The 1,153,433-nt window shown below is 34.1% G+C and overlaps 7 protein-coding genes and 4 non-coding genes across 11 annotated transcripts; 9 read left to right on the top strand and 2 right to left on the bottom strand.

The window, feature by feature from the left end:
- Nucleotides 1-55,418: 55,418 nt before the first annotated feature.
- Nucleotides 55,419-56,723, top strand: LOC149423324 (uncharacterized). Its single transcript, XM_089632721.1, has one exon. It carries the CDS (start codon nucleotides 55,419-55,421, stop codon nucleotides 56,721-56,723), a length of 1,305 nt encoding a protein of 434 aa, XP_089488847.1.
- A 75,750-nt stretch (nucleotides 56,724-132,473) lies between these two features.
- LOC149423323 (uncharacterized) lies at nucleotides 132,474-133,543 on the top strand. Its single transcript, XM_089632720.1, has 2 exons — nucleotides 132,474-132,845; nucleotides 133,478-133,543. The coding sequence occupies exons 1-2, from the start codon at nucleotides 132,474-132,476 to the stop codon at nucleotides 133,541-133,543; spliced, it is 438 nt and encodes a 145-aa protein (XP_089488846.1).
- An 11,658-nt stretch (nucleotides 133,544-145,201) lies between these two features.
- TRNAY-GUA (transfer RNA tyrosine (anticodon GUA)) lies at nucleotides 145,202-145,274 on the top strand. The gene has a single exon. It is a non-coding gene; the product is annotated as a tRNA-Tyr (tRNA).
- A 40,449-nt stretch (nucleotides 145,275-185,723) lies between these two features.
- On the top strand, nucleotides 185,724-186,155 carry LOC149423321 (uncharacterized). Its single transcript, XM_089632719.1, has 2 exons — nucleotides 185,724-185,939; nucleotides 185,994-186,155. The coding sequence occupies exons 1-2, from the start codon at nucleotides 185,724-185,726 to the stop codon at nucleotides 186,153-186,155; spliced, it is 378 nt and encodes a 125-aa protein (XP_089488845.1).
- A 41,881-nt stretch (nucleotides 186,156-228,036) lies between these two features.
- On the top strand, nucleotides 228,037-697,394 carry LOC149423316 (disks large homolog 1-like). The gene is made up of 11 exons (XM_089632667.1): nucleotides 228,037-228,403; nucleotides 411,682-412,907; nucleotides 578,159-578,247; nucleotides 653,077-653,277; nucleotides 670,986-671,066; nucleotides 676,070-676,279; nucleotides 680,561-680,693; nucleotides 685,567-685,633; nucleotides 690,689-690,899; nucleotides 694,308-694,465; nucleotides 697,083-697,394. Exons 2-11 carry the CDS (start codon nucleotides 412,151-412,153, stop codon nucleotides 697,084-697,086), a joined length of 1,911 nt encoding a protein of 636 aa, XP_089488793.1. The 5' UTR covers nucleotides 228,037-228,403; nucleotides 411,682-412,150; the 3' UTR covers nucleotides 697,087-697,394.
- Nucleotides 359,100-359,218, top strand: LOC149423320 (5S ribosomal RNA). The gene has a single exon (XR_016302324.1). It is a non-coding gene; the product is annotated as a 5S ribosomal RNA (ribosomal RNA).
- On the top strand, nucleotides 359,542-359,660 carry LOC149423319 (5S ribosomal RNA). Its single transcript, XR_016302322.1, has one exon. It is a non-coding gene; the product is annotated as a 5S ribosomal RNA (ribosomal RNA).
- On the top strand, nucleotides 359,984-360,102 carry LOC149423318 (5S ribosomal RNA). Its single transcript, XR_016302321.1, has one exon. It is a non-coding gene; the product is annotated as a 5S ribosomal RNA (ribosomal RNA).
- On the bottom strand, nucleotides 574,892-576,467 carry LOC149423317 (uncharacterized). Its single transcript, XM_089633000.1, has one exon. The coding sequence runs from the start codon at nucleotides 576,293-576,295 to the stop codon at nucleotides 574,892-574,894; it is 1,404 nt and encodes a 467-aa protein (XP_089489126.1). The 5' UTR covers nucleotides 576,296-576,467.
- A 340,474-nt stretch (nucleotides 697,395-1,037,868) lies between the features above and the next one.
- Nucleotides 1,037,869-1,058,103, bottom strand: LOC149423314 (phenoloxidase subunit 2-like). Its single transcript, XM_089632666.1, has 13 exons — nucleotides 1,057,970-1,058,103; nucleotides 1,055,984-1,056,103; nucleotides 1,052,876-1,053,068; nucleotides 1,051,654-1,051,762; nucleotides 1,050,745-1,050,865; nucleotides 1,050,008-1,050,219; nucleotides 1,048,766-1,049,018; nucleotides 1,048,274-1,048,426; nucleotides 1,046,807-1,046,941; nucleotides 1,044,790-1,044,971; nucleotides 1,043,016-1,043,158; nucleotides 1,041,941-1,042,161; nucleotides 1,037,869-1,040,872 (listed from the first exon to the last, which is right to left on the bottom strand). Exons 2-13 carry the CDS (start codon nucleotides 1,056,092-1,056,094, stop codon nucleotides 1,040,639-1,040,641), a joined length of 2,067 nt encoding a protein of 688 aa, XP_089488792.1. The 5' UTR covers nucleotides 1,056,095-1,056,103; nucleotides 1,057,970-1,058,103; the 3' UTR covers nucleotides 1,037,869-1,040,638.
- LOC149423315 (uncharacterized) lies at nucleotides 1,052,164-1,052,736 on the top strand (the record flags this gene model as incomplete). The annotated part of the gene is made up of 1 exon (XM_089632999.1): nucleotides 1,052,164-1,052,736. A coding segment is annotated over one exon (573 nt), but the record flags the coding sequence as incomplete, so codon positions are not given.
- Nucleotides 1,058,104-1,153,433: the final 95,330 nt, after the last annotated feature.

The raw sequence follows: 1,153,433 nt of genomic DNA, 5'->3' as shown, positions 1-1,153,433 counted from the left end.
TGCACACTACATTATATCCACCGTGTTACAAATAACTTAAGTAATATGTTAGGTACGCCGCTTTCGGAGTGTATGCTAGAATTCTCGAAAATACATTCCTTTCAGCTTAAGCAATTAAAAAACCAAAATGTGTTTGCATATTCATATTAAAATACTGAGTTGTGCAATGGTAAAAAACATTTCAAAAGATATCGTTTATTTTCTGCCGGTTAAAAGATAACCTAGGCGTCTTAAATCGTCTCGGAATAAATAAAGCAACATTGCAACCGAGCTCTTGGGAACATCAGACAAATTATTTAGCGTTCTATCGTATCTTGGTTAAATTTAGATCAGGAGACTTGGTAAGGTTTAAATCAAAATAAGCAGCACTCTCCGCAGCGTAGTGGTCAGTGGAGATACTGATAAATACATTTTAAAATTTTAATGAAATACAGGGTTTTCTAATAAGAGGTATTATTTCGATATTCAATCGTAAAAGATCAATGGTTTCGTTGCTTGTGTGGCACGTAGCGCCATCTTGTTGAAATTAAACGTTGTCAAGATCAATACCATCCAATTCCGGCCATGAAAAATCATTAATCATCTCTCGATAGCGATCCATTCACCGTAACTGTTGCTCCAGCCTCATTTTCAAAGAAGTAAGGTCCAATGACTCCGCCGGACCATAAACCGCACCAAACAGTCGCACGTTAAGGATAAAGAGGCTTTTCAACAATAACTCTTAGGTTTTCCGAGCCCCAGATGCGACAATTTTGCTTGTTGACGAAGCCACCGAGGTGGAAATGGGCCTCATCACTCAAGATGATTTGCATTTGATTCACTCAAGTGAATTTTAATAATTTCAATGCGTTGTTGAAGCGTGTATCGTTCCATTTTTATTAATGGCGTAGTTTCTACTTGTCAAATGTCAAAAAATAACAGCTTCAAAAGTAACATCTACCGAAATAGCGGGCTATCCAAAATAACACCTCTTATTGGAAAACCCTGTATTATATTCATGTCAATTTCAAGGCAAACAACTTAAGATTTTTAATAAAATTCTTCAATGTTTTTTTATTGGTGTATTAGAAACAATGAAGAATTGTAAACTTTTAGAAATTTTACAATTTTTTACATTCACAGTAAATATCTAACATACTTCGAGAACTAAGAATTACTAAGAATTATACAATTACTAAGAATTTCCATTTTATTTTATAATTAATTTTACATACTTCAAATGGTTAAGAATTTCCATTTTATTTAATAATTAATTTAATTTTAGCCATTTGTACATCCGAGTTGAAAAACGTCTAATTAATTATACGACAAACGCGTGCCTAACATGTGTACACGGTTGACATTTATCACATGAGAACGGGTCGCTTCTACGAATGGATCTTGAGTTCAACAGCTCGGCTTTAGAACGATTTTACGGCCTCTGTGTTTCCTCCCTCCTACAACATGTATCTTAAGACACTCACTCCACGTGACAACTTCACTACACCATCTCTTCAAAAATACCCTTCTCATAGTATTCCCAAAGCTGACAAAGATGACTGTGTGGAGTTAATGTAAAAAAGAAAAATAATAATTTTTTCATGTTCAGCTATAGCCCTCAGACCTTTACGAATTTTCTTGTTTTAACATGACTTCACTTAACTCAAACTTTATTGTCACTTGTTTTTATTGTTGTTTTCTTAGGTAAGGAACTTATTGTTTTATTTTTACATATTGTTGTACACTGTTACTGTTGGTATTTTGTAAACGTATAATGTTTACTCTGTTCGAAAAAAATAATTCGGACCAAAAAAAAAAAAAATTCAGTTGGGACGTAATTTTTATGACCAGTCATGCTTAAATTTCAAGTTCAAGCTTTTAAGCTACCATTTTCTGAGAGGAAATCACAATTTAATACCACTGATGAAGGGATTCATAGTATGCAGTGAAGGCAATGCTAGCAGCCCTCTGTAGCGGGAGAAGCGGAATCAGGACTCCTTCCTTGTGAGTTTGTGAGTGACGGGTACAAGGCCTACCCCTTAAAGAGGCTGTAATAACTCACGGCCGCCGTCATAACCCCCGTGAATCATCCCCTCGCTAATGATCAATAAACTTTCCTGGTTGCGCGGTTTTCCTAGTGAATGTACTTGCATCTATCTGCCAATAAGGAACTAGTCAATTTTCGGAAAACAATAAGGAACTTCTAATTTAAATGACGGTAAATTTTTCTTTTTGTTATAGTTTGTTTTAATACTTAAAATAATTTTCAAAGTGTTGATTTTTAACCCGAAAACAAATCAATTCAATGGAAGTGACCCTTGACGTCACCAGTCACCAGTCTTAAAAAGTCTGCGTTTTATTTTCAACCGGCGCTGATTTTGTATGGGAGTCGGTGGTTTTTTATTCTTAAGATAACTCGGTTTTAAAATTTATTAAAGAACACTCAGTATGTTAGCATCTTGTCACTAATGTTATTGTTTTGTATCAAGGTACAAAAATACATCCATGAGATATTTAAGGTGGCGTAAGAATCTTATAACGGTGGTTTGCCCGACGCTCACATTTTAATTATTTCTGATCAACGTATTACTAAAATATCAAATGTTGCTGAAAGTATCTCTACTTGTGTAAGTTATTTATATTTAAGATTAATAATATCTGAACCTTAAAATAAAAATATTTTGTGTTGAACGGTTCGACAATTTTATAAAACGTATATTAACAATAAACATAGCGAAAAGCACCAGATTTTATTTTTCTAGATTTATTTATTTTAATATCAACGGTATAAAATATACCATATTCAGTAAATTATAAACAGTGACATCAGAAAATATACAATTAACAGAAACTCTAGATGGATATAAAAAGTTAGAGATACAAGTACATGCAAAACTTATAGGTAGACTAGGTTAGATTAGTATTGATTGAAATATATGATAGTATAGATACATGATTTCATATATTACAATAGCTAAAATGTATGCATTTGTATTCAGGTTTTGGTTGAAAGTAGGTAAGTGCCAATCAAGCTGTTGGTTCACCTTATTGACTATTTTTATTGACCCAAGTTTACTCAGTTGCCCCAGTCAGTTCATTTTATATACATATTTAGGTATTTGACTTTTTATGATGATGAATAAGTAACTTCCCGAGGGATTCCACTACAAAAATTTGTGATTTTAGTAATACGTTCATCAGAAAAAAACTAAATAAACCCCACGAAATCGATTTTCTATGCCTGCTAGGGTAAAATCGACTGAATCATCCATTACGCCGGGTTGCGCGCCGAATATTGCATTTACATGACTTCATCACTTAAATCGTTAAGATTCCCCCTTTATTTTAGACATTTGATAGGACAAATTCACCCGAAGGTCTGTCCAATACATTAGAGTCGAGCGTCGCATATTTTAGACATTTGATAAGACAAATTCACCCGGAGGTCTGTCCAATACATTAGAGTCGAGCGTCGCATATTTTAGACATTTGATAAGACAAATTCACCCGGAGGTCTGTCCAATACATTAGAGTCGAGCGTCGCATATTTTAGACATTTGATAAGACAAATTCACCCGGAGGTCTGTCCAATACATTAGAGTCGAGCGTCGCATATTTTAGACATTTGATAAGACAAATTCACCCGGAGGTCTGTCCAATACATTAGAGTCGAGCGTCACATATTTTAGACATTTGATAAGACAAATTCACCCGGAGGTCTGTCCAATACATTAGAGTCGAGCGTCGCATATTTTAGACATTTGATAAGACAAATTCACCCGGAGGTCTGTCCAATACATTAGTCGAGCGTCGCATATTTTAGACATTTGATAAGACAAATTCACCCGGAGGTCTGTCCAATACATTAGAGTCGAGCGTCGCATATTTTAGACATTTGATAAGACAAATTCACCCGGAGGTCTGTCCAATACATTAGAGTCGAGCGTCGCATATTTTAGACATTTGATAAGACAAATTCACCCGGAGGTCTGTCCAATACATTAGAGTCGAGCGTCGCATATTTTAGACATTTGATAAGACAAATTCACCCGGAGGTCTGTCCAATACATTAGAGTCGAGCGTCGCATATTTTAGACATTTGATAAGACAAATTCACCCGGAGGTCTGTCCAATACATTAGAGTCGAGCGTCACATATTTTAGACATTTGATAAGACAAATTCACCCGGAGGTCTGTCCAATACATTAGAGTCGAGCGTCACATATTTTAGACATTTGATAAGACAAATTCACCCGGAGGTCTGTCCAATACATTAGAGTCGAGCGTCGCATATTTTTGTGCATGGCTTCTTCGCTTACGTCGTTAAGACTCTGGCTTCATTTTAGGGTATTGCCTCGTCTTAATTATCGTTACATTTTTATGGGTAAAATGTGAATGTTGACAAGGGTCGCCAAAGCAGATGTTCTAAATTTCCAACAAAATCCAAACAAGTTCCTTTACCTCCAAAATGAAACAAAATACTATCAAAATTAGTATTTATTTTTTACTATCTAGTAATTTTTGAATTTTTTCTTTCGTTCCTGGTTTTAAATATACTTTTTTTTGATAAAATATGCGTGTTTTCTCGTTTTTATTTTTAGTATTAGAATCTCTATGATGTTCAGTGTCTCGTCTTATCCTTGTTTAGTGAATTTGCCATATTTGTGGAAAAAACGATCTCACGTGAAATACATGTACAAATTATATATTGATTTATTTACATGACCAACTACGCCACCGCTCATCCTCTGTTCAACCATCACGTACTCTTTAGGTCATCACGGGGTTCTCCCACATATCAACTTGTTTGTAGATGAAACACGATTGCCTAATTCAATTAATTCTAATCAATTTGGGATAGGCACAAAATTTCTTGTACCGTGTAGGTACGGCATAATATATTATCCAAATGGTTAAACTTTTAAGGTTAACTTGCTTGAGCGGGCGAGGGTGCGTTGACCGCCCAAAGAAATAATTCCTTCAAGTGCTAAATAATAGAAATCCTTAAAGCTTCGATAAAGTGAATTGACTTGAATTCACCCCGTCTTCTACCGTTATACATTATACAGCCACGCCAGTAACTAGCACCTTTCCTAGGACTACCCCTCCTGTCACTTCTGCCACCCGGGTTCTGGAACGGTAGAGGCCCGGTTAAGTCACAAGCAAACCGGGAATCCCTTGAGAAATTTCACTAAAAAAAGGATAAGTTGAATATGTAATCCTTCACTTCTGCCGAGATTTAAACGAGAAAACCCTTTTCAGTGGCAAAAACCCTTTATTTTATTTAATATAATAAACGCCATTCTCATAGAAGGTGGTTATGTTAATGTCAGAATAATACTCTTTTCAACTCGAGAAAGAATATCTTTGTTTGATGCGAAATAATATTTTTGACAGGTGGAGAATTTAAATATAGAGAAGCCTTTTTGACAAAAAAAAACACCAAGAAACTTCGCGTTTTTGGTGAAATTAATTTAAATAGATTCAACGAAACCGACGTCCGGCTTTTCTGTATTATTGTTATTGCTGAACTATTTCATACGGCGCCTTTCTTAATAAAACACCCCAAGAGCGCTTTACATAGTAGATGATGTTTTTGTAAATAAGATTGAAGGATTAAAAGCTGGCTTTATAATTCTAAATTGACAGCGAGTGCAGTCCGAATTTTCGGACAAGGGCCGTGTGGCATTGGAAGATGCACCAGTTAAAATACGCTGAACGTAGTTACGGCGGAAGGTTGAAGTAAACTCGAAGTTTACCTCGAAATTTTAAGTCATCAAAAAAATAACTAAAAAACTAGCTTGGCTGATCCATAAAACAGTTTTAATAATGTGCAGGCTTAGGAAAATAACACTTCATATATTTTTAGCACAAATTGCAGCAGGTATGTCAGAGATCTTTCTAGTCACCTTTCGACGGAGGCCGTAGAAATGAAATTTTAACTTTCTTGACAATTGTCACAGTACTTTGACTATTTTCTTAAGCCGGGCACGTAATGAATCAATTATTATATTAAATTTTAACCAGTTTGGCCTTCAGTGACTTTTTGTTTATCTTAATCCATAAAAAATAGTAGGTATTGGACTGTTAGGAGCAGGTCGGGAGGTTGAACGGGGACTCGGCTGAACGACTAGTGAACACACGTGAAAGATTTTTTAATGTTTGAATTTGACCGAAGATTAAAATGTCAAATCACTGATTAAAGTTTGACGGGTACGTCGTGATATACTCTAAATATTGACAAATTATTAATTTTTCAGATTGGATTTAATTTATATCTTGTTCTATTCTTTTTCTATTTATTTCAAACACCAAGCCGAGGTAAAACGAGTTCAGTACCAACTTCATCGACCCATCTAAACATTCAGGCATTCGGCTAAATTTTCATTAAATCATCCACCATTATCTTCTTTAAATTTCACAGTACCCAATCGTAACAATTTGTCATTTCGTTCTCTCATAATAATGATTAAAAACAGAATAAGTCGCAGACTGTCAAAATAAACAAATTTAATCTTATATTTGAAATAAACATTACTTTTAAGGGGTGTAAGTAGAGAATAAATAATCAAATGAAAACGAGGTGAATAATAATATTAGCCCCATTACAATATTTCACATGACAGTCAAATAAATTATTAGGCACCTTTATCACAGGACATTAGGCAATACTTCCATGTCCTTGCCTTACGAATTTACAGCTAAACCGTGCCAAATTGCCCTTATTCCCTCTATATAACCCAAGCCCTTGCCCTTTGTAGATTTCACCCTGTGGTTAACTTTCTGTGATAAGTTTTTTCACTTCAGTCCAGGCGAAACTCATTTTTTTCATCTCATTTAATCTGTATATATAAAAATGAATGTTTCTTTATTTGTTCCATGTGCGTTCCTATACCATTCACCCGATGGCGATGAAAAATTCAAAGTTTGTTCTTTTTAGTGCCAAGAGTGCTAATATACTGATTATCTCTGCACTGGAATAAGATTCGGAGTCGGTATAATGTAGTTTTTTTATCAATGACTATGTGAATTTCGTTATACTACACGAGGTTCTAAATTCTATGGTTAAGTTATTAGCTCAAAAACATATTTTTTCACAGAGACGAAACATATCATTGTTGTATCGGAATTTAACAATATTACCGATGCAGGCCTTATTATGGTACAAAATATTGATTCAACATATCTGAGTCTGATTATAAAAAGAAAGTGGAGCATGAATATAATACAAGGTTTACAAAGAATGAAGGAATGCTTGTTCCAAAATATAATAATAAATACGGACGGCGAACCCTAGAATTTAACGTGCCAAAAATGCTTTACATGTTACCCATTATTGTTGTTTGTTTTTGGGGTGTTATGCCGTGTTGCGCTAACTCCTTCTTTAGCCGACGTTTCGGACAGCGTTGCAGTGTCCATCATCAGGGCAGATCTGGTAGATCCGAAGATGTGTCCGAAACGTCGGCTAAAGAAGGAGTTAGCGCAACACGGCATAACACCCCAAAAACAAACAACAAAAATGCTTTTGGCCGTGAGAATCTAAAAACTTACATGTTACCCATTAATTTAAAAAATTGCAATTCTACAAATAGATTGAGATATATGCCATTAACATCCTGTTGACAAACTGCTTTATTGCAGTTTAACGGGATTGTAGCTTGAAAACCAATAAAAAAAAGGTGAATGATAGAAAAAGTCGGGGACTAAAGGAGAAGAAATGGCAAAATAAAATTAATCAAATACTTATGTGTGGTAAAATGTGGTGTATGTGATGAACGAACAAAGGGGTGTAAGAAAAATGTATAAGTCGATGACGCCCGAGGAAGACATGGCATGTTCAAGTGAAACAAATATTTTAAACATTAAGCTTTATCATTTCTTTACAATAATGTTACTTCCACCTTTAAAATGAACCAAATTTTTCAAGTATACACGAATTAACAACCTCAAAACCTAACAACAAACTGTTCACGACCCAGCAATTGAGCAACGCTGGGTACACGTCAGCTAGTCCTTTAATAATAATAACTTTTCTTTGAAAATTTTGATGGAGTCATTTGTATGAATTACGGAGGTGGTTCAATTTAACTAGCATACGAAACCTGGTTGGTAGTACATAATATGTACTTCCAATCAGTAATTAGAGAAGCTATAATTACTGTAAATATCAATTCATAAATATGTGTTGATGTGTTTTATCAATTTGTTTGAAATTGGTCAAAAATTTTAAAAATATGACAATACTCCTTGAACAAATAATCAATTTTATTGGAATGGCCTAGTTATTGAAAGGTATTCTTTAATACGACAAGAGCACTTACGAGAAGAGCAAGTCGGAAATTATTTTTTAGCTAGCGCAACAGCGTTCAGACTTCCATTAATGGAGTTACCCGCATTTACTCTTCTTTCAATATCTCTGTCAGACTTCCCATCTCTCGTAAATATACTTCCTAAATGCAAATTGTACAAGAAATGCAAATATCTGAAAATTAAGGCTAAGCTATTTTTAATCTTTATCTTCAAAAATATCCGGCTAAGCTTTAACTGGGTTCTTTCTGGATAAGTTTTCAAAATATTTCTCTGGAAGGTCACAAATCATTACTTAATTTGAGCCACATGTTACCTTGCAGTTAAATTTATTTCAGGCAATATTGCGCAACAAATCATTTGAAGTATTCGGAAAGACCAGCAGGATAGGTTGTAAGTGTTTATAAGGGAGAAAATATATGTGTTTATTTTGGTATTTTTCTATGATACAGCGTTTTAGTATGAAGTCGCTGATTGGAGAATGATTGATTTGATATAATTATTGCTTGGTCCGCTTAGTTAAAAATATGTGAAAAATTAGATGCAAATTGAAAAAATATATTTTTGGCATCTACCTTTTTAAGTGGAAACAAAGTTTTTTAATGAGATTGGTTTGTAACCTAGATAGTGTCTCGGATAAACAAATCCGATTTATATTTATATGGGATACCTTGACTTTTAAAAAGTCTAAATGAATATTCATAAAAACTTTAAAAAATATATATTTTGAAGTTTATACCTATCAATGTAATATGTAATTGAAGAAGAAGATGATATTTATAAATCTGAATGAAACATGAAACAGAACAAGATACAGAAAAATTAAAAGATAGCGGTCCCAACAATTGCTTTGAAAAATAAATAATGCGTGTTGCTAGCATCATTTAATTTGGTAGGCGGTGATGGGTACCGCCGCCCCGAGAACCTTAATTGGAAAACTTACACCTCTGCCATAGGTCGCTCCATGTAATTCGCTGCGTTCTGTGACTTAGCGGGAGTGCCCAGGTTCATGATTGAAGTTTTACTAAGTCCTAGCGGCAGATGCGTTTGCCCGTTTACTTCATCGGGAGAGATTGGTTGAGGGAGAGTATTTGATATTTACAGCAGGAATGGATTTACACGTCCGTGCCTCCCGGACTCACTGATTCCTACTCAACCATCATACCCTTTTCCTTACCTGAACGTTCACTCCTTCTTTTCTTTGAAAATACCCTCCACACAGCATCCCATGGCATAGACCCTGAGGTAAAGTATTCTTCTCTGGGCCTCCTATGTGGAGCTACTGTAAAAAAATCAAATGGATGAAGCGATCAGTGTCCGACATGACAGAGGCGTTAGGTTCCTCCATTCGACTCTTCATCGAGTATAATGACTTACATGACACACAGCATCCCAAAAGATAACCTAGGCCCTGAGGGAAATTATTTTTCTCAGGGCCTCCTGGGTGGGTTAAAAAAATTACAACCACACAAATCAATGTCTGAGGTATTTGAGGCTTTAAGATGAAAGTAAAATGTGCAAATATAATCAAACTTGGATTTAAGAATACTGTCATAAAGAAGACTAACTAATATCTGATTAATTTTTACACTATCACAATAATTATTTTTTTTTATTTTTTTTTTCTCCTGCGAAATTATTTATTTATTATTCGCCCTATTTTTTATTTTTTATTATTTATACCCGCTAAACTGCCAAAGCAGTTTGTCAGCAGTATATGCTATTTTAGACAACTCTCATTTACATAGTGAATAGAACTACAAATGATCTAAATTTTGATTTAATTATAACAATAATATCACAATTGAACCATTCAGATACTCGATTGTACCTAGATATGACGACAAAGGCAATACATGAGTGATATTAATAATTGAGAACAAATTAATACAACACAATTAATAATTAATTTACTGTATAAATTTGCCATTTGTTCATACAACTTTATACGTGTAACTATATAAATTCATCACTAATATCGTCAACACAATTCTACCATCTGGAACCCACATTATAATATCCTTGTACAAGCCATTGAAAGAATAACCATATAAATTCTTACGTTTTCTATGTTGTAAAATAGGTTTTCCATAAATTTTTGCAAAAAGACAGAAGTATTATCACTAACCTGGTATTTGTATATAAAATTCTTAATGATGCATTTAATATTCCAGAGTTGCTTGCATTGATAAGCTTTCCGATTCCAGTAGGAAATACTACAAGTTGCATTTATTTTAGTACAGAAATTCTGTTACTAACTACCATAATGCGTTAATCTTTACCCAGAATATACTAATGGCGAGAAATAAAAAGAGTCAGTCACGTGGACATATTAACTTCATCACTAAATAAATGCAGAAGATTGTCATTGAACTTATTAAGACTGTTATTGTTGTAAGTTAATCATTTATCTAATCCGGCTGATATGCAAACAGGAAAACAATACGACAAATATAAAAAAAATCAAATTTTTATACTACCAACATATAATTTTAACTTGATCTTATGATATATTCTTAACGGTTTTGTTATTCCTAATGTTTTATGTACATCCCATATACATTTCTTGTTTTAATTACGAGAACCTTTATAATCTTAAAAAATATTATGTCTAAATCTCTAATTATGTTAAATTCTTAAGTTTTTTTTAACGTTATTAATAAGTTGTCCTCTCCTTACCACAAGCGTCAGCTTTTGTAGGAGAATGTATAAAATATGCTTTAAAATGTTATATTTTGTAAAAAAAACAGAAAAAGATAAAAAAGTAAAATAAAATAAAAATGTATAATTACGTATGTAAATAATGATAAAAAAGTAATTTATTGTTCAGAAGATACAATGCGATATTAAGTGGTCATTTCTCATTCGAGTTCGTTGTGTGAGTTACACTTTGAGGAAGTCTATTACATTTTAATGAGGTGGAGAGAAATTTAGCAAATTTTCATGCGCATTAAAGCAAAACCTCCTAGGTCTAGGAGGTTTTGGTTAAAGTAGATTTATTAAGTTTTTGGTTTTAGTGGACTGGCTGCTTAGTGAGTTACCTTTTTGAATAAAGGCAAAGTGCGATTTTGCTAATATTATGCCAATATTCAGTTCACAACCTGCCGACATTAACCAAGTATTATCCCTGCAGGTTCTGTTTTCGACGGTTCATAAAATAAACTTTAGATTTTAGAACAATGCCTTTCAAAATATTGAACGCGTTCTTGGTGAAATGCAAAATTAAACTTTACGGGTTTTTCTTGTTAATCTGACTTATAAGCTTAAATCTTAGCTATATTACGAATTACTCAACCCACTTTGAGCGGTATGCTTATGAGAATTCTGATCTTTCAAAAATGACGCTAATTTAATTATTTTTCTAAAAAAAAAAAATTGCATTTATATTTGCTTGCGCATATTCTTTTTAGTATACCCTTTGAAACCATATGAATTATTACAGGCGTCGTTGATGGTCCTATAAGTGAATGGACACGTGTTCCGATATATTATTAAAAGTTTATTAGAAAACGGCCTGCAATCCAGTTTTTAACCGGATTACCAATAATTTAAATAAATTCCTTAATGCCAGTCTTGAAGAGGCCCGGATTATGTGAAGGAGGAAAACTAGATGCCGGTAGCTAAACTATACATAATATATACATATATACAACAATTTTATCTATTACAAAAAAGAAAATACAAAGATCGCAGCCCTACCCAATTATCGTGCAGAAGACAGAAACCATATGGAATGAAGTAAAACAACAATTACTAAATACAAACTGGATAAACCTACTGGAGAACCTTGATACAAATAGTGCCTGGAGTAAATTCATTGAATATATAACTCATACCATCATGTCAAATACCAAATCAATAGAAAAAAAGATTTCACATAAAAATCAACATCTTAAACCATGGATAACCCAAAGCGTTATAAATTGCATTAGAAAAAGAGATGAACTACACAGGAAAGTTAGTTTAAATCCTTGTGATATTTTTATACAACGATATTATAAAAGATACAGAAATATTTGCAAAAATGTTGTACGCAATGTCAAAGAAAATTATTATAAGAAAAAAATAGACGAATGTAACAATGACCCACGCAAATTATGGAAGATCATTAATGAAATTACAAGTGCAAAATCATCCCATAACAAAAGCATAGATGAACTAACAATTGAAAATACCCAAATCTCTTTCGAAAAGCATCCGGACAAAATTCTCGAATACGTAAACGAATTTTTTACAAATATAGGGTCAAAATTGGCAAAGCAAATCAGACATCCAAAAACTAGCATTTTACCAGAAGAAAAGGAAAGTGTGAACCAGATAGATAAATTAAAGTTAACTAATGTAACCAATACTGAAATCAGAAACGCAATTGTATCCCTCAATGTTAATAAATCATCGGGAAATGATATAATCTCAAATAAAACAATAAAACAACTCCAGAATGAACTGACCTTCCCTTTGACATACTTGGTCAATCTGTCTATATCTACAAATGTATTCCCCTCATGCCTTAAAAAAGCAACAGTTATACCTATACATAAAAGTGGTAACAAAAGGGATATATATAACTACCGACCCATAAGTCTCTTAAGCTCCTTTTCAAAAATCTTGGAAACTGTAATGAAGAAGCAAATTGTTCATTTTCTTGAACAAAACAAATTATTATCACCATCCCAATATGGCTTTAGGGAAAATCTAAGCACCAATGATGCCATAGAAAATCTAACAAGCATAGCCATAAAAAACATAGATGAAGGGAAAAAGTGTTTGGCTTTATTCATAGATCTTCAAAAAGCTTTTGACACAATAGACCATAAAATATTACTAACTAAGCTAAAAAAAATAGGAATGGCCGAAACAACAATGAACTTATTAGAGTCATATATAACAGGGCGAGAACAACAAGTACAAATTGGCAAACAAAAGAGCAAACTACTATCTCTAAACTATGGCGTCCCTCAAGGAAGTGTACTGGGACCGATCCTATTCATTATCTATATCAACGATTTAACTAACCTTACCATTAAAGGAAACATAATCAGTTTTGCTGATGATACTGTTTTATTATTTCAAGAAGAAAATTGGACGGATACATTTAATGAGGCTGAAAAGGGGCTTAGTGCACTTCAAAATTGGCTTAAAATCAACTCGCTTACCCTTAATATAAGCAAAACAAAATATATAACATTTTCAATAAACGCAAGGAGCCAACCAATAAAATCACTAGAACTAAAACTACACGAATGCCATGGAAATAATATACAATGTTACTGCCCCGTCATCGAAAAAACACAAAACATAAAATATCTCGGAGTAATAATCGACGAAAATCTTAGATGGGACCTACACATCAAAGGTATTACGGAAAAACTCACAAGCCTTATATATTTCTTTAAAAATCTAAGAAACGTATTAAATAAAAAGGATATGAAAAAGGTCTACTACGCATTATGTCATTCTCGAATTGAATATGGAATCATAGGATGGGGATCTGCTACACATACGTACCTACACAACCTGAATACGATTCAAAAAGGAATCATAAAGACCATATTGAAAGTACCAATTAGAACGCCTTCAATTGAAATATTCAATTCCTTTGACGTACCAAATGTACAGCAAATATATGCCAAAAATATATTATTGAAGCTCTTCAAAAATAACAAATCCTCTACTAGACTGTGTATGCATAACACTAGATCGAACAAAAATGATATAAAAAATATTCCAAGTTATAAAACCACATTCGGACAAAGAAACTATACATACTTTGCAACAAAACTCCATAACATCCTTCCCCAAGACATAAAACTAATAAAAAATCCTAATGAATACAAATCATTAATAAAAATATGGCTGAAAGAGGTCAATGAAAAAACCCTAATGAAAACACTAAAAACGATATAGAAGACACTAAAAACGACATAGAAAACACTAAAAACGACATAGAAGACAAATAAACCATATTTAAATAACTTTAGTCCGCCTCGGCACAGGACCCCCTAGTGAGGAGGACTAAGAAATACAATATTTTATACTTAATTTCACCATTATATTTTGTATGTAACAATTATTTTATATAGTCGCTAAAATAAAAAAAAAAAAAAAAAAAAAAAAAACATGATTTTATTTTAAACTATGGAAGGTGTTGTCCAAGTATGACGTGAATACGAATCTCACACAGGCAATTGCGTCTCTATATGAAGGAAGTGTTGCATATGAACGGTGGTTTTACGGGGTGATTTGATATATCACAAAAGGTGTTAAAAAGGGTGCGTAATGATACCGTGGTTATTCGATCTATACATGGATAATTGTATGAAAGAATTGAATGAAGTGGGATTGGGCGCAAATTTGAGTAATCTGAAAGTATGTTGCCTGTTGTATGTTGATGATGCGATGCTGATTGCTAACAGACCGAGTTGTTTGGCGGTCAATCCTCTCTGCTTACAACTGGTGGGAAACGGCTTTATTGTTAGTTCGTTTATGATTTTATTTATTCTGTTGTCACCATAGATAATTTTACTATTTATTTTAAGCACAAGACACACCAAGTCACAATCACAGGTTTTGTATGCTGCTTTACAACAGAACATTGAAATACAATAAGTGCTAGTTGCGAGAAAAAACTTTTTTTAAATATTGTCATATAACAGATTTTAGGCGCAAAGATCCTACAGTTGCCAACTTGAGTAGCGGGAATTATCAGGCTAGTTGCTGGGTCAAACGTAACGCGCAAAAGATCCGCTACAGTTCCCCCCACCCCCGGCGACCGAGCTCCTCGTCCCCTCCTTCTTACGCGCCGACCTCTGACCTAGCTGGACGTGTGTTCGTTTCGGCGCCCGCGTTCCAATTCGCACCGCTCGGTCGAGAAGCCAAATGTACGACAATGTCGCGCTTTGAACATCGACAGGCTGGCACCGTTTGTTTGAAACACGGCGCACAGTCCTGCAATCAACAGGATACCCCGACAACACCACGCTGTGAGTCTCTTACATTTCCTATTACCCTTGAATGTGTCCGCTAATAACCTAAATTCGTCCACGCTGCCTGTCGGTCTAGAGAGCTGTTAATTATTTCCCAGAGAGAGATTAGGGAACCCTTTGATGATAATTCTAGTTAGGATGTAACAACCTGTATTCTATTGTCATTCACCCATGTAATGTCCATTTTGCCGCTCAAATACAATGTTGATTTATAAAAACCTAACCTCTTTCATTTGGGGATAGCGGTTGTATGGGAGTGTTTTGTGTAGACGGTGGGATATGGATTCTTGAGCCTCGCGCTGACCCCGAACCCTGACTATGAGAGAGACGTCTCATGCCCCCGCATCTGAGCTGGCCGAGGGAAAGTCAGGGCCCCCCCAGGTCCGACGCGCGACACTGGCGACCAACTTAGGGCAGAATTTTTTTAAACATATCCTTCCCGACTGCACAAAATTGCCTTTACGATTGCCCCCAATTTGAAAACATGTACTATGCAATTTTGTTGCCAAGCGCATTTTCGCCGCGAGAACTTTTGTTTGTTGCCAAGCGCATTTTGCCGCGAAAAAATAACGGTAGGAATCCTCTCGAACGAATAAAAGAGACGCACGAAATTCCCGCCAAAACGCTGTGATAACGAAAGTTTGAACATAATGTTTCTTCAATAACATAGATTCTGTGTTCTTTGTTTAAACAAAACAAACCCACTGTTTTAATTTCGGCATAAATTGCACCGTAATAATAACAGTCAGGATTTAGAACTGTGAAGCCAATTTTTACACCGGAAGTGATTTTTTAAAAAAAAAAAGCACAATACACCCAACGGCCCATCGAAGCTGATTTCTAAAAGTATATCAGCTACAACCTGTAAAACACAAATAATTCTTTATCCCGATTAATTATATAGGTACGGTGTTCGTCCATTTTCTTGTTTTTTTTCAGCATTTGACTGTTATAAAAGTGATTTTAAGTAATTGTTTCAAATTAACTTCAGAAGTGCAGTGTTTTTTTTGCAAAGAAGTGCTTTCTCAACGCAATAATAAGAACGTGTGTTCAATCTCACGATTTAGTGCCAGTAAATGAAGCAAATATAAAATCTTTCCATCAAAAGTGTTTTTTCGCTTCTAAAGTGCTGTTTTTGTGCCTTTTTTCGTGCCTTTCCTCGAGTGCAGTGAATATAAGTGCGAATAGTGCCCACAAAATTAAATATTGCAAATCCTAAAGTGTCCCCCTGGCCAAATTTTCTTCAAAAAGACTTAGAAAAATTTCGGAGTTTTTTTTTTCCTTTTTTAAACCATTTTTTAACAATGAATTCCAATCAAATGGCTACATCTTTGGACATGGGTGTCATTCCCAATGTACACAACTTATCCAAAGTGCACCTACAAGCCGTCTTAAAAGACAGAGGAATATCACCACTAAACAAATCAAAGTCAGCATTGAAAGCATACGCTTTGTTATTCAACAAGAAGTTCATCAGGAAAATAAACCTATCCGTTGCAAGTGAAGACAAGGCACCCAATACCCCAGTTTTGGAAATCCCCGTTTCTAACAAAGAAACCAGGACACATGTTACAGTAAAACAAGACAATGCACCCATCACGGCACAAGAAAAAACATACGATCTCACTCCTTGGAAGATCAAATATAACGGTGTTTCTGATGTACTGGATTTCATTGACCGAATCGAAGAAACGGCCTCAATTAAAAATGTTCCATTTGACGTACTGCAGAAAAACTTTATAGAACTAATATCTCCAGAATTAATCCCGTGGCACCGAATACAAAAATCAAAATGCAAGGACTGGAATAAACTCAGATCAGCCCTGATCACTAGCTTCGGCAAATCAGAGGCCCAACACAGAATTAAATTATCGTTACTATCCATTAAACAATTAGTAAACGAAACTGTGGCAACATTCATAGAGAGGGCCGAATCCATCAACATCAAACTTTCCCACCCTGTCTCGGAAGCCGAATTATTACCAGTTATAACTGATGGCCTCCTACAAAGATATGAAAACATTATCACCTCACAGAAAATTGTGTCGTTGGCCCATTTAAACGAAGTTTGCCTCATTTTGGAATCCCACCAAGACAGGAAAAACAACAAAACCACCACGGACAATATCACTGTACCAAGCCGTCCTTCTGGATTAAAACCAGAATTTGACAACAAAAAAGTTTGCTCCTTTTGCAAAAAAGTAGGTCACCTAGCAACCACTTGTTTCAAGCAGGCCAAATTTCTGGAAGCTAAAGAACCCAGAACCTTAAAGAGACATCGCTCCAGGGATCGTTCTCCTCCACGCGACGAACTGCGTGAAATTTTCAAAAAATCAAGAAATAACATGGAAAGGTTGCAAGACCCTCACTTTGTTAAACCTCAAGTGGATTTCTCTAAACCCCCACCGAATTTTCAAGCAAGAAAACCAAAAAACTAAATAATAACCTCTCAGGTATTCATTCTGTACCAAGGTCTAAGGAATGGACTGATTGGTTATCACACATTAAATATTTTAACCAGACCTTAAATGTTTCTTCGGTTTGTTGCAAACAAGCTAAAGATGGAAGACCTTATGCCCTTTTCTCCGTTAACAATGTCCCCTTCTCTGGACTACTAGATAGTGGTGCATCTGTTAGTTGCCTTGGCAACAATGCCCACCTGCCTTTTGTTAACAACGGTTTTAAAGTTTTTTCCAAACCTACACTCGTGACAACTGCGGACAATACTCCCCAGACAGTCATCGGTACTCTGCAATTACCAATTAAATGTAACAATAACACAGTTACAATTAACTTTCTAATAGTACCCTCTATATCCCAGAATTTCATCCTTGGCGTTGACTTCTGGAAGGCTTTTAACGTTGCTCCACAAGTATTTAATACTCTTGGCCAAAAACCTCCGGTCGCTCAAGTTGGTGAGATTCGCACTATAATTCCTCACGAAAACCTAAGCACTGACCAGGCTCTCCAATTAAAGGAAATGATCAACAAATTTGAATCAATATCTTTCGAAAAATGCGGACTGGGTTTAACTAATTTGGTAAAACACCACATCAAAACCAACGGCCCACCAATCAAGCAACGCTACTACAATTTAGCCCCCCAAAAATTGAAACTTTTAGAAAATGAACTTGATGAAATGTTGAAAATGGGAGTGGTAGTTCCCAGCAGAAGTGCTTGGACCAACCCAACCCTTTTGGTTTCAAAAAAAGACGGCTCTGCACGCTTTTGCCTCGACAGTAGACGATTGAACTCTTGTACTGAAGCCGACGCGTACCCACTGCCTTTCGTTCACGCAACTTTAGACAAATTACGCAATGCCAAATTCATTTCTTCCATTGATCTAAGCAAAGCTTTCTGGCAAATACCTTTAGATGCGGAATCCTGCGAAAAAACTGCTTTTGTTGTACCTGGTAGGGGAATGTTCCACTTTAAAAGGCTACCTTTTGGTCTAAAAAATAGCCCCGCCGAACTACAGAGGCTGATGGACAAACTATTCGGCCCTGAAGTTGACAACAACCTATTCTGCTACCTTGATGATCTCATCATCGTTAGTGACACCTTCGAAAAACACCTGTTAATGCTGGAAAAAGTTTTTCAACAACTTAAATTTGCTGGTTTAACCATCAATTTAAAGAAGTCTGAATTTTGTAAGTCTCGCCTGCGTTATTTGGGATTCATTGTCGACGAAAAAGGTCTGAGAACAGATCCTACTAAGGTGGAAGCAATGGCAAATTTCCCCCGACCCAAAAACGCGAAAGAAGTCAAAGGTTTCCTTGGACTTACAGGTTACTATAGGAGATTCATTAAAGACTTTTCCACTATTTCGGCCCCATTAAACAAAATTACTGGTATCCGTAAAGGTATCAGCAACTTTCGTTGGTCTACTGAAGCCGAAGAAGCTTTTACGACTTTAAAAAATGCTCTTCAAACAGCCCCTGTCCTGAATTGTCCTAATTTTGAACTACCTTTTACCCTCCACACGGATGCTTCTAACGTAGGGATCGGTGGAGTCCTAACTCAGGAATTCCCCGATGGCGAACACCCGGTAGCCTATTTTTCCCGCACCTTGAATAAACACGAGAAAAATTACGGAATCACCGAAAAAGAGTTACTGGCAGTATTGGATTCTGTTCACCATTTTCGCGGTTACATAGACGGTAGCAAATTTACTGTAGTCACAGACCATAGTAGTTTGAAATGGTTGATCTCTCTAAGTAATCCCTCCGGCAGACTCGCTCGCTGGGCTTCTCGCTTGTCCCAATACACTTTCGATGTCATCCACCGTAAAGGTGCGGACAATATTGTCCCAGATGCCCTGTCAAGAATTGAACTTGCCACATTAAACATCGATACAATTGCCTCTACCCCATCCACAAAAGATGAATGGTATCTCAAAATCTATGAAGGATGCAAAAACAATCAACAAAAGTTTCCCAATTTTATTATAAAAGAAGGACAACTATATCGCAATTGTAAGGCCCCACTGTCCATCCTTGAAGATTACTCTTGGAAACTCGTTGTGCCCCTCGAAAAGAGAAAACAAGTAATCATCAACAATCATAGTGCCCCCGACTCTATACACCCAGGAACCTTCAAGACGTATAAAAAGATTTCCTTGAAGTATTACTGGCCTGGTCTTTTCAAGCAAGTTCGCAACTACATCTCCAAATGTGAAACATGTAAAGCTTACAAACATAGTACGGCACCCCCTGCCGGCCTAATGGGAAAACCCAAACGTGCTGATAGACCCCTCCAATCGTTATCTATGGACCTCGTCGGACCTTTTCCCAGGAGTTATTCTGGACACATGCATATACTCAGCATTGTGGATATCTTTACCAAATTTTGTTGGATCTTCCCCTTAAAAAGAGCCAACGCCGCCGCCATTGTCAAACTTGTGGAAAAACACATTTTCATACCCTACGGAACACCCAAAACCGTAATAGTTGACAACGGAAAACAGTTTATAGCACAAGAATTTAAAGATTTCCTTGCTAAATACGGGATTAAAGATATTTATTATAATACCTTGTACACTCCCCAAAATAACACTGTCGAAAGGTATAACCAGACTATTAACACAGCTCTGGCCATTTTGGTTGACAAAGACCAACGTAATTGGTGTAAGAATTTAGATAAAATTCAAGCTGCCATGAATAACACTGTTAACCTATCCACTGGTTACACCCCCTTCTTTTTAAAACACGGTATGGAACAGGTGGTACATGGTTCATTGCACTGGAACACAAATTTCCCCACGTCAACCACCTCCACAAGCAATCCTGCCGTTGATTACGCTCATCGTTTGGAAGAACTTACTGCCATTTATAGTGAAGTTACTGATGCCCTATTGCTGGCCCACCAAAAAAGTGCGGACAGATATAACCTACGTAGGAAACACATCACTTTTAATGTAGGCGATGTTGTCTGGAGAAGGAATAACACCCTCTCTCAAGGAGCCCTGTACTTCTCTGCCAAGCTGGCACCCCGTTTTGTCAAGGCCAAGGTTGTAAGAAAAATATCGGACTTAGTTTACTACCTGTCCGACTCCTCTGGCAAACATACTGGTAATTACCATATTAAGGACATTGTAAAGTCTGGAAGTGAGGAGACAGTTGAAACTGCCCCACCACCCCAGCAACTTTAAACTAACCCATTGTGTATTATCACAAACTATTGTAAGCTTATGAAGTCTTACCATAATTAGGCGTGTAAAGTGTCAACTACATGTCAACCTATTCGTCAAAAACGAGTTTAACCTACCTTTGTAAATAAATGTATATTAACATATTATGACCATGAAGTATTATTCCTGTAATAACGTTCTTTCCCTCACGACAATCGTTTTCTCTCTTTTTACGTTTTATTTTCTCACCTGTTCTGAAACTGATCATTTTAGAATAGAGACACGTTTTCGAGTTACAATCGCCGGGAAGTCGCGAACCCGCTTTTGCTTCTCAACTTCTACACTATGCAATGTTTATGTCATGTCACCCCATTTTCGTTTCATTTTGTTCCCTCCGTCGTGTTAGAAAGAACCACCCCACTTTTGTTTTTGTTCCTTGTAAAATAACGATTGGTAATCACTCATAAGAGTGCCATCCAAAAGAGTTCGGATTTTGTAAATTCCAAAGTGTTAAATACCGACCCTTTTTAAAAAAAGAAAACCTGTCAAGTACAGCCATTAATTCTTTCTTGTCCAATTCAACGTTACCTTGAGTATGTAAAACCCTATAGTGGTCTCAAAGGCAAGAACCAAGTAGCAATTAATCACATAATTGTCTTCTTTGTATGTACATAATTTTTTTTCATTTTTTTCAATTTTTTCCTTTCAAAAATTGATGGCGTCCTACCCAAGCTCACATTTACCAAAAATCGGATTTTGACACATCCATTTTGGGAAATTGTATTTATAAAAGAAAACCAAATGTCGGTCCTATAAAACCACATACCATAACTGGACTCGCTTCAACTAAAAGTATGTAAAACCCATTAAGGTCTTTTATTGTATGACGAGATCTCGATTTCTTTTCTCTACTGTTACGTCACGTATGTCTCGTACCTCACGTTTCAACCCTACGGGACAGGTTAGTAAAACCTTACGGTTATCCTGATCTTCGAACGCAAATAATTATATCACAACGTAAATCAACAGGACTTTGTTCGATCATCGTTGCATAATATAAACACCCAACCTTTGTCTCACCATTTAACCAAGTGTTTGCAACCCAATTGCACGCTACAATGAACAGTATGTAAAGCCATTATGGGCCTGTTCTCACCCATCGCACGATGTAAGTAGAAATACCTCCTACCATCATCTTGCACCTTGTAACAAATGAAGTAACATTGAAATTGTTTATCTTCTCTATTGTTCCATCGTACGCCTCTCCAGGCTACGGAGTTAGTCAATCTAACAAATCTTTGCAAACAGTATCAAATGATACTGCTAGCTTTTGTTGAATTATATTTAAATGTAAAAATTGTCACGCGATAGGAGAGATCCTTAAAAAATCCACCACTACACGAAAAGTTCGTTACAATTACTTAATACTTATAACCATGTGTTATAATTTGGTCGTGTGACATTAATTTGCCATGAGTACCGCCTTTATGTATAATTTGGTCGTGTGACATTAACTTGCCATGAGTACCGCCTTTATGTATAATTTGGTCGTGTGACATTAACTTGCCATGAGTACCGCCTTTGTGTATAATTTGGTCATGTGACATTAACTTGCCATGAGTACCGCCTTTGTGTATAATTTGGTCGTGTGACATCAACTTGCCATGAGTACCGCCCTTGTGTATAATCTGGTCGTGTGTCATTAACATGTCATGAGAACCGCCTTTGTGTATAATTGTGTACAACCCTGTACACGAGACGTGGAGACGTAATAATAATACTTACCGTGATTCGTGTGAACGACATAATATCGACATCGTCATCTCCTTTAAGGAACTGTTTTTACACTCTTTGACTTCTGTCTATAATTGAGTTGTACCTTGCATATACTGCATACTCGTACACTATACGTGAAGACGTTACAATACTCACCATGAATCGTGCGAACGAAATAATATCAAACCTTTATATGTGAACTACGTAAGTATTTCACAGAAACCTCTTTGTTCAACGCCAATGCCCGTGGACTTCCTGTTTTTGCTGCTTTCCAAAAAGAAAAGAAGCCCAGGAATATCTACTATCCCAAAAGGACTAGTTTTCAGCTTCACTGTCAATTATGAGGCATAGTGCCGCAGGAGTTAATCGATGGGCACAAAACCACTAAACTCGTCGTCTGGGAAACGAATAAGAAGAATCCCAGGTTTGTGAAATTGGAACTAGGGTCTGTCTTTTCTCACAATCATGTAGAAGTTTAAAACGACCCCTAATCTTTTGCCAAATACACGCAAAAGATTAGCCTCTTTAGTACAATGTGTATTCAAATACTGTTTAAAATTAATCCACTTTATTAAAATGTAAAGAGTCAGGAAATCTGCTGGTTGAATATGTTTCACTCTCACATAGAGGTTGAATTGGAAATTAGTCCAGTCTCTAGCAAATTTCGTAACTCAATTCCCGTCCTTTTTCCTCCCACTCCCTACTCCCATGCCCTCAGGCATATATATGAAGTGGAAAATCTGTTGTCGACCATATTTCGCACTCACTTCGAGTTCGAATCGGTAATTGTTCCGGTCACCAACAGGCTTCCTACCTCACCTTTCACGTATGTTGTCATTTTTTTTCTCTCCTCAACAAAACACATTCATGAATTTTGAATATGTATGATACGCACTTGGCGCATCGTCTGTCTTTTCTGACAACCTTTATTCATGAATTAGTTTCCCTGCTGTTGCCGTGACTCGTTCACGAATTTTTTTGTCTTGTTCTTTGAAATCCTACGAAAATGTTACCACCTGTATGTTAACATAGGCCAAAGAAGGCCGGTTGTTTTTTCAACCAAGACAGTTTGTCATTCGGCAAACGCCAAGTCATCCTAATAAAGGATAATGTTTATGTAATCAAAACTAGTTGGGAACCTCTCTCTACCTCTCTCTCACACTCTTCGTCACTCTCTGGACCGGCAGTTAAACCTCGTTTGTTTATTTTTTCTGGACACATTTTGTTTCTCTCCAAACTTTTCTTCATTGGTCCCTAGGCAGGTAAACTTCAAGAAATTTGCTTTAATAATAATTCCCCCCGGATTTAAAAAGAAGCCCAGGCGGATGCCATCTCCAGCAGCCAAGCTGAGCCTCACCTCCTAGCAGCCTGCGCTGTGGTTACAAAGGCCCCTCGACTACTACTCGCTACACACTTGTTCCATCTTGTTCCATCTTGTTCCTGAAAGCACAGACAATACCACTCATATGTATGACGTTTGTCACACCACTGCAAGCCGAGTTGTCCCACTATACTTTATGACACTCTGAACTACCTTTCGGACACGCTAGTCCCGGAGTTCAAATTTCTTGCCCTCAATGCCAATGCCAGTTATACCGTCTCTTGCTCTGTCATGCAGTCACACATACCAGGTCATGGGTGAAACATAATTACCCTTTGCCCCTCCAGTAAACACAAACTGCGCATCTCTAAAAAGTTATCCTGAGCTACATTATGCTCCGATAACCAACACATACGATCCGTGCCCACCATAATAGCACATAGGACTCGTACTGGCATAACTACGGAACCTGGACTACTCTCTCCAATGACCACTGTAACCATAGCCGCAGCCCCGCAAACCACAGCCCCACTTCGCAAACATCAACGCCCACAACGAAGCAAAGTGTTCTTTCCAAGGCCTAAGTGTACTCCTGAGTGTTATCTCAATGGGTCAGATTACAGTGATAATGTAATCTTTTAGAGTCAGTGAAATCTCGTTTCCTTCGCAACTCTTCGAAACCAAAAAACCAACGCAACGCAAACTTAGCTTCCAGACCAATGAAACCCTAGAATCACACCTTAACATTCCGTCTTTTGTTTTTTTCAATTGTATAATGTTGTCTATTGTTTTTTCAATTGCATAACCATGCCCTTTTGTCTTTCAATTGTATAATTTTGTCTTTTGTCTTTCAATTGCATAACCATGTCTTTTGTTTTCTAATTGCATAATTTTACTTGTTGTTTCCACACCTGCTCTCTCCCCAAAATTATTTGCTCCAAACATGCTATGTACCCTTCCTCATTTCTCCCCACAAATATTGTTACCTAGCCTATGGCATAAGCTAGTCATTATGTTTTAGCTAGGCATCTCTCTGGCCATCCAAGTCTCTCAAACTAAGGGCAACTCTTGTTTTGTCAAAAAAACCCCAAGGGAGGCACATAGAGGATCTTTTAACCCTGATGCTCCATTACCACGTCACCCTTTTTACGAGCGCGGGGGGAGGTGTCATATAACAGATTTTAGGCGCAAAGATCCTACAGTTGCCAACTTGAGTAGCGGGAATTATCAGGCTAGTTGCTGGGTCAAACGTAACGCGCAAAAGATCCGCTACAGTTCCCCCCACCCCCGGCGACCGAGCTCCTCGTCCCCTCCTTCTTACGCGCCGACCTCTGACCTAGCTGGACGTGTGTTCGTTTCGGCGCCCGCGTTCCAATTCGCACCGCTCGGTCGAGAAGCCAAATGTACGACAATGTCGCGCTTTGAACATCGACAGGCTGGCACCGTTTGTTTGAAACACGGCGCACAGTCCTGCAATCAACAGGATACCCCGACAACACCACGCTGTGAGTCTCTTACATTTCCTATTACCCTTGAATGTGTCCGCTAATAACCTAAATTCTTCCACGCTGCCTGTCGGTCTAGAGAGCTGTTAATTATTTCCCAGAGAGAGATTAGGGAACCCTTTGATGATAATTCTAGTTAGGATGTAACAACCTGTATTCTATTGTCATTCACCCATGTAATGTCCATTTTGCCGCTCAAATACAATGTTGATTTATAAAAACCTAACCTCTTTCATTTGGGGATAGCGGTTGTATGGGAGTGTTTTGTGTAGACGGTGGGATATGGATTCTTGAGCCTCGCGCTGACCCCGAACCCTGACTATGAGAGAGACGTCTCATGCCCCCGCATCTGAGCTGGCCGAGGGAAAGTCAGGGCCCCCCCAGGTCCGACGCGCGACAATATTTAAATGTTTATTTTTTAATACAAAACAATGATTTCACACATAAAAAGGGATTATTTCTGTGTATTTAATATCAAAAACTGTGTATCTAATATAAAAAATAGGCCAATTTATTTTTAACGTTATGTTTGGGAAACGCTGTTTTAGGGTGAATTGGAGTTGGTAGAGTTTTTTTTACAAAGCCTGCGATTTATTTTTCCGAGATGCCAATACGTCCACATGTCCACAGATCCAAATGAATATTAAAGATTTTGTATGGTTTTGAAAGAGAGCTCAGAGAGAAAAATTTTCAATCATTTTTTTTTTGTTTGTATTAAAATATTCTACAGCACTCACACGAGGAAATGGATAATTTATTTTAATTTTCTAAACAATCTTTAAACCTTTAAATAATGCCATACAATATAACGGACTAAGAAGAATACAAAATAAACTTCATACAAATAAATGCCATAGTCTCACTGGCTCCAGAATAATCTTAAATAATGTTTGCACGTGTGAGTAATGATACATTAAAAAATTAAAATGTTTGTGTGTGGAGAGTTGAGAAGAAATTTAACAATCAAGAATTACCTTCTCGCGTATTGTATTTAACAATTGATACTAATTTTATAGAAATTTACGTATAAGTAATTTTAAATTAATTTATCTCATGCTGGTAATTTGTTGTTTATATTATCAAGGCATCAAGTAAATGTCTAAGGACGGGTTGTGTCACAGAATAATCATCATATATTTCAAAGTTGATATTGGCCAACTGTTTCACAAAACTAAACTTGAATAGAACCTTGACTTAATGTGAAAATTAACTTTGAAATCGATGAATTATTCAAATTCTGTGAAACAATCCGTCTTACACGACGTGTAGTTAGTTTTTGAAGTGGGTATTTGTCCTGGGTATAGATTCTCCAATCCAGGCCGTTCGCAATCGCCGTCGAAAGTACATACATTGGTTGATATTTTTATTCTTGAGTCTGGTCAAAAGTACATAATTACATTCGCCAAACGTCAAAAATCATTCCTCTCGAACATCGAGTGGGTCAAACCACTCGTTGTTGACTTGTTAATGACTTCATCGAGAATCGAGGCCCAGATTGCGCGAGGAATTAGTGAGTTATTTGTTGCATTAGTGTTGTTGGCTTTACACGAAGAAGCGAAGTACGCCTGGTACGCCTCTTAGGAACATTCAAACTGATGACGGATTATCCATTTGGGCCTATCTATTTTATTACTACAGATTATGTAGAAACAATATATCTGACGACTTATGTCTCTTTTGTAACTTACCAATGATACTATTTGTAGTTTTGTTGTGTACTTTCTATAAAATCTATGCATATCTTATAATGAGAGTGAGATTATGGAGAAACAATAAAAAGTACCTAGTTATTCAGATCTGATAACTAAACTTGTCATATACACATTATTATGATGTTGGTATAACTTAAGAGAATTGTATCGTGTGTGTAGCAATTGAGAGAGATAAGGCCATTAACAAAAACGTCATTGAAGTTTTTCTTTGGTGTGCGGATTTTAATTTAGAATCCTGCTGGAAAGACAGGTTCTAGAACGGCTGACAAGTGGAATTAATTGTAGTATGAAATGTATTCAGTGAAAAAAACTAACAACATAACAACAGGACCATTAGTCAGATGAGTCACTTTCCCCACAATTCAAACAATTTTAAAAATGGCAGCAAAAACTCAAGGCGTTTGAAAAAACGGTTAGAAAGTCACATAATAAAACTAACTAACTAACCATCACAGAGCTAGGCCGAAAAATAACTCGATATTGGGACACACTTTTTGCCTCATTCACAGTCATACACCGTACGTACAAACTCTCACTCTTGATATGACCTACTCAAGTATCTGGTTGACTTGATCGTGCCATGTCTTCCTCGGGCATCGCTGACTACTTTTACCATTCACAATTTTCTAACAAATTCTCCTTACAACCTTTTCTTCGTTCATTCCCTCTACATGCCGAAACCATCTTAGTGTCCCTTTATTAATCTTCCTCGCTACGCTTTCATCAGCGTTGCATTCTTTGTGAACCTTCGCATTTCTCACACGATCATACATGGTTTTACGACACATGCGTCTTGAGGATCTCATTTGTTGTCTACGGCATTCAGAATATATCTAGGTATACCTTGCATCCTTAATAATGACAATAATAACATGGCATTTATATAGCGCAGTTTAGTGTCATTTCACTTCAATTGCGCTTCACTATAACAAACTTAAAAACGGTAATTTAGTATAAGTTATCATGTTCTTAAAATTATTCCTACACTGTGCCTTACCAAATGCAGATATAATATTATAACACTAAATGTACTGTTTATACAAAGTGATGACAAAACATAGAATAAAAATAACAGCAGGACAGGACAAAACAAGAATATTAAAACTAAAAACATAATATAAAACATGAGACAGTTTGTGTTCAGAAATGAGAATCTTCTGAGCAGACATTTTAAAAGGTACAAGAAGGCAACCGAAACCAAACAATTACCGAAAGTTTTATAATGTGGCTTATTATAAAACAAGGAAAAGAAAGTTTATGAATGGTAAGATTTTTAAAATAATTTTGTTGTTTTGTTTAAATTCAGCCAATTCTGGAGGTTAGTAAGAGCTGTGGGAAATCTACTCGTATTCCAGATGAGCGGGCCTGTTACACGAAAAGAGCAATCATGTTAATCCTTCCTCTGTCCATCAATGTTCCATGCCTCATCATCACTGCCCTATATCATGTTAGGTACCAGCACCCCATTGTGGACTGCACGCTTCGTTTTATGGACAATTTTTTTCACAAAAAACTATTTGATAAACATGCACGGACAAAAATGATCCTGTTAAAAAGTGTCAGCATGCTAACTTCCTGATAAAATATTAGTCATTCAGAATATATTAGTATGTCAGGATCAATATCGGTATTTGTATGAACACGTGTTCCGCCGTCCGCATAAACATTTGCTTTTGACTGATACTCTGTTACGAACTTTTCCACTTCATTTGATATGAGTCCAGAGTCCCATTTTTAACAGGAAAACGAATAATTTGACCAGATTTTTGATAAATCAATAGTAAGTAATGAACATTCATATCAGTAAGTTTTCACCGTGTACCTATTTCCCTTCAAACTTAATAACAATAAATTAAAAGGATTTACTTTGAATTATTATACTCAATCCAAAAATAATTGAACGCAGAAGTATTTATTTAATGATTGAACGATTATGGTTTTCAACAGATATTCGAAACCTTTCATTGACTTTTGGTACTCCGCGCGAGAATTATTTTGTTATTTTCCAACAAATTTTTCCGAATTCTAATGAATTGATTTGCATATCTCATCTCTTTCAGCTATAAATAATTAAACGACCATGAAAAATTATTATCCGAGTAATAATTACCTGGAATGAATTCGGGAGTAGATTTCGAGGGCTAAATGGATATTATTCCAGGAAAGAAGAACAATTCAGTAAATTTGATATCAGCATCTACAAACGATTTATTAATTTTATCAATTGGGGGGTTAGAAAGGCGGTGTGGGCCTCCCCAAGGGTGTCGGGATGGAAATCTAGTAGTTCTTCTTCTCCCTCCAATTTGAGCTGTCGGATATCAGGAACAAGTAAAAGCGACAGGTTAGGTCAGGTTCAGTAAATGTAAACTTTATTAAACTTGTTTCCAGAATCAATGGGGTTATTCATTTCATCAATTGGGGGGTTGGAAAGTTGGTGTGGGTCCTCCCAAATTGGGTAAGGAGTCACACCCAGCAATTATTCCTCTCCATTCAATTTGAGCTGTCGGATATCAGGGACAGGCAGGTAGATATTAAAAAAAATTATAAAATGGAAGTTGTTCGTGATTATCAAAAAATCGACAAAGATAACTCTAACATTGGTCAGTACATGTGTTTAAAATTGAATAATGCAGTTTTTATCTAGGACTCACACCTCTCCAAGTAAATAAAATTGAATTATATGTAACCAAGATAATTATTTGTAAAAATTATACATAGATGTCGGTAGGTGCAAACTCCCAAGTAGATTATAAAAAAATTGATTTTCATTGTACCTTCCTCTTTTCGCTAACGCTTTTAATAAGTAAAGACAATCTCCTTGGTCTGTTTTGGGTAGTTTGGATATCCAAATATTCACAATGTAATTGGGAATAGAGCAAATAAAAGTCAAGAGTCCTTTAAAGTTTCTGATGTGTTATCATTTACAAGTTCCTTCCAATCAAAACATAACAACATGTATAAAAATGTTTTTTTTAATTGTAATAGTCGTTTTGTCTCTGAAACTATGTAGATATAATAAATACAAATATTATAATTCGTCAATAAGGAAAGGAAATTATTATGGTTTCTTTTGGACTTCTAGATCTTGTTAGATTGGTAATAAAATGAAATGGTAACACGTTAGATATTGAATATCTATTCATCGAACCAGTGCCTGAAAATTTATCATTATTGGTTTTCAAAATTATATCTGTTAGGTCTGAAAAGTTACTTGTATCTGTCAAAACTGTTTGCGTTAATGCTGGGAGATACCCAGGTAAATATACCCTAGGTAAACACCCTATTGCTACAACAGCCGTTTGCTTCCTAATAAAGGAATCTTATATTTTAGGTAGATACTTACAAACAAATGCATATTAACACTTTTTCTTCTTACCACACAGTTTTCTTTACTTGTGTTGCCTAAAAATTTTAAATAAGTTACATTAACGCCTCAGGCCAATCTGTTCTCTTTTTGAAATAGCTCATATACGTCTCATAGAAATCGTTGTGTCTCCCTCACTGACATGGTGAGAAATATGATCCGAACGGTTTTAGAAAGAAAAAACACCGCGCTTTATATTCAAATCAAAAAATTAACCACACTAGAGTTAAAATGTACACCTCTATGAAACTAAAAGCTTCTGACCTTAAATTTGTGAGAAATACGATCTGAACGGTTTTAGAAAGAAAAAACACCGCGCTTTATATTCAAATCAAAAAATTGACCACACTAGAATTAAAATGTACACCTCTATGAAACCAAAAGCTTTCGACCTTAAATTTGTGAAAAATATGATCCGAACGGTTTTAGAAAGAAAATACACTGCGCTTTATATTCAAATCAAAAAATTAACCACACTAGAATTAAAATGTACACCTCTATGAAACTAAAAGCTTCCGACCTTAAATTTGTGAGAAATATGATCTGAACGGGCTTAGAAAGCAAAAACACCAAAACATGAAGATGTTATCATTTCAACAACGCTGTCTTTGTTCCAATAATTGAAAAATGAATACAAAATTTCCATTTTGAATCCGTGTTTATCTTTTCTATTTCCGATTCCAGTATTTTTTTTGTAGCAAACTACATCCTTTACATACAACACGATTAGTATTCCGATCCAGGCCAGTTCTCAATAAATATAGGGGGGCAAAAGTGCGGCGCGATCCGTTTGGAATAATAACTGGAAAAATGTCAGTCGAACGGAAACCTTTTTCGATCTCAAGCGATTATCCAAGCCGGTCCAGTGGTTGCGAGACAGATGATTGAAGGCAAGGTCAGTAGGTCGGGAGAAAAGGGAATACGAGATGTTATGGACTGATGCATAACCTTTCTTCCACTCGCGGAGGGAATAAACTGGAAATTGCTTACTTCTCAATCGTATCGATTCTCTTTGAATCGATGTGGAGAGAGATAAAAGACGGGTTGTGTCAAACAGTTTAATTTTATTTTATTATGTGGAATCGCACAAAACTCCCAATCGTCTGAATTCAGTAAAACTGTGGCATTCAATTCAATTCAATTCAATTTGTTTATTAATTTCAAAAACATTACAAAGTTGTTCATTTCAAAGCGTTTTTAAAATAATTTTTATAATAAGAATTAAAAGATTAAAATTTACAGTGTGTATATTAACTATACCAGTGATAATAGAGCTTGCCTTTTAAAGGAAGCTTCATTGATGGCAAACATGTCGATATCCGAATTTATTCTGTTCAACAGCAAGATTGCTCTCCCCACAGGCATGACCATTGGCAAGTTAGTTCTGCAGGTCGGGAGATAAAATAGTCTATGTTGTCGGTGACGTAGATAACCATCGGGAACATAGAAATGAATGCTCTCCATGATGACCGAGTTTTCAAACCATCCACGAATCAGTCTAAAGAAATGTGTAGCAATGCGCACATCTCTCCTGACCCGTAGATAGTTCATTCCGAGCATACCCAAAAGAAAGTCAGTGGGATAGAGCCACGGGTAGTAGCCATACTCCCTCATGTAGAGAAATCTCAAGAATTTCTTCTGAACTCTCTCCAACATGAGAGAATACTTTACCTGGTGTGGACTCCAAATCACCGACCCACTTTCAAGTCTACTCCTTACTAAGGAATTAAATAAAACTATAAGCACCCGGTTATCTCTGAAATTCCTTGCAGTGCGTAGAACAAAGCCCAGAATTCTAAGTGAAGTGCTACATACCGCGTCAATATGAGCATGAAATGTCAGTCTACTATCAAACATGATTCCAAGATCCTTCATTGTCGAGACACGTTTTAAACTTCAGGCGTCCATTGTATACCGGTAATACCAGGTATGACTCGCCCTAGTGAATGACAAAATTAAACATTTAGAAACATTAAACTCAATCCGATTTATTTTACTCCATTCAACAATTCTATTAATGTCTGACTGGAGTTGATTGCAGTCTTCTAAATTTAGTATTTCTAAGAAAAGTTTTAAGTCATCAGCAAAGAGAAGAAACCTAGAATGCAGAATTACTTCTGAAATATCGTTTATAAATATGGAATAGAGGAGTGGGTCTAAATTACTGCCTTGGGGTACCCCCGATCGTACAAAGAAATGGTTAGATTGGAATAGTCCATGAGACACAAACTGTTTCCTGTCTGCAAGATAGCTAGCAAAAAAAGTAAGTAGTCTTATGGAGAATCCTATTGTAGCCAGTTTATTGAGTAAAACGTCGTGATTTACAGTATCGAAGGCCTTTGAAAAATCATTGTATGAACAATTATAAACATCCCCTATTATAGTAATACAATCAGGCTGGATGTAGTGATTCCCCTCTCTGTAAATAAGAAGAGGAAGGTGGGGATATTATTCAGATCTGGCCATCAAATGCGGTCAGTAATTCTGAATAGTATTCTTACACTAGGGCGATACTGAGAGCATTTTTCACTCTAGAACGTGCCGTAAATGTACTATATGTTATTAATGAGTAATTTGTGAAAAAACACAAATGAATCAAATAAAATTTACGAACATACGCCGTTATTTTAATCCCAGACCTCCAGTTTGCTAGCCAAGAACCTTACCCTATGCACTTAATAGATAATTAAATACATTTTTTATTTTTTTTATTTTTTTATTAGGTAAAATATTTTTTACAATTCAGGTTTTCGAGTAATGTAGGCCTCACTGGGTGGCTTGCCCGTGTTATGGAGTTATTTAGTTATTTATTATTTTAGTTATTTCAAAGTTAACTTTCAAGTTTTATGAAAGTCCTTGTGGGAGGTGAACACAGCAACAATCTCACATTTCAGTACCTTTTTTTACTCATCACCTTCTAGTTTGAATATCAATGTTAAATTTTGTGCGTTAATTGGTGGAAATATACCTGTAAGTAATAAATAAAAAATAAAAGTTTGATATATCGTGCGCATATACCAATTAAGTTATATTACGTACTATCCAAGTAGGTACGTAATATGAAACAACCGGATCATGATGAAATAATATCATAACTCAATTTGGTAGGCGGGTTTGGGTACCGCTGCCCCGGGAGCCATTTATTGGATAACCAACACCTCTGCCATAGGTCACCCCAAGTAGTTCAAGAGAGGTGTGATCAAAATGCGCCTTTCCACCACCTGCGTGGCGTGCCAGATCTAAAGGCGGATAGAGAAAAAGTACGGAGAAAAAAAATTTTTTTTGGAATAACTTAATGAGTTAAGCCTCAAAGTGTAATATTTGATTATTGAAACAATATTATCGATTCTTGGACGAAAATTTGAAACATATAATATTTTAACAGAAAACCTAAGATATAATATTTTAACAGAAAATTATCAGAATTGTGTCATTTTCCAAATTAGAACTTATTTGTATATAAGCAATATAAATTGGGTTTTGATGTGAAGTACCTACATTATATTATTCTTAAATTAGAAAAATAAACAATTATTTTATTATCAATGCGTAAAATGAATTTCTGCCGCCTTCCGTTCAATTGTTAGTGGTTCAACGTTCCGCAAATTGCCTTAAAAAAAATTTTACGTCCCGTAATTTTTTACGGGTTTTCGCTAGTTTTTATATAATAATTATTTCCATTGATTGCTGAAGTGGCAAAATGCAAATGAAAATTCACATTGGTTGATCCATTTTCCGCACGTCGATTTGCATTGCCATTAATATTATTAATGTAAAGGTTTATAGGCGTTTCTCACCGCAGTACAAATAGCAATCATTCGGTATTCATGGCCACATTCGGGCGGCGCATGGGGTGTTACCTTCCCGCAGTGGCGGCTCGAGCACTTATTCAATAGTGGGGACTGACATTTTCTGTATGTAGTGTACTAAAAACTTACTACCCGGAGAATATAATATCGAAACAAATTCAAACAAAAATATTTTTGGAATTCATTCCTGAATACATTATAAATTAAAATTTATAAGGGTGTGTACGAATTTATAACATAGTATAGTAAAAATTAACGCAATATCTTGCAAGATTATTATGGAACTCAATTTGAATGCGCGCTTTCCTGCCCGAAACTATGAAACTTTCTTGAAATTCAGTGTTATCTGGCTCGAGAAGATTTCATAAACAACTGTCCCCACAGTATTTGAAATTCACATACAAGTACGTAAGCGCAGTTTCGAGGATTGTTTTACGATCGAGAAAGAAACCAAAGAATGTACTTAAATGCCTGAAGGGACTTCTCGGTTTGTCATCTATCTGCGCACTGAGAAATGCATCAAAGGACTCAATTTTCGCGGCTCAACTTAGATTCTAGTTAATTAGTAAGCTTCAAGAGCGAGTGGTTTATTTAAGCTTCAAGACGTGAAGGAGAGCAGACGTCTGTCGCTTGAAAATGCTCCAGAACGATTTTTTATATTATATTTCTGATGTTAAATGCTTTGATGTTTATATTATTCATTCATTTTAGTGTAGACAAGACATCGATTTTTTTTTCTTCTTTTAGCAGTTTCCGGGAATATCTGGAGGGGTATGTTCCCATCGTCCCCTTATGAAGAGACGCCACTGCCTAACGGACGATATACAATTCACGCACAGTATGTGCGGTGGTTATTAGGCTTGAATAATATAATTTGGTTAAGATAATTGCTGGAGATATTTGGTGATTCGTGCGCCTAACCACTCGAGCGATCGGTGTCACATATATACATTCACCATAGTATTTAATTAATACTATTCCCCAATCTATTATTATGGAAGCATGTGAAACTGTTTATTGAATCCACCTAGATTTTAACATCCATTCTTTACAATTGAAATCTACGACAAAGTTGGTTGGGACTTCCGTACAAATAGCGTTAAATTTCTTATTTACATACTTACGCAAAATACTAAAGAAAATGATGTGTATAAAGTCTACTGCGCTGATAGCCAAGCACTCATAAAATATGTTATTATTGAATGGATATCTGCCTTAAACACCAATTTTAACACCACCCCTTGTTAAGAGGAATATGAAATCCAAAAATATTTTTGTTCTTACAACTTAATAATAATGAAAATAATAATCAAGCAACTCGGAACGTTAAGATTATTTGTGTCGTCTGCGATAAGCAAGAAATTGTAAAATAATAGAGTCGCCGTGCAGTAGGTCCCAGCAATAGGTAGGAAGCGCACGTCAGGATCTCCTTATGTTGATCCTTCTGTACCGCGCTAACAACTGAGCCAAATCCAAATTTAGTAGGACCGACATTTATTGCGTATATTAACTGTTGTAATGTCATCATTTCGGATAAATGCGTAAAGGTCCACTTGCACCAAAATGCATTATCATCGACAACGAGTGTATCTGCCGAGTTTCAGCACTTTCAAGCAACTCGGAACGTTAAGATTATTTGTGTCGTCTGCGATAAGCAAGAAATTGTAAAATAATAGAGTCGCCGTGCAGTAGGTCCCAGCAATAGGTAGGAAGCGCACGTCAGGATCTCCTTATGTTGATCCTTCTGTACCGCGCTAACAACTGAGCCAAATCCAAATTTAGTAGGACCGACATTTATTGCGTATATTAACTGTTGTAATGTCATCATTTCGGATAAATGCGTAAAGGTCCACTTGCACCAAAATGCATTATCATCGACAACGAGTGTATCTGCCGAGTTTCAGCTCAATTGAATTTCGGGTAGTGGGTTAATTTCCACTTCGAAGAATCCGCTTCATTCATATGTATGAAATCCGCTTCATTCATATATATGAATGAATGTTCATTCAAGAAAACAAAAGTGAATTTCAAATAGATTTTTTGAAAAGGTATAATATTTTGGTCACAAAAAATAATAATTTTAGAAAAAGCGCAAGCTTACTCTCACGGTTTGAGAACTAAAAATGTTCCTAGCCAAAATTACGTCAACAGGGAAAAAACTGTTAAGAAAACTGCCACAGATCTGTCGTCTCTTCGTTGCCACTCTCTGCGGGCTTCTGTAGAAATACTAGACTACAATACAACGTTTCAATTAATAAAAGTTTGACATAAGCGCCAAAGTGGTTTTTTTTTGTGAATAATTTAATAATACAGGAAAAAAGTAAGTCAAATGAAGTGGAAGAAAATAAACTTAGCAATAAAACAGTATTTTTTTAAAGTTGTTTCTTATACGAGTTTATGGTAAACTCATTAAAAAGAAAATATTTAGAAGTGAACGCTTATATTTTTCATGGCGCAATTGACAATTTTATTTTCATTCTGAACAAAGGAAGCAAATAACAAGCTTCAATGTATCCAGAGCATATTTTTGGTATTAATAACCTTTACCGATTCGTAGTAAGGATTAATCAAAATAGTGATTTTACTTATAGCTTCACCTTAAATCATTTTTTTATTTTTTTTTATTGAATAAATAGTTAATACATATCAACAAACAAGTCCTGCTAAGCCAATTGAATTGGCTTGTCAACAGGTGCTTAAAGTTTAGTTTCATATACATTTTTATAAGTTATAATTTACATCTTATATCTACAGAATCAACAATTTTTTCATACAATTTTTCATACATATTAAAGTAAATATTTTTTTTCCGATAGCCAATTTTTCACCATATATTTAACCTTATTCATAGATTTACATTGCTTTATAGTGTCAGGTAATAAATTAAATATCTTCGGTATGTTGTATTCAAACGTTCTCTGTCCGTATTTATTATTAAATTTCGGAACTATTAACCCGTCATTGCGCGTGAATCTAGTACTGTATTTATGTTCTAATTTTTTTTTATGCTGCGGGGTAAATATATACTGAATTATGATTTTTTGCCATAGAATAGCCTTAACAGGTAAAATTTTGGCACTCTGAAACAGCAACGGTGTATTATGTCTCTGTTTAAAAATATTAGGGACGACTAGTAATTTTACAATTGCGTTTTGTACAACTTGGACTTGTTTCAGATTGGTTATACTAGTATTTCCCCATATGGTTAATCCATATCTTATAATATATTCTGCCATTGACATATAAATTATTTTAAGTGTTTCAATTGATAGGAAAAAGTTTAATGTGTACATTCTGCCAGCAATTGATCTGAGTCTTTTACAGGTTTTTTTAATATGTTTGTCGCATTTGAAAAAGAAATCTACTGTAACACCAAGATAGACATATTCTGTAACTAATTCTAAGCTTTCACATTTACAATTAGCCGGGATATTTTTATGGATGCAATTAAAACTATGAGAAATAATATTAGGATTAAATTGAAATCTGGCATTAGGTGATCTTATATGCATAACTTTGGTTTTTTAGCATATATTAATAGTCTTGTATCATGTGACCATTTACAAAGTTGATTAAAGTCAATTTGCATGAGTTCGATTGCAATTTTTAGATCTTTATGTGATATGACCAATGCCGTATCATCTGCAAATACAAAATGTTTAACAAAAGAGAAAAGTTTTTTCATTATAGTTACATAAATTATATATAGTGTAGGTCACAATATGGAACCTTGTGGAAATCCTGCAGATACATTCTTTGTTTTACTAAAAGTATTATTTATTTTGGTACACATTTTTCTATTTCTAAGATAATCTTTAAATAAATTTAACACATTTCCTCTTATTCCAATTTTTTCTAAGGTTTCTAGCAGTTTTTTAGAGTTAATTGTGTCAAAAGCTTTAGAGTTATCGATAAATAACACAATAACATGTAATTTATTATTTAATTGATTATTTATGTAATTGGAAAATTCTTGCAGTAATTTTTCAGTATTTTTTTTTCTTTGAAAGCCATATTGATTTGGATCTATGATAGCGAATTTTTCAATGTAACTATTTAATTTATTCGATAAAAATTTTTCGAGAATTTTTTCTAACGCAGGTAGTATACTAATAGGCCTATAATTTCCCAGTTCAATGTGTTTTCCACCTTTCAATATTGGTCTAGTAATGCTACATTAAAATTATTGTGGAATTTTTGCTTGCTTTATTATCGTATTGATTAAATGAGTAATTATTGGCCCAAGAGTTTTTATATTTCTTTTAAAATCAAACATTCTTATATTGTCAATACCTGTGCTTTTAGAGTTTTTCATTTTTTTAACAATGTTTTCAATATCAGTTATAGTAGCTCTTGGTATAAATAAACGGTGAGGCAGTTCTTCCAGTACAATATTAGTAGCTTTGTGATTGCATTTATGTAACATGTTGCTGATGCTATCCGAGAAGTAATTCACAAAATCATTTGACACAGAATCCTCAGTTCTATCTTTTAACATATATCGTGTTATTGTTTCATCACAATCGTTTTTGGGATTACGTCCTAAAATATTATTTATCTCATCCCAGGTTTTTTTTTGTATCATTAAAACAGTTTTTAAATTTATTATTATAGTAGTTAGTTTTATCTTTATTTATAAGTTTATTGACAAGGTTTCGTGATTTTTTGTATTCTGTTTCATATGTTTTGTTTGTTATATTATTGGATTAACGCCATTCCTCGTTAAAACACAAAACATAATCATAAAAATAATCTTAAAAGTACACATAATAATAATAATCTGATTTACATTCAGGTTGGTATTATTTATAATATTTTATTATTAATATGACTTACATACATTTGAGCATGAATTACTTCATCAAATACAAAATTCTTGTCTTTTCATGGTGAGAAAAAGGTTTAATTGGTTTTTTTGTGTAAAATGTAATTATTTGTATTTTAATTATAAAATAGACGTTTTCAATAAAATATAACAATAATTGCATAATCTATAAATCACCATTTCAGTGAAAAATCTTCTTAAAGGCGCTGTACAATTTATTATGCTGAACATAGTTCTATTATTTTCAAACAGATGCACAAAACATACTTTGATGGCCGGTCACTTCCCAATAAAAACAACATTTATATGAGAAGTGTGAGCTTGAAAAAGATACGACCTTGCATGAAAGGCACACAAAAAAATTGAGCAAAAATTAGTTGAGTATAGGAAGTTATTTTCGTCACTAATGTTTTCGTTTTTAATCAAAGCTCAAAAATTTATGACATGTAAAAACTTGCATTAAAACATTTTCATGGGTACAAATATGAATGTGGAATGTGGATATACCAATGCATATGTTCTAAAAAAACCCCAAAGCTGAAGAGATTTTCGAATTCCCCACAAGTTCCAAAAGCGATACGAAATTCTATTGAAGTGAGCATTTTTTCGGGTTTTCTCTTTTGTTCAGGTTTTAAAAATTTTTTTTTGAAATTTTTCTGCGAACGAAAACGAAAACAAAATAAAGATCGTTTTCACAAAGATTGTAAATATTATTCTTCAATATGGTTGGATAGTCAAGACATCCCAGATAGCCCAGAATCCCCGCATTTTTTCCCAGAAAAAGTTCTTCCCGCAAAAACCTAATTCTGGTCCGAAACGTTGGATAATGAAGGAGGAAGCGCAACACGGCATAATAACCCAAAAATAAATGTCATCTTTATGGATGTTATAATAACTGAAACTAGTTAACATAGTATACATGCTAATAAAGTGATTTAACATAAGTTTTCTTTGATAAATATAGTCACAATTTATTCCCCACAATACAAAGGAAAAAAAATTAACAGAATTAAAAAAAAATAGAGAGTTAAAATAATCGTCTTATACTTTATCGGTCGTCTAAATTTAAAACATTTTTCAGTTAAAAAAATGTCACACAGATATTAACAGTGAAAATATTATGTTGGAATAATAATGTCAAGCCACAAAGCGATTCTTTCTCTGAAATCTGTTTGGCACAAATCAACATTAATCTATTCTTAAAAAAAATAAATGATATCATTGATATGATTTTCGCTTCGTTTCCAATCCTATTCTGTGAATGTCGGAGCCGTGAATCGATGTCTCGGCTTTAGAAAATCCCTCAGAATTCTATCATCCCTGCCCCTATTGGATCAGTCACTCTTCGCCGGATACGGACCCCGGGGAGGCGATGGATCCCATTTTCTGCCCCGTTAGAGGCCCGGGTCCCTCCAGCCGGAATAATAAGCTAACACCCTATATTTTACAAATTTCATGCGGCTGCATCACTTTGGGACCGGGCAGATAATGTCAACAATTTACCGTGCAAATAAATCTTAGAATAGTTGGAAGAACACTAAGGAATACTAAAATCGCAATGCGATGAATGGACAACTTACGTGATGGTGGTCAGGATTGCAGTTTGTGGGTTATTTTTGCTATTTGTAACTGTTTCTTTGATACAAAACAAAAAAAAACTTGTGCCCGTGCGTACCCTTGTTGTGAAATTCATCTAATATCAGAACATCTTAAAATCTCAACATCTCAATATCGTAACATCTCAACATCTAATAATCTCCTTAATCTTAACACCTCAGCATCTTATCACCTCAAAAATCTTAAAATGTCGACATCTTATCATCTGAAGATTATAACTTCTCAACATCTTAACATCTCAATCATGCCCAGATACTTGTAGTATTTGCATGGTATAGTGAGAGAAGATTTCAGTAAGAGATGTTATACTGGAGAGTAAATGGACTCCGTACCAAACAAAATACATAAATATCCAGAAAAAAATAGTCGGGTAAATCTATGTTGGTTCTTATGCGAGGTTCTTGCATCATATGGACTTACTTATGGCAATATGTTATGAAAATCTTGCAATATTTCGTTTTAATATAGTGCATGACTCTATCGATGTATAATAATTTATTCCTGTTTTTGGGTACCTTCACAGATGTAAATAAGTTTTGACATCATTGGGAAAAAGCCTTCTCAATCTGATCCAATGTTAAACTAACAACAAATACGTGAAAGATTTTGTGTTGGAATGGGAAGTAACAATAGAAGAAGGGATAATAACCTGAGAGTTCGTGTTTGCATTCTTACAAATATATTGTTCTTCTGAACTTTGCGTAAGATGATACAATACCCTAAAATAAAGCCAGAATCTTAACGACGTAAGTGAAGCAGCCGTGCACAAAAATATGCGACGCACGGTTCTGGTGCATTGGACATACCTGCGGTTGAATTTTCCCTATCAAATCACTAAAAAAACTAGGAATCATAAGTGTTAACTTTTTTGCCCTACCACAGTCTTAAAAATTGATTTTTCCGTTGGGTTTATTTTAATTATTATTGATAAACGCATTACTAAAATCTCAAATGTTTCTAGAGAGATTCCCCTGGAAGTTACTAATTTATCTTCTAGAAAAATAATATCTGGTGCTTACCGCCAATTTTATAGCCGAAAAACATTTTATATTAAATATTTGTATGGTATGTTCCTGTTTTCATAAATCTTAAATGTAAAATAACTTACATCCGTGGGAATATTTATGATTAATCTCTAGAAATATTTAAATTATATCAGAAATAATTAAAATGTGAGCGTCGAGCAAACCCCTGATATTTGAGTCTTATGTCGCCTTGCCTCGCAATAATTACATTTGACGGAGTCAAATATAATTAATACAGGCGCCTGCGGCCTGTTCGCTGTTTCTGAAACTGGTCAGGCCAAATACTCTCTTTCAGTGTCCTAGTAATAGTTTATTATTGTTTTGCTGAAAATCGTTGAAGTATATATATATATAAGCCGATTGTTTAAGTCTCAAGTTCTTCTTATATTGGATACGTGAAAGTTTAACATTAGAAACTACTAGTATATTATAAGATTGACAAAACCACGCAAAAGTGACATTTTGTCTACGAAACTGATGAATCTCTTCATCTTTTATTTTGTTATGTGACACCTCACAATAGTGCCCCTTTATGTACAGTGTAAACCAAAGATAGGTGTAAACGCAGGGGATCTATGTCGCCACTCGGATGGGCAGCGTTGTGAGGCGGGTTAAAGTAAGGGCTGTAGGAAGGGATTTATTAATGCAGGTTTTGAAGAGGTCCGGATTATATAATGGAGGAAAAATAGATGTTCCATATACGAGCCGTCTGACCATAGACATATGAATATTAGTAGACCTGCCCAAGTGATTAAAAGCGTATTATCCCCACTCCCCATACCGGTTGCATTGGAGCCGGCTGTGCTCGCGTATGGCCTCAAGTGAAATTTGAAAACGTGACGTCATCATTCTTGTGCGAACTATGGTCGAGGCATCATCGGTTCATTTTACGAAATAACACGGCAAAATGTTGACTTGTACTATGAAAACTTGTAAAAATAGATGTGAAAAAGAGAATAAACCCAATTGTCGTATTACATTCCATATATAAGCATCATTTTACTTTATTTTAAGCATATTCACATCGTATAATATGGATCAGTTGTAGAAACATAATATACTACGAGTATCACATCGAGAAACGTCTGGACGCGAAACACAAAGCTGGTTGGTTCCTGGGAAGTAAATTATGAACATTTATAAAAGTGTCTTAACTAAATACTTAAACGAAATATTCGACTCTGAAAATAGAACCGAATTTTTTTGCCGAATTTGGACTTCGCAAATTTGTTCATAACGTGGCGAGTAATTTGCGCTCCCATGTAAAAATGTCTATTCATTCAAAAGCAGATTTTACTTTTAAGAAGTAAAGGGTGATATTATAATGCGAGATGCCTATTTACTGTCAGATTGATTTATTGACGAATCACAGTCAGCTTCACTCCCTTCGTTCTTCAACAGTTGATTTTACCCCTCGCCATTATCTTCTCGTCTATTAATTCCTATGTCTGTGCGTCTGACTCAAAAACGAGTCGAAGAAGCGGCCCGTTCTCATGAAGCCGACATCAACCGCTCATGTACCCGCTGGTGCACCGGGGTGCTAGCTCCCCTTTTAGTGACCAAAAATACATGTGGACTGCCAATGTATATTAATGCTAGTTTTTTCGACATTAGTTTTATTAATTTGTACGAAGCCGTTTGATTTTTTGTAATGTCAACCCATAAACAGACCCGCCAGTAATTTCATCGTATAACGATTTCTCACAATATCGGTTCGGCTATCAATAGCGTAACCATGCTAGGGATATCGATATAAAATTGTTAAAAGTTGAACCTATCGATCCGATATTGTTAAGTTAACAATTTGATAGTACTAGACCCCAGGTCGATAGCCAAGATTCCTGATGCTTAAGATTTCGTTTAACCTTAAATAGTAGCCTAACAGAAGATTAAGAATACACATTATATCAAACATATAAACGTTACAAAAAGGGGATTTTGAACTGTGTTTTGCTTCCTTTTCAACAAGATTTGATTCGAAGAACCAACGCAGCAAACACTTTTTAAAAACCAAAAATAAAATATGCCAAATTCTCATATAAGTCAGGGGTTTGTGGGATTATATCCTTCCTGACTGCTCATGGGGGGATCGTAAAATAAATTATTATATCTTTGTGCCTTCAGTATTTAGTAGCCTTAAAGAAGCTGCCTTGATGTTGGTGGAAGAAAAAATATAAAAATAATACAAAGGAGCAGAATGTAACTATTTTCTCTTTCACATTTTTGCTGATCGTTTTGTAATTTTGATCATTTTGGGTGAAGAAAAATAAGTCGTTTAAAACGCGTTTATTTAATAAAATGGTTTGGTATCTATAAAAAGCATTCAGAGAAATACTAGTTTTTTCGCATTATTTTTAAGTGAACATAAAACTACGTTTTTAAGCGATTTGTTTAGAAAACCTTTTTCTTTCTTTCTTTTTACACTCACAAACACATCTGTAATTCAGGTTAAGGAAATTCCAAATTTTATCTTCTTTATCAGAATAATAAAAAGTAACTACCTCGTTTCAAATCCATTTGGAAAGAAGCGAATTAAAATATTCCCAGGTAAGATTATTTTTACTTGAGGTTAGGCCAACTTTTGTGTTGGGTAACCGCGAGTAAAACGAATAAGTTTTCAAGAATATGTTTTGAAGAATTTTTAAAGATTATTTTCATTTCTTAAACAAAAGACTTTGAAAATAGCGTTTAGATAAGGGTTTAACTTAACACATTTTAGTTTGAACAGGGTTGGGGAATGTATAAATAATTTGTCGGTTTAGTGAGGCTACGTTATAAGCTGGAAACTTTTCAATATCCATTATTGGCACCCCTACGCCATGCTGGAAATGGCTTACAAGAATATGAATAAATTCACTTCGAAATTTGGATGGCGTCAAATTTGGAATTAAGGGGAGATGCAACAATGTAAGATTTTTCTGTCAAATCGTGAAATCATTTATCATGAAAGCGTTTTAATCATGAAAGCGTTTTTGTGAAGAATGAAAGCCTATGCACGTATTATTTTCAATATTTTAATTGTTTGGAATTCAAAAGCAATGGTTCATCATCACAAACTTTTCCCTGAATATAAAACATGATTTTTAAAATTTATTTTTTTTATTTCTTAAAAGCAGTTTACATGGATTTATCATTAACGTAAAAAAATACTTGTGAAAGTTCTTGGAATAAACTACATATTGTATTACTTTAGGTTTGTGATTACTCTATGTTTGCTTCACTAAAATGTAAATTATTAATCTCGGTACAGGTTAAATCCTAGTGAGGTTAATTTTTATGAGAATAAAACGTGATTAATTTATAATTTTGACATTATAAATAATTTAAAACATAAGAAAGAAAAATAAAAAAAATCACAACTGTCAAAACGCACACATGAAATACAAGAAACATTTTTTTTTAAATACCCTGATCAGATAGGTTAACAAAGAGACAACAGACAAGTTAACATTGAACATATCAATATCACCTAAGCATTGATTTCCCATAGTGCGAAACCGCTGTATCGAAGAATTAGCCATGTAGTTGCGCCAAGGGCGTTGTTCAATTTATTACAAATTCCTAGGCTGTATCTAATTTTACTATTCACAAGCAGATACTGAAAAAAGTGTTTACTGGCACGTCGCGGCGTCACTTCAGGTAAACACAGAATTAGAGAATTTAGGAACGGAGAATTTTTACGAAATGACATTAAGAAGCTTAAAAATTCTTAGTTTTTAACATTTTTTACACATACTGTGAAGGTGAGATAAGAGGTGAATTTTAAATTTAGCCGTGAATTCTGTCCCATCTCATCTCACCGAGATTATTCTTAAATCATATTGCAGTCTATTCCAGCTTTTAGGTTCTGACACTCCCTCCGAACTAAGTTAACTCAACGATTGCTTTTGAAAAATCCATGTATTTTCTCGTATTCCACGTCTAAAGTCTCGAGTAAAGTCTAAACTTCTTTCTTCACACTTTCGCATTCAATTACATTATATTATAATTAGCGTATAAAGTTCTGTCAATAATTAATATCGTTTCTTTTAATTAGTATTATTCACATGCCTTTGACTATAAGAACATTAAATACGGGTTGTTTCAAAGAATTTGAACAATTCTTCAAATTTAAAACTTCATTTTCTAGTTCTCTGAAAGTTCTTTTCAAGTTCTGTTATTATTTCAGTTCTGTCAAGTAACTAGCCTATAATCACACAATAACAAAACTTGAATTGGACTTTCACAGAACCCGTAAATGAACTTTGTAATTTGATGAATCGTTCAAATTCTCCGATCCGTTCTAAGTAATACAAAACTAATACATAATTAAACAAACCCTTCAATAACTCTTTATCACAAATTATCAAAAATTGGTCATATTTGTAATAAAATATCTTTCTTCACCCAGTATTGAATATCAAATGGCAATACGAACGTCACACAATTTCCTTTAAGTGCCAGAACATTAAAGTGAGTACTCTGTACACGTAACACTGACGTTTACTATAATAAATCGATTGTGTGTGATTTATATAAGTTACCTTAAATCGAGCGGAGCACTTGTTTACGGTTGTTGATGTCAGCAGCAGGAGAACGATTCGTTATTTTGTAAAGCGACTGGCATATAAACAAGCTGTCAGAACCTTCATATTATTCCTTGTTGCAGTACCTTTTTAGCTAGAAACCTGACGTCATGATATTAAGTGACAAAGCCGACTACAGTACAGGGACATATTTTGAAATGTCACGTAATTAACGACAGTTTGTAAATGGCGGCGATTATTATTGTTGCTCGTTATTGCTGCGGATTTGTGTGTTGTTTAACCGCAAGCATATTAAATAAATAGGGTTATTAAACTATTTAAAAAATTGTAGTTTAAATAGCGAAAGCTGGCGAGGCCTTGATTTATTGATATGTTAATGATAATTTGATATGACCGAATTAACTCAGTAGCCAGATCACTATCCCGATAGAGCAGAGGTCCTGGATTCAATTCCCATATACGTAGGACTGAATAATTTAATGATTTTTCGGTTTCACATCTTCGTTTGATAGTTGTTAATATTATCATCAATGTTTAAAGGAATTATTATTTCTTTAAAATGGTCTTTGTTCACGTTTCGCTGTTTATGTGTGAACTTTTACCTTTTTGGATGGGCAATGTGGCCTGGTCAGGCCATGTAAGAGGTGTGGGCTCTCGAACTAGTTTAAGATAAAGCCAGGTGCGCAAATAGTGTGTATGAATAGTCAATATGTTGTATATGTGTGTATAATGGGACAAACCCTCCTGTTTACGCATACTTTTTCAACGATGCTCAGTCCCTTTTCCGTCAGAATTCTGGCCAAGTCGAGTGACGTAAAAGAGTTAAAATCGTAAAAGTTTGAATAGCGATACTTGTCAACTAAATCAAACACCACTCGTGCACCTTGAAGATTTCCGGTGTAAATTTGACCTCCGCGCGGGTGTTTGCTATCCGAATCGCAGACCCAGCAGACGTTGATGCCATACGCAATGGCCTGTCCAGGCCATGTGGTAGAGTCTTTGTAGATTTTGTGATTTTTTTGTTACTCTACCAACACATACTCCTCGGCAAAAGCACCATTCGACTCAGTTCGCCATGTTGTTTAGTATATGATTCCGCTTGCCAAAAAGTCAACGGAAAAAAACGAAAATTACCTTTGAAAATCAAAATAGTCTGGCCATCAAAGTTTGCCTATAAATAGTTTTTTTCCAGTTTTATCAGTTTGATTGCTAACAAACTGTTGCCAATTTACAAAATGACAATGTTTCTCCAGTGGTAATAATAATGTTTACTAATTTCTATGGCGCATTTTTCTGTTAATAATCCCCAAAGGACGTTTAAGCTAGCTAGAACATAGCTTTAAACTATCCCAAGTCACTAAAGCACTCCCTTCACAAGAATTAATTACAAAATAAACGAACATTGGTTTTTTATATCTCTAAATAGTATAAAATAAAGTCGCTATCCGCGGCTGTCTGTTTGTGCGCGCAGTTTTCGTAAAATACGCCACGGTTTTGGTAGGGTTTTCATTATCATTTAGAAATTTTCTTCCGGAAGGTTTATGTATATAAAACATGTTTATTTTATTTATAGAAAGTAGAGAAACGTCGAGCAACGCCGGGCGTAAGTCAGATAGTATAATATAAAGATGTTTCCGAGTTCATGCCGGGAAAAGTTCTGAAAGGGTACAAAGTTGTAGATGGTATAAATTTTAACAAAACACCTACATGTTTCCTGATATGTACCAAGCGATTAAAAAGTTAGCAAAATTTATAAAACGTAGAGAGAATATTAATAAAATAAATCTGTTCCTAGAATATCTTGTAACTTTGTAGGTTACCAAAAATAACATTGCCAAATAAGCCACGAAGGTTATCAGATGTTAAATTTGCCAAGCAATGAATTAGAAAAGTGTACTCAAAACGTAATTACCGCAGTGCTTGATTGATATGATGTAAGTGAATATATTGACCGAGATGAAATGTTAGACGACACTGAAAAACTATGAATACCGTTAAAAATTTGTGCGAGATTTAAAGGTTATTTTTCTGTTTCTGATCATGGTACTAAATATATGTAATAATAAAATGTAATTTTAATTTTATTTTTTATTTATTAATTTGATTTTAGTAATTTGTACATTTAAGGTTACAAATTACTAATTAATTATTACATGCATATATGATATATTTTCTTCTGCTTGATGTGGCTCCTACAAAACATCTCGAACCTTCCAATTGGTGCAGACTTAAGTTTTCCCGTCTGCGTATGAAATAATTTTGCCATATTAAGGACAATAAATATATAGTTAACATATATGATTAATAGCAAAGGGCCTAAAACTGCACCTTGAGGTATGACTACCGCCTCGAAAATTCCAAAGCCGTCATCGCTGCCTACCTCTGGTATCATCGTCATCGGTCCGGAGTCATCTCTCAACTGCGCAACTAATGGCTTACATGTGCCTGAAAACTTAAGCCGCAATTATGACATAAAAGTCGCCACGTGCTAGAAAGACGATTGTCACCAGCACTGCCCGGAGTGACGTCAACGCCGCCGAATTCGCGAACATATCGTTTTGGTGGAAAATCGAAAATGGCACTCTTAAATCGGTATTCGTCGACATTAAAATAAAATAAAAATACCATCATCATGTGGTAATTTTTTTCGTAAATAGTGGAAATATCCTATTATTTGGATAAATGGAGGTCATTAGTAACCTTTAAAAGAAAAGTAAGAGAAGAGTCCATTAGAAAATTAATGAAATGAATAGAAAACGGCGTTGATTTGAAAATTGGCGAACTGACTAGCAAGAAGAAAATGACCTCGATTAAAAACTTCCTGAATTGGCTAGCAATAAGAAAATTAGAAAATCAGTGAGTTGAATAAAAATAAGAAAACAGCGTTAATCAATATACAATATATAGAAAATTAGTCAGTTTAATAAAAACAAGAAAACGGCGTTGATTACAAAGTTTGTAAATTGACTAGAAGAACTGTGCAAGACGCATTTTTTTTAAATTCTCATGTATTATGTATATGTTACGAAGTTTGGTTGAAATAAAATGCAACCTTGTAAGTAATGATACAATCATAGATTTTGAAGCGGTAATAATTATATTTCAGTAAAATCATGCAGGTACATATAATGCAAAACGAAATTTTCTTAGGTACCATGGATGGGTGATGTTAAGATGTATTCTTATTTTAAATTGTAATATGAAATAAAAAGAATTTTAACTACTTTTACTTAAATTTTATGGTAAAAGTTCGTTAAAAAAATATTGTGAAAACTGATATCTTTATTTATTTTTAAATTCACGCCCGGCTGGGCTTTTACGTGTTATTTTCATATTTTTGTACAAAGAACATCTTAATGAACAACAAAAACAAAAAAAAAACAAAATCAAAACAAAAAATCAAAAATAAAATATAAGACGTAATAAAACACAACCTCTTAAACAAAAACAATGTAAAAACGAAATAAAGTGGAAACTAAACACACCAACATGCAAGATGGTAAAATATTATACTAGAAAAAATACAAAACTTTGGTAAGATAAACAGAGCTACGTAGTTTCTATACTTAAATTAAATTATTTATTATTATTACATTATATTTTATACATTTATAGATGTATCGAACGCATTACGCAATGCTACCCAAAGGCCGCAAAGCAGATGTCTGACCATGTGAGGATAAGAAAGCTGTATTTACCCGGCCGGCGAGTACTGAGCACAACGCGCGCCAGGACACAGTATTTACGTAGTATCCCCTCCCCGGCTCGAGAACACTGGGCACATCGCAAGCCATGGACCCAGTATTTACGTAGCATCCCCTCTCCTTTTCCTAGGCGAAGCTAGGCCAAACAGTGAGCGGCAACGGTCAGCCAATCAGCGTAAAGCCACGATAAACCTAGAAATATTTCTCTTTTCATATATAATTGCGCAAATTAATGTTAGATTTGCGTGAGTCTCGCCGCAACAATGCTAAATAAAAATATACAGGTTGAAAGGCTGGACTCACGTCTATGTTGTAAAGTAATATTGAAATATGTAAACATTAATATTAAGTAGTTATAAGGATTTCCTCACACCAATATCGGTCTGAGGACCCACTGATTCATATTGTACAATTTATTATAAAAACATTAAAAATGCTAGGGAAAACCAGTTTTCATGAGATGAAGCGGCGTAAAGAGTACTATTGAATAAATAATTTTAATATTGACTATTAAAGTCATATGAAAACACACGAAGCTGCACAAAAATGCACCTCGTTTACGCGGGGCATTTTAGACGCGCGCACACTGATGTGTGCGCGCCCCCGCTAGTCCTATATATACTGCGCGTAAAGCGATCTCAAGTCTCTCTCTTCCGACATCTACTCTGACCGCTCCACTCTGGACTGCTTCTCCCGCTGGAACTACTACAACCGCCTTTGACTTCTGACCTCTCGCTTCCTTGGACTACCTACTGCTCTTTCCTTGGATACACGACATCACAGCAACCGGAAAAGGCCCTGAACATAAAGCAGCTCACCGACTAGAAGATTCAGCACCCCTTATTTACAGTCAATGTAGAGGACTTGCGTCTGATACATTGTGTGGTCCTTCGCAGCCGCATTTTCTAGTCTCCAGCTGCCAAGATGACACCATCTCTACGCTCCGGGAAGAATACATTGGAGGGAACCGGAAAAGATGAGTCACAAGCCGCTGGCAGTACCCCGCACCCCGCCGGTCCCTCTACAATTACGCCTCCCGCTAATGCGGCCGCCGCGGTGAGGGCCGCCCAGCCACAAGTCACTGGAATGGCGATATCGGACAATTCTCCGGTACAGATACCCATCCATGATTCATCATCAGACAGCGAGGCGTCAAATGCAGATTCATTCAAACAACTGCAGCGAGAATTGAGAGCAGAAAGGCGACGAAATCGGAAATTACAGGAGGCCCTCATCGCTTCAATAGCGGCTCCTACAAAAAACAAGCGCCTTTAGTGGAACCTGACACACATACAGAGCAGGCAACCACACATCAACAAGGTGCCATGCAGGGCGCCTTACAAGGTTCCATGCAAGGTGCCGCACAACAAAACAGCGCAGAGTACCGGTCTTCAGCATCCAACACCACGATGCGAGGCCAAACAACCCCTCTGCAGCCTGTTATCATCAACACGGAGTATCCGGCCGCAATATTCGGACAACAGCCGACACAAACTACAGCTCAAGGGGCCTCACAGATCCCCGCAGCATCCTACAATCCGGAATATCAGCCGGGCTCACCACATACGCAGTTCGGCCAGACACCGCCTGCAAACAACACATACGCGACATTCCCGGGCCATCCCACGGAGGATGACACGGCGCGACAAACCCAAGATTGGGTCAATAATAGAACGGAACAAACGGCGCCAGCAAACCCGTTCCAACAGTTTGCGGCCTTTATGACGGAGGCTTTCCGCGCCTCGCAAAATGGCGGTACTCCGCGGCAGCAGCCCGAAGAAGAAAACCGCATGGCGTCCCTTATCGCACGCCAATCAAGCGCTAAGGACCTCCCACCATACTACGGAGACGCCGTAGAGTGGCCAGCATGGCGCGCTCAATTTTATCAATCAACGTCTACGTGTGGGATGACGCAATCAGAAAACCTAATGCGCCTTCAGAGAGCATTGAAAGGCAAGGCTCGTGAAGCGGTAAGTCCACTCCTATTGGACCCCACGCAAGTACCGGAAATAATGGACGTGTTAGAACATCGGTTTGGTGGTGCTCACACAATTGCATCACTGATGTTTGAAAAAATAAAAAAGTTGCCGCGGCTTCCCGAAGATGCATCAAACGACGCACTTATTGAGTTTTCGGGTACAGTTCAAAATGTGGTGGCCTCACTCGGCAGTCTTAAGTGTGATTATTTATCTAACCCCGCGCTACTAAGTGAAATTGCGTCAAAAATGCCTCTCGTTCTAAGAGTGGCGTGGTTGGATAAAATAGCCGATCAAGTGATAAGCGCGACAATTCAACAATTAGCCGCATTTCTAAAGCGGCTCACAAACGCGATCCCGCGTTCGGGCTTAGTTGATAATGTTCGAGCTCCAATGCGACCACGACGGGAACAAGTATATGCGCAAAATTCTCAAACTGATACGGAGAGCGAAAAGTGTTCACAGTGTTTAAATTCGCACAAAATTCACGAGTGCCCCGTGTTTTTGGGGAAAAATATCCCCGGACGATGGGAAAAAGTAAAAAATTCCCGACTTTGCCATAAATGTCTAGACGCAAGACACCATACGAGAGCGTGCAAATACCGTGTGTGGTGTGGAGTGGGTTCTTGTCGGCTTCCTCATCATAAACTACTTCACGACCCGTCGCGTGTGAAATCATCTGCCGGTACCTCGCGCGATAGTGAAAACCAAACTGTAACCAGTACCACGTCGTATGGACATGAATCTGTGCTGTTGAAAGTGATACCGGTAACCATATGTGGCCCAAACGGGCAAGTGTCAATTTATGCCCTACTAGACGAGGGGTCAACTGTGACCCTTCTAGACAATGAAACAGCGGACAAAGTGGGAGCGAACGGGCCGACCCGCGGGCTCCGTATTCACGGGGCGAGTGGTATGTGTTCGTCAGATAGTACATCCCGGCGAGTTAAACTATCAGTGCGCGGAGACGGTGACGAATATGTTATTACGGCGAATACAGTGCGAAACCTGGACCTACCGCAACAAAACATAGCCGGTCGATGCCAAGTGAAACCAAAAATATTATTGGGACAGGACAACGTGCATCTCATCGTGTCAAGAGAGGTGCGCGAAGATACGGAGAAAAGAATGCTGTCCCGTACTGCACTCGGTTGGATCGCGCATGGAGGCATTCATCCTGTAGAAAATATAACGCTGAGCATTATCGGTGAAGCCGAGAGTGGAGACCAACAGCTCTCAGAGCTAATAAAACAAAACTTTGCGATCGATTCACTTGGAGTGACGTCAGCGACACGCGTAAATGCGACTATTCAGCGAGCAGAGGCCCTCATGGAAAACACCACTCGGCCATATGACACCGACCGGTGGGAAACGGGCCTACTGTGGAAAGAAGATAATACGCACCTGCCTGACAACAAACAGTGCGCGCTAAAACGATTATACGCATTAGAGAGAAAGCTAGCGAAAAATAATACATTAGAAGCAGCATATAAAATGAAAATTAATTCTCTGATCGAACGTGGATACGCGCGCAAATTAAATATTCAGGAGGCGGCCATTCCAAGCCCTCGAAAATGGTACCTACCGCATTTCGCGGTAGTTAATCCCAATAAACCGGGAAAGCTAAGAGTGGTTTTCGACGCAGCAAGCCGCTGTCGAGGTGTATCATTAAATGATAAACTGTTAACAGGGCCCGATCTGCTCTCCTCGCTATTGGGTAACATTTTGCGCTTCCGCGAAGGAAAAATCGCGCTCGCAGCAGATATTGCAGAAATGTTCTTACAAATAAAAATAAAAAGTGAGGACCAACCATCTCAATTATTTATGTGGAGAGCAACGCCAAATGAAGAGCCGAGCACTTACATGCTCACCTCTATGATGTTTGGGGCAACTTGTTCCCCAAGCAGCGCGCAATTCGTGAGAAACAAGGTAGCTGAGCAACACAAAGTGCAATATACCGCCGCGGCAACAGCCATACAGGAAAAATTTTATATGGATGATTATCTCGACGCCGTGGACACATCGGACGAAGCCACCAAGTTGGTACGGGAGGTGAGCGCAATCCTTGCAAGTGGGGGTTTCCTGCTCACTAATTGGGCTTCAAATGACCCTGCCGCCATTGCAGAAGTACCCTTTGAAAAACGGGCGAAATCGGCAATACCTATTAACAGCGGGGACCACGAAAACGAGCGCATACTAGGCCTCGTATGGGACCCCATAGGTGATCACTTTCTCTACAGCTTCAGGGAGGCCGCCTCAGCCGAGATGATCCCACACCCAACGAAAAGACAATTACTAAGTATTGTTATGAAGATTTTTGATCCTATTGGTTTCGTATCATGCTTGACAATACGTTCAAAAATACTTCTACAAGCAGTGTGGAGATCGAATATAGGTTGGGATGAACCAATTAAACCCGAGCACGCGAATAAATGGTCGGAATGGCTACTACTTCTCAGCCAGAGTAGCGTTTCTATACCACGAAGATGCTTAATTAATAAAAACGGCGATTTTGAACTCCACCTGTTCTGCGATGCATCGGAGTCGGCGTGTTGCGCTATTGCTTATTTAACCGAAAACTCCCAGGAAGGCACACACTCAACTTTCCTGGCTAGTAAATGTAAAGTGGCACCATTGAAACCCCTTTCTATACCGCGCCTTGAGCTACAAGCAGCCCTAATGGCTGCACGATTGGCGGCTACAATCAAAAGGGAAAGCCAAATTCACATTAGAAGAATAACATATTGGACGGACTCAACGACCGTCTTGTGTTGGCTAAGGACAGACCCGAGGACTTACTCCGCCTTCGTGGCCAACCGGCTAGGAGAGATTGACGACCTAAGTGAGATAATTAATTGGAGATGGGTACCTACTAAATTAAACCCGGCCGATATCGGTACAAGAGACATCGAGCCGCCCGACCTCTCGCCCACTAGCAGGTGGTTTTGCGGTCCTGCCTTTATTACCCACCCAGAAGCTACATGGCCCCGTGAAAAGGAGCCAGTCATCCGACCTGATAACCAAGTTTTGGAGGTGAGGCCTCAATATGTCGGGCTCACAATAATAAAAGGAGGCGGATTACCTCTTATTGAGCGATTTTCATCGTGGCATCGGCTAATACGCACCACTGGATGGGTTCTCCGCTTCATAAGGAGATGTCGGCCGAACCCCAACAAATCATCAGAAGGTCCTCTGAGTGCCGAAGAGACTCGAGGAGCAGAAACATTATGGGTAAAGAAATCTCAAGCAGACTCTTTCGCGGCCGAAATTTGCGCTACCCGAAAAGGCGATACACTACCCGCCGACAGTCGCTTGCGAACGTTAACGCCTTTCCTTGGCCCAGATGGCATTATACGAATGGGCTCACGGTTACAAGCCCTGAAAGGAGTTGCCAGCGGAGTACGGACACCAGTCATCCTGGATGGTGACGAGGTATACACTCGGCTCCTGATCCGCCACTATCATCAAATGGCGGACCATTCAAGCACCGAAAAAACCATGGCGGAAATCAGAGGCAGCTTTTTTATATTGAAATTGCGCACCAACCTTCGCCGAATAGCGCATGAATGCCTAGTATGCCGCATTAGGAGAGCTCAACCACTGCCACCACTGATGGGACCATTACCGGCTGCCAGGCTTACACATCACGTGAGCCCCTTCACGCATTGCGGCCTAGACTATTTTGGCCCTATGGAAGTGACAATCGGTAGGCGTCGAGAGAAACGGTACGGGGCATTATTCACCTGCCTGTCAACCAGGGCTGTACATCTCGAGCTAGCGGCCTCACTAAGTGCCGATTCAGCTATAATGGCAATGCAGCGAATGTCAGCTAGACGCGGCCAGCCCGAATGTATATACTCCGATAACGGGACTAATTTCCATGGCGCTGACAAAGAAATCCGAGACGCGCTGGAATCAATCAGTCGAGACCCCAGAGTACAAAACTACATTGCAACACAAAAAACATCGTGGAAATTTATCCCCCCCCTGTCTCCCCACATGGGGGGAGCTTGGGAGCGCCTCGTGCGCTCTATAAAGAGAGCCCTCAAGTCAACTATGAAAGAGCGCTCACCGAAAGAAGAAACTCTCCTCACGGCCCTGGCAGAAGCAGAGTACATAGTGAACAATCGCCCGCTGACTCATGTCTCTGTCGACCCGAGAGATGAGGAGCCGCTAACCCCTAACCATTTTTTGCTGGGATCAGCAGGAAAGCGGCCACACCTGTCACTGTATGCGGCAAAAGAAGAAGAGGTCTGCCTAAGAAAACAATGGCGAATCAGCCAGCAATTAGCAGATATGTTTTGGCGGCGATGGATGAAGGAATACTTGCCCACTATAGCCGCACGTCAAAAATGGCACCAGCCAGGTACCCCTATCAAAACGGGTGATCTTGTGCTAATCGTGGATCCCGCTTTGCCCCGCAATAGTTGGCCCCGCGGGCGAATCATTGAAACAATGCCCGCCGCTGATGGGCATGTAAGGACCGTTCGGGTCCAAACCAACACCGGAGTGTACGTGCGCCCAGCGGTCAAAATTGCCGTACTCATGACGACACCAAACACGGGCCCTAAATCACAAGAGGCCCCCCCACGCCGCCAAAAAGGAACCGGCCGAATGGATCGCCGCCGGACAAAAGCATCCCGTCACGTTCAAATTTGCTAGGCGCAGCCGATACTGCACCGGGGGGAGGATGTATCGAACGCATTACGCAATGCTACCCAAAGGCCGCAAAGCAGATGTCTGACCATGTGAGGATAAGAAAGCTGTATTTACCCGGCCGGCGAGTACTGAACACAACGCGCGCCAGGACACAGTATTTACGTAGTATCCCCTCCCCGGCTCGAGAACACTGGGCACATCGCAAGCCATGGACCCAGTATTTACGTAGCATCCCCTCTCCTTTTCCTAGGCGAAGCTAGGCCAAACAGTGAGCGGCAACGGTCAGCCAATCAGCGTAAAGCCACGATAAACCTAGAAATATTTCTCTTTTCATATATAATTGCGCAAATTAATGTTAGATTTGCGTGAGTCTCGCCGCAACAATGCTAAATAAAAATATACAGGTTGAAAGGCTGGACTCACGTCTATGTTGTAAAGTAATATTGAAATATGTAAACATTAATATTAAGTAGTTATAAGGATTTCCTCACACCAATATCGGTCTGAGGACCCACTGATTCATATTGTACAATTTATTATAAAAACATTAAAAATGCTAGGGAAAAACAGTTTTCATGAGATGAAGCGGCGTAAAGAGTACTATTGAATAAATAATTTTAATATTGACTATTAAAGTCATATGAAAACACACGAAGCTGCACAAAAATGCACCTCGTTTACGCGGGGCATTTTAGACGCGCGCACACCGATGTGTGCGCGCCCCCGCTAGTCCTATATATACTGCGCGTAAAGCGATCTCAAGTCTCTCTCTTCCGACATCTACTCTGACCGCTTCACTCTGGACTGCTTCTCCCGCTGGAACTACTACAACCGCCTTTGACTTCTGACCTCTCGCTTCCTTGGACTACCTACTGCTCTTTCCTTGGATACACGACATCACAGCAACCGGAAAAGGCCCTGAACATAAAGCAGCTCACCGACTAGAAGATTCAGCACCCCTTATTTACAGTCAATGTAGAGGACTTGCGTCTGATACAATAATTATTTATTATATTCTAAGAACCGATTTTTACTCCAAGCGTTTTCTCTTAAGACGTATAAACCCGAAGGCTCCGTTTTTAAGCGCGATGAAATCTCCTCCCCAAAGTCTTCCTTCATAGCATTGTTTTATGGATATAGCTAGCTATAAATTTGGCAATTCCTTTGGGAAACGGTCAAGGAAAGGCTTGTTATGGTCCTTTGTTATTGCGGATCGCCCGAAAGAACGATTAGGCACTGAATTATTGTGCTTGTCCGCTATCGGACGGGAATCTGAAAATGTAAATTATGCGGAAAAATATTAAGAGGCAGTTTATCGTCAGAAGAAAGTAAAGTTTTTATTAACTACTAAAGAAAATTTTACAACTTTCAATATTAGTTTTTTTCTTCGTGTCCTTGATAACCGATAAAGGTACCTATCTGTCCTATTTATTTATTCATCTTTTCTTTTTCTCTTTTTTCTTTTAATTTTCTTTGATTAAAGTTTATTTCATCATATGTATTGTTATAAAAGTTATAAAAGTAATACAAAGGATTGAGGATTTATCGATAGTGTCGAAAACTTGTCATCGTTCTTGCGGTGATCGAATGTTTGCGCGTATGAAAGAGACCGCGTGCTTGAGTGAGACAGATGAATGGGAGTATAAATATTACATAAGTTGTCCCTCTCTTGTCTCAGATTCGGAACAAAAATTTTCATTATACACCTTATAGAAATAAATAACGCAAAAGTACCTACGTGTCTTATTTATCACAAATAATAGAAATATGAGTAATTCGTCGGCTATGACACATACATAATTACTACAGTTCCCAAGCACGATTGCAAATCGTTAACGTACAAACAACAGCTCACCTCGAATAAATTAAAGACTCTTAGTCATTATAAGCTCATTTTGGTTCGTTGGAAATCTGTAGTTATGTTCGGGAACGATAAAGAGTTACTGACATTATCGATAAAACTTTTATCGATCGACCGGTTACGATAACACTAATAATATTCATCTCACCACTATCGTAATAACAGTTAGGATTTGGCTAGCAAAGGATTGAATACACAACGCCTTGATCAGCCTAAGGTTTTCGATCACTCGGCTTATATCTGGGGGTGCTACGCTGTGTGATATTAATTGGAAATAAAGGTGAGAAATCTAAGATAAGTTAACAGGGCTTCCTTATCCTTTACTGCCTTTTCAATACAAAAGCAGCAGAAATGTTAAAAAAATGTTGGTTTTGTGATGGAAATAATATATTATTAATTATAGCTGTATCCCGCAACTAATTTCAAATAATTGCTGTGGCTCAGTAAGTCAGTGCAGATATCGAAACAACAGTGTGTTTTAATTTTACGTCCAGCAAATAGCAATTAAAAAAAGACATTTATATAATATGGGTGTAAAAACATACGCGTATTCGATTCAAAAGTTGGGTCAAAATTTCAAAGCAATCGGTTAAGAATTTTCGGAGATTTAGGATTTTTAACAAACGAACATTTATATTTGTATTTATATAGGTAGACAGAGTGGGAGGCGTAACTAGTACATCTAATAATTATCGCGTTAACCGAGTATCTATCGAATCCCTACAGATTCCAACGATTGATTTCTCCCTCTAAAGTTACTGTACATCGTATTACTTATTGTTGTGTATTTGAGAATTACGAATACAATATGTCGATTGTACTGGAAAGACGTTTAATTAGAAGTTTCCTGCAAATACGTGACATAAACAAAGTAAATACTACTAATACCACAAAATTATAACATTATAAGCATTTTAATTAAACAGAATAGTTGTCCATAGCTATACATAAATCTCCACACACCTCACGAGGAATAGGATTGTTCAACTAACAAAGTGTATTTATACGTATTTCTTATTATTGTCTACTTGAAAAGCTATCCTGTTAATTAAAAATCTTTTAATTAGAAGTTCCCATCAAATACATGGTACAAACAGACAAAAGACAAAAGCAACAACCCGCATGCGGTTGCTTCCCTCTTGTTTGTTACCGCAGTTTGCCCCATTGCCCCATTGTATATATTGAGTAACCCGCCCCGTACATCATGCAGCTTGCGGGTAGACGCTTAGCTCCCGGGCTCTTTTCTACTTAAACTTCAGAACAGGTATTTAGATATGAATCCAATTAGACTCTGAGGAAAACTAAACTGAACATTATGTTATTAATAAATTGTATGTATATTTTATTTTGAAAAGGAAAGACAATTTTTACCGGGTTACGAATAACCTGAAAATATTTGAAAATCTACTATTACTTTCACCGTAAGCGAAATTTTTTGCTTGTGTTATGATGGAGGTAATTATTACCTAAGTACTTTCTTCTAAGGGTCGTCATGTTAATTGGATTAAGATAAAAAGGTTGTTAAAATTTAAAACGAAGTTTTTCGTTGAAGTATTCTGCATTTTCAAATATCAAAAAGTAATTGGACTTCAGCTTGGATAAATTCATTGAAAATATTGTGTTTGACATCTTTTGAAGCAATTTAATGTGTAATATTTCTACATAATCCCATTGTTTGAGATTAATCAAGAAGTCAAACCACGAGATGGTGCTAAAATCACCCGAGCTGTTTATAAAAAGACCAGGACAGCAACAATAAATTACAAAATCTTTGGGAGATTAGTCTATATAGTATTTTTCCCTCTCTAATTAAAAAAAAGTGAATAATACAAGAATCCAAACTACTTCCAGCCGTCTGGATCCAGTGAGACTGTGGCATTCCAAATTAGCGTAGGTTGTGAAGATGAAGGTAGAGGGGAGGGGAAGGAGAAAGGGAAGAGTAAGGCGTAGAAGTATCTGGCTTTTCAGATCTGGTCACCAAACACGGTTAAAGCAACGTTTCAATTCTGTCTGGTGCGGTCTGGGGCGATACTGGGAATATTTACCACTCTGGAACGTACCGCAAATATACTATAAATTATTTTGAATGAATGAATTGTGAAATAACATAAATCAATAAATTAAAATTTACTTGCGCACGCCGGGATTTAAACACGCGACCTCCGGATTACTAGTAGGAGACCGACAACATTCGAGATTTTTTACATTCATAATATATACTTTACCACCTTCAAAAATGTTGTTTACAAAACACAAAATGTTTTCAAATTCCTGAAAAAAACCTATTTATTTCTACGTTATTTTGGATTGGGTCAGTCAGTCTGCAAACATTTCTTCAAATTAATTTCAGTGAATGGTAGAAGTAATCTTAAAAGCTGAATCTTTTAACTTTTTCAATTCAAACAATTGAGACAAAATCAATACAGTATTAGGCATTTATCAAATCGGATTGTAAACTGGCAGGCGGGAGCCAAGCGAAGTTTAGAGTGGAATTCTCGTTGAGATGCACCGCCCGGTACTGCCTGAGCGCTGAACTAAGTTTAGCGTCGGGATAGGACGTCGCGATGCCGACGCCAACGGTGACAAGTAGAGTATTATTGTGGATTTATACTATACCTTAACGTTATAGTATTGCTGTACATTATAGCACAAGTTTTCAGCTAAACTGTACGCGTCAGCCGGATGGTCAAACCGGGACTCAAAGTTGGCAGCGTTATTTTGGCAATGCAGAATTGTCGGAAATACTCGTGGAATGCGGATATCAGACGATCTCCGTGGCAAAGTGGTAAGATCCTTAGAACGATAAAGTACAAAGGAAAATCTTTGAGGATTTTGCAGAAGGAGAAAATTAAAATACATATTTTTAAAATCGCACAGGATTCCTAACTGCTTCTTCTGGAGTCAATTAGACTATAGCACCTCCAATGGGGGGTAAACCGTGAGGCTGAAGAAAGTGTGCAGGGAAAGGAGATGGAAAAGAGTAAGGTGTTGTAATACCTGGCTATTCAGGTCTGATCACAAAACATGGCCACAATTATTTCAAGCAATGTTTCAATTCTGAATGGTGGTTTTTTTATGCAAGGGCGAGACTGACATTATTTTTCACTATGGAACGCGCCGCAAATATACTTACAACGTTTTATTTTAAATTAGTAAATTGTGAAATAACACAAATTTTTCAAATAAAATTCATTGCGTACACCAGGATTCGAACCCGCAACCTCCGGCTTGCTAGTGGAGAACCTTACCCTCGACCACGGAGGTGAAGATGATTTATTAGTTTACCCAAATGACTTTCACTGTTTAGAAAAAAAATATTACAAGCATTAAAAAACGTTTAAAGTTATTGCACATCATATATATAAAAAATATGTATTATTTCTAGAGCAGTTTTTTTTTGTTAGCAAATTCGAGAAATCTAATAAATGTTATAATATCAATAGTTATGGACGATAAATAAGCATACGTAAATCTTTCAAAATGCAGTGTTTTTTAGCATCTGTAAATCATGCAATATGCAGTGGTTTTTAGTATCCGTAAACCATGCAGTGTGTAGTGTTTTATGGCAACTGTATGTCATGCAATATGCAATGTTTTTGGCATCTTTAAATCATGCAATATGCAGTGTTTTTATCATCTGTAAACCATGCAGTGTGTAGTGGTTTATGGAAACTGTATGTCATGCAATATGCATTGCTTTTGGCATCTGTAAATCATGCAATATATACTGTTTTTAGCATCTGTAAACCATGCAATGTGCAGTGTTTTTAGCATATGTAAATCATGCAATAAGCAGTATTTTTTTATACATTGTACTGTACGTGCAAAGTTGTATCTTCCCCAAACATAAGCTTTCTAATAAAAGAGTTTCATATAAAATAATTAATAGACAATTTACGAAGTATATTATTTTTTTCTTCAAATTGCGGTCGGAACCTTTAGTTTTTCATAGAGGATAGAGATATACATTTTAATACTTTTGTGGTTAACTTGTACACATACTTGAATATAAAGCTTGGTGTTTTCTCTTTGTAACATAGTTTGGATCATATTTCTAACCGTGTCAGTAAAGAAGACAAAACTATTTATATGAAACCAAGTGAGATGTTCCAAAAAGCGAGTAAATTAGCCTGAGATGTTAAAAAAGTGTTCTTTACAAAATAAAATTTTACCTTTTGACTAACGATTGAGTTTAGTTCAGAAAATATTTGAGTTTTCACCTGGAGGAAAATTATGATTTTTTTAATTATTTTTTTATTGTTCTTTAAAGTTTTTTTTTTCGCTAAACCACAATTAAGCAGTTTGTTAAAAAGATGTGTATGTGTCTCTATGAAAAACTATTCTTTTGAGACTAGTATTTTAAATCAGGATTTAACTAATTGACTTATTAACTAATAACGCTCACCTTTCTACTTCCTTGTGTTTTGTCATAAGAAAAAAAAAATATTACAAAAATTAAAATTCAGTGGTATTTCAATTAAATAAACTTTGTTATGATTTCTGTCGCTTCGGGTAATAGCTTTGATAAACTCAATTTCACACTGTATTATTTTTAATATCCGGTTTCAGTAGCGGTATAATATTCACAAGTGCTAGTTTAAAAAAGTTTAGGGCAGTTTATGTTGGCTCGAAAAGTTATTATTCTCGTGAGAAACAAAATACAAAAATATGGGCAACTTCAGCGGCTGACAAAATGCCCACCACGTCAGAAAGTTATGTCTCGACGACAAAATAAAATTGCTGATCTCAGTGGCGTACCTACACGGTGCATAATCCTATTAAAGGGAAATAGATACCTACCGTTAAAACAAAATTGAAAAAATAAGATAGAAATTCATGAGACAGTTTGTTAAAACTTACGTGGTTGTGACTGAATTTTTTAACTTAAGTATACAGTTATTCCTGAAGAAGTGGACATCGTCCACGAAACATGAAGTCGCAATATTGTGGTTTGTGGTTTTATTGTAGACTGTAATTAATTTCTTGACAAAACTACTGAGGTGACTGTGGTTAACAGTTAGATTCAGAAAAGGATTCTGACTTACCCTTTGTCTTTTTGATCGATATTATTGACTTGAGGAACACTGCTTTGTCATCCCGTTCAAGATTCCTTGAGGGAACACTTAACGTAAACACTGCACAGGTTAACTAAACAGACTGGTAATATATAAATAAATTGTTGCAATGTCACTAAATGATACTTTACACTGTCGGACAGGGACAGGTTATTAAGTGGAGGAATGCAAGAAAAATATGTTAAAAGGATATGCAAATAGTTGCGTCAGCAAAACATGGGGATGGTCCATCAAAATAAAGTGATGTAAACAAATATATATCATACATAAGCTCACATTTTAACACAACCTCAAATAACACATCTGCCCTGATGATGGACACTGCAATGCTGTCCAAAACGTTGGCTAAAGAAGGAGTTAGCGCAACACGGCATACCCCAAAAACAAATAACAAAAATGATGTAAACAAAATTATTTGTTCTTTTCATTAAATATATTTGAACAATACTTTGTGAACGTTGTTTCACATTTATTAAGGATATCTTTGCCATATGATTAAAGGCATGGGAGGACTCGGATAGTATAAAGAGATTAGGGTAAAGAGCTTGCGGGTTTCTGTACAAATTCTTATCTTTCCAAAAACGGTTCAAAGAGGGTGAAGGCTGTTTTTTTGTAGGGGGGTTGAAAATTTGACGTTCCGCCACTGTCTGGAGAGCTTAACAAAAGTCAACAAGGACGTAGAGTGACTGTGCAGTTAAAGATGGTAGATAGAGCAGAGTCGTCTCTACTTGTCTACTCGCTGCCACTCTACCAAACTTACTTCCTACGTGCACTATCACTCCGCAATAACTCCATGGCCACGGGTGCATTATAAGCTAGAATGGTCCTACGAACAGAATAAAGTTGCATACTTTAAAAATGTAAAAAGATGAACATCTGCAAAGTATCAGGGCTAGTATAAAAATAAGTCAAATGATTGGTATGTCGCAAGTTTAAAATTATGCATAAAATTTTCTGTGAGAACAATTATTTATCTTTTGATATGAATTTGCGCTCGATGAGATACAAAGTCGAATTAAAGTCGATGTAATGTAGTTTTTAACCATTGTTGTATACATTAGTGAATTGTGGAAGACGTCGGATACGACTGAGAATTACATTAGCAATAGCGAAGCATTACGAAGTCCACTAGTACTAAATAAACTAAACACTTTCCATCTTACCCATAATAGATAATACGGAGGGGTAAACCAGGTTAGTAGAAAACGTTACACATAATCGTACTGCGTACACCGGCCGTAATAAAGCAGTATTAGTGGCAGACAGATTTTTTAACTGCCGAACCCCAGGATAAGGGACGTATTACTGTGGTATTAAGACGGAGATCGCGAACCTTGTTAAAAATCTTATTGATTGACAATAATATCGATCAGTCGTGCAATGAAAATGTAAAAAAAATCAGAGGAATATTTCAAATCGAAATATCGATTTGCCAAAGCAATTCTTGAACGAATAATCAAATTAGTCAAATTTCAAAGCAATTAAAAGCAGACCGGTTCAATGACTTCGAAAAAATCATCTGAAGAAACGTAATTTTAGCAACTAAACGCGAAATGCAAAAATGACCGTGTTTTTGCGGATTGAAACAAAGTGGTGCCAGTCTATTAAAATCTTTGCATTAATATTATTATGAGTAAATATTTTAACACGAGGCCCTTCTAACTGTATAGCTATACCAGCGCTGCAGCGGGGTATAAGGGAATCTTTATAAGTAAGACTGTTTGTGTACACGAATCGTCGAATCAAAATAATGGTTTCACAAATGGTTTCTTCATCAGCCAAAACGTATACGTATATTCCCGATGAAGAAGCCATTGATTTTGAAGCATGTCGATTGTTTTAATTAAATAGTGGTGTACACAAACACCCTACAAATAAATATCTTTTATATTTTACTCGATTGGTAAACAACCATTTATGTATGGTAAGCGATTGTTTATCAGTAGTGTAAAATTTATAAGTAGTAAGACCCATAGTGTTGTATTTCAAAAATAAAATGATGAACTTAAGAACTTATATTTATATATTTTTTACGTGAATTCGGCGCAAGCGTCCCAACAGCTTCGGAGCCACTGAGACTATGGTATTCTCAATTTGGGTTATAGCGATCCACTTAAATAATGTCGATTGAGCAATATACTGGATGCCAACATTGGTGGCGGCAGCACAAGATCTTTGGCTCATTTCACGACGAGCAGAGACAGAGAAAGGTTTAACAACGGATTCCTCAGAAGCTGAACGAACATGGCGACGCCAACGGAATACGTTAACGAGCATTCATTGCTAGAAATAACATCAAATTTGGTTTCACCAATGTTAATTAATTACACTTTTTCATTTTGTCTAAATGATATGGCGCCCTGCATAATCAATAGATATTATTATGTGATATTTTATATTAATCTGAAAGTTTGGTTTCTGAGACAATTACGCTACAAAAATATATAAATTGAATGACAAAATCTCTTCAAGTTATGTCCACCCCTGATTTATGTGTGTAAATAAATAAAGTCTGTAATTAAATTCTAAATTTAGATTAAACTAACTCTTGGAATTGTTTAATTTAAATTCTAAATACACTTTGTATTCCGTAGCGTACAATTTTGTGTGCTACATTTTGACACTTAAGGTAGTTTTTAGAGTAATGTTAATAGCCCCTTTACAAAGTTGTAGGAGAGAGGAAGGAGATAAGGTAGAGGAAAGAGGTTAAATAAAGTTATACAAATTAAACACAATACATTATAATGCTATTTCTAAAAAAATGATAGCACAGCCTTTGTGTTCATTGTCGTCATCCCGTGTAGTAACTGTTCACACCTTTCACTGCACCACTTGCACTCGGAGCATTCTCGCAAGTCGGGGAGGGAGCCTGCCCCCGAGCCTGGCACTGTCGGCCGGGCTCAGGGGCAGGCTGTGCTTTGAAAAGATAACATAACTTCACAATAGGAGCGTTCAACTCCTTTAACTTTAATCCGGCTAATAAAAACTTGCATTGTGAATATAAGAGGTATAAATAAGAACTTTCACTCCTACGAATATGATTTTTAGTAACTATTTTTGCAGAATGAATTGGAGTATTAATTTATCATAGTCTTCAATGGAGTGCTGATGCCAGTCTTGATGTAATGCAGTGAGGCATGGAACTGGTAGAGGAATAAAAGTAGACTTAATGCTGTAGAAATGAGATCACTGAGGCGTACATCTAATAAAACCATGTATGATTGTATGAGGAATGTGAATATTCGCAAATTTCGCATTGCTGATGTAAGCGTAATGAGTAAGATTAAGAAAGGAACACTTATTATTTGGGCATGAAGAACGAGGAAGATATAGCACGGTCGTATAAACCAAATATCTGAGTCGTGTCAAGAGAATAACAGAAGGGTATTTATTAGATAGTGTTTGGTATTAAAATGAGAATATGCTTAGTTCCTACTTCCTAGTTCCTTCATTTATCCAGATCCTAGCTCTCTCTAACCACCTTGCTTGGTTACTAAACTGATTTTTTTTTATTTTGTGAAATAATCCTATCATCTTATTATTTTCAATGACAAACTAATGTATAAGCCAAGGTTTTATGCATAGCACAAAGAAAAACAAATATTTATAAGCATTAATTAGTCGTTTGAAATATCAATACAAACCTAGTGGGAAATTCAGCACTAACAAAGCCTTTCCTACAAAAATAAAATTGGTTGTTTACAGGTGAAAAAAAATAATAATCAGTAATTGTTGATTGAGGTACTAGTACATATTGAATTATTTGGCAGGTTGGAAATAAGCCGACATTGCTCAGTGGTTCAGAGCACCTGACAGGACATCAGAAAGTACGGGTTCAATTCCCGTTGGCGGCATTTATTTTTACTCGGGAGATATTTTCAATTTGTATTGATATTTCAGTCGACTAATTATTGCTTATAATTATTTGTTATCCCATCACCTTAGTTTATTTTATTGTTTTTATTATAATCATGCGAAAACTGTATTACTACTAACCGTCTTTAATTGTTTTATAATATTTTCTAATTCCATATAATGTTATTTTTTTATAATAATAATGTTTATTTCAGCTGGACAGAGCGGTGTGTGCAATGCTCTGCCTGCCATACAAGTTTACATTTAAGTTAATACATAAAAAACCAAACCAATGTAGAAATAAATAAAAATGAATAAATTGATGAACACATTAGGACTTAATGGTGGCTTGAGTGAAATTCTTCATCTCTGGTGTAGAAGCGCTCCCTGCCACTGGGCAACGGCCTGGACAAGAGTGTTGTCCGATCTCTGGTAGCGCTGACTCGTCCCGGCTATTTTGTGGCGCATCAACGCAGCGAACCCATGCACCGTTCCTTCGGTGAACATCTGTGAGGCGCTGCATCGCCAGGGGAGGCCAAATATGGCTCTGTATGCGTGTTTTTTTTTAAATTTTAATTTTTTTTTTTATTTAAACGCCCATAGGGCTTTTACAGATAATAATGTACATCTTTATTTATTTATATTTTTTTTAATTATACAGATCTTATATCTTATATGATAAATATATGTTATACAAAATAATATAAGAAAATATCCGAGTTAACAAAATATAGGTACAAATAATTGAGATTAAAAATAGAGAATCTGCCAAAATCCTCCAAATCAATGGTAATGATTATAGGAAAGTATAAAAATAGTTTGCAGAGTAGTAGAAATAGTTCGCACATACCCCGTTTAATGTTTGTCAAGTTCATATTTGACATAAAGATTTAATAATAATGTGTTTATAGGCTGATAGACATTCAGTACCGTTAGTGTTCACGCAATATTTATTTCCTGCACTGTGTAGTCGGTTCATTACTGAATTTATTTCTGCTTTGGTACCTGCAATGTTACAATGGTAAGGTACCTTCTGACGAACCGTTCTACTAGGCACATGAAAATCGATCAACCTAAGGAGTTCAGGGGAGTCAAACATGTTATTAACAATTAAAGAAAAAATAGATCGGAACATATTCTTCTTTCTTTTAATGTGGCAAGGCCCATGACTTTCAACAGTGAGGTGTAGTTCATGTTTTCAATAGGAATACCTAATCTATAATTTATGTTTCGTAAAAATTTATGTTGGATTCGCTCGATAGATTTTTCATGAATATTGTAAAATGGATTCCAAATGGTTGAGTTGAATTCTAAATGGCTTCTGACAATGGATGAATACAATATTTTTAATGTTTTTAAATTTTTGAAATCTTTTGAAGTTCTTAATATGAAACCCAACATTTGCATCGCTTTAGTGTTTATATTGTTAATGTGGGAGATAAATGTTAATTTGGTGTCAAATATTATCCCCAGGTCTTTTATTTCGGGTACAGATACTAAGACTTCATTATTCATACAGTATGTGAAAATCAATGGGTTTTTCTTCCTATAAAATTTCATGACTTGACACTTTTTTACATTAAGGGTTAATTTATTTAGGATACACCAATCACAAAAGCTAATGAGATTTGATTGTAATAATAAGCAGTCATCAAAATAAAGACACGTTTAAATACATTTGTAACGTCATTTATAAATATGTTGAAAAGAATAGGTCCTAGATGTGACCCCTGGGGCACGCCGCTTGTAGCTGTAAAAGTGTAAGACAGTTGATCTTTAATGCAGACAGTAAGCTCTCGATTAGACAGATAATTCTTAAACCAGGATAGTACGTTACCGGTTATGCCAATTTTCGCCAGCTTGCTAACAAGAATTTTATGACAAACCTTATCAAACGCTTTGCTGAAATCAGTATATATAGAATCGACTTGTTGTCTATTAGCAAGTGAATTTGTTATATAATTTTCGTACAGGGATAGATTGGTTAAGGTTGATCTGTTTGAAACAAAACCATGTTGGCAAGTTGTAATGATGGATTTCACGCTGGGGTTTATCTTTAGAAGAATTAATTTTTCAAAAATCTTGGGTATTGATGATTGGATACAAATTGGACGATAATTTTCAATTGCAGATTTATCCCCGCATTTAAATATTGGAGTTAAGTAACTTTTTTTCCAAAGTTTTGGGAAAATTCCCGTTGACAGAGACTTATTAAATAATATGAACAACGGAATGGATAAGCTGTCTGCACAGTTTTTAATCAAAATGGGTGGAATTTGATCCGGCCCGGAACTTAATTTTGGTTCAAGTGTTTTAAGGTAATTTGTTATGTCGGTGATGTTAATATTAATATTTGATAATTGCAAGTTTATATCAGAATCAAATTCCGGAATTTGTTCATCTGAAATGTCAGGTTCAAACGCATCTTTAAAGAAATCGGCAAACATGTCAACAATTTCTTTTATGTTGCTAGAACTCCTTTGTTTATGATTCATAGTTCCGGGGATCCCGACTTCATTTTTTTTCATAGACATCATGATTTATAGTATTTTCCACTTCCATTATATAATTTTTATAACAATTTTTAGACAAATTTTTGCAAGCTTTCCTGACACTTTTGAATTTAATATAATTAGGTACAGATCTATGTTCTTTATAGATTTTATGAGATTCTTTTTTACAATTTATCAAGTGAATTAATTCCTTAGTGAACCATATTGGATACGTTGATTCTTTATGTTGGGTAAGAGGAATATTATTTGAAATTACATTATTGAGTTGCGAGTAAAAATAGTCAGTATTGTAATCAATATCACCGTCATTTAGACTTGTCCAGTCAATGTTAGACAGTACCTCATTAACTTTATTGTAATCTGCGTTTTTAAAATTATAACAAATTCTTGAGATTTTAAGATTATCATTTCCAGTGTAGGGTATAGAAATTATAAGTGTAGGATGGTGTTTATCTATAGGGACAATGAACTCAGGAGATTCGTATACATTTACATTATCTTCATTTGAGAATATCAAATCGAGAATGCGATTGTTAACATTGGGTACGTTATTAAATTGAGAAAGATTTAAATAAGAACACATATCCAGAATATCCCTTTCACAATCAGAAATTGGCGAGTAATTAGGATCATTAAACTTACAATTGGTTGTACTGTACTCGGTACTACAGTATGTTTGGAAAAGTTGCTTCTTCACCGGAGGACTGCAATTGTTGAATCTTCTGGCAAGCATGTTAGTTCACACACTCAGTACTTAAAAAAAAAGTTTGAATTTTGAAAAAAGTTATTTTTCATTTTTACTTCTACTATCATGTAGAATCACCTCTCAAAGTTAGTGCACTTTACCGGACACTCTGTATTTACCCATTCTTATTTTCTATACATACAGTCTTCCTAAAAAAAATCACCTTACAACCGTTAAACGGTATTTTTGTTACATATTGTATAAAACCTATAAAATATTAGATTAAAAAAAAAAGTTAGAATTTCGAAAAAAAATATTTTTTTTACTTCTACTATCATGTAGAATCACCTCTCATAGTTCTAAGATAGTTCACTTCACCCAAGGACACCCTGTATTTACCCATTCTTTGTTCATACACATACAGTCTTACTAAAAAAAATAATTTGCAACCGCTAAATGGGGTTTTTGTTACATTTTGTATAAAACCTGTAAAATATTAAATGTAGGTAAGTTGATTAAAATTAGGTTCAGTTTTGATAAAAAAGTTATCGCGTGAATTATATGAAAGTGATGTTTCTTAGAAACATAAATGTTTTATGTATGTTTAGGTAAATACTATGCTAGTATACGGTCGATGGCTGAGTTGACCTCGCGTTTGGGTCCCATCCAGGCGTGGTGTGTTCAATTCCTCTGCTGGCTAAGTCCTCCATCACAACACAAGCAACATTTTCTGCTTACTGTGGTGGTAGTAGGAGATTTTCAAATATTTTCTCGTTATTCTTAACCCGGGAATGTTTTCTTTCGTTTATAAAAAAATATTAATAATTAATTCACAATCTCATTTTTTGTTGTTGTTTTTCTTTGGGAATTATGATAAATCTTTTTTTTATTGTAACAACGAGATGAAAAGTAAGGTGACAGTTTTCTTGCAGATTCTCTTAACAAAGGGAAAGTTATTTCAAAATTTCGCATTTACTTCAATTTTTTGACGTTTGGAGTAAAAATAAATGTGTATTTTTTTCAACTTTTTTCAACAAGAAAATATAAGAATGGAAATTAAAATATTACAATTTATATCAACGCATATAACAAATATAAAAAATATTTTGTCTAGTTTTTTAAAATGGTATTTATTTATTTGTATACGACATCTTTAAGGAGAAGAAATATAAAACACACTTAAATACCTTGGAAATATTCCAAAATTCGATGAGAAATTTCAGTTTTATACAACAGATAAAACTTCCTCTTTGACTGTGTTAACAATGTATATATTTTCCCATGAATTATTTTACGTTAGTTTCTATATTATTAGTGTTTTCATATACACAATTTTCAATACACGTTTTTCAATTGAATTAAATTTGCAATACGTTTTTAAGTAGGCTGATTATGTTTATGAATTGAACCCATACGCCTTTTTGTTTTTTAGATTAATATTAGTAATTAAGGCGGTGTCTAGTAATTTATCAATTCGAAATAATGAAAATATTATTACGCAATACGGTAAATATGATGTTCTTAGCCAGAAAAAAAAATATTATATATTTTTATAATTTATAAATACTTAGCATTTATCACAATTAAATCAGAAATATGACCTTTTTATGGCCCTCCTTTCGTATTGTTCAAAAAATATTTTAAATTTTGAATATCCTCAAAAAATACCTTGAAGGTTTTTCTTCAAGACTTCGTTCAGAAATTAAAAAAAAAAAAAAATAAGGTTGTGGTATAATTATTTCCTAGGCACTATCTTTAATGTTTTTGTAAATGCGGTTTACTAAACTTTGGTTAAATTTATTCTAAAAAAAGGAACGAGGAATAGTTTCTATTATTTTTGTCCACTTTTTAAAATTATTTTTACATTTTTAAATTACCATTTATTTAAGAGTTTCGAGTTTATTAAAATAATAAATTATGTTGCCGTAAAGTGGCGACATTAATTCAGCTACAACGGCAGAAATTAGAACTGAAGGCTTATTTTTAAATAAGTCAACAGATGGCGTTAATCACGGGACGACACTTGGAATTTTCAACAAAATCTTGCGTGTCATCAGTCAGCGAAGATAATACCTACTTGTATATACGAAGAAGTTTGCCAGTAATTTTTTATAAATTGACAAACGGTCTTGCTGTGCACGTGTTTATACATGTGTTAGTTTTCGACATGGACATGCGCACACACACTTGTGTATATTATGTAAATATGTTTTGTCATTGATTTTGAGGACATGCATCAGAGATGTTCATCGAGTTAGGTTGATACGATTCGTCTTCACAATTTTTTATTGTATAAGTAAAATAATATTACATTTATTGTGAGGTGTGCTTAGCTGATTCTTATTTGGTACATGCTATATACGTTCATAATTTTTATTTCAAATTTAATGTACTTTACATACGATTTTTATATATTGAAGTGAAACTTCTTTACGCGCGTTATGCATTTTCGAGGACCGGAGTAAAACCGACTCATGACCGTCAAGCGACTCAAGGCCGATAACGCGACTAATTACCCTCGCAGACGTGCGTGACAAGTTTTTTTAGTAAAAAACACAGCCGTAAGTGAGTTTTTCAAAATTTAAAATTGCGCGGGACAAGTCAATTGAGGAGTACACGTTGTATACGCGGTTCTCGTCGCGCAAGATATCTCTCCTCGCGGTCTAGAGGCAGAGCGTTCGATTCTCGTTATGCAGGACCCGGGTTCGAATCCCATATTTTTATAATTTTTAATTTTTTTTATCACATGCTACTTATAAATATGTGAATTTATAAGTAGCCATTTAGTAGTAATTTATTTTTACTTGTGTCATGACATTGTTTTTAATAAAGCATTACATATTATTTACTTAGGCACCGTTATTTTCTTCTATGATCCTTATTAAAAAAAGCTTAAAAAAAGCATATTTTTGTTATCCTTCAAAACATGCATTTTTTACTCTTGAATAGTCTTTAAGCACGTTTTTTATTACGGTCACAGCGCATTGATGTACCTACCTAGGTTCCTACCTATTGTATTTTTTTATGTCAGCGCGGAGCCTTCTGCAGTGGGAAAGTGTTTTAAAAAATCAAATATTGACATACAATATAAGTCAGTTATAATTAGTGACATCTTACGAATTTCAACAGAACTTTTTTAGTACAGAACTGTCTTTAAATGGCTAGTAAAACCTAGTTCCTCCGCTGGGGGGCATTGTTGTAGTTTCGTTCTGAACAGGGTACCTATTATACTTGGCCTTAAATACGTTATGCCTACTTTCACCTTATAAGTCATGAATTAATAAATAAATAGCATTGTTATAGTCTCAATAAAAAAAAGTTTACTAAAATAAAAATGATCTGTCCTTGTTCCCGAAGTAAGCTCAAATTTTCCTTACTTCTGTTGATTTTTTTTTATACACAGAGGAGGAATTGAGGAAAATAATTTTCTTCAGGGCTTGTGTGATATTTGACGATGCTGTGTGGAGGGTCTTTCTGAATAGAGGAAGTAGTGAACATGGGTCTTGAAGAGACCTATGTTGTAGGAGGAAGGAAATACGGAAGCCAGCAATCGTTCGTTGTTGAACTCACGAACGTGTCTTAGAAACGACCCGTTCTCATGTGAAAAACAATCAAAAGTAATTTTGTTGGGCTGTGTTAGGAATGAAGAGTCAAACGGTCTCAAGTCAATCGGCGACATAAGTTTATTTCAAACAGTTAAACCTAGATCATACTGCTAAGGATTATCCGATACTGGATTCTTGATTGAAAATTCGTAACTTCTGATCTTGTATTATTGAGATTATTGAAAAATCAAATAAACATGGATGTCTTTAAAATTGCCATCACAACCTTCGAGATACATGGACCATAAAGACAGTATGAAATGTAAACTACGTGAACTCTGCATCAGCCTGAATACTTCATACCAACCACCGCAACATTAATACCACGTTATTTTGGTTCGTCTGCTCTGTATTTATATTCTGATAAAGTATTTACACCGACCCAGCCTAAAGCAAGTCGTGTAACGGGGACACTGTACTAGAAGAGTAATTATAGGTCAATTCCAAGTTCCTTCCTCGTTCAAGTTAAACGTTCGTTATAATCGACGTGTTCATAGATGGCAGTAATTAATTAACAATACGCTTTTTGCAAGGTATCTTTACAATATTTAGACAAATTATATATTTGCGCTTGTACATACGCAACATAAACATTAATTTATAGTTTTGGTCGTTTAAAAACTCATTTTTTTCGAGAAAGGCTTACAAATACAATATTTTGTCAATGATTCAATGCAAAATTGTATTTTTGTACCTTTTTTGAAAGAATTGATTTTATTTTCCGACCAAACTATTGATTAATCAAATAAAGATTCAGATCAAACAAATAATTTGTTTTAAAATTGAAAAGCGATACCTTGCAAAAAGCGTATTTTAATAAAATCAAATAATTAACGCCATCTATGAATGCGTAAAATATAACGAGCGTCGCGTTTAACCTTAAACTTCTTTCCAAAAACATATATATGATACACTTTTCTCCATCCTTTATTGTCAAATGGATTACGTCCCAATTTGGAACCCTGTGCTGGCGATATTAAGGACGGGTTGTTTCGGAGAATTTGAACAATTCATCAAATTTCAACGTTCATTTTCGGGTTCTGTGAAAGTCCAATTAAAGTTCTGTTATTATATCATTGTAGGCTAGTTGCTTGACAAAACTGAAATAAAAACAGAACTTAAAAAAATCTTTCACAGAAATTGTAAATGAACGTTGAAATTTGATGAATTGTTCAAATTCTCCGAAACAACCCGTCCTTAATGTGATAGTTCGAGCTTCAAGATAATATGTACATGACTTTAGTTTAAATAAAAAAAACAGAGTAGATGAAAGATTGTTTATTGGTTTGCTCCTCCGTTTTTAGAACTGAAATGGGCTAGCAGTTGGGTTTCTAGAAAAATAGATTTTTTGAGTATGATCGAGAGGACGTTGTCCTCCAGGCCATCTTAAGCACTCGATCCCGATTTAAGAGTTTCTAATCGAAGTAATGACAAAGAGTTTTGTTGTGAATAAATTGTTTTTATTAACAATGATCTATCCATGACAAATATTAAGGATACAAATGATTTTAATAAGAGATTTATGAGTCGCTGAAACAGTGTAAGTGTACGAACGAAGGTAGAATATATAAGATTAATAATTATTGTATATGGCCATTCCTTATTTTCCTTCCATTATTGTTTTTAATTTTACGAATTATGATATTAAAACTTTTCACGGTTTTTATTTATTCACAATCGTTTGTAACATTAATGCCAATGGATGGGTGATGAAAAGATTAATTGTATAAATTAATGATGGATCTAACGATTGTGACATTAATTGGTAATTACCAAATACAATAATCTAGTCATCTACGCACACGCACTGAACGCAATGTATGTAGGTAGTGATGAGATCTAATAAGGAAGTTAACTAATAGAATGTTTTAAATATCAACAGACGCTAATTTATTAAATAACAATTATTAAAATACTTGATCAATAAAAATAAACATGAAACTCTAACAAACATCTTATCTCCGGGCGTGTCAAGAATGCACGTAATTTTAACGCCATCTTGATAAAATTATGACTAACGAGCAGGTAACATTATTAAATTAAAACATTTAAAATCTTGTAAGGAATGTCTGAGCGGGCGCCAGCGTGTTATAAAATAACTACGCAAGAAGTTAAATAAGTAATCCCTATTTGAATGATAAGTTACATGATCAAAAAGTTAAAAGTGAAAAAGACCTTTTGTGACTTGCAAAGTAGTCCCTCATTGTTCCAGTGTCGCACGAACACACCGTAGTCCCCTGAGTCCAGCCAGCAACTGAGCTCGACGAAGTGCGCTCCGGATTGAGAGCTCGCAACAGTAGTGCCAATCGGAGAAAATTGACCAATGTTTATTCTAATCGGGTAGGAACTGCGCCGCCCAGAAGTACGCACTGCTACATTACCCCCCTACCAAAGGAAAAAAAAAATTTCCGCACGATAATTTTTTTTTTTATGTTCTTCTCATGCCTCCAAATCCAAGTCCAATAAGTGGTAAAGAGTCCCAAAATGCAGATAATGCCTTAGAAGAAGAATCCAGCACGTTCTGTAGAAGTCCGTGATGTGCTCGCTGAGCAAGGATTGAAGCGCCAACACCAAGGGAGTAGAAGGAAGAAGTCTCGCTGATGGACTATCTGAATGACCCTCTTCTGACAGCAGTGAAGAAGATTGAACTTGCTTGGCGAAGATAATGAGCCCCGATAATTGTATCACCATTCTCCAATGTTGACAACAAGGCAATCTTGAGAAGCTGCACCCTCTTTCTGATAGCAGTGAACGGCCAGGTAGTATCCTATTAAACTCTTCCCGTAGAAGAATGTTGCTTCCCTGAAGACTCGATCTTGAACAAATTGCTTCTTCGAAAAATAGATAAAAGTTTGTAAATCTTGAAAATTTGTGTTAGCTTGAGTTATCTTGACGTGAAGAACCGAAGAGTGATGAAGGCGACTGACTTCCTTGAGGCAAGTGAAAAGAAAGATATGCTATGCTTGACAAAATGGATTACTGAGCAAGGAATTTAACAACTACTGAACTGTAAACAAAAACTTGTATAAAATAACAAATGAAATGATAAACTGTAATAAAGACTAACAAAATTTATTCAAAAAATTTATAAAACGAGTCTAGCTAAAAGTGAAAGCTGAGCGCCCAACAAAAGTTAAATTTGAAGCTAAAAAAACCACTGTAAAATGAAAATAATAAAGTCTAAACCCAAGTTGAAGTTACTGCCCTCTGCGAGCAGAGATGAAAAATTATAAAGTTATCCCAGAAACAAACCCAAAATCATAATAAGACAAAAGTGACCGGCTCAAACAGAACCATATAATGATGACGCAATGTTGACAAAATACAGCTAAATCCAAATGAAATTGATGCGACTTGTCTTGAGCTCAGAGAGAAGCCACACCAATTGCATGTGAAAACGCATAGTATTTGTTAAAAAAAAAAAAAATGTAAAAAATAACTCATTTACATTCTTAATAATATGAACAAATATCATTTTAATAATAATTCAAGCCAAGGACATTATGAGCAAATAAAAGTAAAAAAAACTTCATGAAAGAATGCAATTTTTAAATGTTAATAATATGTTTATGTGATTCTCAAATAACATGAGCGAGTGAAAACTCACAAAATTCCAAAATAAATATTAAATAAATAAATTAATTATTAAATTAATTATTATGACATAACATTTTTTAAAAAAATATTTGAAAAGTGTATTAAACAATGACTAAATCAAAGAAAACACCATGCCAATGGTTTCCTAAAACCAGAGACGGCTGGCGTGGTCTAGTGGTATTGACGGCCGGCGTGGTCTAGTGGTATACGCTTTTGACTACAGATCCGAAGGTCGCGGGTTCGAACCCGGCGTGCGCAAATAAATTTTATTTGATTAATTTGTGTTATTTCACAATTAATTAATTTAAAATAATATATAGTATATTTGCGACACGTTTCAGAGTGGAAGATACTCTCAGTATCGCCCTGGTGTAAGACCACCATTCAGAATTGAAACGTTGCTTGAAATGGCTTTAGCCGTGTTTGGTGACCAGATCTGAATAGCCAGGTACTTCCCCACCTTCCTCTTCCCCATCTCCCTCCCCTCCCCAATACCCTCAGCCTCACAACATACCCCAATTGGGGATGCCATAGTCTCACTGGCTCCAGACGGGAGCAGTTGGGACTCTTGTGCGGTATTACTGTAAAAAAAAAAAAAAAAGAGAAAAATAGAACGTTATGAGCATCTGAGGCTATCGCGGAAAACTGCATGAAGTATTTTCTAAATTATTGAATTAAAATAGTCAACCAACACCAAGGCAAACTAAGGTACTATTGAACAACATTTGAAGAACAACCATGCACACAATTAAAATGACACGAGGACCAAACTCGGTACAGAACTGTTAAAACAAAATACAGCTTCGTAAATGCCATAATTGAAATACAGTATGTCCCTCTAGAAAGGACAAACCGTACCTCAAAACAAGTCGCCATCACGGACTTAGTTCATCAAAGAACAATTAGTATAATCTCACAAAGTAAAATCAGCTATTAAAAGATCCCTCGAACAGAAAAATAGCACAAAAACAGTGGCCAACTGAGATTGTGAACTTCACTGCCCTAGGATAACGCATAAAGTGATACAATGGATTCAAATCGTGAGATTACAAAATATTTAATACAATATGATAGCACTTAAATCCAAAAAAAAAATTGATTCAATGCGTGAGATTAAAAAAAGTCAATCCCCCGCGTTGAATCGGAATGGACAAATTACTCCCCAAAACACATACTACACATGTACACAAAAAAAAAAAACTTATACAAAAATACACTCAATGTGAAGACACAAAAATACTAGTCATGTCCTCACAATGAGAGAACACAAAGAAAAATTGCAAACCTGAGGGCAAGGCAAGCAATAACCTAATATATAACAAGAGAAAAGGGATTAATTCTCAAATAAAAATATAACGATTACAACAGAAGAAAAAAAAATAGTTCATCAATTAACCCACCCCGAGATCAGTTAGCTTCTTCTAACTTGATTATATCCTTAACATGAAAAGTTCCCACAGGTTTCCCTGTCATATCCGCTAATTGATAAGCAACCGGCGATATTTTGCAAATAATTTTACTACGTATAAATTTAGGGGCTAATTTTGCTGAAAAGTATCTACCAGCGTCAGACAAAGCAAAGGACCTTCTCCAGACAATGTCCCCAACCTCATATTGAACTTCCCTACGACGTAGATTATATTGGACCTTATTACGTTCGTATGATTGTCTTAAGGACGTGCGAACTTGGGAGAAAATGTCATTTAATTCATGTAAATCAGATGCCCACGAATCGCGTTTAGAGAATCTAATGTCTTCCGCGTTGAAGTCTACACCTTTGTAGTCATTTCCCGAAATTACAATCTCTCTTCCAAAATTAAGGAAGAACGGTGTATCGCCTGTGACTTCATGAACAGCCGTGTTTATAGCCAGTTCAATTTCAGGTAGATGGCACGCCCAGGATCTGTGATCAGATCCCACAAAAGAACCCAGGGCTGCTACCAACACCTTGTTTACACGCTCAACAGGATTGTTCTGCGGGTGATATCTGCAATTATAAAACAAGTGACGGATATGAAATTTATTGGCCAGCGCTTTCATGTCACGCGATATATATTGTGGGCCATTATCCAAAACAATCGTATCTGGAACACCAAATTTATAAAAGATATCATTTTCCAAAATTTCCGCAATAACACTACCCGTTGCTTTCCTAAGTGGAAAAAGTCTAGTATACTTCGTAAAGAAATCATAAACCACTAAAAGGTAAGTATAACCTTTTTTTTAAGAATTAGGGTAAGGACCTAAGAGATCTGTCGCAATCATTTGCCACGGCCTTTGTACAAGTTTCGGGTCACCCATCAAACCAGGAGGCAGTAAGTTAGAACTTTTATAACCTAAACAAGTATGACATTTACTTACAAATGACTTCACATCAGCTGCCATTTTTGGCCAGTAATATTTAAGTTTAATCCTATTTAACGTTTTGAAGATGCCAAAATGTGCACAAGAAGGCGGAACGTGATTTTGAATGATGACGTTTTTCCTACACTCTTTTGGGAGAACTTCCTTCCAGTCATAAGACCTGTGTAGAGCCTCCATGCTCTGAATGTGTCTGAAGATGACACCATTGCAAACTTTAAACGCTGGAAATTTTTCCGGATTAGCCAAAATTTTCTCTTTCAAACTTAAGTACCAACGTTCGGAAGTGGAAAAGGACTGATTAATCAAGTCAACATGTAAAGGGTCACGAGACAGTTTGTCCGGAACAATGTTGTCTTTACCGCTGCTATGTATTATTTCAAAGTTGAACTGCTGTAGTCTAACCGCCCACCGCGCTTATCTACCCGACGGAGACTTTAAGTTTGTAAGCCATTTTAGACTATAGTGATCAGTGATAACCTTGACAGGAATAGGCGAACCTTCAATATAACCCCTAAATTTCTCTAGTGAAAAGATCATAGCATTTAACTCCTTCTCGGTTGTGGAGTGATTTTTCTCCTGTGCAGATAGTGATCTGGAAATAAAGGAAATATGGTGTTCTATACCATTAACGTCAGATTGAGAAAGGACCGCCCCCAAACCGGTGTTTGATGCATCGCAACTAATTGTAAAGGGTTTACTAAAGTCAGGACAAGCAAGAACAGGAGCCTTGACCAGAATATTCTTTAATTTAGTAAAGGCAGCATCAGCCTGTACATTCCATACAAACTTTTTACCAGCAAACTCCTTTTTGGTTAAATTATGCAAAGGTGCTGCAATTAAAGAAAAATTTAAAATGAACCTTTTGTATCAAGAAAGTATACCGATAAACCTACGCAAGCTCTTTTGCGACGTTGGAATGGGGAAGTCAACGATTGCTTTTACTTTTTCCGGGTCAGTTCTCAAACCATCCTTATCAATCACGAAACCTGGGTATTTAAAGGAATCACGACAAAAGACTGACTTCTTTACGTTAATAGTCAAACCCGCAGCTTGTAACTTTTGTTTAACCCGTCTTAAAAGATCAATGTGTTTTTCAAAGGTAGAGCTAATGATAATTATGTCATCTAGATAACAAAAAACCTTCCCATCAAACTCCGGACCCAAAACCTTGTCCATTAGCCTCATCATCCGAAAACTCGCCCCATGAAGACCTAAAGGCATTGTTACAAAGTGGAAGAGGCCTCGTTTAGGGATAGTAAATGCGGTTTTCTCTTTAGAATCTTCCTCTAACGGGATTTGAAAAAAAGCATCATTAAGGTCTAAAGTTGATAGATAACGTGCTCCTCCGAGACTATTTAAGATATCAGATATCAACGGTAGGCTATAAGCGTCCCGCCACGAGACCGCGTTGAGTTTTCTACTATCCAAGCAAAGTCTAAAAGAACCATTTTTTCTTGGGCACTAATACAATAGGATTATTCCACGAGCTATTGCTGGGTTCTACTACTCCCAGATTTAATAGTCTGTCAAGTTCTCTGTGAGCTTCCGGCAATAAATGAGGAGATATCGGATAAACAAGTTGCTTAATAGGTTGACAATCACTCGTGTCAATGACATGTTTTTCAAGAGACGTTCTACCCAAACGATTTCCAGAAAAGGCTTCAAATTCATGTATAACGTTATTTAAGATTGATTGTTGAGATGAATCTAAATTCTCAAAGCTATCCAGTCCTCTTACCTCAGACACGCAACTATTGTCAGAGTCATTAGTCATTAATTTAGTTAACTTGGGACAAATGTTAAAAACTTTCCAAAAGTCGCAACCGAGGATGATGTTAGATTTTATATCTGGCATAATTACAAAATTAAAAATTTTCTTAACGTTACCAAGAACTACCGGAACCGCAATTTTGTGAACGCACTCCACAGTATGACCCGTAGCAGAAGTGAGTGAAATTTTTTTCTTAAGAACAGAAAGATTTAACCCTAGTTTTAAAAATTGACGATGAAAATTATTACCGATAATTGATATATGCGAACCAGAGTCAAGAAGGCCAGAAAAGTTTGTACCCAGAACCTGGAAAATGATGTGTGGACGGCCATCCCTTTTAGCCGCACTCACCATCTTCGAAGTCCAAAGGTTCTCGAAGAAAGTTCTGGTTTCCGACAGCACAGCAAGCCGATGCCTGGCGGTGATGTCAGCGAACGGTGTCGACTTGCCGCTCGCAGACAGGACCCCCAGGACATCTAGTTTTTTACCTGCCGGCAGTTGCATGAAGGCGCCTTCACACCAGGACGGCCACAGCGGAAACATCTCACCTCCCTAGAACTCATATTTGACGGGCTACGTTTATTGAACTCAAAAGATTGACGATGATTCCTGAAATTGGGATTATTCTGAGACATTCTGTTGTTCCCTCTGCTAAATGCATTATTTGAGGAGGAATGAGAAACATTATTATAATTAACAGTATTTGCATTTGGCGGGGAAGGTCTGGAATCAGACCGACTGTCTGCTAGTTCAATCATCTTTCCCAATCTTTTAAGACAATTAATGTCCGAGATGACAGAGAGCGACAATTTTTGAATGTATCGCGGTAACATATTACATTGTAATATTTCAAGAATTTCGTCATCTGGTAATTTTGACGACAAATGATTGTTTAAAGTCAAAACACGAGTTATGAATGAACCCAGGTTCTCTTTTTGATGCTGGTACGTGGCTCTGATCTGAGCAACTAAACGTCTTTCATGGTCCAGTAACTCAAATTCTTCCTTTAGAGCAATTACAATATCCGTCCATGACTTAAAAGAAGAACGGTTGACTCTAAACCAGTCTAAAGCATGACCTGTAAAAAGTTCCACCGCAGATGAAAAAAGAGAAGCTGTACTTACGTTCCGAGATATAGACAAATCGTTGACCCGTTCAATGAAATTATGTACGTTCCCAGTACCGTCGAAGGTTAAGTTCCATTTGTAAACCGGAACCGTGTTAGACGCGACCGCCGAATTTGCCGAAGTAGTGCCATCCTCTGGTTTAGACATGATTAACGCACGACTTCTTGTTAAAATGGTCGAATCCGTCATACCTAACTAACAGGGTAGGTAGAAAAAAATCATTAGAACATGCAAGCAACAATACAACAACAACAATCGCCGCAAAACACAAAAAATAATATAAAATAAGTGTGACGTCAGCGTACTAACAAACACGATAATAAGACGAAAAACGTCATGAGTTGTGCCGGATAACAAAGCTGCGTAAAATGAAAAATTAATAAAACCTCAGTGACACGATGTAAAATCGAACAACACCCGAACATCTACCATGCAACACGAAAGGTCTTTTCCAGGGATTATACAAGAAATTCATTAAAAAAAATCAGACATCTCAATACAAGATTAAAACAAGGAAAGAAAAAAAATACTGCATTATTATTTAGTCAAAATTAGGTTCTCCCACAAGGGCTGCCATTTGTAACATTAATGCCAATGGATGGGTGATGAAAAGATTAATTGTATAAATTAATGATGGATCTAACGATTGTGACATTAATTGGTAATTACCAAATACAATAATCTAGTCATCTACGCACACGCACTGAACGCAATGTATGTAGGTAGTGATGAGATCTGATAAGGAAGTTAAATAATAGAATGTTTTAAATATCAACAGACGCTAATTTATTAAATAACAATTATTAAAATACTTGATCATTTGGCTAGTGGTGTTATACTTACCTTTATAACGGCCAATAAATGTGTATAGTGTAGGTTGTGATAAAGTGAAAAGATGTAGTTGATAATTTAAGTTTATTGCAAACACGTTACACTATTACACGATTTGAATATCAGAAGGATTTAGTAAGAATCAAGAAATGTCGACTGCCAAGGGAGAACGGAGAAACAGGAATGTTTGGTCGGTAATGAATTGGCAGCAAGCTCTGTTTTTGGGTTGCCATCCGTGAAACAGTGTTTCCGTATTAAAATATTATTTTAGGCTGGCTGACGGTTCTTGACCCCACATACCTTCCCCCCAGTGTTAACGATACATAAAAGAAAAAAATTAGGGGTTCTAAAAAAAATATATCACAAAATTTGCATGACGTCGGTTACATAATATAAACAAATTCAATGTGTGACGTCATCGCAAAATAACATAAGCCTATGCGTTCAGAAAGATATATCTTAAATGGTGAAGTTACTTTGTGACTAATACATTTATATGTTTGTGAACGCATTGGCATGAACAAATTCCTACATAACTAATAATACATTATTTGAAAGTTAAATCCTTTTTAAAATATGTTGAAATAATTACATGTTCGGAGCATGTACTGCCTCTACGAACTGTATGTTTTTATTGGAGCATTTACTGCGTCGACAAATTTTATATTTTGTGTTTATTTTCAAAACCAAAAGTTGCAAACAGAGTGCATTTAATACTTTAATGTTTGAAAACAATAAATGGTATTACAACCTTTAACACAAGTGGTTATTATTTAACTTATCTAAACCTTTTTATATGGTAATGCATCTACGAACAGTGTTGTCGGAGCATGTTATGAAATTAAGCATAAGTTAATTATAAAATAAAAAGTAGGAATCTATTTCCATTTGTATATATTTTTAATAATGCATCTACAAACAGTGTTCAGAGCATAAGTTGTCAATTATTGAGTTATTTTAAAGTTGTATATTCTAAATATTATTTATTACATATTTAAATAACTACAAATTTGTCTTATAATATAGGAACATGATATCAATGTATAAAGTATGAACAGAAGTGTTTCTTCAATCTTTGAACAAAGTGAAACGACTATTAATGTCTCTATATTATAAAATTATTTATATCCGTGTTATGGAAAAAAGAAAAATTTACATATTTAAATGTTTTTGTAAAAGTACATATAGCAATAGCATGGCTGTGAGTACATAACTCTAAATGTTTATCTTTGAGATTACAAGATAATTAATATTATAAGAAAACAACTGTCATATGTTCGTAGAATGTGTTTGTATAGATAATATTATCAAATGGCTATGTTTTCTTACGAACAAATGACAATGGTTCAATTCTGTAAAAAAATAATACATATAGGTCTCAACGACATGTTACATCAGATGCGTGATCAGTACATTTGATTTAACATGGTTAAAAGCATTTATATTTATAACAGAGTCATCACATATAGTGGTAAGTTATTTCTAAACAAGATTTATACAGAAGTTGTCGCATATAGCGAAATGGATAATTATCCTAGAAAATATATGTATATGAGTTTGCACTATAATATGGTAAGTGAAAAGTTAGCTAGGTAACTTTGTGCGATTACATGGAATTACTTCATGGTTTTAAAGGATGAAAGTATTCATCGTAATAAGGTTTTTTATAAAATGATAAAAAACGTAGTAATTTGCAAAGTAATTATAATAAGGAAGGTCAGGTTTTCATCAAGAACTTGAACGCTTAAATATTATGTATGTAACATTAATTTAGAGAATATAATTGTAGATATGTGAAATTCGATCTTTAAATGGATAGCAAGAGTAGATTCTTAATCATTGTTTCTATCATGAGTTACAGAAAATTTATATGTTAAAAAAGTTGTGTCTTTTGTGCATTAGTATGTACCGTATCTTATTGGAAAATGGACTTGACGACCTGATCTTGTAGTTGTCTTTGATTCAGGTGGGTCTGGAACAGATGTATGATTATCGCGAGGGAGTCTTAGAGTTCTTCCATTAGTTAGTTCGGCTGGCGAATATTTCAATTCCTCACGAACAGTAGATCTCAGGCTGGTAATATAAGTGGGAGGGTTTCCATCCAGTTTTGCTCACCACTTGCCATGAAAGATGCTTTTAAACTGGTTATTGCTTGTGGGTGATAAGCGGTAGTCGTGCTGAGAGATGATGTGACAGATTTAGAATTCTCCGGGTGCGCGCGATGGTTTGCTTTGCGGTTTGTTGGTCAAGCGCGGGTCAGTGTGTCGACGCCGGGCGCTAGTGACCGGACTCGATGATGATCAGGCACTGGGGAAGAACGTGGTTCTTCAAGTACGCCAGTGCTGACGTAAAGGCCGAAGGTACAGTGGACCTTGCAGGCGGTTGAGCGGGAGGTGTTTGGACCAGTGAGGGTGTTGCGTGTCCTCGTGGTGGTCGCGGTGTATGGATGAAGCGCTGGTCAAATTGCTGGAACCAGGGCGTTCAGATCCGATGTAGGCTGGCCAGGGATGATTCCCGGGACCTGGGCGCTACAATGATGTCTCGATGGAGTCCATGAGCAGAGCCGGGAATATTGTCCTTCGCGCGATGAAGATGCGCGGGTTATTGCTTGTGTTTCTCTCTAATTGATGACGGCTGATTGATGACTGGTTTGATTTGTTTCATTTGAAGGGGCAGCTTTAGTATTTGTTTTTGTAGGTAAAATACATGATGTACATCTGCTTCCGAATGTGCTGTGCGTTGGTCTTCCATATTGTTCAACTTTTCTTGTGAAATTGTTACAGGTTCTTGAAACGATGAAGGTATGTTTGTTTCTTCCGATGAGGTCATTTCCAATAATATGTTACGTAATACGTTATGCAAGACATAAAAAAAAAACTAGAGAATAATTTGTAAGAATCTATTCCATCTACCGGATATCTTAGCAAGTTATTAGCGAGTTCGCGTTTGTATTGTATTTTATTGAAGACGCAAACCGCGTCACGTAAGCTATTGTGAAATACCAATATGCCAATATGGCGCTATTATTATATAGTGCAATAATAATTTAAATTTTTTATTACAAAATAGTATGATGTTAAATTACCTCAAAGTAAGGTTTGGCAATTATTGGACAATAACCTTAATATCACTACAATAATGTACATCTAAATCATGATTATGTAGGTATGCTGAACAATTCATTGTTTTGCGAAATGGCAATAAGAAATCGTGATATAGGTTACTTGATTGAGATATGTGGGTAGGTTGGCTTGTTCAACTGCAGGTTGTCCACGTGGATTGTTGCGTCATCTTCCTTGTCTGGAGAGTAGACGCTGCCGTTGTGGGTTGTAGTGGGTAGGTTGTAATTCATCGAAAGATTATGATGCCATGGTTAGCCACGTTGTTGACAGCCTGATTTCAGGATCGTTCTCACTGAAATTAATTTTAACACGCACTTAATTTTCATAAAAATAGTAAAACATTTCAAGCTAGGGATTGATTCACAAATAGGGTATTGATGGGAAATATACCACGTGTATATTTCCTTAAATTACCGGGACATTTACTCGAATTTATATTAAAAAATTGATTTGTAAGAGATATATTAATTGGATTTTACTTACTGATCTTGCCCGGGATTGCTGTTTCTCTTTTCTGATCCTTGGCAGTGACGGAATGTTGCAAAATGATTTTAAAATACTAAAGTCGGTATATTATTCTGAGTCGAAGGGTCACCAATTTGGCTAGTGTTATATTTACTCGGGGTCACCAATTTGGCTAGTGGTGTTATACTTACCTTTATAACGGCCAATAAATGTGTATAGTGTAGGTTGTGATAAAGTGAAAAGATGTATGAAAAAACATACACTTAGTAAGACACCACTTTATTTTTGAATTAATAACAATAGCCAACCGGGTTTCGCTTGTCCCAAGCTTCATCAGGACTAAATATCAACTAAAGCAAATTAGATACAGGCACATATAAATATAGGTAAATGAAAACAATGAGTGAAAGAGATACAAAACAGATAGAAAGAGATGCAAATAGAAAATGTGGAGACAAATTATTAAGGATGATGAGGAGGGTGGGGGGGAAGGAAATAACAGTTTCAGCGGCGGAATAAATTTAATATGGGACTATCAGATAAATTAATTTGGTTATTTATTATATTTAAATTATTATTAACTGCTTTTTTTATTTCAAGGGCTTCTAAGTTGTTTAATCTAATTCCAGATCCATTTTTATGCAATATTTTAGTTCCCGAGATTTTATCGAATGAATGATTAGATTCTATTAAATGATTCGCGAATTCTGAAAAGGCATTATTGTTTAAACATCGTAAATGTTCTTTTACTCTTAAGTTGACATTCCGGGCCGTTTTTCCGATATAAAAAGCAGAACAATCATTACAATTAAGTTTATATATGCCCGAGTGGCTTAGTTTGTCGTCTTTATCTTTAGTATTAATTAAGTATTTACTTAAATTATTATTAGTGTAAAAAGCGGGTTTTATTTCAGATGGGAATTTTTTAACGCTTAAAGAAGAAAAGTTATTTGTATACAGAACTCTACGCCATTGGAATGTTTGATTTATATTTATATTATTAGGGTTATAAGATTTGTTAAATAGGAATTTATTTGATGCTATTTGTTTCAATTTTTTATTAAGAATATTGTCTATTAGTTTTGTATCATACCCGTTGTTTAAAGCGATTTGTTTAATGATGGATAATTCGTTGCAAAAATTATTATTATTCAACGGAACGGTAACCAATCTATGAATCATGGAGTGAAATGCTGAATGTTTGTGGGATATAGGATGGTTGGATGAATTGTGAATTGTAATATCAGTATACGTGGGCTTACGATAGATATTAAATTCAAATTTATTGTTAATTATACTTAAAGTTAGGTCTAGAAAATTCAAGGTTAAGTTTGTACCTAATTCTACAGTGAATTGAATTTGTTTGTGAAAGGAGTTTAATATTTTAAGAAAAGAGTTTAATTGTCTTTCAGTGCCTGTCCAAATGCAAAAAACATCGTCAACATATCTTCTCCATAGTAAAATATTCTTTAAGAGAGGTGAATTTGAAGCAAAAATATTGTTTTCTAAGTTATTCATAAAGATGTCAGCGATAAGGGGGCTTGTAGGAGCGCCAATTGCTAGTCCCTCTCTCTGCTGGTAAATAACATTATTGTATTGGAAGTAATTTTGATTCAAACAAATATTAAAAAAACGGAATTACATGAAAAGATGTAGTTGATAATTTAAGTTTATTGCAAACACGTTACACTATTACACGATTTGAATATCAGAAGGATTTAGTAGGAATCAAGAAATGTCGACTGCCAAGGGAGAACGGAGAAACAGGAATGTTTGGTCGGTAATGAATTGGCAGCGAGCTCTGTTTTTGGGTTGCCATCCGTGAAACAGTGTTTCCGTATTAAAATATTATTTTAGGCTGGCTGACGGTTCTTGACCCCACAATCAATAAAAATAAACATGAGACTCTAACAAACATCTTATCTCCGAGCGTGTCAAGAATGAACGTAAGTTTAACGCCATCTTGATAAAATTATGACTAACGAGCAGGTAACATTATTAAATTAAAACATTTAAAATCTTGTAAGGAATGTCTGAGCGGGCGCCAGCGTGTTATAAAATAACTACGCAAGAAGTTAAATAAGTAATCCCTATTTGAATGATAAGTTACATGATTAAAAAGTTAAAAGTGAAAAAGACCTTTCGTGACTTGCAAAGTAGTCCCTCATTGTTCCAGTGTCGCACGAACACACCGTAGTCCCCTGAGTCCAGCCAGCAACTGAGCTCGACGAAGTGCGCTCCGGATTGAGAGCTCGCAACAGTAGTGCCAATCGGAGAAAATTGACCAATGTTTATTCTAATCGGGTGGAACTGCGCCGCCCAGAAGTACGCACTGCTACACGTTTAGAGGAAGGTTTATATATATAAAACATGCACATTATATTTAAAGAAAGAAGATAAATGTTCTGTAATGAAGACGTAATAAAAAGTATCTGCGATTACACTGCTAACGCTGGCTAAACCTTATGAGATACATCAAAATAATGTACTACGGAATTACATCAAAAAGAACTAAAGAAAAATCATTGTGGTTTTATGTACATCCCAAATAAATTTCTTGTTTTAATTACCTTTATAATTTAAAAAAATATTATATCTAAATCTCTAATGATGTTAAATTCTTAAGTTTTTTTTAAAGTTATTAATAAGTTGTCCTCTCCTAACCACAAACGTCAGCTTTTGTAGGAGAGTGTATAAAATATGCTTTAAACTGTTATATTTAAAAAAATAATAATAATAAAAAAATGTCCTCCTTAGAAAAATCCCCAGCAACGCTGGGTACACATCAGCTAGAAATATACTAAAATAAAGTCGCTCTCAGCGTTTTTCTGTTTATAGTGAATGGTGGAAGAAGTCAGAGACGCCCAAGAAATACGCTAGCAATATCTAAGCATTTCGGGGTCCACTAATCTCTTATAATATCATCTAACGCATAATACACATAATTTTGAGAGGTTTCATTAAACAAAATGTAATACATAAGACTTAGACGGGTGAGCATAAATATTATTTATTAGTTTACAAGAGTTTAACACTATCAAAGAAGTTGCTAATGATTGTCATGGCTTCGGAAGATAAGGGCTTGTTTGATGAATAAACATTCTCTCGTCAGGCTACGTATAGAATACTCGATCGCAAGCAAAACAGCTATGTAACGATAACTCCACATGATTACATTATCATAAAATAATGGTAACCTCTCTGTATTTCGGGAATCTATTACTCGGGAGATGTTCGTAAAAACAACATTAACTTTGAACAAGTTGGATTTGGAAACATATTTCCTGGCCTTAAAAAGGTAAACAGCGAAATGGTTATATTTCCATACACCTGTTACCGTTGAACAATAAATTGTAGGGGATTACCCGGGTTTCTCGTTCATAAAAGTTCATGAGGTGTTAAAAACATTTTTATGCAAACGCTTTTCGGTGTTTTTCGGATGTTCCCGGGAATAATATGCAAATACGGGGGCAATCTGTTTTTGGTGCTGAAAAAACATTTGCATGATAATTCATCACCATCAATTCGGAACGATAAAATAATTTATTCATTCTTTCATTTCCGATTTCCTGCCGGTAATTGCCCTTTTCCCTGTTTGAAGCACTACCAGATATTTGATCACATTTATTAATTAACTTACATTATTATATCCTTACGAGCACTTGCTCTTAAAACGTTATTTTACAATTAATATTGTTTAACGATTAATATATTTCTCATCTATGTTAAAAGGATTATATAAATAAATTACCCTAAAGCTTAAGTTTAGACTCACGGAATTATTCTTGTGTGAAAGCACTATGAAAAAATATATTTTTGACTATTTTTTCCTGTAAAATCAATATCAGAAGTGATTAGGCGGTTCTATGGAATAATGTTCCTTTTTTTTGGGGTGTTATGCCATGTTGCGCTAACTCCTTCTTTAGCCAACGTTTTGGACAGCATCACAGTGTCCATCATCAGGGCAGATGTGTTATTGAATAACAATAACACCCCAAAAACAAATAACAAAAATGCTTTTGGCCGTGAAAATCTTAAATCATATAATAATGTTCCTTGTAAAAATGTTCCCAGAATTATCAGAAGTGATTTGGCGGTTCTATGTAATTTTTTTCCTTGTAGCAATGTTCCCTGTTATATCAGAAGTTAGTTTAGCGGATCTATGTAATAACGTGCCTTTTAACAATGTTCCCTGTAATATCAGAAGTGATTTGGCGGACCTATGTAATAATGTTCCGGGTAACAATGTTCTATGTATTATTGTCAAAACACTGATACATAATTTTTTAAAGTACATACTATACAAAAACACATATTTATCACCTTTGAACACAATTGTCAATTCTGTATTAATCTGTACTTTATTTATCAATGCTATCGATTATTTTCTAATCATCCAACTATATTATAAACTTATAAACTACCCTTCCAATTTTTCTACCTTACAACTCCTGTGGTGATCTGTCTTTTTATTACTACTATCTGGCTGTTATTTACTTACCGGTTTTGTTTTATATTAAGTTTTAAATTATAATATGAACTAAACTTGTCAATTTGACTGGCCTAAAACAGGATCTATTCCTAGTTGGCTAGTTAAAGTTTCCGCATGTTTTATTGTATGATTTTTATGTAAAATAAATTTATTATTATTATTATTATTTGAAGTAATTTTGGAGGATCTATGTAATAACGTGCCTTATAAAAAAGTTCCCTGTAATATCAGAAATGATTTGGCGGTTCTATTTAATAATGTTTTTGGTAAAAATGCTCCCTGTTATCATAACTGTAATATAAAAATGTTTTCATGTATCAGAAGTGATTTTGGCGAATCTATGTAACAACGTACCTTATAACAATGTTCTCTGTGATATTAGAAGTTATTTTAGCGATCCTAGATTTCAATGTTTTTGCTACTAATGTCCCGTGTCATGTGATGTTTCCACTATCAAATGTTCCCAATATCTGTCATCAAATGTTTCTAGTAAAAATTTGCTCAATTAAAAAATTCTCTTTCACAATTTTCCTTGCCAAAATGTTACAAATTAGAAACGGGTAAAATGTCATTATATTGGCATAGTCAGTCAACAGACTCAGTATGCCAGAGTGAATGACTTTAATTTTCAAATGTATGAACCTGACCTAAGCTAACCAAACCTGAATATTACTATTGTTTTATCTACTTACTAGTTCTTTCCACTGTGCGAGAATTAACTAGAAAGTTTTTGCAGGCAACGTTTTGACCGTAGGTATTTTGGTAAGGGATATTTTAACTGTTTAAAGTATCTACTGGATTTTTCCTATTTATTAAATCTTATGGTTTTGGTTTGTTTTGTGTCTGAGTTTGCCCGTTGAGAAGTGACAGAGTTCTTACATGACTTTTTTTACTTTTAGATTTCGTCTTTTTTACAACGACTTTTACGCCCCTGCATTCCGAATATCTACAGATAAATAACATTTTTCTATATGTGTGTAGTATATATATCATATATGTAGACTACACATATATAGTTTTTACGTTCCTAAAAACATTTATCTGTAGTTTATGAAGATATTTATTTTGCTTTTGTACGTAGAGCCAAAACGGTAAAAATATGAAATTCCCCCCATAGAAAGAAATAACAAAAAAATATATACATAAAAAGCAGACGAATTCCAAATTTCATTTACATTTTTACTCCAAATAATAACAGGAATCAATGGTTAAAATAGTACGTCTTTTAACACGCTGTATATACTTTTCCGACTTTATGTCCAGGTTAAATCCTCCCCATAGGAGAAACTAAACCCATCCACACACTTTTTCACAAATGATCATCTAGTCAATCAACATTATGCAAGTGCATTACATAAGCAAAATAAATACAAAACAATACAAGAACAACACGTCAACTCACCAGAGATCAATTGGGAAAATAATTCACCGACTCCAGATATTTTCATATCAGAGGATTCGGCTCGGTAGAACTCCTAACAGGGCCTATAAATCCTACTGATCCCTCAACATAAATATTTAAAAAATCTTTCGTAATCCTACATGTATTTAAAATGACTAAATATTTTATTTTTTTTTTTTGTGTGTCTTTATTAATATTATGTGGTAAGAATATGGAAAATAATTTAAATTCTAAAATATTTAACTTTCATAGTTTTAATTCCTACAACCGTGAAGAAAAATGAATACAAAACTGGAATGCCACAAAGTAAAAAAAAATTAGTCGCGAGATCTGAGTTAATCAAAATTAACTTCTCTAAAGATCTCGCGACAAAAACAAGTACGTATTTAGAATAAACAATTATTATTGTTTCGTAAAATAATTTTGGTACCTAATTGGTCGCTCGTCTAATATGATAGAACGTTCGAATTATGAAAAATAAAAGTTCACCAAACGTAAGGTACGTATTGTACAGAAATATTTCGTATAATTTACTTACCCCTGCACCAATAAACGAAATTAGACTTTTTAAATAACGGATTTTTGGAAATAAATTTGATTTTTTTTTTGTTGTTTTGTTTTCTTGAGGGATTGTTATTAGAATACAATAAATAGTTTTGTCACGTTGCAATAATAACCGCAACAAAAATTTTGAAATGTGGGTAGTAACTTAAAAGCCTTCTGAACAAGAGTGAACCCCCGATAAACCTTCGGAATAATATTTATCCTCGCCACACTTGTGCCGGCTGCAACTCGTGCATATTTCGTGTCTCGAGTGGTTTCCTTAAAAGCTCATACGGCGGAAGTAGTTTTGTAACTTTCAACCCTAGACTGAAGCAACAGCGACTGCGAACCAATCGAATTTGCGTTATATAATAACATACAGTGGTAACAGTGACGGCTCGTGATTTTTGGGTGTCAAGGGCTAAAGTTTAAAAAAATCGACAATTTCGATGTTGTTTAGTCCAAAACAAATAATATTTTTTTAGAAAATTCAATTTTTTGAGTTAAGATTTTCAGGATATTCAATTTAGCCGTGCGCTGCACGTATTTCCTGAAAATCTTCATAAAAAGTATCAAATTTTCGAAAAAAAAAGTTTTCGGCTACAACAACATCAATAATGACATTTTTGTTAGCATTGTAGTACACCCAAAAGTCACAAGCCGCCACTGCAGTGGTATACATATTTTTATGGATTTTGTAACAAGGTGTGTGGATCCTTTATGACGTGTTTTTGTCTATGATTTCGGTGTGTGGCACTTCTTGGACCCGGGTGAGTTGGAACGATGCGATATACTTTTCGTATACAACCAACGGTACCAGTTTTTTTTGGGCGCCTGATATTTATCTCGCCACCGCACCACCGATATTACAAAACCAATTTCTAATTATAATTTTTTAACAACAACATTTATTAAGAATTTATTACTTAGGCACATTATTAGTGTCACAAAAAACTCCACAATCTTGTCGTTACTTGGTGACTGACATGATTCTCGGTAGTTTGTTATTGTTTACATGTGTACTCACCATTCGGCCGACTTATCAGCCTCTTGTCAAATTACAGTATAAATCAATATATAAAATTACCATAGTACCCGTGAGTAAATATAAAAATAAAATGACGTATTGTGTGAAGGCAGTAAATGCGAAAACAGAAATCTGTAATACCGATAGTTTAGTTTAGTACAAGCTACTACTAGCTACATAGCTTTTATGCCGTGTACAGAGATCATGCAACATACATCGCGCCACATTTCCCGCGTCTTTATAGCACTCGGTTTTTGTCGATTCCTTACCGACCCGTGGGATGACTGCCTTAGATTAGTTGTGTAAAATTGTGTTAGTATTTCGTCTATATTTTCTCGTCTGCATGCGGAGGTTTAAAATGTGGAGAATTAGAGTGCCTTTTAGAAGCGTCTCGTATAAAATTTAAACAATAATGACAAACGTTCTCATTCAAAAGAAGTCAGTCTGCTCCAATAAACTTTCAGATAGAAAATGTCGCATACTATCAAATAAATTAATATTTTAATGAATTAAAAAAACTTGAATTTTCCCAGTATAAGGCAATAAGGACGGGTTGTTTCGGAGAATTTTAACGATTCATAAAATTTAAAAGTTAACTTTCAAGTACATATTTCAGTTCTGTCAAGCAACTAGCCTATAATGACATAATAATAACAGAACTTGAATCGGTCTTTCACATAACCCGAAAATGAACGTTGAAATTTGATGAATTATTCGAATTCTCCGAAACAACCCGTTCTAAGTGTATGCAGAGTTAGGATTTTCTTTCTATAGATCGATTTTGATAAAATGCGAGAAAGTTAGTGGACTGTGGAGTGAAGAAATTGTTTGAAATTTTCTTATTTACGTATAGACTCAAAGAAAATAAAACTTCCGAAAATAAACCATTCATTAAGGTTTGGGTTCGGTGACTCTTTTCCAATTTTCTGGAATACGAAGTCTTTAAATGCTTTGTATTATTTTTTTTAAGTCTGGGATTCGAAATGTAAGCTTTTTTCCATTATTCCCATCCCAGAAATAATTCATTGACTATGAGTAGGTAAAAGCATTCAACTTATGAATGGTAAATATTGGAAAATTTCATAAATTGCTTTTCGATACAGTTTGATATATATTAAGTAGGTATGTAAAGTTTTGTACCGACGATTGGTATTTGGAATTAACTGTATTTTGAACGAAAGAGAAAGAATCAAGTTATCGTGTTTATTTATCAAAAGGAAAATTAGTAGTGGGAAAAAGCAGAACTTTTCATTGTGATTGATTTTTGTTTCATTTGGAAGTTCTGGTGGTTACTCGAAGGTTCTGTGGGCTTTATTATTATTTAATAATATGGCATTAAATTTTAAAATTGTAATAATGTAATTTAATATTTCGGCAAAATAGTGCCTACTTAAAAAACATTAATTATTTAATTATGTATTATTATAATCTATAATATTATTGTGCCAGCGTCTGGACGGTCTGGGCTCTCTGATTGGTCGAATTCAAATTGTCTGTTTCAGCTAAATTCTGCTAACTTGAAAATTAAGACCCGATTTCATACTAAAATAGGATCACCAGATTTCTTCAAAAGCATCGTTTCTGCTAATATAATTTTTGGATAATATCGAAGAAAATAAGTTTTAGAAAGTTCACAATCCATTGGATTAATTACATTACAGTAAAAATTATCCATAATTACGTTTTATATATTTGACGTCTGTCAAGAATCAAACATTCCAAGGTTCCTTAAAAATGTCAATCCCTCCTTTACCGGCCGCTGGAGTAGTTTCGCTATTGGCCGACAGAGCGCATAATAGCGATATACAAATACGTACAATTTCATTTATTCAAACAACGGTAATTATTTAAGGGGAAACTACCGTTTTAATACGCATTTACAAATAAAACAAACATTTGATTCAACTTAATGACAATAAACAACAACTCTTTGCATGTACGATTTTGAAAAATATTAATATTGAATATTATTCACGTAAATAATAATTTCGCACTATTTGACAGAACACCGACATGAAGTTTACAATTTGTGGAAGTATAGGCACTGCCAACCCGATAAAATAACATGAAAGACAATCGGAAGATAGAAACGCTTCGTTGATTGTAAAATTAGCCAACAAATCTCTAATCTGACATGTACTTATATGTATAAATTTGTGCCAGGTATATAATATATATTAAGGTATTATTTGGAATCGCTGGACAGGGATAATACGAAATATTTTTAAATAAAACCTTCGGATTTACCTTAATTAATATAAAAGGAATCTGAATGCATTTGGGAATTTTTTAATTTTAGCATTTTAATTTTTAATTACGTAAAATTAAAATTAGCTTTCGTTGTATTGGATGACAGCCGGAATAATTTCTATTGATGATATTTTCTTTTTTTGGTATTCCTGATATGAGTGGCTAGAATTTTTACCATTTACTCTATGCAAATACCAGGTAGGTGGTACTATTTTAGCCAAGTTTGAAAAATAAAATAAAGGTATTTTGGTTTCTTTTACAAGTAAGGAAATATTAAAAAAAAATTATTATAGGTTAGGATAGGTTAGGTTGGGCTATGCTAGGTTAGGTTAGGTTAGGTTGGATTAGTATAGTTCAAGTTAGTTTATAGGTTAGGTTAGATTAAGTTGGATTATTATAGGTTAGGATAAGTCAGGTTATGTTAGGTTAGGTAACGTTAGTTTGGGTTATTATGGGTTAGGTTAGATTGGGTTATTATAGGTTAGGTTGGATTTTTATAGGTTAGGTTAGGTTAGGATAGGTTAGGTTAGGATTGGTTCGGTTAGGTTAGGTTGGGTTAGGTTAGATTGGATTATTATAGGTTAGGTTGGGATATAGGTTAGGTTAGGTTGGATTATTATAGGTGAGGTTAGGTTAGGTCAGGTTAGATTATTATAGGTTAGGATAGGATATAGGTTAGGTTGGATTATTATAGGTTAGGTTAGGACAGTGGTCGGCAAGCTTATTGGCCAAAGAGCCAAATATGTAGATTACAACAATTAAAAAAAATTGTGAGAGCCAAATCTGTTATTTGTTTTAAATTTAGTAAACCTTTATTATAATTTTAGTCCGTCATTAAATTACGGGTAAACTGAATAAAACTTGATTTGACTCTTAATAAAGATTTATTCGTTGATAAACAATAATATGAAAGTAAGGTATCCATAAATTTAAATCATGACAATGACTGACAAACATTTATTGCGAACAATGTCCTTGCATCTTCTTGGAAATATTCAAGTCGGGTTTTTATGTTGTTGTTTTCAATTTTAGGCTTGATTCCAGGTTCTCGTCAATAAAACAACTTCTCAGTTTACTCTTGATTAAGTTCATGCTTGAAGAAGATTGTTCGCATGAATATGTAAGACCAAAAAGCGAAAGAACAGCAAACGCGAGTGTTTTCAGTTGATCGTAAGAGTCAGGAGTACTATTCCAGACGTTAAAAATGATCATGTCTCCCTTCTCCAGGTCTTTCAAAGCATATTACTTGTGTTGTGAACTAAGATCACATTTGTTCTTCTCCAATATTTCCAAATCAATACAAAGGCGTTGAAATTTAGAGCTCCATGTCTCCCTTTGTCAATGCCAAAAGGAGAAAATTTCAACTCAGTTATCGTAGCATTAAGAGGATTTTTGAAGAATGCTAAGGTCGCTCTGCTGGTTTTAAACTCCTGAAACCTGCTGATACCTGCTTCCCGTGGATATTTGTGCCAGAGCCGCACTCATGGAGCCAAAGAGCCGCATGCGGCTCCGGAGCCGCACTTTGCCGACCACTGGGTTAGGACATAGGTTAGATTGGATTATTATAGGTTAGGCTGGATTATTATTGGTTAGTTTAGGTTTTAATAGGTGAGGTTAAATAAAATAATATTGATAATAATAGCCAAATAAATCATTTGTGCTTTTTAAGTAGGCACTATTTTGCCGGAATATTGTATTACATTATATTTTTTTAATTTAGGTTTTCCAATTGTCTCTAGCCGCTCATTTCAGGAATACCGATAAAAGAAAATGTTATCAAGAGAAATTATTCAGGCTGTCATCCCATACAGCGAAAGCGAATTTTCATTTTACGTAATTAAAAATTAAAAAGCTAAAATTAAAAATTTCCCAAATGCTGTTCGATTCCTTTTATAGTAATTAAGGTAAATCAGAAGGTATTATTTAAAAATATTTCGTATTTTCCGTGTCCAGCGATTCCGAATATTTACCTATATTAATTTACATTTAGCCATTTAGGCAATTATTCGGGAAAGGTAAAGTTTTACCCGAACAACTGTCATTCTTATTATGCCTAAACTCCTTCCTGTTCCGTGTTTTAACAATATATACTCACCCTCTCTCTGTGAATGACCTAATATCTACCTATTAAATGTAACTGTTGTTAGTATCACTTAAACTGGGCGAATCCAACCAAGTGCCGCCCGAAGGGCCTAGCAGAAAAAAACCCGCGGAGCGGGTTTTTAACTGCTAGTTATGATTATTGTATTTAACCCAACCTAACCTATTATAAATTGACCTAATCTAAACTAACCTACAATGACCAAACCTATAATAACCCAACCTAACCTATAATAAACTGACCTAATCTAACGTAACCTATAATAACCTAACCTTTAATAACATAACATAACCTATCCAATAATAACTAGACCTAACCTATTATAACCTAACCTAACCTATTATAACTTTACCTATAATAACCTAATCTAACTTAACCCAACCTAACTTGACCATTAATAACTCAACCTAAGCTAACCATTAATAACTCAACCTAAGCTAACCTATAATAACCCAACATAACGTATCCTATAATAACCTCACCTTACCAATCCACTATATACATTTTTTTTTCATTTTTTTGTAAAACAAGCCTAATTACCTCTATTTTATTTTTCAACTTCGGCCAAAATATTACCTACCTAGTATTTGCATAGAGTAAATGGTAAAAATTCTAGCCACTCGTGTGTCCTCACGAATACCAATATAAGAAAATTTATTCATCTGAAATTATTTTAGCTGTCATCCCACACAACGAAAGCGAATTTTGATTTTACGTAAATAAAAATAAAAATGTTAAAATTAAAAATTTCCCAAATGCTGTCAGTTTCCTTTTAAGGTAAATCAAAGGGTTTTATTTATAAATATATTTATTATTTTTTGGTAAAACTTAAAGAGTAAAACCTCAAATTGTAATATTTAATTACTTAACACAGAATACACCGTTTAATGGTCGTGAAGTGATTTTTCTTTACTAAGGCTGTATATATATTATATTATATAAGTACTAGTTAAAAAATTTCATTTCGCTGCCTTAGTTCTTGTATGTTCAATAGACCATTTAGCAAATTTTACAGGAGACGTTTTTTTTTGTTTTTACATGCAAAGTCTAAACAATTCTCGATTTTGGTCATTTCGTTTCATACATATGTGTAACAGGAAATGTTTAAAGATCGTTTTTCGAAGATTGAAGCTATAATATGCCCATATTATGACTTTACAGGTGGACGTTGAACATGGTTTGAAAATGATGAATGATTATTTTGGATATTGAACATATCGTCTGGAGATTGAACGATTCGGCTCCCATAAGTTTGAGGTATTTTTTGTTCAATTAGCCATTTAGTGGTAAATTGTATATTCAGGGTGATTTTCAGATTTCACATAGATACTTTACTTTTATCTTGGGTAGTAGTAATCTTAAAGTATTACTTTTAAAGATACAAACAGCGTCCTTGAGGTGATTGTTCACAAAAATTGCACTGTATAAATCATCCAAATATTATGTAAGTTTGAAAACAACGTACAAGTACAAAGGTACCTACCGCTAATATACTACTATTGGTTGTCGGTGCATGCGTGATGTAAAATATTCTTAAATCGTTCGTATTACGGCCTCCGTGGTCTAGGGGTACTCTTGGCTAGAGATCCGAAGGTCGCGAGTTCAAACCCCGGCGTGCGCAAGTAAATTTTATTTGATCAATTTGTGTTATTTCACAAATTATTCATTTAAAATAACATATAGTTTATTTGCGGCATGTTTCAGAGTAAAAGATACTCTCAGTATCGCCCTGGTGTAAATACCACCATCAGAATTTAAATTGCCTTAGCCGTGTTTGGTAGCCGTGGTACTTACTAACTTAGTTTTTATTGTAGTTCCTGCATAAGAATTTATTTATCGTTTATTATGTGACTACTTACAAGAGTGCTGCTCTCCCTACTGTGAACGCCCCAAAAAGGGGAACTCGGCTGGGCAACGTTGTGAGATGGGTTAAGGAGGGGGCTGTTTTGAGATTTGTTAATGCGGGCGTTGAAGAGGCCCAACTAAAATGAAGGAGAAAAGACGGATACCTTATCTTAGCTCTTTCCACATACGAGCAGACTTGGGTTTGCAACCCAAATCATTACTTTACATTCCTCAATCCCGCTGGATTTGAAGAATGTGCGGGATTTACAAACCCTTTAGCCGACTTACATCATGATGCCAAAACAAATAGATTTTTTTTTTGTTTTTATAAATAAGTAAATTTTTTTTAAAATTATATTTTTATAAAAAGAAAGGTGAAAAGTGAACAATTTTTAATTTAATACGTTTTAAGTGGTAAAGCCCACAAATGGTTAATTTTAGAGTACGAACATATTTTTTATCTGTAGAATATTTTAAAAGTATCAAAAATAGAAATGTAGAATAAAAATAGGTTTTAATGCACTGATATAATTTATTATGAATCATTTTAGGTAAAAACCTTAAGGGTATAAATAAATAATAAATGAAGCATTCTGTATATTTGCCTAGCAAATTCAAGAAGTAGGTACATGTAAAGTATGGTGAAAAAGCCTATAAATAACATAATTTGAAGACTTAACTCTCTATTTGAGCTACTGGTCTAAGGTTTATTGATTCTGGAGTCGGTGAAGTTATTTTCAGTTTAGTAACAGTAGTATATTCGCAATTAAACGTATTTTTAGTGGAATGCTCCGGTGACAGTTAGAAAACAACTAAAAACCAACATGGCCGCTCATCTTAACTAGCCGACTCCTGATTGGTTGAAATTGGAGATTGAACATTCAAGCCCTCAACGTTCTACGGGATATTGAACAAATTTCTATGAACTTAAAAAAAAGATTATATTCATAACGTTGAGTGTTTGAATGTTCAATATCCGGGAGTTTGAACAAATGAAAACTAAAACATTGTTCCGTGAGTGGATATTGGCACTCGAAAAATGCTGAAAATGTCACTTAAAAACCAAAAAATATGTTTATTTTTAGCTTCATTAATGCGCAATAGGCTAATGAACATATTGGCATTCATAACTCAGTTTTGCTAAAAAAGGTCTATTGAACATACAAGAACTAGGACAGCGATTTTAACTAGTACAAATGTATCAAAATTTACAAACTGTACTCCTATATGAAGGAACATTATCGGGTTTAAAATAGTTTTTTAACTTTACTAATTTTATTTACACATGAATGTTCTTACATATTTGCCAACTAGTTTCTTTCTTCTTGGAATATTTTGTATAGAAAAATTGTGTTTTTTATGTGAATACCGCACAAGAGTCCCAAGTGCTCCCAACCGTCTGGAGCCAGTGAGACTATGGCATCCCCAATTGGGGTATGTTTTGAGGCCGAAGGTAGTGGGAAGGGGAAGGAGATGGTGAAGAGAAAGATAAAAGTACCTGGCTATTCAGATCTGGTCACCAGCACGGCAGAAGCCATATAGAGAAACTTTTCAATTCTGAATGGTGGTCTAAAACCAGGGCGATACTGAGAGTATCTTTCACTCTGGAACGTGCCGCAAATATGCTAACTTGTGCACGCCGGGATTTGAACCCGCGACCCGTGGCCTGCAAGTCAAAAGTCTTAACCCTCGACCACAGAAGCCGATGGACTGCATACATAATGAAAAAAATTAGAGGTAACGTTGTCTATGGGAATATTTATCGTATGCATTGAAAAAAGCAAAATAATTTTGGATCGTTTGGAATTTTTAATTTTAATTAGGTTATATCTACGGATCCAAGAATCTACTTCTTATATACCGAGAATACTAAATTGAATTCTTAATTTTCACATTTGAGTGTTTGACTTGCACTTCTCCCAAAGCCCGCAAATTAAAAATATCCATTTCTCACAATTGAATGTAAATTTAATAATAAAATAGAATAAAGAAGCTTTTCTTTACCGAGAGCGAAATCCTACTCTTGACCTGCTCAAACTGGTTTTTGTTTCTTAAATTTCTGTAATTTTTATTTATGTAATTTCTGCAATACCAATAAATAAATGTGAAAGAAATGAGTCTTTCCAAGGTTTAGAATTTTATAAATACATATTTATTTATTTATTAAAGATTTTACATAAAAGTGATACATGATGCAGTGTAAGTAGGAGAATTTTTTTTTTTTTTTTATAGTGAATACCTCACAAGAGTCCCAACTGCTCCCGTCTGGAGCCAGTGAGACTATGGCATCCCCGATTGGGGGATGTTGTGAGGCTGAAGGTAAGTGGGGAAGGGAAAGAGGAAGGTGGGGAAGTACCTGGCTATTCAGATCTAGTCACTAAACACGGCTAAAGCCATTTGGAGCAACGTTTCAATTCTGAATGGTGGTCTTACACCAGGGCGATACTGGTAGTATCTTCCACTCTGGAACGTGCCGCAAATATACTATATATTATTTTAATTAATTAATTGTGAAGTAACACAAATTAATCAAATAAAATTTATTTGCGCACGCCGGGTTCGAACCCGCGACCTTCGGAATGGCAGTCCAATGCGTTACCACTGGACTATGCCGGCCGTCAATATATGTATTATAATAATGTATAAGTGTTTGAATGTTTTACCTGTTAGAGGATTATTGTTGTATAATATCATAAGTCAAAAAATTATACCGTCGGATTCCTAGTACAAGTATAAAGAAAACGTCTACCATAAACATAACACAAGATTCACTCAAAATGATGGATTAGTGGTTCCAAAATGTACCATTAAGTGCGGAAAAGGAACTCTAAACTACATTATGCCCAAGATATATAATAATCTACAAATTTCAATCAAAAATAATACCTTATGTACCACTAAAGTCAAATATTATCTAAGAAAATTGCTATTGGACACAGACGATATGTACTGAGGCCCTTAAATAGCTAATTGGAATTCACAATGGAACTTAAAAATATATAGTAAATTTTACCTACCTTTGTTTGCTAAATATGGATATTCTTTTGATGTGACTGTTTAAATTGTACTTGTCTGATATATAACGCTTACTCCGCAACTTTATTTTTATTTTTTCTATTCTGTTATATTAACTTAACCATGTCATTGTATGAAGTGTTGTCTGTATGTACCTGCTGACAAACTGCAAAAGCAGTTTAGCAGGTTTAAATTGTAAAAAAATATATATATTGGAAATAATAACAGTATGTACATCCATTACAAAGCAGGTACAAAAGAGATCTATAAATACACAAATGTAAAATTTTGATTACAAGTACAATGAGAATGTAATGAAACATAATTGAAAAAAATAATATAGAACAATTCAACATAAACGACAAATCAATAAAACTACATACCAACGCTACAATTTTGTAATATTCATTAAGTGCTGGTGTAGATGAATTTACGCAAAATATTTTTTTGATCTTGATCTAGGCAAAGCTTTTTGCCTAGATCAAGCATCCAATTGGTTATTAAGTATGTCTGATAGTGGGTTGTTTATGTATTACGGAAGAATATTTCATTTCTCTTGCGTTCCTGTGTTTATAAATAATAATATAGCTAGTCATGGCTTTTTCATGACTAGCTATATCACACTGTTTTGTAATACTGTAAAAATGTTCTTGAATTTAATGATAAAATATCCTACCATCTGACTGGTATTTTATGAGGGGACCCAGCAGTAGTTCTGTGAATATAAGACCTCGCGTCCGTGTTTCTAATATTTCCTTCTTTAATAAATTTAAATCAAAATTTTCTATGAAATCATAAGTTTATAAGTAGGTACTTAAATATAAACCATGCATATAATATAACGTAAACACTTTTTTAATTTTGTTTTAGTAGATGATAGGACAATATTGATCAACGCATTTTTCTTGCAACCATTGAAATGATATTAACAGGAAAGGCCGAGTATTTCGGAGTTTAATTTTGTATAAAATAAAACTTTTATTTATTTTTTCTTAGCCAAATGTTAATTTTGCGGCTCAATGTAAATACATGTTATATGAAAATTGCGCATTTGTAACGAAATCTAAGGAAAAATCTTAATTTTCAACAAGTAAGTTATAAAAATGTGAACAACAAGTTAAAACTAATAAATGGGTAAACGATTTGACGGCTCATAGAAGGTTCTGCGCTCATGCAAACTAAGGTGGAAAAAAGAGGATACTTAACACGACCGCCATCTTGAAATTGAAACGGAACGAATCAAATTTACAAAAACACGAATTGCTAACAGTCGACTTAAAACAGGACTTTGCTACGCTCAGTCGAAATTATCGTCATTTCTTGTTTGATTTTCACTTGTTAAATCATAAGAAAATATGTTTTCTTTAAATGTAAATATTTTTTCAAGTTTCTCAACTGCGACATTCTTATTTTCATCTAGGCTATAAGCTAAGGCAGTAATAATAACAATAATAAATGGTTCTCGTGGTTTAGTGTAGAATATAAGTGTCGTAGGTACAGAAGCATTGTGCCTCGTCTTTTGTCCGGCGTAGCTTCATTACCATGGCGCAAGTTTGCCGTCGACAGCGGTCGATTCCTGTGTAAAAACGGAAACATTCCGAGCTTTCAGGGATTGTGTTGCTAACCGCACACATCTATCCTAGCCACTGGGTAACTGGAAATAAACTACTGAAAACGGTACTTTCATTAGAAATTCGGAGTGGAGTAAGCTGTCTATCATTCGCCAGTACCACAGAGAATCAACACGTTACTTGAAAATGGATTCAGAAATACAGGGTGCTAACCTTACGATGGAAAATGTACTTTTACCCCTTTTATTGGCAATGTGGCCTAACTAGGCCATAAAAGAGGTATAGGCTATCAAACTAGTTTTTGATATAGTAGGGCGTGCAAATGGTGTTTATGAACGTGTCAGTATGATCTATGTAGACACCCTGTTTGCGCAGACGGTGCCTACGATACAAATCCTTGTTCCATCAGCATTCTGGCCAAGTCAAGTGACGTAAAAGTCATCGCAGTAGAGTGATACTTGTCAACTAAATCCAACACCACTCGTGCATCTTGATTCACTTCACGATCAGCGACTGGAAGTATTCCTGCATAAATTTATCCTCTGATCAGTTAGTACGTATCTGAATCGCAGACCCACCAGACCTTGATGTCATATGCAATGGCGTATCCAGGCCATTGAAAATCTTTGAATTTTTCGTCCTATTCTTTAATTCAACAAACTAAATGCAACTCATCGGCAATAGAACTATTCGACACGGCTCGCCAATTTATAGAGTATATTGATAACCCTTGCAAAAAGTGAACTAAAAAAAAAACAGTTAAAAAAAAAACAACGGAACAAAATTAAAATAGCCTAGCCAGGCCACATGCCTATCGGATGGTTAAGAGACGTACCTGACTTACTTTAACCAGTGATTGATGATATTATTTATACTAAAATGAAATTTTGGTCTCCGGTGAAATTTTTTGTTGTGTTTTTTTTTTACAAACAAAAATCAAAGACAAAAAATCTGTCACATTATGTCACTGGGCACAGAGCCATACATCCTACCTCTACACTACCTGTCCAATTTCAATCTTTTTTAATTTCTAATTTCGAAAAAAATCTAGGGAGACCAAAACGTCATCTACAATTTTACTACAAATAACCCCAGGCAGGAATCACTAAAGGGAGTACTCAATCCTTTATCGTCCTTTTCCTGCACCACAAGACTAGAGTCTCACTACGGTCCCGCTGCTGAGGCGTCTCGGTTATCAGAAAGAGAGAAAGGTTACAACGGCTCTATTAGCGGTATGCTTATACATTCTCATTTGTGGATGCCAAAACTAAAATATCGATTGAAGTAGTGTGATGAAGAGCTGTATTCTACTAAAAAGATTGCCAAAAATTTCCAATTGATCAATTTTTTTATTATCGACCCCTACTTCTATTTTAGAAGTCTTCCAGACCGCAGGTGTCTTAACTTTAAGGAGATATAACTGGCCCTCTTGTTTGTCACATAATTCAATTAAGATAAATACGTAAAAGAACTGTCAAAAGTCCTTCTAATTACCCTCCTTTGAATTTTCATTCGCCAGAATGTTCCGGAAAGTCAGAACAGAATACTCCGAAATTCCCCTTCAACTCTTTGTTTTTGTTATTTTTTTACCCAGGGGGTCGTGGGTTGAATACTCCGCTAGCTAAGTCCAACATTAGCGCACAGAAAATATTTTCCACTTATAAAATATAACGGTAGTAAAAAGAATTCAAATATTGTTAGATTAATCATAAACTTTAAGTTAAGTTGTTGAACCGATCGCTACATTAGATTTGACATCGTCATAAATCGAGGATCAGCATTAATCAGATTTTTAGACACTACCGTTTACCGTGAATTTTCGGCCCGACAGTGGTTTGTCGAATTGCACGTTAGTTTGTTTGTCGTTTAACATATTGTCACCTTTATTCTTATGTATATATTTTTAAGTTAGATGAGGAGGAAAAACCTAATCTATCATAGCAATGATTTCACAAAAAAAGTTACATGCTGTCATAATAAAGATAGCGAGGTAAGCTTTATTCTGAAGACCGGACTCAATTTTATGTGAAATCAAGACTATGAGTGACCAGTATTACTGTTGGAATTAAGGAAATTATATCTAACCTAACCTAATCTAACTTAACCTAACTTAAGATAGCCTAACCTAACTAAATGCTGACAGAACAAAAATTTGGAACAAGGACCGTTGAAATGTCAAAAAAATCAGAATGGCGCTGATAGTTGATTTGTGATGGTGTCAAACATTATGGCCAGTCAAAAAACCGGCCCTAAAGCTTTCTTTAAAAAAGAATCTAGGTATGTTGGTAATGCACATTTGTTGACGCCCTATACCCAATCCAGTGGTTCAAGTGGAAACAGGTATGTGTGTTAACATCGTACTCTATTATTACTGCCGCGCCCAGTTGGTCGGATTGAACAGAACCTGAACGTGGAGCTTCTCGCACAAAGGAATCTGCATGCGACTATATGATTGTTTTGTGGTTTATCGCCGGCCGTACTCAAAACTGCAAATTACTAAGGGTTGTTAGTGTTGGGAGAGCGGTGTGGATGCGGATGATAAACATTCGTTTTGTAAACTCGTGTGATGACCTTTGTAGTGTAATGAATGTAAAAAACACTTTACTTTGTGTTGGAACTTATGGTGTCAATTCGCATAAACAACACTCATTGGTTAGTTTATGTCAGTGACGGCTCGTGACCTTTGGGTGTTCTAGAGCGCTAATATTACCAAAATATTAAGTCACGAGTTGTCACTGACACAAACTAGCCAATGAGTGTTGTTTATGCGAACCCATTATCGAACCTTGTCCCTACAGAGTAGGTATAGTCTGCTAAGTATTTTGAATGCTTCTGCTAAGTTTAATTTGTCGAAACTTCATTTTAATTTTAAGTTTTGAAGTGAAACTTCTTTAGGCGCGTAATTCGGGGACGGAGTAAAACCGAGTCAGGATCGACACGAAAATGCGGGTACCCCCACCACCGCTCACCGTTCACTGTCCCTCTCTCACCATATGCGCTTGTTGAGGTGGGGGAGCCGCTCACGAACGTTTTGCTTTGAGTTACGAGCGAGATACGAGTTCGGTTTAGCAGGTCGGCCGGTAGCGCACTTGCGCGGCCACGCCCACCACGGCCAGTGAATCAGTTAGCAGCGTGCTCCCGCTGTGATAAGTTGTGTTCGCGTTTTGTGTTGCGTTTACATTTACATTTATAGTTGTAGTTCATTTAATTAATTCATTTAATTTTTGATGAAATGAAAATAGAGAGAGAGGAATACTAGAAGTTTCACTTCTGTCTTGCGTAGGCTTGACACACCCACTTTTTCTTTAATTTATTCAAAAATATCAATATGCATAATATCATTATTTAATTGAAAAAAAAAACAACCTTATTTATAAACTAGTTCTGGTGTGTAATTATTATTATTTAGTACGATATTGTTTTTAGAAGGCAAAACTGCCGTCACGTGTAGTAATAATTACACAGAAGAACCTGTTTATACAAATGTATAGCAAATATATGCTAAAAATATACTATTCAAAAATACTGAATCCTCTACATTACCGCGTGCTCATCACACTAGATCAAATCACAATTACATAAAAAAATATTCAAAGTCTTAAAACCACATTTTGACAACGAAATTACATTTATTTTGCGAAAAAACTTCACAATATCCTTCCCCCGATATAAGGAATAAAAAATTTGAATGATTAATTTAAAACAAGAATAAAAATCTGGCTGGAAAAGATGAATGATAAAACTCTGAAAAAATCTTAAAAACGGCACAAAAAACAAATAAAATAGAAATGAATAACTTTATTCCGCCTCAGCACAGGTCACCCTAGTGAGGAGAACTAACTTTGGTCCGCCTCAGAATCGGTCACCCTAGTGGGGAGAACTAACTTTAGTCCGCCGCAGCATAGGTCCCCTAGTGAGGAGAACTAACTTTAGTCCGCCTCAGAATCAGTCACCCTAGTGGGGAGAACTAACTTTAGTCCGCCCTAGCAAAGGTCCCCTAGTGAGGAGAACTAACTTTAGTCCGCCTCAGAATCGGTCACCCTAGTGGGGAGAACTAACTTTAGTCCGCCTCAGCATAGGTCCCCTAGTGAGGAGAACTAACTTTAGTCCGCCTCAGCACAGGTCACCCTAGTGAGGAGGATTAAGAAATACAATTTACTGTGCATATATTGACTGTCAGATTTTGTATCTGAAATGTTTTTATAATAGTTATAAATAAAAAAAAATTAAAAAAAGCAATGTCAGATAGAATCCCGAATCGATGTAACAATGCCATCTAGTTTCATCTCATGTATATTTCACACAGCCAAATTGTTATAGACACAACCATCGCTTTAAAAAACTATGGAGGTTTATTATGGCGAGCGTTCGCGCGTAAATATACAAAAATAGACTTATTTATTCAATATGGGCCAACATTTTTTCAGTAGTTTGCCCCATGTATCTCCAGAAGAAGGGAGACATTTATATGAATACTAAATATTCCGATTTTCGTCTTAATGACAGCTAACGGAAGTTTAAAAATCTATTTTTAGTTGCCATCTTGGGTACGGAGAGGTTAACATTGGTATCTCGTGAATTTCTGTATTTTCCTTGAAATATATTATGCGCTTACAAGATATAGCCGCAAGGTATGCCTATAATATTTTCTCTAATTAGGCTCTGGGAAATATATAATTTAAATTATCTTTGTGATTATACAATTTTGTCTTCTAGGGCTTTTCATAGAATGTCTGATATCTACATTGATAAATATTTTTTTGTTATTATGTTAGTTGAACTAAATTAATATGAAAAAAACTAACATCGTCTCATACGTACTCTTCTATTATTCTAACTCTTGACATGGCCTGACTAGTATCTGATTCACTTAATCATTTTATGTCTTCATTGGGTGTCCCCGCCTTTTTCAACCATTCACGTTTGCATCATATTGTTTTCATACACTCCTTTCTTCGTTCATTCGCTCTATATGCCCAAACCGTCTGAGCGTTCCTTTCTTAATCTTACTCATTACGTTTGCATAAGCCTTGCATTCCTTACACGATTATTCATGTTTTTACCAAAATGCGCGCTTCTCCAGAAATAATTACTGGAAAAAATGACTGAAAATTAAGTTCTTAAAAATTGGTACGTTAACAAAAACTTTGATTGTAACTCCTATTTATGATGCAGCTTAAGAATCCGAAGAGTCCCTAATGAACGGGGGGCGGGAGTGGAGAGTGGTTTTTGGGGGAGATGAAAGGGAAGAAGGAGAGGCGAATTTATGAAAAGTTTAGTTCCTTGAAGTGCAGCTTAACAATTTGTTTGTGTTTTGCATGCAGAATCAAATAAAATTCAGGCGATAAATCCAGTCGTTGAAGCAAAAAAACAAGTTTTTATTTTGAAATTGTATAAAAATAAGGTCAATTACAAAGCAAAACACATATGCACTTAAATAATTCTCGTCATTAAAAGGTAAATTTACATCATCTCAATTCTCCATCAATTTCCTCAGGTAGCACATGAATCTCGTCCTCAAATTCTAATGCAGCTGGGATATCCTTACGGCTATTCTAAGCAGCCCCTCCTTCACGAATTTTGCATTAAGCAGAATACTTCACACAGTTTTGGATGCCTTTCCTTTGCAGGAACAATATACCAACTCCAGGGTGGCCTACCTTCCTTATTATCTGGTTATAAAGTTGATATTACACATTTGATAATTATAACACGATCATGGTGTTTGAAAGAAAAATATAGTTGTGAGTGATAAATACTTGCAGCAGGTGGATGAGTTTGTGTATTTGGAAAGCATGTTTAAGAGAGATGGGAAGGCTGATAGAGATATTAAAAGTAGGGTCAATGTATGTTACTCCATTAAAGAAAGACTGAACGCGGTTGGCGCTCACAAAAAACTGTCAACAGAAGCGAAGCTAGCAGTCCACAATGGAGTGCTGGTACCTACCCTGATGTATGGCAGTAAAGCATAGAATTGATAGAGGAAGGATGAAAATATTCAAAAAGCTGTAGAATCACAGGATCACGAGACACATGTGTGATAAAACAAGTGGAGGTCGCATAGAATGCAAGGCTGATTTGAGCGTGATGAGTAAGATTAAAAAAGGAACCCTCAGGTAAGGCGTGTAGAGCGAATGGACAAAGAAAGGAGTGTAAGGAGAATATATGACGCAAATGTGAATAGAAGAAAAAGACGGGGACGCCTGTCTAAGACACGGCACGGTTAAGTGAATCAGCTACTTGAGTCGGGCCATGTCAAGAGTCAGAATAATATAAGAGTATGTATGAGACGATGTACGAATATGAATGAGGCAAGGAGTGTGTGCCAATTCCGAGTTGTTTGGCAGTCTGTCCTGTCTGCCTAACCCTTCTTGGAAATGGCGAGATGGTTAGTAAGATAATTATAATAAATAAATTAACATACCACTTAGCAGACATTACAAGGAAATATATTAGAGGAACCCAACATGAAGTATCTAATTCCTGTATATTGTTCCATCACTGTAAATCATGTACTGTTTTTTTCTATAATTTAAAATAAAATATAAAAATATATTTACATATTTGATAACTATCAAAACGTCATTTTCTCAATTTCATCCATAAAATAAATCACAGGGATCTTATTTCTAGAGTTCAGTTTATTTTAATGCTTCCTCTTTAATCGCAATTAAGTCGTACATGGTGTTTCTTCCGGGTAGCAGTGATGAATGGTAAATGTTTTCCTGAGGATAGTCATTCTTCGGTAAGATAGGACAGTAGAAAGAGAAGAAAAACAATTAAGAACATTGTTAAATTTTCTACGAGACCGTAGGAGAGGAATATTTTAGTTAATGCGATAAATGCATGAGTTAACGTTCTCCCATCTCACTCCCAGGTCACGAATTGTGTGGAATTCACTGACTGCGGAAAGATATTGTACGGGACGTGTTTGCCTGCACAAGAAAAAACTGTAAAATATAAGCACCGGCACACATTTACCTTTGTCCTGTGTAATGATTCAAATAAAGCACTTGAGGTATTTCATTTGAACCATTACAGAGTTATTTAAAATATCATAAAAATGCAGGGAATATCGACTATTGTAATATGTTTGCCTCAATGAATGCGTCTTGAGAAAGACGATATATTCGAAATTTGTAATTTGCTTTTGAAAAGAACGCTTTTATAAAAGCGGTTGGTTTTTATTGCGGGTGCAACTTCTTGTATCCCTCCAGGCTCAGTGACGGCTCTGTGACATCGGGGCCAGTGAGCAGGACCGCACGCTGGAGGGAAGGCTCTCCGGGACTGGCTGGCAGACGGGCTGGCAGGCGGGCTGGCAGGCGGGCTGGCAGGCGGGCTGGCTCAGTCGGCAACGTTCAGTCCCCTCGATCCAGGGAATATCGACTCTTGTATGTTTGCATAAATGAATGCGTCTTGAGAAAGACGATATATTCGACATTTGTAATTTGCATATTGAAAAGAACGCTTTTATAAAAGCGGTTGGTTTTTATTGCGGGTGCAACTTCTTGTATCCTTCCAGGCTCAGTCGGTAACGGCTCTGCGGGGCGCTGGCTGGTTCAGTAGGCAGTGGCAGATCCCCTCTCCGAGGCTGGCTGTTGGGAAGGCTCAGTGAAGCCCGAGGCAGAGGCGCCGCGACGTCGGGGCGTCGTTGGCTTATCGGTGAGCAGCGAGCTCAGCAGCAGGCAGTTGCAGTAGACAGCGGAAGTGGAGCGGGGGGGGGAACCGGGTTGAAATCAAACGCAGCATGTTGGTCTCAGGTAGCGAAGCGGGTCAGGCAGAGCGGACAGCGGTAGGTGTTGCTCGGTCCAGGGCTTATGGCGGAATGGGGCAGGGACCGGTTTTTGCGGCGCTTTTATAAGATTCTATAGGACCGCGCCTCCGACCCTTGATTGTATTATGAAATTCCCGTAACGAGCTTGCTTTTTTCTTGCTATGAAGCTCGCCACGTTTGTAGGATAAAATCTGTTTATCTCAGAAATATAGGAATATTTTATAATATTAGACCTTATCTGCCTCTGTCGCCCTGCCAAAACCACATCGTCGCGATATTGTTTATTTAGTTATAATAAGACATATTCTACAAGATAAGTGGTCAAATCTCTGTAACATTTTCAGAGTTTCGCTGATTACATAATTATCTTACGTGTAACATATTTTATTTCTATTCGAGCTTATTTAATTAACATATAAGTATCTTTGTATATAATTATTTAGTTAACATTGTTTCCTATTATTACAGGAAGGGCTTGCAAATTTGTATTTTTTTACAAATTTCTTGGATACACGTGGGCCGTTCAAGCAGGTTTTGTGCTTAGCCAATCAGCGGCTGCCTAGCCAGAGTAAGATGGTTGCTTGAGTTGAAGCGAGACAACTGCCTTTTAGGTCCGAGCGATAAAATTTACCGTTAAACGGCAGGGCAGGTTTTTAAACATGAGTTACCTATATGTAAGGCAGGTTTATCAACATTAGTTTTATGGAAGGTTTTACATAGTTTTCGACAGTGGTAAATATGATGGCATTTTGTTGTGTTTTTTATAATTGATGTACATTTTATATTGATGATGCTGATGACGTTCGATACACTCCTTCCCGTGCAGTAGTGGCTGCACCGAGCTATTTTTTCGAACGTGTCAGTCTTCGGTGGTGGTTGCTGCATCCGAATCCAGTGATTGAGTGCGTGGTCACTCCTCCCATCTGGCCGTGGTGATTACTCTTGGGGCTTGCTTGTAAGTTCTCGGTTCCGGGGAGCGGCTGCAGGGTGACGCGCGTGGGATTTGGGCGCGCTCGCAGGTTTTGAATGGCGGTGAACTGGTATCCTTTTGTGTCGGGGTATCGGTCGTGCATTTTTGAGTTGTTGCGTATCCGGGGGAGGGGGGCATTTCAGGCCGGATGTGCGCTTAGGTGCGCGCTGGAACTGTGAAGGGGCCAGAGTTGAATCCGGCTAGCTTGCTGCTGCAATTTTGATGACAAGCCGGACATCATGTAGTCACGGGGATTACTTTGCGGCATATCCAGAGCCGGCATTCGAAGCCGGTACGGTCACTACAAACTTGTGGGTGACAGGCTAGCCATCATGTAGTCACGGTTCACTGCATATCCGGGACCGGCATTCGAGGCCGGGACGGTCGCAGCAAACACGTGATTGTTTATTGTTGTTGTTATACGCCCATAGGGGCTTTTACATAGATTATAAATAAGTTTTACATAAGTTATCGAGTTAGAATTTATACTAAGAGTTATAAAAGTGAAGAATTTTAAAAAAATATACAAGTAGTTTTTGAAGAATATGGCGTAAAGAAACATTTTAAACAACATAATATTTAACAATAACAAAGAACAAAATATAATATAAAACATTACAATAACATATCTAATCGTTAAATCTATTACAATAATTTGTATGATTCCACAAAGTGTTGGTTTAATTTGAATTTAAGATTATAAAGGGAATCATGGAATATATCTATAATACCACCAAACTTGTTGCCCAAATCATGCATCCTATTGGTAAGTGAGTTTGACTGATAGTTGGTTTTATATGTGTCGCAAAAGAATGTTGTATTTTGTCTAGTATTTCTTGTCGGTACATAGAGTTTAATAGCAGCAACGATGGCAGGGCTGTCAATAAGGTTGTTCATGACTCTGTATAATAAAATTAGGTCTGAAATGGTTCTTCTGTCAGACAGCGTAATTAAATTAAGTCCATTCATCAAATTTACATAATTAATGTTTTCTATTGGAATTTTAAGCTTGAAATTTAAGTACCTAAGAAATTTGTGTTGAACCCGTTCTAATTTGTTAGAGTGTACTTTATAGAAAGGAGACCAAATAGGTGAATTATATTCCACTTGGCTTCTAACTAGTGAAATGTAGAGTGTTTTCATGCAATCCAATGACTTAAAATCAGTTAGGGTTCTACAAAGGAAGCCAAGAATCTTTAAAGCCTTATTAGTTATATCATCTATATGCGCTGTGAATGTTAAGTTTGATTCGAATATAACTCCCAAGTCACGAATTTGTGATACTGGTGTTAATTTAACATTATTTAAATTATATTCATGTAAGATATGAGAATGAGTTCTGGAAAATCGTATTACTTGACATTTCTCAATGTTCAAAAATAACATATTTTGTTCGCACCATTTAAAAAATTTATCTAAATTAGCTTGTAAAATTAGGCAATCATATATATTTCGTATTCTTTTAAACAATTTTAGATCATCTGCAAAAAGTAGGACTTGTACATCTTTAAATATGTTTACAATGTCATTAATGAATATTAAGAATAATATTGGGCCAAGGTGGGACCCTTGCGGGACACCACTTGTGGCCTCGAATACATAGGATTCTATAAAATTAATCCTGACACAAAGAACTCTATTACTGAGGTAACTAATAATCCATGTCAATAAACTACCTTTGATGCCTAACAGTCGGAGTTTGGATATAAGAATATGATGTCGAACCTTATCAAATGCTTTACTGAAATCGGTGTATATAGAATCCACTTGTTGTTTCAGACTGAGCGATTCAGATATGTAATTATTGTAGATAGTTAAATTACTTAAGGTAGATCGACCTCTGATAAAGCCATGTTGGTTAGGAACAATAATATTGTTGATAGGTTTTACAATGGTATGACTCGAAAAGTTTGGGTAAAGCAGACATAATACAAATAGGTCTGTAGTTAGATATATCGCTTTTATCGCCTTTTTTATGAATGGGCGTTAAATAACTCTTTTTCCACAGAGCCGGAAAACAGCCAGACGCTAAGGATTTGTTAAAAAGTTTATGTAAGGGATATATCAAACTATCAATGCAAGTTATTAAAAATATGGGAGGAATACCATCCGGTCCAGCAGATTTATTACTATCTAGTGCTTTTATGCTTCTTTCTATGGAATCTAATTTTATGAAACATTGACTTAGGTTTAATGACTCTTCCACTGACGTACTGGAGACTGCTTTGATGGGAATATCTTTGTCGTAGACACTTTTAAATGAGTCAGCAAAAAGATTAACTATACCCTCAATACTGTCGGCACATTTTTCTTTAACCTCTAAGGGAGTGAGTTTCTGAGAGCAAAAAGTGTTCAGTAGAGTGAGTTTTTTTTACCTTCAAAATTTGATTTTTTTATAAATTATATTCATAGCATGTGTTATAAAAATCAAACTTTGCTAAAGAAATACATATAGAAATATCAAAATAACCGAATTAATCCGATAACAAAAAATATGTGATTCATGTTTTGTCAACCATCGGTTCACGTAAAATGTACAACCTAGAACATAAATTTACTTACCAATTTTTATTTCAGTTTTATTTTGTACTTCCATATTTCCTCATCCGAATGTTGTTTTCACTATAGAACTTGTTTTATTTACACTAAAAAAAAAGTTTTATTTACACAATTTTTTTTTTCAATTTTTTTTAAATTTTTATGGGATAAACTTTTTACACCTTACTTTTTTACACAAAAGAAACTAAAAAATGTCATCTAAAACTATTTTTCACATTTTCATTTTACACTGAAGAACTACAATCTAATACTGTTTTTTTGTGTGATATATCTCAAAACAGGGAAATAAGCACAAAGCCACATTACATTGAATACACATGTATCTTGTTTCTGTTCTTTTCCTTGGCTGAACGGCTGTGTGACTACAAACATGGCACTTCCTTCGTGTTTTCCTTCCCTGAGTCTCTGTTTGTGGAAGCGGGTTGATAAAATGTCGTTCAGTTAGACGAGTAGGACAATCTGTTACTCGTCTTCCTCCAGATGCTGGTGGCCTTTCGGTGTGATATTTTTCTACCAACTGACCTACAAGATTCTCACGAAATTCACTAAAACTTAGTTTTTTGTTTGTTCTCTGACGATGTAGAAAGAAGGCGTTTAGGGCATTTATGTCTAAAAGGCGAAAGAAAATTTTCTTATACCACTTGAAAGACTTGCGAGAACTGTCAACAAAACCAAGAATTCGATCAACCTTATCTACAGCCCCCATGTTTTTCGAATAATCTACCACAGCTTCTGGTTTTATTTTGTTTTCCCTGGTAGAATAGTCAATTTTATCGGTGATCGTCATTTTATTTTCATGTATGTTTGTCAACATAATAATTTCTCGTTTATCACGCCACTTTACTGCCAAGAGATCATTTGAATGAAATGCTTTTACATCTCCTCTTTGCATTTTAGCATTTCCGAACTTAGGCATTTCCTTTCGGTTTGCTCTTGCAGTTCCACAAGCGTTTGTTTTGTTTTCAAATAAAACATCAAACAATTTTGGGCTTGTATACCAATTGTCTACAAAGAGTCTGTGGCCTTTTCCAAGATAGTCCTTCATCATAGTTGTTACAACTGACCCAGACACTCCAATATTTGGATCCATGATGATGTCTGAATCTGATCCAGTGTAAACTATGATATCTAAGACGTAACCTGTTTCTACATCACAACAGACAAATAATTTTATTCCAAAACGGTGTCGTTTGGACGGTAGGTATATATATTTTGAAGGAAAGTCTTCCCTTCCACAATAAGAGGCTTTCATCTATACATATGTTCTGAAATGGGTAAAAGGTCTGTTTGTAGATTTTCTTCAAAGGATCCAAAAGATTCCTTATTTTATATAATCTATCATTTGTCCGAACATTGTTATCGGCAAAATGCAGAGCCCGCAGTAAAAGTAGAAATCTATCCTGTGAAAATAACACTCTGAAGAATGGCGTTTCTATTATTGGGTTATTTGACCAATATTTCTTTAATGAGTTTTTACCAACAAGACCCATAAGCAAAAGTGTCGCCAAGAATATCTTTATTTCGGACACAGTAGTGTCAACCCATTTATTCATTTTTGATTTTAGACTTACGTTGAGAGCCAGTGTTGAAGCGTATTTATTTGTTTCCGTTACAATTGACTGAACTATGGTATTAGTAAAGAACAATTCAAAGAAGTCGAGTTCGCTTGCGTTCTCATCCAAATTTATATCGCCTCTTATACCTGAATGCCTGCTGTCAAAATCATGCAAGGTTGGTACAAAATCAGATTGAACCCATTTTCGACTATCCAATTTTTGCTTTTTCGAAGATGGTGGTTCATCTTCTTCATCATCAGAAATATTTGAGTCATCGGAAGAGCTATCAGAATGAACTGGTAAATCTTGGATATCATTGAAAAAGTCTTCATCATCACTTTCGGCTAATACGGCCGTAATTTCGTCTTCATCCAAAGGTGTTGACATATTCAATGTGAAAAGTTTGAAAAGTATATAAACACACAAAATTATCCAACACTAAAAAAGTCTGTTATAGAATATCACACGAAAAAAAATGTGTCGTCAATGCACGAAAATAGGACCCACAAAACACACAACCTTTCAATGTGAAAAGTATAATATATAAAAACACTCAAAATTATCCAAAACTAAAACAGAATGTTAGAGAATATCTCACGGAAAAGAAACTTGTCGTCAATACACGAAAATAGGACCCACAATACACAAAACCAACTAAAAAATCCACAATTCACAGTAATGTCACAAACGCACAAAATTATTTGTTAATTTCGCGATATAATACGCATATTTAACACGTAATAACAACACAGAAACATTCAAGTGTTTGTGTCACGAAAACAATGCAAATACCTCTAACAAAATCGGTAAAAATGTCGTTTACGCTCGCGAACTGTCAATAAAATGTTTACAATCAACGCAACTGACGCGCCATTACCACGTGTATTTTCAAAACGCTGTAGATCCGTTAAAAATAGACGGAATCTACATATTTCTTCGGCATATTTATGGAATTCGTCAAGAGATGTCACTAGCATGTCCTTTTTATGAATAAATTCGATAGAATGATTTCTACAAGCACCGACACACCATGGGCGTCCATACTCCTTTGAGCAGATTTTATTTCGGACGCCAACGGTGAGGCCATACTCTCTTAGAGGTTAAAGAACATGCTATTAGGATATCCACAGTTGTCTTTTCGTTGAGATTTAGTAAAATTCCAGAATTTTTTCACATTGTGATGATGTACCTCATTTTCAATTACGTTAACATAGTCACTATAGCACTTTATTGATAATTCTTTACATTGTTTTCGTAGTTTAGTAAATGCTATATAATCGTTAGAATTTCTGGTATGTTTATATTTTCTGTGGATACATTTTTTTTTATTAATTAAATTAGTTAGTTCCCTTGTAAACCATTTCGGATAATTAGATGATGTAAAGCTAACCTTGGGAACAAATTGTTCTATAGAGGTATTTAAAGTCGAGTAAAAGTATTCTAATTGATCATTTATATTATTTTCCTCATCTAAAAAGGACCAATCTGTTTGGGCAAGGTACTCCGTAATATGATGGTATTCAGCTTTGGAAAAGTTATACGATGGGACACTTGTTTTTTTTGAAGATGTTAAAGGCCTATTTGTTATGATAATGTCCAACGGTGGGTGGTGTTGATCTAATGGTAATAATAATTCGTCGGATAGCTCAACCACTATTTTCGAATCACTTGAAAACACTAAATCCAACATTCGATTGTTAAAGTTGAAAATCTTGTTTGATTGAGTTAGTCCCAAAAATAAAGACATATCACGAATTTCACTACATTTAGCACACTGTAAATCGGCTTGGTTTGTAGCAGGTCCGTTGTCATCTTGGCTGGTCCAGTTAGGAAGGTTATAATCACCAGCAATAATGAATTTTGCTTTAGGATATTTGAATTTGAGTACTTCTATGTCCTCATTGTGATTTTTATACGTTTGCAAATCCGATGCAGGTGGGATATAGACACAGCCAATAATAATTTTTCCATTAGGTATATTGAGCAATACAAAAATTTGTTCAACACTTTTGTGTTTTACCGGTAATTTAGTAGATGATATATTCTTGGATACGCACAGCATCACACCTCCTCCGTTAGACTTTTTGCTCGTAATAGAATTTCGATCAGAACGATATGTGGTATATTGATGTAGGCCTAATTCTGACGAGCTGATATCAGCATTTAACCATGTTTCAGTTAAAAACAGAATATCGTGTGAGAAGATTGGGGAGTTAGTTTTAAGTTGGTGCAATTTTGTACGCATTCCCCGTACATTTTGATAATATCCTGTAAGTCTAGAAAATCTGTTCTGTTTGTTTTTTAGTTTTTTGCTTGGGTTTTGATGATTTTGGGAATTCCGTTGAAATGTTTGATTCGTAAATCGACTTCGCCCTTTTCTTTCCTCTCTTCTAATTCCTTCCAGAGGTCAGTTAAGTGATTTCTTTGTTGTAGTGTCCTGTCAGGTTTGATTATAATTCCATTGGACAGAGTAGTTTTGTTAAAGAGTATTAGTTTCGCCTGTTTGACTTCATCAAATTCTAATTTAATTGGCCTGGTTTTGTTTGGAATTTTACTTCCGAGCCTGTAAATTTTCACATCTTCTAGATTGAACTCGCTATTAATTTCACTAATAGCTGCTAATACCTTTTTTCCATCCTCCAAGACGCTCACTGTAGTTGAGTTCGAATTACACTCGGGGACGTTGAGTAAAATTATGTTCTTCGAGCGGGTCTTGCGTTCCTCTATCTCAGCGAGCACCTCACAAATTGGCGTTGTTTCCTGTGGTAATACTTTCTTTTCAATGATTTTTTCGAATGTCATAACTTTTCCTTCAAGAACTCCAACAGTTACTCCTAGGTCTTGCATAGTTCCAGATAGATTAGAAAGTTTACTGAGTATTTTTGCCATTTGGTCTTTTGTTATTTTTAAGACAGGATCGGTAATGGCATTGTGGATGCTATTAATCTCCTCCTTAGCTTTGTTTAGGAAAGCAATTGCTTCATTATTATTCATTTCGAAAGTTAAATTTAAATTTTTTTTTTTATAAGAAAATAATATGAGTGACAACCCTGCTCGCAATGTACAGGTAATTAACTCAAGTAGGTAGCGGGAGCGTCCACAAGTGTTATCCAGTAAGTGCGAGGGAGAGAATACCTTATCCTGTTACTTGTTAGAGCGAGACGTAGGGAACACTGTGCACAATTGATTATTAAACAAATTGATTTATAAATTTTATAATAATGGTGAATATTTACGATGATTTCGAAATGATTATTAATAAATAAACGTAGTGCACTAAATTATGTTGCAGTATACTGAAACTTGTTTAAAAACACTGTTTTTTTTTGTTCTATTTATAAGTTTCTAGTAAGACACAGAAAAAACTCGACAGCTGTCAGTGATTGACAGGATGGCCAACATTTAGTCACAGTTTGCAGCATATCCGCAACGATTCGAGGCCGGGACGGTCGTCGCCAACTTGTGAGTGACCATTATATGGTTGCGGTTTGCTGCATATCCGGGACCGGCATTCGAGGCCGGGACGGTCGCAGCAAACACGTAGGTGACTGGCTGGCCGCAGTCGAATCGGGCTGCGCTCCGGATGGTGTCGGCTCTCGAGATGTTACGTATCCGGGGGGCCGGCATTCGAGGTCGGGCCGGTCGCTTCAAGCTCGTGGGTAGACGTAGCCATCATACGCGCATCAGGGGGCTCTGGAGGTGATGGTGGCCCAGTGTAGTAGGGGGCCTGTCCAACAAGGCGGGCTGCGGTACTGCGAACTCGGCAGCTTGGCGGCGAGATGTTTATTTTTATAGGTCTGCAATCTGTTTTGCGTGCCAGTTAGCATTCATCCCCCGGCAAAGCGCACGTAATGATCCCCAGTGTACTCGAATTGTATTGTCGTCATCTTATCGGAGTCCTGGGGGTGCGGGTCACTGTACGGCTGGCACATCGTATAAGGTAGTAGGGTACTCCGTCTGTAGGCGGTGTCACTGGTTGCATAGGTTTCTGGCCGCCAGCGCGCTCGGGGTGCATGTTATACCTCGGCTGAGTAGATATTCTGGCTGTCTGGCGGGCAGGCTGACACCTCTCACGGCTCTGCGGGCTAGTGCGTGCAGTGTGAGCGTTGTTTGGTTGCTCACCCGGGCAATGTCACCGGCAATGTTACTGATTATCACCGGCGGTGTCACCGGTTGCGCAGGACCCATGCGCATTGTACCGCGGCTGGTTAGATATACTGGTTGGCTGTCGGGCTGTCCACTGTAGAATTTGAGTAGGTACGACACCGCATCCGGGATGTCACCAGCAATGTCACTGGTTGGCACTGGTGATGTACTGGTTGTCACCGGCGATGTACTGTTTGTCACCGGCGCACAGGACTCGTTCGCATTGTAGCTCGGCTATTTAGGTATACTGGTTGGCTGTCGGGCTGTCTACTGTAGAATTTTAGTATGTAAGGCACCGCATCCGGGATGTCACCGGCAATGTCACTGGTGATGTACTGGTTGTCACCGGCGATGGATGGTTGTCACCGGCTACACAGGACTCGTGCGCATTATATCTCGGCTGTTTATGTATACTGGTTGGCTGTCCGATGTAGAGTTTGACAGGCAGTGGCTCATCGTGCCGCTCTGAGTATGTAAGACACTGCATCCGGGATGTCACCGGCAATGTCACTGGTGATGTACTGGTTGTCACCGGCGATGGATGGTTGTCACCGGCTACACAGGACTCGTGCGCATTATATCTCGGCTGTTTATGTATACTGGTTGGCTGTCCGATGTAGAGTTTGACAGGCAGTGGCTCATCGTGCCGCTCTGAGTATGTAAGACACTGCTTCCGGGATGTCACCGGCAATGTCACTGGTTGTCACCGGCGATGTACTGGTTGTCACCGGCGGCGTCACTGGTTGCGCAGGCCTCGTGCGCGTTATACATTGGCTGAGTTTGTATACTGACTGGCTGTCCAATGTAGAGTTTGACAGGCAGTGGCAAGCCGTGTGGGCGTTGTTTGCTCACTGGAGCGGTGACTGTGTGTAATTACCGCCGCCGGGATGTCACTGGTTGCGCAGGCCTCTGCTCTATATACCTCGGTAAGCGACAGCAAGCTCAAATGAACCCGAGCCATGTGGGGCCCGGGGCCGAGGTGCTGCGACATCGGGAGCAGCGAGCACAGGAAAGCACGTGGGCCCGGGGAAGAGGCGCTGCGACAACGGGGCCTTGGTCTCCGGCAAGCCCGGTGAAGAGGCGCCGCGACGTTGGGGCGTCAGTCACCGGCAAGCTCAGGGAAGCCCGGGGGTAGAGGCGCCGCGACGTCAGGGCGTCGTTGGCCTGTGGGTGGAGCCCGAGCCAAGAGGGCTCAGGGCATGAGGGAGCCCGAGCCGTGAGGGCTCAGGGGTCGGTGGGAGGGGGGTGCCCCTGGACTGCTCTGACATCGGCTGGTGTTCCAGCGAGCAGAACCGCACGCTGGCGGGAAGGCGGTCGGGAGCCGGCGTGTGTCTGCTTTCAGGGCGGGAAACCGGCATCTTAGATGACTTCCGGGTCTCTCAGCCACTGCAAGGTGATGACATCTCCACCGGGGCAGGACTGAAGGCGTGATGTGTGGTTCCGGCTCGAATGGACCACTTTGTACGGGACGTGTTTGCCTGCACAAGAAAAAACTGTAAAATATAAGCACCGGCACACATTTACCTTTGTCCTGTGTAATGATTCAAATAAAGCACTTGAGGTATTTCATTTGAACCATTACAGAGTTATTTAAAATATCATAAAAATGCAGGGAATATCGACTATTGTAATATGTTTGCCTCAATGAATGCGTCTTGAGAAAGACGATATATTCGAAATTTGTAATTTGCTTTTGAAAAGAACGCTTTTATAAAAGCGGTTGGTTTTTATTGCGGGTGCAACTTCTTGTATCCCTCCAGGCTCAGTGACGGCTCTGTGACATCGGGGCCAGTGAGCAGGACCGCACGCTGGAGGGAAGGCTCTCCGGGACTGGCTGACAGACGGGCTGGCAGGCGGGCTGGCAGGCGGGCTGGCTCAGTCGGCAACGTTCAGTCCCCTCGATCCAGGGAATATCGACTCTTGTATGTTTGCATAAATGAATGCGTCTTGAGAAAGACGATATATTCGACATTTGTAATTTGCATATTGAAAAGAACGCTTTTATAAAAGCGGTTGGTTTTTATTGCGGGTGCAACTTCTTGTATCCTTCCAGGCTCAGTCGGTAACGGCTCTGCGGGGCGCTGGCTGGTTCAGTAGGCAGTGGCAGATCCCCTCTCCGAGGCTGGCTGTTGGGAAGGCTCAGTGAAGCCCGAGGCAGAGGCGCCGCGACGTCGGGGCGTCGTTGGCTTGTCGGTGAGCAGCGAGCTCAGCAGCAGGCAGTTGCAGTAGACAGCGGAAGTGGAGCGGGGGGGGGAACCGGGTTGAAATCAAACGCAGCGTGTTGGTCTCAGGTAGCGAAGCGGGTCAGGCAGAGCGGACAGCGGTAGGTGTTGCTCGGTCCAGGGCTTATGGCGGAATGGGGCAGGGACCGGTTTTTGCGGCGCTTTTATAAGATTCTATAGGACCGCGCCTCCGACCCTTGATTGTATTATGAAATTCCCGTAACGAGCTTGCTTTTTTCTTGCTATGAAGCTCGCCACGTTTGTAGGATAAAATCTGTTTATCTCAGAAATATAGGAATATTTTATAATATTAGACCTTATCTGTCTCTGTCGCCCTGCCAAAACCACATCGTCGCGATATTGTTTATTTAGTTATAATAAGACATATTCTACAAGATAAGTGGTCAAATCTCTGTAACATTTTCAGAGTTTCGCTGATTACATAATTATCTTACGTGTAACATATTTTATTTCTATTCGAGCTTATTTAATTAACATATAAGTATCTTTGTATATAATTATTTAGTTAACATTGTTTCCTATTATTACAGGAAGGGCTTGCAAATTTGTATTTTTTTACAAATTTCTTGGATACACGTGGGCCGTTCAAGCAGGTTTTGTGCTTAGCCAATCAGCGGCTGCCTAGCCAGAGTAAGATGGTTGCTTGAGTTGAAGCGAGACAACTGCCTTTTAGGTCCGAGCGATAAAATTTACCGTTAAACGGCAGGGCAGGTTTTTAAACATGAGTTACCTATATGTAAGGCAGGTTTATCAACATTAGTTTTATGGAAGGTTTTACATAGTTTTCGACAGTGGTAAATATGATGGCATTTTGTTGTGTTTTTTATAATTGATGTACATTTTATATTGATGATGCTGATGACGTTCGATACAGATATATATATTTTTTTTTTATATATTCAATAATATTGTTATTGGGTTTATTAAAACAGTTTATTTAAAAAAAAGTTCTGCTGTGTAATTATTATTACGCGTGACAGCTGTTTCGCCCTCTTTGAAGGTATTATTGAATATATAAAAAATATAAATTAAAACGGAGTTCTACAAATTAAACTTAATAACAATAAATAAAGAAATATAATTGATTGGAACATCAGCCATTATATTGCGCCGTTTGGTAACAACTTAACACCCAATTTGTAGATCTATCAATTATCCCGTAAATTGTTAATAATTGAATTGCGAACCGATGAGGCCGTTAGATATTAGGCAACAAGGCCTATGATTTTTTGGTAAAGTGACAAAATTCTGCATTAGAATATAATGCAGTTATGATTTTTGAAAGCGTTGTTTTACTGGTGACATATATTTAGTGGGGTTATCTCGATAATTAATAGATTGCGCTGTTGCCAAATCGTTGAACTGGGTCAACTATAACATTTCGCGGGGAAAATTCTTTAACGAATGCATTTCCTCATCCCCTATTACCTAAACTCTATAATGTTGGGAACGAATTTGGTTTTTGTCAAATTGATTTGCTTTAACTTCAATTTTTATAACACACTAGTTGGAACTGCCCCGCGTTGCTGTGGTTCAGTCTGCCTGTGCATATAGAGAACAGACGTTGCTGTTTTCAAAAAAAGTATATTTGTCCAACAGATGGCACTGTTTAAAAAAACATGTTTTTACCTGTCACAGGTGAGATCTATGTAATATATTTTATTAAAAAAACACACGAATTTAAATGCAACGGTCTGTCAAAATTTCAAAGCAATCGGTGAAGAACCTTCAGAGATTAAAGATTTTGAACAAACGATAGTTAACATATTTTTAATAAAATAAAATATAGATTTATGAATTACGTTGGTAACGTATTAACAAATACATTTTTCTTATTCCCTTTTGTAATAATAATATTAAGATGATTTGTATAGCGCCGTTATCTGTGAAAAATCACATCACGCTGTAGAAAATAATTCCTTCTTTCATACGCACGTTTCTTACAACACTTTGCATAGATTATCGTTACATAGAAATATCGCATTATAGAAAAATAAAATCTTGCGAAACTTTCACTTGAAATTGAAATTGGGTAAATGTAGGCAGAAAACGTACTGAAATCATTGAAATATAAATTATCTCATTGGAAAGTCAATAGATGGTCGCGCATTAAAATAAAAAAAATTGATATATTTACTAAGACACAATCTAAATTGAAATTTAATTTTGGTTTCTATACGATACATATCTACATAAAGATAGCAGCCTAAAAATATAATGAGTTAAGAAAATGAAGAGTTAGTAGTTCTTAGTCGAAGATCACAGTTAAATGGTGGAAGTTTATAGGATCGAATTAGCTCAGTGGTCAAAGCAATGATCCGGCAAAGCTGAGGTCGTGGGTTCCATTCTCTGTGCTATCGAATCTTTTTTCTTTCTTTCTGCTTTAAATTTTTTGTTTGAGAGTGGTTAATATTGTCTTCTATGATTATAAATTGATGTAAAAATAATAATCTTTGAAGAAAAATGCCTCAAGAATTTTTTTACAACTAACTGGGAGTAAAAGAGAACGTTTTCAACAATTTGTTAAGTAATATTACAAAAATGAGTTGTGTAAATGCCAAGTTTTTACCGATCTTGCGCTTAGACCGGAAACATTATGGAGCGACATAAATGACAGTGGAAAAAGCTTCACTAGGTATCTACTTGCGCTATGTTAGAAACTAATGAGTGAAATAGAACCAAGACAAAGGTAGTTAACATCTCTAACAACATTAACACGGGAGACTGCTGAATATCTGACAGGAATAGTAGTGGATGACAAACTCAATGAAACTGGGAAGTAGGACACCAGCATTATACACACTTGTAATGGGTTGCTTGAAAAGAACTACCAATGCCATTCAACTGAGAGCTGCAATTGATATACAAAACCGAAGACATAAAGGAGGATAATACTAAAAACTCCTCGTCAGAGAGCTGACCGAAGAGAACATAAAAGATTTCCTTAATAGCGTTCCAGAAGGTTATTCGTTTAGCGTTTCATATGTTCACGTGTGTCCGTGTTCCGTATAATGATATATAAAACAAATATAAAATAATACCATGGTAGCCTCCGCGGTCAACGGCTAAGGCTCTTGACTATTATGCTGGAGGTCGATGGTCAAATCCCGGCGTGCGCAAGTAAATTTTATTGGTTTTATTTGGGTTATTTCATAATTTACTTATTTAAAATAATGTATGGTAAGATCCTTTCAGTATCGCCCTGGTGTAAGACCACCATTAAGAATGAAAACGTTGCTTGAAATGGTTGGATGTGTTGACCAGATGACCAGATCTGAACAGCTAGGTACTTCCCCACCGTTCTCTTCCCCATCCACTTCTCATCAAAACTACTTTCAGCCTCACAGCAACCCAATTGGGTATGCCATACTCTCACTGACTCCAAAAGGTTGAGAGCAGTTGGGACTCTTGGGTGCTTTCGCAAATTATAAATATATATTTCATTTATAATAATAATATCATTATTTGAATAGTATAATACGTAACAATTAGATAAAGTTGAGGATTCTCATAACCTGCCTCACTAGGCTAGTAAGGCTAGCGGTTTGCCTGTGTTTAGAAAGTCATTTTAATAGTTTAAATACTTGTGAGTATACCTACACTTATAATATAAACACTCAATATTTTAGTTGCATCAAGGCACTGGTAAAGGGCCTATAATTACTTTTTATCCAAAATATCATATCATAACAATTCATTGGAATATAAATTGAATCACGCTGCTTCTGAATATAATATTTTTATTCCCTGTTATAAAAACTAGATTTAAATAACAATTATAATAATAATAATAATAACATGGAATTTATATAGCGCAGTTTAGTGTCATTTCACTTCAAGTGCGCTTAACTACTCGTATAACAAACTTTAAAAAAATGGTAATTCAGTGTTAATAGTTCTTAAAATTATTCCTACAGTGTGCCTTACCCAATACAGATCTAATATTATAACACTAAATACACTGTTTATACAAAGTGATGACAAAACTTAGAATAACAATAACAGTAGGACAGGACAAAACACGAATATTAAAACTAAAACATAACATAAAACAGGAGGCAGTTTTTGCTCAGAAATGAGAATTTTCTGAGCAGACACTAAAAAGGCACAATAAGGAGACAACCGAAACCAAACAATTACCGGAAGTTTAGTTACAAATACGCCCCTTTTATACGCAACATATGTGATAAATATAACGAACAATAACTGATGTTTAATTAAGTGTATTTATAACTAGCATTTATATTTCAAAGTGACTTCCATTCTGATTTCGGAAATACCTTTAACATCTTTTCACTTTTCCACTTTGGTTACTTTGACAAATTCGACTACAACCATCGTAGACTATTTGATATTATTTATCTGGCATATAATTATTATTATATTTGTTATCGTTTTATTAAACACTAGAATTAGAGAGAGATATTGTTTATTCTGCTAAATTGATGAGTTGAATTAATTACCGATGTTGCTATTGCTGTGCACTAGTTTACCTTCCACTGAAATAATATATCTGCTTGTTTTGGCTCTAGCTAGAACCGAAATAGCATTTAGTTTATTAAAAATACAGAATAATTAGTATTCACACTAATTAATAACGTAAACAAGTATACTGAAAATTTGTTTAATACCTAAACTTTCAATTCTCTAATTAAAATTCAAAGCTGCATTGCTAAAAAAAATAATATATTTTTTTATTAATATATTAAAAACATTACAAACAGTTTTTTTAAATAACATAAAAATAAAAATCTGTATATGTTGCCGTAATAATAGTAATAATAATTCATGGCATTGTCATTGTCATTTCACTTCAAGTGCGCTTTACTATAACAAACTTAAAAACGGTAATTTAGTATTAGTGGTCATGTTCTTAAAAATATTTTGTCAAGAAGCAGATCTCTTAAACGCATTTTAAAAACCCCGCGAAACTAAAACTTGGCAACACAAAGCGGCATGCGCACTTCTCACTGCGCAAGCAACGCCAAACGCCAACGGCTTTCTATAGCCGCCGGCGGCCATCACTCAGAATCTAGCTTTGGTCTTAACAATATGTATGGGTGGTTTGCTACAAAACTGGTCTCGGACGCGGAGTGCCCGCCACATTATTGAAGCCTGGCACGCGCACGTTTTGCGCATGTGGACGAGCACCACATTGGTAACTACTCCACCATGACTGTGAGTAACACTTCCATGGTCTCACAACTCCTGCATCTCCGGGGACGGCTCATGTAAGCGTATTACTTAACCTTTGCCCCATTATGTGCTTTCTTTAAATTTTTGTTAAACACGCCTGCCAGCCAGAGCAAATACGAGAATGGTTATTCAATTTAATCAGCAAGAAAATAATTTAGGATCTATACTGTGTCCACATTTGTGTTATACATTGTACCTGTTGACTGTAAATACACCCATTTATTATTCCCATAGGAGTTTCATTTGACGAGAGAAGTGGAGTATAGATTTTTGAAAGTCCCCCGTATAAAGGCATTCTTGCTGACGCTAACCAGAAAGATTTGATTCCCATGATACTACTTCTAAGCTCCAAGCCTAACAATGCCGCCATATATAGTTCCTAACATTGGCGCCCCACGCCAATTCCTAACACTGGCGCTATAACGTGGGGCGTCCCTTGCCAATTCACAACAATTCCTAACCTCGCCTAACCTAATTTACTCACCTAACCTATCATACCGAAACCTCACCTAACCTAACATTACCTAACCTTACATAACCTATAACGGTATGATGTAAATTCACTTTTACTAAGACCTCGATAAAAATACTTTATATTTTATAGACTCAAAGACCCTTACACGTGTCTTAAACTACAAGAAAATTAAAGGGATTTTGATGGATTTTTTTATGCTAGACAGGTACTACAGGTCGACTCAGAACGCTGATTTGTGAAATTCAATTGTTTTAAGATAATCAACTGTTTTAAGCGGTTCTTTGTCATTCCAGTAAAAAAACTTTAAAACGTGTGTTAAAATGGATAAAAAACACTCAAAATACCTTCCATACAGATCTGAATCGATTTGATGTCGCCACTGACATATTACTTTTTGGTTTTAACCCATTTAGCAAGCGCTATGGTTCTCTTCAATTTACCTGACATCGTATATAACTATGGGGACTACTTTAACTCGTCCCACATATGATAACACTAAATAATTACTCCGCCGTCTGAAGCCCCGGGAGAGCCAGGCGCGGACGGGAACGCAGCTCTCTGCCATTCTAGTTTCAACTTTCGACCAACCCACCACTCTCTACTACCACCGTCTCTGCGTTCACTTAACTTGTAAATTCATTCTCGCAAATAAATTCAACACAGATCGCAGACCTTTATCTTTCAATCATCAGAATTCCTTGAACACAGATTTACGATACCGGCAGCCATCGTAAATTACATTTATCCTGCCATACTGGTGATCCCGACTTTACACTGCCATACTGGTGATCCCGACGTTCACGCTGCCACACTGGTGACCCTCGACATTTCTGGTGATAATAATATTTAGTGGAGACGGTAGGTCGATCGTTGAAGCTGGAATCCTGGACAATCGAGTAAGTAACTTCCAATCTCATTACTTACAATCTCATTTTCAACATTTTCAAGTCCAGTATATTTATTAGAGTCTGATTGTCGAATTATAAAGCATATTTCAAAAAAAAAACATTATTGTCCCACCAATTCTAATAATTAAGTATATCAAATTTACCCACTAATCTGAACCAAAAAATCGTATATTCGAATAGTATAGTGCCAAAAAATCTCAATTTCAGTGAAACACCGCACCAGCAGCTGCAGACCAAGCATCAAATTCACCGCAGAACGCAACAATTTCTGCAGACCAACATCAATTTCATCGCAGATCAAGGATCTACCGGATTTACTACGCAGGCAGAACTTTAGTTCCGGACCTCGTAACATCCATCACAAATCAATGCCCAGTAATCAACACCAAGTAACGAACCATAATTAATCCTACATACAGTGATTTTACAGTTAAATTTCCGAAAACGAACATTCTAAAATAACTTTAAAAAAAAAAAATTTTTTTTGCAAGTGTACAATATTGTTACATGTCTATTAAATTAAGTGACCAGACAAGTTGAACTCGTCACAGTACATTCACATTATTTACATTGTATGCACTCTAGATTAAGGGATTTTTGAAATTTCCGGATACCATCAATCTAACATTTTTGAATTTTAAAATTTTTTTCAAAACCTAAATTTACTGTCTTCATTGCTTTTGTTTCCTTGCTATTTTTACGCATACATCTGCCTATTTTATACTGCCTATTGCTTGCCGTATTATCAACACAATATGTCATTCGAGAATAACCAGACATCGAACGAAATCCACGGTAATAATTCCACAATGGACACAACAATAAACTCTGTCTCGGTTAAACTACCCGCGTGCTGGCGCGACAACATTGCACTTTGGTTCGCACAAGCTGAAAGCCAATTTTCTAACTCAAGACTAAAGGATGACCTCACCAAGTACAACATTATTGTTGCCGCTTTGGATACGGAGACCCTCAGGACCGTAAGCGACATCGTCATCAATCCTCCTGCAGCAGACAAGTACACTCATCTCAAATCAGCACTCATCGAGAGATTACAAGATTCTGAAGAAAAGCGACTCACTCGTCTTCTAACCGGACTTCAGCTCGAGGACAGGAAGCCTTCTGGACTGCTTCGACTCATCCATGAACTCGCTGGTCCCGGGCTATCGGAGAGCCCAATCGTACGCGTACTTTGGCTACAAAGACTCCTGCAACACATTCAGGCCATTCTTACCACACTACCCGACGACAATCTGTTACAACTAGCATCTGCAGCAGATAAAATCTCGGAAGTTTATCAAAAATCTGAATGTGAAACTATGGACAATAAACATTATAATGGCATCCCGAACTCGAATCCAAACATCAGTGCTATATTACAAAATTTACAAGAACAAATTTCGGCACTCACTCTAGAAGTCAGTCGACTTAAAACAACTCGGAGAGATGATCATGGACAGGCAAACATTAATTTCGAAAACCGGAATCCCAGCACCCGCCGCGAATGGCGTCATCCATCGACATCATACCCAAATTCCGCGCACCGACCTCGTTCCAGGTCACGTGGTAGACCGTTACACACTAATAACACTGTACACGGCTACTGCAGTTACCATGCAAAATTCGGTAACAAATCACATAATTGCACCAAACCATGTACTTTTATTAATAATAAGTCAAGAAACGACAGTGGAAAACCCGCAGTAGAGACGTGCGATTTTCCTCAAAAAACTTGTCGTCTCTTCATTCACGAACTCGTGACGCGACAGAAATTTTTAATTGACACTGGTGCTGACGTATCTGTTCTCCCAAGATCATGCGGGAACACGACCAATACGGTCACCACAGATACATGCCCCACCACATTATACAGTGCTAGTGGGAAACATATAAAAACATACGGTACAAAAACTATAAATCTCCAATTTGGCCTCCGCCGCGATATGAAGTGGAAGTTCATCATCGCAGACGTCTCGAAAGCCATTTTAGGAGCAGATTTCTTACACTTCTTCAACTTAAGCGTCAACTTGAAGAAAGGAACCCTAACGGACCAGTCAACAGGATTGCAGATTAGAGGAGCTTCGCTGCAAGGACCCTCATCTGGCATTTCAACGCTGTATTCAAGTCAAAAATACCGGGACATCCTACAAAAATACCCAACACTGACTCGACCCAACATCAAGAGTCAAGACGTTCCGAGTCACAACGTCACTCACGTCATAGAAACCAAGGGACCGCCGGTAACTGAACGAGCCCGCAGGATGGCACCAGCACTGCTTGAAGCCGCAAAGAAGGAATTTAAATTTATGATGGAGCAAGGGATTTGCAGGCCATCCAAAAGTAGCTGGGCGAGCCCACTACACATGGTGAAAAAATCCAACGGGGAATGGCGTCCTTGCGGCGATTATAGGCGTTTAAACGCAATAACAACGCCAGACAAATTTCCGATACCACAGCTCCACGACTTCGCTCACAAATTAAATAAGGCAAAAATATTCTCTAAAATTGACCTAGTGCGCGCCTACAATCAAATCCCAGTCGACGAGGCGGACATACCGAAAACCGCAATAATAACACCGTTTGGCTTATACGAATTTACATCGATGCAGTTTGGACTATCTAACGCAGCCCAAACCTTCCAAAGATTTATGCACGCTGTAACAAGAGATTTAGAATCATGTTTCGTGTATATAGATGACATTTTAATTGTATCAGAAAACGAGCAAGAACACCTAAAACATTTAGATGCCTTTTTCCAACGCCTCACAGAAAACAACCTGATAATAAACCTCAACAAATGCAAATTTGGTCTACCAGCCGTTGATTTTCTAGGACACACAATATCACCGGACGGTATCACTCCCATCAAAGAGAAGGTGAAAACGATTGAAGATTTTCCACTTCCCAAAACAATGCAAGGTTTAAGACGTTTTCTTGGAATGTTGAACTACTACAGGAGATTTTTGAAGAACTCAATCAGCACCCAGATTAAACTCTTCAACTTCACAGCAGGCTACAGGAAAAATGACAAAAGAACCCTCACTTGCACTCCGGAATTGACAGCTGCGTTTGAGGAATGCAAAAATCAGCTGGCAAACGCCGCCCTCCTTGCGCATCCGGATCCTCAGGCGAGAATCGCCATAATGGTCGACGCGTCTGATTTGGCAATCGGCGCATCCCTCCAACAGTTCAAAGGTGATGCATGGCAACCTTTAGGATTTTTCTCCCGTAAATTTACACCCGCTCAATGTAAATATAGCACGTTCGACCGGGAGTTAACAGCATTATTCGAAGCAATCAAATATTTTAGAAATGAAATAGAGGGTAGAAATTTCACAGTCTACACGGATCACAAACCGATTACGTTTGCGTTCAGCAAGAAACGCGCTTCAAGCTCACCGCGACAAGAAAGACAACTAGATTTCATTTCACAGTTCACCACCGACGTTAAACACATCTCCGGTCATCTCAACACCGTAGCAGATACGCTGTCTCGAATAGAAGAGATAAACAGCCCCTCTGCTATTGATTACAGACGTATGGGGATAGAGCAGAGTCACGACGACGATCTTATTAAGGCGCATGAGGACTCCTCCCTTGTCTTGCGGAAGATGATAATTCCCGACACGGAGGAATTATTATGGTGCGACATCTCCACTGGTCGTGTGAGACCTTTTGTTCCTCGAGACATGAGAGAACAAGTAATAGCCAACGTACACAACGTATGCCACCCAGGCGCCTCCGGCACCTCCAACAGCATACGTCAGAGATTCGTCTGGCCCAAGATGGCAAAGGAAATCAAAACCTTCGTCAAACAGTGTGTGGCTTGCCAGAAAGCCAAAGTATCACGACACACAACTGCACCCACAGCGACATTTATCCTGCCCGAGGATCGATTCAGAAACGTCCACATTGACTTGGTCGGCCCCCTACCAGCTTGCAATGAGTACAAATACCTCCTAACAATGATCGACAGGTACACTCGCTGGCCAGAAGCAGTGCCATTAAAAGAGATGTCCGCAGAAAACGTAGCTACAGCCTTAATGTCACAATGGATAGCTCGACACGGCGTTCCAGACACAATCACCACAGACCAAGGACGACAATTTGAATCCTGTCTTTTCAGGAGCCTTACTCAAAAATTCGGTATCAAACATAACCGAACCACCGCCTACCACCCGCAATCTAACGGAATTATTGAAAGGTGGCACAGGACCCTTAAAGCATCTCTGATGGCGCGTGATAACTCGGACTGGTTGGAAAATCTCCCGATCATCCTACTCGGTTTGAGATCAACAGTCCGCGAAGACATAAAATGCTCACCCGCCGAAATCACGTACGGAAGAACACTTAGGCTACCATCTGAATTCTTCACCACAACCCACCGCGAAGAACCCGACACCTACGTCGGACGCCTACAAAAAAGGTTTAATGAGATGAAACCCACTCCCGCTAGTAACCACAGCGCTGGAAAATTTTTCATCCACAAGAATTTACCGCATTCATCACACGTTTTTCTACGCACCGACGCCGTAAGGAAACCACCTCAAAACCCCTACGAAGGACCTTTCGAAGTCAAAGAACGTGACGATAAAACTTATGTTATCATGGTCAACGGTAAACCAAAAAGAGTCTCAATAGATCGACTGAAACCTGCATTCTTTCAAAGCACAGAAGAAATCCCATCAAGAGGAACCGTCACACAGCCTCTAATAACAAAAATGACAACTCGATCCGGAAGACATGTTCACTTCCCGGACAGATATCAAGCGCAGTAATAATTTGGCAATATCATAAGGCACAGTAATTAGCAAAAAAAACTAACCAGAAACCTTAGATTGACGTATCCATAAATTTCATAAATTAATTGTAACTATCATATCGCAAATGTCAGACAATCTAATAAATTACTGTTACTAAAACAAACAAAAAAACAATAAAATTTACTATCAATAATACGCATATATAAGCATCCTACAATAAAATCTTTATTATGTAAATATTCACAATACTATGTACTACGTCAAAAGTGCATTAATAAAAGCAACAATAGAACTGTCATAACAAGCTATTTTAAATCATAGTATACACAGGTAGCTCACTACTACGCTAAGTACATTGCGACTAGCGCTCGCCGTTTATCAATAATTATGTTTACCTGTATATCATTTATGTACCTATTTACTACGGCGAATAAAAATTCGTACGGCCACAGCTACTATGCAACGGCGGCATGGAGCCACTATTGTTATTACTTTCCTGTCGCTAACCGAGCGCAATATTATCACAACATTATGTACCTTAGATTATAAATGGACTTGTGTTTTTATAAATTATGATTGACATTGTAAAATATTCATTGTTGTTATTATGTATTATATGTTACTATTGTATCGCGTAGAGACGCTGGTGGGGAGGTATATGGGGACTACTTTAACTCGTCCCACATATGATAACACTAAATAATTACTCCGCCGTCTGAAGCCCCGGGAGAGCCAGGCGCGGACGGGAACGCAACTCTCTGCCATTCTAGTTTCAACTTTCGACCAACCCACCACTCTCTACTACCACCGTCTCTGCGTTCACTTAACTTGTAAATTCATTCTCGCAAATAAATTCAACACAGATCGCAGACCTTTATCTTTCAATCATCAGAATTCCTTGAACACAGATTTACGATACCGGCAGCCATCGTAAATTACATTTATCCTGCCATACTGGTGATCCCGACTTTACACTGCCATACTGGTGATCCCGACGTTCACGCTGCCACATAACCATCGCACATGAATTTCATGATGATGGTGAACATAGCATATAAAATTTAAACGGAAAATTCTCAGAATTTTAAATCACGACACACGCTTTAATAGCATTTAAAGCGTTTTACTTAACCAGACAGCAAGCTTTTTTTCCAAGAAGAGTAGACAGAAAGGTTGAAACGCCACACGACTCTTATCGTATTACTAATGTTTAACACATTCTGTTATACCGATTCTTAAAATGATCCCACTTAATTTTATTCAGTTGTTCACAACAAGTTTTATCCTTCCAAAACTCTGTTGCCAGTGTTGGACAGTAAAACAACCTCGAATTTATCCATCAATCCCTGATTCATTTCTAAATATAAATGTTGAAAAATAATTAGTGAGATAGATTCTGGCAGTATAGACGGAGTCACATAGATGACACAGTATGCATATTAATGTAGTATGTAAATCTCTCTTATATCCCAACTGTTAGCTCGTTAAGACGTATCCGCAATCCTGTTCTCGGTCTAATAAATTTAATAATCTTTCGGAGTCTAATTGAGGTCTCCCTGACTACCCACACGTAGAATCACAAATACTTTAGAACAGCTACCAACTCGGTGGCTTAAGCATAAACAACAGTGGCGCAGCTAAACAATAGTGACGCAGCTAAAACAACAAAATAATAGTGACGCAAATATAAAAATTCTCCAGAAAATATCATTTCTATTATTTGAAAAAATATGTATGAAAACCAGGAACAAATTAATAATAATAAATACCTGTTTTTATTTTCACAGTGGATACTACCAGCCTACAAAAATACCGTTAATTAAAAAAAAATATATATGGTGTACGAGATAAATATGATGTTAATAAAATAGTCCTAAAATAAAATCACAAATAAAAGAAGTGTTCCTTTCATAAGCAAAACGGAGAATAAAACCTTCATAAAGATTGCCTTTTAAATTGAGACAGATAAGTCCCCGCATAATTTTTTTAAGTGCAATCGTGCATTAAAGTTCGTTTAAAACATGACACGGGGATCAACACAATGGGTCCCAAGTCTGGGCGTTATCTTTCATCATAAATATAAAAAAGGAATAACCTTTAAGACTTCCGATAAGAACCACCCTATCACCTCCCTTTGGCCCACCCTACAGATATCCATCCCTTAGATATCGTGGCTAATCCTAGGTTAAGGCTTTGACGGATAAGGAGCGGGGGTGGGACTTGCCTGTAGTATTTTGAGATTATGTTAAGTAACCGGGTCCTAAAAGAATGTCAAGAATGCTCCAGCTTTATAGCCTTAACATATTCATAAAAAATTTCTAACGAGGTAGTTTTCTTTTAATGTACAGGGGGAACTTCCTTTGATGTTATAGAGGCATTTTACTTCTCTGGTTCATGTGGCCTTCACCGAATGACATGTGCGTGAACTTTTCTAGATGTAAAAAGAAAACTTCAATTAATTCAGTCCCTACACGAATAAGATATGTAATAAAAAATACCGCTGTAAATACTACAAAAACATTAAATTTTAACTTAATAATTTATACAAATATATTTCATTTGTTTAAACGAATCTTGTGTTCGAAGTTTCCTCATAAATAAAATAACATGGAGCAATATAAAATTCAATTTCTTTTGAAAATGTAAAAATTTCCGAACCCCAAAAAATACAGAAATTTTCTTAAGAAAAAGATACGTGAAACGCACGTGACACACGTGTACATATCAAATGAGGACAAGGTCGAGATATTTGGATCTGAGATAAAGGGACCTCTTGAGGAGATTTTATTTTTTTGTAATAAAAAACGCTACGTTTTGAACTTACACAAATATATTTGACAAGGACCAAGGAAACAAAAGACGTCCGACTAAAATAGATATCTACACACACTATGATACAAATAATAAAAATATCTTTCAAAATTTCCTGTTTGGTACCAAGATTTGAGAGGTAGGGTATTTTCCAATTTCTTCTCTCCCACCCGTATTTCCAACCAGCACATACGTTTTTCCAATAAAGGATCTTTTTACATTTGCGTCAAGTGTGAGAGCTATGTTCGTTCTACCTATGTTTTAATAGGGGATATCTGAAAAACATATTATAAGCTACAATCTCTAGTTCAGGGGCGCGAAAGGAAACTCGTCAAAAGCGTTCACAATATTTGAACAGTTTATACATCTGCTGATCGATTAGATCGTGCTATTGATTTTTATTGTTGTAGCGCTAAAAATATGTCTATATATATATTTTTTTTTTAATTTCTCCCTTCTGTATTACGAAACTCTTCTAGGCCCATCTATACTTCTTTTCTACTTGCGTGACTTTTGAAATGGCACTGAGGGTAACCTCAGGATTCTATATATGGAATCGAATTTAAAACTGAATGATTTTTATTTATTTTAACGTTCACAGTACATTTAACTACCCATTATATGGTTCTAAGTATTAAATAATACAAAGTAAATATATTGTACCTATTACGTATGTTCACAAAATATCTTGTTAATTTGGTCGAGGATGAAAATTTAGTTTTTAATTACTTTTTAATCATGTAGGCATAGTTGATAATAACAAATAATACTAATAGGAAAAAGTCTGCAGAGACGAACAGACTTTTTTTACAATAATAAGCACATGAAGCTTACGAATTATAATAGACTATTAATAAAAATTTAAGGAAAAATGGTTTTATCACACCAATAAATTTAATAAATAAGTTTTATACGTTAGGAAAGAAATATGAAAAATTGTTTGTTATTTGCATCATTATTTTTTTTTTTTTACTTTGGAATGGAATATGGCTATAAATATAAGTTTTTAAACCATGTTTAAATAAAAATGGTACAAAAGATAGTGAAAATAATATATTTTTTTAAATATATTATTTGGGCTGCTGGTTGGCAGACCAAGAAATTCTTCAATGGGATGATTCGATGCGGCTAGGCACCCGAAAGCGATACGGAACGAAAGGGGTTCGGAACTTTCCGTCGTTTTCCGGATGAACGCAGCTCTTACGACGGCGACGCGGCGGTTGCTTAAACTTGTAAGCACGTATTAAACAATCTTGCGCGGACTATTATTATTAAAAAAATAAATATAATAATATTAGTATGAGACAGCGGTGAAAGGCACCGCGGCCGGGTTCGTAAGTTGGTACTTGTCAAAAGGCTCGCCCTGCTGCCGGTCGAAACCATTTCATTTCGTATGAAACCCTTCCCGTTCATATAGAACATAATTTTTGCTAAAAAATTTGATCACTATTTTCATGATTGCGCTGAACCCTTCAAGAAGCAAACCGGCAGACCAATTTTTATAAGGCGTACTAAATGTCTATTCTCATTTTAAAGTAGTTTCATTTGTGGACTCGATAACGTAGGGTTTGTTGTATCTGGATCTTAGGCTACAAGCGCCTCTAATTGTAGCTGTATGATATTAGCTCACTGCGAAGAAGTTTCATTTGTGTACTCGATGACGTAGGGTTTGTTTTTTTTTGGATCCTAAGCTAGTAGCGCCTCCTTTTATATAATTGTACCTCTAAGAAATAAAATAATTTTTTCCAATGCCTTACCTACTATCGGTAATTTGAAATATATAATTTTTCATCTTTATTAGTTCCATTACATGGATGTTATGTTTGTTAGGCCTGAATTCCTTATTGAGAGATATAGTTCGATAGTTAGACATTTTTACTGGAATTTTTAAAGATTGGGGTAGCCAAGGCTTTTTTCTACTTGTCGGAATGTTTTATTGCATGGTATTAGAATATAAAATAATATAAAAAACAAGGCTAGGATCCTTGACTTCTCGTTCAGTGTTCATTATAATACTATAAGCGAGCGGAAGCCCGAGGGTTACTGATTTGGAAGTGCGGTACGCCAAGGGTAGAACTGAGATATTACGTATTATAAAGACAGAAAAACGTCGCTGGGTAAACTAGGGATATATTTGTTCATATATCACCCCTTTCTGTATAAATCCACTGGCTTCAATGGTAAATTTCGAATAAATAAAGTTGTAAAATTAAAACATATTAGTATTACGTACGTCTTTGATTTAACATACTAATTTATAATTTTCATGAGGAGGCAAGTCAAATTTATCAAAGAAAAGTTTGCTTTAGCAAAAAAATTAGTTAAAATTTTATTTTAGTTCGTTAGTTTTTTTTTGGTAGGAAACTACACAAATATATTTAAAAAAACGTTGTTAAGTGGTCGTTAAATGATTTATTTGATATTTTATTTTGGCAGGGAAATAATCATAATTATTTATTTACAAGCTGTACGTCTGTCTGTGCAGATAGAAAAACAATAACGGGTGTTGCTTTTACGTTTAACAGATATGGTGCTGGTTTTTGTTAAAGCATGTTATTACTTCTCAGAGGAGACATCTACATAAAATATGTTTATAAAAAACACACACGTATTCGAATGCAACGTTGTGTCAAAATCTTAAAGCAATAGGTGAAGAACTTTCGGAGATTTAAAACTTTTAACAATCGAACGTTAACATTTGTATTTATATAGATTACTATAAAAAACCATTGTACAACTTTCGATATATATTTCATACTTTTTCATGTGCACCTTTTATCGATGTATTAATTTATCTATATCTTAAACACCAAATCTGGAGTAATAGAGGTTTGCTAAATACAAACATTCTTTACAACCAACTGTTCATATTTATTTTTTTATAAATATCAACATAGTTTCTACACATTGTTATGTTACTTAGTTAAGTACTTATTTTGAACACTTGTTACTATATACAATTATTGAACTCCTTTGTACAACAGAACTCTCTATGATAACTTGTATTGTACCTGCTTATATCGTTCATACTCAGTTTATTATTGTATTTATTTATTTATTTATTTATTAATCTTAAGTTAGCTCACATCTTCGTGTGTGCTAATAGTTTTATAAACATATAAACATGTACATTGTTTGGCAAACATAATCTTTCTTTAAATATTTCAATAAAGTCACAAAAAAGAAACATTAATAATTGAGATAGACATATTTTCTTAATTCATTTTTGAACTTATTAATATTTTCTATCACAGCAATTTCCTTCGGGATTTTGTTATAGATATTATAGTAATAGTATATATAATGTACCAGGCCGTTCAACTCTATAACAAAATCCCGAAGGAAATTGCTGTGATAGAAAATATTAATAAGTTCAAAAATGAATTAAGAAAATATGTCTATCTCAATTATTAATGTTTCTTTTTTGTGACTGTATTGAAATATTTAAAGAAAGATTATGTTAGTATTGCCCGATTATGTTAGTATATACTATACTATACACTTATTATTGTACTCCTGAACAACTTACCTCTAACGATGTGTGCATGTAAAAGTTTTAAAGGTGTGAATAAAAAATAGTACATTATAGCCACGAAGTTAATTTAAATACGAATTATGAAAAATATCCGATTGAAACAATTCAGTTTGCAATATTAACTTTTATGTAAACAGACAGATTCATAAAATCGCAGAATGTTGCTACAGCAAAAATAATTTAATTTGCTTAATATTCCAATTTTGCTAATTGTATTTTAATACTGGCGTACTCTGGCGTAATGAATTACCCGAATAATTTCAGGATTCCCCCGAGTAAGCTTCGGCCTTCTCTCCTCCTGGGAGATTCCCCTTATCTCGGGGGGAAAATATACCATGGGGGAAGGGTAAATATACCCACATACATAACCTGCAAAATCCCCATAGCCTCCCAAACTTCTGACGGCCGACGTTGCCACTAATTTTACAAGATGAGACACGAGCGAAAAGGGTGAAATCAAGATCTAATATTAATTAGAAATCTGTTTTCAAGATATAAATCTAAAGTGTAAACCCTTAGAATTAAACCTCTTTTAAATTTTACACAACTGATAAACAACCATTTACCCAACATTACTTGTGGCTTATCAGTTGTGTAAAAGTCAAAACACCATTATTAGTGAGGCCCTAATAAATTAAACTTAACACTTAATTATGCTCATTGTAGATCTTGACCACATACTAAACAATGAACCGAAATGATACAAAGTAAGTTAATCGGCTAGGCAAAATGGGATAAGTGATTTTTAAAAAATAATTACAAATCTTTCTCGTCTATCGTCTATCAGCCATCATCAGAATGAGTACTATCATTATCGCCGTCGTGAAAGACCACAAAAAATCCTCAAAATAAGTTTAGTCGTGTTTGTGGCCAGATCAAAATAGCCAGGTTACTTACCCAACTTCTCCGTCCTTTACTTCTTGCTCTAAACACTCTGTTCTGTTTCACAACACATTCTAATAAGGGATGCCGTAGTATATCTGTCTACGGACAGATATGACTCTAACAGTCACGCAGGTGTCGGATGCGATGAGGTACATGTTTTTCCTCTATTTATCTACATCCTTTATTCAATATTTCTTCCCCTGTGGGCTTAGCACGATCAAATTGACAACTGAGCAATATCGGATCAATAGGCTCAACTTCTGACGATTTTATATACATATCCCTAGCACTGTTGCGTTGTCGATAACCAAACCGATATTGATAAATAATGAAATAAGAAAAAATTATACGATGGAATCACTAGGAGATCTGCCTTTCTAAGGACTGACAACGTCTACATAAAAATTAAAATACTAATTAATTGACAATGTTGAATTAAAATACATTTGCAGTCCGCATGTTCTTTTTGACATTAAAAAGGGAGTTAATTAGTTTAAGCCGTAACTATAGATATTTGAACAACTTTGCTGGAACTTTATAAAATGATCGCGAATACAATTTCTATCAGTTTAAATACCTTTTCTAGTTCGTCTTAGTTCTTTAATAAGCTAGTTATTTTACATAACGAACGACATTATTCAAAAAGATGATCGAAGTTTATTTATGCCGAAAAGCGGCGGCTTTTATCTACCGACTGTCGAAATAATATGCTGAACGTGCTCGCAAATATCGCTAACTGACCATAGAATGCGGATTGCATTGAATGCATTATGCGGATAACGTGCTAAGGATGACAAACTTAGACTTGTCGTTGCTCATTGACTGCTTTTAATGGTTATATTTTTTTGGAATAATTCAAGCCATCGCGCTTTATTTAGAAAATAAGCAGAGGGAGTAGATTTTACCTCGTAAATAATTATAGTTTAATATATTATGTAATTTCTGTACATCATGGCAAGGCCACAGAGATTATGCAGGTTCGTTCTCGAAAACCATTACGCAGTAATTAAGGTTTATTAATAATGTGGGGTGTGTTTAAGGTAAACAAGTAATCTAAAATGATGTTCATGAAAATGTGGCCGGAGAGTGAAAAATTATTAGAGGCTCCGGGTATCGAAATTTACATACAGGAATTGGAAATTTAAATTTGAATAAACACCGTGTATTAAAAACAGCAAACAAAAACGATCAGTAAAATAATATTACCCAGATATTGCATGCATAGTACAACGTTATCATTTTTTTCTTTACTCATTAAATACCGTAGTTTCGTAAAAACTAATCACAAACTGCTCGTTCACAGTTGGCGTTTATTTATATTAAGATTTGACTTTTGAAAAATATGTTCATGTAGATCAAAAAACACCGTTTCAGAAAATACATATATAATTCCATATTTTTACTCTTGGAATGAATAAATTGTTAATTAATATTTTTTTTGGTAAACTAATTTTTAAGACAAGATTTTTTATGCATAGCACAAAGGGTAACAATTATTTCGCTATAGCTCATAGCTCAGTGGCCAATTAAGGGTAACAATTAAGCCGCCATAGCTCAATGGTCAGAGCTGTCGACCGTAAATCGAAAGGACACGGGTTCAAGTCCCGTTGGCGTCATGTATCTTTTATCAGAAGATTTTTCAATGTGGATGAGTGTTTCAGGCTAATAATTATTGCTTGTAAAATAGTATAAATTGTTATTGAACAGTGATTTCAAAGCTATACTCTACTACTCCCATGATTGGTCGAACGAAATCTGACGTTCAGTGATACTCCGTGTTAAGTTTGTACCGACGATATAATAACTAAAGATGCAGAAATATACATGAATTCCTTAAAGAAGAATAAAAAAAATCTCCATACAAACCAGTACTACCCCCGGTAGACGTGCAGGGTACATATGACGTCACGCACCCATCTACTTCTTACCGCTCGGGTTATGGTAGTTTTGGTAGGCTTACAAAATTCAAACTTGGAGAAATTATTTAACTTTGAAAACGAACTTAAAAAAACTTTTATTTTAGTTTGAATGTGGAAATTGATAATATTTAAAAAAAAATTGGTCTCAAATTCTGAATTCTTCAAAGGAAGGCATACAGATACAATATTGTTTCGGTGATTCCTTTGGATATTGTGTTTTCATGCCTTTCTTAAGAGATTTGATCATGAATTTAAAAAAGTTTTTTTTTTAAGTACCTAGCCATGTATAATACGAGCATTTTATGAATAGTTTTAAGTGTACCTTTAAGGCGATCCACTAGTCAAAAATTATTTCGAAATCGGAAGGATCCCGCCATTTAATGTGGGGTTATAAAATACTTACGAGACATAACGACCAATAAAAAGCAAGTCCTCGTCAAACCTGTTAACATCCAGTTACTTTAATAGCCGCACACTGGAATGATTTGTCGGAAATACAAAAATTTAATTTAATTAAAAACTTAATTAAAACAGTTTTATTAAACTATTATGAATTTTTAAATTAAACGGGTAATTAATTAAAAAATATTATGTAACACCTAACAACAGTGCTTCTATCCATGACGGGGAATTGAATTGCCACCGGTTGGGCCGCGTTGTGGGGCGGGTTAATGAAGAGGTTGTAGGAAGGGACTTATTAATTAGAATTTTGACAAGGTCCGGAATATATGAAGGAGGTATAATAGTATCCGGTAGCTCGTTCCACATTCGAGCGGCCTTAAAATAAAAACGAGTCATGGAAACGACCCGTTCTCGTGACCCAAGATCAACTGTGAACGGGTATTCCGCTGTCCGTTCGTCGAGTTTTGCGCACTTGAAATGCACGCTCCATTGAAATACCTGCAAAATAGACTCACCATGCCTATATTGCGGCTGTGCATTAGATTTGTACAGATTATTCAATAAAAGTATGCAATTATTTTGATTTTTTAAAGTAACGTTAAGGTAGGTACCAAAATACAAATAAGATTTTACAATACATTTATTTTAAGAATGAGAATTAATTTATTACCTTTCCAGGCACTTTTGCACACATTTTACATTTGTAAGTCTACTGAAAAGATTTTATTTATTTTATTTTCAGTGCTTTTAATTACATTTAAACTAATCATAACCATTATAGTTTAATAACTTCTGGACAATGTTTGCACACATCGACTTTTATATTTAAAGATAAAACATTATAATTAACAACAGTATTTAATAAAAGCTTAGCAGTAAACACTTAAATATACGTAAACTTTAAGATGTGCTTTGGGATTTAATAAGAATGTATGTTTGATCATATTTTCCTAGGAAAGTTGGAATTATTTTTTGTATTTACATAATATCATTTATTTAATCTTCGATTATTTTTAAGGCCAAGAGGTTTTCTACCCACAGTATCAATTTTTCAAACCAACAAATCAAAAAACACACGGATTTGCATTATTTCGCCTTAAAAACAAAATTCCATTTGTTACCGAAGCGTGTTAAATTATTTGCATAAAAGTAATTTCTTTGCATTGGACAAAAAGCTGTGTTCGAAAGTTAACAAAGAAAATCAAGCTAATTATTCTAGATCTGTTCTACAAAATAAGAAGATATTAATTCCTTATTATTTGAAAAGATTGTTTAATACTTAAACTATCTATAATACAGTCGGTATTTTTTGTTTGGCAGAATTCATTAAAAATACAGAGCTTTTCTTTTTTCAGATATTTTGGGCCTTTGAACATTCTATTATAATGTCAAATACAAACAGGAGAAAAAGACTTGAAAACTAAGGACGGGTTGTTTCGGAGAATTTGAACAATTCATCAAATTTCAACGTTCATTTTCGGGTTCTGTGAAAGACTTATTCAAGTTCTGTTTTCATACCATTGTAGGCTAGTTGCTTGACAAAACTTAAATAAAAACAGAACTTGAAAAAATCTTTCACAGAACTTGAAAATGAACGTTGAAATTTGATGAATTGTTCAGATTCTCCGAAACAACCCATCCTTAGGGTTGCTTAGTTGAAAAATAACGGTCCGTGGCATAACAAAAAATTATAGTGGTGTGAGAAAAATTTCAACACAAGCTAATTTTTGCTGATTGTTTTTTACAAATCTGGACGGTTTTGCCGACAGTAAATAAAATATTCAGAGACAATTTCATAGAGCCAATTTCCGGCAGTGGCAATTTTTTGGGTAAAGGTAAAAGTCTGGAAGTTTCCCGATCTCCAACATATCGCCTGGAATCTTCTTAACTTTCTGTCTTACTGCAGGGGGGGTCCGGAGGCCTCCGGGGGAGGGGGAGTAGAACCGCCCCTACCTCCCCACCCCACTGGGACAAGTTTCCACCGGAAATGACTCTGAATAAACAAGAATACTCGAAGACCGTATCTGAATGGCGTGGCGGTTCGAGATTCGTTTTGGTGTGAAAATAAGTGAAATTCTCTGATTTATTGCTCAACTTATCTATGTATAAATCAAACCAAAACGCTGCCAAGGAATAAGTTTGTGTTTATAGAAAAATGACTCCGTAAGCAAAAATTGAGAAAAATGAATTTTGGTCTATGTAGCTCTCAGGGTGTTTACAAAACAAATCTTTTCAAAGTTTCTTACAACGAAGCTTTTAACTATTAAATAGTTTGCTTATACTCATTTGAGAAACAAATAAAGAATAACTTTTCTTGATTTAAAAGAGAACCGCACCGTACATTTAAATAAATTGTTCTCGTGTCAGAACCAGAAAATGGTACCAACTTTTATTTACTTTTCGTCGTTTAAATATAAATTGGACCATACCTTGTCTTTTACAGTAATTTTACAAAAACCCGTGGATAATTTCAACAATTCGAAAGCGTTAATCGTCCTCTTCGGTTGTTGAATTTATGTACTAAATAACGATGTAAAAAATGTTGTATAACTTCTAGGTTGAAAATGTACCACACTATTCAAATTATTATTTACAACATTTTTACAAACAAATATTATCTTCGTAAGTTTGTGCAATGGTATATCGATAAATATTGTTAAAAAAACTAATCCAATAAGTTCCGCTTGACATAAGACAATTTTGTTTTATTTCATCAATTGACTTCTTTATGTGACAACTTGTTGGGAGCAGAACCTTAAGCTTCCACATATCCACCAATTTTATTTGTTTTAACTGGGTTTGTATAGAAAAAAGCGAATTAAAAACAGGTGCAAGAAAGCGATAAAGAGTAATTTATATATTTTACCAAAAAAGAACAGGAAAATACGTACTATGACACGTTTGCGTTTTCTTTAAATTATCTTTAAGGTTTGCTAGAGTTTTGTAATTAAGTATTTAGTTTTGAATAAGAACAGAAATAGAAAAATAGGACATTAATAAAGAAAAAAGCATAAAATACATAGTGTATTTATGTAATCCATTTAAACGCCAAAATTACACACGTAAAATTGTTTGTTGCATGGTTGCTATTCTGAAAAATGGTTTAGTACAGTTGAACAAAATTTCACAATTTCACAGTTACACATCGAAATTAATGAGTTTTTTTTTTTACTTTTCTTTAGTTGTTCTTAAATATTTTTTAAAAATAAAATTTATATACCATTTATCAAGTGAAAAATATAAATGATTTCTTGATTGATTTGTGTTATTTCAAAATTTTGTAATTTAAAATAATATAAGGTATATTTGCGACACATTACAGAGTGAAAGTTACTCTTAGTATCGCCCTAATGTAGGACCATCATTTATAATTGAAACGTTGCTTGAAATGGCGTTTTCCATATATGATTTAAGATTTTCACGGCCAAAAGTATTTTTGTTATTTATTTTTGGGTGGGGCGCAACACGGCATAACACCCCAAAAACAAATAACATAAAAAGGCACTATCCATGTTTGGTTACCAGATCTGAATAGTCGGGTACTTCCCTATCTTCCTTTTCCCCCTCTCCTTGACCTCCCCACTGCTTTTACTCTCACAGGATACCCCAATAGGGGTTGCCATACTTGTATTGGCTCTAGGTGGTTGGGCTCTTGTTCGGTATTTACATAAAAAATAAAGTAAATATTATTAAGCATAAAATAACGTAACTGTGTTCTTGAATCCTGAATAACTTATTTATCAGAAAATTCGTCCCCTTTTGAAAACAATTTATCGCTTTGTATTGTACAGATAAGTACCACGCCCTTATTTATAAATAAAGAAAAGGTTGTGTTTCTTAGCACCCTACAATCTATGCAGTCTTTGCTCTGTAAAGAAGGGTGTTTTTGTTTCCGGTGGTTTTCAAAAAGTAAATGTTATTCATTATCTATAAGATAATGAAGCGGATAGTCTTGCGACATATTTTAGGAGTAAAGTCGAAAAAATTCGGGCTCTCGGTGGGGTAGGATTGCCTTCTGTCGCAGCAACAACTCCGCTCACTGGTAACTTCACTACTTTTGCAGCAGTAACTGAAGAAGATGTCGTACGTGCTGTGAAGTCTTGCCCAAACAAGCAATGCGCTCAAGACCCCATACCGACCTGGCTCTTAAAGAAATGTCTCCCGGATATAGCACCTGTAATTACCGAAATTATCCGGAAGTCTCTTGTAAATTCACTTGTACCGGGATCACTTAAAAAATCAATTATAACTCCAATAATAAAAAAACAAAATCTTAATACTGATAATACAGATAATTACAGGCCAATATCCAACCTACCATTCCTATCAAAACTGCTTGAGAAAATCGTTGCCAAACAATTAGTGGGGTACTTGAACTCCGCTGGTCTGTTTGCCAAAAATCAATCCGCTTATCGACGGTTTCATTCAACGGAAACTGTTCTTTTGCGGGTTGTTTCAGACTTGATCATCGGGATGGAAGCAGGTAAGTTGGGTTTGATATCTGTTCTTGACATGAGTGCGGCATTTGACACAGTAGATCATAGTATTTTACTAAATGTGCTTGAAACCGAATTTGGCGTTCGAGGTGATGCACTCCAATGGATGACATCGTACCTGTCTGGACGAGTAGCCTCAGTCACTTTCAATAAATGTACATCACCTGAAACTCCCATAGAATTTGGAGTTCCCCAGGGTTCTGTCCTAGGCCCCATTCTCTTCATTCTCTATACGAATCGTCTTGAACGACTAATTCACTCAGCTGGCTTTGAATCACAAGGCTACGCAGATGATCATTTGATTTTCAAGTTTTGTTCTCCGGACGAAAAAGACGTCCTTAAAAACCAGGTGGTTAGCCTCATTAACACAATCTCAAGTTGGATGTCTGTCAATAAACTTAAACTAAATCCCACAAAGACAGAATTTATGTGGATAGCTTCCCCTGGAAGGCAAGCTCTCCTTGACTTCAGTCCAATCCGTATTCAGGATACGGATATAATCCCTTCTGCAGAAATAAAATTTCTAGGTTTCACTATGGACAATATTCTTTCTCTTGAATCGCAAATTTCAAAAGCTGTGAGTTCTGGTTTTTTCCATTTAAGGCAGATAAAATCAATCAGGAGATGCCTTCCCTCTGATGGAGCAAAGTCACTCATAAATTCGTTCGTCGTCTCACGTATGGACTATTGCAATAGTGCATATGCCGGCCTACCTCAGAAACAAATCAATAGAATCCAGTCAGTTTTTAATGCTGCGGCAAGAATGATTTTTGGTGAATCTAAGTATTGCCGTATAACCCCACTTCTAAGGGATCGCCTTCACTGGCTTCGATGCCCTGAAAGAATAGAGTTTAAGATCTGCTTAATGACCTTCAAAGCATTGCAAGGAATGGCGCCAGCATATATATCGGAACTATGTATCCGACAAAACTTAAGCAATAGACAGCTTACTCTAAGGTCAGCAGATCTAGATATTAGTAATCGTCTAATCGAACTTTCTAGGTCAAATCGAGCTGTTTACTATGATCGTTCTTTTAGTGTAACAGGCCCTCTCATCTGGAATAGACTTCCCTCAGCTCTTACTAATCTCCAGAATTTGGCTGAATTTAAACGAGCTTTAAAAACAAAATTATTTGAAAAATCTTACCATTTATAAATTTTAACTTCTTTTCAATATTTATAATAAGCCATATTCTAAAACTTCCGGTAATTGTTTGGTTTCGGTTGTCTCCTTATTGTACCTTTTTAGTGTCTGCTCAGAAAATTCTCATTTCTGAGCAAAAACTGCCTCCTGTTTTATGTTATGTTTTAGTTTTAATATTCGTGTTTTGTCCTGTCCTACTGTTATTGTTATTCTAAGTTTTGTCATCACTTTGTATAAACAGTGTATTTAGTGTTATAATATTAGATCTGTATTGGGTAAGGCACACTGTAGGAATAATTTTAAGAACTATTAACACTGAATTACCATTTTTTTTAAGTTTGTTATACGAGTAGTTAAGCGCACTTGAAGTGAAATGACACTAAACTGCGCTATATAAATTCCATGTTATTATTATTATTATTATAAGGTTGAGTCTACGTTCCTTCCGGGAAGGGGTGCATTTTTGGTTAGATTCGGTACAATCCAATCGGTTTTTTTCAGATTCGGTACAAACAAACGACATTTTTCACAGATTTGGTACAGTTCAACTGATGTTTTTTGTGAAATTTGATACAATCAACCGACATTTTTTTTAGATTCGTTACAATATAACTCATGTTTTTGAACCCCAAAAAAACAAAGGTAAACAACGTAAATGGTAACGGCTACTGAACGTATTTTTGAAGAAGTGTTTGGAAAATGAACGTTGCTAGAAATATATTACTATAGCATAAAAGTCGTAGTAAATAATGGTTAGGCGAGAATATTTAAAATGACAGTGAAATACATAGAGTTAGGTAGTTTCGATTCATTTTACTGTTAGTACCAAACATAAAAAACTAATAAACTGAATAAAGATAAAACGCCATCTAACTATTCCTTAAAACACTTTAATTCTAACGTAATTTTAATTCATTCTCGTATATTGTTATTCAGATCCTTGAGATGACTCGACTTTAACGATTGATTTCTTGATGTTCTTGATGAAAATGATCAAAAAGTCTTTAAAGAGCATTCCCGACCTCTTCCAGCATCCTCTGTTCATAATATTATATTATCTTTTTTGAAATTATTATTGGCAAATACCTGCCTTTTGAAAAACGTAAACATGTTTTTGCAAGTTGACGTCACACAAACGCTGCTAGAAAGACATTATAAATAGGCCATTTAAACAAAGTATTGGCAGTCAAGTTTCAAAAATTAACACGAGTGGACGGAACACCTCCAGTTAAAACGCGATCTGTTAATTATAATTTAAAAATTATAAATTCCTGAGTGTCAACTGAAATCTGTAGTCGCTTCTGTTCCTCCATCATGGCACAAGCATTCTAAAGATTATAACTATTTGCAACGAGCTATTTACGGCCGGCACTTTATCAGCTGAGCCAGACACATCTGTCATCATTACAATAATGGGGCGACTCCGTGTGCCGGCTCTTATAATCAAATGACCATACCGCCGCTGATGAATTTCTGCTGGCTACCGACTGAACTGCCCACTGCCGCTGATCACCTAGAGGCTGGCCAATCCCTGTTGCATTGATGCTGACAACCTAGAGGCTGATGAATTCCTCCTGGCTACCGACTGAACCAGCCACAGATGCTGACAATCTAAAGGCTGACGAATACCTGCTGGCTACCGACAGAACTGCCCACTGCCGCTTATCACCTAGAGGCTGGCCAATCAATGCTGCATTGATGCTGACTGAAATAGCTATTGATGCTGAAAACCTAGAGACCGGCCAATTCTTCCTGGTTACCAACTGAATTAGCCATTGATGCTGAAAACCTAGAGGCTGGCCAATTCTTCCTGGCTACCGACTGAATTGGCCATTGATGCTGAAGCCTTGAGGCTGGCCAATTCCTGCTGGCTACCAATTGAACTGGCCACTGCTTCAGCAGTCGTCTACGCCATTTGCTGTATCGTATAGAGCGATGATGCACAATGTGCTCCAATCTGAAATTATCGCTGAAAGGATTCCGATTGTATCAGTTTTCTATCTGCGTTTTAAATCCCAGTCGTATTTTTTTTTTTTTTTTTTTTTTTTTTATTTATTTATTTGTTAAGACATACACAGTAAAATTAGATACAATTAGATATTTTTAGTTATTACATAGTTGTAGTACCTATTACGTATGTCCATAAAATATCATTACGTAATTTCGCCTGAGATTGTTATAAAAGGAAGGAAGTGTGTGGGTAATAATAAAAATAATAAATAATAAATGAATTGAAAACAAGAATTATAATAAGCTCACTAATTGTAATTGACTGTTAATAAATAGGAGTTTTGAAAAATGATGTGAAAATATTTTTGAAATATGTCATGCTAAGAAATTTAATAAGTTAGTTTTGTATGTTAGAAAGGAATCATGTCTAAATGTAGTAATTTTTCGTAATGGGTGTATGTTGTGATTGCGCGAGTAATAACTGAATTGTTTGCTGCATTGGTATTGTTGGCTTCAATATGAAATAGTGTAGTGTGCCTGGTACGCCTCGTTGGAACATTTAAACCAATGACGGATAGCAATTCGGGACTATCTATTTTATTATTTAGCAGATTATGTAGAAACAACAGGTCTGACAATGTGCGTCTTTTTTGTAAAGTTAACATATTATTTGTAGTATTGTTGTATTTCTTGAGTAAATGTTTCGAAAATTTATTCTGTATGCTTTCTACTAAATCTATGTATACCTTATATTGAGGATTCCATATTGTGGAAGCATACTCCAGTGGACTTCTGACCAATGAACAAAACAACATTTTCAGAGTCTTAGCACTTTTGAAAACTTTGCATATTCTTAGTAAGAAACCTAGCATTCTGTAAAATTTTGAAATAATGTGTTCAATATGCTTGTCAAAAATTAATTTGCTATCTAAGTAAACACCTAGATCTTTACACGTAGACATAGGTTGTAAAGGTTTGTTATTCAAGTTGTATGGATAGATGATTTTGTTTTTATTTCTAGTAAATGTAATCGAGTGACACTTAGATATGTTTAAGGACAATAAATTTGATTCACTATATATGGACAAATTATCAAGATCGCTTTGCAATTCCATACAATCGGATAAACACTATATAGCTTTATAAATTTTTATGTCATCCGCGTATAAAACAAAGTAACTATTTTTAAAGCAAACGTAAATGTCATTTATATAAATATTAAATAAGAGTGGTCCAAGATGCGACCCCTGGGGCACACCTGAGACGATTTCCGTTAAGCAAGATGCAAAACCATTGACAACCGTGATTTGGTGCCGATTATTGACGTATGATGCGATTCATCTATAGAGGTCACCGTGAATTCCTAGACCTAATAACTTTTGTAAAAGAATATAATGATTAACACGGTCAAATGCTTTAGAATAATCCGTATAAATGGCATCTACCTGGCATCGCATATCCATTTGAGCATGAAGAAAATTTGTAAAAAATGCAAGATTTGAAGTTGTGGAGCGATTTTTCATGAAGCCGTGTTGATTATTTAAGAGTGAGGGTGAGATAGTAGAATATAATTGATCGTAAACAATTTTTTCCAATACTTTACTTAGTATTGATAATTTGGATATAGGTCGATAGTTCGAGACATCATTTTTACTGCCATTTTTATATATTGGGGTAATCAAGGCTGTTTTCCACTTGTCGGGAAATGTTCCTTCAGATAGCGATAGTTTGAAAATAACAAAAATGGGGGGTGTCAATTGTTTACTACAATAATTTATGAAGATCCCTGGAAGTTGATCATCCCCTGGCCCCTTTTTGATATCAATGGACTTAAGGTATTTGAATGTGATGTCTTCATTGATCTCGATTGAGTTGATTATGCTATTTGAATTAGAGCAAAGACTGGCATTGCTTGTATGTGTAGGTTGAGCATTCGAAAATACAGATCCAAAATACTCAGAAAATAAGTTGGCTACTCCTCTACTGTCATTAGCAGTTTTTTCACCGTAATTCATATGATCAGGGATGGCAGGAGATTTTCTTTGAGAATTGACGTAGGACCATATTTTTTTACATTATGCTGTATACCGGATTCTATTGTAGAAATGTAGGTTTTGTAAGCTGCTGAAGCGACTGTTTTTTGCCTTATTGCCGACTTATTTTTTGCCGACTGTATTGAAATACATATTATTATTTCTTGTGAATTGGTTTGGCTGTAAAAAATAGGAAGTACCTATAAGCTACACCCCTTTGTACTTTCTGTATACCAGTACAATACTTGTAATTAAAATGTGAATTTCGATTCGAATCGTCATTCTTTTATGATGGTTTGGATAGAACACCTCACGGTGTTTTACTTAAATCATTACCCAGGTTGAGGACTGATGTGTGCCGTTGCTTATTATTTACGTCCCGTACAATCATTATATTGAATGCAGTTTGGTTTAGCTGGGATAGCTACGTTTTTTGTGGTGATTTCAAATATATTTTTTTAATTATAATAAAAGACCTCTGTATCAGAGAGAACGTCTTTTTTTATTTACTCCACGCCTCTTTGAGGAAATAAAAAAACTTCACGGCCTATGTCATCTTAAGGGATGCTGTGTGAAAGGTCTTTTTAGGGAAAGAAAGGAGAAAAAGTTCTGATAAGGAAAAAAGCTATGAGGGGTGAGTAGGAATCTGGGGGTCAGTGTTTCCAGGAGTGACGGACGTGTGAATCCATCCCTCCAACTAAAGTACAAGGCCATTGGTTGCGAGATTCTGGCTGGAGAGGTCAAAAATCCACCCTTAACCAGTCTCTCAGTCTCTCACAAACATCACGCTATGAACCCCTGCGAAGTCATCAAACGTTACGAACCACTTGGGGTGACCTATGGCAGTGGTGTTGTTTATCCAATAAATGGTTCACGGTGCGGTGGTACCCGATCCAGCCTCCCAAATTCCATCGCAATTGATTGTTATTTAATGTTGTTTTATGGTGGCTGAGTTGACATCGGGATTGGGTCCCGCCCAGGAGTAGTGTGTTCAATTCCTCGGCTGGCTAAGTCTTCCATCACAACACAAGCAACATTTTCAGCTTACTGTGGTGGGAGTAGGAGATTTTCAAATACTGTCAGGTTATTTGAGCATTTTCGAGCGAACGCGTTTGTCGCGTAGCCACTTTTAATTCCTTTTTTTTAATAATTCAGAACGGTCAGTTATTTTGTTTACAATTTTATACAGCAAAATCGCATCTGAAAATTGTCTACGTAAACTCAATGTATCAATTTAAAAAACTACGGTTGGATCGAGATAATAGATTTTGTTGAATGTGTTTCATTATTCTTTTCGGATTTCGTTAGTATCGTTTACGTACATATGACGTAACACGTAGGTACATGTTAAAATCGTAATATTACCAAATATACGGAGATTAGTAGAACATAAAAGATATAGATATTTTTATACTTACCCCAAAGGAGATCCTCTCTCCTTCCCACTTTCACCTCTCGAGGTCAAACTGCTTCTGGAACGGGATCGTAGAATCAGAGTGGAGATTTTAAATTAATATTCTATTTTTAATTAGGATCCTGCGAAAATATTAAATGAATTCTATTGAAAAATAATCTCAACCGCTTTAGAAAGCAGAATCTTGTGGAACAGATTTTTAGATCCTAGATATTGTTTTTAGTAAGCAACAACTCAAAATATAAATGAGAAAAACGTAAAAAATGAAATTTGTAATTTTGTCTTGTTTCTTATATTTGGGGAGTTTCTTAGTAATGAAAACATTATGCGATGAAATTCTACTTAGAACTTTATCTCAAAAACTTTCGTTTTGAGATGTTCAGTAAACACTAAAATAATTATTTCTTACTAGGCACGCAAAACCGCCATTCTGACAATTTATCAAAAAATGTTATTTTAGAACTATTTATTGCAGGATTGCAACAATAACATTTGGCTGTCATCAGTTGTTTTGTTTTGCTCTATCTAAAATTAATTTTTTACCATTCTTTTTTGTTTTCTGGCAAAAAAAAGTGTAGTGTGTTGTGCCTTGAGGTTTCTTCTCCCTCCTGATCTTCCAGGAGTCACTTTTTGCTGCTGATTTCCAGATATTTATAAACTTTTGTACTTCTGTCATTTTTCATACTATTATTGTAGTTGTTTACTGTTGTGAATAATGGAGGAAGATTTCCCTCCTGGACCCCCTACAAAGCCCCCAGATCCCTCTCCAGACCCCCCAGACGGGGAAAATGTAGAAATTTCTGACAGTGATTCTGTCATATTGACTTCTACCAAAAAAAGGAAATTTACTCCTTCTTCCCCAATAAAACTTGACTCGCCTTCGACTTCACTGTCCCCACCAGCACTTTCTCAACTTCCTCCAACAAACTTTTATTCTCCTCATTCCCGTGGCCCATTCATAGCATACGCCCAAAAAACTGAGCAAGGAAAAACCATCCACCCTCTTGAATTTGGCAAATTCCTATCAAATAGCAAGAATCTTTCAATCAAACCTGGAGGTGTAAAAGCCGAGGGTCGCTTCCGAATCTCCGTCGAATTCCTCTCAGGGCCAGCTGCCAACAGTTTCATCAAAAATATCTTCATTTCATCTAATTCAAAGTTCAAGGCATATATCCCTACTTTCAATGTCACTCGCATGGGCCTGGTCAGAGGTATCTCGACCGATCTGTCCATCGAAGAAATTCTGTCTTCACTTTCAACCCCCCAACACATTGGCAATCCCATAAAAGCCAGGAGGCTAAATTACAAGGACTCCTCTGAGGGTATAATTACCTGGAAGCCCTCCCAATCTGTTGTTATCACCTTTGAAGGTCAATCTCTTCCCTCCCATATATATTTATTCTTCAACTCATTACCAGTTGAAATGTATACATATCCCACCACTCAATGTTTCAATTGCTGCCGTTTTGGTCATACCAAAGCTGCATGCAGATCTCAACCCAGATGTTTTAAATGTGGAGAAAACCACGCAGCTGACCAATGTCCTTCTTCCTCCTCACCTAAATGTTTTAACTGCTCAGGCTCACATACAGCTATCAACACATCTTGCCCAGAACAATCTCGCCAAAAAAATATTAAAATTTCAATGGCCTCTCAGAACTTGTCTTTTCTGCAGGCTTCTAAATTATTCCCGCCTGTCAAAAAATCATTTGCTGAGGCTTTATCCAGCAACTCCTCATCCAACCCTCTTCCCTCCACTGCAACAACTTCTTCTCGTTCAACTAAATTCACATACAAAAACGCTATCTCTAAACCGGCTCCTGGATACGATCAGCAACAACACAACTCACTGCTCTTAAATCCCAATGGTTCACCTCTTTCAAATGCCACAAATGGGTGTGCAAATAATTATAATCCGTCCTCAATGAACTCTCTAAAACTTTCTGAAAAACTCTCCCAAGACAATTCTTCATTTATCCAAACTCTTATTATGCTTCTAATTGAACTTATTTCTTCTCAAAGTAATCTACCGTCCAACGCTGCTACTATTATTTCCACATTAAAATCATTTATTCAAAATGGCTCTTCAGGATGTCAGAATACTTCAGTGGAATAGCCGAAGTGCTATTTCTAACAAATCTGATCTCCTTAACCTATTAAATTCCAACTTTATTTCTTTGGCTGCTATCTCGGAGACTTGGTTTACTCCATCCACCCACTTTAATGTGGGAGGGTATTCCTGTCTCCGCGACGATCGCCCGGAAGGTTTGGGTGGCGGTGCTGCCCTTTTTATTAAAAAATCCATATCATTTTCCCCAATAAATAATATCAAACCCCCCAATGCTGACTTCCAAATGGTTGCAGCTAAAATAAAGGACACATCCTTTATTTCAGTCTATCTTCCCCCAACAGCCCACTTCAATAAACAAACTTGGTTGCAAATTGTAAGTCAACTAAGCCCTCCTTTCTTTATATTAGGCGATTTTAATGCCCATTCCCCCGTCTGGGGTTCTGCTTTCTCCGACCGAGATGGTCGAAGTGTGATGGATTTCCTAGATCAATCCAACCTTTTCCTTTTGAATGACGGATCTCCTACTAGGATCTCACGCCCCAGCACAAACCCCAGTGCAGTAGATCTCTCGATATGTTCTACTAGTCTGGCTTCTCTCTCCTCGTGGGTGGTGTCCCCCGACCCTTGCTCCAGTGATCATTTCCCGATCATCATTACTTATCAAACTTCTTTCCAATCGGACAAGTCTCATATTTTGACAAAGATTAAAACGAAACACACCAAATGGGATGAATTTAACTCTCATATGGACAAGTTCCTACTAAATTCACCCGCCACCGATATATTTTCCGTCAAAGATGATTATAATAACTTCAAATCAATGCTCATAACTGCAATAAATAAATCAAATCCTCCCCCTAAAACTAAATCTCTCAAAAAACTCCCTCCAACTCCCTGGTGGGATGAGGAATGTTCCAAAGTAGTAAGAATTCGGAAAGCTAAATCTCTTTCCTATCGTTACAATATGACTATGGAGAACTATCTTATATACAAAAACGCTGAATCCAATGCCAAAAGGGTATTGAGGTCAAAAAAAAGATCCGGATGGTACAACTTTTGCAGTTCAGTATCTCCGAACACTCCAATTTCGGAAGTTTGGTCTATGATCCGAAGATTTCGATCCTCCTTCAGTTCACCATCTCCTCGAGCGTCCCATTCTAAATGGATAGATGAATTCTTGGACAAAATTGCCCCCCCTTCTGTTCCTAACTTAGATGAAATAACGCCCATCTATAATACTCCCATGTCTAATCATTGGCTAGACTCTCCATTCACCTTAATTGAGCTAAAAAATTGTTTATCAACAGTCAAGGACTCATCTCCAGGCAGAGATGGTATACCTTACAGCATAATCAAAAATAGTAATGATAATGTTCTAAACCACTTCTTAAGCATCTTAAATAAAATCTTCCAGACTGGTATAATGCCTGATGACTGGAGTTCTCAAATAATCATCCCTATTTTAAAAACAAACAAATCTCCAAATTTTGGATCCAACTACAGGCCAATCGCTCTTTCATCCACCCTCAGTAAACTTTATGAAAAATTAATTAAAAACCGATTAGAATTTTTTGTCGAGAGTAAACAGCTTCTCTCTCCATCTCAATTTGGATTTAGGAAAAAAAAATCCACTCAGGATAACCTTGCCATCATCAGCACTGATATTAATTTATCAATTTCTAAACAGGAAGTTTGTCTTGCCGTCTTTATAGATATAGAAGGCGCCTTTGACAATGTTTCCATCCCAATCCTGAAAAAAAAACTTCTAGGCCTTGGCCTTCCCCCCATGTTTGTCCAATCAATTATTAATCTATTTCTAGATAGAAAAATTTTCATTGAACTTCCAGATATTTCTCCTCAAAGTAGGTCTATTTGGAAGGGTTTACCACAAGGCGATGTATTGTCCCCCTTACTGTATAATATATACACATATGATATGCATGTCACTATTCCCCCACAAATAAAAATTATCGAGTTCGCAGATGACATAGCTTTCTTCTTATCATCCAAAATCATCCCTCTTGCCGTCAAATATCTTAACGAAGCCATGAATGCCCTTTGCACATGGCTCACGTTACATGGTCTTGAACTTTCAATCCAAAAGACTCAGTGTGTCACCTTCTCAAACCGCCATAAAAACCCCCCCGTTCAAATTTTATTTAAAAATTCTCCAATCTCCAACGCTTCTGAAGTAAAATTTTTGGGAGTAACATTTGATAGGAAACTTAAATGGTCTTCCCATATTAATAATTTAGTTACTAAATGCGAAAAAAATTTAAATATCATCAGATCATTATCTGGCGTTTGGTGGGGAGCTCACCCTACTTGCATTAAGTTGCTTTACAATGCACTTATTCGAAGCCATCTCGACTATGCCTGCCCACTTTTTAGTACTGCCTCAAAAAATGTACTTAATAAATTAGACAAAATTCAATCTAAATCTTTGCGAATAATAACTGGAGCGATGCAATCGTCACCCATCAATTCCCTTCAAGTAGAATGTTCTGATCCTCCTCTTTATTTAAGGCGTCAACTATTTGCTGACAAATTTGTTCTTAAATGTTTAAATTCTAAATGTCATCAGGTTATCCCCAGCCTCTCGTTGTTCATTGACTCAAACCATTCATCTACAATCAGAGCTTCAACTAAACCTATTCCTGACATCTGTAAAAATTTTAAGTCTCTCTCAGAGCTCCACATCATCCAAAATGATCTACTTCCCTTATACAAACTAAAATATAGTCACGTCACCCTATCCCCGACAATATTAGAAGGGATCGGAATCTTTAAAAGTCATTCCAATCTCCCGGCCCGAACTGTCAATAATATGTTCAATGACATTATTTTATCTAAATGGCCCAACTTTTCTCTTTTATTTACTGATGGATCCAAATCTCCCGACTCTCCTAACTGTGGTATAGGTATTAACGTTTACCACAATAATTCTAATGATAGAATATTTCATTCAATTTCAAATCAATTTTCAATATTTTCAGCTGAGTGCATTGCAATAATAGAATCTCTCAAATATATAATCAAAAATAATTTTGAACATTCCCTCGTTCTCTCTGACTCTCTCAGTTCCCTCCAAAAACTTAAATCCAGTCCTCTTCTTCATCCTGATGATCATTTTGTATGCCTTATTCGAGAGATGATAGCATCCATTCAAAGCTCTGGTAAATCTGTAACTCTGATTTGGATTCCTGGACATGTTGGTATCATGGGTAATGATATTGCGGATGCCTTGGCAAAACAAGGAGCGTCCAACCCTGTTGTTACCCTCGTAAACCACATTCCCTTATCTGACATTTTTTCCATCATCAAAGAAAGATCCCGCAATGTTTGGTCAGAGTATTGGCACATTGCTAGTCAATCCAAGGGAGCCTGCTATGCCTCAATACAAAGGACTATACCATCAAAACCGTGGTTTCAGCAATTCCCTCATTTTTCCAAAAAAGAAATTTCTTCACTTATTCGAATGAGGATCGGTCATTGTTCCGTTCCTTCCCATCTTTTTAAAATTCACGTCCTTGACTCCCCAGATTGTACATTCTGTGGTCTAGAAGTGGGAACTTTAGATCACATATTTTTTGGTTGTCCCTCTCTAAACAAATATCCTCTCTTCTATCAAGCCTTAAATAAAATTGCCTCCCCTCCATTCAACATTTCATCTCTTTTAAGTCTGAACTCGACTCCAATTTTCATTATAATTTTGAAATTTGCCTATTTAAATAAAATTAATATTTAAATTCACCTTTCAATACACCTTTCTCAATAATTTTAAATGATGGCCAAGAACACCCTTGAAGGGTGAAAGCCAGAAATAATGGAAAAAAAAAAAAAAAACTATTTATTGCGTTATCTTTTTCCGTATTTAAATATTTCATAGAATGTCGAATATTTTTCAAAACAATCGTTTTGTTGCACAATATTTAGCACCACTTCCAAGTACCATAACGATAATATTAGATAATTTATTTGTATAGCTTTGTTTCATAGAAAAAATCACTTCAAGGGCGGTTAGTTACTGAGGGGTAAAGCTATGGACTAGCAATCTAAAGGTCGCAGGTTTAATTCCCGGCGTGCGCAAATTAATTCTATTTTATTAATTTGTATTATTACACAATTCATTAATTAAAAATTGTAAATGGTATAATTGAGGCACGTTCCGGACCACTATTTAATTGTAAATGGTATAATTGTGTCACGTTCCAGACCACTATTCAATTGTAAGTGGTATAATTGTGGCACGTTCCAGACCACTGTTCAATTGTTAATGGTATAATTGTGGCACGTTCCAGACCACTATTTAAAATTGAAAACTTGCTTAAAATCGCTTTAGCCGACTTTGGTAAATCTGAATACCTTTATCTTTCCAATAATTTCAGCATCATAATATACCCTTATTGGGGATTCCATAGTTTCACTGGATTAAGATAAAAAAGATAAGTCAATAAATATATGATAAACCTCTTTTCAAAGGACAGTGTCACTTTTTATACGACTATATAAAAATAATAATAATAATATATATATATATATATATCAAATTATATATATATATATATATATATATATATATATATATATTGTCCTCTTCCCGTATTATGTTGATCCAGTAAGAAGTTGTTAGACTAAGTTGATCCACCTTTAACACCATATAACTTGGCTATTATGGAATACATCTGAATGAATTGACAACAGTGGTACAATAATTATCAATGTTGCCAGTTTGCCAGAAAAACCATTTGATATACTGTTAATAAAATTTTCAAAATTTGTATGGAAATCGGATGCATAATTTATGTTGATCTACCCAAATTGGCATACTTATGTTGATCTCATATATATTGATCTATTCCCGTAGTATGTTGATCCAGGTAAGAAGTTATTAGACAAAGTTGATCTGTGTCCCTATATATGGTTTTACTAAATGAACCAATCAAGGGGCAATCGGTGGACTGTTCATCACAAGGTTTTATGTGATTCCGTAATCTTTTGTGATATTGAACTCAAAGTATTAGTCTCTAGAGTCGAATATCGCATGAAATGACTGTGAAATGGTACCGTTTCAAATCAAAATGACGTGTGTTGCTTGAATTGTTTATAAGAAATGTATGCGTATTTAGATCGAAACGAAAATTTCGCAAAAACAAATCCATAAAAAAATCATAACTTAGCAGGGGTACACGGGTTCATAGGGTGAGGTTTGTCTAGGTCCTGGCGGCGGATGCGTTTTCCCATCTACTGCGTGGCGGGCCGGATCGAAATAAACTGGTTGAGGGATACCTTTCGACCACAAAAATCCAAAATGGCGGCAAAAGGAATAATGTTATGTAGGAAATTTTGAACCTGTATCTTTTACCATCTCTCCTGATTACGCTTCGTGACTTAGTAGGGGAGGCCGGGTTCTTGGTTATAATGGGTAATTAATGGATGGTTGGACGCGGTTGGAGCTAACTAAAAACTGTCCAAAGAAGCGAAGCTAGCAGTCCACAATGGAGTGCTGGTACCTACCCTAATATATGGAAATGAGGCATGGAATTGGCAGAAGAAGGCTGAAAGTAGACAGAATATGATGCCATGCCTCACTTCCATATATTAGGGTAGGTACCAGCACTCCATTGTGGACTGCTAGCTTCTTTGGACAGTTTTTTGCTATCTCCAACCGCGTTCAATCATCCATTGATTACCCATTTTAAATAATTACCCATTATAATCAAGAACCCGGCCACCCCTACTAAGTCACGAAGCGTAATCAGGAGAGGTGGTAAGAAGTTCAAAATATACCATATAACATTATTCCTTTTGCCGCCATTTTAGATTTTTATGGCCAAAAGGTATCCCTCAACCAGTCTCTTTCGATCCGGCAAGTCCACAATGGAGTGCTGGTACCTACCCTAATATGTGGAAGTGAGCATGAAACTGGCAGAAGAAGGCTGAAAGTAGACTGAATACTGTAGAAATGAGATCCCTGAGGCATATGTGCGGTAAAATCATGTATGACGAAATGTGCGTATGCTGTGTCTATTCTAGGGGTATTTTATTAGAGCCTGTTTATATATGAACGGGTCGTTTCTCCAACTCGTTTTATCGTAAGTCGGCTCGCATGTGGAACGAGCTATCGGCATCTGTTTTTCCTCCTCCATATAATCCGGGCCTCTTTAAGACCCGCATTAATAAATTCATTCCTACAGACCCTACCTTAACCCGCCCCATAACGCTGCCCAACTGGGTGGCGACATAGTTTCTCTGTATTTAACGTGTAAAGACAGGGGCGCTCTAGTGAGATGTGTCACATAAAAAAGTCATACCTCCGAATTTGAATATGGAGACATACAAAATGATCTATATTATAAGTTATAACCAATGAATTCACACAATTTTTATCGATTATCACTTTTTATTAGGATTTAAAAAAAATCGTAAACTTTATAATCACATAACTCTTGAAAAGAAAGTCCCAATGATTGGCATAAATCATTCAAATCGAATAAACATTATTTTTTAAATATTAATATTCTGTTTAAATTATTGTCACATCTTACCGGAAATCGTTATATTTTAAAGTTCTCTAAATAAAATTAAATCTTCTTATTTAAAACAATTATCTCACATTTAATATTATTTAAACAATATGACCGGAAGTCGGCATCTTTCAGTGGAATATACTAAAAAAACACCACAAGGTGGTTACAAATGCAATTATATTTAATCAATTTTTTCGATTATATTTTATGTGAAGAATTTTTCACAGAGGCCCAATGAATATTAATGAAATACAATGAAATCACTTGCTTCATCGGTAGAGGAGACCAAAGCCAATTGAACCAATTTGACTTTAACATTTTCTACGTCTTGCATATAAAGTTTACGAAAAAAATACTTATAATCAACGTCAGACAATTTAACTGCCCACCAAATTCGTATATGATTTTTTTTCAATCTCATATAAATTAAGCTATATTCTCATAAACCAATTGAGTGAAATGCTGCAATGACCCCGACCCCGGGGTTAGTATTAGTTTAATTTAGTTAGGATTAGTTTAAACTTACTCTTCAAAATTTCATTTTTTTTTAAAGTAATACACTATATATCCTCAAGAAAATCTGTTTAATCACGAACCGTAACTACTTGATGTAATAAAAAAAGAAAAACAAATATATGTTAATATCATAGTTTGCTTTAATCTCGATAAAAACAGAAGAAGAAAAAGTTTTTTTTTATGAATGAGATAAAACTTTACCCCAAACAACGTGTAAATATATTAATTAAAATCAAAATATAAACTTCACATTAGGAAAGAGGACAACGAACAAATAATTACATTGACTAAGTGTTACGGACGGACATGCACTTGAGCAAGACTTGGGAGCTGTACTCACAGAAACTTTAAAAAAACTTGGGTTTATTTGTAGTACGGGGTCAATTATTATTATTATTATTATGTAATGAGCAGGCAGCATTCTGCTGATGCGCTCATATCTGATTTTACAACAAGTTTGACAGTAATTGAGTTGTACTGGTATAATTATCCCCCGAAAACATTAAAACGGAAACAATATAAACTACTTTTTTAAAAGAAAGACATACATTCCCGGGTTTCGAATAACCTGGCAATATTTGAAAATCTCCTACTACCACCACAGTCAGCTGAAAATGTTGCTTGTGTTGTGATGGAGGACTTAGCCAGCCCAGGAATTGAACACACTACGCCGCGCCTGGGTGGGACCCAAACGCGATGTCAACTCGGCCACCGACCGGTCTAAAATATGACAGAGATCGCTCCAGTGGATAAGTAATAAAACGTAGTTTATAGGCAGTTTATAAAAAAAAAATTGTCTAAAGAAACAGATACATTTTTAAAACAGTAATAAATAAAGTACATTCTGGAATCGTTAATAAGTCGTTTTGAAATATTTAGCCGTGTTAAGTAATCAATAGTATCCGGAAACGCGGTGGCAAAACGTGGAATTCCATAGCCGTTTTTAATTTATTAAAAATATTTATAAAATCAAAGACAAAACAATTAAATGTATTCTAATCAGGGTGTCGTTATAACAAAAGAACGCCGGCATGGATATATCGCGGCGCGGGCGGCCACGCAGCTGCATTATCTTAACAACGAAGTTTAGGTCTGATCAAATTCACAATAAAGTATTATTTTTTAACGAAATTAGTTTTAATACAGAGAATATCCAAATAAACCTTTTTTGTGTATAAAAACATATCGGCTTCTTTGTCTGGATGTGGTGTGATTTGATTTGTATTTTTTTATGAAACATTATTATGAAGCATCGAAGAATTATCAATATTTAAATAAAAAAATATTGAAGTGTTTTACGCTATCCTCTAGCTGGTATTAGTATAACATGCAGGTGTTCGGTTCTAGACAAACTGTGAAAAAAATCAGCTTCTCATTGGGTGGTCATGTAAAATGAGTGTTATTCATTGATGTATTAATGTCACATGTTAGTCTGCTATTGTTACAATAATATTGAAATTTTGCCATTTTGCCGTGCTAAAAACACTTTATTCAACTTCTCGAAATTAGCTGTAGATTTTTAGTTTTGAATACCACACCAGAGTCCCAACTGCTCCCGTCTGGAGCCAGTGAGACTATGGCATCCTCAATTGGGGTTGTTGTGAGACTGAAGATATTGTGAACCTCGAAGGAGATGAGGAAGTTGGGAGAGTACTTGGCTCTTCAGATCTGGTTGCCAAACACTAATTGTAAAATAGTACAAATTAATTTTAGTAAAATTTATTTGAGCCCGCGACCTTCGGATTGCTAGTCGATAGCCTTACCCCTCGATAACGGAGGCCGTCATTTAGGAACGTTTTAAATTATGTTTTACATTTGAAAGTAGACGTTTATTACAATTTGGGAGGAGGGTATGTGCACCGCCGCCCCGGGAACCATTTATTGGATAACCTACACTTCTGCCATAGGTCTCCCCAAGTTGTTGGATATGTTTGGTGACTTATCAGGTGTGCCCGAGTTTATGGGGTGAGGTATGTGAGGGGCTTGGCGGCGGATGCGCCTGCCTAATAACTGCGTGGTGGGCCGGATCGATTAGTCCTCTTTCAACGCATCGCCTTGCAGTAGGAGAGTTGGATTCTTATGTATATCACTCAATCACACTGAACCCCAGATTACTACCCACCCATCATACCTATTTACTTCCCAGAACCCACTCTCCTTCCTTTCCTTCAAAATTCCCCCAACACAGCATTCACAAAGATGACATAGGCCCTGAGGGTTACGATTTTCCTCAGGGCCTCCTGAGTGGATATGTTGTAAAAAATATAAGAAATAAACAACAATCTCGCTAAACGTTGACGGTGACCTATGGTAGGGGTGTTGGTTATCTAATAAATGGTTCCCGGGGCGGCGGTACACATAATTGTAATAGTTCTCGAGGGCTCTGATGTACAGACATTATGGCTCTTGTTGATTGACGAACATATACTAAAAAATCGTTGGTTGGAATCGTAGCTTGAAATGACTTTAGCCATGTTTAGTAATAAACAAATTAGAATAGATTTTTTAGCAATCATAATTTAAAATTTGTAAAATTTAATTCTCACCAATCTAATCGCCGCAATTTTAATAGGCACATATTATGGATATTACGCTTTGTTTCAACTTAATCATTACAAGAAACTTACGTCGGGAGAGATGGTAAAAGATACATTAAAATAAAATTTTATTCAATCAAAGTTCAAAATTTCTCTTTTAAAATGACCCAGACAAACCTCACCCTATGAACCCGAGCACCCCTGCTAAGTCACGAAACGTAGTAAATGATGTATTAAATTTACAATTTTTGTTTAATCAAGTTCAAAAGATTTTTTTAGCATGGATTTGACGTTTGCGAAAGTTCCATTTCAATATAAATACTCGTGAGGCAGTCTATCCTCTGTAAGTATAAAGTCATTTTCATAGAATATGGATGTACTAACAGGATCTAAAAAGTACGACAACGCGCGCGAAATTGGCGGTTAAGTTACAACGCATGCAAGCCGTCAAGTTTGTCAGAAATATATAGATCAACAAAATAAATCGTGTAAAATGTATATGCGACCGAAAAATGGGCGTGGCTTACAGCTAAATCTCGATGACACAAGTTGATCTGTAGGGATTTACATATGTATGCCAGCTTGGGTAATGGATCAACATATCCGGGGTGGATCAACAAATGCAAACGGATCAACAAATACCTGGCGTACCGTCGCGCGAGATCAACATAGTACGAGAGGGGATAAATATATATATAAATATATATTTTATATATATATATATCAAATTATATATATATATATATATATTTTTATATATATATATATAATTTGATCTGTTTGAATGCGATATTCCTTTTTGGGAACTCTAGTACAATAATATACGATGAATAAACGATTGATGGGCTTTTTAAAGATTCAGCAATTCATTAAAGTGGTAAATTGAGAACATTTGTAGCAACGTCGTCAATATCGGGAAATTGAAGAGATTAGAAACCTCCCCCAAAAACCTACCCAACGTTCATCCCTTAATTTCCTTCGTTCTGCATTTTCCAAAAACATCCAAAGAGACAACACACTAAGCATACACATCTCTACGTGTACTGACCAGAAATTTTATTAAACCCCCAACATCAAAAGGCAGAAATCAATTCCACTTTAAACATAATTCATAACATGAATCGTTTTATATTTTTTGTGAGTGTGTTTTTTTACAAATTTCTCCTTATCGATCCGGAATTTAACTGGGGGAAAGCTTCGAAGAGTTAATTGGTTGCCTTTTCAATTTGCACTTAAAAGGCTGTAGAGTTCGGTGGGAGGAAGGGTGGTTTGGGAAGGTAAAGGGAGAGGTGAGGGGAGTGTGCAATTTTTGCCAGAAATGAAACCGTTGAATTGGCAAGCCTGATCTCTAGTTTTGTTGACATAAAGCGGGTATATTATTGAATGCAAGAATTAGATAAAAATACTGTTTTTCTACGTAGAATTTATACGTGATGTGAGTGAATATTTTATGGAATAGAAAATTTATGATCAAAATTAAACTATGTAGTTGAAGTGTTTTATTGTGTGTCTTATATTTTCTTGTTTGGAAATGATTCATTTAGAACTAGTTGCTTTTTTTAAGTTTAGTTCGAAAATAAATAATCAAAATCATTTAATGTTGACAGATTCAAAATAATAACTCTTAACACGTAATGTGGACGTAGATACAATTGATATAGCGAAAGTATTATGTTTGTACAGCAAATATTTTTTTTTAAAGAAAGTCAATCATTTTCAGGTTACGAATAACCTGACAATATTTGAAAATCTCCTACTACCACCACAGTAAACTGAAAATGTTGCTTGTGTTGTGATGGAGGACTTAGCCAGCCGAGGAATTGAATACACTACGCCTGGGTGGGACCCAAGCGCGATGTCAACTCGGCCACCGACCGGTCATATTGTTAAATATCCCATAATGGTATAGACAATTAAAATTTATTAATTTTCAGCTTACGATTCTGAAAAACGTGTCGATTATTTTGATTAAATAGAGATTAGCACACAGTTTTTTTTAAATTTATTGAAATTAAAATAAAAAAATAGAAAATAATAATTAGATGTTGCATATATCTTAATTAAATAATTTTACTACCCAGTTAGAAGATAAATATTCTCGGGTCTAACTGGACAGCTTTTATATTTACTTACACAAAATAACTCTTAAAAAAGACCTTAGACACGCATTGGATAAAAATAAATTTCAATTTTGACTTTTCTACATAGTATGTCGGGGATTATGTCTAAAGTATACTTATAATTATTAAGATATATGTACAAAAAAGTTGATATATCTAGTTACAAAAAATATTCTGCAAGTATTATTTAAAATATTACAATAATTGGACGGTAAATGAATCAGTAAAAATGCATACAAAATAGCAACAGAATTGCAAAATAATATATTTGAAAATCATCGATAAACTATCAAACATTGTTGGTTTTGGATAAAAATTTCCCAATAGTTATTTTTAAATTTGGAATTCTCCATTTTAGCTTTTCTTACATTTGACTTTTTAATATCAGATAAATCGTTAAATAGCTTTGGGCCTAGATAGATATTCGAAATGATGTTGTACAGCTGTCGTGTTGCATCTAGATACATAAATATTCCCTGATATTCTAGGATTACACTTCGTTTTAAGGACAGTCCCTATTCTTAAAAAACTTTTTTTTATCCGAAAGTTCACTGGTCAGAAAATCTTTCTTTTTCAAAAACTATTTTTGTGTTATTACTATCGGATACAAGATAGTTTTAAAAATTTTTCCCTGTATAATTAAAATGACACAACAAAGTGAATTTACGATTAATGAAAAACTATTTTCCAACCATATTAAAAAAAAACATGATATCTTTTATTTATTGTTATTTAGTTATTGTATAATATGTGCCTGTGTTATTACGTAAAATCATACAAGTTTTACGAATAAATAAGCACTTGATACTTTTCTCAGCTATTCTCTTGGGTTATAATTTTAGAATTACCCTGAGGAATATCCCACCGCAAAATGCACCCGGAAATACAATATTAATAATGAAGTCATTTATACATGCTTCCTGATTTACTGTCAGGGGTTGAGACAACCTTTCTGACCCGCTCCTGGTGTTTCTGTAAAGGTCTTACGTTACAAAACCTTTTAGCCATTTTGGTCAGTACGATCCACAAAAATCAACTAACTTTATCGAATAATCAATTTAAAATCGCTCATCAAAAAGCTTACTTCAAAACAAAATGTGGAATCACATAATTAAAGGATAACAATGTTTTTTTGAAGAGGTGGCTATTTTTTCTTACCTACTGAAGTTGATTGCTTACTGTATTAGTCATGCATAGATTGTTTGTCCGTTCCATTATTATTTGAACCTCTATAAATTTAAACCGGGTTTTCACGAGACACAAAAATAAATATTAAAAATAACACAACCCAAAATATGTCGTTTTCAGAAGTCGACATAATTAATAATTATCAAGGCTTTATATTTGAATCTTTTAGTAATTTACTTCGGTTGAAGATACGCGTCCGTTTATTAATACCCACACAATACGCGTAAATGCTTGGCTTATAATTCAGACCGTTTATATAAATATATTAATGAATGTATCTTTGTATATCCTTCTTTCACTTTGGAATGGAGCGACCATAGAGATACCAGTTGAAAGATACCGGTAAAGGTGAGAAAGGTTGCTACGAGGGTATATACTGTGCAGTGTCCACTGTCCACGGCAGCTTGCCAGTTGACATTATCAAAAATCAATCCGGAAGTAATAAAACTACCCCTTGTTTTACGACTCGTGAATATCCGGCATAATGGACTTAACCTTCCATGAATAGAGGACAGGCCGCGACCGACCCGACCTGTAAGACTCCCATAAATTTCCTGCGAAATTCACGTCCGGAGTCATGTGATATTCTATTCCTTGGCCTTAGCCTTTCTGGCAACCATTTTTGGCAGAATTTATCGGGGCAAGGAATAACAAATCATATTTATTAATTAGTCCGTTAGCTTTGGGCTTCTCAGTGTTCTCACAGATCGCGAGCTCATGTTGGCTGCTTGGCTCATTGATCACGTCTCTTGGCGTCGGTGATTTAATGGTAGATATTTCTGTGTAAGCAAAAGATAAATTGACCCGCCTTTTACGAACTTATGATCACTTATTCCAGACTCTTGACATTATGTGCACTACGTTTTGAGATTGTTTTATCGTTGAGTATGCAAATATCAAATAAATTTTGCATACTGACTAAAACAAAACACATTTTCTGGGTTATTTGTATTATTTGTAAACGTAAAGATTACAAGTAGTGTTATCTGCACAACACTGATATTTCCCTTTTCCTATTTAAGGGTGCTGTGTGAAAACTTCTTAGAAAGAAATAAATATACAATTATTATAGCTGGCCGTAGTATGAGGTTTCTAGAAACTTTTTTATGTGAAACCGCACAAGAGTCATGACTGCTCCCATCCGTCTGGAGCCAGTGAGACTATGGCATCATCTATTGGGGTATGGCATGAAGCTGAAGTTAGTGGGGAAAGGAAGGAAATGTGGAAGAGGAAGGTGGAGAAGTACCTTGTTATTCTGATCTGGTCGCCAAACACGGTTGAAGCCATTTCAAGTAACATTTCAATTCTAAATAGTGGTCTTTCATTTGGGCGATACCAAGAGTATCTTCTACTCTGGAACGTGTTGCAAATATACCTTACATTATTTAAATTACAAAATTGTCTAATAACAAAAATTAATCCAATAAAATTTTCTTACCCTCGCTGGGAGTTGAACCCGCGACACCCAGTTAACTAGTCGAGAGCCTTACCCCTCGTCCACGAAAGCCATCAATTAGATGGATAAATAGTCATCAGATAGCTCAGTTGTTAGAATAGTCACCTTAGTAGCCAACGGTCTTGATTTTAAATGCCAGTTCCTGACCGCGGCAAAGACCTAATCAATATCTGTATGTTTTTATCAAACATGATGATTTTTTAAATAGTATCTTATATATACATAGGTTAATACAATTTCTAAATAGGTACTTGAAAAATACGTTACCCACCTCAAGAGAAAGTGTAAAATCTGAGCTGGGTAGCAATAATCGTTATTGTTTGAATAAATCTTAAAATAAGTAAAATAAAGAACAAATTTTAATTACATAACATTAGTAGAATAACATAAAATTAGTAGAATTACATAAAATCAGTGGGATTACATAAAAATAGTAGGATTACATAAAATTAGTAAGATAGTACTAAGTAAAAAGTATAGTACGTTCTCAATAAAAATAATAAAGATTTTAAAATATCTAATTCATGTATGAAAAACTAGCAAATACAAATCTTTAAATTTGAATAAAATAAGACAGGAAGGTCTCATTTGTAATTTTTATTTAAATATTTATTTATATTGAGTAATGAATGACATTTACATGCCTTTGAATCCTTCAAGGCTACTGTCAAAAATGTCAACTCTCTTAGAAATATTATTTAATAGCTGTGCTAGTATAGCCGATGCTAGTATTTCTGTTAGAGACTTTTTTGTTTGAAATTTAGATAAGGGCAAAAAAAGGTATTTCTATCTTCCTAGACCTCTCAAAAGCTTTTGATACTATCTCCCTCGACATTCTTATAAATAAACTGAATGCCATTGGTATAATAGGGAAACACCTAAAATTTCTTCTAAGTTATTAAACTAATCGAACCCAAAGTGTCAAAATCGAAAACAAATTCAGCCAACCCCTCCCTATAACCTACGGAGTTCCCCAAGGAAGCGTCTTACGCCCTATTTTGTTTCTCATTTTCATAAACGATCTTTGTAACATAACGATAGATGGAAAAATTGTACGTTTTGATGACAATTCTGTGCTACTTATTCAATCCGACACTTGGTTAGACGCACGCAAAATGGCTGAGAAATCAATTAACTCTGTTAAAAATGGTTAGAAATTAACTCTCTTGCACTATATACTTCCAAAACAAAATAATTTACTTTCAGTATGAATATCGTTGGCCAACCTATTCAAGATGTTGAAATAAAAGTACATGCATGTTCTTGTACTCACGATACATTCTGTCAATGTTATTGCCTGGATCGAACGGACCATATCAAATACCTTGGTCTTACATTTGATCAACATTTTAAGTGGAATACACATTACCTACTTATCACAAATAAACATAGAAAATATATTTATTTCTTCAAAAACATAAACAGACTCCAAATCTATTAAAATTATTTATTAATCTCTTTGTAAGTCTATCATTTAATATGGAATAATCGCATGGGGACGTGCAACACTATCAGCTATAGCTTCATTATCGAAGGCACAACAATTAATTATGAAAGTTATTCTTAAAGTTTCCTTACTAACAAGTACTGCAGATATATTCTACAAATTCCATGTATTAGATATTCGAAAAATTTACACCAATCTGTTTAAAAATAAAACACATACATTTTATGAAAACACCCAAAATATTGTAAACACGAGGCACAAAACCAAATAACTCATACAAACACCTAAAACAAACACAAAATTTGGTCAAAGAAATTTCAAATACATTGCGTTTAAAATATACAATAACCTACCTGAAACACAAGACAATCGAATAATATTAACAAATAAAAAATCCTGAGCAAACAATGGACCATCGAAAAAGGTCGTGCAATAATTAGTCACCTCACCCAAATATAATCATCTCATTATTTTTACCACTACCTACCAACCTTCAAACCAAAACTTTTTGTCAAATATTTTTGCATATACACACTTAATTGATAAATGTACTTTATTTTAATATAATAAAATATTTGTAAACTAGTCTGTCTCGACACAGGATTTCTTAGTAAGACAGGTAAAGCCAAAAAAATATATGAAAACCTTTTTATATAGGTGCACATAATATATATATATTTTTTTTTAATTAAAAAAGTACGTCCGTTCTACTATGTGGGCTATATAGTAGATCGTGGTGCCGTCCCTGGCTGTAGATGTTGGGTTCGAATAACTTATAGCATTCCAGTAGGTAGGAGTTATATATTAAACTATTCATAACTATACGCCGTTATATTGAGGCTCCAGTCTTTAAAGATTGGAGATTTAGTTAGCGCGTTTTATTGATCAAATCTTCGTGATGCACTAATCACTGGTACTCTACATGCATTTTCATATACAGGCATCTAATTAACTTTTTTTTAATCTTTTTTTTTTCAATGTATTTTTGCTGGTGTAGGGACCATACAGCTGAGGCGTATTCAATTTTAGGCCTTATAATGCAATTATACATATCTATCATCGCTTCGGAATTAGAAAAATATTTGCAACATCTTACTAAAAAGCCTACAAGCTAGTAACATGATCATGTCAACTGCAACATATGTTTGGGATCAAAGACTACCCCCAGGTCCGTGATGGATTTCACTTATTTATTTTTTTATTATATATTTATTATTTATATATACATATATATATATAAAAATTACAAACAATACAAAACAAAATGAACCTTTGTCTGTCCAACTGGGAAGGATTCCCGTTTCAGGACAGCCAAATTATGTATTTAGTACATAATATTCTTACAATGGACAATATATAAATCTTTTTAAATATACATAATTTGTTATTATTTTTTTGGTAAACTGATGTTTAAGACAAGATTTTTTATGCATAGCACAAAGGATAACAATTATTTTACAAGCAATAATTATTAGCCTGAAACACTCATCCACATTGAAAAATCTCCTGATAATTGGCGTCATGTATCTTTTATCAGGAGATTTTTCAATGTGGATGAGTGTTTCAGGCTTATAATTATTGCTTGTAAAATAATTGATTCATAATTTGATTTGAGGGTTTCTCGAACGTGAATATGAATCGTTAATTAGAGGAGTATATCAATACACCACATTTTCTAAGTCGCCTAAGTGGGGTCATGATTAAATGCCTCTTCTGTTTTTTAAATATGCTAAAAATGAAAGCATGCACTCTTGAACAATCGAGTTAGCTGCGAACTGATTTCTGTACAAGGGAGATGCACCCTACCATTGCCAGTTGGCACTATTCCAAATCGTGTTCCATTCCCGTTTAATGGCGATATGCGCCGAGATCCCCGACTTTGTTTTCATAATCATAATTAACATTCATTCATTTTATTATACCGGTAAGTTTTATTACACTTTGCGGTCTAGTGGTCGCAATCCTATTATGCAACTAAGAAGGGTAATCATTTTTAATAATTAACCCGATTTGAAGATTTCATAGCTTTTTAAACCCTTGGACGAATCGTGGCTGCATTTTTAACTACGTATTTTGAAAACAGAAGGAAGGGATGAAATCTGTATATTATTATTATTTATATTGTTTTCTCTTCGCCCTCCCTTTCTTTAGGAAAAAAAATGTGGTAAATCATCTTCTAGAGCACAGTTTTACATACTAAAAATCACGGAATATTATAATTGTTAAGCTAAAAATATTTATAAAATTGATATGTTAAATTTTAGTAAACTTTGATAATTACTACATATCTACTGTCTATCTATCATATTCAATAACTAATCGTTTAAAAAACTTATTAGCGCTTATGAACAGTATTGCCATCGAATAATACGGCCAGCTAAAGTATGTTTACTGGACCCAGGTAGTTCAGTGAAACCACAATTGTTGTCTCAGTATGTTTATCTCCTCTCTTTTAATTCATCTTAATATAAAAACACATACCAAAATAAAAATAAAAATATTTATTAATATCATCATTTTGGTACCCACTTTATCGCTTGTCTGATTTAAGATTTCTTCTAATCAGTTCCAGTTTGGAGGATTTAAAGTTAATTAACTTGAATAATTTTACGAAGTACGCAAGAATACATTTTCAAATCACACACCTAAGTACTGCCAATCTAAATTAGTATATTTAATGATATTTAAAAAAACTTTTTTTTCTTTTTTTTATGGTTATTATAAAATACAAAAGTAAATTTTGGCTAATATATCAACTCGGAAACTATAAGAATTACGATACCTTCAGCCTTACAATATACAATTGAGGATGCCATAGTCTCACGGGCTCTCGGAGCAATTGGGGTTCTTGTGCGGAATTCACATTAAAATAATTAACTTGGATATACTCGTAATATGAACTGAGCATTAATTTTTTTAACCTTTATCTGATCATGCTATCAACTGTACTCGTAGTAATTCAAATAATTCACACCGCTATTCAACTGTTCGTTCACCGCTGCGCCCTTACTGTAGATTGCAGATTTCAGATAAAAAGTTAGAATGCTCCCTAAATCTGCCATGAAAAGGGTTACCCAATAAACATTACCGAATATTCCGGCCAAAGATTTTACGCCCAATAATTGAAAATCAATTTAGTCCCCTCCAACTAGCCTTTATTTCTGAATGGTCCCAAAGTCGATATCATCCCTTGATCGGGCGTTAACTTCAGCCCTAACCTGCATCGATACCTTTCTTTAGGTCTTTTAAATAGATTCATGTGGGCGTTATGCGTAGAATTATTCTCTCTGCTGTTATCATGCTGTGTTACTAGAGATGAACTGGGAGTAATAACTGATATGTGATCTTCCCTGATGGATATTGGAACCAGTTCCACGAGTCATATGTTCGTCATTTGGATTTTAGTGTCGGAATAATACTTGAGGCTGGGTGCTTTATAAGGGATTAGAGTAATTTGGAATGGCATTGTTACTAAGAATAATCTTTTGAAGGTAGTACATATTAAGTATTAAGAGTTTCTACCTGTTTTGGCACAAGACAGCAAATGTTTTGAACAATTGATATAAATGCAATATATTTTACATATTTTACTTATGGTTTAAATGTTCGTGGTATACAAATTTGATATTGCGAGTTAAAAATAGTTGTGTTCATCTGGGAATTACAGCCATAAGCAGATGTGTAAATATAATATATTTTTATCGAGTATATTGTCTTAAATATTGGTCAGTTCCAATTTAAATTTATGCTAACACATTTTTGTACAAATACGATAAAAAACACTCATACAACACAATTACACTACTACAAATGTAACCAAACAATACTGCAATGTACCTAAACCTTATACTACATCAGCACAAACATAATTCACCTACCTAGCTCCCAAAACCTTCAACCTACTCCCTGCTTTCCTAAAAAAAGAAATTCAACTCCATACTTTCAAAACACAAATTATAACTCTATGGATCCTAACAGATGCAATACATTTTAATTACAACGCCTATGCATTCTACACTTTAATCCCCTAATCTCCCTTCACACATTTCTCACATTCCTTGATTGACGAATTCATATAAAATTTAATACTTATCAATGCCTTAATTAATTATCAACTGATTATTTGTCACATAAAATATTAACTAAATCGGAATTGTATAATTTACTAACTATTATGTATATTATGAAAATCTTCAATCTGTTAACTTCACCCGCCATAACATAGGGGCATCCCTAATATAGCGGTTGAAATAAAATTCAAAATGTATTATTAAATATAAATTTTTTGTGAAATAAAAAATGACTCCAGATCTCGCTGTTTTGTTCTGTAAATGAAGCCAAATTCTCATTTAGAATTTTAACAATTTTATTGAAACTACTCGAAAATAAGAACTAGTACCATACTTGCCAAAGTGCGTATTTAAATTTAAAATATTGCAAAGTACTCTACTTGTTTTAAGTACTAAGTAAAACTGGAGCCAAATTCAGAAAAGTATGCTTTTAAATCTTATCCATAAACGTACGAAATAAACTCAACTCATCTGTTTAGGTGCCATTACTTTGCCCGCTGGTATTATCTGTAGTACACAAAAGCCTGTTTTATTAAGAATTTCATGAAGTTTGCAAAAGATTCCGCTGTTCCATAACGTCTAGGACTAGTAATTCGAGCCAGTAACGGGACGGGGTTCTGAGGGTGGAGTTAGCAGCGCAAGCCTACTAAAATGAAAGTTAACGGTCACTTACACATGTTTAACAGCTCTCCAAGTGGTACTAAATACCCGTGCAACAGTTCCGCCACCCCTGAACGTGTATGAACTCCTGGTAAAACTTTTCCAATAACCTCCACACGTCCTATACAGCCTTCTCGCATGGTTTCTTTTCTTTTTTCCCTGCTTTTGGTTTTTGTTGAACTTTCCCATTAACCCAATAAAGAAATGGAGGGTGCATACATTGGGAAAAATGTAGATGTTGAAAGAAAAAAAAACAATTAATATGGCCCTTCTTTTGAAATTCTATGTCTGAACAGACAGTAGTAAAATATACGTGTTAAATTAGTACTCCCATTGTTATATATCGAGGGTACATATGGGGTGTGTTTTAGTTCGGAAAGAAGTAATAATATCTACATTGGCATACAACCATACCATTTCCATGGGGTTCATTATGGCAGCGTGCTGCCGGCGTCATTATCGTAAATTTTTATTAATATTATTTATAAAATTTTCAGGAATGGCTAAATCTCGTAGTTGCATAACACTTCCCCATTTTTTGAGTAGTTTTGTCATCGCAAATTTCATTGCACATAATTATTTTTTCTTTACGGTAAGATGTTATTATTTAAATATTTTTAAATTATTGTCATTATCTTCGTGTTTTATAATATTTCAAAATAGGTGGTTTTACAAAGGATTCTTTAGTTTTGGGTGTTTTAAATGAGGTTCATTCCTATATGTAAGTACATGTAAAATAGGTGGTTTTACAAAGGATTCCTTAGTTTTGGGTGTTTTAAATGATGTTCATTCCTATATGTAAGTACATTTAAAAAAGGTGGTTTTACAAAGGATACCTTAGTTTTGGGTGTTTTAAATGAGGTTCATTCCTATATGTAAGTACATGTAAAATAGGTGGTTTTACAAAGGATACCTTAGTTTTGGGTGTTTTAAATGAGGTTCATTCCTATATGTAAGTACATGTAAAAAAGGTGGTTTTACAAAGGATTCTTTAGTTTTGGGTGTTTTAAATGAGGTCCATTCCTATATATAAGTACATGTAAAATAGGTGGTTTTACAGAAGATTCTTTAGTTTTGGGTGTTTTAAATGAGGTTCATTTCTATATGTAAGTAGGTACATGTAAAATTGTGCACTTTCACTGAAAAAACAATGAAAAAAGATTTTTTCTTTCAATGTAAGGAAACGAGTACCTAGACAATCAGCCATCAGAGTTTTTTTTATATAAGCTCCTATACAGGAAGCCCGTCACGCAGTAGATGGGCAAACGCATCCGCCGCTAATACCTAGACAAACCCCATGAACCCGGGCACCACTTCTAAGTCACCAATTGTAGCAAACCACTTAGGGTGACCTATGGCAGGGGTGTTGGTTATCTAATAAATGGTTCCAAGGGCGGCGGCACCCATACCCGTTAGGTTTGGTTAGGTTGTTTATTTATTTATGAATGTGTATTACAATTTATGCAGGATTTTTGTCCAAGTGATTATCGTCTCTGATTCATTAACTGAACGCTTAATTTTTGCCTGATAAAAGTGCCATATCACATCACACTACGATCACAAATTATATAAGACCAGTGAAGTGTGGATTATTACATGACAATGACGCGCATGAGGTTGGATATGATTAGTGCGCCGAGGAACATGGCAAAACTACACAGATAATCAAATGACTGGCTAGATCAGAGGTTCCCAAAGTGGTCTATATGGACCCCCAGGGGTCGATGTTGGCTTGCTGGGGGTCTATGTCAGCGATAAAAAAAAATTTGGGGGGTCCACAAGATTCAAATGGGGGTACATACGGGCGGACCCCCATTTACCTCAAATCAACATCTATGAGTTCCGTAAATGACACAATAGACCTTACAAAAATATAATAGACTGAGAAATTACTTATAAAGTTGTTAATTGAGGTATATACATTAGGGTGTCCCAAAAAAATTAAAGTTTTTATTTTTGAACGCATACCCTCTAATTTTGTTTTAATAATGACAAAACACTTATGAAAAAAATTTAGTTTACTTTGGACAACTGCAACCCGTGCCGACTTGCATCGAAAGATGTCAGTACTTGTACATTAAGACGCCAGCGAGCAAACGTGTTGATGAGCTTGTAGTAACTTGCTATTTTGTTAGTAAACGAAAATCACTCGTTCAGGGAAGATGTTGATAGATTTACGCACTTCTAAAAAAGAGTATATTTTTAATAGGAGTCGTAAAATACCAAATATCGGGTTCTAAACTGCCATCTAATGGACAAGTTCTTGAAGTTTTGTTCTACAATATCCGGAAAGTGAATTTAACTGTCAATATATACCAAATATAGCCATAGTAGGTATTAAAAGCTGTGTTTGAAGTAAAAATCAGTCAAGTGACTACAAGCCCTGACATACCACTCTTCAAAAAGTTTCGAGATAACTGTAAAAATGTTGATCCCGATAAAATTCAGTGCTACAGAGAAAATCTCACATTGCACCTAACCGCTTCCGAAATCAATGATTTGCTTGACTTTTACCATACTGCACTGACAACAAAAATACTTGGAGATTACTATTGAGAGTTTTTAGAGCTCTGTGTGATAGTTTTAGGAGAAGATACAGCGAGAAAATTTAAGATTCGGCCTCCAGGTGCTCGATGGATGGCAAAGGCGCTTTATTCCTTGAAAATATCATTAATTTGTGCGCAATTTAAAATTACCGGTAAGGATAAGGCGGCACTTTTAGACGTTTGCCTGTTCATAGTAACATCCTATGTCAAGCCATGGTTACAATGTATTATAGCAGTTAAAGCACCTTACCAGGACTTGTGCTTTTTGAAATCGATGAAGGCCTAAGAAAAAATTGATGAAAACATCTCAATAGCAGCTTTATTTCTGTTCAGTAAGGAGTTATTGTATTTGACCGATGAAGGATCTATTTTATCGCTGTTTGACGACGCTGTGGATCAAACAACTAAAATAAAAATGCTCGAAATATCAAAAAAAAAAATTTATCAACCCATGGCAAACGTTACATCCCATCGAAGGAAGATCTTGATGGTAAATTGTATGGTAAGTTTATTAAGTAGTTTAAATTATGTTTTGTTTTGAGGTTTTTGTTCATATCATAATTTAGTGACTTTTGTTTCAGAGAAAAATATTTGCGACTTCATTTCAGTCAAGAACAAGTATTTGTTTGATCGTCTGAAAACATATGACAGTTTTCTTAACGAATTCCCTACGACGTGGTCAAATATTGCTTCGTATCAAGAAGTCAGAAAGAAGGTGTCGCCGCTGAGGGTAGTGAATGATACAGCTGAAAGAACTGTTAAGTTAATGCAAGATTTTCATGGCTTAATCTCACGGTCGAAGAGGAACAAAAATAATTTTTGTTACGATGCGTTCAAGAACACCGGAAGGTTTATCCTGACTGTAAAAAACAAACTATGAAGAAAAAATTTAATCAATAAACCATTTTTAAATATAAAATACTACATAATTGAACATTTGTGCATTTTTAATTTTATTTATCGGACAAAAATGAAAGTTGAAAATCCTTCCATATTAACTCTGTACCATATGTTTGGCATCAAGTCGGCACGGGTTGCCGGTGTTTAATCAAAATAATATTTATTATATGAGTTATTGGGATCAAATGGAATAAAATAAGAGGGTATGCATATTTAAATTCATGAAAAAAAAATTCTTCCTTATGTCCTGGGACACCCTAATATACATAGAGTCTACGTTCCTTTTCACGTCAGAAATAATATATTCAAGTTGTTGAAACACGTCCAGGGTAATAATGACGTTCAACATTTATATGTACTTTACACAGACTTCAAAACTAAGTTTGAGGACATTATGACTATCGAAATGGAACGTTGAAGAATCGGAAAACATGTGACAAGAAGAACTGACCGGAATAAGTACTGAGAAAGAACTTAAGGGGCAGTTCTGTAGGGCTAGCTACAGAAAGAAATTTCCGTTGCTTATCCTGCTTCATTTTCTTTTGGTGTAATACCTCACAAAGGTGCCCCTGTCTGCACAATGTAAAGACAGAGCAACTATATCGCCACCCGGTTGTTGGGCAGGCAAGGAAAGGGAATCTTTTTACTAAAAAATAAAAGATTATCACATGGGACGTTAAAAGTTTTAGGAAAATTCAATATTCGGCAGGCAGGGGGCCTACGGAAAAAAAATTGGCAAGTGGTCTACGGGGCAAAAAAGTTTGGGAACCTCTGGGCTAGATGAAGAAAGATGCAACGGGTGACAACCGTAGACAATGGGGCAGCAGTCAGAAGGCGGGTAGGTTATGAGAAATACAAACGACAGGGGAAATAAGGTGGTAGTGCTCAGCGTTCGAGCCCACTAAATGCTCACTCTAAATAATTTACACCAATCACTGCTGTTGAGAGTATGGTCAACCGTTTCTATGCGTCAAATAATATCTTCGATATTTTTTACGTTGAACCATGTGGTATGAATTTTAACCATCCTCAACCCAATATGGTAATCGACGTTACCTAGCTTCTAAAATCTTTGTAGAATAATGTACTGTTACCAGTACCGACCAACAACTTAGCAACCGTGAAAAATAATTCAAAAGATTCTAAACATAAAATCTACATTTCTGTTTATAGGCCGTGCCCCGACGAGATTCATTCGTTTTCTCGTGTACAGATTCGTAACAGTAAGGACAGGTCGTTTCGCAGAAATTAAACATTTTGTCAAATTCGAAAGCTTATTTTTATGTTCTGTGAAAGTTCTGATATTTTATCATTATTGGCAAGTTGTTTCACAGCATTTGAATAGAACTTTCACAAAATTTGAATATTAATCTTGTTCAAAGTTAATTGTCTAATTTTGTTAATATTTCAGGTATGTAAAGCAACTGTACCACTATGGAATAATAACAGAACTTAAATGAGACTTTCACAAATACTTGAAATTAATTATTGAAATATGATAAATGTTCAAATTCTTCGAAACAACTCATCATCAAACTCTTTTCTCCTCTATTCAGCAACTAAGTGTTCCATTTATTTTGTCAATAAACATTATATTATAATCAGACTACGTACAGTGGGTTGCCATATTAATAGGGACAGTTCCAATATTTCCTGATTTTTATGTTTACGTTATCTCTACTTCTAAATAACTTGGAATAGATGGCCATTCTTTCGTTATTTTTGTTGCTGGTACCACCACTGGCACTTTTAAGAAGTGGCAACACTCGCAAAAGTGCAACATCCCTCGAAAATTTAAGGTTTTTTGCACGTGGCCAGCATTTTTGTGAAAATGCGTGATTGAAGTTCTGGTAAATAAATATACATTATAATTATATTTACGAGTTTTAACAATTTAGCTTTACAAATATGTAAGTAATTATTATTTATCTATTAATTTCTGTATTTTTTTTTTAAATATCTTATTTCAGTGAATAGTTTTTCCATATTGAGTCCAATGTTCAGTTTTTTTAGTATTGCTAGGTCTTCAGACACGTCCCCAAGAAAATTTCCGGAAGTGAAGACACTATTGTTACACATTCAACATTCCCAAAGTAAAATAGCAGCCATTACAGGTATTTTAAAGTCTGTGGTTAACAGGATAAATTAGAAAATCAATCAAAACCTGTCCCTTGAATTGGATCACATTGGAAAATGTGGCAGAAAACGAATCACTACACCTCTTACTGGCCGCGAAATCAAAGACGCCTGTCTCCAAAACCTCAAAAAGAGTGTGGCTCGTCTGACCTTGATGATCAACGAAGAAGATATCGAAGTCTCCCAAAGGAGAGTCCAGAGGATATTGGCTGAGGAGAACCTCCTTGGTCATCGGCCAGCTAAAAAACCTCGCCTCACAGTAGATATGAGGAAAATACTACTGGAATGGGCCAACGCGCACCAAAATATGACTATAGAGAACTGAAATGTGGTAATTAACATTTCTGTGGTTTTCAAGCTTTCGAAAAATTCCATTAGTTTGATTATGGCCCTTTTTTAAGGTGTGCTTCTCTGACGAGTCCATATTCCAAATTTTGTTGAATTAATCATCGTTCGTCCGATGACGCCCAGGAGAGAAATTTCATCCGGACTGCCTTGTAGAGACTATCAAAGACCCTACCAGTATCATGATGTGGTCAGTCATCTCTTCCAAAGGGATGGGGCGCCTCCACATCGTGCAAGGGACTATGAGGCAGGATCAGTACAGACAAATACTGGAAAATCGATTACTGCCTCAAGTCGGAGAATGGTTCCCTGGTGGCCAGGAATACGTCTTTATGCACAACTCCGCACCCTGTCATAAAGGCAGGACTGTCACTGAATTCCTGGCTGAAAAAAACGTGCAGGTTTTACCTTGGCAGGGGACTTCCCCTAACATGAACCCTATTAAAAATCTGTAGGAGCTCACCACGAGGGAGATTGCCAAGGAGGTGATCACAACGAAGCAGCAGCTCATTGAAACCCTCATCCGGGTGTGGCATCATTCTCTTGACCTAAAGATTACTGCAAAATTGTACATTGAGAGTATACCACGGCGTGTACAAGCTGTTATTGCGGCTTAAGGCGAAATCACGAAATATTGACTTTTTGTTCGATATTGTTTAAAAATAATAAAAAAATAAAATAATCGTAGATTAAGGACAAATACAGTGTTTAATTTTTCAAAATTCAATGTCCTTGTAAATAAATAATAACAACCGCACCTAAAATCATAAACATCTGTGTTTTATGAACACAAAGTGTAAAAAACACATTTTCCATAGGTGTCCCTATTAATATGGCAACCCACTGTATTTCTAAAGTTCTGATAATAATGAGTACGCTATAATGTACTACTACTGCGAATCTGTTAATAATGTGCATACTAAAATGTACCACTACTATTAATCTGTAAATAATGTGCACACTATAGTGTACCACTACTGTTAATCTGTTATTAATGTGCATACTATAATGTACCACTACTGTTAATCTTTTAATAAAGTGCTTACTATAATATACCACTACTGTTAATCTTCGGTGAGTCATTTCATTACTAAAAAATTTTGAGTTTAAACGAAAAAAAAATTATAATATATAATATTTCACGTCGTTTATTCATCAAAAAATAATTGTAATTCAAATAAAAAGGGTCAAATATTATGGTAACGCTGACGTGACATCTTGAGATCCGACGGAAGTTTTTGAAATTCGTAACGGGAAGGTTATTGAATCCCATCATGCATGTATACCTCGTATGTATTGATATCATTTGAAGTTGGATTATTTTTGAATTAGTTTTGTGCGTTGGAATTTTAAGTATCGCAAATCTTGTTAGTAATCTACCTACAAGTTGAATTGAAGACCTCCATCTCGCGTTTCTACAGATTTATGATGATTAGTGGAACTGAAATATTAAGGATATATCCGGATCGAATTGCAAAGCGATCAGTTATCTGAGTGATTTTGAAGTTACCCGAATCCCTCGCTAATGAGGGGAGTTCAGGGAATATCTCCACAAGTTTCCCACTTTTACATTGCAAAGAGCTACCAACCACTACTCTTACCCCGACTTTACATTACGGGCTTGATATTATTAATAATAAGTTATGATCTACATTCGGAAGATATCTTGATTTTCTGGAACGGATAAATATAATTTTCATATTTTGGGTTGGTCCATATATTAAGATAGATATGGAATATTTAGTATGGACAAATCTAACTATGAAACGATAATAATGTTAATGTATGATATATGATAACCAGATATGGTTAGTGTGTTTTAAGAGTTATTAGCGTCAGCATGTCAATTTATTCGACAGCTGATTACAATGAACTAAAGTTAAAACAGTCTGGGAATAGGTGTTTAACTATATACATTGGAAGTTATATTTTTTTTAAATGCTGTCAGTAAGACTGAGAATTTTCGTATATTTCCGTTTATCAATACAATCCAAATATATGGTGTATTTCTGAACGGTTCCATGATAACTCAACACAGTGAAAATTCAACGCACTTTTATAAAGTGATATAAAGTCAATAGAAAGATGAAATTTTTTTTTTAACCTAACCTAACCTAACCTACTTAACCCAGTTAATAAAGTTTTTGTTTCATCACTTTCCATGACTTTATATAACTTTTTAAAGATGTGATGAATTATCATTGTGATGATTTATCCGGTCACCTTTCTGAACATATCCCAAAACTAAAAACTGTTTTTGAAAGGTGATAAAATACGCTGTCAAATTTTATAATTAGAAATAAACATATATTTTTTAAACATTAAAATTATGTAATCAAACACAAAAGATTAAAAAAATTACTCACCTTACATTTTTTCGTCTAAACCAAAGATATTAGGTCTAAACACTGACCTAAAGTTACTGGTAACGAAAAAAACATATTTTTATTAGAATTAATGTATATAAATAAACATTATTGCCACAAAATTTTTGCTGTCGTTTAAAAAAAAAAAAATCAGTAATTTTAAAAGAATTTAAAAATGTTCTGTGGTTAACTTCTATATTTGAATTAAATGCTTGGTGTTTTTTTATAAATTTCTCACACCGTTTCGTTTATATTTCTAAGTATGAGGTAAGTGAGACACTACCACTGCTATAAGACTTTGGAGGATTGAGATTATCGCCAATTTAAATGGATTGTTGGCTGGATGATTCTGTGGTTCTCCATCCGCAGAATCCAAGGTTGCGTGATTACTCTCGGTGTGTAAAATCAGAATTCGAATATTTTAAATTTAGTTTTTATTTTAACAAACTCACGTCAATAATTTTATGAACAAAACAGATCGCGTACGTTAGAGGGGATTTAGGGCTAAACCGGCAGCTGAGACCACTGGAGAGAGAATGAAATACTTGCCGCGCGAGTTTATAGTGATACCAGGCTCACATAAATGTAGGTTTAAGTAACGTTGTTATTATTTTCGGGAGATGTATATTCCCTATAATTTACCCTACAGACCATATGAGCTGTTCCTAACAGCGAACAAATTGACTTTACGGGTGATAGCTGTTCGTACCCAAAATCGAACAAATTAGCCGCAGGACTTAAGGTGACATAAGAATCAGATTTTATTTTTTTGGACTATGAATTAGTAATTTCACGAGGAACATTGGATATTTTAGTAATGCGTTCATCAGAAATAATTAAAACAAACGGAAAGATCGATTTTCTAGGCCTGTTAGGGCAAAGTTGACCTATGCCCGACCATTACATCGGGCCGCACGCCTAATATTGTTTTTAAATGACTTCATTACTTATGTCATTAAGATTATTTTCGAGATTTGTTGAAATTCAACCGCAGGTCTGTCCATTACACTGGGGTCGCTCGTCGCATTATTTTGTGCCCGGTTGCTTCACTTACAAGATTCTGGCTTTATTATAATATTAATATACAAAATCCAATTGAAAGATGAGTACCACTGATGCACTATCATATATCAACAAGGCAAAGGAGGAAATTAGTGCTTTATATAGTAATATTACTGATCCGGCACTAAAACTAACTAAAGATCAGACGACTAAATTACTCAACAAACTTTTCAACCTCTCTGGTACCATGCTGGATGTTGGTGTCAAAGTTGGAATCCTCGAGGGACAGGTGACATCGTATGAACACATAGTCTCATCAAAATTCTTAGAATCTAAATCACAGCATGAATCTTCAAACTTACCAATTTTATTCACGTGCGAAACTGCTGACGAGCTTGAGAAGAGAAAAAAACGTTCGAAAAATATTATTATTTTCAACTTTCTAGAAAGCTCAACCTGTTCCCAAATTGAAAAAATTACCAAAGATACGACAAGAATATTTAACACATTAACAGCCTTAAACTCAACCATCACTAAAGACAACATCACAACCTTTCGTCTGGGGATCAATATAACGGCCAAACCCAAACCCCTAAAAGTTATATTTGACAACCCCGCCCAAGCCATTGATATACTGAGAAACATAACCCCATTACAGCGAAGGCAATTGGCAGACCTAAGGAAGGAATTGAAAGACCGCATAAACAATGGTGAAGTGTATTTAACAATTAAATATATAAACTCCTCACAAAAAATAGTATCTACGACGCCAAAAAACTAAGGTCGCAACAAACAATAAGTAGTTTCTATCAGGACGTACGTGGGATGCGTACTAAACTTTACCAATTTTCAACAACTGCACCAACTCTTCCACACGATGTCCTTTTCCTAACTGAAACTTAGCTAGACTCTAATATCAACACAGCAGAACTGGGGCTACATACTCACAATATCAACAGATTCGATAGAAACAAGAATACCAGTTCTAAATCAAGAGGTGGTGGTGTTTTGTTGGCAATCTCTAAGACATTAGTCTCCAGGAAGCTAACTACAACTTACAAAAACGTGGAACATATTTTTAGTGTGGTTTACACAAACAAAAACAATAAAATCATTCTAGGTTGTGTTTATATTCCTCCTTCATCTGATCAAATTATTTACAAAAACTATATGGATGAAATTCAAATACTAATGTCTAAATATCCCGAAACAAAAAGAATCATTGCAGGCGACTATAATCTACCAAACATTAATTGGGATCCATTATCCTCATATTTATCTATAAATAATAACTCCAGCATATCTGACATCGAAAGAGAAATACTCGTAATGTTCAACTTTTTAAACTTAAATCAATTAAATGATAACAAAAATAGCAACGACCGAACCCTGGATCTATTTTTTTATAATATCAAAACTATTTCTGTAACTAAATCCTCAAAAATTCTTCTTTTCTTGGACAATTACCATCCATCCTTAGATATAACCATAAACAACACCATGTGTGAAAATCCTAAAATCAAATTAATGTCTCATAACTTTTATAAAGCAAATTACATTGAAATTTGTAACTTCCTCCTAAATATTGATTGGTCATTTCTGAATGATGGTGAATTAAATGACAATATCGAAAAAATGTACTGTATCCTAAAACAAGCTATTAAAAGTTCCTGTTACTTCACGTAATACATCAACCTAAATGGTTCACCAATGATCTTATTAACTTAGTTTAAAAAAAAAAAGATTGCTCACCATAAATTCAAAACAATGAGAACACTCGATGATTATACTGAATATCACAAATTGCGTAAGCAGTGCGCTGTAATTTCAGATAAATGTTATAGTAAAAGAAGTTGAAACCTCCATAAAATCTAATGTTAAATCTTTCTAAATCATTACAAAACAACTACGCATCCATCCCTAGTATTACAAACTATGGTGGTAAGACTTGTTCCAAAATTGAGGATATTGTCAATCTATTCGCTGACTTTTTCAAAAGCGTATATGAGTATGATATCTCTGTTTTTTTTTTTTTTTTTTTTTATATTTACTCCACACAGGAGGCCCTGAAGAAAATAATTTCCCTCAGGGCCTATGTCATCTGTTGACAGTGTTCCTGCATTTTTTCACTGATATTAACTTACAATTATCTGATCTATTGATTGAACGCAATTATATCATAGCCTCTATTAAACTCATGGAACCAAAAACAAGTTCTGGTCCCGATAATATCCCATCCATATTTCTAAAAAAATGTGTAAATAGTCTATCCTATCCATTGTACTTAATCTTTAATAAATATCTTAAAACAGGTCAATTCTCCAATACATGGAAATCTACCTGTCTCATTCCAGTGTTCAAAAAGGGTTCTAAAAATGATGTATGCAATTACAAACCTATTTTTATTCTCTTTTTTCTATTTATCTAGTATACCTAAACTCTTTGAAAAAATCATTTTAAACAAAATATCCTCTAATATTAAACACGTTATTACCAATTGCCAACATGGGTTTGTCTCATCTAGATCTACTCTCACAAACCTTACAGTATACGTAAACTACATCAATACAGCATTGACTAACAGGAAACAGGTAGACTCCGTATATACCGATTTTTCCAATGCGTTCGATAGGGTCTGACACAAAATACTAATCAATAAACTTGTAAAATATGGGATAAGTGGTAATTTACTGGCATGGTTGATCAGTTACTTATCTGATAGATCACTTTTTGTTAAGATTAATGACTGTCTATCCTATGAATTTATTGCTACCAGTGGAGTCCCACAAGGTTCACATATGGGACCTTTATTATTCATCCTATTCATCAATGAAGTTACCAGCATTTTCTACAATGTCAAAATTTTACTTTTTGCTGACGATATGAAGTTGTTTAGGGTCATTAATGATGTGTACGACTGCATAATCTTTGCAAAGGAACCTTAACAACTTTTTCAAATGGTGTTCTAGTAATAAATTGCAACTAAATATTAACAAAGGCCAAGTTATGAGGTTCCACAAAATTAAACACCCAATAATGTACAATCATTCATTGTGTAATGTTGACTTCATCAATGTAATCGAAATACTTGACTTAGGCATAATGTTTGATCAGAAACTCTGCTTTGTATCTCACATATCTTCCATCGCTAACAGGGCTAAGAAAATGTTAGGTTTTATAGTAAGAATTTCCAAGGATTTTAAAAATATCAACACATTAAAATTCTGTTCACATCTCTCGTTAGAAGTATTCTAGAATACAACTCTACAATTTGGTCACCTGTCTTTAATAATCACATTAATACCATTGAAAGAGACCAACGCAAATTTTTGAGGTGTATTAATTTTAGGCTTGGAATTCCTTTAGAAACAAAAGATTATGATTTCTTATTACATTCATTGAAATTGCTTAAGTTGAGTGATAGAAGAAAAATATTTGATCTTATATTTTTACACACAATTATAAATTATCAGTTGGATAGCCCTGACATATGTTGATTCAATTTCATGTACCTACCATTAGATCAAGGTTCTCTAGTATGTTTTATTGTGACAATTATACCACAGTCTCAGGTATAACTCAGTTATAAATAGATTGCACACACTTGGGAACTTTAATGCTAAATTCAGAGATACTTTTAATATTCCCCTTGTAAAGTATAAAGCTGCACTAATAACACATTTTAACGCCACTTAATTTAATGAGGTCACTACATAACAGGCTATTGTCATTGCTTCTTTCTTTACTGTTATTTTATTTTTTATGTTTTAACTTAATTTAATTCTTTAATTTTTCGCATCAAAATTTAATACTGCACATGTATATGTAAAAAAATAAAATAAAAACTTTGTATGTAAATGGCACTTGTGCCGTAAATTCTAAATAAATAAAAATGAATAAATAAATTAAAGTATATTTTCTCGTCTTAACTGGAACGTTCAATTTCTTAGTGAGACATGGCACTAATTATCGATTAAATTGTCATAAAAAATGTTATATTTTGAAACACCCTGATCTAAAAACATAAAATTGCCTCAAAATTATGGGATACGGCCTATTAAAAAATATTCATTCCATAAACAAATTGAACAGATAATTATTTCGAGGCCAAGACATAGATTAACAATAAACAGTGTGAGTATCAAGTTGTGTTTTTTTTATTTCCTGACAATAGATACAGAATAATTCTTAAGATTTATTTACTTGTATATGATTATTTTCTGTGCCATCAGGCCACTTATTAATCCATCGATTAAAAATTATCAGAAATTAAATAATGAATGGCATTAATTACTTCCTTAAATAAAATTATTATTTTAATAATTAACATTCCTGAACTATGCATTATACACCATTATATTCTGGTAACACCAACACGGAATCACAATTATATAAAACTGTTCGCCGAATGCAGAATTTAGGTAAATAACTATAATGATATTTTTTAAACATTTAACTTATCGTTCACTAAATATAAATATATTTTAATAAAATTTAACAACTACATAGTCTAATTGAGTAAACTATCTATCTCTGCTTTGACTTATTTTGTTTGTTATCAGTTATCTTATTAATTGGATTATTAAGTTATACCAACTCTCTGGAAATTAAGATATCGTTAAAAATATTAAACGGATTTAGTAGTGGCAATTAAGTTTATCATTCAAATATTACAATATTTCTTATTTACTCTCTATTTCAATGTTATTGTTTGCTTTTTTCTTTGTTATGTTTTAACAGTCTTATGAATATTCCCTAATACGCCGCTACAGCATTGGTATAGCCACAGGAAGAAGAGGGCCGTATACTGCAAGGATTTTTTTCACGTTTCTTCAGATGACATTTGCAATGTCATTGACCCGATCTGTTTAAAATTGCATCGAAATTCGGCCACTTTCATTATGCGTTCTTTATTTGCTTTGGTAAATCCTCTGATAGTGCTGATAATGGGTATTATTATTTTGTTTTTACATGTCCATTCCGCAAGCTGTCGATATTTCTTAAATCAACCAGATTGTTAACAAAGTCTGTCATTTTTGTCTTACTGCGTTCCTATTCTACATTACGGCCGGTATATGAAGTACTACTTCTATTACGGCCGGCATACAAAGTAAGCATGCATATGATTATGAGTAACAATTTCTGCTAACCCGTTCTTATCCCCCCCCGTATTATCTATTATTAGTAAAATCAGTTTATGAAAATTACACTGGTATAAATGAAAAAATATGTTGTTTTGAATTAATTTAAAACATTGTTCCACTTTTTTATTTATTGAAGAGTAAAAGTCAATAAAAAGTGGAACTCTTAAAATATGTATTTGAAACTCAATTTTAAAAATTAAAATATGTATATATATAAAGGTCCATTTTAAATTTTAAAGTATATAAATAAAGCTCAATTTGCTCAAACGCCTAATTTTGCCTTAAATAAGTATTTGTTTCACTTGATCGCGCCATTTTTTCATCTTGCGTTCCCTACTCTTACCTATCACCACTGTATACACATTGTTACTGTTTTCATCTTGCGTTCCCTACTCTTACCTATCACCACTGTATACACATTGTTACTGTTTTCATCTTGCGTTCCCTACTCTTACCTATCACCACTGTATACACATTGTTACTGTTTTCATCTTGCGTTCCCTACTCTTACCTATCACCACTGTATACACATTGTTACTGTTAAAAAAATACAGTATATTGACTTTAATTCGAATTCGTATATCATTTCAGTGCAGAGATAATGCGTTAGTCTTCCTCGAGCGTCCCCGACTTTTCCAACCAATCCTTACTAAAAACACAAATTAAAAATGTAATAAAAATTTAAAAAGTAATAAAAATTTAAAAAGATATTTGGATAATATTCTAGTCGAAATGTCCAATGATATTACAGTAGATTCAAATAACTTAGACGTTATTTATAATCTTAAGGAAATCAACATTGCAAATTTAAAATTTGTTGATGATAATGTAGTAGAATTAGCTAACTTACTTAATAATAATATAAACAGATATTTAGATGTAGAGCCAACAGTTAGACCAAAATTACATACGTCAAAGAAATTATCTAAATTAATTTTTGAATTAAATAACATAATTTTACCAAAAATCATATTTGACGAAATTAGTTTTTTAGATCTTCATACAATAGTATATGCTACTGCTATTACTGTTTGTAATAAGTTAGGAATCAAATTATCATCCTCTGATGATAGATCATATAGTCATAATAAACCAGGGATCATATAGTCATAATAAATCATTGGGAGAAAATTTGGTTATAATATAGATAGTCATAATAATGAAAATATAATCAATGATTTATTGGATTTATTAAAAAAAAATTAGGCGTTAAAGCTAGTAGATTAAAAAGATATAATTATACGTATAATAAAAAAAATAATAACAGATTATTCCATAAAAATGAAAAAATATTTTATTCCAAACATGACGATAAACAAAATATTATTTCGAATAATATTCCGTTGCCATCTGAATCAGATATGCGCGATTTTTGGACTAAAATTTGGAGTAAAGATATAAAACATTCGAGTCAAGTCCCTGGATAGAAAATGAAGAACTCAATTTTTCAGGCATTGAACAAATGAGTTTTTCTAATATATCGGTTGAATTGTTAACCAAAATTATTAAAAATACTCATAATTGGAAAGCCACGGGTTGCGATTGGATACATAATTTTTGGTACAAACGTCTAACTACTTTACATCCTCTGTTGGCAAAAAATCTTTCAAAATTTGTCAGTCAACCACAAAATTTTCCAAATTTTCTAACTAAGGGCATTACTTATATGTTGCCCAAAAGCGAAAATATTAATAATCCCTCTCAGTACAGACCCATTACATGTTTACCGACAATATACAAAATATTAACCTCTTGCTTGACAGATTTAATATATACTCATGAATTTAATAGATGAAAAAAATATTTTATCTGAACAGCAAAAAGGTTGTCGCAGAAAACATATGGGATGTAAAGAACAATTAGTTATTGATTCTGTAATTCTAAAACAGATTCAAACTCGAAAACGTAATTTACATACTTGCTATATAGACTACCAAAAGGCTTTCGATAGTGTCCCGCACTCGTGGCTGATCAAAGTATTAAATATATATAAAATTAACCCCATTATTATTAGCTTTTTGGAAAATATTATGTCCTTTTGGAATACCAATTTACTTATCAATTTAAAAGGTAAGAAAATAGTAATACCGGGCATTTCAATTAAAAGAGGAATTTTTCAAGGAGACTCATTGAGTCCTCTTTGGTTTTGTTTAGCATTGAATCCTCTATCTAAAATGTTAATTAAAAGCAAGTTTGGAATAAAAGTTAAGGGTAATACAAGGGAGAGTAGTACAATTTCGCATTTATTATATATGGATGACATAAAATTATTTTCGAATTCTGAACAAAATTTAGAGAAAATGATCGAGGTAGTTAAAAACTTTTCAGATGATATTAAAATGACTTTTGGTTTAGATAAATGTAGAACGATCCATATAGAGAAAGGCAAAATTGTAGATGGGGACGAGAGTATATTTAGAAATTTCCAAATTACTAGTATGAAAAGGGATGAGGTTTATAAGTATTTAGGATACCCACAATCAAATAGATTAGACCATAGTAGTATTAAAAATGATATTAGGATTAAATTTCAAACTAGGTTCAGGAAAATTTTAAAATGCAATCTATCTGCTAAAAATTTAGTAAAAGCAATAAATACTTGGGCAATACCTCTATTAACGTACTCATTTGGCATAATTAAATGGTCTAATACAGATTTAGATAACTTAGAAAGATTAATTAGAACTACGCTAACAAAGTTTAATTGCCATCATCCAAATTCAGCTATAGAACGAGTTAATTTACCTAGAAATTTAGGAGGTAGAGGTATAGTCAAAATAACTTCTTTGAAACATAATCAGGTAGAAATGATAAGAACTTTTTTTCCATAGGAAAGCTCATAGCTCAGAAATGCACAAAATAATTTGCAAGGCAGATATAAATATTACACCTTTAAATTTATACGATGAGAATGCCAACATTTTTATAAATCCCAACCAGGAATTATTAGATTCCTGGTCAAATAAAATTTTACACGCAAAACACTTCAATTATCTCAACCAAACGTATGTTGACAAAATTTCGTCAAACAAATGGTTGAGTATTGGAGAGTTGAGCGCAGAAATAGAAGGATTTATGCTTGCCATTCAGGATAGAGTCATTTACTAAAAATTATAGAAAGCATATAATCAAAGATACAAATCAAATTGATGATTTGTGTAGAAAATGTTTGGCTTTTCCGGAAACTATAGAACATATTATATCGGGATGTTCTATATTAGCACCGTCCGAGTATACATTTAGGCACAATCAAGTTTTAAAAATAATTCACCAAAATTTGGTAATTAAACATAACTTGATTGACTGCCGAAATGTAGTACCATATTATGAATACGAACCAAATTTATTTTTAGAAAACGAATTTTATAAAATATATTATGATAAAACTATACTAACAGACCGAGCGATTAGTCATAATAGACCCGATATAGTTTTACATGACAAAATTAAAAAATAACTTATATCATTGATGTCGCTATTCCAAATTCCTGTAATATTCAAAAATCTGTTGGTGAAAAAATAAGAAAATACACAGATTTAGGAAATGAAATAAAAAGAATTTGGCATTCTCAGACTATAAAAATATGACCATTCGTTATTTCGGCTACTGGCATTATACCTAGCTCTCTAATTAAAAATTTAGGCGTATTAGATCTATCAAAAAAATTATATATAAAGATGCAAAAGTCGGTCATTTTGAATACATGTAGGATAACAAAAGATTTTTTAAATATTTATGTTGAGGGATCAGTAGGATTTATAGGCCCTGTTAGAAGTTCTACCGAGCCGAACCCTCTGATATGAAAATATCTGGAGTCGGTGAATTATTTTCCTATTTGATCTCTGGTGAGTTGACGTGTTGTTCTTGTATTGTTTTGTATTTATTTTGCTTATATAATGCACTTACATTATGTTGATTGACTAGATGATCATTTGTGGAAAAGTGAGTGGAAGGGTTAAGTTTTTCCTTTGGGGAAGATTTAACCCGGACAACTAAATCGGAAGTTAAAAATAAAATAAAAATTTACAATTTAAAAATTTAAAAAATTTTTAAATTTAAAAATTTTTAAATTTAAAAATTTAAAAATTTAATAATTTAATAATTTAAAAATTTACAAATTTACAAATTAAAAATGTAATAAAAATTTAAAAAGTAATAAAAATTTAAAGTAACACTTTTACTGTTAAAAAATAAAATTTTATCGACTTTAATTTGACTCGTATTTACAAACATAAGTGCGAGGAAATTAACTTAGATATATCAAAGAATAATTTTATATACCCAGTAAAAAGTGAAGGAGATCATTCCTTTGAGACTCCTAATGGTCTTAGATCTACGTCACGAGCTTGCAAGCGGCCCGATGCGTTTTTTTCTGAAAAGTGCCTGTATGAGCCAACTTTGTTAAGTAAATTTTCTACAAACCTTGGAAATAGGCCATAGGGTAAATGCAGATGACGAACAAATGTTGAGATATGATCGTAATGCTTGAACTGACAAAGAAATTAGACCCACCAGGGGTTGTAGAGCCAAAAGTGATGATGATGATGACATTATAATTATTGTATATTTTAAAAACCAAAGTATTTATAAAATATTTACGTCAGGATCCATGCACCTATTTAAATAAAAATATCGCAATTTTCTTTTTAATATAATTATAGTTTTTTATCGCCATATGAGAGAGACCGTCAGTAATTTATTGACCTTTATAAAATCTTGTTGGTTAACTTAGACACCGAGTAAAAATGCTTTCTTTAAAATGATAAAAGCGCAGACCCCTGAAATATCACGAAATCGGAAATCACTTTTATATTATATATTAAGATTCACTTAGAATGGGTAATTTTTACTTTTTTTAATTTAAATTTTTTTTAATTTTCACTGTTTTCACAGAATTTGAATTTGAACGCATTAAATTTCAAAATTGATTTTCACGTCCTATGGCCAGTTGTTTTACAAAACTTAAATAGTGATAGAACTTGAATAAAACCTTTACAGAACTTGAAAATCAACTTTGAAATTCAGTGAAAAAACCCGTCGTAAAAAATATTTAAAAAAAATTGAAAGAAAATTTAAATAATTTACTTGTGTTAAAATACTTTAGATATTACAGGTAGGTTCTGAGTTCTTTACACCCTCAGTTCCTATTTTGAAAATGACACTTAAATTCAAATTAAATTTGAGTTCATTGAAACAGATATTAATACCATTTAACCTACGCAGGCTCTCCCAGAAGTAAAGAGACTTAAGTAAAACCTTACACTTTTTTTGGAATGTTAATTATTTTAAAAATTATATATTTTCAGAATATTACGAAACAGAGCTCCATTTTTTTCGTAGGTTAAGCATCTGTTACCACACCAAATATCGCAGTAAACTAAATCCATTTTCATTTTTTTTAAGAATGTAGAAATCTCAAGAACATGGCCGGTGGTAAGAGGGGGAGGGGAGAGAACCGCTACAATCATTAATCTTCCTTCACAGGTGCGAGCCTTCAAATAAAAGTTAACCGTTACGAAATTGGAAAAGCATTGAGAAATCGACTAATATAATACCCCTCAGGAATACTTCTAAAACAAGCCGGCATTACAAGGGAACACGTGAAATGCTGTTTTTTTCAACGCATTTAAAAAGTACTGTGGTAATAAATTGATAAACGAATGATTTCGAAATTTCAATTTATTTGTAATGTTTAAGTCCTTTTAAAATATACAAATATCTACAAATTTTGCAGTAATTTCGGCGCTCATCCTACCGGCTTCGCCAACATTGTTTCAATCGTCCGATTGGAATGTTTATATTTAACAACGTTTCTTTATTTATCCCTTATAGACTCAAAAACTTCTGGACCGATTTCGCAGAATTTTTGTTATGCTGAAAGTTTGTTCTTATTGGTATCAGGAATCCGAGGATTATGAACAATGAAAGCATTTTGTTTGCATTGGAGTGAGATATGGTGTCGAATTAAATACTATAAATAAAATTAAGTTTTTTGGGTTCATTGGGTGAGGTATGTTCAAGATGCTCATGCCTATCGGCTGCTTGGCGGGCTAGTTCTGGAGAGGCTGCTTTGGGGAGACCTTTTGATCGCTCCAATTGGTCTCTCGAACCATCACCTAGCGCCGCAGTAGGGTGAATATATTCATATGTCCGTAACACCTGGACCCAGCGATCCCTACATTCCTACATGACTGTCATACCTTTTACCTTCCCAGAACTTCCTATATTTCATTTCCTTAATAATAAGACTATACACACAGCCTCCCAAAAGATGACATAGACTATGAATGAAAATATTATAAAAAAATGTAAAAAAGATTGATCTATCGTCATCTCACTCTATGTTACAAAAGTCAAACGGGTAACTTTTTCTAACCTCACAATTATTATAATTATTCATTATTGATCTAGTTCATTCACTTGCACAGGAAGGGACGCTCTTGTGAGGTGTCACAAAAAAAAAAGTTCAAAACTAGTGGGCTTAAAATTTAAAAAAATATTTTTCAGTGTAACCAATCAACACAAAGCGAACGCTATAGTATTGTTAATTTACAATTTGCGGAATACTAAGTTATCGATCAATTATTTCTATTTCACCATAATATGCTTTCAAAGTCTGAAAAAAATTTGATGAACATCTGTTGTTAGGACCAGATCAAAATCTGTGTTTTTTTTATTATTTTATTTATTAGTCACTTTTTATATTGTATTTGTTTCTTTAATACTTCACTTTTAATTAATTTTGTTGCGAAAAACTAAAGAAAACATATAAGGGATAATGTATAGTCTTAGGAATCGGCCCATAGAATTATTATGTAGGAGATATCCTGGATAAATTATTAAAATTTAAATTGTGAGATAACGCTACTCCTATAATTAATACATATTTCGGATTGGCTCTGTCAAATTACTGACATATAAATGAATTATATCATTATAAAATGTAATTTCATTCACGACACGTGGGAGTTCTGTCGATCCACAAAAAATGCGTACGTGTATGGTTTATTAACATTGTTCTAATTTTTTATTATGTAATTTCAGCATTATACGATAATATGGGCTTCGCTGGGTATTTTGCCCAAGCTGAGGCTCCCATTTTATAATTTGTTTAAATTCAACAAAAAGGTAATATGAAGTAATAAATTGAATGTGACGATATAAAATAAAATACAACGATAAAGGCGGTAGTGAAAAAAAATCGCAATGATTATGAGGTTGTATATAATGAAGTGTGTATTATACATTTATTTTAATGGTGTTGTGAATTATATCACTTAACACGAGATATTCTCAATTATGGAAATATAAAATAATAATAAGAAACATATATTATATATTTACCCTTAGTTAAAAACAATAGTATTTTTTTAGGTAAAGTTATGTTAACAATTTAAAATATTATGTATACATAACATTTATGCTAAGTGAGAGGAAACACGACCTTCGATAGCCATCCCAAGCTAAGGTGTGAGCTATTATGCTCAGGCTGAATGTCCTGGGGAATCATCGTTGGGTCGCATCTCGGCGTATTTAGACTCTACCCCAAAACTCGGCGCTCTGCTGGAGTGGACCTTCTATTTCCCTAAACACTCGTGGAATGAAAATGTGACCATTCGAAAACTTCCTTTTTCCTCGTTAGGCCTTCAGGGAACCAAAAGAGAGTGGACTCTTCCATCACGGGCCTTCAAGGAACCAATGAGGAGTAGACTCCACCGTCATGGGGCCTGCATGGAACCAAAAAGGAGTGGAAAGTCCTTTTCCCTCACGGGGCCTTCAATGAACTAAGGGGTAGTAAATTTTTCCACCGTGGGGCCTTCAGGAAACCAAGGAGGATAGAAAAGCAGAGATAAGGCCACCTCTATGAATTCTTCCCTCGTGGGGCCTTCTGGGAACCAAAGGGGAGTGGAGAGGAGAGATGAGATCTGGAACCACATGTCCAATGACAACCCTGGTGAACTTTATAAAAAGAATCGGGTGACTGTTAGAGGAATGAGGTAATAGCACAATGGGCAGATGGCCTACGAGCTCACGGGAACTACATGTTAACCAAAAATCTATTTTTTCAATTATTAAATTTAAAAAAATATAAAATGTTTTATTCTTTACGTTATAAATTTTTAGAATATTGGCTTTTGGATTATTAATTTACATTTTAATTTTTTGTATCGAGTAAAATATTTTTGAATGTTTTATTGCCCGGTATTTGTGGTGTCCATAGATGATTAATGATAAACTATGTCCAAAGCTTGTGTTTTCCATCGAAGTTTTTTTTGTACGCTTGTCAAACTGGTCTAAAATTGAAAAATAAACAAGAATACCTACAAATTCTTCGTAATGCAAGTTTCATTAAAAATCTTAAGTCTTCATTAAGCCACTTAAGCTCATCAAAGCAACGTTAATTCAAAGTATGCAATTTGAAAAGAGCAGTGCTGAAGTCTTACTTCAAAACGTCTTCGTGTGTAATTAATTTGAAATATTCTACATGAGTTCTGTCATGAATACTGAATGCACCAAATGCACCGAACAAATAATCTTTAGAAGTGAGATATATATCAATTTGAAAGAAACCTAAAACCTAAGCCAATTTACATGACGCGAAGGTTCACTGCCAGCCTTGGACAGTGAAGGCTCGTAAAACTGATATGTAAACTTTGAAAGCTCTGTCACCCATATTCAACATGCTATAACTTTAAAACTATGTAGATAAGTAGTCGAAAGCTCCACGAAAACAACTATTTTATGATTCATTCAACCACAGGCCCAGTATGAAAACAACACGTCGCGACAGTTGCCCTTGGATTTTCCCTCTGATTCCACCACCATAAGAAAGAAGAAGAAGTTGCCAGTTTTACACTGAACATTGAAAGTTATGTTGGCGGAGTTGTGTTGGAGGAATGGAAAATGTTGCGGAAATTCTCAAAATATGATCTCCGCCAAAATGGTGGAGATGACAATGAGCCTGTTCACGTAAAATTTTTCAAGAGATTAGATTTTAATTAAGTGTTTTTGATGGCTTAAAAAAATCTCTATATTTTCGCTTTAAGCAATTGATAAGACTTCTTTACTCCCGGGAATTCAATGAAATTGATTATCAGCTGATAGAAAAAAATTGGATGTGAAAAAACATTTTTTGTCAATTTCACCGGAAGTAAACAATAAAATGAGCACACCTCGGACACGCAGACACGCCCATATATCACTTCTAACTGTTTATCTAATCAGTTTTACCGTCGTATCACACCACACGGTACACGATATAAGTTGCATTTTAAAACAAGCTACAGTAACTGTTGCCTAGATTGTTGGTATTCGTTCTTTGAAGACTGTAGCGGGAAGAAGAGATATTAAGTTCTAAGTTTCAAGGAGGATTTTAAACGGCGGCAATTAATTTTCTGACGTGAAATATACGTTTTCCGGAGGGTTGTTTCTCCTCAAAGGTTTTCTATATTAATTAACAGTGCCGGAAGAACAACGGAAAATTTCCGTTTTTATTAGACTACTAGTTTTAAGCCAGACTCGCCGGATGCACGGATATATTTTTTTTACACTAAAAAGTTAGTAATCTAGCATAATATATGATTTATAATATTTTGTCAGATCGGTTATTTGCCGAGTAGTTCAAAGTTCCGGGTTTCCACCCAAGAGTCGCAGGTTCTATCCTAAGTCCGTCTATAGACAAGAGAAACAAAAGATGCTCCAAGACCCTCAATTAATATAAAACCGCACACACAAAAGGGTCGTCAACTCACTCTCCGTACCCCTGCAAATCGTAACTACATGATTACTTATTACTCGTAAATTATTTGTAATGCATAACTTTCATAGGGTCCGCTGTTTTGATAGTGTCCGCAGTTTATCAGTCCGCTTCCGACCCACGTTACCGTTTGTTTTCCATTAGCTATACCTATCAAATTATGATTTTCATGGATCATCGTTAACATGTATCTTTTTTAAGTTATACAATGAAAAATTTTGATATTGCTATTTTATTATTTGAAACCGCACAAGAGTTTCAACTGCTCCCAACCATTCGGAGCAAGTAATACTATGGCATATCCAGTTAGGGTATATTGTGAGGCTGAAAGTAATGGGAAGGTGGGGAAGTACCTGGCTATTTATATCTGGTTACCAAACACGGCCAAAGACATTTCAAGAAACGTTTCAATTCTGAATGGGGTCTTGCACCAGGGCGATACTGACAGTTTTTTTCACTCTGGAACGTTCCGCAAATATACTATATGTTATTTTAAATGCGTAAATTGGGAAATAATACAAAATTTACTTGCGCACGCCGGTATTTGAACCCGCGACCTGTGGCTATCAAAGAATGTTACTTGTGAATGAAAAAAAAAAGTTCTATCCCGTAAAAAACCCATGCACATCCATGATGCCAGAGCTAATGTGTTGAGAATGTATGCATCTTCAACATAGATTTTCTTGACTACCTAAGATTTTTTTACAGTGGACAATTTAAATTTGATGGCTTGAAACTACGTTTTTGAAATAGTATGATAATGATTTGAAATCTTAATGCACGAGAGAACACACTTCAGCAATTAGCCAGTTCTTACCAAAAGTATATTGTCTGCTTTTATACTCATGCGAGCTTTCAAGTACATTTTCCTTACCGCTAGTTGGAATTATATCTTACTATACATTGTCTGGTACAATTTCGTATTGTAAGGAAAATGATGTAGGTAGTTCCTTAGTAAGTATTGTGGAATTATTTAATGGGGTACACTTTGTTTCCATGTAGAATGTCTTGAACAATTAATGTGTTCATTTTGAAAACAGAGTACCACACTTCCAAGCTTAAGAAAAAACTTTCCCGTTTAAATTGGGTAGTTTTTCGCGCTGTAGATTCCTGAAAAACAGAAAATCTTTCGTTTTTTACGTATTCATAAAAAAATGCACTGTACTTTGATAGATGCATAGGGTAAGGTGGGGGAATGGCGGTCACTTAAGCGAAAAACGACATAATTTTTTTATTAAAGAACTTTGTGTAAAAGTAATTAAACTTTCATATAAGTTTTTAGATTCTCACGGCCAAAAGCATTTTTGTTGTTTGTTTTTGGGGTGTTATGCCGTGTTGCGCTAACTCCTTCTTTAGCCGACGTTTCGGACAGCGTTGCAGTGTCCATCATCAGGGCAGATCCGGATCTTCAACAACTTTCATATAGCTAAAATAGTACACTTTATGTTTACTATGCTGTAAATAACCCAGCTTAAGTAGTTTAATTATTTTTATACATTTTTTAAACCTTTCATTAACTGGTATTGCCCGCAGTTTGCGGGAAATGGCAGTCACCATGAGGGGTAATAACAGTCGCTCAAAATCAGTAGAGCTTTGCATTAAAAAAACTTATAATGACTAGAAATCAGTAAAACAATGTTTTAAATGTAACAAAATGTTTTTATTACAAAGATTTACCAAAGGTCTTATTTAAAAAGCTTTACCTAAAGCAAGGCGTTTTAGAACTTTATTTCTACGCACACAAGAATCGCATTCGTATTTGTCAGGAGAATCGGTTCCGGTGCATTCTTTGTATGCCCACTTTCCACAACCTCGACATCTGAAACAAATTTCATTTTTCTCGAATTCTTTGCAAACACAATATATTTCTTGCTCACTATCATCTATACTTTCAAAGTTCTCTTCATCTGACGAGTCTGGGATTGATTTTTTCTTCTTAGAAGCAAAAACTTCTTCATCTGAAGAAAAATATTCTGAATCGATCCTTGATTTCTTACTGGTCTTAAGCTGTCTTCGTTTGGTGGTGGTGTTTGTCTTTTTCTTATCAGTTTTCTTGTCAGTTTTCTTGTCCGTTTTCTTGTCAGTTTTCTTGTCAGTTTTCTTGTCAATCTTCTTGCTATCTTTTGACAACTTCTTTTGTCTTTTTCTTTCCTTGTTTTCTAAGTCTGCTTTCAGGGGTGTTGCTGTTAAGATAGCAGAGTGTTGTTTGGTATTTGCACGTTTTATGGCTTGAGTTGTCAAAAGTGGCAACGGAGACAATACAGCGTTCTGTATTTTGGCGCTCGTTCCTGGCAAATTATTGTCCTCGGGAGTATTCAGTAATTGGGCGCTTGTTTCTGGCAAGTTATTGGCCTCAGGAGTAATCTGTACTTGGGCACTGAGTCCTGGCAAATTATTGGCCTCAAGCGGAAAGGTAAAAGATGTTGCTTGATCATGGTCTAAAGGGTTAGCTGTGGAATCATTCATCACAGTAACAGTGTCGTTTTGAAAATCTAATAGATAGTCTGAGGCCATGAAATCTTTTTCTCCAAAAACGGCAGGATCGATAGGCATAATTCCACTCGCCTTAAATCCAGAAACTCCTTTCTGAATTGTAGCCGTGTCACAGTAGGCTTTGTTGAATATAGAAGCCACATCATGTAAATTAGCCCTATATTTTCATATGAGGTAATGCCGGTCGGTGACTGCCATTACCCACTTCGAGTAACTGGCATAACCCCAAAACAAAAGAAATGTTTCTTTGACATTTACTAAAAATCTAAATAAGCTATCAAAAATCAAACCGGCACATCAAAAGTGATAACAAATTTGTTATAATTGGTGATAAAAGCAAATCCAGCCGTAAATAATATACTTAAGCTTACCTTTGATTGAAAATTCCAATTTTTAACAACAAAACACTCCGAAACATGAACGACGCACTGCCATACTGACGTGCAATGCAAGATGGCCGCGGCCATGTAAATTAGTTGTCCCCAGTGAAGACTAGATGGTGGTATAGGTATCATTTTTTAAATAATTCAGGAACTTGGTATTCCACAGTGACCGGCATTTCCCGCTGACCGGCATTCCCCCACCTTACCCTACTATTAAAACTTAGTTTAAAAGTTAATTAGACAGAGAGTGAAAGGAGGCTCGATATTGTTCTGAGACTAATTCTGTGTATGGAAATGAAAATCCGATAATAAGGATATTACTGAAGCTTTCAGGAATACTTTTTGCTCCGCACCAGTTCAACTGATAGTTTGACAGGTTTAATCATAATACGTTGTGAAAAAAACTGACCAAATGACATGCATCATCGCAAATTTTCAATATATTGAGTATTTACTACACAATATTAGTTACGCAGACGACATGCTACTACTAGCCCCATCGGCAAGAACAATGAGGAGACTTCTGGCCATATGCGAATCATAAGTTCATAATCACGGGCTAATGTACAAAGCTAAAAATCATCACTGCTTATATTCAAAGCAAATACTGGTCCGGCGGTCGTTCCGCCCGTATGTCTCGGCGGAGCTTATCTCAAAATCTAGTGAAATCAAATATTTGGGACATGTGGTCACTAATGACCTAAATGAATAAAATGACATAGAAAGCCAAAGAAAAGTACTGAGCGTGCAAGCCAACATGCTTGCCAGGAGATTCAACGGGTGCAATCCTCCGGTGAAGAAGAAACTATTTAATTTTTTGATACTGCATGAGCTTTTACACTAGCGAAATATGGATAAGGACAAGGCGTCATAGACACATTCTGAATACAGTATACCACGCATTCAGGGCGCTGTTCAGCCTCCCTTGGCGATGCAGTGCCTTGGATACGTTTGTAGAGGGAAGGTCGCATGGGTTTGCTACCCTGATACGCCACAGAGTAGCCGTGACGAGTCAGCGCTACCAAAGATCGGTAAACACTTTTGTGCAGGCCGTCACCCAGTGGCAGGGCGCGCCTCTACACCATAGATGGAAAATTTCCCTCAAGCAACTGAGCCAGTCATAGTACAAGTGCTAAATATGTTTTTATTTTATTTCATAAAAATCATGTAATGCATTTTTATTAATTTAATTTAATATTGATTTTATTTTAGTAATTTGTACATTTAAGTTTACAAATGACTAATTAATTTGTTACATATAAATATACTATTTTTTTTCTTGCTTGATGTGGCTCCTACACAACATCTTTATGGCAGACGGAGTATTGCACTCACCGCTCTGTTCGGCTGAAATAAACTAAAAAAATATTATAATATTAGACTACATGAAGTAGAACTATTTTAAGATAAATAAATACATTATTTCAATTAACGTTACTAACGATGATTCAATCGTGGACCTAAATAATATAAATTTTAATAGTTTTTTTGTCAAAACATCATATATTAATAAATTCGCACAGGTATTCACTGTCAAGAGATTTAGTGAAAGAGATAATTAATGCTTTCACGAAGTAATACAATTTATAAATTAAACGTTAATGTAAATGATTTTATTTATGTTCTACGACCAGCTCTGAAAAGTAGCTTAACCAGTCAAGAAACTTTTGCAAAAAAGAAAATTGTGCAAAAAAGTTTTGCGCGGTCGCTTGTTATAATGTGCCAAATTTATAGAAACTATAAAGGTTAATATACAGAATTTTCCAATAAGCGGTGTTATTTTGAATAGCCCGCTATTTCGGTAGATTTTACTTTTGATGCCGTCATTTTTTGACATTTGACAAGTAGAAACTACGTTATTAATTAAAATGGAACAATACACCCTTCAACAACGCATTGAAAATATTAAAAATCACTTAAGTGAATCAAATGCAAATCATCTTGAGTGATGAGGCCCATTTCCACCTCGGTGGCTTCGTCAAAAAGCAAAATTTTCGCCTCTTGGGCTCGGAAAACCCAAGAATTATTGTTTAAAAGCCTCTCTATCCTCAACGTGTGACTGTTTGGTGCGGTTTATGGTCCGGCGGAGTCATTGGACCTTACTTTTTTGAAAATGAGGCTGGAGCAACAGTTACGGTGAATGGATTGCGCCATCGAGAGATGATTAATTATTTTTTATGGCTGGAATTGGATGGTATTGATTTGAACAACGTTTAATTTCAATAAAACGGCGCTACGTGCCACACAAGTAACGAAACCATTGATCTTTTACGATTGAATATCAAAATAACACCTCTTATTGGAAAACCCTATATTAAAATTCAGTCCGCGTATATTTGCGCTCGCAAAAAAGTATTTGACCGATATCGGTGAAAATTTCAAATTTTTTTCTTATTAGTGCCAGAAGTGTTAAGAGAGTGGTTTGAATTGTAGGAAAAGTCGGGGACGCCCAAAGAATACTTAACGCAATATCTCTGCACCGGAATGAGATACGGTAACATTGTTGTATAAAGTAATGATGGTGGAAGAATTCAGAGACGTCTGAGAAAGACATTAGCAATAGAAGGATTGCGGGGTCCACTAGTATGGAATAAACGTTGAAATCTAGTTGGATTCATTGGTTTTAAAACGCAATCATATTAATAAATTGAGGAATGGCAATAATTAAATAATACGATAAGTGTACATATATGACACCAATTCCTCTTGTGGTTAATCATCTCACAGATCCCCTTTCCGTTCTTCTCCACTTTATTAATCTCAGAATGACTTCAAATTAGGTAGAAATACGAAATTGTTTTATTTATCAAACTGAATTTAGTTTTTGTAATATTGAATGGTTCCAAGAATTCTTCATATAGTTGATTCAAAGAGTTTCTGACAGTTGTTAATTTGCGGCAAAGTCTTCCGTTAGCGCTACTTCCTCGCTCTAATCTAACTGAAACTTCCAACGAGAAACTTTCCTACGAAGCCTTTCTTATTTGAATACGAGTGAAAGCATTGAGCGCCCACCTACAATTTGAATTATTTCCTTTTTGTACGTCTTAATTTCCTTTTAAATACAAATACTTCATAACATACGTTTATAAATAAATCCACGACAAAGATTATATTTATATTTAAGAACGCTGGGCTTATAAATAAAGTACATTATTGTATATTTTTAGATTCAAGTAATGTACTTATAAGCTATTTTCAATGGTAATACAGGGTCCGTCACGGAAACCACATGTATTTTTATTGGTTGGTACGGCCGAGTGATTGGCCTCAGAGAGTGGGTGTGGCTTTGATTTGCCTGTTATAGGGTGGAAGGTTTAGTTGTTGCAATATCGTGGAACCTATCGTACCTAAACGTGGAACCTATCGTACCGTAGAAAAAATCCTCCAAAGTTACACGAGTCCCTTCTACACAGCCCAAAAATAACAGTATGGGGTGCAATTGGTGAGAAGGGCCCTATCAGCTCGTATTTTTTTTAAAACGAACGCAGCATAACTGAGACTGTTAAATCAGAGAGCAAAATTTAGCTGCCTTAATCTTATTCTTCTTCCCAGAACTTCAACTTCAAGTTTGATTGAGGAGAGAATGGTTTCAACAAGATGAAAGGTGCGCCCGCACGCACCGCTCATAATTCAATGGCTGTCTTACGAGATGAGCTTCCAACCAGCCTTATATCCAGATATAGCAATATCCACTGGCCTCATCGCTCCCCAGATCTAAGCTCATGTTACTTTTTTGTGAGGGTATCTCAATTACCGAGTATATGTTGACAAGCCAGACCGCCTTAAAGATCTCAAGTCGAAAATCCAGGTGAAATTGTTCGGATTCCACGTCAGACGTTAATTGACGCTACTCTCAGCTTTTGGGACAGACCACAATCATGCATACACTGTGAAAACATATTTTAAAGACAAACTTATTAAAAAAAAACTCTTTCCACGTGAATTACATTTCATTAAAAAAACCCAAATCTCCCACTTTCTTTATTAGGTATATAACTTATCTACTTTAAATACTTACACTAATATCACATCCACCAAACTTGTAATGTTACTATATTTTACTTTTAAACTCAAACGTTCTTACTACAAAACGTAATCCCTATTATATTATTCATTACCTATAAATAACTACAATAATGTACTGTGCATTCTCTTCCAAACACAGGCTAAAACTTCTACGGAAGAACAGTATTCAAATCTCTTAATTCGTAAAAACCGAATTTAAATAAGATTTTAATTAAAAAAAACATAGTACAAAATAAAAGAATTCAATTTTTATGTTTTATTTTTTCTTTCAGTAACTGTTTTTAGATGTAGGACTAATTTTTTTCTTTTTGTTATTGTGTTTAACTAAATATGTATTTGATATGCAAAAACAAAAACAAAAACCAAGACACAAAATAATAAGTGTAAATGGCCAACATCCGAGCGACGGCAACGTGATCTTAAAAACATAAATAACAAAAATTCCTAACTCAAACTGTTTTGTCATAAAAATCTTTTTAAAGCAATACTGACCAAGTATATCCTATTTTAAAACCATGCGATTCCCGTGAAGGACCATGTATATTAAAATAGTTTACCAGCACCTAAATTACCTAAGTCTTTTAATATATTATGTTTTATAAAAACGCTACGACCTACAACGGATCAGGAACACTATATAAGAACGTAAGACTACATAATGTTCAGATATAATGGTAAATTTCTACCAAAAGAATTGTTAGACCTAAAAAAATGTCTTTGGCGAATAATACTCAAAGAGCAAGCAAGAACTATGTACACAAGCTTTGCTTAAAAGAGAAGCGTATTATTTTAATTGAATTATGAATGTAATCAATTGCAATAATAAAATTGATGCAAACAAAGGAGTTTTTAAATTCGGAGAGCAAACTCAGCTATGAATTAAAAATTAACGTAGCTTGTACAAACATTCATTAGGTAAAATATTTTTGTATTTTATATTCCGATAAGCATTCATTAATTTTGCATTCGTTTTAGCGAAATCGTTAATAGCAATTTCATGTTTTATTCTTGAATAGTACAGCGTTGTTGAAACCAATTAATATCGTTACAACGTTTGCAATCAATTATTTTGTAATCATTATGATCCAGTATTAATATTTATTAAAAAAAACTTCTGTTGATTGTAAGTAGGCACTATAAAACGAAGTAAAAAATCACCTTTACGTGATTGAAATAATTTTATGCTATTATTGCATGACAGTTTTATTAATACGCTGTTTTTATTTTATTAGCGAAATATTTAATGCAGATCACATAACCACATTCGTGGCAGAGCGTTTAAGTTCCTCGAGTTTGGGTCCAGAGGTTGCGGGATCATTTCCTGGCGGTGAGAGTTATTTCACATATAATTAATATGAGCATGTTTGCGGTACGTTCCATAGTAGGTATATAGTATTCGCAGTTTTGCGGTGGTGAGACCAATGACATTTTCCGTGTTTAGTAACCAGATCTGAATGGCCTGGTTCTTTTCTAGCTTTTTCCTCTTCGCATCCTTCCTCAAGAATTTGAACAAACTCCAACTGGGATGCCATAATACTTTTACTGGCTTTGAGCATTTGGGCGAAAAAAAATTCTAAAATGTGCACATGGGTATCGATTCTCCAATTCAAGCCGTTCATGAAAAATAATCATTTTTAAAAATCAAAATGTCCTGACCAGGCCACATTGCCTATCAAACGGTTAAGATCTAGGAAGGATGGATAGTACCTAATTATATTTTCTCATGTAACACATACACCTATTTCGTAATTTTTTTTAATGATAATATGCTTTTGTTCAGAAAGGGGCATTTTTTTTTTTTTATGTTACACCTCACAAGAGTGTCCCTGCCTGTGCAGTGTACAGACAGGGGAACTATGTCACCACCCGGTTGGGCGGCGTTGTGAGGCGGAATAAGGTAGGGGCTGTAGGAAGGGATTTGTTAATGCGGGCCTTGAAGAGGCTCGGATTATAGGAGGGAGGAAAAACAAATGCCGGTAGCTCGTTCCACATACGAGCCGACTTACACAAAAACGAGTTGTAAAAACGGCCCGTTCTCATGAAGCCAACGTCAACCGTGAACGGGTGTTCAGTTCGTGTCCGTCGAGTTTCGCGCACGTGCACCGGTGCATCAGGAATCAATGCTGCTAGCTCCTTGGAGCAGGCTCCATTGAAATACCTGTAGAACAGACACAGCATGCCTACATTGCGTCTATGCATTAGAGAAGGCAATCGGTCTGTTAACAACGGATTGTCAATCAGACGGATCGCTCTCCTTTGCACAGATTCAAGCGGGTTTATCAAGTATTTTGGGGCACCAGCCCAAAGGTGGCTCCCAAATTCAATAGTTGGGCGGACTTGAGACTTGTACAGGGTCAGCAGCTGGTCACTGTTGAAGAATCTCCTAGCCCTGTACAAGACGCCTAACTTTTTGGAGGCCTGATTTACTCGGGCTTCTATGGATCCCCGATACTTGAGCTGGTCTGATATAGTAACTCCAATCATTAATAATGAAGCTTTATTCTAGGATATTGCGAAAAAGGGCTTCTTATATTCTTTGTATTGCGATTCTGATAATAAATGATCTCGCAAACGAAGTACAAATCCAAGCGTTTTGTTGGCGCGGACAATATCAGTTACTATGTGGGATTTGAAATAGAGTTTTGCTTCGAAAATCACGCTAAGGTCTAGAATCTCATTATGCGTGTTAATATATTTTTATTTATGTGGTAGGTTAACATGAATGTATCACTGGATCATTTAAATGTGACGACACTGCATTTCTGCTACATACTATGAAACGAAGCGGTAAGTTTTTTTTATTTTTATATTTACTCCACACAGGAGGCCCTGAAGAAAATAATTTCCCTCAGGGCCTATGTCATCTTTGGGGATGCTGTGTGGAGGGTCTTTTTGTGGAGAGGAAGGAGTGAACATGGGTCTTGAAGAGTCCCATGTTGTAGGAGGGAGGAAACACAGAGGCCGGCAGTTCGTTCCACAGCCGAGCTGTTGAACTTAAGAACGAATCATAGAAGCGACCCGTTCTCATGTGACAAGTGTCAACTGTGTACAAATGTTGGGCGCGCGTTTGGCGTGTATCCCGACTACGCACCGGTGCCGAAGGGATCAATGACGCTAGTTCCTCAGAGCATCTTCCATTGTAATACCGATAGAACAAGGACAGCATACCTACCTGACGCCTGTGCTCTAAAGATTGCAGTCCGTTTGTTAAGATTGGGGAATCTATCAAACGGACCGCCCGTTTCTGCACAGAGTCAAGGGTTTTTTTCAGGTATTTTGGGGCTCCAGACCAGAGATGGCTGCCAAATTCGACAGTAGGGCGCACTTGCGATTTGTACAGGGTGAGCAGTTGTGTACTATTAAAGTATCTGCGGGCCCTGTACAGTACGCCCAGCTTCTGAGAGGCCAACTTTACTCTAGCTTCGATGGAGCCCCCGTACCTGAGCTGGTCACTTATAGTTACACCAAGCATATCAATGGAAGGCCTGTTCGGAAGATTGCTTCCGTTGAAGGAGACTAGATTATCATTTGGATCCCTTTTAGACGTAATCAGACAGGATTGGGTCTTTGAAACATTAAATTCGACGAGATTATTTTTACCCCAGGAGGAAATACTCTCGAGATAACCGTCCATTCTCTGCTTCAAAGCCCTCCGAGCCGTTGGAGTTTGTGTGCCCTTTGGGGGCTTGTCAAACAAAAAGCTATCATGAACTGTACTGTCATCCGCGTAACAATGAATCGGTGCACATGTCAAAAGGTCATTGATGTGCAACAAAAACAAAGTTGGAGACAGAACCGATCCCTGTGGGACGCCAGCATTTATGGAGTGCGAGGAAAGAGGTGAAACCGTCAGCAACCGCCTGAATCGACCTATCCCTTAAAAAGTCAGCAATCCACGTACACAGGGATGCGGAAAGTCCGTAAGAATGCAATTTGTTGACAAGTCCTCGGTGCCAGACCCGGTCAAAGGCCTTGGATATGTCTAGTGCAACCGTTTGGGTCTCACCGTGACGTTCCAGGCACCGCCCCCAAACATGCGTCACATACGCGAGAAGATCACCGCACGAGCGGTTCCGCCGGAATCCGTATTGACGGTCGTTGATAATTTTGTTCTTCTCGAGGTATGTGAGCAGTTTGTCGTTGATCACACGTTCCATCACTTTGGACAGAACTGATGTGATCGCTATGGGGCGGTAGTTGGCCGGGTTGGAGCGGTCACCTTTCTTGGGAATAGGGTGAATTACCGCTTTTTTCCAACCAGAGGGCACAGTGCCACACTTCAGGGACATTTTGAAGAGCTTTGTCAAAACTGGAACTATTTCCGCAGCACACCTCTGCAATACCAGGGCAGGTATTCCATCAGGTCCACTAGCTTTGTTAACATCGAGCCCCCGTATGACGTGGAGTACATCCCGATGCCGGATCCTCAGCTTTTTCATATAGAAGCCGCAGTGAGGAACCGACGGCGGAACAGCACCCCCGTCGTCGAGGGTCGAGTTTTCCGCAAACATTTTCCCTAAAAGGTTTGCCTTTTCGGTGGCGGTGTTTGCTAGTGAGCCGTCAGGTCTGGTAAGAGGTGGCAAACTGGGTTTGCAAAAATTTCGACCTATTGAGCCCGCAAGCGACCAGAATGCTCTGCTGCCATGCGGGCAGGCAGCCAGCTTTTTGCTGATCTGCAGGTCGTGTTCGAATTTTGACCTATTGATGATTCTCTTGCATTCCTTTGCCGATTTGTTGTATGCTGATCTGCTTTCGGGCGTTCGAGATGTGTTGTAGGCTCGGTAAGCCGCGTTTTTTCGTCGAACTGCTTCGGAGCATTGTCGACTGAACCACGGCTTTGAGCCCACACCAGTTTCTTTAGTAGTCGATTGTATGAAGCCATCCATCGCCGAATTGATGACTTCACCAATCTCCTGGGCACATCTTGAAGGGTCCGAAGTCCGAAAACAAACAGCTGACCACGGAAAAGCATTGAAATGGGCCCGCATACCGAACCAATCTGCTGACCTATAGTGCCACACTTTTCTCCTCAGCCTCTCATTGGTTGGTCTGAGGCTAACGGGGATTGATGTCGTCACTAGGCAGTGGTCAGATGATCCCAGAGGCGCTGTGACGTCAATCTTATAACCGTGTGGCACAGTAGTTAAGAATAGGTCTAACAGATTGGAGCGGTGAGTCTGGACATCAGGAACCCTTGTAGGCTCCTGAACCAATTGCTCTAATCCGTAGCAAATGGCAAAGGATTCCGCCTGTCGGCCAGCCGAGTCCGTTGGGCCTGAGAACTTCAACCATGGTTCGTTATGAACGTTGAAGTCCCCCAGAACAACAAACTCGGCCGAAGGGTAGCGGGGCAAGAGATCATCAATAGTATCGCTCAAATGTTTGAAGAGCTCGGAAGTGTCTGATTCGCTATGGTTCGGTGAGCGGTATAGACATGCGTAGAATCTTGCCGTACTGGCAAGATTGACGCGCACCCACATTACGTCGAATCTGGAGTTTTCCAGACTCAATAGTCGCACACAGTTGACGTCAGCTCGACTATAGAGGCAGACTCCTCCTTTCAGTCGGAATTTGCTTGCGAGGGTAAAGCCCGGGCAGTCCAGATAGGAGGAGTCTGGCGGCTCGACTATCTGAGTTTCGGATAGGAAAAGAAGGTTGGGACGTTGGGACAAAAGATGGTGATGGACGGAATTTAAATTTGTGTGCAGGCCGCGAATGTTGGCAAAATTTACCAACAGTTTTGGCCCGCACCGGGGACGCCTGCTACTCGCCGCTGTAAAGATGTTATGTTTGTTTTTATGTATATTCATGATTTTAATTTTTTTTTTTTTGTTTTTTTTTTTTTTTAAGGGTATGAAGTGAAAGGAAGGTCTGGAATGGAAAGGTGTGAGGGGTGGGTAGGAATATGGGGTTCAGGCTGTCCAGGAGTGATGAGCGTTTGGTTTCAGCCCACCCACTGCGGTGCTAGGCGATAGGCTGGGAGAGTCCGGCTGGAGAGGGCATCCAATGCGCCCCAAACGCTGCTGCTGGGTCCCCTCCGGTCACGAACCGGCACAACAGCAGTGGCGGGGTTTTTACACTCGCTGATGGGGCAGCCCACCCTTAGTCGTGAGCCTGAGGGTCGGGCCCCTGTACTATCGAGCGGCCCGGACAGCGGTAACCGGTTGTAAAGGGTCTCCCTCAACCAGCATCTCCCAACCGGCCCGCCACGCAGAAGGTGGGCCGACGCACCCGCCACCAAGACCTGGGCAAACCTTAACCCATGAACCCGGGCACCCCTGCTAAGTCACCAAACGTAGCGAACCACTTGGGGTGACCTGTGGCAGAGGTGTTGGTCATCCAATAAATGGTTCCCAGGGCGGCGGTACCCATTCCCGCCTACCAAAGTACCGCACAGACAAGAATATGGACATGAAGTAATATAATTTTGTAAACTCCAGCCTCTAATACTAAGTTGAACTTCACTCTTACACACACTTATTTAAAATGCCATCACAAAATACCACACCAAACTATTTTACTTGCAAATTTTATATAATAAAATAAAAGTTGCAGCAAACTTAACCAATTATTTCCAAATTGTTCCAATCTGTTGCTCCAACTCAACTCTCAACTCCTCTTAACTCCCTGCCCTCATTTAAGAAAAACGTTACTGGTAACTTAATCAATGCTCATTCCACTAATTAATACACACAGCGTTCCACTAATTAATAAAATACAGATACAAAGGCATATATTCACTTTCAAATACATACACTTTATTTTTTATATATTCAATAATATTGTTATTGGGTTTATAAAAACAGTTTATTTTTAAACAAGTTCTGTTGGGTAATTATTATTACGCGTGACTAATTAAAAAAAACTAAGTATATTAAATCAACTCCGTATCTCATTCTGGTGCAGAGATATTGCATTAGGTATTCCTCAGGCGTCCTCGACTCTTTCTACCATTAAAACCCCTATTTAAACACTCCTGATACTAATAAGATCAACTGTTGGTATTTTCAGCGATATTGGTGGACTACTTTTTTAGTTTTGAATTTTTATATATTAAGATTATATCCATTATCAAGGCAGATGTGTTTTCTGATCACTGTAATGCTGTCGTAGCGCAACACGGCGTAATACCTAAAAATAACTGCAATACGTTCAATACGACCGTGAAAATTTCAAATCATAAGTATATTTCTTATTCAATGTAGCATGTAGTTTTGTTTAATAATCTTACGTGACTCTAACAGACGGTTTCTTCCTTGTTTATTTGAAGATTATAATAATCCCTGCAACCTCAAACAACGGACCTTTTTCTTAATTTTAATTTAAAGTTTGTGGTAGCAAAATGTCCTACTTCCGAAATGGCTAAACAAATCTTCATAACGAAGAAGGAAGTTTCTCATTCACTGGCCGAAATGCCTCCTTTAAATAGTAGATATTTTTGGTGAAAAAGCTTGTGGAATAAAACTTCTCCTACCAAGTCATTTTGTTCAGCCAACGAATCCTTATGGGCAGTTAAGCCTGGATTTTTATTACATGTTTCGCAAATCATCTGGTCCATGAATCGGAGATTAGTTCAAGGGCAAGTGATTTAGGTGATTTGAAGAGATTCGGAGGCTTAAATGAAATTTGTTAGGAACTTATATCTTATTTTTCGTTTTTCGGAATAACTTAATGAGTAAAACCTCAATTTGTAATATTTATTCACTGAAGACAATATTTACGACCTTCAAACAAAAATTTGAAACAGAAAAGAAAGGATCGCATCTTGAAATTGAACCCAGGACCTTAGATTTGCCGGGGCTCTGTTCGAGTCCACCCTCTTCAGTAATATTTAACTGTATCATCCTTGAGAAACAACCTTTTATTTTAACTTATTTGAAGGTTATACCGAGCAATGTACTATATCGTTGAAAACAACACGAAACAGAACAAGACACAGAAAATAAAAAGAAAATCGAACCAAGGATCTCTTGTGGTCGAGTATTTAAGACTCCTGTCCCGGAAAGATAAGAGATCAAGGGTTCGATTCCTAGTTGTGACTGTTATTTTTTTTATTTTTTGTGTGTTATGCTATTTCATATTTCATTTATATTTATCATTAGTACTCGTATCTTCTTCTTCAATTATGTCTCATACATACGTCGACCAACATTATCTTGATAGAGTCTTGGATAAATACATCCATTTTTATTTAAATTTGCGACACCTATTGATTTGAGTGAAGGTGAACGAATTATAACAAACATTATGAACAAAAAAATATAATTCGTTCACCCTTTACCACGAATTATAACAAACATTATGAATAAACAAATATAATTCGTTCACCCTTACTAGATATCTTCAAATCTAGTGCAAATATGAGTGCACTATGAAGTACTTAATTATGCTATCAAAATAACCCTATGAGTCATCGTTTGGGAACAACTAACATAAAGACATTCAGTCAAATTTAAACATTACACTAATTGGGGAAACTTTACTGGGGTAATAACCATTAATATATTCTAACATTTTACTCAGAAATCAATTAAAAAATCAGTAATTGAAATTAAAATACCTACCTAGAAATAATATAAATGTATCGTCTGTAAGTGGGCTACCCACAGTTTGATAATGCCTTCAGAAGACGAAACAGCTGTCACGCGTAATAATAACTACACAGCAGAACTTGTTTAAAAATATACTGTTTTTATATACCCAATAACAAATATTATTGAATATATAAAAAAAAGAATAAATAAATTGGAGTTCTACAAATTAAACTTAATAACAATAAATATATTTAAAATTATTTTTTATAAATAAAACCGATTATTTATAAAAAAAATAATTATTGCTAATGTTTTTTAAATTATATTACAGCTGTCAAATTAGTATAGAAACCTTGGTAGTTTGGTATATAGACAAGAGATGTCTCTTATCGGATTTACCCAGTCGGTAAGGCAGGAGCCTACTTAACGACTCTATCGATTCAAAATCTATAATAGCGACGTTCTCACACTTTTTACTCCTCTAAAATATCATCCTTCCTCCGGAGGTAGCGACTTGTCAAATACTATGTTTGGAAAGCGTATGTAATTTTTTTGGGGGATCGAGGATTTTCTATTGATTAAACCTAGGGGGTATTTATCCTTCCTATAAATAGCTTATCCATAGAATAATGTTTATTTTCAATTTAATATTTATATATTTATAAAGTCAGAGTTTTCAATTTGGTACTAGTTTTCTACCAATTGCTAATACTTATTTGTTTACTTATTATACACGCTATCCTATGGATAAGCTATCAAGAGGATGGTGAAATACCCCATCAGTGCGATGTATAAAACTATTACTAGATGACTAATCCATAACTTTTCATACTTGTATTGAATATTTTGTAAGATGGTACATTCAACATTCCTTTTAAATATTTGTTTGTCTGAGTGTAGTGAAGTGTTGTTTTAACTCGACCGTCTTGTATTTCGTTTGTCTGTAAATTTTGTTTGTTAGTTCCGTTTCCGGTTCAAGACGGTGGCCGTTTTAACGGTTCAGTAAAGATTATTTTTTAAATCTGAAATCATCATGTTCATTTTACATTACTTGTTCCAATATTCTCGCACCTAGCCATTATCTCCCGGCTTGACTGAAGAAAGTTTGAAAAAAGAATTGTCATTGAGATAGTGACGTTTTTTGGATAATTTGGACAAATTACTATTTTAAATGAAAAAAAAACTTAAATCTACGGTTTAAATTAATTAAGTAGTTACTCAAGTACACACCGACCTATGATTTCAGAGGAAATTTTGGTTTTGATTTAAAAAAAAGAGGAAATAAAATATGTACTATTTTAGACCCGAGGTCAACTATTCACAGAACGATTAGTTTCGATTAATGATCATTTAATTGATATGTTAACAATTTGACTAAAATCTTCGTTTGACTTTTGTTTGGAACCGGCCGGCTTCATCTTCACTCAGAACATATGCTGGGGAACTTACATGCTTAGCATGTGCCAGTTTGAAGTGAGTAAGCAAAGCTCTAGAAAACTTTGTAACTTTGTTGCACTTATTTATTTGAAGGTGAACTGGTTTCACCCTGTAACGTACTTCTTCTAACTGTCAATTTTTAAAAGCATTTGTGTAGTATCTAGGGTGATGCTGTTTGTTTTTAATCTCGGCAAACAGTTCAGAGAAAAGAATATCTTTCTCTTCTCTGCCAAACGTAAGTGAGTTTATAAAGCAGAAATTAATATATTGTTCATCTGGAGAAACTATATAATAGTTTTGTGATCTCATAATGAATTTGGTAAACCCTTTGAAAACATGAAAAGTTGGCAAATAAATTCATTTGAATTAAGGATTTTCTTTGGTATTAACGGATTTGGACATAGGTCAAAATTATAGCTCTGTCATTGGAGCATAATATTTCAGACTCCACTGGGAAACAATGCCGTAGGCAATCACGAAATAATTATTCGATCTATAAAGATATAGAAGTACAAAGAAGAAACTTCGTACAAAAATTAATAAACTAAACAAAGATATTTAGATTTTTAAATAGTTTTTTAATGCAAAATTGAAATGAATTAACAGTTTATAAAGCAGAAATTAATATATCGTTCATCTGGAGAAACTATATAATAGTTTTGTGATCTCATAATAAATTTGGTAATCCCTTTGAAAATATGAAAAGTTGGCAAATAAATTCATTTGAATTAAGGATTTTCTTTGGTATTAATATCTCCTTTAAATACGCTGACTTTATCACAGATTGACAATGCCTACGAAAAGCCTTCTCAAATCAATTCAATCGAAAATGTTTAAAAATAATAAATAAGCATCTCTACACACTATAGAAATAAATTTGTAGTGTTTGTTACTAGATTTTTATAATTAAATTTTATATGTTTTAATTTTCAGTTCTCAATTAATAGGGGTTGCGTATAATTAGCGTAATAGCTACATTGACCTAGAAATTACGAACAGAAAAAGTTGTGCTGATTTCACGACTCCAGAGCGATACTTCAGAAAAAATTAAATAGAGGAAGTTTCTTTCTCTGCCAAGTTTTCTTTTATTTATTCGCCTAAAAAGGCTTCATTATCTTCTGCATTATCAATAAAAAAATGATTCATCTTGTATTTATCGATTTTCGTAATATGACCGATATATCAGACTTCTAATGGGCTCGATGAATTTCTGACTAATCTTTTAGTTATTTGTTTTTTGGTGTGTTATGCCGTGTTGCGCTAAATCCTTCTTTAGCCGGAGTTTGGCCAAAGAAGGAGTTAGCGCAACACGGCATAACACCCCAAAAACAAATAACCAAAATATTTTTGGCCGTGAAAATCTTAAATCATTTTTTTGACTAATCGTTAAAAATAATAAATTAATTAATTTTCATTTTTATTGTAATAACTTTTGAAGTTTATACCCAACGATGTATTAGATCATGGAATTAAAAGACAATTCAAATAAATCTAAAAGAAACATGAAACAGAATAAGACACAAAAACAAAACAAAAAAACTGAGAATCGATCCCAGAACGAAACATGAAAAAGTATGACAGAGATCCTGGGTTCGATTCCCAGTTGAGATCGTTACCTTTTTATTTTTCTTTGTTTTGTTCTGTTTAATGTTTTGTTTATATTTATAAGTATCATTTTATTTTTCAAATTCTAACTAATCGTTTAAAATAATAAATTAATTAACTGCTTACCATCCATTCTTGTGTTTGTTTTTACGTCGCACAAAAAATAATACAGACCGGCTAATTTATCTGTGAAAGGAGTCTCTTTGTTGAACCTTCTGTTATTCCGGCGTCTGGACCCCACTTGTCGCAAGGTTGGCCAGTTGAGGTAGTTGGTTGGTACAGCCTTCAGCCACCCCTAGCTGCCCCTGGCTACCCCGCAGCCCGCGCCGGCAGATTAGGAGGGGTGGCGGTGGACGCCAAACAACATAAATCACCTTGAGGTCTTTTAACACGAATACATTTCGTTTTGCTATATTTTTCGCGTCCCCTGTCATTTCCCTATGTGTACATACATAGATATGTGTTTGGCTTTCTCGGTTATTTTGAAAGTGAGTTAAACCTTATATTTTAGCAAATAACTTTTACATCATTACCTTTTCTGTATATTTTATCCTGTTTAAATGAAGTGCTTTCTATTATTGTAGCATTCTATGCCTTAAGAAAATTTCAGCTGTATCACATTCAATGTCGTTTTGTATACATATTGTTGTGTTCTTAAATGTAATACTAATATTCGCCTATGTACCACTGTCTACTTATTATCTCATGTATCACATTATTGTAAAAGCTTTTTAGGGCGTTTGATAAATAAATAAATAAATAATTTATTATTGTTTTTGTTCAAAAATTAAGGAGTAAAATCAATTTAAAGAAAAATATCACTCACCTCTTAACTTAAAGTAATAAGTGGATCCAAGAAATACGTTTATTAATGACTACTAACATCAATTTTATATAAATAATCTTAGAACTGAATAATATTTGTCTATATAAAGCGACACACCAATCAAATAACAAGAGCAAATTAGAATATTACCCAAATACAATACATTTAGGAAAACTAGACAAAAGTACAGGTTTATCATTTTTAAAAGACCATTACTTGTGGCGTAGTTATAAAATTTATGTTTTTATTAGAACGCTGAAGAAAATAAAATAAATTAAAAAAAAATACTAAAAAGAACATTGGTGAATTGAATAACGAATTTGAATTTAAACTCCCAATGTCTTTGAGCACTGCTAGGTAAGAGGGGACTTTGGTGGGTGTTTCAATCTGTTACGAAAAACTTTTTTGAAACTATCGATGAGCACAAAAACGTTCAAATCAGTCCTATTGAAAAAGATTTGTCTATGCACAATGTTTAAATGAAATAAGTCAAATGTGAAATTTACAGGATAATATCTTATACTTAGGTTGCTATTTTAGGATTTCGTAATATAAAGCTATTGGGATATTGTATTACTCACTTTCATGTAATATATGGTATACAATATCCATTGTTCTGCACCATGCGTTTGATCGTACTTGGAAAACAAATTAATTGTATTTTTCTTTGATCAGTAGAATTTGTCGCCATTGTTGGAAAGTTAGAACATAATATAATAAATATATAACCTCCTTTTATCAGGTAAAATGTTAATAAATTATATATTAACATTGCCGACTGGAATAAAAAATACGATTATGATCTTGAAAATTCGCAAGCCGAAGAAAGTTTTTAAAAACAACATAAAATTTCTTATTTATAATGTAGCTCATCTAATACAAAAGAGACGTGTAAGCATTTTTCATATTTTGATAAAACGGTGTTTCGAGATTATTTGACAGTTTTTTAAATATTTTTCAAAAGTCAAAGAACTGCAACAACCCAAAGATTTTTTACTGCAATTAGTATCAAGATAATTTAAAAAAAAATTGTAAAATACAGCTGTAGAAAATTTGATATAATCGTAAAGAATCACAATAATTTGTCAAAAATGGAGAAAAATAATAGCAGAGGTAGTATTTCTACATATTAAAGTCGAATTTACGGATATTTCCACATTTTTAACTGAATACTGTGATTTTCGCACACAAAGTTTTTTCAGTAAGTAAGCGATATTTATGAATAATTTATGTGCTAACAAGCTCCATGACAGAGTGGAGTGATCCTCAACTTATAAATATAATGATTTCCAAGATTTATAAGATTCCCGACCTGAATAAAAATATTCAAAAGCTATAGACTGTTCGTGAAAACGTTTTAATACTGCTCTGATGAAAGATCACAACAATCACAGAAATGGCTTATCCAGGATTGAAATGTTTCCAAACAATCTTTACAAACGATTTTCAAACTTAAAGGCACATGTGGACCTTCCTCCTGCATTCTACTTACCCATAATTTCTTCCTCACAATATTATCCACAGATGTGGTGTCAAAGCACTAACTCCAGAAAATGGATTTTTTTATTAGAATTCAAAAAGAAGCACTCTTTTTTTATACCTTACCTTTACTATAAAGCAGATACTATCCAATGCGTCTTAAAATTTGAACAATGTTAAATCTGAAAATTTCTCTTTCTAAATTATACATATGTTGCAATATTGTCAGTTCAACATTTTTCAATTATTCAATCAGAAAAAGAGCGATACAACCCCCGTAAAACGGAAAATCAAATCATAAAACTATAACTTTACTGTTGCAATAATGAAACTGAAAATCGCCTTTTCAAACAATCATATCCATTGTTAGAAACCTTTCACCTTCGCAGTCCATTATATAACTAACGCTTGAGAATTTATAAACTTTTTAAGGTTATTTCACAAGCAAAATTCTAGTCTTAAAGAGTCTTCAAGAGTTCTACATTCTCCAGGCTTTTAAAATAAATATAAAGTCTACTTTTGCCACTTATCTTCTAATAAACTTAATATCAATAGCAATGGAGGGTAAAAGAGCACATGTTAAATCATGCAATCTTTTAAATAGTGTCTTTAGCGTCCAATATTATATTTATCCAATTCTCCAAGCTTAAGCTTACTTATAAAAGTTAGCTTATCTGAAGGGATCCGCCAGATAAGTATGTTTTCTGTATTGGGCTGTAAATAACTAAAGCAGATAAAGCCTAGAAAGTCATGTACAGCGCCGTTGCGGTTATTTTTTGCAAAAGCGGCGCTAATCAAATTATCAGATTATTATTATTATATTACTTCTCTTGAGAGTGCTTCGAAAAGCTTAAAAATAGTTCGATTTTCTACAATTTTTTTATTTTCAAATTTACAAGTGGGAAAGCTGGATGGCGGAGCCTTTCCTGGGAAAGAACCATATTCCGCACACATGCCGGAACAAGTCATTTGTCAAATATCACGTTTGTCGATATTGGGAATACGTTTACTTTTCTCGTTTACCTAAAGTTTACTTTCTGCTTCGGGTATGCCCGCATCCGCATCCTGTTTCATTGTGTTTTAATATAAATGCTAAATGTTTTCGCGAAAATTATATTTGATTGTCCTGTTTGTGAAATATACGGCTCGGTTACAAACTTAATGAATGTATCTGTGATTTATTTGATTCTTAAATGGAAATATTGTTTTGTGGTTTGTTGAAATCTTCGATTTCTTATCAGATACGATGTTTCCATAAAATATTTCCAATAATAGAATGTCATCATGTTCCCTATGTAATTTAGAAACATCCGTAAAATTAAATTTATGATAGATATGTATTTTAACAATAACCTAAGTAATGAGGATTTCTTCAAAATTAGCAGCTTAACTCAAACAACGAGTTGTAGATGTTTTCCTCGATCGGTTATTTTTTTTCATTGTCAATCTGTGATAAAGTCAGCATGGGACTATCTATAGAAGATCGGTCTTCTCTGCCATGCAGCTGATGGGCATACGCATCCTGAACCAAGACCTAGACAAATCTCACCCCCCAAACCCGGGCACTCCTGCTAAGTCACAAAACGTAACTAACGTTTTCAGGTGACATTTGACACAGGTGTTGGGTAGATTCACAAATTGAATTTGTTACGTAAGCATTATTTGCAATATTTAGGTTTATTTTGGTTTTCTTTTGCTATCTTATGTTCATTAAATAACTAACTAAATAACTAATTGTTTATTCCAGAATGTGGGGAGGTTAGTGCAATCCCACACAATCCATAAAATATAACTACAATGTTATAACTACAATGTTATATCATATGTTTTATTTTTTTATAAAAAAAGGTTGAAGCATGACTTTCTAATGAATTAGTTTTGATAATAATATTTACAATAATTTTAATAGCATAATTAAAACGATTACATAATAACAATTGGAGTATAATTGATTTAAATGATTAAGAAAATGTTTTTGTAAAATATTATTTATTTATCAATTTAAGTTCTTGTATCCTCGTTTTATCTAGTAACATTGAAGCATGTTTACTGTTAACGATCTTTCTAATTCTATATAATGTGAATAAATTAATGTACAGGGTTTTCCAATAAGAGGTGTTATTTTGAATGGCCCGCTATTTCGGTAGATGTTACTTCAAGCAGTTATTTTTTTAAAGCAAAATTGTCGCATCTGGGGCTCGGAAAACCCAAAAGTTATTGTTGAAAAGCCTCTTTATCCTCAACGTGTGACTGTTTGGTGCGGTTTATGGTCCGCCGGAGTCATTGGACCTTACTTTTTTGAAAATGAGGCTGGAGCAACAGTTACGGTGAATGGATTGCGCTATCGAGAGATGATTAATGATTTTTTTATGGCCGGAATTGGATGATATTAATTTGGACAACGTTTACTTTCAACAAAACGGCGCTACGTGCCACACAAGCAACGAAAACATTGATTTTTTACGGTTGAATATCAAAATAACACCTCTTGTTGGAAAAACTTGTAGTTTAAATGCTCGCAAAAAATATAGTTGCATAACTCCGGAAAATATTGTTAGTAAGTTTAAAGTATAATGTTCTTGATTTATTATTTATTATTTTTGTTTGCATTTCTTGTTGACCTTGTATCCAATTGACAATATATTGTTTTCTTTCAATTTTTTCCATAATATCCAGATATTTTCTTGTATCCGATTACAAATTTAGTTATTTTTCTTTCAATTTCATAAGATTTAGCATAAACAATATCAGTTAACATAAACAATATCAAGTAGATGTTAAAACATTAATATGAAAAAGAAAACACATCGTTGAGTAATTTTTTCCATTTCAATAAAATAATTTCGTAAAATTATCACGTACAAATTGAATTGTCGAATACATGAAAACAGTAAATTTTGCATTAAATTTAAATCATGACATTCGAGTTATACAACTCACGTCAACGTTCACATTATTGAAATCGGTTTTCCATCGATGCGTTTTCCCATTTTATATCCTTTCAATTCAGTGCATCGAGACGTATGGTTGATTGAATTTACTGCGCATGGGCGGGTGAATTTTCACGCTGATAAAAGAAACCAACCCCGACGTGATAAGTGATATAAAACTTCTATCGAAAAGTTCAAAACAAACACACCCTTGATATTTAAACACTTATCAAATCATTTTCCCCTTTGGAGGTGTTGGCTTATTTTCCTGCCCATGCATTGTTTAATGTAAATCGTTTATGGTTTCTCACTCGATTGTGAAATGAAATCCTTAAGCTAAAAAGCATTACGATTTGTATCTGTTGTATTTTACGTACCTGAAAATTGAATTTCCTTTTTACTCGCACGCAAATTTTGACAGAAGGCTGATGGGAAGATGTTATTTAGTGGAGACCATCTGTGAAGCTTTTCCGAATGTAGGTGGAAATGGAAGTCAGTTGGTCGCGATATGGCGAGCCGTTAAGACGTGGGGTTGTGTCAATTGGTTTTATAAACAATTCGAAATTAAATCGCGATCCATTCAATTGGATTTCTATCTCTTAACTGATAGGATCATTGAATTCTATTAAGTGAAAAGAAAAAGTGATTCCGCTGGGAAAAGTGGATAATTTTGTGCATAGAATTTAAAGTTTTGTAACGTTGTCACAGTTTCAAAAGTTGTGAGATAACTTTGCAAGTTTTAAGTATATTATTATACTAGTGATTTGCGAGAAAGCATTTGTTTTAAACAGTGTTATATGTGTAATGAGTGATAAAGAAAATAAGGAACGGGCTTCTCAATTTTATAATGTTTGAACAGTCTGTCATCTTTATATTGAATTGGTAAGAATTTTTTTGGTAAATTATTTTTTTACAAAAATTTTAATATAATTTTAATAATCTTTCCAATTTCACACATTCTTACTATGAAAGGGCGTGATATAAAGTTTTCCTCGAGCACTGCATTGCATCATTATTTGGGGATTCATTCAGTCACTGCGACAAAAAAATATTTAAAACTTAACTAAAGGAGGTCTTTACACTCCAGCTACATGAATAATTTTATCGCTGCAGCCTCTTTTCATAGTATAAGTATATTACTTTTTACATAAGTACATCTTACAAAATACGCTTCTTTTGTTTTATAAAACAACAAAAAATACATTTAATAACAAGAATTCTTATGATATACTACATATTTAGGAATATATTATGATAGGAAAACTTTTTTTAAAGATAAAGGATACTATCCATTGCTACGGTTTCTTGCAATTTGTTTTCTTATTTAGGTACATACTATCTGACAAATTAAGAACTACGCCATCTCTCCACAGTGTTAGTCAGAGAAGGGTTCAATTACTACCTCAGTCGTGCAATATCTTCCTGGAGCTTCACCGACTTCTGAGTCTATGTTGTTTTGCACATCATTGGCAATGTTAAAAAATTGACAAATAATTTAAATAACACACAAATGATAACGAAACAAGTCAATAAAAGAATCAACTATAATTACAACAACTCCTTCACTAAAGGAGTGGACAAAATAGTTTTTTTACGTTAAATGAACGCATGAGGTCCAGAGGAAAATAATTTCACTCGGAGTTTATGTTATCTTCTTTGGTTGATGCGCAGTGTATGGTATTTTTGATGTAAGCAAACAACCTGGGTCTTGAAGAGATTAAGTTTTAATTAACTATTTTTTTTGTATTTTTTATCAAATATATTTTAATATAAACAATTGAAAAGAAAAAAACATTTTTACTTCAAATATGCTCAGAAATGGCTGGTTATAACCGTTCGGGTACATGCTGACACACTCAGTATATACCTACCTATCTAGTGTATACGTAGGTTGGTGAATATTTATAATAGTTAACTGTCAAAATTATACAGACAACTAAAGATAATAAAAACAATTAGATAATTTCTATAGCGCAAAATTATGCAAAAAATTACGAGGACAGTACTCCAATGAATATGAGAATTATTCAAGAATATCAGTAATTAATAAAAATACATTTTTAGACATTTTATATGTAGGTAAGTTACCAAGTCAATATTTTTTGTTAAATATGAAAAAAGGAGGAGGAAGCGCAAAACGGCATAATGCCCCAACAATTAATTACGATAACACTTAAACTTAAACGTATGCAAAAGTTGTCAGATTGTTTCTGCCTCAAATATTCCAACACTTGAAGTTCTACTTTATCGTCGTTGACTTTATTCTCTCTTAAGATCGTGTGGATTCGGTCTGCTAACTTTCGGGGATTAATTAAAGTTTTTTAATAATATGATAATCTCATTTAAATCTACCCCTTTTACCCGTACAAGTGCAGAGCATATTGCGTTTGATGGCGTTTTAACTGCTTTTCTCTGAAGTTTCGGCCGTTGAGAGTTATCAGGCTGGAAGGAGGTTGGACGACAGAGTGGTAAGCAGGCTGTTGGGTGCAAGGGTGGAAAAATCACACTGACACTTCTACCCTTAACAGGCAATGTGCCTTCTCAATGTTTATCAGTATTTTAAAAAAATCATCGTAACAGGGTCAAAAATAAATCGAAAGAGCTTAAATGTAAATAATGCACTAAAGTCTTAACTGCCAGCAAGGGTGGCAGCACAATACTGACACCTCTACCCTTAGTAGGCAATATACCTCCTCAATGCCGATCAGTATTTATAAGCTCTTATAAGTTTTCCCTAATACAATTTTATATTAATTCTGGTTTTACTGAAAAAAGCAATAGATATCTGGTACAAATAAAAAAATAGGATAGATATATTCGGGACGCCATCTGAATTGAAAATATATTCGGATAGAATTTCGCAATCACATTAAAAAGATGCCAGTAAAGGATTTTGGAATAAAATGACGAGGTTTAATGTGAATAATTCAAAAATGGAAGTGAGATGATATAAACGAGGAAATGTAATGAGATTACAATTGGAAGAGACGTCGGTTCCGGTAAGACTACCAGAGAACATGGAGTCGAGTGCCAGTTGTGACCGTTACCTTTTTATTTTCTGTATCTGTATATTTCATATTTTCATTCACATTTGTTGATATTATCTAATTCAATAAATCTTAATCAATAAATATATTTTTTTAAACATATCCAGGTAACCGAAAAATATTTAAAGGCTAACAATGTGCCATCAACCAATCATTATTGAACTGGTCGTGCGTGCGAAGTAAAGAGGTCGATAAATCAAGAGAATCTTCGAAGAAGAACAGTAAAGGATTCTCCAAAAGAAACCGGATATTCTTCCTACTCAATTGAACACGAAAAAACCATTAAGTGCTTCCTTACCTAGTCTACTTATACACGGAAGCCTTGAAACTAATGTTGAGTGAATTCGAGAAATACAAAACGTTCAGCCCCATATGGGTTCTCTCGCGGAACTTTTCCTACGAGTATCAAACTTCTCGGGTGAGTACGCTCCTTTGATGTGGAGAGAAGTTCAATTCGAGGAGTTAAATTCTCTGTTCGTAAACGAAGTAGTGGTCAATGGCTTCAGGGTATCACGCGTAGCTGGAATGCTGCATATAAGAATTCGAATTCCGTTACTAAAATGTATTGGCATTCTCTTCTTTCAATAAAAGTATTTTTGAAGCTTCCCCTTTCAATTGAAACGTTTTCTGAAACACTTTTAGGTACCGTTCGGCATTCAGTTTGTAATATTCAGGTATTTTACAGTCTCTATTTCTACCTCTCAATGTACCCTGGTTGAGAGCAGAGGCGTACATTCCATAAAGGGAAATAAGCATTGCCTATTTTGCAGATAAAATTATTTCAAGAAATCAACCTACGCTTTCATAAATATGCGCGAAGTCGAATAGCAGCCCCGCGTACGCCATACCGACCGTTCTAATATAACGTTGAAAAAGCAGGAACTAAGTATGCTAAATTACGCACATGTCATATTCAAATGATAACCGCACTCTACACAAAGTGTAAATTGAAGGAAAGACTTGTTTGTGTTAGTATCGATAAATATCGTTCCTTTCATTGCAAATCTCAGATGCGGCAATCAGTGATATCTGTTGGCACCTGTATTAATTAATTCAACTTTACTAACGAAACTAAAATCATTTTTTGTTTGCTTTTTTTCATGCGTGAAATAAAGCAAACAAAAAAATATAGTAATTGGCTTGAAATATGAGTTAATAAATAAGTTCTTCAAATTTTGTAAATTCACTTTGTGGCAACATTTTATTAATGAAATAAATTAAAACACTTATTTTTACCACGATAATCTTTATTTATTTTAAATCGACATTTTTCGAGATCGATGTTCTCTTCATAAGGACATAAATTGTACTAAAACTAATTAGCAAGTATAGAAAAAGGCGTGGGTAGAAATGTAAGTAAGGGGGGGGAGGAAGGTGGAAAGGGGAGGAGCTTAGAAGATCAAAGACATTCACGTAGAAAAAATAAATTTATTCCAATAAGTCTATTCTTGATCATTAGTTTTTTATACACTTTTGCTTTTTTAGCCGTACTCGCTAAAATCACTCCTTCAAATTTTGTAAATTCACTTTGTGGCACCATTAAGGAACTATCGTCATTGCTCCATTCGGCACCAGTGCATATTCGGAAAACACGTCTAACGCGCGCGCAACATATGTACACGGTTGATGTTCGTCACATAAGAACGGGTCGCTTCGACGACTTGAGTTCATCAACTAGGCTCTGGAATGGAAATTAAGAAAACCTTAATTATTTAAAGTTTTGAAATAGTTTATATAAATAAGGAACTTACATTTTTTGGTAAATGAACAATGGCAAAAAAACAGTTTTGAAAATGTCAATTTTCTCGCATAGCAGTTAAAGGTTAATAATAATACTAATAATATGAAATTTAAAAAAAATTAAAAAATATATATTATTGGCATTTATATAGCGCAGTTTAGTGTCATTTCACTTCAAGTGCGCTTAACTACTCGTATAACAAACTTAAAAATGGTAATTCAATATTAGTGGTACTTAAAATTATTCCTACGGTGTGCCTTACCCAATACAGATCTAATATTATAACACTAAATACCTACACTGTTTATATAAATTAATGACAAAATTTAGAAAAAAAATAACAGCAGGACAAGACAAAACAAGAATATTAAAACTAAAACATAATATAAAACAGGAGGCAGTTTGTGCACAGAAATGAGAATTTTCTGAGCAGACATTTTAAAAAGGTACCATAAGGAGACAACCGAAACCAAACAATTAGCGGAAGTTTTAGAATATGGCTTATTATAAAATATTGAAAAGAAGAAGATTTATGAATGGTAAGATTTTTAAAATAATTTTGTTTTAAAAGCCCCTTTAAATTCAGGCAGATTCTGGAGATTAGTAAGAGCTGAGGGAAGTCTATTCCAGATGAGCGGGCCTGTCACACTAAAAGAACGATCGTCGATCATATTAAATGGCTCGATTTGACCTAGAAAGTTCGATTAAACGATTACTAACATCTAGATCTCCTGACCTTAGAGTAAGTTGTCTATTGCTTACGTTTTGTCGGATACATAGTTCCGTTCTATAGACTGGCGCCATTCCTTGCAATGCTTTGAAGGTCATTAAGCAGATCTTAAACTCTATTCTTTCAGGGCATCGAAGCCAGTGAAGGCGATCCCTTTCGGGAAATGGGGTTATACGACAATACTTTTCACCAAAAATCATTCTCGCCGCAGCATTAAAAATTGACTGGATTCTATTGATTTAATATATCGATAATAATATTAATATCTCGTTTAATTTATTAATAATTTCTCAATTTATTAATTAATTAATTTAATTTCTCGTTTATTGGTAACTTATAAAAAAATTGTTTCTTGTATTATTATTTCATGTATGAGTATGTATGTATTTTTGGTTTATTGTAATCTTATGTTTATTATTTATTTTTCGTATTCTAAATTATGTATCACGTCAAAATTATAACACATATACTTGTGTAAAAGTCTTGTGGGTGTTAGAATAAAATAAATAATTAAGATAGCTAGACTTCTCCAATAGACAGGCAATTGACGCAGGTAAAATGTCCATCATTCTCAATATCGACCAATAATTCATATGCATATTCTTATAAACATTACGCTGAATCTGTTATTCAGTTGGAGGATTACTGGAAACTTCGATGCAAAACGTGCACTGTCAAATTTTGCTTTTTTGACGAGATTAAAAATTTATTAAGGTTTTAAAAGAACAAAAAAAAATCAGGATACCCAAAAAGTACAACAGAAATTACAGACGTATTAAAATAACTTTAAAGAATACTTATATTTTTTGCTCTTAGTTAATAAATAGCAATTAACTAATAATAATAATAATATTTTTATGATTTTTATAGCGCGTTTTTTGTGCAATATCACCTCATGGGCGCTTATCTTACCTTTGTTTTCTTTACCTTTACCTAACCTAAAATCAACCGGTGCATTTTGATTTTTTTAGTAAGGAGTCTGAACAAATTACTCAACATACATGTGTACCACGCTGGGTCGCCGCGGTTCTACTAAATTTTTTCAGGGGCACACGAAGACAAATGCCTTTCGGGGGGTGGGGTCGCTATTTTTTGTTTTAAGTGATCTTTCCACTTTGCCCACCCGTTTCACTTTGCCCTCCTTTACCTTACACGTACTTTTTCTTCAGATTATCCGAGGAATCAATGGTTAAATAAGTCAAGTACGTCTCTTAACACCCTGTATGGCCTGTATACTGGCACAGAACAGTACATTAACTTCTGTCGCTTTACTGACATGTACCTATATTTTACTTTTCACATTTTTCAAATATTTATATACATGAACAAATAGCGTAATATAAATAAAAATAAATGTCTTTTAGTCAAGTACAAATAGTTGCCCGTCTTACTGCCTACAGTGCCTACACGTGAGTAGATATATGCACGTTGGTTGGTAAACATTTTAAAACATTTGCTTTAACGTGCTTGTGACTGTATCACTTATCTTGTTGCGTAATATCAGTGTCACAAAGGGTTTTACGTTAGAAGTGGGAATTTTTTTTTTATTTTTTCCTAGACTATTAATCAAACCTCAAAAAACTGTGTGTCAACATCAATATTTTGCAAAAATATATTATTTTATACTCCAGAAACGAGGACTTCTGCATTTAATCTGCAATCAACGCCATTATCACTCATAGATAGTTTAGCAACTATCTTTTTGTTCTTTTTTTTTAATTCTAGATCAAAGAAAATTAAATTTACACTTATTTAACTAAAAATAACTAATACATTACACATACATTTATGACACCACGATATTATTCACTTTCATTGTTTTGTTGATTGAGCATAAAACTGAACAATTTTTTTTATATGTTCCTACACTTTTTTCATTTTGAATTTCGTCTGGGAGGCAATTATATATGTTGCTCCACTCGTAACCAATTGATTGCTAGCCATTATGAGTATGTATGGTGTTTAAATATATTTTATCGTGTTGCCGTGTAAAGTGTGTATACTTGGGACGTTTTAATGAGTTCTATATTTGTATGTATAAATGTATTATTTATTTTGTATATAAGGAGACATGTATTATATTCACTTAATTTTCTTAATGTTAATAGTTTTGTTTCTATACACAATTTTTTCGCGGATGTTCTTGGTTTGAAATGAAATAGTTTTTTGATTACTTTGTTTTGTGTTACCTGTCGTTCATTTATATATGTTTCATATGCATTTCCCCAGATTTCAATCAAATAGTTTAAATGTGAGTGTACCAGGCTATAATATAGACCTTTTTAAATTTTCATTTGGTAACAGATATGATATCCGGCTAAATACACTAATTAAGGGGGTGATTTTATCTTGAATTATGCTATTTAAAAGTTAGGTGTTTATCAATGCACAGCCCGAGATATTTCTCCTGTATCAAGATTTGCAGGTTGTTATATTGAATTTTAAGGGTACATGAGGAGGAATGATTTTACGAGTTGAGCTTAAAATCATGTATCCTATTTTTTAAGATTCATTGTTAGGATATTTGATTGAAGCCAACTGTTAATTTTGTCTAAGTCTCTCTGTGCATTTTCTAGTAAGATGTTTAAATCTGCACCCTAGTAGAAAATTGCAGTATCATCTGCATATAAAAAAAATACACCGTTTAAATCTAATTGGGATATATCATTTATTTAAATTTGGAACAGAAGTGGTACTAGTATGGATCCCTGCGGAACTTCGTAGTTTATTGGTAGGTGGTAGCTATTTTGATTATTGATCCTAAAAAATTGCTTTCTGTTGCAAAGATATAATTTGAATAGATAATAACACCAATTTTCTCGAGTTTCTTGCAAACACCCTCGGTAATGTTGACGAAAATCAATATCGTCATGATCTATGACAAAAATATGATTAAATACGCAAATAACAATACGGAGAAACGCATATTAAATTACCCTTGATTTTAGTTAAGAAGTTTGCGTCTTCGCAGTGTTTTTCGTTTACCAACACCTAAATGCAAACTATACCAAGTGTAAAGTTTTGACAGCTGTCATAAATCTGATTTTGACGAATGTGTTTACTCGCGAAACATACACGAGATGTCACTTGAATAAACGGTTGTGCGTAGTATTGAAATTAATTATCGCCGCAGAACCATTTCACTTCCGAGTTTACGAATAAATATCACGATGAGTAAAACGTGACGTATACGGAAGAAGGTAAACATATTCGTGTCTCTTCCGCTTGAACTAGTGAAATTTATGTCCCTTCAGCATAAATATAAGAATTACTTTGGTGATAAATTAATTTTTATTCGAAAAAAAAATTTTCTTCGTCACATAGGAAGAAGATCTCTTTTTAAAATTTATTTAATAAAATTTAACAATAACCACAACCAATGTATGTATACAACGATTATTTTTCTAGTGAATAAATTGCAAATACTATGTATTGGTACACCACTACTTGATTCGAACGTCATTTTAGAAGTTTCGATTTTTTTCCAAACAAGCTTCTTGGAAGAAAATCTAAACTTATAAAACGACGTTCGAATCAAATAGTGGCGTACCAATACAACTAAAAAAAGAGCTGCGAGAATAATACTCAGGCAAAATTGTATTTCAAAGGTAACTAAAATGTTAAGAAAACTAAATTGACTATTAATGAAACGGATGCTGATATTGAACGAAATGATTTTTACATGTAACGTAATAAACAACATGTTACCAAAATATACAAAATTATACACAATATGTACATTCACAGACATAACACAACGAAGCACGTGCAATGATATCAAATAAGTACAAAGCCAATGCGCTAAATAGTATATTCTACAAAGAGATGAAATATTACAATGCCCTGCTGAAACCCATACAAACTGCACAAATTAATAGATTGTAAGGTTGTAGAAACAATATTTTAGTTAAATTTAAAATAAATAATAATCTATATGTATAAAAATGATAGGTTCTTAGTTTGTCCCGTACGCGTTCCTATACCATTCATCCGATTACGATGAAACTTTCAAAGTCTCTTCTTATTAGTGTCAGGAGTATTTGGAGAGTAGTTTGAATAGTAGTAGAAGTCGAGAATGCCCGAGGAAGACTAACGCATTATCTCTGAACTTGAATGAGACGCGTAACCGAATTAACATTGATATATTATAGTTTTTTAAAAGTAACAGTACAGTAAACAGTAATGAATGTTCGAAGAAGTTAGGGACGCTGGATAAAAAATGAACGCATTATCTCTTCACTGGAATGAGATACGAAGTTGAAAAAGAGTCTTTTACAGTAGCAATGTGGATTTCATGATACTACAAGGTGAATGGTGTAAAAAGTCGGGAGGGCCCGAGGAAGACATGGATCCAATAATTATTTGTGTTAAAATAAGGCAAACGGGAAGAATGAAGATAGATGGTCAAGAACACTGTAAGATATGGAAGCAAATAGTAAGAGAAGTTAGTGACGCTTGAGAAAGAAGTGGCACGACCAAGTGAATCAAATACGTTATAAAATTAGGCTGTGATGAACGAAGAAATGAGTGTAATGAAAATGTACGCCGTGGAAGCGAATGGCTGAAGAAATCGGAAATATGACACGATCAAATCAACCAAATACTTACGTGTGGTTTAAGGATACTATTTGATGACGTGGAAGTGAATGAAAGGAAATGAAGACATGGCATGGCAAGATCAAAAAAGTAAACTGCTTCAATTCTTCATGATAATATTATTTCGATCTTAAAAATTACCCCAGTTTTAAGGTACACTAGAACTCAAACTTACTCCAAACCATTAATAACCCCGGGCAACGGGTACGCATCAGCTAGTTACAATTAAAACTTATACATTTATATGAAAATGCTTTATATTTAATACGTATCTATATCGGTTTCGGAAGTGCACTTCATTCATCGGGATAATTTTAAAACTAACATAAGATACAAAATACTGACAGATATATACTCGTATTTAGGTATTGGAGTGGGAGATCAAACATAGAGAGATTACGTGGAGAACCGAGCTATTTACTTTGTTACCTCCTACTTCAACACGTAATTTTTTATTTATTTTCTTATGTTAGCTCATATCGTTGTGTGTGCTAATAATAATAAGAAAAACACATTAATATAAAAATTAACATTATTTGGCAAACATAAATTTCTTTGGAAATCATCCCTTTTTTCATTTTATGCATAGAAATAAATACATTCAAATATATAGTTTCCTTCACTGCAATAAAATTCAAGTTTTTTAATATTTTATCTGTCATTATTTTATATCTTTTTTTAGTTTTCATATTCTCCTGGAGAAGAAAGGGCACTTTCGAACCCAGTAGAGCAATATATACACCCATGCCATAAGTGTGTTCAGGATGTGCTTGCCACCAACTGCGTGGCGTGGCGTAGCAGAGATTTGGGGAGACTATTTGACATTTCAAAAAGGTCTCGTCCCAACGCCTTGATCCCTAGATTCCTAACCAACCCTCATAACTTTTACCTTCCCAGAACTTACTCTCCTTCCTTTCCTTAAAAAAACCGTCCTCTTTGCTTTCCCAAAGATGACATAGGCCCTGGGGGAAATTATTTTCTATATAGCCTCTTGTGGGAACTTAATGTAAAAACACAAAAATAACGCGATAATATACTAAAAAAGAAAGACAAATATTTCCGGGTTATTAAGCATCTGCATACTCAGCCACTGAGTGGTTGTATTGTACCAATGTATTTTTTTAGATGCGTAAAACCTCCCCTGAAGACTTCTTATAAAGGAATATTCACAGCGTGTAATCGCTCACTTCTGTTTCTATCTGAGAAATCTTTTCTCACAATTAATCTACGCCATCTACGCTAGCGCGAAACGGTAACTGGCAATCCGGAACATTGAAAAACTTCCCTCTAGTCGCTGTCTCAGTTACAAGGGTGAGATTCCTGAAAGACAGAACCTTTTTCTTTCAGAAAGCTGTAATCATTCAAATACGTATTAAAAAAATTAAATTATGGCATTGTGAGCTTACATTTTAGTGAATGTTCCATAACTTGTACTATTTGTGGTAAAATTTTCTTTATGTGAATACCGCACAAGAGTGCCAACCGCCTGGAACCAGTGATACTATGGCATCCCATATTGGGGTATGTTGTGAGACTGAAAGTAGTGGAGAGGGGAAGGAAACAAGAAGAGGAGGGTGGAAAAGTACCTGGTTTTTCAGATCTGGTCACCAAACCAGGCTAAAGTCATTTCAAGCTACGTTTCAGTTCTGAATGGTGGTCTTACACCAGGGCAATATGGAGAGTAGGTTCCACTCTGGGACGTGTCGTAAATATACCTTATATTATTTGAATTGTGAAATAACATAAATAAATCAAATAAAATAAACATGGAACTTAAACATTTTTTGTATACCACTATTTAATTTAAAAAGATCGACGTGTTTAAAAAGAAAGGTATCTTCGTCAGGATAAACAATGTTTATAAAACATAAAATTAAAATTAAATTTTTTTAAAAGAGACAAGTATAGACGAATAGTATTATAAATAACTAGTTAATATGTATACAAATTAAATCATTCGTAATTAACGACAAAAAGCTCATAGCAGCCAATGTTTCAAAAGAGCTTTAGCAGTGTTTAGTGACAAGATTTGATACCTGACCATTTTGGAGGGTGCCCTTCTTGCATTATTTAGGAAGCTCTGAGGAAAATAATTTCCCTATGAACCTATGTCACCTCTTATGGGAAGCTGTGTGGGGGTTTTTAAAAAGGAAAAGAAGGAGAAAAAGTTCTAGGAAGGTAAAAGATATAATACTAAAGAATACTACGTACTACGTACTACGTACCACATACTACATACTACATACTACATACTACACACTACATACTTCATACTACATACTACGTACTACGTACTACGTACTTCGTACCACATACTACATACTACATACTACATACTACATACTGCATACTGCATACTACATACTACATACTACATACTACATACTACATACTAAATACTACATACTACATACTACATACTACATACTACATACTACATACTACATACTACATACTACATACTACATACTACATACTACATACTACATACTACATACTACATACTACATACTACATACTACATACTACATACTACATACTACATACTACATACTACATACTACATACTACATACTACATACTACATACTACATACTACATACTACATACTACATACTACATACTACATACTACATACTACATACTACATACTACATACTACATACTACATACTACATACTACATACTACATACTACATACTACATACTACATACTACATACTACATACTACATACTACATACTACAAACTACATACTACATACTACATTGTACATACTACATACTGCCCTCAATTGATAACTTAGAACAAAGCTCTAAAACTCGATTATTTCACTTATCCTCCTCCAATCTCCATGAATAGTAACTAAACTTCAAACAACATAAAATAATTTACGGTTATCTTGATACTAAATTATTTCCTAGAAACATTGAAATAAATATTGCCAATACCAAATGGTTTTAGACGCCGTAACATGTTTTACCCGAATATTTATAAAAGTAATACCGCCCATTTTAGCACTCTGCCCCAAATTAAATATAATAAGGCAAGGTAATAATGTGCTGAAATAGACATTTTTGTATGAAAATAAGTATCAAACATTATATGCATTACGTATCAATTGTATCTCTCTTTCGTCTCTTGTTTCCTTTGCATCTCTTCTTTCTCTTGTGTCTCTCGTCCCCCTTTCCTCTCTTTGTATTGTTTTGTGTAAGTTTTCACATAATTTTCTTCGGATTAGGTTTGTTTTGATTCTATGTACTTTTTATATTATAAATGAGTTTTTTTAGTGGATTTTTCTCACGTACATAAGTGAAAACATATGTGAGAAGCCAGAATAAAATCATATTGCTTCTGGAACAACATGGATAATAACTAAAACATTACTCAGAAATAATATTACCCACCAAACTAAAACTGGACATAGAGAACGTAATAACGTCTGTTAAATTATCGCTGTGAACATCAAACCGTTTTTTTTCCTGCAGTATGAGTAAATAACGTTAGGAAGTTTCTGGCATCTCCGTCAAAGCCTCAATATGGAGCCCGTGTATAATTGATGACCACAACCTACGCGGTCTTACTCCCCCTTCACTCCCCTGGGGGAGATTATTTTAAGCGATACAATCCACAAACGAAATTTATTTTATGTTTGTTTGCAACCCTTGGCTGCTTTTGTATTAGTTGTTATGATCAATTTGTAAATAAATAAAATGGGAGCAAAACAAATATTCCCCAAAAAACGCGGCGTATTGCCTAAATGTCTTACTCCGATAAAAGAGTTGTTTGAACTGTAAAAGCCTTAATGCTATCGGCAGCAAAAATATCAACTATTGTATTAAAAGAATGGAAAATAAAGTAAAATCGTGCCAGATCAGCGATTGCCAAACTTTTTGCAAATATTAAAATTTTTATAAAAAGTATTTGAGTGATACACACACATCCACGAAAAGACTTTCACATTGATAATTATTGGTATTGTTATTCAATTCTGATTAAGTTTAATTGCGTATTTATTCTCTTCACGTTCATTTATTTAACAGTTGACTGTGGTGACGTCCGTGGGGGAAAAATCGTATACCATTAATTCCAAAGCCCTAAAAGACAATATCAATATAAGCTGTATACATCAAATAAAAATCATTTTCTAAAACAACATTTAGCAGAAGTGAGAATATTTATTTTTTCAATTATTGAAGACAATATAAGCGATTCCTTAACGAAAATCTGAAACAGAAAAATTTGGATTAGAAGATACGGTCACAACTAGGATTCGAACCCGGGAACCTTGTCTTGCCGGGGCACCGCTCTACCAACTGAGCTAATGGGACTCTATCTTCTTCGGTCATATTTAACTGAAATTTCGAATAAGAACTACCAGCATTGTCTTAATTTTTCTTACCGCACATTTTTATTGTAAACTATCTTTATGTATGATTCCAAGATTCAACCCGAACTAAATGTAATCTAGACAGTGCCCCGGGAAGGCAAGGCTCCTGGGATCGAGCACTAGATGTAACCGTATCTTATTCTGATTCCTCTTTATCAGATTTTAGTTTATATATGACATATTATGTTGAATGATGCCATTTTTTTTTTTTTTTTACGTGTGTTTTTTTTTACATTTACCCCACACAGAAGGACAACAGGCAAATTATTTCCCTAAATGCTAATGTCATCTTTGGGCACGATGCTTGGAGGACCTTTTTAAAGAAAAGAAGGAGAGGAAATTTTGAGGAGTAAAATACAAACGATCTATCCTTCCCGCTGGGGAGAAAGGCAATAAGTCAAGAGAGACCAATTGGAGAGGTAAACGGTTCTACCCAAACCAGCCTTTTCCGATACAGCACGCAATTTTTTTAATCAACACTCATAATGTAATTTACAAAACTGGCCGAAAAAATCCCAACGGAAAAAATGCATGAAAATATAAATGACCGTATGAAAAACATCAGTTTTTTGGCAACCTCTAAAAAAGTACTTTTTTGGAAGTTACCATTTTTTACACGAATCGTCCACTTTTAATGTACTGTCCCATATTTTTATACTTACCACATAGTGACACACGTGATAAAGGTTTGCAGTCCCTGCCCATTGCTCAAGCCAATATACTATCACTACCCAGAAAAGGCATTAACACAAAACGTTTGATTGTTGAATTTCTGTGTACCCGTATAAGGAAGTTCCCTTAACCATTCTTTTGTGGGAACAGAATCAGTTATTCGTCACTGTCACCCTCGACATGGCGGCTTGTCAATTAGCCACCCACCCCATCCCATTCCGGTTCCCCTGTCACCCAGGAGGTTCCGCTATAAGATTAGGGGGTGGTTGGGGTGATGCGAGATATCACGTGGTTTCTGTGTTTGTCGGAGCTTTAGAATTCAATTCAATGAATTCGTTAACGCTATCGATTGACATACGAATCAATGCCGTGTTCTATTCTTGCAGAAGCAAAATAAACCTTATTCCATATCGCATCGTATTCTTTTTTTATTAAAATCGAAGTAAATCAAATTTAATAAAATGTAAAAAAGAATAGACGAAAGGTACTTTGGTTTTGAAACACATTGATCTTTTTTGATTTCATAGTAAGTGGTGTTAATAAAGTTACTTATTTTATTCAGATTAAAATGACGCCACAAAGAATAAATTGAAGAAAAAAAAATTAGTAATTTAAGTTTTTTTACACTAAACACGAGCAAGAGGCCCTCAAGAAAATGATTTCTCTCAGGGTCTATCTAATCTTTTGGGATGCTGTGTGGAGGGTCTTTTTTAAGGACAAAAGGGAGAGGAAGTTCTGGGAAGTTAAAAGGTATGAGGGTTGGGTAGGAATCTAAAGATCAGTATGTACAGGAGCAACAGAAGTATGCATACATCCCCCCCACTACGGCGCAAGGCGATGGGTCGAGAGACCAGGTGGAGAGGTCAAAGGGTCTCCCCAAACCAGCCTCTCTCGTTCTGGTACGCCACGCATCTCGTGTGCAGGCGAATCCTGAAGACACCTCCCCCGATGATCCCGGGCACCCTGCTAAATCACCATGCATATTGAACCGTTTGGAGTGACCTATAGCAGATATGTTGGTTTTCCAATAAATAGTTTCCGGGGCGGCGGTACCCTAACCCGCCTCTCAAATTAACGTCGTCTGGATGTGGCATAACTACGATGGCTTGAACTCAGAAACAGTGGTCACAAACGTAAAAACTAAAATACTTACAGAGCTTAATAACAACATTATTCAATTTGATTTAATTTAAAAAAAAAAAAATTACTAATTGCAAGAGTTGCAATTTGTAATTCTGTACTGAATTTTTTTAATTAGTCGCCACTATTTTATACGCATGAACTAAGATACCCACTCACAATTTTCGCCTTTGTGGGATATGTTTTATTTATTTACTGTCTTATATTTAATGTTATCATGTATCTATGTACCTGTATGCATCAAAAAAACTTTGCCAATAAAAAATGGAAATAAAGCCAAGGTTGTGACGGGATATAGTTTGTCCTCGGTGAGTCCTTGTTCAAAACGTGGGTAGTAATAATATGATATTTTTCCATAAAAAGTCAACTTTCTCAGGACTCAAAAATATACGAAAATATTGTTATAAATATTTTATTTCACATTTTAGCAATAAATACCAAGAAGCAGTAGCATATTCATTTCAATTTTCTTCTTTTCGGGTAATAAAACACGCTCTGCAATTTTTTATTTGCGAATATTGCAATACGTTTATATAATTCCCTCAGGGTCTACTATTTCATCTTTGGGGATGCCGTGTGGAGGTTTTTTTTAGGAAAGGAAGTAAAGGAATTACTGGAAAGGTCTTTTTCAAGGAAAGAAAGGAGAGGAAATCTGGGGGTCAGTGTATCCAGTATTAACGGACGTGTGAATCCTTCCCTCTTACTGCGGTGCAAGGCAGTTCCGTGAGAGTTCTGCTGGAGAGGTCAAAAGGTCTCCATAAACCTGCTAGATGCATCCGCCGCCAATACCCTGACAAACCTCACCCCATGAACCCAGGCACCTCTGTTAAGTCACCAATCGTAGCGAACCACTTGGGGTAACCTATGGCAGAGGTGCCATAGGTTACCTATAAATTGTTGGTCATCCAATAAATGATTTCTGGGGTGGCGGTACCTATAACCACCACCCAAATTTGATAATATATAATTGATACAAAGTAATCATTATACATATGTAGGTATTGCAACAAAACATAAATAAGAAAAAAATGATGGTCCTGCATAGCTGCCACATGACTACTTGTCTGCATCGTCTTCATTCTAATAATTGTGAATGAAAAGCTGTGATTTTGTTTATGGAGGTTTTCAGAATCTTTTTTAGTTGTAATTTAACTTTTCGTGCTATTTTGTTAGCTTTTGGGAATAAGCTCTCATATAAATCATTGTATCCCCCTTACTGTCATGATAAGAACACATTTATGAAACCAAAGGTTCCAACCGCAATTTGAGAAAAAAATATTAATTTTAAATTGTGTTTATGTGAATCGACAAAAGGTTACCACAAAGCACTCTTTTCAGGGTGAAATGCCTAAAACTAAAAAAAAAGGTGGCAATAATGTTTTTATAATATTTTATATGAAACGACAAAACGTGAGGTGGCGATAATGTTTTTTATATGAAACAACAAAAAGTGAGGTGGCGATAATGTTTTTAATATATTTTTATGTGAAACGAAAAAAGTGAGGTAAGTTATAATGTTTTTATTTTATTTTTTTGATTTTTCATTAACAGTAATTTTATTTTAGTGTTTAGATGAAAAAACATGACGTGAGCCACTTATTAAACTTTTTTACGTATGCATTTAACTTTTTTAAATTTAAAAAATTATGATTATTTGTTATTATAAAATTTGAGAGCGGATTTTACCACTTTTCAAAACCAGTTTTTTTTTTGTTTTCGGATACGTTCCATTTATTGGGATTTTATTTCAAAGAGGAAATACCTACTCCGACCTTCTGACAGAATATGGGGTTAAATGTTTTACATTTATTAAATGCGTCTTATCCTTTCTGGTAACTCAATAGTTTCACTATAGGGTGTTTGAATTATTTTTTATAGACGGGAGTAAACTTTCTTTTAGTTTTTGACTAAAAGATGATCAAAAGAATTACTTCTATCCGAGGCTTGGTAAACTTTAACTGAAATAAACTGACGATTAAATTTATTCAATGAAAGTGTTTCTTTAAAGACTTTTCTCGCACGAAGTCCTTCAAACAAAGCTTTTGATCCTTGTATAAAGTTAGTGCGAATCTTAGCATGTTTTATTCAGGGCACATAGCAGCCAGTGCGAGAACACGAAGCTAGTACCAGTGTTCATCCTATTCTTAACCACTCGAGTGCTCGTTCAACAACTGGAATATCAGTAGAGTGATTGGCTTTTGAGTTCTGTCTGAAATGTTTCGCCCTCATTTAAAAAAAATCATACGTCTAAATTTTAATACGGAGACTTATTATAGTGCCATATGGCCAATGAATTCACTTATATTTTACCGATTATTCTATATTTTTAGGATTTACAAAAAAAATTGAAAATCGTACATGCGTGAACCCTGCGAGTCAAAAACGTCATAATATGGCGTGCCATCACCCAAGACGTTTGGTAAACTCGGCATAATATGCCGAAAATCACTCGAGTGGTTAGGTAAACCAAAAACAGGCTGGATTCACTTTGCTTGATCGGAAGGTCGACTGCCATTTAGTTAAGCAAACAGAAAACTTAAGCCATTTAGAAGTGGGTTGAATTTCATCACAAATGTTTAGCCTAAGTTTGGTTAACTAAGCTGAATTCTCTATTCATTAATGCTATATAAATATGAATATCTGTTTCCACTATTTTATATATATTCTTATTGTTCTTCGTTGGTGAAGGTCAAAGTAGGATGCTGAGGTTATCATCCAATCGACGGCATCGGAAGTCTCTGACGAATAAAGTTTTGAAACATGTCGATTATTTTAATTAAATACTGATGTATACAAAACCTATTTATTGTATTTACATTATAATGACGCTACGAAGAGAAATTGCAATTTTTGATGAAGCATGTATTATAAATTTATTTGTTTACACCCTTAGGTCTTTTATATAAAACAAGTCTCAAAACATAACATTGGTTCAAAAAAATAAATACTTGTATAGTGAAAATAATATTTTTTTATTCCCACCAACATATGGGATAAGCAATTTATTTCATCCACATAAGTTTCATAGAATATTTAAAATAGGATAGGAACAGTATGGATCGATGTAATACTCGAACGAAACGCAACAAATATAAATAGAGAAGAAAAAATCAACCAGTAAAAAAAAAAAGATTTTTTTTAGCATAAATACATCTATTTTTAAATGTCTTACTTGTCTCACAAATGCCGATCGGGTAGGAATGACATTTATTTCGTATATTAACTGATGTCTTCGTAATATGTATACGTGATTGCCACAGTGTTTTCAACCAACATTTCCTCTGATATCGTAAGTATACCTGACTGCCACCATCTTACACGGAACTTAACTAACAAATAAAATTCCTTTGGTTGACCTAAAACAGAACTTCGCTATGCTCAGTCGATTAAATATTTTTTAGAAAAAGCGAAATATGAGTAGCGGTATTCATATTTTTTATGCGTGAAAACGGTTGGTTATTTTATATAGCGCCATTATAGTGAAACTTCACCCGCATAACGCATTAAAAAGAGACAAAAAATAACAAAATAAATGCATATGAAGTTAAGTATAAGTATATCAAAAGTTTACTACTTACCTATAATCGATGTTAAATAATGGACTCCGACGTAAAAACGTTTTTTTAGAAAGCAGTCACTTTTGGGTTTTGCCATTAATGAAAATAAAATAAATACTTTTTTTATAACCACGATTTTTATTATTTATTTAATTTGTTATGAGTGACCTGTTTCATTCAGCATCTTCAGGGTACAATATTAGACTAATAAAAAAATTTATTACGTGTGTTTATATATATATAAAGAGTGAGACAAAAGATAAAAAAAAATAATCTTCCTCAGAGTGACCAAGCCATGAGAGCATGAATTAAGCGTAAGAGATGAAATATGTATGTTAGAGGAAGCACGCTCATATTAAAAAAAACGATAATAAATTAGCGAAATAGAGAAAATATTTAATAAAACACCACTAATTTGCAATGTATCGATATTAATTTAAAAAATAACATATACATTTTGTTATGATGCAGTTGCGTTAAGTTATGTTACTCTGTTAATCAAGTACTAATTTTATTTTTCTTTTCCGCGGAATTGTCTATGGTTTTTTGGTGCTACCAACACTCCCGCGGAAACGGAGGTCATGCAAGTCACTCCCTGGAAAGCAGCGAGGCGGGACTGCTTTCCAAAGACAGTCGTATATTTTTATAAGCAAAGGCCACAATCTATACATCTACTTAACTAATCACGATAATATATTTGGTCGTGAAAAAATTAAACCATATCGGTAAATTTCATGTATTAACTTTCTTGAATGGAAAATCTATTCGAAAGGGGTAATATAAATTGACGAGAACCCTTTTCTTTCAAATTCTTGTAGATCACACTTCTAGGGTTTACCTGTTCAATGGTTGACCCAATAATTTATATTTTACGACGTATGTGACGCACAATCGCGATAATTAAAGCGTATTATTTCCAATCTATATGAGAGTCGTAAAAGGAAAAAGCACGTCGTAGAAAAATGGGATGGCACAATTATTTTCGTCTCTTGTGCACATTGCAATAGATTGATCGGATCCAGCAGAATTAAATGGCTGACAAATAAGACGGGTTAGCTACCAGATAAATTTAGGAATTAGAACCGGATTAATGATACTATTACTAGGAACATAATAACAGCATATGTATTTTTGAATAGCCATTTACTAAATTTATTTTCTCATTAAATTATACTTTTATTCAGAACAATATATTGACTGAGCGCATGAAGTCCTGTTTTAACTAGACTATTTAAATTTTTTTACACATTTCATCGGTCTGTGAATTGTTTGTTCTGTTCCCGTTTTTCCGATTTCAAGATGGTGGCCTTTTTAACCTGTCGTATGTATCCGAATATAAGTAGGAGATTCTGGAGAAAATACTTATGGTAGATTAAACACTACTAGCTGACATGTACCTGGCGTTGCTAGACTTTCTCTACTTTTTATAAATATAATATGTATGTTTTATATTCATATTATCCTACAATACTCTATTTATCTTCCATAATATTTGTTTCTTCTTTCCAAATACAACAATTTTAAAATTTTTAATTTCGTAATTATTTTTTTACTTTGTAACCAAGTTATATTATTTTTTCGCAAATGTAGACTCCTCTTCCATCCACAAGCAAATGATATCAATGGAAGTGTAGTATACATTAAAACAGTTTAACTTTTAAAAATATTTAAAAATGTATTTATGTTATGTTAAACTGTTTGTTTCCCCCAATAAAAAAATTAAATAAATAAATATATATACTTATACCTTTCGAAAGAAATTCTCTAAATGGTAGTGAAAACCTAGTTTAGAAGAACTAAGCGCATGAGATGCGGATAGCGACTTTATTTTATATTATTTAGAGATTTTTATTACAAATATATTATGAACATATTATCTGGTAAAGCGGTACAATTTACATAAACATAATTTTACCAGTAAACAAGTCAGTTATTAGGAAAATATAAGAAAATTTATCATCGGCGCACGGTTAATGGTTCAGTAAAAAATATTTTATCAAATCTGAAATTGACGTTATTTCACGATGGCCATTGGTTCCCCATATGAACGTTTGTTCTCCACCAATGACAGAGCTAGGATTTGAATAATTATGTTTAAATCCGAATAAAAGTGTAACCACCGCCCGCCGTCACGTCAGTGAAATAGACCCTCTGCTCTGTAGTGACCACGTCCAGTTTTTTTTATTTTTTTATTTATTTGTTAAGACATACACAGTACAATAAGATATAGTCAGATATTTTTAGTTATTACATAGTTGTAGTACCTATTACGTATGTCCATAAAATATCATTACGTAATTTCGCCTGAGATTGTTATGAAAGGAAGGAAGTGTGTGGATAGATTATATATTATATTATAGTTTTAAATTGAAAACAAGAATTATAATAAGCTCAAGAATTGTAATTGACTGTTAATAAATAGGAGTTTTGAAAAATGATGTGAAAATATTTTTGAAATATGTCATGCTAAGAAATTTAATAAGTTAGTTTTGTATGTTAGAAAGGAATAATGAAAGATGTCTAAATGTAGTAATTTTTCGTAATGGGTGTAATTACTGAGTTGTTTGCTGCATTGGTATTGTTGGCTTTAATATGAAATAGTGCAGTGTGCCTGGTACGCCTCGTTGGAACATTTAAACTAATGACGGATAGCAATTCGGGACTATCTATTTTATTATTTAGCAGATTATGTAGAAACAACAGGTCTGACAATGTGCGTCTTTTTTGTAAAGTTAACATATTATTTGTAGTATTGTTGTATTTCTTGAGTAAATGTTTCGAAAATTTATTCTGTATACTTTCTACTAAATCTATGTATACCTTATATTGAGGATTCCATATTGTGGAAGCATACTCCAGTGGACTTCTGACCAATGAACAAAACAAAATTTTCAGAGTCTTAGCACTTTTGAAAACTTTGCATATTCTTAATAAGAAACCTAGCATTCTGTAGGATTTTGAAATAATGTGTTCAATGTCAGTCATCAGTCATCAATGTCAATCAGTTGCCAATTGTCTATGATTTGACTCAATAGCCGTTTTTGACAGCACGGTAAATAATATCAATATAGTGTCAATAAAACAACCTAATAACATAACCCGCTTAAAAAAACAATATATAGTGATACGCTAGACAAAGTGGCAGTATGTGTGACGGTGGCAGTGAAATTAATCATTTGTAAATTGAAATGCAAAAAGAGTATTGTCATTGTAACCCAAAATCAACTTTGGTGAAAACATACAATAACCATAGACAATACAAAACTATTTCGCCATAGACAATTTACATAAATTAATATATACTTAGGGGCATTTTTGTTCCAACATTAATAAAAATATAATTAATAAACCAAAAAAAAAAAAAAAAGAAATAGAAAATGGCAAATACAAGAGGAAAGGGAGTTATAACGGAAACCGAAGAAAAATTTAACATTGATAAAATTATACAGATTATTGAAAAAAAATTTGAATCCATGAAAAAAGAAATTATATCAAAAATTGAAAAACAAACCCAGGACACTCAAAAAAGCATTGATTTTATGAGTAGTCAGTACGATGAACTAATAAAAAAACTAGAAATAACAATTCTACAAAATAAAAAAATTGAAAATGATTTTGAAAACATAAAAAAGGAACACCAGGAAAAGAATATCATTATTAAACAACTTGAAATAAAAATTTCAGACCTCGAATACAAATCTCGGTCTAATTTCTTAGAAATAGCGGGCATTCCCCAAAAAAATGGAGAGCAGCAGATGGAGATAGTAAAAAGAGTTGCGGCGGCGGCAGGAATGGAAATCCAGCACAATGATATAATTTATATAAAAAGGACACATGATAGAAGGAACAATGCGCCACCGAAACTGCTAGTGGAATTTGCGGAAAAAAAGACAAGAGACAATCTTCTTTCTAAAAGGAAAAATATTAATTATGCAGCTATAAAAGATATCTCCACCGAACCAATCTATATTGCAGAGGAATTGAGCCCATATCAAAGGGAACTGCTCTGGAAAACGAAAAAATCTGCCAATGAAAAAATGTACTCCTACGTTTGGTTCAAAGATGGAAAAATAATGACGCGAAGAATGCCAACCGAAAAAATAATTTATATAAAACATGTAGATGATATAAAAAATATTGTATAACAAAAGGGCACAAAAACGATTACGAAAAAAAAAAAAAAAAATGGCTGACATTATATTAACCTCGGAACCAAATGATCTATCGAATTTAAATAACAACTCTTTCAATATACTACACAAAAACATAAGAAGCATAAGAAAAAATTTTGATGAATTGAAAATTTTATTGAAATATTTAAAAGTTAATTTTCAAATAATAATACTTACTGAATGTTGGATAAATCATAAATACATGAAATTGGAAATTGCTGGATATACAACCTACTCAAGTATGAATAGCAAAAAACAAAATGATGGTGTAATTATATACATTAAAAACGAAATAAAAGCCGAAGTTGAAGAAATTATTATCACAAATGCCAATTGTTTAAAAATTAAAATCAGTAAAGAAAAAGCTATATTAGCAATCTATCGATCGCCCTCAACAAGAAACATCGACCCATTCCTTAAATCCGTAGACGAGGAACTCTGCCTTCTTAAAGAAACGAAAAACATATTTATTATTGGAGATGTAAATATAAATATTTTAGAAAATGGACACCCTAAGCGAATTCAATATCTGCAGATGCTAGCATCCCATGGACTGGAAAGCTTAATAAATGTTCCTACTCGAAAAGTGGACAACAGTGAAAGTTGCATAGACCATATAATGAGTAAAACAAAAGACATTACTCAAACTGTTGTATTTAATTCAACTATAACCGATCATTATACAACTATGCTTTCAATAAAAATAAACAAGTCAAATAAAATGAAGAAAAAACCATTAACAACAGAAAAAACAGAAATCAACTGGAATATCATTAAACATAATCTACAATGTACCGATTGGAAAAAACTGCAAAGTATGAACAATACAAATGATGCATGGAATTATTTCATAGAACTTCTTCAGAATAATATACTATCTAATACCACAAAAATTACTAAGAAAATCTCACACAAAAATATACATATTAAACCATGGATTACACAGAATGTTATAAACTGCATAAGAAAAAGAGACGAGTTACACAAGAAACTTAAAAAAATTCCATACGATATACACATGTTAAGATACTACAAAAGAAACATTTGCAAAAAAGTTATTATGTGTACAAAAGAAACCTACTATAAGAAAAAAATTGTAGATTGTAAACAAAATCCCAGGAAAATGTGGCAAATAATAAATGAAATAACCAGTTCTAAATCTGCCAACGTTACATCAATTGACGTGCTGAATATAAACAATGTTCCCAGGACATACGCTGATAATCCTGACCAAATACTTGAATACGTCAATAATTTTTTCATAAATATAGGATCAAATCTAGCAAAGCAAGTTACAAAATGTAATGAAGATGTACAAATAAACGAACCACCTGAGCAAAGAAATCAGCTCAATTTTAAACAAATTACAGCTGACAATATCAAAAACACAATTTCTTCTTTAAAATCAAATATTTCTTCGGGGGAGGACACAATCTCAACCAACGCAATAAAATATCTCTGTAAAGAACTTATCGAACCACTTACATACTTAGTCAACATGTCTATAACGAATAGCATATTCCCTACAGCCCTCAAAAAAGCGATTGTTATACCAATATTTAAACAAGGATGTAAAAATGACATAAACAATTACCGACCAATAAGCCTACTAAATGCATTTTCAAAAATATTGGAAAGAACACTAAAAAAACAACTCTTATCCTACTTAGAAGACAATAAAAAATTATCAAAAACTCAGTATGGATTTAGGGAGAACTTAAGTACTAGTGACGCCATAGAAAAAATTACCGATATGATCACTAAAAGTTTAGACAGTGGAGAAAAAACTTTGGCAATCTTCATAGACTTACAAAAGGCTTTTGACACAATAGATCACAAAATACTTTTTTCAAAACTTTCAAAAATTGGTATGTCATGTACAACACTAAAATTACTAAAAAGCTATATGACGGAGCGTACACAGAGCGTCCAAATTAACAAGAGAAAAAGCAAACCTCTCCTAATCAACCATGGAGTACCACAAGGAAGCGTACTAGGTCCGATATTATTTTTAATATACATTAATGATATCAGTAACCTAGAAACAAGAGGAAAAATCATTAGTTTTGCTGATGACACAGTAATTTTATTTAAAGAAAAAGATTGGATAAATACCTACAAAGAAGCTGAACACGGACTTGGTCTCCTGCAAAACTGGCTTAAAAGAAACTCCCTGACGCTTAATGTCAATAAAACAAAATATCTGACATTTTCTAAAACAGCCAGAGGGCAGCCGTCAGAGGACCTTAATCTCAAATTACATTCATGCCAAGGAATTTATCAAAAAAATCAAGGCTTATCATGCCTCTGTCCCACTATAGCACACTCCAAAAGCATCAAATATCTTGGAATTGAAATTGATGATAATCTCCGTTGGAACTCACATATAGATGTAATTACAAAAAAACTAACCAGGTACATATACTTCTTTAGAAACATTCGCAATATCCTCAATATAAACGATATTAAAAAAGTATACTATGCTTTGTGTCAATCACAAATAGAGTACGGAATAACTGGATGGGGGTCTGCTTTGAGCACTCACACAGAGCGGCTCAATATAGCACAAAAAGGAGTATTAAAGACTATACTGAAAGTTCCGCTTAGAACTCCGACAGAAGAAATATTCAAAAACTTCAATGTTTACAATGTACAGAAACTATATTCAAAAAATATTTTATTTAAACTGAAAAAAAACATATACGAATACTCCACTGCCCAACGTAAATACACAACCAGGGCAAAAAGCGAAAATATCCTGATTACTCCCAGTTTGAACACATCCTTTGGACAGAGAAATAATAAATTCCATGCTATAAAATTGTTCAATGCTCTACCAAATGAAACCAAAAAAATAAACGAAATGAGTATATTTAAAACAAAAGTCAAAACATGGCTTAGAGATCAAAGTAATAATCAACTTACAAACATTATGAAGACAATGTAAATACAATTCAAAACTAAATACAAAAATTTAAGAAAAACTACAGGCCGCCTCAGAACAGGAAACCCTAGTGAGGAGGACTGTGAAAAAAATATACTTATATTATACTTTAAACCTACACAATGTACAAATTTTGCTATTGATATTAATAAAAAAAAAAAATGTGCTTGTCAAAAATTAATTTGCTATCTAAGTAAACACCTAGATCTTTACACGTAGACATAGGTTGTAAAGGTTTGTTATGCAAGTTGTATGGATAGATGATTTTGTTTTTATTTCTAGTAAATGTAATCGAGTGACACTTAGATATGTTTAAGGACAATAAATTTGATTCACAATATACGCACAAATTATCAAGATCGCTTTGCAATTCCATACAATCGGGTAAACACTGTATAGCTTTATAAATTTTCATGTTATCCGCGTATAAAACAAAGTAACTATTTTTAAAGCATACGTAAACGTCATTTATATAAATATTAAATAAGAGTGGTCCAAGATGCGACCCCTGGGGCACACCTGAGACGATTTCCGTTAAGCAAGATGCAAAACCATTGACAACCGTGATTTGGTGCCGATTATTGACGTATGATGCGATCCATCTATAGAGGTCACCGTGAATTCCTAGACCTAATAACTTTTGTAAAAGAATATAATGATTAACACGGTCAAATGCTTTAGAATAATCCGTATAAATGGCATTTACCTGGCATCGCATATCCATTTGAGCATGAAGAAACTTTGTAAAAAATGCAAGATTTGAAGTTGTAGAGCGATTTTTCATGAAGCCGTGTTGATTATTTAAGAGTGAGGGTGAGATAGTAGAATATAATTGATCATAAACAATTTTTTCCAATACTTTACTTAGTATCGGTAATTTGGATATAGGTCGATAATTCGAGACATCATTTTTGCTGCCATTTTTATAAATTGGGGTAATCAAGGCTGTTTTCCACTTGTCGGGAAATGTTCCTTCAGATAGCGATAGTTTGAAAATAACAAAAATGGGGGGTGTCAATTGTTTACTACAATAATTTATGAAGATCCCTGGAATTTGATCATCCCCTGGTCCCTTTTTGATATCAATGGACTTAAGGTATTTGAATGTGATATCTTCATTGATCTCGATTGAGTTGATTATGCTATTTGAATTAGAGCAAAGACTGGCATTGCTTGTATGTGCAGGTTGAGCATTCGAAAATACAGATCCAAAATACTCAGAAAATAAGTTATACAGTTATTTATTTTGACGTAATTCAGTTGTCAATTACAGCTCTGTAATGACCTAGCAAGGTTGTTACAGTTCACCGAATCCGTCGTGGAAAAGTGAAAATTCATCTCAAGTAGTGTCTTTGCCGGGATATGATTAATGTCAAGAAGTGCCTGTTATATTTTACTGTTTTATTGTACAAATTGACCATTGTGTGGTTCTACTAAAAACCGCCAGAAGAATTGCTGCCCTGAGTACGCTTTATTGTGTAATAATGATGTGGGGCATTTAAACCTAAATAAATGGCAGAGAGGAGAACAAAATTCTTTTCTCTGACCCATTCAAGTATCGCAAAATAACCGCGTAAATCTCGATAATTCATGTGTCTGTGACCAATAATCTCTTTAAGTTAAGGTTTCACAAATAAAATCACCAAGAACTCGAAAATTACAAAAAATCGCGCAACATACATGTGGGTGATTGGGTAGTCATGGAGATGCTGAACTTCTAGACTTCCCCTTGATACTATTTTTTGGGACATCTTGTATCCATAATATATTTAATTTTATTTTTTTACAAACTAAGAACGTTTTGTACATTAAATGAGTTACATATCAGAGCAAACTGCACAACAAGAACCAGTGATGAAGTGTTGACCGTCTGGAGTAAGTAAGTAAGTATTGAAGGTAATTGGGATGGGAAAAAGATGGGGAAGAGAAAGGTGAAGGAGTACCTGACTATTCAAATCCGGTAATAAAACCCCGCTAAAGCCCTTTTCAAGCTACGTTTAAATTCTGAATGGAGGTCTTACACCTAGGCAATTCTGAGAGTATATTTCACTCTGGAATGCGCGAGTAGGTGCTTTGTATTATTTTAAACAAATTAATTGTCAATAATTGGAATATGAGTTGAGTGATTGGTTTTATAGTTGGAAAATTCTCGCCACTATTTAAAAAAATCTTACCTATGAATTCCAATAGGTAGACGTATAAACTGATTATTTTGCTATACAGCCAATAAATTTACCTACATTTTAACATTTATCCTATATTTTTACGGTTTATAAAAAAAAAATTCAAAAAATAGTGGCGAGCTTTATAAAGACGCGAAATCCGCAAGTCGAAAATGGCGTATTATGGAGTGCGATCACTCAAGACGTTTTGCAAGAACGGCATAATATGCCGAAAATCACTCGAGTAGTTCAAAGCCATTGCTAAAATTAATTTTTCGGAAACATCTTTCGATCTCAGTAAGGCCTATAGAAAGATTTGGATTGTTGTATACATTGACTGAATACAACATACATCAATGGTTGTATACAATCAAGAGATTACAAAAATCCTAGTTCAGCTGAAATTTGATATTTTTTGCTTTTTCTAATACTTCTTATATTCATAAAAAATAACTTCTTTGAAAAATAAGCTTCTTGTGTAACGAAGAATTCCTCTAGGGTTCCTTAAAAAGCATTTCCACAATATATTTTCCCCGAGAGGTAAGGAAGAATTGATATCTTTCGTATGAACACTGATACTACTTTATTAATAGAATATATCGGCATCACGTATTTACTGGGATTATTTTTGGAGTAAGGAATATTCTTGAGAAATAAGAAGTAAAAATCTTCTTCCAAAAATCTACCTTTAAATTTTTTTTAATATCTAGCAACAAGTATTCTACCTCAATAAATATTTTACAAGAATTTCGCATACCTGTGAATAGTCACAAGATAATTCTTGACAGATCAGTTGAAAAGGACAATCAATATAATTTTCTTAATTGCAATTATATGTAGGTTCTTTATCGTTTGTCGGAATTATTGTTATAATCTACGGCATAATATAAATATTATACCGCCGCCCTGGGAACCATTTATTGGATGACCAACACCTCTGCCACAGGTCACCCCAAGTGGTTCGCTACGTTTGGTGACTTAGCAGGGGTGCCCGGGTTCATGGGTTAAGGTTTGCCCAGGTCTTGGTGGCGGGTGCGTCGGCCCACCTTCTGCGTGGCGGGCCGGTTGGGAGATGCTGGTTGAGGGAGACCCTTTACAACCGGTTACCGCTGTCCGGGCCGCTCGATAGTACAGGGGCCCGACCCTCAGGCTCACGACTAAGGGTGGGCTGCCCCATCAGCGAGTGTAAAAACCCCGCCACTGCTGTTGTGCCGGTTCGTGACCGGAGGGGACCCAGCAGCAGCGTTTGGGGCGCATTGGATGCCCTCTCCAGCCGGACTCTCCCAGCCTATCGCCTAGCACCGCAGTGGGTGGGCTGGAACCAAACGCTCATCACTCCTGGACAGCCTGAACCCCATATTCCTACCCACCCCTCACACCTTTCCATTCCAGACCTTCCTTTCACTTCATACCCTTAAAAACAAAAAAAAACAAAAAAAAATAAATTAAAATCATGAATATACATAAAAACAAACATAACATCTTTACAGCGGCGAGTAGCAGGCGTCCCCGGTGCGGGCCAAAACTGTTGGTAAATTTTGCCAACATTCGCGGCCTGCACACAAATTTAAATTCCGTCCATCACCATCTTTTGTCCCAACGTCCCAACCTTCTTTTCCTATCCGAAACTCAGATAGCCGAGCCGCCAGACTCCTCCTATCTGGACTGCCCGGGCTTTACCCTCGCAAGCAAATTCCGACTGAAAGGAGGAGTCTGCCTCTATAGTCGAGCTGACGTCAACTGTGTGCGACTATTGAGTCTGGAAAACTCCAGATTCGACGTAATGTGGGTGCGCGTCAATCTTGCCAGTACGGCAAGATTCTACGCATGTCTATACCGCTCACCGAACCATAGCGAATCAGACACTTCCGAGCTCTTCAAACATTTGAGCGATACTATTGATGATCTCTTGCCCCGCTACCCTTCGGCCGAGTTTGTTGTTCTGGGGGACTTCAACGTTCATAACGAACCATGGTTGAAGTTCTCAGGCCCAACGGACTCGGCTGGCCGACAGGCGGAATCCTTTGCCATTTGCTACGGATTAGAGCAATTGGTTCAGGAGCCTACAAGGGTTCCTGATGTCCAGACTCACCGCTCCAATCTGTTAGACCTATTCTTAACTACTGTGCCACACAGTTATAAGATTGACGTCACAGCGCCTCTGGGATCATCTGACCACTGCCTAGTGACGACATCAATCCCCGTTAGCCTCAGACCAACCAATGAGAGGCTGAGGAGAAAAGTGTGGCACTATAGGTCAGCAGATTGGTTCGGTATGCGGGCCCATTTCAATGCTTTTCCGTGGTCAGCTGTTTGTTTTCGGACTTCGGACCCTTCAAGATGTGCCCAGGAGATTGGTGAAGTCATCAATTCGGCGATGGATGGCTTCATACAATCGACTACTAAAGAAACTGGTGTGGGCTCAAAGCCATGGTTCAGTCGACAATGCTCCGAAGCAGTTCGACGAAAAAACGCGGCTTACCGAGCCTACAACACATCTCGAACGCCCGAAAGCAGATCAGCATACAACAAATCGGCAAAGGAATGCAAGAGAATCATCAATAGGTCAAAATTCGAACACGACCTGCAGATCAGCAAAAAGCTGGCTGCCTGCCCGCATGGCAGCAGAGCATTCTGGTCGCTTGCGGGCTCAATAGGTCGAAATTTTTGCAAACCCAGTTTGCCACCTCTTACCAGACCTGACGGCTCACTAGCAAACACCGCCACCGAAAAGGCAAACCTTTTAGGGAAAATGTTTGCGGAAAACTCGACCCTCGACGACGGGGGTGCTGTTCCGCCGTCGGTTCCTCACTGCGGCTTCTATATGAAAAAGCTGAGGATCCGGCATCGGGATGTACTCCACGTCATACGGGGGCTCGATGTTAACAAAGCTAGTGGACCTGATGGAATACCTGCCCTGGTATTGCAGAGGTGTGCTGCGGAAATAGTTCCAGTTTTGACAAAGCTCTTCAAAATGTCCCTGAAGTGTGGCACTGTGCCCTCTGGTTGGAAAAAAGCGGTAATTCACCCTATTCCCAAGAAAGGTGACCGCTCCAACCCGGCCAACTACCGCCCCATAGCGATCACATCAGTTCTGTCCAAAGTGATGGAACGTGTGATCAACGACAAACTGCTCACATACCTCGAGAAGAACAAAATTATCAACGACCGTCAATACGGATTCCGGCGGAACCGCTCGTGCGGTGATCTTCTCGCGTATGTGACGCATGTTTGGGGGCGGTGCCTGGAACGTCACGGTGAGACCCAAACGGTCGCACTAGACATATCCAAGGCCTTTGACCGGGTCTGGCACCGAGGACTTGTCAACAAATTGCATTCTTACGGACTTCCCGCATCCCTGTGTACGTGGATTGCTGACTTTTTAAGGGATAGGTCGATTCAGGCGGTTGCTGACGGTTTCACCTCTTCCTCGCACTCCATAAATGCTGGCGTCCCACAGGGATCGGTTCTGTCTCCGACTTTGTTTTTGTTGCACATCAATGACCTTTTGACATGTGCACCGATTCATTGTTACGCGGATGACAGTACAGTTCATGATAGCTTTTTGTTTGACAAGCCCCCAAAGGGCACACAAACTCCAACGGCTCGGAGGGCTTTGAAGCAGAGAATGGACGGTTATCTCGAGAGTATTTCCTCCTGGGGTAAAAATAATCTCGTCGAATTTAATGTTTCAAAGACCCAATCCTGTCTGATTACGTCTAAAAGGGATCCAAATGATAATCTAGTCTCCTTCAACGGAAGCAATCTTCCGAACAGGCCTTCCATTGATATGCTTGGTGTAACTATAAGTGACCAGCTCAGGTACGGGGGCTCCATCGAAGCTAGAGTAAAGTTGGCCTCTCAGAAGCTGGGCGTACTGTACAGGGCCCGCAGATACTTTAATAGTACACAACTGCTCACCCTGTACAAATCGCAAGTGCGCCCTACTGTCGAATTTGGCAGCCATCTCTGGTCTGGAGCCCCAAAATACCTGAAAAAAACCCTTGACTCTGTGCAGAAACGGGCGGTCCGTTTGATAGATTCCCCAATCTTAACAAACGGACTGCAATCTTTAGAGCACAGGCGTCAGGTAGGTATGCTGTCCTTGTTCTATCGGTATTACAATGGAAGATGCTCTGAGGAACTAGCGTCATTGATCCCTTCGGCACCGGTGCGTAGTCGGGATACACGCCAAACGCGCGCCCAACATTTGTACACAGTTGACACTTGTCACATGAGAACGGGTCGCTTCTATGATTCGTTCTTAAGTTCACCAGCTCGGCTGTGGAACGAACTGCCGGCCTCTGTGTTTCCTCCCTCCTACAACATGGGACTCTTCAAGACCCATGTTCACTCCTTCCTCTCCACAAAAAGACCCCCCACACAGCATCCCCAAAGATGACATAGGCCCTGAGGGAAATTATTTTCTTCAGGGCCTCCTGTGTGGAGTAAATATAAAAAAAAAAAAAATAAAAAAATCGGTAACAATTTTGAAAATTATCCTTAAACACTAAGCAAATTTGAGTTCAATCTATTAGATTTCGCGCAAAAATATCTGAGGCATATTACAGAGAACCGAAAATAGTATGATTGACTAGCGCGGAGCCTTAAAAAATCAAGGGATATATATTTTTTAAATGCTGTTAAAATATTATTTTATAGGCGGGTACCTGCTTTATAGCTTTTTCTGCAAATATTATTAAGAAGCAGTTCGAATTTTGAAAATAAAACTTAAGCTAAAAGCATGTTTGAGTTCATTAAACGTTAATTATTTCACTTATGAATAACGCATATCACGTACAATCGAAATTAGTACGTTTGACGAATCATGATTACATTGAAATTTTTCGTTAATTATACTGAAATTGCATTTATTAAAATGGAAATTTTACAAAATTTAATTTTATTCCTTCCATGTATGATAATTACAGAAGTAATAAAACCTACATATTATTCGATTCGTATAAATCACCGATTGCCTGGTGATATATACGAATATATATATTTTTAAGCCATAATATGTTTCACTAGAGTTCTTTCTATATACGATTCATACATTTTCCTGGAAAATAGGAGAAAATGTACGAAAAGGTTGCGCCTAGTTGGAAGAGCAAAGAAAGAAAATTATATATGAAGTCTGAGTTACTACTTCTGCAAGAACAACCTGGTGTCGCTTCGTCCTGTAGAAAAGTAACCGTAACTAACGCCAAAGAGGTTCTAAGATATTTTTCTAAGCATTTTGTATTGTGCTTTTTCTCAAATACGTATTATTAAAATTAAAGAATTTATTTTTAAGATGGGACAATATCCTGAAATAAAGCCAGAATCTTAACAACGTAAGTGAAGCAGCCGTGCACAAAAATATGCCAAGCGCGGCCCTAATTTATTGGACAGACCTGCGGTTGAATTTTCCCTATCAAATCTCTTAACTATAGTGGAAGTCTTAACGACATAAGCGATGAAGTCGTGTAAAAACAATATTAACCGCGCGGTCCGGCGTAATGGACGGACCTACGGTAGATTTTACCTTAGCAGGGCTGGAAAATTGACCTTTCCGTGGGGTTTATTTGAATTATTTCTGATGAAGATATTAATTAAATATCAAATGTTTCAATTGAGTGATCAATTGAGAAATTACTAATTCATCATCTAGAAAAATAAAATATACCGCTAGTTTTATAGTTGAAAAACATTTTACTTAAATTTCAAACCGTTTTACTTATAATATTTTTATGGTAAGGTTCTGTTTGTATTAATTTAAAATAGAAATAAAGTTTATCCGTAGGGACCCTTCTAGAAACATTTGAGATTTTTTCATGTTCAACAAAAATAATTCAACTATGAGCCTCTAATAACCCCCGTTATTAGAGACGTATGTCGCTTTAATTGTATAAAGGTATAAATACCCTCTGTTTAAAAATAATAATGCAAAAACCTGCAATCATAATATTTTTTGTAGGCTTACCTATTAATTTGGCCACCTACTGTAAGTGGTGTAGCTAAAGCGGCGGTGGTTGAAATCTGCCGTAAGTTTGCACAAGCTCATCTGTAAAGGCTTATAACTTATATCGCTGGAAATCTTTGATTTCATGGGTATAACCTTTTTGTATTTTTGTTCAAACTTTATCAAAGCAATAGAGTAACAGTAGAGTCTGGAGAAGAGACACAATACCACAGCTAAAAGAATTGCTTTCAATCAGTATTTTTCTGTTTTAAAGTAAAACAATGGTTTGAAATACGACACTTAACCTGAGTGCCTTTTCTCTAATTTTCGTATTCATTGAAAAACAATTTGTCTCCATTTTGTTCGAAAGCAATCTATTTGCAAGGTATTGTGATCTTTTCCAGTTACGTTAAGACGCGATCAAGAAGTTGTGGTCCATATAACAGGGGCTCGTGGAGCGCAACTAATTACTGGAACAATCGTAAATCAGCTCGAATCTCGAAGCTGAAAACCCGAACTACACTGACCAAAGTTTGGCAGCGCGTCGCGGCCAATAGCGAAGGTGGATTTATTGGCTAGCGGGTGGAATTGTAAAAAGAATGTTTTCACGTAACGACGGAACCAAACGTGGTACGGCCGCTCGTTACGGGACGTAATTTGAAAGGAACAAACCAACAATTAGATGAGGAGGTCACGCCAAGCTGAAATGTCAGATCTCTCAAACATACACATGATTTAGTACCTCCTTGTACCTGCTCAATGAACGATTGTTTTTTTTTGTGTTTTTCATTTAATATTTTTAAAAGTCGATACGTATCTAGTCCGTTTCTTAAAACAGGGGTGCTAGGATTTTTTAAATGTGTATATATATAAGAGTAAACGCTATATAAATGAGATCCCTGACCATATCATTTGTTCGTATTACAAGTGAGTATATGTGGAAAGAATGCAAAGCGTATGTTACCATACTGAAAAATAATATAAATAACAATTATATGGCCCGTACATATACGTCAGAAAGTCTAAATATACTCGAGAAAGTGAATGGTAGAAGAAGTACGGAATTCAAGAGGAACAGCAACACAATTACGATGACAATGGTTTTAAAACAACAAGCCCCGACTCTACTAGGTAATCGTATCGATGACACGACTACGATGACAGCTGCGTTTAGTTCACTGATCCGTTCAGATGGTTCTGATCCAGCAGAGCGGCAGGGAACACATTATGGACACGAAGAGACCACGGCGAATCATATTATATAAGAAATAATCATATTATTAAATTAAATAATTTTTTCTTCATATGAAGCGGTTACTTTGTGATGTGACATTATAATTTAAAATTAAACAATTTTTGGTTTATCATGGTGGCATATTTAAATAATTTCTTGTCTTTTTTGTTTAAACAAACTGGCGCACTTTGGACGGAATGGAAAAAAAACGCGAATTAAGTGGTTTTTGCAAATGTTAATTTTTTTAATATTTATATTTTTTTTAGTGTAGTACAATAGTTTCTGCATTTTATGTGTTAATTTAAATATGTCAATAGGGCTTGATGGAAGTTTGGCAACGCTGCAAAGTGTGTCGTAAGTTGGATGTTCGACATCGCGTTTTTCAGTTCACTCCTACGCGTGAGCAGAGACGGTTCACAGTGGACGGAATGAAGAAAAAACAGGAATTAATTGTTTGCTGGCTAAATATTAGTGCAATATTTTTTTTAAATATAATTAATGAATTATAACTATTTTTAAGTTAAAATATATAAATATACTCTTATGTAGAAATTTCTTCATTAATTGTAGTGAAAAATTCTTAATGTTTTTGTAAAATGTAGGGCTCAAAATGTTAGAACCTGCCGCTATGTGGTATTTTTGTGTTACGTAATTAATTAAAAACTCTTTTGATTTTACAGAAGTGGCATTTAATATACCCCGTTCTTTTAATGCCTCGAATAATTCTCTCCGGGGAATGCATATAGGCCTTCCTGAAAATAACAAAATTGTTCAAGGAAGGACAAAAGATGATCACAATTTATATATGACATTAAAGGTGAGACTTCAGTCTACAATACTTATATATTCATAAATGGGAACAAACGATGTTTTGTTTCTAAATGCTAATTGAAATATGCATTTTAACAGCAAAAAAATTCAAAAATAGTGTAAAATTAGATGTTAGTTCAAATCTCACACACATGATATATGGATATATAGTTTAGTAAATTAAATTAAGAATACCTTGAGGAATGTCAGCCATAACAAACTTTTGTAAATATATCCAAACGTCACTTATTAGACAACCGCACTTTGGACGGAATGGAAAAAAAACGCGAATTAAGTGGTTTTTGCAAATGTTAATTTTTTTAATATTTATATTTTTTTTAGTGTAGTACAATAGTTTCTGCATTTTATGTGTTAATTTAAATATGTCAATAGGGCTTGATGGAAGTTTGGCAACGCTGCAAAGTGTGTCGTAAGTTGGATGTTCGACATCGCGTTTTTCAGTTCACTCCTACGCGTGAGCAGAGACGGTTGTCTAATAAGTGACGTTTGGATATATTTACAAAAGTTTGTTATGGCTGACATTCCTCAAGGTATTCTTAATTTAATTTACTAAACTATAAATCCATATATCATGTGTGTGAGATTTGAACTAACATCTAATTTTACACTATTTTTGAATTTTTTTGCTGTTAAAATGCATATTTCAATTAGCATTTAGAAACAAAACATCGTTTGTTCCCATTTATGAATATGTAAGTATTGTAGACTGAAGTCTCACCTTTAATGTCATATATAAATTGTGATCATCTTTTGTCCTTCCTTGAACAATTTTGTTATTTTCAGGAAGGCCTATATGCATTCCCCGGAGAGAATTATTCGAGGCATTAAAAGAACGGGGTATATTAAATGCCACTTCTGTGAAATCAAAAGAGTTTTTAATTAATTACGTAACACAAAAATACCACATAGCGACAGGTTCTAACATTTTGAGCCCTACATTTTACAAAAACATTAAGAATTTTTCACTACAATTAATGAAGAAATTTCTACATAAGAGTATATTTATATATTTTAACTTAAAAATAGTTATAATTCATTAATTATATTTAAAAAAAATATTGCACTAATATTTAGCCAGCAAACAATTAATTCCTGTTTTTTCTTCATTCCGTCCACTGTGTGGCGCCCTAGGAATTCATTAATTATTCGACTAACTTAAATATAATAATGTAGTGACAACTTTTGAAACTCAACTCTCAGAAATTATCTTCGAGTTTTTGACCACCTTTAGATTTCTATTAAATAAATAAAGAATCCTTTATTATAACTTAAAACTAAAAATACTAAAAATATATGTCGTTAACTGAATTGATTTTCATTTGCATTATAATTTATATTATTCAACCTTCTTTTCATAAAACCGATCCTTTTATCATTATAACTATTACTTATTAATCTTTTTTCAAAGTATGACTTTACATGTGAAACCATTTTACGGAAAGACACTTAACAGCTATTTCTATTTGTTCTGAAAAACAGGCAAATATCTGACAGAATTAGTTGTGAATTTCGATTAAAATAATAATGTCTTTCTCGAATTTTTTTCTTCAAAAACGTGGTCTTATTGCTTTACTTTGTACAGTTTTCTCAAGTGAACCAAATAGAGCTTTTTCCGATACGGTCCAGCAGATTCATCGATAAAACATGTTTGGGATATTATATAGTCAGTATTCTGGCGCTTGTCGCACCTTTCTTAAATTGTTCGCCTGTAACAATAAGATAAACCAAAAACCGGCCACTGCTCTAAGCTACCGAGGCAACCAGCAGACCCGCTGTCGGTGACCAATACAAGGCTGTACAGTATTATATAAAATGCTTACATAATCTCGTTTTCGGTGATAAACCAATATCGTGTATTACTTTGCGTAAATGTACAGATGTGTGTATTATTGTTGACTTTCCTATTCATAGCCTGATGATTTGTCCTACGATTTGACAGTATATGAATAGGTTTATCAAAAACTATTGATGTGAATTACGCTGCAGGATGAAAATAAGTAAAGAAAATAATTGGCAAATCTGGACGGAAAGGCTAAATGACGTTTGACTCCGTTTAGCCGTTTGATACTTTCAGTATATGATTTTTCTGTTCGGATTGTAAAAAAAATACTTTTTTTGCAAATATAGATATTATTGTTTTAAAGACTGCTTTAATTATTTATATGCATTCTTGGGGAACAGCTGCGCGGCCTTTTAAATAATAGAAAAATAATTCAAAATATCCTCAACAAAATTGAATAATAAAAAAAACATCTAAATGTATAGCAAAAATCTAGTATGCGTGTGAGCTATTTAAATATTTTTTTTTAATTTATAGAATACAGGCCATGAAAGAATTTGATTTTTCGTTATTTTAGGGGCAAATTTTACATTCTTTTTGTGAGTATCAATTATCTATTAAAATGTCCTGAAAACGAAATATAATAAAATTTAAATAAACAACCAAAAAAAGGCTTTTATTTGGGTCGAAATTTAAACTTATATGTTGTGAAAATTTGGTCTTCCAACACAATATTTGGAATTTAAACCAACAATATTTTTTTAAATTTTATGTTTTACTATACAGTGGACAAATTGTTTTCTAAATAATTATCATTTACTCAAAAAGAGATTGCCAAATCCGTCTCTAAAATCATGAAAATCCGTGTGTTAAGTTTATAATTAAAAAAACACAAATAAATACAATAGCTCACATCCTAATTACACATTGATTTTAAAATGTGTATTTAGTTTGGTTTTGTATTTTGCCTCAAATCCACACAAAAAATTACGCTTTGTATGAAAAAGGCCGCGCAGTTGTTCCTTTTAAGACGACTAGTTTCAAAATTGTTTCTAAACTTTATCAGGTTAATATACAATTAACTGACTAAGTTATGTACAGGAAACATACATTCAAAATGTTTTGCGTATGTGTTAAAGAGATAATAAGAAAGCACCCAGGAGAGTCACTTCATCAATGTCAGTGTTCCTCAAAATGTCCAAAATATGATCGAAATATATTGATGTCTACTAAACGAAAACTGTTTCACAAAAAAGCTTTCAACGTTATAAGTTTTAACGCCATCTTATCCAGAACCCTAAAGTTATTTTATCTGTTATTTTAGCATCTTACCAGCTCAGTGCCTTTCTTGCTCTCACCCTTTATTTATCCCCGGGGTCCGATTCGAGGCCTTAAACTACGGTATATTTGCGAACTAAGCGAATGGAAAAAAACAAAAACCATTACGTTTGTCACAGATCTCCGAATACCTCCACAGCACCTTTCAAAGGTCTCTTTCTCAGAATCAGGTATCAGCTAGGCAGGTGATAAATATTTATTCAGGCGGAGTTGGGACGGTTACTCTGTTTAGCAAACATCCTTTCCCTGTGACAATTGTGTTTTTTTAAAGATTTATAAAGGAAGCAGGATGTTTTCCGATTCAATGTAACAAAACAAAAATAACAACACTCTAATTTCGACACAATTCGTATGGCTTAAAATCTGGATAATTCAATAATTATCCTTGCTTTCACGGTTCTAACCTTAGCGAAGTGTAATCTATGAAAAACAAAGCTCGTCTTTCATCATCATGTTATTGACTTTAATTTTTTTGCATAATATATTCTATTAAAAGATAAAAAGTCCCAAATATTTGTTTGTATTTCTGCAAAAATTGATCAAACATTTTCAAAATCTAACTGTGTCCAAAATATTTTTTTTTCTGCAAAAATTTTTTAAACATTATCAAAGCTTAAGTGTGTCAAAAATATTTTTTTTGTATTTCTGCAAAAATTGATCAAACATTATCAAAATTCTAAACTCTTTCTTCAGCAGATAAATAATTTATTCCATTGGTCTGTATGGTTCCAGAAGAACAAGAGATCCAACAAGAAATCTTAAAACTGACATGAGTATTCCTTCAAGTAGGTCCCACTTCGAGGGATTATCGTTTAATTAGTTTTATCCATATTCTAAATTAGCGACAACTTATACTTATACAAGAAATGATTTGGAAAAAAGCCATTAGAGAATTCCTATCCGTGTTTTGGATTTCATGTTTTGCATAATTTGCAAAACCTAAAACATACAAAATGATAAACGAGATTTTAATATCCATTCAGAAACGTGGATTCTAAAAACGTCCGTAGACTTCACGTTATTTGGTATTCTAAACAATATAGCATTTGTGGAGCCAATCGCCTGGAATGCCTGATAAATAAATATGTCGATGTAGAATAATGCACCGAGCAATAAAGTGACACAGCAGGGATGCACTCCTAAATTTTCCGGTGCCGGAACGTTTGATTTTATATTATAGATGATTACAAAAATATGGTCCCAGTTTTATGAAAAATGCACTTTCATTGCAAACTGATAAACGAACTTTTGTTGCTGAATTAAGTTAAGGAAAAATTTATATGATGATATTCAAAATATAAAGCCGTTTTAATGCAACTATTAATAATTAAGGTAAGATTTTTTAATCAATCATTATTTATTATTAATTTGTCACTAAACGTGAAGTGAGGATTACGAATTACACAAATCATATAAACAATACAATTAGTACATAACTGAAAGTTTGAATATATTGTCATTTAATAGTTGAAACATTTTGAATTGACAATGAACTCAAATTATCTTTGAATGAATGTCATTTTCATAGTTGGAATCAGATGTTTGAAGAATTCAGTGATTCGTTAATTACCTGCCTATAACATTTTTTTTAATCCTTCAAGACAGTGTTAGCGACTCTCAAATGAAAATTTGAAACATAAAATTCAAAAAAAGATTCAGTCGCATTTAAGAATCGAACCCAGGACCTCCGTTTTGCCTGGGATTTGCTCTACCACTAAGCTAATCCGACCCTATCCCTTTCGGTCATATTTTAATGTGTCATAATTCTACTAAAAGCATCAGCTTCACTTTCATTAACCAACCAACTATCTAACCAACCATTTGCACGTTTCCCCGCAGGGGTAAGCAGAGAAGACGAACCAACAAACAACTCGGTCTTTGCACACACTCCTTGCCTCATTCACATTCACACATCGTATCATACCGCATATTTTTATTGGTTGCTACCTTCATGTATGATTGCAAGATTCATCCCGGACTAAATGCAATCTAGAAAGTGTCTTTATGAATAAAAATCCGTTTTATTGTGCGACATCTATTGACTTTTCTACGTGTCTAATTCTTAGATGAAACCAAATAGTTTTCTGATTATTCTGTTTCAAATTTTCGACTGAGAGTCGCTAATATTGTCTTAAAAAATATATATATTTGTATATTTTATTTAAAAAATTGGAACTTATTTGTCAAAAATCAAGATGTCAGACAGCCATTGTGATTTTTCACGGGTTTGAAATAATGTTAAATAAACTGTAGGCCAGTCTTCAGGTGAAAATTTTTCATTTCTCGCAACAAGCAGTACTAAAATGGCGTTACGTCGCATTCCAGCACCAATGCACCACTGCGACACAGCGTTTGCATGTACTGTGCAGAGAGTCCGTTGCATTATGAAGGTGTACGTGTGTGTGTATTCGCAAAGCGAAGACTGGGACTGGATAGTAACATGCATTTCCGGTTGTTCGACATGCCTTGAATGCATCACAGTTGCTTCAGCCATCCGGGATGTTTGCAGGGTGGGCACATCTCGGCGATGCGCGTTTGAATTTTAAATCGTCGTATTGGATAGATGAAAATTCTTACAAATACATTGTAATGTATCGTTGCCTATATAGAGTAGATAGGTACTTACCTACTCTTAATGGTACTCTAGGTACTTGACAGCTACACCAAAACTAAACGCCCAAACCCACATTAATTATACTTAAACACCGGCCCTTAGAAGATTGACGCGCGCAGCATTGTATCGATACTAAATACATTTACATAAACTTCACAACAATCTGCGTAGGTATCTGCCCTGATGATGAGCACAAACGCTGTGTGCAAAGAAGGTGGAAGCTTAACACGGTATAAGGCCCCCAAAATAAATTACGTTACTTTTAGTACCTTTATTAGTATGATAGAGCGGTAGATACTTTTGGTTATCACCCTGACGAAAGATCACCGTTTAGAATCAAAACTTTTTGTGACAGATATAAATAACCTTCCTCACCACCTTCTTACTCATTCAGCATCACGAAATGTCTCATTTTGGGATGCCATAGACCGACTGCCTCCGAGCAGTCGGAATACTTGCGGTATTCGTTTAAATTATGTATTGAAAACCAAACATTATGGTAACGCTGGCGTTTCAACTTGGTAACAGGATGGAATTTTCGAGTGTAGCATGAGAAAGGTTAATGATTATACTTTTGTCGAAAAATATATTTTTAATAAAGGGTGATATTTTTAAATTTTTATGGTTTATTTTTCATCACAAAAGAAAAACATCGTCAGTTTTAAATACACTTTTTTCAGACTTAATGTGAAATTTATTCTTTTATGTTTGAATTTTTCGATCTACAGTAGGTAATAAATGAGCTTCTACCTGACGTTTTACTAAACAAACAAAGTTCAGATAAATTCAGCTAAAAGGTACAATAGGTAGAGTTATTCAGCGTTTGGCAGTTGTTGTCAAAGTGAGTTTGCGTAGCTTTTTACCGGATGACTGCACTGAGAGCGGAGTCAAAGACATAAATCATATTTATTATTAAAAAGAATGATGAAAAAAGTTTTTTTGGTGTTTGTGAAACCGTCACCATCTGTGAAAGTGGGGAACTGGGTAAAATGATAATGATAAGTAATTCAATATAATACACCATTCATGGATTTAATTTGTTCATTTTAATTTATGATTTAGCAGTAGAAATTATTGTAGTTATTATAACTACACCCTAAAATAACCTGTTAATTAGGGTTTCATAATTTTTAATGGGCATTTCTACCATGAGACTACTACCTTATTTTTCCTCTCGTGACTTTGAGAGGTTGGCTTTCAACAGGAAAATCTTCTCGGAACTACACACGTACCAGTCACGTAGATCCAAAGTTATCAATATTTTTCTGGATCGTAAATTGGACAATTATGTATTTTTTTGCAATCCAGTATTTTCTAGATGTTTAATGGTATCGATGATTTGAAAGGAGCGCGTTTGTGTGCTTTATAAATAAAAATATATTGTGAAGATCTTGTATTGTAGGAATACATGGTTTCTGGGCACCCAGTAGCATCTTGGAAATGCACGTTCCTTTGTCTGTATCTCGTATTGGCTGTCTTCCCACCGCTTCGTTAAGCCGCCACGTTTGTCTTATCTTTGTGAGCCACCCTGTATTTATGTTCTACAACAGATCCACCCTGTTCCCGAACCTTAACACATACATAATACAATAACAACCCCCAGATACGATAGAACTAATAAATATTATTGTGACAAATACTCTAAGACTTATTATAAATTTTACGAGAAATTATTATATGATGATGGGATGTGGTTGGTTTTTATGGGATTTTTGGTAAGCAAAAGGATTAGTTTGTTATAAGATAATTCTCTATCGATTGCGTTCAACTACTTATGATAAACTCAAAATGCTATTGACTTGCCTACCAATGGAGAATGGATAATATCAGCGGGAACATAACACGTAAATTGGTTTAATTGTTGGCAGATGAATCATTTAAATGCGTTAAAGAACGACGGTTAATTTCATTCATCAATTTAAGATATATTTCCAGCTAATAATAAAAACTAATTTTATAAACGCACTAATATAATAGAACTTCCTCCTTCCTCTGGCTCTTGTAAAATTAGATTGTTAATGTAAATTTTAGTTATATGTTTCTACATATGTAAATATATATTTTATTAAGATAATAGTTATAGGCCTTAGTCGTAAGTCTCTAGATATAAGTCTCAGACGTAAGTCACTAGTTTTAAGTCAGTAGTTCTAGTGTAAACTATTTAAGAAATATATTTGTACAGCGCCCTTGAGGTGATTTCTCACGAAAACGGTGCTATATAAATTAGCCAAATATTATTATTATTATTATTATAGTGTCACACTCAATATTAAAAATAAAGCAGAAAATCTGTTCGTGTTTCTTACAAGATTTCATGAACGGAAGAACGGTATGTAAAGTGAAATTTGTACAGCGACAATTTATTCGAATTTTAAGGTCAACGTCATTATTTTCACTTAGAAAATTTATCACTTTAACGAGCTCTTGATTTTACTTCAAACTTTAAAAATTGAAGAAGAAAATAAGGGTGTTCAAGTTTCATTGTAAGTAATATAATTCGATGAAAATCATAAGGTGAATATTGACACTCCTGCGAATTGTATCATTTTGCTATTTGATCAATTAATTATTGTGTTGACACAAAACGGAAATCTACCCAAAGTTATTTACCCGAAAAACAAGTCTTTTATAAAAAGAAAGTTTATTATTTAGCTCGTTCTACGAACGGTTGGTATGTGGGACGATCTACCGGCATTTGTTTTTTCTTCCTTGTTTGATCTAGCCTTCTTCAAGAGACCATATTTATTTTATTTTAATTTCAATAAAAAATAAATTACTTTTTCACTTACTTAACTACAATGGGTACTTAAATAAATACATTGCGATAGCAAACAATATTTTTAACAGGTTCTCTGCCAACTCCGCCATTTGGCGAAGTTCGAATTTTTTGAGAAACTCCGCACCCGCCAGTTGGCGTGTGCGTCAATACAACTTTCAATGCTCAGTGTACATTTGACAACTGTCGCGACGTGTTATTTTCATTCTGGCCCAGTGTTTGAATGAATCAAAAAATAAAATTGTACGAACGCGGTTTTTGACTACCTACTCTAAGTTTAGTGTTAAATATGGGTGACAGAGCTTTCCAAGTTTACATGCCGGAGTTTTCCAATCTATCATTGTCCAAGGCTGGCAGTGAACGTGTTAATTAATACACCTATATTTCATTATTTTTAAGGATAATCGATAAATGTTATAGAAGTAGTCCAAATTTCACCGAACCTTATGGTGAAACAGTTATTCTAGGTATACAGAGCAAGCTTGTGAGAAGGGAAGAGAAGTCACTTTTATGTATTTTTTTATTTGCTTATGTCGTAAAAAAAAACAGCACCGTTACTGTTGTCGTAGAGCAAAATTTTTTAAGTACCTGCAAATTCATTCCTCCTTCGAATACGATGAGAAATGACTTGTCACACGATACGATCACCTGAAATCCATAAAAGTGCAGCATAGCAATCTCAGAGTATAAAACTGCCAAACCTACATGAAATAAACCACCCCACCCTCGTTTTAGCGCCGGTCCAAAACGACCCGATTCGATCTGAAAACAACTGTCATTACTGCAGCACTATCGTAATTGGGGACATATTATTCCAAAGTGAAGAGAATAATGCGAAACGGTCCGTAGCTGAACTTGATCTTACTATTCTGTAGTTATCGATTAGTATAAATTAACATTACAGTTTAGGTTCTTAACTTTTCAACGTGAGATGTTTCGATGTAATCAATCAACGGGCGGGGTTGATTTTTTGTTTTTTTGGAGTATTTAAAACGTTGATTTTAGTAAGGAAACAAAATGTTATTTATAAAATCTTTAAGAGGCCAATAGCCATAACCAAATAAAAATCAATTAATTGAAAATTTTCCTTAGTGAAAATCTTGAATTTGCTGACCTCAACTAACGTAATACGTCAAATTTATTTTTTTGTAAAAACCAGTAGGCATTTAACTATACCATATTCTGATTTAAACCTTTGCTAAGCATATAATGAATGTATTTTTGTTCCATGAAATATAACAGTTTACGATGATTTTAGAAACAATTCTAGTGATTTTTTTACCCAACCTGCATCCAAATTAACTTTTGAGCATTTGTAAAGCTAAGCCGGACGAACGGTAATTTATTCTTGTACCGAATTCCATGTTCGCGGACATGACGACTATAGCCGTCAAAATGGTTTCTCTCATTTAGGACATGACGGCTTTAGTCGTCAGTCAATAGGCATTTTGTGTGCAAAGATGATCGCAGCAGAGGTAAAACTGTATGTGTATGATGGTAATAAGTGTTGTGTCCCTATAAAAAAGTGAATAATGTAAATGATTTTTAACCAATGTGCTTGTGCTCGTGACAGCAGTATCCGTCAATCTTCCATATATTTTTGTTCAATGCAAATAGTGTCGATCTGGCAGAATCGTTTTGGCATTATGTCCTACATATCTCGATGGAAAACAATTTAGCCGTAAATGTTCTTTTAACTGATGTTGACGGAACCATATACATCTCCCTTTAACATGTGTTCCTGCATTTCTCTACCCAATTATCTGTTGCCCAATTTCCTATCCCTGTCTGATAGCGTGAAGTACCTACTTTCCTATATGAGTGACATTCCAACAATGTATTACACATCATCAGTCTGTTACGAAAACGGGTGAAGTGAACATATCCCTTCAATGCGTTTAATTAGAATCTTGTATGAAATATTGTGCAGTGATAACCAGCAGTGTCCCTTCAGTCTGTAATATTGATCCAAAAGACAAAGAGTAAGTCAGAATCCCTTTCCACTTAGTCATCATAACCATCTTAACCACAATAGTCGTGTCAATATTTTTTAATTAGTTTCAATGGCAAAGTTTGCACATCATGTAGATTTAAAGTAAAAGTAAAGTATAAATTTAAAAACAATTTCACAATCCTCCTCTCTAGGGTTTACTGTTCTGAGGCGGCCTGTAGTTATTTAAACTTTGTATTTAGTTTCAAGTTGTCTTTACATCGTCTTCATAATATTTGAAAGTTCATTGTCACTTTGTTCTCGAAGCAACGTTTTTTGTTTTGTTTTAAATATATCCATTTCCGTTATTTTTTTGTTTGATTTAGTAGAGCATTGTATAATTTCGTGGCATAGAATTTTATATTTCTCTATCCAAAAAAGTACTCAAACTGGGAGTAACCAGTATACTTTGGCTTATTGCTCTGGTTTAGTATGTATGTTGGGCAGTGGAGTAATCAGATGTGATTTTTTTAGTTTCAATAAAATATTTTATTAATAAAGACATGTACATATACATATTAGACGTAGTTAAAATATTTCTCCTGTCGGACTTGTAACTGGAACTTTTAGAATTGTCTTTAGTACTCTTTTTTGGGCCATGCTGAGCCGCTCTGTGTAAGTGCTCAAGGCAGTCCCTCAACCAGTTATCATATTCTATATTAGTGATTGACACAAAGCGTAGTACACTTTTTATGTCGTTTAGGTTGAAGATATTACGGATGTTTCTAAAGAAGTACAAGTACCTGGTGAGTTTTTGTAATTACGTCAATCTGCCACATGATTAATTTAAATAATAATTAATCCAAAATGAAACCACAAACTGATTTGCATATAATATTTGCAACTGTAAAACATTATTTTCTGCATATTTACCGCAAACCCTAAGGTAGGTTTCAATCGAAAAAATCAATATATCAACAATTAATAAAGTTACGATTTGTGACCATATGAGTGGTTTACAAAAGAGAAGTGTCCGCGGACGATAATAATTGTTATGTTAGAAGATGTGCGATTATTACGAGCGGTTTTAATAAATACATAAAGACGGATGTCTTAAAAAAATTATAATAAGTCTAAAGAGATATTTAATAATACATGACCGTAAAATTAAATAACATTGCGATCGAAGAGCGTTTTTATAAAGTGAAATTGTACTCCAAAAGCTTTTTTTCAATTCTTATTATTGTCACAGGAATGATTAATTCCGATTTTGACGAATAAATAAATTTATCCACTTATATACTATAAAATGATAATTTTTTACAAAGTAAAATAAACGGTAGGTATTTAACGTAAAAGAACCAATATTATCTTATTTGAAAGGATCTGATTAGATCCCTAGTTTGTATATCTACCGATGTAACTTTATTTCTGATTTTCTAACAACATAGGTGGCTGCTTTGAAAGTTAGAGAAAACTTTTATTTTTATTTTTATTGAAAATAACAATTTTATTGTAAGGATAAAATATGAGAAATATTTGTGAAAACTTTTTTTTTCAAATGTGCAGATATTTCTCTTTACGCAATTTACCATTACTTTTTCAATAAAGATGGCTTTTCAAAAATGTATCGAGTTTTCTTAATATTCAAAATAATCAGAGTTAATTGAATGTATATTTAAATATTTTTATAATTTATTGACCCCGAGTGATTATTCACTTTTTTACAAAGTTTTGTATATTATCTTTGTTAAAACGCTCCTTAATTTGTAAAAGTACTTCAAAATCCGTGTTTTCAATTATACATTGGTGTTTTTTATCTACATCATTGCTTAAAAATTATTTACACCATAAATATTAGAGAGTGTCGGAGAGTTGTGTGTACGTTAAAAAGTATGTTTAAACGAAGAATTGAAAAAACTTTTAAGATTATATCAGTACCTACTTTGCAATATATAAAGTACAAAAATAAATCGAATGTATTCAATTCTCTAAACTGTTATCAATTGATATTTTATTTTTTTTAAGGTATTTTAAGAAAGTTTACCCCCTTGAATAGCATATGAGGAGTGAGACATGTGCTACCTAATTGTTGACTTTAGTCTGACACAATGAAACCGCACAAACAGAATGTTCCTCGTTCAGTTTCCTTTTCCAGGAAAGCTTTGTCGTCTTCAGTCGTGTGGATTCGAGTTAATGTTTGTGACATGAATCGTTCACTTGTCAGATTACGCCTCCAAAGCTCACAAAGCTCCCCATTGAGGCCGCTTAAAAGAACAACAGGGCTTTTCAAAAATTACCAAACAAATACAAGACACGTATTCCACAAGATTTCGAAAAGATAAGAGTTTTATTCATTCAAACGAGTCTTGTTCACAAACGGATGTATTTTAAATAATCTGTGTGGTGTACTATTATATTCTTTTCTTATAAGCAATACACTCGAGATGATTGGGAGATTAAAATACATTTCTGTTCGTCTGAGATTACAAGACTGTTTATTTTCATGACATATTTACAATTATTATCTAACTGAACTCACGTTCATTCTATAGGATGCTCTAAGTTATTCTGAAGCGGTAGGAAACACTGACTGAGATGTTTGCCTGTATATCGGCTAACATCGGCTATCTTCGTAAGTATTCGGGTTGCTTCTATCATGCGTTACACTACTGCCACCTATAGAGACACCATAAAACTAAATAAAGTAAATATAATTTGAAACTACACACTCTCACGACATTTGTTGAGCGGTATTGAAACTGCGTAAATTTACTAACATTATGAACGAGTTTAATTATTGCATAAATCATCTTCACTCGAGATAGAGATGTGTGTTGGAGATCGCTATGCGTTCTAAAGATAATTAATTTTATCTCTCTTCGGGTAAAATTAATCAAACTGTCGAAAGATCTCCTGTAAATAAGCGAAAAGATATTTCCTTCAAATTGTTTCGTATAAATCATATTTCCATTGATATAATTATATATTGTGTAGCATCCACGAAATAAAAAGTATTCACTCTCCGTAACCAGAGAACACACCTTGACCTCATGAACCTGTATAAAGTCTGACTTATTCAAAGAAATATTCTTAAAATACTACCCAGAACAAGCTTTATTCTTATTCCATATTAGACTAATTTCACATTAGACTTATTCCACATTAGCGGGACGCGCACAAATGCAGGGCCTCGGGTTCGACCCACTCGTTGTTCGAGTAGAATGACTTTTGACGTTTGGCATATGTAAATGTGTAGCATCGATGAGACTCAAGAATAAGAATGTCAACCAATGCATGTACTTTTGACGGCGATTGCGAGCGGCCAGGATTGGAGGATCGATACCCAGGATATCGTGTCAGAGATCCAATCAGAAGAATTTACGAATTGTTTAATCAAAATCTTATGGATTCCGACATATATACATGCAGTAGTACGTTTAGTAGAAAATTGAAAGCTGTTTTATTAATAAAAAAATAACCAAAACTTCGACCAACATCATCGTTCATACTTTATGCACTTTCTAATATCTCTGGATAACACCGTTTTTAATTTTTTTTTTATATACTGTACGCTTTCTCTCATTTTTCTATGTAACAAAGATAAATGTTTAATATTTTTCCCTAGGTGCTATGTTTTCCTGGAAGAAATAGTATAAAATTCTCCAGTTAATGTTTTATATTGTCTTCTGTGTTATTTTCTTATATCAATTTACAATTTTTGCACAGTGTTATCTTTATAATGATTTCTGTTTCTTTTGTAAGACATTTCACGAAGTACCAAGACAATTATGCGTTTTGCTTACAAACTTCTACCAACATACCTACCTACTTTAGTTTAAAAATTATGAAACTAACGGTTTTAGGCTAAGCTTTATCCAAATACTTGAAAATCTCAAAAACTTCTTCGCGGTTTTTCCGTCCTATATCAAAAACGTTCCATTGAACTTTCAAACAATTTAAAAAAATGTTCATAGACTTTGTGGTGTTACAGTCTTACTTCTCGAAACGGAATATTTCAGATTTCTATATTTTTACAGAATTCTTGGAATGAAAACATGAAACAGTAATCATGAGTAATATAATATATTTTAAAGAAAGACAATCATTCCTGGGTTTCAAATAACGTGACAATGTTTGATAATCTCCTACTACCATCACAATAAACTAAATATGTTGCTTGCGTCGTGATGGAGAACTCACGAAGACTGGATGAGACCCAGACGCGATGCCAACTCAGTCACTGAGCGTAATATAATGTTACTTTTATTTGCCACGATAACTCAGTGGCTTGGAACATCGCCTGACTAGCGGAAGGTCTCATGCTCAGATCCGGTTACTGCGACAACCCCTTTTCACGACGCTTTTGTAGTAAAATTGAGCGATGGCTGGTCCTAATTTTTTCAAAAACATTGGTTTTAAATTATCAATTCAGTATTGATTATTTAGAATAAACTAATTTTTGACAATAATTTTCGTTTTAATATTGCATGAATCGATAATGTAAAATGGTGACATACCATGCGTTTTGTGTAACTGTTTTGACATTTAATTTCAAAATGAGTTTTTTTATCAACACGTCGAAACGGAGTATAATTACGAACATTATAAAGTTTTTTCACGAGCTGCTAAAGCAGTCGGCCTTTAAGGCCTGAAGAATTACAGTATCCCACGTTCGGTGGAATTCTATTATTGAGTTAATTTTATTGAAATTGCGAACGAAAAAAGTTTTCAACTTCTTCAAAAAGCTCATTTCCGTGGAGCCTTTACAAACTCAATTAAAACTTCTTGTTTTAAAATGGTCAAAAAAATCTAGTTCTGCTGAATGCTATTACCATTAGGGACTTAGACCCTGAAAATATATTGTTTCTTTGTCTTTTTCCCCTTGAATGCACTGCGCAATGCAAAAAATAAAATTTAAATTAAAAATTAATGCTTTTATTTTCACGGCGCTATGGCGTAAATAATTAAATAAACTAAATGTTGTATTTCTCTAGGCAAAGACATTTTCTGTAATTGCGAGTTCAGACTTGTGTGTTTACCAAATTTTCACCAATGTTGAAGGGTTTATGAATACACAACATTTTGCTGTGTTTGGAAAGTTCACCGAAAATATTTTTCATTTTACGAATATTTATAATTATAAGGGTTGCAAACATCACCCTTGTTTGTGCTTTCTGTTTGTTATAAATGGAAAAATGACGCAATCACTAATTTTGTTTCAGTTTCTCGTTATTTTAAGTAACTTCCAGAGCCGTATTAATATTCGTTTGATAATACAGCTTGATAATGTCATCAGAAGGCAAAACAACTGTCACGCATTTTAATAATTTATTTCTAAATTAACTATTTTTTTATTAATTGAATAGTAATATTATTTATGTAGGATTACGAAAGATTTTTTAAAGGTTTATATTGAGGAATCAGTAGGATTTATAGGACAAAAAACAGTACCTAAAATAAGTGCAAGCCCTGGTCGAATTGGCAGTGTTGGAATTGACGCATGACGCTAAATCTTTCGCAGCTTTGAAATTGGCCATGAAAGATGAATTGTCCTGTAAATTTAAAAAGTCGTGTTTTCATGATAACGAGTATCTTGACCCAACAATATATCACTGCGGTTATCAAAGAAAGTTAAGTTTGCAGAATCAATGAACTTGAAGGAATATCATCAATAAATTTTCGCTCAATACTTGTAAAACGATTCAAAACGTATTGAAAATTACCCGAACATTGAAGTTCGCTTTGTTCCGGTACGATTTTTAGAATTGGACCGTTTGATTAAAAAAAACACAATTTTAAAACACCAGGCTCTGAACCTCAGTTAGTAGGCACTTAATTAATACGTTGTTCCTAATTTATTTTCTTCACCATATTTTCAGATTTTTTTACAGACTGTTTTCTATTCTTTTTTTATTATAACGCTAAACCGCTTATTTGTCTTTATCTTTCTACTTGCCTCTTTTTTTCTTCCTTTCTTATTACTACCCTTGCTAATTAGATGATGTAAATACGGGTCTGTGAAAATACCCTTATAACAATATAAAATAAACGAAAATATACCACTAGCAAAATACAAAACATCTTGAGCGTGTTTTATTAAGCGGTTTAGCGTTATAATAATTGTACTCTAAAATATAGAGTATAATATATAATGCATATTATATTATATTACCCAATCGGAGATGCTATAGTCCCATTAGTTTCGGGAAAAACTGCAGTTTTCATGACAAAAATCAGTACCTAAAATAAGTGCAAGTCCTGGTCAAATTGGCAGTGTTGAAATTGACGCATGCAGCTAAATCTTTCGCAGCTTTGAAATTGGCCATGAAAGATGAATTGTACTGTAAATTTAAAAAGTCGTGTTTTCATGATAACGAGTATCCTGTCCCGTCAATATCGCACTGCGGTATTATATTATATTTTAGAGTATATTGTAATCAAAAATATACTCTGTATTGTACTCTATATATAGAGTATTTTTTTAGCACTAGTAGTAAAAATACTTTTTTTTTAGTACTAGTGCTAAAAATTAATAACCAAAGCATTATTTTTTGCAATAGTACTAAAAAAAATCTATTTTTAGTACCAGTGCTAAAAATAATGCTTTGGTTATTAATATTAATAAGACACGCTCAAGATGTCTTGTGTTTTTCTAGTGGTACATTTTCGTTTATTTTACTTTATCAAGCCAATTTATTTCATTAACTTGCAATAAATTGGCTTGATAAAGTAAAAATACGGGCCTGTGAAAATACCGTTATAACAATATAACATAAACGAAAATGTACCACTAGCAAAACACAAGACATCTTAAGCGTGTTTTTTAAGCCAATTTATTGCAAGTTAATTATGTAAATTTACTTTATCGTCATCATTAGTGACATTAAATCCCTTGTAGTGTTGTGTTCAACTCCATGATACCCCTCTACTCCTATAAGATTTCTGCATGTTTGCTCCTAATGTTCGAGACTCTAGATTCAAGGTGACCGTCTCCACATCGTCAAGTCATCTAATTTCGGGTTAAAACTCCTCAGTTCGGCAGGCTCACTGCATAAAAGCATCTTTGGTGGTAGATTATAATTCATTCCTGATAACTTCTGAAAAGCTGTACCGGTTATTTTAACTTTAATATTGATAACCAAAGCATTTAGTTCTCATGATTGTGCTGCGTCCGGAACTAACCTTTTAAAAACTACAAATATTCCTCAAATAAATGTACTCTAAAATATCATTTCACTGTTTCTGTTTGCAGTATACTATTTTTGCCGTTGCTGAACACTGCCTCAGGGTGATTTTCACTTGATCATTTTTGGTCTCCCGTCGAGTTACATTATTTTCGCTTTCTCATGGCACTACTTACAACCAACAGCATCTTACGAAGGTTTCGGATTCATTAAGATTTTTTAACTCACTGTTTATGTAGGACATTTTTAAGCTCATCGCCATTGAAATTGCTCAACTGAAAGATAATTTTATATCTTCGTAGGAAGGTTATTCATTTAAAAAAGGTTTCTTAAATAGCTAGTGTTAGCAATGTTATATTCATTTCACAAATATGTATAATTATCTAAAAATAGTCACCTGAGTGGGACATCCCATAAATTGTTTCCAGATATTGAGGTAACAAATTATTTGTTTAAATTCTTTGTAAAAATAAAACGTGTTAATCATTCCATATATTTGTAATTTTGCAATATTAGGAAACAAAACGAACATCTGAACAAAAAACAACATCTTACTGTCATTTATAATACCAATTGTTATGACTGAAGTAAATAAAGAAAAAAATATCCAAATACAGCACTCGCACAATTTCGGTATTATTTTTGTAAAGTTCGTTGAAATTGGGTCATTAGAATTTTTATTCTATCTAAGTATTTAAAAAAAATAATGTTTCTTTGTTTGTCCTCTATAGACTCAAAAACAGCTTGTACGATTTCGCTAAAAAATTCACAGTTTGTTCTTATTAGTGTTAGAAGTGTTTAGAGATTAGTTTGAATGGTAGAAGAAGTTGGGGACGCCCGGGAAAGACTTATCACGGAGTCGAATTAAGATCGATATAATGTAGTTTTTTAATAGTGAAAATGTAGTATAGGTACAGTAGTGAATGTTAGAATTCGGGGACGCCTTAAGAAGATATGAGACGATCAAGTGAAAAAAAAACATATGAAAACTAAACTTTTTTAATTCATTAGATTAATATTATTTTCATCTTAAAAATAGACCCTACTTACAGATACAAGAATTTATTCACATCCTCAAAACTTTACTCCAAACAATCCTTAACCCCGTGCAATGTCGGGTATGCGTCAGTTAGTCTTCCAATAAAAATAAAGACATGTAAGCTCACATCATATGTTTTGTTTGTTAATTGTTTAAAATTGTCGCAGTATTACGAAATAATGACAGATGAGTAAATGAGACATCATTTTATCGCATCCCACTTGTGAATAATTATAATTTCCTCCCGTCCTCAAATGAATTTTATAACTCATCGGGATTGCTCTTCAGCAAGAAAAGAAAAATAATAATCATAGATATTTTCTCTTCAGTCTTAAATTTAACATTGAAATATTTTTTATCCAATGCTGTAGTGGTATATTTCTCCATATTTTTTTTACCAATATGAACAATTTTCTCAGAGCAGCAGTAAACACTATTGAAAATAACGTTTTATTTAGCGGAAAACCCAAAAAAAAGTTTTTTAGATGTCACACTACTACTCTCAGGCCATGAAATACTCCTCAGCATCCATTGCAAGGGATAAAATAAACTCGAGATCCATCAGTGGCACCACAATATTATTTATTCATAAATTCCCGCTGCGAAGACATAAAAATTCCTAGCAATGGAAAATTTTCTTTCAAGCGACATTTTTTGGACCAACGATAGTATATTTCCTTTCAATTTAGATCAGATACCTACGTAGAACTGTGCGCAAGCCTCGTTTCTTATTTAAATTACCTCATGTCGAAGATTCCAGAGACATGTTGTACGAGAAACCTAAGATAAAAATAGATACGGCAAGCTTACAATACAACGTATTTCGTAAGTAACATACATAAGTTATTATTAATCCCATTTGATAAATAAGCATTTCTCTTTCGTGGAAAGCGAAATCGCTTCTTGTTTGACGGTAAACGTGAAACAGACACTCACTGTGTTTGAATCACTAATTTATGTAAGCACATATTTGTGGTATCGGTTGATAAATTATTGTCCTTGGAAAGTTTAGATTTCAGTAGAATTGGCAGGCGATAAATTTATTGCTTAATATGTGGTACTTGCAATATGGGTAGTTTTTGATATACAATCTTACTGTAATGATGTAAAAGACATTGAGTCATATAGATAGAGTCAGCTTTCGCGTTCGAAGTATGGGCTGCGCATATCGGCTCATTGTCCGATGTGAGATGTCACGGCTATCATTCGGTTACGAGCGCTCGCCAGGCACAGGTCTCCGGCGATAACTTCAAAATGCAACTCATTTATCTACAGATCAACACATTCATTTAACTTAAATTATTACCATATTGACATTTTTAACTCGACTTTACGTGATATATAACAAAAACTCACTAATCAACATAACTCGAACTAGAAGTTCAATCCCTAAATATTCCTGTCCCTTGAAAAAAAAAGAAATTAAGTTAAGAAAACACTTCTTTTGGAAAGTTCAAAATTGGCATAATTGATTATATTATTTTTGTATTGTTGTATAGGTTTTCCAATAAGAGGTGTTATTTTGAATAGCCCGCTATTTCAGTAGATGTTACTTTTGAAGCTGTCATTTTTTAACATTTGACAAGTAGAAACTACGTCATTAATAAAAATTGAACGATACACGCTTCAAAAACGCATTGAAATTATAAACATTCACTTGAGTGAATCAAATAAAGATGAGGCCCAATTCCACCTCGGTGGCTTCGTCAACAAGCAAAATTGTCGCATCTGGGGCTCGGAAAACCCAAGAGTTATTGTTGAAAAGCCTCTTTATTCTTAACGTGTGACTGTTTGGTGCGGTTTATGGTTCGGCGGAGTCATTGAACCTTACTTTTTCGAAAATGAGGCTGGAGCAACAGTTACGGTGAATGGATCGGTATCAAGAGATGATTAATGTTTTTTTATAGCCGGAATTGAATGATATTGATCTGGACAACGTTTACTTTCAACAAGACGGCGCTACGTGCCACACAAGCGACAAAACCATTGATCTTTTACGATTGAATATCAAAATAACACCTCTTATTGGAAAACCCTGTATGATTACAGATTTGTGTCAACTTTTCCTAAAATACGTATATAAAAAAATAAATGCCGACAGGCATCCTGAGATATTACGAGTATATAAGTCGTACTGGAAAATATAGGAAAAGCGATACCATTCATCTGTAAGTAGGGTATTAACATAATCAGTAGTGGTTTAAATTAACTTATTAATATTAAAAACTCTTGGAGCATTTGTATTGCACCTTCGACACGTGTCGTTGAGTTCGTTCGCAGTCGGGATGGATTCGTGCGACATCGACAGTCTTCACACCCCCTTCTTGTTGCCGCACGGGAACAATATTTCGCACTGATATTGCAAGAAATGTAGACTCTATTTATATATAATTCGATGGTAAAATATGAGATGATATCAAGCAAAACGTTCATATGTACCTTACATACCAACGAGTTTAAATTTTAATCATGTTTAAATACCACGACTGAGCATTTCAAACACTCGCTTGTACCTAGATTACATGAAGTTAGTAATATATACGCAGATGTTGCGGATCTATTTAACTGCACGGAATGTAGGCACAAGAAGATTATACTATAATAACTTTTCAATCAATATTAATATGATCTAAATCTACTTATAACTTTTGCATGCACTTATCTCACATATTTTTTATCCTTCTAGAGTTTCAGTTAATTTTGTTTAATTTCTGGTGGCATTATATTTGTTTTATTGTATATTTATACCGTTAATATAATTAATTATTACTTGTCATTGAATGGATGTATTCGTGTTTAATGAATCTATATTTTTATTTCTTCTGGTGTCCTGTCTCATCAGATGTTGACTATCATCAGGGAAATCTTCACCCTGCGGTACGAAACAACTCCGCGGAACTGTACTCGCATCAGTCATGTTGATAATAAATCTGTCAACACTTTGAGACAGTGTTTAATGTTAGTTCCAACCGTCTGGAGCAAGTGAGACTATGGCATCCGATATTGGGGCTTATTGTGAGGATGGGAAGGAAATGGGAAAGAGGAAGGTTGGGAATTACCTGTAACCCCGTTAACACCGTTTCAAGCAACGTTTCAATTTTGAATAGTGGTCTTAAGCCAGGGCGATACTGAGAATATCTCTCCACTATCCCGGTATAACTGGCCTTACACAAAATTTTTTAAAGGGATTTTAGCCACTTGTAAAGCCAGCAGTCATTTTTATATATAAATTGTGATTGTTTTGTTTGATCTCGACCGAATTTCTTACCCGAATTTATTTTACAAATACAAAAATGCTTCATATTCTAATGCACTTAACTATACAGCGTAATCTTACTCTCATTCAAAAATCACAAAAATATTATAAAATTTGAATCTTAAATAAAAAGCTAGATATCAAACATAGGTTGATCAAAAATAGCATATAACTATATAAATTAAACTTAACTCGTAAAGCAGGCCATTGTTTTATATAGCTAAGCCAATCATCTTCGTTTTCCTAATCCCACTTCAACACCTCGTGGATCGTTTCCCCGTTTAGGGTAAGCCCCGTATTGTCTGCGAAGCAAACATTCCTAAAGCCTGTCACAATTATGTATGAAGCGATCGGCTGTCGACGATATTATCACGGTGTCTATGGTATCTAGGTTGTCTACGGTGTGTACGGTGTCTACAGCCTGTGGCAGGTATTTTTACATTTTCCGGCAATTAGCTCGGATTTGCTGATCTGAGTACCACAAGGCCAAGGAACACTACATAATTTAAGATGAAGAAAATAGGTGAATGTAAATAATATTGATGCATTATCTGATGAAGTTTTCTAAACCTATTTTTAGAAGAGTTAAGATCCAGTTTTACATGAAGAAAAATGAGAATTGCTTATTTATTAAGAATCTCTTCAATTTATTGGGAGTCCCGTCAAAAATGGGATTGCAGGCCTTCAACGAATGAATTATCAGGTTTTCTTTTAAAATATTAGTAAATTTCGAATATATTTTACTTACGTGCTTCGACATTGTGATAATATATTACTGATTTGCTAAAAGTTTTCCAGGAAACCTGTTAATTCGTTAGTTGGATACCTGCTTTCCCATTTTTAACCGGAATACCAATATTTTGAAGAGACTCTGATTGAAATAGCAACACTATAGATATATTGTGTTATTTCACAATTTATTCATTTAAAATAATATTATCATACACTTGCACTTTTTATTATATGTCCTTCTTTTGTCTTTGCTTCGTAAATTTATTTATTTATTTGAACATTCATGGTACATTTTACTAGTTACATAAATTATATGGTTCTAAGTATTAATTTATTCATAGTTAAGAAACCTGTTAACCTTAAAATGTCTTGGTAAGTTCGTCTGGGATGTAAATTATTGTTCCTTATCCTTTCTAATGATGTTGGTATGAGTAATAACAACAAAGAGTACTAAATAATAGAAAATTGGGTGGAGAAAAAAAAAGGTCTCCAGAAGAATTTATGTGGAGAGATATAAATATAATTAAATAAATTTTTAAAATCAATAAGTACACTAACTTCACGAATTATGTAAATGTATTCCATTTATTGTCTTTAACTTGTATTTGTCTGTAATTTATACTTATCTGACACTTATATTTGTCTCTAACTTATATTCGTCTGTAACTTATATTTTTCATTTCAAAAAATTAAAAATATAATATAAATAGAAATTTCAAAAGATTGTAACTACAATTAATTAAAAAAAATAATTAATTGACATGTCTCCGCACTGTCGACCAAAGTATTGTAAAAGTATTAACAAAACTAAAATTGAAAACTAACTTGTGGTTAAGTTTTTATTTTTATTTTATTGGTATTTAAATGACGTGTTCCATGAGAAACTAACAAATGTGATCTCTTAAATACCGACTTCTAGTTATTGACCCACTTATTTTGGCTTCTTGACTATTCACATAGTTTTATTATTAGCGGAAACTTCACTAATCGGTTCAGCCAAGGAAACAAATAGCCATTTCAAAATGTGCATGTAACTGAATGTTTTCCCAAAAAACAAAACAGGATTTCAAAGATTGTGCTGGCTCCGGGATGACTCTTGGGCAGTATTCATATTTAAAAAAACCATTTCAAGATGGTGTTCAATTTTTTTTTCAAAGAAAGATGACTGTATTGGTGTAGAAATGAGATCCCTGAGGCGAATATGTGATAAAACCATGAATAATTGTGTGAGAAAAATTGAGAACCGCAAAGCTGATGTTAGCGTTACGTTTAAAAAGGGGACGCTTAGATGGTTTGGTCGGTTTAAGTTTAATGGTACAATAAGTCGGGGGCGCCCGAAAAAGACGTGACACAATCAAATGAACCAAACAATTTAGTGTTGTCATGTCAAGAGGCAGATTCTCTCTGCCTAACCCGATTGGTGGTTAATTTCATCATGACTTCAATGAATTTCCTCCCTAATCACTCGAGAGATCGCTTTATAAATTGAAAAACGAGTCGAGCGATTATGATTCCTGAACGTTCGATTTGAAAATTTTCAGCCCACACTAAAAAAGTCATACCTCCGAATTTTAATGCAAGGACATATAAACTGACTATTGTTCTATATAGCCAATGAATTTTTTTTTTTTTTATTATTTTAATATACATCATATGGGTTACATTAATACATACATATTTTGCAAAATATAATATTAAGGTTCATATATGGTCATGTATACCTTATCAGAAAAGAGGAGCTCTTGTGCCTGATAAGGGAGCCACGATTCTTACTTAGATTCATAATTCATAATGAGATATAATAATAATAATATAATAATATATATTATAATAATAATATATATATATATATTTTTATTTTTGTTTAATATAAGTTTTTTTGGAAAAAAAGTTTGATTTTATTTATTTGTTCTTGTTGGTTCGTAATACAGCGCAATTCGGAAGGGAGATTATTGTAGTTTTTTATGGCTTGGTAAATATAATGGTTTTGCATTTGAGTTGTTTTAAAGATTGGCGTAATAAATTGATTTCCATTTCTCATGAGTTTATAAAATTCTTGATATTCTGTGTTATTTTTTTCTTTACACATTTTTATAATGGAAGTTTGCTTAAATATATCATCAATATTTGGTACTGGAAACAATTTAAAAAGCAATTTTGTTGGGAAAGTAGAGTTTTTTTTAAGTATTACTTTTATAATAATTTTTTGCGAGACTTTTACTGAGTTTAGGTTGTTTTTATAAGATCCTCCCCAACCTATGATTCCGTAAATAAGCAGGGAGTGGACAAGAGCATAATATACATTTTTTAGTATTTTCACATTTAAAATATTTCTTAACCTAACAAATATATATATACATTTCCTTATTCTCTTTACTAACTCCCTAATATGGCTTTTCCATTTCAGATTTTCATCGATGATCACACCAAGATATTTGATTTCAGAAGAAGAGTTGATTACAGTACACATAGGATTAAGTAGTTGACAGTTGATATTGTCACAATTTTCATCATGGATTATGATATTTACTTCGTGTTTAGGTATTTTTTGTAGTGAAAATAATACATATGTTGTTTTTTTAGCATTAAGTGTGAGTAGGTTATTATCAAACCATGATTTTAAGATATTAATACATTCATTTGCAAGTTTGTTAACTAGTTCCCATGTTTGACCTTTTATTAATAAAACAGTATCATCAGCATAAGAGATTAATTCACCTTTGATTTTCTGTTGGAAAATGTCATTTACATACATTAAAAATAGTAATGGTCCGAGGACCGTGCCTTGAGGAATTCCAAATGTACTTGTTAGTGGTGTACTAAAAGTTTGGTTTAATTTTACAATTTGAGGTCTCTCTGTTAAGTAGCTTTCTATCCATTTAAGGGCTAAGTGGTCAATGCCATTTTGTTTTAATTTTAATATAAGTTTTTCATGGGAAATGCTGTCAAATGCTTTCTTTAAGTCAATAAAAATTCCTATACATTTATTTGATTTGTCCAGGGTACTCTGAATACTAGATGAAATTTTTGCAATGGCATCTTGGGTACTTTTTCCCTCTGTGAAACCGAATTGATTTTCATTTATAATTTTGTTTTTATTTAAGAATGCAGTTAGTCTTTTTTTAGCAATTTTTTCAAAAATTTTCGATATATTAGATAAGAGTGAAATGGGTCTATAATTAGAAATGTCCTCCGGGCTACCGGACTTAAATATTGGAGAGATTATGGTTTTCTTATACGTGCTCGGGAAAACTCCTGTCTTAAAGCTATTGTTTATAATATGAGAGATTGGTGTAGAAACATAATTTTTAATGATGTTTAGTGTTTTTACGGTGAGACCGTCAAATCCCGGAGCAGAACCACCTCGCATTTTTGATATAATTTGTACAATTTCAGACGGATTGGTTGGTTCGAAGAGTTCAAGTTTAGTTTCTATATTCGGAATATTTTCAATATACATATTATTTATTTTTTTCACGGTAATTTTTTCTGCTAGACTCTTTCCTATATTTGCAAAGAAATCATTAAAAGCGTTTGCTCCTTTTTTAGGTTCTTCAATACAGTTAATTATGTTATTGTTTTGTATTACACTCTTAATAGTATTACTTTTGGTTTTTTGTTTATTTTCCATGATTTCATTGATTATATTCCAAACTTTCTTACTGTCATTTTCAGAATCATCAAGTTTGTTTTTATAATAAATTTCTTTCGTGTTTTTTATGAGCGTGGTTAATTTATTTTTGTATTCTCTAAAATGAACATTTAATTTAATGTCTAGTGGTTTTTTTTTTGTTTCTTTATAAAGCCATTCTTTGTGTCTTATGGACACAACAAGCCCATGTGTTATCCACGGTTTGATTTTACGAAATTTTGCTGTATTTCTTTTTGGAATAATTTGTTTTGAATCATTTATAAAGTTTGTTAATCTATTTTCAAATATTTTATAGCACTCGTTGACGTTTTCACTTCGGAGAATATCTAACCATAATTCCGATGACAATTTATTTTTCAAAGATTCGATATTAACAATAGATATTTCTTTCTTATTATTAGCAGTTTGTCCGCAATGTTGGTTTATCGCCTGAGGTATTATTGAATTGTAATGTAGCAAAGTCATGTAATGGTCGGTAATTGAGGTTTTTATAATTCCCGAGTTTAAATTATTTATATCCTTGATATTTGTGAAAATGTGATCAATGCATGATGGACGTTGCCCATTGACGTTTCTGGTGTAAGAGTTAATACACGACACATAATTCAATTCCGCCATCATATTTAAGTAATTATCTTTATCGTTCGATGTATAATCGTGCGATATATTTAAATTAATGTCACCTAAAACTATTGTATTCGCGTTTCTGTAGTTTAATAACACATGTCTTAATTCTTCTATAAACAAACCTACAGTAGACGAGTGCGTTCTGTATAGAGAGATAATATCAATTTTTTTGTTATAACACTTCATTTGTACGTGTAAGCAGTTTGTTCCATTCACATTAATTTCTTCCTCGCACAATATGTCACAATTATTTTGTAGGAACATAACGATTCCACTGTTTTTGTTAATTCGGTTTGTAGTAGATACACAGGTATATCCCGGTATATAGTACGCCACTTCGCCACTTGAATGTGTTTCCGTTAACACAATGCAAGCGGGCTTCCTGAGATCATTATTTACTGTTGTCAAAAATTCATCCATGTTTCGTTCCAAACTTCTTATATTCATGTGTAGAATTAAAGGACTGAGATTGAGATCGTTTTGGTGGGTACGATATTCTTGATAGCTGCTATATGTTTTTTCGTCAATATTATTTTTTTCGTCTAGTGCGTTATATAAAAATTCTGTCATTTTTCTTCGAAGTCTATTCTGTCTCTTGCTACTTTCAGCATTTTATTTTTGTACGGACATAAGTTACTGAAAGCTGTGTGGTCTGTTTTATTTTTCTCGCCATATTTCTTATTTTGCGATGTGCAATTTGCACAAACCGGTGTTTTTTCTCTTTCAGGGCATTTAGCAAAAGTATGATCACCCGTGCAATGCGGGCACACCGATGGATTCATTCGATTTAGGCATCTGGCGGCTGTGTGCATGAATTTGCAGCAGTGGTAGCACTGGGTTAAAGGATCACAATCCACTATGTTAACCCTTTGGTACTGGATATTTATCTTTTCTAAGGATAGCAAATTTTTTCGTGTTGTACCGCTGGTTTCCACGATATAGTTCGAGAATTTGTTTTGTTCTTCATCTTCTTGATCCCGAGTACCACGTTGGTATTTCTTAGAATGTCTGTATTTTATTTCAGTAATCAAATTTATTTTATTTTCTTCGTTTTTCGTTACAATGTCTTGAATCCCTTCGTTTTGTGTGAGTATCCCATTTACTATTTCCTCTTCCGTCAAGTTCGATTTGAGTCCTTTCAAAATTAATTTGGGTTTTTTCTTTTTTATTTCATTTATTTCTAAGTTATAATTGAGTTTTTTAATTTCCTCCGTAAGAGTGTTGGTATATTCTTTTTTTGGGCAGGATATGATTACTTGCTCTTTATTTGTTTTTCTTAATCCATTTATTCCAATTTTAAGTTGGTCTAGTTTGATGTCTTTCTGTATCTTATCACATATTTCTGCAGCTTTTGTTGTTTTTTTAGTTGATGATATTATTATTGAGAACCTCTCTTCTTTTGAAATTTCTTTTTTATTTGCTGTTAGAACTTGCGCGTAAGATGGTATTTTATTGTTTTTTTCTACGACTTTTTCAATTTTCTTCGTAAGTTCTTCGTAATTTTCGATAATTTTGTTTTGTAGTTTGATTATTTCATTTTGGTGTTTAATTTTTTCAGTTTTCCAAAGCTCTTCTAATATATAAACATTTTGTTCTAGGTTCGTTTTTGCTTTCGAATCTTTCACTGTTGTAATTTTTTGTATTTCAGTTTTTATATTAACAATGGCCGTGTCCATAATGTGTTAAATCGCTGCGCTCGGCGCAAATCGCTCGGCGCTCGGCAGCGCTTGCAATTTTTGCGACAATACTTTACTTCGCTGCGCGCGACCGTTCACGTTGATTATAGAACTAATACTGTACTGATTATAGAACTAATAGAACTAAGAATGTACTTATATTTTACCGTGTATCTTATATTTTTAAGATTTATAAAAAAATCATAAACTTTATAAAAGCGCAAATTCTGCTCGTTGGTTCTTTCGAAATTGTAAAACATTTCATATTTTCTAATTTTGTATGTTGACAATCAAATACACAAATATTATATTGAAAGTCTGACTGAAAGCATTTGAGATTAGACCTTCAATTTTTGTCTAATTTCTAACGACGATATATTTTAGAATTGACTGCTCAAATTTAAAAATGGCATCTTGTCATTAACATTAAAAACTGTATATATTCACACACACACCTATACACTACACACGTCACTCGGTAATTAGTGAATATACATTCTACAAATGAGACATTACAAGGAAACATATATTATCATAAGTACCTTGAAATATTTAATATCTGTAAATTGCTTCATCACTGCAACCAATGTACCGTTAGTTTCTGTAATTTAAAATAAATAAATTTAAAAGTGATAAAAACCGCCCACGAGCAAGGCTACTTACTCCTGAACACTTCCCTTGGTGCCAGACCTCTCGCGTGTAGTCTATGCAACCTAATTGTAAATGGAACCATTAAACTGTCAAGGTTCTCGGATAGCGTGGACCGCAAGAACCACATAGTATTCAGTCACTGCCGCTGTGCGTACCTACTTTGTTGAAGAATGTCCACTCAACCAGTTCCTAGGGGGGACATTTGTGGCATATGAAACGACATCCGATTCTATCCATTTTCTGACTAATCTCGACATCTTAAAGTAGCAGCCATAAAATATCCAACCATACAAAGAGGAAATAAGAACTTATGATTTCAATGTTAATGATACAACTTTTAAAAAATGTTTGAAATTTTACATTTTCTTAGGCTCCATATTATATTATGTTATAGAAATCCCTGAGAAAAAAAAATCATGTCACTATTCCCAACTGATCTCAACCGTCTGGGTCCAGTGGACTTTTTTTTATTTTTTTTTCATTGCCGGTAACCCGGTCGTTTATTGACATCAATGTTTATTTACAAATCATGTCCGCTACCCGACTCACTAGAAAATATCTGTTCTGAGCCGGGTAGCAGTATCAATCAGAGCTTAATAAAAAATACAAAAGAATACATAAAATAATCTAGTGATTTATTATAGACTAGGGCTTCTTCTATTAAAGTATGTTGTGAGGCTAAGAGTAGGGGAGGGAGGTAGTGATGAGGGAGGTGGAGAAGTACCTGGCTGAACAAATCTGGTCAGCAAATAGCCAAAAGTTAAATCAATCATAGTTTCGATTCTGTATGGTGGTATTTCACCAAGGCCTCCGTGGTCGAGGGGTAAAACTCTCGACTAGCAATACAAAGGTCGTTGTTTCAAATCCGGGCGAACGCAGTAACTTTTATTTTATGAATTTGTGTTATTTCACAATTTATTCATTTAAAATAATATTATCATACACTTGCGGTACGTTCTAGAGTGAAAGGTACTCTCAGTATCGCCCTGGTGTAAGACCACCATTGAGAATTGAATTCGGCCACCATTACAATATCCATCATCAGGCCAATTCAATTGGCGCAATTCAAACAAACGATAAAATAGGTACCCGCCTGATATATTAGAGAGGATATATTCTACACTTCTCTATAAATCCAGATAACTCAAAACGGTTCCATGATAACTCAACACAGTGACAATTCAACAAACTTTTAAAAGTGATATAAAGTCATCATGTCAGTGAATAAAGTTTTTGTTTCATCACTTTCCATGTCTTTATATAACTTTTTAAAGATGTGATGAATTATCATTGTGATGATTTATCCGGTCACCCTCAAAACATGTGTACATGTAATTATGTTAGTTGTGTTTCGCTTACTTTAAACCACAGTTATGTCATATATGTGGTATGTTATTTTAAGTCAGTAGTTATAAATCTTAGTCGTAAGTCACTGGCTATAAATCTTAGGTTAAGTCACTAGTTATAATTATAAATCTTAGTTGTAAGCCGATTATAATAATTTTAAAATATACTAGCTGTACTGCGACACGCGTTGCTGTGACGCAGTCTGTTCGTATCTGTCCACAAATTAATTTATTTGTACTAAAATCTCGTTCTCGAAGACATCGCCATAACCTTCTTTATCGTAGAGCGAGCCGCACCAATTTGTTCGTGAACTCACCCGTGGGGAGAGCCGCGTACTTCCTAAATGTAATTGGTCAAAAGATCGATATGCTTTTAATGTCCTACAACGCACTTTCAAGGTTGTTGTTACTGCAAATACAGGGTTTTCCAATAGATGTGTTATTTTGAATAGCTCGCTATTTCGGTAGATGTCACTTTTGAAGCTGTCATTTTTTTACATTTGACAAGTAGAAACTACGCCATTAATAAAAAATCGAACAATACACGCTTCAACAACGCATTGAAATTATTGAAATTCACTTGAGTGAAACAAATGCAAATCATCTTGAGTGATGAGGCCCATTTCCACCTCAGTGGCTTGGTCAACAAGCAAAATTGTCGCATCTGGGACTCGGAAAACCCAAGAGTTATTGTTGAAAAGCCTCTTTATCCTCAACGTGTGACTATTTGGCGCGGTTTATGGTTCGGCGGAGTTATTGGACCTTACTTTTTCGAAAACGAGGCTGGAGCAACAGTTACGGTGAATGGATTGCGCTATCGAGAGATGATTAATGATTTTTTATGGCCGGAATTAGATGGTGTTGATCCGGACAACGTTTACTTTCAACAAGACGGCGTCAACTACGTGCCACACCATTGATCTTTTACGATTGAATATCAAAATAACACTTCTTATTGGAAAACCCTGTAGATTGTATAAATGGCACAATTATAACGATCAAGACCCAAATATGTAATGTGAAAAATGTTTACATTGAATAGATAAATAAAATTAATTAGTTAAAGATTTCTCTCTGGTTTCCGCCCATTTTGGCAGCAACCGACTGGCAACATCTGTCCCCCAATCTACGTGTACTTGCATAGCTTTAGTTGAACACAGCTTTTAACCACAACAACGTGATATAATGAAACGGTAATCGATGGAGTTCTGTCACCGCTGGCGACGGGGGCTGCGAGTTAATTACGTCGATTGTACGGGAGTTAAACGGAAGTCAGGTAAGCAATAAAAACTAAACACAGTCTTTTGTGTTTCATTTGTTTGCAACTGCAATGCAATACTCGGATACAAGAAGGTTTTAATATCAAATAGTATTGCGATACGAAAAATATTTTTTTGAATTTTCTGCGGCTTAGTATTTTGGACAAACTGCCAAAGAGCGCTAGGGGAATATTACAAGATAGAGCAATGTCATAATGTGAATGTGCCATAATTTTTGTAAATAGCGTCATATTTCATTGTGCTTTGATATTTACGTTGTAGACAGATATAGAATTATTCGACAACAAGTAATAGAGCGATACACACCACAAAAACTCGAAATTATTGTTAATGCTTATTTGACCAATTTCCAGTCTGTTGTTTTAATGCAGGTGGGGCGAAACTAATGTCAAAACGTGAATGTCCGAAGTGTCTAGAGTGTAGTTAGAATGATAAAAGAAGTCGGGGACGCACGAGAAAGACTCATTATCTCTGCTCTAGAATGAGATACAGAGTCGAATAAAAGTCGATATAATGTTATTTTTACAATGTCATATACATTAGTGAATGATAAACAGAGTCGAGCAAACTTTAAAATGAACCCTGTTTTCAGGTATATTAGAATTCACAACTTCAAAACTTTACTCCAAAATATTCATAAAAAGAGCAACGCCGGGTAAACTTCAGCTAGTAATAAATAAATAGTTTAAACAGTTTTTAATAGTTTTAAAATAAACTATTATAAGTGTAACGAGTGTTTGATAGTCTGCAGGTTTAAATTAAATTGATTTGTTGAAGAAAATGTGTTTAAAACGGCATCGGTAACTGACGTTTTTCAATTGTGAGTTCGGATATTTTTTTGTCCAGTGATTATTTTTTATTATTTTTTTTTTTTTTTATTTAACAATTTTTTATATAAGATAATGTGTCCTTACTGGGGTACCCCGTTCTAAGGTCACATTGTACATGGTTATATGTTTGAGATAGTATAAGTACATATGTTAAAATACTACATAGAAAATTAAAAAACAATATTTAGAGAAAAAATAAAACATAATACGAGCTTTAGTCTTTGTTGGGTTGCAAAATTATATCTATATTCTTCCTTCCCTTATCCATAATCCATTTCTTAATGTTTTTTTTGAAGTCAGTTATTTTTTTAATGTTTTTTATTTCAAAAGGGAGGACATTAAATAATTTTATAGAATAATACTGCATATTTCTTTGTCCAAAAGTTGTTTTAGTTGTAGGTTGGTGTAACATATGTTGTAATGTGGATCTTGTGAGTCTGTCTGAGTTTGTCTGTGTAAAGTTGTCCTGGTTTTTGAATGCGTAAATTAGTATATCTTTTGCGTATAATTGTTTTGATGTCATTACATTCAGGGTTTTAAAAACATAGTCGGTAGGAGTTCTGATGGGGATCCTAAGTATAATTTTGAGAATTGCCTTTTGTGTTATGAGGACTGGTTTTATAGTGGAATCGCATGAGCTTCCCCATCCGATAAGACCATATTGTAGTTGAGATTGGGCTAATGCGTAGTAGATTTGAATTAATTGTTCTTTATCTAAAATGTTTCTTATTGTTTTGAAGAAATAGCTTAGTTTTTTTAATTTGTTGCTCACATTTTCTATTTGGGAGTTCCAATTTAAGTTTTGATCAATAATTATCCCAAGGTATTTTATTGTTTGAATTTCAATCAATTTTGGGCAGTTGCAAGGAATTTCATGGTTCGCGGTTAAACAGTTTTTATGAATTTTTATGTTTAGATTTGAAATTGTACTCACATTGAAATAAATATTCTTCATTATAAATAAGAATAAAAAACTTCTTTGAACTCTGAGTAATATGTAGGTACTTTAATTTGTCTGATCGCTAGTAGGTTCTTTGAGATTTTACCGTTAGCTTTCAGGTAGTCTTAAGCATTAGGCATGTTTTTAATGCAATACAAATCCTATTTTTATTGATGTTTTACCTTTTTCACTACAAAGGAGTGTGACACCTCATGTCATCATTTGGGATGCTGTGTGGAGGGTCTTTTTTAAGGAAAGGAAGAAGAGGAAGTTCTTGGAAGGTTTTTACACAGAGAAAAATCAACCTGTTAAAAAACGTGATAGTATGCCAATTTCCTAATAAAATATTAGTAATTCAGAATATTTACAAAACCCGTGGTCTTTTTCTAATAAATATCATGGCGGAATGCAGCAACATCATTGTATATCAATATTTGTATGAATACGTGTTTGGCCGTCCTCTCAAAATATTCGCTTTTAACTGATACTTTGTTAGGTTCTCTGTAAAATCATTCGTTAAAGTCCTGCAGTCCCGTTTTTAACAAAAAATTTAAAAATTTCACCAAATTTTTATTAAATTAACGGTTTTTTATATCAGTAAGTTTTCTCCTTGTAGATGAAGATAACAATGGAATCATGTCTGTAGCAACATATATACTTTTATATATGCATTTTTTTTTCATCCACATTCATATAATATAATTCCCTAATAGATACTTTTCCGTTATACCGAACCGCCCAGAAGTATGTAAAACGGCCCAGCAACTTAATGAAGTATTTTTGACTTATTATACCACTGGATAACACATAATAAATTCGTATAATACTCATTTTGACAATTCATCACTTATAATAATTTGTAGTTCTAAACAATAGACTTTGCACCAAAGCAGTACTTTTTATAATTTTTTCTTACTAAAAAAATCAAAACCAAAATTTGCTCTGAAATCAAATGCTTTGAAAATAAGTACTTAAATACATGCCTGCTTAATTATAAAACATAAATATTAAACGTTAAATTTTAATAATTCCAATAAAGAATTATATAATTCGACCCAACTTCTTTCAATGCCAGGAACCTCAAACGTCACCATTTCATTGACAAATGTTTTTTCAAACTTTCCACCATAATGCTGAGTATTCCGATTTGATGACTCGTAGTAGAAACCACGGTAGTGCGAACTCTGACGAGATATAAAGGTATTATCCAACACGGCAACCATCTTGAACTGGATCCGGAACCTAACAAAACAAATTTAATGAGAGTTAAAATGCCAAATGGCCGAGTTCAAACATTACTGCGCCACGCCAACTCAATAATATTAAATCCGAAATACCTTTTTTAAAATTTTATGTTTACATCGCACAAGAATATCAACTGCTCCCAACCGTCTGGAGCCAGTGAGACTATTGCATCCCCAATTGGAGTATGTTGTGAGGCTGAAGCTAGTAGGAAAAGGAAGAAGCCATTTCAAGCGACATTTCTTTTCTGAATGGTGGTCTTACACCAAGTCGATACTGACAGTATCTTCCCTCTGGAACCTGCCGCAAGTATACTGTATATAATTTGAAATGAATGAATGGTGAAAAAACACAAATTCGTCAAATAAAATTTCCTGCCCACACCGAGATTTGAACCCGCGACCTTCATATCGCTAGTCGTGTGTCTGACCATGGAGGCCGTCGAAAAATTATTTGTTTTTAAGGTGACCCATCGATGACACATGTATATAATCTTCAAACAAACGGATTCGCCTGTGCTTACGTGTTTTCATGGTATATAAAAAGATACAAACAATATGTAATTATTTATATATTTATTTATAAATAAAACATACTTTCCGAGAATGTATGTTTTGTAGAAGACCCGTGTTTCAGGTAATTCGTCTTTTCCTGTGATCCAATAAAGCACTTATGTTTCATCAAACAAGACAGAATCATAATTAGGGCTCATAATTAAATTACCCATTCAAATTAGTTTTCTAAGAATCTTCGTCGTAACGAAGGCGGGACTCATATTTGAAGTTTTCTTTGGTAAATCCAACTCTTGCATTGAATTCGGAGGGTCCGCTTTCTCGAAATTATTAATTTTACGGATTTTACCAGTACAGAAAATATATTTCATTAATTTTTCTGTGACTAGTAGATAAATTCCTGGATATTGTTTTCAATGGCTTTATTTAGAAATGGATTATTCCGTTTCACCAGCCAATGGTTATATATTTTTAAGTGGTCTTGATTTAATAGCTTAAGAAAAACGCAGGCCAAAAATGTGAGTTTGATTTCATGCTTTTTACGGAAATGCAATTATTGATGGAAAAATTTTAGTCTTTGCACATTTAACCTTTTATCACAATAAATTTAAACAAATATTAAAAAAATTTATAAAATATAATTATTAGCGAGAAAATAAAATTTAAAAATTGAAATATCTTCTGCGAAAAAATAAATGCTGCCGACGGGAATTGAACCCGCACTCTTCTGATTGCCATTATTTTGTTTTTTTTATTCATATTTTTTATAGGAAGATTTTTTTTTTAATTTGTTTTTCAGGCTTATTTATTGCTTGTAATAATTCGTTTTCTTTTGTAATTTTCATAATAACCTTGTCTTGTAAAATTATCACGAATGACTTAAATGTTCTTTCCTCATTCTTTCATTTAAAGATAAGTACCACAAAACTAAAATATTGTTGACATATATACTGTAACTCCAAAAATCTTAACTTATATTTTCAAAAAATTTTTTTTTTGCCGTTATATAATTTAAATTATATGCATGTCAAAACCTTGTTTCTATAAATTCATTGTTAATTATATCTGTATCATTGTAACTTTAAAAATATCGTCATGATGTTACAATTTTATTATTAATTGCCAGAAATATCCATGCAAATTGAAAATATCTCCCGAGTAAAAATAATACTTTGTTTTCCTTTGTGCCACCAGGTTTAATGATTCTGCTATATGTTAATGTCAAATATAGCCCGCACTTGTTGACAACGTTCGATAAAAAAGAAATCGCAAGTTACTTTAAACACGAACACACACGGCGTTCCCTTGTCGCAAGAGAATTATGTTTTTAACGACGGTATTTCTCTGCGGTAAATATGTAATGTGTAACACTTCACGGCGGTAGATATTTTCAAACAGCTTGAAAAGACCGAATTCAAACGATGAATCGGTTAAAAACACTATTCACGTTAACATTCATCTCTGCACAAACGGCGAAACATCACTCGCACTACGTTTCACAGCGTTTTATGACGGTGGATATCTTTGTTAAGAATATGGAAGTAGATCGAATATTTACCTCCATTTAGCTGCGTTCTGTACAAAATCAATTCAATCAGCACATGGTGAAATCCTGTTCTATGGATGGTTGGAGCCAGACAAAGCTACCGGTGTAACATAACTTTAAGAATGGTCAAATGTCGTGACGAAACAGTAACAGAAATAATTTCTTCATAATTTTATATTTATTACTTAATATAACGTATATTACTCAAAAATGGGCAGCGCCTATGTGGGTTCCCATTTCACACAATTACTTGGGAGAAAATATGTTTTCTTTTCTGAAGCTCTGTTCAAAACAATCTCACTCTGCCATGGTTCAACTGTGAAATTTAAAAGTCGACTTCCGATGTATCTAATTCCGACTTATTTCCATAAATGGAACCAATGCCAATGATTTTAAGATATGACCTCAGTGAAAAATTATTTATCCTTTACTTAAGAGTCATATAATATAAAATGTCACTGTTTAATATTCAAGGCCATGATAAATTACTACACTTTGTAATATAATTTGTGAGAGAATCTTATATTATATTCTTTGTTACTTATTTAAATAAAACGTCAATAGTTTGTTATGTAAAAATAATTGCAATACAATAGTTAAATGTATTATTATTATTAATAAAAGTTTTTCTGCTTACCAAAAATGCGTCATTTAATAATTTTTTGTGTGAACCATCTCACTAGGTTGAGCCTGTTCAAAAAGAGAGAAGGGAGAACTTAAAGAAATAAAAACAGGAAAGAAATGAAATAAAAACTCAAAAAATTAAAAGTAATTAGCAAGATATATAGAAAAGAAATAAATGAAAAGAAATAAGAAATCATAAATTATTTTTTTTTTTTCAAGCAATTAGCTAAATAATAATTTTATTTATTTGTAGTGACATGCTACTAACAATACATGCAATCACCCAACAAGCGCCCGGAACTACAGGATTATCCAATAAGAGGTGTTATTTTGAATAGCCCGCTATTTCTGTAGATGTTACTTTTGATGCTGTCATTTTTCAACATTTGATAAGTAAAAGATAAGTTATTAATAAAAATGGAACAATACACCCTTCAACAATGCATTGAAATTATTAAATTCACTTGAGTGAATCTAATGCAAATCATCTTTTTTTACTTGTAAATGTATTAAAACAAATGAGACAATTAATATCCAAACCAATTGCACATATCATTAATAACAGCATACAGCAAGGAATTTACCCAAAAATATATAAAAATACAATAATAGCCCCGATCTTCAAATCTGGAATTACATCTGAAGTCTCGAACTACCGTCCCATATCTATTGTATCTAACGTAGCAAAAATATTTGAAAAAGTCGTAAAGTCACAATTAACTAAACATATCACTTCAAATAAAATCATTAATGATAACCAATTCGGCTTCAGAGAAAATTTAGGTACGCAAGATGCAATCGCAAAAATAACCTCTATAATATATAATGCTCTTGACTCGGGAAATAAATGTTTAAGTATATTCATCGATCTAAGAAAAGCCTTTGACAGTATAAGCCACAAGAAGCTAGTAAAAAAATTAGAAAATATTGGAATTCAAGGAACAGTTAAAGAATGGTTTAAAAGTTATCTTCATAAAATACACCAACACGTAAAAATTAACAATATATTGAGTGAACCCACCTATTCCGAATTTGGAATTCCTCAAGGGACAGTTCTAGGCCCAATATTGTTTATCATTTACGTGAATGAAATGCTTACAGTACCAAAAAATGGAAAAATTATATCTTTCGCCGACGACACAGTTTTAATCATAGAAAAAAAAACTTGGGAAGAAGCTTATCAAACTGCGAACGTAGAAATAAACAACTTAAAACAATGGTTGGATGACAACTACCTCTCCTTAAACTCTGACAAAACCTATTTCATGACTTTCACATTATCAGACAAAATGCACCCAACAATAAATTCCAATATAACTATCCATAACTCTTGTAACAATTATAATGACAACTGCTATTCACCAAAATGCTCAAAAATCTCAAAAAAAGTAATATTAAATATTTAGGCATAATTATAGACCAACATATTAAATGGACTGAACATATTGCGCAAACTGTAAATAGAATACGTAAACTTTATTACGTATTCCTCAAACTAAGAAATATATTACATAAATCTTTGCTACTAAAGGTTTACTATGCATTAGCCCAATCAGTTCTGCAATACGGAATAATAGAATGGGGAGGAGCGTATAAAACCAACTTAACCCCACTTGAAATAGTACATAGAAGACTCATCAAAATAATTCTTAAGAAACAATTAGACTATTCAACCCAAAAATTATTCGATGAATTCAAAGTATTACCAATAAATAAAATTTATCAAAAAAACGCATTACTACAAATCCATAAAGACAAACTAACAATAAAGTCATTTAGTACCAGACCGAGAACCTTAGGACAAATAATAATCCCTAAACTTAACACTACAACAGCCCAACATCATTACACATACTCAGCAATAAAATGCTTTAACGAACTCCCTATAGAAATACAATCCGAGAGGAATTATGAAATTTTTAAACAAAAACTCAAAAAACATTTTACTATTAAATAATTTTTAAGTATGTGTTACGATGTGCCAACCTATATTTCCATTATGTACAAAATAAATGCCATCTTATAATTTTCATTATGTATAAAAATAATTTTTTATTATGTACAAAAAAAAACAATTGCTACTTATATTTTTATTATATATAAAAAATAGTCCTTCATGCATCCAAATTGTAACAACTGATAAGTATGTATAGTACTGTCAATTTGATAGTGCTCCCTCCCTAAACACGAGAATTTCTCAATTAGGGAGGTATTGTTACCACTAATATTATATATTATATATATTGTTTAATTATGTATTATATGTATATTGGTTAATAAAAAATAAAAATAAAATCTTGAGTGATGAGGCCCATTTTCACCTGGGTGGCTTCGTCAACAAGCAAACTTTTCGCATCTGGGGCTCGGAAAACCCAAGAGTTATTGTTGAAAAGCCTCTCTATCCTCAACGTGTGACTGTTTGGTGCGGTTTATGGTCCAGCGGAGTCATTGGATCTTACTTTTTCGAAAATGAGGCTGGAGCAACAGTTACGGTGAATGGATTGCGCTATCGAGAGATGATTAATGATTTTTTATGGCCGAAATTGAATCGAAATTGGTATTGATATGGACAACGTTTAATTTCAACAAGACGGCGCTACGTGCCACACAAGCAACGAAACCATTGATCTTTTACGATTGAATATCAAAATAACACCTCTTATTGGAAAACCCTGTATTCCGCCGCCACTATCCGAGCTCGACGATGCCAGGATGTAGCACGCGCTAAGGTACCGTAGTGCCTCGGAGGTCAAAAACTTATTGGTCGAACCGGACGGTGTGATTAAATACCATGCAGTTCATGCACCTCCATAAAAATTATTATCTTGTTTATCCCCGTTAACAAAAACACACCACTATAAAAACATTATATCATTTCTATTTTAAACACTATCGAAAACACCCTCAATATTCACAACAATTTTATAAAATATTCATTTTACGCCCAGAAGGCTTTTACACAAATTTATGTAGTTTAACTAGAAATGTTTTGAACAGGAGAAAAAAATATTAAATTACAATAGATAAAAAATACACACATGAAATAAAAAAAATATATTAAACATTTTCTTTTTTAAATATAGTGATCAGATAGGTTTACAAAGAGACAGTTTACTAAAGGTTAAAGAATATGTTTGGAATGGGTTTTGTGTGATGCACAAAACTAACCATGTTCACGAAAGAGACAGTTTACTAAAGGTTAAAGAATATGTTTGGAATGGGTTTTGTGTGATGCACAAAACTAACCATGTTCATTAAACTTGTCAATATCACCTAAGTATTGGTTTATGTATACTGCAGAAAAGGAAAATTTAAGATAAAGTATTTAAGGCTTGAATTATTTGTCAGGTTGTCAGAAAGTCGGATATTTAATGTCATCTATTAAAGTTTAAAAAAATATATGGACCCAGATTATGGTGGTACGTAATGTGGTATTTGTCTTCGAATTCGAGTATAAGGAAACCAGAAAGGTTTTTTTGGAGAAAATTGGAGAAAACACAGATACAGACAGTAATAAACTAGACAAAACATTAATTAGAGAATTTGCCTGCGCATCAATTATTTCTCACAGTTTAACATTTAGAGCTTATTTATTGTTGTTCAGTTTAATTTGTAGAACTCCATTTTAATTTTAATTTTTTATATATTCAATAATATTGTTATTGGGTTTATAAGAACAGTTTATTTTTAAACAAGTTCTGCTGTGTAATTATTATTACGCGTGACAGCTGTTTCGCCATCTGAAGGCATTATCAAACTGTTTTTATAAACCCAATAACAATATTATTGAATATATAAAAAATTAAAACATTTATAGCTTTTTCCCCAAATGTGCGGTTATATATAAATACAAATTTTAATGTTCTTTGTTCAAAACTTAAAACTCCAAAAGTTCTTCAATGATTGCTTTGAAATTTCGACACAACGTTGCGTTCAAATATAGAAATAAAAATGTTAATGTTCTTTGTTCAAAATCTTAAATCTCCGAAAGTTCTTCAATGCTTTCTTTGAAATTTCGACACATCATTGCATTCAAATACAGGTATTTTCGATATTTATTTCTGTGTATCTATAATCTTATATTATAAAGATGTCACCTGTGACAGGTAAAAACATTATTTTAAAAGAAAAAACCGCTAATTGTTGGACAAACATTTTTTGTTTAAACAGCACCATCTGTTGGACGTAAAAACAATACGCACGATTGTTTATCTATCTACATAGATATACTGAGCCACAGCTACGCGTGGAGGGGTTCAGTTAGATATCAAATAAATTATTATAAACAATAGTTGAAAATCATGTCAAAGCATAGCGAAATTTGTTTGCCGAAAATGGTAATATTTTTGGGGAAGATTTGAAAATAGTCAGTGGGCCTCATGGCCGCCTCAACTGAAAGGTTATGATTAATGATGGCAATATATCTAGGGAAATCCTTTCTAGGAAAATCTACCACAGTGATTGTAAGTTTTATTTGTTATTCAGAATATTCCTTGTTGTTTATATTATAATTCAAACTGTATTTCTGTCTGAATGTTTAACGTAACGTTTTTGAGGTTAACGCCAAAATATATTTTATTATTAGAAATGTGTTAATTGAAAATGCTAGCAAAATACTAAGAATAATGTTAATAACGTAGGCTTTTTGTTCAGAGCAAATTAGATTGCCACCCAAAAAAATCAAGCACCCAGAAATCTCTATGTACCACGCAGTTCAACTACAATATAAAATTCTGTAAGTTATTACTGAGATTGAAAGGGGAAATAAAATGTATGTCTGCCACAATGCTTGTTGGTTTGTAATTGAATATAATGATATTTTTTTAAATATTTATTAGTACGTTTGCCAAAATGCTGATTGTTTGTTTGTATATTAATGTTTGTAAAATTATTAGCAAACACGATGACTTGAGATTAATAAATAATAAATTACTTAAGCGTACATTTGTTTCTTTTTTTAATCCATTACCCGTTTTAAAACGTCCATGTCACAGAAAGCGTCTTTAAAACTCTTGTTTATGACAGTTTAACATTGAAATTAATTTTTTTGTTATATGAACACATTACACTGAAATTCTATGATGCCTGTAAGTGAGATAATTCACAGTATTTCCACATGAGTATTACATTTGACATACAAAAGATTCTCGATTAAACTTTTTTTATTCAGATGATAACTAAACCACCGCGTTGCCTTTCCCATAGGGAAATAAGCAAAGGAAATGAAATACCACGAACCTTTGTCTTGGCATATACTTCTTTTTCCCTTTATACTGGAACATAAGATAATCAAACAGTGCCTTGGTGAGAGGCAACTATTAAGAATCTGATATTTGTGTTGCATGAAATCGCTTTTGCTATTGTGAAAATACTTGATATTTACAAGTAGTTAAATACTTCAAAACCGCCCCTTTATTCGACCACATTTTTCATCTGCATAAAAACAATTCTATTCTATGAATATTTCTACCTTATGCAGACAGTAGATCTGTTGTGTGAAGTTCAATTTCATAAAGTTTAAATACAAGTTGTAATCGTTTTATTTACAGCGTAGCTTTTAAAATATTTTGTAATAACCTATGTAGATATATATTATATATCAATGTATGTAGATATTTATTACTATTATCTTACTTTAATGCTGCAATAATTGTCAAATTCATATTCATAATTCCCATAAAATTTACAGTATAAACCGATGACATAAAACTTTTAGTTCGAAGATAAAACATTTTTACGACTTTGAGATTCGTGTTTATGCCCATTCGCATAGACATCATTTCACGGTGCCAGGCGCTTAGCAAGACGCTGGATCTCTTGAAGATACAAGACTATTGTGCAAGCAGAAGAGTTTTATTATGCAGAGAGGGTATTATAGGAAGTTAGACATGGGTAATTGCATTATTTTAATACGGTAACAGAGCGAGCAGTATCGCCGAGGCGCTCTGCCATCGGAATTGGAATACCATTTCTTTCGCTGACACACTTTCCGGAAGTGGAGTTGAAGATTTTGAATTTGAATTTTAAATTCGGAACGGTATGTTCCATAAATGTAGAAGTCTAAAAGCTTGCAATTCGAGCGTTTGATTGTAAAGCACGCACGTTTTGATCTTGTGAAGCTTTTCGAATATATTTCCAAACAATAGCACGGCGGAATCAGAGCATTAAAGAGGACGGATTTATATTGTGAAGATTAAATGGTTTCTGTGTTACCGAAATTACGTTCAAAACAATAAGGGTTTTAACGGTGATGAAACATAAATAGTTTTGAAGATATGTTCCAAGATGGAAGATGAAGATTTTTATTTCTAATCTGATTTTTGAAATTTTTAACTTCACATCTTTGTTTTAATTAGGGATGCAATATGGGGAGTATTTTTAAAGAAACACATAAGAGTTAAAAAAATTTCTTTATAAGATCGTTTTGTATATTAGAGAGCACACACATGATCCCGAAAAACATTCTAGATCGGAACGATTGGGCACAAATTAAATGATCGTGGTTAAAAATAGTCGATTTCAAACGGAATATGTCAACCATATGCAAATATGGGTCACGCATTTCCCCGACGTCCACCAGTTTGTCACCCAAGTGCTTCGCTACGTTTAGTGATTTAGCAGGGGTGCCCAGGTTCATCGATTGAGTTGTGTTCAGGATGCACCTGCCCAGATCGGTGGCATGCCAGATCGGGAGAAGTTGGTTTGGGGAGACCCTTTGACCTCTCCAACTGTTCTCTCGACCCAACCCCTTGTGCCGCAGTTGGGGGGATGTATTCATTTGTCCGTCACTCCTAGACACACTAATCCCTAGATTCATATCCAAACCTCATACCCTTTACCTTACCAGAACTTACTCTTCAAAAAAAAACCCTCGACACAACAACCCCAAAAATGACATTGGCATGATGAGATGACATAAAAATAATTTTCCTCAAGTCCTCCTGTGTTATGGCGAGAGCCAATTTTAAATATTATTTAGATTTTTCCGAAAAATATAAATAGCGCATAAATTCAAAAATATCTGTATTTCATTTGATGGAAACATATCTTCCATCCTACAGATGCAAGATTTACACAAATATTCTTCCGATATTTTTTTAAACAAATTTTTACAAGGTCTTGATAAAATTTCTATACTGAAATTAGGCATCCAATACTAAAAATGATATAAAAACGCGACCATTGCCAGTATTTGACGAAACTGTTAATTTATATGATTTTCGTCGAGGATTTAGGCTCTCGACTAGCAATTCGAAGGTCGCTGGTTTAAATCTAGGCGTGCACAAGTAGGTTTTATTTGATGAATCTGTGTAATTTCAGAATTTATTAATTTGAAATATTATGTAGTATGCTTGCGGCACGTTCCAGACTAGAGGAGTTAGTATCGCCCTAGTGTAAGTTCATATTATAATAAAATATTTTAGTGAAACAATTTATTTGTCACATAAAATATTAACTTAATCGGAATTGTATAATTTACAAACGATTATTTTGTATATTATGAAAAGAACTTTGTAATGTTCACCCGACATAACACAGGGACATCCCTACATCCCTAGCCTGGCTGTTTAAATAATGTTAATTTTATTTGAAAAAAAAAGAAACCTACTTGAAATGGCTTTAGCCGTATTTAGTGGTCAAATCTGAATAGCCAGGTACTCCTCTACCTTCCTCTTCCCCATCTCCTTCCCCTCCTCACTATCTTCATCCTTACAACATACACCAATTGGAGATGCCATGGTCTCACTGGCTCCAGATGGATGGGAGCTGTTGGGACTCTTGTGCCGTTTCACATAAAATAAATAATAATATTTCCTGAAAAATAAACATGTCTTCCATCCCAACATCCAATAAGAATAATATAAATACTATTGATAGTTGTAATTTGCATCTTATTTTTATTTTTCGGAATAACTTTATCGAGTAAAACCTCAAATTGTAATATTTAATTATTATTGAAGACAATATTAGCGATTTCTAAACGAAAATCTGAAACTAGCAGTCTAGTCTTCAATAATTTGCATCTTATTTGCTGTAAAAAAGGCAATTCGTATTCGTGCTGTGCGTTCTCGAATTTCGTTTATTTTTTTTGTCCTTGCCTACATATATGTGTATCTTGTTTAATGGATTTAATTATCAGAACTCGTATGTTCTTCCAACTTTTTTCAATAGTCATTTCCATTACTTGATCATTGAATACTTTTGTTTCGGACAAAATTATTTCGTATTCTATTCTCCTAGAAATCCTTTTCTCGTAAATGGATAATACAAAATAAAAATGGCACGTGTTTTCAAGAACTTAATTGACCATGAAATTATCAGGTTAAGATGGCAGACTGAGTGCCCAAATTCAATCGATCGAAAAGAAGATCGTGAACTAGAGAAGTTGGCTACTTAAGTTGGGATAGAATAGGAAGGTATGAGGACTGGAGACAAATGGCGAAGTACTGGAGCCGATGAAGATCATTTTCGGAGAAGGTTATATGTTACATCCCATCCCGTGCTGATTATGATACATGTAATCGTTCATCGTTTTACAATAACTGTCTTTAAGTTTTATCTCAATATTAATAACACAAAAATTAAGCCTAAAGGAAAGTTACACTTTAAAAATAACACCGAATCCATTAAATTCTACAACTTCAACTGGGTTAAAATGACGATGTTTCATTTTTGATCAAATCTTATAATTTGAAATTCTGAATGAAAACCTATACTTGCTTAAGCTTACCAATTTAATAAAAATTAATACACTTAGTATAATACGATCCGACAAAACCGATGTTTTTCATTTGCCCACGTACAGAACATAGGAAGAAAAAAAATCCCGAATACTACGTAGTAACACAAAATTTACACCGGTATTGAATGTACCTGGAGCATCTCCTATCTCATCTTATATTCTCTTCTTTACCTAATAATTAGTTTTGAGACATATAAAATATCTCCAAACATATTCACCCTGAGAAATATTTTTGGCTTACCCTCAAATATCATATTTCTTAATTTTTTAAAAGAAAGACAAACATTCCCGGGTTACGAATAACCCAACAATGTTTGAAAATCTCCTACTACCATCACAGAAAGCCGAAAATGTTGCTTGTGTTGTGATGGAGGACTTAGTCAGCCGAGGAATCGAACACGCGACGCTTGGGTGAGACCCAAGCGCTATGCCCACTCAACCACTGACCGGTCGATATATGCAGGGTTTTCCAATAAGAGGTGTTATTTTGAATAGCCCGCTATTTCGGTAGATGTTACTTTTGAAGCTATCATTTTTTGACATTTGACAAGTAGAAACTACGCCATTAATAAAAATGGAACGATACACGCTTCAACTATGCATTGAAATTATTAAAATTCACTTGAGTGAATCAAATGCAAATAATCTTGAGTGATGAGGCCCATTTCCACATTGGTAGCTTCGTCAACAAGCAAAATTGTCGCATCTGGGGCTCGGAAAACCCAAAAGTTATTGTTGAAAAGCCTCTCTATCCTCAACGTGTGGCTGTTTGGTGCGGTTTATGGTCCGGCGGAGTCATTAGATCTTACTTTTTCGAAAATGAGGCTGGAGCAACAGTTACTGTTAATGAATTGCGCTATCGAGAGATGATTAATGATTTTTTATGGCCAGAATTGAATGGTATTGATCTGGACAACGTTTACTTTCAACAAAACGGTGCCACGTGCTACACAAGCACCGAAACCATTGACTTTTAACGATTGAATATCAAAATAACACAATTCGTATTGGAAAACCCTCTATTATAAAGTCTGTTTTTTGATTATTAATAAATCTCATAATAATAATTGGTTAATTTATACATTAAAAATTATTTTTTTCGCATACATACGTTTTCCGTATTCGATTTCCGAATTCGTTTTCCGTGTTCGAAATTCCGTGAGACTAGCGCAAACGTTCGTTTTTCTTCATTCGGAATGTATAAACGTCAGTACCAGTGTTGCCAACAAGGGCGATATATCGCCATTTAGGCTACTTTTATTTTTCTGGGGACAAATTTTATATTTTCTTGAAATTCTCTAGCCACCCTCCCCATGAATTTTTTTTATTTTCTGGGGACAAATTTTATTTTTTTGAAATTCTCTAGCCACCCCCCCCCCCCCCCCACGAAATTTTTATTTTCACGTAAAAACATCAATTTTAAACATGTCCCACCTAACAGCAAATTCGGCTACTTTACGCTACCTTATGTATGAGAAACGGCGATACTAGGTCAAGATCCGTTGGCAACACTGAATTACGAACGGAAATTTCCGTACATTTGCGTCGGCACAAACAAACTGTATGCAATAGCTGCGTTCCACATGACGTCATTAGGTTTTTTCCATTCGGTTTCTCCGAACGCCCCCGGCTCGCATTTGGAACGTGCGTAAGGAATTTGTTCCGTTCGGAACTAAAACGAACGTATGCGGCAGTTAAGTATGTATGCGGCCAGCCTAAACTAGCTAACATGTACCCGGCGTTGCTTGGGGTTAGAAAATAGAGATATAAAATTGAAGGTAGAAATCTGTAGGTCTTTTTAAGATGTAGACGAAAAAATGTTTTTTACGACTTGATTACAAAACGTCAACTATCTTCTACTTTCTATAAACAACCTATGAAAATACTTTACGTAGTTTAGAAAAACTAAACACACAAACAGACAGACGCGTATAGTGAAATTTACATATATTATTTTATTTAAATATACTATTTAGAAATAAAGCGCACCACTCAGAAACAGCAAATCTCAGCTAAATCAAGGAACGAAATTCTTTAACACAACTAAAAAAAATGTACTGAAAAAAGTATATATTTAAATAAAAACTTTAAAGACCACCACACAAAACATTTCGTTGTGAATAATTATTATTTTTAAAATGGAACTGAAAAAACAGCAACACATCTTTAAAAAAATGTTTATAAAAAATAACAACCTTCGATACACAAAGTTTTTTTGGGGGTACTTACCACCTTTAACTATAAATATAGATACGTTATCATAAGAATTAAATATTAGCATACATATTATACACCTGAATTTTTACACTCTTGTCAATTATGTTTTATATAAATTAAATGTTATCATATATATTATACTCAATTATGTTACGTCAATTATGTTTAGTATAAATGAATTTCTTGGGCAAAAAAAATTTTAGCGATCCAATCGTTTATTTGTTGAATGAAAATGATACTATTAATCCAAAGGATGACACAATAATTCAATTGCCTCTCCATTGTTAGGAAATTACATAATAATTAGTTTAATTATCATCAATTAATATTTAATAACCAAATTCAAACATGCACAGTATTGCACAGTATTAATTTCCTTCACTGCGTTTCATGCAAACAATATTTACAATTTTCATCAATTTATTTGCTCGCTCGTAATAATAATTATATTTAAGCAAACTCGGGTGGCATTTGAATAAGCGTAGAGGAGCTGAAAATTGGTTTAATATTGTAAAAATATCAAAAAAGCCAGGAAAGGCAATCCTGCGTTTTTTGGTTCATTTGAGTCCGCTAACGCACATTCTGCCGAATAAGATATGTAAACTCCGCAGAAAACTCCGCCTCGAAAAGCGTTGGAAAATTTTCAATTTCAGATTATTTTTAGGGAGATCTGAATAATTTTAGGAAGATCGCTTTGTCTAGTAATGCGCCCGGAGTTGAAACTTTCACGTTGAGATATCTGAAACAATGCTGAGGATATATTATTTCCATACTGGTAATCTCACATTTTACTGGAAATTTGCCTGCTAAGCAGTTTCTTTAAAGTTTGTACCGAAACCTTCCCAAGGTAAATTGCTGAAGAGTATTTTCTTAGGCTTTACTTAAATTTGATATATTTTACGCTTCTGTAAGTATAAGCTTCCTGTTTCACGTGTATTCAAATAGGTGTATAGATTACAAAGGAATAACTGCTTTGCCAGGTGGTTTATATGTCATGGCCATAAATTTTCATAATATACTAACTAGTCTAAATTAAGTAATAAGATATATATCATTATAGGAATATACATAATTGTAGAGGGCCCTTGGATGATTTTTCACAAAAAAACGGCACTGTATAAATCACCCAAGTATCATTATTAACTCGTCTCTTTTGGAAGTAATAGAGTGCTAATATTAAAATAAAATATGGCTTTTTTGATATTGTTGTAGCTGAAAAGGTTTTTTTACCGATAATTCTATTATTGTATGAAGATTTTCAGGAAATCGGTGGATTGCACAGCTGAACTGAAATTTCCAGATCAATAACACCATTTTATTATATATAAGCACTCTAGTACACCCAACAATCACGAGTCACCATTGTTATTAATATGTTGTGGTATAATGTAAGAGGAATGAAAAGGGATAAAGAAAGGGTACAAGTAAGGGTTAAATAAGTGACGATTTCGGAGAGTAATTTTTTTTTCACATTAGCTACACAAAGGTTGCCCTGAGAAAAAATATTTTCTTAGAGCCAATTTCATCTTTGGGGATGCTGTATGGGGGGTATTTTTATAGAAAGGGTGGAGGAGAAGTTCTGCGAAGGAAAAATGGATGAGGGGTAGGTAGGAATCCGGGGGTCAAAGTGTCTAGTAGTGACGGACGTACGAATCTTTGGGGATCAGGTGGTGAAGGCACGAAATAAAAGGCGTGTGGTGAAGGTCACAGTGTTTATTGAGTCAGTTGCCGTGATGAGGAGATGATGTAGGACAGATGTAGAACATTCCGGTTGCTGCGGTGTTGTGGTCCAGGCGGTAGTTAACGACGGCGCGCTGAGACCGGACTCGATGACTGTCAGGCACTGGCGATCTGGGGAATCAATACTCCAGTGCTGACAGAAGGCCGAAGGTGCGGCGGACCTTGTAGGCAGTTGAACGGGAGCGGCGTAAACCAGTGAGGATGCTGCGTGTCCTCGTGGTGGTCATGGTGGCGTGGAAAAAGCGCTGGTCAGAGACACTGGAACCAGGGCGCTTGTAATCCGAGTAGCGCTTGCCAGTGACGGCGATCTGGACAAGGCGCTATGATGATGTCCCGATGGAGTCCATTATGGTACGGGCGAAGCCGGGTACGTTGTCCTTCGCGCTAGTAAGAGGAACGCGGGTGATCACTCGTTGATTTAACTGACGGCTGATAGATGACTGACTGACTGACTCGCTGCGTCGGGCATATTTATACTACACAGCCGACGGCAACAGTAGGTAGATGGATGGCAACTAAATCCTTGGCACTCGCACAGTCTGTGTGTTTTACGAAGTTTCGACGGAGCGGCAACTATGCCTAGGCGGTAGACTCGAACCTTCTGGCGAGTTCTCGTAGTGTGAAAGACGGCCTGTGACGTATTGTCACCTGGTAGACAAGTAGGTGCTTGTAGTAAGTAGACTGCTTTGTTTACGATGCGATTTCGACTGCAAGTACATAATTCGGGAGTAGGTACTAAGTAGGTCGAGCGGTTTATTATTAATTAGTTAATCTAGATTTTTCTCGACGCCACAAATCCATCCCTCCCACTGCGGTGCAAGGCGATTAATTGAAAGGGTCCGGCTAGAGAGGTCAAAAGGTCTCCCTCATCCAGTCTCTCCCGATTTGGCCCGCCACGCAGTAAGTAGGCAAACCCATATGTCTCCTAGAAAAACCTCACTCCATGAACCCGGGTACCCTCGCTAAGTCACCAAACGTAGCGAACTGCTTGGGGTGACCTGTGGTAGATGTGTTAGTTATCTAATAAATGTTTCACGGCACGGCGGTACCTCTACCCGCCTCCCAAATTTAATGAAATAACTAATGGATACCCGTCTCCTTTCAGGGAGCAAGGTTTTGAGTCGAAGATATAAAACTTACATAAATATCAGCTGAACCTTGAAAGTGGACGATTCATTCTTCAGAAATCATTTATATTTTTTTATTTTTTTTATTTTTATATTTACTCCACACAGGAGGCCCTGAAGAAAATAATTTCCCTCAGGGCCTATGTCATCTTTGGGGATGCTGTGTGGAGGGTCTTTTTGTGGAGAGGAAGGAGTGAACATGGGTCTTGAAGAGTCCCATGTTGTAGGAGGGAGGAAACACAGAGGCCGGCAGTTCGTTCCACAGCCGAGCTGTTGAACTTAAGAACGAATCATAGAAGCGACCCGTTCTCATGTGACAAGTGTCAACTGTGTACAAATGTTGGGCGCGCGTTTGGCGTGTATCCCGACTACGCACCGGTGCCGAAGGGATCAATGACGCTAGTTCCTCAGAGCATCTTCCATTGTAATACCGATAGAACAAGGACAGCATACCTACCTGACGCCTGTGCTCTAAAGATTGCAGTCCGTTTGTTAAGATTGGGGAATCTATCAAACGGACCGCCCGTTTCTGCACAGAGTCAAGGGTTTTTTTCAGGTATTTTGGGGCTCCAGACCAGAGATGGCTGCCAAATTCGACAGTAGGGCGCACTTGCGATTTGTACAGGGTGAGCAGTTGTGTACTATTAAAGTATCTGCGGGCCCTGTACAGTACGCCCAGCTTCTGAGAGGCCAACTTTACTCTAGCTTCGATGGAGCCCCCGTACCTGAGCTGGTCACTTATAGTTACACCAAGCATATCAATGGAAGGCCTGTTCGGAAGATTGCTTCCGTTGAAGGAGACTAGATTATCATTTGGATCCCTTTTAGACGTAATCAGACAGGATTGGGTCTTTGAAACATTAAATTCGACGAGATTATTTTTACCCCAGGAGGAAATACTCTCGAGATAACCGTCCATTCTCTGCTTCAAAGCCCTCCGAGCCGTTGGAGTTTGTGTGCCCTTTGGGGGCTTGTCAAACAAAAAGCTATCATGAACTGTACTGTCATCCGCGTAACAATGAATCGGTGCACATGTCAAAAGGTCATTGATGTGCAACAAAAACAAAGTCGGAGACAGAACCGATCCCTGTGGGACGCCAGCATTTATGGAGTGCGAGGAAGAGGTGAAACCGTCAGCAACCGCCTGAATCGACCTATCCCTTAAAAAGTCAAAATATACTTACGTTTCAACGATATATGCAAGGTTTCTTTTCCTAGTTGGTCTGAACGCAACTGAACTCTTTCAAGTAGTTTCAGGCAATCCATACAAGGGAATAATAGGAATATATAACTGCAGATATTCGCTAGTTTTCCAAGGAAGACAATTTGAAAGTTGGTTATTTTCAATTTTATGTCTAGCATCTAGAAGTCTTCCTTATTCTTACATACCTTATATAAAAATACTCAAACTTGGTACCACGTGATTTCCGCTACGTCTCACACTATTTTCATGCTGATATCTCTGTTCCTGGAATGCACATTCTCTTCAGTAATAATGTTTTATTAAAAGGAAAAATAACTAAGTTTACATCACTTTATTTTTATATACACCATCTGCATGTTTTGCGAACAATGTTCGCTTCTTCAGGAGTAAATATATGCTAAAAGCGAAAATTCAAATTTGTTCACCTTTTAAGTAGGGTTGCAGAGGGACGGTCGAGGGATAACATTGTTTTCTTATTTTTTAAATTTGAAAACTAGTATGGGCTTCCTAAGGCATTATTGGACAAGCACGAACTTGAAGTGAAATGACATTAAAGTGCGCAATATAAATGATATGGTATTATAATTATAAGGCATCGTAAACGAAGCGAACATCGTTTGCGAAACACGTAATTGTGCATATAAAAATGGAGTGATGTGAACTTTATTAATTAAAATAAATAATTTCCTTAAAAAGCGCTAATCGGTTAGACAATCTTTTCTTCGACAAATTAAGTTACAATGTTTTTAAGAATGGAAGGTCAAAAGTTTTATTCAAATTAATTTTAGAATATTAATAACTAAATAAATTAAGACTCATTAGGCGTAAAAAGGATGCGTTTATGTTTGTAATATAATAATATATTGAAACAATTTTAAACTTTTTCCACTTTTTATTTTTAGACCGTTGCCGCTTTCAGCCTATTTTGGCCATCTTCAGACTGGTACAATAATTTCTTAAACTATCGTTTAAATACAAAACGTTCGAGGGAGCGTACTATCCATATTATCTTTTATTACTGTTAATGTTAAGTGAAACAAATAATTATGTTTTCTCAAAACTTTTCTACTGAAAATTCAAACCGCCGAGTAACGCCAGGTACAAGTCAGTAAAAAATAACCACTGCAGCTTATTTGGCTGCATTTTAGGCATTTCAGTCACCAGTGAGTTTACGCTCCTCAAAATGTAGCCAATTTGTAGGAAAACCTACGATGAATTACGAAATATTGGTAAATTTATAGGATTTTAGAAAAAATTGACAGTTTATTTGTTTTTGGGTCAATGTTCAGAGGTATGATTTTTTCGATAAGCGCGGACGTATTAAAAAATAAACGAAAATCTCCAGCACTCAACGCATTATATCGGCAATACCTTGTAGCACCAGTGAAAAGTCCCAATCGCCGGACATTATAAAGCTAAGCATTAAATATCGTTTGAAATTATTGATTGTTATTTATCTTCTTATACACCCTCCAGAGCAATCGAGTTCGTACAAATATGTATTTTGGTAAATAATTGGCGTCGACAGCTGCCTCTCTCCAAATATTTATTTATTTCCCAGTCCTCTATCATTGTCACTGAATCATCCTACTGTCCTGCCAGTGACAATGACTGTTATGACGCCTAATTAAAATTCATATTAGATTAATTACTTGTGTGATTGATTGCGTTCGTCCCAAATGAGAATTTCACTCCCTCCATTTTAAAATAATTACGACAAATGGATTAATGAATTCAATTAGTTACAACATGAACCAAATCAGTTGAATTAATTTTAAAACAAGGAGGAACGGGGGCGCGGCCTTTTTCATACAAAACTTGAGGCTAAAATATCCAACCAAACTGAATAATATATATTTTTTAATCCAAGGTTACAGCAAAAATCTAGTGATGTAGTAAGTTTATGATACTTTATTTGTGTTTTAAATTATAAAATATGGACAGTTAAAGTAATCGATTAATGATGCAAGTTTGGCAATTATTTGTGATTCAATGGTTATTACAAAAAAAAATCTTATCTTTTTTATTATGTAAATATGATGAAATATAAAATAAAAATATGAATTATTTTAATGAGTTAAAATTCAATTTTCAAACGACCGATTTAAGTTGGAACAAAAATTAAATTTTAATTAGTCGAATCTAAATTTTAAATTCCAACACAAAAAAAAACTCCTTTTTACCATGCTTTATTTTTAAATATATATTTCATTGTATTTATATACTAGGTTTGAAAATATTATTTTTTTAATAATAAAATCGTTAAAAATTGAATTCTTTAATGGCCTATATTTTCTATTTCAAAACACAAATATCCGTACTAGATAATATTAGCAATTTACTCTACATACATTTTGGAAAAAAAATATTATTATTTTTTGGTCAAGTATTTTGGACTCAAATCCATATTTAAGTTCTATTCTCTTAATACTTTAATAACACTCAATACTTAATAGCGGTAAAACTATCCAATGATTGCACAATCTTATTTAATATGATACAATTGAAGATTTACCTTAGCAAGGCATCGACAATATCGACGGAATCGATAGTTAAGTACTTAACTGTTTCTATAAAAATACATCAACAACACGATGCAATATCAATATTTAACTAATATCCATCGAAAAAAATTTTAAAATGTGAAACCGAACTGCACCCACCGATTGGAGCCAGTGAGACTATGACATTCTCAATGCGATGTGTAAAATCGACAATGGAAGAATTATCTCAGACACAAAACGACAATGTGATGAAATTGAAAAATTTCCTCAGATTCACATCGACAATGTGATGAAATCGAATAATTATCTCAGATACACATCTACAATGTGATGAAATCGAAGATCTAAGCCACACATCGACAATATTTGAAATACAACTCTACTACCCTGGCTGATTATTTTTTTTTTAATATCTGAATCTAATTTATATTTGCTCAACGAAAATGAACAAGTTAATATTAATATTATAAGATTATTATTATTTAGTGAACACGGAAATTGAGATATATATACAGATTTGTATTTAAGTTTTTTTGCGATATAGTTTATTCGATAATATCCTGCAATGCGCCAAACTTTGACACGAATTTTGATTTTGTGGAAATCAACATAAATAACTTACAGTTCGCCTCAGACAGGAATACCTAGCGAGGAGTAATGTTAATATACTAATTTACTTTGTATTTTTAAAACGGTCGTTAGTAAAAATAAATATGTAATCTCCTATTAATGAAGGTTGTAAATGAATTTGTTTTTCATTATTGCCTTTTACCGGATTGAGGTACTCGTGGTGAAAATAGTCAAGTTGCTGGAGATTCCATTAATTTTAAAGAAAGGAATATTGTTCAAACAAAAACCAAGCTCTAATAATTTCTCCTGTGAAGTGGAAAACGTCGAATTTTGATTGATAGGCTGAAGTTTTTGATTAATCGTCGATCAGAATGCTTTTATGCATTCAAGTTATTTTTCTTATTAATATTGATCATGGAATTATTGGAAATATGTATTTCTCATAAATCTGACATTGTTGTTTTTATCATTACATACATAATAAAACCACAAAGAATCGTTCTAAGACACGGAAAAAAACAATATTAAAAAAATATCAGGATAAAAGTGTTTTAAAAGTGATGAAAGCTTAAAAAGAAACCCAATCTAACTCACAATTTAAAACTATAACCCTTAAATACATAAATTTATAATCTCTTATTTTTAAGTAAATTCATAAAGTAAAATAAAATAATTACTTGACGGATTAATTAGGTTGAGTTAATAGAAAATTAAATCATAAAATAAGGCAGTCGGTAAACAATTTTCATATCGCGCTAATTAAATTGTATTTTGAAAGTAGTTTCATGGTTTTGTGGTAAAAACAAAGTTATTTATTATTTCAAAACATATTTTTTTAATGACCTCCGAACATTTAAGCGGAACTAAAATGATATGTCGCATTTCATATTTCACGGCGGCAAAACAGTCGGGCAGTTTTAGTTTCATGTACCATTTTTTATTTCTAACAAATCACATTTGGCACAAAACATATGTTTAAACAATAGATAGGTAGTCCCGCAAAGCTGCCACATTGCTGCTTGTCTGTAAGTTCTACCTCAATTTAAATACATTTATATTTAATTTAAAAAAATATTCATACTTTCAAAGGTACAAACATAGTTTTAATAGCCTTTCCGAAGAATAAAATAAAAAATAACAATTTTGGTATAATTCAAGAAAAAGGTCAAATTATTCTTAAAAGTAACAACCTCACTGTACATCACAACTTTTTTCTTCTTTGTTTTTTTTACATTTTCATTAATAAGCCACATCTTTACTTTAGGTATTTTAAGGCCTTTTTTCTGTAAGACGTGTGCTGTGACTATGCACCAGTGGCTCTTTATAAGTACAGGGTTTTCCAATAAGAGGTGTTATTTTGATATTCAATCGTAAAATATCAATAGTTGCGTTGCTTGTGTGGCACTTAACGCCGTCTTGTTGAAAGTAAACGTTTTGCAAATCAATGCCATCTAATTTCTTCCATAAAAAAATCATTAATCATCTCTCGATAGCGCAATCCATTCACCGTAACTGTTGCCCCAGCCTCATTTTCGAAAAAGTAAGATCCAATGACTCCGCCGAACCATAAACTGCACCAAACAGTAACACGTTGAAGATAGATAGGCTTTTCAACAATAACTCTTTGGTTTTCCGAGTCCCAGATGTGACAATTTTGCTTGTTGACCAAGCCACTGAGGTGGAAATGGGCCTCATCACTCAAGATGATTTGTATTTGATTAACTCAAGTGAATTTTAATAATTTCAATGCGTTGTTGAAGCGTGTATCGTTCCAATTTTATTAATGGCGTAGTTTCTACTTGTCAAATGTCAAAAAATGACAGCCTCAAAAGTAACATCTACCGAAATAGCGGGCTATTCAAAATAACACCTCTTATTGGAAAACCCTGTACTATCTTCCCAGTTATCTTATTTATTTATTATTGAGGCAATTTTGGGTACCGCCGCCCAAGAATTATTTATTAAATAACCAAGACCTCTGCCATAGGTCACCCCAAGTTGTTACGTTTGGTGACTACGATTCATAGGGTGAGGTCTGTCTGGGTCTTGGCGGCGGATGTATCTGCCAACTTACCTTGAGACTAGTTGAAAGAGACCATTTGACCTCTCTAGCAGGATTCTCTCAGCCCATTTATATTATTCACTCCACGACCCACTGACTCACAGAATCCTATCCTCCCTTTGTACTTTTTTCTTTCCCAAAACTTCCAATCCTTCCTTCATTAAGAATACTCTTCACACAGTATTTCCAAAGATGAAAAAGGCCTTAAGGAAAATTATTTTCCTTTTTCATTGAAAAAACATGAAATCTAACAAAACTTTGTTTAAAAGAGTTTATACAAATAAAGGAATAACAAAATAACAATAAAAGAAAATTAATTTCAAAAACGTTTGTAGTCGGGTTTGAATTCCTAATTAGTTATATGACCTTTGCAGTCCTTATTCAATATCACCGAAAACCGTTAGCCAAAAAGTAATTTCTATAAAAAGCTTTTGAATTCCCGATTGAGTATTCGGTTTAATCATCTGTCTTGGCTTGTTACCGATATTTTCTTTCATTTAGTTTATAAATATGGGAGAAGTTTTAGTAAATCAAAAGATAAAGTTTATGCAAACTTATTGCAACAAAAAATAAATACATTATGCTCGGTTCGAGGAAACAAAGTATCCCTCGGTGAATAAATTAAAATTGTTTGGAACTTTGCGTTAAATCGTTAATCCAAAGATCGGAGAAGTTACAAGAAAACTTTTCGTTGATAATTTACGAAAGATTTGTTTACATAAATCAGAAAACTGAGTAAAGTTGCCCCACACGGTCTTACCCACCATTATTCGCTAAAATTTGTTTTGAGTAATAAATAAAATTGAAGATAAATACAGTATCACATAATCTTCACAAAACATGAAACAGAAAAAGACACACAAAATGAAAAGGTAACGTTTGCAACTGGGAAACAAACCCAAGACCTCTGTCTCACCAAGACAAGGCCCTAACCACCAAGCTATTGAGACCTGATCATTTTTTTTGTCATTTTAGTTGATGCCGATATATATTTTTTTCAACTGTTTAAATATTTCACTCACATTGTATAACCCTCAAAAGTTATTTCAATAAATTGAATTAAGATAAAATTGTATTAAATAAAAAAAATAAACTTTGTAATTCATCACTTTTAATTTGAATTAATAATGACAGCCAACCGGGTTTCGCTCAATGTTCCATCCTCTTTAATATTCTCGTATCTCTCTATTCTATTTCTGTCTCTTTCATTCATTGTTTTATGTTCTTATATATATATATGTCTCTGTATGTAATTATCTTTAGTTAATATAATAAGCCCTGAAGAAGCTTGAGATTAGTGAAACCCGGTTGGTTGTCATTATTAATTTGAATAAAAAGTGGTGTATGCAGCGCGTTTTTTTACATTTAATATATAACGTCACATCCCAAAGTGTTTGCTTCCTTCGAAAATACGATAAAATTTGTATTACTAAATCTAGTAAATATATAACTGTTTAAGATATCAAATTACAAATTATAACAGAATTGAGGTAACTGGAATCAAAATCTATTTGGTGGGAGCAAAAGCTAACTATTCAAACAAACAAAAAAACACCCAAAAAATGTCTTAAATTTCCGCTTTAACTCTGTTTTTCCATCACACCAGACGTATTTAATTTGCCTTTTTGCATTCCTTTATTATTAATACCTAGATATATATGAACCCAGTGAATCTAAGAAGTTAAAACTGTGTTTTGTCTCCACAAAATACTGTTATTTTAAAATACTATTTTCTTGTGACTTTTCTTTTCTCGTGGGATTTTTTCCAGTAATATAACAACTGCAATTTAATTACATTTACCTCAATGTTTGTCAAAATTCAAAGTAAAATAACAGGAGGCACAAGGTTACAGGTGAGCACTTTTATGGTCCCAGTTTTAATTTATGTGCACCAAAATGAGATTAAAACAAATATGTTTTGTTTATTAGTATTTTCAAAGCCAGCCAGTTTTCATACCCAAGTTTCTTCGGAGCTGTATAATATTTTGTCGGCATTAAAATGTGATGATGAGAGGTACATAAAATATAGCTACGTTATATGTATTACATAAATGTACAATTTTAAGTGTATTTAATATTTTAAAACATTTATATATATATATTTGAAGGTGAAAAAGTGAAAAAAATGAGGATGTTTAAAAAGATTACCCGGAGATTAGATGAATAGAGCGGATGTCGAATTAACTCAAAAGCTTTTGTAATGTTGGCAGTAAATGACATGACCAGTGGCTTACCGGCATATTATATGATAGATGCAAATCTTTTAATACTGTGGATTAACAATATCGTTGTACAACAAATATTAACTAGTATTATTGTTTCGGGAACAAAAAACTTAACGATCTTTAAATCAACCTATCACAACTTCAAAATTCGGCTGGTCCCCGCGGGAGTTATTGACCACAACCCTCTAACACCAACAACAAGAAGAAACAAAATACTCAATATTGCAACTTTAAATACGAGAAAAATTAGAGGAGGCCTATGCCAAAAGGCAAACTGAGCTTCAGGATATATTACAACAAACAAAACATTTCTAATACTAATATACCTAACAGAAGTTCAGAATAAAAGGCATATTATTATTAGTATCACAACTTCACATGTAGAATATATGACGCAAATGTGAATGATGGAAGAAGTCGGGAACTGTCGAGAAAGACATGGCACGATGAAGTGAATCAGATAAAGTCAGGCTATGTCAAGAGTTATAAAGGAATAATTCAATTCAATTCAATTCGTTTATTCCTTTAAAAACATTACAAAATTACATTTTATTTCGTTTTTAAGTACATTTGTAAAATGGTATTACATAATAAGTAAACGGTGTATAAACTATACCAGCATCAATAGAGCTTGCCTTTTAAAGGCAGCTTTACCGATGCTAAATATGTCGATATCCGAATTAATTCTGTTCAACAGCAAGACTGCTCTCCCCACCGGCATGACCATTGGCAAGTTAGTCCTGCAGGCCGGGAGATAAAACAGTCTATGCTGTCGGTGACGGAGATAACCATCAAGAACATAGAGACTAATACTCTCCATGATAGTCGGATTTACTAACCATCCACAAATCAGTTTGAAGAAGTGTGATACAATATGCACATCTCTTCTGACCCGTAGATGGTTCATACCGAGCATGCCCAAGAGAAAGTCAGTAGGATAGAGCCACGGGTAGTAGCCATACTCCCTCAGATAGAGAAATTTCAGAAATTTCTTCTGCACTCTCTCCAACATGAGGGAATACTTCACCTGATGCGGGCTCCAAACCACCGACCCACTCTCAAGCCTACTCCTAACCAACGCAATGTATAGCACTTGGAGAACCCGGGTGTCTCTAAAATTCATCGCAGTGCGTAGGACGAAGCCCAGCATTTTCAGTGAAGCACTACACGTCATTTCGATATGAGTATGAAATGTCAGCCTACTATCAAACATGATGCCAAGATCTTTCATAGTGGAGACACGTTTTAAAATTCGGGCATTCATGGTATACCGGTAAAACCAAGTATGACGTGCCCTTGTGAAAGAAAGAATGAAACATTTAGAAACATTGAATTCGATCCGATTCCGTTTACTCCAGTCAACAATTCTATTAATGTCCGATTGGAGTCGAATGCAGTCTTCTAAAGTTTTAATTTCCAAGAATAGTTTTAGGTCATCAGCAAAAAGAAGTGACCTGGAATGCAGAATATTTTCTGTAATATCGTTAATAAAAATTAGAAAGAGGAGCGGTCCTAAATTAGAGCCCTGTGGAACGCCTCAGAGTACAAGGAATAATTTTGACATGAATATTCTATGAGATACAAATTGCTTTCTTCCAGTAAAATAGCTTGCAAAGAATATGAGAAACCGTAAAGAAAAACCTATAGTTGACAATTTATTTAATAATATGTCATGATTTACGGTATCAAATGCCTTCGAGAAATCATTATATGAGCAATCTACTTGGTAGCCCTTATCTAAAGATTTGGAAACATAATCTGTGAGTACCAGTAGGTTAGTATCTGTTGATCGACCTTTTCTAAACCCATGCTGTTATATTAAGAAAGATCCCGATATTAAGAAAGGCTCTACTTGAAACAGCACATGTTTATGAATTATCGATTCGAATAACTTAGCCGGGGCGGAAAGTATTGCCACTGGCCTGAAATTTTCGACAGATGTCTTTGATCCACTTTTGAAAATGGGACAAATTTTTGAGACTTTCCAGGAATCAGGAAATATACCAGTATCTAAAGATAGGTTGAATATAAAACTTAGTGGCATTTTTAAAAATTCAACACATCCTTTTAAAAAAAAATACTGGAAGAAAGTCTGGCCCAAGTGAATGTGTATGTTTCATGTTATTAATTGAAGATTTAACATCTGATTCGTCTATATGACTTATATCAATGTTTTGGGCTCCCTTCACATTCATCTTGGAAGCAGAAATGGGATTTAGTAATGGAGGCTCATTACTGTACACTGATTGGAAATGAGTTGCAAATGCATTGGCTACATCCGCTCCTCTAACTTCCCGATCACCATGCATCATGATGTCTGTTATACCACCATCTTTGCGCAGTGATTTTACGTAGTCTCAAAATGCCTTGGGATCATGCTTGATATCACTCTCTATTGAGTCGACATACGTTCGGAATGCTATATGAACATTTCTTCTAACAAATGCTCTGAGGTTACTGAACATTTCATACTCATTTTGGTCACCAGTAGCTTTCCATTTTTTATAGTGAGCATGTTTTATCTCAATGCTCCTGATGGTATCTCTAGTGAACCACTTCGGATATCTACGTCCACCTCTGTTGGGAGGTTTCCTAGGGAAGCAAGCGTCAAATACATTATATATACATGAATAAAAATGGTGTAGCGCCTCATTAACGGTATCGAAATTAGAAAGTTCATGCCAATCCAATTGGCTCATCATCTGATAAAGTTTGACAAAATCACCCCTACCAAAATCCATCCCCGCAAAGTGTCGTCTGTAGTTTTAGGTAATTTGGTAGTCTTCGGAGGCTTTTTACAAGAATACCGGAACTCTAATGCGGGGTGATATTTGTCCTCATATACGAGGGGAGAATCGCTATGTATGACATTTAATTCAATGTTACACAAAACTAGATCCAACATCCTCAACTCAGAATTGGGAATACCATTATTCTGGGTGAGCCCAAACACTTCGCATAAAAAATTGAGGTCATTTTCAACATCCTTGCTGCTACGCGCTGAATGGATGTTGAAATCTCCCAAAACAATAATATTCCTTCCTCCGAGAAGATCCACGTTTTCGTGAAACTTATCGAAGAATAGTTGATATGTTTCCAGAGTTGATGCCGGTGGAAAATATATTACACATATAAAAGTAACAAACAAATCGATTGTAATTTTTATCCACAAGTCTTCGATGTCAGCTTCCAGATCAGGCATGTGTTCGGCCTTAAACTTAGTTTTGACAGCCAAAAAGCAGCCTCCGCCTTGTCTGTGGCCACGACCACTATCTATATAATAAAAGAGTATGAATGAGGTTGACCAAGTTGTTTGGCGATCCGTCATCTCTGCCTACTCCTGTGGGGAAACGGCTTGATAGTTTGTTAGTGAGTTAGTTACAATACCACGCTTCAAAACCTAGAAGTCATTTTTTGTCCGTTTAATGTATTTCGAAACTTCTATATAGGTACATTTATGCAATACTGATTAAGTTTTCAAAGAAATTGAACTCCTCCTTATATTTGGGGACAGGTTTCATCAACATTTTTTTATTCTGAAGCAGCTAAGAGAGAAAAAGGTAAAAGGCCTTCATATGAAATTGGTTTTAAAAAACTTGTAGATTTTTTTTTTAAATCTGTTATTTTCTAATAAACATTTTACACAGCATTTTGAGAGACGTTACAATGAATTCCATTATATTAACGGTCGATGCGGTTATTCGTCGATGCGATGGCAATAATTTCGATAAAAGGTTTTTTGACCAATCTTTCGCTAAAATAAAAGACGAATTTTCGAGGGAGATCCAGATCAAAGTAATCGCTACAATATCAAAATAGGCAATCGGCTATTCTCTTTCACAAATAATACTTCAGTTGGAGTGGTCCTTCGCTCTTCAGGAAAAAATATCACATTTCTACTTAATTAATATATAAAAACGGCAATAAACTTTCTTTCATTCGAATAATGGATGCTTAATGGGAAAGATTAACGTAGGATTACAGATAAAATTGTCCAAGAAAGAAATAATTGTATTAGGGGCATAAAATTTCACAACTAATCCCTTTGCGCTGCGAATACTTTGGTTCACAATAAGGCACAATATCAGATTACTTATTTCTTTATTACAATATTGTATTTCTCTAATATTTTATACGTGTAAAGGAATTGGAGAATGATTTAATTAATGTCATAATTTGATTTATTGTTTAATGTGAGAACATTTATTTGTTAATTTGGTTGTCAGGGTAGAGTAGATGTTAGTTATAAATATTATCATCACTGATATGATAAAGTCAGCCAGATGGAAACATAGATTGATGAAAGCGATAACACTTTGTTAGATGAATATTTTAAGGTTGGCATGTAAGTCTTCAACGAGCTCATTTCATAATTATTTTCTAATAATATTAATGCAGAGTGAGCTCACGGAGAATAATGAGAATTTTTTCCCATTATTTCTGGCTTTCACCCTTCAAGGGTGTTCTTGGCTATCATTTAAAATTATGGAGAAGTGAAAGGTGAATTAAAATATTGATTTTATTTAAATAGGCAAATTTAAAAATTATAATATAAATTGGAGTCGAGTTCAGATTTAGAAGAGATGAGATGTTGAATGGAGGAGAGGCAATTTTAGATAAGGCTCGATAGAAGAGAGGATTTTTGTTTAGAGAGAGACAACTAAAACATATGTGATCTAAAGTTCCTGATTTATTAAAAATCATTTCAAATTATTGGTAATCTGGTTAAAAATTGGACTGCAGACTGCTTCCTGGTGATCTTTTTGAAAATTCGTGATAATATCGGAACACATACCTGTGTTTGGATATACCCATCATTGAAAAAGAAAATAATATTTAATTTTTTGGAATAACTAAATGAGTAAAACCTCAAATTGTATTATTTTATTATTGAAGACAATATTAGCGATTCCTGAACGAAAATTTGAAACAGAAAAATCAGAAAAAGATACGGTCAGTGGTCACATCTAGGACTCCAACCCAGAACCCTTACCTTGCCGGGGCACCGTTCTACCAACTGAGCTAATGAGACCCTTTATCCTTTGATTATATTTAACTGTATCTGTAAAGTTTAGTATTACAGTGATTTATTTTTGAGATATTTTGCCGTGTTGAGCTACCTTCTTATTTATCCAAAATTATGAACATCATTACAGTTTAGATCATCAGGGCAGATGTGTAATATGTAAGCTTATGATAGACACTGTAATGCTAATATCCCAAAAATAAATTACTTTAATTCTTTTTGCGTTGAACATCGCAAATCATTTCTAAAAAGGTACTTGACCCGTAGTAAATTAATTAATTCATTAAAAAAAATTACTTTCAAACTAAAAGCTACATGTTTAGGAACGATGTAACGTTTAAACAAATCCTTTCTACACGCAAAACTAAATATTTAAAAACATTTATTTTTATAAGCAATAATTGTTCGCCTGAAACACTCATCCACATTGAAAAAATCTCCTGATAAAAAATACATGACGCCAACGGGACTCGAACCCGTGTCCATTCGATTTCCGGTCGAAAGCTCTGACCACTGAGCTATGGGGGCTTATTTCTTACCCGAGAAAATATTCAATATATGCTAGTGTTTCATTCAACAATTACTGCTTTTTACATTTTTTTCACCTGAGAACAACCAACTTTATTTGTTCCATACACAAATAAAGTTGGTTGTTCTCAGGTGAAAAAAATGTAAAAAGCAGTAATTGTTGAATGAAACACTAGCATATATTGAATATTTTCTCGGGTAAGAAATAAGCCCCCATAGCTCAGTGGTCAGAGCTTTCGACCGGAAATCGAATGGACACGGGTTCGAGTCCCGTTGGCGTCATGTATTTTTTATCAGGAGATTTTTTCAATGTGGATGAGTGTTTCAGGCGAACAATTATTGCTTATAAAAATAATTGTTATCCTTTGTGCTATGCATAAATAAAATCTTGTCTTTAAAACATTAATTTATCAAAAAAATAATATTTAAAAACATTGTTTGGGAAAAAAATTAAAAGCTTTAATTTTAGGCTAACTATCAAAATTCAATTTTGTGTCAGGTACCTACCACGTAGATACTTATTTTGTATTCAAATATACATTTTTACTTTTCCCTTGAGGCTATAAGCCTTTTTTTGATGGATTACGGCTTTCCTGTGCGTCTACCACTGGTCATCTCATGCTCTAGGTAAATTATGCATATTTTAATTTACCCATCAAAGAGCTTACGGATATTTGAAGTCTTGTGGTTGAGTTTTTGTGGTGTCTTGCTGTTTTACCGGACAGACCGAGGCTTTATCAAGGGTTTTAAAATACGACAAACATCCATAAGCCTCCTTTCTGTAAAATATCACATGGATAATAGGACGGGACGTCAGTCTTTTAAAAAAATAATTTGAATAAGAGGTCTTAAAAGTCGCTCAACCAAATACCTACTGATAACATTGTAATAATACATTCTGATTTTATTTTGGGTCTGCTTGAAATGAAAACTCGGAAAGGATGTACACATTGCTACTCCTTTCTTCAAACTGATTCTTGGATAGTTTTAAAAATATATTATGTTTGAGACTCTACTACCATGGTGAGCATTCATTTCCATGTTCCCGATGGTTATCTAAATCACGGACAGCATAGACTGTTTTATCTCCTAGCCTGCAGAACTACCTTGGCTAATGGTCATGCCGGTGGGGAGAGCAATCTTGCGGCTGAACAGAATCAATGCGGATTTCAACATATTTACCATCAATGAATCAGCCTATAGTTTGCCCTGTTACTACTACTATGGTTAATATACAATCTGTTGATATTTATGCTATTTTTTTTATCTGAATTGAATTGTTACAAAAAAAGTTGAAATTAATCCTTAGTAATTGGCTATTACTATAATATTGGCTTTCTACCGGAGACCAAACGAGCAGAGCTTAAGAAAATATGTCAACTATCCATCATTTGCCACATTTGAGTAATCATACTAATATAATGTTAAAAAAATATTTTATTAATTGTTCTAAGCAAACTTCAATAAGAGGACCAAAAATAAGTAGTAAAATTAGTGGTATATCTACTACCGCAGATCCTTAAAAAATAAACGGATATTATAACAAGCTGAAAATGTATGTAAAGAAAAGGTTTTCGGTTCGTTATGACATGTCGTGTTTTGCGATCGCTCCGTATATTTATTTAACGGTTCCATGATAACTTAACACAGTGACAATTCAACACACTTTTAAAAAGTGATATAAAGTCATTAGAAACGATGAATTATTTTTTTTAACCTAACCTAACCTAACCTACATAACCCAGTTAATAAAGTGTTTGTTTCAGAACTTTACATGACTTTATATAACTTTTTAAAGATGTGATGATTTATCCGGTTACCTTATTTTACTAACAGTGGCTTTTCCAGCCTAATATACCTTTGAAAATGTGTCAAAATACGTGTTTTGGTGAAAGCGATATTTGGTTTTGAATTTTGTCGATAGTGGTACATACGGCATTAAAGTTTGCGAGTGAATTCGAGAGGACACAAAGGATTTCACTCCAACAAGATATCTTCAAGATAAGACTCACTCATATTCATTGTATTTTATTTTGACATAATTATGGTACGGAAAGCGGTGTTAAAGATATTTCTATCTTCAATATCAACAAAAAATAACAGAGTTATTTTGATCATATGGACGGCGCGGCGCCGCGTAATTGCGTGTTTGTTTACAAATGAATTGACATAGTTAAGAAGTGAATTCGAGAAAATGAACATAAAGGATTTGACAAAGGAATAACATAACAAGATAAGATCCCATTTAAACATATTTGTACATATATATTTTAGTCAATTATGAAGATTGTTTATATTTCAGAACATTGAATTGAAGGTCCGTAGTATTCTCAATAATATAAATAATGCCCTTTAGTGAGCAGATTTTATTAATCTATTTCTTAATTGTTTATGTATTTGTTTTGTTTTCCAGACGGTTTTTATTCATTAACATTACAGAGGAGTGACATTTATTGGTACACGGAATTTGTGAGGTCACCTAAGTGGTTCGTTACCTTCAGTAATTTAGCAGCGGTGCCCGGGTTCATAGGGTGAGGTGTGTTCAGGATGCACCAGCCCACAAGATCGGGAGAGGCTGGTTTGGAGACCCTTTGACCTCTTCAATTGGTCTCTCGATCCATCGCCAACATGAACAACTGATACCTCGATTCATACCCAACCCTCATACCTTTCATCTTTCCAGAACTTCCTCTCCTTTCTTTCCTTAAAAAAAGACCATCCACACAGCATCAGAAAAGATGATATAGACCTGAGGGAAATAATTTTCCATAGGGCCTCCTCTGTGTGGGGTTAGTGTAAAAAAAAACTAACTAAAACATTTGCAAAAAAAATTTGTAGGGCCAACCTGGCAGTGTTTTTACCGCAGGGGGTGGTTAAAATATCATTGCCGAACAAAATCACGCCGGATATCGATATATTTCACGTCACTGAGAAAAGGTCAAACAGATAAATTGTTTTCATTCACGTTTTTTGCTGTATTGTAACGATAACTAATGCGTGCAAAATGTGGGCCAGTGAAATAAACAATTTATTGTCTACTAATAACGCCAGAAGAGATAATGGAACACCTCATAACCTGTCTTGGCCCACATTTCTTACTTCATCCATATTACTCCTTTGTTATTACAACTCTTAGTCAACTGTTATTAGCACCATTCGTCATTTAGATCATAAACGTGTGCCTACGCCTATGGATCAATTTTCTTTTTCTTTATATTTTGTCTGTTATAACAACAGCTGACAGATTGCATTTACTAGTTTGTCGATCAATAATACTAAACTAAAATATGAGTAATGAACATGACGCTTCGTTAAAATGTACAAATTATTTATTTATTTTATATTCAGGCAGATAATATACAAGACTTTACTTCCTTGAGACATTCTGATCGTTCTACACGCAGAGAATATAATTGGAAACACATATGATTGAAGAACATTTTATTACATCTGGTATTAATGGTAATAAATAACGTAAGGCGTAATATGTTCTTTGACTCCTAAAGCCTCTGGAATTTTGAAATACTTCTCATAATATGTTAACTGTCAGATTACAGATTGCGCTGAACAGAGTTTCGCATCACATTCGATTCCACATAGATGGGCTGTTTTTGAACGTATTTCATAAAATACTGTTATTGGAAGCATATCTTTAAGATTTTAGTAGACATGCGCAATTAAAATATTGAAATTTTGAACGAAAATATAGATAAAGTTTTAAAAGTCGGTTACCTATGGATTTTATCGTGTACATTGTAATTACCACTTTAAACAGTTAAAAAAACATATTTCACTTGACAGAGTAGTTAGGGTCACTTCATTTTATATTTTAAAAATGCTAAATGTTGTTTCAAAGAATTATTTATATTTTTCGGAAGCCTTTATGGTTCATTTTTGTATGCAAACTAAAAGCGCAGTATTCTCTCTTTCTAAAACTTTTTAAATCATACTTCTAACCGTAATACAATACTAGACAGCATAACTTTTATAAGGCCGTGTCAGGCAACTCACAATAATTGCAACATTTACCTCTAAAATTATGAAAAAAATGACTTTTTTAATAGCCTTTATTTTGTAATTTAAAACACAAAAATGAGCTCATATCCGTACTAGATATTTGCGAAACTTTTAGTTGAATTTTTATTTTGGCCTGAAATCTAAATTTGAGTTTTATATGAAAATACCTCCTTCCTCTTAATCAATCATGTACAAAATTGTAAAAAACTAAAATAGTGATTAAATAAGGATCCATTTTTACATGGACTCTTAACCTCAAAACTTATTATAATTATATCACATGTTTGTAAAAGCCACTATGGGCGTGTAATATAAATAATAAATAAAAATAAAAATCGATTCGATTTCGATCGACTGCATATCCGAATTTAAAACTTTGAAACTAAATAACTTTTTTTTTTCTAAATTCATTTGTTTTTGAAGATTTTATTGCACATGTCTAAACCATCGAGATATAGATGTACACAATTTGTTGGGAGATCAAAAAATAATAGTGGCCAAAGTCACCTTTCGGAGAGGGGTGACTTTTACATACCATTTATAAACTTATTACAATGACACGCCAATCAAAAAAAAATCTAAAAAACGAATCACGCTTATATAGGTATATGAAATACATGATAATACACAACTGTAATATGTAGTCTACAACTGCTGACGCTGAACCAATCGCAAGTTACTTGAATTAGTAGTCACCTATGATCTGGGGCCCCAAAACAATTTTAAAATTCTGACTCAATACTGTGCAGAAATGGGTGGCCCTTTGGAAGACTAGATTTTAGATTACAGCAGTCACGTGGAAATGCCATACTTGTTCTACTGGTAAGGAATTAGCATATTTAATCCCATCGGTACCGGTGCATAGTCGGGAAACAAAACATTAATTACTAAACAATTTTATTGAAAAATTGTATTCCTTATCCAAAAGTATCATAAAATCGTTGACATCCCTGTTTTACTAAAGTCAAATTGCGATATTTGCCCAGCTATTTCAAGTAGAATTAATTTTGAAGGCAACAATAAACTCACTACTAATTACTCTTTTATAATATTTTGCTAGATTATACATGTTAAAGAGTCACTTTTTTAATACATATTAATATTCTGTTCAAATAAAATATTATCTGTTATTATAATAATATATTAAAGTTATATTAATTACTATTCATTATCATAAACACCTCATACTTCGATTTATGTCAGGTTTTATACAAAATTAGTATTCATTCAACTATTACTACACTAGTAGATATTTCTTTTATTATGTATTGATTAACTGCACTTCTATTAACAACTGTATCACTTGCAATAATATTTTTGTGTACACATTACTTATTCTGTAATCACTCTATTGTAAAAGCCATTTTATGGCGTTAAAATAAATAAATAAATAAAACAAGTCAAATAGTTGTTGGGTCTAGAGTAAGACTACTAGAGTAAGTAATACTGTTTTTTGAATGCCAAAATTTGCTCCGCGATTTAAAGTACTTAGGTGGTGGAAGCCGTTTGTATTAAAAGTGTTATTCAGCATGCCAGAGTCCTGTGGTAGGAGAATGGAAGGAGAAAGGGGAAAGGCAGAGGAAATAGTGGTTTTAGCATCTGGCCTGAGGATTCCAGGCTCAGGAATTCAGTTTGGACTTTGAGTACATCCTTAAGTGGGTTTCCGCCAGGTAAAACCTCATGAAATTCATTATGGAACATCAAAGTGTTGGAAATTGTTTTAGAGGTGCTCTGCCTTGGCGGCTGAAGCCGGCGGTTCTCAAACTTTTAATTGTTTTACTATCTGAAACATGAAAAGTTATATCTGCACGAATTGTAGCAGCATTACACGGGATTACTTGTTACATTGAAAAAAAATTTCGTTATATCATTTACCCTATAGTATTAATAATACGTTCAACTCCAGCAAAATATTGGTAATATTAACAACTCTGGTCGCTAGAGGTGTGGGTTGCATAATGACGTTGACATTCCTTTCAATGAAAATTGAATTTATTTACTACTTGGTGGTGATGTTTTGCGCTTCCTACTTTATATTTTGATCAATATTTAAAAATAAATAAATATATATATATATATATATATATATATATATATATATATATATAGGTCCCACAACATTTATTGCGTCCGTGCGTAAATCCGTCTTTGGGCGTCCAGCACTTCTAGTTCTTTTTTTTAGATTGTTTTTGTGAATATTGCACTATGTTTTACTCACGATAATCGCAAGTATCATATTTTTTTAATATTCATAATAATGCAGGTTTTGATGTTTATTACACTCTCATACATTTCTAGCGTCACGTACATACTCACGTCCGGGTGTATATTTTTTGTATATTGAAGGTTCCTTTTAATATAGGTTTCACGTCCGTTCACTCTAATTTAATTGTTACGTCTGCCGTATATTGCTGACTATTCTAATAAAGGTTTCACGTCCATACTGAATAATATATTCTTGCGTCCGAGTGTATATTATTTGTTTGTTACATGGCGTTTTGAAGGTCGATTTAATTTTTACGTCTTCCGTATATACGGCCCTTAAGACTCTTGGATTTGTTTTGAGAGTTTCAAAAGGTAAATTTAGGCCGTTGTTATGCCCCTTATATTATTAAACCCCTTAGGATTACATGACTTATTCTGATATGGGAGATATATTTCACCTTAAAAATAATCAATATAAATATTGTTTATTTTAATTCTTTTATATATCGAGACAAATAGACATCTATAATTTTTGCAATCTTTTCTTTATTTTGAATATCTACTTATGTGAGACTTCTTATCATTTTTACCAATGTGTCTTATTTTATTATACGCTTCTGTTGTAACATTTTATTTTTTTTTCAATCTATTTTGTTTTCTCTATTGTTTTAATTTTGAAGAATTTATAATAACTGCGATACTCAACTATTAAACTAGAATGTAAACGTCTATTAGGTGTAATAAATAAATTAACAAATAAATAAACAACACAAAATATTTCTTACTTTTCTAGTGAAGTTTTCACGTTCATAGTGAATTAATTAATTAATTACAGCATCTGTGGTTGAGAGATAAGACTCTCGACTCGCAATCCGAAGCCCGTAATCTGACGGTCAAACCCGGCGTGCGCAAATAAATTTTTATTTGTTTGTGTTATTTCACAATTAATACATTAAACATAATATAAAGTGTGTTTGCAGCACGTTCCAGAGTGAAATATACTCTCAGTATCGCTCTGGTGTGTGACCACCATTCCGAATGGAAACGTTATTTCCAAGCTTTTGCCGTGTTTGGTGACCAGATATAAATAGCCAGGTACTTTTCTACATTTCTCTTCCTCATCTTCTTCCCCTCCCCAATACCTTCACCCTAGTACTCAGATTGGGGATGCCACAGTCTCGCTGTTCCAGACGGGAGCGGTTGAGACTCTTGTGCGGTATATAAAAAATATATGTATATATATTTATGTTTTATTTTTGACATCCAGAAACACACCAGACCTGACAACAAACTGTCTATTGATAGTGAGAAGTTTTAATGAATATCTTGTTGCACCTTGTATACAAACGTACCTACTGTGCGCAGGCGTGCGACAATTTTTTTTACAACGATATCCTTAGTAAAAATGTATCATTTCATAACGCGCCAGTTCGCTCCATTGCAGAGGGCGGTCGGACATTTTTAGGTCGGGATATCAATTTACCGTCCACTGTAAACCATCTTACAAAAATGTCCACCCGCGCAAGGCGCTTTTTAGTTCTGAGTGCTAAGTGGCAACGTTGTAAATGAACTGAATGTTGCCAAATCTGGGGTTTTGCTTCACCAAGGACTCAAACAATACATAAAAATGTACAAATTCGCCAACGACCATGGGGACGCAAAACTATCGACGAAATGCGTGGACGCAGCACGGCCGTCGTTATGTATACAAAATAATATCTACTCGTGATTGGTCACGAGGATACAATACCATCGACGCAGAACTTCTGTCGTTACGTATTCAATATAATAATATCTGTTTTTATATTTAACTTAATTAGTTCAACCTCAAATTGCAATATTTTAATTAATGAGTTAAACTTATTAATACCATTAAGTTCAATATAATTTTTTATTTTTTATTTTTTTTTCTTAACATCTTTAGTGTTACAATATTTACAACATAATATTAAATAATATTTAAATCACTTTTCTGATAAGTAAGATGCTTGTGCTTAGGAGAGGACAACAATGTATATTTACATATTTATATTGCAAATATTATTACAAAAACTATAGCCTTACAAGAAAATACAATAAAAGTAATAAAAACAGGTTAGTTATAAATAATTCCAAGGAATGATAAGCAGAAACATAATATGTGGAGTTTATTAAGCAGAATTGATTTGAAAGTACCTACACGGCACACACGCTCATGTAATCTAGTAAAATAAAAATGCTTGTCTTAGAAGAATATGTTCAACATATGTATGATAACATTCTCTCTGATTCTATCTTCAATGTAACCAAAATAAATATAAAAACTATATTAAAAATGTATTAAACGTGTACCAAACTGCATAAAATGTTATTATATTATGTAATGACATATATTATGTAGTATTACGTTATAATAATCACCATTTTCAATACAACAATAAACAGTGTATACCACGATATTTGCTTTACCGATAAAATCATAAAATCTATATTTAAAACCGTCATATTGAAAATTAAATGTATTGGAGGTGATTCCTTGGGTCACATTTAGTGTACAAACTTCAAACTTGGTTATAATTCATTAATTCTACAGCGATTACAAGTTTCTTAATTTTCGATCAAGTGACATTTGACAGTGACAGTTCAATCCAGTGTTTATCTGTGCTAAGAACTGTGACTGCTTATAGCAAAACTTTTACTGCCTATTACAAATAACATAAAATAACAGTGAAACATCATCAACATATCATACATCATCAACATGAATAATACCTGTCAAAAATGTTCCGAACCAACACTTTCAGACGAGTCTATTTTTGTGTGCGTAACCTGCAAGGAGACATTCCATCTGCAATGTGGAGGTGTGACGGAAAGTACCTACCGTCGCCTCTCTAAGGAGCGGCGTGCCCTCATAAAATGTAAACAATGCATTTGTGTCACACCGACTGTCAAACCCAGTGGCAGTTCACTTATTGATAGTGAACTACTCGCCAAACTACTCGAACAAAACACCCAAATTCTTGCCACTCTAGCGGGGATGAGCAAGCAATATGAAGACATTCTTCTTCGCGTCCACGAGCTTGAGGACACTAATAACAAGCTTGAGAAAAAGAACACCGGCCTCGAAGCAAGAATTGAAGTATTAGAAAACCAAATGGAGCAAATAGACAGACTAAATAGGTCTAAAAACGCTGAAATCAGGGGGATCCCGGAAAATAATGGGGAAAACTTAAATAACCTCATATTCAACATCCAAAAAACTACTAATTCAAACGTGGAAATGAACAAGATTGAAGCAGCTTACCGCATCTCCCAAAAAATACCTAAAGACCAATGTAGGCCCATAATCATATCATTTAAAACCAGTATTGACCGTGATGTTTTCCTGTCAGACATAAAAAAGTTCAACAAACAAGCTAACAATAGAGAAGAAAAACTCAACACCACCCTCGTCGGAATTGCAGGACCTCGCTCTCACATATACGTCTCGGAACACCTGACGTTTCGTGCGAAACACTTATGGTTCCTTGCACGTAAGGCTACACGGGAAAACTTATATAAATTCGCCTGGACCCGTGGAGGGCAAGTGTACGTCCGTAGAGATATTGGAACACCAGTCATTATTATCAATGACAAAAACAAACACACCTTATCTCACACACCCAATAACTTGTAAAAGAACTGTAACTATTGTATTTATGTTTATAAAATATTTTTTACTTTACTCAAAATTCATTAACATCACTATTTTAACTATTAATCTCAACCTATCATATGAAACAGAAGGGCACAGGTATATGGTTACAGGGGAATTTAAATTATTTAATTTGTATTTCTCTAGTTTTCTTTTATCTCTTTACCCAAACACTACATTTAGTTTTAGCATTAACCAATATAAATCTTGTACTATGTATCTTCAATTCATAGTTACACTATATGCCTGCTATAATTATGTAAAATACTTACAACAACTAAATCCCTATAACACCTATGTACTTTACATGCTTATGCTTATGTTTTATTTTCTCTATATACTTATATTTTATATGCTTTATAAGCTTATGCTTTATATGCTCGTGATATATACTCGCAACAACTATATGCATACTCTGTATACTTATGCCAATGTTATGCATACTTTTCACGCTTATGTTAAATATCCGCAACAACCAAATCCATATATCACTGGTATACTTTATATGCTTATGTTTTATTTTCTTTATATGCTTATGTTTTTTAATCTCTTTAAGCTCATGTTTTATTTTCTCTTTATGCTTATATTTTATATTATTTATATGCTTATGTTATGTATTATTTATATGCTCATGTTATACATTCGCAACAGATATAAGTACACTTTATTCACTAATAGACACGATACCGATATAATTATAATAACGGAGCGTAATTCTTTTAATTTAATTCTTCATAGTTTTGGCAAGCTTATGGATGTATGTACTATCAATTGCTCTAAATGAATTAAAATTAATTTTAAATGGATGATTTTATAGCTAGCCAAATAGAAAATTTCTACAAAATCCATGAATACGAATGTGCAAGCACAGAGACATGTAATGAATTTTTCCCACACAAATTTAACGGTCTATTCATATTACACCAAAATATTCGTAGTATGTTTCAAAATTTTGATGAATTTATTATTAAAATCAATAATCTAATATTACAACCAGACTGTATAATATTAACAGAGACATTTACAAATGATGAGTCACCAGCCTTTCAACTTCCTAACTATACATACATCCCAACTAAAATAAATATCAATAAAAATAGTGGAATCGCAATATTCGTTCACACCAAATTCAGTATTGTCACGACTTTAGAACACCCAATATTACTGACTAACTGTATTCAAATCGAAATTAAACTCGATAAATATATTTATCACATAATTGCCATTTACAGAACACACGAATCAAATATTTCACATTTTATAACTCAACTGAAAAATATATTACTACCGCTTAAAAGTAAAACCTGTTTTATCGCGGCTGATTTTAATATTAACATTAACGAAAAATCAGAAAATATTTTCAAAAATGAGTTCCTAAATTGTATGACTGAATTAGATTTTAAATCATGCATAAACAAAAATACTAGAGAAATGCACGGACAAAAATCGTCTTGCTTAGATCATATTTGGATAAACATAAAATTACAAAACCTATATAAAATCAAAACAATGATTTGGCAAACGAATATTACTGACCACCACACTTGCTTATTATTGTATGATAATGAAATAAAATCACAAATTAAGGCTCCAATTACTATTAAAAAAACCACAAATATTGCCACTTTAGAGAAAAAATTGAAAGCAGAAACTTGGTGTACGATACTACAATCTAACGATGTCGAACAATGCTCAAATATGTTTGAAAAACAAATTATGGATCATATTGAAACCTCCACAACAGAGGTCTCATTATACACGAATTCAAAATTCAGACGTATAAAACCTTGGATCACTTGTGGCCTAATAAAATCTATCAGAGAAAAAGAAAGGCTATATAAAAATACAATTAAAAATCCACACGATGAAAATGCTAAGATAGTTCTCAAAAAATATAGAAATAAATTAACAGCTTTAATTAAAAAAAGTAAAGACGACTACTTTAAAAAAATAATCTCTACTTCAGAAAACAATCTAAAAGTTATTTGGAAAACGGTAAATTATGCAATTGAAAATAAGAAAAAAAATAATTCTATAAAATATTTAAAACATGAAAATAATATCATAGATGTATCCAAAGACCCAAAACTAACAGCAAACATTTTTAATTCTTACTTCTCTAAAGTAGGAAACAATCTCGCTGATAAAATCACTAAATCTGTACACACACCAAAAACTATAACAACTAATACCCAAAAACAAAATACACTATCCACTTTTAAAAAAACTACCGAAACTGAAATACAACTTGTAATAGAAAGCATGAAAGACGGATCCTCTCCAGGTTTTGACCACATTTCTGTGAAAACTCTTAAAGAAATGAAAATGTATCTACTGAAACCACTAAACCACCTTATCAATCTCAGTCTGACTAAAGGCATATTCCCAACAAATTATAAAAAATCTATAATATCCCCTATCTTTAAAACCGGCGACCCGCAAAATGTTTCAAATTATCGACCGATATCACTAATATCGAATATAGCAAAAATATTTGAAAAGATTGTGAAAAAAAGGGTTGTTGATTTTCTAGAAAACAATAAAATATTACATTCCAATCAATTCGGATTCTTAACAAAAAGCACACAAGATGCAATAGCAAATGTAACATCATTTATATACTCTGCACTTGATGAAGGAAATAAATGCGCAGGAATATTCATAGACCTAAGAAAAGCATTCGATAGTATCTCACACGCAAAGCTTATCAAAAAACTGAAATTAAATAACATCAATGATAAAGCCGTCCAATGGATAGAAAGTTATTTGAACAATCGTGCACAATTTGTTAAAATAAATGACCAAACTAGCGACCAAGAAACATCAAATTTTGGTATCCCACAGGGCACCGTGCTTGGACCAATATTGTTCATTTTGTATGTAAACGACATATTTATTCAACCATTGCATGGCCAAATTATCTCTTACGCTGATGATACAGTCCTTATAATAAAAGAAAAAACTTGGGAAAAAATTAATCTAAAAGCTACAGAAGACATAAATAATCTAAAAATATGGTTTGACAATAACCTCTTGTCGTTAAATAGTGATAAAACATATGTCATTCCTTTCGAAATTAACACTAACATTGTACCTCCAAATCTTCAAATATTCTTACATAATCATTCTCTCGCACAACACGATACTAATCACTGCCAACAAAAATGTTCACTTCTGAAAATAGCGGATAAAATTACATATCTTGGAATAATCATAGATAAAAACCTAAAATGGAAAGATCACATCGACCATACAATAAAAAGAGTTAGGAAGTTAGTTCATATATTCTTACGGATACGAAACTTTTTATCAACGAAAAACCTATACTCAATATACTACGCATTAGTACAGTCTATTCTTCAGTATGCCATTATCAGTTGGGGAGCAGCTTACAAAACTAATCTGACCCCCATAGAAATTGTTCAAAAACTAATAATAAAAATTATACTAAAAAAACCTCCAGACTTCCCAACTGACAGCATATTCGAAGAATTCAAAGTTCCAACATTTAAAAACTTATTTATAAAAAATTCAATTATACAAATTATAAAAGAAAAAGATAAATACGCATTTATAACTGAAAATCGTACTAGACTTAAACATGTATTTGTGTGCCCCAAATTAAACACTTCTTTTGCACAACACCATTATACTCACCAAGGAAAATTCTTTTTCAATAACCTACCAATAGAAATCAGAAGCATTAGGAACAAAATTCAATTGTTGAACTCCATCAAAAAGTATTTTAGAGAATGTCACACTAAAAATCTTACTTGTTTTTCTTCTTACTGAATACATATATGTTTACATATTTTAGTTAACGGGTCTGATTGCCATGTGTCTATATTACCTACACATACATATATATTGAAATACATGATTATAGTAAATAGTAATTATAATTATATGAAATGTATTAACTGTACACGTGACTTTATTTGTACATAATATGTGAAATGTTAACTCTTCTTCCATCCACAAGCTAAGGCTTTTAATGGAAGACCAGTAAAATTATAATATAAAAAATGTAACTAACTAAAAAAAAAAAAAAAAAAAAAAAAATAATAATCTTCTGTTTTAATAATCTCCTGTTATAATAATCTCCAGTTAAAATAATCTCATGTTATAATAATCTCCAGTTAAAATAATCTCATGTTATAATAATCTCCCTCTTGAATAACGTTATATTTTTTACAAAATGAAACAATACTATGTTTTAAACCACTTTATATTTATTTTATACAATATTTGGGTTCAATCCAAACCGGTCGACGAAATATAAATAAAAATAAAGTGGTTTAAAACAAAGTATTTGTTTCATTTTGTATAATGTCAAGCCACTAAGTGTTTGCTTTCTTCGATAAATTTAATATTTTTTAGTTCTTGTAAGTATAGTTTTTAAATTTTTACATACATAATAGAATAGAATATTGCGGAAATCTGCAATTGGTTTCTCAGTTAGGTAAATTAAACGTGTATAAATGAACCACATTGTAAACTGTTGATTTCCCTGAAATAAAATAAATAATTTAAAACAATAAGAAAATTTATTAGGTGATATTAGAGAATTTTAAATTGTCTTTTTTTGTAACTGTCATAATTTTCCTCAGATATATCCAGGAGTAATTTATTGAATAATTTTATACCGTTAAATAAATAAAGATGTTTTGCTGTTGTAGTTCGAACTAGTGGTACGGTTAGTCCTCCAATATAAATAATTATTTAGCTTAAAATTAATTATGGAATATTTTTTTATCAAATAAATCTTTATGTAATTGAAGTTCTTAATGTACGAGTATTTTTGTCATAAATTTTTGTGAGAAGGGGAACCAGGAAACCTTGGAAAACATTTATTGTTGGATAGTTATATGGCTTTTTTAAATATGATTTTTATTAATATTTTTTGAATTGTCACAAGTGGACGTAGGTATGATTTATACGCACCCCCCCCCCGCAAACCACGGATTTCATATTGTAGTAGTGTAGAATGTGCAAGTGCAAAATAAATACCTTTAAGTATTTTTAATGATACAGTATTTCTAAGTCTAAAAAACATAAAGATGAGTTTTCTCATTCTGTCTACTGTGGAGTTTATTTGACTTTTCCATTTGATGTTATTATCGATAATTATTCCAAGATGTTCACAGCCTAAGCACCCTGATCAAGTTTCTGAAGGAATCGCTTGGGTACCTACTGGATTATAAGGGTATAACGAGCTATGTATTCGATACATGCGATTATATTAATTGGCTAATTATTTAGATTCATTAATTGACAAACAGTTTGCGTTACATATTGGTATTTCGTTAACATTGATATCAGTAAATTTTTCTTTAGCATAGACTACAATTCCACTACTTTTATTTTTGTGATAATTTGTGACATATTGTTTGTAGTTTGGAATACTTGGTATATTTTTATGTATTGCATGCGAGTGTGCCTCGGATAGTATTGAAAAATCTGGTTGTGGACATAATGTTAAATACATAGGTATACCAGAAGTTCGTCCATGTTTCAAATTATACTCCTTATGTTTAAGTGCAAGATTGTTAGTAGATTTATTATATTGTTCTAGATTTTAGTGCATTCGCTGTATGTTTCACATACGTATTCTTCTATATTTTGATTTTTTGTTGATTTCATTTAAGTTAAAGTTTTCATTGCATTTATGAAGGTGTGATAAAATATATAGTTATAATTCTATGAATATATTAATAATAATCCTCACAATTTGTGTTACGATATTCTTGCTAGATTTCAATTCATATCTTGAGGTTTTTATTTTATTCTATAAGATTTATTTTATATTCAGATAATATTCGGGAACTTATAAATTGTTTGTTTAATTGACAACAATATTTAATTTAAAATAAAACAATAACTTTGTAAACACCACTTTTGTTTTTTATACTTTGTGCCGACCGGGTTTCGCTCCCAAAAAAACGCTTTTTCTTTTAAAAAAAACAACAACGGACGCAATACTACCAACGTAATGCGTAAACGCATCACGATCGTCGTTATGCATTAAAAACTACGCAGGATGCATCTTAGTTCTTAGTGTCAAGCGGCATCGTTGTAAATTAACCCAACGTTGCCAAATTTGATGATTTACTCAACCAAACGCTCAAATAATTTATAAAAATGTACTCGTGAATGGCCATGGGGACGCAGTACTATCGAAGTAATGCGTGGACGCAGCAAAATCGTCGTTATGCATTAAAAACCACGCAAGACGATTCTTAGTTCTGAGTATCAAGCGGCATCGTTGTAAATTAACCAAATGTTGCCAAATCTGATGATTTACTCAACCAAACGCTCAAATAATATTTAAAAATGTACTCCGAATGGCCACGAGGACGCAGTACTATCGACGTAATGCGTAGACGCAGCAAGACCGTCGTTATGTATTCATAATAATATTTCAACGTGATCGGCCAGGGGGACGCAATACTATCAAAGTAATGCGTGGATGCAGCATGACCGTCGTTGTATATTCAAAATAATATCTACTCGTGATCGTTCACTGGGACGCAATACTATCGACGTGATGCATGGAAGCATCATGATTGTCATTATGAGTTAAAAATAGTATATTCTCATGAGCGGCTACGGGGACGCAGTACTATCGACGTAATGCGTGGACGCAGCACGACCGTCGTTATGTATATAAAATAATATCTACTCGTAATCGGTCTTGTGGACGCAATACTAACGATGTAATGCGTAGACGCAGCATGATCGTCGTTATGTATCGAAAATTATATTACTTCGTGGACGCGGCAAGATCGTAGAAATGAATAAAAACATACACTGCTCGATATATACATCGTGTAGCGAACCTGTCGGCAAAATGTCGAACGTTCAATATTCGTTTCCAGACATTCTGAGACATTTTTTGCTTCCACAAAAATTTTTGCCATACGATTCTACATGGGGTAAGCATCGTTCTGGCCAATTTTGAGGTCAAAACATTGCAGCGTCCGTATATCGGACGCTGTAAGTCGGTGGACGCTGCAATGCTATGGAGTTTTTAGGGGTCGGACGCAACAAATGTAGCGGGATATATATATATATATATATATATATATATATATATATATATATATATATAAATGTCCCAAAAGTAGGTTTTGCATGTGCAGTTTAACGGACGTAATAATAACAAAAATTAAAGCACTTCAAAACAAAGCCGTTTTTCAGGATACCAAAAAAACTTTAACAGGTTAGTTAAAATTGTGGGCATTGAATTAATAATATTTTTTTAATATTAATTAGTTCCCATTAAAGCTTACATAAAAATAATTCTTGTATTTATTTACGAACTATTTTATTTTTATTTCTAAACATCCAAAACAGAGTTAATGGACACTTTAATATTTAAAATCCATTAAAATGTATGAGAAAACCAAGGCGTACAACTCATGTCGCTTGGAGGCGCTTGTGTAGCATGTTGCCAGCAGAATGTATGGAAAGTGTCATTAGTTGGAAGTATTATTAATATTATAGGGTATTTGGTAATTTCTACTAACAATGGGATATTTCAAACTCAACATTTGATGACCATCAAAAAGATGATCGGCACCATTTTGTAGTTTTGACATTTGAACGATCCCGTTGAAATGCCGATTGTCGGCCCGTTTGCGCGACCGTTATACTTGACAGCAGCGGGTCACAGTTTGATCAAAAGCTGAAATGGCTTACGAGTCCGTTCAAATGCCAAAAAAATCATAATGACACTGATCGTCATTTTGAAATTCCAAAATGTGATAACAAAAGCTTTTAAATGTATGCAGTATTACGAGTAGAATACATTTGCGGGATAAAAACCAAAGAAAATAATAATATTCATGTTTTGTGGAAGGCGGTGGTTAGATTAATAAAACTAAAGATAAAGATTTTTTTGATTAATTCGAAGGGTTTCTGAATAAAACTCACCTCTCTCTGAAATAATGCAACTCGTAAAATTTCTTACATTAAAAAAGTTTTAATCTGTTTAAGAACCTCTGCATTTGATGTTAATAGCCTTGCCATTAAATTCCTAATCCGCACTTAAATGTGTATCCTTTATTTTAAGAGCCTCATTTAATTAATGCATTTTCAACGTCACGTGTATACTCACGTTGATTGAAATATTTGTACGATTCTTCTTACAATTACGTTTGCAGATATTCATTTAAAAATATATGTTTACAAATGTGAGAAATCTTTTCGCTTTCACATGAAACGCGAGAGAAGACAGAGGACGATCATCGATGACGTACGTACGAGCTGTCTCAGGGACTTTTCGTAGGAGTAGTACATAATGGCCTGCCGCTGATAGTTTCATTATTATCTCTTCCTCTTTCTTATAAATAATAAGCATACAGGTAGATAAATAAAGTATATTATATTATGCCATACCTATAAAACACATCAGATTTATATACATCAGATTTTATGTCCGGGTTAAATCTTCCTCATAGGAAAAACTAAACCCTTCCACACACTTTTCCACAAATGATCATCTAGTCAATCAAAATTATGCAAGTGCATTATATAAGTAAAATAAATACAAAACAATACAAGAACAACAAGTCAACTCACCAGAGATCAAATGCTAAAATAATTCACAGACTCCAGATATTTTCATATCAGTGGGTTTGGCTCCGTAGAACTTCTAACAGGGCCTATAAATCCTACTGATCCCTCAACATAAATATTTAAAAAAAATCTTTCGTTATCCTACATGTATTCAAAATGACCGACTTTTGCATCTTTGTATATAATTTTTTTGATAGATCTAATACGCCTAAATTTTTAATGAGAGAGCTAGCTATAGTGCCAGTAGCCGAAATTACGAATGGTAATATTACTTTAATTTTAATTTTACTTTTTATTCTATTAGAAACTGCTTTATTATTGAAACATTAGTTTATCAACAATGTCATTGCTAATAACTTACATATTGGTATTTTACTTACTAATGATATATAATATATTTTTAATGAAATAAATAAATTTCATAATTCTGAAAAAAATCACCGTTACTGATTGCGTAATGATAACTGCAATTCAGGTGGACGCGGGTTTGTTACGAAATAAATGTTATTCACAAGATTTTTTTTTTTAAGTTGTTAATTTTCTGTGTTTATTTTTCACGTCCACACTATTCAGAATCGAAAAGTTGCTTAAAATGGCACTAGCCCTGTTTAGTGACTGATCTCAACCTTCTTCCTTCCCATCTCCTTCCCCACCACTCTCTTCCGCCTCCCAACATTTCCTTATTAGGGGTATCATAGTTACAATAGCGCCGGACATTTGGGACCATTGTGATCACTGGTAGAGTTATACAAAAAATTACATAAAATAGTATTTATTGTAAATATAACGATACCTCATCTAAAATTGATGTATAAAAAACATAAAAAACGATGATTATCTAAAATAGTATCACATCTAAATTAATGTAATTTAATCATTTCAGCAACTATCATAATTTAAAAACACTACTTTAATTCGTTCATAAAATAATAGTGTTTGCTTTGCAATTTAGTACTAAAGTTGGTCTTAATGCTCATAGTTTTGTAATCCAACCCTCTCGGGAGGCTATGTAGTTAACCCCGCCAGTCCCACTAGTCCTGCACCTCGCTGGGAAAGTAATAATATGTTTAACCTATGCGTACCGAATTTACCTGATTGTAAAATCATCCGAAGGGGGGTCACTAACTAACGAACTAACTAACCATTACACCGTTTTCCCGAAGGGGTAGACAGTGAGGATGGACCGAAAAACAACTCGGTCTTGGCACACACTTCTTGTCTCATTCACATTTATACATCATCTCATACATACTCTTCCAGAAAAATTTAAGAAACTTTGCGATTTTTTATGAATTACTTTTATATGAAACGACAAAAAGTTGAATGGCTGTAATTTTTATAATACATTTTTCTAAAAAAGTATGTGATTTACATTTCGTTATCAGTATTTTTAAGTCAGTGTTTAGAGACAAAAAAAACATAAAATGATCCATTTTAAAAACTTGTTTATGTTTGTTTTCAGTTAGGAACGAAACGTCAGTTGAAAAAGTTTCAAAGGAACGTTAGAATCTTGTCAAAATAAATCAAAATGAAAAGTGTCTCATATTAGAACTTTGACAAATTACTAACTTCGTTAATACTAAACAGAAGAACTTCAAAATTATTTTTGTTGTAGATGTGAGCTAAAGAAAGGGTTTCCCATTCAAAGGATAGTTTGTCCAAAATGTCAGTTACAACCTTGTAAAACCAATGTGACAAAATTTATCAAGTGATGAAAGTAAATCTTGAATGAAAATGTAACTGTAAATGTTGTTGCCCGTAAGGAATATTTGTATGGATAAAATATAGTATGTGAATTGCTTATATGATGAAAATACTGAATATTAAAGTATGAAATTACATATATTCACATTTATTGTGTTAAAATAAGAGAAAACTATCAATTTTAGCAAAAAAAACATTATTTTGTGTACATAATACATTATTAAATGAAAAAATACCCTTTTCTAATACACCACTTTTTATTTGAATTAATAAAGACAGTCAACCGCGTTTCGCTTATCTCAAGCTTCGTCAGGGCTTATAATTTAAATAAAGATAATTATATACAGAGACATATACATATTTAAGAAAATAAAACAATGAGTGAAAGAAATAAAAATAGAAAAGAACGCACCTTATTGGTGACAGAAAGAGATAGTAATAGAATAGAGATAGACAATAATATCAGAGAGGATGGAATAGAGGGAGACAAAATATTATAGGATAGGTAGGAGGGGCACGAGTAAACAGTTTCAGCGGAGGTTAACGGAATAAATTCAAAATGGGACTGTTAGTTAAATTTATTTTATTATTCATTATGTTAGAATTATCATTAACGGCTTTTTTTAATTTCGAGGGCTTCTAAATTGTTAAACCTAATTCCGATACCATTTTTATGTAATATTTTAGGTCCAGAATTTTTATCAACCGAATGATTAGTTTCTATTAAATGGTTCGAAAAAATAAAAACGTAATATTGTTTTAGACATTGTATGTAACTGAGCAATATTTTTTTTAATGATATTTGTTAGGTAGGTGTTCCCGCATGTAAAAACAGATAGAAAAGATGGTGCGAACATGATACAATGCAATAATTCATATCCCAAACAATTGAGTGGTGTTGCAGCACCACCTTTTTTCGTTATCGTTAATTGAATTTTTTACGATCTAACTCAAGGACATATTGTGATGATTTTGGAGGTGTCCGTTTGCCTTAGTAAAAGTCATCCGGAAGTCGTCCAAGAGTGTTTGTAATTGTTATATCCAGCATTTTTTTTCGCAGATAACAGTAATTTTACAATTTTGTCCCGATACATAAATACGATCGGATTGCGATAGTCCTAGGTCAACTTTATTTAATTTATTTGTGATGATGGTGGTGGATTTCTGTAAGTTTTTATTTTATATATTGTTTTCGTATTCTATAGGAAGACATCGTGTGATTTAATATTGGTGATCTGGATTTTTCACCTGAAATTTTCGGTCCCTGTCTATAGATTCTTATAGCGGTATATTTGTAGTTGATAATTTATGACATTTTTCAAAGATTTTCTACATTATTTTCATTGCTTGAATGTGATTTTTCATAAAAATGGCGCTATACAAATCATAAAATATTATTATTACAAACATGAGTAAAAAAAATTAAAATCTCCTGATTTTGTGATATAAATATTCCCGTATTTTGCGTATACCTTGTGAAGGATATTCCTCAAGTCGTCTCTTTTATCTGTTATGTTACAATCTATGTTCCAGCGACAAATATCGTAAATATAATGATAGGTCCCGTTTTGGCTGTTTTTTTTTTGGATTGGGTTCAATTATTATTTTTATGTTATCTTTATATTTATGCACGTTACGACGTAAATTACGATATTTTAAATTAAAAACATTTTTTGAGTAAGTATCGATTTTTTCCTTACTAATTAAAAAAAAAACCTTCGATGCCTAAAAATTATTATAATCAATTAAAAAAAACACTAAATAAGTAAACAAAAAAAAATTACAAGATTTTATCAACCATAAAATATGTTCTATTTGTGGGAACAAAATTGCGGTGCTGAAAGGGTTAACCAAAAATCACCCCTATTCATCCAGCGGTCAATTAATAAGTAATACAAAAAACAGACACAATATCAAGTGTAAATCAATTATATAATATGTTATATATTATTGTAGCCCTTTCCAGTAAAATACATTATCTACGTCCGCACCAGTGGCTCGTTAGCTGGGAGGAATAATTTCGTAGGAATTGGATAGGTATTATTTTTTTTATTTTTAAAAATAGTAACGGGATAATGTCTTAATGCAGATCGTTTTCCGAAGAATTTTTATTGAATTACGTAGGTATCTTTATTATACCGTAGATCAGGGGCGCTCAAACGGTCGATCTCGAGAAAAATTTCCCATTTTTCATGCCTTCTTTTTTATTATTTATTTGTAGCTTGTAAGACTGAGTTACTGAACGGAGTGTTCTGAAACAGCTGGCAAATTTCGTATTCGCAATGTTTGGGTCAACTTACTTCTGCGAGTCTGCATTTTCTGAAATGAAGATAACTAAGTCAAAATATCGCAATCGACTAACTGACGAACATATGTCATCGTGCTTGCGATTAGCACTCGGTAATTACGTACAATCGTATGAAAAGTATGCTGAGGACATGCAGTGCCACGCTTCAACATCCAAAGTCATTATTTAGTTTAGAAACTAGAACTCGTTTATTTTTTTGTAAGAACCAATAAACTTGAAATTTTGAATAAATATAAGTTTTTTCACAGACTTTTTAGTGCAGACCTTCACCTACCTTGACTAAAAAAAATGCATATTGCGAACTAATTTCTGTCGTTCCTCCAAATTCTATGTGGATTCGTGGCCATGCAATCATGCATTGTCCCTATATATACACTTATACCTGCGCCACGATACACCCTACCTACATAGAGGACAATCCTGCATCACACATACCTACTTGCAGTCTCTCAGAGTCGATCGATCGGAATCTAATAATATTGAGGTAGATCGCCAGCAGTTCAAGTTTGAGCACCCCTGCCGTAGATGATATAAAAAAAAAAAAAAACAACTAAGATATCACGCTAAACTCTCGCTTGGGGGTTGTGTATTACCCCCTACGGTGCGGGAGGGTTTTAACTTTGCAACCTCCTTTGATATACAACCCGTCCTGGGCAATAATTAATTTGTTACCGGGCGGCCATTACGTATTCCGAGTAGGTCATGATATATATGATATTCTAAAAGGGGCGACAGGCGTACGAGTTCATTATCATAACATTCTGCGGTCTTGGTATTTTAGCACGGTTGATAGCTTGTAGGCTCGCTATTGCCTTTACTAAATGCTCAATTTAAATGGAGTAGACAAGACTTTCGTGAAAGAGCAGTGAGCTACTCGTCTCTAGATCGACATATCAGGTGTTAAAAATCCGGCGTGCGAAAAAAAACAGATAAGGTTGTTTTTTCACATATTACGAGCACGACCTTTTAGAAATATAATATAATACATTCCTCATACATATCTTGTACTCTCTTCGTTGCCCTGGTGGCAGACCGCAATTCAGAATACATTCCTTATACATACCTCGTTTTCTCTTTGTCGCCTGGTGGCAGACCACCATTCAGAATACATTCCTCAAACATACCTCATTCTTTTCTTGTCATCTGGTGGCAGAACACCATTCAGAATACATTCCTCATATGTACCTCGTTTTCTCTTTGTCGCCTGGTGGCAGACCACCATTCAGAATACATTCCTCTAACATACCTCATTCTTTCCTTGTCACCTGGTGGCAGACCACCATTCAGAATACATTCCTCATATGAACCTCATCCTCTCTTTATTGCCTGGTGGCAGACCATCATTCAGAATACATTCCTTATACATACCTCGTTTTTTCTTTGTCGCCTGGTGGCAGACCACCATTCAGAATACATTCCTTATACAAACCTCGTTTTCTCTTTGTCGCCTGGTGGCAGACCACCATTCAGAATACATTCCTTATACAAACCTCGTTTTCTCTTTGTCGCCTGGTGGCAGACCACCATTCAGAATACATTCCTCAAACATACCTCATTCTTTTCTTGTCATCTGGTGGCAGACCACCATTCAGAATACATTCCTTATACATACCTCGTTTTCTCTTTGTCGCCTGGTGGCAGACCACCATTCAGAATACATTCCTCATATGTACCTCGTTTTCTCTTTATCGCCTGGTAGCAGACCATCATTCAGAATACATTTCTTATTCATACTTCGTTCTTTCTTTGTCTTTAACTTGATATTTTACCTGAGTACCTCACAAGAGTCCCAGTCTTCTGGAACTAATGAGACTATAGAATCAAAGGCGAGCAAGTATCTTACTAATCAGTTCCGATCACCAAATACGGATATAGCCATCTAAAGCAGCGCGGCGTTTCGATTCTGAATAGTGGTCTTGAACAAGAGTGATATTGAGAGTATCCTTCACTCTGGAACTTGCCAAAGATAAACTAGGTAGATACAATTTAATGAATTAATTGTGAAATAATACAACATCAATCAAATAAAATTTACTTGCAAACGTCGGGATTTTAACCAGCGACCACCAGATAGAGGTCGTCAAATGCTTAATTCGATCAAAAAAGACATTTTTTTTTGCAAAGTACATATAAATAGCTGACGTTTACCCGGCTTTGCTCGGGGTTATGAATAATTCTGAGCAAAGTTTTGTGGTTGTGAATTCTAGGGTACCTAAAAACTGTGGGCATTTTAAAGCGTAAATAACATAATCGAATTGTAAAAAGTATTTTATTCATTTGAATATGCCATGTGTTCCTCGGGCACCACTGACTTCTCCTGCCATTCACTTCTACGTTATACATTCTCCTTACACCCCTTTCTTTATTCATCACAAACGCCACATTTTACCACACATAAGTATATGATTCATTTGATCGTGCCGTGTCTTCCTTAGGCGTTCCCATTTTATTCAACCATTACTTAAGTCATATATTCTCCTTTCTCAGTTCATCACTTCGTCTCATTTTACCAGATCTAATTATTTGTTTCATGTCTTCTTCGGGCGTTTCTGACTCTTTCTACCATTCACTACTTCATACAATATTGTTACTTATAAGAAAGTTACATCATAACGAATTTAATTCGACTCAGTATCTTATTCTAGTGTAGGGATAATGTGTTAAGTCTTCCACGGGCGTCCTTGACTTTTTATACCATTTAAACTACTCTCATAACAATCCCGAAACTAATAAGAACAAACTTTGAAATTTTCAGCGAAATCGGTCCATTCGTTTTGAGCCTGTTGAGGACAAACAAACCAACATTCAATTTTATATATTTATAGAGATATGATTTCCACAACAAATTTGAAAAAAGGAAATATTTTTCTTACGTGATATTTGGTTTACAAATTTACATTTAGTCCTGTATACACAATATAATATGTTAATTTCCAGATGATAATGATATAGAGACACCCTTGTAGCACTTTAGACAGATCGGTCGTCCGATAGTGGCACGTGTCGTGTCGCGTGGTTGGGGAGATTTTTAGACATTTTGAGAATTTTCACTCCCACGACACAGTGTAGAATTTAGATGATTTCATCGCATCGAGCTAGGGTGGCTAGGAGAAGGATTGTTTTAAATAAATATAATAGAAATATGATTTATACACCGAAATTGGCAGCCACTGAACATGAAATCAGAAAATTCATGTCAAAATATTTTTGCGTCTATAATTAAACCCGAAAGTTTTTCACTAGAAGTCAAACGCATGGACCAAAGATTAGAGTTAAAAATATATTTTATTATATTTAGAACCGCAAATCTGCAGATTCTACCTTAAAAGTCTTAATTAATAAGGAATAAGGAGCCTAATTATATATAATTCTTACCAATATATTCTATGAACCCTCATTTTATATTATTGGTCTTACAATAAATGTCAACTTAAGCTGTTAAAACTACATGCAAAATATCGTTGGCCTAGCGCACACATGTGTTAAGTGCAGTTGTAAGTAAAAACATGACGTGTTGTGTAAAGCATTTTAAAGATTACTTACTTTGTATATAGATGTTTCGTAAAAAATGTACATTACTTATTTTATGTAGAATGGATAAAAAGTGCATACTCACACTAAAATTTTCTAAACTAAAACTGAAGAAGAATTAAAAAAATCATAAAAATGGACTCGTCCAAGCGTGTTTGAATTTGATATGGTTACAAAATTTACCCAAATAATAATCCAGAGGAGGAATATCGGAAACATGATCGCAGGAAGCAGCTACAAACAGAAGAAGAGACCGGTGCATTACAGATAAACACTGTCGTCAAATTAAATTAAACTAAATTTACCAACAAAATGATTATGTATTAAATTAAAGAAAAATGGTGGAACCAGCAGACAAACTGCTGTATTGTAGCTTTGCATTACTGCTTTTTTGTTATTATTAAAATTCTAGTAATATAAGTATATTATAATAAAAATAATTAAAATATTCTTACTTTACATATTATAATAAGCATGGATTAATCTTATAAATTGTATTTGTACATAACACGTGTGTGCGTAAGGCCATCGATATAATGCCCTAACAAAGTGTTGAAATTATACTTATTTCTGTAGGTCACCAATTTTATTGAAAAATATTAATAAAACTACCTTGTGTATTGTATTTTTTTTTATTGTACCTAAACACATAATTCATTTTTTTTTGTCATTTTGTTTGTTCAATTACAAATAAGTCGAAACTTTTCATGATTTACATTACGTATGTAAATATTACGTTGTTGTAATTGATTGTGACTCATTGGATAAAACAAAACAGAAAAAAAAATTTATGGGTTCTTTGGAAAAAAAAACTGTCTCCTGGAAAGTAAGTTAATTTGACTTATGTGATTATTCCCCCCTCTCATAGATATGTACTAGACCAGAGGTTCCCAAAGTAGTCTATATGGACCCCCAGGGGTCGATATCGGCATGCTAGGGGTCTATGTCAGCGAGAAAAAAATTTGGGTTTCCACGATGTTCAAATGGGGGTACATACGAACGGACCCCCATTTACCTCAAGTCAACATTTAGGAGTTCTGTAAATGACACAATAGACCTAACAAAAATATAATAGACTGAGAAATTACTTATTTGATATTTGTATTTTTATATTTCGTAAAGTTGTTAATTGAGGTATATAAATAGAGTCTACGTTCCTTTTCTAGTCAGAATTAATATATTCAAGCAAAACGTTGCACATTGGAAACTGCGAATTTTCCTAGTTCCACAACTTATTTTTGAAAAATGTCCTGGGTAATAATGACGTTTAACATTTAAATGCACTTCACACAGACTTCAAAACTAAGGACGGATTGTTTCGGAGAATTTGAACAATTCATCAAATTTCAATGTTCATTTCCGAATTCTGTGAAAGATTTTTTCAAGTTCTGTTTTTATTTCAGTTTTGTCAAGCAACTAGCCTACAATGATATAATAACAGAACTTGAATAGGACTTTCACAGAACCCGAAAATGAACGTTGAAATTTGATGAATTGTTCAAATTCTCCGAAACAACCCATCCTAAGTTTGAGGAAATTTTGACTATGGAAATGGAACGTTGAAGAATCGGATATCATGTGACAATACCTCACAAGGGTGCCCCTGTATACCGCCACCAAGGCCAGGGAAGTGAATATTTTTACCAAAAAAATAAATGATTATCACATGGGTCGTTAATAGTTTTAGGAAAATTCAATATTCGGCAGGCAGGGGGTCAAAAAAAAATTGGCAAGTGGTCTACGGGGCAAAAAAGTTTGGGAACCTTTGTACTAGACGAATTGTCAATTGTGTGGGAACGTTTACAATCTTAAAATAATTGTTAAGAAAATATGTGTTTACAGTAGTATTAATATTTAATTAATATTTCAGTAATATTAATTGTATATATTTTTTACTATTTACAGTATTATATTGTACCGTTTGTGTTAACGGCGACCGTGGTCGAGAGGGTTCACATCCTGGCGTGTACAAGAACTATTTTTATTTTATTAATTTGTGTTATTTCACAAATTACTCATTACAAATACTATTTTTACGGATCGTTCCAGAGTGGAAGATACTCTTAATATTGTCCTGGTGTAAGACCACCACTCAGAAATGAAATGGCTTTGGACGTGTTTTGTGAACAGATTTGAAAACCAGGTACTTCCCCACTTATCTCTTCCCGTTCTCCTTCCCCTCTTCAGCCTCACGACATACCCCAATCGGGAATGACATAGTCTCACTGGCTACAGATGGTTGGGAGCTGTCGGGACCGTTGTACTGTTTAACATTAAAAAAATATTATATGTATCGGTGAAAGTCTATTTTTTAACAAACCTATTTAATTTTAGTAAAGCTGTAAGCATAGCTATTTGGAAACTTTTATGTTTGGAATTCATGCATTGGTTAAGCCTTCGTAAAAGTCATATTTTAAATTTTTATAACTTGGAAATAATAAAGAACTTGAAAATATTACACAATGTGGATTTGGTTCTAAAGACAAATAAACTGCTGTTTTAACTCAAACCTTTGGCATTTAATTCGAAAATATGTAATATCCACTTTATTATTCAAGCTAGCCTTACCTCGATTCGATGGCTGACTTTGGTTGGATGGCTTACATTGTTTATGATTTGGGAAATATTTTTCTTTCTATTCGTCGTCTTTATCTTATTACGGTCAGCAGATATTTAGGTATCTACTTAAAAATCTTATGATTTCAGAATAAATTTAATGTTTTATTTGTTAGATAAAAAAAAAGTGGGTGTGTCAAGCCTACGCAAGACAGAAGTGAAACTTCTAGTATTCTTCTCTCTTATTATTAGGGCTTTTTTATACTAATTTTCATATATTTATTGGCAGGTAGAGTAGAAATTAATATTGTTTAGCGTTTGCCAACGACCATACCATGTTGAACACACCGGTTCTCGTCCGATCACCGAAGTTAAGCAACATTGGGCGCGGTCAGTACTTGGATGGGTGACCGCTTGGGAACACCGCGTGCCGTTGGCCCATTTTTTATGGTAATTTCATGTTTTTTTTTATTTTTTTATCGTTACTATCATTAATAATATCATAAAATTCTTTAACTTTTCAAGTATGCTACAGGCCTAAAATATTACTTAGTGGATTGATATTATGGTCAACCATTGAAAAAAAAAATTCCTGCAAAGTTATGGATGTAATTACGATCTTTTTCAAGCGCGTATGTAATGATTATTTTTATCAACGTCGCACACACCTTGCTAATGTTTTCAGTATTATTAGGGCTTTTTTATACTAATTTTCATATATTTATTGGCAGGTAGAGTAGAAATTAATATTGTTTAGCGTTTGCCAACGACCATACCATGTTGAACACACCGGTTCTCGTCCGATCACCGAAGTTAAGCAACATTGGGCGCGGTCAGTACTTGGATGGGTGACCGCTTGGGAACACCGCGTGCCGTTGGCCCATTTTTTATGGTAATTTCATGTTTTTTTTTATTTTTTTATCGTTACTATCATTAATAATATCATAAAATTCTTTAACTTTTCAAGTATGCTACAGGCCTAAAATATTACTTAGTGGATTGATATTATGGTCAACCATTGAAAAAAAAAATTCCTGCAAAGTTATGGATGTAATTACGATCTTTTTCAAGCGCGTATGTAATGATTATTTTTATCAACGTCGCACACACCTTGCTAATGTTTTCAGTATTATTAGGGCTTTTTTATACTAATTTTCATATATTTATTGGCAGGTAGAATAGAAATTAATATTGTTTAGCGTTTGCCAACGACCATACCATGTTGAACACACCGGTTCTCGTCCGATCACCGAAGTTAAGCAACATTGGGCGCGGTCAGTACTTGGATGGGTGACCGCTTGGGAACACCGCGTGCCGTTGGCCCATTTTTTATGGTAATTTTATGTTTTTTTTATTTTTTTATCGTTAACATCATAAAAAATTTTATATCATTCTTTAACTTTTCAAGTATGCTACAGGCCTAAAATATTACTTAGTGGATTGATATTATGGTCAACCATTGAAAAAAAAAAAGGCGTTAAAAACAAAAAAATTATGTGCGATGGCCGAGAATCGAACTCGGATCAACTGCTTGGAAAGCAACTACGCTGACCATTACACCACCAACGCCAGTTGTCGAGATGAGCTAAGAAGCATTTATATTTTACTTCAAAACTTTGACTAGATCAAATGAACTTTAATCGGTCCCGCATTTTCGTTTCGGTCATGAGTTGGTTTTACTCCGGTACTCGAAATTGCATGACGCGGGTAAAGAAGTTTCACTTCAAAAAAATTAGGAATATTTTTTTGGACGCGAGATCAACTGTTCACAGACCTACTAGGTAGTAGTAATGAGATTTAAAAGTGATAAGAACTATCAGAACAATTTGCAATGCAATATTCTATGTAGTACCTTCGAGATGGGACCATTTAGGTTTAGCTAAAGAGACTGCTCGCTTCGGGGAAGCCATTTCTTTAAATTTATATGGAAAATAAGATGCGGAGCTGTACTTCTCGCTAAACGAAGTGTTTGAATCAAATATTAAACGACGCTTTATGGGTTGTAATGTGGTATTTTGTAGAATGCCGTGGTGTTTACTTAACTTCTCCGGTTAGAAATGTTGATTGAACTAATAAAAAAATTTAATAATCATTAGTGTTCATTCACATTAAACATCACCTCAAACAAACTCTTTGGTTTTTTACTTCATACAGGGTGCAGTTAAACGGCCGGGTCGGCTTGGTCGGTACATCCCGTGTGGTGGAGATAAGACCCTGAAAAGGGTATCATTATGTTGGGATGGTCGTGCCGTTTTCAGTCGATACTATGGTTCGGTCCGGAGAACACTGGGGTTTCGCGGTTCACATGTTTCTTGAAAATGGCAGTAATTTCGTGGCCACACACCGGGCCTTCCGGCTGCATTTCAATCTTGCGCGTCGTGATATTTTACATTAACCTCATACAAGAGGCCCTCTGGAAAAAAAAATTCTCGGAGCCTGTCATCCTTTGGGATGCTGTTCCGAGGGTATTTTCAAAGGAAAGGAAGAAGAAGAAGTTCTAGGAAGGTAATAGGTTTGAGAGTTGGATAGGAATCGAGGGGTCAGTATGTCCAGGAGTTACGGACATATGAAAATATCCCTCCTACTGCGGCACAAGGTGATAGGTCGATAGATCATTTGGAGAGGTTAAAGGGTCTCCCCAAATCAGTTTCTCCTGATCTGGCACGCCACGCAGCTTTTGGACAGGCGCATCCTGAACACACCTCACTCGATGAACCCAGGCATCCCTGTCAAATCACCAAACCTTGCGATCTACTTAGGGTGACCTACGCAGACCTAGCAGAGGTGTTGATTTTCCAATAAATGGTTCCCGGGCCAGCGGTACTCAAACCCGCCTCCTAAATTTAAAACCGTTTCTCACTGATTTTAATAGCGAGTTAGGTGCATACATTCAAAGAAACTGGTCCCACACTGAGACCTAGAGGTTTAGGAAGACCCAAAACGTAATCGAAAATTCAACGAGATTGAGAGAAGCTATCGAACCGTCGCCTAGGCGCTCTGCCCGGAAGCATGCACGCTCACTAAGAAATATTTTGCATGAAGACTTACCATTCCACCCCTATTAAATTATGATTTTCCAAGAGTTGAAGCCTCCTTACAATGAAAACAACATGAATCTCTCCCAAGAAACGTTGAACCGGATCCATGTGAGGTCAACTTTTGTAGTAGTCACAATGCCCACTGCCATCTTTGATGGAGCGTTGAATAAACAAAATTATTAATACTGGGCTGAAAATAATACGAGAGACCTCTTCACTCCACAAAAGTGACCGTGTGGTGTGCAATTTCCAAATTTGGTATGATGAAGCCTTATTTTTCTAAGGAGAATAGACGAACCGTGACTATAAACGCTCATTGTTATGTTTCTATGTTGGAATTTTTTTGAACCTAAATTGAAAGAACTAATGGAGAAAACATAACTGGAAGTTCAGGTTTCAACAGGACGGAGCTGTGGTCTCGAGTGCTCGAGTTTACGAGCCTGCGGTATTACGATATTCGAGCCTACGGTGATCGAGTTTCAATGATGAAACTGCGACAGGTGGTCCCTGCGCGCCTTGTCTTTCTGAGGGGTGACGCGGGGAAGTTCGCACGCTTACCTGATTTTAGCATTTGCGACTTCTTTCTGTGAGGCTAAACAACGGGTCCACACCTTTGAAGAACTCATGGATCGAATTTAGGAAGAAATCACCGCTATATTCGTCGAGATGTGCCAAAATACGGCCGAAAACTTCAGAAATCGCCTTCATCAGTGTATCGCTACTGTGTTCTATCATCTTCAGGACTTGATGCATAAAACGGCATGATATACCGAATATAATTAAATAAACCCCATTCTGTAAGTTGCGTGGTTTTTCTGTAGCCCTTCAAAACTGCACTGTCTATTTTGCTGCACTGTCTATTTTGCTGCACTCTGTGTAAAGCATTATGAGAATTTGGTTCACCTGATTATCATCTAAAGTTCTAAATGCTGACGATTTTTTCCTCCATCCATTTGGGATTCAATTATTTTACAGACTCTATACTTTCTTTGTTCAGCAAATCAACATATCTGAAAAAACTAAGTGCACCTTTCCTAATATTGTAAATTCGCTATTGCGCTGTTTCCGAAACTCCTTAATTAAAATGTATACATTTGCACAATTTTTTTATCAGTAATTTTTCAACGTTACATTTTTTTCCCATACAAATTTTGAAAAAATTTTTACGTCAAAATATTATTAGAAAAAATGATATACTCAGTTTTTTATTTTATTTTTTATATCCATTGCATCTGTTCAAGGTTTCCATTTCCATTAATTATGAATTTACTCTAGCAGAGTAAGTTACAGCGCCCTTGAGGTGATTTCTCACGAAAACGGCGCTATATAAATTAGCCAAATATTATTATTATTATAAATTTCGTGCCTCACTACCGTACAACGGGTTTAAGTTCAGAATCCCATAGTAACCGTCACTTTTTCTGAAATATTCCGTCATTGATTACTAATATATTAATTGTACTCACTTTTGGATCATAATCGAGTGCCAAGATCGACTTGTTTGGCTGTCCATCCTCTTTTTCGATCCCTGCTGTTAGTTAAAATCAAGCAGATTTTAAATTAAAACGTCGTTTTTATAGAAGAGATGTTATTTCAAAGAACAATATATTCAGACTTATTTCATATAATAAACATTGTGATAATTTGTACAACGCCGTGTTTGTGGGGGCGCTATAACAAGTAACAAACATCCTGCTGAAATAATTAATCATAGTTATGTAGAAAGTTGTCAGCAACAAAAACTCAAATTGATTGAAGGCAGTTTTGTATAAAGATTGAATAAACAAATCTATAAAACACATGTAATGTTTTCTTCTTCAAAAAGTTATAAATAATTTATAGATAACAATTTCTTTATCAACTTTAGAGTAGATTTAAGTGTAGATTTTTATAGATATTTATGTTTTTTCATGCTTTACAGAATTAGCTACCTGATCTTACTGTTTGAAATATGCATTCTGCAGAAAACAGTCAGATTTATCAAAAACACTAAATATATGTAATTAAATTAGTGGACGATTTCTTCTGATTAGGTATATCTCATTGATCGAATGTTAAATATCACTGTTAGGTACGCGTAGAAAAATGAATAATGCTAATTTGTTATGAATTTCTTCAAATTATTTGTAATTCCGGTTAAAAACGGGATTGCAGACCTTACGATAAAATTATCTGATATCCTGATAAACTTTTAGTAAATTACGAAAATATTAAAACGTGTTCATAAAAATCTGAATATTTTTGAATTACAAAGAAAATACTATCGTCATGAAAAATCGATAAAAAAAACTTAAATGTATTTTTTACTGTTAATTAATCTTGAGGGCAAAAATCAATTTCTCTCCGTGTATATTGATGAAATCGACCGGTTGACTCTGGCTGCTTTGTGCTAAATAAGTTTTGAGAAATAGCTACATTGAATGTGTTTTGAGTGCGATGGGCGCTTTTTGCACATTTTCAAATGTTGTTTTTTGCGATCCACAAATATTGTGAAAGTGGCCTGACTGGTATTAGTATAACACTGAATTGACCGACGGATCTTATTTTGCTAAAACTGTGGAGTGGCTGCTTTCTGCATATCTACGTTTAATTGTGCTTACAGCGTTGCAATAAACCTCCCACGCTGAGCGATAAAGTTCCAGGTTACATTATCGACTACCACTCGAATTACCACCCGGCTTGTTTTTTAGCACCTAGTACGGGCCGTTAATTAAGGCTGTGAGAGGAGGGGGGGGGGGGTGTATGGGCTGCTGCAGACTCCATCCGACTCGGACACGTGTTATTTTAGTGGCTGATGGTGTGGTTGGAGGGTAGTTTGTCACGTGACCACGGGCCCGGCCACTCCGGAGCAAACGGATTCTGTAACAAAGGTATTCTGATTAGATTGGATGTAATCGAAGTTTGGAATACTACCGAGAAACGTGCTTCGATAGATTTTTTCACTTTACTCGCATGGCGTGGTTTACGATGCGGTGTGAATTTGGTTTTTTGATTTTCTACAAAAAAATACAATACGTCAAGTAATCAATTTTTTTTAAACATATGTTACGCGCTGTAAAACCGGTAAGTATCCTAGTTATCCAAAGCGTCGGGTTCCGGTCGTGGGTTAGATCCTCTGCTAGCCAATCCCTCCACCATTGAAAACATAATTTTCCACTTTATTTTTATAATATATTAATTATGATGGGCTTTCACGTGATTTTTCACATTTAATGTTTTTTTTAATTTTATTTCCGGATGGATCAAAAATGTGCATGATAAAGAAAACAAAACATATTTTTTGAGGTTATGGTAACAAACATTAATAACTCAATATTGTTGAACAAAAGTGGACTTACATAATATATGTATTTTTAATTGTAAAATAAAAAAAATGGTTTCATTGTACATACATATTTTATTCTTTAAGGTAATTTCATTATTAGTCATTTATCTTTTCAGAAAAGAGGAACTCTATCTGAGAGCCACGATTCTTCATTTGGTTGATATATATATCTGGGGTTCCATGATAACTCAACACAGTGACAATTCAACACACTTATAAGTGATATAAATTCATTTGAAACGATGAAAAAAAAAAATTAACCTTACCTAACCTACATAACACAGTTAATAAAGTTTTTGTTTCATCACTTTCCATGACTTTATATAAATTTTTAAAGATGTGATTTAAAATTTTCATTGTGATGATTTATCCGGTTACAATAAATATATATATATATACCGGACCGGAGAGAGAGAGAGAAAGAAATGAGAAGAGAAAAAAATAGTACCCAATTTTCAAATTGCAGTAATTATCTTTCCAAAAAACTAATAATTAGTACATTATTTCAAAATTGTCGGATTGTTCAATTCGTATATTAATGTAAAAATACACGTAAGAACCATGAATGTATAATACAAAGAAGAAACAGGAAGTGCTTTCCACACAAATTTGAACGGAAAAAATGATCCATTTTGCACAATCGTAGATCTCTACCACTTTTGAATTTCGTAAACACAGTTTTGTGCTGGTAATTTAAGCCTCAATTGGGAAAATATCTGGGTCACGAAAAAAAAACATGCCGACAAGGCATGTTTTTTTCTTTCTTTATCCACGTAAGACATTGTAAAAGTTTTTTAGATACTTTTCGACTATCACACTAGAAAAATGCCTGTATTATTGTATTCGAAATTGTAGCATAATAATAATATTATTTAGATGATTTGTAAAGTTCCGTTTTTGTTCAAAATCACCTCAAGGACGCTGTACAAATATTTGATACATTTCTACAATTATCTATCTTATTACTAACTATAGAATAGTCAAACTATTATAAATTTAGATAATAGTTTGACTGGATTGCATCTACCGGTTTGTCGATCACCAATACAAAGCCATATGTACTATGCATTTGATTGATGAACGTGATGCCAGAATTAAAATATGTTATTTTTATTATTTAGTTACATTTTATACAGGCAGATAATATACAGTACCATACTTACTTGGTAGGTTTGTACATCATTCAATTAAAAAAAGGATATTATTGTGGGTTTGTCATATAAAAATAAAACACGAGTTATAAATTAATTTATTTACCGACCGGTTTCGCTTTGCTCTAGCACCAATTTGTTATATTTTTTAAAAAGAGGACCTAAATCTTTCATATCTATTTAATTCAACTGTATTTTTTTTAATTAATACATTCGATGTACGTAGTCAATTATAGACAAACATATTATTGACTGTCCTGAATTATTAAACATAATTATATTGATTATACACACGTGTCGGTACAATCTTTTTAATGAAAAATACTATATTACAAATTCAAATAAAATTCTTCCCTTATAAGATTATGAACACAATATGTTTATAACAACATTATTTCTGATGTAGAAATCTTTAATTGCACCGAAAATAAGTAAAGTTTTTTTTTAAATAATGTATTCATATGCCATCTAAACAACACTACATAAAATGTTATAATACGTATATATATATAAGCAAGTCTAGGATGAATATTATAAAAGGATACGGTCACATCAAGGACTCGAACCCAGGACCCTCCTTTTCTGATTTTTCTGTTTCAGATATTCGTTTAGAAATCGCTAATATTGTCTTCAATAATTAAATATTACAATTTGAGGTTTTACTCAATAAAGTTATTTCAAAAAATAAATAAAAAATATAGGTATATCTTTACTTGTCGAAATAATGGATGGATTAGAAAAGAAAAAAAATTGAATTAGAATGAAGTAATTTTTTAAAATCCGAAAAATGAACATTTTATTCTTTATTCTATGCATGAATTTGACATGTGTACGAGTCATGCATATAAATAACTATAGATGATAAATATTAGGTACAGCAAAAAATAATACATATTATACATATTTTTTTAATTGACGATAATTACTCCCTTCCACTGGAGACTTTTTAACTTTTTAACAGGAAAATTAATAGCAATATTTTTGCTGCTCAACAAAGAACCTTCCAATGTACATTTGGGTGACCGAAAACCGTATGAAGGCCGCGGCTGTTAGCATTCAACGCTCACTGCTCGCTGGCCACCGTGCTGCCTACATCTATAGGTCTAGGGTTAATCTCCTATTTGAATAAAGCCTTCGGTTGAGGTAAAGGAAAAGTAATTAACGTTCGCTTTATTTATTTATCCACGGAAACGTTTGCTTTATTCATTAACGTTTTGTTGGAACTTTCAGGTTTTTATTTGCTACGTGGGATTCGTGATTTTTTAATAACTTTCAGGGATTTGTTATTTATTCATGAGGCGTGGGACAGCTTTTTATTTTTCTGATGAAACGTCTTTTGTACTTTTGATAATACATGTGTTTCTACGTGTGATTAATCGTATTTAAAAAATATCCAATGGTTCTGGTTTTAAATTTTGGTTTCGCATAACAGACCCTCAAAAGTACACTGGATAATTAATCATTGAACATTGCAGGTCTTTCTTTTTTTCCGAATCAGTCGTTTACATCTCTCAACAAAGTATCGTGTTACTTCAAATCATTCGGGTCCAGTTTCTCTTCACACAGACTCTCCAGCTGATTTTCACATAGTCTGGGATGACGGCTGACCAATTAAGCAACTTCCCTATAGAATTGCCGTCAGAATCTTCAATAAAATTGACTCAAGTGGCATTTTGAGATGCATAAATTCATCTGCCATAGGTCATCTCAAGTGGTTCGCTACGTTTGGTGACTTAGCAGTGGTGCCCGGATTCGCTGGGTGAGGTTTGTCCAGGTATTTGCAGCGGATGCGCCTACCTACCAGCTGCATATTGCACCGCAGTTGGATACGTCAGTCACTCCTGGACACACTGATCCTCAAATAACCATATCTAATACAATTTTCCTTCTCATAAATTTTCTCCTCTCCTTCATAACTTTAATAGTTCCTCCACACAGCATCCCTAAATATGACATAGGCCTTGAGGGAATTTTTGTACCTCAGGGCCTCCTATGTGGATAGAATGTTAAAAAAATGAACGAAAGTGGACACATTATTAATGTTTTCTTAGTAAAGTTTACCAATAAATAAAACTGTTAGATTGATGGGAAGTAAAGTATTTTTACTGCTAATCGTACTTCATATCAAAAGCAAACCATTCCCACGTTATTTTAGGGTGTCAACGTTTCCGGGCATCCCCAATTCTACAATGGAAATAAATAAGAATTTTTTCTTGCCGGGTAAACAGCACAGGGTCCAAAGTTACTCAGCGCCATGCAGGGGCTGCTATACTGGCTAAACTCAGGAAAATAATATATCAGTACAGAAAATACAACCAAGTGCACATTTCTGCTTTTATTGTTTCAAAACTCCTGCGCTTGTGGGGATACATTTCAATTTATAACTCCGCCCGGCAGTGGTTCTAAGTAAACAATTCTAGAGTGATCTACCGAGAGCAGAAAATACTATTAAATCAAGTTAAATTATATCAAGTAATTGAATTCAATCTAGTAACAAGTTATCACTGTTCCGATATAATACGGTTGTAAAGTATTATCCTTTGAATTAATAATGATCTGTTCTACAAACACCGGCGCAGTTATGTCGGGAGACTTTGAAAAGGGTTAAATCAGAATCAAGTTGAAAGAACTGACTGAATTTGGAGACGTTGGTAGATAAATTAAATCCGCTTGTTTAAACCGTTCATCAGGGTCGATTACCCAAAGGCCCGTTTACATTTTACTTTGCTACTCGCTGGCAGGTAGAATCACCGGCGGGTAACAAGTTCGAACAAGCTAGCCAATTGCAAATTACACGGAAAGGGTGACACTAAACTTATCTGTACCCGCATCTCATACTTAGATAGGTTACTGAAACAACGCGCGTGGTTTCACTGAACTTGGTCCGGTGGACAGACTACTGCGTTTTACTTATTTTTTCCTAGTCTTCTTCAATCACACACTCTCTTTACCTATAAATACACAAACTCAGCATACAATAGCCAATATTCTTACTTACTTTCAAAATATTACTTAATGATTATATCTTTCTATTACAACAGTCTTTACCTAAACATTACTTATTACCCTGCAATACCAAAATATTATTTATATACAATTGAATTTGACCCTAAGTATCAGAAAGTCATCACCTATACCAATAAAAATGTCATTAAACTCTGTTATGACAGAACTTTAATAATAATAACATGGCAGTTTAGTGTAATTTCACTACAAGTGCGTTTAACTACTCGTATAACAAACTTTAAAAAAATGGTAATTCAGTATTAGTGGTTCATAAAATTATTCCTAATACAGATCTAATATTATAACACTAAATACACAGTTTATAAAAAGTGATGACAAAACTTAGAATAACAATAACAGCAGGATAGGACAAAACATGAATATTAAAGCCAAAACATAATATAAAACAGGAGGGAGTTTGTGACACTTTAAAAAGGTACAATAAGGAGACAACCGACACCAAACAATTACTGGAAGTTTCACAATATGGCTTATTATAAAATATTGAAAAGAAGTTAAAATTTATCAAAGGTCAGATTTTTTAAATAATTTTGTTTTTAAAGCCCGTTTAAATTCAGCCAAATTCTGGAGATTAGTAAGAGCTGAGGGAAGTCTATTCCAGATGAGAGGGCCTGTTATACTAAAAGAACGATCATAGTAAACAGCTCAATTTGACCTAGAAAGTTCGATTAGACGATTACTAACATCTAGATCTGCTGACCTTAGAGTAAGCTGTCTATTGCTTAAGTTTTGCCCGATACATAGTTCCGATATATAGGCTGGCGCCATTCCTTGCAATGCTTTGAAGCAGATCTTAAGCTCTATTCTTTCAGGGCATCGAAGCCAGTGAAGGCGATCCCTTAGAAGTGGGGTTATACGGCAATACTTAGATTCACCAAAAATCATTCTCGCCGCAGCATTAAAGACTGACTGGATTTTATTGATTTGTTTCTGAGGTAGGCCGGCATATGCACTATTGCAATAGTCCATACGTGAAACAACAAACGAATTTATGAGTGACTTTGCTCCGTCACAGGGAAGGCATCTCCTGATAATTTAAACCTGATTTTATCTGCCTTAAATGGAAAAAAAACAGAACTCACAGCACTCACTATGTATAGATAATATAAAAAATTCTCACTACCGTTACCACCTTTAAACACCTATGGCACCACTTACTTAAATAATTCCTGTCATTTTACCAGGTTCATCCATAAATACAAAAACATCATAACTATAACCACAAGTAAAACTTACCCTTCACACATCAGTGCTCATAACCACAACAAGTTATATGTACACCACTTACCCTCAACACAAACGCTTATAAACCTTACTTGCCTAACTCTGATTATACATGTAATCCATTCCACCATTATAACTATCTACATAGATACTTTCAATGCATTTAATAACCATTACGATTGTAGATTTTCTATGTACGTACTTGTTTAATTAATGTTATCCTCTCAAAAACAGAAGACACCAAGTACCGACAAAACACATCTTAAATAACTGTTTTTTATATCACACATAAATCCATCGGTCAGAAAAGCTGTCACCGGCTGCCACAAAACACTTCGCACTAGACTTTTTTTTAAAATATCTTCTGTGATTTTAACATATGCACAAAACATTTCCGAGCAAAAAGCAAATCACTGATTATTTCAATAAATATAATTAATTATTCGCAATGCTTTTTGATACCCGAAAACGTTAAACGCAATCAAATTAATGTGATGGCATTTGAAACACACCAACCTAATTATAAACTTACTCTTATTCACGTGTAATATTCTCATGTGTGCCAGTGTACTGTGTATTGATTACTTGATATTATGTTTTTCAACTTCTAAGTTTTCTAAGAATCTACGGACCAATTAATGTAGCTCAGAGCCCGTGTTCCAAGATTTGTGGTATTCCTTCGATGGCGGTCATTGGAGAGCAGGCCGTTATTCTGATTTATCAAGAAACTTCTCTCCATCCTGTGAACTCTTTTCACCGTATCCTCATATATACTGTGAGAGGAGATTCAGCTATCGGCAGTTATATCGATGCCTTCCCGTTGCAGGATCTATGCGCTTTCGGCAACTTTAAGGAATAATGGCAGTTGACTTCCCGTAAAGATGCTCCGATCGAGTTCAAACTTTAAATTACTTTATTGAAATGAAAATTTTTTTCATCGTCGTTATTGGAATTGTGGAAGTATTGAAGTGATGTGCGCTTCGACCCTAAAATTGTATCTCTCTGATAATGGCATATATTCAAGACATTATGATATCCTCACGCATTTTTATACAAACATACATAAATACTACACAAAAAAATCTAAATACTCGATGTACTCGAAACAATAACAAAGATTTACTCCAAATTCCTCTAATGCAGACTACTTTCGGACAAAGAAATTTTAGGTACATTGCAACAAGATTGTAACTCTTCCAGAGAACATAAAAGAAATTGATACTCAAAAAAATATCAAAAATAACATTATAATTTGGATAAAAAGTAATAATATGGCCTTTACCGGTGCCCTCACCCAAATTCGGAACTATATATATATAACAAATATATTGAGTGTTTACATTGTAATATAAGTGCAGGTATACTCACAAGTATTTAAACTAACTATTAAAATGGCTGTCTCAACACAGCCTAGCCGCTAGCCTAGTGAGGGAGGTTATGAGAATCCTTAACTTTATCTAATGATTATGTATTCTATACATTAACATGTTTATAGTTGCAAATTTATTAAAATTATTTTAACATATATTGTATTTTTCCGAATTTATGTCCGGGTTAAATCTTCCCCACAGGAAAAACTAAACCATTCCACACAATTTTCAACAAATGATCACCTAGTCAACCCACATTATGCAAGTGCATTATATAAGCATAATAAATTCAAAATAATATACGAACAACGCGTTAAATCAACAGAGATCAAATGGAAAAATATCACTCCAGATATTTTCATATCAGAGGGTTCAGCTCGGTAGAACTTCTAACTGGACCTATAAATTCTACCGATCCCTAAATATAAATATTTAAAAAATCTTTCGTAATCCTACAATGACTGATTTTTACATTTTCATATGTAAATTCTTTGACAGATCTAATTCGAATAAATTTTGAATGAGAGAGCTAGGTATAATGCCAGTAGCTGAAATAACAAATGGTAATATTTTTAAAGTCTCAGAATGCATAATTATTTTTATCTCATTTCCTAAATCTGTGTATTTTCTTATATTTTTTTATAATTTTTTTTATTTTTTAATTATTATTATTTTGATTTGACCTACCGTCTTACAAAAATTGTAAATTATTATGGTAAGTATACATTTGCGAACCAAATTACGAGAAAGCAACGAAGCAACTGCAAGCGGCGTTTCGCGCCATTTGTGGTTACTTCATTCCTTTCCCATAAGTTGTGGTTCAGTTCGGCAGTTCGGCTCGCGTATGTATACGTAGCATTATATGTTATCGTAGAATGCCGTCAGAGTTAAGGTTCGAATACCGAAGCAGATTGCAGAAAGATATCGATTGGTCCAACAAACCTCAATCCCACGGGTCAATAGCGACAAACAATTGCAAAATCGAAGATGTTTTCTTACTTATATTGGTAATTTATTACTTATCTTATCAAAACACCGCTCTCTTTTTTCAATTTGTTTTCATTATTATTATTTTTTTTTACTACCTTGTATATTAAATGTATTTTCACTCTTTGTGGGATGTGGGAGAGTGCACTAACTCCCCCACAGCCTGGAATAAAGAAATAATTATTATTATTTACAAAATAATTGAATAGTGTTCAAATTATTAAAAACGCATTTTCTTATATAATAATGTTTTTGAGAGATTCCAGAGTCCTATGAAACATACTCAAAGTGAAATAAAATACTGTAAGCTTGAAAATTATAAATCACTTTCTGTCATAATTATTTAAAGAAGAAATTGAACGAAGTCGTTACTCGACATAAAATGTGCTTATGTCGGATAGCGAAACTGATACATATAGTCAAGGGGATGGCATAATGATCATCGGGACAATGACCACAAACCAGATCAGAGAAGAAATGGCTTGAAGTACTTTAATACAATTGAAAAGGGCTCTATACAGAGGGGTATTGAACTCAAACTCAGTTTGCAACGGTCGTTTACAAAAAAAAATCAATTCCCTTGCATCTAACAGAAACGTGTACCCTGACGGAGCAAGAAAATAAAAAGTCCAAATAACACTAATAAAGAAGTCAGAATTCAAAGGCATACAAATTCAAATTTGCATACAATTAAACATAAAAACTAAAACTGCCTTCTGCTAAAATACCCACTCACTTTCAACACGGTGAGAAAAAAATATTTAAAAATGCTTGACTGAGGTTTTAATCGCGATTTTTTGTAAAATACCTAGAGGACGATTGAGAAGGCTAGGAAATTCAATTAGACTCTGCTTAAGATTTTCATGAAAATTTTCAGTCTCTTTTATATAAGTAAAACAATAGAAACGTGACTTTATGAAGCGAATATTTGGAAATACCTACGTAATATTCACAGATGTCATGGGATATCAAATATGTTCAGTCTTGTGAAATGAACTGCCAAGAAACAACAACGATGAAAAAAAAACAAAATTTTAATTATTTTACAAAATTCAAGTAGCTACTATATCCCATCTCCGAAATAAATTTTTGAACTCTCGTATATTTTTATTGAAAAATATTATTATTATTAAAAAAATTTTGAGTAAATAAATTCTTGAAATAAAAGTAAATCAATCCTTGGGACGATCGATCGAGTTCAACGGAGGCCGATGGAATAAATTATATTTTTTCTGACACAATCTAGAAGTTCAACAGAAGTAAACATCATAAGCTGTAGAGTGGGATGATTTATTTTTACTGCATAAGGCATAATTTTAGTAAATTTAATATAATATAATATTAGCATCTTAATAAATAAAAAGTATTAACTTTTCGATAGACAAAAATTAAAGTCGATTTATTTTTTTATTTATTTACCTTCTACCTACACAATTCACTTTCTTAGATGAATTAAAAGTGGAACATAGGTTATTGAGAAAACGCACGTGGTTTCACTGAACTAGGTCCAATGATCAAACTTGTGATGTACTGCGTTTAGTATTGGACATGAGTCCTTTGGTCAGACAATATGTCACTGGCTGCCACAATCACGTCGCTTTAGGCTCTTTTTGTGTAAAAATATGCGTACATATGATTTCAAGACGTGCACAAATCATTCTTGAACAAAAATCAAACCTGAAAGAGTTTCTTTCCATTCGCATGTACTCAAAATCACTTATTATTTAAATAAATACAATTATTCACAGTGCTTTTGCCACCCGAAACATTAAACGTTGAATAAAAAAGTGACACAGCGAACGCAGAAACACGTAAGTATGTGAAGGACAACCTAGTGACAGTACGTAAGTCGTATTCTACTACTTTTCTCGCTCTTTTTTTGTCGCCTGTGACGTTATGCTTTTACTGGTGTCGCGAAGAACGGGTACAAAAAGAAGGTGCGTTCATAAAAATAAAGCTGTTTCACCCGTACATTCTTTGAATAGCTATCTCTCTCGAATGCGTTCCGTTTCATTTAGCTATGAATTATGTTATTTGCAGCCATTTCATTCATTCGCACACATTCTTTGTGGGTATTCTTTTATTACACGTTTGATTATTCGATTTTTATCTAGAAACAGGAACGTGCTATATTTTTTGTTAGATCAGGATGAACATAACACGACTTTGTATTTATGCTAATAGTAGGATCAAATATTTTGGCTTGGAAAATTGTTAAGCTAATTGGACAAACAACCAGCAACAATATACTATTACTGAGATCATTAAAGCAATTTACTAGCTTCCATGATTCGCTTCGCCCACACTTAACGAAATACCGATATCTGCGCTAGATAAATTATTCCCGCAAGTGAAACCGAAATACTTCGATACTAAAATCTGCTGAAAGAAATACATGCAAAAAAACATATTTTGTCTATTATCTTCACATTGTTTCATTTTTTACTTATTTATTCGTATTACAGAGAAAAAAATAATTATTAATATCTAATTTTGGCTGTCAGTCATTGTAACTGTGATTCGATGTATTTGAATTGGTTTTGAATATATTTGGCGACCTCCGTGGTTGAGGGTTAAGGCTCTCAACTAGCAATTCGAAGGCCGTGAGTTCTAATTCCAGCGTGAGCAGGTAAATTTCAGTTGATGAATCTATGTTATTTCACAATTCATTCATTTAAAATATTATATAGTATTTTTGCACCACATTATAGAGTGGAAGATAAAACCATTCAGAATTGAAACATTGGTTTAATCGGTTTTAGTCGTGAAGACCAGATCTGAAAAGCCTGGAACACTCTCATACTCTCAAATTCGTCATCTCCTTCCCCTCCACACTACCTTTAGTCTCAAATCATACCCCAATTGGGGATGCCATAGTCTCACTGGCTCCAGACGGTTAGGAGTAGCTTGGACTTTTGGGTGGTTGTGCGGTATTCACATAAAAAAATGAAATTCGAACTGATTTGTCAAGAATTCAGAGAAGCGATAAAGTATCTACCTATAATATAATATATTTTTAACAGAAAAATATTTAAATTTCACATTCGTATTGTTTAAGTTCCTAGGGTTAATATTGACAAAAAATATGTCAGATTAAAAAATAAGAAATATCACGAAACAAAATTATTTTGTTGTATTATTAAATGTTTTACTAATTTATTCGTAATACAAAAAAACAAAACATAAAATCACAAATGTAAAATCATATGTATTCATTCTGCCCTCTTCTGGATGTGTACTCAGGTAATGTAGGCAATTTGATCATAATATATGATAATTTATTGAGATGCTCTGCAGTTAAACACAACTCCCAGCTTAAACTTGATACACACAATAATAATACATGATATTACTATAATTATGTAGGTAACCAATTAAACAATTATATATAAATATCTTCCATCTCGTCTAATGTTATTTGCTTGATATGGCGGTTCGTGTTTTGCATACCTCGCACAACCACGCTGAAATAAATAAAAAAACTGAGGTACTGTTTTTAAGTATTTACAAAATCACACACGAACTAGTCAGTAGATAATGTTTCAATTTTGGAGACTTCAGCTTATTGTGCGAGTGTTTGAGTTCCACAGAAGGAGAGGAAGATCTAGGAATGAAAAAGGTAAGAGAGGTCGATAGGAATCTGATGGTCAGTGTGTCCAGGGGGGACGGACGTTTAAATTCACCCCTCCCACTGTGGTGTAAGGCTATGGGTCGATGGAATCCTGCTGGAGAAGTAAAAACATCTCCCTAAACCAGCCTTTCCAAATCCGGCCTGCCTGACAGTAGATGGGTAAACGCATCCACCGCCAAGACCTAGACAAAACTCACCCCATGACCACGAGTACACCTAATAAGTCAGCAAAAAACAGTGGTATTAGTTATCCAATAAATGGTTACCGGCCATACCCATAACCGCCTCCCAAACTGAAATTATTATTTTTGATCATGTATTTAACACTGCTTCAAGTCGTATAAAAAGTTCAAAATATCTTTTGCCCTCATTCAGTGCGAGTGAACGTGGTAAAAATTGTGAAACAACAAGGAGGAATCGGGATTTTTAAATCTAAATTTCTTACAAATGCTGTTACAAAATGACACCTTATAAAACATTACTGTATGTGAAAATGATGTATCAGAATAAAAATATCGGTATATTATAGACGGGCGCGGTCATGAGAAAAGTTTTTATTTTGTTTTTTTACATATTTCAGTTGTTCTTTTTTTAGATAAATAACCTACCTAACGCCTCCGCCTCACCTTTTTCCTAAAATACATTTTAAGTAATTACTTTGAAGAAAGGTCCATTAGGGGAAAAAGCTTTAAATCAATATCCAACCATATATCCTGTTAACGGACAAGGGAAGCCTAGAGAAAACTACCCAACCTCCAGAGAACCCAGGACACATGAGAGGCGAACATTTCAGATACACCCATTCGATTCATTCAATTTATTAGTTCCGTAAAAATCACAGGTTGAATATGGATAAGAGATGACTGTTGAAATGGATAACACTTGAATGTAAGTGTATTAGCAATTATAAATTTCGTGTCATTTTGTGATAAGGGTTGATTGAATGGTTCAAACTACCCGGAATCAATGGGACAGTAGATACCGAAATGGTCATAAAGTAATATATACTTTGTGTTATGATTGGTAGTTGTTGTTATGGGTGGTAGATGTTTGGTATCTATCGCAGGTTAAATTTCAGTTAGTCATTTTGAAACACTACAAAAATATTTTTTTTTAAATACAGCGTAAGTACGTGCATCTAGTTCAAGAATTAAAGATTGAATTCTGTATGTGGTTATAATTAACAATTATTCTTTATAACTGCTAACCACTTAATTTTTAACTAATTACTACACTTGATTTTTTTCCAAATACCTCGCAAACCAACATCGAGGCAATATCTACAATTAAATTGCTACAACTCCAATACGGAATAACAATTGTATGACCCCCGTTCGCCATATACAGAATTTGGGTAATGATTAATGATTGTTAAAATTTTGTTGTCATATTTAACGCATCAATCATAAAATATAAACAGGTCTTAGAACTTATATCGGCAAGCAGAACAACAAATCTAATTAAACAAACTGCCCTAGTATAGCTCTGATTCGATTTATTTACATTTATTTATTATACCATTCCTAATCTACTATTTTTATGCTCATTTCGATGTTTTTGTACTTAAAAAATAAGGATATAAAAGCACGAGGATACAAAAGCTAAATAGATAGATAAAATAACAGTATCTTATCCAAATAATAAAACCATACGTGGGAGAGTCAGTTTTCAAGAAAACAAACGTTCTTCAAAAGGACTGCGTTTTTATCCTCTGGTTAAATTTTTTTTCTGCAAACTTCTTTATTCTAAGGATGCAAAATATTCAAAAGAAGTCACGTGGCTGTCAAACCCATAAACAGCCATTAAAAATGAGAAAAAATCAACTGAATAAAAGGTTCCATCGTATTTTTCGTATGTCGAGGATATAAGGCTCTGCTCGAATTTCCGCTCTTCCGCGAGAGGTAATGGACCAGCGGAGAAGATATCTCGGGGGGTACGGATCAGGGAGTACCTAGGTATCAGAAGAGCAGAAGCGAGGAGGGGTCGTTTCGCTCTTCGGTCAGTTTAAGCTCTCGGACATTGGCCGATTTAAGTGAGGGCTGAAAGCCATTTTATTAGAGTATCTGCACCCTGTTAATGGCGTTTGTTTTATAAGCTGGATTTAATAATATTGGAAGAAGACTTAATGATATAAATAATAAATTTATTTTAAAGGTTTGCATATTAAAACACGGATTGTTTAATTATTTTGTCAGAGTAAATCGATTAATACGCATTAAGGGATTATCAGTAGGTACCTAGTTATAATTTTAACAGATCACATTTTAATCGACCCCAGCGTTGCCCCGAGAATTACAGAGCTTTTTAAAACAGACGTATACATCCATTGTCCCCCTACTTTAAACGTGAACTGTCCAAAATTTTGCCTTAAAAAAATGGGGGTGTTTTTTAAAAATTTTATACAAACGGTGACATTCACATTGTTTTGAAGGTCAAGTTTTCAAAATTTTCCATAGTAAAACTGTAGATTTGTGAAAAAAAAACAAAGTCTCGACACGCCCGCTCCGTCCGCCCGCCTCAGACATGCAGAATATAAGCTGAACATGGATAACAAACAATTATAAGCAATAATTAGTCGCCTGAAATATCAATACAAATTAAAAATATCTCCGGAGTAAAAATAAATGCCGCCAACGGGAATTGAACCCATGCCTTCTGATGTCCGGTCAGGTGCTCTGAATCTTGGCTTATTTCCAACCCGCCAAATGATTCAAAATGTACTAGTACCTCAATCAACAATTACTGCCCATTATATTTTTTCCACCAGTAAACAACCAACTTTATATTTGTAGGAAAGGCTTTGTTAGTGCTAAATTTCTCACTAGATGGCGTCGAGACATATAATATCTTCATTTATTGGTGAAATATTTTTGACTTGTAAAATATTATTATTTTTTAATGATAAACTAATGTTTATAAGATATTTTATGCATCGCATAAAGGATAACAAATAATTATAAGCAATAATTAGTCGCCTGAAATATCAATACAAACCTTGTCTTATAAACATTAGTTAAACAATTAACAACAAAATTAGTTAGCATAATATAACGCTTGATGCTATACCCAATAATATTCCTCGACAAGCCTTTATTGAATATATTGTAATACATAATCTAATCATAGTCTAACCTATTAAATTAATTACCACGTAAGGTGTATTATTACAGTAGTACCTACCCCTAATTAAATCGTTAAATTTCTAAGAACACGCAAAGGTACGGCTAACGATGTTTTTATAACTCAAGAATCTGTTGTTATGTCATAAAACCGTTATTCAAACACCTCCCTTATTTAAGTTAATGATAACCGCAAGCACGTCACGTACTTTCACTTGTTGACGCATTATTTTTGAAGTTGGTTCAACGGGTGATCGTTTTAAGAGTAAAAGCTATTAAATATTATATTTAAAACCGTAAAAAGGTTATCAAGTCGGCATCATAACTCTGGGAAGTTAATTTAAAACTTAGTTGGCTTGTCGCAAAAAATAAATCCGTGCTCTGTTAGTTAGTTAATAGAAATTAAATTTGAAATATGAGATCGCCTAAATGACATATAAGAAATAGGTCCCAATGGACACCTGTCCCGGTAAAGCAAGAGATTTATTCGTATTATTTTCTTATTCGTATTATTACAATATATTATTAAAAACCCTGAAGAAGTGAGCGTTGCTCATGAAACATGTTGGTAATAAACAATAAAAGTGGTAAAAACGAAGTATTTTATTAATTTTAATTAAAATGGTGCCACAAAATAAGTTTGCTGTGTTAGAAGAAAAAATAAGTTTTATTTGTATTTGCCGTTATTCTAAAACATTATAGTTTAAAGCACAGACTTGTCCGCACTTAGTTAATCGCAAATTTTGACGGCCTTCGTGGTCGAGACGCAATGCTCTCGACTTAAATTTTATTTTATTAATTTGTGTTTACAATTCATTCATTAAAAATAATTTATAGAATTTTCGCGGCACGTTCCATAATGGAAGATTCTTTCACTATCGCCCTGGTCTCTTGAACACAATTCAAAATTGAAACGTTGCTTGAAATTGCCGTGTTTGGTGTCCACATCTGTATAGACAGGTACTTTCCCACCATTTCTGCCCCATTTCCTTCCTCACCCTACTACCTCCAACCTTACAACATACCCAATTGCAATACGGCAATTGGGGATGCCATAGTCACACTGGCTTCAGATGGTAGGGTGCAACTAAAATAACTACCTATTTAACTTAGTGCAGATAATATTATGCCATTAATATCATTAAAATTCAGTCGTATTTCCATCCACTCTACGATAGCAGGATTAAGCAGCGGTTGGGTAAATATGAATAGAACGCTGATGTTGATAGAGGTAACATTGTCATTAAATACATTTTGATATTAACATAATTTAGCCCAGTGTTCCATGTAAACTACATAATTATATAACATATTGAAACAATTTTTTCCACTTATTTTATTTTTTGACGGTGACTGGTTTTAGCCTATTAAAGTTCTTCTTGGTACAATCATTCCATAAAATGTGGTTCATATACATTAAATTTGGGGGAAGGAGTGGGGATTAAAAGGAATGATGTGCGATAATCGCATATCTATCGACACATTGGTTAGATTATAATGGTTGTAATATAGGCAGGTATGTGTCCTAATGTTATCTAATTATTATTTATTTCATATGTAAATTAACGCTCCGTTTGCTGAACCAAAAAGATAGGTATTCGCAAATGTGACTTACGGAAGAGTTGGTTGTTATGTTCGATGATATGTTTCTTTTGGTAGCGCTCGTATGGTGGAGGAATTCACAGACACTCGTATAAGATTGAACTAATTATAACTCCGGCTAAAAATCGAATTGACACTTTGGTTGTTTTCCCGATTCGGTGGTTTTGAAAACTGTCATTATATGACGTTTTCGCTACGGCGCGGGCCGGGCGGCTTGATTCAACTCAAAGCAACACTGCAAAGATTCAAACTTGTAAAATTTGAATCTTAGCCTCCCTATTGGTTGGAGCGGAAAAAGTGTTAAAACAATTCAGCGTCACGAAACGAAGGGTTTACAATGGTTTTATTATACTTATATGGATTTTTATCATCTTCGTTGCTACGTGGTGTATCACAATTGAATTTCCTCTTATTTGGTTATTACCAGCAGGCCTAATTATTTCAGTTCTAGATATTAATTAACTATTTATATTCCTTAATTGTATCGTTTTAACCTAATTACAACTGTCATGCAGGTGTCTATTGCTAATATTATTGTAACATGCGATTTTTTTTATTTAAATTTGCTATGTTCGACCTTAAAGGGATATATATATTTTACATTCCAGTTGGAAATAATATTGAAATTGACTCTAATTTAAGAAAAAAACATTTTTTACGGCATCGGATAATGTAATATTGGATATAGCAGCGGAAATTTTTTGTTCATTACAATGTTAGGTTCTACTTTTTTTAGTTATCGGTTTGTTTCTAATGATTCTAGTCTATGGAGTTTTTGTCCTTTGGTTTAGTTTCAACTTATTATAGCCATCTTCATGGTTATAAAGCTGAAACTAGTTACGGTAAAAAATTAAATAAGTGGAAAATTAAATTTGTTTGAATAAATCATTAAAATAGTTTTCCACTACGAATTATCAGCATCAAAAATATAAATATTACAATTTAAATTAATTGAAGAAAAAATGAAAATCTAATGTTATTACTGTTTTTTTTAATAACGTAAATAACATGTTAATGAAGTGACCTGTATTTGACTCTTGTAATGTTTGCTATCGAAATTTTTGACATTTAGAATCAAACTCAGGAAATATTGTAGTATTAGCAATCACATTTCGCCCTTTCTGTAGATGCTTTAAACGGATAAATTACTCCAAAACCTATAAAAAAATCTGGGCTATAAATAACTTGGCAATACTTGAATTTATATTAGTACCATCACGATAAGCTCAAAAGGTTTCTTGTGCAGTGATGGAAAAGTAGGAGAAGAGGATTGAACCCGTAGAGTGGGAAATCGACAAAATGAAAAACTTGTCCACAAACTATTTATGTTTATATATGTAGGAAATTTTCACTTTTTGTACTTGGTATTTGTTTACAGTATAAATGTTTTGAAACTATTCAATTATATAAAATTAAACATTGCTAAATCATATTAAAATCCTGCGGTCATGTTCTTTTAAGAGCCGGTTGGTTTGATTGTTTTAAATTTGATAGCTTATTAATGAAGGCTTTGGCATCTGTGATTAAATTATTTTCTTCTCAAGTTTTTGCTAGCTTAAAGGATGAAGGGTAACTTTCTTAATTAAATACATACTAATTCCCCACCTTTCCTCTCTGAAACATCAAGCAATTTAATCCAACCGAAATGGAGCTCATTACAAAGATTAACGTAATTAAAATTAAATATGTTGACTAATTTTTAAGTGAATCTTGAAAAGTTCGTTTTTCAGTTGCAAGTAAACATATTTATGTGATTAAAAATCGTTCGTTTTGTTCCAATTATTTATTTTGAAAAATAATGCAAATTTCAAAGGCTTTTATGTATCTGTATCAAAATCACACATTCATTTAATTCTTTGCAAGACGTCATTCAGAAAGCAATTAACCACTAATATCTAATTTTATCTACGTATAGAGTAAAGCCGCTACTGCCAATAATAAAATCAACATACTAAGCCCATTTTCCCACGGGTCGACATAAAATAATTGCTGTAAAATACTGCGCAGAAAAGTTCTACACTGAACTGCCTTTACTATGGTGAGCTAAATTTTCTGCGCAGTGTCTTACAGCATTCGGCTTATGTCGATTGCTTACCGACCCGTGGGATGACGAGGTTACTCATTTTCATTAAATATCTTTCTATCTATCCATATGGAGAATAGTGTCTGTGCTGGGCGGCGTGAATTTGATTTTTATGCCGTTCTACAGTTTAATTCCGAGATTGATGAAATTTTTCACACTTGACCTTCAAAATAAAACGCTACATGATATTTCGACAAACATCATTTTATCACCCGTTGAAGCCGAATTGTGATACTTATTGATGACATTTTGCACAAACGACGTTCACTGTCCACGTCTAATGTCGAAAAAATGAAAATAATAAACGATACATTTTTTTTAAACGTAAGTTTTTTTTATCTCTTATTTTTTTTCAACTCACGCGTGAAAATAACTACCTAGCAAAATTTTTTATTAAAAAACACATTTTTTATATTATACAATCATTTTTATTTTCAATTTGTAAGAAGGAAGAATATATGACGAATATATAATTTTTTTTTATTTATTCATAAAATATATTTGAATACAGTTTTTTACATGCTTTTCGACTACCACACTAGACACGTGTCCGTATTATAGTAGTCGAAATATATTTAAAAGTAGGGAAAATATATGACGGAAATGTTAATGGTAGTATAAGTCGGGGACGACGAGGAAGACATGGTACGATAAAGTGAATCAGATACTTGAGTTGGGTCATGTCGAGTCAGGGCGAATGAGGGCAAGACCGAGTTGTTAGGCGGTCCGTCCTCTCTGCCTACACTTGCGGAGAATCGGCGTGATGGTTAGTTAGTTAGTTTAGTAGGAAGCCATATTGTCAAAATAATAGAACAATGTCGAGAAACACGTTATCCAGAAGCAAATCATTTTTATTTCTCACATTACGAGTAATGCTTACTGAAGTGGTATGTTCCATAAATCAGAGTAAATATACTAGGTAACTTTTTTCATGAAAACAAAGGAACACTTTGAAAAACTTTTCAGGCAGTTATTTTCACAGCGAGCATTGGTAATAAAAAAACACTCATGGTTTTTCTATGCCTGAAAAAACTACACGAGAATTCTCGAGAATTTAAAAAAAAACATGTGTCCAATGGCATATTATTATTCACGTCGAAGGCTGCCACTCAATACGCGGTGCAACGCCAATTTGAACTCTATTAGTGACAAAGCGTCCCGGCGCGGAGGGAAATCGACGCTACTCGTACCGACCGACGCCCGCGCCGTATTCGCTCTACGTTATACGTTATTACGCCATGCGCTTTACGCTATACGCTATGTGCCTTCTGAAATAAAATGGCTGTACCAAATCTACCCGTTATTATGTTGCAGGTAATATGGTACTGAGAACAGGTGGGGTAGGTAAGATTATTTAAAAATAGGTATATATATAGTGAAGCAATTTAGAACATTCAAACAATGGAATGAAAAAAACAAAAATATTTCATAACCAACTCATAGAAACAAACCATACGTAAAACACGGGCATTATTTAACTGCATAAAAACGGGAAAGGGATTCAACTTGACAATATACAAACTTTAAGCATTAGAGTTAAGGAAAGTCATAAACATTAATGGTAAAGTCATTAACAACTAAATAAACCTTAGTTAAAGTCCGATACTAAATTTATTCTCTATTGACAACGACCACTTTGTTCCTAATTCTCGACCTACTTCTTCCATTGGAGCTCAGACCATCTTAATTAACCCACCTTAAGAGCATAATATATAACAATCTTGTAGTAGATTTAAGAAGAATATTATGCTGTCCTAACGAAGCTAAGGTTTGTAGCGAAATCGAGGTATCTATCACGGTAGATCGATAAAACCCTATATCAATACAATATTGACAAAATTTGTCATTTGTGGTCAAAATTTGCGAGCACGGGTAGAAGATGATTCCGATAGAACATAGAAAAAAGCAGCTGCTTTTAGCGCAGCCTCCAAGGTGTCAGATGATAAGCTGTCATTAAGCACAACTTTTTGAATATTGTAGTTCGTTATGCAAAATAACTGGCTTAATAATGAACGGGGGTGAACTAGCTAAGCTATTGGAATTGAAAGAAATCGTGTGCTCGATCCATAGACTTAATTAATTCATCTAAGGCGTGATCAATTGAATCCGTTCCAACTTGGAGAAAAGAATGTTGTTAGTTATGCCTAAAGACCTCATGAACTAATTAAATTCCTTTTAAGTGTCTCTCTTTTAAAATACACGTCGGCTGCCATTGTATATTAATGTTAATATGTCAATTCGACATTGTCAATGTCTTTACGAGGCCTTTTCATGTTTAGGAATGTCAACTCATAAAAAATACTTCCAGTGTTGTCAGCTTATTAAGATTTGTAATTTATTGTATTATTCTATCTGACTATATATCGATCTGACTATCAACAGCGTAACCGTGCTCAGGAAATTGGAATAAGATCATCGATTTTACTGTGCTAGTATCCCCTGGTCAGCATTACGCCTAGAAACTGAAGTAGTGTTTACAAATTATAGTGATTTGTTTTTGGGGTATTATACCGTGTTGCGCTACCTCCTTATTTAGCCAACGTTTCGGACAGAATTGCAGTGTCCATCATATTATACTTTTGGTCGGGAATAATAGATATCCCCTGAACTTTTTCACCGATCTACCTCTCGCTGGGCTGTGGTACTCACAATTATACAACGTTACCTCCTTTTAACTTGGAATTATTTCTCTCCAACTCGCTGGAAAATCGTCATCAAGTAGTAGTGCTATGTAGTTAATGCGTATACGAAGTTTCCTTTTAAGAAAAACCTTGGTTCTAAATCATCTTAGTAACTTGTCATTGATTAATTTTTTTTTCTTCTGCATAACCCAACATCTTCATTTGTACTAAGTTGCTAAACCGCAGACCCCGGGGTATGGAGTTAAAGATTTTTCTGCTCAGTCGCAAACAAAAATACATTTCTATTATTATTACACATTTCTCATTTCTAGCCATGAAGAAAATTATGCACATATACTCGTAAAAGTAAATACATGACGTGAATATTGCTTTGAAAATAAAAGACGTATAAATAAGGCCTTTTTTTCAAGTATCCAATTATTTACAAATAATGTTGTAAATTTAATGAGTTTACGAGTATGTGATAAAAAAATGTATACTCAGAATTGTCATTATCACGAATCTGCACGTTTTACACGATATCGTTACGAAATACATCGATTTTTTTTACGAAATCCTTAAAACACCGTAATATAAGTCAAACAGTAATATCGATTTGTCCCACTTGTCCGATAGGAGATACCCCATCTGCCGTTAGTGCCTTCGTAAGCACATAGCTTTCCCCATTTCTCATCCCCCAACTCCCAACTCCCAACCCCCATCCCCAGCATACCTTCCAACCCTCCATAGCCGGCCTAACGATTCGGAAGTGCTCCATTGTTAACGCATTCGGGTGAAATACTAAAACACGACCGAAATGCCCTAGAAAAAATATACGGCAGACAACACAACGTGGGAATTATTGAATTGGATCAAATAAAAAAACCCATGTTTTCGTATCGTTATTTTGATCTCCCTTTACTCTCGTATTGCTGAGAAATAAAATTGTATTAGCGGAAAATGCTGTTACAGATTCTTCATATTTCTTTTATGTGATAGAAGGAGAAATATTAGTGGTACGTATATATAGCAGAATAATATTTCATATGTCATATTTTTTTTCATGCAGATTGAAAACTATGCAATAAAGCACTTTTTGCACACGGTAATACATATATTGACATCATAATATTCCGCTGTAAGTATCCAAAAATTCAATTTATTTTTGTTACTTACCATTTTAAAATCAATATAAAACACAATAAATAAATCTATTGTCTAACCAGGAAATTGATCTCGAAGGAATTCCGCTAACAATGAACATTTTTTTTTGACTGTCGAGGAGATTCATTGATCACTAGTGAAGGGCCAATGCGATTATTGAACGATAACAACGAACGTTATCTTTTAGTTGTTGAGGATACGCATTGCTCACTAGTGATAAGCCAATTCAATTATTGAAAATCAATAATTTTTTTTCGAAGAGTTTCATTTTACATTTGTTACTTTATTTCATCTGTTACCTGAAATAATTAACCACTTAGTCAATAAGAAGTAAGCCATTTTTTTACTAAAATTTTCATTTATAATGGAAATAATAACAGCCAATCTAGTAAAAACCAAATAAATATTTTAAAAAAAACTTCTTTGTACGGCGAATTCAAAATAAAAAAATAATAATAACAAAGATATTTCTACAAAATCGAAAAAAAATGGAATATACACTTAAGAATTTAATGAATGTGATGCAAAGTAGGCATGACTACTAGAAATTGTAAAACTAGAATCATGGAACATGAACTTTTGCGTTTACAAAATAGTAACTATTATTCCGAGTTTTCTGATCATTTCATAGAGACAGGCCATAACTTAAACAAAGAAAAAATAAGTTCAAACATTAAAATATTATAATATAATTTTATTTGTGTGCTTTAAAAACCTTAGAATGAAACAAAAAATAATCAAAAATTAATTTAGTCAACAAAACGATAGCAACCTGTAAGTCACCTTTATTGACAATTTTACCCTGTTGTTTTCTCCTTCCATCTTTCTCCCCCACTTTCATGACCCCTACCTCCATCCTCAGCTAATAAAATCTAATCACTCTATACTTGGATAATTTTGAAGTTAGTTTTGAGATTTCTAGTGATTGACACGAATGTGTCAAAACCGGTACCAAATAAATCAAGTAACAAATTTACATGTAAAATAACACTCTTCAAACTAAAACGTATAGAAATGGTTACTTAGTCAATGCCCGAGAAATACAAAGAAAAGTGAATAATATTACTTATTATTTCTGATCACACACAAACTACAAGTTTCTTCTTTCCTTATTCGCTTCTAGTGAAACTATCATACTTTCTGCTTCAAAACATAAAATAATTCATAATCTGATATTTAAAAGATGACGTTAATTTAATTATTTCACTTAAATATACGTTTAGCAAGTTATATGATAAAATATTAAGACGAATTATTTGTTTGCGCCCGTACTTACGCAATATGAATAAGAATTAATAGTTTGATCCTTATAAAAACTCAATTCTTTCAAGAAAGGCATAAAAATACAATATTTTATCGGTGATTCAATCCAATATTGTATTTGTATGCCTTATTTGAAATAATTTTGTTTGTACACGAACATAACACTATATTTATATTGCGTATCAACGGGCGCAAACAAATAATTTGTCTTATTATTGTATTTAACTGAAATAATTAAATTAGCGCCATCTATGAAGGAGCAGATTGTGAATTATTTGAAGTTTAACTTTAAGATCGCCATTTTGACATTGGTTATGGACAGACAAACTGTTCAGTTCATTATTTTAATTAGCAATACGCCTGCTTAAAATTAATTAGTTTACTTTGACATTCGTTTCTTTAGAAAGTTTTCTTTGTGTTTCGCTGTCCTCTTTCATTTATACCAGTCTTATCATTTACCAGTATTTTCATTAACTTGATGCTTTTTTATCTGTATTTTTAATGTAAAGTTTCCAAGAATAATTATAACATCAAATGAAAAATGAAATGATTAATAAAGCGATATTTTGCATAAGTTCGTTTCTCTTTCGAGTACAATTTTATAAAAAAAATACTAAGGATAGAAAGTGTTCCATGTGTTTGCGAAATTCGTTTTATTTGATGAACAGAAATTGATACGAAGAAGTTATTATTTTTATACATCTTTCACATACTGAAAAAAAAAATCGTAAGATACCAAGATTTCCTGAAGTAGTACTGGAAGTATCAATTTAAATCTAGATTAACTTCTTCATAATTTTTGTTATTGGATATTGTGAGAAAATTTGAATGATTACAAATCAAGAATAAAAATTTGGCCGAAAGAAATTAATGAAAAAACTCGACAACCAAAATTTACACATCTTCGGATCTACCGGATCTGCCCTGATGATGGACACTGCAACGCTGTCCGAAACGTCGGCTAAAGAAGGAGTTAGCGCAACACGGCATAACACCCCAAAAACAAACAACAAAAATGTCAACATTTATCATACATATATTTAATATCATATTTTGTATGTACAGTGTTTAAATAGACGCTATTTAAACAATAAAAAAAGATTTTATTTGAGTTTTTAATCCAGCAGGACTGGGTGGATGGAGTTATCCCAGTCTGCCATAAATATATAAAAATCAATAAATTAATAAAAATAATTAAAAAGTAAAAACGTTAAGATAGTAAATTATTTTTTTCGAAGGAAGCAAATACTTTGGGATTTGAAATAATATATTAAATGAAAAAGCACACTTTCTATTAATAATCTACTTTTATAGAATAATAAACGACAATCAGGTTTCACTTACATCAAGCTTCGTCAGAGCTTATTATAATAACTAATCATAATAATATATAAGAAAATAATACAACGAGAGAAAGAGAAAAATTAAAGAAGAAGACACGTTATTGGTGACAAAAAGAGATGTAAATAGAAAAGAGGGAGACAAATTTTTACGGTAACGGTAGGTAAAAGAAGATTAAAACAGTTACAGCCATGGTTAACGGAACAAATTAAATATGGTACTATCAGTTAAACTTATTTGATTACTCATTACGTTGAAGTTATTATTGATGGCTCAATTCATTTCTAGGGTTTTTGTATTGCTTAGCCTAATTTCAATTCCAATTTCGTGGAATATGCTGGTTCAGGATTTTTTATATTTATTAAATAATACACCAATTTAGAAAATGTATTTACATAAAATAACTACTCTTTTGATAAAACCTAAAACCGATTTTCGACCAAAAGTTGGAGATTCAATATTTTAACTCTAAGCCACTAGTAATACCCCGGTGTGAGTTTTTAAAAAGCAAATTTACAGCTTTATTCTGATATTGGTGATATTTTGTAAAATTGACCTTCAAAATAGGAGAAAAAAAAACCACCCCACCCCATTTTCCAACCCCCTCAAACAAATTATAATTCTTCTTGATTAAACTTTGCACACTTGACGTTGAAAATAAGAGATTTTGAAAAACTCTGCGCCCAGCCCGGGCAACGGAAGGGATTTCAGCTATACCTTATAAAGTTCAATTCTTCATAGGTTTAAAAATAAAATAACATAATTCAGGAACACATACTGGAAAGTTCGAATGTCACAATCCCTAATCCCTATCCCTTATAATGGCACATACGTACCCACTAACACGCTTCTTGTATATGAATGTGCCCCGCAGTCAACTTCACTCGCGTTCGGCACGTTTGAGGTATTTGCACTTGACTGGGGAACGTATTTAATATTATAAGTCTCACATGAAATAAAGCCCTTACTGTAGGTGCGTAATAAAATATGCACCCGTTTTTCAAGTTTTCCATATAAAGGGAGAAAGGCAGCTAACATTTACGCTGCGGTGGTTGGTCAGAAATAACCCAGTGTTTGCAAAGATAAATATTAGGGGCATAGGTATTTCGCTGAGGCTAAATTTCCTTTCTCTATCTTTCATCAAATATTTAGCCACGATTTCGGATAGAAATTTTCAAAATCGGACAAAGTTCAAAGTGATTTATTCTCATATTTATTTATATAATAGCGATTAAACGAATTTGAACAGTCCGGTTTAAACGGTGCCAAGCTCGCTCTAGCATAATCGGAAGATTTATTTTAAATACATTTCAATTTTGTTTCCAGTAATGAATGAATGCAAATCTTGGAACCAAAAATTTACCCACTTTCTGATATCCGATCAAGCTGTAACTAGGCAGATATACTCGCTGTCGATTACAATGCATCCTGTCAACATTTGGTGGCATTCACCCATATACACAAGCACACCACGCATTTTTATAAAATGTTATGAAATGATGGCGAAACTAGGTCGCGACGTTTGATACTGTTTCCTACATAATAGAAAAAGATCTATTTTAGTAAAAAAACTCTATTTTAAAAGATATTATTTTTAAAATCATGACAATTATGTTTACATAGAGATATTTTAGTAAAAAAATTCTATTTTATAAGAAAATATTTTTAAAATCTAACAATATTTAGCATGTAACATTTCACTACATAATAGAAAAAGATGTATTATAGTTAAAAAAAACTCTATTTTATAAGAGATTATTTTTAAAATAATAACAATATTTTTCATGTAACATTTCACTACATAATAGAAATAGATCTATTTTAGTAAAAAAACTCTATTTTATAAAAGGTTATTTTTAAAATCATTAAATTTTTTTTACAGGTAACATAAGAAATAGCACTAGATCATAAATATCAAAATTGAAGACATTCACAAAAAAATTAATTAAAAAGTACTTAATTTCGATTTTTAGTGGGTCTATCTGTACCGACTACCGCTGCTTCTGTTTTGGTTTGACGAACCGGAGTAAACGTATTAAATGTTGAATTAACAGAATATTTTGTCATAAAAATCTTAGGAAATTCAAACCCGGAGTGCTAATAATGGTCGAGTATTATATTTTAAAGATATCAAAAACTAACTCAAGCACTATAAGAAAACACTAGGTGTCTCAATCCAACACTTCAAACCCCGTGAATCTCAAAACGTACAACATACGACAGCAAACTTTGGACTAGTGTAATCCGTGAAAATCTTACTTAGGTCATGAAAGTTTCTATATCACAATCATATATCTTGCAGCACTCTGTAAGACTACGTACATCGTGCAGAAAAGTTTAATTGGTTGGATGATAACAATATATCATGAAAGAAATAACATCGACTGTAAAAGTTTGATCAGTATAAGCAATTATTGATGAACGAGTACTATCCTAATCAACGTAAGTAATTTTTTTGTATGTTTTTATTTAGTTTTGAAAAATATTTTTTTTAAATCTAGTATAAACCTTTACTAATAACTAACAACTTATTTGTATGACATTTAGGCACACTTTAAACTAGATCTAAAACTTATTCTTTATTGCATTTAGGCATAACTCACGAAATGCAGCAAATCTTTTAAAACATCTGTCGGTAGTTCATTGAAATCTTAAATCCTTTAAAATAGAGATTATTTTAGGTTTCCGACAAATTTTTTTTCGGAAGTCTAAAATCTCCATAGTTTTTCGTGGGATAGCCATGTATTTCAAAATTAAAATTTACATTATTTAACATGTAGTTTGGGAGCATCTTATTTTGAGCTTAAATATAAACATTAAGGTATTGTAAATTATACCCAGTCTCACACTTAATATGCCTAGTTTTTTCTGCATATTAATTATCTTAGAATACACTACAATTCAATAATGCTCGCATACCGCTATTTTGAATTATACGCAATTTAAGTCACTTTAAGTAACAAGTAAGACCCGTAAAATATCACGAAAATTATAATTCTAACTTTTAACAGTACGAACAAAATAACTTTCTGTTAAAATATTATGTTAAAGGTGGGTTCACGGAGTAAAATGAGTACTGCTAACTTATTAAGATTCTCTTTAACTTTTTGTGTAATCCCGTTAAAAACGGGATTGCAGGCCCTTAACGAATGAATTAATAGGTTTCCTGAAACTTTTAGAAAAACACCAATGTGTTATCAGGATGTCAGAAAATTTGTTTATAAAAATCTGTTTTGCATTTCATCATTATATACTATCAAGACAAACGCAGGTGCATGAACACGTGTTCTGATATATTTGGAATTTACTAAAAGTTTATCAATAAACAGCCTGCAATCCCATTTTTAACCAGATTACCAATTATTTGAAGAGACTTAAAGAATTTAATATATGAAATTATTTTGTTTGTACCTGCTTTATTTGAACAATTAAGTACGTTCGATGACTCGACAACAATTGATCAACGGAAACAGCATACAGATTTTAATTTCACAATAGTAACATTTTTGTATCCGATATCGTAATATCATTATTATCCCTTGAAAAAAATTCCCTTTGAATAAAAAAATATTTTGCTCACGTTGGCACAGCAATATAAAACAAGTAGAATCGAATTAGAATGAAAAACAAAAGCCCACGAGGAAAAAAGAAACAACAATTTGATTAGTTTCCGATAACAGTGTGTTTACCTTGTGACTAGTTACCTCGGCAAACAGGCCCTGTCAAATACTCGATATTTCCAACACTGTTTGTACATTACTCGGCTGGCTGCTTCGTACATTTGTACACAGTACATTACAGAACAGGGGAGCGCAGGTGAGTTCAAGCAAGAAACATTTATTCAATGGAAAATTTTGACAGTGCCACACTGGATTTTATCTTTATCCAAAAACTTATTTGTATACTAAAAGTATGAAATAATACAATAAACATATCGTCTGAAAAAAACAAGTTAAAATAATGTACTATTTCTGAAATGATTGTTGAACCACCAGTAATTATATTCAAACAAAATGAATCAGAAAAACACACAAAAATAAATAAAAAATGGAATGTGAAATATGTGTAAGTGTATTTACTACGGTTTCTTTTTTGCATGAATACGCGTTTAGTCTTTCATTGGGTATAATTTATATTTTACTTCTTAGCATTTTTTTGAGCACCTCAAGACCTACACGACGACGCACTAATAACCAATGCGTTGTGGAGATGACTGATTTTTTGGCAGAGCAGAGTGAATTTCGATACTCTTATCGGACCCTACGATTACGTAAGCGAATATATAAGCCACTTGGCACCACAATCCTTGGGCCACGAGGCATGTTTAAATATTTGGCGACATCAAAACCGTTTTTAAAGTTAAAAAAAGATACGAGTCAAACTTGTAAATAGTAATAATTGTTTGCTAGGCGAACGCTTTAGCTTTTTGCTACTGAACCCCATTTATTTTTCTATCATCAGTACAAACGTGGCCTCTATTCCACGCATGGATTGATTTATATTGTTTATGAATATATTAATAATAATGCATGTACCGCGTGGCAAAAATAAATTTAATATCTGATGAACCACAGCTTGCGCATCACTGATCTAGCACATTGGTACGTGGACTTAAAATTATATGGACTCCGCTTAGTCATGCATTTTTTGAGGTTGCGTCATTTAAATCAGCAAATACATGTTTTTATACCTTTTGCCGACCAGAGGTCTTGCACAGTTAAATCGATAACATTACAATATCGGATCGATAGGCGTAACTACCGAATATTTTATACCGATTTTCCTAGCACGCTCGCGCAGTTGATATCCAGACCGATATTGAGAACGCAATAAATGAGAAATCGATACAGGCTATCAACACTGGTATGCCAACAACTCTCTATGAAATGACATTCCTAAACGTTAGACGGCTACGTAAAAGTTAATAAATAGACAATGTCGACATAAAATATTAACTTTAATAAACATTGGCAGTCCGCGTGTACTTTTTATAATAAAAAAGGAGTTTATTAGTTCATGAGGTCATTGGTCATACTTACATCTTTTGTTTCTCGAAACTGGAACGGAATCAATTGATTGCATCTTTGATGAATTAATTAAGTATATAGATCATGTATAAGTTTACTTTCAGTTAGTTCACCTGCATTCATGAATAAGCCAGTTATTTCGTATAAAGAACTGACCGTGTTCGCAAATGTCACAAAGTGATGATGATGAATTTTGGCAATATCTTAGTGATAAAATATTTTGTCGATCTACCCAGGAAGATAACCGGGTTTCGCTACCACTGTAGTTTCTTCAGGACACGTGAAGAAAGTTGAGGATAGCTAATTTATTAAGAGTTACGTTTATCTGAAAACCTTCATGCTTTAAGGTCTGCAATCCCGTTATTTTCCGGATTACCATTAATTTGAAGAGATTCTTAATAAATGGGCAATACTTAATTTTTTCCGTGCAGTATAAATAATACTATACTAAAATAAACATGTGTTACAGATGCAGTTACAGTGTATTTATAAAAACGAACTGAGCCTGACTGGAAGAAGCAAGTTTCTAGAGGGACTCTAATCAGTGCTCTTTGGCAATAGGGAATAACTTTAGTATCGGTCTTCAATTTAGGTTTATTTATTTGTTAATAACTTTACCATTAGTGCCTATCGTTTTGTTTGTCTCTAATGCCTCTAGTCTTACTCAGACCCGTGAAAATCACAGGATGGTCTGAACGACTCCACACGTAAATACACTTCACATCATATACTTTCACAATTAATCACCAACATGGCGGATTACATGGAATATACAGACTCGGACAACCAACACTACTGTGTAAGTACAAACGATTTTAATATATGGACAAACATTACAAAAGAAAAAAATAGAATCAAAATATTACACCAAAACATTAGGTCAATTAATAAAAATTTTGATGAATTTACGATATACCTACAACAGCTTGATAATAATTTTGATATAATTGTGCTGACAGAATGCTGGTTGAACGATAAATATGTACCAAAAACAATAGAAAACTATAACACACACCACACAAAAAAACACAAAAATCAAAATGATGGCATAGTCATATACATCAATGATAAAATAAATACAATCGTCAAAGAAATACTCATAATAGACTCCAACTGCATACACATAGCATATGATAAAGAAACGTGTATTCTTGCGATGTACAGATCTCCATCCAAAAACGACATCACACATTTCCTAACTGCACTTAACAATACTTTAAAAGAAATCAACAAAAATAAAAATATCATCATCATTGGAGATCTAAACATAAACATCTTACAAAACGGACACCCACAAAACATAGAATACCTAACACTACTAGCACAGCATGGACTGGAGCCAACGATAAAGATTCCAACACGAGTCACACAAAACACAAAAACTTGTATAGATCATATAATGATCAAAACAAAACTAAAAACCAAAACCGTAGTACTTGAAAGCACTATCACAGATCACTACATGAATATGATAGCAATAGACACCGAAAACACAAAACCCAACCAAGACAAAATATTCACAAAAAAAATAATTAACTACTCAAACTTGAAAGAAAAACTCAAACAAATAGACTGGAGTACAATATACCAAATAGAGAACGTGGAGGAGGCCTGGGATAAATTTCATAACATGTTAGCACAAGAAATAAATAAAAACACTATCATAAAACAAGTAAAACTCACACACAAAGCTAAAAAAAATTAAACTATGGATAACACAGGGAATATTAAACTGTATTCGTAAACGAGACAAAATTCACAAACAAATTAAATATACACCCTACGACATGGAACAACTTAACTACTATAAAAGATATAGAAACATCTGCACCAAAATTATTAGAGTGGCTAAGGAATTATATTATGGCGAAAAACTTAAAAAAGAAAAAAATAACCCAAAGGAATTATGGAAAATATTAAAAGAAGTCACATACACACAAAAATACAAACAGAAAAATACTATTGAAAATCTAAATATTAACTCCAAAAAATTAGATGTCAATACAAATACAGAAACTATAGCAAATCATGTAAATAACTTCTTTGCAAATATAAGAAAAGTTTTAGCGAACCGTAAATTGCATAACACAAACACACTAACACAAACAAATAGATCAAATATCAATAAAAAACCGACACAACACAGATTTACAATAAAAACAACCTCGGAAGAGGAAATTAACAAAATAATAAACACATTAAAAAACCGAATTGCTCCTGGATTAGATGAGATAACAACGGATTGCATTAAGATATTAAAAAATGAAATTTTGAAACCTATAACACACTTAATCAACCTTAGTATAACACACTCCTGCTTTCCTAGTACTCTTAAAAAAGGACTAGTTATCCCCATTTATAAATCCGGAGACAAAATGGAAATAACTAACTATAGACCAATCACTCTGTTAAACTCGCTATCAAAGATTTTCGAAAGAGTATTAAAAAACCAAATTATAAAATACCTTGAAGAAAACAAATTAATCTCGGATAACCAATATGGATTTAGAGACAAAATAGGCACAAAAGAAGCTTTAGCATGTACAGTAGATTATATACATAGCAACTTAGATCAAGGGTACAAATGCATAGCGATATATCTAGATTTAGCTAAAGCCTTTGACTCAATCTGCCACAATTCACTTTTTAAAAAATTAGAAAACATGGGTATCAAAGGCAAGGAACTTCAACTATTTAAAAGTTATATGAGTAACAGAACTCAACAAGTCAAAATTAACAACCATACTAGTAAACCACTGCCGATTACATATGGAGTTCCACAAGGAAGCATACTAGGGCCCGTTCTTTTTACTATTTACATAAATGAACTTTGCAGCATGAAAATAGACGGTGAAATAGTTAGCTATGCTGATGACACAGTTTTACTTTTCAAATCTAAGGATTGGAATAATGTATATAACATAGCGAATTTGGGAATCTCGCAAGTGAAAACATGGCTAGACTCAAACATACTTACACTTAACATATCAAAGACAAAATTCACAACATACAGTATAAATAGCACGGGACAGCCAAAAAACAATACAAACACCATAAAAATACACGAATGTTTAAACACCAACATCTGCGATTGCCCTCCTCTAGAAAAAACAGAACAAATAAAGTATCTAGGAATCGTAATTGACCATACCCTTAGATGGATACCTCACATCAAACATATCACAAATAAACTTCTCAAAACAATCCACATTTTCCTTAACATAAGAAACATATATAAAATAAAACAATTGAAAACAATATATTTTGCACTCTGCCAATCAATAATAGAATATGGAATTATTGCTTGGGGAGGAGCAACAAACTCGGCTATCAATTACATAGAAACCGCACAGAAAACGATCTTAAAGGTAATACTAAAAAAACATAGACTGACCGATACAGACCAAATATTCAACAGCTGTGACGTACTAGATATACGCCAATTATACGTTAAAACACTACTAAACTACATTTTTAACAAAAAAAATAAATTTCAACATACACAAAATAACACTAACAGACCAGTTAGACAAGCGTACAAAGAAAACATTAAAACTCCAACAGTAAATTCAACATTTGGACAAAGACACTACCAATACCATGCTATAAAAGCTTTCAACAGTCTAAAAATTGAAATTAAAATTGAGGAAAATAAAAATAAATTCACACACAAAATTACAAAATGGATTAAACAACAAAAAAGACAATATTACCAAAATGTCATAGCATAAAATAAAAATAAAACCTACACGTAACACACAAAACCAACATAAACACACATCACTCACAAACACACAAGATTATTTTCATTGTATTATTTTTTTAATTTTAAATGTATTATTATGTATTTTTATTTTTAATTTTAAATTTATTATTTTCTTTTCAAATTTACTATCTTCTCTTTAAATGTAATATGTAGATAAGATTTTCATATTATAAAATGAAGGCCTCAGCACGGGCAAGCCACCCAGTGAGGCCTACATTACTGGAAAACATAAATTGTAACAAAATAATGTACCAAATAAAAAAAAAAAAAAAAAAAAAAACGTTCGACAAATGCTAATTTTTCTATATATTACGTAAATAGATACTTTATCGCTTGTCTGAATTCTTCAAATAACAAACAGATCCAATTTTGAAAATGAAATTTAAATTCAAAGCATGTTTTAGTTCGTTGAACCAGTTATCTAACCAGAACAACATCACATCACATACAAGCGAAATTAAAATATACTGTGGTAGTGAAACGTAGTCGGCAATCGATGTAAAAAAATATATTTTATGTTGAGAAAAAAAATGTTTTATTTTAAATTATACTATCCGCTTCTTATGAAAAAGATACATATGAATTACTGAATGAGCCCCACGTCTTTAGAACCCTTCAACAAACTTTACTTTGCCACGTGTTTCCGCCTAACTTGCTAATCTAGTTGGTTCATTGAGCTTAGGGGCGATCCGGAGCCTTCTCAGGTGCCACTGAATTACAAGTTTTTCTACCCCTAATCAATATTATGTCCTACTTATTGCCATTTGCTTGATTGGCGTATTCAATTGAAAAAAAAATAACGATAAATAGAAGAAATATTTCAGGAACAACTATTTTAGTATCTAAAGGTTACCTCGTCTGGTATGTAGGTACTTTAAATAACTCGGGAGAAACACAAATATGCCTTAGTTACGGTCTCCATTATACTCTGTACCCTCGCGTGGACTATCACATGTTGGTTTCGGTGTGTTCCCCCCAGGTAGTGAAAATTAGGACTAGGGCTCATGTGGGCAGCGGGCACTATGCATTGCATCCACGTCGGTAATATCATCTGCCATCACAAACAGTTACTAGTGTTTGCAGCGTTACTGCAATGCATAAGTGACAACACGGTCATCTCAAATACGTTCACTTTTGAGCACAAGAGTTCTCAAATAGTCAAAGGTAATTTTATTTTTTATTTATTTAGAAACACAATCAAAATAATGTATCGAAGCAATCGGCGTGTAAATATCTATAATACCTTAAACAAGAGTGTTTGTAACGGCGTCGATTTGTTTTTTTATACAACATATAGTTGACCTTCAAAATAAGAGGAAAAAAACATTTAAACAATCGGCGTGTACATATCTATAAAACCTTGAAAAGAGTGTGGCATCGCTTTGTTTATTAAACAAATATAATAAGTACATATAGTAAATAGGACTTTTCGTTTATATTTTGTTTTTTTTCTTTTTGATTTTTTTGTCCTATTCTCAATAATCAATTAGACATATCAAGTAGTCCAATATTAAGTTTGTTTCCAATTAACCCTTAAAAAATGTCCAAGTTTTCCTTACACCATGTCAGTTGATGCTTTGTTTCTCCAGATATATTATTATAATCCATTAGTCTACATAATTATCTTTCGGTTTTTCCTCTGTTTTTTCTACTTGTGTAAATGTATTTAATGCTTTCTCTGTGTTTATTATATTTATCATGTTATCTTCCTCAATTTTTTTAAATTTTTTTAATATAACTCACACTTTGTATTTCTTGTATAGTAATAATTTTTACCCTGAAGATGCTTGAGTAATGCTAAACCAGTCGGTTCTAAAAATTATTAAAAACTCGTGTTTTTAAAACAAAAAATATTTTATTTTATTAAATATGTCAAACTACATAGTGATTGCATTCTGCAATGAAAATAAATATTAGTCACAAATTTTCTATCCGTTGCAAATTGAAATGAATAAAAAACCACATCCACCCCTTTTTTCCAACCCTAAAGGCAGAATGTTAATACCCCTTCTTGATTAAATTTTGCACATTTTACGCCCAAAATATGAGGAAAATTACTGTCTATATGACGTGTTATATTTAGGTGAGACACTTTTGAACGACCGGAGACTATAAAATCCAGTTTGCGCAAAGTATGCACCTTATCGTTAGTGGAACACGTTTCAATGAGATATTAGTACGCAGATACGGCCCTTTTTTTTCAAACAACTCTGCAACTCACCAATCCCGAGCAACCCCGGGTTCTTCAAGAAGATTTAAATAAATGTTACATGAAAAAACAGACTCTGTAATCAATACACCACTTTTTTATTGAATTTATAAATGACATCCAACCGGGTTTCGCTTCGTCAGGGCTATTATATAAACTATTTATAATTACATACACACACATTTTTTGTGCATAACAGACTTTTTGTCAATTTAAAATGCACATGTAATAAAAACTACACATTAAGAAAGAAGAAAAATCATAAAATACATACTTATAATGAAATTTACGTGCCCCTTGAATCCTTCAAGGCTACTGAAATGTCAACAGTCTTAGACCTATTATTTAAAAGCGCCATACCTCGTGTCGTACTATGCCGAGCCAGTACGTCTGTTTTGTTATGTGGGCTACATAGCAGGTCATAGTGCCGTCCCTGGCTGTAGTTGTTTGATTCGAATAAGTTATTTCATTTCACGAGGAATGGGCTATCAATTACATTATTCATAATTTTATTCGCCGTTATTGCGAGGGCCCCACTCCTCCTCGATTGAAAACTTGGGTACAGCGTTTTATCGAGCAAACCTCAATTCTTATGTCGGTTTCTCACATTCCTTTTGTACTAATGTAAATGTATTCTATTGCCTCTGAATTGTTTTTATTTGTTTATTTTGCTGTCTCACTCTTTTTGTATTCATAAGCACACACTATGTATATCTTAAAATATGATTTAAGTTTTTCACAGCCGAAAGGATTTTTGCTATTTGTTTTGGATTATTATGTCGTGTTGCGCTAACTCCTTCTTTAGCTAACGTTTCGAAACACGTGTCCATCATCAGGGCAGATGTGTACAGATGTCTACACATCTGCCCTGATGATGGGCACTGTAACGTTGTCCAAAATGTTGGCTAAAGAAGGAGTTAGCGCAACATGGCATAGCACCCCAAAAACAAATAACAAAAATATGAATTTCTCGTTTAATTCGTTTGTATCCTGATGATGATTGAGCAAAACGAAACCGGTCGGTAAATAAATTAATTAAAAAAACGTGGTTTTACATAAAATAAGTGTTTTATTTGTCGTTTAACAGAGTATAGAAATTACGTCTGTGTGCTTCCTAGTTGCAAGCTGGGATGAGAGAGAGAGAGAGAGAGAGAGAGAGAGAGACAGAGAGAGACAGAGAGAGAGGTGAGGTTAATGCATGGGATTTATTAAAAAAACAAGGACTATAATATATCTTTCTCGCTCTACACTAACGAGGTCAAACACTCGACTTTCCCACAAAAAAGTTATGCTGTCCAATTATTATCGGTTAGGTCGTTATGAAATTCAGAATATTAACGATGATGCTACCTCCTCGTAAACTCATGTATCTCATCAATTGGTAATTAATTTTGTGTTAAATTGCTGTCAACTCCTCCGTAAAATTAATATGTTACGGTTACATTGACTTGGTGACCAAATAATATCATGCACACAGCACAACCTACATTCGCCCGTTCCCTACCAAATTTATTCTATAATATTATACAGTTCTTACTTAAGAATGAAAAAATTGTTACTGAAACACATACACCGTTAGTAAACTTTAAAAATCGTAAGTGATTCAGATTTAGAGATGAACATTTTTTGCGTATTTAATTCTGTAACATTTTATAAAAAAAATTGACATACTTTATCGCTTGGTTTCCACAATCATTTTTAATTTTGAAAATATAAAGTTTATTGAACCCGAATATTTTTACGCATTACATTACATTATGCAGGAATATTTCACACACATAACAGACAACCGAAAAAAGTCTGTTTGGTGATTTTTAAGGATTTTTTATGTGGTTTTAACACGTACTGCAGATTTGCGAAGGACGAACGTAATATCAGAACAGTAATATTAATGTAGCGGCAAGCTACGAGAACGTTTGAGACTATCAGTATGAGAATCTCGCTTTACACTTGGTACCTTCTAGACTCGCATCGAAGGCACACTAATCTACTTGCAATAACTGGAACATTCCTGGTTTTATAAGACGCACGCGGCTTTTTCATCCAGCCTTCCCATGCACGGCATCGAGGCCTGAACATCGTATCACTGAGGAATCAGGAAGACCCGTGGTCTCGACGCCATCTAGTGGGAAATTAAGCACTAACAAAGCCTTTCCTACATAAATAAAGTTGGTTGCTTACAGGTGAAAAAAATATAATAAGCAGTAATTGTTGATTGAAGTACTAGTACATATTTAATTATTTGGTGGGTTGCAAATAAGCCGACGTCGCTAAGTGTTCCAGAGCATCTGACCGGACACCAGAAGGTGCGGCTTCAATTTCAATTTATATTGATATTACCGGCAACTAATTATTGCTTATAATAATTTATCGACAAAATGTAGTTTTTTAACAGTTAAAGTGTGGTTTCCATGATATTACATGAAAATAATGGTAGAAAAAAAGAAGACATGAATAAAATGATTATTTGTGATAAAATGAGATGTAAGTTTCGAACGAATAAAGAAAGATGAACGAATAAAGTAAGATGAATTTAAGACTTGGATGTGAATGGTTGAAGAGGTCGAGAACGCCGGATGAAGACATGGCACGATCAAGTGAAACAAATACTTATTACAATGCCATTATATTATATTCACCAACTCTAGAATTCACAACCACAAAAATTTACCCCAAACCATCGTCCCAAAGTCCCCGAGCACCGTCGGGTACTCGTCAGCGAGTTATAAATATTTTATATGGCCTACTAAATGAAACTTCTATGTTAGATAATAACGTGAGCTGAACTAAAATGTCAAATGTTGTAATTTGTAATACATTATTTCGTTCCAGCCTCTGATAAATTAGTTTGTCAACAACTCGCATAGAAAGTTACGTCGTGAACTCGCATCACTTGAATAAACATGGCGGAATTATGTTGAACTTTTCCAACATGCCCTTCATGGTAATGTTGTAGGGAAGAAGGAATGTTGGAAAAGAAGGTGAAAACTACGCGTATGTTTTGGGAACTATATATAAAATATGATATATGCTGATATTTGTAATTTATGATATATGAATATATACTGATATTTCTTATTTCAACTTTTGAAGAAATTTTGTTTAGCCAAAGAAAGCAGCAGGGATATTTCTGACAAGACTATAACAAGTATATTCTAGGCGTGTCCGTGTAGCCGAAGATTAATGTTACCTTACTTGAAACAATCGATTGCAAATCATCAATGTAATTGACCAGTCTATGTCCTAGGAGTCAAGCGATATTTAAGCGATAACTAAATTTATAACATAAAAACCATTTTAATTTTCGACAAGATAGAACATAGGTTCCCAAACTTTTGCCCCGTAGACCACTTGTCGATTTTTTTTCGTAGACCCCCTGCGGGCCGAAATATGATTTTTTCTAAATGTATTAAGGTCAAATGTGATTATCATTTGTTTTTTTTTTCTAAGAAGATTTGCCAACAACCTGCCCAACAACCGAATGACGATATAGTTCCCTGTTTTTGAAGTTTGCAGACAGGGGCGCCCTTGTAAGGAGTTACATAAAATAAAAATGAATTTCATAAAGCAGGATAACTATTTTGACTTTGTTTCTGAAGCCAGAACTGCCCTCAAGTTCTTCGTTAGTGCTTATTCCGATCAGTTCTTTTTTTCATATGATATCCGATTCTCCAATGTTCCATTTATATAGTCAAAACGTCCTCAAACCTATGTAGTTTTAAATTCTGTGTGAGGTACATTTAATTGTTGAACGTATACCAAAATGCTATCACCCAAGGATATGTTAGGGAACTGGAAAAATTCGCGCCATCCAATGTGCAATTTTTTGCTTCAATGTATTAATTCTGAAAAAAAGGATTATAGACTCTATTTATATAGTTACCTCAATAAAAAAATAAGTAATTTCCTGCATGTTATATTTATAGGAATGAGAGAAATGTCTAGCACCGCCAAGTACACTTCAGCTAGTATATAATATAGCAACAAATTCACGCTCATGTTCCTCACTTTTCAAATAGGTACATCTTTTTCGGTAAAGAATGAATTCAAATCTTGGAAGCGGATATTAACATACTTTCCGGCATCAGATCGAGCTGAAAATTGGCAGATAGACTCGTTGGCGATGACAATGCGTTCACGTACACATAGGCGGATTTACAAGACAACATTTTTCTGAAATCGGATGACATTACAGCAGTTAATATACAAAATAAATGTCGGTCCTACCCGATCGGAATTTGGCGAGATTGGTAGATTTCTCCAGTTCCTGGGAAGGGGGGTTCAATTTTCTGTTAAAGCAAAACAAAAAATTATAAAAAATAAATCTTACAGTAAAAAAACTGCTTTTTACTGGTCGATTTTTTTCCTATTTTCTTACACATTTCTTTTTTAAACTTTGGTTCTTATATATTTTTTTCGTTTATTTTCCTTTCAATTTAAAATATTTAAATTCTGATTTCAATTACATTTCTACCACCTCCGAACGGGCTCAGCCTAGTGAGGTGATTTTTATGTAACTATGTATTTTTGGCAAATAAATAAATAAAAACAAAAATTGTTGATAATAATGAAAAGTATCAGTACTATTTGAAATGTGTATTATGGAAGTCACCAACAACGGCAAAAACCATTTCAAGCATTTTTCGATCGTGAATTGTAGGATAGAATTTTGCGATGGAGATACTGAGACATTTTAGGAATTATCTTATCAGTATCTGAACTACCCTACAATATGTTTGAAGTGAATTTGACACAATAAAAGAGATGTAGTAAAACGGATATTTCCACTTTCCGCGAGTGGAGAACCAAATGGAAGCCTATCCTACCTGCGATGGTGATAAGGTTTATCTGACGATGTTTCATACATATTTTCTCGAAATGTCTGGTTTTGTAAATAAATTCTGTAGGAGGAAGATGATGCTTATACATTTTACGTGAAATGCTTATTTAGTGTGGCTTTGAAATTATCCAATTTTTGAATATTAATTCCCTTTTTCAGTGTATGTCCTAAATAAATTATTTTTCACCCCACAGGAGGCCCTAATTAGAGGCCCTTTCCCCCCGAGGGGAAAATAATTTCCCTCAGGGCTTAGAATTATAGAATTCTGTACGGAGGGTATTTTTTTAAAGAAAGGAAGGAGAGGAATTTCTGGGAATTTAAAGGGTTCGGTAAGAACCTAAGGATCAGTGTGTCCAGGAGTGACTGATATATAAATTTATACTGCGGCAGAAGGCGATGGGTTGAGAGACCAGTTGGAGAGGGCAAAGGGTCTCCCCAAAACAGCCTCTCCCGATCTGGCACGCCACGCAACTGGTGGACAGTCGCACCCTGTACACACCTCACCCAATGAACCCGGGCATCCCTGCTCAATCACCAAATGTAGCGAACCATTTGGAGTGACCTGTGGCAAAGGTTTTGGTTATCCAATAAATGGTTCCCAGGGCAGCGGTACCCAAACCCGTCTCCCAAATTGAATGACGATGACATTACGAATAGCATGCAGTTAAATACCAATCCCTTTGAAATATACCGATGTACTGAAATTCCTGATTTATGAAAGTAATTTTCATAACCAAAAATCACGATCTCAATTAATTTTTTTTCACTGTTGCGCAAATTCTGATCGATTGTTATTCCAGTATTCGAATCTTGTTACAGGCTCACAACAACAACTGTGAATAAATTATTACGTTTGTAAATACTAATAACTACCCATATGTCATTTTCAAATTATATATAAACAACCGATTGAAAGTAGGAATTTTAACATTAAATAAAATTTATGTTTAAAGTTTATTTTCTAGTCTTGTTAAGCCCTTGATGAGGTGAAGTTTCATTGAAACTGTACCATAAGATTAAACAAAGTGGCAATAATAATATTTTTATTATACTACGAAAATTGAGAATCATCGGAAAATCACAGTTGGTTAATGAGAATATTAGAAAAATGTATGTAAGATGGTATAATGAAAGTGATTGAAGTAAGGAATGTATACCGAGACAGATTTGCATCTGAATGTATGACTGCGCGATGGTTGGTTAGTTAGTTCGGCTAGTGTTAAAATGAAAGTTGTTAAAAAGCTATTCATAAATTTCATCACTTTAGGCCTCTTTATGGCTGCTTTAAACATACATATGAATTTCCACGTTAAGCCACTAGAGCGATTTATCAAATTATTAAGCCAAAGAATTCACCTCGATTCCGCTGTTTATCTCATATTTTTTGATTCCGTAAATTTGGCACATTTTGAGTAGCCATAGCTCAAAACTTTTTTGAAAACTTGTCATTATCCTGTATCTTCACAAAAAAAAACTAAGATACATCTGTGGAAATCTCTTATTGGTTTAGATCGATAAATGTTGGTTTTCAAAATAAAATAATATGCCAAAAACTGCTCGAGTACATTTACATATTATCGCGTGTGGTTTTGTTCAGATTTGTTTGTTTGTTTTCTGATGTAGACAGGAGAATTGTAAATAACAGTGAATAGATTATACATAGTAGAAATGCCTTCCCTGTAGATTTAAAAAGAAACGATTGGCGCCACTGACTTCGTACCTTTTAGTTCTATCCTGTTTATCAAGCGCCCTTTTTAAGGACACGATTGCCTGACGGTTTAATGTCACCAATCATCATCCCATTAGAATTTCATAAGGAAGTAACTCATTTTGTATTAGAAATATAAGTGAAAAATTGTATTTTGGATTGCAACGCATTTCTTGTATTCTTAAAACCCTTGAAGCCTCGAAAGGACATTACTAGCCGCGAACGGTTATGACTCCATGTAATAAAACCAGGTTTGACACAATTCTCAGACAGCGTTATTAGATGCAATGTTGTTTCATCAAACTGACATAATTAATGGATTCAATTGTAATTTTCAGTTTAAATTTATGCTAAACGCGTTCTATATTGTCAGAGTGAATTCAACTTGAATTCTAACTAATGAAATATACGGCGTTCTCATGCAATCTAATGACTTAAAATCAATTAGAGTTCTGCAAAGGAATCCAAGCATCTTCAAAGCCTCATTGGTTATTTCGTTAATGTGTGCAATGAATGCCAAGTTCCCATCGAATATCACACCCAAATCACGAATTTGTGATACTGGTATTAATTTAATATGTATATTTATGTAAGATATTATAATGAGTTTCGGAAAATCGTATTACTTAACATTTCCGAATATTCAAAAATAAAGCGTTTTGTTTACACCATTAAATAATTTCATCTAAGTTAGTCTGTAAAATTTTCCAATCTCATACCTTTACTATATTTTTAATATATTTTGTCAATATGATTCCGACAGTCGGTGGACAAAAACCGCTGCTTTTCAAGATGTCGGATATGCTGTCAATAAGCACATTTTTTTAATAATGTCATTAAAATGAATTGAGATGAACTAAATAAGCTCATAGAATTGAAAAAAAATCGTATGCACGATGCATAGACTTAATAAATTTATCTAAGACGCGATCAATTGCTTCTGTTGCAGCCTGGAGGAACAAAAATTATTAGTTATGATAACTAAAGACCTCATGAACTAATTAACATTGATATTAGTATCACAAAGTATATGCCGACTGCAAATGTTTACTAAAGTTATTATGTTAATTAGAAATTGTCAATTTATTAGTTTATATTAAGATTATCAATTCATAGAAAATGCCTGGAACGTCACGGTGAGACCCAAACGGTCGCACTAGACATATCCAAGGCCTTTGACCGGGTCTGGCACCGAGGACTTGTCAACAAATTGCCTTCTTACGGACTTCCCGCATCCCTGTGTACGTGGATTGCTGACTTTTTAAGGGATAGGTCAATTCAGGCAGTTGCTGACGGTTTCACCTCATCCTCACACTCTATAAATGCTGGCGTCCCACAGGGATCGGTTCTGTCTCCGACTTTGTTTTTGTTGCACATCAATGACCTTTTGACATGTGCACCGATACATTGTTACGCGGATGACAGTACAGTTTATGATAGCTTTTTGTTTGACAAGCCCCCAAAGGGCACACAAACTCCAACGGCTCGGAGGGCTTTGAAGCAGAGAATGGACGGTTATCTCGAGAGTATTTCCTCCTGGGGTAAAAATAATCTCGTCGAATTTAATGTTTCAAAGACCCAATCCTGTCTGATTACGTCTAAAAGGGATCTAAATGATAATCTAGTCTCCTTCAACGGAAGCAATCTTCCGAACAGGCCTTCCATTGATATGCTTGGAGTAACTATAAGTGACCAGCTCAGGTATGGGGGCTCCATCGAAGCCAGAGTAAAGCTGGCCTCTCAGAAGCTGGGCGTACTGTACAGGGCCCGCAGATACTTTAATAATACACAACTGCTGACCCTGTACAAATCGCAAGTGCGCCCTACTGTCGAATTTGGCAGCCATCTCTGGTCCGGAGCCCCTAAATACCTGAAAAAAACCCTTGACTCTGTGCAAAAACGGGCGGTCCGTTTGATAGATTCCCCAATCTTAACAAACGGACTGCAATCTTTAGAGCACAGGCGTCAGGTAGGTATGCTGTCCTTGTTCTATCGGTATTACAATGGAAGATGCTCTGAGGAACTAGCGTCATTGATCCCTTCGGCACCGGTGCGTAGTCGGGATACACGCCAAACGCGTGCCCAACATTTGTACACGGTTGACATTTGTCACATGAGAACGGGTCGCTTCTACGATTCGTTCTTAAGTTCAACAGCTCGGCTGTGGAACGAACTGCCGGCCTCTGTTTTTCCTCCCTCCTACAACATGGGACTCTTCAAGACCCATGTTCACTCCTTCCTCTCCACAAAAAGACCCTCCACACAGCATCCCCAAAGATGACATAGGCCCTGAGGGAAATTATTTTCCTCAGGGCCTCCTGTGTGGAGTTAATATAAAAAAAAAAAAACCTCCGGTGTTGCCAGCGTATGTCGATTTCTAATTTTTTGTATTATCCAAATCGGTAAAGCTATCAACAGCGCGATCATGCTCGGGAAATAAATATTAAATCATCGGTAGTTACGCATATCGATCCAGTATTGAAAGTTGTCGATTTCACAGTCTAGACCCCCTAGCGGCAATAAAATCACAATTTCAGTTCAAGATATTTTACAGGAACTCTTTTTCCACTGATGATATACCTTTTGTATTTTATATGGATACGTAAGTGCCGTGTTAAGTTCTAAAAATACAATTTAAATCTTACAAGACCAGCTGCAGGTTGAACTGATTACGTTCATTAGAGTTTTTGCAGACACTGTATAAGAAAAATATTAATATTAAAGAGAATATTTAAAATAACGGAGAAAAATCAATCTCCGACATGTTCCATTTCATCCAAATAAAAAGCAGCTCCAAAAAACTCTGCTCAAATTTCGAATTCAAAGATACATACGTTTGTAACGTATACATACTGTAAAGGTACCGTTATGCAGGGATCACACAAGGATAGTACAATACTGTTTTGTCCCAGCTCTGAACCCATTATCCTAGTTTGAGTAGTATAGTTTGGAAGACACGAGAATGAACCAAGACATTGTTCCAGAAAAAAACGGGCAAGCTATCTTATAGGATAGTGTCTTACCCCCGCCATCACGCACGGCCACGTTGTCCACGTGTAAGCGGGTTTTGACATGAACAGTATATAATAAGTAGGAATTGTCCAACTGTCTTCTCTAAACGCGATTTTATTGAGCTCTTGGCACTAGGTTACTCGATTACTGCACTCGATTACTGCAACGGCATTTATGCCAGCCTTCCAAAATATCAAATTGACAAACTTCAATCAGTGTTTAATGCAGCAGCACGGCTCATAACCGGGGTTTCAAAATATTCGCACATTTCAGAACACCTTCGTAACCTTCACTGGCTCAAGTGCCCTGAAAGAATCCAGTACAAACTGTGCTGGATGGTGTTTAAATCCATCAATGAAATGGCCCCACCCTACATCTCTGAACTATGCTTCCCGGAAAACACTGGTCTGAGGCAGTCAACGCTTAGATCAGCAACATCAGCAGCTGTAGGCAGACTGATAGAACCTATGCGCAAGCCAAATACTAAGTTTGGTGATCGCGCTTTCGGAGTATCTGGGCCGAAGGCTTGGAATAAACTCCCTCCGGAACTAAGATCCATAACAAGTCCAACAGAATTCAGGTCTAAATTAAAAACTTACCTTTTTAAGCTGTCGTATCCTTAAATTAAATATACCAATCCTAAGAGAAAGTCCAGTTATATTCAATTTTTCAATTAAGTCCTAAATCCTGTATCTAAATTTCGCCAATAAACAATTAGATAATGTTAATTAAGTGTTAATCTCAAATCTCAAGTGACCTATCAGGTAAGTATTGAACTGTATATTTTCTCCATAAATAGTTAAGTAATAACATAGACCACTGTAAAAATGTATTATCAGTTTGTACAGCGCCCTTGAGGTGTTTTTGCACAAAAACGGCGCTATACAAGTCATCCAAGTATTATTATTATTATTATTAGGTTCTCGTATTTTGGCATTAAAATGTCGCGTAAATGGAACACTATAATACAACTTGGAACAAATGACCTAATATTTTTCGCGTATTGTATTATGCCATTGTTCTGCCCTGCACGATCGAGGTAATTCACGAAAGAGGGACAGGACAATATTATATTGTCTTCTATGTTGCCCTCGTGTGACGTCGGCATTATAACTACAATAAGCATTGAGAATCGCGAAAACGGTTCAAAAACATCATATAAATCACACAGCGGAATAGAAATATAAATTGACTCATGCGGCGGTACGTTCCTGCCGTTAATCATTCTTAAAGATTCAGGATTCCGCGAGGAAAATAAGTTTCTTTCATATGAAAGAAAAAAACTCATAAATAAGGGTTGAGATAAAATTTGGGGAGTTTGGTATTGTTTATCGCTTTGTTTATCCGTAGTATCTATCCTGCTTGCCTGAAATATGTTCTTCTTTTTGTTTCAGGATGGATTTCGACATCAGGATTATATGAGTCACGCCCGCGTATATACTCCCCCACTAGTATTGACTCGGGGGCGTCAGGCCTACGCCGTAAATTCGTTTTTTTAGCTAATTCTTGCCCCTGAGAAAAACAGCAAAATTTTTCTACCCCACCGAAGTTTATTTACATTTCAGTGAGTAATCCTCAAAACGCGGAGGGCTTCCGCCGTGAAAACCTTTTTATGAAAGCCAGTTGTTTAATGTTTTTGATCTTTGCTATTTTTGATAATACAGAAAAACCTGTCAAACGGAATTCTTAGAAATTCTATGTAAATATAATAAAAGAATATATAAAAATGAAATGAAAATCCCTTTGAAATGATATTAGATTCGTTTTCTTCGGTCGTTGTTTATAAATAGTTGAAAGTGGTTTAAAGTAAAATTGGTGCAAACATGCAACAAAAGCGACTGTTGAGGAAAGGTATTCCAGAAGATGCTGTCTGTTCTGGGTCCAGCGGGCCAGAAGACTCTAGTGGTGGGTGGTGAGCTGGCCTGGTCCAGGCATGGCCGAGTCCGGGACACCATGATCCAGGGTGCGCAGTACCGCCGTGCGCAGTACCAACAGGACGGCATGGCGCTGTTCGGCTTGGTATGGCTGCTGCGCGTCCGCGGCGCCCAGTGCGACTGCGCATCTTGCAGCAGGGACACCGCCGGAGACGACACCTCTTCCCGAGAAGAAGAGGACGCCCTCGAAGGGCCGAGCTACTCGGGAGACCACATAGACCCACCGAGGGAAATAGGCAGAGACACCCTAACTAGATCTCACCAGACAAAAACCCAAACAAGAGAGCAAGAACCAAAAGAAATACCTAGCCTTTCCAGAGACACACAGAACGCAAGCAGAGATAATTGTACGGTATCTAGAGACATGCACAGCGTTACTAGAGAGATGCTTAATATTTCCCTAGAAGGACAGAGTACTTCTTGTGACATGTATTCCAGCGCAGTTGGTAATGGGACTCGCGAGACCATCGGGATGCAAACTCTTGGTGACGTGATGTTCAGGAGTGACAGGACCGGCGCACACGTGGCGGAAATATGTGTGAGTACGGTAGAGTGCGAAACCGGTTCGGGCGGCTATCAGGCCAGCGGGCTCTACGAAACCGTGGTCACGCAGGACGCCACGGTGCAGACTGACTTCGAAGACGATGATTACGAGTACGAAACTTACGACGGACCTTCAGAATTTGGTAAGTTCATCTCACGTAATAAAAAGTATAAAAGTATCTCTTTTCCAATCGCACTCGCACTATTACTATTTTAATGTGGAATTTTTTTATTTTGATTTTATTTTTGTTTATTGATGTACACAGCAGACGGAGAAGAATACATACCGATTGTCCAATAACAGTGTTCAACAATATGTAAACCTAAAACAATGTGTGTGTAAGACAAAAACGACAAAAAAACGTGAGACAATAAATTTTAATACATGTAGTCATGTTAAAACAAGATATTTAAGAAATTTTGTACAGTTCTCTTATCTTCCACTACAGTGGATGTTATTTACTTGACACATTCGCAGAGAAGGTCGGAATGAGGTTAAGTTGGTTCTTTGGATAGGAATATGAAAATATTTGGGTTTCTTAAGACACGGTGATTGATATTGAGTTGTAGCCAAGAGAGAAGATTGGAGGTATGTGGCGATTTGCGATTTCGAAAAGAAATTTAAATAAATAAAAGAAGACAAAATAAAAACGTATTTGGTATTATCACATTCATACATCAAAGTGACAAAATCACGTAACTATGAATGTTTACATAATATATACTCGACGTTGGAATTAATTAACATATATATGTGATCAGCGATTTCTTTTAGCATAACTTTGTAAACTTAATATATTATTACTAACTTTTGTGATTGATAGCATCTATTTAAAATAAATAATTAATTAAAAAGAATGATATTGCAAATCCTTAAATAATTATTAATTGAAAAAACAAATTTATTTTCTTGAATACGAATTTGAGTTCAAAGATATTTCTTAGAAAAATATATCTAAGAAATCTAATACATAATTTAACTAAGAGTACAAGACTAAAAAAACTATAACAATAAGATTTCATAAATATTGAATTAAAAGTATTTTAAGGACAAAAAAAAAAAGTTTTTTCACAATTTAACAACTTGATAATTATTTATTTGCGACCAAAACTGTGTAAGAATGAAAACCTGTTTCTTACGAAAATTAAATCGTAAAATCGTGATCTTTTTTTGCAGTTTCATCACAATTTCTCAATTTGCTTTTTTCTATTCGCTTCGGATGATACGACTATTATGTGAGCTAAATCCGATTGGTACATATTTTTTTGATAGGCATCTTAATCTTAATCTCAGATGCGTATTTTATTAAATTAGTAATGAATTGTTTGGTTTGTCGTCTTTAATTTGAGAAATTTGAACATTCGAACTAAAGTCGTAATGTTTCAAGCAAACAGTCGTTAAATTTATGATGAATTATGGAATTCTTCGTTCACATAAATCAGGTCCTTCCCGTATGGAAAGCGAGCTAAGAAAATAAATTCTATAAAAACATGAGAAGTTTCACAAATACAAAACTTGTAATTGTTATGAAATGCTTTCTGCTTAATTAAAGTTAATAATTTTAATGACAGATGGCACATTGTTTTCTCGGCTTCTAATAGCACGGTCCTCTCCAACTTCTTTATTGAATTAGATAGGAAGAAATTCGTGTTTGCCAGGCACACGAATTTCTCCCATTGTTACACAAACAATTACGCGAATTGTTCTTATTTCGCATTAAGTGATTATTTTCTGTAAACTGAGGAAACATTTGGAGCCATGTCGTGTCGCTGAATCAGTCATCCTTGGAAATTTTACGCAGTTGAGTGGAATACATTATTATAATAAACAATTTTCTATACAAAGGTGATTTTTTAATGTGAAACCGCACAAGTGTCCCAACGGCTCCCAACTCTCTGGAACCCGTGGAACTATGCCATTCACAATTGGGGCATGTTGTGAGATTGAAGGTAATAGGCAGGGAAAAATGATGAGGGAGAGAAGATGTCACAAAACATGGCATAATCCATTTAAAGCAACCTTTCAATTCTGGATGGTGGTCTTACACCACGGCGATACTGAGAGTATCTACCTGTCTGGAACGTACCGCAAATATGCAATATATTAATTTAAATAAGTAAATTGTGAAATAATACAAATTAATCAAAAAACATTACTTGCGCACGCCGGTATTTGAAAACGGCTTATTAATCGAGTGCGTCACACCTCGCCTCTGAAAATAAGATATTATATACTAGTATGTGTCGGTTTCAACAAAATCACATAAAATTTTACTAAAATGCAGAACGAAACTTTTGTGACACCGAATAATTCCATTCTAGATGACGGAACTCATAGTACATTTTAATATTTACATTTACAAACATTTCATATAAACAATAATTTTGTGGTTTAGTAATCATGAAGTAAAATTTTCTAATTGAATTTTATGTAAGCTTACTTTTTTGTTGAATCTACAGATTTAAGCGGGTTTTGCAAGTCTATGACTCAATTCACATGATTCACCACTTTAGAAAATAAGAATAAAGAAATAAAAAAAAACAAATAAGAAATTACATATATATACAGTCACCATCTCAATAAAAAAATATTATTTCTTCAAACTTTCTTCAGGTCAGTAGGTAACATAATTTTGATTATTCTGATTTTTTTTAAAAATTAAAATAAATCTTACACGGCTACCATGTTGAACTGGATTTGAACGTAACAAACAAATTTACAGGCAGATAATATGCCAAATAGTCGAGTTAAAGCATAAATTTGCTACGCTCGGTAAACAGGTAAGGAATTGTTATGAAATGACGCTGTGTATGTTCACACGAACATTCTAAAACGAATGTTTGTCCTGCTATCTTTGCTAGATCGTCAAATCGTTACGTAGCAAGTACCAATCGTCATGTAGTACAAGATCAAATTAAAACCAAGATTTCGATTAATAATAATAACTGCATTTATATTAAATCTTTCCTTCCCAGAATTTAATTTCATAATTCCTTAAATTATGACTGTCACTTCCAGTCCTTGATATTGATCAAAACAAGCACATTTAATTTTTCTAACCACTTGCATTTAAGAAAAACCTTTCCCTTTTTGCAAATAATGGATTTCAAAAACACTTTAAATTTATGTCAACCGAATTTGAAAAACACACGTTTTCAGTAATGCTTTGAAAGGATGGGGTTTGGCATAATTTATGTAAATATTCAACAAAAATATCTAATTTGAGACGTGAATTCTATGACAAAAATAATGCCAAGCAATTTGAAAACTCAGAGTTTCGAGAAATGAAAAGATAATTAGTGTAAAATAAAATTAATTATTTTCTAGTCTGTATTTGTTTATCTGATTTTGTAAGAAGTGATTGACTTCTTAAACAAATGTAAAGAAGAAGAGGAGGATTCTAAAACGTAACCGTATTGATGACTGAGCATAGAGAAGTACACGCACGTTTTACATTTCGTCTGTCTGTAAATTTGTTTGCACGTTCCGTTTCCGTTTCAAGATGGTGGCCGTTTAATTGCTTCAGTATAGAAGTTGTTTTCAAATGTGAAATCGTCGTGTTTATTTTTCTTTTTATTTCACATTTTTCAACATTAATTACGTGCACCCCGAAGAAAGTTTGAAAAAAGAATTGTCAATGAGATAATGACGTTTCTTTGGAAAACTTGTAACAAATTAAACTTTTGACAACTCCTTATTTAAACTAAAAATATAAATGTTGAAATATTACCTGTTCATAGTTAAGAGGGTATTTAAGAACCAAATCAAAAACATTAATGATTTCAGAGGAATTTTTGGTTTTTTATTTATTAAATTAGAGAAAATTATAAACACACTATTTTGGATTGAAGGATGGAATATTATTGGTTGTATCACTATAAACTCATTCGATTCTGGTATAACATTGAGTTGCTAATTGGTGAGAAGAACACAAAAATCTCATTAGCATCTCAGGATATCAATATAATGTGTTTCTAAACCACTACTACTTTCAAAAGTTTCATACGTTATATAGAGCTCCCACTCTGGTGAATCTTTGCCTTATTATAAAATAAGTTTAAAATCGATTTCGTAAAAGATTTAAGCTACTCTGCTGCATACCATTTTCTCGTTACAATATTTTCATTCCATGTTTTCGAAAAAATCTCTCTATAAGCAAATAAATAGTATTAAAACAGTGAAAATATTAATTTTACACATATATTACTACACATCATCATCAATGAAAAAAATTAAGATGCTCACCTAACTTATCTCTTATATTAAAAACATGAGAGTAATTTCCATAATGTTATGTAAAAAGTTATTTCTCTAATGACATGAATTTATTTTTATGTATTCGTGTTACATTGCCAACTTCATAGTTCAGTTTTTTTTTTCAGTTTTAGTGCCGGCAACCCGGGCGTTTATTTAATTTCATGGTTGTTTACATTGTTTTCTTTTCTTTTACCCGCCTCACTAGACAAAGTCTGTTCCGAGGCGGGTAAATCACATATTATATTTGTTCCAAAAGAAATGTATGTATTTAAAAAATATATACATATATATATGTATGTAAAAAGACAAAAAGATACAATTATGTGGTGGTATATTAAATATTTACATACATACTTTTTTTATTTTTTATTAGTTACATTCCATGAGAAGATTGCCTATGTAACATAGATAAAAGTAAATTAAATTTTGTGACAATTGAATATAGATATAGTGGTTAGATGATAATTAGTATTGCAAAATTGCAGTTTCTCGCATTTGTTTTATTTGAATATTATATAATTTCGTGAGAAATTGTATGAAATGTTATTTATTTAGAATATTTTGAATATCTGTTCTTTCCTTTTCGTTCAGCCATAATACAAATCTTTTGAACAGCCAATTCAAATTATTTGGGGTGACGTAAGTTTTTGTTTGTGTTAGGAAGGTATTGAAAATGTGTGGTGCTAGGTAAGATTCGTGTTTTTTTGCAAAAGTTGATTTGATATGGGGAACTTGAAAGTGCTTATTAATTTTTGCTCTTGTGTTTTTTTTTTCTCTTTTTTTTTTTATTAACCTAACCTATCAATTTGTTTGTTCTGTAAAGGAAACCTTCCCAGTTAGATTACCAAAGATTCATTAGGTATTCTGTAATTGTATTTTTTTAGTATCCAATAAATACAAAAAAATATATAAAAAATCCTTGAAACACTAATAGGATTTTTTTTTTATTTTTGTCGAAGAATTATTTAGTTTATAGTTTTTACACTATTGAAAGATTGTTATTATCAAAACGACAATAGCCTATCTATGTTAATATATTGAAAGAAGGCAGGAAGGGAGGTACCGGAATTTAAACAAAAATTAGAATTGATGTTGACCGGTTAGTGGCTAAGTTGACAAATGTGCCTGGTTTAAACCAAGGCATCGTGGGCTCAATTCCTTTGCTAGCGAAGTCCTTCTTTTTAAAAAAAGCAACATCTTCCACTTATATGATTTAAGATTTTCACGGTTAAAAGTATTTTTGTTATTTGTTTTTGGGGTATTATGCCGTGTTGCGCTAACTCCTTCTTTAGCTAAATAACACATCTGCCCTGATGATGGACACTGCAATGCTGTCTGAAACGTTGGCTAAAGAAGGAGTTAGCGCAACACGGCATAATACCCCAAAAACAAATAACAAAAATCTTCCACTTATAATGATTTTCCGATTATTCTTATCCCGGGAACATAGGTCTTTGGATATCTAACATTATTATTTTACCTCAATAACCGAACCATTGGACTTTTTGATGAACACATTGATGTCATATTTTTCAAATAGATTTTTATAATTTTCGTTTAGTAGTAAAATATTAACTAATGATTTAAACAATTTTATTTTCAAAAACATCTTTCTTAAAATTTGACGTACCAAATAACATAAAATATGTAAAATAACGCTACTTTTTACGAAAATTTTCATCTTTCAACACTATGTACAGAAATACCTATAATTAGGATAAAAACATTTTCTCTTTAACATCGTGAAAATATATAATCATGGATGATAATCGAATTCGTGATATTTCGGAGCAAGTTGGAAAAAAGCATTAAAATCATATCTCATCGTATCTCAAAAAAATATATAATTACCGACTAAACAACCACTGCGCGCGAGTCAAACGGCTACTTTGTTGAAATGTGATGGCTATATTCTCGGTGGAAACATTCAAATTCACATGAAGATTTTGACAAAGTTAAAAAACCAGTTGCAACATTACGAATTTCATTAAACAATGTGTATTTTTTTTTTTAAATCTATAAATGCAAAAATTGAAATTGTCTGTTTTGTTAACATAAACTTACTGAAATCACGCGTGTGTGGGACACAGAATTGGCTTCAGACTCTCACTTCCAAAGGAAAATAATAAACCCCTTCAAATTATGGTGGTGCCTGATGACTGGAGAGCAAAGACTAACTTCGTCATGGGAGCACAGAAGGAGAATGGGAGAATTATTCCAAGACTGTTGTTTATAAAGAGCCTGCGGGCGGGAGATGTGAGCTTCAAACAAATGCAAGGGTGCATACTAGAAATACCCGACACGTCCGAGGGATGGGAAGTTTGCAGATCCTCATAATTGCTTTCCTTTCAGAAGTTTTTTCAGATGAACTGTTTTCAAGAAGAAAATTAATTCAAAGCTCAAACATTAACTAGTACACCATCGCGAAGCTAGTTTTAATAAGGTTTTGCTTTTATTAATATTTGCATAATTATTAAGAAGTTAATTTTGTAACACAAGAAACACATCTTAAAACAGTATTTAAGAGTTTTATGTTTAAATATAATGTTGCGGTAAAACAGGCAATTCCCTTTTAAGAGGAAGCTACAAGCCAAAAATGTGTTTATTCTTGGTATGCCTTATATTGTAGGTAGTAGGCATTACAATTGCTTGACAAACGGAGTCTAGAAACTTCACATTACATTTCTATTGAAAAAAAAAAAAATTTAGTAGTTTATGTTTTAACATTTATATTTTTTTGAGTAACTTATTATTTTATTTTTATTCTACTCAAGTGAAACGATAGGAAATTTTTTTATTTATTTAAAGCATATTTGTTGGTATTCATAATGTATACCAATTTGTTATGAAGATTAATCAAAATAGTGATTAATCAATAACAATATTTTCAAAGAGAATTTCGATCGCTAATTCCTCACAAAGTTGTTAAAATTATTCCCCACATTATTTTGAATTCAATGGGGAGAGTGGGCTAGGAGATATGAATAGAAATAATTCCCGATAAAAGATTCCGCATTTCACATTTTATAAACATTTCCCTAGAATATTAAAAATTTGCCCAAATTTCGTAAACTTTTCTCAAATTTACCGAATTTTTGGAGCTTTTCCGTTTTATCTAAAAAATAATTTTCTCACTTATTTTGTATAAAAAAGTGAGCTAGATTATTTAAAAAAACGAGCTAAGAAGCTCAATCACTTTTTTTGCAGCTGACGGCCTCAATTTAGAGCTAAATCTAGATGTAAGCTGTAAGCTGAGTTGGCAACACTGAGTGGGATTGCGCTCTCCCCCCAGTCCTGCTGGATTAAAAAATAAAATAAAATAAATTGTGACGCAAATAGCAGAAATCGGGAAAGCCCAAGGAAGACAATCACGGCCTGATTTTTTTAAATCTTCTACTCCATGCTTTATGTAAAGGCGTTTAATTTCTGTAATACGTGTGAAAAGTATTATGTAGTGTGTGCGTTATTATGATAAATAACTTTCGGTTTTATTACATAAAGCAAATCTCAACTAATTTTGGTCCTTCGAGCCGGATCCATTCAAGATTTAAAAGCGTATTTGTATTTACGCAGCAACCAAATATCATAGGCAATGCAAATATGCAAATAGAGCCACTCAATTAGCCCGTATGATGGCATGCACTGCAAACTGCATTTCTGATGCGAACGATTTCATAGGGACGTTTGATAAAGTTGTGCTTGGAGACTTCATGAATACGTGGTAAAGCTAGCCAAAGTTGTTTGTTATCTGTATTTTAACGAATATTTTTAAGTAGTTAATTCGGAGTAATAATGTTTCACTATAGAAATAATAATGCTGCCATGTTCCGATATGTGAAAACCAAAAATAAATAAGTGCCTTCCAGTTTATAGAACACCTTACTAATTTTCTTAGCAAAGGTACGTAGAGACGCAACTGAACTTTCTTCATACTACGCATTCTTTGTTACATAAGATTTTTGCGCCACTGGCGTTAAGGTGATTTTTTTCTCTAGAAAACGGTGCTTTAAAGATCAGCCAAATATTATAATCGTGGGTAGTTATACCAATTGTCCGTCATTTCGAAGTGCCCTATTACAAAGCATGCCGGAATTTGAACCCGCTACCTCCAACTCAATAGTCGAGAGTTGTACCCCTCGACCACGGAGGCCCCTTCAAATTTTTTTTATGTATTCACCGCCTGAATGCTTCCAACTGTCTGGTGCCAGCGAGACTTTAACATCCCTAATCGGAATGTATTGAGAGTTTAAAGATAATGGGGAGGGGAATGAGATGTATAAAAAAAATAAAAATATGCGACGCGCGGCCCTAGTGTATTGGAAAGACCTGCGGTTAAAGTTGTCCTATCAAATCTCTAAAATAAAGAAGGAATCTTATCGAAATAAGTAATGTAAAAACAACATTCGATTGTATTTATATTTTTAATTCTGTATTTGAAATATGAGATCGACAAACATAACGTTTAATTATTAAGATCCAATGTTTGAACGGTTAAAACGCTGTCCTGGTAAGACTTGAGACCTTGGTTTGTTTCCTATTTGTGACCGTTATCTTTTATTTTCTGTGTCCTGTTCTGTTTCATGTTTAGTTTAGATTTGTTAGTATTATCTTCTTCAATGATATATCAAATATATGTTTTTAAAAAGTGGTATTGACGTCAGAATCAATAAAGGGACAATTTTGGCTTGTAAAATGGCTCGTAAAAGTGGCGGATGCCCTCATTCTGCCTTCTTTTGCCCTTCTTCTGCGCCTGAACACCTGCCTGAACACCTGCCTGAACACCGGCCTGAACACCTGCCTGATTCCCCTTGACAAATTTTCATCATCAACTTTTGCATTCAACCCCCTGGTAAAAGAATATACTATACTCTTCTATCGATATCTCTACCAACTCTCTCGTAATTTGCGAACACATATTTGAAACAATCTACGACCTCTTTCTTAAAACAAGTTATTACTTTATATCATGTGACCTACATTATCAAAGTGTGACATGCACTTTCATGATTAACTCAAAAATATTAAAATGGATGTTTTACATCATGTATGGTACCATAGGTGACATTTTAAAGATAAAAAATCTTAGACGGTAAGTATATGGATCTGAAGTTCATCAGTAATTCCAGAAATTGCCCTCCCAGAAATCAAAGCCGAATAGTTTAAATGAGTCTAATCACCATGTTTATTTATTAATACGCTTGTGGTAAAATAACACATAATCAGCTCTAATAACGAGTATCAAACACGGTCATTGACATTTGAAAACTGTCGTTGCTCGATGGCACTGACTTGATCACGTGACACTCTAAATCCGTCGGGTGCCAATCTAAGGCCTGTACTGTAGTCGGGCTTGGCCAGAATTGTAATAACTTAACAAAGTTAGAAACATTTAACAGATAACTGACGCACCCGAATAGAGTGCTATCTCTTTTTTTTAGTAGTTTGCCTGACAAAGACAGAGTGGAAGATACTCTCAGTATCGCCATTGTGTAAGACTACAATTCAAAATTGAAATTGTTTTACCTGTGATTAGTGACCAGATCTGAATATCCAGGTTCCTAGCACGAATTTCCTCATCTCCTTCCCCTCCCCGCTACCTAAAGCCTCACAACATACCCCAATAGAGAATGCCATAGTTTTCAATATTGAATCTTCTTCTTATTCTTCTTCCATTTAAATATTTCTTAAAAGTAGTATCTCATAATAATAACAACTAGCAGTTAAAAACCCGCTCCGCGGGTTTTTTTCTGCTAGGCCCTTCGGGCGGCACTTGGTTGGGCTTCGCCCAGTTTAAGTTATACTAACAACAATTATATTTAATAGGTAGATATTAGGTCATTCACAGAGAGAGGGTGAGTATATATTGTTAAATCACGGAACAGGAAGGAGTTTAGGCATATAAGAATGACAGTTGTTCGGCTAAAACTTTACCTTTCCCGAATAATTGCCTAAATGGCTAAATGTAAATTAATATAGGTAATTATTCGGAATCGCTGGACACGGAAAAATACGAAATATTTTTAAATAATACCTTCTGATTTACCTTAATTACTATAAAAGGAATCGAACAGCATTTGGGAAATTTTTAATTAGAGCTTTTTAATTTTTAATTACGTAAAATGAAAATTCGCTTTCGCTGTATGGGATAACAGCCTGAATAATTTATGTTGATAACATTTTCTTTTGTCGGTATTCCTGAAATGAACGGCTAGAGACAATTGAAAAACGTAAATTAAAAAGTTATAATGTAATACAATATTCCGGCAAAATAGTGCCTACTTAAAAAACACAAATGATTTATTTCGCTATTATTATCATTATTATTTTATTTAACCTCACCTATAATAACCTAACCTAACCTACAATAATCCAGCCTAACCTATAAAAATCCAACCTAACCTATAATAACCCAACCTAACCTAACCCGTAATAACCTAACTAACGTTACCTAACCTAACATAACCTGACTAATCCTAACCTATAATAATCCAACTTAATCTAACCTAACCTATAAACTAACTTGAACTATACTAATCCAACCTAACCTAACCTAACCTAGCATAACCCAACCTAACCTATCCTAACCTATAATAACCTTTTTTTAAATATTTCCTTACTTGTAAAAGAAACCAAAATACCTTTATTTTTATTAAAATACCTAGTATTTGCATAGAGTAAATGGTAAAAATTCTAGCCACTCATATCAGGAATACCAAAAAAAGAAAATATCATCAATAGAAATTATTCCGGCTGTCATCCAATACAACGAAAGCGAATTTTAATTTTACGTAATTAAAAATTAAAATGCTAAAATTAAAAAATTCCCAAATGCATTCAGATTCCTTTTATATTAATTAAGGTAAATCCGAAGAATTATGTCCAGCGATTCCGAATAATACCTTAATATAATGTATATTATATACCTGGCAAAATGATTGTTTTATTAAACATATAAGTACATGTCAGATTAGAGATTTGTTGACTAATTTTACAATCAACGAAGCGTTTCTATCTTCCGATTGTCTTTCATGTTATTTTATTGAGTTGGCAGTGCCTATACTTCCGCGTATTGTTAACTTCATGTCGGTGTTCTGTCAAATAGTGCGAAATTATTATTTACGTAAATAATATTAAATATCAATATTTTTCAAAATCGTACATGCAAAGACTTGTTGTTTATTGTCATTAAGTTGAATCAAATGTTTGTTTTATTTGTAAATGCGTATTAAAACTGTAGTTTCACGTAAATAATTACCGTTGTTTGAATAAATGAAATTGTACGTATACAATCGCTCTTATGCGCTCTGTCGGCCAATAGCAAAACTACTCCAGCGGCCGGTAAAGGAGGGATTGACATTTTTAAGGAACCCTGGAATGTCTGATTCTTGACAGACGTCAAATATATAAAACGTAATTGTGGATAATTTTTACTGTAATGTAATTAATCCAATGCATTGTGAACTTTCTAAAACATATTTTCTTCGATATTATCTAAAAATTATTTGAGCAGAAAAGATGCTTTTGAAGAAATCTGCGGATCCTATTTTAGTATTAAATCGGGTCATAATTTTGAAGTTAGCGGAATTTAACCGAAACAAACAATTTAAATTTGACCAATCAGAGGGCCTACATCGTCCAGACGCTAGGACAATAATACTATCAGATTGTGGATAATTTTTACTGTAATGTAATTAATCCAATGCATTGTGAACTTTCTAAAACATATTTTCTTCGATATTATCTAAAAATTATTTGAGCAGAAAAGATGCTTTTGAAGAAATCTGCGGATCCTATTTTAGTATTAAATCGGGTCATAATTTTGAAGTTAGCGGAATTTAACCGAAACAAACAATTTAAATTTGACCAATCAGAGGGCCTACATCGTCCAGACGCTAGGACAATAATACTATCAGATAACAAAACATTTATATAGTGCAGTTATGTGTTATTTCAATTCAAGTGCGCTTTAAAATAATAAATTTAAAACTAATAATTTAATAATCAGTGGTCATATTATTAAAACTTACTCCTAAAGTGCTCCTTTTACAAGATGTTCGGGGTAAAGTGCATAAACTTCGGGAGGTGATTCTACATGATGGTAGAAGTAAAAAAGATAACTTCTTTTATTTTTTTCTCCATCCAAAAATATTTATTTTTCCGTTCAAACAATTCAACTCTTTATCTTAAAAACTACCTTAAAACGATTGAATTTCGGAAAAAGCTATAATATAACATAAACATGTTCAGTATACACAGGATTTTCCAATAAGAGGTGTTATTTTGAAGAGCCGCTAATTCGGTAGATGTTACTTTTGAAGCTGTCATTTTTTGATATTTGATAAGTAAAAACTACGTCATTAATAAAAATGGAACGGTACACGCTTCAACAACGCATTGAAATTATTAAAATTCACTTGAGTGAATCAAATGCAAATCATCTTGAGTGATGAGGCCCATTTCCACCTCGGTGGCTTCGTCAACAAGCAAAATTGTTGCATCTGGGGCCCGGAAAAATTCAAGAATTATTGTTGAAAAGCCTCTCTTTCCTCAACGTGTGACTGTTTGGTGCGGTTTATGGTCCGGCGGAGTCAATGGACCTTACTTTTTCGAAAATGAAGCTGGAGCAACAGTAACGGTGAATGGATTGTGCTATTGAGAGATGATTAATGATTTTTTATGGCCGGAATAGGATGGTATTGATTTGGACAACGTTAACTTTTAACAAAACGGCGCTTCGTGCCACACAAGCAATGAAACCATTGATCTTTTACGATTGAATATCAAAATAAAACCTCTTATTGGAAAACCCTGTACAAAGCAATTAAAATAGAACAAAATTTTAAAATAACAGCGCTAATTTAACACAGGACAGTAACAATAACTAACACGACATAAAAATGGACACTTTATACAAAGCGATGATAAGAGAACTAATTAATAATTAACAATAAGATTGCTATTATACCATAGGAAAGAAACAAGAAAATTAAAACTAAAATAAAATATAAAACAGGAGGCAGTTTATGTTCAGAAATAAGAACAATCTGAATAGACAGTAAATGTATAACAAAGTTTTTTTCAGCCAAATTCTGGATATTCTGGGTGATGCTGAGGGTACCTTCCATTTTCGAAAGTTGTGTGAACATGTTATGAATATTAGTGAACCTACGTACGAGAGGAGAACGTTAATTTAGTCCAGGTTGTTTAGCAGGAAAGCCATGTCATCGTTGTACTTCCGCAAAGTGGGAATGCAGTGCACTTTGCGAAAGCAGGAAGGATGTTTGAAATTTAAATTGGATTTAAGGAAGGGTGAATTACTTCGAGTATTTTATTCACTACTTCACAATGAAAACAGAATGTGTACATGTATTCACTGATATTATTTTTAAAATCCAATTTATTTGTATGCTGCAGAAAATCAAATCTCAAAAAAATATTTCTATCTAGAATTACAAACATTATTGTCATGTAACTTTCTTGTACAAAAAATAATTTAAAAAAATCACGGAGTTGTATTTTTTTCTCATATTACAGTCAGAACCTTTGGTTTCATAAAGGTGCGCATTTTTATTCTTCTGTTGTTAACTGTTAGATTTAAATATAAAGCTCGGTGCTTTCTCTTTCTTGTACCGCTTGGATCATTTTTCTCACTAATAAAATAAGTGAGATACAACGATTTCTATGAGATCACATAAGTTGTTCCCAAAATCTAAAAAATTAGCCTGACGGATTAGCCGTACATATTTCTTTATATTCCTTCGAATTGTAATCTTTTAGCATTTATGAATTATCAATTGAAATTGCACAAATAAAAAATTCAGTTTCATTAAAGAAACTAAGTTTGTACATTATACATTCAAAAAAGCATTAGGTCCTCTGACAAAATCCTCACACTTAAGCCAATAAGGAAAAGATGCACTTAAAAGTAACGAGGTCATTGTTTCCTGAACACTAAACAGTAAACACGTAAAGATTCTAAGATAAGGGTATGCTTTGTTTTACACACAGTATTGCTGGAAGAAGTTACCCCGGGGATATTCATACGTTTACGGTTGTTTTCATGAAAGTACGTAAGTAGGTACTCAGGATACATTGTATCATAATAATATTTCGTTTTGTTCGTGAAACCGCGTATATTTCTTTGTACTTAAGTAAATGGAATTTAAATTCAATATTGTAATTAATTTTCCTTTGCCATTTTACAAAGGTTGTCATTACTAAAACATCAATTTTATAATAAATAGCACGTTAAATCAACTGAAGAGTATAAACAAAGATGGAGTGAGCTGTTTTAAACTTTTATCAGCCAGAAGGAATTATTTCATGAAATAAACTATTTTAAGAATAATTATTATTAATTATTACAATAGCGTATTTTCCAAGGTTGATATTTTCAGTTGCGAACTTACCAAATACAAGAGGACCAAAAATAATATTTCTCTGATGGTTTGTGAATAACGTTTATGTCTCTAATGATTATATCTCTATCGTGATTTGATTTATATCTACAACCTCTCTCCATGGCTATAAATGAATTGTTTTGTAAATTTTTCGTTTTATATAATCTTTTGTTTTGTTAAAAATTTTTAATTCATATTCCTTTCTCACAAATTTAATGTACTTATTCCATATTATGCTGCCTCAGTAGAGGTAAAGTCAGAAGGAGGAAATCAATAATTGATTTTATTTTGCCTATATAATACTTATGTACAAACTGATTAAATGTAATCTGTCGATTTCCCGAAAATTAATATAAAAATAAATAAATTATTATCGTCGCAATTTGAATGGAGGCCCTAGCAATCGTGTGTGGTAACAAAGAATTCAATTATTATTTTTTTTTAATCATGAATGTTCGTAATGTGAATTGTATTGAAATAAATTAAAAACTGCGGTGGTGACTGACCAGTAGCGGTGTAAGTTCTGTCAGAACCCGCTGACCAATCACAGGGCGTTTAAGTCTCTTACGGTTTTAAATGACGATTTATTAATTCTACGTATAATTATGCACAATAAAACTTATATATTCAGAAACACCGTTTGTTGATCAAAAGTATGAATTTATGTTTTATTACTCGGGTTCCTTATTGATGATGTGATCATATTTTAGATTTTCGAAAATTTATTGTATTTGTATGAATTGCATAATGTATTCTGTTCACTTCTTTTGAATAACCTGTCATTTAGTGAAGTCAGTAACTGTTGTTGAAAACATACAATAGGTGAAAACGTAATATTTAAAAGAAATATAATTTTTTATAAAAAGATAGATTTCTTATGCAACCATCAATTCCGTAATAACGAAGTGCCCTTAAGGTGATTGAATCACTAAAACGCTGACTAAATTTGATAACTTTTTACATTATTTGAGCTCATCGTTTAATTCTAACAGCTCATGTTTTCGTCTTCCACGCGTTCATAATGACATGTATCTAAAAATGTAATATCAGAATTTGTGCAACAGTAAGTTAGCGTTGATCGGTAGAAATGTGTTTAGTGATGCAAGCTACTTATTTTCAACGTTATCATTGAAGAGCTACAGTAAAAATGTATTTTAGTACCTACATAAAACAGGCTTGATGCCCAAAATCGCTTACGTAAATGATATGTTTAAAAAGTTATAACAATATTATTTATTATATTAAACTAGCTGAAGTCTCCAACGTTGCACGGGTTTTACGTGAAATTTTTCGAAATTTTATGTAAACTTCTTCTTGTTTTGTGCAAAATTTCATCAATCTCGGAATAAAACCATGGATTTGCTTGCAAATATAAATAGATAACAATAATAATCAGCAAATTAGGTCATTTGTATTATACATGTGTAAAAATTAAAACTCGTAAAAGTTATTTAGGTGCAAAAGTAAAATACAAACAAATTAAATGGATTAAAGATAGAATACGTAAAAGTACACACACATTAGCATATATGACACACTGATTTTGTAATATTGCTTATATTTATTATTTTATAATAGACTCATAATTGCAATTCAATTTATTATTATTACAACAATTAAAACTCAAATGCAATCGCAAACGAAATCAGTTTCCACTGAGTGAATATAAGATAAAAATTGTACATTGGTCATTACGGATATCATTGGAAGCTGTATTCCTCTAATAGTCTGACCGACCAAGAAGAGCGGCTATGAGTGTTTACAGGTCCATAAAGGCGGGCCGCAATAAAAGCAAATGACAGTAAGTTTCTATTGCACGTACCTTTATCTCTCATCTAGCGCGGGCACGTGAGGACGCTCCTGTCCCCGGAAACTGGCGCAAGCTTCCGTACTTCCGGACTCCCCGTCTGCAGTGGCGTAGATTCAGATCGCGAACGCTGCAATGAGATTTTTATCTTCATCTTTTGAATCAAACGATTTCTTATTTATTGTTATTATAGACAAGGATTGCGTATGTAAGGCAAACTGCCATATCATCTTTTGCCACAGCGAGAGCCATTATACTCGTACCACGCTTAAAAAGCTTATCTAACCAATATGTAGAAGCAGCATATGTGTTTAATACTCGTAGCAAAGAACTACTAACAAAAAGCGTTTATTATTTAGTATTAGTTTAGTATTTTTTTTCTAATAGCCTGATGGTAAATTTGAGTTGTAAAATTTAGTTATCCTTGTAGTATTTTTACACTGTACAATTATTTTTAATCCCGTTTTTGTAAAATATATTTTAAGTTGCTTGTAGGTACCATAAATAAATAAATGTAAATGCAATCTTCGGAACGCCAGGGGTAAAAATATGAATCACCCGCCATACACTGGCAGACATTAATTACGTCATAACTGACAGGTTTTTTTGCAATATGGTGTTTTTGTAAGTTATACCTTTTTACCAGTGTTCCAAAATTATGACATTTGACCGATTTTACGAAGCACTTTTTCACAGATAAAAAATCAATGTTTGCGAGTGATGAAACGACAAGCTTGAATGATAGTAATTTCCTCGTCAAACGAATAAAATTTACTTAAGTATGCAAGGAGGATTTGTAAAGGTTGAAAATTCCATAAAATCGACCCAAATCTCTCCAGCAAGTCGTTACCAGAAAATCCACGATGTACTTCTTGTCACACAAGCGGTTAACTCGTAAAGTAAATAGTAAATAATACTAGTAAAGCCTTCAATACAAATTTGAATGGACAAAAATGTTCCATTAAGACCAATAGCCCCCCGCTCTGATAATTCTCACATAAATTCGCCTGACATCGTAGATCTCCATTCCATTTGAATTTCGTGAAGAAATTTTTGTATTTTTAATTTAATCCTCGATTAAGCAAATATTTATCATAATTATAAAACATAATATTATCATAAAACACGCCCACAAGGCATTCTATTTTTTTTATTTTTTTTTATTTTATGGGTTAACAAGTTTTAAGGTTGTGCGGATAATCATTCAGTTAATAAAAATGTTCTCCATAGATTTTTAAATAACACAACACTAATTTAATCGATAATTTCATCAATCGAAAAAACAAATATACATATATGCGAGTCATTTTGGTTAATGAATAAATTCCTAACGGTTACAGGACCACTTTCGTAACTAATCTTATCCAGCTAACCGCCTAACGTTAAATCGTCCCTTTTTATCCCACATCACATCCGAAAATAACCTTTGACATTCTAACGTTCACTGTACTTATTGAGTTCTGCTGGTATCTGAGATTATTAAACACCATCGACATTTCCATCCACTTAACTCATGTCTAGTCTTCAATGTATTATGCATTCATTGATGGTTCCACTAGACACTAGACTATAACTTCAAAAACATTATCGTCGGTCACAGAATAAGGAATAACCCAATAAGTTTCCTAATCCAAATGAAAGCCCAGTGTTTTTCATCATGATGACGAAATTTAAATGGGATGGCGATAAGCAATTTCATACAAGTATAAGAGAAACAGACCGCGTGCTAAGTGGTCTAGAACAAAAATGTATTAAATTAGTGGCACATTTATTTCCATTCAAATTTATATGAGAGACACTTCTAGTTTTCTTCTTTATTCCATGATTCTGCATATTTTAAATGCCACCAAAACACTAAGCCATTACGTTCGTATTGTGCCAACACACATTTGCGTCGTTATAGTACGTCCAAAGTACTTCATGTACTTTTCGCTTTTTGATTGTGTTGACATTTTCCTTGTCTTTGGATTCTTGCCATGACCTGTGCATTCGTAAGTCGGTCTATCCAAGGAATTATTCGCATCTACACAGAGTTCAAAGGGGTCTGATTCCTCTTAGTTGCTTTTGTCAGGGTTCACGCTTCTTTCCTATACAAGAGTTTCGAGGAATTGTAGAATATACCCATTTTCATATGAACTGAATCCACATGAAAGGACTTCTAGCCATTTCGTCCTTGATTTCTTGGCAATGTTCCAAATCATTATTTCAAAAATCTCAAAAGCGAATCTATTCTTTATTTCAACAATTTAGTTATATTTTACATAATCCATTCCCCACTTATATAATTTGTCACTTGAATGAATTGGTAAAGATGACACCAATTAAATCTGATAATTAATACAAAACCAGCACGTAAAAAGTTTCGTTTATTCCTAATACATTTCAAAAAACATTATTTTAAATGCGTTCATAATGTTATTGGTATTCGAAAAATTAAATAAAATAAGTCTTAGAGTAAAGTGGGTTAACCTTACGCAACTTATACATAAAACTTTTTGTCTAAGAAACCTTTAAATAGTTTTTACAAATTATATATTTGCTAGTATGATGGATTATTAAATCAAATTTTTTTTACATTAGTCATAAAGCTTTATTTAACAGTTCACATGCATGTCGTTGCGTACACTTGCCCCTTAGGCGGGGTAAGCATACGCGTACCGGAGTCTTATGGGCCCCGTTCATTAAACATACATCCCGTATAAAAGAGAAATAAAAGAGTGTAAATTCAAAATCAATGTAATTTATTTTCAACAGAACAATAGAACAGCTAACAAAAAAGGTATTTGTGTACGAACGTCATGCAAAACGCACAAAACCAAGAAATATACTATCACTGTTTTATTTGGGCACTAATGAAAACTAAATCTTAACATTTGATGCCATGTTTTTCATGAATGTTTTGCGCCATAAGCGTGGAACGGTGCAAATATGTTTTTTATCCTGCTAGTGAAATATCGAATTCCGAAATCTACCTTCTGCCACTGGGAGATTATTTGCTTTTCATTCTAGTGAGGAGTATTCCGACCGATCCTAAATACTATTATTTTAGAAGTTAGAAATTTTTGTTGTTGAATAGTGTTTTTTGATAAATATTGAGGAATTTATTAATATTTACGAGATCATGAAATATTTTGCCACAACCCTCTGAAAAAAAAGAACAAAAATATATCCTTGAAGTTGTTCTAAATCATGACATGAGCGAGACAAAACGAAGTGCCACCAAATGCAACGTATCAACTGCACATAGATTAGCGGTGTCTGACAGACGTAATGTCAGCAGCAGAGGCTTAAACAAGTTGAAATAAATAGAAGTAAAATAAAATATGTGATAACAATAATACTACGTGATCTACCAGAAAAGTTGTCTCCTGGTAGGAAAAGAAATGTGTTGACAGGAAGATGACACATTAGAACATATGTAAACACGTATCTTTGTTTGTATGATTCTATTTTCCCCGCCCAATTCCAGCTGACATTTGACGTATTTCATTTATTCAAATCGTGCATATTAGATGGATGTATGAAAGTGAAACGTTATTATATTATATTGTGGGACAGGTGTCAGAAGTTTCTAAATAGATTTAAGTTTTTTTCGGACCATATATTGCAGTTGACGACATCATACTACAAGTTTCTCGGATTTGTCATAAGACTCAAACTACAACTCTGCAAACAATTTTCCAATCCCGAGGCAGTGATGACTTTTTACAACTGCATTATAAGGTCTAAAATTGAATACGCCTCTGCTGTATGGGCCCCATACCAACAAAAATACATTGAAAAATAAGAACAGATTCAAAAAAAGTTTTTGAGATACATGTATTTGAGAATGCACGGAGAGTACCCGCGATTCATACATCACGAAGATTTGCTTGCCAAAACGCGCTACCAAAGTCTCCACTTGAGGAGGAGTGGGGCCCTTGCAGTAACGGCATACAGAATTCTTAATAATTTAATAGATAGCCCATACCTTCTGGAATGCTATAAGTTGTTCGTACCGAACAACTACAGCCAGGGACGGCACCATGATCTGCTATGTATCCCACGTGGCAGAACGGACGTACTGGCTCGGCATAGCATGACACGAGGTATGGCGCTGTTAAACAACGCCTCCAAGACTATCGATGTTTTTAATAGTAGCCTTGAAGAATTCAAGAGGCATGTCAATGCCAAAAATCACTATTTATAACTTGTTATTTCTATTATTCTTTTCTTTCATTGTTTCATATGTAGTTAATGTTACATGTGTATTGTAAATGGACACACAGTATGTAATACACAAAAAAAGTTAACAGTTATTCTACTAGTTACTCTTAACCTGGAAATTTTTGACTTTCGTGTAAATAATTTATTTATTTATTTATTTATTTATTTAACGCCCAGAGGGCTTTTACATGTGGGTGGTACAAATTTAATGACAGTATTGAAACATAAGAAAGAAAAGAAAGAAATAATAAAAATAAAATTACATAAGTATATGCGAGAAACAAAATTAAAAATATCAAGAACATAAATTAAAAATAATGCCGCAATCATGCCGTGTAAAGCTTCCTTCTCCTTGAGCTAACATTTCAGATAGCCTTGCAGTATGCATCATCGTACGTGCAATATTTAAAATGCTCTGAAAATCATAAATCTCAATTATTTTCTTATTGTTAACCCTGTCACTGCTTCAAGTGAGGTTGTGTCCAGGTGACACTGGGCACCACGGTAGCGGTGGCGGGTGACTACGGGGTCACGCGCCGAGAACTTAATGCCCCGTCCCCTGTATAATGTACGAGGGCACAACTTATTCAGGCAATGAATGTCTTCTCGGGGACCAGGAATGTCCTTCGCGGGCGCCGCTGGCTGCGAGGGTGTCCAGGAAACTAATATCAATAATGGATTGCAGACGCTTTGCGAGTTGAACGTTTCAACGACTCACTATTTAAAACTTCATCTGCAAATATCGAATTTAAGCTCGAATCACTGGTTTTGTAATCACCACATGTTAGTTGTCCGCGATTCAGCGTAAATTGTATAGTTATATATTTCTATGGACAAACATTATACCGTATGAAAAGTTTTTTTCATAACGTTTCGAATTCTCTTTTCTCTGACATAAAAATATAGCTATTTGGACTACACAAATGGATTACCAAACAAAAGGTGTATTTATTTTGTTTGCACTGATCGTATTTAACCTAATAATACAAAATACTCCATTGATGGAAAAGGAGCTTGCTAAAAACTTTAAGATCGTGGCCAAAAAAGACACTAGACGTGAATCAAATTTTATATACAGGGTTTTCCAATAAGAGGTGTTATTTTGAATAGCCCGCTATTTCGGTAGATGTTACTTTTGAAGCTGTCATTTTTTAACATTTGATAAGTAGAAACAACACCATTCATACAAATAAAACAATACACGCTTCAACAACGCATTGAAATTATTAAAATTCACTTGAGTGAATCAAATGCAAATCATTTTGAGTGATGAGGCCCATTTCCACCTCGGTGGCTTCGTCAACAAGCAAAATTGTCGCATCTGGGACTCGGAAAACCCAAGAGTTATTGTTGAAAAGCCTCTCTACCCTCAAAATAACACCTCTTATTGGAAAACCCTGGATATAGGTAATGCCGTGGTTCCCTAATGTTAGTTCTGAAAAAGTGTTCGCTTGTTTGTTTTGTAATTCTCTATTTAATTTGTCTTGGAATAATTTATTAATTTGCCTAAAGACGGCCTCAGTGGTAGACTGGTAAGGCTCTCCACTAGCAATCTGGAGGTCGCAATTTCAAATCACGTTGTGTTATTTTATTTCAACGTCCGTAGGGCTTTTACATATAATAATGTACATCTACTTGTAATACAGATAACATAAAATATCAGGTTTAACAAAATATAGGTTACATAAAATATAAGAGTTTAAAAAATATAAGCATGATAGAGTACGAATAAGTGAGACAAAAAATAGAAAATCGGCCAAAATCCTCCAAATCAACGATAATAATTATAAGAAAGTATAATAAGAAGGTATTAGTTGATAACAACAGTTAACAAAGTAGGTAGAAATAGTTCGCACATACTTAAGCCAAGTTTGTCTTATAAAAATTATTGTCAAATACATTTAAATTGTTTAAGTATTTCTTACCAAGCTGGGTAAACATTGTATTGGAGAGTGAAAACTATACTTGGAATGAGATGTATGTATGTAAAATGTTGATATTTGCCTAGTTGTTCGTGTAGATATTTGTAGATTAATTAAATGCAGGAGTTCACAAGAATCGAATTTAGGACTGGTTGTTTCGGAGAATTTGAACAATTCTTCAAATTTCAAAGTTAATTTTTTAGTTCTGTGAAAGATTTTATCAAGTTCTGTTATTATTTCAGTTCTGTCAAGCAACTAGCCTATAATGATATAATAACAGAATTTGAATAGGACTTCCACAGAACCCATAAATGAACGTTGAAATTTGATGAATTGTTCAAATTCTCTGAAACAACCCGTCCTTAGAGTTCAAATATTTGAATAAAAAGTAGTTTATTTTTCTTCTGTTTTCTAATGTTGGAATATTCAAAAGAGTCATTGACGACACGTAATTTATGTGTTCTAAAGGGATCCTAAGTTTAAAATTTACGAAGCGTAGAAATTTACTTAATTTATTTTTTTAATTTGTGTTATTACACAAATTACTCATTTAAAATAATATGTAGTATATAATCAGAATTTAAAAGTCTCTTGAAATGGCTTTGGCCGTGTTTAGTGACCAGATCTGAATATCCAGGTACTTCCCCTCCTTGCTCTTCCCCATATCCTTCCCCTACCCACTACCTTCAGCAACACCCCAATTGGGGATGTCATTGTCTCATTGGCTCCAGACGGTTGAGTTTATCACATAGGTGTTTCACAGAATTGATCACAGGTGATTGAATATTACTTATTTTCTTCACTCATCAAAGCAATATGCAAATCATTTTTCAGAAGAGAACTCTATTAAGGACTGTTAAATTTTTGATATAACTCACAGTATAATTTATACATACATTATGCAAAATTATTTTTATTAAAAACTAATTAAATTATCACATTGTTTTTTTTTTATTGACTGTAAGGCATGTGATATCTTATTTCTAAAGTATTATAACAAAGTTAAGCCCAGATCTTTTGGAGCGACATTTAAATTAAAACTAAAATTGTTCAATTTAACAGAAGTTTTCGGTTGGATTATGTCTCTCAAAAGAAATCAAAAAGTAAAAAGAAAAAGATTATAGAAAACCCACGCAACTTTAGTTTTTCCAAGAAATTAAATAGGCTCGTCTTACAAAATTCTTCACCTATTGAAGTTGTTGTTCTCTCATTGGGCAAAATTTAGTTTTGTAAATCTATTTTTGGGAATAAATTGTTTTCACATTATGTTGTATAAAAGCCGCAAAATTCACCTAATGAACATGACGTGCTTTTGTTTGTGATAATCATTTATTTATTCATTGATCTTAAGCATAGAGCTACAATTAGAGGCGCTACGGCATACTAATATACAGTCGAAAGTTGTTCCACTATTAGAACGCGATAAGCGGTAGGCGTAGACCGGAATTGGTACTTTTAGTTAGAGCGTAGAAAGATTTGGAGGCCAGTCTAAATATAATACATCAATGGTGGACATACTTTCTTAATACCTATTAAAATTATACACATTTTCAATCTCAATAATTTAAATCAACATTTTGTTACAAAGTACATCGGCCTGGTACATCAGATCTTTCTGTGTGCTTGATTTCTTCCTTCTGATCAACCTAATTTATTCTGCATTTCTCATCCTGTGTCTGTATATCTCGTGATTGTAATTTATTTTCCTTTCATTTCCTTTAGATATAATCTCTATGATTATCTTATGTATAAAAAATAAAACAAATTCAAATATACACTTTGCTTCACTGTTATAAAATGAAGCTCATCCAACATATATCCTATGCGTTTATCATATAATATAGCTCATATCTCTATATCGTTTTATTATTCTCATTGCTTTATTTTGCAGTATTTGCATTTTTTTAATTTTTCTTCATTGCAGAGAAAAATAATACTTGAACAGTAATCGTGGTACAATGATGGTATTATATATTATCTGACAAGTTTTAAATTTTTTATTTATTTCTTGCTAGAGCAATCCCGATGAGTTACAAAACTCATTATAGGACGAGAGTAACTTAAAATACATAAGTGGAAGTTAATAGGTACAATTTAAATTTGGCATATTGATATCATAATTTTAAATGTCATATACAAAACGGAACACAGGTAGAAAAAGGGAGGTTAAGTAGAACAAACAAGAAGAAACAAAAAAGGAAACAGACAGTAAAATATACATAAGCACATAGCCAAGGTAGGAATTTAAAAGAAACCCACTAATACATTGGTAAAAATAGATTATGCTCGATAACAAATACAGAGGATTGAAAAGGAGAGAGAAAGAAACAAAACAAAGAACGACACGACAACATGACAAGAATTAAGTATTTTCGTTTATTTATTTCATTTTTTTGTTTCTGATTCTGTCAACATATGTGTAAATATATTTATTTTTATGTGAAACCGCACAAGAGTCCAAACTGCTCCCAACCGTCTGCAGTCGGTGAGACTATGGCATCTTAAATTGGGGTATGATGTGCGGCTGAAGGTGGTTAGGAAGGCAAAAGGGTAGCAAAGGGGAAGCTGGGGTAGTATTTGGATAATTCAAATATGGTCACCAAACACGGCCAAAACTATTTCAAGAAACGTTTAAATCCTGAATATTGGTCTTACACAACGGCGATACTGAGAGTATTTCCACTCTGGAATGTACCGCAAATATAGTTTATATTATTTTAATAGAGTAATTTGTGAAAAAACACAAATTGATATTTGTATGAAGGACACCGGTGTCTCATCCACAGGTAAATGCGTAAACGATATGCATAAATTAAATGATTAAAACAAATAAATGCTATTTTTAAATACGAGTACATCTGTTTAAATTTCAAATTTGTTTTCATGAATGAATAAATGCATATCTGGGAAATGAACATTTTCCACTTCCCGATGTTTGATCGAGCTGAAACTCGATACATAGACTCTTTGTCGAAGCATACACACGTGATACAATGGATGACATTGCAGAATCCTTGAGGAGTTAGATTCTATCCTCCAACAAACCAACAGAAACGCGAGTGAGTGTCTAATTTTCATCTACATAATGGATTATTTGAACAAATGAAGGATAATTTGACAAGTTTTAATTATTTATTGGTTAAAATATTGATGATAATATTGAAGCTAAACCGAATTCAAGTTAACATCGCTTCATTTTAATATTTATTTATGGTCATATGGTCAGTGGTTACACATAGCAATATGCAAACTAGTTTTCATGGCTGTGTGCAGTAGTTGTATTAAGATTGGTGCAGCTTTATTAACGCATTTAATCTAGTTGATAAGGTTGATAATCGAGTTAATTAGAATAGAACTCCCAGAATCAAACGTTTCACCAATGAACCGAACAAACGTTTTGAAAATTTGGCAAAAATTTTCGCAATACTTGATTAGCAATAAAATAGTTTTAACACTTTTAAAATAATTCTTTTAATTAATAAAAATGAACTATTTATCGCAAATGATTCGGCATCTGAATAGAGATTATCTTAAAAAATAACATCTTTTTTTTTAGAGCTTAGAAACTTAAATTGTTCGAAGGAAGTATGTTATACGGGGTGTCTGAGGAGTAAATTGGGCAAATTTTGGGTGATGATTTTACATGATGGTAGAAATAAAAAATATAAATAACTTTTTTCGAAATTACAATGTTTATTTTCCCATGCCATTTTTTTTTCCTTAGAAGGATATTCATTTTCCCAGACAAACAATTCACCTTTTTTACTTCTAAAACCACGTACAATCACCTCCCGAAGTTAGCGCACTTTACCCCCGGACACCCTGTATTATGTTGGCAGGTTAGAAGATGATTCTACACAATGATAGAAGTAAAAAATATGAATAATTTTATCGAAATTACAATTTTTATTTTCCCGTCGAAAAATATTTTTTCATATAAGCATTTTCATTTTCCCATAAAAACAGTTTTTTTTTACCTGAACACTACCTTAAAACATTGTTATATATTTAAAAAGTAATTTGTCTTTTTCACTTATAAAACCACGTACCTCCGAAGTTAGCGCATTTTACCCCCGGAAACCCTTGTTTATGTTGGTAAAAATTCGGAATGCGGGGTCTTAAATAAACCGAAACAATTGAATTGAACGTCAAACCTATGTAAAAGCTTTATTTTTTGCATTATATCACATTTATTTTAGTTAATATTTTATAAAGAGAGCTTCTTAAAAACACTTAAAATAATACTAGAGAGAAAAAAATCTATCTAAACAAATCAAAAAGTCTCAGCAAAAGACAAAATTCAGATTATTTTCTAATTAATAGTGAAGCTACGCCATGTCATACGAAATAATGCCTTTCATTCAATTAAACCCACGCCATGTACTTCAAATGCTGGTCAGGTTAATAAAAGTCGATTCTACCACTCTCCTTCAATCGCTTAAAAGCTTTTCTTAATTGAATAAGGGTGAGGAAGCATTTTTAATTCTGCGAATAGTATTCCAAATAAATACATATATATTTTCTTCTTCACACTGTTTAATATTCTTTGTCTGCTTTCCCGTAAGGTTTAAAGCAATTTTAAATGGCATACATTTTCCTTGGAAGAAAATGCCTTAATAACCCACTTGTAGTAATGCGACTTAGTTACGTAACTTCATCTCATCAACAAATTCATAATTCTAACGAGTCCTTATTCACCGAGAAGTATATAAATGCGAAATAACAAACAAGCGGCCCTTCAAATTGACGATGTGACGCTCGTATTTATATGTAGGTCTTGATAACTTTTAATTATACAGTCAGATTAATTCTCTTTCTGAAATCGCGTACTTATAAAATGCGTTTGACACAGTGAAATAATTATTATTTTCAAAATTTATTTGTCGAATAATCAATCCTCTGTCAACGCTGTGAATAACTAATACTGTAAAGTATTTATCACAAAGTGGATGGTAGAAGCAGTCCGGGTTGTTCGAGAAAGACATGGCAACATCAAGTGAATCAGCCGTGTTAGAATAACAGATGAGTATGTATAAATATGATTGAAGGGGTTTGTGCCAGTCATGTTGCGGTCCATCTTATCTGCCTACACCTGCGGGAAACGGCGCTATAAGTTATAACTATTAATTAGAATTACGTCAATTTTCCTTAGGGTAACTTTGCCTTAATTTCACAGTAATATGTAACATATTCCACGTATCTACCATAAAAATTCAAATTCTACATGATGTCTAAAAGCATTAGCGGCACATTTATATGAAAGGAATGTACCAAATAGTCAAAAAAATATGTTTTTATTCTCATATTCACGCCAGGGAAAATACTGAAATGTTGTGAATACATTCCTTTCATTCCAGCACTACTGAAAAAATAGGAAAACGTATTAAAAATACATTTGATGGAATCCCGTAATATTTCCCCCGGAAGAGATAAATATCGCTAGATGAAATTGAATGCAAACAGACATCCGACCGCAGTACAGATTGAATCGTAGCACTGAACTGGAAGACATAAAAGGCAGTGAGAAAATATCAGATATCGCAAATCTCTCAAGAGACCTGTTATAACTGAAAGAGATTTAATTCCATCTTACGGGTACATAAGTCTACTAATTATTATTGAATCATTTCAATTCGTAGAACACAATTTCTGCCTTTATCAAATCCGTGAATTTCAATAGCAGGTGAGTTAATACCTAAAATAAAGCCAGAATCTTAAAGACGTAAGTGAAGCAGCCGTGCACGAAAATATGCGACGCGCGGCCCTGGTATATTGGACAGTTTTACGGTTGAATTTGCCGTATCAACTCTCATAAGTGATGAAGTCGTGTAAAAAGAATACTCGGCGCGTGGCAAGATTTTTTTTCTTTCAGTGGGATTTATTTGGTTGAATTCTGATGAACGTCTAAAATCTCAAATATTTCTAAAAGGATCCACCGGCAAGTTATTAATTCACCGACTAGACAAATACAATCTGGTGCTAACGGCTCATTTTAAAGTTGAAAAACGTTTTTTTAAATTTTCAAACAGTGTTTCATAAAATATTTTAATGGTAAGGTCCTGATTTCATTAATCTTAAATAAAGAGATTTTATTAATACGTTCATAAAAAATAATCAATATATAAACATTAATATTCGTATGTATTTGATTGTAATAATTTATTTTTAATAGTTAGTATAACCTTCAAAAAAATTATTGGAATAAATGTTTTTTTTTTTAAATTGACGCATAAAACAATGAAAAGTCAATAAGAAGTTATTCCAATAAATTGAAAGTTATCACTATTTAAACGCAAAAGTTTTAATTGAACATGTTTTGCTGGACTTGGCTTAAATAATACCTTAGACATTTAGATGTCTATCAATAATATTATTTATCTATAAGTATTTTTTTATAGAATCATTCCAATTTCAAATAATCAGACACCATTAACCAATTTTATTTATTTGTACCAAATCCCCTCGCTGAACGTTAATTTCTGATAAAGTTTCGAATTCTTCAAATGATTTCCTCTTGCATGAGAGTATTATATTATGAAAACCCTTAAAATCCAAACTTCTTCTGATACCTTTTGCCTAGCATTGAATTAATTTCACCTTTTGGGAAATAATTAAAATACTCCAATTGGAATAACTAATTTCTCATAACCTATCTTCTCCAACCCTAAAATTTTGGCAAAATCTCTGCTATTTTTCTCTCATGATTTTATGAATGGATCATAATGATCCTGGGAATAAAAGAAAGGGATAAATCCAAGAGCGGACCATCAAAAGAATAATTATTTTTAGGTTTCTTTTTGTCCATTGTTACGGTCGCTGTGTAAATTGGCTTGTTTAAACTAAACCTTCTTGTATTGAATCTTTTCACACCAAAAAAGATTTCTCTTTGCCGTTCAGACACGTTCATGTTACATAATTGCCAATCTTCTTATTGCATAAAAAAACTATTCCAAATGAATCTGATAATTAAATGCCGATTCATTAATTATTTGCGGTGATTACAATCTACCGAAGGTAATATGGCTTAGTGACAATCATGGTGTGAAAACTCCTAGTAATATTTCCCTTCAAGCTTCTATAATAATGAATCTATTTGCCTACTTGAACATGTTCCAACTAAATTCGATCCATAACTGTCAAGGTAACTGTCTTGACCTGATCTTTACTAACACGCCTAGCGTTTGTGTTAGAGAAGCTTCTGACTCATTACTACCAATAGATAAATATCAACCACCGATCGATATCAACTTCACGAATCCTTTCAAAAATATTACCTTAAAATCAACGGTTTTGTGTCAAGTGTCCTGTGGTCATGACCCACGGCGTATTCTTGACTTGATTCGACTTGTCACTTTTTTTTGTCTTATATTATATCTACCATATGTCTTAGCTTTCATGTACCTTTGTCTACTCCTGTATTTTTCATTTTACTTTATTCGTGTTATTATTTTGTAATTTGGACGATGTCCGTTAATAAATAAATAAATAATTAAAACGTAAAGTAAACTTTATTACCAAGTGCATTGTGAAAGCCATTTTAGAGGTGAATTTTCACAAAAAATATTCAAATTTTTAAAAAAGGAACGCCTTCTGTTGTTTAAAAGAGTTGGGTACGAATTAAGTTTTTTTGGCTTAAAATCGAAAAACTTTTCTTTGTTTTTCCCTTAACCCCTCCAGAGATATGGCTTTGTTAACTTTGTATTTCGTAATGATGTGGAGGGTAAATAATAAAATAAAATATTGCACAACGAGTCTATGAAGTGGAAAAGATACCGGAGAAATAAATTTTTATGCTTCAAAAAGGCAAAGAGTCATTGGCAAATGATGCATGGCTTATAAAATGTTCCGCTCGCTCAGACATTTGATAGGATATCAATCGATCAATGGTGTTTTAGAAAACGACAAAAACTGTAAGTTGTGGTGAAAAAAATTACAAAATGTTTTTGAAATATTATGCTGTGTACGTATACAAGATACAGTGGAGGGGTAAAAGCAACAGCTTTTCAGTTCTGCATGATCTGGAAACTGGAAAGCGAATACTGGTTTTGAGAAGCAGACACGAATCTGCTAAGAGTGATTGAAGAGTGACAATCTTAATTTTAATGTAAATACCGCTTAATATGTCCTGAGCCGATGGGGCTATGATTAAAGTGCTTTGGTATCCCTCTTACAAAATTGAAATTAATAACGTTGAGCGAAATCATAAAATGTTCTAGGTTTTACATAATTTTAATTTGAAAGGCGGGTTTGGGTACCGCAGCTCGGGGAACCATTTATTGGATAACTATCACATCTGCTATAGGTCGATGCGATTCGTGTGTAGATGCGCCCGCCCACCAGCTGGGAGGCGTGCCAGATAGAGTTAGACTGGTTTGAGGAGACCCTTTGGCCTCTCCAACTGGTCTCTCGACCCATTGCCTTGTGCCATAGTGGGAGAGATATATTCATATGTCCGGCATTTTCGAACAAACTGGTCCCTAGATTTCTTCCCAACCCTTAAACCTTTTACCTTCCCAAAACTACCTCTCTTTTCTTTCCTTAAAAAATAACATAGTAAAAGATGACATAGGTTCCGATGGAATTTATTCTCCTCAGACCCTCCCGTGTGGGGTTAATGTAAAAAAATAAACCACTAGAATATGCACAAACATTTACCTTTCTTATTTCATTCTCTTAAAATACATACCCACGTTAGAAGACTTAAAATAAATGCTTCTTCAATAATAACATTTTTTGGCGTCATATTATTTAAATCATTTTTTTTGTCATTTCACATATTATCTTAATAATTGACGTAATTATTTTATAGACACTTACTACTTATGTTATTAAATGCATACTTTATGTACTGATGAAGAAACCATGTGTTTTGAAACATGTAATTTTTTTTATTAAATAGTGAGGTAAACAGAGTTTGCTATTTTACTTAGATAAAATGTATTTTTAAATACCGTACTCCAAATTTGACCGTTCCGTACTCCTGCAACTTATAATATACCCACAAGAATACCTCTGTTCTAATGTAGCATGACATAAAAATAGCACAATTGGCATTTAATCAGGGATCTATTTTGGGACTCCTCTTATTTATTAATGATATGGCAAAGTATTACTTTTGTTTTGGTTAAAATAAAATTAGACCTAAAAACGAGAAAATTGGTCTACAATACCACTGTAACATTCCACCTGAATTATAACAAAAGAGTAATTTTTCTGAACCAAGTCAAGCACAAAAACAAGTTAAAATAATGGAAATAATTCAGAACAGAGGCGTGAGGTCTATATTATGGTGCAGGAGATATACTGGGATAAAAAATGCAACTCTAACTCAATATTCTAAGTGTGTTATAATAATAACCTCGTACTTATTTATTTCAAAAAAATGTTACCAGATTGTATGTTAAGACGGGTTAGAATTAATAGAACAGTTCAAAGGCTTAACCTACGAGGAGCTGCAAAGATTTACGACTTCCTAATACAAATTTATCGGGAACACAAAACAAACTAGCTGAATAATAACCTCATATTTATTTATTTAAAAAATGTTACCAGATTGTATGTTAAGACGGGTTAGAATTAATATAACAGTTCAAAGGCTTAACCTACGAGAAGCTGCAAAGATTTAAGGCCTCCTTAGACAAATTTATCTGGAACACAACAAGCTAGCTCTTGCAGTTTTTCGTGGATTATGTCTCAATATTGTGAATTCCAAATTTCATTAAGTAGAAAATAGAATTTAATTAAAATAATTATATAAATACTTTTCCCAACTCTATTCTTAAAGCTTCTGGTGTTTTTTTTTCTGTAAACCTCTGTGATCCTTGAATTTTTTCTAAATATTTGTGTTTCTTTTTTCCATTGTATTTTTATTTTTGTTATTTCTTTCTAACATTCAAAATTATTTCACAGGTTAAAACTGTTGGTTTGCCGATATGTAAAAGCCCTCCTGGCGTTAAAATAACACCAATTAGGGTAACTTGTGAGGCTGAATGAAATGGAAAAGAGAAGGAGATGATGCAAGGAGAAAAATGAGTATTGCTGATTTATTAAACATCTCTCAAATTTATTGGTAACCAGGTTAATAATAAGCTGCTTCCTGCTGCTTTTATTACTTAAATACTGTGGACGCATTATGTGGCTCATAACTCAGCCAATTCTGTTATCCTCAGAAGTGTGTTTTATTTTCACTCTCACGAGATAGAACGAGATGGTGTTTGCCCGAGGTTTTAATTAATTCCGAAAGGATCCTCAATAATTCATATTATTTATTATGGGCAGCTTTAATTTACGTCATTTACCTCGCAGCTAGATTCCTAAAAATTTCGCTGGAGAGAAACTCGAATATCATTACTTTGAGATATCATATCATTACTAAGAATTATTTTAACTCACCCTCCTGTATCCATCTTCCCTAACTTCCCATCCTTCAAGGCGAATTCCGCTTCACAGTAACACTTTTTCATTCGCTGACTTTTCTCGCCATTTTTTTGCGGTCAGAAAACCTGCATTGACACGTCTCTGTGGGTGGAAAAATCCGATGGGTCAGTGAGTGTTTATGATGTGTGATATATTTAATTACTAGTGCACTGTTTAACGGATTACTTTAAATCGTCTGTATTTGCATCTAATAAAAATAGATTTTATAAACAGTTGTAGGGTAACTCATAGAGAGTTTACATCTCCCGAAAATGATAATAATGTTTACCTTTCTTTACATGTATGTGAGACTGGTATCATTATAACCCAGACGCCAGACGTCTCGCGCGGCAAATGTAGTGTGTTAAATTCCTCGGCAGGCAAGTCCTCCATCAAAACACAAGCCACATTTCCCGTTTACTGTGGTGGTAGAAGGAGATTTTCATATATTGTCAGGTTATCCGTAACCTGGAAATATTTGTCTTTCTTTAAAAAAATTAAATACATATTATAAATAAAATGAAAAATAAACACAAGTAATGTAAATACTCAGATATACCATAGTTGTTAATTTCACGCTTGTTTTAATGTTGTGCAGGTGTTCTTTGCTTCACCCTTTTCAGGAACTTAAATAATTAAACAATTGGGAAACGAAAACAAAATACATTCACAAATTGTTCTGGTTGGGGTTAGATGAAAACAAAAAATGATATTTCGCTACCAATAACACTTTAGTTGTTACTGTTGGTGCGGGACTTAAAATTTCAACTATTTATTTTTCTATATTTGGAATACAAGCAGTTCAATAAACACATTTTATGTACGATTACATATTTACTGCAAAATTGGTGAATTAAAAAAAAAATACATATATTGAAATTGATAGTGATATAAAGTACTAAACTAACATGGATTAAGTTAAATTCAGTTTTTTTTAAATTAACCCGTAAAAAACAAAGATTTTTACTACCATACATCGTACGCATTGTACCGACATTTATTTCGTATGTTAACTGTTGAAATATTATATTTATTAAATGTAATGTCATCCAATTTCCCGCAGATATAATGCGAATTGAAATGTTTAATTATTACAAATAAAGAAAAAAAATCTGTGAAAGAGATTAATGAAAACGACGTAGAAAACAAATAAAAAATAAGTGAATAACTTTAGTCCGCCTCAGCATATTTAGTTAGGAGGACTTTGGAATATGTTTTTCTAAACATATATTCACTATAATACTGGTATGTGCAATGTTTAAATAGTTGCTATATTAATAATGTTGACCATAATACATGCACATAAACCAATGTAAACAGTAATACATTCACATGAACTAATATTAACAATAATACATATAGGTACATAAACTAATGTTAACAATAATACGTTCACATAAACTAATATTAACAATATTACATATACATAAACTAATTTTAACAGTAATACATGCACATAAATTAATTTTAATAATATCAAAGATAAAAGACATAAACAAAGAAAAACAAATATAAATAATGAAATAAACTAATACTAACAATAATAGGTACATATACATAAACTAATGTTAACAATAATACGTTCACATAAACTAATGTTAATAATAATACATTCACATAAACTAATGTTAACAATATCAAAGATAAAAGAAATAAAGACAGAAAAACAAATAAAAATAATGAAACATTATTTAAAGATTTTACATAAAGTAACACACAGCAGGGGTTGGGCTTTGGTACAACTACCATATACATAATTATACAAGTCACATCCGTTAACATTTATTTTCTAGGTGCTTTTTAGGAATCTTTTTATCGTTTGCGGATTATCAAAAATTGTGTACCTGAATTATTATTACTATTATTGCACAAACAAAATCCAATTTTGTGAAACTTATTTCTCGGTACTTAAATAACTTCAACGTAATGCCATTCCCAAGGATTGCAGTCACGCACCGTTTCATGAGATAAAGCAATATCACTAAAGATTTATCGTTAAGATTAAACTCTCGTCGTGGAAACGGAGTCATCAATAAGTCAACAATACCGCCATAAATTGGATCAAAGCGATGCATTCTAATGCGTTCCTTCGCCAACTCTATTTGACCCAGTTCAAGCGATAGTGTGATATTTCGCCTATGCACTTTGAACCTCATCAATCTTACTGAATTACCCCGTCTCCACCCCCCGCTGCGGGGTGGAAAGGCTGCTTGTGTATATTATATTATCTGCTGTCTCCGGCTTGCGGGGAAGGTAATTGAATTTGGTTTACGCGAGTAGGCTGTTGCGGAACGCAAGGGAGATGTTATTAATTATTTAGATTCACCACCTGCAGGCTTTATGAAGGTCACCCTCCTCGTTCTGTTTTGTTGTTCTCAATTTAGAAATGATAACATAAATAATTAAAAAATTTTAATGAGAACTATAACAGACAAATTAAAAAAAATATATATCATGACACAAAAACAACTCTGATTCAAAACTCACTCATAAATGCACAGAAACAAAGCATTTGAACTACCAACCAATATACCCGACTTCGCTAGATCTATCAATCAAATTTATAATCAACAAACACAACGTTTGGACAAAATAAGTACATTTACTACGGCGTATAACATACAACATATTACCACTCTCCTACAAAAATTTTACAAATATCAAGACATTAAAATCATCAGTAGTCCGTAATAAATGGATGTTGGACACAAATAGACACAATGAGCTCGTAAAATAGAATGACCAACCAGTAACAATACACGTTGTAACAAATCTCAACCATCTTGTACGCTTTTTCCAATTTAATATACATATGTAAACCAATTTAAGTACAGAATCTTATTCCACAGATATTTGATGGTCTCCTGATTTTAAAGGACTATCAAACAGAACTCCGTCCCGAATACCATGATATTATAGTTGGATTCGCGTAGTCTGCGTCATGGGTTCGTGTTTGACATGGACCATCCCTCGATAAGTCAATAGCAGTCTTGAATCACACTGAACTGGTTCGTTGTCTCATTAAAACGATTTAAGTGGGTATTTGGTTAAGCCGGGTTTACGGGGACAACCATATGTCGTCTTCGTATAAACAAATGTTGGTGCAAAGCAAAATAAATAATGACTAAAGACGGTTGAAGAATAAAGATTTCCGGTTTTATTTGAAAATTACTTATGTGGAATGAGTAAAATATAATGGAATATGTAAACAACGCCTAATCGGCATAAATATTTAAGTGACAGAGTCACCTCAGTACTTCGATTTTAAACATGAGTTATCAGAATTGAGTAATTCAGAATATTGAAGGTTATGTTTAATTAGTAAAATCATCATCAAGAATTGTTATATAATTATTTTTAAAATTTAGATGACTTTGTTACAACAATAGATAACGTACTAAGTGAAATAAAATATTATTTTTATGTTTTTCCACCCCAATGAATAGATATTGGCTCTTGCGTTTGGTGTAGGAGTTAAAAAACAAAGAACAAATTAATAAATTAACCCCGAAAACAATTACAATTTTGGGGTTAATAAGCGAAATGGCAGCAAAAATGGCCGATATTTCTGGAGAAAATAGAATACTTAAGGAAATTACCGGTAACAATAAGCAATACCAAAATTTGGGGAAAAAAATTATTATCACTCCGAAAGAAGAGCAGACCACGGAGAAAACCGAAGAGGATATTAAAAAACAAATTGATCCAATTGAAACAGGAGTGATGGGAATAAAAAATGCAAAGGATGGTAAAATAATTGTTACATGTAGAAATAGTCAGCATATTGAAAAACTACAGGAAGACATAAAAATAAAGTTCTGTGAAAAATATACAACGAAGATCCCGGATAAAAGATTCCCATCAATAAAAGTCGTTGGAGTAACACATAAAATGGATGAAAAAGAAATCGTTCAGAACATAAAAATTCAGAACGAGTTTCCAGAAGAACCACAAAAAATGGAAGTAACTGTAATAAAAAACAAGAAATTAAAAACAGGAGAAGAATATATAATATATTTGGAAGTAGATACACAAACACATGGAATAATGTTGCAAATGCAAAAAATAAATATTGGATGGGAAAGGGTCAGAGTATTTGATGCATTTGACATTAAGCGCTGCTATAAATGCTACGGGTTCAACCATAAAGGGAGCGAATGTAAAAAAGACTCCTTTGTATGCCCTAAATGTACAGGTGGTCATAAAAGTGAAGAATGCAAGGCTATTAGAGGAACAGAAAAGTGTAATAATTGTATTAATACTAAAAACAAGTTGAAGATAAACCTAGACTCAAATCATCCAGCGTGGAGCTTCGAATGTCCAGTATACAAAAGGAAATTGGAATTGGAGAAGAAGAAGGTAAATTTTTTATAAAATGCAACCAACTGCAAGGAATTATATACTTAAATATTCAGAGTCTGATATCGAATAATGAAGAAATCCAGATACTAATAGAACGAAATGATCCTGCACTTGTAATGTTAAGCGAGACTCACATAACATGCGATATTGAAGATAGCGAAGTTACTTTTGAAGGATATACAACAATACGCTGTGATTCCTACAGTAGACATACAGGGGGAGCAATAATAATTATCAAAAAAGACATATTATATGAAGTTATTTCTAACACACAATATGAAAAGAACTGCTGGATACTTGCGATCAGGATAACTTCTGGATATAAGAAAGGAGTATACGGAGTAATTTACCATTCTCCAAATGCAAGTACCAAAGACTTTCTATCATTTATAGAGAACTGGTGCACCCAAAACCTAGAAGAGGAAGAAAATAATATCCTAACTGGTGACTTTAATATAAATTTCAAAAATTTGAATGATACATATACTAAAAGACTTAAAAAAATTATCCAAGCATCGGGAATGAAACAACTTGTTAAAAGTGAGACACGAATAACGGATAAATCCAGGACGTTAATTGACCTTGTCATATCCAACAGATTAGATTTGAATGTAAAAGTTCTAGATGAGCCAAAAATAACCGACCATAACCTTATACACATTACAGATAACACAAAAAGAACTAATACGAAAACCAGCAAAGAAATAAAATACAGAAATTATAAAAAATATAACAGTGAAAGGTTAATTGAACTTCTGGGTGATATGAATGAACTTCATCAAATGGAATTTAATGAAAAGTCTAAATCATTAATAAATAACCTTCAAGAAGTAATCGACCAGTTAATACCAATCCAAACTACTAAAATAAGAGGAACAAATAAATGGTATAACATAAAACTACAATCAATACAATATGAAAGAGATAGAATGTACAAAATTGCAAAAATCTCAAGAAACTCACAAGACTGGAAAGCATTCAAAAATGCAAGAAATAAATACTCAAAACAACTGAAAGTTTGTAAGAACGATTACTTCAAAAATAAAATTATCTGTGAAAAAGGAGACACTAAAAAAATGTGGAAAACCATAAAAGGATTAATGCAAACTGAAGATAAAGGGATGAAACATGACATTGAATTTCCACATCAGATACAGGGTAGCATACAGAACTGCTTCAACAAATATTTTGTAAACAGCATAACGGAATTACATCAGAGTATACCATTACTGAAGGAAGACAACCGCGTGAGAAATGTTCCCCTAAACCGAGAAAAACTTGTGTTTAAAGAGATTGATGAAACATATCTTTTACAGATTCTAAACAGCACCAAATCAAAAGAGAGTCCAGATGGAATAAGTTTTACAGTTTTAAGGGATGCAATGCCAGTGATAGGACCTCATCTACTGAACATAATAAATGAATCGTTAAGAAGTGGAAAATTTCCAAACACATGGAAAACATCTATTGTGATCCCGATTCCGAAAGTTGTTAATACCAGAAAATGTGAAGAATTTAGACCTATAAATATGTTACCAAAATACGAACAGGTACTAGAAATTGTAATAAAGAAACAACTCGTTGAGTATTTGGAAAAACATCATATATTATGTGACGAACAATCAGGATTCCGTAATAATAACTCTTGTGAAGCTGCAATAAACATTGTGATTGATACATGGAAGAAAGAAACAGATAATAAAAAAATCACCATTGCAGCATTCTTAGATTTTAAAAGAGCATTTGAAACGATAGAAAGGAAAAAACTTTTGGAAAAATTAGAAGATATAGGTCTTTCTGAAGTAGCTCTAAATCTTTTCAAAGAATATCTCCATGAAAGAAAACAGGTAACAAAAGTGGAAAGCTCAGAATCAGAACCGATAGAAAACAACCTCGGTGTTCCACAAGGGTCGGTATTAGGTCCAATTCTATTCATTATTTACATTAATGATATAATTAAAACCATAAAACATTGCAAAATTAGATTATTTGCAGACGATACATTAATCTATATTTCATGTGAAGAGTACACAGATGCAATCAATAAATTAAATGAAGACCTTCAAAATATAGCGAAATGGCTGAAATTAAACAAATTAAAACTGAATGTCAACAAAACAAAATATATGGAAATAGGCAACAAAACGCATAACACAGAGTTAAAATTGACAATTAATGACGAAAAAATTGAAAAAGTAAATGAAATTAAGTACCTAGGTGTGATACTAGATTCAAAACTAACTTTCGCAGCAAATTTTGAATATGTGCTAAAGAAGGTATCTAAAAAAGTCAATTTTCTTAGAAGATTAAGAAATAAACTAAATGGAAACACTACAGAGCTGATTTATAAAACTATAGTTGCTCCACATTTAGATTATTGCTCTACTATGTTATATTTGGCCAATGAAGGAAACTTGAACAAGCTAGATGTTATACAGAATAGAGCTATGAGATGTATACTAGGAAAAGGAAAATACGCAAGCATAGATCAAATGAGAGAACAGCTAAATTGGATTTCTATAAAAAAGAGACTATTATATAATGTGTTAATTTTTGTACATAAAATCATGAACAACCAAATGCCAAAATATTTTAAGGATGAAATTGTTTTTAATAGAGATGTTCATAATTACGAAACCAGAAATGTAAATAGGATTAGATTGCCACATATGAAAAAAACAAAATCACAGAACTGCCTAATGTACAAAGGACTAAAAATGTATGATGAAATGCCTGAAAGTCTGAAGAATGAAGGAAGAATGAATGTATTTAAAAAGAAATGTTATATTTATTGTAAAAATATGTAAAATTACAAAATGAAATATGATCTTGTTTATATTAGTTTATATTCAAATGTATAAACTAACTCAATAAATAATTAAAAAAAAAAAAAAAAAAAAATATTGTAATTAGAGTTTTCCATAATGTATCTTAAGTACTAGGGGATACGGAAAAATATTAAAAATATAAATGTGGTTTGCATGCCACTTTTTAAAATTATTAATTCCCTCATTGACAGCTCTGCATTAGTGCAATTCATTTGTTTACTTCTTCCTTTTTATCTATTGATTCATAGAATTATCATTTTGATAAATAATCAAAATGATAATTCATCACATCTTTAAAAAGTTATATAAAATCATGGAAAGTGATGAAACAAAAACTTTATTAACCGGGTTAAGTAGGTTTGGTTTGGTTAGGTTAGGTTAGGTTACGATTTTTTTTTCATGGTTTCTAATGACTTTACATCACTTTTTAAAAGTGTGTTGAACTGTTGATGTGTTGATTTATCATGAAACTGTTGTGTGGATTTACAATACTTGTACAGCAAATAAATAATTCTTAATTTATTACTGATATTTTTTTTTATTCTTCGGGATGATATTAGATTAGATTAGATTAGAAATGACGAAAAAAAATTAAACCTAACTTAACCTAATCTAACCTAACCTACTTAACCCAGTTGATAATTTTTTTGTTTCATCACTTTCCATGACTTTATATAACTTTTTAAAGATGTGATGAAATATCATTTTGATGATTTACTGTACCTACGAAATATACATAGGTACCACTCATAATTAAGCGTTTCCTACATATTAGATAAATTATTGTTTTTTTAGTTAAACATTCAAGGTTAAATATATTGGTGGTTTTTTCGTCAAGATAAACGTATCATGAAATATATATAATAATACATTTAAAAAAAACAATTATGAATATATAAATAAGGGTTCCATGATAACTCAACACAGTGACAATTCAACACACTTTTAAAAAGTGATTAAAGTCATTGGAAACGATGAAATTTTTTTTTTTAACCTAACCTAACCTAACCCAGTTAATAAAGTTTTTATTTCATCACTTTCCATGACTTTATATAACTTTTTAAAGATGGGATAAATTATCATTGTGATGATTTATCTGGTCACGACAAATAAGTACCATTTACAAAATATTACAATGAGCCGTGAATAACAATTTTTTATTTTATAAATTTTAAAAGATTATAATTTTGGTGGTTTTCTCAACTACCATACTAGGCTCATGCCCATATTATGATAGTCATGCATGATTTATGTAAGAATAACAAAATAATATTTTTTAGAACAATAATAAAACTTAATGGAAAAGGAAATTAACGTACCTATTTACGGTCAAATTGTCACAATTGAATTTGAAAAAAATATAACATAAAAACATTATATGAAATGAAAAAAGTTAAATAAGAAAATAATTTTCAAACTATCACATTTATGTACACATAAACTTTAAAAAAATTAAATTGGTAAAACAACATCAAGGAGATATAGAATATGAACCCTTAACCTTAGCTTTACGGGCGCTGGTTTGAGAATCGCTGATATTGTCTTAAATTATTAAATTGAGGCTTATTTCCAACACGCAAATAATTCAATATGTACTAGTACCTCAATCAACAATTACTGCTTATTATATTTTTTCCACCTGCAAACAACCCACTTTATTTTTGTAGGAAAGGCTTTGTTAGTGTTAATTTCTCACTAGATGGCGTCGAGATATATAATATCTTCATTTATTTGTGAAATATTTTTGACTTGTCAAATATTATAATTTTTTAATGATAAACTAATGTTTATAAGACAAGGTTTTATGTATAGCATAAATGATATCAAATAATTACAAGCAATAATTAGTCCCCTGAAATATCAATACAAATTGAAAATATCTCCCGAGTAAAAATAAAGTAAGTAATAAAGCGAGTAATGCAATATGTTTGATAAACAAATACGCTAAATAAATATGAGACATTTAAAAATTTCCGATGACAACCAGTTCTTTGAATTCCATTCGTCTAAACTTTATACACAACCGTTTCCAGAAAAGATGTACCATTCTTTTCCTTACACATATTTGAAGCAAATAAAGTTTGATGTATGCACATACAAAACAGACAATTCCACTTTGATCGCGAGAGGTAGATGTAAGGAAACTAAGCAAAGTGTGCTCAAGGAACTGAGGAATATTCTTCTAGAAGGAATATGTAAATAAGTACTGAGAAACAAGGGTCGCCTTATGAAATATTAATTAGACAGCCCCCCTATCGAGTTGGTTGGGGAGGGTGGAGGGAGGGGGTTCTTCCACACGCCACCTCCAGCCTATCAGCTCACCTTTTGAAAGTAAATTTTATTTATTTACTTGACGGTCTCCGTGGTAGGTGGGTAAGGCTTTAGACTAGCAAGCCGAAGATCTCGGGTTCAAATCAATTCAAATCATTCATCAAATTTCAAAGTTGATTTTCAAGTTCTGTGAACGTTCAATTCAAGTTATGTTACTATTGCAGTTTTATGTAACAACTGGCCAATAGTGATATAATAACAGAACTCGAATAGAATATTCACAGAACTTGAAAATCATTAATTGTGCTAAATGTGTAGTTTTAATTCAAATTCTGGAAAGACGAATAAAAACGAACATGCCGTTATGGCGGCAAATTGAAAATTGAACGTTTTAAGTCATTGTAGAAAATTTATTCGTCAATATAAAAAGTAAAATAAAAATACTATCAATTTAGTTTTTTTTTTCTTAATTTATTTCGAGAATAAAAAAAACAAGTGAAAATACCCTTCTGCCCCTGCAAATCAGAAATGATTCAGAAACTCAAATAACATCGCCATTTAACATGCATCCGATGTCGCTTTGTAATTCAACTTGATCCAAATTTGAAAACAGTACAGAATCAATTCTGTTGTGATTTGCGTGTATGCTGTATACATGAGCACCAAGTGTTCGAAATTACGCAAATTGAAATGCATTCAAACAACCATCAGTTCAAGAGGTGGAAAACTGTTGAAAAATTATATTGAAAGATAGATGTTAATATTTCCACATTGGTATATTTTAATCACAGAAGTTCGAGATTTGTGTCTTGTATTGGTATGGAATTGTGTTAGCAATAATGGAAAATGTTATGCAATAATGGAATCACTCTGATTATTAACGAAACTTCCCGTGAATTATTTTTGATCTAAACTCCAAAACAATCACATAATGCGACCTTGCAGCCCGGTCTCAATTCAATATGAAAAATCTGGTGAAGCGGCCAAGTTAAACATTTCCCAGGCCTAAATAACTTATTGTGATACTTACTCTTTCATGTGTTTTCAATTAACACTTTCGAAATACTCTGAACTATCGTCTCGTTGTGGATTGTACACAAATTGTGAAATCGGGTATCTTATACAAAACTAATAAAACTACAATATACTAGACTCAGCGAGAGGTCGTATGTGACGTCGCTGTTATAGTATTAACTATATTTTTCGTTTTTATACCATGCGTGTGACATAGAAGAGGACGACCGTCGTTGACGTACGTATGAGCTCTCACTTAGAATCTCTTGTTCACAAATAATATATTTAGGTCAATGAATGTATTTTCAACCAATAATCCAGCAGTAAATTGATGCTAGTCGAGGTAGGCAAGATGTGGATGAGTTACTCCGGGCTGCAGTCTACAGGGTGAAGATTGCTTTGATGAAATCTAATTAACAATAAAACAGAACCCAAACTAACTAACAAACCATTACAGAGACAGAGAAGACAGACCACCAAATAGTATTACGAGTGTTGGCACTTGCCTCATTCATATTCATTGTTATTCTGATTCTTGATTGTCTTCCTTGGGCTTCCCCGACTTCTTCATATATTCACCTTACACTAATTTTGTCATTCATTCGCTCTTTATGCCCCAACCATCTAAGCGTTCCTTTCATAACCTTACTCATTACGCTTAAATTAGCCTTGCAATCTTTCAAAATATCCATATTTCTGATACAATCAAAAATGGTTTTATTATGGGATGATGCCTTTGGGATCTTGTTGCTACAACATTTGGTCTCCTTTCACCCTTCCTCTGCCAGTTCCATGACTTACTACCATACATCAGAGTAGGTACGAGCACTCCATTATGGGCTGCTAGCTTCGCTTCTTGGACTTTTTTTTTATAGCGCCTCTATTAATGAAGGAACTAGCATTTATCATTCTTTCAATATCTCTATCAGCCTTTCCATTTCTCTTGAAATACACAAACTCATACGCCTACTCCAAATATTCATCATTCACAACTATATTGCACACTGTTTGTACTCTCTCTCTCTCTCTCTCTCTATGTCAAACATCCTGACTTTAGACTTGCTTACATTCACAATTAACTCATTCTTCAGACGTACTTTGTCCATCCTTAATCTGATAGACCAGGGCTTCCCTAACTGTGAGTCGCGACGCCCCGGGGCGCCGCGGGATCATCCCAGGGGCGTCGTGAGGCAATCTTTATAGCGTCTTCCACACGCACACTTCTGAGAAAAATTAAATAATCTCAATAAGTCATTGCAGGGAAATAATACTCACATATTACAACTGGCAGATAAAATCACTGGGTTTCAGAAGAAGTTGCTCTTATGGAAAAGAAAATTAGAAGAAGATCAAGTAAGTTCCGAATGTTTCCCTGCTTTACAAGGCATTCTACAAGAAAAATCGACAGAAATTTTCGATCCTTCTTTAAAAATAATATTTACACAGCACTTGTCATATTTGAGAGAACATTTTGAAAAATGTTTTCCCAAAATCTGGAGCAATATGACTGGGTTAGAAACCCTTTCCAGTCGACCTCACCACCAACACTTTCCACAGCAGAAGAAGAACAGTTAATAGAATTGTCCTGTGACTCCAGCCTTATGCTGAAATATAATAAGGATAAGCTACTTGAATTTTGGAGCTCAGTTTATCAAGAATATCGTTCCATCAGCACTGCAGCGTTAAGGGTTTTATTATCGTTTGCGACATCATACTTGTGTGAGACAGGTTTCTCTGCAGTAATTAAGAATAAGTGCAGATCAAAAATAAATTTAGAGGCAGAGACGAGAGTGGCGATTTCGAAACTTCAACCTCGTTTTGAGAAACTATGCCCAACTTTTTTTTATCTTTTTGTTTGCTTCCATTTTTGTTTTTATGTTGTGTTCTTTATTTTCTAATAAAAATTAGGTAACGTACCCATACTACGTGACCCGTTCAGAGGGGGGGGCTTCAAAATACTACGCTTGGTACAAATGAGCGGCGGGGGGCTTAGATTTTTAGTCACTGGGAGGGGGGGGGGGGGGGGCGTCGCAAAAGTATGGCAACTTCCCAAGGGCGTCACAGTTGAAAAAAGTTTGGGAAGCCCTGTGATAGACTATAGATTTTAGATCTGAAAGAAAAATAGAAAGTACCAGAAGAATAAAATTATGCTACAATATATCATTGACCTCTTTTGAGTATATAATAGACACCGTGAAATCGATCCATTTTGCATTAACTTCAAATGATTTTTTGTTGTTGTTTGTACGAGCTACAAGATTAAGACCTTCGCGCAACTTCAAACTTCTAAGTATTAAACGTCAACTCCTTTTACAAGATTGCATTAGTGAAGCTTCGTACTAGAAGCCTAGAAATGTAAAATAACATTTTCAACACAGCAACTTTGGTTCGCAAATTCCTGGGGCTGTCTGCCCAGAAATCGCTCTCTAATTGTTTTCAAGCTCGAAAGTTTGCGCCGGTCGGATTCAGATTCTGTAATTGAAAAGTATTCGGGATTACGTCTAGGTCGATAGGTACCATCTGTTCCGTACAGATACGACTCTTGTACCAATTTAATGTCCAAGTCTATTTGGATAGTGAAATATAGTTGTAATTATTTTTTACATTTTCCAAAGTAAAATGCTTGAGCAATAATAAAAAGGTCGATCCGCAATTGAAAATTACTGTCAAACCATTAGTTTTTACCATTAATGTTGTATGTAATAGATTAGCAGTAGCAAACCATGAAGCCAGGGTAGAAGTGAATTCATATTTTTTTTTAAAAATTACGCATATCTATGAGTTATTATAGGTCTTTACAGTCAGTTAATTCGAAAAAAATTAAAGAAACAGTTTTTACCAAAAAAAATTAAATTAACAGGAAATTTCTGCACTTACCAAAATGAAGTTTGAACAGAGATTTTGGACGGTTAATTTGACGATTCTATCGGTAGAAATAACAATTCTTATTTTATAGGATTATTGTTATGAGAATTGTTATTTTATAATAATTTGAAATTTTATAAAATTCTTGCGAACTACGCAACTACCTTTAATCCACAGTTCGTAGGAGAAAATTTCTCACCTTTTTTTCCTAGCTTATAACACCCGGATCAATACGTTATAAAAATTCAGGCACCTTCTCATAAGTTAGCAAAGTCATATCAGTAAGGACATTGTTTTTTGAAGTAATATCCCCGGTGACCAGCTCCTCCCATAGTTTTAGGCTGATCGTGGGCTTACCCGGGCAAACAAACCAGTGGCAGTTCGTGGCATCTCATAGGGAGTTCAATAAAAAAAAAATTCTCTCCACTAATAATACTTACAAAATACTACTCCGTACAATTTGCGTTGTTATCAAATCTCATCAGAGCAGCTACGCACCATGTTACATATCAAATGCCCAAGGTTTGCATTTCTACCGTCATAACGTCACTGGTGTTGGTATGTTTTTTATGACCAATTCCTTAGGACAGAAAGTCCGTTGGTGCTTAATCTATTTAGCACGTATGAAATTAATTTCGGGTATACTCTCAGGCAGAATTATTTGGAGGAGTGTCTTTTTAGTACGGAATTATCACAATACACATAGGTTAACTTACATTTGCCTAGAAAGTATACTCGTGGCAGATCTCATGCCTTTTTTATACTCCGAAAGCGAGGACTTCTGGCAAAAAGCGCCAGTCAACAGAGCGACTCAACTTCTTAACAATTCTACATTGACCATTGATATTTTCAACGTCAGACAGTTCAGTAACAATCTTTTGACATATGTAACTAAATCGTAAAACTGCCCCCGTGATCTTTTATACTTACAAGTACTTCAAATTTGTAATCGTATGTAATGTGTTGGTGCGTAACCGTTTAATGGAGAATTCATGTTCTTCTTTTTCACATAAATAAATAAAGTGCATCTTGTATCTTATCTGTCTTATGAGAGCTCACTAAACAAACGCCTTTAAAAGAATCCGCCACTGGACGGAACCGGTGGGCGGTATTAAAGAAGTTTTTGAGATTTTTCTATGAATACCGGCGGAAGTCCCATGGGAAGAACTTTAATGGAAATTCGATCCACGTGCAGTGTGTTTAGATTATCATCATCTAAGATGAATGTAATATCATTTACATGAAAGAAATGATATTCCAATAATGTGAGGGTTCGAAGCTAAAGAGAACTATATATATATATATATATATATATTTATCCCCTCTCGTACTATGTTGATCTCGTGCGACGGTACGCCAGGTATATGTTGATCCGTTTGCATTTGTTGATCCACCCCGGATATGTTGATCCATTACCCAAGCTGGCATACATATGTAAATCCCTACAGATCAACTTGTGTCATCGAGATATAGCTGTAAGCAACGCCCATTTTTCGGTCGCATATACATTTTACACGATTTATTTTGTTGATCTATATATTTCTGACAAACTTGACGGCTTGCATGCGTTGTAACTTAACCGCCAATTTCGCGCGCGTTGTCGTACTTTTTATATCCTGTTAGTACATCCATATTCAATGAAAAAGACTTTATACTTACAGAGGATAGACTGCCTCACGAGTATTTATATTGAAATGGAACTTTCGCAAACGTCAAATCCATGCTAAAAAAATCTTTTGAACTTGATTAAACAAAAATTGTAAATTTAATACATCATTTACTACGTTTCGTGACTTAGCAGGGGTGCCCGGGTTCATGGGGTGAGGTTTGTCTGGGTCATTTTATAAGAGAAATTTTGAACTTTGATTGAATAAAATTTTATTTTAATGTATCTTTTACCATCTCTCCCGACGTAAGTTTCTTGTAATGATTAAGTTGAAACAAAGCGTAATATCCATAATATGTGCCTATTAAAATTGCGGCGATTAGATTGGTAAGAATTAAATTTTTCAAATTTAAAAATTATGATTGCTAAAAAATTTATTCTAATTTGTTTATTACTAAACATGGCTAAAGTCATTTCAAGCTACGATTCCAACCAACGATGTTTTAGTACATGTTCGTCAATCAACATGAGCCATAATGTCTGTACATCAGAGCCCTCGAGAACTATTACAATTATGTGTACCGCCGCCCCGGGAACCATTTATTAGATAACCAACACCCCTACCATAGGTCACCGCCAACGTTTAGCGAGATTGTTGTTTATTTCTTATATTTTTTACATCATATCCACACAGGAGGCCCTGAGGAAAATCGTAACCCTCAGGGCCTATGTCATCTTTGTGAATGCTGTGTTGGGGGAATTTTGAAGGAAAGGAAGGAGGGTGAGTTCTGGGAAGTAAATAGGTTTGATGGGTGGGTAGTAATCTGGGGTTCAGTGTGTTCGAGTGATATACATAATAATGTATGCCGGCATAGTCCAGTGGTAACGCATTGGACTGCCATTCCGAAGGTCGCGAGTTCAAACCCGGCGTGCGCAAATAAATTGTATTTGATTAATTTGTGTTATTTCACAATTAATTAATTAAAATAATATATAGTATATTTGCGGCACGTTCCAGAGTGGAAGATACTACCAGTATCGCCCTGGTGTAAGACCACCATTCAGAATTGAAACGTTGCTCCAAATGGCTTTAGCCGTGTTTAGTGACTAGATCTGAATAGCCAGGTACTTCCCCACCTTCCTCTTTCCCTTCCCCACTTACCTTCAGCCTCACAACATCCCCCAATTGGGGATGCCATAGTCTCACTGGCTCCAGACGGGAGCAGTTGGGACTCTTGTGAGGTATTCACTATAAAAAAAAAATTATAAAAAAATCTAACTCTCCTACTGCGTTGCAAGGCGATGCGTTGGAAGAGGACTAATCGATCCGGCCCACCACGCATTTGGTAGGCAAGCGCATCGGCCGCCAAGAACCGAACAAACCTCACCCTATAAACCCGGGCACTCCTGATAAGTCACCAAACATATCAAACAACTTGGGGAGACCTATGGCAGAAGTGTGGGTTATCCAATAAATGGTTCCCGGGGCGGCGGTACACATACCCTCCTCCCAAATTGTGATAAACTTCTACTTTCAAATGTAAAACATAATTTAAAACGTACCTAAATGACGGCCTCCGTTATCGAGGGGTAAGGCTATCGACTAGCAATCCGAAGGTCGCGGGCTCAAATAAATTTTACTAAAATAAATTGTTACTATTTTACAATTAGTGTTTGGCAACCAGATCTGAATAGCCAGGTACTCTACCAACTTCCTCCTCGTCATCTCCTTCGAGGTTCACAATATCTTCAGTCTCACAACAGTCACAACAACCCCAATTGGGGATTGTAGAATAGACACAGCATACGCACATTTCGTCATACATGATTTTACCGTACAAATGCCTCAGGGATCTCATTTCTACAGTATTCAGTCTACTTTCAGCCTTCTTCTGCCAGTTCCATGCCTCACTTCCATATATTAGGGTAGGTACCAGCACTCCATTGTGGACTGCTAGCTTCGCTTCTTTGGACAGTTTTTTTGTTAGCTCCAACCGCGTCCAATCATCCATTAATTACCCATTATAATCAAGAACCCGGCCTCCCCTACTAAGTCACGAAGCGTAATCAGGAGAGATGGTAAAAGATACAGGTTCAAAATTTCCTACATAACATTATTCCTTTTGCCGCCATTTTGGATTTTTATGGTCGAAAGGTATCCCTCAACCAGTTTCTTTCGATCCGGCCCGCCACGCAGTAGATGGGCAAACGCATCCGCCGCCAGGACCTAGACAAACCTCACCCTATGAACCTGTGTACCCCTGCTAAGTTATGATTTTTTTATGGATTTGTTTTTGCGAAATTTTCGTTTCAATCTAAACACGCATACATTTCTTATAAACAATTCAAGCAACACACGTCATTTTGATTTGAAACGGTACCATCTCACAGTCATTTCATGCGATATTCGACTCTAGAGACTAATACTTTGAGTTCAATATCACAAAAGATTACGGAATCACATAAAACCTTGTGATGAACAGTTCACCGATTGCCCCCTTGATTGGTTCATTTAGTAAAACCATATATAGGGACACAGATCAACTTTGTCTAATAACTTCTTACCTGGATCAACATACTACGGGAATAGATCAATATATATGAGATCAACAAAATCTTTTGAACTTGACTATCCAAAAATGAAACTTTAATGCATCATTTACTACGTTTCGTGACTTAGCAGGGGTGCCCGGGTTCATGGGGTGAGATTTGTCTAAGTCATTTTATAAGAGAAATTTTGAACATTGATTGAATAAAATTTTATTTTAATGTATCTTTTACCATCTCTCCCGACGTAAGTTTCTTGTAATGATTAAGTTGAAACAAAACGTAATATCCATCATATGTGCCTATTAAAATTGCGGCGAATAGATTGGTGAGAATTAAAATTTTCAAATTTTAAATTATGATTGCTAAAAAAATTATTCTAATTTGTTAATTACTAAACATGGCTAAAGTCATTTCAAGCTACGATTCCAACCAACGATGTTTTAGTATATGTTCGTCAATCAACATGAGCCATAATGTCTGTACATCAGAGCCCTCGAGAACTATTACAATTATGTGTACCGCCGCCCCGGGAACCATTTATTAGATAACCAACACCCCTACCATAGGTCACCGCCAACGTTTAGCGAGATTGTTGTTTATTTCTTATATTTTTTACATCATATCCACACAGGAGGCCCTGAGGAAAATCGTAACCCTCAGGGCCTATGTCATCTTTGTGAATGCTGTGTTGGGGGAATTTTGAAGGAAAGGAAGGAGGGTGAGTTCTGGGAAGTAAATAGGTTTGATGGGTGGGTAGTAATCTGGGGTTCAGTGTGTTCGAGTGATATACATAATAATGTATGCCGGCATAGTCCAGTGGTAACGCATTGGACTGCCATTCCGAAGGTCGCGGGTTCAAACCCGGCGTGCGCAAATAAATTTTATTTGATTAATTTGTGTTATTTCACAATTAATTAATTAAAATAATATATAGTATATTTGCGGCACGTTCCAGAGTGGAAGATACTACCAGTATCGCCCTGGTGTAAGACCACCATTCAGAATTGAAACGTTGCTCCAAATGGCTTTAGCCGTGTTTAGTGACTAGATCTGAATAGCCAGGTACTTCCCCACCTTCCTCTTTCCCTTCCCCACTTACCTTCAGCCTCACAACATCCCCCAATTGGGGATGCCATAGTCTCACTGGCTCCAGACGGGAGCAGTTGGGACTCTTGTGAGGTATTCACTATAAAAAAAAAATTATAAAAAAATCTAACTCTCCTACTGCGTTGCAAGGCGATGCGTTGGAAGAGGACTAATCGATCCGGCCCACCACGCATTTGGTAGGCAAGCGCATCGGCCGCCAAGAACCGAACAAACCTCACCCTATAAACCCGGGCACTCCTGATAAGTCACCAAACATATCAAACAACTTGGGGAGACCTATGGCAGAAGTGTGGGTTATCCAATAAATGGTTCCCGGGGCGGCGGTACACATACCCTCCTCCCAAATTGTGATAAACTTCTACTTTCAAATGTAAAACATAATTTAAAACGTACCTAAATGACGGCCGCCGTTATCGAGGGGTAAGGCTATCGACTAGCAATCCGAAGGTCGCGGGCTCAAATAAATTTTACTAAAATAAATTGTTACTATTTTACAATTAGTGTTTGGCAACCAGATCTGAATAGCCAGGTACTCTACCAACTTCCTCCTCGTCATCTTTTTTTTTATTTTTTTATTATGTGACACCTCACAAGAGTGTCCCTGCCTGTGCAGTGCACAGACAGGGGAACTATGTCACCACCCGGTTGGGCGGCGTTGTGAGGCGGAGTAAGGTAGGGGCTGTAGGAAGGGATTTGTTAATGCGGGCCTTGAAGAGGCTCGGATTATAGGAGGGAGGCAAAACAGATGCCGGTAGCTCGTTCCACATACGAGCCGACTTACACAAAAACGAGTCGTAAAAACGGCCCGTTCTCATGAAGCCAACGTCAACCGTGAACGGGTGTTCAGTTCGTGTCCGTCGAGTTTCGCGCACGTGCACCGGTGCACCGGGGATCAATGCTGCTAGCTCCTTTTAACTGGCTCTAATAAAATATCTGTAGAATAGACACAGCATACGCACATTTCGTCATACATGATTTTACCGTACAAATGCCTCAGGGATCTCATTTCTACAGTATTCAGTCTACTTTCAGCCTTCTTCTGCCAGTTCCATGCCTCACTTCCATATATTAGGGTAGGTACCAGCACTCCATTGTGGACTGCTAGCTTCGCTTCTTTGGACAGTTTTTTTGTTAGCTCCAACCTCGTCCAATCATCCGTTAATTACCCATTATAACCAAGAACCCGGCCACCCCTACTAAGTCACGAAGCGTAATCAGGAGAGATGGTAATAGATGCAAGTTCAAAATTTCCCATATAACATTATGCCTTTTGCCGCCATTTTGGATTTTGATGGTCAAAAGGTATCCCTCAACCAGTCTCTTTCGATCCGGCCCGCCACGCAGTAGGTATTTTTTTATGGATTTGATTTTTGCGAAAGTTTCGTTTCAATCTAAATACGCATACATTTCTTATAAACAATTCAAGCAACACACGTCATTTTGATTTGAAACGGTACCATCTCACAGTCATTTCATGCGATATTCGACTCTAGAGACTAATACTTTGAGTTCAATATCACAAAAGATTACGGAATCACATAAAACCTTGTGATGAACAGTCCACCGACTGCCCCCTTGATTGGTTCATTTAGTAAAACCATATATAGGGACACAGATCAACTTTGTCCAATAACTTCTTACCTGGATCAACATACTACGGGAATAGATCAATATATATGAGATCAACATAAGAATGCCAATTTGGGTAGATCAACATAAATTATGCATCCGATTTCCATACAAATTTTGAAAATTTTATGAACAGTACATCAAATGGTTTTTCTGGCAAACTGGCAACATTGATAATTATTGTACCACTGTTGTCAATTCATTCAGATGTATTCCAAAATTGCCAAGTTATATGGTGTTAAAGGTGGATCAACTTAGTCTAACAACTTCTTACTGGATCAACATACTACGGGAAGAGGTCAATATATATATATATATATATATACAAGTGTATCTTGACTTCCGGACCGAACAGACACGCGAAAGCGTTCAGTTTGAGACGAAATTCAGGACATAAGGCCTCTGAAGATGGACAGTGAGATCTGTCCGAAACGTCAGAAATTAAAAAGTCCTTTTAAGGACTACTTTACGCGGGTAAACCAAGAACATTATTCTACATCTTACACCCGTGAAAACCTTAACCATAACATATATATATGTTTGCTTATTTTTGTATGCGTAGCTTTTCTGAAAAAAGTGGTTTAATTCAATTCATCTGAAAACACAACTTTTAAATTGTTTTATCTTCAAATGATTATTACTGAAATCTTTACAAAGTAAGCATATCCCATGAACTCAACGTTAAAGCTCGTTCATTGAGATTAACCTCGTTTATCTCGAGTTGAAGTAAGGGGAGTATTTAGCAATCATTTTCACATTCATTGGCTTCTAATTTGACATATTGACTAAACTTGATAATGCTGTTCACGTTTGAAATTGTGATTTATTGGTAACATAAATTATTGTCATTCAAATAAACGATCGGCGTAATTTAGTGGCTGTGGAAGAGTAATCATCAAAGTTTTTTTAGATTATGTCGCAATATTGCAGGTTCAATTCTGCAACAGCTTTAAAATAAAATTTAAAAAAAAACACGTTTTTCATTTCATTCATTGGCTTTGAATAAATTTTGAGGAAATATCAACATATGGATATAATATGGATATAATATCAACATAATGGATACAAATTATTATTATTAATTTCAATATACGGGCGGAACACACGTTCACCGTTGATGTTGGATTATCGAGAACAAGTCGTTTCTTATTTATGTAAGACGGCTCGTATTTGGAACGAGCTACCGGTATTTGTTTTCCTCTTTCATATAATCCGGGCTTCTTCAAGATCAGCATTAACAAATCCTTTCCTACAGTTCCTACCTTAACCCGCCTCACAACGCTGCCCAACCGGCTGGTGACATAGCTTTCCTATCTTTACACTGTAGAGAAAAGGGCGCTCTTTTGTGAGCAACATTAAAGAAAAAAATCTGAGCCAGAGTTGCTTTGTTCTTGAAACGGAGATCACGGAATCAAGTCCTCATAAAAACAATTAAACATTAGAAAAAAAATTGAATTTTAGATTAAAAATAGTATATTTTTTCTCGGTTCCAAAGCGGGGTATCCCACACTATTAGTATTGCCCTAGTAAGAGAGCGAAATATAATATTGCTATAAAAGTTTTAATGTTTTACGCTTAATGACCAGTAACTGAATTTCAAAGACAGACATATTCATATAATTAATTACAGATCTACTTTCTCTCGACAATTTCAAATCGATGATGTGGTAGTCCCGTTAACTCCTTTAAAATCAATTAAAGTCTTCGTTAAAAATGAAAACTTTGTGCTGTAAGTATAAACAAATTAACAGCTTGTTAGTAAAGTAAACAAATAAATAAGTGACAAATTTATAATTCGTGAATCCAATTCAATGACCCATTTCTTAATTAGCCTTTTCAATATCACGAAGAACAAAATACAAAGTTTGGAAATGTAAGCCTCCCCTCTGCAACGGAGGCAAAGTAGCCCAGGCATGTAGGGGCTAACAGGGCAAAGTAGCCCAGGAATGTGGGGCTAAGAGGGCATTCCTGTGGAGGGTATTTGGTTATGTTTGTGGGTCTGTAGAGTTCGGATGATTTTTATGTTGGGTGGGGTTTTTAAAGCTCCCTTTGAATTCCTAAGTTCACCGTAAGCTTTGGCCTTTCTAAAGAATGCTATACCAGACTTCAATAAAATAAAGCTACCAAAGCTCACTTCCGCATAAAATAAAAATAAAACATTAACATTTGAACGAAGAACTAAGATTTAAACGGCCATTCTATATGTGGTAGTCTGAATTTTCGACAAATCAGTTCCAATTTTATCGCTTGTCTGAATTCTCTAAACGAACAATGAATATTTTGATTTCATGTTTTAATCAAGTAGTAGATATTGTGATATTTCATGCAAAAAAATGTGCTCTAATTTATTCACCATTTTGCAAATGATTGTGATACTTGTTATCGAGTTACAGACAAATAGACAGACCAACTACTGAAATTAGTATTTTAACAATAGAAAGCTAACCCATTCCTAAAAATACTGAATTCTTCACACAATCGGTTCAAATTTCAAAAATGACAATCGAATTCAAATCAAATTTGAAATCATTGAACCAGATTTCAAGTGAAATTAACGCACAGTACAGACAGCCCTGATTTTGTATTTTTCTTCAGATAAAAACGAAACATTCCCGGGTTACGAATCACCTGAGAATATTAAAAAAAACATCCTTATTACGTCATTATAAGCGGATAATGTTGGAAACTGCTACTCAGACTAGAGATTTCTTCTACTAGAGAGATTTGGTCTTATTATGTATAAATGAACTGCTCCTGGTAAAGCGTAAAAAAATAACTTTTTGAAATGAAACAATTCCTTTTATCGGTTTCAATTTTAATAGTATAAATTAACTTTTTTTTAAAGTAAAACCTAAAATTTTTTGAATTGTTAAACACATCGGTTTATTACAATTGATCAGAAGAATTCTTTCTCTTTTTCCTAGTTTGTAAACACTGTATTATACACAGTAAAGCTTTAATTAGATTTTCGAACCAATATCAAAACATTAAACGAAATTTGTAAGTTTTTAAATTTATGAATCTAGAACCCAATTGGAAGGCATGTATCGACTCAGATTTACGTACTCTGATTAGCATCTTACATAACTTATTGTAAAATAGTCAATAGATGTCCCACATTAAAATAATAATGGATATACTTTACACACTATCTATATTGCAATTAGTTCTGGAAGAATCTTGCAATCAAACACAAAGTTAGCAGTCACTTAAATAAGCATTAAAAAATGAAGATAATATTGGTAGTTATTAGACGAAGTATAACACAGTTAGACATGACCGAAGGGGATAGGGTTGAATTAGCTCAATGATAGAGCAGAGCCCCGGCAAGGCTGAGGTCCTGGGTTCGATTTCTAGATGCAACCGAACCTTTTTCTGATTTTTTTGTAACAAATATTTGCTGGGGAGCTGCTAGCATTGTCTTCAATGATTAAAGATCGAAATTAGAGGTTCTACTCATTAAGTTATTGTAAAAAATGCTTACTTTTAGAATGAGTAGTAGAAAATCTGTAGAATTGTATTTTTTGAAAGCAACGAAGCTCTTTTGTTCTGACAACATCAATTTTCTGATGCTTTTTACGAATATTTCTAGAAAGTCTATTTTCGTCTTAAAACTTTTTACATCACTAGTTTTGAACCCTCAGCAAAGGTTCTCCGAGTGAAGTGTTCACGAAACATCATAGCATATAAACTGACATAAACCATTTCCTATTAGTCTTACCTAATACCATATAATATTAATAATACTTCCAAATTCTGACATTTCCCATACATTCTGAATACAGCATGCTACACAAGCGCTTCCTAGAGGCGTAAGTTGTGCGCCTTGGTTTTCTTTCATACATTTAAATGGATTTTATCTGAAAAATATTCTGTACTTTCCATAAATAAATTATTAAACGAAAACAAAAATTAACTACTTACGACCTTACTGTTCTTTATCCTGATACATAAAAAATATTACATCGGCTTTAAACTCTGTTTATGTTTTAGGAAGGTAATAAAATACTTACTTAACATTGAAAAGTTTATAGTTATATTTTGTACATTTTATTTGCTAAAATTTAATAAACGTATTATATTTCACCAGCTAACCTGTCAAAATTTTTTGAAAACCATAAAAACGACTTGTAGTGTTTTTGTAGTTTGTAATTACTCGTACATCCCTAAACTCCAAACTGAACCTATATTTTGGGACATTTTTAAACATATTTTTTATCAAAATACAAATTAAAAAGCGCAAAATAAATTCAATTTGCCGCCATTTAAAAGAATGTCAAAGAAAATACGCTACACTAGCGTCTCTAGCAGCCAGCGTTGTTGACATTGCCACAATTTCCCTTCAGTTGGACTATTTTTTATATTAAAGGGTATTTGTTATTACCAACTATTAAGAGATAAAAACACCTCAAATTTATTGAGAACGAAAATAAAATTAGATGAAAAATTATTGCATTGGTTTTAACAAAAAATAACCAATAGGAGTAAACGGAACGTAGATAGTTACATTAAAATCTCGCACTCATTTCTCGGAATTTCGCTTCCAGGAAAAGACTCACAGAATTATGAAGGTACGTATATAACGTGTGCCCTTAGTCAAACTGAGGATCTTCCATTCCACGAAAGGATAGCAAAAAAAAATACAAATAGAAATGTCCTTCAACCTGAAGGTCAAAAGGCAAGTTTTGTTTCGTGTTATATTTTTATTACTCTTGGGTTTAACCCTTCCTTTATTTCTGAGTTTTTGCGAAGGGATATTGAAGGGAATGAGTTGCAGTGGAGTAGGTGAATCAATAATACCATTTATAATTTTGAAGAAGCAAATGAGGTCATTTCTTTCCCGACGGACTTTCAAAGAAGAGAGGTTTAGAGTTAGTTCAATTTCATCATATGAGTATTTGCCTTTTTCTAAACCTAGCCTCCTAGCAATCCCTCTTAAGAACCGATGTTGAACAGATTCAATGCGTCGAATGTGGACAGCATAAAAAGGAGACCAAATAACACAAGCATATTCAAGATGGGGGCGAACCAAGGAGCAGTAAAGAGTTCTAAGGGTATTTACGTTTTTGAAGTAGATAGACGCAGATAACGACCTTGTTTTTTACTATTGAGATGATATGTAAATCATTTTAACAAAAGTAATACGGATATATGGGCACACATAATTAAGATTTAAGATCTAGTTTTTATCAGTGGTTTTTGAAATATTTTTTAATTTTTGTCAAATAAAGTTGAAACATAATATTATAACTTTAACGGAAATTATTTGTTTTATAAAAAAATTTAAACTACTGTGAATTTTTTAAATTTAAAACAATTTTTTTCAGAAAAATAAAAAGATAACCTTCTCAAACGGGAATCGAACCCAGGATATGTATGTTACCTCACCTCTTCCCACTCGGTCAATGGGACCTAAATATTTTTTCTCATTTTTGTCGATTTCATATTTTGCATTCAGAAATGACAATATGAGCCTCAACGATTTTTTTCCTTATAAAATATAAATATATATAAAAATATATATATATAAAAATTTCCTTATAAAATATTAATTGATTTTATCTTTTTGAATGATTAAAAGTTCTAAATAATTTATTTGTAACGTAGATGGTTTCTCGGATAAACATATCAGATTTTTATTTATATAGGTGTATAATATATTTTGATTATTTTATCCAATACATACATGTATTGATGAAGACTACCTAAATTTGGAACTCTGTGTTTAGTATGTTATTGAAAAAATTATAGACGTATCAAATCAGTTGACAGCACCGGCAAGGAAGGGTTGAAAATAAAACTTATTCTAAACACACAGTGATAATATAATCAAAGTTCCGTCGAATTCTCACTATCTAAAAAGTAGTCTATAATGTAAAAATGAATGTCTATGAGTGATAATAATAAAAGATTATTACATTTTTAAGTCATTCTATCCACTATAAAATGACCAAATACAAATATCGATAGCATTCGCAAGAATTTTGATTAATTTTAAAATTGGAAACAGAATAGGTAATTATTTATGAATGCAAAATATATATTCAAAGCAGCATTATTGAGGAAAATACTTTCCCTTAAGGACCTATGTCATCTTTTTTTGATGATGTATGTATTAATCAGTATGTTTTTATTTCTGAACATTAACTGCCTTCTGTATTATATTATGTTTTAGTTTCAATGTTCTTGTTTCGTCCTGTGCAATAATATAACTGTTATTGTTAATTATTTGTTTTCTTATGATCGCTTTGTTTGTACTTAACATTTATTTTAATGACGTGTTTGTTATTATCGTTGTTCTGCTATGTAATAGCCTTAAATGTTACTGTTAATTTTTGGTATCATTCCTTTTTAGATACTGTACATTTTTTTGTGTAATAGCATTTTAAAAACAGAAATGCCTCTTCTCATAAAAAAATTGCTTTTTAAAAAAGATTGGCTTCAAAACCCTCACTTTTAAATTTCAACCAATAAGAATCCTTCTTCCACCATTATCTTGAATGGCGGCTGTTGTTGTCCTTTTAAATTTTAGTTGGATGTAAAATTGCAACTGTGCATTTTGATGAGTTGCAAGTCTCCCACTTTTCAAAATCTGAGATGCAAAAGTGCCACTGTTCATTTAATTTACTCGAATATTTTGGCCTCGGTGTAGAAAATCTTTATTCTCGTATTGTGTGTAAGAGAATTGAATTGTAAATAATAAATTTTAATACAATTTTTTTTCAGTAATTTAAGAAACAAAGGTGAAAAACGTTTACATGTCTACTGAAAAAATTGTAAAAGTGTAAACTAACGGGTTTGCCCTTCAACTCTACAATTTTTTTACTCTGAGGGCTGGTCGCCGGATTTACGGTTAACTTAAAGAATTTAACCATTGAAGACAATATTAGCAATTTTCAAACGAAAAATTGAAACATAACAAAAATCTTTGACCTTCCACTGATCTAATTCAACTTTATCCCCTTAGGAACGGTATTATAATTAAATGTATATTTTTATTGGCTGCTATCTTTACAAGCGACAGAATCATTTCTTGTTTCAATTCTTCATTTGAGGGTCGATAATATTGTTTTTAATAATTGAATAGTTCCATTTAAAGTTATATTGATTAAATTATTAAAATAAAAAATACAGATATTCAATTATTTAATAAAACTTTTCGTCCATAACTGAAGCATTTGGTCGGCTTTGGAATATTTGGAAGCCGAAATTTTTTTTGTGTATCACATACAAGAGTCGCAACTATATGGCGTCAGAGAGACTGCATCCTCAAATAGTGTGTGTTGTGAGGTTGAAGATAGTGGGGAGGGGAAGGAGATGGGAAGAAGAAGGCTCGGTAGTATCTGGCCGTTCAGATCTGATCACTACACATAATAAATTAAAAGTTTTAAATTACTTTTTGAAATTTTTAATAAACCTCGAATTGAAATTCCGCTAAGGTTAGATTTTTTACATAAATTTGGTTAGTATGATTTTTGGTCAATTCATTCAATGATAGACTTTATTTCAACAGGTATATTGCAAAAAATTGTAAACAATGCCTTAAAAATCGACATTGCAACAAAGACTTCAAAAGACTTTCAATGAATGGGAAATAATTCTCTTTGAAGATAATTTTATTTTGAATATAAGCATTTTATCCATTGAGTTATATAAACTAGTTTTGAAGTGCCTATAATGTACTTTTTTGTTACATCCTAAATCACGTTAATTAGTCACCGGGTTCCCGGGAAACCACAATAAAGTGGTCTTTTAATTAAAAAGCTTATATAAATGTAATAGCAGGGCTTGTTGAAATAATGTAGAAGCGACGCCCGCACCCCTAGAGGAGGAGGTTCTGACGGCGATGCCGACGCGCCACGCTGCAGACCCTATACTGAATAGAGCTTCTACAGAGCGCTACGCTATAGTCAGTATAAAGCCTGGACGCAGGATAGAAACTCATTATGTCCGGGAATTAATCCCATGACACCGCCGCGTGAGAACTCTGCTTTATAAACCAGTCACTTATAAATTATAATAGAAAATTATGCTTTAAATTTTTGGGTTATGAATTTTTCATGTTAATTAATCTCTTTGTAAACGGCAATAGCTGTCCAGAGAACTTTTTTATCACTTTCCCTGTACGTTTTATATGTGAACATTTATATAATAATAACTTTGACTTTGATATTTTTCTTAATGTGAATAGTATCAATAATGTGGTTGGGTGTTAAGGACTCATTAATATCAATGATAGTGTGAGTTCGATAATTCGACAGTTGAACGGCCCCGTTTTTTATGTTTTATTTTATTTAGTTATAAAAAATTTAATTTATTTAGGTAGATATATATAACTATATATATATATATATATATATTGTTATATATGTATATATATATATACTTTATTAATAAACATCAAAAGCTTTTAGGAACTAAAAAATTTAAAGCATTTAGGAATAACTCACAATAATTTAAGTGTCATTTCTCGGCTGGTTTTACTGTTGATAAAATTATAATAACCTGAAAAGCATAAGAACACTACTACTGTACACTCTGTACAGGGTGGGGCTTAAAATTTTCCTATTCTGAAGGCGAATAAAAAAAGAAATTAATTGAAAAATAAGCAAAATTTACCACAGTTCCTTTGCACAGATGAAACCGATTTTTGAAGCTCCTCTTTAAATGTACCAACTTATCTGATTTTCAGTCTTTCCAGTCGAATAAGATATTTCAGTTTAAGCGTTTTGTAGGGCAATGTTTAAAAATATCTGCTATGAGAGACTCCTACTACAAATAAACCAGTGAAAAACAGTCTATTTTTAAATGCGCTTTAAAAAAGAAAAAATCACAAATTTGGTTTGACTAAGGATTGAACCACCTAACCCAGGAACTTGAGTTGACTATTTTAACAACCTCGCGAAATGCTGATTGGATAGGACCGACATTTAGTTCGTATATTAACTGCAGAGAAATGCGTATATTTCCGCGTGCGTGTACGTGATTGCCACCAAAACAGAATGGGTTGTCATCGACAACTATTTGCCGAGTTCCAGCTTAATCGGATTTCAGGAACTGGGTTATTTTCCGTTTCCAAGATTTGCATTCATTCATTACCGAAAACATAAGTGAAATCCAAATAAATATATTTAAAAAACATCATCTTATGAAGCAAAAAATAGCCAGAATTCCGGTGAACACGTTTAAACGGTTAGAGTAGAGCTTAAGAAATCGGTTGCTCCTATACTACCTGACAGATGTCTAGTTAAAACCAGCATGATTTAAAATTTAAATATCGTTCTTTCATTTTCTAAAAATAAATATTCCACTAACGCTTTTTTAAATTTTATTCACCCTCAAAACAACGAAGTTTCTAGACCCCACCTTGTACTTTTCGACTGACCACAATTAGATGAAAAGTTAAAAAAAATCGAGAACCGGCGTTAAACGGAGATCGTTGAAGTCTGAAAGATTCAAAATGGCGCTGGTCGTCGAATAAATGACATCAAATGTGAAACAAACTTAATATTTTAAGGTATCTCTGGATAAAACAGGGTTATTTATAACATTTTGACTGCGGTTTGGTAAAACCCTTCAAACCACAAACTGAAATTTAAAAAGGAAAAACGAAAATTTACGTATTTATAAAACACGTAATTAAAAATGTTGAAATTTATACGAAAATTTGTTTTTCAAAATGTTTATTTGAAATTTTGCAATTCTATTAATGATTTTTAAAATTTAAAGATTAAGTAATTTCATCTATTATGATTTAAGATTTTCACGGCCAAAAGTGTTTTTGGGGTGTTATGCCGTGTTGCGCTAACTCCTTCTTTAGACAACGTTTTGGACAGCATTGCAGTGTCCATCATCAGGGCAGATGTGTTATCTTTTAATAATTTCATTTTTAAAAATCAGTTTTTAAAATTTCAACTATGGTTTTCTTGAAATAACCTAAAAAATTAATTTACTTTTTAGTATAAAAAATGCCTTTACCACGTTGTACTTTAAAAATTATTCTATTTATAACCACTGAAAAGTGTTATTCCTAAAAAAAGTGACATGGGATTTGTAGAAATGTGGGTTTTACAATTTTCAATTTTGGAAACGGTTTTGGGTACCGCCGCCTTGGGAACCATTTATTCGATAACCAACTCCTCTGCCATAGGTCACCCCAAATTGTTTGCTACGTTTGGTGATTTAGCAGGGGTGCCCGAGTTTATCGGGTGAGGTGTGTTCAAGATGCGCCTGCCCATCAGCTGAGTGGTGTACCAGATCCAGAGAGGCTGGTTTGGGGAGACCGTTTGATCTCTTCAAACTCCAGATTCCTCTCCTTCATTTCCTTAAAAAGACCCTCTACACAATATCCCAAAAGATGACACTGGCCCCGAGGGAAATAATTTGTCTTGTGGCCTCCTGGGTGAGGTTGATGTACAAAAAAAATACCAACACGCAGTGGATTTTCAACATTGCATTAAAGCGGTCACTTATCCTGGCATAAACTTCAATTAATGTTACTCAGCAGTTGCGCTCCGCTTAAAGTTTAATTTCGAAGCAAAATAAGAAAATTTCGTATTAGAATTAGGTTAACAGTAAGTGCTTATTATTACTCCAGCCCTTTGAAAGCCAATATTGCTGAAGCTGCATACCTAATTAAAATACTAAATACAGTTGGGAACTAGCCTCATCAAGCAAAACTCCAAGTTTCCTAAGAAACCAGTGGGAAAGTTTAAAGTGCTGCTTACCTCTAAAAATATGCAGTACGTTCTAACTAATTAATGGCTTTATTCCTAGCTCTCCAACTAAAGCTAACTGATTAGCTTGAAAACACTCGGTTTGAATACTTTAAGGTAGGTGTAACTAAGAATGGCAATCAGAAACCTTAAAAAGTTCTGGAAGATCTAGGAAAAGCGTCTACTATTATAGGTATAAAACCTTACCTCAAATTTTCGTTATTAAATATTACAATTTGAGGTTTTACTCATAAAGTTATTCCAAAAATAAAAATTCTTCCTAGACTTGCAAATAAGTCGATACATGTCGCACATTAATAAAAAAATAGTATATTCTCATCCAAGACACTGTCTAGATTGAATTTAGTTCGAGTTCAATTCAAAAGATAGCAGCCAATAAAAATGTGCCGTGAGAAAATTGAGATAGTGTTTATTGTAATATTTTTTATTCGAAGAATGATTAGATTAGGAATCGCTAGTATTATCTTCAATAATTAAGTTTTTTTTTTAATTCAGTATTGTTTTCCTTTATTTCAAGTTATTATTTTATATTATCCAGTGAGGCCCACATTATCATATAATGTTTTAAGTTATTGTATCAAATAAAAATAATGAAACAATTTTGAATTCAACATTTTATTTGAGTTTAAAACCACAAATACTTGAAATCGTGTATTATTCAGTTTTTAAAAAAGTTCATAAAATGACACAAATATTCATACTTTGTCTTAAGTTCATAATTCTTTATACAGAGTTATTTTCCAGTGAGAATTTTATTATAAATGGCTATGTTTAAATTACAAAATTTGCAGGCGATTATATTTACTAGGAATTACTACAATAGAAAATTTTTTATGTAAAGTACGAATAACTTATAATATAACGTTCAAACGAAGGAAATAATGTGAAATTTTACTTACAAATGGTGCTTTCATTCGTATTAATTTCTTCAATTTTATAAAAAGTGAGTTTGCGTGGTAGTAATGACTGGAGAGAACTTATCGTAAGTTAATCGAAATAACTTTTCTAGTCCCAAAAAAGTTAGGAAAAGCCACTCTAGAGGCCGTGTGAGGAGTGTTTTGGTCTAAAATGGTTCGAAGCCACTAAAGTAGAATAAGGTAAAAACACGAATCCTGGAGGTGTCGTGTGGAAACGATAGGTCCCAGATACATAGTAAAGAAAAACACTAGAAATACCTTCAGCATAGATTTGAATGGAAAGCAATGTCGCTACCGACTTAATGCCTGTAACTTATTTAGCACTCGCCTGAAATATTAACTGTAGTATTTTTGAATTTTGTAACATTTTCGCATTTGGGAGGCAGGTATGGGTACCGCCACCCCAGGTAACATATATTAGATTACCAACACCCATGCTCGTTCGCTTCAAGTGATTTGCTATAAATTAAGAAATGAAATAAGAAATTATCTGGTAGCTCTTTCACTATAAATAATAGGCCACATTGCAAAGATTCATATGAAATTTAGCAGATAAATACAATCTAATATAAGAAATTCTTTAAATACTAGTGCTTCCCGTTGACGCAGAATTTTATTTCATCCTTACCCGAAAATTTCTTAAAGACATTAAAATTCCCTTCAAATTTATTCAATGGAAAAGATCGCCATAAAGCTTTGAATGAAAGTTTTTATTCCCGATTCTATTTGATAATTCGCATAGCTATCATGACACTGAGCATTAGCATTCTAACGATTTGGGCCGTTAAAGTTATGGGTTGATATCATCAGACTTGCAGTAATTTCCATCTCAGCTTTGAATTTTGAATTCAATTTAGATCGGAAACTGTCCAAAACAATGTTATTTTATAGTCGCGATTTATTGGAAATTTGTTGCCCAACTGCTAACTGGCTTCAACTCAGATATTTGCTTCATATATGTATATTCCGAACACATAAACGTACAGTAAATGAGAAATGGTAAAAAGAAAAAATAATTACGTAAACATGTAGTAGCAATAACAATTTATAGAGAAAAAGTATGAAAATGACAGATTGAAGATTTAAAAAACACCAAATAAAACAGCATCAAATGAATACGCAAGAGCTGACATTATTTTTTTGTTCATATTAAGTTGGTTATTCTATTGATTGATTGATTCGCGTACAACTAGAAAATATTGTACGCGAATTTCTTTGAGAACTGTAATTAATATTTGACAACTCTTTGGGAGCTGTGGTTAACAGTTAGAATTGTAAAGAGAGTCTAATTTACCCCCGCTTGTTTAATACACGTCTTGTTTCAAATAGATATTGTGGCATTGAGCGACACTGCGGTAATCACTGCACAGGATTCCGTAATAGACTCGAATTAAATGCACTGAAGGAACGCAAGACGTGTACACCGTACAGATTTTAACATTCTGTTAAGACAGGCTGGTAATTTATAATAAATTGTGGCAATATTATTGAGAAAGGTATGAAAGCACTCCACACTGTCAGGTAATGCAGGAAAAATGTAGAAAGTCCTGCTGAAATCCACTTTGACTATAATCATGCTGCCACACAAAAAATAGTTTATATATTATGTACTTTAAGTAAGCCAGCTTTCAGAATATTTTTGAGGGCAAATGTCACACAAGTCTGAAATTCATTAGTCTGTAACTCTGTACCCTCGTCATAGCGTCCCCCCCACCATCCACCAACCCCCACATCCCTTTTATCTCCCGATAAATTATATTCCTTCGCTGAGCCCGGTTACCCTGGACCAACCGTCTTCATGTTCCGCAGGCTGTATTCAATTGTTGTGACTGCTCCGGCCTTTTGCCGCACTTTAATTGAAATCTAAATTAAATGCTGCTGCCTACTGAACAGACAAAACATTCACTAAATACAGGAAACAATAAAGCTCCCACTGAGATACAAAACGAATAAATCAAACGAACTATTTTACTTAATATTATTGTAGACGAAGAAAAACGAGCTAGTATTTATACAATATTTTCCTAGGGATCATTGCCAATAAAAAATAATTAGAGAGATGATCAGAAATTTACCATTCTAATGGACACCGTTTGTACGCTTAAAAAATCATTTGTGATTCAGATTTAGATCTCTCAATTTTACAAAATAAATACACATTTTAAATAAGGAATTATTATTAAAATTTATGGTGTTTTTGTCCAAAGACGGCATAAGTCCAGAGGGAAAATATTTTCCTTGGTTAGTCATTGTGTACTTTTTAAGAATTGCTTAGCTAAAATAATTTGACTTTTAAAAAAATTGGTCGGCGATACAAAGAACCTTCTGTGATTAAATCTCCTCAAGGAGTCTTTAGATATTAAAAGAAAAAGTAATTTATCAGTTATTTATCGGTAACTTTCTGATTGAATTTGCTGTCGAGATCGCCGGTAATTAATATTAGATTTTTTTCTTGGTTTGAACTTCATTCTACGTAAGCTTGTGCTTTTTTCTATTGAAGGAGGTCAGTAGATTTATGGCAACTACTTAGGAGGTACTTTTGAGAAACCTTTTCAAGAAAAGCTCCTGAAATTCATCCAATCCAATTTATTCCAAGTGTACAAAGGTTGTGTCATTTTTAGTAGAAAGGTGAAGGGTCTAATATTCAGGTAATGAAATTCTTTGAAAAAAACTTTTTTATTACAATCGTAAAAGAACACGCGGTCCAAGGACCAAGACCAGGGCAAATAATCTGCTCAATAATCAAATTATTATTGACAAGAATTATTAGAGTGGAAGATACTACCAGTATCGCCCTGGTGTAAGACCACCATTCAGAATTGAAACGTTGCTCCAAATGACTTTAGCCGTGTTTAGTGACTAGATCTGAATAGCCAGGTACTTTCCCACCTTCCTCTTTCCCTTCCCCACTTACCTTCAGCCTCACAACATCCCCCAATTGGGGATGCCATAGTCTCACTGGCTCCAGACGGGAGCAGTTGGGACTCTTGTGAGGTATTCACTGTAAAAAAAAAAATTACATTAAAGTTTTAAATTATGAATGAACTTACATAGAGGAACGTCCAATCGGTCTTTTTTTGCAAAACCTAATTTTGTATTTGAGGCCAAAATACAAAAAAAACAAAAATTGAATAATTATTTTTAAACCAAAAGTCATATAGTAAATTTCTAGTATGGAGATGAACATTTTATTAGAACAGTTATAAAATACTGGAATTCGATTTTTCACGATTTTAGAGGCAACTTTGATAGTTATTTGTAAATTTGATATTTATTTATAATTTAAATTACACGGAGACAACTTACTGATACAAAATAATTTTGATTATTTAAAAATCTGATAAAATTATTCGTTTTCGTGTTAAAAACGGGACTGCAGGCCTTTAACGAATGAATTGCCAGGTTTCATAACAAACTATCAATAAAACACTCATTCTTAAAAATTATAATGTTTTCGCATTTTATCCATTATATTTATTAGGACAAGGCCACCTGCATGAATATGGGTTCAAATATATTCTGAATGACTAATATTTTATTTGGAAATGGGCATGCAGTCACATTTTTTACATTCTTTTGATAAATCATCCTAACTCATTTTTTTCCGTTTGAAATCGACCGATTTGCGTTGGAACATAAATTCGTCGAATATAAATAATAATTTGTACCAAAGAGGTTTTCTTTGCGTTTTGTTTTATATTTCACTGTGCTTACATACAGCAAGTTTATTAATTTGAATACTTACAATTCACTCTATTTATTTAACAATAATCAAGTTTAAAAAAAAAATTATATCGATAAATTATATACTTTATAAATATTTATTATCATGCCACATAAAGCTTCAAGTCTCTTATAAAAAAGGATCCCAATTAGACACAAGAGACTTAATATCAGTTTATACTTAATATCAATATTTTGTTTTAAGACCCACATATAATACGTACAAAAACCAAATGCAAAAAAGTGTTTTGGTACAGCAAGAATCCTGAAAATGATTTCAAAATTCAAACTTGAAAGAAATGTATTTATGATAGTGTAGAAGAACTGAATTTTCAATCTTAGATTAAGAAATACATACTAGTATATACATCAAGGGGTATCAGTAGCTTGGATCACATAAAAAAGATTTCTTAACATCTCCTTGTTTTCTAAGTACACAGAATAAAAATCTTTTATTCTTTACGTTTTGAACAGATCCTCGACATCCATAAGCTCTTGAAATAGTCTGGAATTAATCCAGGTATAATTAATTGATATTAACGGTTCAACAAGATTCTGTTCACAGAATCTGTTGATCTTTGAGTCCACAAAAGCTGACTTAAGCTTAGAACCTCAGATATATTTATTAAGTTATATAAATAAGAAAAACAGTATATTTGCAAATCACTATGAAATATGAAACCAAAATTCACAGAAAATAAAAAGTTACATCGAACCTAGATCCTCTCTATCAGTTAACCATTTTTATGGAAACGCGAAGATATGAATACTAGCATCTCGTGTGTTTTATAAAAATATGTTTTTTTATTTATTTATTTTTTATTTATTGCACAACAGATAGATTATCCAATTACTGTACAGTTCGATTACAATCCTTTGATTTTCCTATTTTTATGCCTCATGTTTTGCTTGATGTAATTCTTTTGGTATTTAGTCGTGTGTAAAGCCTTAAGGAGATGATTTTTTTACATATATTCTGCCTGAGAGTCCCAAATTCCCGGAGTCTGTGGGATTATGGTAACCTCATTTGGGGCTTGTTGTGTGGTTGGAATGAGTGTGACTGAAAAGATTTTCAATCGAGGAAAGTTATAAAGCACCTGGCTCTTTAGTTCTCGTCACTTAGCATAATTTAATTAGCTATTTTAAGCGGTATGGTGTTTTTTTAACCAGGGCAATACTGAGAGCATCTACCACTCTACTTATTTCTAATTGTAGTGGATCGTGAAAAAAATAAAGCTTAAGTCGGGTAACATAACAAAATTACATATCTGTCTTAATTTCATGTAGGTGTCAACATTACTCTGCCAAAACTACACACCAACAAAATTAAACATTTACATAATGGACTCATTTGAATTATACACGTAAAAAACATATTTAAAATAACTTCAAAGCAAGAAATGTTTCACCGACATTCATTAATTCCGTCCTTTGGTATTTTATATTTATTTATTTATTTATTTATTTATTTATTTACGGACAAATAGTCCATTAACAACATATTAATTACACGAATAAGTTTTATAAACAGAGATGACAGTGAAAGGAGAGCATATATAAATGAGGAGCGAAGACAATAACAATGACAATAATAATATAAAAGTAAGAATGGGAGATAATAATAAGTCAAAGCATGAAGATGGTTCAAAGGGCATTAGAAATTAGACATTGCGTATTGACTGTCGAAAGTCATTTAGGCATATACCACAAAATTCAATGCTTTGACTTGACAGTGAGTTGACAAGTCTCGACATTCTGGACAAAGGAGAATGGTATCCATAATTGGTAGGATGTTGATTGACGAACAGCAATTCATTATTTCGGAGTCCACGGGAAGGGATGTTGAATTGGATAAGTTGCAACAAAGCAGGCATATGGCATGAAATGAGAGATATCTTGGAAATTGCAATCCGATTGGGATCGGTGGTATTTCCCAGAAGTATACTCGTACAGTCGGACAGCAACCTCATTAGCTTTGCAGGATTAACTTATACCCGTAATAAGATAGATTTATGCGAAAAGAAATTTTTAAATTATTAAAATAAAACAATATTAATCATATATCATATGTTATATTTTTATCAATAAATCAAATTCTTCGAATTATTATCTTAATAAAAAAAAATATTGGCAATGTTCTTCTACTAAACATCCCACAACTTTTAAATTTTATCATCCTATAATAACAAAATCAACAAAAAAACAACACTGTTTTACATACTATTACATTATTTACTACGTGGGGAAGACCCAGGCAAAGCGAATGGACCAGGTAAAGCGGGTAAATTGAATATTTCAGAAAATTACCACTAGAATGAGCTAATAGTCTCACAATCGGTGTACCGCATCACTACCGACGCCATGACAGTGAATATTTGTCATTTACCAGGAACGCACACTCTTTTTGATAAAAAATCGTTTTTTTTAGAATTTTCATACGATAAACGAAGGTGAGGTATTTGTGATTATAATTATTTGGTTATATTTCATGCGAAGATTGGTTTATTTCATCTAAGTTGTATTTGTTTCTTATCTAAAAAACTATGTTTAGTTATGAAATACAGCAACCACATAGCAATGCCTTGAGCAAAGCGAATAGGGCAAATCGGATGAACCATTCGCTTTGCCAGAGTGGATGAACTTTTTGATTGATTATGTGTTATCGCATATTACATATTTAAAATGTTTATATTTTCAACAAACAAACCAGGCAAGTTGGACTGAGTCAAAGATAGCTAAAACTATGAGAAAAGTGACTGAAGACAGGGAAACCATCACAGCCGTAGGTAAAAAATATGAAATTCCTTATGCAACATTCTATCACCACATCAAATCTGGTTCCAAAAAGAAGAAGTTGGGTCATTTTCTACAATTTTTCCTCTGAACAGGAACACGAACTCTGCGATTACTTGCTGAAAATGGAGAGCGTTTTCTACGGGTTGACGCGTTGCGATTTCCTTTCTTTGGTGTATAATTATACATTTGGTTACATTGATTATGCTCCTGCTACAGTGACAGATTGACCTGTTGAACCAGAAAACTCTTAAGACCGCACATCTCCAACGAATCAACCACCGCTTTCTGTGCCTGTTATAGATAAAACTTTCTTGTCTCCTGCTGAAATCATCAACGAAATTTAAAAACACCGGTCGAATTTACGCAATCATTATCAACGAAGATTAAATCACCTTTAATACATTGATATTAGACCAACGCCCAAAGCAAATTTTTATTAAGCAATAAGAATAAGAAAATGCCAAAAGTCAAAAGTTCTTACTTCTACTGCCATAAAAAACATAAAAAAAGACAAAAATGAAGCCAATATTCGAAAAAAAAAATCACGAAGAAAAAAAAAACTTGACCCATCTACCCCACCGACTAAAAGTTGAAGCAAGAACAGATGAAAATAAAAAATTGAAATGTTTATTTGTGATGAAAATTATATTGAACCATTAACATAGGATTGGTTTCAATACAGCCAGCGTAAAATTTGGGTTCACAAATCATGCACCCCATGTAGTGGATATGGTTCTTACTTCTGCTACGATTGTGATTCGTAATACTCTTTGCCCGGAGCCCATGTTCACTTTCCCCGGGTTCCCTGCGGGCCCTGTACAATACACCCATCTTTGGAAAGGCAACTTGACTCACTCAAAGGCACTTGGTCACTTAGGGCGAGTTGTTTCGGAAAAAATCACGTGTGAGAAAGTCATCACAACGTCAATCCACTCAATTTTCCATAAATTGGGTTGTTTCATCGTCCGTCAAGAGAAAATTCAACGAAATATTCATGAAAATGTGATCAGCCGAAATCGGCCGGTTAACGCGATCCGCCATTTTGAAAAAGATTGACGCATGCGCGAACGTCACAATTGCGGTCTGACATATCGTATGTGCCAATTACTGGTGATAACGACCCTCACTATTTTGGCAAATAACGCAAAGAAAACCCAACGATTAAAATTTATGAAGTTAAAGGTTTTGTGGGAAGAAGTTTAGATACCTTTTCTACATAAAATATTGTCGAAATTCGTTTTTATATCGTTGGTTTCCGTGATTTAAAATGACGAAAAAACTAGTAAAAATATTGAAAAACTACAAGTTTGTTTCTTTTGTCGACCAATATATCACAAATTATGACCAACATAGTAGCCAGGTGGCCTGGAGATACCCATCTTTTTAATAGTAGCAGCATCAAAGTAAGGTTGGAATGCGGTGAGTTTGGAGATGAAGTGATTGTTGGAGATGGTGGTTATGGAATAAAGCCATATTTACTAACACCCTTAAGGAATTCCGTTTCTCGAGAACAACATTTATATAAAGAAAGTCAGATCAGGACCAGAAATGTTGTTGAAAGAACTTTTGGAGTTGTTAAAAGATGGCTTCCAGTCCTTTCTTCATAAATTAAAATGCAGGTAGGTACAAGGGATCATTGTAACAAGATCAACCACCTGTATTCATAGACCCCTTGGACGAGGTTAACGATGTACTGGTGCAAGCACCAATCTTTAACAGGGGAGATGACCACGTTCGTCAAACCCTCATTAACTCATATTTTGCCAGATTGATGGACTAATAAATAGTAAAATACTACCCAGCACAAAAAGCCGTATCTTACCTCCTTCTGTACCATTAAGCCTGTCGTCCCACGTGTCGGTAAGGAATCCACATAAGCCGAGTGCTGTAAAACCCTGCATTGCAAGAGAGGTTCCACAGTAGACCGCCTTATAAACTGTTTTCTTACTTTACTTCTCTGTGCAGAACTCGGTTTATATTGATTCTTTACCAACCCATGGGGCAACACTTTCTGTAACATCTTCCGCCTGGAGACTCGAACACATGTGTACAATCTCTTGGTACATGAGCGAAGATAATAAAATTCTTTTGAATTTCAAAACAATAATGTCTTTATTCAAAAATAGCTGTACCCCGCCACGTGTTGCTGTGGCTCAGTCTGTTTTACCTGTAACAGGTGTCATCTAAATAATGTAGGTATATAAAAACACACGCATATTTGAATGCAACATTGTGTCTAAATTTCAAAGCAATCAATGAAGAACTTTCAGAGATTTTCAACAAACGACCATTTACATATATTCAGAGATAGATAGTTAACATGTACTAAATAATTAATGTAATGATAAATCTTCTATTTATTTTATACTTTAATGTTTATAAACTTAGTAAATTACTTTGTTTATTAATAGAGAATACATACCTACTATTAGAAATGTTTTGAACAACTATCTCACGTATACATATATTATGTAATATGCATTGGATCGTTATTGAATGTGAATAGCTTAAGTGTAACTGCATACTCCTACAAAATTTCATAAAATAAATAGAGTACCAAGATGTAGTATATTCTTTTATTTGTATTTTACATAAGTGAGAAACAAAATATATCAAAATAATATAACAAATTAAAATAAAAGAGAAAATAAGTAAGGCACCTACCTACACTGTAGAAATTGAAAAAAATGAATAAATCGGAAGGTTGCGGGTTCAATTTCCATCAGCGGCATTTATTTTTTCTCAGAGTTTATTTATTTTTAAATATGTATGGGTGTTTCAGACTAATATTTACTGATTATAATAATTTGTTAATATAAATTCAGTAAAAAATAAGAAAATAAAGGTTTAAAATAATATTTATGGTATTTTCCAATTATGTTCTAAATCCTGTATTAACAATTAGTTAATGTTAATTAAGTATTAATCTTAAGTGTACCGTACCATACCGTCTACAGTACCATACTTATCTACCAGGTAACTATGGTACTGTATATTATCTCCATATATAGTTAGTAATAACATAGATCATTCTAGAAATGTATTACATAGTAAATCACATCAAGGTCGCTGTAGCGACTTGATTAGCGATTGTGATTATTTATTTTTTATTAATGCCCTGAAAAAAGTAAAATTATACCAGAATACTCTCTCGGAAGAAAGAATAATTTACAGCAAAAATACATACTTATACAATGGGAAAGAAACATTTAAGAACATAGTATAATGGACTAGTTAATTGTGTGCGAATGCATTCATTCATCTTTTTCTAACAATAATTGACAATAATTGAAAAACATTAGAAAGAACACAAAAGATTATACGGCCCATAAAGTAAAGGTCACACAGCATTAAAAATATGCATAATATAAAAACCTGGACATGCCGTGCATAATATTGCATAAAATGCATTTTTTTAAATTTACAGTTTTAAAAGGAAAGAAAAGAAAAATGCGGTCTTACTGGAGTACCCCGTCGTAAGTACACAATGTACATTTGTTAGTATTATCATGTAATATAATGTAGGTAATTGTGAAGCCAGAAAATACTTCATAAGAATTGTGTACATAAAAAAGAGAAAAATTATTAAAATTAATATTAGTACATTAAAGAATTCACCCAGTAGATAGTGAACAGAGGGGAATAAACTGCTTTCATCTCAGTTTAGTTTTAGCATGACTCCGATATTACTCGTTCTTGTCTCAATAATCCAATTTTTTTTTAAACCGGAAATCGGTATGTATAATAGGGGGCGCTTCTGTCAAAAGGGTTGGATTTGGATGCTTCAACAACATGAGAATACATTAACTAATCAGATTATTATCTTAAATAAAGCAACGATAGTGAAATACAAATATTTTGTACTAAAATCTACTAATAGTTTGTTTGAAAACTTGTATTAAGTCAGTCAACAAATTCGTTTACATTTAAAGGAGATGAAATTGCCCTTAGGATTGAGGTTTCTGGGGCGCTGCTATCAAAACGGTTGGATTTGGATGCATTAACAACATAAGAATACATTAATTAATCAGATTAATTTCTTAAATAAAGCAACGATAATGTAAAATAATTGCTTTACTTTACTCTACTAACATCTTATGTAAAATCATTCGACAAATTCGCTTAGATTTAAAAGGAGAGGAAATAGGTTTTTAGATCGTTGGTTCTGGGGCGCTGCTGTCAAAGGGGTAGGAGTTGGAAGCTTAAAAAAATGTGAAAATGCATTAATTAACCAGATTATCTTAAATGAAGAACTAATATAAAACTAGGAAACATTGTAGTAATAGTTAGTAAACTGCAGTCAACACCATAATAAACCTCAGCTATGGCGCTAACCAAACTCCCACCTTCTTCCACCACCAGCTAGCTCCTGCAGCACCAAAGTGCTGATGTCATCGTCAAACACGCTAGGGAGTCCGTCAATCGAAGTAGCCACTATGCTCCGCATAAAATTTGTGTCCACCGCTAGTCCTCTCCTGAATTTCTCTGCTACCGTCCTTGAAGCATTATTAAAAGTCAATTAATAAACATATATACCTGCATGAATTAAACAAAGCATCAGGGCAACGAATTACTAAATATAACAGTTCATTTAACAGCATTATGGCGTTAAGATTAATACCAATTAAGAAATATATTCCAACCTGCCTTGCCCGACGCTTCATATTTTCAAACCGAGCTCGGAGCTGTTTGACAGAATCCATCGCCATTGAAATCGGATATAAGAGTAAGCCATGTCGCCTCTCGTTGTTTGAAGATAACTGTGTCGGTCTTTTTATTGGTGAGAATATGGCTATACTTCCTCACCAACATTGCATTGTTTCCTGAAAACACATTAATTTATTTATACATTTATCTTTTCTGATAAGGTATACATGACCATATATGAACCTTAATATTATATTTTGCAAAATATGTATGTATTAATGTAACCCATATGATGTATATTAAAATAATAAAAAAAATATATATTTATAAGTAACAAGATCGTACAAGGAATTGCTGATCTCCTGTAATTGCTGATACCTGTCTCATTGCACAGAAACACCGGGTAATATTACAAGCGATAATTATATAGAGGTATCGCAAATGTTTTCATTATGATCGTTTATGTTGTTTAGAAGACGAAACTCTACATAATATTATCAAGCTTTACATTGGGATTTAGGAAAACAAAATGCCTCACGTACCTATACGGTTACAAACATGTGTATTATTTATTCATAAAGTTCATATTTATTATGGAAAAAGGGTATAATTTACAATACTTACAGTAAGTTTGGATCCATTTTAAGTTTTCAACATTTGAGACAATAAACAATCACAAAATACAGGCAGTCTAACAACGCGACGGCGGGAAAAAGTTTTGACAGCTTGATAAAAATACGAGGTGTTGCCAGCGTAAAAATAATTCCTGTCTCGCAAAAAAATTATTCTCTGCAATAATTGCCCGATTCGGCGGGGAACACTGGAACGGATTATTCAAATATAACGGAAGCTTTTTCGGAGTTGAAACAACCCAATTTGTATTTGAATAAAATCGACGTGAAGATTTTATTACATTTGAATAGAACTCGGGAATCTGAATAATTGTTCAGCTTTTCCGAAACAACTCGCCCTAGAGTTACTCCAAACATAACACTGGAAGGCATGTTGGTAAGTTTGTTTCCTCTGAAGGAGTCTAGGTGTCTACATAACCAAACAAACTGTAGTTCTTTTTTTTGTTATTTATTTTTGGGATGTTATGCCGTGTTGCGCTAACTCCTACTTTAGCCAACGTTTCGGACAGCATTGCAGTGTCCATCATCAGGGCAGATGTGTTATTTGAGGTTGTGTTAAAATGTGAGCTTAAGTATGAGGTTGTGATACCGTGTTGCCAGCTCCAACCTTCTGAGCTAACATTAACGTATCATTTTATTTTTTATTTAAAGTGGTTTTTCTTCGTTTAGCTCTGGTGTAGCCGTCAATTACCGGATACCAAGAACTATTGAGCTTAGCTCTATCGTCTCTATTAATGTTTACGGGATTTTTATGAATTTCAATGGCTTCCGTAATCAGCCGTGCTCTATATAAGTTTTGGGTCTCCCCAGGATTTCAGGAACAAATCCAAAGTAATGCCCGGTGTCAATCAAATGCTCGGCAATTGCCGATTTGTCAGGGTGGCCGAGTTCACAAGCTCTGAAGTGTTCTGAAATCCTTTTGGAGATAGTCCGCTCTGTCTGGCCTATATAGACTTTGTCACATCCGGAACAGCTGAGTTTATACACTCCATCTGTTTCCAGAGGAAACTTAGTCTTTGCAGACCTCAGTAAGTCCTGTATCTTTGTTGTTGTTCCGAAGACAGTCTTGATATTTTCCTTCCTCAATAGCCTGGCAATTCTGTCTGTCACATTGTGCACATAAGGCAGGAAGGCACAGCCTTTCGACTCTTTTTCAATTCTGTCCTCGTTTGGTGCAGATTTGGCTCTTATGATTTACCTTGTCTGGCTTTCTGGGTAACCGTTACGCTCCAGTGCATCGGTCAGCTTCGTAAGTTCCGCTCCGATTTTATGTTCTTCACATATTCTGGTCGCTCGGGTCACCAATGTATGGATAAGTCCTCTCTTCTGCGCTGGGTGGTGGTGCGAATCAGCGTGTAAGTACCGATTCGTATGGGTTGGTTTCCTATATACAGTATGCCCTAGGCTACCATCGTGTTTACGCATCACCTCCACATCCAGAAAAGGCAGGATTTTATCTTCGTTTTCCAGTTCCATTGTGAATTTAATTTTGCTGTGGAGAGAATTAAAATGGTCCAGGAATTCGTTTAGCTTCTCCGTTCCATGAGGCCAAATAGCGAAGACATCGTCGACGTAGCGCCACCACACTTTAGGGACAGCCAAAGCTGTGTCGAGTGCCACTTCTTCAAACTTCTCCATAAAAAAAGTTGGCTAGTACTGGCGATAACGGACTGCCCATCGCAACTCCCTCCAATTGCTCAAATAGTTCACCCTGAAACGCAAAGTATCCCGTTTTGAGGCAGTGTTCAAAAAGTTTGCAAATGTCTTCCTCATATATCTCCCTGAGCATTGTCATGGAGTCTTCTAGAGGCACATTTGTGAAAAGTGACACGACGTCAAAGCTGACCAGAATATCTCCTTCCTCAGTCTTAACTTTCTAAAGCTTACTAATCAGATCTGTTGAATCCTTAATCCACGATTCGGTTTTTCCAGTTTGTATCTGCAGTAATCTCGAGAGGTATTGGGAAAGTTTGTATGTAGGAGCACCAATAGTGCTGACAATCGGTCTCATTGGGATTTCCTTTTTATGTATTTTTGGGAGACCGTATAGGGCAGGAGTTCTAGAGGCTTTTACAAAAAGCTTAGACCAATCCTCTTTCCTGATGCTAGAAGCTTTCACTAGTTCCCTTGTCTTTATGTCAATCTTGTTGGTGGGGTTGTTTTTAATCTTCTTATAGGTGCCTGAATCGCACAAAAGGTCTTCCATCTTCTTTGTGTAGTCTGCCGTATTAATCACGACAGTGGCATTACCTTTGTCGGCTGGCAGAACCAAGATTTCCTCATTGGCGCGTAATTCTTTTAGGGCCGCAAACTCTCCTTTCGTGATATTGGGGCGGGGTATTTCAGCCCTTTTCAAAATATGGCAAGTCTCTTGCCGAATGTCCTCTGCTTGCACCTCTGACATTTTGTTTACTTTCATCATTGTATGTAGTGCATTCTGTACACCACATACGATGGATTCCACAGGTATCTTTTTGGGGGCCACTGCAAAATTCATCCCCTTTGCCAGCACAGAAGTTGCGTCTGGGCTCAACGCAAGGTTCGAAATGTTGATGACAACTTTTTTTTGATCGAGTTGTTTTCGATCACCTTTTTTGTCTCGGTTGAGCCTTTCAAATTTTTGTTTCTGTCTCGCATCTGTTGACTGCTTAGATCTTACTGCTTGTTGGTAAGTCATGTTGTCAACTTTTCTCCAGTCTTCTTCGGTAAGGGTTGCACTTAGGTGCAGATGTAGAGCGAAAAGGTCCCGAGATACTCCATCCAGCTCGCCTCGCACATTGTGGATCCTCTCCCTTAATAGTGCAGCCTCCGCTCTTTGGAATACTCTATCTGCTTTCCGGGATGTGATGTGTCTTTTTATTTGGATGTGTACTGGTACAATCGATTCTTCTTTACACCTCTTAAGAAAAGCAAGGCTGCCCAATAAATGGTTCCTTCTCTTTCTCAGATTCTCCAATCGTCGTACCAGTGTGTGTACTTCCTCCCCATAGAGGTTTGTCAAATATGATTTGAGATTTTCACGGCCAAAAGTATTTTTGTTATTTATTTTTGGGATGTTATGCCGTGTTGCGCTAACTCCTTCTTTAGCCAACGTTTCGGACAGCATTGCAGTGTCCATCATCAGGGCAGATGTGTTATTTGAGGTGTGAGCTTAAGTATGAGGTTGTGATACCGTGTTGCCAGCTCCAACCTTCTGAGCTAACATTAACGTATCATTTTATTTTTTATTTAAAGTAGTTTTTCTTCGTTTAGCTCTGGTGTAGCCGTCAATTACCGGATACCAAGAACTATTGAGCTTAGCTCCATCGTCTCTATTAATGTTTACGGGATTTTTATGAATTTCAATGGCTTCCGTAATCAGCCGTGCTCTATAAGTTTTGGGTCTCCCCAGGATTTCAGGAACAAATCCAAAGTAATGCCCGGTGTCAATCAAATGCTCGGCAATTGCCGATTTGTCAGGGTGGCCGAGTTTACAAGCTCTGAAGTGTTCTGAAATCCTTTTGGAGATAGTCTCTGTCTGGCCTATATAGACTTTGTCACATCCGGAACAGCTGAGTTTATACACTCCATCTGTTTCCAGAGGAAACTTAGTCTTTGCAGACCTCAGTAAGTCCTGTATCTTTGTTGTTGTTCCGAAGACAGTCTTGATATTTTCCTTCCTCAATAGCCTGGCAATTCTGTCTGTCACATTGTGCACATAAGTAAATAACAAAATAAAAAAAAATAATAATAATAACCAAAAATAAATAACAAAAATACTTTTGGCCGTGAAAATCTCAAATCATATTTGAAACTGTAGTTCTACTTATTACATGCCAAAATTGATATAAATGAATTATTTTTCAAGCTGGTTCTTCCAGTTTATTGCAAATTATGTTACTTATAATGAATCCACTTAAAACAGACTTTTCACGGATGTTTCAAGAGAAAATAGCAGTGATTGCTAAAAACATCTTATTAATCACTGTAAAAAAAGTTTTTCATCATCATCACTTGCATGCCTTGGTTGGGAGTCTTGACTTGATGATGATCTATTATTTTTTTCACATGTGTATTCAACTGATCACTTATAACAGATAATATGTGCTTTAAAGTGCGTTCTGGGTAGAATGCACCTTTCTGCAGAACTGCGAACAAATCAAATGTCTTTTAAAATGATGTCACTAATACAGATCAGTCAGTAATTTAGTTATTAATTTATTTGAAATTCTTACCCTAGCTATTTTTTTTTGAAAAAACACAGATATTGAGAGTGATAATAAACATGACAATAAAAACATCAGTTAGAGAATTATTAACAAATATTTATATAAATAATATATTTTATTAATTTTTGAGAATGGAAGAAAAATAAATTAATTCGAAAATTTAGCCAAATTGAAAAATCAGAAAGCACATAATGCAAAAAGGAAGTTTATAGAATGACAACATTCAATTTTCTACCGAAATTACTGCATGTATCAAATAATATGTCGGAATCCTATTGTATGGAGAACGTATAAAAAACCATCATAAACATAAGAACAATAACTCTTTTTTTTCAATTTGGGAAATGGCTCTTTTGTACTTGTAACTACACTGAAATTTCCAAATGATTGTTATTTTAAAAAAATGCTTAATTAAGGAGATGGTGCGTAGTTTAAATTCACGCTTTGGTAATATTTCATCCTGAAACCGTGGAGTGGTTAAAGTAGAAAGTATTACGCGTATCTGTGTGTTCGTGATGGCTTGTTTAACTTGGCCCTTCTGGGAAAAACCCTTCAATGCCTTGTACTAGGAAGTGTTGAGTGTTAACTAGCTGTCCCTTTAAATGTTAATAGGTGCTTGTAAATTTCAATCGCCTCCGTAACGAAGTGAACTCGATATCAGGTTTTGGGTAGAGACTCTGCAGGGTTCTCTGAAACTTCGTTTCACCGTGAAGTCAACCATCATTAGACAAATAATAGCCTTTAGCATCCCCAGTCGAAAGACAAACATCCCCAGGTTACGGATAAACTTGGCAAGAGTTCCTCGTACTTCCATCAAAATTAGCGGAAAATACTGTTTGTGCAATGGTGGAGAACTTAGTTTATTAGGGAACAAACAGTTATACATATTTTATAAATAAATAACACGTTTACATGGTTGTATGAAAATATTATTCTTATTTACTAAAAAAATGGTAATAGAATAACATGAAGAAGAGTTGATAAAAAAAACACAGATTAAAAGTTAAAAGATAAATAACATGAAATTAAACTGTACAGATATATGTAATACTAGTTTGCTCGGGCAGATGCTGTCCTGTCACAGACAGCCTTTTTTTATTTTTTTTATTTATTTTTTTTATTTTATTTGGTACAATATTTTTTACATTTTAAGTTTTCCAGTAATGTAGAACTCAACCTTCCGTGATTTTTCACGGATCAGCGCTAGTAAATGTATAAATTATCAGAAATGAATAAGTCACTATCGGCTGTGAGTATGGAATTAGGTCCGTCAGACTCCTAGACCAAGCACCCATCCTACTTAGCTATAGACTACCTCTTTTGAAATATGCCATGCAAATCGTGTCCATATTAGTTATTGTCATAAAGCAACTATGTTTAAAAAGTGACTACTATTGCCCTCTGTATTGTAAATCTTAAGATATTAGGTTTGAAACTTGACTGAACCCTTCTGTCTTACTTATGTTTCGCTGATTATATTATGATATTTCAGTTTCTCTATTGAAGGTAGGATTCCACTTCAGTGGTTAACTGTTAACACTGAATTCTGTCGATGCTTTTTTAATTGTGTTGGTTAAATCTATCTTTTTATAAATATAAGTAGCTTAGTTAAAAATCACTTTTTCTATTTTTGTACGCGAAAAAACTCAGTTATTTTCAGAATCAGCAGGGAGGCCAAGCCGTCCTTTATCAGGGTTGCGATTAATAAGTGCAAATCTTCATGTAAATCGTTCCATTTTAAATAAACTTAGACGAATATTTAAAATCGGAGTGAGTTCTTCTTTACTGAAGTGGCCTAAATTCCTCACAGTTATGTTATATTTATAATTTAAAAATATATTTCTACACTTAAGATCAAACTGTCACGTAAATTCCCACCAAAGGATTTAGGGTAGGGGTGTCATCGTTCAATCGATACACAGAAGTAATATAACAGAAAGCAAACGATACCGTATAAGGTTTTATCTCGAAACTTGTTTGTGTAGGGTTGTCAGAGAATCTCTCGGTAAGATAACAAGTATTTTTTTGTGTCGAGACCAATTTCGCCTTATTTTATGAATCGTTACTCAATGAAGATACTATAAACCTCATAAGTACGCCGAGGAAAGACGCATTACAGGTCGATAATTTGACACACATGATTTGGATTCTCTTAGAAGCAGAACATAAATCATAAACCTTATTTACTAGCGGATCTCGCAAGGCTTCACTATTGCTAAAGTCTTTCTTAGGCGTCTCCAGCTACTTTCATAATTTACTACTGAATACCACCATGTTGCTATTAAAAAATTACATTACGTCAACTTCAATTAGACTCCGTATCTTATTTTAGTGCAGAGATAATGCATTAAGACTTTCTCTAGCGTCCACGACTTCTTATACCATTAAAAACATTATCTATCAACTCCTGGTACTAATAAGAACAAACTCTATATCTTGATGTCGGTATACTACTTTTCGTGTTTTGCGAGAGTAAACATATGAGGCTGAATTTTTATATTTGAAGATAAGAAAAATAAAATTAACTTAATTATTGAACGCCCGTGGACTTTTTACAAACATAACACAAGTCAAATTTGACATAATGCAGAAATATAATGTACATCAGTACATGTAATACATGTCAATAGGTACAATATATACTAATCATGTTATAAAAATGACAAAGGAATACAAAATTTCACTTTCTTTCGCCACTAATTATTTTTGCTTTGATGCGGGACGAAAAGGTTTTGAATATATCATACATGTATATTAGCAGTTTGAAAAAAACCCCTCCACACATCATTCCAAAAAGATGATTTAGGCGATGGAGGGAAATTATTTTCCTCAAGGCCTCATGTGTGTGCAATAATAACAAGAACAAAAAATCTAAATATTCTCTTTTGTTTCATATTTCTAAAAGGAAATTAAAAAAAATGAAAACAAATGAAAACCAACATTTTGCTCTTTTGTCTGCGAAAGTGCTTTGTGAAAGAGTTTTCTCTACATTTCATTTTGAGAGTTCTCAAATTTCTTATGTTGCTTTCCCGTCGTAGCATGCAGCATTCCATAAGTCTTGATATATCACAAGTGGCTAAATGTCGCAAATGTTCATGTCTACGTATATTGTCAGTGTTCTGTTTATAATAATTTCTCGTACGCGATAATGATAATGTACTTTATAATATTCATATTTTCAGAAGCACGTACTCGAGTAATGCGATTACATTCTTTATAAGTGCCTACTTTTCGGGAGATAATAAATTATGCGCTCTTTAATATTACATCATTATTATTATGGCCAAGATTGGTAGAAGTATACAGTACAGGTTTGGCGCGCGACAGAATTTAGAGTGTCACGTGATCAAGTCAGTGCCATCGAGCAACGAAAAATGGCCCCGACTGTTGTTGATACTCTTTGTTACACCTCATTTATGGGTTGTTTTACCGCATTTAGCATATTAAATACACATAGTCATCAGAGTATTTAAAATAGCGAAGTTTACTTAAGGCGATGCACTACGCCGTGTAATATTTTAAATTAAGCCGCTATCAATAACAACCCTTACGTAAATGGCGATAAGGTTTAAATTTCCGCTTAACACCATCCGCCTGTTTTGATTTATGCAAGAAAAAAACATGGCCAAAAAGTGCCTTTTATTCTATTTTGTGAATGTTCAGGCATAAATATTTTTTTTTCGATCATTTTATAAATAACTTAATTTACCACATTATACGAAAAAATCATAACCGAAAATGGGTTTGTAAGTAGGAGATTTTGAACTTTAAAGCAGTTTTAATAGGCCTTAAACATTATTTTTTTCTGGGCTTATAAAAAAACTTATCTAAAAAATAGTCGATTATTTCAAAGGCCAAGATATATTCTACTCGCAGTATTTAATTCAAGCATCTGAAACATTTCTAGGCGACCAAATTTTCAAACCAAAAACAAATAATTTTTCATTACTACGTATGGCATCGCCTCATGCATCTGGGACTGTAACACATGTATGCCAAAGGAAATGGAAAAGAGAAGTCCGTTAAGTAGTAATCAGATTTGATCGCTAAATACGAATAAATCTATGTCAGTATTTCTTTAATGATAAGCTTTTATAAAACAAGGTTTTTATGCATAGCACAAAGAATGATAAATTATTATAAGCAATAACTAACCCGCGGGTTCAATTCCCGTCTGCGGCATTTTTTTTTACTCATGAGATATTTTCAATTTGTATTGATATTACAGGCGACTAATTATTGCTCATAATAATTTATTATCCTTTTTGCAAGGCATAAAAACCTTGTCTTATAAACATTAGTTTATCATCAAAAAAATATATTATATATTTGACATGTCAAAATATTTCACCAACAAATGTAGATAAAATATGTCTCGACGCCGTCTAGTGGGAAATTTAGCACTTTAGTTGATGAAGTACTAGTACATATTGAATTATTTGGCTTGTTGGAACTAAGCCGACGTGGCTCAGTGGTCCAGAGCGTCTGGCCGGACATCAAAAGGCGCGGGTTCGATTCCCGTCAGCGGCATTTATTTTTACTCGGGAGATATTTTCAATTTGTATTGATATTACAAGTGACTAATTATTGCTTATAATAAAGCTATAATATGTAAATTTAAGTTTATATTTTTACTTGTGAAATTATACCGGGGCGATACTGAGAGTGTGTACCACCCTAGAGCATGGTGAAAATATGTTATTATTTATGTTTTTTTTTTATTTTTTTTATTTTAAAGATTTTTAAACTTTACAATTTTCAGCTACCATACTATCATGTTTGATTTAGGGTATCGATTCTCCAATCCAAGCCGTTCGCAACCGCCGTCGAAAGTACATACATTGATTGACGTTCTTATTCTTTAGTCTCATTGAAGGTATATACTTACATACACCAAACGTCAAAACGAGTGGGTCGAACCACTTGTTTTTTTACCGATATGTAGTGGGTTCAATCCATCGCATGCTAATTCCTCCATTATTGCACAAGCAACATTTTTCTTTCATAAATGTGGCAGTAGGAATAATTTTATAGTTGTAGGTTTTTCGAAACCCAGAAAAATTGGTCATAAAAAATATTCATGTAACTATTTAAATGTTCTGTAATCGTTATTAATATGTTACTATCCCATGTTGGGTTTCCCTTTTATTTGCCAACTTTTTAGACTTCGCGATAGTGCCCATCATCAGGGGAAATGTACTATTGTTTGCTGTGAAAATATCGTATCATATCTAATTAAATGAAGGTATTTTGAATAGTGTTTGCTTTCGGCAACCCTGGCTGCGCGGAATGGCCAGGTAAGTACTCCCTCTCCCTTTATGGCTTGACTCATCAATTTTCCTGCCGTCTTGTTCACGTTGAGGCTGTTTCAGAAAAGAGTTTATTTCCGAATAAATGTCATGAACACTGAAACCATTTCCACTACCTGACGGGGGAAGAAGGCTTTCTTTCAATATGATTATTTTTTCTGTTTCCTGGCAAACAATTTGTTTCAGTGCGGAGAATAAAGACGGCAAATAAAAGCGATCTTATGAGTCTTTATCTCGAGAAGAAGCCTTTGAGGTAGTTTAGTTTCCGGTATATTTATTATATTGTCTACTTATATATGAGCACACATTTTATTAAGTACATTTCAGTTGATTTGACTTATTTTCGGGTAATTTCATTGAGTTTCTAATGTATATTTGAAGTGCTTTAACTAATAACACCATAGTCTAATAGGATAACCAACACACCGACCTTAACCCTAGAAGCCTAATCTATTTTATAGGTACATAAAGCCTTAACATACGTCTCAGAGGCGTACACATGTAAATAATAGCCTGTAGGCCAAAAGATAAGTACTTGTGCCCTATTATTTGATAGAAAGTTAAGGTTGGTATATAAACTAATAATAAAACACAGTTTTATAAATGAAACTACCATCATAGGTATTTATTAAAACGAATCAAAACATTATGCTTATATACATACAAAAAAATCATCTTCTTAAAAATCAACTTTAACATATGTTTTTTTGAAATAATCTAATATTTTTTTAACATTAATTACTTATTCTTAAGGCAAACATTAAACGTAATCATGCTTTTAATTACTAGCTATAATTTTAGACCGACATCATCTTTGTGCTTAGAACATACTAACTTTTTGCACTTACGGCACACTAATTTTCACATTCGCTTTTTTTAGCAGCAAACAGCGCATTATTTACGTTTTTGGGCTTTGGTTCTCCTACCCGAAGCTTATTACCTGAATCAGTAGGTTTTTCGAGAATTCGGCTTATATTTTTAAGTCGGAGCTTCAAGTCTCATCTCCATCCAAAGCTTGACCAATTCTGTGCTGAGTTGCTTAATTTTTCTTTTTTTTGAGGGTTTATTTGATCATTTTGTAGCCATACATTACAGCAAAATTGATAATAGCTATGTTCTAGATGCTATAGAATACAACCATTGACCATCTATTAGTTTAGCGGCTGCACGACATTGAGGAGCACATTTGATCAAATGAGTCTACTCCTCCTTTTGTTTGGTTGTAGAAATGAATCATGTCTGGTTTTCCACTTGAATTATTAATTATTGCATTTTCATCACAAGAAGATTAAAGGTAAACCACCTTTTCAGGTTTTGGCTTGTACGATAGAAGTGTTAGAGGGCCATCAAAACAAAACGTAGAACTGCCAACAGTTCGAGATCTCGAGTTCCTCAATTATTCGTGGATTTCCCGCTTATTTTATCGAATAGTGCCTGCTACATTAAATTTATAATTTGAGCTGGTCCTCGAGAGGTGTGGACTATACTCATAGTTGAAGTTCTGTGAGGTGATTGACCCTTATTAGTTGACCAAACATCCCGCGTCCATTCTTACCGCGAAGAGTATTTACAGGAACACGATGAATTTTCCCTGAGTTGGCAGATTGCAAAGCATGAGCAGAATCAGATGCTAGGTCAGTTTCTGCAATTTCGAGTTGGCTTCTTTAGTGGGAGCAGATTCTTATAAAGAGAAAGCCTCTTAAGTTACATATTTATTCTTATTTCACTTTGAATGTCATCCAAACTGGCTGTCCTCGTCTTCAGGAGCTGATTCGCCCAGAGAAATACTATCTTCTTGGTCTTAGATTTTCAAAATATCGTTACTATTCAATACATTAGACAATGAGATGTTGGTATCTGAAACAATGCCAAAATAAACATAAAATGGACAAAAAATTAACGAAAGTAAAAACACATAATCTTAGTTACAAACGCTTAGCTAAAGTTACACAAATCCTAAACATACGTCTCGCAGGCGTACCATACCTCAAAAATTCAAAATGGCTGGACTTACCTTAGGAATACAGGTACCATCGGCGAGCTCTCGTCGGCCACTGGATTGGTTAAAGAGCACGAGGCGCTAACTTCAACCGTTAGAAAGAGAAATAGAATTTAAGATTGTTTGTACGCCTCGCAGGCGTAGATAAGGCTTCTAGGGTTAAGAGAGATTGTTATTTCTCTTGTAGTAATTTGTTTTGGAGTACTTTGCCGTGTTGTGCTATCTTCTTCTTTATCCAATGTTTTGGACAGCATTACAGTGTCCATCATCAGGGCAGATGTGTAATCACGATGATGAATCAGATGCAGGTGATTACACATCTCATTATGATGATGACACTGCAATGCTGTCCGAAACGTTGGCTAAAGAAGGAGATAGCGCAACACGGTATAAAACCCCAAAAACAAATCAATATAATGCTTTTGGCCGTGAAAATCTCAAATCATACTTGTTATTGCTCTGTTTGCAGAGGGACGCAGTTTATTTTAAGTTTTTTTAGTAAGCGGTAGTGATTTAGGTCACCAACCAGTAAACAATAAATACGAAGAATGAGTGATGATTAAGCCAATATCATTAATTTTGAATTATTGAATGAAACTAGCAAATTTTCTAAGCTTCAGTGCAACGAAATGCAATATCCTCTCATGCACAAGTGCGAACCAGCCAGTATTTAATCAACGGAAAGATGTTTAATCGGTTGACCCAGATAAGAGATCAAAGGGTTATTTTGGATAAAAAATTAACATTTAACCAGCATTTAATTGAATCGTACAGCAGATCATGCAAACTGCAGGGCTTCGACATCATAATTCTCGTTCGTTCAACTAGTAAAATGTATGTGCGGTGTTTCTTGTGTGGTATCAAAAGCAAAATAAACCAATTATTGCGAATCCCTTCAAACTATATTGATAAACCGGTTAAAAACGGGATTGCAGGCCGTTTCCTGATACATTTTTAATTTATTCCTAATATGTCGGAACACGTGTTCATGCGCATGCCTTGATAATACATAATGACTAAATGCAAAAATATTAGACTTTTCGTGAACACGTGTTCCAACATTATTAAGTCTATCAGGAAATCTATTAATTCATTCGTTAAGGCCCGCAATCCCGTTTTTAACCGGATTACGTATAATTTGAAGAGATAAAATTATCAAATATTATGTGGATGTTTTGCTGATTCGAGAATCTAAAATCAAAGTGTAGTCATCAATAAGTAATACGAGGCGCAAATGTAAAGTTCTTTTCTCGACTTTTAAAGACTGCCTCTCGTCTAGTCGTAAAATAAGTTTCTGTATAAACAGCAAGGTAAGGAATACGTTTCTATAATATTATTCGATTTATATTTACTATTTCTGTGCTCATAAAAGTAATGACTGAGTAGCATTTACTTTATTCCTCGGAACTTAGGATGATCAATCATAATGTTATTATACTTCTTATTTAATATTCGAGATCTCCGAAATTACTTATGAATTGAAAAAAATAAGTAGAAAACGTAGCAATAATGCAAATATTTTCTAGAATAAACTAATTATATTGTTTTACTTTCAAGGATGTCTGTCTTCCAGGGCCGGCTTGGGTATGATATAAACACGACGAAAACACACAATATTTTCTTTTTCCATATTTATTTAAAAATTAAATTCCATTTCTATAATTTTCGCTATTTAAGCAAACAATAAGTTTTCTCAATTTATTCGACCTGAACTGTTGTCTCCACGATATTGATCTGCAGTCGTGCTCATGAACGGTGACAAATTATTAATATTATAGATAAATCCTTTATTGTTCGACCGTGCTATACACCCTGATCACGTATTCCAAGCAAGCGGCTTATCCGAATTAATATCACGGACAAGTGTTATTATTTGACACGTAACACGTGTTCTGACTTCCTCATAATGTATTGGTGGTTTACTGATAGTTTGTTATGAAACTTGTGACTTCATTCAGTATCGCCTGACAGTCCCATGTTTAGCAGGAAAACTAATAATTTTACCAGATTTTTAATAAATTAACAATATTTCACTTCAGTAAATTATCTCAGTGACAAGTATTTTGATTATTTTGAAGTTCACATTTCATTTATCGCAGTTTCTAGTGAATTAAATTTATTTTATATAGTTTTTAGAAAACTTTGTCAACATGCATTTTTGGATAACTTTAGGAAATAACAGATACTTTTTGGAACAAGCGTATGAATCGATCATTATTACCATAAAATAAATACCGCCATTGATCTATGGGCAATGCAATAACACATTATCCTGGAAAATCCTTCCGCACAGCTTCTCCAACCAAAGTTTTGACAGGACCGAGTTAATATCGTAGTATCTTACATATAAGGGAATAACTCTCTATAATATGCTCATAAATTGATGTTTTTACATAACATGACAAAGAACGATGTATTTATTTCACAGCACTCTTGTAACAAAACAAGGTGAAGAGTAATTTTGAAAACGTACAAATATTTGACTAATCACAGCGGCAGTTTTCTACATTTACATTGCATTACTAAGTTAAAATTTGTAATGCCATGTAAATGTAGAAAATGTAGAAAACTGCCTACATTTTCTACATTTACATGGCATTACTTAGTTAAATTTTGTGTGATTCATCTAAACCAAACAGACCTCAGGCGTAATCCATTTAAGCAAAAGTGGAAATTTTGAGGTACAAGTTATTATTAAATAAATAACCTAGAAATAAAATGAAATGAAAAGTTCAAGCATTAACTGTGCAATCTAGAAGATTCCCCTGATACTAATTTACGCAGTAGATGGATCCTACATTCAAAAGTACGTAATACGTATTACGTAAGTCGTAGTTAGAAGCCTGCTATACTGCGGAATAATGCGATTTTGACAATGGTTCGTCCCCTCTTTAATGGGTCCCCAGGAACAGTTTACCCCTGGCGTGACAAGCACAATTCAAATTTAACCCTTTCAACCCTCCCCCTCTCTACCATTCACTCCCCGAGATCTTACACGCGATATTTATAGGGGTTAGATCTTCTTTTTGCATCTACATCTACAAGATGAGCGCAGATTCAATTAGGATCCGAAGAAACGAGATGGAATCCAAGTGAAATTATATAAAGGAAATGTAGTTCTTTATTTTATCTCGTAGCTTGTATCACCTTTCAACGATATCCTCGATCAAAGCCGTTCAACTTGTCGCGCCGACTTGGAAAGGTTCATTTCATTTATTTTACGCTTCACTATCAGTTAACTTGTTTTGTTATAACCAGATTTCTTACTACTGTTACAAAATCCATTTTGTTTTCTCTAAAAACTTAAAACGGGCAACAGAAATTTATAGGAAGTGCAAGATATTATCCCAACCTAACTTTAAAGATTAATAATATTTATATGCCCTCACCTTTATTAATTCCAACGAACGTGGTACAAACACAAATAGTAGCTAACTTAGTAATAAAATCACGCGGTTATCTTGAAAGGATAAGCAAGAAGGAATGTCACATAGTATCTGTTTTCGTATAGTCATTCATCATCTCATACTCTAATAAATTCTGTTATTTCGACCCTTGATTTTACTCAAGTATTTGAACGACTTGAACTTGACATGTATTTCTGAGACATCCCCTTACGTTGTTTTATCTTACCTAGACACACTTGAGGATGAAGTTTCAATGTCTTAGGACGGATTGTTTCAGAGAATTTGAACAATTCTTCAAATTTCAAAGTTAATTTTCAGGTTGTGTGAAAGTTATTTTTAAGTTTTGATATTATTTTAGTTCTGTGAAGTAACTGTCCTATAATGATATAATAACAGAACTTGAAAAAAACTTTTACAGAACTCGCATATTAACGTTGAAATTTGATTAATTGTTCAAATTCTATGAATCAACCCATCCTTAACTGTCTAGACATCATTGAATTCTTTGACGGTTCCATGATACACACTTTTAAAAAGTGATATAAAGTAATTAGAAAAGATGAAAATTATTTTTTCTTAACCTAACCTAACCTAACCTAACGTAACCTACTTAACCCATTTATAAAGTTTTTGTTTCATCACTTTCCATGACTTTATATAACTTTTTAAAGATGTGATGAATTATCATTGTGATGATTTATCCGGTCCCCGTTACTATTTTGTGCATGTTTTCACTGATTCATTTACTGTCCAATATTTGCAATATTTTAAATTATACTTACTAGAAATGTAACTAGATAGATCTACTTTTGTTAACTAACACATTTATTATTTATAAGTATAAGTAAATACACTAGCATTCAAGTTTCACCCGAGAATATTTCTCTACTAACTGGATAATTGAGAATTTATTTTTAAACTTCCGATTTAGTTGTCCGGGTTAAATCTTCCCCAAAGGAAAAACTTAACCCTTCCACTCACTTTTCCACAAATGATCATCTAGTCAATCAACATTATGTAAGTGCATTATATAAGCAAAATAAATACAAAACAATACAAGAACAACAACACGTCAACTCACCAGAGATCAAATGGGAAAAAAAAATTCACCGTCTCCAGATATTTTCATATCAGAGGGTTCGGCTCGGTAGTACTTCTAACAGGGCCTATAAATCCTACTGATCCCTCAACATAAATATTTAAAAAATCTTTCGTTATCCTACATGTATTCAAAATGACCGACTTTTGCATCTTTATATATAAATTTTTTGATAGATCTAATACGCCTAAATTTTTAATGAGAGAGCTAGGTATAATGCCAGTAGCCGAAATAACGAATGGTAATATTTTTATAGTCTGAGAATGCCAAATTCTTTTTATTTCGTTTCCTAAATCTGTGTATTTTCTAATTTTTTCATTAACAGATTTTTGAATGTTACAGGAATTTGGAATAGCGACATCAATGATATAAGTTATTTTTTTAATTTTGTCATGTAAAACTATATCGGGTCTATTATGACTAATCGCTCGGTCTGTTAGTATAGTTTTATCATAATATATTTTATAAAATTCGTTTTCTAAAAATGAATTTGGTTCGTATTCATAGTATGGTACTATATTACGGCAGTCAATCAAGTTATGTTTAATTACCAAATTTTGGTGAATTATTTTTAAAACTTGATTGTGCCTAAATGTATACTCGGACGGTGCTAATATAGAACATCCAGATATAATATGTTCTATAGTTTCCGGAAAAGCCAAACATTTCCTACACAAATCATCAATTTGATTTGTATCTTTGATTATATGCTTTCTATAATTTTTAGTATTAATGACTCTATCCTGAATGGCAAGCATAAATCCTTCTATTTCTGCGCTCAACTCTCCAATACTCAACCATTTGTTTGACGAAATTTTGTCAACATACGTTTGGTTGAGATAATTGAAGTGTTTTGCGTGTAAAATTTTATTTGACCAGGAATCTAATAATTCCTGGTTGGGATTTATAAAAATGTTGGCATTCTCATCGTATAAATTTAAAGGTGTAATATTTCTATCTGCCTTGCAAATTATTTTGTGCATTTCTGAGCTATGAGCTTTCCTATGGAAAAAAGTTCTTAGCATTTCTACCTGATTATGTTTCAAAGAAGTTATTTTGACTATACCTCTACCTCCTAAATTTCTAGGTAAATTAACTCGTTCTATAGCTGAATTTGGATGATGGCAATTAAGCTTTGTTAGCGTAGTTCTAATTAATCTTTCTAAGTTATCTAAATCTGTATCAGACCATTTAATTATGCCAAATGAGTACGTTAATAGAGGTATTGCCCAAGTATTTATTGCTTTTACTAAATTTTTAGCAGATAGATTGCATTTTAAAATTTTCCTGATCCTATTGTGAAATTTAATCCTAATATCATTTTTAATACTACTATGGTCTAATCTATTTGATTGTGGGTATCCTAAATACTTATAAACCTCATCCCTTTTCATACTAGTAATTTGGAAATTTCTAAATATACTCTCGTCCCCATCTACAATTTTGCCTTTCTCTATATGGATCGTTCTACATTTATCTAAACCAAAAGTCATTTTGATATCATCTGAAAAGTTTTTAACTACCTCGATCATTTTCTCTAAATTTTGTTCAGAATTCGAAAATAATTTTATGTCATCCATATATAATAAATGCGAAATTGTACTACTCTCCCTTGTATTACCCTTAACTTTTATTCCAAACTTGCTTTTAATTAACATTTTAGATAGAGGATTCAATGCTAAACAAAACCAAAGAGGACTCAATGAGTCTCCTTGAAAAATTCCTCTTTTAATTGAAATGCCCGGTATTACTATTTTCTTACCTTTTAAATTGATAAGTAAATTGGTATTCCAAAAGGACATAATATTTTCCAAAAAGCTAATAATAATGGGGTTAATTTTATATATATTTAATACTTTGATCAGCCACGAGTGCGGGACACTATCGAAAGCCTTTTGGTAGTGTATAAGTATATAAGTATTTTTATATAAGTATATTATATAAGTAAATTATTATTATTAAACAAAATTGCCCGACAAAATGATAATATTTTTATTTGAATAAATCGAAGTAAAATGGTAGCACCTGCAGACAGCCCGTCTTGTGGCAGCTTTGCGAGTGTACGTTTTTTGTTTGTTATTATTAATATTCTTGTTATATCAATGGTTTATAATGAAAAAAATGTAACATATGATTAACTTGTACTTTTTTTCAATAATTTCAATTAAAAAATGTACTTTATTACTAACTATCTACGTAGCAATAAACGTGCTGCAATTTAATTTCTTGATAGTGATCGACATGTTTTGCATAATAATACTAATGTATCTTATTTTATTATATGCTTTTGTTGTAACATTTAATATTTTTTTCTTTTTTCGTTGTATTATGTTTCCTGTATTGTTTTAATTTTGTAGAATCTATAATAACTGTGATACTCTATTATTAAACTTTGTGGTGTGTAAAAGCCCATTAGGGCGTGTAATAATAATAAATAAATAAAATAAAATACACAGATTTAGGAAATGAAATAAAAAGAATTTGGCATTCTCAGACTATAAAAATATTACCATTCGTTATTTCGGCTACTGGCATTATACCTAGCTCTCTAATTAAAAATTTAGGCGTATTAGATCTATCAAAAAAATTATATATAAAGATGCAAAAGTCGGTCATTTTGAATACATGTAGGATAACAAAAGATTTTTTAAATATTTATGTTGAGGGATCAGTAGGATTTATAGGCCCTGTTAGAAGTTCTACCGAGCCGAACCCTCTGATATGAAAATATCTGGAGACGGTGAATTATTTTCCCATTTGATCTCTGGTGATTTGACGTGTTGTTCTTGTATTGTTTTGTATTTATTTTACTTATATAATGCACTTACATAATGTTGATTGACTAGATGATCATTTGTGGAAAAGTGAGTGGAAGGGTTAAGTTTTTCCTTTGGGGAAGATTTAACCCGGACAACTAAATCGGAAGTTTAAAAAGAAAAAAAAATATTATTTTCATTAGATTTCTTAGCATGTATAAATTGTGTCACACCCTAAGAAGATCCAGCTAGTTTGCTATTCGAATCAGCATCACATGGAGAATCCTAAACATTATTTCGATGTTTTTTCGGCAACTAATGAGTTTTTAACTAATGAACATTTTTTGGGGGCCGGGTATATGCTTATACACTACTTAAAATCTTTTGAACAGTGATATTAATACTCAGACCGATTTTTTTCACCTAGTTTAAAATTTGTAAATTTGGACTAGTTTGGAAATGTTATGCTGCAAAATTGACTCACGTCTTATAGTTTCACCAGATTCCCGCTTGGGTTTACTAATTTTCAATATTATGATTTAGTAAACTCTTCAGTAGGCTATAGAATATTAGTTATATGTTTCAAATTTTGTAGACTTAGTAGAAACACTGTGCAGTTATTTCACAGAGTTTTTTTGTTTTAATTTTTAACAGCACCTGCTACGTTTAATTTACAATTTATGAGAACCTTTTGTTCCAGCCGGTCTCTCGTGTCCCATTGCAAGTTCCGTAGCTATCAAAGTCTTCCGTGATAAAAGTCTTTTCCCTTTTTTATGAATTTGGCGCCTCGGCGAGGCCTGGCCGCATTTTTATTACACAATTTTTAAATGCTTGATAAACCCACAACAAGTTTCATGAGGAGATAAAGTTATTCGTGGGAGGGCGCTGCCATTTATCATCAGCGTATTAGAAAATACGCCCTAAATGTTAGTTTAGTGTTTTAAGGCTTTGGTTCGGTGCCAGGACTGGTAGAAAACAAAAGTTCTGGAGCTAAGCCAGAACAAGGACGTGCCGCTTATCATTGTCTCCGATGTTATTTAAAACACATTTTAGATTAAGTTCAGAGCGTGAAAACAAACGGCGTCTTGCCGCTGGTAGCTCTTTACAATTAAATTAAGAAAACGTTTCTGACAACAATACGAATTGTCTTGATAATTTGGGACTAGCTTTAATTCCCGGTTTAGCCAGTGATTTTATTAAAAACACGAAACAAATAATATTACTTATATAATGGGCTTTGACAGATAAAACGACATTTCAAAGTTAATCTTTACTGAAATTGACGCAGTGCATAAATTTCATCACTCCAAACATCCCCGTTCTAAAGTTTTGGCATGTTTAGACATACTCATAGATTTCCACGAATGCCCACATTGTTTATTTTCTATTATCGTGTTTTCAAGTGAAGATAAAATAATAGTAATTGCTACCCGAAGACATTTTTTTTATTGGCAAAATGTTTTGATACATACAGGTACATATATAATTAAACAAAATAAAAGAAAGTATTAAAAAAAACCCACAAAGGCGAAACCTTTGCGTGGGCATTATAAATGTTGTATACAAAATAGTTGTGGTTAAATAAAGAAAAAAATATAGTACCTGTAGATAGATGAATATGATTTTACTGGAGTTTCTGTTAAATAGAAGTTAAAATTATTTTTAAAGTTTTTTGATGTATACGGTAATGGAATATTTTAGGTATCATAGGCGTAGTACAAATCAGAGAAATGTTTTTTATTTACAGATTTTTTCCTACCCAGCTTTTAACATGAAAGCTCAAATTGAACATTCATAGTACTTTAATGCGACAAAGTTCACGTCTTATTTAAACAAAAATATATACCTCATTCTTGCTGCACTTAACTTATCGTTACAAATCGTTGATCTATTTTATTTTATTTAACAATAAATAAATAATAAGTCACAAATAATGATCACAGTAGCTCACTACACCTTGTGACTACTTAGGCAACCTCCTTTTTTACTCGGCTATAATATCTGAAAGACATCCATTCCAAAATGTGCTTAGCAGCGCTCCAGGAATAAGAAAACATGGTAAAACAACCCTCTCAAATAAATATCTCACCGCCTACTATCAAACCCCCACAATTTTATTTACAGTGTACATATCAGACAGACGGTTAACATTAAAAAAATCAAAGAAAGAACAAGGAAATAATAACATCCGTCCAATAACGGTGTACAAAATGCCGTTTAAGAGTAATACATTAAGTTTGTAAAAGAAGAACCAAAAACAAGAAACAATTAAGTAAGGGTCAAGCGAAGTAAATTTAGAAGATTTCAAGAGATTCAAAAAACTTAGTAAATAAAGTTCTGGGGGGCTTTCGCTAAATTTGTTCGTAATTATGCCACTACAGTAAATATTGTACAGGTCGGGAGAATGTTAAGTTGTTTTTTTGGAAAGGAATATGAAAAGTTTCGGGATTTTTTAATAGAGAGTGATCACTATTGATTTTTAATTGCTAAGAGGGAAGATACTTTTTGTCACTAAGTTCATTTAATTTTTTCTAATTTGAAATAATATTCTAGACCATTTTTTCTTATAGTCGTGAGCAGTGTGTACAATTCGGTTATACAGGATAATTATAAACTCGGTAACTCGGAATTAAAAATGATCAAATCTCTCAGATAGAAAACTTCTTTCCGAGTTGAATTTTATTTTTTAAATTATTAATGGAATTATAGACAATCCTGATTTACTTGGCCTAAAAATCTTCAACATACCGACTAAAACTATTTAGGGCAAATTTATAATTGCAACAACAATATCAGGACTGAGATTTTAAATACTCGCTTGCATTAACTAGATTGCATGCAGTTGGCAATACTTTCGCAGAAATTATATATATGTTTGACTGCACGGAATATAGTTACAGGAAGGCTATAAAAACATACCATAATAAAAATAATTCAGGTTAGCATAACACTATTTTCCTGCATTGGTTCGATATAATTTTAATTCATGTTTACTGTTCCACTAAAATATTATGTACATATCACATGTTTGAAAAACGCCATACGGATATATACCATAAATAAATTTGTCAATATCATATATTGGACTCCACGGACTAATTATCATTTTGTGCGTTGAACTCTTTTTTCGATTCAGATAACAGATTTTATGGTCATAAGTTTGGGAAACGCTGGATTTTACGGTATTTGAGTGAATAACACCCGCCAAAGCGATGTGGAATGATGGATTCAGAGCGCCGCAAGCAACAATGTATTAATGACATTTCAACCAGTGGCTATCCATCAAACTGTCCACAGCTTTATGCAACTGATGTAGATGTCATGCAGTACTGATACTAACACACCGCCGTGAACTCAAATATTGAAAGGAAATAGCTCTGAATATAATAATTTTTGTATAAATATTTCGAGTATATTTTGGGTAAATACGTACATAGCAGTTTTAATTTCCAAAGGCAACGTTGCTTTGGATATACTTTAGATAGAAATTTTGTAAGTTAAGTGTTATTTCCGACTATATATTTGGTGATAAAAACAATAAATTATCTATTGCTGTGTACCAGTCTGAAGATAAATTTAACGAGTTGAAACTAAAGTGGAAATAAAATAATCGAAAAAAATATATAAAATTATCATATTTATTTTATTATAATGGAATTCCACCACGAATTGTCAGTTTCGAAAATTAAAATATTAATAAAGTTTTACCTAGAACCTCCATACTTTGCAATGTATTTCAATTGAGCGAACTGTCAAGTGCGGATTGCGCGGGAAATATTTTCACATTGTATTCAATTATACATAAATTCGCTGTTTTTTGAACATATTCAAAATAAAATGTTTTTGACGCCTGGGAGAAATATCTCACAAAAATTGCTCTTGGGGTTAAGTACATACCTAACGTACATTTTTGATAGTCTTTTGTTCGATTTTACCAAAGAGAAGATCGTGAGAGGCTGATAGCACGATGTAGGCTGTTTACGAGCGTAGAAGTCAGTCCATTGTTGTGACTCCAAACGTTGCTCAAGAATAACGTCAGCAGCAGGCTACCTATCGTAGTACAGGGTTCGGCAAAATAGACAGTGCGATTTTGAAGGCCCGGTACATTCCATATGTTTGGTCAAGACAACACCGAGGCTTTACCGTCCGCACGTTTCCTGAAAATGTCCGTCCTTTCGTCGCCTCCGGCTGCAATTTGCGACTTTTTTCTGTTTTCAAATGTTTTCAATCATCGGCCTGATATCTTGGAAGAACCCAAGGATCGAATTCGGGAGGAAATTGAAGCTATACCCGTCGAGATATTCAAAAATGCGGCCGTAAACTTCAGAAATCACCTTCATCAATGTATTGCTGCTGGGGGCCACTATCTTTTTGATGTCATATTCAAAATTTCATCCATAAAGCGGCATGATGTAACAAATAAAATAAAATTAACCTGTAAGTTTTGCCGTTTTTTTAATAGCCCTTCAAAACTGCACTGTCCGTTTTTGCAGTGTCTGTTTTGACTTGACGCACTCTGTACAAATCTCTCATCACCCTACTACCGCTAAAAAGTTTTATTTTAGTTGAAATGCAATATTGTATCATTGAATTTAGTCCCCTTAAAACCCTGAAGTAAATTTACTACTAAATAGTAATATTTTATACATGTTATTTACAAGCGAGTCAAGGATTCATTGCTTACATGATGAGCATGAACTCACCACTTAATAATAGTTGTATTGAAAAATTACCTACACACAAAAGCAGTAAGCTTATTTAACCAGAAATTACAGCATATCTTACCTTTGCAGTTCATCCACGACTAAGTTTCTTGTGAAATTTCAGAAGCTCCAAGTAATCTCAAAGCATAATAATATTACCGCCTCACAACACTACCAAATTTAGAAGCCTGACTGACTTCATGTGCACGTATCCTGTGGATATAAGAGAACGAGTATAGAACAAGAATACCGCATTATTCTCTCCCTCGTGGAAGGGTGTTTGGGGGTGGAAATAACCTCCTACTTTGGGATCACTTAGGGGTCGTATCAAATAAACATTACCGCAAAAGTTTATTTAAAAATTCCCCGATGGCGATTAGCCCCTTTTCATAAAAGCTGCGAGTTTATCGCCAGCAGGAGATTATTATGAAAATTTCACCCGGAAAGTTACTCGCATTTCCATTTAAATTTAGGTCTATTTCCATTTAAATCTACATTTCTTGAATTTATTACCAAGCCCCATTATAACAAGGGGTAGTTTTTAACAACGAAATGTCGTCGTTATTAAATTTACAAACTTTGTTTTATTGGATAATGACTTATTTCTTACAATCCTAGCCTTAGTTATACCATGTCGTCTTTTAAATCCTCAGGCCTCTGGCTATAATTGACCATTATATTTATACTGTCAGAATGTATTTCCGATATGTTTTTTTTAAATTTTACTATAGTGAATGCAAATCTAAAAATGTTAAAAAAATGGTTCACCTTACGTTTTTTCATCTAAAAACTGGACTAAAATTACAAATAGCTTGGTTCTGTCTTGGGTTCAATTCTTTTCTTGATTATTTTTGTAAATTTCGTTCGAGAGTCTATATTGTCTTCTTATTTTTTAAAATGATAAACTGATGATTGTAAGACAGGATTTTTATGCGTAGCACACATAATAATAAATTATTATAAGCAATGATTAGTCGACATTTATTTTTACTCGGGAGATATTTTCAATTTGTATTGATATTGCAAGCGACTAATTATTGCTTATAATAATTTATATTGTCTTCAATGATCAAATATTTCAATTGTATGTTTTAATGATTTATTATATATGATAGTTATTCCAAAAACAAAATAAATGTTTAGGAGGCAACCTCGTGGAGGTTCCATTATTTAATTGGAATTTATATATTTTTAATTAATTTATTAGCTATTGCTAATAAATTAATTAATTGATAAATATTCCCCAAAAATATATTCCATGGAATACTAGATGTACCTGGCAATTGTTGTCTGGTTGATAAATAAATATAACTTAAACAATTTCAAGCTACGTTCCGATTTAGAATTGTGATATTTCACAAGGGCGATACTAAGAGTATCTAAAACTATCGAAGAGGCACATTGTCCGGAGACAACGGCACTATGGCATCGTAAAATAAATAGTGTCGTAGAAATAGAGAAAGTAAAGGTTAGAAAGCACCTATTTTTTATGTGACACTTAACAAAAGTACCCTGTTTATGCCGTGTATGCTAAGTGCGACTAAATTACCACCCAAACCTTCTCACTTTACGTTTAGACTATAAAAATTCAAATTGATGGACTTGCCGTAACATATAATCGGGGTATCATTTCTAACAACAGGAGGCCAACCACTTGATCATATTTTTGGCACGATGACCGCCAAAGAGCGCACATTGAAATAACCAGACCTCGCGCAGTAAAGTAAAGTTCGGCAAAGTAAGGCAACGGTTAGCAGCGCAGTCTATTGTGGGACTTTTCTACGCAGTATCTAAATGTTTGTTTTTCACCGAACCGCCTTCAAACCGGGTTGCGTAGAGACTCTGAAATAAGTGCGGTGGGTCAACTTTAACTCATTTGTTAAATTGTCTAAATAAAAATTACTATAAAATACAACTATTCACGTCGGGGTAGAAGGAAATACTGCATTTCGATTGTTATTTATTTGATCTTAAAATTGTTTGTTAACTTGGTGGCCATTAAAGATAGGGTAAGTTTTTATGTATTTTTTATTTAACCTTTACTAAGAAAAATGGAACCTATTATGGGGTTTAATTAGTAAGTTAGTTAAGTTAGTTAAGATTTTTATATTGACAGATGATTGTCGTAATATTTTTTCATCCTTATCCTTTGTAAAATAATAAGATTTTAGATTAGATTGTCTTTATGATCTACTTGTTTTTTTCTTAGGAATAATGATGTATAAGCAGTTATGTTTCAAATATTTTTACAATGTGCTGTCAAATTACCCATCGGGTAATACATCTAATCCCTATTTTTCTTTCTTTTTTAAATATTTTGTGATTGTATAGTAGTATTACTTGATATTTGTGATTACTCTTTGTTTGTTTCGCTCAAATGTAAATTGTTCACCTTGATACAAGCTGAACCCTAGTGAGGTTGATTATTATGAGAAAAAAACGTGATTTATGTATAGTGAGATACAATAAATTTAAAAAGAAAAAACTGTTAACTAACCTGTTTTTTATCAACAAACTGACGAGACTCTTTTTTATAAACATCCACATTCAAACATAAATACTGGTATTTTTTATTTTTTAAAGTTCGTTTAAAGTTTGATTTAATTAACTCTTCAAGTTTGAGAATTTTTAAGCCCGCCAAAATGATTGCAATCTGGTGGTTATTGTCATTGCTTTGTAACGTAAATTAGAAATGAGTTCCTACTTAATCATTATTAAAAATTATTTATCATTTTTAATATTAAATTTGCATATAGGTGATTTTAGTAGCAACTAGCAGTCGCGCTAGTTGTTTGAGTTGCATTATATTTATTTATTTTTATTTATTTATTTATTTTATTTTAAATGCACATTTACAGTTATACATAACCAATAATAAACATACATTTTATTTTAATTTATTAAGTAATAATAGCGTTTTTGAACTGGTGAATATTAAGTTGGAAAATATCTATATCAGGGGACAGGTAATTTAGTAACATAATCATTTTTCCGAGCGGCATTACTAATGGTAAGTTGGTTCTGCATTTTGGAACGACAAAGGTTCTGTGCCTGCGCGCTCTTGTATAATTGTCGGGGACATAAAACTCAAATTTTTCTATAATATCGGGAATACAGACGTTACCATTTAGAAGTTTATATGCTGTTATCAGCAAAGCAGTTTTCCTTCTATCGGTGAGGCTATTAATACCCAGCATGCCGGACAAAAAGGCTGATGGATATAACCAGGGATAATATCCGAAGTCTCTAAGATATAAATATCTCAGAAACTTCTTTTGTACTTTCTCTATCATTTGAGAGTAAGTTAAATCCATTGGTCCCCATATTACAGAACCACTTTCCAAAATGCTACGTACTAAACTATAGTATAGCACACGAATCGCGGCCGAGCTGCAAAAATGTCTGGAGTTGCTTAGCACAAATCCTAGCATTCTTAAAGCTTTGTTGCATATCGTTTCTATGTGGACGTGAAATGTTAAGTGCGTATCAAATGCGATTCCCAAATCTCTTGAAATAACAATGTGCTGAAGAGATGAATAAGACATTTTGTAGTTATAGTAAATCGTTTTGTTTGCCTTGGTGTAGCACATAATGGAGCATTTCTTAATATTAAACCCTAATTTATTGGTATGACTCCATTCGACGATAGAATTTATATCACTTTGTAGCTGCAAGCAATTTTCCAAAGATTTTATTAAAAGGAATAGTTTCATGTCATCCGCGAATAAGAGAAACTTGGAAAATTTTATGCAATGGTAAATGTCATTGATAAATAGCGAGAAAAGTAAGGGTCCAAGATTCGACCCCTGTGGAACTCCAGAGTTTGTGATGAAGTTGGAAGAGTGGAAAATACCATAAGTTACGTATTGTTGTCTATTTGAGAAATAACTTATAAATAGACATAGAAGTTTCGCTTAAAATCCAAATTGGTCGAGTTTATTTAGGAGAATAAGCGGATCTACTGAGTCAAAGGCTTTTGCGAAGTCATTGTATGATACATCTACTTGATTGTTACTATCAAGAGCTTGAGATATGTACTCCGTAAAAACCATTAGATTAGACACAGTAGATCTGCCAGACCTAAAACCGTGTTGCTGGTCAATTATAAAGGGTTCAACTTGGGTATAAATGCATTTATGAATTATTAGTTCAAACAACTTGGCTGGAGAGGATAGGATCGCCACTGGTCTATAATTAGAGACTGAAGCCTTATCACCAGTTTTATGTAACGGTGTAACTTTAGAGATTTTCCACAGGTCTGGGAATATTCCGGAGTTAAGTGAGAGATTATAAATATACGCGAGAGGTGTTAATAAGGGCTCAAAGCATCCCTTTAACACGAATGACGGAATAAGATCCGGTCCAAAAGAAGTTTTGGATTTTAATTTTTTAACAGCAGCGGTGATGTCAGTGTTTGTAATATTTTGAATATCAACATTCTGTGCTTTTGTTGGCGTATTTTTTCCAGGTATAAAAGATTTCAAGTCCGCAGCTTCCTTACTATAAGTTGATTTAAAATAGTCTGCAAATGCTTCTGGAATATCTGCTCCTGATATTATGGAAAAACTTCAATTTTACTGCTTTTAATTCAACAAAACCTTCTGAAATGCCAGGAGATCCTACGATGTAAGTGAAAACAATCGATAAAACTAAAAAGACAACCACAAATCATCTTAAAATCAACATACTTTACTACCTAATAAAAATCTGTTTGACCGGATAACTAATTAAAATGACAATTTAACACACCTATAAAAAGTGTTATAAGTTATGAAAAGTGATGAAACAAAAACTAGGTTACATATGTAACAATTTAACCCAGTTTTTGTTTTATCACTTTTAACACATTTTAAAGGTGTGTTTACTAACTTAACACGGAGCACATTTGACATAATTTTTCATTCGACCAATCATGGAGCGTATAAACAGTAAAGCTTTAAATAATTTTTAAAGAACGAATTTTTAATACTGAAAGTAAAAATATAGAAATATATAAGTATATTCTGAATCGGTGTTTTTTGATCTACACGAATAATATATTTAAAAAAAATCTAAATATTTTTACTCATATTCATAATTGCAGATTCACTTTGTGGCGTCATTTTAATAAATCACTTGATGTCTGGTTTTTAAAATTGTATCCCGATCTCTCCGTTTCCACAACATCTTCCCGCGTCATTGTTTAAAAGATAGCATCGTTTGGATTGTCAAAATATTGTTCGAAGTATCGATCAAAATTCCTTTTTGTTTATATAATATGTATTTTGTTCAACGGTTCAATCTCGTGGGAATGATGTGAAGTGTGTAATGAATCTTCATTTAGGCAATGGGAACCATCACATGTAATCCTGAGTGATTGAGGCAAGACTCCGGAGGTGAAGGGATTTGACGGCGAAGAACGACATGTGTTTGAAAAAGCATCCGTGATAAAAGATGGATGGAACACATGGACGAAGAAAGATGAAGATTTATGTGAACAGATTAATTTAATCCAATTCTCACGTGAAACAAAGATGTTTTTTCCAGAACGTCCTTAAATACTTATTGAACCTAATAAATAACATGACTTACTAAAAAACAAGAGAAAAATGAGTACTTGTGAATAAGGCACAAGAGTCCCAAATGCTCCGGTTGGGAACTCCAATTTGGTTATGTAGTGCGGCTGGAAGTAGTGGGATGGGAAAGGAGATGGGGAAGAGAAAGGTAGGGTTGCGTAGTACTTGGCTATTCATATCTGGTTACCAAACACAATTTAAACTGAACACTGGTCAATTGATGTGTTGATATTGACATGTTTTCTAATTTCTAAAATTTCAAAATTATTTATTTGCGATGCTTTATATCCTGAGTGAAGTATTTTAAGACCTGAATTTTTTATCGAAAGTGTGATCATTATTCAAAAGATGATTTGCAAACTCAGATTCACTATTTACATTTAGAGCCCTGTGATATTCTTTAGTTCTGACTTCAAAGTTTCTATTGGTTCTACCTTTGTAAAAGAAATTACAATCATCCCAATTGAGTTTTTAAACTCCTGATTTTTTTGTTTGAATTTTTCTATCTTTATTATTAAGAATATATTTCTTCATTGTTATTAGTGTAAAACGCCAGTTGAATAGTACCAGGATTGTTTTATATATAATTTTAGAAGTATCTTTATCCACAAACAGAATTTTACGCCATTGTTTATTTCTATCGAAAGACCGTTTGAAGAGAATATGTTTAATTTTTTTTATTTAGTATTTCAACTATCAATTTATTAGAATAACCATTATTAAATGCTATTTGTCTTGTGAATATATTGTTTTATGGTTATATGCTATTTGTTTTTTTCAGGTCTTAAAATACTTCACTATAAATAATTTTGAAATTTTAGAAATTAGGAAACATGTTAATATAAAAGCAGACATAATTAACAAGATTTTTTTTAAAAACTCTCTTTTAAATATTTTCCCACTCAACTGGTCTTTCCCGTCTAACGATATTGTAATTCCTAATTATTATAAACCCAGCCTACTCTTATCCCTCCCCCCTCCTTCCACTTCTTCTTTCCCAATTGCAATCTATATTTAATTTTTGACTTCGGTGTATACACAATAAAATGTAAACATTATATTTATTTATTTATTGGACAATTTGCATAGCGCCGCTTTTGTGAGATATCACCTCAGGGTCGCTATATTGTAATAATCTACCTTTTTATATAGATTTTTACTCTCTTGATGATGTTTTATATATAATTTAACTTTAAACTTTATTAGATACAGTAACAGTTGTAGGTAAAGAATTACCACCAGTTGGAGTAAAATTAACACCTTTTAATTAAACCGACTGCTAATCTCATCGCACAGTTACCCTCCTTTTATTCATAAACACGGGTACAATTAATCAATATGTAATAATCTATTATTTAAGTCAACTTTGTTATAACTATCTTTAATTGTGACAAACTAAACGATATTGATTCAACTTATAGACATTGACGGTTGTAACACATATTTAAGCACTGCAAGTCTCCCATGAGCTAATTATATTAGGTACCTAAGATAACAGTTAATATCAGTTGTAGACATGTAGTCAATAATAGTGTTTAATTTGAAATAATCCATCACAAATACGTAAAATTTAATTTATTCAAACAACTGTCATTCTTATTATGCGTAAATTTAGCATGTTATTATTAATTAACTCCTTCCTGTTCCGTGTTTTAACAATATATATACTCACCCTCTATCTGTGAATGTTCTTATATCTATCTATTAAATGTAACTGTCGTTAATATCACTTAAAATGGGCGAAGGCCAACTAAGAGCCGCCCACAGGGCCTAGCAGAAAAAAACCCGCGGAGCGGGTTTTTAACTGCTAGTCGGTATTATTGCAGATGGAGTCACCATCGTAATTAGTATTTTAAATATTCATTCCTGTTTATTGATTTTAAAAATAATATACCACAAATCCCAATCCCATAATCCTGCAAAAAAGGCGTAGGTACGTCAACGACAATTATCATCTTCCTTCTCACACGTCTTGCATGCAAACGAAAAAGACAGAAGACATTAAAACGACGATGTCACGCCCGACCTCTCTCTGGGACTACTGTAAACATAGAATTGGGCTATGACGTAGATAACGCTACTGACTGCTACCGGTTGCAGCAGTACCGAACCGAGGTCCGGGACTACCCATGCAAACGTTCACCAATGTGACGTCACAAGCGCTCGGAAATAACATAAACCAACCTAGATATCGTTCAACCTGGCGGCAAGTTGAAAATGGTATATCTTTAAATCATTTCAGAAAATGTATTCTCCTGTTAAAAAATTACAAAGATGCCAATAATATCGTATATTTCTCAACAAACAAAAACAGTGGAAATGCCATATTTTTTTCATTTTGCTTTCACACAAACGAAGTATTGAATTCCGTAAGTCTAAATACATAATTTAGGGGGCACAATTTAATCTGGTTACCTAAAGATCATCGGACCATCCCAATCTTCACAATATTCACAAGATTCACAATATTCATAAATTTCATTTATATGTATTTGGCAATGCGTAATTTTATTTTTTATATATTTTTTTATATGAATTGTAATATTTTAAATTAAAAGGATAAAAATGAGCATTGCTGATTTATAATAATCCCGTTAAAAACGTGATGGCAGGCCATTTCCTAATAAACTATTAGTACATTCAGAATATATCGGAACATGTGTTGGTGCAGCTGCGTTTATCATACTAAATAATTTGTTATTATCATGTTTAATTTTAAAAGACATAAATAAAAACATGTGAATCAAGTTTTTCAAATCCGTATTTACAAATCTGATATAAAATATGTTTACTGCCAGTACCATCACGACATGACATTGTGCTAAGCAAAGTTTGTATTATATTACTTATTTGGCAGAAACCAGAATTGTTATCTTGTCATATCTATGGCGTAATTAAATGGGAAAATTCTAGACGAAGGTAAAATTTTTTTCATTTGGTAATGTTTTCCTTTTATGAAAATTAAAAATATCTGGGGAAATTTAAGTGAAGTCACAATTTTCATCATCCGAAGTAAGGGGTAGAATAATTGGCAATATTAATGGTACCCACCCCTCTGATATGACAACTTCCATTTTGTACACCAGTAACAGGTATCATTTTATACCCCAGTAACATGCCGTCAGTTCCATATGCCAGGATTGAAATCCTCCAAATACAAGCAGCTTCCTGTTTCCAATATGCATTCTGATAATTCTTGTATTGTATCCCTAATAAATAATGTTATTTACAGCCCAAAACACCATTATATTCCCCCATTTAAAACAAAATTTCTCATATTTTACGATGTTGTTTAAAGCTTCATCCCACCGAAGATATTAGCTGATAGAAGTGTGTTGTGGGCGTGTTCGGGTGGCTAAAGTCAGCTATTTTTTTACTTATTTCTTGCGAAATTGACCAAAGATTTTCAAATGTCGAAAGTCTTTCTTAAACAGATAAATCAATGAATTCATTAGCCTATCTGATATTCTAATAGGGTAATTTTTGTTTATGTAAAATCATGTTGCATTTTGTAAAGTGACAATTTCATACAATATTGCCAGCTCTGTCTTAATAATTTACAACCAGCTCTGTACATACCTTCTATTATTTCTCACCTAAAAGTGTATTTTGATTTCTATATCTTATGTTTTCTAAGTTTAATAACTATTACATTATTTAAGTTTGAAGTTTTATTTGTTCTTTTCTTAATTATATAAGGTTATTTAAATTTATCATATTGGTTTATAAGTATTTGATCATTATTATGTATTTCAATTGATGAAATTTTACATCTTATAAACCACAATGACGCCACTCCCCAATTCAAATACTAGAAATAATTTCTCAATTGAGTTGGGTAGTTTCGTTAAAAAAATAATCAGCCTCGAAATAACTACAGTTGTAAATGATTGTAATGCGTTTGTATATTTAATAAAAAATAAAATAAAGCTTATACCATTTCAGTCACGTTGACGAATGTGATAAAAGTGGTTTGTGTTCCAATGAATCATTTATATTTCTTCTTAACTTATTTCATTAATGAGATTAGAAGATACATTATGATAACAAAGTCTAGTCTAATGCTGTAAATAGATTTGGTTAGGTTAGGTCACTTCTTATCTATTGCAATCTATAGTTTAGGTTAGGTAAAAGGTAACGTTAGGTTTGCTCAAACAAAAGCAAATCTATTATAGTCAGTTCTTTTAAATTAGTATTAATTGTAGAGCTCACACTATTGGGGATTATCCAATCCGTTATTTTCCTCAACGTGAGTGCGATTGTCATTTTCTTTTTGGACAGCGGCTTTACTTTGATGGTGATGACATATATCATTTTAATCTTCCGTCAATTTGGAAATAATGTATTTTTACACTTGTTTCAAAGTATGTAAATTTAAAATGCATCAAAAAACAAATTTTAAAGCTTACTTCACAAATTTTAAGCCTTTCAAATTGTTTATTATTTTCACGAAAAACGCCTTACTGAAGTATTCATAAGCTCCCATTAATTACCCTTTTTCTATTATACTAAAATAAAGTCGCTATCCGCGTATGTCTGCTTGTGTGTTTAGTTATTCTAAGCTACGCAACGGGATTAGATAGGGGTTTCACTGTCATTTAGAAAATTACTTCCGGAAGGTATATATAAAATTAGATAAGTTATTACTCTACTAGAAATGTTTATTAACGCCGGGTACACGTCATCTAGTTTGAATTAAATTAACCGAAAGAAAGGCTCGGAATCATTTTATTATTGTAAATTCAGTAGTGATAACTTCATATTTTAATTTTCAACGTCAGATAGATACCTATTCTTTTGACTGTTTTATTGGTTTTTTTTTTTTCATTTTCTTGTTACTGGGACTTCATTTTGAATCAGAGCAGATGTGTATTGTGTATTGAAGATACTATTTTGAATTTGTTACTAGTAATAAATAAAAATCTTAGTGATGTAATCTTCCGTAAGTTGTGCGTCAATCTTTTCTTTATAAATACTCGTAAGAAGAGCGTAAGTAGCGGGCGGCATTGTTTTGTTTATAAATCTACAGTTTTATTCCCAGATTGATGAAATTTTGCACACTTAACCCTGGTAAAGGTGCCTGTCTTCATGAGATTTTAAAAAACCACCCATTTTTCCTACCCCTTAAAGCAGAATTTTGGTATTTTATAACGACATTTTGCAAACTTGAAGATCAAAATAAAGAGAAAACCCGAGCAATGCCGAGGACTTCAGCTAGTATTGAAAGTATTACAGGGCGAAATTAACACTAGAAATACATTTACACTACTAGATCAAAAAATTTTTTTTAATTACAACAATAACATCAAGAGTCATTTAGATACTTCCTTGCACCTCGCATTGAATGCAGATTGGCATTACTTTGACAGAATTCGTATAAGTGTTCAACTGCACGGAATGCAGTTACAAGAAGGCTGTAATAACATACCTTCGTATTAATAAAAATTAAGGCATAATACTTTATGGGTTCTATATAATTTAAATTCAAATTTTATTTTTGATTACTTTTCCACTGAATTATATTGTACATATTATCACATGTATATAAAAGCCCATACTGGCGCTTATAAAAATTACGTATAAAAATAAAGATAATTGTGGTCATGAAATATCTGTGAAAGAAGACCCAAGGAGAAGTGATATGCTAATAATACTCGAACACGAATCGATTTATCTAAATGGTTACACGTCGCATTTCAATATTAAATGAGTTTCGTTTCGTAAAAAACGTTCCGCTATTATAATGAAATACCAACACTTCTCATATTTCAATCCATATCTTTTTGATTAAATTTTCACGCCCGAAAAATTATTTATTATTTTTTTCCTCGCCGGGTGAAATATCTTTCAATTAAAATACGGTTTGAAAACAAATGGGATTATAAATCAAGGATGCGGCATTGGGTTAACACGTCTAATGGCTGGGTTGTTCTTTCAACCCCTTTCATTGACCTCTCCCTGGCAATATCCTCTAATAGGCCGCGGCGCCCGACTGCTACCCATCATATACCTACCCCTAATTTATCCAGTCAAGAATTCCTTTCCTTATTAAGGAACCGAGCAAAATGTAATGGAAAACATTTCAATTCCCAGCCGATGTAATCTCTCGGAATAATTATTTTCTCTGTGATTTGAAAACTGTTTATTTGTTTATCAAAATCTGAAGGTTTTTTTACAATAGAAATTAAAAATACAAATTTTGGTTGTGCCTCTGTCAGTAATCCCAGTTCAGTGAATTTTAGATCGTTTGCTTTCAATTTCAGTTTCATTTTGAAAATAAGAAATATATTTTTTTTATCCCCTCTCCACTCCCTTTGACCCACAGAATAAAGAAGAAATAAATTGAAGGGAAAGAAATATGATACCGGCTTGGTATTTGTTGGTTTTAGACCATTTAGCACGCGGTCTCTCTCTTTTACAATTGCCTGATATTGAATATTGCGTTCCCATTTTTATTTCGTAATCATAGTGAAACACAGTTTTGTACAAAAACAAAACATTTTGATCGAAAAACGCGCCCACAAGGCACTATTTGTATTATATTATTCTGTGCTTTAACCATACAATTTAATCATAAAAAATAATGTTTCTTTGTTTGTTCCATACGCGTTTAGAAAGTGGTTTGAATGGAAGAATTCTGGACGCTGGAGAAAGACTCTAACCATTTATAAGTCCCCGTGCAACGCCGGGTGCATGTAAGCTAGCATTTTGAAAAAAATAATTTTACAAAGTCTATTTGAAAACTAATGTAAAAATAAAAAAAATAGAGCTTACTTTAAGTACATAAACATAACGCAGTTTGACACTTCTATCGGTTTGTCTCCACAGTGCTAAAAGCAATCAAAAATATAGCATAATTTAATCAAAATAACAAACGAAGAAACCAAATAATACGTAGGAAGGTGTTTTCGCTATTTTAAATATAAAGAATGTGAAGCAAATTATACGCAGCTTACACTCAACGAAACAGTGTTGTTGTTCGTAACCTTTTGCAAAGGGAAATTTTAAGCCGCGAGGATTAACAGATTTAAAATAAATGTATTGCTTACAAAACAAGATTAGCTGTATGAGACTGGAAACGTTTATTGGATTAGCAACATTAATTGCGAAATTATAAATTAATTAATTTAAAATTGCGATCTTATGTTTGACTTTAATATGTACATATTTCAATGTCTTTGTTTATTTCTGATTACAATGAAAATATTGATAAAATACATTTAAAAGCCAATATTTTGAATAAGTTCTACAACTATCCGACTTCTCTATGACAGTCCCACAGTGTTTTGCCTGTGTTTTTATGGGTTCAGTTACTTTTACCCTATTACGTTATTTGTTGTATTTATGACTTTCCATCAATTTAGTTTCTGAATTAATATAACTGGTTTCATTCTTGTTTTGTTTATTTCTAAATACGATGAAAATATTAAGAATACACGTTAAAAGCCAATATTTTGAGTCAGTTGTACAGGATTCGATCAATGTTTTACACCGTATTTACATGTTTTTTTATGTATTCTATTTCGTTACAATTACCCGTTTACATTTGTGACTTCTCATCTTTATAGTTTCGGAATGAAAGTAACGGATTCAACATTACGTTTCTCAGAAATGTTAAATGTGATTATTTTAAATATTGGACCAAATTTACGTAAAAAATGTATATTTTCAAAAAATGAATAATATAAGACACTACAATATTAATCTTACACCCTAAAAATGTATCCCTAAACCAGACATCGTTTAATTGAACTTCAAATTGGGACATGGTAAAACACACATTTCCTGTCATTCGATCTAAGTAATTGATTGAAAATATATAAAGATTCAATAGTTGCATTTAACTGGCAAGACTAATATATTTTAAATACATCAATAATAATAACAACATCTGAAGCAGAGTTTTAAATATTACTAATTAGACATTGAATTAAAATATGTTTAAATGTTTCATAACTGTTAGCGGGGACCGAATAACTACAAATCAAAATGACAAGTAAATAACACAATCCGCCTATGTTGAAAGAGGTTAACTTTTATTTCCCTAACAATTATACTCGAGGGAGATCCCATGCACTCTTATATTCTCCGAAAGCGAGGACTTCTGCCTATCAGAACGCGCCAATAAACAGAGCGACTCAACTGCTTACCGATTCTGCATTAGCCATCGACATTTTCAATGTCACCTACAGACAATTCAGTAACTATCTTTTAACACATGTCACAAAATAGTAAAACTGCCTTTGTAAACTTTTTAGTTATGATATATTGGTGTCCCTATAACCGTTTTATGGAGAACATGAAAAAACAAATAAATAAATAAAAAGTGATTTAAAGTCATAATAATAAAAACTAGGTTAAATTGGTTTGGTTTAAAGGTTTTTTTTCATCGTTTTTAATGAATTTTTATTTCACCTTTTAAAGGTGTGTTGAATTGTCAGTCTTGGCACGCAATCCTTTTCATTCACATTCAAACATTAAATAACAAAAGACTCTTCTGATATTCTGTCTGATGGCAAGACTAATATTCATATTTGATTCAATCCATCTTGTCATGTTTATCTGGGCGTCCCATAGTTGTGTCACACCGCGGAGAAAACTTACTGATACGAAGTTATTATTTTTATTATTTAAAATTGGTATTTTTTACAGTAAATTTACAATGTTTACATGTCATACAGTATGATAATTTAAAACAAAAAATAGCCTTTCCTCACCATAAAGAGACGAGGCTTTTGAGTTTGGTGAGGGAATTCTAGCTTAATGAAAAAAAAATCATGTAACTAATTAATAAAATAATGTAATAATAATAATATTTGGCTAATTTATATAGCGCCGTTTTCGTGAGAAATCACCTCAAGGGCGCTGTACAAATATATTTCTTAAATAGTTAATACTAGAACTACTGACTTATCTCTAAGACTTATATCTAGTGACTTACGACTAAGGCCTATAACTACTATCTTAACGACATATATACGAGTATTTACATATTTAGCAACTTACAACTAAAATTAATATTAACAATCTAATCTTACTAACGCCAGAAGAAGAAGGAAGTTCCATTATATTAGGGTGTTTTATGGTTAGCTGGATATATATGTTAAATGAATGAAATTAATGAATAAAATCAATCGTCAATCTTTAACGCATTTAGATGATTCATCTGCCAACAATTAAACCGATTGACTTGTTATGTTCCCGCTGATATTGTCCATTGTCCATTGGTAGGCAAGTTAATAGAAAAATTGAATAAACGGAATCGCTAGATAATGTAACAATTACAGTAAAAAAAATGAAAAAATATATATATTTGGATAGAATGACGGATTTATGGAAATGAGTGTCTGAAAAAGTGAGTTTTTAGTTTGGATCTAAATTCTGTTGGGCTGGTTATACATCTCAATTCCATAGGAAGTTTATTCCAAGCCTTAGGGCCGGATACTCCGAATGCACGATCACCAAACTTAGTGTTCGGATTTCGCTTAGGCTCTTTCAACCTTCCAATTGCAGATGATTTCGCTGATCTAAGACTTGACTGCCTTAGACCAGTATTTTCCGGAATGCATAGCTCAGTAATATACGGTGGCGCCATTTTGTTGATAGCTTTAAACACCATCCAGCATAGCTTGTACTGGATCCTTTCAGGACACTTCAGCCAGTGAAGATTTCGGAGGTGCTCCGAAATGTGCGAAAACTTGGGTACCCCGGTGATAAGCCTTGCTGCGGCGTTGAACACTGATTGTAGTTTATCAGTTTCGCATTTAGGAAGATTTGCATAAATGCCGTTGCAATATTCAAGACGTGATACTATATATGAGTTCACAAGTAATTTAGTTGCCTCTGTTGAAAGGTTCCTACGAACTGACTTAAGTTGTCTAAGGTAGAAGAACCCCGTGCTAACGGTCTTATTTACCTGACTTTTTAAAGAAAGGTCTGAATCCAGATAAACTCCCAGAAGTTTGACGGTTGTTTTAGCAGTTACGTCGTTGCCAGAAATAGCGATTGGTGAGTTTTCTATTAAATGTTGGCGTCTATGTGTGGCTGCCCAGAGAAACTCCGTTTTTGAAGGATTTAGCTTAAGTTTATTTGAGGACATCCAGAGATTGATTGCTTCTAGACACTCAGCTATGCGAATTTTTAGGCCGTCGATCTCATTTGGTGAGCAGTAAAAGTAGATTTGCTGATCGTCAGCATAACAGTGAGATAAAAGACCAAATGACTCGATAATTTTTGCGACGTCATTTGTAAAAATAATGAAGAGAAGTGGACCCAAAACGGATCCCTGGGGTACCCCTGAAGAGAGTTTTGTGAAGTTGGACTGTTTATTTCCAACCTTTACTGCTTGCGAGCGATTGGATAGATAGGATTCTAGCCAATATTTGATGTTAGAATGTAAACCAAACGTTACTTCTAGTCTCTTAATGAGAAAGTCGTGGTCAATGGTATCAAATGCAGCGCTCATATCCAAAAGTGAAATAAGTGCTAACTTACCTGACTCTATGGCAAGGGTTACATCTGACAGGACACGAAGTAATCCAGTTTCTGTTGAGTGGAACCTCCTATATGCAGATTGACGATTGGTGATTAATTTATTCAGATTTAAGTGGGAGATTATTTGAGAAGCCACAATTTTTTCTAGGAGTTTAGCTACGAAAGGCAGATTTGATACAGGTCGATAATTACCCAGGTTGTCAGCATCAAGTTGTGGTTTTTTAATAATTGGAGTAACTACAGCAGACTTAAGTGGCTCCGGGAAGTCACCTGTGCTTAGGGACTTATTAAACACGTGAACTAGGAAAGGGGATAACACGCTGCAACATTTCTTGAGAAGCCACGTTGGGATAGGGTCAAGAGTACATTGTTTGTTTGGCGAACTAAGGATCAACTTTCCTACTTCTTCCAGCGTTGTAGGTTCAAAACATGACAGTATCCTTGTGGAATTGGCTGTAAATCTTGGCGGAGGGGCAGAAGATGTGGAGGCGCGTATGGTTTCTATTTTTTCACAGAAAAACTTAGAGAAGGCCTGCGGTGTAATTTCTGTAGCAGTCGGAACAGTATTACCAGCGATGATAGTTTTGACCGAGTTCCAGAGACGTCGTGGATTTTTCCGCTCAGAGTCAATTTTATTGATCCAATAATCTGATCTTTTGGCACTTATTCTGCTTCTGTACTCATTTTGTGCATTTATCCACTCATCTCGTGTACTAACATCGGGGTTTCTTCTGTATGACCTCTCTAGTTTCCTCATTCGCCTTTTCTGGCTTCGGCACTCTTCGTCGAACCAGCCGTCAGACTTCCGAACTTTCCGCGTTTTCGAGGTGGTTGGAGCATATTTTATTAATAAATTTGAAAGAGTGGTGTTATACTCCTCGATGAGATCTGTCGTCGTCTTAATTTCCCAGTTGCTTTCTTTGCATAGAGAAGAATTTTTGAGATCTTCAAGGAAATTTTACAAATTAAATTTACGCCATTCCCTCGATTCTATTGTTTTATATGACACTTTTGGCGGGTTGAAATGAATTTCGGTGCGGACAAGTCGATGATCTGATAAGCCTATATCACAGACTTTAGCGATCAGTGGTGGGCTATTACACATGGATACAAAAATGTCTATAATTCCACCAGCATCATGAGTTGGTTCGTTGACCCATTGCCGGAGTCCAAAACTATCCAGTAAGTCGATGAATTTGATAGCGTTGGGTGATGTCTCGCGCTCGAGGTGAATATTTATATCACCCGTGATGATGAGAGTTTCGGAAAGACCCACTGCCCATTCCAAAAAAACACAAAAACTCCTTAAAAAATTCTACACAGATCGTTTTCGAACCGGGTCGGTACAGTGTTAATAGTATAAATGACGATCCCGCAGAAGAAACACGGCAGCCAATGTACTCAAATGTACTGAATGTGCCATTTTCGACCCTGGTAAGCCGCAGTCCTTGTCGGGCTATTATCACGACACCCCCATGATTTACATGTGATATATTATTAGAGTGTTCCGTAGCTCTGGGTCGAGCCTGCTCCAGAACGACATACCCAAGAGCTTGAAATCTTTTGATTGAATAAGATTCACTGTTTTCGTGCCAGCTTTCTGTGATGGTGAGTATGTGGAGTTTTTGATCTTTAAAAACATCATCCACCTCCTCTAACTTATTGTTCAGAGAACGTGCGTTCCAGGAACCCACCGCAAGCCGTCTGCTTCTAAAATTCACATGCCGTTCTGATCGAATTTTATTCAAGTTCAGATTGTCACATTTATCAGAATCGCATAAGGCTTCAGAAGCTAGGATGCTCCGTTTGTCAGTTGGTATGACCACTTGAATACCCTGTTCTGATAGAGAGTTAATATTATTAGAGTTATTGTTAGTTTTAAAGTCTTGTTCCTTCCTGCATAGATATTTTTTCCTGTTTTGTCCTCCACGACAACCCCGGTACCTAGCTTTCACATTTGGGTCACGCACAAGGTGGTACAAGGTTACTTTTGCGGCAACCAGAGGGTCCAACAATACACGTTTATTTTTAAAACTTAATAGTGTTGCCCGATTATACACAATAGTAGTGTTTATATTATGCATTGCATAACAAAGTAAACATCGTAAATCACTGCACTACAAACTGAACACTTGGGATTAGTTGCAGGGTCCAGCCACGTGCGGTATGCACATGTGTCCAGTTGACCATCGGATGGAAGCGGATTGTGTTTTAAGAAACGAGAGTTTTTAAAATAATATATGAGTTATTTTATTAAAAGTTCAATTAAGCTAGGAACTGCGATATTAAAATTATTTTGATTATGTACACTTAACCTAAAAATGATTACGGTTATTTTTAGATATTTACACAATTTAACAAACAAGGACTTCCCAATATTTTCAAAATATTTCTAGGAGCGATAGAAAAAAGCAGCCGGCAAGCTTCGAGAGCGCCAGAGAACTGTAAATAATAACAAAAAGATAAGTAAGAAAACCGCAATATTTATCAACAGTAGATAATAATAATAATATAAGTAATGCGGACTCGTAAGGTGTGTAAGATATTTTTTTTAATTTAAGCTAAAATTAAGAATATGAAATAATGTTAGTGAAATAAAAATTAGATACAAGCCCATAACGAATGAATTTGAAGAGTTCCTAACAAAGTTTAAGTTACAAGTGAATATTTTATGAGGACGGCGTAACACGTGTGCATAAAAATACTATTATTGATATTGACTATTGGCATACTGATATTGTCGCATTCTGTCATGATATTTATTACGAAAAGAACACGAACACAATATATTCTGAGTGACTAATATTTTATCAGGAAGTTGGCATGCTGTCACTTTTTTGATAGGATCATTTTTATCCGTGTGACCTTTGAAAGATTAATTTCCTTTACCTAATATGTTTAAAATTGTAATAACAGTCTACAGATTAAAGATAAATACAGTTGGGTGTAAAAGAAACATATGAATAAAGGTTTTTAATCACGATAATAACCATGTATCAAAATTAGTTTGCGGTTTTACGTTCCGCTTGTACCTTCTTTATGAAGCGTGCATACTTTGCCACTTTTGTGTGAATATGAACCCGCCGCCACTGCATGTAATTAACAGTTCTCTTTCAGCGGTTATCACAATGGAGCACTCACGTGGCCTGGAAGTTTTAAATATCCCAAAGGGCTCACAGTGGCTGCCCGTAATACGGAAACACTCACAAGCACACCCGAGGACACATACACTCGGCTAATGTCATTTCGCTTTAGTTAAATATAATCATATTACGAAGAACAAACCAGTGAAGTTCAAAACTGTGATTTGTACAATAAAACACAATACGACTATTTTTGTACAGTGACAATGTAGCAGTTCACTTTTGCCCCGCTACTGTTATAAAATGCTTTACGTAACTCTATCCGAAGACCGCCTTCATCTATGGCACTCTTGGTTTATGGTTGATCGAGAAGTACCAGTTGGACAGGCTTGGAGCGAGGTCAGGTCAACAGGAAGGATTCGAGCAACTGCTCCAGACGACAAATTTACGGGAGATGCTGATGCCGGAATAAGCTAGTTTGAATTAATCGCTGGTCATCATGTCAATCTTAACAAATTTTACAGTTCTTTCCTAAGAACTGTATGGCACCCATCTGTGAATCAAGTCAGACAATAATCTTAGTTCACAATGTCACATATTTAACTGTAAATTGCTATCCATTTAAATTCCTCCCGTGCTTGCAATCTTCAATTGCCGCACACACTTTGAGAATATGTTAGCCACGTCAATTCAGAGTCTCGTGTTTCTATTTGATTTGAATAAATGTGGTTAATCTTTGTTTTTCTATTTATTCAATATCAAAGCAATCCTTTCTGTCAGTAAACCTTTTAGCGTAACAATGGCGCCCTAGCGTGGATTGATTTGAATATAAGTTTACCTGATAGTGTTACAATTGGCGCCAACGTGGTAGTTGGACATTTTAAAATAATTCATGTTGACAAGACAATCGAAGTGCTTGGAGTAAATATATCAGACCGGTTCAAGTTTCGAGGCTATATATAAGTAAATCTGGCTTCCAAAAAACTGGGCGTCTTTATGGGTCTAACAGATTCTTCAACAGTAACCAACCAGCCAACCTTAGGCTGGAGGTGGAGGCACCACAATAATTGATAAACCTACTTGATTCGGTGCATAAGAGGCCAGTCTGTCTGATTGTCAATTCATTGTTAATAGACCAATTGTCATCTCAAATGCAGAGATGTAATGTCGGCCAGCTTAGTCTGTTCTACAGATTTTTAACGCAGCTCCAAGGAGCTAGCAGCGTTGATCCCCGGTGCAACGGTGCAAGTGCGTTAAACTCGACGTTCATGAGTGGAACATCCGTTTGGCTTCATGAGGACGGGTCGCTTCTTCGACTCGTTTATTTGTGGACGGATCGTATACGCTATTATGAGGAGTCACATAAAGCAAAAACAAAAACAAAAAAACTATTTTGGGTATCACATATCCTTGGTGTTAAGCTATGACAATGCCTTCTTTTGAAATGTAATCTCCACTTCTTGGTGAAAATGTGTTGTAGACTTGACTCTACCGAGGAAAACCCAAATTTTAGCCTGTAAAAATATGTCATCTCTAACTCATTATTCCTAGGATATTTACATTTATCGATGAGTTAGTTAACAGCGCCCTTGAGGTGATTTCTCATGAAAACGGCGCTATATAAATTAGCCATATATTAAATTTTTCATAGATATGGAGTCAATATAACTCATTTCTTTCCTTGTAAGATAAATGAAGATACTCTCAATATTAACCTAGCAAGAGACGCTCATCGAGAATAAATTCGTTGTTTCATTAATTCATAAAAATAGTCCTAGCTTTGTTGAATCACAATACTTTTCACTTAGCAAATTCTTTATGCTGTTTCTATTTATTTTTTTAATAATTTATTTTGGAAATTTTTATTACAAATAAATATCTTAAGTTTCTTCACTTTTTGAACGAGCTTTGATCTTAAACGGTTGTAACATGATAAATAATATTTATAAATATTTATTTATAACATTAACAAGGGCGCTGATTGATGTATTTTGTTATTTTCGTAATAAATATATATTTATCAATGTCAGCCTAGCCAAAAACTTTTAGACCTATTAACAGTTTTTTTTAAATGAATATAAATTCTTATTATAAATGAAAAACTAAGGTTTTTATGCATAGCACAAAGGATAACCTATTATTGTAAACCAATAATCATTTATCGAAACACCTATATTAATTAAATTTTCCGAGAAAAAATACGTGCCGCCGATAGGAATAGAACCCACAGCCTTCTGATTGCCGGTCAGGTGTTCTACTAATTGCGCTACGTCTGCTTATTCAAAACCCAAAAAATGATTCAGCTTTGTAGCCGATTCCGTTACCCTTTGCCTCTCCCACATCATTCAGCCTCAAAACAGCCCCAAATGGAATGACATAATTCGAACGAAATGCGACTGGATACCAGCAGTATCAAATCTATATAAATACAAATGTAAATGTACGTTTGTTCAAATCTTAAATCTTTTAAATTTTGACGCAACATTGCATTTGATTACGCTCGTGTTTTAATTTGTGCAAATATGTCTCCTGTGACAGGTAAAAACGTGGTTTGAAAAACAAACAGCACCATCTGTTAGACATCCACGTTTTTTTGAAAAAACGGCGCATTTTTTCGACGTAAAAGCAATACGCACTATTGTTTCTCTATCTGCACAGAAGAGCCACAGCATCGCGTGACCAGTTAAAAACACTAATAAATATATCAAGTTCATGACGTGTCAATTATACTTTCACCCCCCTGTTATACTTTGGGTATAAATGTTAATAGATAACCCCCAGGGGCCGGAACCCTACATTTGCAGTGTTGAAGCTTCGTGCCCACGCACGGTACTAATCAGTTTACTAATGGAATATCGAACTTGTTACCTATACTGGATTAGTTAAAGAAAAAACATAAAATTTCACTTTATCAATTATGTTGTTGTCTGTATTGGCTTTAGTAAAAAAATATTTTATTTTATTTATTGAAGATTCTTGTCGGCCCCTGTGGAAGATGTTCTTATATATGGACATACCACACAAGTATAAATAAATCATTGGTTCAGAAGCACCTCAATTCAAGCTCAAAATCTTGGATGATTAAGCTACCAAGGGCACTAAATCACATGGATGAGTCGATCTATCATATCGAGGTTGTTTAGGTTCCGCAGCAGATTCTAACACTTGACACCGAGAAGAGGATAATCTATTTAGATTTAGAGGTCTATTTTATTAGAACCGAATGTGAGAGCGCTCCTTCAGCTTCTCTGAAATTAACATACTTTACTCCAAAAAATGTCCTAGTTAGCGATAGCTTTTGTATTTTAAAATATTGTTTTATAACAGGTTTGCACGTTAAAATGTTATTGTTCTTTTGCGCTACCAAAGATTCAAAGAAAATTCTTAGCAATAAATCGAACATACAGGTCGGCTACCTAATCAAAAACACATTTTTATATCGATACTCATACTCTAATGTCTAATTTGCGTTCTCTAAAATACAATACCTTTTATAAAACGTCTAAAAATTAGCCCAATTCAGTCGACCGAGATTTTTGAGGAAACAAGGAAAATATTAATTTTGGTATTTTTGTATCGCCCTGGTATAAGACCACCAAAGATATTAGAAGAACGAGATGTGCTACGCGCAGTTCGTACTGAGTGGAATTGTTTTGCCGAGTGTCGCCGGTTTTGTTCACCAATACTACTGCACACCTTCGCTTGCGCTAAGGTATCCGCACTAATACATAGAACAGATTTCTGTGCGTACACGTCCCGATACCGTTCAAAGTACCCTAATTAGGTAGTACTCCGGCTACGGTCCGGCCGCCAACATAGCATATCTCGTTCTTCTAATATCTTTGAAGACCACCATTCAGGATTGAAACGTTGATTAAAATGGCTTTGGCCGTATTTGGTGACTAGATATGAAAAGTCAGGTATTTCCCCTCTCCACTACCATCAGCCTCTTAACATCCTCCTATTAGGGATGCCAAAGTCTCACTAACTCCAGACGGTTGGGAGCAGTTTGTACTCTCGGTTGCACAATAAAAAAACTTAGTTATTCGGCATATGTCCTTATTATGGATACTGCGAGACTTTCCAAAACGTTGGCTCAAAAAGTGGGCAGAAGCGTAACAATTCCAATCGCCCCAAAAATCAAATATCATATAAAATAAAACATGTAGAATCACTGCAAAATTCCGCTCGCCTCTGTTTCAGTGCAAAAGCATCACGGTACGGGGGTTATTCTAACGCGAATAACATAGTTAGATTATATATTATTAAATGGGTACATTACTTGGGGCACGGAACTTTGCCATTACCTGCCAATAGACATCCACTTAGTGTGGGTCTGCCCTCTACCCCTCCCCGGGGAGTCACTTATATAACCCGGTCCTTTCTTCTGTCAGCTAATGAGACGCAATCTTGCCATTATTTATATGTTACACGCGATACAAGGGTAGATGACTGAGATTTTATTGCAAAAAATATATGTACAAGCGTAAATTTGGTTGTTTTGTTAAAGTATGTTGTGAAGCTGAAAGGAATTGGATGAATAGAGGAAGGTTGGGAAGGGCTAAAATCACTACTCTTTATATAACACAAACTATGGAGTTCCTCAAGGATCCATATGAGGACCACTCTTTTTTTAAAAATAAATTATTTTAGTATTTTAGTAAAAGTGAAATGTGTTTATTTCTTTTAATTAATTTTAAAAATTTAAATAAACTATGATGGCTTTATGGCCTTAATTAAATCACTACCCCATATAAATTCTACCACCATTACTCACATCACCAGCCACCTACTTAAATTATAAAAGAGAGCAGGCACCACCTAACAACTTGAAAGATCAAACGGCGACTAGTCGTTATCATTATTCTATGGAAACATTTCCCGTTGACTTCAGAGGAATCTTCTAGGGCAATAGTTGACCCCCTTCTCTTTGGGGTAAGTTTCATATTATTATTCCCCCCCTACTTACTGAAGTGGATAGACGAGAGTTCCTTATCTATGGACCATGAGAATTAGGACAGTCTACCTGGATTCTGGAATCCAGCCATAGTTTTGTGGAACCGCTGTTATTTTTTTTCCATTTTTAACGTTTCTCGTTAGAGTGGTTCTAGAGCTTGTTTTTAAATTACTCTTGGTATTTTTATTCTAAGAGATAGATCTGAGAAAATCGCACTGGATGGAGGTAAATTATTAAAGTGATAAAGAAGAATGTTATGACAGCATAAAATGAAAAGCTTACCCCTAATATGAATATAATATATCAATGGCACATCTTTATCTGGGTTATTATGCAATTGTATAACTTTGTGTTTATCAACAAGGACTTACAATTGTTTTATAAAAATCTTTTACGATACACAATCTACCAATCAAACATGTGAACGCCTCAGCACAGGTTCCCCTAGTGAGCTTTTAGAGATACATACATGGTTGGATGACAGTTACCTATTCGTAAGCTCGGACAAAAATTACTTCTTAAGATTTGCACTAACGAACAAAAACCTTACAACATTCTTAGTATTTATAACTCACGTAAAAATTATTCTGACAATTGCGAATCACCAAAATGCTCAATACTGAGAAAAATATTGAATGGACAGAACATATTGGACAAACTAGTAAAAGAATACGTTAACTTTACTACATTTTCCTCAAAATGAGAAATATTCTTCGAAAATACGGGATGATAGGCTGGGGAGGAGCATGTATAACGCATAAAAATAATTCTAAGAAAACCGTCAGATTAAGATTAGATACGATTTGACTCGTGAATTATTCCAAGAACTTAAAGTTTTAAAATAAAATAGAATCTACCAAAAAAATACACTACTTAAAATCCACAAAGATAAACTTATAAAAGATTCATTGAGCACAGAGAACCACGGGACAAATAATAATCCCTAAAGTCAATAGAACAACGACACATATACTAGCCATTAAATGTTTTAAAAAACTTCCTAAAGAAATACAAGCAGAAAAAAATTGTGAAACTTTTTAGAATAAACTTTACTTCAGACATATTTGGTTGTTTGGTATTTTATTGTATAAAAAATCAGTGTTTAAAATATATGTATACATACAAGAATTAAATATATATATATTGATTTCTGTAAAATATGTTTTCATATTTTATTTGCAATATTTATATACCTGTTATTTAAATACAGGGTTTTCCAATAAAAGGTGTTATTTTGATATTCAATCGTAAAATATCAATGGTTTCGTTGCTTGTGTGGCACGTAACACCGTCTTGTTGAAATTAAACGTTGTCCAGATCAATACCATCCAATTCCGGCAATAAAAAATCATTAATCATCTCTCGATAGCGCAATCCATTCACTGTAACTGTTGCTCCAAACTCATTTTTGAAAAAGTAAGGTCCAATGACTCCGCTGGACCATAAACCGCACCAAATAGTCACACGTTAAGGATAAAGAGGCTTTTCAAAAATAACTCTTGGGTTTTCCGAGCCCCAGATGCGACAATTTTGCTTGTTGACGAAGCCACCGAGGTGGAAATGAGCCTTATCACTCAAGATGATTTGTATTTGATTCACTCAAGTAAATTTTAATAATTTCACTGCGTTGTTGAAGCGTGTATCGTTCCATTTTTATTAATGGCTTATTGTCAAATGTCAAAAAATTACAGCTTTAAAAGTAACATCTACCGAAATAGCGGGCTATTTAAAATAACACCTCTTATTGGAAAATCCTGTAGATATCTGTTATTCTGTACTCAAATGTTCATAATTTTAAAGCTTATATGTATGGTTATTATTCGTAGTAGTATTCCTAAAATGAATTAATGTTAAAAACTTGGAACGAAACTCCCTCCCTAAACACGAGTCATTCTCAAGTAGGGAGGTATTTATTACAACTTGGAACATAATATATTATATACTTACCCGCAGATCATTTGAAATAACATACTATTGTACACCGTCATTGGAACGTCGACCGTCACCGTCGTTGGTATATATACTTGTTACTACTTTATAATTTTCCTAATATTAACCATCTGTCTTAAGAAAAAAAAAAAATTTAAATATACAATTTGGAAGGCGAGGTTGGGTACCGCTGCCCCGGCTACCATTTAATGGATAACGAATACCGTACCGAATACGGTATTCACCTCTATCTTTGGTAGAGTGCACACCTAGTGGTTCGCAATATTTGTTGATTTAGCATAGGTGCCCGGGTTAATCGGGTGAGGTGAGTTCAGGATGCATTTGCCCACCAGTTGCGTGGAGTGCCGGGCTTTTTTGCAGTAAATATATTATTATTACAATTTTTATGAAATATTATTAAAACCATTTTATTTAAATAAAATGACGCCATACAGAGATTCTGCTATCATTAAAGAAATAAATACATATTTCTAGCAAACAAACACGCCAACAGCGTCCTTCTGCCAGTTCTTCGATTACTGCGGAACCTATTACCATCAGAGATAAAGATACAAAGCGCTTCATTAAACTGCGGGAGAAATGTACCAGCAGATTGATATTAACATATTTAATTGACTTCTCAATCCCCTCGTAACGCGCAGACTGTACGTAAACACCTATCAACCTTCTGATTAAAGGACAAGACTAGTGTCTAGTGTTTGGATGGAGGGGCAGGAGGAAGGATTAAGCAAGGACCTGAGCAGAAGTTACGAGCTGTAGAACGCTTAAAGCTTTTCCAATTAACTTTACAGCGGTGGCATCAAATAACAATTCTGTAAGGTCGCCCCCTCTCTGGAGAAAATTATTATGGATGAGCGAACTACATCCTACCCGCCACGGGAGCGGCATGACTGTATTCATTTATTTTTATTTGTTTGGTCTGTGAATAGTATATTTATATCTGACGGTATCTTAAATCTCTGGGGTTCAAAGAAACTAGTAATTTTTTTGCGGTTATTCAGAGGAATCCAGTGATTAGTAGATTCAGTTTAAATGCCATTATATTAAGGATTCAAGTCATTTGTATTTACACGAAGAAATATGAAATCATCTATAAATAGCATAAAATAAAGTAGCTTTTCGTGTCGGTCTGTTTGTGTGCTTGGTTTTCCTAAGCTACGCTACAGATTTTAATACGGTTTTCACTATCATTTAGAAAATTACTTTCGAAAAGTTTATGTATATAATACATGCATATTATATTTATAGAAAAGTTAACGTTTTGTAAACAAGTCAAAAATTATATTTTCAAGCGCTTACCTAACGCTGGCTAAACCTTAGAAGATTGAACTAAATATTTTGCTACGGAATTTTATATCTTAAAAAGGCCTACAGAAAAGTTTACGGTGGTATATGTCTATCTCCTAAGGATAACTCACAGTAATAATTTTTATCTTTTAAAAATTTTATGTGTTATTTGCGACGTTATTTTGACCAGTAAACTATTAATTCTTATCCAATTAAATATGTTAGTTATGTTGAGAATTTAATTTATATTAAAGTTGCCCTTGACAGTATATAATTTAAATCAGTATCTTAGAAGATATTTTTTAAATTATTGCTAAAAGCACATTTTGGATCTAAAAATGTCTATGTCAAAGCGAAAAAAATGATTCGGATAGGACATGTGTCGTTCGGACTGTAATGATGCCACATTAGTGCATTACACCCGTACGAAGCCGGGGCGGGTCGCTAGTATATTCTATATCAACAATCCAAAAATTAATAAGTTCAATAGCAAAAATTAAGTGAAGGTACCTACCTTTTCATCGGCGTATTCGAGATGATCAAATTAATATTAAATAATGATAATATTCAATTTATGAATGGTAAGTTTTTAGATTCTCACGGCCAAAAGCATTTTTGTTGTTTGTTTTTGGGGTGTTATGCCGTGTTGCGCTAACTCCTTCTTTAGCCGACGTTTCGGACAGCGTTGCAGTGTCCATCATCAGGGCAGATCCGGTAGATCCGATCCACATCTTCGGATCTAAATGTTTCCAGATTAGAATTTTGTTAAGAAGTGTTAGTTCATAGCTGTGCTAAGAGAAGCTTCCTAAGACAAATTTATGGAAACACAGACAATATTTAATATAAAGATTTTAAAAAGTTCAATTCATGTCCTTTACATGTTAAGGAAGTTAAAGGTCTTTCAGTTTTTGTTTTAATGTCTCAATTTCATGAAGTACACATTTTAGTACGCAGATAATTTAAAATTATCATAGTGGTTTTAGAAAACACTTACACTTTTTATAAAATGTACAAATTTTATCGCTAAATAAAATATATATTTAATAAAAATTCAAAGGTGCACTATGACACAAAATTCTTTTAAATCCTTAGTAAACAGGAAACATAAAAAAATCCTGGGTATTTTATTATTATTTTATGTATGCCAAGTTAAGCGTATTCCAATCCAATCCATCGAAGCCAGAGTAAAGCTGGCCTCCATCGAAGCCAGAGTAAAGCTGGTCTCTCAGAAGCTGGGCGTACTGTACAGGGCCCGCAGATACTTTAATAGCACACAACTGCTGACTCTGTACAAATCGCAAGTGCGCCCTACTGTCGAATTTGGCAGCCACCTCTGGTCCGGAGCCCCTAAATACCTGAAAAAAACCATTGACTCTGTGCAAAAACGGGCGGTCCGTTTGATAGATTCCCCAATCTTAACAAACGGACTGCAATCTTTAGAGCACAGGCGTCAGGTAGGTATGCTGTCCTTGTTCTATCGGTATTACAATGGAAGATGCTCTGAGGAACTAGCGTCATTGATCCCTTCGGCACCGGTGCGTAGTCGGGATACACTCCAAACGCGCGCCCAACATCTGTACACGGTTGACATTTGTCACATGAGAACGGGTCGTTTCTACGATTCGTTCTTAAGTTTAACAGCTCGGCTGTGGAACGAACTGCCGGCCTCTGTGTTTCCTCCCTCCTACAACATGGGACTCTTCAAGACCCATGTTCTCTCCTTCCTCTCCACAAAAAGACCCTCCACACAGCATCCCCAAAGATGACATAAGCCCTGACCGAAATTATTTTCTTCAGGGCCTCCTGTGTGGAGTTAATTATAAAAAATAAAAAAAATCCAATCAGAAAAAGAGACTAGTGCATCAAAGATAGACACTGTCGTAAAATTTATCTAAATTTACCAACAAAATGATTATATTTTATGTTTATAAAATTGAAGAAAATTGGTGCAGACACGCTGCCTTGTGGTAGCTTTGCTTGACTACTGATTTTTGATATCATTAAAAACTAGTAATATCAACGTTTTATAGTGGAAATAATAAATATTAATGAATATCCCATAATTTGCATGCTTTTCTATTTAGGCGTGAAAGATCTAAAAACAATACCGAAAGTATTAAATTCATCGAACAATGAGCGCTACTAAAATGAATTTAAGATAAGGGCACAATTTTCAACTAGCAACATTATTTTAATCGGAGAACGATTTTTTTCCCAAAATACTTCAATTCTACGTGTTACGATTAATTCTAAGTGAGGTAGTACTATCATACAAAACAGTGCGTTAAATTGAAACATAAATCTAGAAGATAAATATGTAAGGACCCAAACGCGTCGGCAACAGCATAAAGAAAAGAAGAAAATGAGTCTAATTAGCATCGTCATTCATTTATCTCTTCCTGTTGTTCTTTTTGCCGCGCAGTGGAGGAGTCTTTCCGGTTCCGTTCCGAGTAAGTTAATCTTGTTTATTGTAATTCATCCTTTGGCGGCAAAAATTTCCCGGGAAATTCGAGGCTGTGGTACTCAGAAGCTTAATCATTGTGAATTATCACTCCCACCAACTTTTCCTGATGATTGAAATAAATTCCGTGGCTTTTAAAATTCCCCGTCATCACATTTCGATAATTACCCTTAATGTCTTTGCTGCTAATTATTATGGACGGAAAGTAAAATCAATCGCTCTTAAATAGTACATTAATTTTAATTAATTTAATAATCGACTTAATTCATTCCGGAAACAAAGGGACGTTACAATAAATCATATTACTTTCTCTTGTATTTCGCCATCGCTTAAATTGGGAGATTAGTGGCGTAGCGAGTTTCTGGGAGGCAGGAGAGCTTATAAGCCGACACCCCTCCACTTAAAATGTTATGCAAACAAATGAAGTACTTTATCAATATATTTTAGGGCAAGAATAGCGATGGAAATATCCTGAGCTGAGCTTTTTTAGGCATTATAAGAAAATCTTTTGTTGCGGTTGACGTACAGTCTCGAGTTATTATTAAAATATTATTAAACAAGAGCTCTAATTATAGGACTTGTAAAACTGGGACAGTCAGGAATGACAGCGAGAGAAGAAAGTTTCGATGGGCAAAACGCAAGGATCGAAGATAGTTGACTACTATCGAGGCATTTCTATAATAAGTCTATAAAACGGAAGATGATCGAGATACCTAAACTTAGATGATTGCATTGTGAGGAGGTACACATTGCTCTTTTGATGGAACTGGAAGGAGACAACATGAAACCAGCATTGAAAGCAATTCCAAAATTTTGTTTTTTAAGGATAAAACATATATTTTTTCATGCATCCTAACTTTCTCTCACAGATTAATATTGCAGCATATAAATAAACGTTTACATATATGTTTTATATAGATTTAAAGGGAAAAATATACAAAAAAAAATTTTTTATGGAAATATGAGGAAAAGTGAAGGGAAAAAATCTGAATAATGTTCACAGAAATTTAAAAAAAAATGCATAGAAATACGTCGAAGTTTTTAAGTCTTTCAAACATTGTTGGAGGCCGAATACGAAAATGACACTTAAATGTCAAAATACCTAATTGTAAAGATTATGCTGGTTTTGAAAATGCTTCTAGTTAATGCATAAGTAATATATTGCTGATTTGTAAAGATATTAGAGTTTTCGTAAGGATAATGCGCGGAGTAGGTACTGAATTTTTTAGAGGCACAATAAAAAAAATACCTAAACAAATAAATGATTTTGTTAATATTATGATATCGATCGGCGGTGTAGTTGACGTCATGTGTGACGCCCGTGCCCGCGGGGTAAACTTGTTTGTATCTTTACTGCCCGGGGGCCCTCCCGTGCGATCGCTACGCCCCTCATTATTATAATTCTCAATTATGCACAGCAAGGAATCTTCTCAAAAAAGTCATAGAAGAGCGCTGTTATTGCCAGAAAACAAGTAAATGGCAAATGAAAACAGATTACTATATAATACCTCTGTTTTATTTTTATTTTTTTTATTTACTGTCTTTTATTTGTTAACATGTAATTGTTGGGTTATGTAATATAATGTGTATTTGTTGGGTTGGCTGGAAGAAATAGGATGTAACCTATAAGTTATACCCTTTGTACTCTTTTTGTGCAATAAATATTTTTTTTTATTTGATTTTACCAGAAAAGAAGATAAATTCAACGGAATATGGTGGATGATATTTTTTTAGATAAAAAAGGTCTAATTTTATAAACCGTCTTAAATTGAAGAGTAAATTATTCCTATATATGTTAATAAACACCGAAAATAGTTACATTACCGTGACAGTTTATCATGGCTACCCTCGTTTTTCTTTTAAACTTTAAGGCCGAATTACACCTACCAAGTGCTCGGCCATCGCTTTGTTTACTCGGCCGAGCAACTTATTAGAGAGTAAAAGTGATTACATTGAAAAGAGACACTGGGCGAGTCAGTTCATTGTGATTAGTTTATAGCGATTTTATTACGGTTTCGCTTTGGAGGAAAAAGACAAAAATTAATAGAGTTTTACAACAACAAACGTCACACACTCCTAAAAAACTTTACTTTTTTATTTCATTGACTGACTCTACTCTGACCCCACTGACCAAGTGAAGCGTCGAGTTAGTTGAAAAGGGTACTTGCTTACTCGACCGAGTCATCCACTGTCTATATTGATAACATCAGCCGAGAACTCGACATCTGTAATACAGGCATTAGTTTCAGGCCTGTTTTTAAAAATAACACTTATAAAATACGATTTTCCCCTCAATTGTGTACTCACATTGGCTATGATAGCTATGATAGATCTTTAGTCTTTTCTATAGCTAAGATAAGCAAAAAAGGTTAAAAATTAAATCTTCACAAAAATAAAAATATTTTTTTACAGTTATATTATATATAATCCACAAAATTAAGTAATTAATTTACCTACTTCCTTCTACAAAACCTAAAAGAATCGAGGATAAAAACGGTGAAAGAATAAAAACTGAAGTAAAACAAAATAGCTGCAAGAATGGCGGTGTTGCCAGCAATCTAATATGTAATCATTTGGTATGCAGTTAAGACCATGTTATTCATTTTTTTTAAACTCTCGTGAATAAATTAAGTAAACCTATTTAGTCGATAGGTACAAAACATAATAAAATTAGTAAAAGAGTATATAATTTTCGGGGTTGCTATAATGAATTAACAGCATCATGAAATAAGGCTTGTTTTTTGGTAACAATGGTGAAAAATTTCTTTACAAACTACGTATAGAATATTAAATAATCTATAATCGTGCTACTAATGCTTTTCTTTAAACGGAAAACACTTATTCTGAGAAAACAAACAAGAAACTTGAGGCAAATCCGACGTAAGCGTAAATTATTAAAATAATTAATTATTTTCAATTAATTAATTGAGTAAGTACTGATTGTGGATGGAACCAGAAACACATCAATCTGAGAGAAAACTAGTGTCGCTAATTTAAATAAGATTTTCATATATTTTTTAACATTAGCTCTACACAGCAGGCCCCAAAGAACATAATTTCCCTAAGGGCCATTACTATCTTCGGGAATGCTGTACGGGGGTCTTTTTAAGGAAAGGAAGGAGAGGAAAATCTGTGGAGAAAAAAGGTTTGAGGGGTGGGTAATAATCTGGGGTCAGTGTGCCTAAGAGTGAGGGACGTATGCTTCCATCCCTCCCACTGCAGTGCAAGGCAATGGGACGAGAGAGTCATGCTGGAGAGGTCAAAATATCTTCCTTAACCATTCTCTCCCAATCCTGCACGACACGCATTAGATAGGTAGACCGTAGATTACCCGGGTACCCCTGCTAAGTCACCAAACGTAGCCAACCACTTGGAATTAACTACGGCAGAGGTGTTGATTATGCAATAAATGGTTCCCGGGGTGGCGGTACAAGTCAGGAAATAATTAACATTCTTCAGTCATTCGGCCTTACTTAATATATTATAAAACGTACAGGGTGGAAATATATATTAAAATATAAGAATAGTTCTTCAAATGTGTGATTTCGATGTTTAAAAACATTTTCATTTAACTAGCCTTGCAGGAAGAAGTGGTAAATTGCAGCTGGTAGGCCCGCTGGGTGGCAACGAAAGGACTATCATTTTCAAGAAACGTGCGTACAGCGAATCCCCGGTGTTGTCCGGACCAAACCATGGTAACGAATGAAAATGGCACGACCCTCCCGATACAATAAAACCCCTCCAATGATACTACCCACACCACCGATCCTTTCTGTTTTAATCTGTTTTACTGCTCCCTGTATAAGTTTATATCTTCAGTCACTGGGACAGAATTATATGGCATTCATCTTACAGATGGCCTCCGTGGTCGAGGGGTAAGACTCTCGAATAGAAAGCCGAATGTCGCAGGTTCAAATCTCGGCAAAGCCTCACAAAATTTCTCATTTGGGAAAGCCAGAGTTTCACTGGTTCCAGGCCTTTGAGAGTGGTTGGGTCACTTTTGAGATATTCACAATTAAAATAAATTATAAAAAAACCATCAAATTATGGCAATTTTTATTATCCATTACGTTCAATTCATGAGAAAATCAACATTTTGTTTTAAAACTCAATATCCAATAAGTCTCTCGATAATTATGTACAATGCTGACTTTATTGAAATTTGATAAAGTGCCATAAAGTTATTTTCACAAAACTATTAATCTCGATGTTGGTAGTAATTTCTTACAAAATCTTGAGTTTTCCAACTCACTGGCTGAGTGCTCAGAGAGAATAAATTCAATGGTTTCTTTCAATAAATTAATAGAGGCTAGTGGAGCTACAGTTGTATAAAGTTCCCATTTTTTTTAGTTGTTTTATAGATTGTTTTGTTACGTAAGAGTAGTAGTATCAACAATATTTAGGTTTTTAGATTTAAATAGATTAAAAGTATTGTATCTGCGTGTGCCAAAATCATCTTCAGGCATGCTATACAGGTAACGAGAGTCAACCTGTCAATATCATTACTAATATTATTTATATATTTGATAGGTTGTGGGAGACGAACACAGCAGGGATCTCACAATAGATGTAACGCTTAGATAATTCGTAAGGCGCCATTTTTGTGAAAAATTACCTCAAGGGCGCTGTGCAATTACCACATGTCAGGATTTATCTTAATATGTACAAACAGCTACAGATATATCTAACCTTAACTTAATTATTATCAACATTTACATATTTACTTGAGAATGGATATTACAAATGTGTCAATTATGATATCGGCAAGCAGAACAAAAAATCTAATGAAACAAACTGCCTAGCTCTGCTTTGACTCATTTATTTTATTTATTGTAGTATTTTCCATCATGCATTTAAGAATATTTCGTTTATGTGATGTTAAGCTTATTTAGATATTATTTTTGTTAAAAAAGAAAACCGGTTAAAGCCCAGCTGGGCGTGAAATTCATATAAAATAAATGTTTAGTTATTTACAATGTGACGGACCGTGAAAAGTTGCAGCCGTTTTGTATGAGTGTCGGTATATCAGTAATGTTAAAATGTATGATGTTCACAACGAAATAAATAGATTTACAGACAGCCGAAACAACAGCTTTAGTTTTTTTTTTCCTGTTTTGAACCAAATTATATATGTTTTGATAATCAGGACGTGAGAAACGTGCAGCGAATCCCAAAATATTGAAAGCGTGTGTTGTTAATAAAAGTTTGTAGGTACATAATATCATAAAGAGCTATATGGAACTTGCGATTACAAATTTGGTTAACTACTCAGTAATTTATTGGTGATGTTTGTGTTGTTAGTTGAGGTTGTGGTGTTAGTCATGCTAGAGGTATAATCACGAGATTTATTTATTTATACTGGATTTTTATGGAAATATATATAAAAGCTCACTCAAATGAAATATAATACAAAGAGAGCCAAGAGACACAAGAGACGCAAATAGAGACACGAGAGACATAACGTCACCTTAAAGCAATAGTGGGATATCTTGAAAAATGCTGTTCTGAGATAATAGGACTTTTAGGTTTGCGTGAGCTCTAGCAGCATCAAATTAACTAATCTTGCAGATTAATGATATGGTATAAGAGAGGTTAATTATTTAACATCAACACAAAATTGTAATAATAGAAAAATAATTAATTTTTTCATACTAATTTTGACAAAGTATACGTAAATCTGGAAATATCTCACTGTTGCGTGGAGTGTTTGGTAATCATCTCAAATTATCTCAGTGTAGCATTGTAATAATATTACGAGTTTAGATGGATAAATGAATTAATAATTGTTCCTCGCGAGATTTTTTCAATGTGGACGACTGTTTCAGGCTAATAATTGCTTAAAATAATTAATAATTGCTTAAAATAATTAATAATTCTTATTTCTGCATGTTTTTCCATGATGTTTATAATCATAAATACATTTTAAACAGTACACACCCACTCACTCCTATAGTTTGTCAACACGACAATTGACGATAGTAAGGTGGTATAAAAATGAAAAAAAATATATATTTGTGCTTATAAATTTATTTATGAGAAGCGTGATATAATGTATGTAACAAAAATAACAGAAAAACCTTAAGAATAAAAGTATGTAACAAAATTAACAGAAAACCAAGAATAAAAAGTAGGTATGTATCAAAAATAACAGAAAACCTTTAGAATAAAAAGTATGTAATTTTTTTACAGAAAACTTTAAGAACAAAAAAATATAGCAAATATGTGTTGATTCCCTGGAAACCTACAATGAACCTTCATCGTTTTTTTCTTCTTGTACATCGCAGTCTGTATTTGCAGTATTAATTAATTCAAAACAAATTATGAGGTTTTTTTGGTATAACACCACTTTGGCAAACAAATAAGAAATCACGATTTTTATTCGGTGGAATTGTAGGTGGAACTGTATAAGCTGGTCCTAGAATTATACTATTCTCATTCCGAACATTCTTTAGTCGCTCTCTCACATTAATACTCTGATTAAATGGATCCTCGGTGTAGGTGCTTTTGTATTTGATAACTGACGGTTCGTCTTTAGTGATCTGTAAAATCTTAACTTTATTCCAAATACATTTATTTTTGTCCATAAACATCCAGAATTTTTCCAGTCTTCTCACATACCTTCTTACAGTCAATGAAGTCCGTTGTTTCCATTTCTGTTAACTTATAACGAGGTTCATTCTTCTTGGAACACTTTATGATCATCGCTAACTCCGTTGGAATAAATATTAGGCCTTCTTTTAAAACCCTGACCTTTTCTCTGTCTATGCAATAATGAATGGAGTCTCCTTCGTTCTCTGAGTGCCCAACAATTAGGTATGTATGGGTAATGATTTGAATATCAAGTGTTCATAGTGCATGCATGTACATAGAAAATAAATAAAACTGTTTTTATTCTGTGCCACACAGTTATCAGAATAAAAGTTCACTTCCCGTTTCCCTTGTCAAAGGTCTTTTAAAAATGTGTACACGCAGGTAGACATTTCAATTGCGCATCTTTTAGCTACACCCTCATGCCGCATGTAACAATGGCCTGTCGTGTTTGATATTGTAAATACATAAGTTATAACGTTTAACTTGCTCTTATAAAAATAGATATATTGCCATTTAGCAACGACATAACAGCTTGAAAGTCATAAATGGCAACTACAGTATCATCAGTATGGTCTTGGTAATGTTTTTATCTTTTTCTTGTCGAGATAGCTTTACATTCTGAATGTGTTCAGAATATTATTATTTTTTTATAATATCTCATTTGCAGTACTATAGTTGTATTATACACAAAATGCGCAAAGGTTCTTTTTTGGTTTAAAAAAATATATATTGAATTTGGTATTGAATATTTTCCTGTATGTAGAGTGTGTAACATAGAGATTACCTACCGAGACACACTTCTATTTGTACAAATTGTACATCTTTTGGATATTTGGAGATCCGAGCTGATCCTGCACGACAATAGTGCGATTCCACTCTACTAAAGCTGTTGATGTGATTCATAACACCATCAACTAAATCATCCTTTTGCAGGAAGGTGTCTGTTTTCTTTTTTAATGCAGTGCTTATGGTATTATTGCTTATATCTAAGGTTGCCATAAAAAAATCTTACACATACGTATGTTATGTCCATCTCTCTCAAAATAATAACTACTATTAGCTAGCATTCATGGAATCATAAATATTAAAATATTTTAATCGATCAACTTCCAAAACAGATTCAGAACATTTTTATTTACAATTAGTACACAGTACAGGCTTAATTTGTTTTGCTTTGCGTATCTTTCCTGACTTTGCTACATACTCCTGACCAGTATTCACCTTCAGTTTCTTTATTTTTCTCTTCCAAGATCACCCAACTTGTTGAAAACTATAGAGCTACAGTGAGACAATAAATTTATTTCAGTATTTTAAACGACCTTTTGAAAGCAAGAGTGGGACAACATCAATATCTCAGTGTTGCTCTGAGTGACCGAACATTTCAATACTGAGATTTTACTTGTAACACTGGCAATTTTTTTTTTACAAAATATCCCAGTAATGCATCATGTAGAGCTCAAAATTTTACATCGAACTGCATACTTATCTCAAAAGTGTATTTTTCGAAGATATCCCACTATTGCTTTAAGGTGACGATAAGTAGAGACGCAAGTAATACATAGTTTAATTAGCGCAACGTATTTTTTACCGACAGAAGAACATTTTGATATGCAAACAATTGAACAATTGAAATATAAGCGCATCAGCAGAATGCTGCATATTCAATAAATAATAATAATAATAAAATTATTAACGAAAATCTCTACTTCACCACACTCTATCTTACAATATTTTCGACACATTTGGGTCAGAGGGCTAAAATAGCCTATATAATTTTTTCAGGTAAAACATGATATGACGTCTTAAATAATAGGAAATGGGAACATTGTTTTCAATATTACTAAGACGTAATTTAGTAAGAAGATGATTGTGAATTATTTTATTTAAATATATTATTAGTATGATCAGTCAATTGCATTATAATTTTAAATGTATTAATCTTGACGAATTCAAGAGGTACGTCGTATGGTATGGTCATTATCAAATTACATTTTTATATCTAGTATAAACCTTTAAAACTTATTTCTATTACATTTAGGACACTTTACAATACTTATTCATTATCGTATTTAGGCATAACCCACGAAAGGCAGCAAGGCTTTTAGTTTCTTTAACATCTGTCGGTAATTAATTAAAAATCTTAAATCCTTTAAAATAAAGATTATTTTGGGTACCCGACAAATTTGTTTTTGCAAGTCTTAAATCTCCACAGCTTCTCGTGGGGTAGCCTTGAATTCCGAAATTAAAATTAATATTCTTAAACATATTATTTGAGAGCATTTTATTTTTTAGCTGTCTAAGTACGAAAAAAATGGCATTAGTGGTGTTCATATAATTCCTATTACCAGTGATAAGAAATGTACCCTCAGTGAGACATCGTGTTGCAGGAATTGAGACCGAGGCATATCAACATCATGTATTGGAGATATGAGTGGAACAAGTAAAAAAAACCTCTGTTTTAAATTTACCTAAAGATGGTTTAACATTCAAAAATCATGAACATGGTATTGAAATCGATTAATAAATAATAAATTATACCAATAATACAATAATTACTTGAACTACCCGACTTGTCAGAGCGAAGAAAAATTTGCGATATTATTTTTATTATTTAAAATCATTAAAGGAAATTTAGAAAGCTCTGATTTGGTGAGTGTGATGATAGATACAATACTAGTCTCCGTGTTCCATTTCATGTAGATGCTTCTTACGCTAATTTTATGTTACATTATTTTTTGTTCGCATAGTTATAATAGTTATTGTATCGCTTTGGGAACTTTTATTTTCTGTGTTGCGCGTAGAGTTACTTAACAGTTAACCCCTCGACATTGCGGAGTATATTAATTCTCTGCCCATAAAAATGTAAAAAAAATGCTCTTTCACAAAAAAAAACTTTGCAAATACCAGTTACGAGCACTAAAAATGTCACCAAAAACTGTTAGAATATTCTTAATTAGACTTTTATTGCGGCAGTTTTTTCAGCAAGCCACTTTTTCGGGAGAGGAGTGAATTTTTATCACCTGGCAACATTAAAGTTGAATTTTCTTCTTGGCTCTTTCCACAACTGTATGAACAACGTACATTGTACTGAGGCAGGGCAAAAAAATCATTATGTTGAAGATGACCTCTTTTTCAACATAACCTGCCTTCAACGATGTCAAATAAGCTCTTGAATATATTACCTTAATTCTCCTTTAATATCTCACGTCCTTGTATTACAGAGGGAAGTACACTCATCCTACCTTAGTTTTTTTAATACTTAAAGGATAATTTACTGAGGGGGGAATTCTGCCATTTCGACTTAGGATGGGATCATATACTTAATGGAATTATAATGAAATATTAGTCGCTTAAACTTTTATTACTTATAACCTTGTTAAAAAGGTCGTTCGGCTTAATGCTTTAATCATATTGAACACAGCTGTAAAAGCTTAAGCGGAACTTAAGCGGCTCGTTTCATAAAATTAATTTGCTTATGGAATACTTTGTTAAATCTTCTAAGAGAAATATATTCAAGGTTTCATTATTAGCATCAAATAGAATTGGTTAAAACTTTCATTGTTATGAAGACACGTGTATTTCGCTCGACTCAAATATGTGTTCGAAATAATTACACTTAACCCTTCAGGTTTTAAAATATATTTACCAACAAGTCCCAACGACATAGTGAAATTTGTGCTTCATATTGCTTATTTTTGAAGTTGTCATTGGAAAAAATACCATTTTAAATAAGATTTTCATATATTTTTTAACATTAGCTCTACACAGCAGGCCCCAAAGAACATAATTTCCCTAAGGGCCATTACTATCTTCGGGAATGCTGTACGGGGGTCTTTTTAAGGAAAGGAAGGAGAGGAAAATCTGTGGAGAAAAAAGGTTTGAGGGGTGGGTAATAATCTGGGGTCAGTGTGCCTAAGAGTGAGGGACGTATGCTTCCATCCCTCCCACTGCAGTGCAAGGCAATGGGACGAGAGAGTCATGCTGGAGAGGTCAAAATATCTTCCTTAACCATTCTCTCCCAATCCTGCACGACACGCATTAGATAGGTAGACCGTAGATTACCCGGGTACCCCTGCTAAGTCACCAAACGTAGCCAACCACTTGGAATTAACTACGGCAGAGGTGTTGATTATGCAATAAATGGTTCCCGGGGTGGCGGTACAAGTCAGGAAATAATTAACATTCTTCAGTCATTCGGCCTTACTTAATATATTATAAAACGTACAGGGTGGAAATATATATTAAAATATAAGAATAGTTCTTCAAATGTGTGATTTCGATGTTTAAAAACATTTTCATTTAACTAGCCTTGCAGGAAGAAGTGGTAAATTGCAGCTGGTAGGCCCGCTGGGTGGCAACGAAAGGACTATCATTTTCAAGAAACGTGCGTACAGCGAATCCCCGGTGTTGTCCGGACCAAACCATGGTAACGAATGAAAATGGCACGACCCTCCCGATACAATAAAACCCCTCCAATGATACTACCCACACCACCGATCCTTTCTGTTTTAATCTGTTTTACTGCTCCCTGTATAAGTTTATATCTTCAGTCACTGGGACAGAATTATATGGCATTCATCTTACAGATGGCCTCCGTGGTCGAGGGGTAAGACTCTCGAATAGAAAGCCGAATGTCGCAGGTTCAAATCTCGGCAAAGCCTCACAAAATTTCTCATTTGGGAAAGCCAGAGTTTCACTGGTTCCAGGCCTTTGAGAGTGGTTGGGTCACTTTTGAGATATTCACAATTAAAATAAATTATAAAAAAACCATCAAATTATGGCAATTTTTATTATCCATTACGTTCAATTCATGAGAAAATCAACATTTTGTTTTAAAACTCAATATCCAATAAGTCTCTCGATAATTATGTACAATGCTGACTTTATTGAAATTTGATAAAGTGCCATAAAGTTATTTTCACAAAACTATTAATCTCGATGTTGGTAGTAATTTCTTACAAAATCTTGAGTTTTCCAACTCACTGGCTGAGTGCTCAGAGAGAATAAATTCAATGGTTTCTTTCAATAAATTAATAGAGGCTAGTGGAGCTACAGTTGTATAAAGTTCCCATTTTTTTTAGTTGTTTTATAGATTGTTTTGTTACGTAAGAGTAGTAGTATCAACAATATTTAGGTTTTTAGATTTAAATAGATTAAAAGTATTGTATCTGCGTGTGCCAAAATCATCTTCAGGCATGCTATACAGGTAACGAGAGTCAACCTGTCAATATCATTACTAATATTATTTATATATTTGATAGGTTGTGGGAGACGAACACAGCAGGGATCTCACAACAGATGTAACGCTTAGATAATTCGTAAGGCGCCATTTTTGTGAAAAATTACCTCAAGGGCGCTGTGCAATTACCACATGTCAGGATTTATCTTAATATGTACAAACAGCTACAGATATATCTAACCTTAACTTAATTATTATCAACATTTACATATTTACTTGAGAATGGATATTACAAATGTGTCAATTATGATATCGGCAAGCAGAACAAAAAATCTAATGAAACAAACTGCCTAGCTCTGCTTTGACTCATTTATTTTATTTATTGTAGTATTTTCCATCATGCATTTAAGAATATTTCGTTTATGTGATGTTAAGCTTATTTAGATATTATTTTTGTTAAAAAAGAAAACCGGTTAAAGCCCAGCTGGGCGTGAAATTCATATAAAATAAATGTTTAGTTATTTACAATGTGACGGACCGTGAAAAGTTGCAGCCGTTTTGTATGAGTGTCGGTATATCAGTAATGTTAAAATGTATGATGTTCACAACGAAATAAATAGATTTACAGACAGCCGAAACAACAGCTTTAGTTTTTTTTTTCCTGTTTTGAACCAAATTATATATGTTTTGATAATCAGGACGTGAGAAACGTGCAGCGAATCCCAAAATATTGAAAGCGTGTGTTGTTAATAAAAGTTTGTAGGTACATAATATCATAAAGAGCTATATGGAACTTGCGATTACAAATTTGGTTAACTACTCAGTAATTTATTGGTGATGTTTGTGTTGTTAGTTGAGGTTGTGGTGTTAGTCATGCTAGAGGTATAATCACGAGATTTATTTATTTATACTGGATTTTTATGGAAATATATATAAAAGCTCACTCAAATGAAATATAATACAAAGAGAGCCAAGAGACACAAGAGACGCAAATAGAGACACGAGAGACATAACGTCACCTTAAAGCAATAGTGGGATATCTTGAAAAATGCTGTTCTGAGATAATAGGACTTTTAGGTTTGCGTGAGCTCTAGCAGCATCAAATTAACTAATCTTGCAGATTAATGATATGGTATAAGAGAGGTTAATTATTTAACATCAACACAAAATTGTAATAATAGAAAAATAATTAATTTTTTCATACTAATTTTGACAAAGTATACGTAAATCTGGAAATATCTCACTGTTGCGTGGAGTGTTTGGAAATCATCTCAAATTATCTCAGTGTAGCATTGTAATAATATTACGAGTTTAGATGGATAAATGAATTAATAATTGTTCCTCGCGAGATTTTTTCAATGTGGACGACTGTTTCAGGCTAATAATTGCTTAAAATAATTAATAATTGCTTAAAATAATTAATAATTCTTATTTCTGCATGTTTTTCCATGATGTTTATAATCATAAATACATTTTAAACAGTACACACCCACTCACTCCTATAGTTTGTCAACACGACAATTGACGATAGTAAGGTGGTATAAAAATGAAAAAAAATATATATTTGTGCTTATAAATTTATTTATGAGAAGCGTGATATAATGTATGTAACAAAAATAACAGAAAAACCTTAAGAATAAAAGTATGTAACAAAATTAACAGAAAACCAAGAATAAAAAGTAGGTATGTATCAAAAATAACAGAAAACCTTTAGAATAAAAAGTATGTAATTTTTTTACAGAAAACTTTAAGAACAAAAAAATATAGCAAATATGTGTTGATTCCCTGGAAACCTACAATGAACCTTCATCGTTTTTTTCTTCTTGTACATCGCAGTCTGTATTTGCAGTATTAATTAATTCAAAACAAATTATGAGGTTTTTTTGGTATAACACCACTTTGGCAAACAAATAAGAAATCACGATTTTTATTCGGTGGAATTGTAGGTGGAACTGTATAAGCTGGTCCTAGAATTATACTATTCTCATTCCGAACATTCTTTAGTCGCTCTCTCACATTAATACTCTGATTAAATGGATCCTCGGTGTAGGTGCTTTTGTATTTGATAACTGACGGTTCGTCTTTAGTGATCTGTAAAATCTTAACTTTATTCCAAATACATTTATTTTTGTCCATAAACATCCAGAATTTTTCCAGTCTTCTCACATACCTTCTTACAGTCAATGAAGTCCGTTGTTTCCATTTCTGTTAACTTATAACGAGGTTCATTCTTCTTGGAACACTTTATGATCATCGCTAACTCCGTTGGAATAAATATTAGGCCTTCTTTTAAAACCCTGACCTTTTCTCTGTCTATGCAATAATGAATGGAGTCTCCTTCGTTCTCTGAGTGCCCAACAATTAGGTATGTATGGGTAATGATTTGAATATCAAGTGTTCATAGTGCATGCATGTACATAGAAAATAAATAAAACTGTTTTTATTCTGTGCCACACAGTTATCAGAATAAAAGTTCACTTCCCGTTTCCCTTGTCAAAGGTCTTTTAAAAATGTGTACACGCAGGTAGACATTTCAATTGCGCATCTTTTAGCTACACCCTCATGCCGCATGTAACAATGGCCTGTCGTGTTTGATATTGTAAATACATAAGTTATAACGTTTAACTTGCTCTTATAAAAATAGATATATTGCCATTTAGCAACGACATAACAGCTTGAAAGTCATAAATGGCAACTACAGTATCATCAGTATGGTCTTGGTAATGTTTTTATCTTTTTCTTGTCGAGATAGCTTTACATTCTGAATGTGTTCAGAATATTATTATTTTTTTATAATATCTCATTTGCAGTACTATAGTTGTATTATACACAAAATGCGCAAAGGTTCTTTTTTGGTTTAAAAAAATATATATTGAATTTGGTATTGAATATTTTCCTGTATGTAGAGTGTGTAACATAGAGATTACCTACCGAGACACACTTCTATTTGTACAAATTGTACATCTTTTGGATATTTGGAGATCCGAGCTGATCCTGCACGACAATAGTGCGATTCCACTCTACTAAAGCTGTTGATGTGATTCATAACACCATCAACTAAATCATCCTTTTGCAGGAAGGTGTCTGTTTTCTTTTTTAATGCAGTGCTTATGGTATTATTGCTTATATCTAAGGTTGCCATAAAAAAATCTTACACATACGTATGTTATGTCCATCTCTCTCAAAATAATAACTACTATTAGCTAGCATTCATGGAATCATAAATATTAAAATATTTTAATCGATCAACTTCCAAAACAGATTCAGAACATTTTTATTTACAATTAGTACACAGTACAGGCTTAATTTGTTTTGCTTTGCGTATCTTTCCTGACTTTGCTACATACTCCTGACCAGTATTCACCTTCAGTTTCTTTATTTTTCTCTTCCAAGATCACCCAACTTGTTGAAAACTATAGAGCTACAGTGAGACAATAAATTTATTTCAGTATTTTAAACGACCTTTTGAAAGCAAGAGTGGGACAACATCAATATCTCAGTGTTGCTCTGAGTGACCGAACATTTCAATACTGAGATTTTACTTGTAACACTGGCAATTTTTTTTTTACAAAATATCCCAGTAATGCATCATGTAGAGCTCAAAATTTTACATCGAACTGCATACTTATCTCAAAAGTGTATTTTTCGAAGATATCCCACTATTGCTTTAAGGTGACGATAAGTAGAGACGCAAGTAATACATAGTTTAATTAGCGCAACGTATTTTTTACCGACAGAAGAACATTTTGATATGCAAACAATTGAACAATTGAAATATAAGCGCATCAGCAGAATGCTGCATATTCAATAAATAATAATAATAATAAAATTATTAACGAAAATCTCTACTTCACCACACTCTATCTTACAATATTTTCGACACATTTGGGTCAGAGGGCTAAAATAGCCTATATAATTTTTTCAGGTAAAACATGATATGACGTCTTAAATAATAGGAAATGGGAACATTGTTTTCAATATTACTAAGACGTAATTTAGTAAGAAGATGATTGTGAATTATTTTATTTAAATATATTATTAGTATGATCAGTCAATTGCATTATAATTTTAAATGTATTAATCTTGACGAATTCAAGAGGTACGTCGTATGGTATGGTCATTATCAAATTACATTTTTATATCTAGTATAAACCTTTAAAACTTATTTCTATTACATTTAGGACACTTTACAATACTTATTCATTATCGTATTTAGGCATAACCCACGAAAGGCAGCAAGGCTTTTAGTTTCTTTAACATCTGTCGGTAATTAATTAAAAATCTTAAATCCTTTAAAATAAAGATTATTTTGGGTACCCGACAAATTTGTTTTTGCAAGTCTTAAATCTCCACAGCTTCTCGTGGGGTAGCCTTGAATTCCGAAATTAAAATTAATATTCTTAAACATATTATTTGAGAGCATTTTATTTTTTAGCTGTCTAAGTACGAAAAAAATGGCATTAGTGGTGTTCATATAATTCCTATTACCAGTGATAAGAAATGTACCCTCAGTGAGACATCGTGTTGCAGGAATTGAGACCGAGGCATATCAACATCATGTATTGGAGATATGAGTGGAACAAGTAAAAAAAACCTCTGTTTTAAATTTACCTAAAGATGGTTTAACATTCAAAAATCATGAACATGGTATTGAAATCGATTAATAAATAATAAATTATACCAATAATACAATAATTACTTGAACTACCCGACTTGTCAGAGCGAAGAAAAATTTGCGATATTATTTTTATTATTTAAAATCATTAAAGGAAATTTAGAAAGCTCTGATTTGGTGAGTGTGATGATAGATACAATACTAGTCTCCGTGTTCCATTTCATGTAGATGCTTCTTACGCTAATTTTATGTTACATTATTTTTTGTTCGCATAGTTATAATAGTTATTGTATCGCTTTGGGAACTTTTATTTTCTGTGTTGCGCGTAGAGTTACTTAACAGTTAACCCCTCGACATTGCGGAGTATATTAATTCTCTGCCCATAAAAATGTAAAAAAAATGCTCTTTCACAAAAAAAAACTTTGCAAATACCAGTTACGAGCACTAAAAATGTCACCAAAAACTGTTAGAATATTCTTAATTAGACTTTTATTGCGGCAGTTTTTTCAGCAAGCCACTTTTTCGGGAGAGGAGTGAATTTTTATCACCTGGCAACATTAAAGTTGAATTTTCTTCTTGGCTCTTTCCACAACTGTATGAACAACGTACATTGTACTGAGGCAGGGCAAAAAAATCATTATGTTGAAGATGACCTCTTTTTCAACATAACCTGCCTTCAACGATGTCAAATAAGCTCTTGAATATATTACCTTAATTCTCCTTTAATATCTCACGTCCTTGTATTACAGAGGGAAGTACACTCATCCTACCTTAGTTTTTTTAATACTTAAAGGATAATTTACTGAGGGGGGAATTCTGCCATTTCGACTTAGGATGGGATCATATACTTAATGGAATTATAATGAAATATTAGTCGCTTAAACTTTTATTACTTATAACCTTGTTAAAAAGGTCGTTCGGCTTAATGCTTTAATCATATTGAACACAGCTGTAAAAGCTTAAGCGGAACTTAAGCGGCTCGTTTCATAAAATTAATTTGCTTATGGAATACTTTGTTAAATCTTCTAAGAGAAATATATTCAAGGTTTCATTATTAGCATCAAATAGAATTGGTTAAAACTTTCATTGTTATGAAGACACGTGTATTTCGCTCGACTCAAATATGTGTTCGAAATAATTACACTTAACCCTTCAGGTTTTAAAATATATTTACCAACAAGTCCCAACGACATAGTGAAATTTGTGCTTCATATTGCTTATTTTTGAAGTTGTCATTGGAAAAAATACCATTTTAGAAACTGGATAAAATTATCTTTGCAATATTTGTATTTAAAATGAACATTGATAGTTATAAAAAAATATTTTTAAATATCAAACATGAAAATGCTAAAAAAAAAACTTACCGAGACATTTTGACTCGGAACGTCCATAATTGTGCAAGAATTCGATATTTATAAAACACATTCAATTTGTGTTGGTAATTAGTGAGAAAACTGTAACTTCACTTCTTATGCCGTTCATATCATAAAAAAAATAAATATAATATTTTACTATAAAATATCATTTGAATTTTTTTATTTATTTTATCCATTTTATTGCGTATAAATATTTAATGCAAACTTAAAAGAAAAATTATTTACCTTTTGATGACCTTTCTACATATTATAAAAAACAAAACTTTTATAATGTATGGACGCCCCGGTCATATCTTTCCTTCAGAGGCTATAATGGAATATGATGTTTGTGGCTAGTAATGTCCTTCCTAGGCCTGAAGGGTTAAATTGTAAGTCACTTTTGAACATTTAATGAATAAATTTTAAAAAAATGTCAAAAAACAAAGGTTAGCAGTCTACAGTGGAGCTCTGATACCAACCGTGATGTACCTGTAGCAATGAATCATGGAACTGACCTTAAAAATAATGAAACTTTTATGTGTAGTAAAACAATGTAAGGTGCTACTTTATTTTTAAATCAAGATTGCTTAGATTATGTGGAAACGTAAAGTTGATAGACAGAGAAAACGGTTACAGAAGAAATCAATTCAATTCAATTATTTGATACTTTTACAAACATACAAAATTATTTCATGTTTTAAACAAATTTTCAAATGAACATCTTACTATACAGCAGCATTTAGTAAAGGTGTGCAAATGTATATTAATAAATTATCAGGTGTTATCCAAGCAATAGCAATGCTTGGCGTTTGAACGCAGCTACGTTTAAGCCTGTTCTGTTCAACAACAAGAATTTACCCACTACCGACATGACAATTGACAAGTTAACCCTGCAGGTCGGGAGATAAAACAGTTTGTGGTGTCGATGACGAGGATACCACTGGGAACATTGAAATTAATGCTATCCATGATGGCCGAGTTTTCAAACCATCTACGTAGCAAAATGAAGAAATGTGCAGCAATATTTAATTTTAATTTTATTAACAAACAATTTGAACAATATCGATATTTTAGGCTCCGAACAATATGACGAGCAAGTGGATGAAAGATGTCAGAGACATCTCGAAAGAATTCGAACAAGAAAGTGAACGAAAATAAAAGAAAACTTCAATTGGTTCATATCAAAACTCAAGAGGCAGAAGTATTTGTGAATATGTGAACATATGAATGCGAATGAAAACATTCTTAAGAATTAAAACAAAATGTTTTGCGACCATATAATCAAACAATTACAAAATATCATGATGCAGATAATTATAAAAAAAAAATTCTTTGTTTTGCTGGCCCTGTGCTGAGGCGAACTAAAGGTTTTTTTTAATGAGATGCGTCTTTTACTTCGTTTTTAAAGCTGAATTCAAGGTTATTTAATTGACCTCATTCGGCTACACTTTTAATTCTTGACTTGTACTCATCAAACTTTTCTATTAGTTATATATATCTGAATGTGCCAGTAAAGAGTGTTTGTTTCAAAATTCACGTCATGTAGACAAATCTATTTTGGGAATATTATATTAGTTGATATTAGAACTTATCCAATTACGTTTTGACATATCTGTAGATATTTCGATAAGAACATTAATCAATTTTACATGGTTAATTAATGTCAATTTGTATCTTCTCTGAAATCTTGATTTATAACAGGAAGCTTTTACGAGTTTATTTCTTGCCATCGGGAGTTAAAGGGGAGTTGAGTTCTAAATTTTGTTTCATATTTCTCGAGTCAGTTTTTATATTCCTACCCAATTTGTGCTCACTTCAACTCTTGGGTGAAATACGAAATATTCACACAATTTTTTTTCTAATGAGAACGTATGTTTAAAACAAGCGTATGAAATTTTTTTTTTTATCAAATAAAAATAAATGCTATTGTTTTTAAATATTTAATTATTCTGACGGCTCCGTGGTCGAGGGGTAAGGCTCTTGACTAGCGAGCTGGAGCTCGCGGGTTCAAATCCCGGTGTCCGTAAGTGAATTTTACTAGATTAATTACTGTTTTTTTACAATTTATTCATTCAGAGTGGAAAATACTTTCAGTATCGAATTGAAATTTTACTTAAATGGATTTGGCTGTGTTTGGTGACCAGATCTGAAGAGTAAGGAACTTTCTCACTTTCCTCTTCCCCATCTCGTTCCTCTCCTCACTACCTTCAGCCTCACAATATTCCAGTTTTGGAGCAGTTAGAACTCTTGTGCGGTTCACATTAAAAAAAATAAAAATCAATATTAACGTTTTTGGACAATGGATAATTTTTTCATACTTACCAAATATTTCGGCCACACGTCAAATATCACATATATTCTTGTATAGAATTTTCCAATAACATACGAGATCATAAATCTACCTGTATTGATAATACTGTAATGCTCGGGTTTGGCTCTTAGCCAAGCCATAACAAATAACATAATATCGTAATATTATCCTATTAAAATCTTTATAAGAAAGGTTTATTAGTGGTATTTAATGAAGACAATACTTGTGCACAAATATTTTGAAATTTGAGATATTATCATCGCATTTTTTTGTATTAAAAGTATGATTTTTTTACATTAAACCTACACAGGAGGCCTTGAGGAAAATATAAAAATAATGTCTTTTTAAGGAGAGGAAGTTCTGGGAAGGAAAAAGGTATGAGGATAGGGTAGGAATCTAGGGATCAGTGTGTCCAGGAGTGACGTATGAATATATGGGTCGAGAGACTAGTTGGAGAGGTTAAAGGGTCTCTCCTAAGCTGTGGGCACGCCACGCAGCTGGTGGGCAGGCGTTTCCTGAACACACCTAACCCGGGCACCAAATCACCAAACTTAGTGAACCATTTGGGGTGACCTACGGCAGGGATGTTGGTTATTCAATAAATGGTTCTCGGGACGGTGGTATCCAAACCCGCCTCCGTATTAGAAAGTAAAGAATATTTTAGAAATGAGATCCTTAAGGAGTATGTGAGTAAAATATGTACGGACTGTATTACAAATGTGTATATCTACGGAGAGAAATCAAAATTTATGTGACCTAAAAAAGGGTTGTTTAGGTGGTTTGAACATGTGAAGTGGAAGGTGAAGTGAAGTGAAGTGAAAGTGAAGTAGAAGTGGAAGTGAAAGGGTTGTTTAGGTGGTTTGAACATGTGAAGTGGTTAAATTAATATAATCGTATATGTAGAATTTATGCCGCCAAAGTGAATGGTAAGTCGAGAAGAAGTCGAGAACGCCCGAGGAAATATGCATTATCAAGCGGAACATACACTTAAGTCTGAAGTAAGGCAAGAGTCAAAACAACAGAAGAGTATGTAAGACGTACATGTTATGTTTGGCTTTCGGTGTTGGCACCTAAGTTACGTAGTTTATTCATAACTTTTTTATATGCCATGGGGTTTTTTAATCGATTACATAAAGATGCTTATATTTTTTTACACAAAAGTAGTAAATATTGGTTTCATATAGTTTACATTTGGATAAATTAAAGAAATTCGTCTAAAACAATCATCAAAAACATTTTACCATGAAAGATATGTTTAGGTTTGTTTTATGCATTGAATTTTTTATGGTATATATGTCGATATCATTTGGTTTAGTTGGTAATGTTGTTAATCTTGTATTTAAATAAGTTTGTGACTCATAGTGATTTAGCTTTACTCAACTATTTACGCGTTGATAGCATATTGAAGATACATAGTAAGATTTAAAACTATGTCGATAGTGAGAAAAGTTGAGGTGTGTCATGTCACAATGGCACAAGAATGTGTTCCAAGATAGAGTTGTGCGGTGATCCGTCCTCTTTGCACACCCCACACGGAGTCATGATAAGTTAGTTAGATATAATATATAAAAGATAAAGTATATTGTTTTGTCGTAGGGTGTAATTATTGCACGGCATGGCCAAGTATAGACACAATGTAGCCTCATCCAGTGCGGATATTCAGTAGCAGGATATTGTTGGCCGCTGTGGGGACAAATTGAATTATTACACATAATGAAGTCGAGGCGGCTCTAGACCCAGCCATCACAAGATAGAGTTAGGAGTTAGGCCATTAACCCAATATGGGACAATAGCCGGGCAACATCCAATCATACGCCGCTAATCTAGTTTCCAATGACATATTATGATATCCCTTTGTGGGATACGCTACAATATGAAGGCCTTGTGAGGTCGCAAAACCAATAAGACTGATAATTGCAAAATATACGTGCTTGTTCGCAGAAGGTTTCAACTTACATCAGACTGAGCCAATCAATAATTTTCATAAAAGTATATTTATTTGGAATTAACAGCACAAGTGCGATTTACATACATGAAAGTTATTGAAAGTCATAGTAATACGAACAGTCATTGTAAGTCAAAATAATAATACATACATGAAAAAGAAGAAATAAATGAAAAATTATAAGATTATTTTTGAATTATTAAAATTTTCAATTACTACAGCTTTATATTTCAATAGAGGCATATTAAAATTATCAGCAAACAAACTTTATGCGTTACCAATGGTGTGTAATCTATTTAAAACCGAATTGTATCCTGAAAACGTAGTATAATTGTCACAATAATACATACTAATGCCTTAATCTAATGTTAGGAACATGAAAGAGAATCTTTTATATCTGTCACATTTCAATGAATATTATAAAAAAACACTTATTAAACAGTGTAATTAATTAAATATATATTTTTTTAAATATTTAAAAATTTAAGAAAATTAAGCAATTAGCTCTTAATATCTAGACTAGCAATAAAGTAACTAGGTACCTATAAAATATTTTGCAACAAGCTCATTTTTTATCTGTACCTATATTCATCGTAACAAATATTTTATGTGAAGTATTTTTTGTTTCCGTGGAATCACAATTTTTCGGTTTAATTTATTATTATTTCCGTTTTTTTAATACCTTTGTGGACTGCTAGCTTCGTAATTTATTGAGTTCATTTCATAATAGATTTGAAGTTTTAAAGTTCCAACAGTCCGAAAACTATGATTTTTTTTTATTTGACTGCCCCCATGGTCGAGGAATGAGGTTCTGGAATGAGAATCCGGAGATCATGGATTCTAATCCTGGCGTATTTTTTTTACACCACTTTATTTTTGAATCAATAACGATAGCCTAAATGTTTTTTTCATTCAATATAATAATGATATGTTTTTTTCATTCAATATAATAATGATATGTTTTTTTCATTCAATATAATAATGATATGTTTTTTCATTCAATATGTCACACCCCAAAGTATTTGCTTCCTTTGAAAATATTATTTTTTTAGGTGAACACCACACAAGAGTTGCAACTGCTCTCAACTGTCAGAAGCCAGTGAGACTATGGCATTCCCAATTGGAGTATGTTGTGCGACTGAAGGTAGTGGGGAGGAGAAGGAATCGGGGAAGAGGAAGGTGGGGGAGTATGCAAATAAATTTATTTGATTTGGATAGTTTTAAAATTAATTAACAGAAAAATTATAAAGTGTATTTGCGGCACGTTATTAATATACTCTGCATTGCGCTGGTGAAAGACGAAATTTCAGATGGGAGGCGGGTTTGGGTACCCCCGCCCCGGGGACCATTTATTTGATAACCACCACCTCTGCCATGGCTCACCCCAAGTGGTTTGCTATATTTAGTGAATCAGCAGGGGTGCCCAGGTTATACCCAACATATCGGAAGACGTGTTCATCCACCTGTATTTGATTTGATAATATACAATGACAAAATGAGGATATATTAGTATTTTATTGGTGGAAATGCATTGAAAAATAATAACAATAATATTTATAATTTATTATGCACTTCGGGAAAGACAACAATAATTTACGCTTAAAAAATATAATAAACATTTTATTAGAAGTTTTTTTAGAAAACCTATCAATTACCTACAATTACCGGTCGGTGGCCGAATTGACTTCGCGCTTGGGTCTCACTCGGGCGTAGTGTGTTCGATTCCTCGGCTGGTTAAGTCCTCCATCACAACACAAGCAACATTTTCAGCATACTGTGGTGGTAGTCGGAGATTTTAAAATATTTTCAGGTTATTCGTAACCCGGGCTAAGGGCCTGCAATCGTGTTACTAACCGGACTGTGAATAATTTGAAGAGATTCTTAATAAATAAGTCATCTTTAATATTAGTAATTTTTCTCCGTGTACCGCTCTATTACTACAGTGACTATAATAAAACACAATCCAGGGTTTGTTGACCCGATTGTATTCATTGGACGGCAATCTTTCTGCAGGATGGAGAACCGTGTAATTACGCGACAATTGTTCACGATTATCCCGCTACCGCTCCCCCGGAGTTTAATTGGTCACGAAGGACTTTGATTATGGGCAGCGAGCATGCTTACCTGATTTAACACCTGTGGATTTGTTTGCGTGGAGCCTCATTAAGTAGGGAGTAAGCCGCTGAAGAATTTACTGATCAAACACTTTGTTCTTGATTGTGTATTTCGCGATATACTACTTAGTCGTGATCTGCAAAAGGGGGGGGGGGTCTGTATTATGTGACGTAATTGGTAAATAATTTAGACATTCATTAGCTATTATATATTAGGTAATATGTATGGTAATAAAAATAAATGAAAAATACTCCGTCAAGTTCTAGGATTATGTGCAAATATGTTGGTTACCATGCAAGAGACTCGGTTATGTGGAGCCCGTGGGACTATGATATCTCTTCTTTTTCTAGTATCTAAGGGAGTATGAGTATGTAGGAGGAAAGTGGAAGAGTATTAGAAAGTACGTGGCTCATATCTGGTAAAAATAAAATCGATACGGTACGGTTGACTATCAACGTTTCATGATTGTTTATTTATTTGCTTAGTCGCTAGTGCACTTTACCGGCAATCAGAAGGTTGCGGGTTCGATTCCCGTTGGCGGCATTTATTTATTTTTTAGCATACAATTATAATGTGTGTTTCAGTCACAAATCTATTTGATTTTCACTTTTTCTGAAATGAATGATTGAATTAAAGCAAATGTTGGAAGAGGAAATTTATTCACTACCTGACCACGGATCGGGTTGAAACTAGGCCGATATACTCATTGTCAATGACAATGAATGCTATCAACTTTTGGTGGCAATCACGTAGACAAACGAAACGTCGGTTCTATCCGATCGGGATTTGGCGATGTAAGAAGAGTTGTCGACTCCACCTCTTAGGTAGGAAATTTCAAAAAAAAAAAAGTTTTAAAATAGATGAATCATAGTATAAAAATGGGTTTTAAAAGGTTGAGTTTTTTCTTCAATTTTTTTGAAATACTGTCATCATTATCCCAATTCATCGTAACAAATATTTTATGCTTATGTTCATAAAAATACCTAAACAATTTTCAATTTTCTTCAAACATTATTTTCTCGTAATTCCGTTCAACAGTTTCCGGGAAAAAACAGGGAGATAAGGAAAAAATATTTTGGTTTGTCACCCAGTTATTTATTTTAATTTAAAGAAAATCAAATTTAAAAATGTTATTATCAAGTCACCCAAGTATTTGTGACAGCTGTTTCGGCATTCAAAGCCATTATTAAACTGACTTACTTCCTCCTCCAGTTCTTTTTATTGCCTTCAAATAAAAAAAGCAAATAATTGAGCATTTTTATTAACTTGCAAGATTTTCTACCGTGTTTATTATCGAATTTCTTTTGAAAGTTTTCCTCAGATATTTTTTTAATTAACATCTTTTACGAAGTCACCTTGCTGTATTTGACATCAATAATTGATACCTTTTTTGTTTGACCGTGGGGGATAAAAAAGGCGTTTGATTAAAAACACAATACAATATTAACTTACTGTTCGTCTAAAAAAAAGTAATGGCAATAGAAATGAAATAAGAAGTTAGAGAATCCCAGTTAGAGAACACTTTCATAAAACATAAAAAATAATTAAGGATTTAGCTATATTCGAGAAATTGATAAATAAATGAGAAAAGAGTCTCAACTTTACTATTGTTATTACTAGGAGAAAGCAGAGCTATGTGGAATCCGAATGCGAGGAGGTTGAAGGTTATGGGGAAAGAAAGGAGACGAGGAAGTGTAAGATTAAGATAAAAACACTCAACACTGCTAAAGGTAAAAAACAATGAAATAAATAACTAACTAATTAACTTACCATCGAGTAGACAGAGGGCCAAGCAGCTCGGTCTTGGCACACACTTCTTGCCTCATTCACATTCATACATCGTCTCATACATACTCTTCTATTATTCTGACTTTTGACATGGCCCGACTCGAGTATCTGATTCACTTGATCGTGTCTTCCTCGGGCGTCCCCGACTTCTGCTACTCACACGATCATACATGGGCTTACTGCACATACGCCTCAGGGGTCTCCTTTCAACAGCATTAAATCTACTTTTATCCTTTCTTTGCTAGTCCCATGCCTCACTTTAATACATCAGGGTAGGTACTAGCACTTCATTGTGGACTGCTAACTTCGCTTCTTTGGAATTTTTTTTTTAGCGCCAACTGCGTTCAGTCCTCCATTAATGGAGTTACCTGCATTTACCCTTCTTTCAATATCTCTGTCAGCCTTCAGATCTCTCGTTAACACACTTTTTAAATACACAAACTAAATCAATAACCGTATCCAATAATGCTTGTTTAATTTTGATAGAACAACTATTGTGAAATATGAACTAAAAAATGCTTAAAAAATTTAGAAAATAACTAAAATCTATAAAACATTTCTTAAAAACTCATATTTAAATATAAGCACAAGGGTTTGAAACAGTTCAACACCTTGGCTGAAGAATGATTTTCCGGCCTTTGGGTTTCCTGTCTCCTACAACATGGGTTTTTTTAAGACGCAACTTAACTCTTTCCATTCCTCAAAAAAACCCTACACACAGCGTCACAGCGTTCGTCAAATGATATAGGCATTACGGGAAATTATTTTCCTCCGAACCTCCTGTTGGAGTTAATGTAAAAAATCTAAATTCTGGTAATAGGTTTATTTTAGTCACTAAGTGCTAAGACCGAAGTCAGTAAACATTGAGCATTTTTGGTGATAAAAAACCCACATCAAAAGAACCAACTGGGAAGCCGGCTCGTTTTCAGTAAGGAGTATTTTCAGTTCATTACCTTGTACCCTTACAAGGATTACCCATTAATTTCAATGGAGAATTTTGCTTGGGCACTGGAGTGATAAGCTGATACAAGTGTGCTATGAGCGTGTCCGTGTACCCAAAGCTATCAATTTTTTTACTTACTTCTGGTGAAATTCTAAAATATTTTCAAAATTAACCAACATTGTTGTTACTATTGATTTACAAATGCCTTTTTATGGGATTTTACAAATGAATCGTAAAAAAATATACAGTACACATTTATTATACGTAACTAAACTGCCTCAATCTTTTGTATACGTTAAGTGATTGATTAAAGATTTCCACTCACTCGATATAATTATTTCCCTCCATAAGTATTCTCAGCAATAAGGAATACATATGGTAGTTAGTCCCAAAATTTCTGCACTGAAATAAATCCCGACTTTTAGTATTATAAAGTTGAATCCTAAAACTTATTAATGCATGCAATTCTGAACAGTCAAATTATTCAACTTATTTTTAAAATAAAAGTCAGTGATAATTTTTCTGTCAGACAATTTAAACATTTTTTTTTAAATAAATTTAAAATAAATCAAATTTAATAATGTTATAATAATTATTAAGTTCTGCAAGTATTTCTGTTATTTTTACAGTTTTAATGTGACAGCTGTTTCGGCTTTTGAGGCCATTATCAAACTGTTTGATAATGGCCTCAAAAGCCGAAACAGCTGTCACATTAAAACTGTAAAAATAACAGAAATACTTGCAGAACTTAATAATTACTATAAAATTATTAAATTTGATTTATTTTAAATTTATTTAAAAAATTAAACGGAGTTCTACGAATTAAACACCAAAACAATAAATAATTTAAGCATTGTCATTTCATATAAAAAAGTGTTGTAGTTCAGAAAAATTGCTGGAATACCCATTTTAAAACTAAGATATCGTAAGAATTTATTTTATATTCTTTCAATAGCTTGTGCATGAATATTGTAATGTGGTAATAAATGTGTAAATAGAGTAATAAGACTGGTAGTATAGCGTTCGTTGCTAAAGCACTGATGGCCAAAATCTGAAGCGCCTTCAGAGCAAGTTTAAATTTTGTGGTCCGCAGCGATTGTGTTACACCCAACAATTTCAAGCATCGCTGCGCTATCAAGTTTTGTTTTAGACGTAGGCAACAGAAACTTTTGCAAAACTCAAAACTGTGAGTCAAATTCAGCTAGTCCTCAATCAATTTCACCATCAACCGACGATCAGATCCCACAAGATCCCGGATTCTTTTTCATCAGTTCTTCTGCTGCCTAAGTCTTTGTCTTCAATCGACGTCTTCTGAGAATTTCTTAAACCACCTGAAAACTTGAGTCCTATACAAAACACTCTCTCTCGCTACAAGTATGTTGAAGTTTTGAGAAAGTTTCTGTTGCACCGTGGCTAAGTCTAAGTCAAAATTTAATAGCGCACCGTGGCACAAAATTATTGTCAATAATTTAAGATAAAATTGGTTCTCGGAAACAATCGGTAAGGACCACAAAGTGAATGTAGCAAGTTAAAATCATTCCATTCTCCACTCCTCCTCCGAGTGTTGCCAAATCAACGCTACGAAGTGCTACGCAATTATTTTATGTACACAAGTAAATATTAGTGAAGGTATGAGCACTTCATTCTCTCAAAGAACGCATTTAAACTGGCGATGATTTTTTCTTCTTATGGATATAGATCACACTTCTAGGTTTTATTTGTTCAGTTGCTCAGGGGTTATGTACTAAAATTAGATCGGTGGTTTTCTAAGAGGTTCAAATACCTGTTATTGCTTTGAATGTAAATTTATCAGCTGACGACCTGCCAGGGACCGTGATCCCAGATCGGAAGTTCAATAGACCCCACCGCTTTACCACCCCTGAATAATAATTAGCAGCCTTATAAATAGTACATTGGGGAATAAGCGATTTCCCCACACTTCACGCTTTACGATTATTTAACCCTTAGAATGTCAGTAAACGATTAATCGTTGTTCGTCAAGAACATAGGATTTTAAAAAAATTAAAATAAATCAAATTTAATAATGTTATAATAATTATTAAGTTCTGCAAGTATTTCTGTTATTTTTACAGTTTTTAATCTTGTATCATTTATAAATGATCCTACAGCAAACTTAGCAAAAAAACTTGACTTCCTCTTCAAAAAATACACAAAATTTTCTCCGCATTATAGCGTAAAAAACTCGATAGAGCTAGCTAACAAAATCAAAAACATTAATCTTCCACATAACTGTCGATTTATTTCCTTATATGTAAAAAGCCTTATTACTAATATCCCCATTAAAGAATGCATTATAATAATTTATAACAAATTGGAAAATGCAATATTAACCCGGTAATAGGAAAAAAGTTATTCCAACTCATAAAAATTTGTGTTGAAACAAATTACTTTCTTTTCAACGATACCTATTACCAACAAAATGATGGTCTTCCCATGGGATCACCGTTAAGCCCGCTTCTAGAGGAGATATTTATGGATTATGTTGAAAACATAATTCTTCAATCCCCCTTAGCAAAACATATTATATACTATGTCAGATATGTAGATGATATTCTCATATGTTGGAAAGGCAGCAACCGACAATTAGATATTTTTACAAATTGGGCCAACACCATTAGTAATAAAATCTGCTTCACAGTAGAACACGAGATCGAAGGTAAAATAATTTTTTTGGATTTAACAATCGGTAAAAATAATAATAAACATAACTTCGAAATATTTAGAAAACCAACATTTACCGACACAACAATAAATGCAAACTCAACTCACCCTTGGTCCCATAAATTATCAGCTTACCATTAAATGGTACATAGGCTAATTAACATTCCCTTAGAAAATAAAGCATATCAAAAAGAAAAAGAAACAATCAAAACAATCGCGGTTAGTAACGACTACGAGGCAAATAACATCGAAAAAATTATAAGAAAGAAAAATATAAAAATAAAATCAATTTAATATATCCGGTACGTAATAATAATTAAGATAAATTTGCATGTTTAGAATTTTTCGGTCCAATATCTTTAAAAATAGCGAAAGAAATTAAAAAATGTGGTCTAAATATTGCTTTTAAAACTAATATAGGAACTAACCTCAAAAACTCAAAAAGTAAAATCCCTAAACTTAAAAAAAGCGGAATTTATGAATTAAAATGCGAAGATATAGACTGTGATGCCGTTTATATTGGACAGACTGGGAGAGCCTTTTCAACTAGATTCAAAGAACATAATATGCGTTGCGATAAAAATAATAAAATTGATTCGGAATTCGCAGCTCACCTCTTGGAGAAAAACCACGTCCCGCTTGACAACAACGAGCCTAAACCTTTACGCATAGAAAGAAAGGGTTTTAGATTAAATTTACTAGAATAATTAGAGATAAATAAAAGAACTAATGATCCAAATATAACCCTAATTAATAATCAAACAAAAATTATCAATTCTCCTCTGCTTAATATTATCAAAAAACCCAAAAAATATAATTCCTTAACATAATCACACACGTACCAACAATTAAAAAAACCCTTAGGTCATTAATTTTAACAGGTGTGCAAACACTGCTGGATTTCCAAATATTTTGGTTATTCCAATTCTTAATGAATCATTTTTGAACATTATAGAAATTTAAATGGGTGGGGATAAATAAAATCATATAAATAAGTCGTCGCCGTGTGGACATATCCACAGTTTGACAATGGCCTCAAAAGCCGAAACAGCTGTCACATTAAAAACTGTAAAAATAACAGAAATACTTGCAGAACTTAATAATTATTATAGGTAAGGAGTACAATGGTTGGCACTTTATGGTAAACATCCAACTTGTTCCCCGATTTTGTGTTATCATTGCAAGTTTTTTTAAATATATTTATTACAGTTGACTTGTTCAACAATTGAGTGCACATTTTCAATGTTGCTTGTCTTTAATTTTGCTTGCGTTTCTCACTATAGTGAATCAAATCGCAAACATATAAAAAGTACAATCATTGGCACCCACGATACATTAATTGGCATTGCAAGAAGTATAATCATTGGCACTTTGTGTTATATATTATTTTTGTAAAGAAAACATTTTTTTTCAGTTAACTTTATTGAAAGGGGATACAATTCACAAAGAGGATACATTTTACTAAAAAATTATATTTTTCAAATATTAAAAAAAACTGCGGTAGGTGGGTATTACGTACTTCTTTTAAGAAATTTCAATCTTCTTTTAGCATAGCTTCAATAATTTCGCTTTCCGAAAGATTTTTCGTGTCATCTGGTAGACTTTGAATATTATTGTCATTTCCAGAAACGGGTTTTTTAACTATAATTTTAAATGGTTTTTTGAGTGTCACGCATAAAATGATTTTTATTTTAGGTTCAACAGATTTATGTACGCTTGCACTGTTGGTTTGGAAAATATTATTCGATGTTGATGGTTCATTTTCCTTTCTTATTGATTTTTCCTTTTCAGGAAGAGTAATTATTTGTAATTTTGTAGGTTTTTGCACGAGGTTACAAGAAGTTTTGGAATGAAATTGTGTTGAAGTCGAACCAATCTTGTTTATCTTTGGTGGAAGAGTATCTTCAAAATTCAAACATTCATTTGGCTTTTGAACGGGCAAATTTTCAATCGCAGTATTATTATTCTTTTTTTGCGATATTTTTCTTGATTTGTTAATCAGTTTGGAACTTTCAGCTTAAACTTTGGAATTTTGTTCTCTTTCAGTTTTTCTAGCCGCTTTTTCTAAGACCAATTTTTTTTTTGCATTCATTTTTGCCTCCTCAATATCAAGCCACTCTTTACTAGTCAAAACAAAAGTTTTTTTCATTGTCATATTTTTGGTTTTCCTCTCTGGCGTCTTTGGCCAATTCAGGATATCATTTAATGAAGTATTGTGCTTTGTGGGAGTAACGCGCTGGTTTTGTACAAAGTCGTTATTTATTATTTTCATCTCTGTGGACTTTTGTGAATAATTATATGCACTGCTGCAAGAAGGGATGCTATCTGCTAGCTCCAATTGAGGCGATTCTTGATCTGGCATGCCATTTGACAAAAGGTGGCTGTCATTCGCTCGTTTTTGCAAATCGTTGGCAATTATTGTGTTCAAAGGTACTTCATCATCCGAATCAAAGCATAAGAAATCATCCGATATTCCGGCAAATTCTTCAGCTTCTTCGTTGTCCGAAACTAGTGAACGTTGATAATTTTTTTTTTTTTAAATCGTAAACAGTGCTAAAAAATCTGATGATTCATTGTCAAATTGGTGTTTCTCAAATATTTTAATTTTTTCATCACCAACAATCCTTTTAAAGTCTTCGTAGTTCAATAAATTTGTATTTTTTGTGGTTTTTGTGATGGTGAGGTTAATCGAGTGAGAGGATGGTTAGATTTCCCCAAACATTTGGAATAGTCCAATGCATTTGGATTCCAAGGGAAAAGTCCACAAGCTTTAAAACTATTAACTACAACAGTCTTGTTAATAAATTTTTCCAAAGCAATCTTAAGGATCGGACCGAAGTCAGTTTTAGTAAGAACTTTTGAAACGTTAGTTTTTCTCCATTCCAAAACGGCCCTTTTCCATGCATTTTTCATTGGTTTAAATGCAGAAACATCAGCAGGCTGCAGAATACGGGTTGCATTTGGATATAAAGCTATTAATATTATACCCAATTCTTGACACAGCTGACTTAATTCAAAAGTTGTGTGACTCTTGTGACCATCAAGAAACAACATTACAGGAAATTTAACGTGTGATCTACACAGATGCGGATGAAGGACATTTTTTATGTATGAAATGAAGATGTCCCCTTTCATCCATCCATTTTCAGACAATCCTATTCCACATTCGCTTGGTATAGATCGAATGATGTCTTGTCGCATTCTTTTTAAAGGAAAAATTACCCTTGGTGGAGTTATCTCACCATAAGCTGACAAAGTAAACATTACTGTTAGACATGATTTACTTGGTGCGTGTTCTACTTCGTAAACATTCCTTGTACCCTTCATAGCCAGAACCTTAGAATTTTTGGGACATAACTGGAAATTAGTTTCTTCACCGTTAAATATACGTTTTGGATCATTTAATATTTCAGTTAAATCGTTTTCATGTAAGTAGTCGTAGATTTGTTGAAACCAGCGTCTTATGTTTGTTTCTGAAACAACCGAGCTCGCTGAAGTTACTGCCTCAGCAGTTCGGGTACAAATTTCAGGATGTCTCCGTAAAAATAATTTATACCATCCTTCCCCAGGGTTGTTGTTAATAAATGCATTTGGACGATGATTTTTACTGATTAAATATTGCACGCTCTCCAGAATATCTTCTTTTCTTCGTGGGAAACCTTTCTGACTGCTTGTAATAATCCACCGAACGAGGATAGACTCTTCTTCTTCTGTTAAAACTGTTGCTGGTCCGGGTCTTGTCTTAACATATTTTTCACTTAATCTAAATTGAATAGTAGACCGTGGAATGTTGAATTGTTTAGAAACGGCTTTTTTCGACATACCACTTTTCACAGCATCTAAAGCCTTCTGAATGTCGTTCTGCTTGTATTTTTTGAAATACTTTAAATCAGCAGGAACTTTAGGCATTTTAATTTGATATCTGTAAAAAACACAAACAAAACTAACTTTAATAAATAATTTTAAATCAATTAATGGTGTAAACTTTAGAGTGTGTATCATTGGCAGTGTAAATATTGGCACCCCTATCAGTATAGTGATTGGCATGTGCAGGTTATAGTGATTGGCACTGCTAATAATAATACTTTAATTAAACAAATGTATGTTCTAAATTTTACTGCTGAATTTAAGCAAAACTACATATCAATTGTCTAAAAAAACACAATTTATCAATTATTATATGAAAGTACAGTGATTGACATGCATGCCAATGAATAGACCTCCATACAAATGTAACACACAATCATTGGCACCTGGCAATTATCTTATCCAGGCGCTTTAACTAAATAAGGATGGCAAAGAAACTCACCTTTGGCCTTTATTTACAACACAATACTCTTAAATATATCAATATCTTGTAAAAACTTGAAATAATTATCAATATAATGGAAGACTTACCTTATGAAAACAATAAGAAATTTTGATAAAACGCGATGAGCACTACCCGCGTCCACGGATCACTTGACAGTTGAAAAATTGTGCCCTATGTATGAAATAAATTATGCCCATCTAAAAATAGGATAGTGTGGGAACACAATACGTCTAAAATTAGAATATATTTCTCGCCGTAGCCACTAATATTACTGTTTCAATTCAGGAGTGCCAATCAATGGGGGGGTGCCAGAGATAGTACCGTTTACCCTAACATTATTAAATTTGATTTATTTTAAATTTATTTAAAAAAATTAAGTGGAGTTCTACGAATTAAACACCAAAACAATAAATAAAAAGGAACATAGGAAGTTAACCGCTAACAAAGATCGTTGATTGAGAAATATTGAAAATACCGATAAATTTGTTCGAAATCTGTACTTTATTCCATTGATTATATTTAAAAATATTTTTACCAGTCTGATCGGGAATGTAAAAATATAGACAATTGACGGCTTCCGTGGTCGAAGGGAAAGGATCCTGACTAGCAAAGCTGGAGGTTGCGGCTTCGAATCCCGGCGTGCAAAAGTAAAATTTATTTGATTGATTTGTGTAATTTCACAATTTTCTCATTGAAAAAATATATGGTATATTTGCGGCACGTTCCTGAGTGGAAAATACTCTCAGTATCGCCTTGGCGAAGACCGCCATTCAGAAGTGAAACGTTGCTTGATTTGGCTTTTTCCGTTTAAGGGATGCCATAGCATCACTGGCTCCAGATGGTTGGGAGCAGTTGGGACTCTTATTCAGTTTTATATAAAAAAATTAAAAAAATATTTGTGTTAAGCCGGCCATACGGTTAAAGTTCCTTTTTCTCGCTACACCCGCCAAAAGCTCGGCATTCAAAGGGTTAAGATAGTGTTCGATAACGGTTGCGCATAGTGGCTAGATGAATAAATATATTCATGGACAATGTGTTAAAACAACGTGTGTGCTCTGCAAAATCCCCTTCGGCTTAGTACTGTAATAAAACATTTACAGAACAGGATAAGCTGGACGCGAAATTGTTATATTCACAATGATTTAGTGCTATTTTCACAGTAAAACCACACAAATTATAATACACTTCCTGGATTCAGAGCGACTATACCACCATCAATAATTGGGGAATGCTTTAATTCTGAAGGAAATTTAGTGGGTGGGAAGAAAGAAAAGATTTTAAAAAATCTTGTACGTGTGTAAATTCGTGCGTCATTTAGGTCATGTACTTAATGTACGCCATGTACGTAATGTACGTCATGTACTTCATATTTGTCAAGTACGTCATGTACATAAAGTATGTTAAGTACGTAATGTACATCATGTACGTCATTTACTTCATGTACGTCATGTACGTCAAGTACGTTAAGTACGTCATGTACGTAATGTTTTCATGTACGTCATGTACCTCATGTACGTCATTTACTTCATGTAGTCACGCATGTCATGTCAATCGGAAAAGTAAAGATTACCAATTATTAATTTTTATATTTTTCACAGATGGAAACGTAACAACAAAAGTCAGCAGAGTTTCCAGCTTCGTGCAAGCTGACAACGTCGAGGACAGCGAAAAACACGACTTTATGGAAGTAAGTACTGTTCAGCATTTATTATTCATCTGACAAGTAGTTTCCCTTCTAGCTTCAGTGAAACTTTCCTCTCCCCCAGATCAGTTGGGTGTTATTTGAACTAGTTCTTTTACTTTACCGAGCGATTTGGACATATTTTGGAAAAATATAGTGAGTATGAACGATGTTTCAGAAAGTATCGACTGACAAGGGTTAGGAATCTTCTGCCACCATATTCGATATTTTGGATTGAAAGAAAACAAACTGTTAATATATTGCAAGTCCGCCGTACTTCCAAATATAGATTAATTCATTGTGAAACTTCGTTTACTTAAGAATATGAATACTTTTTATCTAATTTCTGTAAAAAAGAGAGAAATATTCACTTATACATGACTTCCTCTTTCAACCATCATTATAGGTGGATGGAAGACTTAGCTGGTAGAGACACTTTGGACCACTCAACAACAAACTTGTCTTAACACACACGTGTTAATTTGTAAAAATACAGGGTGTTAAGACACGTTCTTTACTTGCTTTAAAAAATTTTTTAGACAAAAAATTATAATTAAATTTTGGTCCCCAGTGAAATATTTGATCAACAATCAGTTGTCATTGAATTCATTTAAACATAGACAATCAAAATACTATAAAAGTCACCGGAGACCAAAATATAATTTGCGTTTTTTACTCCAAATAATGTCAGAACTCACAGTTAATCAAGTAAGTCCCATAACACCCTGTAGAATTTAAGATATTTAGGATATACTATAGTCATGAGATTAACGGAAAAATTTAAAAGTATTGAACATTAAATAACTGTTTTCACATTGAGTTTTTGGCAAGCTGATATCTTTTAACGCATATTCTGATGTCTAAAACCAATATTTATTTATTTCTTCATTAATTTTAAGTGCGCCTACAGTAAATAATAATAGACTTTAACATTATTTGGCAAACACTCCGTTAAATATTTGTTAAATTAATGTAATGAATGCTGCAGTCATATTTTGTTATTTTTTCATAAAATTAAACATATGGCAAATTGTTGCAAAACATTACTGCCAATTTATCAAACAAATCACATCTCCAATCAATCAATTTGAACAGATCCCAATCTGAATCCATGGAATATTGTAAAAATTTTACAAAAATAATATTTTGATGGTCTCCGTGGTTGAGGGGTAAGGCTCTTTACTAGCAAGCTGGAGGTCACGGGTTTGAATCTCGGCGTGAATAAGTAAATTGTATTTGATTAATTTGTGTCATTTCAAAAATTACCAATTAAAGAGTGACAGATACTCTCAGTATCGCACTAGTGTAAGACCACAATTCAAAATTGAAACGTTGCTTAAATGGCTTTAACCTTGTTTAGTAACCAACTCTGAATAGCCAGGTACTTCTTCTCCTTCCTCTTCCCCATCTCTATTCCCTCTCCACTACCTTTAGCCTCACAAAATACCCCAATTAGGAATGCCATACTCTCACTGGCTCCAGACGGTTGGAAGCAGTTGAGACTGTTGTACGGTTTTACATAAAATAATCTAATTGTTATATCATTAAATTACTGTTTTGTCCCATAAGCGCTCTTTTTAAAAGTTAAACCAACTAAACACAAACGTGACTGAAATGTATTCATAATTTACTTACAAAGCCTCACCACCCCCTCCCCACAGGGTGGCCTCAATAAAGGGGGGTTTCCGAGCGTTGATTACAAAAAGTTTCTCACTGGCAAAATGAAATCAGATTTTTTTACACCACACAGAACTGTGCGAAATATACTCGTATCTCGCTTGTGCGTCCGTACGAAAGAAAACTCTAAAATAAAAATTAAATTCACCTTTGTAGCGAATAGCAAATAGCGTACTCCCGCCTCGATACGGCCAGGAACATGTAATTGTGTTAGATACACGAGATATTTCAAAGGGACCTTTTTGTAATATTTGTGTGTAAAAATTCGGCTTCTACATCGCTCATCCATCGGCCAGATCTCACATTGAAAAACAGTTTGTTTTTCAAATATTCACACCATTCGTTTCTCTCCCAAGCACTGAATTCTAATGAGCTTTTTCACTATGGTTCATGTGAATAGGATCAGGGTAATGTAGAATTAAATTTAAATAATCGAATACAAACAAACAAACAGATAGATAGCGAAATGGCTTACCGTTTCAACGAAATCCAGTGGAGCTAATTGCAATTGTATGATACAAAGGTGGTATAATTCGGCACCTTGAATCACACCTCAAACGTCTTTTACACTGAATTTTCTGTAAGCTATACGCCAACGAGCTCATTTTGCGACATCTTTTTGGGTACATCGATGGAACCACGACTGGCCCGCAAAGTTCAATTAGTATTCTTGGTAAAGTTTTACATTTAAGTGTGAACTGTGTTTTTATAAGTGTGAACTATTTCCGTTCGTGGAATTAAAATCCATTCAAGATGCATTACCAAGGTGACAAGGAGCAGGATTTAAGTACAGGTCATCTACTGAAATTTTGTGAAGCTATTGACTCCGGATTCTGCAAGAAAACTTGTCAAAAATAAATCCTGGTAAAACCGTACATTGAATCGAACCGGATTATATTTCTTCGCGAAAACCATCACATAATATTTTTACATTAACTGTATTTTTTTAATAATCATTAACAATTTACGCGCCTGTGTGGCACAACATTAAGAAGAAAACAGTGTGCGTTTTTGGTGCTGGACATTTACATGAAACAATAATGTTTTCATGCTATTTTCGCCGAGATTTTAGGATATTATTTATCCAGTAACCCGCGTTATGGTTTTTAGGGCCTCACAAAAACATATTGTCAGACGCCTTGTCAGACTCAAACAAAAATCAGATGTGTGACAATTGTGACAGAAACATCAGCTACTATTTAAAAACTCTCTACTCTAAGCGATGTCTTAACAAAAAAAGCTTAGAATCAGAAAAAATATGCACGTTTTGAACGCCATTATACGAAGCTATAGAAGCTTTCATACCAACTTTAGAGAAGTTTAGATTTTTGATGTGGTAAATATTACTTCCGACAAGTTGTTTTTCTCACCATTTTTTATCTTATCTTATCATTTTAAAATTGTTTTATCTGTAAAAATAATGGTAAAACACGAATTTAATGTGTGCAATATTTCACATTCATAAGCCAAAAATACAATGAAATACGATTAAATCGTTAAAATGAAAAAAAGAGCACTTGCGGGATTACAAAAACAGAAAATATAAACATATAATTTTTTTACTTTTTATATATGGAGTATCTTTCTCAACTATGCCGATTTCTAAATTCAGAAAAAAAAATCACTCTGTTCTAGTGTTAATCGAAGTGTGGCCGGCACTCTGATGATGTTAAAATAAATTGGATCACAAATCACGTTAAAACACTGATCACTGCACAAGCACACGGGGATCAACACTAGCAATGATTATATTTTTCCACAGTAGTTACTGATGCAGATCTTTCAATATGTAAAATTGAACATTTTATTAGCGATGTACTCGACGAATTCTTACGTCGCGTTGTGAGAAGGTCCGAAGTTAGTACAAATCCAAAGTGCAAATTAAAGGTTTGAGTTCTGACTCTGTGATTGGTGGGGAACGGAACAAAGCTAGCATGAACCAATGGCGTTACGAAACAGTATACCAAATATTTTTTTTGTAAATTAAATAATGTTCTGTCTTTAGAAAAGTGAGCTTAAAAACCTCTTTCACCTTCCAAGCACAGCTTTGTGAAAAAATAAAACAGTTCTGAATATTTCAATCCTTCAAGCCACAACAATGGAGATTTTGTAAACAAGAGTCGCTGGTGAATGTTGTTTTAAAACAGAACGAGTTCAAATGAATTTTTAATAAATCTTTGAGTTCCTCTTTGTGTTTGTACATTTTCCTATCCCGCTTATTATAACTGGCAAGAACTTATAACATTAAGATTTTGCATTCTGTGCCATTTTAAAAGTAGAAAACGAATAATTATAATTTTTTTTATAATCACATTTTTAATTAAAAATCACAGTGTATTTATAAATAAGTTCACCTGTGTTATTATTGATACGCGTCAAAGCCGTTTCGCCTTCTCGAGGCATTATCAAACTGTCTCAAATTAATATTAATTTTCAAATGAAGGAGACAGAGGAGAAAAACAGCCGTCACGCGTAGATGATAACAACTACATGGCATAATATTAATACCTATTATTAAAGTTAAAAAAAAACGTTGAATGAAAATAAAGTTCTACAAAATTAACTTGAAAAGAGCAAAACATTGTTTTTTATGCATATGTTTGTCGTTGTAATCCATTGAAGATAGCATTTCTTTTGCAAAAATGTCTAAATTGGATAAGTTTTTCAGCCGAAAATATAAACTTGGAAATTATATTGCGCAAGCGGTAAGAACAAAATTATTTTTTAATATAATGTCTTCCGAAAATAATGAGAATAATAATGCAAGGATGGTTTAAGCGTATGGAACAATGTCACATTATTTTTATTAAACTATTTTCTGAATTTTTAAAATTCCGTTCAGCGAGAATCGTTGCGTTATTTTGACATTTTTATGGTCCTTCAATGCGTTCACACTACATGCGTATGCGTATAAACAGGACAACATTTTTCGCGAGCCAAAAACAAATTACGGGAAAGTAACTAAGCAACCGCAAACGCCGCCCAGGAGGCCATGGGAAAAATAATTTCTGAGAAGAAAGAAGGTATGAGGGGTTTGTATCAATTTAGGTATCATTGTGTCCAGGAGTGACAAATATATGAATAAAATGAATATATCGCGATGGGTCGAGAGACCAGCTGAAGAGGCTGAAGGGTCTCCCCGAACTAACTGCTTAGTTTGTTTCCCATAATTCGTCAGGGATTTATATGCGGCCTTATAGTTTAACAAAACCACTTGGGGTAACCAGGATCGTTTCGATGGTGTGAACATGTGGATAAACAGAAAAAAATAGTGTCATACACGGAGAAAACTTAAATAACTCGTTTTCCTGTTTAAAACGGGACTGCGGGCCTTCAACAAATGAATTGATAACTTCCAACAAAGTATCAGGTATAATCGAATGTTTTGAGGATGGCAAAACATGTGTTCGTACAAACATTGATATTAATTTTGACATTCTGATATTGTGGCATTCCGTTATATTAATTTGAAAAATAAAAGGTATTTTTCACATATTCTAAAAGATTAATATTTTAACAGGAAATTGTTCATTGAGGATAATTTTTCTTTGTGTACCTGCGGATAAGGCAGTAATAATGCGGATGACATTGTGCTACTGGCATCCTGGATTAAAGCGATGAGATGAATTGTGCAAATAAGCAAAATGTACGCAAACTCACATAACTTATACAATTTCTAGAAATTCAGTTATTGTCGTTTTCAAACACAACAAGGAGCCACTAATTATTCTACCAATCCTTCCAAAAATGAACAGCTTGTGGCATCATAGGTTAAATACCTGAGATCCTAACAGAAGATATAAAGTAAAATAAATTATTAATTGAAATAAAAAAAATTAAAATAAATTATAAATTGTTAATTTTTTCTATTTTGTTTCTGTATAGTTATTATTATTTTATTTTGTGTTCTTTTAATTCATATATATTATCTTACAATCTTTATTTTTACTTTGATTTATTTTTAATATGCTCCTCTTGCACAATCTTTTAGAATAACTTTAATTATAATCCTACCGTTTTTCTTTATTATGCTTACTGTTTTTTATTTTATTTTTACTGTTATATATTTTTAGGTACAAAAATCTAATGTATTAAATTATATTACCCACGCACAGGCTGCGCCTTAGTGGGTTCCCTTTCATATTATTAAAAAACTTGTATTGTGAAATATGTAAATTGGGAAAAAATAAAGGAAATAAAAAAAAAAAAAAAAAAAAAAAAAGGATCGACAAAGAAGAGCATTTATTGTACGGGCCGGAATGTTCTATTATCTATTCCACTGTAGCGATGATGTCAGAAAATTACTTTTTAAGACATAAGCCCTGTACACGTCTGAGCTGTGGACACAATACACAGCAGTGCAATAGGACTGAGGGTGTTTTACAGTGTGTTATTTCAAATAATCTGCATAAAAGTAAGTATAAAATATTTGTTTCAAGCTGTCGATTAATACCTCCCTAATTGAGATTAACTCATGTTTACGGAGGGAGTATCGTCTTGAGTTTTTACATGAAATAATTTTAGAAATACTAACGGTACAGAATAACAGATGTCTGTACAACAATTCATACACCTTATGCAACTACCAAGGTTCTGCAACGTCTCTACGATGTGCGCTGAAGGGAGGGTGCATTCATTATCCCCGCCTTACTTCACCACTGACTAGCCGCTTCTGGCGCATGATACTGAAGTCAAGTAAGTGGCTCAACTCTCCAGTTAATGAACGATAAATGCAGATGATACGGCGACCTCCCCGATGGACAATCCTTTTTTAAATTATATGTATTTTTACTTATTTATATGATGTTTTTATTTAGTAGTTACATTTTTTATCGTATTTTTCTCTCTAAATGTAATAGTTGTATATTACAATTCAGGTGATTTAGAAGACTGAGATTGCGCTATCCTCCCAGTCTAATAGATAAGAAGAAGAAGTCAGAATAAAAATAGAAAAGAATATGAGGAGGTCAATAAACAAGTTTAGATCTCAAGAATATTCTAGAAGTTTAGATCCACTAATATGCTTTCCATAGAAATCACTGGGATACTATGTCTATCACCTGGATGGAAGAATTACCCAGAGAGCTGACACAGCGGCTAGTTCAACAGAAGAAGTTGAAGTTTAGACTAAATTATATATTAGAGTTCATCGGTGGCAAAAGGGATTTTTTACAATTCGTAAATTTATATCATGCAATTCAGTTGATAAATAAATACTATCCAAATCTACGTCATCGATATGTTATCATGCCTGTCAGTGCCTCAGAAGGGCTGACTCGGTAGCCAGGCGGCTACTGACGTAAGCATAAGTTTTCAGAGAATTTCGAAGCCACGAACATTGTCTGACTTCTACAAAAAATCAAAATGCGTATATTTGTGTGTGTTTATGGGATTGCTACCAACAACGAGTATAATTTCCGCTTCCGGGATTTGCATTCATTCATTACCGAAAACAAAAGTGAAATTCAAATAGACAAACATATCAAGATGTTATCAAACGTATCAAGATGTTCGTTTATACCAAAGACATTGAAAGGTGAGACATTTAGGTCTAAATGAGAATGTATGAAGTTTGTTCCAAGACTGACTGTCTAACTGTATGACAGGAGAATTATTTCAGACCTGGTTGTGTTACACAGAGCCATTAACAACTTAATTGATAGTCCTGCCATCCTTGCCACTATTAAACTACATGTGCCGACTAGGAATACAAGACAAAATATAACATTCTTCTGTAATACATACTCGACCAACTACAGACACACTCGCTGACCAATAGGATGCATGATCTGGGCAACAAGTATGGGGGTGCTATTGATTTATTTATTGACTCCGTATATAGAATTAAGCATAATCTACATCAACACTTTGTTGAATCCTACAAATTAGAGTAGCGTTGGTAAATTAGTTTTAATGAATTTTTTTTATATGTAGTGTTGTTGTAATTTCTACTTTGTTACTCTTACGTTTTACTAATAATACTTCATATTTTTTAATATTTTCTCACTATACTTGTAATCACAATTTAACAAGTGTGTATTTTGTACCTTCTTTAAAATGGATTACATCTATTTTCTGTCAATATCTCCTGTATAATACATATTCTCCTATGTACAATGCATCATGTATCACTTCTATGTAAAAGCCTTTTTAGGCGTATACATATAAATAAATAAATAAATAAAGAAAGAGTTTTGTGGTGTGATGGTGAGTTATCATTTTGAAGACATATTTGTTTCTGATTGCTGCCTTATGGCATAAAAATAAAACATGGGAGTATGCAAGCAGATGCTAATTTCATCAAAAAACATCACCAATGATCAAATATTTATGAATATTACAATACAAAGAGTTTTTTTCTAAATCAGATGGATACAGCATCGATCCTCTTGTTTTGTGCAGTAAGTGTGCAAAATTTCATCAAAAAGTATCAAAATTCTGCTTTGACCTCTCGGCTAGTGAGTTTTGGCGAACTTAACTGTGTGTAAGAAAGGAATGCAAAGAGAATATATGACTCAAATGTGAGTCGTAGAATAAGTCGGGGACGCCAGAGGAAGACATGGCATGATCAAGTGAATGAGATACTGAAGTCCTGTCTTGTCAAGAGTCATAATAATAGAAGAGTATGTATGAGACGATGTATAAATGTTAATGAGACAAGAGTACGTGCAAAGACACTTTGTTTGGCGGTCCGTCATCTCTGCCTACCCTGCGGAGAATTCGTGTGATGGTTAGTTAGTTAACTATGCGGGGGAGTGAGTTTTTTTTGTTGTTGTTCATTTTTCTTTTTTTTTATATTTATTATTTTAATCTTACGTTAATAATAAAAACGTCACCAACAACAATCCACGCAAATAAACCAAACAATAAACTTATAAAGACTTTTAGGAAAAAAAATGTTTTTATTAAGGCCCTGTAGGAAGCGTTCAAAGATAGTTTGAAAGGGAGATATGTAAATACGAATGTCAAAGGGAGCGAAATCTCTCGAAAAATTATTTAGTTTCATTTAAAGAAACACTTCGATTTTTTTAATGCCTTTAACATATCAAATAACAGAACAATACGTGTTTTTAAAAATTTTCGAAGCTTAATATGCGAATTTTTCCATCGAGCGAATTTCGTATAATTGACGTTTCGGCATAACATTATGTATGGATATTATTAAAAAAATATATTTTTTTGTAACTTAAAAACTTAAAGCGTTAACGAGAAACTTTTTATAAAAATCGGTAGAAATTGGGTATGTGGGGGCTTAAATATGACAGCATTTGAATTTTAGCCGCGGCCACACCGTTTCAGCCATTCTCGCGGAGAGGTTAAGGAACGTAAAAAGGGGGTAGCGTGAAATCTCATGTAGACAGTGAACCTCCCCTATTTAACGGCCAAGTGTGCAAAATTTAATCAATTTCTAAATGAAACAGTAGATATAAAAAAGCACACAAAAACCCTCTTCTCTACGTACATATCTCGATAGATAACTAATTAAAAAATGCTTGTTTAATCGGATAAAATAAAGTAAGGAAAATTAAATCAATTTATTTTGAAATGTCGAGGGGAAAAATTGCAAAAATGTTTTCGAAACAAAATTAACAAAGATCGATAAATAAAATTACAAACCATTTAAAAGTTTGCCTTGCACAAAGGTTTCCAACAATGGCCACCACAGTCTCCACACTCCACACGGGCCGTCTCCTCCAGTGGTGAATGTATTTTTAATTAAAACTTTCTTCACATTAAAAAAGTAAAATTGCTTTCCAAGAAGCGTGACAGCTTATATTATTATACCTTCTTTATAACCTATGTACTATTGTTAAATATGTTTTACAAAAAGTATAACTTTTACTTTGAAAACACGTTAACTTAATTTGCTTGTATAAATTACCGACGTACAATATGAATTGTCAAACTCGGAATATATATTTTTTCTGATTAATAAAATATTAGTTTTGAATTCAAAAGCAAGCGAATTATTAAATATATATTTTTTTATTTATTTAACAATAATATTGATAATAATGATAACGAGTTAATTCCGGAATATGGGGAGTTTGTACAATCCCACACATCCCATAAGACAAATGCAATAATAAAAGTATAATTTTACAATAATAAGAAAAAAAACATTATATTGACGGGGCCAACAACTTTTTACATGGTGCTGTGATGCATGAGTCTGGAATATGGCATGATTCCACGTTAAGGACAGTTTTGGAGTCGTTTATCCTCTTCCTAAAACATGCTACCCGGACTCTTATGAGGGCTGCATAATCTGGTACTTGCTCTCCTATAAGCATGTTGGAAGCACTGCAGCATCTCGGAAGGCCAAACATCATGCCGTAGGCGTTGTTATATTGCACTTGTGGCCTTTCCATGATGCTCATCTTAAAGTTAGCCCAAAGCTCGCATGTATAAAATGATGCGCAAAACGTAAGGGTTAGCATTATTTTTACACGTGGGTTGCAAAGCCGGAACCTTCTACTGAGCATATTCGACTTAAGACGAGACAATACCCTAAAATAAAGCCAGAATCTTAACGACGTAAGTGATGCAGCCATGCACAAAAATATGCGACGCGCGGCCATGTTGTATTGGACAGACCTGCGGTTGAAATTTCCCAATCAAATCTCTTAAATAATATGGCAATCTTAACGACATAAGTGATGAAGTCGAGGGATCCGTCGGAAAGTTACTAATTCATCGTCTAGAAAATTAAAATCTGTCGCTTATCTCTAACTTTTATAGTTGAGAAACGTTTTATAAAATTTTCAAACCGTTTTACTTAAAATATTTTAATGGTAAGATAATATTTTTATAATCTTTAATAAAATTACTTACATTTGCAAGGATCCTTCTAGAAACATTTGATACATTAGTAGTATATCAGATATAATTAAAATGTGAGCGTGGAGAAAACCCCCGTTATTAGAGTCCTATGTCGCCTTAACGCAGAGCGCTCCTCTTTACCAGTTGATGTCATCGTCGTGCGTCAGCTTACCGTTGAAAATGTTCCCTAGGTACTTCGTTTCCTCTTCTACTTTCAGGAACTCGTCGTTCAGGAAGCAAATGGAATGCTTTTAGGACCCTGTCTGTATCAGATACTATGCGACTTAAATTTTTAAAATCAAAAACTAACATTTGGTTTTGTTTCTCAATTGATAAAAAACAGCATGTTTTATCTTATTTGTACATGGTACAATCGCTTTATTGATGGAAATCATATTGCGAGATCAAAATCAATCGTTGACCTACACATATCAAGAAAAAAAGCAAGAACAAAGAAGTCCATTTGACAGTTTATGTGCTTCATACCTACAAGCAAAAATTAATTTAATACATATTTGTAATATAAATTTACTTTGTGGCTCGTCATAATTTACAATAAAAGATAAAAATTTGTTTTAGACCAATTTTTATAAAGTCATGAAAAATTTTGAAAAAAAACAAAGTTAAGTGGGATATAGGGCTTTTTTCACTTTTTTTCAGGGCTTTAGGTCACTTTTAATCACTTTTCAATAGTAGACTGAATTGCCACTGTCCTGAGTTACAATGGGACTATTAGTTTGAAGTGACTAAATAAACCATAGATATACTATGATGTTCACTTCTTTTATGAAAATACTAAAACCCGCTAAGCGTGTCATATTTCAAGTGTGTAAGAAAAATCCTTGGCATGTATAGCTGAGGAAACTTTAAAGAATTCCAATAAGCCGAAACTACACATTCACACCATCTTGCCCCATCGCACCCTGTCGTCGCTCACCCTACTCCCCACCCCCTCCCCAAGAGTCCGTCGCAGTCACTGGAGAGATAATTTCTAGAAGTGTATCTGTTTAAGTTTGAACCAGTTTTGTGATCATTCCACGTCCCAGTACCTAAATTGTATATGTATTAGAAAAAAAAAACAAGAATTGAAAAAAGAAGACCTAAGCCCAATGTCATTCCTCCGTCTTCTCAGTCCAACCCTGTATGAAACAGCGTGATGGTTAGTTAGTTCATTTTGTTTTTGGTCCCTCTGGCTTCTAGGAGTCTGAACGAGCACTTCAAAATGTATACTTGTGGGACGTTCAAGAGCTGTAGATCTACCATTACAGCCTGGTGAAAGATATTCAGAACCAATTTAGATTATTTAATAAAGCATTGACAAATAGCATTAATCGTATTGGGTAAGCAAATCTGAATGCCCAGGTTTTTCTCATTTTTCTCTATTTCATATTTGAAATGTGTATTTCATTTAAATATGAGGTGGTAAACCTTTTTTTTGAAAACTTATTTATTTATACGTCTAAAAAGATTTTTACTTGAGAAGTTGTTTTGAGTTGCCCAAATCAAGTATCCCTACTACTACAAATCGCAGAGTTTACATCGTCACATCGATCACGTAGCAATATAGTGTAAAACACGCCTTTGTCACGAGCAATCAGAATGATCACCTTATTTGGTGATCGACGATAAATAGCAATAAGCGCTAACGCAAAAATCATGCCCATAATAGGAATGATTAACTACGGACGATGAGGAAATAAGAGGGGAAGAGACGAGAGGAGGGAAAGGATCAAAGAAGAGAAAAAAGAAAACAAAGAGCGGCAAACGGCGAATGACATGAGAGAGAACTCGGCACTCGAGTGCAGAGAGCCGTGGACTTCAGGTAGGAGTCAGGAGATGAGCCGCCGTTCGTTGTGTTTTAAACACATAACGGCAAGGCCGAATGCCGATTTACTCTAAAACGCTGAAGGGTTGAATCACAAGCGGGACACGAAAGAAGCAAACCAAACGTCCCACATCGGTGCAAGACAGTAAGCGGTTTTAAATATACGGTACCTCTAATAAACGTAATGAAACAGAGCCAGTGACTTCCAGCATACGATTGTTCCACGCAAAAGATTTAAGATAATTTAGTAATAATATGCATAACTTTGTTGCCAAATATATGGTATATTAGTAAAACTTCATAAAGTGTTTTTTTTATTTAAACAAGAGATCTCTTAGATATATATTAATAAATACAAGAAAGTGTTATATATTTTTTAACGCACTTTTCCGTTTTTAAGATAGCCATATTTACTAACTATAGGTATACAATTATTATTATATCATCCCGTGATTTTCACGGTTTTGCGCTAGTAAACTAATAATTGTGTAAAAATTCAAATAATAACAATTCTGTTAATATAAATTCGATTTGATCAGTTTTACAAGTAAGGAAATATTTTACATGCTCCGGGCACAGAAACACACCCAAAACTCACTTCCATCGGTTTATTCCATCAGCAGTCCCAGTAAAGTTACCACCGAACCCGCCCTCTAGAACGATTCTTACCCCGTAATGACCCCCCTCTCGTGGCGAACCTATCGTAAACATCCGGCTTTCTAGTTCGTTAAATTTAATGTGCGGAAAGGCGTCCGGACCCAGCGTCACCACGTGACAGGAAGTCCGAGACCGGATATCGCGATGCAAGTGGGAAACACAGGACAGAACCGGAAGCTGTGACTTGCGACTAAGGCGGGTGTTGGACGGACGCCAGAAATCTGATGCAAATGATAATGGCGTCTCAACAAATTGACGAAATTACATGCTCGTGCTTGCATAGAATGGACAATTTTGTTCCAAAGAATTGTAGTTCAGGGGTTTTCATCACTTCACATCACTCACTGCTTTCTTTTTTAAAATTTTATATGTAACCGCACAAAAGTCTTAACTGCTCACAACCGTCGGGAGCCCGTGAGACATATGATGTGAGGCTGAAGGTAGTGGGGATGCTAAAGTCTGTTTTTGACACTCTCTGAATAGTTATTATTCCGTAAACAAAGTTCATGCTCCGTAATAAGTTTTTAAACATTTTTTTAAAGGTGAAACCGCAATAGGCGCTCGATAAAACTTTTGTTAATTTTTGTTTTATGTAAAACCGCACAAGAGTCCCGACTGCCAACCTTCTGGAGCCAGTAAGACTATGGCATCCCTATTCGGAGTATGTTGAGATGCTGAAGGTAGCAGGGAGGGGTAGGAGATGGGAAAGAGGATGGTGGCGTACCTGAGTATTCAGATCTGGTCACCAAATACAGCCAAAGCCATTTTACAATAATTCTCAATGGTGATCTTACACCAGGGCGATACTGAAAGTATCTTCCACTCCGAAACGTGCCGCAAATATAATATATATTATTTTAAATGAGTAATTTAAGCCGAACAATGTGAAGTAATAGCAGAGTCAGATTTATGCCCAACCTAGTAGAGACGATTAACTGTCAAAGACATGTTAATATCTCACTTTGTAATGCATTGCATATTACATTTTTATAATAAACGTCTCCGGAAGTCGACAGTCTATAGACTTTCTCAGAACGGGTTACATAATATCAATTTAAGTCGCATTTCAAAGGAGATTTACACTTCGCTTCAGTTTAAATGCATCAGTCTCCTCCTAACAAAAAATCTGCCGACAAAGGTAGTTACTTCACGTTAGAAGAAAAACTGGAATCTTCTTCATATTAATATCAGCTTGAATTCATAAGACTTGTGAAATACTATAATGTAGTTACTGGAATAACATTGTTTAATTTAATACTATCCACACTTAAAGCTGTACAATATACATGTTTACGTCCAAGCAGACTGTTATATTTATGTACACACGTACGAGATAAATATTAAGTTCTTATGAAATTTTACGGAACAAAGATTTACATGTTTTAAAATGATTGTTGTTATGCAGATTATTTTGTAGAACTTACTTTTCATTTATTCAATAATATTTACTTTTCGTTTGTAAAAATTGTGAGATTTGATTACTACTCTTCCATGAAAGCGGTAGCTTGTGGTTGGAAAAGGAGTGGAGTGAAGTACAGTGGAGTCTACATTATTGTAATTATTTATGAGTAATTAATAACATGATATGTAGATTTATTTTGAGATGTAGTAAGTACATTGCAGTGAGAAAGCACATGTTAAATGTGATAATAAATGTTTTTTAAATGTAGGTAGTTTTAAAACGTATCTAAAATAATGTTAATAGCAATAAAGATATTATATTCTCTGTATATTTTGAAGAAGAAAATGTCACTTATAGGAAATGAATAAGATAAAGAATATTTTCAAGATCAATTTATGTGTAAAAGGTTTTTTTAATAAGATTTTAATAATATTGTATCGTTAAGCAGCCGTGCACAAAAATATGCGAAGCACGGTCCTGGTGTATTGGACAAACCTGCAATTGAATTTTACCTACCAAATCTCTAAAACAAAGTGGGAATCTTAACGACATAAGTGATGAAGTCCTATAAGAACAATAATATAATTGCAATAATAATAATATTGCAGATCACAGGTTAATAATAATAAGTATTACACACGGAGAAAACTTACTGATGTGAAACATTGTTAAATTATCAAAAATCTGGTCAAATTATTCAATTTCCTGTTAAAAACGGGACTGGAGGCCTATTTCATGACAAACTATCATATATATAAATCAGAAATATGTTACGAGGAAGTCGGAACACTTTATCTCAAAAATAATAATATTTTCGCATCTCGTCCATTATGACTAATATTTTATTAGGAAATGGTTATTTTTAACAGCATCTAGATAAAATAAGCCGTACTCATGTTTCTACGTGTAGTGTTATATTAATCAACATCGTAACGGCATCTCCTCGCCTTGGGACAAGCTAGTAAAATTAGGCGAAGTGGTGCCGATTTGATGCCAAGCTGATGTGCGATTTACTTAACATTGTGCTAAGTTGTACCAAGTTGACGTAAAAGCATGCAGCTAAATTAACAATAATCATGGATATAATTTATGGAATTATAACGTACCATCTGCTTAGTATCACAACAAATACACATATATACGCAAAAATCCGTACATTCGCTAAATGTGTTTAATTAGTCGTAAAATTAGTAAGTGAATAAGAAACGCGCACGGTGCGTAGCGTATATTATTATTTATTGAGAGGCACGAAAGCTCACCGCAAGCGGCGCAATGTATCAGAGCTTTAGTTTCTCATAAATTAACTTTTACTCTACTAATTACAGGAGAGGCATGTGTTCGCGATAGTGAGAGGATGTGGGAGGATGGTGGAAATGTAGGTTGTATGTGTGTAGCCCGTGAGATATTGGGGCGTTATTTTGTAAAAGCTTAACTGCGTGATACATGGCGAACGGCTGAAACATTCATCAATAAGAATTAACGCTGCTGGAGTTCAATTATTTTAGTCAAACATTATTTTTATTTACATATTATTTTTAAATGTAAACAGAAATTTATTACGGATAAAACGAGCGCTTAAAGTTGCAGAGCTGTCTGAATGATTGAATGCTGAACATCACACAATACAAAATGTATCCTAGCAAAAGTATTCTTGTAAACAAAGTGTTAATTTATTTATCACCGTGGTTGCTCCTTGATTCTGTTTACTAGCGTTAACCCTTGATGAGCTACATATTAGCGGAGTAAGGCTCTCGACTAGCAAGCTGAAGGGCATAGATTAGAATCGTTAATTTGTGTTATTTCACAAATTACTCATTGAAAATAATTTGTATAATTTTTGCGGCATGCTCCAGAGTGGAAGATACTCTCAATATCGCCGTGGTATAAGACCACCGTTCAGAATTGAAACGCTCGCTGCTTAAAATGGTCTTGGCTTTTGGTCTTGTTTTGTCACCAGATGTGAGCCAGGTTCATCTTTCCCATCTTCTTCTTCTCCATCTCCCCTCCCCTCCTCACTACCTTCAATGTCATAACATACCCCGACTGGAGATGCCATAGTCTCACTGACTACAGACGTTTGGGAGCAGTTGGGACTCTGGTACGGTTTCACATTAAAAAAAATGAAAGATGACCCTTTTGAAATCATTATTGGGATAGTATAATTATGGGATTTCTAAAGCTGAAATCATTTCTAAAAAACAGGATCATTACCTTTCAAAAGACATTAAGATATTTAGCTTTCAAATTACGACGTCTGTCAAAAAAAAGAAAAATAAATACACATTTCAAATAGAGAATTATTAATTTTCAAAATATTATTGACAGCTGCTTGTCTGAATCGTCAATCACAATCAATTTCAATTTTGAAAATCAAAGCAAATCGCAGTACTATAGGTCACTGAACCTGGAGTTATATTTACATAGAAAAACCACCGAAATTTTTTTTTTTAATATATATTTTTTTTCAATTATACCTAATTAATTAAGATTTCACATTTTTATGCGTGCATATGCGTGTCCTCTCTTATTAATCTACCTTACTAGTTTTAATTTTCAGTTATTTTGGTTCTGAAACATTTAGATATATTTTTGTTAAAATAGATGCTTAAACAAAATTCATTACATGGTTAACATTGAAAATATGATTAGATCGGTCAAATAAAGAAAAAATGAATTTGTATATCTGCTGAAGAAACGATGAAGGATGCGGGGCTTTCAGTGAAAGCTGGTCCACGAAAGAAAAAACAACGTGATTCTATTATTAGAATCGCAATACACATCTAAATTTAAAACAATATTATATATTTTTATTTTTTTATATATTCATCAAACTGTTTGATAATGCCTTCAGAGGGCGAAACAGCTGTCACGCGTAATAATAATTACACAGCAGAACTTGTTTAAAAATAAACTGTTTTTATAAACCCAATAACAATATTATTGAATATATAAAAAAATAAAATTAAAATGGAGTTTTACAAATTAAACTTAATAACAATAAACAATATTATATATTTGGTTTACTACTTCAAGCAACGAAACGTTTCTGAATAAAAGTCAATTTTTTTTCTTTCACCACGCTTTAACTATTGTACATAATATTTAAAAAAATATCTATCGCACATTCAAAAATATAATATTACCTACATGTTTTTATTTAATTTTAGTCATCCCCCGCCGTGCAAGTTTTACCATACATTTATGGGAAACCTGGCTCCGAAAGATAAGGCATGTATCTAGAAGTGTCTGAGTATGGAATATATATTATGTTGATCCTGGGAAAGTATCCTCGGGATAAAAGGGATTCATTCACATCGTTGAATGTTGGCAAAGTTTTGAACCAGGTCAACTGCATGCGCAGCGCCGATATAAAATATGTACGGATGAGATGAGAAACAAATATGTTGTTCAAAACAGTAAAAAATAATCTATTTGTCTCGAAGTTATTAATGTCATTTAACAATGTATCATTTCTTTCGTAGTTATTAGTGCACAATGCTGCTCCGGACTATCTAATAAAGAATTAATCAGATAAAAGAGCAAGGTTAATGGTATGAAAGAATAAAATAGTAAGTTACAACAGTTTTAAAATGAATTGCATAGTCCATGGAATATCTTCAGTGGGTGGGTATCTATTCCCAAGCTTACTAGCTAAGTCCTTCGTTATTTCATAATTAACGTTTCCATGTAGGAGGAATTCAAACATTGTCAGGTTATTCGTTACCTGGGAATTTTGGTCTTTATTTTAATAATTAAGATATTAAACCCATGTAATTAAAATTTTATACTTTTGGCAAAATACACTAAATGCGGCAGGTCCGGTTCTGTGTGTTTATCTCATAAGAGCTATTGCAAACAGGTGATCTTTAACTTACAACTTCGACCTCTAATATTAAGAGTTTATCAACTAGTGTAGAACGATGTCCAGTTTTAGGTATATAGAGCGTGACCAAATGACAAAAAATAGTATATGTTGACCATTGCCTGAGCCAGCACTTTATGCGATATTTTTGTTAACCAAACCGTGCTTCTCCTAAAATTATTTATCTCATCTCAAATATATATAGTTTTCATTACAACATTTCATTACATCAGTTTAATAGTATACTATAATGTAAAAAATCATTCCGTCGCAAAGTTGTGATGAATTCCTCATAAAAGCTAATAATGTTGAAATATTTTACCTCAAAACACCTGAACTAAACATCTTGCTGACCCTCAGACAGGTAAAAGCTGCGGATTAATTCAGAACGCATGCTAGCTGAAGGCTTCAACTTGTCAAAAGGGGATTATGCTTCCCGGAATTGTTTTGACGAAATTGTTCAAACTTGTCCCGTTCTAATACTTTGTTCATACATTTTTATGAGAGAAGCTTAAAAAAGCTTGTGTTTTGTTGCATTTAACACCGGGAACTTTGCGGAGCTTTCAAAATATAAAGGAAGCTTTTTTTTAAATATGATAAAAAATATGAAATAAGGAAAAGTTGAAAGTGGTTTTCTCGACCACGGCGTCGCTTACTTATCTACCACGAGAATCTCCTCGAACTTATCCGAACAACAATAATTATTCATAATTGAATTTCAAACTTGACTTCGAATAAGTGTTTTCTGATACTCCTTATATAATTATGAAGCGTTTATGGCTGGGAAGTGATATTCAATTTTCTGCATTAAAAGTTATTAATAATTTAATTTTCTTTATTCCTTAATTTATTCCCCTAGTTTTAACAAAATAAATACAAATATAATAGTTTATAAAGTAATTGTATTAAATGGGAACCCGCACAATGCGTGAGTAAAAGGAATGTAAGCAAAGAATACAAATTATTTTAGACTGAGATAATATAACCTTTCCTTAAAAAAAACCCTTTGAAAATAAACAAATAAACGAACAATTTAGATGCGTTGATTAAAACGTGTTATATTGGAATAACCTTTGAAGGTTATACCAATCAATGTAATATATCATAAGAAGAAGATAATACGAATTAATCTAAATAAAAAATGAAATAGAAAAAGACAGAAAAATAAAAGGGTAACAGTGTCAACTGGGAATCTCAATGGTAATTATTAATAATGTCGATGCTATATATTACAAGAAATGCCATAACTTACAAAGATAACGCCAAATTGTTATTATTTTAGGCCGCCATGTTCAACGGTGGGGCGCACTTGCGATTGGTACAGTGTCAACAGTTGTGTGTATATTGCTAGGCCTACTGTATAGTGTATGCACTACACAGTAGGCAAAGTGTTCACTATACAGTAGGCCAAGTATGCATTATACAGTAGGCCAAGTATGCACTATACAGTAGGCCTAGTATGCACTATACAGTGTATACAGTAGACCTAGCTTCTGAGAGGCTAACTTAACTCATAAAAATTAAAATCTCTTAATCTCTCGTAAGAAAAATAAATCACGTTACACTTCAACAAGGATTTGTTGTCTTTAATTGATACTCGGCTTTCAAAGAAACGGTTATGTAAATAAAGTGTTTTTTTTTCAATCAGTATTTCCGACCCTTATATAAAACTTTGCAGAACTGATTGAAAACACACGACCCTTTGAGAAGGGCGCCGAATTGAAGCACGTGCTCTGCGGTTCCATTATGCTATAATGAACACCCTAAATACCAACTTCACCAGCTACCTGCATATCGGATATTTGAGAATCAAACGTGGGTGTCTCTTGAATTAGGTGGCTTTTTGTCGGGGACGAGATGGTATTAGATTTTGCCACTTAATTATAATTCCTGTAACCCTTAATTTCTTCGCTGAGATATTTAATTATAAAATTTATTTAATTACCATATTATAATTTATACATTTTTATAAACTGTAAGTCTATGAAATATATATATAAAAGAGGTTACTTATATTATTTCTTTGAAGCACTTTTTTCATATTTCCGTAACTTTTTAACTTTTAAAAACTTTAAACACATTAGACTTATTATAACGATTGGAAAATAATTTTACGCCGACGGCTTTTCAGGAATTTTTTTTAATTTTTTTTTTATAGTGAATACCTCACAAGAGTCACAACTGCTCCCGTCTGGAGCCAGTGAGACTATGGCATCCCCAATTGGGGGATGTTGTGAGGCTGAAGGTAAGTGGGGAAGCGAAAGAGGAAGGTGGGGAAGTACCTGGCTATTCAGATCTAGTCACTAAACACGGCTAAAGCCATTTGGAGCAACATTTCAATTCTGAATGGTTGTCTTACACCAGGGCGATACTGGTAGTATCTTCCACTCTGGAACGTGCTGCAAATATACTATATATTATTTTAATTAATTAATTGTGAAATAACACAAATTAATCAAATAAAATTTATTTGCGCACGCCGGGTTCGAACCCGCGACCTTCGGAATGGCAGTCCAATGCGTTACCACTGGACTATGCCGGCCGTCGGGAATGATATGATCGATATTTGATATCACCGTGCAGCACAGGGGGGAAAATTCTGAAGTTCAAATCAAAAGTTTATTGGAAATAATAATACTCGTACCTTTTTAACTTTTAAAAACTTTAAACACATTAGACTTATTATAACGATGGGAAAATGATTTATTAAAAAAGTATCCGACGACTTTTCAGGAATGATATGATCGATATTTGATATCACCGTGCAGCACAGGGGGGGAAATTCTGAAGTTCAAATCAAAAGTGTATTGGAAATGATAATACTCGTAGTTTCATCAGTTTTACATTAAAGTACACTTAATGTAATTTTTTTTTAATTTTCGATAACAATGTATTGCGTTTTTATTATATATATAATGGTCCAGCCTGTGGTAGAATCAATTAAAAATATATTTATATAAAAATTCTTCGATTCAAATATTTTTTTTTTGGAAATAAAGAAAGCAATTTAGCATTTTGTGTTAAATTTGTCTAGGAAATAATCGTGAAAATTGTTGAAACATTTTTTTCCGTTTTCTTACACAAATGGTACTTACAACGTAACCATTTGATCTACAATTTGCTCAACGACAAAGTTTGTGGCTGCTATTTCTCAGACTTATTTTAGGTTCCACATGGCGACAAGAGGCATATGTCTCTAAATTTCCACTTCATCAGACGCAGACTTCCGTTTTTTGATTCAATTGAGTACCTCGTCAACCAAGGGTCCTATATTGTTCTTAAATCCTTGCCTTTTCTCTAGATCCCAATTTTTTTTTTTATTTCCATTAATATTTGTATATCCGGAACTGTTCTAGGTAAGTAATATTGCCCAACTTGCTGTGCGTACAGATTGATTTGCAAGCAGATATTTTCAATTAAATTTAAGTCTGAAATTTAAGAAAAAATTACAAAGTTGTTGGATTTTTTATACTTAAAAAATCATCATGCAGTCCTGCTTCTTTTTTAAATTCACTAGCGGGGTCAATATTGAATGGGCGACTCCATTTAGGCGCGACTATGATCTCATATATCGTTGCAGATGTGACTGGAACAACAGTGGTTAATGACAAACCAGGTATTGACTGGGTAGACGGAGATATAGATACGTGTGTATGGGCTCCAAAATGGAATGATTTATACATGAGATTCTTTTGATATTTCTTATTTGCAGATAGTTAATGTTTTTATTAAAGCTTTTTCAGTGTTTTAAGATTCTTGAGAACCATTTAATAATGGCTTCTGAAAGTTATTTTTTTAACATAAACCCACGCAGGATGCCCCAAGGACAATAATTTTTAGGGTGTATGTCATCTTTGGGGATGCAATGTGGAGGGTATTTCTAAGGAAAGGGGGAGAGGAAATTCTGGGAAGGAATAATGTATGAGGGTAGGTATGAATCTAAGTATCAGTGTTTCCAGGAGTGGCGGACTTATGAATCTATCGAGGTGCTAGGTGATGGTTTGAGAGACCAGCTGGAGAGGTCAAAGGGTCTCCACAAACCAGCCCCTCCTGATCTGGCACCCCACGCAGTTGGTGGGCAGGCGCATCCTGAACACACCTAACCCGATGAACCCGGCTACTACTGCTAAATAACCAAACGTAGCGAACCACGTTGGATGGCTTATGGCAGAGGTGTTGGTTATCCAATAAATAGTTTTCGGGTTGCTTTACCCAAGACCGCCTCCCAAATTGAACTTAACCTGTGGTGTCCCAGGAAATTCCAAGCTCAATTTTCAAAGGCTCAAATTCCAAAATCAAACGTCAAGTGTCCACTTAAATTTTTTTTGTGTCGCATTTTATAAGTATATGATAACAATTCTTCCAGATTTCGGGAGTTTATACAACTGTTGTTACTAATAATATTATTTTGTACAAGAAACCTGTAAATAAATAATGCTAAAAATATAATTATTCATTATGACGTAAAAATTTTGACATTTCTTACGAAGTTAATTTTCATCACTTTTCTTGGGTGAAATATTATAAAAATTACATCAAAATAATGTAGATAAAACTATCTTTCTGATGATACCTCTCTCTAATCTAATCTATTATTTCCACAATCAATTTATATCAAAAATAATGAAAGAAGGCGCTTTGACACTTAAACGCGGCAAATATTACGTTGGCATTCCACAGAAAAATTCTTTGTAAAAAATCTGAAAAGCTAGAAGTCATTCCGGTATTTGCTGCGTAAAGAACGAGAATAGCCCAAGCGATTGTGACCTTGTTCTTCATACAAATTCCTTATACATAAGGGTCAAAATCGCACATATTTTTTTTTTTTTTAAATTTTAGATAATGTGCCGCACTCACATATGCGGTCCCAGGATATGACAAATTTTCTAGCGAAAAAATTGAGAGTTCGAATTTGAGCTGTCTACCTAAAATATCAAACATTAATAATCTTAAGCAATAAAAATATGATATATCTATAATTTTTACGTACCTATCAGAAAGTAAAAATCTAATTTTTTCAATGCATATAATTTAAGGTGACCGGATAAATCATAAAAATGATAATTCATCACATCTTTAAAAAGCTATATAAAGTCTTGTAAAGTGATGAAACAAAAACTTTATTAACTGGGTTAATTAGGTTAGGTTAGGTTAGGTTTAAATATTATTTTTCATCGTTTCTAATGACTTTATATCACTTTTTAAAGGTGTGTTGATTTATCATGGAACCATAATTTATACTGTAGGTAATAAAAAAACAACTCAGATTTTGCCCAAAAATCTCGTCCGGTGCAGGGGGGAAATTCAACTTGAACTGATTTCGCACGAATGCCGACGTTGTTAAATATATTAATGAAAAAATATATGAATTGTAATTCAACTGTAAAAAAGTAATAATTTAAAATTTCTTAAATATACAATTATTTCATTCAGAACTTTCTCCGGTAAATCACTTATATTCATTCATAATACGTTCGAAATGATTAAAGTGGATAAAAGTTTCAGAGGAATTTGAATGAAACGGTCGTATCTTTATTCTACGGTCGTAACAAAACCCCCAGGTGTCCCGATGAAATGAAAAAGTTTTATCAGATTATTTCCCATTTATTTTTATCATTTATCATCCAAATATTCGAAATATTGATTGATCTGTCACCTCCTGGAACTAGTTCATCATCCGACGAAGATAAAGATTCCTGAAACTGTTAACCTCTTGTGTATTAACATATCCGAATATATGTATAAAAAAATCATTTCCCTGAATGTGATTAGTTGTTCTGGAGAAACAACTTGTAGAAGGTTTATACTATAGCCATAAATATATTAACACATTATCGTGTAAGACGTCACAGTTAACAAAAACATTATTTTACAAATAATCTTTAAATTATTACGAAAATTAAATGCAGGCCTACGGCACAATTTTAGTGTCAGCGATCAAGAAGTTAAGAAAATATATATCTCTCTATGCAAGCTTTGCCCAAGACTCACATTTTAAAGGTAAGGGAAGAAAGGCTTAAATAAATGCCATTTGTAAGCCACTGGCCTAAATATAAGATTTTTTTAAATATCTTAGACACTGTACAGTGGAGAGTGAAAAAAAAACATAAATTTAAAGTTGAGTTAAACGGCCACCGTAGTCGAGAGGAAAGGTACTCGACTAGAAATCCGGAGGTCACGTTCAAATTGTATTTAATTAATTTGTGGTAAATCACTATTCATGACTTTAATTTTATGAATGTTAGATACCCTCAGTATCGCTATGGTGTAACACCACCATTCAGAATTGAAACGTTTCTTGAAATGGTATAAATCGTGTATGGTGACTAGATCTGAATAGCCAGGTACTTTTCCACCTTATTCTTTTACATATTTTCCCTTCCCCACTACATTTAGCCTCACAACGCATCCCAATTGGGTATACCATAGGCTCCAGATGGTTGGGAGCAGTTGGAACTCTTGTGTTGAAATCAAAAAGTTAAAGAGTTGATTACCAACCAGACGTCGTGGATATAATGCTTCTAATGTTTGATGATTATTTTCCATTTGTTTATTTTATTTTACAATGTACACTTGTCACTTATTTTTCGTAACTCGCTACCGGTTTTGAAACGTCTTTGTCAATCACCAGGATTATTTAAATTAACTCAGAATAATACAAGAACAGAAATAATTAGTTATTATTAGGTGAGGGTAGCGTGGGTAGCAGAGGTGGACATTTGGACGCGAGAGGAATCAAAATAAGGAGAAACGAACAGCAGAGGTGATTTACAGGTGCTTTTATTTTGTTAATTACATTTATTTTTCGTTTTATTTTTTTATTAATTTCCGACTTTAAAAATATGTAATAATATTATTAGGTATGTTTAAATGTTTGGGGATCTATTGTGAGGAGGCACGGAATGAAAGACGTGTCGTGAAGGTCAGAGTGTTTATTTGATGAGTCAGGTAGCCGTGATGAGATGACGTTGGACAGATGTAGTACCTATTCTCCGGATGCAGGAGGTGATGGCAGGTCAAGCGCGGGTCTGTGAGTCGACGCCGGGCGCTAGTGACCGGACTCGTTGACTGTCAGGCACTGGCGATCTTGGCAATCAGTACTCCAGTGCTGACGGGAAGGCCGAAGGTGCGGTGGACCTTGTAAGCGGTTGAGCGGGAGCTGAGTAGACCAGTGAGGATGCTACGTGTCCTCGTGGTGGTCATGGTAACGCTGGAACCAGGGCGCTGTAATCCATGTAGCGTTGGCCAGGGACGGCGATCTGGGCCAAAGCGCTATGATGATATCCCGATGGAGTCCATGATGAGAGCCGGAAAGAATGTCCTTCGCGAAAGTGAGGTGCGCGGATTATCACTCGTTGAGCACCTTGTTAACTGATGGCAGATTGATGACTGACTAGATTCTTCATGCTGTCGCTTTTTAAAAGGTGAAGAAGCTTCTGGAACAATTTGGTTCCTATGTAGAATTTTCCAAACAAATAAATAAAAGAACATCCAAGAAGCTTGTTTGGAAAAATCGAGACTTCTAGAATTTCGTTCGAATGAAGTAGTTGCGTACCACTACAAATGTATACTTAAAAAAATATATATTTTAATATTGAAGACAATATTAGTGATTTCTAAACGAAAATCTGAAACAGAAAAAAAAGAAAAGGATACGGCCACATCTAGGACTCGAACCCAGGACCCTTGTCTTTCCGGGACACTACTCTACCAACTGAGCTAATGGGACCCTATCCCCTTCGGTCACTTTTAACTGTATCATACTTCGAATAAGAACTACCAACATTGTCTTCATTTTTTTACCGCACATTTTTATTGGCAACTATCTTTATGTATGATCGCAAGATTCAACCCGAACTAAATGCAATCTAGACAGCGTCTTTTGAGATAAAATCTTCTCCTAGTCAAGTCTCCCATCGTGCAACAATCACAAGCTTCAAATCTGTATATTATGATGGTAGTAGGAAATTTTTAAATATTGCCGGGTTATTCGTAGGTTAATCGGATTGTTCCATTTTTTTTAACTTCCGCCCATTTCCATTTTGGGAATACCCTCACCGATTTAATTCTAGGGTACTATGTCCTCTGAAACAGGAACAATGGAGGTGTCTGTGTTAATAAAGAATTAGAGGAAAATGGAATGAAAACAATGGCGATCAATCACCCGAGAAACTAGTTTTTCATGGAATATCCCTTTGTTGTGTGATTTATTTCATAATCCAGACGATATTTTGCGCGGCAGTAAAAGCGGTTTGAAGAAGTTCATTGATTGAACAAGTTACATCATTGGCCTCCATCGCCTTTCTTGCGGAAGATACGTCCTTTCAGCCAATACACTTCCTTTATTCTCAAGAAGAATTGATCCCTGCTCCGAAATTTCTTCCAAGCCGGCTTTATTCAAAGACAATATTTAATACAATGGTGTTTCTTCGGCGACCAAATAAAATACTTTATAAAATCGTTTCGATAATATTAACAACTCTTAAACGAAAAATATGAAACGGTAAAATCAGAAAAAGATTCGGTCGCATCTAGAAATCGAACCCAGGACCTTGCTCTACCACTGAGCTAATCGAATCATATCAACTTCGGTCATATTAAACTGTAACATACTTCGACTAAGAATTAACGACATTTTGCTATGTTTTTTGGCTACTATAATTTAGAATAAGAATTAAATTGGAGTATGGATATTGTCTTGAACAAATATATTATTTTTTTTATTATTTATTTTTTATATATTCAATAATATTTGTTATTGGGTTTATAAAAACAGTTTATTTTTAAACAAGTTCTGTTGTGTAATTATTATTACGCGTGACAGCTGTTTCGCCCTCTGAAGGCATTATCAAACTGTGGGTAGCCCACTTACAGACGATACATTTATATTATTTCTAGGTAAGTATTTTAATTTCAGTTGCTGATTTCTTAATTGATTTCTGAGTAAAATGTTAGAAATTATTAATGGTTATTACCCCAGTAAAGTTTGCCCAATTAGTGTAATGTTTAAATTTGACTGAATGCCTTTATGTTAGTTATTCCCAAACGATGACTCATAGGGTTATTTTAATAGCATAATTAAGTACTTCATAGTGCACTCATATTTGCTTTAGAAACTCTAATGAACAAACAATATATGTATCGTCTGTATGTGGGCTACCCACAGTTTGATAATGCATTCAGAGGGCGAAACAGCTGTCACTCGTAATAATAATTACACAGCAGAACTTGTTTAAAAATAAACTGTTTTTATAAACCCAATAACAAATATTATTGAATATATAAAAAATAAAATAATAAAATGGAGTTCTACAAATTAAACTTAATAACAATAAATATATTAATTTTATTTTTTAATGTGTGCGACCAAATCTTTTTATGATATTTCTGTTCCAAATTTTTCGTTTATTATCTTCAATGAATAAATATTACAATTAGAAATTATACTCAATAAGTAATTCGGCTCCAAAATATTAAACTGAAATAATGCAATAAAAATGTATTTTTTACATACTCTTATTTGATTTCACTTATTTTTTCGTTAGTGAATGAATGCAAGTCTTGGAAGTGGAAATTTACCCACTTCCCTACAACATATCGAGCTTAAACTCGGCAAATAGACTCGTCACTGATAATAGCAATCACGCGGATGTTTAGTTATTTCTCTGAAAATAGATGACAGCAGTTAATATATAAAATCAATATCGGTCCCCTACCCAATAGGGATTTGACTGGGACGTTAGCGCGTTTGACTTCAGACCCTGGAGATGAAGTCTCAATCCTCATTCAAAGAAAAAATAAACATTGTGTATTTTAAAATACATCTGTTAATAAAAATATAGCAAAAAACATTGTTTTTCATGTGTTAATTTTTTGCCTTTTAAAACCACTTAAATCTTCGCGATTTGTTTGTTGGGCTTTTAAGCTACATAACTTTTATCATTGAAAATAAAAAAAAACAATCCATCATTAATTTCCAGAACGTATATTATTGAGCTTCTTGTTTGATAACTGAAAAATTTGCATCAATCCATCACAATTAAGTGATGTCTAACGTTTTATTGAAAGCAAAAAAATACGGATTGAATCGGTCAAATTTCACTTCTAACTCGGCATTTATGAAGACAAAACATGCTTATCTACTCAGATAACGTTTTTCTTTGAAAACTCGAATTTATGAGTAGCCACACATATCCCGATAGAACTATAATTATTGGTCTATGGCATTTCCAAATAACCCAGACGAATGTCGTGAGAAGGAAATTGGGTAAGAAAAATAGTAACAAGTTTCGTTGTAAATAACAGTGAAAATAGTAACAAGTTTCGTTGTAAATGACAGTGAAAATAGTAACAAGTTTCGTTGTAAATGACTGTGAAAATAGTAACAAGTTTCGTTGTAAATGACTGTGAAAAATAGGAACAAGTTTCGTTGTAAATGACAGTGAAAAATAGTAACAAGTTTCGTTGTAAATGACAGTGAAAATAGTAACAAGTTTCGTTGTAAATGACTGTGAAAAATAGTAACAAGTTTCGTTGTAAATGACAGTGAAAAATAGTAACAAGTTTCGTTGTAAATGACAGTGAGTAGTAGTAACAAGTGTCGTTGTAAATGACAGTGAAAATAGAAACAAGTTTCGTTTCAAATGACAGTGAAAAATAATAACAAGTTTCATTGTAAATGACAGTGAAAATAGTAACAAGTTTCGTTTTAAATGACAGTGAAGATAGTAAAATGTTTCGTTGTAAATGACAGTGAAAAATAGTTACAAGTTTCGTTGTAAATGACAGTGAAAATATTAACAAGTTTCGTTGTAAATGACAGTAAGAAATAGCAACAAGTTTCGTTGTAAATGACAGTGAAAAAAGTAACAAGTTTCGTTGTAAATGACGGTGAGAAATAGTAACAAGTTTCGTTGTAAATGACAGTGAGTAATAGTAACAAGTGTCGTTGCAAATGACAGTGAAAATAGAAACAAGTTTCGTTTTAAATGACAGTGAAAATAGTAACAAGTTTCGTTGTAAATGACTGTGAAAAATAGGAACAAGTTTCGTTGTAAATGACAGTGAAAAATAGTAACAAGTTTCGTTGTAAATGACAGTGAAAATAGTAACAAGTTTCGTTGTAAATGACTGTGAAAAATAGTAACAAGTTTCGTTGTAAATGACAGTGAAAAATAGTAACAAGTTTCGTTGTAAATGACAGTGAGTAATAGTAACAAGTGTCGTTGTAAATGACAGTGAAAATAGAAACAAGTTTCGTTTCAAATGACAGTGAAAAATAATAACAAGTTTCGTTGTAAATGACAGTGAAAAATAGTAACAAGTTTCGTTATAAATGACAGTGAGCAATAGTAACAAGTTTCGTTGTAAATGACAGTGAGAAATAGTTACAAGTTTCGTTGTAAATGACAGTGAGAAATAGTAACAAGTTTCGTTATAAATGACAGTGAGCAATAGTAACAAGTTTTGTTGTAAATGACAGTGAGAAATAGTAACAAGTTTCGTTATAAATGACAGTGAGCAATAGTAACAAGTTTTGTTGTAAATGACAGTGAGAAATAGTAACAAGTTTCGTTATAAATGACAGTGAGCAATAGTAACAAGTTTTGTTGTAAATGACAGTGAGAAATAGTTACAAGTTTCGTTGTAAATGACAGTGAGAAATAGTAACAAGTTTCGTTATAAATGACAGTGAGCAATAGTAACAAGTTTTGTTGTAAATGACAGTGAGAAATAGTTACAAGTTTCGTTGTAAATGACAGTGAGAAATAGTAACAAGTTTCGTTATAAATGACAGTGAGCAATAGTAACAAGTTTCGTTGTAAATGACAGTGAGAAATAGTAACAAGTTTCGTTGTAAATGACAGTGAAAAATAGTAATAAATTCTTTGTTATTTTTTAATGATAAACTAATGTTTATAAGACAAGGTTTCTTAGGCATAGTACAAAGGATAACAAATTATTATAAGCAATAATAAGTCGCCTGAAATATCCATACAAATTGAAAATATCTCCTAAGTAAAAATAAATTCCGCCAACGGGAATCGAACCCGCACATTCTAATATCCGGTCAGTTGCTCTGGACCACTGAGCTACGTCAGCTTATTTCCAACACCCTAAATAATTTAATATGTACTAGTACGTCAATCAACAATTACTGCTTATTATGTTGTTATAATGTGTATGGACATTTCATGCGACTAATTACTGCTTATAAAAAATTGTTTTAGGTTTCTTTGTAAATGACAGTGAAAAATAATTAAACAATGAACAGTGATAAAATTATTGTAAAGGTGGTTAAAATCCCAGTGTGCGCAAGTAAATTTTATGTGTTATTTTAAAAATCAATCATTTTTAATTTTTTATAGTATACTTGCGACACGTTCCACTGCGAAAGATACTATCAGTATTGCCCTAGTGTAAGACCACCCTTTAGAATTGAAAAGTTGCTTGAATGTATGGGTAGTTATCAGTTACCAGTAAAATGCAGACTTCATACTTACTAAATACCTTATGCCTTATTTATATAGTCACTGCTTACTGATCAGGAGGGTAGAAGTGATGAAGATGTATCGTAAACGCCGGGACAAAGAAAACCACCCCATGTTGACAAGACTTAGTTTCCACGTTGACAAGACTTACGGTCAGTTTAGGGAAATATTTCGTGCATCCGATACGGAAATTGTGTGTTTTATCTCCCGTGGGACGAGCTTTTATTTCATTTGAAGCCACCCGAAAAAGATCTATTTATGGTTGTCATCATCAATTGTTCTTGTTTTTAGGTCAATTCCAACACGCGTACATACTTTATTGTTTGCTACAATGAATAAATACAATAAAAACGTATTTTGTTTGTTGGTTTTGATACTGAATTGAATGATGGAAACTCTATTTTAATATGGGAGGACGTTGATAAAAAATACTATATAAGTATATAAGTTATCACCCTACGGTTGAATTTGGCAGCCACCTCTGGTCTGGATGCCCAAAATACTTGAAGAAACGGGCTGTTTATTTGATAGATTCCCCTATCCTAACAAGCGGGTAGAAATCTCTAGAGCACAGGCCTCTGGTAGGTGCGCTTTATTTGTTTTATCGGTATTTCAATGGATAGTGCTCTGAGGAACTAGCATCATTAATCCTTTCGGCACCAGTGCATACCAGGAAAATATGTATACAGTTGGAAATTGTCACATGAGAACGAGTCGCTTCTAAGGCTGTGCAACGGTGTGCCAGCTTCTGTGTTTCCTATCTTCTACAGTATGGGTCTCTTCAAAACCTATGTTTACTCCTTCATCTTCTAAAAAATACCGTTCATACAGCCTCCCCAATAATGATGTAAATTATTTTTCTCTCCTTTTCCTCGAGGCCTCTTGCGTGTGGTTAGTTAAAAAAAAACATTTTCCTTCGAAAGTTTTGAGTTCATCCTAACATCATTGAGAAATTTAATTTCAATTCATAATTAATGTTTTTAGGCCATACAAACAAAATAGTACATAACATAAATAGTTAAGTGCTCTTTAATCTAGTATAGTTTACCTTTTGTATACATTAACATTGCAATATATAAATATAAGGTTCCTTTGTTTAAAAATCCTACATCAGTGTTGATATATATATATGTTTCCAATGTGAAAGATACTCCCTGTACCGCCCTGGTGTAAGACCGCCATTCAGAATCGAATAGTTTCTTCAAATGGGTTTAGCCGTGTTTTTTGACCAGATCTGAATAGCCAAGTACTTCCCTACCATCCTCTTCCTCATCTCTTTCTCCTTTCCACTATCTTTAGCCTCAAAATATACCCCAATTGGGGATGCTATGCGCTACCTTACAGCTGGCATCATTGAAAGCTAGTTTCTAGTAAAATAATTTTATATTATATTTTTGTTTTAGTTTTCAGTGTAAAAATTATAAAATCCTAGCTCGGGTTTAACCTCAGTGTTTTTAAAATCGTACGAGTGCTCCGTTCAAGGGTTTGAAGTGGAATCAATAAAAATACGGAAAAGATTATTTAACGAATTGATTTTTTATTGAATTTGTATTTACACTACAATAGTACGGTAAATTTAAAGTACGAAAGACAATTTTTAAATCCTTACGACATCATTTTATCTGAGAATTAAGAAAAACTATTTAGAATTGAGATACTTCGCCTGAAAGGGAATTGTTTTTTAATCAGCCCTCAAAATGTTGAGAGCAAATCAAATAAACAAAACCGGCCAATTTCGTTTACCAATTGAAAAGGTTCAAAGCATTTAAATTCATTAACCATTTTTAGTGAATCTAATTAGATTTGATCTTTATGCTGGAAACGTTTGAATTCTATGAGCGAATGCCTTTTCAGATCAAAAACATTCGCCAAAATATTTCCACAAATTAGCGTCGCTTTTTGAAGAAATTATAAGTCCCTTTCCGGCGATCGCTTTCGGAAAAATAATCAGAGCTGGACTAATTCCACCGCGTAAAGTAATAGTGCCCGCTAATTAATAATCAGAGCTGGACTAATGCCACCGCGTAAAGTAATGGTGCCCGCTAATTAATAATCAGAGCTGGACTAATGCCACCGCGTAAAGTAATAGTGCCCGCTAATTAATATCAGAGCTGGACTAATGCCACCGCGTAAAGTAATAGTGCCCGCTTATTAATAATCAGAGCTGGATTAATGCCACCGCGTAAAGTAATAGTGCCCGCTAATAAATAATCAGAGCTGGACTAATGCCACCGCCTAAATTAATAGTGCCCGCTAATTAATTTGAATGCTTTAGTGGTGAAATTTGTCAATACAATCATCAGAAACTGCATCGTATCTTTCTAGATCCGAGTTAAATTTGGGACTGCTGAAAATATCATGCAACCTATTATGTTAATTTAATTTTATCATTCTTTTTAACTCTTGACAAGAAGGTAAGTTTTTTGTCTATTTTTTAAATAATAAAATAAACACTTCTTTATTTTTTACTTTTTTTAATTTATAACTATTAAATGATTTGCAAGTTCAGGAAAATCCTCACCATTTACATATGGTAAGTGTCCTTTCACTGATAATTATTACTAGCAGTTAAAAACCCGCTCTGCGGGTTTTTTTTCTGCTAGGCCCTGCGGGCGGCACTTCCTTGGGCTTCGCCCAGCTTAAGTGATACTAACAACAGTTACATTTAATAGATAGATATTAAGTCATTCACAGAGAGAGGTCAGTGTATATTGTTAAAACACGGAACAGGAAGGAGTTAATGAATAATAACATGCTCAATTTAGGTATAATAAGAATGAAAGTTGTTTGAATAAATGAAATTTTACGTATTTGTGATGGATTATTTCAAATTAAACACTATTATTGACTACATGTCTACAACTGATATTAACTTTTATAATACCTAATATAATTTGCTCATAGGAGACTCGCAGTGCTTAAATATGTGTTACAACCGTCAATGTCTATAAGTTGAATCAATATCGTATAGTTTGTCACAACAATCAAAGATAATTATAACAAAGTTGACTGAAATAATAGATTATTACATATTGATTAATTTTACCCGTGTTTATGAATAAAAAGAGTGCGACTATTAGCAGTCGGTTTAATTAAAATGTGTTAATTTTACTCCAACTGGTGGTAATTCTTTACCTACAACTGTTACTGTATCTAATAAAGTATAAAGTTAGATTATATACACCTTCATCATGAGAATAAAAATCTATATATAAAGGTAGATTATTACAATATAGCGCCCCTACAAAAGCGGCGTTATGCAAATTGTCCAATAAATAAATAAATATTATGTTTACATTTTATTATGTACATATGCATTGATGTACAACGGAAATAGATGAAATAATGTTATCCGATTAAACTTTATTTTATTAAAAAACAAATAACTTTTTTAATATCACTTTATTATATACAACAAACACATGTTTCATGAACGAAGTATACATCGAAGTCAAAAATTGAATATAGATTGCAATTGGAAAAAAGGATTGGAAGGAGGGGGGGGGGGTAAGAGTTTCTAATTTCTAAAATAAGAAAATTACTTATCTGCGATGTTTAATATCGTGTGTTAAGTATTTTAAGACCTGAAAAAAACAAATAGCATATAACCATAAAACAATATATTCATAAGACAAATAGCAATTAATAACGGTTATTCTAATAAATTGATAGTTGAAATACTATGTAAATAAAAAAATTAAACATTTTCTCTTCAAACGGTATATTTACCTTCTTTCTAAAGATAGAAATAAACAATGGCATAGAATTCTGTTTGTGGATGACGATACTTCCAAAAATATATATAAAAACATTCCTGGTACTATTCAACCGGCGTTTTACACTAATAACAATGAAGAAATGTATTCTTTATAATAAAGAAAGCAAAAATCAAACAAAAAAATCAGGAGTTTGAAAACTCAATTGGGATGATTGTAATTTCTTTTACAAAGGTAGAACCAATAGAAACTTTGAAGTCAGAAGTAAAGAACATCTCAGAGCTCTAAATGGAAATAGTAAATCTCAGTTTGCAAATCATCTTTTGAATAATGATCACACTTTCGATAAAAATTCAGGTCTTAAAATACTTCACTCAGGATATAAAGCATCGCAAATAAATCATTTTGAAATTTTAGAAATTAGAAAACATGTAAATATAAAATCAGGTATAATTAATAAGTAAAAAAAATATATATATAATAATGTAAAATGCCATTACAAAGTTCCAGAAGAAATCTTTAGAAACGCTTGGGTAGTCAAGTATTGTAAGCTGCATATTTAAATATTCGCGCCAGTCATTTGTTTCGTTCTTATACCGTCAGAGGTGCGCTCTGTCGGCCATTTATAGCCACCATGCGTATCGGCCATATTGAAAGAACGCGTGATTTTTTATAAACGTCAAATATAATCACGTAACTGTGAATAATTTTCATTGTAATGTAATTAATCCAATGGATTATGAACGTTCTAAAACATATTTTCTTCGATACTATCCAAAAATTATATGAGCAGAAACGATTCTTTTGAAGAAATCTCGTATTTTTATGAGGCGATCCTATTTTAGTATGAAATCGGGTCTTTATTTTCAAGTTAGCGGAATTTACCCGAAACATACTATTTGAATTCGACCAATCAGAGGGCCTAGACCGTCCAGACGCTAGGGTAATAATATTATAGATTATGTTCAAATTTTCCTATATATAAAGCAGGACAATTATTGCAGCTTAGTTTATAGATACCCGAATGACTTGAAATATCATCTTTATCTTGAATATTGATTAAATATTTTATTAATATTCGTATAGAATATTGCTTTTATATCTAAAGAAAGGTTACTAACAGTTAGTAATTAAATAATAATTTTTTTTTTCTATTTATACTCAAATTTATCTTTAGCCATTCAATTGATTATTTAAAATCAATAAATATAACCAGTTGAATTAAATTTTACCTCTCTTTATTTTATTAAACTCTATTTTTGATTTATTAAACATTATTCCTTTAGTGTTTTTATTATTATAATAATGCGCATGTTTATTTCTGTTGTTTTATTTTATTTTCATGCTATGGTAATAAAATGGAAATTTAAATACTCCAGAACTGGTTACACCTAGTAACGAAAATTAAATTATCTAGATACGTGTGAAACTGTTCACAATAATTCAATAAACGCCGATTTATCGCCACTGAAACTAAAACCGAAAACTGAAATAACAACAAAAACAAATAATTTTCCATTTAAGGTTTGGATGAATTCTATTTTGTTTTGTGGGAGAATCTATTTTTAAAATTAAGAGAAATACCTACTTTTCTAATTATCAATATTTTTTTATAAAAAAACGAACTCTCGGTTAGAAGTAAACCTAACCTAACCTTTAACATACCAACTATAACTACCCGATTAAAAATTATTTTTATTTGCAACAATAATATAAAGACGGAGTCATTTAAATACTCGCTTGTACCTTGATTGCATGAATTTGGCAATACTTTCGCAGAAATTATAGATGTGTTCAACTGCACGGAATATATAAATATATATTTTAATTTGTATTACAGATTTACATAATCCTATAACAATACACGTGACATGATTTTCATAACTTGTTAATCAAAACTCTATATTAATTTTTTTAATTCCCTTCTATAACTGTTCCACTTACTTACAATGGAAATATTATCACCTTTCTATAAAAGTCCATATAGGAGTAATATATAAATCTCAAGAATCTCAAGGTCCACCCTGGTTACAAATTCAACATGTATCCACGTTAAATCCGGCCCTGAAAATACTACGCATTGCCTTAGAATCTTATTATTCTTCCATTGAAATCAAAATATTAAAGCCGGCTTATAAAGTCAAGAGATTAATTTTAATTGTATTATTATTTAATTCATATACCATATACTGTGCGATTCCTCGAGCAGTGTGCTAATAATGACGCTGCTAGTGTGGGATTCCGTGAACCGAGTGGATGGTGGATTGTATGAAACGGGTGGACTGTGTGAACTGTGCAGATTGTATATTGTACCGGGATCCTTTGAGAATTTTCGGTTTTGTTCCGCAAAAACTGTATTGTATAAATTCCGCAATTTATGACCCATAATATGAGAATAGGGAATGAGTTTGTGTTTGGATAAAGTTTGCTTATTTGAGCAATATTACGAAAAGAAACTGATGTTTTTGTTGGGATAGTTATTTTATTTTTTATGAAAATACAGCTTTATGTTATTTAAAGAATTGGAGAAATTTTATATCGCTCTGAAGATGAAGACAGCTATAATTATTAGTTTAAGTAGTTAATATCTAACTTACTACGTTACGACTAGTCCGATATCTTTTCTTTCTCTTTACCTTTGCCCACTCACTTACCATAACGACATGCATTCATAAATACAATTGATATAGGTATGCGAAAATTTTGAATAGACTTAAGTACTCGTATATAAGAAGGTATGTTTGTTTATTCCGAAAAGACTCAAAAACCACTGGAACGATTTTGCTAAAAATTTTAGCGTTTGTTTTAAATAGTATTAGAAGTATTTAGATAGTGGTTTGAATAGTAGAAGAAGCCGGTGACGCCCGAGGAAGACTTAATGCATTTTTCCTACACTGGAATGAGATAGATTCAGATAAAATTCGATATAATGTAATTTTTAAAATTCGGGCACGCCCGAAGAAGACGTGGCACAATTGAGTGAATTAAATACTAATAAAAAGTAAACTTTTTAAATTCTTTAAAATAATTTTATTGCCACCTTAAGAATTTATCCAATTTTAATTTACAACCTCCAAACTATTCATAACCCGGACCAACGCCGGGTAGACGTCACGACATTGGATAATAAATATAACACAACCATCATACAAGAATAACGTTTACTATATAAGATTTACGTCACATCCATTACTTTATTGCAATGCTAGTCATTGGATGTACTCATTCGTTTTTCTAATTAGTTCAATACAAAACTCCCGTATTAATAATTTTATGAAATTTTTTATTTACTTGAATAAATTATTTCTTATACTTTTTTACTATTTCCATGTACTATTTTACTTTAAAATGTATTAGAGATGAAATATATATTACTAACGCATGTTTCTTTTTATAAAAGACGGTAATTTGGTTTAATTCATTTTCATTTAAGAGCCATAATTGGACTAAATGAAATATGTTACTTCTTCAATGATAATTTCACATTGTAGCATAATTTTAATTAAATAAAAATAATTGGTAGTGATTTAAATGCTATTATTAAATAGGAATTTAACCCCTCCGAAAATCGCCATGTAAGCACTTTAACTGTCTTTAACGAAATGACATTTTACGAAAACTTTTTGTTATTACCGCTTCACAATTAAAGCTCTATAAATGAAACATTTCTGAACGTAGCCGAATAGTAAAAACTGTTTTAGAAAAGTTACAAAATAAGCTTTCAAATTATTATATTACAAATAAATATTAGCATTTTTAAATATTAAAATTTAGAACGCAAACATTAAAAATAGGTTAAAAATGACTCACGTCATGTTTTTAGGTGAAAATGGTACTAAAATCACAGATTATGTAAACAAAAATATTTATTCTATTGTATATATGTGTAATAAACACTTTTATCACCTCATTTTTTTATCATTTCATATAAAAATATTTTATAAAAATTTAATATGTGAAGCGCGCGGCGCTACCGGCAGACATTTTGCGCGGGTAAAAATGTTGTGTCAATTATGCGACTGTCAGCAGATTCCTGTTTTGTATTTCCATAGACAACTTGGTAGTGATGTGTAGCTTGATCTATAATCGACCTTTTAGTTTTTGTTTGAGGGATGTAACTAAAATAATAACGGAGTAAGAACGATTTCTATGGAGAGACACGCGTTGACGTGTAAACACGCTTATTGTACTTGACTGCTGTCGTATTTTTAACGCATATATCTACTTACGTTGCTGAGGGGAAACTAAGATATTTATTTACATAAATTGATAGTAAATAAGTTTGTTTTAAACAATTAAATTTATTTCTACCCTCTATATTTAAGGAGAACTTTCCCTTCGTCAGGAAAGTTATAGGACTTTGTAGGTACAGATAGTTATACCAGTTTACCTTTCCTTCTGACGGAGGGTTGATTCTGTCGAAACCGGTCGGAGGTGGAAATAAAATTTGCGGTTTTTAAAGAAGGGTTCGTTTAACTAAATTCCTGAAATTGACTATTTCAAATTAGGGTCCATATTTCCGGTTACTCGGAGAAGTTCGTATTCCTGTTTGGGTTTCAAAAAATATTCTAACGAAAAAGAAAAGACACAGAATTTCTCTGGGATTGAGATTGGCGTATTTTTTATTATTTCTTTAATTTTTTTATTGATACATTAAATTTTTTTTATAAAATTATATAATGTATAGAAAATTAATGAATTTAAATCAAATTAAATTAATTTTAACTAAAATAATTGAAATTAAATGAATTTACATGAAATGAATTTAAATTAAAAGAATTTTAATGAAATGGATTTAAGTTAAATGAATTTAACTAAATGAGTTTAAATCAAATTAATTTAGATTAAATGAATTTTAATTGAATTTAGATATAAAACAATAAAGTATTGAAATTTAAAATTTTTATGTAGTTTTTAAAACCAAGCAATATGATTGTAACTATTAGTTCGGTTGTGTAAGATATATGTACTATGTAGGTAATGTTTTATTCTTTACAGATATTTTTTTTTTGTAATACATCATTTTTGTTTATTTAACCATTTCTTAATTTTGTTTTGAAAATGTTTTTTTTATTTTCATAATTTTTTGTGTCGAGTTAAAATCTTTGATTGTCTGGTATTTGTGGTGTCTATGTCCAAGGCTTGAGCTTATCGACTGAGTTTTTATGTTTTTTACAGGGATATTCTATCACTTGTATACAGGGATACATCTTGCAAATATGAATATTTAACCGAATTCATGAAATAAGATCTTTATCTTTTGGTTACTATATAGAAATATTGCTTCTTATACGTGAGCCGCCATAATTTATAATAAAAGCTTTAAATTTCCAGTGGCATGGATGATACGAAGTGAGGGCCGCCGAATATGATTGAGTTCGTATCTCTTGAGTCGGGAATACTCGTGCTTTATCCACTATCCTTTTTCCTTTTTCCACGCATAAATATTCAGAACGCGTGCGAAAATGTTAAAATATTGATATTATTTTATCGCAAATATTTTCTCGGCAAATATTTGTTTTCCCGCTGCTCGGGTCAGCGCGTCGGCATTCCGGATTCACACACGACTGACCAATTCATTTTCCATTTCTCTCGGCTTCCGTTTTACAGTTTCTAATTATTGAACCTCGACCTGTCAGGATTGCCAAGTGTGGACTTGGAAGTGTTACATGTGTTGTGTTATTTTGCTATCATTAATTTTTACTTTTTCATTGTCTGATGCTCAGTACGTCATAGATGTAGCACATACATAAAGGATCTTAATTGTGGACGGTTTTAAAAGTTTGAGAGTTAACTCTTGACAGACTAAGATGCCAAACAAAACGTCCTTAACCAAGTGGGTCTTCCTACGACCCCATGCATTTTTGTGTGTAATGGGCTTTTATACTATAGAAATCCCAATTATTCAGTGAATTATAAATGGTAACTTATGAATTTGCGCAGGAATACGTAAAATACTAAAAAATGGCATGTCAAGTATTTAAGCTAATATAAGGAGGATAGTAATTTTGGGTACTACCTATTCCCTTACTTGGCTGTGGGATAGTTCATTGGTGTAAGCTTTTGCAACCTTCAGAGTCGCGCCATTTGATTATTCGTAACCAGGGAAAAAAGTAGGGATGTGCCGTCACAAAACAATTTTATTTGATGAAGTCAACGGCAGCGCAGATCAAACTGAAACTGGGGACTGATAAAAATGTGTATAATATTATTATTTAAACATCTAAAAAAAATTAAGTAAGAATAAATTACAATATAGAGATAAACGGACACGGGTCGAGAAATGCAAAGCAAATTAGACTGCCCATAAGGAAAACATCAAGCACCCAGAAATCTCGGATGTACCAGGACGTCCAACTTTACCACTAAATCCCGAATGAAATCATTGATATTAAAAATATGATTCATTTTGAAAGCGAATTAATAAAGTATGTTCACTTCAAATATTGATGTTTCCTTTGTGTTTTTAAATACATTTAAATTAAAATATATATAAATATATATAGATATGCAATGTTAGCATGTGTAAAGTACATCTTTAAATATTTTATAAAATGTCAATTTTTATGTAATAATATTTCTAAAAATATTAGCACATACGACGGTGTGAGTTAACTTAAGATTGACAAATACAAAATAAAATAAGCTACACCAAAGCATGGAATTTAAAGATGTCCAATATAATGGGTACCGAGAACGTTATTAATGCAAAGAGGCTCTTATTAGAGCGACTGATCTGTAAATGTTTGAATTTTGTATTTAGAATAAAGAAGAATTGAACTTGAAGTGTTTTTATAAATAATCGACTTGGCATGCAGGAACATCATACCGTTTGGTTTTCCTAAAAATAATCTTATTTCGAGAGCTACAGTGACCTGGTTAACCATGATTTCATGACAAAAAGATCGTGTGGATGCAGGATCGGTAGATGTCCTCCGATTGCAAAACCATCCAATAACCAAGTCTCTAGTATATATTTATTGACGAACGTATGATTCGTCGTGCGTCAATCCAGAGAAGCTCCAGACGGCAGTACAAGGAATTGCGCGAGCTCTCCTAAATTTCCCGGTGGCGAGATAGCAGGTTTTATAACAACACAAAATAATCAATTACATGGATTGACTGAGGATTGAACCATCCTCCCCAAGGACTAGTCAACCGCGCTAGCAATTAAACCAAATCCCATTTGGGTAGGACTGACATTAATATGTTGAATTTCAGAGAAATACGTATAAGTCCGCGTGTACATATGTGTGTGATTTAGAGAATGCATCTTCTTCGACAACGAGCTTATCTGCCGAGTTTCAGCTCGAACGGATGTCGGAAAGTGGGTTAATTTCCGCTTCCAAGATTTCCAAACATTCTTTCCTGAAACAAAAGTGAAATTCAAATGAATGTATTAAACAATACTTAACAACATAATATAGTTTAAGAGTAAAAATGTGGATGATAATAAATTAAGTGAATGGTACAAAAATTCGGTGATGTCCGAGGAAAACGTGGATCATACAATTATCTGTGGTAACTTGAGATGTAAATGATGAACAAAGGAGGTGTAAAGAGAATGAATGACTTGGAAGTGAATGGTCGAAGAGGTCGTGGACTTCCGAGGATGACAAGGCTCGGTAAAGTGAAACAAATACAACACAATAATATTATATTCACCTATAAAATGCACTCAGTTGTCAGGTACTCTAGAATTCACAACCTAAAAACCAAGTGACCAATCAAAGCCGGGTACACGTCGGCTAGTTTGCAATAAAAATGACCTTGTTAACTTTTTCTTGTGCTTCTCCAAATTATTATTGAGATTAATAATTTTCTTAGTTAACTTAACCACAGCGAAGCGAAAACTTAACGTCACTAATCATTTGCCTGGTGATAAAATAAAATCTATTCTGAGCAGAATTTCAACAATTTTGCGAAGCTTAAATAATATTTTTGGATGAATATAATTCAAATTTATGACGCGTTAAAACTTAAATTTGTAGGATTGTACTAATTTAATCAAAGCCTACGAAGCTCCAAAATAATTGTGAACCAAATAATTTAACGTGAGCTTACACAAGCTTGCTGGAAAATAAATAGTTCGCCTACTTGCTAGATTTTTAGAGTATTCATCGTTACTATGAATAATTCATTCTTACGAAAAATAGCGAAATGTTGTTGAAATAAAAAAGCGAAAATAAAGGGTATAATATATAAGTATTTTCATACAAAATAGTTTTGTTTAATATTGAAAAAGTTTTATGAATTTCCCAAAATTCCAGTTCCTACCCAAATTGCCTTTTCCCTTGTTTCATTCCTAAAGGTTCTTACCTTCGAAGAAAGCAAGAATGCAGATTTGAAAAAAGAAGCCCAAAGTAAATGTTGATCTGTTTTATGTTCGAATTATTTTCGTTGCATATTTTGCACCCCTCGTAATAATTAATCGAATGAAAAGTTTTTAAAAAAGTATAATTTATCGTCTCCAAGTGAAAATACATTAAATGTTGTCGTATGGTGATAACAAAACAGTTCATGTTGTGGAAACAACGGTGCTAGATGTACATCTATAAACTATTAACAGTGCCCACGGCATTTTTTAGAAAACACCAGAACTTCAAAATTAAACAAATATCATTCACAAGGTAAAGGCCTCCTTTTCCCCACTCTTAATTTTCTTTTGTGATAAATAAACACAATCGCTTTATTTTTTCTATCTCATATACATGATTCTAGATATTTACAGTCGATTCAAGAGTACCAATTATCGGTACGCAACAGGATTATTTCGATTTATGTTTTAATGAATTGAATCAATGAAAAATCACTAAAGTCATGAACTAGATGACAATAGTAATGATGCCTAACCGGAAAGTGAACTTTATTCTTCGTATCAGTGAGTCACACCACTAAATGATTTGTGAGGCATTGGCCGCTTCAGAACATGAAACGTTCGTTCCTGATTATTTGCCCCAAGTTAACTAAGTGTAGCCTTGCTCCATGGGCCAATTTATCTAAATGAGTTTGTGAAAAGGATCTTTTGTCTTGTGTTTCGTCTCGTCCTTTTAAAAGTCCGAAACATTTCAGAAACTTCTAAAATTGTTACTAGAGACCCAAAATATCTCTCAAAGACGGCGGAACTATTTTTATTAGAAATAGTGTGTACTCTTCTTGACAGAACTCTGATCCGTCCAGAAGAGTTCATTTATTTATATTTTCGTAGAAAGCAATAACTTTGTGGTTTAACATTTTAATGTAATAAAACAATATTTTTTGTTTAAAACCACGAATTTTTATTAATTTTGTAATGTTTTCCCGTCTAACCTAAGTTCTTCTTAACGGATTAATATTTTCGTCACTTTTGATTTGCAACTTCTCGCGGTTTATCAACCCTTCAATCTTAACGAATTAATGTGTCACGTTGTGTCAATTTTTTGTTTCGACAGGGATTAATTCATTGAAGGATCCTTTTAATTGGTTGTGGTAACTTTGGTTCTTTTTAGATGAGGCGTGTTACATTCTGTATGGTTTGAAAATAAGACAATGACCGACTACCCTGATTTTAACTACCTTTTCCTACCTTGTTTGCTCGTCCAAACGTTTCCGGATGCTGCAGTCGATAAAGTGCTAATATAATGAGACAATTAATTACAAGTACATGAAATTCGCTATACACAATTCAATTCAAGATGCACAAGATTCTAAGTTAATGATTTGACTATGGTTTGTTAGTTTTGTGAGTCATTTCTATGAGTAGGTATTTTCGGGAATAGCTAGAGACAAAACATGTGTTGCTTTCGATTGGTCTCCGTCCAAATCCCATCCATCAACGTGACCAGCTCGAGAGCAGCCAAGTTGATGGTCCAATCCCAACACCTCCAGAAATGAATTGAATATCGCTCAGCGACAGATGAAATAATGACATGTTTTGCCTCCTGCCGGAGGGTGATGAAGGTGGAATGTGGGTCCTTGGTGGTAACTGTTGATGTTGATGTTGATGATGAATGATGAAGATTCATCTTATACCGTTAGGTACAAGGGGCTGCTCCGGTCCGGTGGCATGATAGCCTGGTGTCAGGAACCACTTGGGTCACGTGGGTAGCGCGAGGTCTAGGTCGCGTCAACCTCCCCCAAATCGATGATGAGTTAAGCTTCGCCAGCATGCCGAAAGTTAGGAGTCCACTCTACTAACCTCAAACATAAACATATACTGAAGTGGTTTGCATCAGCAACGTCAGGAGTTCGGGAGTCCCGTGAACACCCCTCTGGTTTACGCTCGTAAGGATAATGATGAATTCAGCTTCAGTTTGTTCGACTTCGCCTCTGCAGTCACGCTACTCCAAATAGCTCCTGGCTCCAGTCTATACAGCTTCTCGTTCCAGTAGAGGTAATGACACATATTTATCATATGTACAATACAGAACATACTTCAAGTCTTTCGTCCACACTCAAAATAGTCATGTCAATATTTAATTTGGATGAGGGCGTCCATCCGACATAACGAATGTTTCCTAGACGGGAGATTTTACCCCACTTCAAAGTCATGGTCATTCGCTCTATCGTTTGTTACCCTCCGTTCGCTTCAAATATCAAAGAATGGTAGAAATTGATATCCTCGACTTCCGGCGCTAAGGATTAGGGATACTGGAATCATCAGGTCATGAATCTGAAATCATCCGATCTCCGTCAGCTCAAACGGTTTCAGTCGGAGTCAATTTCCAACCTAATTCTGGATGACTTCTCCTCCTATAGTGGGGTAAGTACTTATTGAATTTGACAGGAAGGACGTCAGAAATCGCCGAGACAACTTCATATTCGTCACGATCCCTTCGTTCTGTCAGCGAGAAAATCCTCACCATACGCCAGACAAGAATAGCATAGCCCTTATCCGCTTTGTTCCTTCGTCTACCAACTCAAGTAGGAAAGCCCATTAGCAATTTTCGTTCCCTTCGATTTGAACTCCGTGAAAGCGTCCTCTCACCAGCTGAAAATACTCGAAACAGGGGTCTATTTAGGGTGACTATCTAAGGCTGGTCCGCCAACACCTTCGACAGAAACCGGTGCTTTTTACGGGAATAACTCAACCACACCAATAGCAGGGGAAAAAGCCGGCGCTGCTATACTAAAATAGACTTTATCTCGGTATCCAGGGTTATCGACTTTGCTAACACAAAAATCCCTATTAGGCAAGCCAATTACAAATTTCGTTCCCTTCGCTTTTGTCGCTTTGGTAAGATAGGACAGCCTACGGAAAATTCGTACACTCCGTCCCCGCCAAACTTATTCAAAATGAAAGTCTCACTTGATAGAATAGGAATGCCAGACAGATGCATTCTCTCGGCGGCTAGCCTCGATCCGCTGCGTTATTCCGATTCAAAAATGAATTAAAAGAGTGATGTTTGAATAAATTATATTTAATTAAATATATTCTATGAATTCCGTGAAGAATAAGTTGAATTCCCAAGGAGGATACGACAACTCATTGTCAAATAACAGGCATTGAAGCATTTAATTAACCGTTCTATCCGTTACTATTCCGCCCATAGGTATCTGATTGTTTCGACTAATAACCGTTCTATCCGTTACTATTCCGCCCATAGGTATCTGATTGTTTCGACTAATAACCGTTCGCCGAACTATAAAAACACTGCATAAATACAATGGTTTGTGTTCTATAAATATTGGCGCTAAATATAACTACTGGAGAATTATTAAATCATTTTAAATTGCATAAAATAGTCTAACTCATAAACAATGTCTATTGTTGGATGATCTAAAGCGGTTTCAGGGAAACCGTTCTTCGTCCTTTTTTTAATGGCCAGGTCTCGTAATTTATGGCCTCCTTTGCTAACGGGTACCTATAGTGCTCAAGTTAAATACCCTTACTTCAAAATACAATTGAATTATTTGGTTTACATTAGGGAAATAAGTGTTAATAATTAGATTATAATAGACTTACCGATACATCTTAGTGTCAACAATCCAAATAATTATAAAAAACAAACACAGTCACATGCAGTAAAATACTCATGCTGTTAGAAAACCACTCCTTCTACACTAAATGACTTTAGCTGCGTTCGCGTCCCGACGATTAACTCTTGTTGACGCGCTTCCTAGTTTTTACCGACTCGACTACCCTAAAACGCTGACCGATCCTGATTATTCCTGACCGTCTCCCAGACCTTGAAACTCTGACCCCCTTGACTGTATTTCCCGCCTCCCAACGTTTTCAAAACCTGACTCTCTTGAACCGCTTTTTTCACCCTCGACTATCGACTTTCTTCTTCCGTTCTTCAACGCTGACTGTCTCGACCGTCTCCCCGCGCTTTCAAATCCAGACTCCCCTTCCCATGTGGCGACGCCTCTCTCCGTATGCGATATCTAATTTATCTCTTTTGGATTCTCGAAATTTCGTGTACTCAAAAACAGAAACGCACTAAAACCCCCATTAATTATGAGCCCTTAGAACCCGTCACATTAATTAAAATCGTTTGAAAACCAATAAATTGTTACTTCTCGAGTAAAATATCCAATTCTTTGCAAAATAATGAAACACGACCCCCCTAGATCCAGTGGCGTGTTGGCCCACCAGCATTTTAGCTCGGCTTACAATTACCAACACGGAGGTCTCTGGCGATACAGTGCATGTTCCTATTTTTTTCTCTAGTACCATAATAAATCTAAACACTTGTTTTAAAATCAGTTGTCCAACATCTGGTAATTTCCTATGTCGTGAGACCAACTGAAAATTTCTTTCCCACCATAATAAATCAACAATAAAAAAATTTATCCCAGGGCGAGTCCATCACAATTTTAAGACCGACCGGTTTCGCTTTACTCAAGCATCATCAGGATAATCGGTCAGTTTAATTTTGTACCCTGATGATGCTTGAGTGAAGCGAAACCGGTGGGTCTTAAAATTAATAAAAATTCGTGGTTTTAAATAAAAAATATTGTTTTATTTCATTTATTTATATTATTTGTTGTAATTGTGTTTCATTCGTGGAACTGTACTTTATTCACTTTTGTTTTATTGGACGTTTTTGTTAAGTTCTGCACATATTTCAATATTTCTCTTCTATTATTGTGACAACTGTTTCGATGTTCAAGGTCATTATAATCTATTCCATTATTCACGTAAATAAAATTAATTAATATAAACAAATTTGTACGGTGTTGAGAAAAAACGTTTAAATTTTTTTTAAGTTATCATAATTATGATTAAAGTATTATTTTAGAATTTCTAATTTTCCCTGAATTGATCCGGGTATAACTACAAAATATAATTATTGAGAAGACACAATTACAAATAAGTTCTGTTAAGCTGCCGGATAGAAGTTTGTCAACATGTTCTTAAAAATATTCTTTTTATTTTTTTTTAAGGATCGGTACGTATTATTGTTTTTAACCATAACCATAAAATATTTATTATAAATAATAATAAAAACCACAAAAATGTGTTAAGAATCAGAAAATTAAGTAAAATTCAAAAAATCTTTTTAACTTAACCATTGTTTTCTGTATGTATTCCTTCTGAAAATTAGTTATTATTTTCGTGAAGAAGATTGGAAAGAGGAAAGTGGAAAACCTGACAACACATACCTGGTCACCAAACATGGCTCAAGTCATTTGAAGCAACGTTGCAATTCTGAATGGTAGTATTTCACCGAGGGGAAAGTATATTATAGGCTAGATAGTGTTGCAAATATACTCTACATTATTTTTATTAATAAATTGAGAAATTACACAAAGTTATTAGTTATATAAATTTACTGGCGCAGGCCGGAATTTTAACCCGCGACCTCCGGACTCCTACCCGAGAATCGTAACCTCTTAACCACCAAAGTCGTTAAATAATAAAATTTTGTAACGCGTATTGATTAAATAATCGTACAAATATGCTGGTAGATTTTATACAAACCATAAAATTGAGCAAACTGAATTTCTTTTTACTAAAAAAATAAAATACCAATTTTTATTTAGGTAAACATGAACGATAAAATAGTTTTCTAACGAAAAGTTAGCAATTGTTTGAAAACTACTGCTTTTATACTTACGCGTATTTGCATTTCATACTGTTAATTTAGTTTACGTGCTTGCTGTAAAAAGCACAAAAGCTTTGAATAAAAAAAGTTTTTATTTGACAGATTTTTATTTTTGATTAGACCTGTATGCTACTCAAATAAAAGCACCAAGTCGCCTCGGATAGAGCCTCCATACAAATTACACACACATCCACGATCCTTCAAGCAATACGAAAACTAATAAAATTCAACTTTTCCCATACAAAACCCTGAGACGTATCCATTCTTTATTCGCTAACATTTATGGCAAGTTTTTATTTGTCTCCCCGTTCGTATTCTCGCCATTTTCAGACACGGGATACACAGTTGTAAGTTTGTTACATAATATATTATGTTATATACAGATAACAGAGTTCTATGTTCGCTACATGTTATGTTACACACAGATATCAGAGATGTATGTGAGCCACATTTTACATATTACATAGTATGGCCGTATTAGGAAAGCGTGATTCTTGTATCTGTGTATTTCTATGGCCATATTAAAGCGTCGTTCCTCTCGATTCCCCTGGTACTTTTCTTTAGCAATCTATTCTGCAATAAAATAAATAGCCAAATGGCCAAGGGTGACTCTGACATAGGTTAAACCTTTTCTTATGTGAAGTCTCTATCTTATAAAGTACACATTTTATTTCAAAATTTTCGTGTTTAGCATTAACAAAGTGGCATTAAATTAAGTTCTCAACTCCTAAGGCTAATTTTTTCGGTTTTGGGAATAAACAGTTTTTACCCAAAGAGTTAATTTGTTCGCTTTTCGGAACCGCTCATATGGTCTCATAAAAACCGTTGTGTCTCTCTTACCCTCGTACTTAGAAATATTAACCCTAGAAGCCTTATCTACGCCTGCGAGGCGTACACAAAATCTTAAATTCTATTTCTCTTTCTAACGGTTGAAGTTAGCGCCTCGTGCTCTTTAACCAACCCGGTGGCCGACGGGAGCTCGCCGATGGTACCTGTATCACTAAGGTAATTCCAGCCATTTCTGATTTTTTGAGGTATAGTACGCCTGCGAGACGTATGTTTAGGCTTTGTGTAACTTTTAACTAAGATTCTGTGTTTATACTTTTGTTAATTTTTCGTCCATTTTATGTTTATTTTGGCATTGCTTCAGATACCAACATGTCATGGTCTAATGTATTAAACAATAACGATATTTTGAAAATCTTATACCAAGAAGATGGTCTTTCTCTGGAAGAATCACCTTCTGAAGACGAGGACAGCCAGTTTGTGGACAACATTCAAATAAGATGGGAATAACTATGTAACTGAAGAGGTTTTCCCTTAGCAAGAATCTGCTTCCACTGAAAAAGCAGACTCAAAATTGCAGAAGCTGACCTAGCATCTGATTCTGCTCATGTTTCGCAATCTGCCAACTCAGGGCGAATTTATCATGTTCCTGGAAATACTCTTCGCAGTAAGTATGGACGCGGGATGTTTGGTCAACTAATAAGGGTCAATAATGTCACAGAACTTCAGCTATGAATAAAGTCCGCACCTCTTGAGGACCAGCTCAAATTACAAATTAAATCTAGTGGGCACTTTCCGATCAAATAGGCGGGAAATCCACGATTAATCCAAGAATTCGAGATCTCGACCTGTTGGCAGTTCTAGGTTTTGTTTTGATGGCCCTATGATGGCCACTATTATCGTACAAGCCATAACCTGCAAGTATGTTTTAGCGTTTATCTTCTTGTGATGAAAATGCAATAATTAATAATTCAAGTGGCAAACCAGACATGATTCATTTCTACAACCAAACAAAAGGAAGAGTAGATTTATTTGATCAAATGTGCTCCTCAATGACGTGCAGCCGCAAAACTAATAGATGGTCAATGGGTGTATTCTATGTCATCTTAAATATGGCTTTTGTCAATTCTGCTATAATTTATGACCATAAAATGATCAAATAAACTCTCAAAACAAAAGAGAATTCATTAAACAACTCAGCACAGATTCGGTCAAGCCGTGGGTTCAGACTTGAAGCTCCGACTAAAAAATATAAGCCAAATTTTCGCAAAACCTACTGATTCAGGTAATAAAATTCAGGCAGGAGAACCAGAGCCCGAAAATCATAAATAATGCCCTTTTTACTGCTAAAAAAAAAGAATGTCGAAATTAGTGTGCTGTAAGTGTGAAAAGTCAATATTTTCTGAGCACAAAGTTGATGTCTGTGTAGATTGCTCTAAAATTAAATCTAGTAATTAAAAGCATGATTACTTTTAATTTTTGCCCTATGAATAAGAAATTAATTTTAAAAAAATAAATTTTCAAGTTGATTTTTAAGAAGATGATGTTTTGGTTTGAATATAAGCATAATGTTTTGATTCATTGTAATAAATACCTGTGATAGCAGTTTTCATTGATAAAACTGTGTTTTATTATTAGTTTACATACCGACCTTAACTTTCCATTGAAAAATAGGGCACAAGTAGGTATATTTTGGCCTACTGGCTGTCATTTACATGTGTACGCTTCTGAGACGTATGTTAAGGCTTTATGTACCTATAAAATAGATTAGGCTTCTAGGGTTAACTAAACGATGTTAGAAAGAAATACTACCAAGCTTTCTATTCAAATATAGAAATAAAGAAAAATACAGAATAAATAAAATGTACACCTCTATAAAATCAAAATTTCCGACCGCAATTCAAGAAAAAATTATGAAATGAATTTGAAAATGATATTCTAATTGACTATTTTTAAATGAAATGACAAAAAAGAGAGGTAACAATAATATTTATAGTACAGTTTTCTGATAAAACATGTAATTTCTTTGATTATTATTATTTTTAGTGGAGTGTTAGACGAAAAACGTTAGGAAAGCCATTTTTAAACTTTTTTTGTTTGAAATCACATTTAAAAATTACATAATTAATAATAAAATTTAAAAGCATATTTCATCACCTTTCAAAAACTGTTTTGAATTTATGGACACTTAAAAGAAGAATCCCATATTTATTTGGTTTTTATTGAGAAGTGGAAATACAAACGAATTTTTCTACATTCTGACGTTATATTTAAGAAATATGATAATGACTATGCCAGAGGCCTGAAGGGTTAAAATGCATTTTTTTAGGTATTAAACAATAAACATGATTTTACGGGCATTTTTGCAATAACCCCACAAAAACGTTACAAGTAACTAACTCTAGTGTGGTTATAATGATGTTACCCCATATATGTACAAAGAAATATTTTTAGAGGAAAGCGAAAGAAAAATACAAAAAAACACAGTTGAGTAGATATATTTATCTTTTCAGATCCAGTAATTAAAAAAAAGACGTTTTCCATAATACTTTCAGGAGGGTAATCTCTGGAGATGTTGAGCAAAAGTATTTGAAAGCAGTGATCAGAGGTCAGAGTGAACTTAGTTGCTAAGAACCAACGTTTTATTGGAGATTAACACAAAATTTTGCAGGTCCATTTTTATACTACCGAGTTCATCAATGAACCGATTCTCATTTGGCAAATAACATCGTGTACCTACGTATTTTTGGAACGAGCTCCTTTGCCAAAGCGATCAACAAAATGGTCGTTTATTATCCAAGGTACTTTCCATTAAAATATTGAAGTAATTGGCACTCTTTTCCGAACAATATTGCAGGTTTCAAGCAACAACTCACTTCTGAATGGTATAATAGTAATATTTTGTAGTGCCGTTGTTCTAAAAATTGTCTCAAGGGCACTGACGTTTTGATGATCTCTCGGTATGATCGTTGTAAAATGATTTAAAAGTTGCTATCTGAGTAATTTGAAAACTGGAGCCAGTGAGATTATGGCATCCTCAATTTTGGTATGTTGTGAGGCTGAAGGTATCGGAGAGGGGAAGAAATTGGGGGAGAGGAAGGTGGGGAAGTACCTGGCTATTCAGAGCTGGTCAGCTAAAGCCATTTAAAGCAACGTTTCAATTCTGAATAGTAGTCTTACACCAGAGCGATATTGAGAGATCTTCCACTCTGAAACGTACCGTAAATATACTCAAATAAGTACATTGTGAAATAACAAAAATTATTCAACTTCTCAACGTACTGACCTTGAACCGGTCTCATTGCGGAGGGGAAGAGTCAGGCTACACGTAAGTGTAGCCAACACGACGAAAATAAAATTTATTCGGTCGTGATAGCCTCAGTACACTTACTTTCTGGATACGCCTATACGCTCTACCACGGAAACCACTTTGACCACGTATTATATAATATATAATTGAAGAGGAATATAATATTTACAAATCTAAATGAAATATGAAAGAAAACAAAAAAGTTTACGGTCACAACTAGGATTCGAACCCAAGATCACTGTCTAACCGTAAAGATTACGGTCTAAACTAGGATTCTAACCCAGGATCACTGTCTAACCGTAATAGTTTAGGTAGTAGAAAAAGATATAAAAGTACAGCGCCCTTGAGGTGATTTTGCACAAAAACGGCGCTTTACAAATCATCCAAATATTATTATTATTAGTACTATTTTTTTCCAGTTTGGTTAGTTGGTTACCCTACTCTACGTCTCACCACGGAAATACTTTACGACAGCCCTACATGCTAGAGAGAGTTCTACAAATATTTAAGTCAATATAATCTTTATTGTTATCTCTGCCCGTAAAGGCAACTTAGGCCGTTATTTACTTTGTATTATCAACTCAATAGGTACGGAAACTGGCGACTTCTTTATGATAAGCAATTTAAGATGCTCTTGTCTATTTTTAGTCTCTACAGCAAAATTATTAATATTCAAACAAAATGTGAAGACAACACTGGGTTTTATAGTAGAAATCGATGTAAAATTAAATTAATCTAAGTTTTTTTCTGCCCATTGTTATGATTTTTATGACAAAAATACGTTTGACAGTAGAAATAGATGTAAAATTAAACTAACCAAATTTTTTTCTGCCCATTGTTATGAATTTTAAGACAACACTACGTTTGACAGTAGAAATCGATGTAAAATTAAACTAATCTTAGTTTTTTCCTGCCCTTTGTTATGAATTTTAAGACAACACTACGTTTGACAGTAGAAATCGATGTAAAATTAAACTAACCAAGTTTTTTTCTGCCCATCGTTGTGAATTTTAAGACAACACTACGTTTGACAGTAGAAATCGATGTAAAATTAAACTTACCCAAGTTTTTTTCTGTCCATTGTTATGAATTTTAAAACAACACTATATTTGACAGTGAAAATCGATGTAAAATTAAACTAACCTATGTTTTAATCTGCCCATTGTTATGAATTTTAAGACAACACTACGTTTGACAGTAGAAATCCATGTAAAATTAAACTAACCCAATTTTTTTTCTTACCATTGTTATGAATTTTAAGACAACACTATGTTTGACAGTAGAAATCGATGTAAAATTAAACTAACCTAAGTTTTTTTTGCCCATTGTTATGAATTTTAAGACAACACTACGTTTGACAGTAGAAATCGTTGTAAAATTAAACTAATCTAAGTTCTCTTCTGACCATTTCCGTGAATTTCGTTCCCACATGGTAACGGAAGACAGCAACCTTCTAGGACTAAGAAAAACTGTAATTATTACTCTTGGACTAAACTTGAAGTTTATTTCAGTTAATAAACTGAAGTGATAGACTACGGAGTATGTGATTTGTACATCAATTTCATATGATTCGATGTTTATCTTTACCTGGCAAAACGAGTCGTAATATCGTCTATATTAAATCCATTATGCGCTCACCTTATCTTACTGGTGCATTTTTCCAAATAAATTTTCAGTCTTAAATCAGAACATTATATTATCATTCACCACGACTTATATAAAATACAACACGCTTAAACAGCAATGCACGATAAGAGGAATTGTGCTGTTGAATGAAAATTCGAAAACAGTAGATGTATATAATTACTCTTTAAATAACCTTAAAACGTTTTTTTTTGTAAAACTTAAAATAAAATGTAAAAAATCTTAAAAAAGATATGTAAACGAAATAATCTGTCGTACAATAAATAAAATAAAATAATCAAATATAAGCGGAACTTTCCTCGTACCATTAACCTCTACTCCGCATTTCACCAATATTTCCCTGCATTACCAGTTACGTTATCGTGTGATCCCAGAGTGTAATATTATATATATATATATACTCTCTGTTTCGGAGTGACTCTTATGAGGTATTCACAAAAAAGCTATCTTGGTTTTCCCAATCTGTCTAGGTTGTTTTGAGGATGAAACTATCCTACACACATTTCAAAGGCGGTTAACTTTTCTTCTATGGGTTCGCCAATATGGGAGTTTGGGAGTGGAATGTGGATCGCCGACTTACCTTCAGCGATAGGGATGCCCATGGATTTTCTGACTCCAATTTATGAATTAAGCTTAGATATCAGTAATATTACACGTGTTACCTTTGATTTTAATAGTGGAATGTGCTTAATTTTTCTAAATACTGTCTACGTGAGTGTTACATCTGTACTCTCTACTGGCATCTGGAGTTTGAGAGCTTTCAAAGTGTCAAATGTTGTATGCGGGATAAATTTGAATTTGATTGAATTTTAAATAGTATTTGTTTGCTGGATCAGTGAATTATTCATTAAAATATGATGAACAAACGGCTTAAAACGCTGCCAGAACGTTGAAAAATGTCTCTTATAACACCTTACCAGACTATTTGTCTAGTTTAGATTGATTATCAATTAGTAACAGCAACATCCCTCGTCGGTCGATGAATATAATAGTCCATACTGATAAAATCAGGTAATATGTGTGTATTTCGGTGAGATGGAAGTATGTAATTAATCACGTAAACATTATATTTACTGGCGCCTCGATGTCTAAAATAGGAATTGTTCTGCGGCTTACCAAGGCTTAAGCGGCCGATTTAGCCCGCTTAAATTTGAGTGAGGAATGTGTCACATAGCGAGGATACGGACCGACTGATATACTGAGAAATAGTCTGCGACCATTATAAGGACCTATAAGATATATAGTTAAATATTTTTAAGGATGCTACTAAAGCAACGCTTACATGTACACTATGTATTTGTAAGCTCTTTATATTTGAGAAGGTGGATGGATGTCTGCCTTATTATATTTTTCTACGAATTTCTAGACTTCGTACCAAGTAAAAATTTATAATACATAACTATCATTGTATCGTACTAAAATGATATAATCACATATAGCACCTCGTCAAAAGTCCATACACATTAACATCTGATTCCAATGTATATTTGGAATCGGATATCTTAAACTAACACAATTAATTTCTTAACACTAATACCTTAAGGCATTTTACGAGAATAAAACTACGTTGCCTAAAGGCGTATCCATTTAATTTGATTTCATAAACTAAATAAATTTCATAAAGTCGTGAAATAATTCGCTGGAGAAACATGACACTCGAAAACACATTATCTTCAAAGGCAAGCGGCGTGACTAAAGGGGAGTGGAAGGATTGTAGGCCGAGTGGACTAAAGGGGAGAGGAAGGATTGTAGGCCGAGTGGACTAAAGGATGTACACGAAAGTAAATTGTAATCGGAAATGACAAGCGCTTTCAATTTTCAGATATAACAAGCCCTTAAATTAGAAAGCCTTTTGAAAAGGAAAGCGATACTTCCAACAAACAAGGGTGAAATAAGGGTTTTTTAATCTCGATTCTCTCGAGAGATTCGGATTATCCCACCTTGAAAATATCACGCCCTTGACGTGATGCAATCTAAATCCCATTACGTTGCGCCAGTTGCAATAATTATGTTACCGTTTGTAATTATCTTGATTGTATGCATGTAATTGTACAATTATGCCTATGAGTGTGTTTAAGTATGTATTGTGCCTTTGAGTGTGTGTATACTTGTGTTATGTTCATTTTATGCCTTTGTAATTTAGTCACTTGAAATGTTATTCTTTTTTATCTATTTTCTATAATTGTGGCTTCTTGTTGTATGTGTGCTTTAGTGTTAATATAATATTGTGAAATTTACCTGTTGACAAACTGATTTGGCAATTTAGCGGGTGCTTGTAAAGAAGATTAAAAAAATAATAACAACCTATAAGCGAATGCGCAAAAATAAAGGCATTTATTTATCATTTTGGAGACAAAGAATTACGGGATTTACAAATGGTAAAATTGTGATTTATTTAAATTATACGTTTTTTTTATTTAATGTGTATATGAAAACTCTCGGTTGGATTATAAATGTTAAGAATAATAAGCCTTACCATTTAAACTAGTTATTCAATATTATCATTCATTTTAACGAAGACCTTTTCGCATTTCAAAGTTAATTTTATCATATCTACATATTTAGCTTTTCAAAAATAATCCGAAGATAACTAGCCAGAGGCTATCTACTCTACGAAAGACATCTCCATTATAGAATATACCAAACAAAGCGTAATCAATTTCAAGCAACGTTTTTTTATCGCATTATGATTAAAAAACCTAATATTGTAAACACCTAATATTTCGTATGTTGTTTTGTACTTAGTTAAATTGTACGCTTATGATGCTTGTGTTAGACGAAACTGGTCGGTCTTAATAAATCAAACAAATTTTGTAGTCTTAATTAGTGTTATTATTTTTATTTCACAAAATGAATTCCCCTTATTTCATCTTAATAATCTTAGGGTGGTCAAGAGCCAAACAAAAACTGGATGCCGTATAGAAACCTTCTTTATTGAGACTGGTCGAAAGATTTGCTTCTATCTTTCATTGCTTTGTTATTTTTACTAAAACTTACCCTAACTTCGTAACACTCTGAATTAGTGTACATTGAATAATAAATAATTAAACTATTTAAAAGCTGAATCTGTTTAAACCCAAATTGAGGAATGATGAAATCAGAGTAGATACTAGTTGTAATAATTTGTGTTTGTATTTCGATATAATTTGGAAACAATAGAGTGATCAAACGTTTCTCTTCCCCAAGACATTACCAAGTGAAGTTTGTAACTGACAGTTTGCTGAATTATAGTTTACTGATCAATCGGAATAGTTGACTGATTATTAGAGAAGGGAAGAGGGAGGTAAGAAACTCAAATTTCTTGATGGGGGTGCTTTACCCTAACCATCCATTTAATTGTAAACAAATGAAGCTTTGCATCAATCGTGTCCAATTATTATTGAAATTAATTGAATATTGCCGCTTCGGTAACATCTGCCGTTTACATAATCATTTGTACAAGTTTCTTTTTTCGAGCAGTTACAGTAAAACATTATTAGTAATAGTGAACGGAATTAAATAAACTTGTCGAATTCCGCTGAACTGAATAGTACTTGATTTCAACATAATTACTTCAAGAAATAACTATTTTTGTCGTGGTAGATGGTAAAAGTTGCAGGTTCGGAATCGCTGGACAAGGATTACATGAAATATTTTTAAATAAAACCTTCTGATTTACCTTAATTACTATAAAAGGATTCTGACTGCATTTGGGATAATTTTAATTTTAGCATTTTAATTACGTAAATCGAAAATTCACTTTCTTTGTATGGGATGACAGCTGGAATGGTTTCTGTTGATAAAATTTTCTTTTGTTGGTATTCCTGATACGAGTGGCTAGATTTTTTACCATGTGCAAATACTAGGTAGGTACTATTTTAGCCAAACACGCAAAATAAAATAAAGATATTTAGGTATGTTTTATAAAACAGAAAAATTAAAAAAGGTGAGGTTATTATAGGTTAGGTTGGATATCATAGGTTAGGTTAGGTTGGATTATTATAGGTTAAGTTGAATGTTAGGAAATATGCATAAATTATTAAAATAGCACAAACTAACACCCTAAAAACCTATTTTGGGCATATATCAATAATGGGGTATTTTCACAAAATATGAATACCGTTAAAATTGTGGTTGGAAGATTTATAGTTTATTTTTCTGATTATGATTATTTTAATAAAAATGTGTATTTTTTATCATAAAAACTGCAAATATATAAACGATTCCCACTGGCTACAACGTCATTATAAATACTGTACATTCTTGAAATCCAGATATTGCAAATCGCAGGTAGATGCGATGACTTCAAAATTTTCAGTCCCCTTCAATGATCTTCAAACAATCTAATTATGTATAATAGACATTTTATTCGTAAACTTGGGACTTTTACACTCGTAAACCTTCCAGAAGAAATATATAAGTCAATGTATGAATGTAAGTTTGTTCAAAATCTTAAATCTCCGAAAGTTCTTGACAGAACGCTTTGAAATTTCCACATAACGTTGCATTTCAATATACGTATGTTTTTATATATTATATATATATATGTCACCTATGACAGGTTAAAATATGTTTTTTTAAAACAGCGCCATCTATTGATCGAAAAAGTAGCATGCGCTATTTTTTCTCTATTGGCACAGACAGACTGAGCCAAAGCAACGTGTAGCGGGGTACAGCAAGTATATAATAATAATATCATTCTCTAAATGACAGTGAAAACCCTATCAAAATCCAAGAAGAACTAAGCGCTCAAACAAACACACGCGGATAGCGACTTTGCTTTAAACTATTAGAGATAATGTAATGCGACATAAATGAAATAATCAGGCATGCAGGTAATAATGTGATGACAAATTATTGTAAATAAAATAATAATACTTTATCTGCATTTTAAATTCGTTATACTTCATTAATTTGTTAGTTTGATTTATGACTGGGATTTATGATGAATCGTAAACTAATTTTCGAGCGGCTGTAGATGTCTTTTCAAAGGAGAAGGTTATTACTACCATTAAAAAAATCGACAATTGATGGATAAAGAAGAAGAAAGTTGTGAAGAGATAACAGCCCATCTAAGATTAACGAAATCTACTGATCGATTGGTTAACTGTTGAAGAAATAGCGAGAAGTTAATGACGTGGCTGTTTTATAATGTTAATGTAAATGATTTGTACTCGGCGTTGGTCGACTTTTTTCTACGTTCTATAAATATATTATGCATTAAACCTTATATTCTAGAAATAGTTGTGAATGATTTGGAGTAAAGTTTTGATTTATATACAAACATACTTTCTATAAATATAATATGCATCGTGCATGTATTATATGTATAAACTTTTCGGAAGATATTCTCTAAATACTAAATGATAGTGTAAACCCTATCAAAATCCGTTGCTTGGTTAAGGTGGTTTAACCAGCGGATAAGAATTCAAATTTCGGTAAAAGACGGTCTCGCGATCGGACGTTTTTTTAGACCGAGACAGAAATACCGAATTCATTCCGCTGCGAGCCGTACACTCGCGTGGCTGTGAAAACTACAGCATGGTTCCGATGAAATAACAATTATTGTTGTTAAATTCTTGGTTGTAGCTTTCTTCCTAATAAGTAGTCACATACATATTTGTAAATTATACGTCGGAGTGCGTAAACATAAATAAATACAAATGCAGTTTGTTGACATGGTAAATATAAAATATGTAGGTATATGAATATACATTTAAAAAAAAAAAACAAATTAATATTTGTTTAATTTGTTTTTTTTTTTTAAATATTTTACACGAGTTTTCCAAAGGTGAGTAAAAATCTTTTGTTTTACTTATTTATTCGTTTGTCCGAAAGGTATTACCGGTAAGTTTTATTTCTAATACTTATCTTTAAAGTATTACTTGATTTGATATGTATGACATTGAAAAGAGGGTTTATTCCTTACAACTGAAGTAGTATATATATTAAAACTAGGTTTTATTTCCAACAATTTTCTACGGTACCTACCTACATACACGTAGTTATGCGATTGCATAATATTTTATCGCTTTCATATATTTGTTTTCATGATTAACGGAGCGACCTGACTCGTCTAATTTTCGAAATGTTATTAAATTCACGAGTAAATTTCGATTGAAAAATCATAGGTTAGTATGTCAAAAATAACCTTGTTTTTTCTGAAAATATATCTCCCACGTACGTTTTTGATGTCGTAATTTGTGCTATCTAATAAAACTTTTTTTCGAGGGTATTTTCCTCCTCATTTTTAAGCGAGTAATTTCTTTAAAATGTTATCAAGTAGACTGGCGTGGAATAGACGTCCGCTCGCCGCCCTGTCGCAGCGGGGAATGATAAAATTTCGGCTTGCGCCGGGGTAATCACAAACAACAAACGCGAATCGAAATTAATTACTATTATATACTTTAAGAATATATTTTTTGGTCATAAATTATTTCTAATGTTTCAATAATGTCTTGGTAAATAATTTTTTTTTTAAAATCTGAACTATACCAATTTGTAAGACCATAAATAAATAGTCCAATTGAGGGATTTTCGTTACAAAACGCGTGCTCGGATTTATTTATTAGTAATTTTATTTGAAATAAAAACAAAATTCTTATACATACTTATGATAGATAATTTATTGATTGTTTATACTGTATTATTATATGATTTGAAATATTTGTTGTATAATACAACTTCACCTTTTAAAATGCAACAAATCTGCGCATCGTCCAACGGTAACACTTTATTATGATATGAAAATAATATTATTTATCAAAATTTTACATCTTACTTTACAAGATAAAATAACGATCTTTCGAAATCATTTTGTGTTTTTTTCTAGAAAAGTGTCCATACGTCTAAAAGTGGACTCAAAAATGCCAAATTTCAGGTCAAGTCTACCTATTTCGCCTTAAGAAGAAAAACGAGCACAAACCTGCAGACATTTCAAGCAATTTTTTTTTTCTGAATGTAGTTTTTTTACCAGGGTGATTCTAAGAGTATGTATCACCACTCTAGAAAGTGCCGCAAGTATATATATATAACCACTCTATAAAGTGTCGCAAGTATGTACAAAGTACACCGAGGTCGCCAAATTGATAATTTCCTGAAAGTTTTAATTCGTCAACATTTTTTTTGCAGACATAATATTTTTGCACCGCTTTGAAGTAAATACTTAATCTGAGACGTACTTACCATTAAAGTTTTATTTCCCCGATTTCGTCCTTTGATTACTAGCGGTAGGTACCCAGTTTAAGCTTAATTGTTCTATAATGTATTCACTACTTAAGTTAATCGCTCTTGGTATTGAATATTATTTTCCCCATTACTATTAATGAACTAACTAAGTGAAATGTTAAGTAGGAACGTCCCTTTATTGATTTTTAAATATATGTAATTATCTCTTCGATTTTATTGGTTAAGCGACTCTTTTTTGGTTAGGTTGGGGATTTTTTTGAACATGGCTCTTTTTCTTCTAGCTTTTGTTGAGGTTGTTTTCGGATGTTTTGTTTACTCACTCTACCAATAAATTAACTTTTTTATTTTGGTTTCCGTATTTCACTAGCTTCTTTCTAACTAAGCATCATATCATTTCCTGTGAGAAAGGCAGAGGGGATCCGCCAAAAAACGTCCTGACGTACACTCACTTCTTTATTTTATTTTTTTTTTTTATTTATGCCTATTACAAAATACGTTCTGTTTTTCTGAATCTTGAAAAGACCCGACTCAAATATTTTACTAACAATCTCTAATATTCTCACTATCAAACCGTAAGTGGACGCGGAGAAAATTAAGTATTGCTAATTTATTAAGAATCTCTTATAATTCTTCGAAATCCGATTAAAAGCGTGATTGCAGGCCCTTAACGAATATACTGACGGATTTATTGATAGACTTTTAGTAAAATACAGATATATTATCACGATGTCGGAACACGCGTTCATAAAAAAATAAACATTTCGTCATTATATATTATCAAGACAAACGCAGTTGCATGAAAACGTGTTACCGTGTACCAATATTTTTGGAATTTAAGTGAAAGATATAAAAGAAGGAAAACGGCCTGTAATCCCGTTTTAAGCCGGATTACCAATAATTTGAAGAGATTCTTAATAAATTACCATTACTTATTTTTTCCGTGCAGCTGATTAATTCTGTTTTTCATGTATCTTGCACGGTTTTCTAATATTCATGCACGATACACGACTTGTTCAAGATACCACAGGGTAGAACAAATGTTCTAGCACAGCATAGCATGACAAGAGGAATTGTATCATTAAATACAATTTCTAAAACATTACATATGTAATTTATCACTCTTTACAAAACCTAACACTTTTTGAATGCATCTCCGCAATTCTTAAGAATGTCAAAAAAATAAATGTTGTGTATTTTTTTAAATCAAGCCCCACACGGGAGACCATGAGGAAAATAATTTCCCTCAAGGCCTTTGTCATTTTTTGGGATGCTCTGTGTCTTTTATAGGGTTTGCCATAGTCTCACTGGCTCCAGACGGTTGGGAGCAGTTGGGACGCTTGTGCAGTATTCACGTAAAAAATGGACCTAGTATCTACATTATTCAGTCAACTTACGTCTTTCTTCTGTCTGGTTCCAGATCTTACTACTATTCATCTGCGAACATTGTGGAATGTAAATCTCAAAACAGGCAAAAAAGAAGAAAAAAAATTCCAAACAGTCATTAACTATGTCACGTAAAATAATAACTATTGTTTAAAATTCACATGAAAAGGTGTGTTCTTTAAGAAACTAAACCAGAGCGCCCAAACAATAAAGTTCCAACATCCTTGTAACTTTAAGCGGAGTCCAACTTCACGTTTAAAAAAATAAATTCCTTCAATTATTATGAAGAGCAAAAAAAATAATATACTTCTTTATTATAGCCTTTCTCTGAATTCAGAACAATTCACGTCAAATAATTTAAGTTCGAAGTTAATTTTATAAAGTTTACGAATTTGAGCACGCTTTCCATGGGAATTTACATAGTCGGGATATTTTCATTTCAGAGTTAAATAGGTGTACCTACTGCGGCTAATTAACATTTTATTATCTTTCTTCGTAATTAAGTTGGCTCAAATTGTCTCTCTTAAGGGACGCTTACACAAAATAAACAATTTAAAGTTGTGACCGTTGTGTAAATGTTATTTACGCTCAGTAAATAGTTACACTCCTGTTATTCTCTGAATTAGACTTTCTCGTAATCCTTTATTTTATCAGTAAATTTGGAAGGTTTGTGGAAATTATTATTTTTTAATGTTTTAATCACACAACGCAATTTTCCGGAGCGAGTGTTGCTGTGGAACACCTAATAAACACTCTTGTGGAATAAGTGCGGGGAAGGGAAGAAAAACAATTGCCCCCTTACAAATAAATATTTTTTAAATTTTACACAACTGATAAACAACCATTCAGAACTGGTTGTTTATCAGTTGTATAATATTTAAAACACGTTTATTAGTTAGGCCCTAAATATCTAGTGCAAGAGTTGTCTAAGCCATTTTTTTTCAGGTATTATATTATGTTGAAAATTTTATTAAATTATTATGTATTCAATATTTTTATAGTAGAACAACTTATTGAGCAAAACTTCGAATTGTAATTTTTAATTGTTAAAGATAATAACTCTCAAACGAACGATGTAAAACAGAAATAGCACAAAAACATTCGGTCGCATTTAGGGATTAAACCCAGGATCTCAGCCTTGCCGAGGTCTCAGAGCAAAGCCCCGGCGAGGCTGAGGTTCTGACTTCAATGTTGTGGATATTATCTTCAATGATTTTGCGTAACTTCTAATATTGGGACAAAATGGTTTATTTTGGCTTATGAAAAGCATAAACTAAAATTGTAAACTAAAAAAAAAGATATATGTAGACTTTCACTACTGAGAAAATAGATAGATGTAGCTTTGTAGACTTTCACTACTGAGAAAATAGATAGATATAACTTTGTAGATTTTCACTACTGAGAAAATAGATAGATAGATGTAGCTCTGTAGATTTTCAGTATGGAGAAAATAGATATATGTAGCTTTGTAGACTTTCACTACTGAGAAAATAGATATATATAGCTTTGTAGATTTTCACTATTGAGAAAATAGATAGATGTAGCTTTGTAGATTTTCACTACAGGAAAAAAATATAGATGTAGCTTTGTAGACTTTTACTACTAAGAAAAATGATTGATGTGACTTAGTAGACTTTCACTGCTGGGAACAATTTAATCAACGTATCCCAAATGGTATTTTTTATCGTTAAGCAACTGATGAACAAAAATGAAAATGTTACCCTCGGAGGGCTATAGATTTAAAGGGATGAAAACCCAAAAAGCCTGTTAAGTTTTCCGTCGCAAGTACTAGAATAAATTGTTCCGCCAAAGACATAAAAAATAACAAAATACAAGTTACAGTAAAAACTAATGGACCAAACACGTGAACAAGGGACAGTTAATAATAAAAAATATGCTTTGTTATTCGCAGTCATAAAAGTTGGTTACCGTAAAGCACAGGAGAGAATACGAATATATTGAGAAAACCGCACATAAAGTTTGGGAGGCGTTTGAAACTTGGATTATTATTCCGTCAAGTTTATGTTACTGAGAACGAGTTTAAATGAAAATTATGTCGCTAAATTTCCTCGAACCTTGAATATACTTATTCAAGGTATTTATAGTTAGAAAACCATATTGCGTTCGCCTTGAATTTGTTTTGTATGTATAAAAACGGAATAATATTATGGTTGATAACATGACAAGTAAATTATAATGAACTGTAACGACCTGTTATAAGATGTGGATTATGCATAGGTACATGTTGTGGTAACAGCGTCAGAATTTATAGAAGAATCCCTAATTACGGGCAATTTATTTTCAAAATCGTCAACAACAACGTTGTTGACAGTCATCACCTCATATATTCATTCCAGTGTGCAGTGTTCCACACGACAACCATTTCGCCTACCACATTCAAGAAAGAGATGAAATATTATTACATGTTTATATACAAACGATATTAATTTATCCATTCACCACACACAACCTTTTTTTCTCTGACAATGATTTTCTCTTCGTGAGTCCTATTAAGGATATTAATAAGGAATCATAAATAAAATATCTTGCAAAAATATATTCGCATCGACCTCAATGATTTACTTCCTCATTGAATGTGTATTACTTCACATTCAATGAATTTCATTTCTAATATTTTTTTCATATTTTGCAAACGGTGTACTAAATTAATGTGTTCATTTATACTCGTAAACATATTTTTTTTTGTACCACCATGAAATAGAATTAAGTAAAAACGCCAGCCGTAGTGCGTGTTTGTACGCGGTTTGGCGTATTCAGAAATTCTAAAACCGCTGCGTTTAAAAACGGGATTGCAGCCCGTTTCCTGATAAACTATTAGTAAATTCCTAAAATTTGGAACACGTGTTAATGAACCTGCACTTGCTTTGATAATACACAATGATGGAATGCGGAAATATTCTGACTTTTATGAACGCGGGTTCCGACATCGTGATAAAACGTTAGTATTTTAGTTTTTATTAGTTTATTAGTAACCTATCATTTCATTCGTTAATTGCCTGGAATCCCTTTTTCGACCGGATTACAAAAAAATCGAACAGATTATCAATAAATTAGCGATATTCAACAGTAGGAATTTTTCTCGGTGCGGTCAGAGAAAGAAATTGCGATGTTTATGTGGCTTAACTTACTCCTTTCGACTAACCATTTTTTTGTCCAACATTTATGTATTCGAATTGCTTTATTTTTTTTGTCAATAAAGCCGACGCTGATCCGATCCGTTGAGATTTAGAAAGTGACGAAGCAAAGTCAATCACCACACAGGCAGATCAGATGGAGCAAACCCCAACTTCTCCAAGCACGGCTGTGCAGCCGTTGAATTGCCAAATCGAATGGTGAGTAGACCGCATTATGAGCTTTCAAAGTGAACTTGGGTAAAACAACTACGTGAAATTCAGCACAATAATTCGTAATGTGGTATTTTCACAAACTTTGAATACCGTCAAAAATCTGCGGAATATTCAACGTTTATTTTTCTGATTCTGATAATTTGTGATTTTAATATTTTCATTTATGATACGTAATAATGACATAAAACCGCCCGAGGAAGGGCACGATCAAGCGAAACAAATACTTATGTACGGTAAAATGATTATGTTTGTTCAAAATTTACTCCAAACCACTCATACATCCGAGCAACGTTGGGTACACAACAGCTAGTTTTATTATTTATTTTCAAACGCTATCTCAAGTAAGACAACATTTTGTTTCAATAGGTTTCAATTGTGAAAACAACACTTTCAAAGCAAATTCGAGTTCATTGAACCAGAGTTCCACTGAAAAACAGACCCACAACCGAAATTAGTATTTTTTATAATGCCACAAATCCAGTTGATGAAATTTCGTGGACGTGTTTAAATCCGTATAGCTCGATGAAAATCCTCTCTAATTAGTACAGCGCTAGAGGACTGAGTCTGCAGCGAATTCCAAAGGCTTTTCCGCGCAATATTTTTTAATACAGCCACCGGCCCCATCACGTGCAGCGGGTCCTTTAGGAAATCAAATTCCAAAAAGAGTATCGGTATTCAGTATTCAGTATTTACTGAAAATAAAACTTTGAGATGGATGACTCGTGGGAAACGAAGCCTGAATGCCCGAATGAAAAACGTTTGGTATCAAGAGGACGATCTGGAAAGGATTTGGTATCAAGGGGACGATCTAGAAAGGATTTGGATAGCATGATATTTGCAAAGGTGTTAAAAAATTATGGTTTACCGGATCACATTTCAGACATTTTTTTTCCTTCTTCATCTCTTCAATCTCTTCCCGCATCCCGTATCTTAACCCACCTCACAACGTTGCCCAACTGGATAACGTTATAGTTTCCTTAGCTTTACACCGTGCAGACATGGACGTTGGATCTTCCAGAATGCGACTTTTACATATTGCTCAATAAAATTTAGCCTTCAGGCCCGTTCCCACAGTTCGTATTTTTCCAAGTTAGCATAGTTTCCCACATTTTCACATTTGACCCTACAATAAAACAATTCATTGGCCTGGTATTTTTATAAAAATATTGTCTTTTTTGTGTATCATTTATGATTTAAGAATTCGTGACATTTTATGATCACCCTAGTTAAACCATTATGCCTAAAAATATTTTCCAATATCTTTCCCACCCCTGTCCCATAGTAATAAAAACCCCAAGTAAAGTTTCATCTCCCTTAAAATAATCCCTTTAAAATATTTGTATTGTTTAAATCACGTCTGTATTATTTAGGATAGTTAAGTGCATTATCTTTTATGTTTAAGAATGTTGTTTTCCGACAAGCGGTTGGAACAACTTTATTTTTGTAATATGTCCTTCAAGAATTTAGTTTAAATACAGATACCTCCCAGAAAAAGGGCACTATTGAAATAACTGGTAGGTACATGCGTACCTACGCAGTCAGTCGTGAGATAATTATTAGGTTTATGTAAACCTAGGGAAAACTGAAGAATAAAGGAAACTAGACCTTCATTTCTTGCAGTTTAAAGTTTGAGCAGAGGAAAATAAGATCCTCTGCAATTATATTGTAATTTAATCAATTTATATGTCAAGAAGAAGAAGTGTTTTCCTGCATTCCATCTGATGGCGTGTTCTCGTACCATGATAGCAGAAACAGACGTTATTGTAAGGTGTAATATTAAAAAATATATAATATTCAAAATAAAGTGGAAGAATAACCAAAAACACCAACAATCTTCTTTTCCACAATTCCATTAACTCTCCTCTGCCTGAAGTCTCACGGGATACCCCAATGGCCTTATTAATACAACATGTTTTATCGATTAGCCCTGGTAATCATAACGATGCAAGGAATTTTCGTTGTAATGCAAAAATATACGGATTTTCGTAAACACGTGTTCCAACACAATGACGCTTAATTTTAGTACATTACTAATATATTGTAATTTACTAAAAGTTTATAAGGAAACCAATTAATTCATTCGTAAGGCTTGCAATCCCGTTTTTAACTGAAATACCATTGATTTGAAGAGGTTCCTAAAAAAATAACAATAGCATTTTTTCCGTTTATGCCATAGTCTCACTGGCTTCAGGCGATTGGAAACTGTTGAGATTCTTTTGTCGTACCTACTCACATAAAAAAGCATGATCCCTATATGATATTTTGGGATGACATTGTGGAGCAAAAAACGTTCAATTGGGTACAGATTCGGCTTAACAATTACATATTTTTATCGCTTTAAAATAAATTAATAAAATCTTGTCGATATTTTGTAATAGTCATTCCAGTTCAATATTTAAATTACGATAGCAACAAGTTTTCGCTTCCTTAGTTAGTTGAGCAAAAAATATTATTTTAGGAAGTCAATTTTTTCTGAAATGTGCTTTTTTAAATTCCAAATACAAAGCATCTTGTCTCAGATCTTTTTATCCAGAACATATTCGCCGATTATACACATACGACATAGAGCCGATTTTCACTTTATCGATTTAACCTAATGAAAATACGCCAACATTTATGCGCATTGGCCCCGTTGAAATAGACAATTCAAACATAACCTTCCCCGTATAGATTGTTCAATTGGAATTATTATAACAAGTCATTTGCATGTGTCTTTTCTATTTACATATAAGTGATTCCTACCCTACTAGATAAATGAATATAATATCCTGTTCTTGCGAAGGTGATTGCCGATAAGCAGCATGCATAATCTTGTTTTTATTGATGAAATAACATCCTGCTTCTACAATTCTAAATATATTCTCTTCGCTGATGACATAAAATCCTGCGTAGACAATGTTCAATTTTTACTCTTCGCTGATGACACGTTTGAACAATGTTACATTTATGATCTTCAATGATGACATAACATCCTGCTTGAACAATGTTAAATTTATACTCTTCGCTGATGACATATCATCCTGTCTAAACAATATTAAATTTATACTCTTCGCTGGTTATAAAACGTCATGCTTGAAAAGTGTTAAATTTCTACTCTTCACTGATGACATAACATCCTGCTTGAACAATGTTAAAATGGTGGAAAGACATGTTACAGTTTAAATAATAAATAATTGGACGGTCACGGTGTAGTCGTATATATGTACATATATAATTTTTTTTTTTAAATCATCTATAAATTTATCACATTTTTTTTATTATGGTAACGACTAATAGATTACTTTTGCTCGTGCAAACCTAGCATATAGACTTTATGTTAGCTAGCCTAACCTAACTTATGCACTGTATAAGACTATACTTTCTAATGATAATAATATTGATCTTCCAATCTCATTAATGATATAAAATCTGAATAAAAACTGAAATGATATAGGCCTTTAAAATGATTTTGCATATTTTTTTTTATATTTTTTTTATAGTGAATACCTCACAAGAGTCCCAACTGCTCCCGTCTGGAGCCAGTGAGACTATGGCATCCCCAATTGGGGGATGTTGTGAGGCTGAAGGTAAGTGGGGAAGGGAAAGAGGAAGGTGGGGAAGTACCTGGCTATTCAGATCTAGTCACTAAACACGGCTAAAGCCATTTGGAGCAACGTTTCAATTCTGAATGGTGGTCTTACACCAGGGCGATACTGGTAGTATCTTCCACTCTGGATGTGCCGCAAATATACTATATATTATTTTAATTAATTAATTGTGAAATAACACAAATTAATCAAATAAAATTTATTTGCGCACGCCGGGTTCGAACCCGCGACCTTCGGAATGGCAGTCCAATGCGTTACCACTGGACTATGCCGGCCGTCAAATACAAAAGCTACTCAATTATAGTCATCACCGTGACTAGAAGGATACAGGATTTGTAAAAACGTGAGAGAACAGCACTATTGAAAGGATATTCAAAATGATCGATAAACTATAAATAATTTCACATAAATAAACATCTCGATTCTGAAAAAAAACCTTATGATGAATGTTTTAGGATATGCCTGCGATGTTATCTGAGTCACGACACAAAAACGGTGGTGACTTACTAAAATACATACGCCAAATTTACAATATCGTGTGAGCGAGCTCTTGAAAGCATGTATATGTCAATTTTTTAGAGTCGATAAAGGAACAGGTATAAATAAACCACTCGCGGAACGGGCGCAGAGAGAGACGTCACAACAAATTTAACATGTCGAGTTAACGCTGCAATGGTTATACCAGTTTCCTGCAAAATTCACGTTCATAAAATTTTCTGTATCGTGTGAACAAAGCGTAAAGGTTTAACTTTAGTGTGTTTCTAGAACTCTTGCAATGGTGCGGCAGTTACGAACACGATTGAAAAAAATTAAAACAGAGTCATTTTCTGTCTTACTTTTAACACACATTTTTCCTATGTGTGTGATGTACTGCTGTACTGTTTTATTATCTTCTTTGTTTGAAATACACTTAAGATTGGGAGTATTCAATAAATGCTTTGATTTGTCGTAGATGACGAGTACTTACTATCGTTAGGTAATTACAATGAATATTTTTCAGGACAAACGTCCGTTTTATCAGAGTTATTATTACCAGTTATTCTACAAGGGAAGCAACCAGAAATGAACTAGGGATCGGCTGGACATCGGCTGTACCCGTAACTATTCCTGTACAACCGACATGCTATCTTTGTCAAATAGTTTAAATACCGCCATCTATGGAAAAACCTTAAAACTGGATAACAATAACTTGGAACTACACACTCTACCGACATCAGTTAGGCGGTATTGAAACTACAACCAACACCGTGTTGTTGTCGATCCGATAATATAGGTAAATGTAATAACAGAAAATTTGTAAATTCATTATTTTTATTGGAAATTGAAAAGGTGGGTGCTTATTTCTTAATCTTGCTGGCCGTTTTTCGTTTTTAATATACTTAATGATGAATTTTGGAAATTTTTATTTTGTGTTTATTTAGAAAAACCCAGTATATTATGTTATTAAATTAAACAAAGTTAAAATCTCTATTACGCGGATCCATTCACTATCTTAATTGTTTCTTCTGGGGTAAGAACGGTGCGAATATTTGAGTAATAATAATAACAAAGAAAGTATGTAGAGAGATAAAGATTAATTTTGAAATCAAGAATAATTGTATTCTCACGAATTGTAGGCCTCAGTCACCCAGTGAAGTCAACATTACTGGATGACTATGAAATGTAAAAAAATATTGAAAGAAAATAAAAAAATTGGCTATTAATAAAAAAAAGTATAAGTATAATGGAAGAAATCAGAAAATTCAAATAAATGATTATTAATTTTACGCGGGAAGCCGTTAAATCAGCATAGTTCCCTTTTTAGAACTTGCGATGTCGCCCAAAAACCATCCTGAGTTACTCTTTTATTATTTTGTTAGATAGTTTATGTATTGTTGTATTTAGTCAATGATTACAGCTATATAAATAAATAGCTTTACATTGCTCCGTGTAATCACTGAATCGAACTTTCTTCTACTAAAGATTTTATAGTGATAACCCTGATATTTATTAAGTGATAAAGTTGAATGATGTTTTACGGTCATTTTTTGTGTTCCTGACGTGTTTTCAGTAGAAATATGAATATATTTATATGTTTTTTATACAAAAATAATATGTATTGTTACTTTAGTCTTTTCTGCTTCTGTTGGTAAAAAAATATGAATATGTTTTGTATTTTGTGTAAAATATTATCGAATATTTTCAGACGTAACTGAAAATTGTTTCAACTCGGTCAGTCATGTGTTTACATAAAAAACAATATTTTTTTGTTTTTACATTATAGTATCGAGATTGCTTTAACATAGTCTCCTCATTAATTTGATACTAAAAACATAAGAATCGAATCATTTTTAAGGTTACACTAGCGAAAATTACAACTTTCGATCGTAATTCTTTGCGCAGTCTCAGTCATTATAAAGTCAGGTATACACTCATCCAGACAGAATATGAACAGATACGACAGAATATGAATATGACAGAGTGTGAACAGTTTGTTAATATTTTTTTTCACATTTTTTCAAATGTTTAACGAAATATTATTCCCAAATAACCTATCTAATTAAAGCTAATTGGGTAAGCGAATGATATTTTTCTTTTATTTAAAACGTGCATTTTTTATTTACCACTGTACAAATCCCATCACCAACGTGACATGCAGCCTTGTACTGTTATTTCGGAAAATACGCCGGTTATTTACCTGCATAGGTTTGAAAGCATTAACTTTTCACACTTCAGGAAGACCATATCTAACTTTTGATATCAATCGAAAGAAGAAAAATTAATCTACAATCTAATATTAAAAAATAGTATTCATATCTTGCATAAGTTCTTAAAAAAATGATTACGATTAAAATTAATAATCTTTTTTCACGTTGCCTGTTAATTTTTTTACGAAAATTAAAATTATCTTTATAAGCCTTAGAAAAGGTACAAAATAAATTTCTTCGGTACATCAATTTTAAAATGAATATTTCCATCGAATTTATAAATTGTAATAACTTACATACCGAAACCAGACTTCTCAAACTATCAGAAGAGTTCTAACTGATATATTATTTTTATTCAAAATTATCAAATCTCTCATTGACAGCCCTGAATTATTGGAATTAATTTATATGAATGTACCTGCCAGACAAACTCGAAGCAAAGACACTTTTAAATGTAACAATAACCTCGATACTAACTACTCTATGTATTCACCAATTCCAAGAATTCATCACCTTGCAAACAAATACTGTGAACGTATTGATATATTTGGTGTCAATAACTTTGTGAGTTACAAAAGGCAACTAATTTCAGACTTATTTGCTAGTTATTAACATGAATTATTTATTGGCTTTAAAAAAAGTTTTGTCTCTATACCTTCCAACGTTTAACTAACATTCTCCTTAGTTTATTTGTTATTTATTTTTTGGACGCATATTAATGACTGTATGCATGTACGGTCATACTTGATATGTATATTATACTTTGATTTACTTTACCATTTCAAGTACTATTATTTAAATTCAATATTAATTACGGCGTTGGTATTTTGCCATTACTTATTTAGTTCATTAGATACAACAGACATTATTTTTCTTCTTTTTCTAAACTTTTGTTTCATAATACATATCAGTATATTACATAAATTTATTTTCTAATTACCTAATGAGTAAATTATATTTAGCTATTTTATGCATGTATTATGTTACACTTACATACAAATACTGTCAATTTACTATGTTAAAGCCCGATAAGGCGTTAATAAATAACGAATAAAGATAAACTTACATATAAAATAATGTAATTACGATTCATTCTTTGTTTGGCATTTCTGGGCAATCCTGGCCGCTTTTGTTAAAATGTTGGGCAAGAGTGTGGTTTTCACGAAATTAAGAAATTAAATAAATAAAATTTCGTGGTTATGAACCGAGGAATTGATTTATTTGCATTAAGTGTGAGTAGTTTAAAAATAATATATAATATCACGCTTAAAAAAAGAATGGTTTCGTGTGTTAGCAAAGAATCATGAAAAATTTTCAATTGCTTAATTTTTCGTAGTGGGTATATTTTGTGACCGTAGGAGTAATTTGTGAGTTATTTCCTGCATTACGTACAATTAGGTGCGGTAAACCGTTAAACGTATTGATAGATGTTTCTGTTTGTGGGTGGTTATGGATTAATCAATTTCTAATAACCAAAACTATCGACATAATTTCGGTGAAATTTGATGAGCTCACCAAATATATTATATGTATTTAAATAATGTAATCGTTGATAAAGGCAAATTCATAACATGAACTATCTAATCATTATACAATAGTTATTTCGGAAACCACAAATCTAATTGCGTCCTCCTGAATTGATAAAATGAAAACGGATATGGATAAAACGTAAATACATGATATGGTTTATAAATATAGTTTAATGACAATGTGGATATGACAATAGTTTAGGATGTTACAGTAATAGAACCTATCCCACAGAGTTTAGGATTTTACCGTAATAGAACCTATCCCACAGAGTTTAGGATGTTGCCGTCATAGAACCTATCCAACAGAGTTTAAGATGTTACCAATATTGAACCTATCCCACAGATTTTAGGATGTTTCCGTAATAGAACCTATCCACATATTTTAGGATGTTACCGTAATGGAACCTATCCCGCAGAGTTTAGGATGTTACCGTAATAGAACCTATCCCACAAATTTTAGGATGTTACCGTAATAGAAACTATCCCACAGATTTGAGCTGGCTACTACTGAGCATATTTGGATTTTTTAAGTATGATCATTTTGCTCAAGATGACAGTTTTCCTTCAATTAAAGACCACGAAGAAAACATTTTTTTGTTAAATCACTACTGGCTTGAACACAGGCTTGAGAGATTATAAATAGCATTCTAAAATGTAATCACTGTAATGATATCTTAATTAAGTTAGATTAGTTAGATTCCAAAGAATTATTAACACTGAGAAAATATATTATACGCCAAAAATTGGGATTTAAGCCAACAATTTAATTCTAAAGTCACGAAAAGCATGTAAACTGTGCAATCAAACTCTGAGAACCTAATTATTTTATTAATGTAGATATCATATCAATATGAATCGAATTATTAAAAACTTTTTTCTTTTGTTTCGCAGGCTTCCTCCGAGCTCGAGTGGCAGTTCTTTACCGTGGAGCTGGAGCGAGGGTCCGCTGGTCTAGGCTTCAGCATCGCCGGGGGTACGGACGGCACAGGACCACGGCCCAGCGGGGACCAGGCTATCTATATTACCAAGCTTACGGAAGATGGTGCGGCTACGCTGGATGGGAGGCTAACCCTGAATGACACCATTCTGGAGGTCAGTAGCAATCAACCAACTAACCAGCACAACATGTTGACAACTCTGGCCGCATCGGGCCGTGGACCAGCGGGGACCAGGTGTATACATGTCCGAAAATATGGCAGATGGCGTGGCTAACCTGAATGACACCATTATGGAGGTCAATAGCAACAAACCAACTTACCAGCTCATTTTCACAGCTTCACGGGGAGGCAAGAACGGGACCGGGCCACGGTCCAACCTGGACCAGGATATCTTCATTACCAAATTTACGGCGGATGGTGACGCTACGCTGAACGGGAGGCAAACCCTGAATGATGCCATTCTGGAGGTCAGTAGCAACAAACCAACTTACCAGCTCAAACTTTCAGCTTCGCCGGGGGGCGAGAACGAAACCGGGCCGCGGCCCAACCAGGACAAGGCTATTTTCATTACCAAACTTACGGCGGATAGTATCGCTACGCTAGGCGGGAGGAAAACCCTGAATGATACCATTCTGGAGGCCATTAGCAATCCACCAACCAACTAGCACGTAAACCTTGAGCTTATAAGTCGCACAATTAGAGTTTACGCAAAAAACACAAATATAAATATGGATTTTTGTGTTAGTTATTTAGTACAAAACGTTGCCACACAAAAAGGAGCCACGTGGCACTTAGCATTATGATGTTTAGGTACAACAAACGAATCTTTCGTAATATTGTCGAAGAAATTTAAGGTATTGTTACTTGAGCCCTCAAAAACGCGATGGACATTAAGGTAATGTGACAATAATCTTTAACTCAATGCTGAGTTGGCATCGCATTTGGGTCCCACTTAGGCGTTGTGTTATTTGTTAGTGTTATTTACTTACTGTGGTGGTAGTAGGAGATTTTCAAATATTTTCAGATTATTCGAAACCCGGAAATTTTTGCCTTTCTTTAAATTTTTTTTTTAAATACACAAATAAACAAATGAAAAATGCAACAATATTGCTATCTAATTATTTGGTCGCTGTAATAACATTTTACCCTTATTATGATGGTAGTTCGCCGATTTAAAATATTATCAGGTTATTTTTAACTTCACCTGTAACCTGGGAAATGTATTTATTTTTGGGGTACTATGCCGTGTTGCGCTACCTCATTTTTTATCCAACGTTTCGGACAGCATTACAGATCATTATGAGCATTGTACGATCAGGATAATCAGGGCAGATGCGTTGATGTAGCGAGGTGGCATAATACCCCAAAAATAAATCACAAAATATTTTGTTTTCTCTTTTGTAAATTAAAGTAGTGATTTTTTAATTTCTCTTAACACAGGCAGTATACCTACTTAAAAATTGTTAAAATACGAACTTTATCTAAAAAAGATCTTTAAACTGGCTTATCTTGGAAAGTTAGCATTGCACTTATCTCCGGCAAGTTTATCCTGAGCTTAAGTAATCCAGTTTACCTGATTCGATCCGAGAGTTTTAAAAACTAAAAGGTAAATAAAAAAGAACTGAGACCGGTGAACACTCAGAAGTCCTGGTTGCTAAGGGTTCTTAGCGTGATCTGCAATTCTGCTAGTTGAAACCAAATTGGTTTAAAAAGCAACGTTGTTCGTAGAAATATATGAAAAGATTGAACAGCTATTAGTGTTTTCTGTTTCATCTATATTAACCAATTGCGTATCTGCTTTCTTTCAATACATATATTGAAACGTTGACTTACAGGGATTGAAAATTAACCTAATTTTCTAACATTAATTAATTTAACATTTAGATCTTAAGTGGCAAGTGTTTAAATGTATTGAATCTCTAAATAGTATAGGGTTTTCCAATAAGAGGTGTTATTTTATTATGTACATAAATTAAATTTGTAGCGTCGAGAAAAATCTAAATTAAATAATTAATAATAAACCGCTCGACCTACTTAGTACCTACTCCCGAATTATGTACCTGCAGTCCAAACCGCAACGTAAACAGAACAACCTACGTACTTCAAACACCTACTTGTCTAACAGGTGACAATACGTCACGAGCCGTCTTACACATACGAGAACTCGCCAGAATGAACGAGTCTACGGCCTAGGCATAATTGCCGCGCTATCGAAGGTTCCTGAAACATACAGTCTGTGCGAGTGCCTAGGATTTAGTTGCCATCCACCTACCTACTGCCGCCGTCAGCCGTGCAGTATAAATATGCCCGACGCAGCGAGTCAGTCAGTCATCATTCCGCCGTCAGTCTACAAGGATCAACGAGTGTTAACCCGCGCTACTCTTACTAGCGCAAAGGACATATTCCCGGCTTCGCCCGTACCATCATGGACTCTATCGGGACATCATCTTAGCGCCTTGTCCAGATCGCCGTTCCTGGCAAGCGCTGCTCGGATTACAAGCGCCCTGGTTCCAGCGTCTCTGACCAGCGCTTCTTCCACGCTACCATGACCACCACGAGGACACGCAGCATCCTCACTGGTCACACCGTTCCCGTTCAACCGCCTACAAGGTCCGCCGCACCTTCGGCCGTTTCGTCAGCACTGGAGTGCCTGAAGACCTACGTTCTTCGCCAGTGCCTGACCTTCATCGAGTCCCGGTCACCAGCGCCCGGCGTCGACTCACTGACCCGCGCTCGACCACCACATCATCAGCCAGCATCCGGTATATTCTTCTGTCCAGCGTCAACTCTCGTTACGGCTACACTGACTCATCAATAAAACACAGTGAACTTCACCACACGCTTTTCATTTCGTACCTTCACCACCTGATCCCCAAATTTTTTTATTTATTAATATACATAAACACACACTAGCCACAAACTACACATCTTTTCTTATAACTTATCACTTTCTTATCACTTCTTTTATTTTATTATGTATCTAAATTAAAAATGACAGCTTCAAAAGTAAAATCTACCAAAATAGCGGGCTATTCAAAATAACACTTCTTATTGGAAAACCCTATATATCAGCGCCTGTCTGTTAGTGCGCTTAGTTCGTCTAAACTACGCAACGGACTTAGATAAGGCATTCACTATCATTTAGATAATTTCTCCCAGAAGGTTTATAATTAAGTTTTGCAATCAACCAATGGGCTACGGAATTGTATAAATTAATAGAAGGATATGAAAATGAACGGAAAATGGCACTGCAGTGAAGATGTCACCAGAATATCAAATACGCCTACCTTGATAATAGTTACCCTCCTTGTAAATTCACGTGCACATAAAACTCCAGGGCGAATAGTTTCAGTTTTTGAGCGCAACGCGGCTTTGAAGTTGCCACTTGTTATTCATTGTTGCACGGCCCACATAGCACTCTTTTTAGTGTGAATTGCCTAATACAAAAAAAAAATTGTTGCACGGTAGATAAGGTACTGCCCGGGCGCTCTTTCTTCTCCTGTTGACAAAATGGTCGGACAGGTGGCGGACGTAAGTATGCATTAACCTAATGATAAACGACAATCCCCGAATATAGTCAATTAATTTTAACATTATTTTTCCGATATCCAAGATCAAAACATTTTCATATTTTTTCAAACATTTTAAATTATTTTCCATCACCTTTTCAGATATAAAGAGCCTCATTAGAGTTAATATAAGGCTTTTTTGATTAAATAAATGGTAATACTACCAAACTTCACCACAAACAATAACATGGTTTTCGTGATCTATGCGGCATTTACCCGATGTGACACTTTTGAGTCTGATGAAAATGTCAAACAATTGCAAAACTTAATTTTTAACAATTGCTCACTTGCAAAAAATAATTGAAAATAATACTTCCTGTTGGATTAAATTAAATAATATTATTTTTTTATTTGTTTACGCTTACTTTTTAGGGGCTTTTCATATAAATAGTAATAGTAAATTAATAATTTTAAAAACATCAAGGATTAAAAAAGATTATTTAAATATTTATGTTGAGGGATCAGTGGGATTTATAGGTCCAGTTAGAAGTTCTACCAAGCTGTGAACCCTCTGATATGAAAATATCTGGAGCCGGTGAATTATTTTCCTATTTGATCTCTGGTGAGTTGACGTGTTATTCCTCTATTGTTTTGTATTTATTATGCTTATATGATGCACTTGTATAATGTGGATTGACTAGATAATAATTTGTGGAAAAGTGTGTGGAAGGGTTTAGTTTTTCCTGTGGGGAAGATTTAACCCGGACATAAAGTCGGATTTTTTTTTAAAATTAACATTTTACAGTATTTATGTACTTGTATTGAACGTAATTTTTCTTATTTTTTTTACAAAATATAACATATTAAATCATATTTTATACAATCTCCTACAAAAACTGACGCTTGTGGCTTTCCCAAGTCACTGTTCCAACGAGATTAGATATTACCCCGGAAGCCTTCTCAATTTTTTTTCGGGAAAAAATTGAATCCATTCGTGCTTCCGCATCGCACGCCCCTCCGCCAATATTCACTGTAAATTCTAAAAGAATTTTGTCTTCGTTCAAACATTTATTTCAAAAATCCTGGAGAAAATTGCTGCCGCACAAATAACCAGTCACTTGAATTCAAATAAATTATTTGAAAAACGTCAATCTGCGTACAGAAAGTTCCACTTAACTGAAAACGGACTACTTCGTATTATATCAGACATAACTCTTGCCGTAGAGTCAGGTAAGTTATCACTTATCTCACTCCTAAACAATCTAAACATGCGTGCAGGGTTTGACACGATTGATCATGAATTCCTCATTGGGAGATTAGAGGAAACATTTGGTTTAAATCAAAAATTGACTGGTATCCTATTTATCCAATCGCTCACAAGCCGCGAGGGTTGGAAATAAATTGTCCAACTTCGCAACACTTTCTTCAGGGGTACCCCGGGGATCCGTTTTGGGTCCACTTCTCTTCATCCTTTTTACAAATCGTTGTCGCCAAAATAATCGAATCATTTGATCTCTTGTATCACTGCTACGCTGACAATCAGCAAGTTTATTTTTACTGCGCTCCAAACGAAATCAATAGTTTCAAGATCCGTATAACTGAATTTCTAGAAGCAATAACTCGTTGGATGTCTTCAAACAAGCTGAAGCTCAATACATCTAAACTGAATTTCTCTGGGCGGCCACAAACATACGTCAACATTTCATAGACGATTCACCTATTACTATTTCCGGCAGCGATATCATCCCAAAAACAACAGTCAAACTTCTGGGTGTCAATTTAGATTCAAACTTTTCGTTTAAAAGTTAAATAAATAGGACTGTAAGCACCGGTTTTTTCAACTAAGACTACTCAAGTCTGTCCGAAGAAACCTTTCTACAGAAGTAATAAAACTATTTATCAACTCGTACGTAGTCTCACGTTTCAATTACTGCAACGGCATTTATGCCAGCCTTCCAAAATATCAAATTGACAAACTTCAATCAGTGTTTAATGCAGCAGCACGGCTCATAACCGGGGTTTCAAAATATTTGCACATTTCAGAAAACCTTTGTAACCTTCACTGGCTCAAGTGCCCTGAAAGAATCCAGTACAAACTGTGCTGGATGGTGTTTCAATCCATCAATGAAATGGCCCCACCCTACATCTCTGAACTATGCTTCTCAGAAAACACTGGTATGAGGCAGTCAACTCTTAGATCAGCAACATCATCAGCTGTAGGCATACTGATAGAACCTAAGCGAAATCCAAATACTTAGTTTGGTGATTGCGCTTTCGGAGTATCTGGGCCAAAGGCTTGGAATAAACTCCCTCCGGAACTAAGATCCATAACAAGTACAACAGAATTCAGATCTAAACTAAAAACTTACCTTTTTAAGCTGTTTATTAAATATACCATTCCTAAGACAAAGTCCAGTTATATTAAATTTTCCAATTAAGTCCTAAATCCTGAATCTAAAATTCGCTAATAAACAATTAGATAATGTTAATTAAGTGTTAATCTCAAGTGACCTACCAGGTAAGTATTGTACTGTATATTATGTCCATAAATAGTTAGTAATAACTAGAGACCGGATTATATGCAACAAAAATAGCCCAAAATATGCATGCAAGTATGCAATAAAAATAGCTAAAATATGCTCGAAAATCCATAAAAAGGGTCAAAATATGCAACATGAAATAATACAGGAAGTCGTATTTATTTCTTTTTTTTTATTTTATTTTAGCAAACTATTAGTTCTCAAGGATAACAATTATATTTTCGAAAATATCAATTATAAAATGTATTTAACAATAAAATTTAGAATTTACCTTTAAAAACGTATATGACTAAGTACTGTTCTAAATGTTCTGTAGACAAATTGTGTCTACGATCGCTTAATATATTTTTGTAAGTGAAAAAGGAACGTTCTACGTCTACTGATGTGGCTGGACAGAATTTAAATTTGGGTGCGATTTTTGAACTTATTGTTCCGGGCAAAATTTCACCTGCCTCGTTGATGAAGTTATCAATTTGGCACAAAGGTTCAAACCCTGGGTTATAATAATGTGTGTAATTATATTATATTACATTCAGTATGTTTTCAAATTTTTCTTTTACTTCACTGTTACTGCTACTTGCCACTGTAAAAACTTGTTGTCGTGGGCCCTTCTTCTGCACTCCTGCGATATGAACACTGGTTTTGACATGCTGGTCTATTTGGAACTTTTTTCTGCTAGAAATGTTTTTCTCGCAAACTCGGCAGTATAAAACTTTTCCGTCGTATGTTAACATTCCAGGATATTCAGCTATCCACGTATGGGCACTTTTTTATCAGGGGGAATGGTTCACTTTCACAATGTACAACTTCGTGCAAACAAACAAAACACTAGACGAAACTCTAAAGAACAGCGCGTGCGACCAGTCAAAAACAAAATTCGCAGTTCACTGAATTACCATAAAAATATACCAAATCACCCCTCATACGAATGAATGAATTGTTTTCGGCAATTAGCCGAATTAAGCCGAGTAGGCGCGAGCGCAGGCGAAGATGAGAGAGGTTCCCCCCCGCTCCGGCCGCCAGCCGTAGCGATCAGTAAGATCAGTTATCAGTTCTTTGCTCAGCTTCGCTGGCCGCGCGCATTGCTATCTGACGTCTATAGTGTCGCTATGTGAGGCATCTGAACGATATCAAGCATAAATATGCAAGATCTCAAATTATTTGCTAAAATATGCAACTACCGCTGAAAATGGTCTAAATATGCATTTGCATATGCAAATATGCAAATGCATTTAATCCAGTCTCTAGTAATAACACAGATCACTGTAGAAATGTATTATAAATTTGTACAGTGCCCTTGAGGTGATTTTGCACAAAAACGGCGCTATACAAGTCATCCAATTATTATTATTATTATTGTGGTGAGGAGAGGACAAATTATTAATTACTTAAAAAACTTAAGAATTTAACATATTAGAAATTAAGACACAATATTTTTTAAGATTATAAAATTACTCGTAATTAAAACAAGAAATTTATTTGGGATGTACATAAAACATGAACTGCCTTAGTAACAATTTTTTTTTTAAGAAGTCCAATGACTGGGAATAATTATTTCCTCACATAATATAGTATTCTGGCCAATGAGGAATAGATAATATTGTAGTTAGTCCCAGAATTTATTCACTCAAATCTCAAAATGTCCTATTACTATTAGTGGAATCCAGAAGCACATCAATGCAAGCAATTTTGGACTATGAAATACATATTTAGAAATTTATAAATAAATATTAAGTCAGTGTAAATCCTTCTGTCTGAAAATTTAACCATATTCATTTCATTAAAAAAGAGGAATATTCGGGGCTTAATTGGGGAGGCGGGTTTGGGTACCGCCGCCCCAGGAAACTATTTATTAGATTGTCAAGAACTCTGCCACAGGTCACCCCAAGTTCATCGATTGAGGTGTGTTCAGGATGCGCCTGCCCATCATCTGCGTGGCGTGCCAGATCGAGAGAGGCTGATTTAATAATAATAATAATAATAATAATAATAATGATTTATTGTCTTCTTTTCTTATTAACACATAGATATAATGATATCCTCACTGGGATCTCCCGTGCTGAGGATGTCATTTACATATTATAATTTAATTATAAGAAATTAATATTACAACAAAGTATAATGTAGTATATATATATTTTTTAAGTAATTTTAAAATAAGTAAGGTACTGTTTTTTGGTATAGTTCAGTTGATTCTGTTTTAGTCTGTGTTTGATTTCAGTAAATTTTCTATTTCAGATCTTCCTATGTTAAGTATCCAGCTTTTTATTTCAGATTTAAATGTTAAAGTGTTGAGGTTTTTGAGTGTGAGTGGTATTTTGTTGTAGAGTTTAATACTGTGATATAAGAAGCTTTTTTGCCCAAAAGTTGTATTTGTAATTATTTGTTGGATAAGTTTTTGATCATGAGATCTAGTGTTTCTATTGTACGTGTTTGTTGTTATTTCTTGTGTTTTGTGTTTATGAATGTAAATGAGTATAGTTTTAGAATATAGTTGTTTAATATAGTCTTTGGGGAGACTCTCACAGAGTTCTCACACCTCTCCAACTGGTATCTCGACCCATCGCCTTGGAGAGATGTATTCATATATCCGTCACTCCTGAACACACTGATACCTAGATTTCTACCCAACCCTCATTCCTTTTACCTTCCTAGAACTTCCTCACCCTCCTTACCTTAAAAAGACACTCAACACAGCACCCCGAAAGATGACATAGGCCCTGAGGGAAATAAGTTTTCTCTTTTGATGTAAAAAAAAGTGTTATAGATCAACCAAATTTTTTTTATTTGTTTTTGGGGTGTTATGCCGTGTCCGAAGACAGTCTTGATACTTTCCTTTCTCAATAACCTGGAAACACGGTATCAAAACTTCATACATAAGCTCACATTTCATCACAACCTCAAATAACACATCTGCCCTGATGATGGACACTGCAATGGAGTTAGCGCAACACAGCATAACCCCCCAAAAACAAATAACAAAAATACTTTTGGCCGTGAAAATCTTAAATCATATCAACAAAATTGCTGGAATACTCATTTTAAACTTTGAAAAACGCAAGAATTTATGTTGTATTCTTTCAATTGCTTGTATATGAATACAGACGAGAGCATTGTACTAAAGATAATATATATCACATAGAAATAAGGCGTTGTAAGAACGTTAGCACCGGCAGACTGTCCCCTTAATTAAGGATAAAATTACATGTTTCATTGTGTGGAAAGTTCTACTGTTAATTATACAAAACGTATTAAATCCTTTCATCTAAATAACAGCTTTACTAATAGAAACACCTCGCAGCCTTGTACCGCATTCCACTCCCAATATTCCGCGAAATTACGTTAAATTGCCGTACATTTGCAATTCATTACGGCTTCAGGTGCTTTGGGCTTAAAACTAAGGTACTAAGGTTAAATGCTATGGATTAAACAAGGATGTTGCCGCCCTCATTCTACTGCCATCTTGATAGCTAACGCGAAATAAATATACTTCGAGATTATATTTTGTTGTTTTCTTACAAACAGGTTTCCAACTCGTCTTGGAAAGAGTTTATAAATAATTGGTTCTTTTAGATTAATCAGGGATTTATTAATACTCCGCACAATATAAAGGTGACTCGATAGTCAACCTAACTAGAAGCTGGCTAGTTGGAATCTGAAACAGTTAGTTTTTCTGGGAGCCTTCCCACTGGCCCTGGCGACTACTGGCCACTGGCTCCATCTTGCGAACTTCACGCAAACTCTATGCACTGCCATCTGTGCGTGCATCTATGAAGCTCTTACTTCTCAACATATTTCTAGATTCACGATTACAGTACTATTAATAGATAAGTACGTTAAAGTTAAGATGTATTTTAAATTAACACGTATTGTACAATAAATTATTAGATTGATGAATTAATTCGTAGCATTGTAGATTTTCAAAGCGCTGCACTGATATCTTTTAACATGGCATATCAAAAGAGTTCGGAATGTATATTTATTGAAAAGACAGACTAGAGGTTAGGCATTAAAAAATATTTTTTTAATCAACCTATAAATCGTAAATCAATATATATGTTTATTTTTCGGAATAACTTTATTGAGTAAAACCTCAAATTGTAATATTTAAATATTGAAGACAATTTTTTTTTTTTTTTTTTTTATTATTTTTTTTTTTAGTTAGTTACATTTTTTGTATTATAATTTTACTGGTCTTCCATTAAAAGCCTTAGCTTGTGGATGGAAGAAGAGTTAACATTTCACATAGGGTAGACCGAGGCTATTCGGATCAGGTGAGTTATTCGGATCAAGCTAAGCAATATGGATATATCTCGGCTATTGTAACCAAATAACAATGAAAGAATTTGGACATAGCATCCCCATCTACCGTATGTCATAATAGTAAAATTACCGATATTACAGATTGCGTGGGTTGACTGCTAAAAATCGATATGTGTGAAGATCGCACATGTTATGTCTCAAATAAATGCCTGATGTAATATTGTTCTCTGCGTTCTTAGTGTTTTTTCTGAAAAGTTAAGCTATTTAGTCATGTTCATATGTTATATACTTATCAATCAAATGCACAGTAAACAGAATTCAAGCGCAATAAATTGCATTTTGTATGTTTTTGTACTTTATTTTGAGTAAATATCATATTAATAAATGTGAGGTAAAACGGACCGACAATGGGGGGGCTATTTGGATCATATTTTAATGCTTTTAAAATTCGACGCGTTAATTGTTTTATATTTTTATTTGAAACTAATGATGCGCAACTACTTGAAAAAGACGACTAATCAATCATGGTCGAAAATTGCAATGGATGAAGCCGTTAGGAAAGTAAAATCCGGTGAAATGGGATTACGCAGTGCTGCTGTGAGCTACAGAATCCCATACACGACATTACAAAGGCATACGACTTCATCATCAGGATCATCTCTAATCCAGGAGCAAGACCTGCAATAGATATTGAATCTGAAAAACAGTTTTGCGGAAAGGTTGGTTTATTTATCTAAACGTGGATTCGGCATTACTCCAAAAATGGTCAGGAAATACGCTTTTGATTATTGTAATCGTCTTGGTAATCAAACTCAACGAAGATTTAATTCAGAAGTTGGAATGGCAGGTCAAAATTGGTTTCATAGTTTTCTTACGCGTCATTCATACCTCTCCATAAGAAAACCAGTAGGACTATCTCGAGCAAGGATTAACGGAATGGATCCAGACAAAATTTCAAATTTTTATGACGCACTGGAAAAGGTAATAAGAGACTGTCAGTTACAAGGAACACCAGAATGCATTTATAATATGGACAAATCCGGCATGCCCCTAAATAATCATCCTCCGCATATTATTGCTGAAGGCTGCACACTTGGAAAGTTATTATCATATTGGATGGTCACAGTTCACACATGGCATTGAGTATTGCTGATATATGTGTAAATTTTGATATGGAACTCATAGTTCTCCCTCCACATACTACTCATGCTCTGCAGCCATTAGATGTAAGTGTTTTTGAGCCTCTCAAAACCTACTATCACCAAAACGCTACAACATGGCAACACAGCAATCCTGGAAAAAGCATCAACAATATTTGGGACAATATTCAAAAGTGCATGGAATTTATCTGCCACCGTTGGAAATGCTGTTAGTGGCTTTGAAGCCACTGGAATTTTTCCAATTAACCGTCATGCGATTCCAACATATAAATTTGTTGAACTTTCACCAATAGCTCCACCTGAATTAGAAAATATGAAGAATATAATAGAACAGGCAACTAAATCCACTAACTTTGAAATTAGAAATATTCTCCCTACTCCTGAAAAGAATGTGCCAACTAAAAAGAACTTCCGCGATGCAAAGGTGCCAATTTTTCATATTAAATCTCCAGTAAACGTTTCCAAATTGCGTAAAGATACTGAAGAAAAAATAAAAGCCTCGAATGCAAAGTAAATCAAAAGATCTCTCGCCAAAAACCGCCCAAAATTACAGTTCAAATGAAAAGGTACCCGGGACTTAAAGTTAAAAAATCTTCCATAACAGCTTCTTCATCGGTTGGGGCTTCAAGAAAGTGGTTTTGCATTTATTGCAATGAAGCTTTTGTACATCCTTTAAAGGAAGATTGGATTCAATGTTCTTCTTGCACAGAATGGAAAAATGTTACGACAAGAAAGTGTTTAATAAAGTTTTTATTTGTGCGGTGTGTAAGCCAATAATAGTATAATAAGTGTCATGATATTTTCATATTAGTTATGGGTTCTAAAACCTATTTTTGGTTTTTGTTTTTTTTTCATACTTAACTATTTTTTCGGGTTTGATCCGAGTAGCCCCACCACTGATCCGAATCACCGCATATATATGTGGTGATTCGGATCAGTGGAGAGGTCTACAGTAATAGTCATATGTTTTTTTAAAGTTACTTTATGTTATGATCATTAAAATGAAAACATATAAAAATGTCGAATGCTTAATATTAAATAATTTTTTTTTTCGAAAATGCATTAGTTTTAATTTTTTTCAAGAAAACATAAAAAATGATCCGAATAGCCTCGGTCTACCCTATTATGTACAAATAAAGTCAATACAATACATAAAGATAGTTGCCAATAAAAATGTGCGGTGAAAAAATGAAGACAATGTTGGTAGTTCTTATTCGAAGTATGATACAGTTAAAAGTGACCGAGGGGAATAGGGTCCCATTAGCGCAGTTGGTAGAGCATTGTCCCGGAAAGACAAGGGTCCTGGGTTCGAGTCCCAGATGTGACCGTTTCCTTTTCTGATTTTTCTGTTTCAGATTTTCGTTTAAAAATCACTAATATTGTCTTCAATATTTCAATATATATGTATTATTTTTTGGTTTAACTGGATATTGAACCCTCCTACCCAGGAACTGAAGTCGACAACTTCACCAACCTCGCCAAATGCCAATCACGTAGGTCTGACATTTAACTTCAGGAATGTCATCCGATTTCAAATTAATGTGGGTTGATTCCTGCTTCCAAGATTTGCATTCATACATTACTGAAAGCAAAAGCGTAATTCAAATTGATTTATATAAAAAAAGGATGAAAACTTTGTCTACTTTGAAAAATACGCCGAGACAGCCAGTCAACATATTACCATTAGCGCCACTCTATCCCTTTTTCACTGTCTGGCATCTTATATCGCCATCCCATTTAATTTTTAAATAGTGATGGCGAGAATATTTAAGAAAGTCTGAATAACAGGTAATTTCTACCCACTACTATAATATTTCTCATTTTGTCTAATTATCTCCGAGGAGTCAGTTTAATTTTTCTCCACCAATAGTTTTTCCAGATGTTTCTTGCATTGGTTGCATTCAGTCAATTAATAACTGTCAGAAAACTTAAAAGCCAACTGTTTGATGCAATGATTCACTATTTGAACAACTAGATTTTTTTTATGTTTCTTTATTCATAAAAATTTAAATGACCATAGTTTTTCGATTCTACAGCCACCATACTAGGCACATGCCCGTATTATGGAATCTCTAAATAGTATAAAACAAAGTAGCTATCAAGACGTAAAAAAAATATTTTCCATCGCTTACATTGCTAACGCTGGCTAAACCTTATGAGATACACCAAAATAATGTACTACGGAATTGTATATCTTGAAAAGGCCTCATAACTTAGAAAATTTACTTATATTTTCTTTCCAAAATAAAATGAAATTTTTTATTTCCATTTTTAGTAAAAAAATAATGTTTAAGAGTCGAGGTTTTTTATGCATAGCACAAAGGATAACATATTATTTTGCAACAATAATTATAAGCTTGAATCATCTATATATATTGAAAAAATCTCCCGACAAAATAATACCTGTCGCCGACGGGAATTGAACACGCAGCTTTCTGATTGCCGGTCAGGTGCTCTACCAATTGCGCTAAGTCGGCTTATTAAAAATTCCGAATATGTTTAATTTTATTTTGTTTCTACAGATGTCGTCATGTCGCGAATCTGTAAGTTATAAAAAATATTTCATTTCACTTTAACAGCGGTTTCTTTCATTTCCTAAACAAACAAAAAACCGCAAAACTTTTATCGTTTTCACTAAAATAACAATACAAATTTTATTCAGGGTATGATGTTCTTTTTTATTTGTTTCGTATCTCAAAATTACAAAAATATCAAATTTAAACGTGAATTCACAGAAATTTCATGAATAATAAAATAATTATGTATGGTTGAATTAAGAACATATCTCGTACCCATTAGTAGCAGTGTATTTAATGTATTCTTTTAGGAACGGTAATTTCCACATAGGAAATATTTTCAAAACATTTTATAACAATATTTTTAGTACCAAATAAAAATTTTAACAATTTTTAATTTTTGGAATAACTCAACGAGTAGAACCTCAAATTGAAATATGTTATTATTGAAGGCAATATTAACGAACTCAAACGAAAGATGTGAAACGAAAAAATCAGAAATAGATAAATAGGTCGCATCTAAGAATTGAATCCAGGATCTCAACCTAACCTTACTTAACCTAACACGAGGCTTTGCTCTACCACTGTCTATCTCTTTCTATCATATATAACTGTATCATACTTCGACTAAAGCTATCATTGTATATTATTGCAAGATTTTATCTGAACTTAATAAATGCAATCTGTGTCAAGGATAAATATTTCCATTTTTATTTAAATATGTGACATAGGCTGGCCGCATACATACGTTTTCCGTATTCGATTTCCGAATTCGTTTTCCGTATTCGGAATTCCGTGAGACTAGCGCAAACGTTCGTTTTTCTTCATTCGGAATGTATAAACGTCAGTATCAGTGTTGCCAACAAGGGCGATATATCGCCATTTAGGTTACTCAGAGCGAGAATCGGCGCCGAAAAAATCTAAAAGGCGACTGGTCGCCAATTAAGCTACTTCAAAAACATCAATTAAACATGTCCCGAAATTCTCTAGCCACCCCCCCCCCCCATGAAATTTATAAATTTTATTTTTTTTAAATTCTCTAGTCACCCCCCCCCACGAAATTTTTATTTTCACGTAAAAACATTAATTTTAAACATGTCCCACCTAACAGCAAATTCGGCTACTTTACGCTACCTTATGTATTAGGTCAAGATCCGTTGGCAACACTGAATTACTGAACGGAAATTTCCGAACGTTTGCGTCGGCACAAACAAAGTGTATGCAAGAGCTGCGTTCCACATGACGTCATTAGGTTTTTTCCATTTGGTTTCTCCGAACGCGCCGGCTCGCATTCGGAACGTGCGTAAGGAATTTGTTCCGTTCGGAACTAAAACGAACGTGTGCGGAAGTTAATGTATTTTCTACTGATTCCGTGCATTCGGATGTCCGAATACGGAAAACGAATTCGGAAATCGAATACGGAAAACGTATGTATGCGGCCAGCCTTATATTCACTTTTCTAGCTAAGGACAAATATTTTGATTTTTGGTATACTTAGGACGGATCGTTTCAGAGAATTTAAAGAATCCTTCATATTTCAAAGTAAATTTTCAAATTCTGAAAAAAGATTTTTTCAAGTTCTGATATTATTTCAGTTCTGTCAAGCAACTTGTTTTTAATGATATAATAACAGAATTTGAATAGGAATATCATCGAACCCGAAAACGAACGATGAAATTCTATGAAACAGCCTATCTTTAAAGAATAACACCTCGAACTAAATATTTAATAGTGAAAATAATTTCTCTCAGGGCCTGTGTAATCTTTTAGGATGCTGTGCGGAGATTCATTTTAAAGAAATGAAAGAGGGGAAGTTCTGGGATGGTAAATGGTATAATGGTTGGGTAGAAATCTAAGGATCATTGTGTCCAGGAGTGAATGACATATGTATATATCCCTTCCACTGCGGCGCAAGGCGATGGGTCGAGATACCAGTTGGTGAGGTCAAAGGGTCTCTCCAAACCAGTCTCTCCTGATGAACCCGGACACCTGTATTAGCGTACCACTCGGGATGATTATGGAAGAGGTGTTGGTTATCCAATAAATTCTTCTTCTCTCCTCCCAAATTGAAAACTGGAAGCCCTTAGTGGAATTTTTGTTTATTCTTCATTTTAATCAACCGCTAACTACCAAAGAAATTTATCGGCTGGCCAATTTCACAATATTAGTTATAGCACTACAGCACACGTATATCTAGAAACCACAATATAAAAAATAGATTCCGAAGAATAACACTTCGATGACTACAATACAAAAGCACAACATACACAGACAGATGGATATAACACGGTCAACATACTCATAGGCATACACACTAGGGTGTATCGATTTTTAACTTTTTTTTTGTTTTCAAATTCCAAGTTGAAATAAAGTTGCTACTAGGTACCACAACTTACCACAATTTTTTTTGGATTTTTAAAAAAATGTGTAGGTCTCCCGCACAATGCCTAAAGTTTTAATTTTTTTCAAAAAATATCAATTTTTTTTTAAATTTAAAAAAATAAATTCATAACTTTTGTGTTTATTCCAAGTTAAAAAACAGTAATATTAGGGCATAAAAATAAGTAAAAAACGGTTTTTTTTATAAAATATGGTATTTTGGTCTCCCGCACAAGCCCTAAAGTTTGTTAATTTTGATGAAATTTTGTAATTTTGTGTACATATATGAACCATGTTAATTTTCACTAGGCCTATGTAAATACTATACATAATTTTGATTTAAGGTTTTGAAGCCAAGATGAAAGGACGAATACTTAAACAAGTCAGTAAATTTGCAGTAGAACAAGAAAACTGCCACTTATGTCGTATGGAAAGTAATCAGCAACATTTTGTACTTAGTTTTTATACTACATTTTATGACATGTTATAACCTTTTATACTTTTGTAATAAACAACAGTAATAGCAAATAACATCAGTTTCTTTCAACACCCTTCTCATACAATTTACACCGTCCAACTATCTTTTTTCAGGTATAAAACATATTATATATATATAGTATATATGTGCTATATATTTTTAGTGTATGTATATAAGAATTATGTATATATATATTGTCTCATTTTATGCCTTCTGTAAGAAAATTACAATTAATTCCGGTGGCTTAAACTTTAAAAAAACATGGTTCATATATGTACACAAAATTACAAAATTTCATCAAAATTAACAAACTTTAGGGCTTGTGCGGGAGACCAAAATACCATATTTTATAAAAAAAACCGTTTTTTACTTATTTTTATGCCCTAATATTACTGTTTTTTAACTTGGAATAAACACAAAAGTTATGAATTTATTTTTTTAAATTTAAAAAAAAATTGATATTTTTTGAAAAAAATTAAAACTTTAGGCCTTGTGCGGGAGACCTACACATTTTTTTAAAAATCCAAAAAAAATTGTGGTAAGTTGTGGTACCTAGTAGCAACTTTATTTCAACTTGGAATTTGAAAACAAAAAAAAAGTTTAAAATCGATACACCCTAATACACACACTCAAAGGCACACAACACAGACTTATTCACACTTACAGGCATATTTATACAATTACAATGTATTTATAAAATGTACAATAACAATGTCATATGATCGAAGGGTACAAGGTCGAATTAGCTCGTGGTAGAGCAAAGCCCGGGCTAGGCTCAGATGCTAGGTTGAATGCGTAGATGCGACCGAATCTTTTTCTGTTTCACATCTTTTATTTGAGAGTCGTTAAAATTGCCTTCAATTACTAATTATTAAATTAATCATTATTATTCTTTAAAAAATATTTTTACTATGATCTGCAGTTAATTACCACAACTGCTTTTAGATACGCTAGGCTGTTATATAATATTATTGGTTTTAACCAATAAATAATGAGAACTTCTTTTTAACTCCGCAGGTGAACGGGATATCTGTGGTAGGAGTGCCGCACGCCGCGGCCGTAGACGCGCTCAAAAGGGCGGGGAACCACGTCACCTTAGTAAGTATAACATATAATTTATTCCTTTAGCAAAAAGCGTAATTGAAGCATTGAGTGGAAAAGAGGCGTTATCGCAAAAAAATAGTTTTTACACGTCCGTTCAACGTCGGTGTGGTAAAGCTGGCCTTGAGCCTGGGTTGAGAACGTTTTAACCAAACAAACGTCATGCTAATAATTAGTATTTCACCGTTCTATATTCTATATATGTTCTTTATAAACACCACGTTTTTTAGTAAAACTGATATATAAAATGTTATTTTAACTATATTCATTGCATTCACCAATCACACTGAGCAGATATACAGTATGGACATTTTGCTCAAACGGTCAAATTAAATTATCAAACAATTTACTATTTATTTTTTCTTTACATTAAAATCCTGTGTTGAGGTTAATAATTTTACAAAATAAAAATAGCACAAAGATTAAATATTTAAAGAACAATTTGTTACATTAACGTTTCTACGAATTGGGTAGCTACATGGGATACTATTAATCTAATTCCAGGCAATTCATTACAATATAATGTAGTATATATGTAGGGTGATTATGGTATTCATTGATATTTAATTGCAAGAAAAAATATAGTAAACTATTATAAAAAATAAGAGAAGAAAGAAAGAGGAAAAAAATGGTTTAAGTTTGAGCATTTACCAGAATAAGAAAAGTAAATAGAAAATCGATTGACCATTGATTGGCTTTCAACGTAACAATATTATAACGGATATACTTAGTTATGATAAAATTAATTTGCCTTTTGGTGAAATTTAAACTTTATTTATTAATTACTTAAAATTATTAATGCTTCGCCTCCACCTTCTACATTAATTCTTGAATTGTATAATTAAAAAAAAAAAACAAAAAAATACTGATTTTATTTTATTAACAACCACTATGTAAATTGCCATCTCAACACAGGCATTCCACACCTAGTGAGATGGGCAATACGTCACTATAAAAGTATTAAAAAAAAAATTTAAAAAAAAATAAAAAAAATAAAAAATAAATAAAAATAAACGACATTCTTCAATAACTCGGTTATTAAACCAAACTCTAATAATTTTACTACTTACCACTAAGGTTATTTTTAGAGATGAGCTTGTCATAATATGCCATATTTATAGAACCTAAAAATATGGGATAAACGGCGAAATCTAAGTGGATTCATTGGCTTTAAACCACAGTAAGAAGTTTCATTTATTTTCATATTAAAATTTTGAGGAATGTTATCAATTAGACAATATGATAAATGCATTAGTCTATGGATAAATGTATATATATGACACCAATCGCTCCACTGGTTAATTAACTGCATTATTCTAAAAATCTTTTCAAGCTGTAGAAAAGCTTTCTCTAATTCTCTGTATCTTCAGCACTATTGCGAGTATAAATTATTGATGTATATATCCTTTTGTCTGGAACAGCACATTATTGAAGATCGTGCGAGGCGATTCGTTCGTCTGGCGACAAAAAGGTCAAGATTGGGCAAGGCAATCAATTAGACAGAGATCAGATAGGACCGTGCTACGAGCAGGATCTCGTAAAAAGGTGACTGTTTGTGAACATGATATATATCTTGCCTTGTAAGCAGTTGTATGTTGTAACGTGGTGTCTCCAGTGTTCTAACAAATTACATTTACGGTGACTGAAATGCTTTTTTTAACAACAGTTAATTTCTGCCGAATTTCTGTTACAATAAAAATGATATCATCTTGAAGGGTGTGTAGACGGTTTTGGCATTTAGGGTGGTGACATTACGTGGTCACATGGTCACAAGTAAAGTACATTACATTACATTACACTGCGAGACGTGAGTGGTCAATGAAAAAGTGTAGGACATTTCAGGGTGACTTCTGCCGATCAAGTTAATCTGCTGAGATGTCAAGTACGCAGGTCAATTGAGTTTGTCAGCCACCTCCAGGCTGGAGCCCCATTATACTTGATAATCCTTCAGGATTCTGATTGACAATTGTTAATAGCAACGTTGTCAACGACATTGTTAGATTGCCATCTTACGGCATTTAAAAAAAATCTTTTGTTTTATTTAAAAAAAAATTCTATCAAATTAATACAAAAAAAAATTGTGTTATTTTTTCAACATCGAGAAATTCCTGACAAATTTGCAAAGTAATTAATTAAGTTGTTGTGGTCAGATTCAGTAAAAATCACTTCGGATGGGATGAGTTAACAGACCAATTGCTATCTTTAATGGACATTCGCAATATGGGCATGCTGAATCTGTTATGCGGGTATTTTAATAAAGCCTTTTCTGAGGAGCTTGCAACATTGATCTCTTGATGTTGGCTTCATGAGATCGGGCCGCTTCTTCGACTACCCTTCCTACAGCCCCTACCTTAATCCGCCTCACAACGATGCCCAACAGGGTGGCGTCATAGCTCCCTTGCCTTTACACTATACAGACAGGGGCGCTCTTGTGCGAAGTCGAATACAAATTTAAAAAATATATTTTAGTGAGTCCTGTAATGGAAGAGCAGACAAAGTTTTACGTTGAGAAGGTATGATGATGTGATCAAGTTATTCAAATAGTTGACTCAGGTTATTTAAAGAGCCTGAAAAGTTCAAGAGCTTTTTGGATAAAACAATGTGTGTGTCTGTATGGTAGTGTTACATTGATAAATTAGTGATATTACATTTAATCGTTTTTTTTGCCTGTTCAGACTAATTTAATTACTTTTGTGCGTTAAAATGTTGTGTTCACTCTCAAAACAATGTTATGGAAAAAAAACGCTGCGAATCAAGAACTAATATTCACTGTTAGTTAACAAAAAAATACATCAGGCCGTCTGGCAACTCTCTCGGCGAAATTTTCACGATAAAACATTGAAAAAAGTCTCACGTTGACAAAAATTAGAATTTATCGGGAAAACAACTTTTTCCGATCCTGAAGAGGTTATCACATTATAAAACAATTTAATGCATTGTTTAGTAGGCCGGTATTTTTACGCGCATGACGCTGTACACAACTCGGGTGACATCTTGAAAAATCGATTTTTTTTCGCTGAAAGAAAGTTTGCGGGAACAATGCGATCCAATTACGAATTCAGCTCCATTTATTCAAAAGCTTTCAGAAAATTTTACGCTCAGTGTGTTATTCGACTTATTTATTTAAATTTGAAACGGCGCGTAATGAATAAATTCAGTTTTTGCTTTATGAACAATTTTCTATACGACCCCTTTTTAGCTCAAATGCGTAATATTTTGATGGATTCGTAAGTGTATACGTGTACTCATTTTGAAGTAAACTTATTACATACACGTTAAATAATAAAACATTTTTAGCAAACCTGAGTGTTTTATAATTATGTGCATAGTTCATATCAGTAGTAATTAGAATAGTAGTAAAAAAGATCTGGCTAGAGCCAGATCTTCAGTTACTTACAACAGTTGTATTTTGAATATATTCAGTTATGTCCTTAATATTACCTAGAAACACCCGCATAAAATAAAAAAGACATGTTTCAGCTTTTCCAGCACTTCAAAATCACGAACACAATTTATTTGTTCGCTTGTAATATTACCTCGAAATATTATGAATTATTTGATGATGTTCCACGAGTAATCTTCTGTAAGACCCATTTTTATATAAAATCATCTGATTTTCTAATTAGATTTTTCAGTTGGTTTTGTGGTTCTTTTTCGTTATTCGAGACAGATTTAAACTTTTTCGTGACTGATACAAAAATCCGAGACAGTGGTTGAGTGTAAAATAGCGCATCATACATATTTTTGCTGGAATTAAAGTCGCAACCGTCTAAAAGTAAAAAATAAACCTTTTCCCTTTTAACATGGGCACTGGGTAAAGAGAATATAGAAATATTATCTTTAATACTGCGTGTAGGTATATTATGTATATTTCATTTCAATGTACACATGCTTTCTACTAGCTCGGAGTAAATTTTAACTTAATAACCAGCTTTGCAACCATAATGTATCATATTTGTGCATTAGTTCTATACTAGTATTCCACAGGGATTGCTCCTATGACCAAACTGTGTCCGTACAAAGACATTCCTAATGTGTGACGACACACAGTGCTCTGTGTTCTAAGAGCTCAGAGCTTGTTGAACACAGAGTCTTAATGGGTTATTCTAGACTAGCCAAAGCTTCATACATAACAAGAGACTTTTAGTAACGAAAATAGAAAGTTACAGCTTATAGTGTTTGTAGTAAAAAGTGACTGTTCGTTTAATTTTAAGCGGATTAAATGTAAAAAACAAATGTACTCAATAAAACATGATCTTATGGCTTATCTCTGTTCGGAGACATCTCAAAATCACAGATTCCTAAAAATGGCTTTTAAATAAAAAAAATTTCCTAGATTTTTTAAAACCTTACTTTTATGACAGATGTTGCGAAATTTCTTAATTAAGTAGGTACTTGTAATTCTCTTATATTTTGATTAACACTGTCTCGATACGATAAAAAAATAATAATAACGATATTCATTACTAAATTGCGTCACTTACTCAAAACCGCATTTTTTTACCTGTACATGAAATCAAAAATTTTAATTTAGAAGTCGGTTACGGGTACCACCGCCTGGCATCCATTTGTTCGATGTCCAACACCTCTGCCATACGTCACGTTAAGTAATTCGCTACGTTACGTGTCTTAGCAAGGAAGCTCAGGTTCATGGGGTGAGGTTGACTAGGTCCTGGCGGTGGATACGTCTATCCACGTAGTGCATGGCAGGTCGGATTGGGAGACACTGGTTAAGGGTGACCCTTTAACCTCTCCAACAGGACTCTATCGACCCATAGCCCTGCACCGCAGTGGGACAAATGAATTCATACGTCCGTCGCTTTTGTACCCACACCTCATACATATTTCATTCCCAGAACATCCTCTCTTTATTTCCTTAAAAATACCCTTCAACAGCATCCCCAAAGATGACACAGGTCATGAAAGAAATTGTTTTCCTGTGGATAGTTAATGTAAAAATCCTACAGAGCAATGATAGTAATATATGATAATTGTTGCAGTGCATCCGGCGAGCGAACCCCTCGCGGCGCGGGGTGGCCGTGCTGCTGGAGAAAGGCTTGCGTGGCCTCGGCTTCAGCATTGCGGGCGGTCGCGGCAGTCCTCACGTGCCCGGGGACGGAGGGGTTTTCGTCACGCAGGTGTCGCGGGATGGTGCCGCGCAGGGCCGTCTTGCTGTGGGAGACAAAATCGTGGCCGTCAGGAATTCTAAGGTAAGACCTACTACCAACTTATAGACCATCCTGTTTTATTAAAAAAATAGAATGGCGCAAACCCGTCAAAAATATAAATGGTTTTCTCTTTACTTACTATCAGTAATATTTGATGGACATCTTTTCGAATTTACTGCCGAAATTTAAAAGTGGAATCATATCAATAATATTATAAACTGTTCAATGCGCATCCATATAGGTACACACGCTCACACATACACACACTTATATACTATACGCCTCACCCGATAATTAATGTATATTATTCAAACACATATATGAAACATTACATATAACAAGGAAAAATATCATACCTTGAAATATTTAATAGCTGTTAATTGTTTCATCACTGTAATAAATATAATGTTTACAATAATAACCAAACCAAAATACCATCAATCATATTTCTGTAATCCTCGTATTTTGTTCTTTTTGGTTTCGACATTTCTTATAATTTTGTATTTGTTGTGTATATTTGTGATTATAACACCACAAGAATTAACATAAATTACCCCATGGCATTTCTGCGCGTTTATTTTGTTCCTTCAGGTTTTCGTTTTGACTTTTATTAATGTTACCCGTGAAAAATCACGGGATATATTAATTCCAATGTTGAAAAAGACGATTTAAATTTTTTTTTTGTTAATTAAGATATTATAGGTAAGTAGGTAAATTATCACTTCTCTGAATTTGTTCAAACAAACAGTTCCAATTTTTAAAATGACGCCTCTTTTCAAAGTAAATCTGAGTTATAGTTCATTAAACCACAGTTGCAGACACAGAATTCAAATAAGTATTTTTGATAGATTTATATAACCTCGATATTATGATCCCCTTACCAAGTTCAAAAGATCTTTTGCGATCAACCTTTGGTTATTGGATTTTAGGTATCAATAGGTTACAAGAAATACATTATTTCTTGATGTGAAGAGAACGTAAAATAATAAAAAACTTCCTTAAAAATATTATCTTTTGATCCTTTATTATTTGTGACAATCGACTCGTTATTTCCGCAGTAAGCGCTAAATTCAATTTTATGATAGAATCATAAGAACGTGAATACAATAAAATAAATCAAAATAACGTAACCACTTCCAAATCCACCAAAATTTAATTGTGTAACAAATTATAATTACGTTTCCTGGTGCCCTTTCTGCGTGAATTGGATTTAAAAACGTCTCCAGCCTGTCATAACCGTGAATCTTACTTGTTGACAAATTCCTAATTACGCACAAAAAAACGCTCTGGGAACCATCGCATTGTGACAAATGCTGGCGCGTTTATAAGGTGAAACGATGAGTAAAGAATAAAAGGTACTGTAGGAAATAATAATAAACCGTTCCCGGGTATTATTATTAAGACAAAGCGGTACTGGAGACGTCAGGCTGATTTATCTTCTCCATCTGCTCCGCTCGAGTACTTAAACGCAACTTTTTGTGCTTTTTTAGGTGAAGCTTTCTAAAGAGTAGAACATTCGATAATGCTAAGTAATGCAAGGCTTACGTAATGTTTCCCAGTCGACGGGTCTTGCATTTTCTTTCTTGTAAAAAATATATTCTTTATTTTATCTTAGACTTGCAGAAAAGTCAATAGTCGCACATTAAAATAAAAATAAGAAAAAGACACTGTCTAGATTACATTTAGTTTGGGTTGAATCTTGCGATCATACATAAAGATAGCTGCCAATAAAAATGTGCGGTGAGAAAAATTAAGAGAATGTTGATAGTTCGTATTCGAAGTATGATACAGTTAAATAAGTCCCATTAGTTCAGTTGGTAGAGCTGTGCCCCGACAAGGCAAAAGTCCAGGGTTCGAGTCCTAGATGTTACCGTTCTTTTTCTGTTTCAGATTTTGGTTTTAGAATGGCTAATATTGATTTTAGTAACTACATATTCTTTACACAAATACACAAATGAATTCTTCTAATTAATGGAAATAATTGGAAAGTAACATGTTATACAGCAGAAGACACACTAAGCAAGATCTAACAAGAAATCTAGGAACATCCAACGCCATAGCCTTAAAAATGAATATATCAATAATTCTCTAGACTCACATAAACAAAATGCATTGGCGTATTCCTTGACCTTTCTAAAGCCTTCGACACAATAAATCACTCACATCTTTTTTTGTAAAACTAGAAAATATAGAGATTACTGACAATGAACTAACATTTTTTTAATTATATGGAAAAAAAGAAAATAAATGGTCAAACTTAACACCATAAACAGCGAGTTTTCGATTTCAAATTTGGCGTACCTCAAGGAAGTATGCTGGGTCTGATCCTGTTATTAATTTATATTCAAAACCTTTGCCACATACAATATGACTGCAAAATCATAAGTTTAGCAGATAAAAGGTTCTTCAAATAAATTGGAAAAATTGAGCAGAAAATTTTAAGAAATCAGAAGACTCACTAATCAAAATAAAAAAAATGGCGTGACTACCACTCACAAAAACCAAATTCATCACTTTCAAAATAAATAAAACGAGAGAAACTTGAACTTGAAACTGTTTTAATAAATGGCCCTTCATTGGAAAACGTTGACTGTGTAATATATCTAGTTGTCAAAATTATTTAAAATTGAAAATGGATTGAACATAATTAACTATTTAAAAAAAAAAAAATTCAATACCATCAGAAATATTCTAATTGAAAAAGACGTACAGAAGACTTAGAGGATAAACATGTTTTTTTCAATCACTGTTATATTATGGGGCAGTGCAAATGACAAAATCCTAAAAACTCTAATTAAAACCCAAACAGCAAAAATGAAAATTATTCTGAAAGTCCTTTTAAAAACTAGCACTGACGAAATCTTCAATAATCTTAACATCATGTCAATTAAACAACTCTATTCTAAAACAATACTGCTTTTGTATTCATAAATACAAAACACAATATACGATATCTTGTTATATCAACCTACAGGTGTATTAGAAACACTAGATCTCAAGGTCCAAAACACATCCAACAAGCAACTACAAATACAACATTCGGTCAAAAGTACTATATTTTGGTAGTAAACTCTACAACAAAATCCCAATCTCATTCAAAAATCAAAACAATCTGATAACATTTAAATCTCAAATAAAAAGCTGGATTCAACAGATACGGAGATAAAAACACTTAGTAATATAATATTTATAATTACGTTATGTTATTCATTCTACTGAATGAGTACAAAATTTTGCTAACAATAAATTTTAATAATTTTTAATTGCAATTATCTAATAGCACGGGAGATCCCAGTGAGGAAATCTTTATATATATTTTTCACAAAAAAAAATAGAAATATTTATTATTATTGTTGTTCACTATACTTTGGGTTTCCTTCAAAATATTTCTGAATTATTTGAATGTCCATATTCTACATAGTTGCAAAGTGTTCTATGTTGGTAATTAGGTACTCTTGTGTGCTATTATTATTAAAAATGAACTTATCTTAAAATGAAATTTAAGCATATTTGATAGCAGGTGAAAGAATCTTCCAGATTTTCATTCAACAAACGGAGATATTATGCAAATAAAGCTTTATAATTTTTAACGCAAACCTAGCTTGTCTTAAAAATCGCTTCTCGGTGTTTTTATTTTGTAAACGTGACTTTTGATTTACCACATAGGAAACTAATAATAACATATTTAGTTAAAAATGTATTATAAAGGCTATTGTCACTTAATTTTTGTTTCTTTTTATGTACAAATAATTATGAAAAAATGGCAATACTTGACAATTATTTAAAATAAGACGGGAGCGTCTATGGTAAACTGTTAAATGCAAAGACAAAGTTGGTGCTCTTTCTTTATGTTATATTATACTAGCTGAAGTCCCCGGCGTTGTCCGGGCTCTTCATAGAGTTTTTTTTTCAAATCAGATGTGCACATTAATAATTTTCGTCTTATTTTGAACATCAAGTGTGCTAAATTTCATCAAGAAGCAAAATTCTGCTTTAAGGGACGGTAAAATGGGATAGGGATAGAAAGTCTACATGATAGGAATAACATGTAGAGAGTGACCTTAATTTTTTTTTGAAGGTCAAGTGTGCAAAACTTCATCAATAATTTCTCGTAATAAACTGTAGATTTGTATAAAAATCAAATCTGTGTCACCGTCACAGAGAATCTCATATTTATGAATATTTAGATATAAGTCTGACCATAATATAAAATTAGATAGAACGAGTTTTATAGTGACATGACATTTGGTGACCCGAGTGGTTTTCACACAGGATGAAAGATCAGACGTTGGTGACTTTTAATAAGTTATTTTACCTGCGTAGATTGGTGACCGAAGCCTGATCGGGGTGACCCACGCAGAGGCTGTTGCAGCTCTCAAGGCCGCCGGAGACACCGTGGAGCTCATCATCATCCCGGCTTCTAGAGACGTCATACAGGAAGAGTTCCCAGGCAGACGTGAGTTGGTTGTCCCCTCATTCACATAATAATAATAATAATAATAAATTCTTTATTCCAGGATGTGGGGAGGTTAGTGCAATCCCACACATCCCATAGAGGATATAAGTACAAATAATATTTACATAAAGTAAAATAAATAAAAAGAGATTAAAAAAAATTAAAAATTAAATAGAAAATGAAATTAAGTTAAAGCAGAGAAGCACGGAAATCCATCGGATCTAAGATTGTGGGAGCAAGTATCTTTCTCCAATGGTCTTCAATGCTCGATCCTGAAGTCAGACGGGATTCTATGATAATAGTGTTTCTGGAATGGTTTATCCTTTCCCTCAGTCCTGCAATCCTGGTTCTTAACAGAGCTGTAAATCCTGGAACTCGCCCTTCTGTTAACATCGAGGAGGCACTGCAGTGCCTTGGGAGTCCAAACATCAATCGGTAGGCGTTATTATATTGAACCCGAAGCCTTTCCATTGTTCTTTTCTTGAAATTAGCCCAGAGCTCGCATGTGTACAGGGTGGTGCAAACGGCTAAGAAGAGCGTCCTTTTCACTCGTGGACTACAGAGCCGAAATCTTCTACTGAGCATGTTACATTTTATACTCAGTACACGCCTCTGCCTGTCAATATCTTCATCATCCGTTAACTTGTTGTTGATGATATGTCCTAGATATTTTGTGGTTTCTACTGTTTTCAGAATCTCACCGTTCAAAAAGACTGGGGGAATGTTTTTTGGGCCTTCCCCGTGTTTTATGACCAACAGTGCTGTTTTTTTTCGCATTATATATCATGTTGGTTTCGTGAGCAAATTCCTCACAGATTTTCAGGAGAATTCTTAATCCCCGTATTGACGGTGCCATCAGAACCATATCATCTGCGTAGCTCATATTGTTAACACATAGACCTCCGATGTGGCAGCCCACTCCAGCATTGTTTAATCTGTGGGTTAATTCGTCCATGTATAAGTTGAACAGTACTGGGGACATACATCCTCCCTGTCTGACCCCGCTTTTCAAGAAATAGGGTTCTGAGAATCCGTCTTTCCACTTTACAAGGTTTTTCTGTTGACTATGCCATGATTCGAGAATTTTTACCACTTTCCATGGTATCCCTCTTTCCTTTAGTTTTTTCCATAGTAGGGGGTGGGAAACTCTGTCGAATGCCTTACTAAGATCCAAAAAGCATGCGTAAGTTGTTGTTTTTCTTTTCCTGTAGTATTCCAGCGTCCGTTTTACGCAGAATATGGCTGAGTCCGTGGAGCATTCTGTTTTGAAACCCATCTGATTGTCTTTCGTTTTCAATTGGGGTCCGACTTGGTCTAAGAGAACTCGTTCAAATATTCTGGCGGTCGTTGTGGCGATGGATATCGGTCTGTAATTTTCCTGTAAAGTTATGTCTGTCAGTTTAGATTTTACTATCGGTATTATGATTGTCTTTGTCATGTCTTTGGGTAGATAACCACTCTTTATGAGATCGGTAAACAATGTTGCCAGTAGTTTCAGAATCGCTACCCCTGCATGTTTGACGTGTTCGATACTTAAGCCGTCATGTCCTGCTGATGTTCCGGATTTCATGTTTTTAATGGCGGTTTTCACCATGTTTGCAGTGACTATGGGGTCAATATCATCATAGGCGTTCAAATGCGTTTCGTTTGAGGAGATGGTCGGGGTAGTAGTCGCGAATATATATATACCTACCTAATGTTCTTCTGCTCGAAAAACTCAAATGATACGGAGAATACGGATCAGTGTTTACTACTTGCGAACTGGGATATGAGAGAGAAATTAAACTACTATACGGTATTTTATACTATTTTAATATCTCTTTCTCACTCTACACTAACCACTAACTGTTGTTAGGACGGCGGCATACATTTATCATATGTACTGAAATTGTAAGATTTATCTTTTATATTTTAGAATGTTAGATACAAACATAAGAAATTATATTGTTTGCTTATTATTTTAATCATGAACATAAGATATTTATAAAAAAACAAAAAAATGAATATGGAATACGAAATTTGGTGAAAAAAAATTTTCACCATTTCACCATTTTTTTATTAAATTCTCAATAAGTTTTTTTTTTGGATGTTGTATTCCAAGGTTCTTTGGTCGTATTTATTTTGATATCTTGAAATATTGAAAAAAAAACAATAAATTCCATTAGCCTGTCTAAGGCCTTAGGGTTGAAAGCTCTTATTTGAATTGGCTACAACTGACTTTGTTGGATTAAATCGTAAAACAATTGGTTAACATGTCATAACGATAGACAAAATAATTTAGAAACTGAATTGTCATTAAAACAGTGCTCATAAAATCATATTAAAACAAGCGGACGCTAATTTGGATCTATGCAGAAAAAACATGTTTCTGGGTAAATAATGGCGGTTACAGCAGTATAGCTTTACTGTGTCAATATGCTACAGCTTGCGTCAGTAGGTTATAAGGTGACTGCTCTAGATTGTCTTAGCCTAACTGATTGCAAGGCCAGGGTCTATCTATACCCTTGAAAGGGAGAATGATATAAAAATAAAACATGATATTTACATTTCAAAATAGTTACCACGCAATAAACCTATTAGTGTTAGTTAATACAAGATAGCAAAAAAAACTATAGAAAATAAAAAAAGATAAACTGATGGTTATGTTGTGAGCGTGCATGAGGAATGTAAGCACAAATCTGATGCCCTCCTCCTGTTTAACCGAGAATCACTATATAACCTTTTATTATACTTTCAATATTTCATTTCTTCAATTCCGATTTCTTGATAAACCGAACTGGTTTTTTAAAGTATATTTATTTAGATATACAATTACTTCGGTTTGGTGGAGCTATACACAGGTTGTTTGTCCATTCATAGCACAGGTCTTCGTAAATAGCTGTCAAATATTCTAACCCCAAGAACGTGCAAAGAAAGTATCTGGGGGGTGAGTAGGGTGGCATTTAAATATAATTCTCAATATGAGTTTTTGAGTTGTGTGCAGCAACAATGCTGCCCGTAATTTGCTACGGATTGTAAGAGAGCAAAATATACAGCTCTTAGAGTCTAAAGGTCTAGGATCGACCAACTAAAAAAAGTAAAAGATGTACCTACAAGGAAAAAAAATAGTATTGGTTATAAAGAATATCTTCAAATTATTGGGTTACAAACGGAATTGCAGGCCGTTTCCTGATAAAATTTTAGCAAATTCCTAACATATCAAAACACGTGTTCCATGAACCAGCATTTTCCTTGATAATGTATAATGACAAAATGCTAAAATATTAGGAGTTCATGAAGACTTGTTTTGACATCGTGATAATATATTACTAAAATTTTATCAGGAAACTGTTAATTCATTTTTTGAGGTCTGCAATCCCGTTTTTAACCTGATTACCAATAATTTGAAGCGATTTTTTCGCCCCGTACTTATAGGAATAGCGGACCTCTAAACAACGGCCGAAGTGTCCAGTAGGTTCTACGACGACCTAGGTACCGTAGCACCTTAGCGCTTGGTAATATGTAATACAGTAGTACCCGACACCGACCGACTCGAGTAGTGGCGTACCACTACAGATTCTTAAAATATTTCTTGATGTTTCAGGTTTATTTAATTTTGCTAAGCATGAGTTGATAAAATATTACATCTATGGAAAAGAATATGTTTGTGTATAGAAAATGTCATATATTGGGTTTCGTCTATGTGAGAAGATTAGAATCTAATGTTTTTCGTTTTTAGGCCATGATTTGTTTCACTTTATAGTATTTATTTCGAACTGGTCAAAGCGTTTTCTCGGTTCATCTGTTTCATAGTCATCAGTCCCCTGTTTCATAAATTAATATTATTATTATTTTCATTAATGAATATTTTGAGCGTTCTCTGGAACCAACTTGATTTGCGACGGCGCGGCGTGCCAATTTATTATCTTATTCTAAATGCTGTTTCGGTTTTCGGGCATATTTATCCATAATTTAGCGGTAGGTACTCTATTTTAAGTCCACCTTTAAATATACAGAATAAATTATTTATTTATAAAATTATAAAACAATTTAACATGCCAACATGGTTAAAATTTAACTTGAGACTATAAAAATTAAATGTAAACTAACAACTGTTAAACAAAAATATATGTAAAACGCTATCTAAGTTTTTTCGTTGTCTGCGCGTTGGCTACTAAACATGTTTGAACAAAAATGTTTGTTTTGTACAGTGAGAGATATTGTTAGATCGTGTGACTATATTAAGAACATTAAATAAAATCACTTGCAATAATGCAGGGCTGTCAAAGAGGGCAATAATGATTTAAAAAATAAAAGTGATATCCGATATCAATGTTTGGTCGGGCAGCTTTATAATGTCACATTTTTCATAAGACATTAGACGTTGTGTATTTCAACGAGAATATTAAATTTATTTATGTTATGTATTAATATTATATGTATTTAATTACATTATTTAAGTACAAAAGGATACATTTAGATGTAGTATATATAGCGTTACATCACAGTGACATAGAAACCTCTTATAAATCTTTTACTTATTAACAAATTGCTAATATTTTTGCACAAACAATGATTTTAAATAATAGGCCTGAAATGAAAAAAAAAAAAAAACATATTAAAGCAAGTATGTACGTAAACGCATGCAATTTGTAATTTAAATGTTTAAAAAATATATTTTTCAATAGAATCGAAGTGAACCTTAGAATGCAGTGACCAAATAGGGGAGTTATACTCAATTTGGTTCCAGACTAGTGAACTACACAATCTACACAACAACATTGAAGTATTTACATATAAACATTTATTACAAAAATTTAAGAAATGGGAAATAACCCGCAGCCTTCTGATTGTCAGCCATTTTGTTAATATAAATGTAATTACTTTTTTTCAGAGCGATCACAGGCCACTTCGTGTTCCGCTCTTCATGAACTAGCGACTCCTGACGACGAAATACCAAGGTTGGTTGATAAATAAACATGACTTTCTCCAAACGATTTTGCTATTTTCTTAAGGCTTTTATCAAGTAACTTGCAAACTATCGCTGAAATACCTATCGAACGTTCATTAAACCGATTTGTATGTTAAAATTGTGGCGGCCTTTTGATTTCTTCAACTACTTTTGCATAATAATAAGTCCAATTGAAAAACTTTCATAGTTTAAATCTGTTGAAGTAAAAAAGTTTCCCAAATCGAATCACAGAGTCTACATCTTGTTCTCGGAAGAGATTTTTTTTATTTTCCGCTTCAGATTTTTATATGTAATTCGTATTATTTCATCTCTTTGTTTCTCGTTGGCCTTAGCATTTCTTATCTAAATTGAAATATTCCCCGCCTTTGCGGTAATTTTGCCAGTTTTGTCACGTTCCCAAAATAAAGTCGAGAAACAGGAACATTGCTTACGAGATTACTACCTCTTTTGGAAATTTCAGCTTCCAAGTATTGTACCTACTTTGCTTATTCTGCCTGTTTTTCCATATCCTTCCCACATCTGGGGAATTTCGTTGAACACTTTATGCTTCGCTATTTTCGTAATAAGAAATGCATTATGGCCATAAATTTACCTTCGGCATGAAAGGCGATTTATAAACAAAATTTTAAGTGCTTTCAGTACGCACGGATATAAATGGGTGTTTCTGATTTATTAAAATCCTGTTAAAAATGAGATAGCTTACCATTTCCTAATAAACTTTTAAAACATGTATTATTGTTGCGTACCGAATTGATTGGTACTCGACGAATGGACTGTAAATTTTATTAAGAAAATAAGACTGAACAATTGTGTTTATCAAGGAGAAAAAGGTGTGGAAAGGAATTTATCTTGTGAATGTTGTGGCTTCAATTAGAAGTTTTAATGTTAGTCTTGAATGTTTTATCTAGTAATGGTTCACAAAACGAGCGGTTTTTGTGTCACAAATAGTTAAAGTTTCACGACATGATATTTATTTATTTATACTGGGTATTTAAAGACAATCTCACTTATGTGAGACCAATCCAGTTATAAAAACTCAGTTTATATAAAAATAGGTACAACAATTACCAAAATCTATTCAGACATAGGACACATTAATTTTCATATACCTAAATAAAGGTTTAAATATGGAACAAATAAAAATAAGAATTCAAAATTAAAAATATATATGAAACACAAATATTACAGAAAAGTAAGAGACGCAAGTAAAACATAATACAGGGTTTTCCAATAAGAGGTGGTATTTTGATATTCAATCGTAAAAGATCAATGTTTTAGTTGCTTGTGTGGTACGTAGCGCCATCTTCTTGAAAGTAAACGCTGCCCAGATCAATACCATCCAATTCCGGCCATAAAAAATCATGAATCATCTCTCAATAGCGCAATCCAATCACTGTAACTGTTGCTCCAGCCTCATTTTCTAAAAAGTAAGGTCCAATAACTCTGCCGGACCATAAACTGCACCAAACAGTCACACGTTGAGGATAGAGAGGTTTTTCAACAATAATTCTTGGGGTTTTCCGAGCCCCAGATGCGACAATTTTGCTTGTTGACGAAGCCGCCGAGGTGGAAATGGGCCTCATCACTCAAGATGATTTGCATTTGATTCACTCAAGTGTATTTTAATAATTTTAATGCGTTGTTGAAGCGTGTATCGTTCCATTTTTATTAATGACGTAGTTTTTACTAGTCAAATTTTAAAAATGACAGCTTTAAAAGTAACATCTACCGAAATAGCAGGCTATTCAAAATAACACCTCTTATTGGAAAATCCTGTATAATCAGTGCAAAATTTTTTTGCAACATGAATCGGCTCATCGATTCTATGCTCATTCTCGATAACACACAATTTAATTTATATGTATACTGATTGGTGCTAATTAATGTTACTGTTTTCGGGTAATTATTACGAGGGGGCCACAAATATGCAACGACGACAATAACATCAATCCCATAGAATAAACCACTCACCAGATCGATATCTTCGGGCCTTTTTCAATGGTAAGACCTTTAAGAAAATGGAATAAACAAGGAAGAGGGCAATTTAGGTAGGAACCGTATTAGAATAACCATAAAAATGTTTCGATGCTAAACAATAATTTATCAAAGACGTGTTTATGCATTTGAGTTTGTCCTAATAGTACACAATGGCGAATTGAGAAAATATTAGTATTTTAATCAACACGTATTCCGACATCGCGAAATGCATTGGTGTATTACTGATAATTTATAAGAATACCTGCCAATTCATTCGTTAAAAGTCTGCAGTCCCGTTTTTAACCGAAAAACGAATAATTTAAAGAGATTCTTAATAAATTAGCAATATTTTATGTCAATGTTACTTGTGTCGTGATAGACTTATCCAGCCAAGGAATGGAACACGCTACGCCTGCCTGAGACCCAGACGCGATGCCAACTAAGCCACTGATATAATATTTCATTACTTATATACATAACACAAAAAACATTATTTTGAACCGTTACATATATATTTCTTACCTCCAAAGCTCGTAATGGATGTAATCAATGACGGGCTGCGTGGTCGAGCGGTAAGGCTCTTGACTAGCGAGCTGGAGGTCGCGGGTGCGCAAGTAAATTTTGTTTTATTAATTTGTGTTATTTCACAAATAACTAATATTCAAAATAATATTTTGTGTGTTTTGCGGCACGTTCCAGAAAGGAATATGCTGTCAGTATCGCCCTAGTGTAAGACCACCATTCAGAAATGAAACTTAGCTTGAAATAGCTTTAGCCGTGTTTATTGACCAGATCTGAATAGCCAGGTACTCGCTCACTTTCCTCTTCCCCGTCTCATTCCCATCCCCTCCACTTCATCCTCACAACATGCCTCAAACGGGGTTGCCATATTCACATTGGCTTGAAACGTTTGGGAGCAGTTGGAACTTTTGTGCGGTTTCACATATAAAAAAGGCAATTAAGTGGTGATCTTAAAAGAACCCCTTAAAAAACTAGTAAGTAAAACTCCCGACATAACAAGTTGTGTACATTTGATAATTTGGCGTTACCAGATTTCTAAGAAAAATTTCGCTGCATTGTTGAAATATATGTCATGGAAAATATTTCATTTGAAATAATATTTTCCAGGAATCACAATATATGGCAGAAATCTTCTTGTAAAGTTATTTGGATAAATTCAGATTCATACGTTCTTGTTTCATCAATTTGGGGATTTTTATTTATTCCGCATTTGACACAAAGCCACGGGATTCAATACGGAATCATTGAATTCTCGATATTTGTGGATGTCACATCAATAACGATAACCGAAAAAAAGACTTCTCAATTTTATTATTAAGATTTCTAAAGAATTTATTGTCATATTTGGGTTCACGAGGATGTTACAGAAGCAATTTTTATCAATAAAATTTTGTTCTCAAACTCGCGTTCAAATATGTACATTTCATATCATTTAACGTTTCGCGGGCTGGAGTCTGTTTTTCTATGGTTTCTTGAATGTCGGAGAATTTTCTGTAAAATAAAGAATAGGAAACGAGGGTAAAGAGATAGTAAAATAATATTAAGACTATCAAGAAATTCACATTTTTGTAAGTCTTGCCCGAACACAGAAGTCAATGTCATAAAACCCGGAGAAGGCAATATGATAATAATTTTTTTGTATAAATTTTACGTTGTTTTAAACCCAGACATTGAAAATAAATTTTATTAAAAAACGGCAAACATAAATATTTGCTCATCGTTAAAACTAATATACTCAAAATAACCCTGGTAAAAGAAAAACATTTAAAATCGACGGAGTTATTGAAATGGATAACCCCTAGGGTATTCTGAAAAACATAATGTATATAAAAATATTCACTATTGAAATTAATTTTCAAAGCGATTTTGTATTTTTTAACATAACATCCAAAATAAAACAGTAAAAATATTTTTTTTGAATGCAAATGAAAATTTGATAATTAAAAATAGTAAAATTTTGATCACATAAAAAAAATAATTTTTAAAGTAGCTTTCCGATTGTTTTTTCTTGTAAACTGTAAATTACCACTTTTAACTAAATTAAAAACATGTTTAATAACACCAACGTGTTACAAAGGATATTTTTCACTTCACTTTTTTAGTGTTATATAAAAGAAATTAGTAAAAAAAATCACCATCCAAGCGACTGCGGTCGATGACTTTTAGGAATATATTATAAAATGTTTATGGTAATTTTTTAAATGCCAATAAAAATCGTAGTGTTGCCACCTTGGAGGTTGGAGGTTTGTTTTGAAACTTGAAATGTAGACACGTTATATCAAAAAATTAACGTCCTTGCGAGAGCTCTGAAGGAGTACCATCAGTACCTACCTAAAACAGGGCGGAGAAGTGGTGGGCCTCCTCCAGAATGCCACATTTTAATACTCTTTAAATCGTATATCTCACAGTAATACATATGTAGGTCATCAAAGGAAACATAAAAAAATTCACCGCAGACGTAATAATGTCAGGGATCACTCGTTAAAATGGGTATAGTGCGTCTCTTATTGTTTCATGACGCTGAATTGTTTTAACTCTTTTTACGCTCCAACCAATAAGGAGGCTAGGATTCAAATTTTACTGGTTTGAATCGAAATTCGAATTTTAACCGTAGTTATAATTAGCTCAATCTTATACGAGTGCCTGTGAATTCCTCCACCATACGAGCGCTACCAAAAGGACCATATCATCGAACATCACAACCAACTCTTCCGTAAGTCACATTCGCGAATACCTATCTTTTTGGTTCAGCAAACAGAGCATTAATTTAAATAGGCACATACCTGCCTTGATTATAACCATTATAATCTAATGCATATTGCATGTGTCGATAGTCTACGCGAATATCGCACACATATCATCCTTCATAAATACTTCAAAGAGGGAAAGTTTCCACATGGCAAACGTAAACCAATATCAGATATTTTTTTCACTCGAAAACATTCGTAATATATATTTTTAAATACACGAAGGTTGACTGGAGATCAGAATTTTTCTAGCTAATCGATTACATTTGTGAAATATTAAAGTTGTTATTTTTGTTAAGGGGTGTTCGCACGGTGACCCTCCGGCGCAGCGGTTCCCGGCTCGGCATGGACATCGTGGGCGGCGAGGGCGGTGGTTGGGGAGTGTTCGTATCCGGCGTGTCAGGGGGCGGCGCGGCGCGCGGCCGGCTGCACCGCGGAGACCAGATCCTGGCCGTGGACGGTGCGGACCTGACCGCTGCGAGCCACGAACAAGCGGCCCGGGCTCTAAAGGTACTTGAACTATTATTTCATCTGATCATCATCATCATTATCTTACCCTAGTAATTTCCATGTCAAAGTGCTACTGATGAATAAACACGTAAGTGGGAGCCTTAATCTGATTAATGTTGTGCGATGCATCATCTACGGTAAATATCCACGATTAATTACATTTATTCATTAGCTTAAAATATATACAATTTTCTATAAATCTACATAACCACAAAACATAAATTTTTAAATTTAAGTCCATAAGTCTGTAAGTTAATGTCAAATTAGTAAATTTTCTCCTTTTATTTCTTTCATTTCAATTTATCTCTTTATTTTTTTTAATGGAATATTAATATTTTCAAGAAAAAAAAATTTTATGTCTCACAATTTTTTATTTTACTAAAATTACTGATATCGAAAAAAACACACAAGTTTTATTTGACAAACGTATATGAACGTTATTGTCGTCTCAATTTTTGTGGTAGTAAAAAAATTATTAATAATTAAATTCACATTCTAATTATTCTCTTGCTAAATTCTAGATTTGAATATAAAGCGTCGTGTTTTCTTTTTCTAACACCGTTTAGTTTTACATAATATTTCTCACCACGACAATAAGGGAGACCATATTATGAGTTTTTCCCAAAAACAACTCAGCCTGGTGAGGGTGTTTATGCAAAGAAATGTATTTTTTATTTAATATTATAGAAACAAACAGTACATAAGTTACAGTAATGAAACTATTAACAGGAATTAAATATTTGATGTTGGATACCTGTGAAATGTTTCCTTGTAATGTCTTGTAAATGGTATGTATATTCATTAATTACCAGGTGACGTTTGTAGTGTATAGGTGGATGTGTAAGTGTGTGTGTGTGTGTGTGTGTGTGTGTGTGACTGCGTACGTCTGTTCATGTATGTCCATTGAACAGTTTATATTATTGACATGATGCCACGTTTGAAGTAGGGCAATGATTCCAAAAAAATGTCATTGTTTAAGTTTTGACAAATATTATATAGAGTATGAAGAGCACGGTTAGCTGACGAATTAGATGGTGTATTGTTTTATAACTAAACGTGTGGAATAGCACTGTATATCGTGTACATCTCAAAGGTATGTTAACGTTAATAATGGACCGAAGTTCAGTTCAGTCGATGTTTTTTGTTTTAATTTCTATGTATAAATGTTAAATCAGCTACTACTCGCATTTGCTGTTATCTTGGTTAATATAATGTTAATAGTATATATGTATGTTATTAAGTCACTAGTTATAAGTCTTAGATGTAAGTCATTAATTGTAATTATATATCTTCGCTGTCAGACAGTTTTATTAATTTTATTATATTTTTATTTGCATAGTACTAATAAAATGAAACATGAAGCAGAACAAGACATAGAAAAAAAAGGTAACGGTTTCAACTGGGAATCGAACCCAGGATCTCTGGCCTACCGGGACAATGCCTCTAACCACTCGGCCATCCAGACCTAATTATTTAATGTCATTATTGTCTATCTCATATTTCAAATTCAAAATTTACAATATTATCCACTACAGACTACGTTAACATTTTATTTTTCTTTGTCATGTTCTGTGTCATGTTTCGTTTACATTTGTGAATATTATCTTTTTCTTCGATGATATATTACATTGATGGGTTTAATCTTCACAGTAATTAAATAAGAAGTTAATCCAATAAAATATTATATTACAAGAACGCCTGAATGTTGAAGATGACTTGATGAAAATGTGAGTCCATTTGCATCTACTTCCATTTAAATCTCGTGGACTCTGGAAATTGTTTTTAGTGAACAATGACCCGTGCAATTTAAATTGACCTATAAGGGGTCCTTATCGACTACTTTGGTAGCCTGTGCAGGAGTGTATCAATAATTGATATTGTACTCAGCAGGGACGCTAAAGTTTTGGTTACAATCAATATTATTAACACTCTTTTGTATCAACTTCTCAGATTTTTAGAACAAATGATGATTGAATCGGTTTTCTAACCAAATCAATTGGATTATTCACAGGTATTTAAAGTACAGCGTAAAATATTGTAAGTTAAATCCTGGTATCAGATGTAGAAGAAACTCGATCCAATTACCGTTTATTTAGGTCTTATCAAGAATTAAAAAAAAACTTATTTTTCAATATTTGTAATGAATGGTGACCTTTTTAATCTGATAATTACCTACTTCGTTTTGGGTCGTCTATATTTCAGTGTTAAATCGAAAATCCCAATCTGTCTGCTGCGTGCGAACGGCGCGAATTGGGAACTGTAATCCGATACAAAGTCAATTATTTTTATAATTATACACAGCTTTGTAAGCTCGTGTATGGCGAACGGATATTCCAATCTAACATCATCACAGAATCAAAGATCATTAATTAACCCGCGCCATACGAACACATTCGCGTTTCAAATTAAATGGAATCCAATCTACACTGAAAACATGCTCTATTCAATGGATTTTAAAGTCAGGATTCACGTTTTCCATTGATCGCATTACCTGATTCATCCACTTTGTCGTTAACGATGACATTGATTGCTAAAAAGGATTCAATTACAGCGATTTTTAATTGCGAAATATTCGTGATTAATAAATTTTATTTATTTATTTGTCCCACTTTTCTTTTGTTTTGCTTTCGTAATTTATTTTCTTTTTGCGCCATTTACGGTTCACATACTCCTGCGTGCGTTGAAAGCCGAGTAAATTTGAAAAATATTAAAAAGGTTAATGTGGTAAAATAAAAATTTATGGTTGTTTTCACATTTTTGTTTACTTCTTTTTAAATTTTGGTTGGACATGTTTTAAATAAAATAAGTCAGGTTACGTATTTTTAATAGTAAAAATGTGGTACACAGTAGTGAAGGCCGGAAGTCGGGGACGCCCGATGATAACATGACACGATCAAGTGAAACATAATTTATATAAAATATACTTTTTCAATTCTTTAGAATAATATTATTTCCACCCTAAAACAATACCCAGTATTTAGGAACACTAGAATTCACAACCTCAAAACCTCAACCTCAAACCGGGTACACGTCAGCTAGTTATAAATAATTATAATATTTACTACATCTTCGCCTTTAATATATTACTCTATTGACTGGGCTCTAATTACACGACACTATTCCTCTCTCCTAAAATTTACAAATTGTCATAATTATATTAAGTGTAATTGATGTATTGGTTAAGTGAGAAACTTCACAAAATTATATTTTAATATTATTTTGTCTTATAAGGGGTGCAAGTGTCAAGAATGACATCCATGAATAGCCTGTTGCAAGGTATACTACACGACGTATTACTTTCTAACTGATAAAATGCTAACTACCGATTTCCAGAAACTGAATGTAATTAATCGTAGAGAGAATCCGAAGCCACAATATTTAACTATCGACATGTTTGTTTTGAACCAGGGTACGGGTCCGCTGGTGACCATCATAGCGCAGTACAAGCCCGAGGAGTACCGGTGCCTAGAAGCCAAGATCCACGAGCTGAACATGCAGATCCTGAGGGACCGCGTGGCGGCGGGAGGCGAGCTGACCAAGAGTGAGGAGAACCTTTACTGCAGAAGGTAAGAGAGAACTTGTGCGTGTCTTGCAGGCAAGGGCGTGTATAAAAGTGGGGTGGGGGTGGTTTCGGTGGTCCAAACCTCCCTTGGCCTCAGTATTCTTTAGCAAGAAATAAAATGATACGTACAGTAGATTACATTCTTAGAAAACAATATAATACTAGCGCAGACCCTTGGCAAAAAGATGGGATAGTTTGAATTCTTGGCACATAATTTTCTGCTAAAATATTATTTTATATTTACATAGAGAGTTACTTTATAGTTTTAATTCTTGACGCTATCAGTTTCATTATAAACAATAACATTTAAATTCAAAACCAATTCGAAATCATTGAACCAGAGTAACAAACACAGGTTTAGGACCCGCAACCAAAATCAGTATTTTTTTCAAATTTGCACCGATCTCAGATGGCGTACGATACCACTTTTTCTGATCGTTCGGGTGACCTAAAAACATGAGATCGCTTTTTCTAATCAATAGAAGGGAGCGCTATGGCAAAGTATGACCGAAACATGAGACCACTAATTATAATCAATAGAAGGGAGCGCTATGGCAAAGTATGACCTAAACATGAGACCACTAATTCTAATCAATAGAAGGGAGCGCTATGGCAAAGTATGACCTAAACACGAGACCACTAATTCTAATCAATAGAAGGGAGCGCTATGGCAAAGTATGACCTAAACATGAGACCACTAATTCTAATCAATAGAAGGGAGTGCTCTGGCAAAATATGTCCTAAGCATGAGACAGGTTTTTCTAATCAACAGAAGGGAGCGCTCTGGCAAAGTGTAACCTAAACATCAGACCGCTTTTTCTAATCAATAGAATGAAGTGCTCTGGAAAAATATGACATAAACATGAAACCGCTTCTTTCTAATCGATGAAAGAAACCGCTAAGTCAAAGTGTTACTCAAACATAGAATCTCTACATTTCCACCCTAAATTAGCCCTTTAATTTCACCTTTTCCCTTTTGCAATCACAATATTTGTTTTTAATTATTCCAACGACACATCAGGACCAAAAATATATTATGTATTATTTTTACAAAGTCACAATCATAATTAAAAATATTGTAAAAAAGGTCTGTTAGTATTAAATTAACGCTCATTCTCAACTTTATTTTCACAAGGTCAACAAATATGTAATGAGGTCGTCTCCTAGAAAGAAATTCATTTTACTTAGGCCTTGCTAAGGATAAGCTTCGTTATTTTTTTCTTAATTTGATTTCTTAAAACATAGCTTACTGTCGTTAATAGCTCTATAAATATTACATGTTCATAAAAATAAAATAAAAATTGGTATACGACAAGACATTTTAGCAAAGGAATGCCGTAGCCTTGGAGCAACAATGTAACATCCATCCTAACATTGTGGCCATATATGATTTTTTTGCATCAAAATCTTACCTTTTTTCCCCTATCTAAAATAAATTCATCTTCTATGTAGGTTCACAGAAAATAAAGCAACAAAATTCTATTTAAAAGTTTCATCTGCCCTTTATGAAGAACTTGGTTCAATTTGAAATTTATTAAATTTTTTACTTTATATTTATTCTTTAGATTTAGAATAAAAATGTTTCATTTGCAAATTAACGGGCAACTTAGTTCTATCTGCCACGGATAAAATATTTTTGAAGCAACGCGGTTTCATTTGCGTTGTACTTCAATCAAAATCCCTTGGGACAACAAGGTTACATCTGCAAAATGCGTAAAACTTAGAATATAAATGAAATTTATAAAAATGTGAATTGTCTTAAATAACGCTTGAAAACGTTGTTCACCAAAAATATGGCGTTTAGCTTAAAAAAAACTAATTAAATTAATCAGATTGAATCAGTTGCTCTGAGTTTAGCTGATTTTCAAATCAAAGAGGTTCTAAATTTTTTTTTAAACTTAGTTAAACGATCCTTAGTAAACATTCAAAAAGAAGAGTAAAGTGGTTTGAAAGGGAGATGCGTAAATATGATTGTTAGAAAAAAATGAAATGATTGCGAAAAATGTGAAAATATGTCAGAAAAACACGACTCGTTCAAAATAGAATAAACATCTTTCGACAGTGTCTATGTAGCATTTAATGAAACGCTGTAATTTTTTTCTTACCTATAACATGTTAAATAACAGAACAAAATGCGTTTTCAATAATTTCCGGAGAAAAAAATCTATCTTATTTTTTTTCTATTTTTGTCATATAATAACCGTTTTGTCTCAACGTTTTGTATGGATATTATTAAATATAAATATATATTTAAGATCAAGAACTTAATGAGTTCAAGAGAAATATTTCATAAATTAGAAATTCGGAAATTATGTGTCATAAAAAAAAATCAATTACTATATGGTCTTTGTATTCGCTTTTTAAAAATGTTATGTTTTAGTATTTTATTCGGTATTCGAAACTAAAACCTTAATATCTCATTTACAAAAGACAGATGGAACCCCACTATTCCAAAGGCACAATGTACCTACTGAACTAAAGTTTTGTTTAATTACACACTTTATAGCGTTATTTCCCTGTTGTGTAATTAAAGCATTCAATCCGCGCTTCGCTTGACTATGGAATTCTTCAATCAAATATTGTTTTTGTGAAATCATTAATGTTTATAATTTTTTTTTCAGGTAACTGCCTAACAACTAAAACAACTAATCGCAAAAACAATATGTCCAAAGTGAATTTGGAAAAAAATTTAAACCAAGCATATTTTTGCCATCGTGTAAGACAGTGAACTAATCCCTTATTAAATGTATTTATTTATATTAGCTGTATTTAAAACTAAATGTGAACTATTATTTCATTAAAAATGAAAAAGTGATACGAACTGTGTATAAATTTCTAATTATTTAGCCATGTTGTAAATATTTTAGAAAAAAGTTAAAACATAGTTTCTATGTAACAAAATGTATAAAATGCTTTTAGTTTTTGTAAATTAATATCAATTGTTTCTTCTTTGTAACTTTAAACTTGTTATTCACATTTGTATCAAAAGTTCGATGAAATGTAATTTATTAAAGTTTTTTTTTTGTAAATACCATTTGTAATATGAACTTTTAAATTATAAATTGCCTAGAATACTCCACATATCTTTTCAATTATAATATGTATTATAATTCTATGGAATTAAAACTGGGCATTAATTTTATTGGATTAATAAATAAATAAAGTTTTTTTCTGAATATTTGTCTTTTATTTCAATAAAACAATCTACACTGAATATATCTGATGATGCATTCTAAAAATACCTTCCTTGTAGATATTAATGGAATCCAATGTCGCCAATGACTTAGTATCTCTTGGTACTTATATCATTCAATGATGCTGAAACACGGTTTATTTTATTACAATGTACCATGGTCACGATAAAGTTAAATATTATAAATCAGCATCAAAAATAGGAAATAAAGAAAAAAAAAAAATTTCTATTATATTATGAAGGCTTAGCGCACGGATGGGTTAAGCGCAATTTTGAATAAATACATAATTAATTCACCCGAAATATCAATACAAATTGAAAATATCTCCCGAGGAATTATTGGGCGTGTTGGAAATAAGCCGACGTAGCTCAGTGGTCCAGAGCGCTTAACCTGACATCAGAAGGTGCGGGTTCAATTCCCGTCGGTGGCATTTATTTTTACTTGGGAGATATTTTCAATTTGTATTGGTATTTCGGGCGACTAATTATTTGTTATCCTTTGTGCTATGCAAAAAACCTTGTCTTATAAACATCAGTTTATCATTAAAAAAAATTTAAGACTTTATTTATCAAGATTACTTACCTTATAAATAGATGTTTCGTGAGAAATTTACATTACTTATTTCATCTCAATATGAAGTGGACATTTAAATTCATTTTGTTGCTTTATAAAGCAATTTTAAGGTATACCTCGTAAATAACCTGGAGTATATTAATAAAATTAATGTATATGTTGCACTTACACACGTGTGCGCTGAGCCATCGATTGTTTAAATAAAATTATAAATATACCCTTTTGGTTATATGCAACACATATAAAGAATAAAAATCCCAGCTGTTACAAACGTAGTATTTTTTAATATCATTGAATAGAAAGCTCATACTAATATATCTAAACGAAACATGAAATAAAATAAGACACAGAAAAATAAAAAGATAACGTTTTCAACGGGGAATCGAACATAGGATTTAACGGTCTTACCGGAACAACCTCTTTAAACATCATTTCTTTTTCTGTGACTTTCATGGTTTGTTTAGATGTATAAGCATTATCTTATTTTAATTTTATTTTTTATTTTTTGTTTATTGCAGAAACAAACAGTACATAGTTACATAGATGACAATAGTTACAAAGTTATAAAAGTTAGTACAATAATTGGTACCAATGACATGTCGCTGACCTATATACATATGAGGTATATTATACATTTTACGGTTAAGTTACATTTTTAAGTAAAGTTAATTAGTGTGCTGGGGAAGGAGAGAGGTGTGTGTGAGTGTTTGTGTGTGTGTACGTGTGCATGTGTGTCTGTGTGTGGTTGTATGTGTTATGTGGGCGAATTCAGTGTGCTAAAAAAGTTTTTCTTAAATAGAGGGAGAGAATCAAAAAATATATCGGTATTTGTGCTTGTTTGAATTGAGTTGAATGTTTGAAGGATGCGAGAAATAGGAGAATTGGCTGCAGCGTTTGTATTATTACTAGTTGTGTGAAAAAGATTAGTGTGTCGAGTTCTTTTACATGGGGTGTTAAAATTTATTTGGGATAGAAGTTCTGAGCAGTCTATTTTGTTGTGTATTATTTTATGGAGAAATGTCATATCAGCTACCGTTCGCCTGGATTTCAGGGATTGAAGAGTGCAGATATAATTATTGTTGTATTTATAACCTAGGTACTTAATAAATTTATTTTGTATGCGCTCTATATTATTGACATAGTAAGTGTATTTGGGATTCCAGACAGGCGATGCATATTCCAGTGTACTTCTGACTATTGAGGAATAAAGCATTACTAGCGTACGTGGATTTTTAAATAATTTACTCAGACGCAGTATGAAACCTAACATTTTGTAAGATCTAGCAGTGATTGAAGAAATGTGCGTATTAAATATAAGTTTACTATCTACGTAGACTCCAAGGTCCTTACATTCGCTTTTTGAGATCACGGGTTCTTCACGGAGTGAATGGGGAAAGTTAATTATATGCTTGTTTCTGGTGAAGGACATGGTGTGGCATTTTGAAACATTGAGGTCCAAATAATTAGCTATGCAATAGTTGCAGAGCCTATCTAAGTCACTTTGTAGCTCTCTACAGTCCGATAGAGAGATCACCGTAAATCTAAAGTACCTCAATTTTACTATCTCAATAAAGAATAAGAAATAAGCATTATTCCTTGCTTGGATCTCTGCAAAACCCAGACTCACTGATTTCTTTTCTTAAAAACATCGTACACACAACATCACCAAAGATCCCCAGGGAAATGTTTTCCCTCCTAACCTTCTATGTGGAAAAAAGAGTAAGAAGAAAGTAGGTAATTTTAGAACAGCGAATTATCAAATACTTTTTAATCCATTCTTCCTAGGTGTAGAACTAACATACCAATGGTGATGCAATGGAAAGATTCACTAGGTTAAATAACTACCTCGCAGGAAATGTAGATATTTTCCACATGTCCTGCAATGATTCAAGCAAGATGAATTATTTAATCTTAAACTGTGTCTTATACCTACGTGAATCATTTTTCCCACGTGTAGTATGCTTATATATGTTTATAAATAATTTATTTTGTATTTTACATTAAAGCCTTTTTAGTATGTTGGTTTGTACATTTTGTCTAGTTTTCAATTTGGGAGGCAGGGAACCATTAATTGTATAACCAATATCTCTGAGGAAGGGCACCCCAAATTCGCTACGTTTGGTGACTTAGCAAGGGGTCCCGGGTTCATAGGGTGATGATTGTCTAGATCTTGGCGGTGAATGCGTCTGCCCACTTACTGTGTGGCGGGCCAAATTTTAAGGGACTCATTGAGGGAGATATTTTTTCTTCTCCAGCAGGACTCTTTTTACCACTCTCAACACATCGTCTTTCACCGCAGTGGGAAGGATGAATTCAATCATTCGTCACTCATGGCCACACTGTACCTCAGATTACTACCCACCACCTCATACCATTTTCCTTCCCAGATCTTCCTCTCCTTTCTTTCCTTAAAAAAATACTCCACACAGCATCCCTAAAGATGACATGAGCCTTGAGGGCCTATATCATCTTTATTGAGCCTCCTGTCAGGATTTAAAAACAACAGTTTTTGCAAAATAAAATAATTTCAATAAATTGTCAGAAAATATAAGATCACTAAATGATAGTTTCAAAGAATTCAAAACACAATTAAAAAAAATATACTGAAAACCTAAACTAAATAAAAAAAACGTAAATAAATAAAACAAAAACAAAAACCAAAATTTAAAAAATAAAAAAAAAATCTAGGAAAATAATACCTCATCCCATACACACAAGCAATTGCTTATTATGGGAGAACATTGAAAAATAATAAATATTAATCATATCATAATGTATTTTATCTTATTACTAGTGAAATATATATATATACCTATGTATATCACACATTCTAAATTTTTTTATTGGATAAATACAATTTCAAAAAAAAAATAAACATTTATTTGTAATAAAACCATTAAGAACTGAAACGTTGCTTAAATTGACTTTAACCGTGTTTGGTGACCAGATCTGAATAGCCATATACTCTCCCACCTACCTCTTTCCCACCTTCTTCCCCACCCCACAACCTTCTATCTCGACCGATTTTTTTAAGCGATTTTTTTTTCATTGTATTCATTTAATGTTTAATATTGATGTGATTTTCTTTTATTGAAAAAAATGTTATATTTTGGTACAGAATGTACGGTTTGTAATTTTATGTTTAAAACGCCCTCTGATGCCTAGCTTTATTTCAAATGAAATAAACAATGATTGCAGAACCATTGAAAAATTATATTTTCAAATAACTCTACTAATTATTAAGTATCAAATATGTTCCAACACTGCCAGATTTAATTTAGTCTGATTTTTCTCATTACTGTGGCAACCCTAATCCTATTTATAACTTTACTGTTTTTATCACAGCTTGATTTAGACAAAAATAAAACAAAGTACATTGCTTTTACCGTTGTTTTTCCCAAACTCCATCCTACAAATTAGTATGAAGCGTTTGAGAAGAAACGTCCCAGTAATAATGTCTTGTTTTCGGGTAATCCCCTCTTTTCACTGCCGGCACAATGGGGGGATAGAAGATCGAAGTAATGAATGTAAATTCTTTATGCTAATGGACCATCGTGGCGTAATCAATACTACAGAAAGTAATAGTAAACGAATTTACTTTCGTGCTGCAGTGATTTTTTTTTAAGTACCGCACAAAAGTCCCGACTGCTCCCTGGGAAGGGATATAGGGAAGAGAAAAGTGGGGAAGTACCTGGCGCTTCAAATCTGGTTACCAAATACGGCTAAAGCCATTTCAAGCAAGATTGGCGGTCTTTCACCGTGGTGATACTGAAACTGGAGAACGTGCCGCAAATATGCTATTAGTTATGTAAATTTATAAAAAAAACTCAAATTATTCATTATTATTTTTTTGGTAAACTAATGTTTAAGACAATATTTTTCATGCATAGCACAAAGGGTAACAATTATTTGATAAGCAATAATTATTAGCCTGAAACACTCATCCACATTGTCCCGTTGGCGTCATGTATCTTTTATCAGGAGATTTTTCAATGTGGATGAGTGTTTCAGGCTAATAATTATTGCTTATAAAATAATTGTCAAATTATTCAAATAAAATTTACTTGCGCACGCCAGGATTTAAACAAGGAGCCGAGCATTGTAACCACTCAATCATGGAGTTCGTCCAATTTTTATGAATTTCGTTTCTCTTGAAAATTTTAATAAAGATTTTTGATGTTTGTTTCTAAACAAACGAATGAATGAATCCAGGATGATTTGGAACAAAATTTGAAGAACCGTTTTGTGAATAACATAAAAAAGGTAAATTAGCCCTTCTGACAAAAAGTTTGTGTATCACTAGCTTAGGTACATACTGAGATTGTCGAACGGAAAAAATTTTAAGTGTAATTTTTTTCACGAGTTTAATTTCAACAACAATTTTATTTTGCTGTTAAGAATTTCTGAGCGGAATTATTTATCATCTTCTTTTATATGGTGAAAAGGCTAATTTTAAAACCGGAATCAGTAGATGAACTGTTACGAAGATTATCGAGAGCTTTTCAATGAAAGACAACTATTCTGACGATATTTATCCAAAGTTGGCGATTTTATTCGATACCTACCATTGGGCAAAGATTCGTACTAAACAGCATGGCATTATAATGCCCAGTAATTTGCACAAATCATATTTTAAAACATGTGTTTAAGCTGCAAATGGACGTTTAAGTGACTTAGCTCTCCATTTAACGTAAAACGGTCTCCGTGGTTGAGAGGTAACGATCCTTGGCCAAGAATCTGGAGGTCTCGAGTTCAAATCCCGAAATGCCAAAATTTATTGTGTTGTTTCACAATCAATTACTTAAAAATAAACTAAAGTATACTTTATGCGCATTCCAGTATCACTCTAGATAAAGACCACAATTCAAAGTATCCAAAAAGCAAACAAATACAAAATTTGAGCAAAAAGCTCCTTATACTATGGTAATAAACTTAGTAAAATTGCACATTATTCAAAAATCACAACAATATTTTAAGATTTAAATCTGACATTGAATCTAAATTCTGACACCTAATACAGGCTGAAACTGAAACCACCCTACTGAACAAAAAAACACATGTTATATATTTATTTCAGAAAAAATAATATTTATTACTTTATATTATTCATACTAGAAAATTTTGATAATATATTAATGAAATCCTCAGCACGGGAGATTCCAGCGAGGATATCATTATATATATATTTGTTAAAAAAAAGATAAGAAAACACAGATAGTAATAATCATAAGCGTACCGTTTCTTGAAATGTACGTGTACGTGTTTGATGACCAGATCCGAGAAGCTTCCTCACCTTTCTCTTCCCCATCTTCTTCCTTCCCCACTACCTTCAGCCTATCAATATACATGAATTGGGATGCCTTTATCTCACTGGTGGTTGGGGGCAGTTCGGACTTTTGTGCGGAACTCGTATAAAAAAGGCCAGATGTCAGAACCCAGCCTTACCCACCAACAGTTTTTACATTTTAGTAATTATATGAATAAGGCTAACAAAATAAGATTTTCTCGGGAAAAACTATACTAACAATTGTGAATAATGGGTGTCGACAGTGCCAAAATAAGATACTGGTTGAATTAAATGAAAATCATTAAATAAGCTATTAAAACAGTTCTTACGAGATTCGTTTGAAAATCCCTCTAGTCTTCAATATCTTGGAGTTTTGAGGGATTCGACAATGCGCCAGTGCTAAAACCAGCAAACGTCTCTCATTTTCATGCAAAATTAATTTAATTATTTATTAGTTTTGATTTTAAAATCAAGATCAAACTTATTTTATTTGTTTACTTGTAAATCATCAATCCAAATACTGTCAAATTGTCAGTTTAAAAATAGCAGATCCGTTAAATATTTATATCTGTAATAATTTTCATTGCGTGTCCTTCTATAACTCATTTCAGCTATTTACAATAGCTAAAACAATGCATTTGTCAGTAGTTAGTAGCTAGGTTCTAGAACGGTGATAAATATTGTTCTTTTATATTAAAAACCGTTAAACGTAATAATAAAACTAGTCGCTTCTTTCGACGTTGTCAAACAAAATACAGTGCCTGTTCATATAAAACGAAAGCTTTTTTGTGACTAATAATGTCACACAAACCAGAAAATTCAAATAATTTTTCCATTAAAACTAATTAAAAACTTAAAAAATATACTGTTATTTAAGTTAGAAAGTCATTATTGAATAATTTTTTTTTTAAAGTTCTTTAAAGTATTATCCCGTTTAACTATAACTAAGCAGTTTTTAAACAGGATATACATGTTAAATAACAATGTAAATATGAATTCATAATATTATTTCTAATTATAAATAATATTATGAATTATTTCTAATTTTAATACATAATATTGTTACTACCAAGATTATTATTATTGGCACACATAATCTAAAATAACACTAAATATACCTGCTAATAACTAACATTGATTGATAGTGACGACTAGAATAAAGTATTTCTCCGAATGAGCCATGTTTTCAGCATATATCTGAATTTATTTGGGAATTAACAATTCTCTGTTTACTTGGCAACATGTTAAACATTTTGAACAAGTTATATTTTAGGGATCGCTGTCCGTATATATTGCTATATTTTGGAATAAGCATGCCTTCATTCTCTGTGAACCTAGTATTGTGTTCATGTTCTAGTTTATTTGTATATTCAGACTCAGATATATGCTGAATCAATAATATATGCTGTCGCATAGTAAGGTCTGCACAGGCAAGATATTTAAGTTTCGATACAAAAATGAAATGTAACGTCTCTGAGAAAAAATATATTTTGAAAGTAGTAATTTAATCATAACTCATTTTGAGTATGAAAGGTTATTGATCCATAGTAGTTTTAAATTTTCTACATGTGTGTAAAACCATTTCACCACTATTGACTGGGGTAGTTGGTTTTAATTGCCTTAAGTGTGAGAAAAGTTCTAACCGACCACAAAATGCCGTGAAAATTGTAACAGCTCTGCAAGTAGTATTGTCTGTATATTTCGAGGAAAAATAAAATAATTTGGGAAAGCAATAGGTCGAAGAGGCTGAATGTCTGTTTGTGATACTTGGAATGGTTTTTAATACATTTTACTGCCGTTAGCGGGTGATACTCGGTCGCAAGATGTTTGTCGTTAAGGCAGTTTATTTTAGTTTCAACCCGTCTTACGATGGGAAAATACACCAGCCAACTAGAATTCTCGCTGTCTTATGTAATAACATGTTTTCTTTTTAATTTATTAAGTATTTGTGTTCTTAACATGTGATACACAACACTTTTCCTTCTAATAAAAAATATATTCGTGAAAGAAGTCGATGCTTTTTTATCAAATGTTTCTGGCTTTCGAGGGTGTTCTTGGTGATCTTTTCAAATTATTATTATTTTTTTTTTATATTAACTCCACACAGGAGGCCCTGAAGAAAATAATTTCCCTCAGGGCCTATGTCATCTTTGGGGATGCTGTGTGGAGAGTCTTTTTGTGGAGAGGAAGGAGTGAACATGGGTCTTGAAGAGTCCCATGTTGTAGGAGGGAGGAAACACAGAGGCTGGCAGTTCGTTCCACAGCCGAGCTGTTGAACTTAAGAACGAATCGTAGAAGCGACCCGTTCTCATGTGACAAATGTCGACCGTGTACAAATGTTGGGCGCGCGTTTGGCGTGTATCCCGACTACCCACCGGTGCCAAAGGGATCAATGACGCTAGTTCCTCAGAGCATCTTCCATTGTAATACCGATAGCACAAGGACAGCATACCTACCTGACGCCTGTGCTCTAAAGATTGCAGTTCGTTTGTTAAGATTGGGGAATCTATCAAACGGACCGCCCGTTTCTGCACAGATTCAAGGGTTTTTTTCAGGTATTTAGGGGCTCCGGACCAGAGATGGCTGCCAAATTCGACAGTGGGGCGCACTTGCGATTTGTACAGGGTCAGCAGTTGTTTACTATTAAAGTATCTGCGGGCCCTGTACACTGTACAGTACGCCCAGCTTCTGAGAGGCCAGCTTTACTCTGGCTTCGATGGAGCCCCCATACCTGAGCTGGTCACATATAGTTACACCAAGAGTAACAAGATTATATTTATTGCGTGCGGTCGCTAACTTCGCTAGCTCCAGTTTTTGAAGAATCATAACATGAAATTGTGTCTAAATCGAATCAAATTCGCTACTGAAGTGCTGTGTTTTTCTCGGGCTATCACCCGGTGTGATTATCTCCCGGTATTCTACCGAGATATGCTTGAAAAGTGACTTTTTTCAAAAATATTGACACACAATCTACCTAAGAATTCATCTAGAAATGTTTTGAGAACTCGTACTAAAAGCGTCTAAGAAACTGAAATTTTGTGTGTAAAATAAAACTGGCTGCACAATCTATATCCTCATGTGTCTATTCTACCGATACTCAAACGGGGAGTGCTTCAAAAGTGATATTAAAACTGGAAGTCTAAAATTTAATTGTGCATAAGTGAACCAAAATAAAGTCTTAACCTAAATAAGCGAACTAAAACAAAACAAAATATAACAATAAAATAAAAATCTATCAATAAGTGAATTCTTAACAAATTTGAACTGTGAATTAAAAAACAAACATTAACTAAAATACACTCTAGCACATTTCGTTGACAGTTGTTTAATATCGAGTAAAATGTCAATGAGACTCAACAGTGAATTGGCATAAGCGTAAAGTGTTTGACTCCAGTATCTACGGAGAAGGGTTCAATCCTCGAACAAACCAAATCTTTTTATTTTATTATCATATTTACAAAGTACCTGTTCATAGATGGGGGTAAATACGTACACACACTAAACCAAAACGAGATAACCCTAACAGTCAATAGATGGCAGTAAAAGCGCAATCTGAAAATTAAAATATAAATAAATAATAATAAATAAAATTAAAATAACTAAAACTGCAAACAGGCGTAAGTACGGAAAGTTCTTACAGGTGTGCCGAAATTTTGCCCAACACCAGGCGCTAATATACATAAACCAAATCACCCCATCTGAAAAAATTTTACAGAACACAAATAAAATGGACAAAAACATGGAATTATTTTTATCTAAACTTGATGAGAAATTAGAAAAACAAGCGGAAATAATAACTCATTCCGTTACTAGAAATGTGATGGAAGCGCTAGATGAGAAGATGAAAACAATTATTGAAGAAAACAATATCCTTAAAAATAAAGTTTTAGAACTAGAACAAAAACTTAAAGCAGTAGATAGAGAAAAACGTAAAAATAACCTGGTGTTCTTCGGAATGGAAGAGAAGGGAAAATCTGAAGGAGACCTAGTAGACTACATTAAGGACCTCATAGTAAACACGGGAGTACATTTGGACAGCCAAGAAATTAGCAACGTGTACAGAATAGGGAAACAAAGCGAAAACACGAATCGTCCGGTCATAGCCTCTATCACGACCCAATGGAAAAAACACCTTATACTCAAGAACAAGACAAACCTTCCGCCAGGTATTAATGTGAAAGAAGACTACTCGAAGGAAATCCTGGAAAAACGAAAACAGCTACAACCTCAACTAGAAGAAGAGAAAAAGAAAGGAAAAATTGCTTACATAAAATATGACAAACTGATAGTGTTAAAACCGAAGGACAACAAGAGCGAAAAGCGAAAAAGAGGAACTTCGGATTCTCCTAAGTCATCAGCACAGAAGAAAGTAAATACAAACAAAATATCAAGCAATCCTTCACAACCTCTACCCAAAACTAGCATGAAAGAGACCAACAGACCTAACATACTGAACTATGTCAACCGGGCAAGTTCTGACCCACAACTAAGTGCTCCAAAAAACTAATTACTGTCTCGGAAGATCGGAAACAAGGAATATTAACAACAACCAAAATTAACAACCAAAACCAACCAACAAAAATTCTCCCAATTCGGCTGGTCCCCGCGGGAGTTATAGACCACAACCCTCTAACAACAAGAAGAAACAAAATACTCAATATCGCAACTTTAAATACGAGAACCCTTAGAACGGAAGAAAGCCTACACGAGCTAGAAATAGCTCTCGAAGAAATAAAATGGGATATCCTGGGCATTAGTGAGATGCGAAGACTAGGAGAAAAGATTGAGGAACGCATTGACTATATACTATTCCACAAAGGCGAAACAGCCGGCCAAAAAGGTGTAGGATTCATAATCAAACGGTCAATGAAACAATACATACAAGACCTAATTGGAATCTCTGATCGAATAGCCATTCTTAACATTGACATACCGGGATACCAAAAAGTATGGTCAATTATACAAATTTATGCTCCAACAGAACAAGCAACGAAAACAGAATTCAAACTTTTCTATAAAGAACTAACACAGACAATAACAAGGTATCAAAACAACCATATTATTCTAATGGGCGACTTTAATGCTCAAGTCGGGGAGAAGCAATGCAAGGAAGAATATGTCTTGGGAAAGTTCGGTCAAGGTAGAAGAAGTCCACAAGGTGAGTTTCTGGTTGAATTCTTATTACAACACAACCTAACGCTCTTGAACAGTTTATATATGAAAAACCAAAAGAATAAGTGGACATGGATCTCCCCCGACGGCAACACCAAAAACGAAATTGACTACATAACATCAAACTATCCAAAAGCCTTCACGGATACGTCGGTTCTAACTAAATTCAACTTCAATACAGATCATCGAATGGTCAGAAGCAACATAAGAATAGAATTACCAAAAAAATCTAGAAAACATTTCGCTTCACTCACTACAAAACACCACAGCGATGAAAACTTAAAGGTAATAACACAATCTCTAATTAGATCAGCCGCAGAATTAACTACGAGTAACATTGATACTCATACAAAATATGGAAAGCTAGAAAATCTACTAACTAAAGTAAAAGCTGAGACTAGCAATAGAAACAAGTACAAGCTAAGTGACACAACGCTGCAACTTATAAAAGAAAGAAAAAATCTACTTACAAAACATCCTAAAAAAGAGAACATAAAAACTATAACGAAACTAAGTAAGGAAATCAGAGAGAACATCAGGAAAGATAGGAAGGCCAAGAGGCTGCAAACATTAGAAAAGCATATAGTGAAAACAGGAGGAGTGAAAAAAGCGCTTAAAGAATTGAAGGAATCAAATAAGGAATGGATACCAAAACTAAACAAAAAGGGGACTACTTCTTCAAATAGAAATAACATCAACGAAATAGCCACAAAATTTTACCAGGACCTCTATTCAAGCCCAGACGACAAACAAAAATACGATCAGAAGACAAACGTCATTAAAGAGCAGAAAAACGTTATAACCGAACCAAAAATACTTTCCAGAGAAGTAGAAAAAGCCATATTCAGTCAGAAGATGGAAAAAGCTCCAGGCCCAGACAAAGTGACAAACGAACTTCTTAAAGGCACCCTAAAAGAACTACTACCAATACTCACTTCAATATTCAACGAAATACTAACAACTGGTCTAATCCCTCCACAGTGGAAAACATCAAACATTATTCTTATATTTAAAAAAGGACAAAAGGAAGATATAGGGAACTACAGACCCATAAGTTTGATGTCAAATATCTACAAAGTATTTTCCAAGGTTATCCTGGAAAGAATAAGTAAAAAGTTAGACGATAACCAACCACGGGAGCAAGCCGGCTTCAGACAAAAATACTCAACCCTGGACCACATACACACAGTGAAACAAATAGTAGAAAAATATAACGAGTATAACAAGAAAATATACATGGCATTCATCGATTACTCCAAAACTTTCGACAGCATAAAACACACAGTTTTATGGGATAGTCTTAAACAGCAAGGGATACCTTTAATATACATCAATATTATAAAAAACATATACCTGAATTGCGAAGCGAGGATCCAACTAGAAACCTTGGGGAAAAAGTTCAAGATCAAGAGAGGAGTAAGACAGGGAGACCCTCTATCACCAAAATTATTCTCGGCTGCTCTAGAAAGTATCTTCCGCAAACTAGATTGGGAAAAATATGGTATCAACGTGCAAGGTGCAAAACTGAACCACCTAAGATTTGCAGACGATATAGTCCTATTCGAGGAAAACCCAACGCACCTAAATAAAATGATAGAATCACTAAACGAGGAAAGTGTGAAAGTCGGCTTATGCATGAACAAAGACAAAACAAAATTACTTACAAACTCTGATCCAGTAACTATAAAAATTGACAACCAACCACTCGAATATGTGTCAGAGTACATCTATCTTGGACAAATAATATCACACAAAGATCAAACCACTAAAGAAATCGAGCGAAGAGTAGCAAATGGATGGAAGAAATACTGGTCTTTCAAAGAAGTCTTGAAATCCAAGGAACTAAGTATGCAAATAAAAAGGAAAGTCTTCAACACGTGTATAATTCCAGTCATCACCTATGGATGCGAAACTTGGGCACTCACCAAACGCCACAGAGAAAAGTTGGAACGTTGCCAGAGAGCCATGGAGAGAAGTTTGACAGGAATAAGAAAACAGGACAGAGTGAGATGTAGCAAAATAAGGGAGATAACTAATGTTGCCGATATAGTTACCCGAATAGACCAACAAAAATGGAGATGGACAGGTCATATGATCCGAGACCCACAAGAGAAATGGTGTAAAAATGTCACTGACTGGTATCCCAGAGATGGCAAGAGAAGTAGAGGACGTCAACACATGAGATGGGAAGACGACCTAAAACTCACGGCTGGACATCAATGGAGAAGAGTAGCGCGTGACAGGTCCCAATGGAAATTGTTAGAGGAGGCCTATGCCAAGAGGCAAACTGAGCTTCGGGATATATTATAACAAACAAAATATTTCTAATATTAATGTACCTAACAGAAGTTCAGAATAAAAGGCTTATTATTATTATTATTATTATTATTATTATTATTATTATAAAGTATCTGCGGGCCCTGTACAGTACGCCCAGCTTCTGAGAGGCCAACTTTACTCTGGCTTCGATGGAGCCCCCGTACCTGAGCTGGTCACTTATAGTTACACCAAGCATATCAATGGAAGGCCTGTTCGGAAGATTGTTTCCATTGAAGGAGACTAGATTATCATTTGGATCCCTTTTAGACGTAATCAGATAGGATTGGGTCTTTGAAACATTAAATTCGACGAGATTATTTTTACCCCAGGAGGAAATACTCTCGAGATAACCGTCCATTCTCTGCTTCAAAGCCCTCCGAGCCGTTAGAGTTTGTGTGCCCTTTGGGGGCTTGTCAAACAAAAAGCTATCATGAACTGTACTGTCATCCGCGTAACAATGAATCGGTGCACATGTCAAAAGGTCATTGATGTGCAACAAAAACAAAGTCGGAGACAGAACCGATCCTTGTGGGACGCCAGCATTTATGGAGTGCGAGGAAGAGGTGAAACCGTCAGCAACCGCCTGAATCGACCTATCCCTTAAAAAGTCAGCAATCCACGTACACAGGGATGCGGGAAGTCCGTAAGAAGGCAATTTGTTGACAAGTCCTTGGTGCCAGACCCGGTCAAAGGCCTTGGATATGTCTAGTGCGACCGTTTGGGTCTCACGGTGACGTTTTAGGCACCGCCCCCAGACATGCGTCACATACGCGAGAAGATCACCGCACGAGCGGTTCCGCCGGAATCCGTATTGACGGTCGTTGATAATTTTGTTCTTCTCGAGGTATGTAAGCAGTTTGTCGTTGATCACACGTTCCATCACTTTGGACAGAACTGATGTGATCGCTATGGGGCGGTAGTTGGCCGGGTTGGAGCGGTCACCTTTCTTGGGAATAGGGTGAATGACCGCTTTTTTCCAACTGGAGGGCACAGTGCCACACTTCAGGGACATTTTGAAGAGCTTTGTCGAAACTGGAACTATTTCCGCAGCACACCTCTGCAATACCAGGGCAGGTATTCCATCAGGTCCACTAGCTTTGTTAACATCGAGCCCCCATATAACGTAGAGTACATCCCGATGAATTTATATAAAATTTTAGTTTATAGAAGCACAATCACCGGTAATGAAAAAATAATTTATTTAATGATTTTTGACCTTTAATGATTATTAATTCATAATCGCTGCTTAAAACTACAAAAACTTAAAACTATCAAATTTCGATCATATTATCTAAATATAAAAATAAAATTTACCAATAATTAATAAACCAAGGTAAAAATAATGGAGACGTCGCGTTTCATGGCCATCGAATCTACGTGACTGAGAACAGTTCGCAGAATTGCTTCACGCTGGAGCTTGTACATTGAGACTGAAGTCCGGTTGTCGCCCTCTTGACTTCTTCGCTTCCGATGGAATAAGGCACCAGAAAGAGAACATTCTTATGTCTTTATTGGTTAAAAAATGTACTTCCATCTTTCTTTCATGACACAATTTTTGATTGTCTTTCAATCATTTATACAGGATTCTACAGATGCAGTTACTTACGATAGAATAATCCAGATATAAAAACTCTGTTTATATTCAAATAGGTAAAATAAATAAAATCACAAAAACCTGTTCGGCCAAAGAATACATAAAATACAAAATTTTAAAAAGTTCACTTAAATGACAAACAATACAAAGAGAGGCAAGAGACACCAGAGACACAAGAGATACAGAGAGACAAGAGACACGAGAGACACAAAAACACAAGAGACACAAGAGACACAAGAGACACAAGAGACACAAGAGACACAAGAGACACATGAGACACAACAGACACAAGAGACACAAGAGACACAAGAGAAACAGGAGACACAAGAGACACAAGAGACACAAGAGACACAAGAGACACAAGAGACACAAGAGACACAAGAGACACAAGAGACACAAGAGACACGAGAGGCATAAGAGACAGAAGAGACACATGAGACACGCATAGAGACATAACATAATTAGCAAAAGCTGAACTTTTTTTTTGACTCTGTGTAGCTTATCGTCGAAAATGTGTACTTCATCACACTTTCTATTATTGTATAGTCGACACAACAAAGAAAAAACTTTCCCACGAGAGAGAGGTAAGCATGCTGACATAGTGTTATGAATATGTATTTGTCACAATGTTACGATACTTACTTAGCCCATAGATGTGTTAATAGGCTGTTATTGTGTGTGGTTTTTCTAAGTACATTATTGACTGTTAATATGATTGAATAGTGGGTGGCCAAGTTTGACTTTGTTGGTCTTTGAAGGCCAACGCGCCAGAGTCCCTTCCAGTGGTTGAACTGGAAAAGAGCTCGCCAAACCGACCTACCGACGGTAGAGCATAATTCTCCATTCAGGGCGGGGAAAAATATATCCCATCTACATGATGTTTGAAAGGAAGTTGCAAGGTTGTAGAATGAAAGTAATCTGGATAAACTTTGGACTGGCCGTAACAAATTATATTTGATAAATTTCACAGAGAAATACAAAAAAGGTGAAAACTTACCCCCATCGACCAGAACGTAGAATCTATCTACCCTGTCTAAAATAATAAGAACGTACGTAGTTATGAGGAACGAACACTGAGTGCCGCGAATGGCGGAGTAGATGAATCAGCCATGTAGCTAGAGGACGACGGCTTCAGGTGTGACTGGTATCGGCCCAGTGAGTACCAGCCAAGAGGAGTGGACCGCTGCATCAGGATGTGGCTGGCCAACGGCCTTGTGAGGTCCGGCCATGTAGGTAGTAGACGACGGCATCAGATGTGAGGTTCAACCATGTAGGTAGTAGACGACGGCATCAGATGTGAGGTCCAACCATGTAGGTAGTAGACGGCGGCATCAGATGTGAGGTCCAACCATGTAGGTAGTAGACGGCGGCATCAGACGTGAGGTACGATTTTAAAAATGCTCCGAATCAAAATGCACTCGGCGAAAATAGTTTATCGGCAGAAATAATCACCGATCGCTTGGATAAACTATGATTACCCCCACGGCCACACATGGTAAAAACGTTTTCATTATTCACGCCACCCGGGGCGAATTCCACTCGCGGGAAATATGACTAGACTTTTAATCTCGAAGCACAAACTGAACATTTCGGTATTAATCGCAAATCCATGAAATAACTTTCGATTAGATCCTCAGACCTCCAGAAATAATAATTGACCCCCCGACCGGACAGCCTGTCTCTCCTCTGCCCGGCCGGGAAGTGACTCCATCTTGAATTTTTTCTCACTTCCTGTTAAAGTTCTAAGTTGCCAGAGCATAAACAATAGACAAGATAAATCACAGATTTGACAGGTTCTTACTTAGAGTGAAAATCGTATGTTATTTTCATAACATTACCCCGGTCGCCCCCAACGTGTTTGCCCTCAAACACAAGGAGAACAAAATAAAAGCCCGAGCTAAGAGATACCCTAACTTGGTCTGATGGGTTCCTAAAACATACATGATATAATAACATAAAAAAAACGAGTTATATCGCAAAAATGTACTAAAAGTAATAGTATGCTTGCAAAAGGGTGTGTCACAAAATCAGTCGCGCCCATCATGCGTAAGACATGATGGATGAGTCTGCGGCGCATCTAATTGAAGTTCAGAGTATTAGATATAACAAAATCAGAACTTAGAAATAAAGACCTTAAAATGTACACAATTAGCAGTAAGAAGATACGTGGACGGGGCCCGTAATCACCCGCAGCATGTACGACGCTGGGTGATGTATTCTGACTCTCGTCTGGGACTACCGTAGACGTAGCATCTATAACAGAATAGAACTTAAAATTAGTATACAAATATTATCACTAAAGCATGACATCAATATATATCAAAACATTAAATATGCACAAAGCATCACTGTTCAGATTCACTTTTTTAAATAAGCCAAAGTAGGCTACACTCGTAGATGGTGTACCATCTGCACTTTATCACTGATTCTAAATCCATTTTGGAAAAGAAGAGTTCCTCTATAGAAGAGTATTCCTATCTAACTCCCTAAACTGGTCTCGTGGGTTTAGTTTTTCTGACAGTTATACAATAGAAAACAACATATAAGTTTATTTTACCATTGGTATATGAAATACAGGATATAACCAACCATTGTAAATGAATGGTGTTATGAATAGTCTTACAATCATCGCAAAAATGATGCCACATTATTTAGTAAACAACCATCGTTAAAAATGGTGCCAATAGAATTGTTAGCGACCATCGTAAATAAATGGTGCTATAAATAGTCTACAACCATCGTTAAAAATGGTGCCAATCAATTAAGTATTCGTCTTTTGTCCCCGAGGGTTCAATTTGTAAATTGTAGTATTAGTGTAACTAATTACCGAGGTTCTCACAGGAACCAATCAATCACTAATTTATTTTTAGGATTGATTTACATTTTTCAAATGATGAAGTTTTAATATTATATAAATTTATTAATATTAGTTCAGTAGTAACTTGTTTATAGAAACTTAACAAGAATTTTTTGTAATAGTAAAGATACTTACATAGACAAATGGGCAATGAGACCTATGTAAGCACAATATATTTAAACTCGGAACATCTTGAAATACTGGGCGAATAACTCCATATGTTTTTACTTAAAGTAATACAATATAAAGGTATATGAACACAGTTCATATGATATTAAGCTTAGAATACAAGAGGATATGCGGGTTCATATCGTCGTATAATCCAAGTTGACATAAAAATAAACTTAAAAATAAATATGAGCTAAGTTGAACTGATCGTGACCAGAAATATGTATGTATTTGTGTTTCGAAGCATCTCACATTTGTATATATATTTTATAATCTACCAAATTTTAACTTATTATTTTAATGAGAAATTATACTCGAGTAATCAACTGGAGTAAAATTAATTTTCCGTGAAGGACAAACTTAAAAATATGTATATTTTATAATCTACAAAATTTTAACTTATTATTCTAATGAGAAATTATACTCGAGTAATCAACTGGAGTAAAATTAATTTTCCGTAAAGGACGAACTTAAAAATATGTATATTTATTAACAAATACTGGTCATAGCAATCCGGATGATCAGGCCGAACTGAAATGAGCAGTATTCAGAAGATTTATTTAAAGATAGCACCTGTAAAGATGGCCAGTCTCCACACGATACTTTATGGTAGAAGACTAAACTGGCATGTTATCTGATTTTACTATATCTTTGACATGAAAGTCACCAGTTTCCTTACCATTTAAATCAGCCAGTGTATAGACTAGGTCTGATTTTTTTTTAACAACAATATTTTGAACAAAACGAGGTGCCAATTTTTGTGAAAAATAGTTCAAAGCATTGGATAATACAAAGTTTCTTCTCCAGACTACGTCTCCGACCTGAAAGGTAACGTTTCTTCTCCGTAAATTGTAGTGATTAGCGCCTTTTTTAAATGCTGCAAAAAGAGCGTTTGAGACTTGTTCATAAATTGTGGACAGTCCATTTAATCTGTCAGTGTAAATTTTGAGATGAGAGGAATCTTGCGGACTGGATACTTCATCTGCTAATGGATTACGGTGGAGATCCCCATCTAATATTTGTTCTCTACCGTGCATAACAAAGAAAGGAGTAAATCCTGTAGTACAATTTACGGTATTATTCATTGCCGATTGAATTTGTGGGAGAAATTTGGACCAATTTCGATGATCTGATTCCACTAATATTGATAGTGCCGTGCCTAAGGTTTGATTATACCTTTCAACAACATTGTTCTGAGGTGTGTACAGTGAATTGTAAAATGGAGGGCTTATATTGTAACTTTGTAATAGTTCTTTAAATTCTTTTGAAATGAACTGTCTCCCATTATCACATACAATGGTACGCGGTACTCCGTGTACAAGGAAAATATTTTCCTCTAAATTTTTAATAATACTTCTCGCGGTTCCTTGGCGTAGCGGGAATAACCAGGTATATTTAGAGAAAACATCCACGCATGATAATATAACTGTAAAACCTGAATAACTTCTAGGCAGAGGGCCTACTAGATCCACTGATAACATCTGCATAGGTCTCGTAACTTTTTTATAATTTGAAGAAATTCCATTAGGCGGGGCTGTACTAATTTTGTGTGCTTTACAGACGGCACATTGATTTACGAATTGTTTCACCTCTTTGTACATATTTGGCCAGAAATAACGGAGTTGTAATTTTTTATAAGTCTTAAAGACTCCTGGGTGACAAGCACGAGAGGATTCATGTGAGTCTGACAAAATTTCCCTTCTGTTTTCCAGAGGGACTACTTTTTTCCAAGAAGTATCTTCACACAGAGGTAAACGGGTTTTTGTGTGACGAAACAATTCATTTTCACGTATCTGAAAGTTTTGAAAACGCTGAGGACATTCTTTGCAGCCTCTCCAGATATCTGTATACCACTTATCGGTGGACAAATTAGATTCAATGACTGCTATTGTAGCTTGGTCCATTCTCGAAAGTACGTCCGGGACGATGTGTTGTGTGCCTTTACGATGTATAACATCGAAGGAGAATTGAGATAAGCGAGAACTCCAACGTGCAAGACGTCCACTAGGGTTCGATAAAGATCCTAACCATTTTAAACTAGAGTGGTCAGTGATAACAGAAAAATGTGCCCCTTCTATATATGGTCTAAAATGTGTGACCGAGTCTAATACTGCTAACAGTTCACGCTCTGTGATACCGTAATTACGTTCATGTGTATTAAGGCACCTAGAATAATAAGCGATAGGGTGTTCTATCCCTTCAATTGATTGTATAAGGACGCCACCTATACCCACAGAGCTTGCGTCACAATGAATAGCAAAAGGCTTAGTAAAGTCTGGACAACTAAGGACAGGAGCAGTCGTAAGTGCTTCCTTTAATTTATTAAACGCTGTTTCAGCTTCTTTCGACCATTTAAATAAACTTATTCCTTTTTTTGATCCAGTAAGTTTTGACAGGGGAGCAGCTATACTAGAGAATCCTTTTATGAAACGTCTAAAATAACCACATAGCCCGAGAAAAGCTCTTATTCCTTTAGCATTTTTAGGAATTGGAAAATTTTTTATACTTTCTATCTTAATTGGGTCGGTGCGAAGACCTTTGGAATCCACCATATATCCCAAGTATTTAAGTTCTGACTTACAGAATTCACATTTTTTTAAATTAATCGTGAGACCCGCATCTCTTAACCGTTCAAAAACTTTAATTAACAGTTTAAAATGAGATTCTAAATCTTCAGACACTAAGATTAGGTCATCCAAATAACAAAATGCGTTCTCATCGAACTCTGGTCCAAACAGAGCGTCTGCTAGTCTTTGGAGTTCACTCGGAGCGTTTTTTAACCCGAAAGGCATCCGAGTGAATTCGAACAAACCGCGACCGGGCACGACAAAAGCTGTCTTTTCACACGAATCTTTGTCTAGGGCGATCTGCCAGAAAGCCTTTGACAAATCTATTGAGCTGATATATCTGGCTCCACCAAGCTTGTCCAGTATGCGAGAGATATACGGTAACGGATAACTGTCCCTAATTGTAAGATTATTGATCCTTCTGGAATCGAGGCAAAAACGACCCGTTCCATCTTTCTTTGTGACTATTAATACTGGGCTAGACCAAGGTGAGCGTGAAGGACGGATGACTCCTAATTTGAGCATTTCATCTACTTCATTATCTAATTGTTTCTGTCTAGCAGGAGAAAGAGGGTAATATCGTTGTTTAACCGGAGGACCCGTAGTAATAATTTTATGTTTGACAAAGTGTGTTAACCCTAAATCTTTCTTTTCAAAAGAAATGGATTCAAATTTCTTAATAATTTTGGTAAGAGTTTTATTTTCCTCCTTGGATAAGGAAGAGGCTGGCTGAATAGCTCTCAACTCATTGATATGACCCGTTCGTTGAGGATTGGGTTCTTTCGGAAAGAGTTCCGGCGCGACTTGAAACACTTTCCAAAAATTTACTCCTAAAATAAAATTAGGAGATAAAGAAGGGACGACGTAGAAAAGTACATTATGTGTTATAGACTTGTACGTAACTGGCAATGTCACTGTACCTAAAACACGCTGATTTGTTCCATCAGCTGTAGAAATATTGAAATCAATATTAACTAATTTATAACCTAATTTTAAGAAAACTAAATGAATATCTCCTCCTAAACAGGAGATTGAAGAACCACTGTCAAGTAGTGCTTTATAAAAATTATTTCCAATAAAGATATCCGCAAAAGGTCGATTATCCCTTTCAAGCTCGGAATCCTTCGGCGGCGGTACCTCCACCTCAGAACTCGAGCCCGAAAGAAACTGTCTAACCAAACGGAGCCAACTCTGCCACTCGCATTTCCTCTGCGCAAAGGAAGGCGCGTGAACAGAGCGACTCACATTTAGTTTTTTGATTCTCTATATTTTAAAGAAGCAACCCTAGGTTTAGAGTTGTTGTGACTCTTCTTCCTACATTCCGATAGTAGATGCCCCCTTAATTTACAAAAAGAACAATAAATATTGTTCCCTGAGGAATTTGATTCAGTATGACACATCTCCTTTTCTCTATTGTCATTGGAAGTTGGTTTTTTCGAATGATGTTTATAAAAAACCCGAGAATTATTATTGTTATTAGAATAATTGGCATTATATTGTTTATTATTATTATTATTATTTTGTTTATAATTATAATCCGTTGAACGATTAGTGTGGGTACCACGATAAGAAGGGTTATGATTGAAACTGAAATTATTATTACCCCGTAAATTGGTATAATAATTTTTTGTATTATCTTTAAGTTGAGTATTGTTAAAAGAAGAAGAAGATTTATTTTCCCTTAAATTAGACGTTGAATAAGACTCTAACTTATTTGTAGCTTCGGTTAATTCTGAAAAAGAATTGAAGTCCCGAGACGCAAGAAGGTTTTTTTTTTTTTTTTTTTTTTTTTTTTTTTTTTTTTATTGTACAACAGAACATTCGTTCCAGTTACAGTACAATTTTACAAACAGTATAATTTTACAACATATCAGCATTTGGGTAAGTGACTCTTCAATAATTGTTTTAGGTCGTTTAAAGAACAGTCATTTACATCCAAATTCTTTGCTAGTTCGTTCAACAGCACCATTCCCCTCGTCATGCTATGCTTTGCCAGGACGTCGGTTTTGCCTTTTGGTACTCTAAATAAGTCATGGTATCGACTTCGGCTGTAGTGGTCTGGTACATATAAATCATAGCATCCCAAGAGGAATGGGCTATCAATAAAATTGTTCCAAATTTTGAAAGATATAGTGGCTAGGCTTGCTTTCCGCCTAGTTTCCAGACTCACAGAATTGGTTTCCTCAAGTAAGTCGATATGGTGCATGAACCTGGGATAGGTTCCATGCGTCCGCATATAGACATACCTGAGGAATTTCTTCTGGATTTGCTCTATCATTTCAATGTACTTCTGGTGGTACGGTGCCCAAACATCGCTCGCATACTCCAGCTTGCTTCTCAGTATGCCATCGAACAATGCTAACATAGCATCTTGGTTATTGAACTGCTTGCATGTCCTAATGACGAACCCAAGAAGTTTGTAGCAAGACTGAGTGAGCTGCGATATATGGCCAGAGAATTTCAGTTCGGGATCAAAGACGACACCGAGATCCTTTACGGAATTTACACGTGATAGTGTTTCGCCCTTTATCTTATAATCGTAAAGTATAGTGTTTAAAGAGCGAGTGTAAGACATAGTGACACATTTTTTTGTATTGAAATCTAATTTGTTTATCAACGACCATTCAGATAGTGCATCCAGATCAGCTTGCATTTTAAGACAGTCTTGTTGGGAGCTTATTTCCATTAGAATTTTAAGGTCATCTGCAAACAGTAGACATTTACTATTCTTAACATAGTTTTGGATGTCATTTATTAGTATCAGAAACAACAGCGGTCCGAGGTTAGACCCTTGAGGAATTCCAGATTTCGCTGAGAATTTTTTTGAATTATGTCCATTTACCGAAACAAATTGTTTTCTGGATTTTAAATATGATGAGAAAAAGTTTAGTGTTGGTAGGTCGAAGCCTAGTTTAAACATTTTCCTCAGTAAGATATCATGGTTAACACGGTCAAATGCTTTGGCAAAGTCGGTGTAAACTACATCTGTTTGGTGCCTTGAGTCTAAACCGGTGGCTACCAATCTCGAGAAAGTAAGCAGATTTGTGACTGTTGATTTCTTTGGAAGGAAACCGTGTTGATTTTCTCCAATGAATGGCATAATCTGGAGACTTAATTTGTCACAAATCATTTTTTCAAATAGTTTTGGTAGCACTGATAATACGGCTACCGGTCTGTAGTTTTTGACGTCTGTCTTGTCACCAGCCTTGAAAATGGGACTGACTCGGGTCAGTTTCCATATCTGGGGGAAAGTAGAAGTCAAAATACTGGTATTAAATATATGACAAAGAGCTTCACTTATCATTGGCGCTATGCTAATGATAGTACTGGAAGGGATTCCATCCGGCCCTGTAGCCTTGTCAGTCTTCAGTTTACGGATATAAGCTTCTACCTCTGTCGGGCTCGTTAATCTTAGGGAAATGTTACCTACGTTCCATGGGACCTCTGTTCGCGTAAAATCTGTACTAAGATTAGGGGTTTCACTATCATACACAGATTGAAAGTAGTCTGCAAATTTCTGACAGATAGATTCTGAGTCCGTTATAAATTTGTCTCCACTATTCAGGCCGTTATGTGACCTGGAGTTAGCTTTCTGTGATTTTATAAAATCCCAGAAGCATTTGACATTGTCTTTAATCCCGTCCTGAATTCTGTTTAAATATTGTCGTTTAGTTATGACAATATCTTTTTTGAGCTCGGATCGCATCGCAGAAAACAATAAGTAGTCTGATTGCTTTTTGTGTACTCTATATTTTCTGCGATGCGCTTCCTTGATTTTTATTTTGTCAATAATTGATTTTGTGAACCATACCGGGTAGGTTGCACTCACATTTATTGACTTCTTAATTGGAACACATAAATCAAAAACACTTGTTAAAACATTATAAAAATACTCTACCGCAACATCAACAGAATGTATACTTTTAAGAAATTTCCAGTCAAAATGTGACAGAATGTTTTGACACAGTTCTATATTAGCACGTTTAAAGTTATATTGCGAGTAGCAGTTGATATTGTGTGTAGACGAGGCGGGGCGGGCGCGGGCGCGGTGATGTTTGTGGCCGTTGCTATGTGATGGTGCGGCTCGCGTTAGACGCGCCGCGACGGCCAGTGTTGGATGATGATGGTCTTCCTTGACTAGCGGCTCTTCGCTTCTAGTCACTTCACACAGGGACAAGTTACTTAGGACGAGGTCCAGGATATTGCCATAACTGTTTAATACTTCACTGTGCTGAGTTAATCCATTTGAACCACAAAAATATTTATAGTCGTTTAACACGTCCTCAGGTTTATTATGTAGGTTAAAATCACCCAGTATAATAATATTTTTATTCAATAATAAATTGGATTTAGTATCTAGATGCTCATAGAAGTTGCGTCTAATTTCAGTATCGTCTGAGCAATAAAAATACGTAACACATATGACTACGGTAAAGTTAGATTTAACTACCTTTACCCATAGATGCTCGCCGTCTGTTTCTAGTTCCTTTAGGCGCATCGATGCAAGTGGTTTGCGGACAGCAAGAAGTACCCCTCCCCCTCGCTGCCCGTCTCGATCCCGCCGATGTACTGTATACTGATCGGTAAACAGTTCCTTGTCAAAAACAGAGGTTTGCAACCATGTTTCTGTCAAAGCAATTACTTCTGAATTTTGTGAGATAACGTTTCTTGAAAATTCATCTATTTTCGTGTTTAGGCCACGAACATTTTGATATTTTAATTCTAGTATCGCCATTAAGTCGGCACGCTTTTTCCTAGGAATTTATATTTTGAAATTGAAATTCCTGCCGGCCAATTTGCTGCGTTTAAGAATGTGTCTTCTTTGTCTTGAGGAACGCCAATTTTAAAGGAACTGTAGTTCCCTTTCGCATTCAATTTGACAATGTCAAAATCTATGTTTGCTTCTATAGACCTAAGAAAGGTATTTATATGCGCGATTTCAGTGTTCGGGCTAAAACGCCAAGCGTGAATGTAGAATTTACGTTCGACGGCGCGTAAAGAGGTGTCTTTCCTAGTACCCGTTATTGGTCGCGTGCGTTTCCGAGGTTTGCGGGCTTGTGTTTTCCAGTCTCCTTGGTCTTCCGGGTCGAGAGAAGGACGGTTTGGTTCTTCTTGATGTTGCGCAGCAGGCACCACTTTCCTCTTTCTCGGTTTTCTGTTTTTCTTCGGTTTTTCCGTTTCTTCAGGTTTATCTTCACCGTTGTGAAATATTTCGACAACCTCCGGAATTTTCGATGGTGTCGGGATATTGTCCGTAGGTAGGGCGGGCGGGGCGGGTGGGGCACCCGGATCGCTGGTTGCGCGCCCCTCCGTACGGTATGCCGCCTCTAGTGCTACTATCTTCGCCGTTAGATTGGCGAAGGTAGAATTTTGAGTGACAATAATATTGGATTGCTCACCAATTTTGATGTTGAGCTCCTTTATATGACTTTTAAGTCCTCCTATTTGTTCCGTGAGGTCCTTTAGGGCCGTGGTAATTGTTTCCCAAGCTTGGGATGATCTGGTCGCCATATCAGATAGTTCCGATGCAGAGCACAGTCCGACACGTCCGACTCGAATTACGACAGTTACTGTTAAGGTTGATATAAGTAGGTAATAATGCCCTCATACATAATTGTAATAGTTCAGAGGTAGGTAATTTGGCATCAAGCATGTTGTTATGCTTCTGCATTCTCAACGTAAATTCGAAAGCAGACATACCGGCAGGTTGTTTCATAGAGAAAAGTTGTGACTTTAATTCTATTTGTTTAATATTTGTTTCGAATTGTTTTATAAGTAATGTAGATAATTCAATCCAAGTTAATTCGGGAGTATAGATGGACCTAAACCATAATAAGGCCAAACCCTCTAAAATATCAGGAAAACATCTTACTAAGTCAACATGACTGACGTTCCTAGTTCTACATTTTTCTTCTATTTGAATTATAAAGTCCCTTACGCAACTATTTCCATCAAATTTAATCTTCCAATCATTAAAAGTACTTAAGGATGAAGAAGAGGAAGGATGTGATTCGTTATATATTACTTTAGTATATTTTACGTAATTTGTCCCAAATTCGTTGTCATTGTCTGGGTTAACATTCCCCTCGTGATGCTCTAAAACTCTTGAAATCTTAATATTTTTGTTATGCCTTCTGGCCTGAGTTCGCATTTCCTCTAATGTACTGTCCGGTGTAATATTTCTGGATAAAAGGTCCGAAGACAATTCCTCCTTCGTTTTACCATTGATGTTATCTATTAAGGTCGACATCTTGAAAAGTTTAATTATAAAACCGCAAGTATTGAATACAAAATGATTATAAATTAGCTAATGACGATAGCTATGAATATATTGTACTCCCGCGAGGCAAATATATAATTAAATGCACTTATAAGCACTGTATAGTATTGGTTGCATAACATAATTATCGAAACTTTCAAAGTGTATTATTATTTTGACAGTTGTTGTCAAAATCGCGATGTTTGTTTACGCTTGACATTCCTAGCTGTCAAGTTGACACATAGTATTGTGTTGCCCGTAAAATAAAATAATATTGCCCGTAAAATAAAAATAAATTATAATAATGCGTACAAATCGTTATTTATGTTGGTTGTACTGATGGCACTTTAATAAGTTCGCACTGTTGACTGACAATTATGTACCTAATAACATTTATAGGTTATGTTTTATGTGAGACACGTCGAAACAAAACAAATACACATGATTACTAAAATGCTTGCAACTTCGATTCAAAATCAAATAATAAGAACAAATACGAACCAACCACGTTGATGCGCCATGTTATGAATATGTATTTGTCACAATGTTACGATACTTACTTAGCCCATAGATGTGTTAATAGGCTGTTATTGTGTGTGGTTTTTCTAAGTACATTATTGACTGTTAATATGATTGAATAGTGGGTGGCCAAGTTTGACTTTGTTGGTCTTTGAAGGCCAACGCGCCAGAGTCCCTTCCAGTGGTTGAACTGGAAAAGAGCTCGCCAAACCGACCTACCGACGGTAGAGCATAATTCTCCATTCAGGGCGGGGAAAAATATATCCCATCTACATGATGTTTGAAAGGAAGTTGCAAGGTTGTAGAATGAAAGTAATCTGGATAAACTTTGGACTGGCCGTAACAAATTATATTTGATAAATTTCACAGAGAAATACAAAAAAGGTGAAAACTTACCCCCATCGACCAGAACGTAGAATCTATCTACCCTGTCTAAAATAATAAGAACGTACGTAGTTATGAGGAACGAACACTGAGTGCCGCGAATGGCGGAGTAGATGAATCAGCCATGTAGCTAGAGGACGACGGCTTCAGGTGTGACTGGTATCGGCCCAGTGAGTACCAGCCAAGAGGAGTGGACCGCTGCATCAGGATGTGGCTGGCCAACGGCCTTGTGAGGTCCGGCCATGTAGGTAGTAGACGACGGCATCAGATGTGAGGTTCAACCATGTAGGTAGTAGACGACGGCATCAGATGTGAGGTCCAACCATGTAGGTAGTAGACGGCGGCATCAGATGTGAGGTCCAACCATGTAGGTAGTAGACGGCGGCATCAGACGTGAGGTACGATTTTAAAAATGCTCCGAATCAAAATGCACTCGGCGAAAATAGTTTATCGGCAGAAATAATCACCGATCGCTTGGATAAACTATGATTACCCCCACGGCCACACATGGTAAAAACGTTTTCATTATTCACGCCACCCGGGGCGAATTCCACTCGCGGGAAATATGACTAGACTTTTAATCTCGAAGCACAAACTGAACATTTCGGTATTAATCGCAAATCCATGAAATAACTTTCGATTAGATGCTCAGACCTCCAGAAATAATAATTGACCCCCCGACCGGACAGCCTGTCTCTCCTCTGCCCGGCCGGGAAGTGACTCCATCTTGAATTTTTTCTCACTTCCTGTTAAAGTTCTAAGTTGCCAGAGCATAAACAATAGACAAGATAAATCACAGATTTGACAGGTTCTTACTTAGAGTGAAAATCGTATGTTATTTTCATAACAATAGGAACATTTATTTCAACATTACCAAAACATGGTGTAGTTTCAAGATAACCGTGAATTATTTTATGAAAACATAAATATGAGATCATTCAATTGCCTTCCAATTTTAAGGCCAAATTATTTCGCTTAAATTCAAATATAACATTGTCAACAAATGGCATTTTTAAATTTAAAAGGTGGCCGTTAAATGCCCATTATAGGTGCGTTTCAACTTTCTATCAAATTGTGATAAACTGGAAAGCTAAGCAGTAAAATCGTTTTTTTCATAATCACTATTTGTTCAAAAGCTGAAACCGACTTAGAATCGGCATTTAACGGAACCTTTAAACAGCTAAAAGAATAAAATGGCACTCACTGACTTTTTGCTGAAAATGTTAGTTTTGAACTTCTGCAAAAAAACTGTGCCTAAGTGTATTAATCTTGAAGTACTCAAGACGTAAATTTTAATCAACAAATACAGTCAGCAGATCTGGTTATATCGACGCTCCTACTGTTCTTAAACAAATTTACACAGTGCCTGTAAAAATAAAACTCCAGCCGAATAATTCTATCTATATCTATATGGTAATATCATTTGTTTGAAATGGAAAAGCTGACCGCCCAAAGGCGACATTTGCAATTTTATCCCTACCTCGATTTACGTAAGCTTCAATAAAATCACATTCGGGTAAAAAAATATTCTTCTGAAAAAAATGGTAATCTGCTCATGAGAATTTTATTCTTAAAAATGTTATTCAAATCGAACAAAACATTGTATAGAATTTTTTTTGAGACATAAGATTAATTAAAAGACATTTAATAACATCAAGTGAACATCTATAAAACCCAGTATAGATTAATAAATATTTTCACAAGTATTTTTGGATAAATTTTTAAAATTAAATTAAATAAAAACCAAAGGTTCTTCACCAGGATATGTTTATTTATTTTATGTTGTTTTATTTTATTAAATAGTGGCAATTTTTTTATCGTTACAGTGATTTATTTTTGGAATATTATGCCACGTTGCGCTGCCTCTTTCTTTAGCCAACGTTTTGGACAGTATTATAACGTCTATCATCGGGGCAGGTGAGATTGTGACAGATTGAGGTGAAGTATGTGCTTACGTATCTATCGCATGTGATACCTTATTGCCAGATACAATCTATAATACTAAATAATTATAATACTAAATGGTTTTCTGCGTTTAGTTTTGGTGTAGTCTATTAATATTAATTAAATTTTATATATTTCAATTGCCTCCTTAATTAGACATGCTCTATGCCTTTTGAGAATTTGAACAATTCATCAAATTTTAAAGTTGATTTTCAAGTTATCTGACGGTTCTATTAAATTTCTGTTATCATATAATTATTATTGGCCGGTTGTTTCATAACTCAGAACTAATAACGTAACTTGGCCAGAACTTTCAGAGAATTTGAAAATCAACTTTTAAGTTTGATGCATTCTTCAAATTCTGTGACGATTTTGGTTAGTAATGATCAGACAATTTTAAATGTCAAATATCTTTCTTTATTGATTAATTTTTACTATCTTTTTACAATCCAGTTATAAAAAAACCCAGAATACCCAAAAAGGTACAAAGGTTCAAATCTACCCAGACTTTGGATACATTAATTTGCATACGTCTAAATAAAGATTAAAAAACAAACAAATAAATATAAAATTATATAAAACTCACTCAAACAAAAACAGTACAATTACATACAATTACGAAAATCTACCCAGACTTTGGATACATTAATTTGCATACGTCTAAATAAAGATTAAAAAACAAACAAATAAATATAAAATTATATAAAACTCACTCAAACAACAAACAGTTCAACAAAGACAAGAGACACAAATAAAGACACAAAATGCACAAATAAAGACACAAGTATAAAGTATAATATAACTTGCGCAGTGTTTTTTTTTTGTAACAGTAGAACATTATTTCTGAATTCGTATAAATTATCGACGAAAATGACAATTACGAAAATCTACCCAGACTTTGGATACATTAATTTGCATACGTCTAAATAAAGATTAAAAAACAAACAAATAAATATAAAATTATATAAAACTCACTCAAACAACAAACAGTACAACAAAGACAAGAGACACAAATAAAGACACAAAATGCACAAATAAAGACACAATATAAAGTATAATATAACTTGCGCAGTGTTTTTTTTTTGTAATAGCAGAACATTATTTCTGAATTCGTATAAATTATCGACGAAAATGCCTTCTTCAAAACATTCTATCTAATTAAATATACATACATTTGGGTCCGAGGGCTCACCCAAATGAAAAAACGAAACAAAGAAAGGCAAGAAGCACAAGAGACACAAAGAGACACAAGTGATACATATACATAATACAGGGTTTTCCAATGAGAGGTGTTATTTTGATATTTTTCCCGTAAAAGATCAATGGTTCGTTGCTTCTGTTGCACGTAGCGCCGTCTTGTTGAAAATAAACGTTGTTTAGATCAATACCATCCAATAAGCCATACCAGCCATAAAAAATCAGTAATCATCTCTCGATAGCGCAATCCATTCACCGTAATTGTTGCTCCAGACTCATTTTCAAAAAAGTAAGGTCCAATGACTCCGCCGGACCATAAACCGCACCAAACAGTCACACGTTGAACATAGAGAGGCTCTTGGGTTTTCCGAGCCCCAGATGCGACAATTTTGCTTGTTGACGAAGCCACCGAGGTGGAAATGGGCCTCATCACTCAAGATGATTTTTCGATGGAATTCCGGATCATTTTCACGCATTTCAAGGACCCAATCGAAGCGTGTATCGTTCCATTTACATTAATGACGTAGTTTCTACTTGTCAAATATCAAAAAAATAACAGCTTCAAAAGTAACAACTACCGAAATAGCAGGCTATTCAAAATAACACCTCTTATTGGAAAACCCTATATAATCAGCAATGGCAGAACAGTTTTTTTGAATCCGTATACATTTTCGACGAAAATGCATAATTCAGCTTAATCAACATTTTTTTTATATAGGCGACACATTTAAGTCATTGAAGGTACACCCACCCTGTCCCACCCCGGTATAGGTGACTTATGGTCACCCCTTCGGAGCTCTCGCATGAATCTAATTTTTTTGAATAAACGGCTCTACAATTTATATAAATGAAGCTAGGCCTTCAATGTCCCCGCATACGGTGTTATGAAGCGGTATGCAAGCGCTTACAAGTACTAAACTAAGGACAACACAGAAAAATAAACAACAAAACAATCAAGTTCAAGTGTCAGGCAGATAGTTGGTGGAGGGGACCCACACTCCAGTACCTGTAAACACATATAAGTAAAGTAAACAATAGAGTGACGGGGGAGTTTCGCCGAACCACGACTGGCAGTCCTGTTGAGAAATTGGTGGTGGTTGGGGTGACTGGTGCAGGTCAGGACTTCCACACCCCTTAGCCGACCACCCGGTGGTGCCCTGAAGATAAGTATTGGAAAAAGAGGGATAAAACCCTAAAAAACCTAGGGGAAAGAAGCGTCAGGAGGTCGGAGGCAGGGTGGAGGTTACCCCAGCCCGCACAGTCACCCCTCTGACCACCAACGCTCATCAGGGGTGGCGCAGGTGATTGGCGGAGTCCCCCGGTAAGAAAGAATAATAAGAAACTCCAGTCGTGCATGCGGGGACAAGGCCCGTTATCCAACCCCTAATGGGGAAAATAAACAAAACAAAACAGACAACGGAGTTCAGTTCTCGCCTGTAAACTCGTTGCTGTTACTAAAAAAAAAGAAAAGAAAACCGGAAAAAATACATGCAAAAAGAAGAGAAAATAAGAAGAAAAATGAAAAACAATACTTAATCAATCCAAAAAGTGCCACATAAGGGCAACGGTAAATAAGTAAAAACAAAAGTAAAGGTGTAAAAATAAGATCTGCATGGTCTGTAGAGAGGACAGTAAGTATTGAATAAGAATAAGAAGTAAGAGAGATAATTAGTAAACACAAATATATAAGAGTGCTTACAGTGTCTGTAAAAAGAAAAACAGTGTGTTATCCTTAGACAGGGAAAAAGAAACATATGAAAAGAAAACAGAAAATAAGAATTAAAAAGTACAAGACAAGTTAATTAAAAAAAAAACAAAAAACAAAATATAAACTAATGGAAATCATCTGCAACAGCTGGTACAGTAAGAAAAAGAAATAAGATAAGAATAGTAAAATAAGAAAAACAGAATAGCATATACAATAATGAAAGAGTTGTAAAAGAATAAGTCATGGAGCAGGAGCAGTACACCGGGGGTTCCCAATTATTACACTAGTCAACGACTCTAAGCACAGGCCATCTCTCAACCCAGATCCTAGTAAACTTCCTCAAACATTCGAAATTCACACTGTTAGAAACAAGATCGGGTTCCACACCGGTCTAATGGGGACATTCAGACCTTCTATCATTTCGTCTCTGGCATCCTTCAAAATCTCACAGTGCCACAGAATGTGCTCGGCCGACTGGTAATTATTGCCACAAGCGCAATTGGGGTGGGTGGACAGGGCAAGGCTGTGAAGCCTTCCCCTGAATTCCCCATGTCCTGAAAGGAGCTGCGTAACGTGATGGTCCAGTTTGAGAAAGGCCCCTTCCATTCTGAGTTTAACTGAAGGGAAGAAGGAGAAGGTCCATCTTCCCTTGCTCCGACCTATCCCAACGGACCTGCCACTCTTTGAGCGACAGGTCCCTCATCGTTCGGAGCAGTCCTGGGAGAGTCCCTGGTCCACCCGGTGTCAGAACGACACCAAGGTGGTTTGCCGGGGATCCTCGGATTAATCGCTGCTTCGCTAACACTTCCCTAATCTCTAGATCAATTGGTAGTACACCAGCCAAAATTGGCAAAGCGTCCGAGGCGACGGTTCGATATGCCCCAGATAATGCCAGCAGGGGAGTGCGTTGACCCCTATTGAGAGCTAGAAGTATTAAGCAGTTATCCAGGCGGTGCTCCCAAACAGAGGCAGAATATGAGACTTGCGCAACATATACCCCCTGTAGAGAGCGTGCAGAGCCGGTCTGCGAAGTCCCCACTCAGCCGTGGAGATTCTTCTTAGCTTCAGGAAAAGCGCCTGAGCCCTGCTGGATACATCTTTGACATGAGCCAGAAAGGAGGACGATCGATCTAGAGTGACACCTAAGTATTTGACGTTATCCACAAATTTGATATTAGTGTCTCCCATACGGATGGTAGGGTTTCTTTCCTTAGTGAAAGAACCCTTCATCAGGAGACCCATTGTCTTCTGGGGAGCGAAGGTCATTTTATTCCTCTCCCTCCATTTAAGGAGGGTGTCCAAACCTTCACCAGCCTTACGTTCAACTTCTCTTCTACTGTCCCCAGAGACAAGAAACATTTTATCGTCCGCATAGTCGATCATGATACATCCTTCAGGCAAGGGTAACCTAGAGGAGTCATCGAAGGTTATATTCCAAAATTCAGGACCTAGGTTGGAGCCTTGAGGGCACCCCATATCGACTTCGCGTTCAATAACGGTGTCGCCATGAGATATAATGATGGTGCGGCCCGATAAGTAATTGTCCACCGATTTAAATAAAAGTTTTGGGCAGTTCCTATTTTTAACCTTGATGCGTATCATGTCCCACCACGCGTAGTCGAAGGCACCAGTGATATCGAGGAAGATTGCAACTACACACCTCTTGGTATAAACCTTCACCCAATTAAGCGCAAACGACATGGCGTGCACGGTGGATCTACCGGGGACGAAGCCAAATTGAAGATCGCTGGACGGGGAGAGTGATTGTCGTAGTCTATGCCGGATAAGTTTTTCCAGGATCTTTCCAAGCACTGGAAGTAAGGTAATGGGCCGATAGGCCTTGACATCAGTTAGTGCCTTGCCGTTCCCCTTAGGTATGACCCTGAGCACGCCTCTCTTCCATTCAGAAGGGAAAACTCCTCTTCTCAAACACGTTTCCATCACTTGGAAGAGTTCCTCCGTAGCGTGGATCCAGAATTGCTTCGCTATCACACCGTTGAGTCTGTCATGCCCTGGTGCCTTCCTAGGACCCAAACCCTTAATTATTGAATCAATTTCTGCTCTAGTGACTGGAATGACTCTATTCTCTTGGGCGAGGTCTCTAGGTGGAAGCCGTGCCAGGTGTCTTACCTGTTTATGGTGGTCACTTTCCCCAATTACTGATTCTACAGGAACTAACTTGCCCAAAAGTGTGTTGAGAGTAGAGGCCACGTCTATCGTCTCAGCGTTCCTACCTTCTGTGATCCCAATGAGACTAGACAAATACCGATCCGATCCTTTTCCGGATTTTTCAATTGCGCTGTGGATTTCCCACGGGTTGGCGTTGCCCACATTATTAACCCAATTATGCCAGGCAGCTCGTTTGGCAGAAAGTACAGCGTGTTTAAAGGTCGCCCTGGACTTTCTGAGTTCGGCCCAGAGAGGGGCTGTCTCCTCCTCCGTGCAGCCACCCCTCCTGGACAAACCCAGTGCCCTATAAACTCTCTTATAAACCCCTTCAAGCGAAGTCAGCTCAGGTGACCACCACGTCGTCCGGATAATTGTCTTTGGGTTTGTTCTGCCCAGAGATGAGTTGGCCGCTGATACTACAGCCGAGTTGAAAAAATTCCCCAAATTGTCCGGATCGGTAGCTGCTACGTGGTGAAAATCCCTTAATGTATCTCGTAGAGCTTCCCCAAAGTTATCCCAGTTCACCCTAGTGGTGTTGAAATTCCAGGAGGATCTTGGAGCTTCGGTTTTCTTGACACCAATCGTAAATGTGATAAGTCTGTGATCCAAATTTATTGCGCATTCGTGGACCATCCATTTTAATATCCTGGCCGCAATTGATTCAGAGCAAAGAGTTAAATCAATGTTGCTCTCTCCCATATGGTTTGAAAAAGTGAAAAACGAACTCCGTTCGTTGACGATACAAAGGCCTTGCGCAGCAATCAGGTCTTCGACGGCATCAGTCCGTGATCGTACTGAATGAATTTTATTATTGTCAAACCATAGGGGAGAGCGAGCATTAAAGTCACCTCCGATAACTATGTTACGACCTTTAAGCGCGTTTAGGGCGCGTGTCAGACTCAGGATATGTGGTCCTACCGGGTTCCCCCATTTAAAATAAACTGAGATCAAATAGATCTCAGTATCAGCAAATTTAATACATACACAGGTTTGGTACTCACTGGATAGCCCGGCCAGAAGGAGGGGGCTAATCAACGAGGTGTTGACCAGAACACCCGCCCCCGGTAAAGAGCCGACCTCGAGTACCGCTCCCGGAAAGTCAATAGGAGTCTTACCTTCCCAAGTGTACTGTTCCTGTATAAGCATGATGTCGATGTTTAGGTCAGACATGACCCGCAGCACCTCCAGTGTGGCCATCCGGGAACGCTGTAAGTTAATCTGACCTAGGGAGAGGAGATTAGCAGGAGCCATAGTCAGTCATTCTGACTTGTGCGTTGATTGCAGCCAGCTGTGCCGGACAGTCCCTATCCCCAGTAGGGTGGTCAGCTACCTTCCTGAAACGAGTACAGGTAGCACAGACAGCGGGAAGTGCCTTCTTGGGGCAATCCTCATGACTGTGTCCCACAGCGGCGCAGTGGCGACAGGTTTCTTTATCCTGAGAGCAGAACTTACTGATATGGCCGTACTGTTGACACTTGAAGCATCTTGTGGCTCCTGTATAATCGCGAGTGCGACAAGCATTCCACCCAAGGAAGCACATTCCGCTATCTAGTAAGACCTTGCGAGCGGCTGGATGACAAGTCACCACCATATTCATGGTGGGAGTATCTCGTTTACCGAAAAGCGAAACTCGTCGCATGGTCCGAAGGTGATCCTCCAAAGACAGTGAAGTCTGGCCGGATAAATTGTTCGCATAAATCTCGGAAAAGAGCTCCTGATCTGCGGATTGTTCTCCTTTAGGCACATTATAAATTACAATTTTTGGAAGTCGGCCCAGAGGGTTGATCATCTTCAGACCACTTGCCGCGAGTTTTGCTTCGGCTTTCTTAATGTTCTCCAGGCCCTTTTTATCTTTGGCTTGAAAAGCCATACCGGCGCCTTTGATCTTCCTAGATCGTACAATTTGGAAGTCATCCTTCTTGGGATTAAGGATTTTTTCCAGCGTTTTAAGAGTTTCCTCCGAGGTTTTACCCTCTGGAGCATCTGGGTAGAATAGAACTGTAAGTGGCTTCTGGGGGATCGGTCGCTCAAAGCCATTTATTAAAATCTTTTTTGAAGCTGGCAAATTTGCCGCAGCATTTGCGTATGACATAGTTTCCTTGGCAAGAGGGATACTAGGCATGACAGGGCGAGTTTTTATCGCCTGATCCAGCTTGGACGAAAGCGCTGACTGTGCACTCAGCATTTCGTCTATAGTAGTGCTCCTAGTAGAAAGTGTATTTAATTCCAGCATAAGCCTTGTGATGTCCGACATCAGGTCATCAAGGGTGGAGTTAAGTGAACTTTTAACAGTCTTGTTCAGTTTGTTCGTGCCATCCATTAAGATGTTTCTTATTTTTTGGCACTTGGCCAAGGCTGGAATTGCCTTCCATTGTTGGTTGCCCGGAGAATCACTGTAACGGACCCGTTTCTTGTTCTCCGCATTTGGAGTCGTAAAGGGCGCAATGGAGGGCATTTCACACGTGTCCGCCGAGAATAGGGTACGACGAGTAGGAGGTTGATCAGAGACTGCCTCACTGTCTGAGTCTATTATTTGTTGTTCTCTCTGGGACTTTGTTTTTAGCTTTTTCTTGACCTTAGAAGGCCCGGCAGTCGGCGATCTTGAACTGAGAATAGCTTAAATCTTTTCAATGATGTTTTCCCTGTCCCCCTGTGATCCTACTGGGTTGCCAGCGGGACCATCAGAATCTACGGACGAAACTGAGTCGGCAGGCATTTTTCACAAAAAATGGGGTAAATGAGAAATTACCCCAAATTTGAAAAAAAAAAAAAAAAATCACCAAAAAATGGGGAAAAAAATTGGGAATTTTTTTGGTCAAACTGCCCTTAGATCACTATAAAAGTTGATATTAAGGGTAGATAATATTACACTGAGACTTAGCAAGATTTATTATTTTTTTAGTTTTGTTAGTACCCCTCCACTTGATTGAGAAATTAAATTTAAGTATATTATTATTGTAAGTCCACTTATTAATACTCCTCTTCGAAAGGATTAACGAAACTAAATTAATTTTTGAGAAGGAAATGTCACTGTCACTAAATAAAATTAAATTGTTCTTAACCATACCAAATAGTCTAGAAAGTAATCAAAATTCTCATTGTTCCTAAGTGAGAGGACGGTCCTCCAAACAATTTTTACATCACCAGTGATGTAATCTCAGCCAGCTGAGATTTAATCGTAGATTGTTCTAAAAATTACTGACCACGTGCAAAACAAAGAACTCTAATAGAACTGACAGTAGACTACGCACAGAACAACCAAGACTATCACTAGACGCAGAAATAAATTCTGCGTCGAATAAAGTATGTGACGTTGTCGTCCACTATTGTATTTGGGTTTAAAACCGCCAGAAGGGCGATTTTAAATAAAAGGACACAAATATCTCTATTATTAACACAGAAAGACACAAAACACTGAAAAAAACAGGATACAGGCAGAAAGCCCGTAAAAAACTGCACCGATTGGCGCTATGCGGGTTTCAAAAACTTAATTCGTTGCTGGTAATTGGAAAAGGTTATTGCGGAGCAAGATTGTAACGTGCTCTCACGTCGAAGGTGAGAACTGAACCTGATTTAAGTTAATTTATCTAACCTACATTTAAGTCAGATGGCTAAAATAGGTAAAATTATTTATAAACGTATTTAGGTAGAACATGGTTGCATTGCTAGAATATAACAGAGTATCAAGATGGCCGTGAATTATTTTGTGTAAGGATATTGGATCACTCAATTGCTTCCTTGAACCATTGTTTCATTGGTACTGTACTGGACCTAGCAATTGAGATAACCAACACTCTTCCAGTTTCCTTTCTAATCGGAATAGATAAGACTACTAGGGAGATGATCTATGTTCTTTGTGTTTGTATTTTTGAGTCAACAGTAAAATATTTTATTGTGCTCCGACAGGTTCACCCTCATTCTACTTTTTACACTTATTTGGAATCCATGTCTCGTGATAATGGAAGACAGACAACATTATTTCTTTAAACTTTTATAGTTCGTTTTATAGGATCAATGGGTGGAGATGCCATGGAAAGAGAGTAGGAAACATAAAAGAAAAATAAATAAATAGATAGTTCCGATACCTATAAAATCAACACTAAACGAAGCCATAATTTGAGGATGAAAACCAAAGGTGGGTCAGAAAAATTTTCAGAATAAAATTACAGAAATGGTTTTCTAAAGTTATACAGTGAATAATAATATTTTTTACGCAGATGGTTTATTAGTATTTCAAAGATATTCATCTGCAGGAAACCCAATGACGGTCTATTAAAAAATGATTTATTTAAACTATTATCACTATTGTAATATATAATCATTAAAAACAATATTAGATACTCTCAAACGAAAATTTAGAAAATGTTTGGTCTTATCTAGTTGGTAGTTCTCAGTCGAAGTATGATTCAGTTAAATCATGTTGAAAGGGGTAGGGCTAAATTTGCTTAGTGGCGAGAAAAGCCTGGCCAAGGGTGGGTTAATTTTTAGATACGATAGAATCTTTTCCAATTTTTGAGTGGGAGGATTTTAAACGTCGTCGAGTCATAATAATATTCGGCCAATTTATATAGCGCCGTTTTAAACCGTTTTCGTGAAAAATCACCTCATATTGAATATATGGCTTCGTAATTTTTGTCTTTAAAATAAATTAAACACGATTATTCACATTTTTTACTATAATATTTTAATTAAACTTTGTAACGAACCAAATCCTTTCGAAAAGAATTACTAAACAAATTACAAATGGTAAATTTTGTATTGCTTAGTTTGAAGGTGTGAGAGGGTTATAGTTTATAGTGAGGAATAGGAGCTCTATCGGAATGTTCACTATGGGAATCACGTCCTCGCTGTATGGCGCCTTGCGAGGCTTCCTGCGCAAAGGAAATGAATGGGTGGCGAAAGAAAACGTAAAGGAGTCAATCGGGCTAAGTAAATACAAATTGATTTCACATTTATAAACTCTACTGAACATTATTCTACCCGCTCTCCCGTGATGCGCGCACCATAAACCAAACAATACCAAAATAAAAAAGACGTTTTCAAGTAATGAACTAAATTGGATATATTAAAAAAAAATAAAAACAATTTTCAGATAACAATGAACATATTTTCATCTAAACTGTTCTAATGAACTAACTTTACAGACTCGACAGAATTAATTTTACAAAACAATAAGTTTCAGACAACAATGAAAACATCTTTAAGAAACTTTGAATGATCGATTGGTTTTTCCGGATTAAAAACAACAAATATTTGTTTTGTTAAGTTGTCATTTGCTGAAATTAAATTATTTTATTCAATTCACAATCCATCACTGTGTGTTTTGTGTCGGAAAGTTAATTCATAATATTTCCAAAAATATAAAACTTTCGATTATTAAAATGATCGATTCAAAAAAACAACACATCGAAGAATTTCGAGTAACTGGTTACGGAATTGGTGAAAAGCAACCGAGGGTGAACCCCTCCCCCCTTCAGACGTAACCTCATAAAGAAATAGGGGCTTCTTTAAAGAAAAGGAGGAAGGAAAATTTATAATTTCAAAGCGATTCCTTGAAAACTTTGTATTAGAAAAACCATTATTTAAATTATTTACACTATTTTGTAGGTTGACACAGGCCATATCGTATTATAATTGCAAAAAGTGTCAAGAAAACTTTTATTTTTAAAATAATTATCACCGGATCACAAAACAGCTTTAATTTAAGTTGCGCAGCGCTGTCAGCATTTTACTATTTTTTTACGTTCCAAATCTTGTGCAGTTTCAGAACCCCGAGGGTAGAAAAAGGATTTGTTCAAGGAGTAAAAAATATCGTCAGAGAGCAAATAAGCATAAACTATGGCGAGGGGGTGGGATAATGGGGAGGAACGAGGGTGTGACAGCGGACAATGATTCGTGGAAACATGCATTGAATACTTTCGTTTAGAGGCACGTTTATTAAGTAATACTATTTCCTCTCGGTAAATGAAATCTCCGAGTACACAATACATCCTATTTTGCAACTGCTCGAATTTTTTTGGTTTCGTTTATTATTTTTAATGTTAACTCCTTGATTCTGTTTGTGTAAAGAAAAATGGGAATATTTGAGGTAGACAGACACTATCCCTTAACCTATTTTATTTTAAATTGAAAAATACGTTTTTTTCACGTTTATACCATAAACGTTCTATGGGCCGCCCGAGGCAAAGTTGGAGCAAGCAACAGTAGGAGAGATTATGTCTACTATAGACGAAGGGTGCTGATTTCGCCCAAGATAGGATAGTCTGGAGGCGCCTTATCGAAGCTTTGGATCTCCAACACTAACAGAACAGGGAGAAGAAGTAGACAAATATTAAGAAAAATGTGTTATTTCACAAGGGTTTCCAACCACAGCTTCTAACATTAAGAAAATAACATCCAAAAACTTTATTATCTTCACAACTCTTCAGTACCTGAAAAAAAACAGCAATGCCAAAAAAAATCTTAGATAACGACCTTTATCCTCCTCATTTAGTTTTATCTATTTAAAAGTCTACAAATCTATATTCTTTTACATATATCGGGCTCAGAACCGCCTATATCAAATATAATATAGAGAATATTTATGGAATGGAAACTTTTTTTCATAAAAAATGCTGAAACAGTATTTTTACTTCTTTATTTTGTATACAAATCGACAGTTTTATGCCGAGATTGGTGAACATTTTCAATATTTTCCTTCAAGACTAGAGAAGGGTCACTATTTATATGAGATTTCTAAAAACTACCTCGTTTCTTTTTCTCACTCCTTAACAGTTCAAGTTCCTAGACTATCTAAATTAATTATTTATTAACAGATTCAGAAAAACATACTCATTATATACAAACAGATACAGAAAAACATATTTACCCAGCAGGTAACTTCAGATAAACACACTTTTATTAAGAAGTTTACTTTGCACGCAGAGGACATAGTAAAAACACTGGACATTGATTTTACGTTTGCTATTTTACGTCCCATTACTATTGGCATTACATTTATTAGAAGATTAGTGGTAAAAGTAGAAATTTTATGAAAAGATATTAGCTTACAAATTCTTAACTGTTTACAATTTGTACACATTTATTTATTTACAATTTCGCGGACTCTAAAGTTTCTGACTTTATGGATATGATCGTCTAAAAAGAAAAGTTTTAAGTTAAGCTGTAAATTCTGTCGAGTCTGTGAACATTCTTAAATCACGTGGCAGTTCGTTTCAGGCTAAAGATCCTGACACTCCGAAAGCATGCTCACTGAACTTGGTATCTGGTGTGCGCTTTGGTTCCTTCAACCTTGCGATAACTGATGATGCTGCTGACCTAAGGGTTGACTGTCAGGTATAAGTATTTTCCGGAATACACATTTCCGATGAGTAAACTGGAACAATTTCGTTAAGTGATTTAAATACCATCCAGCAGAGATGGAACTGGATTCTTTCAGAACATTTGGGTCAGTCAAGATTTTTAGAGATGCTCTGAAATGTGGGAATATTTAGATTTAGATGCCGGTAATAAGTCTTGCCGCAGCGTTGAAAACGGATTGTAATTTTTTAATTTTGATATCTGAGTAGATTTTTTAATTATTTTTAGTTTAAAACCGCACAAGAGTCCCGACTTCTCCCAAAGCCAGTGAGACCATGGCATCCCTAATTGGAATATGTAGTGAGGCTAAAGACAGCGGGGAGGGGAAGGTGATGGGGAAGATGTTGGTGGAGAATACCTGGCTATTTAGATCTGGTCACCAAACAGGGCCAAAGCCATTTCAAGCAACGTTCAATCACTTGCGTCTCTATTTGTATGTCTTTTGTAGTATTTGTCATTTGAGTAAGGTTTTATGTTATTTTATTATTTTTACAAAATTTTACATTTCTGTAATTTTTTAATTTTTACAAATTTTATCTTTTATGTATTTTTTATCAAATTCTAGCTTTATGCTATTTAATAATTTTGTATTTATATTTTAGAAGCTTTATTTAGATGTACGCAACTTAATGCAACATATATCTGAGTAGATTTTTGGTAATTGTGTGTACCTATTTGTGAATTAACTGAGTTTTTACAACTGGATTGGTCTCACGTAAGTGAGATCATCTGTAAAATAACTTTTATAAATAAATAATTAAGTAAAATGAGATCAATAACACATATAACCATTGTGTAATATGATCATTATTTTACGCTATACCATAATTACTTCTTATTTCGATAATATTATATTTGGATATTGAAAAAAATGTTTTTTGAAATGTGATATTTATCTTGAACAAATAAATAATAACAACAAACAAAATATCTCGTTTAACTTTACCACGACAATTGTTTAAGCGTCTCTCTGTGTTATTGATAACAAGAGAAATAATAAACATCTACGCAACATTCTTAAATAAAAATGATATAATGGTATTAATAACGAATAAAAACAGATTTCATTTCGTGGTATTCCGATCACGCAAAAGTCGCAGAAAAAAAATGTGAGGAAATATTTTCGTTATTTGAGAAAGGCCGAGTAAGGGAAAATGTAATGTAATATGGGACACGAGCCAGGAAAGGTACCTACATCACCCAGACGACCTCTCGTTCCACTACTCCTCGAGATTGCACTATGAATGTCACATATTTCACTGCATACTCTTCTATGTAGGTTGCTTCACTTCGTAATGAGGAGCCCCTGAATCATTGTATTAATTGCACGCAGAGAGGGTGTTCTCACTGAAGAGATAATTCAATAAAAGTGTCTTGTAGGCGTGTCCATATTCCCAAAGTTAAATATGTTTTCCTTACTTGTGGTGAATTTCATTTAACACTTTCTTATACCGATTTACTTGTGAACAAGAGTCCAAACTTTCCGGGACAAGTGGGGACTATGGCCTCCCCATTTCGGATATGTTGTAATGTTGAATGGTAGAGTGGGTAGGGTATAGGGTATTATCAGCTATATATCTACCTGCCTGTTTAAAACTTGTCACCAAACCCAGTTTGAGACATTTCAAGCAATTTTTCGGTTCTTAAAAGTGGTCTGTCGTCACCATGGCGATGGTAAGGACGGCTCGTTTCACAGAATTTGAACAATTAATCAAATTTCAAAGTTAATTTTTTTTATGTTTCTTTATTCATTGAATAGTTTGTTACATGCATTGGGGATTTTTCGACCACCATGCTAGGCACATGCCCGTGTTATGGTGGACGGATGTTATTATTTAAGTTCAGTGAAACTACTTGCCCATACTGATTTAATAAGAGAACTTGAATTAAACTTCCCCAGATAATGAAATGATTAAAATTAACCCTGAAGTGTCCCGCTAAACTAATTAGTATATTATTTTATTTTGATTTGTGTTTCAACGTTTACAAATATGAAGATGAGTAAATCATCAAACAATAAGATAAGGTCTACAAACACGAAGATGAGGAAATCATAAAACACTACACTACTACGGAGTGTCAATATATCATTAAACTTTAGCAACTCAAGTCTTTAATAGTCATTTTTATAAAACAAAAATTTTAAAAGTATCATAGTAATAAATTTCATCTGTTTTCGCATGCTAGGATTTGAACCAGTGACATCTGGATACTTAGCCGATGATCATCACTCATGAATCGATATGTGAAATTTATTGACAACACAAAACAATATTTATTAGTAAGGTTTCAAAATGTGAAATGAACTACCTTTAAATGTTAAGGAAGCCAAAAGTCTCGCAGTTTTTCGTAAGTTATGTCTCAATGTTGTGAAGTCTAAATATTAGTACGTGAATAATATAATACTTTTATGGTAGGTTTAGACTAGATGAACACTAGATATAAAATGTTAAAATATATACCATTAAAAAAATTTAAGAAAAAGTCTAATGTTAAATGGCGACATCCGTTTTCTTTTAGATCGGTACATATGATACTTCTAGGGGTAATCTGTTCAGTGAAGGTGTTGTAGTGAGGAATGTTGGGGACTGGGAACATGACCCCGATGTTTCAAGGAATTATCACTCAGCGTTTTTGCCGTTCGGCCACCGGGGTGCTTTTTGTTGTGCTTTACCCATTTTTTCCCTTGACGTTTTTCTCTCTGCTGTGGTGTAAATTGTTGTTGGAATGGTTAAGCTAATAGGATTTTCCTAGTTCTCACGCATAAGCTAGAAAAATTATGTAATTGAAAGAATATACAAAAAAATTAAAATGTAGTATATAATATGGTGATTAGTTAAATTAGATAATAAATAAAAGTTGGATATGTTTATCTGAGACACTAGCTAGATTAAAAACCAATTGATTAGAACTTAGGAGAAATTAGTTGCAAGATGATATTTTTAATTCTGAAATTGAAATATGATATTTAATAATAAGGTCACAATGGTTGAGTGGTTAAGACGCTGCATCGGTTTCTTCAATAATATGCATTTGATGAAAGTAGAGGAATCTATCTATTTATTTTATATCAGTCTTAAAGGGTGTCTGTGGGTTCAGCCACTACTCCCTTTTCTTACACCTTAATGTAGGAATTTGAGACTTCTTGATGAAATTTTGCACAGTTTATGTTTAAAATAAGAGGAAAATTACTGATTACATCTGATTTCGACAAAATTGGCCGCTTTTCAGATAAAAAAAACATATATTCATAGAAAAATAAACTGAAAAACCAAAAAGTATTTTTTTATCACTATCACATTACATTTTACCGACCCAATTTCTCACAGTATAACTACTGCCATACATAAGTCACCCCAAGCGTTTTGGTACGTTTGTTGATTTAGCAGGGGTTACCAGGTTTATGGGGTTGAGTTTGTCTAGATCTTGCCCCACGGTGATGTGTGCGTGGTTAGTCGGATCGGAAGAGTCTGGTTAACGAAAGACTCCAGCCGGACTCTCTCTCGACCCATCGAGGGATGGATTAAACCGTTCGTCACTCCTGGATACATTAACCCCATTATTCTTACTCACCCCTCCTATCCTTTTCCTTCCCAGATCTTCGTCTTCCCTAAAAAGACCCTCCACATAGCAGCCCAAAGATGACAGGGGCCATGAGGGATTTTTTTTCCTTAGGGCCTTCTGTGTGGGGCTAATGTTAAAAAATGTTGATATACATTTTTCATGATTTTCCACTAAAAATTCAGACTTTTTTCTACCAATTCAAATAGAATCATCGGTAGTAGAATTCTACTACATACCTAATGAATACTTTAATGTAAGTCATGGGTAAATATAGTAGTAAATATTGACGTAATGTACTCAAACATTGTCCAAACATTAGTTTTAAGACTATCGTTTGAGAATATTCATTAGCATTAGTGAATTGACAATGTCTTCTTCTTAGAGATCCTTAAACGTGATACTATTCATGTAGCTGTGTAGTGGTGTACTCTCACAGTGAATTGTAAATGGTAACTGGTAAATCTCCCCCTATTGAAATAATCGAGTTAGGTCCTTGAGAATATTAATCACGCCGGCATATCCCGAGGCAAAGCAAGGCTCTACCTCTAATTACTCTCAGCTGACGACCAATTGAAATGTTGGCATAGCGGCATTCATATTATTTGTCATATTCCGTGTAATCAATCATTGTTCTGGTTCCAATTCCATTACTTCCTCACTTCCGGAAAGGATTCCATTTCCCCCGAATAAGATATTCCGCCGACAGTGTTTGCTTTTAATTATCAAAGCTAGATCTTCGAAGAGTATAAGAAGCGAATGGTATTTGATACAAAATACATATCGAATAAGAACGCCTACAAAACTACCTACAGGTATACTGACAATCAATTGACACACATAATTTAGTATATTTTCAAAGGAAGTAAACACTTTGGGGTGTTACATTATATATTGAATGAAAAAAACACACATTGTAATACACCACTTTTTATTTTAATTGATAATGACAGCCAACCGGGTTTCCCTTATCTCAAGCTTCGTCATGTAAAATTATGTCAGGGCTTATTATATTAACTAAAGATAATTACATACAGAGACATTTATTTATAAGAAAATAAAATAAAAAAAGAGACAAATAGAAAAGAAAGCACCTTATTGGTGACAGAAAGAGATTGAAATAGCATTGAGAGAGATAAGAATATTAGAGAGGATAAATATGAGAGGATAAATATATTGAGACTTATGCATAAATTAAGTATTAACATTTAAACGGGATATTGGTGAGCGAATACAGGAGTACCTCACGGGGTGTATTAACATTGGTAGTCAGGAACAGAATAAATCGGTTCGGACTAGCTCAGTCTATCGCGGTGCTGGAGACTGGTGTCAATCATCTCGTCAGCTATTGGTGTATTAGAGTCGCCAATAGAAGGTCCTCTAATAAGTGATCGTTGCTGTTTTCTCCTCCCACAACATATTAGGCATATGAATCGATTGCGGTTACATACTGAAACAAAAGTAAGTATAATAATTTATGTGTTATAGGTTTTATCAATAAATATTCTATATAAACAACATTTCGATACTGAAAGTTGTTTTACCACCTATGGAGGCTATCAGGAGAATATTTTTTTGCTCGCCTATTTCATCATTGGGGGATGCTAATGTAGAGGGTCGGAAAAGAAGGAGATGAAGCTATGGTAAGAAAAAAGTATAAGGGGTGGGTGGTAATCTGGAAATCTGGGAATCAATGCATTCATCTCTTCCGATATACCGAGAGTGTACCGTTGGAGTGTAAATGCACCACGCAGAGGCGTGGCATAATGATAGTATAAAACATTACGTACTAAAACATAAGCAGAATTACCAGATGTGAAAACTTTACGAAGGTATCACTTTTGAGGCTTAAGGAAAATGAGTTACAGGTTAAAAAAACATGATAAAAAATATTTATTGTTAGTAAGTTTAATTTGTAGAACTCTATTTTATTTTTTTATTTTTTTATATATACAATAATATTATTATTGGGTTTATAAAAACAGTTTATATTTAAAAAGTTCTGCTGTGTAATTTAATGCCTTTAGAGGGCGAAACAGCTGTCACGCGTAATAATAATTACACAGCAGAACTTGTTTAAATATAAACTGTTTTTATAAACCCAATAATAATATTATTGTATATATAAAAAAAAAAAAAAAAAAATGATAAAAAATTTTCAAATACTAAATAAATTTACGCATTGAAAATCGGAAAAGGGGGAATATCCATAGGTGTTGCTGTAAAAGAAACAATTTCGGGGGCAGAGTTTGCAGTAGATGAAATAGTAATTATAAATAATGATTTTGGAGTGTCTTCTTTGTTTCAAGTACCAGTCGCTCTGCACAAGTTCCGAAAGTAATCATAGCATTACGATGTGATAAATCCATATCTTAAGATTAATACCAACTTATCATTTATAAGTTTTTTGATTAAAATAAACTAGATTTAATTTGGAGCCAGTGACGTAGCACCGAACTCCCCTCCCTCGGGGCAGAATTGTATAAAACCAGTTTTCACTCCTTCACAGGGCACATTAATTAAAAAAAAAATTCTTCAGAGAGACTCAACTATTATAAGATAGACGTTTAGTGGATCGCCCTGGGCAAAGTTGGGAGAATAAACTCAATCGGCTGTGCGAGGCAAGTTTAGGCCTAGTATTTGTGGACGGAGGCCGTTAAACTAGGGCAGAATGGACGACTGGAGATAAGCTTGCGATTGCGATGCGACAGGTTCCCGACCCTAATTGGGTGAGCTGCGATAAGATATTATTTTTAATGCAATTATTTGGTGCAAGTTAATGACAATACCAAATGCTTACACAAAAATTAATAAATATTTTTTTCACCACTTTGAATCAGTTATTGGTACAATGTGTTCAAATATAATAAAAAATATGTTATATAACACGTTTTCACATGAAAAGAGTTAATATAAATTCTTTCAGGGAATGAAAAATATTAAAGATTTTTTCGCCCATTTTCCACTTTTTCGTGTTTACCTACTGGAATATTTCCCGAGGAATAAAACGCACATTTTACCATTATACGGAATATTTAGATAACACCTATATCCAGATTACCATCCCAGAGGAAAGCGATGAAGGGTTTTATTATTTTTTTTTGTCAAAGGATATTCAAAATCTCATACGAAATGCTACCTTCCGTAGAGTGAGTTTAAAAAACGTTATAGTGTATATTGTCAGAGCTTTAAAGGATTTATATTCGAAAAAATTACAACCCATAAACGTACTCCATCTCCCAGTCACTCGATATTATTATATTCTGCTTTACGGGATTACAAAACAACATACAAAATGAAAAAAAAAACAATTTTTCTGTCAATACATTGTAATTCCATGAAATAAAATTTAATGAAACACCTTTTTGTATATAGCAGATTTTTTAAGAAAGGGCTACTTGTGTATGGTGTTTTGATTAAAAAGAAACGGTCACTTATATATGTTTTTTTACTAAACAAAAAATGCTACTTATATATGGTATTTTTATTAAAAAGAAACGGCTACAACTACCCGAGCAGTTTGTCAGCAGGTCAATTTCTTTATATTAATTATTAAATTAAAGCACACATATCATAATGAGAAGCAACAATAATAAAAATGATATAAAAAAACAACATTTCAAGTGACTTATCAGGATATCATGAGACACAAATCTTGCAATCGAATTTTTATACAAACTATTCAAAACTCAATCTTATTGATGTTTGAATTATGCTGAGTCAGCAGCCGACCTGCCCTCCCGAGGGAACACAAAATAAGAACCCGACTATTTGGTCAAGAATCCGTTTATTAAGTTTGAGTTTACATAAAGTAGTTATGAGCAACTGCTTCGTCCAGTGGGAACGGCCCTTTGGCACAGCCCACTTGGCTAAATAATATATTTAAAATTTTGTCGTTAAAAATATTCATCGGTGTCTTTTCTTTTTGAAAAAATTTTTATGGGAAAACTTTATTATTTCATCAACGTTTTGAAGCAGCCGCTCAAAATAACAAGTTTTTTTCATATTCTTAAGAAGAAAAAAAATCATCTTTTAAAGGTTTCCGTTTTATAAAATAACAAAAGTTTTCTTGTCTAAATGTTGTTTAATTAACTTTCCGAACGATGAAAATCCACAGCATTTTATTTAATTTATTTGACCTTGACCCCAGCAAATTTTAAGCCTGACGCACTTTTTTTATTAACAATTTGCATGGGTTCCGTTTTATGAGTTTTCCGTTTTTTTTCAAACAATTATGTTTCTGAAAACATATGACAGAAGAATGTTTTGATTTTTGCAATCGTTTTTATTTCAGAGGAAGATGATCACATTTCATAATTTGCGTTTATTTATTTATTGTTTTAAACCTTTACAGAGTGTTAACAATTATTACACTAATGAAATTGCCGTTGAGATGTGCATACATATTAACACTTTAAAATATTAACAGTCTGCGCAAATCAAGATTTAGTCGTTACTAGGTGGAAATTCTACTAGGGAAATAACAGAAATAATAATAAGCCAAATAAAGCGTAATAAATGGTAAGTATTGTCATATAACAGATTTTAGGCGCAAAGATCCTACAGTTGCCAGCCTGAGAGCGGGAATTATCAGGTTAGTTGCTGGGCCAAACGCAGTAATAACGCGCAAAAGATCCGCTACAGTTCCCCCCACCCCCGGCGACCAAGCGCCTCGTTCCTCCTTCTTACGCGCCGACCTCTGACCTAGCTGGACGTGTGCTCGTCTCAGCGCCCGCGTTCCCAAATTCGCACCGCTCGGTCGAAAAGCAATATGTACGAGAATGGCGCGCTTTGAACATCGGCAGGCTGGCACCGTTTGTTTGAAACACGGCGCTCAGCCCTACAATCAACAGGATACCCCGACAACACCACGCTGTGAGTCTCTTACGTTTCCTATTACCCTTGAATGTGTCCGCTAATAACCTAAATTCGTCCACGCTGCCTGTCGGTCTAGAGAGAGAGAGCTGTTAATTATTCCCCAGAGAGAGATTAGGGAACCCTTTGATGATAATTCCAGTTAGGATGTAACAACCTGTATTCTATTGTTATTCGCCCATGTAATGTCCATTTTGCCGCTCAAATACAATGTTGATTCATAAAAACCTAACCTCTTTCATTTGGGAATAGCAGTCGTATGGGAGTGTTTTGTGTAGACGGTGGGATATGGATTCTTGAGCCTCGCGCTGACCCCAAACCCTGACTATGAGAGAGACGTCTCATGCCCCGCTCTGAGCTGGCCGAGGGAAAGTCAGGGCCCCCCCCAGGTCCGACGCGCGACACTGGCGACCAACATAGGGCAGAATTTTTTTTTAAACATATCCTTCCCGACTGCACAGAATTGCCTTTACGATTGTCCCCAATTTGAAAACATGTACTATGCAATTTTGTTGCCAAGCGCATTTTTGCCGCGAAAAAATAACGGTAGGAATCCTCTCGAACGAATAAAAGAGACGCGCGAAATTCCCGCCAAAATGCTGTGATAACGAAAGTTTGAACATAATGTTTTTTTCAATAACATAGATTCTGTGTTCTTTGTTTAAACAAAACAAACCCACTGTTTTAATTTCGGCATAAATTGCACCGTAATAATAACAGTCAGGATTTAGAACTGTGAAGCCAATTTTTACACCGGAAGTGATTTTTTTTTTTTTTTAAAAAAAAGCACAATACACCCAACGGCCCATCGAAGCTGATTTCTAAAAAGTATATCAGCTACAACCTGTAAAACACAAGTAATTCTTTATCCCGATTAATTATATAGGTACGGTGTTTGTCCATATTCTTTTTTTCAGCTTTGACTGTTATAAAAGTGATTTTAAGTGAATTGTTTCAAATTAACTTCAGAAGTGCAGTGTTTTTTGCAAAGAAGTGCTTTCTCGACGCAATAATAAGAACGTGTGTTCAATCTCACGATTTAGTGCAGTAAATGAAGCAAATATAAAATCTTTCCACCAAAAGTGTTTTTTCGCTTCTAAAGTGCTGTTTTTTGTGCCTTTTTCGTGCCTTTCCTCGAGTGCAGTGAATATAAGTGCGAATAGTGCCCACAAAATTAAATAATGCAAATCCTAAAGTGTCCCCCTGGCCAAATTTTCTTCAAAAAGACTTAGAAGAATTTCGGAGTTTTTTTTCCTTCTTAAACCATTTTTAACAATGAATTCCAATCAAATGGCTACATCTTTGGACATGGGTGTCATTCCCAATGTACACAACTTATCCAAAGTACACCTACAAGCCGTCTTAAAAGACAGAGGAATATCACCACTAAACAAATCAAAGTCAGCATTGAAAGCATACGCTTTGTTATTCAACAAGAAGTTCATCAGGAAAATAAACCTATCCGTTGCAAGTGAAGACAAGGCACCCAATACCCCAGTTTTGGAAATCCCCGTTTCCAACAAAGAAACCAGGACACATGTTACAGTAAAACAAGACAATGCACCCATCACGGCACAAGAAAAAACATACGATCTCACTCCTTGGAGGATCAAATATAACGGTGTTTCTGATGTACTGGATTTCATTGACCGAATCGAAGAAACGGCCTCAATTAAAAATGTTCCATTTGAAGTGCTGCAGAAAAACTTTATAGAACTAATATCTCCAGAATTAATCCCGTGGCACCGAATACAAAAATCAAAATGCAAGGACTGGAATAAACTCAGATCAGCCCTGATCACTAGCTTCGGCAAATCAGAGGCCCAACACAGAATTAAATTATCGTTACTATCCATTAAACAATTAGTAAACGAAACTGTGGCAACATTCATAGAGAGGGCCGAATCCATCAACATCAAACTTTCCCACCCTGTCTCGGAAGCCGAATTATTACCAGTTATAACTGATGGCCTCCTACAAAGATATGAAAACATTATCACCTCACAGAAAATTGTGTCGTTGGCCCATTTAAACGAAGTTTGCCTCATTTTGGAATCCCACCAAGACAGGAAAAACAACAAAACCACCACGGACAATATCACTGTACCAAGCCGTCCTTCTGGATTAAAACCAGAATTTGACAACAAAAAAGTTTGCTCCTTTTGCAAAAAAGTAGGTCACCTAGCAACCACTTGTTTCAAGCAGGCCAAATTTCTGGAAGCTAAAGAACCCAGAACCTTAAAGAGACATCGCTCCAGGGATCGTTCTCCTCCACGCGACGAACTGCGTGAAATTTTCAAAAAATCAAGAAATAACATGGAAAGGTTGCAAGACCTTCACTTTGTTAAACCTCAAGTGGATTTCTCTAAACCCCCACCGAATTTTCATGCGAGAAAACCAAAAAACTAAATAATAACCTCTCAGGTATTCATTCTGTACCAAGGTCTAAGGAATGGACTGATTGGTTATCACACATTAAATATTTTAACCAGACCTTAAATGTTTCTTCGGTTTGTTGCAAACAAGCTAAAGATGGAAGACCTTATGCCCTTTTCTCCGTTAACAATGTCCCCTTCTCTGGACTACTAGATAGTGGTGCATCTGTTAGTTGCCTTGGCAACAATGCCCACCTGCCTTTTGTTAACAACGGTTTTAAAGTTTTTTCCAAACCTACACTCGTGACAACTGCGGACAATGCTCCCCAGACAGTCATCGGTACTCTGCAATTACCAATTAAATGTAACAATAACACAGTTACAATTAACTTTCTAATAGTACCCTCTATATCCCAGAATTTCATCCTTGGCGTTGACTTCTGGAAGGCTTTTAACGTTGCTCCACAAGTATTTAATACTCTTGGCCAAAAACCTCCGGTCGCTCAAGTTGGTGAGATTCGTACAATAATACCTCACGAAAACCTAAGCACTGACCAGGCTCTCCAATTAAAGGAAATGATCAACAAATTTGAATCAATATCTTTCGAAAAATGCGGACTGGGTTTAACTAATTTGGTAAAACACCACATCAAAACCAACGGCCCACCAATCAAGCAACGCTACTACAATTTAGCCCCCCAAAAATTGAAACTTTTAGAAAATGAACTTGATGAAATGTTGAAAATGGGAGTGGTAGTTCCCAGCAGAAGTGCTTGGACCAACCCAACCCTTTTGGTTTCAAAAAAAGACGGCTCTGCACGCTTTTGCCTCGACAGTAGACGATTGAACTCATGCACTGAAGCCGACGCGTACCCACTGCCTTTCGTTCACGCAACTTTAGACAAATTACGCAATGCCAAATTCATTTCTTCCATTGATCTAAGCAAAGCTTTCTGGCAAATACCTTTAGATGCGGAATCCTGCGAAAAAACTGCTTTTGTTGTACCTGGTAGGGGAATGTTCCACTTTAAAAGGCTACCTTTTGGTCTAAAAAATAGCCCCGCCGAACTACAGAGGCTGATGGACAAACTATTCGGCCCTGAAGTTGACAACAACCTATTCTGCTACCTTGATGATCTCATCATCGTTAGTGACACCTTCGAAAAACACCTGTTAATGCTGGAAAAAGTTTTTCAACAACTTAAATTTGCTGGTTTAACCATCAATTTAAAGAAGTCTGAATTTTGTAAGTCTCGCCTGCGTTATTTGGGATTCATTGTCGACGAAAAAGGTCTGAGAACAGATCCTACTAAGGTGGAAGCAATGGCAAATTTCCCCCGACCCAAAAACGCGAAAGAAGTCAAAGGTTTCCTTGGACTTACAGGTTACTATAGGAGATTCATTAAAGACTTTTCCACTATTTCGGCCCCATTAAACAAAATTACTGGTATCCGTAAAGGTATCAGCAACTTTCGTTGGTCTACTGAAGCCGAAGAAGCTTTTACGACTTTAAAAAATGCTCTTCAAACAGCCCCTGTCCTGAATTGTCCTAATTTTGAACTACCTTTTACCCTCCATACGGATGCTTCTAACGTAGGGATCGGTGGAGTCCTAACTCAGGAATTCCCCGATGGCGAACACCCTGTAGCCTATTTTTCCCGCACCTTGAATAAACACGAGAAAAATTACGGAATCACCGAAAAAGAGTTACTGGCAGTATTGGATTCTGTTCACCATTTTCGCGGTTACATAGACGGTAGCAAATTTACTGTAGTCACAGACCATAGTAGTTTGAAATGGTTGATCTCTCTAAGTAATCCCTCCGGCAGACTCGCTCGCTGGGCTTCTCGTTTGTCCCAATACACTTTCAATGTCATCCACCGTAAAGGTGCGGACAATATTGTCCCAGATGCCCTGTCAAGAATTGAACTTGCCACATTAAACATCGATACAATTGCCTCTACCCCATCCACAAAAGATGAATGGTATCTTAAAATCTATGAAGGGTGCAAAAACAATCAACAAAAGTTCCCCAATTTTATTATAAAAGAAGGACAACTATATCGCAATTGTAAGGCCCCACTGTCCATCCTTGAAGATTACTCTTGGAAACTCGTTGTGCCCCTCGAAAAGAGAAAACAAGTAATCATCAACAATCATAGTGCCCCCGACTCTATACACCCAGGAACCTTCAAGACGTATAAAAAGATTTCCTTGAAGTATTACTGGCCTGGTCTTTTCAAGCAAGTTCGCAACTACATCTCCAAATGTGAAACATGTAAAGCTTACAAACATAGTACGGCACCCCCTGCCGGCCTAGTGGGAAAACCCAAACGTGCTGATAGACCCCTCCAATCGTTATCTATGGACCTCGTCGGACCTTTTCCCAGGAGTTATTCTGGACACATGCATATACTCAGCATTGTGGATATCTTTACCAAATTTTGTTGGATCTTCCCCTTAAAAAGAGCCAACGCCGCCGCCATTGTCAAACTTGTGGAAAAACACATTTTCATACCCTACGGAACTCCCAAAACCGTAATAGTTGACAACGGAAAACAGTTTATAGCACAAGAATTTAAAGATTTCCTTGCTAAATACGGGATTAAAGATATTTATTATAATACCTTATACACTCCCCAAAATAACACTGTCGAAAGGTATAACCAGACTATTAACACAACTCTGGCCATTTTGGTTGACAAAGACCAACGTAATTGGTGTAAGAATTTAGATAAAATTCAAGCTGCCATGAATAACACTGTTAACCTAACCACTGGTTACACCCCCTTCTTTTTAAAACACGGTATGGAACAGGTGGTACATGGTTCATTGCACTGGAACACGAATTTCCCCACGTCAACCACCTCCACAAGCAATCCTGCCGTTGATTACGCTCATCGTTTGGAAGAACTTACTGCCATTTATAGTGAAGTTACTGATGCCCTATTGCTGGCCCACCAAAAAAGTGCGGACAGATATAACCTACGTAGGAAACACATCACTTTTAATGTAGGCGATGTTGTCTGGAGAAGGAATAACACCCTCTCTCAAGGAGCCCTGTACTTCTCTGCCAAGCTGGCACCCCGTTTTGTCAAGGCCAAGGTTGTAAGAAAAATATCGGACTTAGTTTACTACCTGTCCGACTCCTCTGGCAAACATACTGGTAATTACCATATTAAGGACATTGTAAAGTCTGGAAGTGAGGAGACAGTTGAAACTGCCCCACCACCCCAGCAACTTTAAACTAACCCATTGTGTATTATCACAAACTATTGTAAGCTTATGAAGTCTTACCATAATTAGGCGTGTAAAGTGTCAACTACATGTCAACCTATTCGTCAAAACGAGTTTAACCTACCTTTGTAAATAAATGTATATTAACATATTATGACCATGAAGTATTATTCCTGTAATAACGTTCTTTCCCTCACGACAATCGTTTTCTCCCTTTTTACGTTTTATTTTCTCACCTGTTCTAAAACTGATCATTTTAGAATAGAGACACGTTTTCGAGTTACAATCGCCGGGAAGTCGCAAACCCGCTTTTGCTTCTCAACTTCTACACTATGCAATGTTTATGTCATGTCACCCCATTTTTCGTTTCATTTTGTTCCCTTCGTCGTGTTAGAAAGAACCACCCCACTTTTGTTTTTGTTCCTTGTAAAATAACGATTGGTAATCACTCATAAGAGTGCCATCCAAAAGAGTTCGGATTTTGTAAATTCCAAAGTGTTAAATACCGACCCTTTTTAAAAAAAAAAGAAAACCTGTCAAGTACAGCCATTAATTCTTTCTTGTCCAATTCAACGTTACCTTGAGTATGTAAAACCCTATAGTGGTCTCAAAGGCAAGAACCAAGTAGCAATTAATCACATAATTGTCTTCTTTGTATGTATATAATTTTTTTTCATTTTTTTTTCAATTTTTTCCTTTCAAAAATTGATGGCGTCCTACCCAAGCTCACATTTACCAAAAATCGGATTTTGACACATCCATTTTGGGAAATTGTATTTATAAAAGAAAACCAAATGTCGGTCCTATAAAACCACATACCATAACTGGACTCGCTTCAACTAAAAGTATGTAAAACCCATTAAGGTCTTTTATTGTATGACGAGATCTCGATTTCTTTTCTCTACTGTTACGTCACGTATGTCTCGTACCTCACGTTTCAACCCTACGGGACAGGTTAGTAAAACCTTACGGTTATCCTGATCTTCGAACGCAAATAATTATATCACAACGTAAATCAACAGGACTTTGTTCGATCATCGTTGCATAATATAAACACCCAACCTTTGTCTCACCATTTAACCAAGTGTTTGCAACCCAATTGCACGCTACAATGAACAGTATGTAAAGCCATTATGGGCCTGTTCTCACCCATCGCACAATGTAAGTAGAAATACCTTCTACCATCATCTTGCACCTTGTAACACATGAAGTAACATTAAAATTGTTTATCTTCTCTATTGTTCCATCGTACGCCTCTCCAGGCTACGGAGTTAGTCAATCTAACAAATCTTTGCAAACAGTATCAAATGATACTGCTAGCTTTTGTTGAATTATATTTAAATGTAAAAAATTGTCACGCAATAGGAGAGATCCTTACAAAATCCACCACTACACGAGAAGTTCGTTACAATTACTTAATACTTATAACCATGTGTTATAATTTGGTCGTGTGACATTAATTTGCCATGAGTACCGCCTTTGTGTATAATTTGGTCGTGTGACATTAATTTGCCATGAGTACCGCCTTTGTGTATAATTTGGTCGTGTGTCATTAACATGTCATGAGAACCGCTTTTGTGTATAATTGTGTACAACCCTGTACACGAGACGTGGAGACGTAATAATAATACTTACCGTGATTCGTGTGAACGACATAATATCGACATCGTCATCTCCTTTAAGGAACTGTTTTTTACACTCTTTGAATTCTGTCTATAATTGAGTTGTACCTTGCATATACTGCATACTTGTACACTATACGTGAAGACGTTACAATACTCACCATGAATCGTGCGAACGAAATAATATCAAACCTTTATATGTGAACTACGTAAGTATTTCACAGAAACCTCTTTGTTCAACGCCAATGCCCGTGGACTTCCTGTTTTTGCTGCTTTCCAAAAAGAAAAGAAGCCCAGGAATATCTACTATCCCAAAAGGACTAGTTTTCAGCTTCACTGTCAATTATGGGGCATAGTGCCGCAGGAGTTAATCGATGGGCACAAAACCACTAAACTCGTCGTCTGGGAAACGAATAAGAAGAATCCCAGGTTTGTGAAATTGGAACTAGGGTCTGTCTTTTCTCACAATCATGTAGAAGTTTAAAACGACCCCTAATCTTTTGCCAAATACACGCAAAAGATTAGCCTCTTTAGTACAATGTGTATTCAAATACTGTTTAAAATTAATCCACTTTATTAAAATGTAAAGAGTCAGGAAATCTGCTGGTTGAATATGTTTCACTCTCACATAGAGGTTGAATTGGAAATTAGTCCAGTCTCTAGCAAATTTCGTAACTCAATTCCCGTCCTTTTTCCTTCCCCTCCCTATCCCCATGCCCTCAGGCATATGTATGAAGTGGAAAATCTGTTGTCGACCATATTTCGCCCTCACTTCGAGTTCGAATCGGTAATTGTTCCGGTCACCAACGGGCTTCCTACCTCACCTTTCACGTATGTTGTCATTTTTTTCCTCTCCTCAACGAAACACATTCATGAATTTTGAATATGTATGATACGCACTTGGCGTATCGTCTGTCTTTTCTGACAACCTTTATTCATGAATTAGTTTCCCTGCTGTTGCCGTGACTCGTTCACGAATTTTTTGTCTTGTTCTTTGAAATCCTACGAAAATGTTACCACCTGTATGTTAACATAGGCCAAAGAAGGCCGGTTGTTTTTTTCAACCAAGACAGTTTGTCATTCGGCAAACGCCAAGTCATCCTAATAAAGGATAATGTTTATGTAATCAAAACTAGTTAGGAACCTCTCTCTACCTCTCTCTCACACTCTTCGTCACCCTCCGGACCGGCAGCTAAACCTCGTTTGTTTATTTTTTCTGGACACATTTTGTTTCTCTCCAAACTTTTCTTCATTGGTCCCTAGGCAGGTAAACTTCAAGAAATTTGCTTTAATAATAATTCCCCCCGGATTTAAAAAGAAGCCCAGGCGGATGCCATCTCCGGCAGCCAAGCTGAGCCTCACCTCCTAGCAGCCTGCGCTGTGGTTACAAAGGCCCCTCGACTACTACTCGCTACACACTTGTTCCATCTTGTTCCTGAAACCACAGACAATACCACTCATATGTATGACGTTTGTCGCACCACTGCAAGCCGAGTTGTCCCACTATAATTTATGACACTCTGAACTACCTTTCGGACACGCTAGTCCCGGAGTTCAAATTTCTTGCCCTCAATGCCAATGCCAGTTATACCGTCTCTTGCTCTGTCATGCAGTGACACATACCAGGTCATGGGTGAAACATAATTACCCTTTGCCCCTCCAGTAAACAACAAACTGCGCATCTCTAAAAAGTTATCCTGAGCTACATTATGCTCCGATAACCAACACATACGATCCGTGCCCACCATAATAGCACATAGGACTCGTACTGGCATAACTACGGAACCTGGACTACTCTCTCCAATGACCACTGTAACCATAGCCGCAGCCCCGCAAACCACAGCCCTTCTTCGCAAACATCAACGCCCACAACAAAGCAAAGTGTTTTTTTTCCAAGGCCTAAGTGTACTCCTGAGTGTTATCTCAATGGGTCAGATTACAGTGATAATGTAATCTTTTAGAGTCAGTGAAATCTCGTTTCCTTCGCAACTCTTCGAAACCAAAAAACCAACGCAACGCAAACTTAGTTTCCAGACCAATGAAACCCTAGAATCACACCTTAACATTCCGTCTTTTGTTTTTTTTTCAATTGTATAATGTTGTCTATTGTTTTTTTTCAATTGCATAACCATGCCCTTTTGTCTTTCAATTGCATAATTTTGTCTTTTGTCTTTCAATTGCATAACCATGTCTATTGTTTTCTAATTGCATAATTTTACTTGTTGTTTCCACACCTGCTCTCTCCCCAAAATTATTTGCTCCAAACATGCTATGTACCCTTCCTCATTTCTCCCCACAAATATTGTTACCTAGCCTATGGCATAAGCTAGTCATTATGTTTTAGCTAGGCATCTCTCTGGCCATCCAAGTCTCTCAAACTAAGGGCAACTCTTGCTTTGTCAAAAAACCCCAAGGGAGGCACATAGAGGATCTTTTAACCCTGATGCTCCATTACCACGTCGCCCTTTTTACGAGCGCGGGGGGAGGTGTCATATAACAGATTTTAGGCGCAAAGATCCTACAGTTGCCAGCCTGAGAGCGGGAATTATCAGGTTAGTTGCTGGGCCAAACGCAGTAATAACGCGCAAAAGATCCGCTACAGTTCCCCCCACCCCCGGCGACCAAGCGCCTCGTTCCTCCTTCTTACGCGCCGACCTCTGACCTAGCTGGACGTGTGCTCGTCTCAGCGCCCGCGTTCCCAAATTCGCACCGCTCGGTCGAAAAGCAATATGTACGAGAATGGCGCGCTTTGAACATCGGCAGGCTGGCACCGTTTGTTTGAAACACGGCGCTCAGCCCTACAATCAACAGGATACCCCGACAACACCACGCTGTGAGTCTCTTACGTTTCCTATTACCCTTGAATGTGTCCGCTAATAACCTAAATTCGTCCACGCTGCCTGTCGGTCTAGAGAGAGAGAGCTGTTAATTATTCCCCAGAGAGAGATTAGGGAACCCTTTGATGATAATTCCAGTTAGGATGTAACAACCTGTATTCTATTGTTATTCGCCCATGTAATGTCCATTTTGCCGCTCAAATACAATGTTGATTCATAAAAACCTAACCTCTTTCATTTGGGAATAGCAGTCGTATGGGAGTGTTTTGTGTAGACGGTGGGATATGGATTCTTGAGCCTCGCGCTGACCCCGAACCCTGACTATGAGAGAGACGTCTCATGCCCCGCTCTGAGCTGGCCGAGGGAAAGTCAGGGCCCCCCCCAGGTCCGACGCGCGACAGTATATAGTACAGAGAAAGAGAAGAAATAAATAATTAAAAGAAATAATCAAAAAGCAATTACATAATTTGAAGTTCAAATACTTCTATTTTCGGTGACATGATGTCATAGGTTATAGCTTATAATATTAGCAAATGTGTTTTTAAATATACGAGGCTGTTTGTAAAGATGTCTTTATCGTCACATTCTACTGCATTATATAATCTACACATTCGAGACATTGAATTTTATTTGGCAATACTGTTATTAAATATCTCGAGATGAAATGTTTTGCTTTCAAAATCTGTATTACAATATACGTCATTACAATATGTACAATTGAAAATATTGTGTCCTTCAATATTTCAGAATGATAAAAATCGACTGCATTTATAAATTCGGCCTTGGAATTATAAGAATGTCGTTTGCGGCTCAACTGATGCAAAGTTAATCACGTCCCTATACATATATATATATAGGGACGTGTATATATATGTATAATGTATACATGTACCCTATCCCTGCAGCCTGCAAACAAATTAATCATGGATAAATTGGTCCATCTATGTATATTTACTATATATATATAATACATATATTTACGTGTGGGGAGTGCGACTTATATGATTGATAGCTGATCATAATTTCATCAAAAGCTGAAACGGATCGAGAAATTTCGTTTAACTGTCACCTCTTAAGTGTAAAAAACGGCGCTGGTTTATTTACTTGTCTATAAAATATCTTAGGAATTTCGCTTTGGTTGAGAGAAAAGTACTCTTAAGTAGTGGGGAAATACCTGGCTACTCATATCTGGTCACCAAACACGATTGCTTTGTCTATTCACACTGAAAGTATCTTCCGCTCTACCTTCCTGCCTGAAGATATTTTGAAAAAAAGAATTGCTTTGTCTATTCATTTTTTATTGTCGCTACCTTTATTGTTGTTTTTCATTTTATTTTATTTTAACATGTTATATTTTTATTAATTTTTGAAATGGGGGCTTCAGCGTGAGTTAAGGCGATGCACTACGTCATGTTATATATTAAATTGAGCCGCTTTAATAACAACCCTTACGTAGATGGCGATAAGGTTTAAATTCCCGCTCCACACCATTCGCCTGTTTTGATTTATGCAAGAAAAAATCATGGCAAAAAAGTGCCTTTTATTTTATTTTGTGAAGTTCAGAAATAAATATTTAATTTTTTTTTCGATCATTTTATAAATAACTTAATTTGCCACATTATACAATAAAATCATAACCGAAAATGGGTTCGTAAGTAGGAGATTTTAAACTTTAAAGCAGTTTTCATAGGCCTTTACATTATTTTTTTCTGGGCTTATAAAAAGATTTATCTAAAAAATACTCGATTATTTCAAAGGCCAAGATGTATTCTACTCGCTGTATTTAATTAAAGCATCTGAATCATTTCTAGGGGACCAAATTTTCAAACCAAAAATACATGATTTTGCATTACTACGTATGGCATCGCCTTAAACTAAACTAATAATAACCAAAAATAATAAGTAGGAAAAAATTGTTTGGAGGGATGAAGAGAAATTTTTAAAATAATAATTATATGCTCGCAATTATAAAAATTGACTTTTAATAAAAGTTTAGTGAAAAATAAGTGTAATTACATTTAAAATAAATTTTTATTCAGCTTAAAAATTGAATACATATATTTTGCATGGCACTCGAGCGATTGGTTGTATAAATGTATACGTTTAACAAAATTATTTAATTAATATCATTCCTCAAAATACTAATATTGAGACATATTGTGAACTGCTAACTGAGATTTAAAGCCGATGAACCCATCTAGGTTTCACCGTTTATATTATATTTTAAGTTCTATAAATTTGGCAAATTATGGCAAACGATCGCTCAAAACGTTTTGCAAACTTGTCATAATGTGCCGAAAATCGCTCGAGTGGTTTGGAAAGAATCGCAAAATGTAGTAATTTTTCATAGCGGGTCATTTATTTGTTGTTCTTTGTTGTGATGCAGTTTATAAACCTCAACACTTGGTTGGTTGTTTTCAGTAAAACTCAATGCACATGAGTTTAAGTCAATGATGAAATCCGGCCTGTATGTATGGGATATAGTTGTATTCCACTGTCTCATCTCGATATGGACGGTTGAAGAGATTTAACCAAAGGCGTCCAATAATGCTAAAAGCTCCATATAGGACCCTCTCTCTTAGAAGTGCATGTTTGCAGTTTGCAGTTTGCTGTAATCGACAATTGGCCATAATGGGGCGGACAATTAGCATCTCTACTGCAGCGGATATTTGCATGTAGGAGTAGAGAAGAGTAGAGAAGCTCTGAGAAGAACAGAGGTTTCTAAACTGTTCACGACCGCGATACACGATTTAAAATAAAAACGTATGTTTCAAGTCCCACAGAATTTTGTGTGATCTATGTTTTGTCGTTAGTGGAGAGAAGGTAAATATTTTATTCTATTCATGTATACAGGGTGTCCGGGGGTAAAGTGCGAAATTTTTTGGAAAATTAATTGGAAATTTTGCGCTCTTGACGAAATCTTTTCTTTTTTTCCGATTAATTAATTAAAATAAATTGGTTTCAATATATCATTATAACGAAATTCCACAGTGAATTATTAGTATCAAAAATAGATATGAGTATGACAAATATTTTTCAAACGTCGTTTGTTGTGGAAAACACCACAAACCAAAAGTTCAGTACAATAACTAAAAATATAGACATTAGAGCAAATGCCCGCGAAAATGGCTAGATTCAAGTCGCGCCAATTGTACATTTGTTTATTTAAAGATTTTTTCAATGACAATTTAAAGTATTTACAATTCACAAATATTCACATGACCCACATGTTTAGGACCTCTACTATTGAAGGATTAAAGGTCCTCTGGTCCTGGCACTGTTTGCCCACACGGTACACGAGACTGCAGTTAAATATCCCGTATAATTTGAGCCACTAAGCCCAAACTGTACGTCCTGTAGGATCAGACCCAGTGATAACATCACTTAAAGTGCATGGAAACTGGGGAAACACTGGGAAGAGTCTCCAAAAGGTTTAAGAATAATATGCATTTAAACGTGTTCACCGAATAAACGCATTACCAATTATATTCCTACCTTTATTGAGGCTGTCAAAAAGTCAATGAATATCAAAAAATCGTTAGTTTTCGAGATATTGGCATTTTTATGAATTTCGTGAAAATTCAAAACTTCGATTAGCTTTTCGAGTGCTGCAGCGACAAAATTCCATATTTGTTTATTTAATTAAATTTTTTTATTGTCCTCCGCTGCTAATCTCATATTCTAAGGATCGTGTTTTTACTACGCAACGTAACTATTGATCACATTCAAAATAAACTTTTATAAGTATCTTTTTTTAATTTGCATGAAATAACTTACAGGTTGGCGTGGTACATTTTAACAGCATTGGACTGTAGACTGACTGTAGACTGTAATTTAGGGTTGCGCAGTAAAAATTTGAATACGAATTTTTTCACATGTGACACTTGAAAAACTGATATAAGATGTATAATGAATTTATAATTTGATATTCGTTATGATTGGCTTATCAGCCCTCCACTGTGACAACCTGTGTAATATTATAATGTTTTGAAATTTTCATTGCCAAAAGTGTCATCTTGATTTATTTTTGCGGTATTTTTCCGTGTTGCGCTACCTTAGCCTTGTTACAATTACAATTAAATATCTGCCCTGGTGATTTTACATTGAACGCTGTCCAAAACGTTAGCTAAAGAAAGATACCCCAAAAATAAATTATTATTTATTATGTGTACTGTAAAGAAGAGATTATTCATATTGCTGCTCTGATTATCAATTTCTTAACTTAAACTATAAATTTTTCCATGCTAAAACGGGAAATATTCTTAGTTAAAAAGTTATTTAATTATTTTTAAAGTCTTTCTATACCAATGAAATTGATAATTTTTTTAAATAAAGGTTTTATTTTTTTGTAATTGTGATAATATCTTATTTTATTTTTTTATTTATTCATTTTCAGGAAATCGACTGTTTACATTTAATTAGGTTGTACATAAGTATTATATAGTAAAAAAAAACAATTATGGATTTCCTCCTTGTGACTTAAACTGAGACAGCATAATATGGAATAAGTTATTTAAATTTGACAGAAATAAATATGAATTAAAAAAGTTATACAAAACAAAATATTATATAAAACGAACAATTTACAAAAAAATACATCTATAGCCATGGAGAGAGGTTGTAGATATAAATCAAATCATAATAGAGATATAAACAATAAAAACATAAACATTATTCACAAACCATCAGAGAAATATTCTTTTATGGACCTCTTGTATTTGGTCAGTTCGCAACTGAAAATATATATCTTGTGGTAACAAATATATCTTTTGGTAACGTGAATAGATAAGTTGTAAGCTGTCAATAAATGACGTTAAAAATATATTAATGTTTTCAAAACATCATCACATATAACTCAGTAGTTTGGTCTCCATCTTATAAAATTCACATTAACAACATTGAGCGAATACAAAAAAAAATTCTACGTTTTATAAATTTTAAATTAAATATCCCTGCCGAAGACTTAAAATACAATTTCTTATTAAATACTCTAAAAATACATGCATTAAAATAAACGCGTTCTTATTCAAAATACTTAACTCTAAATTCGACTGTTGTGAACTCCTGCAACTTATAAACATACATACACCTACAGTAACAACATGACAAAATACAATATTCTTCAGCAGCACACATAAGCGTAACTACATTGCCCACTCTCCGATACAACGACTTCACACAATGGGAAATCATTACTTGGGTGATGTTGACATATTCAATACCAACTTGGCAAGTTTTGTGGATCATTTAAAACATTTATTTCAACAATACTCCTAAACACATCATGTAAACCAAGGCTGCCCATCATATGTGATTCCCCACAACAATTTTTCGAATTCCATGGGGGGGGGGGGTGGCTACAAGATTCATTTCGGACGCAGAAACTATTATATCAAAAACCGGTGTATTTTTGTTTAAAAAGTAAGTTCAAGAGGTTAGATTTTTTCGTCGCTGATTCTTGTTCTGAGCCTAAATAGCCTAAATAGTGATAAATCGCCTTCGTTGGCAACACTGGTGACCGCGCGCAAGCTGCATTGTTTGTTTTCCCGCGGGCCCGCGACACTTTTTCAAATTGGCGGATTGGCGGGTTTTTTGAAAATGGTTCACGCGGGCCTGGGGTTGGGCAGCCTTGATGTAAACCAACAAACAGCTGTAATTTTCTGTTTTTGTTTCTTGTGTTTGTATGACTTGTTGCATAGCTTTTATCAAATGTAATTTTATTCTTATTTTTTATGTTTCAAAGTATCTGTCAAATTAAAATTATACTTCCAACCATGTAAAAGCCCTCTGGGCGTTAAATAAATAAATAAATTAATCACAATCAGCCTTAATAATAAAAAATCACCTCAAAACCGTTAAACGGTATTTTTGTTGGCACAAATAAAAAAAATCTTTATTTCCATTTTTTTAATCTGACAACATCGCATTTTGCATTATGTTATAAATTGTATTTTGAGAAAAAAAAATAGTTTTAAATTGAATTTTATGTACTAAATTATTTTTAATTTCATGAATGTTTTTTATAGCACGCCCCTGAAGTGATGTCTCACAAAAGCGGCGCTATATAAATTAGCCAATAATAAATAAATAAACACGTATCCCGCAAATAAACGCCTTGAGATGTGCAAGCAATACATTCAATATTTCAGTTTTGTGTATTTTTTAGTATTAAAAGCAACTCAGCAAAAAGTTACAGCTTTCTTGCTAATTTTTTCAATAAAAGGAACAAGTTTTTAAATTCTTTGGTTGAGAGTATTTTTTTACTTTTTTCATGAATGAAATTAACAAATTACAATTTTTAAATGTAAAAGTATATTTCAAATACAAAAGGTAATTTCATCCATTTTCCACAATGGTGTTTATTTTTACAACATATTTGAAGTGAAAAAATATAAATAACATTACTAATATAGGTACCTTTGAAAAATTTGGTAAGAAATTACTATTATTTTAAGTTTATACCACAGATAAACAACCCTCTTTGTAAATGTAAAAATGTATATATCTTATATACATTTCCATGATCTGCTTTTTACCAGTTTTTTTTTTAAATTTCAACTAGTAAGGTTTTAAAATACAGGGCCATTTATCAATTGAATTGAATATGTGTAAGTATTAGATTTTCTTCCGCGAATGAAATATAATTTACTTCCAAGACAAACTTCGGTGATCAACTGAATTAGTAATATTGGAATAATCGGTGCCCAATACAGTAATATTATATAATCGGAACCTAATATAGTAATGTTATATAATCGGTACCTAATACCGTAATGTTATTTAAGATTTTATGTTAGTGTTTTATCACTGTAATTTACATAAGAAATGTTCCCACTAAAATTTACATGAGAAATGTTGTCACAAATAAAGTGTACGTATTATTATAGTCCTATTTTCAATAATAATAATAATAATAATGATTGGATTATTTATATAGCGCCGTTTTCGTGAGAAAATCACCTCAAGGGCGCTTAACAACTTAATTTATGCATTGATCACTTAGACTTAATTACTTTTGGTTTATAACTAAGTTTCATAGATAGAGAGAGACTTATAACTAAGACTAATGTCGAGTGATTTACAACTAACGGCCGCTGTTCCCAATCCTAATAATCAAATTCTAAGCGAATCACCACTGCACTACGTAATTCCAACACACAATAATTGCTTAAGCAAGTCGCCCAGTCTAAGCCAGCCGGACAGTTGGATTAGCCATAAGCAATATGTAAGGAAAAAACTAGTTACAAAAAGTGTCGACAGAGTGAAAAAATACCGCGAATCAAGAATCAATGATCAAATGTCACTCTGACAATCGACAGTCGCGCTCCTTTCAGTTTTTTGTGTTGCATTTTTCATTATCATTTTGTGTGAAGTTCTTCGCACGATTTGCTTTGATCTCCATTTTAAGGTTTGTTTGGGTTTGTTTTGCTGTCGCACGGAGAAAAAACATACGTCGATCTGCCAAATCAAATGGGAAGTCCCGGTTGTGGCATCACGTTCAAGTTGTCACTTTATTTTTAATATATTATATACGTTAGTTTAAAAAATATGAAATACCAGTTTATGAATAACGGTATTTAAAAGAAGTAATGTGTATTAATAAGAGCTACAATAATTAACTCTTTAATATTAATTTAACATAGAAAGTTTTTAATTTGATGTCATTTTATTGTCTTTGGTAATGTGCGGTAGTGTGTGGGGCTACTTAAGATTTTCAAAGATAAAATGATTGGGAACAACGCAAATCGAACGTTCCCTACAAAATGCTTAAAAATCGCTTGGCTGAGCAAAAACAAAGATTTGAACTTAAATAACGATTAAAAAGTTGGGAACAGCGGCCGTAAGACTTTTAACTAATGACTTAAGCTATACATATTTTTATGACCAATTGGGCATTTTTACACAATACCGCTACAAAACGACTTACAACTACGGCTTAAACTAGAGATTTACGACTAACATACATATTTAATTTATATTTACAAATACCGATTGTTATGATTTATGCGCGTGGTGTCAGTTATAAAATATTTAAAAAAAATTGTTTACGCGTAATAAACGGTTAATAACGGTGAAAAAAAAAGTCAAATAGAAAATCCCCTGGACTGAGCAATGAAATACTACTGATGAATAAAACAATAAAAAAAGGTCATCATTCTGGATACGACAAGTTGAAAAGGTGAGTCTTTAGTTTTGCTCTGAACTCAGATGAGCTGTCGATCTTTCGCAAATATGAAGGGAGTTTGTTCCAAGCTGTTGGGCCTGCTACTGCAAAAGCTCGGTCTCCAAAATTGGTATTGTGATTGCGCATAGGTACTGAAAGTCTACCTATGGCTGTTGAAGATGCTGATCGAAGCGTTGCTTGCCTAACATTAACATCGTTTGGAATGCTGAGTTCCGACAAATAGGGTGGCGCCATATCGTGTACGGCTTTAAAAACCATCCAGCAGAGTTTGAATTGGATTCTCTCAGGGCACTTAAGCCGATGAAGGTTCCGCAAATGTTGTGAGATGTGGGAATATTTGGGAACACCAGTTATCAGCCTTGCTGCAGCATTGAAAACTGACTGAAGTCTGTCAGTGTATATTTTAGGGAGACTTGCGTATATGCTATTGCAATAGTCGAGTCGTGATACAACGTAGGAGTTTACTAACATCTTTGTGGCGCTAGCTGGAATATTTCTTTTTATAGATTTGATTTGACGCAGGTGAAAGAAACCTGCGCTTACTGTTTTGTTAATTTGGGATTTGAGTGAGAGATCTTCATCTAGATGAACACCTAGGAGTTTAATGCCATTTTTAGGGATGATATTGCAGCCAGAAGTAATGAGAGGAGTTTTTTCTAACATTGACTGACGCTTTTTTGTTGCTGTCCAGAGAAATTCTGTTTTGGATGGATTTAGTCTAAGTTTGTTCGAAGACATCCACTCTGTTATGGCACCAATGCATTTAACAGTAATATCTTTTAATTTGTCTTTCTCATTCGGTGCACAGTAGAAATAGATTTGCTGATCGTCAGCATAGCAATGGGAAAGAAGTCCGAATGAATCTATTATTTTGGCAACATCGTTGATGAACAGAATGAAAAGTAGGGGCCCCAAGACTGAACCCTGGGGGACTCCAGAAGTCAGGGTCACGTAGGGAGAGTTTTTAACGCCCGCTTGTACAGATTGGGTTCGGCCACAGAGGTATGATTTTATCCACTTAATAATTTCACCACCCAGTCCAAAAGTTTTTTCCAGTCTGTCGATCAGGAAATTGTGGTCGATGGTGTCAAATGCTGCACTCAGATCTAATAGTGATAGCAAAGCTAGCTTACCTGACTCATTTGCAAGCATCAAATCTGACAACACGCGCAGTAATCCAGTCTCTGTAGAATGGTACCTCCTATATGCTGTTTGGTACTTTGACAGCAGTTCATTTTTCGCCAGATGGGCGGTTATCTGCCTGATCACAATTTTTTCTAGGATTTTTGAGATGAACGGTAGATTTGACACAGGACGATAATTACTTAAATCCTCAGAATCTAGTTGGGGTTTTTTTTAGAATTGGTGAGACAAGGGCCTTCTTAAGCAGTTGTGGTACCTCGCCTAAGTCAAAAGATTTGTTATATAAGTAAACTAGGAATGGTACTATATGTTTCAGACACTTTTTCAGAAGCCACGTTGGGATTGGGTCTAAAGCAAATTGTTTGTTTAGTGAACTGGACACAATTTTGGTGACTTCTTCCGATGTAGTGTGTGTGAACTTAGTAAAAGATTCGCCGTTGTAGGTGGTGAACGTAGGTGGAGGTGCAGATGCTGTTTTGGCCCGAATATTGTAGATTTTTTTCTTGGAAAAGTCGGAAAAATCTTTCGGACTGAGCGCTGCCGTGGTTGAGTTTTCAGACTCACCTCTGACAGTTTTAAGCGAATTCCAAAGTCACTGGGGGTCCGAATCTTCACTCTCAATCTTCGTAATCCAGTAATCGGCTCTTTTTCTCCGAATTGTTTCCCTATATTCAGTTTGCACACTAACCCACGCTTCCCTTTGGCTGGCTAGTTTTCCGCTTCTGTATGTCCTCTCAAGTCGGCGCATAGCCCTCTTCTTTTCCCGGCATTCTGCGTCAAACCAGGAATCAGACTTGCGAACAGCACAGGTTTTGGTCGAAAAGGGGGCATGTTTGTTTATTAGTGTAGTTAAAATATCATTATAGACTTCTACTAGGCCAGATGTCGAATTTACATTTATATTTAAGTCGTATTTTGCAAGGATGGAAGTCTTCAGTTCTTCCTCAAAGAGGGCAAAGTCAAACTTTCGCCACGCTCTGGTCGTCTTCGTTTTGTAGACAGGTTTGGAAGGATTAAAGTCTACCTCGGTACGCACAAGCCTGTGATCTGAGAGACCCACGTCTATTACTTCGGTTATTAGCGGTGGGTCAGTATTCCTAGATACAAAAATATCAAGTATTCCGCCTGTGTCATGAGTCGGAATATCTACCCATTGCCTACATCCGTAGCACTCTAAGACATCAAAAAATTTTGTTGTGTTAATGTCAGTTTTTCTATCTATTCTGATATTAAAGTCCCCGGTTATAATGAGGGCACCAGGTAGGGCATTTATCCGCCCTAAAAGTTGCGCAAATTCGTTATAAAAATCCACAGTAATGATCCTCGACCCCGGTCGGTAGATAGTGATTAGTGTGAAAGACGCCCCCATTGAAGAAATACAACATCCCAGAGATTCAAAAGTTTGGTAATCTCCAATATTGATTTTGGATATACGCAGTCCTTGACGACCGATGATCGCCACCCCTCCATGATTCACAAATGAGATGCGATTTTTGTCTTGCCTGTTCTACGACCGTATAGCCAAGAGCTCGCAACTTTTTTTATGGAGGTGGAGTCATAGTTTTCATGCCACGTCTCAGTAATCGATAGGATGTTCAGTTTCTTCTGGCTAATAATATCGTGAACATCATCCACCTTGTTGTTCACTGAGCGTGCATTCCAATTTTCCACTGCGAGTCGCCGGGTTTGTAAATTTGCATGGCGCTGTATGGATACGCCTCTAATTGAAGTTTTTTATTTCATCTGTCTTCTCATGTTCAGGATTGTGGGTTACTGCACTAATTTTTATTGATTTATTTTTGCGATTTCGTCCTCCCCGACAACCTCTGAATCTTATTTTCTTAGCAGGATATATATTATTTGAAAAAATGTTACATTATATGTTTTTTAACTATGTATGACAGATTATTAATAAAATTACATTATAATCTTCTCATTTTGATACTATATATCTGGGAAGATAATTATACAAACAGTATCTAAAGGCTATCAAAAGTGTAATTAAATTTATTTATTTATTTAAATCTATTCTTGAATACACATTTTACAAATGATTACAGTGGTTTATATTTTAGTACAGAGAAAAAAGTACAGAAAAAAGGTGTAAAAATAAAGAACATAGGTTGACATAGGTAAAACTGTGTGTGGGTGCTATTGAATGTTACGTGAACACCTCACTAGGAGAACCTGTGCTGAGGTTTTAACGTCTTTGTGATTAAGGGTGACAGGTTATGTGTTGTGGTAGAAAGTTATTATTATTATTTTTTTATCTCAGACATATTGAAACATGAAAGCACACATTTATATGTGAGTGTATGTATTTTTGGATAATTCTTGCAGAACATGTATAATGTTTAATTTTACTTACTATATTTTGGTTATGTTTGGTTCGGAATTATAATCTATTGAATATGGTTTTTGAGAAAGTTTGCAGATGTGTTTGTAGTCAATAATTGTTTCAAAGTAATGGGGATACTGTTAAGAAGTTTGGTTGCGTTGTATTGAAAGTGTCTTTGTCCGTGTGTGGTGTGTGTTATCGGAATGTTCATTGTTTTATTTGTTGAGGACCTGGTTTTTATTATGGCTACATACATAATACATCCAATGTTTCAGAATTTTCATCTCTCTGTAATAGGTCACCCCAAGTAGTTCACTACGTTTGGTGACTATGCAGGGGTTCCCGGGTTCATCGGGTGAGGTGTGTTCAAGATGCACCTGCTTACCAGCTGCGTGGCGTGCCAGATAGGGAGGAGCTGGTTTGGGGAGATTTAAGTGTTAAAAAAAAACATTCCTCGTGTTGTGTCGTACTATGTTGTGGGAGAACATCTATTCTATTTGAATGGGCTATCAATAGAGTTATAAATTATATTAACGTTAAAAATTTATAATATGGCATCAATCAATCTTCACCATAAATCAAATATTGTTTTTATGTGCCTCTGTTTTATATTTTATGTTAAAATGTGAAATATTCAATACTGATAAAAATATTTAAGAATTGTGGATAAGATATTGAGTTATGACCTTTTTTCTGAGATATGTGACTAAAGATTCAAATTTTGTCCAGAAAACATGCGAATTTACTTTAATCATTTTGAATTGTGTCAGTAATCAGCTAGACATTTGGTGTGAGTATAACAAATACAAAAAAATGCGATTTTATTTTAATCATTTCTATTTGTGTTAGTAATCGGACAGAAATTCGGTGTGTGTATGAAGATCACACATCTTCGGATCTACCAGATCTGCCCTGATGATGGACACTGCAACGCTGTCCGAAACGTCGGCTAAAGAAGGAGTTAGCGCAACACGGCATAACACCCCAAAAACAAACAACAAAAATGCTTTTGGCCGTGAGAATCTAAAAACTTACCGGGCTATCAATAGAGTTATAAATTATATTAAAACTAAGTATTCCAAGATTTGCATGACATCTGGTTTCTAGGCTAGATCTGTTTGTTGCCTCAAGTAAGTCTTTATGGGGCATAAACCTTGGATAAGTTTTATGCGTTTGCATTGAGACAAAACTGAGGATTTTTTTCTGTATTTGTTATACACACACCAAATGTCTGTCCGATTACTGACACAAATTGAAATGATTAAAATAAACTCGCATTTTTTTGTATTTGTTATACTCACACCAAATGTCTAGCTGATTACTGACACAATTCAAAATGATTAAAGTAAATTCGCATGTTTTCTGGACAAAATTTGAATCTTTAGTCACATATCTCAGAAAAAAGCTCATAACTCAGTATCTTATCCACAATTCTTAAATATTTTTATCTCACCTTTTTATTTCACCTTTTAACATAAAATATAAAACAGAGGCACATAAAGACAATATTTGATTTATGGTGAAGATTTATTGATGCAATATTATAAATTTTTAACGTTACAAAATCCTAGAATTTAAGATTATATTTACTGTACACTATTAAAATTATGAAAAAACTCCTACACCAAGCTCAAGAACTAGCTCTCTTAATTGGCGTAGAATCCTTGTAAATGTTTTTCATTATTTTGTTTTTGCCATATATTATGTTTATTACTGTAACAATGTTATAATTTAAACAATAAAAAAAAATGCTGAGTACTTGAATATTGTATTCCCTCGATAATATTTGATTTGTAGTGAGCATTTGAATGCTGCTTTCCTGATTATCACAGAACTTAGTATTTAGAGATGTCTGACTAATCATCTATACGATCGATATGTAGGTCAGTAGGTAACTAATGGTCTTGGACATTTAAGTAATTAAATTAGGAGGTATGGAGGGCCTGCAGCTCTGTCAGGCTTTAGGATGTGAATACAGGCATCTATTTCCTCTAAGCAGGTTAGCCCAAGACCGATTTTGCCGATGTTCCAGGGCTCTTCAGTTCGAGTAAGGTCTAGATTCAGTTGAGATGCTGTCTGGCTGTACACTGATAGGAAGTAGTCTGCAAATTTTTGGCTAGCTATTTAGGGATCGGAAATCATTTCTGGTTCGTCGCTTAAGTTGTTTTAGGATTGTGAATTTTCTTATTGGGATTTAATAAAATTCCAAAAGCATTTAAAATCGCCTTTGGTCTCAAACTGAATTGTTTCTAAATATGCACGTTTTGTGATTGAAATATTATTTTTTAGCTTGGATCGCATCGTAGAAAAACTGGTTGCTTTTTGTGTAGTTGGTATTTGCTTTTTATCGATATTTTTTTAGAAAACCATAATAACATTATTTCATACATATTTTCTAGTGGAAACACATATTTTAAAAACGCTGAATAAAACATCGTTTTAGTATGCGACTGCATCGTCAAGTCAGATATCGTGTATATGTAGTTCCAGTCGAATTTCGGAGAGTATGTAACGTATTAACTGCGCGTTTACTCGCTAGTACTGGAACTGATGGTAGATGGTTCAGGGCGCGTTGTGCTATGTCACGTCTGATACCGGTCGCATGTTGTCCTGGGTTATTTCGTAAGGTCGGATGCAATTTATCTTCAGGGACCAAAGATTCATCACATCTACTGACGTCATATCTAATCATGTTACTTAACACTAGATCAAGCATATTTCCATAATGATTTTTTATTACATTTTGATGTTTGAAGGTTGAAAAAAGGTTAAAAAAAGTATAAACTCTTTAGTATTATCTCTTTCGATTTATTAGTAAGATTAAAATCGGACATTATGATGAGGTTTCTGTATTTTAATACTTTCTATTGCGATTCTTCATACAATATAATCGTAGAATTTTATATCATTCTCCGAGCCATTCGTGCAATAGAAGTTATACACTGTAAAATTACTGTTGTATACTTTACATGTTCGCCATCTGTTTCAAGGATTCGCATTCTCTGGGACTTTAGTCTGATGATTTTATGCATCGTATCTATGTCCCGCCAATAGAGAGTTATCTCCTGTCAAATAATTCCGAATCAAAGACAGAGGAGCTTAACCAAGCAGATAATTTCGTAGTTTTGTAGTTGCAAATTCTTCGAAAGTTATTCCGTCTTAGTATTTAGACGATGAACATTTGGTATAGTATATCTAAGCTTGCCATTTAATATGTTTCTTGTTAACTGTATGTGTTAAATTGTATTAACCTACAGCAATACCCGTGACAGATAGGAAAAGAAAGGTTTATTGGTTCTCTTCTGGGACGCTTGGAGAACGTTTTCTTGAGCGTTCAATTTGATTAGCTTGTTTTAGGCAGTCCGCGATAACTGGTACTTCCATTCCCAATGTGAATCACCACTCGCGTATAAACATAAACATTGTTTATACATAAAACATAAAACAAACGCGCATGTACACGTATACGCGTGCTACTGCGCGTTATGTTGAATTCGTTTAACCGCCTGCCATTCAGTGGTGTGAGTTTAGTCCTCACTTTTAAAAGCAGAACGATTGTCCTCACTTTTAAAAGCAGAATTATGGGAATGTAACACCGAAATTTCCATTGTGAAAATGATCATTGTCCACATTGGTGCACATTCAAGAAAGATGAATTTAGAGTTTGCTATTAAGAACAATGATTGTTCACATTGACGCGTACTTTGCCGTGTTGTACCACCTCCTTCTTTAGCCAACGTTTCGGACAGCATAACAGAGTCCGTCACCAGGGCAGATTTTGAAACGAAGCGTTAGCTAAAGAAGGAGGTAGCGCAACAATGCATAATACCCCAAAAATAAATTACTATAACAACGATGACTATTCACATCGACCCGCATTCAAGAACGATGCTTGTTCATTTTACCATTCAAGAATGATGATTGTCACACTCATCGTCTTTTTTGACTCTCACATTCTAGCTTTAAGTAAATGTTATTTTTCTTGGCGCTGTAAGCGACTTTAAATAATTTAGAAACATACCAAGTTACTCTGCAAACTAATCTATAGAAAAGCACTCTAACAAAATAACTATGACATTCAGCGGTCTTGCAGTGGACCCTTTACAAGTAAATAAAATACTTTGTTGTACCACTGTTTAATAAACCAATATGTTTCGGTGCCGATGGTCCTTCCTCAGAATAAAATATATGGGTAAGGACCAATTTTTTTGCATTGTTACACAGCAGAAATCACAATGAAATTTTACACACTGGAAAATGTGTGACACAATGTAATTAAATAAAGGCTTATCTACACGAGTGTTCAATTTTAATACGTATTTAAACAACTGAACACTATTAAATTATGAAAGGTTTTTAAAGAAATTCTACCATTTTTTTGGAAATTAGGATTAAAATATTTTTCCCATAAAAAAAACGGCACTGAGGGATAAGAATTATTGAAGTTTACTCAAAGGAAAATCATAATACTTATAACATACCTTTGTTCCATGTATTAACATAACAGAAACCCTAGATTTTATGTTGTATTTTTACAATTTCTCAGAATTATTTTTAGGCATAAACATTACACTTTTTTTTTGCCACATCTCCGCTTAGGTGGCCTTGGGGAAAATAATTTCAGGGCCTATTTCATCACAAGAGATGCTGTGTGGAGGGTCTTTTTGAGGAGAGGAAAGAGTGAACATGAGTATCAAATAGACTCATATTGTAGGAGGGAGGAAATATAGAGGCCGGAAAATCACTCCGCAGTCGAGCTGTGGAACTAAAAAACGTAGTCGTAGAAACGACTCGTTCTCATGTGACAAATGTCAACCGTGTAAATATGTTTTGCGCGCATTTGGCGTGTTTCCAGACTATGAACAGGTGCCAAAGAAATCAATGGCGATAATAATTTATAGTTATTTCTGATATAGTTACTCCTACACAGTCAGGTAGGTTACCATTGCCCTTAAAAAATAAATTCCATTACCGCGGCTGTTATTTAGTTCATTTTTTATAGAAAAAACGTAAAGTTTGCCATATTTAAAACTTAATGTTTGAATTCGAACATAAAATGGTTTATTCTAGTAATAAATTATGAAAGTATTTTATCACCTTTCCAAAACAGTTTTCAGTTTTTGGATACTTTCAGAAATGTTAAATTTATTCAGATTTTATTGCATCCCGGAAACACAAATTCACCAGCCATTTGACCGTACTTAATCAAAATTATAATTATAAAAAACATAATTTTAATCAAAACATTTTATTATCATTATCAATTTTTGACCTATTATTCTATGTTGCGCTTCCTCCTTTTTTAGCGAGAAACTTAAAATTATGCAAATATAAAATTATTCAATTTATTAAATCGTTTAAATCGTCAGATGATACTTAAAATATTTACCACAAGTCACAAATTTTTAACGACACAATTGACCCTCAATAACTTATTTCAACTGACAGCATAAATAAACCACCCACACTGACAGATAAGCAAAGCATCGGATTCATTAGAATTTACTGGCCAGTCAGTTGCCACAGCCAAAAAACTAAAAAAAAATTTCGTGTATTGAAGATTTCTAGAGTAAATGGTGATACAAAACTGACGTTACACATCAGAAGAAAATTATGGACACGTAGGGGTTTTCCAATAAGAGGTGTTATTTTGAATATTAATTAAGGAATTAATGATTTTTTATGGTCGGAATTGGATGGTATTGATATGGACAACGTTTACTTTCAACAAGACGGCGCTACGTGCCACACAAGTAACGAAACCATTGATCTTTTACGCGAAAAGTTTCCGGACGAGGTGATCACAATTGGCCACCGAGATCTTATGATTTAACACCTTATTTAACTACCTTTGAAGCTACGCAAAAGAAAAGGTCTACTCCAACAGCCCAGCGTCAATTTAAGACCTCAAAGATGGAATTCGTGAGGCTATCAAGGACATAAGGCAGCTACTTTGCGATTTGGTTATGGAAAATCTCATGAAAAGGATATGGTCCTGTAGGCGTGGTTGTGGTGGTCATTTGACTGATGTTATTTTTTACTATTAACGGCATACCTTCTTCTTTATAACGAAATAAATATTCGATCATTTATATTAAAAAATGGAATTTTTCTTTGAATATCAAAATAACACCTCTTATTGGAAAACCCTGTATAATACAATCTCTGTATTGCAAATACAAAACAGGTAAATACGTCAAACAGGTTAATCGAAAAAATTTTATTAAACCATAAATATAACTTCATGTTTGATAAGATATTCAACATACTTATCTACAAGGAAATCAGTGTATGATACAACTACCTATGTATAAATAATATAAAATAATTTGTTAGTTATTACAAAATAACAATGTACACTTTTATACTTATTTTTTGTTACAAACGTGACGAACAACCACGGCTGTCAACATTTACAAAAAATTGATTTGTTTGATATACTCATAGTAAAACAATGACGCCAAAAAGTATTTTTGCATTTATTGAAGAAATATTATGTAGCAAACTTTTTTTGGGCACCTTTTTGAATTACCGGCTAAATTTATTAAGCCTAAAAAGCCAGGAACCAAAAATAAACTGTAAAGGAAACCAAATCACAAAACATTTACGTAAACCGTTTTGACATTGGTTATTTTTTTATGTGTGGGAAGAAAACGTAAACATCGATCAATGATTTTCTTCATTATTTTAGTAACATCATTTTGATGTAGCATTAGTATCGTGCGGTGAAATTCAATTGAATTAATTTACAACACTAGTTCAATTGGTAAAAAGTAATCAGGATGTATTTTTAGATACGCAGCATTATTATCTTAACGAATAAATAGAAATTACAGACCAATCTAATGCAGACTGAATTTATTTTCACCACGCTGACAAATTGTTTTCATTCTATTATCATCAAATTTATAAATCCACCAATTACAAATTCTCGTCTCCATTTGGAATTTGTAAAAGTTGGTCTTATTTTTCCCAATTGGATATTCTCCAAGTTTGCCTAAGCTTAGCACTGGACTAGGGTGGCAAAGAAGAGAGCGGATGTCAGGGGGGGGGTGGGGGGGGTATCGCAAGTCACAAAGCTGAGGGAGACCGGAGGCTCTACAGACTGAAACCTGATTGAACGCGTGACCAGCTCGCCGAAATATAAATTGATACAGGGAAACATTAAGTGGCAGAACTTTACAAGTTACAAATATACCTTCAGTCACACTTTTAGAAACTGCTTATACTTGAAATAACTCCGTGAAAAATACTTCATAGATTGATAGTGATCAGAGAAAACATCACTGAAAATGTTTTACCGCCCACAATTTATAAAGGGAAGGCTAGAAAATAAAAGGATGCGTTGTTTTTTAATCTGGTACTTGTTTGTTTTACGAGCTGTATGTTGTCTAGACTTGACAACAGTGTGATACAATCTGACAGTTATTGTAGGGGATGCTGGGATATCTGTTCTCAAATAAAATAAAATTCTTCTAAAAATAACAATTCTTAGTTTTAATGTTAGTTAATAAAAATATATATATATATATTTATTTATTGTTTCTTTACATGGTATATTTTTTACGTTAGAACTTTTAACATCACCAGGACAAGCTTGTTTTGAGATTAATGATTTAAAAAAATGATAGAAATAAAAATAGAACAAAGATTATATTATATTAGGAGAACGATATTGTTACATTGACTGTTTTGAAATAACATAAATCATTTTATTTACAAATAAGAGATACTAACACGGAGAAAATTGAGTAAAGAGCTAAATTATTAAGAATCTCATTAAATTATTAGTAATCCGGATAAAAAAAAGATTGCGGGCCGTTTTCTGATATATTGTTTAAAATTCGTAATAATATCGGAAAACTTTTTCATGCACCTACATCTTGATAATATATAATGACAAAATGCGAAAATATTAGGATTTTTAAGAACACGTGTTCCAAAAGTGTGACAATTCATTGTTATTTTACTGAAAGTTTATCAGGAACCTATCAATTCATTCGTTCAAGGGCCTTCAATCCCGCCTTTAACCGGATTACGAATAATTTGAAGTGATTCTTGTGTATTATGATGAAAATACCAAATTTTAAACTACGAATAATGATTCTTATTTTGGAACGTTTTAAAGACAACCTCAAAAATCTATGGAACTACACTTGATGAAGTACATCTCATGGATTACATATGATGTAACGGACGTTGTTGGCCACATTATTTAATTTCATAAAATTATGTTTTACATTTATAAAATGTGCCTACTCCACGCCACTGGCGAAATCACCACTCCCCGCCACTGGTCATTTTGTTCCCATTTTCGGCCAAGGTTTTTTTTTTTCATTTTCTAGATTCTTATATTCCATGAAGTGGTGAATCATTTAAATTTACTGAATTTAAAGTTAATGTTCTTTATACAAATAGAACGGCGTCATATGCGCCTCACAATTTTTACCTCATATGGGTTTATTCAAATGTTACCTGGCTTTTATAGACTTAGAGGCCTTGTATTTTCTCGGTAGGGAAAAAATTTGTTACCTAAAAACCCTACTTAAATTGCATGTATTGTCATCCAGCATCAGCACCAGCGGCGACCTACAGCGGCCATATACTACATACGTGTCTGTTTGTGTTGTGTTGGGAATGGGAAGGGGAAATTTTGGCTGCGCCCTATTGTTGGAATCCTTCCGCATTTGCCGTTGGGAGTAAGGAAAATCGCAGAAAACCTTACCCAGGAAGGAGCGGCCGAACGTCAACTTGAAACGTATGCGGCCTTCAGTAACATCGGTATATGATGTCCTGCATTTTGAGATGTGTGTGTGTGTGTCTGTTTTTATGTTAATATATACTTATGGGAAGATAGAAAATAAACTTACATATACATACAAATTATAAAATATTATATAAATATATAAATAGATATATAAACATTATATATTTGGGAAGAAGGTCGGGAGTTTAGGAAATACCTACTGCTCGCTATTCGTCCGCGTCTAGTTCTGGTATGTGCCATATGTGGTCATGGTCCATGAGGATGTGTTTAGGTAGTCTATGTGTGTATCTGAATGTCAGGTCGCTCGGAGCATTGTATTGTCCTATGTCTCGTATTAGTTGATTTTTACTAAGTGTGAGTGATTTGTAAAAGCGTTCAGTCAGTCTGTGTGTGAATTCGTATAGAGTTGGAATTTGTTCTCGTTCGTGTAATCTCTTCAGGTTTGTTCTGAGTCTCGTGTTGTATGTGATTTTAAGAAAGAGATTTTGAAGTGTCTGTAGATTCTTGTGGTCTGTGTGTGAGATGCTGCTCCATACGGGAATCGCATAAGAGAGTACTGGACGAATGAGCGAGTAGTAGACGAGGAGTTTGGTTTTGGGAAGTAGCGGACTCCGTCTATTGAAAATTGGCTTCATCATGCCGATCGCTTGTCGCGTGCGCGTGTGCATCTTCGCTTGGTGAGATTTCCAGTTGAGGCGGGAGTCCATGGTCAGGCCCAGATATGTCACTTCATCTTTCCATTCTATGCTGTGTCCTCCCATTTCGATGTTAAAGTCAGGTGTTCTGTTTACACGTTTTCTCGTGAACATGATGGCTTCAGTTTTCGCCTCGTTCAGTTTCAGGCGCCATTTTTTGTAGTATTCTACGAGCGCGTCGAGCGCCCTCTGTAGGTAAATAGCGGCCATATTCGCTTTCAGCGAGGAAACGTATAGTTTGACGTCATCTGCGTAGATAGACAGATTGCATCTCTCGTCTCGGGGGATGTCGTAGGTGAACAGAATGAAGAGAAATGGTCCAAGTAAACTTCCTTGCGGCACGCCTTTTGGAATCTCACGCATTGAAGATAGCACGTTCCTTATGAACACTCTGAACGATCTATTCTTTAGGTATTCCTGTATCAGTCTCGTTAGGTATATGGGCGTGTTAGTGCGGTGCAGTTTATGCACGAGCCCGTCTATCCATACGGTGTCGAATGCTTTCTCTAGGTCGATGAGCGCAGCAGCGGTGAAGCGATGTTCGTTAAATTTTCTTGCGATGTATTCCGCTACTCTGGTGAGTTGATGGGTCGTGGAGTGCCTCTTTCTGAAGCCGAACTGCTCGTCTGGCAACGTTTTGTTGTCGTCGTGGTGTGGTACAAGCCTGTTGAGTATAATTTGTTCAAATACCTTGCTCAGCGTAGATAATAGGCTAATCGGCCGGTAACTTGTCGGCTGCGTTCTATCTTTATTCGGCTTTGCGAAAGGCAGCACGGTCGCCGATTTCCAAATCTGGGGGAAATGCCCGGTCATGAGGCAGGCATTGAACAATTTTGTTGTGTAGATGATGGCTTTTTGAGGGAGATGTTTGAGTAAAATGTTGTGAATTTGATCGCTTCCCGGCGCCTTGTTTGTTCTCAATCGCCTGATTGTGACAGCAATCTCGCTTGGCGTAGCAAAGTGAATATCTTCAGCGTTTGTCTGCTCTGCTTCTCTCAAGTCTCGTAGAGAGTCAGCTACGATCCGGTCCGTAGCCGGGTCGGAAAGGCCGTCTGTAGCGGCGTAGGCTCTCTCGAACCCGTCGGCGAGTGTTTCAGCTTTTTCTTGTAGCGAAAGCGCCGTCCCGGGGCCGTTCAATTTCTGTAGCGGGGGGATTGTGAAGTCTTTATGTCGCAGCGCGCTTGCCATTTTCCATAGGGAATTATCCTTCGGCGTGAGTGATGCGACTTTTTTGTCCCAAAGTTCGCGCTTGAGTTCTGCGATTTCGGTCTTGATTTCCCTCTGCATGCAGTTGTACGCTGTCTTGAAATATTCGTCGCGTGTGCGGTGAAACATGCGTCGCAGGCGATTTTTCTCCTTGATGAGCGATAGAACGTACTCGGGAAGCTTGATCGTGTATGGGTGTATTTCTTTGAGAGGAATGTGTGTATCTTGTGCTGTTTGAAGAATCTCTGTGAGAGTGCTTGTAGCTGCGTCGATTTCTTGTGGCGAGCGCAGAGTTCCCGAAGTGAGATGAATTCGTTCGTTGACTTCTTTTTTGAATCCTTCCCAGTTCGCATCCTTGTAATTGCGCTGTTTTCTGGGGGTCCTTGAAGTTGTGCCGCCTATAGTAAAGCTCACGGGCAGGTGGTCCGAAGACAGTTCGTCTAGTGTGCGCAGTGGAGATATTGTCTTGACATTTTTCTCGAGTACTATGTCCAGTGTACTCGGATATCTAGATAGTTGCGAGTAGTACGTAGGTCTGTCGGGCGCCATTATCGAATAGGTATTTGTCTGCATGTGTGTAAAGAGCGTATTTCCGTTCGCATTTCCTCTGTAGTTATTCCAATAGTTGTGTTTGGCGTTCAAGTCGCCTCCCATCACAACAATCGGTCCCAGATTGAGCAATTTATTGAGATCTTCTCTCACTAGGTTACGTTGGGTGCAGTATACGGAGATGATGGTGTGCGCTCTACCCTCTATGGTGACTTCGATAATCGTGGCTTCGGCGTACTTCAACTTCGGAGTGGGGATTCTTGTGGACGTCATAGATTGCCGAACGAATATTGCGGTTCCTCCGCCTGATCTTCCTTGTCGGTCGTCACGATAAATCTCGAAACCTTGCACTCTCAGCGGTACGCTTGGATTCAAGTGAGATTCTTATAGGAGAATAATGTCGGTGTGTAATTCGTTTTCCAAAGCGAGCAGTTCGACTGTCTTGTTGCGCACGCTAAATGCGTTCCATACGAGGACTTTCACCGTCTCGGTATTAGGCATCGAGGGTGTCTAGGAGCTCTATCAGGATGACGAGCTTGTCTGCTCTTGTTGTGCAGCGGGCGAGCTGTGATCGCATCCTCAGGAGTCCTTGGAGCAGGGCCATCAAATCCAGGTTGTCCTCTGAGGAGTCGGGCGCGCGCACGTGCTCCTGCTGTGGGCGGGGCTGGGGTCGGGGCTGTGGGGGCGGCACGGGCTTGCGCTGCTGTTGGGCGGGGGCGGTGCCTCCGGCTACGTTGGCCCATGTGCGTCCATCCGTCCTCGGCTGAGGAAGTGGCCTGCTCGGGTTCTGTTCTGCCGGTGGGCGTTGGGCCCTTCTGGCAGGTCGCTGCTGTATGGAGGCAACGTACGCTACCCGCTTGGGGCAGCCTCTGTAGTTGGCGGGATGCGGGCCTGAGCAGTTGCAGCATGCGGCGGGCTCATCTCTTGTCTTTTTGGGGCATTCTGCCAAAGCATGCTCCAGTAAGCATTTTACGCACCTTGCTGTGTGCGAGCAGTTTCGGGACCCATGCCCGAAGTCTTGGCACCTGTAGCACTGGGTGCCGTGCTGTAAATGGTTGCTCCTGTGCTTCTGGAGGCGAATGCGGCAGTGGCACAGATATTTGACGGCCGCACGCAGCTGTCCCATGTTGACTTCCTTATTGAAGTGTGCTAAGTATAGGGGATACTCAATTGAGGCGGTCATCTTGACCACCTTCACTGCTGGGAATCCTTGCAATTCCAGATCTGCCTTTATTTCTTCCACTTCGACGAGCGGCAGGCCCTTGATGACGGCCTTTTTCATCTTTTCCGCTTCGGCCGTGAACGTGTGGAAGCCGCGAGCCTCCGCTCGCAGCCCGTTGGTAAGGGCGCGGTGGTCCTCCATCGTGCGCACGAAGATGTTAGCCGTGCCGCCCCTGTTGTATCTGAAAGTGAAGAGCTTACCAGCCCCCGATGTCCTTGCACCGCAGCTGTGATCTGCGCGTGTGTCATGTTCCCCAGGGTCATCACAACCGGGGGAACGCGGTCTCTCCTGCCGGTACCTGCGGGAGAGAAAGATGTATTAGTATTGGCACGCTTTATACGCGGCGCGCCAGCGCCTTCGCTTACCTCGGGCAACTCTTCAAAACGGTTGCCACACTGGAGCGGTTGTGGTCCCCGTGGGGACATGGGCCTCTTCACGGGGTTGGACGGCCTCGTCCAGCCTCCATCCTGGGGGGTAGCCGTCTCCATCGGCTGCTGCGGTCTCGGGGGCGCCACGTAGGCCGACGCTGGGCCTATCGGGGGGCGCGTGGGGGCAGAACTGGGTCCTGCTGCCCAAGAGGGGCCTGCTGCGGGCTCCGTCATCTCGGTGGCGTCGGGCGTTGTGGAAGCCGTGGTGGTGGATGGTCTCCGGGTCCTTGGGTCCTCGGGGCGGGGCTGTGGTGCGGGGATCGTAAGGCGCACGGTCCCGGTCTTAGTGCGATGCGTAATTTGGTGAGCGCCGGGCGGTACCACGACCGGGGAGTCCTCGTGGTCAGCGGGGAGCATCCTCGTCGGGAACATCTTGACTTGTGGAAGTCGGTGCCTCCTCTTAAAAAGGGAGCACTTCTCGGGTGCTTGCGGGCGGTTTGTGGGGGCCAGCGTAAATCTGCGTAGTATTGAGTATTTGCGCTAAAAAAGCTTTGCCTTAAGAAAGGCAGTTGGGGGGCGCGAGCGCCTGCTCAGGGGGCCGGCGGGATTCCTCCGGCCGGCAAAAGTAGCGGGGCCTGGCTGAGTACACAAGCCAGACAAAAACGCTTGTGTGGTTGTGTCACAAACCACAAAAACGATCTCTCAATCTATCTATCTCTCTCCCTCAATTTTCTATCCAATCTTTTTCGGCCAAGGCGGCCTGAAAACTTTGTCTCCAAACGGCATCGATACCGCATCGCGCGTCTATCTCTGCCGAGCGGATCGATGTTCAACTTTTTACTATGTAAAATTTACTAGGAAAAATCAATTTTAAAATGTTTCAAATGTCTATATTTTACTTTTACATCTCCTCAGCGGTAGTTAAATAAACACTATTTGCTATGTGCTACCACTGAGGAGATATTAAAAATGCTGTTTTTCACATATATGTATAACCATTTTTGTACAATAATTTTTACCTTTTTTGCCTGTACAAAAATCCAGGAACCTCGTAGCATAGTGAATCTTTTTTCTTTCTGAGCGCTATGTTACGGGGAACCTGAGAAAAATACAAACTTAACGATATTTACAAATTTGGTCGCTTCAAGATCATTTTTACACTTTTATTTACAAACTTTTCTTATTTTTTGTCGTATCTTGGCAAACTAAAAATCTAGTTGTCAAGATACACATTCTTATAACTACTATGCATTTAAACTATGTAATTTTTATTCATGTAAGCCTTGAAAATCTTTTCAAACTCGCAAATTTAAGCGACTACCTTCGGCTATGCTACCGGCAAAATGAATATGCGACATTTTGCCGGGGCACATAAACACATTACTGGCGCGGATAGAATCCCCCACCACTTTTTGACTCACAGCCCAATGTCGGGTGCGAGTCAAGCTTATTGCATATAAGCAGCCACACAAAAAATAAAAATGAGTTCATCTTTACCACCGAAACCAAGCGTTTTATTATCTAAAAGTGACTCCTGCCCACCATCTGCCTCACCTCGCCAAGTCTTCTGCTCCAAACCTTCTGGCGTTACCTCCTCAAGATCAGCCGGCCCTACTCTGGAAAACCGCCAAAGCCAGGAGCGAGCAGAGACGAAAGCACACCCAGTACCCAACATTCACCAAGCACTGGGTGCGGGAGGCAGATTTTTCATCAATTTACACTACTATCATCATCATCAGCCGTAAAAGAGCATTCTCATCGGTTGAAGACACGGTTTGGAACCGGCGCCCAAATCTACAGTCTTGTGCGGACTCCCGTCCAGTACATATGATGAAGTACATATGATGAACAATATCTGATAAACTATATCTGTTGAACTACATCTGATGAACTACATCTGATGAACTAAACAAAAAAAAAAAACTAAACTATCATTCTTTTGCGACACATATAAAACCAACTATCAGTCAAACTCACTTACCAATAGGATGCATGATTTGGGCAACAAGTTTGGTGGTATTATAGATATATTCCATGATTCCCTTTATAATCTTAAATTCAAATTAAACCAACACTTTGTGGAATCATACAAATTATTGTAATAGATTTAACGATTAGATATGTTATTGTAATGTTTTATATTATATTTTGTTCTTTGTTATTGTTAAATATTATGTTGTTTAAAATGTTTCTTTACGCCATATTCTTCAAAAACTACTTGTATATTTTTTTAAAATTCTTCACTTTTATAACTCTTAGTATAAATTCCAACTCGATAACTTATGTAAAACTTATTTATAATCTATGTAAAAGCCCCTATGGGCGTATAACAACAACAATAAACAATAAACAATAAACTACATATCTGATGAACTACATATCTGATGAACTACATCTGATGAACTACATATGATGAACTACATCTGATTAACTACATCTGATAAACTACTGTGATTTACAGAAACTCTCCCACATTACTTTTTTACGTACCTTTTTGCAGTAAAAATAAATTACAGGAATTAAATCAGCCAAACATTTATTTGAACGAGTCATTTAGAACATTTTATAGGAGAGTAGCGTCTTCTCAAAATGAAACGAACCTCAATTAGAAAGATTTCTTTTTGTAGTAATAATAACTGGATACTTTAGATTGCGCCGGTTTCCTGTAACAACTCAAAAGCACGTTTAATAAAGTTGTGAAATAACTTTGAACCGACGTAAAGTAGCAATTCAATATTAGCACTTAACAATTAGATAATAAAACGAATAATTAATTGTGCATCAATTATAAACTTGAATGTCTGTATTTACAAACGTTGATGGCTTTTATAACTTTTATCTCTGTATTAATTAATTAAGAGCAACATGCAAATTGGTACACTATGACTGTATTCTTTTTTTTAATTGATGTTTATAAATAAATTAACAAAATCAATAAATTACGAGAAGTTTTAAATTAGCATACCAAAAAAAAATTAAAAACAACATGGAAAGAGATTAAATAGAAGTGAATAACTTTAGTCCGCCTCAGAACAGGTCACCCTAGTCAGTAGTGAGGAGGACTAACAAATACAATTTACTATAAATATATTCATATCATATTTTGTGTGTACAATGATTAAACAGTCGTTATATTGAAAAAATATATATAAATATCATACCAAACACAAGAGCCTCTTCTCTTTATGGTGAGGAAAGACCATTTTTATTTTAAACTAGCTGACGTGTACTCGGCCTTGCTCGACTTTTCTCTGCTTTCAATAAATATAATTTCTATATAAAATACATATATATACACGGTGTCCGGAAACTCGTAGTACAAGCGGGAAACTGGAGAATCTACACCACATGGGGAACCCAAATAAACATAAAGTTTTTTTGATTTGAGCATTGTCACCAAAAAAAAAAAAAAAACAAAAAAATATATTTTTTATAATTAGTTGGGTACTTCTGACTCGATTTACTCGAAAACGAAAGCTCAAATAAAAAAAATATACTACAAAATCGACTCCAAATGTGATGTAGATTCACCAGTTTCCCGCTTGTACTACGAGTTTCCGGACACCGTGTATAAACCTTTCCGGAAAAATTCTCTAAATGATAATGAAAACCTGATCAAACTCCGTGCATAGTTTAAAAGAACTAAGCGCACAAACAGACAGACGCGGATAGTTATTTAGAGATACCAACGTATTGTCATGATTACGAATTTACTCAAAGTTTATCAGGAAACGGCCTGCAATCCCGTTTTTAGTTCATTATGATCTGGGATGTTCCGGAATGTTCCAAGATGTTTCCGAATGTTCCAGACTATTCCCGAACATTCAATGTTCCCGGATATTCTGGAATGTTGAGGAATGCTCTCGAAAACTCTCGAATATTCTGGAATGTTTTAGTAATTTCTAGAGGGCAAAACTTCCAGCCTGTATCTTCAAAAGCGCGCCTTTCAGATAAAAACGGGAACCTTCTCCATGGATGGAGGATAGAAGGCTACCACACCATAAACCCTCTTGATCGTATCGGGACTCGTCTCTGAGTTTTAGCGGCACGCGCATTGTTAACTTACTTTTATAAATTACGGTGACCGGATAAATCATCAAAATCATAATTCATCACAACTTTATAAAGTTATATAGTTATGGAAAGTGATAAAACAAAAACGTTATTAAATGGGTTAAGTAGGTTAGGTTAGGTTAGGTTAGGTTAGGTTAGATTTAACGTTTTTTTTCTTCGTTTCTAATGACACCACATCACTTTTTGAAGGTGTGTTGAATTGTCGATGTGTCGATTTATCATGGAACCATAAATAACATTGATTATCATGCTGAATGACATGTAAAATTGTATATTTTATAAGTATTTAATAAATAAAATCGTTCTAAGCATAAAGAGTGCAAGTAAAAAAAAAGTTTTCGGGAGAGCGATTTCAAATTTATAAACTGTAATTAATTACATTTATTAAACAAGATATCCATTTTATACAAAACATTATAACACCAAACCAAACATAATCATGGATGAATGTGTATGTATGTATGTATGCATGTGCTTACTTATATGTGTTTGCCTGCATATATGTGCATTTATGTATGTATACATGGGTGTATATAAATAAATATTTTTTCCCTTTTTCTTTAAATAATACAATAACCATTTAAAAAAATATATATAAAATCCCAACTTACACTTATATAAAAAAATTTAACCGATACACATAAATACATGTACCATTTAAACATAACCACGTAAACACCTCAGCACAGGTTCTCCCAGTGAGGTGTTCACGAAACATAAAACATTACCCACCACAGTGTCACCTACTCAAACCTACCTCACACCCAGCATAAAACACCATATTAACAACAGTTCTAAATTTATGTATTATATACAAATGTAAATATTTGGTAGACACTGTATGTATAGAAATAAATAAATAAAAATAAAAATAAATTATTGGGTGATTAAGTAAAAAAAAATACTTTGAATTGAAATATATTTTGGAATTTTTTTATTTTCATTTCTTTTGTCCCAGATATAGAAAAAAATAAATATTTAAATTTCATTTTTTTTACTAAGGCTATTTGTTGGTACAGGTGATAGATATATTTTATTGAACCAATACTTTTTAAATTTAATGTTGGTTTGGTTGTTAACGTATTTAAAGGGTTTATTGGGTCGCCGAAAAAATTTCACCGTCCGCCAACTGATTCAATCTTCGTAATAACTTATTTGTTTTTTGCAAAATCGTTATTTTTGAAAATTGTGCTGTCTTATCAAATAATGTGTTTTCATATTTATAAAAAAAGTTAATAAATAACCACAGTAAATTTTCACAGAACAGCTAAGAATAAATGTTTATTTGATTTCGCCGTATCCAAATAGATACGCTGGCACTCAAGTGATTAAACATAAAGCAGCTCTTTATTTGATCAATTCTTGTAATTCGTTCCGTAGATAAAAGCAGTTAAAAATTATATGGTTCAAGAATATCAAGACAAAATTTATAATTTTACTTGACTTCTAAAGCACTAAGCCAAGTTGAACTTTCTCCTTATTGAGCTTAAATTTTGGACCCATAATAAAAGTAGTTACATAGCGTCTTCCATACGAAAGCAATAAAACAAAGGATTCAAGGGAGAAATTTTGTACGGAAATATACTAAAATCTATGCTCAAAGACACCATATACGTTAGGGCGGAACGAATTTTTTTTTCTTATTTTGATTTGGAATAGTTGTATTAAGTTGCCAATTGCCATCAATTACCTCAATTAAAAATATAAATAATATCAGACAACGGTAAGAGCCCCGGCCAAGACATCGAACATTTTCAAAAACGACAGTTTAGGGGATATTTGCGCGGCCTAGAAAATAGTACAGAATTTATTAAAATAGGTTTATTTTATTTAAAAATCAAATATAGTTAAATAGCTATTGCAATCAAATATTTTTTATTTTAATATACTTTGGCGCTGTAACAGAGGTGCAAAGTGCGGGACGAAGCGGGGGGCGGCACTTGACAATCTACGAAATGCAGTGTTTTGTTTAAACTACTGTCGATAATTGTCTCAGGTGAAAGGTCGCACGTCAATTATATTCACGAGTACTTATTGATAAACGTTTTTTAAGTGAATAAAACTGATTTCTAGAAGACAAAATTTAAAATGTCCGATATTTGGCGTAAATGCAGAGTTGAAAGAGAATATCCTACCTACGTATGAAAATGTGATGAAATTTTACGAATAGGTTAGACAAGACTTAAAAGTAAGAAATAACACAATAAACGAATCTACGTATTTGGAAATTGCCGAAGTAGTTTGAACGAAAATTGAAGAATTGTGGATAAAATCTTCTATTCCAATTGTCACACACAAAAGAATCTTACAGTTACTAAAAAGTTATCACTCGAAGTGTTATAATTTGAAAAAGTCTTTGAAAAAACTTAAGGAAGAAAAGTTAGAAGAGTTCAGAGTACGGAGTAGAAAGATTTTTGACATAGCTTCAAGTAAATGTCAAGAATTTGTAAGCTGTACTTGTTTGAGAGGAAAAAAAGTGCCAAAAGAGGAACAAATGTTTTTAGAAGACCAACGCACTAACTGACTAATGGCTTTAGGAAGAACGGATCTTATCCATAGTAAAAAATTGCTGAATAGAAGATTACGTTCTCTCAAACAAGAAATAAGGCATAATAGATAGGATGAAACTAAGAACAATAAGACAGAATGAGACGCGAGCAAATTTTAACCGAAGAAAGAAAAAATTTAAACAGAAGTTCCTTCATTATATTTCGATAGAAGGAAAGACAAGACGGCTAAAACTGTTTTAAAAAGATCGAAGAGGCTTAGAATGATTGTACAAGAAGAACAAATTTCGATTATAAAAGAACCAGGTACTGTTTATGGTGGGTACGGGGTTCCAACATCGGGCAGTGTAAGAAATATTGAAAGAGCTATCCACAGATTTTTAACGACTGAAAAGATATCACTAGATGGTTTAATGGCTGTTGGCTGTGATGGAACAAGCACAAATACAGGGAAAACAGACTATCTCGACTATTGCAATGGATAATTTGTCTCTTAGACGCCAATGAGTTACCATTGAGGCATTTTTTTACCTATTTGGATGGCCCTACTGTAGGACCTAAATCATTTGCAATTCAAATTGGTAAATCATAAGAGATATGCGAGATGCTGCCGTTGGCCAACTTTGAGAAGATAGAAGGTGAACTACCTCCACAAATATCCACAGATCTCAGTACAGACCAGAAATATTTACAAGAAATTACTACTGCTGTCATAAATGGATCCTGGTCTCCTGGATTTATTAAAGAGAAGCCCAGGTAAACTACTCCATGACCGCTGGTTGACGACAAGAGCTAATTGCATACTGCATTTGTATATTTCTACAGAAAATCCACAACAAAATCTTGTGACTTAAGCCACGATTGTCGTATAATCATACCCTCCTGCCTGGTTTTCTATCAAAACACATTCATCCTGCAAAGATGATTCAAATTATTTATGGAAGCTCATCAACAGCACTAGATATTTGTCCAAGGAGTAAGAGATAGTAGACCCTGTTATAATTCAAAATAGTTACTTTGCTCATCCAGAAAACTTGTTGTTGGGTATGATAACAGATTCCCGTAAACACATTAGAGAACTCGCTGCAAGACGCATTTTAAAGGCTCGTCAAGTTAATAAAATTTCTGTTTCGCGCATATTTAAGGTGCCAAAAGTGGGCTAAAATGCATGTTTTTACATAGACATGATTGACTGGCAACAAAATATATACGAACCCCTAATACTGATGAATATTTCCAATGAGCAGTTACAAGATCTTATTGAAAATGGAGAAGATACAGTGTTGGAGTTTATGAGACTACCTTGCCACACCCAGGCTGTGGAAAGATCTGTAAAAGTTGTGACAGAAGCAGCTCTAAGTGTATTTGACAAGACAAGACGAGAGAGATTCATAAAATCTAAATTAGCAAATCAAAAACTCATGTCAAAGTTTGAGCCAAAAAAGGATTTTTGCTATAAAAAATGATGTTATTCATACCAACATAACTTTCTGAACCTGTGTTTACTTGTTAAATAAATGATTTTATTAATTAGAATCTACCCATATTTTATCATTTATTGCATAATGTATTATATTTACTTATTATTTTGTTTATAGGGTGTTTAATACAAAACGTCTATAAAACCTTAAAAATAAAAATTCAAGTCTATGGCGGGACCTCAAGCTGTCGAGCTAGAACTACCAAATTGAGAAGTGATATTGACAATTACATAAATCAACTTTAACCTGGTATTCAAATTCGAATTTCGAAAAAAAAAAAATTTTTCATATAAAAGTGTTCCACCCTAATATACGTGTACAAAGCTTCACACATACAAGAAACTGCTGCTACAGACCACAAAAATATATCGATCTATATAAATCTCAAATCTCGGTACGATTCCAGAATTTCAGCCTGTTTGGCACCATAGAACCAGAAAAATCTGCATGAAGTTGCATTTCTGGCAAATTTGTCATTCCAATAGGCACTGATTTCAGACTTGGGTTCGAACTTTAAAATCCATTTTTTCGGGCTCTATGGTACTAAAAGAGCTGACATTCTGGAATCGTGATAAGATTCAAGGTCAGAATCGAAATCAGTCACAAAATCTGTATATAAATGCATTTCTATTAATATCATCGATTCTATGGGCACTGATTTCAGACTTGGATTCGTAAAAATTCTAAACTTTCAGCCTGTTATGTACCATTGAGTCAGAAAAGATGGCCTTTTTATTTCTAACCCAAGTCTGAAAGTTATGCCTGTTGGAAGGATGAATATGCAAGAAATGCAACTTTATCGCGATTTTGTGACTGATTGTGATTTGGAGCATGATTTTTATCACTTTTCCAAAATTATAGCCTGTTTGGTACCATAGAGTCAGAAAAAATGGCTTTTAGATTTTGAACCCAAGTCTGAAGGCAGTGCCCATAGAAATGATGATATTTAAAGAAATGCAACTTTATGCAGAGTTTGTGACTGATTTCGATTCGGACCATGATTCTCATCATGATTCCGAAATTTCTGCCTCTTTGGTACAATAGAGCCAGAAAAATTGGCTTTTAAAGTACGAACCTAAGTCTGAAATCAGTTCCCATAGAATTGATGATATTAATAGAAATGCATTAATATACAGATTTTGTGACTGATTTCGATTCTGACCATGAATCTTATCACGATTCCAAAATTCCAGCTTGTTGAGTATCGGAGAGCCCGAAAAATGGATTTTAAAGTTCGAACCCAAGTCTGAAATCAGTGCCTATTGGAATGATAAATTTGCCAGAAATGCAACTTCATGCAGATTTTGTGACTGATAGCGTTTGAAAGCATGATTTTTATGACAATTCTAAAATTTCAGCCTGTTTTGTACCATTGAGTCGGAAAAGATGGCCATTTAAGTTCGAACCCAAGTCTGAAATCAGTGCCCATAGAAATGATGATGTTTCTAGAGATGCAACTTTTCGCAGATTTTGTGACTGATTTCGATTAAGACCATGATTTTTATCACGATTCAAGAATTTCAGCCTGTTTGGTTCCATAGAACCAGAAAAAATGGCCTTTTTAGTTCTAACCCAAGTTTGAAAGTTATGCCTGTTGGAATGATGAATTTGCAAGAAATGCAACTTCATCGCGATTTTGTGACTGATTGTGATTTGGAGCATGATTTTAAGCACGTTTCCTAAATAAGAGCCTGTTTGGTACCAAAGAGACAGAAAAATGGCTTTTAAAGTTCGAACCCAAGTCTGAAATCAGTGCCCATAGAAATGATGATATTAATAGAAATGCACCTTTTGCAGATTTTGTGACTGATTTCGATTAAGACCATGATTCTTATCATGATAGCAAAATTTCAGCCTGTTTGGTACCATAGAACCAAAAAAAATGGGCTTTTGAGTTCTAACCCGAGTTTGAAAATTATGCCTGTTGGAATGATGACTTTGCAAGAAATGCAACTTTTTCGCGATTTTGTGACTGATTTTTGTTTGGAGCATGATTTTTATCACTTTTCCAAAACTATAGCCTATTTGGTGCCATAGAGTCAGAAAAAATGGCTTTTAAAGTTCGAACCCAAGTCTGAAATCAGTGCCCATAGAAATGATGATATTTATAGAAATGCAACTATATGCAGAGTTTGTGACTGGTTTCGATTCGTTCCATGATTCCTATCATGATTGAAAAATTTCAGCATGTTTGGTACCATAGAGCAAGAAAAAATGGATTGTAATGTTCGAACTCAAGTCTGAAATCAGTGCCAATTGGAATGATAAATTTGCCAGAAATGCAACTTCATGCAGATTATGGGACTGATTGCATTTGAGAGCATGATTCTTATAAAAATTCTAAAATTTAAGCCTGTTTTGTACCATTGTGTCAGAAAAGATGGGCTTTTAAGTTCAAACCCAAGTCTGAAATCAGTGCCAAGAGAAATGATGATAGCAATAGAAATGCAACTCTTTGCAGATTTTGTGACTGATTGCGTTTTGGAGCATGATTCTTATAACAATCCCAAAATATCAGCCTGTTTGGTACCAGAAAAAATGGCCTTTTTAGTTCTAACCCAAGTTTGAAAGTTATGCCTGTTGGAATGATGAATTTGCAAGAAATGCAACTTCATCGCGATTTTGTGACTGATTGTGATTTGGAGCATGATTTTTATAACGTTTCCTAAATAAGAGCCTGTTTGGAACCAAAGAGACAGAAAAATGGCTTTTGAATTTCGAACCCAAGTCTGAAATCAGTGCCCATAGAAATGATGATATTAATAGAAATGCACCTTTTGCAGATTTTGTGACTGATTTCGATTAAGAAATGATGATATTTATAGAAATGCAACTATATGCAGAGTTTGTGACTGGTTTTGATTTGTTCCATGATTCCTATCATGATTCCAAAATTTCAGCCTGTTTGGTACCATAGAACCAGAAAAAATGGCCTTTTTAGTTCTAACCCAAGTTTGAAAGTTATGCCTGTTGGAATGATGAATTTGCAAGAAATGCAACTTTATCGCGATTTTATGACAGATTGTGATTTGGAGCATGATTTTAATCTCTTTTCATAAATTATAGCCTGTTTGGTACCATAGAGTCAGAAAAAATGGCTTTTAGATTTTGAACCCAAGTCTGAAATCAGTGCCACATAGAAATAATAATATTAATAAAAATGCATTTTTATGCAGAGTTTGTGACTGATTTCGATTAAGACCATGATTCTTATCACGATTCCAAATTTTCTGCTTGTTCAGAACAATGGAGCCAGAAAAATTTGTTTTTTAAGTTCGAATCCAAGCCTGAAAGTTATGACCATAGAAATTTTCCAGAAATACATCTTCATGCAGATTTTGTGACTGTTTGCGTTTTGGAGCATGATTCTTATATCAATTCCAAAACTTCAGTCTGTTTGGTTTCATATAGCCAAAAAAGTTGCTATAAAAGTTCGAACCCAAGTATGAAATCAGTGCCCATAGAAATGATGATATTTCTAGAAATGCAACTTTATGCAGAGTTTGTGACTGATTTTGATTTGAACAATGATTCCTATCATGATTCAAAATTTTATCATGTTTGGTACCATAGAGCCAGAAAAAATGGAATGTAATGTTCGAACCCAAGTCTGAAATCAGTGCCTATTGGATTGATAAATTTGCCAGAAATGCAACTTCATGCAGATTATGGGACTGATTGAGTTTGAGAGCATGATTCTTATAACAATTCTAAAATTTCAGCCTGTTTTGTACCATTGAGTCAGAAAAGATGGGTTTTTAAGTTCGAACCCAAGTCTAAAATCAGTGCCCATAGAAATGATGATATCAATAGAAATGCAACTCTTTGCAGATTTTGTGACTGATTGCGTTTTGGAGCATGATTCTTATGACAATTCTAAAATTTCAGCCTGTTTTGTACCATTGAGTCAGAAAAGATGGGCTTTTAAGTTCGAACCCAAGTCTGAAATCAGTGCCCAGAGAAATGATGATATCAATAGAAATGCAACTCTTTGCAGATTTTGTGACTGATTGCGTTTTGGAGCATGATTCTTATAACAATCCCAAAATATTAGCCTGTTTGGTACCATAGAGCCAGAAAATATGGCTTTAAAAGTTCGAACCCAAGTCTGAAATCAGTGCCCATAGAAATGATGATATTAATTGAAATGCAACTTTAATAAGATTTTTTGACTGATTTCGAATTGGACCATTATTCTCAAAACGATTCCGAAAATAAGTCCGAAATCAGTTCCCATAGAATTGATGATATTCATAGAAATGCATTTATATACAGATTGTTTGACTGATTTCGATTCTGACCATAATTCTTATCACGATTCCAAAATTTCAGCTTGTTTAGTTCCATAGAGCCCAAAAAAATGGATTTTAAAGTTCGAACCCAAGTCTGAAATCAGTGCCTATTGGAATGATAAATTTGCCAAAAATGCAACTTCATGCAGATTTTTTGACTTTTAAAGTTCGAACCTAAGTCTGAAATCAGTTCCCATAGAATTGATGATATTCATAGAAATGCATTTATATACAGATTTTGTGACTGATTTCGATTCTGACCATGAATCTTATCACGATTACAAAATTTCAGCTTGTTTAGTACCATAGAGCCCGAAAAAATGGATTTTAATCTTCAAACCCAAGTCTGAAATCAGTGCCTATTGGAATGATAAATTTGACAGAAATGGTACTTCATGCAGATTTTGTGAGTTTTAAAGTTCGAACCTAAGTCTGAAATCAGTTCCCATAGAATTGATGATATTCATAGAAATGCATTTATATACAGATTGTGACTGATTTCGATTAAGACCATGATTCTTATCACGATTCCAAATTTTCTGCTTGTTCAGAACAATGGAGCCAGAAAAATTTGTTTTTTAAGTTCGAATCCAAGCCTGAAAGTTATGACCATAGAAATTTTCCAGAAATGCATCTTCATGCAGATTTTGTGACTGTTTGCGTTTTGGAGCATGATTCTTATATCAATTCCAAAACTTCAGTCTGTTTGGTTTCATATAGCCAAAAAAGTTGCTATAAAAGTTCGAACCCAAGTATGAAATCAGTGCCCATAGAAATGATGATATTTCTAGAAATGCAACTTTATGCAGAGTTTGTGACTGATTTTGATTTGAACAATGATTCCTATCATGATTCAAAATTTTATCATGTTTGGTACCATAGAGCCAGAAAAAATGGAATGTAATGTTCGAACCCAAGTCTGAAATCAGTGCCTATTGGATTGATAAATTTGCCAGAAATGCAACTTCATGCAGATTATGGGACTGATTGAGTTTGAGAGCATGATTCTTATAACAATTCTAAAATTTCAGCCTGTTTTGTACCATTGAGTCAGAAAAGATGGGTTTTTAAGTTCGAACCCAAGTCTAAAATCAGTGCCCATAGAAATGATGATATCAATAGAAATGCAACTCTTTGCAGATTTTGTGACTGATTGCGTTTTGGAGCATGATTCTTATAACAATCCCAAAATATCAGCCTGTTTGGTACCATAGAGCCAGAAAAAATGGCTTTTAAAGTTCGAACCCAAGTCTGAAATCAGTGCCTATTGGAATGATAAATTTGCCAGAAATGCAACTTCATGCAGATTTTGTAACTGATTGCGTTTTGGAGCATGATTATTATAACTATTCCAAAATATAAGCCTGTGTGGTACCATAGAGCAAGAAAAGATTGCCTTTTAAGTTCGAACCCAAGTCTGAAATCAAAGCCCAAAGAAATTTTGGTATTCAAAAAAATGGAACTTAATGCAGATTTTGTGACTGATTTCGATTCTGACCATGATTCTTATCATAATTCCAAAATTTCAGCCTGTTTGAATCCATAGAACCAGAAAAAATGGCCTTTTTAGTTCTAACCCAAGTTTGAAAGTTATGCCTGTTGGAATGATGAATTTGCAAGAAATGCAACTTTATCGCGATTTTGTGACTGATTGTGATTTGGAGCATGATTTTTATCACTTTTCCAAAACTATAGCCTATTTGGTACCATAGAGTCAGAAAAAATGGCTTTTAAAATTCGAACCCAAGTCTGAAATCAGTGTCCATAGAAATGATGATTTTTATAGAAATGCAACTATATGCAGAGTTTGTGACTGGTTTCGATTTGTTCCATGATTCCTATCATGATTCCAAAATTTCAGCCTGTTTGGTACCATAGAACCAGAAAAAATGGCCTTTTTAGTTCTAACCCAAGTTTGAAAGTTATGCCTGTTGGAATGATAAATTTTCCAGAAATGCAACTTCATGCAGATTATGGGACTGATTGCGTTTGAGAGCATGATTCTTATGACAATTCTAAAATTTCAGCCTGTTTTGTACCATTGAGTCAGAAAAGATGGGCTTTTAAGTTCGAACCCAAGTCTGAAATCAGTGCCCAGAGAAATGATGATATCAATAGAAATGCAACTCTTTGCAGATTTTGTGACTGATTGCGTTTTGGAGCATGATTCTTATAACAATCCCAAAATATTAGCCTGTTTGGTACCATAGAGCCAGAAAATATGGCTTTAAAAGTTCGAACCCAAGTCTGAAATCAGTGCCCATAGAAATGATGATATTAATTGAAATGCAACTTTAATAAGATTTTTTGACTGATTTCGAATTGGACCATTATTCTCAAAACGATTCCGAAAATAAGTCCGAAATCAGTTCCCATAGAATTGATGATATTCATAGAAATGCATTTATATACAGATTGTTTGACTGATTTCGATTCTGACCATAATTCTTATCACGATTCCAAAATTTCAGCTTGTTTAGTTCCATAGAGCCCAAAAAAATGGATTTTAAAGTTCGAACCCAAGTCTGAAATCAGTGCCTATTGGAATGATAAATTTGCCAAAAATGCAACTTCATGCAGATTTTTTGACTTTTAAAGTTCGAACCTAAGTCTGAAATCAGTTCCCATAGAATTGATGATATTCATAGAAATGCATTTATATACAGATTTTGTGACTGATTTCGATTCTGACCATGAATCTTATCACGATTACAAAATTTCAGCTTGTTTAGTACCATAGAGCCCGAAAAAATGGATTTTAATCTTCAAACCCAAGTCTGAAATCAGTGCCTATTGGAATGATAAATTTGACAGAAATGGTACTTCATGCAGATTTTGTGAGTTTTAAAGTTCGAACCTAAGTCTGAAATCAGTTCCCATAGAATTGATGATATTCATAGAAATGCATTTATATACAGATTGTGACTGATTTCGATTAAGACCATGATTCTTATCACGATTCCAAATTTTCTGCTTGTTCAGAACAATGGAGCCAGAAAAATTTGTTTTTTAAGTTCGAATCCAAGCCTGAAAGTTATGACCATAGAAATTTTCCAGAAATGCATCTTCATGCAGATTTTGTGACTGTTTGCGTTTTGGAGCATGATTCTTATATCAATTCCAAAACTTCAGTCTGTTTGGTTTCATATAGCCAAAAAAGTTGCTATAAAAGTTCGAACCCAAGTATGAAATCAGTGCCCATAGAAATGATGATATTTCTAGAAATGCAACTTTATGCAGAGTTTGTGACTGATTTTGATTTGAACAATGATTCCTATCATGATTCAAAATTTTATCATGTTTGGTACCATAGAGCCAGAAAAAATGGAATGTAATGTTCGAACCCAAGTCTGAAATCAGTGCCTATTGGATTGATAAATTTGCCAGAAATGCAACTTCATGCAGATTATGGGACTGATTGAGTTTGAGAGCATGATTCTTATAACAATTCTAAAATTTCAGCCTGTTTTGTACCATTGAGTCAGAAAAGATGGGTTTTTAAGTTCGAACCCAAGTCTAAAATCAGTGCCCATAGAAATGATGATATCAATAGAAATGCAACTCTTTGCAGATTTTGTGACTGATTGCGTTTTGGAGCATGATTCTTATAACAATCCCAAAATATCAGCCTGTTTGGTACCATAGAGCCAGAAAAAATGGCTTTTAAAGTTCGAACCCAAGTCTGAAATCAGTGCCTATTGGAATGATAAATTTGCCAGAAATGCAACTTCATGCAGATTTTGTAACTGATTGCGTTTTGGAGCATGATTATTATAACTATTCCAAAATATAAGCCTGTGTGGTACCATAGAGCAAGAAAAGATTGCCTTTTAAGTTCGAACCCAAGTCTGAAATCAAAGCCCAAAGAAATTTTGGTATTCAAAAAAATGGAACTTAATGCAGATTTTGTGACTGATTTCGATTCTGACCATGATTCTTATCATAATTCCAAAATTTCAGCCTGTTTGAATCCATAGAACCAGAAAAAATGGCCTTTTTAGTTCTAACCCAAGTTTGAAAGTTATGCCTGTTGGAATGATGAATTTGCAAGAAATGCAACTTTATCGCGATTTTGTGACTGATTGTGATTTGGAGCATGATTTTTATCACTTTTCCAAAACTATAGCCTATTTGGTACCATAGAGTCAGAAAAAATGGCTTTTAAAATTCGAACCCAAGTCTGAAATCAGTGTCCATAGAAATGATGATTTTTATAGAAATGCAACTATATGCAGAGTTTGTGACTGGTTTCGATTTGTTCCATGATTCCTATCATGATTCCAAAATTTCAGCCTGTTTGGTACCATAGAACCAGAAAAAATGGCCTTTTTAGTTCTAACCCAAGTTTGAAAGTTATGCCTGTTGGAATGATAAATTTTCCAGAAATGCAACTTCATGCAGATTATGGGACTGATTGCGTTTGAGAGCATGATTCTTATGACAATACTAAAATTTCAGCCTGTTTTGTACCATTGAGTCAGAAAAGATGGGCTTTTAAGTTCGAACCCAAGTCTGAAATCAGTGCCCAGAGAAATGATGATATCAATAGAAATGCAACTCTTTGCAGATTTTGTGACTGATTGCGTTTTGGAGCATGATTCTTATAACAATCCCAAAATATTAGCCTGTTTGGTACCATAGAGCCAGAAAATATGGCTTTAAAAGTTCGAACCCAAGTCTGAAATCAGTGCCCATAGAAATGATGATATTAATTGAAATGCAACTTTAATAAGATTTTTTGACTGATTTCGAATTGGACCATTATTCTCAAAACGATTCCGAAAATAAGTCCGAAATCAGTTCCCATAGAATTGATGATATTCATAGAAATGCATTTATATACAGATTGTTTGACTGATTTCGATTCTGACCATAATTCTTATCACGATTCCAAAATTTCAGCTTGTTTAGTTCCATAGAGCCCAAAAAAATGGATTTTAAAGTTTGAACCCAAGTCTGAAATCAGTGCCTATTGGAATGATAAATTTGCCAAAAATGCAACTTCATGCAGATTTTTTGACTTTTAAAGTTCGAACCTAAGTCTGAAATCAGTTCCCATAGAATTGATGATATTCATAGAAATGCATTTATATACAGATTTTGTGACTGATTTCGATTCTGACCATGAATCTTATCACGATTACAAAATTTCAGCTTGTTTAGTACCATAGAGCCCGAAAAAATGGATTTTAATCTTCAAACCCATGTCTGAAATCAGTGCCTATTGGAATGATAAATTTGACAGAAATGGTACTTCATGCAGATTTTGTGAGTTTTAAAGTTCGAACCTAAGTCTGAAATCAGTTCCCATAGAATTGATGATATTTATAGAAATGCATTTATATACAGATTGTGACTGATTTCGATTAAGACCATGATTCTTATCACGATTCCAGAATTTCAGTCTGTTTGGTTCCATAGAACCAAAAAAACTGGCCTTTTAAGTTCTAACCCAAGTGTGAAAGTTATGCCTGTTGGAATGATGAATTTGAGAGAAATGCAACTTTATCGCGATTTTGTGACTGATTGTGATTAGGAGCATGATTTGTATCACGTTTCCAAAATAAGAGTCTGTTTGGTACCAAAGAGTCAGAAATAATGGATTGTAATGTTCGAACCCAAGTCTGAAATCAGTGCCTATTGGATTGATAAATTTGCCAGAAATGCAACTTCATGCAGATTATGGGACTGATTGCGTTTGAGAGCATGATTCTTATAACAATTCTAAAATTTCAGCCTGTTTTGTACCATTGAGTCAGAAAAGATGGGTTTTTAAGTTCGAACCCAAGTCTAAAATCAGTGCCCATAGAAATGATGATATCAATAGAAATGCAACTCTTTGCAGATTTTGTGACTGATTGCGTTTTGGAGCATGATTCTTATAACAATCCCAAAATATCAGCCTGTTTGGTACCATAGAGCCAGAAAAAATGGCTTTTAAAGTTCGAACCCAAGTCTGAAATCAGTGCCTATTGGAATGATAAATTTGCCAGAAATGCAACTTCATGCAGATTTTGTAACTGATTGCGTTTTGGAGCATGATTATTATAACTATTCCAAAATATAAGCCTGTGTGGTACCATAGAGCAAGAAAAGATTGCCTTTTAAGTTCGAACCCAAGTCTGAAATCAAAGCCCAAAGAAATTTTGGTATTCAAAAAAATGGAACTTAATGCAGATTTTGTGACTGATTTCGATTCTGACCATGATTCTTATCATAATTCCAAAATTTCAGCCTGTTTGAATCCATAGAACCAGAAAAAATGGCCTTTTTAGTTCAAACCCAAGTTTGAAAGTTATGCCTGTTGGAATGATGAATTTGCAAGAAATGCAACTTTATCGCGATTTTGTGACTGATTGTGATTTGGAGCATGATTTTTATCACTTTTCCAAAACTATAGCCTATTTGGTACCATAGAGTCAAAAAAAATGGCTTTTAAAATTCGAACCCAAGTCTGAAATCAGTGTCCATAGAAATGATGATTTTTATAGAAATGCAACTATATGCAGAGTTTGTGACTGGTTTCGATTTGTTCCATGATTCCTATCATGATTCCAAAATTTCAGCCTGTTTGGTACCATAGAACCAGAAAAAATGGCCTTTTTAGTTCTAACCCAAGTTTGAAAGTTATGCCTGTTGGAATGATAAATTTTCCAGAAATGCAACTTCATGCAGATTATGGGACTGATTGCGTTTGAGAGCATGATTCTTATGACAATTCTAAAATTTCAGCCTGTTTTGTACCATTGAGTCAGAAAAGATGGGCTTTTAAGTTCGAACCCAAGTCTGAAATCAGTGCCCAGAGAAATGATGATATCAATAGAAATGCAACTCTTTGCAGATTTTGTGACTGATTGCGTTTTGGAGCATGATTCTTATAACAATCCCAAAATATTAGCCTGTTTGGTACCATAGAGCCAGAAAATATGGCTTTAAAAGTTCGAACCCAAGTCTGAAATCAGTGCCTATTGGAATGATAAATTTGCCAAAAATGCAACTTCATGCAGATTTTTTGACTTTTAAAGTTCGAACCTAAGTCTGAAATCAGTTCCCATAGAATTGATGATATTCATAGAAATGCATTTATATACAGATTTTGTGACTGATTTCGATTAAGACCATGATTCTTATCATGATAGCAAAATTTCAGCCTGTTTGGTACCATAGAACCAAAAAAAATGGGCTTTTGAGTTCTAACCCGAGTTTGAAAATTATGCCTGTTGGAATGATGACTTTGCAAGAAATGCAACTTTTTCGCGATTTTGTGACTGATTTTTGTTTGGAGCATGATTTTTATCACTTTTCCAAAACTATAGCCTATTTGGTGCCATAGAGTCAGAAAAAATGGCTTTTAAAGTTCGAACCCAAGTCTGAAATCAGTGCCCATAGAAATGATGATATTTATAGAAATGCAACTATATGCAGAGTTTGTGACTGGTTTCGATTCGTTCCATGATTCCTATCATGATTGAAAAATTTCAGCATGTTTGGTACCATAGAGCAAGAAAAAATGGATTGTAATGTTCGAACTCAAGTCTGAAATCAGTGCCAATTGGAATGATAAATTTGCCAGAAATGCAACTTCATGCAGATTATGGGACTGATTGCATTTGAGAGCATGATTCTTATAAAAATTCTAAAATTTAAGCCTGTTTTGTACCATTGTGTCAGAAAAGATGGGCTTTTAAGTTCAAACCCAAGTCTGAAATCAGTGCCAAGAGAAATGATGATAGCAATAGAAATGCAACTCTTTGCAGATTTTGTGACTGATTGCGTTTTGGAGCATGATTCTTATAACAATCCCAAAATATCAGCCTGTTTGGTACCAGAAAAAATGGCCTTTTTAGTTCTAACCCAAGTTTGAAAGTTATGCCTGTTGGAATGATGAATTTGCAAGAAATGCAACTTCATCGCGATTTTGTGACTGATTGTGATTTGGAGCATGATTTTTATAACGTTTCCTAAATAAGAGCCTGTTTGGAACCAAAGAGACAGAAAAATGGCTTTTGAATTTCGAACCCAAGTCTGAAATCAGTGCCCATAGAAATGATGATATTAATAGAAATGCACCTTTTGCAGATTTTGTGACTGATTTCGATTAAGAAATGATGATATTTATAGAAATGCAACTATATGCAGAGTTTGTGACTGGTTTTGATTTGTTCCATGATTCCTATCATGATTCCAAAATTTCAGCCTGTTTGGTACCATAGAACCAGAAAAAATGGCCTTTTTAGTTCTAACCCAAGTTTGAAAGTTATGCCTGTTGGAATGATGAATTTGCAAGAAATGCAACTTTATCGCGATTTTATGACAGATTGTGATTTGGAGCATGATTTTAATCTCTTTTCATAAATTATAGCCTGTTTGGTACCATAGAGTCAGAAAAAATGGCTTTTAGATTTTGAACCCAAGTCTGAAATCAGTGCCACATAGAAATAATAATATTAATAAAAATGCATTTTTATGCAGAGTTTGTGACTGATTTCGATTAAGACCATGATTCTTATCACGATTCCAAATTTTCTGCTTGTTCAGAACAATGGAGCCAGAAAAATTTGTTTTTTAAGTTCGAATCCAAGCCTGAAAGTTATGACCATAGAAATTTTCCAGAAATACATCTTCATGCAGATTTTGTGACTGTTTGCGTTTTGGAGCATGATTCTTATATCAATTCCAAAACTTCAGTCTGTTTGGTTTCATATAGCCAAAAAAGTTGCTATAAAAGTTCGAACCCAAGTATGAAATCAGTGCCCATAGAAATGATGATATTTCTAGAAATGCAACTTTATGCAGAGTTTGTGACTGATTTTGATTTGAACAATGATTCCTATCATGATTCAAAATTTTATCATGTTTGGTACCATAGAGCCAGAAAAAATGGAATGTAATGTTCGAACCCAAGTCTGAAATCAGTGCCTATTGGATTGATAAATTTGCCAGAAATGCAACTTCATGCAGATTATGGGACTGATTGAGTTTGAGAGCATGATTCTTATAACAATTCTAAAATTTCAGCCTGTTTTGTACCATTGAGTCAGAAAAGATGGGTTTTTAAGTTCGAACCCAAGTCTAAAATCAGTGCCCATAGAAATGATGATATCAATAGAAATGCAACTCTTTGCAGATTTTGTGACTGATTGCGTTTTGGAGCATGATTCTTATGACAATTCTAAAATTTCAGCCTGTTTTGTACCATTGAGTCAGAAAAGATGGGCTTTTAAGTTCGAACCCAAGTCTGAAATCAGTGCCCAGAGAAATGATGATATCAATAGAAATGCAACTCTTTGCAGATTTTGTGACTGATTGCGTTTTGGAGCATGATTCTTATAACAATCCCAAAATATTAGCCTGTTTGGTACCATAGAGCCAGAAAATATGGCTTTAAAAGTTCGAACCCAAGTCTGAAATCAGTGCCCATAGAAATGATGATATTAATTGAAATGCAACTTTAATAAGATTTTTTGACTGATTTCGAATTGGACCATTATTCTCAAAACGATTCCGAAAATAAGTCCGAAATCAGTTCCCATAGAATTGATGATATTCATAGAAATGCATTTATATACAGATTGTTTGACTGATTTCGATTCTGACCATAATTCTTATCACGATTCCAAAATTTCAGCTTGTTTAGTTCCATAGAGCCCAAAAAAATGGATTTTAAAGTTCGAACCCAAGTCTGAAATCAGTGCCTATTGGAATGATAAATTTGCCAAAAATGCAACTTCATGCAGATTTTTTGACTTTTAAAGTTCGAACCTAAGTCTGAAATCAGTTCCCATAGAATTGATGATATTCATAGAAATGCATTTATATACAGATTTTGTGACTGATTTCGATTCTGACCATGAATCTTATCACGATTACAAAATTTCAGCTTGTTTAGTACCATAGAGCCCGAAAAAATGGATTTTAATCTTCAAACCCAAGTCTGAAATCAGTGCCTATTGGAATGATAAATTTGACAGAAATGGTACTTCATGCAGATTTTGTGAGTTTTAAAGTTCGAACCTAAGTCTGAAATCAGTTCCCATAGAATTGATGATATTCATAGAAATGCATTTATATACAGATTGTGACTGATTTCGATTAAGACCATGATTCTTATCACGATTCCAAATTTTCTGCTTGTTCAGAACAATGGAGCCAGAAAAATTTGTTTTTTAAGTTCGAATCCAAGCCTGAAAGTTATGACCATAGAAATTTTCCAGAAATGCATCTTCATGCAGATTTTGTGACTGTTTGCGTTTTGGAGCATGATTCTTCATTCAAAACTTCAGTCTGTTTGGTTTCATATAGCCAAAAAAGTTGCTATAAAAGTTCGAACCCAAGTATGAAATCAGTGCCCATAGAAATGATGATATTTCTAGAAATGCAACTTTATGCAGAGTTTGTGACTGATTTTGATTTGAACAATGATTCCTATCATGATTCAAAATTTTATCATGTTTGGTACCATAGAGCCAGAAAAAATGGAATGTAATGTTCGAACCCAAGTCTGAAATCAGTGCCTATTGGATTGATAAATTTGCCAGAAATGCAACTTCATGCAGATTATGGGACTGATTGAGTTTGAGAGCATGATTCTTATAACAATTCTAAAATTTCAGCCTGTTTTGTACCATTGAGTCAGAAAAGATGGGTTTTTAAGTTCGAACCCAAGTCTAAAATCAGTGCCCATAGAAATGATGATATCAATAGAAATGCAACTCTTTGCAGATTTTGTGACTGATTGCGTTTTGGAGCATGATTCTTATAACAATCCCAAAATATCAGCCTGTTTGGTACCATAGAGCCAGAAAAAATGGCTTTTAAAGTTCGAACCCAAGTCTGAAATCAGTGCCTATTGGAATGATAAATTTGCCAGAAATGCAACTTCATGCAGATTTTGTAACTGATTGCGTTTTGGAGCATGATTATTATAACTATTCCAAAATATAAGCCTGTGTGGTACCATAGAGCAAGAAAAGATTGCCTTTTAAGTTCGAACCCAAGTCTGAAATCAAAGCCCAAAGAAATTTTGGTATTCAAAAAAATGGAACTTAATGCAGATTTTGTGACTGATTTCGATTCTGACCATGATTCTTATCATAATTCCAAAATTTCAGCCTGTTTGAATCCATAGAACCAGAAAAAATGGCCTTTTTAGTTCTAACCCAAGTTTGAAAGTTATGCCTGTTGGAATGATGAATTTGCAAGAAATGCAACTTTATCGCGATTTTGTGACTGATTGTGATTTGGAGCATGATTTTTATCACTTTTCCAAAACTATAGCCTATTTGGTACCATAGAGTCAGAAAAAATGGCTTTTAAAATTCGAACCCAAGTCTGAAATCAGTGTCCATAGAAATGATGATTTTTATAGAAATGCAACTATATGCAGAGTTTGTGACTGGTTTCGATTTGTTCCATGATTCCTATCATGATTCCAAAATTTCAGCCTGTTTGGTACCATAGAACCAGAAAAAATGGCCTTTTTAGTTCTAACCCAAGTTTGAAAGTTATGCCTGTTGGAATGATAAATTTTCCAGAAATGCAACTTCATGCAGATTATGGGACTGATTGCGTTTGAGAGCATGATTCTTATGACAATTCTAAAATTTCAGCCTGTTTTGTACCATTGAGTCAGAAAAGATGGGCTTTTAAGTTCGAACCCAAGTCTGAAATCAGTGCCCAGAGAAATGATGATATCAATAGAAATGCAACTCTTTGCAGATTTTGTGACTGATTGCGTTTTGGAGCATGATTCTTATAACAATCCCAAAATATTAGCCTGTTTGGTACCATAGAGCCAGAAAATATGGCTTTAAAAGTTCGAACCCAAGTCTGAAATCAGTGCCCATAGAAATGATGATATTAATTGAAATGCAACTTTAATAAGATTTTTTGACTGATTTCGAATTGGACCATTATTCTCAAAACGATTCCGAAAATAAGTCCGAAATCAGTTCCCATAGAATTGATGATATTCATAGAAATGCATTTATATACAGATTGTTTGACTGATTTCGATTCTGACCATAATTCTTATCACGATTCCAAAATTTCAGCTTGTTTAGTTCCATAGAGCCCAAAAAAATGGATTTTAAAGTTCGAACCCAAGTCTGAAATCAGTGCCTATTGGAATGATAAATTTGCCAAAAATGCAACTTCATGCAGATTTTTTGACTTTTAAAGTTCGAACCTAAGTCTGAAATCAGTTCCCATAGAATTGATGATATTCATAGAAATGCATTTATATACAGATTTTGTGACTGATTTCGATTCTGACCATGAATCTTATCACGATTACAAAATTTCAGCTTGTTTAGTACCATAGAGCCCGAAAAAATGGATTTTAATCTTCAAACCCAAGTCTGAAATCAGTGCCTATTGGAATGATAAATTTGACAGAAATGGTACTTCATGCAGATTTTGTGAGTTTTAAAGTTCGAACCTAAGTCTGAAATCAGTTCCCATAGAATTGATGATATTCATAGAAATGCATTTATATACAGATTGTGACTGATTTCGATTAAGACCATGATTCTTATCACGATTCCAAATTTTCTGCTTGTTCAGAACAATGGAGCCAGAAAAATTTGTTTTTTAAGTTCGAATCCAAGCCTGAAAGTTATGACCATAGAAATTTTCCAGAAATGCATCTTCATGCAGATTTTGTGACTGTTTGCGTTTTGGAGCATGATTCTTATATCAATTCCAAAACTTCAGTCTGTTTGGTTTCATATAGCCAAAAAAGTTGCTATAAAAGTTCGAACCCAAGTATGAAATCAGTGCCCATAGAAATGATGATATTTCTAGAAATGCAACTTTATGCAGAGTTTGTGACTGATTTTGATTTGAACAATGATTCCTATCATGATTCAAAATTTTATCATGTTTGGTACCATAGAGCCAGAAAAAATGGAATGTAATGTTCGAACCCAAGTCTGAAATCAGTGCCTATTGGATTGATAAATTTGCCAGAAATGCAACTTCATGCAGATTATGGGACTGATTGAGTTTGAGAGCATGATTCTTATAACAATTCTAAAATTTCAGCCTGTTTTGTACCATTGAGTCAGAAAAGATGGGTTTTTAAGTTCGAACCCAAGTCTAAAATCAGTGCCCATAGAAATGATGATATCAATAGAAATGCAACTCTTTGCAGATTTTGTGACTGATTGCGTTTTGGAGCATGATTCTTATAACAATCCCAAAATATCAGCCTGTTTGGTACCATAGAGCCAGAAAAAATGGCTTTTAAAGTTCGAACCCAAGTCTGAAATCAGTGCCTATTGGAATGATAAATTTGCCAGAAATGCAACTTCATGCAGATTTTGTAACTGATTGCGTTTTGGAGCATGATTATTATAACTATTCCAAAATATAAGCCTGTGTGGTACCATAGAGCAAGAAAAGATTGCCTTTTAAGTTCGAACCCAAGTCTGAAATCAAAGCCCAAAGAAATTTTGGTATTCAAAAAAATGGAACTTAATGCAGATTTTGTGACTGATTTCGATTCTGACCATGATTCTTATCATAATTCCAAAATTTCAGCCTGTTTGAATCCATAGAACCAGAAAAAATGGCCTTTTTAGTTCTAACCCAAGTTTGAAAGTTATGCCTGTTGGAATGATGAATTTGCAAGAAATGCAACTTTATCGCGATTTTGTGACTGATTGTGATTTGGAGCATGATTTTTATCACTTTTCCAAAACTATAGCCTATTTGGTACCATAGAGTCAGAAAAAATGGCTTTTAAAATTCGAACCCAAGTCTGAAATCAGTGTCCATAGAAATGATGATTTTTATAGAAATGCAACTATATGCAGAGTTTGTGACTGGTTTCGATTTGTTCCATGATTCCTATCATGATTCCAAAATTTCAGCCTGTTTGGTACCATAGAACCAGAAAAAATGGCCTTTTTAGTTCTAACCCAAGTTTGAAAGTTATGCCTGTTGGAATGATAAATTTTCCAGAAATGCAACTTCATGCAGATTATGGGACTGATTGCGTTTGAGAGCATGATTCTTATGACAATACTAAAATTTCAGCCTGTTTTGTACCATTGAGTCAGAAAAGATGGGCTTTTAAGTTCGAACCCAAGTCTGAAATCAGTGCCCAGAGAAATGATGATATCAATAGAAATGCAACTCTTTGCAGATTTTGTGACTGATTGCGTTTTGGAGCATGATTCTTATAACAATCCCAAAATATTAGCCTGTTTGGTACCATAGAGCCAGAAAATATGGCTTTAAAAGTTCGAACCCAAGTCTGAAATCAGTGCCTATTGGAATGATAAATTTGCCAAAAATGCAACTTCATGCAGATTTTTTGACTTTTAAAGTTCGAACCTAAGTCTGAAATCAGTTCCCATAGAATTGATGATATTCATAGAAATGCATTTATATACAGATTTTGTGACTGATTTCGATTCTGACCATGAATCTTATCACGATTACAAAATTTCAGCTTGTTTAGTACCATAGAGCCCGAAAAAATGGATTTTAATCTTCAAACCCAAGTCTGAAATCAGTGCCTATTGGAATGATAAATTTGACAGAAATGGTACTTCATGCAGATTTTGTGAGTTTTAAAGTTCGAACCTAAGTCTGAAATCAGTTCCCATAGAATTGATGATATTCATAGAAATGCATTTATATACAGATTTTGTGACTGATTTCGATTAAGACCATGATTCTTATCACGATTCCAGAATTTCAGTCTGTTTGGTTCCATAGAACCAAAAAAACTGGCCTTTTAAGTTCTAACCCAAGTGTGAAAGTTATGCCTGTTGGAATGATGAATTTGAGAGAAATGCAACTTTATCGCGATTTTGTGACTGATTGTGATTAGGAGCATGATTTGTATCACGTTTCCAAAATAAGAGTCTGTTTGGTACCAAAGAGTCAGAAATAATGGATTGTAATGTTCGAACCCAAGTCTGAAATCAGTGCCTATTGGATTGATAAATTTGCCAGAAATGCAACTTCATGCAGATTATGGGACTGATTGCGTTTGAGAGCATGATTCTTATAACAATTCTAAAATTTCAGCCTGTTTTGTACCATTGAGTCAGAAAAGATGGGTTTTTAAGTTCGAACCCAAGTCTAAAATCAGTGCCCATAGAAATGATGATATCAATAGAAATGCAACTCTTTGCAGATTTTGTGACTGATTGCGTTTTGGAGCATGATTCTTATAACAATCCCAAAATATCAGCCTGTTTGGTACCATAGAGCCAGAAAAAATGGCTTTTAAAGTTCGAACCCAAGTCTGAAATCAGTGCCTATTGGAATGATAAATTTGCCAGAAATGCAACTTCATGCAGATTATGGGACTGATTGCATTTGAGAGCATGATTCTTATAAAAATTCTAAAATTTAAGCCTGTTTTGTACCATTGTGTCAGAAAAGATGGGCTTTTAAGTTCAAACCCAAGTCTGAAATCAGTGCCAAGAGAAATGATGATAGCAATAGAAATGCAACTCTTTGCAGATTTTGTGACTGATTGCGTTTTGGAGCATGATTCTTATAACAATCCCAAAATATCAGCCTGTTTGGTACCATAGAGCCAGAAAAAATGGCTTTTAAAGTTCAAACCAAAGTCTGAAATCAGTGCCTATTGGAATGATAAATTTGCCAGAAATGCAACTTCATGCAGATTTTGTAACTGATTGCGTTTTGGAGCATGATTATTATAACTATTCCAAAATATAAGCCTGTGTGGTACCATAGAGCAAGAAAAGATTGCCTTTTAAGTTCGAACCCAAGTCTGAAATCAAAGCCCAAAGAAATTTTGGTATTCAAAAAAATGAAACTTAATGCAGATTTTGTGACTGATTTCGATTCTGACCATGATTCTTATCATGATTCCAAAATTTCAGCCTGTTTGGTTCCATAGAACCAGAAAAAATGGCCTTTTTAGTTCTAACCCAAGTTTGAAATTTATGCCTGTTGGAATGATTAATTTGCAAGAAATGCAACTTTATCGCGATTTTGTGACTGATTGTGATTTGGAGCATGATTTTTATCACTTTTCCAAAACTATAGCCTATTTGGTACCATAGAGTCAGAAAAAATGGCTTTTAAAATTCGAACCCAAGTCTGAAATCAGTGTCCATAGAAATGATGATATTTATAGAAATGCAACTATATGCAAAGTTTGTGACTGGTTTCGATTTGTTCCATGATTCCTATCATGATTCCAAAATTTCAGCCTGTTTGGTACCATAGAACCAGAAAAAAAGGCCTTTTTAGTTCTAACCCAAGTTTGAAAGTTATGCCTGTTGGAATGATAAATTTTCCAGAAATGCAACTTCATGCAGATTATGGGACTGATTGCGTTTGAGAGCATGATTCTTATGACAATTCTAAAATTTCAGCCTGTTTTGTACCATTGAGTCAGAAAAGATGGGCTTTTAAGTTCGAACCCAAGTCTGAAATCAGTGCCCAGAGAAATGATGATATCAATAGAAATGCAACTCTTTGCAGATTTTGTGACTGATTGCGTTTTGGAGCATGATTCTTATAACAATCCCAAAATATTAGCCTGTTTGGTACCATAGAGCCAGAAAATATGGCTTTTAAAGTTCGAACCCAAGTCTGAAATCAGTGCCCATAGAAATGATGATATTAATTGAAATGCAACTTTAATAAGATTTTTTGACTGATTTCGAATTGGACCATTATTCTCAAAACGATTCCGAAAATAAGTCCGAAATCAGTTCCCATAGAATTGATGATATTCATAGAAATGCATTTATATACAGATTGTTTGACTGATTTCGATTCTGACCATAATTCTTATCACGATTCCAAAATTTCAGCTTGTTTAGTTCCATAGAGCCCAAAAAAATGGATTTTAAAGTTCGAACCCAAGTCTGAAATCAGTGCCTATTGGAATGATAAATTTGCCAAAAATGCAACTTCATGCAGATTTTTTGACTTTTAAAGTTCGAACCTAAGTCTGAAATCAGTTCCCATAGAATTGATGATATTCATAGAAATGCATTTATATACAGATTTTGTGACTGATTTCGATTCTGACCATGAATCTTATCACGATTACAAAATTTCAGCTTGTTTAGTACCATAGAGCCCGAAAAAATGGATTTTAATCTTCAAACCCAAGTCTGAAATCAGTGCCTATTGGAATGATAAATTTGACAGAAATGGTACTTCATGCAGATTTTGTGAGTTTTAAAGTTCGAACCTAAGTCTGAAATCAGTTCCCATAGAATTGATGATATTCATAGAAATGCATTTATATACAGATTTTGTGACTGATTTCGATTAAGACCATGATTCTTATCACGATTCCAGAATTTCAGTCTGTTTGGTTCCATAGAACCAAAAAAACTGGCCTTTTAAGTTCTAACCCAAGTGTGAAAGTTATGCCTGTTGGAATGATGAATTTGAGAGAAATGCAACTTTATCGCGATTTTGTGACTGATTGTGATTAGGAGCATGATTTGTATCACGTTTCCAAAATAAGAGTCTGTTTGGTACCAAAGAGTCAGAAATAATGGATTGTAATGTTCGAACCCAAGTCTGAAATCAGTGCCTATTGGATTGATAAATTTGCCAGAAATGCAACTTCATGCAGATTATGGGACTGATTGCGTTTGAGAGCATGATTCTTATAACAATTCTAAAATTTCAGCCTGTTTTGTACCATTGAGTCAGAAAAGATGGGTTTTTAAGTTCGAACCCAAGTCTAAAATCAGTGCCCATAGAAATGATGATATCAATAGAAATGCAACTCTTTGCAGATTTTGTGACTGATTGCGTTTTGGAGCATGATTCTTATAACAATCCCAAAATATCAGCCTGTTTGGTACCATAGAGCCAGAAAAAATGGCTTTTAAAGTTCGAACCCAAGTCTGAAATCAGTGCCTATTGGAATGATAAATTTGCCAGAAATGCAACTTCATGCAGATTTTGTAACTGATTGCGTTTTGGAGCATGATTATTATAACTATTCCAAAATATAAGCCTGTGTGGTACCATAGAGCAAGAAAAGATTGCCTTTTAAGTTCGAACCCAAGTCTGAAATCAAAGCCCAAAGAAATTTTGGTATTCAAAAAAATGGAACTTAATGCAGATTTTGTGACTGATTTCGATTCTGACCATGATTCTTATCATAATTCCAAAATTTCAGCCTGTTTGAATCCATAGAACCAGAAAAAATGGCCTTTTTAGTTCTAACCCAAGTTTGAAAGTTATGCCTGTTGGAATGATGAATTTGCAAGAAATGCAACTTTATCGCGATTTTGTGACTGATTGTGATTTGGAGCATGATTTTTATCACTTTTCCAAAACTATAGCCTATTTGGTACCATAGAGTCAGAAAAAATGGCTTTTAAAATTCGAACCCAAGTCTGAAATCAGTGTCCATAGAAATGATGATTTTTATAGAAATGCAACTATATGCAGAGTTTGTGACTGGTTTCGATTTGTTCCATGATTCCTATCATGATTCCAAAATTTCAGCCTGTTTGGTACCATAGAACCAGAAAAAATGGCCTTTTTAGTTCTAACCCAAGTTTGAAAGTTATGCCTGTTGGAATGATAAATTTTCCAGAAATGCAACTTCATGCAGATTATGGGACTGATTGCGTTTGAGAGCATGATTCTTATGACAATTCTAAAATTTCAGCCTGTTTTGTACCATTGAGTCAGAAAAGATGGGCTTTTAAGTTCGAACCCAAGTCTGAAATCAGTGCCCAGAGAAATGATGATATCAATAGAAATGCAACTCTTTGCAGATTTTGTGACTGATTGCGTTTTGGAGCATGATTCTTATAACAATCCCAAAATATTAGCCTGTTTGGTACCATAGAGCCAGAAAATATGGCTTTAAAAGTTCGAACCCAAGTCTGAAATCAGTGCCTATTGGAATGATAAATTTGCCAAAAATGCAACTTCATGCAGATTTTTTGACTTTTAAAGTTCGAACCTAAGTCTGAAATCAGTTCCCATAGAATTGATGATATTCATAGAAATGCATTTATATACAGATTTTGTGACTGATTTCGATTCTGACCATGAATCTTATCACGATTACAAAATTTCAGCTTGTTTAGTACCATAGAGCCCGAAAAAATGGATTTTAATCTTCAAACCCAAGTCTGAAATCAGTGCCTATTGGAATGATAAATTTGACAGAAATAGTACTTCATGCAGATTTTGTGAGTTTTAAAGTTCGAACCTAAGTCTGAAATCAGTTCCCATAGAATTGATGATATTCATAGAAATGCATTTATATACAGATTTTGTGACTGATTTCGATTAAGACCATGATTCTTATCACGATTCCAGAATTTCAGTCTGTTTGGTTCCATAGAACCAAAAAAACTGGCCTTTTAAGTTCTAACCCAAGTGTGAAAGTTATGCCTGTTGGAATGATGAATTTGAGAGAAATGCAACTTTATCGCGATTTTGTGACTGATTGTGATTAGGAGCATGATTTGTATCACGTTTCCAAAATAAGAGTCTGTTTGGTACCAAAGAGTCAGAAATAATGGATTGTAATGTTCGAACCCAAGTCTGAAATCAGTGCCTATTGGATTGATAAATTTGCCAGAAATGCAACTTCATGCAGATTATGGGACTGATTGCGTTTGAGAGCATGATTCTTATAACAATTCTAAAATTTCAGCCTGTTTTGTACCATTGAGTCAGAAAAGATGGGTTTTTAAGTTCGAACCCAAGTCTAAAATCAGTGCCCATAGAAATGATGATATCAATAGAAATGCAACTCTTTGCAGATTTTGTGACTGATTGCGTTTTGGAGCATGATTCTTATAACAATCCCAAAATATCAGCCTGTTTGGTACCATAGAGCCAGAAAAAATGGCTTTTAAAGTTCGAACCCAAGTCTGAAATCAGTGCCTATTGGAATGATAAATTTGCCAGAAATGCAACTTCATGCAGATTATGGGACTGATTGCATTTGAGAGCATGATTCTTATAAAAATTCTAAAATTTAAGCCTGTTTTGTACCATTGTGTCAGAAAAGATGGGCTTTTAAGTTCAAACCCAAGTCTGAAATCAGTGCCAAGAGAAATGATGATAGCAATAGAAATGCAACTCTTTGCAGATTTTGTGACTGATTGCGTTTTGGAGCATGATTCTTATAACAATCCCAAAATATCAGCCTGTTTGGTACCAGAAAAAATGGCCTTTTTAGTTCTAACCCAAGTTTGAAAGTTATGCCTGTTGGAATGATGAATTTGCAAGAAATGCAACTTCATCGCGATTTTGTGACTGATTGTGATTTGGAGCATGATTTTTATAACGTTTCCTAAATAAGAGCCTGTTTGGAACCAAAGAGACAGAAAAATGGCTTTTGAATTTCGAACCCAAGTCTGAAATCAGTGCCCATAGAAATGATGATATTAATAGAAATGCACCTTTTGCAGATTTTGTGACTGATTTCGATTAAGAAATGATGATATTTATAGAAATGCAACTATATGCAGAGTTTGTGACTGGTTTTGATTTGTTCCATGATTCCTATCATGATTCCGAAATTTCAGCCTGTTTGGTACCATAGAACCAGAAAAAATGGCCTTTTTAGTTCTAACCCAAGTTTGAAAGTTATGCCTGTTGGAATGATGAATTTGCAAGAAATGCAACTTTATCGCGATTTTATGACAGATTGTGATTTGGAGCATGATTTTAATCTCTTTTCATAAATTATAGCCTGTTTGGTACCATAGAGTCAGAAAAAATGGCTTTTAGATTTTGAACCCAAGTCTGAAATCAGTGCCACATAGAAATGATAATATTAATAAAAATGCATTTTTATGCAGAGTTTGTGACTGATTTCGATTAAGACCATGATTCTTATCACGATTCCAAATTTTCTGCTTGTTCAGAACAATGGAGCCAGAAAAATTTGTTTTTTAAGTTCGAATCCAAGCCTGAAAGTTATGACCATAGAAATTTTCCAGAAATGCATCTTCATGCAGATTTTGTGACTGTTTGCGTTTTGGAGCATGATTCTTATATCAATTCCAAAACTTCAGTCTGTTTGGTTTCATATAGCCAAAAAAGTTGCTATAAAAGTTCGAACCCAAGTATGAAATCAGTGCCCATAGAAATGATGATATTTCTAGAAATGCAACTTTATGCAGAGTTTGTGACTGATTTTGATTTGAACAATGATTCTTATCATGATTCAAAATTTTATCATGTTTGGTACCATAGAGCCAGAAAAAATGGAATGTAATGTTCGAACCCAAGTCTGAAATCAGTGCCTATTGGATTGATAAATTTGCCAGAAATGCAACTTCATGCAGATTATGGGACTGATTGAGTTTGAGAGCATGATTCTTATAACAATTCTAAAATTTCAGCCTGTTTTGTACCATTGAGTCAGAAAAGATGGGTTTTTAAGTTCGAACCCAAGTCTAAAATCAGTGCCCATAGAAATGATGATATCAATAGAAATGAAACTCTTTGCAGATTTTGTGACTGATTGCGTTTTGGAGCATGATTCTTATAACAATCCCAAAATATCAGCCTGTTTGGTACCATAGAGCCAGAAAAAATGGCTTTTAAAGTTCGAACCCAAGTCTGAAATCAGTGCCTATTGGAATGATAAATTTGCCAGAAATGCAACTTCATGCAGATTTTGTAACTGATTGCGTTTTGGAGCATGATTATTATAACTATTCCAAAATATAAGCCTGTGTGGTACCATAGAGCAAGAAAAGATTGCCTTTTAAGTTCGAACCCAAGTCTGAAATCAAAGCCCAAAGAAATTTTGGTATTCAAAAAAATGGAACTTAATGCAGATTTTGTGACTGATTTCGATTCTGACCATGATTCTTATCATAATTCCAAAATTTCAGCCTGTTTGAATCCATAGAACCAGAAAAAATGGCCTTTTTAGTTCTAATCCAAGTTTGAAAGTTATGCCTGTTGGAATGATGAATTTGCAAGAAATGCAACTTTATCGCGATTTTGTGACTGATTGTGATTTGGAGCATGATTTTTATCACTTTTCCAAAACTATAGCCTATTTGGTACCATAGAGTCAGAAAAAATGGCTTTTAAAATTCGAACCCAAGTCTGAAATCAGTGTCCATAGAAATGATGATTTTTATAGAAATGCAACTATATGCAGAGTTTGTGACTGGTTTCGATTTGTTCCATGATTCCTATCATGATTCCAAAATTTCAGCCTGTTTGGTACCATAGAACCAGAAAAAATGGCCTTTTTAGTTCTAACCCAAGTTTGAAAGTTATGCCTGTTGGAATGATAAATTTTCCAGAAATGCAACTTCATGCAGATTATGGGACTGATTGCGTTTGAGAGCATGATTCTTATGACAATTCTAAAATTTCAGCCTGTTTTGTACCATTGAGTCAGAAAAGATGGGCTTTTAAGTTCGAACCCAAGTCTGAAATCAGTGCCCAGAGAAATGATGATATCAATAGAAATGCAACTCTTTGCAGATTTTGTGACTGATTGCGTTTTGGAGCATGATTCTTATAACAATCCCAAAATATTAGCCTGTTTGGTACCATAGAGCCAGAAAATATGGCTTTAAAAGTTCGAACCCAAGTCTGAAATCAGTGCCCATAGAAATGATGATATTAATTGAAATGCAACTTTAATAAGATTTTTTGACTGATTTCGAATTGGACCATTATTCTCAAAACGATTCCGAAAATAAGTCCGAAATCAGTTCCCATAGAATTGATGATATTCATAGAAATGCATTTATATACAGATTGTTTGACTGATTTCGATTCTGACCATAATTCTTATCACGATTCCAAAATTTCAGCTTGTTTAGTTCCATAGAGCCCAAAAAAATGGATTTTAAAGTTCGAACCCAAGTCTGAAATCAGTGCCTATTGGAATGATAAATTTGCCAAAAATGCAACTTCATGCAGATTTTTTGACTTTTAAAGTTCGAACCTAAGTCTGAAATCAGTTCCCATAGAATTGATGATATTCATAGAAATGCATTTATATACAGATTTTGTGACTGATTTCGATTCTGACCATGAATCTTATCACGATTACAAAATTTCAGCTTGTTTAGTACCATAGAGCCCGAAAAAATGGATTTTAATCTTCAAACCCAAGTCTGAAATCAGTGCCTATTGGAATGATAAATTTGACAGAAATGGTACTTCATGCAGATTTTGTGAGTTTTAAAGTTCGAACCTAAGTCTGAAATCAGTTCCCATAGAATTGATGATATTCATAGAAATGCATTTATATACAGATTTTGTGACTGATTTCGATTAAGACCATGATTCTTATCACGATTCCAGAATTTCAGTCTGTTTGGTTCCATAGAACCAAAAAAACTGGCCTTTTAAGTTCTAACCCAAGTGTGAAAGTTATGCCTGTTGGAATGATGAATTTGAGAGAAATGCAACTTTATCGCGATTTTGTGACTGATTGTGATTAGGAGTATGATTTGTATCACGTTTCCAAAATAAGAGTCTGTTTGGTACCAAAGAGTCAGAAATAATGGATTGTAATGTTCGAACCCAAGTCTGAAATCAGTGCCTATTGGATTGATAAATTTGCCAGAAATGCAACTTCATGCAGATTATGGGACTGATTGCGTTTGAGAGCATGATTCTTATAACAATTCTAAAATTTCAGCCTGTTTTGTACCATTGAGTCAGAAAAGATGGGTTTTTAAGTTCGAACCCAAGTCTAAAATCAGTGCCCATAGAAATGATGATATCAATAGAAATGCAACTCTTTGCAGATTTTGTGACTGATTGCGTTTTGGAGCATGATTCTTATAACAATCCCAAAATATCAGCCTGTTTGGTACCATAGAGCCAGAAAAAATGGCTTTTAAAGTTCGAACCCAAGTCTGAAATCAGTGCCTATTGGAATGATAAATTTGCCAGAAATGCAACTTCATGCAGATTATGGGACTGATTGCATTTGAGAGCATGATTCTTATAAAAATTCTAAAATTTAAGCCTGTTTTGTACCATTGTGTCAGAAAAGATGGGCTTTTAAGTTCAAACCCAAGTCTGAAATCAGTGCCAAGAGAAATGATGATAGCAATAGAAATGCAACTCTTTGCAGATTTTGTGACTGATTGCGTTTTGGAGCATGATTCTTATAACAATCCCAAAATATCAGCCTGTTTGGTACCAGAAAAAATGGCCTTTTTAGTTCTAACCCAAGTTTGAAAGTTATGCCTGTTGGAATGATGAATTTGCAAGAAATGCAACTTCATCGCGATTTTGTGACTGATTGTGATTTGGAGCATGATTTTTATAACGTTTCCTAAATAAGAGCCTGTTTGGAACCAAAGAGAGAGAAAAATGGCTTTTGAATTTCGAACCCAAGTCTGAAATCAGTGCCCATAGAAATGATGATATTAATAGAAATGCACCTTTTGCAAATTTTGTGACTGATTTCGATTAAGAAATGATGATATTTATAGAAATGCAACTATATGCAGAGTTTGTGACTGGTTTTGATTTGTTCCATGATTCCTATCATGATTCCAAAATTTCAGCCTGTTTGGTACCATAGAACCAGAAAAAATGGCCTTTTTAGTTCTAACCCAAGTTTGAAAGTTATGCCTGTTGAAATGATGAATTTGCAAGAAATGCAACTTTATCGCGATTTAATGACAGATTGTGATTTGGAGCATGATTTTAATCTCTTTTCATAAATTATAGCCTGTTTGGTACCATAGAGTCAGAAAAAATGGCTTTTAGATTTTGAACCCAAGTCTGAAATCAGTGCCACATAGAAATGATAATATTAATAAAAATGCATTTTTATGCAGAGTTTGTGACTGATTTCGATTAAGACCATGATTCTTATCACGATTCCAAATTTTCTGCTTGTTCAGAACAATGGAGCCAGAAAAATTTGTTTTTTAAGTTCGAATCCAAGCCTGAAAGTTATGACCATAGAAATTTTCCAGAAATGCATCTTCATGCAGATTTTGTGACTGTTTGCGTTTTGGAGCATGATTCTTATATCAATTCCAAAACTTCAGTCTGTTTGGTTTCATATAGCCAAAAAAGTTGCTATAAAAGTTCGAACCCAAGTATGAAATCAGTGCCCATAGAAATGATGATATTTCTAGAAATGCAACTTTATGCAGAGTTGATACTGATTTTGATTTGAACAATGATTCCTATCATGATTCAAAATTTTATCATGTTTGGTACCATAGAGCCAGAAAAAATGGAATGTAATGTTCGAACCCAAGTCTGAAATCAGTGCCTATTGGATTGATAAATTTGCCAGAAATGCAACTTCATGCAGATTATGGGACTGATTGAGTTTGAGAGCATGATTCTTATAACAATTCTAAAATTTCAGCCTGTTTTGTACCATTGAGTCAGAAAAGATGGGTTTTTAAGTTCGAACCCAAGTCTTAAATCAGTGCCCATAGAAATGATGATATCAATAGAAATGCAACTCTTTGCAGATTTTGTGACTGATTGCGTTTTGGAGCATGATTCTTATAACAATCCCAAAATATCAGCCTGTTTGGTACCATAGAGCCAGAAAAAATGGCTTTTAAAGTTCGAACCCAAGTCTGAAATCAGTGCCTATTGGAATGATAAATTTGCCAGAAATGCAACTTCATGCAGATTTTGTAACTGATTGCGTTTTGGAGCATGATTATTATAACTATTCCAAAATATAAGCCTGTGTGGTACCATAGAGCAAGAAAAGATTGCCTTTTAAGTTCGAACCCAAGTCTGAAATCAAAGCCCAAAGAAATTTTGGTATTCAAAAAAATGGAACTTAATGCAGATTTTGTGACTGATTTCGATTCTGACCATGATTCTTATCATAATTCCAAAATTTCAGCCTGTTTGAATCCATAGAACCAGAAAAAATGGCCTTTTTAGTTCTAACCCAAGTTTGAAAGTTATGCCTGTTGGAATGATGAATTTGCAAGAAATGCAACTTTATCGCGATTTTGTGACTGATTGTGATTTGGAGCATGATTTTTATCACTTTTCCAAAACTATAGCCTATTTGGTACCATAGAGTCAGAAAAAATGGCTTTTAAAATTCGAACCCAAGTCTGAAATCAGTGTCCATAGAAATGATGATTTTTATAGAAATGCAACTATATGCAGAGTTTGTGACTGGTTTCGATTTGTTCCATGATTCCTATCATGATTCCAAAATTTCAGCCTGTTTGGTACCATAGAACCAGAAAAAATGGCCTTTTTAGTTCTAACCCAAGTTTGAAAGTTATGCCTGTTGGAATGATAAATTTTCCAGAAATGCAACTTCATGCAGATTATGGGACTGATTGCGTTTGAGAGCATGATTCTTATGACAATTCTAAAATTTCAGCCTGTTTTGTACCATTGAGTCAGAAAAGATGGGCTTTTAAGTTCGAACCCAAGTCTGAAATCAGTGCCCAGAGAAATGATGATATCAATAGAAATGCAACTCTTTGCAGATTTTGTGACTGATTGCGTTTTGGAGCATGATTCTTATAACAATCCCAAAATATTAGCCTGTTTGGTACCATAGAGCCAGAAAATATGGCTTTAAAAGTTCGAACCCAAGTCTGAAATCAGTGCCCATAGAAATGATGATATTAATTGAAATGCAACTTTAATAAGATTTTTTGACTGATTTCGAATTGGACCATTATTCTCAAAACGATTCCGAAAATAAGTCCGAAATCAGTTCCCATAGAATTGATGATATTCATAGAAATGCATTTATATACAGATTGTTTGACTGATTTCGATTCTGACCATAATTCTTATCACGATTCCAAAATTTCAGCTTGTTTAGTTCCATAGAGCCCAAAAAAATGGATTTTAAAGTTCGAACCCAAGTCTGAAATCAGTGCCTATTGGAATGATAAATTTGCCAAAAATGCAACTTCATGCAGATTTTTTGACTTTTAAAGTTCGAACCTAAGTCTGAAATCAGTTCCCATAGAATTGATGATATTCATAGAAATGCATTTATATACAGATTTTGTGACTGATTTCGATTCTGACCATGAATCTTATCACGATTACAAAATTTCAGCTTGTTTAGTACCATAGAGCCCGAAAAAATGGATTTTAATCTTCAAACCCAAGTCTGAAATCAGTGCCTATTGGAATGATAAATTTGACAGAAATGGTACTTCATGCAGATTTTGTGAGTTTTAAAGTTCGAACCTAAGTCTGAAATCAGTTCCCATAGAATTGATGATATTCATTGAAATGCATTTATATACAGATTTTGTGACTGATTTCGATTAAGACCATGATTCTTATCACGATTCCAGAATTTCAGTCTGTTTGGTTCCATAGAACCAAAAAAACTGGCCTTTTAAGTTCTAACCCAAGTGTGAAAGTTATGCCTGTTGGAATGATGAATTTGAGAGAAATGCAACTTTATCGCGATTTTGTGACTGATTGTGATTAGGAGCATGATTTGTATCACGTTTCCAAAATAAGAGTCTGTTTGGTACCAAAGAGTCAGAAATAATGGATTGTAATGTTCGAACCCAAGTCTGAAATCAGTGCCTATTGGATTGATAAATTTGCCAGAAATGCAACTTCATGCAGATTATGGGACTGATTGCGTTTGAGAGCATGATTCTTATAACAATTCTAAAATTTCAGCCTGTTTTGTACCATTGAGTCAGAAAAGATGGGTTTTTAAGTTCGAACCCAAGTCTAAAATCACTGCCCATAGAAATGATGATATCAATAGAAATGCAACTCTTTGCAGATTTTGTGACTGATTGCGTTTTGGAGCATGATTCTTATAACAATCCCAAAATATCAGCCTGTTTGGTACCATAGAGCCAGAAAAAATGGCTTTTAAAGTTCGAACCCAAGTCTGAAATCAGTGCCTATTGGAATGATAAATTTGCCAGAAATGCAACTTCATGCAGATTATGGGACTGATTGCGTTTGAGAGCATGATTCTTATAACAATTCTAAAATTTCAGCCTGTTTTGTACCATTGAGTCAGAAAAGATGGGTTTTTAAGTTCGAACCCAAGTCTAAAATCAGTGCCCATAGAAATGATGATATCAATAGAAATGCAACTCTTTGCAGATTTTGTGACTGATTGCGTTTTGGAGCATGATTCTTATAACAATCCCAAAATATCAGCCTGTTTGGTACCATAGAGCCAGAAAAAATGGCTTTTAAAGTTCGAACCCAAGTCTGAAATCAGTGCCTATTGGAATGATAAATTTGCCAGAAATGCAACTTCATGCAGATTATGGGACTGATTGCGTTTGAGAGCATGATTCTTATAACAATTCTAAAATTTCAGCCTGTTTTGTACCATTGAGTAAGAAAAGATGGGTTTTTAAGTTCGAACCCAAGTCTAAAATCAGTGCCCATAGAAATGATGATATCAATAGAAATGCAACTCTTTGCAGATTTTGTGACTGATTGCGTTTTGGAGCATGATTCTTATAACAATCCCAAAATATCAGCCTGTTTGGTACCATAGAGCCAAAAAAAATGGCTTTTAAAGTTCAAACCAAAGTCTGAAATCAGTGCCTATTGGAATGATAAATTTGCCAGAAATGCAACTTCATGCAGATTTTGTAACTGATTGCGTTTTGGAGCATGATTATTATAACTATTCCAAAATATAAGCCTGTGTGGTACCATAGAGCAAGAAAAGATTGCCTTTTAAGTTCGAACCCAAGTCTGAAATCAAAGCCCAAAGAAATTTTGGTATTCAAAAAAATGAAACTTAATGCAGATTTTGTGACTGATTTCGATTCTGACCATGATTCTTATCATGATTCCAAAATTTCAGCCTGTTTGGTTCCATAGAACCAGAAAAAATGGCCTTTTTAGTTCTAACCCAAGTTTGAAATTTATGCCTGTTGGAATGATTAATTTGCAAGAAATGCAACTTTATCGCGATTTTGTGACTGATTGTGATTTGGAGCATGATTTTTATCACTTTTCCAAAACTATAGCCTATTTGGTACCATAGAGTCAGAAAAAATGGCTTTTAAAATTCGAACCCAAGTCTGAAATCAGTGTCCATAGAAATGATGATATTTATAGAAATGCAACTATATGCAAAGTTTGTGACTGGTTTCGATTTGTTCCATGATTCCTATCATGATTCCAAAATTTCAGCCTGTTTGGTACCATAGAACCAGAAAAAAAGGCCTTTTTAGTTCTAACCCAAGTTTGAAAGTTATGCCTGTTGGAATGATAAATTTTCCAGAAATGCAACTTCATGCAGATTATGGGACTGATTGCGTTTGAGAGCATGATTCTTATGACAATTCTAAAATTTCAGCCTGTTTTGTACCATTGAGTCAGAAAAGATGGGCTTTTAAGTTCGAACCCAAGTCTGAAATCAGTGCCCAGAGAAATGATGATATCAATAGAAATGCAACTCTTTGCAGATTTTGTGACTGATTGCGTTTTGGAGCATGATTCTTATAACAATCCCAAAATATTAGCCTGTTTGGTACCATAGAGCCAGAAAATATGGCTTTTAAAGTTCGAACCCAAGTCTGAAATCAGTGCCCATAGAAATGATGATATTAATTGAAATGCAACTTTAATAAGATTTTTTGACTGATTTCGAATTGGACCATTATTCTCAAAACGATTCCGAAAATAAGTCCGAAATCAGTTCCCATAGAATTGATGATATTCATAGAAATGCATTTATATACAGATTGTTTGACTGATTTCGATTCTGACCATAATTCTTATCACGATTCCAAAATTTCAGCTTGTTTAGTTCCATAGAGCCCAAAAAAATGGATTTTAAAGTTCGAACCCAAGTCTGAAATCAGTGCCTATTGGAATGATAAATTTGCCAAAAATGCAACTTCATGCAGATTTTTTGACTTTTAAAGTTCGAACCTAAGTCTGAAATCAGTTCCCATAGAATTGATGATATTCATAGAAATGCATTTATATACAGATTTTGTGACTGATTTCGATTCTGACCATGAATCTTATCACGATTACAAAATTTCAGCTTGTTTAGTACCATAGAGCCCGAAAAAATGGATTTTAATCTTCAAACCCAAGTCTGAAATCAGTGCCTATTGGAATGATAAATTTGACAGAAATGGTACTTCATGCAGATTTTGTGAGTTTTAAAGTTCGAACCTAAGTCTGAAATCAGTTCCCATAGAATTTATGATATTCATAGAAATGCATTTATATACAGATTTTGTGACTGATTTCGATTAAGACCATGATTCTTATCACGATTCCAGAATTTCAGTCTGTTTGGTTCCATAGAACCAAAAAAACTGGCCTTTTAAGTTCTAACCCAAGTGTGAAAGTTATGCCTGTTGGAATGATGAATTTGAGAGAAATGCAACTTTATCGCGATTTTGTGACTGATTGTGATTAGGAGCATGATTTTTATCACTTTTCCAAAACTATAGCCTATTTGGTACCATAGAGTCAGAAAAAATGGCTTTTAAAATTCGAACCCAAGTCTGAAATCAGTGTCCATAGAAATGATGATATTTATAGAAATGCAACTTTATGCAAAGTTTGTGACTGGTTTCGATTTGTTCCATGATTCCTATCATGATTCCAAAATTTCAGCCTGTTTGGTACCATAGAACCAGAAAATATGGCCTTTTTAGTTCTAACCCAAGTTTGAAAGTTATGCCTGTTGGAATGATAAATTTTCCAGAAATGCAACTTCATGCAGATTATGGGACTGATTGCGTTTGAGAGCATGATTCTTATGACAATTCTAAAATTTCAGCCTGTTTTGTAACATTGAGTCAGAAAAGATGGGCTTTTAAGTTCGAACTGAAATCAGTGCCCAGAGAAATGATGATATCAATAGAAATGCAACTCTTTGCAGATTTTGTGACTGATTGCGTTTTGGAGCATGATTCTTATAACAGTCCCAAAATATTAGCCTGTTTGGTACCATAGAGCCAGAAAAAATGGCTTTTAAAGTTCGAACCCAAGTCTGAAATCAGTGCCCATAGAAATGATGATATTAATTGAAATGCAACTTTAATTAGATTTTTTGACTGATTTCGAATTGGACCATTATTCTCAAAACGATTCCGAAAATAAGTCTGAAATCAGTTACCATAGAATTGATGATATTCATAGAAATGCATTTATATACAGATTTTTTGACTGATTTCGATTCTGACCATAATTCTTATCACGATTCCAAAATTTCAGCTTGTTTAGTTCCATAGAGCCCAAAAAAATGGCTTTTAAAGTTCGAACCCAAGTCTGAAATCCGTGCCTATTGGAATGATAGATTTGCCAGAAACGCAATTTCATGCAGATTTTGTGACTGATTGAATTTTTGAGCTTGATTCTTATAACAATTCTCAAATTTCAGCCTGTTTTGTACCATTGAGTCAGAAAAGATGGCCCTTTAAGTTCGAACCCAAGTCTGAAATCAGTGCCCATAGAAATTATGATATTAATTGAAATGCAAATTTAATTAGATTTTGTGACTGACTTCGATTTCGATTTGGACCATTATTCTCATAACGGTTCCGAAAAAAAAGCCTGTTTCGTAATATAGAGCCAGAAAAATTGGCTTTTAAAGATCGAACCCAAGTGTGAAATCAGTGCCTATTGGAATGATGAATTTGCCAGAAATGCAAATTCATGCAGATTTTGTGACTGAATGCGTTTAAGAGCATGATTCTTATAAAAATTCTCAAATTACAGCCTGTTTTTCACCATAGAGTCAGAAAAGATGGCCTTTTAAGTTCGAACCCAAGTCTGAAATCAGTGCCCTAAAAGTGATGATATTTATAGAAATGCAACTTTATGCAGAGTTTGTGAGTGATTTCGATTTGGACCATTATTCTCATAACGGTTCCGAAAATCCAGCCTGTTTCGTAAAATAGAGCCAGAAAAATTGGCTTTTAAAGTTCGATAAACGTCTGAAATCAGTTCCCATAGAATTGATGATATTCATAGAAATGCATTTATATACAGATTTTGGGACTGATTTCGATTCTGACCATGATTCTTATCACGAATCCAAAATTTCAGCTTGTTTAGTACCATAGAGCTCGAAAACTGGGAATTTAAAGATCGAACCCAAGTCTGAAATCAGTGACCATAGAAATGATGATATTTATTGAAATGCAACTTTAATTAAATTTTGTGACTGACTTCGATTTGGACCATTATTCTCATAACGATTCCAAAAATTCAGCCTGTTTTGTAACAAAGAGCCAGAAAAATTGGCTTTTAAGGTTCGAACCCAAGTATGAAATCAGTTCCCATAGAATTGATGATATTCATAGAAATGCATTTATATACAGATTTTGTGACTGATTTCGATACTGACCATGATTCTTATCACGATTCCGAAATTTCAGCTTGTTTAGTACCATAGAGCTCGAAAAGATGGATTTTAAAGTTCGAACCCAAGTCTGAAATCAGTGCCTATTGGAATGATAAATTTGCCAGAAATGCAACTTCATGCAGATTTTGGGACTGATTGCGTTTGAGAGCATGATTCTTATAAAAATACTAAAATTTTAGCCTGTTTTGTACCATTGAGTCAGAAAAGATGGCCTTTTAAGTTCGAACCTAAGTCTGAAATCAGTGACCATAGAAATGATGATATTTATAGAAATGCAACTTTATGCAGAGTTTGTGAGTGATTTCGATTCTGACCATAAATCTTATCACGATTCCAAAATTTCAGCTTGTTTATTACAATAGAGCCCGAAAAAATGGATTTTAATCTTCGAACCCAAATCTGAAATCAGTGCCTGTTGGAATGATAAATTTGCCAGAAATGCAACTTCATGCAGATTTTGTGACTGATTGCGTTTAAGAGCATGATTTTTATAACAATTCCAAAATATCTGCCTGTTTGGTACCAAAGAGCCAGAAAAAATGGCTTTTAAAGTTCGAACCCAAGTCTGAAATCATTGCCTATTGGAATGATAAATTTGCCAGAAATGCAATTTCATGCAGATTTTGGGACTGATTTCGATTCTGACCATAAATCTTATCATGATTCCAAAATTTCAGCTTGTTTAGTACCATAGAGCTCGAAAAAATGGATTTTAAAGTTCGAACCCAAGTCTAAAATCGGTGCCTATTGGAATGATAAATTTACCAGAAATGCAACTTTATGCAGATTTTGGGACTGATTGCGTTTGTGACCATGATTGTTATCACGATTCCGAAATTTCAGCTTGTTTAATACCATAGAGCCAGAAAAAATGGCTTGTAAAGTTCGAACCCAAGTCTGAAATCAGTGCCTATTGGAATGATAAATTTGACAGAAATGCAACTTCATGCAGATTTTGTGATTGATTGCGTTTTGGAGCATGATTCTTATAACAATTCCAAAATATCAGCCTGTTTGGTACCAAAGAGCCAGAAAAAATGGCTTTTAAAGTTCGAACCCAAGTCTGAAATCATTGCCTATTGGAATGATAAATTTGCCAGAAATGCAACTTCATGCAGATTTTGGGACTGATTGCGTTTGAGAGCATGATTCTTATAACAATTCTCAAATTTCAGCCTGTTTTGTACCACTGAGTCAGAAAAGATGGCCTTTTAAGTTCGAACCCAAGTCTGAAATCAGTGACCATAGAAATGATGATATTTATTGAAATGCAACTTTAATTAGATTTTGTGACTGACTTCGATTTGGACCATTATTCTCATAACGATTCCAAAAATTCAGCCTGTTTTGTAACAAAGAGCCAGAAAAATTGGCTTTTAAGGTTCGAACCCAAGTCTGAAATCAGTTCCCATAGAATTGATGATATTCATAGAAATGCATTTATATACAGATTTTGTGACTGATTTCGATACTGACCATGATTCTTATCACGATTCAGAAATTTCAGCTTGTTAAGTACCATAGAGCTCGAAAAGATGGATTTTAAAGTTCGAACCCAAGTCTGAAATCAGTGCCTATTGGAATGATAAATTTGCCAGAAATGCAACTTCATGCAGATTTTGGGACTGATTGCGTTTGAGAGCATGATTCTTATAAAAATACTAAAATTTCAGCCTGTTTTGTACCATTGAGTCAGAAAAGATGGCCTTTTAAGTTCGAACCTAAGTCTGAAATCAGTGACCATAGAAATGATGATATTTATAGAAATGCAACTTTATGCAGAGTTTGTGAGTGATTTCGATTCTGACCATAAATCTTATCACGATTCCGAAATTTCAGCTTGTTTATTACAATAGAGCCCGAAAAAATGGATTTTAATCTTCGAACCCAAATCTGAAATCAGTGCCTATTGGAATGATAAATTTGCCAGAAATGCAACTTCATGCAGATTTTGTGACTGATTGCGTTTAAGAGCATGATTTTTATAACAATTCCAAAATATCTGCCTGTTTGGTATCAAAGAGCCAGAAAAAATGGCTTTTAAAGTTCGAACCCAAGTCTGAAATCAGTGCCTATTGGAATGATAGATTTGCCAGAAACGCAACTTCATGCAGATTTTGTGACTGATTGAGTTTTTAGGCATGATTCTTATAAAAATTCTCAAATTTCAGTCTGTTTTTAACCATAGAATCAGAAAAGATGGCCTTTTAAGTTCGAACCCAAGTCTGAAATCAGTGCCCTAAAAATGATGATATTTATAGAAATGCAACTTTATGCAGAGTTTGTGAGTGATTTCGATTTGGACCATTATTCTCATAACGGTTCCGAAAATTCAGCCTGTTTCGTAAAATAGAGCCAGAAAAATTGGCTTTTAAAGTTCGATAAACGTCTGAAATCAGTTCACATAGAATTGATGATATTCATAGAAATGCATTTATATACAGATTTTGGGACTGATTTCGATTCTGACCATGATTCTTATCACGAATCCAAAATTTCAGCTTGTTTAGTACCATAGAGCTCGAAAACCGGGATTTTAAAGTTCGAACCCAAGTCTGAAATCAGTGCCTATTGGAATGATAAATTTGACAGAAATGCGACTTCATGCAGATTTTGGGACTGATTGCGTTTGAGAGCATGATTCTTATAACAATTCTCAAATTTCAGCCTGTTTTGTACCATTGAGTCAGAAAAGATGGCCTTTTAAGTTCGAACCCAAGTCTGAAATCAGTGCCTATTGGAATGATAAATTTGCCAGAAATGCAATTTTATGCAGATTTTGGGACTGATTTCGATTGTGACCATGATTCTTATCACGATTCCAAAATTTCAGCTTGTTTAGTACCATAGAGCCAGAAAAAATGGCTTGTCAAGTTCGAACCCAAGTCTGAAATCAGTGCCTATTGGAATGATAAATTTGACAGAAATGCAACTTCATGCAGATTTTGTGATTGATTGCGTTTTGGAGCATGATTCTTATAACAATTCCAAAATATCAGCTTGTTTAGTACCATAGAGCCAGAAAAAATGGCTTGTAAAGTTCGAACCCAAGTCTGAAATCAGTGCCTATTGGAATGATTAATTTGACAGAAATGCAACTTCATGCAGATTTTGTGATTGATTGCGTTTTGGAGCATGATTCTTATAACAATTCCAAAATATCAGCCTGTTTGGTACCAAAGAGCCAGAAAAAATGGCTTTTAAAGTTCGAACCCAAGTCTGAAATCATTGCCTATTGGAATGATAAATTTGCCAGAAATGCAACTTCATGCAGATTTTGGGACTGATTGCGTTTGAGAGCATGATTCTTATAACAATTCTCAAATTTCAGCCTGTTTTGTACCACTGAGTCAGAAAAGATGGCCTTTTAAGTTCGAACCCAAGTCTGAAATCAGTGACCATAGAAATGATGATATTTATTGAAATGCAACTTTAATTAGATTTTGTGACTGACTTCGATTTGGACCATTATTCTCATAACGATTCCAAAAATTCAGCCTGTTTTGTAACAAAGAGCCAGAAAAATTGGCTTTTAAGGTTCGAACCCAAGTCTGAAATCAGTTCCCATAGAATTGATGATATTCATAGAAATGCATTTATATACAGATTTTGTGACTGATTTCGATACTGACCATGATTCTTATCACGATTCAGAAATTTCAGCTTGTTAAGTACCATAGAGCTCGAAAAGATGGATTTTAAAGTTCGAACCCAAGTCTGAAATCAGTGCCCATAGAAATGATGATATTAATTGAAATGCAACTTTAATTAGATTTTGTGACTGATTTCGATTTGGACCATTATTCTCATAATGGTTCCGAAAATTCAGCCTGTTTCGTAATATAGAGCCAGAAAAATTGGCTTTTAAAGTTCGAACCTAAGTCTGAAATCAGTTCCCATAGAATTGATGATATTCATAGAAATGCATTTATATACACATTTTGTGACTGATTTCTATTCTGACCATGATTCTTATCACGATTCCGAAATGTCAGCTTGTTTAGTACCATAGAGCTCGAAAAGATGGATTTTAAAGTTCGAACCCAAGTCTGAAATCAGTGCCTATTGGAATGATAAATTTGCCAGAAATGCAATTTCATGCAGATTTTGGGACTGATTTCGATTGTGACCATGATTCTTATCAGGATTCCAAAATTTCAGCTTGTTAAGTACCATTGAGCCAGAAAAAATGGCTTGTAAAGTTCGAACCCAAGTCTGAAATCAGTGCCTATTGGAATGATAAATTTGCCAGAAATGCAACTTCATGCAGATTTTGTGATTGATTGCGTTTTGGAGCATGATTCTTATAACAATTCCAAAATATCAGCCTGTTTGGTACCAAAGAGCCAGAAAAAATGGCTTTTAAAGTTCGAACCCAAGTCTGAAATCATTGCCTATTGGAATGATAAATTTGCCAGAAATGCAATTTCATGCAGATTCTGTGACTGATTGAATTTGAGAGCATGATTTTTAAAAAAATTCTCAAATTTCAGCCTGTTTTTTACCATTGAGTCAGAAAAGATGGCCTTTTAAGTACGAACACAAGTCTGAAATCAGTGCCCATAAATATGATGGTATTTATAGAAATGAAATTTTATGCAGAGTTTGTGAGTGATTTCGATTCTGACCATAAATCTTATCACGATTCCAAAATTTCAGCTTGTTTAGTACCTTAGAGCCCGAAAAAATGGATTTTAAAGTTCGAACCCATTGGAATGATAAATTTGCAAGAAATGCAACTTCGTGCAGATTTTGGGACTGATTGCGTATGAGAGCTTAATTCTTATAACAATTCTAAAATTTCAGCCTGTTTTGTACCATTGAGTCAGAAAAGATGGCCCTTTAAGTTCGAACCCAAGTCTGAAATTAGTGCCCATAGAAATTATGATATTAATTGAAATGCAAATTTAATTAGATTTTGTGACTGATTTCGATTTGGACCATTATTCTCATAACGGTTCCGAAAAAAAAGCCTGTTTCGTAATATAGAGCCAGAAAAATTGGCTTTTAAAGTTCGAACCCAAGTCTGAAATCAGTGCCTATTGGAATGATAAATTTGCCAGAAATGCAACTTCATGCAGATTTTGTGATTGATTGCTTTTTGGAGCATGATTCTTATAACAATTCCAAAAAATCAGCCTGTTTGGTACCAAAGAGCCAGAAAAAATGGCTTTTAAAGTTCGAACCCAAGTCTGAAATCATTGCCTATTGGAATGGTAAAATTGCCAGAAATGCAACTTCATGCAGATTTTGGGACTGATTGCGTTTGAGAGCTTGATTCTTATAACAATTCTAAAATTTAAGCCTGTTTTGTACCATTGAGTCAAAAAAGATGGCCTTTTAAGTTCGAACCCAAGTCTGAAATCAGTGCCCATAGAAATGATGATATTAATTGAAATGCAACTTTAATTAGAATTTGTGACTGATTTCGATTTGGACCATTATTCTCATAACGGTTCCGAAAATTCAGCCTGTTGCGTAATATAGAGCCAGAAAAACTAGCTTTTAAAGTTCGAACCTAAGTCTGAAATCAGTTCCCATAGAATTGATGATATTCATAGAAATGCATTTATATAAAGATTTTGTGGCTGATTTCGATTCTTACCATAATTCTTATAACAATTCCAAAATATCAGCCTGTTTGGTACCATAGAGCCAGAAAAAATGGCTTTTAAATTTCGAACCCAAGTCTGAAATCAGTGCCCATAGAAATGATGATATTTATAGAAATGCAACTTTATGCAGAGTTTGTGAGTGATTTTCAGCTTGTTTAGTACCTTAGAGCCCGAAAAAATGGATTTTAAAGTTCGAACCCATTGGAATGATAAATTTGCCAGAAGTGCAACTTCATGCATATTTTGGGACTGATTGCGTATGAGAGCTTGATTCTTATAACAATTCTCAAATTTCAGCCTGTTTTGTACCATTGAGTCAGAAAAGATGGCCCTTTAAGTTCGAACCCAAGTCTGAAATCAGTGCCCATAGAAATTATGATATTAATTGAAATGCAAATTTAATAAGATTTTGTGACTGATTTCGATTTGGACCATTATTCTCATAACGGTTCCGAAAAAAAAGCCTGTTTCGTAATATAGAGCCAGAAAAATTGGCTTTTAAAGTTCGAACCCAAGTCTGAAATCAGTGCCTATTGGAATGATAAATTTGACAGAAATGCAACTTCATGCAGATTTTGGGACTGATTGCGTTTGAGAGCATGATTCTTATAACAATTCTAAAATTTCAGCATGTTTTGTACCATTGAGTCAGAAAAGATGGCCTTTTAAGTTCGAACCCAAGTCCGAAATCAGTGACCATAGAAATGATGATATTAATTGAAATGCAACTTTTATTAGATTTTGTGACTGACTTCAATTTGGACCATTATTCTCATAACGGTTCCGAAAATTCAGCCTGTTTCGTAAAATAGAGCAAGAAAAATTGGCTTTTAAAGTTCGATAAACGTCTGAAATCAGTTCCCATAGAATTGATGATATTCATAGAAATGCATTTATATATAGATTTTGGGACTGATTTCGATTCTGACCATGATTCTTATCACGAATCCAAAATTTCAGCTTGTTTAGTACCATAGAGCTCGAAAACCGGGATTTTAAAGTTTGAACCCAAGTCTGAAATTAGTGCCTATTGGAATGATAAATTTGACAGAAATGCAACTTCATGCAGATTTTGGGACTGATTGCGTTTGAGAGCATGATTCTTATAACAATTCTCAAATTTCAATCTGTTTTGTACCATTGAGTCAGAAAAGATGGCCTTTTAAGTTCGAACCCAAGTCTGAAATCAGTGACCATAGAAATGATGATATTAATTGAAATGCAACTTTAATTAGATTTTGTGACTGACTTCGATTTGGACCATTATTCTCATAACGGTTCCGAAAATTCAGCCTGTTTCGTAATATAGAGCCAGAAAAATTGGCTTTTAAAGTTCGAACCTAAGTCTGAAATCAGTTCCCATAGAATTGATGATATTCATAGAAATGCATTTATATAAAGATTTTGTGGCTGATTTCGATTCTTACCATAATTCTTATAACAATTCCAAAATATCAGCCTGTTTGGTACCATAGAGCCAGAAAAAATGGCTTTTAAATTTCGAACCCAAGTCTGAAATCAGTGCCCATAAAAATGATGATATTTATAGAAATGCAACTTGATGCAGAGTTTGTGAGTAATTTCGATTCTGACCATAAATCTTATCACGATTCCAAAATTTCAGCTTGTTTAGTACAATAGAGCCCGAAAAAATGGATTTTAATGTTCGAACCCAAATCTGAAATCAGTGCCTATTGGAATGATAAATTTGCCAGAAATGCAATTTCATGCAGATTTTGTGACTGATTGCGTTTAAGAGCATGATTCTTATAAAAAATCTCAAATAACAGCCTGTTTTTTACCATAGAGTCAGAAAAGATGGCCTTTTAAGTTCGAACCCAAGTCTGAAATCAGTGACCATAGAAATGATGATATTAATTGAAATGCAACTTTAATTAGATTTTGTGACTGACTTCGATTTGGACCATTATTCTCATAACGGTTCCGAAAATTCAGCCTGTTTCGTAATATAGAGCCAGAATAATTGGCTTTTAAAGTTCGAACCTAAGTCTGAAATCAGTTCCCATAGAATTGATGATATTCATAGAAATGCATTTATATACACATTTTGTGACTGATTTCTATTCTGACCATGATTCTTATCACGATTCCGAAATGTCAGCTTGTTTAGTACCATAGAGCTCGAAAAGATGGATTTTAAAGTTCGAACCCAAGTCTGAAATCAGTGCCTATTGGAATGATAAATTTGCCAGAAATGCAACTTCATGCAGATTTTGGATTTTGAATTGATGATATTCATAGAAATGCATTTATATAAAGATTTTGTGGCTGATTTCGATTCTTACCATAATTCTTATAACAATTCCAAAATATCAGCCTGTTTGGTACCATAGAGCCAGAAAAAATGGCTTTTAAATTTCGAACCCAAGTCTGAAATCAGTGCCCATAAAAATGATGATATTTATAGAAATGCAACTTGATGCAGAGTTTGTGAGTAATTTCGATTCTGACCATAAATCTTATCACGATTCCAAAATTTCAGCTTGTTTAGTACAATAGAGCCCGAAAAAATGGATTTTAATGTTCGAACCCAAATCTGAAATCAGTGCCTATTGGAATGATAAATTTGCCAGAAATGCAACTTCATGCAGATTTTGTGACTGATTGCGTTTAAGAGCATGATTCTTATAAAAAATCTCAAATAACAGCCTGTTTTTTACCATAGAGTCAGAAAAGATGGCCTTTTAAGTTCGAACCCAAGTCTGAAATCAGTGACCATAGAAATGATGATATTAATTGAAATGCAACTTTAATTAGATTTTGTGACTGACTTCGATTTGGACCATTATTCTCATAACGGTTCCGAAAATTCAGCCTGTTTCGTAATATAGAGCCAGAAAAATTGGCTTTTAAAGTTCGAACCTAAGTCTGAAATCAGTTCCCATAGAATTGATGATATTCATAGAAATGCATTTATATACACATTTTGTGACTGATTTCTATTCTGACCATGATTCTTATCACGATTCCGAAATGTCAGCTTGTTTAGTACCATAGAGCTCGAAAAGATGGATTTTAAAGTTCGAACCCAAGTCTGAAATCAGTGCCTATTGGAATGATAAATTTGCCAGAAATGCAATTTCATGCAGATTTTGGGACTGATTTCGATTGTGACCATGATTCTTATCACGATTCCAAAATTTCAGCTTGTTAAGTACCATTGAGCCAGAAAAAATGGCTTGTAAAGTTCGAACCCAAGTCTGAAATCAGTGCCTATTGGAATGATAAATTTGCCAGAAATGCAACTTCATGCAGATTTTGTGATTGATTGCGTTTTGGAGCATGATTCTTATAACAATTCCAAAATATCAGCCTGTTTGGTACCAAAGAGCCAGAAAAAATGGCTTTTAAAGTTCGAACCCAAGTCTGAAATCATTGCCTATTGGAATGATAAATTTGCCAGAAATGCAATTTCATGCAGATTCTGTGACTGATTGAATTTGAGAGCATGATTTTTAAAAAAATTCTCAAATTTCAGCCTGTTTTTTACCATTGAGTCAGAAAAGATGGCCTTTTATGTTCGAACACAAGTCTGAAATCAGTGCCCATAAATATGATGGTATTTATAGAAATGAAATTTTATGCAGAGTTTGTGAGTGATTTCGATTCTGACCATAAATCTTATCACGATTCCAAAATTTCAGCTTGTTTAGTACCTTAGAGCCCGAAAAAATGGATTTTAAAGTTCGAACCCATTGGAATGATAATTTTGCAAGAAATGCAACTTCGTGCAGATTTTGGGACTGATTGCGTATGAGAGCTTAATTCTTATAACAATTCTAAAATTTCAGCCTGTTTTGTACCATTGAGTCAGAAAAGATGGCCCTTTAAGTTCGAACCCAAGTCTGAAATTAATGCCCATAGAAATTATGATATTAATTGAAATGCAAATTTAATTAGATTTTGTGACTGATTTCGATTTGGACCATTATTTTCATAACGGTTCCGAAAAAAAAGCCTGTTTCGTAATATAGAGCCAGAAAAATTGGCTTTTAAAGTTCGAACCCAAGTCTGAAATCAGTGCCTATTGGAATGATAAATTTGCCAGAAATGCAACTTCATGCAGATTTTGTGATTGATTGCTTTTTGGAGCATGATTCTTATAACAATTCCAAAATATCAGCCTGTTTGGTACCAAAGAGCCAGAAAAAATGGCTTTTAAAGTTCGAACCCAAGTCTGAAATCATTGCCTATTGGAATGGTAAAATTGCCAGAATTGCAACTTCATGCAGATTTTGGGACTGATTGCGTTTGAGAGCTTGATTCTTATAACAATTCTAAAATTTTAGCCTGTTTTGTACCATTGAGTCAAAAAAGATGGCCTTTTAAGTTCAAACCCAAGTCTGAAATCAGTGCCCATAGAAATGATGATATTAATTGAAATGCAACTTTAATTAGAATTTGTGACTGATTTCGATTTGGACCATTATTCTCATAATGGTTCCGAAAATTCAGCCTGTTGCGTAATATAGAGCCAGAAAAATAAGCTTTTAAAGTTCGAACCTAAGTCTGAAATCAGTTCCCATAGAATTGATGATATTCATAGAAATGCATTTATATAAAGATTTTGTGGCTGATTTCGATTCTTACCATAATTCTTATAACAATTCCAAAATATCAGCCTGTTTGGTACCATAGAGCCAGAAAAAATGGCTTTTAAATTTCGAACCCAAGTCTCAAATCAGTGCCCATAAAAATGATGATATTTATAGAAATGCAACTTGATGCAGAGTTTGTGAGTAATTTCGATTCTGACCATAAATCTTATCACGATTCCAAAATTTCAGCTTGTTTAGTACAATAGAGCCCGAAAAAATGGATTTTAATGTTCGAACCCAAATCTGAAATCAGTGCCTATTGGAATGATAAGTTTGCCAGAAATGCAACTTCATGCAGATTTTGTGACTGATTGCGTTTAAGAGCATGATTCTGATAAAAAATCTCAAATAACAGCCTGTTTTTTACCATAGAGTCAGAAAAGATGGCCTTTTAAGTTCGAACCCAAGTCTGAAATCAGTGCCCATAAAAATGATGATATTTATAGAAATGCAACTTGATGCAGAGTTTGTGAGTAATTTCGATTCTGACCATAAATCTTATCACGATTCCAAAATTTCAGCTTGTTTAGTACAATAGAGCCCGAAAAAATGGATTTTAATGTTCGAACCCAAATCTGAAATCAGTGCCTATTGGAATGATAAATTTGCCAGAAATGCAACTTCATGCAGATTTTGAGACTGATTGCGTTTAAGAGCATGATTCTTATAAAAAATCTCAAATAACAGCCTGTTTTTTACCATAGAGTCAGAAAAGATGGCCTTTTAAATTCGAACCCAAGTCTGAAATCAGTGCCCATAAAAATGATGATATTTATAGAAATGCAACTTGATGCAGAGTTTGTGAGTGATTTCGATTCTGACCATAAATCTTATCACGATTCCAAAATTTCAGCTTGTTTAGTACAATAGAACCCGAAAAAATGGATTTTAATGTTCGAACCCAAATCTGAAATCAGTGCCTATTGGAATGATAAATTTGCCAGAAATGCAACTTCATGCAGATTTTGTGATTGATTGCGTTTTGGAGCATGATTCTTATAACAATTCCAAAATATCAGCCTGTTTGGTACCAAAGAGCCAGAAAAAATGGCTTTTAAAGTTCGAACCCAAGTCTGAAATCATTGCCTATTGGAATGATAAATTTGCCAGAAATGCAATTTCATGCAGATTCTGTGACTGATTGAATTTGAGAGCATGATTTTTAAAAAAATTCTCAAATTTCAGCCTGTTTTTTACCATTGAGTCAGAAAAGATGGCCTTTTAAGTTCGAACACAAGTCTGAAATCAGTGCCCATAAATATGATGGTATTTATAGAAATGAAATTTTATGCAGAGTTTGTGAGTGATTTCGATTCTGACCATAAATCTTATCACGATTCCAAAATTTCAGCTTGTTTAGTACCTTAGAGCCCGAAAAAATGGATTTTAAAGTTCGAACCCATTGGAATGATAAATTTGCAAGAAATGCAACTTCGTGCAGATTTTGGGACTGTTTGCGTATGAGAGCTTAATTCTTATAACAATTCTAAAATTTCAGCCTGTTTTGTACCATTGAGTCAGAAAAGATGGCCCTTTAAGTTCGAACCCAAGTCTGAAATTAGTGCCCATAGAAATTATGATATTAATTGAAATGCAAATTTAATTAGATTTTGTGACTGATTTCGATTTGGACCATTATTCTCATAACGGTTCCGAAAAAAAAGCCTGTTTCGTAATATAGAGCCAGAAAAAATGGCTTTTAAAGTTCGAACCCAAGTCTGAAATCATTGCCTATTGGAATGGTAAAATTGCCAGAAATGCAACTTCATGCAGATTTTGGGACTGATTGCGTTTGAGAGCTTGATTCTTATAACAATTCTAAAATTTTAGCCTGTTTTGTACCATTGAGTCAAAAAAGATGGCCTTTTAAGTTCGAACCCAAATCTGAAATCAGTGCCTATTGGAATGATAAATTTGCCAGAAATGCAACTTCATGCAGATTTTGTGACTGATTGCGTTTTAGAGCATGATTCTTATAAAAAATCTCATATAACAGCCTGTTTTTTACCATAGAGTCAGAAAAGATGGCCTTTTAAGTTCGAACCCAAGTCTGAAATCAGTGCCCATAGAAATGATGATATTAATTGAAATGCAACTTTAATTAGATTTTGTGACTGATTTCGATTTGGACCATTATTCTTATAATGGTTCCGAAAATTCAGCCTGTTTCGTAATATAGAGCCAGAAAAATTGGCTTTTAATGTTCGAACCTAAGTCTGAAATCAGTTCCCATAGAATTGATGATATTCATAGAAATGCATTTATATAAAGATTTTGTGGCTGATTTCGATTCTAACCATAATTCTTATAAAAATTCCAAAATATCAGCCTGTTTGGTACCATAGAGCCAGAAAAAATGGCTTTTAAATTTCGAACCCAAGTCTGAAATCAGTGCCCATAGAAATGATGATATTTATAGAAATGCAACTTTATGCAGAGTTTGTGAGTGATTTTCAGCTTGTTTAGTACCTTAGAGCCCGAAAAAATGGATTTTAAAGTTCGAACCCATTGGAATGATAAATTTGCCAGAAATGCATTTTCATTTATATTTTGGGACTGATTGCGTATGAGAGCTTGATTCTTATAACAATTCTCAAATTTCAGCCTGTTTTGTACCATTGAGTCAGAAAAGATGGCCCTTTAAGTTCGAACCCAAGTCTGAAATCAGTGCCCATAGAAATTATGATATTAATTGAAATGCAAATTTAATTAGATTTTGTGACTGATTTCGATTTGGACCATTATTCTCATAACGGTTCCGAAAAAAAAGCCTGTTTCGTAATATAGAGCCAGAAAAATTGGCTTTTAAAGTTCGAACCCAAGTCTGAAATCAGTGCCTATTGGAATGATAAATTTGACAGAAATGCAACTTCATGCAGATTTTGGGACTGATTGCGTTTGAGAGCATGATTCTTATAACAATTCTAAAATTTCAGCATGTTTTGTACCATTGAGTCAGAAAAGATGGCCTTTTAAGTTCGAACCCAAGTCCGAAATCAGTTACCATAGAAATGATGATATTAATTGAAATGCAACTTTTATTAGATTTTGTGACTGACTTCAATTTGGACCATCATTCTCATAACGGTTCCGAAAATTCAGCCTGTTTCGTAAAATAGAGCAAGAAAAATTGGCTTTTAAAGTTCGATAAACGTCTGAAATCAGTTCCCATAGAATTGATGATATTCATAGAAATGCATTTATATATAGATTTTGGGACTGATTTCGATTCTGACCATGATTCTTATCACGAATCCAAAATTTCAGCTTGTTTAGTACCATAGAGCTCGAAAACCGGGATTTTAAAGTTTGAACCCAAGTCTGAAATTAGTGCCTATTGGAATGATAAATTTGACAGAAATGCAACTTCATGCAGATTTTGGGACTGATTGCGTTTGAGAGCATGATTCTTATAACAATTCTAAAATTTCAGTCTGTTTTGTACCATACAGTCAGAAAAAATGGCTTTTAAAGTTCGAACCCAAATCAGTGCCTATTGGAATGATGAATTTGCCAGAAATGCAAATTCATGCAGATTTTGTGACTGATTGCGTTTAAGAGCATGATTCTTATAAAAATTCTCAAATAACAGCCTGTTTTTCACCATATAGTCAGAAAAGATGGCCTTTTAAGTTCGAACACAAGTCTGAAATCAGTGCCCATAAATATGATGGTATTTATAGAAATGAAATTTTATGCAGAGTTTGTGAGTGATTTCGATTCTGACCATAAATCTTATCACGATTCCAAAATTTCAGCTTGTTTAGTACCTTAGAGCCCGAAAAAATGGATTTTAAAGTTCGAACCCATTGGAATGATAAATTTGCAAGAAATGCAACTTCGTGCAGATTTTGGGACTGTTTGCGTATGAGAGCTTAATTCTTATAACAATTCTAAAATTTCAGCCTGTTTTGTACCATTGAGTCAGAAAAGATGGCCCTTTAAGTTCGAACCCAAGTCTGAAATTAGTGCCCATAGAAATTATGATATTAATTGAAATGCAAATTTAATTAGATTTTGTGACTGATTTCGATTTGGACCATTATTCTCATAACGGTTCCGAAAAAAAAGCCTGTTTCGTAATATAGAGCCAGAAAAAATGGCTTTTAAAGTTCGAACCCAAGTCTGAAATCATTGCCTATTGGAATGGTAAAATTGCCAGAAATGCAACTTCATGCAGATTTTGGGACTGATTGCGTTTGAGAGCTTGATTCTTATAACAATTCTAAAATTTTAGCCTGTTTTGTACCATTGAGTCAAAAAAGATGGCCTTTTAAGTTCGAACCCAAATCTGAAATCAGTGCCTATTGGAATGATAAATTTGCCAGAAATGCAACTTCATGCAGATTTTGTGACTGATTGCGTTTTAGAGCATGATTCTTATAAAAAATCTCATATAACAGCCTGTTTTTTACCATAGAGTCAGAAAAGATGGCCTTTTAAGTTCGAACCCAAGTCTGAAATCAGTGCCCATAGAAATGATGATATTAATTGAAATGCAACTTTAATTAGATTTTGTGACTGATTTCGATTTGGACCATTATTCTTATAATGGTTCCGAAAATTCAGCCTGTTTCGTAATATAGAGCCAGAAAAATTGGCTTTTAATGTTCGAACCTAAGTCTGAAATCAGTTCCCATAGAATTGATGATATTCATAGAAATGCATTTATATAAAGATTTTGTGGCTGATTTCGATTCTAACCATAATTCTTATAAAAATTCCAAAATATCAGCCTGTTTGGTACCATAGAGCCAGAAAAAATGGCTTTTAAATTTCGAACCCAAGTCTGAAATCAGTGCCCATAGAAATGATGATATTTATAGAAATGCAACTTTATGCAGAGTTTGTGAGTGATTTTCAGCTTGTTTAGTACCTTAGAGCCCGAAAAAATGGATTTTAAAGTTCGAACCCATTGGAATGATAAATTTGCCAGAAATGCAACTTCATTTATATTTTGGGACTGATTGCGTATGAGAGCTTGATTCTTATAACAATTCTCAAATTTCAGCCTGTTTTGTACCATTGAGTCAGAAAAGATGGCCCTTTAAGTTCGAACCCAAGTCTGAAATCAGTGCCCATAGAAATTATGATATTAATTGAAATGCAAATTTAATTAGATTTTGTGACTGATTTCGATTTGGACCATTATTCTCATAACGGTTCCGAAAAAAAAGCCTGTTTCGTAATATAGAGCCAGACAAATTGGCTTTTAAAGTTCGAACCCAAGTCTGAAATCAGTGCCTATTGGAATGATAAATTTGACAGAAATGCAACTTCATGCAGATTTTGGGACTGATTGCGTTTGAGAGCATGATTCTTATAACAATTCTAAAATTTCAGCATGTTTTGTACCATTGAGTCAGAAAAGATGGCCTTTTAAGTTCGAACCCAAGTCCGAAATCAGTTACCATAGAAATGATGATATTAATTGAAATGCAACTTTTATTAGATTTTGTGACTGACTTCAATTTGGACCATCATTCTCATAACGGTTCCGAAAATTCAGCCTGTTTCGTAAAATAGAGCAAGAGAAATTGGCTTTTAAAGTTCGATAAACGTCTGAAATCAGTTCCCATAGAATTGATGATATTCATAGAAATGCATTTATATATAGATTTTGGGACTGATTTCGATTCTGACCATGATTCTTATCACGAATCCAAAATTTCAGCTTGTTTAGTACCATAGAGCTCGAAAACCGGGATTTTAAAGTTTGAACCCAAGTCTGAAATTAGTGCCTATTGGAATGATAAATTTGACAGAAATGCAACTTCATGCAGATTTTGGGACTGATTGCGTTTGAGAGCATGATTCTTATAACAATTCTAAAATTTCAGTCTGTTTTGTACCATACAGTCAGAAAAAATGGCTTTTAAAGTTCGAACCCAAATCAGTGCCTATTGGAATGATGAATTTGCCAGAAATGCAAATTCATGCAGATTTTGTGACTGATTGCGTTTAAGAGCATGATTCTTATAAAAATTCTCAAATAACAGCCTGTTTTTCACCATAGAGTCAGAAAAGATGGCTTTTTAAGTTCGAACCCAAGTCTGAAATCAGTGCCTATTGGAATGATAAATTTGCCAGAAATGCAAATTCATGCAGATTTTGTGACTGATTGCGTTTAAGAGCATGATTCTTATAAAAATTCTCAAATTACAGCCTGTTTTTTACCATAGAGTCAGAAAAGATGGCCTTTTAAGTTCGAACCCAAGTCTGAAATCAGTGCCCACAAAATGATGATATTTATAGAAATGCAACTTTATGCAGAGTTTGTGAGTAATTTCGATTCTGACCATAAATCTTATCACGATTCCAAAATTTCAGCTTGTTTAGTACAATAGAGCCCGAAAAAATGGATTTTAATGTTCGAACCCAAATCTGAAATCAGTGCCTATTGGAATGATAAATTTGCCAGAAATGCAACTTCATGCAGATTTTGTGACTGATTGCGTTTAAGAGCATGATTCTTATAAAAAATCTCAAATAACAGCCTGTTTTTTACCATAGAGTCAGAAAAGATGGCCTTTTAAGTTCGAACCCAAGTCTGAAATCAGTGACCATAGAAATGATGATATTAATTGAAATGCAACTTTAATTAGATTTTGTGACTGACTTCGATTTGGACCATTATTCTCATAACGGTTCCGAAAATTCAGCCTGTTTCGTAATATAGAGCCAGAAAAATTGGCTTTTAAAGTTCGAACCTAAGTCTGAAATCAGTTCCCATAGAATTGATGATATTCATAGAAATGCATTTATATACACATTTTGTGACTGATTTCTATTCTGACCATGATTCTTATCACGATTCCGAAATGTCAGCTTGTTTAGTACCATAGAGCTCGAAAAGATGGATTTTAAAGTTCGAACCCAAGTCTGAAATCAGTGCCTATTGGAATGATAAATTTGCCAGAAATGCAATTTCATGCAGATTTTGGGACTGATTTCGATTGTGACCATGATTCTTATCACGATTCCAAAATTTCAGCTTGTTAAGTACCATTGAGCCAGAAAAAATGGCTTGTAAAGTTCGAACCCAAGTCTGAAATCAGTGCCTATTGGAATGATAAATTTGCCAGAAATGCAACTTCATGCAGATTTTGTGATTGATTGCGTTTTGGAGCATGATTCTTATAACAATTCCAAAATATCAGCCTGTTTGGTACCAAAGAGCCAGAAAAAATGGCTTTTAAAGTTCGAACCCAAGTCTGAAATCATTGCCTATTGGAATGATAAATTTGCCAGAAATGCAATTTCATGCAGATTCTGTGACTGATTGAATTTGAGAGCATGATTTTTAAAAAAATTCTCAAATTTCAGCCTGTTTTTTACCATTGAGTCAGAAAAGATGGCCTTTTATGTTCGAACACAAGTCTGAAATCAGTGCCCATAAATATGATGGTATTTATAGAAATGAAATTTTATGCAGAGTTTGTGAGTGATTTCGATTCTGACCATAAATCTTATCACGATTCCAAAATTTCAGCTTGTTTAGTACCTTAGAGCCCGAAAAAATGGATTTTAAAGTTCGAACCCATTGGAATGATAATTTTGCAAGAAATGCAACTTCGTGCAGATTTTGGGACTGATTGCGTATGAGAGCTTAATTCTTATAACAATTCTAAAATTTCAGCCTGTTTTGTACCATTGAGTCAGAAAAGATGGCCCTTTAAGTTCGAACCCAAGTCTGAAATTAATGCCCATAGAAATTATGATATTAATTGAAATGCAAATTTAATTAGATTTTGTGACTGATTTCGATTTGGACCATTATTTTCATAACGGTTCCGAAAAAAAAGCCTGTTTCGTAATATAGAGCCAGAAAAATTGGCTTTTAAAGTTCGAACCCAAGTCTGAAATCAGTGCCTATTGGAATGATAAATTTGCCAGAAATGCAACTTCATGCAGATTTTGTGATTGATTGCTTTTTGGAGCATGATTCTTATAACAATTCCAAAATATCAGCCTGTTTGGTACCAAAGAGCCAGAAAAAATGGCTTTTAAAGTTCGAACCCAAGTCTGAAATCATTGCCTATTGGAATGGTAAAATTGCCAGAATTGCAACTTCATGCAGATTTTGGGACTGATTGCGTTTGAGAGCTTGATTCTTATAACAATTCTAAAATTTTAGCCTGTTTTGTACCATTGAGTCAAAAAAGATGGCCTTTTAAGTTCAAACCCAAGTCTGAAATCAGTGCCCATAGAAATGATGATATTAATTGAAATGCAACTTTAATTAGAATTTGTGACTGATTTCGATTTGGACCATTATTCTCATAATGGTTCCGAAAATTCAGCCTGTTGCGTAATATAGAGCCAGAAAAATAAGCTTTTAAAGTTCGAACCTAAGTCTGAAATCAGTTCCCATAGAATTGATGATATTCATAGAAATGCATTTATATAAAGATTTTGTGGCTGATTTCGATTCTTACCATAATTCTTATAACAATTCCAAAATATCAGCCTGTTTGGTACCATAGAGCCAGAAAAAATGGCTTTTAAATTTCGAACCCAAGTCTCAAATCAGTGCCCATAAAAATGATGATATTTATAGAAATGCAACTTGATGCAGAGTTTGTGAGTAATTTCGATTCTGACCATAAATCTTATCACGATTCCAAAATTTCAGCTTGTTTAGTACAATAGAGCCCGAAAAAATGGATTTTAATGTTCGAACCCAAATCTGAAATCAGTGCCTATTGGAATGATAAGTTTGCCAGAAATGCAACTTCATGCAGATTTTGTGACTGATTGCGTTTAAGAGCATGATTCTGATAAAAAATCTCAAATAACAGCCTGTTTTTTACCATAGAGTCAGAAAAGATGGCCTTTTAAGTTCGAACCCAAGTCTGAAATCAGTGCCCATAAAAATGATGATATTTATAGAAATGCAACTTGATGCAGAGTTTGTGAGTAATTTCGATTCTGACCATAAATCTTATCACGATTCCAAAATTTCAGCTTGTTTAGTACAATAGAGCCCGAAAAAATGGATTTTAATGTTCGAACCCAAATCTGAAATCAGTGCCTATTGGAATGATAAATTTGCCAGAAATGCAACTTCATGCAGATTTTGAGACTGATTGCGTTTAAGAGCATGATTCTTATAAAAAATCTCAAATAACAGCCTGTTTTTTACCATAGAGTCAGAAAAGATGGCCTTTTAAATTCGAACCCAAGTCTGAAATCAGTGCCCATAAAAATGATGATATTTATAGAAATGCAACTTGATGCAGAGTTTGTGAGTGATTTCGATTCTGACCATAAATCTTATCACGATTCCAAAATTTCAGCTTGTTTAGTACAATAGAACCCGAAAAAATGGATTTTAATGTTCGAACCCAAATCTGAAATCAGTGCCTATTGGAATGATAAATTTGCCAGAAATGCAACTTCATGCAGATTTTGTGATTGATTGCGTTTTGGAGCATGATTCTTATAACAATTCCAAAATATCAGCCTGTTTGGTACCAAAGAGCCAGAAAAAATGGCTTTTAAAGTTCGAACCCAAGTCTGAAATCATTGCCTATTGGAATGATAAATTTGCCAGAAATGCAATTTCATGCAGATTCTGTGACTGATTGAATTTGAGAGCATGATTTTTAAAAAAATTCTCAAATTTCAGCCTGTTTTTTACCATTGAGTCAGAAAAGATGGCCTTTTAAGTTCGAACACAAGTCTGAAATCAGTGCCCATAAATATGATGGTATTTATAGAAATGAAATTTTATGCAGAGTTTGTGAGTGATTTCGATTCTGACCATAAATCTTATCACGATTCCAAAATTTCAGCTTGTTTAGTACCTTAGAGCCCGAAAAAATGGATTTTAAAGTTCGAACCCATTGGAATGATAAATTTGCAAGAAATGCAACTTCGTGCAGATTTTGGGACTGTTTGCGTATGAGAGCTTAATTCTTATAACAATTCTAAAATTTCAGCCTGTTTTGTACCATTGAGTCAGAAAAGATGGCCCTTTAAGTTCGAACCCAAGTCTGAAATTAGTGCCCATAGAAATTATGATATTAATTGAAATGCAAATTTAATTAGATTTTGTGACTGATTTCGATTTGGACCATTATTCTCATAACGGTTCCGAAAAAAAAGCCTGTTTCGTAATATAGAGCCAGAAAAAATGGCTTTTAAAGTTCGAACCCAAGTCTGAAATCATTGCCTATTGGAATGGTAAAATTGCCAGAAATGCAACTTCATGCAGATTTTGGGACTGATTGCGTTTGAGAGCTTGATTCTTATAACAATTCTAAAATTTTAGCCTGTTTTGTACCATTGAGTCAAAAAAGATGGCCTTTTAAGTTCGAACCCAAATCTGAAATCAGTGCCTATTGGAATGATAAATTTGCCAGAAATGCAACTTCATGCAGATTTTGTGACTGATTGCGTTTTAGAGCATGATTCTTATAAAAAATCTCATATAACAGCCTGTTTTTTACCATAGAGTCAGAAAAGATGGCCTTTTAAGTTCGAACCCAAGTCTGAAATCAGTGCCCATAGAAATGATGATATTAATTGAAATGCAACTTTAATTAGATTTTGTGACTGATTTCGATTTGGACCATTATTCTTATAATGGTTCCGAAAATTCAGCCTGTTTCGTAATATAGAGCCAGAAAAATTGGCTTTTAATGTTCGAACCTAAGTCTGAAATCAGTTCCCATAGAATTGATGATATTCATAGAAATGCATTTATATAAAGATTTTGTGGCTGATTTCGATTCTAACCATAATTCTTATAAAAATTCCAAAATATCAGCCTGTTTGGTACCATAGAGCCAGAAAAAATGGCTTTTAAATTTCGAACCCAAGTCTGAAATCAGTGCCCATAGAAATGATGATATTTATAGAAATGCAACTTTATGCAGAGTTTGTGAGTGATTTTCAGCTTGTTTAGTACCTTAGAGCCCGAAAAAATGGATTTTAAAGTTCGAACCCATTGGAATGATAAATTTGCCAGAAATGCATTTTCATTTATATTTTGGGACTGATTGCGTATGAGAGCTTGATTCTTATAACAATTCTCAAATTTCAGCCTGTTTTGTACCATTGAGTCAGAAAAGATGGCCCTTTAAGTTCGAACCCAAGTCTGAAATCAGTGCCCATAGAAATTATGATATTAATTGAAATGCAAATTTAATTAGATTTTGTGACTGATTTCGATTTGGACCATTATTCTCATAACGGTTCCGAAAAAAAAGCCTGTTTCGTAATATAGAGCCAGAAAAATTGGCTTTTAAAGTTCGAACCCAAGTCTGAAATCAGTGCCTATTGGAATGATAAATTTGACAGAAATGCAACTTCATGCAGATTTTGGGACTGATTGCGTTTGAGAGCATGATTCTTATAACAATTCTAAAATTTCAGCATGTTTTGTACCATTGAGTCAGAAAAGATGGCCTTTTAAGTTCGAACCCAAGTCCGAAATCAGTTACCATAGAAATGATGATATTAATTGAAATGCAACTTTTATTAGATTTTGTGACTGACTTCAATTTGGACCATCATTCTCATAACGGTTCCGAAAATTCAGCCTGTTTCGTAAAATAGAGCAAGAAAAATTGGCTTTTAAAGTTCGATAAACGTCTGAAATCAGTTCCCATAGAATTGATGATATTCATAGAAATGCATTTATATATAGATTTTGGGACTGATTTCGATTCTGACCATGATTCTTATCACGAATCCAAAATTTCAGCTTGTTTAGTACCATAGAGCTCGAAAACCGGGATTTTAAAGTTTGAACCCAAGTCTGAAATTAGTGCCTATTGGAATGATAAATTTGACAGAAATGCAACTTCATGCAGATTTTGGGACTGATTGCGTTTGAGAGCATGATTCTTATAACAATTCTAAAATTTCAGTCTGTTTTGTACCATACAGTCAGAAAAAATGGCTTTTAAAGTTCGAACCCAAATCAGTGCCTATTGGAATGATGAATTTGCCAGAAATGCAAATTCATGCAGATTTTGTGACTGATTGCGTTTAAGAGCATGATTCTTATAAAAATTCTCAAATAACAGCCTGTTTTTCACCATATAGTCAGAAAAGATGGCCTTTTAAGTTCGAACACAAGTCTGAAATCAGTGCCCATAAATATGATGGTATTTATAGAAATGAAATTTTATGCAGAGTTTGTGAGTGATTTCGATTCTGACCATAAATCTTATCACGATTCCAAAATTTCAGCTTGTTTAGTACCTTAGAGCCCGAAAAAATGGATTTTAAAGTTCGAACCCATTGGAATGATAAATTTGCAAGAAATGCAACTTCGTGCAGATTTTGGGACTGTTTGCGTATGAGAGCTTAATTCTTATAACAATTCTAAAATTTCAGCCTGTTTTGTACCATTGAGTCAGAAAAGATGGCCCTTTAAGTTCGAACCCAAGTCTGAAATTAGTGCCCATAGAAATTATGATATTAATTGAAATGCAAATTTAATTAGATTTTGTGACTGATTTCGATTTGGACCATTATTCTCATAACGGTTCCGAAAAAAAAGCCTGTTTCGTAATATAGAGCCAGAAAAAATGGCTTTTAAAGTTCGAACCCAAGTCTGAAATCATTGCCTATTGGAATGGTAAAATTGCCAGAAATGCAACTTCATGCAGATTTTGGGACTGATTGCGTTTGAGAGCTTGATTCTTATAACAATTCTAAAATTTTAGCCTGTTTTGTACCATTGAGTCAAAAAAGATGGCCTTTTAAGTTCGAACCCAAATCTGAAATCAGTGCCTATTGGAATGATAAATTTGCCAGAAATGCAACTTCATGCAGATTTTGTGACTGATTGCGTTTTAGAGCATGATTCTTATAAAAAATCTCATATAACAGCCTGTTTTTTACCATAGAGTCAGAAAAGATGGCCTTTTAAGTTCGAACCCAAGTCTGAAATCAGTGCCCATAGAAATGATGATATTAATTGAAATGCAACTTTAATTAGATTTTGTGACTGATTTCGATTTGGACCATTATTCTTATAATGGTTCCGAAAATTCAGCCTGTTTCGTAATATAGAGCCAGAAAAATTGGCTTTTAATGTTCGAACCTAAGTCTGAAATCAGTTCCCATAGAATTGATGATATTCATAGAAATGCATTTATATAAAGATTTTGTGGCTGATTTCGATTCTAACCATAATTCTTATAAAAATTCCAAAATATCAGCCTGTTTGGTACCATAGAGCCAGAAAAAATGGCTTTTAAATTTCGAACCCAAGTCTGAAATCAGTGCCCATAGAAATGATGATATTTATAGAAATGCAACTTTATGCAGAGTTTGTGAGTGATTTTCAGCTTGTTTAGTACCTTAGAGCCCGAAAAAATGGATTTTAAAGTTCGAACCCATTGGAATGATAAATTTGCCAGAAATGCAACTTCATTTATATTTTGGGACTGATTGCGTATGAGAGCTTGATTCTTATAACAATTCTCAAATTTCAGCCTGTTTTGTACCATTGAGTCAGAAAAGATGGCCCTTTAAGTTCGAACCCAAGTCTGAAATCAGTGCCCATAGAAATTATGATATTAATTGAAATGCAAATTTAATTAGATTTTGTGACTGATTTCGATTTGGACCATTATTCTCATAACGGTTCCGAAAAAAAAGCCTGTTTCGTAATATAGAGCCAGACAAATTGGCTTTTAAAGTTCGAACCCAAGTCTGAAATCAGTGCCTATTGGAATGATAAATTTGACAGAAATGCAACTTCATGCAGATTTTGGGACTGATTGCGTTTGAGAGCATGATTCTTATAACAATTCTAAAATTTCAGCATGTTTTGTACCATTGAGTCAGAAAAGATGGCCTTTTAAGTTCGAACCCAAGTCCGAAATCAGTTACCATAGAAATGATGATATTAATTGAAATGCAACTTTTATTAGATTTTGTGACTGACTTCAATTTGGACCATCATTCTCATAACGGTTCCGAAAATTCAGCCTGTTTCGTAAAATAGAGCAAGAGAAATTGGCTTTTAAAGTTCGATAAACGTCTGAAATCAGTTCCCATAGAATTGATGATATTCATAGAAATGCATTTATATATAGATTTTGGGACTGATTTCGATTCTGACCATGATTCTTATCACGAATCCAAAATTTCAGCTTGTTTAGTACCATAGAGCTCGAAAACCGGGATTTTAAAGTTTGAACCCAAGTCTGAAATTAGTGCCTATTGGAATGATAAATTTGACAGAAATGCAACTTCATGCAGATTTTGGGACTGATTGCGTTTGAGAGCATGATTCTTATAACAATTCTAAAATTTCAGTCTGTTTTGTACCATACAGTCAGAAAAAATGGCTTTTAAAGTTCGAACCCAAATCAGTGCCTATTGGAATGATGAATTTGCCAGAAATGCAAATTCATGCAGATTTTGTGACTGATTGCGTTTAAGAGCATGATTCTTATAAAAATTCTCAAATAACAGCCTGTTTTTCACCATAGAGTCAGAAAAGATGGCTTTTTAAGTTCGAACCCAAGTCTGAAATCAGTGCCTATTGGAATGATAAATTTGCCAGAAATGCAAATTCATGCAGATTTTGTGACTGATTGCGTTTAAGAGCATGATTCTTATAAAAATTCTCAAATTACAGCCTGTTTTTTACCATAGAGTCAGAAAAGATGGCCTTTTAAGTTCGAACCCAAGTCTGAAATCAGTGCCCACAAAATGATGATATTTATAGAAATGCAACTTTATGCAGAGTTTGTGAGTAATTTCGATTCTGACCATAAATCTTATCACGATTCCAAAATTTCAGCTTGTTTAGTACAATAGAGCCCGAAAAAATGGATTTTTATGTTCGAACCCAAATCTGAAATCACCGCCTATTGGAATGATAAATTTGCCAGAAATGCAACTTCATGCAGATTTTGTGACTGATTGCGTTTAAGAGCATGATTCTTATAACAATTCTAAAATTTCAGTCTGTTTTGTACCATACAGTCAGAAAAAATGGCTTTTAAAGTTCGAACCCAAATCAGTGCCTATTGGAATGATGAATTTGCCAGAAATGCAAATTCATGCAGATTTTGTGACTGATTGCGTTTAAGAGCATGATTCTCATAAAAAATCTCAAATTACAGCCTGTTTTTCACCATAGAGTCAGAAAAGATGGTTTTTAAGTTCGAACCCAAGTCTGAAATCAGTGCCCATAAAAATGATGATATTTATAGAAATGCAACTTTATGCAGAGTTTGTGAGTGATTTCTATTCTGACCATAAATCTTATCACGATTCCAAAATTTCAGCTTGTTTAGTACCATAGAGCTCGAAAAAATGGATTTTAAAGTTCGAACCCAAGTCTGAAATCAGTGCCTATTGGAATGAAAAATTTGCCAGAAATGCAACTTCATGCAGATTTTGTGACTGATTGATTTTGAGAGCATGATTCTTATAACAGTTCTAAAATTTCAGCCTGTTTTGTAGCATAGTGTCAAAAAGATGGCCTTTTAAGTTCGAACCCAAGTCTGAAATCAGTGCCCATAGAAATGATGATATTAATTGAAATGCAACTTTAATTAGATTTTGTGACTGATTTCGATTTGGACCATTATTCTCATAACGGTTCCGAAAATTCAGCCTGTTTCGTAATATAGAGCCAGAAAAATTGGCTTTTAAAGTTCGAACCTAAGTCTGAAATCAGTTCCCATAGAATTGATGATATTCATAGAAATGCATTTATATAAAGATTTTGTGGCTGATTTCGATTCTAACCATAATTCTTATAAAAATTCCAAAATATCAGCCTGTTTGGTACCATAGAGCCAGAAAAAATGGCTTTTAAATTTCGAACCCAAGTCTGAAATCAGTGCCCATAGAAATGATGATATTTATAGAAATGCAACTTTATGCAGAGTTTGTGAGTGATTTTCAGCTTGTTTAGTACCTTAGAGCCCGAAAAAATGGATTTTAAAGTTCGAACCCATTGGAATGATAAATTTGCCAGAAATGCAACTTCATTTATATTTTGGGACTGATTGCGTATGAGAGCTTGATTCTTATAACAATTCTCAAATTTCAGCCTGTTTTGTACCATTGAGTCAGAAAAGATGGCCCTTTAAGTTCGAACCCAAGTCTGAAATCAGTGCCCATAGAAATTATGATATTAATTGAAATGCAAATTTAATTAGATTTTGTGACTGATTTCGATTTGGACCATTATTCTCATAACGGTTCCGAAAAAAAAGCCTGTTTCGTAATATAGAGCCAGACAAATTGGCTTTTAAAGTTCGAACCCAAGTCTGAAATCAGTGCCTATTGGAATGATAAATTTGACAGAAATGCAACTTCATGCAGATTTTGGGACTGATTGCGTTTGAGAGCATGATTCTTATAACAATTCTAAAATTTCAGCATGTTTTGTACCATTGAGTCAGAAAAGATGGCCTTTTAAGTTCGAACCCAAGTCCGAAATCAGTTACCATAGAAATGATGATATTAATTGAAATGCAACTTTTATTAGATTTTGTGACTGACTTCAATTTGGACCATCATTCTCATAACGGTTCCGAAAATTCAGCCTGTTTCGTAAAATAGAGCAAGAAAAATTGGCTTTTAAAGTTCGATAAACGTCTGAAATCAGTTCCCATAGAATTGATGATATTCATAGAAATGCATTTATATATAGATTTTGGGACTGATTTCGATTCTGACCATGATTCTTATCACGAATCCAAAATTTCAGCTTGTTTAGTACCATAGAGCTCGAAAACCGGGATTTTAAAGTTTGAACCCAAGTCTGAAATTAGTGCCTATTGGAATGATAAATTTGACAGAAATGCAACTTCATGCAGATTTTGGGACTGATTGCGTTTGAGAGCATGATTCTTATAACAATTCTAAAATTTCAGTCTGTTTTGTACCATACAGTCAGAAAAAATGGCTTTTAAAGTTCGAACCCAAATCAGTGCCTATTGGAATGATGAATTTGCCAGAAATGCAAATTCATGCAGATTTTGTGACTGATTGCGTTTAAGAGCATGATTCTTATAAAAATTCTCAAATAACAGCCTGTTTTTCACCATAGAGTCAGAAAAGATGGCTTTTTAAGTTCGAACCCAAGTCTGAAATCAGTGCCTATTGGAATGATAAATTTGCCAGAAATGCAAATTCATGCAGATTTTGTGACTGATTGCGTTTAAGAGCATGATTCTTATAAAAATTCTCAAATTACAGCCTGTTTTTTACCATAGAGTCAGAAAAGATGGCCTTTTAAGTTCGAACCCAAGTCTGAAATCAGTGCCCACAAAATGATGATATTTATAGAAATGCAACTTTATGCAGAGTTTGTGAGTAATTTCGATTCTGACCATAAATCTTATCACGATTCCAAAATTTCAGCTTGTTTAGTACAATAGAGCCCGAAAAAATGGATTTTTATGTTCGAACCCAAATCTGAAATCACCGCCTATTGGAATGATAAATTTGCCAGAAATGCAACTTCATGCAGATTTTGTGACTGATTGCGTTTAAGAGCATGATTCTTATAACAATTCTAAAATTTCAGTCTGTTTTGTACCATACAGTCAGAAAAAATGGCTTTTAAAGTTCGAACCCAAATCAGTGCCTATTGGAATGATGAATTTGCCAGAAATGCAAATTCATGCAGATTTTGTGACTGATTGCGTTTAAGAGCATGATTCTCATAAAAAATCTCAAATTACAGCCTGTTTTTCACCATAGAGTCAGAAAAGATGGTTTTTAAGTTCGAACCCAAGTCTGAAATCAGTGCCCATAAAAATGATGATATTTATAGAAATGCAACTTTATGCAGAGTTTGTGAGTGATTTCTATTCTGACCATAAATCTTATCACGATTCCAAAATTTCAGCTTGTTTAGTACCATAGAGCTCGAAAAAATGGATTTTAAAGTTCGAACCCAAGTCTGAAATCAGTGCCTATTGGAATGAAAAATTTGCCAGAAATGCAACTTCATGCAGATTTTGTGACTGATTGATTTTGAGAGCATGATTCTTATAACAGTTCTAAAATTTCAGCCTGTTTTGTAGCATAGTGTCAAAAAGATGGCCTTTTAAGTTCGAACCCAAGTCTGAAATCAGTGCCCATAGAAATGATGATATTAATTGAAATGCAACTTTAATTAGATTTTGTGACTGATTTCGATTTGGACCATTATTCTCATAACGGTTCCGAAAATTCAGCCTGTTTCGTAATATAGAGCCAGAAAAATTGGCTTTTAAAGTTCGAACCTAAGTCTGAAATCAGTTCCCATAGAATTGATGATATTCATAGAAATGCATTTATATAAAGATTTTGTGGCTGATTTCGATTCTTACCATAATTCTTATAACAATTCCAAAATATCAGCCTGTTTGGTACCATAGAGCCAGAAAAAATGGCTTTTAAATTTCGAACCCAAGTCTGAAATCAGTGCCCATAGAGATGATGATATTTATAGAAATGCAACTTTATGCAGAGTTTGTGACTGCTTTCGATTTGGACCATGATTCCGAAATTTCTGCCCGTTTGGTACAATAGAGCCAGAAAAATTGGCTTTTAAAGTTCGAACCTACGTCTGAAATCAGTTCCCATAGAATTGATGATATTAATAGAAATGCATTCATATAAAGATTTTGTGACTGATTTCGATTCTTACCATAAATCTTATCACGATTCCAAAATTTCAGCTTGTTTATTACAATAGAGTCCGAAAAAAGGGATTTTAATCTTCGAACCCAAATCTGAAATCAGTGCCTATTGGAATGATAAATTTACCAGAAATGCAACTTCATGCAGATTTTGGGACTGATTGCGTTTGAGAGCATGATTCTTATGACAATTCTAAAATTTCAGCCTGTTTTGTACCATTGAGTCAGAAAAGATGGCCTTTTAAGTTCGAACCCAAGTCTGAAATCAGTGCCTATTGGAATGATAAATTTGCCAGAAATGCAAATTCATGCAGATTTTGTGACTGATTGCGTTTAAGAGCATGTCTCTTATAAAAATTCTCAAATTACAGCCTGTTTTTTACCATAGAGTCAGAAAAGATGGCCTTTTAAGTTCGAACCCAAGTCTGAAATCAGTGCCCATAAAAATGATGATATTTATAGAAATGCAACTTGATGCAGAGTTTGTGAGTTATTTCGATTCTGACCATAAATCTTATCACGATTCCAAAATCTCAGCTTGTTTAGTACAATAGAGCCCGAAAAAATGGATTTTAATGTTCGAACCCAAATCTGAAATCAGTGCCTATTGGAATGATAAATTTGCCAGAAATGCAACATCATGCAGATTTTGTGACTGATTGCGTTTAAGAGCATGATTCTTATAAAAATTCTCAAATTACAGCCTGTTTTTTACCATAGAGTCAGAAAAGATGGCCTTTTAAGTTCGAACCCAAGTCTGAAATCAGTGCCCATAAAAATGATGATATTTATAGAAATGCAACTTGATGCAGAGTTTGTGAGTGATTTCGATTCTGACCATAAATCTTATCACGATTCCAAAATTTCAGCTTGTTTATTACAATAGAGCCCGAAAAAATGGATTTTAATGTTCGAACCCAAATCTGAAATCAATGCCTATTGGAATGATGAATTTGCCAGAAATGCAAATTCATGCAAATTTTGTGACTGATTGCGTTTAAGAGCATGATTCTCATAAAAAATCTCAAATTACAGCCTGTTTTTCACCATAGAGTCAGAAAAGATGGTTTTTAAGTTCAAGTTCGAACCCAAGTCTGAAATCAGTGCCCATAAAAATGATGATATTTATAGAAATGCAACTTTATGCAGAGTTTGTGAGTGATTTCTATTCTGACCATAAATCTTATCACGATTCCAAAATTTCAGCTTGTTTAGTACCATAGAGCTCGAAAAAATGGATTTTAAAGTTCGAACCCAAGTCTGAAATCAGTGCCTATTGGAATGAAAAATTTGCCAGAAATGCAACTTCATGCAGATTTTGTGACTGATTGATTTTGAGAGCATGATTCTTATAACAGTTCTAAAATTTCAGCCTGTTTTGTAGCATAGTGTCAAAAAGATGGCCTTTTAAGTTCGAACCCAAGTCTGAAATCAGTGCCCATAGAAATGATGATATTAATTGAAATGCAACTTTAATTAGATTTTGTGACTGATTTCGATTTGGACCATTATTCTCATAACGGTTCCGAAAATTCAGCCTGTTTCGTAATATAGAGCCAGAAAAATTGGCTTTTAAAGTTCGAACCTAAGTCTGAAATCAGTTCCCATAGAATTGATGATATTCATAGAAATGCATTTATATAAAGATTTTGTGGCTGATTTCGATTCTTACCATAATTCTTATAACAATTCCAAAATATCAGCCTGTTTGGTACCATAGAGCCAGAAAAAATGGCTTTTAAATTTCGAACCCAAGTCTGAAATCAGTGCCCATAGAGATGATGATATTTATAGAAATGCAACTTTATGCAGAGTTTGTGACTGCTTTCGATTTGGACCATGATTCCGAAATTTCTGCCCGTTTGGTACAATAGAGCCAGAAAAATTGGCTTTTAAAGTTCGAACCTACGTCTGAAATCAGTTCCCATAGAATTGATGATATTAATAGAAATGCATTCATATAAAGATTTTGTGACTGATTTCGATTCTTACCATAAATCTTATCACGATTCCAAAATTTCAGCTTGTTTATTACAATAGAGTCCGAAAAAAGGGATTTTAATCTTCGAACCCAAATCTGAAATCAGTGCCTATTGGAATGATAAATTTACCAGAAATGCAACTTCATGCAGATTTTGGGACTGATTGCGTTTGAGAGCATGATTCTTATGACAATTCTAAAATTTCAGCCTGTTTTGTACCATTGAGTCAGAAAAGATGGCCTTTTAAGTTCGAACCCAAGTCTGAAATCAGTGCCTATTGGAATGATAAATTTGCCAGAAATGCAAATTCATGCAGATTTTGTGACTGATTGCGTTTAAGAGCATGTCTCTTATAAAAATTCTCAAATTACAGCCTGTTTTTTACCATAGAGTCAGAAAAGATGGCCTTTTAAGTTCGAACCCAAGTCTGAAATCAAAGCCCATAAAAATGATGATATTTATAGAAATGCAACTTGATGCAGAGTTTGTGAGTTATATCGATTCTGACCATAAATCTTATCACGATTCCAAAATCTCAGCTTGTTTAGTACAATAGAGCCCGAAAAAATGGATTTTAATGTTCGAACCCAAATCTGAAATCAGTGCCTATTGGAATGATAAATTTGCCAGAAATGCAACATCATGCAGATTTTGTGACTGATTGCGTTTAAGAGCATGATTCTTATAAAAATTCTCAAATAACAGCCTGTTTTTTACCATAGAGTCAGAAAAGATGGCCTTTTAAGTTCGAACCCAAGTCTGAAATCAGTGCCCATAAAAATGATGATATTTATAGAAATGCAACTTGATGCAGAGTTTGTGAGTGATTTCGATTCTGACCATAAATCTTATCACGATTCCAAAATTTCAGCTTGTTTATTACAATAGAGCCCGAAAAAATGGATTTTAATGTTCGAACCCAAATCTGAAATCAATGCCTATTGGAATGATGAATTTGCCAGAAATGCAAATTCATGCAAATTTTGTGACTGATTGCGTTTAAGAGCATGATTCTTATAAAAATTCACAAATTACAGCCTGTTTTTCACCATAGAGTCAGAAAAGATGGCCTTTTAAGTTCGAACCCAAGTCTGAAATCAGTGCCCATAAAAATGATGATATTTATAGAAATGCAACTTTATGCAGAGTTTGTGAGTGATTTCGATTCTGACCATAAATCTTATCACGATTCCAAAATTTCAGCTTGTTTAGTACGATAGAGCCCGAAAAAATGGATTTTAAAGTTCGAACCCAAGTCTGAAATCAGTGCCTATTGGAATGATAAATTTGCCAGAAATGCAACTTCATGCAGATTTTGTGACTGATTGATTTTGAGAGCATGATTCTTATAACAATTCTAAAATTTCAGCCTGTTTTGTAGCATAGTGTCAAAAAAGATGGCCTTTTAAGTTCGAACCCAAGTCTGAAATCAGTGCCCATAGAAATGATGATATTAATTGAAATGCAACTTTAATTAGATTTTGTGATTGATTTCGATTTGGACCATTATTCTCATAACGGTTCCGAAAATTCAGCCTGTTTCGTAATATAGAGCCAGAAAAATTGGCTTTTAAAGTTCGAACCTAAGTCTGAAATCAGTTCCCATAGAATTGATGATATTCATAGAAATGCATTTATATAAAGATTTTGTGGCTGATTTCGATTCTTACCATAATTCTTATAACAATTCCAAAATATCAGCCTGTTTGGTACCATAGAGCCAGAAAAAATGGCTTTTAAATTTCGAACCCAAGTCTGAAATCAGTGCCCATAGAGATGATGATATTTATAGAAATGCAACTTTATGCAGAGTTTGTGACTGCTTTCGATTTGGACCATGATTCCGAAATTTCTGCCCGTTTGGTACAATAGAGCCAGAAAAATTGGCTTTTAAAGTTCGAACCTACGTCTGAAATCAGTTCCCATAGAATTGATGATATTAATAGAAATGCATTCATATAAAGATTTTGTGACTGATTTCGATTCTTACCATAAATCTTATCACGATTCCAAAATTTCAGCTTGTTTATTACAATAGAGTCCGAAAAAAGGGATTTTAATCTTCGAACCCAAATCTGAAATCAGTGCCTATTGGAATGATAAATTTACCAGAAATGCAACTTCATGCAGATTTTGGGACTGATTGCGTTTGAGAGCATGATTCTTATGACAATTCTAAAATTTCAGCCTGTTTTGTACCATTGAGTCAGAAAAGATGGCCTTTTAAGTTCGAACCCAAGTCTGAAATCAGTGCCTATTGGAATGATAAATTTGCCAGAAATGCAAATTCATGCAGATTTTGTGACTGATTGCGTTTAAGAGCATGTCTCTTATAAAAATTCTCAAATTACAGCCTGTTTTTTACCATAGAGTCAGAAAAGATGGCCTTTTAAGTTCGAACCCAAGTCTGAAATCAGTGCCCATAAAAATGATGATATTTATAGAAATGCAACTTGATGCAGAGTTTGTGAGTTATTTCGATTCTGACCATAAATCTTATCACGATTCCAAAATCTCAGCTTGTTTAGTACAATAGAGCCCGAAAAAATGGATTTTAATGTTCGAACCCAAATCTGAAATCAGTGCCTATTGGAATGATAAATTTGCCAGAAATGCAACATCATGCAGATTTTGTGACTGATTGCGTTTAAGAGCATGATTCTTATAAAAATTCTCAAATTACAGCCTGTTTTTTACCATAGAGTCAGAAAAGATGGCCTTTTAAGTTCGAACCCAAGTCTGAAATCAGTGCCCATAAAAATGATGATATTTATAGAAATGCAACTTGATGCAGAGTTTGTGAGTGATTTCGATTCTGACCATAAATCTTATCACGATTCCAAAATTTCAGCTTGTTTATTACAATAGAGCCCGAAAAAATGGATTTTAATGTTCGAACCCAAATCTGAAATCAATGCCTATTGGAATGATGAATTTGCCAGAAATGCAAATTCATGCAAATTTTGTGACTGATTGCGTTTAAGAGCATGATTCTCATAAAAAATCTCAAATTACAGCCTGTTTTTCACCATAGAGTCAGAAAAGATGGTTTTTAAGTTCAAGTTCGAACCCAAGTCTGAAATCAGTGCCCATAAAAATGATGATATTTATAGAAATGCAACTTTATGCAGAGTTTGTGAGTGATTTCTATTCTGACCATAAATCTTATCACGATTCCAAAATTTCAGCTTGTTTAGTACCATAGAGCTCGAAAAAATGGATTTTAAAGTTCGAACCCAAGTCTGAAATCAGTGCCTATTGGAATGAAAAATTTGCCAGAAATGCAACTTCATGCAGATTTTGTGACTGATTGATTTTGAGAGCATGATTCTTATAACAGTTCTAAAATTTCAGCCTGTTTTGTAGCATAGTGTCAAAAAGATGGCCTTTTAAGTTCGAACCCAAGTCTGAAATCAGTGCCCATAGAAATGATGATATTAATTGAAATGCAACTTTAATTAGATTTTGTGACTGATTTCGATTTGGACCATTATTCTCATAACGGTTCCGAAAATTCAGCCTGTTTCGTAATATAGAGCCAGAAAAATTGGCTTTTAAAGTTCGAACCTAAGTCTGAAATCAGTTCCCATAGAATTGATGATATTCATAGAAATGCATTTATATAAAGATTTTGTGGCTGATTTCGATTCTTACCATAATTCTTATAACAATTCCAAAATATCAGCCTGTTTGGTACCATAGAGCCAGAAAAAATGGCTTTTAAATTTCGAACCCAAGTCTGAAATCAGTGCCCATAGAGATGATGATATTTATAGAAATGCAACTTTATGCAGAGTTTGTGACTGCTTTCGATTTGGACCATGATTCCGAAATTTCTGCCCGTTTGGTACAATAGAGCCAGAAAAATTGGCTTTTAAAGTTCGAACCTACGTCTGAAATCAGTTCCCATAGAATTGATGATATTAATAGAAATGCATTCATATAAAGATTTTGTGACTGATTTCGATTCTTACCATAAATCTTATCACGATTCCAAAATTTCAGCTTGTTTATTACAATAGAGTCCGAAAAAAGGGATTTTAATCTTCGAACCCAAATCTGAAATCAGTGCCTATTGGAATGATAAATTTACCAGAAATGCAACTTCATGCAGATTTTGGGACTGATTGCGTTTGAGAGCATGATTCTTATGACAATTCTAAAATTTCAGCCTGTTTTGTACCATTGAGTCAGAAAAGATGGCCTTTTAAGTTCGAACCCAAGTCTGAAATCAGTGCCTATTGGAATGATAAATTTGCCAGAAATGCAAATTCATGCAGATTTTGTGACTGATTGCGTTTAAGAGCATGTCTCTTATAAAAATTCTCAAATTACAGCCTGTTTTTTACCATAGAGTCAGAAAAGATGGCCTTTTAAGTTCGAACCCAAGTCTGAAATCAAAGCCCATAAAAATGATGATATTTATAGAAATGCAACTTGATGCAGAGTTTGTGAGTTATATCGATTCTGACCATAAATCTTATCACGATTCCAAAATCTCAGCTTGTTTAGTACAATAGAGCCCGAAAAAATGGATTTTAATGTTCGAACCCAAATCTGAAATCAGTGCCTATTGGAATGATAAATTTGCCAGAAATGCAACATCATGCAGATTTTGTGACTGATTGCGTTTAAGAGCATGATTCTTATAAAAATTCTCAAATAACAGCCTGTTTTTTACCATAGAGTCAGAAAAGATGGCCTTTTAAGTTCGAACCCAAGTCTGAAATCAGTGCCCATAAAAATGATGATATTTATAGAAATGCAACTTGATGCAGAGTTTGTGAGTGATTTCGATTCTGACCATAAATCTTATCACGATTCCAAAATTTCAGCTTGTTTATTACAATAGAGCCCGAAAAAATGGATTTTAATGTTCGAACCCAAATCTGAAATCAATGCCTATTGGAATGATGAATTTGCCAGAAATGCAAATTCATGCAAATTTTGTGACTGATTGCGTTTAAGAGCATGATTCTTATAAAAATTCACAAATTACAGCCTGTTTTTCACCATAGAGTCAGAAAAGATGGCCTTTTAAGTTCGAACCCAAGTCTGAAATCAGTGCCCATAAAAATGATGATATTTATAGAAATGCAACTTTATGCAGAGTTTGTGAGTGATTTCGATTCTGACCATAAATCTTATCACGATTCCAAAATTTCAGCTTGTTTAGTACGATAGAGCCCGAAAAAATGGATTTTAAAGTTCGAACCCAAGTCTGAAATCAGTGCCTATTGGAATGATAAATTTGCCAGAAATGCAACTTCATGCAGATTTTGTGACTGATTGATTTTGAGAGCATGATTCTTATAACAATTCTAAAATTTCAGCCTGTTTTGTAGCATAGTGTCAAAAAAGATGGCCTTTTAAGTTCGAACCCAAGTCTGAAATCAGTGCTCATAGAAATGATGATATGAATTGAAATGCAACTTTAATTAGATTTTGTGACTGATTTCGATTTGGACCATTATTCTCGTAACGATTCCGAAAATTCAGCCTGTTTTGTAACATAGAGCCAGAAAAATTGGCTTTTAAAGTTCGATAAACGTCTGAAATAAGTTCCCATAGAATTGATGATATTCATAGAAATGCATTTATATACAGATTTTGGGACTGATTTCGATTCTGACCATGATTCTTATCACGAATCCAAAATTTCAGCTTGTTTAGTACCATAGAGCTCGAAAACCTGGATTTTAAAGTTCGAACCCAAGTCTGAAATCAGTGCCTATTGGAATGATAAATTTGACAGAAATGCAACTTCATGCAGATTTTGGGACTGATTGCGTTTGAGAGCATGATTCTTATGACAATTCTCAAATTTCAGCCTGTTTTTTACCATTGAGTCAGAAAAGATGGCCTTTTAAGTTCGAACCCAAGTCTGAAATCAGTGACCATAGAAATGATGATATTGATTGAAATGCAACTTTAATTAGATTTTGTGACTGACTTCGATTTGGACCATTATTCTCATAACGCTTCCGAAAATTCAGCCTGTTTCGTAATATAGAGCCAGAAAAATTGGCTTTTAAAGTTCGAACCTAAGTCTGAAATCAGTTCCCATAGAATTGATGATATTCATAGAAATGCATTTATATACACATTTTGTGACTGATTTCTATTCTGACCATGATTCTTATCACGATTCCGAAATGTCAGCTTGTTTAGTACCATAGAGCTCGAAAAGATGGATTTTAAAGTTCGAACCCAAGTCTGAAATCAGTGCCTATTGGAATGATAAATTTGCCAGAAATGCAATTTTATGCAGATTTTGGAACTGATTTCGATTGTGACCATGATTCTTATCACGATTCCAAAATTTCAGCTTGTTAAGTACCATTGAGCCAGAAAAAATGGCTTGTAAAGTTCGAACCCAAGTCTGAAATCAGTGCCTATTGGAATGATAAATTTGCCAGAAATGCAACTTCATGCAGATTTTGTGATTGATTGCGTTTTGGAGCATGATTCTTATAACAATTCCAAAATATCAGCCTGTTTGGTACCAAAGAGCCAGAAAAAATGGCTTTTAAAGTTCGAACCCAAGTCTGAAATCATTGCCTATTGGAATGATAAATTTGCCAGAAATGCAATTTCATGCAGATTCTGTGACTGATTGAATTTGAGAGCATGATTTTTAAAAAAATTCTCAAATTTCAGCCTGTTTTTTACCATTGAGTCAGAAAAGATGGCCTTTTAAGTTCGAACACAAGTCTGAAATCAGTGCCCATAAATATGATGGTATTTATAGAAATGAAATTTTATGCAGAGTTTGTGAGTGATTTCGATTCTGACCATAAATCTTATCACGATTCCAAAATTTCAGCTTGTTTAGTACCTTAGAGCCCGAAAAAATGGATTTTAAAGTTCGAACCCATTGGAATGATAAATTTGCAAGAAATGCAACTTCGTGCAGATTTTGGGACTGATTGCGTATGAGAGCTTAATTCTTATAACAATTCTAAAATTTCAGCCTGTTTTGTACCATTGAGTCAGAAAAGATGGCCCTTTAAGTTCGAACCCAAGTCTGAAATTAGTGCCCATAGAAATTATTATATTAATTGAAATGCAAATTTAATAAGATTTTGTGACTGATTTCGATTTGGACCATTATTTTCATAACGGTTCCGAAAAAAAAGCCTGTTTCGTAATATAGAGCCAGAAAAATTGGCTTTTAAAGTTCGAACCCAAGTCTGAAATCAGTGCCTATTGGAATGATAAATTTGCCAGAAATGCAACTTCATGCAGATTTTGTGATTGATTGCTTTTTGGAGCATGATTCTTATAACAATTCCAAAATATCAGCCTGTTTGGTACCAAAGAGCCAGAAAAAATGGCTTTTAAAGTTCGAACCCAAGTCTGAAATCATTGCCTATTGGAATGGTAAAATTGCCAGAAATGCAACTTCATGCAGATTTTGGGACTGATTGCGTTTGAGAGCTTGATTCTTATAACAATTCTAAAATTTTAGCCTGTTTTGTACCATTGAGTCAAAAAAGATGACCTTTTAAGTTCGAACCCAAGTCTGAAATCAGTGCCCATAGAAATGATGATATTAATTGAAATGCAACTTTAATTAGAATTTGTGACTGATTTCGATTTGGACCATTATTCTCATAATGGATCCGAAAATTCAGCCTGTTGCGTAATATAGAGCCAGAAAAATAAGCTTTTAAAGTTCGAACCTAAGTCTGAAATCAGTTCCCATAGAATTGATGATATTCATAGAAATGCATTTATATAAAGATTTTGTGGCTGATTTCGATTCTTACCATAATTCTTATAACAATTCCAAAATATCAGCCTGTTTGGTACCATAGAGCCAGAAAAAATGGCTTTTAAATTTCGAACCCAAGTCTCAAATCAGTGCCCATAAAAATGATGATATTTATAGAAATGCAACTTGATGCAGAGTTTGTGAGTAATTTCGATTCTGACCATAAATCTTATCACGATTCCAAAATTTCAGCTTGTTTAGTACAATAGAGCCCGAAAAAATGGATTTTAATGTTCGAACCCAAATCTGAAATCAGTGCCTATTGGAATGATAAATTTGCCAGAAATGCAACTTCATGAGAATTTTGTGACTGATTGCGTTTAAGAGCATGATTCTGATAAAAAATCTCAAATAACAGCCTGTTTTTTACCATAGAGTCAGAAAAGATGGCCTTTTAAGTTCGAACCCAAGTCTGAAATCAGTGCCCATAAAAATGATGATATTTATAGAAATGCAACTTGATGCAGAGTTTGTGAGTGATTTCGATTCTGACCATAAATCTTATCACGATTCCAAAATTTCAGCTTGTTTAGTACAATAGAACCCGAAAAAATGGATTTTAATGTTCGAACCCAAATCTGAAATCAGTGCCTATTGGAATGATAAATTTGCCAGAAATGCAACTTCATGCAGATTTTGAGACTGATTGCGTTTAAGAGCATGATTCTTATAAAAAATCTCAAATAACAGCCTGTTTTTTACCATAGAGTCAGAAAAGATGGCCTTTTAAGTTCGAACCCAAGTCTGAAATCAGTGCCCATAAAAATGATGATATTTATAGAAATGCAACTTGATGCAGAGTTTGTGAGTAATTTCGATTCTGACCATAAATCTTATCACGATTCCAAAATTTCAGCTTGTTTAGTACAATAGAGCCCGAAAAAATGGATTTTAATGTTCGAACCCAAATCTGAAATCAGTGCCTATTGGAATGAAAAATTTGCCAGAAATGCAACTTCATGCAGATTTTGAGACTGATTGCGTTTAAGAGCATGATTCTTATAAAAAATCTCAAATAACAGCCTGTTTTTTACCATAGAGTCAGAAAAGATGGCCTTTTAAGTTCGAACCCAAGTCTGAAATCAGTGCCCATAAAAATGATGATATTTATAGAAATGCAACTTGATGCAGAGTTTGTGAGTGATTTCGATTCTGACCATAAATCTTATCACGATTCCAAAATTTCAGCTTGTTTAGTACAATAGAACCCGAAAAAATGGATTTTAATGTTCGAACCCAAATCTGAAATCAGTGCCTATTGGAATGATAAATTTGCCAGAAATGCAACTTCATGCAGATTTTGTGATTGATTGCGTTTTGGAGCATGATTCTTATAACAATTCCAAAATATCAGCCTGTTTGGTACCAAAGAGCCAGAAAAAATGGCTTTCAAAGTTCGAACCCAAGTCTGAAATCATTGCCTATTGGAATGATAAATTTGCCAGAAATGCAATTTCATGCAGATTCTGTGACTGATTGAATTTGAGAGCATGATTTTTAAAAAAATTCTCAAATTTCAGCCTGTTTTTTACCATTGAGTCAGAAAAGATGGCCTTTTAAGTTCGAACACAAGTCTGAAATCAGTGCCCATAAATATGATGGTATTTATAGAAATGAAATTTTATGCAGAGTTTGTGAGTGATTTCGATTCTGACCATAAATCTTATCACGATTCCAAAATTTCAGCTTGTTTACTACCTTAGAGCCCGAAAAAATGGATTTTAAAGTTCGAACCCATTGGAATGATAAATTTGCAAGAAATGCAACTTCGTGCAGATTTTGGGACTGTTTGCGTATGAGAGCTTAATTCTTATAACAATTCTAAAATTTCAGCCTGTTTTGTACCATTGAGTCAGAAAAGATGGCCCTTTAAGTTCGAACCCAAGTCTGAAATTAGTGCCCATAGAAATTATGATATTAATTGAAATGCAAATTTAATTAGATTTTGTGACTGATTTCGATTTGGACCATTATTCTCATAACGGTTCCGAAAAAAAAGCCTGTTTCGTAATATAGAGCCAGAAAAAATGGCTTTTAAAGTTCGAACCCAAGTCTGAAATCATTGCCTATTGGAATGGTAAAATTGCCAGAAATGCAACTTCATGCAGATTTTGTGACTGATTGCGTTTAAGAGCATGATTCTTATAAAAATTCTCAAATTACCGCCTGTTTTTTACCATAGAGTCAGAAAAGATGGCCTTTTAAGTTCGAACCCAAGTCTGAAATCAGTGCCCACAAAATGATGATATTTATAGAAATGCAACTTTATGCAGAGTTTGTGAGTAATTTCGATTCTGACCATAAATCTTATCACGATTCCAAAATTTCAGCTTGTTTAGTACAATAGAGCCCGAAAAAATGGATTTTTATGTTCGAACCCAAATCTGAAATCACCGCCTATTGGAATGATAAATTTGCCAGAAATGCAACTTCATGCAGATTTTGTGACTGATTGCGTTTAAGAGCATGATTCTTATAACAATTCTAAAATTTCAGTCTGTTTTGTACCATACAGTCAGAAAAAATGGCTTTTAAAGTTCGAACCCAAATCAGTGCCTATTGGAATGATGAATTTGCCAGAAATGCAAATTCATGCAGATTTTGTGACTGATTGCGTTTAAGAGCATGATTCTCATAAAAAATCTCAAATTACAGCCTGTTTTTTACCATTGAGTCAGAAAAGATGGCCTTTTATGTTCGAACACAAGTCTGAAATCAGTGCCCATAAATATGATGGTATTTATAGAAATGAAATTTTATGCAGAGTTTGTGAGTGATTTCGATTCTGACCATAAATCTTATCACGATTCCAAAATTTCAGCTTGTTTAGTACCTTAGAGCCCGAAAAAATGGATTTTAAAGTTCGAACCCATTGGAATGATAAATTTGCAAGAAATGCAACTTCGTGCAGATTTTGGGACTGATTGCGTATGAGAGCTTAATTCTTATAACAATTCTAAAATTTCAGCCTGTTTTGTACCATTGAGTCAGAAAAGATGGCCCTTTAAGTTCGAACCCAAGTCTGAAATTAATGCCCATAGAAATTATGATATTAATTGAAATGCAAATTTAATTAGATTTTGTGACTGATTTCGATTTGGACCATTATTTTCATAACGGTTCCGAAAAAAAAGCCTGTTTCGTAATATAGAGCCAGAAAAATTGGCTTTTAAAGTTCGAACCCAAGTCTGAAATCAGTGCCTATTGGAATGATAAATTTGCCAGAAATGCAACTTCATGCAGATTTTGTGATTGATTGCTTTTTGGAGCATGATTCTTATAACAATTCCAAAATATCAGCCTGTTTGGTACCAAAGAGCCAGAAAAAATGGCTTTTAAAGTTCGAACCCAAGTCTGAAATCATTGCCTATTGGAATGGTAAAATTGCCAGAAATGCAACTTCATGCAGATTTTGGGACTGATTGCGTTTGAGAGCTTGATTCTTATAACAATTCTAAAATTTTAGCCTGTTTTGTACCATTGAGTCAAAAAAGATGGCCTTTTAAGTTCAAACCCAAGTCTGAAATCAGTGCCCATAGAAATGATGATATTAATTGAAATGCAACTTTAATTAGAATTTGTGACTGATTTCGATTTGGACCATTATTCTCATAATGGTTCCGAAAATTCAGCCTGTTGCGTAATATAGAGCCAGAAAAATAAGCTTTTAAAGTTCGAACCTAAGTCTGAAATCAGTTCCCATAGAATTGATGATATTCATAGAAATGCATTTATATAAAGATTTTGTGGCTGATTTCGATTCTTACCATAATTCTTATAACAATTCCAAAATATCAGCCTGTTTGGTACCATAGAGCCAGAAAAAATGGCTTTTAAATTTCGAACCCAAGTCTCAAATCAGTGCCCATAAAAATGATGATATTTATAGAAATGCAACTTGATGCAGAGTTTGTGAGTAATTTCGATTCTGACCATAAATCTTATCACGATTCCAAAATTTCAGCTTGTTTAGTACAATAGAGCCCGAAAAAATGGATTTTAATGTTCGAACCCAAATCTGAAATCAGTGCCTATTGGAATGATAAATTTGCCAGAAATGCAACTTCATGCAGATTTTGTGACTGATTGCGTTTAAGAGCATGATTCTGATAAAAAATCTCAAATAACAGCCTGTTTTTTACCATAGAGTCAGAAAAGATGGCCTTTTAAGTTCGAACCCAAGTCTGAAATCAGTGCCCATAAAAATGATGATATTTATAGAAATGCAACTTGATGCAGAGTTTGTGAGTAATTTCGATTCTGACCATAAATCTTATCACGATTCCAAAATTTCAGCTTGTTTAGTACAATAGAGCCCGAAAAAATGGATTTTAATGTTCGAACCCAAATCTGAAATCAGTGCCTATTGGAATGATAAATTTGCCAGAAATGCAACTTCATGCAGATTTTGAGACTGATTGCGTTTAAGAGCATGATTCTTATAAAAAATCTCAAATAACAGCCTGTTTTTTACCATAGAGTCAGAAAAGATGGCCTTTTAAGTTCGAACCCAAGTCTGAAATCAGTGCCCATAAAAATGATGATATTTATAGAAATGCAACTTGATGCAGAGTTTGTGAGTGATTTCGATTCTGACCATAAATCTTATCACGATTCCAAAATTTCAGCTTGTTTAGTACAATAGAACCCGAAAAAATGGATTTTAATGTTCGAACCCAAATCTGAAATCAGTGCCTATTGGAATGATAAATTTGCCAGAAATGCAACTTCATGCAGATTTTGTGATTGATTGCGTTTTGGAGCATGATTCTTATAACAATTCCAAAATATCAGCCTGTTTGGTACCAAAGAGCCAGAAAAAATGGCTTTTAAAGTTCGAACCCAAGTCTGAAATCATTGCCTATTGGAATGATAAATTTGCCAGAAATGCAATTTCATGCAGATTCTGTGACTGATTGAATTTGAGAGCATGATTTTTAAAAAAATTCTCAAATTTCAGCCTGTTTTTTACCATTGAGTCAGAAAAGATGGCCTTTTAAGTTCGAACACAAGTCTGAAATCAGTGCCCATAAATATGATGGTATTTATAGAAATGAAATTTTATGCAGAGTTTGTGAGTGATTTCGATTCTGACCATAAATCTTATCACGATTCCAAAATTTCAGCTTGTTTAGTACCTTAGAGCCCGAAAAAATGGATTTTAAAGTTCGAACCCATTGGAATGATAAATTTGCAAGAAATGCAACTTCGTGCAGATTTTGGGACTGTTTGCGTATGAGAGCTTAATTCTTATAACAATTCTAAAATTTCAGCCTGTTTTGTACCATTGAGTCAGAAAAGATGGCCCTTTAAGTTCGAACCCAAGTCTGAAATTAGTGCCCATAGAAATTATGATATTAATTGAAATGCAAATTTAATTAGATTTTGTGACTGATTTCGATTTGGACCATTATTCTCATAACGGTTCCGAAAAAAAAGCCTGTTTCGTAATATAGAGCCAGAAAAAATGGCTTTTAAAGTTCGAACCCAAGTCTGAAATCATTGCCTATTGGAATGGTAAAATTGCCAGAAATGCAACTTCATGCAGATTTTGGGACTGATTGCGTTTGAGAGCTTGATTCTTATAACAATTCTAAAATTTTAGCCTGTTTTGTACCATTGAGTCAAAAAAGATGGCCTTTTAAGTTCGAACCCAAATCTGAAATCAGTGCCTATTGGAATGATAAATTTGCCAGAAATGCAACTTCATGCAGATTTTGTGACTGATTGCGTTTTAGAGCATGATTCTTATAAAAAATCTCATATAACAGCCTGTTTTTTACCATAGAGTCAGAAAAGATGGCCTTTTAAGTTCGAACCCAAGTCTGAAATCAGTGCCCATAGAAATGATGATATTAATTGAAATGCAACTTTAATTAGATTTTGTGACTGATTTCGATTTGGACCATTATTCTAATAATGGTTCCGAAAATTCAGCCTGTTTCGTAATATAGAGCCAGAAAAATTGGCTTTTAATGTTCGAACCTAAGTCTGAAATCAGTTCCCATAGAATTGATGATATTCATAGAAATGCATTTATATAAAGATTTTGTGGCTGATTTCGATTCTAACCATAATTCTTATAAAAATTCCAAAATATCAGCCTGTTTGGTACCATAGAGCCAGAAAAAATGGCTTTTAAATTTCGAACCCAAGTCTGAAATCAGTGCCCATAGAAATGATGATATTTATAGAAATGCAACTTTATGCAGAGTTTGTGAGTGATTTTCAGCTTGTTTAGTACCTTAGAGCCCGAAAAAATGGATTTTAAAGTTCGAACCCATTGGAATGATAAATTTGCCAGAAATGCAACTTCATTTATATTTTGGGACTGATTGCGTATGAGGGCTTGATTCTTATAACAATTCTCAAATTTCAGCCTGTTTTGTACCATTGAGTCAGAAAAGATGGCCCTTTAAGTTCGAACCCAAGTCTGAAATCAGTGCCCATAGAAATTATGATATTAATTGAAATGCAAATTTAATTAGATTTTGTGACTGATTTCGATTTGGACCATTATTCTCATAACGGTTCCGAAAAAAAAGCCTGTTTCGTAATATAGAGCCAGAAAAATTGGCTTTTAAAGTTCGAACCCAAGTCTGAAATCAGTGCCTATTGGAATGATAAATTTGACAGAAATGCAACTTCATGCAGATTTTGGGACTGATTGCGTTTGAGAGCATGATTCTTATAACAATTCTAAAATTTCAGCATGTTTTGTACCATTGAGTCAGAAAAGATGGCCTTTTAAGTTCGAACCCAAGTCCGAAATCAGTTACCATAGAAATGATGATATTAATTGAAATGCAACTTTTATTAGATTTTGTGACTGACTTCAATTTGGACCATTATTCTCATAACGGTTCCGAAAATTCAGCCTGTTTCGTAAAATAGAGCAAGAAAAATTGGCTTTTAAAGTTCGATAAACGTCTGAAATCAGTTCCCATAGAATTGATGATATTCATAGAAATGCATTTATATATAGATTTTGGGACTGATTTCGATTCTGACCATGATTCTTATCACGAATCCAAAATTTCAGCTTGTTTAGTACCATAGAGCTCGAAAACCGGGATTTTAAAGTTTGATCCCAAGTCTGAAATTAGTGCCTATTGGAATGATAAATTTGACAGAAATGCAACTTCATGCAGATTTTGGGACTGATTGCGTTTGAGAGCATGATTCTTATAACAATTCTAAAATTTCAGTCTGTTTTGTACCATACAGTCAGAAAAAATGGCTTTTAAAGTTCGAACCCAAATCAGTGCCTATTGGAATGATGAATTTGCCAGAAATGCAAATTCATGCAGATTTTGTGACTGATTGCGTTTAAGAGCATGATTCTTATAAAAATTCTCAAATAACAGCCTGTTTTTCACCATAGAGTCAGAAAAGATGGCTTTTTAAGTTCGAACCCAAGTCTGAAATCAGTGCCTATTGGAATGATAAATTTGCCAGAAATGCAAATTCATGCAGATTTTGTGACTGATTGCGTTTAAGAGCATGATTCTTATAAAAATTCTCAAATTACCGCCTGTTTTTTACCATAGAGTCAGAAAAGATGGCCTTTTAAGTTCGAACCCAAGTCTGAAATCAGTGCCCACAAAATGATGATATTTATAGAAATGCAACTTTATGCAGAGTTTGTGAGTAATTTCGATTCTGACCATAAATCTTATCACGATTCCAAAATTTCAGCTTGTTTAGTACAATAGAGCCCGAAAAAATGGATTTTTATGTTCGAACCCAAATCTGAAATCACCGCCTATTGGAATGATAAATTTGCCAGAAATGCAACTTCATGCAGATTTTGTGACTGATTGCGTTTAAGAGCATGATTCTTATAACAATTCTAAAATTTCAGTCTGTTTTGTACCATACAGTCAGAAAAAATGGCTTTTAAAGTTCGAACCCAAATCAGTGCCTATTGGAATGATGAATTTGCCAGAAATGCAAATTCATGCAGATTTTGTGACTGATTGCGTTTAAGAGCATGATTCTCATAAAAAATCTCAAATTATAGCCTGTTTTTCACCATAGAGTCAGAAAATATGGTTTTTAAGTTCGAACCCAAGTCTGAAATCAGTGCCCATAAAAATGATGATATTTATAGAAATGCAACTTTATGCAGAGTTTGTGAGTGATTTCTATTCTGACCATAAATCTTATCACGATTCCAAAATTTCAGCTTGTTTAGTACCATAGAGCTCGAAAAAATGGATTTTAAAGTTCGAACCCAAGTCTGAAATCAGTGCCTATTGGAATGAAAAATTTGCCAGAAATGCAACTTCATGCAGATTTTGTGACTGATTGATTTTGAGAGCATGATTCTTATAACAGTTCTAAAATTTCAGCCTGTTTTGTAGCATAGTGTCAAAAAGATGGCCTTTTAAGTTCGAACCCAAGTCTGAAATCAGTGCCCATAGAAATGATGATATTAATTGAAATGCAACTTTAATTAGATTTTGTGACTGATTTCGATTTGGACCATTATTCTCATAACGGTTCCGAAAATTCAGCCTGTTTCGTAATATAGAGCCAGAAAAATTTGCTTTTAAAGTTCGAACCTAAGTCTGAAATCAGTTCCCATAGAATTGATGATATTCATAGAAATGCATTTATATAAAGATTTTGTGGCTGATTTCGATTCTTACCATAATTCTTATAACAATTCCAAAATATCAGCCTGTTTGGTACCATAGAGCCAGAAAAAATGGCTTTTAAATTTCGAACCCAAGTCTGAAATCAGTGCCCATAGAGATGATGATATTTATAGAAATGCAACTTTATGCAGAGTTTGTGACTGCTTTCGATTTGGACCATGATTCCGAAATTTCTGCCCGTTTGGTACAATAGAGCCAGAAAAATTGGCTTTTAAAGTTCGAACCTACGTCTGAAATCAGTTCCCATAGAATTGATGATATTAATAGAAATGCATTCATATAAAGATTTTGTGACTGATTTCGATTCTTACCATAAATCTTATCACGATTCCAAAATTTCAGCTTGTTTATTACAATAGAGTCCGAAAAAAGGGATTTTAATCTTCGAACCCAAATCTGAAATCAGTGCCTATTGGAATGATAAATTTACCAGAAATGCAACTTCATGCAGATTTTGGGACTGATTGCGTTTGAGAGCATGATTCTTATGACAATTCTAAAATTTCAGCCTGTTTTGTACCATTGAGTCAGAAAAGATGGCCTTTTAAGTTCGAACCCAAGTCTGAAATCAGTGCCTATTGGAATGATAAATTTGCCAGAAATGCAAATTCATGCAGATTTTGTGACTGATTGCGTTTAAGAGCATGTCTCTTATAAAAATTCTCAAATTACAGCCTGTTTTTTACCATAGAGTCGGAAAAGATGGCCTTTTAAGTTCGAACCCAAGTCTGAAATCAGTGCCCATAAAAATGATGATATTTATAGAAATGCAACTTGATGCAGAGTTTGTGAGTTATTTCGATTCTGACCATAAATCTTATCACGATTCCAAAATCTCAGCTTGTTTAGTACAATAGAGCCCGAAAAAATGGATTTTAATGTTCGAACCCAAATCTGAAATCAGTGCCTATTGGAATGATAAATTTGCCAGAAATGCAACATCATGCAGATTTTGTGACTGATTGCGTTTAAGAGCATGATTCTTATAAAAATTCTCAAATTACAGCCTGTTTTTTACCATAGAGTCAGAAAAGATGGCCTTTTAAGTTCGAACCCAAGTCTGAAATCAGTGCCCATAAAAATGATGATATTTATAGAAATGCAACTTGATGCAGAGTTTGTGAGTGATTTCGATTCTGACCATAAATCTTATCACGATTCCAAAATTTCAGCTTGTTTATTACAATAGAGCCCGAAAAAATGGATTTTAATGTTCGAACCCAAATCTGAAATCAATGCCTATTGGAATGATGAATTTGCCAGAAATGCAAATTCATGCAAATTTTGTGACTGATTGCGTTTAAGAGCATGATTCTCATAAAAAATCTCAAATTACAGCCTGTTTTTCACCATAGAGTCAGAAAAGATGGTTTTTAAGTTCGAACCCAAGTCTGAAATCAGTGCCCATAAAAATGATGATATTTATAGAAATGCAACTTTATGCAGAGTTTGTGAGTGATTTCTATTCTGACCATAAATCTTATCACGATTCCAAAATTTCAGCTTGTTTAGTACCATAGAGCTCGAAAAAATGGATTTTAAAGTTCGAACCCAAGTCTGAAATTAGTGCCTATTGGAATGAAAAATTTGCCAGAAATGCAACTTCATGCAGATTTTGTGACTGATTGATTTTGAGAGCATGATTCTTATAACAGTTCTAAAATTTCAGCCTGTTTTGTAGCATAGTGTCAAAAAGATGGCCTTTTAAGTTCGAACCCAAGTCTGAAATCAGTGCCCATAGAAATGATGATATTAATTGAAATGCAACTTTAATTAGATTTTGTGACTGATTTCGATTTGGACCATTATTCTCATAACGGTTCCGAAAATTCAGCCTGTTTCGTAATATAGAGCCAGAAAAATTGGCTTTTAAAGTTCGAACCTAAGTCTGAAATCAGTTCCCATAGAATTGATGATATTCATAGAAATGCATTTATATAAAGATTTTGTGGCTGATTTCGATTCTTACCATAATTCTTATAACAATTCCAAAATATCAGCCTGTTTGGTACCATAGAGCCAGAAAAAATGGCTTTTAAATTTCGAACCCAAGTCTGAAATCAGTGCCCATAGAGATGATGATATTTATAGAAATGCAACTTTATGCAGAGTTTGTGACTGCTTTCGATTTGGACCATGATTCCGAAATTTCTGCCCGTTTGGTACAATAGAGCCAGAAAAATTGGCTTTTAAAGTTCGAACCTACGTCTGAAATCAGTTCCCATAGAATTGATGATATTAATAGAAATGCATTCATATAAAGATTTTGTGACTGATTTCGATTCTTACCATAAATCTTATCACGATTCCAAAATTTCAGCTTGTTTATTACAATAGAGTCCGAAAAAAGGGATTTTAATCTTCGAACCCAAATCTGAAATCAGTGCCTATTGGAATGATAAATTTACCAGAAATGCAACTTCATGCAGATTTTGGGACTGATTGCGTTTGAGAGCATGATTCTTATGACAATTCTAAAATTTCAGCCTGTTTTGTACCATTGAGTCAGAAAAGATGGCCTTTTAAGTTCGAACCCAAGTCTGAAATCAGTGCCTATTGGAATGATAAATTTGCCAGAAATGCAAATTCATGCAGATTTTGTGACTGATTGCGTTTAAGAGCATGTCTCTTATAAAAATTCTCAAATTACAGCCTGTTTTTTACCATAGAGTCAGAAAAGATGGCCTTTTAAGTTCGAACCCAAGTCTGAAATCAGTGCCCATAAAAATGATGATATTTATAGAAATGCAACTTGATGCAGAGTTTGTGAGTTATTTCGATTCTGACCATAAATCTTATCACGATTCCAAAATCTCAGCTTGTTTAGTACAATAGAGCCCGAAAAAATGGATTTTAATGTTCGAACCCAAATCTGAAATCAGTGCCTATTGGAATGATAAATTTGCCAGAAATGCAACATCATGCAGATTTTGTGACTGATTGCGTTTAAGAGCATGATTCTTATAAAAATTCTCAAATTACAGCCTGTTTTTTACCATAGAGTCAGAAAAGATGGCCTTTTAAGTTCGAACCCAAGTCTGAAATCAGTGCCCATAAAAATGATGATATTTATAGAAATGCAACTTGATGCAGAGTTTGTGAGTGATTTCGATTCTGACCATAAATCTTATCACGATTCCAAAATTTCAGCTTGTTTATTACAATAGAGCCCGAAAAAATGGATTTTAATGTTCGAACCCAAATCTGAAATCAATGCCTATTGGAATGATGAATTTGCCAGAAATGCAAATTCATGCAAATTTTGTGACTGATTGCGTTTAAGAGCATGATTCTTATAAAAATTCACAAATTACAGCCTGTTTTTCACCATAGAGTCAGAAAAGATGGCCTTTTAAGTTCGAACCCAAGTCTGAAATCAGTGCCCATAAAAATGATGATATTTATAGAAATGCAACTTTATGCAGAGTTTGTGAGTGATTTCGATTCTGACCATAAATCTTATCACGATTCCAAAATTTCAGCTTGTTTAGTACGATAGAGCCCGAAAAAATGGATTTTAAAGTTCGAACCCAAGTCTGAAATCAGTGCCTATTGGAATGATAAATTTGCCAGAAATGCAACTTCATGCAGATTTTGTGACTGATTGATTTTGAGAGCATGATTCTTATAACAATTCTAAAATTTCAGCCTGTTTTGTAGCATAGTGTCAAAAAAGATGGCCTTTTAAGTTCGAACCCAAGTCTGAAATCAGTGCTCATAGAAATGATGATATGAATTGAAATGCAACTTTAATTAGATTTTGTGACTGATTTCGATTTGGACCATTATTCTCGTAACGATTCCGAAAATTCAGCCTGTTTTGTAACATAGAGCCAGAAAAATTGGCTTTTAAAGTTCGATAAACGTCTGAAATAAGTTCCCATAGAATTGATGATATTCATAGAAATGCATTTATATACAGATTTTGGGACTGATTTCGATTCTGACCATGATTCTTATCACGAATCCAAAATTTCAGCTTGTTTAGTACCATAGAGCTCGAAAACCTGGATTTTAAAGTTCGAACCCAAGTCTGAAATCAGTGCCTATTGGAATGATAAATTTGACAGAAATGCAACTTCATGCAGATTTTGGGACTGATTGCGTTTGAGAGCATGATTCTTATGACAATTCTCAAATTTCAGCCTGTTTTTTACCATTGAGTCAGAAAAGATGGCCTTTTAAGTTCGAACCCAAGTCTGAAATCAGTGACCATAGAAATGATGATATTGATTGAAATGCAACTTTAATTAGATTTTGTGACTGACTTCGATTTGGACCATTATTCTCATAACGCTTCCGAAAATTCAGCCTGTTTCGTAATATAGAGCCAGAAAAATTGGCTTTTAAAGTTCGAACCTAAGTCTGAAATCAGTTCCCATAGAATTGATGATATTCATAGAAATGCATTTATATACACATTTTGTGACTGATTTCTATTCTGACCATGATTCTTATCACGATTCCGAAATGTCAGCTTGTTTAGTACCATAGAGCTCGAAAAGATGGATTTTAAAGTTCGAACCCAAGTCTGAAATCAGTGCCTATTGGAATGATAAATTTGCCAGAAATGCAATTTTATGCAGATTTTGGAACTGATTTCGATTGTGACCATGATTCTTATCACGATTCCAAAATTTCAGCTTGTTAAGTACCATTGAGCCAGAAAAAATGGCTTGTAAAGTTCGAACCCAAGTCTGAAATCAGTGCCTATTGGAATGATAAATTTGCCAGAAATGCAACTTCATGCAGATTTTGTGATTGATTGCGTTTTGGAGCATGATTCTTATAACAATTCCAAAATATCAGCCTGTTTGGTACCAAAGAGCCAGAAAAAATGGCTTTTAAAGTTCGAACCCAAGTCTGAAATCATTGCCTATTGGAATGATAAATTTGCCAGAAATGCAATTTCATGCAGATTCTGTGACTGATTGAATTTGAGAGCATGATTTTTAAAAAAATTCTCAAATTTCAGCCTGTTTTTTACCATTGAGTCAGAAAAGATGGCCTTTTAAGTTCGAACACAAGTCTGAAATCAGTGCCCATAAATATGATGGTATTTATAGAAATGAAATTTTATGCAGAGTTTGTGAGTGATTTCGATTCTGACCATAAATCTTATCACGATTCCAAAATTTCAGCTTGTTTAGTACCTTAGAGCCCGAAAAAATGGATTTTAAAGTTCGAACCCATTGGAATGATAAATTTGCAAGAAATGCAACTTCGTGCAGATTTTGGGACTGATTGCGTATGAGAGCTTAATTCTTATAACAATTCTAAAATTTCAGCCTGTTTTGTACCATTGAGTCAGAAAAGATGGCCCTTTAAGTTCGAACCCAAGTCTGAAATTAGTGCCCATAGAAATTATGATATTAATTGAAATGCAAATTTAATAAGATTTTGTGACTGATTTCGATTTGGACCATTATTTTCATAACGGTTCCGAAAAAAAAGCCTGTTTCGTAATATAGAGCCAGAAAAATTGGCTTTTAAAGTTCGAACCCAAGTCTGAAATCAGTGCCTATTGGAATGATAAATTTGCCAGAAATGCAACTTCATGCAGATTTTGTGATTGATTGCTTTTTGGAGCATGATTCTTATAACAATTCCAAAATATCAGCCTGTTTGGTACCAAAGAGCCAGAAAAAATGGCTTTTAAAGTTCGAACCCAAGTCTGAAATCATTGCCTATTGGAATGGTAAAATTGCCAGAAATGCAACTTCATGCAGATTTTGGGACTGATTGCGTTTGAGAGCTTGATTCTTATAACAATTCTAAAATTTTAGCCTGTTTTGTACCATTGAGTCAAAAAAGATGGCCTTTTAAGTTCGAACCCAAGTCTGAAATCAGTGCCCATAGAAATGATGATATTAATTGAAATGCAACTTTAATTAGAATTTGTGACTGATTTCGATTTGGACCATTATTCTCATAATGGATCCGAAAATTCAGCCTGTTGCGTAATATAGAGCCAGAAAAATAAGCTTTTAAAGTTCGAACCTAAGTCTGAAATCAGTTCCCATAGAATTGATGATATTCATAGAAATGCATTTATATAAAGATTTTGTGGCTGATTTCGATTCTTACCATAATTCTTATAACAATTCCAAAATATCAGCCTGTTTGGTACCATAGAGCCAGAAAAAATGGCTTTTAAATTTCGAACCCAAGTCTCAAATCAGTGCCCATAAAAATGATGATATTTATAGAAATGCAACTTGATGCAGAGTTTGTGAGTAATTTCGATTCTGACCATAAATCTTATCACGATTCCAAAATTTCAGCTTGTTTAGTACAATAGAGCCCGAAAAAATGGATTTTAATGTTCGAACCCAAATCTGAAATCAGTGCCTATTGGAATGATAAATTTGCCAGAAATGCAACTTCATGAGAATTTTGTGACTGATTGCGTTTAAGAGCATGATTCTGATAAAAAATCTCAAATAACAGCCTGTTTTTTACCATAGAGTCAGAAAAGATGGCCTTTTAAGTTCGAACCCAAGTCTGAAATCAGTGCCCATAAAAATGATGATATTTATAGAAATGCAACTTGATGCAGAGTTTGTGAGTGATTTCGATTCTGACCATAAATCTTATCACGATTCCAAAATTTCAGCTTGTTTAGTACAATAGAACCCGAAAAAATGGATTTTAATGTTCGAACCCAAATCTGAAATCAGTGCCTATTGGAATGATAAATTTGCCAGAAATGCAACTTCATGCAGATTTTGAGACTGATTGCGTTTAAGAGCATGATTCTTATAAAAAATCTCAAATAACAGCCTGTTTTTTACCATAGAGTCAGAAAAGATGGCCTTTTAAGTTCGAACCCAAGTCTGAAATCAGTGCCCATAAAAATGATGATATTTATAGAAATGCAACTTGATGCAGAGTTTGTGAGTAATTTCGATTCTGACCATAAATCTTATCACGATTCCAAAATTTCAGCTTGTTTAGTACAATAGAGCCCGAAAAAATGGATTTTAATGTTCGAACCCAAATCTGAAATCAGTGCCTATTGGAATGATAAATTTGCCAGAAATGCAACTTCATGCAGATTTTGAGACTGATTGCGTTTAAGAGCATGATTCTTATAAAAAATCTCAAATAACAGCCTGTTTTTTACCATAGAGTCAGAAAAGATGGCCTTTTAAGTTCGAACCCAAGTCTGAAATCAGTGCCCATAAAAATGATGATATTTATAGAAATGCAACTTGATGCAGAGTTTGTGAGTGATTTCGATTCTGACCATAAATCTTATCACGATTCCAAAATTTCAGCTTGTTTAGTACAATAGAACCCGAAAAAATGGATTTTAATGTTCGAACCCAAATCTGAAATCAGTGCCTATTGGAATGATAAATTTGCCAGAAATGCAACTTCATGCAGATTTTGTGATTGATTGCGTTTTGGAGCATGATTCTTATAACAATTCCAAAATATCAGCCTGTTTGGTACCAAAGAGCCAGAAAAAATGGCTTTCAAAGTTCGAACCCAAGTCTGAAATCATTGCCTATTGGAATGATAAATTTGCCAGAAATGCAATTTCATGCAGATTCTGTGACTGATTGAATTTGAGAGCATGATTTTTAAAAAAATTCTCAAATTTCAGCCTGTTTTTTACCATTGAGTCAGAAAAGATGGCCTTTTAAGTTCGAACACAAGTCTGAAATCAGTGCCCATAAATATGATGGTATTTATAGAAATGAAATTTTATGCAGAGTTTGTGAGTGATTTCGATTCTGACCATAAATCTTATCACGATTCCAAAATTTCAGCTTGTTTAGTACCTTAGAGCCCGAAAAAATGGATTTTAAAGTTCGAACCCATTGGAATGATAAATTTGCAAGAAATGCAACTTCGTGCAGATTTTGGGACTGTTTGCGTATGAGAGCTTAATTCTTATAACAATTCTAAAATTTCAGCCTGTTTTGTACCATTGAGTCAGAAAAGATGGCCCTTTAAGTTCGAACCCAAGTCTGAAATTAGTGCCCATAGAAATTATGATATTAATTGAAATGCAAATTTAATTAGATTTTGTGACTGATTTCGATTTGGACCATTATTCTCATAACGGTTCCGAAAAAAAAGCCTGTTTCGTAATATAGAGCCAGAAAAAATGGCTTTTAAAGTTCGAACCCAAGTCTGAAATCATTGCCTATTGGAATGGTAAAATTGCCAGAAATGCAACTTCATGCAGATTTTGGGACTGATTGCGTTTGAGAGCTTGATTCTTATAACAATTCTAAAATTTTAGCCTGTTTTGTACCATTGAGTCAAAAAAGATGGCCTTTTAAGTTCGAACCCAAATCTGAAATCAGTGCCTATTGGAATGATAAATTTGCCAGAAATGCAACTTCATGCAGATTTTGTGACTGATTGCGTTTTAGAGCATGATTCTTATAAAAAATCTCAAATAACAGCCTGTTTTTTACCATAGAGTCAGAAAAGATGGCCTTTTAAGTTCGAACCCAAGTCTGAAATCAGTGCCCATAGAAATGATGATATTAATTGAAATGCAACTTTAATTAGATTTTGTGACTGATTTCGATTTGGACCATTATTCTCATAATGGTTCCGAAAATTCAGCCTGTTTCGTAATATAGAGCCAGAAAAATTGGCTTTTAATGTTCGAACCTAAGTCTGAAATCAGTTCCCATAGAATTGATGATATTCATAGAAATGCATTTATATAAAGATTTTGTGGCTGATTTCGATTCTAACCATAATTCTTATAACAATTCCAAAATATCAGCCTGTTTGGTACCATAGAGCCAGAAAAAATGGCTTTTAAATTTCGAACCCAAGTCTGAAATCAGTGCCCATAGAAATGATGATATTTATAGAAATGCAACTTTATGCAGAGTTTGTGAGTGATTTTCAGCTTGTTTAGTACCTTAGAGCCCGAAAAAATGGATTTTAAAGTTCGAACCCATTGGAATGATAAATTTGCCAGAAATGCAACTTCATGCATATTTTGGGACTGATTGCGTATGAGAGCTTGATTCTTATAACAATTCTCAAATTTCAGCCTGTTTTGTACCATTGAGTCAGAAAAGATGGCCCTTTAAGTTCGAACCCAAGTCTGAAATCAGTGCCCATAGAAATTATGATATTAATTGAAATGCAAATTTAATTAGATTTTGTGACTGATTTCGATTTGGACCATTATTCTCATAACGGTTCCGAAAAAAAGCCTGTTTCGTAATATAGAGCCAGAAAAATTGGCTTTTAAAGTTCGAACCCAAGTCTGAAATCAGTGCCTATTGGAATGATAAATTTGACAGAAATGCAACTTCATGCAGATTTTGGGACTGATTGCGTTTGAGAGCATGATTCTTATAACAATTCTAAAATTTCAGCATGTTTTGTACCATTGAGTCAGAAAAGATGGCCTTTTAAGTTCGAACCCAAGTCCGAAATCAGTGACCATAGAAATGATGATATTAATTGAAATGCAACTTTTATTAGATTTTGTGACTGACTTCAATTTGGACCATTATTCTCATAACGGTTCCGAAAATTCAGCCTGTTTCGTAAAATAGAGCAAGAAAAATTGGCTTTTAAAGTTCGATAAACGTCTGAAATCAGTTCCCATAGAATTGATGATATTCATAGAAATGCATTTATATATAGATTTTGGGACTGATTTCGATTCTGACCATGATTCTTATCACGAATCCAAAATTTCAGCTTGTTTAGTACCATAGAGCTCGAAAACCGGGATTTTAAAGTTTGAACCCAAGTCTGAAATTAGTGCCTATTGGAATGATAAATTTGACAGAAATGCAACTTCATGCAGATTTTGGGACTGATTGCGTTTGAGAGCATGATTCTTATAACAATTCTAAAATTTCAGTCTGTTTTGTACCATACAGTCAGAAAAAATGGCTTTTAAAGTTCGAACCCAAATCAGTGCCTATTGGAATGATGAATTTGCCAGAAATGCAAATTCATGCAGATTTTGTGACTGATTGCGTTTAAGAGCATGATTCTTATAAAAATTCTCAAATAACAGCCTGTTTTTCACCATAGAGTCAGAAAAGATGGCCTTTTAAGTTCGAACCCAAGTCTGAAATCAGTGCCCACAAAATGATGATATTTATAGAAATGCAACTTTATGCAGAGTTTGTGAGTAATTTCGATTCTGACCATAAATCTTATCACGATTCCAAAATTTCAGCTTGTTTAGTACAATAGAGCCCGAAAAAATGGATTTTTATGTTCGAACCCAAATCTGAAATCACCGCCTATTGGAATGATAAATTTGCCAGAAATGCAACTTCATGCAGATTTTGTGACTGATTGCGTTTAAGAGCATGATTCTTATAACAATTCTAAAATTTCAGTCTGTTTTGTACCATACAGTCAGAAAAAATGGCTTTTAAAGTTCGAACCCAAATCAGTGCCTATTGGAATGATGAATTTGCCAGAAATGCAAATTCATGCAAATTTTGTGACTGATTGCGTTTAAGAGCATGATTCTTATAAAAATTCTCAAATTACCGCCTGTTTTTTACCATAGAGTCAGAAAAGATGGCCTTTTAAGTTCGAACCCAAGTCTAAAATCAGTGCCCACAAAATGATGATATTTATAGAAATGCAACTTTATGCAGAGTTTGTGAGTAATTTCGATTCTGACCATAAATCTTATCACGATTCCAAAATTTCAGCTTGTTTAGTACAATAGAGCCCGAAAAAATGGATTTTTATGTTCGAACCCAAATCTGAAATCACCGCCTATTGGAATGATAAATTTGCCAGAAATGCAACTTCATGCAGATTTTGTGACTGATTGCGTTTAAGAGCATGATTCTTATAACAATTCTAAAATTTCAGTCTGTTTTGTACCATACAGTCAGAAAAAATGGCTTTTAAAGTTCGAACCCAAATCAGTGCCTATTGGAATGATGAATTTGCCAGAAATGCAAATTCATGCAAATTTTGTGACTGATTGCGTTTAAGAGCATGATTCTCATAAAAAATCTCAAATTACAGCCTGTTTTTCACCATAGAGTCAGAAAAGATGGCTGTTTAAGTTCGAACCCAAGTCTGAAATCAGTGCCCATAAAAATGATGATATTTATAGAAATGCAACTTGATGCAGAGTTTGTGAGTGATTTCGATTCTGACCATAAATCTTATCACGATTCCAAAATTTCAGCTTGTTTAGTACAATAGAACCCGAAAAAATGGATTTTAATGTTCGAACCCAAATCTGAAATCAGTGCCTATTGGAATGATAAATTTGCCAGAAATGCAACTTCATGCAGATTTTGAGACTGATTGCGTTTAAGAGCATGATTCTTATAAAAAATCTCAAATAACAGCCTGTTTTTTACCATAGAGTCAGAAAAGATGGCCTTTTAAGTTCGAACCCAAGTCTGAAATCAGTGCCCATAAAAATGATGATATTTATAGAAATGCAACTTGATGCAGAGTTTGTGAGTAATTTCGATTCTGACCATAAATCTTATCACGATTCCAAAATTTCAGCTTGTTTAGTACAATAGAGCCCGAAAAAATGGATTTTAATGTTCGAACCCAAATCTGAAATCAGTGCCTATTGGAATGATAAATTTGCCAGAAATGCAACTTCATGCAGATTTTGAGACTGATTGCGTTTAAGAGCATGATTCTTATAAAAAATCTCAAATAACAGCCTGTTTTTTACCATAGAGTCAGAAAAGATGGCCTTTTAAGTTCGAACCCAAGTCTGAAATCAGTGCCCATAAAAATGATGATATTTATAGAAATGCAACTTGATGCAGAGTTTGTGAGTGATTTCGATTCTGACCATAAATCTTATCACGATTCCAAAATTTCAGCTTGTTTAGTACAATAGAACCCGAAAAAATGGATTTTAATGTTCGAACCCAAATCTGAAATCAGTGCCTATTGGAATGATAAATTTGCCAGAAATGCAACTTCATGCAGATTTTGTGATTGATTGCGTTTTGGAGCATGATTCTTATAACAATTCCAAAATATCAGCCTGTTTGGTACCAAAGAGCCAGAAAAAATGGCTTTCAAAGTTCGAACCCAAGTCTGAAATCATTGCCTATTGGAATGATAAATTTGCCAGAAATGCAATTTCATGCAGATTCTGTGACTGATTGAATTTGAGAGCATGATTTTTAAAAAAATTCTCAAATTTCAGCCTGTTTTTTACCATTGAGTCAGAAAAGATGGCCTTTTAAGTTCGAACCCAAGTCCGATATCAGTGACCATAGAAATGATGATATTAATTGAAATGCAACTTTTATTAGATTTTGTGACTGACTTCAATTTGGACCATTATTCTCATAACGGTTCCGAAAATTCAGCCTGTTTCGTAAAATAGAGCAAGAAAAATTGGCTTTTAAAGTTCGATAAACGTCTGAAATCAGTTCCCATAGAATTGATGATATTCATAGAAATGCATTTATATATAGATTTTGGGACTGATTTCGATTCTGACCATGATTCTTATCACGAATCCAAAATTTCAGCTTGTTTAGTACCATAGAGCTCGAAAACCGGGATTTTAAAGTTTGAACCCAAGTCTGAAATTAGTGCCTATTGGAATGATAAATTTGACAGAAATGCAACTTCATGCAGATTTTGGGACTGATTGCGTTTGAGAGCATGATTCTTATAACAATTCTAAAATTTCAGTCTGTTTTGTACCATACAGTCAGAAAAAATGGCTTTTAAAGTTCGAACCCAAATCAGTGCCTATTGGAATGATGAATTTGCCAGAAATGCAAATTCATGCAGATTTTGTGACTGATTGCGTTTAAGAGCATGATTATTATAAAAATTCTCAAATAACAGCCTGTTTTTCACCATAGAGTCAGAAAAGATGGCCTTTTAAGTTCGAACCCAAGTCTGAAATCAGTGCCCACAAAATGATGATATTTATAGAAATGCAACTTTATGCAGAGTTTGTGAGTAATTTCGATTCTGACCATAAATCTTATCACGATTCCAAAATTTCAGCTTGTTTAGTACAATAGAGCCCGAAAAAATGGATTTTTATGTTCGAACCCAAATCTGAAATCACCGCCTATTGGAATGATAAATTTGCCAGAAATGCAACTTCATGCAGATTTTGTGACTGATTGCGTTTAAGAGCATGATTCTTATAACAATTCTAAAATTTCAGTCTGTTTTGTACCATACAGTCAGAAAAAATGGCTTTTAAAGTTCGAACCCAAATCAGTGCCTATTGGAATGATGAATTTGCCAGAAATGCAAATTCATGCAAATTTTGTGACTGATTGCGTTTAAGAGCATGATTCTTATGAAAATTCTCAAATTACCGCCTGTTTTTTACCATAGAGTCAGAAAAGATGGCCTTTTAAGTTCGAACCCAAGTCTGAAATCAGTGCCCACAAAATGATGATATTTATAGAAATGCAACTTTATGCAGAGTTTGTGAGTAATTTCGATTCTGACCATAAATCTTATCACGATTCCAAAATTTCAGCTTGTTTAGTACAATAGAGCCCGAAAAAATGGATTTTTATGTTCGAACCCAAATCTGAAATCACCGCCTATTGGAATGATAAATTTGCCAGAAATGCAACTTCATGCAGATTTTGTGACTGATTGCGTTTAAGAGCATGATTCTTATAACAATACTAAAATTTCAGTCTGTTTTGTACCATACAGTCAGAAAAAATGGCTTTTAAAGTTCGAACCCAAATCAGTGCCTATTGGAATGATGAATTTGCCAGAAATGCAAATTCATGCAAATTTTGTGACTGATTGCGTTTAAGAGCATGATTCTCATAAAAAATCTCAAATTACAGCCTGTTTTTCACCATAGAGTCAGAAAAGATGGCTTTTTAAGTTCGAACCCAAGTCTGAAATCAGTGCCCATAAAAATGATGATATTTATAGAAATGCAACTTGATGCAGAGTTTGTGAGTGATTTCGATTCTGACCATAAATCTTATCACGATTCCAAAATTTCAGCTTGTTTAGTACAATAGAACCCGAAAAAATGGATTTTAATGTTCGAACCCAAATCTGAAATCAGTGCCTATTGGAATGATAAATTTGCCAGAAATGCAACTTCATGCAGATTTTGAGACTGATTGCGTTTAAGAGCATGATTCTTATAAAAAATCTCAAATAACAGCCTGTTTTTTACCATAGAGTCAGAAAAGATGGCCTTTTAAGTTCGAACCCAAGTCTGAAATCAGTGCCCATAAAAATGATGATATTTATAGAAATGCAACTTGATGCAGAGTTTGTGAGTAATTTCGATTCTGACCATAAATCTTATCACGATTCCAAAATTTCAGCTTGTTTAGTACAATAGAGCCCGAAAAAATGGATTTTAATGTTCGAACCCAAATCTGAAATCAGTGCCTATTGGAATGATAAATTTGCCAGAAATGCAACTTCATGCAGATTTTGAGACTGATTGCGTTTAAGAGCATGATTCTTATAAAAAATCTCAAATAACAGCCTGTTTTTTACCATAGAGTCAGAAAAGATGGCCTTTTAAGTTCGAACCCAAGTCTGAAATCAGTGCCCATAAAAATGATGATATTTATAGAAATGCAACTTGATGCAGAGTTTGTGAGTGATTTCGATTCTGACCATAAATCTTATCACGATTCCAAAATTTCAGCTTGTTTAGTACAATAGAACCCGAAAAAATGGATTTTAATGTTCGAACCCAAATCTGAAATCAGTGCCTATTGGAATGATAAATTTGCCAGAAATGCAACTTCATGCAGATTTTGTGATTGATTGCGTTTTGGAGCATGATTCTTATAACAATTCCAAAATATCAGCCTGTTTGGTACCAAAGAGCCAGAAAAAATGGCTTTCAAAGTTCGAACCCAAGTCTGAAATCATTGCCTATTGGAATGATAAATTTGCCAGAAATGCAATTTCATGCAGATTCTGTGACTGATTGAATTTGAGAGCATGATTTTTAAAAAAATTCTCAAATTTCAGCCTGTTTTTTACCATTGAGTCAGAAAAGATGGCCTTTTAAGTTCGAACCCAAGTCCGAAATCAGTGACCATAGAAATGATGATATTAATTGAAATGCAACTTTTATTAGATTTTGTGACTGACTTCAATTTGGACCATTATTCTCATAACGGTTCCGAAAATTCAGCCTGTTTCGTAAAATAGAGCAAGAAAAATTGGCTTTTAAAGTTCGATAAACGTCTGAAATCAGTTCCCATAGAATTGATGATATTCATAGAAATGCATTTATATATAGATTTTGGGACTGATTTCGATTCTGACCATGATTCTTATCAGGAATCCAAAATTTCAGCTTGTTTATTACAATAGAGTCCGAAAAAAGGGATTTTAATCTTCGAACCCAAATCTGAAATCAGTGCCTATTGGAATGATAAATTTACCAGAAATGCAACTTCATGCAGATTTTGGGACTGATTGCGTTTAAGAGCATGATTCTTATGACAATTCTAAAATTTCAGCCTGTTTTGTACCATTGAGTCAGAAAAGATGGCCTTTTAAGTTCGAACCCAAGTCTGAAATCAGTGCCTATTGGAATGATAAATTTGCCAGAAATGCAAATTCATGCAGATTTTGTGACTGATTGCGTTTAAGAGCATGTCTCTTATAAAAATTCTCAAATTACAGCCTGTTTTTTTACCATAGAGTCAGAAAAGATGGCCTTTTAAGTTCGAACCCAAGTCTGAAATCAGTGCCCATAAAAATGATGATATTTATAGAAATGCAACTTGATGCAGAGTTTGTGAGTTATTTCGATTCTGACCATAAATCTTATCACGATTCCAAAATCTCAGCTTGTTTAGTACAATAGAGCCCGAAAAAATGGATTTTAATGTTCGAACCCAAATCTGAAATCAGTGCCTATTGGAATGATAAATTTGCCAGAAATGCAACATCATGCAGATTTTGTGACTGATTGCGTTTAAGAGCATGATTCTTATAAAAATTCTCAAATTACAGCCTGTTTTTTACCATAGAGTCAGAAAAGATGGCCTTTTAAGTTCGAACCCAAGTCTGAAATCAGTGCCCATAAAAATGATGATATTTATAGAAATGCAACTTGATGCAGAGTTTGTGAGTGATTTCGATTCTGACCATAAATCTTATCACGATTCCAAAATTTCAGCTTGTTTATTACAATAGAGCCCGAAAAAATGGATTTTAATATTCGAACCCAAATCTGAAATCAATGCCTATTGGAATGATGAATTTGCCAGAAATGCAAATTCATGCAGATTTTGTGACTGATTGCGTTTAAGAGCATGATTCTTATAAAAATTCACAAATTACAGCCTGTTTTTCACCATAGAGTCAGAAAAGATGGCCTTTTAAGTTCGAACCCAAGTCTGAAATCAGTGCCCATAAAAATGATGATATTTATAGAAATGCAACTTTATGCAGAGTTTGTGAGTGATTTCGATTCTGACCATAAATCTTATCACGATTCCAAAATTTCAGCTTGTTTAGTACGATAGAGCCCGAAAAAATGGATTTTAAAGTTCGAACCCAAGTCTGAAATCAGTGCCTATTGGAATGATAAATTTGCCAGAAATGCAACTTCATGCAGATTTTGTGACTGATTGATTTTGAGAGCATGATTCTTATGACAATTCTCAAATTTCAGCCTGTTTTTTACCATTGAGTCAGAAAAGATGGCCTTTTAAGTTCGAACCCAAGTCTGAAATCAGTGACCATAGAAATGATGATATTGATTGAAATGCAACTTTAATTAGATTTTGTGACTGACTTCGATTTGGACCATTATTCTCATAACGCTTCCGAAAATTCAGCCTGTTTCGTAATATAGAGCCAGAAAAATTGGCTTTTAAAGTTCGAACCTAAGTCTGAAATCAGTTCCCATAGAATTGATGATATTCATAGAAATGCATTTATATACAGATTTTGGGACTGATTTCGATTCTGACCATGATTCTTATCACGAATCCAAAATTTCAGCTTGTTTAGTACCATAGAGCTCGAAAACCTGGATTTTAAAGTTCGAACCCAAGTCTGAAATCAGTGCCTATTGGAATGATAAATTTGCCAGAAATGCAACTTCATGCAGATTTTGTGATTGATTGCGTTTTGGAGCATCATTGTTATAACAATTCCAAAATATCAGCCTGTTTGGTACCAAAGAGCCAGAAAAAATGGCTTTTAAAGTTCGAACCTAAGTCTGAAATCAGTTCCCATAGAATTGATGATATTCATAGAAATGCATTTATATACAGATTTTGGGACTGATTTCGAGTTTGTGAGTAATTTCGATTCTGACCATAAATCTTATCACGATTCCAAAATTTCAGCTTGTTTAGTACAATAGAGCCCGAAAAAATGGATTTTAATGTTCGAACCCAAATCTGAAATCACCGCCTATTGGAATGAAAAATTTGCCAGAAATGCAACTTCATGCAGATTTTGTGACTAATTGCGTTTAAGAGCATGATTCTTATGACAATTCTCAAATTTCAGCCTGTTTTGTACCATAGAGTCAGAAAAGATGGCCTTTTAAGTTCGAACCCAAGTCTGAAATCAGTGCCCATAAAAATGATGATATTTATAGAAATGCAACTTGATGCAGAGTTTGTGAGTGATTTCGATTCTGACCATAAATCTTATCACGATTCCAAAATTTCAGCTTGTTTATTACAATAGAGCCCGAAAAAATGGATTTTAATATTCGAACCCAAATCTGAAATCAATGCCTATTGGAATGATGAATTTGCCAGAAATGCAAATTCATGCAGATTTTGTGACTGATTGCGTTTAAGAGCATGATTCTTATAAAAATTCACAAATTACAGCCTGTTTTTCACCATAGAGTCAGAAAAGATGGCCTTTTAAGTTCGAACCCAAGTCTGAAATCAGTGCCCATAAAAATGATGATATTTATAGAAATGCAACTTTATGCAGAGTTTGTGAGTGATTTCGATTCTGACCATAAATCTTATCACGATTCCAAAATTTCAGCTTGTTTAGTACGATAGAGCCCGAAAAAATGGATTTTAAAGTTCGAACCCAAGTCTGAAATCAGTGCCTATTGGAATGATAAATTTGCCAGAAATGCAACTTCATGCAGATTTTGTGACTGATTGATTTTGAGAGCATGATTCTTATAACAATTCTAAAATTTCAGCCTGTTTTGTAGCATAGTGTCAAAAAAGATGGCCTTTTAAGTTCGAACCCAAGTCTGAAATCAGTGCTCATAGAAATGATGATATGAATTGAAATGCAACTTTAATTAGATTTTGTGACTGATTTCGATTTGGACCATTATTCTCGTAACGATTCCGAAAATTCAGCCTGTTTTGTAACATAGAGCCAGAAAAATTGGCTTTTAAAGTTCGATAAACGTCTGAAATAAGTTCCCATAGAATTGATGATATTCATAGAAATGCATTTATATACAGATTTTGGGACTGATTTCGATTCTGACCATGATTCTTAACACGAATCCAAAATTTCAGCTTGTTTAGTACCATAGAGCTCGAAAACCTGGATTTTAAAGTTCGAACCCAAGTCTGAAATCAGTGCCTATTGGAATGATAAATTTGACAGAAATGCAACTTCATGCAGATTTTGGGACTGATTGCGTTTGAGAGCATGATTCTTATGACAATTCTCAAATTTCAGCCTGTTTTTTACCATTGAGTCAGAAAAGATGGCCTTTTAAGTTCGAACCCAAGTCTGAAATCAGTGACCATAGAAATGATGATATTGATTGAAATGCAACTTTAATTAGATTTTGTGACTGACTTCGATTTGGACCATTATTCTCATAACGCTTCCGAATATTCAGCCTGTTTCGTAATATAGAGCCAGAAAAATTGGCTTTTAAAGTTCGAACCTAAGTCTGAAATCAGTTCCCATAGAATTGATGATATTCATAGAAATGCATTTATATACAGATTTTGGGACTGATTTCGATTCTGACCATGATTCTTATCACGAATCCAAAATTTCAGCTTGTTTAGTACCATAGAGCTCGAAAACCTGGATTTTAAAGTTCGAACCCAAGTCTGAAATCAGTGCCTATTGGAATGATAAATTTGCCAGAAATGCAACTTCATGCAGATTTTGTGATTGATTGCGTTTTGGAGCATCATTGTTATAACAATTCCAAAATATCAGCCTGTTTGGTACCAAAGAGCCAGAAAAAATGGCTTTTAAAGTTCGAACCTAAGTCTGAAATCAGTTCCCATAGAATTGATGATATTCATAGAAATGCATTTATATACAGATTTTGGGACTGATTTCGAGTTTGTGAGTAATTTCGATTCTGACCATAAATCTTATCACGATTCCAAAATTTCAGCTTGTTTAGTACAATAGAGCCCGAAAAAATGGATTTTAATGTTCGAACCCAAATCTGAAATCACCGCCTATTGGAATGAAAAATTTGCCAGAAATGCAACTTCATGCAGATTTTGTGACTAATTGCGTTTAAGAGCATGATTCTTATAACAATTCTAAAATTTCAGCCTGTTTTGTACCATACAGTCAGAAAAAATGGCTTTTAAAGTTCGAACCCAAGTCTGAAATCAGTGCCTATTGGAATGATGAATTTGCCAGAAATGCAAATTCATGCAGATTTTGGGACTGATTGCGTTTAAGAGCACGATTCTTATAAAAATTCTCAAATTACAGCCTGTTTTTCACCATAGAGTCAGAAAAGATGGCTTTTTAAGTTCGAACCCAAGTCTGAAATCAGTGCCCATAAAAATGATGATATTTATAGAAATGAAACTTTATGCAGAGTTTGTGAGTGATTTCTATTCTGACCATAAATCTTATCACGATTCCAAAATTTCAGCTTGTTTAGTACGATAGAGCCAGAAAAAATGGCTCGTAAAGTTCGAAACCAAGTCTGAAATCAGTGCCTATTGGAATGATAAATTTGCCAGAAATGCAACTTCATGCAGATTTTGTGATTGATTGCGTTTTGGAGCATGATTCTTATAACAATTCCAAAATATCAGCCTGTTTGGTACCAGAGAGCCAGAAAAAATGCCTTTTAAAGTTCGAACCCAAGTCTGAAATCATTGCCTATTGGAATGATAAATTTGCCAGAAATGCAATTTCTTGCAGATTTTGAGACTGATTTCGATTCTGACCATAAATCTTATCACGATTCCAAAATTTCAGCTTGTTTAGTACCTTAGAGCCCGAAAAAATGGATTTTAAAGTTCGAACCCATTGGAATGATTAATTTGCCAGAAACGCGACTTCATGCAGATTTTGTGACTGATTGAATTTGAGAGCATGATTCTTAAAAAAATTCTCAAATTTCAGCCTGTTTTTTACCTTTGAGTCCGAAAAGATGGCCTTTTAAGTTCGAACCCAAGTCTGAAATCAGTGCCCATAAAAATGATGATATTTATAGAAATGCAACTTGATGCAGAGTTTGTGAGTTATTTCGATTCTGACCATAAATCTTATCACGATTCCAAAATTTCAGCTTGTTTAGTACAATAGAGCCCGAAAAATGGATTTTAATGTTCGAACCCAAATCTGAAATCAGTGCCTATTGGAATGATAAATTTGCCAGAAATGCAACATCATGCAGATTTTGTGACTGATTGCGTTTAAGAGCATGATTCTTATAAAAATTCTCAAATTACAGCCTGTTTTTTACCATAGAGTAGGAAAAGATGGCCTTTTAAGTTCGAACCCAAGTCTGAAATCAGTGCCCATAAAAATGATGATATTTATAGATATGCAACTTGATGCAGAGTTTGTGAGTGATTTCGATTCTGACCATAAATCTTATCACGATTCCAAAATTTCAGCTTGTTTATTACAATAGAGCCCGAAAAAATGGATTTTAATGTTCGAACCCAAATCTGAAATCAATGCCTATTGGAATGATGAATTTGCCAGAAATGCAAATTCATGCAGATTTTGTGACTGATTGCGTTTAAGAGCATGATTCTTATAAAAATTCACAAATTACAGCCTGTTTTTCACCATAGAGTCAGAAAAGATGGCCTTTTAAGTTCGAACCCAAGTCTGAAATCAGTGCCCATAAAAATGATGATATTTATAGAAATGCAACTTGATGCAGAGTTTGTGAGTGATTTCGATTCTGACCATAAATCTTATCACGATTCCAAAATTTCAGCTTGTTTAGTACGATAGAGCCCGAAAAAATGGATTTTAAAGTTCGAACCCAAGTCTGAAATCAGTGCCTATTGAAATGATAAATTTGCCAGAAATGCAACTTCATGCAGATTTTGTGACTGATTGATTTTGAGAGCATGATTCTTATAACAATTCTAAAATTTCAGCCTGTTTTGTAGCATAGTGTCAAAAAAGATGGCCTTTTAAGTTCGAACCTAAGTCTGAAATCAGTGCTCATAGAAATGATGATATGAATCGAAATGCAACTTTAATTAGATTTTGTGACTGATTTCGATTTGGACCATTATTCTCGTAACGATTCCGAAAATTCAGCCTGTTTTGTAACATAGAGCCAGAAAAATTGGCTTTTAAAGTTCGATAAACATCTGAAATAAGTTCCCATAGAATTGATGATATTCATAGAAATGCATTTATATACAGATTTTGGGACTGATTTCGATTCTGACCATGATTCTTATCACGAATCCAAAATTTCAGCTTGTTTAGTACCATAGAGCTCGAAAACCTGGATTTTAAAGTTCGAACCCAAGTCTGAAATCAGTGCCTATTGGAATGATAAATTTGACAGAAATGCAACTTCATGCAGATTTTGGGACTGATTGCGTTTGAGAGCATGATTCTTATGACAATTCTCAAATTTCAGCCTGTTTTTTACCATTGAGTCAGAAAAGATGGCCTTTTAAGTTCGAACCCAAGTCTGAAATCAGTGACCATAGAAATGATGATATTGATTGAAATGCAACTTTAATTAGATTTTGTGACTGACTTCGATTTGGACCATTATTCTCATAACGCTTCCGAAAATTCAGCCTGTTTCGTAATATAGAGCCAGAAAAATTGGCTTTTAAAGTTCGAACGTAAGTCTGAAATCAGTTCCCATAGAATTGATGATATTCATAGAAATGCATTTATATACAGATTTTTTGACTGATTTTGATTCTGACCATGATTCTTATCACGATTCCAAAATTTCAGCTTGTTTGTACCATAGAGCTCGAAAAAATGGATTTTAAAGTTCGAACCCAAGTCTGAAATCAGTGCCTATTGGAATGATAAATTTGCCAGAAATGCAACTTCATGCAGATTTTGTGATTGATTGCGTTTTGGAGCATCATTCTTATAACAATTCCAAAATATCAGCCTATTTGGTACCAACGAGCCAGAAAAAATGGCTTTTAAAGTTCGAACCTAAGTCTGAAATCAGTTCCCATAGAATTGATGATATTCATAGAAATGCATTTATATACAGATTTTGGGACTGATTTCGAGTTTGTGAGTAATTTCGATTCTGACCATAAATCTTATCGCGATTCCAAAATTTCAGCTTGTTTAGTACAATAGAGCCCGAAAAAATGGATTTTAATGTTCGAACCCAAATCTGAAATCACCGCCTATTGGAATGAAAAATTTGCCAGAAATGCAACTTCATGCAGATTTTGTGACTGATTGCGTTTAAGAGCATGATTCTTATAACAATTCTAAAATTTCAGCCTGTTTTGTACCATACAGTCAGAAAAAATGGCTTTTAAAGTTCGAACCCAAGTCTGAAATCAGTGCCTATTGGAATGATGAATTTGCCAGAAATGCAAATTCATGCAGATTTTGGGACTGATTGCGTTTAAGAGCATGATTCTTATAAAAATTCTCAAATTACAGCCTGTTTTTCACCATAGAGTCAGAAAAGATGGCTTTTTAAGTTCGAACCCAAGTCTGAAATCAGTGCCCATAAAAATGATGATATTTATAGAAATGAAACTTTATGCAGAGTTTGTGAGTGATTTCTATTCTGACCATAAATCTTATCACGATTCCAAAATTTCAGCTTGTTTAGTACGATAGAGCCAGAAAAAATGGCTTGTTCGAACCCAAGTCTGAAATCAGTGCCTATTGGAATGATAAATTTGCCAGAAATGCAACTTCATGCAGATTTTGTGATTGATTGCGTTTTGGAGCATGATTCTTATAACAATTCCAAAATATCAGCCTGTTTGGTACCAAAGAGCCAGAAAAAATGCCTTTTAAAGTTCGAACCCAAGTCTGAAATCATTGCCTATTGGAATGATAAATTTGCCAGAAATGCAATTTCTTGCAGATTTTGAGACTGATTTCGATTCTGACCATAAATCTTATCACGATTCCAAAATTTCAGCTTGTTTAGTACCTTAGAGCCCGAAAAATGGATTTTAAAGTTCGAACCCATTGGAATGATTAATTTGCCAGAAACGCAACTTCATGCAGATTTTGTGACTGATTGAATTTGAGAGCATGATTCTTAAAAAAATTCTCAAATTTCAGCCTGTTTTTTACCTTTGAGTCCGAAAAGATGGCCTTTTAAGTTCGAACCCAAGTCTGAAATCAGTGCCCATAAATATGATGGTATTTATAGAAATGAAATTTTATGCAGAGTTCGTGAGTGATTTCGATTCTGATCATAAATCTTATCCTGATTCCAAAATTTCAGCTTGTTTAGTACCTTAGAGCCCGAAAAAATGGATTTTAAAGTTCGAACCCATTGAAATGATAAATTTGCCAGAAATGCAACTTCATGCAGATTTTGGGACTGATTGCGTATGAGAGCTTGATTCTTATAACAATTCTAAAATTTCAGCCTGTTTTGTACCATTGACTCAGAAAAGATGGCCCTTTAAGTTCGAACCCAAGTCTGAAATCAGTGCCTATGGGAATGATAAATTTGCCAGAAATGCAACTTCATGCAGATTTTGTGATTGATTGCGTTTTGGAGCATGATTCTTATAACAATTCCAAAATATCTGCCCGTTTGGTACAAAAGAGCCAGAAAAATTGGCTTTTAAAGTTCGAACCTATGTCTGAAATCAGTTCCCATAGAATTGATGATATTAATAGAAATGCATTTATATAAAGATTTTGTGACTGATTTCGATTCTTACCAAAAATCTTATCACGATTCCAAAATTTCAGCTTGTTTATTACAATAGAGTCCGAAAAAATGGATTTTAATCTTCGAACCCAAATCTGAAATCAGTGCCTATTGGAATGATAAATTTGCTAGAAATGCAATTTCATGCAGATTTTGTGACTGATTGCGTTTAAGAGCTTGATTCTTTTAACAATTCCAAAATATCAGCCTGTTTGGTACCAAAGAGCCAGAAAAAATGGCTTTTTAAGTTCGAACCCAAGTCTGAAATCAGTGCCTATTGGAATGATAAATTTGCCAGAAATGCAACTTCATGCAGATTCTGTGACTGATTGAATTTGAGTGCATGATTCTTATAACAATTCTAAAATTTCAGCCTGTTTTGTACCATTGAGTCAGAAAAAGATGGCCTTTTAAGTTCGAACCCAAGTCTGAAATCAGTGCCTATTGGAATGATAAATTTGCCAGAAATGCAAATTCATGCAGATTTTGTGACTGATTGCGTTTAAGAGCATGATTCTTATAAAAATTCTCAAATTACCGCCTGTTTTTTACCATAGAGTCAGAAAAGATGGCCTTTTAAGTTCGAACCCAAGTCTGAAATCAGTGCCCACAAAATGATGATATTTATAGAAATGCAATTTTATGCAGAGTTTGTGAGTTATTTCGATTCTGACCATAAATCTTATCACGATTCCAAAATTTCAGCTTGTTTAGTACAATAGAGCCCGAAAAAATGGATTTTAATGTTCGAACCCAAATCTGAAATCACCGCCTATTGGAATGATAAATTTGCCAGAAATGCAACTTCATGCAGATTTTGTGACTGATTGCGTTTAAGAGCATGATTCTTATAACAATTCTAAAATTTCAGTCTGTTTTGTACCATACAGTCCGAAAAAAATGGCTTTTAAAGTTCGAACCCAAATCAGTGCCTATTGGAATGATGAATTTGCCAGAAATGCAAATTCATGCAGATTTTGTGACTGATTGCGTTTAAGAGCATGATTCTCATAAAAATTCTCAAATTACAGCCTGTTTTTCACCATAGAGTCAGAAAAGATGGCTTTTTAAGTTCGAACCCAAGTCTGAAATCAGTGCCCATAAAAATGATGATATTTATAGAAATGCAACTTTATGCAGAGTTTGTGAGTGATTTCTATTCTGACCATAAATCTTATCACGATTCCAAAATTTCAGCTTGTTTAGTACCATAGAGCTCGAAAAAATGGATTTTAAAGTTCGAACCCAAGTCTGAAATCAGTGCCTATTAGAATGAAAAATTTGCCAGAAATGCAACTTCATGCAGATTTTGTGACTGATTGATTTTGAGAGCATGATTCTTATAACAGTTCTAAAATTTCAGCCTGTTTTGAAGCATAGTATCAAAAAAGATGGCCTTTTAGGTTCGAACCCAAGTCTGAAATCAGTGCTCATAGAAATGATGATATGAATTGAAATGCAACTTTAATTAGATTTTGTGACTGATTTCGATTTGGACACTCGTTCTCATAACGATTCCGAAAATTCAACCTGTTTTGTAACATAGAGCCAGAAAAATTGGCTTTTAAGGTTCGAACCCAAGTCTGAAATCAGTTCCCATATAATTGATGATATTCATAGAAATGCATTTATATACAGATTTTGTGACTGATTTCGATTCTGACCATGATTCTTATCACGATTCCGAAATTTCAGCTTTTTTAGTACCATAGAGCTCGAAAGGATGGATTTTAAAGTTCGAACCCAAGTCTGAAATCAGTGCCTATTGGAATGATAAATTTTCCAGAAATGCAACTTCATGCAGATTTTGGGACTGATTGCATTTGAGAGCATTATTCTTATACTAATACTAAAATTTCAGCCTGTTTTGTACCATTGAGTCAGAAAAGATGGCCTTTTAAATTCGATTCTTAGTCTGAAATCAGTGACCATAGAAATGATGATATTAATTGAAATGCAACTTTAATTAGTTTTTGTGACTGATTTCGATTTGGACCATTATTCTCATAACGGTTCCGAAAATTCAGCCTGTTTCGTAATATAGAGCCAGAAAAATTGGCTTTTAAAGTTCGAACCCAAGTCTGAAATCAGTGCCTATTGGAATGATAGATTTGCCAGAAACGCAACTTCATGCAGATTTTGGGACTGATTGCATTTGAGAGCATGATTCTTATAACAATACTAAAATTTCAGCCTGTTTTGTACCATTGAGTCAGAAAAGATGGCCTTTTAAGTTCGAACCTAAGTCTGAAATCAGTGACCATAGAAATGATGATATTAATTGAAATGCAACTTTAATTAGATTTTGTGACTGATTTCGATTTGGACCATTATTCTCATAACGGTTTCGAAAAATCAGCCTGTTTCGTAATATAGAGCCAGAAAAATTGGCTTTTAAAGTTCGAACCCAAGTCTGAAATCAGTGCCTATTGGAATGATAGATTTGCCAGAAACGCAACTTCATGCAGATTTTGTGACTGATTGAATTTTTGAGCATGATTCTTATAAAAATTCTTAAATTTCAGCCTGTTCTTTACCATAGAGTCAGAAAAGATGGCCTTTTAAGTTCGAGCCCAAGTCTGAAATCAGTGCCCATAAAAATGATGATATTTATAGAAATGCAACTTGATGCAGAGTTTGTGAGTGATTTCGATTCTGACCATAAATCTTATAACGATTCCAAAATTTCAGCTTGTTTAGTACAATAGAGCCCGAAAAAATGGATTTTAATGTTCGAACCCAAATCTGAAATCAGTGCCTATTGGAATGATAAATTTGCCAGAAATGCAACTTCATGCAGATTTTGTGACTGGTTGCGTTTAAGAGCATGATTCTTATAAAAAATCTCAAATTACAGCCTGTTTTTTACCATAGAGTCAGAAAAGATGGCCTTTTAAGTTCGAACCCAAGTCTGAAATCAGTGCCCATAAAAATGATGATATTTATAGAAATGCAACTTGATGCAGAGTTTGTGATTGATTTCGATTCTGACCATAAATCTTATCACGATTCCAAAATTTCAGCTTGTTTAGTACCATAGAGCTCGAAAAAATGGATTTTAAAGTTTGAACCCAAGTCTTAAATCGGTGCCTATTGGAATGATAAATTTGCCAGAAATGCAACTTCATGCAGATTTTGGGACTGTTTGCGTTTGAGAGCTTGATTCTTATAACAATTCTAAAATTTTAGCCTGTTTTGTACCATTGAGTCAGAAAAGATGGCCTTTTATGTTCGAACCCAAGTCTGAAATCAGTGCCCATAGAAATGATGATATTAATTGAAATGCAACTTTAATTAGATTTTGTGACTGATTTCGATTTGGACCATTATTCTCATAACGGTTCCGAAAATTCAGCCTGTTTCGTAATATAGAGCCAGAAAAAATGGCTTGTAAAGTTCGAACCCAAGTCTGAAATCAGTGCCTATTGGAATGATAAATTTGCCAGAAATGCAACTTCATGCAGATTTTGTGATTGATTGCGTTTTGGAGCATGATTCTTATAACAATTCCAAAATATCAGCCTGTTTGGTACCAAAGAGCCAGAAAAAATGGCTTTTAAAGTTCGAACCCAAGTCTGAAATCATTGCCTATTGGAATGATAAATTTGCCAAAAATGATATTTCTTGCAGATTTTGAGACTGATTTCGATTCTGACCATAAATCTTATCACGATTCCAAAATTTCAGCTTGTTTAGTACCTTAGAGCCCGAAAAAATGGATTTTAAAGTTCGAACCCATTGGAATGATTAATTTGCCAGAAACGCAACTTCATGCAGATTTTGTGACTGATTGAATTTGAGAGCATGATTCTTAAAAAAATTCTCAAATTTCAGCCTGTTTTTTACCTTTGAGTCCGAAAAGATGGCCTTTTAAGTTTTAATCCAAGTCTGAAATCAGTGCCCATAAATATGATGGTATTTATAGAAATGAAATTTTATGCAGAGTTCGTGAGTGATTTCGATTCTGACCATAAATCTTATCCTGATTCCAAAATTTCAGCTTGTTTAGTACCTTAGAGCCCGAAAAAATGGATTTTAAAGTTCGAACCCATTGAAATGATAAATTTGCCAGAAATGCAACTTCATGCAGATTTTGGGACTGATTGCGTTTAAGAGCATGATTCGTATAACAATTCCAAAATATCAGCCTGTTTGGTACCAAAGAGCCAGAAAAAATGGCTTTTAAAGTTCGAACCCAAGTCTGAAATCAGTGCCTATTGGAATGATAAATTTGCCAGAAATGCAACTTCATGCAGATTCTGTGACTGATTGAATTTGAGTGCATGATTCTTATAACAATTCTAAAATTTCAGCCTGTTTTGTACCATTGAGTCAGAAAAGATGGCCTTTTAAGTTCGAACCCAAGTCTGAAATCAGTGCCTATTGGAATGATAAATTTGCCAGAAATGCAAATTCATGCAGATTTTGTGACTGATTGCGTTTAAGAGCATGATTCTTATAAAAATTCTCAAATTACCGCCTGTTTTTTTACCATAGAGTCAGAAAAGATGGCCTTTTAAGTTCGAACCCAAGTCTGAAATCAGTGCCCATAAAAATGATGATATTTATAGAAATGCAACTTTATGCAGAGTTTGTGAGTCATTTCTATTCTGACCATAAATCTTATCACGATTCCAAAATTTCAGCTTGTTTAGTACCATAGAGCTCGAAAAAATGGATTTTAAAGTTCGAACCCAAATCTGAAATCACCGCCTATTGGAATGAAAAATTTGCCAGAAATGCAACTTCATGCAGATTTTGTGACTGATTGATTTTGAGAGCATGATTCTTATAACAGTTCTAAAATTTCAGCCTGTTTTGTAGCATAGTGTCAAAAAAGATGGCCTTTTAAGTTCGAACCCAAGTCTGAAATCAGTGCTCATAGAAATGATGATATGAATTGAAATGCAACTTTAATTAGATTTTGTGACTGATTTCGATTTGGACAATTGTTCTCATAACGATTCCGAAAATTCAACCTGTTTTGTAACATAGAGCCAGAAAAATTGGCTTTTAAGGTTCGAACCCAAGTCTGAAATCAGTTCCCATAGAATTGATGATATTCATAGAAATGCATTTATATACAGATTTTGTGACTGATTTCGATTCTGACCATGATTCTTATCACGATTCCGAAATTTCAGCTTTTTTAGTACCATAGAGCTCGAAAAGATGGATTTTAAAGTTCGAACCCAAGTCTGAAATCAGTGCCTATTGGAATGATAAATTTGCCAGAAATGCAACTTCATGCAGATTTTGGGACTGATTGCATTTGAGAGCATTATTCTTATAACAATACTAAAATTTCAGCCTGTTTTTTACCATTGAGTCAGAAAAGATGGCCTTTTAAGTTCGAACCTAAGTCTGAAATCAGTGACCATAGAAATGATGATGTTAACTGAAATGCAACTTTAATTAGATTTTGTGACTGATTTCGATTTGGACCATTATTCTCATAACGGTTCCGAAAATTCAGCCTGTTTCGTAATATAGAGCCAGAAAAATTGGCTTTTAAAGTTCGAACCCAAGTCTGAAATCAGTGCCTATTGGAATGATAGATTTGCCAGAAACGCAACTTCATGCAGATTTTGGGACTGATTGCATTAGAGAGCATGATTCTTATAACAATTCTAAAATTTCAGCCTGTTTTGTACCATTGAGTCAGAAAAGATGGCCTTTTAAGTTCGAACCCAAGTCTGAAATCAGTGCCTATTGGAATGATAAATTTGCCAGAAATGCAAATTCATGCAGATTTTGTGACTGATTGCGTTTAAGAGCATGATTCTTATAAAAAATCTCAAATTACAGCCTGTTTTTTACCATAGAGTCAGAAAAGATGGCCTTTTAAGTTCGAACCCAAGTCTGAAATCAGTGCCCATAAAAATGATGATATTTATAGAAATGCAACTTGATGCAGAGTTTGTGATTGATTTCGATTCTGACCATAAATCTTATCACGATTCCAAAATTTCAGCTTGTTTAGTACCATAGAGCTCGAAAAAATGGATTTTAAAGTTTGAACCCAAGTCTTAAATCGGTGCCTATTGGAATGATAAATTTGCCAGAAATGCAACTTCATGCAGATTTTGGGACTGTTTGCGTTTGAGAGCTTGATTCTTATAACAATTCTAAAATTTTAGCCTGTTTTGTACCATTGAGTCAGAAAAGATGGCCTTTTATGTTCGAACCCAAGTCTGAAATCAGTGCCCATAGAAATGATGATATTAATTGAAATGCAACTTTAATTAGATTTTGTGACTGATTTCGATTTGGACCATTATTCTCATAACGGTTCCGAAAATTCAGCCTGTTTCGTAATATAGAGCCAGAAAAAATGGCTTGTAAAGTTCGAACCCAAGTCTGAAATCAGTGCCTATTGGAATGATAAATTTGCCAGAAATGCAACTTCATGCAGATTTTGTGATTGATTGCGTTTTGGAGCATGATTCTTATAACAATTCCAAAATATCAGCCTGTTTGGTACCAAAGAGCCAGAAAAAATGGCTTTTAAAGTTCGAACCCAAGTCTGAAATCATTGCCTATCGGAATGATAAATTTGCCAAAAATGCAATTTCTTGCAGATTTTGAGACTGATTTCGATTCTGACCATAAATCTTATCACGATTCCAAAATTTCAGCTTGTTTAGTACCTTAGAGCCCGAAAAAATGGATTTTAAAGTTCGAACCCATTGGAATGATTAATTTGCCAGAAACGCAACTTCATGCAGATTTTGTGACTGATTGAATTTGAGAGCATGATTCTTAAAAAAATTCTCAAATTTCAGCCTGTTTTTTACCTTTGAGTCCGAAAAGATGGCCTTTTAAGTTTTAATCCAAGTCTGAAATCAGTGCCCATAAATATGATGGTATTTATAGAAATGAAATTTTATGCAGAGTTCGTGAGTGATTTCGATTCTGACCATAAATCTTATCCTGATTCCAAAATTTCAGCTTGTTTAGTACCTTAGAGCCCGAAAAAATGGATTTTAAAGTTCGAACCCATTGAAATGATAAATTTGCCAGAAATGCAACTTCATGCAGATTTTGGGACTGATTGCGTTTAAGAGCATGATTCGTATAACAATTCCAAAATATCAGCCTGTTTGGTACCAAAGAGCCAGAAAAAATGGCTTTTAAAGTTCGAACCCAAGTCTGAAATCAGTGCCTATTGGAATGATAAATTTGCCAGAAATGCAACTTCATGCAGATTCTGTGACTGATTGAATTTGAGTGCATGATTCTTATAACAATTCTAAAATTTCAGCCTGTTTTGTACCATTGAGTCAGAAAAGATGGCCTTTTAAGTTCGAACCCAAGTCTGAAATCAGTGCCTATTGGAATGATAAATTTGCCAGAAATGCAAATTCATGCAGATTTTGTGACTGATTGCGTTTAAGAGCATGATTCTTATAAAAATTCTCAAATTACCGCCTGTTTTTTTACCATAGAGTCAGAAAAGATGGCCTTTTAAGTTCGAACCCAAGTCTGAAATCAGTGCCCATAAAAATGATGATATTTATAGAAATGCAACTTTATGCAGAGTTTGTGAGTCATTTCTATTCTGACCATAAATCTTATCACGATTCCAAAATTTCAGCTTGTTTAGTACCATAGAGCTCGAAAAAATGGATTTTAAAGTTCGAACCCAAATCTGAAATCACCGCCTATTGGAATGAAAAATTTGCCAGAAATGCAACTTCATGCAGATTTTGTGACTGATTGATTTTGAGAGCATGATTCTTATAACAGTTCTAAAATTTCAGCCTGTTTTGTAGCATAGTGTCAAAAAAGATGGCCTTTTAAGTTCGAACCCAAGTCTGAAATCAGTGCTCATAGAAATGATGATATGAATTGAAATGCAACTTTAATTAGATTTTGTGACTGATTTCGATTTGGACAATTGTTCTCATAACGATTCCGAAAATTCAACCTGTTTTGTAACATAGAGCCAGAAAAATTGGCTTTTAAGGTTCGAACCCAAGTCTGAAATCAGTTCCCATAGAATTGATGATATTCATAGAAATGCATTTATATACAGATTTTGTGACTGATTTCGATTCTGACCATGATTCTTATCACGATTCCGAAATTTCAGCTTTTTTAGTACCATAGAGCTCGAAAAGATGGATTTTAAAGTTCGAACCCAAGTCTGAAATCAGTGCCTATTGGAATGATAAATTTGCCAGAAATGCAACTTCATGCAGATTTTGGGACTGATTGCATTTGAGAGCATTATTCTTATAACAATACTAAAATTTCAGCCTGTTTTTTACCATTGAGTCAGAAAAGATGGCCTTTTAAGTTCGAACCTAAGTCTGAAATCAGTGACCATAGAAATGATGATATTAACTGAAATGCAACTTTAATTAGATTTTGTGACTGATTTCGATTTGGACCATTATTCTCATAACGGTTCCGAAAATTCAGCCTGTTTCGTAATATAGAGCCAGAAAAATTGGCTTTTAAAGTTCGAACCCAAGTCTGAAATCAGTGCCTATTGGAATGATAGATTTGCCAGAAACGCAACTTCATGCAGATTTTGGGACTGATTGCATTAGAGAGCATGATTCTTATAACAATTCTAAAATTTCAGCCTGTTTTGTACCATTGAGTCAGAAAAGATGGCCTTTTAAGTTCGAACCCAAGTCTGAAATCAGTGCCTATTGGAATGATAAATTTGCCAGAAATGCAAATTCATGCAGATTTTGTGACTGATTGCGTTTAAGAGCATGATTCTTATAAAAAATCTCAAATTACAGCCTGTTTTTTACCATAGAGTCAGAAAAGATGGCCTTTTAAGTTCGAACCCAAGTCTGAAATCAGTGCCCATAAAAATGATGATATTTATAGAAATGCAACTTGATGCAGAGTTTGTGATTGATTTCGATTCTGACCATAAATCTTATCACGATTCCAAAATTTCAGCTTGTTTAGTACCATAGAGCTCGAAAAAATGGATTTTAAAGTTTGAACCCAAGTCTTAAATCGGTGCCTATTGGAATGATAAATTTGCCAGAAATGCAACTTCATGCAGATTTTGGGACTGTTTGCGTTTGAGAGCTTGATTCTTATAACAATTCTAAAATTTTTGCCTGTTTTGTACCATTGAGTCAGAAAAGATGGCCTTTTAAGTTCGAACCCAAGTCTGAAATCAGTGCCCATAGAAATGATGATATTAATTGAAATGCAACTTTAATTAGATTTTGTGACTGATTTCGATTTGGACCATTATTCTCATAACGGTTCCGAAAATTCAGCCTGTTTCGTAATATAGAGCCAGAAAAATTGGCTTTTAAAGTTCGAACCTAAGTCTGAAATCAGTTCCCATAGAATTGACTATATTCATAGAAATGCATTTATATAAAGATTTTGTTACTGATTTCGATTCTTTCCATAATTCTTATAACAATTCCAAAATATCAGCCTGTTTGGTACCATAGAGCCAGAAAAAATGGCTTTTAAATTTCGAACCCAAGTCTGAAATCAGTGCCCATAGAAATGATGATATTTATAGAAATGCAACTTTATGCAGATTTTGTGAGTGATTTCGATTCTGACCATAAATCTTATAACGATTCCAAAATTTCAGCTTGTTTAGTACAATAGAGCCCGAAAAAATGGATTTTAATGTTCGAACCCAAATCTGAAATCAGTGCCTATTGGAATGATAAATTTGCCAGAAATGCAACTTCATGCAGATTTTGTGACTGGTTGCGTTTAAGAGCATGATTCTTATAAAAAATCTCAAATACAGCCTGTTTTTTACCATAGAGTCAGAAAAGATGGCTTTTTAAGTTCGAACCCAAGTCTGAAATCAGTGCCCATAAAAATGATGATATTTATAGAAATGCAACTTGATGCAGAGTTTGTGATTGATTTCGATTCTGACCATAAATCTTATCACGATTCCAAAATTTCAGCTTGTTTAGTACCATAGAGCTCGAAAAAATGGATTTTAAAGTTTGAACCCAAGTCTTAAATCGGTGCCTATTGGAATGATAAATTTGCCAGAAATGCAACTTCATGCAGATTTTGGGACTGTTTGCGTTTGAGAGCTTGATTCTTATAACAATTCTAAAATTTTAGCCTGTTTTGTACCATTGAGTCAGAAAAGATGGCCTTTTAAGTTCGAACCCAAGTCTGAAATCAGTGCCCATAGAAATGATGATATTAATTGAAATGCAACTTTAATTAGATTTTGTGACTTATTTCGATTTGGACCATTATTCTCATAACGGTTCCGAAAATTCAGCCTGTTTCGTAATATAGAGCCAGAAAAATTGGCTTTTAAAGTTCGAACCTAAGTCTGAAATCAGTTCCCATAGAATTGATGATATTCATAGAAATGCATTTATATAAAGATTTTGTGACTGATTTCGATTCTTTCCATAATTCTTATAACAATTCCTAAATATCAGCCTGTTTGGTACCATAGAGCCAGAAAAAATGGCTTTTAAATTTCGAACCCAAGTCTGAAATCAGTGCCCATAGAAATGATGATATTTATAGAAATGCAACTTTATGCATAGTTTGTGACTGATTTCGATTTGGACCATGATTCTCATCATGATTCCAAAATTTCTGCCCGTTTGGTATAATTGAGCCAGAAAAATTGGCTTTTAAAGTTTATTTATTTATTTATTTATTTGGAAAAGTTGACCGCAAATCTGTAATTATATAATGATACAATAATAATATTATTAATTATGCCAATTATGAACTTTCCACTGATGAATAGTTAATGGTGTTACAATGGTGTACAATGGCATAGAGATGTTCTCTTAAATTAATTTCTTGTTTAGTTCGGAAATATTAAAAATATTAAAATAAAGGAGGGTGGGGGGGAGGAGGGGGAAATATAGGATAAAGATTAAGCGGCAAAGGACGGGAATATATAGGAATTGAACTAGTTTGAGTTTTGTTGATTATTGAGTTTTTGTTTTATGTCGCGTAAAGTCGAGTTAAATATGTCAAAATGGTTATAATGTAAGTTAAAAAAGTGTGTGGATCTGTAGACAAATGAGTTTTCTTTGGAATTTGTCTTACAATGAGGGAGATTAAAAGTAAGCGACTGTCTGCTGTTGCGATTGGGAACATGGAATAATAGGCGTTGAAGAAGATCAGGACTATCGATTAAATTGTGTGTAATTTTGAATAACATTACCAAATCTGCTACATTTCTTCGGAAAGTTAACGTCTGTATATTGAAGAACTTTGCAGAGTCTTCATTACTGATATGAGATCAAAAAGAGCGGAAATTAAGGTACCTTTAGAATCTATTTTGAACACTTTCAATTCTATTTTTATGTATTGCATAGCCTGGGTTCCACACTTGTGATGCGTATTCAAGGATACTACGAGCGTATGAGAAATACAGTGTTTTGAAAGTAGCAATGTCTTTGAATTGTTTACAGGAACGGATTATGAAACCCAGCATAGAAGATGCGTTAGTGACTACGTGGTCAATATGTTTATTGAAATTCAGTTTACTATCAAGTATAACCCCAAGGTCCTTAATTTCTGATTTGGTAGATAAAGGTTGATGATTAATTGAGTATTCGTGTATAAATATGTTTTTGTTTCTAGTAAAGCGTACGATGAAGCATTTGGATATATTTAATTCCAGACAATGGGCATTAACATACGCGTTTAAACGTTGTAAATCCTTTTGCAGCTTGTGACAGTCTTCGATTGATTTTATAGGTGAGAAGATTTTCATGTCATCTGCATATAGGATGGTCTGCGAGTGTAAAAAGCAGTGACCAATATCATTGATATAGATATTAAATAGTAACGGTCCTAACAGGCTGCCTTGAGGAACTCCCGATGTTACAGCAACAGAGTCGGATTTAAATCCAGCAACCACTACTATTTGACTACGGTTGGAGATATAAGAAGAGAGCCAACGATAAAGATTGCCGTGAATACCAATCTTTAAAAGCTTGTTCAACAAGGTTGAATGATCGACCTTGTCAAACGCCTTACTATAGTCGGTATAGACAGTGTCCACTTGTATTCTGTTATCCAAATTATCCTGCAGGTACTCTGTGAAGGTTAAAAGATTTGTGGTTGTAGATTTACCACTAATGAAACCGTGTTGGGTCGTATTCAGGCTGGGCTTAAGAGCAGAATATAGTTGGTCATAGACTATTTTTTCAAAAATTTTGTTAAATATACAAAGTTTGGAGATTGGCCTGTAGTTTTTAACGTCTGTTTTTTTGCCATTTTTGAAAATAGGAGACACATAAGCAGATTTCCATATAACAGGGACAGTGCAATCGGTTAGGGAACGATTGAAAATTAAAGAAAGGGGTAAGGCTAGATTGTGTGCACATTGTTTGATAAAGATTGAAGGTATTTCGTCAGGACCGGCACCTTTGCGAATATCAATTTTCTTAAGGTATTTTAAGACGATTTCTCGTGTCACCTCAATATTGCTTATATTGGATGTATGGTTCCCGACGTCAGTTGGATCAAGGGTAAGTGGATCGGAGGGTTTACTGAAAACTGAACTGAAGTATTTTGAAAATAAATTTGCAATTTCCGTTCCATTATTGGCTTTCAGCTCTCCAAAATACATACATTTTGGGACACCTTGGGATGCGTTAGAAGATTTGACGTGGCTCCAGAAGTTTTTAGGGTTTGAGGAAATATTGTTTTCAATATTACTCAAGAAACGGGCTTTGCTTTTCCGACATAAGTCTTTGTGCCGTTTACGAAGCAGGGAAAATGCGTCATAGTCAGCCTGGTTCTTGTGTTTTTTATATTTGCTAAAGTATTTTGATTTTTCCTTAGTTACCTTAATAAGGGCAGCACTGTACCAAGGAGGATATTTCGAGTTCCACGAAAGTTTATGAGGAATATGAAGATTTATGAGGTATTTCAAAAACGTATAGAAACCGTCAAGCGCTGGTTCTATTTGAGAGGTAGAAAAAATGGAAGCCCAGTCAGCTTGTTCAAGGGCGAAATCAATTGAATCGTAGTCTCCACGATTATATAGAAAAACTTTTCTTTTCGCATTTGTCAATGAAGGAGTTTCCTGAAATGGCACACTAATGGATAGAGCTTTATGATGTTCATCTTCGGGAACTAGCGGGTCGTCATTAGATTCGACGGAGATTAGTAGATTTGACAGAATCAGATCTAGGATATGGCCGCTTGAGTTTAGTTCACCGTTATATTGAGAGAGGTTCAGAAAATGCATACAGTCTACGAAGTAATTACTAACGTGAGTAGAGTAATTACTAGCTGCATAGTGAGCAGATGGCGTAGTTTGGATCCATGAAATTTCAGGAAGATTAAAGTCACCTAAGATAATAAAAGAATCATTGGGGTTATTTGATACTACGTCTGATAACATGTTCAGGAAATTTTCGATTAAATATTGATGTTGAGTCCCTCCGGGGATGTACACGCAACATATATGGACCAAACTGTGAGGTGTAGTATTGGTGCGAATGGTGACCCAAATGTCTTCAGCACAAGAAGTCCATTCTGGTCTGGCGACGCTGATCAGCTCCTGTTTAATAGCTATCACTACACCACCGCCAAGACGCTGACCGGTGGAAGCGTAATCGCGGTCTCTACGATATACATAGTATCGAGGATCGAAAAGTTCTTCGTCTCTGATACCTTTGGTGAGCCATGATTCTGTGAGGGCAATTAAATCGTAATCGTTTGAAAAGGTATTTTGAAGGATCGTCGTAGTCTTGGTACGAAGACCTCTACAGTTTTGGTGATATATTGCTAAAGACATGGGGAGTATTCGAATAAATATTAGTGGGTAGGCTGTAAGTTATACATATAAATGATAACTTCAATAAGTGAGTTCGGTTATAGTGGTCATGCAGTTTTACAAAGTAAGTACATCTGACACAATAATTTCTTGGTATGGGTGCATAAAGTAGTTTAAAATAATAATGGTATAAAAATCTTGTAATACGCATTTCTGGCTCGGCTAGTGATAATATTATTCTGATTTTGATATAATTAGATGGAGGTAGATATCCATATTTGAGGTAAGAGCGGTTAATAATACTATTCAGTTTATATTTGAGTGAAATATTTGTTGACAAATGAGTATACGGTAATTTGCTTACCACGGCGGAGAATATAATTTGTGTGTGTGAGACCGCGATTGTCCGTCGAGTAGGTCTGATTGTCGGGAGTGCAGGGGGTCGCCAACATGCGGTAAAATGTATTCCAGGTTGGTTCTTGAGAAGCGTTGACTGATTTAGAAAAGAATTAGAAAGTTTGTGGGAGAGGGTGAAATGGTAGAGGGAGGGTGAGTGTAATAGGAGTGGATAAAAGGAGGGGGGAAATGTATGGGGAGACACATGAGTATATGAAAAATCCATTTTACGACGCGAAGAGAATGCAGATCGACTCAGGCTATTTTCTTTAGGTCCTCTTCCTTGAAAATTGGTATGGGAGGCGAAGTGGGATTTTTTCTCACAAATATCCTGGTGTTTTTTATCCACGTGAACTGGAATCCCTTCTCCTTGGCAATACCCTTGGCCCGAAAAAGGAGGTTTTTGTTAGAACTAGTCAGATGGTCGTTGACATAGATTTTTCTATCGTCACCAGGGTAATTCAGGTCCTTCGTGCTTATTCCTTTCCTTCGTTGAATTTCGGTGATGAATTCATTTTTACGCGAGCGGGTGGTAAATTTAACAATTATTGGTTTGATTAATTTGGAATGAAGTGGGTGTTTCGCCGAGACTCTGGTGGCAAACTCAATTTCGTTAGTTTTAAAGTTGTGTAAGCCAAGTTTGTTTGCCATCTCTGATAGAATGTTTGGAATGTTTTCATTGTTATCTTGAGGTATTCCTTTTATTTCGACATTCTGTAGTCTCATCCATTGCTCCCTTTTGTTGGAATCTTCTTGTATTTGTTTGATGGTCGATTTAAGGGAGGAAACTTCTTGTTCCAAAAAGTCTACTTTGCTCATTGACTGTTCGAAAGCTTGGAATCTATTGGAAAAGTCATCCAATTTTGAGTTCGAACCTATGTCTGAAATCAGTTCCCATAGAATTGATGATATTAATAGAAATGCATTTATATAAAGATTTTGTGACTGATTTCGATTCTTACCAAAAATCTTATCACGATTCCAAAATTTCAGCTTGTTTATTACAATAGAGCCCGAAAAAATTGATTTTAATCTTCGAACTCAAATCTGAAATCAGTGCCTATTGGAATGATAAATTTGCTAGAAATGCAATTTCATGCAGATTTTGTGACTGATTGCGTTTAAGAGCATGATTCTTATAACAATTCCAAATTATCAGCCTGTTTGGTACCAAAGAGCCAGAAAAAATGGCTTTTAAAGTTCGAACCCAAGTCTGAAATCAGTGCATATTGGAATGATAAATTTGCCAGAAATGCAACTTCATGCAGATTGAATTTGACTGCATGATTCTTATAACAATTCTAAAATTTCAGCCTGTTTTGTACCATTGAGTCAGAAAAGATGGCCTTTTAAGTTCGAACCCAAGTCTGAAATCAGTGCCTATTGGAATGATAAATTTGCCAGAAATGCAAATTCATGCAGATTTTGTGATTGATTGCGTTTAAGAGCATGATTCTTATAAAAATTCTCAAATTACCGCCTGTTTTTTACCATAGAGTCAGAAAAGATGTCCTTTTAAGTTCGAACCCAAGTCTGAAATCAGTGCCCACAAAATGATGATATTTATAGAAATGCAACTTTATGCAGAGTTTGTGAGTAATTTCGATTCTGACCATAAATCTTATCACGATTCCAAAATTTCAGCTCGTTTAGTACAATAGAGCCCGAAAAAATGGATTTTAATGTTCGAACCCAAATCTGAAATCACCGCCTATTGGAATGATAAATTTGCCAGAAATGCAACTTCATGCAGATTTTGTGACTGATTGCGTTTAAGAGCATGATTCTTATAACAATTCTAAAATTTCAGCCTGTTTTGTACCATACAGTCAGAAAAAATGGCTTTTAAAGTTCGAACCCAAGTCTGAAATCAGTGCCTAATGGAATGAAAAATTTGCCAGAAATGCAACTTCATGCAGATTTTGTGACTGATTGATTTTGAGAGCATGATTCTTATAACAATTCCAAAATATCAGCCTGTTTGGTACCATAGAGCCAGAAAAAATGGCTTTTATAGAAATGTTCATAGAAATGCATTTATATAAAGATTTTGTGACTGATTTCGATTCTTACCAAAAATCTTATCACGATTCCAAAATTCAGCCTGTTTCGTAATATAGAGCCAGAAAAATTGGCTTTTAAAGTTCGAACCTAAGTCTGAAATCAGTTCCCATAGAACTGATGATATTCATAGAAATGCATTTATATACAGATTTTGTGACTGATTTCGATTCTGACCATGATTCTTATCACGATTCTGAAATTTAAGCTTGTTGAGTACCATAGAGCTCGAAAAGATGGATTTTAAAGTTCGAACCCAAGTCTGAAATCAGTGCCTATTGGAATGATAAATTTGCCAGAAATGCAACTTCATGCAGATTTTGGGACTGATTGCATTTGAGAGCATGATTCTTATAACAATACTAAAATTTCAGCCTGTTTTGTACCATTGAGTCAGAAAAGATGGCCTTTTAAGTTCGAACCTAAGTCTGAAATCAGTGACCATAGAAATGATGATATTAATTGAAATGCAACTTTAATTAGATTTTGTGACTGATTTCGATTTGGACCATTATTCTCATAACGGTTCCGAAAATTCAGCCTGTTTCGTAATATAGAGCCAGAAAAATTGGCTTTTAAAGTTCGAACCCAAGTCTGAAATCAGTGCCTATTGGAATGATAGATTTGCCAGAAACGCAACTTCATGCAGATTTTGGGACTGATTGCATTTGAGAGCATGATTCTTATAACAATACTAAAATTTCAGCCTGTTTTGTACCATTGAGTCAGAAAAGATGGCCTTTTAAGTTCGAACCTAAGTCTGAAATCAGTGACCATAGAAATGATGATATTAATTGAAATGCAACCTTAATTAGATTTTGTGACTGATTTCGATTTAGACCATTATTCTCATAACGGTTCCAAAAAATCAGCCTGTTTCGTAATATAGAGCCAGAAAAATTGGCTTTTAAAGTTCGAACCCAAGTCTGAAATCAGTGCCTATTGGAATGATAGATTTGCCAGAAACGCAACTTCATGCAGATTATGTGACTGATTGAATTTTTGAGCATGATTCTTATAAAAATTCTCAAATTTCAGCCTGTTCTTTACCATAGAGTCAGAAAAGATGGCCTTTTAAGTTCGAACCCAAGTCTGAAATCAGTGACCATAGAAATGATGATATTAATTGAAATGCAATTTTAATTAGATTTTGTGACTGACTTCGATTTGGACCATTATTCTCATAACGGTTCCGAAAATTCAGCCTGTTTCGTAATATAGAGCCAGAAAAATTGGCTTTTAAAGTTCGAACCTAAGTCTGAAATCAGTTCCCATAGAATTGATGATATTCATAGAAATGCATTTATATAAAGATTTTGTGACTGATTTCGATTCTTACCATAATTCTTATAACAATTCCAAAATATCAGCCTGTTTGGTACCATAGAGCCAGAAAAAATGGCTTTTAAATTTCGAACCCAAGTCTGAAATCAGTGCCCATAGAAATGATGATATTTATAGAAATGCAACTTTATGCAGAGTTTGTGACTGATTTCGATTTGGACCATGATTCTCATCATGATTCCAAAATTTCTGCCCGTTTGGTACAATAGAGCCAGAAAAATTGGCTTTTAAAGTTCAAACCTACGTCTGAAATCAGTTCCCATAGAATTGATGATATTAATAGAAATGCATTTATATAAAGATTTTGTGACTGATTTCGATTCTTACCAAAAATCTTATCACGATTCCAAAATTCAGCCTGTTTCGTAATATAGAGCCAGAAAAATTGGCTTTTAAAGTTCGAACCTAAGTCTGAAATCAGTTCCCATAGAACTGATGATATTCATAGAAATGCATTTATATACAGATTTTGTGACTGATTTCGATTTTGACCATGATTCTTATCACCATTCCAAAATTTCAGCTTGTTTTGTACCATAGAGCTCGAAAAAATGGATTTTAAAGTTCATTTCATTTCATTTTATTTCATTTTATTAACGCCTAGAAGGGTTTTACATATACATGTTATGGGTTTTGTTGTTCAGTAGCATTATAAAATATTTTAATTACATAGCATAATAAATTGAGTATGAACTTACATAACAATGTGTAGGGTTATTGTTATGGTGTTTTTATTTTATAAACATAAGCAAGCAAAGTTTATTGTACAAAGTACGTCGGTTGAATATTTTACAGAACATAGGTTAAACTAATACATAAACTTGAGAAAAATATAACAGATATAGGTAGGTAGTTAAGTAGATACAATTCAAGTATATAGTTACGGTGTTATTGGAATTTGGACAATGAGTTCGATAAGTTTATATAAATATAGTGTAGTTACAAGAGTACAATAATGTTAGTAGGTAATACACACAAGACAAGTTAGTTTGTTATTATTATTATAAAGATAAACACTACAGTTTGTTGTAAACCATCTTTGTAATCATCAATCTTTATTTTGCCCGATTGGGAATTTTACAAAACAAAGCTTAGTTAATGAAACAATAAAATATGCGTTTGAAAAAAAATTATGAATCTGTTACAAACATTCTAGTATACTGTATTTTAGTTTGTATACTGATTGGTGATGATAAACATCAATTGAGCTATACTTATTACCGAGTATGTGAAGTCTTTGAATAGGTGAGTTTTGAAAATAATTGTTAGCAGATATGGGAACATTATATAGAGCGGTCTGTCGAGTGTCGCGCGTAGGTACACGGAGCGATATAAGACTCGTCAAATCAATGGCGTCCAGTCTGCCATTCGAAATTTTGAAAAGAGATACTAAGTCGCACACTGTGCGTCTCAATGATAAATCGGTTAAATTTAGTAAGTTCATGAGGAATGTAATTAAGATATTCGTTTGGAATTCCTTATTTATAATTAATAAATCGCAGAAATTTATGTTGCACTCTTTCAATTTTTAATTGGTGAATCTTATAAAATGGAGACCAGATTGTTGAGTTATACTCTAGATTACTTCTAACTAAACCAGTGAATAGCAGTTTGAAGGAATTTATTAATTTAAAATCTTTCGTTGTCCTTAATATAAAACCCAAACATTTCATGGCCTTGTTGGTTATTTCGTTTATATGAGGAACAAATGTTAGTTGCCTGTCAAAAATAATACCAAAATATTCTCAACTCTTTTTAGGAAAATGTTGTTGATGCTATATTGATGCGTAATGGGATTTTTGATTCGGGAAAAAGTTATCGTTTGACATTTATCAATTTTGAGAAACAGTTCATTGTGGGTGCACCACTCTTGTAGCCTCACAAGATTAAATTGTAGTACGTAACAGTCATGAATATTTGTAATGGTTTTATAAATTTTGAGATCATCTGCAAATAAGAGAATCATGACTCCATCAAAAACCGTAGTTATATCATTGATAAACAATAAAAATAGTACTGATCCTAAATGAGACCCCTGTGGGACGCCGGTAAAGACTTCGAACTGGTGTGAATAGTGTGAGTTGAGTTTAACACATATTTTTCTTTTATGCAGATAACTCTCAAACCATCTCAAAATATTCCCTGTTATTCCAAGGGCACTAAGTTTATGTATGAGAATTTTATGTGAGACTTTGTCGAATGCCTTACTAAAGTCAGTATACACTACGTCTGTTTGAAGACGCTTTTGCATTGTATTAAATAGGTATTCCTGATAGATCATCAAGTTTGTAAAAGTAGATCTTTTTGCCATGAAACCATGTTGACGATGTGAAATAACTTTGTTAATCTCAGGCGAGAGTTTAGAAAGCAGAGCAGATTCAAATAGTTTAGGGATTGACGATTGGATACATATAGGTCTATAGTTAGAGATATCTGATCTATTTCCTTTCTTAAAGATTGGAAATAGAAAACTGGTTTTCCATTTTTGTGGAAAGGTACCAATTTTTAGAGACAAGTTAAAAAGTTTAGTTAGAGTTAATGTTAAAACTGATAAGCATTTTGATAAGAAAATTGGAGGAATGTTATCGGGACCGGCAGATTTATTAATATCAAGGGATTTTAATTTAGTTCTAATATCGCTTTCTTTGAATATACATTGGCTAAAATCGATCTTGTTGTCATTGTTAGCTGTAGTTGTATCGAATAATGGAGAGTTGTTTGCAGTATCATAGACTTTGCTGAAAAATTCAGCAAACAGATTGACGACTTCTTGGGGGGTATCGGCCATTTTATTATCTAAATACATGTTTGACGGAATACTAGAGTCATTATTATTGAGCATGTTCGCAAATTTATAAATATTCTGAGGATTAGCTGCTGCCAATTCTTCGCAGTTTTCGATACACCTTTTGTAACATAACTTGGACATATTTTTAGTTGTCGATCTTAGTTCACAAAATTTTACATAATCTTTAGGATCACGTGACGATTTATAAACTTTATGAGCAATTTTTTTGTCTCTAATTATTTTAATAAGGTCGTTGCTAAACCATTTTGGGTAGTTGTGCACAGGGATTTTAGTGACGGGTACAAACAATTCAATTGCATTATTTAAAATTAAGTAAAATTTGTCTACCATTACATTTAGGTTTTCTTCAAAGTCAAGAAAGTTCCAGTCAGTAGACAATAGAAGATTTGTGATTTGCTTAAAATCAGCTTTGAAAAAGTTTAATTTTGTTGATGGAGATGGATTTTTTTCTATTTTTGAACTGTAGCATTCGATCGTTAAAGGAGGGTGATACTTGTCGATTGGGAGAATATCTTCAGCAGATGCGGATACTTTTACAGAAGAAGAATTGGAAAACACTAGATTGAGAAGACAAGCGTTAACATTGTAGACATAGTTTAACTGCCGGAGACTTAAAAAATTTGACATCTCGATTATATCATGGGAACCATGATTGATGTTGTCCGTGCATGAAGTTTTATTGTTTTCTGTGTCCCACGTTACATTAGGTAGATTGTAGTCTCCTGTTAATATTAAAGTGGCATCTGGAAATTTTCTTCGTATTGTTTCAGCTTCGAGGTAGTGGTCTTTGTATAATTGAGCATCAGAAGAAGGGGGTATATATAAGCAGCCAACAATAATTTTTTCCTTATTGGTAGACACCATGATGAATAGTTGTTCCAGATGAGTGTAGATGCATTTGAGTTTTCTTGAGTTGAATTTCTTATTTACGGATATTAACACACCACCTCCTCTAGTTTTATTGCTATTGCTTCGATCTTGTCTGTACACTGTGTGTTCAAAGAAACCCAATTCCGTAGTATCAATGTTTTTGTTCAGCCATGTCTCAGTGAAAGCGTAAGAATCGTAATCCAGAGTAGGTAAGGTTGATTTCAGGTCCTGTAATTTTGTTCTTAGTCCACGTACGTTTTGATAAAATATTTTTATTTTAGAATTTAGTTTTTTGGGTTCGATTTGACTATCGACGGATTATTATTTATGTATTTTATCGTGATATCCGTTTCACTAGAAGATTTTCTATTTTCCAATTCTTTTCTTAGGTCACTCAATTGTTTCCGCTGCATAAATGACTGATCTTGGTAAATACGTATATTATTTTTTAATGCGTGTTTCTTGCTTAATAGTATTTTCGGCCATTTAGCTTCCGGAAACTCGATTTTAATTCCTCTTGGTTTATCGGCACGCCTTTGACCCAATCTGTAGATTTTCAAGTCAAGATTTAATGTTGACATATCTAAATCTGAAATTATTTTTTTCACTGACACTATGTCGCTATTTATTGATTCTGTCTGAGATAACGATGTATTCTCCGGAATATTATGAATAATCAAATTTTTATCTCTGTAACTTTGATCTTTGATTTCGGCGAGGATATCACAGACACTCTGAGTTTGTGAAACTGAGGGGGTGCACACATTAGGGGTTGCAGTTTTAAGAGCTGTTAATTCACCCTCAAGATTCGCCATTTTAACAGCCATTTGGCCAATTGTTCCTAATATGTCATTGGTTCTGGGAATAATTTTAGCGATATGTTCTTTCGTGTATTTATTATTGGGATCCATAATCATGTTGGTCAGTAAGTTCACTGCGTCCTTTGCGAGACAAATATATGCCTGAGCATCCATATTAAGAATGGTTTTTGGAAAGAAAAAGTTGTAATTATTTACTTGCAGATGTGGCTAATGGGACAGCCTAGATATCTCAGCGCACTCGGAACCAATATGTTAGTAGGTACTATACTGGCCAATACACTACTCACTGCGGCTTCGGTATAGGTAGATACCCACAAAATTAACAATAAAAATACTAAATTGTTTGACACTTGGCGTATTCAAATATTAGTTTTGGATTATTATGAGTTGGTTAAGTGTGAATAAAATAATGCACAATGCAAGCTCTTACACTTCGCCACTTCGAGGTACCAACATTTTACAGTGAATTTCGGTAAAACTCTTTAAATTTAAATATCTTTGTAATGACAATTTTTTGCGTCTGAACAGCAATAATAAAACTATGAAGTCAAGTCGAACCCAAGTCTGTGCCTATTGAAATGATTAATTTACCAGAAACGCAACTTCATGCAGATTTTGTGACTGATTGAATTTGAGAGCATGATTCTTAAAAAAATTCTCAAATTCTGCCTGTTTTTTACCATACAGTCAGAAAAGATGGCCTTTAAAGTTCGAACCCAAGTCTGAAATCAGTGCCCATAAATATGATGATATTTATAGAAATGCAATTTTATGCAGAGTTTGTGAGTGATTTCGATTCTGACCATAAATCTAATAACGATTCCAAAATTTCAGCTTGTTTAGTACCTTAGAGCCCGAAAAAATGGATTTTAAAGTTCGAACCCAAGTATGAAATCAGTGCCTATTAGAATGATAAATTTGACAGAAATGCAATTTCATGCAGATTTTGTGACTGATTTCGATTTTGACCATGATTCTTATCACGATTCCAAAATTTCAGCTTGTTTAGTACCATAGAGCCCGAAAAAATGGATCTTAAAGTTCGAACCCAAGTCTGAAATCAGTGCCTATTGGAAAGATAAATTTGCCAGAAATTCAACTTCATGCAGATTTTGGGACTGATTGCGTTTGAGAGCATGATTCTTATATTAATTCTAAAATTTCAGCCTGTTTTGTAGCATAGTGTCAAAAAAGATGGCCTTTTAAGTTCCAACCCAAGTCTGAAATCATTGCCCATAGAAATGATGATATTAATTGAAATGCAACTTTAATTAGATTTTGTGACTGATTTCGATTTGGACCATTATTCTCATAACGATTCCGAAAATTCAGCCTGTTTTGTAATATAGAGCCAGAAAAATTGGCTTTCAAAGTTCGAACCTAAGTCTTAAATCAGTTCCCATAGAATTGATGATATTCATAGAAATGCATTTATTTACAGATTTTGGGACTGATTTCGATTCTGACCATGATTCTTATCACGATTCCAAAATTTCAGCTTGTTTAGTACCATAGAGCTCGAAAAAATGGATTTTAAAGTTCGAACCCAAGTCTGAAATCAGTGCCTATTGGAATGATAAATTCGCCAGAAATGCAACTCCATACAGATTTTGTGACTGATTGCGTTTGAGAACATGATTCTTATAACAATTCTAAAATTTCAGCCTGTTTTGTACCATTGAGTCAGAAAAGATGGCCTTTTAAGTTCGAACCCAAGTCTGAAATCAGTGACCATAGAAATGATGATATTAATTGAAATGCAACTTTAATTAGATTTTGTGACTGATTTCGATTTGGACCATTATTCTCATAACGGTTCCGAAAATTCAGCCTGTTTCGTAATATAGAGCCAGAAAAATTGGCTTTTTAAGTTCGAACCTAAGTCTGAAATCAGTTCTTATAGAATTGACGATATTCATAGAAATGCATTTATATACAGATGTTATGACTGATTTCGATTCTGACCATGATTCTTATCACGATTCCAAAATTTCAGCTTGTTTAGTACAATAGAGCCCGAAAAAATGGATTTTAATGTTCGAACCCAAATCTGAAATCAGTGCCTATTGGAATGATAAATTCGCCAGAAATGCAACTCCATACAGATTTTGTGACTGATTGCGTTTGAGAACATGATTCTTATAACAATTCTAAAATTTCAGCCTGTTTTGTACCATTGAGTCAGAAAAGATGGCATTTTAAGTTCGAACCCAAGTCTGAAATCAGTGACCATAGAAATGATGATATTAATTGAAATGCAACTTTAATTAGATTTTGTGACTGATTTCGATTTGGACCATTATTCTCATAACGGTTCCGAAAATTCAGCCTGTTTCGTAATATAGAGCCAGAAAAATTGGCTTTTTAAGTTCGAACCTAAGTCTGAAATCAGTTCTTATAGAATTGACGATATTCATAGAAATGCATTTATTTACAGATTTTGGGACTGATTTCAATTCTGACCATGATTCTTATCACGATTCCAAAATTTCAGCTTGTTTAGTACCATAGAGCTCGAAAAAATGGATTTTAAAGTTCGAACCCAAGTCTGAAATCAGTGCCCAAAGAAATTTTGGTATTCAAAAAAATGAAAATTTATGCAGATTTTATGACTGATTTCGATTTTGACCATGATTCTTATCACGAGACCAAAATTTCAGCTTGTTTAGTACCATAGAGCCAGAAAAAATGGATTTTAAAGTACGAACCCAAGTCTGAAATCAGTGCCCATAAATATGATGATATTTATAGAAATGCAATTTTATGCAGAGTTTGTGAGTGATTTCGATTCTGACCATAAATCTTATCACGATTCCAAAATTTCAGCTTGTTTAGTACCTTAGAGCCCGAAAAAATGGATTTTAAAGTTCGAACCCAAGTCTGAAATCAGTGCCTATTGGAATGATAAATTTGCCAGAAATGCAACTTCATGCAGATTTTGGGACTGATTGCGTTTGAGAACTTGATTCTTATAACAATTCTAAAATTTCAGCTTGTTTAGTACCATAGAGCCAGAAAAAATGGATTTTAAAGTACGAACCCAAGTCTGAAATCAGTGCCCATAAATATGATGATATTTATAGAAATGCAATTTTATGCAGAGTTTGTGAGAGATTTCGATTCTGACCATAAATCTTATCACGATTCCAAAATTTCAGCTTGTTTAGTACCTTAGAGCCCGAAAAAATGGATTTTAAAGTTCGAACCCAAGTCTGAAATCAGTGCCTATTGGAATGATAAATTTGCCAGAAATGCAACTTCATGCAGATTTTGGGACTGATTGCGTTTGAGAACTTGATTCTTATAACAATTCTAAAATTTCAGCCTGTTTTTTACCATAGAGCAAGAAATGATGGCCTTTTAAGTTCGAACCCAAGTCTGAAATCAGTGCCCATAGAAATGATGATATTTACAGAAATGCAACTTTATGCAGAGTTTGTGACTGATTTCGATTTGGACCATGATTCTCATCATGATTCCGAAATTTCTGCCCGTTAGATACAATAGAGCCAGAAAAATTGGCTTTTAAAGTTCGAACCTAAGTCTGAAATCAGTTCCCATAGAATTGATGATATTAATAGAAATGCATTTATATAAAGATTTTGTGACAGATTTCGATTCTTACCATAAATCTTATCACGATTCTAAAATTTTAGCTTGTTTAGTACAATAGAGCCCGAAAAAATGGATTTTAAAGTTCAAACCCAAATCTGAAATCAGTGCCTATTGGAATGATAAATTTGCCAGAAATGCAACTTCATGCAGATTTTGTGACTCATTGCGTTTGAGAGCATGATTCTTATAACAATTCTAAAATTTCAGCCTGTTTTGTACCATAGAGTCAAAAAAGATGGCCTTTTAAGTTCGAACCCAAGTCTTAAATCAGTGACCAAAGAAATTTTGGTATTCAAAAAAAATTAAAATTTATGCAGATTTTGTGACTGATTTCGATTTTGACCATGATTCTTATCACGATTCCAAAATTTCAGCTTGTTTAGTACCATAGAGCCCGAAAAAATGGATCTTAAAGTTCGAACCCAAGTCTGAAATCAGTGCCTATTGGAAAGATAAATTTGCCAGAAATTCAACTTCATGCAGATTTTGGGACTGATTGCGTTTGAGAGCATGATTCTTATATTAATTCTAAAATTTCAGCCTGTTTTGTAGCATAGTGTCAAAAAAGATGGCCTTTTAAGTTCCAACCCAAGTCTGAAATCATTGCCCATAGAAATGATGATATTAATTGAAATGCAACTTTAATTAGATTTTGTGACTGATTTCGATTTGGACCATTATTCTCATAACGATTCCGAAAATTCAGCCTGTTTTGTAATATAGAGCCAGAAAAATTGGCTTTCAAAGTTCGAACCTAAGTCTTAAATCAGTTCCCATAGAATTGATGATATTCATAGAAATGCATTTATTTACAGATTTTGGGACTGATTTCGATTCTGACCATGATTCTTATCACGATTCCAAAATTTCAGCTTGTTTAGTACAATAGAGCCCGAAAAAATGGATTTTAATGTTCGAACCCAAATCTGAAATCAGTGCCTATTGGAATGATAAATTCGCCAGAAATGCAACTCCATACAGATTTTGTGACTGATTGCGTTTGAGAGCATGATTCTTATAACAATTCTAAAATTTCAGCCTGTTTTGTACCATTGAGTCAGAAAAGATGGCCTTTTAAGTTCGAACCCAAGTCTGAAATCAGTAACCATAGAAATGATGATATTAATTGAAATGCAACTTCAATAAGATTTTGTGACTGATTTCGATTTGGACCATTATTCTCATAACGGTTCCGAAAATTCAGCCTGTTTCGTAATATAGAGCCAGAAAAATTGGCTTTTTAAGTTCGAACCTAAGTCTGAAATCAGTTCTTATAGAATTGACGATATTCATAGAAATGCATTTATATACAGATGTTGTGACTGATTTCGATTCTGACCATGATTCTTATCACGATTCCAAAATTTCAGCTTGTTTAGTACAATAGAGCCCGAAAAAATGGATTTTAATGTTCGAACCCAAATCTGAAATCAGTGCCTATTGGAATGATAAATTCGCCAGAAATGCAACTCCATACAGATTTTGTGACTGATTGCGTTTGAGAACATGATTCTTATAACAATTCTAAAATTTCAGCCTGTTTTGTACCATTGAGTCAGAAAAGATGGCATTTTAAGTTCGAACCCAAGTCTGAAATCAGTGACCATAGAAATGATGATATTAATTGAAATGCAACTTTAATTAGATTTTGTGACTGATTTCGATTTGGACCATTATTCTCATAACGGTTCCGAAAATTCAGCCTGTTTCGTAATATAGAGCCAGAAAAATTGGCTTTTTAAGTTCGAACCTAAGTCTGAAATCAGTTCTTATAGAATTGACGATATCCATAGAAATGCATTTATTTACAGATTTTGGGACTGATTTCAATTCTGACCATGATTCTTATCACGATTACAAAATTTCAGCTTGTTTAGTACCATAGAGCTCGAAAAAATGGATTTTAAAGTTCAAACCCAAGTCTGAAATCAGTGCCCAAAGAAATTTTGGTATTCAAAAAAATGAAAATTTATGCAGATTTTATGACTGATTTCGATTTTGACCATGATTCTTATCACGAGACCAAAATTTCAGCTTGTTTAGTACCATAGAGCCAGAAAAAATGGATTTTAAAGAACGAACCCAAGTCTGAAATCAGTGCCCATAAATATGATGATATTTATAGAAATGCAATTTTATGCAGAGTTTGTGAGTGATTTCGATTCTGACCATAAATCTTATCACGATTCCAAAATTTCAGCTTGTTTAGTACCTTAGAGCCCGAAAAAATGGATTTTAAAGTTCGAACCCAAGTCTGAAATCAGTGCCTATTGGAATGATAAATTTGCCAGAAATGCAACTTCATGCAGATTTTGGGACTGATTGCGTTTGAGAACTTGATTCTTATAACAATTCTAAAATTTCAGCCTGTTTTGTACCATTGAGTCAGAAAAGATGGCCTTTTATGTTCGAACCCAAGTCTGAAATCAGTGCCTATTGGAATGATTAATTTGCCAGAAATGCAACTTCATGCAGATTTAGTGACTGATTGAATTTGAGAGCATGATTCTTATATTAATTCTAAAATTTCAGCCTGTTTTGTAGCATAGTGTCAAAAAAGATGGCCTTTTAAGTTCCAACCCAAGTCTGAAATCATTGCCCATAGAAATGATGATATTAATTGAAATGCAACTTTAATTAGATTTTGTGACTGATTTCGATTTGGACCATTATTCTCATAACGATTCCGAAAATTTAGCCTGTTTTGTAATATAGAGCCAGAAAAATTGGCTTTCAAAGTTCGAACCTAAGTCTTAAATCAGTTCCAATAGAATTGATGATATTCATAGAAATGCATTTATTTACAGATTTTGGGACTGATTTCGATTCTGACCATGATTCTTATCACGATTCCAAAATTTCAGCTTGTTTAGTACCATAGAGCTCGAAAAAATGGATTTTAAAGTTCGAACCCAAGTCTGAAATCAGTGCCCATAGAAATGATGATATTAATAGAAATGCAATTTTTTGCAGAATTTGTGACTCATTGCGTTTTAGAGCATTATTCTTAAAACAATTCCAAAATATCAGCCTGTTTGGTACCATAGAGTCAGAAAAGATGGCCTTTTAAGTTCGAACCCAAGTCTGAAATCAGTGCCCAAGGAAAAGATGATATTAATAGAAATGCAACTTTTTGCAAATTTTGTGACTGATTTCCATTAAAACCATGATTCTCATCTCGATTCAGGATTTTCAGCCTGTTTGGTACCATAGAACCAGAAAAAATGGCCTTTTTAGTTCGAACCCTAGTCTGAAAGTTATGCCTGTTAGAATGATGAATATGCAAGAAATGCAACTTTATCGCGATTTTGTGACTGATTGTGATTTGGAGCATGATTTTTATCACTTTTCCTAAATTATAGCCTGTTTGCTACCATAGAGTAGGAAAAAATGGCTTTTTAAGTTCGAACCCAAGTCTGAAATTAGTGCCCATAGAGATGATGATTTTTATAGAAATGCAACTTTATGCAGAGTTTGTGACTGATTTCGATTTGTACGATGATTCCTATCATGATTCCAAAATTTCAGCCTGTTTTTCACCATAGAACCAGAAATAATAGCCTTTTTAGTTCGAACCCAAGTCTGAAATCAGTGCCTATTGGAATTATAAATTTGCCAGAAATGCAAATTCATACAGATCTTGTGACAGATTGCGTTTTGGAGCATGATTCTTATAACAATTCTAAAATTTTAGCCTGTTTTGTACCATTGAGTCAGAAAAGATGGCCTTTTAAGTTCGAACCCAAGTCTGAAATCAGTGCCCATAGAAATGATGATATTTCTAGACATGCTTTTTTGCAGATATTGTGACTGATTTCGATTAAGACCATGATTCTTATCACGATTCCAGATTTTCAGCCTGTTTCGTACCATAGAACCTGAAAAAATGGCCTTCTTAGTTCTAACCCAAGTCTGAAAGTTATGCCTGTTAGAATGATGAATATGCAAAAAATGCAACTTTATCGCGATTTTGTGACTGATTGTGATTTAGAGCATGATTTTTATCACTTTTCCAAGATTATAGCCTATTTGGAACCATAGAGTCAGAAAAAATTGCTTTTAGAGTTCGAACCCAAGTCTGAAATCAGTGCCTATTCGAATGATTAATTTGCCAGAAATGCACTTTTATGCAGATTTTGTGACTGATTGCGTTTTGGAGCATGATTCTTATAACAATTTCAAAATATCAGCATGTTTGGTACCATAGAGCCAGAAAAAATGGCTTTTAAAGTTCGAACCCAAGTCTGAAATCAGTGCCCATAGAAATGATGATATTTATAGAAATGCAACTGTATGCAGAGTTTGTGACTGATTTCGATTTGGCCCATGATTCTCATCACGATTCCAAAATTTCTGCCTGTTTGGTACAATAGAGCCAGAAAAATTTGCTTTTAAAGTTCGAACCTAACTCTGAAATCAGTTCCCATAGAATTGATGATATTCATAGAAATGCATTTATATACAAATTTTGTGACTGATTTCGATTCTGACCATGAATCTTATCACGATTCCAAAATTTCAGCTTGTTTAGTACCAAGGCTGAAATCAGTTCCCATAGAAATGATGATATTCATAGAAATGCATTTATATACAGATTTTGTAGCTGATTTCGATTCCGACCATGAATCTTATCACGATTCCAAAATGTCAGCTTGTTTAGTACCATAGAGCCCGAAAAAATGGATTTTAAAGTTCGAACCCAAGTCTGAAATCAATGCCTATTGGAATGATTAATTTGCCAGAAATGCAACTTCATGCAGATTTTGTGATGATTGCGTTTTGGAGCATGATTCTTATAACAATTCCAAAATATCAGCCTGTTTGGTACCATAGAGCCAGAAAAAATGGCTTTTAAAGTTCGAACCCAAGTCTGAAATCAGTGCCCATAGAAATGATGATATTTATAGAAATGCAACTGTATGCAGAGTTTGTGACTGATTTCGATTTGGCCCATGATTCTCATCACGATTCCAAAATTTCTGCCTGTTTGGTACAATAGAGCCAGAAAAATTTGCTTTTAAAGTTCGAACCTAACTCTGAAATCAGTTCCCATAGAATTGATGATATTCATAGAAATGCATTTATATACAAATTTTGTGACTGATTTCGATTCTGACCATGAATCTTATCACGATTCCAAAATTTCAGCTTGTTTAGTACCAAGGCTGAAATCAGTTCCCATAGAAATGATGATATTCATAGAAATGCATTTATATACAGATTTTGTAGCTGATTTCGATTCCGACCATGAATCTTATCACGATTCCAAAATGTCAGCTTGTTTAGTACCATAGAGCCCGAAAAAATGGATTTTAAAGTTCGAACCCAAGTCTGAAATCAATGCCTATTGGAATGATTAATTTGCCAGAAATGCAACTTCATGCAGATTTTGTGATGATTGCGTTTTGGAGCATGATTCTTATAACAATTCCAAAATATCAGCCTGTTCGGTACCATAGAGCCAGAAAAAATGGCTTTTAAAGTTCGAACCCAAGGCTGAAATCAGTGCCCATAGAAATGATGATATTTATAGAAATGCAACTTTATGCAGAGTTTGTGACTGATTTCGATTTGTTCCATGATTCTCATCATGATTCCGAAATTTCCTCCTGTTTGGTACCATAGAACCCAAAAAAATGGCCTTTTTAGTTCTAAACCATGTTTGAAAGTAATGCCTATTGGAATAATGAATTTGCAAGAAATGCAACTTTATGGAGACTTCGTGACTGCTTGCGATTTGGAGTATGATTTTTATCACTTTTCCAAAATTATAGCCTGTTTGGTGGCATAGAGTCAGAAAAAATGGCTTTAAAAGTTCTAACCCAAGTCTGAAATCAGTGCCCATAGAAATGATCACATTTATAGAAATGCAACTTTATGCAGAGTTTGTGACTGATTTCGATTTTGACCATGATTCTCATCATTATTCCGAAATTTCAGCCTTTTTCGTACCATAGAACCAGAAAAAATGGCCTTTTTAGTTCTAACCCAAGTTTGAAAGTTATGCCTTTTGGAATGATGAATTTGCAAGAAATGCAACTTTATGGAGATTTTGTGACTGATTGCGTTTTGGATTATGATTCTCATAACAATTCCAAAACTTCACTCTGTTTGGTTTCATATAGCCAAAAAAAATTGTCCTTAAAGTTCGAACCCAAGTCTGAAATCAGTGCCCATAGAAATGATGATATTAATAGAAATGCAACTTTATGCAGATTTTGTGACTGATTTCGATTTGGACTATGATTCTTATCACGATTCCAATATTTCAGCCAGTTTGGTACCATAGAACCAGAAAAACTGTCCTTTTTAGTTCTCACTAAAGTGTGAAAGTAATGCCAATTGGAATGATGAATTTTTGTCAGAAATGCAACTTCATGCAGATTTTGTGAGTGATTGCGTTTTGGAGCATTATTCATATAACAATTTCAAAATTTCAGCCTGTTTGGTACCATATATTAGAATAATGGTAACAAAATTATCAAATGTGTTTAGTGGCGCCATCTATATTGAAACAATGTGTAACATTTCAAGTAAATTTCAAGAAAAATAAAGATTATTCTTTTGTCTATTGCGAAAAGCAAAGTGTTTTAATAGGTCATGGGCAAATATATATATATTTTTCGGTTTTTATTGTGTAAATTTAGTATAAACAGTCGAAAATTGTTCACTTTTCGTGGAAATATGGCTGTAAACTATTTTCAAAGTATTGAGAAGCTGACAGGACGTCAGAATTATGTTCAGTGGAGTTTTGCGGTCGAAAATCTGTTGGTGCTTGACAATCTCGCAAACTATATCAAGTCGGAGCCAGATAAAAATTTCCAAACAAAAGCATCAGATGACGCAAGAGCCAAGGCGAAGCTAGTTTTAACTATTGACCCTGGATTGTACGTGCATATTAAGGAAAGAAAAACAACTTTAGAGTTATGGATTAAACTGAGGTCTATATTTGATGACTCAGGTTTTTCTCGTAAAATATTTCAACTAAGACATTTAATCTCGTTACGACAGAAAAATTGTGATTCCATGACTTCTTACGTCACGCAAGTAGTCAAAACAGCTCAGAGATTGAAGGGCACAGGATTTGCAATTACAGAAGAATGGGTTGGGTCGTTACTTCTCGCAGGTCTGCCAGAAAAATTCATGCCAATGATTATGGCGGTGGAGCACTCAGGAATGCAGTTTTCCACCGATTTAATAAAATCTAAGTTGATTGATATGGAGGTTTCAAAGAATGACGTGGATTCCAGCGGCGCAGCATTTGCTGCAAATAAAAGCTACAAGCAGAAATTTAAAAATGGCGCGACGTCATCGAAAAATTCAAAAGTGACAGGTGACAAGACCATCACTTGTTACAAATGTAAACAGACGGGTCATTATCGAAACCAGTGTCCAGTGTTACAAAAAAACAAACAATCAAATGCTTTTAGTGTAGTTTTTTTGAACGGAGAATACAATAAAAACGAATGGTATATTGACAGTGGCGCAAGTGCACATATGACGGCCAACAAAGAGTGGATAAAACACGCAAATTTTACGCCATATTTATCAGAGATAACTGTCGCGAATAATATGAAAGTGCCAGTTTTGTGTTCCGGAGATGTTTTTTTTTTTTTTTTTTTTTACAGTATTACCGCACAAGAGTCCCAACTGCTCCCGTCTGGAGCCAGTGAGACTATGGCATCCCCAATTGGGGTATGTTGTGAGGCTGAGGGTATTGGGGAGGGGAGGGAGATGGGGAAGAGGAAGGTGGGGAAGTACCTGGCTATTCAGATCTGGTCACCAAACACGGCTAAAGCCATTTCAAGCAACGTTTCAATTCTGAATGGTGGTCTTACACCAGGGCGATACTGAGAGTATCTTCCACTCTGGAACGTGCCGCAAATATACTATATATTATTTTAAATTAATTAATTGTGAAATAACACAAATTAATCAAATAAAATTTATTTGCGCACGCCGGGTTCGAACCCGCGACCGTCGGATCTGTAGTCAAAAGCGTATACCACTAGACCACGCCGGCCGTCAAATAATAACTAACTGCAACTACGATATCATGGTTAAAGATGTGCTTTGCATACCGAGCTGAACAACAAACCTGTTGTCAGTGAGCGAACTAATCAAAAACGGAAACAATGTTGTTTTTGGTGAAAACCAATGCTACATACGTAACACTAATAATGTGTTGGTGGCCACAGGAACGTCAATAAATGGAGTGTACAAGCTAAACATCAAAGTAGCAGATTGTATACTGGCAGCACCTGCTGTAGCAAAGTAAATACAGAAAGTAAGTACAGAAATACTACATACAATACATGCAGATGTATGTGGTCCTATGGAAACGAAGTCCATAGGTGGTGCTAGGTATTTTGTCTTGTTCATTGATGATCACAGTCGTATGACCTTCATATACTTCCACAAACTTACTTTCAAGCAATGTCATTGATGGACTTACTCCAATATAACTGTATACCAAACCATAATGAAAAATACTTAGACCTTACGAGTATTCTACAGTCGCGAAACAAATGTTAAACGTAGCAACAACCCTCTCCTCTCAGAGGATAGACACCACCCAGCCCTTGAATTTGATATATCCTTCGTAATTCAACCAAAAATCAAAAACAAAATACAGCGTAGGCCCAATTTCAGGAAAGCTAATTATGCTCAGATTTTTTTTTTTTTGTATTAGGCAATTCACCCTAAAGAGAGTGCTTTGTGCCGATTGGGTTAAGATATATGGTTAAACTGATGTGAATTATCTATAAGGGGACTGGACATATCATATATTAAAGTCATTTAAATCTATAAACTTATAAAGAATAGAATATACGCGAGAGTTGTTGAGAGACAGCAAATATGGAATACTAAGGGGAGACTGGTGGGTGATTTTAATAAGCAATCGATACATGCCTTTGAAAGAAGAATGGTTTTTACAATTGAAGAAGACATGGTCAAGAGTCTCATCCTCCACACCACACTGGCATAATGAACTTTCGAGCACCCGAATTTTAAACAAATGAGTTGCAATAGAGCAGTGGCCAATTCTCATTCTCGAGATACAGGAAATAAATCTTTTGGACTTTTTTTTGCCGTGGAACCAGGGTTTACTTGGAATATGATTTTGTATTCCAGCATAGAAAGATCCAGTTTGAGTTTTCGTGATTGTCCAATTTTCTTCCCAGGAACGAGACATGTTGGATTTAAGAATAGAGAAGACGTCAGAGACAGGAATTTTAAAATCTAAAGGAATAGAACCAGATACAGTTCCAAGCTTAGCGAGAGAATCAGCTTTCTCGTTACCCTCAATTCCTAGATGGCCAGGCACCCAAACCAGTATTGTCTCAAACATAGATTCATTTAAAGAATCGAGGATTTTTTTAATATTACAAATAATTAATGAGGACATTAATTGTATTGATTGGTTATCTGAAATCGCAAATTTACCAGCCGAAAAAGCAGTAGATCGATTCTATTTAAAAATAAACAGTGTAATTGATAAGCTTATTCCAGTATTGGCACGACGAAATGACAAATTCCCCATATGGTTTACTCCAGAACTTATTAGGTTATCAAGGAAAAAAGATAAAGTCTGGCTCAAATGGAAGACATATAAAGGTCTTTCTGACTATCGTGAATTTTCCTTCTTACGTGCTACATACAAAAAATTGACTTATGAAACCCGAAGGTTATTTTTTGACAACATCGAAAGTTCATTGCAAAATAATATCAAAAGCTTTTGGTCATACATATCCTCATTAAAATCGTCTGATGGATACCCTGCTGCAATGTCCTTCGAAGGGCGCAAATCTAACGATGCCCAGGAAATTTGTGATATGTTCTCTGAATTCTTTAAGTCAACATTTGAACCTTCCTCTATCAATGACCCAATTATTAACATTGACCAACTCGAAGAAGTTCAGGACTCTGGACTTGCGCACATTCACACAATTAAACTAACGGAAAAAGAAGTGCAATCGAGTTTAAAATCGATAGACGTAAACAAGGGTGCGGGTCACGATGGAATACCGGCGTTTTTCCTTAGATCTGCTGCGTCGTCACTGTGTGTGCCGCTTACCATAATATTTAATAAATGCCTGAGTGATGGGGTTTTCCCTGATAGGTGGAAGTTGGCCTATATTATACCGGTCCACAAGGGTGACTCGCGTCAAAGAGTGGAAAACTATAGGCCAATATCCATTCTCTCGGCGATCCCTAAACTATTGGAAAGACTTGTCCATGACAATATATATCCCCAGCTTGCTGCCAAAATTACTGAACAACAACACGGGTTTGTAAAAGGCAAATCTACCACGAGTAATTTACTTTTTTTTTTTTTTTTTTTTTTTCTTATTATTTTTGGCTTTCACCCTTCAAGGGTGTTCTTGGCCATCATTTAAAATTATTGAGAAATGAAAGGTGAATTTAAATATTAATTTTATTTAAATTGGCAAATTTCAAAATTATAATGAAAATTGGAGTCGATTTCAGACTTAGAAGAGATGAGATGTTGAATGGAGGGGAGGCAATTTTAGATAAGGCTTGATAGAAGAGAGGATATTTGTTTAGAGAGGGACAACCAAAAAATATGTGATCTAAAGTTCCCACTTCTAGACCACAGAATGTACAATCTGGGGAGTCAACAACGTGAATTTTAAAAAGATGGGAAGGAACAGAACAATGTCCGATCCTCATTCGAATGAGTGAAGAAATTTATTTTTTGGAAAAATGAGGGAATTGCTGAAACCACGGTTTTGATGGAATAGTCCTTTGTATTGAGGCATAGCAGGCTCCCTTGGATTGACTAGCAATGTGCCAATACTCCGACCAAACATTGCGGGATCTATCTTTGATGATGGAAAAAATGTCAGATAGGGGAATGTGGTTTACGAGGGTAACAACAGGGTTAGACGCTCCTTGTTTTGCCAAGGCATCCGCAATATCATTACCCATGATACCAACATGTCCAGGAATCCAAATCAGAGTTACAGTTTTACCAGAGCTTTGAATGGAGGCTATCATCTCTCGAATAAGGCATACAAAGTGATCATCAGGATGAAGAAGAGGACTGGATTTAAGTTTTTGGAGGGAACTGAGAGAGTCAGAGAGAACGAGGGAATGTTCAAAATTATTTTTGATTATATATTTGAGAGATTCTATTATTGCAATGCACTCGGCTGAAAATATTGAAAATTGATTTGAAATTGAATGAAATATTCTGTAATTAGAATTATTGTGGTAAACGTTAATACCTATACCACAGTTAGGAGAGTCGGGAGATTTGGATCCATCAGTAAATAAAAGAGAAAAGTTGGGCCATTTAGATGAAATAATGTCATTGAACATATTATTGACAGTTCGGGCCGGGAGATTGGAATAACTTTTAAGGATTCCGATCCCTTCTATTATTGTTGGGGATAGGGTGACGTGACTATATTTTAATTTGTATAAGGGAAGTAGATCATTTTGGATAATGTGAAGCTCTGAGAGAGACTTAAAATTTTTACAGATGTCAGGAAGAGGTTTAGTTGAAGCTCTGATTGTAGATGAATGAGTTGAGTCAATGAACAACGAGACGCTGGGGATAACCTGATGACATTTAGAATTTAAACATTTTAGAACAAATTTGTCAGCAAATAGTTGACGCCTTAAATAAAGAGGAGGATCAAAACATTCTACTTGAAGGGAATTGATGGGTGACGATTGCATCGCTCCAGTTATAATTCGCAAAGATTTAGATTGAATTTTGTCTAATTTATCAAGTACATTTTTTGGGGCAGTACTAAAAAGTGGGCAGGCATAGTCAAGATGGCTTCGAATAAGTGCGTTGTAAAGCAACTTAATGCAAGTAGGGTGAGCACCCCACTAAACGCCAGATAATGATCTGATGATATTTAAATTTTTTTCGCATTTAGTAACTAAATTATTAATATGGGAAGACCATTTAAGTTTCCTATCAAATGTTACTCCCAAAAATTTTACTTCAGAAGCGTTGGGGATTGGAGAATTTTTAAATAAAATTTGAACGGGGGGGTTTTTATGGCGATTTGAGAAGGTGACACACTGAGTCTTTTGGATTGAAAGTTCAAAACCATTTAACGTGAGCCATGTGCAAAGGGCATTCATGGCTTCGTTAAGATATTTGACGGCCAGAGGGATGATTTTGGATGATAAGAAGAAAGCTATGTCATCTGCGAACTCAATAACTTTTACTTGTGGGGGAATAGCGACATGCATATCATATGTGTATATATTATACAGTAAGGGGGACAATACATCGCCTTGTGGTAAACCCTTCCAAATAGACCTACTTTGAGGAAAAATATCTGGAAGTTCAATGAAAATTTTTCTATCTAGAAATAGATTAATAATAGATTGGACAAACATGGGGGGAAGGCCAAGGCCTAGAAGTTTTTTTTTCAAGATTGGGATGGAAACATTGTCAAAGGCGCCTTCTACATCTATAAAGACGGCAAGACAAACTTCTTGTTTAGAAATTGATAAATTAATATCAGTACTGATGATGGCAAGGTTATCTTGAGTGGATTTTTTTTTCCTAAATCCAAATTGAGATGGAGAGAGAAGCTGTTTACTCTCGACAAAAAATTCTAATCGGTTTTTAATTAATTTTTCATAAAGTTTACTGAGGGTGGATGAAAGAGCGATTGGCCTGTAGTTGGATCCAGAATTTGGTGATTTGTTTGTTTTTAAAATAGGGATGATTATTTGACAACTCCAGTCATCAGGCATTATACCAGTCTGGAAGATTTTATTTAAGATGCTTAAGAAGTGGTTTAGAACATTATCATTACTATTTTTGATTATGCTGTAAGGTATACCATCTCTGCCTGGAGATGAGTCCTTGACTGTTGATAAACAATTTTTTAGCTCAATTAAGGTAAACGGAGAGTCTAGCCAATGATTAGACATAGGAGTATTATAGATGGGCGTTATTTCATCTAAGTAAGGTACAGAAGGGGGGGCAATTTTGTCCAAAAATTCATCGATCCATTTAGAATGAGACGCTCGAGGAGATGGTGAACTGAAGGAGGATCTAAATCTTCGGATCATAGACCAAACTTCCGAAATTGGAGTGTTCGGAGATACTGAACTGCAGAAGTTGTACCACCCGGATCTTTTTTTTGACCTCAATACCCTTTTGGCATTGGATTCAGCGTTTTTGTACATAAGATAGTTCTCCATAGTCATATTGTAACGATAGGAAAGAGATTTAGCTTTCCGAATTCTTACTACTTTGGAACATTCCTCATCCCACCAGGGAGTTGGAGGGAGTTTTTTGAGAGATTTAGTTTAAGGGGGAGGATTTGATTTATTTATTGCAGTTATGAGCATTGATTTGAAGTTATTATAATCATCTTTGACGGAAAATATATCGGTGGCGGGTGAATTTAATAGGAACTTGTCCATATGAGAGTTAAATTCATCCCATTTGGTGTGTTTCGTTTTAATTTTTGTCGAAATATGAGACTTGTCTGATTGGAAAGAAGTTTGATAAGTAATGGTGATCGGGAAATGATCACTGGAGCAAGGGTCGGGGGACACCACCCACGAGGAGAGAGAAGCCAGACTAGTAGAACATATCGATAGATCCACTGCACTGGGGTTTGTGCTGGGGCGTGAGATCCTAGTAGGAGATCCGTCATTCAAAAGGAAAAGGTTGGATTGATCTAGGAAATCCATCACACTTCGACCATCTCGGTCGGAGAAAGCAGAACCCCAGACGGGGGAATGGGCATTAAAATCGCCTAATATAAAGAAAGGAGGGCTTAGTTGACTTACAATTTGCAACCAAGTTTGTTTATTGAAGTGGGCTGTTGGGGGAAGATAGACTGAAATAAAGGATGTGTCCTTTATTTTAGCTGCAACCATTTGGAAGTCAGCATTGGGGGGTTTGATATTATTTATTGGGGAAAATGATATGGATTTTTTAATAAAAAGGGCAGCACCGCCGCCTGAACCTTCCGGGCGGTCGTCTCGGAGACAGGAATACCCTCCCACATTAAAGTGGGTGGATGGAGTAAACCAAGTCTCCGAGATAGCAGCCAAAGAAATAATGTTGGAATTTAATAGGTTAAGGAGATCAGATTTGTTAGAAATAGCACTTCGGCTATTCCACTGAAGTATTCTGACATCCTGAAGAGTTATTTTGAATAAATGATTTTAATGTGGAAATAATAGTAGCAGCGTTGGACGGTAGATTAGTTTGAAAAGAAATAAGGTCAATTAGAAGCATAATAAGAGTTTGGATAAATGAAGAATTGTCTTGGGAGAGTTTTTCAGAAAGTTTAAGAGAGTTCATTGAGGACGGATTATAATTATTTGCACACCCATTTGTGGCATTTGAAAGAGGTGAACCATTGGGATTTAAGAGCAGTGAGTTGTGTTGTTGCTGATCGTATCCAGGAGCCGGTTTAGAAATAGCGTTTTTGTATGTGAATTTAGTTGAACGAGAAGAAGTTGTTATAGTGGAGGGAAGAGGGTTGGATGAGGAGTTGCTGGATAAAGCCTCAGCAAATGATTTTTTGACAGGCGGGAATAGTTTAGAAGCCTGCAGAAAAGACAAGTTCTGAGAGGCCATAGAAATTTTAATATTTTTTTGGCGAGATTGTTCTGGGCAAGAGGTGTTGATAGCTGTATGTGAGCCTGAGCAGTTAAAACATTTAGGTGAGGAGGAAGAAGGACATTGGTCAGCTCCGTGGTTTTCTCCACATTTAAAACATCTGGGTTGAGATCTGCATGCAGCTTTGGTATGACCAAAACGGCAGCAATTGAAACATTGAGTGGTGGGATAAGTAAACATTTCAACTGGTAATGAGTTGAAGAATAAATATATATGGGAGGGAAGAGATTGACTTTCAAAGGTGATAACGACAGATTGGGAGGGCTTCCAAGAAATTATACCCTCAGAGGAGTGCTTGTAATTTAGCCTCCTGACTTTTATGGGATTGCCAATGTGTTGGGGGGTTGAAAGTGAAGACAGAATTTCTTCGATGGACAGATCGGTCGAGATACCTCTGACCAAGCCCATGCGAGTGACATTGAAAGTAGGGATATATGCCTTAAACTTTGAATTAGATGAAATGAAGATATTTTTGATGAAACTGTTGGCAGCTGACCCTGAGAGGAATTCGACGGAGATTCGGAAGCGACCCTCGGCTTTTACACCTCCAGGCTTGATTGAAAGATTCTTGCTATTTGATAGGAATTTGCCAAATTCAAGAGGGTGGATGGTTTTTCCTTGCTCAGTTTTTTGGGCGTATACTATGAATGGGCCACGGGAATGAGGAGAATAAAAGTTTGTTGGGGGAAGTTGAGAAAGTGCTGGTGGGGACTGTGAAGTCGAAGGCGAGTCAAGTTTTATTGGGGAAGAAGGAGTAAATTTCCTTTTTTTGGTAGAAGTCAAAATGACAGAATCACTGTCAGAAATTTCTACATTTTCCCCGTCTGGGGGGTCCGGAGAGGGATCTGGGGGCTTTGTAGGGGGTCCAGGAGGGAAATCTTCCTCCATTATTCACAACAGTAAACAACTACAATAATAGTATGAAAAATGACAGAAGTAAAAAAGTTTATAAATATCTGGAAATTAGCAGCGAAAAGTGACTCCTGGAAGATCAGAAGGGAGAAGAAACCTCAAGGCACAACACACTACACTTTTTTTTTGGCCAGAAAACAAAATAGAATGGAAAAAAAATAATTTTAGATAGAGCAAAACAAAACAACTGATGACAGCCAAATGTTATTGTTGCAATCCCCGAGTAATTTACTTATTTACTCAAATTTCTTATTTACTAGCATGGATCGAGGCCACCAGGTAGATGCAATATATTGCGATTTCAAAAAAGCTTTCGACAAGGTTGACCACCTTATTCTTACTAAAAAAATTATGTACAACGGAATTAGAGGAAATTTATTACGTTGGTTTATCTCATATTTAACAAAAAGACAACAGGCCGTATCATTACGAGGACAGACTTCTACATGGGAACCAGTTACTTCTGGCGTGCCACAGGGGTCAATCCTGGGTCCGCTGTTGTTTATTCTTTTTATTAACACTGTTACTAAATGTTTCATGCATTGTTTATATCTTTTGTACGCTGACGACATAAAAATATTTGCCATTGTTCGAAATTTAAACGATTGTCTTCTCATACAAAGCGACTTAGTAAGGTTCGAAACGTTTTGCAATGATAACAAAATTTACCTAAGTTACAATAAATGTAAACAAATAAGTTTTACTAAAAATCACAACGCTATCAAACACAATTATTATATTGGTAATTATTTACTCGAGCGCGTTTACTGTATAAGAGGTCTAGGCGTACTTTTTGATTCCAAACTCCACTTCGAGGCGCACATAGATAATATTGTGAATAAAGCTTACAGCATGCTAGGATTTGTCATCAGAAACAGCCGTGCATTTCGAAAACCTGAAACATATCTTCTTTTTTACCACACTCTGGTCCGTTCTCAACTTGAATACTGCACCTCCATATGGAATCCACTTTACGATATCTATAAAGAAAATATTGATAATATTCAAAAGAAATTTCTGCGATGCCTCAATTACAGAATGAGCGCACCCAAACGTGGGTACATAAATATGCTCTCGAGTTATAACGTCTCCACTCTATCTAACCGGCGAACATACCTTGATCTCATGACTCTGTATAAAATCTGTAACAAAGTTTTTGACTGTCCCGACTTACTGAAATTGATAAACTTCAAAGTACCACCCAGAGTAACAAGGCTTAACGACTTATTCCACATTAGCAGGACGCGTACAAATGCTGGTGTCAGGGATCCAATCAGAAGAATGTGCGAATCACTTAATCAGAATCAAAACCTCAAGGACTCTGACTTATTTTTTGATACACGCACTGCTTTTAGTAGAAAAATGAAGACTGTTTTCCTACAAAGTTCAAAGTAAACAACTTAGACATACTTCGTTTAAATATATTTATATATTTTTTACTTTCTGTTTAACATTGTTTATCTATTTATATATATATATTTTTTGTTTTACCATCTAAATTTTTTCAAAAATAATTTGTAATTTCTTAAAAGGATATTGCGCATTTCTTTCATATCTCTATTTGTAAAATAATATTCTTATGTATATATTTTTCCCCTATTTATAAGTGAAAATATTTGTAAATGTTTTCTGCTGTTTAAGTTAATTCGTGAGAAATAGTTTGGATGCAGGTGAATTCTCTAGTTGATGTTTCGTATATATTTTTGTCAATTGATATCTGTATCTGTTTTTTCTCCTTAAAAAAAAAAAAAAAAAAAAAAACATAAAAATGAAGTCTTCAAGATATTTAAGAATTTTAAAGCAATGACTGAAAATTGTCAGAAAACAAAAATAAAAATATTACGCACAGATAATTGATGTAAATTTTGTAGTGGTGAGATGGAGAATTACTTACTCAGAGAAGGAATTATACACCAGAAGACAACTGCATACACACCTGAACAAAATGGTGTTTGTGAACGGGCTAATAGAACTATTATAGAAAAAGCGCGATGCTTACTTTTTAATGCGAAATTAAAAAAAGGGTTCTTGGCTGAAGCAGCTAATACAGCAGTATACCTAAAAAATAGATCTGTAACTTCAAGTTTGGGAAATAAAACACCCTATGAAGCTTGGTATAAAAAGAAACCAGATTTAAGTCATATACGCATATTTGGCAGCCCCGTAATGGTCCACATACCGAAGGAAAGAAGATTAAAATGGGACAAGAAGGCTAAAATGCAGATTCTTGTAAGATTTTCAGAAACAGTAAAGGGATATCGTGTATATGATCCCATTAAAAATATTATAACTATAAAGAGAGATATAATAGTGATAGAAGAAGAAACAGTATCATCGGAAATCAATGCAGAAAACATAGCAGAATGGATACAGGATGATGTAGAATTTGAAGGGCATGAGTTTCCGGCAACAAACGAAGATGGCAGAGATTCAGTGGGGAAGTCTTCAATGGATGAATCTCTCCAAAATTCAAATACATCTGTATATACTGATCCGGCTAATGAAAATGATGACGATACAAGCATCACAAACATAGAGACAGATATCTCAATCAGTGAGTTGCAACCAATTCCAGAATTACTAGAACAGGAGAAGAGAACACGAAAACCCCCGGAACGTTTTGGGTTTGGTAATATCTGTATTTCGAATTCCAATCCAGTTGTCGAACAAATAGACTTCTCAGAAGTGCTGAATGGACCAGAAGCTGATCAGTGGAGACAGGCCATGCGAGAGGAGCTTCAGTTGTTCGAGGATAACGATGCGTGGGAAATTGTTGATATACCAACTAATGAATTAATTGTGCAAAACAAGTGGGTGTTAAATAAAAAAACTAGGTGTGAATGATAAAGTGCGGTATCGTGCCCGACTCGTGGCTAAAGGTTTTACGCAACGATGTGGTATTGATTATGAGAACACTTTTTCTCCTGTCATAAAACATTCTACGCTGAGAATGTTATTTGCTCTGAGTGTACAGTGGGATATGGACATAACACATCTAGATGTGACAACAGCTTTTTTAAATGGAAATTTAAAAGAAAATATTTACATGTCGATTCCAGAAGGTTTTGTAAATGAGCAAATTAGAAAGGTCTTGAAATTAAAAAGAGCTATATACGGACTGAAACAGTCTGCTTTAGTCTGGTATGAAAAAGTGAAAGATTGTTTGCTGAACTTTGGTTTTAAAATAAGTAAATTTGAACCATGCGTGTTTACATTTTTTTATGAGAATGTCAAGATTATTGTAGCTTTATATGTTGACGATTTCTTAATTTTTTCTAATAGTATTGCAGAAAAGGAAAAATTAAAAAATGTATTAAGTTCTCAATTTAAATTAAAAGATTTAGGTCCTGTTAGACGTTACTTAGGCATGCGAATTAGTGTAAACAAAGAATGTAAGACCATAACTATAGATCAGCAGGAACATAAAGAGCAATTATTATTAATGTTTGATATATCCAATTGTCAAACTTTAGATACCCCCATTGAGAGTAAGTTTAACATAGAAAAGGCTGAAAATTGTGTAGTAAACATTACATATCAAAAGCTAATTGGAAGCCTTATGTATTTGGCAGTTTTGACTAGACCAGACTCTTCGTATTCCCTTAGTTATCTCAGCCAGTTCAATAACAGTTATAATGAAACTCATTTTAGTTATGCTAAACGAATATTAAATTATTTACAAAAGACAAAACACTATTGTTTAACATATTGTAAGAAAAATGTAGAGCTGACAAGTTTTGTTGATGCAGACTGGGCTAGTGATAGTCTGGATCGTAAGTCTTATACTGGGTTCTGTTTTGTAATGGGTGGTTTTGTGATTTCCTGGCAAAGTAAAAAACAAAAGACTGTCTCCTTATCCAGTACTGAGGCAGAATATGTTGCTCTCTCAGAGGCATCTAGAGAAGTGTTTAATGTGTAATTAAATTGAATTGCGATAATCAGAGTGCACAAAAATTAGCTTCAAGTCATCAGGCACATGCAAGATCAAAACATATTGATGTTCGGTATCATTATGTTAGAGATGCAGTTAAAAATAAATTAATTAATATTGAATACATTTCAACTCAGGAAATGCCCGCTGACTTGTTAACCAAGGGTCTTTTGTCAACTAAGCATTATAAGCTACTTATACCTAAGCATCACATGCTGGGAATTAAAGTTGAATAAAACAATATCTATGTATTCTGTTTAAAAATTCACAATTATTTTGTTAAGTGGGAGTATTAGAATACTGGTAACAAAATTATCAAATGTGTTTAGTGGCGCCATCTATATTGGAACAATGTGTAACATTTCAAGTAAATTTCAAGAAAAATAAAGATTATTCTTTTGTCTATTGCGAAAAGCAACGTGTTTTAAGAGAGCCAGAAAAGATTGCCTTTTAAGTTCGAACCCAAGTCTGAAATCAGTGCCCAAAGAAATTATGGTATTCAAAAAAATGCAACTTTATGCAGATTTTGTGACTGATTTCGATTTGGACCATGATTCTTATCACGATTCCAAAATTTCAGCCTGTTTGGTACCAAAGAGCCAGAAAAAATGGCCTTTTTAGTTCTAACCCAAGTCTGAAAATAATGCCTATTGGAATGATGAATTTGCCAGAAATGCAATTTTATGCAGATTTTGTGACTGATTTTGATTTGGACCATGATTCCATGTTTTCAGCCTGTTTGGTACCATAGAGCCAGTAAAAACGGCCCTTAACACAAGTCTGAAAGTAATGCCAATAGAAAAGATAATTATTCCAGAAAAAAAAAATTATGCAGATTTTGTGACTGATTGCGTTAAGGATCATGATTCTATAATTCCGAAATTTCAGCATGTTTGGTACCATAGAGTCAGAAAAAATGGCTTTTAAAGTTCGAACCCAAGTCTGAAATCAGTGCCCATAGAAATGATTATATTAATAGAAATGCAACTTTATGCAGAGTTTGTGACTGGTTTCAAATTGGACCATGATTCTCATCATGATTTCAAAATTTCAGCCTGTTTGGTACCATAGAACCAGAAAAAATGGCCATTTTAGTTCTAACCCAAGTGAGAAAGTTATGCCTGTTGGAATGATGAATTTGTAAGAAATAAAACTTTTTGCAGATTTTGTGAGTGATTGTGATTTGGAGCATGATTTTTATCACTTTTCCAAAATAATAGCCTGTTTGGTACCATAGAGTCAGAAAAAATGGCTTTTAAAGCTCGAACCCAAGTCTGAAATCAGTGCCCATAGAAATGATGATATTAATAGAAATGCAACATTATGCAGAGTTTGTGACTGATTTCGATTTGGACCATGATCCTTATCACGATTCCAAATTTTCTGCTTGTTCGGAACCATGGAGCCAGAAATATTTGCTTTTTAAGTTCGAACGCAAGCCTGAAAGTTATGCCCATAGAAATGATGAATTTTCCAGAAATGCATCTTTATGCAGATTTTGTGACTGATTGCGTTTTGAAGCATGATTCTTATAACAATTCCAAAACTTCAGTCTGTTTGGTTTTATATACCCAGAAAAAATTGCAATTAAAATTCGAACCCAAGTCTGAAATTAGTGCCCATATATATGATGATTTTAATTGAAATGCAACTTTAATTAGATTTTGTGACTGATTTTGATTTGGACCATGATTCTCATAACGATTCCGAAATTTCAGCCTGTTTGGTACAAAAGAGACGGAAAAATTGGCTTTTATATTTCGGACCTAAGTCTGAAAGCAGTTCCCATAGAATTGATGATATTCATAGAAATGTAACTATATGCAGTTTTTGTGACTGCTTGCGATTTAGAGCATGATTTTTATCACGATTCCAAAATTTCAGCCTGTTTGGTACCAAAGAACCAGAAAAAATGGCCTTTTTAGTTCTTACCCAAGTCTGAAAATAATGCCTATTGGAATGATGAATTTGCCAGAAATGCAACTTTATAGAGATTTTGTAACTGCTTGCGATTTGGAGCATGATTTTTATCACTATTCAAAATTTTCAGCTTGTTTGTTGCCATAGAGCCAGAAAAAATGGATTTTTAGGTTCTAACCCAAGTCTGAAATCAGTGCTCATAGAAATGATGATATTCAGAGAAATGCAATTTTATGCAGAGTTTGTGACTGATTTCGATTTGACCATGATTCTTATCACGATTTCAAATTTTCTGCTTGTTCGGAACCATGGAGCCAGAAAAATTTGCTTTTTAAGTTCGAACCCAAGTCTGAAATCAGTGCCCATAGAAATGATGATATTAAAAGAAATGCAACTTCATGCTGAATTTGTGACTGATTTCGATTTGGACAACGATTCAAAATTTTCAGCCTTTTTGGAACCATGGAGCCAGAAAAATTTGCTTTTTAAGTTCGAACCCAAGTCTGAAATCAGTGCCCAAAGAAATGATGATATTCATAGAAATGCAACTTTATGCAGATTTTGTTACTTTTTTTTATTTTTTATTTTTTATTTTAAGAAGCAAGACAAAAATATATATTACAGTAAATAGTAAAATAAAATACAGAAAAAAAAAACAGAAAAGTTCCAATAAACTACTTTTCAGTAGTTTGTCGATGGCAACTTTTCACATAAAAATATCAAAAAAAGATAAAAACTTATTTTACTTAATGACAACAGTGTTAACAATAAATAATGATCATTTGTTTTAAAAATATAAAAAAATTTATATACATAACAGTGATAGTATTTACCTATAGTTTTTATTAAATTCTAATACAAACTATTTCCTTCAGTGAGCTAATTTTTCAACATAATATTTGTTTTTACATTTGTTCATTTTTTTTTATTTCAGCAGGTAACATATTTAAGCAACTAGGATTCACGTAGTCCAGTGTTCTTTGTTAAAATTTGTTCAAATGCTTAGGTACAATTAGTCCTTCATTTATCGTAAAACGAGTATTGTAAGTGTGGTCCAGTCTATTTATGTATATAGGGCTATTCATATGCTGAAATATAATTTTATACCACAGAATTGATCTTACTGAGAAAATTTTAAGATTTTGATAAAGGTATGGAACATTATGCCTTTTTTCGTATAATTTTTTATGAGCTAATAATTTAACTAGTGAATTTTGAACTGATTGAACATGGTTTATATTTGTTTTACATGGAAGTCCCCAAGCTGTGATTCCATGCCTTATAATAGATTCAGCTAGTGATAAATAAATTATTCTAAGTGTACGTATTGGAACATAGAATTTTAATTGATAAAATCTATTAACAATGGATCTCAGACTTTGACTGATTTCGATTTGGACCATGATTCCATATTTTCAGCCTGTTTGGTACATAGAGCCAGAAAAAACGGCCTTTTTAGTTTTAACATAAGTCTGAAAGTAATGCCAATAGAAATGGTAAATTTGCCAGAAATACATTGTTATGCAGATTTTGTGACTGATTGCGTTTTGGAGCATGATTCTTATGACAATTCCCAAATTTCAGCCTGGTTGGTACCATAGAGCCAGAAAAATTGTCTTGAAAAATTTGAAAGTTCGAATCCAAGTCTGAAATCAGTGCCCGAAAAAATGTTGATATTCTTAAAAAATTTAACTCCATTCAGATTTTGTGACTTATTGCGCTTTGGAGCATGATTCTTATCACAATTCCAAAATTTCAGCCTGTTAGGTACCATAGAGCCAGAAAAATTGGCTTTTAATGTTCGAACCCAAGTCTGAAAGTAATGCCCATTGGAATGATAAATTTGCCAGAAATGCAACTTAATGCAGATTTTTAGACTGATTGTGATTTGGAGCATGATTCTCATAACAATTCCGAAATTTCAGCCAGTTTGATTCCATAGGGCCAGAAAAAAAGGCTTTGATAGTTCGAACCCAAGTCTGAAACTGATTTCACTGATCCCCAAAAAAATTTTGATATTCAAAAAAAAATACAATGTGTGGCAAGCCTACGCACGACGGAAGTGAAACTTTTAGTTTTCTTCTCTCTCTCTTTTCATTTCATTTTCTCTTTCGTACTGCCTTTTGACATATTTAAAAGAAGCAAGTGATAAAAAAAATTAAAAGTTATAAAAATATGGGATTCGATCTCAGGGTGCATAACGAGTGTCAAACGCTCTGCCCCTAGACCGCGAGGAGAGGTATTTCGCGCGACGAGAACCGCGTTTACATCGTTTTTAAACATGGCAAATGAATAATATCACATTACGTCTCGTTTACGCTTTATATAGGGTCGAATCGAACATATATCGGCAGTGTGAAGTCATCAAGTTTTTCAAAATATTTCCGTATATTTGTCCGTTTTGGAAAAGATCTATCGTGTTTGAACAGTCTCATACCCGTATGGAGTCTGAATTTGAAAAACATTTCTAAATTTTGAAAAACTCACTAACGGCTGTGTTTTTTACTAAAAAATCTTATCACGCACGTCTGTGAGGGTAGTTAGTCGCGGTATCGACCTTGATTAGTAATTTTAATGATTCAAAATAAAAATAATTAATAGAAATACCGAGCGACTCTACCGGCTCGATTTTTAAGCTATATTTCGACCAAAATATCATATATATAGGTACCGACCGTTACTTCTAGCCAATTACTCGAGTGAACACCTGCCGGTCTAGATTCTCACTTAATGGATTCAGACATTTCGGGAGACTCTCGGTTAAAATTAACAAATTTATGTAAATTTTTACAACATTATTACAAATTATATAGATATCTTCTTATATGTATGCCTGACAAAGTCGCAGCACGAGAGCATTTCATCACTTTTCCTCGTATTAAAAAAATCACAAAAAGAAAAGAAAAAATAGATAAAGCGGGGATCGAACCTCGGTTCTTCACGACGACAGTCGGGCGCTCTGCCTCTAGACCAGGAAACTGAGTTTGGAGAGTGACCTAAACTAGGTATATAATATTAGCTAGGCTCCTATAGCGAAATGATCACGGTTTTTCGTGACGGTCATGAGTCGGTTTTACTCCGTTCCTCGAAAATGCATAACGCGCGTAAAGAAGTTTCACCTTAAAAAGATAGAACGCGTTTTCTGAGAGACATGAAGTCGTGTCAGTTGGTAACAGATAAAGCACAAGGCAATTAAGTGTTTTTTTATGCTTCATTACAAATACAGCACTACGTGAATCGAGCGGAGAAATTCATCCTTTTTTTACACACAGGTGTAAATTTTGTTACCTTATTCATGACAAGACGACAATTATTCACAATAATGAAGAGCTCTGGACATGCACACATTCCAGATCAACTAAATTCGCTGCAAAAGGAAATGGAATTGAGGACAGGATGCATCGGTGATCTCAGAAAACATATTTCGAGAAGGATAAATCGCTTCAAGTCGGAACACTATTCACGATGGGTAGCAGCGCACCGGATTGAACGAAGATTTTTGAAGAAAAATAAAACACGGCTGGATTCATCAATTTCTTTTCCTAATCTTACACTAAAACGCGGTGGTCCCGGTCACCCAAAATTTACCCTTAATCAGAGTAAAAAACGAATGAAACGACAAAAGACTCTGGATTTGAGAAAGTCTACTCCTCTAACTGAATTAGTTTATGCCACACAAATGGAACTTAGATATAGAGCTACAAGACAGACAGAGGCGTCTATAGCAATCACTGATATTTTAACGGATATATCAAGTCCCAGTAAATATTTAAAAGTTTATAGAAATTCTTTTGAAACAGTTACTATGTCAGGAGAGGATGCTGTAGCACGCGTAGTGGAATCGGGATTATCTCGACACCAATACAATGTAATAAGATCAAACGCTCCAAAACTATAACGGTCTTATAAAATTGTACAGGCCGCAAAAAAGGAATGTTTCCCAGTGCTTGCTAAAATCAATGTTAGTGATACTCCAGTTATGTTGATTTGCAGACAATGTTCAATCTTACCACTAAGCGTTTGGTCTTCGCTCAGGGCGATGTAATACGTACACTCGATTCTAAGGAATTAAAAAATATGTTTTCAATTTGTTGTTTTTGTCATCAGATCTTCTGATAACGAGCAAAAGGAAGCTGCCAAAAAAAAAAGTTGACCACACTCCCCAAAAAAGCGGTAAAACTGCTAATAGCTCCATCATTACAGATGACAGGTGAAAATTATTAAGTACTCAGGATGATGATGATAGTGACAAATACGATTATGATGATGGTAGTGTTGATGATGGTGATGATGATAATAATAAAAATAATAATAATAATGATTTTTTTTATTTTTTATTTATTAACATTCAAACCTGCTAAACTACTTATGTAGTTTGTCAGCAGATACATAATAACAACATTTTTGCAATAACATGGTACAATGGTAAAACAGTATGTAGGTATGTATAATGTTGATGATAAATTAACAATAAATGACAAGTTGGTTAAATTACATAATTGTATAAATATAAATTTGTAAGAAGGAGTATAAGCCTCATATAACAAAAACAAGCACAAATGAATTTAATATGAACAAATGAATATAATCAAGTAAATATAATCAACAAGTACTTCTATGGTTCTAATATACATAAGATAATACAAATTTATAACGATTTTCCATTTCCCTAGAATGTGAATTCCAATTAAGAAAACAAGGTCTTCAGTAGTGCATCAATATAAATCCTCAGTATCTAATAGCCATTTCCTTAGATAATATTTGACTTTGGCTGTAAAAACGTTTATATTTTTAATTGTCATTGGTAGTTTATTAAATATTCTGGGTACAATAAAGTTTAGGGTTCTTTCACCGTATTTATTGGTACATTTCGGGACCACCAATCCTTCATTTTGGGTGAATGTTGTATTATGTTTATGGAAAACTCTTTCCCTATACGAGGAATCAGACAATATAAGATGTTGACTTACAATATTATAAAACAATAATCCTCTGACAGGTAAAACATTCAGAGACTTGTATATTAATTTAGTGTCGTTTCTGTGTGCATTGGTATATTTATGGATTAACAATTTTGTAAGGGAGTTTTGTAATGTTTGGATATAACTTATATTAGTTTTACAAGAATGTCCCCAAGAAGTGATTCCATAACGGATTGTGGATTCAGCCAGAGATAGATAAATTAATTTTAAAGTACTTACAGGCACAAAATATTTTATTTTATAAATTCTACCCACAATAGACCGTAGACGTTTACAAACATTAGTAATGTGTAAATCCCATTTCATGTGGCAGTCAATAGTAACACCCAAATATACATAATTTTTGACAAAATCAATGGTTTCACATGAACAGGGCTGTGCAACATTTCTGTGTAAGCAGTCAAAAGTATGTGTATATAACGAAGGGATTAAATTGTATCTGGCGTGTGATGATGTTATGTGCATAATTTTAGTTTTTTGGCATTTATTATGAGACCCGCGTCATGAGACGTCATTGCAGTAATCAAATCCTCGTGTGATATTACGAGTGCCGTATCGTCTGCGTACACAATTTTTTTAACGAAAGAAAACAATTTACTCATAATTGAGACATATATAATATACAGGATTGGCCCTAAAATTGACCCTTGTGCAACACCTGTTGAAATATATTTTCTTTTGCTAATTTTTTTTAGAATTTTTACTGTTATTTGTCGATCTGATGATAATTTTTTTAACAAAACTAGTAGCTTTCCTCGTATTCCTATTGCATCCATTGTTTCTAAAAGTTTATTTTTATCAATGGTATCAAACGCCTTCGAGTTATCTATGAATAAAACCAACACATGTTTTTTAAAATTTAATTCATGATTTACGTGATTTTAAAAATCTTGAAGCAACATTTCCGTACTTTTTTTCTTTTGAAAACCATATGGGTTGGGATCTAGCAAGGAGAAGGATTCTAAATATTTGTTAAGTTTTGTAGAAATGTATTTATCAAGTATTTTTTCTAGGGCTGGCAAAATGCTAATTGGCCTATAATTTTGTACATCTGTATGTTTGCCGCCTTTGTAAATCGGTCTAATGATACTACTTTTAAGTTTATCTGGAATCACTGTTTGTTTTAAAATTATATTGATAAAATGAGTTATGACAGGCCCTAAAATATGAATATATTTCTTAATGTCAAACATTCGAATGTTGTCAATCCCTGGTGACTTTGAATTGTTTAGTTTGCTAACAATGATATTAATTTCTTCGCAGGTAGGTAGGTACATACTATGTTGAACTTCTGTCGGTCTGACGGTCGAAGCTATAAAATCACATTTATGTATCATAGAGCTAACACTGCTCGTAAAATATTCAACAAAATTATTTGCTACGGTTTTTTCATTATGCGTGTTTAACATATATTTTGAGATTATTTCGTCACAACTACTTTTAGACTTGCGTCCTAATATTTTATTTACTTCATCCCAAGTTTTTTTGGTATTTCCGAAATAATTTTTAAATTTATTGTTAAAAAAGGTAGACTTACATTTAATGATTTCTTTTGTAACCTTATTTCTGTAAGTTTTATATTCTAATTCAAAGAATTTATTGGTAGGAGTATTTTTCCACCTTCTGTACAGTAAATCTTTTTTTATGTTTTCTAATATATCAGAAGTTATCCAAGATTTTATTGCGAGGGGTCTTTTTTGGGTTTATAATACATAACTATTTTACTTTGTTCATACAAATCCTGAAAATTATTTTTAATTTTAGTGTATAACATATTGCAATCTTGTTCCTCAAGCAAGGTATGTCACTTAAAATTATAAATATTTTTGTCAATTTTGTTTTGGGATAAGATCGATATTTTTTTCCCGTGTTCTACGACTTTTTTCTTTTCAATATATTTTATATTGACTGCAGTTAAAAAATGATCCGCTATGTTAATATTATTACATACACATGAAGAAAGAATATTGCTTTGTTGACATCCGCTATTAAAACGTACAAATATGTGGTCTAAACAGGAACGAGTAATTTTTCCTGCTAGAACCGCTTCCCTAGTTACGTTACAAATGCATTTGGTTAAATAATTTTCAGACATTATATTTTCATAGGACATAATAAGTGGGCTTTGATAATTTAAAAGGTCTAGGTCAACATCTTCTATAAGTACAATATTTTCTCTGGGTCTTATATTAGACAGAATGGAAGATATTTCATTGAGAAATTGAACTTTTTTGGAGTTGGGGGGGCGGTATATTGCTATGATGTTTAAAATATTCTTGTTTGGAAGTGTCATTAAAGCCAAGCACACATTCAAAATGATTTGTTTCTATTGACTTCTGTTGAAATGTGAGTTCATCTCAAACGTACAACAATATACCTCCACCCGATTTTTTACTTCGGCAATAATTGTAACATTTAAATCCAGGAATATTATACAGATAGACTAGCTCTGATGTTATAGCCGTTTCACATAACATTAACGCATGAATATGTTTCCAACAAGAATTTAAGTAGACATTCAGAGTATTCCAGTATTTATAAATTGATCTAATCTTCAACTGAACAATATTAATATTTTCCATACTATACTTACTATGAACATTTAGCCAATCCTGGAAATCATTATTATCATCGAATTCTACCTCGTCATCTTCTTCAACATAATTATCGGCCATAATCAATAGTGGCATAGTCCTTGGAAAGGGCAGCTTTGTAGGCCGGGCATGAGTCCTTGTCTCCAGTCGGATGTGCTGCGGGCTTCCCAAACCTGGTACAGGTAGCACAAACTGGCTCGGCGGCAGCTTTTGGGCAGTTTATCCTGGCGTGACCTTCGCCTGCACAGTGTCCACATCTTTGCTTGTCCTTGCAAAATTTGAAAGATTGTCCGATCAATTGGCACTTGGAGCATATTGTAAGGCCAATAAAATCACGGACACGGCACACATTCCAGTCCACAAAAACCTTCTCTTGCTCCACCAACACATGTCGTGTGCCAGCAGAAACCTCGTAGACTCTGTGGCAAGTTGTTCCTGTTCGAGCGCCAGCTAGGTGACTAAGCTTACAATTTTTGATTGTGGACTCTAGGTCTGCTTTGTCCTGTACTCCTGCTAAGGCACTTTTCAGGAAGCACTCGTCTGTTAAATCACGAGGAACGTTGAAAAAAATCACTCGTGGATGCAGTTTTGTAGGTAATCTGGCGCTCAGAGTGTCCAAGTTAGTTAGGTAAGGGGTTTTCAAATTTTTTTCTTGATCTTCTTTAGTGGCAGTATGGATCACAACTCCTTTGTTTCGGATATTCCTCATACCCGTAACGCGTATCCCAAGATTTGATGGTCGCAACACGTTTTTTAGAAGCTGCTCTGTACCTTCACTGTCTTTTACAGAGTCCAACTTTGGGAAGATGCATACAGCTGGTTTGGGGGTCCCAATTTTAGTTCCTGAGCGGTTGATTGGTGGTGCCGTCTTCTGAGGATCATTTTTGACCATGTCCGCAAATGAAAGGCTTGCCTCCGTGGCATCAGCTACCCTGCGCATCACCGGTCCCAGATCCGACCCCAGCTGCAAGATTTTTTGAAGCCTATGTTGGTTTTCGGCTTTTTCAATGGTAGTTTCTCCTTTTGCCACCATTAAGTTGGCATTGGCTGTTGCCAGATCAGCTTTGAAAGCCTCTCTTTCTAAAAGCAGCTGTGATACTGATCGGAAAACTTCAGATATGTATCCGCTTATCCGTAGCTGTTGGTCCTTTGACACTCTAGACTGCTTTTCCGCAAGGACATCTTGGAGTGCTCTAAGACTGGCTTGTGTGTCGTTTAGTATCTGCACTGAGGACACTGGGATACTATGGGTCTCCTTTTCAGATACGTCTGAATAATCAGATTCGCCGTCAGATTCCTCGTTTTCAGACACTGGAGAAATCAGTTCCGAGGCTATTTTGTGTGATGAGGACGTTGAGGACATCATGATTCGTTTTTTCCGCCGATGGCTGCACTCATCAGGCAAAGGTTGCACTGGGTTGGACATTTCAAAGAACACAAGAACACGATCCTAGGTTAAGTTGCAAAATATTGTTAAAAATGTTTAAAATCCAGTGAAACAGAAATGATAGTGATATTGACTCGAACAAGTCGTATAAAAAGAACTGATTTTTTGTAGTTGTTATTTATTTATTTAAATCGTGTATATATAAGATGTACATAATAAAGTTTACATATATTATGTATTTTATATTTTTTTTTTTTATAACCTTCCTTTCCACTTTCAAATTTTAGAATAAAGTGGCGTGGGTGGGTGCGAACTTTAAAAGTCATTTTTGCAGGCTCTATGGTACCAAACGGGCTGAAATTTTGAATCGTTTTAAGAATCATGGTCCAAAACAAAATCAGTCACAAAATCTTCATAATGTAGTTTTCTGAATTTCTGAAAAAATCATTATTCTTATGAGCGCTATATATATGGCGCCGAATAGAATGAATTTTAAGAAATATACTAGAATGCACTGTCTAAATTCGAATCAATTATAATATCTCAATGAATGGCGTTTTGGGGGAAAATCAACTAGCACAAATAAAAAAATTGGTTTTGAACTTTGAAAGCCGTTTTCTCAGGATTTATGGTTCCGAATATATTGAAATTTTTGATACATACTAGAATTGATGATCTGAGGTTAAATCCTCCATAAAATCTCAATGATAGGCCATTTAGACTTTAATTTAAGAAACATACCAGAATGGATTATTTGAGGTTGATTTATTAATAAAATCTCAATGAAAGGCCACTTGGAGAAAAAATCAACATTCTCATTATAACAAATGAGAGACTTGGGTTCGAACTTTAAAAGCCGTTTTCTCAGGATCACTAGAATGGATGATCTGAGGTTGAATCATCAATAAAATCTCAGTTTAAAAATGCCATTCTAACGGGCACAAATAAATGCAAGACTTGGGTTCGAACTTTAAAAGCTGTTTTCTCAGGATCTATGTCTCCGAATGGAATTAAATTTAAGAAACATACTAGAATGTACGGTCTAAGGCTGAATCAAAAATAAAATCTCATTAATTGGTCATTTGGGAAAAAGTCAACAATCTCCAGGGCACAATTGCAAGACTTGGGTTCGAACTTTAAAAGCTGTTTTCTCAGGATCTATGTATCCGAATGGACTGAAATTTTAGAAACATCCTAGAATGTACACTGTCTTATGAATGTGAATGTCTTATGTTGATTCAATAATTAAATCTTAGTTAAAGGGCATTTGGGGAAGACTTCAGATTATTTAATATTATCGTCGCATTGATAATCCAATCGTCACAGTTGCTGGATTTAAGGGAGGGAGGGGCGAGCTTCAGAGTTGTGTTTAGTGTCGTGCCGGCGTCAGCGGGAGATACACGTGCGCCAATGTGGCTAAAGTACGTCATACCAGACCTCGTAGCCGGTGTTTCATCTTTATAGTATTCTTTAAGTTATTTGAAGTATTCTTTGATTTAATTAGAATATGCTCATAATAATGATTGGATTATTTGTATAGCGCCGTTTTCGTGATAAAATCATCTCAAGGCCGCAAATACTACTACTATAGTTATGTTGATTAACCAAAGAAGTTATAATTTTTTAAAACCACAAAAACTTTTACTTTTAAATAAAATATCGACACTTTTAGTAAATTAATTAATTTCAATTAAAAAAACGCTTTTCAATCTTAAACATAGTATATTATTTACTCACCTTGTTGAATGGACACTATTATTAATATCCCAAGTTTAAAAAAAACAATCAACAATTATTGCTTTATAAATTCGACATCAAAGTTTCGGGTGTCTCCTGGGCGCTTCTTAGCTGGTGTTTTTTTTTCTCACCTCATTCACGCCGGGTTAAGTGCATAAACTCTGGAACTAACTACCATATGTACCCATTCCTCATTACACAGAATAATAACGGAAGGAAATAATTATGCCCACTCAGTTGACATCTTCAATTTACCACTAGCATAACAAATATGAATGATTGTCACTGAACCGGTAAGTTATGTATTATAAATTCTGTAAATTTTACTTCTCCTATGTAGTGGATCAAATTGATTTAAAGTTTATTTTATCTGGTTGGTTAAGTAGGTCCACATGAATATCCACACAATACAAGCAAGCAGCTAATCCTAAGTGTTTGTGCGATAGTACCACGGTAGCCGGGACAGCGGGAACTAATTACATTAGCTGGGTAAACACACGGCGCAAATTGTATTGGCGCGCGGTAAATACAAGCGAAAGAGTTTTCATTTGAGTTTTTCTTCGTGTTTATACAAACGGCGGCAAATATCCTAAATTAGGCGAACAAACATTCACTAACACGCATTGCGATAGGAACTTCCCGTGGCCAGCCAACGGCAAACAGCGAAGGTGTGGAGGCCGAATTAATGGGTGATTTACATATTGTTTTGTTCAGCAGATACCTAATTTTTAGATTACTTTTTTTGTTCGGAAGCACATATTGCTTATCTAACACGTACGGAAAAATGTTTAGGCTTTTTGGAAACTTACTTAAGGATGGTGGGAACCTACAGTGTTGCCGCAGCACTATATTTGGTGACCTTTGAATAAAGTTTACTCTTACAATATAGATCGAGTTCAGTACATATTTATTAGGTAATAAATTTACAGCTCAAAATTCCAATAAAATTCAATAGTTATGTCAGTTTGACGAATTGATTGCATCTAATAGCGCTGTCTGTCTGAGAATAAAATTAGATCTGATTGTATTGCTCAGTGCCATTCACATCTTAATTGACATCCCTGCCATCGTCGCCACTATTAAATTTTATGTACCGACGAGGTTCATTCCTGTAAAAGAAACTTTATATTGATAATAAAAAAAAAAAAAAAAAAAAAATTCTACATTCTCCCGCAATACATACATAACCAAACACTATACACATCAGACACAATCACTAACCAATAGGATGCATGATCTAGGCAACAAGTTTGGGGGTAAAATTAATATATTTAGTGACATCGTTTATCGTAATCTGTACCAGCAACTTGTTGAATCCTACAAATTAATTTAGTTTTAGTAATTTTTCTTATATGTAGCATTTTTCTTGTTTCTATTTTTTTTTGACCCTGATTCTACAAAACATTAAGGCTTTGAATTGCTATAAATCAATAATGGAACTCTGTCACAAATATGCAATTTTGTCTGTCAATTTTCGTGTTCTAATTTAAAGTCGCTAAATACATTGAATGAACATCATCACTTTAGCGAATATATAATTATGAATAAAAAGTTACTGACTGCACTGAAGACCTGTTTTAACCCGACTGTTTTGCATTTTGTCCGTCTGTAAATTTTTTGTACGTTCCATTTCCGTTCAAAATGGTGGCTGTTTTAATGGTTCAGTAAAGATTTTTCTATCTAAAGTGAAATCTTCGTGTTAATTTGGCCTTTTTTCTCAAAAAATTTTTTTATCGAGATGCTGATGTTTCTTTGGACCAATTGTTCATACAAACTATTTCCACATTTGAAATTAATAAAAATGTCACATTAACTATATGGTTTATAATTTTGTAAGCAGAATGTAATAAGGTTTCAGAGGAAATTTTGGTTTTGATATATTAAATAAGAGAAATTTACTTCTTTCACGCGACGTCCACAAATTGTATTCACAACAGGGCAGCAGGATTGCATTTTATAATTAGGTATAGTAGTTTACAGCTTAATCCTTCGATTAAAAATATATTTTGCGATGCTCTTACGTGAATTTGGTCGCTAGTGTTAATCTCGATTCAGCTAATTCATTGGATTCGTTTAACATCTTCTGTTAACACACATGGCTTATATATAAATAGGTTGTTGCCTGTGACGATGTTACCCAGGATTCAGAATGTTGGAATTTGATTAAGTCAGTTCTCAAAAATTCTATTTATGCATAAGCAGGTCCAGGCCAGCAAGTCCATGGAGTACCGGAGTGCAACGGTCAAAGCTTGTAACACAATATATTTAGGGAAAACACACAATCATACCTCAAATCTTGCGTGTGTTTAGCGTGCGGTCAGAAAACGATATTATTCGTTTTGAAAATTGCGCATTATCATAATTTTTTCAAGTAAAGATTAGAGTATTTTATTTTTGTGGTTTTCACCAGCAATGCTAAGGGTATCTCTTTTTTACAGCATATGAATCTAAAGTTTGGTGAATAGATGTTATTCCCGCCACTCTTCTGAAAAGTTTTATTATGACAGTCCATGTTAATAATATTCTTTGATTTTTAGAAAAACTTAATAATTGAAACCTCAAATTGTAATATGTAATTATTGAAAAAAAATTTAGCGATTTTCAAACGAAAATTTGAAACAGAAATAATAGAAAAGATACAGTCGCATCTAGGTCTTGAACCTAGGACCTTCGTCTTGCCGGGCGCTGCTTCACCAACTGAGCTAATGGGACACTATTTCCCTCGGACATATTTAACTACATCATACTTCGAATAAAAATTATCAATATTATCTTTATTTTCCCACTGCACATAATTATTGGTGGCTTTCTTATGTATTTTGATGTATGGTAATTAGGTTAAATATTTAATCGGTAGATGGCGGTAGACATAAAACCTACGACAGGGCCCGCAGGATGACGCTAGTGTATAGTAGGTACTAGCGAGAGATATTATCGGATAGAGCAAGCATCTGGGCGGGCAGAGAATTACCTACCCTGGTTACGAACAGTTGTAGCTAGCCAAACAGGTTATTGTAACTTAAATAAACACTTCTATATTAAGAAACTTTTAATTATTATAAGAGTTCCCAACACCCGAAGTCTGTATAAGTAAAGGCAGATATAACATGTATGATCGCAACATTCATCTGGTACTAAATGCATCTCTGAAAAATATACACTTAAAAAAATATATTCGGTGATATGGTTATTACAATTATTTGGTATGTTTAGAATACCAAGCTAGGCACATGCCATGTTGTTGTGGTTGATTATATATACAGTACATTCAAATAATAAAGCAGGTATAAAATATGGTATAAAAGTATTTGATTTAAAAGTTAAAACAAATAAAAAAAATATTTGTGGCATACAATTAAAATATAAAAAAAAAATTTACGAAATCGATGTTCTAAAAGAAGAAAAATAACTGTTGATATTTTATATGCGTGGGTTTTAAATCAAAAGATTGAAATATTAAGTAATTTAAAAAGAATAAAAAAAGTGTATAATATATGACATAGTAAGGAGTGAAGAATTTAAAAAAATAAATATTTAAGAAGTGATCGAAACGTTTTTCTACCACCTGAGCTAAATTGGGAATGCCTTAGTCTCACTCGCTCCAGTTGTTGGGAGTAGTTGAGACTTGTGCAGAATACATATTAAAAAACTCAAAATTAAAAAAAGTATTATACGTAAAAACACGGCAATTATTGCATTGTGATCATATTAATCGTTATTGAAACTCCACGCTTGTTCTACCTTGCATACTCCACCTCGTTTTATGTGTACCCACTGGCAACTCAAAGGTCGTTCTAATGTTTAAATTAAGGCAGGTACCAATACAATTCCCTGCGGTATTCCGTTATGTTACATTGAAGTTTATCGCAAATCAGTCGTCATAAAATTCATAGAAGCCAGCATAACTATGATAACAAGCATATCAGGGAACAAACTGTCTTCCAAGTTTTTTTGTTTTCGTTTTTGAATATTTGATTAGATTTGTGCATTTTTTGTCATACGTCTGGTAGGAAAAAGATGGTTTCAGAAATACAGTTAAGTTGGTTTTAGGTTTCAAAAATAATATTGATAAGGATCTTCCATCTACTAAAATTGTGAAAAGACTTTTGTTGACCTTTATAAAACACGCTGTTTTGTGTGCAAGTTTAGTTTTTGGAAGCATAAAATCTCTCGTTCTCGGAGGATAATTGTGAACATTTTCATAGTACGTAATATTAATTTGCTGATAAATCATGGAGCATGCTGTTTTTAAACTTGTACATCATAGTCAAAGTATTAAAATATTTTTTATGTTGTTCAGTTTTTTTCATCTTAAATTTTGTAAAATACTTTAAACTCTAGTAAAAATATAATATTTTAATATCACCCTCACCCCCCCTATTTCGTATAAACAGTATCTGGTCAGAAAACACAATTATATCTTTTATTATTTATTTTTGTGTTTAATTCCCATAACTCAATTTAATATAATTTTTTTATGTAAATCAAATTTTATAATGTTATTATTAAGTTCTGCTAGTATTTTTAGTTTTTTTTATTATTGTGACAGCTGTTTCAGCGTTCAAAGCCATTTTCAAATTGTGGTGAGGTCATGTATGAATTGAGATTTTCACGGCCAAAAGTATTAGAGTGATTTATTTTTGGGGTATTATGCCTCAGATTACACATCTGCCCTGATAATGGACACTGCAATGCTGTCCGAAACGTTGGCTAAAGAAGGAGGTAGCGCAACACGGCATACCCCAAAACAAATCACTATAACGTGGTGAGGTCATGTTGAGACGATATCATTATATGATTCAATTTCAATTTGTATGATGTCTAAAATGATTCATTACCGGTTAAACTGATTTATTGACAAGGTATTTGTGAAAATTGATTTTCTATTCTAATAGCTCATAGAACACAAACTGATATAAATTGTAACATTGCTTGAAATTATATCAGCTGTGTTTGGTAACCAGATCATAGTCAGGTAACTCCCAACCTACTCATTTCCATCTTGTTCTCCTCCTTGGCTCTTTCAGCTACATAAAACAATGAGAGATGCCAGAGGCAAGTTGTGCAACATTAATTTTAAAAAATTCCATCCCAGAACAAACCGAAATATATTTTTTTATAACTATGAAAGACAAGTACTTGTTGTCTTAATTTTACTCAATTTTTATTGATTTCAATAAATCATAAAGAGGGGCTGGTAAAAAAGTATGAAGTACTTATTCTCAAGGAAACTATTTTGGAAACCACGTGTCTCCATTCCCTAGGCGTGTGGTCAACGAAGATGTACTCTGGTGAATTATATTAGATCTTATTGTAGGCAGGTCATATTGCTAACACCACAAAGGGTGTTCTAATAACATTAACATCCCCAATCCGTTGGCTTGTGGTCCTCGGTGCCGCCACTCCGCTGAAGGATAACGACTGAGCAACAGCTTGGGACAGCTGCGTTGAGCGTTGAATACAGAGTGTTGAACTGTTGAATAATGTTGATTGGTTGACCCGTGGGAACCCGCTTTATGCTTCAGTTGACGTATAACGTACAATGATGACTTTAGTAATTGAAGGTTTTGATTTAATTTGAATTTAATATAGCCTATGGAAATGCTAAGTTCGTATAGCAATTGAGTATTTTAAACGTATTATTACCTGACTATTGAAATAAAAAACATTTTTAAATGTGATATAACATGAGGAATGCTTTTGAGAAACAAAAACTTTAAGGGGTAAATTTTTTTTAATTTTTAAAAGAATGGGTGGGTAAAAATATTAATTCCACGTTTTTCGTTGTAATCAATGTAACACTGTGGATTGTAGGCAATACAGAGTTACCCATAAGTCACAAACACATCTCGAAAATTTTAATCACTATAATTTTTATCACCACTAAATAAAACATTTATTTATTGGTAATTAACGTTTTTTTTATATTGTTACGATAAGGATGCGTTGCCACGATACTAAAAATTACCGTAAGCAAAATCTTTAAATTTAATTAAATTAAATGGAATTAAGTACATTAGGCAGGAATCTATGTTAACTAAATTGGATAACCTTAATTACAAAATTTATCTTGACCGTTACGCTCTGTACTAAATAAAATTTCATCTGGTTTCCGGAAAAGATAGTTCGTAGTAATTTTGTTAGTGATGAAACAAAACTCGCATTACTGCGAGGCGGGAATGATTGAGGTTAATTATATTTGTAAATCAAATAAACTCCCCCTTTCCTCCCCCATCCGCCCTCTAGGAGGACCCTCGGTAATCCTACCGGGGAGAAAGTGAATCTACTTTGGTTGGATCGATTTTGGGCAGAGGATAAACCTCCACCGACCGAATCCATCACCTACTGCTCTAAAAGGTTTTCTGACACATTTTTTTTCCTGGTAGGTAAATTATTCAGAGTTATGTTAAAATTCTTTTGTACAGAGGATCATAAAGATACGGTTGTTTTTTCGGGGTTTCTCACAAACTCTCTTAGTAAATAATACTCCGGCTACAACAAAACACTTGGACTTTTAATGTGATAGATTGACAATGGGCTTTGATATCTCAATTAGCAGGCGGTTGGGAAATATATGGACCCCAGCCTTGAGGTTCGAAACTTATTTATTATCCACTTAGTCTCTACAATACTCGACATCTATGGGTAACCTAATTAACTAAGCAATGCCATATATTAGTGATATTATATACTAACATCAGGGATATCATAAGAAATAACGACAATATATATATTTTTTAAATCATCAATTATATCATCAAAATGTTATATCGGTAGCTTAGCTCCACACGAGAGTTCCTGAGGAAAATAATTCCCCTCAGTGTTTATGTCATCTTTAGGTATGCTGTGCAGTGGGTCTTTTTAGAAAAGGAAAGTTCTGGTATGAGAAGTGAGTAAGAATCTAGGGAACAGTGGGTCCAGGAGTGACGAAGGTATGAATCCATCATTCCCAATGCGGTGCAAGGCAATGTTCTGAGAAAGTCCTGCTGAAGAGGTCAAAGGGTCTCCCTCAACCAGTCTCAGACGCATCAGTCATCAAGTCCCGGACAAACTTATAACTGGGCAACCCTGCAAAGTAAAAAAATGCAGCGAACCACTGGGGGTGATCTATGGCAGGGGTAATGGTTATCCAATAAATGGTTCCCGGGGTTGCAGTACCCATACCCGCCTCTCAAATTGAGCCGCCACCTACTACTATAAATAAAAGGTGCACAAGAAAAAGTATGAAATATATATCCCAAGGATTTTACTAGGATTATGGTAATAATAATAACGTAGTTCATGTAAGTTTGTTATGAATATTATAAAAAAAAAATGTGTATAAACAGTTCGTTGTAAAGCACGTTTGTAATAAACAAATCTTCATATTTGGTAAAAGTTGAAATGCGTTAATGATTTAAATAAATTGTTTTGTTTAATTATTTCTGACGTAAATTATGCACTAAAGTCCCGACTACCCGGAGCCAGTAGAAGTGTGTTGTGAGGCTGAAGGTAGTGGTTAGAGAGGGGTGGGGGAGAGCGTGTTTGAAAAGTACCCGACTGTTCGAATTTCAACTTTCATGATCTTGTGCACGATAGATACAAAAAAAAACTGTTTAAAAACTTATATAAAACCCAAAAACAAGTACAACGAGTCCAAAATGCATGTGTCCGATATTGTTATAATGTCCCGAGACGGGAGATTATCTCGCCTTACCTCTATCGGCATCAGATTCTAAATATGTCGAACAGAAGGAAATTACACCAATTGTGTCAAATGTTCAATTTGATGAATTCAAAGGTTTCTGCCTATTTGTTTGACAGATTGCAGTAGTCCCGTGACTCTCATACACATAGTACGCGTCAAAGAAACCACTTACTCGTTCTCCCCAAACATAAAACTACTGTGTTTGACGGTAGTTATAGCTATTCTTCGTCAAAGCTTTGGAACGAAGTACCACTGTCAATTCGAATATCGACATCGTTGCATTGCTTCAAAAAGCTTTGCTGCAAATGGTTGCTATTGTTACAATGAAGGGGATACTTAGGTTCATGTGGTTGCGATTATTGTTTATTTTGAATTTTTGTTAACTGTATTATTAATTTGCACTGATTTGTATACCTACTATTTCTATTTTTATTTGTTTGTGTTGATTTGATTTTTTACTGTTTATATTATTTCATTGTTAATTATTCTCTCTCTCTGGTTTCAATCCTGGGATTGGTTTGCAGCAATTTCATCTAATCTCCTCTTCCATTCTTCCCTGTCTTGTGCGGCTCTTTTGACTTCTGCATATGATGAGCAGCGCACGTCCACCAGCAGGTCCTCCAGGTACTCTCGGCGTGGGCGTCCCCTAGAGTTGGTCCCCTCGGTCATAACCTCTATTATGACATGCAAGAGGCCTTCTTGTCGTATAACATGGCCGATCCATCTTGCAAGCCTTTCGGACAAGGTCCTGAGCAGGTGCCTTCCTCCTTCGATTCTTTAATACACCTTAAAAGGTATATATTATTATTATATTGGAGGCACTGCTGAAAACCAGATGTATTCCCGAAGGGATCCGGAATGCACAGCTGAGCAGTGACCTTTTTGTCAATAGAATTTATGTTAAAAAATATGTAAAATTTAGCTATTGGCAAATAAATGTTTTTATTATTATAAATCCAGTTACTTACAAATCTTAGTGTATTGCAGCAGCAATTAAATCACTCGCATTTTTTTTAAACACGACAAAACTTACCTAAATCAACATTTTTCCCTATTGTTCAATGCATTGAATTCTTGATAAAAAATAGCTTACTATTTATTTTATGTCCACGGTTGACATTTTTCACAAGATAACATATTTCATGACATATCCCTGTGCTCTGTAGTTCGGCCAAGAACTCCAACAATGAGAGTCTCTTCAACAGGTTTGCTTAAATTTTCCCTTCCTTAAAATACCCTCCACTATTTCTCAAGAATTCACTTGTTTTATGATGATTCGTTTACCATAATGTAACCTATCACATGTCATGATAACATTTGTGCAAATTACCTTTGATCTTCACAATACACCTCCTTCTTTGTTGCCGATGAATTGTTTTGTCCCAATTAGTGTGACCAACTAGAGTCCAACTCAGACAGAGGCTCTATTGAAATCGGAATTAAACTGGCGCCTCTGAATTTTCAAGGTAAACCTAAAATACGATAGTAATAATGTTAATGTAAACTCTGTAACGCCCTACTTCATTCAGACATCGACCTCTGACCGGAACTCCTAGATGAATAACTGATTTTGTGCTAAAACAAGCAATTCCTCTGATATATTCTATAATTTTAGTAACGAATTGCGATCGTTCGAGCGTAGACAGCAGTTACGTAAGAGCTATGTGTTAAGTGCTTGCATGAGAATAATGGCTCCCTTCGATCCGTTCTACCGATACCAGCCGGTTAACATTTATTTATTTTGTTCATGGTCTCTATAAAATGGTTATATCTCATTACATTAATGAGAAAATTACAAATTTGAGCTACATAATACAAATAAATGTAAAATGGTTATGGGTGCAGTTACACTATTTTGTGACATGCGTTAAAAGATAGTTGTTGCTAAATGATCAAGTGATGTTGAAAATATTGATGGCTAATGCAGCATCGTTTGGCAGTTGAGTCGCTCTGTTGATTGGCGCGTTCTCATAGGCAGAAGCTCTCGCTTTCGGAGCAAAAAATAGGCATTGGACCTTCCACAAGAACCACGTGTTAAGCACACTTATGTTAAACTATTTCAACAATACTGCATTTGCAGTCGTTATCAGCTTAAATCCGTCCAGCTGGTATATTTCTCTCCCTTCTTCGTGCAACATCATCAGAAAGAGATTTAAAAGGCCCTTCGTACCAGTGGCGGCTCGTGATTTTTGAGTGTACAAGAATGCTAATGTTAGAAAAAATGGCAATATTGATGTTGTTGTAGCTAAAAACATTTTTTTAAATTTCCTTAAAATCTGCATACAAAAAATAGAATCTTCGAAAAAAAGAAAAATCGTAAACAATATCAATAATGTTGAATTTAACAGACATAGCACTCTATCACACACAAAAGTCACGAGCCATCACTGATTCGTATGGTATACAAAAAAACAATGACAAAAAGGCTTGGAGAGAAAAAATCTATTTTCGTCATAATATATATTTCTTTCATAATAATTATCATGTTTTTGTTTGGTGGAAAGGAAAATATCTTCCTAATAAAGGAAAATTTGTTATTTCAAGATATTATCGATAAACACATTAATTATTTTTCTTTGTCCCCTACAGAATATTCAAACAGTTAGTTAGATGTTATGGCTTTTTTTTCATTCGTTGTTTCCAATGTAAAACTTTGCAAGGCGAAAGCTTTTTGGAAATCAATGTTAATAAATCAAGTGTACATCTACACGATAATATCGAGCCGGCGACGTTAGACTTTCGTAGAAATGTGTTTATTTTCCGACTAAGCAAAACAAGAATGAGAAATCTTACAATCTCTAAAGTTCTCCAAAAATCAAACTTGAAAAGTTTCACAATTTAATAACTTGAAATGCATTCGTTTAAATGGGAAAACTCCGAAGCTGATAATTCAATCAATCTCTAAATGAATTCTATTCCATGTTGCTAGTATAATAACTACCAACATAAGCTGAGAAGATAAGCTCACATTGGGATTCAAAATGAAAATATTTAATACTTGACGCACGCTTTGTAGCTACTGTTTGGGGTGGAAAAGTTTCCTGCTCTGGAAACGGGTGATAAAGGGAGTTATAAATACTAATCAATGATTATCCGGGTTTCCCGGCTTTAACTTGTTACTAAATTCAAAAAGGTTTGTAATATTTTAAGTAATTTACAACCCATCTTTAAATTATGCCCCGAGAAACGTTTCAAAGATAATTCACAAGGTTAGCGAAAAGTTTTAAATTACATATAACGTAACTTTTATAGAAGTTTTTTAATGTTTAGCAAAACATAAAATTAATACACATTCATTGCAAACCAGTTTGCTTATACCCAGACTCATCAAAACAGTGTTTATTTTAATTTCATTTTTTTTGTATTTCTTGTGAATTAACTATGTAACGATATCTAGACATTTTGTATTGAATCGTTTGATTTACATTTATTTGCTACAGGTTTCGACACATTCGTGTAATTTCTAACAATCTCAAAAGCTATTTAACTCCAAACAAAGAACATCCGCAAAAAGTTATATGTATATATATGAATATAATACATGTTTCCTTATATACAAAATAAATATTAAACTCAAACATACAAATAAAGAATTCATTATAACGTCCCGAAAAAACATACAATTTACATGGCAACACGATAACCTACATTTAAACATCATACATACTCACTATGAAAAGCAATCCATTGGTAACGAGGCGGGCAACAAATATAATTGCTTGTGTTGAAATTGAGTGTGGGTAAAAAAAATGATCACTTTTATGCTCAATCAGAAAAACACTGAAAGTTAATAATATTGTTATGTTATGTATTTATGTATAATGTAATGTAATGTAATGTAATCGTATTGCGCCCTTCGTGGCAGCAGGACGCGTCCTACCGCTTCCTCCAACAGCTTTGTGTTTTTTTTAGTATTTTCAAATGAAATGAGGCAACATCCCTTTGAAATTATTTTTAAAATCAATCAATCAACATTTGAACTTAAATAAAAATAAACTTAATAATTATTAGAACTTTATAATATGTGATTTGAGTGCAGTGTTTTTTTTTAAAGTGAATATTCTGAAATTTGCTCAAAAATATTGGACATTCGAAACGAACGGCGATCGGTAAATGCACTCCGGATGTCTTCAACAAAATTCTCGGAAACTGGGCAAGTTTGGACCGTGCAAGTTTTTTTACTAAGCCCAGGGTTTATTACCCCAACCGTTTTTATTGCGGACAGAATGCACCACTTCAACAATAACCAGGAACAGGATTACATGGAGATAAATGATGGACTTGCCTAACGTCACAGCGGTGCTGCCAGGGTCTCTTATCTATGTGAGGTGTCAGCGCTTTATTAGCAGCAGATACATACCTGGACTCTGTTGTTGGACGCGGTGGACTCTCTTACTGCAGCAGCTGGTCCAGTTCCTTCACCACTTAGGATTCTTGCTGCAAAGCCTCCATCTTCTATCTTCGTAGAACGTCACAGCGGTGCTGCCAAGGTCTGGTATCTGTGAGAGGATAGTGTGTCAGCGCTTTATTAGCAGCAGACACATACCTGGACGGATGACGAACCTCGTGCTGGCACTGTTGGTGGACGCGGTGGACTCTTTCGCTGCAGCAGCTGGCCCAGTTTCCTCACCACCTAGGATTCTTGCTGCAGAGCCTCCATCTTCTATCTTCGTGTCACCTGTTCCTATACTTCATTTTACTTAACTTAACTTCACTCTATTTTTGTAATATTTATATTTTCTGTAATACCTGCATCAACTGTAAAGCGCCCCTGAGGTGATATCTCACAAAAGCGGCGCTATACAAATTATCCAATAATAAATAAAATAAATAAATAAATAAATAAATAGAGTAATTAAAAATGTATTTATTTTAGTTATCTCTAGTTAAATAAGTGAAAATGTAATTATCTTTTTGGAATTTGGAATAAAAATAAATCTTAAAACTAACTTAAAAATTCTATTAGGTGAGGGTAGTGGGAGGGGTGATTTTGGTATAATGATTATGAAATAAAACTCTTCAAAATAAAATATTAAGTAAAGCATCAATTGTACAATGTTCTTAGAAGTTTGCATATCGCGCGGACATTGTTTTTCGTTATTCCGAGATGCAGAACTAATAGAGTAATGGAAAAATTATGAACTTTTAAATTACCTTGACTGTAATTTGATATCAGCCGATCTCCATACTGTAATGGCGAACACATTTTATGGAGATTGAGCTGAGATTTTACTTGAATTTTGATGATCAAGTCGATGTAATGCTGACATAGTATAGAGGAGAATGTTTGACTTACACAATGTGTTTCACAACGATAATATCGGATTTATGACGGATTGTGTATTTCTTAAAAATTTTAACCCGTTGAAACATGTATTAATTTTAAAATATTAATATCTTTTGATTTTGTGAAACAAATTATCCTGTATTTTGGGTATCGTTTTTGAATGATATTCCACATGGCGTTTTTTCTGGTAGTTTAAAATCTGTATTTCAGTGACAAATACCGTTTATATAATGACGGATCTCGTTTCGGCTGTTTCGGGCTGTTTTCGAGAGCCATTATTATTTTCATTTTATAATTATATTTATGCATATTACGCTGTTAATTAATGTATTTAATCAAATTAAATTACTTTTTTTTGTGATAGGTTTTTTCCTTGCTAGTAAAAACCCTTAGGTCTAAAATAATGTAATAATAATGTCCATCGTGTCATTAACTTTTCTTTTTTGGGTTTAAATCTAATGTTTTTATTATATTAAGTTTACATATATGAATTATATTTAAAATTATGTAATTGTAAAGCTTTACATCTTGATACAGAAATGCTCTAGTGAGATGTGCAGAGTATGTTATTTTTGTTAAAAACTGTTTTTTAAATAAATAAATAATAATAGTTAAATAATATAAAAATCTAAATAAGTAATTAAATAATGTATGTAGAAGTTCTGCTTTTTGCCGATGATATCAAATTATACAAAAGAATATCTAATATAAGCGATTGCCTAATCTTACAGTCAAACATCGGAAAATTACACAATTGGTGAATAGCTAACAACTTACTCCTTAATATTGATAAATGTAAGACATTAACATTTTGTTGAACAAAGACCCCACTTTTATTCACATGCACAATAGCAAGCGAAATCTTAGAAAAAGTCAACGAAATTCGGGACCTTGGAGTTATGTTTGACACTCAATTAAATTTTGTAAATCACATACAACAAATAACAAAGGCATGAAGACACTGAGATTTATAATCAGAACCATCAAAGATTTTGACTCATTGGAGGTCACAAAAATCTTGTATCTGTCGCTATTACGCAGCTTGTTAGAAAAAAATTCAATAGTGTGGTCTCCATACTACCAGATTCATATAAAAAATATTGAATGTGTGCAACACAAATTTTTACGATTTATTAACTTAAAATTACACAATCAACACATAAACTATAAATTCTTACTAAATACACTTAAAATACATTCCCTAGAAAACAGAAGAAAAATAAATAACCTAAATTTTTTATTTAAGATTATTAACTCCAAACTAGACTGTTGTGAACTCCTGCAATTCATAGATTTCAGAGTACCTACTCGAGAAACTAGGCAAAATATATTATTCTGCAACAATAACTTTAGTACCAACTATCACATAAATGCACCTATTTCTCGCTTTCACACACTTGGAAACAAATTCACCTCAAATATCGACATATTTAATATAAGTTTGCCTGTGTTCAAGAGATACCTTAATTACATTTTTATGTAGAATATTTAAAGGGCGATTGCGTATGTTTGTTGTTTTCTTCTAGATATGTTGTGAACTTAAAAAATTGTTATTTTTGTGTTGATGTTTTAAAAATAAAGACCTTCTGTTGTCACTGTATTATGCACTAAATTATGTAAAATATGTATAATGTAAAAGCCCATCAGGGCGTTAAAATTGTTAAATAAATAATCGTACAATATGTAAAAATAAAAGTGCTATACTGAAAGGGTTAAATAGAAAATTATAAAACATTATTTTTGCTCGCTCCCAGATCTTTTGTGATATTGACTAAATAATTTTGTTGACATTGACTTTACAAAAATATCTTAACACCATTAAGCGAAATTGATCAACAGCAACAAATAATTCATAAAAATTACTTGAAAAGTATATCTTATAGAACTTTAACTCATATTTCTGTCAATAATATTCGACAGTGATTGTTCGTTCACTATGGCAAAATTCAACTGAATTTTCACTGGCAACATTATTCGTCGTTTCTCATTCTTTTCTGTCACGTTACAATTCATATTTTATTTCAATTACGCCTTTGCTGCCAACAATTCCCCCATCAGTCACAAACACACTGACATTTAAATAATTAAATATGCCAGATCAAATATTTTGTGATGTAGGCCGCCCCCGTCTCGAGAAAAATACAATCAGAAATATTTTGAATTTTAGCATATTTATGTCACTGTGTGTTGATGACCGACAAATCAACGTTCAGCGCCAATTTGATGTTTTTACATTTTTAATGATCATGAGACGCGATGTATGAATATGACTGAAGCAAGAAATTTGTGGCGGTCCTTACCGGCTTCTCTGCTTACCCCTTTTGAGAATTGGAAATGAACGATCCCCGGTGATCTTCAATTATTTTTTTTTTATTAAATTGCAATCAGAAACGGGTTGTCTTTTCAGTTGATCAAAAGCCAAAACGACAACGGGTATCTTTCATCAAAAATCACAGGATAGTCATAAAGGCGCTATTGCGTACTAATATCTAGCCGGAACGTGTTTCAATAGTATCACGCGAGTAGCAGTGCGCTGGGGTTGGATTTGGTAAGTCCAGTCAATGTAAATATAGTTACTGCAATCGGAACGTTGGAGGTCAAATTGGACTAATTGGAGGTAAAAAAATTGAAGCAATTTTTTTCGCTTTGTATCTCATCTAAATATAGTACATGAATGGAGATCTAAAACTTCGACAAAACAGTTCCATTTTTGAAAAAAAAGCTTTTTAAAAAAAATCTTTAATAAATATTATTTTAAGGTAGGTAATTGATCGCTTATCTGAATTCCCCGAAAAAAATTCAAAGCAAATATTCAAGGGTTTATTGAACCAGAGTTACATACAGAGTCACAACCTACATTAGTATTTTTAATAAAAGTGTGTCAATTCAAAATGTTACTGCATTAAAAAAAAACGTACATGAAACATACTTCTCCTTATTACCTTAATCCCCTTACAGGGGGTTATCTTTGCCGTCTTGTCATCGGCAGGTAGATGAAAAATAAGGGCCTACCTTACGTTTCAGGATTCAGATTAAATCCTTTCACCGTGCGCACCGTTTCACAACGTAAAACCATAAATCGCCCGAAAGAAAAAAAAACATTTTACCAAAGTTGTAATTCATAATGCATTCCATAACGGGCTGGAAAAACAAAGAGTTTCAGAAATATACAAAATGAAATACAGTCTGTCAATTTCAACAAAATTTAAAACTAAATTATATAAAACAAAGCGTAGGGAGTGTGGCGAACCCATCGCTCAGGGAGTGGAAACACGACCTGCAATAGCCATCCCAAGCTAAGGTGTGAGATACCGTGCTCAGGGCTGAATGACACTGGGGAACAGTGTCACGAACGGTTCCTCCGAGACACAAGGTCGCATCTCGGAGTATACAGACCTTACCCCAGCATTCGGGGCTCTGCTGGGGTGGACCTTTTATTTCCCTAGATACTCGTGGGACCAAATATGGACTGTAAAAACAAAAACCAAAACAACACTGACGAGGGACCTTTAAGGAACCTAGGGGGAGTGGAAGGAGGAGTTGAGGCCGCCTCGGTGGACTCATCCCTCTTGGGGCCTTTGAGGAACCAAGAGGAAGTGGAGAGGAGAGATGGGACCACCCTGGTGGACTCTTCCCTTGAGGGGCCCTCTGGGAACCATAAAGAAGGACCTCCGACGGACGCAACACGGCGGGATCCCCCAGGGGATCCAGACGTGGAAATGCAGGGACCATCAGGGGACCTGGAAAATAACTTCTTTAAGAACCCCCGACTCCAACTGGGGCCCTCGGGGGGACTTAAAGAAGAGACTCACTCCAACAACCACCGCTGAGGAAGACAAGGTAAAGTCCCTGTCAGACGATGTGAAAAAAATTCACATCAGTGGGAAGAAACTCAGTGGGGCTGCGAGAAGAAAACTCAAAAGAGAGAAGCAGGGGCGGCAGGAAGGAAACCGGGAACAACCAGGGACTGTAAAAGTCCGCTGGGGACAACCAGGGACCTCGAAGGCCGGAACCAGGCAAGGCAAACCAGGACAGACCGGAAGCTAACGGGGACCGCAGAAGGTAACCGGGAGCAACCTGGAACGCCCGGGGAAAAGAAGGCTGGGAAGAGGAGAAGAACCTCACCAGAACCTAAACCCTTGGGGCTTTCACCGGGAAATTCCAGGAAAAAGTCCCGAGGAATTCTCACCTCTGCTACCTATGCGGAAGCCGCTGGAAATAAAATTCGAGTGGCTGTAGTACATAGGAACAGAGAGGAAGAATTTACAAAAGAGCAGGAGGCCCTCGTGAGTGAGGCGGCCGCGGATCTGATTTTGAGCATCCCAAAGGGGCAGTTCAAACCCAGATTCGACGAATGCTTCACTCAGAGGGGCGTCCTGAAAATGACCTGCTCCGACAAGGAGTCAGAGACATGGCTGAGGGAGATCGTGCCGACCATACGGAAATGGCAGGGCTGCGACCTGGAGGTGGTGGGGTTGCAGGAACTGCCAAAGTACGTAAAGGTTATGGCAGTAATCCCCGAAAATGGAGTAGTAAGCACCGAGAGGTTGCTACAACTGCTGGAGAACCAGACTCCCCGGCTACACACAAAAAAATGGATCGTCCACGACTCGATCAGGGATAAGAACATGTATCGCCTGATCATGAGTGTGGACGAGGAAAGTGTGAAGGTGCTGAGGGAGATGGGGATGACGGCGCATGTCGGGATAAGGAAGGCCACTTTCACGGTGCGCTCTCCTAACACCGAGGAGCGTAAATAGGAGGAATGACTTAAGGATTAGGCAGTAATGGCTAAAAACTTACAGTTCATTCAAATAAACTTGCACCGCAGTCCGGCAGCGACTGCAGTGCTTAGCAGTAGAGTCACTCGGGACAGTGTGGACGTCGCGCTGATCCAAGAACCCTGGACTTATAGGGGGAAGGTCAGAGGACTAAACATGAACCAAGGTCTAATCTATTATAACGAGTCGGGGGACAGACCCTGGGCCTGTATTCTCATCAGAGGGATACCTGGCACACTGCTACCCGAACACTGCAGTAGGGACTTAGTGGCTGTGAAGCTACAGGTCACGCTGGACCAAAGAAGCAGGGAAGTAGTTGTGGCATCAGCATACATGCCCTATGACTCTGTGGAACCACCACCCTCAAGGGAAATAACGAGACTCGTCCAAGACTGCAGGGAGAAGGGTAGGGAACTGATACTCGGAGCAGATGCTAACTCGCACCACACTGTGTGGGGGAGTACGGACATCAACAAACGAGGACAGGACCTCCTGGAATACCTGATGACAGTGAACCTTGAGATTCTTAATAGAGGTAGGGAACCCACCTTCGTTATAAGTAACAGACAGGAGGTGATAGACCTGACCCTAGGAACATTAAGAGTCTCAGGATGGAGAGTATCGGACGAACCATCCCTGTCGGACCACCGACACATAGAATTTAAACTAGAGGGAGAAACAAGCAAAACGGGGACCGATACATATAGGAACCCAAAAGCAACTGACTGGACTAGATACTCGGAGGAACTAAATATAGGAATGACAAGATTCCCAGCTAAATACGGCTGCCCCGAAGAAATTGAGGACGCAGTAGAAGTACTGAGGGACTCAATGATAAGGGCATACGAAAATAGCTGCCCTCTGAAGACAAGTACCAGGGACAAAACACCGTGGTGGAGCAGAAGACTGCAGGAGCTACGGAAAATAGTAAGGCAAGCTTTCAACAAGGCCAAAAAGTCAGGAAACTGGGATGCCCACAAGCAATACCAGAAAGAGTACAAGGTGGCAATCCAGAAAGCCAAAACATGCTCCTGGGAGAAATACTGTGGGGAGGTGGAAACCATCCCACAGACTGCAAGAATCCAAAAAATTCTTGCAAAAGACCCAGGGGCAGCAAAAGGCCCATTCAAAAAAGCTGATGGAGGATATACCAACAGTTGGGAGGAGAAGTTGGAGGTACTGCTGGGGAAACATTTTCCCGGCTTCAAAAAGTTAGAAGCAGATGATACCGGTCCACCACCAGCCCGAGTTACACGGGAAGGTAAGGACTGGGACACTGCGGCTAAAATAGTTACTCCCTCCAGAGTTAAATGGGCAATCAGAGGGTTTGACCCTTTTAAAAGCGCAGGAGAGGATGGAATCTTTCCGGCACTTCTACAGAGGGGCCTAGATACAATCCTACTTCCGGTGACGAAGATCCTGAGGGCATGCTGTGCCCTCGGATACATCCCCATACCATGGCGGAAGACAAGGGTAGTGTTCATACCCAAACCGGGGAGAGCTGACTACGACCAACCAGGTGCATTCCGCCCAATTAGCCTCACCTCATTTCTTCTGAAGACAATGGAGAGGCTAATGGACAGGCACATAAGGGACGGGGCACTGAAAGAGAAGCCCCTCTACGAGTTACAGTTTGCTTACCAAGCAGGTAAGTCAGTCGACGCGGCACTGCACAGGTTGGTGTACAAACTGGAGCAGGCACAAGCGACTGGGGAACTGGCGGTAGGGCTATTCCTGGATATAGAGGGAGCATTTAACTGCACCACTATTAAATCCATTGATGAAGCGGCAGAAAGACATGGACTCGACAAAACCACCAGAAGGTGGCTGAGGAACATGCTCTCAGGCCGGATACTTACGGTGACAAGGGGTGAGGTAAGCATCAAAGTGCTGGTGACACGAGGGTGTCCACAGGGAGGGGTCTTATCACCCTTGCTGTGGAGCCTGGTGGTGGACAACCTCATCCGGAAACTCAACAACAGGGGCCTATATACGCAAGGGTATGCGGATGACATTGCAACCATAATAAGGTGTTGGGATGCAGACACAACCCGAGGCCTTATACAGTCAACACTGGCAACAGTGGAAGAATGGTGTGAAGAAACAGGACTGTCAGTCAACCCAGACAAGACAGAACTAGTAATCTTTACGCGTAAAAGGAAACTAGAAGGATGGATCAATCCAACCTTCTATGGAAAGGAATTAGAACCCTCTGACACGGTTAAGTACCTCGGAGTCATCATAGATGCCAAACTGAGCTGGAAAAACCAGGTGGAAACTGTAGGCAGAAAGGCCTGTGCTCTGATGTGGGCAACTAGGCGAATCTGTGGCAGAACGTGGGGTCTCAAACCTAAAATGATGCAATGGCTTTACACAGCCGTTGTAAAACCAAGGATCATGCACGCAGCCCTGGTCTGGTGGAGGAGAACAACACTGAAAACAGTGATGGTCACACTCAATCACATACAGGGACTTGCATGCAGAAGCATCACAGGAGCCATGAGAACCACTCCAATACTAGCCATGGGAGTGCTGCTGAACCTACCCCCACTAAACATAGAAATAGAGGGGGCGGCGATGGCGGCAGCCTACAGGTTACATTGCAATGGCCAATGGAGAGGAGAGTTGCCCAGAAACAGTCACACGGAGATAGGAATAAGACTGAGGGCAATTAGTCCGACGGCTGGGATGAAGCAGGACGGCAAACAAGCCGAATACTTCTTCGGACAGCTGTTTAAAGTGACGTACCCCACAAGGGAGGAATGGGACACGGTCCCAGGTCCAAACTCCAAACAGGAACTAATCTGGTTCACAGACGGGTCCAAGATGGAGGAAGGAACAGGGGCCGGGGTCTGTCTACAGGGATCTAAGAGGGAACTCAGTATACCTCTAGGAATGCACTGCACTGTGTTTCAAGCTGAGATGAAAGCCATCTTAGTCTGCGCACAGGAGAATATGAGTATCGGGTACAGAAATAAGAACATAAACATATGTTCTGATAGCCAGGCGGCCTTAATGGCACTGGAAAGTAACCGATGCGACTCCAGACTGGTGATGGAATGCAGGACTATCCTAATAGAACTGGCGACCATCAATAAAGTAACCCTGCTCTGGGTACCAGGACATAAAGGTATTGAGGGCAACGAGCGGGCTGACGAACTAGCAAGGAAAGGGGCGAAAGCACCACTTGTGGGATCTGAACCGGCCGTAGGAGTAGCAGCTTGCCACACCAAACTACATATCAAGAGGTGGGTCAAATCCCAACACTGGAAGGAATGGAAGAAGGCACCCGGAATGAGGCAATCTAAAGTACTCATAAACGGACCGGACCCTAACCGAACCAGGCAACTACTCGATATGGACAGAAACTCACTGAGGGAACTGGTAGGACTATTAACGGGACACTGCCATCTCAGGAGACACATGCAACTGTTGGGAGTGGAAAACACCAACATCTGTAGGAAATGTGAAGAGGAGGAAGAGACTCCAATTCACCTATGGTGCCAATGCCCCGCTCTGCTGGGAATAAGGCTCAGATACCTGGGAAGACACAGTGTGGAACCAGAAGACATCGCCACATATCCAATGACAGCCCTGGTGAACTTCATAAAAGGGACCGGGTTACTGGCAAGGGAATGAGGTAAAATGGGAGATAGTACAATGGGCCTATGGCCTAAGTGCTCGCGGGGAACGTAAGTAAACCGCCTCCGACTATAAAAAAAAAAAAATATATATATATAAAACAAAAAATATATTAAAGTACCATGGCAACACCGAGGAACATCGAATGAAATAAAATAATAATAAATAATGAAATAAAATTTTTAAAAAAATTATGACAGAGACAAATGTAAAAAACTTAATTTGTACACTTTTAAAGTGAGCGCTTCTTTTACAAAGTTTTTTTTAACTTTATCAAACAACTGATAAATGTCTAATCTGATAGTATTATTACGTCAACGTCTGGATGGTTTCGGCCTTCTGATTGGTCGAATTCAAATATTATGTTTCTGGTAAATTCCGCATAGCGTTCGCGCAAAATATCACGCATTCGTTCCTTGAAATGTCAATCCCTCCTTTACCGGCCGCTGGAATAGTTTCCCTATCGGCTGACAGAGCGCACCGCTGGCGGAATAATAGCGAATAATTTCATTTGAAATAATACATAACAAATACCTACAATTTCATCCATTCAAACTACCGTTTTAGTACGCATTTAAAAAAACAACAAACATTTTAAACAACTGACTAATGACAATAAAACAATTCTTTGCATTTACGATTTATAAGAATATTGATATTTAATATTATTTACGTCAATAATAATTTCGCTCCATTTTTACAGAATACCGATACGAAGCTCGCGCATAGTACGCGTTTGTTTGTAGGAAGTGTAGGCTCTGCCAACCCAATAAAAAAAACATGAAAAATAATCGGAAGCTAGAAACACTTCGTTGATTGTAAAATTAGCCAACAAATCTAGTCTGACATGTACATATATATCACTATATTATTATATTAGTTTCACTTATACTGGGCGAAGTCCAACCAAGTGCCGCGGAGCGGGTTTTTAACTGCTAGTTTGATATTATTATGTAATATTGACAGTTTCTTATATTTATATTATTTATAATGTGATGTAGAAACATCTATACTCATTTCTGAAGACCAATTGATATTGATTTAGAAAATATTCGCTTAAACTATAGTTCTTTTTAAATACATCTATATGACTACACTTTTCTTTTTGGGAATAAATGAATAACTGAATGCAAATCTTGGAAACAGAAATTAACCCACTGTATGATATTTGATCGAGCTGAAACAGGGTAAACAGGCTTGTTGTTAATGACAATTCTTTTAGTGGCAATCGTTTTTGACTGAAATCGAACATAAATTTCGGTTCTACCTGATTTTGCGAGGTTATTAAAACGTTTGATTCCAGTCTCTTGGTAAAAGAAATTTTGTGTTGTTTTGTTTTAAATATGTATTATTTTTCTTATCAGGCGTCGTGGTGTTGTCGTTTAAAACTATTTAACCGATTACAGCGCCCACCATTGTTTTTTTCTATTTGTTGACAGACTGTACAGTAGCTTGTTTTTGACATTTCGAGAAGAAATATGGCAACATTTGTGAGAACCAATATAATTGGCCTCTTCGTAGCGTCGAAACAAAGAAACAGGGTGTCGCTTTAAAAAAACAACCCATAAATCTTTGCGGATATTTTTTGACCATCTGCCTACAACCCTATTATTTCGAGGCTATCAAACGATATTTATTGTTATTACGGTGGTGGTACAAAAGAAAACGTGTTAAATTTTTTCAATTTCCCCAGCAGATATTTTTTTCCCGGCTATTTGTTTCGGATCACAATAATATGGAATAATAATGGTACGTGTTTGAGAATCTACTATCGTTCAATCAAATCGATGTAACTTTAATATTTTGAATCCACTTTTTATTGCTTACTTTTCTATCCTTATGCAGGTTCGATATCACCATAGTATATTTATGGCTTACTTTTCTATCTTTATGCAGGTTTAATATCATCAAAGTATGTATATTTATTATCTGCGTTTATTTTAATTTTAATAGCAGTATCAACAATGATAGCATACTTTTTTAATTCGGAAATTTTTTTAATCAATATTACAGAAATATATATATATATATATTCGTGGTCGGGGGGGGGGGGGGGGGGAAACTCTCCTCTATAATAATGATGCTAGTTTTTCCAGAAAGTATGAGAGGGTAGTTTAATGCAATATATTCAAAATGTCAATGATCCCAATACCTACTGAATGCAGAAGTCCTCGCTTTCGGAGCGTCAAAAAGTATAAAGCATCTTCTACAAGTATAATTTTTAGGCATGTATTAGGTTAGCCTCTTTCAACAGTATTTTAAGCACTGCACTATATCGTTGATATATAACATAAAAAGTAATGGCCCCAATTCAGATCCACGTGGGACTCCTAGGTTCACTGACCGCCTCTCCAAACTTGGTATTTTGTTATCTATTTTTCAGGTAGTCTTTTAACCATATGTGAATTTAGTCTAGTTATAGAGATTAACCGCTTACCTGAAAATATTTTTGGCGTGCTTAAGATAAAAGCTTTGTAAGATAAAATTTCGCCGAACCGAGACACGAGTTATTTATTTATCGGGCTTTCACGAGGAAAATTGATAATTTGTACATGTAAGTGTAACCAGGATACATGGATTAGAGCTTAACTATATAAAAATTAACTGTGATTAACATCAAATCCAAATAATAACAACCGAAATTGTAAATAAAGCAAGGCTTCAAATATAAAGTAATTATGTACACTGTACAGAGTACATTCGAATATGAATACAATTATTCATATTTATTGCAATCCAGTAAAATTAAATTACTGAAATTGAATTATGTTAAAGGAACTAAGCAAATGCAAATGGCTCGAAACGCCGTTTACGGTTTTTTTTTCAGTTGTTCAAAATGTTTTATTGCGCATCAGGGGAGGGTATTTTACTCCCCAGGGGAAGCTGGGGAGTAAAATATGTTATCAACTTAATATTTTAGTTATTGAATACAATGTTACCGATTTTCAAGCATAGAAATCAGAAAAAAATACGGACGCATCTGAGACAGATTAGCTCAGATGAAGTCCCAGATGCATCCGCTATTTTTTCGATTTCTCCGTTTCAAATATTCGTTAATTCGCTAATCTTGTCTTCAATAATTGAATATTACAATTTGAGGTTTAACTCATTAAGTAATTCCTCAATGAGTGTGAATGTTTCTTAAAATCATTTACATAATATGTTGGTTATTTGGGGGGCGGGTATGGGTACCGCCGCCCCGGAAACCGTTCACTGGATATTCAACATCTCTGCCGTAGGTCACCCCAGCGGCCAGCTTGGTGAGACCCCTTGACCTTTTGACCTCGACCCCGTCGTCTTGCAACTCAGCAGAAGGAATGGATTCAACATAGGTCCCTCCTAGACATACTTACCAAGGTTAATTCCCACCCCTCATATCTTTTTTCCTTCCCAGAACTTCGTCTCCTTCATTTCATTAAAAAGACCCTCCACATGGGGTCTCCAAAGATGACGTAGGTCCCGAAGGAAAATATTTTCTTAAAGGCCTCCTGCGTGGGTTTAATTTAAGAAAAAGTTTGTGGTAACAATAAACTCACTACTGACTATTATCATAGACACCTCATACATCGACTTATGACAGATCTTATACAAGCCTAGTATAAATTAGTTCAACTATTGTCACACTGGATTTCTTTTGAATTGTCTTACTGTACTTATATTAATAACTGCATCACTTGCAATAGTGTTTTTGTGTACACATTTATTGTTCTCTAATTTATTGCTATTATTATCTTGTTCACCATTGTACGCTAGTAACTCGATACTCACTGTATTGTTTTGAATTATGCATTGTCTTACTGCACTTATATTAATAACTGCATCACTTGCAATAGTGTTTTTGTGTACTCATTAATTGTTCTCTAATTTATTTCTATTATTATCTTGTTTACCATTGTACACTTGTAACTCGATTATCACTGTATTCTTTTGAATTATACATTGTCTTACTGCACTTATATTAATAACTGCATCACTTGCAATAGTGTTTTTGTGTACACATTAATTGTTCTCTAATTTATTGCTTTTATTATCTTGTTTACCATTGTACACTTTTAACTCGATTATCACTCTATTGTAAAAGCCATTTTATGGCGTTTGAATAAATAAATAAATAAAATAAAAATCATCTTTAATAAAATTTATTATTAAACAAAACCCCAATTATTGGTTTCTTGGAGTCTATTCCACCGTTAAGTTCTTCGCACTAAAAATCAGCGCTGAAGAAACGAGCACGTTATGTACAAACAATAAATTTAGACTTCATTGGATTCGACTGTCAGAGGCCATAACTTATGTAGAGAAATCATTTTATTTTCATATAAATCAAAGCCTTGAAGCCGCACAAAAACAATAAAATAGGCATACAAAATTATTATTCCTTCCCACCCTCATCGCTAGGGAAATGGATCCGTTAATATCTGAAGATTGGATTTAATATTTCAATATCGGTCAAGGAATTTATATTATTTATCAGGCAGATCAAAAAAGAAAGGGCTAAAAGATAACTAATATTATGAGGTTATTTATTGGAAAGATGGAATTGGTCTACCAATTGTCTACAATAGATAAGTTGTTTTGTATTAAATAATAAAAATACGTAGATACGTTATTTTTTATATGACGAAACATTTCCGGGTAACGTTAACTTAATAATCTCTAACTACCATCACAGTAAGCGGAAAATATTGCTCTTGTCGTGATTGAGAACATAACCAGCCGAGGAATTGTTGACTTGAAACTCACGACGCCTGGGTGGGAATGCCACTGATTACCAGTGATTGCCTGTATTTATTTTCAAGTTACGTAAAGTTTTACTGCCTTACTAAAAAACATGGTGTAAATATTACGCAGCGCGTAAGGTCAGAACAGTGAAAGCCTTAACTTATTACCATGGAGTTTTAAACCAGACTCAATGCCGGCTTTATTACACCAACGTTGAACGGTCGTATAAGAACCTACATAATTAGTAGGACTATTAGAGTTTTAGTGTCCGAAGGGCTGATGATTGTAATGGTCTGCTTTTGGTCGGAAAATTTGATGGGTAAGTAATAATAATTACAACTGCAAAATCTCTCCCCAAACTGATCAAATAAATAATTGCTTAAAGCAGGGCTTCCCTAACTGTGAGTCGCGACGCCCCGGGGCGCCGCGGGATCATCCCAGGGGCGTCGTGAGGCAATCTTTATAAGTTATATAAATTTATAAATTCTCACTAATACCAAAGAAAAAAATTGCTTTTTTATCTTTTTTGTTTGCTTCGATTTTTGTTTTTTTATGTTGTGTTCTTTATTTTCTAATAAAAAAAATACTATTTGAAGTTTTTCTGTCAAATTGTTATTAGGTAACGTACCCATACTACGTGACCCGTTCAGGGGGGGGGCTTCAAAATACTACGCTTGATACAAATGAGCGGCGGGGGGCTTAGATTTTTAGTCACCGGGGGGGGGCGTCGCAAAAATATGGCAACTTCCCAAGGGCGTCACAGTTGAAAAAAGTTTGGGAAGCCCTGGCTTAATGTGTATTTACTATAAATTTTCACATACATATCTTAAAGTGAAATGACTAAATAGTTACGTAATGTAAAAGAACCATTATTATCTTATGTCTATTTTATCTGAGTATGCCCCCAGTTACATTCAAAAGAAACTTATTTCCGATTACCTATCAAAAAACTCGAAAAATCTACGTATAAAAGGTAGATTTTATGTTTAGGTAGGTACATACTTTAAAACATAAAGATTTTCTATTTTTTTTTCAAACCAATAATTTTATCGTCGAACAAAAACTTAAGCGATATTTTGCTTTGTGAAAACTATTTTTTTTTCAAATTTGTATATTATACTATTTTTACTGTGTAAATTCGCAATTAACGAATGGTTTTTAAATAAAAATGTAACTTCACAAATGTACTGAGTTTTCTGATTATTAATAATTTTTATCAGTTAATCTTGGGTGCATTTAAATATTTTCATAAAATATTTACCCCATTGATAATAGGATAAAAATTGTATTTGAAAAAAAGGTTATTTTTTATGTGAATTACACAAAAATCTCAAACTGTTTCCAAATGTTTGGAGCCAGTGAGACTATGACATCTTCAATCGGGGTATTTTGTAAGGCTGAAGGTAGCGGGGAGGGGAAGGAAATGAAGAAGAAAAAGATGTGGAACAGTAGTATGGTTATTCAGATCTGATCACCAAACACGGATAAAGTAATTTCAAGGAACGTTTCAATTCTGAATAGTTGTCTTATACCAAGGCGATACTAGGAGTGTCTAATGTACCTTAAATTATTATTTTTTTAAACTAATTAATTTTATATAATATTTACTTACGCACGCCGGCATTTGAACCCGCGACCTCCGGATTGACAGTCAAGAGCCTTACTCCTCGACAACAAAGGTCGTCAAAGTAGGCCGTTGTGTAAATATTTATATTTGTGAAAACACTCCTCAATTAATGTTTGTGGAATATCCAGTGGTCGAGTACAGTTGTAGGATAATACATCATCAAACCAAATATGACTGATTATAAGCAAATCGGTATTTTCGTACAAAAACTGAATATACATAATATTATATTACATAAACGAATGTTTATAAGACAAGGTTTTATACGTAGCATAAAGGATAACATATAATTATATCTGACCGGATATCAGAAGACAAGGGTTCAATTCCCCTTGGCGGCATTTATTTTTTTTACTCGGGAGATATTTTTAATTTGTATTGATATTTCAGGCGACTAATTATTGCTTATATTTATTTAAATATACATATATTGCTAGAACTGATAAGCTTTTGGATTCCACAACGTAATACTAGAAGTTAGGATTTATTTCAGTGCAGAAATTCTAGTACTAACTACCAAATGTATTCCTCTTTGCCCAGAATGGAGGGAAACAATTATAACAAGTCAGTGGACATCTTCAATTTATTTTTAAGCAAATATAAAATGTTGTCAATGAAGCAATTCAGTTATGTACAATAGATAATGCATATTTCTTAATATTCTCATGTAAAAGCCCCGAAAAAGGGCGTTAATAAATAAAATAAATAAATATTTAAAACACTGGTAGGAACGTATAATGGTATAGGATATTTTGACTCAGTTAGGGAATTGTATTTTCTCATTCAATAATTATATCGTAGTTAAATATTTATGAACCGTTAAATTAATAACTTACTGTTGATCTCACCAGAATCAATAAAAGTGCAGTTATTTAAAATGTCTGTGCTTTATTCGGTGAAATGTACAATAATTAATAACTCCGAAACGATAACTTTACTTATAAAACTCAAATTGTATTATGTTACGAGTATATAGAAATATCAGAATAAGATACGGTTTAATCTAGGACTTGAACTCGTCTGATTATTCTGTTTCAAAATTTCGTTTAAAAATCACCAACATTTTTTTTATTTTTTTTTTATTGATACATTATTTTACAGTACCTATTTCATATCTTAATTCAGTAATGTTGGCCTCATTGGGTTATTTACGTTGTCTTCAATAATTAAATATTACATTTTAAGGTAGCACTCATTAAGTTTATAGTTATAAAACTTTTTTCCACTTATTTTATTGACCGTAACCGGTTTCAGCTCGTTAAAGCCATCTTCAGACTGGTACAAATTATTTAACGAGCTGAAACCGGTTACGAAGATGGCTTTAACAACATGAAACCGGTTACGGTCAATAAAATCAAAGTGGAAAATTTTTTTAAATTTGTTTTATTATAATACTTTATAATGGAATTTGCCCATGAATTGTCAGTTTCAAAAATATACTCATTAAGTTATTCCAAAAAAATAAATATTTATCCCAGATTTCCAGAAAATTCAAAAGATGTCACACAAGTAAAATATATTTATCCAAGACACTATCTAGATTGCATTTAGGTCGAGTTGAATCTTGCGATCATACATAAAGATAGCAGCCAATAAAAATGTGCAGTAAGAAAAAGTAGATAATGTTGGAAGTTCTTAATCAAAGTATGACACAGTTAAATAAGGCCGAAGGGAATAGAGCCCCATTATCTCAGTTGGTAGAGCGCCGCCCTGGCTAGGCCTAGGTCCTGGGTTCAAGTCCTTGATGAGACCGTATGTTTTTCTGATATATTCGTTTCAAGTTTTCGTTTAAACATCGCTAAAATTGTCTTTAATAATAAGATAAGTTTATTATTCAACTGGTAAGACAATCAAAATGGGAATAGGCTTTTTATACCTTTGTTCGTGTAGAACATTTATCTGAGACATTCACTATTATTACAGTCTCCGACCTACGTTTGTTAAAATAATATATTTTGAACGGCATTTTTAAGCAAGTTCTACTTTCAACAACAGCTTTTCATTTTCTGGGTAAATAATATAAACGTTAAAATGAGTAACTATTTAAGACGACATTTTTGTAATTTTCTTTTAGTTTCATTTTATTGATAAAAATAACAAGAGATCTTGTTTTAAAGTAATAAAAAAAGTGATTTTGTTATTTTTATAAATTCTAAAGTTGCCAATTTTTTATGCATGCGTGCAGTACTAGAGTATTTGAATGCCACTTTGATCGTGAAAATTTGCAGTAGCGCAAATTAAAAACCTAAGCACGAAACGTTTTACATAACATCGATGTATTATTGTTTATATATGACTTCGAAAAAATCAAAATTTCGCTAAAGGGTGATAAATGATTATTTTTAAACTTCTACAATCAGCGTTTCCCTTGAAAATACCATTTAAAAAATATGGTAACCTGACAAATCATCACAATTATAGAATTATAAATATCACATCTTTAAAAAGTATATAAATTCATGGAAAGTGATGAAACAAAAACTTTATCAACTGGGTTATGTAGGTTAGGTTAGGTTAGGTTAGGTTAAAAAAAATTATTTTCATCTTTCTAATGACTTTCTATCACTTTTTAAAAATGTGTTGAATTGTCACTGTGTTGAGTTATTATGAAAACAAAAAAATATATATCGTGCAACCGCACAAGAGGCCCAACTGCTCCCAACCATTTAGAGCCTGTGAGACTATGGCATTCCCAATTTAATCTTGTATTGTGAAGGTAGTGGGAAAGGGAATGAGATGGCAAGAGGAAGGTGGGGATGTACTTGGCTAATCTGGTCACCAAACACGGCTAAAGCCAATTTAAGTAATGTTTTAATTCTGAATGGTGGTCTTACTTGGTTGGTCACCAGGGCAATACTGGGAGCATCTTCCACTCTGTAACATGCCCCAAATATACTACATATAGTTGATACATAATGTGTAATTTTTAAAACCCTTTAAACCTTATTCATCCATTGTAATTGTCTTTTAACACTTGTTATTGTATTCCATCTGTACTTTTTTAATATTATATGTATAATGTCATTTATCATCATTTATATATTATGCTCTACTTTCACTGACATCTCTGTTTCTTATTCGTTTTACGTTAAATGAAGGACTAATTGTACCTAAGCATTTAAACAAATATGGACAAAGAACTCTGGACTACATGATACCTAGGTGCTTAAATATGTTACCTGCTGAAATAAAAAAATGTACAAATGTAAAAACAAATATTATGTTGAAAAATTGGCTCGCTGAAAGAAATAGTTTGTATTAGAGTCTAATACAAACTATAGGTAGATACTATCACTGTTGTGTATATGTTTTTATATTTTTAAAACAAATTGTTATTATTATTGTTATCACTGTTGTCATTAAGTAAAATAAGTTTTTATCTTTTTTAAATATTTTTTATGTGAAAAGTTGCCATCGACAAACTACTGAAAAGTAGTTTATTGGAACTTTTCTATTTTTTTTCTGTATTTTTATTTTATTATTTACTGTAATATGTATTTTTTGTCTTGCTTTCTTTAAATAAAAAAAAAAATTTAAAAAAATTTAAAAAAAATAAAAAAATATTAAATTGTTAATGAACTATTTTAAATGAGTATTTTGTATTATAACACAAATTAATCGAAAATAAAATTTACTTGCACTCGCCGGGAGTGAACCCGCAACCTCCAGCTTGTTAGTCGGGAGCCTAACTCCTCGACCAAGGAAGCCGTCTATGGAAATTGTGCATTGGAACTACTTGTCTGAATAAATAACGGTCTCCTGTGACTGTGGAAGATGTGGTGGTGTTTGGGGGTGTGGGGGTGGTGGCGCTGATAATATTTATCTTCATATTTCGCACTGAAGTCGGGGGTTGATACATGGCCATACACTATATATCACATGTTGCTCGGATCAGATGTGCCAAATATGCGTTTTTATTTCCAAGACTGAATATCTATCAATCATTTCTCATTTGGGAGTTTTGGACATAAAGATTTATTTTATTACATTTTTTCTGATACTTTTTCTACGTAGGTACGTATGTACGAATTTCTATTACAAATATTACGCTATGGGTATCTTTCCCAGCGCTTTATGGCACACACTTCATTGGTTTTTGTTTTAAATGTATAGTATTGCAAAATGGTACTCTTAGTATCACCCTGTTGAAATAATATCATTTGACGGCTCCCGTGGTCGAGTGGTAAGGCTCTCAACTAGCAAGTTTTAATCCCAGCGTGCGTAAAAAAATATGATTAAAATGTTTTGCGTTATTTCACAATTCACTCATATAAAGTCAAATATAGTATATTTGCCGCACGTTCTAAAGTTGAAGATACTCTAAGTATCGCCCTAGTGTAACACTAGTTGATTGGTTTTGGCCGCGATTGGTGATCAGATCTGAATAGCCAGACACTCCCCCGCCTTCCTCTTGCCCAACTCCTTTCCTTCCCCACTACCTTCAACCTTTCAACATATTCCAACTGGTGATGCCATAGTCTCACTGGCACCAGTAAGGAACAATTGAGACTCTAGTGGGTTACTCATATATTTATTTAAGGACAACTTTTTTTCACCGAAATGGGAAATCATATTCAATGTAGGTTAAATTTCTTTATTTTGTCCGGATTTTCACGTAAAAGTACGTTTGTAAACAAGAATACTAAAAACAAATGCGAACACACAATGAGTTGCTTGCAAACTCGGCAAACTCAAGTGAGTATATTTAGTTTTCCCTAAACTAGCATAACGTTTTGTCTCGGGCATATTTGCATGGAAATTTGCAGCTCGCAAACTGTAGTACCTCTCCCAAAAATAAACCAAACAGAGGAACAAGAAAGTGGGTGTCGGGAGACCTTTTAACACCTTCCACCATGCACATCTCTCTGAGAGGCTGTGCTTCCTAACTCCCCGATGAAAGTTTAACAGGTTTCTCGCTCTGCAACTACTTCCCGGTACGAAAACTTCTGAAAATACTTCACATTCTTACTATTAACTTAAGAAAGAACTAAAGACGGTGAGAAACTTTAATTGCTACAGAAAAGTTATCATTGACGTTTGATTAAAACCGTTATTAAATTAAATCTTTTAAACGTTGAAGCTTTAATAAATCAAAGCAAACTGATAAGACTGGAAATAATGAGTTCGTCATTCAAGAGAATTCAACGACAAATTTCATATTCGTTTAGCCCGAGATTGTGGAATCCCCATTTATTGGGGTATGTAGTGAGGTTGAAGGAGATGGGTGGGGGAAAGAGACAGTCAAGAAGATGGTTGGGATTTCCTGGCTATTAAAATCAAACTCGACTATTTTCATGTCACGATTCGATTCAAAATTGTGGTCTTTCACCTAAGCCAAACTGAGGGCATCCACATAACTCTGGTAACTGGGTAAGAACAAAAGTTAAACTACTTTGAAATGTTAAGTAGTTATAAGTATAGTTAGGTCAAAGTATAGTATTTTTATTTAAAAAATATTATTATATTTACTTAATTACCATAATTTATTATTTGTTATGTTTTGAACCCAATTACATTAAAAAAATGTCTAGCCAGTATAAAATTATGCCTTACGTTTTACCTCTAAAAATCCGAAAAGTGATCGTAAGCAAAATGTTAATACCGCTTCTTTCCCAAGATTCCAATGACGGGTCAATTTAAATATTTAAAACAGGATCTTTTAAAGGTTTAAAGGGTTGTTTTCTGCCAAGTTTCAGTATTTCTCCGATAGGGGGATTCCTGAAATGTTCTACGATTGTCTTATGGAACGGAAACAGAAATAGAAATGGCGGCATAGTGCCTCCCGGGGGGGAGGCCGATAAGCAAATGAGGTAAGAAAACACCACATAGTACAAGTACAAAACCTACCCCTATATGAAGGCTTAGAAGAAATGCCTTACATCTCTGATTCTTGCATAATGAAACAGTAAAACGCGTTCATAAAACACCATAAAAGGTCTTCTTTAAGTCCGAGTCTATGTCAACTTTTTTTTGTGTGAAGGTTCGTTTTAAAGAGATTAAGTTTTACGTCTGAATCTTGACGGGGGAAACACAAAAGCCAGCAAATCAATAAAAATTAGCTGTGCCCGACATTTGAGGAACGCCTTTGGCGTGTCTTTTGGGTAAAATGTAGGTACTTAAGTGATCAATAGCACTGTTTCTTTCCAGGGGTCTGTCTGGATTATTTTTTATTAAAATACTAGAAGAAGAAATTTTCTCCCGATATAAACATCTAAAAGGTTGCAATACATTTTATAGACAGATTTAGCAAACAAACTAAGGAATGGCTGCTTACGAGAAATCCATCATAGAAGTGCGATATTGCAAGAGGATTTTCATAATACTGACGGATAGTTACAAAAGATAAATATTACATCAGAAAGTATATTGTTCATGTAATTAGTAGTGAGATGAGCAGCAGAGGAAACAAAATTCAAAAGAACCACATTTGCGAATATAGCTATTTTGTGTTTAGAATGCAAAAATATCCGTAAATTCACCTACTTTGTTGTATAAAAGGACCACATTTTTTTAAAGAAGCTCCACGCAGGATGAACTGAAAGAAATTATATTTTCTCAGAACCTATACCATCTTTAGGGATACTGTGTGCGGGTCTTTTCAAGGAAAAGAAACAGAAGTAGTTAACTGAAGGAAAAAGGTATGATGGGTGTTTAAGAATTTGGGGCTCAGTGGATCCAAGAGTAACTGAAGTATGAATCCATCCCTTCTACAGCTGTTGAAGGTGATGTGTTGAGAGAGTCTGGCTGGAAATGTCACCCTCAACCAGTCTCTCTCAATCCGGCTCGCAACCTTGAACTCGGGTAACCCTGCTAAGTCACCAAAGTCAGCGAACCACTTGGGGCGATATATGGCATTGGTTATCCAATAATTATGAGTGTTGGTTATCCAATAATTGGTTTCTTTGGCGGTGGTACCCTAACTATATTTTCCCGATATTGTTAGATATTGTGTTTGTTTGCAATTAGTATTTTTGTTAAATGAATTTTTTTAAACTATTTTATGCTGATATGATTAGAGATTTTCACGGCCAAAAGTATTATAGTAATTTATTTTCGGGGTATTATGCCGTGTTGCTTTTCATCCTTATTTAGGGCAGATGTGTGAATCACACTGTAATACTGTCCGAAACGTTGGATAAAGAAAGAGGAAGCGCAACACGGCATAATGCCCACAAATAAATCACTATTTTATACTGATTATAGAAAGCTTCATCTGTATATAGCAGTTGTTTTGTTGTTGAAAACTATAAGAAAATTTGTCAAATAATATTCAGACACCGTTTTCTCAAAACATAAGAAATGCCGCGATATTATAAAAGACAAACACTAGGTTAAGATTACTGTGTGTGTTGCTTACCACACAATCCATTTTATATACACCTTCTTATACTTTTGTTATCCCTCTTAACTTTATTATTCCACTTCCATTATAAATATAATCCTACGAGTTGGCTGAAATGTTTTGCATGATATTGCTTCTTCTATTATTTTCTCATTTTCATTGATATGAACTCTGTGTTACAATGTTTCCAGTCGCCGACTGGCTCGATTATTTCTAGTTTCTACACCTTCATAAATATCATTTTTTTTACATCTGCATAAAAGACGTGTTGTCCTTGTTGAAAACTACCGCACTAAAAACAATATAGCACAAGAATACTGCCATATCTTGTAGCTGAAGGCAGTGGGGAAGGAAAGGAGATGGGAGAAATTGTGGTTTGTAAGAAAGTACCTGGTCAATCAGATGTAGTCACCAAAAACTACTTAAGCCATTTCAAGAAAAAAAAAATAATAATAAACACAAACAAATCATTTTTTTGGGAACTAATACTGGGGAATAATTTCCCTTAGAGTTTTATGTCGTCTTTGGGGTTGCTGTATGGAAGGTCTTTTTAAGGAGAGAAAGAAGTCAACCTGGGTTATGATGAAACCCATGTTGTAGGAGAGAGGGAACACAGAAAACGAGTCGTAGAAGCGACCCGTTCTCATGTGACAAATATCAACTGAGAACATATGTTGGACGCGTATTTGGCGTGTTTTACGGCTTTTTACCGGAGCCGAAAGGATCAATGACGCTTCTTCAAGTTTCTAGAGTAGCATCAATTTTCATACCGGTAGAACAAAGGCAGCATACCTACCTGACACCTCTGCTCTAAATACTGTAATCCGTTTGTTAAGATAGGATCATTCATCAAACGGACCGCACGTATCTGCACAGATTCTAGCATTTTTCAGGTATTTTGGATCTCTAGACCTGAGGTGGTTGCCGAATTTATGAGGCCCTATATTGTACTTTCAGCTTTTAAAAGGGCTCTGGCTTCGATAGATCCCCGTGCCTGAGCTGGTCACTTAGAGTTACACCAAGAACAACGGAAAGAGATTTAATAGCAAATAGAGGGTAGTTGCTATCTCATAAACGTATCCAAAAAATAACAATGATTTATTACATCTCAAATCATATTCCTGCTGAAGTAAATACACATAAAACCTTCATTAACTTTGTTTATGACCCTATTCCCATTTTATTATAGCTTTGACATTCAATCCGCGGTTTACTGGCCAAATTATTATTTATTTTTTTACATTAAACGCCACCCAGAACGTCCTGAAGGAAAATGATTTCCTTTAGGGTCTATGTCATATCCTGAACACACCTCACCCGATGAACCCGGGCACCCTGCTGAGTCACCAAATGTAGCGAACCACTTGGGGTGACCTATGTCAGAAGTGTTGGTTATCCAATAAATGGTTCCCGTGGCGACGGTACACAAACCCACCTCCCAAAGTAAAAAAAAAATCAAGAGCGTTTTTTTAAACTTAGTTTCTATGGCCAAGTTTGAATATCATGTAAGTACAAAGTATAATATAAGAACAAAGTATTTATGTTTTTTTTTTTAAATTTTGTCTCTAGCTGTCTTCACATTGTTTTCAAAATGTTTGCATGTTGACTATCACTCTGTTCTCTCAGCCATGTTTTTTCTTTAGTTTTGAATGTACCTATTCATTTCTGTTGTTTTTTTGTTTGATTTGATAGAGCATTAGATACATTATTTTGTAGCATGAAATTTAATGTTTTTATGTGTTTATCCAAAAAAAGATATTCAAACTAGGAAAAACCAGTTAATTTTGACCGATTGAGTATTTAAGTGGAGTTTTTTTTTAATTTTAACAAGGTTTTTTGCATAGTGAAAACATAAGAAATTTTTGAAATATTTCAAACTAGGAGGTAAAGAATTTTTTAATACGGGAATTCAGAATTTTTTTATTTTTAATTTTCTTATAAAAAATTCTACGTTTCATAAATTTTAAATTTATTATTGAGCTATAATACATAAATCATCTTTTCCTATTATATACTGTACAAAGTCAGACGTTAGAAGACACACGAAAAATTAATTACATAATAATATTATTATTTTTCGGAATAACTTATTGAGTAAAACCTCAAATTATAATATTTAAATATTGAAGACAATATTAGTGATTTTTAAACGCAAATCTGAAACAGAAAAATCAGAAAAGGAAACGGTCACATCTGGGACTCGAACTCTGGGGTTCGAGTCCCAGATGTGACCGTTTCCTTTTCTGATTTTTCTGTTTCAGATTTGCGTTTAAAAATCACTAATATTGTCTTCAATATTTAAATACATAATAATACTTTCTTATTTAAAATACTAAATTCAACATTATATGTACTGTTCAACTTATAAACTTACACACACCCACAAAAACAACACGACACAATACTTTTTTCTACAGCAGTGGGCATAAGCGCAACTACATTACTTTATACTGCTGTTTCACACTATGGGAAATCATTAATTTATCTTGATGAATTTTGTGGATCATCTTAAAAATCTATTCCAACCCTATTCTTGAACTTTTGGTTGTGTTTTTTTTAACCTATCTGATTATGGAATCTGAAAAAAATGTGTCGTGTTTTTTTATTTAATATATGTATTATTTGTCTAATGTATTTTTACTATTTCTTTCTCTCGTTCTAAATTATTCATCATTTCAAAATTATACCACATAATATGTTTACGTAAAAGCCTTACTTGCGTGAAATGAATAAAATAAATAAAAGGTGTGTAGGTATTTCCAAAATGGAGTCACCATCAAGTTATTCCCAAAGACGTTGGTATGCTTTTAAGTGTTCTCATTTAATAGGTAGGTACTAAATAAACTAATACAAAAGGTTTTTTATTGTCATCTAGTACTGCTTGTTATTTCGTTTTTCGTGTGGGAGCCATTTTTTACATGAAATCTCATTGTATTAGTCGTGTTTTTTTTTCTTTTTGACTAAGAAAGAAAAAAAAAACAATTTTATGCTTTATTTCTCTATTTGAAATTGGATAGGCGATATTTCCTTCGAAGTGATTTATATAATATGCTTGTTTGAAGAAACTACTTAATTTTTTTGTACTTAATCCGAACCTCCTTTTGTACCAATGTCACATTGGGATTCTGTTTTGAAAATCAACTTTTATTTTTGTACGAATGTATAAAAAACATTATTTTCATACTCTATGTACGTATAAAAAACCTAAACGTCGTGGTCTTAGGAGACGAAAGACGAATAGTAAATTATATTCTGTAGAAATGATATCACGAAGGAATATTTGTGATTTAAAGTACTGGAGTCAGGGGTTCATTGAAGAATCAGAAATCGGAAGAATTAGAGCATGTATAAAAAGATTTAAAAATTTAAACTAATATTGTTTGTCTTTGACAAATAGTTGGGATGCCGACAAATTCTATGTTTATAAAATATATATATTTAAAGGTAATGTTAAATAATTTTCTAAAAAAATATATTACAATAATAACATAGCACAGCGCTATCAGTTTAAGGTTATTTTACAAAGTAGAGTAGATGTATGTAGAGCTTGTGTGTATGGGGGATGTGTTATTTTTAATTATCTATTTGTTAATCATCAACGCCCTGATGAACTTTTACATATTTTTATAGAATCTTATCGCTGCAGACCCGTTTTCAATGCTACTGTGTTTTTACTCCGTTAAAGTGGTTTTTTCTTTCTAGAAGATTGATGAAAAATAAAATACGTGTTTTATATTGGTTCTCAGAAATGTACTAGGTATTGTAGGTTTATCGATGAAGACCTGCAGACTCCCAATAAGAAGGCTAAAACAAAACATTTTACTTTCTATACTTATCATGAGAAAGGGGAGCCACGTGGGGTAACCGTGCGCAATCTTTACGTTAGTATTTTTGTTTTAAAAGGGTCTAGGCATTATTTCAACTTTTTTGTTCATTGATACGGTTTATTACATAAACACAAAGATCTCTTACGGTTAATAAGTCAACATGTTGTAATGGGTCCACATGATTGTCGATTGCGAACACATGACTCATAGGCGAAGTAAGTATGCCCATACTGTATTGTACATTTTCGCACTCTGGTTTTATTTTTTCTCTTTAGTGCAACATTACCTATTCATATTGTAATAATGTTAAAATTAAACTATTAATGAAATGTATGCATTTGTTTAAAATCATTTACACCAATCAGTTAAGTGTAAGCACCCACAAAAAGCTTACGATTACCCGCGCACACTTACCCCAAAACAAAAAAAATACCAAAAACAACAGATTAAAAAACGACCTAAAGCATGAATTTGTCGCCAACTTTGCCGCCTACATTTTCCACCGCATAGCAATACTGTGATTTTCATCAGTTAATGTACTTACATTTAAAATGTATTATAACAAAGATGAACAAAATAATATGATTTAAGTAAAGCAACTATTGCAATGTGAAAAAGACAAAGTGATTCATGCTACTGTAACTCTAAAGAATTTCTGGAGCACTATTAAGTTATGTCACAATTTTATTTCTCAGAAAAATTGTGTTTTTATTTCTTACAAATGTTTCAAAGGAACGCAACGGCTAATACAATGCTACGGTAACAGAGGGAGATAATATATTATCATGGTGCTTATGGAAAGTAGCACAACTTCTCTATCTGCCCTTGCTTCTATCTCTGTGTTCTGCGTCGTTTGAATACTAAGAAATGTTAAAGGAAATGCATTATTACACCATTATCTCTGCAACTACTGAATTTTACAAAATAAACATTTACGAGCTTTAGAAGCTGGAAGAAAAGCTAACAACCTTCATCATTTTACTTAGTACTATTGTTTTTGGGATAACTTAAAGAGTTAAAGTACTTTAAATTGTAATTTTAATCATTGAAGATAATATCATCGATTCTCAAACTAAAATTTACAAATAAAAATCAGAAAAAGATTCAGTCGCATCTAAGAATTGTACCCAGGACCTTGCCGGGGCTCATCAGAGCAAAGCTACCATTTTTTCTGTTTAAAATTTTTTTTTGAGAGTCTTTTTCACCAATGATTAAATATAACGATATGGGGTTTTACTTAATAAATTTTTCCGAAAATAAAAAATATATTTATCCAAGACTTTGTAGGAAAGTCAATAGATGCTGCACATTAAAAATAATGGTTATATTTTTCCAAGACACTATCTAGATTTCATTGGAAGAATCTTGCAATTTTTCGAAAAGATGAATAATAGATTAATAGAATAGCTGCCGATAAAAATATGCTTTAATAAAATGAAGATAATGTTGGTTGTTCTTACGAGTAATTGAAGAATGATACAGTTAAATCAAATTAGCTCAGTAGTCGAGCAAAGCCCCGGCCCTAAAGTCCTGAATTCAATTCCTAGATGTGACCGGAGTTTTTCTATCCTATTTTAAATTTTCGTTTGAAAGTCACTAATATTGTCTTCAATGGTTTGACATTCTTTTGTTGCATCCGTTGCAGAATGGTATGCTTTTTTTTTGTCGATAAAAAAACTCTTTTTTATTACGTTTCTTTCCTCCTTCACCTCTTCAAGACCCGCATCCTACTGCCCCTACTCATTCACCCTTAGACATGTTCGTCGATCTCATATTTCAAATTCATAATTTAGAATATATAATTTTTTTTTTTTAAATGTAGTTACTAAGCAGGAGGCACATAACTTATTTTTTAAAATGTCTTCGCATAAATTCTTCAAACGTTTCACAAATTCTTATCGGGTAAATTTGGAAGAATAAAATTTTTCTGTCTGCAAAGAAAACACAAAAGAAAAAATATTACTAACTGCAATTAAAAACTAATTACAGCCCAGTGGGACAGACTCAGAACCACGAGAAGCTACTAGAGAAGTTATTTTTCCAACAATACCTTTTAAATTTCTTTACTAAATTAGGTAATCCACAATTCATTTTTTTTTTCAATTTTCACAATTTACTGTTCCCTATATTTTTTATTGTTATTAACAAAATGTTTATCTTACCAATTACTAAATGAATGTATTTCTATCGTCAAGCATTTGATCCGGAGGCCCAAAATATTTGAAAAAAAAAGTGGGTGTGTCAAGCCTACGCAAGACAGAAGTGAAACTTCTAGTTTCAGCTGATGCTTGGCGTGGCGCAGTTCGCTGGTGTCTGAGAGAGAGGAAAGAAGAGAAGAGAGAGAACGTTCGTGAGCGGCTCCCCCACCTCAACAAGGTTTCACTTCAAAAATGCCACAGCCGAGAATCGAACCTCGCTTAACTGATTGAAAGCCAACCACGCTGAGCACCAACTGTAAGCAAAGCCGCATAAATTGATTATATTATGTAGGTTCTGAAAATATGAGAGCTTGTTATGTTTTATAATGTTACCTACATCACACCCAAAATATAATATATTTTTAAAAATAATGTACAATGTACAGAAATAGAATCCCACACAAGATCGCGTAGTGCGCTCTAGCGAACGGATATTTTATCAGAGGGAGATAGTTTTAATTTTTTTTTCTGTAAATTATTACATATTATCAAAATAAATAAATTAATTAAATAAATGTAATACAATTATCATAATATACGGATTAGATAATAATTTTAATCCAACACAATAACGCAAAGCGCGCTCTAGCGGAGTAATGTTTTATCACAGTGAGATAAGTGTTTTTATTATTTTGCAATATTATTTTCTTTTAAAAAATGTTCTGACCTACTAAAAAATAAGATATTGAATGAAAAAGGCGTTAAAAACAAAAAAATAATGTGCGATGGCCGAGAATCGAACTCGGATCAACTGCTTGGAAGTCAACTATGCTGACCATTACACCACCAACGCCAGTTGTCGAGATGAGCTAAGAAGCATTTATATGTTACTTCAAAACTTTGACTAGATCAAATGAACTTTAATCGGTGGTGGGGGTACCCGCATTTTCGTTTCGGTCATGAGTCGGTTTTACTCCGGTCCTAGAAATTGCATGACGCGCGTAAAGAAGTTTCACTTCAAAAATCTTTGACTCTGCAGAAGCGGGCAGTCCGTTGGGTAGATTCTTCCCATCTTAACAAACGGATTGCAAACTTTAAGACACTTTCCTCGTTCTTCCGGTAATACAATGGATGATACTCGGTGTATGGTCAGGAAAAACTCCAAACGCGCGCCCAACATTTGTACAAAGTTGAAATATGTTACATGAGAACGGTCGTTTTTACGACTCGTTCATAAATTCAACAGCTATAAAGCGTGTTACCTCCCTCCTACAACATGTATCTCTTCAAGACCCATGTTCACTCTTTCTTCTCCTCAAAAAGGCCCACCACCCACCGAAGATGATAGGCTTTGAGGGAAAATATTTTCCTAAAGGCCTCTTGTATGGAGTTAATGTTAAAAAAAAATTCACTCCCAGAACAAACCAAATTATTTACAACAAAGAAATGCAATACATTTCTGTACTTTCACTATTACTTTTACAAAAAAAAAAACAACGGGTTCATTATTCTTCAAGCTAGGGTCTAAAAATAATACTTGTGGAACTCTCCGCAGCACATGACGGTACTAAGGGTAGGTGCTCAATTTACTGAAATTGCAAGAGTATATTGTGCTTATTTTCTCGCGGTGGATCGCTTTCACTCACTTAAAAATTCATTTTTTCCATCAGCATACGTCAGAGTAACCGCGCAGCCACTTGTCCCAGAACTGCAGCCACCCGAAACTAACAATCCAGACAATGAAAACCCTGAGTAAAAAAGAATTAGCATTACAAAGGTAGCATTCAATGTCATCCGAAAGGGTGTTAATTTTTTTTTTGTGTTTTACATTTTACCTGTCGTTTTTCCAATTCATTAACTCTGGAGAATTTTCGGTTGAGAGATTCTTTATGAAGACAAGTGGGGTGACAAGTGAAAAAGTATTTTAAATTACCTCCAGCGGAAATCTGACACCCTGGGGACGTTTGCAGCAAAATAATGAATATTTTCCCAGCAGAACGGGGCTTTTTTAAAACAAAATCTATACACATTTTTGTGACTTCTGAGCTGGATTTATAATTTAAATAACAGCTGGTGACATCTGCAATGCAGTCGCACAAAAAACGCTTGTAAAAATATCACTAGTTATCGCATTTTTAATGGTTCGATAGTTGGAGGTAGATTAGGATGGGTTAAAATTTACTTTTCGTGAGTGGCAGAAAAACTGTTTTGCTATATCGATGTGCATACATAATTAGACTTTCTTTGACTCTCAGACTTAAAACCGAGATATCAATATAACTTCAATCTTAAAATAAAGACCCACATTTCTTTGAAATGGAAATATATTTCCAGAGCCATTCTCATTCACCTATTCCCGGCGTGCGCAAGTAAATTTTATTTGATTTATTTATGGTATTTCATAAATTACTCATTTTAAAATAATTTTTGGTATATTTGCGACACGTTCCAGTGTGGAAAATACTCTCAGTATCGCCCTGGTGTAAAAACACCGTTCAGAATAGAAACGTGGCTTGAAATAGCTTTGGCCGTATTTGATGACTTAATCAGAATAGTCAGAGTCTTCCATACCTTAGTCTTTCCCATCTCCTTCCCCTCCCTTATATATTCAGCCTCACAACATACCCCAATCGGGGACGCCATTGTCTCACTGGCTTCAGACAGTTGGGAGCAGTTGGAACTCGTTGCGGTTTCACATTTTTTTAAAGTACCTACCCGAAAAAAAAATAGCATTGCTTATTTATTAAAATCCTGTCAAAACGGGACAGCGGGCCGCTTCCAAATATTTTTTTTTACTTTCCGAATATATCGGAACTTGTGTACATGCACCTGCGTTTGCCCTGTTATTATTATAATGACTAAATGCGAAAATATAATGATGTTTGCTAATATTTGCATTCCTTTTTTACAAAAAGGTTAACATTAAACATATTAATTGGTTTGTTATGGGCCTGCAGTCTCGGTTTTTATCAATATTCTATGTCAGTAAGTTTTCTCCGTGTACAACCACATGGTAAAGTAAAGTGCCCGGTTTTTGGGGTGACGGGTTTTTTTCAAAATTAACTTCACACAAGAGGCCTCGAGGGAAATTATTATCCTAAGTCATTATATTATTATTACTTTCTTGAATTCAACGGCTCTCCTCATAACATATCCAACACAAAAGAGACTCCTCTCCTCAAAACCTCCCACCACACAGAATCCCTTAAAATGACAGGTCCTGACGAAAATAATTTCCCTTCCGGCCTGTCATCTTTTAGGATCCTATGTGTAGTGTCTTTTTTAAAGAAAGGAAAGAGAGGAAGTTTAGCGAAGGTAAAAGGTTCTAGGTTTGGGTAGGAATCTAGGGATCAGTATGTTCAGGATTGGCGGACAAATGTATATATCATTCCTACTGCGGCGCAAGGCGATAGGACAAAATACCAGTTGGTTTAATTTAAAAATATATGTATATGCGGGAGTTCTCATTATACCACAAAATAGGTTTATATTATTTGCGGGATAGGGTATTTACTTGATACGTATGGGGTTGACAAGCGCAACGCGCAACCGCCCCTCCTTGTGATCCACCCTCAAGCGCGAGGGGCGAGGAGCGAGCTTTGGGGCTTACAGCGTCACATAATGTGTTTTTAATTAACTGCCGGTGTAATTACTGCCTTCCATACTTTAGACTTCCATAAAAATTATCACAATCCCGCTTCGTTGGCTTAGTAACCCCTGTGAAAATAATTAATATTTTACGAGACAGATTACATTTAATACCTTTGTTAACTAAAACGTAAACCATAAAAAATTTTAATACCTTTGTGATGTTTTATGTACTTTGAAGTATATAGTAGCATAACAAAAACGGATTAATTTAATATAAAAATGAACATATTTTGCCCATTATTCGATTTTTTTTTATCAACATTTCTTTTAATGATTTCGTGTCAATATTTAAAAAATATTAATAAAACAAATTTTATAGCAAGCTAAGCCTGAAAACCCTGTGTAAATATTTTATCCATGGAGAAACCGGTGTTTTCGGTCGATTCGTTCTTATTTTTTAGAAACAACACGGTAAAGAGTACAAAACAATAATCACAAAGCGGGATGTTTTCGCTATCAAAACCGCTACAATTCTACAAAAATAAATATGGCAAAACATCAAACAGCAGTCGGGCGGCAACTTGATAAGTTTCGAAGTTTGCGAATTACTGCGGAAAACAACAACCTTATTGCCCTGAAGCTTTCCGCTGGTTCTGCCGCCGAAAAATCTTTTCTAAGGTTTGTTTCTGTTACATGCATATCTTATGAGAAAGAGGGAGAGCATGTAACAGAGACATTAGTGGTATGTCTTTACTTGCTATAACCCGTTCTCATAACAAACCCTGCGTAGATACTGTGAAGGAAAAGTACGTTCACCAATTGTTTTTGTAAAAATCTTGCTTCCACATATATATCACATTCCAAACATGAAAACATCTTAGTTTATTCATTCATTTTTTCTTTTGGCAGAAATGATTATCAAATTGTGGGTAGGTTTTAGAAAACCGCCAACTACCGAGGCTACTGTTTGACTCACAGTGTTGATACAATAAGCCTTACTAAAGAAAAACCACTTCACATTCGTCAAACGGTGTTTTTGTTACACATTGTATAAAGACTGTGAAAGGTTAGATTTGAGTTGGTACTAATATAAAAATGTATTTGACTCTGTTTTTTTAAATTTGTCAAAGTGTTTTATGCATCTAGCAATGACTTCATGCAAGCGCGGCGGTTGACAGCTTTTTTATGTCTTCTTGAAATATCTTCAACCAAATCGTGTTGTGTTAAATTTACTGTTATATTCGTGTAATTCCACATATTTACAACTTATTCTTATTATTTTTCGTTAATTTTAGAAAAGTAATTCCTTAATAAATTGCATTTTTTTAAATCTATTTCATGTTATGTCATAAAGTGGGGTTAAACGGATATGCCTATATTCAATTTGAATTTTATGGTGTGTATCTAATAAAAAAATTTAGTAAAGTAATGTATTTTTATAAAATAAATGCTTAATGCATTGGTATGTATCGAAGAAATGAACGTTTTAAAATGTGCAAGTAACGCGTTAAACATATTTGTATTTTTGATACGGACAATTTGTGATGGAATTCCATTAGCAATATTTTATTTTTAATATTTTTATATTTTTATTATGCGTTAAGCATTTCAATTTTTTGATGTTACCTGAAAATGAAAATCAAGTTCACATTTTTCAAATATTTTTTTCTTCGTATGAACTGGATAAAAGTTTTATTGAAAACTAATTAAATAAGTTTGTCTACGTTTTGATTAAAAATATATGTGGTAGATTTTTTTTCAATTTTTTTCATGATTAAAACTAAAACAATGCACTTTTAAAATATTAAAGTAAATTTCAAATAAAATTTTATTTTATCTAGTTTCTAAAATATTTTATTTTTTTTTTTTACGACATCTTTAAAATAAATAAATATAGAGAACATTTAAAATACCTCAGAAAAATTACTAAATTCTATGAGGAAATATTGTTAATTCAAGTTTATACTATAGATAAACAAACCCTTTTGACTGGACAAGTAATGTATTTATCTTGTATATCGATTCATTAACTATTTTAGGTCAGTTTCTATTTTGCTTTTCAATAAGTAAGGTTTGCACCTACACGGTCGATTGGCAATTGAATAAAATTTTCACCCTGTTTTTTAGTAAGACCGATTATATGTAATTTATTTATTTATATATTCAGTTACTCTGCTAACAACTAAACATCTTATTCAATAGTTAAATCTAAAACAATTAAGGTATGCAATTTATAAAATAGATCCAACAATGTAGAAGGTACAGCTTAGTGGTTGTAATATAATAAGGTTATCAAAATTATATATTATTTTGATAGAATGTTGTCACTTTGTGGTTTGATAAAGTGATGTTTTTTATCAGTTTTCAGTGGTGTTTATTAAAATATAATTAGTAGTTTCAAATAAGTATCTGCAACCATTCGCTACATAAATTAATTTTCTTTTCTAGTTGTAATTTTTTCTAATTTTGAAAAACGTTATTTTCATATGAAATAATAAATTCAGCCTTTTTCAATATCTGTCTATTCTCTCGTTATTTTTTTCTCAATGTTATCAATTAAATAATATTCAAAAATTAATTTACGTGAATTCACCGAAAGATTTTATCCGCGAAAATATCCCCCCTTTAGTTTTGCGGATTATGGACCTGCCTTCAAAGTGGAAAATATTTCGAAATATAATAAAAATAATCCTCTTAAGGTCGTAAATTATTACCAACCTTACAATATATTATAATTACCGTCAAAACATCTTCTAAAAATTCAACCATAAATTCTCACCTGCTGGGCCTTTAAATATAAATCATTTCGTCAACCCATGTAAACCAGGCTTTATGCACCGATCTCCAACATTTTTGGTAACCTTTTTTTTTCATTTTCAGTTATGCGTTATTATGAATTATTTTCCAAACAAATGTTATTTTATTCAACATTTAAGCCTGTGATAACCTTCAAACAAAGGAAAGTAGGTTACTATTACCTTTCATTCTGAAAATTACGATACAGGCAAGAGCCTAGTTATAGTACAGTAATACAATATTAATTTGCACCCTTATGATGTTTGAGTTAAACAAATCAAGTCGGTCAATAAATTAATTAAAAAAATCATGGTTCTAAACAAAATGATTGTTTTATTTTATCAATATTTATTTATCTTTTTATAGTGAAAACATACTGGAATCAGTTAATATCTATACAACAATATAGTTAAGTAATAAAACAGTAGTATTTGTTTGTATTACTAACCCAAGATATGAAATCATTTTAAAATAAAATAAATAACTTTGTATACACCACTATTTAATCAAAAAGTATCCACATGTTTGAAAACCAATGGTTTCTTCTCAGGATAAACGTATAATGAAAATTAAAAATTTGTTGAAATGCAAATAATTTATTTTATTTAATTAACGTTTATCGTGAAGACACCACAAAATTGATTTTTCAATTCTTTGTAGAAGTAATTTATTAAATATAATATATGACATATTTGCGGCACGTTTCAGAGTGGAAGATACTCTCAGTTTCGCCCTGGTGTAAGGACCACCATTCAGAATCGAAGCGTTGTTTGAAATGGTTATAGCCGTATTTGGTGACCAGATCTTAATAGCAAATCTTGTGCAGTATTCACATAAAAAATATATATTAAAAATCGTAACCGGTTATTCATCACTTGCGTAAAAGTTAAAACACGTTTATTAGTAAGGATGTAAAGGAAAATTTCGTACATTTTTACTATCGGTTATAACATTTGTGTTTTTCAATTGTTTTAATTTTAAAACACGGTTATTTTTAAGGAGGTTGATGTATAAAAGTCTTTATTTATTTTTATTTTCTTTTTATTATTTTTTTTATTCTAGATAAAAGAAAGTTACATTTTCATTTATTTAACTAGAAATAACATATATATTACACATAAATATATTACACACCGATATTATTCACTTTCATTGTTTTGTTGATTGAGCATAAAACTGAACAATTTTTTTTTGTACCTATACTTTTTTCATTTTTAATTTCGTCTGGGAGGCAATTATATATGTTGCTTCCCTCGTAACCAATGGATTGCTTGCCATAATGAGTATATATGGTGTTTAAATGTATTTTATCGTGTTGCCGTGTAAAGTGTGAGTGTACTTGGGACGTTTTAATGAGTTCTGTATTTGTATGTATGAGTTTATTATTTATTTTGTAAATAAGGAGACATGTATTATATTCATATATTTCAGCTGTTGTGCTATTTGTTCCTCGATAATCTAGCCTATGCAGCCGCGAAGCAGAGGAGGTAACGTGATTCCAGAACAAAACACATTTCAAACCCTTTTCATTTTCGTACGCCAGGAACAAAGTATAGGTATGTAGTATGTATGGCAGGCTGACAGCGGTCCTCTGCCAGCCGCTGTGACAAGCTCTCACGCCCAAAACAAAGACTCACGTACCTTTGTTTAGGGCTAGGAATGGAGGCGAGACCCAACTTCCCAACCCTCTGCCGACCTCTGCAACCTTTTGGCCCAGCACCCCTTTCCGACATACACTGACACTGAAGAGATGCACCGACGGAAGCGTGTTATTGGCGTGCCTTTTTGCGCAAAGTAAGGTCATTATTTTCTTACTTTTGGTGACATTGATCAAACAATTTCAACTGCCATCGTTTTGATGATATCCCGTGGACGAGCGATTTAATTGATTTGTTTTGTTTAACATTATATTTTCAACAAAATTGTTATAAACAGATTATTAGGGGTGATGTAAGTTTGTCTTTGTGTTATGACGTTATTGAATATGTGTGATGCCAGATAAGTTTTATATTTTTTTGCGATAATTTGATATAGGGTACATAAAATATTTTTTTTTTTTTGTATTTCTGCTTTTTTAATATGCGAGTGCGGTATGTGTTAAGGTGACGTTTCGATACAGTTTCTATAGATTATTTTCATAGTGAATATTTGACAAAGTTGAGAAACTCAGTAAACGCCAAAGATGTATTTATCGTCCAAAAGAGGTGCCTACGAAAAATTACAAACTCTGATCACCGGGATTCATGTAGAACATTTTGTAAAAAACTCAAACTTCTGACAGTGACGGACATATATATAATGGAGTTATGCCTCTTAGTTCGATCATCTCCGGAAAAGTTCCAACAAAAACTCAATACATAAACACGCTACAAGGTTCACAGAAAACTTATTAATGCCAAAAGTAAACAAAACTATATTTCAAAAAGAACCACACTACTTGGCCATTAAATTATATAACAACCTTTCACGTAGCATCAAACAAATAACCGATATACTTACATTTAAATCATCACTAAAAATATTTCTTTCAAACAAATGTCACTACACCTTAAATGAATACCTTACGTAAATTAAATACCTCTGTTTTTTTATTTAAATAAATTTGTTAACATGTAATTGTTGGGTTATGTAATATAATGTGTATTTGTTGGGTTAGCTGGACGAAATGTGATGTAACCTATAAGCTATACCCTTTGTACTCTTTTTGTATTAAATATTTTTTTTAAATTTTGAAACGTCTAGTAATCACACTTCTTTTGATTTATCATTCAGTGAGACCAAGCATCCCAACCCTATAAAACAAAACGGTGACCATTATAATTCTTAGTAAAGATAATAATGAAATTCGTTTGTTTTAGAGTGAACCTCAATTGCGTAGGATTGTCCTACCATGTATTGCACTGTGCCATCAAACAAAGCCCCTTTTACTGTTGGTGAATAAATAATGAATTTTGAAAATATTAACATAAACAATAGAACTCTAGAAAATGAATATAAATATGAAAACTTAAAGTTTTTTTTGAGAATTTTTTGAAGACTTTTTGGTTCCCGAAAGTAGAGAAAATAATGTTTTAACCTCACTTTACTGCCGTAGAATAATTTGTAAATTTGTTGTTTTCTCTTAATAAAGGATGTCGAGTGTCAATCGATTTTATTATTGACTAGCGCAGACCCGTGAAAAATCAAGGGATGTTTTAATAATTTTAGGATGGATGATAATTGCATAGTGGTCAAAACGAAAAGACCCATGAAAAATTATAATGTCTGACTTTACTTGTCAAGAGTAACCTAAAGAAATTTAAACAAATGAAATAGGCATTTAAAATATTTGATTAAAATACTTTTTTGATTTCCAAGAAAGTTTACTAAAATACGCACTTATCTCCTTATCGAGTTCTTGACAAATAATTAAAATTATTAAAATAATTTTCTGTTAAAAACGTTATATTTTAGGTAGGTACTGAATTATTTTCACAATCAGTTCCATTTTTTTAAATGACACTTAAATTCCAGTATCCAGACTTACTCTGTTAGCCACACAATCGAAGTTAGTAGATATTTTTGAATATTATTTGGTGTATTCCTTACATAGTTCGAAAATTTTTACACTTACACTACAAAAACTACTAATGAAGATCTTGGTTGTAAGTTAGCCACGTCCATCATTTTACTTATTTTGTTAGCAATTTTCCGCTTTCTTTAGAAAATTTACGATGATTCCTGTTTGTTGGTGTTTCAAAATTTTCTAATCGATGACTTCTTCGACTATAAACCAAATTGTAATTGAAAGGGTTTATTGTGAAGTTTAATTTTTTTTAAATAAACGCTACGAACTAATTTTACTAGCAACAACAAAAAATTGACATTTTTTTCGGTTGTGGTAGTTAGGTAAGTAAAAATATGTTTCTATAGTAAAACGTACTAATTTCGATTATCTGTGTTGGTGTACTTATTGTGAAATGAAAATCTCGTTCAATGAACTGAAATTTACTTTGAAATTAAGTGTAATTTAAAAAAAAAATTGGACTCGCTTGTTTGAAGAGTAATTCAGACAAGAGATACACTAGTTTAGTACCTTGTATAGTAAATTACTTTGTACAGTAAAACATTTATTTCTTTTGTTTAAATTTCACAAATTCATAAATTTCAAAAAAATTGACGATATTTGTTACAGAATCTTGAGGCAAATATTTTGTAAATCCTTTTAGCTTCACAAATTCTGCAATTAGCTGTGAATTTTAAGCGTTTGCGATAGTATTATAATTTTGATTGAAACAGACGTCAACTACGTTACTTCACTGAAAAGCATTTACTTTTCTTTTTATGAAAATATATGAGAAACTTGGTAAAATGCTGCCTTGAAGATTGTAAACTTCTCAAAGGCATTCTTCGGGCACTCCTTGTGTCAAGTTGAAACTGAGACGTTGTTATTTTGCTTTCTTTGCAACAATTCTTTAGTTCTGCGATAGTGTTGGATTGTTCCATTGAAACAATGGTTACCCGAGCTTCTGCTTCCACCACCATCTATCATTGCATTCTTCTATCATGTCGTTGTTTTCTAAAAAAAAATGTGTCAGAGATAAATTGTCTTTCTCAAATATGAATAAATATACCATTCTATCAATCGATTTGTAAAAATAAAAACAGAAAAATAAATATGAATATTATTTGATTATGAAAATATCTTATGTGTATTTTGAGATTATGTACGAGCAAATATTTATAATCACTTAAGAGGAAGCTACAAGCCAAAAATGTGTATATTCTTGGTATCTGATAATATTATTACTCCAGCGTCTGGACGGTGTAGGCCCTGTGATTGGTCAAATTCAAATTGTGTTTAAATAAGACTTTAAAGATTAAGACACCATTTCATACTGAAATAGAATCGCCACATGTAATACGATATTTCTTAAAAAATATCGTTTCTGCTTATACAATTTTTGTATAATATCGAAGAAAATATGTCTTAGAAAGTTCATAATCCATTGGATTAATTACATTACAGTGAAAATTATCCACAATTACGTTTGACGTTTGACGAAAAAAGCAAGCGTTAATTCAATATGGCCGATACCCGAATACGCATCGCGGCTAGGTGGCCGACAGAGCGCCCCTCTGGCGGTGAAGAAACGAATCAAATGACTGGCGCGTATATTTAAATATGCAAAATTACTTGAACATCAAGTGTTTAATAATAAGATTTCTTCTGGAAGTTTAGTTCTACTTTGCAATGGCATTTTTCATTATTATTTATAATTTTTTTTTGCTTATTAATTACATCTGATTTTATATTGACATGTTTTCTAATTTCTAAAATTTCTAAATTATTTATTTGCGATGCTTTAATCCTGAGTGAAGTATTTTAAGACCTGAATTTTTATCGAAAGTGTGATTCAAAAGATGATTTGCAAACTCATATTCACTATTTCCATTTAGAACCCTGAGATGTTTTTTAGTTCTGACTTCAAAGTTTCTATTGGTTCTACCTTTGTAAAATAAATTACAATCCAGCCCAATTGAGTTTATAAACTCCTGATTTTTTTGTTTGATTTTCGCAATCTATATTATTAAGAATATATTTATTCATTCTGTTATTAGTGTAAAACGCCGGTTGAATAGTACCAGGAATGTTTATATACATATATAATTTTAGAAGTGTCGTTATCCACAAACAGAATTCTACGCCATTGTTTATTTATATCTTAAGAACTAGGGTAAAAATACCGTTTGAAGATAATATGTTTAATTATTTTATTTAGTATTTCAACTATCAATTTATTAGAATAACCGTTATTAAATGTTATTTGTCTTATGAATATATTGTTTTATGGTTATATGCAAAAAAAAATTTCAGGTCTTAAAATACTTCACACAGGATATAAAGCATCACAAATAAATAATTTCGAAATTTTAGAAATAAGAGAACATGTTTATAAAAGTAGATGTAATTAACAAGAATTTTTTTTTATAAACTCTCTTTTAAATATTTTCCCACTTAACTGGTCTTTCATATTGTAATTCCTAATTCTTATAAACCCAGCCTACTCTTACCCCTCCCCCCTCCTTCCACTTCTTTTTTCCAATTGTAATCTATATTTAATTTTTGACTTCGGTGTATACTTCGTTCATGAAACATGTATTGGTTGTATATAATAAAGTGAAGTTAAAAAAGTTATTTGTTTTTTAATAAAATAAAGTTTAATCGGATAACATTATTTTATCTATTTCCATTGTATATCAATGCATACGTACATAATAAAATGTAAACATTATATTTATTTATTAATTGGACAATTTGCATGGCGCCGCTTTTGTGAGATATCACCTCAGGGGCGCTATATTGTAATAATCTACCTTTATATATAGATTTTTACTCTCCTGATGAAGGTGTATATATAATCTAACTTTAAACTTTATTAGATACAGTAACAGTTTTAGGAAAAGAATTACCACCAGTTGGAGTAAAATTCACACCTTTTAATTAAACCGACTGCTAATCACATTGCACAATTACCCTCCTTTTATCCATAAACACGGGTACAATTAATCAATATGTAATAATGTATTATTTCAGTCAACTTTGTTGTAACTATCTTTAATTGTTGTGACAAACTATACGATATTGATTCAACTTATAGACATTGACGGTTGTAACACATATTTAAGCACTGCAAGTCTCCTATGAGCAAATTATATTAGGTACCATAACAGTTAATATCAGTTGTAGACATGTAGTCAATAATAGTGTTTCATTTGAAATAATCCATCACAAATACGTAAAATTTCATTTATTCAAACAACTGTCATTCTTATTATGCCTAAATTGAGTATGTTATTATTCATTAACTCCTTCCTGTTCCGTGTTTTATCAATATATACTCACCCTCTCTCTGTGAATGACCTAATATCTATCTATTAAATGTAACTGTTGTTAATATCACTTAAACTGGGCGCAGCCCAAGCAAGTGCCGCCCGCAGGGCCTAGCAGCAAAAACCCGCGGAGCGGGTTTTTAACTGCTAGTATTTTATATTGTAGCTAATAGGCATTAAAATCGCTTGACAAACGGAGCTTAAAAACTTTCGATTTCAAGCAAATAACTAGTTTATACTTTTTTTGTAAATAATTTTATAAGAAAGCAAAAAAGTTAATCAAATGAAACTGTCGCAGATAATCTAAGCTATAAAACTGTATTTTTTAAAAGTTGTTTTCTTTATGCTGTCATACATTTCTATTTAAAAAACATTTTTTGTAATAGTTTGCATTTCTATTTTTTATTGAGTAATTTATTTTTTTATTTGTATATAATTATAATTATACTCAAGCGAAGCGACAGGAAAACCTTCAATTTAAGTATATTTTTTGGTTTTTCATAATGTACGCCAATTCGTTATAAAGATTAATCAAAATAGTGATTTGGCATTAAGCTTCGCCTTAAACCTTAGTGCGTCAAGTCATCCACCTTAGATTTACTAGTAGCCCACCGCAATTACCACAATTAGTTGGTATTTTTAACCTTAAAAAATGCTCCTAGCACCTCATTTGTTTTTATTCGCTTGGCAATGAAATAATAAATCTGGACAGTAATCTAGCTTGCCGTTTCATCACTTGCAAATATATTTATTTTGTCTTCTAGTCCTCATCGTGGATTTCCTAGTAGCTCGCCGCACTTGTCACGATTTGTTGGTATTTTGAACATTAAAAATTCTCCTAGGACACCATTTATTTTTATTCGCTAGGCAAAGGAAATAATAAATCTTCAAAGTATTCTAGCTTGTCGTTTCATCATTTGCAAATATATTTTTTTTTATCTGTGAAATTCCATGTGAAATGTCAAATTTATTCATTTTCAAAGACATAATACTGTGTTTCAAGAAAGCCATAGAATACTTATGTTGGAAAATATAATAATTGTACGGGACTTGTAGGCTTGCACAAGAAAAGAACTCTAAAATATAAGTAGCGGTACCCATTCAACTTTGTCCTTTGTAATGATTCAAATAGGCATTTTATTTGAATCGTCACAAAATTATTTAAACCACCATGAAAATAAAAGGATTTTTGACGCTTGTAGTTTTTGTTATGTACGTATGCGTCTTAAGAAAGACGATGTATTCGATATTTGTGATTTGTATAAAATAAAAACGTATTAATAAAGATTGTTGGTTTTCTATTGCAGGTGCTAATTCTTGAACTGAATCAGTACCAGGTTCGGTCGGTAATAGTAGCCTTGGGGGAAGGGGTGTTGCTCGCTAACCGCGCTCCAGGGTGACGTCAGCAGAAGAAGTAGAGAGGGCTGGGTTGAAATCAAAGACAGCGATTTGGATCTCAAGTGGCGAGCGCGTTTCAGGCAGAGAAAGCAGCGGTAGGTGTCGACTGGTCCATGGCTCGAGGCAAAAAAGAGCGGAACCAATTTAGGCGCTCTATGACGCGACCGCGGTGCCGGCCCGGTTTTTATCTCAGACAAGTTTGTAGCACGGTTTGTATCCGGCAAGTTTATCTCAGAAACAAGTGAATATTTTCATCTCATTCGGTCGCCCAGCCAAAACCACACCGTGGCAATATTTTTTATTTGGTTACAATAAATCCTATTCTATAAGATAAATCGTAAAATCTAATATATTTTTTTTTTAAATTAATATTTTGAGAGTTTCGCTGAGTTTTTTCGCTGAAAAAATCGTTTGAAAAGAAACGAATAAGTATTTGAAAAAAAGCATTAACTTTGTAACTGACCATAATTTACAACATAAACACATAAATTCGATTTAGACCACGTAGATTTTTTAAAACACTTTTATCAGGAGGATTTTAAAACTAACTTAAGATACACAATACTTTTATGTATATTTATATCTGTCAGTGTTGTGTATCTTAAGTGAGTTTTAATATTCATCTGGTGAAGTAAGGGTTCTCTTCCGAAACCAGTTGAGTGTTTATAAAATTACAGTGGTATAAAACAAATGTAGCGTCAGCTGGTTTACGGCGGCAATTTTTATTTTACCCCCGGCATCGTAAAGGTTAAAAGTGTTTTATAGTCAAGAAAAACACAATGGTGTGTAAAAAGTGTTATTTTATGTTTTTTAGGAGTGTAAATAATGTTTTTCGAAGGACCTTGAATGTTAGTGTAATTACCACTGCACATAACACAGTAATATGTTGTATGGAAGGGAGGACTCACCATTGGGAAAAAAGGCTCTGGTTTTCTTCCTGTTTATCCTCCGCAGGGATCACGGCGGTGGCACTGAACGCGGTTTTGCACGAGATCGGCGCGGGTGTAAAATTTAATCAAATAAGCGCGATAAGATATCTCGCGGGTGCGGTTTATAGTGAGCTATGCGGGTTATTGTAACAGACTGAAAAAGGAACAACAATATTATCTCAGTACAGTGGTCGCAGGTATGTATGTATGTGTGCATAAAATGCATGTGTAAATTAATGCATATTGGCGTAACCACACAACATGTTTTTTTTTCAGAAAAAAATAGTATGCTCTAAAGATATTATTTATTCTTGTGATTTTTCGTAAAACAACTCAAAATATGAATATCACGCACATAACTATTACCAGGAAAAAATTAAACGTACATAACAACTACCGGGAATAATTATATAATATATTCAATGTAATTCCGTCAGTAAATACATGTGTTTTATTCCACTGATAATAATTTTGAATGGCGTATATGAGGTCGATCATTATAATGACGGTCATAACCATAACGTATTAACTTCAAAAGCAAATACTACCATAGAACAACTTTTTCAGAATTACTGCATTCAAATTATCAAATTCAAATAACCAATTTCCCAGCCAAAATGAATTATAGAATTAGTTTTACCATATGATTTCAGTTGTATGATTTCAGTGATATGATTTTAGATTATCGAAGCCAATGGTGTCATATTAGCCATTTAATTTAAACTCTTGTCGTTGTTCTGCGAGCTGCAAAAAGACTTAGGCAATAATTTAGGCACATTTATCATCTTAATATATAAATATTAATTGTGCTCGCAAATTTCTTAGTATATCGATGTCACTGAAAATCTCAAAGTTTGTTCTTATTAGTGCCAATCAAAGATATTAGAAGAACTAATATCTTTGGTGCCAATATTGTGTAGACAGTGATTTCAAAATGTTTGAAGAATTCGGGGATACTCGAGGAATACTTAATAAAACATCTCTGCACCGGAATGAGATACTGAGTCGAAAGTCGTTGTAATGTAGTTTTTTAATAGTAACATTGTGGTATACGTAACATAGTAGTGAATAGTGGAGGAGTCGGAGACACCCGAGAAAGACATAAGCAATAACGACGCATTGCGCGGTCCACTAGCGTTTTATAAAACTCTTGTCAGATGCCAACTATAGTATAACTCTACTAGGTTACGGTGTTCCCTTTTCAATATACAGGGTTTTCGAATAAGAGGTGTTATTTTGAATATCCCGCTATTTCGGTAGATGTTACTTTTGAAGCTGTTATTTTTTAATATTTGACAAGTAAAAACTACGCCATTAATAAAAATGGAACGATACACGCTTCAACCATGCATTGAAATTATTAAAATTCACTTGAGTGAATCAAATGCAAATCATCTTGAGTGATGAGGCCCATTTCCACCTCGGTGGCTTCGTCAACAAGCAAAATTGTGGCATCTGGGGCTCGGTAAACCTAAGAGTTATTGTTGAAAAGCCTCTCTATTTTCAACGTTTGACTGTTTGGTGCGGTTTATGTTCCGGCGGGGTCATTGGACCTTACTTTTTCGAAAATAAGGCTGGAGCAACAGTTACGGTGAATGGATTGCGATATCGAGAGATGATTAATGATTTTTTATAGCCGAAATTGAATGATATTGATCTGTCCAACGTTTACTTTAAACAAACGGCGCTACGTGCCACACAAACAACGAAACTATTGATCTTTTACGATTGAATATCAAAATAAAACCTCTTATTGGAAAACCCTGTATATTTTCAATTAAATATTCATTCCGAAAACTTTGAAAAGATTCAACTTAATTTTCTAGGGTATATAAACTATAAATTGCATATTCCTACACAAAATTGATTACCTACACTTATTTTCTAAACAAAATATCTCAATTTCAATTTCAGAAAGAAGTTCCGAATTTCTTCAATTAACTAATATAAATATTAGGTTCCCAAAAGTTCTTGCTGACATGACTGTATTACCCGTTTACACCAGGAACAAATTAAATATTCTGACCAGAGAGACATATTTCACTTTTAAACTAAACAATATAAATTGTATTTAAGTTTTTTTTTAATTTTCTATATTCTTATTTGCCATTAAGTGGTGAATCATTTTAATTGACTACTTATTTATTATATAATATTTATTGTTTTTGTGTTTAATTCGTAGAACTCAATTTCATTTATTTATTTTATTATTATTTTATAAATTAATTAAAATCAAATTTAATAATATAATTATGAAGTTCTGCAAGTATTTTTTGGTTTTTGTTATTGTTACAGCTGTTTCGGCTTTCAAGGCCATTTTCAAACTGTGGTTTAGCCACGTTTAGACGACTTATTAAAATGATTCTATTTTATCCCCTTCCAATTTAAAATGATTTCTTACCGGTTAGATTTAATGATAATTTACTTATCAGTAAATTGGTTTAACCGAAACAGCTGTAACAATAACAAAACCAAAAAATACTTGCAGAAGTTAATAAATAAAATTATTAAATCTGATTTTAATTAAATTTAAAAAAAAAAAAAAAAAAAAAAAAAAATTGACTACATTTAAAATTCTCATCTTTATACAAATAAAACGTTGTAATTGCGCCTCACAATTTTTACCTCATATTGGTGTTTAAATTTTTTTTTTAGCTATTTTAGACTTAGAGGCCTTGTTCGGGCATATATACCGATGTTTAATTTCAATAATTATACTCTACCTTCCCGTCCTTCTAAGCTTGTCACCAAGAAATGAAAAGTTCACCAGTACAGTTTCTGCACCGCCTCAGGTTGCGCTCGGAGTTCAGTGGAGTTCCTTTTCGTGCTGGCAGAAAGAGGAGTTTTGAAGACACCGGGACCAAGGTAGGACATTAATTATTCTGGTGGCACCTTTTTAAAGATCCCTTTCGTCCTTGTTTTGCTATTCGATATTTTAGGAAGAAAATCGCGGTTGGAAATATATTCGGTTATTTCCAAGAGCTATCGAAACAGGCATTGTATTTTCTCGGTAGGGAAAATTGGTTACCTAAATTTCAGTGAGAAGTGTTCTTATGTATGTAAACGTGATTCCGTGTCGCCAACTCTAATCCTCTAAGAGTTGGTAATACATTATAATTTCTGATGGTTTTTTGCGATTAGTTTTGGTGTAGCCGTCAATTATCGAATACAAAGAATTAATTTTTATGAAATTTATTTGCCGCTGTAAAAATGCAAGCTCTATGTGCTTTGGGTCTTCCCAGAATTTCAGAAACAATTTCAAGTAATAACCGACTTCAATGAAGTGCTTGACAATTGCCGATTTGTCAAGGTGGCCGAGTTTACATGCTCCAAAGTGTTCTGAAATTCTTTTAAAGATCGTCTGATAATGGACACTGTAATGCTTTCAAGGAAGATGGCTAAAGAAGGAGGTGGCAGACCCTCGCGTAATAATAATACAAATAAAAGGTTTTTAAACTTCTTTCCACCATATTTTATTTTTGACCGTTACCAGTTTCAGCTTTTTAACGCCATCTTCAGACTGGTACAAATATTTCTTAACCTATGGCTTATTTTATACATTGCATTTGGGGGAGGGGGTAACATGGGGTGTCATACAATCGGTTTATTCAAATAATTTGGATTTTCATATATTGAATCTTGGGTCTTGCTTTCCAACTGAAATAATATAGGAATGAAGCGCTATAACGAATTAGTTGACAAATTTCATACCAAACTATCAGTAAAGCACGAATATGTTATGAGTCAGAACACGTGTTCTTCAAAATAATTATAGTTTCAAATCTCGTCCATTATATTTATTCGAACAAGGGCACCTGCGTGAAAACGTGTTCAGGTATATTCTGAATGACTAATATTTTACTGAGAAATGATCATGCAGTCACATTTTTAACAGTGTGTTAATAAAAAAAAACCGTACTCTTTTTTCTCCCTTTATCAACTCCCAGACTCCTACCTACCCCTCACACCTTGGTCCTTTCCAGAACTTCCATCCCTTCTGTTCCTTTAAAAAATGCCCCCACTGCATCCCCAAAGATGGCACGGGTTTTGAGGGAAATTATTTTCCTCACGTTTTCCTGTGGTTTTCATTTCTTTTAAGATTTCATTTGCGTAAAAATTACTGTATTTAAGATTTTAAACTTAAAACAAAACTGGAGTGGTACCGATTTCCCAATTAAATAAATGTTTTCAGAATTTGTTCAATTTGGCTATGAATCCACCGCCAGAGGGGCTGCTAGAAGGCCGGCTATTCATATAGACAGCTCTTGCAAAACCTAACACGTCGCGCGTCGCTCGACACTCCTATGAATTATTCTTTCCCGCCAACGAGATGCGACCACATGTAAATTTCATAACAATAATACAGAAGAATTTTAATCCCCGTGGAGTTGCTGGGAACAATGTTAGATGTATTCACTGAGTGACGTCGCAAAAGCTTATTTCCATCTAGCGGACTGGTATTGATCATTTTAATACCAGCCGGCTCGACGCGCGGCAAAACTAATGATTATAATTTAGATGTTTTCCGGCGATTCGTTCAAAATTTTAACCATTTATTCCGTGATATTGATTTCTATTTGAGTACTAAATTGGTAGAGAAAATGTTTTCAAATAATTTACCGAGGTGTTGTGGTCTTAATTGCTTAAATTTTGTTTTCAATCCGCTTTAGGGGTTATGTCACCATCCCTAAGTAAACTGCCGATTGGCTATGTCTTATTATTATTTATGTATAATTCTCTACAAATTTTTAAAAGAATGTGACCTTACTGGGGTAACCCGTTCTAGGGTCACATCTTACATAGTTTTGTGGGTGATTTGTAATTTAGACTAAGATTTTCTTTGTTAGGTTGCAACATTGTATCTACAGGGTTTTCCAATAGGAGGTGTTATTTTGATATTTAATCGTAAAAGATCAATGGTTTCGTTGCTTGTGTGGCACGTAGCGCCGTCTTGTTGAAAGTAAACGTTGTCCAGAGCAATACCAAATACCAATACCTACCATCCAATTCGGGCCATAAAAAATCATAAATCATCTCTCGATAGAGCAATCCATTCACCGTAACTGTTGCTCCAGCCTCATTTTCGAAAAAATAAGGTTCAATGACTCCGCCGGACCATAAACCGCACCAAACAGTCACACGTTGAGGATAGAGAGGCTTTTAAACAATAACTCTTGGGTTTTACGAGCCCCAGGAGCGACAATTATGCTTGTTGACGAAGCCTTTGCATTTTATTCACTCAAGTGAATTTTAATAATTTCAATGCGTTTTTGAAGCGTGTATCGTTCCATTTTATTAATGGCGTAGTTTTTACTTGTCAAATGTCAAAAAATGACAGCTCCAAAAGTAACATCTACCGAAATAGCGGGCTATTCAAAATAATACCTCTTATTGAAAAACCCTGTACATGCCTCCTTAACGGGTCCATAAACCACATTTTAATACTTCTTTTGAAGTAGGTTATTTTTTAAATTGTTTTTATTGTAATAGGAAGGATATTAAATATTTAAATAGTTGTAGGTTGGTGGAACATATTGTAATGAGGATCTTGCGAATCGATCTGAGTTCGTGTGTGCAAAGTTATCCTGGCTTTTGAATGCGTAAATTAAAATATGTTTTGAATATAATTGTTTCAGAGACATTAAATTTAAGGCATTAAAAACATATTCATAGTTCTGATGGAGACTCTTAAATATAATTTTCAAAATTGCCTTTTGTGTCATGAGGGTTGGTTTCAGAGTAAAATGGCATGAATTTATGTGTATATTACATGTATACACTACCTGTCAAGAAAATAGTGGCATGTTTATTCAATTACTACAGATACTTTACGCGTAGTTGCTCAACAGTTTACTCGGAGGTTTTACACGATTTTTAATAATAATAAGTGTTTTATTATCTCCCGTGCTGAGGATTTCCCTTACGCATAATTAAAATTTAATACTATGGATAATATAAAGTAATTATTAGTATTTGGAAAAGTTGTTTTTCTGAAATAATTATAAATATATATCTATATTTTTTGTTCAGTTGAGTGGTTACGGTTTCAGTCTGTATTTGGTGTCGTATATTATTTATTTCTGATCTCTCTTTGTTTTGTTTTCAGCTTTTTATTCGAGATTTAAATGTTAAAATATTGTTGTGAGTTATAAATGATAGAGAGATTTTGTTGTAGAATTTAGTAGGTACCATAATATAGGAATCTTTTTTTCCCAAATGTTGTATGTTTTAGTTGCTCGTTGGATATGTATTTTTACCATGAGATCTAGTGTTTCTAATATATGTGTTAGTTGTTATTTCTTGTATTTTGTATTTATGAATGTGAATGAGTATTGTTTTAGAATAGATTTGTTTAAGTGACATGATGTTAAGTTTTTTGAAGATTTCGTCAAATATCGATTGTACCACCCTAGCCAGGAGTACCCTGTTAGGATGATTCCGCTGATACCGGGACACTAAAAAAAGATACAATGTTTTTAATTTGTTTTATGTGAATACCGCACAAGAGTCAATACTGCTCCAAAACGTCTGGAGCCAGTAGGATTTTGTGAAATTGAAGGTAGTGGGGAGGGGAAAGATATGGGGGAGAGAAAGGTTGGGGGTACCTGGCTATTCAGATGTGATCACCAAACACGGCTGAAGTTATTTCACGCAATTTAAATTCTAAATGTTAGTCTTACACCGGGGCGATACTGAGAGTAACTTCCATTCCACAAAATTACGTAGTGACTGGAAATGAGTTGGACACCTATTCTCGGGATGAAATGGAGGTTAGGTGAATCCGCCAGTATCATTACACTTTACATTAATCTAGTGCAAATATATGAATTCTGGTTACACAGGGATCAAGGGATAGATAAAGGATGGATATTCCTGTATATGTTACCTTTTTTTCAGTCCATCAGTTATTAGTTTATTTATTTTTCAATAAAAACATTTTTTTTTTATAAAATATAAAAATATATATTTTAAGAGATGAAGCCAAAAATAAATCTTATGCTCATATTGGTTAGAGATAAGAGTTTTATTTTGCCTTAAAATTAACAATAAGTTAAAGAGAAGAATAATTAAGGATGAGGATATGAGATGCTCTTGTTACATTCCACACTCAATACTCACACATAAGTGTTATGTCATATCAGTATGTTATAAATATATTAAAATAAATTTATCTTTTAAATTAATCTGGATCAAATCAAAGTGTTGTTCATGTGTTTCAAAGGACTCTGTTGTGCCGATTTACCTTTTTAAAAAAGATTAATTAAAATTACTTAGTAAAGTGAGTGTAATAAAACTCGTAGGGTGAAACTTTGAAACCGGCCAGTTATGGTGACTAATATAACATACCAGTCTGCGTATGTACACCCTTCATATGACACCCTATAGAGCAGGATTTTAAACACTTAACAATAACCTAATATCGCATTCTTACAAGTATTTGGTCATTATTGTGAAGGGTGTTTAACGACAAACTATACATATCTATTTGTTTAGAATCAAAATGATGACAAGTTGATCTAAGTGCTTACATCTAGCACGATTGCACATGGAGAAAAATGGGTATTGCTAATTTATTAAGAATCTTTTCAAATGATTGGTAATCCGGCTAAAAACGGAATTGCAGGCCTTTGAATGAGTACATTTTCCGACCACTGAAACTTTTGTTTTTTAATTTTTATTAAATTCGATTTTTTGTAAACAGATTTTCAGGAAATCAAACAAAAGCCAAACTGAAATTTCCTGAAAATCTTCATACAAATAATCGAATTTTCTAAAAAAATAAATAATCGTTTTCAGCTACAACAACATCAATAATGCCATTTTTTGAAATATTAGCACTAAAGTACATCCAAAAGTCACGAGCCGCTACCGGTTCCGACAATGGAAACCAATGTTGATACATTTTTCTCCATGCAGTCTGAGAAGTGATTTAAAAAAAATATTTCTATTTATGCGATATTTTGAAACCCAAGCGGTAGATGGAGAATTATTAAAAAAAGTGTTTGGGCGGCAGAACTTTATATTAATATTTAAAGGCCCCGTTCATGAGGAAGTACATTTTCAGCATCTAGACATTTTTGCATGGGAATTGTTGGCACTACTTTTTCCTTATTCAGTTGTCATTTTGACATTTACACGTTTTCAGGATAGATTTTAGAACAGGCAAAGAGTGGCAAAGTGGAGTGGCAAAATGATCAAATTCCATATTAGTTTACTCTCAAACGTTATAAAAAGCTTTATAAATAACCTCCGTCGAAAGTTATTAATTCTGGTATATAATTCAGCAGGTATTTGGTAGTAAATCCTATACTAAGTTGCTGAGGTAAAAAAAAGCATATTCCAATCAAATTCCACCCTAAATCAGTATAGCGAAAATTATTACAAAGCTTTTTTGAAGGTGCTTTGACAATTGAAATATTGATTGATACTTGCAAACTTCAAACGCAGTAAAGAGCTTTTAGTAATAATTGTTACATAAATCTACAAAAAAATAATATTCTTGATTAATGTAGGTGTATGGAAAAAGCTAACCCAATAAATAATAAAGCTTGATGAAATATTTGATGGTTTAATTTTCGTACAATTCGTTTATTGCAGTGATGTATCGAATGCCAAAATCCATTGGAAATGGCTTCGGAAAACAATATCAATTGTCTGAATTTATAATTTGATATGATTTATTTGGCGCCCAGTTTCAGAGTTATGTTCAACGTAGCGCCCAGTCTACGTTTACAACGTCGTGTAACGGAATGTTAGACGAAAGGAATTCGGAGGAGTGAGGCGGAATTACACGGTGTAAGCAAGAGGTGTAGGATAAGAACGAAAAATTATCTAACTTAAAGAATGGAAATTAATCTTTTCCTTTTCTAGACTGTAGTTTATTACTCAGTTTATGGAGTAGCTGTAAGACTTTATATGGCCGTGAAATATGTAAAGTTTCGTATATTATGGGTAAGAGATAAAGTTGAGGATACCTACCCTCTACCCTCTTACCTACCCTCTTACCTATCCTCTTACCTACCCTCTTACATACCCTCTCCTCTCTTACTTACCCTTTTCTGAAATGCAATTACTGAAGTTAAAATCAAAGAGCTTAAAATGTAGAGCTCCAATTTAGAAAGGAGAATTATCCCGTTAATGCGAACTTCCTGATAAAATATTAGTACTTAATTCTAATGTTTTTCTAATAGATATCATGACAGAATGCTATAATATAAGTATGTCCGTATCAATATCAGTATTCGTATGAACTCGTATTCCACCGTCCTCACAAAACATTTGCGTTTGACTGATACTTTGTTAGGAACTTTTTCAATTCATTCGTCGTAGGCCCGTAGTCCCATTTTGAAGAGGATAACGAATAATTTTTAGATCAAGTTTTTTCCATGTAGTCTAGAAAAATTAGAGAAAAATAAATATTATTATTGTTCACAACAAAATTGGTCTGTTTTGAAAGACATAGAGAAAAAGAAGGAAGACGAGATAAACCTTTTATAATTGATGTAATAAAATGTTATATTGATCGATGCGTGAATAGTATTCCCGACTCTTATGATCATTTAAAAAACTAACAATTATTGTTCTTTCACTATCTCGCTCTACATTTTATTCATAAGGGCAATTTTTTTAAGCATAAACCAAACCAAATGTTAATTGAGAAACCTTCTTATTTAGGAGAACCTACAATCATGCTTTAAATATAAAACAACGATATACACACCTGACTATGCAATCTTTTCAATGAAAAGCAGGGTTTTTGTTCACATTAAATTAGGGTTTTGTAAAATTATTAATTTTACATATGCAAAAAAAAAATAAACTTAATAAATAGGATAATTAGTATGATATCTACTTAGTAAGTTTAAAACGACTCCTATAAATATAATCTTTGAAAAGTAAAAGAAATTGTTGTACTGCTAATCTTTGGCTCTTTTAAACATTTTGTTTATTTATTATTGTACAAGAGATTATTAATCAAATTACAGTGTAATCTTTTCATGCTGACACTTTTCACATCTGGGAAGATAATTATACAAAAAAGTCTCAATGGTATTTACAGAGAAATTTAATATATCGACTGTTTTTGAAATTTCATTCAACAGCACCATTCTCGTGTCATGCTATGTTGTGCTAGGACATCTTTTTTGTTGTGTGGTATCTTGAACAAGTTATGACGCCTTAAAAAAACTACCTTCAAACGTAGGAATTTCGAAAAAGTTATTTATTTTAGACCGTCTTCTTGATAACCTACCTGAAAACCGAAACCCAATTCCATACTTTCAAAACACAAATAACTGTATGGATCATTCCATCCCCAATACATATCAATCATAATACCCATACATTTTACACTTTAACCACCTAATCTCTATTCATACATCTCTCACATTCCTTTTCCAATTTTCGTAACAAATTAACATTACATTTCTAACTAAATCACAAAAACTGAATTGTAAAATTTGATAAACATTATTATACGCGTATTACGAAAATTTTCAATTTGTAAACTTCATCCGCTATAACACGGGGCATCTCTGGCATGGCGGTGAAATAATACAAAAAATGTATCTATTGTTCAAAATATATTTACGTGCAATAAATAAATAAAAAAGTGCGTTTTGAATGAGATTCGGATTTTATTGTAGAGTTTAGTACCAAAGAAAGAAAGTATAGAAATCTTTATCTTTATTATATTTATATATATTTTCGACCCTCAGATCTAGTGTTTCTAATAAACGTATTAGTTGTGATTTCTTGTGTTTTAAATTTATCACTCACCGCCATCTAGTGTCCAACCTTCAATGTAATTGAAGTTGGTAAAACAGGCCCTATTTTTCGCACCTGCCGATAAAGTGATAAACCCTACTGGCCGATAAAACAGATTCCATGTTCATATGTAAATATTATTAAGTTTGACATTTCGGTTAGTGGTATTGGTTTAACTATAAAAAGCAAAACACTCGTCATTATTTTTATTCTTTCATATGTGATTCGTTAGTGCAATAAAAGTTAACCTTTGTTCCGAATATATAATGCGTTTTTGACTGAAGATCCAAGGATACCTTATAATGTTTAACAAATATCAAAGAGAAATTAATTAAGGAATAACAAAAATGGTGTCAGGCCTAATCTTTTAATAGTATGCAGACTTGTGAGATCAACGCTCGATATAATTGACATAACGACATGAACATAGTTACGACAATCTATACCAGAGATTCCAAACTATTTTGTCCCGTAGACCACGTGACGAATTTTAACGTTTTGGGTAGACCCCAGAGATGGTATGCCTAAATTTTAATGTGTGTCTAGGGAATTTCGAGAAGAATAATTCATCACAATATTTTCGTATACTCTTTGCATTTCGGACGAAAAATTCCTTAGACATCACATCACTGTAAATTTTTTTTTATCTCTGATATTCGTATTTATAAATTAAAAAATTAAACAAGTCATACAAGTTTGGTCACACGTTTCTATTGCGCGTATGGGCACAACGCATTTCTTCTGGTATCAAATATGCAAGTTGTACTCTCGTGGACCCCCATTTGCATTTACCAATTATTTTCTTCATTGACATGGACCCCTTGTAGGTCAAAATCGACTCCGCTCTATAACGACTCCTGGGGGTCGGTAAAGAGCATTTTGGGAATAACTGATCCAAAGATTCTAAAACGGTACACACTGTACCGTTTTTGCAGTACATATTTAATATGAAAAATATCTGATTTTATTATTTCCTCTTTCCCTAACTAAGGCAATGTGACTATTGTATAATGTCAGGTGAAATTTTTGGACTTTAATTCCTTTTTGACTGCAAATCTTGAAAAAAACATACCGCATGGTGAACAAAACGGATAATCAAACGTACCAATAACGTCACCCAACCCAGCTGACATTTTAGCATTTGAATCTGACTTCTTTGATTAAATCGGTACATTGCCATTCTACAAAATGCAGCATTCTGTGGGTGCCGTGGTTTGCGATATCGGAACAGTGCACCTCCGGATGAAATGCGTTCCAGCGCTATATTAAAACACAAGGAATTCAGTGGAAATATTTCATTGCTTCGAAACCGCATCCAGGCTAAAACCAAACGGATATTACATAATTTTTTCCGCATAAAAATCGCTCAGTTTGCTAATCTTTTATTAGCATATTGAACGTTTTCACCCGAAGTATAATTAATTTTGATCTGTAACGTTTCAAATCAGAAAATATTTTCAGATAATTTTGTATACTACCGCAGACCCGTGAAAAATCACGAGATATTGTAATTTTATGATTAGAGAAGCTGAAAGTATTTATTAAAAAAATTGCCTCAGGATCTTTCAAATGAAGAAATTTACCTACTGAATATTAGTAACCTTAAAATATTGCATGTCCAATGGCATTAAAAATATATGCGTGGGGTTTGCCTTCATCATATCGATGCTGGGAGCCATCAACTTTCTGGTGTCATCTTCTTTTATGCATTAAGAAGATGACATCAGAAAGACGATAGCCTGCCCACCTACACCATGCCATCGATAAATGAATATTGTTAGAAATTTTGTCCATATTGACTTGTAAGAAAATAAATATATTTTTTTATTTTTTAAATAACGTAATAAATAAAATGTCAAACTGTAATATTTTATCATTGAAGACAATATTTGCGCCTCTCAAACGACAATTAAAATCAGAAAAAGATTCTGTCGCATCTAGGAATTGAACGCAGGACCTCAACCTTGCCTTGCATAGCCTTAAAACATACATCCTGTAACTTTGAGGTAACATTAGTCAATGTTCTGCAAGGACAAAGCAACCGCAAACGGAACGAAACGCCGCCTGCGGTTGCTTTGTTCCTTTTCCGTAATTCGTGGCTCGGTTCGCGGAAATTTCGTCTTATGTATTTGCACCCTTATAGTGTTCGCGGGTAAACGTAACTTGTTATCTCTGTCAACCCGTGATGTAGAATGTATAGTCCAGTGCAATTAGCGATCTACGATCGTAATTATTACGTTAATCCCATTTTTTTACATGTTTTATCGACTGGTCCCCTTGATACAAAATCCAAGTTGTCGACCTTGTATCATTTGTGCAAACGCCGCCATTTAAAAAAAAAACAGCCGAAATGCCGCAAAAATCTAGTTTTTTCCCAACGCCTCCTTTCCAGTGAAAATTTCGGCTAAAATAACAAACAAATTTGGTAGAAATAAAAATTGCCTATAATTTTTGAAATTGCGAGTTTTCTTCTATCTCTAATAAGTAACAAAAACATTTAGGTTTGGTTTTTTGTGAGTTTCTCTTGTTTCATCTCGTTTCCAAAGCAAATTTTGTAGAGAATTAAATTTCATAAAAGACGTATGTTTATTTTTATGTTTTTCTATCTCTCTTAGGTATCCAGATTCTAATCGTGTTTATAAGCGTTTTATACTTGGTATTCCTGGATTTTTTTCTTTATTTTAACAATTATTGTTATAATATATAATGAAATATATATGAAATACACGAACAAGTTCAATAACTGAGTGGTTCTTGAGAAGAATATTATAAAATTTGTATTTGCCTTGACTGAACGGAGCACCAGTTGTATCGCAGCCACTTAAACGTGAAATAATACAATGTTTTAAACTATTTGAATTTGTTTAAAACATTTGTTGGAGTACAACGCGTTGGATGATTTACCTTTACCAACTGTTTGGTAATATACGTTGGGAGGTAAGAGAGCTGTGAGGAGTAGCAGATCGATATACTGATCAATGATTATGACTGCATCATGTTGATAAGACAACAAGTTTGCTGCGGTTACTACGAGAATGTCAGCATACTCTTCAGTTTGTATCGTCATTATATGTGATTGATCAAATGCGGTTCTGAGTAGGGAAATAAAACGACACTTGTTCTTCTCATTTCCCAGAAACATTTCAGGGAAACTAGTCAATGAGAATTCGGACGTATTGTTCATCTTTTTTAATTTGTGTAGTCTAATCTCCACATGTTGCTCTAACGTTTCTGATTCAACCCCACAGAATGACCCTCATAAATTAATGTTATGTAGATAAATAAATCCAGCAGTGAAATCTATTCGATCCATCTTACCGAGTGAAGCGGTCTCTTGTGAAGTTGCTTTGGGCTATTTCCAGCCCAGTACCAACATTTTTGTTTATTCACCACTCCACAGAGATGAAAGTGACAAAGAGAATGTGCCGAAAAATTGCCAAGAAACGAGCAAACGGCGAAGCCCCGGTTTTGTCTAGACCAAACCATGGTAACGACTGAAAACGGCACGACTCTCCCGACACAATGAGACCCCTCCCAGGTTCTGACCCCCACCACAAGGAATATACCGGCCCTTCTGAACTGCACTGTCTGTTTTACTGCACCCTGTATATAAAATTAAGCAAGCGTCTTCCATTGTTCTCAGACTAATCAGATAATTTAAGCAGAGGCGTTGCAACAGCCTGGGCTATATGGGCATATTTGACATGTACCGTGGGACTCTCCGTAACTTTAGGATAACTAGGATGATTTGATTGAATTATGTTTCGAATTGTTTCCAATTGTTTAAATGAAAACAATTTAATATAACAACTATAGAAATTCATCACCTACAAATAATATTCATAAACTTGTGATGTTTTAATCCATTAACTACAATGTAGGTACTAGTTATAAAACACCAGCATAATACATGTATCAATCAAATTAAATACATATTATGCAAGGCAGATAAATGTTTTGTACTACTATCCTTGCGATTTGACAAAGTGGTTTATTTAGTAATCATATTTGAATGAGCTTAGCGAAGTTCTGTTTTAACGACGGTTTTTGAATTCATCTGTCTACAAATTTGTTCAGTAATCTGTTTTTAAATAGGAAATCGTCAATTTTATTTGTACTTTCTCATTCTCATTTTTTGGTCAATATTATGGTACCTACCTGCCTGAAAAATATTTGAACTTAAATTCACATTTATATAGGTAGTTAGGTTTCTTTGGATAAATTTTATAATTCTTTTTTTTTAATATTGCATAAAATATATGTTTTATAATTAAGTAGGTAGGTATTTAAGTACCAACTTACAAATCTTATAATTAAGTAGGTAGTGATTTAAGTACCAACATACAAATCTTATGATTTCAGTGTAAAATTAGTTTTTTTATTAAATAAGAGAAAATCAGAAACATAATTTATTATTTTTTTTATTTATAAAAAAATAAACAGATGGAGTATACACAAGCGCGTTTCGTGAAAAAACACTATTGAAGAAATTTGGATATTTTATCAACTCTATATGTGCATGAAATAAGGATTAAGAAACATATAGGTAATAAAAATAGCTCTAGAGGTCACGGTAGAAATAACGTCGCCTACAAAAACTAGTTCCTACGGGTAACATAATCAGTTGGATAAAGAAATGCTGTGCTCATTCACATCATGTGCATATATTCCAATGAATTCTTAAGTTTTTACTGAGACTAATTAAAGTTAATTTTTAGCAGGTTTAAATTGTAAAATAAATAATTTAAAAAATTTAAAAAAATTTAAAATATATCATATTTAAGGTACGTATTATTAAAAAAATGATGTCGAATCTAAGGGAAGTAGTTTTAATTTGTTTTCTAGAGATATTAAGCACCCCTGAAGTGGTTTGAGTTCAAGAGCAGCCGGAAGCCCAAGAGTTACACTGGGGATGCGAGAAACAATAACTTCTGATCTGCAGAAGTGTTCAATTATCAGTCTGCTCGAGACTACTTGCTTGTTTAACCGTATCTGAATTCTGGGAAACAGAGGGAAATTAAATTCAATGCATACTACACCAAGCGCACGACAATCCATAAATTTATATCCATCCAAATTATATCTAACAAAATTTATTGTTGAATTCTGCAGCTCGTGCAATTCTACATCTCCCTCAACTGTACAATGGCAGTCGTGCGGTTTTCTCGTGTATTAATACAAGGAATTGTAAGATATTTGAAATAATACGATGAGACTTTATAAGATTATAATATATGGGAAATAATTGGGAAAGCGTTTTTCAAACGGAATCACATTTAATGACCACCAAATTGACGATAAGCATTTTTTTATTTCTAATAGTCGTGGAATCTACGCACTCAATTTTGGCAAATCTACAAATTACAGGGGCCGAAGAACCTACAAAATTTCCGAAATGCTTCATCATACCAAACTAGATTTGGTTATAATATCATAAAATAAATTCATAAGTATTATATAGTAAAATAAAACCAATTATGGATTTATGACTTGTGAATATAATAAGGTATTTAAATTTATGAGAAAGGAATATGAATTAAAAAATTTATACAAAACAAAAGATTATGTACAACAAAAAATTTATAAAACAATACATTTATAGCCATGGAGAGAGGTTTTAAGTATAAATCAAATCATAATAGATATAAACAATATAAACATAAACATTATTCACAAACCATCAGAGAAATATTATTTTATGGACCTCTTGTATTTGGTAAGTTCGCAACTGAAAATATCAACCTTGGATAATATGCTATTGTCATTATTGCATAGTCTGTTCAGGCAAGAATTCTGCTTAGAGTTCGTTTTGCTTTGATCAACCCTGAACAGGACCCAATAGCGTGTTGAACGCGCGGGTACATTGAATGGAATCTTGTTTAGCAACTCTGGGCATTGAATATTATTGTTAACTACTTTATACAGGAATAGTGCATCCTTTCCAAAGTATGAAGCTCTGAATGTTTATTTTATTTTATTATGCTTCATACTTTTTTTTAATCAGGATCATCGGACAGTTGGGATCGGGGTGGGGGTTATGCGGTTACTCTTTGACTAAATATTAATAAAAAAAATAATGTGTTACCCCAACAAAGTTATCACGTGGTTGACTGATGATGCAGAGCGAACTACCAGGCGGATGTCACGAGAAGGAACGAAGACTAATGATTCGAAGACCTCAAACAAGATGGTCTGACGACATTATAGATGCAACAAGAACCAAATAATGCAAGTATCAAACTGCGGTGGTTACAATTTGCACACACATGTTAGTAATAAATAATGGTTGAATACACTAATTACTTACATTTCATTACCGATTACAATTAAATTTATTTTTAAATAATAATGGAAAATTGTCAGAAAAAATATTGGGACACAAAAAAATTATTTAGGTGTGTTTTAAAATTCGAATTTGTCACGCAAAAAAATGTCGATGACATTTGCATACTTTTATTTATTTTGCTTTAGCCATTTATACATTCAATTTTACACATATCTAATTCACTTGAGCCATCCCACAATCCAGCTTGAATCTATTAAGACGAAACTTAATGCTAAACCACTATTTTCGATTAACCTTTATAACGAATTGGTTTACATTATGAATACCAAAAACATTCTTAAAATAAATTAAAGGTTTTCCTACCGTTTCCCTTGAGTAGAATCCAAATAAAAAATTTAATAACTCAAGAAAAAATATAAATGTAAACAAATAAAAAGAAAAAATTCAATAGAAATGTATGAACGCATTAAAAGGACAACTTTTAAAAAGTACAATATTGTAGCTAATATTATCTGTGACAGTTTCCCCTGATTAACTTTTTTGCATTCTTATAAAATTATTTGCAAAATAAATTCAAACCACTTTTGTGCTTCTACTCTAGCATTTCTAAACTCCGTTTTTCAAGCGATTTTAACGCCTATTACCCATATTTGTGACGGTATAAGGCTTACCACGAATATACACATTTTTGGCTTGAAGCTTCCTCTTAATTAATTGGTGCAGACTTTATAGATTCCGGCATTACATTATAATATTGCATTTTTTACAGTCTTTTGTAGTCTTATTTCATTACACGTCCTTATGTCATGTCTTGGAAAGTCCTTGTTATTTATAATTTTGTTTTTGTTTTGTTTTGTTGTTTATTATTTTATGGATACATATCATCGCGTTCATGTTCGCTAATTTGCTATATTCGTTTGCCAAAAACCGGTGAGCGGGGAGTTTTCTACAAAATTATTTGTTTGTGAACAATTTAAAATTTGAATAAGAATTACAGGTCACTTATCCTCAATTTTATGTAGATTGTTTGTTCTAAGATGATGGATAACTATGAATGAATGATTAGGTTGAATTCGTTGAAGTCATTCTACATTTTTAATGTCAATTTAAGGGTGATGTGATAAAACGACGGAATATGGCCACGAACTAATAAACAGACAAAATGTTCATGTAAGGAAGTTTTTAAGGCATTCAGCAAAAACCCTAATGTTTTTCATACCATCGTTTGTAGTATAATTTTTTGCGATGTACTAATTCTAGTTTTTTATCAAGTTATTGAATTACATTATTTGACAATATAATATTATATAAATTTGACTACTTATATTTATCTCAGAAACGGGCTTCTTCAATAAGAAGATGAGATTAAATGGATAGAGAGATAAGATAGATACCTAGATAGATAAAATATGAAGAAGATCTCAGAGGTGAGATGCTTCATCCACATTATCCTGGAGGGCGTTGCTTCATCCACATTACTATAAATTACATAATATGTACTGCGTAGCGCTGACCTATGTGGACAACAACTGAACAAATTAACATGGCATAACACGAGGAAAAGTGCTTTTGAATGAAATATCTGAAACAGTGAATTTTGAACTTTTTTGAATAATTATCTTCCAACATGGAGAATACTGATTGATCTTAAATACTGTTAATTTATTAAAAATCTGGTTAAATTATTCATCTTCCTGGTAAAATGGGACTAAATGCCTATAGCGAATGAATTGACAAATTTCATAAGTAACTATCAGTAAAGCACGAATATATTACGAGGAAAAATATATGATTTAAGATATACACGGCCAAAAGTATTTTTGTTATTTGTTTTTGGGGTTTTATGCCGTGTTACGCTAACTCCTTCTTTAGCCAACGTTTTGGACAGCATTGCAGTGTCCATCATCAGGGCAGATGTGTTATTATCAAAAAATCATCAATTATTATCAAATAACACATCTGCCCTGATGATGGACACTGCAATGCTGTCCAAAACGTTGGCTAAAGAAGGAGTTAGCGCAACACGGCATAACACCCCAAAAACAAATAGCAAAAATGTTATGAGGAAGTCGGAAGAAGTGTTTTTAAAAATTATAAATTTTCGCATCTCGTCCATTATATGTATTCAGACAAGGCCACCTGCGTGAACACGTGTTCAGATTTATTCTGAATGACTAATATTTTAATAGGAAACGGTCATGCAGTCACATTTTTAACAGTATCTTGGTATAAAAAAGCCGTGCTTACTTTATGTTTAGGATTGGTCGTTTAATAGAATTTGAACAATTCATCAATTTTAAACGTTAATTTGCGAGTTCTTTAAATGTCTTATTCAAGTTCCGTTATGTTATCATTGTAGGCCTGTTATTTGACAGAACTGAAATAATAACAAAACTAGAAAATAACTTTCACGGAACTTGAAAATTAACTTTGAAATTTTTGAAAAACAGAATGAGATGATTTTACTCAAAATGGATTGATAATCTGTCTTACAATAAATTATAAACGTTTACTTTACGTCTATATATATATTTTAATTTGTTTAAAAATTAAATACAATGTTATTTATACCCGCTAAGCTACTGCAAGTAGCTTGTCAGCAGGAGATTAGTTGCACATATAATAATAGTACAATACATAAATGAAATAATCATCAATTAAAAAACGAGGGGTTTGTGACCAGACTGTGCTTATTACAAGGTATTCAAATAAAATTCTTTTGTAAATCAATTAGCCTGTAAATAATATAATTTATATTTAATATTGCTTTGCCTGGCGATTTTTTTTTATTAGGTTATGCCTAAAGCTGAGGTACTGGGTTCAATTCCTGTATACACCGAATGTTTTTATTATTTTTATGCTTCACATTTTTTGTTTATGAATTGTAAATATGAACTTTAATTATTAAATATTACAATTTTTGTTTTTACTCTACTAAGTTATTTCACTATAAGATATATTTATTTTTAAGAAAAATAGTTTTACGTAAAGTTGTTTGGGTTAATTTAATTATCATTCAATGTTCTATATTTCCTTTCACATAGGATCTTTACATCTCCCTGGAAGCATAAAGAGCATTTTTCAAAGGACACAAGTCCTTCTGAGAGAGAAGATAAAACGTGAAACAGGATCGGGATTACGGGAAAATATGCTTACCTTATTAAATTGATCCTTGAACTGAATTTGAAAGTATACATCTCAAAGTAAAGGGGAAGTTTTTGTCATTTTTAATCAAAACCTTTCCTTTTTTCAAAGCACTGATGTCATCTTGAAGAACTCCAAATATATATACATGAAAACATTTTTAGAACTTGTCGTAATTGGATTGATTCAAAAGATCGAGTTAACGTGAATAATGTTCACAGTATCTTCATATAAATTACATTTAACTGTGAATATATTTATTTCTTCTAATCCAAATATATGTTTTTAAAATATTTTTGAAGTGAAACTTCTTTACGCGCGTCATGCAATTTCTAGGACCGGAGTAAAACCGACTCATGACCGAAACGAAAATGCGGGTACCCCCACCACCGATTAAAGTTCATTTGATCTAGTCAAAGTTTTGAAGTAACATATAAATGCTTCTTAGCTCATCTCGACAACTGGCGTTGGTGGTGTAATGGTCAGCATAGTTGACTTCCAAGCAGTTGATCCGAGTTCGATTCTCGGCCATCGCACATTATTTTTTTGTTTTTAACGCCTTTTTCATTCAATATCTTATTTTTTAGTAGGTCAGAACATTTTTTAAAAGAAAATAATATTGCAAAATAATAAAAACACTTATCTCACTGTGATAAAACATTACTCCGCTAGAGCGCGCTTTGCGTTATTGTGTTGGATTAAAATTATTATCTAATCCGTATATTATGATAATTGTATTACATTTATTTAATTAATTTATTTATTTTGATAATATGTAATAATTTACAGAAAAAAAAATTAAAACTATCTCCCTCTGATAAAATATCCGTTCGCTAGAGCGCACTACGCGATCTTGTGTGGGATTCTATTTCTGTACATTGTACATTATTTTTAAAAATATATTATATTTTGGGTGTGATGTAGGTAACATTATAAAACATAACAAGCTCTCATATTTTCAGAACCTACATAATATAATCAATTTATGCGGCTTTGCTTACAGTTGGTGCTCAGCGTGGTTGGCTTTCAATCAGTTAAGCGAGGTTCGATTCTCGGCTGTGGCATTTTTGAAGTGAAACCTTGTTGAGGTGGGGGAGCCGCTCACGAACGTTCTCTCTCTTCTCTTCTTTCCTCTCTCTCAGACACCAGCGAACTGCGCCACGCCAAGCATCAGCTGAAACTAGAAGTTTCACTTCTGTCTTGCGTAGGCTTGACACACCCACTTTTTTATCTAAATTATCAAGACATGATTGGATTTCACGCTTGATACAAATCGATCGCGATGGTTTGAAGGTGAACAAATCATCAATTCAATTTCGAAGTGCAGCGGCGTTAATAAGAGATTCATCTAAATGAAAAGTAGAGAATAATAAAAATAAGTTAATGGAAACATAGCGATATGAAGAATTAATGGATATTTTGACTTTCACTTCAATATCTTCAGCCAACAATAAAAATGTTTTTTAACAATTTTGGAAAATCCAATAAAACTATTACATATTTAACTATATTGGCACACATAGACAAATGAGTACGGCTTTTTTTATCAAAAACTGTTAAAAATGTGACAATGTGTAACACGTGGTCGCGCGGTGACCTTATCCGAAATGATGTAATGGACGAGATGCGGAAGTATTATTATTTTTCTGAACACGAGTTCCGACTTCCTCATAACATATTCGTGATTTAATAATAATAATAATTACACCTTTAAATTGACAACATTTTTATAAATCCCAACCAGGAATTATTAGATTTAAAATGGTCAAATAAAATTTTACACGCCAAACACTTCAATTATCTCAACCAAACGTATTTTGACAAATTTTCGTCAAACAAATGGTTGAGTATTGGAGAATTGAGCGCAGAAATAGCAGGATTTATTCTTGCCATTTAGGATAGCGTCATTAATACTAAAAATTAAATGAAGCATATAATCAAAGATACATAGCAAATTGATGATTTATTTTATTTATTTATTGGACAATTTGTATAGCGCCGCTTTTGTGAGATATCACCTCAGGGGCGCTTAAGTAGAAAATGTTTGGCTTTTCCGGAAACTATAGAACATATTATATCGGGATGTTCTGCATATATAAGCACCGTCCGAGTATACATTTAGGCACAATCAAGTTTTAAAAAATAATTCAATGAAGTTTGGTAATTACATAAATTGATTGACTGCCGTAATATAATACCATATTATGAATACGAACCAAATTCATTTTTGGAAAACGAGTTTTATAAAATATATTATGATAAAACTATACTAACAGACCAAACGATTAGTCATAATAGACCCGATATAGTTTTACATGACAAAATTAAAAAATTAACTTATATCATTGATGTTGCTATTCAAAATTCCTGTAATATTCAAAAATCTGTTAGTGAAAAAATAAGAAAATACACAGATTTAGGAAATGAGATAAAAAGAATTTGGCATCTCAGACTATAAAAATATTACCAATCGTTATTTCGGCTACTGGCATTATACATATACATAGCTTTCTCATTAAAAAGTTAGGCGTATTAGATCTATCAAAAAATTTATATATAAAAATGCAAAAAACAGTCATTTTGAATACATGTAGGATTACGAAAGATTTTATAAATATTTATACTGAGGGATCAGTAGGATTTATAGGTCCAGTTAGAAGTTCTACCGAGCCGAACCCTCTGATATGAAAATATATGGAGTCGGTGAATTATTTTCCCATTTGATCTTTGGTGAGTTGACGTGTTGTTCTTGTATTGTTTTGTATTTATTTTGCTTATATAATGCACTTGCATAATGTTGATTGACTAGATGATCATTTGTGGAAAGTGTGTGGAAGGGTTTAGTTTTTCCTATGGGGAAGATTTAACCCGGACATAAAATCGATTTGTACAGCGCCGTTTTTGTGCAAAATCACCTCAAGGGCGCTGTACAAATATACAATACACTTCTACAATGATCCAAGTATTTATAGCTATATATAGAGATATTGATAGTTTGTTATGAAATTTGTTAAATCGTTCGTTATGGACCTTCAGTCCTTTTTTTAAGGAAAACTAATAATTTGGCCAGATTTTTAATAAATTAACAATATTTTCGCTTCTTTGGACAATTTTTTGTTAGCGCCAACTGCGTTCAGTCCTCCATTAATGGAGTTAACTGCATTTACCCTTCTTTCAATATCTCATGTATTTCCGCGGAATTTGTATTCTAGTTTTTCTGAGAGATCTGGATTACAAAATATCAGAGACTAGAGATTTGAAAAGTTTATTGTTGTTGTTTTGCTGCTCTGTATTCTGATTACTAAATTTGATTTTTCATTTTAGCTGCAGTGTGTCCTACTGTTCGTCCACTTCACGCACATCCTCTTCAGGTCCAGCTGCACCTACCCCAAGTGGGTGAGACTACTCTTCCTTCCACAAAACTCTTTTATGATCTTCATTTTCAGCGATTTCTACTACAAAAATTACATCAAGGTCAAGAAAAACTAGGACACGTTCTATGGGTAGTTGAAGCAAGAATACGAGTTAACCAAATGAGTAATTTGGCCTCCCTGCGTGATGATTCCTGAAGAACTTGGGTTGCGATTTTTAAAATTTCATCACATTTAATTTACGATTTCATTATATTTAAATTTCAACGGTTACGTAAACTTTTGTGTGAACATTTATACTTGACGGATGTTCACAATTTAATCAAAAGCGGAATCGGGCCAAAATCTGCCTTAATATTTAAACATCTAAATGGGGCTGATCCCAGAATGAAAGATAGTCTCAATACCGCCCTGGTGTAATTCTACCATTTAGAATTTAAAATTTGCTTGAAATGGCTTTAGCCGTGTTCGGTGACCAAATCTGAATAGCCAGGAACTTTCCCACCTTCCTCTTCCCCATATCCTTCAATATATCCCAATTGGAGATGCCATAATCTCACTGACTCCAGACAATTGGGAGCAGTTGGGATTCAACTATTTTTTTTTCAATTATCAATTTGACAGTCAATCAAGTGTGACGGAGTTTGAAAAACCATTAGCCTGGTTTTTTAAGGGAACCCTTGCTATGCTCTTTTATTGATGGCGCTAATTGAATTATTTTAGGAAAAAAACGCAATTTTACAAGTTATGCTTCAAAATAATAAGACGAATCATTAGTTTGCGAGTGTACATACACGATATGAATATAATAATATAGAATAGAATAACTTGGAAAAAGTGTTTTTTTTCCTGAAATAATTATTTTGAAGAGATTCTTAATAAATTAGCAAAAGTCTATTTTCTCGGTGTATATAATTTTTTTGTAATTATATAAACACCTTATACCTTATTGCCACAACCCACAATATTGCTGAACTATAAGGTATAAAATACCTGTATGTTATATATAATGTTGTAACAATATGGTTTGATTGCAATTTAAAAATATGTATTTTATATATAATAATGTGTATGTTAATAATAAAATACCAATTATTTACTTCTGTTCTTCTTATGAAAAAAATGCCAATGTTTTGTTTATGCTTTTATTATATCCGTAAATAAAATAAAATTTTACAATATTTGAATTACAAACAAATCTCTTAAAACGAAAACTTTTCTCAGAACTATGCTATATATTAACAATATGTACAAAGGTTGTAATTACGACAATAAGACTAGATAATAAAATAAATATGCTTATTTTAATACATTTTTACAAAACATGTTAAATCCTTAATATTATTTTATATACTTTAAAAAAATCCTTACCGTTGAAGAAAATAAAATGAGTAACCTATCAAAGAAAATCGTTTTCTGTCTATGGTGAAAATAAATCGGTTTCTATCTGTGGTGAAAAAAGATCGCTTTTTTCTATGGTGAAAGTAAATCTTTTCCTCTTTATGGTGAAAGAAGATCGGTTTTTATCTATGGTGAAAGTAAATCTTTTTCTCTTTATGGTGAAAGAATATCGGTTTTTATCTATGGTGAAAGTAAATTGGTTTTTATTTATTGTGAAAGAATGTCCGAAGAATAAAATGATGATTGAATCATTTTTTGTGTACAGACGAAGAACTGCATTTTTTTAAGCAAGAAAAAAAATTCTTTCTTCCCAAGAAGAAATACAATTTCCATTTAGAATATGTTATTATATTAAATTTATTACTGTAGTTAGTTAAAGAAATTATGTATTCCTGTGTTGTGCGAAGAAAATCAGATTTCTGTGTATATAGTGTAATAGAGAATTGTAACTATCCATGTATGTGTACTAAGCTCGACCTTGACTGGACAGAGCATTGATTTTAAACCGATAAAATTTGGGAAGTGAAGCCAGAACAAAGACTCTCAATGCAGTCGAAGATTTTATACCTGACCCCTCAAATGTCAAGTGGTTTCTTTAGTTCGGGATTTACGGGACCTCTTAAACCGAGAATATCTACCTAGAAAACAGATAAGCTATATTTTATTTTAAAATTTTGTTTTTGTTTCAGATGACACGCATACACTTCACTTTGACTTTGGTTCAAGATTTTGTTTATGATAGCATGCTATAAGTGAGCCCTATAGGTCTGAGACAGAGGTATGAAATCGTTGGATCACGAAACAATAGAAGAAATTGTAATTTTTTTTAATTTGTTGGATTTTATTTAGGTATTAGAGCCAGGAAAGAGTCTAACAGGGTCGAGAAGATGCACTAAGTGGCATGAATCGCTAAGAAGTGACTAGAGAGACTAAAATAGATTAGGAGAGATGAGGTGATTTTGCACAAGAGCGGCGCTGTAAAAATCGTCCATATATTATTATTATTTTTATTATTATTGATAGAGACTAGATATTATGGACTCGCCGAACGGCACAGCGGTGCTGCCAAGGTCTGTTATCTATGTGAGAATATTATGTCAGCACTCTTTATTAGCAGCAGACACATACCTGAACGGATGACGAACCTCGTGCTGGCACTGTTGGTGGACGCGGTAGTCACTCTCGCTGGAGCAGCTGGTCCAGTTTCTTCACCACCTAGGATTCTTGCTGCAGAGTCTCCATCTTCTATCTTCGTCGAACATTACAGTGGTGCTGCCGAGGTCTATTATCTATTGACTCTCTCGCTGCAGCAGCTGGTCCAGTTTCTTTACCACCTAGGATTCTTGCTGCAGAGTCTTCATCTTCTATCTTCATGTCACCTGTTCCTGTTCTTCATTTTACTTTACTCAACTTCACTTTATTTTGGTAATATTTATATTTTTTGTAATACCTGCATCAATTGTAAAGCGACCCTGAGGTGATAACTCACAAAAGCGGCGCTATAAAAATTGTCCAATATTATTTTTATTATTATTCGATTTTGTATAAATAACTTTGAAGTCAAATCTTGGGCAGAGGGACTGGCAGCCATATAACATGACAAACTTTAACGATTACAGTAAATTGGCCAGAGCCTTTTAGATTCATTTCACCCGTGAAAGTGGGAATAGAGTATTGGGCGCAATAAGTTAAGTTAAGAAATCTGTATGGCTTTAATGATTGAGTGTGAGAGCTTAGGATTCTTAACTCTCTCTCTGATTGGAGAAAGAAAGAAGACGAAAAATTGTTATGTGAAATTCTGGCCAATAATGGAATAACTACAGAACTTGAAATAACTTTTACAAAACTTGAATAATAACTTTTTAATTTGATGAATAATTTTTCAAGTTCGGAGAAAATCTGACACTAAAACTAAATTATTCTAATGATTTCACAGAGTATAGTATCAAATCAAGAGTTTGGTTTATTCCAGTGATGAAATCAGTAGTAGGTATCTATTAGTTTTAATCAAGAGTTTGGCTTATTCCAATGATGAAAGCAGTAGAATCTATTAGTTTCATTCAAAAGTTTGGCATATTCCAGTGATGAAAGCAGTAGAATTTATTTATTTCAATAAAAAATTTGGCTTATTCCAATGATGTAAGCAGTAGAATCTATTAGTTCAAATAGCCGAATTGGGGTGTGTGAATCAATTACGAGTTCTGGATATAAAGTATTTAACTCCTACATAGAAAAAATGTTAATGTCGTAGAACCAGATAGAGCTTGGGTAATTCTGGAAAGCAGTAGAATCGATGGATATAAATGTATCAATCGGTAGTCTTTTTTAAAAGGCTAAAATTCAAAACCTTTCTCAAAAGTAGCAATTTATGTCAAGAGTTTATTAACTTCCAGTTATATATAAGAAGCAGATTCGATGGATATAAATTGTCCGATTAGAGAATGCAGAGCAATTGAAAGAGTTTAAAAAATGTTATTATCATACCAAAGAGTAGAAGCCATTCAAAAGTAAGGTTATGAAGTGTCTAATTATTTGCAGATTTAAACTTAGTAAGGTTGTGATTGTGCAGTGATTTAAGAAGTGGATCAACGAATTTATGCGCCTGGTTGGGGGTTCTTTGGATTGATCTCGGTGACGTCCGTGAACTTGATGGTGATGTCCTGCACCTTCATGTTGGGCTGCAGGAACTCAGCAAGGGTAGGAGTAGCCCTCTCTGGGGGCCTGTCGAAGGGATAACCCATGGCCCGCTTGTCAGGGTACAACTTGTCTTTGATGCCACTGAAGCTGGACGCATCTGCACAGGACTTTTCATCAATGGTCTGATCCACCTGTTATGTTAAAAAAAAGATTTTATATTAAAATATAACTGGAGGAGTGCTGGATATGAACTATAGGCGGAAAACGCCTTACCAGGACAGACAATCTTTTATTTATTATTGCACGACAGATTATTTATTAATCCAAAATTACGGAACACAGATATCTGTACGTTTCTGGTAACTTGCTGAATTCACGGCGTCGAATACGGCAGAAATTTTGAGGCACGAATAATCCAGAGCATACCAAGAGAAGTGGGCTATCAATAAAGATAAAATGGATTTGACTAAAATTAAATTTTTTGCAAGATTTGTATATTTCCTGGTTTTCAACCTATGTGGTACATGAACTTTGGGTAAGTTTTATCTATGCAAACACACATATATGTGCGTACCTGCAGATTTCTAATTGCAATAACGTAGATATACTTGTGTGGCACCTACATACATATTGAAAAATAAACTAATAGAGTTATTAAAGACATGAAAGAGTTACTAGAGAAAGTAAAAAGTTAAGACAGAGTTACTGTAGAGTTAAAAAATATTGTTTCAACTTATTAATTGATGAATTTATTTATTTAGATGCGGAGTCCATACACCACCTGCTTGATTCTTAAAATTATGTTGAGCATGGTTATCATTGCGTCTGGATTATGATCCAGTTTGGGAGCGTAGGTTAAGATCCTACCGGCTCTGCCAGTTTGTTGTAACTCCCGATATAACTCTTAAATAAATAAAATAAAAACTCCGGGATCAAACAATACACTATAGACGTATATTGTGATAGATTATAATTGAGCTTGGACAGCCATTAGACCAGTGTCCTTAATTTGCAGGCGGTAGCAATAATGTTGACTCTGATCTTGGTAACACTGGTATTTATCTATCCCTGAATGTCTGTATTATAGACAGTTCTACTTTACTGCTAAAAGTGCAATTTGTGAATAGAACCTCAAGCTAACATACTTAAGCTATCAAGAGCATACTCAGCAAATCTGACCATTCTGATGGCGCTTCTAATTTCGATTGCAATTTTAGGCAGTCCAGTTAGGATATTATAGGCATGATGAGGTTGCTTACCTTGTCCTTATCGTAGTTGGAGACCATGCAGAATAGCTGGTATGCGGAGCCATTTCCTTCGGTACCCTTGGGAATCAGCATGTGCTGTGGCCAACCGCAGCCGCAGAAGTTAAAGTCTCCGCTGTTGGTGCCGGCGGGGATGTCACGGAAAGTCCTCTCAAAGGGGATGGTCACCGAGGAGTCGTCGGAGCGACGGGTCAAGTTATTCACACCGGATTTTACTGTAGAAAGCATTAAATTATTAATCTTATTTAAATTTCCAGTCAAATAGTCCAACTTCACTGATTCTTCAAAAACAACTAAAACTATAATAATAATATTTTAATAACTACGTTCTGTGAACACTGGCAGAAATACTGTAATAATTTTCTCTTATTTAACGAATCAAAATCAAAATTTCCTCTAAAATTGTAAGTAATACATAGCTACGTAATTATAGGCCGTAATATATTTTAAATAACATTTTAAGGAATTACAAACAATTTGTAAAAGATAATATTTGTCCAAAGAAATGTCACTATCTCAATGACAATTCTTTTTTCAGTCTCCTCAGGTATAAATGTCCAAACAAATACGACGATTTCACGTTTAAAAAAAGAATCTTTACTGAACCACAATCAAAATAAACCAACAGATTTTCGAAAATGGAAACAGAACGCTCAATCAAATTTCCAGATATACGGAATGCCAAACGGTCGAGTTTAAATAGGACTTCGCTACGCTCAGACATTTATGAATTTGATTTTTTTTTTCAAAGCGGAGACGGTTTACACGTAGTTCCCGTGAGCACCTAGGCCATAGGCCCATTGTGCTATCTCCCATTTTACCTCAATCCTTTAACAACAACCCAGTCCCTTTAATAAAGTTCACCAGGGTTGTCGTTGGGTATGTGGCTATATCTTCTGGTTCTACTGTGTGTCTCCCCAGGTATCTGAGCCTAGTTCCCACCAGGGCAGGACATTGGTACCATAGGTGAATTGGAGTCTCTTCATCCTCTTCACATTTCCTGCATCTATTGGTGTTTTCCACTCCCAATATCCGCATGTGTCATTATTAATATAAGATCACTACTTACAATTAGTTACGTAACGGTCTAGTTCAACCATCATCAACCTTTGGTCAGTTAAGAGCCAGGGCAGACCCCTCTCGTCAAACTTGGGTGCAATAAATATGCGCACCGTTCCTCTCTTCGCTGGACCTCCGTTAGTTACCTGAATGCTGGGACGTAAATACACATTTATAATATAGTTAATTATGATGTAGTATTTGTAAAAGATGACTTATCTAAGAAAATGTGAAGGTTGTAATGAAACAACCCTTTTGGCAAGCGAAAACCACTTTAGCCAAAACCGTACGCCACATTTAATTATGACTTCCATGTGGACTATGGAACTGTGTGTAGTTATAATAGATGTATTTAAATTTTATATACATCCTGCAAATGTAAAATTAAATGGTTATGTACTTTTTATTGCAAACACTAGCACAGAAATATTTGTTTCAGTTGTTTTGGACAATTTGAACAATTCTTCAAATTTCAAAGTTAATTTTCAAGTTCTGAGAAAGTTCTTTTCAAATTCTGTCATTATTTCAGTTATGTCAAGTAGCTGGCCTATTATGGTGGAATATATCCTTTCTATGCTGTTCACATTTGTCACATCGAATCCTTACAACATTGCTTCCTACGAGCAATTGCTTGGAACAATTGAAATTGAACAAACTTAAAACATTTCTTCTTTAGAAAAGATCTGATTTTCGTATTCAAAATTATCAACAGTATTACTGACACACCTGCTTTGTTGCAACACATCCAGTTCAACATCCCTTCCCATAGACTCCGAAATAATGAATTGCTGTTCCTCAGTTAACATTCCACTAATTATAGTTTCCATTCTCCTTTGTCCAGAATGTCGAGATTTGTCAACTCATCGTCAAGTGAAAGCATTGAATTTTTTGGTGTAAGCCTAAATGAATTTCGACAGTCGATACGTAATGTGTAATTTTTAAAGCCCTTTAAACCTTTTTCATGTATTGTAATTTTTATTGTCTTGTAACACTTGTAATTGTTTTTCATCTGTACTTTTTATGTTATATGTATATTTTCATTGCTCATCATTTATATATGCTCTCCTTTCAAAAATTATTATATTGTTAATGGACTATTTTTCCGTAAAAATAAAATATCAGAACTTGAATAGTACATTTTCAGAACCCGACAGTTAACTTTGAAATTTGATAAATCTTTCAAATTCTATGAAACAACCCATCCTTAGAGTCCAGACGGTTTGAGCACAACTTAAATATTTTACGATTCTTAAAGTCTGAAGGGTTTGAACACCACTGCCTGTGGTTTTATTTCAAGATCATTGTATTGTGGTTGGAGGGACAGGAGAAAATAATAAAATTGAAGAAGTAGATAATACTAAAAAATCTAAACGAAACATGAAACAGAATTGAGACACAGAAAACAAAATCGAACCGAGGAACTCTTGTCTTGCAAGGACAGCGGTTTAACCACTCGACTATTGGGACCTAGTTATTTAATATCATATTTAAAATTCAGAATCTACAATATTATCTTGCAAATAATTTTTTCGCAAATTTTTGGCAGCTACCTTTTGGAATGATCACAATTTTTTATTGAATTGGTTTGTAACTTATAACCAAGATAGTGCCTCGGATAAATATATCCGATTTTTATTTATATGGAATACTTATATATCTTCTTCAATGATATATTACATTCATTGAAGAAGATATATAAGTATTCCATATAAATAAATTCGAAAGATTCATATAGAAAAGTTTGGGAACCAAAACGATCGCGATCAATATAACGTAGAACTCACTTGTAAGTAAAGGGACGATGGTTAAGATGCGTGAAGCGAACCAGCACGGCACCATCTCTGGGGGCGAAGTCCAGTCCACGGGACAAGTCAACGTCGCTCTGCATCCAGAAGGTGTTCAGCTGGTTGGTGCCCAGCTCATCCGTCACGCCGACCGAGTTGACGGTGATGTTGGGGTTGATCAGCTAAGTGGATGTAAATGGTAAAATCTGTATTCAACAGTAAACACGTCACGTTACTAAAAATGGCAGATTGACTGTTCAAAGTTATACTGCCTTGAACATTATCTTAATCCATCGTTTTGATATTAATATCTCTGGTTACGCCATTACGCATTATACATTAATTTACACACACACACACATCTCATCCACACATATGTACATACATGTGACCACTGTACTGAGATAATATTGTTGTTCCTTGTCCTACCTTCCTCTATTCCAATCCATCATATCATAGCTTATAATAATATCATAGCTCAAACCACTCGCTCAAACATATTTATGAACTGCTTTACCTACATTCATTTTACATCCGCGCACGTCTCGTGCAAAATCGCTTTGTGTTCAGTGCCACCGCTGCGATACCTGAGGAGGATAGACAGGAAGAAAACGAGTGCCTTTTGCCTAATGGTGAGTCCTTACTTATCCATATAACATATTTTTGTCTTACGTGCAGTGGTAATTACAGGTCCTTCGACAAATATTTTTTACACTGCAATCACTGTATTTCAAGACAATATAACTCCAAACGGGCAGACATTTGACCTTACTGTAATAGATCTCTTGTTTCACAAAAACAACAAAGATTACAGTGGTTTATCAACTCTTACTACGGACAGCCAAACCCACAAATGTGTCCATTCTGTAAAAGCTATGCCAAGCGCTTCTGTCTACAACGTGTTTTAAGATTTTTTGGATACGTTGAAACCCCAACTTGAAGAACCTCATCGTCACTGGCGGTATTAGGCAGGAGAACCAGATGTAGGTTACCAATGCACTGGAGTTACCAAGTATCAGTCCAGAGATGGATTGTGACTAAAATTGCCAGCAGTGCATTTCGTTTTTAAAATTTACCTAATGTGTAATATCGGTGTAGCAAAGTAAGATAAGGAAACTGCAATTGACTGCATTTGACCGGTCAGTAGCTGATTTGGCAACGCGTTTGGGTCTCACCCAGGCGGAGAGTGTGTTCAATTCATCGGCTGGCTAAGTCCTAAATCACAATACAAGCAACATTTTCGACTTATTGTAGTGGTAGTAGGAGATTTTCAAGCGTTCACAATATAATTTCAAGAATAAAAGACACGCAATTCTTCGCTTAAAATTTCGCTAAGCCGTTTAAATTTACCGCACACGAGTGCCAATGTGTAAATGTTGCAGTGCTAACATTGTAAATTAGTATGCCTAAACGAATCCATTACAGGCGGATTGGATAGCAGATGATCACATTTGTGCAAAATTCACTTGCCTTCAAGACACTTCGCGCATTCGTCGATAGTGTACGGAATGAGTTATGTAGCTCCAGCACGTGATTTGCCGTAAGGAACGTAATCTGTATCGCTCCGAAGGAAGATAGAACGAAGATTTGAGAAACAAAGAAAACGCACGATTCGTTTGCGCTTGCGTGGGAGTCTTGTACTAGAATAAAGCTCAAATTTCTGATGGCGTGAATTATGACTGGACTGTACATTCGTATATTAATGACTGGTACACAGAAAAAAAGCAGTGCAATGCACAGATGCACATATTAAAGAACTACCTATGAGTATCACTAGCGTCCAGAACATCGATGTCCTTAGCTCTCCACGCAGCGCACAACCGTGAGGAGTAGAAGAGTCTTGTTCATCAGGGAAATTGGAGTTGAAGTCATGATTGGAAAGTCATGATGAGAGGAAATGACGAAGAAGTAGATGTTAAAATGTCTCAATAGTATTGAGTCATGCCATTGCCAAACATTTTCGAAAATTACCCTTAGCCTTAGTCTTAGCACATTAAAGTAAACAATGTATATTTACCATTGCTCTTGTGTAGGTATTGGTGTACCTTGAACCCTTGAACTTCTGGAAGAGGGAGTCGATCTGGGAGTGCCAGCGGTAGAAGAAGGGATCGCGCATTGTGATTGCTTCATCAGCCATAACGCCATTGGTTTCCTTAAAGCAGAATACGTCATATTATCACTAGGAGATTTTTCACAATTTCCTTCTCTAAAAAAGTAACAAAATAGTTAATCACAAAATTATAAAAGCTGCGGCAAAACAGACAGTGCTGTTTTGAAGTGCTACTAAAAAAATACGCAACTTACAGAAATGGGGCTAATTTTATTTTATTTGGTACATAATTCCGTTTTATGTATCAAATGCTGAAGATGATACGTTGAAGAAGGCGATTTCTGAAGTTTTCGCCTGCATTTTGACACTTATCGATGGGTATAGCGGTGATGTCCTCCTTAATTCAATCTTTCAGTTCTTCCAAGATTTTCCTTCAGGTCGCAAGTCACAGAAGTCAGAAGTCGCAAATTGCAGCCGGAAGAAATCAGCAGAATTGCAGCTGGGTGGCGACGAAAGAACGGCCATTTTCAAAAAAAGTGCGGACGGCGAAGCCCCGGACCAGAGCTCTGGATCAAACCATGGTAACAATTGAAAACGACACGATTTTCCCGATACAATGAGACCCCTCCCAGGTTCCTACGCACACCACATGTACCAGCTCTTCAAAACTGCACTGTCTGTTTTATAATGGACACTTGAACACCTGGCTACAGGTTATTCTAGTTCAGTGGTCCCAGTTAGTTATTCCTGAGTATCCCTTCGAGAAAGTGCCCAAACTCGCGTACCCCTTGTAGCCAAAATGTCCGCACAGTCCGTACCGTATAGTGTCCATACAGTGCGTGCATGAACTCTAATTGGGAACCTCTGTTTTGGTTCATTACAAAGCTAAAGAAAAAAAAATTTTATTACATTCCACCAGACCAAAAAAATTTGGCTTAAGGTTTTTATTTTGTACTTACGCAGACCAGTGACAAATAACTGTTAATAAATAAATAAAAATTAAATACGAGTTAAAAATATTCAAAATTTAAACCCATATTTTTTTACAACGCACCGCCGAGAATCAAATCCCGATCAACTCATTGGAAAGCAACTATGCTGATCATTACACCACAAAGTATTGGAAAAACGGCGGCATATATGTATTGTACGCGTATCTACTGAAAATAGTAAGAATTATTAATAATTATTTCGGTTTTTTTTTATTTGTGTGCATCGCGTTGAAATTTAATATTATGAAGGGTTGACTTTTTATCATCAGTTTTTTTGATATTTAGGAGATGTTAGGAGTTTTAAAAAACTTAAATAATACTTTTTTTTTAAAACTTTTAGAAAACTTTAAATGGAAATAAATAAATTAAAATGAATTTCAACGAATTTTTTTCAATAATAATTATTGATAAACTAAGGGTTACGTGATTTGACTGAACTCACCAAGTATTGATGATTGGGATCGTGGACATACGCAGTGAAAAGATGTCCAGTGTTGTGTATGCGCCCATAGAAATCCCGATTAGGGCTAAGAATGCTGGATTCTATCATGTTGCCCAGAATGTCAATGGTCAGGGGGTCCGTAGTACCATCCGGCTGGAAACAAACAATAAAGATAAGTAACCGAGTGAAAAAATACAAGCATTTTTCGCTTGTTATATGGTAGTAGGAATAACTAAAATTACAATATAGGCAGAGCCCGCCCCGAGCCAAATGGCGGCTGGCGTGAGTAAAATATTCGCGCCCATTGTTAAAACCAGTAGAAGTCTAGGTCAGGCAGATCACTGTAAATAATAATTTTGATAGGATTATTTGTATTTTTGTGTCGCGCCGAAATAATCTCAAGTGCTGTGTGTTATGCTACCAATCAATCGTAAACGGCTTTCCGCAGCGTTATGTGCATCGTTGCAGTGGTTGATTTATTTAAATGTTTACCTTCTGATAGGTCCCAGAGCTGATGGCGTCGTTGACCCTCGATAGCCAGATCTCCATTTCTGTCACGGTGATTTTGATGGCGTCAGCCTCGCGGTCTAGGTCCTGCCAGGAAACGTTAGGCTGGCGGGGCGTGAAAGCGCGCCGGCTGGACATGCTGTCCAGCTTCGGGTAATAGCCCTCCTCGATGGGGGAACGGAAGTCGTTGAAGCGTTTCACGCGTTGCAGGGCGTTGCAGAGACGTTCGTTGTTGTACCTGGAACAAATTAAAGAAAAATTGGAAATAATGTAGAGTAAAACAAGATTTAACGTTTCGCCAAAGCTTTTCTCTTTCCAGTAGCATTAGAGAGATTTGACGGAGCGCGTACCATATGAATTTTTGGCACACGATAAAGGATTTTAACCAGCAAAAGCATGCACCAGCATGCTGATGAAGTAAAAATATAGATATCGTTTGATTATTCGTTTCTTTTTAGCCAAAAATAAAAATATATAATTTGCCTTCAAACGTCGCCACTGATTACAGGTTGGCGCGTAATGTAACGTTGCACTATGTCTCGTTCCAGCAGTGTCGTAATGGTACTTATTATGCTATTAAGCTCAAATAGTTTTTGGGGTTGGCCTATATCACCATATCGCTCGCCATACAATCTGAAACAGACCTGTCACACCAGACAGAGATGATTTGTTATCGTGGCGATGATGATATGGCGTGATCTGCTAACCAGGCGATGTTTTAAAATGATGCGATGATTATGTGATGGTCAGATAAATTTGGAATAGCTTCGTGTGACACCAAATCATAATTTTTATGTGTCACGCACCAAAAACGCTTGACGCGTGTAGAGTTGCCTGATACAGGCATAAGACAACACGGATCACGTACAGCGTGATCCGTTGCGACGTGTAACAGTGTGATCAGTGGCGAGGTGTGGTAGAAAAATATTATATTTTGATTTTATTTGAAAAATATATCATCGGACTCAAAATGACATCCGCATTTTTACTCCAAATATGCTCATGGATAAAATCTTTCAGTATGTAATTTTACTTTTTAACAACTTCTTAACTTTAAAAACGAACTACTCATATAAAATTACAAGTTGAAAATAAATAATTTATTTTATAAATGGACTGGAGTTCCTTATTAGTTCAGAATGTTGAAGTCGGATTTAGACGCTACAGAGTGTGTATTTGAGTGCTGACCATTAATGTGTCGATGTATGTCCGGAAAATTAACGTTACCTGGCTATGATTTGCTGGTGCATATAGAAGAACAGTTCCCCCCTCCTGTCCTTGTCCACGATGGCCCTGTTGCCAGCAGGTGCATCAAAGGGGTACACCAAATGCCAGTGCCAGTGGTGAAGGTTGACCCCTACATCCTCGCGAAAGTAAAACAAGCGGTGTTCCACTTCCAGATCAGAGGCGGTAAAGTCCTTGGGGATGACGATGGGCGTCTGGAAGAAGAAGGAAGACCTTGAAATTCAGTAGTAATCACGTACTACTTGTTCTGGTAGCGATAAGATTGAAATCGCCTCTTCACGCCAACTGGCTGTCTCTAAATATGTAAAAAATCATGGCCACATCTTTCTTCATATCTTTTAATACGGGTTGTTGGGAATGTACCTGAGTCTTCGTTTAACCAGTGATTCCTGACATTATTTTCAATTAAAAATACAAATGATATTTTGGTCGCCGGTGATATTTTTGATCTGACCTTCAAACAAGAAGGTCACTGTCTACATGAGATATCGAAAAACCGCCCCATTCCGTTTTCCAACCCCTTAAAATAAATTAATATTTCGACATCAGAGCAAGACCTTATTACCTGAAAAGAGTAACAACGTGACCGTTATGCTTAATTGTAATTCAATCAAAAGCTAAAACACACTGAGAAACGGCGTTTAACGGGGACTTTTCAAATATCAAAAAAAATAGTGATCGACCTTTACGTTCAACTGTGACTAGAAGTATTAACTCACCCTTAGGGGCGCGGGAAGAGTTCTACTAATTTCTCTGGCTTCCTGAAACACGGAGGAGTCACAAAACTCTGCTGGGAAGGATTCCATAAAGTTGTTCGGTGGAATGTCCTTGGTGTCTGGTCTATAATGGTCAAGAATGCATACATTAATTTTAACAAGTTCTTTATAAAACCACTTTATTTGGTTTACACACGTCGATTGGTTTTGGTTGATTCTTCACCAGGAATCAGGATAATAAATAATTAAACTAATCTTTTTAGCAAAAGTACAGGAGATCAGGTAAACTAAATTGCGTTTAATAAAAATACAGGAGATCAAGTAAAACATAATTAATAAAATAGAGAGAATACTCCTAAATAATTAAGAAGCATTGGAAATATCAAAATCTATGAAAAATAAAAATAATTGCCAAATTTTAAGTTACAGTTACAGCCAGTTACAAAAAAGTAACAGACTTCAGATATATTTCTTACTTTTTAAACATTTTTAAATACATCTATTTGAAAATCACTTTTCGTGAATGAATGAATGAATGAATGCAAATCTTGAAAGCGGAAACTAACCCACTTCCCGGCATCCAATCGAGCTAAAATTGTCGATGACAATGTATTCTATCTACTTTTAGTGGCAATCACGTACACACACGCACGTTAATACGCATTTCTTTGATTACAACATCACAATATATACGAAATAAATATCGGTGCTACCCGATTGGATTTGGTGAGGTTATAGATTTGTCAACTAGAGTTCTTGGGTAGGAAGGTTCAATCCTTAAGCAAACCAAGTTTTAAAGAACGTTTTTTTAATAACGGGAGTTGAAGTCTTTGTATGTGGATACTACTGGATTCTGGACGGTCCACAGACCAACCTATATACATATTTTATTTTGAGAATATTTTTCAATACCTGTGCAACAAAGCCACAGAGAGACAATAGTTGAAGAGCTTCGGGTTGACCCTGTCCTTGACCTTCGCGCAAACGGACAGGAATGTTTGTAAATCCCCCTCGGCTGGCTCTAAAACATATTAATTTAAAAAACATTAGATTCATACGACTGCGATGAGATGATTTATATTTTAATTTATTTTTTTTCAAAATTTCCAAATATTTGTTTGTGAACCTATTGATTTTAAGACAATACCCATTTGAAAACGACTCCTTAAAAAGATATAAGAGGGTGAAAGAGGAAACTCTCCAATAAAATTTAATACATTGAAGAGATCTGTACAGAGAAAAACCCATAATCTTAGAGGTAAACCATTATTTTTGTGGGGGTGGCTTACAAAGAACTTTATGCTTTTTTATTTAACAAAAGAGAATAGAAAGGAAGAAAATAAGAAAGGAAGAAAGGAAAGGAATAAAGGGACAAAGGAACAAAGGAAGGAAAGAAGGAAAGAAGGTACGAAGGAATGAAGGAAAGAAGGAAAGAAGGAAAGAAGGAAAGAAGGAAAGAAGGAAAGAAGGAAAGAAGGAAAGAAGGAAAGAAGGAAAGAAGGAAAGAAGGAAAGAAGGAAAGAAGGAAAGAAGGAAAGAAGGAAAGAAGGAAAGAAGGAAAGAAGGAAAGAAGGAAAGAAGGAAAGAAGGAAAGAAGGAAAGAAGGAAAGAAGGAAAGAAGGAAAGAAGGAAAGAAGGAAAGAAGGAAAGAAGGAAAGAAGGAAAGAAGGAAAGAAGGAAAGAAGGAAAGAAGGAAAGAAGGAAAGAAGGAAAGAAGGAAAGAAGGAAAGAAGGAAAGAAGGAAAGAAGGAAAGAAGGAAAGGAGGAAAGGAGGAAAGGAGGAAAGGAGGAAAGAAGGAAAGAAGGAAAGAAGGAAAGAAGGAAAGAAGGAAAGAAGGAAAGAAGGAAAGAAGGAAAGAAGGAAAGAAGGAAAGAAGGAAAGAAGGAAAGAAGGAAAGAAGGAAAGAAGGAAAGAAGGTAAGAAGGAAAGAAGGAAAGAAGGAAAGAAAGAAAGAAGGAAAGAAGGAAAGAATGAAAAAGGGAATGAAGGAATGAAGGAAAGTAGGAAGGAAGAAAAGAATGAAAAAAGGAAAGAATGAAAGACGGAAAGAAGGGAAGAAGTAAAGAAGGAAAGAAATAGTATAAACCTTCTAACTTAAAAGCTAAAATTATAATAATTAGTGTAAATACTAACCCATCATGATTTCAAGGAGCGCATTTGCGTACAACTGATGCGAGGGGATGAACAGCGAGAAGTCGGAGTTCCTGGCAAGCGCTCCTGCCACGGAGAGGTCCGGCAGGGGCACGTCGGACAGCGAGATCTTGTTGTTGGAATCCTCTCCGAACCGGTTGCTCAACTCGATGCCGAGAGAGGAGTAACGGTCGGTCTGAAATCAATCTATTATTTGAGTTTAACTAGAGCAGACCTGTGAATAACCACGGGATAGTAGTAGAGGCGCTATTGCTTACGGATATATCGTCAAAACATGTTCCACTTGTGCAGGTCTGCCCTGTCTGTGCAGGTGAAACAAATATTTACAAAAAAAATCTTATTTGAATTAAGAGGTTTTCGCAAAGCGAAATATCTCGTACACATTAATTCTTAAATAAAAGAACTTTATTTTAATAAAATAAAAATAAATGTTTGCAGTACCTCCTAAGTTCCTACCAACTACTGATAAATATCATTGAATATGTCATTGAAGTTATTCCAATAAAAATTATCAAATATATATTTTTTAAATTATACCTACCCTTGATACGTACATTAAAATAATATTATACAACTTAATGCCTACCCTTGATAAGTACATACAAATAATAATTTAAAACGTAATACCTATCCTTGATACGTATATACAAAAAATATTTTAAAACATAATACCTACCTTGATACGTACATACAAAAATACATAAATAATAACTATGCAAAAGATATGGTAGGGATTTTTACTACCGCCAGGCGCTTAGTGCCGGCCCTGCACTTGTAAATAGTGTAAATTAAACTGTTATTATAAAACATTGAATCTCAGATATAATTTTATTGACACCCTGTAGTGTATAACGTGGTGCTCAAATTAATACGCACCAAATTGTTTCTACTATTATTTATTCTGTTCACTGAACCAGATGCTTCTATTTTTAATGAAGAGAATGATTTTAATTTCTTTCTCCTGTATTTATTTACAGCATTTATAAAATTCTATCTAACTGAAAAACAAATACTTATAATGACATAATTAATATTAAGACATTGATAATAATAATCATATCTTAAAGCGCTCGGTTAATCCCAAAAATATTTGTGGTAGCTTTCTTGTAAAAATAGAACTGCGGTCAATTCTGTTATGATGATATTAAGATCATCGGAAAGAAACAAAAGGTCTTATAAGAAGGTAAGAATTAAGAAAACCGACATTGCTATTGTTAAAAAGCAAATGTTCATAAATATACATATATTATGCATACAGTGGTAAGTAGGCATGTGTCGTATATGTGTGTGAGATGGTAGTATTTTTAGGGTGATTTTACTCTTGTAGATACCCTGACGGTTGATCTCCCGACAGTTGATCCCATGACAGTGGATCCCCAGGAGACAGTTAGTCCCCCATAGAGCCGATCCTTCTGCCAGTTGATCCCTCGGACAATTAATCCTCAAAGTTCCTATCTTTCCCCTGAGGACCTACTGAGGTTTTGTCTTCAAGTTAACTATTTAGAAATATTCCCGGTTGACATTAATTGATTCGCTGTTTTTGAACGTGACCTAAAATTAAATACTCTTCCAAATTTGAATATTATATTTTATAAGACCATAAAAAAAAAATTCATAAGGAATACCGGAATTTTTTTCAACGATTGTTTGGTCGTATACTGTTTTTTTCTTGTTTAAATTACCACAAAAAACTAAACACATTTAATTATATAAAAGTATTTTAAAGTTATTCTTTGAGCATTTTTTTCGTTCCATATAAATAATCAATAAAATATTGACAAACTTTGAAAAATCTTTCGCAAACATGCAAGCAATGTCAGCCGATGACTTTTTGGAATATATAATTATTCAAATCAAAACAAATCAAATCATAAATTATTTATTGTAAAATAAAAATTACAAAAGGTGTAGCTTATGGGTAGACCCCATTTCTTCCAGCTAACCACATTTATTTAATTACAATGTTTACATAATATTATTTGTTTTATTATAATAATTACAATGTTTATACAGATAAAATAACAATATACCAAGAAAAAAAAATACAAATATACATACCAATAAAAATAGGCGTTTCATTTACGTGAGATATTCACTCAACGTGTAGTGACATTTATTAACAAGGAAAGTGTTTAGTAACGATTTAAATTTGTGTGTATCTTGTATTTGTTTAATGTTATGTGAAAGGTTGTTATATACTTTAATGGCCATGTAGTATGGTCCTTTTTGGAATATTGTTTTGTTTGCTTTGGTATTAATAAGTTTTCTGTGAGCCTTGTAGCGTATTTATGTGTTGAGTTTTTTTTGGTGGGAACTTATCTGTAGATGATCGCACTAACATGCATAACTCCATTATATATATGTTTGTGACTGTCAGAATTTTCAGATTTTTGAACATAGGTCTACATAAATCTTAACGATCAGAGTTTGTAATTTTTCTTATGCATCTCTTTTGTATGATGAAAACATCTTTAGCGTTTACCGAGTTTCCCCAAAAAATAATACCGTATTTTATTATTGTATATACATACATAACCATAGTATGCGGCTATTACTGATTCGGTGTTTAATATTTTTCTTAAGGTACCCAGAACATAAGAAAAACTACTGATTTTTGCTACAATTTTTGAGACATGTTCTTTCCAGTTTATGTTTATATCTAATTCTATTCCCAGTAGTGAACAGGTTTGGGAAGGTTCGATAATATTATTATTAATGTTTACATTTATATTGATAGGTGTAGCTTGCACTGGACAAAATTTTAAAATTTGGGTTTTGTTTGTGTTGAGTGATAGATGTTGCGTAACAGCCAGTTTGCTATTAATTGGCAAGTCTCGTTAACTTGTTTGTTAAATTTTTATTAGGAAGTGTCCGTGGTTAACTTTTAAAGGAAAAGCGTTGTGTTGCAACTTTCGAACATAGCTTAAATCACATATCTCGCGGAAATACCTAATATGAGAGATGATTTCTCATCTCTATTTGTACCGTAAATTGCTCAAAAATACTCTGCTGCTATAATTGTAAAAAAAATTCAGGATCATTTTTCTTAGGTGCACGCCACTGGTGTTCAAACTGTTTTTTTTTGCTTACCAAGAAGTTTTCAGTCACTTCGAAGACATCTTTATTGTTTCCCTTGGGCTGGAATAGTAGCTCAGAGGGCCGGTCGAATAAAAGTTGGATGCTCTTCTTTACGTCCGCCATATTGGACGCCTGTAAAAAAGAACATAAGTAATAATATGAATAAATAAAAAAAATAAAAATAAAAAGAACCTGTTAAAAATTGTTTTTTAAAACATTACATAAAATATATGTACAAACGACTAAACGGGAAAACCACCAGAGAAACATTGTATAGCGTTCAGCAATCTAAAAGTTCTCTACCTTCTCTGATGGATTTCCCGTTTACTCGTTTGTTACTACAGTAAAGCGTTAGTAAAGCGTTCAGCAATCTATAAGTTGTCTACCTATCCAAGGAGCCACGAAAACTAAAAAAAATAAAAAAATAATTTACATAATAAAAAAGCGCTCGAGGTATAAGAACAAAATTTAATCCTAAAAATTACTTTTTTAAAAATTAATTTAAAATTACTTTAAGCGTTCAGCAATCTAAAAGTTGTCTACCTATCCAAGTAGCTATGAAAACTAAAAAAAAACGTTTTTTTAATCTATATACATAATAGGAAAGCGCTAGAGGTATAAGAACAAAATTTAATCGAAAAAAATTACTTATGTTGAATATTTCAAATTTATTAAGAATTGTTTAAAATTTTTCGAAATCCGGTTAAAACGAAATAAAAAAGAATTTAAAAATTATTATAAAATAATAGCCGATGTACAAATATTATGTCCTAAAAAATCGAATCGAATCGATAGGTATATACTTGGAGAAAAATTAATTTTGCTAAGTTAGTAAGAAACTTTTCAAATTATTGGTAAACCGACCAAAAACAGGATTGCAGGCCCTAATAAACCTGACAAAATTTTAGTAAAACTCGAATAAATTAAAATGATGTCGGAACACGTGTTCATATAAAATCGCAATATTTTCCCATTTTGCATAATATATTATAATGGCAAATGCAGGTGCTCGTGCACGTGTTCCGATGTATTAGAAATTTCCAAAAAGGTTATCAGGAAACTAACTGCATCCCATTTTTAACAGGATTACCAATAATTTGAAGAGATTCTTAATAAATTAACAACACCCATTTTTCTCCGTGTATTAATATATAATAATAATAAAAATAATCTTAATATATAAAAATCACGTGTCACTGTGTTTGTACAAGCTTATCTCCAAAACCGCCCAACCGATTTTAAGGAAATTTTGTGAATATGTTTGGTTGGTTCCAACTTGAAATATAGGATAATTTTGGACCCGATAGGCGGCGCTGTTTTCGAAATTTAAAAACAATACAACAAAAATACATACGACCACAAATTTTAACTTCTCTATATAGAAGGCGATCTGTGGCAGGACAACGACTAATCTGGTTTCTAATCTTAATAAATAAAATAAAATCAGTCTGGGTTATTAGTGTCAAGAGTGTTTAGAGATGTTTAAATGGCAGAAGAAGTTGGAAACGCCCTAGGATTACTTAACGCAATATCTCTACACTGTAATGAGATACGGAGTCGATTTAATGTAGTTTTTTAACAGTAACCTTATGGTAAACAGTAGTGAATGCATTATACATTATCAATAGCGAAGCACTGTGGGAGATCCACCAGTAATAATATATATCTTTATTTGAGAAATTTTGCCACTATAACTAAGAACACATGTTAACTGTTCATAGTGTACATTTGTTTGTAAGTTGGGTAGTAAATTAAATTAACAAATGAAAATGATAATATAAAAAAGCTATAGGTACGAGTAGTATGTAACAAATAGAAAAAAATTAAGGTTCTTATAACCTGCCTCACTAGGCTATATATATAAATATATAATATTATGAAATCTGCCATTTTTAATGTGAGATTTGGAAACTGAACCCTCTAGAATCGCAAAATAAACAATGCTTCACTGATGTATATACAAATGATTCAATTTTTACGATAAAATAATTTACGCACTCAGCTTGGAAAAATCTTGCACCCAAGTTATAATTATGACAAAAATATGACTTTACAGTTCGTTGTCGCCAAAACTAGATAACCAAAAAATGACATTTCCCTTTTGAAGAAAAAAGTGCTATCGAATGTACACTTACCGGCAATTGACAACGATGACTAACTAACTGTAACCGTATTGCAAGTTTTTATATTATAGAAATTACTGCCACACCGGGTGCAAAACTCCTCACTCTGACAACAAATATACAGGGTTGGCACAAATGGGAAATCATACATGTCTGTGATATTATTATTATCAAATAATATATGTCACCAAACTATGGTAGGTACCAGTTAAATATAATTATGATTTAAAAAATCCATATTAAAAAAGCAAAACTATCTCTAAATAGTGTAAAATAAAGTCGCTTTCCGCGTCTGTCTGTTTGTGCGATTAATTCTTCAAAACTCCGCAACGGAATTCTCACCATCATTTAGAGAATTTATTTCGGAAGGTTTACATATAAAATACATGCATATTATTTATTTATTTTATTTATTTATTTATTTTGTTTATTGCAGAAACAAACAGTACATAATTACATAGATGACAATAGTTACAAAATTATAAAAGTTAGTACAATAATTGGTACCAATGACATGTTGCTGACATATATGCATATGAGGTATATTATACATTTTACGGTTAAGTTACATTTTTAAGTTAAGTTAAATTAGTGTGCTGGGGAAGGAGAGAGGTGTGTGTGAGTGTTTGTGTGTGTGTACGTGTGCATGTGTGTCTGTGTGTGGTTGTATGTGTTATGTGGGCGAATTCAGTGTGCTAAAAAAGTTTTTCTTATATAGAGGGAGAGAATCAAAAAATATATCGGTGTTTGTGCTTGTTTGAATTGAGTTGAATGTTTGAAGGATACGAGAAATAGGGGAATTGGCTGCAGCGTTTGTATTATTACTAGTTGTGTAAAAAAGGTTGGTGTGTCGAGTTCTTTTAAATGGGGTGTTAAAATTTATTTGGGATAGAAGTTCTGAGCAGTCTATTTCGTTGTGTATTATTTTATGGAGAAATGTCATGTCAGCTACCGTTCGCCTGGATTTCAGGGATTGGAGAGTGCAGATATAATTATTATATTTATAGAAAGTAGGGAAAAGTCGATGTTTTGTAATCAACTAATAAAAAAATATTTTCGGGCGCTTACATTGTTAACGCTGGCTAAACCTTATGAGATACATCAAAATAATGTACTACGGAATTGAATATCTTAAATAGGCCTACAGAAAAAATCTGTAATGGTCTATATCTTTCTCCTAAGGTCAACCCCCAGCAATACCGGGTACACTTCAGCTTGTTCTCAATAATATCAGCAAAAAAGTTTTTTTTATGTGTTTGGCTACCTTTAATTTCTTTGACATATATATTATTTAATTAATTTTTTTTGGTAAACTAATGTTTAAGACATGATTTTTTATGCATAGCACAAAGGGTAACAACTATTTTATAAGCAATAATTATTAGCCTGAAACACTCATCCACATTGAAAAATCTCCTGATAAAAGATAATAATTATTGCTTATAAAATAAATATATTATTTAATTTTAAAACATTTTAGGCCTCGTCTCACCCTTAACGTCTTTCGATCCTCCACGGGACGAGGACAGGTTAACATCAGATCGACGACAAATGTGAAGATGAATATTAGTAATTATATTATATATTAGATAATATAGAAAAAAAAACTAACGTTTGTTTTTACGTATAGCTCGGAGAATTTTGCTCTCCTTTTTAAAATCCGATTGAACTCCCAATGAGATAAGTGCTTACAAATAAACCAAAAATATCAGGCAGGCCCTGTAAATAACATGTTTTATCAGATACAACAAAATTTTGCATACTTACAAATATTAATTCGGTAGCCCTGTATTCCGCGTACGAATACCCCATACACGTGAAAGTTCATACTGCAGAAATTTTTTACAAACAAAAAAACACAGAGTTCTATGACCTTTATTATCTATCTCTCAGATAGATGTTTATATTTATATTTATTTTATTTTATAGTTTATAGTATTATCAAGTTTCGTTTGTAGAACACCATTTTATTTATTTTTTTATACAATATACAATCTTATTATTCATTTAAAAAAACAGTTAATTATAAACAAATTCTATAAAATATTACTACGCGTGACAGCTGTTTCTCCTTCTGAGGGCACCGATTGATAATGCCTTCAACTTTTTTTTAATCAATTGAATTATATTATTCAGTATACAAAGAAAAACTTTTAAAAATATATATTTCTGGCGAAAATTCTTGAGAAATACAACCATTTTGTGTATCTAAAGAATACCGCCCAAGAGTTCCAACTGCCACTTTAAATAAATAATTTATCAATTTATTCGTAATCCGGTTAAAATCGGATTGCAGACCGTTTCCTGATTTGACTGTTTTAGAAAATTCTCAATATATCTGAACACGTGTTCATGCACCTGCATTTAACTTGATAGTAAATAATGACAAAATGGCAAAATATTATGCTTTTTACCAACACGTGCTCTTTTACTAAAAGTTTAGCAGAGCCTGCTATTTCGTTTTTAACAGGATTACTAATAATTTGAATAGATTCTTAGTAAAATATGATTTAAGGTTTTCACGGCCAAAATTATTTTCGTTATTTGTTTTTGGGGTGTTTTGCCGTGATGCGCTAACTCCTTCTTTAGCCAACGTCCATCATCAGGGCAGATCTGTGATCCTGATGTCCCGATGATGTACACTGTAACGTTGTCCGAAAAGTTGGCTAAAGAAGGAGTTAGCGCAACAAATTAATAAATTAACAATATTAATTTGTCTTTGTGTGAAAAGAAATATTCCTAAAAAATTTTATCTAATTATTTTAATTGACCACAAGGCTAATACGATTATATTAATTATAATTAAACCACAACATCCTAATAACATGTGATCCAGTTTGAGTGTTTTGACATAGTTTTTTTTATGGTCAAGGATTAATAAAAGTAAAAACAATACATTAGAGCTTCAGTGGTTGAGTGGTTACGTTCCTCGGCTACGAACCCGAAGGTCGTTGGTTTCCACTAATCCCCAGAATCCTAACCAACGAGAAAAATGACTTGCTAATTTATTAAGAATTTTTTCAAATTTTCAGTAATCTTGGTTTAAAACAGGATTGCAGGCCTTACGAATGAATCAACAGATTTCCTGAACAACTTTAAGTAAATAGCGAATATTTTATCATTATGTCGGAACACTTGTTCATGAAAATTCTTTGTATCGTCATGATATATTATCAAGGCAAATCAATAAAACATTCTTAAATTGACGCTTTATTTATAAGGCCTGTATTTATCTCATTATTAATAAAACATCAATTTAAGAACGTTTGTTATCAAGGCAAATCAATAAAACGTTCTTAATTTTATGTTTTATTCATAATCTCATTATTAATAAAACATCAATTTAAGAACGTTTTATTAATTTGCCTTGATAATAATATTGAATAAAATAAAATTGATATTTTATTAATAAGGCCTGTTTTCTCTCCTTGCTCCTAATACATTTTTCCTTAATAATAATCTCCACAGCATCCTTAAAGATGACATAAGCCCTGAGGGAAAATATTTTCTCATTTAATGCTATCATTTTTCTAAAGCTATGAATATCGCCTTTATTGCGAAAACCAAAAACTATAAAAAACTTAAAAAGCCCAACAAGTCTATCCATGTTGTATATGACATAGACTACTCAAAACATAATTTAAAATATTTTCGCATATGCCATAGACGTCATTAAACATTCTAATTTGTCGTATAATGCTGTCTGAAATATTCTTGCGTAATACGTAACACTATTATTTAAAAATTGAAACTAGTACATATCAGACAAGCGATCAGGAAGGTAGGTTCGAAATTTGTATTTCTTTTTTTTGTGTTTGACAGATGCTTATATGAATTAACGCCGCAGTAGCCGAAAGATACGATTAAAAACCTTTCTCTGCATATAAGTAGCTATCCTACGCAAAATACTATAATTTTTTAATGGGTAGAGTGCGTTAATTTCGGGAGGTGATTCTACATCACGGTAGAAGCAAAGAATACAAATAACTTTTTAGAAATTCCAAGGTTTATTTTCCTACACAAAAATATTTTTTCCGTAGAAGAATATTTATTTTCGCATACAAACTATTCAACCTTTTTTTACATAAAAACTACCTTAAAACGTTGGAATTTCCAAAAAAGTAATATTTCTGTTTTATTTGTACGTCCATGTAGAATCATCCTTCGAAGTTAGCGCACTTTCCCCTGGGCATTCTGTATAAACACAATATTTTGTTAAACGATAAAATTAAAAAAAAACTTCATTTTGTAAAAAACAAGTCAGTTATTACGAAAATGAAAATCAGCTGGCGCACAGCGACAAATTTTGCATCACACACGACGGGTTTATAGAGTAAAAATACGTTACTAGGACAACGCGAGGGTTTTCACTGAACTAGGTCCAGTGGACAAAGGTACTTCAGAGGACCGTTAATATAGATATTTCATTCGTACCCACATATTCTTTGATAGGATATCCTTTTCAAAAGCTGTGCTACGTTTTGGCGGATTAATATTAATAATAATAATAAAATTGGATAATTTGATAATCGGATAGTTTTTATAATGTATTTTTTGTTTTCTTATTCAAAATTTAGGCGTATTTGATCTGTCTAAGAATTTCTCATTCAAAATTTAGGCTTATTAGATCTTTCAAAGAATTTATATATAAAAATGCAAAAATCAGTCATTTTTAATACATGTAGGATTACGAAAGATTTTTTAAATATTTATATTGAAGGATCAGTAGGATTTATAGGTCCTGTTAGAAGTTCTACCGAGCCGAACCCTCTGATATGAAAATATCTGGTGTCGGTGAATTATTTTCCCATTTGATATTTTGTGAGTTGACGTGTTGTTCTTGTATTGTTTTGTATTTATTTTGCTTATAAAATGCACTTGCATAATGTTGATTGACTAGATGATCATTTGTGGAAAAGTGTGTGGAAGGGTTTAGTTTTTCCTATGGGGAAGATTTAACCGAGACATAAAATCGATTTTTATAGCGCCGTTTTTGTGCAAAATCACCTCAAGGGCGCTGTACAAATATATAATACACTTCTACAATGATCCAAGTTTTTAAAAATATATATGGAGATATTGATAGTTTGTTATGAAATTTGTTAAATCGTTCGTTATGGACCTCCAGTCCCTTTTTTAAAGGAAAATTAATAATTTGGCCACATTTTTAATAAATTAACAATATTTTAGGTCACTAAGATATCTCCGTGTGCTCACAAAAATGGGCGGTGCGCTAAAAAGCTTGTACATAGTATATACATGCCTGTTTAAATATAAAAATAATAATGTTGAATAAATCGTAGCTATTTACTATTTATAGATTAGATCGATTCTCTGTTGTCTCTGACTGGCAAAGACTGGTGAAGTCCGGTATAAATTGAGTCAGACCTTTTTTAATGCGTAGCGTAGACAATGCATTGAGTCTATTTTGACTAACTGTAGTTCTCATGAAAGATTTAATTATTTTTAAAGTAGAAAAACACCTATAACTCTCTACCGACGCCATAAGGATTGTACAGATACCAGTAAATTTTCTCCGTGCATTTAATTTTAAACTTGTGATGATTTGAACTTTCCCAAGTTTTAACACCCGGAAAAAAAATCACTACCCTGGGAAAAACGAAAATTATTAAAACAATAAGAAATACAGAGGAAATTAGGATACCGGCGACACCTAGCGAATATTATTGGACTAACTACAGGAAACTGTATTAAAAAAAGAGGCGTAGTTTATGGGAGTGTCGATCACATTTAGCGACCAATCGAAGATATATACACCAGAACAAAGGAATAATTTAATATCGAAATTGTCTCACGCGTTTAATAAGGTCGATGTACGAAAGTTTAAACAAATGAATCCTTTGTCTCGAAAAGCATCGAGAACATCCGGTTATGAACTCCATAAATGAAATGAAAAGTCCAAAAAATCAGTTTAAGGAAATAAATGACAATATCTAAAAACAGATGGATCAAAATAAAAGAGATGTACAGATACCAATGTCAAAATACTTGATCTTAACCACTGAAAAGGTCGGAATAGTGAGAAGACTATATGAATTTGGAATGAAATGAACATTCTGCGAAACCAGGAGACACGAATTAGAGAATGAACTGAATTACTACAGGGGACTGAAAAAAAAGGAGAGAAAAATAAATTATAAATTACGTATTTTGGACTACCGTGATAAAGTGTTTAAAAGCGAGGTTACCAACCCCTGAAACTCGAACAAAGGAAAAGACGAAACTATTGGCAGGTATGTTCAAATTTACGAGTTGATTAGTGATCATATTGTGTGGAAGGTGAAATTGACTTAAGTCATTTTGGTATTGAATACAGTATAAATACAAGTGCAGAGCGCAGTTCGAGACAGTTGGTCGGAAGTTTTGGGGAAGAAGGAAAGGTGCAGTTAAACGCGTGGATACGTCGGGTCAGGTAATTAAAACAAGTCTCTGGAATTTTGTGAATTTTCTACAAGTGTTCAATTCAGTGTTAAAATCTCTTTGAAAAAATTCCGTCAATAAAAGTTTAATAAGTCAGTTTAATTTAAATTAATCAGTGTAAGTAAAATAGAGTTTAAACTCAGTAATTTCTGTGGGAGTGAAAAGTGTTAAGTGAGTGGTGAATTATTTATTTATTTTATTTATTAAAAGTATACAATACAGGATATAGTATATTATATAAAGCATTGTACTCCCAGGAGTTAATAAACTCATTGCGGGATTAATAATTATAATGATATAATTGTTTCATCCAAAAGTGAAAAACATTTAAATTCAATTTAAGTGTTTTAAAGTGATCATGATTGCGAATTGATTCTTAAAAATAGATTAAAATTTATTATTATTTTTTTTTACAATATCAATCGTAAATACTTACATCTTTGCTTAAAAAGGAAAAAATAAATGGTTCGAAAAAATAATAATAATGATTGGACTTGATTTAATTTAATCTCTTTTTGAACTTTTAAAATAATTACGAAAGAATTCAGCGAGTACTTTAACAATTGAAAAATAATAATAATAAATACATTTATTTTTGTTTAAAAATAAGGTACTTCAGTGGACAAAGGTACTTCAGAGGACCGTTAATATAGATATTTCATTCGTACCCACATATTCTTTGATAGGATATCCTTTTCAAAAGCTGTGCTACGTTTTGGCGGATTAATATTAATAATAATAATAAAATTGGATAATTTGATAATCGGATAGTTTTTATAATGTATTTTTTGTTTTCTTATTCAAAATTTAGGCGTATTTGATCTGTCTAAGAATTTCTCATTCAAAATTTAGGCTTATTAGATCTTTCAAAGAATTTATATATAAAAATGCAAAAATCAGTCATTTTTAATACATGTAGGATTACGAAAGATTTTTTAAATATTTATATTGAAGGATCAGTAGGATTTATAGGTCCTGTTAGAAGTTCTACCGAGCCGAACCCTCTGATATGAAAATATCTGGTGTCGGTGAATTATTTTCCCATTTGATATTTTGTGAGTTGACGTGTTGTTCTTGTATTGTTTTGTATTTATTTTGCTTATAAAATGCACTTGCATAATGTTGATTGACTAGATGATCATTTATGGAAAAGTGTGTGGAAGGGTTTAGTTTTTCCTATGGGGAAGATTTAACCGAGACATAAAATCGATTTTTATAGCGCCGTTTTTGTGCAAAATCACCTCAAGGGCGCTGTACAAATATATAATACACTTCTACAATGATCCAAGTTTTTAAAAATATATATGGAGATATTGATAGTTTGTTATGAAATTTGTTAAATCGTTCGTTATGGACCTCCAGTCCCTTTTTTAAAGGAAAATTAATAATTTGGCCACATTTTTAATAAATTAACAATATTTTAGGTCACTAAGATATCTCCGTGTGCTCACAAAAATGGGCGGTGCGCTAAAAAGCTTGTACATAGTATATACATGCCTGTTTAAATATAAAAATAATAATGTTGAATAAATCGTAGCTATTTACTATTTATAGATTAGATCGATTCTCTGTTGTCTCTGACTGGCAAAGACTGGTGAAGTCCGGTATAAATTGAGTCAGACCTTTTTTAATGCGTAGCGTAGACAATGCATTGAGTCTATTTTGACTAACTGTAGTTCTCATGAAAGATTTAATTATTTTTAAAGTAGAAAAACACCTATAACTCTCTACCGACGCCATAAGGATTGTACAGATACCAGTAAATTTTCTCCGTGCATTTAATTTTAAACTTGTGATGATTTGAACTTTCCCAAGTTTTAACACCCGGAAAAAAAATCACTACCCTGGGAAAAACGAAAATTATTAAAACAATAAGAAATACAGAGGAAATTAGGATACCGGCGACACCTAGCGAATATTATTGGACTAACTACAGGAAACTGTATTAAAAAAAGAGGCGTAGTTTATGGGAGTGTCGATCACATTTAGCGACCAATCGAAGATATATACACCAGAACAAAGGAATAATTTAATATCGAAATTGTCTCACGCGTTTAATAAGGTCGATGTACGAAAGTTTAAACAAATGAATCCTTTGTCTCGAAAAGCATCGAGAACATCCGGTTATGAACTCCATAAATGAAATGAAAAGTCCAAAAAATCAGTTTAAGGAAATAAATGACAATATCTAAAAACAGATGGATCAAAATAAAAGAGATGTACAGATACCAATGTCAAAATACTTGATCTTAACCACTGAAAAGGTCGGAATAGTGAGAAGACTATATGAATTTGGAATGAAATGAACATTCTGCGAAACCAGGAGACACGAATTAGAGAATGAACTGAATTACTACAGGGGACTGAAAAAAAAGGAGAGAAAAATAAATTATAAATGACGTATTTTGGACTACCGTGATAAAGTGTTTAAAAGCGAGGTTACCAACCCCTGAAACTCGAACAAAGGAAAAGACGAAACTATTGGCAGGTATGTTCAAATTTACGAGTTGATTAGTGATCATATTGTGTGGAAGGTGAAATTGACTTAAGTCATTTTGGTATTGAATACAGTATAAATACAAGTGCAGAGCGCAGTTCGAGACAGTTGGTCGGAAGTTTTGGGGAAGAAGGAAAGGTGCAGTTAAACGCGTGGATACGTCGGGTCAGGTAATTAAAACAAGTCTCTGGAATTTTGTGAATTTTCTACAAGTGTTCAATTCAGTGTTAAAATCTCTTTGAAAAAATTCCGTCAGTAAAAGTTTAATAAGTCAGTTTAATTTAAATTAATCAGTGTAAGTAAAATAGAGTTTAAACTCAGTAATTTCTGTGGGAGTGAAAAGTGTTAAGTGAGTGGTGAATTATTTATTTATTTTATTTATTAAAAGTATACAATACAGGATATAGTATATTATATAAAGCATTGTACTCCCAGGAGTTAATAAACTCATTGCGGGATTAATAATTATAATGATATAATTGTTTCATCCAAAAGTGAAAAACATTTAAATTCAATTTAAGTGTTTTAAAGTGATCATGATTGCGAATTGATTCTTAAAAATAGATTAAAATTTATTATTATTTTTTTTTTACAATATCAATCGTAAATACTTACATCTTTGCTTAAAAAGGAAAAAATAAATGGTTCGAAAAAATAATAATAATGATTGGACTTGATTTAATTTAATCTCTTTTTGAACTTTTAAAATAATTACGAAAGAATTCAGCGAGTACTTTAACAATTGAAAAATAATAATAATAAATACATTTATTTTTGTTTAAAAATAATAGTTCGAAAAATAATAATAATGATTGGATTTAATATCTTTGTGATCTCTACTGTTCAGTTTAAGTAATTGCGAAAGAATTCAGCGAGTACTTTAACAAGTGAAAATAATAAAAATAAATATTGTCTCTTTGTTTAAAAGCCATAGTTAAAAATTAAAAATAAAGAATTCATCGGATACTTTAAAGTTTAAAGTAAGAAATTGATTAAATACTATCTCTTTGTCTTAAAATAATGATTCGGAAAAAATAACAATAATCGTTCTCCTTTGTTTCAAAATAAAAGGGAGTTATTACTATTATAAAATGACTAGTTTATATTTTGTCAAAATAATAATTAAAAATAATAATTATTATTTCAGTCCTTACGTCAACTGGAATATTTACGAAAATTAAATCAATACCTTAAAGCTGCAGTCAAATTGAAAAAAAAGGTAGTCACGATTAAATTTAGTTAGACTACATTATAAACGGCACCTAGGTAGAACATGGAACTTTGATCGCAAGCGTCGTTTTGTTTAACCCGACAGGAATACTTGCACAGATCAAAGCAGGTGAGTTTAAAACCAAAATAGTAAATTTCAGAAATCGTAAGAGGCAGCGTTCCAGGAAGCCGAGGAGGGAGAGATTGACAAGTGAAATCTTATAATATTTTATATTTTTATATAGCAGGTTATGAAACCGGTCCAGTCTCTGGTTGCGAAAATTTCAGCAAACTAGATCCACCCCAAGAATTAGGTACATATGATACCTATTACATGGTATAACTTTCTACCTCTTCACATATAAAGATGTATCTATCATGAATACCTACTCTCACAGTGGCCTACCGCGATAAAATACCTATTATCACACCCGTGTCAAACACAAATACCTACTACAAATACCTATACCAAAATTAGGTGAAACTTTCATGAACTTAGCAATATCCCGAATACCTACTCTCATATTACGTCCCACTGATTACAGATAAATAACCCACAAGGAATTAAGACCTTACGAGGTCAAAGTCCCTTTAAATAAACAAAATGCATTCCAGCTGTTATGAACTCGATAGTAAACAAAAAACATAGGGTCCAATTAGGGCAGGTTTTTCAACACAATTTTGTCAAACTAAATTTCAACAAACAATGAAGTGTGTACCAAAAAAGTGCATATTTAGGTTCCCAGTATCATTCAACCATGAGATGATAGCTGTCTATAATAAGACTATCAACCAAAACCAAACGTATGTCTATTATGTGTATTGTATATCTTTATATGTATCTATATTAGAATGTATCTAAACGGGGTAACCCGACTATGAATGGTGTCAGCTCCATATCTCGGCACTCCCTGGTCTGGGATGTATTATCTAAAGTAATACATTGCAGATTATAAAAAAAACGTATGTTTATATATAAATATATATGTATATCTCCTTATGTACTGTTCTACCCCTCCCCTTCCCCCTCCACCAATCAGTCTCTGATGTTCTCTCCCTCTACTACATACTTAGTAGAGGGAGAGAACATCAGAGACTGATTGGTGGAGGGGGAAGGTATGTTTACCTTATACCTTGCTCTGTATTATAATTTAGTATTATATTTTATTTTCCTGAAGAAGATTGAGTCCAATCGAAACCGTTCAAAATAAAGTGGTTTAAAACTAAGTGTTTGTTTCATTTTGTTACTATAAAAATCTTTATGTTAGATGGAGGTTGCAGACAGAGAGGACTTCGCTTGAAAATTGTTACCATTACTAATAATATAATTGAATGTATGTCAAATTTAATGTTTCTTTATTCTTGTGTTTATAATAGGTTATGTACACACCATTCATTACTACGGCAGAGGAAATAGTTAGAATTCATATCTCGGATCGGTTTAAAACAGAATAGAAAGATTAGTTAAATTTTTATTTTGTTTAAATGTTTCGAGTCTTTCAAAAGCCAATTTTGCATTCACTCTACCTTCTAAAAGAGCATAGATTACCACACCAACGAATTACATTAACCTTTCCATATCTTAAAACAAAAAAATACACAACGTTATATGAAAGATTATTGTACGATAAAGCCACGAAGGTCTTGTTTACTATGTGAAAAAATCATAGGGACTCGTGGAAGTTTAAGCAATATGAGTATTTCAAAAGAAAAAAGTTAGGAGCTTTAAACCCACGAAGGGTTATTCTTCATCGGTCAGTCGAGTCAAGGAGAGGCATCCATTACAATTGGTTTACGTGACCAGGAGAAACTAGTCGGTCAGGAGTAGGACAGACGGATAGTCGATTTCTTTAGTAGGCGAAAGCCGTATCATTACAAACTTTCCTAAGCAATAGCGTTTTTAATAACTTTTCTCAATTCATTAGAAAGAGATGTTTATTCTATCCGGATATGGAACTTAATATCTTTGGAAGTATCTATCTGACTGAGAACTAAAAAAAATATTGCACGTTACGTATTTTCTTATACAGTTAAAATTGATTCTCAAGCAAATACTTACCTGAAGAAGGAACTTTTTACTCTGGCACATTTAGTGTTCATAGCAATAAAACTTCAATAATATATCTAGTCAGAGAAAGATACTTTTAGCATAATATTGTCCTACTTTCACGTTATTCAATCGCTTCCAGCGACAGTCTCCAGACAAACGACATTTCAACTGATATAGAAAATATAGCACATCAGTGAAGTGCTTTCGATAGTAAAGTATCTTTTCCTTGTGCATTTCGTATTGACATAATAAAATTTGTGAACAAAAATTAGTTCAACTAAACCAAAAATTCATCTTTGTTAATTCGTTTCATTATTAAATATTACATATTTCACTGTTCGACAGTAACGAGGCGTACAGGAAATTCAAATTCACGATTGAGCAATTGCATTCTCCATTTTAAACAACTCTACGGCTGGGGAAGTTCATTCCCTACTTGAGGCTATACTTCGTACTAATGAATGCATTATTTCATCTGTTTGCACCAATAAAGGCGAATTTCTTTGGTTTATAGGGAATCGAGATTTTTTCTAAGGCAATAAGTTATCCTTTGGTCCTTTCCCCCTCTCTCCACTTCTTCCCCCAGGCGACAGTTATCGGCTGGCAGTGGAATGCAGTACACGTATTTCTTATTTATAAACCACATGAATTAAATCGAAACATTACAGATTTAACGATGATTTCGTACTAGAATCTATTAAAACAGAGTTACTGCAGCAGGATTGATCCCACCATTTCACCTTTATCTAAAATCTCACATATAAAATACAGAAATTTATTAATTTTGTCACTATAAGCTCGCCGGAGCATGTCCTACAGTACCGAAAAGATCACCGGCATGCCTATATATACCTTGCTAAAACGTAAACAATCACAAACACAAGATTTAATCATTCTAAATATTTTTACTTTATTTATATTAAAGTTTTTCTTTTATCCATTCAAAAGTACTAATTGTTCAATTTATAAAAAAAAAAAAAAATGAAACTTGTTCTCCTTTGAAATTATTACTACGCGTGACAGCTGTTTTGCCATCTGAGCATCCGTGCGGGAGCAGTTGGGATACTTCCGCGATATTCAATTACAAAGAAATAAAAAATATGCATTCTTTTTATCCATGAATATAAAATATAACGTTTCTCTTAGCAAGAACAACAATGGACGTGTGCCACGTATTGAACCGTTTATATTCCACCTAAAGAAAGAAGCTAAATTTCCGCTGAACTAGACGACGATTTTTCCTCTTTTCAGTTTGGAATACCTAAATATTAGATGACAATTTAATGGCTTCCGATAAAGTGCAGCCAGCACCCATCTGCAGCTGGTGCAATATACCTACTACATAACCTGCAACGTGCAATTCTCCGGGCATTTGTTCCCGCTTTTACATGGAAGTCTCAGGCAGAGGTCGTATGTGCATCAACGTAGATTGTCTAAAAATGCTTGCGAATAATCTTCCATTTCACATGTCTTGTGTGAAAACGGGAAAGACATCTTTTACGATTGCCTTATCAATATTTATCATTAAAATAATAAAGTTATTAATATTTCTTTTTTTTTGTTATTTGTTTTTGGGGTATTATGCCGTGTTGCGCTAACTCCTTCTTTAGCCAACGTTTCGGACAGCATTGCAGTGTCCATCATCAGGGCAGATGTCTTATTTTGTCAAAATAAGACATCTGCCCTGATGATGGACACTGCAATGCTGTCCGAAACGTTGGCTAAAGAAGGAGTTAGCGCAACACGGCATAATACCCCAAAAACAAATAACAAAAATACTTTTGGCCGTGAAAATCTTAAATCATATTAATATTTCTTTTACTTCAAGAGTTGCACTGCGGTTATAATGATATTGCAAAATAATCTCTAATTTACCACGCCTTACGAAAGTAATTGAAAACATATTGTTTAATATAATTTTATTTCCTCTACGAATAAACTCGTAACCTCAATTAAGGTCAGTTTACATATTCAACAACAGGAATTTTATTTACAATTTCGTTGAAATAGAATCCTTTACATTAAGGTTTTTCCCGTATGTTCCAGTTGTTTCATATCATCTTGTTTTACAAATCTGGAAACCTCGGTGAGAGACCAATGATGACCGCCATTAGCACCCAGAGAAATGTCAGGGTAAAATCTATTTGACGGACGATATAGGGGATGAATCAACCTCCAGGGTTAACGAGCTAAAAATTACCAACAATTTACATAAATAGGGTAAAAAAACAATTTTCCTAAACTCGACTTTTCAGAGAGGTATACTGTACAATTAAACTCTGTCATGAGGCCTTCAGACACATTATTTTTAAATTGACTTTTACTACGTGAATTTAAAAAGAATCCCATAAAAGTTTTTGCGTAAGAATGTATCTCAAAAAAAAACCTTCAAGGTGTGCCAAGAATGTTGCCAAAAATTACAGATTTTTTATTGTTATTTTTCTGGGAATTTTAAGCAGCTTAAAAAATTTACTATAATTTTTGTTGTATGAATGATTTGAAATGTAAGGTGCAGGTCTTTAGCGAGTATGAATTGCATATAACAACTTGAAAATCGATAGAAAAATAGAAGCAGAAAAATATCATTTAGAGGAAACGTTTGAATGTGTTTGTGCATACCGAAAGCATCGTAAGGTTTTCTATCTAGTTTGGAACACTTTCCTACAGTTCAGATGAAAAGAGGCATTTCTCAATAATTCTCAATTTTTTGAAATGGGTATTTTACAACAACAATTTGCTAAAGATATTAGAGGTAAATGTTGTAGACAGATGTAACAATCAAGTGTTGCGAATTAAATATATGGATTTTTTTTCCCAATTAATCACTTTTTATACAGTTTTGAGTAACCATTTCTTTTGGAATATACAAAATTGTTTCGGTTCCTTTGAAAAATAAATTTCATCACTTTAAAATGTCTTACAAAAAAAATATTTTTTTTAGTGTTTCTCTTTGCGAAAAAGCTCTTCAAATGCTCGGTGCACCAGCCCCAGAGATGAATGGGTGCATTTTATCGACACGACGAAAAGCTTTTATACTGAACGATTGCTTTCTATGGTGAATACAATTTAATGCGATATCCCGGTGGCGTTCGGTTATTATTTATGTATGTAGGTTACGGTGTGAATATTTTATATTCTTCGGCGTTGCAGGTGTTATACAAACTGAAAAGCGTTCAATTTACAGAATGATTTAATACTACATTCCATAAGCTGATTTGAATTTCCAGGTTTTCTTGACATTACAATATTTATATCCTTGCAAACTCCCATTATTTTCACTTAGAAACATTTCACAATTTCAGTCTTGCTTTAGCCTCCTTTATTGAAATTCGAATGTAGCATTGGTTATAGCCATTGAATAATACATCAACATACATCACTGGTTACAGAGCATCAAAAAAAAAAGTTTTAGAAGAAAATTTAAGCAATCGCATTCAGAATTTCTACCAGTTCTTAACATATTCTCTTAAACATTTAAAGTTTTTAATTGTCAAAAAAAATATATGTTGTTTTTGACGATAATAATACACATTTGTAAAGCTGAAAGGATAATTATAGATAGAAAAAATAGCAAAATATGCTCCGAAAATTACTAACTGAACACATTTTGTTCTGTTATTTAATATTTTATAGGTATGAAAAAAATCACAGCATATCTTTAAAAGCAACTTAAGCATTTATCGAAAGATTTTTGTTCTATTTTCAAAGAGTCGTATTTTATTAAATATTCTCACAAATTTTGCTTCATTATTATCAAACCATTTTCTTCTTTTTTTGACCGCTCACTACGGAGTCTGGATGGAAAATGGTTTCATCACTCGAAAAAATTCGTCTGATACATAATATGAATAAACGTACTAATTTCGGTTGTCGGTGCGTGGGAACGTGATTTAAAATTGCATTCCTGCGTAGTGAGTAAACCATGATGAACTTTTCATTTTAAAGTTGGAAGTGTGAATCATATCAAACAAGCGATAAAGTAGATACCGAAATTATTTATTAATAAATATATTCTTTTAAATGTTCATTTGTTCTTGACGAATTAACAGTGTGAAGATACGTTGGTGAAACAACGCGTTTTACTGAACTATTTCTTTTTGACATACTTTAGAAGGTTCATATAGTTATTTCGTACAAACATATTTTTTTATAAGTACGAATCAAAGTCTAAAGAAAATACCGTTATTCTATATTCAATGGTATTTTTATCATGTCTTCGGAAATAACTTCAGTTATGGTACGATTGTAATATCCAGCGAATTAGCACGGGTATTCGCTGGATATTTACTAGTTTTCGATAAGGATCATGAATTGCCGTGATTATTATATAAATTAATCGTTTCTAAGGTTCCATTTCAAATCACGTGGTTTCACGATATATTAATGATTCTCGTTTGATTAAGATCATAATCTCTAGTGATAATTACTGGCACTTTTGTTAGAAACGTTTGGGAGGCGGGAATGGGGACCGCTGCTCCGGGAACAATTTATTGGATAACCAACACTCCTGCCATAGGTCACCCCAAGTGTTTTACTTCGTTTAGTGACTTAGCAGGGATGCCCGGGTTCATGAGTGAGGTTTGTTTGAGACCTTGCACCGCAGTGGGAGGGATGGATTTATACATCCGTCACTTCTGGATACATTGACCCCCAGATTCCTACCCACCCCTCATACCTTTTTCCTTCCAATGACTTTCTCTCCTTCTTTTCCCTAAAACGACCCTCCACATTGCATCCCCAAATATGACATAAGCACCGAGGAAATATTTTTTCTCAGGGTCTCTTGTGTGAAGCTAATATTAAAAAATATATTTGTTGAGAAAATCATTTCAAATACCTAGCAAAATATTTTAGTTCAGTTTCGTAGAAGCAAGTCAGTACCTACCTACCTAAGTATCTGATTGAAAGTGAATTAAATGTTTTATTTAGTATTACGATTATATATCACATCCAAAAGAAAATTTCGAACTTCTTTGGAACATCCGACCGCAGTCCCCTCTTTCCTCTAAAACGCCCAAAGATACTGTATACTGTGTACTCACCTGCTTACTTGTGTACCACATTTTTTATAGTTCCTATGTGTACGAACACAAAGAACGCGTGTTTCGGCTTTCAGATTACCAGCACTCAGTGCCTGAGTCCGCCGTAGAAGATAGGCGCCGAGTTGTGGACACATAGAACGCCGGTTAAATCCGCGCCATTTGCGCGGTAGCCTGATAGCAGCTGTCAGTTTTAACAAAATGTCAAGCTCGTCGGAAGAAGATTTTTTACTTTTGTAGAATTCTTTCTTGAAATTAAGAAATAAAACAATTGGTATTCATCCAATTAATAGTAGTAGAAAAAGTCATGGTGAATTTATGAATTTTATTTATTAATGAAAGATTTTTTAAATATACCTTATTTCACTCGTGACATTTGAGGTTATTATGAAATTTTCTTAGTTCGTGCTTTTGTTCGCATGCCGTTTTCATTCATATCCTTACTGACAACATCCTTGTCGACAACATTTCTGTTGCTATGTAAACTTGTTTTATCCCAGATCGGCGATTTGTTAAAAACAGCAGCAATTAGTAAGTCGCTCATTTTGACAGGACTTGTTTATTTATGTTTTGACACTAGCTTCCAAAACAAGCTGCACTAACCGGCCGCACCGGCGAGTAGGAATTAAGAATTCATTCCGGTAAAGCTTCTCGGCGCGCCAGCGCGCGGACACAAATCTGAACCTGCCTTCACTATGTGCGTTCTCACACGTTTAGATACAAACATTCATGTCGGCGCGCCTGCGCCAGTCGGCCGCTTACTCGCCGGCTAATCTGAAAACCGAAACAAGCGTTCTTTGTGTTCGTACACTATTGCAATAATTTTTGTGTAAAAAAATTCATTAAATTGTTTTCGTTCTCTCTTGTTATTTATAGACTCACTGTATTTAGTTCTACGAATTGAATACAATAACTATTAATAAATATATACATTTGTGGTGAAAACAAAGAGATCACTCATACGTTTTGAAATGCTTTTACCTTCTCCAGTATAGCTAGAATACACAAGGTAATAATAATCTAACGGAGCAAGTTTAACATAAGCCGATATTATAACTACGGTGAAACAGGACAATGTAAAGTTCACAATATTTGTAAATCTCTCGAGACATACGTCATGAAATGTGTAATGTGCTCTCATTAAAACAACAAGAGGTGAAATTGTCACATAATCAGACTTGGCAAAGAAATTACCACAAACCAACCGGCGGAGTTAGAATAGAGATTAGTTCATGTTCCACTCACTGAACAGGAAATTCCTAGAAGTGTGATTCAACGATTTGTATCGCAATCAGAGTTGACACGAACACAATAGGTACTCGTACAGATGCACTGCTTGCTGACAGCATGTTTCTAACTTTAATTTAAAATTAACGGCACAAGGGCCATTTACATCCATGAAGTTATTGACAGTCATATTACAATATGAAAAGAAAGGAAAAATATAAAATTATAAAATTTAACAAGAAAAAAAAAACATTAGTATGAAGTTATTAAAAGACATAAGGAAGAAACAAAAACAAAAAACCTGCTATGTAGTGATCTTACTGATATACAAACTGCTAAAATGTTTGATCAGTACAGATTTATATTTCGATAGAGGCATTTTAAAAACCTCGGCCATCATTGTATACGAGTTACCAGTGGTGTGCAATCTATTTATAAGAGAATTGTGGACTGAAACCGTAGTATGATTGTTACTATTATACATACTAAGGAACCTTGATCTAATGGTAGGAACATAAAAGTGAATCAACATTGATACATCAGGGCTATCCAACTGATAATTTACAATTTTATGTAAAAATACAAGATCGAAAATTTGTCTTCTGTCACTTAACTTCAACAATTTCAATTAATGTAATAAAAAGGACACACCGTAAAACTTTTCAATGTCTTAAATTTATTTATTTATTTTATACTGCCTTTTTATAAATAAACCTATAATAGAGTACAAAAGTAAGAAAAATAATATCATTACATAATAGTAGTTTTAAACTTTAAAATAACATACAATTATTTTGTGTATCACAACCAAAATTAACAAAAAAAGAACAATGAGAAATATCATCATTTCACTTCAACGTGTCCATATTGCGTATATAAAGTTACATTATGGAAAAATAATTTTTGAGTGCATGTTTATATTGCGCTAATTTTAAGAAATAAATGTCGCCGATGTTAGCATGTTCATTTCCCAAAATGTGTAATTGACTGATTGGTGAGTAATAATGTGATAATGTATGTGTGTTATTATAGTAAAACGGTAGAGTCAGTCTATTGTTAGCGCGACCAGGGCAATGAAATCTTATTAGTTCTATTAAATCAGGGGTATCCAGGACCGAGTGAATTCTTTTATATAATATTAATAGATCACAGATTTTTCTGCGATCTGATAAATTTACGAGATTAGTCCAGTTTAATAACAAATTATTGTCCACGGATTCTCTTGGAATACCTAATTTAAAATTAATATACCTAAGGAATCTATGCTGGACTTTTTCAATAAATAAATTTCAACAACGGTAACACTATTTGCTTAGCAATATGTTTTGTGAGTGAAATATGACGAAAATCAGTACTAATATTATAATTTCATATTATCGTAGGTGCATTCCGGTTTCAACCTTCGATTCTACCGCCACTATCTTTACTTTGTCTACCACAGTCTCCGCGTTCTGTAAAATTGTAAATTCATCCTCACGAATTAAGTTAATTAATATCGCAGACACTCAATTCTTAATCTCCCATCTCCTGAACACGATTTACGGTTCCGGCAGCCACCATAAATTACAAATACACACACACACATTACTGCCACACAAGAATTGCTTTATTCTCTTTTCTGGAATTTCAAAATATATCTTTGCATTTTTTCATACATTAATACCAGCCCTATTTCATCTTTGGGTATGCTGTTTAGAGGGTCTTTTTAAGGAAACAAATTAGAAGAGGTTCTTGGAAGGAAAAAGTATAAGGGTTGAGTAAGAATCTAGAGGTCAGTGTGTCCAGGAGTGACTGACGTATGAATCTATCCCTCCTATTATAGTGCAAGATGATGGATCGAGATACTTCAACACTGTTATTACCACCACATAGTTCATTCGTCAACATTCCCCAAAAATAAATAATTTTTAACATTTTTTCCAATGATCGTTTTTAAATGGACGGTAATTTCCTAAATGGTTGTAAATTAATGATCATTGATCAAATATTAGCTATACAGCCAATCCATATAAACCCCTCGACTGTTTTCCGCAGACAAGCCAATGGAATCGACTATCTTTTCATGAAAGAATTTCGGTTTTTGAAATGTTCGACTTATTTATTTCGCTTTTTGAACTTACCTTATTTTGGTCATAGCACTTGCCCACAACACACTTCTACATGTAAATCTCTGCAGTTGTTCCACCGATCTGAGTTACACCTTGTTCGCATTCCTCGGGGGATGTTGGCAGATTGACGGAATTTGGTATTGTTTGTTAACTGGAATACCTAATGTGGATTCCATTAGATACGTGGTATTATATGGAAATGCCTAAATCTGCCTCTCAAGGAAGATTTGCTTTATTTATTTTGTTAGACTATGCCGACGTTTCTCGGAAAATCTCAAAGCGTTGGCTTCGTTTGCCTAATTTGAAGTTTTTTACGATTTCCAAGACCCCCGAGTAAAACTTTACCGTTCTTGTTTGTAGATTAATAGATTATACAAAGTTTAAACGGTTATCGAAATATTCATGACGTGATTTCATTTATTTAGGACGGGTTGTTTCGGAGAATTTGAACAATTCATCAAATTTCAACGTTCATTTTCGGGTTCTGTGAAAGTCCTATTCAAGTTCTGTTATTATATCATTGTAGGCTAGTTGCTTGATAAAACTGAAATAAAAACAAAACTTGAAAAAATCTTTCACAGAGCTTGAAAATGAACGTTGAAATTTGATGAAGTGTTCAAATTCTCCGAAACAACCCGTCCTTAGTATTCATAAGTAATTATTTTAGTTTTAAAATTATCCTCATTGCTATCTTATTTTTTTAAATTAGACCAATTTTATCGGGTTATGACAAATTTTAAATTCCTGAATTTTGAATTTTCCACCTATTGTAGGTGGAAAATGTTGCTTATGAAATAATGAAGGGCGAATAGCTAACATAGGATTTTACCCGCGACGCCTGAGTTAGAACCCAACATATTTGTATACTCATCTGCTAACGAGTTTGCTACCTGTAAATGAAAAAAAAAATCTAACGTATTTTACATACTAGAATAATCATTGCTTAAAATTTAAATGTTAGAATTTACCGTGCTATATTTTATTTTTATAATTCGTTAATATGTAAATATGTGAAATCTTATATATTTTTGAAGACAATTACTACTTCATTTCAATTCCACGTAAGCTTTGGATATCGTTATGCTTTGCCAAACATGTAATAATTGCTTTCGGAACAGACTATTTGAGAGTAAAGTCAAAAGCAGATGCGATTATAATCTAACAAATCTTAGAAAAAAAGGAAATACATGTCAAAAACATCTATTAAATTTCCAGTATCCTTCCAATCACAGTCCTTCCCACACATGAAATCACGAGCAGCAACCTACAAATTACCCACCAATCAACCCACAATAACTTCAAGCATTCATACCATAGCCGGAATAACAATAAAATTCGCATTTTTCTAACACACACTACAAAATATGAAATAAAATCTTTTCACTATATTGCCTACACACTCTATAACTCTCTTCCAGATATGTATAAAAACAGCCAATACAATACAACATTTCAAAAAAAGGCTTTAAAAGAATATTTTTTTTAATATTTGAAAACAAAAATACGTAATTCTTGTTGTGTTGTATTTTGTCTTGTTTTTTTTTCTCGCCTTTGCTATCACCTTTTTTGTGATCGAGCATTAATCTATTTTTTTGCTAATGTGTATATCCCTGTCTGTTTAATTTTCTGTTCCTTTCTATTTGTTCTTATTTTTCTATTTTTCTACTGTTTCGTAAATGAATCTTATAATTTGGATATCAAAATACCAATGTAAAATTATACTTATTAACTTCCACCTTTGTATTGTAAGTTCTTCTTGATCAACAATGAGTTTTGTACCTCATCGAGATTGCTCTAGCAAGAAAAAAAAAACAAAATTAGGAAAAAAAGGTAAGCAATAGGTACTCGTAGCATAAGACATTAAATCAGAACGAGGTTAGTAGCTAACAATAGAGTTCTGGTATCAATCCTGGTGAATGGAAGTGAGGCTTTGAACTATAAAACAGTGGAAGAGCATGAACTTCTTCTTCTTCTTTCGTATGGTGGGGGGGTCAGAGGGGGACATCTGGGTCTGCGAGCCATTCTAGAGCCTCGAGCGTCGCGATGTGAACCTCATCAATCACATGTTCGGTGGTCTGCACAGCACCACATTCACACATCGCCGACTCTTTAAGGTCCCATATGTGCATCATGTGGGCACAGCGGCTTAACCTATTTATGGCGGACCAGGTTTTGCGAGGCAATGAGAACCCAGGCTGTCTCTCGGTGAGGTCCTGTATGAGGTGGGCATTTCCCACCTCTCGATCAAAGAGCATGAACTGAATTCATTAGACTTTTAGAAAATATTTTTAAAAACAGTTTAAAACAAGTCATTTTTACTAAAATTCATCTGTTCTCAATTTTTGGGTCATCTTTTGAGTCGGCTAGTAGTCAATTTCAGAGAAATGCGTGTTTGTGCGTGTGTGCCACCAAAAGTAGATATAATGCATTATCATCGTTTGAAATTTTCCATCTTCCCTATTGAAGAGTCCATCTGCCAAGTTTCAGTTTTATTTTATGTCGGGAAGTGGGTTAATTTCCTCTTCCTAGATTTGCATTCATTCATTCTGGAAGACAAAATCGAAAATCAAACAGATGTATTTAAAGCTTGTTGGTGTAAACTAATTACGAATAAGAGATCCGATAAAAATGCAAGGACAATAAAATTGATTTGAAATTTCTTATAAAATTCAACTATCTACCTCTCATAACTTGATTATTCACAATTACAATTTGTGTGCAAACGTGTAACTGCAATCAAAAGAAATAATTTTGAGATGGAATGATAATGTCGAAATGTTGGTAAATAATATTAGGAGACTTATCTATATTTTTAAAGATCTCGGACATGTACTAGATAAGGACAAATTAAAAAGAGTTTATTTTGCTATAATTCAGTGTCTACTTTTGTATAATATAGTGTGCTGTGGTTCCTGCCTAAAGACTGTAATAGAACCACTTAATATTGCCCAAAAACTGATTCTCAAAGTTATGTGCGAGAAAAAATTCAGATAACCTACACAGTTACTTTATAAGGAATGTAATATCACGATTTTAAAACAACTATTTATCACACAAATGCTTCGCAGATTTTTTAACAATATTAGTTTTGCGAAAAGAACGCAGCAACTTAATACTTCAAGAATTGGCTCTGGTCTGAACTCTGTGGCAATTCAACTAAATCTTCATTTGGGCAAAGACATTATTTGTACCAGGCTCAATTCTATTTAATAGTCTTCCAGAACACATTGAGTCATCGAATTCCTTCTGTACTTTTAAAAAGAATGTTAATAATAATTTAGGATTATTTTTATTGCGCCTTTTTCGTGAGAAAATCATCTCAGGGGCGAATATGTTACATTATTTGTGCTGGCCGAGGATTTCTTTCGAGGATTTTCCTCTTAATAATATTATTTCTCTATAATAATATTATTAAATTTGAAACATATTTAATTTAAAAAAATTCAAATGGTGTTCTTCGAATTTAACACAAGAAACTGTATTGATATTAAGATAATACATAGACGACCAATCATATAAGTGACGATAATTACAAATATTCGTATTTTCAGATAATCAGCTTTGAAAAAATGTTTGTAACTGAAAGACAATTTACAAGTATTAAAATGTAGATTAGGAATAATAACTTTCAAAAGGAGGGTGGTAATCATCAGTTGTTCAACACTTTCTTCCATGACTTAAAAAAAAAGTAAATAAATAAAAAATAAAAATGACTTGGAATTAAGTTTGGAAAACATGTCTAGAGTTTGATTATTTATATTCGATATAAATTTTGCCTGAATCAGACCCAGGAATAATGTTATGTTTAGAATATGATTTAAAAAATTATAGTAGATTATAGGTACTTAAATTGTATTTTTATATGAAACATCTTAAACAATATTTGAATAAATGTCAATTTATCGGAAATGTCAATTTATCGGAAATGACAACAAACAGAAAAAAACTGTACAAAATGTGAATGAACCGGGGCAAAAGATTTAACATATTATCCTCTTTGCCTAGCCCTGCTGGAAATGGCATGACAAAAATATCATAAAATCTTATCACAAGAAAAAAATAAAAATTTGTTTGTAATATTCTGAGTCCAGTGTAAAACCTATAAAGCATATTTTTTTATTTGGTGTGAGCGCCTTTTCTTTATAGGATACTATTAAAGTCTATCTTCGGCCTATAAAACAATGAGAAATCCAACCAGTAAAACAAGCCAAAACCAAACGGCTGTAAAATGCGGAAACAAGAAAATTGATATAAAGAGGCATATTTCAAATCTGTGCCGTCTTGGCTAGAAATTATATTTGTCTGACTGAAATTTTATAGCTTGTGTATTAAAACTGTCGTGAAATTAAATGTACAATGTGAAATATCACTTTTAATTCACGAGTTTTGTCTTTCATTTTATGGAGTAAATTCTGAATAGAATAAGGCCTTTACTTAGCCAAGAACAAACAACAAAAATAATTTCAAAGAATAAATTCAGCGTGTGTTACCGGGTATGGCTATTATACAGCAGTTCTGTATGCGTAAAGGATCTTTTTAAGCAAAGGTCGAGATCTTAATTATTTTCAAGCTACCCCTAAAAAATGTAAAAACTTTGTTAAACGTTTTTTATGTACAAACATTGTGATTCATTTTTTAGTAAAGATTTATCCAAGGATTTACTTTTTACATTATGTTTATTTGTGCGGAATTTTAATAATTTTGACCATACCTGGCTTTTCCCACGAAGAATGGGCAGACACTCATTAGGTGTATGGGCTACATACACAGGAAGTTGAACATCTTTAAATTTAGTTAAATTAGTCAAAAGCAATGACATTAGTTAGATAATGTTATCGTTCAAATTGTAACTACATTTGTACAGTTCTCTTTTTTAATTTTGTTTAAAACGTATATTGTAACATAACTAACTACATAATAAACTATATTGTAACATAATTGTAAACATCAAACATTCGGCCTTATGTTATTGTTTACATGCGGTTTCAATAGATCCGGACCGATCACAACGTTGCCACCTCATTCTTGACAAGCTCACGGCAAATTTATCCGGTGAGTTTGTATCTCATATTAAGGATTTTTAGTAGTAATATCTTTTTGTATGGAAAAATGTTAGAATTTTGGAAAAAAATCATTTTTCTTCTTACTCCTACCATCATGTAGAACCACCTCCCAAAATTGATGCGATTTACCTCCAGATACCCTGTATAACCACAAAATAGAAAATAGATATAGAAGAATAACATTTCAAGTGACATCAATATAAAGGTATAAAATATATAGATAGATAGATAACACAGCCAGCATACTCATAGGCATATACACAATCAAAAGCAAACAACATTTTGAAACACACTCATATTTTTTCAATTACATGCATAGAAATAATGTAAATATAAAATACCTTGATCCTTTTTACTAACTAATTTATATCAGGTCAGTACTGCAATTTGATTCGATTTTATACGCATTGGCATCATATTTAATAAAAAAGGTACAAGATAAGTGAATTTCGTTGTCAATACTTATTAGTAATTTTTGGAAATATTTTTAATAATTTAATTATTTTCCCATGCAATCATCGTTTGAAGTTTAATTTGAAAAGAGCAACTAAAAGAAATTTCGTTAGAATCAGAGATTAAAAAATAATTACTTTGGCAGTTAGCATAGATGGCTGTAAAGCTACTCACGTGAATATTGTAAAATTATCCACAAGTGTTTCAATTGATTTGGATTGCAAAAAAAGGATGGACAAAAGCAATGGACAGTGTTCATAGGACACACTTCTCCACCTGATGGTGTAATCAAAATTCTCGGCTGACTGATGAGGCTTCCGACAATTTAATCCTGGCGTGGATGGAGTCCAGGACGATCTAACTCAGGGAAGGTGAACTCTGGCAGACGGGAGATTTGTGATAATCATCTATCGAAGGTTTAATATCATCAAGGAGATTTTCAACCGGAGGCTACATAATGAAAAATCTTAGTGAAAGAACACTAACACCATGGAATCTGTGAAGGACAACGTTTCCCTCCAGGTTTTCTATCTTCCTCTCAAGTATTTTCATATTTATTTATGCAGTACACGACGCAGTATATTGTGAGTGAAATTTTTCGAATATGAGCTTGTCCGGGGTATTTCAAAAGGACCTACGCATATATTTCCACATTTAAAAGACTTATCTACATGCTTTGTCGATGCTTGGTTGTGTATAGATTTTTGTGCTACACTGTTTACAAAATTAAGTTGTACACTGTTTTCTTTGTTGAAAAGCGCCGCACACTGGGGCAAGAGTGATAAAAAACGCCCTTTATTCACGGGGACGTTTTTAAGAGAAAATTTGAATGTGGAAAGGGAGGTTATAAAAAAACAAAAAAATTAAATGCATAATATATGTAAAATTTATTGAATAAATAAACGCGTATATAATATATATATTTAAATAATAAATAAATACGCACCGTAACGTACCACTATTGAAGAATGTTATTTTAGGAGAAAAGAAGACGTGGGCCGAACGTTTGCGAACAATAAACCACGTTGAAAAAGAAATCGCTTTGATAAATCCTTGACATGATTAAATTTCTTGATCGATAATCGAGTACATTGTTACTAAGTCTAATTTGTAAAATTCCATTTTAAGTTTATTTTTTATACATTCAATAACATTATTATACAATTTATAAAAAACAGTTTACTAATAAACAAGTTATTATAAGTTATTTGTCGTGTAGCTACGATATCCTGTAAGTTTTAATTTAAAAAAATAAAATCCTTAGGTTACTTGCACTTTTAGTAAGTACAAATCTTAGTTCATTCATTTTAAACTTTTGTCCATTTGAATCGAAATATATTTTTGATATATTTTATTTTGATAAAAGATTTTGTCTCAGAGATTTAAAAATAGAAATATACTGAAAATGAATTTGTTTGACTTGTTGACTATAGTGACGACTGTGACCTGTGACTGTGAAAAAAATCAGAAAACTGCATACATCAAATAAAAGTATTACAAAGCAATATTTGTCCCAAGCAATTCTGGATTTATGCAGGACCAGTTCCTTCATGCGTAAAGGTTAAAATCGTTTTAAAATTTTTCAACATATTTTGTATGGAGAACAGTGGTGTTCCATCCACATTTGACAAGTTAATACCTAACATGATAGTATTTATCTAGAACATTGAATATTTTTTGATAATCGAGGGTATTCTTGGAAGCAAGAAATGCAGAGGTTTTGATTCTAAATGAAGGTTTGCCATCCCCGGTCTAACTGTTGTACTGTTTACATTCAATTAAATCCCAGAAAGGAACCCGTAGAGAATATGAGAGTATGGAATCCTGTAACGCGCAGATCCTTAAATGTTGCGAGCGAAAGAGCGTGGGGAAGACGGGGGGATGGAGGAGTGAGAATGGGATCAGGAGCACGGGATATTGGGAGGGAATAAATGTTTTGGACCAACTTCAAATTAAGTGAGAAACTTTGTTCTGGGAATTTAGAATTTACACTGGTTCCGGGGAAACACTCGATTTCGAATTCAGTGCGACGTGAAATATGGGCACGTATGTTGATTCGGTACAGTAAATCATTCTCTCCTGATTGGATAAGATTACAGATTCAGGTATTCGCTGATGCTGTGTTCACTGCTCGGGTGTTTGGGTAATTCGACTTAAGCGCCTGACTGAACAAGAATTTCACCGCCTACACTGTACTGCTATTTAATGTCTATGTTGATTATATCCGCTTAGACTTGTAATTAAATTAATGGTATCATTATTAAGATTTGCTAGCAATTAATTGATTTTGTGCTGGTTTCAATCCCATATACCATATCAATGTGAAATGCATGGTTTTTAACATAGCTAAAATTCGAAATTCACTTCAATAATTTGATTGATTAAATCCAATTGTGGTCAAACACAGCCGATGACGTTAAAACAATAAATCAAGAAAAAAGTTCAATTATTAGAGATTCTCTTTGGAAAAAATGGCTTAGGGTACCTACTGGAAGATCAATACTGTTACGCCAAAGAATATTATTTATTTAATTTATCACGCTATTAGCTTATAACTGTATTATTTAATATGAATTCCGCGCAAGAGTACCAACTGCTCCCGTCTGAAGCCAGTGAGAATATGGCATCCCCGATTGGGGTATGTTGTGAGGCTGAAAGTATAAAGAAAGTATAAGGAGACAGGAAAAAGAAAGGTGGGGAAGTATCTGGCTATTCATATCTGATCACCAAACACCGCTGAAGTCATTTCAAGCAATGTTTCAATTCTGAATGGTTGTCTACACCAGGGTGATACTGATAGTATATTTCACTCTGGAACGTGCAGAAAATATATTATACATTATTTTAATTGAATAAATTGTGAAATAACACAAATTAATAAAACATATTTAATTTCAACCCGCGACATCCGGATCGCTAGTCGAGAGCCTTAACCCTCGACCAATTAATAATATATTGTGAAATTTGCATTTATTACTAAGAATATATATTAACTGTATATTCGTTTATAAATTAGGTAGTAAATAGAATTAACAACAGAAAATAATAATATAAAAATAGCTCTCTCATTAAAAATTTAGGCGTATTAGATCTATCAAAAAATTTATATATAAAGATGCAAAAGTCGGTCATTTTGAATACATGTAGGATAACGAAACATTTTTTTATATATTTATGTTGAGGGATCAGTAGGGTTTATAGGCCCTGTTAGAAGTTCTACCGAGCCGAACCCTCTGATATGAAAATATCTGGAGTCGATGAATTATTTTCCTATTTGATCTCTGGTGAGTTGAAGTGTTGTTCTTGTATTGTTTTGTATTTATTTTGCTTATATAATGCACTTGCATAGTGTTGATTGACTAGCTGATCATTTGTGGAAAAGTGAGTGGAAGGGTTTAGTTTTTCCTATGGGGAAGATTTAACCCGGACAATAAAATCGTAAGTTTAAAAAAAAAATATATATATAAATAATAATATACAATCGGTAGTATGTGACAAATAGAAAAAGTTAAGTTTTCTCATAACCTGCCTCACTAAGCTAGCCTGAGTTGAGGCAGTGGTTTTAAAAGTTCATTTATGTACATATTAATATACCTACACTTACGAGTATATTACAATATAATCGCTCAATGCGTCTGTTAGTTCAATAATTTTGATTTTGAAGTAAAGGCCCTATTATTACTATTGATCCGAATTATAATGTTCTCTTTGAAATTTATTTGTTTAACATATTTTTTTATGTCCTTTGGAAGAGTGTTGTATAATCTTGTTGGAATGAACCTAAAATATATTTGACCGAATGTACTATGCATTACAGGAATTTGGAGTAAATCTTTGTTACTGTTTCTAGAACAGCGAGTATTTAAACTTTTTGTGTATAATTTATGTTAGTTTGTATATATGTACGTGAGAATTTTTTTGTGCATACCTGCCAAATGTCAAACACATTCACATTATTAAAGATTAAGTTCAAATCTGTAATTCGAGGTCGCCTAAGGATTATTTTGATAATGGTTTTTTGTACTTTTATGATTGGGTCTAGTGCATATGAGGTGCCGCCAATTCTATACTCAATGATAGTTTGACAGATAGCAAATAAAATCATTTTAAAGTGTTGTAAGTCGAGAAAGTTTCGTATTGTTTTGAAGAAGTGCATGATTTTTCTAGTAACCGGATAAATAAATCAACGCAATGATAATTCATCACATCTTTAAAAAGTTATATAAAGTCGTGGAAAGTGATGAAACAAAAATTTTATTAACTGGGTTAAGTAGGTTAGGCTAGGTTAGGTTAGGTTATAAAAAAATCATCGTTTCTAATGACTTTATATCACTTTTTAAAAGTGTGTTGAATTTTCACTGTGTTGAGTTATCATGGAACCGATTCTTACTTCGTTTGCAATTATTGTGACTATAATGGACCATTGAGTCGTGCAAGATGTTTATTAAAAGATATTTACTGAATATAAATAATTGTAAATTTGAACATGGAAATTGACAGAAAAGTGTATTTATGTCAGACTAAAATAGTTGTATTTTTTTTTTAATTTTACGTCTATATTGCTCTGACATTTTACGTGAATTTGATCACTTATATCAATTTAAAATAAATTTATATCACAAGCAGTTACGTACCTAAATTAAAATTATTTTCAAATATTTACTGCATCAAGAAGCGATTCCCTGTATTTAATAAAGCACTGGGTATATTATGCACAAAGCGAACCAATTTCTCTGCAGCACATACTGAATAAAAGTTTATTCATCTGTGTGACGAACAACGGAACGGAATCCGGCGGAAGCGCATTTCAGTGTCGATATTTTCCGCTCCGGACCGCACTCTCCGGGCCGCAGCGAGAAGAGGAGTGAGGAGATCAACAAGCAATAGTTACCGCCGCAAATGGCTTCCCGTCCTATCCTCGGGCACTCGTAAGCAGCCAACCCACTCCACACTTCCGAACTCCGCTTTCTGCATACCCCAATCTGCTTCTGCTACCCTGGTCCGCCAGCATACAAGCACCACTTGTAAATTAAACACGCCCAGCATGCGAGGGTTTATTATAACTTCTAAATTTTATTTTAATATATGTATTGAATTTCTAAGAAAAGTTGAAAACCTGAAGCGCAAACACAAGAGATGAGGAAAGGAAATGAAATAAGACCCCCTTCTTCCTTGATGTACGGAGCAATTAAGATATTTGTCGAATTACCAAAGAATAAAAAAAGTAGATAATATAAACAAATTTTAACAATATTATTTCCAAATGTTTCTGTCTTTCATCTTTCAAGGCCATAATTTCAAATTATGGAGAAAGGGAAGGTGAATTTATATTTTAAATTGGAAAATTTTAAAAGCATTTTGAAGATTGGAGTTAAATTTACTGATTCATAACAAAAAATGTCTTTAAAAATATAATTTGTATTTGGATTGTATTATGACACATGTAACTATTTAAAAATAACAAATAAATAAATATCTTGATCTACTGGTAAAATCAAAAAAGGCAACTATTAAATTAATTCTTAATAATAGGGTCTGAATAGGGTCTCATTCGCTCAGTTGGCAGAACACCGCCCCGGCAAGGCGTAGGTCCTGAGTTCGAGTCCTAGACGCGACCGTATATTTTTCTGATTTTTCTGAAAACTGCTAACGATATTAAAATTTAAAAAGTTTTTTGGGCGTTTAGTTTGTGGGCATATATTAAATCATTGTTACACATTTTTCAGTGTTAAAATATTTGTTCCACAGTAAAAAACATTATATGATGATTTTTATTTTAAATGGCTCAATAAAATGACCAGAGAAATTTTATAACGTAAGACATGCATGATATTGCGTTCTCGTGAAATACTTATTTCATCGTGATATCAATTATTACATGAATGTAAAAAAGCAAAAAGTTATACAGTGCTTTAATCATTTTATCAAAAAATCGCTTCGATTCAACAGAATCCAATCACCATAAATATATAATATGAATTTGATTGAATAATGTATTATTTTCTACGTTCAATTGGTCATTGTGTATGGATCTGAAAGCATCTCCTCATTCAATGAATTTGTAATGATAGATATATTATTAAAATACTGATTATCGTGGGAAAATCACGTAGCATTGTCGTGCAGGCCTGTTGTATGACTAATTAATAAATAAAAACCTGGGAATAAATCATCTGGTACCAAATACATAACCTTTTAGCAGCAGGGTTTGTGCAAAGCGCAGTAGAGAAGGCTTTCAAAGGTTTTTTTTCAAACCTTATTGAGTTAATGGTCTCAACAGTTATTCACACGATTTGAAAATATTCTAAACTGTATCGAATTGTTTCCAATGTTAATCCAAACGCAGATGCATTTTTTAACATTTTAACATTGGAAGCTCTGAGGAAAATAATTCCCCCCAGACCCTATGTCATCTTTGGTGATTCTGTGTGGAGGAACTTTTTAGGAAAGGAAGGGGAGGAAGTTTTGGGAAGGAAAAAATATGAGGGTTGAGTATTAATCTGGGAGTCAGCGTGTCCAGTAGTGACAGATGTACGAATCCATCCCTCACACTGCGGAGCACGGCGATGTTCTGAGAGCCCTGCTAGAGAGGTCATAAAATCTCTCTCAACCAGTCTCTCCCAGTCCGGACTGCCACGCAATTGGTGGGCAGACGCATCTGTCACCAAGACCCGAACAAACCTCACCTCATGAACCCGGGCACCTCTGCTAAGTCACCAAACGTAGCGAACTACTTAGGGTTTCCTATGGTAGAGGTGTTGGTTATCCATCAAATGGTTTTTGAGGCGCCGGCACCCATACTCGCCTGCCAAATTCAATTGCATCGATTTTAAACTAATTATTTGATTTCATTAATGAAAATAACAGAGAAATTGTAAACAAGCGGATCACATTGGAAAACTTGTGTAATAAATGTAAAAACTTTTTGTATAGTATATTTTCTAACTTATGACACACCAGCGGAAGTACCCGGCGTGACCCGGGCAAGGTGGAGACAGTAATTTTATTTTCATTTTATCAAAATTTCATGATGTATCAAAATTCTGCATTAATTGATGGAAAAATAGGGTGAGGTGGTTTTTCAAAATGTCGACAAATCCTCCTACTTTCAAGGTCAAGTGTGCAAAATTTCACTTACCCCGGAATTATAACTGTAAATTTGTTTAAAATAATACTACAAACCCACACCGTGACATTTTTCTTAATGAACAAAATTGTTAAAAAAAATCGCTAAATAACGAAATTTGTTCAATACTCAAACCTCAGTAAACATTGGTGTACTTTTCACAATAAAAATCAAACATTATGTATACTTACTCTAATTGTTAATAGTTGGAGGCAAGTTTTAGACCCTCAAGAAAATCATATCTCAAATATAAAAAAAAAATCAAACATCAAAAACCTACCCTACCGATCGTAGGAATTCCCTATCAATATTTTCTCAGTGCATTTGGCATGTACTCTGTTTAAATATCAGGAATATCTACATTCCAGGAAGCAGCATAGTTGGTATTTTATTCAATATAACTGACGAGCTTTTCAAATTTCATTTAAAAGTTTTCTTGAATCCCCGTTTTGTACCCATTCTGGGTTGGATGAAAAAGCTTTGCAAATGTATAATATTTAGTAACAAAATTTGATCAGTTTATAATTATAAATGTGTTTCCGTGTAATTTTCTTTCGCAGATTAATTTAAAGGGCGAATAAACTTATTGTATAACAAGTGATTCTTGTGAACAGTAGACCTCGCATCCAAAATTTTATAACTCGCTTCTTTTTATTGCAAAATAATATTCTTGTAAATTATATCTACCACCTTATAAACGCATTAGATTAAAAAAATGTTTTAATTAGAATATCAGATGGTAAATATTTTCCCCAGAATAGGTACTTACGAGTATATACCGATTAATTACTTGTTTGATCATGCATTCGGCCACTGCAACGCACGTTTATATGTGATGTATAGAGTTTATCAAGTCGTTTTTTAAATAAATTTAAAAAAAATGGAACCGGAACGTAACGTAAAAAAATACATAACGACGAAATGAAAAAGGCTCGAGTAGTCCGAGTTAAAACAACACTTTTAAGATCATTAGGTTAAGGTAAAAATCATGTCACCTTGTTTTGATGATAAGTGTACAAATTTTATACCGCAGACCTAGTTAATGCAATTAAAATGATGTGATTTCTAAGATTGCTGATTAAAGTTAGATTTGTTGTGCTGAATTGCGATTATCTTGATTGTGCTACAAGGATAAAATAATACATATAGACATGAAGAAGAACAAGAGAAATAAAGTGAAAAAAGGATTTAGAAAACAGAAGAACAAACACAAGTGACTAGAGGTCACGCAAGTGAAGAAGTTAGTGGTTTAGCAAGTTTCCAAGGAAACCCAACACCACTAAAAAAGGGTGATAAACGTGATGGCGTTTGTAAGTGTTGTTTATAAGACAGTTCCCGGAAAAGCCAAACACTTTCTCTAAATTGAGACATAAATTATGTAGGCATCGTAAACTGTGGGTAAATTTATCTTTAATTAGACCCTTGTTAGTTAAAAACTAAAAAAATATCACAGTCCAAATATATGACAAAGTTTTGATGCAAGATTTTTTCTCGAAAAAATTTCAACAGTCCAAATTGAAATTGGGAATAGATTTCAGAATTGTCTGCCGACTGTGGATCCCTCACGAAGGTGAAACCGAAAACAATTCCTGGTAAAAATTCAAACGAGAAAGCGACGCCGAACAATATCTATGAATACTGATAGATTTATGTAAATCCCATTGAGAACTATCACCGAAAATCTTTCAATAATTCATACTCGTCAGCTTCGCAGAATGAAATGCAAATGTAAATGTGATGAACGCAAAACGCGTGAGAAAATTTGTATTTTTATTTGGGGAAAGTAAATAAACTCTTTCCGAATATTATATTCAAATGAATCTCAAATGAAATGTATTTTTTGGTTTAGCTTATCATATTTCTTACTACCCAAAAAAGATTCCATCATTATTGTTTTCCAGTGATAATTGGAAAGCTGATTTTTATTTGAAAAATGTTACGATGTTTTAAAATATATTGGAGTAACATCTCATTTGATTCTGAAAGTTGTTGTATTGCGTTGCATATATTTATTTAGATTTACCTAAAAATAAACAACAAAAAATACAAAAGAAAAAATTCCAAAACTTACAAGTTATTGCCGCCACCGACATTTGAGTAAACCAAGCGATTGCTCTAAAAGTCAAAGGACGGGTTGCTTCGGAGAATTTGAACAATTCATCAAATTTCAACGTTCTTTTTCGGGTTCTGTGAAAGTTCTATTCAAGTTCTGTTTTTATATCATTATAGGTTAGTTGCTTGACAGAACTGAAATAAATTTTAGAACTTCAAAAAATCTTTCACAAGACTTGAAAATGAACGCTGAAATTTGATGAATTGTTCAAATTCTCCGAAACAACCCGTTGTAAGATATCATGGTCACCTATGGGCCCGTCGCTTGTCGATCGTGACCTCCATAGCAAAGACAATTATTTGCTAAAGTTATATTCATAAAGTGTATTAGCTAATCATATCTATATGGATATTTTTAGTTAGAGAATCGAGAACATTGGAGGTCTGTTGGAGGTAAAAATAGTAACCTATTTCTTAGCTTATTGTCTCATCTAAATATAATAAAAATTAATGTAATAAAACATCAATAGATTTTGACAAGTTTTTCGAATGGCATAAAATCGCAAATTTTACTACCCAATAGCACAATTTTAAATAAGTAATTTATTTATATTTTTATTTGTACATTTACAACAAGGTACTAAATATTAATTTATGCTTATATAATGTACCTAGTACGTGTGTCCTTAAAATGTCTTGGTAATTTCTGGCCTGAAATTATAGTTCTTAATCCTTACAAATGACGTACGTATGAGAAATAATTACAATTTTTTTTTTAAATACTATACAGGAAGAAAGTTTGTGGAGAGAAAGATTATAGTTAAATATGAAAACAATATGGTCATTCTGCGTTATGCATCTTCAAAACTTTTCTTATAAACATGTTGATGATGTTTCAATTTTAAAGGTTTCATCCCAGCAGTAATGTCGATAAAATACTTTAATTTAGTGTAAGCATTTCACTCGGTAAATGAAATTCTTTTTAATGAAGCACCTTGTGTACGTATTAGTATCCGCTATGATATCGCAGTATTAACTCACTCCTTTGACATTGCATACAAATTTATGATATGTTTTTCTGACATTCATACAAAAGAAACCAGTGTATATGTAGGGAAAGCAACGAGAAACTTATTTACATAACGAGATGAGAGATTTGTTAACATTTTCCTGTGGAAACATTCTCAAGTGCAGCCTCGTATCATCTCATCTCATCTCCTGCGTGAAGCACATCTACGTTATTTAATATTTATTTATGTCGAATATCCAACTACTTTCAGACTAGAAGAAGAGGTTCGCACATAGCAAATGGTATTTAATAGAAGGGAATGAATGAAATAAGTTAATTCAAGTACAAGAATACCTACGTGATACTTGTACTTCTTGCTTACCCTAATGTAGAAATGACGTGATTAATATAAGAGAGACAGTTTTATGAAGGTCTCCAAATTAACAACAAAAATTATTTATTGGTAAAGGTAAGAGACAAACAGCTTATACATAAAATATAAATATAATATATACATGTTAAATACAGTCGACCCAAAAAAGTCTGCTATATTAAAATTGATTGGAGATGGAGTTTTATTGCATAAAAAAATAAATATATATATATATATATATTTTTTTTTTTTTTTTTTAGGTGAGGAGGGGAGGAATAGGAATTTAGGATGAGGATAGGAGATGCTCTGGATACATTCCAAACTATTGTATTAATTTTCGAACGTGTTACTTCTAATCGATATTTGTGAAGTGTATTGCTAAAAATGTCTATGTTTTGAAATTTAGTATAAGATTGGGCACATATACGTGGAATTTAGAAAAGTTAGTTCTCTATGTAGGTAAATGAAGCAAATAGGATTGCCGTGTTGATCTTGTTGGAATATGAATATTTATTAAATTGGTTAGCTCTGGTGAGTCGAGGCCATTGTTAAAAATTTTAAATAATAAGATTTGGTCAAAAATCAAACGTCGTGTATGAAGGAAGTTGAAGTTATGGTAATTAATAGAATCGGTGTAATTTGAGAAATGTAAGTTTTGTTTATAATTAATGTGTTTAAATTTTTTTTAATTATTTCGATTCTTTCAATGTGAGCTTGGTAAAAAGGAGGTTAAGAAAATACCATAAGCAATACCATGCTTCATAATTGTGCAGATTTAGTGTAGAAACGTAGGTTTTTTACATTAATTCCACTAGACCCATTTCATTCTTGGAGTGATGTGAAGAGAGTTTTTTAAGGTTAGGGGGGGGAGTGGTCAGGGAAGGAAAAAGCTTAGAGAGGTGGATAGAATCTGAGAATCAGTGTGTCCAGGAGTGAACAGATAACAGATAATACAGGAGTGAAACGCATGAGTCCATCACTCCCACTGCGGTGCAAAACGAATGGTCTAGAGTTCTAGAGAATCCGGCTGAAGAGAATCCGGCTGAAGAGAATCCGGTTGAGAGAGTCTTAATCCAGGACGCAGCAGGTGTGCAAAGGTATCCTCCGCCAAGACCTAGAAAAAACCTCACCCCACGAACCTGATCACTCTTGATAACTGACGCCTTAACCATGGAACACTTTTTTATTTAGTAAAAGATTATACGTTTATATACATTATTTAAGAAATGTTTTGACTGCCCAACTAGGTGGATTCCCGTTTTAGGAAGTCAAATTAGTATGAGTATTAACATTTTGATAAGTTGTTTGATAAGTATAGTATTAAAATAATAATGAAATAATAGGTATATGTACTTTTAACTAGTGCCTAAGCCTACTTACATATTTTGTATAAATATGAATAACAAAGAGAAGAAATAGAATAAAATAAAATATCAATTAAACATAAGATTAACTGCTGCTTGGGTAGCATTCTAATTTAAAAGTACTAGGTAGGTACATATATACATATAATGATAAAGATTAGAACATAATGGTATCTTTACATGGTTTATTTTTTGTTGGAGTTTTTGTTGTTGTTTTTGGTTTGTGTTTGATTTCATTTTTTGTGTAGTAAAAGTTCACTCTCCTTTCTACCTAATTGATGAAACCAATTAGTGGTCAATTTATGAAGAATAGCTGTGTTTTCCTTTTTCCAAGCATCAGGCATGAAGTTGTATAGTTTTGGAGTGACTTTGGGGTACTTGGAGTGACATATGGCAAAGGTGTATTTTGTCAAATAAATGGTTCCCGGGAGGGCGGTACACATACCCGCCTCCCAAATTTATTTATGTAACCGTGAGACGGTATTGCAGCAGTTACCACCCTTTGATATAGGCTAGACGGAATTAAATCAGTACTGTGGTGGTCATTTAACCTCTTCGCATAGTGCTACATTTAAAAAAAAAGAAGTCAAACATGCCTGGGATGCGAATAATCTGCCAATATTTTTAAATCTCCTACTACTACAACGGTTAGCTGAAAATGCATGTGTTGTGATGGAGGACTTAGCAAACCGAGGAACTGAACACACTACGCCTGAGTGGGACCCAAACGCGATGGCAACTCAGCCACTGACCGGTCAATATGATGAATAAGAAGATCATATTCTACACCTTGTCCGTATGATGTACAGTATACACTATAAAGCAGCACATTGTACAACATTGCTGGCTAAAGAAAAGGGAGGAAGGGCAGCACGACTTAATTCTATAAATTCTAGATAATCTCTAATAATCTCTAATGTCCAGGTGCAACAGTTTCATACGTCATGCTCGCTACAAGTGCATTGGTAGAAGCTAATCCTGATATTTTATTTTTAAATGTTCATATTACACTGAGTCTTTTCCTAAAGCACCAAATCTTTCTCGTAGAGTCGTTCACAGTGTACCCTTTTAAAGAAAATCATATTCCCAGAAAGAAATACCTTTGGACTTGTTCCAACTGGAATCAGAATTGAACTGGTGTCAGCACGGGCATACTTCGCCATAAATTTGGTTTTCTCGCTACATATTTATTTTCCAGCCAGCTGTCTACATTTGCAAGTTTTTGCAGTGCAATTTGAAGTTTCCTTAGAGATTCTTAGCCGTAATGAGAAAATCGTAAAAACTTTGCTCGGGAAAATTACTAGAAGCAGTTTAAATTGATTTTTGATGACCACATAAAGTTTTTTGATTGACTTTATTGATGCACTTCCTTACACTTACTTTTACATCACTTTTTTTGAAGGCTACGTGTCGGTTAACCTTTTATGTCCATCATCGCGGTAAATGTCTTATACATGTCTACATATTATTATTATTATGTTTTTTAACATGTTTGCATACGTACAGCATATTTCTGTTTTCGCTATTGGGTAGGAAGCGGTGTCGATCGAAATTACTTCGGCTAGTAGATTGTAATACAATATTTGGCTGCAAAATAGTGTCAGTATTATCGCCCAACACCAAACCCAATCGATCCGATATTGTAAAGTTATCATTTTCACTGTGCTAGACCTCCCGGTGGTCAAAACAATATTGGCTTAATTCGCCATCCATGATCAGTTAACAATATTTGCGAGAACGGTCAAAGATTGAATGATCCGACAACCGATAGAAAGATTTTAGCACAGCCTCCATAGTATCAGATAAACTTCAGTTTACTATCAACAAATAAATCTTTTATAATAATGTCGAGTTCGTTATGTGAAACTACTAGTTCATTAACGAACGAGTTAATAACGGTACTTAACGAAATATGGTGGGTGGTAAAAACTGGGTTATTTAAAGGCTTTGATTCAAAAACTATAAATTCGACTGCATTAATTTGCTTTATATACATTAAAATATGTAAGAAATGAGTTTTTCGAATGTCGCACATTAATTTTGACTGAAAAGTCCCAAATGATCAAAATCATATATTTTTTTCATTTAATCATTGAAAATCATTCAATATTTATGCACTGTAGTGTTGTTATTTGGATGTTGTTTCGATACCGCCCACCAGAAGTCGTAGTGTGTAGATCTAATTTTTTATTATCCAATTAATGTTATTTTTATGTTTTTCTACAGATGGTTGTACTTGCATCATCATCTGACAGAGATAGCATGTCGGTTGTATCCGAATGGTTACGAGGACAGCCGATGATAACCGATACCTCACTCCCGAGGGAGCTCACTTCCAGTTGCTTCCTATTCTATCTCTGATAGAATGGAAGTATGTTCAGCAAAACATTTATTGCAATTATCTTACGATAGCAAAGTACTAGTTATCTTTGAAGAACCGAAGCATTTATTGAATACTAAGAAGATAATTATACATTACACCGGTACATTACACGGACAAATTAACATTTATTTATACAAAAAATCACACAATCTCCTACTGAATACAGAAACAACATACAAGTGCTTGCATGTAAACTGCATCATGCAAAAAATTACAGATTGCCGAGCGATTTCTGAACTGACAGTTTCGGATTAAAATACTGCCAAGGCCCAAAAACTCACCGAGTCCACCTAATTACAGAAACGCTTGAGAGCTATATATTTACACGTACAAGGAAGGTTGGCACTTCTTGGAACCAGGCTTTGATGGGTATTTCCATGAAGCGACTGGTGAGCCCAAGACATTAAGTATTCACTATGGAATAATTCTACCGATTTAAATTCATAACATTTCTGTTTGACCTTTATTACGTTGATCCATGGAAATATTCTAATTTCTGGATCAATAATTATACATACATTTATATTGCGTACCTCGTACCAGATCCACTACAAATGTCCTACATAAAAAAGTATAATGTCTCGTCCTTTGTAATAGGTACTACGGATTGAGGAGATTATTTTTAGCACTATAAACGATATTTTTGTATTAGAACCGTGAGGACGCGAGATGTTTTACTAAATGTTCACAATCAATATGCAAGGCGGGTTTGGTTACCGCCGTCCCGGGAACCATTTATTGGATAACCAATACCTCTGCCATAGGCCAGGAAGCGCCTGCCCACCTGGCTGAATGGTGTGCCAGATCGGGATAGGCTGAAACCCTTTGAGATCTCAAACTGGTCTCTCGACCCATCTTTTTGAGCTCAGTGGGATGGATAATATGGATATGGTCATATGTCCGTCACTCCTCGATATACTGATCCCTAGATTCTTACCCAGCCCTCATACCTTTACCTTTCAAGAACTTCTTTCCTTCATTTCCTTAAAAAATACCCTTCACGCAGCATTCCAAGAGATGACATGAGATGAGAAAAAAACATTACTAGATTAACACAGTCCCAACTGCTCCCAAGGAGGTAGTGTTGAGTGGATGAAGGAGGAGGTAAAGCGGGGGGGAGGGTTTTAATGTGAATAACGCACAAGAGTCCCAACTGCTCCCAAACGTGTGGTTGAGAGGGTGAGAGGGAGGTGAGGAGGGGCGGGTTAGTATGGGGTAACGTTTTTTTACATATATTTTTTAATTAATCGTTTGGAGCCAGTGAGACTATGACATCCCCAATTGTGTTGAATAGTGCTAAGTGCCTGATACAAAATACACCATAAATGTCCCAAACAAAATATAAATAACTACATATGTTGTGAGGTTTTCTTTTAAGTTGGTAGAGTAAATTTCGTAAACTTTTTTTTAAAGCGTGACAGAAAGCACTTATGCATTGTGTACTTAGCAAGCGTTCCTAAACGACCAACCGTAGTATGAGCATCGATGTATCTCTATGAGCGCGACTAGATTTAGAATAACGTGCGATGAGTTAAAAACTCCTAAGCTCTACATTTTAAGGTTAGTTTAAAATTGGCGGTAAATTTTGTTTTGTTTTGAATTGAAAATTTTTTTTTTTTAAAATTTATGAATCATTGGTTATCACGTAGTTTTGTCAAAACGAAAGTAAATAAGTAGGTAATCTGATCGGAATGTTTGTACGATGTCTTTTGACAGGTTTTAGGGACTGCGAACCCTTCTTAGCTCCCCAAAATCTCTGCGTACATTCTGGAATAAATTATTACAATATTAGCTGACGGATTTCACGAGCCGAAACGGAATGGGCGAAAGATTTCCCAAGCTGAAGCAGGATTCGGTTTTCCCAAAACCATCTCACGTCAGGCCAGGACACTGATTCTAATCGGCCTCTTATTTCAACTATGATTTTATTTTTATTTTTTAATATTGTTTATTTTTAAATTAATTTATTACAATTTTAAAAATACATTATTCACAGTTCTCTTTACTAGGCATTCCTATTCCGAGTCGGACTGTGGGTTGTTGTATGGGTGTTGCATCATGATTTCGTAACCTTTATATATATATATATTGATTTTCACAAAAAAAATATGACACAATATTTTCATGATTGCTGATTAAGAAGTGTTGATTTTACTTCATAATTTTAATGATTTACTCATCTTGTTTAGTTAGCCATGTTTTAAAGTTATTTTTAAATCTCCATGTGATTAATTTGTGTTATTCCACAACGTTATAATTGATTTAAAATAACATACAGTATATTTGCAACACGTTACAGTCCAGAGTGGAAGATACTGCCAGTAGGCCAATAGGCGTGGTGTAAGACCACCATTCTGAATTGAAACGTTGCTTGAAATTGCTTTAGCCGTGTTTTATGACCAGATCTGAATAGCCAGGTACTTCCCTCTTTCATCTCTTTCCCTATCTCTCTCCTTTATGCAGAAACTTTCAGATTCATAACATACACGAATTGGCAATACCTCACCGAGTATTAAAAACTGGTAAAATTCATTAAAAACATAATATGAAGATGTAGTATGTGATCGAGTTACAAACAATCCGTTTTTTTTTAATCATTTCAGCTTTCGGCTGTAAGACAATGGTGACAAACGTTATGAGGAATTGTATATAATCAAGATTCAGCTCAAAATAAAACGCCACCAGTGAGAATATCATATTATATTCGTTACGATTACTCGAATAAAGCGCCGCATAAACATAGTGCACAGTGAGAAATACGTGTATTGTGAATTTATTAACAATCCGATTAAAAACAGGATTGCAGGAATTACGAATGAATTGACAGGTTTCCTGATAAACCCATAGTAAATTACGAATATTTAATTGCCTTGATAATATACATTTCGCCATCTTATATCATCAAGGCAAATGCACGTGTTCCAATATTTTCTCCGTGCAAGGGGCCGATTCGATTCAGTGTCCTGGCCTGGTTTCAGGTGGTTTTGGTTTGCTCCGGTTAAATCTGGGTGATGGAAAGAACCCTTCGTTACTCATAATATTACATTATTCATTTTATCTTACATCATCTTCATATCTAATCTAAAAGTTACTCTCAATAACATTGATGCTCGACGAAAAAACGCTTCCTTTGCGTTTGTCGGAAGTTAATCGAATATTCCATCTGGGTTATTGTTAATTGGTTTTTTGGAATTCAATTATTACATAAAGTCTAATTATTAATTCATTGTGTCATGTACCAAAACTCTTGATCAGTAAGTTTTGTGGTAGAATTCTCATTGTTGCTCTCGTGAAAGACCACCAGTAAAAATTGGAACGTGTCTTGAAATGGCATTAATCATGTTTGGTCGCCAGATATAAATACTTCCTAAACTTGCTTTTATTCATCTCCTGCAAATTTCCTGCACCATTCCCGTCTGCCATTACAATCCCATAATTTTTGTTCGATGAAAATTGGTCACTGGCAAAGTGAATGACAGAAATAGAAGAAGAGAAACCACCGATCAAATATCACACGCATTCGGAACGATGGTGTTCGCAGTTCCGAGTGACAGTAGCAATTCCAAAATACAAAACATGATTTTGGATTGCGGGCCGAAATACTTAACCAGGTTGAATAGTTATACTTTTCTTAGTAAAATGGTTTCGAAAATTTCTTGTACGGATGTGTGATACTTTATTTATTTATTTATTTTTAAATATCAAATAGAGGCCATTGAAAAATCAATTATTTGTGATTTAATGATAAAAACTATTAAAAAAATATATTTTTAATGGGTAAATATTAATTTTGCCTGAAAAGCAATAAAATATATAAAAACACATATCCGTACTAGATATTTGCTATACCATTTGATTAAAAAAACAGTTATTCAGTTTGGTTGGGTATTTCGGCCTAAAATCTAAATTTAAGATTTGTATTAAAAAAGCATCGCAGCCGTTCGTCTTAGTAGAACCAAAATATCCCCCTGGTTCACTATGAAAGGTGCCACGTTCCTCAAAAATGAGGAAACGATTAAAGTATAAGCCCAAAAATTTGGTTATTTACTATGTATTTTTACTACTATGTACTATGTATTATTTGGCCAACAAACAGTAACTTTCTGTATATATATATAGAAAGTATCTTCCTTTGTAAATATATGTATACGGGTGACAGGATAAATCATCACAATGATAATTCATCACATCTTTAAAAAGTTATATAAAGTCATGGAAAGTGATGAAACAAAAACTTTATTAACTGGGTTAAGTAGGCTAAGTTATCCTAGGTTAGGTTAGGTTTAAATTATTTTTTTTCATCTTTTCTAATGTCTTTATATCACTTTTTAAAGGTGTGTTGAATTGTCACTGTGTTGAGTTATCATGTAACCGTTGTTACAAAAAGCAAGCTTCTTGTGACGTCACATGGCTCCTTATGACGTCACGGCGTTTAGCGGGCCTTGGAAAATTAAAGGTTTGATAGTTATTTTAACTATTTATTTATTAACGGACATCGTCCAAATTACAAAATAATAACACAAATACAGTAAAATAAAAAATACAGGATAAGACAAAGGTACATGAAAGCAAATACATAAGGCAGATATAATATAACAAAACAAAGTGACAAGTCGAATTAAGTCAAGACTACGCCGTGGGTCAGGACCACGGGATACTTATAATATTCCGTGACTAGTTTAGCGACCGGCAAAAATCATTCAGACTTATCCCAAAAAAGTTAAGAGTTGACCAGTCTACACATTCTGGACAATGGTTGAAGAAGAGCAGTTCATTATTTCTGAGTGTGCGAGGGGATATTGAAGGGAATGAGTTGCAGTAGAGTAGGTGAATCAATAATACCATTTATAATTTTGAAGAAGCAAATGAGGTCATTTCTTTCCCGACGGACTTCCAAAGGAAAGAGGTTTAGAGTTAATTCAATTTCATCATATGATTATTTGCCTTTTTTTAATCCTTGCCTCCTAGCAATCCATCTTAAGAACCGATGTTGAACAGATTCAATTAACTATAAAAAGAGGTATATAAATCCATCAATTCGGTAATTCTTAATTTTTTTTCTGTAGTTTTTTATTCAAAGGAATTCTATCTTTTCAATTTGTAGTGATTTTCCTTCCAATGAATTCAGTACATTGTGATTCTGAGTGTGGCGCGCATTTTGTTTGAAAACCTGATTAAAGCGGGTGGTACAGTAATGGGGTAGTGGAGGCGGCTGTTAGGTTCGCTGATCGTCCACCCTTACAAAACATTATTTTCATTCGAAAAGTATAATTTCAAATGCGACAATATCCGGACCGCACATCACAATTTATTGCCATTCTGTGTTTTATAGACTATTAACATGTTGTAATGGAAATCTGTTTTACGGAGATATTATTCCCAGATACAATACGTTATACAATTTTGTTTTTTCCATAAAATATAAAAATAAATGCATACAACAACAACAAAGAGTGTACACGCATTTATCTTATCAAAAAAGTTTTTCAAATAAAAGTATTTCACTGTGTAATATTAAAGTATAGATATAAAATACGCGAGTTATCAAAAAAGTAAAGTAAGTAAGTGTTATTAAAATGTAATAATTTTCGATTTTTCCAAAACGTCAGAGGCATGAAAACTAAACTTAAGAGACTTTAAAATACATACCCCGACTCTGCATCAAGACAATATTATTCTAACTAAAACCTGGCTGGAACCATCCATCAATACTGCTGAACTCGGTCTACCCTACCATCATGTTTACCGGGCTACCAGAAGTCAACTTACCAGCTCTTAGTCGGTGGTGGCGGCATGATAACTGTCAACAAGGTACATTTTTCAAAACTTCTGAAAACCAAAAACTGCAACGTGGAACAAGTTTTTATTTTATTAAGCGGTAAAAATAAAAATAAAAACAATCATAGGCAGTGTTCATATTCCGCCATCATCGGATATAAGAGTATAAAAAAGTCATTTTTACGATTTTTTTTTTTTTTTTTTTTTTTTTTTTTTTTTTTTTTTTTTTTTTTTTTTTTTTTTTTTTGTTATTTTTGTTATTTGTTTTTGGGGTATTATGCCGGGTTGCGCTAACTCCTTCTTTAGCCAACGTTTCGGACAGCATTGCAGTGTCCATCATCAGGGCAGATGTCTTATTACAATAAGACATCTGCCCTGATGATGGACACTGCAATGCTGTCCGAAACGTTGGCTAAAGAAGGAGTTAGCGCAACACGGCATAATACCCCAAAAACAAATAACAAAAATACTTTTGGCCGTGAAAATCTTAAATCTCATTTTTACGATATTGAACAATTGTCGTACAAATTTCCAAACAGTTAAATCACTATCATCGGTGAATGCAAATTACCAAAAATTGTAGTGCATCTCAAAACTCCGGGTTATACAAAACAGAAAAACAATTTATTGAATTATGTGATTTCCTTTACCTAGTTCAATTAAACAATGTAAAAAAGCTACTAACAGAATATAAGATCTTGTTTTTGTACTGACAGGGCAACTGCGGTTGACTAGTCACTTGATTCAATCCTTACAGCTTTTGATTCTCAGCACCCACCTTTAGACATTACTATATTTGTGTAACCCTTTGAAATTCCAAACGAAAACTAAGACGCAATATCCCAACTTTAACAAAGCCAATTATATCGAAATTCACGATTATCTACATAAAATTGAATGGTCCATATTGGAAGGAGGTAACCTCGAAGGAAATATTGAAGCCTTTTATGAACATTTGTACAAAGCCATTGAAAATTTTGTTCCAATTAGTTTAAAATTATTTTTAAATTTCCCTAACTAGTTTAACAAGGACCTTATTAACTTAATAACTGAAAAGATAAAGCTAATAAAATTTACAAAGATTCCACAAATCTTTCTGACTTTACAATATTCAGCAATTTACGAATAGATTAATAGGTGACACTTAATGAATTGAATTTTCATTTTTTAATAATGTTAAACATTTTTTCAACTATTACAAACCACAAAAGAATGATAATTTTAGCACACCTGAAACTATGGGCCACAAACTGAAAACTTTCTTTAAAATTAGAATAGAAAATGTCAAATAGAAATTATCAATTTGTTTACAGACTTTTTTAAAGATGTGTATGAAACCAATATTCCTGACGAAAATATTCCAAATTTCAAGACAGATATACATTTACAACTTTATAAAAAATATGAAAAAACAGCTTTCCTACTCCAATATTTAACAGACCTTTAGAAAAGTTAATTCTTCAAAAAATTGGTTCTTGTGTAAATTTTAATGTTCAATCTCTACAACATGGTTTTGTCTCTGGCCAATCTACTCTAACTAACCTTACACTGTATGAAAGCTTCATCACAAGTGCCTTTGCTAATAGACAACAAGTTGACTCGATTTATACGGATTTCAGTGAAGCGTTTGATAAGGTTTGCCATAAAATTCTTGTAAATTAATTTTCAAAACTAGGGATAAGTGGTAAATTACTATGTTGGATTAAGAATTATTTGTCAAAACGCGTACTAACTGTCTGTATCAGAGAACACTTGTCTTACGAATTTGAAGCTTATTTGGTCCAATACCATTTATATTATTCATAAACGATGTCACTTCCATATTATCCGATGATAACATATTCTTATTTATTGTTAACATGAAAATATATAAAATCATAAAAAAAAATAATTACTGTTTGTCTCTACATTCGAATTTTATAAAATTCGCCGAGTGGTGTAGCATCAACAAGCTCACACTTAATATTAAAAAATGTCTAATCATTAGTTTATTTAGAATAAAAATTACACTGTGAATAACCACACCTTTATATACATTGTACCTCAAATAAGGGACCTTGGAATAACCTTTGATACTTAATTAACATTTACTAATCACATTGATATCATTACTAGTAAAGCAATGAAAATGTTGGGCTTCACTCTACGAATATCTAAGCATTTCAAAAATATCCTTACATTCAAAATACCTTATACAACTTTTGTTAGAAGCCACTTACAATACAACTCCCTATATTGAACCCTTCATATAACAGTCATTTAAATTCCATTGAGATAATTCAACGAAAATTTCTCCGATCAATTAATTTTAAAGTAGAAATTTCCGCGGACGATATAAATTATGATTTTCTATTACACACATTGCAAACTCGTATAGTTAAATAACACACGAATACCTAATGATTTTAATTTTTAATTTAAAATAAACAATAACTGGTTTTACTCCAACGAACTAGTCTCGTTGATAAATTATCATGTAGCTAGTAGAACAACTCGACTCGTATCTTCATATTATTGTAGCAATACTGACACTAACCAGAACCAAACTCATCAATATATCGCCTGCATAGATTCGAAAATGAATACTATGATATCAATGACGAGAAAAGTCTGCGTATGCATTCCTAAATTCAATTCCAATTAATGATTCGTGACTGTCAGTAAAGTAATTTAATGTAATAACATCTGCAAACTGTTTACGTACACTCAACGAATCAATTATTGAAAAACACAATTAACAACTAGATAATTAATTATAAAATCGATTGTGCGATTTATAAGAAATGTATTTCATGAATTATCTTCTGATTAGATTCAATTTGATTGTATAATGTATTATATTTTGTTATATAATACCATAGTATGTAATACATAAATGGAAACCACATAGTCGATGCAAACTCTAATATTTTTCATGCATATGCAAAGTGTAGTTGTTTGATATGACAATGTTTGTGAACACTTTTGTATTTCTTATTTTTGTTCCAGGTATTTTAACTGCTTTGTTTATTATCTGATCAGTGTTACATTTATATTGCCTCATACTAAAGTTCTCATTTAACAGATTATTGATTTACTTACTTATATGTGTTACTTTTTTGTTATTTCTGGAATCGTAAAAATAACTGGTTATTCTAACAAATAGATAGCTACGCTACTTAAGTCACCTGTTACTTGATAATAACGCTTTTTTATGGGTTTGTACAGATTGGCATCAATGGAAAATAATTAATTTTATTTAATTAATACGGCATTTTAATTATTTTTTTTGAATTCTCTAACCTTTTATTTATTTATTTATTGCATCTCACTGCACATTAAACACTTTTTTTTCACATTAAAATCAACCTCACTAGGACTAAGCCTGCATCGAGGTTAACAATTTACATTTGAGTGAAGCAAACATAAGAGTAATCAAAAACATAAAGTAATTCTACATACAAACACAAAATATTTCAAAGTTAAAGAAAAAATATGTATTAGATGAGTTACCAGATGGGTAATTTAACAGTATGTTGTAACAATATTTGAACCATAACTAATCATTAATCATTATTTAAAAGAAGAAATAATGTAGATAATAAAGACAGCTAGGGTGACATTCAGTTTTTAACAAATGGCACTTTTATATTTTTATATTTTCTTACACATTCTTCATATTTATAACTTTATATCTATGTTAATGGCACATGGTGTACCGTACATTTTTAAATAAATAAATATTCGGAATACTTAGAACGGTAAATACTCTGAGTGATCTTCTGGTGAAAACCATTAACCCTTACGAGGTAAATGCCAATCGCCCGCCATACCGACTGAAACTACTCGTATTTTCATATTAACTTAGGTAGGTACTTGTTTTTTGCAAAATGATGTTTTGGTTTATTGTAAAGCATCGTTCCAGATAATTTATTTAAATAATTATAAAAATATATTTCTATGTTATGTAGTTTCTATAGAATAGCTATCTTTACTCAGAGAAAAATGTTTCTCTCTCTCTAATGTTAAACTATTTTATGCATACAAACTAAAACATTCTTCATATTCATTACATTTTTCGTTTAAATAAGCGTTTTTCACAATCAAAGTAAGTCATTTGAGGCTTACCTGAAAAGAAATACAATACAATGAGTTTTAAAATTTAAAAATTTTGATATTAGACGTGAAATTTTGTTTCGCACTTTTTCACCGATAAAATAAACATATTTGGAAGTGACGAAACGACAAGTTAGAAAAATGTTAAAATACACTATTTTCTTGTCAAGCGAATAGTAACATTTTTGAAAGTTGAAAATACCATAAAATCTAGGCAAGTGCGGTGAGCTACTAAGACATCCGAGGTGGATGACTTGGCACGTTAAGGGTTTGTCGATTTAAGAGGCAAGTATTGGCAACCCCGCCCTGGGAACCATTTATTGGATACCAACACCCCTGCCATGGGCCACGCTATGGTTCGCTACGTTTGGTGACTTGGAGCAAGGATGCCCGGGTTCATCGGATGGGGTTTGTACAGGTCTTGGGCGGATGAGTTTGCCTAAATCGGGAAAAACTGGTTGAGGGAGACTTTTTGACCTCTCCAGCCGGACTTTTTCGACCCATCGCTTTGCAACTCTCCTTCCTTTCCATAAAAATACCCTCCACACAGCATTCCCAAAGATTGAGGGATTTTTTCTCAGGGACTCCTGTGTGAAGCTAATGTAAAAAAGCGGTTAAAAATCTAAACGCTGCTGTAAATGGCTTTAGTCGTGTTTAATGACCAAATCCGAATAGCCATGTACTTCGATATATTGCCATCGGAGAGTAGGGACTCGTAAGAAAACAAAGAGCGATATTTTGTATGGTTTTATAATATTTTAAAAAGGTTTATTTATAATATCCAGAATACGATTTTTTGCTACCAACCCTATAGGATTTTTTCAGATACCGAAAAAATAATTACATTGATAAAGTTTACAGGGTGAAACGAAACTTTCCCTTGTGAAAAAAAAAATGATAAAAATGCAAAATTTTCCATTTGTTAGATGTAAAAATACGAAAAAAATTGAAATATTTTAATTCCTAGTATTCCTCTCGTTCGAAATATTCTTCTGTAATAAATTAAATCAAATAATATATCTTTTTGTTAGGATTTTTTTTTGTATTATTTCTCAGAAGCATAAATCACCCGGTTAAAGTTTCTCGTATTAAATCGTTGTATTTTCTTATCTTGAGTTCGTAATTAATTCAGAAGCATGGTCAGAAATGTATAATTATTTTATTTCGCTACGAATAATACTTTGGAAAAGTAAACAAAGAAATTAACTCATAAGTTTTTCAATTAAACAATCATTAGGTCCGCTAAGAGTAAAGAAATTTCACGATTGTATATTTGATATCCTCAATAACATATTTTTTCTTATGTGAGTGATATTTCAGAGCATCATAAAATGAATGATTCTCTCAGTATCACTCTGTTCGGAGACCACAATTCAAAGTCAAAACGTTACCTTTCTTTAAAAGACTCTTCCAATTTATCAGACTCCCAACACTCTCAATATGAAGATACTATAGTTTCACTAGTTTTATACAGTTATAACTCTAGTGTGGGTATCACATTATTTAAAAATAATTAAAAAATATATATATCCCTAACTTCAGACACATGGAGCCAGGGTAACAAGTACTTCAATAAATAGTAGATAACCTCTGTGATAGATTGCCCGGAATTACTAGAAAGAATTCAATTAAGAGTACCCATCAGACAAACCAGACAAAATCACACACTAAACATCCCTCAATGTAACACGAACTCAAAACAAAATGCTTTTATTCACCGTGCTTCATACAATTTTAATACTTCATACAGTGAATTAGACTTATTTAACTCAGCAGCCCACAATTTCAAACCTAAAACCAATAAATAATTATACTATCATTATTATTTTTTATTAATACACATACGTACATGCTACACATTACACAGACTAGATCCATCCCATACCCCTCCCTTCCGCCATCCCATCCCTATAGGCTAATGTTATTTTTTTCTTACATAAATATTATATATATTCACTAAATAATTAAAATACCTAAGTGAAAACCTATTTTTAGTTAAATAATTAACACTTACTACACCTAATTAATACCTTGTAATAATTATAACTGTTGGTTTACCAAATAAAATATAAAAATAAAATAAAAAAAATGGAAGACACCGCGATCATCTAAGTGGTTTTAAATGGTAACTGTAAAAATTATGCAACTTTTTAAAATCATTATGGTTTGACTACATATTTTCAACATCGATAAAATCAAACGGTGTTCAGAGGAGGGCGGTATTTTAGTAAAATAAGATAATTGTGCTTCTTGTTCTTAGGAAATTCTAAATCTAGATTGTTATTTTTAACACTTAAGCCAATCGTACACGGAGACCTACAATAGACTCGAGTTTTGAGGGCGTCGCATACGCGGCGCTCGTGAGTATTCGCCATACTATTTTACTAGTGTTCGTACGCGACGCAACGCGTCGACTACGACCAATACAAGTTTTTTCTAGAGGTGGGAATATATCCTTGTGTATATAACTACAATTTACCGGAATGCGAAAGAAAAATTAAGCGGAGAAGGTTGAGGTTGGAAGGTAAAGTCAATTTGACATCATTCTCGCATAGTTTCTTCATTCATTCTAAAGTAATGACCTACAATTAAAATCTATTTCGTTGTATGAGTGAACACAAAATCTTCTTTTAAATCGTTCTATATTGCTTGTACATTTAAAGAGGAACAATATTCTTTTCTTCGTCGCTAAAGTCACTTGAATTCATATTAGTTCTAAGGCTGCACTGAAAAACTGATCAAGCTCTCTATAATTCTTGCAGCGCTATGTACATTGTACAGACACCAGAGAGTGGCATATTGGTGGCCTATCTGTAGTTGTCACGTAGCTTGTAAGTATATCTGTGTACGAGGGGCCTTTACGTAATAATCGTATGATTTTTTTATTTATTTATGATTTCAAAATTTCAGAGATAATAAATCATTAAGTACATAATTAAGATAAAACTCTTATAAAAAAATATTTTTTAATAAAAACGTTAAAAATATTGAGTTGTGTTACTTTTCCTATCCATTGTCAATAATATAACAGATATCAAACATAACCTCACATTTGTATCTACTACATATTGTTCTAAAATATTGATACAAAAAAAATGTTTTTTTTTAATTTCTAGAATTTTTCCGTTATCTTTATATATTTCTGTGTCTTGTTCCGTTTCATGTTTTGTTTGGATTTATTAGTATTACCTTTTCTTCAATTATGTTTTACATTGGTGGGTAAAGCCTTCTAAAGTTATTCCAATAAAAATAGAATATTAAATAATAGTTTTGGAAAAAGTCAATATAATAGGTGTCCCATTTAAATAAAAATCAGATATGTTTATCCGAGACGCTATCTAGGTTACGAACCTATTTCTAGAGCTTTGTAATTATTCAAAAAGATGGAAACCAAAATATGAGAAACATTAGTTGACGGTAATATTGTTAATTATGAATTAGAAATAAGAGATCAACAAAAATGACGTAAAACAATTAGGTCCAATCAATCAATGGCCGAGTACTTGAAGGCGTTGTCCCACACCGATAAATCTTATTGATATGAAATATTGTAAATTGATTAAAAATCTAATCAAATTATTCGTTTTCCTGTTAAAACGGCACTAGAAGGCCTATAACGAATGATTTCACAAAATTTCATAACAAATTATCAATAAATTTTCGCATCTCGTCCATTGTATTTATTCAGATAAAGCCACCTGCATTGAACATGTGTTCAGATATATTCTGAATGACTAAAATTTTATTAGGAAACTGTCATGCAGTCACATTATTAACAGTATCTTGAGAAATAAACACGTACGCGTACTTTATTCCGTGCAGTAAGACAGTGATATCCTGGGTTCGATTCTCAGTTTTTTTTTCTTTGTATTATTTTGTTTCAATTATTATAATTATCTTTTTTTTCAATTCTAGATTTTATTTAAAGACAAGTATGAAGTAGACAAGTATGTCAACAGCGGTAAAGTAAAGCTATATTGTCAAACTAATGCAGCTACTGTTAATCAAGAACGGAGAACGTAGGTAGTTTAAACACGTGGTTTCCATAATCAATTCAGTTTTCTTTGAACGGCGCGGCTTCCGCGAGGGAACTCGGAGAAAACAATTTGCTCAAAGGCTTTAAATCTCGTCTAGTTTAGTAAGGAAAGGCAACTCTCCTCCACCAGGCGAATGTAAATCTCTTTCATGGAATGCACTTCTTTCAAAAACTCTCTTATTCTTTGTAAACTTTTAATAATATCTACTTACATCAGCCATCCGTCGATAGGCGCTGAGGACCGAGAAGTAAGGCTGTATTTCAAGCTCAACCAACTCTGATTCTAACAAATTTCTCTGAAACTAATTGGAATTCCGTTGGAAGGAAGAAATACAGAAAAAAGATGAAATAACTCCGTGATAAGAATAAAACTATTCACTACTTGTTTTTGGCTGACTCTCAAAAATAAATACTGTACACAAAAATTAATTTTGGCCTGTGTTGAATATTTTATGATTATTGAATCGTGTAATGAAATTATAATTTCCTCATCCATAATCTCACTGACTAACACTGAAGAGGAAACCAAATAAAGTGAGTTAGGAGCGTGTCCGTACGCATGAAGTAAGCTCATTTCCTTTTTTATGTGTATATCTCCCAAGCTTCTGGAACCATTGAGATTATGGCATCCCCAATTAGGGTTGTGAGGCTGAAGGTAGTGGGAAGAGAAAGAGGAAGGTGGGGAAGTACCTGGCTATTCATATCTGGTCACCAAACACGGCCAAAGCCATTTTAAGCAACGTTTTAAATCTGAATTAAATTCATCAAATATTCATTTATTTATTTAAATTATATTACATGCCCGTAAGGGCTTTTATAAACATGTGGTAAACATAATAATTTTGTGGAACGATCAAGTAAAATTGCATGTAGAAGGAGAGAATAATGTAAATCTTAATAATTATTATTATTGAGGTATGTTATAATAGCCTTCTTGTAACTAAATTCCGTGCACTTGAACACATCAACTAACAACCAACTGCATGCAATCTAAGGTACAAGCGCGTATCTAAATGACTCAGTCGTCATTTTTGATCAAGTAGTTAGTTATAGTTGGTATCTTGAAGGCTCAGTAAATCAGGGCTGTCTACAATGCCATAAACAGTCGAAAGGTATTTTGTAAGCAAGCTGTGCATTGTTTCTGAACAGTAACAATACATATGGGTACTGAGTAATGTTTTTTAAGCGACTACTTTGCGCCAAATTATTTATCTGTAGTTACTGTAAAACTATGTTGGATAGAAACACAGAAGTGAGAGAAACAAAAAAGCTTAATTATAACTTTTATGAATTCTGTAAATTTTAACATAATTAACAAAGGCTGTCACGGACCAGTTTTGTACAACAAAAACCTTTTCAACGTTTAATTAACTTCACCGTAGTTTAGCCATATAATTTGTTTTAAAACTTTATTTTTATTTTCGAAAGTGAACCATTAAAATATAGTAACAATATTTGTACGGCTTCATTTCAATTTCTCCTTTAGACAGTGAGCTTTCTCCGTCGAATTTGAATACATTATCGACCTTGTTTATTTCGTCTGGATGTGAGTAGTTTTTGTGTATCGGGATATTGAATTCTCCGGGAAAACGGAAGATGTCCCGAGGTTTAAAGTTTCCGAATTGATTCCAAGCCGATTTCTAGGACCTGCCTTGATTTTGACCGGTCGACAAAAGAATACAATTTCTCCCAGCTGACAAAGGGAACTAGGGAATTCTGAGCAGTTTACAATGATGAAGTTGCTGTGGATATTGTGGGTTATATTGGGGATTGTGGATTGCAAGTAATCCGATATCGCATAAAAGGGATCACACAATACGCTAGAGGTTCATTGTCGGATAAAAGATATATTTTAAAGTCGTCCACATTTTGCACTACAAGTGTTGAAAGGGTCTTACATAATACTGGCGTCTTGATTAAGGAAAATATTATATGTCCCCGCTTCATTGTAATTCAATAGAAGGGATATATTCGTTTTTACAGCCGTATTGACGAGGGTTCATAAAGCCACAAGAACTGTGTATAAAAAGATATCGCCTCAATACTGAATAGCGAATAAAACATCCAATATGGACCAACCAACCTATCGCTAAGTTATTTCGCAGTTCATCGTATTCAATTTCTGAACAAGTTTTTTTACAAGAAATCAGACGTCTTCTTCTTACGTTGAGTTAATGAATAAAAGTTTCTCTACATTTTTTTAAATTTAAGCCAGAGATGAAATATCAGTTTATCATTTCAAAAGGGTATTCAGCTCTAAGAAGAGCGCTATTAATATATTAATTCAGGAATCGATTTAGATTTCTTCAATTAAATGATAAGATTGAAACGATTCCATAAATATTCAATCTCAACGTCCCCCCCAGTGTTATTATATTTAGCAGCTCCCTAAATATTCACTTCATTAAGCTCCCTCGAGTAAATTCGTATCAGGGACGTAAATTGAATCTTTTAATCGTTTTCCTCGAGTGTAGAGACTGGGACGCTTTTCTCGACCACTTCTTAAAAATTGGAAAAAAAAATATCGGACCCGTTCAACCGATCTCATTTATTTTCAGAAGCTGATAGTGTCCGAGCTATTATTAATGAGGGGAAGACTTGATTTATGAACATTACGGATCTGAAGGTACTGGAGATGTCATTACGAGAATAATGAAAATGTAACAAAGGGGCTGGATGCGACAGTTTGCCACTTCAGATTTTTCTTCCGATCTGATTTCAAAACTTGACTTGAATGTTGGGCACAAAATCACTATGCCATCTTCTGATTCTCTCTGCAATAAACAAATCTGCAGATAAGTGGCATGAATTCGCTCAAACCTCTGTTCACTCAATGCAATGATTTTGATTTTGAAGACTCTCGACTAGCAAGCTAAAGGTCGCATGTTCAAATATTGGCGTGATTAAATTAAATGATTACATTGTGTTATTTCACGAAAAACTAATTAAAAATATATATATTATATATTTGCTGCAAGTTCCAGAGTGGAAGATACTCTCAATATAGCCCTGGTCTAAGACAACCATTCTGAATTGAAACGTTGCTTGAAATGGCTTTGTCCGTGTTTGGTGACCAGATCTGAATAGCCTGTTACTTCCTCACCTGCCTCCTCCAAATTTCCTCCCCCTCCTCACAACCTTCAGCCTAAAACATACTCCTTGTCACAGTATCACTGGTTCCAGAAGATTGGGAACGGTTATTTTATAAATAAACCAATGAATCGGGCGAAATCTTTACTAGGTTGGCTTAACAGCCTTTTTTGTTTATTAATTTCAATTATTTTTCTTTACAATTTAGATAATATAAAAAAAAAACTTAATAATTAGTAACTGTAAGGGTTAGTAGTAGTTTTGTGAACACCTCACTAGGAGAACGTGTGCTGAGATGTTCGCATATTTTAGATAAAGTGTTATTATACCTTCATGAGTAAACAGGCAGCATCTCATGGAGAATACTGTGGTTCCACTCATGGTCGCAGCATTACTCTTTCATTGGATAATCCTTGTTTTCAGGTCTTTGAGAATTTATATGAAAATAAAAAATCACGTAGGTGCAGCAATCAAACCCGGAAACTTCTATCGCTAATCAAATATGTATACCACTACAACCGGAGTTGGCTTACAATGCATATAAATACTGCCAATATTTTATTGGAGTAAGGCATATTATTAATATTCTAGGATAGGTATTTGCTTTCCCTAACACAAAACTCATAAAAATATAGCTATTTACTGTAACTAAAATGTTTATAACATCTATATGTTATATATTATCTCACATCTCTTCCGCACTATGATCCTTCCATAAAACACCCTCTTATTCTTCGCGTTAAAAAAGAGAAGAATTTATGCAATTACATTAACATTCAAAGTTTAAATTTTAATGCACTTATCTCCCTTACGATATAATATATGCCTAGCAGTAAACCTTAGAGGCGCAACTAAGGTTCCGACGGTACTATGCTACCCTTAACCGTAGAGGGATAGTTGTTTAGGTCCCAACGGTTCTACACTGTCCTTGGGCTATCCCCATGGAATATTTTCATAACAAACTCAGGGTAACGTTTTCCTCCGTAAGTAAATGTCGCGCCCAAACTACTTCCATCGTAAACATCGTAATTTAATTCGCAATTTCATGAACCAAAAACCGCTCATAAAGGAACCTGTTTAACAACCTCGGCACAGGATTTATGGTACGTTTATTTTAATAAGAAAGCGGGCGCACTGCCGACTGCTTTCATAAGAGACGAAAGATAAAAGTGAACGCAGAAATACTACTTTTTGTTTGCTAAATTTTTTGCTTTACTGATTCTCGTCATATTTTATCCAGTAAACCTATAAAAATGTTAGATTTTTTTATATACCGATTGCTCCCATGTACAATTATATTGTTTTAAAATGTGTACAACTTGATTTAAGTACATAGAATAAAGAATGACACAAGAAGTATGAAAAAGCTAACTGATTTTCAACGATTCTCGTTGAATAAACATAAAAAATGTGAACAAAATTTCATTTTTTTTACTTCAAATAATTTCAGTAATCACTGGTTAAAGTAAGTCAAGTACTCCTTGTGGGCGAAATTCAAACAGGATGGCGATATACAATTTGAGCAATTGCGTGCTTAATCGTATACAACTAAAAGGTACAATTCAGTAAGTGGCACAGTTGCTTCCATTCAAATTTATCTGAAAAACACTCATAATTTTCATCTTTATTATATGTTTAGGTACTCTCCTAGATTGAATGTTGTAGAAGTGAGGTCCCTGAGGCGTATGTGTGTTAAAACCATGTATGATCGTGTGAGAAATGCGGAGATCCGCAAAGAATGCAAGGCAGATGTAAACGTAATGAGTAAGATTTTTTGGGCATGTAGAGCGAATGAACAAAGAAAGGGGTGTAAGGAGAATATATGATGCAAATGCGAATGGAAGAAGAAGGGGAAGAAGAAGGGGATGCCCGAGGAAGACATGGCACAATTAAGTAAATCAGATACTGCAGTAGGGCCATATCAATAGTCAAAATAATAGAAGAGTATGTATGATACGATGTATGAATGTGATGTATTAGATAAAGCACATTTTTAAAGCTTTTATTTAACAATTGGAAAATATATGCAACTAAAAATGTGGAGTCTTAACTTCTCCAACTCGTCGTGGAAGGAGATTTTAAATAATAGGTTCTTTGTGATAAATCAGGAATTTATTAATACTTCGCGTATTACAATGGTGACTCGATAGTCGACCTAACTAGAAGCTGGCTAAATGAGATCTGAAAACACCAAGTTTGTCTGGTAGCATTCTAATTGATCCTGGCGACTACTGGCTACTAGCTTCCATCTTGCGGATTTCCACGCAAGCTTTATGCACTGCCTTCTATGCGTGCATCTGTGAAACTCTTACTTCCCAACACTTACCTAATTCATTCATACAGTTCAATCTATGTTTCAATTGTTAGCTAAGAAAAAAATCGATTATTGGTTTTTGAGCAAAATTGGGTAGAAATAATATATATATAAAATAAAACATGAATTAATTAATAAATTCATATTTTATACATATAGAAAATATTTAATACTCAAATAATATAACTAGGTATGATATGATTTAGTCGGTCTTCACGGAATAATGGGTAAGGACGGGTTGTTTCGGAGAATTTGAACAATTCTTCAAATTTCAAAGTTAATTTACAGGTTCTGTAAAACATTTTTTCAAGTTCTGTTTTTATTTCAGTTCTGTCAAGCAACTACCCTATGCTGATATAATAACAGAACTTGAATAGGACTTTCACAGAACACGGTAATCAACATTACAATTTGATGATTTGTTCAAATCCTCCGAAACAACCCGTCCTAAGAACGGGTTGTTTCACAGAATTTGAACAATTCATCAATTTTAAAAATAAATTTTCAAGTTCTGTGAAAGTTTTATTCAAATTCTGTTTTTTATATCTGAAACTTTTAGAACTGAAATAACAACAGAAATTGAATAGGACTTTCATAGAACCTGAAGATTAACTCTGAAATTTGATGAATTTGTGTGAAACAAACCGACCAAAATCATGGACCCGTTTCAGACTTTTATATTTCCTCTTATTTATAAATTATGTGTCATACTTTTGACTTGACTTTATTAATTTATTGTGTATGTTTTTACTTTCACTCCACACAAGAGGCCTGGAGGATAATAATTTTCAATAGTTTTGTGCGGTTTTATATCTTTAAAAGATTATTTATGATATCCATAATATGATCCTTTTCTATCAAGCCTCTAGGATTTCTTCAGAATACTGAGAAAAATAATTACCTACTTTGATGGAGTTTACAGGATGAAACGAAAATCCTCTCGTGAAAAAAAAAATCATGAAAAGAAAATTTTCCATTTATCAGATGAAATATTTAAACTAAATTTAATTCCTAGTTTTTCTGTTGTTCTAAATATACTCCTATAATTAAATCAAAAAATTGAACTATTGTTAAGAAAAATGTGGTATAAATCATCAGGTTAAAGTTTCTCGTAATTTATCGTTGTATTTTCTTATCGTTAGTTCGTAATTAATTTTAATGCATGATCAGAAATTTCAATTTTTTTTATTTCGCTACTAAAATGTTTTGCAGGCTTAAATAAAACTCTGAACTCGTAAGTTTTTTTCATTATTTAGACACTTTCACCTTTACCAGGAGTCACTGAAGAAAATAATTTCCCTCAGGACCTACGTCATCTTTGGATACTGAAAATTTTCAAAAGATCATTAACATCCCTTTGGCCTTCGATATTTATTTATTTATTATTATACTATAATACTAAGATTAACATCAAATCCAAATAATAATTAAAATATTGAAGACAATATTAGTGATTTCTAAACGAAAATCTGAAACAGAAAAATCAGAAAAGGAAACGGTCACATCTGGGACTCGAACCCAGGACCCTTGTCTTTCCGTGACAGTGCTCTACCAACTGAGCTAATGGGACCCTATTCCCCTCGGTCACTTTTAACTGTATCATACTTCGAATAAGAACCACTAACATTGTCTTCATTTTTTCACCCCACATTTTTATTGGCAACTATCTTTATGTATGATCGCAAGATTCAACCCGAACTAAATGCAATCCAGACAGCGTCTTTTTAGATAAACCTATCTTATTTTTTATTTTTAATGTGCGACATCTGTTGACTTTTCTGCAAGTCTAGAATGAATATTTATTTTTCGGAATAACTTTATTGAGTAAAACCTCAAATTGTAATATTTAAATATTGAAGACAATATTAGTGATTTCTAAACGAAAATCTGAAACAGAAAAATCAAAAAAGGAAACGGTCACATCTGGGACTCGAACCCAGGACCCTTGTCTTTCCGTGACAGTGCTCTACCAAGTTGGTAAGTGGTGGCTCTCCACCCCCCCCCCCCCACGAAATTTTTATTTTCACGTAAAAACATCAATTTTAAACATGTCCCACCTAACAGCAAATTCGGCTACTTTACGCTTCCTTATGTATGAGAAACGGCGATATTAGGTCAAGATCCGTTGGCAACACTGAATTACTGAACGGAAATTTCCGAACGTTTGCGTCGGCACAAACAAAATGTATGCAATAGCTGCGTTCCACATGACGTCATTAGGTTTTTTCCATTCGGTTTCTCCGAACGCGCCGGCTCGCATTCGGAACGTGCGTAAGGAATTTATTCCGTTCTTAACTAAAACGAACGTGTGCGGCAGTTAATGTATTTTCTACTGATTCCGTGCATTCGGATGTCCGAATACGGAAAACGAATTCGGAAATCGAATACAGAAAACGTATGTATGCGGCCAGCCTTATAGTACGCTTTGTAAATGCGTATGAATATTCCTTTCAGGATCCGGAGCGCAGAATAGCGTAGAGGGTCTAAACAGCGTGCAATCTATGACGCCGGACCAAATACCAAAAGCCGTTATGTAATGCTATCAGCATTCACGGTGCCATATAAATAGCCTTTGAGGGTCCACTGTATATTTTACTACCTGCAAAATTGTTCAATGTCGGAGAATCCTAGCGATTTCTATACAACAAGGGCTTACTGCAATTTACTAGCCTTGTGTGATGTTGCTTAAGTTGGGAACATGTGTCAGTACTATTAATCTTTCATTCAATGAAAACTAAAACTATAACTGCATATGTCACTGAATATTTCAAAGATTGCAAACTCTTCTCGCTTCATTGTGAATATTTCCATATTTCTCCTTGCGCATCCTTTATTTAATTTATATTGAATAGGAAAAAAAAGTATAATAAATTATTATAACCATTAAACTGAAACACAAATATAAATTGAAAAAATCATCAGAGAAAAAAAAATGCCGCTGAATATATAATGAAATAAATGAGAATTGAACCAGCACCTTCTGATTTCCTGTCAGGTCTAATAAATTACTACATGCAATAATTATTAGCCTGAAACACATAAATTAAAAAAATCTTGAGAGAAAAAATAAATGCCGCCGACGGAAAATTGAACCTTTTTTTAAATTGAAATTTTTCTTTTTTAAATTGAATTTTTTCTTTTTTTTTCTTGGAAGATTTTTTCTATTTCTATTTGTGTTTCATAATAATAATTATTTCTTATAATAATTGATTATCCTTTGTGCTTTGCATAAAAAACCATTATCTTGTTAAAACATAATTTTACCTGTAGTAAAAAATAATAATTTGTATAAGTATTCCACAGACAGAATAAGTAAATTTAAAATGAATAAGCCAGCGTACCTGCTTTTTGCTAATTTGATTGGATCGTGTAGCTCGGTCTTTACAAATATCTTACTTTATCATGTTTAAAAATCCTTTGATATTTTTGCCTTTAATATTATTTGCACGACATTCGTAATCGAACCACGATTTGAACATAAAACTCTGTAAGGGTTAGTCTATTTGATGGCAAACGCAACATATGAAAAATCTCTAAAAAATACTCGTAAAATATCGATTAACAGTCAAACCCTCGCATCATTTGGGGTTTGGAGAATAAAAACATAGAGCCGTGAGTGGTTGACAGATCATTCACAAACACAGCATCCGCGGTCCTAAACCCGCCAAATGAGTTTGCTTTACTCATCCCGGAGCACTATATCCACTGCACAGCAGCTTTTCGGTTTTATGTTTGGTAGCGCCGATATTTTAGCATCGTTTTATTGAAAAGCATAAAGGGTCCGCTAACTGCGGCCTATCGCGTTGTAACCGGTAACCGAGTGACTGGGGAATTTTACCACTTTAAAGCCGTTAAGCGAACACTTAAACTACGAGTACCATCTATTAGGGATGTTAAGGTGCTACTTACTGCCGGGCACGTAAATGAAATCTCACCGACCGTATTGATTTGTGATTACTGCGGAACTAAACTGTTTTTATAGACTTTCAATATATCAGAAGCTGTCTTTAAGGCGATGCACTACGTCGTGTAATATTTTAAATTTAGCCGCTATCAATAACAACCCTTACGTAGATGGCGATAAGGTTTAAATTTCCGTTTAACACCATCCGCCTATTTTGATTTACCTACAAGAAAAAAACATGGCCAAAAAGTGCCTTTTATTTTATTTTGTGGATGTTCAGGTATAAAAATTTAATTTTTTTTTGATAATTTTATAAACAACTTAATTTGCCACATTATACAATAAAATCATAACCGAAAATTGGTTCGTAAGTCGGAGATTTTGAACTTTAAAGCAGTTTTCATAGGCCTTTACACTATTTTTTTCTGAGCTTATAAAAAGTTTTATCTAAAAAATACTCGATTATTTCAAAGGCCAAGATGTATTCTACTCGCAGTATTTAATTAAAGCATCTGAAACATTTCTAGGCGACCAAATTTTCAAACCAAAAACACATGATTTTGCATTACTACGTATGGCATCGCCTTAAACGCTTATACGATATATTCCTAAAATTCATAAGAACAAACATCTTCTTTAAGTATGTGGTGAAGAAGTTATATGCCACATTCAGAATATTCCTGAATCAGGAATTCATATCTGAAGTAATACAAGCTTACAATAGCTTTTGTTCTTTCCGTAATGTGATATTATTTGTTTTGACAGATGTAATTTGATACCAAATACATTTGTGTGATATTTTATTTGAATTAAGCAGCGTTGTTATTTGAACTATGGTAGAAATCTAGATAACATATAACTTTGAGTCTCGATATCAGAAACCGAAACTTTAATATTATTTACAATAACCGCTACGAGATGCAACAAAACTTTTCACAAATACGCGAACGGATGCTGCCGTATTGAGAAATACATTTAATACTACGCGAAAATCTTCCAATATAAGTGTTTATTGGAAGATTTGATTTTGTGGTTGATAAAATGAGGAAATAAAAAACCACAGATAACACAGATCCAAAAAAAACTCACGGGATTTTTTAAATGTAGCCTTAGCCTTAATATTAATGAATAAATTACAATATCTTCTTTCATTTGATGAAATGTAAACTATTAAAGACCAAGAATATTAGTTAACTCTGGAGGTGTAAAACATATTTGATCGATTTATTGTATCTAATGATAAAATAATATTTATTTTGGTGGCCGGATAAATCATCAAAATGATAATTCATGATCATTTTGATGATTTATCCGGTCACCGTTAAATTTGATGGTCTAATAAAAATCTGAATGACTTGTTACTTTTTTATTACGTCACTTTGCATCGATTATGGTGCAAAGTGTTCTCGCCAGCTAGGATGTATAGTTAATACATTATCATGTTCCGAAGTGGAGTGGCGTCGATTATAGCAATGGGTCATTACTCATTTTATTTAGAGCGGGAGCCACGGTACCAGCTCAATATTTTTGTATGACACAATGAGTCGACCCAATTAAACGACGGCTCAATTAAACGAGAACCGTGTGCTCAAAGCGTATGAGCAATGATAATACTATGCTCGCCGATACGATTCGCCCCCCGGTACGGCTCCCCCGCTAAGGCTCCGCCGATACGGCTCCTCCCCGATACTGCTCTCAGCTCCCAGCGTAAGCATATAAATGATCGTACTCATGGTACCAATAGGCAATCATGAGAAAAATAAGATACTAGGTAGTTAATAATAGTAGATTCATGTGTCCTGTCAAGTCCAGGGCCTCGATTCATTCCACTCGAACAATGAGTGGTTCGACCCACTTGTTATTCAAGTGGAATGACTTTTGACGTTTGGCGTATGTATCTCCGACGAGACTCAAAAATAAGAACTTTGACGATTTTATATACTTTCGAGTGGCTTAGATTGGAGAATCGATACCCTGATGTCGGACTGTCAGGCGCCGCGCCGTTTGGGTATGTAATAACAATTAATCTTGGATAATTTTGATGGCACTAAGAATAAACATTCAATTGAGTCGTGTCACGGCTTACCGGGAGTCGCACGAATACATACGGCTCATCAAAAGAGCTAGCTGAATTGTACGGCTCGTTCGCGAACGACTCACCGCTAGTCGATTGGCGTGGCGTGGGATGGCGTCACATGGCGGGTATGCGGTTAATCTTCTACATTTGCAGCGGTCGTCTTGTGCGAGGCGCAACTTTCCGCCTCGCACAATAACTCCAAATTAAGGCTTCTCCAATTTATTTTTTAAATCTTTGAAAGAATTTCTGCTTAAAATTACCTTACATTTCCGTAAAATTTACATGAGAAAACTTCCAAAAAAGTTGTAATGAAAACTTTTTCACACTTATCCTCGCGAAGCATGGTTATAAAAAAGCAAAAGAGGAAAAAAACACAAAGCATAATATTTTAAAGACAAACAAAAAAGGAACGAAATCAGAAAAAACAACAAGATGTAAATTCCAAAAATGGGGCTGAGTGAATCCACTGTTCCTTTTGTAATTGTGCCAAAAAGACGATGAGCCAAAGGTTTTTGTGTTTTAAGCCGATGCACTATGTCGTGTAATATTTTAAATCGAGCCGTTATCAATAACACCCCTTACGTAGATGGCGATAAGGTTGAAATTCCCACTTAACACCATCCGCCTGTTTTGATTTATGCTAAAAAAAACATGGCCAAAAAGTGCCTTTTATTTTATTTTTTGGATGTTCAGGCATAAATATTTTTTTTTTCCGATCATTTTATAAATAACCTAATTTTCCACAGTATACAATAAAATCATAACCGAAAATGGGTTCGTAAGTAGGAGATTTTGAACTTTAAAGCAGTTTTCATAGGTCTTATACATTATTTTTTTCTGGGCTTATAAAAAGACTTATCTAAAAAATACTCGATTATTTCAAAGGATGTATTGTACTCGCAGTATTTAATTAAGGCTTCTGAAACATTTCTAGGCGACCAAATTTTCAAACCAAAAACACATGATTTTGCATTACTACGAGTACATCGCCTTAACCGCGAATTATCCGACTGGGAAGCTAGTTGTGTGATTGTTTTTGATTTTTGTTTTTTTTACCTGTATCAAGAGATATCACGGAGTTCCTAGTTACCTATTTCCTATTACCATTCTCTCGTTAAGTAATTTTATAACCAAATTTAATCGCATAAATCTAACACACATATACTTCCACAGTGTCTGTGTGTGTATAAGAACGTGTAAGTGTACCCATATGTCTGTATTGTATAGAATGCGCTTTGATTAAGTAACCAGTATTTTTTTCTTCTATTATCATTTTTTTTGTACAGTAAAAAGCATTCAAGATTCATGTAGGTATTTGAAATCACCAAAAAAACCTTATTTTAATCACCTTAAATCGGGGGCTTAGGATCACAGGGGCGTATCTACAAAAACGGTGACCGGATAAATAATCAAAATTATAATTCATCACATCTTTAAAAAGTTATATAAAGTCATGGAAAGTCACGAAACCAAAACTTTATTAACTGGGTTAAGTAGGTTAGGTTATGTTAGGTTAGGTTTTAAAAAAAATCATCGTTTCTAATGACTTTATATCACTTTTTAAAGGTGTGTTGAATTGTCTCTGGGTTGAGTTATCATGGAAACTACAAAAACATAGCTTAGAGATGAACTCAAATAAATATTGGAATGCTTATATATGCCCACCTGTATGCCCAACTGTATCTCTTAAACTGCTGTATGTACCAGAGAGAACTTGGTTTCACCAATAAATATGATTATGGCATTACCGACACCAAGCTTAATTTAAAACACCAGTTTTGTAGTTAGCTCCCTGTGATCCTAAACCCGTGAAATATAGTCGTGCTTGTCGCACGATTGAACTAGTTGCACAAAAGGTAAAAATATTTGTTTACGATTAAAACAATCTTCAAAAAGCATTTTCATTGAATTGAATAATATTTTTTCTAAATCTTAAGATATATATCTTTGAGCAGTTGAGCACCTTAAATTACATATTTATTGTAACGTGTACAGCAAACCTTACAATCAAACAAGGTAAATTGTTCCATTTATCTAAAGCTGGTTTTGATGTATAGCTATATTTAAGTCTGCCTCGCAATTAGCTTTCAAAATCTCGGATTAAAAAATCGCTTCATAATGCCTCATCCTCTCCTAATGGTTTCTCTAAGGATAAACGCTCATAATTAAGAGATCCATTAATTAAATGAGGACTGGCCTATCTTACAGGAGAAGTGTTTTTATTTTTCAAGCCCAAAAAATTATCAACTGTGGGCTTTTGCTAACAAACGATCAGGGAATCAATTAAGGGGAGGCTTTTGCCGGAATTTTATGTTAATTTCAGACTTTTAGGGGTACGAATGTACATTAGACCTCGCTTAGGGAAGTTTGTCATCGGATAATGTGGCACGTTTTTCCGTGTTGTTTATTTAGTTGATTAATTTATCACAAGACAAAAATACATATATTTAAACACAATCAGCCTTACTTAAAACGTGGTGAAAATTTTAATCAACTGATAAATTACCGTGTATGCTAAAACCTTACTAATATAGAAACTGGATTTAAATAGTTAATGAAAAGATAAATACATTATTTACACAGCCAAATAAGGTTATTTATTATCAAATTTAGACATATTTCCGAGGTATTTTAAATTTACTATATATTACTTATTTATGAAGATTCAGTAAAAACATTTATTTATAACTATTAGATTAACATTGGTTTCGAGGGAGATCTTTCCGACGATATTAAAAATGAAAAAATTATTCCTTGTGATACTAAATGTACACAATAATTAAAGTGAATAGGTATTTTTTTTAATAATTTGTATGTTTTTTTGTTTATTCATTAAATATTTAAAAATACAATTACAGAATAGTGAATCTTTAACTGGAAAGGTTTCCCGTTTCAGGACAATCAAATTGATAGGTTTAGTTCATATGAAGTAGGTAATGTAATACATAACAATAAATTCAATCATTGGAGCAATTACTTTTTACATAACATTAAATTCATAACATTGTGAACATTACTCTCATGCGTACAATATAAGAGATAAGTTAGGTAAGCATCTAATTTTTTTCATGCTTCTATGATGTGTAAAAATTATTATTTTGTGTATGTGTTGTGAGAATTTAAGGTCTAGAGGCCAAAAATATTAAATAATTATATGAAAGTACTAAACATTTGTTGTTTATCTGTAAGTGAGCATACGTTAGCTCCAACTCTTCAGTCTAGAAATCAATTGTGAACCGATTTACGAAGAATGCGTGCACTTTTCGATATCCATATCGGGTATGAGGTTAAAGATTTTTGGCCCTAAGTATTGTCTAAATGTATTGTAGTGTATTTTTTCATGTAACCATTGTATTGCAATATTGTTATGTCGTAATTAGAAATATATTTAACTAATTATTCTGTATGTTATTTTTTGTTTTCTCTTGAATATTTTTGTTTTGTTTAAAGTTCACTGAAAATGTTTTGAATAATGAACCACTTTGAAATTTCTCAAAAATTTACAAATAATTCCTTCAGTTTTTGTATGTTTTGTTTGAAAATAGTCAGTGTGGAAAAGATATATTAGTATATATGCATAACGAGCAGGTATTCCAATGGACAAAGTTTGCGGAGAAATGAAACATGGAGCTGCCACGTTAAAAAATAATACTCCCGGAGAATAACTCAGTATTTTCCTATAAAAAATTCCATCTACGCTTTGGGCCTTCCATTTTATAACAAAACTTCAGAGGAAATTTCCACTCATAACTCCGTAGAGATAACATTCATTTTCCTCTAAGTGAAAAGCACCATATATCATCAGCGGAGTTTACCCGTGAAGGAAACGCATATTTTCTGCCAAGGCTTACGACTTGAGACTTCTTCCACCGAGAACTCTGGGCTGGAGCAATTATACTATCTTTACTTCGGTATAAGTACGAGTAGGTACTAACGGGTGCTATCGCGCTCTTCACTTGTTCAAATGCAAACTTACAACTTTAATAACAATTCTGTAAGTTATAAAAAAAGGTACAGTACTTATGAAAGCTTAAATGAAGTTTGAGCTTAAAGTGAACAAGTAGGTCTCGCTGCAAAACATCATTTTCCCAATTAAAGTACGATGCCACAACAATGGGCAGTTTTAATGCTATCATCTGCTGATTGATCGCTTTATTATGAGTTTTGAAGTACGCCATTCAGTTATCAATGATTGATGTTTTCAGACGGTATTATGAGTTGTGATTCCAAAAGCCAATTTTCCCAAAACCGAAAAACCAACATCCCGTTAATTTGGGCCTGAAAGCCAATATTGAGTTTAAAATGTAAATGAACAGTAATAAACACTTTAACGAACTTGTTAAAAAAACTGTATTTTTTTACATAAATATTTTTATATCGAAAAGTCCAGTGTCTGTATATTATTTTTTTTTAAAGCCTTCGAAATTCTGTCCGGCAGACGCCGCACGACTATCATCAATAAATATTTGAATACTAAAGAATTTTTTAAATAGCGTCCTAACTGATCCTTACGCTTTACTTTGCAATATGTTTAAAAACAGAAAAAATATTGTAGATTATTTTCAGAAGGCGCAAATATATTTTTTTAATATTGATATTTATTTTACAGTTAAATTATGCAATTATAATGTAATCATTCCCTTATGCTATGCGTATACTTCATGAAAAATAGCAACTTCGCTTTTAGGTCTCATTTGATCAAATGATATAATACGAATATATAATAAAATTAAATATATATAAGATAATATGGATGTGTAATGTTATACAGTAAGTAAGTGTGATATGTACTTTAAATGATTTAAATATAGTGAGTGTTTCGTGAACACGTAATTTGGAGTACCCGTGTAAGGTGCTTTAAATATAATCTTGAATTGATTAAATATTATCACGTTAAAGAATATTATTAAATGTTTTGCGAACACTTGTAAAAGCCTGGCTGGGCGAAAAACCAAGTAAATCAAAATAATGAAATTAAAAAAATAATAATAATAAATAAATAATACCTCACTAGGAGAGCCGTGTCGGATACTATTTTATGTTTGCTTTTAAAACTAAATGCCTTACACTCGAGGGAGGATTAAACATTATAATATAAATGTATGCACGCTCGAACGAATGGTGAAAAAAATTCACTGAAACGTCTATCTAAAAGAACGTTTTTTTTGCGGGTACCGAAGGAAGAAACCACCAACAATATTATTTTGCAAACTACCTTTATATATTTAATATTAAAAAATATATCTCACAATTTTCTTCTTTAGGGGTGCTGTTAGGTTCTGTTCAATGTTGTTCCATTATATCATTTTTTTACTAAAATTAAATAGGTACCTCTACCACTGACTAATCGCACCTATAAATCAATTAAAGTATTTAATTAAATTAGCTAGGTGCTTAACCGTTGGTTAGCTTTGTCTCTCAGTAATGTTTCGCAAGTGATAGCTTTTTTTATGAAGAAGTATCAACAGTATTTACGTTGATCGATAGCCTGACGGGTAGGAAGCTTGGCATTCGGTTAAACTGGCCAATCAGGCTTTACACCTGACAAAATGGTTAGTAATTACGAATTATTTTTGGTTGTTGATTTTAAAACCTTATTTTCTTGTTGTGGGAAGAGATATAAGATAGAAATAATGGTTGCAGAGGGGTGATCCTTCCAGGGGACTTGCGCAATAGCCTTGCTGATTCTTCCATCCATAGGATATTAGCAAAAGTTTTAGTCTCTTTCGACCAATGCACCGCACGTGCAGTCAAAGTTCTTGATTAATTCCGTCATGCCAGAAAGAGAATTGCTGGGAGATGTATGACGCGCCACAGGCGCTAGACGGGGAGAATGCTGTGATTTCCCCGGATATATCATTATAATACATGCTTCACTCAGACATCGGCGCTTTATGTTTAAATTGAACTGCCATCGACAACTTCCAAAGTCTTTTGTGTTTAAAATTGGAGCCGACGAAGACGTCCTGGGAAGATTTCAAACGCGCAGATTAAAAAATACCACTTGGAAATAAATTCAATGAAAAACTTAAATGGACTGAGAAAATCCGAACACGTCAATCTCTGTTATAGAGAGACACTCGTTTATATTTTACATTAATACGTTAAGTTAGTCCAAACTCGCCGATACTTCCATTGGGATGCTATGTCTATTCGAGGGGTTTTAGTGATTAATCATGATTTCAGTTTAATGCCTTTCAAAAGTTTAAACGGTTTTTAAATGCGGTTGAAACTTTTATCGCAGTATTTGGTATAGATTATTATAATAATGAATGTAATCAACTTTTGGGGTTTTGTTTTTAAAATTAATTGTACAAAATTTCAAGAATTTATAAAATAAAATATAAAGTCCCTTATAATTGATTTTTAATAACCATAATCTGAATAGAACATTATGAAAAATGTGGGATTACATTACATTAGCTCCACATAGAAGGCCCTGAGCAAAATAATGTCATCTTTTTGGATGCTGTGTGGAGGGCTTTTATAAGGAAAGGAAGGAGAAGAAGTAAAGGAAGATCTGGGAAAAAGGAATAAGGAGTGGGTAGGAATCTGGAGGTGAGTGTGTCTAGGTGTGACTTGCGGTTGAATTCATCCCTCCCACTGCGGTGCAAGACGATGGGTCGAGAGTTTCCTACTGCAGAGGCAAAAAATTCTCCCTAAACCAGTCTCACCAAACCCGGCCCGCCACACAGTAGGTGAACAAACGTATCCGCCGCTATTACCTAGAGTATTTTCACCCCTTTGTTCCAGGAAACCATTGCTTAATCAATAAACGTAGTGAACCACTTGGGGTGTCTTAGGGTAGAGGTGTTAATAATTCCGCCTCCCAAATTAAAAATCATTAAAATCATTGTATCCTGGTTGTTTACATCTGGTCACTAATAATGTAATTTCTGACGTCGCCTGAATAGAATACAAGCAATAAACAATAAACAATAAACAATAAACAATAAACAATAAACAATAAACAATAAACAATAAACAATAAACAATAAACAATAAACAATAAACAATAAACAATAAACAATAAACAATAAACAATAAACAATAAACAATAAACAATAAACAATAAACAATAAACAATAAACAATAAACAATAAACAATAAACAATAAACAATAAACAATAAACAATAAACAATAAACAATAAACAATAAACAATAAACAATAAACAATAAACAATAAACAATAAACAATAAACAATAAACAATAAACAATAAACAATAAACAATAAACAATAAACAATAAACAATAAACAATAAACAATAAACAATAAACAATAAACAATAAACAATAAACAATAAACAATAAACAATAAACAATAAACAATAAACAATAAACAATAAACAATAAACAATAAAATAGATAGATTAGGGCGTTAAAAATCCTAAACAAAATAAAAAAATCCTAAAAGGTATAATTTGACTTCTAGTATTATTATAATTATCTTATGCCTATTTTGAATTGAAAGATTTTGTCCTATGGATTGAAAAATCTAAATTAGTTGAAAAGTCTTTATTTTTATTTGTACTCATACCTAAGCATGATTGAAAAAAATATATTCAGTTTAATGCCGATAAATCGTCTACAATAATAGTAGTAACAATAAATTATCAATTGTAATTTATTGTAATTGATAATTTATTAATTATAAATGATAATTTAAATTATTCATTTTTTATAATCACAGTAATAAATGTAGACTGTAGATTGGTTTTCTGACCAGATCCTGAGATTAGTTTGACCTTAAAAAACAACACATTAAGTAAAAAAATTGTCGAGAAAGATCTGTAATAGCTTTTGTCGAAATGAACCAAAACTAACATCACAACAAAATGATGCAACGTTGGCTTAGGAAGGATTACTAAAAATGGACGTAGATAGAATGTTGCGAATGAAGCAAGATGCAAGTTCTGAGACAGTCTGTAGCGATTCATCGTCTCTGCTTAACACTGCAGGGAAACAGCGAGATATTAGTTATAAAGTTATAATGAGGAAATGCGAGCACACCAAATATAAATCTCGGTTTCATTGTTCAGAGTGACGCTTTCACCATTGTCGTAACTCAGCATGCTCATAATACCCCGAGGTCATGATTTAATTATCCCATCTAATCTGTAATGTAATAAATGGTCCAGCAGTAGATCAATCCGCCCGTAGGTGATGGGCGAGCCGCCCTGGGTAATAGCGGGACTGGGAGGGCTGATGAACTTGTACTATAAACTTCCAACCAGAACTAATCCACTGCCAGTTAACTTGCCGCCCTGACTTTCTTCACCATCTCACCATAACATGGGATGTTATTAGATTGAATTGAAATTGGTTTCCAGTTTCTATGCAGGCCTTTTGGGATGTGTTGTTAATAGAAAGTTTAGATTAATCAATTGAGTTGTGTAACTTGTCGTTTCTGGAACGTCGTTGAATGTAGAGCAGATAATTTAGTTAATTCGAAACCGTTAATCTCAACTGTGATGCAGAAAATCTCTAGAATGTGGAATTTGTGCAGCGTTTCTGTCTGGAATTCGTAGGAAGATGTAAATATTTTTAGCTCTTAAATTAATATATCACTTAATCATTGAAGAAGATAATATTTTTCTTTATGAAAATACCACACAAGAGTCCCAACTGCTCCCAACCGTCTGCAGCCAGGGATACTATGGTATCCCCAATTGGGGTATGTTATGAGGCTGAAGGTAATGGGAACGGGAAGGAAATGGGGAAGACAATGTTGGGGGAGTACATGGCTCTTTAAATTTGGACACCAAATACTGCTTAAGTAATTTCAAGCAACTTTTCAGTTCTGAATGGTGGTCTTACACCAGGGTATCTATTCCCCAGTCTCGATCGCTCACAATTTCCGCCGAAAGTACATACACTGGTAGAGTTTGTTATTCTTAAGTCTCACCGAAAGTACATACTACACGACATACGTCAAAATTCATTCGACTTAAACAAGTGGATCGAAGCAGTAGAGATCGGCAAAACTGTCAAAATCTCTTTGCATTCTGGTGAATTGCCTTATACAAAAAAAGATCGTTTCCCACGCGCTTTTTGAAGTTGGGATCGGATTCGTTTAGTTCTGCAAAGTTGTTTTAACCATTTTTCTGGCATTTAGATATGTATCCACCACCGCCATTCATTTCAGAAAAAGAGCGGTAGCAAATAAAAACGTTGACAGAACGACGCGGCAACAGTTTGTTTTTGACATTTCAAATTAACTCCGTAGAAACCTCAAACACATCAGAAACATAGACAATATTCACAGAGTTGCTAACACAGTCATCTCTTCAACCGTGCGACACTCAAGAATGTATTAATATAGAACTTATAACAAAAGTCGTAGAGATTTTCATTGGTAGATGGCGCATAGCGAGTAATTCGTGGTAGAGACTCTGGAATAGATACCCAGGGCAATATCGAGAGTTAGAGTTTGAGAGTGAGAAACATTAGAAAAACATTAATAAAAAGGTAACTTTTGTAACGACATGGAGACTGAGCAGGGATGTCCGTGTTCATAGGGTGAGGTTCGTCCGGGTCTTCAAAACTGCACCGCAGTGAGATTGATGATTCATGCGTAAATCACTCCTGTACAAACTGACCTCTAGATTCCTATCCACCCATTAAACTTTTTTCCTTCCCAGTAATTCCTGTCCTTCCTTTCCTTAAAATGACCCTTTCGATACACTGTCCGAAAATTTTAAATCGACCCAAAGGGAAATTATTTTCCTCAGGGCCTCCTGGGTGGAATTTATCTAAAAAAGTTTTATTAAAAGTTAATATGAGGTTCTTCAATGATCATATATTGACTGTGGTTTTATTCAAAAATCAAAACGAAAATCAGATCGTTCTACCTCCGTGAAACATGAAAACAAATAATATTGAGGATAAATACCTTGTTCTGTGAAAACCAAATAATATCAAAAACAAATAATATTGTGAAAAATACCTAGAATTGTTAACCATTGTTAAAAATAAAACAATTACTATCGTACATTATGATCATAAGCATTATAATAATTGGTAAGTATTTTTATATTAGATATATACTATTAAGTAAATATTATGTATTACGCATCAAGATATCAAGTTGAGATTTAAATATATTATTATAAGTAAATAAATAGGAAAAGTGAGAGATTTCTTACAATCAAACTGATTGATCAGTTTTGTAGAGTTTAAGTAAGATAAAATAAAACCCTTCAAGCCGCAACATGAAAATTATACGGGAGAATTTTTTTTATTTAAATTCGTAAAACGAATTAAAAATCTTGAAGTTTGTATAAAAAAGGTTTTTTTTTTTCAAAATGTTGATTTATATTAATGCAATTCTATTTGTAATATTTATTAGAGATTTTATTTATAATATTTTCTTTTATGGTATATTTCCCAAAAAATAAAAATTTTAGGCATCACTTATTTAAGGCATCCACAAATGAGGTATGAAAGGAACGAAGAGAAAGGAAAGATACGGGTTAGAGGAAGGTTGCGAATTGATTGGTTATCCAGATCTGATCACTAAACAATGCAACAGCCATTAAGATATGTTTCTAATTTAAATTTAAAAACTAGTTATAGTTAGTAAATTCATTGTAATAATCTTTCAGATGGATGTCAATTAAAGGGGTGTTTTAATATGACACTAAGACTTCACAGGTTTAGTAGCATGAAAAAAAATTGTTCAACAGTTCAGTATCCCAAGGCAGAATTCCAATTCAATAGTGTGAATTTAAGTTACGAGAAAGTTTCATGTCTTCTTGAACTAGTCTCTGCACATTTTCAAAACGATGCAGAACCAATCTCGACAGAAGTCTGAAACAACCTGAAGGCAGTCTCACATCAAGGAGCAACTTTAAGTGGCTTCAACTTTCAAAAACACAGACTCTTGTGTTTATAACTAACTGACAAAACTATAACTAACAGGGGTAGGCTGAGAGGACGGACCCCCAAACAACTCAGTCTTGGCACACACTTCTTGCCTCATTCACATTCATACATCGTCTCATACATACTCTTCTATTATTCTGGCTCTTGACATGGCCCGACTCGAGTATCTGATTTATTTGATCGTGTCATGTCTTCCTCGGGCGTCCCCGACTTCTGCTACCATTCGCATTTGCATCATATATCCTCCTTACACTCCTATCTTTGCTCATTTGCTCTACATGCCCAAACCATCTAAGGGTCCCTTTCTTGATCTTACTCATTACGCTTACATCAGCCTTGCACTCTTTGCGGATCTTCACATTCCTCACACGATCAAACATGGTTTTACCACACATATGCCTCAGGGATCTCATTTCAACAGCATTCAATCTACTTTCATCCTTTTTTTGGCAGTTCCATGCCTCACTTTCATACATCAAGATAAATACCAGCACTCCGTTGTGGACTGCTAACTTCGCTTCTTTGGACAATTTTTTTAATTACCTGCATTTACCCTTCTTTCAATATCTCTGTCAGCCTTCCCATCTCTCGTAAACATACTTCCTAAATACACAAACTCATCCACCTGTTCGAAGTATTCCTCATTCACAACTATATTGCACACTGTTTTCGTATTCTCTTTTCAAACACCATTACTTTAGACTTACTTACATTCATCATTAACTCATTCTTCATGCATACTTCGTTCATCCTAGACACGAGAAACTGTAGATCATCTATACTATTTGCAATCAGCACCGCATCATCAGCATACAACAGGCAACATACTTTCAAATTACTCAAATTCGCGCCCAATCCCACCTCTTTCAATTCTTGCATACAATTATCCAATATCCATGCATATTTTGAATAACCACGGTGAAATTACGCAGCCTTGTTTAACACCTTTTGTGATATCAAACCACCCCGTAAAACCACCGTTTACCCTAGCACATGCAATGCTTCCCTCATACAGAGACGCAATTACCTGAGTCAGATTTGTATTCACTCCATACTTGGACAACACCTTCCATAGCTTTTTTCAGTCGACTCGGACATATGCTTTTTGTAGATCTACAAAATCGCAGAAAAGTTTCTGGTTTTTTGCCAGAAACTTCTCAGTGAGCATACGCAATGAGAAGATCTGGTCCATGAACCCCCTTCCACTCATAAAAGCACCTTGCACATCCCATATTTTATCCTCTGTTTCCTTTCTTACTCTTACAATCAAAATTCTACCATACAGCTTGCCAACTGAACTTTGCAGGCTAGTAGCCCTATGATTCTCACATTCCATGCGTGACCCTTTACCTTAGTATAATGGCATGATCACAGCCCTTCTCCATTCTAAAGGCGTGTAACCCTTCTTTAAACATTGGTTAAAAAGATTGCACAACCATGTGAGAATTATACGGCTACCTCCTTTAAAATATTCAGCAGCAATATTGTCGAAACCGACAGCCTTACCATTCTTCATACATTTAATCGAGCTTTCTATCTCATCTATGCTAATTTCGGTAACATTCACTCCATCATCATTCATATCTGATTCGCCGCTGGAATCACTGTCACTCACTTCGCTTTCGAAGACTTCCTCGAAATACTTCATCCATCTCTCTTTTATTTTTTCCTTATTCGTTAACATTTTGTTTATGGCTGACTTTATTTATTTATTTTTGTGTTTAATTCGTAGAACTCCATTTTTTTAATTTATATAAAATAAAATTTAATAATATAATTTTACTATACAATTTTGCAAGTATTTTTTGGTTTTTGTTTTTGTTACTGCTGTTTCGGCTTTCAAGGCCATTTTCAAACTGTGGTTTAAGCCACGTTTAGACGAATTATTAATATGATTCTATTTTACCCCCTCCCAATTTAAAATGATTTATTACCTGTTAAACTGATTTTCGATAAAAAAAATGTGACAATAGATTTCATATTCTGCTACAATAGATTTCATAACAGCTGTAACAATAACAAAAACTAAAAAATACTTGCAGAACTTAATAATTATATTATTAAATTTGATTTTAATTAAATAAAAAAATGGTTTACGTTTATTTGAAGGCAGAAACACTAATTAAATACATTTAACAGTGTGCAAAGTACTCATGCAATGCTTATAAATATAGAGAATATATTTTTTTACCGGTGGTGAAGGTTGTTTTTTGTAGATTTATCTTTAATAATTTCGTCAAACTTATACTTATCTCACAACTTATTTTAATGCGATAAAATCTATTCTTTATTAGTTTTGTCAAGAGACAGAATACTATAAACGTATATATTAGCCGATGTGTGAATGTGAATGATGCAAAGAATGTGTGAAAATGCTTAGTTGTTTGGCGGACTATCTTCTTTGACTTTCCCTGCGGTAAAACGGCGTGATGGTTAGTTGTTTTTTTTTATTAAGTTTAAAAAAAAAAAAGATTTTATATCTAGTATAAACCTTTATTAACTACTAACAACTTATTTGTTTGAAATTTAGGCACACTTTAAACTAAATCTAAAACTTATTATTTATAGCATTTAGTCATAACCCATAAAAAGCAGCAAAGCCTCTAAAACATCTGTCGGTAGTTCATTGAAAATCTTAAATCATTTTTGTGGAAGCTACAAGCCAAAAATGTGTATATTCTTGGTATACCTTATTATTGTGGGTAATAGACATTAAAATCGCTTGACTAACGGAGTCTAGAAACGTTCGATTTCAAGCAAAAAACTGTTTTTTTTTATTTATTTTGTAAATAATTTTATAAGAAAGCAAAAAAGTTAATCAAGTGAAACGGTCACACATAATTTTAGCTATAATACTGTATTTTTTAAAAGTTGTTTCCTTTATGCGTTCATACATTTCTATGGAATTTTTTTTTTTAGTTATTTGTATTCTACTCAAGCGAAGCGATAGGAAAACCTTTAATTTATCTTAAGCATATTTTTTGTATTCGTAATTTTCTCCAATTTGTTACAAATATTAATCAAAATAGTGATTTTGCATTAAGCTTCGCCTTAAAATAGACATTATTTTGAGTTGCCGACAAATTTGTTTGCGGAACTCTAAAATCTCCACAGTTTCTTGTGAGGTAGCTATGTATTTCGAAATAAAAATTTACATTCTTAAACATGTATTTCGGGAACATCTTATTTTTGAGCTTGAATATAAATATAAAGGTATTGTAAATTATACGTTGTCACACTTGACATACCTTGTTTTTTCTGCAGTTAGTAAGTTGTTTTTGGGTTATTACGCCGTGTTGCGCTTCCTCCTTTAACGAACGCCAATTATTTTGGACGTCGTTACAGTGTTCAACATTAGAGCAGATAGGGTTATAACTCAATAAATATGTCGATAATTCAATTGCAGAGTACAATTTTTTTATAAACATATACTCACCCAACATATATGTACCTTTAACGGACTGTTCGTTTAACAAATACATTTTTTCCGACTAACATATTTTCCAAAAATAAGTTTCAGTGGATAAAATATTCAGTTTTGTAAAGAACATAGGTTATTCAATTTCTACGGGAATTATATTGAAATAATTTGGCATTCTGGTATCTTTTGGCATATTTTCTTCCATGATAGACGTGTGAGAATGAAGATAAAAATGAATGAAAATGGTAAGATAAACATTATATTTAATACCATGGATAATTCGCTACAGGAGTCGGCTGTTATTATAGCTGCTGTTGTCGTCCGATGAACCTGGAAACCATGTATATTGCACGTGCTTGTATCCATGTAATGTTTGTAATTATTATATTACAAGAATGTTAGGAAGAGTATCGGAGATTTGTGTTTGTAAACTGTACGCTCTGATCCTGTTCCCATAAAGTCTCCCCCCCATTGAATTCACTATTTTTGTAGGCCAAGTGCGTGGAATCAAGAAATACAAAAGAAATGGATCGTGGGTGTGTTTCGGGATCCAAAAGTCGGACCATTCTTTGCTTAAATTTCAAATGCAAAAATTCGTTCCATCATCTGTATGAATTTTTCATTTCGATCCAAAACAGTATAAGAAATATAAAACGAGGGCTAAATGAGCTACAACAAAAAATTACCAAGTCAATGCGTACATCGTTTTCTATGGAAATCAACATTTTTTTTTTTTTAACAAACAGTATATATATTTTATTTAAAATGACATTTTTGCATAAAAATTACACAAAACGATTAAAGACAAACAAAGAAAACAACATGTATGAGAAGAATAACACGTATTACGCATATCAGGGTGGGAAGTTTGTAATTAACCTTGCGATTTAATTTTCTCTCGAATGCATTTTGTAAATTGACCTGAGGTTAAGTGGAATATATCATTGTCTGAAAAGATGATTTATTTTATTATATAATATCAACAGCTTAATAGACTATAAACAATTAATCTTACAAAATCACATCAGAAAGTATGAAATGAACAGAAACTCTAGAAGGATATAATAGTAAGAAACACAAACAAATGCAAAACTTATAAGTAGACTTAGAGCATTAATATTGATAGAAAAGATATGATATTATAGCCTTCTTGTACATACATAACGTGCAGTTAAACAGATACGCAAAATCTGCATATCAATTATTATTACATGTAGTCTAGTGTTTGAAGTGCTTAGTCCTGGTATTGTTAGATTTAAACATGATTTTGGAACGAGTGGCTCTCGTAGGTATATGAAATTCAATGAAGTTATTTTGTGCATGTTCTTCTGAAAAATTAATTTTGTGTGTAGTTGGTTTTTGAGTGTGTGATGTCGAGTAGTGGTTTGAGAGTCTGTTGTCAACATACTGCCAATGTAGGGAATTTCTAGTACGTAATATCTATTCAGTGGCCTAGTAGGAATAGCACATCTGTAGTAGGTATAGGATGTACCGGCAGGGATGTAGGAAGCATACATGATGACCGTAGTCATTAGTCATGTTGTCAGTTTATAGTTTCGTAAATGTGCCCACTACGAATCATTCTACACGGAGAAAACTTACTGATATGAAATATTGTTAATTTATTAAAAATCTGGTCAAATTATTCATTATCCTGTTAAAAACGGGACTGGATGCCTGTAACGATTGATTTGACGAATTTCATAACACACTATCAGTAAAGCACGAACGTGTTCTTACATATAATAATATTTTTGCATCTCATCCATTATATTTACTCGGACAAGTCCACCTGCGCGATGCGTTAAGATATATTCTGAATTACTATTTTTTTTTAGGAAATTGTCACGCAGTCACATTTTTAACGGTATCTTGATAAATACTCATTTTTCTGCATTCAATCAATAAATTTCAATAATATTAAAGGTCGATGATGTCTTTGGTAGGCGAAACAGCTATCACGTGTAAAAATAATTATGCCTAGCTGGACTTTTAGCTTTCCGATACACACTCAGAATTACTTGCTTTACTCATTGCTTTAGAAGTTAGATATAATTATCTTTCCGATGTATGTATTGAAAATAAATATTGCTTTTTCTATATAATAAAATTATAATTTTAATGTTAAAAAAACTGACCGAACTCTATATTTCGAAAACATGTTCCTTTTGTTCAACAATTTTTAACGAAAAACTTATAACTTCACTTTTAATCTCGTATGAACATAGACTAAATACAACAATAAAAAGTAAGAAATTATTTTTAAGTTAAGTTGAATTTTAATGGTACGAATTACGAATTATGCACTTTTTTCATGGCATCCAGTGAAACAAAATTCAAACTGAGAAGAAATATAATTTTTCTTTCTAAAGTCGAAAAAATGTTTCCGCTTGAAACAAAATACTTTTATAATGTATGGACGTTTTATCATATATGACCCTTAAAGGCTCAAGGGGTAGTCATCAAAGGAAATATTATATGCTATTTTTATTTCACTATTTCCGATGTTACCATGGCTAGGTTAAAATAATATGTGTGAAATGTTTATTTTTTCCGTCTGTTTAGTTTTAACCCCTCACAGGAGGTCCTGAGAAAAAATACCCTCCCTCAGGGCCTATGGGGGATCTTTTTAAGGAAAAGAAGGAAGGAAAGTTCTGGGAAGATAAAATGTACGAGGGTTTGGTAGGAATCTAGAGTTAAGTATGTCCAGAAGTGACGGACATATAAAAATATCCCTCCCACTGTGGCGCAAGGTGATGGCGCAAGAGACCAGTTGAAGAGGTCAAAGGATCTCCCCAAAACAGCCTTTCCTGATCTGGTACGCCACGCAGCTTTTGGGCAGGCATATCCTGAACACACCTCACCCAAAGATATTAGAAGAACGAGATATGCTATGTTGGCCGCCGGACCGTAGCTAATTAGGGTACTTTGAACGGTATCGGGACGTGTACGTACAGAAATCTGTTCTATGCATTAGTGCGGATACCTTAGCGTAAGCGAAGGTTTGCAGTAGTATTGGTGAACAAAACCGGCGACACTGGGCAAAACAATTCCACACAGTATGAACTGCTCATAGCACATCTCGTTCTTCTAATATCTTTGCACCTCACCCGATGACAAGGGCATCCCCGCTAAATCACAGATCGTAGCGAATCACTTGGGGTGACCTATGGCAATCCAATAAATAGTTCCCGGGGCTAAATTAATATATTTCTTCTCGCGATTTACACGAAATTCTGCCTCGGCGGTTATAGGCCTTGTACTGGGCGCGGAAGAGGAATAAATCGAAGGGGTAATGGCAGAGAAAGCAAAAACAACTGTCCCATAGTTTCTAGTCGGGAAAACATTTCAAGCCAATGAATCGGAGCTAAATGCGTCGGTCTAAATCTACTACCTACTCTACCGTTGCGAGAGCTATGGAAAGGAACGAAAAAATGCGTAATTACTCCATTCTACGTCATTTACGTGGTGAGTTCCACCAGTCGGAACCATTATTATTAACCTTTATTCCATTCTTTATTATCTGCAGTATAACAATGTTTGGAAAAAAATTATGAAACAAAATAGAAGCCTTTTGGAATAAATTCTTCAAAGAATAATTAACGCGAAAATTCTTACCATAAAAATTCAAGGTAAAAAATCAAATTTATAACAATACATTTGTTTTGTAAACAAGTTTTCCCGTGTAATTATTATTACTCATTATTCTTATGAAGGCATTAACAAGCAGTCTCAGAAGGTGAAATAGCTGTCCCGCAAAATAATAACTATAAGCGCCCTTGAGGTGATTTCTCACGAAAACGGCGCTATATAAATTAGCCAAATATTAAGACAGAACTTGTTTATGAATATTTCTTTTATAAATTGAATAATAATATTGTTGAATACATAAAATTAGAATGGAGTACAATAAATAAAAGTTGATAAAAATTAAAGAAAATCTACGATTTGCGTACATAAATATGCTATTATTCAATTGCAAATAGTGCGTGGAGTCATAGAACATGAGAAAGAAAGGAGTCAGAGACCATGAGAAAGAATGGAGTCATAAAACATGAGATAGAAATGAGTCATAAAACATGAAAAAGAAATGAGTCATAGAATAATATGAGAAAGAAATAAATCAAAATTTAACTTGACGATGTGCCACGTCACGTAACATTTTAAATTGAGCCGCTAACAATAGCACTCCTTATGTAGATGGCGATAAGGTTTAAAAAGTTAAAAAAGTGTTTTTTTTTATTTTGCGAAATTCGGGCCCACATATTTTTTTTATTTTTTTCGATAATTTTCAAAAGAACTGAATATAAAATTATGCAATAAAAACATAACGTAAATTTTAAGCTGTAAAAAAATTTGTACAGGCTTGATACTTTATTTTTTTAAAGACTTTTCAAAAAGGTGCTCTATTATTTGAAAAGCCAACGTGTGTTCTACTCGCATTATTTAATCAAAGCATTAATAAACATAACAGTAAATACGGACAGCGAACCCTTGAGAATAACGTGTCCAAAATTTTACCAAAAAATATCAATAATTGCGAATTTCCATATTGGTTCAGATTCAGATATATACTGAAAACATGGCTTCTAAGTAGAGATACTTTATACTAGTCATCAATATAAATTAATATTTGTTATTCTTTGGCATAGAGATTAAGGACGGGTTGTTTCGGAGAATTTGAACAATTCATCAAATTTCAACGTTCATTTTCCAGTTCCGCGAAAGATTTTTTCAAGTTCTGTTTTTATTTCAGTTCTGTCTAGCCAATAACCTATAATTATATATTAACAGAACTTGCATAGGTCTTTCACAGACCCCGGTGTTATTTTAGATTATGTGTGACAATAATCAAAATCTGTTTATAATAAAAAAAAAATGTAATAATGTTATGATTATACATTGTATTTATTTAGACGCCCATTGGGCTTTTATTTATGTATTTATTTATATTTATAATGGGGTTTTAGAGACGATTTTACTCACTCGAGAACAATCCAGTTATAAAAACTCAGTTAATTCACAAATAGGTAAAACATTTACATTAATCTACTACATCTAAATAAAAATGCAAACAACAAACATTTAAAACTAAAAATTTTAAATTACATGAAATCTCATTCTAATCATAATAATCAAGGAAACGTATTTTTTATCAATAACAGAACATTTTTTCTGAAAACATATAAATTTTTGACAAAAATGTCTACTTCAGCACACTCTATCTTATTATATAGTCGACACATTCAGGTCATAAGTCGAGATTTTTTTTTAATTTTTAAAGATTATAAATACACAATAAGTAGTAATAACACTAATATAACAATTATATGACACACACAAGCAAGTGAATACGTATATGCATACAATAATTATTTTCGTGTAGTGCATACCTATTGTAGAATATCCATACTCATAAGATATAAAATACTATAAGAGATAAAAAATCTACTTAATCCTACTCCTAAATGTAAAAAAACAATAGGACAGTTCAACCATGAATATCTCGGAGTTAAATTTTTTAACTCATTACCAGAAAAAATTAGAAACATGAATGCAAATATAAACGAATTCAAAAGCCACCTTAAAAAGTATTCCGAACAGTTGAACTGAATCGTACCAAATATAAACAAATATAACAACACCCCCATACACACAAGCCCTGCTTATTTATGGGGGTACATCGAATACTTTTTTTTTTTTTTTGTACTACATAACTTATATTATGTAATTAATAACCTACTATATTGTGTAATTATATTATGTAATTGTTATATAATATAATTCGTGTATCTTTTTTTTACTAATAAAAAAAACTAAAAAAAAAAAAAAAAATCTCAGTAACTATTTTGTTTTGTTCAGGAACAATAATAATGAATTTAATTATTATCAAGTTAGATTAAAATGATTTAACTGGCAACTAAATGCCAGTGTATCATATAAAAAAATTACACCACTTAATTATAAAATGAAAGTATAGTTTCAGAAATTAAGATAAAAACTGGTGATTCAGAATGGAGGGCAAATTGTTAAAAAATAATCATTTATCTACTCGTAAGATATAAAATATGAGACAGTATTTTATAATTTTTTTTTTCAAGAATAAAAATAATTGACTCAAATAACAATAGTAAATATAAGAAAAATCCCTAAAAATGCATTACCAACGCTACTAAAATTTGTAGGATTCAACAAATATAAAAATATTTGCTTCGTAATTGAACATGTACAATGTACATCCAGACAAACTGCTTGATTGTAGTTTTGTTGAAATAGAAAAACAATAAACAAAATAAATAAAAAAATATATTTATATTTTCGAAACAGCTATTCATGGTGGAATTTCATTGTGTTGGTTTAATTATTGATATTATTTAATATCAATTTAATTATTTCATTAAATCAAAACAATGTTAACTCGGCTGTTAGCAAATGGGAAATCAAAACTTGCGTTAATTTAATATGACTATTATTAATCTGTCAAAATATATAACAGTTAGTTTTCCCTATAAAATTTCCATTCAAATTTAAACGCGTTTGTAAAACCCATTCCTGTTTTACAATAATTTTGTGTGGCTAGTATGAATTAAATATTTTACAAAATTTAATGGATTCATCATAAGTATCAAAATAAAACAGGATTTGAAAAAATAATTTACTATCGACATGTGAATATTTTTTTTTACTCTGTGGTTGGTAATTTATTATTGCATTATTGGTTTTAAATTTTCAATAATATAACTATGCATTCAATTTTAAAAATAAATATCGTATTTTATCATTTACAACCGGAATCTAAGAACTAAATTTTTAATTTAGATGATATATTTGAACCACAAACTATTACAACATTTAAGATAATCTTGCCAACCAGGAAATTCTTTTGGACAGAAAGCGAATGTCTGCTTCAATTACGATACTTTCCTCGAGTGTCATGGTGAATTTTGGGGCAGATCTTTTGTGGACCCAACTTGCTAAACTGTCAGGTTACCTCCTTTAGAAGACATGGGTCTCCCTAAACTTAATTCGGTGCAATCACAGTCAACGTCGATTGATGATGATTTTGACTTTTTTTTAACTCCTTTTTGAATGTAGTCACATACAAACATACTATCTAAAGGATGTACCCTTCACCAGTTTACCGGAAGCTCAAGTCTGATGCCGTCGAATAATTTCAGAATCCCATTTTGACCTCCACAAATTCACCTTCACCACACGAAGAAGAAAAATGTTACACAGTGATGTGATCACATGTTACACAGGGAGATTGGGTAAACCATAAGGAAGTCCAATTGCAGAGTTGTATGACTTGAAGTTGTGAATAAACTCCTGCCTGAACTAAGGCTCTTTAAAATCTCAACGGATTTCAGATCAAAACATTAAATAATTCCTCTCTTAAGAAAATCTCAATGAATTTTGTAAACTGCATAGTTAAAGTTGATTTGTTTATGTCTAATAGTTTAAGGCCCCTTGTTTTTTGAGGTTAATAAGAATCTCAGTACGATGAACGTACGAAGCCCTTGTTCGCAATATCCTAAAATATAGCTCCATTATCTGGACCCCTTCCGAACAAAACCATATCCTAGAAATAAAAAAAGTATAAAGGAGATTTATGCGTTACCTATATATAAGAGAATATACGTACTATCCATTCCTGTATCCATCTTTGTTCTTAAAGGGAACGCTCGATCTCAATACGTTAGAAGCACGACGAGAAATATTTTTTAGACATTTCATTAAAGTGATTAAATATGGTTTACTCACAGTTCTCATCACAAGGGATTTCTGTTCCGAGGCGGAATGTATGTAGTTGTGTTGATATTACATCCATTGACTTTTATAAATAGAGTCTATATTCTTTGCAAAATCAATGTAAAATATCATTTCCCTGCGGGAAGTAGGAAGAGGGGTGTGGCAGATGACGATTTCACCCGAATCCTTCCGACCTCCAACGAACTCATCGAACGGAGTCGTCGGTGACCTCCCGCCGTTCCACGGTCCGAAGGTTAGGTTACCTGCGTGCCAACTTAAAGGAAATTGAGTTTTTAACTTTAAAAAGTAAATTTACACGACTAATGAATACGATAAAACTCTACGGATGAAAGTTTATATCATTGCTTTCCCTATCATTTCCAGTACGACAGTTGCATACTTAATAAACTTTAGAAACTATTTTGGCTATATCAGTCTACAATATTATACTTGAAGTAAACACATTTCAACATGGTGATAAAATTACTCAAAGTTCTTAGTTATTATATTAAATAGCTAAGATTTCAGCATAGTAAAGAACTCCGGTGAAAAATATTGTGGCTCAAAATAATTATTGATTGAGATAAACGCTGATTCTGAGTAAATAAGTGTATTACATTTAATTATGGGTAGAATGTATGAATCTTCATTTATAAACGAATAAAACACCATCACATTAGAACACACCGTTCGGTTAGTACGACTGAATCTTCTGATTCTGACATTATAACCAGTCTATGTGAGTAATATATCTATGGTATAAAATGTATTTCTCTTTCGTTGTAATTCAGGTTAAATTGTTTCTCAGGTGCGGTTTTCGATGTATTTTTGCACTTCAATACAATAACATTAGTGACGAGATGCTAACATTTTATCTAGTGTTTTTAAATGTTAAAAGCGGGTAAACTTAAGAATTATGAACGTTTCGACTCCCATATAAAATACAGTGCCAGTTGAAAAAAAAAACGAAGGCTTTTTGAGACTGGTGGCGTCAAACGTCACACGTCACGTCTACAGATTTTTATGAATCCACATTTGTAAAAAATACTGATATTTAGATAAGAAAGTCAATATTGATTAAAAAAGCACTGGAGTTCCTTATCAAATTATATTTATTCTGAGGTATGTCTGCATTAAATAGCAAAACTTGTAATGACAATTTTATGCAACCAAATAGATGAATAGGGGAAATATAAATCTTATCAAAAAAAAAAAAACTTTTACCTTTCTTTTATTTACCAACTCGTTATGGAATAATAATATCCTCTTTTATTTAGATTGCATACTCTTTTATTTATATTTTATACTCTTCAAATTCTCCGTTCTGTATTTGTAGCTTACATATTTATTATTTATGCTATTCAAAGTTCTACGCAAGCATCCTTTTAAAATAATGAGATTCTTTCTTCGGTTTCCGCTTTTCTTTTTTCCAGCATTTTCCAAAGGAAATATTCTAAACAGACAAAGACATTATATCAGTAAAGTTAGAATAACACTTGACCGGTGTATTTTTATTTATTTCTTTTCATCTGTCAATTGGTATCTGATGTCAATTTACTTTTTAAAATCATTAATTATCTATTGACAGCTTTGCATTTTTGTAATTCATTTCATATCATGTTTCTAATAGAGTCACACCAACTAAAAATATGTTTCAATGGAACAATAATGTTAATACAATTTCATTTATAAACTTCCCTTTACCACGCACACACAGCTTAAGTAAGTAACTAATGTGCAGAAGTAGCCGATATTTTTAATAGCACCGAAAAAATTTACAAAAAAGAATTTCACAACTTTCTTATAGACTTAATTAGCTTACTTTTTGTTTCATATATTATAAATTTTAGTTAATTTGAAACAAATTAGTATGTTTACTCTGTACAATTGTTTTGAAACCATTTTTAATATTTAATTCTGTTTATAAAAGTACTTATATTGTAAATGAATAAATAATTTATTGTGATTCGCATAATCACCAAATATTAAATTACAAATATTATATTTCAAATAGTTACGGGTTAATATTTTACAAAAGCGTGAAGAGTTTTACTACTTAGAAGGTACAATGGATTCCCCTGTTTTAACAAACGAATTGCAATCTTTAGAAGATAGGCGTCAGGTGGGAATGTTGTCCTTGTTTTACCTGTATTTCGAGATAAGATACTCTGAGAAACTAGTTACTGATGGCAAGTTGTTGTCGGGAATCACGCCAAACGCACCCTGAACATTATTTGTACACGGGTGATATTTGTACAAAGAACGATGGGCCGGCTTTTGTATTACCTCCCTCCTACAACATGAACCTCTTCAAGTTCAATATTGACTCATTCAACTCCTCTTATAAACCCTCCTCACAGTATCACCCAATATGACATAGGCACTGAGGAAAATTATTTTCCTGTGGATTTTTCGTGTGGAGTATCTTAAATGTTATTTAGTTTCAAAGTTGAAAATTGATCAAAGTCTCCAAACAAAACAAATTTTACGATATTCGAAGTAAGCTTAATTTAGAGGCAATAAAGCTTGAAAATCGTATATTTGTCATGTGCAAATAAATTAGCATTTTTGATGCCAATTCACGATTTTTTTCAACAATAATTTCAAGTTCATTCGTAAACAGGGTGCATATTCCTGGTAGAGTGGTACAATCGTATCATGTGTAAAAATAAAATGTAAGCACTCACTGTCTTACTAATTAGATTCTTACACGTCCATTCAACGTTAGTGTGGTAAAGCCGGCCTTAAGTCTGGTTTCAAGTTCATTTTAACCAAACAAACGCCATAGTAATAAGTCAAGTATTTCACTATTCGCCGCGTAATTTTTAAACCACGTTTTAGTAAGGCTGTCAGAATTTGTTTAAAATAATATGTATAAGGCTTCGGACTTTACAAATAAAATGTGTAACATTATTCCGTCGATAGGGAACGGGGACTATGCTAGAGCAGAATATCAAAAGATGTTTCAGGGGCTATCGGTATAAGCTTAGCTTTAACATTTAAATTGACTTTCCTCAATGGTCTTGAGTATTGAATACAGTGAAAAGCGATCTTATCTTCAACACAATGGAATACAACTTCTAAGAATAACTTTATCAAGAGTATTAAACGGGTCCAACCCGACCTTTTTTCAATCATTTGGTTATGTAATGGAAAACTGAATTAAATAAAGCACTAAGTACCAAAAAGAAATTATGTAAATATGTATAAATTGTATATGTGCCATCGCCTTTTTAAGTTTTTAGTTCAAAAAGTTTTTTATGGGATTTTTGTATGGCAAAATAAATCTTCTTCCATGGAAAAATATTTTTGAATGAGAAGTTATGTATCTTTTCCTTCTGCGGAAGTAAGCGCACTTTACCCCCGGACACTTGCATATTTTTATATGTTATCAAATATGATGCTTTTTAGTAACTTTCATAAGGCACTTAGTACTTTGGTATAAACTAAGTAGTGGTATAAATTGGAAATAATATTAGAATTATCTTTAATGTGATGGTTATTTGCAGATTATATATTTTATTTTTCAATTTGAAAATTAAGTGACTAACAATAAAGTGTTTTTATTCAGTTAAAGCCTTTTATCTTAGCTTGAAATTTTTGGCACTTAGTGCTTTATTTAATGAAAGTTTTCATGTTATAAATGATATGAACAGATAGACTAAATTGAATCATACCAAATTGAATATAAGCCTGTTGATTTGTGTGATGGATTAGGATGACATTTGAACATCCATCATCGTAGCTAATACAGTGGCCGTCATCATAACTCAAGTTGTAATTTGCTGATTCGATTGTACCTACTTCGCTTCATCGATTCAAAGCTAGAGGCTAACAGAATTCTAATAATAGTCGTATTATTGTATAGAGACATAACAGCAAATGTGCGAACACTGCACTTACACAAATGCGTTGCTTACATGCGTCATGTTTCAAACACGTTATACTACTTCAGAAAAGAAAATTCCGGTAACAATACGAAATTTCTAACATTTAAAAGAACATTTCGAATAAATAAATTCGAACATCTGTTATTTCATTTAAGCAAAAAATAATAAATATACCTGAACAGGTCTGTTTCCAAATTATGCTTTTATTAGACGGACAACAGATAACAACAGACGGCCTACGTGGTCGAAGTGTAAGGCTCTCAACTAACACGTGGATGTCGCGGGTTGAAATCCCGGCTTAAGAAATAATGTGTTTATTTGATTACTTTGTGTTATTTCACAAATTACTCATTTAAAACAATAAATAGTATATTTGCGGCACGTTCCCGAGTGGCAGATACTGCACTGGTGTAAGACTACCAGTATTTAAACTACTTTATTACTTTATTTTCTACTTCAGAATTTAAACGTTGCTTGAATGGCTTTGGCCGTGTTGGGTGACCAGATCGGAATAACCAGATACTTCCCCATCTCCTTCCAATCCTCATCACCTTCAGCCTCATAATATACCCCGATTGGGGATACCATAGTATCACTGGATCTAGACGGTTGGGAGCAGTTGGGACTCTTGTGCGGTTTCACATTAAAAACCACATCACTGCCTGAAATTTAGACAAATAAATATGTAAAACTAAATAAATATCGGTCGCATCGTATTATTGTCAAAGTTAGTGTTAACAACTAAAATAAGAGTGTTATAATTATATACTGGCGGTAGGTAGTAAACTTGGCTAACTTATCCGATATATATTATATATACTGTCATATAACAGATTTTAGGCGCGAAGATCCTACAGTTGCTAGCCTGAGTAGCGGGAACTATCAGGTTGGTTGCTGGACCAAACGGAGTTGAAAACGCACAAAAGATCCGCTAGAGTTCCCCCCACCCCCGGCGACCAAGCGCCTCGTTCCTCCTTCTTACGCCCCGACCTCTGACCCAGCTGGACGTGTGCGCGTTCCGGCCCCGCGTTCCCAATTTCGCACCGCACGGTCGAAAAGCATAATGTACGAGAATGGCACCGCTTGTTTGAAACACGGCGCTCAGCCCTACAATCAACAGGATGCCCCGAGGACTCCCATGTCCCGACCACGCCACGCTGTGAGTTTCTTACGCTTCCTATTACCCCTTGAATGTGTCCGCTAATAACCTAAATTCGTCCACGCTGCCTGTCGGTCTAGAGAGAGAGCTGTTAATTACTCCCCAGAGAGAGATTAGGGAACCCTTTGATGATAATTCCAGTTAGGATGTAACAACCTGTATTCTATTGTTATTCACCCATGTAATGTCCATTTTGCCGCTCAAATACAATGTTGATTCATAAAAAACCTAACCTCTTTCATTTGGGGATAGCAGTCGTATGGGAGTGTTTTGTGTAGACGGTGGGATATGGATTCTTGAGCCTCGCGCTGACCCCGAACCCTGACTATGAGAGAGACGTCTCATGCCCCGCTCTGAGCTGGCCGAGGGAAAGTCAGGGCACCCCAGGTCCAACGCGCGACACTGTCGACCAACATGGGGCAGAATTTTTTTTTAACATATCCTTCCCGACTGCACAGAATTACCTTTACGATTGTCCCCAATTTGAAAACATGTACTATGCAATTTTGTCCACACAAAGCGCGCAATTTTGTGCCAAGAGCATTTTTTTGCCGCGAAAACTACGGTGGAAGTTTCTCAAATAAATAAGAAACGCACGCGATCCCGTCGTGACTTTGTTGCCAAGCGCATTTTGCCGCGAAAAAATAACGGTAGGAATTCTCTCGAACGAATAAAAGAGACGCGCGAAATTCCCGCCAAATGCTGTGATAACGAAAGTTCGAACATAATGTTTTGTTTCAATAACCTAGATTCTGTGTTCTTTGTTTAACAAAACAAACCCACTGTTTTAATTTCGGCATAAATTGCACCGTAATAATAACAGTCAGGATTTAGAACTGTGAAGCCAATTTTTACACCGGAAGCGACTTTTTAAAAAAAAAAAGCACAATACACCCAACGGCCCATCGAAGCTGATTTCTAAAAAGTATATCAGCTACAACCTGTAAAACACAAATAATTCTTTATCCCAATTAATTATATAGGTACGGTGTTTGTCCATATTCTTGTTTTTTTTCAGCATTGACTGTTATAAAAGTGATTTTAAGTGAATTGTTTCAAATTAACTTCAGAAGTGCAGTGTTTTTTTGCAAAGAAGTGCTTTCTCGACGCAATAATAAGAACGTGTGTTCAATCTCACGATTTAGTGCCAGTAAATGAAGCAAATATAAAATCTTTCCATCAAAAGTGTTTTTTTTCGCTCCTGAAGTGCTGTTTTTTGTGCCTTTTTTCGTGCCTTTCCTCAAGTGCAGTGAATATAAGTGCGAATAGTGCCCACAAAAATTAAATAATGCAAATCCTAAAGTGTCCCCCTGGCCAATTTTTCTTCAAAAAGACTTAGAAGAATTTCGGAGTTTTTTTTTCCTTTTTAAACCATTTTTAACAATGAATTCCAATCAAATGGCTACATCTTTGGACATGGGTGTCATTCCCAATGTACACAACTTATCCAAAGTGCACCTACAAGCCGTCTTAAAAGACAGAGGAATATCACCACTAAACAAATCAAAGTCAGCATTGAAAGCATACGCTTTGTTATTCAACAAGAAGTTCATCAGGAAAATAAACCTATCCGTTGCAAGTGAAGACAAGGCACCCAATACCCCAGTTTTGGAAATCCCCGTTTCTAACAAAGAAACCAGGACACATGTTACAGTAAAACAAGACAATGCACCCATCACGGCACAAGAAAAAACATACGATCTCACTCCTTGGAGGATCAAATATAACGGTATTTCTGATATACTGGATTTCATTGACCGAATCGAAGAAACGGCCTCAATTAAAAATGTTCCATTTGACGTGCTGCAGAAAAACTTTATAGAACTAATATCTCCAGAATTAATCCCGTGGCACCGAATACAAAAATCAAAACGCAAGGACTGGAATAAACTCAGATCAGCCCTGATCACTAGCTTCGGCAAATCAGAGGCCCAACACAGAATTAAATTATCGTTACTATCCATTAAACAATTAGTAAACAAAACTGTGGCAACATTCATAGAGAGGGCCGAGTCCATCAACATCAAACTTTCCCACCCTGTCTCGGAAGCCGAATTATTACCAGTTATAACTGATGGCCTCCTACAAAGATATGAAAACATTATCACCTCACAGAAAATTGCGTCGTTGGCCCATTTAAACGAAGTTTGCCTCATTTTGGAATCCCACCAAGACAGGAAAAACAACAAAACCACCACGGACAATATCACTGTACCAAGCCGTCCTTCTGGATTAAAACCAGAATTTGACAACAAAAAAGTTTGCTCCTTTTGCAAAAAAGTAGGTCACCTAGCTACCACTTGTTTCAAGCAGGCCAAATTTCTGGAAGCTAAAGAACCCAGAACCTTAAAGAGACATCGCTCCAGGGATCGTTCTCCTCCACGCGACGAACTGCGTGAAATTTTCAAAAAATCAAGAAATAACATGGAAAGGTTGCAAGACCCTCACTTTGTTAAACCTCAAGTGGATTTCTCTAAACCCCCACCGAATTTTCATGCAAGAAAACCAAAAAACTAAATAATAACCTCTCAGGTATTCATTTG

This window comes from Hesperophylax consimilis, chromosome 6 (genome assembly GCF_061612785.1).
Source record: "Hesperophylax consimilis isolate HC1 chromosome 6, BYU_Hcon_1.0, whole genome shotgun sequence".
NCBI lineage: Eukaryota > Metazoa > Arthropoda > Insecta > Trichoptera > Limnephilidae > Hesperophylax > Hesperophylax consimilis.
This window is presented reverse-complemented; position numbering and strand designations above follow the sequence as displayed.

Coding starts and splice junctions, on each gene's coding strand:
- LOC149423324 (XM_089632721.1), top strand. CDS start 55,419: ATGGGCTCACGGTTACAAGCCCTGAAAGGAGTTGCCAGCGGAGTACGG.
- LOC149423323 (XM_089632720.1), top strand. CDS start 132,474: ATGGACACAACAATAAACTCTGTCTCGGTTAAACTACCCGCGTGCTGG. Junction 132,846..133,477: donor GGCTATCGGAGAGCCCAATC/GTACGCGTACTT, acceptor TGTTCTCCCAAG/ATCATGCGGGAACACGACCA.
- LOC149423321 (XM_089632719.1), top strand. CDS start 185,724: ATGTGGTCAGTCATCTCTTCCAAAGGGATGGGGCGCCTCCACATCGTG. Junction 185,940..185,993: donor TGGCTGAAAAAAACGTGCAG/GTTTTACCTTGG, acceptor AAAAATCTGTAG/GAGCTCACCACGAGGGAGAT.
- LOC149423316 (XM_089632667.1), top strand. CDS start 412,151: ATGCTGTCTGTTCTGGGTCCAGCGGGCCAGAAGACTCTAGTGGTGGGT. Junction 653,278..670,985: donor TGAATGACACCATTCTGGAG/GTCAGTAGCAAT, acceptor TTAACTCCGCAG/GTGAACGGGATATCTGTGGT. Junction 680,694..685,566: donor GGAAGAGTTCCCAGGCAGAC/GTGAGTTGGTTG, acceptor ACTTTTTTTCAG/AGCGATCACAGGCCACTTCG.
- LOC149423317 (XM_089633000.1), bottom strand. CDS start 576,295: ATGCCAATCACTATACTGATAGGGGTGCCAATATTTACACTGCCAATG.
- LOC149423314 (XM_089632666.1), bottom strand. CDS start 1,056,094: ATGGCGGACGTAAAGAAGAGCATCCAACTTTTATTCGACCGGCCCTCT. Junction 1,043,159..1,044,789: donor CATCGTCCCTTTACTTACAA/GTGAGTTCTACG, acceptor TTTACGTCCCAG/CATTCAGGTAACTAACGGAG. Junction 1,040,873..1,041,940: donor CCAACTACGATAAGGACAAG/GTAAGCAACCTC, acceptor TTAACATAACAG/GTGGATCAGACCATTGATGA.